Source organism: Cryptomeria japonica, chromosome 5 (genome assembly GCF_030272615.1).
Source record: "Cryptomeria japonica chromosome 5, Sugi_1.0, whole genome shotgun sequence".
Taxonomy (NCBI): domain Eukaryota; kingdom Viridiplantae; phylum Streptophyta; class Pinopsida; order Cupressales; family Cupressaceae; genus Cryptomeria; species Cryptomeria japonica.
Window position 1 is genome coordinate 496,212,016 of NC_081409.1, and position 1,153,433 is coordinate 497,365,448.

Sequence of the window (1,153,433 nt, forward strand, 5' to 3'; positions counted from 1 at the left end):
CAAAAAATTATGGAATTGAGACCAATTTAACGAGACCATGCTAGTGAGCAATAGTTTCCAGTTCTATATGATTTTGAGTCTGTTTGACTGTCCTACATGTGCATTTAAATTTAGGGGGACCACAACCAACAAAGAGATAAAAACCCTAATTTTGAGCTATAAATAGAATTTTGACCCCTTCATTTGCTCATTTGCTTTCATTTGAGTTCATTGAGTTATGTGCGATATTTGAGCTTTCTTGCGATCTTTTGAGCACTATGGCTGGCTACAGAGCACAATTGCACATATTGGAGAGAATTTTTTCATACCAGAGACCACCCAACACTAGAGGCATGGTACATGTTTGAAAATTTTGCCCATTTTTCTTGATTTTGTCCAACTTTTCAATTTTTTTCTCAGAGCCCAAAATTTTGTTGCGCATCGTTGTTCATATTTTTTTGCATTTGTCATTATCATTGCACAAACATTCTTATTATGCCGCAAGAGTATAAGTGTTTCACAATCATGCTAATTGTTTTATAAAAGACTGATTAATTTGCAATAGTGAATATGATGTCACATAGGCTTTAAACGTTTTGCATTCATTTTATTTGTGCCGCAATAGTCATTAATGCATTGGATTAGTGTTAAAATATCTCGCTTTCATTGAATATTTTAATTTTTTAATATGTATGATATGAAATTTTGTCAAGCGAGTATAATATCTAATATTTTCATGATTTTTTTTCTTTAGGAGACACTTGGCATGCTTGGGTGTAGACAGACTAGACCCAATGGTCTTGATCTTCGTGATGGGTGACCTCTTGAGGATATTTCTCTTATTAGACATCTTTGTTTGTATCATGCACTTCATCTACCTAAGGTTATGACCAATAGGGCCTTGATCACTGTGTTGGTCAAGCAGTGACACTCAGAGACATGTTCATTTCATCTTCCCACGTGTGAGGCCTCGATCACATTAGAGGATGTCTAGTGTATCTTACATATTTTGATTCATGGCGAGTGAGTAGTCTATGATCATTGGGCTAGTATTAGAGGACTCTGCAAGCTCTTTGAGTGTGAGGAGGGTGATATTACATTGAGTGGATGATATGAGATTGCATGGGGTCAGTTAGAGGACACCTATGATGACTTGACCATTGTACTATGCAGTCTTATAGGATGGATTTTGATTCCAAATAGGAGATGCCATGGATTCCTAGTCGAATGGGGAAGAGTTATCTGTGGGATGATCATTGAGAGATGGATCTATGCCTAAGGCCCTTTCTTTCTTTCCATTATATATTACCAGATGCATGGGATTGTCTACTTGACATACAGATCTATTAGTTGCGGTGTCACATTACTCCAGGTCTGGGCTTGGGAGCATATTGCTATATTCTGACCTATTGTACATGTAGATCTTCAAATAGAGGAGCTATATGCATACAAATATACTTCAGGGATCAAGCATAGGGGTTCTGATAACATTATATACTAGAGATACCAGATCGATGTTCTACAACATTTCATTTGGAGGCCCTATTTGGATTGCCCCAGTTGGGCGGATGATGGACACCACTTGTCATTTTGCAAGTAGTAGAGGTATGTTATAGGATGCACAATTGATACTCAGAGGATCATTGAGATACACCTCCCAAGGTTGAGCTATATGTCCTAGGATGGGTGCTTAGGCAGTTTGGAGAGGTACAGGGTGTTCCTAATGTGACAACTTGTTTCACTCAAGTTGCATGGGAGGTCTTTAATTGGAGGGCTTGTATAAAGCCTCATGTAGTGGCTATTGAGTTTGATTCACTGAGATGAGTCTAGTGGGGTTGGGCTATAGGAGTAGTAGATCCAGGGATGACACCATAGTATGATGCATGGTGGTTGAGGAATAGGCCTATCCCATTGACAGATCCAACTGTACTGATCACTCCTTAGTAGATATGACACCAGAGATGATAGAGGGAAAATGACAAAGGAGATAGAGGGGATGGGGGAGGAGGTAGAGATGGAGGGAGAGGATTAGTTATTGTTATTTCTATTGTAGGAGGAGAGGAGGGGGATGAGGAGGAGGTGGACATTGGTGGTGACACCAATTCTAGTAGCAGTGAGGGAGATATTGATTCTTCTTCAAGATCATAGAGCAGTGAGGGAGAATAGAGCTCTTAGGACATTGATATGCCTGAGCTCAAGGATGTACCTATTGCAGAGGTAGGTGGAGAGGGTGGTGATGGGGGACAAGGTCATGATGATGATGATCCATAGGTCCTTAGAGCCAAGATCTGGAGCTTAGAGGATGCTCTAGCTATAGAGAAACAAAGATGGATGGATGACTAGGCCTTAGTTCGATAGGAGCAGAAAGCGTAGAGGAGAGTGACTATCTCTAGAGGGAGCGGGGTGATGCCATAGAGAGGGATTAATTAGTATTGGATACCTATGATCAACAGTTTGGTCCAGGTATAGATATATGGAGACAGGATGACAAACTTTTTGATGCTGCCTAGGAGGCCTTATATTATAGAAAACTTTATGAGAGAGTTGTTCCTGAGGGTCAAATAGCACCTAGCTATCATGAATACATGTCTCAGGGTAGGTCAAGCAAAGATAAATCTCACATGAATAGCAGTGGAGGAGTTATGGGTCCACCTTAGGCACCATCGAGACATCTTAGAGAAAGATCAAGTAGGTAGGATCCTCCAGTGGATAGAGATAGTGTCAGTTGACACCTTGCTTATTATGAGACTCTTTGAGATATCATGATGATGTATTGACACATTCATTTTTGAGATATATATATGATATGCAGTTTTGGTGATGATTCTATATGCTTGTGTTCTATTTATGTGATGCATGATTCTATATGCTTTATTTATGATGCATTCCTATGTTTATGATGTATGATTTTACTTATGCATTCTACATGTTTTTCAATGTAATGATATGACCTAAGATGTGATGACTTGATTTATGCTTATAATGGATGCGAGTAATTGTATACATGCAACCTAATTAAATGAATGAACATTATGTTACTAATGAATTAACTAAATGACATGCAAATGATTAGGGAGTATTTTAATTATAAATGAATCTAAACAATAAATGAAACTAACTAAACTAAATATACCTTAATATGTAATGAATACAATCTAATGGATGAACTTATTGAATGAATGCATACTAATGCAATCTTAATTAATGAATGCATGAAGTTTTTTTGCAAATGTGTCAAATTTCTCCTTTTACCATGTAAGTCAAATAAGAAGAATTGTTAGTTGATTAGAGACAAAGAGAATTGATGAGAAAATGATGTTGAGAATGAATTAGAATGATGATGAGAATTAGAAATGATTGAAGATGATAAAACCACCAATATGTGTGTCTTTATTCATAGTGAAACATATTCATCATTGAGTCTTATTATGTTACAATGAATCTTTGCACACCAAGGTATGAGGAACCAAGGTGTAAAGATGTCTTATTGCAGAAAAAAAACATATTGCAGACAAGGAGTGAACCCTCCATTTTGGGTATAATGTCAGGAGTTGAGGTATGTGAGGTAGTCACAAGCATAGTTATCTTTCATGAGATACTTGCTAAATGAATGTACTGATCACAAACACCAATGACACCATTTCCCCAGAACTTCATTGGTCCACACCACAAACAACAAACAAAGAAAAGGATCATGCCCATCCCGGATCCTCTAGTCACTTGTGGACATCCTTGAGTAGCATAGAACCATGACCTGCCACCAAATGATAAAGATAAAGGCTGGCTAGGACAAAATTCAGTAGCCATACTGATTTGTGCCTTTTCTTTGATTGTTTGATGTGATGGTTGATAATGTTTGATTTCAAAAAATGCAGACCCCATTTAGACTAACATGTTTGATTTCGAGTGTATCCTCTTCTGTTTAAGACAAGATAATGATAACTTGATATGGATAGATGATAAGATTGATAAGACAATTTGATTAGTTTAAACGAATATTGTTTCTTAGATAGTTGTATCCTTTGTTAACTTCACGTGAAGCATTTGTTGGATATCTGCTAGGGTACTTGTTTCTTGAGAGACATTTTATTGCAAGTTTTTTGGATTGTTTTTCAATTTTTAGTTATCTTCCAGGAGCTTTTTCAATGTTTTTGTGCCTTTTTTTAGGATCATATTGAATGTTTTTAATTGATTTTTTCATGACTTTATCTAAATGTTTTTGTTTGACTTTTGTGTTTTTCAATGTTTTTATTTTTTTAGATTATATTTGGATGTTTTTGAATTTTCTTTAGGGTATTCGAATGTTTTTTGGTTGATTTTTTGTGTTTTTCAATGTTTTTGTACTTTTTTCATGATCGTATTTGAATGTTATTACAATTTTTTTAGGACTTTTTTTGCTTTTTAGTGAGTTTTTTAGGATCGTATTTGAATGCTTTTGGTTTATTTTTTACGATTTTTTTATGCTTTTTAGGGTTTTTTAGGAAATTATTTGATTTTTAGGGTTTTTTTAGGACATTATTTGATTTTTAGGGATTTTTCAAGACACTATCTATTTTTTAGGGTTTTTAGGACATTATCTGATTTTTAGGGTTTTTTAGGACATTTTTAGATTTTTTAGGGTTTTTTCAGGAGATTATCTGATTTTAAGAGTTTTTCAGGACATAATTTGATTTTTAGGGTTTTTTCAGGACATTATTTGATGTTTAGGTTTTTTAAGGACATTATCTGATTTTTTAGGGTTTTTTCAGGACATTATTTGATTTTTAGTTGATTTTTTCAGTCATGTCCCTAGTGTACTAGCTTGTTATGATTAAACCATACATGTGGAGACAATACAATTTTTGATATGAAATTAAGCTATGTGATATGAAAATGCATTTCCTATTTGGACAAGGATGATTGTCTTTGTTTATAACTTTATGCATTAATTATTTTGAAGGTATTAAACATTTCAGAGATAGACATTCGTTTGATTGTCAAGAACCCTTGGACCACTCACTTTAACACATTGAATGACTAAGATTTGTAAATGCAGATGCGGAAAAATTACCTATTGATTCCTAAAAATTTTGGTCTTATTTTGCCTATGTGTGTGCAATTGAATTTATTCCGGCTCTTGTGATAATTGGAGACCCTTAGCATCCTATGTGACTAGCTACGTAGTTTATTCTAACTTCAAAAGCATCCTGGATAGAGCCTCACTGCCAACAAGCATCTATAGCTCTAATGAGGTTATCATTGTAATCTCTCAAATATTGCTCCATTGCCAACAAGCATCCATAGCCTTGATGGAGTTACTTGCATGTTCCCAAAGCTAAGCTCTTATTGCACTTTTTGATGCATGATATTTCAGTTATATATCTTTTCTCTTTTGCCTTGATATTTTGATATGTAAGTAGGCACATCTCTTTTCTTTTTTATTCTTTGCATTGTCTTGTAAGTAACAAAACTAACATGGGTGTAACAATTACATTGACACTGACGTAGAATTTTGGATTTTTTACTAGTCATATGATCAACCAAGTTTCTACAAAGATTTAGAGAAAACAATTAATGTATGAAATATAGCAATTGATAGAGTTGGGAGACAAGGCACAATAGAGAAAATTTTAACCAACCATAGATAAAGCCTAACCATGAGGTGATGTTGAAGATGATTGACCTTAGGTTTTGAAAACTTCATGTCTGAGTATCTAAGAAATGAGATAACCTTTTCTTCTTTTATGTGTAGATAAGTGATTCAACTGAGACAATTGCCTTGTTTTATTGATACAACTATATGTGAGAAAGGATGACTATATGCTATGAAGATGCAAGTTATGATGCGATTTTGAAAGAAAAATGATATGCAAAGCAATGCTTAGAGCAATGATATGCAAATGTAGGAAACCTAAAGTAACCCAACCCTTCGATATAGTATCGTTTAAGGTACATGTGTTCATAGGATCAGGGAGTGGATCTCCCTCCATTGTGGACAAGTTATATTCTCCATTACCAATGACCCGTGTTACTATGAAAGGACCCAACTAGCTAGGTTCAAATTTTCCTGGATTTTCATGCTTTGCTAGGTTCTTTCGATTTTTCTTGAGAACCCAATCTCCCACCTCAAAGTGTCTTGGCCTTACTCTTTTCTTATAGATCCTTCTTAGTCTATTTTGATAGTCTTATAGGTGATTTAGTGCACTTTTCCACTTCTCATCAAGCATTTCTAGCTCTTGTAGCCTGGAAACTCTGTAGTCTTCTTCTGATATGATATCTTTTAGGGAAACTCTAAGAGATGTAAATTATACCTCAATAGGTAAAATAGCTTCAGTACCATAGACCAAGGAGTATGGGATGGTGCATGTGGTTGTGCGCACTCATGTTCTATAAGCCCAGAGTGCAGGACTTAACTGAAGGTGCTAGTCTCTTCCTGCTTCATTGGCAGCTTTCTTTAAAAAATTTAATATTATTTTATTAGTTGCCTCTACTTGACCATTACTTTGGGGATAATATGGGGTTGGAAACCAATGCTAAATCTAGAACTGGTCACTTAGATCTTGTACCTCCTAGATTTTGAATGGACATCCATTATTGGTTAATATGCACATTGGAACCCCATATCGACAGATAATATAATTAAGCAAGAATTTTGCTATTTGCTTTCTAGTGGTATAGGTTAGAGGGATTGCCTCCACCCATTTGGTTGTTAGAATAACCAATGGACAACTATGAGGGGGGGGGGGGTGAATCAGTTGTCAATAGATTATATTAATCAAACCAATTTATAACCTTTAACCAGAGCACAAAAATATTGAATACCTGAATAGCAGAAATAGATATTGATAAGAAATAAAACTTAAGAATGAAATAGAGAATTAACAGAATGCAACCATGCCACATAACACCATGATTTGTACGTGGAAAACTTGGTAAAGGGAAAAACTATAGTGGAAAGCCTACCCACACTCAGATAATACTTCTATAGAAAGTATGTGATACAATAAGGGGTCTACACATGAAGGAAGGCACACTACCCATAGCGTACTACTCATTACAAAGGAGTCTCACTGACTACAAAGAGGTTATAACCACCTCAATATAATTGGACAACAATCTAGAAGAATGAACTACCAGTGATAGCATCTACCATGCCTGATTATAGTCACAGTTAAGCTCAATACCAGAGGCCTTTGATCTCTTACATAAACCTAATTCGATCACCTATGATCGACCAAATCTCCTTCGCATATGATTTTTCATTCCATGACCATGACCATAGTCTACAATGAGATCTTACATCAATTTATACAAACCCTAAGGTCTAAACCAATTAGGTCTACCACCTAAGAGATATTACAATAAGATCATTACATACATCCATATTATAATGATATGCCATGTCACCTTTAGACCAAAACAACATTAACCAATCCATAAATTATCCTAGTAACATGTAGAGAACACATTACATGATACTGGTCCATAACCTAGATAGGTACCGAACCTAATTTGGGTCCACCATGCCAAAGCAATGTCTCCAATCAGTCGAGGCACGATCAAGGATCATCATCTACATTCTGAATTCCATCTAGAAGCCGCACCAACACCACTTATACATCATGTCAAAAATTCTCAGTAAAAGCTCTACCAGTAAAACCTTAAACCCTTACCGGTATAGGCTTACTAGAGTGTATGATAGCATTCAATCATCAAGTCAATACCAATTGACCAAAACATACTCTAGAAACATCAAAGAAATCATATTCCATTGATCCAAACATGTCGATAGTATCCAATTGATAGTCCCTTTTGTCGGTAACACTAGTTCTTCTAGCGGTAACCAAAATATGTCTATCGGTAACCAATCATAACAGCTAGTGTTGACATCAATGAGAAAACATCAATGCAACACATAATCAATTCCTTCATATTGCCAATAAACTCCCCCTTTGGAATTGATGGCAACACTAGATGTGAAAAAGAAAACATCTAAGTGGCAAGAAATGCCAAACATTTCTCATAGAACATATAACAATGAAAAATTGAAAAAACCCAGCAACTCCCCCTAAGGAGTGCAGTCAAATCAGATCTGAATCTCTCTCCCATATGACATATTATGATATTATTTTTCACATATAACTCTCCCCCTTTGACATCAATGCCAAAGATATGACATAGATATCAAAATCATGTGAATCTCAAAGTTGACTACTCCCCCTGAGTAGTAGCACCACTACATCAATCCAGAGCAAAGGATAAAGCTAATGATGCATACCAGACTAATGCTCTGCTCCATTGGTTAAGTTTTTGCCAAAGGGGTAGATACCCCTAACCTATCTCTCAAATATTTAAATAATTCCTTAGATAGTGGTTAAGTGAATATATATGCAATCTGCTCTTTAGTATTCACATAAACCAATTTGACTTCCTTTTCTTCCATCTTTTCCTTCAGAAAGTTATATTTTATTGAAATGTGCTTAGTCTTAGAGTGGAATACCAGATTCTTAGATATATCAATAGCTACAGAGTTATCACAATAGATAACTACTGGTTCACTCCAATTTACCTTGATATCCTTCAACATTTGCTTCATCCACAAGACTTGAGTGCAATTAGTTGCTACTGCAACATATTCTACTTTTGCAGTAGATAAAGAAATGCATGACTATTTTTTGCTGATCCATGAAACCAATTTCTTTCCAAGAAATAAAGCTCCACCAAAAGCGCTCTTCCTGTCATTAGTATCTCCTGCCCAATCTGAATCTATATATACACATAAAGTGAAGTTATCATCTCTAGAATACCAGAATATCCCCTTTATCGCACATTCATGATTTTATTTAGGATTACATTGATATCTTGAAACAATACTTACTGCATTCATAATATCTAGTCAAGTCTGAGTTAGATATAACAAGCCACCAATCACAAACTTATACCTTGTCAAATTTACCAATGTAGATGTGTCTTTGATAGATAATTTCTCACTTGTCACCATAGGAGTACTTACCAGTTTGGAATTATCCATACCAAAATTCAACAATACCCTTAGATACTTAGTTTGATAGATAAAAATGCCTTTGTTAGTTTGAGTAATCTACAAACCTAAGAAAAATCTCATCTCACCAATCATAGACATTTCAAATTCATTCTGCATATTATTAGAGAATTCCATACACAATTTATCTTCACCTCCAAAAATGATATCATCAACAAATACTTCAATAATCAAAATATCATCATCAATGATCTCGTAATATAAATTATTGTCAGCACTACCTTTAGTAAAACCAAGCTTCAAAAGATATTTACCTAACCTTGCAAACCAAGCTCTAGGAGCTTGTTTCAATCCATATAATGCTTTCCTTAACCTGCAAACCATATCTTTGTCATCTGTTAGTGAAAATCCATCAGACCACTCAATGTATACTTCTTCCTCAAGTTCACCATTAAAAAATGTACATTTAACATCCATTTGATAGACCTTATAGTTCTTGTATGTTGCATAGGCAAGAAATAGTCTAACAACTTCAATTCTAGCTACAGGTGTAAATGTCTCATCATAATCAATTCCTTCCATTTGAGAATATCCTTTACAAACCAGTATAGCCTTGTTTCTTAGAACTTGACCATCCCCATTTAGTTTATTTCTAAAAACCCATTTAGTTCCAATAATATTCTTATTTTTAGGTCGGGGAGCTAAAGTCCAAGTCTTATTCTTCTCTATCTGATCTAATTCATCTTCCATAGCCTTTAACCAATGTTAATCCTTACAAGCTTCAATAACAGATGCTGGTTCAATTTGAGAAATAAGACACCTCTTCATTTTCTAGTCTTCTTCTTGTCATAACTCCATTGTTCCTATCTCTAATGATTTAATCTTACATACCTTGGTGTCTTCTGAACTTCAGGCTCATTGTTTTGATCATCAGTCAAAGTTGAATTTTTTGATTGTACCGATGTAACTGTCTTAATGTCTTGTACTGGTTGAGGCATTATCAGTTCAATTATGATCATTTCCACTATCGGTTCTCTATCATATGATATAGATTGATCTCTGTATTTCTCATCCACTTTCACATTTGGGCTCTCCACAATTTTTTGCAATCTTTGTTATAACATCTTCATGCTTTGCTCTTAATTGAATATCCAAGAAATATCCCTTCATCACATCTAGGATCGAACTTCCCAATTGAATCATCCCTTTTTGATATAATATTTACTTCCAAAAATTCTAAAATATTTAATAGTAGGTGTATGTCCAAACCATAATTCATAAGGAGTCTTATCGGTTTACCTTTGATATGAACTATGTTGAATGTGTAGACTATTGTACTCACTACTTCTTTGTAGTAGATGTGAAGTAATTTGGCCTCCATCATCATGGTTCTTGCTGCATCTAAAATGGTTCTATTCTTTCTTTCCATTACTCCATTCTTTTAAGGAGTCCAGGGTGCAGATAATTGTCTCCTAATTCCATTTATCTCACAAAAACTATTAAATTCATGAGATGCGAACTCACCGCCTTGATCTGATCTCAGACATTTGATTTTCAATCTAGTTTCTGTTTCCCCTTTTTCTTTGAAGATCTTGAATTTCTCAAAAGCTTCAAACTTCTCCCTTAGAAAAGTCACCCACATCATTCTAGAATAATCATCAATTATTAGCATGAAGTACCTATCACCTTGAAAGCTTTTGGTCCTTGCTGGACCACACAAGTCAATATGAATCAAATAAAGCACATCATTAGATTTATCATGTATGCTGTTAAAAGAAGTTCTAACTTGCTTTCACAATTGAAATTCCTTACATATCGGATTATGAGGCTTTATAATATTAGGTATATCTCTAACTGCCTTTGTTGAACTAATCTTAACAATACAATTAAAATTAACATGACACAACCTCTTATGCCATAACCAACTCTCATCAATATGAGCAATCAAACATGTCTTATTACTAGTGTTCAAGTGAAAGATATTACATCCACTCTGAGTACCAGTTGCAATCTCCAAATCAGTTATGTTAATGATTTTGCATTTTCTATCTTTGAACTGAAGTTAGAATCCCTTATCCACCAATTGACCAACACTTAAAAGATTATGATTTAAACCTTCTACATAATAGACATTATCAGTATTATGCTTGCCATCCAAAGAAATAATACCTCTACCTTTGATCATACATGCTTTGTCATCCCCAAATCTGACTTGACCGCCATTGTATTCTTGTAGGGACAAAATTTAATTTTATCTATAGTCATATGATGTGAGCATCCACTATCAATTAACCATTCATCCTTGTCTTCAACTTTTTCTACCAGGGCCTTTTCTTCATTCTTGATATGTGATTTTGGTTCATCTTCCTTTAAAGCATAGAACACCCATTCCTTTCCATTGCGGGATCCACTAGAAGAGTCTCCTTTTGGTTCATCCTTAGAGTCATCACTTACTCCTTCCTTATTCACTATGTAGCATTTTTTTTCTTTTCTTGAATCTATATTTGTTCTGATTAGGCTTAAATGATTTCTTAACTCTTTCTTCAAATCTTCCATTCCTTTTAGGAGATTTAGATGCAAAGTGACCAATCTTATTACATGCAAAACATTTAAAAGGTGCTTTTCCTTCATACTTACTTCCTGATAGTCCTTTAGGTACTCTTCTAGCAAATAAGGCTTCAAGTTGCTCAAATTATTCATCCTCTTTCCTCATATCTTCCAGTTCTTTTGCATATGGAGATTTCCAATCACTTTTTCAAGTAGATGATGATGCATGAAAAGAAGGTTTAGACTTTGCAGCTCCAGATGGTCCAAATTCTTCAAGCTCAAAACCAGATAATTTCCCAATCAGAATGTCTCTGTTAACTGAAGTGTTTGCCATTGTTCTCAATTCATTAATTGCAGTAACCTTCATCTTGTAAGCCAGTGGTAGGGCTCTCAAAACTTTAGAAACTATTTCATCTTCACTCAGAGATCCTCCACAACATTGAATTCGCATGACAATCTCATTTACTCTTTCCATAAATGTAGCAATTCTTTCATTATCTTCCATCTTCAAGTTCTCATATCTTACCTAGTAACCATTAAGTTTAGCAATTTTGACAATAGGGTCACCTTCAATCAGAGTTTGAAATTTATCCCACATAACCTTTGTAGATGATTTATCAGTCAATCCCATTATTTGCTGATCAGTGAGTGCACATTGGAGGGCTTCTCTAGCTCTGCAATCATTTTCAATATTTTTGTCCAAGTCTACAGGAGCAGGGTTGCTAGATGCCAGATCATAAGGTGTCTATCCTTTCTCAATGATTTTCCAAATATCCTTGCCAAGACATATAACATGAGTCTCCACTCATATTTTCCATATCCCATAGTTTGCTCCATCAAGATTAGGGATTTCTCTTCTAAAAATAGTTACCGGTGGATTTGAAGTATTAGTTTCCATAGGATCTACCTCAAGCGGTTAAGCTTCTGCAAAAGAGGACCAAAGATCTCATACCAATTGTTAGAATAACTAGTGGACAACTAAGAGGGGGGGGTGAATCAGTTGTCAACAAATTATTTTAATCAAACCACTTTATAACCTTTAACCGAAGCACATAAACATTGAATACTGGAATAGCAGAAATAGGTACCGCTAAGCAATAAAACTTAAGAATGAAACAAAAAATTAACACAATGCAACCATACCATATAACACCATGATTTGTACATGGAAAACCTGGTAAAGGGAAAAACCATGGTGGGAAGCCTACCCACAATCGAATAATACTTCTACAGAAAGTATGTGATACAATAAGGGGCTTGTACATGCAGGAAGGCACACTGCCTAGAGCGTATTGCTCATTACAAAGGAGTCTCACTGACTACAAAGAGGTTATAACCACCTCAATATAATTGGACAATAATCTAGAAGAACGAACTGCCAGTGATAGCATCTACCATGCTTGATTACAGTCTTGGTTAAGCTCAGTACTAGAGGCCTTTGACCTCTTACATAAACCCAATTCGATCACCTATGATCGACCAAATCTCCTTCGCATATGATTTTTCATTCCATGACCATGACCATAATCTACAATGAGATCTTACATCAATTTATACAAACCCTAAGGCCTAAACCAATTAGGTCGGCCACCTAAAAGATATTACAATAATATCATTACATACATCCATATTACAATGATATGCCATGTCAGCTTTAGACCAAAACAACATTAAGCAATCCATAAATCATCCTGGTAACGTGTAGAGAACATGTTACATGATACCGATCCATAACCTAGATAGGTACCAGACCTAATTTGGGTCCACCACACCAAAGTGATGTCTCCAATCAGTCGAGGCACGATCAAGGATCACCTTCTACAATCTGAATTCTATCTAGAAGCCGCACCAACACCACTTATGCATCCTGTCAAAGATTCTCAGTAAAAGCTCTACCGGTAAAACCTTAAACCCTTATCGGTGTAGGCTTACTAGAGTGTATGATAGCATTTGATCATCAAGTCAATACCAACTGACCAAAACATACTCCAGAAACATCAAACCAAACATATTCCATTGATCCAAACATGTCGATAGTATCAAACTAATTGTCCCTTATGTTGGTAACACTAGTTCTTCTACTGGTAACCAAAATCTATCTATTAGTAACCAATCATAATAGCTAGTGTTGACATCAATGAGAAAACATCAATGCAACACATAATCAATTCCTTCATATTTCCAACATTGTTAAAATATTTGATAGCCATTAGGATGAATTTATGTCCATTGGATGTGTTGGGATCAATGAACACTAAGACGGGGGGTGAATCAATGTTTTATAATTTGCAAACTTATTAAGCTGATTCTTAATACACCGGATGCACAAGAAAGAAAATGAAATGCAGAAACATAAAGCAGTTATCCACAAAACACCAAGATTTTACGTGGAAACCTGAAAAAGGGAAAAAACATGGCAGGATTTGAACCAATAATATTATTATACTATGGCCAGAAGTATGATAATATTACATAAGGGAAATGCACATGCATTCAGGCACACTGCCTATAGCTCATTGCTCAATTACAAGCGAGATTGAACCTGGAGGAAGGCTCACTACCTTACAGGCTAATAAAAATGATTACAATGATGAATGAATTGAAGTATAGCATCTAACTATGCCAAAATGCAGTTCTAGTTAGGCTCAGATTGTCTCCTACACCTGATTTGTCACTCTGCTATGTTTTCCTACTTTGTCACTCGCCGAAGCACTAAAAATTTCAATCACATTCACCAAAATTGGAAATTCACTCATACAGACTCTCTTTACTCATACCACACATCAAAATGATCAACCAAATAAATCTTGCATATCCACACCAAAGAAAAGAATCATTAACCATGTCTACTTCCAGAAACCGCATAACATGCAACATGAAATGTGTATTACCAAGTCAACTCAATCTGTCCACAAATCCAAATGTGGACCAAAAAAAGATGATAATAAGCTTCCCATAAGTCTACCCAAACACCTCAAACACAAAACTGACCACCAAAATCAGCCCAACAAATCTGCAACACATGTTGCACCAAAGTAGCTCGACGCTAACCAAATTACCAGATATGGGACCTCTAAACTTGTACACAATTCAACACTGGCTATCAATATCATAAAATAATCTACCTTGAACAAACTACCTTAACCACCACAACTAAATTTACAACACTATTGTCAAGATGTGCACCATGATCTCATCCTCTACCAGTTACTGTGTTCCACCTTCCAGCCTTATGCCTTGTGAACAAAATGACTTCCGATAAACCAAATCTATGTACACCAGATATGATTACCAAAATGAGTTTCCATCAATGACAACCCCTAAGCATTACTTATGCATCATTCTTCACAAAACAGTGTCTCTTGCCAACAATCTCCCCCTTTGGTATTGATGGCAACACAGTGAAAAATGATTTGTACACTCAAAGTTGCAAAACTTCAGTTTCAAACTCACAAAAAATATACAAGATCCCCCTGAGAATTTATACCATTTTTCACTCTTCTCTCTTCCCCTTTGACAACAATGCCAAAGATAAAAATCCACCAAAATTGATAGACAAAGATATGTAAAAATACTCACAAAAATTGGAATGTCTCTAAAAATTATTCTAAGGGACAAAAAATGGTTATCCCATGCCTTCTTCAAGATTTACAAAATGCTGATCATTTCACTAAAAAGGTAAGCATGCATCTCTGCTCCTCTTCTATCTATTGGAATAGGCTTATTCAGTGCATCCTTATCATCCTACATGCTACTCATCAAAGAATCTATCCATAGAGTAATAAGACTTCTCACCTCTCCTACTCTACTCAAAATTCTTTCCCTCTATTGATTCAAACTCTTAATCTTATCTAATAGGCTCAAAACTTGGGGTTCAAAACTACTAGCCAGTGAAAGTTGAGGTGCATATGACTAAGATACATTAGCTAGATGAACTTCACATTCCCTCATTTTCTTGTCAATGTCTATAGTGAATTTTGACAAAACTAGACATGACTTGTATATATTACCACCTTCGTCAAGTGCATCTTGGATACCCTTCAATGCAGCTACCAAACTAACTCTATAATCTTCAATCATCTTCAAAAAAAAATTTAATCTCATAGCATTGAATTGATTCAAAACTTTGATGTATGTTGCCTTCTCCAAAGACTCAGAATGAGAACCTACAACATTCAACAAACCTTTAAGCTTACCGGAAGGATCAGATGTGTTCGGTTTGAAAGATGGCATAATTTTCTCCAACATGTTCACTGCCAATGGTATCAACTCTTTGTCAGTAGAATGAGACTTAAGCAAGTCCTCATAGGCTTTATCTTGAGTGAGAGTTGCCAATTTTAATGCTTGAATGGGAAATAAGGTGATCAGGTCAATGGGTCCTTAACCAAAGTCATCTAAGTCAGTAGAAACTTGTTTCCCTTTGTCATCAACAATGTCTCTTGCCACTGTTATCGAAGCTTGATCTACCTCCTTCTCTATATTTTCATTTTCAGCCACCTCAACACTCTTATCCTTTTCACCATCATCCTATCCATATCCACAACTTTAATTACCAAAGTTTCTTGTATAGTGTCACTGGAGATATCAACATTAGCATTATCATCATCAACTGTGGTATGCGCCTAAGGCTGCTCTTCCAAAGTGACTTTCTCAAATGATTGATCCTTTTGCTTGTCAAGAACAATGACATGTACATTCAAAACAAATGTGTCCTGAGATGGTTCTCCCGAATGCACATAAATTCTTTGATCTCTCAAAAATTGGTTCAAAATTTTCTTTGTCTTTTTGGTTACCTCATCTATCTTACCAAGCATAAGCTTATTTACCCTCTTCTCACTTCAAAATTTAACCTTTGTAGGATTTAACAATCTAGTAAATTCATCTTTAGAAATGAATGGGGATAGATTTACTAGTACATACTCCTTTATTCATTCATCTTCTAAACTGTATGCCTTCTAGAATCCAAAATGTCATACAAGTTTTTAGGGATCATGGATGAAAGTTCTATCAATTTCTTACTATAGACATCCATGTATTCAACAACTGCTTCCTCAATTGCCCTCTGATCTTTATCATCAATTTTTTCATAATATGTAGGCACATTCTTCAAATTTCCATCCTCAAGAATTTCATCAATTAACTCTTTTAAGATCAATGGGGGCACAACTTCAAATGTGCCTTCAATTTTACTGGATTTGAGAGATGCATCCAATTCCAACTTTTATTTCTTGATTTCTCTAGATTTTCCAAATGACTTAGGTTCTGCTCTTGGCTTCTTTGATTTTTGGTCTCCACCGGATTGTGGTTTATTCACCACTTTAAAATAGGCAATTTCTTCTTTACCTCTTTCATTGCTTCATCAGATTCAATCTCTATGTCCTCGACAGTGGCAACAACATACACTCTTTAGGGTTTCTCCTTCTTTATCTTCTCCGCTCCACTGGTTGATGTTGTCTGAGGCTTGGATGGAGGAATGGGCTTCTGCACACCAAAGGTAGGTGCAGACTAAGACTATCTAGGCTTTGATTTCTTTTGAGCAGTGGGAACATCTTTATATTTCTTGGGATTTTCCATGTCCTCCTCCTTTAGTATGTTTTTCTCTCTTGCCCTTTGCACAACCTCCTTAGATATACCCATCTTCTTTGCTAGCTCCTCAAATTCCTTTCTTACTTTCCTCTTCCTTGCCAGCTCAGTGAATTTCTTATGCAAATCTATGTCTTTTCTTTGTATGTATTGAACCTTTCTTCCTTATCATCCACTGGTTGACTCAACAGGTGTTGAGCATCTGCATCATGAGTGTTTGCATCCACTTCATACCCCATGGGCAAGATCCAAATAGTTCTCAGCTAAACAACATCCATGTGACATTGGTCCTTATCAACCATGAAGAAAATGGTTTTCTCATATTTCTCAACAATCTCTTTAGAGATCCTCTCTTTACTTTACATTGCTACTTGAAATTATTTGAAATAGCCCCATAAAGAATATTTTTGTACAACTATATCACCTAAACCCTGCAATACTTACTTTATCTGAACTACCACCGGTTTGTCATAAGCCCATCAAATCTTCCCAATATCGAGAATCTCATTCAGAAAGTACAATTCTAAGCAAACAATCAAGGAACCAAATTTGAACACATGCTCTTTATCTTGCTTTATCTTCTTCAAATTTCTCAGTAGCTCACTAAGAAGAACTACACAAAGATCATACCTTTTATCCTCCTTTAGCATTTGATAAGATGCAAATATAGCAGTGTGAGATACAAAAATTTTCCTACTGGATTGATACACCTTGTATCCTATCACAATCGACGAAAATCTCACATCATGATAAATTATATCATTTATTGTCATTGACCGACTATTATATTGGGATCCGGTAATAGTTGTTACTGTAGTATTTTTAACTTTTCTCAAACAAAGGATCTCACTGGTTGCATTCAAATAGGTAACTACTTGAATGGTTTGCTTGGTAAGCTTGTGAGGTCGGTCCAACCACATGAACTCATAATGAATTCATATCAGGATGTATCAGACCCATTCAGGCTCATCAAACACTAGGAAATGAATGAATTAAATGAAACCCTTATTGAGCAATGACTTGAATTCTGGCTTCAATTTTCCCATACCATCCATCATATGCTTGGTAAATAGTGATAGCATATCTCCATTTCCAAGCTCTTTGATGTTGCAGTGGATGTATGCCCTAATATATTTTTTTATGTAGTATGTCATACGAGATAGAGGAAAATGCACCTTCCAGATAATCTTTAGTAGATATAAATGGATGGCTCTTGAATATAGGCCTTGCTCTCTTAGTAATCTCAACAACAAGTGGAGTCACAATACTAGATGTTGACACTATTTCAAAATTACGGTATGAATAGATAGCTCAAGAATGGATAAATACCTTTTGATTCTTAACTAGATGCAACGAATCTCTGACGAATCACTACAAGCTCAGATTTTGCTACTATATCTCTTTTTGCTCTGCTTCTTTGCTCTTACTCTTCATTCACAATGTGAGAAATGAATAGAAGAATGTTCTTTTATGTGTCTGAAACCTAACTTTTAGTTGCAATAAATGCATAACCCTTAAAGATTTTGGGTACCTTGTTTTTCATGAATTCACTCATCAGATACTCAAATCTCTATGAAATCTTTTGGATATCATCTATATAGCTAATCTCCCTCATCTACAACCATCCTCGACTAGTTATAGATCTTCGAAAGGGGGTTTCCAAGGATCTGCATGAAAAAATTCCCCCTAAGGCATTTGGCCTTAGTTATTGGATGAGGTTCTTATGCCGAAATCAGGTGTAGAGCCATTCTACACATTTGAGTCTTCCTTTTTAACCCACATCTTCTTATGTTGATATCTAATCTCTTCCACTTTAGCTTTTCCTTTTTCATCTGATTTGTTCTTGTTCACCAGACCATTATTACTCATGTTCTTACTTCTACAGTATTTTGCAATGTGACTAGTTTTATTGCATTCATAGGAAACAACATTTCTCTGCACAAGCCTAAAGTTCATCTGATTTGGTCTCATCTTGCATTGGTTAGAAATATGTCCAAACATTCCACAAGTATAGCATCTCTTATTCTAAAAATTGTTTATCATTGTTATGCACATGTTTGACTTATGACCAAAATTGTTACATATGAAACATTGACTGGTAAAGGTAGAACCATTTTTCATCATGTTATTCATCATATCATTATTCATCTTACCTCTACATTGACTTGTCATATGACTAAATTTTCCACAAACAAAACATTTACTATTGAATTTTTAGGCATTAGGTTGTCTTACCGGAGGTTTCTTGTTCTTTTGATGATTGCTTTGACCAGAACCGGGGGATTCGCCTTTCTCAAATCCAAGTCCTCACATATCTTTCCCATGCCTTTGACTTTCTAGCATCTCATCCAATTGGGCTGAACTGGCTTTGAATTTTTCTTTGTACTCATTAGCAGTAGAAAACTCATCTCTTATATTTATGATTTTCCTTTCAAGTTCTTGTCCATCATTCTTACATTGCATTAATTCAAGCTTTAATTGATCATTCTTATATGTCAATCTGCAACATTCATTAGATCTATCCTTTAGTGACTAATTTATATTTTCTCCACTCTTCTTCTGGTCTTCAATCTTCTTTATTAGATTCATTACAATGGATTGCATCTCATTCTTCAGGGCTGCGTTCTCCCTAGCCAACTTCTCACATTCATCTGTCTTGTCTTACAGAGCTTGATTGTCAATGCTTTGCTCTTCTTTCTCCTTTAGCTTATCTATTAGTTCCTTTCTCTTCTCTCTAGAAGTGCTCATTTGATCTTTCAACATCTCAATGAATTCTTCAGCTACATTCAGATTTCTTTTCAGAGAACTTACTTCATTTCTTGTTGCATCAGGATCTCAAGTGCCACACTAAGTTGTCTCTGCAAAGTAGTCCATTGATTATATCTTCTGGATCTTCCTTAGGCTATTAGGATTCTTTTGAGGAACTAGGATCTGATACCAATTGTTGGAATTAATGAACACTGAGAGGGGGGTTAATCGGTTTTTTATAATTTACAAACTTATTAAGTTGATTCTTAATCCACCATATGTACAAGAAAGAAAATGAAATGTAAAAACATAAAGAAATTATCCACACAACCATAACACCAATATTTTTACGTGGAAACTTGGAAAGAGAAAAACCATGGTGGGATTTGAACCCACAATACTATTATACTAAGGCCAAAAGTATGATAATATTACATAAGGGGAATTTACTTATATTCAGGCACACTGCTTAGAGATCATTGCTCAATTACAAGAGGGATTCAACCCAGAGGAAGGATCACTGCTTTCTAGGATAATAAAAATGATTACAATGATTAATGAACTGAATTACAACATCTAACTATGCCAAAATGTAGTTCCAGTTAGGCTCAGATTGTCTCCTACACTTTATCTATCACTCTGTTCTATTTTCTTGCTTTGTCACTCACTGGACTACCAAAAATTTCAATCACATTCACCAAACTTGCAAATTAACTCATATAGACTCTCTTTGCTCATAACACACATCAAAATGAGCAACCAAATCAATCTTATATATCCACACCAAAGAAAAGAATCATTAACCATGTCAGCCTCCAAAAACTGCATAACACCTAACATGAAACGTGTATCACAAGGTTGGATCAATCCATCCACAAATCTAAATATGGACCAAAACAAGATGATAATAAGATTCCCATAAGTCGGCCCAATCACCTCAAACATGAAACTAACCAACGAAATCAACCCAACAAATCTGCAACACACGTTACACAAAAAAAGCTCTGCCCTAACTAAATTATTGACAACAGACCTCTAAACTTGCACACAATTCAACATCGGATATCAAGATCATGAAATAATCTTCCTTGAACCTCGAACCAACTTCCTTGACCATTGCAACCAAAATTACAACACCATTGTCAAGATGTGCACCATAATCTCATCCTCTATCGGTTACTGTGTTCCACCTTCTAGACTTATGCCTTATGAACAAAATTACTTCCAATAAACTAAATTTATGTATACCAGATGGATTACCGAACTAAGTTTCCATCAATGACAACCCCTAAGCATTCCTCATATAGAAATATTCACCGGAATAGTGTCTCTTGCCAATAGGATGATGTGGGATTTATCTTGCCCACAAGATCTAGTCCCCACTGCAAGAACGACCATGGTGATGTGATAGGTTGAAGGTCTTGAGTAGGTGCATGAATAAGATCTTCATGTATCTAGCACCATCTGCATTTTTGGACATATTAATAAGCATCCTTTTCCATGGTTGGCCAGTAATATCCAGTTCTTAGTAATTTCTTTGCTAATGTAGGACCAAGAGAATGTGCCCCACAGATTCCATCATATACTTCTTGTAAAGATAATTGTGCTTCTTATGTATTCAGACATCGAAGAAGGTTCCCATCAAATCCTTTTATGTATAGAGTATCAACAATGATAACATGTCTAGATTCTTGACGTATGAGATTTTTCGTTTGATTTATAGATAGGTCAGGAGACATGTATTGGTCATGCAAATATGCATATATTTCATTGTACCACGGTGATTCTGGGCCTATTATCATTCATAAATACTCATAAGAAGGGATCTCATATGCTAATATTATTAGCTATTCCAATATGAACTCAAATTGAGTTTCATTGTTTGTCATATCCAAAAGGGATCCTACAATTGCCATAGCATCTGATAATTTATTTTGTTTTCTAGGAATTTGCTCAAAGGTGATATGATTGAAGTGTTGTTTGAGTTCTTCACTCATTTGTTTATAGGGCATCAATTTTTCATCCTTGGTATTTTAATCATCATTGACTTGATTAACAATGAGTTGTGAGTCTCCATAGATATTTAAGTCAGTTATTTTCCACTAGATTGCAGTAGGGAGTCCTATGATGAAAGCTTTTTATTCAGATATGTTGTTGGTTCATGGAAAGCTTATCCTAGAAGAATTTATAATTGAATCACCTTGAGGGGTGACAAATAGGATACCAACACCTATGCCATGATTGGTATTTGAACTATCAAAATAGAGCTTCCAAGGTATTGAGGCCATTATAGTGAATATATATTCATCAAGGAAATCTACTAGGAGTGGATGATCATCCTATATAGGCGCTTCTGCCAACTGATCTGCAATGATTTGTCCTTTAATAGCCTTTCTATCTACATATTCAATGTCAATCTCTCTCAATATCATGACCCACTTGGTCAATCTTCCTGTTAATGTAGCTCTACTCAAAAGGTACTTAAGAGGATAAAAGTGTGCTATGTGTTTGATCTTGTGACTCAACATGTAGTGTCTAAGATTTTGGGATGCTAAGATCACTGCCAGACATGCTCTCTCTATGGGTGTATAATTAAGCTCATATCATATTAATGTTCGTCTTATGTAATAGATGGCTCTTTCTCTCCCTTTATCATCATGTTGCGCTAATAGAGCTCCTAAAGAACTAGTTGGTGATATATACAAAATTAAAGGTTTACCTGGTGTTGGTGGAACTAATATCCATGTTGAAAATAGGTATCCTTTTAATGCCTGAAATTATTCTTGACATTGATTTGTCCATTTGAAAGTTACACCTTTATTGAGAAGGTGTTGAAATGGTTGACACTTTTATGCCAATTGTGCTATGAAGTGTCTGATTGATTGCAATCTTCCTTGCAAGCTTCTAATTTATTTGAGTGTAGATGGTGGCGGAATTTCTAATATAGCTTTGACTTTCATAAGATCTGACTAAATCCCTCAGTTGGATACAATGAATCCCAAGAGTTTATCAGATGTCATGCCGAAAACACACTTTTTTGGGTTGAGTCGAATATTGTATTGTTCAAGCCTGTCAAAGATTTTTGTTAGAACATCAAGCTAATCATTTCTAGTTTTTTATTTTGCTAGCAAGTCATCTATATAATCTTTCATGATATCATATATGATGTCATGGAACATGGTGTTCATTACTCTTTGATAATTGGAACCAGCATTCTTGAGACCAAATGGCATCACATTCCAACACTATGTTCCCCAAGGCCAAGTGAAAGTTGTTTTACGTTGGTCTTCTGGTGCAATCTTGATTTGATTATAGCTATAAAAGCCATCCATGAGTGAAAGTATTTCATGCCCAGCAGTTAAATCCACAATGATATCTATGTTGGGTATTGGGAAGTCACCTTTGGGACAAGCCTTGTTCAAGTCCCTAAAGTAAGTGCAGTTTTGTATTCCTCCAATGGGTCTAGTTATTGGTACTAAGTTGGATATTCACTATGCATAGTTAATTGGTCTAATGAAACCCACATCCATTAGCTTTTGTAGTTCTACTTTCACTGGCAAGGCAATTTGAGGGTGCATCTTATGCAAATTTTACTTGTACAGCTTCCCACCTAGAAATAATGGTAAATAATGTGGTACTAGCTCTGGATTCATTCCTAGCATGTCACCATATGACCAAGCAAAATTTATTGGTCTTTGTTGAAGAACTGGACAAAATTCTCTTTTTCTTCTAGCCTTAGAGACTATGCCAAGTGTATTTTGTGTATGGTTTCAATTTCCCCAATATTGACTTCCTCTGTCTTTTCTACAAGCAATGCTGATCATTCTTAATCAATACAAAGGTCATCTAATTTATTAGTTTTTGGGTGTTCATCCCCTTCAACCACTATAGAAGAGGAGCTTGCCTATCTGAAATAGGTTGTCCTATCCAAGTCTATTGTAAATCTGGCTTTGTGATCATCATAAGGAAGCCCATCCCAAGGACCCAAGAATTTTATAATAACTTCATAATTTTCAAACCAATCAAGATGTGGTTCATCTTCTTGCCCCCAATCTATTAAGTGAGGATACATAAGAAAAAGATCTCTACTTTCCTCTAGAGGAGGTACTATTGATATCATGCAAACTCGACTATTATAAGCATACTTAATTGATTTTGGATCTACTTGTTTGTCTTCATAAATAATTCCATCATCCACATGTGATTGGTTGTCATAAGCACTGTATGGTGTATATGTACTATAGCTCTGAAGAGATAGGTATTCATACTCATGGGAATCAATTACACTTTCAATGTATGTCTCCCTATATGATCCTTCTTCATTAGGTTCATCAACTTCCTTAATGGGAGAAAGATAATTTTTTGTAGTGTTGATGAATAGTGATATGTTCCCATGACTCGTAGATCCTTCCTCTGTGACAGACATACCATTTAGTGTTTGGATGAGAGATTGAGGTTATATAATATTATTGTCACTAGCTGGGGCTATGCTTGTTTCCATTGATGCGCTGGTTGGTGTGGAATGGGTATTTGATTTATCTATTGGTGCAATTCTTGGCTCTATTACTACATTTACATGTGATTCTATTTCAAATACAATCATTGACAAATTATTTTGGCTTGGTGACTTGGGATCTCCATTTTCACTTGTTACAAGTGATGCTGTTAGAGTTGGTAGATTTTGGATAATTTGAATATCTGGTCTAGCTATTGGTCTTCTTCTTGTCATGCCATTATATCCCAAACCCTAATGCTTTGTATTTTCTTATGGTAGTATAGGCTCTATAATGCCTTGAGCATGTGCCCCCAACCTTGTGGTGACATCATACCCATGTCTTTGTAATATTTTGAAGTCATTGCCATATTGATGTATAGGGAGTCTAATATTTGAACTGTCATCTTCTTCTTTAAACCAACCATTTATTCACATCATCTTCCAAGGATTCTTCATTTAACTATCCCCATATTATAAAGGGACAAGAGTTTGAGAATTGGAGTATATCATTTCCCTTATCTTTCTTTGTTGGATTTGGATAATTTCTCATCTAGGAGACAATTGTCATACTGATAATGTCCTAGAACAAGAATATTCACCACATCCTTGCAGTGTTGTAGGTATGTGGGATGATGATGCTTATGCGTCTGCAATTTTTAGGGATTCTAGCTACATGGTGAGTGGAGTTTCTTGATTGATAGGGACTTGGTTGTCTGTGCTTGCTCTTAAGTAATTGCAATGTTGGAAGGGATTCAGATCACCTTGTATTGTGATCTCAATGCCATTATAAGGTAACTTAACACATTGGTGGAAATTTGATGGAATAGACTGAATCACATGTATCCATGGGCAACCTAGCAGCATTTTGTATCCTAATTCTTGATCCAAGACTTGGAATGTGACATCAGTGGTAACAGGTCCTACTTGTATGGAAAAGATAGCTACACCTTTTGATGGGTAGTCTTCATCATCATACACTTTTATGTTAACTCTTTTGGTAGGATCAATATGATGTTGTGAGTATTCCAATGCTTTTACTAGGTTAAGAGTGCATATGTTGAGCTTGGCTCCATTGTCTATTAATACTCTTCTAACTTTTTGCTTGTGAACAAACACTTCTAGATGGAGAGGGTCACTATTCATGGGTCGATCTGCTAGGATATCCTATTCTGTAAATGTCATGTAGGAAGAACTTAGATTTCTAACCATGGATTGGAAGGTGTTATCATCTATGTAATGGGAAACAATAGATTCTTAGAGAGATTTATCTAGGATTGCTTTGTAACTTGGGGAGATGCGAAGTAGCTCAAACGATGAAATTTGTGTAGGGGTCTTTTTTAGTTGGTCCACTATATTATAGCTAGTTATTGATGGAGGAGGATTAGATGACACTCCTTGCAATGTGACCTTTGACCAATGAGTACCAACTACACAATCTCAGTTTCTTGGATTGATAGTGATTGTGGTAACTATTTCATCTCCCACACTGATTGCATTGATTGCATAATCATATGCTACTTTGGTGTAATTTGCAGCATTGTCCTATCCCCGAATTGGAAGCCTCTCCTTTGTCATGTTTAACAAAAGGATCCTTAAAGATGGTATGATTTGTATTTGTAGATCCTTTATAAGCATCCACAGTAATGTCATCCTAATCTATGAGATCTTGTATCAATTTCTTGAGCTTATAACAACTTGACAATTTATGGCCTTTGTGCAATGGTATTCACAAAAGTCATTATCATTCCACCAGGTTGGTTTGAAAGGGCCTGGTTCATATGGTTTTAATTTTGGTAGGGTGATCATATTGGTTTGTATCAGCTTCTTGATGGCTAACTCAACTAGTTCTCCAAGTGGTGTGTAGTTTCTTCTAGGTGTATTAACCCTTGGAGGTCTAGGGTTACCAGATTGAACTACATTTGCATTCATTGATGTTGCACTATTATCTTAGGAATGATTCTTGTTTGGCACAAAGGACTCAACCAGTCCTTGGAATGATACCACTGGCTAAAATTTGTTAACCACACAAGAATCTACAACTCCATCATTTGTCATATTCTCATTTTTTGACCAGAATTTGTAATTACATTATTTGTATTGTTGGTCTATTCATTTTCCTTGTGATTTTTTAGGATCTCTTGATCTACAAGACCCTTCTCACACTTTGGACCATTTTCTATGATCTCCTTGAAGGTGCTAAGACATTGAATCTATAGTGGATACTTGATTTGAGGAATGAGATTCTCGACAAAGATGTCAAATTATTCAACTTTTGGTATATGACTAAGGCATCTGCAGTATAGGGATCTCCATCTTTGTAAAAATGCAGCAAATGTCTCACTTGTTTGGCATCACATAAATCCATTAGAGTAATTGGATTATCTATATTGTGTGAGAAGTTTGTTATAAAATTCTTAGCTAACTCTCCCCATGAGGCAATCTTTGGCAAGAGATGTGAAAACTTCTCAGCTAGCTCTCCCCATGAGGCAATCTTTGGTAGGAGATGTGAAAACTACTCTAGTATGAAAACTGCTCAACTAGATCTCCCCATTAGGCATCAAGTATGTGTCTTCATGAGCCACTTCAATACATGCAGTGAAGAACTCCTTGACATGATCTTAGGGATCACCTTTTCCTTAGTACTTGTCAAACTTGGGAGTTTCAAAATGTGGTGGGAAGGGTGGCATATACAAAGTCTTGTCAAAGGGATAAAGATGAAGATCATCCATTGTGTAGCTTTTCTTTTCATTCCCTATTTTCGTATTTGTCATCAATCTTTGGAGGTTTTAAACTTATTGAGCCAATATATCTATTTGGGTCAATGGTGCACTGGCCATATATGTGTTCCCTACAAAAGTATTGGGTTTTGAGTATACAAGAGTGATGAACTTGAAAAGCACTGAGAGGGGGGGTGAATCAGTGACACCAAAACACACACTACTTTAAACACTAACCGGTAGATGAACTTAACCAAGAAGTTAAACAAAATACATGCTATCCAAAATGAAATAACAACATCCACATAAAGTAGAACATCCACCATAACACAAGTGTTTATACGTGGAAAACCCAAATAGGTGAAAGCCATGGTGAGATGGAACTCACAAGTTAACTATCTACAGTAATAGAAAACTGATCAGTTAAGGTCTTACAAAGAGCTCTACTAGGAGTGAATCTTGTTAGAGATCCCAATCTTGATTAGAATCTTATACCCTATTAAGAGTAACCTTGCTAGAGGATTTTAGAATCCAAACTAATGGATCACCTTGTTAGAGGATTTGTACAATGAAGCTTGTTAGAGCTTACCCGGTTAGGGGATTTAGTTTTGTTGTAATGATTAGAAAACAACAAGAAAGATTTGATCTATTCTGAGTAGCACAAACTTGCTTGATCAGATCATTCTAAGTACATTCAACACTGCTCTCCATCTAAACACTTATCGCTCTTTAGCAAAAGTATTCGCATAGATCACATCTACTATATTTGTTCTCTCTTTTTCATCTTGCTTTGAATGATTCACTAAAATGTCTTTAAATAGGCATTCAGACCTTATGTCGGTCATAGGAACACAATTTCCTAGGTGTAGTGTATCTAGACATTTGAACATAACTCATCACAAAAATGACTACCAAACAAACGGTGTAGGTAATGCATCACAAAATCAGATACCGGTTAGAGTAGTCAATACTAGTTGGAATACAACTAGTGAATCTTTGTCCAGGAATCTTCTACTTGATCTTCACCTTCAACTTCATCTTCACTTTGATGCTGACTTAGTGTTACCATAGGTTATCTCTTTGATGTTGACTTGTACCGGTTAGAGATAGACCTTGAACATACCAGTTGGTAGTAAAAACCAATTGAAGTTATACTGGTAGTCAATGTAATCATATATGTGTGTGAGTGTTTCATCAATGACAACAAGTGATGAATACATTACAATCATCATCAAGCCAACAATCTCCCCCTTTTGCTTTGATGGCAACACTTAGAAATTTTTGAGTAATATAATACCGCTAAGTGTGCATACACAACATATTTACATATTTACTCATATTCCCCTTTTAATGCAATACTCCCCCTTAGTACATGCATAAATACAAAATTTTCAAAAAACACATACATATTATTACACCCCCTTTGACAACAATGCAAAAATGATAAAGTAAAATATATACATATATAGAAAATCTGTATCAAAGTGTTCATCATATATTACAATTTTAAACAAGTTCATGCATTGCATATTCTTGTGAAAATATTATTGAAATTCTGCTACATCTGGGATAGAGCATTCTTCCTTGATTCCAGTATGTTATCCATATACTCAGAGGTAGACAACAGTTGAGAATAGAATTCTCCCATTGAATCTAGCGTGTAGGTTTCAAGAGTAGCTAGAATAGATTCTGCACTAGAGTAGGCTCGTTGAAGAATGTCAATCTGTGAGATGAGCTGACTCTTGAGCTCTCTTAGAGATTGGAATCTCTTAGCTCTCTCATTATCATACCTATTCAATTTGTCATGCAGTTCATTTATAGACCGGTTAAAGGCATGAATAGAGTCCTAGATTGGGACATATGCCTTGCATAACCTTTCTATTTCCTACTCAGTCTCAACTTGATTCTTAGAAATATCAAAATAAAAGAAAGTAATATTGGAGGTAGAGGCAAGATACTTTCCTTTAGATTCAATAGCTTTCTTTAACAGACTGCCATTATGAGATAAAGTCATTTTTTTATTTTCAATATGCTTAGCCAATTTATCTCCATATTCCTTCTCGTGGCTCTTTTCAATAGATATTTGAGCAGCATTTTCAAGCGATTTGGTTTGATCAAATGCATCTACAACTAATTGACCAAGTTTGCTGATAGGAGTAGGAAGATGTGAAACAAAGGTTTTCAGTAGTAATCTAGACAAAATTTCTATAGCATTCTGGATTGTCTCTGCCTTGATTCTTTGCTCTTTCAACCTCTTCTTGTGTGCACAAGATTGCATAAAATTAGCAATCTTCATCATTTCAGATGCACTCAAGGTAGTCATGTCAACAGGTTCTAAAATGCTTAAAGAGTCTTCATCATCATCATCAAGTAGTTCTTGCTTTTCCAATTCAGGGGGTGTACTCTTAATGATGGCTCTTTCTGTGTTCTTCTCTATTGCATCTTCTGTTTGATGAGTAATAACTTCCTTAATGGACTCCTTTTGAGTAGTCTCAATGACTGGTGGAGATTGGGGTTTCTCCAATTGTTCAGTTGACGGTTCATTGACCTCTTTTAGTTGATTACCCAGTTGATCACCTGATGTAACTTGTACTTCTATGATTATAGGAGGAACTATATCTGGTGTAGTAATGTATCCAGATAGGTCTACTGTGTCCTGAATATCTTCATCAACAAGAATAATGGAATCATCCTTCTTCTTGGTTGGATAGACAACGTCAACTTGAACAATTTCCTTTTCATCCATTTCTAGTTGAGGAACATCTTTTGTGGTATCATCCTTACTACTTGAGTGGATGACATCTTCCCTCTATTTGATTATACACGCTAGCTGATGTGTCTCAGACTCAACAAATGACTTTTTTCCATTTAGATGCTTCAGTCTTCTTACTTTAAAATCAAAATTTTCTTTGTATTCCTCAGTTAAAGCACTAATTCCATTTGATGATAGATTGGGAAAATACTGTTCAAATACTTCATCAAAAATCTTCTTTTCTATTTGAGTGGCTTCTTCTCATTTATCTAACAAAGTATTATACAAAGAGAATGAAATATCTTTCTCCAATTCATGTGGAGTTCTACTGTAATGACCCAAGTTGGTTAGTACCTATTGAAGTACTTGCTTCTGCTCATCTTCAGTAAAAGAATTGTAATGTTCTTTGACATTGTCAAACCTATTTCTTCCCAATGACTTCATTGTTCTTTCAAATGTTGTGTCAGGTTTGTAGGTGGAAATGTCTATAGGTGTAGTTGACTTCGGCACTACCTTAGTTGACTTCGGCACTACCTTTACCTTCTTAGGTGTTCTTCTAGTTGCCTTTTCCTTTTTAGGTTCTTCTTCAGAATCTGTACCCTCAGACTTTGGTTGCAAAATCAGTTTCTTGTTCGTCTTCTTTGGTACACTCTCCTTCTTAGAAATTTTAGGTGTTGGTTCCTTCTTGGTGCGTGTGTTGGTAGTTTAATTAGTCCATGTTCCACATGGGATTAACAAAAGGGTCACAATTCAGATCCATCTTATTCTTAGCCCTTTGCGATCTTGTTAAGGGCATGAATGAATCCTAAGATGACAAGGGAATGAAAGACCTATGACAATTATAGTGTAACTAGGATGATAGTACTAGACTCTATGAATGCAAATTGCCTTGATACTTGACTAAGGGTTGGGATGAGGAGGTTGAAGATAGGGATGAGGAGGTTGAAGATAGGGATGAGGAGGTTGTTGTTGTTGTAATCTTTGTCTTTCAAGCCTTCGCTGAATAATTTCTATTTCAGTTGCTCTTTAGATTCAGATTGCCTTTCATATATCCTTGTCTATGACATATTCAAATCCTTCATACCGAAGGACACTTGTTCTCAACTTCCATGAAAGGTTATCAAGGTCATCAATGATTTCTCTCTAATTGTTATTTGGACCCGGATTGGGTTGCTCAAATGAGAAGAAAATTGTCACCACGCAAGACCATTACAACACATGCTATGGAGACTCCTTAAAGGAAATGAAAATACAACTAAAGGGAGTTTAATCTATTGACCAAGTAAATGATACTACTCAAAATATGTTAAGAGTGATGACCCAAATTGGAATTTTGGAAAAACAATTCTTTTATGCTAGACTAATGAGCAAAGGAACTTGTTGTTATATGGAGCCTAATCAGACTCAAAAGTTAAATTTTCCCTTTTATTGATGCAGTTTCCCCCCAAATTATTTAACGGGGGTTTGAGGGCAGCACCCCTTATGGGGTCTAGGGGCAATGCCCCTAGGGTGCTCCCTTCACGATACATGGCGGGTTTGAGGGGCAACGGCCCCCAGGCCCAAACAAATTTAATTTTTTTATAAAGGCTTCAGGTGTTATTTTTTATTGGTTGACATAATGTATCCCAAATTTTGTAATCAACATAAGTCTTGATAAAATGGCTAAGGGTTAGGGTTTTCTTTAGAGAATTTTGTAGCATTTTGCATTAGTATTGAGTTGCAAGTGATTGTTGGTTGTAATTGGTTTGATTTACTAGATAATAATATTGGACTCTCTATTTGGTGGACATAACCTGAGTTTGGGTGAACCATGTTAAAATTGTCTCCTCTGTGTTATTATTTCTATGTTTTTCATTCCTTTATTTAATCTTTATTTGCATATAATTGATATTTTCTACATGCAATTCCTAACAGAACCAAGATTGATATGATAATTGACTGAAAGTTGGGGTCTCTTGGACTCAAATATCTTTTTGGAGAATGTTTGGACCTAATGAAGATTAAGACTATGCAAGAGCTAAGCAAAAATGACTGACTTGGCATACACTATGAGGACTAAGCCTGAACTTAGGAAAGACCATATGAGGACTATAACCTAAATGTAAATTCAAGATTAAGGATAGATTATGCAAAACTTTAAGCTAAGATTAGACCAAGAAGCGACAATGCAAGACCTACTAGAAATGGACCTATTGATTATGCAAGGATGATATGAGGATCAAGGATGAGCTATTCAATATGAGGACTAAGGACTTAGAATCAACCTATGATTGCAAATGATGTAAATGAGAAACTTTGTTTTGGGAATTTATGACCTTGTTTGACCATTTGGTGTTGATTGAGGTGTTTTTTTGAGTGACCTTGTTTGGACCAAATTCTATGTTTTGAAGAATTTTGTACATACAACATACAAATGTGAAAGATAGTATGGCCAACTGAATCAGTTTCTAACAACTCTAAAAATTAGAGTTACGTGAGAAAAAGGGCTTAAATGAGCCCAAGAAGGACTGACTCTAACTGGTTTAAAATATCAAAGAAAGCATGAGAAGCATTTACAACCTAGGATGGAAGGAGGAAACAATTTGATGGGGGACCCGCAACAAAATACCTCATACAAGACAAATAGATAGAGATTCTAGCAGCATTGGCTCCACTCCACGACACTCACTTCTTGGGAATTCTAGAATCTCTTACCCCAAAGATCCAGAGATCTTATAACCAAGGAATTATTGTCTCATCAAGATGGGTACATGAGGGGTATCTACAGGGTACGATCCACACTCCCTGAACCATCAAATGTGGGATTTTTAGGTTAACTAAAACAATTGGTTTGTAGTAAATTTCTAAGGGATCACCAATCCAATAACAAATTCTTGAAGCAAGCCACTTAAGGCTTTAAATGAGCTTATCAGTGCAGAGGGGACCTTTACATACATCGAATTCACTCAGCACTCTAGCCGCTTGACCAATATATTTATATAAGAACTTGAAAAACCTACTCAAGATCTCTTGGGATAGTTGATATCCCCAATGCATTCCAATTTGAGATACCTCTGTGGGGTGATGAAATCCCCAATCAAAGATACCCCTCACTACTAAAATAAAAGCAGGTGTCATTGTCACTTTTCCCTATCTTCAAAGATCCCGAAGGCGGGTGGAAAGGTATTTCATGCAACTGTGGGTCCACCCAACAAAATGAGAAAGCTATCTAAACACAAAAGATAGAAGTTCATTAACCTTAACTAAATTCAATGTGATCTAATCTAAGCATAAAACAGATCCATGTCCATTATTAAACCTAAATTGAAATAATAATTGTATAAACATGGGTCTATTTTAGAGCACCAAAACCAAATGTGAGTAAAAATGGATACCCTACAAATCACAAGTTAGTAGTTTCAAATAGGAGTCTTGGACCAATCATTTCTTCCCTATTATTCCCATTGCACACTACAGACAGACTCTCAAAAGAACTAGAAAATCATAACATAAAAGATTTGACATAAATAAAATGCCATTTTTACTTTCAAATAGGTGTGAAATATTCACTAAACAAATGTGAGACAACCTAATAATGAATGTGAATTTATGACAAAACTCTTGCGAATTTCTCTATAGACAAAAAACACAAAAAAATTAAAAACTGTCAAAACAAAATGTCAGAAAATTCAATTTTTAACAAATTTCCTCTACAATCCCAATTTCGTTCCTTCGACCATGTCGTATTTTTCTATGTAGGAAAAGAATCATTTTTGGTATCTCACATAGGCAATTTGAAGTTTGGGTTCATTGAATTTTCTTTCTGCTTGTAACAATCTGGAAATATCGTTGTTGTCTTCTATGTTCATCACTCCTCCTTGACCCTAAAATTCTAAATTTCACCTTGTGTTGCATGGGTTAGGATCATTTTATAAAATTTACAACCACATAATGCAAACTTTCCAAATTTAACATAATTGATCAGGATTAGGGAGAAAAATCAAATTGCAAATAGATAGCATTCAATTGTCAGGTTGTGCCTCTATTCTGAACGTATACAAAATTCAGTAGCAACTAATGCAAAATAGGATGAGGATGTATGTGAAATAGGATGAGCGCGTATCCAAAATCCCTGAAGGACCAATGTGACACAAGCACAGAACATATGCAAATTTCTACATTTGCAAATGTGAAATAAATTTTATTCTTTCGTGATTCCGTACAGGCAACCTGAGAAAACACTAAATTAGGCCAAAATCCATACACAAATCCTGTAAAAACACAAAATGAATAAAAATATCAGTTTGTTGCTGATTCACCATTTGTTTTAAGAGAAAATTAACCATAAGTAGGCTAGATTTATCCAAGCTAACCACCAAAGATTGAATCTAACTAACTAAATCCTTAAGCACAATGGAAATTAATCAAATTAACAAAATAATGAAATGCAACATCAAAACCCCCTTTTTGTCAATCCAATTGGCTTCTATTGTTCTTCTTCATCATCATGTTGGCATGGCTCTTAGTATCTACACCAGAGTACCTACATAAGTTAGACACAATAATTTTGAAGATAGTGGTTAAAGAAAATTGAGGAGAAATGAGCTCAATTTATAGATTTTGGAGGATGAGAATGGATGGTTAAGATTCACTCTGGGATAGAATTGATCAATGGTTGAGACTGCTTGAGAGAAAACGGATTGGGAGTTCAACTCATTTGATTGATGAGTCAGCTAGATTGGTTGATGAGTCAACTGATTAGATTGATCAGATGATTGAGTTGATTGATTTGTTAACTAAATTAATTACTCTATTCCAAAAAGGTGATTGAGAGTTGAAAAAAGGTGATTGAGGAGTTAACTGAGTTAACTGGGGAGATGACTACATAGATTTCTCAATTGACTGAAAGTGAGTGGGAGTTAGATTTTCAACATGTGTTGTAGGATTGAATTGAGATTTTCGAAAAGTGAAATGCACATGGAATTAATTGAAATTTGGTGAAATTGGAATTTGGGGATTTGAATTTGAATTTGAATATTTGAAAAGAACTGGTTAGTTAATTAAATAATTTAATAAAATAATTTAATTTTTTTAAATGGAATTTAATAAAATAATAAAGATTATTCAATCAAAGGATTCAATCATAATTAATTAAATATTAAATATTTAATTAATATTAGAAAGGGGTTAAATGATTAATTGATGAAGATATAATAGAATAATTAGTAATATGGAAATGTGATGATTAAATTAGTTTAGAAGAATAATAATTAGCTTAATTCAATAATTAAAGAATTATTTAATCAATTAAGATGAATAATTAGCATGTAATCAATGAGACATTTTTAGGTGTCTACAATTACCATTATTATTTTTCATTTGCTCCTTTGTTCAATTGTTATTGTCTCTATTACTTGGTTTATCTAAGGTAAATATATGTGATATCTTTGAATATCTATCAAAGTGGTCAACCAACATACCAAATATATATCCTTCAATCTCTATCAATTATTTATACAAATTTTTCTCCATGCCTTTGACATCAATGACAATATTCTAACAATCTCAAACAACACATTCCTTCTTGACATCATTCTTGGATAGTAAGATTTTTTATATTTATTAGTGGCCTTTATCAATTTGACATCAATGATAACTTCCAACATTATATACATCTTGTCTCATTATGAGGTATACCTCTTCATCATGCCCTTTTGACTATTTTTTTCTTTTGGGTAAGTATTGCCAACAGGGGGTAGCTCCCATTATATTAAAACCAAAAGAAAAAAAATTACATAGATGCTAGAGGGACTAATGGTATGAGTACCCTATCCCCTCCCTAATTTCTTTCATCTTTTCTACTATTTCCTCTAGAAGCATATTTTAATTTTCTTCCATGAATGCCTCAAACTCTTCTAGATTATATTTTTGGCCCACAAAATTTTTGAAGAGCTTCCAGGCCTTTGCCATTTTGGTCTTTTTTCCTTCTGCATTTAGGTTAAAAAAACCCAGTATGATTCTTGATTGTGAAACTATCTCTAGTGTTTCCAGCATCGTTATTACCTCAACTGCATTCTCCTCTTTAGAAATCTACTGAACAATCCTATAGGCATTAGTCTCATACCCCATAATTTGTGCTATGGGAGTGAAAAGGTTTTCAAAAACTACATCATCGGGGACATGACCACCAACCCATAATTTTGTTCCCAAAATATTTATCATTGTTAATTTTTCCTAATTGTTCCCTTTTTGGAATAGACTGGTGACCTATTCCTCCAGGGACTCCCTTACCTCATCCATCGTAGCACAAATGCATTTTACACCAAAGTTTTCTACCATTTCTTGTTCATTGGTATGTAGCCTGCAAACTCTCCTTCTATAAAGCATTTTGGGCAATCCTATCTGCAAAATCTTATATTGAGAAATCTTTTCCCCTACAAATCTTAGATTCTGCAATCTTCCCTAAGGATTTATTTTCATTATTTCCTTCTTCCAAAACTATTCTTGTTCCTTTTCCTTGAGCTGAAAAATAAATTTTGGAGATAACATTCTTTTGAAAGCTTGTTTTCTATTATTAACCTTGTACATATTAGCATGCCAGCTAAACCCCTTCCTAAAAATCCTACTAGTCCTAGCCATTGTCAGTTATAATTTTGAGACTCATCCCATTTAACTTTCATCCTACAGATTTTTCATTCACTACCCATGACATATATTATTCTTTGACTTTTATGTTCTTAATTATCTATTCCTTCCTTCTACACATTGTCCCTTCTTTCACCTCACCCAATCCCTCTTCTAGATGGAGGGAGATTGACTTTCATATCTTTTTTCATAAAATCTTTGATTCTTGACCATCTTTCCTTATTCTTGATTATAGTCTCACCATTTGAAATATCCAACCCTCTATTGGCAAAGAAATGGACAACTTTGTTTGACTCCCTATAGATATGGAAATATGAATTTGAACAAATTCTTCAAATATCTTTTTGATCTAGGATACCAAATATTTTAGCTTCCAATTGTGAACAAAGCCTTTACATGTTCCATTGATGCTCAATTGGGAATCACCTTCTACTTTAATATCTTTTATTCAGAGCTCTAAGCAATGTTCTAACCCTTTTAGGAAGGTTATTAAATTAACCTTATTGTTTGTGGCCTGACCTATGTTTATAGCCATTTCTCTTATGCATTCCCCTTTTGAATCTCTGATGATACATCTAATCCCTACTCTTCCTAGGCTCCCTTTCACAACTCTGTCAAAACTAAGCTTGAACCATCCAAGTTTGAACTTCTTTTATCATGCTATCTTCCTAGATCTTTCCTTGATTGATATGTTATTATCCTGAGCCTTCAAGCCCTCCTTTTTTTTTGGATGCTATCCCATGTTGAAAAATATTATATCCTTTTATTTCTAGCCATTGAATTTGCAACATCACATATTCCTCCTTATTTTTAATTACTTCTCCCACCTTCAAAGCTTTGTCATTAAAAATTTTCTATTTATCTCTTTCCATGTTTACCAAACCACCATAGAGAGGCCAATTATCTAAATGCCTCCCCACATCAACTTCTTACTCAAGAGAAACCAAGTGATAAGGAATTTATATATTGATGTTTGAATGGTTGTTTTCCATTCCAAAGATGATAACAACCATTTTCAACATTGTTTAGCAAAGGAGCATTGAATTAGAAGGTGGTCAATGCTTTCACTGTCAAAATAATATAAGGGGCAGTAGCTTGGTCCCTCAATCTTGATTATCTTTAATCTATCCCCTATTAGAATTCTGCCATGCAGGATCATCCACAAAAAAATCCCCAACCTTGGGGAGAACACTTTTATGCCCACATAAGATTGCCGGCCAATCCTTCAACTCCTTCTAGATAGCTAAAATGTCATATCCAAGGTAAACGAAATAACCACAAAATTAGAGGTTCTCCATATGGTTTTGTCTTCTTATAAACTAAGGATTATTCTCCTTTGCCATAGTATCCCCATCAAAGTGGATTTCTCTTCTTCCAAGATTGGGAGATCAAATTTCATATCCCAATTCAAATCCATGCCACATGTTGGTTGCCCAAAAGGGGTTTACACTGCAATGAGGCAAAGACCAAGATGATTCTTCTAAATATATGTGGAGAAGCCAACACCAACTATTAAAATCCTCAAGAGCTTGGACTAACTGGAAAGGGTCTACAAACCCTTATGCACTTTGGGCTCTACAAAACCTAGGAGTGTAATCCCTTAATGCATTTGTGACCTTTACACCGTTCTAGAAAATGACATTAAATCAAAGTAGATAATATCATTTAAAAGGGCTTGACAAAGAGGGAGAATGCTACAGAATGACTAGTTCTTAGTGATCCTCAACCGTCTTTGGAGCATGAGATGTCCTCCATAAACAATAATATGCGTAAAAAATGAAAAGATATTATGATATTTATCAAATTAATAGCAAGTTTCTGGTGAGTTTTGAGCACAAAACTGACATTTAAGACAATTACAGGCCGTGACCAGTGCCTTATCCATTGGGAACCTAAATTTATAAGACATAAAATGAAAATATAACAAAATTTAATCTAATAGTATGAGATCTAAGAAATTATTACCTTACAATATTTTTCATATGCATATCCCAACCCAAACTACTTATCTGAATCCCTGCATAAGACCTACCACTCTACAATTTCACTCGAGCATTTAATTGACCCCTTAGACCAAAGCATGAACAAAAAATACATACACCACAATAGTGCAATGAATGAGAAAATTCTTGATTCTACTTATTCAAAAAAATGATAGAATTACACACTGGAGAAATGGGTTTGAAACATGTTTTTATTTACTTAATCTGCTACCTTCTGTTACAAAACATTTTATATATCTCCTTCAAGAACTTGCATAAAATATGACCCTAGACTCACTCTATTTTCTCTATAAATGACTTTTACAGCTTGCTCCCTTCACCTAGACTCACTATACATGACCAAGAAACTGGAACAAAATTTTGCACCAAAATTTTTGGGCCCCTGTCTCATGGCCTTGAATTCCCTTTTATTGAAACAAGGGAGCAAACAAGCTTCAAGCTAGAGGAGACACCTGTCAAAAGCCCATAACACTGCTTGTGATTATGTTTTATGATTTCTCAAAAATTGTCCACACTAGCATTCATAATGAGGTAGAACCAAAATTCCTAATTGCATTTTGGTAGAAATGAAACTTCTTGAGTCGTGCCACTATCACCCTTGATGCCTCCAGATGGACTGTGAGATGCATTGTTCTGTCCTATAGAGCATTTCTCTTCCCAGAAGGGAAATTAGATCCGAACAAGAAGTACAGTTACCCCTAAACTAAAGGAGGAGCTTCAACCTTCATGCCCATGATCAAAGAAAATGGAAAGAGGAGTTCAAAAAGGAACATAATAAGAAGGGAAGGCATTGTAGATTCCATGCCATTGCAAAGATGACTGGTTGTTGCCTCCACCCCAACCTTGTTCTGCTCATGTCCCTTTATGAGGTCCTTCCTAAAATCCCCTACCAACTAGTGGTAAAGGAGAAGTAGAGGATGTGTCATGCGGGGATTTTTTAGATGAAAAATGAATTTCAAGCCTCCACTAACTATCCTCCCCATTTTCAAGGCTCCATTGACTATAAGCATACTCACTCAAAAAGGATTTCTAGCAAGTATCATAGAGCCTATAACTCCTTGCATGATAATCCTCAAAAATCATCCTTGTCATTTTGAAACCTTCTTAGATGATAATGAGGTTTATGTTCTTTCTACCAACTTAAAACACCACCTAGCCATATTTATAATAAAAAATTACTTCATTTGGTGGTGCTCATGAATGTGAAAAATCATCACTTCAATGTGTTGAAGCTCAAATCAATAGATTGGATATGTTCTAAGGAAATACCGACTCCTATGATCAAACCCTCCAATTTGACTTGGCCAACTTATAGAGTGAATCTATTTGGTTACTAACTCCCTCACTTTAGGCTCTGCAAGACCTAGGTGGGTATACCTATTCACTAGTGGCTTCGATGACTAATGCTTTTTATAGAAAATTGAGTATCTTGATCTAAATTCTTCCTTACCTCAGAATGGCATAGGTTCCTAGGATAGGTGGCTTTTAGATGAGTTCAAGATTGTTGTCGTGAAAGCTATTCGATCTTTGTAATTGAAATTTATAAGTATGTATACTATTGCTAAATGGTTTTATGTGTCCTACTTAACTAGTCCTATTGCTTTAATGTAAAGGTAATTAAAAGATTGTGATTTGTGAATGACCAGTGTCTTTCCTATTATTTGGGCTACAGAGTTATATTTCTCTAGGACTTAATGTATGATTTGTGAGACAATTTTTAAATTCACCCCCTTTGGTAAATCTATTAGTTACTGTTTCTTATGAGATCTGCTAAATGTTTATATCATAAACCGCCTAAATGAATTTAACCCTAACCTTAAGGGACCATTCAAGGAAGAACTACAAGGAACAATTACAATCCACAAGTAGATATATTTAGTCCAAATTTATAATATAGGAACATAGACTTTATTGTAAGAATATGAATAACCTTATCTCCTTTAGATAATATCACAAACAACTGCCTATAGAAACTGAAATAACTCACAACACATATGTGAAGGAAAATAACTGATTGTATTAAAGGTTAAAAAATAGTACAGTATCATGCCAGAGTCTCTATTATATTTCTTCTAATCTCTCCTCCTCATATCTAATTTTTTTAACCACTTATATATGTGTTTTAATGGGAACCATACCCCTTTTGGGGTTAAAAGTCACGATTTTACATTAAAATTAACAAAACCCTTTGAAATTAATATGCAAACTAGTTAGTCAATAACCTTTCTTTAAGCTATCTTTTTGGTTTTTGTTTGGTCGGCAGCCTTAAACTTTAGATACGAATCAGAAATTTTTTGTGCTAGTAGGAAACATCCATTTCTAAAATGGGTCTTCATTATATTTCTTATTTGCAAATATTTTCATTCTGAGTCGACATCTTCTTTCATGCAAGTCAAAATAATAGGCTTTTCATCCTTCTTACGGTCGTCTGTATGGTCTACAACCAAAAACACATTGTACAGATCTAATAGTTTTACTGGAGTTGGAAACTTGATTTTTTGAAATGGGTATTTCTTATATTTTCATGTTTCATTCATTTTAATTCTCTATTCATATCATCTTTTCTACAAATCAAAAACACTAGTCTTTCATGGGGTCCATTGGAATTAATTTATTCATATCCTCTTTTACTCTAGTTGTTCAAATCATTAATCATCCATTATGTGTCATTTCCATGAAGTGACCACCATTTTTAATAGTAGGGTGCTTGAAATTATTTGGAAATTTGAAGCCCCAATAGTGGATCTATCTGGGGATGTATGCCCCTTGCAGGCATAGCAAGAATCTAGTTTTCTCTAGTAGAGTAGACCATTGCCAATCACCTCCCTTTTGTATATTATGTTAAAATTGCATCTGGTGGCACCTACATCCCAAAAACATGAACACTCATTTTTCCTGGATCAAACACCTGGTTCTCATTTTGCAACAACATTCCAATTTGGCACACATCATTGACCAATCAGATTTCATCATGAGGCACATCAATTGTTATCTTCCCATGTTTGTCATATATGTTATAGTGACTTCTATTATTATAATTTGTCCTATAACCTAGATAATGGTCTTTTGAGTAATTACTTGGTTAATTGCTTTCTCCTTTCCCCCTTACTTTTGGGGACTTTGGAATTTCATAAATTATTATATCCACACTTTGAAATTGTCCCTAGTTTACATATATCTTATTTCTCGTTCCTCTTTTTCGAGCATGCTGCACATTACCCACTTGACATTTGTTTTTTCCTTCTACTTCATGCTCAGGTTTAGGAGAGATATCAATATTAGGGTTCAAAATATTATTACTCTCTTCTTCGGGTATTTCCTCATGAAAAGTTAAAAACTTATATTTTTTCCTATTTTCCTTTTGAAGTATCTTCCTATCTACAAATGCCCTATTCTTCATCCCTATATTATAGGGGTTCTCCACTTTAATCAAAAAAATTTGTTGTTCAACTTTTATTTCATCCTTAGCGATGTCAACATTGGAACTCAAGAAGTAATTATTTTTTTCTTCAGATATTATTTCACATACCTCCACATAACTATACACCTCATATTTTCCCACTAAACCAACATCCATCACTATACCGCTCATTCCATCTAAACTTACTTTTTCCTCTTCAAACATTGGACTGGAAAATTCAAACATACCATATGTGTATATGCCCTGGCAAAATAATTGAGGTTCCTCTGAGACTTCGCCATATAATGGACTTGAAAAAATTTGGAGGCCATTTTCAAATGTATTTTCTTCCATGTGTTGATCACAATGCACATTTTTATTAGATACAACCTCCCCTATCTTCCATGAATTTCTATGATGCATATCTTCAGTATCAAATTTTATCTGTGTAGCAGATAGAGGTTTTGAATTTCTCTTATATTTATGATACTCTATATCCAACAGATCTAAAACTTGTTCACTACTGAGTGAATATTCTTCTTCTTCACCAATTGAATCATCGCAGTTCTCATGTATGGATGAATCAACCATTTGTTCATTGTCAAACAAGTATGCTTCTTCACATGGAGACCATTCCTCATCATCACTATCAACAATAATTTCTTCAGGTTCTGACTCATACTCACAAACATCATCAATTGCTTCTTCATCAAATGGGCCTTCCAAATGGATAACTGATTCTCTTATATATTTGTCTTCATTTGCATCTCTTATGTTGATGTTACTCTTCTCACGTATATCATGTAGTGTCCTGTTCATCTCCATAGCAACCGAACACGCTAATTCCAAATTATCAGGTCAGCATTCCCTCACAAGTAATTTTGTGAGCATAGATATATTAGGCCTTATATCATCAGGTATTTTCAAATACGTTGTCATCATTCTACCAAATCCTTTTATAGATTCTCCTTCCTTTCTCCTTCTGTTGAAGAATGCATTAATTCATGTGAAAGGATCAATATAATGATATGTTTGAATCTGATTATGGAATGTAAAACATTATGGAGAATAGACTAATGGAGTGATGATAGATACATTTTCTTTAATGATGTCATATAACTCCTCTAAAAACCACCATTCAAGTTCCTCCCATGGTGAGATGCTTTATGGGGACAACAACCTAAAAATTTGTTCTGCAACATCTTCCAGTGTCATCACGAATAGTTTCATGATCAATTCCTCCACACAAATCTGAAATTTTTCAATAAACCAATAATATTCTTTCAAATGCTTAATTGGTGATTCACCCTCCACTCCATGAAACCTTGACATACAAGTTTTAAGATCATAGGGGAATGGATATGGATAGATAGGGATGCTATTGAAATCCAATGGCTTGAATGCTTCATAAAGTTGCCACTTTGTATATGTATGTTGTATCCCTGAACACGGAGCTTCATAAGAATATGGATACTGATACATTTTGGATTGATATTGTATCAACCACTAATCTTTTCTTCATTAATTATACACAGAGTCACCACCTCCTTCATAGAGGACACAATTTCTTTTTGTTTCTTCTACATTTCTTTTTTGATCAAAGTTCAATTGTACTATTGGATGGCCTTGTGTTATTGACCTCCTCTCGTACATAAAACTTCTTCTCTTGACTTCAGAGTCACCACCTCTCTTTAGAGAGGAAATTTGTTTCTTTTTATATGAGTTCTTTCCCACATCAGAGTCCTTTTAAATGAATACTCTCCCTGGCAAAGTCGCCAATCTGTTGGATCTCAAATCAACAGATTGGATATGTTCTAAAGAAATACCAACTCCTATGATCAAACCCTCCAATTTGACTTGGCCAACTTATAGAGTGAATCTATTTGGTTACTAACTCCCTCACTTTAGGCTCTGCAAGACCTAGGTGGGTATACCTATTCACTAGTGGCTTTCGATGACTAATGCTTTTTATAGAAAATTGAGTATCTTGATCTAAATTCTTCCTTACCTTAGAATGGCATAGGTTCCTAGGATAGGTGGCTTTTAGATGAGTTCAAGATTGTTGTCGTGAAAGCTATTCGATCTTTGTAATTGAAATTTATAAGTATGTATACTATTGCTAAATGGTTTTATGTGTCCTACTTAACTAGTCCTATTGCTTTAATGTAAAGGTAATTAAAAGATTGTGATTTGTGAATGACCAGTGTCTTTCCTATTATTTGGGCTACAGAGTTATATTTCTCTAGGACTTAATGTATGATTTGTGAGACAATTTTTAAATTCACCCCCTTTGGTAAATCTATCAGTTACTGTTTCTTATGAGATCTGCTAAATGTTTATATCATAAACCGCCTAAATGAATTTAACCCTAACCTTAAGGGACCATTCAAGGAAGAACTACAAGGAACAATTACAATCCACGAGTAGATCTTTTTAAACCAAATTTATAATATAGGAACATAGAATTCACTGTAAGAATACGAATAACCTTATCTCCTTTAGATAATATCACAAACAATTGCCTATAGAAAATGAAATAACTCACAACACATATGCGGAGGAAAACAACTGATTGTATTAAAGGTTCAAAAATAGTACAGTATCATGCCAGAGTCTTTATTATATTTCTTCTAATCTCTCCTCCTCATATCTAATTTTTTTAACCATTTATATATGTGGTTGAATGGGCACCATACCCCTTTTGGGGTGAAAAGTCACCATTTTACATTAAAACTAACAAAACCCTTTGAAATTAATATGCAAACTAGTTAGTCAATAACCTTTCTTTAAGCTATCTTTCTGGTTTTTGTTTGGCCGACAATCTTAAACTTCAGATACAAATCTAAATTTTTTTGTGGTGGTAGGAAATATCCACTTCTAAAATGGGTCTTCATTAGATTTGATATTTTCATACATTTTCATTCCAAGTTGACATTTGTCATGCATGTTGAAATAACAGGCTTTTCATCTTTCTTACGGTCTTTTGTATGGTCTATAGCCAAAAACACATTGTAAAGATATAATATTTTTACTGGAGCTTGGAAACTTGATTTTATGAAATGGGTATTTCTTATATTTTCATTTTTCATTCATTTTAATTCTCTATTCATATCATCTTTTCTATAGATCAAAAACACTAGTCTTTCATGGGGTCCATTGGAATTAATTTATTCATATCCTCTTTTACTCTAGTTGTTCATATAATTAATCATCCATTATGTGTCATTTCCATGAAGTGACCACCATTTTTAATAGTAGGGTGTTTGAAATTATTTGGAAATTTGAAGACCCAACACAGTACTTTCTACTCATCATGCTAGCTACAGACTTAGGAAATCATTCCTATCAAACCTAGAATACCGTCATATTCAAGCTATCAATCTCCAACTTTCTAATGAAACTCATCTTACATGAAAGATTTTGTTCTGATTTTTTTTCTCCTCGACAACAAAACTTCAGCTTCAAAATCCTTATTAGGGCACTGATTCATTATCTTTTGAATTATTCTCGGAGATAGTTCCTTGATTTACCTTACTGAGAATCTCTGACAATATGCATCCTTTGATCTTGTTCACAGGCCCTTGATCATTCTATTGCCAACTCCGAAATCATCCTTATCCCTTTATGCCTCTAAAATCTTAACTTCTTGTTGTCATGGCAATAAGATTTTCTGAGATGACTCCCTAGGAACTGCTAGCTCTGCTTGCCAATTCACCTCGACCCATCAAACAACCTTTGGAACAGGTCTTCTAAAAATCAGTCGGCATCCATGTTTCTCGACTTGTCTTCCTTTATCCATGTTGACAAGCTTAGTTCTATCTGCCTTTATTTTCCCACACAAGTGATAAGAAATCAACCTTAATCACTCATTTGAAATACATTCTGAATTTACACCATAGATCTTATCTAGCCTAGTGCATCATACGATCACCATCGGTCAATCTGATATTGACCTTCCACTATGGAAAGTAGGTCCGTCAAAAGCCTGACTAAGCAACACCAAATCACCTTCCAACTCAACTCTATCAGCGGCCCCACTGTCGATCGTTATTAGTCTACCTAGGACACATGGCATCATCTCATGATGTTGTGAACCTTAACTTCCCTGCATCTTCCTTCACGGGCCTACGAGGGCCATCAAATTTGTTTTCTTTTTATGTTTAGGCCACAATGATCGCTTAACATTGGTCACTAATCTTTGAGTATCTTTTTGCTTGGGTTAAAACATCATCATTGACTTGATGCACATACAGATTTATGGAACTTTTAGTAGCCCGATAATTAATCATAGAGATATCAGCCAAAATATTAAGGCTGGACTTAGGAAATTTTATTAACGTCCACTAAAATATCAAAGGAGCCCAACCATAGGAAAAACAAAGAGAACTAAGGAAAAATTTAAGAGGCCGACACAAGAGATAATGCCTAGGAAAGGAAACGCAGTCCCTTCGATGATGAAAATGACCCTCACTTTTTAAGTGAAAAAGGTAATGAGGAAACATAACAAGCTTTGGGTTTTTAATAAAAGACTTGCCTGAATATACATTAATCTCAAACCCTAAACCCTGAGGGAAAGAATCAAAGAGCATCATTAATTAAGAGTGGCTATAACTTTGACAGGGAAACTAAATTTTTTGCATAGTCATTTTCAGGACTATCAGCACATTCATCCCTTCCTTGTTTCACATAGTCTTCTACAAACTGACCTTTTTCTCTTTCTAGTCCTTCAATCCAATCTGGTTCATTCATTACCATGGCTAAGGCTTCTTCTCCATTCCATGAGTCTTGCTAAGACTTAGCCTTCACTTCATTCCCAATCCTCCAAGATAGTTGATCCATAATGAGTTTGCTACTCTCACAAATGAGTCTCTATGTTGTAGAACCCCCTAAATTATTTGCTATAGCTAGTATCCTGCTCAGCTTCTTGCTATCAAGATTTTTCCTTTGCATAATCTAACACCATAATATTTTTGGCTCCTTGTACATCTTGCATACCAAATTGGCACCCAAAGAAATGTTTTTCCATGCAAGTATTCTTAACCCAAGACAAAAATCTTCTTTTGACATACATGTGTCCCATTTAATCAAAATTATTTTCTTTTGTGATAGTGTAAAATAGGGTTAGGGTTAAATTAAGATAATAAAACCATTAAATGATCTAATTTACCATTACATTAAGGAGGAGAGGAATCCAATAGATCTAGCTTTGATAGACCAATATTCTAATCAAATTCTAGGCTCCTTTGATACGACTCTGTCCTCCATAAATTGAATTAATTTGAATTGTTGAAGATTAGGGAAAGATAGTGAATTATTAAAGCAATCTATTAGAAATAGTAAGCTATAGATGTCATACGAAGCCACCAACATAGATCGTAGCAGAAGATGTTTCAAATTTGTTCCTAAATGTTCAATCTAATTTTTTGGGACTAGTTAGTATCCATTCACCATGGTCCTCCAAATTTCTTCTTGTTTAAAATTGAACTTGTTTTCTTTGTAAATCCTATCGATCCTCCCAAACACAACTTTGTACCTATTCTTGCAAATAGTGAAAAGGGGAAATATGTCAAGAGTAGGGGTTTGCCTTAGGTCAAACCTCCACTTTAGAATTAACCATGAAAATGAAATGAAAATGCAAATGGATGACTGTAGTAAAATGTTTTCCTTTTGAGGGAAAAGCTGAGAACGAATGAAACACTAATGATATACCTTTAATAAAGTTTTGTTTGTCTCCACCAAGTAACTAGGGTTTCATGTAGATTGTTTTCATAAAACATAGAACATGAATGTCATCTCTGATGCTTAAATATTAACTTCACTTTTTCTCTAATACTTGATAGAAGATTGATTGCTCACTCACTTGAATTTGATAGTGTGATTGAGATCTTGAATGAATTTCATTAGATTTGAATTGAGATAGGTAGACCTCATTTTATTATTGCTTGTAAGAAATTTGATTGATTTTCCACAACAAGCCGCCATGGAAGTAGATTTCTTTCTCATCAAAGTTGAGAGTTAGACAGGGCCAATTTGGGGCCTAATTGGGAGGCCAGGGTCATATACACCTTGGTCTTGATTTAGGACCAGGGCATGCTACATAATGGTCCTAGTTTGGGACCAAGGAATGGTACATCTTGGTCCTACAAATTAGGAATCCAAACTAGTGAATAAGCTAGAAATTCGGTGAAAATGTGAGGTAAATGAGTGGTGTGAGAAGAATTAGTATTGCAACTAGGCATTGGAGGACAAAATTCCTAAGTGTGGCCTAAATAAGGACAAAATTGTAGGTGAGTACAATCTAGGATGTTGCACTTAGCCACCACTTTAGTTGGATTATGATACTAAGCATACTCATGGTAAAGTAGGATGCTACATTTAGCCCTCACTTTAGTGGAAGTATGAGACTAAGCATACTCATGGTAAAGTACAAAGATCTGCATTGACAGTTCTTGCATGAAGACATCAAAGAAATAAGACACACTAATGCCTAGGGACTTTAGGATCTTACTAATTCAATATCAAGACAAAATGAACATCATAAGAAAGAGGAAAGGGAGAGAACATTACCAATAGCCTAGTAAGGTTTTCTTACTATGAGTCATGAAAAATAAAAATACCAAATTACAAAGCAACATGCTCATTTTGTAAAGTAACTTTAGTATCGAAACACGTCATGTTGTGTGCATAACATGTAACATTGAGTAGAGTGTATGCCCCCATGTTAAAGCAATTGCATATGCCTTATTGGGAGAAAATACTTTAAGGTAGAATGCATCCAAATGACAAGCATGTTCCCACAATGATATGCCTCAAGAAAGGACAAATGAAAGGATAATGGTCAAAAATATAAAAGCACATAAGGGATCCACTGACTCTGGGTTCAGTGTGCTCTTATGATAAAATAATATATATCATGAATATTTATATTGAATTTACTACAACCCCAAAAGGTAGTGGAACCACAAGAACAATGGAAGAAGGGAACATGTTTTTTTTGAGTCAACATGGAAAAGACAAAAAGAGATCTCAATAATTTGAATTGTCCCAAAGTAAAAAACACAAGGGACAACATATAGAATAATTGAGATAAAAGTAGAAGAATGTCATAGTAGATTTAGCCTCTTTATTACCTTTCACTTAGAGAGTGACAAGGATAATCTAAATAGAACCTAACATAACACAAAAACACATCACAAGGGAAACACATTATTTACAAACAAGAGAGGATCTACAACACGAATGAAGCTAATCAAGCAAATAATCCACCTCCCAATCTTGTTGAACATTGTTTTGGGAAGATGGACAAGATGTGAGAGGAGAAAATTTGAACATGGTATATGGAGCTACCACAAGTTCCAAACAAGGACCATACTCTAATGACGAGTCACATTGTTTGTCACTAGGAGCTAGCTGGGTTAATGCTTTTCAAAAATGTGAAAATAGATAATTAGTAAAATCAACAAGCTCATACATATCATGAAAATAATTAGAATCAACATTTTTATCATGAAAAACATCATCATTTATTTCATCATCTAGATTAATAAAAATAGGATCTCTAACTTGAAAAGAGCCATTTTTCTTAATCATTTTTAATCTTGGTGATTTAGGTTGAACTTCTTCCCTACGGTTAGGTAAAGGATAGACAAATGGGACTAAGTCAACATTTGGTGTCTTCAAGGAGGAAATGGTCTAGGAAGTGATTTCACAAGCCTTGGCATGACATCTTCATCGGTGCTCTCTGACACAATGATTTCTTTTAGTTTTCACCAGAGGTTGTGAATGTTGAGGATTGATGGACATAAGTTGTTTTTCTTCCTTTGGAGGAGGAACGAGAGAAGCCACATTAGGTTGGGACATAGAAGATGACAAGTGCTTTCCTTTGTAAGACATAAGAGGTGGGACTATGGCATATATGAGAGGAATATAAGGTTTCAGAAGGATACCAAGTCCATAATGAGGAGGAGGTATAGTTCTAGAGTCTTTAGGCTTACTCAAAGATAAGATCATCTTATTTTTCCACTTTTGATAAGATAGAAAAAGGGCATCACTTCAAGGCTTGAGAGGTTCAAGTTGTCTAGGCCAAAAGTAATCAAGGGTGAAATTGCCACTCTTTGTCATGGGTTGATACATGCTATGATTAATTGTTATGATAGTATCATTATGAGGGAATTTCAAACATTTATGAATAGTAGAATGGATATCTTTCATGGAAGAGAGGCAAAGATGTCCCAACTTCACACAAAATTGATCCGATGTAGGAATGATAGTAAAAGTCACATCTAAGAACTTAGTACCAACCTCAATGGGGAGAGTAATGAAGCCAATAGTAGGGAAATAAAAATCATCATACACCTTGACCATAATATCATATTTATCATATGTTACTTGATGTAATTGTAAAATTTAAAGATCTTATCCATCGTTGGAAATCATATGATCACCATCGATCAATCTGATATCGACCTTCCAATATGGCAAGTAGGTTTGTCAAAAGTCTGACTAAGCAATGCCAAATCACCTTCCAACTCAACTCTGTCAATGGCCCCATTGTCGGTTTTTATTGGTCTGTGTAGGACACGTGGCACCATCTCTTGATGCCACGATCCTTAACTTCCCCACATCTTCCTTTGCGAGCCTGTGAGGGCCATCAGATCTATTTTCTTTTTACATGTAGGCCACAATGACCACTTATTATTGGTTGCTAACCTTCAAGTATCTTTCTGCTTGGGTTAAAACATCATCATCCACTTGATTCATGTGCAGATTTATGGAACTTTTAGTAGCCCGATAATTAATCATAGAGATCTCGACCAAAATATTAAGGCTAGACTTAGGAAATTTAATCAACGTCCACTAAAATATCAAAGGAGCCCAACCATAGGAAAAACAACGCAGACTTAGGAAAAATTTAAGAGGCCAACACAAGAGATAACACCTAGGAAAGGAAACGCAGTCCCTTCGACAATGAAAATGACCCTCACTTTTTAAGTGAAAAAGGTAATGAGGAAACATAACAAGCTTTGGGTTTTTAATAAAAGACTTACATGGATATACACAAACCTCAAACCCTAAACCTTGAGGGCAAGAATCAAAGAGAATCATTAATTCAAAGTGTCTAAAACTTTGATAGGGAAACTAAAATTTTTGCATAGTCTTTTCAGGACTATCACCACGTCCATCCCTTCTTTGTTTCACAGTCTTCTACAAACTGACCTTTTTCTCCTTCTACCCCTTCAATCCAATATTGTTCCATGGCTAAGGCCTCTTCTCCATTCCATGAGTCTTGCCAAAACTTATCCTTCCTTTCATTCCCAATCCTCCAAGATAGGTGATCCATAATGAGTTTTCTAGTCTCACAAATGAGTCTCTATGTTGTAGAACCCCCTAAATTGTTTGCTATAGCAAATATCCTACTTGGCTCCTCGCTATCAAGATATTGTTTTTGCATTATCTGAAACCATAATTTGTTTGGCTCCTTTTACATCTTCCATACCAATTTGGCACCCAAAACAATGTTTCTCCATGTAAGTCTTCTTAACCCAAGACAAAAGTCTTCTTTTGACATACATGTGTCCCATTTAATCAAAATTATTTTCTTTTGTGATAGTGTAAAATAGGGTTAGGGTTAAATTAAGATAATAAAACCATTAAATGATCTAATTAACCATTACATTAAGGAGGAGAGGAATCCAATAGATCTAGCCTTGATAGACCAATATTCTAATCAGATTCGAGAGTCCTTTGATACAACTCTATCCTCCTTAAATTGAATTGATTTGAATTGTTGAAGATTAAGACAAGATAGTGAATTATTGAAGCAATCTGATAGAAATAGTAAGCTACATATGTCATATGGAGTCACCAACCTGGATTGTAGTAGATGTTTCAAATTTGTTCCTAAAATTTCAATCTACTTTTTTGGGACCAGTTAGTATCAATTCACCCTGGTCCTCCAAATTTCTTGTTGTTGAAAGTTGAACCTATTTTCTCTGCAAATCCTATCGATCCTCCCGAACACAACTTTGTACCTATTCTTGCACATAGTGAAAAAGGGAAATATGTTGATAATAGGGGTTTGCCTTAGGTCAAACCTCTACTTTGGAATTAACCATGAAAATAAATTGAAAATGTAAATGGATGACTACAATAAAATGTTTTTTCCTTTTGAGGGAAAGGCTGAGAATGAATGAAACACTAATGATATGCCTTTAATGAATTTTTGTTTGTCTCTACCAAGTAATTAAGGTTTCATGTAGGTTGTTTTCATAAAACATAGAACATGAATGTCATCACCAATGCTTGAATCTTGACTACACTTTTGCTCCAATACTTGATAGAAAATAGATTGCTTTCTCAGTTGATTTTGATAGTGTAATTGAGATCTTGAATGAAGTTTATTAGGTTTGAAATGAGGCAGGTAGATCTCCTTTTATTATTTCTTGTTGAAAATTTAATTGATTTTCCACAACAAGCCGCCATGGGACTAGATTTCTTTCTCATCAAAGTTGAGAGTTAGAGGGGACCGATTTGGGGCCTAATTGGGAAGCCAGGGGCATATACACCTTGGTCTTGATTTAGGACCAGGGAATGCTACATCATGGTCCTATTTTGGGACCAAGGAATGGTACATCTTGGTCTTGCAAATTAGGAATCCAAACTTAGCCCCCACTTTAGTGGGATTATGATACTAAGCATACTTATGGTAAAGTAGGATGCTACATTTAGCCCTCACTTTAGTGGGAGTATGAGACTAAGCATACTCATAGTAAAGTACAAAGATCTGCATTGACAGTTCTTGCATCAAGACATCAAATAAATAAGACACGCTAATCCCCAGGGACTTTAGGATATTACTAATTCAATATTAAGATAAAAGGAACATCATACGAAAGAGAAAAGGGAGAGAACATGATTACTAACCTAGTAAGGTTTTCTTACTATGATTCATGAAAAAGAATTAATACCAAATTACAAAGCAACATGCTCATTTTGCAAAGTAACTTGAGTATCAAAACATGTCATGGTGTGTGCATAACGTGTAACATTGAGTGGAGTGTATGCCGCCATATTAAAGCAATTGGATATGCCTCATTGGGAGAAAATGTTTTAAGGTAGTATGCATCCAAAATAAAATCATGTTACCACAATGATATGCCCCCAAGAAAGGACAAATTAAAGGATGATTGTCAAAAAACATAAAAGCACACAAGAGATCCACCAACTCTAGGTTTAGTATGTTCTTATGATAAATAATTTATATCATGAATATTTATATTGAATTGACTTCATCCCCAAAAGGTAGTGGAACCAAAAGCACAATGGAAGAAGGGAACATGTATTTTTTGTGTCAACATAGAAAAGACAAAAAGAGATATCAATGCTTTGAATTGTCCCCAAGTAAAAAACACAAGGGACAACAATAGAAGAATTAAGATACAAATAAAAGAATGTCATAGTATATTTTTCCTCTTTATTACCTTGCACTAAGAGAGTAAAAAGGATAATCTAAATAGAACCTAACATAACACAAAAACACACACGGGAGAAACACATTATGAACAAACAAGAGAGGATCTACGACACGAATAACTAATCAAGAAAATCATCCACCTCCTAATCTTGTTGAACATTGTTTTGGGAAGGTGGACAAGATGAAAGAGGAGAAACTTTGAACATGGTAGATGGAGCTACCACAAGTTCCAAACAATGAAAATATTGTAATGATGAGTCACATTGTTTGTCACTAGGAGCTAGGGTTAATTCTTTTGAAAAATGTGACTCTAGGTCATTATTAACATCAATAAGCTCATACATATCATTGAAATAATTAGAATCAACATTGTTAGCATGAAAAACATCATCATTTATTTCATCATTTAGATTAATAAAAATAGGATCTCTAACTTGAAAAGATCCATTTTTCTTAATCATTTTTAATCTTGGTGATTTAGGTTGAACTTCCTCCCTATGGTTAGGCAAAGGCTGGACAGATGGGACTAAGTCAACATTTGGTGTCTTGAAGGAGGTAATGGTCTAGGAAGTGATTTCACGAGCCTTGGCATGACATCTTTGTCAGTGTTCTCTCACACAGTGATTTATTTTAGTTTTAGCCAAAGGTTGTGAATGTTGAGGATTAATGGATATAAGTTGCTTTTCTTCCTTTGGAGGAGGAACGAGAGAAGCCACATTAGGTTGGGATATAGAAGATTCCAAGTTCTTTACTTTGTAAGACATAGGAGGTGGGAATGTTGCATATATGGGAGGAATAGAAGGTGTTAGAAGGATACCAGGTCCATAATGAGGAGGAGGTATAGGTCTAGAGTCTCTAGGCTTACTCAAAGATAAGATCATCTCATTTTTCTAGTTTTGATAAGATAAAAAAAGAGCATCACTTCGAGGCTTGAGATATTCAAGTTATCTAGGCCAAAATTAATCAAGGGTGAAATTGGAAAGCTTAGTTATGGGTTGATACATGCTATGATTAATTGTTATGATAGTGAAATTATGAGGGAATTTAAAAAATTTATGAATAGTAGAATGGATACCTTTCATGGAAGAGAGCCAAGGATGTCCCAACTTCACACAAAATTGATCCGATGTAGGAATGATAGTAAAAGTCACATCTAAGCACTTAGTACCAACCTCAACAGGGAGAGTAATGAAGCCAATAGTAGGGATAGAAAAACCATCATACACCTTGACCATAACATCATATTTATCAAGAAATGGAGGAAACAGAGAAATTGAAGATGCAGGAAATGGAGGGAATAGTGTTTACGTTGGGCAATTTGAAATCGAGAAATGGAGGGAATAACAATGCTAGATCCTCTGGTTCTAATTCCACTGTAGCCCAAGGACAAGCATCTGATGATGAGGATGGAAGGCAGGATGGGGACCCACGAACACGGGACCCTCCTCTCGATCCCGAAAATTTTAAAGATTCTCAAGATTCAAGCCCCAAGGTGGTGAAGATTTACTAAGAAAATATCAAGGAGGGGCGAATACCTAAACCATGGAATAGCCTCTTTGCAAGACAAGCATCTGGTAAACCGACTGGTAAATCGTCTTTCCCCTTTGTGAAGAATATATCAGATAATAGAACAGGTAAAATTGGGATTGAGATTCCTGATTTAGTTATTGAGCATAGCATCTCTTTAATGACTTTCTCTAGTGGGGAAATTTATTAGACCTCAACCTAATATTGAGGATGTTAGGTCTTTTGTTAAGAGAAAATGGAGAATGAAAGGATAGGTTGAAGTCTCTACCCTACCTAGAGGCTTTTTTGTTTTCTCTTTCTCATGTGGGGAAGATTTGGAAGTTGTGTTAAGTGGTGGCCCCTGGATGTTTGGTAAATCCTCTCTGTCTATTAGAAAATGGTCCCCTAACATGGAACTCAATGATTCTTTCTTTGAATCTGCTCTGGTGTGGGTTAGGTTTCTTGGGCTACCGTTGGAATAATGGGTGGAGGATGTTTTCTCAGGAATCACTAACTCCTTTGGGGAGCTTTTTGCGATAGAGCCAATGATAGCAGCTCGCAAGAGATTGGTGTATGCACGCATCTGCGTCAACATATCATAGAATATGGACCAAGTACTATTGACATAAACTCCAAACTTGGGTTATGGGAACAAGCCATTGAATTTGAATCTCTCCCATTTGTTTGCTTCTCTTGCAAAAAAGTAGGTCATTGGGCTAAGGCTTGCCCCAGCCACCCTAAAAAACCTGTGATGAAAGAAAAAAATATTCACAAACTGGTATGGAAAGAAAAAAATATTCACAAACTGGTATGGAAAGAAAAAAATAATAACAAAGACTGCAACAAGTTAGAAGAAAAAAGTGGAAACTTGGTGAATATACCAGAACACCTGAAAACAGATAGAATTGACCCTCCTAAAGACCCCCCCTGAAGGGGAATAAAAAGAATGAAACTGGGGAGTTTGAGATCAAAGTAGGCAATACCTTTGAGGCTCTGCAGTCACAAGCAAAGGAGAATGAAATTAGTGAAGAGACACTTAAAGATGGTGAGATTGAGAATATCACTGACTCTCATCCTGAGGATCTTCATGAATCTATATCAAAAAAAGATGAACCCTGTTTAGAGGAAGAGTTTCAAGAACATGAAATACAACTGGGAAGGAGTTACAAGTTTGGGTCACCGCAAGCAAACTTAAATGCCTTATTCTAGAATATAGAAGTTGATATGACCACTTCTTCCCAGAAAAGAAAAGACCTATGGAGCAATAGGCAAGATGAGTCTAGAGTAGAACAACAAGAAGAAAACACAATAGGAAATGGAAAGAAAATTAAAACCAAGAAGGGAGGAGGCCCTAATGGAGTAAAAACTAGAACCAGATCTAAGGCTGATTTTGGGGCTTCAAGATCCCCACCGGGATGCAAAACTATGAAATGGCATAGGGACCAGGAGAGTAAGCAAAATATAGCTGATGGAAGGAAGCAAACCATCAAGGAATCCTACCCTCAGGCTTCCAAATGAAAGTAATATCTTGGAACATCAGAGGCCTAAATGGTCTCAATAAATAGGATATATTTTGGAACCTCATTCGAGATCAAAATCTGGATATTATCTTGGTATAGGAAACCAAAATGAGTAAAGAGAAAGTGGAGAAATTAAAATTTTTCAAAAATGGAGGGGCTTGTGGCAGTAGCTCGAATGGAGCCTCACGAGGGGTTGCTATATTATGGAATAAAAGCACAATCTCTGGAGATATGACTGATGTTGATGGCAATATTTTATCCGTAAAAGCTAAAAGCATCTTTGATGGTAAGGAATTTGTCATCACTAATATTTATGCCCCTAACTCCAAATCCGCTAGAAGTAAATTCTGGGAAAAAATTCAGGTTAAAAGAAAAAAATTCCCTCTGTACAGCTGGGTTGTGAGGGGAGATTTCAATACTCCTCTACAAGACATTGAAAAATTTGGAGGTAGTCAAGCTCAACTAGATAGTAGATCTGACCTGATGGACTTTATTAATGACAATGCTATCATTGATATGGATCTCAACGAGGCTTCCTACACTTGGTCTAACCAAAGGGATGGTGAAGATCTCATCTAGGTAAGACTTGATAGATCCCTTCTCTCTAATGATTGGATTCTTTCTCATAGATGCTCCCTTACTATTATTAATAGAATTGGGTCAGATCATTATCCCATCTCTTTTGCTGCTAAGAATTTTAAGAATAATCAAAGATTCCCTTTTCGTTTCGAAAAGATGTGGAACCCTAATCTTGAAAAAACCATTGCTAATTGGTGGAATTTTGATGTTAATGGAACTTCCATGTGTAAAGTTGCCAGAAAACTTAAAAAAATCAAAACCAACATTAAGACCTGGAACAAGAAGGTCTTTGGTGATATCTTTGACTCAAAGAAAACATTAAAGGAGGAACTGGACTAGATACAAAATTCAATCCAGAAAGAAGGCTACAAAAAGTATTCCAAAGCCATGGAAGATGATGTTCTAGTCAATATCCACAACATTATTTCTAGGGAAGAAATCTATTGGAGGCAGAGATCTAGGGCTTTATGGTTGAAGGCAGGGGACAGAAACACTAAATTTTTCCACATGACTTCTCTAAAACATAAGGCAACAAATAGAATCACAAGACTGATTGTTGAAAACAACACTCTGCTTAATAAGGATGAAATCAGGGATGAAGCTGTCAGATTCTTCAAGTAGTTCCTTTCTAGTAACAAGGACATTGATCAGACCCATCAACTCAATTTGGTTAATATTATTCCTAAGGTGATTAACCCTATTTAGAATAAGGCCCTTACTGCCATCCCCTCTGTTGGAGAAATCAAAAAAGCTATATTTTCATTTCAAGGGGATAAAGCTCCGGGCCCTGACGGTTTCCCTATGTTCTTCTTCCAAGAATTTTGGCATATTTGGGGGAAGACACGGTTAATGTAGTCAAAGAATTCTTTGGATCTAGAAGAATCCTTAAGGAACTTAATTCCACTGTTATAGCCTTAATCCCCAAAGTTGCTGGGGCGGACTCCATGGGAAACTTCAGGTCAATTAGCCTATGCAACTCCTTCTACAAAATTATATCCAAAGTTTTGACCACTAGAATTTTGGCGGTGCTTCCTTTCATCATATCTAAGGAGCAGAAAGGTTTTGTTCCTAGTAGGCAAATCTTGGACTCAATTATTCTTGTTCATGAGAACATTCATTCCGTCAGTGCTGCTAAAAAAGAAGGTTTCCTGATAAAGCTGGATCTGGCAAAGGCTTATGATAGAGTTGAGTGGGATGTTCTCTTCAAAATCATGGGGGCTTTTGGTTTTGATGATAAGGTAATCAAATTAATCGGAGAATTGATCACTACTCCTATGTTTTCTATCCTAATTAATGAATCTCCTACAATTTTTTTTAAAACTTCAAGAGGGCTCAAACAAGGAGATCCCATATCTCCTATCCTTTTTACCATATTGGCTAAAAGTATGATCAGACTGATTCATAAGTTGAAACAAAGAAAAACTATCAAAGGCTTTCAACCTTCCTCCGCTAATGTCTTTTGCACTCATCAACAATTTGTTGATGACACTATCCTCATGGGATATTCTTCAGTCAAGGAGGTTGATGCCTTCAAAATAACCCTTAACTCCTATGCTTTGGCTACTGGTCAGCAACTCAATTGAGACAAATCAGCTATGTACTTCCTCAATACTCCGGTTACAAGACAATAGAAAATTGCTAACATTATTGGGTGCAAGTGGAAATGCTCCCGTCCACCTATCTGGGCCTTCCTTTGGGGTTAGCTCCCCCAAATTCCTTCTCGAATATGCTTATAGATAAATTTAATAAAAGACTTGCTGGATGGAAAGGCTCAATGTTATCTCAGGCTGGGAAAATGCAGCTCCTTCAAGCTACTCTTTAAAATCTCCCTATTTATGCACTTAGCCTGTTTGGTATCCCGGTTAAATTTGCTGAAGCTATGGAAAGAATCTAGAAGAGATTTTTATGGTCAGGAGTGGAAGAAAAAAAGAGAATACCCTTGGTTGCCTGGGACAAAGTGTGTAGAACAAAGAACAAAGGAGGGCTGGGGATTAAAGCTCTAAAAACCTTTAACAAAGCTCTTCTTGCTAAACAATTATGGAGAGCTTATGATACTAAGAAAGATTGGAATCAAATTTGGTTTGACAAATACATTCAAAATCAGACTATCCAAGGGATCCTTAACTCTGAAGATATCCCTGTTGGATCTTTCATCTGGGATAGTATTATCAAATCCATAAAAGTAGCAAAAGCTGGGGCTGGTTGGATCCTTGGAAAAGGTGACAGAATAAGGTTTTGGGAAGACGCTTGGATGAAGAATGAATCCCTTTATGATCAAAACAATATTCAAATTATTGAGGAGTGTAAAAGGAGGTTTGGGCTTATGGTATGTGACTATTGGAAGGAGGACAAGTGGGTTAGGCTGGAAGACGACCATTCTGGATTTTCCTCTCTCCAGAAGGAGTTGCTGTCCTTTTCCCCTAACAAAGGCTATGATGATGTTTTCCTCTGGAAAAGTGATCCTAAAGGTGAATTTACGGTTGCCTCTGCCTATAAAAACACCTTTTCTCAAACCAGCAATCCCATTTGGAGCAAAGTTTGGAACAACATTCTGATCCCTAAAGTCAACATTTTCTTTTGGCTTGCTTCTCATAATAGCACCCTTACTCTTGACAATTTAATCTGAAGGGGTTTCAAATTCCCTAATAGATGTGAGCTTTGCTAGAAGGAGGGGGAATCAGTTGATGATCTCTTCTTTCACTGCTCCTTTACTTGGGATATTTGGTGCCAAATGTGAGAAAAATGGAAAGTTAATTGGGTCATGAACAAGAGCATCAAGGATATTATCTGGCAATGGAATTTTCCAACCAAATGCCAAATCATCAAGAACCTTTGGTCTTTGACCCTCCCCATGATCTGTTGGGGCATTTGGAAAGAAAGGAATAATAGGATATTTAGGGAAGTTAAGTGCAATACTCAGGTGGCCTTTGAAAAAATATGCAGGGCAATAAAGGAGAACATCAACATTCCTCACAAGAATAATCAGTAGTGGTCTATTACTGATATGAATGATATGGAAAAAGACATCCTTACCGAATGCAACCTAATGCATAAGGTCTACAGATCAGAAAATAAGAATAAGAGAGATAACATTATATGGCAGTTTCCTGAATATGACTGGATAAAGGTTAATTTTGATGGGGTGGCTAAAGGGAACCCTGGAAAGGCTGGTGGAGGAAGAGTAATTAGAAATGCTCAAGGAATATGCATTGTTGCTTTTGCTTCTCCTTTTGGGGTCCAAAATAACCATGTGGCTAAAGCTCTAGCAATGCTAAAGAGCCTCCAGCTAGCTCAAGAATTCAAATTCAAAAAAAATTGGCTCAAAGGGGACTCTTCAAACATCATACAAGCCTTCAAAGGTACTAGTTTTGTTTCCTAGAATATTACCAATTTAATTAAAAATGCTAAAGATATTCTAAATAACTATGCTAGCATTAGTATAACTCATACCTTTAGAGAGGGCAATAAGGTTGTGGATATTCTAGCCAATGAAGGGGTTAATTTGGAGAAGGATGTCAAATACATTGGAGAAACTCACATCAAATGGGAGGTTAAAGAGCAATTATACTTTGATCGCATCAATGGATCAAGTTAATCTCATGATTAATTTCTGGGGAACGAGTTCCAAGGATAGATTTTGGGGGTGGATTAACTGTCAGATTATGAGTGTTTCTCGGCATCATATCCAAGGTCATGTGTGTGTGAAAGATCATAGTAATAATAGCTGAGTTTTTTGCAGACATAAGCAGTAACTTCAAAACTATGAAAGGGCCTTTACATGGGGAATCCACAAATAACAAGTTTTTAGATTTTTATCTGCGGATTGAGAACTGCAACAGTGGGTATCTGCGGATTGAGCTCAGAATGGGTGGTAACCTAAATAGGAACGAGCCTCCAGGATGTGAGAATTGAAAGAGTGAAAGAAAGGTTTGGAGAAGGTTCCACAGACATGGTTTCACTGATTATATGGAAAAGCTTCACGAAAGTAGAAACTCTGTGTCTTACGATTTTGCTAAAAGCTGGAGTAACAACAGAGTTACCCTATTTGGAGATATCTAGCAAATCGATGAAAACTTGATTGCAGAGGTCACAGGGCTCAAGATGGAGGGGACGAAATTCTACAGGGATCGAAAGTATGCAGCTAAGGCTTACAAAAATTTTCCAAAGATAGAGGATGAAAAGGGCATGCTTGCGAAGAAGGATAATATCTCCTACTACACTCCCCAGCAGGTAAAGCCTTTCTAGAAAAATGTTCTTAGGGCTTTAATGGAATATTTGACTATGGATGGTAGATTTACAAAAATTTATAACTATCATTTCACTATCCTGAACCATTTCCATCATGGGGCTAAAATATCCTTTCCCTTCTATTTAGCATCCTCTCTAAATGAGAGCCTTGCCGACTATGCTAAAAAGCTGAAGTCCTATCCTTTAGCTCACTAGGGACTCATTCTGCTAATATATGAACATATTAAGGCTAAGTCTAGGGCAACCAAGGATGATCCTTTGATCATTAATGCCCATATATCTGAGAGAGGCATAGACTTTGACTCGAATGGGGATCAACCCAGCACCCTTACCCATAAAAAAAGGAAAGCTGAAACAGAGCATGAAGAACAAGAGGTGCATTGTGATGGAGAAGAGGAAAAGGATAAGGACACTGATATTGAAATGGAGGCAAACAAGGAGGAGAACTATGGTGAAGGGGAGGAAGGGGGTAATTTAGAGAACCCTCACTCTAACCCTAAGGGTTCAGAAAGCAAGAATGAGGCTCTAAAGCCGAAGGAGTATGACAACCCTAATGCTGAGGAGACTGAACAAAGCAAGGACTCTGTGGATACCATCTTGGACACTGCCTGTAACTGGACTCTTGAATTCTTCAATTTCTAGAAATGGGTTGTTGAAAACATCACCAATATGCAGGGTAAGCAAAGGGAGCTGGAACATAAGATCAATAAGCTAATTAAGATGTCTGATTCTGGGAAACAGATTGAGGATACGAAAAATAGTGAAGCGGAGGAGGAGATGGAGATGGAGGACTGGCTGGAGAAAGATCTGATAAAAAGGGACTTGAAACATTTGGAGGATGTTATTAGAACTATGAAAGAACAGGTGGAGGAGGACAAAGAGAATGTCAATATCCAGATTGCCCGTAATGAGAAGGCATTGAAAAGCCTTATGAACCACAGCCTCCAAGTCCTTAAAGTTTCTTCCCAGAATATGAATGCACTAGTGGATCATTTGGAAAAGAAAAATCAGGAGAAGAACCTGGTAATTATAGAAGATGCTCCAACTTCCAGCCCTACCCACCAGAACCCTAGGCGTAGAACTAGGCAGACTACTACTGAGAAGGACACCAAAATGAAAGAGAGTCAGATTGGACAGGAAAACAACGACTTGAGGGAAGCAGCCAAGGCGATGATTCTCTTGGTATAGAATGTTGAGGAAACTATGAAAAGTTTTTAACTTTCTTGCAATGCTAGGCTTGGGGTCAATTTCTTGCTGGCCTCTTGCTGTCCTTTTCTCTGCTGTTGCTTTTTTTGCTAGTTTTTTGCAGCTGTCTTGTTTTGTTTCCTTATTGAATATCTTTTGGATGTAATCAGGTTTCAGGTCCCTTAAAACCTATTTTTACTAAATCAAAAACATCATATTTATCATATGTTACTTGATGCAATTGTAAAATGTAAAGATATCTTGTAGTGATCTAAAAAGTGATATACAATGGGCCATCAGATGCAACAATAGTCTCACTAGGATCAAAGGTAATGCATGGGTCCTTAGGAAGTTTAGGTTTGTCAACATGGTTCATAACATTATTGGATTCTACACCACGATCATTGGGAGAAAAGGTGAGAGACTCAAACTCAACAATATTAGTAGAGTGAGAAGGTAAAGGATTAGTGAGGATTTGGAGATTTTGATTGGGAAGAGCTACAAAATTGTTTCCTTTGTCATTCAAACCAGCTACAAATATGGTATTATTATCAATGAAATCTTGACTCTTACTCCTTAAAGTAAAACACTTCTCAGTATTATGACAAAGTTAACAGTCATATTGGCAAAAGGCTTTGGGATCATTGTAAGATGGAAAAGGTTTGGAAGTATCAATTGGCTTGATGGGAGGAAGTTTCAACACATTATTATTTATCAATCTCAACATTATACTATGCAAAGGATTGGAAAGAGGAGTAAATTATTTTCTAAAGTATATGGATAAAGGGGCCACAACTGTGTCCTGGTTGCCACTTGAGTATTGATGTTGTTGTTTTTCTTTATGTATCCTTTGTTCAGTTTAAAATTCACAAAAGATTGTTGAGCACTCTAATTCTTATCAACTAGATCCATTAAAGGAGACGATGATAATTATGAAGCACTACACACAATTGAGTAAAGGAATTAAACTCAAAAAATAGAAGCTTATCCCTAATATCTTTTTGTAAATTAGCATTAAAAATTCTTTGAACATCATGATCGAGCATAGTATGAGAAATTTAAAAATACAAATTTTTATATCTGTATACATTGAAAATTGACCTAGAGAGAATTAATTAAATACGTGTTATTTAATTACTGGATCCTTAACTATTTTACTTATAAATAAATTGGATAATTTATTTATATATTTTATTTTTCTAAAATTCTTTATCATAAATCATTTTCTCCACTTTCCTAATAAAATGAGCAAATTTAACTAATTTTTCTTATTTAATTATTTCCTCCCCTTAATTTGAATTTTTAAATTCAAATTTGGTCACATGTCTCCTAACCTAAACTACCATCCTAACCCTCCAACCTATCATCTAACCTTCGGTTGAACCAACCTTATCCCTTCAAATTACTCCTATCCTAACCTCTTAGGGAGTTGTCTCTCCCCTCACAAACACACATGACCTCCCCGTCCATGCCAACCTCTTCATATCTCATTGTCTATCTCTCCAGACTAAATCCAGACCATTGAGTCCTACCACACAGGATCATACCTTGTAAAATCTATAAATACCCCCACTTTTCATTCATAAAAGGATCCTTAATCTTGCATTTTCAAACTTTCACATATGTATTGATCAAAGAAGCATCCATAGTTTTTTCATTTAGCATAGTGTTGATTTGATTATAGCATAGAAACCATTTTAATCTAGAACCATGATCATTCATCTCATTTTCATTTAGATCATAAGATCATAGTATAGCATGCTCATTCTTCAGGTTGTCATCTTGGAGGTCCATGCTACTGAGAGCCAATCAATAGACCAACAAGGTCCTTGGAGATAGAGGACAATGGGATGCCATTGGGGAATTCTCTTTAACTTTGTTCATTGATTAATTCCTTAATATAATATCGCATTGGTGTGTTAGATGTTTTACTTGATTAATTCACATTCCTAGCATACATTTCTAGCACCCACCATGGGGCCCTACCCTATTTTTAATAGCTTTTATGAAATTTTATTGATAGGTTAGCTTGGAGAAGTAGTTCAATGTATCTATTATAAATATTAGTGTATCGGTCTTAAGTATTAGCGCATACGAGTTCTATTTTGGTGCATTCGCTGCCTAGATCAGCATACCTACCTAACATTTTTTTGCATCCATAGTATCTAATTGCATTTTCTATTTTCCATATTTTAGCACATTTAATTAACAGAGTAGTACATAGGAAGTTTATTTTAGTGCATTGACTACTTTTATTGGTGCATATAATGAAATTTTTAGCGCATATATTCTCTATTTTAGCACATATGCTTCTGTTTGCAATTTTTTAAACTTTTGAGACTGATATGTATCTTGCTATTTTGTAGGTACATCGTATGCTATCAAAGACCAAAATATAAAACTACTAATAGTATCTACAAGGGCAAGAGATATTTTATTTTGTTAAATGAGGCACCTAGTTTAATTAGAAGGTTAAAGAACACCATGTATTTTGTGCTTGTAAAGTCATAGGCATATGCTCTCCCCTTAATTGGGTGACCAAAAGGCCAGCCTCACTCTTTCAATTAATTGCATTAGGATAATACATTTAGAATACCTTCCCTCTCAATTCTCCCATAATGTCAGGTGAGAGGGGAATGACCTAAGTGGGAATGATTAAAGCCAAGAATTTCCAACCCACTATAATCAAATGTGGTTGTGATGAAAATCACCTCCAACGGTAGTGTTCATTGATAGCCCAGCCCCAGTATCATTGTGATGTAAAAAACCTTTATTCTAAAGGTTGGGAGGCCTCTTGAGGGAGTTTATCATTGACACACTGAATGAAAATCCTTACTATGAGCCATAAGTGTATAATTTACCCGAGTTAGTAACCAAACATTATAATATCACTGTGCAAGGGGGGAGAAAAATCCACCCCCAAGATACTCATCATAAGGCTCCCAAGAAAATGATCCAATTGAGGAGGAATTCTCTTTGGTTAAACTTCTAGAAAAAGGAAAAAAAAAATGGGCACACCCTAGGGTGTCACATGGTTGTTTGAGTTGAAGGAGATTCCAGGTTACATAGTAGCACATAGACCAAATAGTTTAGCACATATATCCAATAGAATAGTGCATAGTCTAAACAAATTAGTGCATCTAGAGTACATATTAGCGCATATAGGTCACAAAGAAGTGCATAGATCAAATTGTTTAGCACATACCCAGTCTGATTTAGTACATATACTTGTTGGTTCTAGCATATGTCAGACAGAAACAAAAATCCAACATTTGATAGAAAACAAAAGTTAGATTTGAATACACTTTTCAAAGTTGAGGTCATTTTCATCATAACCAAATTAGTTTCAAAATTAGGAAAGTCTGGTTTTGCAAGTGAAACTTTTTTAACACAACTTAGATCAAAATGTTTTAAGTGTATAGTTATCATTTCTGATCTCTGATTTTTTAATATAGTTTCATTATCAAGATCTATCATCCTTAATCATGAAACAAAGGCTTTAAATAAGATCAACTTATTCTAATCAATAGGATATTTCCTATTTGACTTGGTTAACTCACATAAAATTAGCACTTGAAATAAAGATCAAAGCTTAAAAACCTTAGTCAATTGTATGGCAATTTTGACTATAAATCAAAAGAGAAGACTAAAACAACAAAAACAAAAACAAAAAATCTACAATGAAAGAAGAATATCCTTTCTTTCATCAATATAGACCACATGATTAGAATGATGATGAGGACAAAATATCTAAGGAAACAATGAAAGAAGCACAACAAGATCCTAGGTTTAGTAAATTCATGGAAAAGTTGTTGGAAACTGACAAAGAGAAATATTTTATATTTTTGGCAAACCTAGGTGTAAAATTACCTCATGAATTTAATGTGACACAATTGAGACAAAATGAAGGGACAAGTGAAGCTCAAAAAAATACCAATCGAACTGATGACACTCAAACTCATGATGATAGGATCAAGGATAATAGAAACATCGAAACAAGGAATAATATGGATAATCCCCTCTTAGGACTCACACAACAAATACAAGCACTTCAACAACAAATCCAAGATATGCAAAGGGGAATTACAAAGACACACTCTTTGGAAGACATATGTCCATATTGTTTGGATAGGAGCTTACAAATGATTCTATATCCTTGTAATTTTGAAACCCCTAAATATGACAAATATAGGGGCAAAACAAATCCACAAGACCATCTTCGAGAGTTTTGTGCAGCAAGAATGGAAGTATCACACAATGACACTTACTTTATGAGGTTAGTTCCCAATGATATGAGGAGGAGAAGCCATGGAATGGTTCTAAAAAATTACTCATGGTATCAAGTCATTTCTAGAATTAGTAGATAAATTTGTCACTCACTACTCATACAACATTGAACATGAAGTGACCATGCTTCATCTATGCAATGTAAGATAGAAAAGTGGAGAACCTTTCCTCACCTTCTTAAAAAGATGGAGACAATTATATACTAAATATCCTTGACCCATACCTGAACAAGAGAAGATGGACGTTTTCATTCATAGTCTAAACAATGAGATGAGCTATGCAATTCAACTGCAATGTCCACCTAGCTTCAATAAACTCATTGAGAATGGAATAAAAATTGAATAAGCCTTGGTAAAGAAAGGAGAAATAAAGATCCTAAAAGAAGGGGCAAACTATTCTAATAATCCTAACAAAAATAACAACAATGGCAAATCAAAATTTTGGACAAGGAACAATAAAAATATTAATGATGGTGTGGTTGATGCACACAATGTAAAACCAAAACAACCCATCCTAAATCTATCAGGTACCACACCCACGAATAATAAAGAGAACAATAGGATAAAACCACCCTCTAATCCACCTTGAAGGAAGTTCATGCCTTTGGGACAAACACTTGAATCAAATTTTAAAGAGATCCTTGTAAATAATATTATAATGCTACCTAATGCATAAGATTTTGAACCAAGAGTCAAACCATCATGGTGGAATGGTGCACATTATTGTCATTTCCATAGAAGAAAGGGTCATAGAAGAAATGTTTGTCAAAGGTTAAAACATTTGGTACAAGATTTGATGGATAAGGGTGACATAACTTTTGAAGGACATAAGACAAATGATGCACATGGATCCTTTAAAGATCCTCTTCCAAATTATGAAAAGGAGAATCCTCTTCCTCACACAAAGGGAGTAAGGTAAACTATGTCTATGACAATGTGATTATCCAGCTTTCAACATCTAACACACAAATTAATGTGATCAAAATCAAAGAGAAACAAGAAAATGGACTGGTAAATGTGACTACAAGAATCTAAAACATGGACTGGTAAATGGACTGGAAAATGTACCACATCTAAAACATCTCCACCTCCAAATAAATACATCTTGGTGGATAAATTATAAAAGACTCCAGTGCAGATATCCATGTTAGAGCTTCTCAAAATTCACCCACAAACAAAGGAATTCTAGAGAAGGCTCTATTGGATACCATAGTACCTACCAATTTGGATACCACTAAAGTCCAAGCCATGGCAGGGCATTTAACCACACTTCACTATCTATCCTTTTCCAAAAATGATGACGTATCCTTGAGTCATCCATACAATGATCCACTTCACATTAAGGTCTTAATCTATAAGCATCAAGTCAAATGTGCTCTAATATGTGGAGGAGCCAAAATAAATGTATGTACCTTAACTCTTATCCGTGCATTGGGATTTTTAAAAAATGGAATAGATCCACAAAGAAAGATCACCATAAAGGCTTATAATGATGAAGAAATATCATCTAAAGGATTAGTGGTGTTACCAATCATAGTGGAACCAATTCAAAAGAATACAATTTGCCAAGTTTTAGACATAGAATTATCTTACAACATACTCTTGGTAAGACGTTGGATTCATGAAATACGAGTAGTACCATCAACATACCACCAATGTTTTAAATTTCCTTATAATGGACAGGAAATCACAATTTTAGTTGGCTCCAATCCCTTTCAATATTGTAGCAATCTCAAGCTAGCCCAAGATGCTATTGTACGACATAACCGGGAATCTCTTGCTTCTAATTCCTCAAATAATGAAAGTCTTCTCAATTCTTTATCAAAAGATTTTGAGAAAAAGATGTAGTTAAAAGATAAAGGAATTGGAGAGTACTCCTTTGAACAATCCTTATGTCTCTCAAAGTTACCAATTTCTCTAAGGTCATATGGACAACCATCAACATCCAAACAATAATCTTCACAGCCAATCAAGATTTATGATGGTGCATTTGTAGAAGCAGGTAATCTTGCTGATGAATCTGATGACAAAGACATCCTACAATGGCTTTACAAAGATGAAGGTAAATCTAAAGAAAAGGTCTTAAATATCAGGTTACTAATAAAGCAATATGGTAACAAATTCAAGATCATGCAAAAATGGGATATGATGGAAATGGTCATATAGGCAAATGAAAAGAAGGCATTGTGGAACCGATACAACCTACTTCCTCCAATAAAAGGGACAAGACAAGACTAGGATACATAGAAGATATAAAAGAAAAATCCACTCAAATTCTTTATGAGAAAATCCTCATATTACAAGCTAGTTCTAAAACAAACTCAAATGAATGGGAATGGGATTCACCTTTTGAAGAATCCAGTGAAGAAAAAGACATTTATGTGATAAAAACATATACACCTATAATCTATTAAGGACAAAGCTCAGGGTCTCAACCATTTGAATTTGGATCACAACATATTGACAATGACTCTAGTGAGGACGATCAAATACCAATTAAGATAGACTATGTTGAGGAGAGTAACATCATAGACCTCAAATTTGATATTGAAAACCTTGGTAATGTTTCCATTATGACCCTTACGGCCTTTGACCTTAACCAACCAAATTATTCCTTACCCTTGGTACATCCAGAATTCATCGATTGGGAACAAAAAGAACCTTTTGATATAGTTGCCTTTCCAGATGATGGTGCCATTATTCACTATCTCTATTTTGGAAATCCCAAAACAAGTTCCACCAACAAACTCAATAACAAAACTTATGACCAGGAGAGTACCAATTCTCTTAGTCACAAAAAGAATGAAACAAACAATAAATCTAATGGTGAAAATCATGCAATGGCAGTATTAGATCATGAAAAAGTAAAAAGAAAGGGCGTATCCAACGATAAAAACATCTCCGAGACATTGAAGGATGAGAGACTTGACACTCTTCCCAAACATTATTAGGAAATATCTTCAATATTGATTGAGCCTTCATAGTCAATGAACATTGGCACTAAAGAAACAATGAAGACCATACACCTCGGTGCATCGCTGACAGAGCAAGAAAGGCCAAATTTCACCAAGTTCTTCAAAGAAAGGTAAATCAATTTCATTTGGTCCTAAAATTATATGCCAAAACTAGACCCTAATTGGATAGTGCATTAATTATCCATAGCTCCTAGAGCCAAACTAGTAAAGCAAAAACTAAGAGAGATGCATCCACACATAGCTCTACTAGTAAAAATAGAATTGAAGAATCTGTTAGATGTGGGATTCATCTGACCAATTGACTATGTAGAGTGGATCTCAAGCATTGTACCTATGTACAAACCAAATAAGAGCATCAACATATGTACAAATTTCAGGGATCTCAACAAGGTTTGTCCAAAGGATGGCTTTCCTTTTCCCAGCATAGACATCATTGTAGATTTAACAGTAGGCCATTATATGATATCACTCATGGATGGTTTTTGAGGATACAATCAAATCAAAATATCACCAAAAGATCAAGAAATAGTTTTCACATTCCCTTGGGGTACATATTGTGGAATGGCATGCCATTTAGATTAAAGAATGCAAGAGCAACGCATCAACATGTAATGACTATAATTTTTCAAGACATGATGCACACATTCATGGAGGATTATGTAGAAGACCTGCTAGAAAAAAAATTCACCAAGGAAGGACATCTAGAGATATTGGATAAAATATTTCAATGCTTAGAAAAGTTCAATGTGTGACTCAATCCAAAAAAATTGTGTTTGGAGTCACATCTAGCAAACTCTTGGGATACATAGTTTCAGTTAAAGGCATAGAAGTAGATCCAACAAAAGTTCAAGCAATCATGAAAATGTCAGCTCCTAGGAACATCAGTCAATTAAGATCTCTACAAGGAAGACTATAATCTATCTAAAAATCAATCTCACAATTTGCCAACAGATGTCATCCTTTTACTCATTTGTTCCATAAGAATGTTCCCTTCAAGTGGGATGAAAAATGTGAAGAATCTTTTAATCAATTGAAACAATATTTGATGAATCCCCTATATTGATGTCACCAATAGTATGAAAGCCACTTTTACTCTAAATATCAGCTACTGAGGTATCTTTGGGAGCTCTACTAGAATAAGAAGATTCTACATGAAAAGAAAGAGCTATTTACTACATCAGCAAGACACTAAGTGGCTATGAACTTAATTACACATTCATTGAAAGAGAATGTTTAGCAGTGGTCTTTTCTTTTCATAAATTGTGACACTATATGTTGACACATATAGTCAAACTATTAGCCAAGATCAATCCACTAAAATATCTTCTTAACAAAGCCACATTAACAGGTAGACTAGCAAAGTGGATGATGATTTTGAGTGAATTTGACATTAAATATGTGGATAGAAGATAAATCAAGGGTCAAGTGATCATAGATCAGTTAGTTGAAGCACCATTACAAGATGACCATCCAATGTACATTGAATTCCCTGATGTAAATATTGTAATACCCTAAAAATGGTCACCTAAACCATGGGCCCCTAATCTCAACAACATCACCAAGGTCCAAAGCGAAGGCAATTAAATCAACCTTGAGCACCTAATTAATTAATTCTTCAATCATTAATGTTACATGGTAAATAAATCACTCTATATTAATTAAGTATTTATTTAATTAATTAAATCATTCCAAGTAAATCATTTTGATCAATTATTCTATTTATTTAATTAATTAAATCATTCCAAGTAAATCATTTTGATCAATTATTCCATTTATTTAATTAAATATCCTAGCATATTTAATTAATAAATAAATTTGCCATTTAATTTACAAAAAGGAATTAATTTACAAAAAAGTGATTAATTTACAAAAAGAGGAATTAATTTACAAAAAGAGATTAATCACAAAAGCAAGAATTAATTTACAAAAGACATCAATCACAAAAAAATGAATTAATCTGCAAAAGAAAGAGTTAAATTGAAAACAAAAGAAAATAATTAAATTGCGTTAATCATTTTCTCTAAAATTTTAAGAAATAATTAAATTGGATTAATCATTTTCTCTAAAATTAAAACTCAAAGATTTTCTTGAGGAAAGAGGTTCAGTTGCATTGAAAAGGTTTTTTCTAAATAAAAATCTTGAGCAAATTAAAGAAAAGTGCATGGAGTCACCTATTTTTATCTCAAGTGCATGGAATCAACTAATTTTATCTCCAATGCAAACTCTCAATCAAGCTATAATTGGAATTTATCTCAAGATTAACTTAATCTAATCTCTTAATTATTTCAATTAACCTAGATTGTGCTTTTTCCAGAGGAATCTCAACTGCTCATTGTTAATCGATCTTGATCGTTGGTCTCTATTTTGAGTCTCTATAAATTCAGCCTTCATCTCTCATTCAAGACACCCTAGAGATTTATTGTTATTGTGTAGTTTTTTCTCTAGAGTCATTGAAAATATTGTGCTTTGAGATTATTGCATCTTAGTTTAGCTTTTTGCATACTTAATTTAATCATGATTGCTTGAATTCATTTAGCTTAATATTCATCCATCTAGCTTAATTTTGCATACATTTAGCTTATTCTTGTGCTCCTATAGATTAAATCCTTTGTCTTGGTGTAGTCTAGTCACTGGTATCGCTTAGAAAAATCTGAGAGCAAGTCTATACTCGCATTTTTTAGAAGGCAATAGCTCAATTTATTATGCTTTTTATATTCATGATTATATCTATCTAACCATGCATGAAATGACTTAATTGAAGTGTTGTGTTTTATAGCTTGCAGACTTTACCCACTTTTCACACACATTTTTGGCACCCACCGTGGGGCAGAAGACTATAATTTTTGGCCTTGCAGATCAACTTATTTTTATTTTTCTATTTTTTTCCATATAGTTACTACTAAAACTTGTACGAGTTTTCATAGAGGCTCAAACGACAATCTGTAGGTCTCGTACAGTCCGTGGCGAATCATCGTATGGCTGGGTGAGAATTATCGTACGATTTTCTGGTTTTTTGGTATTAAAATAGATTACATTTTGAGGGTTTTTTTTTAATTGAATTTTTATGGTACTAATGCTAACCCTGGCTTTTTTTTTGTCTACTTAAGAGATTTTTAACAGCCTAACTAGTTTTTTTGTAGAACGTTTGTCGAAGAACACACTTGTTGCACAAAAACAATATGACTACCAATTCGTTGTTTTTGCAGGCTACCTCAAGAGATTCAAGTGAATATCATGTATTCTTTAAATTCATTTGTAGGCACTTAAATTGCTATCTGGTTAATGAACAAATATATCTTTTGTGTTTTAAGAAAAATCTAAGAGGTAGGAGAGTATTCTCTTGTCTGCACAGACAATTAGAAATCTAGACCCTCGAAGATTTTTCTAAGTTTTGATATTTGTGTACCTTTACGGGCCTGTCACAGTGGGAAAAAGCAATCACCTTGTGAGAACGACCCAAGTGAGTACAACTAGACCTAAGCATTCCAACTCACAATAATAAATAGGCCTCTAGTGATTAAATTCTCAGAGGACAAGATTATTTGAGTTTTCTCTTTGAGACCTCCCATATTGGGCATTTTGTAGGGCCTCATGGTCTCAATCACATTTACGTGACTACAACTTGTTTCAGTACCTTGTCAGGCTATAGGCCTTAATCATGCTTGTGTGACTTAAAGGGGTAATTTTGAACGGAATTCCTTACTAAGATCTATAAGATAGAGGCTACCCAATTTACCTCTGACAGGAGGATAATCTTTGTGCAAGAGAGGTAGTAACTCTCCCAAGATACTTGTCATTTCATACCCCCATTAGCATTTGGAGTCAGCTAATATTGCTGGTATTTTGGATATGTTGATATGGTTTAATCATTGATGTCAACACGTATTAACACTTATCAACTCTGGCACTTGGAGAATTGGCAATGTTCATCGGCAAGCAAGTGACTTATGCATAGTCACCGGTATTTGGTACACCGACAGGATATATTGTTCACCGACACTTGGAATGACTTGGAAAACACTTGGTTATGTCGAAGACATCATCTGGACACTTTGTCTTAGAGATTTATTCATTAGTATATTCATGTTTGCATATTTGTTGTTATCGGCAAATAGGTCCAGGATAAGCACCGCCAGGCTTATCTATTCCAGATCAGCATGACACGCTATGGAGATGATTTTTTTGTTATTGTAAATGCATTGAGCTGACATCATGCATCGGATATTGTTTTATTTGTAATTGATTTTATTGTAATATCTTTTAGAGCCGACCTACTAAAATTGGTCTTAGGTTATGGTATATATGTAAGATCTTATTTGTAAGATTAGTATGCAAATGTGAGAAGAATTGTAATTCGGTATATACGAGAATAAGCAAAGCTATACACGCAGACATCATTTGAGGGTTGAAGGAAGGTTTTTTGAAGGCAATCAGAACTAAACCAATACTAAATCCAGCATATGAAGATTCTATTTTGAGCAGTACATCATTATTGGATTTAACCATCCAATCGTAGTCAGTGTGACTCCTATTTGTGTTTGGGCAGTGAGCTCTAGGCGCTTGGCCTTTCTGCATGTGCAGACCCATTTGTATACACATACTATCTGCAGTAGTATCATCTGATTGTGGGTAAGGTTTCCCACCATGGTTTTTCCCCTTACAGGGTTTCCACATACAAATATTGGTGTTATGTGTTGTGATTGTTATTGTCTTTCTATTTCATGCATTAATCTTTACCGATAGTGCAATTAATTGATAAATTGTTTACCAGCATAAAGTTTGGTTTACTGGTATTAAGCATTAAGGTTGGTTAAGTAGTTTTTGGTTTGAATTTATTTGACAACTAATTCACCTCCCCCTCTCAGTTGTCTCCAGGACCTAACAATTGGTATCAAAGCTTAGTCCTCTTTTTGCATAAGTTTAACAGCTTGAGGAGATCCAATGTCTACTAACTATTTCAGGAAGGTCAGTCCTAAACTTGATGGAACCAACTATGGCATATGCAAGATCAAGATGGAGACATCTGAATTGCATTAGAAAGGACACCTGGGATGTTACAAAGAATGGTTGTACTACTCCTACTCCCGGTTAGCCTAATCCACCTACCTTAGGAAAAGATGAGGAAAATGATTGCAAAGCAAGGGAAGCACTTTTGAGTGCATTAACAGATCAGTAAATCATGGGATTATCAGATAGATCTATTGCTAAAGCTATTTGGGACCATTTGGAAACATTGAATGAAGGAGATTCCACAGTCAAAATTGTAAAACTTGAAAGCTTCCGGGTCAGGTATGAAAATCTGAAAATGGAAGAAGATGAAAGGATTTCTTCTTTTATGGAAAGAGTAAACGAAATTGTTTTGGGTATTAAATGTTGTGGAGGAACCTTAATTGAAGATGAAATTGTTTCAAATTTTTTAAGAGGATTTCCACTAGCATACAAAATGAAAGTTACTGCTATAAATGAGTTAATAACAATGCCTAATACATCAGTAACTAGGGACACTTTGATTGGAAAATTTTCAGCTTTTGAAATTGAGGAATTTGGTCTTGTTGCTACTATAAAGACAGATTTAGCTTTTAAGACATCAACATCATCTTCATAATCATTTGACAAATCTGATTGGAAAGCCTTTTATGCAAGAGAACTTGAAGAAAGTAGGAGAGAAAATGAAGAACTTGAAGAACTAGAAGCACTATTTGCAAGAAAAATGCCTAAAGGTCCAGTTGGAAGTAAGTATGAAGGTAAATCACCCTTTAAATTTTTTAACTATAATAAGATTGGTCATATGGCTTCAAGAAGCCCTGATAGACATGCAAGATTGAGAGAAGAAGCTAGAAGAACATACAAGCCTAACCCTGAATATCAGAGATACAAATTTAAGAAGAATAAAGATAAATCTTGTTATCTTGTTGATGAAGGAGTCACTGATGATTCTGATGAGGATCTAACAAACAATGGATGGGTCTTTGTTGCTATGACAGAAGATCAACCGACACCTACTGTTCAACCAGTAGAGCAGGCCCTGGTAGCTAAAGTTGAAGTTAAGGATGAATGGATCATTGATTCAGGATGTTCACATGATATATGACTGGTGATAAAGGTAAATTCTCGACTTTTCAAGAATATAATGGAGGTCTAGTAGGATTTGGAGATGATAAAGCTTGTTTGATCAAAGGAAAAGGTACTATATCTCTTGATGGTAAGCATAATACTGACAATGTTTACTATGTTGAAGGTTTAAAGCATAATCTTTTGAGTGTTGGTCAATTAGTTGAAAAAGGATTTCAGTTACAATTCAAGAATGGGAAATGCAAAATTATGAACAAAACTGGTTTGGAAATTGCAACCGGTAATCAAACTAGAGGTAATATCTTTCATTTGAATAACAATGAAAAGACATGCTTGATTGCAAATATTGATGAAAGTTGGCTATGGCATAAGAGACTCTGTTATGTAAACTTTGATTGCATTGTGAAAATCAGTACAACTAAAGCAATTAGAGATTTACCTAAGATTGTTAAACCTCACAATTCGGTATGTAACGAATGTCAATTTGGAAAACAAGTTAGAGCATCTTTTAAAAGTATTCTAGAAAAATCCAATAATGCTCTTTACTTAATTCATACCGATTTATGTGGTCTAGCTAGAACTAAAAGCTTACAAGGTGATAGATATTGCATGCTAATCATTGATGACTATTCTAGAATGTGTTGGGTTACTTTTCTTAGAGAAAAATTAGAAGCACTTGGAAAATTCAAACTATTCAAGGTGATGGTAGAAAATAAAATTGGTAAGAAAATCAAACGTCTAAGATCAGATCATGGACGTGAATTCACATCTAAGGAATTTAATACATTTTGTTAAGTAAATGTTATCAGAAGACAACTATCAGCACCCCAAACACCATAGTCGAATGGAATTGTAGAAAGGAAAAATAGAACTATGTTATCAGAAGAAAATATACCACATGTATATTGGAGAGAGGCAGTAAGCACAATAATCTACACATTCAACAAAGTTCACATCAAAGGTGAAACTGGTAGGACCCCTCATGAACTATGGTTTGGTATTACTCCTACTCTTAAATATTTTAGAATATTTGGAAGTAAATGCTATATTGGAAGATATGAGTATATTGGCAAATTTGATCCTAGAAGTGATGAAGGAATATTTCTTGGTTATTCATCTAAGAGAAAGGCATATAGATGTTTTAACAAGAGATTGCAAAAAATTGTTGAGAGTACAAATGTGAAAATTGATGAACAGTTTAGAGGAACTTCAAGGTATATAGACTCTGAACTGGTAACAAAGATACTGACAAATGAACCTACATTGAACCCACCAGTACAGAATGAAGATCGAGTTACACCGGTATCATCTAAAAATTCCACTATAACTGAGGAACAACAATAAACAAAGACACCCCGGTATGTAAGATTGAACCACTCTAAAAATCAGATAATTGGGAACAAATATCAATGAGTTATGACAAGAGGAAGACTGACAAATGAAGAGGTATGTCTTATTTCTCAAATTGAACCATTATCAATTAATGAGGCATGTGAAGATAAACACTGGATTAAAGCTATGGAAGAAGAATTAGAACAAATTGAAAAGAATAACACATGGACATTAGTTCCCCGACCTAAAGACAAGAATGTAATTGGAACAAAATGGGTATTTAAAAATAAACTTAATGAAGATGGTAAGGTAATCAGAAATAAAGCAAGACTAGTGTGTAAGGGATATTCTCAGAAAGAAGGAATTGATTATAATGAAACCTTTGCACCGGTAGCTAGAATTGAGGCAGTCAGATTATTCTTAGCTTTTGCAGCACACAAGAACTACAAAGTATATCAAATGGATATTAAATGTGCATTTCTGAATGGAGATCTTGAAGAAGAAGTTTGCATTGAGCAACCTGATGGATTTTCTTTGACAGATAACAAAGATATGGTTTGCAGGTTAAGGAAAGCTTTGTATGGGTTGAAGCAGGCTCCAAGAGCTTGGTATGCTAGATTGGATAAATATCTTTTGAAGATTGGTTTTTCTAAAGGTATTGTTGACAACAATTTATACTATAAAGTGACTAATGATGACATCTTGGTTATAGAAGTTTTTTTTGATGATATAATCTTTGGAGGAGAAGATGGATTATGTAAAGACTTTTCTATTGAAATGCAGCAAGAATTTGAAATGTCTATGATTGGAGAAATAAAATTCTTTTTAGGATTGCAGATTTCATAGACTGATAAAGGTATATTCTTGAGTCAATCTAAATACTTGAAGGAGTTACTAAATAAATTTGGGATGGAAAACTCTAAATCGGTAAGCACACCTATGACTACAAATGACAAATTATCACTAAGGGATGAATCCACACCTGTTAATCCGACTAGGTACAAATCTATTATAGGAGGTTTACTGTATTTGACACAAATAATACCTGATATTATGAATGCACTATGTATTATTTCAAGATTTCAGAGTAATCCTAGAGAAAATCATGAATTAACAATAAAAGGGATTTCCGATACTTACAAGGCACTACAAATCTTGGCTTATGGTATCCTAGAGATGAAAAAATTGAATTATGTGCATACACAGATGCAAATTGGGCAAGAGATGTAGATGACAAAAAAAGAACCATCGATGGAGTATTTTTTCTTGGAAGCAGATTAATTTCTTGGTTGAGTAAGAAACAAAGTTGCACATCTTTATCAATAGCAGAATCAGAATATGTTGCAGCAGCAACTAACAGTACACAAGTATTATGGCTTAAGCAAATGACATAAAGGTAAAATGTAAGGAACCTATAACTATCTATTGTGATAACATTGCAATAATTGATATATCTAAGAATCTGGTACTACATTCTAAAACTAAACATGTTTCTATCAAACTGAATTTTCTAAAGGAGAATGTTGAAGCAAAAGAAGTAAAACTGGTTTATGTGAATACTAAAGAGTAGATTGCAGATATTTTCACTAAGCCTTTGCCTAAGGAGACTTTTGAATATCTCAGAGATCAGCTTGGGGTCATACCCCCACCGGTAGAGACGTAGACAATTGATGTTTGTTATCAAATGACAGAACTAATAGAAATTTTTTTTATTCCGGCTTTGATGAGGAGAGCTACTTCTCAGGGGGAGTAGTTGGTATACTAAATAAGTTGGTATTTTGTATTTGAACTTAGTTTTGCATTGCTTTGGCATTTTATGTCAAAGGGGGAGAATTTGATTTCGAAAAACACATGTTACTCCTAGGGGGAGAGATTGTTATTTTGGGAGATATTGATTACTCTCTGTATCTAAATTTTGATTTCTGGTTTTGATCTCTTTTTGGGAGATTGTTGGTTTTTGGTATTTGGCATTTTTGTTTTGGCACTTTGATGGTTTTTCCATCTTGTGTTGCCATCAATGCCAAAGGGGGAGATTGTTGGTATTTTGGATATGTTGATATGGTTTTGTCATTGATGTCAACACCTATTAACACTGATCAACTCTGTCACTTGGAGAATTGTCAATGTTCACCAGCAAGCAAGTGACTTATGCACAGTCACCGGTATCTGGTTCATTGGCAGGATATATTGTTCACTGGAACTTGGAATGACATGGAAAACACTTGGTTATGTCGAAGACATCGTTTAGACACTTTGTCTTGGAGATTTATTCATTGGTATATTCATGTTTGCATATTTGGTGTTACCAGCAAATAGGTCTAGGATAAGCATCGATAGGCTTATCTATTCCAGATCAGCATGATATGCTATGGAGATGATTTTGTTGTTATTGTAAATGCATTGAGCTGACATCATACATCGGATATTGTTTTATTTGTAATTGATTTTTTTGTAATATCTTTTAGAGCCAACCTACTAAAATTGGTCTTAGGTTATGGTATATATGTAAGATCTCATTTGTAAGATCAGTATGCAAATGTGAGAAGGATTGTAATTCAGTAGATGCAAGAATAAGTAGAGCTATACACGTAGACATCATTTGAAGGTTGAAGGAAGGTTTTGTGAAGGCAATAAGAACTAAACCGATACTGAATCCAACATATGAAGATTCTATTTTGAGTAGTACATCATTATTGGATTTAACCATCCAATTGTAGTCAATGTGACTCCTATTTGTGTTTGAGCAGTGAGCTCTATGCACTTGGCCTTTCTACATGTGCAGACCCCATTTGTATACACATACTATCTGCAGTAGTATCATCTGATTGTGGGTAAGGTTTCCCACTGTGGTTTTTCCCCTTATAGGATTTCCACGTACAAATATTGGTGTTATGTGCTATGGATGTTATTATCTTTCTATTTCATGCATTAATCTTTACTGATACTGCAATCAACTGATACACTATTTACCGGCATAAAGTTTGGTTTACTGATATTAAGAATTAAGGTTGGTTAAGTAGTTTTTGGTTTGAATTTATTTGACAACTGATTCACCCCCCCTCTCAGTTGTCTTCGGGACCTAACAAATATGACGTTGAGAATCCATTGTGTGAGACTTAGCAGTTATATTCTGATTAGCTATTGGGTGTGTACCTGAGTCTGCAAGCAATGGTTTTCTTCTCTAAGACAACTTCCGTAGGTTTAGCATGCTGTGCTTGAAGTCATTAGACATCTTGCATGTTTACTGTGTTTTCATCCTTGAAACTAAAACTAAAATACTAAAACTAGAGAAAATAATCAACAATGTCACAAACTCAGTGATCAAAACCTTGTCCGTGTCAGAAACTAGTCTTTGTCTAGTCCTTTGTAGTATGGGTCTACTATTTTGTCATCTGGCTATACATCTCCTATCATACAAGTCTTGTTTCTTGTCGTCTGGTTATAGACCTGTTGTCGTACGAGTCTGAATTCAGCCTATCAATTTTTCATTCAGTCCTATCAGAATTTTCATCTAACCTTTGAAACACTATCCGATAAGTAATCATTATCTTCATCAGATTGTTGTCTAGAGAATGTTAAACTATCATGCGAGTATAGGAAGCAACTCGTATGAGAAACTGTCTATGTCATCTGGGTCTGAATACTCTGTTGTACAAATTTTTTATTTTGTCAGTCCAGAAACTTTTCTGTTTGCACACTTTTCCATAATTGTCATACTTGCCTAATTAGTAAATAGTGAGCATAAATATGGTCATGATAATTCTAAGCATAAACAATCTTGATAGTGTACCCCTATCGTTGTGTTGCATGATTTTGTCGATCATATTTCAGCTAGTTCAATCAACTACTTATCAAACTAAATAAAAATAAGTTACTTAGATCACGTCTTATACAAGATAGATCGTTCTTGAAACTAGGCTGAGTCTTAGTCACTTCTCTCAAATCACTATGTCAAACCAACAACTAGCTTCAATTTGATCTTGACATTTTCACCACTTCTAGCTCTCGGTCACATCAGTTATAAATGCCTATTCAAACCAGAAATTCTTGTAAGAAAGCTGCCAAAGGTAAAGGACAATCCTTTTCATTACAGACTAATCCATTCTTTGTAGAAGAACTTGTATCTGACAAACTGTCATCATCAAATATAATTATTTTTTATCAACCCTTATCTCCCATCATGTCTGGAGAAAGGCAAGAAAGAGAAGTTGCTAAACATGATACTTATGACAATATCAATACCCATGCTAATGATAGTGATTCCTCATCTAGTGAGTTTGAAGCTTCCGAACCTACAGAAGCTATTATAAATAGCTATCAAAATGATAAATATTTCTGAAAAATGATGAAAATCATCATGGATAGAGGAAAAGAAGAGCATTTTCTAGAGCTAGCAAAACAAGGTGCTAAACTTCCCAATGATTATAACATTGAAACCCTTATCACTAAAGAGGAAGAGACACCATTAGCATTAGTAAACAAATAATTGCAAGCGTTATAGATTGAAATCAAAGAAATGAAAAACAAGGATAAATCATCTACGCAATATTCTTTAGACATGATCTGCCCATTCCCATTTGACAAGAACCTTCAGATGCCTCCATTTCCTTTAAGAGTCGAAATTCCTAAGTTTGACAAATATTATGGTAATGCAAATCCTCAAGACCATGTCAAAGAGTTTTGTGCTTTATGTATGGATTTCATGCACAAACAGACATATCTCATGTGACTTTTCTCGAGGAGTTTAGGAGGACAAGCTATGTAATGGTTTTCAAGCCTACATATGGGAATTAAATATTTTGAGGAATTAGTTGAATTGTTTCTCCAACAATACTCCTATAAAATTCATCATCTAGTCACTATGATCAAACTTTGCAATACCAAATAGAAAATAGGAGAACCTTTTCTCACTTTCTTCAACATTGGAGAAAGATGTTTTCTAGATATTCACAGTCTATTCCAGATTCTGAGAAGATGGATATCTTTGTCAATAACCTGATCCCTGAATTAAAATATAATATCCAAATGTAAGTATACCTTTCATTCAACAAAATGGTAGATAGTGCCCTAAAAATGGAAGATGTGCTTATAATGAAAGGAGATATATCACTTTGGAAAGAAACACAACAAGGCCCTAGTTTCAAAGAAAAGAACAAATACTATAAATATGGCAAAGATAACAATAGAATTTTTTTTAATGATGGAGTGGTGGACACTGTTAAACCAAAATCAAAACCTGCAATATTTCATCTGGCTAGAGGCACACAAGCCCTAAAAATAGCTGAAATTGTGATGGAAAACCCTCTGAAGAAATAAAAAGAGTGGTTTAAAGAGAAGCCTTGGCTTTCAAATCCTAAATGTGATTTCACTCCTTTGGAATAATTATATGAATTAGCTCTTAAGAATTTATTGGCAAATGATCTGATAACATTGCCTAACAAATCTAGACCATATTATCCAAAAGTTAAACCCAAATGGTGGAGGGAAAATGAGTAGTGTGAATATCATCAAAATAAAGGTCATACAACAAACAGCTGCATGAAACTCAAACACGAGATTCAAGACCTAATCAATGTTGGCAAAATTATTGTTGGAAACCATACGACTAATGCTGATCACAAAGCTTTTAAAGATCCCTTGCCTACTTATGAACAAGGTGATTCCTCAAAATCCAAGGGAGGTGCCAAATTCAATTACACCTATGCCAACAATGATAGTATGATCAACATGATTGAATCTTCCCAATCTGAGTATTACAACGTGATCATAGTAAAAGATAAACAACATAAAACATAAACTACAAATGTTGTAACCTATGCTCAAAAGAAGGTTACTCTCAAAGGAGCTAGTTCCTCAATTCCTGATCAAACAACATCAAACCTACCGACTTCTTCAAATAGACAACCAGATATAATCACGGCCAAATCTAAGTAGTTGGCTTCATCATCCTCTCCTGGTTACAACATTGTCGAACAATTAAGAAACAACACTCAAATCTCCATTTTTGAACTTCTTAAGATCTCTTCTACTCATAGAGAGATTATGGACAAAGCTTTGCTCACTACTAATGTCCCCAAAGATTTAGATGTAGATTAGTTTCAATCTATGGTGGGTCACTTGGCTTTGCCTCATTACCTCACCTTCTCTGTTGAAGATGACAATTCACTAAATAATCTGCATAACTAGCCATTACACATCGAAGCTACGATCCATAAATATCGACTCAAACATTTTTTGATAGATGGAGGTGCTGGGTTGAATATTTGTACCTACAATTTACTAACACAGTTGGGATTTTCTAAACATGTCATTGATCCAGCAAAGAAAATAACAATCAAAGATTATGATGAAGAAGAGAGAACCTCTAAAGGTCTGGTACTATTACCGATGAGGGTAGTACTTGTGGAGAGATGTTATTTTTTAGGTGCTTGACCTTCCTCTTTCCTACAACATCTTGCTGGATAGGCCATGGATTCACAAAATGCAAGCAGTACCATCTACCTATCACTTGTCCTTGAAATTTCTTTATAATGGAGTTGAAGTGAGTATTCATACTGATACAAGGTACACCTGTAGTGCATTGAAATAGTGTACTAATGCCTTTGTTCCTCATAATAGAGCAACCTCTGCAGCTAAAATTTCACAATCTTTGATGAAAGACTTAGAAAAGAAATTGAAAATCATAGGTACTGGCATGGATGGACACAAGATAGAACCTGTACTTTCACTAATGTCTCTGTTACCTATTTTTGCTACTAGCTCAATCAGGTAGAGCTATGATATTTTACACATGAGCAAGAAGGTGCATTTTTTATGCTGCTTAATTGCATTCATGATTATTTGAAAAGAAAGACAAAAGATTGCAATATCATTTTCATGGTAGAAAGATGCAGTAGATATCAGATCAATATGCCTCAGAAGGAGAAACAAGTGCTAAGTATGAAAAGAATACATGCTTTTGTCTAACTTGTTTGCTTCATGTGCAGACATAGGGAAAATAACTTATTGTTCATTGAATTATAGCATGTGGGGTAAAATGTGGCTCCCATGAGGGTTGAGCCCAGCATGCTGATGGAGATGGGTGTTTCTTTGCAGTTTTTTGAATTTTTTCCTTATCGGCAAGACCTACCCTGATCAGCAAGATGACCTGATGAGTAGTGCGGAGCGTAAAATGTTGTCATTGGCTAAAGGGGAGTGGTTTCATGTTATCTTGATGACCCGATGGAAAGGCCTAGGTGTAGACCACTTATCCCACATTGGCCGCACGGAGGAAATTTATTGCATTTATATGCAAGGCCACATATATCCTTAGTGTCAAATCTTAAGGGCTTTTGGTAAGTTGCAGCTTAGCGTTGGTGGGGCCCCCACATGCATGCGTGTCTCAAAGCGGCCAAATTTTGCAGTAAAAGGGCAAATTAACAGTCGAGCAGGTTGCAAAGGATCTGACGGCCAACACTATACCACTATGTGAAAGTGCTCGACTGTTAATCTCTATGACTTAGCGACTGATGAGATGGCATCCAGTGGTAGAATCACAGACTGACACATGTCAGACAGGTGGCACCCAAATGGTGGCCAGTTGGCATGTGCAGTCAAACCAGAGAGTGACCTATCGAATAGATCTTGGCATTGATGGATCTCTAAACAGATTCACTGAAGGCATCAATTTCATCGAAATAAGAGGCATCGATGAAACTACAGGTTTGATGAGAACTACAGGTTCGATGAGAACTATAGGTTCGATGAGACTTGTAAACGGCTCGCTGAGAGAGTAGTTTGGCCGAAAGAATGATATCCAATAGAATCAAAGGCAATGTGGTGGTCTAGGTGGATCCACGAGTGGGCCGTAGGCTGATGCGTGGCAGGCCCGGTAGACAGGTGGTGCCCAGGCAGATCTCATGAGTGAACTAGTGGTTGAAGGGTGGTGACACCATGGCATAAGAGAGACCTGCTCAAAGAGATTAACCAGCAAGCAAGTCAGAAAGATCCAACGACCATTTCTATACTACTATATAAAGAAGATCTTTAGTTATCTCCGTGACTTGGCAACAAAGCACATGTAGAAAAGGTGAGCGACTCAAGTGAGATAAAGGTCATGCAAGTCCGAGAAGATCCAACAGCCATTGCTATACCCCGAGATGAAGATGCTCGATAGTTATCCCCTACGACATAGCAACTAGAGACGTGGTAGTTGAGGTGGTCATCCAAGTGGGCTTAGAATGAATCAGGATGTGCCACATGGTAGAGCATAGAAGAAGAACCAAGGTGTTCCTAGGTAGAGGTGGGTCTAGTCTAAAGTGTTGAGGTGTTTAGTTGGAGCCCAAGTGGTTGCCATGAACAAGTCAGATTGTAACACGTGGCAAGGGTCTGCAGATGAGTGACTCAAAAGTGGGCCCATTTTGAAGGTTAAAGAGGTGGTTAAAAACCAAACAGGTTCCTAAAGATTTGAGGGCTATTGCTATACCATAATGAAAAGGTACCTAAAGGTTAATCCTCATGACATAGCAACTGATGACATGGTGGCTAAGGTAGCACCCAGTTGGATACATAGGTGAATCAGGATGTGCCATGTGGCGGAGCATGGAAAGTTATCATCGATCATTGAAAGTCAGCATTTGGAGTGCACCATTGGCTATCGGTACAACATGTTTAGGAGCTACACTGAAGACCCAAGGGAACAAAACACTGTCGATAACCCGATAAGAAGGTAAACGAATTGTAAATTGTCTATAGATGAATGACTCAAAAGCGGTCCCAAGTTTAGTAGCATCTAGGTGGAATCAACATGAAATAAGTAGAAGTCATCAGTTTTGGAGGAGTTTTTCTTTTAGTTATAGTCCTGATTTGATGGAGAGATGACAACATGTGTTTTTGGGAGCCAAAATTTTTTTTTTTTTTAATTTTGAAAGCTAACTTGTATAAGGAAATTTTGGTCACTTAGTAAGGGAGGGGAGGGAGAGTTCAGGAGTTGGTACTTGTTTAGTAGTAGATATTCATGCTAACTCATTTCTTATGAGTTTTTAAGATTTGTAATGTGGATACCTCCTATTGATCAATAAAGAAGTCCATTTTCCTTCTCACATTTGTGTTGTTCAAGCATTGCATGTGAGTTCTTAGAGTGAACTTTTGTGATTTTTATAGAATCCTTCTTTTCATATTATTGCCTCAGTGTTATGATCATATGTAGCATGTTATAGTGCAGGTCATTGAATGTGTTGTTATATTTAATGTTTGAAGCTATGAAAATATCAGTGCTTTCCTCCTACAAACATATAAAAGTTTAAACCTTTCATATGAATCATTTTTGCAAGCATGCACATTTGAGTTGTGAAATTACAAAGCTTCATTATCTGAGTATTTTGTGAGGTTTGTAAGCATTTACAAGTCAGTTTTAGTCATTGGTGGATCACCTTTTTAGCAATAGCTTCATTTTATGCATATCTTTCTACCCCTTTTCCAAGTCAGTTTCAAGTTAAGTATTAGGTGATCAAATAGGAAGCCAACCTATAATTTGAAGGTTTTCTCTCATGATAGGATACCCACAGCTTGAGAGTAGTCCAATGTGCCACTGGATTGTAGGAATTTCAAGCTTGCATTGGGTGCCAATCCATGTGACAACAGTCTCTTCCTCCATCGCCAAGACAATCTGGAAAACCATCTGAGGATATGAAGCCACAAACTTCAACTCCAAATTTCATTTATGATGGTATTTTTGTACAGTCCTCTACTTCCCTTGTAGACAAAACATAAGAGGAGGCTATTCTCAAATGGATTTTTAGAGAAGAAAGTGAAAACAAAGAAGTGCAACACTGTTAGATTTCCCCTGAACAATATGGTCCAGGCTATAAGATGATTCAATGCATGGGATATTTAGGTATCCGCCCTCTAGGCAAGCATCAAGAAGGTATTGTTGAACCTATTCAACTACAAACTAAGTCTACAAATGATAAAGATGGAATTGGATGCCATTTAGAGGAGTCATCAAATCAAAAACATACTTCTCATCATCAGTCTAAATGGAGGAAAAATATACTACATTAAACATCATAGAAGGTAAATACTCAACAAACATAGGAAGAGTATGAGAAAGAACAAGAAGAACTAGTAATCAAGAGAGAAGAAGTAGCTAGTAATCAAGTTCCAACTGTATCAGTAGTAACACTACAAGGAGTAGAAATCCCAGAAGATATGAAAGAAGAGATAGAAGGAATTAAAGAATTGTTTGCACCACTGAACATTCTGGTCACGTATACAGGAAGAATGCAAGTAGATGATTTAGAAACAAACTTGAATGAGTATGAATGGGGTCCAAAACCTAGTGATATCATAGATGAAGCACAAGAGATAGTGCACTTAAAACTACAAAAGAAAATAGAGAAAATTGGACTAAAAAGATAAGAAGACTATGAACAACAACTGAAAGAAGGAAGAGAAAAAGAGAATTTCTCACCTACTATATCTCTCTCTAATGAGATAGAGCAAATTAGGCATGGGACTACAAATGAAGAATTGGAGGCTACAAAAGAAGGGTCAGTTATTAGTCCAGAGGAAGCTAAATGGAAAAGATGATAGAGACTAACAGAGTCATCAAGGTTATGTCAACTACAAGTGATCATTGAACCAAATCACAAAGGAACTTACAACATCAAAGATGTAGCTATTGATACTATACATGCTTTCACTAAGCCACTTGAAGAAGAGTCAGAGGTTTCATCTTCTAACTCTGATCACTTTCAAATAAGATCTATTTATGACATTACCTATTCGACACTGAACTATGACTACTTTGTCATGAATGTCAAAACTTTGTCTGTTGAACCTGTTGCTATCAAACCACGATATGTAGTCCAGTCCAAAGTAGAGGACGGTGCTAGTGGTAGGTCTATTGAGTTAGATTCCCTTAATACTAATGTAAACTTCAATAATCATGTTCTAACTCTTCCCAGTCTCGAGACGCTTATGCAAGGTAGTCTTCTAGAACTTGACTTGTCGATCCAAGGTTGTGATGAAATACTATGAATTCCCTTGAATGTGTTAAATCTTTATCCCTGGTACATCCTGAGCTTATTGATTGTACTCTCCAATACTAACCTTTGAATATACCTACCTTTGCCAATGACTATACATTAGTCTGTTATCTTAATGCAGTTGAAGAAATGGACTCTTCCACCAGTGAACAAAGTGAGAACATGACAGTAGCAGATGTCAAGTATCTTAGTCACAAAAATCAAAAAAAGAAAAATAAGAGTTTTGATGGCAAAAACCACACTGTGGCAATGTCAAAACAAAAATAGTAAAAAAAAAGCATGTACCTAACGATGAAAACCTCTCTGAGGCACCTGAAGGTGAGATACTTGACATTTTCCCTGATCACTTTCAAGAGAGATCAGCAGTGCTAATTGAACCTACACAGCCAGTAAACAATGGAACGGAAGAAGCTCAACACACCATACATGTATCTCAATCCTTGGCAGCCGAAGAACTAAAAGAAATTGTTGATTTCTTCACAAAAAAGAATGTCAATTTTGCATGGACATATGTTGATATGTCGGGTCTGGATCCCAACCTCATAATTCATCATCTTTATATTACTCCCAAAGTTAAACCTGTTAAGAAAAAACTCTAAAAAATGCATCCTCATGTTGCATTACTTGTTAAGGTTGAGCTACAAAAATTACTAAAAGTTGCATTCATCAGAGCAATTGCTTATGCCGAGTGGATATCTAATATTGTAATTGTTTCTAAACCTGACAAATCAATATGTGTTTGCACAAATTTCAGAGATTTAAACAAAGTTTGTCCAAAAGATGATTTTCCACTGCCCAATATAGACATGATAGTGGACATGACTACTAGTTATGAAATGTACTCTTTAATGTATGGTTTTTTCGGATACAATCAAATCAAAATTGCACCTGAGGATCAAGATAAAACATCATATACCTATGCATGGGGAACCTTCTAATAGAATGTAATTCCCTTCGGCTTAAAGAATGCAAGTGCTACTTATCAAAGAGCTGTAACAAAATTTTTTTATGATATGATGCACAAAAACATGGAGGACTATGTTGATGATACTCTAGTTAAATCTATGAAAAGATCAACACATCTATCAGGAACTAGGTCCAATATTAGATAGGATGGAAAAATTCAAAATTAGATTAAATCCCAAGAAATGTGCATTTGGGGTTACATCTGGTAAGCTCCTAGGATACATTGTTTTAGTGAAAGGAATTGAAGTGGATCCAGAAAAAGTTAAAGCTATCATGGAAATACCATCTCCAAAGAATGTCAGTCAAATGAGAAGTTTACAAGGGTGGATCCAATCAATAAGATGCTTCATCTCTCAGCTAGCAGATAAGTCTCAACCATTCACAAAGGCATTAGGGAAAGGAGCTACATACAACTGGGATGAAGATTGTGAACATCACATGAAGAAGATCAAGGAATATATTTCTAATCCACCTATATTGATGCCACCAATTCAAGGCAAGCCCTTGATTCTCTACATATCAGCTACTGATACATCACTGGGGACACTTCTAGCACAATAGGATGAGAACAAAAGAGAAAGAGCTATATACTATATCAAAAAGACCTTGGTGTCCTATGAGATGAACTATACTATCATAGAGAAATATTGTTTGGCATTGCTCTTTGTATCATAGAAATTAAGACACTACATGCTAGCACATTCTATCAAACTGGTGGCTAAGATTAATCCTCTCAAATACCTTCTAAGCAAAGCAACACTTATAGGGAGACTGGCTAAACAGGTCATAGTTCTTACAAAATTTGATATTGAATATATAGAACACAAAGCTATCAAAGGACAGGTCATTGTAGATCAACTTGCTAATGCTCTGCTTAAAGACAATCAACCTTTGCACATAGAGTTTCTGGATGAATCCATCATGCACCTTACTCATCAATCCTAGAAAATTTCCTTTCACGGATCTTTCACTCAACAAGGTTTGGGTGTCGGAATACTTTTTACCGCTCCTCAGAGATATTTAATCCCAAAGGCATACAAGATCGTCCGTCCTTGTACCAACAATATTGCAGAATATGAATCCTTGGTAAATGGAATGAAGCTGGCTATCAAATGGAAGGTTGTTGAGTTATACATCTATGGAGACTCTTAGCAAATAATCAATCAGATCAATGATATATATTAGACTCGGGATGAGAAACTAATGCCCTATAAAAGAATGGTTGATGACCTCAAGAAATACTTTACCTTTGTATCATTTTAGCAGATTTTTAGATTAGAAAACAATGCAATAGATGTTATGGCTACCTTGGCATCTATACCATAGCTACAAGAATCTGAGTTCTACTATGAATTCCTGGTGGAAGAGTTACATTATCCTTCTTATGATTCCCATGAGTCCCAGATGGTCTCTTCTATTATTGGACATGACTCATCTTGCTATACTCATATCTACTCTTACTTGTGTGACCAAATCATCCTTGCTAATCTTACTCATAATGAGAAAAGAAGCCTAATCCAAAATGCTTCACAGTATGTCATCATCGCTAATGATCTATATAGGGGAGGTTTGGATAGTACTTTGCTTAGGTGTCTAGAAATTGAAGAGTCCCAATGCATGTCATCTGAAGTCCATGAAGGTATTTGTAGATCTCATTAAAATGGTCTTACTCTAGCTCAAAAACTGCTAAGGGTTGGCTACTACTGGCCAGAAATGGAGAAAGATGCTATAAAATTTTCTAAACCTTATGAGAAGTGTCATCTACATGGAAATATCATACATGCTCTAGCAAGGGATCTTATACCTTTTATCACACATTGGCCTTTTCAACAATGGGCGTTAACCTCATTGGCCAAATCTATCTTGCATCATCTATTGGACACGAGTTTATCATAACTGCCACTGAGTACTTCACTAAGTGGGTTGAAGCAGTTTCACTAATTAAAGAAATTGGTAAACAAGTAGCTTTGTTCATCCTTAACTATATCATTTGTAGGTATGGAATACCTTCTTCAATTGTGACTAACAATGGAGGGTAGTTCAAAAACAAAGATCTAGATGAGCTCTATGAAAAGCTCAAAATCAAACAACACTCATCATCCATATACTACCCTCAAGGTAATGGACAAGTTGAAGCATCTAACAAAAATCTGCTGACTATCTTGCACATAACGGTAAACAAATCTGGAAAGGATTGGCATCTGCAACTCAATCCTACACTATGGCCTTATAGAACAAGTATCAGAACACCTACTAGAGCTACACCTTTTGATTTCGTGTATGGATCCAAAGCATTCTTGCCTATTGAGGTGGAAATACCTTCTTTGAGAGTTTCTTTGCAAGGTCTTGTTACTGATGAAGACTACAAAATATCTAGATTGCAAGAGCTCGAGTTGCTAGATGAATGTCGGCAAGTGGAATTTGATCATCTGAGAGTGTGCCAAAAGAGAATGTCTAAAGGTTATAATAAGAAATTTTGACAAAGAGAATTTCAGGTTGGTGACCTTGTTTTGAGAGAGAATCCTAAAAATCAATAGTTACGAGACAACAAAGAGAAGTTTGAACCCAACTAGCTGGGTCCCTACATTTTTATTGCAATCTTTGGCTCTGGTGTTTATCAACTCTTAACATCAGAAGGAGAACAGCTCTGTGAACTGATCAAAACCATCCACTTGAAGAAATTCTTCACTTAGTATTCTCTACTCCAACAACCTGTATAGCAAAAAAATAAAAAAAATAAAAGAAAAAAAAAAGAAAAAGAAAGGATCTTTGCCAAGCAGGTGAAAACCTAGTAAATAGGCTCCTCTTGTACTCAAGTGCTCCATCTATCAATGCAAATTTGGCACTTTTTGTTTTCATTCCCACTTTTCTGCATATTTTCTTTCACTTGTACATATCTTTTGGTCGCTTTTGTGACATCCTGGTTCTTTTGGAACCCTCATGGCTTGAAACCGATCAACATCCTAGTCTTAGGGTAATTGACTGATCAATTTACATGTCCTAAGTAGTTTAACCAATTCATCTTTCTATCGGTAGTACTAGGTCATCCAGTCTGAGTCAGTCACCTATCTCCTATCCACTACAAAGGTTTATCAATGAGTAAACAAGCAAAACAAGACTACTAAAAACAATCATTAAATTGTTTGAGATATGATTGAAATTTTATTTGTGTGTTGTCTTTTAAATTAGTTTTCGATTATTATTCCCTCTGAGTAACTCGAGGAAGTCTATCTTGAATAAGAGGAGCAAGGATTGGGGGCTGCTTGTAGGAATGATTCTGAAGATCTGGAAACATCTAATTAGCCGGGTGTCTATGATAAGTGCCTTCACATCAAGGTGAAATTGCCACACATACCTCGACTCCACTTATTTGTATGCTACATGAAGGTTGGAGTCATTTCTTTGTCTATTTTGAGGGAATTTATTTAATATGCAAACGGGATGCATGCGTAATCTGTCCAAGGATATGAAGGATAAAAGGGTCATTATGGACAAGATAATTAATATTGCATATGAAAAAGAAGGAACTCTATTTTGCCTGCTCTATTTAGAAAATGCTTAGTGATGAAAATTAAGCATACCAAATCTAGTGACTAAGTTTAAGTTGTATTCATTCAAAATTTTATGCATTTCAAGTGATTTCAGCATGATAATAATGATCTCTTTATCTTTTGAATGAGATTTTAAAGAAATCATCATTTCTCTGCTAAGTGGTAACCTTTTTCATCATCGTTTCTCCGATCGAGTACTTGTGTATTGAGATGTTCGCTGCATACATGAGCATCTTATATAGATCCATATATCTCATTATATACTTATTTGCATTCATATTATTGCATGAAAAATAAATATTTGCAATACTAGTTACTCATTTTCATCATTTATTTGCATATGAAAAAGAAAGAAATAAAAACAACATCCACATTCATCTCCATTACATACATCCATACTGAAATGATATGCATACATATAGAATAAATCATATAGAAAGACATCTCATAATCAGTCAACACAAGTACGATGAAATCAAATCAAGAGCTCGTATATCTTGTCATAATCTCAGTATTTAAGAGTACAAATGATATCAACTATCATACACAATGTCTCACTGGAGCAAGAATTGTATAAGCTACAAAATGGGGTATATAAAAAAATATAGGAGGTATATAAATCTAGCTCTCTGCCTCTCCCTCATCATCAGGTGGAGGAGGTGGTTCCTGCTCACTAATGTCTTGTCTGGGTGCCCTAGCTCCCTTAGATCAAGCCATATATTGAGAGTATGAAACAACCTACTACGCTACTGGGATCGCTACACTATAAGCTGCAACATAATAATTTGCACAACTCATTTGAAGTAAAACCTCTCATTAAAGGGAATCTCTCTCTGCTCTCATCTCTATGAGTTGTCGATCTCGCTCTACTAGCTACATCTGTGCCACTATCAACTATGACTACAAACCTATCACCCTCGCCCTCAAAGACCTTACTATGTTTGGCACTTCCTGCTCTCTTCCCATCTCTCCTCCTCACCTCCAACCTCTACTACCCTAGAACTGCCAGCCTCAACCCCAACAACTCCCAAGGATCCACCCTCCCCTCTTTGTCATTGTCAACCTCCTACTAGTGCACTATTGCTACTAGAACCAGAATCACCTCCTGTCCATCTAGGTACATCCACTCTCCATCCCTGTACCTACACTTGTCCCTGTACCTAACTTGGTACCTATAACTGTGATGGTGCATCCTCCTCAACCTCATCTATAAGAGGCACATGCTCTTTAGGATCTGTAAACCAATGAAAAGGGTGTCTCTGAAACCAATCTCTATATTGGGGCAATACCCCTGCATCTGCCACATCCTTCACGTACTCCTATCTCTGCAGCTGTAAACTTGACAACTCCTGCATGTTCAATGCATATGATAGTCTCAGTGCCCATCCTCATCTCTCCTCCTCCCCATATCTAGCATAGGTTGTGAACTCCTCGGATATACTCTAGAGTCTCCCATACTATCTCAAAACCCTAGTCACTACAAACCGCTCATTAATAGAATTCAATATGCCAATGAGAGGTCTAGTCATGAACATATCTCTCTACTCTTCCCTCCAATCATCCCACAACTCTAGACCCCTAAATGGTCTCCATACTACAACTATCAAGTCATCCAACTACCTCCTCCAAAAATCAGTCTTACTCAAGTGAGGTTGTGTGACATAACCTGAGTAAAAGAATATGATAGGCTAATGTGTCTCTCTAAAATCATCCACTATAGGTCTGCAAACCAGGATATGCTCCCATGCCCATATCTGCAAAACTAGGACACTTCCTGCCATGCTCTTCCCCTCATGAAAGACAATCTCATGCATCTCATGGTACATATGAGCAAGTAAGTATGAACCCCACCCTACTCTAACTAGATGAGTCAGAAATCTCTCTAACATTCTGCCCCATCCATATAAAAAAACCTCGTTGTCCTCTGTCAGGCATAACAAAACAACCAATCATGCGAGCCAAAACACAAGCTAGAGGGTACTCTACACCATACCTACTCATCAAATCGTCCCAAGTGATAGCATGATCAAGGATAGTCTCATCATGGAATATACATCTAAGAGCCAAAATACCCAGTTGTGGAGTGGAATTATAATCTACTTTTTCTCCAGCAAAAGGAATTCTCAATATCCTATAAATATCCTCTAGAGTAATTGTCATCTCTTCCACTCACAAATGAAATGTGTTATGCTCAAAATGGAAATTCTCAATTGATGCGGTCAACATATCATGATTCACATGGATATCAGGCATCTGTAACAAATATCCAAATCCACACAACCCTTTGTGACCTCTCTGTGTGTCTAATAAATCATGCACTAATCTTATCGTCAGCAGAAATGTACATCAAAACTGAATATCAGGCAACTAAATCTAGAAAATTGAACATACAAATCATCAATACGTGATCAAATTTACCCTAAATTTGTGATAAACATGCTAAAGAATCCAAATTTACAACATTCAAAATCAAAAATTGCTCTTTAGACCTTCAAACATACTCGTTGTTTTTCATATGAGTTACCACAGACAAGCAGCAACTCGTATGAGCAAACACGACTATTTGTACGAGTAAACAGACCCAAATGACAAATTATAACATATCGCATGATTAAATGGTCTCTTAAGAACATTTTTCATATAATACATCTGTAAACACCACACACGAAACCCTACATTACCATATGATAAAACAAAAATTGCCAGATACTCCTACAAGAAAGAGTATGACACCGAACAATAAAATGACACAACATGACTTCAAACGAATTTCAAAATAAAAAATTCAACAAAAATTTAAAAAATTAGAAATTCAAAAGGCTTAAGATTGATCACTTACTGTTGGGGCATAGTTCCACAGTCGATTATGTCGTCTTTGGCACTCGAACCGATGCGCTTGAATCAGAATTGTCATTTTTCTTCGTAGGAGGTTTTTCAAAAATTTTAACTTTGAGAAGTAAAAATGAATTGATGATGACACATTGAACCCCTTATATAGTTCAAACCCTAATTTTCAAACTTGCTCCGATGGACATAAATTTGTACCCTTGACTAAATCGACTGTCTTGAGTCCATTTTGGGAATGAAATCAAAATCTGATTTGAATTTTCTAGTCTAAATCTCACAACATTGACCTACTTAGCACTTTCATCCTCAAGTCAATTTTTGAATCATTTTATGCTCAATTCAACTCTAATATCAAATTAATTCTTACATAAATCTTCATGATCAATTTATCATCGTTAAATCTTTTTTATCTTTTCAAAATTGCGTAAAATTGTTGAACCCTCGCTATCTTTCAATTTCACTCCCGAGGGGGCAAACTCATTACATCTTTTCAGCGATTTTTATTATTTTAAACTTGAAATTTTTTTCAAATCTTCATCAAAAGTCGAGCAGAAATCTTTTCAGTCAAATAAAATCAAACCTTGTTACTAGGGGCATCTTAACTCAATCACGTCATATTAAGTTGAGATTCTTCAATGTAAAGTAAAGCAATCTCTACGGGCATAACAATTTTTTTTCCTTATTTGAATCAATCTTCAAATTGATGTTTAGTTTCATCACATCAAATCAAGGTGGACATTCTCACTTTGCTTAGTTGATTCTTGTTCAATAAAGTTTGGAATTAGTTTTATCACTTTTCTCAATTGATTCTTATTCAATCAAGTTCAGAATCAGTTCGCTTTTCTCAGTCAATTCTTGTTCAATCAAGTTTGGAATTGGTTTTATCATTCGCTCATTTGGTTCTTGTTCAATCAAGTTCGAAATCGGTTTTGTTTCTTCGCTCAATTTGGTTCAATCAAGTTCTAGATTGATGCTTGTTTCTTGATCAATCAAGTTCAAGAACATTATCTCACTCTGTATCGGTCCAAGTTCAATCAAGTTCAGGATCGGTATCGCTTTAATCAAATATATTCAATTTCATCCCTTCAAATCAAGATAAACATCTCTTTCTTCATTGGTTTGTGATCAATCAAGTTCAGAACTAATATCTATTTTAGATCAACTATTCTTTGAACCAACGCATTGCTCGCACATTAATTTAAAGAGGGGAAAATCTAATACCCTAAAAAAGGTCACCTAAACCATGAGCCCCTAATCTCGACAACATCACCAAGGTCCTAACCAAAGGCAATTAAATCAACCTTGAGCACCTAATTAATTAATTCTTCAATCATTAATGTTACATGGCAAATAAATCACTCTATATTAAATAAATATTTATTTAATTAATTAAATCATTCCAAGTAAATCATTTTGATAAATTATTCTATTTATTTAATTAAATATCCTAGCATATTTAATTAATAAATAAATTTGCCATTTAATTTACCAAAAGAGGAATTAATTTATAAAAAGAGATTAATTTACAAAAAGAGGAATTAATTTACAAAAAGAGATTAATCACAAAAAGAGGAATTAATTTACAAAAAGAGATTAATCACTAAAAAAGGAATTAATATGTAAAAGAAAGAGTTAAATTGAAAACAAAACAAAAGAATTAAATTGAATTAATCATTTTCTCTAAAATTTCAGAAAACAATTAAATTGGATTAATCATTTTCTCTAAAATTAAAACTCGAAGCTTTTCTTGAGGAAAGAGGTTCAGTTGCATTGAAAAGGCTTTTTCTAAATAAAAATCTTGAGCAAATTAAAGAAACGTTCATGTAATCACCTATTTTTATCTCAAGTGCAAGGAATCAACTAATTTTATCTTCAATGCAAACTCTCAATCAAGCTATAATTAGAATTTATCTCAAGATTAACTTAATCTAATCTCTCAATTATTTCAATTAACTTGGATTGTGCTTTTTCTAGAGGAATCTCAACCGCATCTTGACCGTTGGTCTCTCTTTTGAGTCTCTATAAATTTAGCCTTCATCTCTCATTCAAGATACCTTGGAGATTTATTGTTATTGTGAAGTTTTTGCTCTGGATTCATTGAAAATATTGTGCTTTGAGATTATTGCATCTTAGTTTAGCTTTTTGCATACTTAGTTTAATCATGATTGCTTGAATTCATTTAGCTTAATATTCATTCATCTAGCTTAATATTCATTCATCTAGTTTAATCTTTCATACATTTAGCTTATTCTTGTGCTCATATTTATTAAATCCTTCATCTTGGTGTAGTTTAGTCACTGGTATTGCTTAGACAAATCTGAGAGCAATTCTATACTTGCATCTTTTAGAAGGCAATAGGTTGATTTGTTATGGTTTTTATATTCATAATTATATTTGTCTAACCATGCATGTAATGACTTAATTGAAGTATTGTGTCTTACAGCTTGTAGAATTTACCCAATTTTCACACACACAAATACAACACACCCTTGGGAACTATACTTTGATGGATCTTACACTCAACATGGATTAGGTGTTAGAATCTTATTTGTCACTCCTTAAGGAAACACAATTCCAAAATCTTACAGGTTGATGTTCCCTTGTACAAATAATAGGGCCAAATATGAAGCATTATTCACTGATATCAAGGTAGTAGTGGAATGGAAAATAAAAAAATTACAAGTTTATGGAGACTCTCAACTAGTCATAAATCAGGTCAATGATGACTATCAAACAAGAGATGATAGGTTGATGTCATATAAGAGAATGGTAGATGATTTCGAGAAATACTTTGTTGAGATTAAGTTTGAACAAATTCCAAGATTAGACAACAAAGCTATAGATGCCATGGAAACTATTGCTTCGCTCCTACAAATTTTGGAAAAGAAAATTAGTTACGAATTCCTAGTGGAACAATTGTTTACTCCTGCATATAATAATCCTTATTCCCAAATTGTTTACGATCTAGCTGGTCTTGATTCCTCAACTTATGGGAAGATCTATGAAAGAGAATACCCTTTCACCCAATATATCTCAAAACCAAAAACAAAATTTTATCCGTCAAGTAGCCTAATACACCCTAATAGCTAATATGCTTTATCGACAAGGTCTTGATGGCACTTTCCTTAGGTGTCTTGAATGTGACAAATCTGAAACCACCTTACGAGAAGTTCATGAGGGTATTTTTGGTACTCATTCAAGTGGTCCTACTCTAGCCAAGAACCTTCTACGAATGGGATACTATTGGTCGAACATCAAGAAAGAATCCTTTCAATTTGCTAAGAAGTGTCAAATTCATGTCAATCTCATACATGTACCTACACAAGAGCTGCAACCGTTGACATCTACATGGCCTTTTTGTCAATGGGGTCTTGACCTCATGGGTAAGATTCATCCTTCTTCCTTATATGGCCACAATTTTATTATCACAACCACTGAGTATTTTACAAAGTGGATTGAAGATGTTCTATTAACCACTATTACCAAAAAACAAATTGCCTCTTTCATCCTGAATTACATTATGTGTCATTAAGACATTCCTATCTCCATTGTCACTGACAATGGTAGACCCTTTAAGAACCAAGATATGCAAGAACTTTGTGACAGATTTTGTATCTAACACTAGTTTTCCACACCTTACTATCCCCAAGAGAATGGCCAAGAAGAAGCCTCAAACAAGACCATTCTAAAAAATCCTAAAGAAAATTGTTAACGATACTAGCCGCGATTGGCACATCTAACTAAACCTTGACTTGTGGGCCTACAACAGCAGCATCCACACACCCACTAGAGCCACATCATATCCCTTGTTTACAGATCAGAATCCATCTTACCCATTGATTTCATACTACCTTCACTCTGAGTATCATTGAAAGGACTCATCCTAGATGAACAATATCGGATAGCCAGACTGCAAGAATTAGAGTTGCTGGATGAACACCATCAGCATGATTTTGATCACTTAAAATATTATCAACAAAGGATATCAAGAAGCTATAACCACAAAGTAAGACCAAGGATGTTTTAGGTTGGTGTTTTGGTACTAAAGGAAAATCCTCACAATCAACAGGATCGAGAAAAGAAGGGAAAATTTGAGCCTAATTGGATAGGTCCTTTTGTCATTATATCCGCATATGGATCTAGGGCATATCAGTTATCTACACCTGAAGGTGACTTGCTTGAAGAGCCTATCAATAGCATCCACCTCAATAAGTTCAACACCTAAGTCATCCAATGCATGGGTAAAAAAAAAGAAAACAAAAATCAAAAGATCAAAAAAAAAAAAAATCAAAAAATCATGAAAGATCAAAAAGGTGCAATAAAAGCAAGTGGTGAAAACCTAGAAATAGGCACTCTTTATGATAGATCAGATCTTCCATCTATTGGTACATATGTCATGCATATACATTATTAACATCATTATGCATATCCATAAATAAAGTCGTGTAAATATTCAGACATCGCAACAGGCTTTCACCATGGCTTGGTGATCATTGTACATATCCATAATAGAAAGATTTCTTTCTAGACTATGGGAAAAATCCTTAACCTAGTTAGGACAATCTACATTGAGCTCGAAACAACTTACAAATGAAAGTAAGACAACAATCATAAAACAACAATCAAGGAATCCAATATTGAACATTGATCAAAATTTAGGAAAATAACTATCAAACTCAACATCAAGATCAACAAACAAAAATCAATGGATGATTTCTTCTAAATCATGGTTTGATTACTTTAGCATGAATGTTAAACTATTGTATCTTGATTTTTTGTTATCTTGTCTCCTAAGTAGCTCGATGATGTATTGAACTAGAGGAGCAATGAGGGAGCATGATATTATTTTTGTCTGTTGTTTATGAGTTAATCATTAGTTCTGTACAAATTTTTCGTAGGATGTGATCAACAAAGTATCATCGAGGATATTTTGAATTTTCATAGGAAAAGGATTAACTCTTGTATGTTTTATGTAAGCAATACTCAACTCATCTTGGTTCAATTATACCTTGATGCCTGTATTAACTTGCAATATCAGAATCCATGTAAGCAGTACTTAGGTCATCATGGTCTAATTATACCATCAATGTTTGTACTAACTTACAATATTTTAAAGGCTCAATGATGATAAAAAGCATGGAAAAATGGTCGACCGGATGACAACATTGCATTAATTAGCTTTTGCATGTTTAAGATAGAGTACATTCATATTGTGTCTTGCATAAGCATGTCAATCATATCCTACATTACTTTTCCAGGGCTTGAGTTTTTAAAATGATTTTATCTCTCTTATTTGATGGAGTATATTGGACATTAACAAAAACAACTAGTTCATCTTCATTGCATTCTATTTCATATCATTTTATTTATAGTCCATTGCATTTCATCATTGTAATTCTTCATGATAGGTGTTTTGTTTCATTAATCATCATTTTTATTCATCATTTTATTAGGTTCTCTTTGCATGTAATTGCATTTAATTAAGAATTGCATTTAGTTACATTCTATCATCTCATCATTGCATTTTAATTCATTTCAGGTCACTAGATCAGTATATTCTCTCATTCATTCAGTTAATCCATATATTTTACATCATTCCAATATGTCATCAATTTTTTGTAAAACATTGCATTTCATTTATCATTTCACTATACACATCATTACATTATTTCACATTTCATTCATTAGGCATTATATTCCATTAATCATTACATTGTATTACATCATATTTTAATTCATTTCATATCATTCTCATTCTACATAATGAAATCATACATGCATAAAAATCAATCATCAAGTGTTAACGGGCATCTCATATCATACATCATATCATCGCATCATAAAATGCATCATATAGTAGGTCATCACCATTACATCATTTTCATACACATCAATCACAACATAGAACATTACATCATTATTATTGTAAAAATAATCATCATACATCTCATCATCAAGTAAACATCATATAAAGCATCATATATATCATAATCAAATAAACAAATGCATATATCCATCATATAGGTCAAATAAAACATGTAAAGTAAATGCATCCATCATGTAAATAACGTAAAATCGCATCATAAAGTATATAGATGACATCCATCGATAGTCTCCACTACATCTCTTATACTCAAAAAATAATCAATGTCCAGTGTACAATGATATCACATAATATGAGAGATACATCAAAAAAATGACAGGAATCATACAGTCTCCAGACGAATATGTGTTGTGTGTGGGAAAAGTGGTGCGATGAAATGTAAAATCCAGTTTCTAGACAAGTCCACACACCAATGGGACTCTTGGTGCAAGTTATGGAGCGATGTTGAATAGCTCAACTTCCCAAGGGATGTTCCATGTTCTCTATCTCACAAGATCCCTCAAGTCAATGCCTTTGCTCTCAGATCACTGAGCAAAGTGACTTAGGAATGACTACTCTGAGAACGAGGGATATTGATCACCTTAATTTGAATGCATTCCTAGTTATGCATGATATTAAATCTAGTATGATTTAAACTAGCATGGATATGGTGATAAGATAAAAGATTATTAAAATCTATCCTAACATGATATACTAGTCTATTATGAGAGTTCCATGATGAAAATGCTTCTTAAAATGCTTATTAAGATGATTTCTATTCAAAGAGAGGCTAAATGCTTGATTTAAAAATGATTATATTAGATGCATGAAACTTAGATACATAGCAAAATGTCTATAAGTTTGATACTAAAGAATTGGATATGAAAATGAAGAATGAGAGCTCTATTTATAGGAAAAATAGGGCAATGGATGGTCAGGATTGGATGATCTTATCAAGGGCCAGGATTGAAAGTTATTAATACATTTTTACAATTCTCACCAATGAAATGGTGACAATTTTCAACAAGACTGGTTGGGAGGAGATGTACGAAGCTTTAAATGCTTGAGAAGACATGATGGTTACCCTAGGAGGTAAGAGTTAAGGTTAGGTTAGGGTTATCCATTGGACAAAGCTTTTACCCAAGGGGTAAACTCTTATGCAAGGGTTAAAGGGATAACAAGGGTAAAGCCATGAATGCTTGATGAGACCCTTAGGTTAGATGAAGGTTGAGCTAGGAAAAAAGTCTCTAACCATGTAAGAAGGTTGAGTTAACCATTAATGGTTTGGAAGACTTTGGAGGTTAACTTGTTGAGGACATAAAGGCTTTAATGGTTTTCAAAGACTTTGAGGGTTTGAGAAGTGACTTCCCCTTGCTTAGGGATGTGACAATATTTAGAAGATGGATTAGGCTAAATTAGAAGTGATTAGAAGAATCTAGAAGGGGGTTTAGAGAGGCAAGTGGGAGATGTAGGATTTTGCAAGTGGGTGGGGAAAATATAATTTAATTAAAATAAATTACTTTATTTCAACAAAAATAGATGCAACTTGCATAAATACAAGTGGGGTATTAAAATAAATAAATTAGATTTATTTACTTGCAAGGATCAATTTAATTAAATGCAAATTTAATTAAAAAGGGAGAAAGGGGAATTAATTAAATAAAGTGATTTATTTAATTAAGGTTATGAAAGGCTTAGGTGAACTTAATTAAATAAATTGAGTAATTCATTTAATTAAATAGATGAATGTGAATAAAAAATAAAATAGAATTTAATTAAATCTAGAAATGAGGTTAAAATGAATATTAAATATTCACTTAGGAAAGTGGTCATTTTTATACGTCTACATTTTGCCCCTCTTTGAAGTGACGTGTGTGCACATGTTGATTCAAAGAAAATTATCAGAAATGTTGTCAAAATTGGATTGATGTGATTTTGTGTGTCGATATGTTGATGTCGTGCCCCATATTTGATAAATGATATTGATGATGCCCCATCGGAAGATTAATCAAGGATTTTGAAAATTTAATTGATTTGATGATCTTTTTTGAATTAATTGCATTTTGAAATTTTGACTGTGTTGAATGAAGTGTAATTGATTCATCTCTCAAAAAAATGATGTTTGATAAGGTTAAAAGTGAGAAAATGAGCAAAATACATTCCCCACCTACTAACCCTTTTTGACTTTTACCCTAATAAAAAGTAAAAAGTAATTTTATTTTCATCATTTGCACATTTGACCTCTTATGATAGTGACATGTGGAGCTTGACAAAAATGTCAGTTCCTTATGCTTCTCACCGATTCAAGTGCGTTTGTCAATACCAGAGGCCCACCGCGTATGGTCCACCTGTAAGTCATCTGAATTTTGCCATGTTTTTGTTTGATTTTGTCGATTTTGGTCATGTTTTCCTTTTTTTACTTCCAATTTTGTCATTTTAGTGCATAGGAGGTCTCGCATAGCGCATACGAGAAACATAGTAGTGCATAGGGTTTCATAGGTAGGGTAGTGTCCTGGGTGGTTTCAGCAATGCTTCGTAGGTCTAAGATAGTGCATAGGGTCTTTTAGCACATAAGTGTAACAGGTGAGCGGGTGGGGAATGTAGGATAGTGCATAGGATAGGTTAGTGCATGGGGTTGGTAGGTTAGCATGATGGCAATTTTCACTATGCATAGGGCAGGTTAGTACGTAGGGTAACGAGTATAGCATGTAGGCGAAGAAGGATAGAGCATGTCTAGAAGCTTAGCACGTGGAAGGGCTTCTTTGGCGCGTGGGGCAAAAAAATGGGTAGAAATGATTTTGGAGAATTCCTCGCTTGGGAAAATAAATGAGGTAGATGGCTTAGGAGTGGATAGATGCCTACTGAGTATTTCGGGATGGGTTTCGAGCCAATGTTTTGCCTACTGTGATGGTGTCTGAGTCTTGATATGATGATTGAGAGTCTGCTGAAATTGCTTTCGTTATGAAGTGCCAAGTTGATTGATTGTTTGAATGAGGATCTTGATTTTCTGTTGATGTGGATCTTCAATTTTTTGCCTTGCAATATGAAATTGATGTTCGATATGATTCCTGATATGATGCTTGCGATATGGATTTTGAATTGCATGCATTATGGGTCCTTGAGATGATTTCTTGATATGGTGCTTGTGATATGGGTCTTGATTTTTGATATGGATTTTTAATTTGGTTTCGATATGGGACTTGATTGACTTGATTGATTTTGATATGGGACTTGATTTTCAATATGGGACTTGATTTTTGATATGGGACTTGATTTGATGCTTCGTTGTTTCAAGTTGATTTTTTTTTATTGGATATATCAGATAGATGTGGGAACTGATGATGAACATTTGTTGTTTTATAGGCCCAGCTTGGCATATGAGCGATTTTAGAGACCATGGTTATTGATTCTGTGGTTATCACAAGTAGATAGAGATGTTATTAAGAGGTGTGGTTTATCCTCTTTATTGGACATGCCTTGGTATATCATTAACCGGGGTTTGCTGATAGCTTTAGCAGAGAGGTGGCATAGTGACATGAACACCTTTCATTTGGCGATAGGTGAGATGATAGTCACTCCAGAGGACTGTTATTGGATTATACAGATTCCAGCGATTGGGGCACTATTTCCATATGAGTAGATTGAGGAAGGTGGGACAAAGGCTCTTCGCTAGATATTCCATGATGATCATATTAGTGGATACGAGATCCCTTGGCAGGATTTTGTGGATCTTGATTATGCTCCTTTACCTTCTGTACTAGCAGGTTTCATAGGTGGATTATTGTGTCCCAACCGGAGGTCAAAGGGACTATTAGTTGGTTGGTCATTGGTGTTGGAGGACATGGTTACATAAGGACACAAGTTCACTTGGGGGTCTTGTATGCTAGCACACTTGTACAGGGAGCTGCATCAGGTGGTATATCTAGGATATGGTAGCTTGTCAGTGGGGTGACATTATTACAAGTGTGGGCTTGGGAGCACATTCCTGCAATGAGGCCACTTGCAGATAGGGATAGGCCAATTGGTCGAGCCTATGTGTATGGGTATACCAATATAGTTGTCTAGCGTAAGCTAGGAAAGCTAGAACATTGGAGGAGGGTTTTGGATGATATTGATATGGTCATCTAGAGACCCTATATGGACTGTAAGGTATGGGATGAGGACGGGCTAGAGATGCCCTATGTTTATATGTCTAGATACCTAATTGAGCAGATGCCCTTCATTAATTAGATCTTTTTGCATAGCCATGTGTAGCGGCAGTATGGTCAACAACAGGGGATACCACAGGAAGCTTTCTTATATGCTCGCTAGAGACAAGACATGCCAAAGTGGGGTCCTACAGTAGATAGTGCAGCAGTTGTGGAGGATTACATGCTTTTGGCAGGATAGATTTGAGATTACGGGGCTGGAGTGGTGGATGTTGGGATGACGAAGGATTTCTCAGCCTACTTTGTTGCACATGCAATGGCACAGGTATCAGATCCGATAGAGATGCTTCCTTCCTCTGACAATGATGAGCATGAGCAGCCAGAGAGGCGATGGGGAGCTAGATAGAGAGAGGAGGAGGGAGAGGAAGTGGAGGAGGGAGGTGGAGATGATGGAGGAGATGGTGGAGGAGATGGGAGAGGAGGTTATAGAGGGAGACGGGGAGATAGAGAAGGAGATGGAGGGAGGAGAGAGAGAGGAGGAGAGATTAGATTAGACAAACAATAGGGTGTGGATGGAGGGAGAGGAGGTTTGGCTCTTGGAGCTGGCTGAGTTGGTAGAGTGGGCATGGTGTTGGCGACTGTGGGTGAGGTAGAGGAGTTTAGGAGACTAACCCAGTGGAGGAGATTAGATGTGTTACCTTCACTGGCGCCTAGGACATGGACAGGTGGTGTCACCACTCAGGTACTACTATAGATCAGGGTACCATCACATCGATAGGATTCATAGATTTGAGCACTACATGTTATAGTGCAGGAGTTGCAGGTGCAGGTAATATCTCAACAGCATCAGATTGTGCAGATCATAGTAGAGCAAGACATGGTGATAGAGGGCCTAGGTCGAGCAGAGGCTCGTGCGGATAGTTTGGAGAGAGCAGCGGTCAGTGCCCCTATGAGAGACACACTAAGAGAAATGTAGTACACAACCAAGGAGGCTGAGTACTATAGGCATTTATATGAGGAGGTGGTCCCTAGAGATCACAGAGCTCCTAGCTATGTTGTGGTGGCATCCAATCGATCCATTCAGACTCATTCAAGGACAAAGAGCAGAGGGGTTACAAGGCCTCCCCATTGTGATCCTACTAGTGGTGATCTAGGTGTTGGAACATCTTCTGCAATACCATCAACCTCAGGAGATAGGCATACTTGAGAGACTTGTCTCTATTGTATTTTGATCATTGTGTTGTATTTTGACAGACATGACATCCCTTGTACATTTTGACCATTTTTGAGATATATATGACATCGATTTTCTGATCCACATGTGATGCATTTATGGATGATGATTTATGCATTGATATGATGTTTCTATGATGATGATGTGATGCTTAGATAAATTCTCTTGATTTGATATTGATTGATATGATTGATGATGAAGATGTGATGATATAATGATAGGTTGCATTGATAAATCTGATTTGTAAGATGTATCTTGAAAATGTAGGATGATGATAATGATAATGAAATGAGATGTATCTTGAAAATGAAATGTATGATAATGATAATGATGAGATGTATGCAAGATGAAAATGTGATATGCAACTAAATGCAATATTTAAAATGATATGCAAGTAAATACAAGATTTAAAATGATATACAACTAAATGTAAAATGATATGCAACTAAGTGATCACCCTCATTTTCTCATTGTCATTCCTATGTAGTCACATGTTTTTTCTCTGTTTGGGTTTTTCATCATTGAGCTTTCGCTATGTTGGAACTTTATACAAGCATAATGGTATAGTTGAAACATAATGACCTGAGTAAAACGTACATGGATTTTGATATTGCAAGATGACACAAGTGTCAAGGTATAATTAAACCAAGATGACCTGAGTGTTGCTTGCATAAAATAGACAAGAGTTAACCATTTGTATGCACAAAGTGGAACAATGTCTTCAATGATATGTTTTCAATCATGTCTCAAGATAAATTTTTCATTGTACAAATGATTGCCTCACAGATAGAAAACCCCAAAAAAATATCAGACTTATTGGGACTAATTAAAACTGAGTCAAGTTTATAGCCCCATTTCAAAAATTTGCTCGGCATTTCCGAATGATTAAAATAAGTCAGTTTGAATGGCCTAGTTAGCAAGGGGGTAAAATGGAGCTGGTTGATTTTCAGAGGGTAAGGCTCGGGATTCATGTCCCACACCTTTCATTTGGCCTATGCAGTGATGTGCAACTTTTAGAATTCAGTTTGGATAAGTTTACTAGGTACCCATTTCGAGGGGTGAGCTGAAAGTGCATTCTAGGCACAAGTGCAAATTTTATGGAGTAGCCTTCTTTGAGCGATTACATATTTTGCCCTGTTGATCTTCATGAAAAAATTCAAAGTGGATTAAATTCTACGCATAAATGTGAGTCAACATGCAAAATTTCAAGTCCTTATGAATCGGTTTGCTCAGTTTTCAAAGCTCAATCCGTTTGTAGTTTGTGATGTTTGCACAAGTGTAAAAATGTCCCAGTGAGCGTCATGTCAGAATGTTTGTTCGGGCTAATGTTGGTATAAGTGGTGAGCTACGTTTCAAATTTCAAGGCTCTACCAATCCGTTTGATCGGTTTTCAAAAGAGCTCATTTTGCCATCAAATTCAGTTATCCGCACTTCTAGTGTTATATCAGTTAATGTAGCCATTTTGGTGAGCGCGTCGTTTGCATCCTGTCAGTCGGGTGATCGAACTGAGAATTCAAAGATTTAATATGTACTGAAAGGTACCTATGTTCCGAATTTGAGAGCCTATGGAGGCTGTTTGATATTTTTGAGAAAGGCATCATGTGTTGCCAGAACATTGACTTCATCAGGTCCGCAGTGTCAACAAAGCCAGTTGGCCGTTTTCAGAAATTAATATCTCTTCGCTCGGGACTCGTCTTGAGAAACCATTTGGTAGATGTCATCCTTGTATATCAAAGTACACGTCTGTCAGATGGTGAGCTCCAGAAAGGTGTTTTGACAGGTTTGAAAATTACGTCTTCACGATTAAATGCGAAAATTGTGGCGTAATTGCCTGAAGGATGTAAAATGCAATTTTATGATCTGAAAATGGTGCCGATCGTTTCCAGAGGTGTGTTTAAGGTTCCTGAGGTGTTTTAGAGGTCAGTTGTGTGAAAACAAATTTTTTTTTTAGTCGGACCCACTTTGGGGCCCGACCTGGCTCATGCCCGCGGATTGATTTTATTGGCGACTTTGTTTAATAAAGGATTTTCAGAATATTTGAGTGTGGATTGTGATTATGTGACATGTCATAGGAGTTTGAAAAAACTATAGACCTTCAGGCAATTTTCAGATTGGCGATTTTAATGTTAAATCCCCCTTCAGCGACAAAGAAGAGATTTTAAAACGTAAATGTATTTGGAGTGTGGCGTAATGAGTGGAATGACACTCTTTATAGACTTTCAGCAAATGCCATTTGCTAGCATCTTCTTTGTGTTGAGGAAGGGCAAGTGAAAATTTCAATAAAATGTAAGTGGCAGATGTGTCCTTCCCTCTTCTATGCTGGGATTTTTTATTTCTTCATACTGTGGTTTCTGGAAAATAAAGCATTTCAAACAAATGCTATTGGTAAGTGCATGACATGTGTTGCTGTTCAAAAGGCTTTGGAAGGTTTCAGATAAATGAAATGGCATTCAAAACCAATAAAATGCAATGGTAGGTGTGAAGCTAAACTCCACAACCTATGCCAAATTTTTCCCTCTTTCACATGGCTGGAAGTAAAGAAAGTGCTTGTCCTGCGTGGGTGCTGGGCATTGGAAACCTCCAAAGTAGATTTAATTAAGCACCCTGCCAATCCTCCCTTCGTGTGGAGTGGAGTCTTGAAGATGCAGGACCATTGAAAACTCCATGGCAAATGGAATTGCCAAGTTCTTTGTGTGGATGGTGGAGGACAAGATTTTAAAAAATCTTTTAAACATGTTTTTTGCCGACAACAACATCTTCCATTGGCAACTCCCCTGGTGTGTAGTGTGGTTCTTGAGGAAGGCACAAAACTCTCCAAACTAATGCACATATCTAATTCCCTACGTGGAAGCTAGTGGAGAGAGGGGAGAGCCAAATGCAAAATGCAGCCCCTTGCATGGGCCATGAGAAGCTCCAGGGCATTAAAAACAAATCCCAGCTGCTTCCTATTTGCTGCAGTGTGAAACATGGTTTTCAAAGGGGGATAAAATATTTTAAAGCAAATGCAATTAAAAACAACAGCATTCTCCTCCCTACATGGAAATAAATGGCATGGTAAAGAGTTTAAAATCAATGGTGAATGTAATTTGTAGCCCCACGTGACTCTGCCAAGAAGTCTCCTGCATGAGAATGGTGTTTGGGCATCAAAACTTCCAAGCAAAATCTAGAAATCGCCATTAAAGCTCAGGCAAAAGCTTCAAAATTGCAGTCCCAGGCATAATGCATTATCCCACATGCACTGGGAAGTAGTTCTTTTTAATGTTTATATGCAAAAATGCACTATAGTAATATGTCTAAGCCATAAAGGCTTTTGACAGATGGTGCCTATGGGCGCCCAAGGCGGGCCCATGCATGAACACGCTTCCCAAGGCGATGGAGGAGTTGACTAGATGGCGACTAGGTGGACCCCACACGGGCATGCTTCTCAAGGCAGACAGGCAAAATTTTGTAGAGGAAGGCCAGGTTAACGAGTGAGCAGGTTCGAGATGGATCAACGGTGCGCGCTATTTCGCGAAGGGAAGATGCACGTAGTTTAAACCCCATGAAATAGCGAAAGTGAACGAGAGTCATCCATGTGTCGTGATAGGTGGCAGTCCAGTAGGTGGGTCCTGGTGAGGTGGCACATAGTTGGCGCACATGTGGCAGTCCAGTGGCGATGACGTGGCGGCCAAGTGGCAGTGACGAAGCAAATGACGTGGTGGTGATGAGGTGTCATCCCAGGTGGCATCCGGTCAACCCCATCGACCAATCAGAGGCCACCACATGGCAAGGCATTAGAGGGCATCAGAGGGAAAAATCAAAATTAAAATGAATAAATGATATAGTTTAAACTATATTAAATAATTCAAAAATTTAAATGATGTGCACATTGGGGAATTAATTCGCTCAGGACTCAATTTTTGGCCAAGGTATAAAGTGTTATATATTTTCGGAAAGCTGTCAAAGTGAGGAATCCGGTTATGAGGTTAATTTTGACAAATTTGAGATATTTTGGAAGCAGTTTCCACGGGAACAAAATTTAGTTAGAGGGGAGACACTTGGCAATTTTCAGTTGTAGATTTGATTCTCTTCCCTCTCCTTTTTATTCCCCATTCTTCTCAGTTGTAGGGGTTCCAATTTTTGAGAGATTTGCTCCAAGGGAGAAATCCGAAATTGTAGGTTCTAGTGATGGCATCCTTTTATCAATGCAAATGACAGTGTGTTCGTCTATGTTTTCAGTGTTGTCTTTACTGTAGGTTTAGTTTCAGTTTGCAGGTTCACACATATGCAAGGCATGTGTGAGTTTCCATGAAATTGTCTCCAAGATGTACTCAGATTCATATAATTTCATATTATCAAGGATAATTTGAGTTGTCTCTTTTAGATTCCTCTAAGAGTGTAATGTTGTCTTTTGGGTATTCTTCAAGGCAGGATTTAAATCCTAAAACCCAGCATTAATGATTTTGAATGCATATTGGATATCCACATATAAGTATGGTTTTGTGACAGAACAGAGGATTGTATTAATGTAAGGCATTGATACTTGAAAATTTAATGTTGAAAAGAACTTGCATCTGAGATTTCTCATCCAGTTTTATGCATGACTCTGTGGCCTGGATAAGGCACTGGTCTCTTGTAATATTGAAAGGTTGTCAAAACACCATTTAAAAATCCAAAATCAGAATATCTTTTTATATTTTATGTTATGTGGAAGTGTCCCTCCATCTCATGATTCAAAATGTTGAGTTGCAAGTGTGGATCTAGCCCATCTGCAGTTATCTCTTAGTTTTTGAACCTTTTGAGATCCATCTGCTTTTGATTGATGCAGTCTTGTGTGTAATAGGTCTGATTAAATGCGTCAAAGGTATACCTGCCTAGGTTTTGCAGAGCCTGAAGAGTAGAAGGATTCTTATCCTTGTCATGTTGTCCAAGCCCTGAGGTGTTTCATTGATTGAGATTGGCTATCTCATAGATAGATTTGCAGGTATACTTGGGTTATCACTTTTGGTGAACAACAAAAATGGCGACTCTGCTGGGGAAGCTGAATAGAAATTGCCTAATTTCATCCAGTTAGTCAGTCCATCGCATATGCACAGAGTTGAAAGTGGTTTTATGATGAAGATACTAGTCCTTGTTCTGGATCTGCATAATGATATGTGTATCATGTCATAGTTGTATGAAGGAGTAACAAATACAAGTTATATTGCTTAGTTGTGAGCAAGTCCTTGCAGTTGTATGCAAATTTTTCCCCAATTCCTTATTGGGTGGTGACTCTAGTCTCTGTACTGGTGCTTGAAGGAAGTTTGCATTCCAAGACTTTCACAAGATTAGTAGATAATCTTATGAATCATCTTAAGGTGCAGATGGTTTAATTAGCAGATTCACACATAAGTGCTTTCATCATAAAAGTTTGAGAAGAAAAGTGTAGTAATAGCCTGGAAGAGTGAATTTATTGCAGCGAGATTGAAGGAGAAATAAAGAATTTGAATGTGTGTTGAATGGTGTTTTGATGTTCAAAATATCCTCTGTGCAAGAGGTGGCAACTCTGTGATAAAAGACCATGCCAAAGGTGAAGTAAATCCTCCGATCTACAAGTTTTACAGCTGCAAATATCCAGGTATTTTTCAGAGGTTTCAAATGCAAGAGATCTCTTCTGAAAGTTTGAATGTGTAATGTTGTTTTCCCATTTAGTGAACAACACTAGTCTAGAGGGAAAGAGAGGATCTCAAAATTGATTTGCATATCTATGTTGCTAAAATATTCAGTGTATGTGATCTTCTGTAGTATGCAAATTTAGGAAAAGATTTGTGTCAATCAGTGTTATGAATAGATCAGTATAAGGATACTTGCTTGAGGTTTTTTATTCTAGATTGTATAATCATTTGTGGGAGTAGGAAAAATGAGCAGTAAATATTTTCAGTCTTGTGTATTTCCACATAGAGCCATGCCTGGTGAAGTGTTACAACCGTATAATAGGAGAAGTTTCATCATGAACCATTATGCTGCTCTAAATTTCAGAGATATTCCGGGTTACCCAAATCCCATACCCACATAAATTAGAAAGTATTTGCCCATATTCAGTGGGAAGAAATCAGAATCAGCATGTCAACATGTTAAAAGATTTTCAGATTTGATAGGAGAATTTGAAATTTGCCAAGAAGATGTATGCATGAAGTTGTTTATTCAGTCATTAAAAGAAGATGCAAGAGATTGGTTCTCTTTTCTGCCAGTGAATTCTATTACCTCATGGGAAGAATTGGTTTCAGATTTCATGGATCAATTTGATGAGAAGGTGAGTGATTCTGACTTGCTGAAAGAATTCACTTGTATACAAATCAGGGAAGATGAATTGGTACCAACGTTTAATATCAGATTTTCACAAGCTTTGTCCAAAATTTCCAGAAAGTATAAACTTGATGATAAAGTATGTCTGGGTGTTTATATGAGTGCATTTGATGAGAAGATGGGTTTCCTATTGAGAAATAAAGAACCCAAAACCTTGTATGAAGCCTTTAACACAGCTAGGGATATGGAAAATAACTTGAAGTTTGGAATCTCGAAGAGAGTCGTGTCTGCTGTTGTTTCATACCAAAGCACCTTCAATGGTGGAATACCATATGAAGTTGAGAAAATCATTTCTTGTCTAGGTGCATCAAGCTTTGCAGTTCCAAATGGCTTTTATGATGCATGTGTTTCAGATTTAAATGAGAGTCAAGAGCCTTTTCCGTTAATGTCGGTTGTCTCTCGCAGTAGTGATGGAATGATCAGTGGGAAGTGTTGTGAAAATGTTGATACGGAGATTGATATATACAAGGGATATGTACCATTTGATTTGTATGCCGGTTATGCTGATTATGTGATTGCCAATTACCAAGTGAATCATGCATCTCTTCAGGATAATATTAATGAAAATAATGATGGTGATGACCATCAATCTTTACATGTTGCTGATGTATTTGATGTTGAAATACCAAATACAAAGGGATTACTAAGTGTTGCTATTTGTGCAAGCGAAAATGTGCCATATGATGAAAATCAGAATTGTCTAGTGCAAACAATAGTTGATCCTCACTTAGATATTGATAATCTTAATTGTGTTGAGGATGAAGTAAATCTATTTTCAGATTTCACTTCTTGTAATCATGTTGATAATCTTTCTATTTTGAAAGTTATGCACAAAGTAAATTTAGAAAATTGTGTTGGTATGCGTGATTGCAATGAAGATATAACACACATGGATGGAGAAAATTTTGGGGAATATCACATGGAACAGCAAAGTGCAATGCAAGTTCAGAAGATTTTAGAACTTAGAAAAGCTCTTGAGGTTGTGGATAAGAAGGTTCAAATGTTGGAGAGCCTTCGAGCTATTGATGAAGACCTTCTAAAATATAGTGAAGAGGATTCTTCGGAAAAGGACTGTGAATTGAATGTTTGTATACTTGATGAACATGCTGATCTAACAGATGGTTTTATGACAGAAAGATTTAGTGAACATGCTAAAAACTCATCAGATGAAGTAAATTGCAGCGATGTTCATTTTCATTCTTTGGCTGATGAGGAATGTTCAATTGGTGAAGAAGATCAGTTGTGGCAAGATAAGTTTGATTATCTTGATTTTCGGAATGATGGTCATAGAATAAAATCTCATGAATGTGAAACATGGAACACTGAGGATTGTTCTAGCCAAGTTTCATTTTCTTCTTTGTCTGATGAATATGATTATGAGGATCAAATGGATGGTATCTTTAGCAATTTTACTAATGTTCTATTCATTGTTGATATAGATACGGACCAACCATTTCAGTGCCATAATGTTCATAAAGGGATTGTCCATTTGGTTTCTAACCCTTTGTATGAAGAGATAATTGATCAGCCAGATGTTGTTAATGGTAAACCAGTCCATAATACTGATGGAATTCCGAACAGCAATAGCATGAGTTGTAAGAATTTATTTTATGATGAAGGTAAGAGGCATGGATTATGTGATGATTACTTAACACCACAAATGGAAGTGTTTCAGGTAGATGTAAGCCTAAATGAGAAAGATTTAGCTGAGGATTTGCTTCAGCCAGAGGTATGCACTCTTTTCCATGAAGGAGATGTTGAGAATGCAAAGGTTTTCAATTTGATAAGCAAGGATAGTATGAGGTGTGATCAACATAGTGAAGTATCACATCTAGATGGTAATGTTCATGTTCCTTGTTTGCATCATTCAGATAGTAGTGTCCCTCATTCTATTGATTTAAATGATAACAAGGTGAATGCTGATAGGAATTGCAATGTTGAAAATGAGTGTTTTATTTTTCAAGTTCAGCATGATGATGTCCTTGCAAATGATAGAGTTGAGTGGGATAGTGAAAGGTATGTCAGCTTGTGGGAATGCCTCCATGGTGATTTGTCTCATGATTTTACTTGTGTTGAAATAGTGTGTGATCACAAAGTTCAAAATCAGACCAAAGGTATGCACACTAGCTATTTCAGTAATGAGACAAAAGAGGTTGATTATAATGATCATGCTCAGTTGTTACTAGAAGGTGCCTTTGTTTTGATCAATATGTCAGGTGATGAGAATCAGATTTTTGACAGAGGTAAATGTTTGTAAGTGGAGCAGTTGTGATCAGTTATGAGTTAGTTTTATATTTTGTACAATTGCTTTGCTTTCAGTTGTGTGGTTTTCAATAAGGTGCCCTGCTGTTTCGGTAGAATAAGGAAGCCCTGTTTTGAGAAGAGAAGAATTGAGAGAAGAATGATCCGTTTTCGGGTGGTCTGCTTAACCAAAGATATCTGGATTCTTGTGTTGATCTTGCAATCAACCATCCCCAGTCAGAGCCACTATTGGGACTAATTAAAATTGAGTCAAGTTTATAGCCCCATTTCAAAAATTTGCCCAGCATTTCCGAATGATTAAAATAAGTCAGTTTGAATGGCCTAGTTAGCAAGGGGGTAAAATGGAGCTGGTTGATTTTCAGAGGGTAAGGCTCAGGATTCATGTCCCACACCTTTCATTTGGCCTATGCAGTGATGTGCAACTTTCAGAATTCAGTTTGGATAAGTTTACTAGGTACCCATTTCGAGGGGTGAGCTGAAAGTGCATTCTAGGCACAAGTGCAAATTTTATGGAGTAGCCTTCTTTGAGCGATTACATATTTTGCCCTGTTGATCTTCATGAAAAAATTCAAATTGGATTAAATTCTATGCATAAATGTGAGTCAACATGCAAAATTTCAAGTCCTTATGAATCCGTTTGCTCAGTTTTCAAAGCTCAATCCATTTGTAGTTTGTGATGTTTGCACAAGTGTAAAAATGTCCCAGTGAGCGTCATGTCAGAATGTTTATTCCGGGATAATGTTGGTATAATTGGTGAGCTACGTTTCAAATTTCAAGGCTCTACCAATCCGTTTGATCGGTTTTCAAAAGAGCTCATTTTGCCATCAAATTCAGTTATCCGCACTTCCAGTGTTATATCAGTTAATGTAGCTATTTTGGTGAGCACGCCGTTTGCATCCTGTCAGTCAGGTGATTGAACTGAGAATTCAAAGATTTAATATGTACTTAAAGGTACCTATGTTCCGAATTTGAGAGCCTATGGAGGTCGTTTGATATTTTTGAGAAAGGCATCATGTGTTGCCAGAACATTGACTTCATCAGGTCTGCAGTGTCGACAAAGCCAGCTGGCCGTTTTCAGAAATTAATATCTCTTCGCTCGGGACTCATCTTGAGAAACCGTTTGGTAGATGTCATCCTTGTATATCAAAGTACACGCCTCTCAGATGGCGAGCTCCAGAAAGGTGTTTTGACAGGTTTGAAAATTACGTCTTCACGATTAAATGCAAAAATTGTGGCGTAATTCCCTGAAGGATGTAAAATGCAATTTTATGATCTGGAAATGGTGCCGATCGTTTCCAGAGGCGTGTTTAAGGTTCCTAAGGTGTTTTAGAGGTCAGTTGCGTGAAAACAAAATTTTTTTTTAGTCGGACCCACTTTGGGGCCCGACCTGGCTCATGCCCGCGGATTGATTTTATTGGCGACTTTGTTTAATAAAGGATTTTCAGAATATTTGAGTGTGGATTGTGATTATGTGACATGTCATAGGAGTTTGAAAAAACTGTAGACCTTCAGGCAATTTTCAAATTGGCGATTTTAATGTTAAATCCTCCTTCAGCGACAAAGAAGAGATTTTAAAACGTAAATGTATTTGGAGTGTGGCGTAATGAGTGGAATGACACTCTTTATAGACTTTCAGCAAATGCCATTTGCCAGCATCTTCTTTGTGTTGAGGAAGGGCAAGTGAAACTTTCAGTAAAATGTAAGTGGCAGATGTGTCCTTCCCTCTTCTATGCTGGGATTTTTTATTTCTTCATACTGTGGTTTCTGGAAAATAAAGCATTTCAAACAAATGCTATTGGTAAGTGCATGACATGTGTTGCTGTTCAAAAGGCTTTGGAAGGTTTCAGATAAATGAAATGGCATTCAAAACCAATAAAATGCAATGGTAGGTGTGAAGCTAAACTCCACAACCTATGCCAAATTTTTCCCTCTTTCACATGGCTGGAAGTAAAGAAAGTGCTTGTCCTGCGTGGGTGCTGGGCATTGGAAACCTCCAAAGTAGATTTAATTAAGCACCCTGCCAATCCTCCCTTCATGTGGAGTGGAGTCTTGAAGATGCAGGACCATTGAAAACTCCATGGCAAATGGAATTGCCAAGTTCTTTGTGTGGATGGTGGAGGACAAGATTTTAAAAGATCTTTTAAACATGTTTTTTGCTGGCAACAACATCTTCCATTGGCAACTCCCCTGGTGTGTAGTGTGGTTCTTGAGGAAGGCACAAAACTCTCCAAACTAATGCACATATCTAATTCCCTGCGTGGAAGCTAGTGGAGAGAGGGGAGGGCCAAATGCAAAATGCAGCCCCTTGCATGGGCCATGAGAAGCTCCAAGGCATTAAAAACAAATCCCAACTGCTTCCTATTTGCTGCAGTGTGAAACATGGTTTTGAAAGGGGGATAAAATATTTTAAAGCAAATGCAATTGAAAACAACAGCATTCTCCTCCCTACATGGAAATAAATGGCATGGTAAAGGGTTTAAAGTCAATGGTGAATGTAATTTGCAGCCCCACGTGACTCTGCCAAGAAGCCTCCTGCATGAGAATGGTGTTTGGGCATCAACACTTCCAAGCAAAATCTAGAAATCGCCATTAAAGCTCAGGCAAAAGCTTCAAAATTGCAGTCCCAGGCATAATGCATTATCCCACATGCACTGGGAAGTAGTTCTTTTTAATGTTTATATGCAAAAATGCACTATAGTAATATGTCTAAGCCATAAAGGCTTTTGACAGATGGTGCCTATGGGCGCCCAAGGTGGGCCCATGCGCGAACACGCTTCCCGAGGCAATGGAGGATTTGACTGGGTGGCGACTAGGTGGACCCCATTCGAGCACGCTTCTCGAGGTAGACAGGCAAAATTTTGTAGAGGAAGGTCGGGTTAACGAGTGAGCAGGTTCGAGATGGATCAATGGTGCGAGCTATTTCGCGAAGGGAAGATGCACGTAGTTTAAACCCCGCGAAATAGCGAAAGTGAACGAGAGTCATCCACGTGTCGTGATAGGTGGCAGTCCAATAGGTGGGTCCCGGTGAGGTGGCACAGAGTTGGCGCACATGTGGCAGTCCAGTGGTGATGATGTGGCGGCCAAGTGGCAGTGACGAAGCAAATGACGCGGTGGTGATGAGGTGTCATCCCAGGTGGCATCCGGTCAACCCCATCGACCAATCAGAGGCCGCCACGTGGCAAGGCATCAGAGCACATCAAAGGCAAAAATCAAAATTAAAATGAATAAATGATATAGTTTAAACTATATTAAATAATTCAAAAATTTAAATGATGTGCACATTGGGGAATTAATTCAATCAGGACTCAATTTTTGGCCAAGGTATAAAGTGTTATATATTTTCGGAAAGCTCTCGAAGTGAGGAATCCGATTATGAGGTTAATTTTGACAAATGTGGGGTATTTTGGAAGCAATTTCCTTGGGAACAAAATTCAGTTATAGGGGAGACACTTGGCAATTTTCAGTTGTAGATTTGATTCTCTTCCCTCTCCTTTTTATTCCCCATTCTTCTCAGTTGTAGGGGTTCCAGTTTTTGAGAGAGTTGCTCCAAGGGAGAAATCCAAAATTGCAGGTTCTAGTAATGGCATCCTTTTATCAATGCAAATGACAGTGTGTTCGTCTTTGTTTTCAGTGTTGTCTTTACTGTAGGTTTAGTTTCAGTTTGCAGGTTCACACATATGCAAGGCATGTGTGAGTTTCCATGAAATTGTCTCCAAGATGTACTCAGATTTATATAATTTCATATTATCAAGGATAATTTGAGTTGTCTCTTTTAGATTCCTCTAAGAGTGTAATGTTGTCTTTTGGGTATTCTTCAAGGAAGGATTTAAATCCTAAAACCCAGCATTAATGATTTTGAATGCATATTGGATATCTACATATAAGTATGGTTTTGTGACAGAACAGAGGATTGTATTAATGTAAAGCATTGATACTTGAAAATTTAATGTTGAAAAGAACTTGCATCTGAGATTTCTCATCCAGTTTTATGCATGACTTTGTGGCCTGGATAAGGCACTGGTCTCTTGTAATATTGAAAGGTTGTCAAAACACCATTTAAAAATCCAAAATCAGAATATATTTTTATATTTTATGTTATGTGGAAGTGTCCCTCCATCTCATGATTCAAAATGTTGAGTTGCAAGTGTGGATCTAGCCCATCTGCAGTTATCTCTTAGTTTTTGAACCTTTTGAGATCCATCTACTTTTGATTGATGCAGTCTTGTGTGTAATAGGTCTGATTAAATGCATCAAAGGTATACCCACCTAGGTTTTGCAGAGCCTGAAGAGTAGAAGGATTCATATCCTTGTCATGTTGTCCAAGCTCTGAGGTGTTTCATTGATTGAGATTGGCTATCTCATAGATAGATTTGCAGGTATACTTGGGTTATCACTTTTGGTGAACAACAAGACTCTCCCACCACTTTCTCTAGCTTGATGCATCATTGAGAAATTTAGGAGATCCAATGATTCAAAAATTTGAAGTGAAAAATAGTCAAAACTTAATGCGAGATCTAAACAAATTATAACTCAAAAAATCATCCTTCCCATGTGTGTTAATTGGATTTGTGTTTTTTTTTCTCGACTGAGGAGTTGTTGTTGATAGGGTGTCCTTAGTGTGTTGTGATTCTTGCTTGCTTGTTGTTGGAATGCTTGAAGTTAGAGGAATTCTGCCCCTAGCTATAGATATTGATAAATGTGGATATTCATAGTGATTACCAAGCCATGGTGGTATATGATGAACTGATCTTCATATAAGCAAGGACAGTGACTACGCTAAGTATGTTCGAGATAATGCTGCGTAAAAAGTGTTGGGTGATGGAAATTTAGCTCTGACTGTGGATGCAAAAGATATGAGTAATGATGTATAGAGGAGTTGTTCCCTCACAAATAGTGCCTATTGCTATGTTTTCACCATTTGGTTTTATTGCACCTTTTTGTTGTTTTTTTTATTTTTTAATGTTTTTGTATTTTTCACCTTTTTCTTGCATTTAGACCACTCAAGTATAGAATTTCTTCAGATGAATGTTGTTGGTTGGTTCGTTGAGCACATCTCCTTCTGAAGTTATTAGCTGATAGGCACTTGATCCATAGGCTGCTATGATAACATAGGGACCTAACCAGTTAGGTGCAAACTTCCCCTTCTTTTCTCGATCCTGTTGATTTATGGGATTTTCTTTCAGTACAAGATCACCGACTTTAAAAATCCTAGGGATGACTATGTGGTTGTAGCTTCTACACATGCACTATTGGTATGCTTTGAGGTGATCATAGACATGTTGTCATTTTTCATCCAGAAGCTCTAGTTCTTGCAATCTGTTGACTCGATATTCCTCATCTGGTATGAGGCCTTGTAAAGATACTCTAAGTGATGGAATTTATACCTCAAGAGGTAAAATTGCTTCTGATCCATACACCAATGAATATGGTTTATCCCTTGTAGGTGTCCTGATTTTAGTCCTGTATGCCCAGAGTGTTGAATTGAATTATACATGTCAATCCTTACCTGCATCATTTATTGTTTTCTTTAATATTTTCAAGATTGTTTTATTTGATGCCTCTGCTTGACCATTCCCCTATGGGTAGTAAGGTGTAGAGAAACGATGTTGGATTTTGAATCACTCACATAGTTCTTGCACATTCTAATTTTTGAAAGGATATCCATTGTCTGTGATGATGGAACTAGGAATGTCATATCTGCAAATTAGATAATTGAGAATGAATGAGGCAATATGTTTTCTAGTTACTGTGGTCAGTGGGACTGCTTCAATCTATTTTGTGAAATACTTTGTTGTGGTGATAATGAACTTGTGTCCATTTGAAGAGGAAGGATTGGTTTTCCCTACTAAATCAAGTCCCCACTAATAGAAAGGCCATGATGTTGTAAATGGTTGTAGCTCCTATGTTGGTGCATGGATAAGATTGCCATGAATTTGGCACTTAGGACATTTCTTTGCAAATTGATAAGTCTTTTTCCATTGTCAACTAGTAATATCCCATTCTCAGAAGTTTTTTAGTGAGAGTAGGACCACTTGAATGCATGCCATAGATATCCTTGTGAAGCTCATGTAAAGCAAAGTCAGATTTATTACGATCAAGGCAACGAAGAAGAGTACCATCTAGACCTTGATGGTAAAGGGTATCAACAGTTAAAGTATAATGGGTGGCCTGCCAGATAAAGTTGCATTTTTTATTACGAGATAGGTCAATGGGTAGGGTATTGGTTTTGAGATATTCATAGATTGTCTCATATAAAGGAGAGTCTGAACCGGTTAAGGCATAGATAACATGGGATGCATAATTGTCATAGGTTGGGGAAAATAGTTGCTCTACCAGGAACTCATAATGAATCTGTTGCTCTGGAATTTGTAGCAGTGAATCAATAGTAGCCATTGCATCGGCCGCTCTATTATCCAACCTTGGTATTTGCTCGAAGGTGATATGTACAAAGTATTGTTTGAAGTCATCCACCATTCTTTTGTATGGCAGTAACTTGTCATCTTTTGTCTGATATTCATTATTGATCTGATTTATAACCAGTTGGGAATCTCCATAGACTTTCAGTTCCATGATTCTCCATTCCATAGCCATTTTGATTCCTGTGACTAGGGCTTCATACTCAGCAATGTTATTGGTGCATGGAAACATGAGTCTATATGATCCTGGAGTGGTGTGTCCTTCATGGGTGACAAAAAAGATGTCGACACCTAAGCCATGTTGAGTGTAGGAAACATCAAAGTACAAGGTCCATTGCTTGAGTGTAATAATAAGGACATCCATGTCTGGAAATTCCACCTTCATTGGTTGCTTATCTGGTAGTGGTGCTTCAACTAATTGATCTGCAATTACTTGTCCCTTGATAGCCTGATGCTCTGTGTATTGGATATCAAACTCACTAAGAATCATGAACCATTTAGCCAGTCGGTCTGTAAGAGCTTCTTTGTTGAGTAAATACTTGAGAGGATCAAATTTTGCTACTAGCTTGATTGTGTGAGCTAGCATGCAATGGCAGAACTTTTGAGAAGTGAATACCACAGCTAAACAAGCCTTCTCAATGAATGCATAATTTAGCTCATATCCATTTATTGTTTTGCTAATGTAATATATAGCTCATTCCTTGCCTTCTTGATATTCTTGTGCTAACACTGCCCCCAATGATACTTCCATTGTCGATATGTAGAGAATGAGCAACTTTCCTACTATTGGTGGTACCAGAACCAGTGGATTCATTAGATATTGCTTGATTTGATAGAATAATTCCACACACTTTGCTTCCCATCTGAATGGTATGTTCTTATGTAATAGATGACTGAATGGTATACTTTTATCTGCTAGTTGGGCTATGAATTTCCTGATTGACTGTAGCCGTCCTTGTAGAGATCTGAGTTGACTAATGTTTCTAGGAGGTGGCATCTCCATGATGACCTGTACCTTCACTGGATCTACTTCAATGCCTTTTGCTGACATAATGTAGCCTAATAATTTGTCTGATGTCACCCAGAAGACACACTTCTTAGGGTTTAGCCTGACTTGGAATTTCTCTAATCTTTGGAAGATTTTATCTAATATGCCCAGATGTTCTGCCCAGGTGAATGACTTAGCTAGTAAGTCATCTACATAGTCTTCCATGAAGGTATGCATCATATCATGAAAGATTGTCGTCATTTCTCTTTGATAAGTTGCCCCAACATTCTTTAAGCCAAAAGGCATGATGTTCCAACAATACGTTCCCCAAGGATAGGTGAATGCACTTTTATCTTGATCCTTTGGAGCTATCTTGATATGATTGTAACCAGAGAAATCGTCCATTAATGATAGAATTGCATGGCCCACTATGAGGTCCATAATTATGTCGATGCTGGGCAAAGGAAAGTCATCCTTTGGATAGGCTTTGTTGACATCTCTAAAATCTGTGCATATTTTGATGCTTCTGTTTGGTTTTGGAATTGGTACAATGTTTCAAATCCATTCAACATATTCTATAGGTCAAATGAATCTGACGTCTAACAACTTCTTTAGAATAGCTCAATTTCCAAAGGGATGTTCCATTGTTCTCTATCTCATAGGATCCCTCGAGTTAATGCCTTTGCTCTCAGATCACTGAGCAAAGTGACTTAGGAATGACAACTATGAGAATGAGGGATATTGATCACCTTAATATGAATGCATGATATTAAATCTAGTATGATTTAAACTAGGATGGATATGATGATAAGATAAAAGATTAGTAAAATCTATCTACCATGATATACTAGTCTATTATGAGAGTGCTATGATGAAAATGCTTCTTAAAATGCTTATTAAGATGATTTCTATTTAAAGAGAGGCTAAATGCTTGATTTAAAAATGATTATATTAGATGCATGAAACTTAGATACTTAGCAAAATGTCTATAAGTTTGATACTAAAGACTTGGATATGAAAATGAAGAATGATAGCTCTATTTATAGGAAAAATAGGGCAATGGATGGTCAGGATTGGATGATCTTATCAAGGGCCAGGATTGAAACTTATTAATAAATGTTTACAATTCTTACCAATGAAATGGGGACATTTGTCAACAAGAGACTGCTTGAGAGGAGATGTAAGAAGAATTAAATTCTTGAGAATACATGATGGTTACCCTAGGAGGTAAGAGTTAAGGTTAGGTTAGGGTTATCCATTGGACAAAGCTTTTACCCAAGGGGTAAACTCTTGTACAAGGGTTAAAGGGATAACCAAGGGTAAAGCCATGAATGCTTGATGAGACCCTTGGGTTAGATGAAGGTTGAGCTAGGCAAAAAGTCTCTAACCATGTAAGAAGGTTGAGTTAACCATTAATGGTTTGGAAGACTTTGGAGGTTAACTTGTTGAGGACATAAAGCCTTTAATGGTTTTCAAAGACTTTGAGGGTTTGAGAAGTGACTTCCCCTTGCTTAGGGATGTGACAATATTTAGAAGATGGATTAGGCTAAATTAGAAGTGATTAGAAGAATCTAGAAGGGGGTTTAGAGAGGCAAGTGGGAGATGTAGGATTTTGCAAGTGGGTGGGGAAAATAGAATTTAATTAAAATAAATTACTTTATTTCAACAAAATTAAATGCAACTTGCATAAATACAAGTGGGGTATTAAAATAAATAAATTAGATTTATTTACGTGCAATGATCAATTTAATTAAATGTAAATTTAATTAAAAGGGGAGAAAGGGGAATTAATTAAATAAAGTTATTTATTTAATTAAAGGTTATGAAAGGCTTAGGTGAACTTAATTAAATAAATTGAGTAATTCATTTAATTAAATAGATGAATGTGAATAATTTAATTAAATAAAATTTATTTAAATAAACAAATGAGGTTAAAATGAATATTAAATATTCACTTAGGAAAGTGGTCATTTTTATACGTCTACATGTGTAAACATAAAAAATGGGTAAAAAATGTCAACATAAGAAGAAAATTCGGTAACTAAACATGACTGCTAGTTGAACCTTGTTGTCCTGTAGCTGATGGATCAACCCCAGGATAGTCACAACGAGGTCTTTTCACCCCTAGACTCTCTATCTGAGTTTGACAAGAGGAAAAATTGTGTTAAACCTATGCAAAATTGGGTGCCCACTGATCAGGAGGAGCGACTTTCTCATATAGTGATCTCCAATACAAGATCTCTACTCTTGTTAGTCTCATTATTATCATAGTATCTCTTGTGGGTCCTTGATCTATAATCCTCTGCATAGAATCCATATGACCCTAAATAGTCTTTAAATGTTGACATTCTATATCTCTCTCTGTAGTCAGAGAGGCAATATGAGCCTGTGCCTGAGAAAGATGACCCTGTGTTTGAGTAAGCTGAGCTAATCCCTATGTAAGCTATCCCTATAATTATTGTACTAAAGACTGCAATACACTGATATATGACTGCTACTAATACAGATGCACTCTGATTTGAATCTATTGCTGGGATGGCTACTGCTTCATTGGATTCTGACTAGGGGCATCTACCTTTCTTGTATCTTGTGTAGGAAGTCTCTAGGATCTCCTCCTCTAACACACCCTAGTCTCCCACCCACTTAGCTGCTCCTCTTTCTCTCTCTATTGACCAGAGCCACTAGCATCATCTCCTCCACCTCCACCATCTCCACCATCAACACCATCAACCCCACCATCTCCACCACCTCCACCATCATCTTTATCCCTCCTTTGTCTAGGTCCCCTTTGCTATGGTCTATTTGTTACCAAATTTTGCACATGCCAAATTTAGTGCCCTAATGAAGCCTTTCACTCATTCATTTTGAAAAGGTCAAATCATGAACGAGAAATCCAAAATGCACTATTTTTGTCTAACTTGTTTGCTTCATGTGCAGATACAGGAAAAGTAAGACAACATGTGGGTTACAATGTGGCTCCCACAAGGGTTGCGCTCGGCATGCTATAGATCATAGAGATATTTATGCTCCATTGCAGATGAAATGGCGTGGGTTATCAAAACATTCAAACAAAGTCATTATTGCCAGGTGTGAAATCGACATAACTCTTGTCAAATCCTCCCTGCTACATGATGAAATAGCGACAAAGGTGCAAGAATAGAACACAAGCAATAATAGGGGATGTGTAAAAGCATTTATCCCACATTGGCAGTGCAGAGGGAGTTTATCACATTTAAAAATAAGTACACATGTAACTATGGTGTCAAAGCTTACGAGTTTTGGGCAAGTGGTAGATTAAGGAAGTAGTGGACCCCCCACATGTGCACGCATCTCAAGGCATCCAAATTTTGTGACTGGCTGGTGGAAAGAGGCTAAAGGTCAAGTAAGTCAGCACAGATCAGATTCAGATCGCGGTGATCTAATGGTTGTCACTATGTCACGATGGTTAGATGCTCACTAGATATCATCCTGACTTGGCGACTGGTGAGGTGGCAGTCTAGCGACTAGCGATGTGGCATAGATGGACAAAGATATGGAAGGTCCAATGGTGATGACGTGGTAGAATAAGTGGCATGTCACCAAAGGTTTCACCGAAAGCATCATTTCCATTGATATCGAGCAAACCTTGGTTGCGATGAATCTCTAAAAGGTTTCACCAAAAGCTCATTTCCATTGATATCGAGCAAAACTTGGCCACGATGAATCTCTAAAAGGTTTCACCAAAGGCTCACTTCCATCATCATAGGGTATATCAAAGAAATCAGAACTGGTCCCATCGATAAGATAAAGGCATCGATGAAACTGTAGGTCTGATGAGACTTGTAAACAACGCACCGATGGAGTAGTTTGGCAGAAAGAATTGTAGCTTAGGAAATAGGAAATCATCACAAGCAAGATAAACATTAATCAATAGCTCAATCACAAAAACTCATTGCAATGATCTATCCTAAACAACACTCAATAGAGACATGAAATAAAAACATTCAAAAGCAAAGATTATGCAAACCAAAGATGTGATTTGAATGCTCCTTCATGCGGCTCCATTGTTCTTCTTTCCTCTTCAAATGTTTTGGTTGTGGATCTCACCTACAAGTGCATACACATAATTGAAAGCAAGTAGACAAGATTTTTGATCAAGAGTACTAGAAATGTGATTGACTAGAAATTCGATAGTCTGATAACCAATTAAGAATCAAGGGATTTGAGTGAAGAAAATCATCCAATTTATAAATAAATTGGAGAAATGATCAAATTAGCATGATAATGATTCGAATGGAAATTCAAATCAAGAATAGCAAAATTATGACATGTTATGACAAATTATGCACTTTCTATGCAAAATTTGTTGATTGATAATTTATGACAAAATTATGACAAATTGCTATGCAAGAATTGATTGATTGTCAATTATGACAAATTATGACAAATTGACATGTCATTCCCATGAATTTAGGAGAGAAATAGGAGGAAATGAAATTAGGAATTAAGAAATTAGAAAAATAGGAAAAAGAGGAATGAGGAAATTAAGAATTAGGAAAATGATGAAAATTAGGAAATTAGTGAATTAATCAATAATTTTTCATTTATTAATTAATTCATTCACAAAGAGGAATAATTAGCCAATTAAATGAACATTTAATTGTGATGAGAAGACTTAGGATAAATAAATAATTTATTAATCCTAAAGAGGGAAATGACAAACCAGGTTAAATGATTAAATCATGAAACCCTAGAAGATGAATTACGTCTTGATGAAAGATAATTGATTCAATCATGATTTGATTTTGGATTGATAAATGACCAATGTGATAAATGATTTGATTGAGATTGGTTGACAAAAATAATGACAAATTGACCAAATTGACATGATTGAAAAGGACAAGGATCGATGACGAATCGATCGCAATATGACAAGATTGACAAGGACAAAGATCGACCCAAAATCATGATTGAAGATTGTTGTCGACAAGACCAAATTCGAGAGCGAGATGAATGAAGAATGTAGAAGAATGACTCGATGTTCGCAAATGATAAAAACCAAGTATGAATCATAGGAGAAATGTTAATGCGATGCAAAAAACCTAAAATGAGGCAATGCGCAAATGTTAAAGTATGACTCCGCAAGCGTTGACCTTTTTTAGGTGTCTACATTTTGCCCCTCTTTGAGACAATGCGATTTTAAGCGTTGTTTCAAAGAACAATAATGAAAATGCCCCAGACAATGACAATGACATATGCATGCCCCCTTGAGGAATTGTCCGGAAATAGGCAGAGAAGAGGCCAATTGATTGATAAAAATGATAGAAAATGATAGGAGCAAATAGACTGACAAGACTGACTGAAGAAATGTTAGTAAGAAGAAATGAGATAGAGGACAGTTAGAGATGAAGAAAAACTTGCTTTCAGTAATGCACTTTGTAGGTGAGAACCTTTATTTTAATGTAGCAAAATGGATGCGTAGCATCATGGCATTGAAGGCCAGAGCTAAAATGCAACCCTTTTTGCAAAAGACAGACACATCATAGACAAACAACAATCACAATCAAAAGAAAAAGGAACCATGAACCATCCTGGTCACTCTAAATCACTCAGTGACATCATCAAGCAACATAGGAACATGATTGAAGATAAATCAATAAAAAAGATAAGATGCACAAATTCCAACAAATCAAACAAACATCTTGATCTTCATTGTCAAAAGTTGAAAGCGTTGATAGGACAATCATGCTGTCTGGTTTCAGGAAATGCGGTACCCCGTCTAAGACAGGACACAGTCTGGTTTCGAGTATACCACACCCTGTATAAGACCCATGATAGTGGAGACAAGGACAAATGATTTTGCGGTTGATTGATATGACAATGTTGATCAGTTTGAATGTTTGGTTTGAGTGAAAAGTTCATCTGTTAACGCATGATTTCATTAAAGCACAATGTTGGATTGCGAGTCATTGGATGTATGCTCAGTGATCTGTTTTATGCACAAAAGGGATCCTTTATTGACAAAATGCTTGTTTTTGGATTTTAATGTTTTTGAAATGTTTTTGTTCATTTTTTTAGGACTTTATATGACTTTTTTATGAGATTTTTTCAGGACAGTTTTTGAATTTTTTTGGATGTTTTCAAGACATTATTTGATTTATTTGGATTTTTTTCAGGACATTTTTGAATTTTTTTGGATTCTTTTCAGGACATTTTTCAATTTTTTTGAATTATTTCAGGACATTTTTCAATTTTTTTGAGATTTTGCCCCCAGTGTCTAGCAAGGCAAGGAATATGACAAGTGAATAAATAGGCTTGCTGAAATGTTGGTGGATAGAGGGAAGACAAAGGCCTTTTATTATGGAGACAATGCGGATGCAATTTGCAAGGGCTATTGCATGATGGGACAAGAGACAGGATATGACAATGTAAAGCAGGAACATGGCATGAGGGACATTTCAAGAGGTTTTTGAAACCATGTTTAAATTTTGTGTCCTTATATCAGATCAAGATCAAGGAATGAAAAAGAGTGTATGGATAGTGATAAGATATGGATAGGATAAGCAAGACCAAGAATGGATAAGGGACATGGACTGAAGGTCGGGATAGGATACGGGATAGTGGCAGAAAGTTGCAATAAGCCAGGGAATATGGATGAAAGGTTATAATAAGCAAATGGATAAATGACCAAAAGCTATGATAGACTAAAAGCTGCAAACAAGATGCATGATGCTCATGACGATCCTCAACCTTGTCAAAATCAAAGATGGAAAGAGGAAATGGAGAAGAGGGACAATAGGATATGAAGGGTAATGACAGGGGTTCGATAGGATAGTGGAACAATGAAGGACAAAAGGATATGATAGGATATAACATTATTGTTTTAACCTGCCCCCAAGTGTGGTGTGCAAGAGGTTCATAAATTATGCATGATGCCTGTTTGCCAGGTTTTCATCACGGTACTTGCCCAAGGCGCCTGTTTGCCAGGTTTTCACCAGTGGACGAATTATTTTTGCTTTACTTTTTTTCTTTCTTTTTTTTTTTCTTTTTTTTTTCTTTTTTTTGTATTTTGACTTTTTCAATAGAAGATGGACACATGATAGGGGATGGAAGAAGAACTCAAGCATCTTTTTGATTGGATAGTTGCCTTGAAAAAAAAATGGACCATGACCTTTAAAAGTATGCTCAAAGGCATTGGTAGGATAAGGACATGGAAAAAGAGATGAAACTAAGGCGAGGATTTATGCAAAGGATGGGATCAAAGGGATCGAAGGATGGAAAATATGCATTGGATAATGGATAGGGTATTGGAAGAATTGGGCTTCAGTGGACGGAGATGAAGGCAATATCAACATTGGCACACACCTTGAGGGGTGATGGACTGATGGAGGAAAGATGGATCTCAGATTGTGAGATTTGGATGGAGGAAAGGCTATGGATTTTGGGACATAAGGGCCCAAAACGGATGAAGAAGGTGATGGAGGAATAGACTTGGAAGGTTTGGATGGAGGAACAACAATTTTAGATGCCAAGTTGGATGTTTCTTTGGACTGTTGTGCTTCAAGGAGCCGCTTAGGGATTCACATGGTTTTTGATTTTTTATGCTTTTGTGGTTCCTTGGAGTGCATTGCTTGCACAAGGGATTTAGGAACCCATATATATTTTGACTTTGCTTTATTTTTCTCAGTGGGCCTTTGTGGCCTTTTGGATATTTCTTTTTCTTTATAGATCATATTGTTCTTTGTTTTGACATTTCGATTATATTGGACATGTTGATCCTTGAATACATGTGGATTGCTAGACTTATGACTTTTATACTTGGCATCCAAATTGCTTGGAGGGGGAAAGGAATGCATGGATGGATATGAATGAAATGGACTTCTTTTGGATTGATGAAATTTACTCAAGGATGTGTGCCTTTGCTGACCTTGCATAGAGGATGGAGGGATATAAGGACCTAAGATGGATGGAAGGGATGATGGGGAAGGGATATGTTTGGATTTTGATGGAGGGATACCAACGTCTTGAGAGTGAGTTGTGTAGACGTGACCCTTAAGATCTTCTTTGACATGAAGGGATTCTTGCTTATGGAGATCTACTCCTTTGCCTTTATGAATATCTTGACTTGTAGGATACTCTTTTCTTTGGGAAGAAGACGTGAGTCCATCATGAGGTGGATATGATATAAGAGAAATAATGAGATCTTGAAGTGGATCGGATTGCACCAAAGTGGAAGAACCCATTATGCATGTCGAGGGTTCATGAACATCTTGCACTGACACATTAGAATCATGAGGGGTATCAGGATCATGAGGGTGATTAGGATCATGTAGTGGACATGGTTCAATGACAGGCTCTTCAAGAGATGGAATGGGAGAAATAATGGGACCGTCAAAAGAAATGCGATCTTGGAGTGTATATGGAGCATTAGGACAAGGAGATGGAGGAACAAAAGGATCTTGTGGAGGATCTAAAGGAATGATAGGGTCTTGTGTTGGAAATGAATTTGGAAGGATACTTTGATCTTGACAAGGAGGAAGATCATTGGATTCCTATTTAAAATTGCTTTGCTCTTGACTTTTAATGGGATCATCGGAAAGGATGGAAGGGATATCTAGAATGTCAATGGGATTTGAAAGGACTTTTTTTTCATGAAATGGAAGGAGATCATTTGGGATTGGATGGACTAGGATATCTTGATCTTGCTCGGGGAATGGAGTGTCAATAGGACTTTGGATAGGATGGACAAGAATAGGGGAATCATCATGAGTTTCTGGGGAAATGGGATCTTGGTCAAAAATTGGATGGGATGATAAGGTTTCAGGATCTTGATCTTCATCTATTTCAAGACATGTTTCTTCATGCTCTAAATTATCCTCTTGACATGGGGTTAGACTTTGGATATGCATGGAGGATTCTGACAAGGAATCAATGGTTTGGCATGAAGGGGATGCACTTTGAACATTTGTGATGGATTCTGGCAAGGAATCAATGCTTGAACATGAGGAAGAGGGACTTCGAATGGGGTCCTCTAAAATAGGTAATGGAAATAAAGTGCATGGTGGCATTGGGTCTTGTATTTCTGAAACATGACAAGGATGTGCATCATGAATTGGATTATCGTGGCAATCAATTATGGATAGCTCTTGGATAATTGCATCCTTGGGTGTATTGTTTGGTGAGGACAATATGGAAGGTTCTTGTGAAACTTCTAGAGGTGTAGGGATAAATGCCACTGGAGAGTCAATTTGTTTATGGGGGGATGAGGCATTGCAAGACATAAGTGTATTATCTTGATCTTCCTCAAAGAACTCACTTGGTAACTTCCTTAAGAGAATTGCAATAAAGCCACCTTTCTTTCGAGGTTTTGACATGATTGGACCTAGAATTTGAACTTGTTTTTGATTTGATGTCATGTTTTGATATTGGACTTGGTTTAATTGTTCTGACATGTTTGAAACTTGGGTTGGTGTGTGCTGCAACCTTTGTTTCTGAATGTTTGGTTCTAATTGTTGACATTGATATGTTGATTGAACTTGTTGATATTCCACCATTGGTTGAACCATTTGTTGACATTGTATAGTTGGTTGGACATATTGTTGAAATTGGACCATTGGTTGTATTGGTTGTATATGTTCGAGCTGTTGAACAATTGGTTGTGATGGTTGAAAATCTGATTGATAGTAAACACCTTGTTCTTGTTGTGGAGGCAGATAATGTTGAAATCGATGTTGTCTCTTTTCTTGAAATTGTTTCATCGTCTCTATTTGGGAGAGGAGAGCTGGTACGTCTGATCGTTCAAGAAGAGATCTTACATCAATTGGCTCAATATTTGGATTTCGACCTGGAAATTTTTGAAACATTTTGGACATTTTTGATCTATTCTTCTCAATGTTTTTCACTCTTTGTTCCAAAATCTCTTGTTCTTAAGCTAGTTTCTCCTCTAGTTTTTGTATTTGGAGACTTGTTTCATCATAAAAAGTTTGATCAATATTGCCTTGTTGTTGGGTTGGATAGAATTGTGATTGCATTGTCGGTTGATATGTCAAACTTTGTTGCATCATTGGTGCTTGGAACCTTGTTTCAATAGACATGTCACTATGCAAATGCAATATTTTTGGAATTTTTCAAGGATAATGTATGATATGCAACTAAATGTGACCTAAATAAATCAAAATGCAATCTATGGCAAGGATGCAACCTATGTTTTTATTGTTTTTCGAGATTTTGACAAACTTTTTGGAATGCAATTCTAAAAATGAGACCCTTAGGAAATTGAAATGATTTCTAGACCTCAAAGGACAAAAGGACCAAGTGACAAAAGGACAAAATGACAAAGTCTCCCCTATATGCTTGGATACTAAGCTAGGTTTGATGAAATGACATAGATGGCAAAGGACAAAAGGTTTGATAAGGTCTAGATCTCCTAACAATGACTTAGGGTTTATCAAAGATTTGGATTACTCAAGCATGGCAAAACCTAGTTTTGGCACTATATGCAAAGGGACAATTACTATGCAAATGACCCTAATATGATATGATAATGACCTAAGCTTAATGAAGAGACCTAGGGTAAGCAATGTATGACAATGGTATGACTTTAATGCAAGAGGACACATGTAAATGGATGACTCTTATTGATATGCAAAGGAGTATGACTTAGGTGAAACTTAACCTTGATAGTTGACAATGACTTTTGCAAAATGCAACCTAGGATGAACCTAAATGTAAGTGACATGCTTCTTGAGACAAGATCTTGAACAATATTTGACAACCATGTTTGAAGATGAGTTTTAAACTTTGTTGAACCTTTGTTGGATGAATGTCTCTTGTGTTTAATCTTATGTTGGATCAATTTGTTTTGCTTTTGAAATGAGATGCAATTCAACTTTTGACAAGCAAAGAATACAAGATATTGCAACTTAGACTCAAGACAATCATGCTCATTTCCACATTTCTTATTGTAGGCAAAGACATTAGGTACTTGAGAGGTAGACTCATTATGGGATTCAAGGAAAATACATAGATGCTTGACCCCACGGGCTCCCCTCCATGAAACTCACTTCTCAGGGCAGCCAAGCATCAGTCCCCATGGAAATCTCCCCATGGCAAACTTAGTATCTCTTCCAAGTATCCGAATTTGTCCTTCTCAAGCAACTAGAAGGGTTTTTGGCCTCTAAAAACAAGGTGTTTAGTAAGTTTTTCTGTTAAGCATTACTCCTTGATGTCACGCAAGTGTGATTGAGACATTAAGCCCATCAAGATACCAAACAAATGTAGTCGCGCAAGCACGATTTAGACCAAGAGGCCCTACTTAGATGTTGATATGAGAAAGAGTCCAAGGGTCATCACTTCCCAAGTAACTGCAATTCCCACGTAACACTTCCTTCAAAGCTTTCGCTCATCAGGTATTTTTTTATAGTGAGTTAGAATGCCAAGGAATTCTAGCCGTACTCACTTTGGGTCATTCCCTTCTCACGATTATCACTTGCTTGCAAAAGCAAAGTGGTCGGGAAGGCAGGCCCTCTAAATGTGACAAACAATCAAAGACACGAGCATGGTATCGAAGATCTAGATTTCTGATCACCCTAAGAAGGATGAGAGCATACTCTCCTACTCCAATGTCATACTCAACAATCAAAGCAAACAAATGTTCATTCCAACCTATTTAGAAATCACTAGGTGCCTAAAAATTAAATACAAACACAAAGTTTGATTGTTTCTCCAAGGCAACCTGCAAAAACCCAAGTTAGAAGTTTGATACACTTATTCTTTGACTTTCAAATCTGCACAAAGTGTGTTAGTAGTTTGATTTATTGTCTTTGCCTTGCGTATGCCAAGATTCTGCATAGATAATTAGTACCAAAATCCAAAGCACAGAAAACAGAATGCAAAAACACAACAAATTTCAAGTAAACACTGCATTTTTTACCTCTATTCTGGACTTTACACAGGCACATAAGTCATGACACAGGCGCAGAAGCCATGACACAGGCGTAGGATTACATAGGTGCAAGTTGCTTGACACAGGCGCAGGTTGCTTTACACAAGCGCAGGTTTTTTTTTTTGGTTTTTTTTTATTTTTTATTTTTTATTTTTATTTTTTTTACAGAAGCGCAGAATGCATATACACAGGCACAAAACTCATAAAAAATGTAATTTTGTGCCTTACACAGGCGCAGAATGTCTCACACAGGCGCAGAAGTCTCCAGAAAACCCTGCACGACCCTGTTTTTGGGTTTTTGGCCTGCAAATCAACTTGTAAGCACTCAAAAACACCATAAAGGGGTTAGATGGTTAGTGTTCACGTCGGGTTCACCAATTAATGTATGTTAGGAAATAGGAAATCATCACAAGCAAGATAAACATTAATCAATAGCTCAATCACAAAAACTCATTGCAATGATCTATCCTAAACAACACTCAATAGAGACATGAAATAAAAACATTCAAAAGCAAAGATTATACAAACCAAAGATGTGATTTGAATGCTCCTTCATGCAGCTCCATTGTTCTTCTTTCCTCTTCAAATGGTTTGGTTGTGGATCTCACCTACAAGTGCATACACATAATTGAAAGCAAGTAGACAAGATTTTTGATCAAGAGTACTAGAAATGTGATTGACTAGAAATTCGATAGTCTGATTACCAATTAAGAATCAAGGGATTTGAGTGAAGAAAATCATCCAATTTATAGATAAATTGGAGAAATGATCAAATTAGCATGATAATGATTCGAATGGAAATTCAAATCAAGAATAGCAAAATTATGACATGTTATGACAAATTATGCACTTTCTATGCAAAGCTTGTTGATTGATAATTTATGACAAAATTATGACAAATTGCTATGCAAGAATTGATTGATTGTCAATTATGACAAATTATGACAAATTGACATGTCATTCCCATGAATGTAGGAGAGAAATAGGAGGAAATGAAATTAGGAATTAAGAAATTAGAAAAATAGGAAAAAGAGGAATGAGGAAATTAAGAATTAGGAAAATGATGAAAATTAGGAAATTAGTGAATTAATCAATAATTTTTCATTTATTAATTAATTCATTCACAAAGAGGAATAATTAGCCAATTAAATGAACATTTAATTGTGATGAGAAGACTTAGGATAAATAAATAATCTATTAATCCTAAAGAGGGAAATGACAAACCAGGTTAAATGATTAAATCATGAAACCCTAGAAGATGAATTAGGTCTTGATGAAAGATAATTGATTCGATCATGATTTGATTTTGGATTGATAAATGACCAATGTGATAAATGATTTGATTGAGATTGGTTGACAAAAATCAATGACAAATTGACCAAATTGACATGATTGAAAAGGACAAGGATCGATGACGAATCGATCGCAATATGACAAGATTGACAAGGACAAAGATCGACCCAAAATCATGACTGAAGATTGTTGTCGACAAGACCAAATTTGAGAGCGAGATGAATGAAGAATGTAGAAGAATGACTCGATGTTCGCAAATGGTAAAAACCAAGTACAAATCATAGGAGAAATGTTAATGCGATGCAAAAAACCTAAAATGAGGCAATGCGCAAATGTTAAAGTATGACTCCGCAAGCGTTGACCATTTTTAGGTGTCTACATTTTGCCCCTCTTTGAGACAATGCGATTTTAAGCGTTGTTTCAAAGAACAATAATGAAAATGCCCCAGACAATGACAATGACATATGCATGCCCCCTCGAGGAATTGGCCAGAAATAGGCAGAGAAGAGGCCAATTGATCGATAAAAATGATAGAAAACGATAGGAGCAAACAGACTGACAAGACTGACTGAAGAAATGTTAGTAAGAAGAAATGAGATAGAGGACAGTTAGAGATGAAGAAAAACTTGCTTTCAGTAATGCACTTTGTAGGTGAGAACCTTTATTTTAATGTAGCAAAATGGATGCATAGCATCATGGCATTGAAAGCCAGAGCTGAAATGCAACCCTTTTTGCAAAAGACAGACACATCACAGACAAACAACAATCACAATCAAAAGAAAAAGGAACCATGAACCATCTTGGTCACTCTAAATCACTCAGTGACATCATTGAGCAACATAGGAACATGATTGAAGATAAATCAATAAAAAAGATAAGATGCACAAATTCCAACAAATCAAACAAACATCTTGATCTTCATTGTCAAAAGTTGAAAGTGTTGATAGGACAATCATGCTGTTTGGTTTTAGGACATGCGGTACCCCATCTAAGACAGGACACAGTCTGGCTTTGAGTATACCACACCCTGTATAAGACCCATGATAGTGGAGATAAGGACAAATGATTTTGAGGTTGATTGATATGACAATGTTGATCAGTTTGAATGTTTGGTTTGAGTGAAAAGTTCATCTGTTAACGCATGATTTCATTAAAGCACAATGTTGGATTGCGAGTCGTTGGATGTATTTTCAGTGATCTGTCTTATGCACAAAAGGGATCCTTTATTGACAAAATGCTTGTTTTTGGATTTTAATGTTTTTGAAATGTTTTTGTTCATTTTTTCAGGACTTTATATGACTTTTTTATGAGATTTTTTCAGGACAATTTTTGAATTTTTTTGGATTTTTTCAAGACATTATTTGATTTTTTTGGATTTTTTTAAGGACATTTTTGAATTTTTTTGGATTTTTTTAAGGACATTTTTCAATTTTTTTGAATTATTTCAGGACATTTTTCAATTTTTTTGAGATTTTGCCCCCAGTGTCTAGCAAGGCAAGGAATATGACAAGTGAATAAATAGGCTTGCTGAAATGTTGGTGGATAGAGGGAAGACAAAGGCCTTTTATTATGGAGACAATGCGGATGCAATTTGCAAGGGCTATTGCATGATGGGACAAGAGACTAGATATGACAATGTAAAGCAGGAACATGGCATGAGGGACATGTCAAGAGGTTTTTGAAACCACGTTTAAATTTTGCGTCCTTATATCAGATCAAGATCAAGGAATGAAAAAGAGTGTATGGATAGTGATAAGATATGGATAGGATAAGCAAGACCAAGAATGGATAAGGGACATGGACTGAAGGTCGGGATAGGATACGGGATAGTGGCAGAAAGTTGCAATAAGCCAGGGAATATGGATGAAAGTTTATAATAAGCAAATGGATAAATGACCAAAAGCTATGATAGACTAAAAGCTGCAAACAAGATGCATGATGCTCATGACGATCCTTAGCCTTGTCAAAATCAAAGGTGGAAAGAGGAAATGGAGAAGAGGGACAATAGGATATGAAGGGTAATGACAGGGGTTCGATAGGATAGTGGAACAATGAAGGACAAAAGGATATGATAGGATATAACATTATTGTTTTAACCTGCCCCCAAGTGTGGTGTGCAAGAGGTTCATAAATTACGGATGATGCCTGTTTGCTAGGTTTTCATCATGGTACTTGCCCAAGGCACCTGTTTGCCAGGTTTTCACCAGTGGACGAATTATTTTTGCTTTACTTTTTTTCTTTCTTTTTTTTTTTCTTTTTTTTTTCTTTTTTTTTTGTATTTTGACTTTTTCAATAGAAGATGGACACATAATAGGGCATGGAAGAAGAACTCAAGCATCTTTTTGATTGGATACTTGCCTTGAAAAAAAAATGGACCATGACCTTTAAAAGTATGGTCAAAGACGTTGGTAGGATAAGGACATGGAAAAAGAGATGAAACTAAGGCGAGGATTTATGCAAAGGATGGGATCAAAGGGATCGAAGGATGGAAAATATGCATTGGATAATGGATAGGGTATTGGAAGAATTGGGCTTCAGTGGATGGAGATGAAGGCAAGATCAACATTGGCACACACCTTGAGGGGTGATGGACTGATGGAGGAATGATGGATCTCAGATTGTGAGATTTGGATGGAGGAAAGGCTATGGATTTTGGGACATAAGGGCCCAAAACGGATGAAGAAGGTGATGGAGGAATAGACTTGGAAGGTTTGGATGGAGGAACAACAATTTTAGATGCCAAGTTGGATGTTTCTTTGGACTGTTGTGCTTCAAGGAGCCGCTTAGGGATCCACATGGTTTTTGATTTTTTATGCTTTTGTGGTTCCTTGGAGTGCATTGCTTGCACAAGGGATTTAGGAACCCATATATATTTTGACTTTTCTTTATTTTGCTCAGTGGGCCTTTGTGGCCTTTTGGATATTTCTTTTTCTTTATAGATCATATTGTTCTTTGTTTTGACATGTCGATTATATTGGACATGTTGATCCTTGAATACATGTGGATTGCTAGACTTATGACCTTTAGTTGACTAAGAATTTGAAATGAATTACCTAGCTTGAGAGCAAGTTTGCATGAGTTCTTTTTGCATGTTTTGGAGCCTATTTTGGTGGCTTTTATTTCTATGTGAGGATCAGTTTTTAGAAAAGATATTTTTAGTGGGAGTTCATCTTCAGTCATTCTAGAGTTATCTTTCCTCTGCATTTTGGAAGGTTTAATTTTTATCTTTCTTCACTAGTTCTTGATCATTCTCTTGCTGGCTTAGCAGAGAATTCTTTCTTGTAGCTCATGTGCAATTTTATGACAGAATACTGAATGAAATTATCATCTTATGCCTTATATCTTTGCAATTTATTTTCTTATTCATGATTGAGAGCTAGTTTATTGTGTTGTTGTCTAGATAACCTTTAAATTTTTTGTCTCATTTGTAAGTCACAGGTTGTGCATTGTGATAAATTAATTCATTTGGTTGATTGTGAAAGTTTTCTTTCCTTTCAATTTCTTGAAGTTTAAATTTTTTGCATGAAATATTCATGTGTTATGAACCAGAAGTCTATTTGTGCATATTGGTGTTTTTAAGAGTGTATTTCTGTCACTTTGAGATATCTTATTGATGCTTCACCTTGGTTTAGCATTTGCAAGTCTTTCTATTTTCCTTTTTAGTTTTCCTATCCCTTTTCTCGATCAAGAATTTAGAGTTATTCACAGGGAACCAACCCTTCATCTGGAGGTTAATTCTCACTATAGGCAACCCACAGGCCTGAGAATTATCCCATGTGTCACCAAGTTGCTTGAGCTTTTAGCTTGTGCATTACGGGTGTGATTTGAGTGACAATAATTTTTGGCACGCCTGGTGGGACACATTTGAGCTATCTCAGTTCAACAAATATTCACTCTTGTTGCTTTTGGTGTGAGGAGCAGCAATTCTAGCCTTTAGAGGCAACAATTTTCATACCTAGTGACTCATTTTCTTGGTTTCTATGCAGATTCAGTGATATTAGTTTATGAAAAAGTATCAAACTAGGTAGAGCAAGGATCCAGTTGAGCATATTGAGCTACCACCATCACAAAGAAGGTCAAGGACAATGAAAAAGATAGAGAAAGAAACAAATTTAGCAGTTGAGTTTCTAGAAAGTTTGTCAGTTGAAGTTTTTCAGGAAACTCTAGATTCTAATCTCCTATCTAATTCTTCTCCTCTACCTAATTCTCAGCCTAATTTTGCCACCCGCATAAATCCTCTTTTTTCAACTACCCCAATTCAGCCATCTATTACCCTGAATCCACAAGTAAATCCACCTGTTATTCCAATGGCTCTGCCAAGAGCTTAGCCTTTTGTACCTTTCAATCAAGGCAACCCTTTGAATCTTACTCATTTTGATGATATTCCTGTAGCAAAATTGAAAAGCCTACCTTTTTTCATAGGAGAAGATCAGATCACTCCCATCGAATATATAAGGGATGTAGCTTTGTTGTGTGGTGTACATCATATCACACAAGAGAATGTTGCAATCAGACTCTTAGCTACCTCATTTAAAGGGAAAGTGCTTCAGTGGTTTAGAGGACTACTTGTAAACTCAATTGATACCTGAGATCAGCTGGGTGATAGATTAAATTCATAGTTTGAGGATAAATCTGACCATTTGTCACTATTAGAACAACTCAGTACCATAAAGAGACCCCCCAAGAGCAAATGACTGACTTCAATTTTTGTTTCCAAAAGACTTAGATCAGAATCCCTATCACGGTAAGGCCTACTCCTATACATGCATTTCTATCTTATCTTAGGGCTCTTAATAGTGATATTTCAGTCATGATTCAGTCTATGGGTGCAAATACTCTACCAAATGCATTTGATGTTGCTATTAGAGCAGAAAACTGCCAATTTAGGCTAGTAAAATAGCCCCTAGGCCCCCAATGCCCATATTTCTAGAAATACAGCCTATTGTACCTCTTTTAGAGCCTCCTCTAGTCGTTGTCCCACCTTTACCAACACTGAATTATCAAGTTGCAGCCCAAGCAAATACTAGCACACTCTCAAATCAAGAGTTTCAGGAGTTTAAAATTGAAATGAAAACCATGTTCCAAGGCTTTGGTAATAAAATGACCAATATTGAGAAGCAAGTTTCCTAGAACACCAAGCCTTATCAAGCCCCTTATCAGAACAATCAACAGAACAAGCCTCCTTATCAAACTGACTCTCAAAGTCAAAGAAGAAATTATAACCAAAGATCCAATATACCTTACAATCCCAACACTACCGACACATCCAGAGATATCACCCCAGCTCAAAACAACATGGCATCGGATTATAATTGGTGTTACCCTTGCAACCAACCTCATAATTGTACCACTTGTTCGAATGGTATGCTACATCAAGCACTCATGGTTCAAAGTAATGTTGTTGTCTTAGAAGATAGTACTCATGAAACTCATGATCAACAAGTTTCTCATTTTGAACAAGGCGCGGATGTCACCTTGGTCAATTGGCAAGGTAAAGAATTATGTGGAGTAAATCAGCCACAAGATCAGAATCAGTCCTACACTTCTATTGCAGCCAATACATAGTCAAAAAAGAGAGCCATTGAAATAGGACAACAAACTGATAAAGGCATCAATCAAGCTTCTACAAGCCAACAAGCACCATCTGGACCTCAACCCACTCTGACTACACAAATCCTACCAAAAGGGCAACCAGTGGTCAACAAGGATCAGCCAAGAGGTCAATTACAAATAGCACAAGTTGAAGAGGATGTTGTTGTTAAAAGAGGACACCAGAAGGTTAGTACAAGTTCTTTTAATATTTTGGATCAATTGAAAAAGATGCATGTTAGTGTCTCAATATGGGATTCCTTAGCTCTTCTAGGGCAAAAGGATTTGCTTAAAAATGCCTTGTCTAACATCTCTTTGTCACAAGAGCTTCCTAATGAGAAACCCAAAGTAGTCTTATCCAATGCCCCTTAAGAAAAGAAGGGCGAACAAAAAACTCAGAAGGTTAAAGCCCCTCCTTTTATCCGACTTTAATCATAGGTCAGCACCTAGTGCATAATTGTATGATTGATTTAGGTGCAAGTAGTTCTGTCATGCCAAAGAAGATAGTTGATAAGTGTGTAGGGGAAAAAGTGACACTAAGCAAACATGCCCTAATCTCACTTTCAATCACACACTTGTGGAATACGAAAGAGCCTAGAGGTATCACACAATTGGCTACTTCTTTTTTGTGGAAGAGAGAGCCACGGGCTACCTATTAGGATTTCTATTCCTTTGTTGCAAATGATAGATAGAATGATGCAAGTTCAACTATTAACCCTAAAGTGTAAGTATGAACTAGTAACTTTGAGCACAAGATTGAGATTAAGTGATGAAAAGCTGTAAACACAAGGATAAAAGGGGAATGCAGATGTGTACTTGGGGTTAAAATCTAAGTGGAAATGTTCAGGACGGGGGCGCGGGCGCCACTGTCCTGATTCTGCACCTGAAACTGTTGTTTTGCAACCTGAAAAGCTATTAGAAAAATGCTGAAACTGCTGTCTGACAGAAGGACCAGGGCGCCCAGCGCCCCTATCCCAGGGACCAGGGCACCCAATGCCCCTGTCCTGGTAGGAACAGGGCACCCCATGCCCCTGTCCTAGTCTTTTGCTTTGAAATTTGGTGCGGGGCTCGGTTTCTATCTACTTCCGTCAGATCTGCAACTTGCTACATCGTCCGAATCCCAAAATCTGTACTTATATCTGAAAAGGTGTGTTGGGCGGCTATGTAGGGTTTTGCCTTAGTCAAACCCCCGCTTTGGTGATTTCCACCTCCACAAATAGCCAAGTTGTATTGTAAAAGTAGTGTGTGTGCAGACCTTGTGTGTGTGCAAGATCCTAAAATGCAAGTAAGCAAACTAGAGCAACCTAGAAGGTAAACCCTAATTGCATGTAAATGATAATGTAAATGCTCCAAATCAAGATGCAAAGTGATCTAAAGCATGAATACAAATGATATAATGAGGCTTATGCAAAGACATGAAAACAACATGAAATCATACCCAACCCTAAGGGAGGGGTACAAGCCAATCTTCAGTCGGTGATCCCCTATTGCTCTTCAATGTCTTCAAAGCCCTAAATGGATGAATGAAATTGATGAATGCTTGATGGATGGATGTTCAATGTTGTTGAAGTCTTCAAAGATCTACTCTTTCGCTACATAGAAGGCCCTTGAAACCAAAAATCTGGATCCCTTCAAATGAAGAAAGAGAGCTCTTATATATGAAACCCTAGGTCTTAATTTCAACTTTTGGCCGACCTAGAGATTGAATCTCCCGCCAATCTCTTGGGGTTAAGCTTTATTTTATGATTGGATCGCGCTCCTAAAATTTCGGGAAAAATGTCCAGGACCTTGTGCACACCAGGCGCCATGGTCCTGACAACTTTTCACCAAATTTTCAAGGCCATCAGATATGATGATTTTAGAGCGAATCCTGAAGTTACAACTGATTTCGAGATGTTTTGACCCCCGAAATCAAGCCCCCAAGTTCAAAATAGGACCTAATTAGGGTTTTTGATTAAATGATGTATTGGAGGAATAAAATGAAAGGGGCACACTTTAATGAAAAGGGCCCAACTTTATGATATGGGAGATGATAAAATAGAACCTTAGACCTAATTAATTTGATTAATTAAGTGCTAAAGGGGAAATGCAATGCAAAATGCAAACCGCGCCAAGGCGGGTGCTAAACTAGGTGTGAAATTGTACTGCTTTAGCAAGTGCATACAATTTAGGACACTACATTTAGCCCCCACTTTAGCGGTCATATGAACACTACGTGCATATGCAAGCTAAAGTACAGAAAAATAAACATTATTTGAAAAAGGATATATCCATAAGTCTGTCAAATGAAGCCCCCAGCGGTATCTGCAGTACACAGTTAGGAACCACACCCTACAAAACACACGTTAGATCACAAAATCACCTAATGCTTACTAAGGAAGGTGATGAAAATTTGAGGGTAGCTATATGCCCCCCCCTGTTTCGGCTTGCTAATTTTAGTGAGTTGAAACAGGGTATCATGTTTACCACTTCGAATTGTTAAAGAATATTGATGACAAATGCTCACAAGAAGATTTGATATGAGGTCAAAAACTAATGGAGAATCATTTGGTAAGAAAGAGGACTAAATCTCAATTTCAACACAACAAAGAGTGTGAGGATTTGAGAGTTCTCTAACACAAGATGAAGGATGTGAATGGAAACAAAATGCAAAGAGAAGAAAAGAAAGGAAAAAAAGCATGAATACACACATTGGTGATCCATGAGAAGAATAGTGAGAGAGAAAACATGGACTTCTCACCCCTAGATCTTGTCTAAGTGATCCATGGGAAAAAGGACATGGAAAACTAGCCCCTAGAGTCTGTCTAGGTGATCCATGTAAGGGAGGAGAGTGAGAAAGTCTAGCCTTATGCTGCTAGTTCCACTCAACCTCGTGCATGTGTGTGTAAGGGAGGTTAGAAGCACCTCGTAGGAGTCTATGCCCGAGTATGCTACAACCTGTATATGTATAGTACAAAAGCGTGACATCTCGCTCTAAGAGTCTGTGCTTTGGTTCCGAGAATAATCACCTTGCATAAAAGAAAAATGGAAACATCTCACTCTAAGAGTCTGTGCTTTGGTTTCGAGAATGACCCATTGCTCAAAAAGTGTAATGTTTATGTCATAAGCAAAGTAGAACAAGGATACCTACCTTCATCACAAAAGAAGATACCCCAAAAATGCAACAATGTCATAGATCCAAGCAAGAGAGTTTTGCACTCTTTAAGCAAGGATAAGATAGTTGAAAAGGGATATCTTGTAGTATGTGTAAAAGAGATCCTTAGAGGAGAAGAGATATTTGTACAAAATACACTTATCCCCGAGAGGAATTGTCCTAGACAAATATAACATCTTCTAGGATAAGACAAAGAAGAGAATAAGAATGCAATACTTCCTTCTTTTGCGAGGTGAAAATGATTCTTAATGAAGGATGACGCTCTTTTTAACCCAATTGGGAGAGTGAATTCATTATGGATGTATTTTACCAAGTGCAAAAGAGGTTGTGGTCAAGGACTTACACCTCTTGTAAGAGAGAATCCTTGAACAAACAACAACAAATGCATACAAGGAATAACATCAAGTAATAAAGTTCACACCATCCACGAAATAGGAAAAAGTGGATCCTTAGATAAAAATAAGAAAAGATCATTGCCTGCCAAGGATAAGGATAATGAGAAGGACTTACACAATCTTCTAGGGAGAGATTTAGACATAAGAAAAATGTATTACATACTCACATGAGTTCATGCAAGCAAGACATTAGTGTATGTAAAATGCTCCTCACAAGAAGTGGGTAGGATAAGAAAGAGAATACACATCTTCTCCCATATCTAGGAAAAGAGGATTGTAAAGAAAAGATGATCAATATTTCCACACTATTACCCCATAGGAACAAGAGATATCATAGAAAAATTAGGCTATTATGTTGCTTCAAAAATATGATTGCACTTGAAATTGTACCATCATGAATGACAATGAGCCCCCAGTAAATGAGCTACCAATGTCACATAATGATGAGAAACATAATAGCCATTAATGTTATTTAAAGACATGATAGATTGAATGAGGTATTTGAATATGACATGCTAAATGCTCAACTATAAGTGAGATCAAAAACATGTATAAAATGATAAAAATTGAAGAAGAAAAGTCACAAGAAATCTTAGAGGAAGAATGAGTGTAATTTATTAGAGCCTTATCCCTGGAGGAAAGGACTTTATTATGAATAGGAGATAAAGATTCATAAGTGGATTTAGAAAGTTGAGGGGAGTCATAAAGAGATTTGTTCATCGCCAAGACTTCCTTATGAGGGGAATGAGAGTTGATAGAAGTAGAAGATGATTTAGTTGAAGTGAGATCATCATCACTACTAAATATAGCATTCACATTGAGAGATGGTCTTTTAGATGCTTTGGTGGACTTAGAAAGATTATATCCAAGTCCAAATGAATATTCATGCATGTTATGTTCTAAAGGAACTTTAATTCCTTGTTCATTTGCGCAACAACCATTTCCACTATAGCCACTCTTAGCCAAAATATGAAAACCACGACCATAACGATTAGCCATTTCAGAAAGAAAAGGTGGTTTTTCATAAGACAAAGAATCAAATTCTTCAGAATTAGAGGTGTGAGGAGAAGAAGTTTGAGAAGCAGCCACAAAATTATTGCTCATAGGTTCGGGTAAGACTGATTGATCTCTAGTTTCTTCCTTCTTTTTAACTTTAAGCTCTCTAGGAGGAACCCTATACTCACCTACAAAGGTGGGATTAAAATCAAGAGATCCCCAATCGTCTTCTGCGAGAACCTTCTCAGGATCAAAAGCCTTTTCATGTGTAGATTCAAGTTGAGAAGAATCTTCTTCAGGAACTTCAGACTCATCCAAAGAATTTTGATTATTAGAGGGTGATGATTCATCCATAGGTATCTTGTTTAACGAGTCATCACTAGAAGAGGAAGGCTTAGAAGAACTCCCTTTGGAAGTAGATGTTTGCAAACAAGTTTGAAAATTAGTATCACCTATCAAGGTATATGTCTTATTGTTATAAATAAATTTAACTTGTCTATGCAATGTGGAGGGGATAGCTTGCATACTGTGAATCCAAGGTCTCCCTAATAACAAGTTGTATGTTAGATTTCCCGACATAACATGGATAGGAGTAGGCAAAGTAACAGGTCCCACTGTGATGGGTAAGGTGATAATACCTAATGAAGACTTAGCCACATTATCAAAGCCTCGAATGGGAGGAGAGTTAGGCTCAATAAGGGATGTATCCACATTCATCTTATGCAATAGATTAATGCTACACACATTAAGGCCAGAACCATTATCTACCAGTGTTCGTCTTATAGCAGTGTCATTTATGATAACCACAATCATCAAGGGATCATATTGATGTTGAATTTCACTAGTAGGCAACTCATCTTGAGTAAACACAATTTGAGCTTTAGTATTCATCACAGAGTTAACCAAAGACACTATATTACTAGATGTATTAGGTGGAGGAACATTCAAATCTTTCAAGGCATCTTGTAACATTCCATGATGAGCGGAAGAAGTTTGAACTAAATCCCAAATAGAAATCTTAGCTGGAGTAGTTTTAAGTTGTTCAATAAGATCATAGTCCTTACTAAGCATTTGTGAAATACGAGGAGCTTGAGGAAGAATAGGTTGGGAAGGAGGAAGTGAAGTTGGGATAACTAGAGGAGGATTAGGTTGCCTATTGTTTCTTGTGTTATAGGTATGCGCAACCACATTATAACTCTCTCTTGTCAGTTGCTTAGCATACTCATAAGGGCTCTTAGTAGAATAACCTCCTTGTACAGTAATAATAGGTTTCTTAGGGGTGCAAAAAGAATCATTAGCATAACCACCTTGAACCACTAAGATAGGCTCATTTAAAGGTTGAGAATTTTGAGAAGGACAAGGACCTTGGACAGTGAAGAGAGGTTTGTTAGGTGTTTCATTCACATGTATCAAATTGATTGAGGATGGTTTAGAGGAATGAACAAAAGTGTTGGAAGAATTATTGATAGTCTTCTCTTGCACTAAAATCTCATCACGAATTAAATCAATTTTAGGAGAGAGACAAGGGGTAGGCATTGATGTTCTAGTAGGCAAAGAAATACTAGGAGAGGTCATATCATCCTCTATCATCAAAGGATATACATGGGGAATAAACTCTCTAGGAGAAGGATCAACATTAATCTCTAAAGTCTCACTCTTGAGAGGGAGATATTTGAAAGAGATGTTAACCATCTTGTTTTGAACTAGGGTTTCCTTATGAGTAGAACCAAGTTGAGGAGAGGGAGATGCTTTATTTTTAGAGGGAGAATAATTGAGATTCAAGGAAGGTGAGAAACTATCAAGGGAGTTTTCAATCTTGATTTCATCACCTTTGGCTAGGGTTCTCTCATGGGGTAGAGAATAATCTACACCTTCTTCTAATGGTTCATCCCAAATAGTGAAGTTGTTGAAAGGAATGTTTGAAGTATTGTCAATTTTGGGAGAGGAGATAACATTATTTATTAATTCCTCATCCTTAGGAGGGAGAGCATAAATAGATGTGTTAAACTCATCCTCTTTCCTCAAAATATGTTTAGTATGATCTTTAGGGGAGAGAGAATTAAGGAAATTGCTTATTATTTCATCTTCTTTCTCTAAGGGATGCTTATGGGTAAGACAAACTTTAGGAGAAGGGTAAGCATTTATCATTAATTCATCATCTCTAGTGGGAATTTTGTTGGAAAAGGAAATTCCATCACTAGGAAATGTAGGGATAATGTCATCTTCTTGCACAAAAGGATCCTCATGAAGGGAGTGTTTTTTAGGAGGAACATGAACATATTTCTTCAAAGATTCATGCTTAGGAAGGAGATCTTTGAAAGAAGTGTTCATAACCTCTTGTTGCACTAACATGCCCCCATTGGAAGGACCAAATTTAGGAGAAAATAAGTCAATGTCCATCAATACATTTTCACTTAGAGAGGAATCATGTAGGGAAGGTGAAGTAACATTAAGAAAGGTGTTTATGATAGCTAAATAGGAAGGGCACATTTTAGGAGAATTGTCAAGATCACTCTTAAAGTCTTCATCCTTAGAGCATGGAAGAGTCTCAAAGGGATTGGTAGCAACTCTTTTAGGCACTAAAATGTTGTTATAGATGGGGGGAGGTTCTTTAGGAGAAGGAAAAATTGAAACAAGGGAAGCTAACCCATTATCACATCTATGAAATGAATGCATCATGACAACAATTTTCCTCTTTCAAATGATAACACATGCAAAATAGAAGGAAATGTTTAATTTTAACCAATGCAAGCACTTAGAATGTAAATTTAGAAAAATGAAATTTATGATTCAAATGAGTTCCTAAATCAGATTTGAAATTATTGATCCCAATTAAGCTATCCACAAGTTCAACTTTGAATTGAAAAATTAGCAAAAATTTCCTCTAAATTTTTGAATCTTGCAAGAAATTAAAACTTGTAAATGCAAATTTGAATTTGAAATAGCATAAACACTCAAATTTCAAAACATAAATCAGAATTAGAGAAGATTGGAGTTCACGTCGGGTTCACCAAAATGTGTAGGGGAAAAAGTGACACTAAGCAAACATGCCCTAATCTCACTTTCAATCACACACTTGTGGAATACGAAAGAGCCTAGAGGTATCACACAATTGGCTACTTCTTTTTTGTGGAAGAGAGAGCCATGGGCTACCTATTAGGATTTCTATTCCTTTGTTGCAAATGATAGATAGAATGATGCAAGTTCAACTATTAACCCTAAAGTGTAAGTATGAACTAGTAACTTTGAGCACAAGATTGAGATTAAGTGATGAAAAGATGTAAACACAAGGATAAAAGGGGAATGCATATGTGTACCTGGGGTTAAAATCTAAGTGGAAATGTTTAGGACGGTGGCGCGGGCACCACTGTCCTGATTCTGCACCTGAAACTATTGTTTTGCAACCTGAAAAGCTGTTAGAAAAATGCTGAAACTGTTGTCTGACAGAAGGACCAGGGCGACCAGCACCCCTGTCCCAGGGACCAGGGCACCAAGCACCCCTGTCCTAGTAGGACCAGGGTGCCCCATGCCCCTGTCTTGGTCTTTTGCTCTGAAATTTGGTGCGGGGCTCGGTTTCCGTCTGCTTCCATCGGATCTGCAACTTGTGGCGTCGTCCGAATCCCAAAATTTGTACTTATATCTGAAAAGGTGTGTTGGGTGGCTATGTAGGGTTTTGCCTTAGTCAAACCCCCGCTTTGGTGATTTCCACCTCCACGAATAGCCAAGTTGTATTGTAAAAGTAGTGTGTGTGCAGACCTTGTGTGTGTGCAAGATCCTAAAATGCAAGTAAGCAAACTAGAGCAACCTAGAAGGTAAACCCTAATTGCTTGTAAATGATAATGTAAATGCTCCAAATAAAGATGCAAAGTGATCTAAAGCATGAATACAAATGATATAATGAGGCTTATGCAAAGACATGAAAACAACATGAAATCATACCCAACCCCAAGGGAGGGGTACAAGCCAATCTTTAGTTAGTGATCCCCTATTTCTCTTCAATGTCTTCAAAGCCCTAAATGGATGAATGAAATTGATGAATGCTTGATGGATGGATGTTCAATGTTGTTGAAGTCTTCAAAGATCTGCTCTTTCACTGCATAGAAGGCCCTTGAAACCAAAAATCTGGATCCCTTCAAATGAAGAAAGAGAGCTCTTATATATGAAACCCTAGGTCTTAATTTCAACTTTTGGCTAACCTAGAGATTGAATCTCCCACCAATCTCTTGGGGTTAAGCTTTATTTTATGATTGGATCGTGCTCGTAAAATTTCAGGAAAAATGTCCAGGACCATGTGCACGCCGGGTGCCATGGTCCCGACAACTTTTCACCAAATTTTCAAGGCCGTCAGATATGATGATTTTAGAGCGAATTCCGAAGTTACAGCTGATTTCAAGATGTTTTGACCCCCGAAATCAAGCCCCCAAGTTCAAAATAGGACCTAATTAGGGTTTTTGATTAAATGATGTATTGGAGGAATAAAATGAAAGGGGCACACTTTAATGAAAAGGGCCCAACTTTATGATATGGGAGATGATAAAATAGAACCTTAGACCTAATTAATTTGATTAATTAAGTGCTAAAGGGGAAATGCAATGCAAAATGCAAACTGCGCCAAGGCGGGTGCTAAACTAGGTGTGAAATTGTACTGCTTTAGCAAGTGCGTACAATTTAGGATGCTACAATAAGCTAGGTTTGACATATGAGCCTCTTTCAAAAGGGGTAGTCCAACTAGATGGGACAGCAGTAAACACAGTAGGTATGATTAAAAATTTGGATCTCATATTGCATAAATGCCCAAACTTCTCAATCCCACAAGATGTCTACATAATAGATCTTCCACCTTACTTTGCTTTATGCTTGTCCAGAGATTTCATAGCCAAGTTGGGTGGGTATTTGTCTTCTGATTGGTCACACGTGTTTTTCAGAACAATATATGGTACCAAAGTGACCATAAAATCAGAATTGTTAGCTAATGATCATATAGAACCATACATCCCAAGTGTTGTTAATGCAAATTTGTCTATATAAGAATCCAATGAACAACCCGATATCCCATATTTAAACACCCCAATAGAAGTGATACCTGATGTAGTATTAGGTGAATGGGCAGTAGAGAATGATGAAGAAGATCCATTCAAGCATATGGAATAATTAGAGCTAGGTGTCTACATGATCCATGAAGAAGGTGTCACTGTCCCTAATCTTGAAAAGGGTGACAATCAATTATCCAATCAATAGGGTGAACAACATAACAATGAATTGTGGCAACTCTATTTTGATGGCTCGAGGAGAAAAGTTGATTCTGGAGATGGTGTTATGTTAATCTCTCCTAAAGGTAAGAAATATTTTTCAGCCTTTAGATTTTCTTTTAGCTGTACTAATAATACAGCTGAATATGAGTCACTTGCACATGGATTGGAATGGGCTAGAAAAAGAAATGTAAAGTATTTGCAAGTATTTGGGGATAGTGAGCTAGTGGTAAATCAAGTAAGAGGTGTCAATGTGACTAAAAATGATGTCCTTAAAATGTATAAGCATAGCATATGGGACTTAATTGAAGAATTTGATGCTTTCAATCTAATGTCTGTGCCTAGAAATCATAATAAGGAAGCAGATAAGTTGGCTACCTTGGGTGATCAATTTGACATACCAGATGAGGTAAGAAATATTGAAAAACAACAATATGTCAAAGTGGTTGTTAGGCCTTCAATTCTAGATAACAGTGTCAATTGGAAAGTCTTTGATTCAGATGAATAAATTATTAATTTTCTTATTGAATAGGCTGAAATTGCAGCAAGTAATCAACATAAATTTGTAAAGCAATATGAAAATCAGATTCTTCAATTGAAAAGTAATAAGTTGCCAAAGGGATTGGTAACCCTTGAGTCAATCTTTAACACTGATGATCAGGTTAGAAAGGAAAAAAGTAGCATGTTGGTTAAAGAGGAGCACTACGAACCTATTGAGATCTTCAGAGATAAGTTATTAAAGCTTGGAAAGGTATAAACAACTAAAGAGAAACAGGCATTTATTTTTCTTTGTCAAGAGTTCAATGATGTTTTTGCATGGCAATATGAAGATTTGAGGGTACCCCGCATTAGCCCAACACACCATAGAGTTCAAAGTTGATGCCAAGCTTGTGAGACAAAAGCAAAGGCCCCTTAATCCAAAACTCGAGCATCTCATGAAGATAGAACTAAACAAGATGATCCAAGGTAATATCATCTTTCCTATAAAGCATACATCTTGGGTTTCAAATTTGGTTCCCGAAAGAAAGAATAATGGTGAGCTTATACTTTGTGTAGACTTTAGAGATCCTAACAGAGCTTCTCTAAAAGATCATTACCCGCTGCCCTCAATGGAGCAGATCTTACAATTAGTTTCAGGTTCAGATAGATTTTCTTTACTTGATGGTTATTCTGGTTATAATCAAATTCTAGTAAAAGAGGATGACCAATTTAAAACTACCTTTACTACAAAATGGGGAACAATGGCATATAGGAAAATGCCTTTTGGTTTGTCTAATGTAGGAGCAACCTTTTAGAGGGCAATAGATATGGCCTTCCAAGGTCTAATAAATAAATTTGCTTTGGTTTATGTTGATGATGTAAACATTTTTTCAAAGCATGCGAAAGAGAACTTTTCTCACTTAAGGCAGATTTTGGAAAGGTGTAGAGAATATGGATTGTCTTTAAATCCCCAAAAGTGCATTTTTGTTGTACACGAGGGTAAGTTGTTGGTCTATATTGTCTCCAAACATGGAATAACCATAGATCCAAAAAGGGTAAGTGCTATTTTAGCTTTGCCTTTACCTACACATAAGAAAGGTCTTCAAAGCTTTATAGGCAAAATCAATTTTGTAAGGGGATTCATCCCCAATATAGCATTTCTTATGAAGCCATTGACTAGAATGCTTAAGAAAAATGTTACTTTCAAATTGTCCAAAGAAGCTAATAATAATTTTAAATAAATTAAGACTGCCATAGCTTCAACTCCTACTTTGATTAATCCATACTTTACAAAGGATTTTATATTATATGCTTTTGGTACTTTTGATACTATTTCAGCTATGTTGATTCAACAGAATGATGAGGGATTGGAGAAGCCAATAACATTCTTCAGCCAAGGCCTAGAAGGGTATGAATAAAATTATTCTTTTATTGAGAAACATGCATTAGCAGTCATTAGAAGTCTAAAGAAATTTAGACACGTGCTTTTAAATAACAATATTCACCTGATGGTTTCTCATCCTAGTATAAAAGAATTTTTGTTGAATAGAGATCTTAATGACAAAAGAGCTGGTTGGATCACTAAAGTGATGGAGTGTGATGTCAATATCAAGGTAACAGAGCTGATTAGAGGTAAGGGACTATGTGAATAGCTTTTTGATCACATAGAAAACAATGAACAAGAGAATAAAGAAGTTGTCCTAGTTCATGAAGATAATGAGCCAATTGTTGTAGCAACACCTCCTACAAGTTGGGTGCAAGAAATGATGCATTTTCTTCAGATTGGTGAGTGTCCAAAAGGCCTAAAAAATTCTAAACAAAGATACTATAGACTTGAAGCTATCCCTTATATCATTTTGGATGGAATTTTGTTTAGAAAAGATTTTAATGGTGTATTCTTAAGATGCGTAGATTGAGATCAAATTGCTAGAATATTAGAGGAATTCCATAATGGACCGGCTGGTGGTCACTTTGCAGTGCAGACTACAACATTAAAGATCATGAGGGTGGGGTATTTTTGGCCTAATTTGCATAAAGATGCATATGCTTGGGTAAGGACATGTAAGAATTGTGTAGTATTTACAGGAAAACAGAAGATGACAGCTTTACCCCTGCAACCTGTTCAAATTGAACAACCATTCATGAAGTGGGGTCTTGATTTTATCAGAGTCATCAATCCATCTTCAAGTTCTAAGAATAAATGGATCTTGACAACCACTGATTACTTTACCAAGTGGACTAAAGTTGTACCCTTGAAGGAGGCAAATGAAAGTGCAGTCCTAAACTTTTATCAGGACTTAGTAGCAAGGTTTCGTATCCCTGATTCTATTATTTTAGACAATGCATTAGCTTTTGTGGGATTTAAGATTACTATTTGGGCTATCCAGAACAACATATTTTTGAGTACTTCGTCAAATTATTACCCTCAGGGTAATGGACAAGCTGAGTCTACTAATAAGAACTTGATTAGGATAATCAAGAGGACAATAGAAGATAATCAGAGAAATTGGCACACTTAGCTGAAACATGCATTGTGGGCTGATAGAATCACCCCTAAGAGAGCTACATGTATATCTCCCTATGTCCTCATTTATGGTAAAGAGGCAAGACTCCCAATTTTAGTTGAAATGCCTACACTAACTCTGATTAGAGAGCTAGAAATGTTGCAAGAAGAACCCATGGAGGTTAGATTGGCAAAACTAATGGAGTTGGAGGAGGTAAGAAAGAAAGCATTGTTGATTATTGAAAATCATCAAGCTCGGATGAAGAGGACTTTCGAGGTGGGATGAATTAAAGAGTAAGCCTAGAAAGCATACTAAATTTGATGCCATATGGGATGGCCCATACATCATTACTGAGAAAAAGCAACATAATGGTTTTCAGCTTTCAAAGTTGAATGGTGAAACCCTTCCAATCCCAGTTAATGGGATTCATCTCAAAGCTTGCCTTTGATATTTCATTTAGGTTAATAAGTGTCAATGCACATTTTTTTTTCTATTTTTCTATTTTGAGTTTCAATAAGTGCTCATGCATAGTTTTGTGGTTTCTGTTTTAGGTAGCATCACTTGTTTTTTCTTTGTTTTCCTGTTTTTGTTTTGCTGTCATGCTACAGAGTAGCTGAATTTCTAGAAGTTCCATTTGGAGAGAGGGCTGAGATGACCTATAAGCCCAATGGATAAGCCATGTTGGTCTATAGTGTTTAGCAGGCAAACACCCCCGAGAGGTTGCCAAAAATGTTACCAAATTTTGCACATGCCAAATTTATTGCCATACTGAAGCCTTTCATTCATTCATTTTGAAAAGGTCAAATTATGAATGAGAAATTAGAAATGTATTGTTTTTGTCTAACTTGTTTGCTTCATGTGCAGATACAGGAAAAGTAAGACAACTTGTGGGTTAAAATGTGGCTCCCACAAGGGTTGATCTCACCATGCTCTAGATCACAGAGATATTTATGCTCTATTGCAGATGAAATGGTGTGGCTTATCAAAACTTTCAAACAAATGCATTATTGCCAGGTGTGAAACCAACATAACTCTTGCCAAATCCTCCTTGCTGCATGATGAAATAGCGACAAAGCCAAGGCTCAGAAGGTTTCAAGACAAAGGCATAGGCATAGAACACAGGCAATAATAGGGGATGTGTAAAAGCATTTATCCCACATTGGCAATGCAGAGGGAGTTTATCCCATTTAAATATAAGAACACATGTAACTATGGTGTCAAAGCTTACGGACTTTTGGCAAGTGGTTGATTAAGGAAGTGGTGGGCCCCCCGCATGTGTGCGCATCTTAAGGCATCCTACTTTTGTGACCGGCTGGCGGGAAGAGGCTAAAGGTCAAGCAAGTCAGTGTAGATTGGATGTAGATCGCGGTGATCCAATGGTTGTTGCTATGTCGCGATGGTTAGATGCTCGCCAGATATCATCATGACTTGGCGATTGGTGAGGTGGCGGTCTAGTGACTAGCGACGTGGCATGGATGGATGAAGATATGAAAGGTCTAGCAGTGATGACGCAGCGAAACAGGTGGCATGTCACCAAAGGTTTCACCAAAAGCATCGTTTCCATCGATAATGAACAAACCATGGCCACGATGAATCACTAAAAGGTTTCACCGAAAGCTCATTTCCATTGATATCGAGTAAACCTTGGCCATGATGAATCTCTAAAAGGTTTCATCGAAGGCTAAGTTCCATCGACATAGGGTATATTGAAGAAATTAGAACTGGTCTCACCGATAAGATAAAGGCATTAATGAAATTGCAAGTTTGATGAGACTTGTAAATGACTCACCGGTGGAGTAGTTTGGCCAAAAGAATGATATCCAATAGAACCAAAGGCAATGTGGTAGTCTAGGTGGATTCTTGAGCAGGTCATAGGCTAACGTATGGTAGGCCCGGTAGACAGGCAGATCTCATGAGTGAACCAGGGGGTGCCACATGTTGACACATGACATAAGGGAGCAGATCAGTCAGGGTTAACGGGCGTGCAGATCAAGGAAGATCAAATGGTGATGTGAGAGATCTAACGGCTATCGCTATACTGTGATAAAAAGAAGCTTGCTAGTTATCCCCATGACTTGGCGACTAAGAATGTGTGATAAAGTTGAGTGGCACAGGTGCTAAGGATTGAGTTGTTTGAGGGAAGATCAACGGTAGTTGAGGTGGACATCTAGGTGGGCTCAGAATGAATCAGGATGTGCCATGTGGTAGAGAGTGGATGAAGAACCAAGGTAGACCAAGTCTAGTGGCAGGTCCAAGTGGCAAGATAGGTGGATCTCATGAGCAAACCAGTGGTTGACGTGTGGTGACACCATGACATAAGAGAGAGCTTCTCATAGAGGTTAAGGTCGATCAGATCAAGGAAGATCAACAGTGATCACCAAGATCCAACTACTATTGCTAAGGCGTAAGGAAAAGTTGCATGCCCACTTATCCTTGTGACTTAGCGATTGATGACATGGCGGTTTAGGTGGAGCCCATGTGGTGGCCCTGGACAAGTCAGATTGTAACACGTGGCAAGGGTCTGCAGATGAGTGACTCAAAAGTGGGCCCGTTTTGAAATAAAAAGCAGAGGTTTAAAGATCAAACAGGTTCCTGATGATCCAAGGGCTATCGCTATACCGCAACGAAAAGGTGCCTGAATGTTAATCCCTTCGACATAGAGACAAGCCGTCAGCAGTCCTGGTAGTTGAATGTTAATATGTCATGTGCTGGCAGTTAATGCAGGCGATTAAGTCAAATGGCCAGTAACCGGTAGCATCCAGGTGAACTCAACACAAAATGAGAAGAGAAGTCATCAAGTAGTTTGAGGTATAATTTGAGCTTGAGAGCAAGTCTGTAATAATTTTTCTCATGATCTTGAGGTGATAAGGTTTGATTTTGAGTGCCACATGGGTCAACCTTTAGTTGACTAAGAATTTGAAATGAATTACCCAGCTTGAGAGAAAGTTTGCATGAGTTCTTTTTGCATGTTTTGGAGCCTATTTTGGTCGCTTTTATTTCTACATGAGGATCGGTTTTCAGAAAAGATATTTTCAGTGGGAGTTCATCTTCAGTCATTCTAGAGTTATCTTTCCTCTACCTTTTGGAAGGTTTTTGTATAAAGTGAAAATTTTTTATCTTTCTTCACTAGTTCTTGATCATTCTCTTGCTGGTTTTAGCAGAGAATTCATTCTTGTAGCTCGTGTACAGTTTTATGATAGAATACTGAATAAAATTATCAACTTATGCCTTATATCTTTGCAGTTTATTTTCTTATTCATGATTGAGAGCTAGTTTATTGTGTTATTGTCTAGATAACCTTTAAATTTTTTGTCTCATTTGTAAGTCATAGGTTGTGCATTGTGATAAATTAATTCATTTGGTTGATTGTGAAAGTTTTCTTTCCTTTCAATTTCTTGAACTTTAAATCCTTTGCATGAAATATTTATGTGTTATGAACCAGAAGTCTATTTGTGCAGATTGGTATTTCTAGGAGTGTATTTCTGTCATTTTTAGATATCTTATGGATTCTTTACCTTGGTTTAGCATTTGCAAGTCTTTCTATTTTCTTTTTAGTTTTCCTATCCCTTTTCCCAGTCAATAATTTAGAGCTATTCATAGGGAACCAACCCTTCATCTGGAGATTAATTCTCACTATAGGCAACCCACATGCCTAAGAATTATCCCATGTGTCACCAAGTTGCTTGAGCTTTCAGCTTGTGCATTACAGGTGCAATCTGAGTGACAAAACTATCATCATCATCAAATGGAGGCATCGAGTCATCAAGACAAGACAACCTCAAAAATAAATGCGTTGTGAAATAATGGGAGTACTTTGGAGTGACCTCTCCATCTATAATGCCTGGTAAATAATCCCATACCCGAGCTTCAAGTGAAATATACTCAATACATGTAGTCTCATAAGAGATCATGGGACCCCATTTTGCTGCATCCTACTATCTTCATGCATATAAAGCAGCACCATGGAGGAATCCTTGGACCCAACCATACTATCAGAACACTCTAGTATGAATAAATCTCTCAATAGAAAATGGTGTCTTCCCAATCAGATAATGAGAAGTAAAAATATATGGCATCTCAACATCATCCTTGGGCCAAGTCTCACAATCCAAGAAAGGTCTCCATATGAAAGTGTCCAAATCATCTAAGACCCATCTCTAGTACTCCAGTTTTCCTAGCTTACGCTGGACAACAACACCTACATATGCAAAGACATAGGGTTTCCCAACTGGTCGATCCCTCTTAGCCATGGGGCGAGTAACAACTATGTGCTCCCACACCCATATCTAAAGTAGTGTTACTCTAGCTGATAGACTAGAATCACCAAGGTACACCACCTGATGTGAGTCATGGTATAAGTGTGCTAACATGCAAGATCCCCATGCATATCAAGTACCCTCTATGATCATGGTCTCCAACACTTGACCCCAACCAACTAATAGTGCCTTCGACCTATGGTCAAGACATAGAAAACCTCCAACAAATCCAGCTAACACAGAAGGAAATGGCTATGTTAGTTAATAAATTTGTCTTCCCAAAATAATTATAAGAAAAGATCAATATGCCTAGTGTGAAAGACAAACAAGACACTAATAGTTGGAGATATTGCTAATTAAATCAATACTCTTCCTCTGATTTTTAGAGGTACAACTCCCTCATGTGATCTAATTATAATTTTCTAGGGAATGCTTTTAACCAGAAAGAAAGAAAGGGAAAGGGACAATTCTTTCCCACATTGTCGAGAGAGTAGAACTTGGGATGAGTCTAACAACCGGGAATATGAACACACAATTTTCCCACAGTGCAATTAATTGCACAAAAAAAGAAGAAATACAATGTAAATAAACTAAATACTGAGCATGTGGAATTCAAAGTCTCTACACCACCCATTTTAACCATGTCAAAGAGATAAGAACCAAGTGAAACTACAGTAATTCAAAGCTCAATTCTAGCATAAAAGAATATATCAAACTCAAAGTTTTGATATATATATTAATTCATTCAAAAGATATTCGAAATATGATTCAAAGTCCATCCACACTAAAAAACATATCTAAGCATCCAAAATATTACAACACCTTTTCTTCTCTTCCTCTCCCCTTTTCTAATCTATCTTCTACTTATTTATAGCTAAAGGCCCTTTTCATTTTCAAGAAACAGTTCTTTAAAGTAACGATCTTGAAAATGACTATTTCGAACAAGTTTTTTGAGCCAAACAAAGAAAATTACCAGATAAACCTCATCACAAAATTTTAATCATAAAAGGCTACCAATTTTCTGCTTCCTCTTTATTGAGCACCGAGTTCTGACCTACAATTTGACTATCAATCCTTTCCGCTATTATCTTCTCATCAATCAGCACCTAGAGGACTGTTGTGACTTCATCATCCCACATGAGTGCTCAAGAGAGGTCACTCAAATTAAGGAGAATATCATCTTGTAGGTGTTCAACGTTTGGGTGGATCATAGAACCTTTACCTTTGATAACCATCCTTAATGTTGTTTGAAAAAATAATTACTAGGAATCTTCTCTACAACGAGTTCTTGTTGTAGAAGTCATTCATGGTTCTTAGCCTACTCTGCAATTTTTCCTAACAGATAGATAGTTTTTTTATAGTCGCCAAAATTAGTGTTTTGTTTCCATGTAAAAGACTGCAGTTCTCGGATGATATTTCTTTGTTCACTTTCTAGCCAATTTAAGTCTGGATTCTCAAATGGTAGTTCACCATCTTGGGGCAAGAGCATTCTGATAGAGGGAGCTCATGATACCATACATTTCTTTGACTAGGTTCAAAGGTGGTGTATTAAATTTGGTTTCCAAGAGAGATAATATCAAGTGTTACCACACATGTCACCACCTTTACATGTCATTAACTGCTTAGCCTATCATTAATGATGGCACTTTGTGTATCTCCTTATGATTATCTTTTGGAGGGTGTGTGTCGCATGGTGGTAAAATAGACTGGAGTTAGTAATGGTAGATGCGGCTGCCTTTATCAGGTAGATAAACAATCAATTTCTACCGATGATTAATTATGACTCACCCCCTATCAATACTCATGTCAACATCTCAATAGGCCTATTTGTTAGAATATTTAATCTTTACTTAGCTTAGGTTTATTTGTATTTAGTTTAGGATATTCCTTTGGAATTCCTACATGTAATTTGTCCTCTAGTACATGTGTGAGGACAAGTCATTTCTTTTATTTTCCTTTATTAAGGAATATTAGATTTCCTCCATAAGAGGATGTGGACACATGGCACACACATTTTATGAATGGTGGCATTCATAGATTTGGGAGTTACTTTGTAACTCCTCTCCTCATCTCTATTTAAGAGATGTCTCCTCTCTCATTTCTTCTTAATGACAATATTGTAAAAGAGCTTCTTGCTCTCTCTCTCTCTCTCTCTCTCTCTCTCTCTCTCTCTCTCTCTCTCTCTCTCTCTCTCTCTCTCTCTCTCTCTCTCTCTCTCTTCTCTCATTTTAGGCATTGACTCATTCATAATATCACAAGGGGTTTTTCTTTGCTTTTCCCCTTTCAAAAAGTTCTTGTGCCTCCTTCTTCACAATTTGGGTGATGCTCCAAGGTTTTTGCTTTTCTCTTGGTAACAATTACTTCATCATAAACTTTCTTGGATTTTATTTTTCTTTCCTTGCTCTTGTATTTCCTTACATGGTATCAGAGCAGGTTTCTAATCCTTGTTTTAAGTTGACATTGATGAAGGTTACCATTCTGTGGAGTTCACCTTGTTGGAGGCATTCTTGAGAGGAGAAGAAGTTCTTTTTCTAATATTTTCTATTGTGCAGGTTTTGGTTTCAGATTTTAACTTTTTTTTCAAACTTGTTAACAAGTTTGCCTGTAGGTTTAATCTTCTATTCTAGTTTTTTTTATTAAAAAAAAAAGGGCTTTGGAAGGCTTGCCGCCAAAGTTCCTTCTTTCTAGTTTAAATTTGTGTCTTTGGAAGGCTTGCCGCCAAAGTTTCTATTTTTTTAAGTGTGAATAGTTTGGAAGGTTTACCACCAAACTCAGCCTCCTTAATCTATTTGGTCGGCTTGCCGCCAAATCTGATTTATTATTACATTGCATTAGTTCGCATAATTTGTTTCTTTGAGAGGAAAGATTTAAGTTTTTAATAGTTGTTCCTATCAGAATACCCTTTATCTTTAGCTTTGATATCTGTGTATTCTTATATCTCTATTATTCTTTGCCTCTTCTGTTTATATTTCAAATCTAATCTGTAACTTTCTGTTTATATTTGTTCTTCTCATTGTAGTTATCTTTGATTGCTTTCTTGAAAATATCTTCACCCAATGGTAAGCAGTCTTTATGAATACGAAAGCGAACCTGAGCAGGAAATTTGAACCCTCTAAAAGCATCTGGCTCCAAGTTCATAGCTCCAGTAGATGAAGCCTTGTATTTACCATACATCATTCTCAGATCAAAATCAAACAAAAATAGTTTCATCCCTGGCTTAACCTTTTCCACAAGATCTAGACCAGTGTTTCCAGGGGGTACAACCACGTCAACTGGAGCAACCAAACCAACATGCGCTGGAGCTCCAACCTTATACTTTGCAACTTCCTCACGGACCTCTTTCAAGTCACCTTTTGTGAAAATAAGCCCAACATTTCCCACGAGCAACTGGATGATGTTCAGATAAGCCGTATTGCCAGACTTCTCGGCATACATCCTAATTCATCCTAATAGATTTTTTTTCAAACTTGGTATTCTTTCCCATTAGGACGACTGAATCGGGCCTCAATCCCTGCCGAATGGACTGCAACTGATTGGATCCCACATTGTCTGCAAGGCACACCAACACCTGTGTGTAATCTTCCAGTAAATCGCATATTTTCTTGTCGTAGATTACTTTCTTCTCAGCCTTAGTACCCTAACTTCTTTCCTGCTCGGGCTCAAAGCATTTAGAATTTGGAGAGCGTTTTTATTCTTTGCACCTCTGTCATAACAGTATTCTTTGCACCTCTGTCATAACGTCTCTGCACTGTAAGTTAGTTGGGGTAGGATTTCTCAGGGCACTGTAAATTCCCTGGAAGAAATCATTTGTTTAAACATCTTTGTTCTCTTTGTTCCATATTCTCTGCAAAGTAACGTCTCTGTTCTCTCTGCACACCTCTACCAATCTGTTTGTCTTCCTTTCACATCTCTGTACTCTGTGCCATATGTTTGGTAACTTCAGAATCTTCAAATAAAATAAGTATAAGTTTCAGTTAAGTTTAACACTTGTATTAAAATTTTTTCATATATAAACTTTTAATATATCTAACATTCACGTATCAATTTTTTTTAATATATTAAAGTTTATAAAGTTAAATAGTTTTTTTCAATGCTTTAAAAAAAGTAAAGTTTTTAAAAAAAGTATTTTTCACATAATTTTTTCTTACAATATAAAGTTTTTATTTTAGAATTTAAAATTTAAATTTGTTATTGAATCTTTGAAAATAACATTTCTTGATTAATTTTTAAAAAAATTAAAAATTGGTTCAATTTTTTAATCAAGGAGGTTATTTTTTTTTTCTTTTAATCCAAAGGGATAATTTTTTATTTTTTTTCTATCATGTCTACATTAATTCCGGAAATTAAATTAAATAGTTCCAATTATCATTCTTGGAAAACACATATCTCATTTATTTTTCGTTTCAAACACCTTTTGGATGTTGCGACTGATAAAACCTTTGAACCCGCTACAACTGCTCCTCAAGCCGACCTAGATAGATGGAAGGCTCAAAATGAGGAAGCACTTGGTTTAATTGGTATTTCAATGGTTCCTGATTTGTATGTTTTAATTGGAAATTGTACAAAAGCGCATGAAGCTTGGGAAATTTTAAAAACAACTTATGATAGCTCAAATGAATCCCGAAAAATTCAACTTCAAGATCAACTTGAAGATCTAAGGTATACGGATTTTAAAACTATGGATGAATTCTTATTAAAGTTTGATTCTGTTAATAGTCAATTAACTAGTTTAGGAGTTACTCTAGCTGATTTACGTTTAATTCATCTTATTCTTAAAAAATGTCTTCCTCGTCAATTTCAACAATTTATTACGAATATTCATGCTCAACTTGTTATTCCTAGCTTAGCTACTCAATTAACTTATGATATTTTTCGTATTTTATTGCGTCAAGAGGAAGCTAAATTAATTCAATTTGGTACTCTTAAAAGTAGTGAACATGCTTTTATGTCTAAAAATCAAAATCATAATAATCATTTTAGATCCAATAATAATAATCATAATCATAATCATAATAATAATCATAATAATAATCACAAATCTTCTAATTATCAATCTCATTCTAAATCTTATCATAACAATTCTCATAATAATAATCATAATAATACGTACAATAATCAAAGGAATAATTCTCAAACAAGACCCCATTGCACATATTGTGGGAAAGATGGACATATTACTAATAATTGTTTTAAGAAACAAAATGGTAAAAAGCCCATGAATCAAAATAATCAAAATAATCAACATAAACCTCATTATAAGAAAGGTAATAATAATGGTAATTCATCTCATCATGCATTTACATGTACTTATAATGTTTCTCAACCACTTGAGTGGATTATTGATTCTGGTGCATCTCAACATGTTACTTCTCATAAAGAATGTTTTGAATCTTTGCATCCCGATACTTCTAATATTCCTGTTCAATTAGCTAATAATCATAGTTGTAAAGTTGAAGCTATTGGTGATGTGAATGTTCCTAATGGGAAATTACATGATGTTCTTTATGTTCCTGAATTAAAATCAAATTTGATTTCAGTTCCTAAACTTTGTCAAGATTATAAGATTAACTTTTATAGGGGCATATGTTATATCATTGATCCAAACACTAATCATGTTATTGCTACTACTAAAATGGATAGTGATAACTTATTCAAGTTCTATGAATTTGCTCCTCCAAAGTATTCTTTGCTTACTACTGTTGATTTTACTATATGGCATGAAAGACTTGGCCATCTCAATTCTGATTATATTTCATCGATGCAAAAAGCAAATATGGTTGATGGATTGCCTAGTATTGTTCCTTCTCAAATTGTTTGCAATGGTTGCATGAGTGGTAAGATGCATAGGGAACCCTTTCCTCATGGTCAATCTTGGAGGGCATATACTAAATTGCATCTAGTTCATAGTGATCTCTTGGGTCCCGTGGAGAATCCCTCCATCCAAGGTTCAAGGTATGCACTTACCTTTGTTGATGATTTTTCAAGGAGAACATGGATATATTTCCTTCATAGTAAGGATCAAGTGCTTGATGTGTTTATTGAATTTCATATGTTTGTAGAAAGGCAATCTGGTTCTAAAATTAAGATTCTTCATACTGACAATGGAAGAGAATATGTCAATAATACATTTAATGCTTATTTGAAATCTTTTGGAATTAAACATGAGCTTACCGTTCCTTATACACCACAACAAAATGGTGTGGCAGAACAGAAGCATAGGACAATTGTTGAAATGGCTAGATGTTTATTGCATGCTAAAAATATGGATTACAAGTTTTGGGCTGAAGCTATGGCTTGTGCAACATATTTAATTAATAGAACACCTACCAAAGCCTTAAAGGATAAAACTCCTGAAGAAGCTTGGTCTGGTAGAAAGCCTAATTTGCAGAATTTAAGAATTTTTGGTTCCATAGCTTATGTTCACAAACCTAAGGAGAAAAGAAAAAAATTAGATGCTAAATCTTCTCCTTTTATTTTTGTTGGTTATGATGAAAATACTAAAGGTTATAGAGTTTACAATCCTATTACTAACAAGGTAAAAGTTGCAAGAGATGTTTGTATTGCAGAAAAAGGCATTCATGATTGTTCTAAAGTGGAGGATGATGAACTTGGTCAAACCAAAGTTGTGCTTGTGGAGGACCAACCTCCTTCTCTTAACCCTACTCCTAATGCATCTCTTTCTATTCCTTCTAGTGATAGTGATGATGATAATAATAACTCTACTCCTCATGACTCTTCTTCTAGTGATGAATCCATTACTTCTAAAAGAAGACCTAAATGGTTTAAATCTTTAATTCAAGATAGTGATGAATACTTAGCTAGAATGGATAAACTTCAAGCTAGAAGAGTTAATTATTGTAATTATGCTTTAATGACTACTATTATGAATTCTAATGATCCTAAAACATTTGATCAAGCTAAAAATCAACCGCATTGGCAAAAAGCAATGAAGGAAGAATATGATACTTTAACTTCTAACCAAACCTGGGATTTAGTTCCCTTGCCTCATGGTAAAAATCTTGTTTCTTGCAAGTGGCTTTATAAAACTAAATTGAATGCTAATAATCAAGTTAGTAAATTTAAAGCTAGATTAGTTGCTAGAGGTTTTTCTCAAATTGAAGGCTTAGATTATACTGAAACTTTTGCTCCTGTTGCTAAAATGCCTACAATTAAACTTGTGCTTGCTTTAGCTTCTAGAATGAATTGGCCTATTCACCAAATGGATGTTAAAAGTGCTTTTCTTAATGGTGATTTACATGAGGAAATTTATATGTCTCAACCTCTTGGTTTTATTAAAGAAGGTAATGCACACTTAGTTTGTAAATTAAAGAAATCAATTTATGGATTAAAGCAATCTCCTAGGGAGTGGTATTCAAAGATTAATGAATTCTTTCTTACTCAAGGCTTTATTAGAAGTAAAAATGATCCTAACCTGTATATTAAACATAGTGAAGATGATATTATAATTATTATCTTGTATGTAGATGATTTGATTCTTACTTCAAGTTCCAATACTTTAATTTCTGATATTAAGTTTCAACTTAATCAAAAATTTCAAATGACTGATCTAGGTCTTCTACATTATTTCTTAGGAATGCAAATTTGGCAAACCTCTAAAGGAATTTTCTTATCTCAAAGTAAATATGCTCAAGATCTCATAGATAAGTTTAAAATGAATGATGCTCATCATGTTTCAATTCCTATTGAATTAGGCACTAAGTTAATGCTTGATATGCAAACTCCTCTTGTTGATCCTACCTTGTATAGACAATTAGTTGGAAGTTTGAACTATTTAACTCTTACTAGGCCAGATATTGCTTATAGTGTTGGTTTGGTTTCAAGATTCATGTCTAAACCTCAACAAACACACTTTAAAGTTGCTAAAAGAATTTTAAGATATATTAAAGGAACTATTAATGTAGGTTTGTTTTATGATGCAAATTCTGACTTTACTTTAAAAGGTTTTACTGATTCTGATCTAGGTGGAGATCCCAATGATGGGAAATCTACTTGTGGTTATTGTTTTTTTGTTGGTTCAGGAGCAATTTCTTGGAATAGTAAAAAGCAACAATCTACCTCTCTTGGATCCACTGAAGCTGAGTACAAAGGATGCACTAATGCTTCCAAAGAAGTCTTGTGGCTTAGAAGACTACTTGAAGATTTGGGTCTACCTCAACACGAACCAACTCCATTGTATTGTGACAACCAAAGTGCCATTGCCTTGGCTAAAAATCCAGTTTTCCATGCAAGGACAAAACACATTTCTCTCCAACACCACTTTATTAGAGAACAAATTGAAGACAAGCAAGTTTCACTCCTCTATTGCAAGGGGGAAGACCAAGTTGCAGATATTTTGACCAAGCCACTTTGTAAAGAAAAATTCCAATTTCATTGTAAAAATCTTGGATTACAACCCATTGAAGGGTTTGATGTAAGCTCCCCAAGTAAAGCTTAAGGGGGGGTGTTAGAATATTTAATCTTTACTTAGCTTAGGTTTATTTGTATTTAGTTTAGGATATTCCTTTGGAATTCCTACATGTAATTTGTCCTCTAGTATATGTGTGAGGACAAGTCATTTCTTTTATTTTCCTTTATTAAGGAATATTAGATTTCCTCCATAAGAGGATGTGGACACATGGCACACACATTTTATGAATGGTGGCATTCATAGATTTGGGAGTTACTTTGTAACTCCTCTCCTCATCTCTATTTAAGAGATATCTCGTCTCTCATTTCTTCTTAATGACAATATTGTAAAAGAGCTTCTTGCTCTCTCTCTCTCTCTCATTTTAGGCATTGCCTCATTCATAATATCACAAGGGGTTTTTCTTTGCTTTTCCCCTTTCAAAAAGTTCTTGTGCCTCCTTCTTCACAATTTGGGTGATGCTCCAAGGTTTTTGCTTTTCTCTTGGTAACAATTACTTCATCATAAACTTTCTTGGATTTTATTTTTCTTTCCTTGCTCTTGTATTTCCTTACACTATTGTATCAATCTTTAGCTCATGTTCTTGAGAGACATGCCATCTTCTAAGTTAGGTATGTGGCTTCCCCTTAAAGGCTTCATGAATCACTGAATCTGATGACAAAACAAAGCATGTTGGGGAATTAGATGGATTCACAACTTTTGAACTAGTTTAGAAATAAACTAGAAACCCAACCTCCTAGGAGTCCTTGTAGAGAGTTATCAGCCTTTTGCAAGTTTCTTCAATTATGTTGGGTGGTTAGGAACTTACGAAACCTTAGAACCCTACGACAAGGTTAAAACAAAGCAAGGGACTGGCGAGTAGGTTTGAAAATGCGTAAAATTCACAACCCACAATTCAGTTTATTAAAGAGAATAAAGGGAGACCTTAAAGAAAAAAACCTCAAAATGTGAAAAGACTTGTGACATGGTGGCAAAATTTAAATTTCATGGATAACATGGGCTCTGAATGGGGAAAAGGACTAGCAGGATGCAAAGAACCCCAGAATTTTGAGTAAGACCAATACCTTATCCATTGGGCTATAGAGTCAGAAAGAATAGTAGAAGAGAAGGGTGATGCTATGCAGATGGGTGGAGGGGCGACTAGGCACAAACCAAGACTGAACACACCCAGAAGAAATAGGAAACTAAACTAAATGCAAACAAAAATATTCTAACCATGTACATGGTCATAAGGCCCTACCTCAAGACCGCTTAAGGTTTCTCAAGTAAATCCATCAACAAGATGAGAAAAGTAGGCACCTGTGTGGAACAATGGATCCAAGCTATATGATATGATGAAAAGTGACTTCTCCCCTATGTTATCTCTGCTACCTAATCTCAAGCTAATGGAAAGAAAAAATTTCTTGTATATACATTCATGCCCAAACAACCATTCCTTGTGATATACTTATCAGACATAACCAATCATACCTTCATAACCTGCCTGAGATGACTGAAAAATCATCTACTTGTAAGAACTCGACTGATATGCCTTGATTTAAATAAAATCCCTTTTGACCTAAATCAAAGATACCATCATCACAATCAACATAACCAATCACAAAGTCATTACTCACCTCATTTTTTCAACTAGTACCAACTCCATATTTGCCTTTTCACCAACTGAGGAGTCATCAGTAATTTTATTCATAAACCAACAATTATCATCAAGTGCTAGTCTAAGTTTGGAAAGTCAACATAATGAACATCACTAATTTCCATTTGTATGCAACAACATGAAAAGTTAGACTTATTATCTAAGGCATCAGAGTTGTTCTCAAGAATATTCTCTTCTGGTTCATTTTGTCCATGAAGAGAAAAATAATCATCAATTGGCTGGGAGTCACATAATTTAAAAAGAGGGTTATCCCTGACTTTTGAATCTTCACAAAACCCTATTGGCCAATATAGTGGATTGAAAGAGCCTCAATCAATTTTGATCCCTAGGTCTACTGATCGTCTGTCAGTGACATTCTCTTGAGGCACTACATATCTTGCCACTTCGATTAAACATACTAGAGAATCACCAGAAATGGAATGTTCTTCACTCAAAGCTACGACTAAATCCATGCCTATTATATATTGTGACCTCTAGACATTACTCTCTAGCAACATAGGATCAAACCTTAAAGAACTTCTTCTACACAAATAAAGTTATCATTGGGAATACAAGTAGACGGAGGAGATGATAAACCTATATCAACTAATGTAACCAAATCATTTTCACCTTCCTAAATTTCATTTTTTGATAGTTTTGTGAGGCCCTACCCTGACCCATCCTAGCATTTCAGTGATTTTCATGTTGGAACTATTATGGATGCTTTATTTTTATGCATTATGGATATAGAACTTTATATGATCCCAAGAATTTGATAACATTGATATATTAATTCTTCATTTCTACGCTTTGTGGATATAGAATTTTATATGATTCTAGAATAGGATAACATTGAGTATGTCATTATTTGATTTGCAGGACTTTATCAGGATGCTAGAAATATGATGCATATCTTATGAATGGATTAAAATTATGAGGATTATGATAATTTCTTATGTGGATTTTCTTTGATATATGGAAAATTGAATTGTATGATGTCAATTGTATGTAGAGTGATTGATGTGTATTCTTATTTATGTGTTTAATATTATATGAGGCTATTTGGGAATTACTAATGTGTAATTGAGATGCATAGGAAAATTATCCATGTGACCATGGAAACATTATGGAGAATCAAGCCTAGGCCTATGAACATTCGTAAAACTGAGGGCTGTCTATTTGGAGAGACAACACCCCATATGTATCCTATTTTATTCGTAAATGTAATTGTTTGCATGTGTGCAAATTGTATTTATTAAATTGTGCAAATCATTCAAGGGAAAATTGCCATGTGTGTAATTGTGATGTGGAATTATTTTTGTAGTGTCACTTGACACATATGTTGTATGTTGTATTGGCAATTGTCATGTCACCTTTTTGGAGAGATTTATTTTTGTTTAATTGTTATATTTCCAAATTATCCTTGAAGGTTCCAAGAAATCTAGGATAGTGAGCCATAAGGAGGGTCAACTCAGAGTTGACCTGTAGGTTAACTTTAGGTGGACTTTCAAAGACTTAAATCAACTCCTAGAGTAAGTTTTGGAGCATTTTTATTGGGCCTCATGGGGTACCTATGGATGAAGGCCAAATTTGGTCATGTGTCCTTCCCCTAGGACTTGTTTAACCACCCCAAAAAGTGGGTTTTCCTAGATGGTCGAATTTCATCTTTAGGATTGCCATCCTTGGTTAGATAACCTTCTTGGTAGGTGTTATTCCTCTTCCCCATTTCATTCCTCATCTTGAGGTGTCTTGGTTAGGGAGTGTGTAAGACCTAGGGAAGACCAACCAAGGGGAGTCTCTCACTCTAACCAAGAGGTTGGAAGGAGTGAGAGAAGCCTTCTTAGGCTAGAGATTGAGGTTTAGTGAGTTAATCACCCACTCTCCATCTTTGGAGATTTTGGACAATTTTGGGAGAAAAAACTAGTTTTAGAATAGGAATTTTGGCTAAGTGTTGCAAAAACGATTTGTGGAATTGGGCTGCTTTTCTCCAAGCTATCCATAGAAACCCCTTGGTAGATTCAAGGTTGGTGCCTTCTTACTTGTTTATTTGAAATCTGTTTGTAGGATTGCTTGAATGTAATGTTGTTTTCCTTACTCTTCATTTGTGAAAATATTATGTGGTCTTCCTCTTATTTCTGTTTATGGTTTTCTTGTGTTTTGGGAGTATCCAAGGCCTTCTTACCCTTGGGAGGGTAGGATGGTCTTGGGGGTGGAAGGAGTTTGATAGCCTTGGAGTGAGAGACTCTCACTTTGAGAGTGATCTCAAGGGTTTGTTTATGTGACCCTTGCTACATAAGTTTTATTTATGCATTCAGGGGTCATAAGGGGAGAAAATATGACATGTATGCCTTGGGGGTCATAAGGATGTGGGGTTAAGATGATTTCTATTATGTTCTTGGTTGCCATGAGTTGGATGTGATTTACTATCTTGCAGTTCTCGTCAAAGGTACTTGGTCCACTTCCACCCTTGTAAACATCACATAATGTGATGAAGTTTGGCCTTGGATGGGAATGTGTCTATTTGAGTTTTTCTCCTTGCTTGTTTGTGTTTGCTTGAGTGTAACCTACCTAGGACTTGGTTCTCCAAGCTTGGGGGTGGCTTCTAGTAAGCCTAGGCTAGGAGGTGAGCACCCCATGGTCACAGCCTTAAATTTTGAATGCAGGTTGCTTGGAAAAGAAAGCTAGGAGTTGTAGATTTTACTTTAGTTGAAAAAAGAAAAAAAAATAATGTAATATTGTAATTTGTTAAAAAGGAAAAAATAGGAAATGTAATATTATATTTGAGTTGCAAAAATGTAAGTGAGGATATTTATATTGTATTTATTTTTGTATGAAGAATTGCATTATTTTATTTAAGTCCTCATTATTAGGAATAAGAGACCAGTTGGGGTATTACCCTCATTGTAAAGGTTGCCTATTGTATTTAAAATGTTTTTATGAGAAAAGTGTTTGTGAATGAAAGGCTGTAATGTTAATGTTGTTTCTTTAACTAAAATCTATCCATTATAAGAAAACTATATTTTTTTTAAATATGTCATTCAACTACAATTTGTCATCTATTATCTCTGTAATTTGTAAAAAGAAAAAAAAAAGATCCAGAAAAAGAAATGAAAATATTTTAAGTGTTTTTCTTGTAAAATTTAAATGTTTCTGTAGTTATATTTATCACTATCATTTTCCTTTATTTCAAAAGGAAAGAAAATTAAAATAGACAAATCTAGATGTATCTCTTCCTACTGTTAACTATTAGAAGCTAGAATGAAAAGAAATGCAACAGGTAAATCCGTTTGTTTAAAAAGGTTTGTTGTATGTGAAAAAGAGAGAGAGAGAGAGATACTTATTCAGATTTAGGCATAGCAGAGAAATCTAGAGATACAGGTAGAAGCCATTAATTCTATTTTATTTCAGTATTAAAGTAAAAAAAAAATAAATAACAGAAAACAACATTTCCATTTACGAGTTGCAATTTTCCAATCTTATACTTTGAATTCATGCATTCTTAATGAAAATTATATATATATATTAATACTCTGCAAATTTTGCCTTTTAAAAGAAAAGAGTAAACTAAAACATAGGAAAATATGCATATAGGGCAAACTGGGAAAACTTTAAAAAATATTCTAACCCTAAGAGAGTGATATATATATATATATAGTTAAATATATTTTATATAAAAACAAGGGAAATAAAAAAAGGGGGGGTTTTCGGCCCCTACGGGGAGACCCAAAGGACAGCCTACCTGTGCAGTGGGCCGCAACCCACAGAGGAAGTGGCTCGATCATTCCTTGTGGGCGGCGTCCCATTGCAGTGGCCGCGCCCACACTGTGGTCCACAACCCACAGGCGTAATGACTTCGGTCGTTCCTTGTGGGTGGTGTCCCATAGTGGCAGCAACAACCGCACTATGGGTCGTGACCCGTAGGGCTCAGCTACGACCGATCCCTATGGGGACCCCTGTGTTACCCACCACCACTTCTAAAGAAACTCCCCCCCCTCCCCCACGGCTCTCCTTTGGGTAGCTCCGCCCCCAACGTCGCCCTGTCTCCAATTTGGTCGCCGCCTCCATGGCCATTGTACCCTACAACACACACACACACACTCAAAAAAAAAAGGATAAACCCTAACCCAATTTCAGGTTAGGGTAAAGGCAATACAACAAGATTAAAATTTTAGTTAGATAAAATATGCAACCCTAACCCAATTCCGGATTAGGGTTTGCATTCAAATAAAAGACAAGAAGTATTAGGGTTAGCATATGAAAATTATAAAATAACAGGGTTGATATTTTTAAAAATAAAAGAAAGATATTAACTCTACCCTAATTAGGGTTCGAAAGTTAAAATAATAATTATAATAAGAAGAGGGGGAAATTTGTTTTTAAAATTTAAAAAAATAAAATAAAATTCCCCCCCATTTAATTTTAGCTATATGTGTTATTAATTTAAAACTCCTTATTTGGTTAGGGAGAAAATTAATTTTAATATAGTTTTTTTATATATAGGATTTAAAATGGAGATTACTGTTATATAGTCACATTAATTGCATAATTGATTTAATTTATTTAACTAGGGAAACTATATAGTTATTTTTATATATTCAATTAAATATGGACGTTAAGTTAAATTTAATTCGGGGAAAATTTGTAAATGAAAATTATCAATTATTTTATATGAACTTTTAGCCTATAAGGTCAATTTTGGCCAAATTATTTAATAGTCAAAATTTGAAGGTTTAGGGGAAATTTAAATTGGCTATAGTATAATTTATATTCATTTGGCAAATAACATTATTGAATTTGTAACCTTATTGGTTAAATTTAAATAATGAATTTGCATGCGCCCAATTAATTAATTTTAAATTTAAGATAGCATTATCATTGTTTGGGCCTGGGATGTCTTATATGCAATTGAGATATTTAAATACCCCTTGACTTTAATTAGTGGCAATTTATTTAGGTTAATTAAATTAACTAATTAAATTGCGATAACCCTCATAGGAATAATTAATCTTCATTAATTAATGTCGCTTATTTGAGTTAGTTAATTAATCCAACTTTAGAAAATAGTTCTATTTACATCCTAGATAAGACAAAACTTATTTGATTCCACTTTAAATATAGATTATTTTGTGAGTTTATGTTGTTCAAAAAAATTTGTTGTTCCATTTTTGCCCAAAAGTTTGGGCATGACATTTTGGTATTAGAGTAAGGTTTCCAACACTAGGAACCTTTCTCCATTACATTCCGCTTTCATTTTAATTAATTAAGTTTTTTCCAAAAATTATTTATTTATTTTATTTTCTCATAAGGATGCCTCTGACTATGCGACAACCTCGCAAGCATGGAAGGGGTCCTAGGCATACGCGTATGACACACAAAGATGTTGATAGGGAGGAATCAGTTCCAGAAAGGAACCCAGAGGCCCCTCCCAAACCACAGGTTGACCCAAACCAAGACATCTTATTATCACTTCAATACCTGATTGGGATAGTGCAGGATAGGCTTCCAGCAGTTGACTGTCATGCATAAAACTAGAACTCAGGGAGCCTTAGATCAGCAGATAGGGAACGGAGTAGGAGTCCATCTCCTAATTCCTTAAAGGGCCAGGCTGAGCATGAGCCTGAGTCCATTCATCTATGTGGACCACCTCCAGTAGCCGCACCTATTTATATTGAGAGGACATGTCAAGAACCAGGAGATTTGATCAGAGAGGTTTTGCGCCTCCAGCCACCATCTTCTGGGGGATCTACTAACAGGGTAGAAGTCGAGGCTTGGTTGTTGAGCCTAGATCAGTGCTTCGCATTGCATTCTTATGAAAGTAATCTAAAGGCATGAGTTGCTAGCTGCAGACACCCTCACATGGGAGCTCTTCATAGAGAGGTTTAAGGAGAGATACCTATCAAAGCACTTCAGGCAGCATAAGATAGATGAGTTCCATGACCTCCAGCAGAAGGATCTCTCAGTGACCCAGTATGAGAGCAAGTTCATTGAGATCCTACCTTATGTGGATTACCTGAAGGATGAGAAGCTTCTCATTAACCATTTTATCAGGGGACTTAATGCCAGGATAGCAGGACCGGTGAGGATGGCCGCTCTAGGGAGCCTTCAGGTTGCCGTGGAGAAGGCCTTGATAGCTGAGGAGATTCAGGTCAGGCCACAGGACACAAGGGATCGATTTCAGAACTGAAACCCGACACCCCAGTCTTTTAGGTTTCAGAAACCCCACTGGAAAGGCAACCACATAAATGCATCGGGGTCCTATAAACCCCCTCCTCTGCAATAGTCACAGCAAAGTCAGAGGCAGAGGCCCCCTCAGGGACAACAGGGCTCCAAGCCCAAGCAGTGGCATTCACAGGGTCCTAGGTGCTACCAAAGAGCACAGGGTACATACACACCTCTGGCACGGACTTAGCAGTCATCTAGGGGTGGGTACAGTGGTTCGATTAGGATAGGTGGGTAGCCTTTCTCTAGGCCTCAGGGTGCATAGTTTCAGGCACATAGTGCTTGTTTCACATGTGGAGCTATGGGGCACATGGTGAGAGAGTGTCTGCAGGGTCCAATGGCAGGTAGTCAAAGGATGGCAGTATCAGAGCCTATAGTTGGTGATATGGGCAAATCCCATAGGGTCTTCATAGTAGTTGACAACCACTAGGAAGAGCACCAGGCCACAGTCATTGAGGCTGTAGGTATGATCAGAGGTATCGGTATTTCTATATTATTTGACTCAGGAGCGACTGACTCCTTTATATCTCCATTGGTTGTGGAGTGTTGCGGGCTAGTGGCAGTTAGGCAAGGTGTCAGTTGGGAAGTGGAGTTAGCATTAGGGGCTAGAGTGTCAGTGAATTCAGAGGTTAAGCGATGTCCACTCCAGATTGGTAATACCACCACCTTAGTAGACCTTAGAGTTACACCACTCAGATCTTATGGCATCGTACTTGGCATGGATTGGCTTTATGCCCATAGAGCCAAGATGGATTGTCACTTGAAAAAGATTGAGTGTGAGGATGATCCTGGTGCTCCCATAGTAATCACTAGGATTCAAAGGCCCGTGTCTCTTTGTATGATTTCCGCTATGTAGCTTAAGCGGAGCATGCGAAAGGGATGCCAATTGTTTTCTATCACCATCAGTGATAGAGAGGAAGAAAATGAGATGGAGCCTTCCCTAGATGATCATCCCATCCTTGAGGTGTTTGCAAATGTGTTTCCAGCCGAGCTACCTGGTATGCCACCTAGCAGAGAGATTAACTTCCACATAGATCTGGTACCAAGAGTCGAGCTAGTTTCAAGAGAACCTTATAGGATGACCCCACATGAGCTTAATGAGCTCAAGATGCAGCTAGAGGAACTCTTAAAGAATGGTCACATTCATCCTAGTGTCTCCCCTTGGGGCGCACCAGTCATCTTCGTGAAGAAGAAGGATGGGTCCCTTCGGTTATGCATGGATTACAGGCAACTAAACAAAGTAACCATCAAGAACCGTTATCCCTTGCCTTGGATCGATGACTTGTTCGATCAACTTTAGGGTACTAAAGTGTTTTCCAAAATAGATCTGAAGTCAGGGTATCATCAGTTGAGGATTGTGGAGAGTGATATCCACAAGACCACATTTCGTACCAGATATGGCCACTATGAGTTCATTGTGGTCCCATTTGGTCTTATGAATGCTCCAGCTATATTCATGAGTCTCATGAATGGGGTATTCTGCACTTTCCTTGACCAATTTTTGATTGTGTTCCTCGATGACATATTGATATATTCTCAGAATGAGAAGGAGCATGAGGAGAATTTGAGGTAGGTTTTGTAGTGTTTGAGGGACAACCAGTTGTTCGGCTGTTTGTCGAAGTGTGCTTTCTTTAGATTAGAGGTCAAGTACCTTGGGCATGTTATATTCGGTGATTAGATCTCAGTTGACCCATCAAATATCAGAGCTATTATGGATTGGCCAGCCCCAACCAGTATAACAGAGGTTAGGAGCTTCATGGGTTTACCAGGATACTATAGACATTTCATTGAGGGATTTTCCATAGTTGCATGCCCCATTACATCCCTCCAGTGAAAGGGAAAGAAATTCAAGTGGACAAAGAGGTGTGAGAGGGATTTTCAAGATCTAAAAAGGGCACTCACTAGTGCACCTATCCTCATTGTGCCAGACCCCACGGTTGATTTTATGGTATGCACAGATGCTTCCTTGGATGGATTAGGAGTAGTCCTTATGTAGGAGGGTCGAGTTATAGCTTATGAGTCTAGGAAGCTTAAGACTCACAAGCTTAGCTACCCTACACATGACCTAGAGCTTGTAGCAGTAGTACATGCACTTGTGAGGTGGAGACACTTCCTTTTGGGTCATCACTTTGAGCTTCTTTTAGACCATCAGAGTTTGTAGTACATCTTCACCTAGCCTAATCTTAATGCCTGTCAGAGGAGATGGATTGAGTTTCTATGCGAGTATGATTTTGATGTCCACTGCATCAAGGGGAAAGAGAATGTAGTTGCAGATGCCTTGAGTAGGAGATGACATGAGGTATACTCCATATCTATGAGCACATATTTGAGAGACCGTATATTGCAGTGGTTGCTAGAGGATGGATGGTATCTAGAGGTTTGTAAGAGGATCCGATCTCAGGAGACCTTGGAGGGGAAGTATGTGGATTACTCTTTAGATTCCAATGGACTAATACACCATAGAGGGTGCATCTATGTACCTTCTCTCGGGGGATTGCGAGATTTCATTGTCATGGAGGCTCATAGAGATCCTTATGCAACACATCCCGGAGTTAAGAAGATGCATGCAAACTTGAGGTAGTTATATCATTGGCTAGGTATGCAGTAGCTTATTGCTGAGTTAGTAGCCTGATGCCTTGAGTGTTAGAGATTCAAGGCGGAGCATGCCATCCAAGTGGGTTGCTCTAGTCTCATGCTATACCAGAGTGGAAGTGGGATACTATATCCATGGATTTCATCATTGGTCTACCCATGTTATCTCGTCACCATGATGCTATCTTGGTGATAGTTTACAAGTTCACCAAAGTGGCCCACTTCTCACCAGTCTGGACTACATTCATAGCACCAGCAGTGGCACAGGTGTTCTTGCAAGACATTGCCAGGCTTCATGGTGTTCCATGCAAGATTATTTCTGATAGGGATTCCCTCTTCACTTCTTCCTTTTGGAAGGCATTACAAGCAGCAATGGGCACCAAGCTCAACTTCAACATAGCCTATCATCCAAAAACAAATGGACAGACATAGTGGGTTAACCAAGTGTTAGAGGATATGCTCCACATGTACGTCATGGATCATCAGAATAGATGGGAGGAGTACCTTCATTTAGTAGAGTTTGCCTATAATAATGGGCATCACACTTCTGTGGGGACGTAACCTTTTCAGGCTTTGTATGGCAGACCTTGTAGGACACCTTTGAGTTGGGACTGTATTGAGGATAGAGTGGCCATAGGTCTTGAGATGGTTTGTGATATGGAGTAGCAGGTAATTTTTATTAGACATCACCTTAGAGAGGCACAAGATAGGCAGAAGAAGTATGCAGATGCAAAGAGGATAGACCGGAGTTACATGGTTGGGGACATAATTTTTCTGAGAGTGCGGCCACATAAGAGTCCAATCCATTATGGAAAGGGTTCTAAGCTCACACCTCACTTTGTCAGACCATTTGAGATCCTTGAGAGGATAGGATGAGTTTCTTATCACCTAGCTTTGCCACCTATCTTGTCAGGCCTCCATGATGTGTTTCATGTTTCAATTTTGAGGAAGTATATATATGACAAGTCATATTTTAGATTGGGATTCCTTACAGGTGGAGTCAGATGAGAAACTAGCTTTGGAGCCCATTCACATTTTGGCTCGCCAGACATTGGCCCTTCGAGATCGAGAGCTGGATCAAGTTAGGGTCCAGTGGGATTGCTATGATGAGGTTACAACTTCTTGGGAGGATGCAGCACGTATGAGATCACAGTACCCTCATCTTTTTGATGAACTCCAAGAGGAAGTTCATGCCTAGAGGGGGAGGGTGTGAGGCCCTACCCCGACCCATCCTAGCATTTCAGTGATTTTCATGTTGGAACTATTATGGATGCTTTATTTTTATGCATTATGGATATAGAACTTTATATGATCCCAGGAATTTGATAACATTGATATATTGATGCTTCATTTCTATGCTTTGTGGATATAAAATTTTATATGATTCTACAATAGGATAACATTGAGATGATGTATGTCATTATTTGATTTGCAAGACTTTATGTGGATGCTAGAAATATGATGCATATCTTATGAATGGATTAAAATTATGAGGATTATGATAATTGCTTATGTGGATTTGCTTTGATATATGGAAAATTGAATTGTATGATGTCAATTGTATGCAGAGTGATTGATGTGTATTCTTATTTATGTGTTTAATATTATATGAGGCTATTTGGGAATTACTAATCTATAATTGAGATGTGTAGGAAAATTATCCATGTGACCATGGGAACATTATGAAGAATCAAGCCTAGGCCTATGTACGTTCGTAAAACCAGGGGTTGTCTATTTGGAGAGACAACACCCCATATGTATCCTATTTTATTCGTAAATGTAATTGTTTGCATCTATGTAAATTGTATTTATTAAATTGTGTAAACCATTCAGGGGACAATTGCCATGTGTGTAATTGTGATGTGGAATTATTTTTGTAGTGTCACTTGACACATATGTTGTATGTTGTGTTGGCAATTGTCATGTCACCTTTTTGCAGAGATTTATTTATGTTTAATTGTTATATTTCCAAATTATCCTTGAAGGTTCCAAGAAATCTAGGATAGTGAGCCATAAGGAGGGTCAACTCAGAGTTGACCCGTAGGTTAACTTTAGGTGGACTTTCAAAGGGTTAAATCAACTCCTAGAGTAAGTTTTGGAGCATTTTTATTGGGCCTCATGGGGTACCTATAGGTGAAGGCCAAATTTGGCCATGTGTCCTTCCCCTAGGACTTGTTTAACCACCCAAAAAAGTGGGTTTTCCTAGATGGTCGAATTTCATCTTTAGGAGTGCCATCCTTGGTTAGATAACCTTCTTGGTAGGTGTTATTCCTCTTCCCCATTTCATTCCTCTTCTTGAGGTGCCTTGGTTAGGGAATGTGTAAGACCTAGGGAAGACCAACCAATGGGAGTCTCTCACTCTAACCAAGAGGTTGGAAGGAGTGAGAGAAGTCTTCTTAGGCTAGAGATTGAGGCTTAGTGAGTTCATCACCCACTCTCCATCTTTGGAGATTTTGGACAATTTTGGGAGAAAAAACCAGTTTTAGAATAGGAATTTTGGCTAAGTGTTGCAAAAAAGATTTGTGGAATTGGGCTGCTTTTCTCCAAGCTATCCATAGAAACCCCTTGGTAGATTCAAGGTTGGTGCCTTCTTACTTGTTTATTTGAAATCTGTTTGTAGGATTGCTTGAATGTAATGTTGTTTTCCTTACTCTTCATTTGTGAAAATATTATGTGGTCTTCCTCTTATTTCTGTTTATGGTTTTCTTGTGTTTTGGGAGTATCCAAGGCCTTCTTATCCTTGGGAGAGTAGGATGGTCTTGGGGGTGGAAGGAGTTTGATAGCCTTAGAGTGAGAGGATCTCATTTTGAGAGTGATCTCAAGGGTTTGTTTATGCATTCGAGGGTCAGAAGGGGAGAAAATATGGTATGTATGCCTCGGGGGTCATAAGGATGTGGGGTTAAGATGATTTCTGTTGTGTTCTTGGTTGCCATTAGTTGCTTGTGATTTACTATCTTACAGTTCTCCTCAAATGTACCTTGTCCACTTCCACCCTTGTAAACATCACATTATGTGATGAAGTTTAGCCTTGGATGGGAATGTGTATGTTTGAGTTTTTCCCCTTGCTTGTTTGTGTTTGATTGAGTGTAACCCATCTAGGACTTGGTTCTCCAAGCTCGGGGATGGCTTCTAGTAAGCCTAGGCTGGGACGTGAGCACCCCATGGTTACTGCCTTAAATTTTGAATGCAGGTTGCTTGGAAAAGAAAGCTAGGAGTTGTAGATTTTACTTTAGTTGTAGAAAGAAAAAAAAAGAACGTAATATTGTTATTTGTTAAAAAGGAAAGAAGAGGAAATGTAATATTATATTTGAGTTGCAAAAATTTAAGTGAGGAGATTTATATTGTATTTATTTTTGTATGAATAAATGCATTATTTTATTTAAGTCCTCATTATTAGGAATGAGAGACCAGTTGGGGTATTACCCTCATTGTAAAAGTTGACTATTGTATTTAAAATATTTTTATGAGAAAAGTGTTTGTGAATGAAAGGCTGTAATGTTAATGTTGTTTCTTTATCTAAAATCTATCCATTATAATAAAACTGTATTTTATTTAAATATATCATTTAACTACAATCTGTCATCTATTATCTTTGTAATTTGTAAAATGAAAAAAAAAAGATGCAGAAAAAGAAATGAAAATGTTTTAAGTGTTTTTCCTGTAAAATTTAAATGTTGTTGTAATTATATTTATTACTGTCATTTTCTTTTATTTCAAAAGGAAAGAAAGTTAAAATAGACAAATCTAGATGTATCTCTTCCTACTGTTAACTATTAGAAGTTAGAATGAAAAGAAATGCAGTAGGTGAATCTGTTAGTTTAAAACGGTTTGTTGTATGTGAAAAAAAAGAAGAGATACTTATTCAAATTTAGGCATAGCAGACAAATCTAGAGATATAGGTAGAAGCCATTAATTCTGTTTTATTACTATATTAAAGTATATATATATATAACAGAAAACAACATTTCCATTTACCAGTTGCTATTTTCTAGTCTTATACTTTGAATTCATGCATTCTTAATGAAAATTATATTATATATATATATATATATATATATATATATATATATATATATATATATATATATATATATATATATATATATATATATATATATATATATATATATATATATATATATATATTAATACTCTGCAAATTTTTCCTTTTAAAAGAAAAGAGTAAACTAAAACATAGGAAAATATGCATATAGGGCAAACTAGGAAAACTTTAAAAAAGATTCTAACCCTAAGAGACTTATATATACATATATATATTTAATTATATTTTATTTATAACAAAATGCGAAATAAAAAAAAGGGGGGGGGCTTCGGTGCCTATGGGGAAACCCAAAGGGCAGCCTACCCGCGCAGTGTGGCACAACCCACAAAGGAAGCGGCTCGGCCATTCCCTGTGGGTGGCATCCCACTGCGGCATCCAGGGCCACGCTGTGGGCCGCAACCCACAGGGGTAACGGCGTCGGTCGTTCCCTGTAGGTGGTGTCCCACAGTGGCGGCGGCAGCCGAACTGTGGGCCGTGACCCATAGGGATCGGCTGTAGCCGACCCCTATGGGGAGCCCCGTGTTACCTGCCACTACTTCCAAAGAAACTCCTCCACCTGCAGCTATCCTTTGGGTAGCTCCGCCCCCAACGTCGCCTTGTCTCCAATTCGGTTGCCACCTCCATGGCCACTGTACCCTGCAACACACACACACACTCAAAAAAAAAGGATAAACCCTAACCCAGTTTTGGGTTAGGGTAAAGGCAATACAACAAGATTAAAATTTTAGCTAGATAAAATATACAACCCTAACCCAATTCCGGATTAGGGTTTGCATTCAAATAAAAGACAAGAAGTATTAGGGTTAGCATATGAGAATTATAAAATAACAGGGTTGATATTTTAAAAAATAAAAGAAAGATATTAACTCTACCCTAATTAGGGTTCGAAAGTTAAAATAATAATTATAATAAGAAGAGGGGGAAATTTGTTTTTAAAATTAAAAAAAAATAAAAAATTCCCCCCCATTTAATTTTAGCTATATGTGTTATTAATTTAAAACTCCTTATTTGGTTAGGGAGAAAATTAATTTTAATATAGTTTTTTTTATATATAGGATTTAAAATGGAGATTAATGTTATATAGTCACATTAATCACATAATTGATTTAATTTATTTAACTAGGGAAACTATATAGTTATTTTTATATATTCAATTAAATGTGGACATTAAGTTAAATTTAATTTGGGGGAAGTTTGTGAATGAAAATTATCAATTATTTTATATGAACTTTTAGCCTATAAGGTCAATTTTGGCCAAATTATTTAATAGTCAAAATTTGAAGGTTTAGGGGAAATTTAAATTGGCTATAGTATAATTTAGATTCATTTGGCAAATAACATTATTAAATTTGTAACCTTATTGGTTAAATTTAAATAATGAATTTGCATGCTCCCAATTAATTAATTTTAAATTTAAGATAGCATTATCATTGTTTGGGCCTGGGATGTCTTATATGCAATTGAGATATTTAAATACCCCTCGACTTTAATTAGCAGCAATTTAAGTAGGTTAATTAAATTAACTAATTAAATTGCGATAACCCTCTTGGGAATAATTAATCCTCATTAATTAATGTCACTTATTTGAGTTAGGTAATTAATCCAATTTTAGAAAATAGTTCTATTTACATCCTAGATAAGACAAAACTTATTTGATTCCACTTTAAATGTAGATTGTTTTGTGAGTTTATGTTGTTCAAAAAAAATTTGTTGTTCCGTTTTTGCCCAAAAGTTTGGGCACCACAAGTTCTTTTCTTCAAGGTTTACATCAAAAGATTCAGATGACTGGAAATTCATACCATTTTTGAAATCATAGGGTCCATTAATAAATGCCTCTATTCCAACTTCTATGACATGACTTTTCTCTTCTACAATGTCGCACTGAAAATCATCGCTAGAGCCTTTCAAGAACCAGTTTGGGATGAAAACATTCCTGCATGCATCTGATGGTGTTCCTTCTTCGATAGAACTGAATGGTAGCTCCTTTGGCTTGATTTATATGCATGTGGAAAGATATTTAGGATTTTCACTTTTTGTTTGGTGCACATCAGTTCTTTCTTGCTGATTGAAACCCTAAGACCCTGCCGACACTCTCTTAGAATATTGTTCTCCAAGGGTGGAGAAGTTGTATGAGGTTGGTTCTTTTAATCTTTGGTCACAACCTGATAAGCTTCTTCCTCAAAATTTCTCAATTGACAATCTCTCTTATACATGTTCCTTAATAGCAGTGCAAATTTGTAATCCTCAGCTTCGCCAATGCTTCCTTTTAAAGCATTCCAAGGGTATGCAAGTATTTGGTTAGTTTTAGTATTCATTTCTTCAAATATAAATTAGTTGCTGAGTTAGACCTAGTCTACAAATATTCCTCTGAGGTCTTAGACAAACATAGTCTCCAGCCTTCTTTCTCAAGAAGGCACCGTAAAACAAAAGATCATAGGTTAAGTTCCCCAGAAAATTTGCCAAAAATCTATTAGTTAACAGATTTGTCTTCCCAAAATAATTATATGAAAAGCTCAATATACCCAGTATGAAATACAAACAAGAAACTAACAGTTGGAGAGACTACTAATTAAATCATAAATCTTCCTCTGAATTTTAGAGGTACAGCTCCCTCATGTGATCTAATTCTAATTTTTTGGGGTATGATTTTATCTAGAAAACAAGAAAGGGAAATGGAGAACACTCTCCCACATTTTTGAGAGAGTAGAACTTGGGATGAGTCTAACAATCGAGAATTTGAACAACACATAGTTTTCCCACAGTGCAATTAATTGCACGGAAAAAGAAGAAATGCAATGTAAATAAACTAAATACTAAGCATGTAGAATTCAAAGTCTCTACACCACCCATTTTAACCATGTCAAACAAAGGAGAACCAAGTGAAATTGTAGTAATTCAAAGCTTAGTTCCAGCATAAAAGAATATAGCAAACTCAAAGTTTTTATATATGTATTAATTCATTCAAAAGATATTCAAAATATGATTCAAAGTCCATCCACACTGCAAAACATAGCTAATCATCCAAAATATTACAGTACTTTTTCTTCTCTTCCTCCCCCCTTTTCTAATCTATCTTCTACTTATTTATAGCTAAAATCCCTTTTCATTTTTAATAAATAGTTTTTTGATGTCACGGTCTTGAAAATGACCATTTCGAACAAGCTTTTTGAGAAAAACAAACAAAATTACTAGATAAACCTCATCACAAAATCGTGATCATAATAGGCTACCAATTTCATGCTTCCTCTTTATTGGGCACTAGATTCTGACTATCAATTCTTTCCACTATTTTCTCCTTTTCAATCAACACCCAAAGGATCGCTACGAATTTGTCTTCATCCTGCATGAGTGCCCAAGAAAGGTCACTCAAATCAAAGAGAATATCATCTTGTAGGTGTTTAGCATTTGGCTGGATGATAGGACCTTTACCTTTGAGCACCATCCTTAATGTTATTTGAAAAACTAGTTACCATGAATCTTCACTGTGGCAAGTTCTTCTTGTACACGTCGTTCATGGTTCTCAGCCTAATCCATGATTTTTCCAAATAGAATGATAGTTTTTTATATTCATCAAAATCGGTGCATTGTTTCCATGCAAAAGACCACAATTCTTGGATGATATTTGCTTGTTCACTTTCAGTCCAATTTAAGTCTGGATTCTCAAATGGTATCTCACCACATGGGGCAAGACCATTCTAACAGAGGAAGCTCATGATAGCATACATTTCTTCGACCAGGTTCAAAGGTGGTGTATTAAATTTAGTCTGTGAGAGAGATAATAGCAAGTGTTACCACACATGTTGCCACCTTTACATGTCCATAATTGTTTAACCTATCATTAATGATGACACTTTGTGTATCTCCTTTTGATTTTTCTCTTGGAGGGTGTGCGTCACATGGTGACAAAATGGACAGGAGTTGGTAATGGTAGAGGCGACTACCTTTAATGGGTAGATAAACTTAATCAATTTTAGTCAATGATTAATTATGACTCACCCCCTATCAATACTCATGTCACCATATGAGCAGGCCTGTTGTATCAAGCTTTAGGTCATGTTCTTGAGATACGTGCCAACTTCTAAGTCAGGTAAGTGGCTTCCCCTTGAAGGCTTTAGGAATCACCAAATCCGATGATAAAACAAAGTGTGACGGTGAATCAGATGGATTCACAACTTTCAAACTAGTTCATAAATAACTAGAAACCCGACCTCCTCTGAGTCCTCATAGAGAGTTATCGGCCTTTCACGAGTTTCTCCAATTATGTTGGGTGGTAGAGAACTAATGAAACCTTAGAACCTCATGACAAGGTTAAAAAAAAGCAAGGGACTAGCGACTAAGTTTGAAAATGCATAAAAGTCGTGACCCAGGATTTAGATTATTAAAGAGAATAAATGGAACCCTAAATAAAAACCTCAAGACATGAAAAGACTTGTGACTTGGTGGCAAAATTTAAATTTCATGGATACCGGGCTTGTAACGATCAAGCATATCCTACCAAGGGATCTCATAACCACTAATCTCGACATCCTGGAAGATCCTTTGGAGGGCCTCAATACCTCCTTGCTCTACCCGATCATACATCACTAACTCTCTTATCACAGGAATCCGTAGAATCCTATAGACATCCTCTAGTGTAACTATCCTCTCGTTGGTAGGTAAGTGAAATGTGTTGTGGTCATTGTGCCACATCTTAGCTAGCACAATCAATAAACCCTTGTTTATCCTATACTAGGGCATCTCTAACAAGGAAAACAATCTACATGCACCGATAACATTAAGATCCACCTGCACCAAATGGTTATCATCTGCCAAGTCTTCAGTTATCACTCCTGAGGCTACAGTACTCCTAAATTTTCCTATGATCATGACATATCATAATGTCAACATTTGATCAAGCAACTTATCTATCAACATAATCAACTTGTGATATTTCAATCAATCTCATTGAGCACCTATCATTGACTCTCATTAATCATGAGGTCAATAATCATCTACCTTATCAAACACTAACATGAAGAAAGTCAAAAAATGATCAAAAAATCTCAAAAAGGAGAAAGAAAAATCAAATTTCTAACTTTCTGGTGTATATGCACTAAATTATGTAGTCTATGCACTAAAAAACTCACATGCACTAATCTATTTCATAGATGTGCTAAGAAAATGCATGTATTTACTAAACTAACTCCATGTGCTAATTTGTGCATTGAATGAGCTAAACTACGCGTAATATGCACTGAAACACCAATGCACTAAAAGATTTGCCCTATGTGCTAGAAAAAATACCCTATGCAATAAAACCAAACCCTAGATCCTATGCGCTAAAATAGGGTTTTGATGCCCTAAAACAACAATCGTATGTGCTAAAATAGAGAAAAATGTTAAAAACCAAAAAAGTGCAAAAATTTACAAAATTTAATGGCAAGAGAGATTATTGAAGTACATATCAATGGTCCAAATGCTAGAGGATGATCAAATCATCAGACCCACTCGAATCTATGTTAGTGGTAGGTGATCACCATTTTGCCTCTAAGCTCACTTCTAGAAACAAAAATCACAAATGAACTCCAAATGAATTACTCTTTCAACTTTTACCCTATTAATGGATGGAAAAAGGGGTAATTAAGAGGGATTTTATTTTCCACTTGCCAAATTCATATTTTATGTAGCATACATTTATTAGGAGATGAATTGTTCAAAATCCTAAAAAATTTAAAAATATTCAAAAAAATAAAAAAAAATAATAAAAATCATAAATTTTTTTAAAATTATCAAAAACCCTAAAATTTGAAAATTTCTCTAATTCATCTCCCAAGGGGACATGCACACATTATTAAATGATGATCAAGGTTTGGGACATCAAGCAATTTTTTCTATGAACCAATGTGTCATAAACACATTGCTTCAAAGAGGGGCAAAATGTATACATTGAAAATTGGCCTGGAGAGAATTAATTAAATATGAGTTATTTAATTAATGGATCCTTAATTCTTCTACTTATAAATAAATTGAATAATTTATTTATATAGTTCATTTTTCAAAAATTCTTCCCATCATAAATCATTTTCTCCACTTTCCTAATTAAATGAGCAAATTTAATTAATTTATGTTATTTAATTATTCCCTCCCACTTAATTTGAATTTTTAAATTCAAATTTGGTCACATGTATCCTAATCTAAACTACCCTCTTAACCCTAAAACCTACCATCTAACCTTGGGTTGAACCAACCTTATCCCTTCAAACTAATCGTATGCTAACCTCCTATTGAGTTGTCTCTCCCCTCACAAGGACACATGGCCTCCTTGCCACATGTTCTCCCCCTCCATGCCACTTTCCCTCTTATAGGACATGTGTGGCATTTGTTGGAGATTTGTATGCCACTTGTCCTTCCAAGAATGACAAGTGTCATATCTCCCCAAGCCTTTCCTAACCTCTCCATCTCTCATTGTCCATCTCTCCAGGTTGAATCGAGATTGTTGAATCCTACCACCCAGGCTCATACCTTGGAAAAGCTATAAATACCCTCACTTTTCATTCATAAAAGGATCCTTAATCTTGCATTGTGAAACTTTGCATACATATTCAACATAGTAGAATCCACAGTTTTTGCATTTAGCATAGTGTTTATTTGATTATAGCATAACAACCATGTTAATCTAAAATCATGATCATTCATCTCATTTTCATTTAGATCATAGGATCATAGTATAGAATACTCATTCTTCATGTTGTCATCTTGGAGGTCCATGTTGTTGAGATCCAATCAATAGACCAACAAGGTCCTTGGAGATAGAGGACAATGGGATGCCATTGGGGAATGCTCTTTTACTTTGTTTGTTGCTTAATTCCTTAATATAATGTCTCATTGGTGTATTAGGTGTTTTACTTGATTAATTCGCATTCCTAGCATACAATATCTACCAATAAAATCAATCACTTTCTCTTTATCTCCTTGCTTACAATAAATCAAATCAATCAAAGTAACTGTAGGACCAATATTAATGTGAAAATATTGAATGAAAGTATTATCTAACTGTTTAAATGATGTAATAGAATAAGGAGACAAAGAACAATACCATTGCAACACTTTATCCTTAAAGGTTCGAGTAAACAATTTAGCCATAAGTCTTTGGTCATGAGAAATATCACTACACAAAGTTTGAAATGTTTTCGCATGAGTCAAGGGATCACTTTTTCCATTGTACAACTCTAATTGAGGGACTTCTATATGTTTAAGAGGGACAACCCGAACAATGTCTTTGAATAATGGGCTTGCTACATCAAATGTGGGCACATTAAACTTGGATTGAATAATAGAAGCCAATTGTTGTTGTAGGGATGTAATGGTTTGAGCAAGGTTATTAATAGTTACTTTGGTGGATGGATTGAAGTTAGACAGATTGGATTGTGATGGAGGATTAATATTGTTATATGTAGGTGGAGGTTGAGAATAAGGAGGTAGAACACTATGATATGTGGGTATGGGAGATGATTGGGATACAAATGGAAGACTCATGGAATGATGGATATAAGAATATTGATTAACGAGATTTCCCCCATGACTAACATGTGTAGGATTAACATTTTGTGTGGAAGTTGTCATGATAGAAGATGTAAATGTAGGCACACTAGGCAAGGATGTAGGCATAGGAATGGAATGATTGACTTGACTAGTGGGTTGAGAGTAACCAAGTACTTCAACACAACTTTTTATTGGCATGATATTAGTGTCAACAATATGAGCAAGGCCAGACAACAAATAAACACCAATTTTATCACTTTGCACCATTATTTTTAATCCTTCAATCAATTGGATTGCCTCACTTTCTGGGTAATATTGACTCATTCATTGTTAAAGATTTTAAAATTCATTATCAATCTTCTCCAATTGGTTAATGGTAACCCTAGTTGATTCATCCTCATCATAAAAATTATGAAGAGACGGAGAATAAAGAACATCATTTTTTGGGTTGAATTGAGCACCAACATTCTCATGAAATAAGTTATCCAAATTAGGCTTCATATCCTTAGTAGTTAAACCTTGGGAAGCCTTAATTCTACAAATTTTTCTAATGGGAATATTGTAGGTGGGACTAATGGTAACAAATATCATGCACAAAGGAGAGCAATTTTAATGCACAAATTAAAAATTGTGATTAAACAATGTGTTTGTAAACTTGATTGATTAACCAATTAATTAAGCAATTTTAATTGTGAATTTGAAAGATAAATTCCCTTAAATCATAACATAACATGTCATAAAGATCAGATATGAAAATAGATTTGAAAAATTATGCAACCCACAAGTAAATTTTAGAATTATAAAATTAGGGTTTTTTGTGAATTTAACCTCTGAATTTATGCATTCAATTGAAAATGAAACTCATGAATACAAATTTTAATTTTAAATTGCATAAACAATCAGATCTAAGATCACAGATCAAAAATTAAGGTGCAAGAAGTCGAGTTCACCAAAATGTGATGGTGTAAATTAGAGTTAAGATTAAATTAAGATAATAAAACCACTAAATGACCTAATTAACCATTACATTAAGGAGGAGAGGAATCTAATAAATCTAGCCTTGATTGACCAAGATTTTGATTAGATTCTAGGCTCCTTTGATATGGCTATATCCTCCTTACATTGAATTGATTTGAACTGTTGAAGATAAGGGAAAGATAGTGAATTATTGAAGCAATCTGATAGAAATTGTGAGCTACATATGTCATATGGAGCCACCAGACTGGATCTGAGAAGAAGAATATGTTTAAGATCTATTCCTAAAAGTTCAGCCAGATTTTTTGGGACCAGGTAGTATCAATTTGCCATGATCCTCTAAATTTCTCATCGTCAAAAGTTGAACTATTTGTCTTTGTGAATCCTATTGATCCTCCCAAACACAGCTCTAGTAAGGACTCAAAATTTTCATAAATAACAATTAGTTAACTACTCATTGTTTACCCAAGAAACACATATATCAAGATAAGATATGAGGAAAATACAAAATATCTCTTCCAATTTCCAAGAAACTACATAAATCAAGTGATAATATACATTAAATTCATTAAATTTCATACTTTACACTCATTGAAAGAAAGTACAAATGCGACCATAAGGTAAATTTTACATATGCATTGTTCAATATACAACAACCAATGGTTGATTACCTAAGTCCAGGCTTCAGTCGGTCATTTTTTGTTTTTAGTCTATTCTGATCTTTTGCTTGTTGGTGTTTTGTACGCCAACTGTCTTTTCTTTAGCTATTGTCTTTTGTTTAGCTATGCATTAATGCTTATCTTTTGATCTTCCTTATGTACTGGGTTTCAGCGACCCATCAAAACCTATTTTCCCTTAATCGAAAACCAATGGTCGATTACAATAACTTAACAATAATAATCATAAGGTACATGAAAAGTTGTCTCCAGTGAACCTTGGACTACCCTTCACCCGCCCCTGTAAGATGAACATGTGGTCTAGGCGCTTTAATCCACCCAACCACAAAGAATTTATGCTTCCCTGGAGTTCAATGAATGTCTGACCCTTGCATGAGGCTCCTAGCAAATTGGAACCGACAAGTCGGATGGGATCTGGTGAAACATTAATACATCTAACTACATATCTCCTAAGACTAAGTAGTTCCTATATCATGATATGGTAGGAGGTGAAAGAAACAACAATAGTAAATGTTATTATTACTTTGGCCAAAGTTTTAGCTGACTACCAATAGGTAAACCAGGTTTCAAGGTTTACCCTCCCGTATGATTCCATATTTGACACCCGCCCACTTAACTCATAAGTTAATTGAGCTCGCATAAAAGAATAATCTTATATGTTTCTTATTTTTAATTTTTCCATTTAAATTCTACATTTAAGAATTAAAAAATAAAAAAATAATAGTAAATAAAATAAATAAAAATAATCTAATATTAAAACATTAAATGTGGGTTAAGATAAAGCTCACATGATTATTAAAATAAAGGAAAAAGAGAATCCCCAATTTTATAACATCTATACATATATAAAGGGAGAAAGAACACAATCTTTAAAACATATTATATTACTTAAAGTAAACAAATAAAAGAAGTAAAATTTTGAAGTATTACTCTATAAAAGTATAAAAAGAAGAGTGAATATTGTAAGTGTTTTAATGATCATGCCTATATTAAAATTTATTCAAATCTAACTTTAAATAAATTAATAAAGAATTTTCCTTCTTTCTCACATGGAGTAAGGGGTTTTGAACCATTAACCCGTGGATTTCAAATAAATAAATAAATAAAAATAGTTGAATATCTATATTCACTCAATTGCAAATAGTTAATAAATCAAACATTCCTTCTAAAATCTGAAACACCAATGTATAGTCCCTTTTATAAAATACTTATGAAACAACATAATACCAATTAATAGGTGATTAATCTCTCCCACAGTTATGAGTAATAACATTTAGTCCATAAAATTTTCATCTGTAAACAAGTAAATTGTTCCTAACATAGAATTTAATAAAATGTAGACAATGCACATTTGGTATGATCTATACAAATAAATAAAGCCATGTATCTTGGGTGGGCAGTAAGGATCATATCGGAGTTGTTTCTTTAAAGATCCTATCTCAACTGTCACTACCATTAAGTTAGGAGACCTCTACCTCAGCCACATGTTAGTCTTCGACAAAAATACCATATAGTTAGCAACATAATAATAATATACATGGTATTTCCATTTATCCATTGATAGAAAAAAATAAAATAAAATACCAGAATATATCAAGTTCTTCTAGATAAAACAAAGTCTGATTTTATAATTTATTATAAATATTATCCATATCCAATTATTTAATAATATTAATGTCTATGAAATATTGAGTTATGACATCCTTCCCCACTAGGAAGAGACATCGTCCCGATGTCTTATTCAACACACACACACAACTGAAAATAAAAGAGTCATGCATTTGTAACTATTCAGCCTTCTTTTTTATGTACAGGGACTTCTTTAATCCATGAAAGACACCTCTCAACATAAAAAAAAATATTTGACTTTAGTTTATCTTTGTTTATTTCTAATTGTTGCCATTTTTATTAACATGCGTACTCACTATCCTCCATCAATCACTAGACTTCATAATATAGGGGAAAGGACCCAGTAGTTGTGCATCCTAACTTTGCGCTTCTCAAAATCCTACTTGGAAATTTCAAATCATTCTGATTTTTTTACAATAGCTTACTTGGCAAGTCCCCTACTTATAACTAAGGTTTCAGGGCCACATCATCAAATATGATGTCACATCAGCATGCTTTTGCCAAGGTGTCTAAAACAGCCCCAAAAAGAAGTGAGACCAATAGGCACGCAAAAGAGACCCCAATAGTTGTGCAGCTGACATGGCATCACCTGATTGGTTACTTTTTACAATATTAGTACATTTCTTAACAACTATTGGTACATTTCCTAACAATTGTTGGTACATTTCCTAACAAAAATTGATATTTTTTGTTTCAAACAATAGGTTTTATTTGTTCAATTTTTGGAACAAAAGGTATCAACAACCCTCACAACAATTGGTACATGCTCAACTACTGGGTCCTTTCCCCTATTCACTACTATAACATATTTGTTGCTCATTAACAAACTAAATCACTATCATTAAAACCTTAATTGATTCACCTAAATTATCTTAATCATTTCTCCTCAATTATCTTTATTGGCCACTTCTAATAATAATCTTAATTCTTATCTTGCTGCTATGTATCACATTCTATCATTGTGGTTTTGAATTAATGTAGACTCCCACTATCATAATCATTTTTTGGACGATAACATTGGTTAAAGAAATGTCTTGGAATATAGTTGGTCAACTAGCATAGAATATATGATTCTTTATTTATATATCATCCTCATAAGTACTAAAGGAAATTCAACTAACATATTAAGGAATAAACTTAAATTTAAACTTGTCTTGGTTAGCTTATTTGATGATCTTTGACTTGGCCAACATAAACTTAAATTTGTCTTCCATAAATTTCTATACTTGGTTAATCTATCAGTAGATTAGTGGCCTTTGGCCTTTGTACTTGATTGACAATATGCTATCCATGCCTTTGACATCAATGATGATATTTATATCAATTTTAGACTTGTACATTAATGAGAACAATTCTGCCATGTTTTACATCGATGATAATATATCCAACAAAAGCCAAAATAGGACTTTAGTGAAACAAATGAGAGAGGAGAAAGGGAAGGTTGATATAAGGGAAATAGGAAAAAGTGAGAGATGAGGAAGTGGAGGCAAGAAAAGAAGAGGAAAACAAGAAAATAATACTATGCTAAGAAGAATCTAAATGAGGTAGTAATTACTAGAATACATCGAGTAAAAATGAAAAGTCCAAAAGCTCCACTAAATCCCAAAATGTATAAAAAAACTATGTAAAATTTATTACTTTTGGGAAGGACTCCAAGGATGTCATAGGACATCTATCAATCCTAGAATGAATATGGAATGAAGTAGGAATTTATAACAATAAAAACAAGCTTTATGATTTTGTCGGCCATCTACTAAAGGTGTAATGCCCCGCTAGGAAACCCCAAAGGGGTAAAGCTAAAACACACTCAAGGAGTGCAATATATATATTTTTTTAATAAGACACAACATTAAGATACATTGAGTTATCTAAAGCTTTGATGACATAGCAGAAGACTATACAACCTGAGGAGTTTCCCAGCGTGATTACGTAACTTAACACCTAACTCAACTCATGACATTTGATCCAATTAAGCAGGTTATCTTAATTACATGTTATTACTTAAAACATGGATATAATTTGTTTAGTAAATTAAAATTATAGATAATAGGATGCAACACGTTCATCCATTAAAGTTGAAGATGAGGTTAACATGAGGAGATTTACCTATTAAAGTGAAAACATAGATAACATGTGGAGGTTCACCCATTAGAGTTTCAATTAGATAGCATGGTGAGATCTTCCATTAAAATAAAAATATAGCTAATGTGACGAAGTTCATATATTAAGGTTAAAATGTGAATAACATAATGAAGTTCATCCATTAGGGTTAAAATATAGATAACTTGATGAGTACATCCATTATAGTTAAAATAAAGCTAATATGATGAAGTTCATTTATTAAGATTAAAATGTAAATAACTAAATGAGTTCATCCATTTTAGTTATAATATAGCTATTGTGATGGAGTTCATTTCTCAAGGTTAAAATGTAAATAACTAAATGAGTTCATCCATTTGATTTACGATTCAGGTAATATGATGAGTTCATCCAACAATGGTTATCCAATCATTTCATTCAAATTTTTCCTTAACCATATACCATGCATCTAATTTCATTACATGCTTTAATTCCATCATAACCTAGTGAGTTCTTTCCATGCATACTTAATTGTATTATCAATAACTTGAAATTGATTACATTCTATTATTCAAATCTACATCCTTTCTTGATTCCACATTCCTACATTTAATTAAGACAACTGCATACATGCATTTACGATTAATTTCATCAAATCCACTCCTACATTCTATCAAAATGCCATCCATACATGCTAACACTAAACTTGAAACATAAGAACAAAAGCATCACATAACACCAAATTGATATCGAAGTTCATCCCTAAAGGGATACATCTCTGGGTTTGCTCAACGCAAGACCCCTCTGATCATTTAAATAAGTTAAGGATACATAAATTCACATTATTTACAATCCTGCCATCAAGGTGAACATAACCAATATACAAACGACCACTTCGGTCAATAAAAACATAAATGATCCCTACATAGAAACAGATCCAACTAAACATATTAAAAGAAAATAAAAAGGTCCATTGCCTGGCGGTACTCTAACTAGGGACCTGACCAACTATGGCCAACCACAAATCATCACACTACTCCCGCACAAAAGACCAGACCAGTTATAACACCATCACAAGGCAACAGTCCAACTAGAGACCGAAGACATAACAGGTACCCCAAGTCAACTAGACAATAGGGTCCAAACAACATATCAAGGCCTTACCATTACTTTAAACAAAAATGAACACAAAAATTATACTTGCATAGGCAATAACCGGGAATAGATAGTCTTCTTTCCTATTGGTTTAAACAATAAAGTTGTTCAAGTTTTCTAAATGATCTAAGCTTTTCAAAAATTCATTAACAAAAAAATCACAATTACAAGGTGAATACAATGCCACAATTGCAATATTACCATTTGTCTAATTCTCATTACAGAGGAAAAGTATAACTAAACCATTTATTTCACTAAGTTACAATATCAATAACTTACCAATTCTCAAATTGACACATTATTAAATTTCCAATAATTCTAATAGCATATCATTTAAGTCTTCAAAATATCTAATGATAAGTATTTCATTTCTAAAATTCCTAGATCACCTATAACATTCAAATCCAATAATAATACATCCTTGAATAACATATTATATAGAAATTACCAAGAAATATTTTATTTCAAGAAATTTTCCAATTAAAATATTATTTGGTCTTTTTCCAAAAAGATACTTCCTCATTAAGACAAATACCCAATTTAAGTATTAACTATTATATATTTATTAACCCTAGGAAATAAAATATAACAATTAATAATTTAATAATAATACCCAGCTTCAAATTAAATATTAAAAAAAAAAATATATATATATATATATATATATATTATTCTCCATTAATTATATATATATATTAATAATAATTTAATAGCGCACCGTTGCCAAAGGAATTGTAAAAAGGAATATGCAAGAATATATTGTGATTAATCATTAATAATTGATCAATATATCCTGCCGGTGTACCAGATGGAATTGTAAGAAGGTATATGCGAGAATAAGCAGAGCTATACACGCAGACATCATTTGAAGGTGAAGCAAGGTTTTTGTGAAGACATATCAGAACTACATCGGTACTGAATCCAGCATATGAAGATGCTATTTTGAGTAGTACATCATTATTGGATTTAACCATCCAATTGTAGTTAGTGTGACTCCTATTTGTGATTGAGCAGTGAGCTCTAGGTGCTTGGCCTTTTTGCACGTGCAGACCCCATTTGTATACACATACTATCTACAATAGTATCATCTGATTGTGGGTAAGGTTTCCCACCATGTTTTTTCCCCTTACAGAGTTTCCACATACAAATATTGGTGTTATGTGTTGTGGATGTTATTGTCTTTCTATTTCATGCATTAATCTTTACCGGTACTGCAATTAACTGATAATCTGTCTACTGACATAAAGTTTGGTTTACTGGTATTAAGCATTAAGGTTGGTTAAGTTGTTTTTGGTTTGAATTTATTTGACAACTAATTCACCCCCCCCTCTCAGTTGTCTCTAGGACCTAACAATTGGTATCAGAGCATAGTCTTGTTTTTGCAGAAGTTTAACAGCTTGAGGAGATCCAATGTCTACTAACTATTTCAGGAAGGACAGTCCTAAACTTGATGGAACCAACTATGGAATATGGAAGATCAGAATGGAGACACATCTGAATTGCATTGGAAAGGACATCTGGGATGTTACAAAGAATGGCTATATTGCTCGTACTCAAAGTCAGCCTAATCCACCTACCTTAGGAAAAGATGAGGAAAATGATTGCAAAGCAAGGGAAGCACTTTTGAGTGCACTATCAGATCAGTAAATCATGAGATTATCAGATAGGTCTACTGCTAAAGCTATTTGGGATCATTTGGAAACATTGAATGAAGGAGATTTCACAGTCAAAATTGCAAAACTTGAAAGCTTCCAGGTCAGGTATGAAAATTTGAAAATGGAAGATGAAAGGATTTATGCTTTTATGGAAAGAGTTAATGAAATTATTTTGGGTATTAAATGTTGTGGAGGGACCTTAAGTGAAGATGAAATTGTTTCAAAAGTTTTAAGAGGATTTCCACTGACATATAAAATGAAATTTACTCCTATAAATGAGTTAAGAACTATGCCTAATACATCAGTAGCTAGGGATACATTGATTGGAAAACTTTCAGCTTTTGAAATTGAGGAATTTGGTCTTGTTGCTACTATATAGACAGATTTATCTTTTAAGGCATCAACATCACTTGCACCATCATTTGACAAATCTGATTGGAAAGCCTTTTATGCAAGAGAACTTGAGGAAAGTAGGAGAGAAAATGAAGAACTTGAAGAACTATTTGCAAGGAAAATGCTTAAAGGTCCAGTTGGAAGTAATTATGAAGGTAAAGAACCCTTTAAATGTTTTAACTATAATAAGATTGGTCATATGGCTTCAAGATGCCCTGATAGACATGCTAGATTAAGAGAAGAAGCTAGAAGAACATACAAGCCTAACCCTGAATATCAGAGACACAGATTTAACAAGAATAAAGATAAATCTTGTTATCTTGCTGATGAAGGAGTCACTGATGATTCTGATGAGGATCCGATAGACAATGGATGGGTCTTTGTTGCTATAATAGAAGATCAAATGGCACCTACTATTCAACCGATAGAGCAGGCCCTGGCAGCTAAAGTTGAAGTTAAGGATGAATGGATCATTGATTCAGGATGTTCACATCATATGACTGGTGACAAAAAGTAAATTCTTGACGTTTCAGGAGTATAATGGAGGTCTGGTAAGATTTGGAGATGATAAAGCTTGTTTGATCAAAGGAAAAGGTACTATATCTCTTCATGGTAAGCATAATACTGATAATGTTTACTATGTTGAAGGTTTAAAACATAATCTCTTGAGTGTTGGTCAATTAGTTGAGAAAGGATTTCAGTTACAATTCAAGAATGGAAAATGCAAAATTATGAACAGAACTAGTTTGGAAATTGCAACCGGTAATCAAACTAGAGGTAATATCTTTCATTTGAATAACAATGAAAAGACATGCTTGATTGCACATATTGATGAAAGTTGGCTATGGCATAAGAGACTCTGTCATGTAAATTTTGATTGCATGGTGAAAATCAGTACTACTAAGGCAATTAGAGACTTACCTAAAATTGTTAAACCTCACAATCTAGTATGTAAGGAATGTCAATTTGGAAAACAAGTTAGAGCATCTTTTAAAAGTATTTTAGAAAAATCCAATAATGTTGTTGAATTAATTCACATTGATTTATGTGGTCTAGCTAGAACTAAAAGCTTACAAGGTGATAGATATTTCATGTTAATCATTGATGACTATTCTAGAATGTGTTGGGTTACTTTTCTCAGAGAAAAATCAGAAGCACTTGGGAAGTTCAAACTATTCAAGGTGATGGTAGAAAATGAAACCGGTAAGAAAATCAAATGTCTGAGATCAGATCAAGGAGGTGAATTTACATCTAAGGAATTTAATGCATTCTATGAAGTGAATGGAATCAGAAGACAGTTATCAGCACCTCGGACACCACAACAAAATGGAGTTGTAGAAAGGAAAAACAAAACTATCCTGGATGCAGCTAGAAGTATGTTATTAGAAGCAAATCTACCACATGTATATTGGAGAGAAGCAATAAGCACAACGGTCTATACATTCAACAAAGTTCACATCAAAGGTGAAACCAGTAAGACCCCTCATGAACTATGATTTAGCATTACTCCTGCTCTTAAATATTTCAGAATATTAGAAGTAAATGCTATATTAGGAGAGATGAGTATATTGGCAAATTTGATCCTAGAAGTGATGAAGGAATATTTCTTGGTTATTCATCTAAAAGAAAAGCACATAGATGTTTTAACAAGAGATTGCAGAAAATTATTGAGAGTTCAAATGTGAAAATTGATGAACAATTTAGAGGAACCTCAAGGTATATAGACTCCGAACCAGCAATAGAAATACTGAAAAATGAACCTACATTGAATCCATCAGTACAGAATGAAGATCCAGTTACACTGATATCATCTAAAAATTCCACTATAACTGAGGAACAACAACAAATGAAGACACCCCGGTATGTAAGACTGAATCACTCAGAAAATCAGATAATTGGGAACAAGTATCAAGGAGTTATGACAAGAGGAAGACTACAAATGAAGAGGTATGTCTTATTTCTCAAGTTGAACCATCATCAATTAATGAGGCATGTGAAGATAAGCATTGGATTAAAGCTATGGAAGAGGAACTAGAACAAATTGAGAAGAACAACACATGGACATTAGTTCCCCGGCCTAAAGACAAAAATGTGATTGGAACAAAATGGGTATTCAGAAAAAAACTTAATGAAGATGGTAAGGTAATCAGAAATAAAGAAAGATTAGTGTGTAAGGGATATTCTCATAAAGAAGGAATTGATTATAATGAAACCTTTGCACTGGTAGTTAGAATTGAGGCAGTCAGATTATTCTTGGCTTTTGTAGCACACAAGAACTACAAAGTATATCAAATGGATATTAAATGTGCATTTCTGAATGGAGATCTTGAAGAAGAAGTTTACATTGAGCAACCTAATGGATTTTCTTTGATAGATCACAAAGATATGGTTTGCAGGTTAAGGAAAGCTTTGTATGGGTTGAAGAAAGCTCCAAGAGCTTGGTATGGTAGATTGGATAAATATATTTTGAAGATTGGATTTTCTAAAGGTAATGCTGACAATAACTTATACTATAAAGTGACTAATGATGACTTCTTGGTTATAGAATTTTTTGTTGATGATATAATCTTTGGAGGAGAAGATGGATTATGTAAAGACTTTTCTATTGAAATGCAACAAGAATTTGAAATGTCTATGATTGGAGAGATAAAATTATTTTTAGGATTACAAATTTCACAAACTGATAAAGGTATATTTTTGAGTCAATCCAAGTACTTGAAGGAGTTACTAAATAAATTTGGAATGGAAAACTCTAAACTGGTAAGCACACCTATGACTACAAATGACAAATTATCGCTAAGGGATGAATCTACACCTATTAATCCGACTAGGCACAAATCTATGATAGGAGTTCTACTGTATTTGTCACAAACAAGACCTGATAATATGAATGCAGTATGTATTGTTTCAAGATTTCAGAGTAATCCTAGAGAAAATCATGAATCAACAGTAAAAAAGATTTTCCAGTACTTACAAGGCACTACAAATCTTGGCTTATGGTATCCTAAAGATGAAAAACTTCGAATTATGTGCATACACAAATGCAAATTAGGCAGGAAATGTGGATGACAGAAAAAGCACCATCGGTAGAGCATTTTTTCTTGGAAGCAGATTAATTTCTTGGTTGAGTAAGAAACAATGTTGCACATCTTTATCAACAGTAGAATCAGAATATGTTGCAACAACAACTAATTGTACACAGGTATTATGGCTTAAGCAAATGTTGAAGGACATAAAGGTAAAATGCAAGTAACCTATAACTATCTATTGTGATAACACTACAACAATTCATATATCTAAGAATCCAGTACTATATTCTAAAACTAAACATGTTTTTATCAAACTAAATTTTCTGAAAGAGAATGCTGAAGCAAAAGAATTAAAATTGGTTTATGTGAATACTAAAGAACAGTTTGCAAATATTTTCACTAAGCCTTTGCCTAAAGAAACTTTTGAATATCTCAGAGATCAGCTTGGGGTCACACTCCCACCGGTAGAGACTTAGATAGTTGATGTTTGTCATCAATCGACAAAATTAATAGAGAAATATTTTACTCTGGCTTTGATGAGGAGAGCTACTTCTCAGGGGGAGTAGTTGGTATACTAAATTGGTTTGTGTTTTGTATTTGAACCTGGCTTTTGTATGAACTTTGGCATTTGATGTCTAAGGGGGAGAGATTGATATGGAAAAACACAAGGAAAACACATGTTACTCTCAGGGAGAGAGATTGTTACTTTGGGAGAGATTGATTTCTCTATGTATCTAAATTTTGATTTCCGGTTATGATCTCTTTTGGGAGATTGTTGGTTTTTGGTATTTGGCATTTCTGTTTTGACACTTTGATGATTTTTCCATCTCATGTTGCCATTAATGCCAAAGGGGGACATTGTTGGTATTTTGGTTATATTGATATGGTTTTGTCATTGATGTCAACACCTATTAACACTTATCAACTCTGGCACTTTGGAGAACTGGCAATGTTCACTGGCAAGCAAGTGACTTATGCACAGTCATCGGTATCTGGTACACCGATAGGATATATTGTTCACCGGCACTTGGAATGACATGGAAAACACTTGGTTAAGTCAAAGACATCATTTGGACACTTTGTCTTGGAGATTTGTTCATTGATATATTCATATTTGCATATTTTTTGTTACCGACAAATAGGTCCAGAATAAGCACTGGCAGGCTTATCTATTCTAGATCAGCGCAACACACTTTGGAGATGATTTTGTTGTTATTGTAAATGCATTAAGCTGACATGTTGAATCAAATATTGCATTGGTTATTGATTTACTTGTAATTGATTTTATTGTAATATCTTTTAGAGCCGACCTACTAAAATTGGTCTTAGGTTATGGTATATATGTAAGATCTTATTTGTAAGATCGACATGCGATTGGGAAAAGGAATTGTAAGAAGGTATATGCAAGAATAAGTAGAGATATACACACAAACATCATTTGAAGGTGAAGCAAGGTTTTTGTGAAGACATATCAGAACTACACCGGTACTAAATCCAGCATATGAAGATGCTATTTTGAGCAGTACATCATTATTGGATTTAACCATCCAATTGTAGTCAGTGTGACTCCTATTTGTGATTCAGTAGTGAGCTCTAGGTGCTTGGTCTTTCTGCATGTGCAGAACCCATTTGTATACACATACTATCTACAGTATTATCATCTAATTGTGGGTAAGGTTTCCCACTGTGTTTTTTCCCCTTACAGGGTTTCCATGTACAAATATTGGTGTTATGTGTTGTGGATGTTATTGTCTTTCTATTTCATGCATTAATCTTTACTAGTACTACAATTAACTGATAAACTATCTACCGACATAAAGTTTGGTTTACCGGTATTAAGCATTAAGGTTGGTTAAGTTGTTTTTGGTTTGAATTTATTTGACAACTGATTCATGCCCCCTCTCAGTTGTCTCCAAGACCTAACAATTATATCAGTAGGACCTTAGTGTCCTATGAGATGAACTATACTATCATAGAGAAATCTTGTTTGGCATTGCTCTTTGCATCACAAAAATTAAGACACTACATGCTAGCACATTCTATCAAATTGGTGGCTAAGATTGATCTACTCAAATACCTTCTTAGCAAAGAAATGCTTACATGGAGATTGGCTAAATGGGTAATGATTTTAATAGAATTTGATATTAAATATATAGAATGCAAAGCTATCAAAGGACAGGTCATTGCAAATCAACTTGTTGATGCTCCGCTTAAAGACAATCAACCTTTGCACATAGAATTTCTGGATGAATCCATCATGCACCTTACTCAGCGATCCTGAAAAATGTTCTTTTATGGGTCTTTCACTCAACAAGGTTATGGTGCTCGAATACTTTTTATCACTCCTCAAAGATATTCAATCCAAAAGGCATACAAGATTATCTTTCCCTATACCAATAATATTGTAGAATATGAAGCCTTGGTAAATGGAATCAAGCTAGCTATCGAATGGAAGGTTGTTGAGCTATACATCTATGGAGACTCTTAGTTGATTATCAATCAGGATCAATGATATATATCAAACTCAGGATGAAAAAATGATGCCCTATAAAAGAATAATTGATGACCTCAAGAAATAATTTACCTTTGTATCATTTCAGTAGATTTCTAGATCAACAAACAGAGCAGCAAATGCTATGACTACCTTGGCATCTATACCATAGCTACAAGAATCTGAGTTCCACTATGAATTCCTGGTGGGAGAGTTCCATTATCTTGCTTATGATTCCCCTGAGTCCTAGATGGTCTATTCTATTATTGAACATGACTCATCTCGCTATAGTCATATTTGCTCTTACTTGTGTGACCAAATTATCCCTGCTAATCTTACCCATAATGAGAAAAGAAACCTAATTTGAAATTCTTCATGGTATATCATCATCGCTAACGATCTATATAGGTGAGGTTTGGATAGTACTTTGCTTAGGTGTCTAGAAACTAAAGAGTCCCAACACACGTTATCTAAAGTCCATGGAGGTATTTGTGGATCTCATTAAAATGGTCTTACTTTGGCTTGAAAACTGGTAAGGGCTAGCTACTACTGGCTAGATATGGAAAAAGATGCTATAAAATTTGCTAAAACTTGTGAGAAGTGTCAGCTACATGGGAATCTCATACATGCTCCAACAAGGATCTAATACCTTTTATCACACAATGGCCTTTTCAAAAATGGGTGTTTGACCTCATTGGCCAAATCTATCCTGCATCATCTAATGGACACAAGTTTATCATAAATTCCACTGAGTAGTTCATTAAGTGGGTTGAAGTGGTTTCACTAATCAAAGCAACCAATAAACAAGTGGCAATGTTCATCCTTAACTATATCATCTGCAAGTATGAAATACCTTCTTCAATTGTGATTGACAATGGGGAGCACTTCAAAAACAAAGATCTAGATGAGCTCTATGAAAATTTCAAAAATCAAACAACACTGGTCATCCATATACTACCCTCAAGGTAATGGACAAGATGAAGCATTTAACAAAAATCTGCTGACTATCTTGCACATAACGGTAAACAAATCTGGAAAGGATTGACATCTGCAGCTCAATCCTGCACTATGGGCTTATAGAACAAGTATCAGAACACCTACTAGGGCTACACCTTTTACTTTGGTGTATGGATCCGAAGTAGTCTTTGTTAGTCCCAACCGATGCTGAGATGGGAGGGGTGAATCAACACTTTACCGGTTATATCAGATTTAACCTTAATCAATTTTTCTATTCAAATGTAATACTTATCACAATAATAAGCATTAATAAACTACATGCACACACATGACCATTCACACAAGAACACCAAGATTTATCTCATGGAAACCCAAATGGGAGAAAACCACAGTGTGAGTAGAAACTCACAAAATTTGTACTCTTGTGGAGTATGCCCGGTGAGGACCTATCCCTCTTAGGAGATTACAAAGACACTGTTAGGTGCCACCCAGCTAAGGGATTTTATTTAAGGCCTGTTAGTGCCTTTACCCTGTTAGAGGTAGCCTTGTTAAAGGACTTAGGATCATCAATTAAGAAGTCACCCAGTTAAGGGATTTATAAAGGGATCTATTAAAGTCCACCCGATTAAGGGATTTTGAGTTGCAATGGTTAGAAAGAAACATGAAATCGATATGTTGGAATAGCTACTGATAGCTTGATCAGATCACAATGAATCTCATACTCTGTCTGCACCGGTTGTGTCTACTCTACACTATACCGGTTCTCTTCTCATACCCTCAGCTCTACACTCTACCGGTCCTCTGCTCATACCCTCGGCTTTGCACTATGTTGGTCCTTTTCTCATACCCTTAGCTCTGCACTTTGGATTGCCTCTCATAGGATTTGCACTTTGCAAATTTTTTGATCAATCTTTTTGGTTTTCGCCAAAAATCTTTATACCATATTTTTCCAACACATACCCGCCGAATCCTCAATCAGTTTACACCTAACACTTGATAGATTTAAAATTCAAATCTTCACGCACTCTCTACATGCTCTCCATTATTCTCGCCAACAACTCATCCTTATTTGCCATCTCAACTCTCAATTTCTGCAACTTTAGAGTTGTGTTTTGTCCTTTTAATGCAAATCGGCAAATCACCACAAATCTCGCCTTAACTAACTATTAACTACTGTAAACTCCACCAACAAATTGATTGGTGATATCTCTCCCTGACTAACTCACCTTCTCTCATTGCATCCATCATATCGATCACCACTCTGAGATTCTTGGTGGAAAGTATCCCTAAACTTGTATCAACAGTTCTTCAACCTATGTCACTGGTTCACCTTTGTATCTCTTTATATTCTACCACTGGTCACTGATCACTAAGCAGATTGATCACTTATCTATCTAGAGAGCTCTGGTCATGCATAAGATCACTAAACTTTAATCTGATTCAACTCCCATGACCACATCATCATGTCAACTACTTCATATGGTGACTGCTTCTTTATCTAGTGGGAGTCCAGCTGTTTCTTATCCAAACATCCTACAACATACCGGTTTCTGGTTGACACGTCTATAGTAACTCACTTGTCATTTGGAAATAATGCACTGCCATCATATCACTTATCGGTCTCAGTCCTTGCACAAGTCAATCACTAACTTGTGTACCAGTGTTTCCAAGGTCTTTGTGTTGAAAGAAATTTCCTCACTTATCGGTGAATATCAAAGACATCTCATTAGGTATGCAACAATAATAGTACTGCACAAACATCTCTTACACCGATAACCATCATATACTAGTTGACGTCAATGAAAATCACAATGCCAACAATCTCTCCCTTTGGCATTGATGGCAACACTTTTGATTCCTCTTTAGCAATCACTCACTTTTGCTTCTATTGAACCAATTGATCTCTGAGTAATGATCTTACTCCCCCTTCCAGCTAGCTTCCATTCATATCACTTCTAACTTCATTGTCACATCTATCTTCATCTTCCCTTCCTTCATGTTACATCATCTATATTCAAACTTCTCCCCCTTTAATAGCAATGCCAAAGGTGTAGTCTAGACACCCTATTTCACAAACTGTATTGACTGCTCCCTCTAACAGGAGTAGTCCATAATCATCAATCCAAATACATAGATTTTTTAGGAAAATCATATCGGATTGATGTTGTTCCGATCTTTACTCACCTTAGAGTATGCAAGGGAATTACCCCTATCTTACCTCTGAGATACTCAAAAGTATCTGTAGGTAGCAGCTTGGTGAATTTGTCTGCAACCTATTCCTTGGTGGACACATATTCTAGTCTAACTTTTTTGTCCTTCACTTGTTCCCTAAGATAATGATATTTTATTGCAATATGCTTGGTTTTAAAGTGTATTATTGGATTTTTTGATATGTTGATGACACTTGTATTATCACATTGTATCACCACAAGTTCAGTCACCTTTTCTTGGATACCTTCCAATATCTTCTTGATCCATACTACCTGTGTATAGTTGATTGCAACAGCCACATACTTTGCCTCAGCTATGGATTGAGAGATGCAATTTTGTTTCTTTCTTGTCCATGACACAATCCTGTCTCCAAGAAATAATGCACCTCCACTAGTTATCTTTTTGTCATCAATGTTCCTTGCCCAATATGCATCGGTGAAGACACTTAAGTTGAAATCACCCTTATGTGGATACCAGAGATGATACTCATTAGTCTCCTTAAAGTATCTAAATATTCTCTTAACCACCACCATATGAGTCTCTTTTGTATTTGCAACAAATCTAGCAACCTAGCCAACTACTTGTGCTATATTCGGTCTACTGTGTACTGTATACTGCAACTTACCGATCATGGATCGGTAAAGTGTCTCATTTACTTCATTAGCCTCATCATTTTTGGAGAGCTTGCAACTTGTAACCTATTGGGACTCATAAATTTGAGTCAATTTTTTAGGCCCATTTCAAAAAATTTGGTTTGCATTGTCAAATGAGTTCTTAGTGAGTCATCCGGAGTGGCCTAGTTAGAAAGAGGGTAAAATGGATCTAGTTAATTATCAAAGGGTAAGGCTTGGGAAATGTGTCCTACACCTTTCATTTGGCCTATAAAGTGTTCTACAACTTTTAGATTTCAATTTGGATCAGTTTATCAAGTACCCATTTCAAGGGGTGGACTGAAAGTTGTTGTGTGTACATATTCAGCTTTTATTAAGTGGCCTTCTTTGAGCACCTATAACTTTTGCCCAGTTGGTCATCATGTTGAAATTCAAAGTGCACTAAATTTTATACATATAAGTGTGCTTCCATGCAAAATTTCAAGTACGTATGAATGCATTTGCTCATTTTGGTAAGCCCAATCCCTTTGCAATTTATATTGTTTGCATAGGACCCTGTTTCAATAGCTAGTCAGAGCCTCACTTTGCATGTGTAAAAGTTGCCCTGGTGAGTTTCATATTAGAATGCTTATTCCAGGGCACTGTTGGTGTAAAAGACAAGCTATGTTTCCAGTTTGAAGCCCCTGTCAATCCGTTTGATCAGTTTTCCAAGATGGTTTCTTGAGCCATTTTATTCAGTTTTCTGCACTTTCATTGCTACATCAGTTAAAGTTGTTATTTTCATGAGCACACTATTTTCACCCTATCATCTTGTTGGTCAAAATGAGCATTCCAAGGTCTTGTTTGTACTTCAAGGTACCTATACCCCAAATTTGGGGGTCTACGGGGATTGTTTGATATTTTTAAGAAAGGCATTTTGAGGTCCCTGCACATTGATTTTATCAGGTTCATAGTGTTGATAGAGCCAAATGGTCATCTTTGACTGTTAATATTTCTTCACCTGGGATTCATCTTGAGAAATGGTTTGGCAAAGTGAATGCTTGCATATCAAAGTACACGCCTATCAGTTTGTGAAGTCTAGAAAGGTGTTTTAACTAGTTTGAAAATTACATCTTTGGGTTTAAATGCAAAAAATGTGGCACAACTGCCAGTGAGTTGCAAAGATTAGTTCAGTGATCAGAAAATTGTGTCGATCAACTCCAGAGGCATGTTCAAGGTGCCTGAGGCATTTCAAAGGTTAGTTGAATGAAAACAATTTTTTTTTAGTTGGACCCACTTTGGGGCCCGACCTGGCTCATGCCCTTGCAGTATTAATTTTACTAGCGACTTAGCTCACTGAGAGAATTTCATAATATCTAAATTTGGATTGTGATCATGAGACATGTTATAAGAGTGATGATGATAAAGACCAACTCCATGAACTCAAAGTCTTTCAGAGAAAGGGGAGATAGAAGCCTTTTGTTCATATCAAAGAGATCTTCACAAAGAGGGAGAGCAGATTGCCAAGTGGGCAATTGAAGAAAACATGCCAGAAATTATGGGACAAATTCATGAGTAGTTAGCTGCCATGTACATGGTTGCAGTTATAAGTGCAAAGCTAAGCATCATTTTTGGCAAATGAATCTTGTTGGTTGGGAGCCTACAACAGAGATGTATGGCGTTGTTTTAGCTATATGCGCTATGGAGTGGCCATTAAAAACTTCTACAAATTCCATTGGAAGGTGTGAGCCAAATAGTCCCATCTAGTGTGGTATGTTGAAAGGGCTTTATAACTCTCCAAACAATTGCAAATGGCATGTGAAATGCTAGCCAAAACCCCACACATGTTAGCAGCCATTGAAAATTTCAAAGCAAATAAAGTGGCAGACAAAGCACCTAAACCCCCAATTTGGTGTTGAACAGGAAATGAAAGGTTCAAACAAATTGCAATCTGCCAGCATCCTCCCTCTGCGTGGTGTTTGGGAGGCATAGAAAAATTCAGCAAATACAATTACTAGGTGAAGCCAATCCTCTCCCTCACATGGCTATTGAACTTTTAGCAAATCCCATTGGCAGTTCAAAGGCATTAATAAACCATTCAACAAATGCATTACCGGGTTTAACAGCAAAACCCATGGCCTTTGCTAGTATCCTCTCCTGTTGTGCTGTTGAAAAGGAAAGGTTAAAATTAAAATCTTTCAAAGCAACTGTTATTGCTAGGCAAGCCAACTGTAAGGCCTTCCCCAAACCAAGCTTTGATTAACTTAGTTGACCATGTTTGACCCTATTAATAAATGCTTCATAATTCAATAGAATGGATGGTGTTAGACAAATAGATTGGTGAGAAAAGTAATTGAACCAAGTTATAGAGTTACTGCACCTTGTGGTGTACATTTTGATGTGTTATGAATTTGAAATCCTAAAAGATCCATTGATTGGATAATCTTGATTTAACATATGTCAACTATGTATGGATGTAGAACTTATATGATTCCATGATTGGATAACATTGATGAATGTTGATGCTTCATTTATATGCTTTATGATATAGAACTCTATATGATTCTAGAATAGGATACATTGGAGATGATGTATGTCATTATTATGCAGTTTAAGGTTGGTTTTACTTTCTTGAAATACTTTCTTATTGCATGTTGTATTAAAAGAATTGTTTGTGTTTAAGGCTAGTTTGCCTTGCATGTATTCCTTGGAAATTTATTTGGTGTTTTGTGATTATGCAATTTATGTGTTTTGGGAGTAATCAAGACCTCCTACTCTTGGGAGAGAGGATGTTCTTGTGGGTGGTAGAAGTGACAGCCCTCGAGTGAGAGGCTCTCGTTATGAGAGTGATCACAAGGGATTTTATGTGACTATTGCTGCATGGCTTGTTTATGCATTGGGGGTCATAAAGAGGGAAATAAGGCATGAATGCCTTGGGGGGCATAAGGAATGTGGGGTTGTTATGCTTGATGTATTTGGTTTTCCATGAGGTGGCTATATGTTCTGGTTTGCCATGAGGTGGCTATATGTTCTGGTTTGCCATGAGGTGGCTATATGTTTTACCATACTTGCAGTCTCCTTAGGGTACTTGGTCCACTAGCACCCTTGAAAAGACATCACAAATGTGTGGTGTAGTGTAGCCTGGGTTGGGATTGTGTTTGAGTTTGTGTTTTCCCTTGTCTTTTGTGTTTGCATGTGTGTAATCCTATCTAGGGCTTGGTTCTCTGAGCTCAGGGGTGGCTACCAGTTATCCTAGGTTGGGAGGTGAGCACTCCATGGTCAAAGCTTTTGATTTCATGCAGGTTGTTGGAAGAAAAGAATTAGGACATGTAGATATGGCTGGAGTTATTTGTTGCAGAAAAATGTTGTAAATGTAATTAATATTCTTTGAAGGTCCTCACTTATCTGAAAAGAGAGACCTAGTTGTAAAGTGACATTAAAGACTTGGGAATATGTTTTAAAAATATGTAATATTTATTTATGCAATACTGCAGAAAAGAAAGGAGAAACTTTGGTTTTTAGTTTTCTAAATTTTTGGAAAAAATAACATTGTTGTGTTTTTGGATATTTTGATAAGAAAGTGATATAATTATTCCTTTTATGCACTTAAAACAAAATATTAGAAAAGAAATGAATTAGATTTGCATGCATGCAGGAGGCTGAAAATAAAAGCATTTAGATAAATTCATGGAAATGTAAAAGTTATTTTATTTAATTCTGTGATTTTATTTCATTGCAGAAATTAAAGCCTAAAGTTAAAATAACTTGGACAAAGCTGATGTTAGAGTTCATTTAAATACTGTCATTTGTTTGCATTTAGAGAATAAAATCTAAAGTTAAACGGACTTATTGAAATTAAATAATATCTAGATCTAAATAGCATCATTTTAAATTTTACATACTTCTGTCAATTATAGAAGCCTGCCACTTATATTTAAAAGATGTATATTCATTCAAATAAAATCTGAAGCCTTTGATTTATCTATTAAAAAGATTTTCAATTATACAGATTAATGACATAGATTTTCAAGAATGCTCTAAAGCCATTACGCACTTAAAATATATATATATATATCTATATAAAATTTTATTCATTTATTTAAATTTAAATAAATTCATTTTCTTCCTTTCTAAAAATATACTTATATACTATATATATATATATATATTAATCAAAGCATTTTCTTTAGAAAAAAAAAGATATTTAAAAAAATATATATATATATTAAAAAAAAAGGGGTTGGGCTCAGGCCGAACCACTGTGCAATGCACAGTGGACGGCGAGGGCCAAACCCTGTGCATGACATAGTGGTGGCCTTGGCCGGTGCCACTGTGGGCATCCACAGTGGACAGTCCAAGGGCCGCCACTATGGACGACCACAATGGGTGCCGCCGCTACGACCGTCCACAGTGAACGGCCCGAGGGCTGCCACTGTGGGCGACCGCAGTGGTCGCTGCCACTGTGGTAACCCACAATGAGCGGCGCCGCTCCCCCAAAAACCCTCACCACCATAACCTCTGCTCCTGCGTGCTTCAGCCCCTGCGTGATACAATAAACAAAAAAAGAATAAAAAAAATAAAACCCTACCCCCGGGTAGGGTTAGGGTAAGGAGAAAGAAGTATGAGATTTTTTTTTAAGTGTAGAACAATTTAAATGATATATATAATATTCTGTTAGGGTTTTGCATGGATGATTTTTAAATATGAAAATTTATTTATTTTTGTATATAGAGTTTAAGAGTACTAATGGGTAGGGTAGAACTTAGATATAAGTTTCCATTTAGTGTTTTATGAAAGTTGGGACATTTAAATTTAGAAAATAAGTAATGTTTCTATACATATGTGTTTTTTGAATAAAAAAGAAAATATACAGATTAAAATATGAATGTATAAAATTGTCTATAAGGTAATTGTAAATTACATAGTTTAAAACAGGAGTGATATAAACGGTCTATAATGTTAGATTAAATATTTTATTAAGTGTTGTTATTTTTCATAAGTTTCAAAATAATCATATGGGTATATTTTAATTAAAAAAAAAATGTGGTTTCAAGTTATATTATTATTGAAGTTAATCATTTAGGAAATTTAATTCTATAGGTAGTTAATTGTCTATAGGGGATCATTCTCAGACCAACTAAATATAGGTTTTAAAGATTAAACCTTATAGAACGAATTTCGTTACGGATCTAATTGACCCTTTAGTCGATTTAGTATAAACTACTTTTAATTATGTTTAAATAAAATATAGACATTTCTAAATTAAGTGCTAGGAATATTTTAATTAGTTCCCAAAATCAATTAATGGTTTTCTGTTGAAGATTAATTATATCTTCGTCAATTATTTTAGAAAGTTTGGATTAAATAAATCTATTGACTCAAATTAGTGAGATAATAAAATTAATTCGTTTAGTATTCCGCATCTAAGTATATTATTAAGAAAGGGTGTACTATCAAGATGATGGGAACTTGATATTTATTAAATAATTGATATCGAACCAAGTAAATTTATTAATGACTATTTGGTAGAGATGGAACTAATTAAGTACTATTAGACGCAAACTGGAACGATAGGGACTTTGAGAGAATTTAATATGTCCCTTATAAAAAATATTTGTTTCGTAGGATAATAGGAGTTATCGTTCATAGTTATGTAAGTATTTAATATCAGTTTAAGAATTTATTTGGAACTACTTGTTAGGATGTCACAACTAATTAAGAAAAGGTTGCATGAAGTTAAGTGTATTAAAAAAAAAAAAAAATTCATCTGTGTTTTGCCCAAAATTTGGGCATGACATTTTGGTATCAGAGCCAGGTTCATACACTGGTGAACATAGGCTACATTCATAACTTAGTTGGAACCAAACTATGGCTTGAAGTATAACACCTAGGTGAAAACTTGCAAAATAACAAAGTAAAACATAAGTGAAAATTCTTGTAAATCAATAGATCAACATATATCAATTCACGGGGTTCCAAGGGTCACTAAAAGCCCTAAAATTGGAACTTATTAGTCATAATATTTATGGCTTAAATAAAACCCCAAAAGACTGCAAAATTTTCAAATTTTTATTTATATGAAGTATTCTTGGTATTTAATAAATGAAATTTAGATCATTAGTACTTATAAGGTTACCATTCAATTGGAACCCAAATGCAATAATTGCCCTAATCAAATCAAGTATGAGGAGTTAATTCTTCAATAAAATACATCTGATGGTAAATAAAAGAATACCATCCATCGAGATATGTTCATGACAATGGCAAGTCAAGCAAGATAGTTAGACCTAAGATAAAGGCAATAGACAAGATAAATAAAATTGAGACAGTTCAAGTTAAGTTTTTTAAGCTATATGAAATTATGATGGTTATAAAGATCAAGGCCGCCATTGGAGACATATAGGAAGAAGAGTTAAAAGAAACTCTTGCGAATCTCAGATAGAAGCATTAACCTATCCTAATGACTAGGTACCTTAAGATAGTGGTCATGCTAGAGTTCTTATTAAGAATAATTTGTTGGACAATGTTTGTAGCAATATAGTGGAGCTAGAGTCGGATAACCCTGAAGCTAAGAACTAAAATGATGAATGGAAATTCGCTTGATCAGCAAACCATGGTAATACTATAGGTAAGTTAAATAAGGAAAAAGGAGGCATGAACTTTTTGGGTAAAAACAAAAAAACAAAAAAAAACACATATTTACAATAAACCCTAAGTTCATCCATAGTTATATAATTGGGGAAACAAGCAAGTAAAACCTCAACTAGTTCCTTTATGGGAAGATAATCCTAGAAAAATTAAATAATGGAAGAGAGAGTAGAGTTAATTTAGGAATCATACAAAAATCCTCATTGAAGTACAAGGGGTGTAAAAGAATTAAGATCTTATAATCTAGGAATAAGTAACTAATATTCATTCAGAAAACTAAGAAGAAAAGTGCAACCTAATCATGGTTAACCGCTAGGTACAAGACAATATGTAACATAATTTAACTACTAGGCACAATTAAAGAAGCTTTGCAAATTTTGGCACTCAAGAATGGAAGTATGAGAAAACATTAAGTATGGATGAAGCAACATGTAGATGGAAAAGGCTTATGGAAAGATTGTATAACAATAATATAATACTAAGGTTTTAATGAGAATTAGCTGGCAGTATAAGATATTTTATGAGAACATTGACAAGGAGCTGAATTATGTGGTTAGCTAAGGGAGAACTTGGAAATTATGGGAGTCTTAAGACATTGGAAATTTTTGGACATCCTTACGTTATACCGTAATTAGGTAACTAGATATTAGGATGGTAAGATGGTTTATTTATATTGAGGAGATCAAAGGTTGTGATATGCCGGAATTGACTAGTAAGTAAATATAAATAAGTAATATGGAACGAGATAACTACTCTTTTACTAAATTTTAATTAAAAGGATGGGTGTTGGTCACTTTTCGAGTGCACACCCCCTTGATTTCATAGTTGCATAAGGGAAGTAGGAGAGAATAAGTCCATTCTCCGAGTTGCTTGAAATACATCTTGAAATGTGTGGGTAGAAATGGATATCAACCGTTATCAATCTTACTTGACAATAATCCCACCCCAAATGGCTCTTAACCATAAGTGTTAGTAATTTTAGCAACAAGCTCCTACCTAATGAAGGCAAGTGAATATTAGAGGTGAAAATATAAGGAGCTGGCATAAGGTGCTAAGAAAACAAATGATGTCCCTAGTAAAATTAAATGATTACATTATACAAATCCCAAGTGTTTCTAAGTAAACAAGTGTCAATTTTTGTACTGAACTGTCTACCATGTGTATAAGACATGAAAGTGTCGAGGCTTGAGTTACCACATAACATTGAACCAAGGTTTACCAAGAAGAATGGACAGAGAATGGTAGAGTTAGTGCAATCACCTGTTAGATATAAATTATGGGTGTTAATAACCCTAAATAGATAGTGGATTATATCGGAAAGTGTTGCTTGAAATAAGTAAGCACGTGAAGGTTAAAATGGAACATGATTTATAAAAATGAATGTGATCTCTTGTGTATAAGAATTTATTTCATAAATCAATAAAGGATTATAAAGAATCTAAAATCTCAAGAGTCTAATAATCACTTCCTAACACACTCAGGACGTGTGATATTGGGTGATGTGTTGTGGTTACTCCCTATAGCATGGCTAGAATGGTCATCTTGTTTCGAGTTTGATTCAACATTAATTTCGATTTTCTTTGAAAAGTATATTGTGACACTGGGGCTAGAACTTTCTTTTTATTTATTTATTTTTTATGAAGAGAGGACCACTAAATTTATGTTTCTTTTTATATGAACTATGACACTTGCCATGTTTCTAGTTTTAATATTTTTCAATTGCTGGCATTTTTCTTTTTTTATTGGACTTGGTAGAAGTAACTTGTATTTTGATCTTGTAAAGTGTCAAAGTGATCATTTTGATGGTTGATATAACTAGCCCTAGTGATGTGATTTGTATAAATGTCTATCATGTTCATTGAACCACTGATAGTGTGTCACAGGAGAATGCCGCAACGAGTGAAATTAGGCACAAGAATTAACAAAGAATGTGTTTTATCAAATTAAGATAAAGGAAGGAAGATCCTCCTAAATAAAATTAAGTGAGAGTAACCTGAAATTTTTTTTTATAACAATAGTGTTATCTAAACCTAATGAATTGCGAAAGTAATAATTGTTGATACGTAAATTTAGCATGTGAATGGAGATCATTGTGTGGATGATGTCTAATAAGTAATAATAAATTTCATCACTCCCTTAGAATGGGATTGTTATGTACCTTAATGTTTGGGAATTGCGAATAATGTACCCTATGAAACTTAAACCCTAGAGCCTAGAAATATAAAAAACATTTTAATCCCTAGTGGTAGGAAACTACCCTATATAGGGGCGGATTTGAGGAACCTAAATTTGATTATGCCTTGTTACCTGAGAAAGTTGGAAGAAATTATGCACCTAGGACGGTATTGCGAATATTATATTAACACCCTAATGAGGTGCCTTGATGTAGGATAAGTAGATTCATTTTGGTTAAGTATGATGTCAATTTTCTTAAGTAACATGCTTGGATGAGAATATAGTAGGACAAACATGTTTTAAAACAAATCCTAAAAAAAGTAGGACTCCTAGAAAATTCAATATGTGTAACTTTGATTGTGGGAGTTAATGTGTGTTATTGATATGATTTGGATGGTGCATTAATGTAAAGTGTTGAAAGATAGAACATTGTAAAACACCTACCTAAGAATCGAAGGGAAATGTAATAAAAATACTAAGAATTTAACCTTGTGAAGACAGTAAGTTAATTACAATAATAAGTTGATTTTGGTATTTCATCCTTCTAGTAGGCAAGTTAAGATTCTGAGTAACTCATTGAAATTGTGGGAAATGTTATGTCCCTACTTCATAATTCTACTCATGCAACTTCCAGGAACACTAGGGGAGGAGGATGTAAGGCCTTCCCCAAACCAAGCTTTGATTAACTTAGTTGACCATGTTTGACCCTATTAATAAATGCTTCATAATTCAATAGAATGGACGGTGTTAGACAAATAGATTGGTGAGAAAAGTAATTGAACCAAGTTATAGAGTTACTGCACCTTGTGGTGTACATTTTGATGTGTTATGAATTTGAAATCCTAAAAGATCCATTGATTGGATAATCTTGATTTAATGTATGTCAGCTATGTCTGGATGTAGAAATTATATGATTCCATGATTGGATAACATTGATAAATGTTTATGCTTCATTTATATTCTTTATGATATAGAACTCTATATGATTCTAGAATAGGATACATTGGAGATGATGTATGTCATTATTGGATTTGCAGGACTTTATTATGATGATAGAATTAAGATGTATGTTTTATGTGTGGACCAAAATTATGAGAATTATGATAATTGCTTATGTGGATTTATTTGGATATGAGATATATTGAATTGTTCAAATGTAAATTTTATGCGAAGTGTTTGATGTGTATTCTAATTCATGTGTTTAATATTATATGAGGTTATTGGAAATTACTAATGTGTATTTGAGTGGCGTAGGAAAAGATAACCATGTGACCATGGAAATATTATGGAGAACCAAACCTAGACCTATGTATGTTCGTAAAACCAGGGTTTATCTATTTGGAGAGACAACACCCTCTTTGTGTCATATTTTATTCATAATAGTAAATGATGCATGTGTGTTAAATGTTATTTAATTGATTTATTTAAATCCAACAAGAGACACGATTTCATGTATAATTTTGTAAAAGTATTTTCTTTGTGTCACTTGACACATGTGTGGATTTATGTTTGAGTTTTTAAATTTGTCTCTTAGAGGGAATTGATTAACTATAGCTTTTTCAATTAATGTAATGTGATCCCATAAATGCCTTGGGTAAAAAATCTTTGGGATGGTCAACATAGGTTTGACCCGAAAATAAACTTCAGAGGGGTTAGAAAAGGGTTAAATGGACACCTAAGGGTAGTTTGATAGGGTTTCCTAAAGCCCATAAGGTATACCTAAGGGTTAGGGGTAATTTTAGGCAAGTTTCTACTCTCATGTGACCTTTTAGACACCCTAAAAAGTGACTTTTCTAAGTTGTGCGAAAATGGAAATTAGAAGACTTGAACTAAGTTGTAAACCTTCCTTTTCAAATGAGAGTTCCCTTTCCCATTTTACCTTACCTTCCTTCTCAGTTTTTAAAAACTTGTGAGAACTCTCACAAAGGGCTTCTTAAGCAAGAATTAGAAAATTAGTGGGTAATCACCCACTCTCCATTTTTTGAGACAAATTTTTTTTGAAAAGAACAAGATAGATTTGGGATTTAGAATTTGGTGAAGGGTAGAAAGAGAGGACTTGTGGAATTGGGCTGCTCATCCTCAACAAAACTAGCATAACTTTGGGTAGTTTAAGGTTGGTTTTACTTTCTTGAAATGCTTTCTTATTGCATGTTGTATTAAAATAATTGTTTGTGTTTAAGACTAGTTTGTCTTGCATGTATTCCTTGGAAATTTATTTGGTGTTTTGTGATTATGCAATTTATGTGTTTTGGGAGTAATCAAGACCTCCTACTCTTGGGAGAGAGGATGTTCTTGTGGGTGGTAGAAGTGATAGCCCTTGAGTGAGAGGATCTCCTTATGAGAGTGATCACAGGGGATTTAATGTGACCCTTGCTGCAAGGCTTATTTATGCATTGGGGGTCATAAGGAGGGAAATAAGGCATGAATGCCTTGGGGGGCATAAGGAATGTGGGGTTGTTATGCTTGATGTATTTGGTTTGCCATGAGGTAGCTATATGTTCTGGTTTGACATGAGGTGGTTATATGTTTTACCATACTTGTAGTCTCCTCAGGGTACTTGGTCCACTACCACCCTTGAAAAGACATCACAAATGTGTGGTGTAGTGTAGCCTGGGTTGGGATTGTGTTTGAGTTTGTGTTTTCCCTTGTATTTTGTGTTTGCATGTGTGTAATCCTGTCTAGGGCTTGGTTCTCCGAGCTTAGGGGTGGCTACCAGTTAGCCTAGGCTGGGAGGTGAGCACTCCATGGTCAAAGCTTTTGATTTCATGCAGATTGCTAGAAGAAAAAAATTAGGACATGTAGATATGGCTGGAGTTATTTATTGCAAAAAAATGTTGTAAATGTAATTAATATTCTTTGAAGGTCCTCACTTATCTGAAAAGAGAGACCTAGTTGTAAAGTGACATTAAAGACTTGGGAATATGTTTTAAAGATATGTAATATTTATTTATGCAATACTGCAGAAAAGAAAGGAGAAACTTTGGTTTTTTAGTTTTCTAAATTTCTGAAAAAAATAACATTGTTGTGTTTTAGGATATTTTGATAAGAAAGTGATATAATTATTCCTTGTATGCACTTAAAACAAAATATTAGAAAAGAAATAAATTAGATTTGCATGCATGCAGCAGGCTGAAAATAAAAGCATTTAGATAAATTCATGGAAATGAAAAAGTTATTTTATTTAATTCTATGATTTTATTTTATTTGTGATTTTATTTCATTGCAGAAATTAAAGCCTAAAGTTAAAATAACTTGGATAAAGTTGTTGTTAGAGTTCATTTAAATACTGTCATTTGTTTGCATGAAGAGAATAAAATCTAAAGTTAAACGGACTTATTGAAATTAAATAATATCTAGATCTAAATAGCGTCATTTTAAATTTTACATACTTCTGTCAATTATAGAAGCCTGCCACTTATATTTAAAAGATGTATATTCATTCAAATAAAATTTGAAGCCTTTGATTTATCTATTAAAAAGATTTTCAATTATACAGATTAACGACATAGATTTTCAAGAATGCTCTAAAGCCATTACGCACTTAAAATATATATATCTATATAATTTTTTTTTCATTTATTTAAATTTAAATAAATTCATTTTCTTCCTTTCTAAAAATATACTTATATACCAGATATAAATAAATATATATATATATATATATAAATATATATATATATTTACATATTTATATAATATATATTATTATTAATCAAAGCATTTTCTTTAGAAAAAAAAAGATATTTAAAAAAAAAAAAATATTAAAAAAAAATGGGGTCGAGCTCGGGCCGAACCACTATGCAATGCATAGTGGATGGCAAGGGCCGAACCCTATGCACTGCACAGTGGTGGCCTTGGCCAGCACCACTGTGGGCATTCGGAGTGGATGGCCCAAGGGCTGCCACTGTGGGTGACCACAGTGGGCGTCGCCGCTGTGGCCGTCCACACTGAACGGCACAAGGGCCACCACTATGGTAACCCACAATGAGCGGTGCCGCTCCCCCAAAAACCCCTGCCACCATAACCTCTGCTCCTGTGTGCTTCAGCCCCTGCATGATACAATAAACAAAAAAGAATAAAAAAAATAAAACCCTACCCCCGGGTAGGGTTAGGTTAAGGAGAAAGAAGTATGAGATTTTTTTAAAGTGTAGAACAATTTAAATGATATATATAATATTTTGTTAGGCTTTTGCAAGGATGATTTTTAAATATGGAAATTTATTTATTTTTGTATATAGAGTTTAAGAGTACTAATGGGTAGGGTAGAACTTAGATATAAGTTTCCATTTAGTATATTCTGAAAGTTGGGACATTTAAATTTAGAAAATAAGTAATGTTTCTATACATATGTGTTTTTTGAATAAAAAAGGAAATATACAGATTAAAACATGAATTTATAAAATTGTCTATAAGGTAATTGTAAATTGCATAGTTTAAAACAAGAGTGATATAAACGGTCTATAATGTTAGATTAAATATTTTATTAAGTGTTGTTATTTTTCATAAGTTTCAAAATAATCATATGGGTATATTTTAATTAAAAAAAATGTGGTTTCAAGTTATATTATTATTGAAGTTAATCATTTAGGAAATTTAATTTTGTAGGTAGTTAATTGTCTACAGGGGATCATTCTCAGACCAACTAAATATAGGTTTTAAAGATTAAACCTTATAGATCAAATTTCGTTACAGATCTAATCGACCCTTTAGTCGATTTAGTATAAAGTACTTTTAATTATGTTTAAATAAAATATAGACATTTCCAAACTAAGTGCTAGGAATATTTTAATTAGTTCCCAAAATCAATTAATGGTTTTTTGTTGAAGATTAATTATATCTTCATCAATTATTTTAGAAAGTTTGGATTAAATCAATCTATTGACTCAAATTAGTGAGATAATAAAATTAATTCATTTAGTATTCTGCATCTAAGTATATTATTAAGAAAGGGGGTATTATTAGGATGATGGGAACTTGATATTTATTAAATAATTGATATCGAACCAAATAAATTTATTAATGACTATTTGGTAGAGATGGAACTAATTCAGTACTATTAGACGCAAACTGGAACGATAAGGACTTTGAGAGAATTTAATATGTCCCTTATAAAAAATATTTGTTTCGTAGGATAATAGGAGTTATCATTCATAGTTATGTAAGTATTTAATATCAGTTTAATAATTCATTTGGAACTACTTGTTAGGATGTCACAACCAATTAAGAAAAGGTTGCATGAAGTTAAGTGTTTTTAAAAAAAAATAAAAAATTCATCTGTGTTTTGCCCAAAGTTTGGGCATGACACCAACGTCCTCCCTGTTGTGAGGTGAGTGGAGGAAGTCATAAGATAAAAACTCCAGCCAAATGCAAATTGGCAATTTTTGCCTCCCTACTATGAGCTGGAGAAGGAGTTGGGGAGGTCTTAAAATGTTTAAAGCAGATGCAACAGCAGGTGTAAGACAAATTTGATGACTCAATGATGAACAATAAGTACCAAACCAGTACTGAGAGGGGGGGGTGAATTAGTATAGTCACAAAATTTTTCCCGAACTGGTTTGACTACAAACACTGCAAATGTTTGACAGACAGTAACACTGGTCTGAAACAAAGTGCAACTAGTAAAGCTAAGAATGACTGTGACAAGAATTAACTAGTTAATCACTTAGCTTTCCACTTAACTTAATACTACATTTCCATTTCACCCTTATGCATGAATAGGTAATCTATCATCAGAAATATAATAACAGCTAGCTCAACATGATTTACCTTCAGACACAAATCACTTAATCATCACATGAAAAATACTAAACATGACACACATATTTTTCACATGGAAACCCAAGGAAAAACCATGGTGGGGATGATACCCACAAGATGCTTTTGAACTCTTTAGAAGTCCGCTTTGTTAGGAGCCTAGTTTGGTTAAATACTATTACAACAGGTTCTGCTAGCAACCGATTCTGTTAGAGATCACCCGATTAAGGGATGGCTAAATACCCGGTTAAGGGTTAAACCCTATTAGAGGTTACCTTGTTAGAGGATTTCAAGAACTCAATGAGTTTGAGTCACCCTGTTAAAGGATTTACAACAATCTGGTTAAAGCTACCCGGTTAAGGGATTTTCCAACTATTGAAGTGGTTAAAGATCAACAGGTATTACAATGATCTGATAATAGCACTCAATGCCTAATGCAGATCTGCTTAAATTCCTTCCTTCTACACACACACTATGCAGGAATCAATCCTCTTATCTCATCTAGTCTAGCAAGAATCACGTATCTCTACACTTAGATACACACACACCAGTTGCCAACAACCTTATAGAACACAAATAGGTCAGTAGCATAAACCCTAAACCCTAAACACTTAGGTTGAGCAATTGATCGGTTCAATCCTGACCATTGAACACTTTGCATTTGAATGCAATGATCTTGAATAGATCTCAAGACATTCTCGATCGTTCGTTCTTCACCGATTCATGGAGGCGATAACCCATCACGCATTTTCCACTATTTGCAAAGACTTCGCACTTTCTTGAGGTAGATAGGATCAATCTCCTTCATGCAAGATCCTTCACGCGCACAAGGATGACATGGAAAAATGATCTTATCTTGATTACAATGCTAGCTCATCACACAATGTCATTGGTTGAATTACACAGGCTTGGAACACTTCAACCGGAAACCCTTAAGCTAAGACTACCAACCGGTAGTCATACCATATTAAGCTTTACTAGAAAACATTCAATAGGCCGGTTCACTTGGACAAACATATCGCTTCACCTATTGCTCATATACCAGTTTATACTGCTATACCGGTTCTCTTTGCTTGCTGCTTAGCTTCAATATACCTATACACTTCTTTGCACATATATCGGTTCACCACATTATACCGGTTCACTTTCAACATATTGCTGGTTCACTCTCTTGTATATTGACATCAATGACGACATAATATCATCATGTCAACATACTCTGCACAAATGCCAACAATCTCCCCCTTTGGCATTGATGGCAATATACAAAGATATTACCTAGCATCACATCTGCTATTGCAGATATCTTCTCCGCTTCACATCTTCTCCCCCTTTGAAAACAATGCCAAAGTGGAGGCACAAGTTTTCCTATTCCACTATGCTGCTCCCCCTGAGCACATACTTTTAGTTCACCTCTTGAAGGGGCAGCACCCCTAATTCACCTCTCAAATAGGTTAATATAGCCTTTGGTAGAGGCTTGGTGAATATGTCTAGTAACTGCTCCTTACTGGAAACATGTTCCAACACAACCTCCTTGTTATGAACCTTCTCCCTCAAGAAATGATACTTGAGCTCAAAGTGCTTGGTTCTAGCATGCAAAATCGGATTCTTGGAAATGTTAATTGCACTTGTATTGTCACAAAATATGCTTACTGGTTTAGATATAGAAACTTTGAAGCCATTTAATACATGCTTCATCCAAATGGTCTAGGTGCAGTTCATAAAAGCTACAACATACTCCGCTTCTACTGTAGACTGAGAGATACAACTTTGCTTTTTACTCATCCATGAGACTAGTTTACCACCAAGGAAGAATGCACCACCGATTGTGCTCTTCTGGTCATCTACATTACTAGCCCAATTAGCATCTGTGAACACTTTCAGGTTGAAATCATTATTGTATGGATACCATAACCCATAGTCAGCTATTCCCTTCAGATATCTAAGAATCCGCTTGACTGCTACCAAGTGGGATTCTCTTGGGCTTTGCTGAAACCGAGGGGTAATACCCACTGCATGTGCAATGTCTGGTCTGCTATGCACTGCATAATGCAACTTACCAATCATTGATTGGTAATCCTTCTTATTTACCAATGCTAAGTCATCCTCTTTTGATAATTTACAACTGGTCACCATTGGTGTACCAACCGGTTTACTAGTCTTCCATGCCAAAGGTCTTCAACACCTCTTTGACATACTTGGACTGAGTAATAAAGATTCCTTCTTTCATTTGTTGAATCTATAGTCCAATGAAGAACTTAATTTCCCCTATGAGTGACATCTCAAACTCCTTTTTCATCTCATTTGCAAAATCATGACTAATCTTGTCATCTCCTCCAAAGATGATGTCATCAACAAATACTTCACAGATTAGAATCTAATCTCCTTCTGATTTCAAATAGATATTGCTATCTTCACTTGTTCTTTCAAATCTAATCTTCACAAGATGGGAGTGCAAGCATTCATACCATGCTCTAGGTGCCTGCTTTAGTCCATATAAGGCTTTATGTAGCCTACACACCATGTCACTATCTTCCGATAGGGCAAACCCATCTAGTTGCTCTATGTACACCTCCTCTTCAAGTATTCCATTTAGGAATGCAGATTTGACATCCATTTGGTATACCTTGAATCCTTTAAAAGCTGCATATGCAAGAAGTATATGCACTCCTTCCAATCTTGCTACTGGAGAATAGGTTTCTCCATAGTCTTCTCCTTCTTCTTGGGCGTATCCTTTACACACTAGTCTGGCTTTGTTCCTTACCACTGTGCCATCCTCATTTAGCTTGTTTCTGAAAACCGATTTGGTTCCAATGACATTTTTATGCTCTAGTCTGGGTACCAAAGACCATGTACCATTCTTCTCTATCTGGTCAAATTCCTCCTCCATTGCCTTGATCCAGTCTTCATCTTTATGTGCCTCTTTGAATGATTTAGGCTCAAATTCAGAGATCATACATGAGCTTTCTTTGACTTTTCTTCTTGTAAGAATTCCTGCATCTTTGTCTCCCATGATCTGCTTTGGATCATGATTGAGTTTGACATATCTAGGTATGTTCTTACAAGATTCCTCTTGCTTTTCTTCTTCATCCTCATCTTCATTAGCATCAGCATCCACTAGTGTAGGAACACAATTACTGGTACTGGGCTGATTTGTAGCCGGTTCCTAGAAGGTTACTACCATTTCATCTCCTACTTGCTCACTATCAGTTTCGTTAGGTTTCCCAGAGTTTTCATCAACCCTAACATTGATGCTTTCAAAAATTCTCTGAGTCCTATTGTTGAAACATTTGAGAGCTTTACTCTTGGTGGAATATCCTAGAAATATTCCTTCATCACATTTTGCATCAAACTTGCTCTGATGTTCACTCCTCTTGATATAACATTTGCTACCAAACATTCTAAAGTAGCTTACCACTAGTGTCTTACCGGTCTGTAATGCCCCTACCCTAGTCAGACTTGTAAAACTCGTTTGAACTTGGTTGACTTCCTATGTGGCATTCTTGAATGGTAGGTTAACAGTGATGCAATGTGTAGTTTAGATATTATAAATAATCGTGCATACCTATTATTGTGCTTTTGCTTCAATTCTTGTGTAAATGTAATTATTTCCTAACTCTTGTGATAAATCTCGAGCTAATTCCTTCATTGAATATGTATATGTATATGTATGCTTGCGTGAATTCATGGGTGCAGGAGATTGCAGGTACAACACCGCCTAGGGTGAGGTTCATCTCCTTTGAGGTTCGCAGGTTTGAGTAAACCTCCTCCGTCCTCAGAATTCGGATTTGGGGGTCATAAAACTCCCATCTTGCCTTAGCCATGGTTAGGTGAGCATCGTGTGTGTGGTTCGTGGGGCTCTCTTTTCATTGGATTGCGTGTCATGTGATTTGGTAGACTTCCTCGATTTGCGTGCCTTGCGCGGGGTAAGTGGAGTTTGTTATCCTAAGTATTTAATTCAATTTAATGAGTAGATGTATGCATTTGTAATTTAAAAATTTAAATAGGTAGATTCTTTTGTATGATTAATCATTAATTTAAAGAGATCACTTTAATTATAATTGTAGCAAGCTTTAAGCATTTAAATTGAAATAATGTGTTCATTTACGTACTAGTAGTTGAGAAAATTAGAATAAATAGATTTCTTTCATGAGATTAGTCATTTATTAAAAAGGTCGCTTTATTATGCTATAGCGAGTTAATTTAATAGTTAATTTTAAAAATAACGAATTTAATGAGTTATGCATTTTAGAAAGGAAAGATTTAAAGTCATTTGGGAAATAGAAATAAATTAATCATTTTCGCATTTTGGAAGGGAAAGGGTAAATTTTATTATTTAAAAGAAATTATTTTCTTTTTACTTGTTAAGTTGATATAGTATACAGGATTGATCTTTGGAAACTTAAATTAATTTAAATACCTTACCCTTGTTAATAGTTCAAAATATAATTGTTGGCTAAAGTAATATGGAGAAATTAAAATTAGAATTAAAAAAGAAATAGAAGCATTTTAATTTTAAATAAGAAAAGTGAATAAGATGTATTGAATAATGGAAAGGAATGATTTCCATTTTTCATTTTCTTTTATTTTAAAAATAAATGCCTAAATTCGAAATTGAAAATTAGGTCAAAAATGGGGTTTCTCATTTAACCTAGTTTTTGAAATGTTTTTGGGGGGTTCTTTCCTTGGGTCATCTTTTTGGAGAAAAAAAAAAATGGTTTTGGAAGGAAGACGGGGGAATTTTTGAGAAAAATGGAGTTTTGTTTGGAGTTGCAGGTGGAGCTCTCCTTCAAGTCATGCCCGGAATGCGTTATGAGGTAGGATTCCAATCTACCCTTTTATTTATTGTTGAATCAAAAAAATTTGGTGATTGAATGTTCTCCATGAAATGCTGGAAAAAGAAATGATAATACCCATGTATGTTTAAAGATTTAGTTTCAGTCTCTTTTGAGAGCTTGGTTGTTCTTGGATTCAAGATTTGTCATGGCTTCTTGGACATTTTGAAAGGAGAAAGTCTTCCCCATTCTTTGCTTAAAACATTCAAAAAAAAAAAGAAAAAAAAGGCTGTTAAAAACCCCTTTTGTTTGACTATAAATACAAAAAAAATGTGTATCAAAACTGTGGTTTTCATGGCTACCTTGGCCATGTTTATTTTTTTCTTTTTTATTTTAAAAAAATAAAAATTATTATTATTAAATGGGGCATTAGGGTTTGGCAGGCAGAGGAGCCGTGGCTCAAACTCACGCCGCCATTTTTTCCCCCACCCCCTCTCTTCTCTCTCCCCGCGGGCTCATAGACCACCTGCGACCACATTGTGGTCCACAAGGACCTGCGTCCACAATGTGAGCTGCAAGGGACCTGCGTCCACACTGTGGGCCGCAGGGAGACCTGCGACAATAGTGCGGCTCGTAGGGCCTGCGTCCACACTGTGGGCCACAGGGAACCTGCGACCACAGTGTGGTTTCGTAGGTGTTGCGTCCACACTGTGGGCCGCAGGGACCTACGTCATAGGCTAAGGTTTCCAATAAAATAAAGTTTGTTTTATTTTTTTTTTATATATACTTTAAAAATATATATATATATATATATATATATATATAATATTGGCATTTATAAAATGAAAGAAAAATGCCATGGGGTATGTGTAAAAGAAGTTGTAATAAAGTTGTAGAAAATCTATTGTATATAAATTTAGAGTTTAGTTGTTATATATATATATATATATATAGAATAATGAAGATTGCATATTTCTTTTCAATTTGTAGATTAAATAGAAGTTATTAATCTTGAATTAGTAACTTATATTAATGAACATTTGAATTTGGAACCCAGTTCTAAAAGGAAAGTATTTTTTTTTGGAAATGAGGTTAAATAATGTTTTTATTTGATTATCTTTGAAATAAAACACTTTTGTTAACATTAGATAATATATTTTAATAAGAAGTTTTCTTTTCAGGAATAAGTATTGTTTTTCGATTTGAATGATTATGATCATCCGGGAATTTTAGAAATGAAAACTAAAGTATAGGAGTGTATTGATTATGAATATAAATTATCTCCATATATTTTGTTATTACTTCATCGATATGCTAGTAGAATGAATGGAAGTTTGATAATGTATCGATTTGGAAAATTTGTAAGTTTAAGTTCCGTATTTGCCTCGTTTAAGGTGATGGCAAACCTTGATGTATTTGTTTGGAACCTGTCGTTGTTGAAATTGGGGCACCTATTAAGTCTTAGGTCTCTAAATAGTGTATTGTTGGGCAATGAACCTTGTACTTCCTTTTAGCATGCTCAGTTGGTTCTGCCTCTACGTGGAAGTTAATTAGGTTCGTGGATCAAAGTAGTCATTTGTATACTAGTTGTGTTCGCCTACATGGCAAAGATGTAAAAGACATGTAAATATTGTATCCCTAACGATTTTAAATGCCAGAGGGGTCTTGCAGTTGAGCAGACCTGAAGATGTAGCCCTTTAGGGGTGAACTCCGAGATCATATCCATGTTATGCGATGTCTTGTTTCTTTATTTCATATTATAAGTTATCATGTATGGTTGCTTTTCATAAGTGTATGATGGGAATTTAATGAAGCTAAATCCAAGTGCATAAAATTATTCTTCTTGATAGATGTAGTAATCAGGTTCATAAAATATTGTAATTATGATTATGGAAAACTATTTTGTTTATATTAATTAGAAGTAGTAATAGTGGAAGGAATCTTGCTAGGTTACCGTTATTGGATTAACTTGTTATTGAGCATGTAAAATGAACGAATGTGATTGGGAAACCAAGTTAGAATTAGTGTTATAATTTCTAAGTTGAAATCTAAAGGATGAACCTCATATAGGTATTTACCTTCTTATCTTAGTAAATGAGTATCGCCATGTTAATTATTGAATTTGTTTAGTTATTTCACGTTTTAATCTTAACAGATAATCCATACCAAATTAACTTGATAATTGGGTGAACTCAACTATTTATCCATAATTATAACCCTAATAAAAGGATCTCTTATGATGGCTAAAATTGAACAAAAAAGGGAAATATTTGTATAGTTGTTTATATCTTAATCTTAGTAAATGTATATTTTCATATTAACTTCATTTAACAAAGAGGAGTGACATGCTATAAGTTAGTTATATTCAAATCCTAATGGGAGAACGTCACTATGAACTTATATTTTAATCCTGTAATGATGAATATCATCTTGCTAACTATATTTTAATTTAAAGGATGAACTCATGTGTTCCTAATACCTTTTCACCTTAATGAAATTAGTCCATTTATTTGCATTATTAAAACTTCAATGAATGAACTCTATGTTTACTTGCATTCTATCATCCATAAAGAACTACGACTCTTTAGTTTGGTTATGCTTAAACTTTAATGAGGGAACCTCACTCTAATAATGGTAGTTTAATCCTCAATGAATGAATCTCACCCTATTAGCCATACTTTTAATTATAAAGGATGATAACAATTGTGGGTGGTTGCCTTAAACCCAATGAATGAACTTAGTTATATTAAACGCTTTGATCCTTTTGGGAGGCCTCTTAATGTAATTATGATTTAAAGTGCAATGAGTAAATAACCTCGCGATGGTCTCCTATCCACCTGATATATATGAACGCTTCCTAAAATTCTAAGATGTCATATCATTGAACATATATATAATCATGTCTTATGCATTATCTTACAATTAAGATATCCGGCTTATTGGATCAATTGACACGAGTTGAGTTAGGTGTAAGGTTACGTAATCACGTTGGGAAACTCCTTAGGTTCGTTTAGCCTTCCGCTGTGTTATCTAGTTTTAGATAACTCCAAAATTATCTTAATGTTGTAACTAATCAGTAATACTCTTAAATATTATAAATAAATAAATAAATATTTACACTCTATTCGAGTGTTTTTAACTTAAACCCTTAGGGGTTTCCTGGCGGGGCATTACACTTGGTATCAGAGCCCATGTTGCAACACTGGGATCTCTAGTTTTTCTTGTGCCCTTAGTTGGTGTGTGTGTGTCTACCTTATGTTGTATGCTTGTCCACCTTGATGTGAGGGTGTGATTTAACAAACCCTACTTGTGTGTAACGTGTGTGTTCACACCTTGTTTTCACCTTATTGATGTGGGTGTTTTGGGAATAATTATAGGTGTTTTGTTTGCTTATTGAGGTCTTGGTCTATGATTTCTCTTACTTTGAAAGGGAGTCGTATGTACCTTCGATCTTGATTTGTTTTACTCTTTTGACTAATCCATCTGGGTTGTTTGGTAATATCTTGAATCTAAAAATATGGTATGTGCTTGTTATGGTATTGATTGATTTTAATGATTGTCCACTTGAAAGACTAGTATGGCAAATGTTAATGCTTATTATGTAGTAAATTGAGTGATTATGACTCTTCCTCTTCTCTCTCTAGTTAATTAAAAGGAATTGATATGTGTAAATTATCTCTTACTTATGTTTTCTTATTGCAAAAGAAAGGATGATATATCTTGAGCCCTTGTGGGAGCCTTATAACGTTTTTTTTTGTGTTTTAGATTGTGAAAGGGAATTGGTTTGGGAGTTAATTTTTGGTTAATGATAGGAAATTGTATGTTTGCTTTAAGGATTCTCCATGTGCTTGGTAGGAGTAATATAATTAAATTCCATCTTAAGTAAGGTTCAATAAAATGCGCGTAGTGATTTTGTGAAAATTGCTTGATGTGAAAGGAATACCAAAAGAGGACATGTTGTAGTAGCTTCGGGAGTGTATTAATGTGCTCCTCGAAAGATTGTTTTATGTGCTTATTCAACTAGTGTGATTTAGGACCTATTAAGAGATGCACCATTTAACTTGCTTTGGATATAGATAATTGTCTTATTGTGTTTAAGAAAGAGTAAATGAAAGACTAGTTGAATTGTATGCATTAAATGTGTAAAATCTAGTAGATAGCTCTTCATTTACCTCCTTGTCGTATTATGAATTTTCAATGTTAGATTTGATGTATTATTGTATTGTATTGTATCATGAATGGTGATTGTTCTCAAGAAGACTTGTATTACAAAAGAAAATTTGGGTGTCTTGAATTCTTGTTCGGAAAACTAGAACATTATAGTACAACAAATAATGATTAGAAATGTCATGTTAGGATGCTTTGGCATCTTCCTAAAAGATAGCGAAATGAAAACCGTGCAACTAAAATGATAGACTTATATCTGAGCATATGGTGTGATCTTGAAATTCTTGTGTATTCGTAGGAAATAGTTGATTTTCCAACTCTCTTCCTCCTCTTGTTTAAAATATAGGAATTGTTGTTTTTGAAATACTATTTAGAATGCAGTGATTTAAAGGAATTCTTATAATGCATATGAAATGGTATGTTGCCTTGGGCTTCTACTTGAAAGGGGAAAGTTTTTCGTCTTGGAAAGGGAAATTGCATAGTTAGTAATGTGAATGAAAATGCTTAGGGGAAATTGAGAAAGATGTCAGAATGATGTTAATTCTTTGTGTAAATTTGATTTGTCAAAAATTTTAGTACGTGGATCTAGAGTAAACTTTATTTAGTGATTCATGTGTAAAGAATAATTAAAACTTCCCTTAAGTATATGTTAGCATAATGTAAAGTACTCCTCGTAAATGTGACTAAACCAGTAATGGTGTTATTCTGTGTGTGTTGTAAGAAACCCGTACTTGCTAGGTGTGCCCATGGGATGGTGAAGTAATCAACCATGGGGAATATGTTTGCTTATGAGTATGGGAAACCATACCTATCTATGTGATGTTTCTTATTTGTTTCCTTACTGAGTGCCAACCCACAGGTTGTTGATAAGTCAGTATGTGAAGGGGTAGTAGTAGAAGTCACCATTCCTTGAATAGTATGAACAGCGTACGAGTAATGTCGACGCGAAGCGACTTTAGCTTCCCTATTTTGAGGAAAAGTATAGTTTTGTAATGAACTGTAACATAGGTGTACTCTATACTTCCCCTTGTGATGAACCGATTTACGAGGTTCATGTGTGCTAGCCTAATTCCTATCCTTTATTTTGAGCATATAGATGACAGTTCTTGAGCATATGGATGGATTTTATTTGAGCATCTTTTGCCTTGTCTTCATGAGAGGCATGTTATTTTTCTTACATGAGTTGCCAACGGACTAGTGTTGGTAGACTTGTGGGTAGACCTTAGCCATGTATACCTTTGGCTTACGGCGAGTATCCTGAGAGGAACATTGCTATGCGGAGTGTGACCGGTGCGTGCCTTATCCGCGGGGTACACTGCCATGCGGGATACATCCATTGCGTGCCCTGTCCTCTTGGAGTATTGCCATGCCGTGCTGAGACACGATGCGGGATGTAGTAGACATTTCCATGCGGCCTACTGATAGGTATAGGGTAGAGCCATGCCATGTGACGATGTGATGCGGGGTGATGTCGAGGTGCACACTGCCATGCCATGCGGATGTGTGACTTGGCAACACCACATGATGAGTTACTAAGATAGCTAGACGATTGTTCCTTCCTTCCTCATTGGTGGCTAGCTACTAGTCATGTAGTGATGTAATGTGCACTTATGATTTTCTTTTATTTATTTATTTATTTCCTTGTGGGCCAGCAAATTATTTTACTTTGACCTTAACAGTTTAGCCACGATCTTACAATCTTGATTTTACTTGATTTGATGTTGCAAATCCAGAAATTATTTTCTTGTCTTATTGTTGGAATTGAAAATTATTATCTTTATTCTTTTGTACTTTGGTGGCTAAACCGGTTTATCCTTGTTCTTTTCATATGCTAGTCTTGTGTTGCAATGTGAATTCCTCTCCAAGAACGTAGGAGACAGTCTTGGATGAGTGTATACGAGGAAGTAGATGTAGGGAACCTTGAGGATGGAGGTATGTGAGGCTGTGAGACAACTAGGATCCACTACCTACCTATGAGTGGTGACTATCTCTTGGAGGCTGAACACCTTACACAACAAGGGATATTCACGAGGGACTTGTATGGAAGGTAGCACCGCTATGGTGTACCCTAGCACCATCAAGCCCTTGAGTGAGATGTTGGATATATTGTTGATCATGTATTTGTTCTGAGAGCAGGCATAGAGATGTGGATCATATATGTTACCTTTGACCGAGCATTAGACATGCTCACATGTGGCCTTTTGTGTTGTGCAAACCAGTCTTGTGGATGGATATTATGTGTAATCATGGAATAAATGGTATTAACTTGTCACTATGTTATGGGGCATAGTGATTGGAAAGGATTCTTGTATGTCTGAAAAGTGTAAACAATTGAGTTCTTACGTTGCTCTTATTTGTTGAAAGTTAACTTGGTTGTAGAAATTAATATTTGAAGCTATTTCTATGCAATAAAGTTTTGCGAAAGAGATGAATTGGTGAAAGAAATTGACCTTGAGGGCATATTTTCTTGTCATGTTTGATAGATGAGTATGATAACTGTGTCTATATATTTAAATTGCTTTAATTTGGTGTAATAAAAAAAAAAGAAAATTCTCGTTTCTCTACTATGATTGTGTGTAAATTCTAGAATATTGTAAGATGTGTATGATTTTAGATGCATTATGTTAATGGATAATGACATTCGTAGAGGATTTATAAATAATGTTTTAAATTGTTGACAAAATATTTATTTGTGCAAATTGATAATTGTAATTGAGTTTCAGGACTAATACGTGTTGTATGATTTCCACTTAGCCTTGCGACTTCCAAGAGTAAGTCGGAGCCTGGTGGGAGAATGTAATGCCCCTACCCTAGTCAGACTTGTAAAACCCATTTGAACTTGGTTGACTTCCTATGTGGAATTCTTGAAAGGTAGGTTAACCATGATGCAATGTGTAGTTTAGATAATATAAATAATCATGCATACCTATTATTGTGCTTTTGCATCGATTCTTGTGTAAATGTAATTGTTTCCTAACTCTTGTGATAAATCTCAAGCTAACGCCTTCATTGAATATGTATATGTATATGTATGCTTGCATGAATTCATGGGTGCAGGAGATTGCAGGTACAACACCGCCTAGGGCGAGGTTCATCTCCTTTGAGGTTTGCATGTTTGAGTAAACCTCCTCTATCCTTAGAATTCGGATTTGGGGGTCATAAAACTCTCATCTTGCCTTAGCCATGGTTAGGTGAGCATCGTGTGTGTGGTTCGTGGGGCTCTCTTTTCATTGGATTGCATGTCGTGTGATTTGGTGGACTTCCTCGATTTGCATGCCTTGCACGGGGTAAGTGGAGTTTTTTATCCTAAGTATTTAATTCAATTTAATGAGTAGATGTACACATTTGTAATTTAGAAATTTAAATAGGTAGATTCTTTTATATGATTAATCGTTAATTTAAAGAGATCGCTTTAATTATAATTGTAGCAAGCTTTAAGCATTTAAATTGAAATAATGTGTTCATTTACGCATTAGTAGTTGAGAAAATTAGAATAAATAGATTTCTTTCATGAGATTAGTCATTTATTAAAAAGGTCGCTTTATTATGCTATAGCGAGTTAATTTAATAGTTAATTTTAAAAATAACAAATTTAATGAGTTATGCATTTTAGAAAGGAAAGATTTAAAGTCATTTGGGAAATAGAAATAAATTAATCATTTTCGCATTTTGGAAGGGAAAGGGTAAATTTTATTATTAAAAAGAAACTATTTTCTTTTTACTTGTTAAGTTGATATAGTATACAGGATTGATCTTTGGAAACTTAAATTAATTTAAATACCTTACCCTTGTTAATAGTTCAAAATATAATTGTTGGCTAAAGTAATATGGAGAAATTAAAATTAGAATTAAAAAAGAAATAGAAGCATTTTAATTTTAAATAAGAAAAGCGAATAAGATGTATTGAATAATGGAAAGGAATGATTTTCATTTTTCATTTTCTTTTATTTTAAAAATAAATGCCTAAATTCGAAATTGAAAATTAGGTCAAAAATGGGGTTTCTCATTTAACCTAGTTTTTGAAATGTTTTTGGGGGGTTCTTTCCTTGGATCATCTTTTTGGAGAAAAAAAAAAATGGTTTTGGAAGGGAGATGGGGGAATTTTGGAGAAAAATGTAGTTTTGTTTGGAGTTGCAGGTGGAGCTCTCCTTCAAGTCATGCCCGGAATGCGTTATGAGGTAGGATTCCAATCTACCCTTTTATTTATTGTTGAATCAAAAAAATTTGGTGATTGAATGTTCTCCATGAAATGCTGGAAAAAGAAATGATAATACCCATGTATGTTTAAAGATTTAGTTTCAGTCTCTTTTGAGAGCTTGGTTGTTCTTGGATTCAAGATTTGTCATGGCTTCTTGGAAATTTTGAAAGGAGAAAGTCTTCCCCATTCTTTTCTTAAAACATTTAAACAAAAAAATGAAAAAAAAGGCTGTTAAAAACCCCTTTTGTTTGACTGTAAATACAAAAAAAATGTCTATCAAAACTGTGGTTTTCATGGCTACCTTGGCCATGTTTATTTTTTTCTTTTTTATTTTTAAAAAAAAAAAATTATAATTATTAAATGGGGCATTAGGGTTTGGTAGGCAGAGGAGCCGAGGCTCAAACTCGTGCCGCCATTTTTTCCCCCACCCCCTGTCTTCTCTCTCCCCGCGGGTTCGCAGACCACCTGCGACCACATTGTGGTCCGCAGGGACCTGCGTCCACAATGTGGGCCACAGGGGACCCGCGTCCACACTGTGGGCCGCAGGGAGACCTGCGACCACAGTGCGGCTCGCAGGGCCTGCATCCACACTGTGGGCCGCAGGGAACCTACGACCACAGTGTGGTTTCACAGGTGTTGCGTCCACACTGTGGGCCGCAGGGACCTGCATCATAGGCTAGGGTTTCCAATAAAATAAAGTTTGTTTTATTTTATTTTTATATATACTTTAAAAATATATATATATATATAATATTGGCATTTATAAAATGAAAGAAAAATGCCATGGGGTATGTGTAAAAGAAGTTGTAATAAAGTTGTAGAAAATCTATTGTATATAAATTTAGATTTTAGTTGTTAAATATATATATATATATATAGAATAATGAAGATTGCATATTTCTTTTCAATTTTTAGATTAAATAGAAGTTATTAATCTTGGATTAGTAACTTATATTAATGAACATTTGAATTTGGAACCCAGTTCTAAAAGGAAAGTATTTTTTTTTGGAAATGAGGTTAAATAATGTTTTTATTTGATTATCTTTGAAATAAAACACTTTTGTTAACATTAGATAATATATTTTAATAAGAAGTTTTCTTTTCAGGAATAAGTATTGTTTTTCGATTTGAATGATTATGATCATCCGGGAATTTTAGAAATGAAAACTAAAGTATAGGAGTGTATTGATTATGAATATAAATTATCTCCATATATTTTGTTATTACTTCATCGATATGCTAGTAGAATGAATGGAAGTTTGATAATGTATCGATTTGGAAAATTTGTAAGTTTAAGTTCCGTATTTGCCTCGTTTAAGGTGATGGCAAACCTTGATGTATTTTTTTGGAACCTGTCGTTGTTGAAATTGGGGCACCTATTAAGTCTTAGGTCTCTAAATAGTGTATTGTTGGGCAATGAACCTTGTACTTCCTTTTAGCATGCTCAGTTGGTTCTGCCTCTACGTGGAAGTTAATTAGGTTCGTGGATCAAAGTAGTCATTTGTATACTAGTTGTGTTCGCCTACATGGCAAAGATGTAAAAGACATGTAAATATTGTATCCCTAATGATTTTAAATGCCAGAGGGGTCTTGCAGTTGAGCAGACCTGAAGATGTAGCCCTTTAGGGGTGAACTCCGAGATCATATCCATGTTATGCGATGTCTTGTTTCTTTATTTCATATTATAAGTTATCATGTATGGTTGCTTTTCATAAGTGTATGATGGGAATTTAATGAAGCTAAATCCAAGTGCATAAAATTATTCTTCTTGATAGATGTAGTAATCAGGTTCATAAAATATTGTAATTATGATTATGGAAAACTATTTTGTTTATATTAATTAGAAGTAGTAATAGTGGAAGGAATCTTGCTAGGTTACCATTATTGGATTAACTTGTTATTAAGCATGTAAAATGAACGAATGTGATTGGGAAACCAAGTTAGAATTAGTGTTATAATTTCTAAGTTGAAATCTAAAGGATGAACCTCATATAGGTATTTACCTTCTTATATTAGTAAATGAGTATCACCATGTTAATTATTGAATTTGTTTAGTTATTTCATGTTTTAATCTTAACAGATAATCCGTACCAAATTAACTTGATAATTGGGTGAACTCAACTATTTATCCATAATTATAACCCTAATAAAAGGATCTCTTATGATGGCTAAAATTGAATAGAAAAGGGAAATATTTGTATAGTTGTTTATATCTTAATCTTAGTAAATGTATATTTTCATATTAACTTCATTTAACAAAGAGGAGTGACATGCAATAAGTTAGTTATATTCAAATCCTAATGGGAGAACGTCACTATGAACTTATATTTTAATCCTGTAATGATGAATATCATCTTGCTAACTATATTTTAATTTAAAGGATGAACTCATGTGTTCCTAATACCTTTTCACCTTAATGAAATTAGTCCATTTATTTGCATTATTAAAACTTCAATGAATGAACTCTATGGTTACTTGCATTCTATCATCCATAGAGAACTACGACTCTTTAGTTTGGTTATGCTTAAACTTTAATGAGGGAACCTCACTCTAATAATGGTATTTTAATCCTCAATGAATGAATCTCACCCTATTAGCCATACTTTTAATTATAAAGGATGATAACAATTGTGGGTGGTTGCCTTAAACCCAATGAATGAACTTCGTTATATTAAACACTTTGATCCTTTTGGGAGGCCTCTTAATGTAATTATGATTTAAAGTGCAATGAGTAAATAACCTTGCGATGGTCTCCTATCCACCCGATATAAATGAACGCTTCCTAAAATTCTAAGATGTAATATCATTGAACATATATATAATCATGTCTTATGCATTATCTCGCAATTAAGATATCCGGCTTATTGGATCAATTGACGTGAGTTGAGTTAGGTGTAAGGTTACGTAATCACGTTGGGAAACTCCTTAGGTTCATTTAGCCTTCCGCTGTGTTATCTAGTTTTAGATAACTCCAAAATTATCTTAATGTTGTAACTAATCAGTAATACTCTTAAATATTATTTAAAAAAAATAAAATATTTACACTCTATTCGAGTGTTTTTAACTTAAACCCTTAGGGGTTTCCTTGCGGGGCATTACACGGTCCAGTACTCATAAGGAGTCTTATCCTTTCCCTTTTTGATGAGTACCCAGTTCATTGTGTACACTATAGTGCTCACTGCTTCTCTCCAAAAGGTGTGAGCAACTTTTCCTTGTATTAACATAGTTCTAGCTGCTTCAACCACAGTCCGGTTATTTCTATCTACTAAGCCATTCTGATGTGGAGTCTGGGGGGCAGACGGTTGCCTCTTGATGCCATTCTCTTCACAATATTTGTTGAATTCATCAGAAGTGAATTCCCATCTTTGATCAGTTCTAAGGCATTTGATTCTTCTACCACTTTCCTTTTCTACCAATTCTCTGAAAGCTTTGAACTTTCCAAAGGCTTCAGACTTGTCCTTCAAGAATGTGACCCACATCATTCTTGAGCAATCATCTGTAAGAATCATAAAAAACCTATCTCCCTACACACTCCTAGTTTTCATAGGACCACACAAACCAGTATGCACAAGATCAAGTAAGTTGTCAGCTGGGAAAGATTTACATTTGAAGGTTGAGGAATACATTTTCCCCAGTTGACATTCTTTGCACAAAGGATTTTTTCGGTTTTCTCAGCATCGACAGTCCTCTAACTACGTTGATCTTATTGGCCTTCACAATGTTATCAAAGTTTACATGGCAGAGTCTCGTATGCCATATCCAGCTATCATCAAACTTAGCCATAAGACATGTACTTATATTTGCATTTAGCTGAAATAAGTTACCTTTGGTCTGCGTACTGGTGGCCATCAAATCACCATTCTTTCCTTTGATTTTGCACACTCCATTTTTGAATTCCAGAGCGAGTCCATTGTCATTCAGTTGGGAAACACTCAATAGATTATGTCTGAGACCTTCCACCCAATACACATTATCAATACTGCTCTTTCCATTCAGAGAGATGGACCCTCTTCCTCTGACCATACATGGTGCATCATTACCAAAGCGAACCACACCACCATCATATTCTTCCAAAGATAGAAACTTACTCCAGTCACCAGTCATATGATGAGAACAACCACTGTCAATAATCCACTCAATGGAATTATCAAAGCGGGAGACAAGAGCCTTCTTGTCTGACACATCTTCCTTTACTGCAACAAACACAATATCTTCATTCTCTTCATCTTTCGGTTCCTCATCTGTGACACCTTCACCAACTGCAACAAAATAGTTTCTTCGGTTTCCTCCTTTGAATTTCTTGAACCTCTCCGGTTTGTCCTTTTTGTCACCAGTAGGACAGTTTATAGCAATATGTCCTATCCAGTTACAAGAAAAGCATTTCAAAGGGAGCTTACCTCTATATATACCAGTTCCTTTAGGAAGTTTCCTGGCAAGAAGAGCTTCAAATTCCATCAGGATCTCCTCATCATCCATTTCTCTATTCTGTCTTGGTTCACCACTGGTGCTTGCTTCTTTTCCTTTTCTGAATGATACAATAGAAGCTCTAAAAGCTGATTCAGTCTTTTGAACACTGCCATCAAAACTATTTAGCTCATAGGCTGTCAACTTTGCAATGATGGAGTCTAGGGATACCTTAGTCTTGTCTATTGATCTCAACTCCTGAATAGCAGCAACCCTTATTGCATAGACCGGTAATAAGGATCTCAAAACTTTGCTTACCATAGTGGAATCTTCCATTTTACCACTTGCACTCTTGATATCTCCAACAACAATTTTGATTCTTATTCCATACTATTGAATGGTATCACATTCAACCATCTACATGTCTTCAAACTTCCCTCTAAGGCTTTCTTCCTTATCTTGTTTTACATTCACATCACCACTATAGATATTCTCAAGAGTGTCCCATACTTCTTTGGGATTATCTTTATCTTGGACATCAATAAACTCAATGTCAAATAAGTTGCTGATTAGGGCTTCCATGACTTCACCATTCTCCTATATTTCTCTCTTTTGATCATCGGTGAGAGTACTGGTAGGAATAACAAAAACATTCTCAACATAGCTCCAGTGTTGAGCACCTATGCTTCTGATGTAAATTTTCATTCTGTTCTTCCATATTTTGAAGTTATCTCTGTTGAACTTTGGACCTTCCCTCTTCATCATTACAATAGGATCTTTCCCTCAAGTGGTTAAGCTTACACCACAGAGGACCTAGAGGACACTTTGATACCAATTGATGACTCAATGATGAACAATAAGTACCAAACCGGTACCGAGAGGGGAGGTGAATCAATACAGTCACAAAACTTTTCTCAAACCGGTTTGACTGCAAACACTGCAAATGTCTGACAGACAGTAACACCGGTTTGAAATAGAGTGCAACCGGTAAAGCTAAGAATGACTGTGACAAGCATTAACCGGTTAATCACTTAGCTTTCCACTTAACTTAATACTACACTTCCATTTCACCCTTATGCATGAATAGGTAATCTATCATCAGAAATATAATAACAGCTAGCTCAACATGATTTACCTTCAGACACAAATCACTTAAATCATCACATGAAAAATACTAAACATGACACACATTTTTTTCATGTGGAAACCCAACTAGGAAAAACTACGGTGGGGATGAATACCCACAAGCTGCAAATTGGTAGTTTTCGCCTCCCTACTGTGAGCTGGAGAAGGAGTTGGGGAGGTCTTAAAATGTTTAAAGCAAATGCAACAGCAAGTGTAAGACAAATTTGATGACTCAATGATGAACAATAAGTACCAAACCGGTACTGAGAGGGGGGGGTGAATTAGTACAGTCACAAAACTTTTCCTGAACTGGTTTGACTGCAAAAACTACAAATGTCTGATTGACAGTAACACTGGTCTGAAACAGAGTGCAACCAGTAAAGCTAAGAATGACTATGACAAGAATTAACTAGTTAATCACTTAGCTTTCCACTTAACTTAATACTACATTTCCATTTCACCCTTATACATGAATAGGTAATCTATCATCAGAAATATAATAACAGCTAGCTCAACATGATTTACCTTCAGACACAAATCACTTAAATCATCACATGAAAAATACTAAACATGACACACAAATTTTTCACATGGAAACCCAACTAGGAAAAACCACGGTGGGGATGAATACCCACAAGCTGCTTTTGAACTCTTTAGAAGTCCATTCTATCAGGAGCCTAGTCTAGTTAAAGACTATTACAACAGGTTCTGCTAGGAACTGATCCTATTAGAGATCACTCGGTTAAGGGTTAAACCCTATTAGAGGTTACCTTGTTAGAGGATTTCAAGAACTCAATGAGTTTGAGTCACCTTGTTAAAGGATTTATAGCAAGCTAGTTAAAGCTACCTGGTTAAGGGATTTTCCAACTGTTGAAGTGGTTAAAGATCAACAGGTATTACAATGATCTGATAATAACACTCAATGCCTAATGCAGACCCGCTTAAGTTCCTTCCTTCTGCACACACACTATGCAGGAATCAATCCTCTTACCACATCTGGTCTGGCAAGAATCACGTATCTCTACACTTAGAGACACACACACCATTTGAGAAACAACCTCAACATGAAACACAACATCAACCTTATAGAACATAGATAGGTCAGCAACATAAACCCTAAACCCTAAACACTTAGGTTGAGTAATTGATTAGTTCAATCCTAACCATTGAAAACTTTGCATTTGAATACAATGGTCTTGAATAGATCTCAAGACATTCTCCATCATTTGTTCTTCACCGCTTCATGGAGGTGATAACCCATCATGCATTTTCCACTATTTGCAAAGACTTCGCACATTCCTAAGGTAGATAGGATCAATCTCCTTCATGCAAGATCCTTCACGCACACAAGGCTGACGTGGCAACATGATCTTATCTTGATTACAATGCTATCTCATCGCACAATGTCATCGATTGAATTACACAGGCTTGGAGCACTTCAACTGGAAACCCTTAAGCTAAGACTACCAATTGGTAGTCATACCATATTAAGCCTTACTAGAAAACATTCCATAGGCCGGTTCACATTCCATCATACCGGTTCACTTGGACAAACATACTGCTTCACCTATTGCTCATATACCGGTTTATACCGCTATACCTGTTCTCTTTGCTAGCTACTTAGCTTCAATATACCTGTACACTCCTTTGCACATATACCGGTTCACCACATTATACCAGTTCATTTTTCAGCATATTGCCTGTTCACTCTCCTATATATTGTCATCAATGACAACATAATATCATCATGTCAACATACTCTGCACAAGCCAACAAAATTCCATGGTCCCTTCCAAGTCCTCCTCCGAAATTAGCTTAAACCCCCCTCTATCATGATAGTTGGAAAAGGCGTTAGAAACCTTCAAAACAAAATGCATTGCGGAAAAATGTAAAAGGCCATAAGAAATATTCAATGCAAATGCATTCTGGAAGGTTTAATTCTTTGCCTGTGAGTGGCATTGCAGACAAAGGGGCATAAAGAAATTTTTAACCAAATGCATTGGCAGCAGGAAAGCCATTAAAACTTCTAGGCGAGTGAACAAACCAAAAATTGTGCATATGTATTAATCCCACATTGCCTAGGTGTTCGAGAATTTTGGTTTTTAAAAGTAAAGGTACACACAATTATAGTGTCAAAGCCTTGAGGCTTTGGACGCAAGGTGCTAGCTTGACGCCAAGTGGACCCCACGCATGCATGCACAAATCCTGAGGTGGAAAAGAGATAGCTGGAAACAAGGTGGACCCCATGTGTGCATGATTATCAAGGTGAGTGAGTTTTGCAGTGGAAGGATGAGTTAACGAGCTTACAAGTTGAGAAAGATCCGATAGCTGTCGTTGATTCGCAATGCGAAGTTGCCCGAAAGTTACCCATCGCAAAACAGCAATGAAGCACATGCAAAAAAGGGCATGTTAAAGATCAAGGAGGTTGAGGATGATCAAAGATCATCGTTGAGTCACTATGCAAAGGTGCTCGACCATTACCCTTCGCGAACCAGCGACCGATGAGCTGGTAGGTCCGAGTTGCGGTCCAGCTGGCGAGTCTTGGTGAGATGGAGCTGAGGTGGCGATGAGGTGTTATCTTAGAGGAGCATGGGAGAATCACAGGCTGCCATGTGGCAGGACACAGGTTGTAAAATTGGCAAAAAATCAAAGTTAATAATATAGTTCAGACTATAGCTAAAAATCCCAAAATTTAAATGGTGGCCTGCATAAAAGATTAATTCACCTAGGGGTTATTGTTTGCCCAAATATAGAAGTATTATATACCATTGGAAAGCTCTTGAGATGAGAAATCAAATTATGTAGTTTGTTTCAACAAATATTGGATATTTTGAGAGAAGTTTCCATGGGAAGGAAAAAGGAAATATTTTTTCAGTTAGGGAAAGAGGACACTTGGCAATGTGTTATGCAGATTTTGATCTTTTCCCTCCTCTTTTTATTCTCATTTCTTCTCAATTGTAAGGGTTCCATAATTTTGGAGAAATGCTCCAGATTTTCATGGTTTCCAATTCTGAGTGTTCTTCAAGATTGTACGAGGCAATGTCCTTTTCTAGAGAATAGAGTATGATTCATGCTATAGGTGTTTCTAATTCCAGGTTTTTTATGTATGTAAGGCATGCATAAATTCACATAGAATTTGTCTCTGAAGTGTACTTTCATTATATTCAAATCAGATTCTTAACGAGGATCAAGTTTGTCATGAGCAGCTATGTCTGTGAGTGTAATGTTTTCTTGTAGGTAATCTTTCAAGGAAGATCTTAAAACTCTATGAGAAAATATTAATAAAATAGGGTTCATGTTCTGGATTTGACATTTTGTGTGAATGAGTTGAGTAATGCATTTATGTAAGCCATTAATGCAGGAATATTTAAGGATGAAGATGGATTTGCAGTAGAATTTTTCATCTATAGTTTGATGTATGACTTTGTTTCACTTGGATAAGGCACTGATCTTGCAATTAAGGGGATTCTCAAACAATTTAAAATCCAATCAGAATATCTTTTGTTTTATGTTCTGTGGTAGTGTTCCATCCATCTCATGATTCAAACATTGTTGAGTTGTCAATGTAGATTTAGCCTATCTACAGTACCCTCCTTGTTTTTGAACCTTTCATGAGATCTATCTACTTTTATTGATGTTGTCATAAGTGTGTAATGGGTTTAATTTTAAGCATCAAAGGTATACCCGCCTAGAATTTACAGAGCTTGTAGAGTAGAAGGATTCATATCCTTGTTATGTTGTCCAAGCCCTGAAGTTTTCATAGATTGAAATTGGCTATTTCATAGATCAATTGCAGGTGTACTTGGGTTAACCAATTTTGGTGAACAACATAACCATTAGAGTTCCAACAGGTCTAGAATCTTCCATTCCAAAAGTCTTCAATATTTCCCTTATGTACTTGGTCTGGCTAATGAATATACAATTCTTTAGCTGAGATACTTACAGATCGATGAAGAATTTTATTTCACCAATCATGGACATTTCAAATTCTTGCTTCAATTCATCTGCAAAACCTTTTCTCATCTCATTATCTCCCCTGGAGATTATGTCATCTACAAAAATCTCTGCAATCAGATGTTTTTCTTTTTCTCCTATTTTCAAATACAAGTTGCTATTGTCACTGGTTCTCATGAACCCTATACTCATCAGATATGAGTGCAACCTCTCATACCAAGCTTTTGGTGCTTGTTTTAGCCTATACAGAGCCTTCTTTAGCTTGCATACCATGTCTCTTCCATCTTCTGATACAAATTTTTCCAATTGCTCAATGTACACTTCTTCCTCTAAAATACCTTTCAAGAATGCTGATTTGACATCCATTTGGTAAACTTTGAACTTCTTGTAAGAAGCATAAGAAAGAAATATTCTGACCCCTTCCAGCCTGTCCACCGGTGCAAAGGTTTTTCCATAATCCAAACCTTCTTCTTGACCATACCCTTTGTAGACTAACCTTGCTTTTTTCCTTATGACTTGATCGGTTTCATCCATTTTGTTTCTAAACACCCATTTGGTGCCTATCACATTTTTGTTCTCCGGTCTAGGCACAAGAGTCCAAGTTTCATTTTTCTTAATCTGCTCAATTCTTCCTCCATGGCTTTGATCCAGTCTTCATCTTTTAGAGCCTCCTTTTCTATTTTGGGCTCAATTTTGGAGAGCAGACATGTATTCTCTCTTGTTCTTCTTCTATTCAATACTCCAACATCTTTGTCACCAATGATATTGTTAGCAGAGTGATTGTTTTTGATATACCTTGTTATTACCAGTTCGTTTCTTGGAGATTCTTCTACTAGTTGTGTAGGTTCTACTTCACATGATTCCTCATTTGCCTCTATAATATGATTCTCTTCAGCAGGTTCGATTGGTTTAATGAACTTGAATCCTTGATAATCCTCTAGTTCACTCTTGGTCCTCATAGGACCACACAAGTCTATATGAACTAAGTTTAGCACATTCTCGGATGAATAAGATTTGCTAGTGAAACTAAATTTGATCAACTTTCCTAGTTGGCATTCTTTACACATTGCATTTTTCAAGTTTCATAATATTAGGTGTTGGGTCTCAAATCAACAGATTGGATGGGTTCTAAGGCAATGCCAACTCCTATGATCAAACCCTCCAATTGACTTGGCCAACTTATAGAGTGAACCTATTAGTTACTAACTCTCTCTCTTTAGGCTCTGCAGGACCTAGGCGGGTATACCTATTCACTGAATGTCTCCAATAAACAGTGCTTTTTATAGCAGATATGTTATCCTATTCTGGTATCTCCTGATCTTGAAATGGCATGAATTCCTTGAATGGAGATATTGCAGACGAGTTCAAGGTTGTTATTTCGCTTTGTGTTTCTTAATTACTCCTGTAGCTATCAAAATAACTAATTGTGAAAATAAACGATGAGTATGACTTGAGATTTAAGCCAGTGCCTTCTTTATTGCATGGGTTACAGAGTCATTACAATTTTCTTCAGGGCTTATAGTGCGAATCTGTGAGACAGTTTTTTAACTCATCCCTTATGAACCTGTCAGTTACTATTTCTTTCAAAACCAAATGAATGCTTACATTATGTGCTGATTGAGTGAATTTAACCCTACCCTTAAGGGACCAGTCAATTAAGCTTTGCAGGGAACAATTACAATCCGCAAGCAAAACTTTTGTTACAACATTATAACATAAAGCATAGATTTGATCTTAAGAATATGAATAACCCTATCTTTATCAGATAATATCACAGATGATTGCCAAAAGAAAATGAAATAATCCACAACGCATATGCAGGGAAACAATTGATCAAGATTTGTATTCCATTGAAGTTCATACACGAAGACTTACAGGCTGTTGTTCTTTCGCTCATAATCCTATCTAATAATGTCTCTTCCTTACATTACAAAAACATTCTCATATATATATGAGGACGCAAGCCTTTCATGAAGAGACACGTCTTTTCAAAATATTAGTCATCAACTCGAGTGTTTCTAAACTTAAGCAAAAAGAGATTCAAAAGTCCCAAATGATGAATGTAATCATCATCTTTGAATGTTTTGATTCGAAGTGTTTGCTTTTTTAATTCATCCCCTAGCGTCAGGTACTTGAATATCATCTGGTTGACGGTAGGGGCCATATCCTTACTCCGATCAATTTCTGACAAGGCCCAATCCTTGACGCTGACAAGCTCCTTTCGCAAATCCTCCAAGGTTATTACCTCTCCTTCCTTGTAGACAGAGGGCATTCCAACGGGTCTTTCATCATCTAATTCTTTTAGATCTCTTCTCAGCATATCTTCGAATTTGACATGACTATCCATATACGCGTTACCCTCAGCCTTTTCTTCTGGCGTCATGGAATCGCCATTGCTTAGCACCCCCTGCAATCGTGCTCTTAACCGCTCATGCTCTGTTAGCGCCTTCATGGTTCCATTGTAAACTATCCAATATGGTTCGACCTGTAAGAGCATGGTGTTAAACCGATGTCCTATGATGTCATTGACCAATTTGTCCATTTTTTGCTGGATATTGTCTGCGCGTTTATTGGCCTTCTCCGCCTGATATTTCCAGTACAGGGCATCAGAGACGTCATCCAAGCTGCGTCCTGCAGGGTATGAGGTGTATTCGCTGATAGGAGTCCCCGTTTCTAATTGCAATACCTTTGCTTGCAGCTTCTGGTTTTCCTCCTTGGACTTTTCATATAATCCTTTGTATGTAATGTTTTCTCTGACCAGAAACTCTGTCTGGTCCAAGTTCAATCTTGCAACATCCAGATTGAGCTTCGCAGTGACCCTAGGGTTGGTCTTTCCAACCTGATGAACCATGAGGTGCCCAAAGGTTTCTTCTATATCCACAATGATTGGCCTCTTCCCTTTCGGATATAGTGCCCACTGTAGGAGAGCCTTCTTGTCTGGATCATATCCAGAGCCTAGGAACAGTTTATCTACCTCCTGGGGCAATACCTGCTGATTCAAATCTTGCTTCTTCAAAAAACCATCAAATAAGAGTGCTGAATTGATATCCCAACCAGAGAAGATGATCACACCGGCCTCTTTTAATAGTTTCCTCCCCTTTTCAGGAGTCATATCTTTCATGAGGACATCAATTTCATCCTGTAATCTCTTCATCTGTTCTTCCTCTGGTTTTCCAGCCATGCTTCGTTTGACATGAGCCCCTTTGTATTGATATAGAAATGAGAGAAATTCCCTAGAGGAGGCGAATCCATCATCAGCAATAAAGTCCTCATGCTCAGTCATCCTTATGTCAACAACATCTTTGATGTTGATTTCTCCTGTGTCCATGTTCATTTCTGTTTCGAAACCTGGAGGATAATCCTCTCGAGGAGAATCAGGTGGGATACTACTGGCGGTTGATTTTGGTGATATGTGAGCTAGGGGCTGACTGTCTCTTTCAGTATTAATGAAGCGAAGGAATTGTGAAGGAACTCTGTGCATAATTTCAGCCTCATGTTGAAGTAGCCTTTTAGCCACCTCCAGAGGATCTTGGATATTTCCAATTAGGTCTCCGTCTATCATTCCCCTTGCCCTTTTCCATTTGTAGGCCTCCCAGACTAATTCACTCTTTCCTTTCAAAACTTTGGCCTCCTCTCGCTCAAGGTTCTTAATTAAGTCGTCTGGCATTTTGGCCATATGTATCCCAGCTTTGAGTTTCTGTGAGGCTCTGGCAGTTTTTATATATCCTTCGGGATCAAAATTCTCCCTAGGCTCACCCAGAGTCATGCCATAGTAATTTAATTTATTCTGTAATAAATGATAACTCTTTGAACTTTTGATAATGAAATCAGAGAAAACTAATAGACCTGGAACAATAGATTGTTTACCAAAATCAGTTAAATGTTTAGCACTGGCAATAGACAATTGCCTTATAATCTCCAAGCTAGCCACTCTGTCTGGCACCGTAATTGGAAGCATGTGTGGTTGCCCTTCATATCCAAATACCCTTATCTCCGTGTGATTATCATGGCAATACCAATCACCCCAATTGTGTTCAATCTGTGATTCTGGAGAGAAATCCTTTGGCCTGAGGAACTTCTTAATTTCAGGGGACAAAGTATAATCCCTGCGTTGTCCAAAAGCTGCACTGAGAGGTTTCACAAAGTATTCTTGAAAATGCCAATATTGGTTGTTTATAAACCTCTGGTCCCATGCTGATACCCACAGCTGAACCGGCTTCTTTAGACCATTCTTATCATAAGACCTGATGCTGAACTCATCTGGCCAGAAGTTAATTTCTTGTCCACAATAAAGAAGAATATGCATTAACATGGAGTATAATGAAAAGTGAACATTCACAAGGTCTCCTTTCATCTTTTCCAGCCCATGATTCAAGGTATCCGCAACATAAGTAGCAAAATCAAATGACCTAGGGTCTTTTGATTGAATATCAGCACACAGAACCATAACCCCAACATCCATGAGTGGATGAGCCTCTATGCCTAGTACTTGGGCTGCAGTGTAATATGTATATTTGAAATATGGATGGAAGTGGTTGACATCAAATGGCACTTTGTCACTTTTGCCAAACTGAACAAATGACCCACCCACTTTTGGCCTATGAACAGGTAGCCTCCAAGTCCTGTAGATATTCTCCAAACTAAAGAATTCCTGTGAGAGTTTCTTCATATCAATGCTTTCCTCGACTTCCCAGTCTAGATCAAAGACCATATCAATAGTCTGCTTGTTGATTACTACTAATGTATTCCCTCTGTAATCACATATGGTTTTAGTTCTCGGGTTGTAGCAATTTACCAGAGCTTTCATTAATTCTACGTCTACAAATACATTCGGAACTGCTAACTTGCCTAAGTTCCTCTTCCACAGATTACTAATGGGTTCGGGTGCATCCCTTCTTTTGTAACCAAACAAAAATAACTCATGCCCTCGTATCTCAGTCCAGACGTCTCCTAGATTTTCAAATTTATCCTCTAATCCTTCTTCTTCACTTTTAATCTTTTTGGACCTTACACTAGACGATGGACACTGGTCTAATAAGTCCTGAGTCAAAGCTCTCCCTTCTTTCTTCTGTCTCTTGGGCTTCTCTTCAGGGTTTAACTCTTTTCCTTTCCTACTCTTTTTAGAAGAAGAAGACGAAGGTTCCATAGTTACAGCAAATAAGAGAGACAATACTTACTTGGTAAAATGCTCAACTCTTCTGGTTATCGTTTGCAAATCTCTGCAAGTTCTTCACAGCCTTCAATCTCTTGGCATCGATTTGATTCTTACGAAAATTCACTCAGCTTAACTGTAATTGAATGGGCAACTTGCGTATAGTTAATGTTCTGGATCTGTAACGGCTACTCAAGTGTTTTAAATTTAATTGCAGATGTGACACTTTTCAACTGGGCTTTTAATTCCTTCGCGGGAAGTACAGTCCGCTCAAAGTGCGCGCGTTTCGAATTATCGATGAAACCCTTGCCTTCGGCCGAGTGTTCGAATCTTCCATCGAAAGCTCACTTTCTTCGATAATACTGTTTCGGTGAAAAACTTACGTCGAGAAGCCGCTTTTAAGACTCATCGAAATTACTTTTTCATCGATGGTCTCCCTTGTCGACAAATTGCTCGTGAGTTTCATCGATGCCATACTTTCGATGAGTTTCTTTCTTCGATGAAGGCTTATGAGTGTTCATCGATATCCCCCTTTTCATCGATATCCCTTTTTATCGATGAAACAGCCTTTCTTTTGTTCGACACCACGTTCATCGATGAGACTTGCTTTTCGATGAATGCCTCTTGAGTTTCCTCGGTAACGATGTTTCTTCGAAATCACCTTTTGTCTTTTTGCTTTTATCCTTTTCGATGAAACATGGGGTATCGATGAGCGGTTTCTTGCGTTCATCGAAGGTAACTTCTTACCGAAACACCTTTGCTTAGCGCTTTATATGCCCTGTGTCGATGAAAACGCTCTTTCGATGAAACCTCTCCTGCAGTGCTCGACACAGCTTACTGGCCGAAATATCCATTAGTCTTCATGCTTATGGAAACATATAGTATTATTTTTTATTTTTATTATATTTTTTCCTTTTTTTAAAAAATAATGCTCAACATTAGGCATACCTCTAACAGACTTCATGTTATTGACTTTTGCTATGCTATCAAAATTAACATGACACAGTCTTTTGTACCATAGCCAACTATCTTCTACCTTTTCCATTAGACAACTACGTATAGTAGTTTTTAGGTAGAACAAATTTCCTCTAGTTTGTTTACTAGTAGCAATTAGACTTCCTGATTTATCTTTTATTTTGTATATTCCTTCATTGAATTCTAATCAGTAACCCTTATTGTTAGGTTTTGAAACATTTAATAGACTATACTTTAGCCATTCTACCCAATAAACATCATCGCAATTGGTTTTATCATTTAGGGTTATAGATCCCTTACTTTTTACTGCATAAAGAGCATTGTTACCAAATATTACCAATCCTCCATCATAGTCTTCCATGCTGAGGAATTTATTTCTGTCACCGGTCATGTGGTGAGTGCAACCACTGTCAATTACCCAGTCTCCACACTGGTCTGAACTAGAAATCAGTGCCATATCACTTTCCTTGGTGTTATCTTCTTTTACCACTACAAATGCAATTCCATCTCCATCAGATCCTTTTGATTCTTCAATGGTAACTCCTTCTTGCTCGTGTCTTTGTATCTTCTAAAGTTATCCTTCCTATCAATGTTAGGATATCTGGATGCAATATGACCTATTCTATTGAAAGAGAAACACTTCAAGGGAAGTTTACCTTTATACTTTCCTTTTCCTCTTGGCAACCTTCTTGCTAATAGAGCTTCAATCTCATCTTGTTCATGTTCTTCAGATAACAGGTTGTCACATTTATGAGAATGGCTAGTTCTTGTAATAGAACTATTTCCAGTTTCTTTTCTTCTCCTTGTTGGTGCAGGTATCATGGAAGCTTTGAAGGCAACATCAATCTTTGGCATACTGTTATCATAATTTCTTAGTTCAAAGGTAGCTAACTTATCGATCAATGAGTCAAGTGAAACACTAACTGTTCCCAAGGATCTGAGTTCCTGAATTGCAGAAACCCTTATGGCATATTGTGGTAGCAAGGTTCTCAAGATTTTGCTAACCACATCATCTTCTTCAAGGTTTCCTCCAACACTTCTGATGGAATTTACCACATCTTTTATTCTTTTTTTATAGTGTTCTATATTTTCTCCTTCGTGCATCCTCATCTCATCAAATTTGCCTCTTAAGTTGTCCACCTTATCCTTTTGTACATGAGGATCTCCTCCATAAATAGTCTTCAGCTTATTCCACATCTCATAGGCAATTTTTAGATCTTGAACCTCAGCATACTCATTATCAGATAGAGTGCTAGCAATCACATCCATAGTTGCAGTGTTGTCTTTCCTTTCTTTGATCTGATATGCAGTGAGAACCCCTGTAGGTTCATTGTACTCTATGCTTACATGATTCCAGTATTGATCTCCTAGGGTTTTTAGGTAGAGCTTCATTCTACCACACTATAAAGTGTAATTATCCTTAGAGAAATTAGGTCCCTCCTTTCACATCACCTTGGATCTTTCCTTAAGCTATTAATCTCTTCTGAATCTAAGGACCAATTCTCGAATACCAATTGTTAGTCCCAACTAGTGGTCAGAGGGGAGGGGTGAATCAACACTTTACCAGTTATATCATATTTAACCTTAAAAAAATTTCTATTCAAACTTAATACATCAGAATAAGCAACAATAATAAACTACATGCACACACATGACCATTCACACAAGAACACCAAGATTTATCTCGTGGAAACCTAAATGGGAGAAAACCACGATGTGAGTAGAATCTCACAAAATCTGCACTCTTCTAGAGTACGCCTGGTGAGGAGCTATCCCTGTTAGGAGATTACAAACACACTATTAGGTGCTACCCAGTTAAGGGATTTTCTTTAAGGCTTGCTAGTGCCTTTAACCTATTAGAGGTAGCCTTGTTAAAGGACTTATGATCATCAATTAAGATGTCACTCGATTAATGGATTTTACAAAGGGACCTATTAAAGTCCACCCAGTTAAGAGATTTTGAGTTACAATGGTTAGAAAGCAACAGGAAGTTGATCTACTGGAATAGCTACCGATAGCTTGATCAAATCACAATGAATCTCATACTTTGTCTGCACTGGTTGTGTCTACTTTGCACTATACCAGTTCTCTACTCATACCCTCAGCTCTACACTCTATCAATCCTATGCTCATACCCTTGGCTCTACACTCTGTCGGTCCTCTGCTCATACCCTTAGCTTTGCAATTTTATGGTCTACTTTGCACACTCTTCTTAGCTAAATCTCTTAGCACTTCCTCACTCTTCACTCTGCACTTTGGATCCCCTCTCATAGGATTTGCACTTTGCAAATTTTTCAATCAATCTTTTTGGTTTTTGCCAAAAATCTTTATACCATCTTGCCAACACATACCCGTTGATTCCTCAATCAGTTTACACCTAACACTTGGTAGATTTGAAATTCAAATCTTTCCAAATCTTCTTACACTCTCTGTGCACTCTCTATCATTCTCGCCAACAACTCATCCTTATCTGCCATCTCAACTCACAATCTCTGCAACTTTAGAGTCATTTTCTATCCTTTTAATGTGAATTGACAAATCACCACAAATCTCACCTTAACTAACTATTAACTATTGTAAACTTCACCAACAGATTGATTGGTGATATTTCTCTCTAATTGAATCACCTTTTCTCATCGCATCCATCATACCAGTCACCGCTTTGAGATTCTCGGTGGAAAGTATCCTTCAACCCATATCACCATTCTTCAACCTGTATCACCGATGTATCTCTTTATCTTCTACCACCGGTCACAAATCACTAAGCAAACTGATCACTTGTATGTCTAGAGAGCTTCGGTCATGCATAAGACTACTAAACTTCAATTTGAGTCAACTCCTATGACCGCATCGTCATGTCAACTACTTCATATGGTGACCGCTTCTTTATCTGGTGGGAGTCCTTCTGTTTCTTATCCAAATATCCTATAGCATACCGGTTGCCAGTTGAGACTTCTATACTAACTCACTTGTCAGTTGGAAACAATTCACTGCTAGTATATCACCTACCAATATACAATCCTTGCACAAGTTAATCACTAACTTGTGTACCAGTGACTCCAAAGGTCTTTGTGTTGAAAGACATTTCCTCTTATCGGTGAATATAAAAAAGACATCTCATTATGTATGCAACAATAATAGTACTGGACAAACATTTCTTACACCGGTAACCATCCTATACTAGTTGACATCAATGAAAATCACAATGCCAACAATATTTCCTATTGAGGTGGAAATACCTTCTTTGAGAGTCTTTGCAAGGTCATGTTACTGATGAAGACTTAAAATATCTAGATTGCAAGAGCTCAAGTTTCTAGATGAACATTGGCAAGTGGTGTTTGATCATCTAAGAGCGTACCAAAAGAGAATGTCTAGAGGTTATAACAAGAAAGTTTGACAAAGATAATTTCAAGTTGGTGACTTGTTTTGAGAGAGGATCCTAAAAATCAACAGTTTCAAGACAACAAAGGGAGGTTTGAACCCAACTGGTTGGGTCCCTACATTATTACTGCAGTCTTTGGCTCTAGTGCTTATCAAGTCTCAACATCAGAAGGAGAACAACTCCATGAACTGATCAACACCATCCACTTGAAGAAATTATTCACTTAGTATTCTCTGCTCTACCAACCAATACGGCTATAAAGTCCTGAAAAAAAAATAAAAAAAGATAAAAAAGAAAAAAATCAAAAAAATCAAAAAAAGAAAAAAAAAGTAAAATGCCTTGGTGAAAACCTGGTAAATAGGCACCTTGGTAGTAAAAAAAAAAACCAGATCTTTGCCAAGAAGGTGAAAACCTAGTAAATAGGTGCCTCTTGTACTTGCGTGCTCCATCTATCAATGCAAATTTGGCATTTTCCGTTTTCATTCCCACTTTCCTGCATCTTTGCTTTAGCTTGTACATATCTTTTAGTCGCTTTTATGACATCCTGGTTCTTTTGGAACCCTCATGGCTTGAAACCAAACAATGTCCTAGTCTTAGGGTAATTGACTGATTAATCTAAATGTTCTAAGTAGTTTAACCAAGTCATCTTTCTGTCAGTAGTACTAGGTCATCTAATCTGAGTCAGTCACCTATCTCCACACTACTGCTGAGTTTTATCACTAAGTAAAAAAGCAAAACAAGAAAACTGAAAACAATCATTAAACTGTTTGAGATATGATTTAAATTTTCTTTGTGTGATGTCTTTTAAATTGGTTTTTGATTATCATTCCCTTTGAGTAACTTGAGCAAGTCTATCTTGACTAAGAGGAGCAAGGATTGGGGGCATAGTACTTTTTTTTTTCTACTTGTAGGAATGATTCTGATGATCTAATCTCATAAGATGGGTGTCTGATAAGTGCCTTCACATCAAGGTGAAATCACCACACACACCTCGACTCTGTTTATTTGTATGCTACAGGGAGGTTGGAGTCATTTCTTTGTCTATTTTGAGGGAATTTCTTTAATGTGCAATCTGGATGCATGTGTAATCTGTCCAAGTATATGAATGATAAAAGGGTCATTGCGGACAAGATGATCAATAGTTGATGTGAAAAGGAAGGAACTCTATTTTGCCAATTGTGTTTGTAAAAGTCTCAATGATGATAATTAAGCATACCGAATCCAGTGACTAAGTTTAAGTTGCACTCATTCTAAATTTTATGCATTTCAAGTGATTTCAGCATGAAAACAATGATCTCTTTATCTTTTGAATGAGAGTTTGAAGCAATCATCATTTCTCGGTCAAGTGGTACCCTTTTTCATCATCGTTTCTCTGATTGAGTACTTGTGTATTGAGATGGTTAGCTGCATACATGAGCATCTTAGATAGATCCATATATTTCATCATATATTTATTTACATTCATATTATTGCATAAAAATAAAGATTTCCATTACTCATTACTCATTTTCATCATTTATTTGATATGAAAAATAAATAAAAAATAACATCCATATTCATCTCCATTACATACATCCATACTGAAAAGATATGCATACATATAAAATAAAGCATATAGAAAGACATCTCATAATCAATCAACACAAGTACAATGAAATTAAATAAAGAGCTCGTATATCTCATCATAATCTCATGATTGTCTACGAGTATAAATGATATCAACTGTCATACACAATGTCTCATCAGAGAAAGAATCTTATAAGCTATGAAAATGGGGTATTTAACAAAATCTAGGAGGTATATAGCAAATCTATCTCTCTGCCTCTCCCTCATCGCCAAGTGGAGGTGGTTCCTACTAACCATCATCCTATTTGGGTGCCCTAGCTCCCTCAAATCAAGCCATATATTGAGAATACGACACAACCTGTTGCGCTACTTGGACCACTATGCTATAAGCTGTAACATAATAAGTTGCATGACTCGTCTGATGCAAAACCTCTCGTTGAAGGGCATCTCTCTCTTCTCTCATTTCTATGACTTGTATGTCTCACTCTGTCAGCTGCATCTATGCCACTGTCAACTGTGACTGCAAACCTGTCACCCTCATCCTCAAAGAGAGAACCATGTCTCTCCCCACCTCCTCCTCTCCACCTCCCTGCTCATCTCTCTATTGCCTAACCTTCCTAGGATCCTCTTCCTCCTCCTCACCTCCAACCTATGTTTCCCTAGTCTTGTTAGTCTCAACCCCAACAACTCCTAAGGATCCACCCTCCCCTCTCTGTCACTATCAACCTCCTGTTGGTGCCCTGCTACTACTAGCACCTGGATCACCTCCTGTCCACCTAGGTAGATCACCTCTTTGTCCCTATACCTTCCCTGGTCTCTGTACCTATGTTGGTGCATCCTCAAACTCATCTATAAGAGGTGCATGCTCTCCTGTATCTATAAATTGAGGGATGAGGTGTCTCTGAAACCAATCTCTATACTAGGGCAATACCCCTGCATCTGCCACATCCTCTTGGTAATCACATCTTTGTGGTTATAAACCTGCTAAATCCTACATAGTCAAGGCATATGAGAGTCTAGGCACCCATCCTCATCTCTCCTCATCCCCATATATATCATACACTATAAACATCCTTGGATATACTCTGTGGTCTCCCATACTGCCTCAAAACCCTAGTCATTACAAACCACTCAATAATAGTGGTCACTCTACCGATGAGAGGTCTAGTCATAAACATATCTCTCTGTTGTTCTCTCCAATCATCCCACTACTCTAGAGCCCTATATGGTTTCCATACTAAAATGATCAAGTCATATAACTGCCTCCTCCAAAAATCAGTCTTGCCTAGGTGGGGTTGTGTGACATAACCCGAGTACCAACATATGATAGGCTGATGTGCCTCCCTCAAATCATCCACAATAGGTCTACAAACCGGGATATGCTCCCATGCCCATATCTGCAAAACTAGTACACCTGTTGCCATGCTCTTCCCCTCTTGATAGATGATCACATGCATCTCATGGTACATATGGGTGAGTAAGAATGAACCCAACCCTAATCTAACTAGATGCATCAGCAATCTCTCTAGCATTCTACCCCATCCACATAAAAAACCCTTGTTGTCCTTTGTCAGGCATAATGAAACAACCAATCATGCTAGCCAAAATGGAAGCAAGAGGGTATTCTGCACCATACTTACTCATCAAATCATCCCAAGTGATAGAACGATCAAGGATAATATCATCATGGAAAATATGTCTAAGTGCCTCAATGCCCGACCATGGAGTCACATCGTAATCTACCTTATCTCCAGTGAAAGGTATCCTAAATATCCTATAAATATCCTCAGGAGTGATCGTCATCTCTCCAACCGGCAAATGAAAAGTGTTATGCTCAGAATGGAAATGCTCAACCAATGTGGTTAACAAACCATGATTCACATGGATATCCAACATTTGCAACAAGTATCTGAATCCACACAATCCAATGTGACCTCTCTATGTGTCTGATAAGTCATACACTAATCTCATCGTCGATGGATATGTACTCCAAAACTGAATATCAGGCAACTGAATTTGCAAAATCGAACACAAAACTCATTAGTACGTGATCAAATTTTCTGTAAGAATGTGTTAAACATGCTAAAGAATACAAAATTACAACACCAAAAATCCAAAATTGCTCTTTGGACCTTCAAATCTACTTGTTGTTTTCCTTATGAGTTACCATAGTCAAGCAGCAAATCATATGAGAAAATGTTAAGACTTGCATGAGTAAACACTATAATATGACAAATAGTAACATATCACATGATTAAATGGTCTCTTAAGAACACTCTCATATGATACCAGGGTGAGCACCAGACGACAAACCCTATATGCCCATAGGATGAAATACAAAGCGACAGATACTCGTATGAGAAACAATAACGAACCGCATGTTAAAATGATACAACATGACTTCATACAAAATTCAAAATGCAAAATTCAACAAATATTCAAAAAATGAGAAATGCACAAGGCTTAAGATTGATCACTTACTACTGGGGGATAGTTCCATGGTCGATTATATCATCTCTGGTGCTTAAATTGATGCTCTTGAATAGGAATTGTCATTCTTCTTCGTAAGAGGTTTTTCAAATTTTTAAACTTTGAGAGGTAAAAATGAATTGACAAAGACACATTGAACTCCTTATATAGCCCAAACCCTAATTTTCAATGTTGCTCTGATGGATTTAAATTTTGTACCCTTGACTAAATCAAATGTCCTGAGTCCATTTTTCAGGATCGAAATCGAAATCTGACGTCAATTTTCTAGTCAAAATTTCACAATGTTGATCACTTGGTATTTTCATCTTCCAATCACTTTTTTGAATCATTTTGCACTTAATTCAACTCTGATCTCATATTAATTCTTACATCAATCTTCGTGCTCAAATTATCATCGCTAAATATATTTTATCTTTTCAAAATTGCCTAAAATAGTTGTACCCTCACTATCTTTCAATTTCGCTCCCGAGGGGGCATACTCATTACATCTTTTCAGTGATTATCATTATTTCAAAGTCGATAAATTTTTCAAATCTTCATCTAAAGTCGAGCAAAAATCTTTTTAGTCAAAGAAAATCAATTAAACCTTGTTACTAGGGGCATCTTAACTAAATCACATCATATTAAGTTGAGATTCTTTGATGTCAAATAAAGCAATCTCTAGGGGCATAAGAATTTTTGTCCTTATTTGAATCAATCTTCAAATCAATGTTTAGTTTCATCACACCAAATCAAGTTGGAAATTCTCTCTTTGTGCCAGTCGATTCTTATTCAATCAAGTTCAGAATCGGTTTTATTGCTTTTCTCAGTCAATTCTTATTCAATCAAGTTCAAAATCGGTTTTATCGCTTTGCTTAGTCGATTCTTGTGCAATCAAGTTTGGAATCGGTTTTATTGCTTTGCTCAATTGGTTCTTGTTCAATCAAGTTTGGAATCGGTTTTATCTCTCGCTCAGTTAGTTCTTGTTCAATCAAGTTCAGAATTGGTTTTATCTCTCGCTCAATCCATTCTTGTTCAATCAATTTCAAAATCAGTTTCGTCTCTTTGCTCAATCTAGTTCAATAAAGTTCTATATCAATGCTCATTTCTTGATCCATCAAGTATAAGAATGATATCTCACTCTACGTCGATCCAAGTTCAATCAAGCTCAAGATCGGTATCACTTTAATCAAATATGTTCAGTTTTATTGCTTCAAATCAAGCTAAACATCTCGCTCTTCATTGGTTTGTGATCCATCAAGTTCAAAACCGATATCTATTTGACATCAACTATTCTTTGAACCAATGCACCACTCACACATTAATTCAAAGAGGGGAAAATGTAATACCCTAAAAATGGTCACCTAAACCATGGGTCCCTAATCTCAACAACATCACCAAGGTCCTAACCAAAGGTAATTAAATCAACCTTGAGCACCTTATCAATTAATTCTTCAATCATTAATGTTACATGGCAAATTAATCACTCTATATTAATTATTTATTTATTTAATTAATTAAAGCATTCCAAGTAAATCATTTTGATCAATTATCCTATTTATTTAATTAAATAACTTGGCATATTTAATTAATAAATCAATTTTCCATTTAAATAAAAAAAAAAGGAATTAATTTAAAGAAAAAGAGGGATTAATTTTAAAAAGAGTTAAATTAATCTGCAAAAGAAAAGAATTAAATTGAGAGAATAAATCAAACTTAAGATATTTCTTTTTCTAAAATTGAGATAACTTGAGAAATTTCAGAAAAGCAATTAAAATGAATTAATCATTTTCTCTAAAATTAAAACTCAAAGCTTTTCTTAAGGAAAGAGGTTCAGTTACATTGAAAAGGCTTTTTCTAAATAAAAATATTGAGCTAATTTTATCTCATGTGGATGGAATCAACTAATTTTTATCTCAAGTGCATGGAATCAACTAACAATGCAAACTCAAACTTATGATCTGAATGCATTCAATCAAGCTATAATTGGAATCCATCTCAAGATTAACTTAACTTGATCTCTCAATTATTTCAATTAACATGGATTGTTCTTTTTCTTAAGGAATCTCAACTGCTCATTGTTAATCGATCTTGACCGTTGGTCTCTCTTTTGAGTCTCTATAAATTTAGCCCTTCATCTCTCATTCAAGACACCCTAGAGATTTATTGTTATTGTGCAGTTTTTGCTCTAGAGTCATTGAAGCTATTGTGCTTTGAGATTATTGCATCTTAGTTTAGCTTTTTGCATATTTAGTTTAATCATGATTGCTTGAATTCATCTAGCTTAATATTCATTCATCTAGCTTAATCTTGCATATATAGCTTAATCTTGCATACATTTAGCTTATTGTTGTTCTCATATAGATTAAATCCTTCGCCTTGGTGTAGTCTAGTCACTGTATTGCTTAGACAAATCTGAGAGAAAGTCTATACTCACATCTTTTAGATGTTAATAGGTCGATTTGTTATGGTTTTTTATATTCATGATTATATCTATCTAACAATGCATGCAATGACTTAATTGAAGTGTTGTGTCTTACAAATTGCATACTTTATCCATTTTTCACACACACAATGTCCTTGTATTTTCTCAACATTTCCTTCACCTCCTCAGGGACTGTCACCCTTTTCTTTTCTACCTTGCCATCTGCAATGGGCTCTTCTTCTGGCATGTGTACTGACATCACTGCAAAACAAGGTGTTCCCTCTTCCTTGATTGCCTTGAGGAACTCTTTTTGTTCCATGATCATGATCTTGGCCTCCTTCTCCTTGTGATCCTCACTATTATCAGGAAGGGGTATCAATTCAATCATCCTTTCATCTTTGGCGATGGAGTAGGTGTTCTCGTGTCCATCATGATGGGCCTTGAGTTCATATTGCCACGGACTCCCAAAAATAAGATGTCAGGCATCCATCTCAACAATATCAAATAGAGTTTTGTCATTGTATGCTCCTATATGAAATTCAACCCATGATTTCTCTTCTACCAAGGTTTGTTTTCCTTTAGTAAGCCAAGAAACTTTATATGAAAATGGATGTGGAATTCTTCACAATTTCAGTTTCTCCACCATTTCTAAGGATACTAAATTTTTTAGTTGATCTTGAATCTATTATAAGCTTACATACCTTGCCTTCTACTTTGCATGTGGTCCAAAAGAGTGTCTTCCTTTATGGAGGTTCAATATTGCTTGGTACCTTCAACAATGCTCTCCTCATCATCAAGGCTTTTCCTCTGTGAGGCCCTACCCCGACCCATCCTAGCATTTCAGTGATTTTCATGTTGGAACTATTATGGATGCTTTATTTTTATGCATTATGGATATAGAACTTTATATGATCCCAGGGATTTGATAACATTGATATATTCATGCTTCATTTCTATGCATTGTGGATATAGAATTTTATATGATTCTAGGATAGGATAACATTAAGGTTGGTGGTGCTGCCAAGAGGACTAGGGTGAGTGTTAAGAAAGTTGTGGCTGCTTCTGCTAAGGATCTCCCAAATCTGAGGGACAACATCAAAGAACTACATGGGATTAGCAACACCCTGGATAATACCTTGAAAAAAATCAATTAGTTTTTCTTCTTGGGTCTGACCAGTTTTGCTGGCTCTGTGGGGCTTTTGCTAGTTTTCTTTGGTTTTCTGCTTCATTGGCCTGTTCCTTGTTATTTAGATTGTTGCTTTTTCTGTTAAAGCTTGAATTTTAAAGGGTTTCAGGGCCCCTTCAAAACTTGTTTTTACCTTAATCAAAAACATTGAGATGGTGTAGGTCATTATTTGATTTGCAGGACTTTATTATGATGTTAGAAATATGATGCATATCTTATGAATGGATTAAGTTTATGAGGATGATGATAATTGCTTATGTGGATTTGCTTTGATACATGGTAAATTGATTGTATGATGTCAATTGTATGCAGAGTGATTGATTTGTATTCTTATTTATGTGTTTAATATTATATGAGACTATTGGAAAGTACTAATGTGTAATTAAGATGTGCAGGAAAATTATCTATGTGACCATGGAAACATTATGGAGAATCAAGCCTAGGCCTATGTACATTCGTAAAACTAGGGGTTGTCTATTTGGAGAGACAACACCTCGTATGTATTGTATTTTATTCGTAAACGTAAATGTTTGCATGTGTGTAAATTGTATTTATTAAATTGTTTAAATCATTCAAGGGACAATTGCCATGTGTGTATTTGTGATGTGGAATTATTTTATAGTGTCACTTGACACATATGTTGTATGTTGTGTTGGCAATTGTCATGTAACCTTTTTGAGAGATTTACTTTTTGTTTAATTGATATATTTCCAAATTATCCTTGAAGGTTCCAAGAAATCTAGGATAGTGAGTCATAAGGAAGGTCAACTTAGAGTTGACCCGTAGGTTAACTTTAGGTGGACTTTCAAAGGGTTAAATCAACTCCTAGAGTAAGTTTTGGAGCATTTTTATTGGGCCTCATGGGGTACCTATAGGTGAAGGCCAAATTTGGCCATGTGTCCTTCCCCTAGGACTTGTTTAACCACCCAAAAAAGTGGGTTTTCCTAGATGGCCGAATTTCATCTTTAGGAGTGCCATCCTTGGTTAGATAATCTTCTTGGTAGGTGTCATTCATTTTCCCCATTTCATTCCTCTTCTTGAGGTGCCTTGGTTAGGGAGTGTGTAAGACCTAGGCAAGACCAACCAATGGGAGCCTCTCACTCTATCCAAGAGGTTGGAAAGAGTGAGAGAAGCCTTCTTAGGCTAGAGATTGAGACTTAGTGAGTTAATCACCCACTCTCCATCTTTGGAGATCTTGCAAATTTGAAAGAAAAAAATCAGTTTTGGAATAGAATTTTTGGCTAAGTGTTGCAGAAAATATTTGTGGAATTAGGCTACTCTTTTCCAAGCTATCCCTAGAATACCCTTGGAAGATTCAAGGTTGGTGCTTTTTCTTACTTGTATGTTTGAAATCTGTTTGTAGGAATGCTTGAATGTAAATGTTGCTTTTCCTTGTCTTTCCTTTGTGAAAATATTATGTGACCTTCCTCTTATTTATGTTTATGCATTTCTTGTGTTTTGGGAGTATCTAAGGCCTTCTTACCCTTGGGAGGGTAGGATGGTCTTGGGGGTGGAAGGAGTTTGATAGCCTTAAAGTGAGAGGCTCTCATTATGAGAGTGATCTCAAGGGTTTGTTTATGTGACCCTTGGTGCATAGTTTTGTTTATGCATTCGGAGGTCATAAGGGGAGAAAATATGGCATGTATGCCTTGGGGGTCATAAGGATGTGAGGTTAAGATGATTTTTGTTGTGTTCTTGATTTCCATGAGTTGGCTGTGATCTACTATCTTGCAGTTCTCCTCAAAGGTATTTGGTCCACTTCCACCCTTGTAAACATCACATTATGTGATGAAGTTTAGCTTTGGATGGGAATGTGTTTGTTTGAGTATCTCCCTTGCTTGTTTGAGTTTGCTTGATTGTAACCCCATCTAGGCCTTGGTTCTCCAAGCTCAGGGGTGGCTTCTAGTAAACCTAGGTTGGGAGGTGAGCACCCCATGGTCACAACCTTAAGATTTGTATGCAGGTTGCTTGGAAAAGAAAAAAAAAAGAAAACTAGGAGTTGCTGATTTCAGTTTAGTTGCAGAAAAAGAATAGGAAATAAATATTATATTTTAGTTGCAGAAATGTAAATGAGGAGCTTTATGTTGTATTTATTTTTGTATAAAGAAATGTATTATTTTATTGAAGTCCTCATTATTAGACATGAGAGACCAGTTGGGGTATTTCACCCATTGTAAAAGTTGACTATTGTATTCAAAATATTCTTATGAGAAAAGTGTTTTTGAATGAAAGGTTGTAATGTTAATGTTGTTGTCTTTTATCTGAAATCTATCCATTATATGAAAACTGTATTTTATTTAAATCTTTCATTTAACTAAATTCTATCATCTATTATCTCTGTAATTTATATAAAGAAAAATAGAGATGTAGAAAGAGAAATGAGAATGTTTTAAGTGTTTTCCTATAATATTTAAATGTTGTTGTTATTGTATTTATTACTGTCTTTTTTTCTATTTCAAAAAAATAAATAGAAAGCTAAAGTAGATAAATTTAATCTCTTCCTAAAGATGACTATATGACATAGAAAGTAAAATAGAAATGCATTTATCCCAATATGCCTTAATGTTCTTAGGAAAAATATAAGAAAGAGGCTAGATAGCCCATATTGGTTTGTTTAAAAGAAAATCTAGTATATGTTTAATAGATATATGCATTTTTACATCTGTTGAAGAAAATAAACTATTTAAAGTTGTTAGCTTGCTACTATTATTTACTGTCATAATATATATTTCTATAAAAAAAAAAATATAGATTTAGTCCTAGACAATGAGAATAAAATATCTTCACTATGCTAAGTTTAATTTGAAAAGAGAATGGTTAGTTTAAATAGCTGATATTAGGGATAAAATGAGGATATAAGTTAATGTATTCATGTTAAAATAAATCATTCACAAAAAAAAGAGAGAAAACTATATCTATTTAAATGTTGTCTGTACATTTATAACACTCCTGCATGTTTCTATTAAAAAAAAGAGAGATTCTAACCCCCCAAAAAGGAGATATATATATATATATATATATATATATATATATATATATATATATATATATATATATATATATATATATATATATATATATATATATATATATATATATATATATATATATATATATATATATATATATATATATATATATATATATAATATTTAAAAAAAACAAATAACAAAAAAAAGGTTTAAAAAAAAAGGAGACTTGTTGGGAGGGCCAAAACCCTTACCCCTCCCCGGAAGGCATCGCAGGCTGTGCCCACCACTGTGGGCAACCACAGTGGGTGGCATCGGGGCTGCCACTATGGGCATCCATAGTGGTTTTCCTGTGGATGCCTCTGCCCCCTTCGAACCCCCCCTCTGTGGCTCTCTCTCTCTCAAACTCGCCGCCACCTCCATGGCCGCCGCTTCATGGCCACCGTACCCTACAATACACACATAATACACACACACTCAAAAAAAATAATAAACCCTAACCCAATTTTGGGTTAGGGTAAAGGCAAATGAAACAAGATTAGAATTTAGTTACATAACATATGCAACCCTAATCCAAATTTGGATTAGGGTATGCATTCAAATAGAGGGAATTGTTAGATGTGATTTTAAAATTAATTATTAAAATATTAGAGTTAGCTTTTTAATAATAAAAGAAGAATAATACTCAACCCTAATTAGGGTTTGAAAATTAAAAATATTAATTAAAATAATAAGAAGAGGGGGAAATCCCTTTGAAAATTTAAAAAAAAAAAGATTTCCCCCCCCCATTTAATCTTAGCATTATGAGTTATTAATTTTAACTCCTTATTTTATTAGGGAGAAAATTGATTTTAATATAGTTTTATATATATATATGATTTAAAATGGCGATTAATTTTTATAGTTACATTAATCACATAATTGATTTAATTTAATTAACTAAGGTTACTGTATAGCTATTTTTATATATTTAACTAAGTATGGGCGTTGAGTTAAATTTATTTGGGGAAAATTTATAAATGAAAATTATTAATCATTTTATGCGAATTTTAGCCTAAGGTCAACATTGGCCAGATTATTTAATAGTCAAAATTCGAAGGCTTTAAGGATTTAAAATTGACTTCATTATAAATATGTTTATTTGGCAAATAACAAAATTGAATTTGTTAACCTTAGTGGTTATATTTTAAAAGTGAATTTGCATGCGCTTGATTAATTAATTTTAATTTAAGATATCCTTATCGTTATTTAATTAGCCCGAACTAGTTTTAATGCAATCAAGACATTTAAATATCTCGACCTTAATTAGCGGTAAATTAATTAGGTTGATTAAATTAACTAATTAAATTGCGTTGGACCTCTTAGGGAATAATTAGTCCTCATTAACTATTGTCGCCCTATCGATTGAGTTAATTATTCCAACTTTGTAAACAATTCTATTTACATTTTAGTTAAGACAAGATTTAATTAATTTCTTTATAAATATAAATTATTTGATGAGTTTTATGTTGTTCAAAAAAAAAATTTGTTGTTCCGTTTTTTGCCCAAAAGTTTGGGCACGACATCCTCTCTCTGGAAGTCCATAGGGATCAGGTGAATTGACTCTCTAACAATCAATGTCTTGAACCAAATGTGTTCTGCTCTCTCCTTGGGAGCTTGATCCGGTATTCTCAAGGCATTTAGCTACTGTATGACCTACTTGATTGCATTTGTAGAATCTAAAAGGCTATGAGCTTCTTCCACCAAATCTACCTCTATGATTGGGTCTCCTTCCTCTAAAACCCCCTCTTGTGTTACCATCTCCATGCTGAATTTCTTGATTCACCTCTCCTTGTGGCCTAGGAATCTATCCTCTACCATTCTAGGGCCTTTGGCTCTAAAGTTTTTGCCCCCTCTACCTCTATTATTCTGATCATTCTTTCTCTTTAGCTTCTCCTCTTCTCTTATTGCTAGTTGAAAGCACCTGTTCGCTATCTTTGATGCTAGTATGTTGATCTCATCTTGGATACTATATTTCAATCCACTAAGATATATTGCCACTTTTTCTAGTTCCTCCTCATGGTGTTTGGTCTTTAGACTTAACGTATGGAACTCCTCGATATATGTACTCACATCAAGGTCTTTTTGCCTCAAACCTTTCAACTTCTTGTAGACTTGGACTTCATAGTCTACCAGGATGAATTGTGCCTTCACTTTTGCCAACATTCTATCCCATGAGGTTATCATACCTCTACCTTCCTTCACCCTCTCATCTTGGAGGTAATTCCACCAAGTGAGCATTTCTCCTTTCATCTTGGACTTAACAAAGATAAACTTCTTATTCTTAGGGGTCTCTTTGCATTCAAAATGGTTGTTCAATGCCTCAATCCAATCCATCACTTCTTCTGCATTCATTTTCCCACTAAACATAGGGATGTCATCTTTACCTGATGAGGATTCTTTGCCAATGGACTTTAGGACCTCAACAAATGCTCTTTGATCTATAGGTAACTCAACTTCCTACCTTGGGGTCTCTTCTTCTCCCCCTTGTTCTTCTTCTTCATAAGAGTCACATTCACTCTCCTTTCCTTTGCCTTTGGCCTTCTCTAACTCCCTCACTCAGTTGCTAGCCTCTCCCTCACTTCCTTCTATGGACGTACACTTTTTTCATTACTGGCATTAAGTTTTCATTGATGTCAACTAGTTTGGCATGGTCATAAGTGAGTAAGAAGTGGTGACTGGTATAAGAAAAGTAAGACATATGATTTCAATCCATATGTGAGTAAGCAGATAGAAGGAAGGTTACTAATACACATAAATTGTGTCATCTGCCAGTAAAGAAGGCTCACCAGTAAGGCAAGCAAGCAAGCAAAAGAGGAACTGAAGGATGTAAATTGGTATACTCAGAGAAGATTAATGCTACCAGTAAATGGACTAAATAGTAGGACCAACATGTTTGATGGAAGACCAAGTTGACCCACCAACAGAGAAGAGATTTGCAGGTATGAAGGCCCACTGGTGGAGTTAGGTTATACCGGTAAGGTGAGTTGAACCGGTAGTCAATATTGGTCAACAAAGAATGCCAAATCGACATAAAAAACCAAGCAAAGGTGGATGTTGACAATTATGACAGTTGGAAGCCATTTGGTGATAATGCACAGGTTGGTGAAGTGTTCATCGATGTAACAGTTAGCAAGAAGATCAATTTTTATGAAGAACCCACAATTCATGGAGGATGCCAGAATATTGCAGCTCAAGGAAGACAAGATGGCAAGCGATTGAACTTATCGTGTAAGAGATTTAATCTTTGTTTTCTAAAGGAAACATCCAAGCCATTAATGGTGTGTGATAGAGAAAAGAAGAAAAGCATGGTGCAGACCTCTAGATTTATAAAATGCACATTGGAATGCGAGGCATTGGTGGTGTTGATTGATGATATGAAGATCATCTCTATAGAAAATTAGATCAAATCAAATCCAATACGGATCGAGCTGGTGAAGGCATAACCTAACACTGCACTATATGAATGTTATTTTTGGCAGGAACCTTAGATGAAAAATATGTGAGCTCAAGACTGAAATGAGGTGATGCTTGATGCAAAGTGAAAAAGAGATGAGAGCTTGAGAAAGGAGAAAGATCATCTTCCTTAGAGTTTATTCTAAGAACATTGCAGAGTGAGTTAGCATGCAAACTGGTGAGAGGGTTTAACCAGCAGAGATAGAGTAACTGCTAAACTATTGCAAGTCTAATAGTTAAGTTAACCAGTGAGGTGTGATTGATCAAGAAGGCATCTAAGTGTGACATAGTGTGGTGTGAGGGTGAGAGAGAAATAAGAGAGGCTAAGAGTAAACGGTGAGTGATTAGAGAGAGTAATCTGATAACTAGCAGTGTGATAACTGGTGAAGAAGAGAAGGCTGCTAACTAGAAAAATTTTGTTGATCAAGTGTTGCAAAACTCATTTGCAACTAGGTGCTATAACTGTATCAAAATTGTATTTCATTATACATCACTGAGTTGGATCTTGGTGTAGGGGTTGGTGCTCCTTGGGTTGGTGCCCTAAAATCATTGTAATCCTTTGTTTCACTTGTGAGGCTAGATTGGAGCAGTAGGTTCCAACAACATTTCTCACCAAGGTTTTTCCCATATTGGGTTTTCCTCGTACATCTGGTGTTGTGGGTTGCATTTATGTGTTTTCCTCTTTTGATATCCACATTTGTCTTACCAGTTTGATTGTTTAGTGCTTAGGGTGATAACCTGTATTCTAAGGTTGTTTTAAAAAGGAAAAGAATTTAGGAACCACTGATTCACCCCCCTCTCAGTGGTACATTGTGTTTAACAATTGGTATCAGAGTGTAGGTTCTCAGTTGATTAAAGCTTGGGTAGATTCTAGTCCTAGAACACAATGGCAAGAAATGAGTCTGCCTCCTCAAAAGCCCCCATGTTTGATGGATCTAACTATGCCTTCTAGAGAAAAAGAATGGATACTTATATTTCCTCCCTTGGTTTTGATGTGTGGATGTCTGTCAAGAATGGGTATACTATCCCTAGTGTTCCTCCCACTGATTCAGATGCCAATAAGGAGTATGAGAATAATGCAAAGCCTAAACATGCTATCTTAAGAGAGTTGTCTGATAATAAGTTTGTTAAGGTCATGCACTGTGCATCCACCAAGGAGACTTGGGATAAAATGCAGAGGTTATTTGAAGGAGATGCAAAGGTCCAAGAGGCCAAGCTGGAAGCACTAAGGGGTCAAATTGAAGGAATCAAGATGAAGGATGAAGAAAAGATTGCAGACTACCTTCACAAAATAGATGAAACTACGAACACCATCAGAGGACTTGGAGAGGAAATTTCAGATGAGATTCTTGTCAAGAAGGTACTTAGATCTATCACACCTAAGTATGATACTAATATTTCTTCCATATAAGAAGCCAAGGATCTGAAGATCTTCACAATGGATGAGCTATTTGGTTCACTAACAGCCTATGAAATAAGAACAATCGGTGATGCATCCTCAAGGAAAGAGGCAACATTCAACTCCACCAAGAAGGGAAAAGAAGAGGTTGCTCATAAAGGATCTAGTTAAGACTCAGAAGCAAAGGTAGAATTTTTTTTCAGAAAGCTCAAAAGAGGATCTAACAAGTATAAAGGAAAGTTACCACTCAAATGTTTCAACTATGGTAAAGTTGGACACTTTGTTGCAAAATGTCCTTATAATGAAACTAGTGGAGATGAGTCAAGAAGTTTTAGCACATGTGCGCGTAAAGACAAAGAAAGAAATGCCTATCGGCAAGGAGTAAGAGGCTACTAGAAGCAGAACAACCTATACACTATTGAGAATGATCCACAAACAAAGAAAGTGCATCAGAAGATGACTACCATGAGAATGACAAAGAAGTTAATCTTTGTATGGCACTTGATGAACCGGTTGGTGAAGATGAGGAAGAAGAAGACATTGAGGCCAAAGTGGATCTAGAAGGTGAGCTCATAAGTGCTCTTGAGGAGCTAAGTAAAACAAGTAGAGAACTCAAGAAGTCCAAGCTTGCTGTAGTAGATGAACAAGGTCTCTTGAAGCAATCCCTAGATGAGTCCAATCAAGTTATAATTGACTTGAAACTCTAGCTGGAAGAAGCCAAGAGGATATGTGAAGCTACATCCTTTGATCTGATGAAGAAGGAAAAGGAGCATCAAGATCTAGAAGTTGAAATAGTGAAGCTCATAAAGGAGCTTGAAAAAAGTAAGGAATAAATGAAAGTGAGAAGCAAATATGAAGGCAACACTGAAGCCTTAGACAAGATGTTGAGCAAATAGAAGCCATCTAAAGATACTGATGGCTTAGGATTTGAAGAAGGAAAAAGTTCTGACAGTAGAGACACATCCAGTAAGTAGATACAGCTCACTTATTCAAATGAAGGTGAAGAGAAGAAGACATTCACAGTAAGAAAGGATACAAGTAGGAAGACATATGCAGATGCTTTTAGAAACCACCACACAAAAAGGTATACACAATCAATGAACCAAAGGCCACACTCAATGTATCAACATGTAGATGCAAGGAGAATGCAAGAGTTGATCATGAAGGATTCACTAGAGTCAACAACATAAAAGGAAGACCCCCATTGAGGCAGTTGTTTGTAGGACCAAGGCAAGCTAACTAGTATGTTCCAAACTTTCATGGTTATTGTTACCGGTGTAACAAATTTAGACATAGAATAGCTGACTATAGATTAACCAATAAGACCATTATGAGTTATGAAAGTAGAAATCCATTTAATGCACTCTGGGATATGAATGTTGTTTTTTATTAGTGCAATGGATTTGGTCATAGGAGTTTTGAATGTAGGAAGAATAAATCGGTGTCCTATAATAATTTCAAAGATTCATCTTTAAATAAAAATATGAAATGCTATAACTGTCAAGATTTGGACATATAGAAAAGTTTTGTACAAACATGAAAATCAAGCAGAAGATGATAGATCCTGATCAAGAACTGGTAGTTAAACAAGAGCACAAAATAACAGCTGACAAGAAGAAGGAAACTAAACCAGTATGGGTTGAGAAATAAAGGGACAAGGTAGAATCAAGCTTGATAGTGCATACTGCCTTACAAGCTGAAAGGAAAAATTTATGGGTTGTAGACAATGGTTGTTCCAACCACATGATCGGTAATAAAAATAAATTTATCAAGCTTGAAGATTGGAATGGTGGTTCAGTAAGATTCAGAGACAACTCATCCATCAAAATAAAGGGAAAAGGTACTCTAAATATTGATGGAAAATTAAAGGCACATGATGTGTATTAGTGGAAGGCATAAAACACAACCTAATGAGTGTGAGTTAGATGTGTGACAAAGGTTACAAATTCACCTTTGATTCTACTAGTTGTTAGATAAAGAAAGAAAGTACTAGTTAGACTATAGCAGAAGGAAAAAGGACTATATGATAATGTATACAATCTAAAAGAATTTTTTGAATCCCAATGTATGTTGGGATAAGTGGATGAAAGCTGGTTGAGGAACATAAGATTAGGCCACATAAATTTTGATAACTTAGTTGTAGTAACCAAAAAGGGGTGTGTAAGAAATATTCCACCCATCATCAAACTGGTAAGCACATTCTATGATGAATGTGTGAAAGGGAAGTAGACTAAGGTGAGCTTCAGAACAAAAGAACACAACACCTCAAGACCACTTGAAATTGTACATACATATCTGTGTGGTCCAACTAGGACAAGAGCTCTTGCTGATGAAAGATATTTTATGCTCTTCATTGATGACTATTCAAGAATGACATGGGTCACTTTCCTACAAGATAAATCACAAGCATTTGATAGATTCAAGATATTTAGGAATATGGTGGAGAAGGAAAGTGGGTGTAAGCTGAAATGTCTAAGATCAAACCAAGGTGGAGATTTCACATCAAATGAGTTTGAAGATTACTATGAAAGACATGGAATTAGAAGGCAATACTCAGCCCCTAGGACACCACAACAAAATGGTGTGGTAGAAAGGAAGAACAAGATAGTCAAGGAGATGGCCACAACCATGTTAAATGAGGCCAGCTTGTCAGACATATATTGGAAGGAAGTAGTTCACATTGCTACATATACCTTGAACCAGGTTCAACTAAGAACAAACAATAGAATGACACCTTATGAGTTGTGGTATGAACGAAAACCATTAGTCAAGAACTTTAAGGTATTTGGAATCAAGTGTTCTATCAAGGGAGATATGGATGGTTTAGGTAGTTTTGATTCCAAGAGTGACGAAGGAATTTTCTTTGGTTACTTGTCTAACAACAAGGCCTATAAATGCTACAATAAAAGACTAAGAAGAGTCATTGAAAGTATGCATGTAAGAGTTGATGAGGACATGCACAAAGGAAGACAATCACAGGTAAATTGGTATGATGACTCTGATGATGAAGGTGAGGAAGCTCAGTCTGATAATGAACTAGAAGAAGCATCCAGAAAGAGTCTAACTAGTATGTGCAGATGAACCACCCAAAAGAACAAATTTTAGGTAATAAGAGTGATGGTGTGCAGACTAGGAGAAGACTTTCTCGAAATGATGAACAAGTCAACTTCTGCCTCATGACTGAAGTAGAATCTAAAACATTTAATGAGGCCAACAAAAGATAGGAATGGATGGATGCCATGGAAGAAGAACTACAACAGATTGAGAAGAATAGGACTTGAGAATTAGTCCCTAGATGAGAAGACAAGAACATCATTGGCACCAAATGGGTCTACCAGAATAAGATCAATGAAGAAGGTAAAATTGATAGGCATAAAGCTAGACTTGTGTGCAAAGGTTAAGTTCTCAAATAGAGGGCATTGATTTTAAAGAAACATTTGCACCGGTAGCTAGATTAGAAACAATTAGAATGTTTCTACCCTTTTCTACCTACAAGGGTTATAAAGTATATCAAATAGATGTAAAATCCGCCTTCCTAAATGGAAATTTGGATGAAGTGTACATGGAGCAACTGGAAGGGTTTCTACTACATCATGATGAAACCTTTGTGTGCCAGTTGAAGAAAGCCCTATATGGTTTAAAGCAAGCTCCTAGAGCATGGTATTCAAGGCTAGTTCAGTACCTAAAGGAGAAAGGATTTAAAAAGGGGAGTGCTGACAACAATTTATACATAAATAAAGATGGAAACCACATGATAATTATGGTTGTGTATGTAGATGGCACTATTTTTGGAGGCAATAAGGACACCCTTTGCAAAGAATTTTCTAATCAAATGAAGTTAGAATTTGAGATTTCAATTCTTGGAGAATTGACATACTTCCTTGGTTTGCAAATATCACAACAAGATAAGGGAATCTTTATCTCACAAACCAAGCATGCAAAGAACATGTTGAAGAAATTTCAAATGGAGGACTGCAAATTGGTAAGTACCCCCATGGTGACCGGAAGAAAATTAAGCAAGAATGATGAATCACTGGTGGTAGATCAGACATTGTATAGATCCATGATAGGCAACCTATTGTATCTTACTTCTTCTAGGCCAGATATAGTGCAGGCAGTGTGCATGGTGGCTATATTTCAAGCTGCACCTAAGCAGTCACATATGAATGTCATAAGCAGAATTTTTAGGTATTTGCAAGGAACACTCAGTTATGGTTTGTGGTACCCTAAATAAAGGGTATTCATCTTGGAAGAATTCTTCCTAGGTGACCGGTTTGTCTCATGGCTTAGCAAGAAGCAGGATTCAGTCTCCCTATCAACTGTTGAAGAAGAATACATTATTGTTGCTACATGCTACTCTCAGGTACTTTGGATAAAGAAAACCCTCAAGGACATACATGTGGACATCACTAATCCTATTCTCATTCGGTGTAATAATTCAAGTGCCATCAACATATCAAAGAATCCGGTGATGCATTCCAAGACAAAGCATATAGCCATCAAGTATCATTTCCTCAGAGAGAAGGTTGAAGGATAGGAAGTAAAGATGGACTATGTCCCTACAGGATAACAAGTGGCATAAATTTTCACCAAACCATTTCCGGTCAACACTTTTGAGTACTTAAGACACAAGTTGGGAGTTGTGTCACCTGCCTTATCCACTTAGGTCAGTAAGGAGTTATATGGTTCAGGGGGAGTTCATAGCAGTATCTATAACTCTTGAACCACATTCTAATCAAAGGGAAAGTTCAAGGCTATATGTCTCAGTATCGACTGTAATCATTGGTATCAGACTAAGGGGGAGAAATGTATGAATCAAAGGGAGAGTATACAGTACCCTGACCCTTTTTCATTGTGTCAAAGGGGGAGAAATCTACCAGTGTGAAGTCTAGCATAAATTTGACATCAATGCCAAAGGGGGAGATTGTTGGCATTATTGGCATTAAGTTGTCATTCATGTCAACTAGTTTGGCATGGTCATCGGTGAGTAAGACATGGTGATCGGTATAAGAAAAGTAATACATATGATGTCAATCCATATGTGAGTAAGAAGACATAAGGAAGGTTACCGATACACATGAATTGTGTCATCTGCCGATAAAGTAGGCTCACCAGTAAGGAAAGCAAGAAAGCAAAAGAAGAACTGAAGGATGTAAACTGGTATACTCAGAGAAGATTAATGCTACTGCTAAATAGACTAAATAGTAGAATCAACATGTTTGATGGAAGGCCAAGTTGACCCATCGACAGAGAAGAGGTTTGCAGGTATGAAGGCCCACCAGTGGAGTTAGCTTATACTGGTAAGGTGAGTTGAAATGATAGTCAATCTTTGCCAACAAATAATGTCAAACTGACATAGAAAAGCAAGAAGAGGTGGATGTCGACAAAGATGACAGCTAGAAGTCAGGTGGTGATAATGCACAGGTTGATGAACTATGCATCGACATAACAGTCAGCAAGAAGGTTGAATTTTATGAAGAACCTATTAGGACTCATTAAATTTGAGTCAAGTTTTGAGCCCCATTTTGAAATTTTGATATTGCATTTTCAGAAAGGCACCTAATCTCATTCGGGTGGCCTAGTTAGAGAGAGGGTAAAATGGAGCCAGTTGATTTTCAAGGGGTAAGGCTTTGGAAACTTGTTGTACACCTTTCATTTGGCCTATGCAGTGTGTTGCAACTTTTAGTTTTTAGTTTGGATCAGTTTATCAGGTACCCATTTCAAGGGGTGAGCTAAAAGTGCATTTTAGGTGCAAATGCATATTTTACCAAGTAGCCTACTTTAAGTGTTTATATCTTTTGCCCTATTTATTTTCATGAAAAAATTCAAAATGGATTCAATTCTATGCATAAATGTGAGTCAGAATGCAAATTTTCAAGTCTTTATGAATCCATTTGCTTAGTTTTCAAAGCTCAATCTATTTGCAGTTTGTATGGTTTAATAAGTCCCTATTTCAGCTACTAGTCAGAGCTCTGTTTTGCATGTGTAAAAGTTGCCTCAGTGAGTGTCATGTTAGAATGTTTGTTCCATGATATTTTTGTTTTAAATGACAAGCTAGGTTTCCAGTTTCAAGCTCCTGCTAATCCGTTTGATCAGTTTTCAAAAGGGTTTCTTAGGCCATCTGTTTCAGTGATTCATATTTTCATTGCTATATCAGTTAATGTAGCTATTTTCATGAGCGCACCATTTGCACCCAGTCATCCTTTTGGTTGAACTGAGTATTCAAATATTTTATATGTACTTCAAGGTACCTATGTCTCATATTTGAGGGTCTATGGAGATCATTTGATATTTTTAAGAAAGGTATCATGAGTTGCCTGTGCATTGACTTATCAGCTCCACAGTGCCGACAAAGGCAGTTGGTCATTTTTGACAATTAATCTCTTCACTTGGGATTTTTCTTGAAAAACCGTTTGGTAGAGTTAATTCTTGTATATCAGAGTACACACCCGTTAGATGGTGAGGTCCAGAAAGGTGTTTTGACTAGTTTAAAAAATTACGTCTTCGCAATTAAATGCAAAAATGTGGTGCAGGCGCCTGAAAGTTGCAAAACTCAATTTGATGATCCAAAAATGGCATCGATCAATTCTAGAGGTATGTTTAAGGTTCCTGAAGCATTTCAAAGGTCGTTTGCATGAAAATGATTTTTTTTTTAGCCGGACCCACTTTGGGGCCCGACCTGGCTCATGCCCATGCATTAAATTTTATGGTGAAATGTTCTTATTTCATGATGAGGCATATCAATACTGGCTCGATTGCAATTTGCCAGTTGGACAATGAGAAAGCCAAAGAAACTTAAGCAAATTGCAAATTGGTAATGCATAAACTCCCCCATTTTGGTGTTGTGAAAGCATTAAAAGTCTAAAACCAAATGCATTGGTATGGAGAAAGCCATTAAGCTCCCAATGTTGAGTGTGGGTAAAGGTTTTAAGAGGTCTTCATGCAAATACATTTGATAGATGTAACATTTAATTCCAATACCTTTGCTAAACCCTCCCTGCTATGTGTGAAGTGCGTGGCATGGGTAAAGCTCATTAAATTTCAAAACAAGTGCATTTCCAGCAAGTGACCTCCTCTTGAGTAGCATTTTTTGAAAAGGCTTTGTGAACTTTCAAATGTGGTTACCATAGGAACCTTCAGCGACCCTCGCCAAACATCTTTCCTATGTGGAATGGCATTGAAGGCCATGAGAAGGCTCTAGGAAATGCAATCTGCAGATGTGAACAACAATCAAATCCTACACTTCACGTGACCCTGCCAGATCCTCCTCTCTGAGTTGAAGATTAAAGGCCAACATTTCTTTCAAACTAATGCAATTACCTGGTGTAAAGCTACAGCTCCTCCTTGCTACATAGAGTTTGGAGAGTCTCAAGGTTTTAAGGCAAATGCAATCAGCATTCAACATGGTTTAAGATCCATGTGTAGAGCTAAAGGCAAAGGGAATGTGGCAGATTTCATACCAAATGATTTTTAGGATGTAAACAGTTGTTGTGGAAGGAGGTTGAAAGAGGTGTGAAATGAATCAAACTTCAGCAATTGAAGCCTCAAACAAATGAAATAGTACTCCTCCTCTACATGGAATGGTGGGTGTTTGGAGGCCATTCAGAAGCAAGCAAACACCAATGGCAGCTCCATGTGACTTTGCCAGTAATCCTCCTGCATGGGAATGGTGTTTGGGCATTAAAACTTCCAAGAAAATGCAAAAAACACTATTAAAACTCGAAGAAAGCTTTCAGAATACATAGTCCGAGGCAAAAGGCAATATCCCACATTTGTTGGGGAATGAAAAGTTTTGATATTTATAAGCAAGACTCCACACAAGTATAATGTCAAAGGCTCAAGAGGCTTTTGACGAATGGTGTCGGTTGGGTGCCCAAGCGGACCCCACATGCATGAGCATGCTTCTCGAGGCAACCAACAAGGCTGAGTGGCAACCAGGTGAACTCCACAGAGGCACGGATCTTGAGGCAGATGAGTTTTGTAGAGAAAGGGAAGCTTAAAGACTGAGCAGGTTCCATGAGGATCAATGGTTGGTATTGATTCACAAGCCAAAGATGCATGTCAGTTAAACCCTGCAAAATAGCGAAAAGCTCAGGCAAAATGGTAAAGTGTTAAAGAACCTACAAGTTCAGCAAGATCCAATGGCCTGTGCCCTTTTGCGAAGCAAAGATGCTCATCAGATAGGCTTCGCAAAATGGCAAAGTGTTAAAGACCCTACAAGTTCAGCAAGATCTGACGACCTACGTGATTTCGTGAGCTGAAGATGCACGTTCGTTAGCTACTGTGAAATGGTGAAAGACACATGGCGCACAGGTGGCAAGTCCAGGTGGAGGTCTAGCTCGTGGGTCCCACTGACATGGCACTGAGGTGGCAACGATGTGGCTGACAAGCAAGCAAACACATGGCAGATTGATGAGGTGTCATCTGAGGTGGCATCGAGTGGACCCTATCAATGAATTAGAGGTTGCAACGTGGTAGGGCATCAGGAGCCAAAAATCAGAGAAAAATCAAAGTTAAAATCAAATTTAATATATAGTGCAGACTTTAGGAAAAATTGAAAAATTTAAATGATGTGCACATATTAAGGATTAATTCACCCAGAGGTCCATTTTTGCCCAAAATATCAAGTATCATATATCACCAAAAAGCTCTCGGGATAAGGAATGTAGTTATGGAGTTAGTTTCAACAAATGTGGGATATTTTGAGAGCAGTTTCCATGGGAAAGAAGGAGATATTTTTGTAGTTAGGGAAAAAGAAGACACATGGCTTGTTCTGATGAAATTTGATCTTTCCCTCCTCTTCTTATTCCCATTTCTTATCAATTGTAATGGTTCCATAAATTTGGAGAAGTGCTCCAATTTTCATGGCTTCCAGTTCTGAATTGCTTGACCCAAATGTGTACAATTCTATGGATCTTTTTAGGGTATAGAGGTTACAGTGCAGTGTTGTAGATGTGTTTTTTTAGTTGTGGGTCTTACTTGTGTCAGGCATGAGTAAATTTCCCATAATATTATCTCAGTGCATGTATTTCATTGTTATGAATTGAATCCTCAAGGAGGCTATAATTTTTCATCTCAAGGAGATTGTATGATTGTTTGTAGGCATTCTTCAGTGAAGAGTTTAAATTCTATAATTAGTCATAAACAATGGAATGTGTCCCAGATCTGATAATTTTGTGAATAAATTGAGTAATGCATTAGTATAAGGTATTAATGTAGGGATATCTTGTAAGGAAAACAAACTTGCAGCTATGGATGCACTTTTGCAGTTCTGTGTGTGACTCTGTTGCGCAATGAACAAGGCACTGGTCTTGCAAATTTGGGGATAGTTTTAGATTTAAAATTTTAAAGACAAATCTTTTTCCCTTTGTGTTTAGGGGTTGTGTTATTTCATTCCAAGATCTTTTTCATCTATGGTTTACATAGATTTAGCCAATCTGTAATGTGTTTCTAAATTGGTGAGTTTGTGGAATGATCTATCTGCTTATTGTTGATGCAGTCATGTGTCTGTAATCATTGTATTTAATACATCAAAAGGGTGTCCCCCCCTAGGTCTAGCAGAACTTGAAGTGCACGAGGATCAATTAGGGTCCTATGTTATGTTGTCCAAGCCCTGATGTGTTTCGTAGACTGAAATTGGCCATTTCATAGAAGGATTGTAGGTGTACTTGGGTTAATCATTTTTGATGAACAATAGAACCTGCAAGTTATGGAGGATGCCAGAAGATTGCACCTCGAGGAAGACAAGTTGGCAAGTGATTGAACTTATCCTGCAAGAAGATTCGATCTTTGTTTGTTGAAGGAAACAACTGAGCCATTAATGGCGAGTGATAGAGAAAAGGATAAAAGCATGGTGTAGACCTCTAGATTTAGAAAACTCACATTGGAATGCAAGGCATTGGTGGTGCTGATTGATGACATGAAGATCATCTCTCTGGAAAAGAAGATCGAATCAAATCCAATACGAATTGAGTTGGTGAAGGGAAAACCTGACACTGCACTATTTGAATGTTGTTTTTGGTGGGAACCTTAGATGATAAATATGTGATCTCGAGACAGAAATGAGGTGATGCTTGATGCAAAGTGAAAAAGAGATGAGAGCTTGAGAAAGGAGAAAGATCATCTTCCTTAGAGTTTATTCTAAGAAAGTTGCAGAGTGAGTTAGTAGACGAATCAGTGAGAGGGTTTAACTAGCAGAGACAGAGTAACCGGTAAACTATTGTAGGTCTAATAGTTAAGCTAATCAGTGAGGTGTGATTGATCAAGAAGGCATCTGAGTGTGACATAGTGTGGTGTGAGGTTAAGAGTAACCGGTGAGTGATCAAAGAGAGTAATCTGATAACCGGTAGTGTGATAACCAGTGAAGAAAATAAGGTTGTTAATTGGTAGAAATCTATTCATCAGGTGTTGTAAAACTCATTTGCAACTAGGTGCTATAATTGTATCAAAATTGTATTTTATTATACAACACCGAGTTGGAGCTTGGTGCTCCTTGGGTTGGTGCCCTAAAATCATTGTAATCCTTTGTTTCACTTGTGAGGCTGGATTGGAGTAGTAGACTCTAGCAACATTTCTCACCTAGGTTTTTCCCATATTGGGCTTTCCTTGTACATCTGGTGTTGTGGGTTACATTTGTGTGTTTTTCTCTTTTGATATCCACATTTGTCTTACCGGTTTGATTATTTAGTGCTTAGGATGCTAATCGGTATCACCCCCCTATCAATGGTACATTGTGTTCAACATACACCAAAAATCACTTTCCCCAAGTGATCCAACTCATTCTCTAATACCAATATGATACAGATCTAGGTAACAAACTAGGTGAAAACCTTCTCTCACCCACAACTAGTATGTCCAAAACAAGTTCTTGTATTTTTTCAAGGTGTAAACAACACACCTACCAAATACTCAACTCACACAATAATTTATGTGACCGGATCCATACCGGTTTAGTATCTTCTGGTACTAGCAGGACGAAAGCACTCTACCCTTGTGTGAATGGAAGACAATATTTTGGTCTCAGTGGGATGGAAACCTATTGGATTTTTTGTATTGGTGGTCCAACCAACACAAAACACCCATAAGATCCAACTATCAAATGTGTTAGGGGATACTTGTCTCACAACTGTCCTATTTGTCTAGTAGTCCTACCGGTAGCCTAGTAGCGATACTGGTTGAATTCTCCAAACATGACTTAAAATTTTTTTTAAAGGATAAGACAAAAAAAGGGAATATTTAGATACCCTTTATCAAGTTACAGAATTCCCCAAAGGCTTAGACTCTAACCACAAGTTGAAAGGTCTATACCCTTACTGTCCTTCCAGACCTAATTTACAAGCAATGTACCCCTTATATTAGTCACCTGACTCAACCAACAATTTTTCAAGGTGCGGTAAGGTGTCAAACAACCAAATCCAAGGTTTCAAGACTTGATCCCATCTTCTTGGTCTTCTATAAATGATTTCCACTTCTTTAGTTCAGGCGGTCACATAAAGATGCCTACCTAGGGTCAATTCAATTTCTTCGGGCTTGGAGCCTACCTACAAAAAAACACCAAAATATTATGGTACAATGGCCCCTATAAAATTTTCCCATAGTTTGTTTGGTCCTCTGGTGAAAATGTCAGATTAAGAGCATCTTTTCGATGAAACCCTAGGTGTCGGCAAGGTTTGTGACCAGTCTGGTTAGATTTTGATGGATCTCTACAACCCAATTGTTACGAAACCTCAAAATTTATTCAAATGAAAGGTAATATATTTCCTTAACTCATCCAATTATTTTCAGGCATCCACCAATCCATACCGGTCAGAAATGAATAAAAAAAATGCAAAATTTTAGAAAACTCCAAAGATATTGTATTGCTCCAAACTCCAAAACATCATCAATTTCATCAACTTCAATAACTATGCCAACAACAACCCTGGAATCGATCTAAGTGGGCATAATATAACCTCCCTAATAGTTTCCAACCACTTTTCAAACTTTGGAACCATTGGAGGATTAGTTATCCCTTTTTACAAGATTTTGCAATGACAACAAAAGTTGTCAACTTGCACTTTTCAAATTTGGCGTCTCCAAGGTGTATTCGACATATTCCAAGGATTGGTCTAATATTTCTAAGACCAATATTTATTTGCCTGACTCATGCCTAGACTCCTACTGACCCACATGGTCATGTGTCCATGGTGGCTTATAAAATGCAACCATGACAATGCCTTACATCAATTGGGTCCTATTGACTCACAAACCTATCAACCGATTACAAATGATCATTTTCACCTCATGGGTGATATTAGACTCTTTTAGGCTTCATTTGTGTCTTTATTTGTGTCTTTGGGTGCTCCTAGACCAATTACCCTCCCTCAAAACATGGGATATTTTAAAGGATTTGAAAATTTCTAAATCCTTTTTAATGATGTGGATAAATTTGTTAATTTTTCATGCATTCACCTCCCCTTTTGAAAGGGTATTGACCACAATCTGGGAGTCACCTTCTAGATGCTGAGGGGAAACTGACAAACGTAGAACCATCCTCACTCCCTAAAAATTCACCTACACCTCAGCCTTATTATTCATCCCATCAGCCAAACTCCTAGCTCTGATAGCCAAAATATTCCCATTCTAGTCTCAAGCAACAAATCTCGCCCCAGACGGTCCCAGATTTCCCTTCGACACACCATCAAATTTCACTTTTATCCAAACAACTTATGGCTTCTACCAAATTGTAGTAGACCTAGATTCTCCACTTCCCTTGATAGAAACCGGATCCACCTAGGAAGGCCCATTAATGGGCCAACATATGGTACATTATTATTATTCATATATATAACATGATCCAAAGCAGTAATAGGAAGACAAAACTCCTCGCTCTTGTTAATAATTTTGTCAAGATTCTAATGAGTGATTTCAAACACATTTTATTGATTCTTTTGAGTCACTTTTTCATAAATTGTAGGGTTATGTGATTTATTATATCTATTTTTAAGCTCCATATATTATTTCTAAAACTTTTTATCAACTTGACTTATATCAGGAAGCAAAAAGTGTGTATTTTTTTACTTTTTTTTATACAATAATAAATCCTTTATCCAAAATATTTAAAAAATTATCTATAGGGATCTCCAACACTCTTGTAACTTATAAAATGAGATTCAGATAGGCAAGTCACCAAAGACTTTGTAATGTGCCTCCTTGATGTCATTAATATTTCATCATTATTCCTCTTCCATCTATGCTATGAGATATGTATAGTTAAAACCAACTAAAATTTTTTAAGGGCACATCAAACCAAACAAACTAATAGATAAAATATCTTGCCAAGGAAAATCATTTTTACCACCCTAACCCAATATCACCCTAAAAAGAAGAACTAACCTCTCTAGTGTAAGGACAATGAAAAAAGATATTAATGTTGGTCTAAATAAAATTACATTTACTACAAAAATAAGGAGAGAGACTAGACTAAGAAACAACAACAATAATAACATTTTTTTTGAGAAGTGACAACCATTTAAAATAAGGGGTTTTTCATTCAAGATAGTCAAAACAACAAGTATTAAGGATAGAAGGCCACTATTTAAACTCAACATTCATACTCTATTTGATGGTAACACTAAAAAGAATACTTTGAATTTTTATTGACATGATATATAGTTTCTTCCCATTAATATTGGAGAAATTTGAACCATCTAGCCAATGAAACTCCAAAGGATTATTGTTAAATGTAAGACTAATAGATAAATTCACACAAAATAATTTCTTTATTCAATAGTAAATAAGTTCTCTTATGAGAACTAGGTAAACAATAAATAATTTCACACAAAATACCTTTGAACTCTAATACCATTATATACCTAATTTTTTGCAAAGTAACTCTATAAGAGAGCCAAATGTTTATTATTCCAGCACAAGTACCACCAAATAGATCTTAAAATATAAAAGGAACCATTAGTTCTAGAGAATGCCTCATAACCTTCAATAAGAGATTTAAACAATGAAATACATTAACTTCTAACTAGAGGGTTTAATAGTAAATTTTCTGAACAATTGTGGAGTTCTTTCCATTATTTATCTCTTTTTGAAACAACAAGATTGATATTATTTCTTACCAGAACATTCTACGGTTCATTAAAAATGAGTGCTTTGTTGTCAATTTCACAATATTTGAGACCTTTTAGGCATAATGCCCCTTTGATTTATCAATAGAGCACCATTTCCATCTAGCTACATGCCTCTTTCTAAAAACCTTTACATTTGACAAAATAAAAAACCCTCAATATTTTCTCAATCGCATCTACTTGATAGTTGGTAAAAAAATAAACAAATGAAAAATATATATTATATCAAGATAACACTTTTTGATATAATTGCACTGTACTAACCCATGAGAGAAAATGAGATTTTCATTTGATATTTTTTTTTTCAATCTTGCTAAATATCCATTACAATATATTTTTAAAAGAAGGGAACATAGGACAAGGATGCTAAAATACTTGATAATATTTGTGGGATAATCCCATCATCAATTAATTATATTGAACTAGTTTGGAGGAATATCTTTCCAACTTAATTTAATAGACTTTATTCTAGATATTTTAGCACTAGAAGACTTAAAATATATGCTAATATGTTGATGAATGACACTCATTTGATTGGTTTCAATATGTTGGCATTGATGGCAACATGTCCCGACTTCATATTTTGGTTTGGTTGATTACCGGTAGACACTTCACCAGCACTAGCACCGACACCGACAAGTATCTTCACTGGTTGGAAGGAAATCTTTGGTTACCAACAATACATGCCAACGTGACTTCCTCAGGTTATCGGTATTTGAGGCCGAAACCATTTTGGGAGATCCGGCAATTAGAAATTAATTCTGATATTTATGTATATATTTTATTGAGCCGACATGTATATTCATTTTGTAATTATCTTTGTAAGCCAACATAAGGCATGATGGATTGTAAGGATATATAGGTCAGTTGATTAGATCATTTTGTAGTGTGTAAGGTATGAAGAAATGTGTAAGGATAGGAGAATGTTATAATGCTTTGTAATGTGAAGTTTATGTAAGAGGTTATTCTGGTAAGGGTTTAGGGTTTCAGACTGGAACAAAAAGAGCTTAACCAAAATTGTATTCAGGCATAGAAGATGTTATCTTTGCAGTTCATTCATTTCTTCGGATTGTAGTCTGGATTTGTATGTAGTCAGTGAGGCTCCTTTTGTGATTGAGAAGTGTGCTCCAGGATATAAGCCTTCCTGCAAGTGCATGCCCCTATATTTTATAATATCTTTTCATATGGCCAATTGGTCACAAATCCCATCGTGGTTTTTCCTCTTTGAGATTTTCCATGTATAATTCTCTGTGTTATGGTATTCATTTATGTGATTGGCTTATTGGTTGCTTTACTTCTTTCAATCTTATATGTATCGGTATACCAGTTGGTGAATGCATATTTTAATAAGGTTAGAATTGATCATTCTGGTAGAATATTGATTCACCCCCCCCCTCTCAATGTTGTTGGATTCCAACAATTGGTATCAGAGCCTTGTGCCTCAGAGGAAGTTTAACAACTTGGGGAAGATCCTGAATCCAGAACCCATGGATATGAGTTTAGAGAAGCAACTTGAGGTAGAACTTGAATATTATGATGCTAAAAGGATGAAGAACTTGAAGTTACAAGATGAATTGAATTCTGCTCAGAAATTTATTATTGTCCTATAGGAGAGGCTATCATTTGTTCAAGCTATGAGGAAGGAACTTTTGCAGAATAAGGATAATGAAGAGAAGGATGCCCTTAATGAGAGATGTCAAAAGCTAAGTCAGGAGAACATGGTCATGAGGAATGAAATGAAAGCTTTAACTATGAGGATGTCAAAGGAGGTTGAGGATTGGAAGAAGAAGGAAGAAAATCTTGTTGTATCTCTGAAAGACAAATTTGAGGAATGTGGTAGGTTGGTTCATGTGAATGATATGCTGAGGATAGACTTAGTACAATCCCTGAGTAATGAACAAGAATTTGAGAGACACATGATAATTCTGAGAGTTGATCTAACTATTGCAAGTGAGTATAAAGAAAAATTCAAGGTTAGTTCAACACAGATTGATGAGTTATTGAAAAGTCAAAGACAAAATGGAGATTCTAGTGGACTTGGATTTGAACAAGGTTAGAGCTCTAGTACTGCTAATGAAGATCAAAACCAGAAGGCACTGGTAAGGCAGCTTAATGCTTATAAATTTAATGGTAGATTCTTTGTTAGTAATAAATTTGGTCACATGGCTAGGCAATGTAGAAATAGAGCAAATCAGAACTATAATTCTACTCCTTGTCAATGTTCTAAATGCAATAAGTATGGTCATAAGATAGAAGATTGCAAAATGAATGTTAAATATTATGCATGTGGAAAATTTGGACATATGGATAATCAATGTAGGTCAAGTAATTATACCAGTTTTAGCAAAGCAATTCAAAAGAACAATGTCACATGTTATGCATGCAATGAGGTTGGACACATGTCTTAGTTTTGTAGAAGTGGAAATCCACTGGTTAACAATGAAGGATCAAATGAGAAAGGAAAAGAGAAGGTTAACTAAATTTGACAAGATCATATCAAGAAATGGGTCAGGAAGTCAGAAGATCAATCAGCAGATGAAAATGCTCTGGTTACTCAACCCACAGAGGAGGTTTCTCCTACATTGGCAGGAAGTTCATCCGATAACTAAGGTAGATGCCTAAGGGTAGGAAAAATTCATGACAATACTGCTTATGCCCTGGGAAGAGGTTCTAGAAGATGTTCTAGACATTGGAGATGCTTATCCGGCATGGAGATGTTAGACTGAGATCCAATATCTTTCACTGTAAGTCATTCATATCAATGACAGATTAGGGTTTCTTGGAGGTTAAAAGTTTGAATTCACCTCATTTCTGATCACTTTGCATTCAGAGCGATTCAAAAAAAATTAGAGTGAGTCTAAGGCAATTCAGTGCGATTGATATCTTCTTGAGCGATTTTCACCAACGATCAGAAGAGTTCTTTAGGGTTTTCATTGGAAACTATTCACAAGGATTTATCTTTCATCATGGAAGCAAGATCATCATATGCACCAACTTTTATTTCAAATCCTATTATTGTTGAGGTCAAGGATCGTCCTAGGCCAATTTTCAAGTGATATCCGTATATAGCCACCTTGGATGATTCGATTGGTGCTTTTTCCTGTGTCCCAGAAGGAGTCATATATGTTGAAGATGTCAGAGTTTACATTCACTATCATATTGAGGATTTGGGAACCAGTGATATTAAGAGCATGTATATGAGCGAGTTAATGGGAGATTCTGGAAAGATTAAGCCCGAGTATCAGCATATTGAGGATCTAGGGTTTACCAGCATTTTGGATATTCCCAAATTTGAGGATGAGATTGTTAGAGATGTTTTAAGCAGAGTGCATGGAGAATTCATCTAGTTGGACAAACTATATAAGATCTCAAAGGAGGCCATCAGGGCAATCATCGATTTGCTGTAGATTGGGCAGCATCTAGAGAAGAAGTTTTCTAATGGTCAGGTCAACAAGATCACCGACGCAACATTGGAAAAGAGATAAATAAGGTTTAACACTATCACCGACATAGATATTAGATTTAGAAGAATGATTATTGGTTGAAAGGTAACTTAGTCAAACTGTCTGAATTTTGTTTTCAATTCCTACATTTATACAGCACATAAAATGATGAGGGAAAATGAGAAGTTAGATCTCTATGGATGGATGTTAGATGAATTATTAATTAAATGAGGGAAGACCAAAGGAGAGAAGAAGGGAACATTCTAGTATGGAAATCTTATTGTTTGTTTGATGTTATTTTCATTAATGAAACTCCTGATTTTGGTAAGAGACAATGGGCATTTGATATCCTGATAGGAAGGCAACTGAAACAATCTATTAATAGTTTGGGTAGTTAGCGAGATGATAAAGTGTTGGGTTACTTTAAGGAATTCCAGAAGGCTATGAATTATAGGGAGAGGGCTCCAAAGAAAATTGTTGAGAAATACTCAATTGAGATATGCTTCATGGTTAAGAAAGATGAAACTTTGATGGAAGTTGTCAAGCCTCGGAAGATATGGATTGAAGAAATGGGTTATGAAGTTTATGCACAGATTCTAGATGCTTATGCACAATTGCTAATTGATGCACCTATTGATAAAGTTGAGAAAAAACTTTGGTACTACTAAGTAGAAAAACAAAGAGGTTGAAACTGAGTTTAACTGGAAGAAGAGGGAGAAGCAACATGGCAAGGCAAGTAAATTTATTGAATAGGTTTCACAGGACTTCAAGGCATTAATTGATGTTGTTCTGGAAAAAGAAAGGAAGAGGAAAGAACTAGAAACTTTTATTCAGTCTATTCCATCAGAATCTAGATCTGATGAGTCTATTCCATTAGCATTCAAGAGGGTATTGAGGAAGAAAATTGAAGAGACTAAGGTGGAAGCAAAGAAGCAACTGGTTAGGAAAGCTACAATCAGGGTATCGACACAGAAGTGAGCTCCAAAGGAAACACCTTCTACCCCATCTAGTACTGGACGAAGAAAGAAGATGGATTGCACCAATCTTCCACTTGTATCTGGTAATGTAACTATTATTCCAAATTGATTGATGAAATAACTAAGGATGGTATGTTGAAAAATGTACAATTCTATTATGAGAATTTAGATGATGATGAACAAAGAGAAGTTGAGGAAGTAGTTTTGTTGTATCTAGATATATATAAGAAAGCCTTGTTAGAAATTGAAAATCAAATACCAGCATAGTTATATGAAAAATTAAATGCTAGAAGATTATCAGCAATGGAGGAGGACAAGCATATAAAGATTCAAGAGTTGTTAACTACTTGTGCAACTATTACTCCAGAGGAGTTGGATAGGACTCTTGAGATTGTAGACAAGAAAATCTTTCACAGGAAGAACGGGATAGTCAGTCTTATGTTAGGCAGGGTTAATGAGATAGTCAAGGAGACCCACAAGGCATGGGTTCAATTATTTGCATCAAACCCTAGTTTTTATTCTTCATCAAAAGCTAAAACTCACATTACAGACATCTAGTTGAAGGAAAAGGTAGAGGTATAGTGGGTACCTCATCTACAATTTTGAAAAATATTAAGATGTTGGATATAGAGCCCCTGGTAGAAACTAATATATAGGAAAATGTTGAGATACTGGCAAAAATCAGAGAGTGTATAGGTTACTAATGTTAAGGACAATAGTCCTCTAGATCCGAATGTATAGGTTGAGGTCACAATTCAAAAGGAGGAATCGATAGTAATTGTTACTATACCAAGTGGTGAAGCCACCATTGCAATAGAGGAATCTATAAAATTTAAACCATTAGAGGAGAAGAAAGGGGAATCCAGAAGGGAACTGGTAGTAAACCCACTATTGTTGTCAATTGACACCTTACAGGTTGAACATAAAAGCATTAACGAGATGAGTTCTACTGAACTCATGATGATGGCTACACAAAAGATGATGAAGGAAGGATCTATGGACAAAGGAGTTATTGATCAATCTATTACTATTTTGCATAGACTTGTCCCAAAGTGCAAATTTCACAAAGAAAAAATCCCATCCTCCAAGCTTAAAGTAATCATAGAACACATTTCAAAGGAATTTCAATCTTTACAATAGATATCAAACTGACAAGCACTGGAAAGGTTTACACAAGCTAAGAGAGCAACATTTGATCAGATGATTGAGTTGGAGAAGAAGGAGATTAATGATAAGCTAAAGTTGATTGATAATGCATTAAGGCGGTGTACTAATATCTACAGAGTATGTTGTAATGTAGGTTTACTTACAGCTAAGGTAGATATAAGGATTAAGGATACTCACAAGGAGATTGTAGGTATAGTCAATTCTTTTGATGGTTCATATTCTTTGACTACATCTATTCATGGTTTGATTTTGGTATTGGAAGCCCAATTTCTAGCTCTTGAGAGGGATAAAGATAAAATTATAAGGAGAGATAGAGGTCTTAGAGGATTGGTGAGTCTCTGGTTGGATTCATTAAGTGTACGTAAGGAATGTATTGATATGGTTGGTAAGCCCATACCGACAAAACTTAAGGATAAGGATTCACATGCCCATATACTTAATGGAATTGTATCTATTTTTGGCACACTCAAATAAGGTTGGGATACCTATCTAGAGCTTTTGGAGAAAGCGTATATGGAAATTTTCAAATATATTTAGCTCTGGTAAGGTATTTCTGGACATTCTTTGTACAACATTTTATTCTTCATCCCAGTTTTTGTTATTTTTGGCATTGATGTCAAAGGGGGAGTATAGATGAGAAACATATTCTTGGCATTGAGAGATATGGAGGTATGGAGTATGTTGTATTCATCATGATCATAGATGGATATTCAGCTCAAAAGGAGTAGTCTTAGGATGAAGCCGACAGATGGAAACCATTATCATATTTCACATGAGTGTTGCCATCAATACCAAAGGGGGAGATTGTTGGCAATTGACACTCAAAAGATTGGTTTCAATATGTTGTCATTGATGGCAACATGTCCCAGCTTCATATTTTGGTTTGGTTGATTACCAACAGACACTTCACCGGTTGGAAGGAAATGTTTGGTTACTGGCATTACAAGCCCACATGACTTCATCAAGTTATTGGTATTGGAGGTTGACATCATTTTGGGAGATCTGGCAATCAACAATTGATTCTGATATTTATGTATATATGTTATTGAGCCGACATGTATATTCATTTTGTAATTATCTTTGTAAGTCGACATAAGTCATGATGGATTGTAAGGGTATATAGGTCAATTGTATACATCATTTTGTAGTTTGTAAGGTATGAAGAAATGTGTAAGGATAGGAGAATGTGATAATTATTTGTAATGCAAAGTTTATGTAAGAGGTTATTCCGGTAAGGGTTTAGGGTTTTAGTTCGGAATAGACAGAGCTTAACCAGAGCTGTATTCAGGCACAAAAGATGTTATCTTTGTAGTTCACTCATTTCTCTAGATTGTAATCTAGATTTGTATGTATTCAATGAGGCTCCTTTTGTGACTGAGCAGTGTGCTCTAGGCTGTAAGCCTTCCTGCAAATGTAGGCCCCTATATTTTATAATATATTTTCATATGGCCAGTGGCTTGATATTGTGGGTCATAAACCACACTGTGGTTTTTTCTCTTTGATTTTTTCCACATATAATTATTTGTGTTATGGTATTCATTTGTGTTATTGGCTTATTGGTTGCTTTACTTCTTTCAATCCTATATGTACCAGTATACTGGCTGGTGAATGCATGTTTTAATAAGGTTAAAATTGATCATTCTGGTAGAACACTGATTCACCCCCCTCTCAGTGTTATTGGATTCCAACATAATAATGTTGAGCATATTATCAAATTAATCTCATCTAATTGAAGATATAATGCAACATCAAAAACTTATTGTTAGGAAGGTAAAATACCCTTCATAGGACTTTCAAAAAAGATAGATGTTAAAATATAATTTAAATTATATAAGGTAATAGAAAAAAGAGTAGGAACCCTTGGCTTATTGATCTCTACAAATAAAAATGTTTAGAAAGAGATCCATTCACATCAATTTGGATATGAGTCTCCTTAAAAATCATTTTATTAATCATACAAAATTCTTGTGGAAATTCAAAATTTTTGAAGACAATAAATAAAAGACCATTCAAACTTATCATATTCCTTTTGAAAATCTAATAACTTCATACAAACATCTTTTTCAAAAAAATTGTCCCATTCCAAAGCTTCTTAGTTGGTAACAAGGTTCTCTAGAATATATCATGCTTTAATGAATCTGTTAAGACATACTTTTACAAAATATTTTGTGCTATATATGGATGCCCTTTTTCCTATCATATGAGCATTTACTGTTGGTGTCTTATATGCAGGAGCATAACTGAAGAAAATGGACTTGTCCAAAAGATCAACTATTTCATGAATGGTGTTGCCAAGTCCTCCAAGCCTACATAAATGGAGTGATAGAAAAGGTATTAGAAGCTTTCAAGTATGTTGCACCAGAAAAAGGGAAAGCCTTTATCCCACATTATTTGTGGGATAGGCTCTTTTAACACTTAAATCCAAAGTGGCCCATATGATAACTGTCAAAACACAAATGGCTTTTGGCATGAGGAAGGTTGAACCCAGTGGACCCCATGCATGCAGACGTGCATCTCAAGGCAACCAAAGTTTTATGAAAGACTGGCAAGGATGGAGGCTAAAGATTGAGCAAGTCAGACAGATCTAACGATCACATGGATGATCTGATGGTCGTTGCTATACCACAAGATAGAGTTGCACGTCGGTTTATCCCTGTGACTTGGCGACAAAGCACATGTAGAAAAGGGGAGGTTAATGAGCATGCAAGTTCAAGTTGATCTAAGGGCAATTGCTATATCATGATAGGAAGTTGCATGACCTATATCCCTTGTGACATAGCAACTACCAAGGTGGTAGATGAGGTGTCGTCCCAGTGGATCTACAAGTGAATTAGAATGTACCACATGGTGAGCACAGGGGGAGGCAGATCAAAAAAAGGATGAGTAGATTAAGGAAGCTGGATGAAGAGATAAGGGGCGAGCAAGTTTAAAGAGATCCAACATCTATCACTATACCGTGATGGGAAACTACTCGTCAGTTACCCATCACGACTTGGTGACTAACCGCTAGTAGCAGGCAGTAGAATGAGGTGGTTAAGGCAAATGATTGAAGTGAAATAGTCTAGCAGTACTAAGCTTATCGAACAAACCTTGGCCGCAATAAAACTCAAAATAGATTCACCGAAAGCATCAGTTTCAACGAAAAAACAAAAGGTATCGATGAAACTACAGAATCGATAAAACACGCAAGTAGTTTTCCGAAGGAGGAAGTTTGGCCAAAAGAAAAAGGGTGATCCTTGAATGAACCAAAAGTAGACATGTGCCGGGGTGCAAAATAAAAAATCAGAATTAAATGTATAGCTCAAACTACAAGGGGAAATACGGCCGGAATACCGATTCCTGAAAATAATAAAAGGGAAGTATATTCTTTGCTTTACGTTATTATTTGAAAGTGCATTAAAGATGGATTTTATGTGTATTTATCCTGAATAAAGTGCCTTGAATATATATTTTAGGGTAAGGTATTATTTTATATGAATGGATTCTATGTTTGCAAAATATTGTTAAAGGGAAATACATTGGTTTTAATGAATTATTGTAAACAAGTATTTTCAAACTAAAATCTAAGATGGAATATGTTTAATTTTCAAATCAAGGAATTTGATTGGCTTATCTGGTGTGCAGAAAATAATGAGAAGATAATGAATACTTGTTGAGGAATTTTATTGAGGTGGAGAATAAAAGACACATTATTAAAGCATCATTTAGTATTTTTAGGGTTCTCATTTGTAATTATTTATTAAAGCAAAGGGTGTTTCCTTTGGAAGGAAACTATTTGTAACTCCCTTTTGTGTATGAAAGGGTATGTCCTTTCATATATGTCTTTTGATTCACATACTTATGGGGAGTCATAAGAACAAGATACTGTAGGGGAAGGACTACAAGTTATATGTATTAGGGAAGTCTATAGGAAGAAGAAGTATCTTTTTGTGCAAATAGACTGTAATGGAGTATCTTCAAATGCAACTTATGTAGGCAATCATTTCCTAAAGATTAATATACAAGGTTCATTGTTTCTTTTCTAAATATTGTGCATACTTTTGTGTTGATGAGTTATCTTTTTTCTCTTGATAAATCTATCATTTGATTTGCTATGATGTGCCATAACATGTTGTTACATTAAATGTGAGATTGGGTTTTCATTGTTTGTGTAACACATATTATAACCTTCATAGTTGATGATTAATATTGTCTTTGGAGTTGATAAGATCTATTGTCCACAAAGTGTCATAAATATCCCTGGAAAGAGGCACTGGTCTGTTATTTATCTTTTAAGGTCTTGGTTTGTTATGCATTTAAGGTCCTTGATAGAGAAACATTCTTTCCAAATCCTATATGAACTGATCTTTGCATATTTCTTTTAAGTCCTGAAAGCACTCTTATTCTCAAAGTGTGTATCATTAATGGTCATACATAAGATGTTATACAATTTGAGAGCCACTTTTATTGCTAAAAATTTATATCATACATTTAATAGGGTGATATGCATGTAATACAAATTCATATGGAAATTCAAATACCATAGGATGATTGATGTTGTGGGAGCATTTGAAAGTTGATCAAACATGACTTGTCCTTGATTTCTTTTCGATCAACACACTCTTAGCATCATTATCCACTTAGCTAATCTACTAGTGAGAGCCTCTTTGTTGAGCATGTATTTGATGGGTTCTATATTTTCTACAAGCTTGGTCTAGTGATTTAGTGTCACATCTTTTGGCAAGTAAAGACAACAACAAACATGCTTGCTTAATACGAGTATAATTGAGGTCATACCCCACTAGTGTATGATTTATATGGTATATTTCTCTCTCTTTCCCTTATTCATTATGTTGTACAAGGAGAGCCCCTGATGTCAATGTTGTAGCTAATATATATAATGAATCAATGGTTTCTCTTGTGTAGTGTCATACATTATAACACTTTACAATTTTGCACTACTTTTTCTACCCATGTCTTAGTTTGTTTCCTACTAGCCCTCCTCCAAGTGTATTTATAGCCTTTATTTAGCAAAACTAAATTCATATGTTTATATGGTGATCTAAACCCCTATCCTAGGACCAAATGCACCTCTTTTACACTTAACTCACTATGTTTTGTGTGGAAATCGATGTTTGGGAACCGTTAACCTAGACAAGGGTATTTGGGCATCCTCATCCCCTAATCTGGGCTAAATTTTGGATGTTTCAATGCCCAATTCCTTCCAATTGGTTCTCGATCCTAATACATCAATATGACCACTGGAGGTCAGTTTAATTTATGAAATACCTTGAAATTCTATATAAGAGAATACATCATCCATTCATGTCAAATCACATCACATCCATCAAGCATCAAGGTAACATTTCATCCCACCATATCCTTCAAGCGTTCTTCAGATCTAAGCATTATGGATCAAGAAGTTGCAACAACCTTTATGCCAACATGTGCTTGTGATTGATTCATTTATTTCTTGTCATTTCATGTCATGTTATTACATCAACACTTGTGATCACATTCTAAGAGAATTACATCATCAACCATCATTAATCACAACAATCTTGAGGTATAATATTCAATATTTTACTTCATAGACTTCCTTTCAATTTTATTTAGGGGTTCATTCCAACTCAAAGTTTGACCTTGACAAACCCCTATCAATAACATCATTTTTGTCCTTTGTCTGTGTAGGTGGCAAGATCTAGAGACAAGATATATAGATTCAAGAATAACAAACAAAGGTGCATAGAACCAACTTTTGTAGATACAAGAAGTCAAGAACAAGGTCACCCAGCCATTGTTCAACAATTTTCTAATGAAACTTTAGGGAAACACTCGAAACAACAACTTGATCCTGAAAATGTATATGTTGTCTGCATCATATCTTTTTTAAAAGGGTGCCCAAGCACCATTGTCTCTCACTTATGACTTGAGATTTCAAACACATGTTCCTTTATGCTTCCTATTTCTAGATCTATACATTGTGTTTGCATATCTAACCTAAAACTATTTGTGCATACTAGTTATTGTCAAATTTACATCTTTTATCCTAGATCTTGCATTTAATCATTTTGATAGCTCATTTTCAACTTAATAAAAGAGTAGTGGAATTAAATCAGCATTCACCTCCTTTCATAGAATTGAGGTTGAATCTATTGATTCCACTTCTCTTTAATGTAATGTTAATTAGAAGTGGGTTGATTCCTTCCTTGTTTGCATAGTTACACTAGTGGATCCTCATTTCCACCATTACATTATGATGAACTCAACATTTTTAACATTTTGTACATTTCTAATTGGGTGCATCAGATCTAATTTTTCATAATGAAATTTACAAAATTTAATAGGTTTTCTATTTCACATATGATTACATTACTCATTAGCTATATTTATCAAGACCATGTGTTGGATAATTACTTCTTTCACTTCATGTTGCTTTCATTCATGCTAGATATTAGAGTTGTTGGAATGTGTTGTTGTCACTGATGTCAACATATTCATGTGTTCTTGTGCTTTGGTATTGTAGAGAATTGGTTTGTTGCAAAAACTTGGTCTGGGTGTAGATGTGATGATGTAGATTAATGGGTTTTGAGATACTTATCTCTAGTTGATTCAATATAAGTTGAAATGTTCCGGAAGGTGATTCGATCAAGTAATGTGATCCAGTGTGATGATTTGTTTTTTTGTTGGTTCTGTATTGCAGATTTGTGATTTCTGGTTTGTATTTGCTCCAGAATTGATTCTTTATGTTATGCAGATTTTGGAGAGTGTTTGGGATATTTATGTGTATCCTCAATTCAGATGGTTCATGATTTGGAACTTCACAAGCGTATCTTTCAATTTGTTGCTGGTGTTCTTGAGCTCCGATGATGAAATAATGATGATTCTTGTTATCCGAGTTGTTGCGGTTGTTGCGGAGGAATTCAAATTGCTTGTTGATGTTATTTGATTGTGTTTTATAAATTTTGGTGGTCCGCATTGATCGTGATGGGTGTTATTAAATATTTTATTGGTTCGGTGGTATTCTTCATGTTATACGACTTTCTAGCCAACTTGATGGTTTTTGTGTGTTGCGGATGATCTTGGAGAAATATTTGGTGGTGTTGCATGTTTGAGGATTTGATTTTGGTCCATGTTATGTCTTTGCTAACATTGTATCGGTCTACATATTGATTTATGTATCGTGTGATGTAATTTTATAATTAGGTCTTATGTGTTGAGTCGACCTTGAGGTTGAGGTTGATGATTTCTATAAAAAAGTGTTGTAATCATGTAAGATGTATATCTTTGGTTGTGTATGTGATCTTTGAGAGTATTGTATGTGTGAACAAGATTATTGATCTTTCAGTAGTGTGGAGAAGAGCTTAGAAGTATTGTAGTGCAGGCAGTGTGCTTAACCGGAACTATGATCAAGCATTTGGAGATGTTATTCTTTTAGTTTATGTAATCCAGATTGTAGCCTTCCCAAGGTTGTAGCCCTTTGTTATCGAGCATTTGTAAGAAAGTGAGCCTTCCCAGGGTTGTAGCCCTTTATTATCTTTGAGAAATGAGCTCTAGATAGTTTTCCTAAATGCATGTGCATTCGCCATTGTAATATTTTCACATACTACTATAGAGTATCATCATATTGTGGGTAGGTTCCCACAATGGTTTTTCCCTTAACTGGGTTTTCCACGTCAAAAATTTGTCTGTTATGTGTGTTGTTGATGTGGTGTTTATCTTTTCTATTGCTATTCTTGATCAGATCTGAAGTTGAGGTTAATTTGTTTAAGTTTGGTGAAAACTAATTCACCCCCCCTCTCAGTTTTACTCCATTGTTGTTGCCAATAATTGGTATTAGAGCTAGATCCTATGGGAGGAGCTCGACCGCTTGAGGAGATCTAAGGTGGCAACTATTATTTTCAAGAAGGAGAGTCTGAGATTTGATGGATCTAATTACATTATATGGAAGGACCAGATGGAGTGTCACTTGAAGTTCCTTGGAGAAGATTATTGGAAGATCACAAATAATGCTTACAATGTTCTTCAGAATGGTCAAGTTACTACAGCTGAATTAAGGATGTTGAACATAATATGAGAGCTAAAGAAGCATTGTTGAGTGCCCTAACTGATGTAGAGATGACTAATGTGATGGGATTGTAGACTGCTCATGAGATTTGGGAGAAACTAGAAACCTTGTATGAAGGAGATAAATATTTGAAAGTTGGTAAATTGCAGAGCTTGAAAGGAAAGTATGAGTTGTTGAGAATGGGAGAAGATGAGAATATTTCATCCATTATAGCTAAAGTGAATGATCTTGTGCTGAATATCAGATGTGTCGGTGGAGTCCTTGAAGAAGATGAGATTGTAGCTAAAGTGTTTAAATCATTTCCTCCTACTTATAAACATAAAGTTGTTGCTATTACTGAGATCCAAATTATGACAACTGTGACAAGAGATATTCTAGTTGGTAAGCTTGTTGCTTTTGAATTGAGAGAACTTAGTGAATCAAATGGAAAAGTTGAGACTGCATTTAAAGCTACTGTATCTAGGAAGTAGAAGTATGATCTAGGAGAGAGTTCAACTAGGGTTTCTGGATATGAAAGGGAAATAAGAGAGATGGAAGAATAGGAAAGATAATTGGAAGATCTTGAAGCACTTATTTCGAAAAGATTGCCTAAGAGAGTCGATAAGTATGAAGGGAAGTTACCTTTGAAATGTTTTTTATGCAATAAGATTGGTCATTTTTCTTCTAGGTGTCCCGAAAGAGTAGAAAGAGTGTCAAAGTATGATAATCCTTGCAAGCCTAATCACAAGTATAGATATCAGAAGAAGTGTTATTATGCTACTGATGAAAGTGTGATAGATGACGAGTCTGAGAAAGAGAATTCAGAAGTTGAATTTGTATTCATTTCTATTAAGGAATATGATCCGATACCTACTGATTCTACAAGCTGCATTGTTGAAGAGGAAGCCTTGGCTACTAAGATTGAAGAGAAAAATGAATGGGTGATTGATAGTGGTTGTTCACATCACATGACAGGTGATAAAGGTAAATTTATGAATATGGAGAAGTATGATGGCGGTGTAGTAAGATTTGGAGACAATAAATCTTGTGCAATTTGTGGTAGAGGTTCTATTTCTCTTGATGGTAAGCATAATACTAATCATGTTTTATTTGTTGAGGGTTTGAAGCATAGTCTTTTGAGTGTTGGATAGATGGTTGATAAGGGATATGATTTATAATTCAAGAATGGGAAATATAAGATCTTGAATAGCTCTAGTATAGAAATTGCATCAGAAACTTAACTAAAGGTAATATCTTTCATCTAAATGCTAGTGAGAAAAGTTTCTTGATTTCTTAGATTGATGAGAGTTGGTTGTGGCATAGAAGGATGTGTCATGTTAACTTTGACTGTATGATTAAGATAAGTTCTACTCAATATGTTAAAGATCTACCTAAGATAGTGAAACCTACTAATCTGGTGTGTAAAGAATGTCAATTGGGAAATTAAACAAGAATTTCATTCAAGAGAAAACTACATACATCTAATGGATTATTAGATCTTGTGCATACTGATTTATGTGGTCCATCTAGAGTAAGAAGATTGCAGGGTGACATATACTTTATGTTTCTAATTGATGACTATTCCAGGATGATCTAGGTCACCTTTCTAAGGGAGAAATCTGAAGCACTAGAGAAATTCAAAATATTCAAAGCTAGAGTGGAGATAGAAATAGGATTGAAGTTGAAGTGTCTAAGGTCTGATAGAGGAGGAGAATTTAGTTCCGATGAGTTTAATTCCTTTTGTGAAGAGCATGGAATCAGGAGATAGTTATCTTCTCCACGAACCCCTCATCAGAATGGATTTGTTGAAAGGAAGAACAAAACTATTTTGGATGTTGTGAGAACCATGATGATTGAAGGAAATGTTTCGCATTCTATTGGAGAGAATCTGTTAGCACTATTGTGTACACATTCAACTGGGTGCATATCAAAGATCATTCTTGTAAGAACCTTTATGAGTTATGGTTTGGTCATGTTCCTACAATTAGATATTTCAGAATCTTTCGAAGCAAATGTTATATCAAAAGAGATGAGGATATAGAAAAATTTGATACAAGATGTGATGAAGAAATATTTTTGGGATATTCTACTAAGAGCAAAGCCTACCAATGTTACAACAAAAGGCTGAAAAAAATAGTGAAGAGTGAGAATGTGATGGTTGATGAGAATCATGAGAAGCAAATCGGAGCATATGGATGTGAATCTGATGATCAAGATGTTACTTCAAAGAAAGTATAGACTCCGAGAATGAAACAAAGTGATTTGGAAGAGTCAGTAAATCAAGATGTTGTTGGCAGTGAAGAAGTTCAAGAGACTGGAAATTAGAACAATCAAAAGACTCCCAGGTATGTAAGATTAAATCATTCAGAGAATCCGAATATTGGTGATAAAAATTAAGTTGTGATGGCTAGGAGAAGAATTGTTGTTGAATAAACATGTTTGATTTCTAAATTGAGCCTAAAGATGTTGTTGAAGCTTGTAAAGATGAAAATTGGGTAAAACCCATGGAAGAAGAGTTAAATTAGATTGAGAAGAACAATACATGGGAACTTGCTCTAAGACCTAGAGACAAGAATATGATTGGTACTAAATGGGTGCTCTGGAATAAGCTGAATGAAGATGGAGAAGTCATTAGAAACAAAGAAAGACTCGTATGTAAAGGATATTCACAAAGGTATTTATTTTAAGGAGACTTTTGCTCTGGTAACTAGAATTGAAGTTATTATATTATTTCTTGCATATGTTGCTCATAAGAAATTCAGGGTGTATCAAATGGGTGTGAAGTCAACCTTTTTGAATGGCGAATTGGAAGAGGAAGTCTACATTGAGCAACCAAATAGATTTGTATTGATAGATGAAGAATACATGGTATACATATTGAAGAAAACTTTGTATGGACTTAAACAAGCCCCTAGATCTTGGTACACCAGATTGGATAGGTATTTAATGAAGTTGGGATTTTGTAAAGGTACTATTGATAGTAACTTATACTTCAAGATTGATAATGATAATATTTTGATTGTTGAAGTCTTTGTTGATGACATTATTTTTGGAGGAGATGATGATTTGAGTAAGAAGTTTGTTGATGATATACAAAAGAATTTGAGATGTCTATGATAGGTGAAATGAAATTCTTTCTGGGATTGCAAATTCACAGACTGATAAAGGCATTTTCATATCTCAATCAAAGTATGTGAAATAATTGCTAAAGAAGTTTGGGTTAAATAATTCCAAACCTGTTGGAACTCCTATGGTGACTGGATGCAAGATGACAAAAGATGATGAATCTTTGAAGGCTAACTAGACCCCGTATAGATCTATGATTGGTGGACTATTATATTTGACTCAAACTAGACCTAGCATTATGAATGTTTTATGTCTTGTTGCAAGATTTGAGGTTGATTCTAAGGAAAGTCATGCTACTATTGTGAAGAGGATATTCAGATATTTTAAGAGAACAATTGATTATGGTTTGTGGTATCTGAAGAGTGATGATTTCATTTTGAGTTCTTATACAGATGTTGATTGGGTAGGTGATGTTGATGACTGAAAGAGCACTACTGGTGGAGTATTCTTTTTTGGAAAGAATTTGATTTCTTGGGCAAGTAAGAAGAAAGATGCAATTTATTTATCTAATGCAGAAGACTAATACATTGCTGCTCCTAGCAACGTTACTCAGGTAATTTGGATGAAGAAGATGTTGAAGGATATTAGAGTTGTTTATAATGAGCCTATTGTTATATATTATGACAATTCAAGTGCTATCAATATTTCTAAGAATCTAGTGTTGCATTCTAAGACAAAACATACATCAATCAAATTTAATTTCTTGAGAGAGAAGGTGAATGAGAAAGAAGTCAAATCGGAGTGTGTATCTACAAAGGAATAGATTGTAGATATCTTCACGAAGCCTTTTCCTGTAGATACATTTGTATATCTGAGAGAGAAGTTAGGGGTGATTTCCCCTCCTGGTGTGAACTAGATGCATTGAGTTGCATTGATCTGGTGGACTTTATAGTCTTATTCTGATATCTAGATTGATGATTGGGTGCTACTACTTAGGGGGAGTAGTCAATGTATGATTTAGATATTCAAAATTGTTTGAGTGTGTGTCTAAGGGGGAGATATTATGTGGCAAGAGGGAGAGAATAATGATTTGTATGTGTCTTCGGCATTGCTGTCAAAGGGGGACAAATGCATGTGAAAAATTGTCTTATCTATCTGAGGTAGAGAGCTATGTGTGTATGATCTCAGGGGGAGATTGTTGGAGTTGATTTTTTATTTGCATTGATTATTTTTCATGTTCATATGTTGCCATCAATACCAAAGGGGGATATTGTTGGATATTAGAGTTGTTGGAATGTGTTGTTGTCATTGATGTCAACATATTCATGTGTTCCTATACTTTGGTATTGCAGAGAATTGGTTAGTTGCAGGGATTTGGTTTGGGTGCATATGTGCTGATATGGATTAATGGGTTTTGAGATACTTATCTCTCATTGATTTAATATGAATTTCATTATTTCAGAAGGTGATTTGATCAAGTTATGTGATCTAATGTGATGATTGGTTTTTCTATTGTTTCTATATTGCAAAGTTGTGATTTCTGGTTTGCATTTTCTCTAAAATTGATTCTTTATGTTGTGAGGATTTTAGAGAGTGTTTGGGATGTTCTTGTGTATCCTCAGTTTAGATGGTTCATGTTTTGGAACTTCACAAGTGTATCTTTTAGTTTGTTGTTGGTGTTGTTGAGCTCTAGTGATGAAATAATGACGATTCTTGTTATCTGAGTTGTTGCGGAGGAATTCATGTTGCTTGTTGATGTTCTTCAATTATGTTCTATGTGTTTTGGTGGTCTTCATTGATAGTGATGCATGTTATTAAATATTTTATTGGTCCGGTGGTATTCTTCATGTTATATGACTTTCTGGTCGACTTGATGGCTGTTGTGTGTTGTATATGATCTTGGCCAAATATTTGGTGGTGTTGCATGTTCAAGGATTTTATTTGGGTCCATGTTATGTCCTTGCTGACATTGTATTAGTCTTCATATTTATTTATGTATCGTGTGATTTAATTTTGTAATTAGGTCTTATGTGTTGAATTGGCCTTGAGGTTAAGGTTGACGATTTATATAAATAAGTGTTGTAATCATGTAAGATGTATGTATGAGGTTGTGTCTGCGATCTTTGAGAGTATTGTCTATGAGAACAAGCGAATTGATCTTTTGGTAGTGTGGAGAAGAGCTGAGAAGTGTTGCATTGCAGATAGTGTGCTTAACCAGAACTGTGATCAGGCATTTGGAGATGTTATTCTTTCAATTCATGTAATCCTCATTGTTTTCTGATCTTTGTAAGGAAATGAGCCTTCCTAGGGTTGTAGCCCTTTTTTTTTAAGCAGTGAGCTCTAGGCAGTGTGCATGAATGCATGCATATTCCCCATTGTGATATTTTCACATACTACTACAGAGTATTATCATATTGTGGGTAGATTCCCACCGTGGTTTTTCCCTTAACCAAGTTTTCCACATCAAAAATTTGTGTGTTATGTGTGTTGTTGATGTGGTGTTTATCTTTTCTATTGTTGTTCTTGATCAGATCTAAAGTTGAGGTTAATTTATTTAAGTTTGCTGAAGATTTATTCACCCCCAGTGAAAACTTTAAGAAAACCCCTCTCAAAAATTTATATAAAATCTTGGCGAATATAAAAAATTTTATTAAATTTTTTTTTTTTTTATTGGCGAATCTTTCTTTTTAATGATAAATATTAATTTTATTGACGAATTTATTTATATCAATTTATTTTGATACAAAATATTGGCGATATTAGAAAATATTAAGAGTATGCATTAATTACTATTGCAATTCCTTTCATTTAAGAAAATAGTTTTTTATAGAAAGTAGAGGCTTGAAGGTGGAAATCATTAATGAGTTAAAGGGGTAGACTCTACTTTATTTAATTTCTACCATTAATTTAAAATAATCTAATAGCCCTCTTTGTATTTTGTGAGATAAAGTGTACCAACTATTTGTAATACTCATGGGGCCAAAAATTACTTTTAGATCATTGATTTTTATTAAGGTCAACAATTCAAAAGAAATTTCAACCCACATGACCATTACAACTTGTAGGTACAATTTATCTCATGGAATACAATTAAGGTCATTAGATTATATTTTAAATTAATGGTGGCAACTAAATATTGTTGATATAACCCTAAAGTAAATAATAACTATGTTATATTATTGGTGAATTAATTTAAATTTCTACAATAAATTATAACATATTGGTGAATCTAATCCAATCATCTATCAAAAATTGTGGCGAATATTTGACTTAAAAAAATTAATGAAATAAATTCTCTAGCGATTTAAATGACACTAAAATAAAAAATTATAAAAATGTAGCGATTTGGGTCACTTTAAAAGTTTAACTAATTAGCCAAATTTTGATTCCCAAATTTCAAAAAATAGCCAATTGGCGAATATTAGCCACTAAAAAAATCACTATTCACCCCCCTTCTCAGTTTTCCTACATTGTTGTTGCCAACAATTCATTCATACAACTTTAATATATTATATTATGAGGGTTGCAAAAAAATTCCTACATTTAATTCATTTCTCAAAGCCTTCATACATATTTCATGTCACTATATGATGATAATTTAAAATAAGTTAATAGAATATTTGGGTTTCATAAAAGCTTTGGTAGATGTTTCAAATGATACCTTGCTAATCCTAGAGATGATATTGAAATGAATCATATATGTACTTTTCTTAGGGTATCTTTTATTCATGCTCCTATCAATGATCTCTCTAATTGAGATGCAAAATTGAAGAGTAATTATGAATCCTCTTCTCACAAAGATACTTTGGTGCAAGAGGGACAAGGTAAACATGTTAATCTTAGTACATCTATCACTCTAGATACTCCTTATTTTGTAAGAGCTTATCTTAATAATCAACATATTTTTAGACAAGATGATGATATGCATTTTATTCATGATATATCCCCTAACATAGCATTGAGTAAAGATGAAGCTTTAGATGATGAGAATACTCCTTCTGAACCTAACAAAGTGGACATGAATAATGATGGTAGAAATAAGAATCTCTGTAGTAAGATCCTTCTCCCTTTATCTATTCATCTAGGTGAACCTTCAAGATGTACTTACACAACATATTTAAAAGAACTGCATAATAAAAATCCTCCACCTTCCTTATCAATTCTTTTACCACAATAAATAAATCCTATTCTTACTAATGGGCATTTGAAAATAGCACAAACAAACTTTTAGAGATTTAAAGATGACAATAATGTTAAGTTCCCTTCTAGAAACTTCAGAAAAAAGTCTCAAGCAAAGTGATATAAATATATATTGTCTATTTAATCACATTCATTCTCATTCTCTTATTTATTGTAGATATTTCAAAGAATTCATTCAAAATCTAAATGATAGATCTCCTATTCATATTACATGTTGGATCTCATGCTTTTTCTTAATCCAAATATGAAAGTAGAGAACTGGCAATCTTCAACCCTATTATGTTGCTCTTCACTATGTGACATTGGTAGCTAATATTTTGGGGGCTCTTTGTCATTCATGGTGGTACAAGTTTATGTGAAATCATACTTTTCTAGAAACATAATATCCTTATTATTCTTGTTTCCATGCTTGGTGGGTAAGGGTATTATTCATATCTTCTCTCTTCTAAGGATTTACTTTTCCTTTAGTAAGTGAGATCTTTTATGCAAATCTCCTTTCTTGCATAGAATTTTTTGTCCTTTATATGGATTTTACCCTTTCTTGCAAGTGTGTATCCTTGTTTTAGGACCTCTTCCTTGCTTGAAAGAATTTTTATAAATGATATCTCTTGAGTGTTGAAAATGCATCCTTGTTTTCTTTTCTTCTGCTTGGTCAAAGATGTTATTTTTGTTAAACGATCTCCTCTTGGAGGTAGATGTCTCTAGAACAAAGATATCTTCCTCCTTTCATTATGTATCCCTCAAAAGGATCCCTTTACATCTATTGCATGATATCTCTTTTACAACTATCTCTTTCTTGCTTCTTTGTTTAGAGTGTATGTACATTGTCACCTAAACAATGTCTCTTTGGTGATGAAGGTGTTTATCCTTGTTGTGTTTATTTCTACCTTAGACATCAACATAGGGATATGTTGACATCTTAAGGGGTGACATATATGCAACCTCTTTGTTGGTCATTTACAATTATATTTGTTGCAGATTTCCTTAAATAAAATTCTTTGTTTGGTTAACCTTGTTGAGGTGTCCTAGTAACACCATTTTTTTTGCAATTGTTTGTCTTCTAAAAGAAATTTTTTCTTGGAAAAGGCCTTCCTATTTCAGGATGATTTAAATATCATAGAACATTTTGTTAAACCTTTTGACTCTCCTTGTACTGTATCTCAAGATGAGTTGACTCGCATAACAGAACTTTCTAGACCTTTTAACTCTCCTTGCACCATATCTCAAGATGATTTGACTATCATAACACATCTTGCTAGACCTTTTGACTCTTCCTTCTCCTTTCACACAGATCACACAAAATAAAAAAACTTGTTTTCCCAAATAATTTTTCTTTCACAGATCACCTAACATAACACAACTTGCTATCCCATAGAATTTATATTTCCTTTCTCCTTCCCCCATGAACCCATAACACAACACACATTGCTAGTTATTGGATCATGGTTTCTTCTCTTACCACTTGATCTATGCTCTTTCTCTTTTTGTGTGGCTACTTGTGCTCTTACAATAGCATTCTAAGAATGATATTAGCAACTAAGGCATTTTAATTATCGAGGTCTCTTTAACTAGTTGACTTACAACCTTTTTTCTTAGTACTAACCCCTTTTGTCTATATTTTTTCTTTGTTTGTCTTTTTGGCTTTGTTTTCCTTTATTTTTTTGTGTCCTTGTATCTGCTCGTGAGTTAAGATCCTAATATTGGGGGCTTGTTCCCTCAAGTTTAGTGATGTCTTATCTCTTGGTAATCTCTCTCTCTCTCTCTCTCTCTCTCTCTCTCTCTCTCTCTCTCTCCTTTAACGTGAGTATGAATGTAGATTCATACTCCTACTAAACTGGGGGCTAAATGAGGTCTCAAAAATTGTGACCCTTTATAAATTTGTACTACTTTTTGTTCCCTCTAGCTTAGTGTGTTTCCTTTTATCTCTCCACGAAGTGTATTTCTAGTCCTTATATTGCAAAACTAAAGTCAAATATTTAAATGATGATCTAAACCCCTCTCCTAGGACCAAATGCACTTATTTCACATTTGATTCACTTTGTTTTGGGTGGAAAAGGGTGTTTGGGAACCCTTGTCCTCTACAAGTTTATTTGGGAATCATTTTCCCACTAAACTAGGCCCAATTTTGGATATGTTTATGCCCAGTTCCCGCTAGTTGGTTCCCAATCCCAATACATCAATATTATTATTAGAGGTCAGCCTAATTTATGAAATGCCTTGAGAACCCTATATAATAGCATCCTTTCAATTTATTTTTGTATCCATCCATTATCCATTCATGCCATATCAAATTATATCTATCAAGAATCAAGGCACCATTTTATCCCACCATATCCTTCAAGCACTCTTCAAATCTAAGCATTATGAAGTAGCAAATTACAACAATCATCATGCCAACATGTGTTTATGATTGATTTGTTTACATATTCTCATGTCATGTTATTGCATCAACACTATTAGAGTTGAGGAAAAATCAACTCTACAGCTCCCAAAGATCACCTACATGCAAACCTGTCACAAAAGGAGAGAAGCAAAAAAGCTATGGAGGCCATAATTCAGAGATCCAGAAAAGAGGAGTCATATTGATTGTGCAACAAGAATGTAATTCAATAATTAAAATTGTTATAAAAATATAAAGAGAGAATCCTTATAAGAGGATACTCAAAACCCTAAAGGAGAAAACCATAAAGAATTATAAGATTCCTAAGTTTAGCTTAAGCATAGAGTATAATAGACTAATAATTAAATAAATAATTATTAGCTAATAAAAGATTACTCTAACACCCCCCCTTAATATTAACTTAGGGAGTAGTGAATTAACAACCAAGGACTAAAAAAATGTAAAAAATGCAGGAAAACAACAATGGGTCCTGGCAACTAGGCTTGATGAGGTACCCAAGTACAATAAAATCTCTGTAAAGTGGAGAAAACCCTATGGGAACAAAACTCCTCTCCAAGAAGAGATGAAATATCAAGTGAAGGACTAAGAAGCCTCCAAACATGAGTGTTCCAGAAAATAGGAACAAAGGAAGATCATGAAGAACACCACTAAATCATGAAATAGCTACAAACACTGTCGAAGAGTAACTATTGATCTGAAGAACCTCCACCGAAATAGAACATGACCAGGTAGAGATGGTTGTAATCTGTATGAGTGCCCTCAAATGACACTACTCAAATCAGATGGCAAACAAAGGCAAACAATTGAACTCAAAGATACAGATGGCATTGTTACCAAATTTTTTGCACATGCTGAAATTGGTGACCTAATGAGGCCTTGCTTTAAGGAATTCTCTTAGCGGATTTTGTTTTTATGGTAAGGCAAGTACATTATTGTAACTCGTATTGAACTTGAACCTTGAACCTTTTTGGTTCAAGGTTCAAGGTTCAACTGGTTCTCTTGCGCGAGTCACGACTTTTGTAATGTTATTTAACAAGAAAGTGTGAATGTGTTAAGTCAGTTTTGAACCATTTACAAATCGGTTCAAGGTTCAAGATTCAAAATTTCCCTTTCTATTTGTTAAAGGTCTTTGCTCATTACCGGTGTTGTGCTGAGCTGCAAGTTGAGAATTCTTTGTCCTGTCTCCTTGAATTGAACTTGAACCATTGAACCTAATCAAAAGTGCCAAGCAAATCAGCAAATATTAGGTCTAATCATTAGCAATAAATAAAAAGAATACATATTTTTGTCTAACTTGTTTGCTTCATGTGCAGACATAGGGAAAATAACTTTTTGTTCATTGAATTACAACATGTGGGTTAAAATGTAACTCCCACAAGGGTTGAGCTCAGCATGCTATAGATTACAGAAATATTTATGCTCCATTGCAGATGAAATGGCATGTCTTATCAAACTTTCAAACGAATGCATTATTGCCAGGTGTGAAACCGAAATAACTCTTGCCGAATCCTCCCTGTTGTGTGATGAAATAGCAACAAAGAAAGGCTTAGAAGGTTTCAAGACAAAGGCTTAGGTGTAGAACATGGGCAATAGCTGGGGATGTATAAAGCATTTATCCCACATTGGTCGCGCGGAGGAAATTTATCGCATTAATATGAAAGGCTGCATATATCCTTAGTGTCAAAGCTTAAGGGCTTTTGGCAAGTTGCAGCTTAGCGTGTGTGGGCCCCTCGCATGCACGCGCGGCTCAAAGTGGTCAAATTTTATAGTAAAAGGGCAAATTAACAGGCGAGAAGGTTGTAAAGGATCTAACGGCCATCGCTATACTGCTATGAGAAAGTGCTTGACTGTTAATCTCTGTGACTTAGCGACTGATAAGATGGCATCTAGTGGCAGAGTCACAAACTGACACGTGGCAGACAGGTGGCAACTAGATGGTGACCAGCTGGATGTGCAGTCAAACCAGAGAGTGACCTATTGAACAGATCTTGCCATTGATGGATCTCCAAATGGATTCACCAAAGGCATCAATTTCATCAAAATAAGAGGTATCAATGAAACTACAGTTTCAATGAGACATGAAAATTGTTCACCAAGGGAGTAGTTTGGCCGAAAGAATGATATCCAACAGAACCACTAGCGACATGGCAGTCTAGGTGGATCCACAAGCAGGTCGTAGGCTGATGCGTGGCAGGCCCGACAGACAGGTGGTGCCCAGGCAAATCTCATGAGCGAACCAGGGGGTGCCACATGGTGACACACGACAGAGGGGAGCAGATCAGTCGGGGTTAACATGCATTCAAATAAAGAAATATCAATGGTGATGCGAGAGATCTAACAGTGGTCGCTATACCGCTATAGAAAGAAGCTCGCTAGTTATCTCCGCGACTTGGCGACAAAGCACGTGTGGAAAAGGTGAGCAGATCAGGCACTAAGGATCGAGCAGTTTGAGGGCAGATCAATGACCATCACTATACAAAAAGATGAAGATGCTTGATAGTTATCTCCTGCGACATAGCGACTAGCGATGTGGAAGGTTGAGATGGCAGTCAAGATGGCAGACAAGGTGGACCTGCGAGTGAATCAGTGGTTGATACATGGTACACCATAGCATAAGAGAGAGCCACTCATAGAGGCTTAGGGTCGAGCATATTAAGAGAGATCAATGGTGATCAAGAATGATCCAATGGCTATCACTAAGGTGCAAGGAAAATTTGCATGCCCAGTTATCACTGCCACATAGCGACTGGTGAGGTAGCAAGTTGAGGTGGTCATCCAGGTGGGCTTAGAACAAATCAGGATGTGCCATGTGGCAGAGCATGAAAATTTGTCATTGATCATCAGAAGTCAGCATTTGGAGTGCACCATTGGCTATCGGTACAACATGTTTAGGAGCTGCATGGAAAATTCGATGGAACAGTATACTATTGGGAGTGCGCCATCGGATATCGGTGGGAGTGTTTTGATGCTACACTGATAACCTAATAAGAAGGTGCACGAGTTGTAAACTATCTATAGATGAGTGACTCAGTCTAGGTGAAGTTAGCGAGAAATGATGAGAAGTTATCAGTTTTGAAGGAGTTTTTCTTTTCGTTAGAGTCGTGATTTGGTGAAGAGATGACAACACATGTTTTTGGGAGCCAAAATTCATTTTTTTTTAATTTTTGAAAGTTTACTTGTATAAGGGACTTCTTGTCACTTCGAGAGGTAGTTGGAGACTTGGTACTTGTTCAGTAGTAGAGATATTTGCTCTCGTAACTCAATTTTTTTATGAATATTTTCAGATTTTCATGAGCATTGTTCAGACTTTGTAATAAGAAATACTCCTTGTTTTCAATAAACAACTGAAAACCTTCTCTTATTTTCTGTTTTCTAAATGTTGTTGTGAATATTTTTGGATGAATTAGTTGGGATTATTATCAAATAATTCTTCATTTTATCTCTATTCCTTCAATGTTCAGTGCATGGTTAAGCATACTATAGTGCAGATCAGTGTTTGAGTTATACTTTTTGGTAAATGAAGTTGTGGGAACTATCTTTGTTCTCCTTCACAAAAATATCAGAAAGACTGAACCTTTCACATGAGGCATCTATGCAAAGTATGCAATCTGGAGTTGTGAGTATTTTAGTTTTCCTTATTGGATTCTTGTGAGTTCCTTATCATTGAAAGTCATTTCCAATCATTGGTGGATCACCTAGCAGTATTAATTTTAGGTTTTATGGATATCCTTCTACCTCTTTTCCAGTCAAGAAGTCATTAGTTTTTAGGTGATCAAATAGGAAGTCGGCCTATAATCTAGAGGTATGCTCTCATAATAGGATACCCATAGCCTCAATGAAGTCCAATGTGTCACTGGATTGCAGGAATTTCAAGCTTGCATTGGGTGCAAATCCATGTGACAATAGTTTTTGGCATGCCCGTTGGGACTGTTGGAATTTATAGTTCATAGAAGGCCACCGTATTTTGTCTTGGTGTGTGCAGCAACAAATTATTTTTCACACCTGGCAACTCAAATCTTTGGTATTTTAACAATCCAACCTTCCTAGCTTATGAAAAAATACCAGACTAGGCAAAGTGCAACCTCAGTCAATCATACCTAGCTATCACCCCCAAAAAGTAGAGCTAGGGTAGTTAACAAAGTTCCAGATCCAGCAGTTGGTGTGCTACCTGTTAATTCTAATTCTTACCCTGCTGTTACAGCTTATAACAATTCGCTGTTTGCAAGTTATTTCAATTAGAATACACCAAATACCACTAGTTCTAATAGTGTTGCTTATTCTAACAACAATATGGCTCTTAATCAGCCCCCTAGGTTTCATCCATTTGTGCCTTTAAATTTGGTTCAACATGATGACATACCAGCTACAACACTTAAGAGTTTGCCATTTTTCACTGGAGAAGATCAAACAATAACTATTGAACATATTAGAGATGTGGCTTCCTTGTGTGGAGTGCATCATATTATTGCAGAAAATGTTGCTTTGAGGCTTTTGGTAGCCTCTTTCAAAGGGGAATCCCTTCAGTGGTCCAGGGGCCTACCTATGAACTCAATAGCTACATGGGATGAGCTGGGCCAACTTTTAAATCGACATTTTGAAGACAATTCATATAATCTTTCATTGGTGGAGCAACTCACTACCATCAAAAGAGCTCCACATGAGCATATGATAGATTTCAACTATCAGTTTCAAAGGACTTGGAATCGGATTCTAGCATCGGGAAAACCTTCTAATGATTATGCTTTTTTGTTTTACCTAAAGGCTTTGAATAGTGATATTGCACTCATGATACAGTCTATGGGGGGAATACTTTACCAGCAACATTTGATGTTGTTGTTCAGGCTGAGAATAGTCTTATTCAAGCAAGGAAGATAGCACCTAGGCCTCCCATGCTAATTTGTTTGCTGATATACAAACCATTATCCCCATAGTTCCACCTGTTATAGCTTTTGTACCTTCATTTCCAGCATATAATGCTCAAGTTGTAGTTCAAGAGCATGTTGTCCTTAGTCATTTGCAGGAGATAATAAGTATTAAGGAGTAAAATGATAACCTACAGAAGACTGCGTAAAATTTTGGTAATGAGTTGGTTAATATCAAGAAAGCCCAAACTCAACCACCTTACCAAATTCTTTTCCAAGCTCCCTACCAGGCTTCGTACCAGCCAAACTCTCAAAGTCAAAGAAGAAATTTTAACCAAAGGCCTTTTCAACAGTATAATCCTAATACACCTAGTTCCTCAAGGGATATTGTTCCAGTCTAGAACAACTTGGTAGCCAACTATGAGTGGTGTTTTCCTTGCAACCAACCACATAACCAATCTACATGCTCCAATGGCATGTTAAATCAGGCATTGATGGTGTAAAATAGTGTTGTTTTTCCAAGAAATTAGTCTCAGAAAGTTAATGAACAACAATTTGCACCCATGGAACAAGTTAGTCTTGATGTTACTTTGATGAATTGGCAAGGTGAGGAGTTTTGTGGGGTTAATCAGCCTCAAAATCAGTCATATATCCTTGTAGAAGACAACACAAGATCCAAGAAATGGGTTGTTGACATGAGGTAGAAAACTAATAAGAATAATAATCAGCCTTTCTCAAGTACCCAAGCTCAGGCAGGGTCTTTCTCCTCTCAAAATACATAGATTCTTCATAGATCATAGCCTGTGGTGACCAAAGATTAGCCAAAAAGCCAACCTCAGCCAGCACAAGTGCAAAAGGACATTATTGTTACTAAGGGACAACAAAAGTTTAGTATGACTGATTTTAATATTTTGGATCAATTGAAGAAAACTCATTGTATACACCTAAAAATGGTCTGAAGATAATTAATTAAATAAGCTATTATTTAATTAATCCCCCTTCCTAATTTAATTGAATTCACTAAACAATTTGATTAAATCCCCCTTTCATCTACTTATTAATAAATCTAAGGATTTATTTAATAGGTTCATTTCAATAATCCCCTTTGATTAATTAATTCAAATTAATTAATTCTTCCCCATCAAATTCATTTCTTCTAAATCCCCTAATTAATTAAAACAAATCAACAATGAGTTGTGGAGATTAATTAGCCTTTTCCTATCATTTGAATTTTTAAATTAAAATTCTCCTAACTTCTAACCACCTAACCTAACCCCTTCTAAACCTAAGTCATTCCATCTAACCCCGGGTTTAACTAACTCCATCCTAGCTTGCACATCCTAACCACCATGTCCTGTTTCCTTAAACACTTTGCCCTCTCATGAGAAAAGCTTTGTGACACTTGTCACTATGTGTTCCCTTTCATCTAGCCTCTTCTAGAAGCTTCTTGACACTTGTCACCATGGAGATGACATTGTCCCCTTTCATGCAACCCCTTCTCCTACCAACCTCCAAATGTTCCTGTTAATCCAACCTCTTTGCCAACTTCCTCCAATTTAACCATTGATATCTTCAGAGTTAATCTTGACCGTTGATTCCTACCAACTCACCCCTAGCCTTATAAATCCTATAAATAGACCCCATTTTGGAGTTCAAAGGATCCCAAATCCATCTCATTTGCATTCAAGCATTGTTACTATAGGCATATAGCTCTTAGCAAATCATTCTTATCATTGTTATCATGTTCAATTTTAGCTTAATTGCATCTTCAATCTAGCTTATTTTATAGAATAATCATGAAATCATCTAGCTTAATCTCATCATTTCTAGCTTAAATGCATCATTTATCATTTAAATCCTCCATTTAAGTGTAGTCAAGTCATTGGAATTTGCATAACCAGATCTGAGAGCAAAATTCATACTCACATTTAATAGGAGGCAATAGATCGATTAGCTACGATTTTATCTTTATTTTCTTTAAATTCATTAACCATGCTTGTTATGATCTATTGAGTGTTTTGTGTTGTAGGAACAGGGATACACTTCACAGGAACAACACTCATGTTAGCGTGTCAATGAGGGATTCACTAGCTCTACCTGGGCAAAAATATTTGTTACATGATGCTTTATCTAACCTTTCCTTGATTGCCCAACCATCTAATCAGCAAGCTTCAAAGGTTGTTCTTACCAATAAGACTCAATAGAAGAGTGAACAACAGTCTTAGTAGTCCAAGGTAAACAAACCACCTCCTTTTTATGTCACTCTAATCATTGGCCAACACCTACTTCATAACTGCATGATAGATTCGGGTGCAAGTAGCTCAGTCATGCCCAAGAAGTTGGTTGACTAGTTAGGGTTGACTTATAAGCCATTGAATAAGGGTGCAGTGTAGTTAGATGGGACTATTGTAAATACTATAGGATTCATTAAAAATTTGAGTCTAACACTCCATGATTGCCCCAATTTTTCTATTATGCAAGATGTATATGTGATAGACCTGCTACCCTACTTTGCAATTTGCTTATCAAGAGACTTTGCAGCCAAATTAGGGTGTTATTTGTCATCTGACTGGTCACATATGTTTTTTAGGACTTGGTATGGAACTAAATTTACTATTAAATCAGAAGCTTTAGATAATGATCATATAGAACCCTATGTTCCTAGTGCTGTCAATGCCAATTTGACCATTCATGAGAAAGATGACCAACCCATTCCACATGATCAAAACACCCCTATTGATGACATTCCTGACATTATTTTGGATGAATGGGAAGATAAGAATCTTGAGGAAGATCCTTTTAAAAATATGGATGAGGTAAACCTTGGAGTCTATATGTTTCATGAACAAGGTTCTCCTGTCCCAAACTTGATGAAGGATGCTGGACAACAAGATAAGCAACATCAAAATGAGCTTTGGAATCTCTATTTTGATGGCTCAAGAAGTAAGAATGGTGTTGGTGGTGGTTGCATGTTGATTTCCCCTATTGATGATAAGTATTATGCAACTTTCAAGTTTTCTTTTAGCTGCACCAATAATATAGCTGAGTATGAGCCCTTAATTCATGGTCTACAATGGGCAAATAAGAGAGGAATCAACTGTTTGCAGGTTTATGGTGATAGTGAATTGGTTGTCAAACAAGTAAGAGGTATACATACCACTAATAATGATCTTTTAAAGTTTTATAAACATAGGGTATGGGATCTTATTGAAGATTTCCAAGCTTTCAATCTGCTGTCTATTCCTAGAAATCTTAATAAGCATGTTGATAGACTTGCTGCAATAGGAGCACAGTATGATATTCCAAGTGATATCAGCAATATTAATGAACATCAATATCTAAGAGTGACTTTTAGGTCTTCCATTCCTAACAATGTTGATCATTGGCAAGTTTTTGAGAGTGATCAACAAATTATTAACTTTTTGAGGGAAGAGGCAAAGTTTTCAAATACCAACCAAGAGAAGCTTAAGAAACCAGTATGATGATCAGGTCATACAACTAAAAACAAACAAGCTACCTAAGGGTTTGGTTGCATTGGAGTCAATTTTCAATGAGGATGATCAAGTGAGAAAATAAAAATCTAGCTTGCAGATCAAGGAGGAACATTAAGAAAATGTTGAGATTTTCAAGGATAAGTTGTTAAAGCTTGGCAAGGTGTGTACTTTAGAGGAAAGGCATGCATTTGTTTTACTATTCCAAGAGTTTAGTGACATTTTTTCTTGGCAATATTCTGATTTAAAAGGCTTTGACCCTAGTATTGCCCAACATACCATAGAGCTTGAGCCAAATGCTAAACTTGTGAGGCAAAAATAGAGGCTTCTTAATTCAAAGCTTGAGCCCCTTATGGTCAAAGAACTTAATAAACTCGTTGAGAGAAACATCATTTTTCCTATTGAACACACCTCTTGGGTGTCAAACCTTGTCCTAGTTAGGAAAAAGAATGGTGAAATCAAACTTTGTGTTGATTTCCAAGATCTCAATAGAGCCTCTTTGAAGGATAGATATCCACTACCCTCTATGGACTAGATTCTACAAGTTGTTTGGTTCTGAGAGATTCTCTTTGCTAGATGGTTTTTCAGATTATAACCAAGTTTTAGTGAAGGAAGAAGATCAATTAAAGACATCATTTACAACTAAATGGGGCACTATGGCATATAAAAAGAGGCCATTTGGTTTATCAAATGTTGGTGCCACTTTTCAACGTGCTATGGATATGGCATTTCATAGTTTGATGTATAAATTTGTACTTGTTTATTTGGATGATATCATTGTTTATTCCAAAAATTCAGTTGAACACCTAGCTTACCTAAAGAAAACTTTTGAGAGGTGCAGAGAGTATGGTATATCTCTTAACACACATTTATATCTCTTAACCCAAAGAAATGTGTGTTTTTTGTTCATGAGGGTAAGCTTTTGGGCTATGTCATGTCAAAAGAGGGTATTACTATTGATCTAGAGAGGGTAAGTGCTATTCTTTCCTTACCTCTACTAGCACACAAGAAGGGCTTGCAAAGCTTCTTGGGTAGGATTAATTTTGTTAGGAGGTTTATTCCAGATATTGCAAAATTATTAAAACCTCTAACTTTTATGTTGAAAAAGGATATTCCTTTCAGCTGGTCTAAGGATGGGAGGAGGAGTTTTGAGCTTATAAAAGAGGCACTTGTAGTTGCTCCTACTTTGCTAAACCTAGATTTATCAAAAGAATTTATTTGTATGCTTATGGGAGTATTGACAACATCTCAGCTATGTTGGTTCAAGAAAATGAGCATCGTTTGGAGTAGCCTTTGGCCTTTTTCAATCAAGGCCTTAAGGATTATGAGGAGAAATATTCTTTTGTTGAAAAACATGTTCTTGCTATTATTAGGAGTTTGAAAAAGTCTAAGTATATGCTATCTAACAATAGGATTAAGTTGATGGTTTCTCACCCCTCAGTTAAAGAGTTTTTGCTCAGCAAAGACTTAAATGATAAGAGGGCTGGTTGGGTGACTAGGGTGATGGAATTTGATGTTGATATCAAGGTCACCAAGCTAGTCAGAGGTAAGGGATTATGTGAGCAGCTTTTTGATCATACAAATAGCAGTGAAGAGGATGAGGAGAAGGTTGTTTTAGCCCTTCAAGATGAAGAAAAAGTAGTTGTTCCTATTCCTCCTATTGGCTGGGTACAAGAAATGACTCATTTCTTGCTGACCGGTGAGTGTCCTCATGGATTGAGTAAGTCAAGAAGAAGGTATTATAGACTTCAGTCCATTCCCTGTGTACTCTTGAATGGTTTTCTATTTAGAAAGGATTTTCATGGTGTATTATTGAGGTGCATATATGTTGATCAGGTTGATAAGGTATTGCATGAGTTTCATGAAGGATCAATAGGAGGACACTTTTTCAGCAAAAGCTACAGCTCTGAAAGTTATGAAAGGAGGCTATTATTGGCCTAATTTGTTCAAAGATGCACATTCCTAGGTTAAAAGGTGTAAATAATGTGCATGTTTGCAGGAAAAGATAGGTTGGCAGTGCTGCCATTGCAACCTATTTAGGTAGAACAACCCTTTATGAATTGGGATTTGGATTTCATTGGAGTCATAAATCCACCTTCAAGTGCTAGCCACAAGTGGGTGCTCACAGCCACTAATTATTTTACTAAGTGGACCGAGGCTTTAGCACTAAAGGAAGCAAACGAGACAGTTGTTTTGAACTTTTATGATGAGTTGATAACTAGATTTGGTGTCCCTGAATCTATAGTTTCAGATAATGCTCTTGCTTTTGTAGGGATTCGAATATCTGATTGGACAGTAAAGAATGGTGTTTATCTCAACACCTCATCTAACTATTACCCTCAGGGAAATGGACAAGTTGAGTCCATAAATAAGAATCTGCTCAAAATCATCAAAAGGACCATGGAAGGAAATCAGCGAGCTTGGCATACCAAGCTCAAATCAGCCTTATGGGCTGATAGAATCACACCAAAGAGGTCCACTGGAATGTCTCTATACATACTTGTGTATGGGAAAGAAGAAAGGCTGCCTATTTCACTTGAGTTTCCATCCCTTGATCTATCTAACCAACTAGATATGATTGAAGAAGAGCCTATGTTAGCAAGATTGGCTCAGTTGATTAAGCTAGAGGAAGTTAGAAATAAGGCAATTAGGCAAATAGAGCATCCCCAAGCTCAAATGAAAAGATATTTTGATAAGAGGGCTTCTCCTAGAGTGCTCAAGGAAGGTGACATTGTCCTGAAATGGGATGAATTCAAGAGTAGGCTAGGCAAGCATACAAAGTTTGATGCTTTTTGGAGTGGGCCTTATATGATTTCTGACTGCAAGCAGCACAATGCATTCCAGCTATATAAGTTGGATGTTAAAGTTGAACCAATCCCAGTTAATGGGATTCACCTCAAGCATTTCTTTTGAGGTATGCCTAAAATTTGTACATTTTTCAATTTTTCTAGTGGTAATAAGTGCTTTGCACAGTAGGTCAGTTTATAGTTTTGTTTTCCCTAAGTGCCTAATGCATAGTTTTGAAGGAGTAATAAGAGTCATACTGCTGCAATCCATTGAATCTATAGAAGAGAAGTATCCATTTTATGAAACAAAAGAATATGTTTATCCATTATATAGTGGCAATAAATTATTGCAGTGTTTTAGAAGTGTTTTGTTGTTTTGTTCTGTCCTAATCTGTCAATACACATGCTTAATTCATGATAGTAAGGTGTTAAGCTCACTGACATAAACCACATACCTATATACTCAATATATTAGGATAGGTGTTTTAGGGAAAAGAGAGTTTTTGTAGTCATGTGTGATGTGTTGTTTAAGTTTTCTATCAAGTTTCAATGACTCTATGCCCAATAGATAAAGTTAGGCAGCTGGTCTATAGTGTTTAGCAGGCAAACACTCTGCAGAGGTCACCAAAAAAAGTTACCAAATTTTGTGCACATGCAAAAATTGGTGACCTAATGAGGCCTTGCTTTAAGGAATTCTCTTCGCATCTTTTGTTTTTATTGTAAGGCAAGTGAATTATTGTAATTTGTATTGAACTTGAAGCCTTCAACCTTTCTGGTTCAAGGTTCAAGGTTCAACCGGTTCTCTTGCATGAGACGTGACTTTGTAATGTTATTTAACAGGGAAGTGGGAATGTGTTAAATCAGTTTTGAACCATTTACAAATCGGTTCAAGGTTCAAGATTCAAAATTTCCCTTTTTGTTTGTTAAAGGTCTTTGCTCATTCCTGGTGTTGTGTTGAGCTACAAGTTGAGAATTCTTTGTCCTGTCTCCTTGAATTGAACTTGAACCATTGAACCTAATGAAAAGTACCAAGCAAATCAGCAAATATCAGGTCAAATCATTAGCAAGAAATGAAAAGAATACATGTTTTTGTTTAACTTGTTTGCTTCATGTGTAGACACAGGGAAAATAACTTTTTGTTCATTGAATTACAACATGTGGGTTAAAATGTGGCTCCCATGAGGGTTAAACTCAACATGGTGTAGATTACAAAAATATTTATGCTCCATTACAGATGAAATGGCATGGCTTATCAAACTTTCAAATGAGTGCATTATTGCCAGGCGTGAAACCAAAATAACTCTTGCCAAATCCTCCCTATTGTGTGATGAAATAGCAACAAAGAAAGGCTCAGAAGATTTCAAGACAAAGGCTTAGGTGTAGAGCACAGGCAATAGCTGGGGATGTGTAAAGCATTTATCCCACATTGGCCGCATGGAGGAAATTTATTGCATTTATATGAAAAGCCACATATATCCTTAGTGTCAAAGCTTAAGGGCTTTTGGCAAGTTGCAGCTCAGTGTTGGTGGGTCCCCTGCATGCACGTGCCTCAAAGCGGTAAAATTTTGTAGTAAAAGGGAAAATTAACAGGCGAGAAGGTTGCAAAGGATCTGACGGCCATCGCTATACCGCTATGCGAAAGTGCTCGACTGTTAATCTTCGTGACTTAGAGACTGATGAGATGGCATCTAGTGGTGGAGTCACAAAATGACACATGGTAGATAGGTGGCGCCTAGATGGTGGCCTACAGGATGTGCAGTCAAACTAGAGAGTGACCTATTGAATAGATCTTGGCATCGATGGATCTCTAAATGGATTCACTGAAGGCATCGGTTTCATCAAAATAAGAGGTATTGATGAAATTGCAATTTTGATGAGACATGAAAATTCTTCACCAAGGGAGTAGTTTGGCCGAAAGAATGATATCCAACAGAACCACTAGCAACATGGCGATCCAGGGGGATCAGCGAGCAGGCTATAGGATGATGCGTGGCAGGCCCGGTAGATAGGTGGTGCCTAGGTGGATCTCATGAGAAAACCAGGGAATCCCACATGGTGACATGCGACAGAGGGGAGAAGATCAGTCAGGGTTAATGGGCATGGAGATGAAGAAAGATCAACGGTGATGCGAGAGATCTAACAACGGTTGCTATACTGCTATAGAAAGAAGCTCATCAATTATCTCCACAACTTGGCGACAAAGCATGTGTGGAAAAGGTGAGTGGCTCAAGTGCTAAGGATCAAGCAGTTTGAGGGCAGATCAATGACTGTCACTATACTGCAAGATGAAGATGCTTGATAGTTATCCCCTGCGACATAGCGACTAGCAACGTGGAAGGTTGAGATGGTAGACAAGGTGGACCCACGAGTGAACTAGTGGATGACACACGGTGACATCGTGGCATAAGAGAGAGCCACTCAGAGAGGCTTAGGGTCGAGAAGATTAAGAGAGATCAATGGTGATCAAGAATGATGTGATGATTGTTTCTAAGACACAAGGAAAAGTTCCACGCCCAGTTCTCACTGTGACATAGTGACTGGCGAGGTGGCAAGTTGAGGTGGTCATCTAGTTGGGCTCAGAATGAATCAGGATGTGCCACGTGGAAGAGCATGGAAATTTGTCATTGGTCATCAGAAGTCAACGTTTGGAGCACACCATCGGCTATCGGTACAACATGTTTAGGAGCTACACCGAAAATTTGATGGAACAGTATACTATTGGGAGCGTGCCATCGGATATCAGTGAGAATGTTTTGACACTACATCGATAACTCAATAAGAAGGTGCACGAGTTGTAAATTGTCTACAGATGAGTGACTTAGTAGAGGTGAACTTAGCGAGAAATGACGAGAACTCATCAGTTTTGGAGAAGTTTTTCTTTCAGTTAGAGTCCTGATTTGGTAAAGAGATTACAACACATGTTTTTGGGAGCCAAAATTCATTTTTGTGGTGGAGTCACAAAATGACACATGGTAGATAGGTGGCGCCTAGATGGTGGCCTACAGGATGTGCAGTCAAACTAGAGAGTGACCTATTGAATAGATCTTGGCATCGATGGATCTCTAAATGGATTCACTGAAGGCATCGGTTTCATCAAAATAAGAGGTATTGATGAAATTGCAATTTTGATGAGACATGAAAATTCTTCACCAAGGGAGTAGTTTGGCCGAAAGAATGATATCCAACAGAACCACTAGCAACATGGCGATCCAGGGGGATCAGCGAGCAGGCTATAGGATGATGCATGGCAGGCCCGGTAGATAGGTGGTGCCTAGGTGGATCTCATGAGAAAACCAGGGAATCCCACATGGTGACATGCGGCAGAGGGGAGAAGATCAGTCAGGGTTAATGGGCATGGAGATGAAGAAAGATCAACGGTGATGCGAGAGATCTAACAACGGTTGCTATACTGCTATAGAAAGAAGCTCATCAATTATCTCCACAACTTGGCGACAAAGCATGTGTGGAAAAGGTGAGTGGCTCAAGTGCTAAGGATCAAGCAGTTTGAGGGCAGATCAACGACTGTCACTATACTGCAAGATGAAGATGCTTGATAGTTATCCCCTGCGACATAGCGACTAGCAACGTGGAAGGTTGAGATGGTAGACAAGGTGGACCCACGAGTGAACTAGTGGATGACACACGGTGACATCGTGGCATAAGAGAGAGCCACTCAGAGAGGCTTAGGGTCGAGAAGATTAAGAGAGATCAATGGTGATCAAGAATGATGTGATGATTGTTTCTAAGGCACAAGGAAAAGTTCCACGCCCAGTTCTCACTGTGACATAGTGACTGGCGAGGTGGCAAGTTGAGGTGGTCATCTAGTTGGGCTCAGAATGAATCAGGATGTGCCACGTGGAAGAGCATGGAAATTTGTCATTGGTCATCAGAAGTCAACGTTTGGAGCACACCATCGGCTATCGGTACAACATGTTTAGGAGCTACACCGAAAATTTGATGGAACAGTATACTATTGGGAGCGTGCCATCGGATATCAGTGAGAATGTTTTGACACTACATCGATAACTCAATAAGAAGGTGCACGAGTTGTAAATTGTCTACAGATGAGTGACTTAGTAGAGGTGAACTTAGCGAGAAATGACGAGAACTCATCAGTTTTGGAGAAGTTTTTCTTTCAGTTAGAGTCCTGATTTGGTAAAGAGATTACAACACATGTTTTTGGGAGCCAAAATTCATTTTTTTTAATTTTTGAAAGTTTACTTGTATAAGGGACTTCTTGTCACTTAGAGAGGCAATTGGAGAGTTGGTACCTGTTCAGTAGCAGAGATCTTTGTGCTTGTAACTCAATTTTTCATGAATATTTTCAGATTTTCATGAGCATTATTCAGACTTTGTAATGAGAAATACTCCTTGTTTTCAATAAACAACTGAAATCCCTCTCTTATTTTCTATGTTCTAAATGTTGTTGTGAATATTTTTGGATGAATTAGTTGTGATTATTATCAAATAATTCTTCATTTTATCTCTATTCCTTCAATTTTCAGTTCATAGTTAAGCATATTATAGTGCACATCAGTGTTTGAGTTATACTTTTTGGTAAATGAAGTTGTGGGAACTATCTTTGTTCTCCTTCACAAAAATATCAGAAAGACTGAACCTTTCACATGAGGCATTTATGCAAAGTATGCAATCTGGACTTGTGAGTGTTTTAGTTTTCCTTATTGGATTCTTGTGAGTTCCTTATCATTGAAAGTCATTTTCAATCATTGGTGGATCACCTAGCAGTATTAATTTTTAGTTTTATGCATATCCTTCTACCTCTTTTCCAATCAAGAAGTCATTAGTTTTTAGGTGATCAAATAGGAATCTAACCTATAATCTGGAGGTCTGCTCTCATAATAGGATATCCATAGCCTCAGAGCAATCCAATGTGTCACTAGATTGCAGGAATTTCAAGCTTGCATTGGGTGTAAATCCATGTGACAATAGGCATAAAACACCAAAGCCTGAAGATTTGATCAATCAAACCAAGAAAGCATTAGAACAATAGGACAAACCTCCCCATAATGTTGAAAAGGGAGAGGGATAGGTACACTGAAAATAATAGCCAACAAGAACTGTATGATGAAGAACCAAGAACATCAAAGGTGTAGAGAAAGTACATAGTGTCATGGAAGGAACACTCACTTGACACACATCATGAGGCTAATGTCATGGAAGGAACACTCATGTGACAAAGGTAGATGGAAAACAAAGGAACACATCAACCCCCCATGGCAATTTATAAGTAGTCCATGTACAGTAAAGCACAAGATGTGCAAGATCCCAAGTATACAATGCATGGTGGCACTTTATCTTAGTGTGTTTGCATAAATAAAATGTGACAATGATCAGAAGAGAAGGAAGACTAAAAATAGAAAGAACATCCAAAGATGAGACATCCTACTCAAAGAAAGAGATCCCAGGACCTGAAACATCCAAGATATTCACCAGAGTGCTAAAAAGAAAAAAAAAACTAAATAAAATTTACCTCAAGAAGAATATGGAAACAAAACTCATATGAATGGAAAGAACACAGAACAAGCTTTCCAACAATATAAAGTTTTCAAAAAATGGATTTTGGATGCTCAGTTTATGTCTCCCAGAGTGCAAAAATGAACCTCTGACTTTGACAACAAAAAACACCATCAAAATGATAAATCAAAAGATAAAACCTCCAGATGTAGATAGATCTCAGGAAGGTCTTTCCGATGATATAAGTTTTTACAAAAAATGACTTTGTTTTCCCAATTTATGGAAAAAAAACCAATAGCCTACCCAAAAACCCTTCAAGAAAAAAACCCCCGTGCTGGTGAAAGGGAGGTGGCGGTCGGGTGGAGGCTAGGCAGTGATCAGGTGGAGTAGGTGGAGGGATGGCAGCCAATGGGTTAGCAGGGGTGGCAAGGCTAGGCGGAGCAAGTGGTGGTGGTCAGGCTGGGTTGGGTGGGGGCCGGGCAAAGCAGACGATGGGCGACAGAGTAGCAACTCCCGGGCGGCAGGAACTAGGTGGCAACGATGACAGCTCCCAATAGGCAGTGTAGAGACCACTGGGTGATATCACCAAGTGGTGATCACTGATGTTAACAACCAATGCAGCCCCGTGTTGACCCCATCGGTCTGGGCAAGCCATTAAGCTACACCCAAAATATTTTTTTCGAACTGCGTGCTTAAAAAAAGTTTTGCTTCCAAACACATGACACCAAAGTATGTCAAATTTTATATCAAAATTTGTGGAAACAGTCTCCTGAATCCAACCGTGAGGTCCTTTTGGTACCAAAATGTACCAAAAAATCAGCTACCCCCTAAAATGGAAAAAAGCAACTGCACAAACCCCTAAATACACAGATCCAAAGAATAAGGGCCAAAATCTCTCATGAAGAGAACAAGGGCATGTAGATCTAGAGCTCTGATACCATATTGAAGTTTAGAAAAAATCAACTCTACAGCTCCCAAAGATCACCTGCATGCAAACCTGTCACAGAAGGAGAGAAGAAAAAAAGCTATGGAGGCCATAAATTAGAGATCCAGAAAAGAGGAGTCATATTGATTATGCAACAAGAATGCAATTCAATAATTACAATTTTTATAAAAATAAAAAAAGAGAATCCTTATAAGAGGATACTCAAAACCCTAAAGGAGAAAACCATAAAGAATTATAAGATTCCTAAGTTTAGCTTAAGCGTAGAGTATAATAGACTAATAATTAAATAAAAATTATTAGCTAATAAAAGATTACTCTAACAAACAATTATGATCACATTCAAAGGGCATTGCATCACCACCAATCATTGATTAAAAGAAGCTTGAGGTATAATATTTAGTATTTTACTTTATAGCTTTCCGTTTAATTTCATTCAAGAGTTAATTCCAAGTTGAGGTTTAACCTAGGTAAACCCATATGAAACCACACCATCTTCCTTATTTATTTGTGGACGAAGATAGATTTGGAGGAAAGATATATATATATATATATATATATATATATATATATATTTGGGAAGAACAAATAGAGTCACATAGAACTAACTTTTAAAAGACGAAAAGGAAAGAACAAGCATGCCCAAACACCATTGTCTAACACTTTTTTGACCAAACATTAGATAAACACTCAAAACAACATCCTAGTCTTGAAACTGTATATATTGTATGCATATGAGCTCTTGGACAAGGGTGCCAAAGAACCATTGTCCCATATTTCTAACTCTATATTTTTCATATAGGGTCCTCCTTGCTTCCAATTTCTAGATTTGTACATTGTGTCTACATATTTGTTCTAGGATTATTCGTGCATGTTGATTATTGTCAATTTTACATCTTTTATCCTAGATCTTGTATTAATAATTTTCATATCATTTTCAACTCAACCAAAGTGGGGTAGAATTCAATCAACATTATCCCCCTTTTCTAAGGATTGAGGTTAAATCTTTTGATTTTATTCCCCTTAACTTAATGTTAATTGAAGGGGGTTGATTCGTTGTTTGCATAGTTAGATTAGTGGATTCTCATTTCCACCATAACGCCTTGTATAGATGACATTAGCACTAGTGATGAAAAGAGATAATCCTTAAGTTGCTAGATGGCCTATTGACATTATTTAGTCCATCTAAATGGTACACCCTTATGGAACAACTATTGGAAAGGGTGACATTTGTTTACTAATCATGGGATAAATCTACAAATAGATTGTAGTTTACCTTGAAGACTATGTAGTTGAGTTAGATTGTATGGTAGAGGAATATAAATGATTGTTTTCACTTTTTTAGGACCTACTTCTATTCCTTTATGAGAGACAAAGAATCCAAGGAGATTTATAGAGGTAACTCCAAAGACACACTTCTTAGGATTGAGTCTGACATTATGGTGCTCTAATTTGTCAAAGATCACTGCTAGAATCTTTAGATAACTATCTCTTGAGACTAATTTTGGAAGGAGTGTATGTGCATAGTCCTTGTTCAGGGTGGGATATCATGAAAAGTAGTAGTCATATCTCTCTGATAAGCCACCCCAACATTCTTGAGATCAAAGGGCATACAATTCCAGTAGTATGTACCCCATGGACACGTGAAAGTTCAATTATGTTAGTCCTCATGAGCTATTTTGATTTGATTGTGTCCAAAAAAGTCCATCCATTTGTGACAAAGTCTCATATCTAGATGTTAGATCAACAATCATATTTGTGTTTTGTAAAGGAAAATCATATCTTAGACATGCTTTGTTTGTCTTTGTAATTTACAAAGATCCTAATGAGGGTAGTGTTGGGAAAATGGTGTCTCAACCATGCATTTACATAAGGTTACTATTTATAGTAAGTTTTCATTTGAGCATGAAATGGTTAAAAATTATCCCCGAAGCTTTGAATTGGTTAGATAAGCATGTCAGTAAATTTTTCGTTGTGAGATCACAACTAATTTTGAAGATATTAAAGTTTATGTTTTTTAAGGTTGCGATGAAAGGTTTAAATTTAATTTTGAGGAATTTCAAACCTCTAAAATTCTTTGAAAAGTGGGCATAATTATCATATCAGGTTAAGAGGTAATAGATAACATCACAAGCTTTCTGGCACATCAAACGGTTCATCAATCAGACACCTAATTCACAAGTTATGGCCTTTGAAAGTTTGGATTCTTGAAATAGGAAATATAAAATGCATTAGACACACAAATGAGTTGTAAAGGGAAGGAACATATGTTGATATGTGTTTTACATGTCATTGGGCATATAGAATGGAGATAAAGTTGGCTCTACTTTACTGGGTGGTTTTAGCCCATTATTTTGTAATATTGTTTGATGATTTCTTGTATTGTATCTCCTATATATGAGGTGCATGAGATAGAGGTTGTGTGTAAGAGTCTTATGGCTATTGAGTTACCTCCGAATCTTTGATTAGTGGTACTCTTGTGAAGATCTTTCTCTGCAAGTATATTAAAATATATTATTGATCACTGAATAATATATTGAGTTGCTTTTGGAGTGTGGGGTTTTTCACCTGAAAGGGTTTATCCCAGTTAAATCACTGTGTTGTGGTATGAATGTTATTTATTATTATTTCAGTTAAATTTATAAAATTGTTGTGATGATCTGTAAAAATTTTGCATTATCATCCTCTCAAGATTAGTGTAGGAAATTGTTTTGCTACTTAACTTTCTTACAAGTGGTATCAAAGCCTAATCACCTTTAGTTTCAGTTGTGGATTGTTGGGTTTTTTTAACTAATCCAGATTTGAGTGGGAGCTTGTGTAGAAGATACTTTTGATCTTGTTGCGGGAATTTTTAGATGGTAAGTTCATTAGGGAGGATAGAGGTGGAGAAATTTAATGGATGTAATTTTGAGATGTGGAAGTTGAAGATGAAAGATCTGCTAATAGATCGAGATCTATGGGATGTTGTTGATGATACTATGGATTGTAAAGTCAAGTTTCTCATTAGATTGTGCCTGGTAGACTCTGTTCTAATTAATGTCCAAGAAGAAACTCTGCAAAGAATCTATGGACTCAGCTTGGTGAAATGTATCAAGAAAAATATTTATTGAATCAGATTTTCTTAAGGAAGAAATTATATTCCTTGAGAATGGAAGAGGGTGGATGACTTACAGACCACTTGGAAGCATTTAATATGTTGGTGGCTTAATTGGTATTTGTTGGTTTTAAGATGGACAAAAAGGTGAAATGTCAGATCTTGCTTTGTTATTTACTTGATTTGTGGGATTCTCTTGTTATGGCTATCAATAGTACTTCTTTTTTTTTGAAGTCTAAAAATGTGGTGGGTGCCCTACTTGGTGAAGAGATGTGGAGGAAGCTATCCACCAGTTTGAAATAATCCCTAGCTTCTCTTGGAAGACCTAAGGAAAAAGGTAAGAAGAATGAGAAGCGCAATAAGTTCAAATCCAAAGGGAGATCGAAATATCCTAGAAAATCCAAAGTCATATGCTAGAATTGTGGTAATTTAGGCCACATTCATAAGGTTTACAAAGAAGAAAAGAAAAAGAAAAAGAAGAAGTTTGATTCTTATTCTAAGTCCGAGAAGGAAGATGGTGATGCATTCATTGTAGCTTTGGCTACTCGTGTAGGTAATGATACATGGTTAATTTACTGAAGTGCATCTTTTCATATGACTTCCAATAGAGATTGGTTTTCTAAATATGAAGAATTTAATAGAGGTAAATTATACTTGGGTGATGATTCACATTTACATATTGTTGGTCATGGTAAAGTTAGAATTAGGTTTCATGATGGTATAATAAAAAGGATTAGTAGTCTATTGCATATCCCTGGATTAAAAAGAAGAATTATTATCTTTGAGAAAACTGATAGATGTGGGTGTGTAGGCAGTCTTTTCTAATGTAGGATGTAAGATGATTAAGGGTGCTATGGTGATTGCTAGAGGTGTTACATTCAGTAAATTGTATAATTTATAGGCATACATTAGTGAGTGTAATAGAAATTTTATAAAAAGTAAATTTGTGGATACTTCATTGGAAGATTTGAGAGTTTCACCTACAGTGGATGGACATGTCTTTTGGGTACCTAAGGGTGCTCTTTCTTTTGAAGAAAAGTTACTTGAAGAGAACACTATGTTATGGTACCAAAGATGACCACATTGGAGGAAAGAGTCTAAGGACATTGAAAAATAAAAACCTTGTTGAAGGTTTGAATGATTGTAATATTGACTTTGAATTCTGTGAACATTGCATTTATGGAAAACCAAACCATGTTTAGTTTTACTCAAGTTCTCATCAATCATGTGGTGTTTTGGATCTTAATAATTCTGATGTGTTTGGTCATGTAGATGTTCCTTCTATTGGAAAATCCACATACTATGTTTCATTTATTGATAATTTTAGTTGAAGGACATGGTTATACTTTCTAAAGAATAAATATGAAGTTTTCAGTCATTTTAAAGAATTTAAAGAAATGGTTGAGTTGCAGACTGAAAATAAAATTAAATATTTGAGGACTAATCATACCAGTGAATTTTTCTCTAATGATTTTGATAGATTCTGTAAATACTGTGGCATTAATAGGTAGAAGACAATTTTGTATTCTCCACAGAAAAATGGAGTTGCAGAAAGAATGAACAAGACACTGATGGAGAAGGCCATGAGTATGTTGAGTGGTGCTAGTATAGAAAATATGTTTTAGGTTGAAGTTGTTACTACTTCTTGCTACCTGATTAACAAGTCTCCTACATGAGCTCTTGTTGATAAAACACCTATGGAAGCATGATCAGGTCACAAGCCTTCATTGAGACATCTTAGTGTTTTTTGGTTGTGAGGCATATGTACCTATGCCAAAGGAGAAGTGAACTGTTGGGATCAAAGAACACTGAGAGGGGCGGGGTTTGAATCGGTGCTATGTTGGAATGATGAATTTTAACCTTATTAACATAACAACTCAACAACTAGTATACATAAAAGCATATAAAAATAAGTAACAATGCAACCACAAAGATGAACACCATAACACCACATATTTATACGTGGAAAATCTCAATGAGGAAAAACCACGGTGGGATTGGAGACCCATAATATCTATCCACTAATAAGATGAATGAATATTACAATAAGGGGCTTGCACATATAGGAAGGCCAACAACCTAGAGCGCACTTCTCATCACAAAAGGAGCCTCATTGACTATAGAAAACATTAAACTAGAATCTGGAATGAAGATTGAACTACAAGAATAGAATCTCCTATTCTTGAGTACAGTTCCAGTTAAGCTCAATACCAGAGGTCTTAAACCTCTTTCACAAACCCAACTCAATCACCTATTATCGATCAAAACCTCTACATATTGTTACAACTTTATTCGCACATAAATAATCCCATAACCCACATAGCACGATTGACAAAGAGATCTTACATCATATTTATACCAACCCGGGACCTAAACAATTAGGTCGGCCACCTAAAAGATAATACAATAAATCCGTTACATAATCTCGCAAACTAATGATAAACCAAGTTGGCCTAAGACCAAAACAACATAAACCAAACAATAAATCCAACCGGTAACACACCAGGAGCATCAACTAGCACATTACATAAATTGGTCCATAACCTAGTAGAATAACATAGAATATGATAGGTCGGGTGCTAAATGCAAACACCATTGATCAACTAGAACATGAACATGATAACCTTGAGAATCCTAATAAGCTTCTAGAAGCTGCACCAACACTACTTATCAGATTCGTCAAAATATCTTCAACAAAGCTCTGTCGATAAAACCCTTACCGGTAACCAAAAGGCTTACTAGAACAAATGATAGCTTCCAAATCACCAAATCCCAAACCAAATGAATGTGATATGAATCAGGAACTTAAGAATAACCAATCCAAACCAATTCCACAAGTCAAAACATACTGAAGAAGATCTCCAGATCAACATCATAATCCAACCACTCTACCAAAATCCGGTAGACAACAAAACAGCTAGTGTTGACATCAATGACAAACATCAATGCGACACATAATCAATTCCTCCAAATTGCTAACGTGAACAAAGTTGGAGAACAAGGCTATGAAATGTATCTTTATCGGTTACATTTATGGTATGAAAGGATACAATCTTTGGGACCTTGTTGAACAAAAGGTAATACATAGTAGAAGTGTTATTTTTAGAGAAATTGAGTCTCCTTCTATTACATTGTAGCTAGAACAAACTAAGCAGGAAGATGTGATTCAATTTCCTTTGATACTTGAAAGAGTTGAATCAAGACCACATGATAAGAAAGAAGTTGAGTGTTGGCAATTGACACTCATTGGATTAATTTTTTTGTCATTGATGGAAACAAGATCAGATAGAAGGCAATAAGACTTGATGGAAGTCACAAACCAGAACTAGGAGGCATATACCGCTAGATACCAGCATTGGAAGAATTCAAAGCTACATCGGCACCAACACCAGCATCAGTATTTCAGGAAGCCGACATCAAGGAAGATTTATTTTGTAAATCATTTTATAATTATTGTCGAGGCTGACATTGAATATCTTTTGTAAATGCATTGTAAGTTGACATAAGGCATATCATATGTAATAGGTATACAAGTCAGTCTGCTAGGTCAATTTAATATATAGAGAAGATGGTATTATGATGGTATAGAGATAGACATATAGCAGAACTATGAGATGCAAAATATATGTATGGAGACCATTTTTGTATGCGAACATTTTATCATGCAATGATCTATAGATAGCTAGGAAAGCACTCTTGGAGGAGAAGCAATACCGGTAATAGTGCAAGACTGTGAACCAATACAAAGAAGAACTAGAACTAGAACTCTATCTAGCATAGCAAATGCATTCTTAAGTTCATTTTCAGTAATTTACTTTGGCAGAAAGCTTGTAGTCAGTGAGGCTCTTTAGTGATGAGCAGTATGCTCTAGGCAGTATGCCTTCATGCAAGTGCAGGCCCCTATTTATGTAATGTCTTTTCATATGGCCATTGAACTGATATTGTGGGTCACAAATCCCACCGTGGTTTTTCCTTATTGAGGTTTTCCACATATAATTCTATGTTATGGTGTTCATTTATGTGGATGGTTTATTTGCTTCTTTTTATATGCTTATTTGTTTACCGATACATACATGCATGGTTTAGAAAGTTAAATATTGTTGATTCCGATAGAACACTGATTCATCGCCCCCGCCCCCCCTCTCAGTGTTCTCAGATCACAACAATTGGTATCAGAGCTTGGTATTTGAGAAGAAGTTTAACAGCTTGAGGAAGATCCTGAAACTAGAATCTTTGAATATGGCTATGGAAAGGCAACTTGAGATGGCTCTTAAGGATTATGATGCTGAAAGGATGAAGAACTTGAAATTGCAAGAAGAACTAAATTTTGCAAATGAATTCATTTCTATTCTGCAAGAAAGGTTGTCATCTGCTCAAGCCAAAAGAAAAGAACTTTTGCAACAACTAGATGATGAGGAGAAAAATGCTCTCAAGGAACAATGTAAGAAACTAAGTCAAGACAATATGCTCATGAAAAAAGGTTATGCAAGATCTAACCATGAGGTTATGAAGAATGAAATGCAAGATTTGACCATGAGGATAGAAAGAAAAAGGAAGATAGTCTTACTTTATATTTGAAGAACAATTTTGATGAATGTGGAAGATTGAATCATGAGAATAATCTATTGAGAACTGATTTGGCACACTCCTAGAACAATGAGCAAGAACTTGAAAGGCAAATAACTACTCTAAGAGATGATCTAACTACTGCAAGTGAATATAAAGAAAAGTTTAGGATCAGTGTTGCACAATTAGATGACTTACTCAAAAGACAAAGATAGATTGATGATTCTAGAGGACTTGGATTTGTACGAGGTGAAAGCTCCAATACTGCTAATGAAGATCAAACAACCGGTATGCAGAACTCATCAGAACAGAGGAAACCAGTAAGGAAATCCAATGCTTATAAATTCAATGGTAGATTCTTTGTTTTCAATAAATTTGGGCATATTGCTAGACAATGTAGAAATAAGGCAAATCAAAACTAGAATTCTATTCCCGATCAATGCACAAACTACAAGAAATATGGTCATAAATCAGAAGACTATAGAATGAATGTTTAATGTCATGCATGTGGAAATTTTGGATATTTTGCTAATCATTGTAGGTCAAGAAATAATAATAATAATGCTGGATATGTCAAGGCAATTCAGAAGAACAATGTTACATGTTATTCATGCAACAAAATAGGACACATTGCTAAGTATTGTAGAAGAAAGACCCAACCGACTAATAATGATAAAGACAATGAGAAAGGAAAGAAGAAGGTAGATGAATTATAACAAGATGACACCAAGTGATAGGTTAGAAAATCTGAAGAACAAAGTGGAGATGGATCTATACCGGCAAATCCACCGATAGAATAGAGTATTCCTCCACCAGCAGAAAATTCCACTGGTAACTAAGGCATAAGCCTTCGGGGTTGGCAAAGTCACTGCTAAATTTTACATATTACCCCAGAAGAGATCTAAGGAGATTTGGAAAGAGATATGAAGAACTATGTTTATCATCGATAAAGGTTACCCCGACACTTAACTGTGAAATCGACATCCCTAGGGTTGTTGGTGAAGCATTAATGACAAAAAAACTAGGGTTTTATTAACTGATAAAAGAAGCTAAGTGAAATTATTTTCACTCACCGAGAATTCAAGCAATCTGAGTGAAGTAAAGGCAAACTAAGAGTGAGCAAGCATTGAGAGAGGATTTTGAGCAATAATTTGAAGCACTCAAATCATTTATTGACATTCACTCAGGTATTTTTCGACATGGCATCTGGATCTTCCGCTCCTACTTTTATTGCAAATCCAACAATCATTGAAGTTAAGGATAGGTTAAGGCTAGTCTTTAAGGAGGTTCCCAAAATTATGAAGAAGGAAGACTCTGTGGGAGCATTTTCTAGGGTTCCTGAAGGAGTAATGTGTGTTGAAGATGTGAGGGTATACATCAACTACACTCTTGAGGATTTGGGCACTGAAGACATAAAAAGCATGTATCAATTGGTGATACTGGGAGACACCAGAAAGATCAAACCAGAATTTAAGGCAATTGAGGATCTAGGGTTATTCTGTATTTACCGAAATTCAAGGATGAAGTTATCAGATACATCCTGAGCAAGGTTCATAATGAATTCATATGGTTAGACAAAACCTACATGATCAGAAAGGAAGCTATACAAGTTGTCACCAGATTACCTAGGGTTGGACAAGAACCTGGTAAGAAAATTTTCAACACAGAGGTTCAAAAACTCACTGGTTCCACACCAGATAACAGATCAATCAGGATTAGCACAATAACCAACTCAGACATTAAATTTGCAAGCATGATCATAGGATATAAGGTAACTCAATCCAACCGATTGAATTTTGTTGCCAGTTCATGCATTCATGTTGCATATCAAATGTTGAGAAACAATGTGAAATATGACTTATGTGAATGGATGAGGAGTGATTTAATGTTAAACCTTAAAAATACCAAAGGAACCAAGAAAGGAACATTCAGATATGGAAACTTAATTGTTTGTTTGATACTTTATTTCCTGAATGAGATACCCAGTTTAGGAAAGAAGCAATGGGCTCATGACATGCCGATAGGTATGCAAATCAAAATGGCTATCACCAGTCTTGGTACCAGTAGGGATGAGAAGCTTTAGCGTTACTTCAAGACATTTCAAGATAACATGAGGCAAAGGGAATGAATCTCTAAGAACATTGTGGAGAAGTATTCCACTGACATATGTTTCATGGTGAAAACCGATGAAACACTCATGGAAGTAGTTGAACCTAGACAAATTTGGATAACTGAGCTAGGATATGAGGTAGATAATATTATTTTTGAGCTTTATGTAAAGATATTATTAGATGCCCCATTGGATGACAAAACATAGCACTTCGGTATGGCAGGAGAAAAGGCTCTTGAAGTGAAAACAAGTTTCAATAGAAAAAGGAGAGAGAAGAACATTGGTAAAATGTTTGCATGTGTGCAGAATGTAATTTACAATATAGACAATCAGCTAGGTTCCCAATCTAAATAGGCAGTCAAACCAGCAGAGGTTGCTACCAAAGAAGTGAAGAAGCCACAAGTTCACATTTCCCCAATCACTTTTGACTCTGACCTGGAGGATAATGAGCCTCTGGCTTTCAAAAGGGTGCAAAGGAAGGATGTGGTAAAAACACCAATAGAGAAACAAAAGGTAGAACCAAGGAGGAGACTTGTTAGAAAGGCAACTCAACCTACTGCACCTCCACTAGCAGTAAGGAAGCCTATGTAGAAGAAAAAACCAGTCACACCGGCAACAACAAGCAAAAAGAAGAAGGGTGATGATACCGGATCTAGTAAGACATCAATGACCTATGCTAAAATTACTGATGAAGTGACAAAAGATGGGATATTAAAGAATATTTCAAAATATTATGAAGTTTTTGAAGAGAGTGAGCAAAATGAGTTAGAGGAAGCTATTTTATTGTATATAGATATCTATAAGAAGGCATTAGTTGAAATTTTGAAAGAGATATCTTTATCTCTATACAATAAAATTGAAGCTAGGAGACTTGATGCTATCAAGAGGGATAAGGAAATCAAGGAGGTTGCACTTTTGGAACAGTGTGGCTCTATAACTAATGAAGAGATGAAAATATGTATAGATACTGCTAATAGGACAATTTTTAGTAGTAAAAACCAAAAGATAAGTCTTATGTTGGGTAGAATGAATGAGGTGGTAAATGAGACAAGTAGGGGGTGGAGAAAATTCTTTCAAAAAAACCCAGACTTTCTCACATCTCAAGAAGAATTTGCAAAGGCAACTTCCCCTTCAATTCCTCACAAATCAAAAGGAAAGGGTATTTTAGGCAGTTCTACTCCAATTTTGATACAATCACAACTGGTTGTAACTATAGGCTCACATCCACAACTGGAAGCCACAAAGAGTGTATAGTTTATACCAACATGAACCAATTTTGAGCAAGAGAGTGTACTTGACACTGGAAACACTATGGATAATACTTCATTGGTAGTAACCAACACTTCACCAAGTGGAAAAGCCACTGGTGCAAAAGAGGTTGAGATGGACAAGGTTAAATCAACTGAGTCCATAACGACAAGCAAAATAGATTCATCGGCAAGAGTCTTGGGAATTGACACTTCTCAGGTCGAGAAGAAATCAGTCTTTGAGTTAAGTCCAATAGAATTAATGGTGATGACCACTTAGAAATTATTAAAGGAAGGAACTGTAGAAAAAGGGTTAATTGATCAATTGGTCTATGTATTACACAAAATAATGCCTGACTGTCAAATAGAGGATGGAGAAAGCCCTTCCAGTAAGCGCAAAGCTTTACCAACACACATATCAAATAACTATCAATCCTTGAGATAGATTGCAGACCGTTAGGCTTTGGATAGTTTCTCTACTGTAAAAAGAGAATCTTTTGATCAACTTATAGTAACTAGGAAGAAGAAGATAGAGGACAAACTTATCTCTATTGAGGTTTGTTTGAAACAATGTACCAATATTACAGAGTATGTTGTAATATAGGAAGTTTAACAACTAATGTAAATGACAAATTGAAAGAATTACATGACAAAATGGCTACTATTGCTAATTCTTTTGATGGGCTAGCTACACTAACTACATCTGTTGATGGACAAATTTTGTCCTTGGAGAACCATTTTTTTGCATTTGAGAAAGAAAAAGATAAAATACTAAGGAGAGCAAGAAATTTAAGAGGACTGGTGGGTCCAAGATTTGACTCTTTGGGTGTTCACAAGAGAGAATGCATGGATATGATAGAAAATCCCACATCAGTAGATACCTAGGAGAAGGAATCATTTTCCCACTTACTCAATGGACTTGCATTGATATCAGACACTTTCAAATCAAGATGGGACACATATCTTCAATTGCTGCAAAAAGCATACCCATAAATTTTGAAGATGACTAAGCTCAAATGATTCTAATTGTATTCTTTCATTCTTTATTCATTCACCAGTCTTTGGAATTAATGTCAAAGGGGGAGTATGTACATTTGTGAAAAATATCACGAAATATGTTATCAGTTGAAGTGTGTTGCTTAGGGGGAGCACATCGACAGGGAATCCATTTTTTACATGAGTGTTGTGATCAATGCCAAAGGGGGAGATTGTTGGCCATTGACACTCATTGGATTCATTTTGTTGTCATTGATGGAAACAAGATCAAATAGAAGGCAACAAGACTTGATGGAAGTCACAAACCGACACTAGGAGGTATATACCGGCAGATACCAACATTGGAAGCATTTAGGGCTACACCGGTGTTGGTCGTCACAACTACAATAGTAACTAAGTGATAAAACACAATTCAGAGATTGAATATCCTTAATTAGCTAACTTTTCTTGTGGCAAAGGCTCATTTAGTTATCAACTAGGGACGTAAACTTGAAATGGGCCAGCACTGTATGTGCACCAAGTTCATATTACAACCATTGTATATAACTGCAAGAAAGGAATTCTTCTTAAAGTAAACACACAGAATCTCTAATAAACTAATACTTAATCCTACAACTATAAATTGCCTTAAACAATTACTGTTAAAAGATAGAGTTTTGGCGAGTAGCAGGAACTACTTTGTTGTCGTGGCTACAATAACAAACACAAGAATTGTTTCCTATGGCTGCAGGAACAGACAGCTACAGAAAACAACTATAACAAAAGTATGAAAACTAATTTAAAACATATCAAAGATTACTCACCAAGTGGGCCCCCTTGAGTGAGTATATCCAGAACTTAAGATTACACTTACCTAATCATCCAAAATTACTTGATCTCTTTATTTTATCTTTATTGGAAAATACATACATAACACCAAAAAACTATTTATTACAAAATACTATCTTTTTCTCTGTTATCCTGAGAGGAGAGAGATCCCTTTTATTTATAGGAAAGATTATAACAAACTACTAACTAACTGCCCACATCCCTATAGATTAGGTGAACAAAATTATTAACAAAAGAAGAAGAAGATATCAGAGCCCAAGTTTCAAAACTGGGTACTTTGGGTTTGTAGTGTGCCTTTCAGTTGACCATCTTACTTAGGTCATTAATGTTTGTATCTCTCTTGTCTTATCCTTGCTATAAATCTGAACCATTTTCTATTTTATGGTACCAGATCATGGCTAGGAAAGCTAGAGGAGGTGGTCGTATGGGTGGTCGCAAAGGAGGCAGAGGTGGAGGACGGGGCCATGGTTCTGACCATCACAGTCATCCACCAGCACCCACTCATGAGAATGTAGAGCCAAAACAGTCAGTTCATCAGGAGCAGGAACAGTCTGTACATCATAACTCTCTGCATGCAGGAGAACATGTTTCCAAAAGGGTAGAGCTGAGGCAGATGTTTTAGGAAGTTCTGGCTAGGTTAGGCCAAAGGCCTGAGTTTGAACAACCTATTCATGTTCGGGTTGAAGAGTCGCTTCAATAGGTTTCAGAAGAGAGAGAAAGAGAAAGATCACCTAGGAGGGAGGAGATTCTAGCTATCCGAGATCCACCTTCCTTGGGTCACATAAAGGACTTGATGAGGTCCAATCCTCCTTACTTTGATGGAATGGGTACTGGTCTTGAGGCAGAGACTTGGCTCATCAGTTTGGACCGGTTTTTCGCTATGTTTCCATACAGCAACAACACCAAGGCAAGATGTGCTATTATGCATCTCAATAAATTTGATTCAATCTAGTGGAGACTAGAGGAGGAGAAGATCGATGTATGCATTAACACTGTCACATGGGAACTATTTCTGGAGAGATTCAAGGCCCGATTTCTCTCACCCCAGTGGAGGCACACTTGAGAAAATGAGTTTTATGCCTTGCGTCAGTATGGGATGACAGTAGACCAGTATGAGCACAAGTTTTATGAGCTCAAACAATATGCTGGAATTGGTAATGATGAGGCTATGCTTGTCCAACATTTCCTAAGAGGTTTGAACAACCGTATCAGTGGAGCTGTGAGGGTATTCAAGCCAGCTTCAATGGAGATAGCCATGGCGAAGGCCAGATTAGTTGAGCTAAACCTTAGTAAAGCACTTGGTGGTCAGACAGGTGTGCAGATAGGAAGTGCACCTACCAGTGGAAATAAAGCTCAGGGAAATCAGTCCCAGTCAGCTGCACCATTTAGAACTCCTCAAGCACCCGCTAAGAGTGGGCAACAATAGCAACAAAAATCAAAACCAAAATAGTTCCAGGACCAACAAGGTGGCAATTCTCAGTATAAGAAGGGTAGGAACTAGCAGAGGGGAAAACAAGGCCCTACAGGGCAGGCCTCGCAGAGTGCATCTTACGCCCCTAGCCAGGGAAGTTTCCAACAATCTAGTGGACCGACAGGTAATAGAGGAGCTTGCTTCTCTTGTGGGCAGTTTGGTCACAGAGCTGCACAATGTCCTCAAAATGTCCACAACATAGGTAGTCAGAGGCTAGCAGCACCTAAACCTACAGTAGGAGATGCAGGGAGGTCCCATAGAGTATTTGCAGTGGTAGATGACTGCCAAGCTGATCATCAGGGTACAATCATTGAGGTAGTAGGTATGTTGCATGGAACCCCTATCTCTGTACTTTTCGATTCTGGAGCTTCTGATTCTTTTATTTCTTCATTCATTATGGAGCGGTGCAGACTTACGTCTGCTAAGCAAGCGGATAGGTGGCAAGTAGAGTTGGCTACAGGTGTCTGTGTTTCTTTAGATGCCTTTATTCCTAGTTGTGAGTTGAAATTAGGAACCATAGTTACTTCAGTTGATCTTCGAGTTATTCATTTGGGATCTTATGGAGTTGTATTGGGGATAGATTGGCTATCGTCTCATAGTGCTCGTGTAGATTGTCGCAAGAAGATAGTAGTGTGTTTAGATGACCTTGGCAGAGAAGTGGAGATTGTTGGAGTACAGAGGTCGATATCCCTACATATGATCTCCGCTATGCAACTTAAGTGGTGCATGCATAGAGGATGTCATCTTTTTGCAATCACTCTTGAGGAATTGGATGAGTTAGAGAGGTGAGAAATCACTCTTGATAGTCACCCTATTCTTAGAGAGTATGCAGATGTGTTTCCATTGGATATTCCTGCTATGCCTCCGAAGTGAGATATAGACTTTCGTGTTGATTTGGTTCCTAGTGCAGAACCTATTTCAAGAGCACCATATCAGATGACTAAAGTGAGTTGAAATTGTAGATAGAAGAATTATTGGCCAAGGGATTCATTCATCCTAGTGTTTCCCCTTGGGGTGCACCTGTTATCTTTGTTAAGAAGAAAGATGGTTCTCTTTGGTTATGCATTGATTACCAACAGCTGAATAAGGTAACCATCCAGAATAGATATCCATTGCCTCGTATAGATGACCTTTTTGATCAGGTTAAGGGAGCCAAGGTGTTCTCTAAGATTGACTTGAAGTCTGGATACCATCAGTTGCACATTCAGGATGCAGACATTCATAAGATAGCATTTCATACTCGTTATGGTCACTATGAGTTCAAGTGGTGCCATTCGGGTTGACAAACGCACCTTTAGTTTTCATGAGCTTAATGAATGGGGTTTTTTGCACCTACCTTGATCATTTCGTCATTATATTCTTGGATGACATTCTGATTTATTCTAGATCTATGGAGGAGCATGAGGGTCACTTACATCAGGTATTGCAGTGCTTAAGGGAAAATAAACTCTATGCCAATTTAGCAAAGTGTGACTTCTTCCAGACTGAGGTGAACTATCTTGGTCATGTGGTTTTGGGAGAAGGTATATTTGTGGATCCTTCAAAGATCCAAGCCATTGTTGATTGGCCAACGCCGACCAACATTTCAGAAGTTAGGAGTTTTATGGGTTTGGCCAAATATTACTGTCACTTTGTTGAAGGCTTTTCCCAGATAGGACACTCGATTACTTCTCTTCAGAGAAAAGGGAAGAAGTTTGTTTGGTCAGAACAGTGTGAAGCAGCTTTTAAGACCTCGAAGGAACTCCTTGTCAGTGCTCCAATTTTGACAGTTCTTGATCCATCTGGAGATTTTATGGTATGCATAGATGCCTCTTTGGAAGGTATAGGTGTAGTACTTATGCAGGATGGACGTGTGGTTGCTTATGAGTCTCGCAAACTCAAGAACCACAAGTTGAACTATCCAGTTCACAATTTAGAGTTGGTAGCTATAGTTCATGCTTTGGTTAGATAGTGGCATTTCCTATTAGGGCATCAGTTTGAGCTGCATAGTGATCACCACAGTTTGTAGTATATATTCACATAGCCAAACTTGAATGCTCGACAGTGAAGATGGATGGAATTATTCTGTGAATATGATTTTGAGGTTTGTTATATTCAAGGAAAAGAGAATGTAGTAGCAAATGCTTTGAGTCATAGGTGGCATAAAGTTTCAGCATTATCCCTTGGAGTAGACTTAAGAGAGAGAATTCTTGGAGTTCTTCCTTAGGATACTTGGTATCAGGATGTTAGAGCTGTGATAGAGTCTGGAAGGTCTTTAGAGGGTAGATTTTCTGGGTATAACCTTGAGGCAGATGGACTTCTTCATCACCATGGACAGATCTATTTACCTCCCTTGGAGAGTCTTCGTGTTTTGATCATGACCGAGGCCCATCATGCACCTTATTCGGCACATCTAGGTGTCAAGAAGATGCACACAGATCTTAGATAGATTATCATTGGGTGGGTATGAAACATGACATTCCTGATTTTGTGTCGAAGTGTTTAGAGTTTCAGCGAGTGAAGGCAGAGCATCAGCACCCAGCAGGGCTTTTGCAACCTAATCTAGTACCGGATTGGAAATGGGATATCATTTCCATGGATTTCATTGTTGGTTTGCCTATCTCTTCACATCGTCATGATGCCATCATGGTCATAGTTGATAGATTGATTAAGGTTTCTCATTTTGTTCCTATTCGAGCTTCCTACATAGCAACAATGGTGGCACAAGTCTTCTTAGAAGAAGTAGTGAGATTGCATGGGATTCTGAGGCAAATCATATTTGATAGAGATCTTGTCTTTACCTTAGCATTGTGGACCTCACTATAGCATGCTTTGGGGACTCAGTTGAATTTTAGTTCATCTTATCATCCAGAGATTAATGGTCAGACAGAGAGAGTGAATAAGGTATTAGAGGACATGCTTCACATGTATGTGATGGACCAATAGTCACGCTGGGAGGACTATATATATCTAGTGGAGTTTGCTTATAACAATGGTTATCATAGCTCCATAGGTATGTCCCCCTTCTAGGCATTATATGGTCGTCCTTGCCGCACTCCTTTGAGTTGGGATCGGTTAGAGGACAGGGTGCTTATAGGACCAGATATTCTTCGGGAGATAGAGCAGTAGGTAGATAGGATTTGTGAGAATTTAGTAGCAGCATAGGATAGATAGAAGAAGTATGCAAATGCTCATAGGGTAGATCATTAGTTTTCTATTGGCGATCGTGTGTTCTTGAGAGTGCATCTGTAGAAGAGTCTGATCTATTATGGAAAGGGATCTAAGTTGGCGCTTCGGTTTGTTGGACCTTTTGAGATCCTTGAGAGGATAGGACCTGTTGCCTACCATCTTGCCTTGCCACCGAGTCTATCCCGCATCCACTATGTCTTTCATGTTTCAGTTCTTTGGCCTTATCATCCAGATGTGACACATGTTCTTGATTGGAACTCTTTGCAGGTCGAGGATGGGCAGCTTTCCATGGAGCCCATGCGCATTCTTCAGCATCGGGATTTGATCTGCAGGGGTCGTACCATCGACCAGGTAAGGGTCCTATGGGACCCAAATGATGAGACCTCAGTGACTTGGGAGGATGCAGCAAAGATGAGAACTGTATTCTTATTTATTTTAGGCTTCTAGGAGTAAGCCTAGTTTTGGGGGGGAGAATGTACTACCCCTACTAATTTGAACTCATTAGACTCATATTTTATTATTGGTTGTTTTTTAGTGGATACATTATCATGATATGTTATTCAGATTTTTATGACATTATGCTTTATTTGGAGATGAGATGTATAATTTATTTGCAGTATTTCAGTACTTGTGATTTATGGCATTTTATGTATTATTGCTATGTACTGACATTTTACTTTATTTATGCAATGTGGAATTATATGTTGTGTGTTTGCGAGTGTATTGGATGCAAGGGGACGATTTTCCTTCACTCATTTCGGTGAGACAGGGAATGCCGTGATTCTCCTTCATCGGTGTGTATGCCGTGTTTTCTATATTATATATATATGCATGTGTGGTTCGGTGATGCAGGATATTGCAGGTACAAGTACCGGGTAGGTACGAGGTATCATCTCCACCTCGCTTCACAAGTCTGAGCGTGCCTTATATTTTCTGATGGAAGTGGAGGAGATAGTAGTTGATTCTATGTTACTCAGTTACACTCGTATGAGTGTCGTTAGTTGTTCGTCTTTTTAGTTAGTTCGGTCTTTGTATTTTGTCATTTTATCTTTTATGGGAAATTGCTTGAGATTTGTTTAATTTGAGTGTTTTAGTGGATTTAATTAATTAATTAATTAAGTTTATGAAATTCTCATTATTGTATTGTTTATGCATTGAGATTATAAATTTGGTTAATTAAAGAAATTATTAAATTAAGTTGCATGGTATTAGAAATATATTTTAAAAAAAAATAAAATAAATTAGATTAATTGTATTTAGTATTTTCTAAAATTATAATTAAATAAATGAATAAAAAGATTAATTAGAATTAAAATATTGTTTTAATTCTTTATTTAGAAAATTAATTAATGTGCATGAGAAAAGAAAAGAAAGAATAATGTTTTTTAATTATTGCATGTGATAAATTTAGAAAATAAAATAAAAATTACTATTATTCTAAATTTAGGTTTTTTGTGAAAAAGCTATTGAACCTAGAAATTTAGGTTAGGTCTTTATTTTAGGATAGACAGGGACACATAGGAACAGGTCAAGAATTTAGGTGAAGGAATTTATTGGATGTTATTGAAGGGATTAAGGGCTCTTCTGCAGATTTCTTCTAGGAAAGCTATACCAGGTTGGATGAATTCTTAGTTGTGGGTTTTTAGTAAATATTTCTATTCTTCTCCGATTGATGTGTGTGTAAAGTTATTTTTAAATACAAACCCTCTTCTGGTGAATTTGAGTTTTGTTTGAAAATTCATGCCTGATGTGTATTTCTTGTTTATGGGAAGAATGTAATTTTGGAAAAATTAGGAAAATTATTATAGAAAATTTGTCAAGTTTTTATGGTGCATGGAAATTGCACGATTTAGGAGAAAGGGTATTTACCTAAGAAAATTATCCTCTCTTGTTTGATTTGTTTTGATAGTTTTTCAAATAATGGTACCTATGTGGGAATTGTTGATCACTTAAGGAATACATTTAATTTTGAATTAAATTAATGAGTATCTAATTTTAAAAAAAAATGTTTGAATAAAATTCTGTAAAAGAATTTTATTGAATTTGAGTATTTATGTTAATGCTGTTGAAACAGTTTTGATAAACAGTAATTTTTTTTTGTGTGGTTTTAAAAAAATAAATAAATAAATTAAAAAAAAAATTTAATAAATTACTAATTTAGTGGGGAGGCATTGCCTCTACCCACGCGCATGCACACTACCCATGGTAGTGGCTGCTGCCATAGGGCAGTAGCACTACCCAAGGGTAGCGGTTGTTGCCTTAGGGCAGCAGCACTACCCATAGGTAGTGTGTGTTGCCATAGGGCAGCAGTGCTACCCAAGGGTAGTGTTGACTACCATATGGCAGCAACGTTGCCTTAGTGTAGTATTGTTAGTGTTTAATATTGTTTTTAGTTTTTAAATTGTATTTATTATTTTAATTGTTTTTTTTTTAAATAAAAATAAAAAATAAATTAATAAATAAATAATATTATAATAATGTTAATGTGTTAATATATATATATATATATTTAAATAGATATATATGTATATTTATATAGTTGTTTAATTTTTATTTGTCAATTTAAATATTTTTTTTTATGAATAAAGAATTTAGAATTTAGTAATTTTTATAATTTTAAATTCGATATACATATTGGAAATACATTAGGATATTAATACATATGTAAATTTGTTTTACTTTATTGGACAAATGTCAAGTTTATGTATTAAATAGTGGTAAATTCTTGTTATCTGGAAATTCATAAATTGCATGTTATTTATGCTTTTGGCTGTTTTTAAGGAAAGATTGCCTGTAATAGGATCTTGCGTATATTATGTTTTCAGTCAAGCTTAAATTCCATTGGTATTTTGGTTAAATTGTCATTTTGTCCTATGTTATTATTTCTCCTAGACCAGGTGTTGTTGTATAACCTATTTGATATGAGCCATTGTGTGTTTTTGTCCAAATGGTCAATCTTGGGTTGGTATTTGTGAATCCTTCACCTGTGCTTGTTAGGATTGTTTATGGTTGCCTGTTTCGCCATAGAGTTCTCATAGAGAGAAACATTTCCTGTTAGTGTCCTAGGAGAGAGAGTGGCTTTCGAGCGGGGGCCATGCCCGAAGTGGATGACAGGATAACCCGTCAAGAGTTAGTTAAAAAGTGATAACCTAATAATTGATTAGGGGGTGGGTAGATTAAATATTAATTAAGATAAATGTACCTCGTGCATAGGTGAGTGCTTGTACAGGGCTCATAATGTTACGAGAAGGCCTGGAATGGCAAACTTACCACCTTGTCTTCATGAAAGGATTGGTAAGGTCCGCATGAGACTTAGTTGGAACTGGAGGCTCGGGAGAGGTTACCATGAGAAACTCGAGTATGGGGCCCGGGACCTATGGAGGTTGTACCATGGTAACCATCAAGCTATGTGATGACACTCTCTTCTTAGAGTCACTAGTGTTTTATGAGTTGTGTTACATGGATGGTTGCAGAGTCTTGTAATCCTTTTGTACTTGTCTTACTTTGCTTGCTTAAGGGTTTTCTACTATCTCCTAGCATGGTGGGGTGGTTCCATTTCAGGATCACATGGTCAGGTGGTAGTGCCACTTCCCATCAGATGTTTAGGATTGTATCTTCAGGCAAGGAAAGGCTTTGCTAGTGTTTCTTGGATCGTGGTTTATGTACCAGCTCTTGTTCGAGATCATTGTTCAATTGAGACCTTATAGTCATTATATCAGACTTTTATGTAACCTTGATATTATATCTTTGTAACCAGTGGTATTATTGGAAGCCATGTATTTATGGATATTGTAATATTATTATGTCAGTGAAATGAATGATCTTATGTTTAAATGGTTTATGGAAATTGGATACATTGGAATACTTTTATTTCTTTATTGTGAAATTTGGATGTATGTGTAATTTTAAACTTAAGTATTCAATTTATCTAATTAAATGGATTAACTGTGGTGTTAATATAATCTATGAAATTAATCTTTGTTGGTTACCCTTAGGAAAACTTATGATAGACTTCCGTTGTGTTGATAAACATGCAATGGTTATAGTTAGTGCACTTAATCTTTAAAAAAAAAATTTATTTCACCCTTTAGTTGCCTAGTTGTGTTGTTATCCTTTAGGGTCCCTGGCGGGGCATTACAGAAGAAGTCAGCATAGGACAACAAAACAACATCTGTCTTATAGCTGAGAAAATATAGCATGACCACCTCTTAGATATAAGATCCACTAGGAATAGTTATAAATGTTTTCATAAATCGATTTGTTGAAGAACCGGTCTAGTGATCCTGATCATAACTGCATTTCTTTGACTAGGTCTGCATTGCGGTTACATACTTGATAATCTTTTGAACCGCCATCTATCTTTTCTTTACCTTTGTTGACCCTGCATCAAGATATTAACACACACAACAACATGTGTATATACGAATGCTAACATGATATATCATAAACCATATTAATAATTAACTTTAGATATTTGCATAGACAAATCATTTAAAACTACTATATGACATCCTTAGGCATAGGTTAAACCAATTTCAAAAACACTTGAAAGGTATCATCTTAGGAAAATATTATAATCCAAATTTCATCTAATCATAAGACCTAAGTAGGAGTATTATATCATAAATCTATAAAAAATAGAGCCATTATTTAGGCTCAGCATCTCCCCCTAGCCTAACTTCTTGTTGATCCTCCAGCAATAGGAAAATTTTGGATTCTAGCATTAATTCAGAAATTGCCTGGAGTAACCTACCCAAAACCACCATTCTTTAAGCTCCAGTAGAACCCTTTCATTTTCCCCAATCTCTTCCACCTAGTACGTTCTGCTGCTTCACTGTATGGTGGGTCACTATCCTTGTAGCCCATCAGTGACCATAGGAGGATTGGAGGCTAAAAACTAAGAGGAAGCCAATGTCATCCCTTTGTTCTTCCCAAGTGCATATACTTGGGTGCTCTATTTAATGCTACATGGTAATTTTGCACAGAGTGTGGCTTGGATTGCTTTAATTCATCTATGAGGGTATCCCAATGCTAGACTATATGTTATTTTGCTTCATGTCCTTCCCTTGGAGCTATTTGTTCATATTATTTATACACTTCTTCCCTAAGGGGTAGGATTTCCTTTGCATAGTTTGGTTCATAAACAAACTTTTGTCAATCAAAGTAAAATCGCCCGGGTTCTCTTGATTCAGCCCTTAAGGGTAATGAAAACTCAAATTCTTTCCTACGATGCACCTAAAACTATTCTCCCCTTGATATTTCATTCTACATCCATGACATAAGAGTCCTCAACTGAATATCTCCAATGTAAAGGAGAGGGTTCCAATTAACATCATCAAGGACAACATAGTTATGGACATACAATTCACAGAGTAAGTTTTTGATCACCGTAGGAGATGTCTTAAAAGCACTATAAAATTCTTCTGGTGTTTGCAATGAGGGACTTAAATCCCTAACAATCCTCATCATTTGGAAATTGATGTGTTGTTCTTTTAAATATAGAGAGTAGACACAAGGAGGAGGTTGTCATTGCATCAGTTGTGGAACCATGGTGGCTATTGTTTCCACCTTAGCTTTAAGATGGGCTATTTCCTTGTCCTTCTACTCAATAACCTTATTCTGCCAGTTGATTATCATCTGCATTTTTCCTTTCTCTAGTTCCCAATCTTCATAAAGAGCAAGTCCCACCGCATAACTAGTAAGAAAGGTAGGTGGTCTATGAGCAGGCACCCAGGGTTTCTTCATTTCTATTTTACTCCTTGATTCAATAACCTTCTCTACAATAGATGCTAAACTATTTAGTCTCTCAAAATCTACTTCTTCCTATGGCTGCTCTATATTTGGAAGCTCCTCTTCTTTCTGAAGCTGCAGTTCTTTCTCTTCCCCCATATTTTGCAGTTCTTCCTCCTCTTCATGTTCCCTTTGAGGTTCATTAGATGGAGAAAGAGGGATATCATGTTGAAGCGGATTGTATTGATCTCATTCTAGGGAGTCAATCAAGATGGTAATTTTTGGCTTGGTTGATTGTTCTTGGCTTTTATGTTTTTTACGAAGCCTACCACTACTTCTTTGAACTTTCCTTTTTGGCTACAGGATTACTTCTTGAAGCCACCTCTTCAACTACATTAACAGTTTCTACAGGAACTGGTTTTACAATTCTTCTTTGCTTGGCTACAGGAAGGGGTACATTCTCATTTTTACTTTCCGTGTCCTCTTGATCTATATCAACTTGTTTTTCTTTGCCCTTTTCCTTCCATGCAGCAGCCCTAGTTTTTCTTAAACCTTGAGGAGGAACCCCTATTTTAGCTTCTTTTTGTAAGGGTTCCTCTACTACAAGAAGATTTTGTTCTGAGGATTTTAATGAGGATGAGGGTTCAAGAGGGGAACCAGCTTCTACAAGGTTTTCTTGTTCCTATTGTGGAAGTGGTTCCTCTATACCTATGTGCTCTACCCTAAACATTCTGGTTTCAACAAATTCATTCCAGAGCATCAGAGAAACATCTGTCAAGGATTTTTCAACTAAAAGCTTAGTTAGACAATGGTGAGAAACAGAGTGAGGCCTACCTTTCTGAGTCTCTATCGCACTTATAGAAAGAATGTTGTACAATAAGCTTGGAACATTTATCCTTCTTCCGTGGCATAGATGACTTAGGAGATTGAAGTGATGAGAATGCAGACATGAAAACCTTCCTTCGCAGGTTAAATATTTTAAGACATGCAATGCCACTGCTCTCCATTTAGGCGGAAGGGATTCTCACCTAGCTCCTTGCCTATCTACTACTAATGGGGGGTCTTCTAGATGTGTAAATCCTACCCTTGCACTACGCGCATTCTTAGACTCTGAGTACTTCTCCCCATCTATTGGTAGCCCAATTACCTCTGCTATCCTTTCCTCTGTAGCCAGTACTCTTAAGCCTTTTACCTGAGCTTCTCCATTTGACAGTGTGCGGGTAAATTCCCTCACAATTTCTTCATTAAACTCTGTCAACTTTAAGAAATAATCTAGCCATCCACTGTTCCTAAATACTGGTTCACAATCCTAGTCCTGAAGGAGAACTTCATGGACTGTCAGCTCATGTTGAACAAGCGGACCACCCATCACAGTGATAACACTTTTAATTTAATAATGGTTTTATAATGGTGTAAATCTATTCAGACACTGCACTAAGTTCTGCACTATAATATACTTAATGTGCCTTTCCTTGGTCAGAATCTAGCTACAATCTTAAAAATAACTCCAAACAGACATATAGAACAAACAGACAAAATAGAACAGAAGATATTACCTCAAACTAGAAATTTTGAAAAATACAACATAATCCAAGAGGACATCATAATTATGTGGCAGAATAATTATCAGTGCACTTCCCCCCACAACCTAAGGCTTGACAAGTGTCCACACATGCAGAGGAGGATTAATATAAAAGATTGTATGCAAAATATCATAATGAAAAGTAATATGGTTTAATTATACACATGAATCAAAAATAATAACACATAAGCATACCCGATATCATGCAAGAATGACTGCAGCTTGAAGATATGATGTTGTCATGCATGGAAATTGATGTGATAATGGGTGAAGTGAAAGGAAATAAATGAGTGAATATAGAAGGAGATGTTTATTATACAGAAAAATGCTTCCTCGAGATGCGAAAGCATTTATTATGATCATACAAGATGGATATTAAGATGGAGTGGTGACGGCCAAGCCATCATCAGTGGCTGTAGGAATCTCGACATGCTGGGCAGTGGAAAACTACCACAGGAAGTCATCTTTTCTCAGAGGTTTACAATATAGGCGTAGCTGATGACCATTGACTAACAATTTAAACTTAATAGGATCTATGGTAGATAATCTAACATCACCATTGGGAAATGTCTCAACTATCTCATAAGGGCCTAAGTTATCTTTGTACCTGGAATCATAGAGAAGAGCACAATCACCTTGCTTGAATGATTTATCCTTGACATAGCGATCATGCCATTTTATGCGCTGATTTTGAACAGTTTCAGTATGCTGCAGGGTAAATTTCCATATTTCATCCAAAGCATTAAGTTGTAGGATCCTTTCTTCTTGTGCTGCAAAAAGTGTTATATCTAAGGAAATAGCCATTCTCAAAGTTTTATGTTCAAACTCAATAGGCATCATTTCTTTTTTTCCATACACCATTTGAAATGGTGTAAACCCTGTTGTAGTTTTCCAAGTGGTTCTATAAGCCCATACAACCTCAAAGAGTCTGCTACACCAATCTTTTCTATTAAGGGCTGCTATTTTTGTTAATATTGATTCAAGCTCCCTATTAGTAACCTCTGCTTGTCCATTAACCTATGGATGATAAGGAGTGGATTTCCTGTGCCTAGCATTATATTCATTAACTAGGGTTGTGATTAGAGTAGAAGTAAACTATGCCCCTTGATCTATTACTATTTCTCTAGGAACTCCATACCAAGTGAAAATTTCTTCATATAAGAACTCGACCACCTTATTATCTCCAACATGCTTGAAGGCTTTGACCTCTACCCATTTAGTAACATAATCATTACAAACAAGAATATAGGAGCAACCATTGGATGGTGGATCGATTGGTCCAACAAAGTCTAATCCCCATTTATCAAATGGCTTAACAACCACCTAAGCGTGTAGAGGCATTTCATCAGACAGAGTTGGTCTACCCATTCTTTGACACTTGTCATATTTCCTGGTGTATTGAGCTGCATCCTTGTGAAAGGTTGGCCAATAATACCCTATATTTAATATCTTAAAGTTGTTCTTTTGGCCGCAAAATGACCTCCACAAGGTTCATCATGACAAGCATGAAGTATGTCATATGTCTCGTCTTCCCTTACACAACGCCTCATAACCTAATCTAGACTTGTGTAAAATAAGCAATCTGAAATCCAAGAGAAGTTAAAATTTTTTTCTACCAGCAGTCTCTTTTCTTTGGGTGAGAAATGTGGGGGTGTCTTGTTAGCTGCAAGGTAGTTGGCTATGTCAGCATACCATGGGCTATTGGAAATAATAGAAAATAGATTCTCATCTGGAAATGCATCATTAATGACTTCACTATTGTCTGGTGTTCGAATCCTTGACATAAAATATGCCACGACATTTTCTTTTCCAGGCTTATCAATGATAGTAATATCAAATTCTTGCATTAGTAACAACCATCTTGCTAATCTACCTGAAATAGAGCTTTTATTCATGAGGTACCTGATGGTTGCATGATCAGTATGTACAAATATTTGATATCCTATTGATGCTCTACAAAAAGGATTAGAAAATCTGTTTGATGACAACACACACAAGAGCACAAGAAACGAACGTTAGTGTTAGCAACAAAAGATTATCCTAAACAGGCATATCAAGAGAGATATTAAGCATGAAATAGAAAGCATATAAACATAGAATAAAATAGCTAATCAAGATGCTCATAGTTGCTCCTCCCTTGTTCCTCTCCTCTCCAAGTCCCAAATGAGTGTAGCTCTCAGCTCTTAGCACTAGCCATGGATGCCATATGGAGATTCAAGATAGTTGAATATGATAAGCAAATGCTATGCAAGTGTAGATAGTGATGCTATGAGAAAGCTCTATGCTAATGCCAGTATAACAACAATACTCTAATGCTTATTTTCTTTTTTGCTTGAGGAGAAAGGTTCTATTTATAGAAGAAATGGGGAAATGAAGGGTTAAGATTGAATGGTTTAATCAAGGGCCAAGTTTGAAAGTTGGGGATCCATGTGCACAATTGGCACCAATAAAATGGTGACAAGTGTCAACATAGGATTGGGTTGAGAGAAGAGGTTGGAGGCATTAAAGGCCTGAGAAGACCTCATGGTTATCTAGAGGCTAAGGGTCAAGTCCAAATTAAGATTACCCACTGGATTAAGAGTTAATCCAAGGATAAACCTTTGTGCAAATGTTTAAGAGATAATCATGGTCAAAGCATTAATGGCCTAATGAGACCTTTGGGTTGGGTAGAGGTTGAGTCAAAACAAATGTTTTAACCATGTGGGAGGGTTTGAGGTAACCATTAATGGTTATTGGAGACTTTGGGGATTAAGTGGTTGAAGGTTGAAAGCCTTCAATGGTTATCAAAGACTTTGAGCCATTTAGTGGTTGAAGGTTGAAAGCCTTCAATGGTTATCAAAGACTTTGAGCCATTTAGTGGTTGAAGGTTGAAAGCCTTCAATGGTTATCAAAGACTTTGAGGGTTTGAGAAGTGACTGCCCTTTTGCTTAGGAATGTGATAAAGTTTAGAGAAGGGGTTAGGTTATTTAGAAGTGATTAGAAAATTCTAGAAGGGGTTTAGGCATGCAAGTGGATTTTGTAGGAAAATGCAAGTGGGAGAAATTTTGGTATTTTCAATTAAAATAAAATCATTTATTTCAATTAAATGGTGTAATTTGCATTTGGATAAATATTCAAATAAATATTAATTTATTTAAATGAGAAAAATGAAGATAAAGCATTAAAATGCTTGAAGACTTTGAGGGAAACCATTAAAGGCTTGAAGACTTTAAGGAAAACCATTAAAGTCTTAAGAAGACTATAGAAGGAAGCCATCAAGTTTGAAGATTTTAAAGCCATCAAGTTTGAATACTTTAAGGGAAACCATTAAAGGTTTCAAGTGGGTGAGGATAAATAGGATTTTAAATAAATAATTTATTTAAAATAGTTGTGCAACTTGCTTTTGTAGGAAAATACAAGTGGGTGGAGGATAAAGGTGATTTAAATAAATTATTTATTTAAAATAATTGTGCAACTTGCTTTTGTAGGAAAATACAAGTGGGTAGAGGATAAAGGTGATTTAAATAAATGTTAATTTATTTAAATGTGAGAGGTGGGATTTTGGGGGATTTAAATAAATATTAATTTATTTAAATGTGAGAGAAGATTTAATTAAATAAATATGATTTATTTATTTAATTAATGGTCTGAATTTGGTTAAGTGAATTAAATCAAATAAATTGAATAATTTATTTAATTAATAGGAGAAGAGGGTTAAGATGAATTAATTAAATATTAATTTAATTAATTATTAATTGATGGTTAAATAATCAAATAAATACTAAGTATTCATTTAATTAAGTGGACAGATTTATGTGACTACACCTATTATATAGTGCCTAAACTTATTAAGGGCATAGATGACAGCTAACATCTCTTTTTCAGTAACAGTATAATCTATTTCTGGTCCTTGCAACTTTTTACTAATGTGGTAAATTGCATTTTCCAAAATTCCTTGCTTCTACCCCAAAAATGTTCCTATTGCAAAATCAGATGCATCAGTATGAATGTGAAAAGGAATTGACCAATTAGGTCCTTTAAGTACAAGGGCTTGAGTTAAGGCTTCTTTTAGTTTAGAAAATGCATCTTCACATTGAATTGTCCATTCAAACTCAACATCCTCTGTCAATAAAGAATACACTGGCCCTGCTATTTGACTAAAGCTTTTGATAAATCTCCTATAGTACCCTGCATGGCCTAGAAAACTTCTCACATCCTTTTGTTTAACAAGGGCATGAAGATTAAGTATTGCCTCAATTTTAGCTGGATCTACTTGAATACTTGATTGAGAGATTCAATGCCCCAACATTATTACTTCCTGCATCATCATAAAACATTTTCACTATTGAGGGAGAGATTGTGATCTTCACATCACTGCAATACTTTTGTCAGATTTTGTAATTCCTCTTTAAATGTAGTTCCATATGTAGTAAAGTTATCCATGTAAAATTCCATACAATCATGGGATATGTCTAAAAATATACTAAGAACTTCCTTTTGAAAGGTTGCAGGAGCATTACATAAACCAAAAGGAAGGACTGAATAGGCATATGTGCCCCACGGGTAGGTAAAGGTGGTCTTCTCCTGATCTTCTGGACCTATTCTGATCTAGTTATAACCACTAAATCCATCCAAAAATGAAAAGTACTGCTTACCTGCTAGAGAGTCTAACACTTGATCTATAAATGGCAATGGGAAATGATCCTTTTTAGTAGCAATGTTGAGCTCCCTATAGTCACACAAACTCTTTATTTTCCTCCTTTCTTGGGAACTATAACCAGAGGAGAAACCCATTGACTATTTGAAATAGGGTAGATGAATCCTGCATGAAGCAATTTTTGTAGTTCCTCTTTAACTATTTCCCTAAAAGCATGATTAATCCTTCTCTAAGGCTGTCTAATTGGTTTACAATCATCTTTGATATAAATTCTATGGGTACACAATATAGGATTTAATCCTTTCATCTCTTGATAATCCCATGCAAAAGCATGTTGTTGGGTTTTGAGTAGTTCTATCAATGGCAATCTTTGATCTGCTAGCAATTGACCATTGACATTTAGATTTCTCCCTACAACAACTTCTATTGGAATTACTGATTCTGCATTAGATATTTCAGACAGACAAGAGGTTTGAATCTCCTATGGTAGCAATGCGTGAAACATATATGTGGCTGTAGGAGAATTCAATAAGCCTATAGATGGAAGAAGGGTATGCAGAGGACTTACTGGTATACCCACTGATTGTGGAGCTGTTCCATAATGATTTCTTATGATGTTAGAAAGTACTATATCATCCTCTTGAAGTGATATGAATGGATCCCTTGATAACATCATTAGTTGTTGAATAGATTTAATTTCCTCTACTTCTTCTCCTATGTCTGGCCACATTACTCGTTCTTGGTCAAGTTGAGGTTGTGCTGGAGAATCGAGTGCAAGTGTTTTAGTAGTAATACCATTTGAAATTGTCATATCTCCAGACCTACATACTATATATGCATCAATTATTGCCAGCCAATGTCTTCCCAAAATAAATGGATATCCTCCTAATGTTGCCTTGGGAGAGAGGATTATATAATCAACAGGATATTCCCAAGAATCTAATGTGACAATAATATCTTCAACCATTCCTTCAGGCTAAACAATTGAGCTATCAGCAAGTTGTAGGACTGTTGGAGTTGATCTGAGATTAGTAATGTTGAGTTGTTGCATGACATCCTTAGTCATCACATTTATTGCTACTCCCAGGTCTATCAAGGCATTTTTTATTTGAGTTCCATTGATAACTATCTTGACAATAGGGATACCTGGATCAGAATATTTAGGGACTGTTATTTTTCCCAACATAATGTCAGCTAACTGTCCTACTACATGCACTATTGTTGGATCCTTTTTCTTCCTCCCAGGTTTCTTCAAACATGATTCTTTAATAGCTTTTCCATATATGGTAATATCTTTAATATCTTGGAATAGTGGAATTTTAACACATATGTTTTAGCTGATCAATAAGATCAAAGGCTATAGCATCTTGCTTCCTAGATACTTCTAATTGTAACCTTTGAGGAAATAGGAGAGTTCTTATAGGTATATTTGGGGTTTCTGACTGTTGAACTTGCTCAAGATTTCCAGATTTATCAGGCATGCTTTCCTGAGTAGTCTCCTCTGCTGGTAACTCTAATATGACTGGAGGAGACAGAGTAGGCAATGTTGTCCTTGATCTCAAATGAATATCACTTAAAATGAGAGAATATGCAAGATAGTTATTAGGATCAGTTGAAATACTTATTGTTGTTGTTGTGGTTTATTATTTGGATTTGGAATAGGCTGAGTTGGCAATTGGGTTGGCTTGGGTGGAGCAGAATTAGGAGCTGGTGGCATTAAAGCCGGTTGTTGGGACTGTTGTTGTGGCTGGAGGAAACCTAGTGATTAGTTTACCCATTGCTATCCTCCCCTCCATTGTGGTGAATTTTGCCAGTTACCTTGAGGGGGACATCGATTCCCTTGTGGTTGTTGCTATTGAGGTGAGGAATTTTGATAATTAGGCCAAGTATTCTGAGAGTTATTCCAAGACTAAGGAGTATAATTTCCAAAATTTTGGGAATATGGTGGTTGCCACTGATTGTTTTGTGCATTGAAGTTCATATAAGGATTAGAAAATGACAATGGATCCTATGACATACCTTGTCTTGGAGGCCAAGGCATTCGTTGTGCAACATAAAAAAGTTGTTCATCATCTCCATAAACAAGCTTCAAATTCGGGGAACTCTACTAGCTATCAATTTTAGCTAACATTTTGCATCTATAGTCCTTCTTCTTTTGCGGACAGTGAGGAAAAAATTCAGCAAGCATAGCCTCTTCCTCCTCATGCTTCTTCTTTGCCTGTAGTGTATCCAATTGGGTAGCCATATTATTAATTATATATTCTTTAAAATCCTTCAACAGATGAGTTATTTCCATTCTTGAGACTATTGAAGATGATTTGGCAATTGAAGAACCATGCCTATAGTGTCTTCCCCTTTTTGTTGCAGCTCTTGAATATTTTTGACAGATTTGTCTGTTGTCATCCCATTGAACTGGAGTAATATCTCCTCCTCCCATTAGATCTAAGGAGTCAACACAGTCATCATTGATGCCCCTCAGAAATATCAACTTCATAGATTCTTCACTTAAGTTACTATGTTTAGATTTGTTGACACTAAATAAAAACCTTTCCAAATAGTCTTCTAGGCTTTCATCTTCTTTTTGTGTCATTCTAAAGATATCATCACCATGTCAGTCCATCCCTCCACAATAGTCTTTATATTTATCCAAGAAGTTTGTCTTCATTACATCCTAGGTAGTGATTACATTTCTTCCTAAACTCATAAACCATCTTAAAACTTCTTTCAAAGTAGCAAGGAATAACTTGAGTTTATGAGCATCAGAGGTATAATCATAACTTCTGCACAGGATATCAAATTCAAACAAAAAGGTGTCTGGATCCTCTGTTACCAACCCATGAAATTTTGGAAGTGAAGAGGCTGGTATGTTCTTCAAATTTGCATTATCATACAAGTTAGGAATGGGAAACTCAAATGTTGGATTTACAGGTGGAGGTGGAGGATTTGCTTCCATTGGTACCAGATAAATGACTAAAGGTAAAAAAATTTGTTCAAGGAGTTCGTTCAGGAAGTCTAGATCTCCTTTTGACAAATTAAAGACACTACCAATTAGCACATAGGTTTCTGCAAAAGGGTTTATTTCAGGTGCTTGATTTGATCTTATATCTTGAGTAGAAAACAAGGGAATAAATATTCCTAATGCATCCCTTCTCCTTCTATGCATGCAAATTAAAAAAAGAAATTCATAAAGTTAATTAAAAAACTTAAAGCTAATGGCTTACAACAGATTCTTAGCTTGGCACCATCCCCAACAACGGTGCCAAAAATGTTGGTCCTCACAACTAGAATGGTAGCTAAGTAATAAAACACAATTCATAGATTGAATATCCTTAGTTAGCTAACTTTTCATGTGGCAAAGGCTCATTTAGTTATCAACCAGGGATGTAAACTTGAAATGCGCCAACACTGTATGTGCACCAAGTTCATATTGCATCCATTTTATATAACTGCAGGAAAGGAATTCTTCTTAAAGTAAACACACGGAATCTCTAATAAACTAATACTTAATCCTACAACTGGAAATTGCCTTAAACAATTACTGTTAAAAGATAAAGTTCTGGCGAGCAGTAGGAACTACTCTACTGCCATGGCTACCAGAAAAGACACAGGAACTATTTCCTATGGCTGTAGGAACAGACAACTATAGAAAACAACTATAATAGAAGTATGAAAACTAATTTAAAACATACCAAGGATTACTCACCAATTGGGCCCCCTTGAGTGAGTATTTCCAGAACTTAATATTACACTTATCTAATCATCCAAAATTACTTGATATCTTTATTTCATCTTTACTAGAAAATACATACATAACACCAAAAAACTGTGTATTACAAAATAATATATTTTTCTTTGCTATCCCCGAGAGGAGAGAGATCCCTTTTATTTATAGGAAAGCTTAAAACAAACTTCTAACTAACTGCCCACATCCCTACGAAATAGGTGAATAGAATTTATTAACAAAAGAAGAAGAAGAAGTTAGCATAGGACAACAAAACAACATTTGTCCTATAGCTGAGAAAATATAGCATGACCACCTCCTAGATCTAAGATCCACTAGGAACAGTTATAAATGTTTTCATAAATCGATCTGCTAAAGAATCGGTCCAGTGATCTTGATCATAACTGCATTTCTTTGATCGAGTCTGCATTGCAGTTACATACTTGATAATCTTTTGAACTGCCATCTGTCTTTTCCTCACCTTTTCTGACCCTGCATCAAGATATTAACACACACAACAACATGTGTATATACTAATGCTAACGTGATATATCATAAACCATATTGATAATTAACTTTAGATATTTGCATAGACAGATCATTTAAAACCACTATATGACATCCTTAGGCATAGGTTAAACCAGTTTCAAAAACACTTGAAAGGTATCATCTTAGGAAAACATTATAATCCAAATGTCATATAATCATAAGACCTAAGTAGGAGTATTATATCATAAATCTATAAAAATAGAGCCATTGTTTAGGCTCATCATTTGGCACCGGCATCGGCATCAGTTGTTCAGGAAGCCCACATCAAGGAATATTTATTTTGTAAATCATTTTGAAATTATTGTCGAGGCCGACATTGAATATCTTTTGTAAATGCATTATAACCCAACATAAGGCATATCATATGTAATAGGTATATAAGTTAGTCTACTAGGTCAATTTAATATATAGAGAAGATGGTATTATGATGGTATAGAGATAGACATATAGCAAAACAATGAGATGCGAAATATATGTATGGAGTTCATTTTTGTATGCGAACATTTTATCATGCAATGATCTATAGATAGCTAGGAAAGCACTCTTGGAGGAGAAGCAATACCGGTAATAGTGCAAGACTATGAACCGATACAGAGAAGAACCAGAACTAGAACTCTATCTGGCATAGAAAATGCATTCTTAAGTTCATTTTCAGTAATTTACTTTGGCAGAAAGCTTGTAGTCAGTGAGGCTCTTTAGTGATGAGTAGTATGCTCTAGGCAGTATGCCTTCATGCAAGTGCAGGCCCCTATTTATGTAATATCTTTTCATATGGCTAGTGAACTAATATTGTGTGTCACAAATCCCATCGTGGTTTTTTCTCATTGAGGTTTTCCACATATAAATTTTGTGTGTTATGGTGTTCATTTATGTGGACGGTTTATTTGCTTCTTGTTATATGCTTATTTTTTTACTGATACATACATGCATGGTTCAGAAAGTTAAATATTGTCAATTCTAGCAAAACACTGATTCACCCCCCCTCTCAGTGCTCTTATATCCCAACATTGAGGAGAGCTCATCAAGCTCTGAATCTTCAAAAGAGGAGGAAGAACCTTCAACTCTATAATGTCTGCCAAAATACCCTTGAGAAATTAACCAACTAACATGCAAACAGAGATTCTTTTTTTAACATCTACTAATGCAGCATAATCAACTAACTACTCATATACATCTAACATCCATTAACATGATATACAATTACCCATCATGAACATAATCACCAAACATGATAGGCAAGCAAAAATAAAACACAACATAAAATTTATATTCCCTAGGGTATGTCAACGCCATTACTTACACTACTAATCACAAGTAATAACATCATAATTACAACCAATCCAATGCACACTACTTCTATTATGAATTAATATTTCCTTGCACATACGCAAGATCATTTCTAATATCATAGTCTATTACTAATACTGATTACCACATTATTAATCCATTCCTTTAACCATAATAGACAACATACAACACTAAATATATATCCATAGAGTGAATTCCATTTTTTTCCATTAATAAATCAATCACAAGATACACATGATACATCTTTATGCTCACATAATATCATCTACCATTTACATCAAAGAGCATAGCTCTCAAATACAAATACATATATATGCCATATGAATTATATATATCCATCTGCTATAAATAACCATCCAAGCTGAAGAGATAACAGATCCACATCCACGCAAAAGCATCCAATGATGAACATCCCAATGGAAGAAGGCATCATACCACCCAACCATGTGGAACCATAAGGAACCACCCCCCGTGCTAGGAGATGACACAAGATCCCACTCACACTCTAGATCTAGGCTAACACATAACAACCAAAGGAAAGACCAATACAAAACAAGTGTAAGAATGAAAATCATAAAATCTCCAATACGAAATGTCTAGAGGCAACTCATCAAATCAAGACTCAAGGCACTAGGACCTACATGTAGGTAAAACAGTGTCATCACATGTGACAGATGGGAACTTGGGCAATTGTCCCGACCATCCTAGAGGCACATGTGGAGCTATCTCAACCTTTATGGAGTAAGGGATTTTAGCTTACTTGGGTTACCAAGGCCTCTACCACTAGGCAAGGAAGAGGAGCAACCAACCAATTATTATCTTATTAAGATGAATTATTCTATCCAAGCTCCATGAATTATTAATTATATTTTCACTTGATTACAAAGCATAATATCCCAATGAGATATTCCGGTGATATAGACTCCGGGTAACCTAGTTGTCTACTCCACGCAATCCCAGTCACTCACTTGGAAGCCCACTCCCCCCTAGCATGCACCTAGACCTTTAGGGTGGAACACTTACAAAACATAACATAACAAGGACTCTCAATGCAACATAACTAGATGACCAAGGTAAATTAATCAAATTATAATCTTGGAGACATGAATAGCATATGTCAAAATCACAACCTTTCATAGGCAACCAATCATCATCAAACATCAAGATTCTCATTATCAAAAGCATCCAATAAGAGCCCCAAGAATAAAAACAAGGCATTTCTCATCTTGCTAAATCTAATAGTGCAATCAATCATATCAAATTGATAAATCAAGCATACAACATCATAGGGATAGACTCATTCATGACAATGCATAGGCACGGGAATCCAAATACCAAAATTCCCAATAACCAAAATCAAGAATAAAATCTCAGTGAATACATTAACCATATATTTTGTAGAACACAATATGTCACAGAGAGGGGGCATGAATCAGTGATATCAAACAATTTCCAACTATGTGTGTGCAACCGTTAAAGAAATTAAGACACTAGTAATCAAACACATAAAGAAGGCATCTCACAAAATCGAATATATGAGGAAAACCCAATGTGGGAAAAACCTCAGTGAGAAATGCTACTGGAGTTTGCTGCTCCAATCTAGCCTCATAATGAAACAACAGTTACAATGTTTATGGCACCAACCCAAGTAGCACCAACCCAAGGGAGAACCAACCCCTACACTGAGCTCCAACTCAGTGATGCATAATGAAATAAAAACTTATTACAATGAGAGTACCTTGTTACAAATGAGATTTGTAACACTTATTCAATATCTCTCTATTGGTTACAACTCTTCTTTGTTTCATCAATTCTTTCACTACTGGTTATCAATTCACTCTCTCTGATCCCTTACCGGTCAATCTTTGCCTTTGTTGACTTCCTTTGATACTCACCCTACACTCTATCACTCTCTGATGCCTTCCTATCGGTTCACCTTAGCTCTATTATCTATCGGTTAACCCTCTACAAAACCCCCTTATCAGTTACAACTCTTTCTACCAGTTCTCCTTTAGATACTAGCTGCAATGCTCTTCTTAGTCTGATTTGCACTCTATTCACTCAAGCACATTCACTTCTCACAACTAGCATCATGTTTTTTTTAATCTTTGATCTGCATATTTATTTACCTACTTTCATACCAAAACATAGATTCAAACTTTGGTGCACTTAGGGTTTTCTCCACCGACCCAATCCGTATCAGGTCATGTCGTATCTTATCTCCAAGATTGATAGCCTGCAATAATGACACACCACATGCCAAATCCTTCCTTTGAATGCACATTTTTTATATTTGGCAAACATGGCTCATCTTTATGTCAATCACCATTAATGTTCCAGTAGTTTTCTTCTCCAGGTCAACAAAGAGATCAGATATCATGCATCAATCAGCACATAGGATTCGTCCATCAATCTTCATCGAGCCACAAACTTCTGTAACTCACCTATGATTTTTGTAGTCTTCATTTAATACTGACTATCTCTTCAACTATCTTGTTAAAGAACACTTCACCAACTGATGTATGTTAGACACTTGGTTCCTATGTGGCATCCTTTATCGCATCCATCTCAGTTAAGTCCACTTTGTCAGTTCAAGCTTGGTCACTGACTAAAAGCATCCTACCGGTATCTGCCTTATGCTACCAGTCTTCTACTAGTTCATACATACTTACCAGTGGACCTGTTTACCAATTGGCACTGCACCTTCCTACATGTCAGCTGACATAACCAGTTTATCTCTTTTCTTTCTTATGTTTGCTTATTAGTGAACATCCATACTAGCAACTTATCCTACTTTCATCCTTCGTACACCTTGCCTACCGGTCACCATCCATACTAGTGACATGATCTACTTACCGGTTGACATCAATGACATCACAATGCCAATAATCTCCCCCTTTGGCATTGATGTCAACACAATCAGCCTTCTTCAACTAGTTCATTCTCCCCCTTTAATAACAATGACAAAGGGCAGAAACAGTATCCATTATCTACTAGCATACTATTTCCTTTTTTGTTATTCAATATCTACTCATTTTCTGCCATTCTCCAGTAGAGTAGATCACAAGACTCTGAATGTACTCAACTAGTATAATCTCCTCCTTTGTCAAGTCTCCCTTTGTGTCTAGCATATGGTTTAAAAAACAAAATATATGGCAGTGAGCTCCCCCTGAATCATAGATCTCCATACCAACTTAAGTGCATGAAGTTGGTGACACAACTCCTAACTTGTGTCTTAGACACTCAAATATGCTTACCGATAGAAGTTTTGTGAATATATCTACCACTTATTCACATGTAGGGACATACTCTACCTTAACTTCCTAGTCTTCAACCTTCTTTCTAAGAAAATGGTATTTGATGGCAATGTGCTTTGTCCATGAGTGCATATATAACTGGGTTCTTTAATATATTGATTGCACTTGAATTATCAAACCAAATAGAAATAGGATCAAATGTTTCTACCTAAATATCCTTGAGGGTCTACTTCATCCACAACACTTGAGAACAACATGTAGTGGCAATAATATATTCTTCTTCAGTAGTAGATAGAGAGATTGAATCCTGCTTCTTGTTGTGCCATGAGACCAACTTGTTACCTAGGAAGAATGTACCACCACTTGTGCTCTTCCAGTCATCAATGTAGCCTGCCCAATCAACATCAGTGTAGGATTGTAAGGTAAAATCCTCTTGCCTAGGATACCATAGTCCATAATCAATCGTTCCTTGTATGTACCTGAATATCCTCCTGAATGCATTCACATGTGATTGTTTGGGTGCAGCTTGAAATCTAGCCACCATGCATACTGCCTACACTATATCCAGTCTAGACCCAGTAAGATATAACAAACTATCAAACATGGATCTCTACAATGTCTGATCCACTACCAGTGATTCATCATCCTTTCTCAACTTGCATCTGGTCACCATGGGGGTACTTACCAGTTCGCTATCTTCCATTTGGAATTTATTTAACATGTCTCGGGCATACTTGGTTTGAGAGACAAATATTCCCTTATCTCGTTGTGAAATTTGCAAACCAAGAAAAAATGACATCTCTCCAAGCATTGACATCTCAAACTCTAACTGCATCTGATCATCAAACTCTTTGCACAAGGTATCCTTGTTCCCTCAAAAAGTGATGTCATCCACATATACAACCACAATAATCATGTGGTTTCCATCTACTTTAATGTACAAACTATTATCTGCACTTCCCTTTTTGAATCCCTGCTCCTTTAGGTACTTATCTAACCATGAGTACCATGCTCTTGGAGCCTACTTCAAACCATACAATGCTTTCTTCAACTAGCACATACAGATTTCATCATCATGCTGTTGAACACAATGTACCACTAAGAGGGGGCTGAATCAATGGTACCCAAAATTATTAAACCTTTCGATACTAAGAGAGAGTATCGGTTAGTAAAGAAAACATAAGTAAACCTACTGATGAGATAATGCAAGACTTCACAATGCAATCACACAATGGCACATCTCATGACACTGGTATATACAAGGAAAACCCAAGATAGGAAAAACCTTGGTGAGAAGTGTTGTTGGAGTCTACTACTCCAATCTAGCCTCACAATGAAAACCTTTGGTTACAACATTTAGGGAACCAACCCAAGGAGTACCACTCCTGCTTTAGGGCACTAACCCCTGCACCAAGCTCCAACTTAATGATCTACAATGAATATCATCAAATACAAAAGTAATAGTCTAGTTACAAATGTGTTCTGTAACCACTCATGAATAATCTCTCTATCAGCTACCCTTCTCCTCAGCTTTATCAGTAGTATCTTCAGTCTTTACTCAGTCTCCTCTCTGCTGGTTCACACTCTATCTCATTCACTGCTTCCACGTTCTATCTTTGCAATTGGTCACCGGTTCCCTATTCTCTATGTCTATTCTCCTTCTCCCCAGTATCTGCTTACTTATTGACTAAGGCTCTACCAGTTGTTCATCTAACATACTCTACACTTGACTGCCGATTACTCAGCTTGCCAATTGAGCCACGCTTTGTCCTATGCCTATCAGATCTTCTCTACAACACACTCACAACCCCTTCATTCTATGATTTTCTCTTCCTAGCTTGAAAACCACCAGTTCACTTCTACACTTTTCTTCTTTTGCAGCTTGCCGATTTCTCTTTACCTTATTGGTTAACTCTTAACTAAACCTTTTTGCTGGTTTTGTCCTTAAACTCAGTCACTTTGATCTTCTGTTATTTTCACTTGACCGGTCTACTTACATGCTCATCTATACTCTCATTCTTTAGTCTACACATATATAGCCAAGTGTCCCTACCAAAACTTGAGTTCAAACATTTGCATGTTAGGGTTTCTTGCACCACCTTCGAGGCATATCAAATCAGCTCAGATCTTGTCTCAGAGATGATAGTCTGCACATCACCGCCATTATCGTTTCTTCCAATGCACGTTTACTAAACTTAGCAAGCTACTACATGTTTGTCATCCTAAAGTTTTGGTCAACTCACCATAAATTATATCTCTGGTTTCTTCACCAAATCTGATATGCAGCAAGGCATCCTTCATTGATCCTTGCATCACTAATCTTGATCTCAATTTGTCATTCTACTTTGAGCCGCAAAGCACTATCATCAACCCATGATTTATGCAGTTGACATTTAATGTCAACCAATGCTAACAACCTCACCAACATGACACTTCACCACCCTCTGCACGCTTTCCACTTCAACTCCACATGACATCACTCTTGGTATTCGTCAGCTTAGACCTCTGTGTTAGTCCAGACAGAATCACCGACCAAACACTTAAACGATGCACACCTACTAGTCATCTAACCCTACCAGTATGTCTCACCTTATCAGTTGCCCTTCTTGCCATCACCATCTCTATCTTTTCAGTGTATCACATTTACCTAAATGTCAACCATGTCGGTCCTTAATAGCTATCTATGATGACTCACTATGTGCATCTTCATCAGATTGATAGCACTTCACTTTTGTCTCTCTATTCACTTAGTTGTATGTCAGTATCCACCTTGTTTACCGATTGACATATTTCTACCCTCATATTGGTAATATGCATGATATCTTCATGCCATCCATCTCCAACTTTTATGCATCTGTGGCAACACTACTTTCAATCCGCATACCGATAACTCCATGTATGCAACTACAAAGCCTTATCTTCATTTGACTTGTTCTCTTCTCAACCCATTTTCCAAGGAGGCAAACTCACCATCTTAACTCTTCCTTCTCTACCCTAGTATCACATCATGTCTTCACATGTTGATCTGATGTACATCTCTGATCTCAACCTCATGAGGCTTCCTCATCAACTACATTAGTCATCTAGTCTATGCATCCAATCACTTATCTTTGCTTACTCTGATTGTCTTATCCCAGAGAGTCAATATGTATGCCAAGTAAACTATGGGATAAGCAATGTATCACCACTTACCAAGGGGGAGAAATAGACAACTGCACTTCAACTGCTAAATACCGGTGGAGGAAGATCTATGTCACCTGCTGGTAATGATGTGACTTCACTAAAGAGAGGATACCATTTCAACTTGACATATGTGCTGGTAGATTTTCCATGTCATCTTTTCTCACTGAAGTAACACACACTCTGTCAACCTTCTCTTTCTCAGTGGGAGTCCTACTAGTTGACACCATACTAGCATACCAGTTGCATTGTTGACCCTTCATTAGTTCATACTGCAGCAAACTTTACCGGTCACTTATCTATCATGCTTGTTTAGCATTAGTATGCACTCACAAACCGGTTCCTTCTTCCCAATACTAACATGTAAACCTGCTACTCCAATATGCTTACCTGTTGGCTTCACTTTCCACACAACCGGTGGATAACACTACCAACATTTCAACTATTCTTCCCATACTAGATATCATGATATACTAGTAACATGCTATACCAGTTGACATCAATGACAATACAATGCTAACACTATCCCCCTTTGGCATTGATGTCAACACATGTAGTATCTAGTATACTACAAATTCTTTATCCACCTTTGACAACAATGGCAAAGGGTCTTGACAACCAGTATACTGCAAGCTCTCTTTTCCCTTTTGCATTGGTGGCTTGTTCCCTTTTTACCACTATGCTATGTAACCTCCAAACTAGCAGCACTTGAACTAGAGAACAAACACTAGTTAGTTTGACATATTCTCCCCTTGTACTGGTAACTCACACCTTTGTTCATATCTCCCTATATATCGGTCCACTGGTCAACAACAATGACACTTGATTTCCACCCATGTCAAGTGTATCAGGTACCAATCATAAGATATGACTGTGAACTCCCCCTGAATCACAACCATCTAGTCTTCATCTTCTATCAAATCCTAAATTGATACCCCAAACTGCACTTTGTACTGGTGGAAGTGAGCATCTATACATGTTGATGGTATTTCACTTCCATGACCTCCATCCCATCTTTGTGACATGATCTTACCTGACCACAATGCCAAGTCACAATGACTTCATGTCAACTCTCACACTAGTTGACATCATGATGTCTCATACACATGGTATTGGCTACTTGTCCATCATTTAGGACAACTTTTAATATCATCAGAGACATAAATTCATCTGTCCAGGCCACCGGTGCCACTGTAACACAACCAGAGCACATTGACTCACATATTCTTCAATACCAGTAACTATCCCTACCAACAACATACTGCACATGTTGGTTTATTATACCAATCCAATATCTCTACCAATATGCTTTGTCCACTAGCTCTCCTTCCAGTGTCACATCCCACTTTAACACTTGCAACAATGATCCATCTTGCCCATGTGAATGTGTAGCCAAGATATCAATTGCACAAATTCTTTCATCTCAACTTCTTCATCGTGTCGTGATTTCTCATCCTTTCCTTTGTCCTTCTCAATATTTGGAGGTGAATGATATGATCAACATATATCTCCCCCTAAGGATCTGCATCTGCTTTAAACTTTAGGAGATAACCTATGGATTTAGTGTACAATGTCAATCCATGGTCATGTTATCTTCCTTATTCCTCCATACCTACTTGGACTCCCTCCTCTTCTCATTTTTTTCCTTTAGATCAAGTCTCATCTTCTTCTGCTGATAGGTCTTTGCTTTACTAGGTTCTATAATATGACTGAATATATTGCCATAGAAGCATACTTTATTTATCCCAAATGGATGATTGGAAGATCTTCTATCAGACCAGTTTTATCTTCTTCTCAAGGTCATGCCATTATAGTCCACTACCAGTTTCAATTGATATCTTGATCTTGTATGAGCATTTCTCCTTTGGGCATAGTTGTTATGCTAGCTACATGTGTATGAATCATTCTTCCTACACTCATTACTTCTATGGCCAGATCCATTGGAGTTATAAAATATATAATTTATATTTCTTGACGCTGAAAAATAGACTCTGGTTAGCATAACCGGGAGTGAGATTATGCATGTTTCTACATTCTGATGTTCTATGCCCAAATGCATTACATCTTTTACAAACTGAATTGATGTTCCTAGGAAGAAAACCTTTTCTATTCCTAGACATCTTTTTGCATTCCTCTGCCCTATGGCCATATACTTTACAAGCAAAACAGTAACCGGAGAATAGAGACATATTACTTACAAATTTATTCTGCCAAACATGAGGTGATCTTATCGGTTTGGCTTCTCCACTTCTACTTCTCCGGGGTGTTGCATCTCTTTATCTTCCACTAGTGGGGGACCTCTTAGGCTTCCTTCATGCATTCTTATTTCTGGTGAACCTATCTTCTCTCAACTTTCCTTTCCCTTTAGGATCTGCATTATTTCTTCTTGTTGTACTAGTCTTCACTTTTAGCCTCAAGTCCTCACCGGTTGTAGCTAGGCCAACCTTCTTTCTTGGTGCACTTTGGACTGTGAAGGTTTGACCTTTGTTATCTCTATTAGATGAGACAAACTAAATGTCCTTATGAGAGACATCCTCACTTGTGGAGCATCCATCGACAACATATCCTAATCCTTAGTATCCTTGGAGTGTTTTTGTTTACTCAACATTTTGTCCAAGGCCTCAATGCTGCCATCATACTGGATACTTACCTTGAGCTCATTTTGAGACTTCTCAAGGTCTTTCTTGATGCTCTCCATTTCTCCTTTTAGGTCTTGACATTATTTGTCCTTTGTTTCCACTTCTAGCTGCAATTCCTCACATCTTCTCTCCTTAGCATCAATGACTGATTTCAATTCACCAATTATCCCTTTTGCCTCTTCTAGTTGAGATGTCAATATATAGATATTGTTATTTGATTCTTCAAGGCAAGTTCTCAACTGACTACATTCTTTATGAACTAATTTTTAATAATTATTCAATTCATTTCTAACATTTTGCAGCTCTTCTAGTGCACTTACCAGTTCACATTCAAGATCAACTTTGGCTTCATCATCATTATCACTCCCAAACACATCTTGTCAGGGAGATTCATTTGTATTGTCATCTTTTGATGTGTGCTCCTCACATTCTATCTCTTGAGCCATGATAAGGTGAGTTCCTTCTTTATCATTTCTATTGCAATAGTTGGCTGGTCTATCTTCATCATCTACATGTGTTTGTTTCATTGATCTTCTTTCTTCCATAAACCAGTTCTGCAGTGCAAGGCTCATTGCCATAAAGTTTCTTCAATCTGTCCCATAGGTTTTTTGTTGATCTGCATCTATCCACCTATGAGGAGACATTACCAGATAGCCCACTGAGTATGACCTCCATAGCTTCATCATTACATTTGTTTCTCATTTTTTCTTCAAGACTGGTGGGAGGACTGCCTTTACTAGGGCATCCATTTACTACTGACATCCATACATCAAACCCAAGGGAGGACAGGTAGACTTCCATCCTATGACTCTAAATAAAAAACTTTGAACCATCAAACACTAGAGTAGGGGGTGACACTAAACAAACCATTATGTTCAAATACCAGAATCTACCCAAGCTGGATAAAGCTTATTAACTAGGAACCTATTCTCTGGTACCAATTGTTGAACACAATGTACCACTGAGAGGGGGGTGAATCAGTGGTACCCAAAACTCTTAACCCTTTTGATACTAAGAGAGATTACTAGTTAATAAAACAAACACAAGTAAACCTACCGATGAGATAATGCAAGACTTCATAATGCAATCACACAAAGGCACATCTCATGACACCGGTATATACGAGGAAAACCCAAGATGGGAAAAACCTCGGTGAGAAGTGTTGTTGGAGTCTACTGCTCCAGTCCAACCTCATAATGAAAACCTTCACTTACAACATTTAGGGCACCAAACCAAGGCTTACCACTCCTTCTTTATGGCACCAACCCAAGCAACACCAACCCCTACACCGAGCTCCAAATCAGTGATCTACAATGAATATCATCAAATACAAAATTAATAGTCTAGTTAAAAATGTATTCTATAACCACTCATGAATAATCTCTCTACCGGCTCCCCTTCTCCTAAGCTTTACCGGTAGTATCTTCAGTCTTTACTCAGCCTCCTCTTTGCTGGTTCACACTCTATCTCATTCATTGTTGCCACATTTTGTCTCTGCAACTAGTCACCAATTCCTTGTTCTCTCTATCTCTTCTCCTTCTCCCTAGTATCTTCTCACTTACTAACTCAGGCTCTACTAGTTTTTCATCTGACATACTCTACACTTGACTATCAGTTACTTAGCTTGCTAGTTCAGCCATGCTCTATCCTACACCTATCGGATCTTCTCTACAACACACTCACAACCCCTTCACTCTATGCTTTTCTCTTGTTGTCTTGAACACCACCAATTCACTTTTGTAGTTTTCTTCTTTTGTAGCTTATCGGTTGCTTTTTACCTTACTGGTTAAGTCTCAACTAAACCCTTTTGTCGGTTGTGTCCTCCTTACACTCAGTCACTTTGATCTTCTGCTATTTTCCCTTAACCGGTCTACTTACACGCTCATGCCCTCCTCTATCTTTGGCATCATCTGTAATCTCATTCTTTAGTTTACACATATATAGCCAAGTTTCCCCACCAAAACTTGAGTTCAAACATTTGTGTGCTAGGGTTTCTTCCACCACCTTCAAGGCATATCAAATCAGCTTAGATCTTGTCTCAGAGATGATAGTTTGCACATCACCACCATTATTGTGCCTTCTAGTGTACATTTAGTAAACTTAGCAAGCTACTACCTATCTATCATCCTAACATTTTGGTCAACTCACCATAAATGATATCTCTGGTTTGTTCACCAAATCTGATCTGTAGCAAGGCGTCCTTCATTGATCCTTGCATCACCAATCTTGATCTCAATTTGTCATTCTACTTTGGGCCACAAACCACTATCATAAACCCATCATTTACGTAGTGGATATTTAATGTCAACCAATACCAACAACCTCACTGACATGACACTTCACCTCCCTCTGCATGCTTGCCACTTCAACTTCACATGGCATCACTATCAGTATTCATCAGCTTAGACCTTTGTATCAGTCTAGACAGGATCACCGACCAAACACTTAACCAGTGCACACCTACCTATCATCTAACCCTATCGGTATGCCTCACCTTACCAGTTTCCCTTCTTGCCATCACCATCTCTATCTTTTTAGTGTATCACATTTACCCAAACATCAACCATGTTGGTCCTCAACAACTATCTAGTATGAATCACCATGTGCATCTTCATCATATTGAGAGCACTTCACTTTTGTCTCTCTTTTCACTTGGTTGTATGCCGGTATCCACCGTGTTTACCAATTGACATGTTTCTACCCTCATACCAATAATATGCATGATATATTCATGCCATCCATCTCCAATTGTTATGCATATGTGGCAACACTACTTTCCATCTACATACCGGTAACTCCATGTGTGCAATTGCAGAGCCTTATCTTCATTTGACTGGTTCTCTTGTCACCTAGTTTTCCAATGAGGCAAACTCACCATCTTAACTCTTCCTTCTCTATCCTGGTAGCACATCATGTCTTCACATGTTGATCTGGTGCACTTCTTTGATCTCAACCTGAGGAGGATTCCTCGTCTTCTACATTAGTCATCTGGTCTATGCATCCAATCACCTATCTTTGCTTACTCTTACTATCTTATCCCAAAGAGTCAATATGTATGCCAAGTAAACTATGGGATAAGAAAGGTATTACCACTTACTTGGGGGGAGGAATAGACAACTGAACTTCAATTGCTAAACACCGATGGAGGAAGATCTATGTCACCTGCCGGTAATGATGTGACTTCCCTAAAGAGAGGATACCTCTTCAACTTGACATATGTCTTGGTAGCTTTTCCATATGTCATCTTTGCTCACTGAAGCAACACACACTCTATCAATCTTCTCTTGGTCAGTGGGAGTCTTGCTAGTGACACCATACTAGCATATAGGTTGCACTACTGACCCTTCATTAGTTCATACTGTAGAAAAGTTTATCTATCACAAGTTTGTTGGTTTATATCATTCATCTATCACTTCTCTATCATGCTTGTTTAGCATCAACATGCATACTCACAAGCTGGTTCCTTCTTCCCAATACTGACATGTAAACGTGCTACTCCAACATGCTTACATGTTGGCTTCACTGTCCACACAGCTGGTGGATAACACTACCAGCATGTCAACTATTCTTTCCATATAAGATGTCCTGATATACTAGTAACATGCTATACTGGTTGACATCAATGACAACACAATGACAACACATGCAGCAAAAAACCTTCTGGTTGTTCCATGTATACTTCCTCTTATAAATTTCCATTTAGGAAAGGGGATTTTATGTCCATTTCATAGACTTTGTATCCCCTGTAGACTGAAAGGGTTAGAAATATTCTAATGGCTTCAAACCTAGAAACCGATGCAAATATTTCTTCAAAGTCTATTCCTTCTACTTCAGAGCATCCTTTGCACACTAACCTTACTTTGTGCCTCACAATGTTTCCTTCTTCATTCATGTTGTTCTAGTAGACCCACTTTGTGCCAATAGAATTTTATTCTATCAGGGAACTAATTTTGAAGTCTTATTCTTCTCAATTTGTTGCAATTCCTCTTCCATTGCATCCATCCATTTTGGAATTTTGTTGGCCTCATTAAATGTTTTGGGTTCCATTTCAATCATGAGGCAAAAATTGACTTGTTCATCATTCTGGGCAAGTCTTCTTCTGGTATGCATACCATCATTCTTATTACCTAAGATATAATCTTCTGGATGATTTTTCTATACATACCGATTGGGGGACTTGTTTGATATTTCTTTCGGTTCATTGCCAATCTTAACTTCATCTTCATCACTGGTGTCATCATATCGGTTTACTTGTGCTTGTCTTTCTTTATGCATATTTTCATCAACTCTTACATGCACACTCTCAATGACTCTTCTTATTCTTTTGTTGTAGCATTTTTAGACTTTTCTATGACTTGAGTAGCCCAATAAGATGCCTTCATCACTCCTAGAATCAAAGCTACCCAGGCCATCCACATCTCTCTTGATGAAGCATTTACTTCCAAATACTTTGAAGTATTTAACTGATGGCTCTGGTCATACCATAGTTCATAAGGTGTCATTATGTTGTTTGTCCTTAGTTGAACCCAATTCAGGGTATATACAATAGTGTGAACTACTTCCTTCCTATATGTATCCGGTATGTTTGTCTCAATTAGCATGGTTCTTTCCATCTCCTTGATTGTCTTGTTTTTCATTTCTACAACACCATTGTGTTGTGGTGTTCTTGGAGTTGAATACTATCTTCTTATTCCATGTCTCTCACAGTAATCTTCAAACTCATTTGATGTAAACTCTCCACCCCAGTCTGATCTTAGACATTTCAGCTTGCATCCACTTTCCCTCTCAACCATCTTCCAAAAAATATTAAATATTTCAAAGGCTTGAGATTTGTCCTGTAAGAAAGTGACCCGTGTCATTCTTGAAAAATCATCAATGAGGAGCATGAAGTATCTTTCACCGGCATAGATCAGTATACACTAGTTCAAGTGACCTTGAAGTATTATGTTCTTTAGACTTGAAGCTCACCTTAGTCTTCTTTCCTCTTACACATTCATCACAAAATGTCCTTACCGATTTGATGATTGGTGGTATATTTCTCATAGAGCCCTTTTTGCTTACTACAACTAGATTATCAAAATTTGTGTGGCCTAATCTCCTGTGCCACAACCAACTCTCATCCACTTTTCCCATCATGCATTGGGACTCAAAGCATTCCTTCGGATTGTACACATTTCCATCTATTATTTTTCTTTTTTCTACAATCTGACCGATACTCTCTTTTCTTATCTGGCAACCAATAGAGTCAAAAGTAAATTTGTAACCTTTATCACACATTTAACTTACGCTTAGTAAATTGTGCTTCAAGCCTTCCACATAATATACATCATGAGCCTTTAATTTTCCATCTATATTCAGAGTACCTTTTCCTTTTATCTTGATGGAGGAGTTGTCTCCAAATCTTACTGAGCCTCCATTCCAATCTTCAAGCTTAATAAAAAAAAAATTTCACCGATCATGTGATTGGAACAACCACTTTCTATAACCCATAAGTTCCTTCTCTCTGCATGTAGGGCTATCTGCACAATCAGACTTGATTCTACCTTATTCCTGTCTTTTTCAACCCAAACCAGTTTGTCTTCCTTCTTTACTACTGCAATTTCATGTTCTAGTTTAACTACCGGTTCTTGATCTGGTACTGACTTCTTTGTCTTGGTTTTACTAAGTTTTCAATGTTTTACAATGTGCCCAACCTTTTAACAATTATAACACTTTATATTGACATTAAATGATGAATCTTTAAAACTATTGTATAACACTGGTTGACTTATCCTACATTCAAAACTCCTATGACCAAATCCATTACACTGATAACAAACAACATCCATACCCTAGAGTACAACAAAGGAATTTCTACTTTCAAAACTAACAGGGGGCTTATTCATCAGTTTACAATCAACAACTCTATGTCCAAACTTATTACATTGATAGCAATAACCATGGAAATTGGGTACATACCAGTCTTGTTGCTTTGGACCAGAAAACCTTTGTCTCGATAGATGTCTTCCTCTCATGTTGTTGATTCTAGTGAATCCTTCACTATGCACCTTAGGCTTGCTTATATGATTTTCATACTGGTACAATGTGTGAGCCATGCAGCTTTGAGCATACTGGTTCATAGGCTGATTTCTTGTAGCCTTAGCATAGGTCTTCTTTCCGGTATCTTTTCCGACTGTAAATATTTGCTTCTCTTTACTTTTACTTGAGGAAGTGAATTATATCTCCTTACTGGACATGTCTTGGCTATTTGAACATTGTCCTTATTCAAATCCTAAACCACCAGTGTCTTTTGAATGCTTCTATTTGCTCAACATCTTGTCTAAAGCTTTAGTGCTGCACTCATACTTGCTTCTCATCTTTAATTCATCCTTTCTCTTTTCTAGCTCCTTTCTGAGCCTTATAATTTCTTCTTCTAGATTCTATTGTTCCTTTTCCTTTTTTATCAAGTCAGAGGATGTAACTTCACATATCCTCTCATCTTCCTCCAACTGGAGTTGTAGATCATAAATTGTCTTCTTGGATTCCTCCAAAGATTCCTCTAGTTGTTCTTGTTCCTCTACAACAACATGCTTAAGCTTCTTGAGTTCTCTTATGGTTTTCTTTAACTCCTCAAGTGCACTTATGAGGTCACCTTCTAAATCCACTTTAGCTTCAATGTCTTCATCTTCCTCATCTTCAACAACTGGTTCATCTAGTGCCATAAAGAGATTAACTTCTCTTCCATCCTCATGGAAATCATCTTCTGATGCACTTTATTCATTGGTAGGATCATCTTCAAATGTATATAGTCTATTCTTCTTCTGAGAGCTTCTTCTTTCTTTCTGGTAGATCTTCTTCTCTTTAGCTTTACCAGAAGACCTGCTAGAGCTCCTTTTCTCATCTCCATCGGTTTCACCATAAGGACATTTTGCAACAAAGTGTCCTATTTTACCACAATTAAAGCATTTGGGAGGAAGTTTTCCTTTATACTTGCCAGATCCTCTTTTGAGCTTTCTTACAAAGTTTGCAACTTCAGTATTTGAGTCTCCCCTAGATTTTCTATGAGCACTTTCTTCCTTACCCTTTTTGGTGGAGTTGAAGGCAACTTCTTTCTTGGAAGTTCCTTCACCGATTGTCCTCATCTCATAAGAAGTTAGAGAGTCATATAAATCATCCATTGAAAATATTTTAAGATCCTTGGCTTCCTCTATAGTAGAGACCTTAGTGTCATACTTAGATGTAAATGATCTAAGCACCTTTTTGACAATAACTTCATCAACAATTTCCTCTCCAAGTCCTCTGATGGTATTTACAGTTTCATCAACTCTATGAAGGTAGTCAGCAATATTTTTTTCATCTTTCATCTCCAAGCCTTCAAGTTGACCTCTTAGAGTTTGCAGCTTGGACTCCTTGACCATGACATCTCCTTCAAATAATCTATGCATTTTATCCCAAGTCTCTTTGGCAGATGAGCAAAGCATTACATTGACAAACTCATTATCTGACAACCCACTAAGAATAGCATGTTTACCCTTTGCATTGTTCTCATATTCCTTCTTAGAATTCAGGTCTATGGGAGGAACACTAGGGACAATATACCCATTCTTTACAGACATCTGAATATCAAATCCTAGGGAGGATAGATAGGTTTCCATTATTATGCTCCAAAAGGCATAGTTGGTTCCATCAAACATGGGGGCTTTGGAGGAAGAGGACTCGTTTCTTGGCATTGTGTTCTTAGACTAGAATCTACCCAAGCTAGAGAAAGCTTTAACCAATCAAGAACCTAATTCTCTAATACCAATTGTAGAACACAATATGTCACTGAGAGGGGGGGCATGAATCAGTGATATCAAATAATTTCCAACTATGTGTGTGCAATTAGTAAAGCAATGAAGACACTAGTAATCAAACACACAAAGAATATATCTCACAACATCAGATATACAAGGAAAACCCAATGTGGGAAAAACCTCAGTGAGAAATGTTGTTGGAGTCTACTGCTCAATCCAGCCTCACAATGAAACAACAATTACAATGTTTAGGACACCAACTCAAGAAGTACCAACCCCTAATGATTTAGGGGCACCAACCCAAGGGAGTACCAACCCCTACACCAAGCTCCAACTCAGTGATGCACAATGAAATAATAACTTATTACAATGAAAGTACCTTGTTAAAAATAATTTTTGTAACACCTATTCAATTTCTCTCTACTGGTTACAACTCTTCTATGTTTCACCAGTTTTTTCACTACTGGTTATCAATTCACTCTCTCTGATCCCTTACTGGTCAATCTCTACCTTTGCTGACTTCCTCGGATAATCACCCTACACTCTATCACTCTCAGATACCTTCCTACTAGTCCAACTTAGCTCTATTATCACCCAGTTAAACCTCTGTGAAACCCCCTTACCGATTACAACTCTTGCTACCAATTCTCCTTCAGGTACTAGCTACAATGCTCTTCTCAGTCTGATCTACACTCTATTCACTTAGGCACACTCACTTCTCACAACTGGCATCATGTTTTTGATCTTTTATTTGCATATTTATTTACTTGCTTTCCTCCCAAAATATAGATTCAAACTTTGGCACACTTAGGGTTTTCTCCACCGATCCAATCCATATCAGGTCATGTCGAATCTCATCTCCAATATTGATAGCCTCCAACAATGATACACCGCATGCCAAATCCTTCCTTTGAATGCAAATTTTTTATATTTGGCAAACACGACTCATCTTTATGTCAATCACCATTAATGTTCCAACAGTTTTCTTCTCCAGGTCGATAAAGAGATTAGATATCATGCATCGATCAACACATAAGAGTCATCCATCGATCTTCATTGAGCCGCAAACTTCTGCAACTCACCTGTAATTTTTGCAGTCTTCATTTAATGCTGACTGACTCTTCAATTATCTTGTTAAATCACACTTCACCGACTACTATACGTTAGACACTTGGTTCCTACGTGGCATCCTTTGTCGGCATCCAGCTCAACTAAGTCCATTCTGTCGGTTCAAGCTTGGTCACCAACCAAAAACATCCTACCGGTATCTGCCTTATGCTATTGGTCTTCTACTAGTTCATACATACTCACCGATGGACCTGTTTACTGGTTGGCACTACACCTTCTTTCATACCAATTGACATAACTAGTTTATCTCTTTGCTTTCTTATGTTTTCTTACCGGTGAACATCTCTACCGATAACATCTCCTACGTGCATCCTTCATACACCTTGCATACCGGTAACCATCCATACTGGTGGCATGCTATACTTACTAGTTGACATCAATGACAACACAATGCCAACATATTTTTCACAGACACCAAGAGTTAAATCTTTTCAAATCAAGTTGCATAAGAAGGATTTTAAATCCCCAACCTAAAAATTAGAAGTTATGGAATACAAAATTGTTATAGAAGCGACAATCCAAATCTTCAATCCATCAACAAAATTGCAACCTCAAGCAAATCCAAGCCAAGCTCCAAAAGCCAAATTACATATTCTTAGAAAATTCTCCACCCAAGCCACACACACAACAAACTCAAATCTCCCAATAAATATATATTAATTAAAAACTATACAACTTCTCCAACCAATCAAAATAATTCAAAATATAATATTTCATACCAACCATGCCAAATATTGGGGTAGAAAAATATAAAATAATATTATTTAACATACCAAAATATCTCAACCAATAATAAAATAGGGTAGGTAGGGTAAATAATTAAATAATAGATAAATGATTAAACCAAAATAATGTATTTCTTACCAACTATCTCGAAAATTAAAACAACAATGATATAAAATAGTATTATTATAATCTCCAAACTCACAACCAATAATGATAGATGGTAGGTAAGATAAATAACAAATAAATAAATGGGTAGGAAAAATAAACAATAAACAATAATAAATAATAAATAAACCCATTAACCAATAAATAAAATAGAAAGGGCTAATAAATCAATCAAAAGCCCATTAAATGTAAAACCACAAAAGTAATACAAATAAATAATTAAATAATATTATCGCACAAACACAATTCCCAAAAGGGCCAATCATACCAATGGGTAAGTAAATAAATAATAACAAATAAATAACCAATAAATAAATAGATACATAAATAAACAATAAAGAAAATAAATAATAAATAACCCAACATTAAATAAATGGATAAATAAATAAATAAACAAATAATTAAATGTACAAATACATATAAATGCTCCAGCCAATAATAATTTAAACTCAAAGCCATTAATATCTCCCACATACACATAAAATATAATAATAAATAAATAATATTTCATGCATAATTATAAATGCCAAATATTATGATCCACAAAACAACATTGATAAATAATAACCTTCACTAATTAAATACGCAATTATATTTAAATTTTAATGCCATCTATTAATTTAAGTTAATATTAATACACTTTATAAACCAATTAATTAATAATCACAACTCCTTGAGGCAACCCAACATAGGGTAACATAAAATACCACACGACACTGCACATAGAGACTCTCAACGAAAACACCAATTGACACAGGGTACCAACTAAACCTAGAGTGTAGAATTGGATTTCATGTCACCTCTAATCAACTTGCCATGGGGATAAAGACACGCTCAGACCTATGAAGCTAGGTGGAGTCGATGTCTAGTACCTGCAAACCTATCACCACCAAGAAATTTACAACAACATATGCAATAACATATATCATGAAATAGGAACACAAGTCAAGGGGAATTGCAATGTCATACTGTGCTCATGAATGAGTGGTATGACATCGTCCCTATCATAACCACAGTAGAAAATAGTGACAACAACCAAGCACTATCATAATCATCACCATATCCAATATAATCATGAAATAGGGTTAGTAAATAATATGATACCATCAAATAATCATTAAGTAGACTAAGCTATATCAATATGATCTATCATTATACAAAAGAGAAAGATGAGTCAAGGAGGGGCACTACAAACTCAGCTTGTTTGAAGGTCTAAAAGACATAGACAACCACCTAAAAGGTATTTACCTGATAATTGGAGATGTATTTTTTCTTTGAATGCTAATGTGGATGAACCTAGATCTGTAGAAGATGCATTAGGTATGAATGATGCAAAGTCCTAGAAGATTGTTATGCAAGAAGAAATGACAACTTTGAAAAAGAATGACACATGGGATCTTGTACCATTGCTTGAAGGACAAAAACTTGTTGCTTGTAAATGGGTGTTCAAGAAAATTATTTCTTTAGATGGAGGCATTGAGAAGTATAAATAAAGTTTGGTTGCAAAAGACTACTCTCAAGTTGCGGGTGTTGATTATGGTGAGATATTTTTTCCTATTGCAAAAATAACATCCATTAGATTTTTGTGATCTATTGCTTTGCTTATGAGTAAGAGGTTGAGAAAATGGACGTGAAAACTATTTTCCTTCATGGTGATTTGGAGGAGGCTATTTATATAACACAACCAGAGCACTATGTGGTAAAAGATAAAATTAATTTGGTCTGTAAATTGAAGAAATCTTTGTATTGCCTCAAACAAAGTCCTTGGATGTCGTACCAGAAATTTGATACATATGTGTTGAGTTTGGGATTTGAATGTTCTTAACCAAATCATTATGTTTATTATAAATTTAATGGTTATCATTTGTTGTATATTGCATTATATGTTGGTGATATGTTATTCATTGGAAAAGGGAAAGGTATGATTTTAGAACTAAAGTCTTAGCTTGCTGCTAAATTTAAAATGAACGAATTTGGTGCAACAATACACATTCTTAGGGTGGAAATTAGAAGAGATAGAGTGAACAAAAAGCTATGGCTAGGCCAGAGTAAGTATGTGAATTCAATATTACGAAGGTTCAACATGTAGGATTATAGACCATTGTGTGTTTCCATTATAGTTGGAATGAGATTATCAATTTCATATTGTCCTACATCTCCATTAGAGATGGAAGACATTAGAAAAGTGCTTTACTAGAGTGCATTTAGAATTTTGATGTATGTTATAGTCTGTACTAGACCAGACATTACCCAAGCAGTGGGAGTTCTTTCCAGATATATATCTAATCCTGATAGAGTTCATTGGGATGGAGTCAAAAGAGTATTTAGATATTTGAAGGGTACCTTAGAGTATTATTTGTGTTATTATGGCAATTTGAATGGAGACATGATTTTCCTTGATATTCATGGTTATGTAGATTCAGACTAGGCAGGTGATATTGATAGTAGAAGATCCACTAGTGATTATGTGTACTTTATTTGATTATGCAATTAGTTGGATGAGTAAACGACAGGTTCTGGTTGTTTTGTACACTATGGAAGCAAAGTATACGATAGCTACTCATGCTTGTAAAGAATTCATTTGGCTGAAGACTTTGTTTAGATATTGGAATAAAAAAGGTGCAATAATAGTTTATTGTGATAGTTAGAGTCTAATCTCCCTAGCTAAGACCCTGACATTTCATGCCCAGACCAAACACATTGATGTTCAATATCATTTTGTCAGAGATATGGTCAAATATTGCAAGGTGAAGCTGGTTAAGGTAGAGATGGAGATGAATGTTGTAGATTCTTTAACTAAGGTTGTGAGCATATAGAAGTTTAGATGGTGTTTGGAGTCTATGGGCCTCATGGCCCCTAGCAATTAAAATGTGTTGATACTCCCTTTTCTCTTGCAAGGTGTTCGACAAGTGGGAGAATGTTGGAAAAATGGTTTCTCAACCTTGAATTTACATAAGGTTACTATTTATAGTAATTTTTCATTTGAGCACGAAATGGTGAGAAATTCTCCCCAAATCTTCGGATTGGTCGTTACAAAATCAATGCTAGTTTTGAACATATTAAAGTTTCTATTTTTGAAGGGTGCGATGAAAGGTTTAAATTTAATTTTTAAGAATTTATAACCTATAAATACCCTAAAAAGTGGTCATAACTAGTGTAGTGTTTCATGAAGTGATAGAACACTTCATGAACTTTCCAGCACATCAAACGGTTTGTCAATTGGACACCCGGTTCACAAGTTATGGCCTCTGAAAGTTTGGACTCCTGAAATAGGAAAATATAAAATGGATTAGACAAATAAATGAGTTGTAAAAGGGAGTAACATGTGTTGATATGTGTTTTACATATCATAGGGCATCTAGAATGGAGATAACATTTGTTCTAATTTATTGGGTGGTTTTATCCCATTGTATTGTAATACCGTCTGATGGTTTCTTCTATTGTATCTCCTATATATGAGGTGTGTGAGATAGAGGTTGTGTGTAAGAGTCTTATAAGTATTCTATTACCTCTTAATCTCAAATTACTGGTTCTCCTATGAAGATATTTCTCTACAATTATATTATAATCTATTATTTATTGTTGAATAATATATTGAGTTGCTTTTAGAGAGGGTTTTTCTCCCGAAAGGGTTTTCCCCACGTAAATCACCGTGTTGTAGTATGAATGTTATTTATGATTATTTCAGTTAAATTTATGTAATTGTTATGTTGATTTGTAAAATTTTTTCATTATCCTCCTCTCAAGGTTATTGTAGGAAGTTGTTCGGCTACTTAACTTCCATACAAGTGGTATCAAAGCCTAATCACCTTTTGTTTTAGTTGTGGGTTGTTGGGATTTTTGAACTAACCTAGATTTGAGTGGGAGCTTATGTAGAAGATACTTTTTGATCTTGTTCAAGGAATTTTCAGATGTTAAGTTTGTCAGGGAGGATAGAGATGGTGAAATTTATTGGAAGTACTTTTGAGATGTGGCAGTTGAAGATGGAAGATTTACTAATAGATCAAGATTTGTGGTATGTTGTCGATGTGAGTGTCTCAAGACCTGTAGATCCTACTATGACTACTTGGTATGATATTATGGATCATAAAGTTGATGGTCTAATTAGATTGTTCTTGGAAGACTCTGTTCTAATCAATATCTGCAAATAGAACTCTGCAAAGAAGCTATGGACTAAACATGGTGAACTGTATCAAGTGAAATCTTTATTGAATCAGATTTTCTTGACAAAGAAATTATATTCCTTGAGAATGGAAGAGGGTGAATGGGTTACAAACCACCTGGAAGCATTTAATATGTTCTTGGCTCAATTGATATTTGTTTGTGTTAATGAAGATGGGAAAAAAGAAGCAAGGTGGATTTGGATGGTTAACATACAAATCAAAACACTAAAAGATATAAAAACATGAAGCATAAATCAAATCACATAAAGAACATGAAGACAAATTCTTTTACCTTGCAAACCTTTACCTTCTCCCTCAGATGGAGGTTGGATGAAGTTGAAGTGCACCCAAATTCCTCCAACGTGATGTCGATTTTCTCCTAGATTGCTTGATGTGGTTGACTCTCCAACATTATGCACAAATGGATGTGATGGATAATATGGCTAAGTATGGATGAGGGATAACTTTGGCATGATAAGGGTGCAAAGATGGTTTCCTAGGCACAAACTAGAAGCATGAACTTGCTAAAATTGGAGATGAAATGTGAGGGGATGGAGTCCTTAATTTATAGGGAGAGAGGAGGAGAAATGAGGGGCTAGGATTGACCCAAGATGGAGGGTCAAGATTCCTTGTGAGCCCACACAAGGCCCAAGAGGAGGTGTGGAGACCAAGAGATATGCCTTAAAGGCATTTCTTGTCTCCACACTCCTCAAGGTACATTGGGAATACTTCCCAATGTGCCTTGAGAAGAGAAATGGATAGGATATTTCTTGAGGGATGGAAAGGAAGAATTAAAAATTCTTCAAAAGGGATGCTCATGGGGATTAGAGGAATAAGGAGGAATTAAAAATTCCTTGGAAGATGAGATGCCTAGAGGAATGTGAGATTTTGAAAATCTCACATTCACCTAGGAAAAGGGCATTTAAGAAGAGTGGTTGGATGGAAGGGACAAGGAGTTGACTTTGTGGCTAATCATGATGATTAGCCACTAACAACTCATTAGGAGAGGGATTAGAGGAAAGATTAGGTGGGATTAGGGTAGATAAGATTTGTAGGAGGATTTGAATAGGAGAGAGAATGAGTAGAGGGATTTAAAAATTAGAAGAATAATGCTAAGTGAGCTTAGGGAGTTTCTAGAAGAATTTATTAGGTTAATGATGGATTAGGAAAAGGTGATTTGTAGGAATCACTTAGGTTAACTAATTAATTGAAATTAGTTAATTAAGAGGAGGAATTTGAGAAGATTTAATATTGAGTATGTTTGGAAGAATAAAAGGGGATTGATTTATTAAATAAATAAATCGTAGGCAATAGTGACAATATTTATTATAATTAATTAATATTGAGGAGAATTAAAAATTGGCATAGTTAATAAATTAATTATGTAAGGAATTTAAAAATAATTAAAATAATTATTTTTAAGTGTCTATATTTTGCCCTCTTTTATGCAATGGCAAATTTGCCAATGGGTAAAAGATAGAAGAAGAAGAAATAGATACCCCAGTATAAAGCGTGGGAGGTGTATGCCCCCTCGAGAATTTTGTCGAAAGAAAATTGAGGAAAAATTCTCGAAATAAAGAAGAAAGAATTTGAGTGGAGGAAATAAGTGAAAGTGAGAAAGAGGAAGTAGATATAAAAATCTAGGAGAGAAAGTAGAAGATGCGAGACCGCAGAGGGAATGGGCCCTCAAGGGGGCCCATATAAGCCACAAAGGGCCCAATGAGGATTCATTGTTACACACAAGCCTTGGAGCCAATCAGAGCCCAGAAAGAGAGAAGGAGAGATGGATCCCATTCCTACACATTATCATCACACTAAGAGAATTCGATGGTATGACAAACCCATTAGCTATGGGCCACCGATATGTATGACCATTCCCCCTTTTGAATTTTTTAGGGTAGGTGTAGAATAGGACTTCGAATAGGGCCTAGAATTGTCAAGGCGCACAAGTTGATCATTTTTTTAGCATGCGCACCAATGTTTTAGCACGAGCGCTAGCGAATAGCACAGGTGCTTGCTGGAGGAGGTTCGTAGAATAGGTTTTTTAGGGGAGGGGAAAAGTTTAGAGTGGGCGCTCGTGCTTTGACATGGGCGCTCGTGCATCAACGTGAGCACTCAAGGTTTTACGCGGGCACTTGCATTGGTGCGCGGGCACTCACATTGATGGGGGCTATAGGTTGGGTTGGGGAGGGTTTTGTTTATCTATTAGCGTGAGCGCTTGCAAAATGCCGCGAGCACCATAGTTTTGGTGTGAGGGCTAGACAAATCAACATGTGCGCTCAAGAGGGGGGAGGTTAGGTGTAGGTTTAGAATTTTTGGGATAGGGTAAGGGTATGGCTGGTTCTGAAGGGTATAATAGGACTTGGGGACATGGAAATAATGAGTTGGTTTGTTGGATACAGGTGGAGATGGGGCCATTAGCTTTGAGGGAGCATTGGCCTGCTACTATGAGTTTATATCAAGAGTTGGGGTGTGATGAGTTAGAGGTGCTAGCTGCTCTAGGATTACACCATGTGGGCAGGTGGTCGAGGATACAGGCTCATACTGTGATGATGAAAGATTTAGTTGAGAGGTGGGACAATAGGTATAACACCTTCCATCTTTCTACTGGTGAGGCAATAGTGACCCTTCTGGATGTATGGAGGATCTTGAAGATCCCCATTTATGGTGTCATCCCAGAGTACCACTTAGATGTAGCGAATTTTTATCTTCGGGAGGTTTGTGAGTATGAGACCCCACCGATGCTAGATAGGAGTAGGATGCACTTGGGTAGGGCAATGGGTATTCAATGGATTCCTCGCTTGGTACTGGTGATTTTTGGGTTCTTGAGTTGATGGATTATACCTGATCTAGGTGGGCATGGATTTCCTGTTGGATGGAGCAGGTGTCTTTATTTTATGGTTCATGATGGCATGCATTATGCATGGGGAGCTACAATGTTAGCTCAGTTATATCATGATATGCATCTGGTGGTGTATAGGGAGTATGATAGTTTGTCCATAGGAGTGACACTTCTCCACGTCTAGGCTTGGGAGCATATTGTGGTTATGCGACCATTGGGTGTATAGGATAGGTGGGCTCGACAGCCATATGTGGACAGGTATAGGGGGCTGCTACACTATACTCAGATGGGGTATGTATGGTTTTGGCACCGGATTATGGATGCGCTTATGTAGTTTACATGGTGGTTATTTTTGGGGTGTAAGAGATGGAAGGAGGACTGGCAGCTACACTGGGTTGGGGTGGAGATGTGGATGTTTGGCAGATCAGTGTATATTATGAATTATTATGCACCATTCAGGGTGGCTAGATAGCTTGAACAGGTTCAGGATATATTGTGGGACATCCCAGTGTATCCTCAGATTACACGGGAGGTTATATTTTGGGGCCCGACAATGAGTCCATTAGAGGGCAGGACCAATTTTCAGATAGCATCTCATTTTGTCTCGGATGAGCAGATGGGGGCAGGTGAGGATCCAGGGATGATAGGAGGATACAGGAGCTAGTGGGATGGACACTTGCTAGTACGTCTTACCATTCCTGGGGTTTTGGAGGAGGATGAGTTGCAGCCAATGGTAGATTAGGTAGTTGGTGGGGAGTATGATGGCCCAGGGGAGAGAGTTGTGGTTGGTGCAGGGTGTGGTGTTGATGGACAACAGAGGAAAGTTAGGGTGTTATGGAGGAGGGATCCGAAGGAGGGAGAGGGAGAGGGAGAGGGAGAGGGAGAGGGAGCACTAGTAGGAGAGGTCACAAAGGCCGTGGGTGGTGGGGGAGAGGATGTTGTACCTATGGATGTTCCTAAGGCACAGGTGGAGGAGAGGGGAGGGGTATCACAGGATGATTTTGACAAAGTGAAGCAGGAGCGAGATACTACCCGAGTGAGGCTCCATTTTGTTGAGGATGAGCTACAGATAGAGAGAGATGGGAGGGAGAGTCTGGAGGCAGAGGTGGAGTGGCTAAGATGGGAGATAGAAGATTTGATAAAGAGCCTCCATACATCAAGGATAGAGGTGGATTCTCTGAGGCAAGAGAGGGAGGAGTCTGATCAGATGCTAGAGGAGGCACAGATAGGGACAACTATAGCAGCCCTTCAAGATGTTATCTATTGGAAGGATGTTGAGCTAGAGGGGCTATAGGCCAGAGTGTAGAGGGTAGAGGTAGATGTGACATGACTATGGGTGGAGAGTGATGCAACCCACCAGGTGTTGGTTCCTATAGGGCTTGGGCAGATATACACTAATATTATGTAGCAGTGGGATAGTGTGGAGAGGGCAGTTTGGGAGGTAGGATACTACAGGGGATTATATCACGAAGCAGTACCTACAACACAATGAGCAGCTTCGTACATTGAGAGTGTGTGATCTCACAGGACATAGAGTCAGAAGCCCACACAAAGCCAATAGATAGGTGGATCAGAGGGTTTTAGGCCACCAAGAGAAGGGGAGGTAGAAGGTTCAAGTGGAGGAGGTATAGTGGAGGGGGCGGGGAGATAGAAGGGGAGAGCTAGCTCCATTTTGGCTTGTGTATCATCTTTTTACCCTTCAGGGTGATCATTGTATTATGAAAGACATATTCATCCCTTTTGAGCATATATATATAATTTTGTGATGATGGATGGTGTGTGTACTTTATTATGATGGATTCTATTTATTTTCTTGTGATGTGATGTATGGATGTAATTATGGATATGTTGAGCTGATTTATTTGTGATGCAGTGTGTATGCTTATGTATGTATGCCTATGATATGTTGCTGACACATTTTTGGATGCAGGATGAGTGATCATGCTTTTTGATGTGTATATTTGTTGCATATGCAAATGTATGATGGATATGTAGATGTAAATGATTTATGATGCAATCTATATGAGGAATGAATGTAATGTTACATGGATGAATTAATGTCATTTATTTATAAATGATGTATGTGATGAAATTTAAGTGCAACCTATGTGATAAATGTTTGTGAAAAAATGACAATCTAAATGAGTAGTGTAATGAAATGAATAAGTAATGCAATCTATATGAATAATGTAACCTACATGGATAAAGTGAATGAATAATGCAAAGAGGGAATATGCCAATAATAACACAATGATCTTAGATAGAAAATAGAAGAATATGGAATAGACAGGGAATGGGGTAAATTGAGGACTCCATGGGGTTATTAGATTAGGACTTTATGGAATGATGGTGAAAGTTGTGCACAAAAATGTGGAGAGCCAACCTAGTTTGATATTGCCTTGGGTGACTTGCACCACTGATTATAGGAATAAGGATGCCATGAGAAACCCAGGCATGGACTGACTCACAGTCAAATAGGAATTCCTTATACACAACTATGTAAGTGTTGAGAAACACTAATACAAAGTTCTGGGTATGTGCAAGGAAACCCTCAAACACACAAATACCTCTTGTACACAAGAGGGTAAGTGTTGATAAACACTAGTACCAGGTCGTTGGTTTATACAAGAGAGATCCAAAATATTCCATGCTATGAAAATATGCCCCAGTATGCACTTATTTGTAAACATACGTGGATATGGAAAATTTGGACAGTCATAAATAGATGCAGTCGTAGGGAAAAAGATTCAAGTCTAAATGAAAAATCCAAGAAATCAAACAAGTCATTCACTCATGACCAACTGATACCTCTTGCCAAGAGTAGGATTAGGATGGAGGATTAAGCTACTAGGCGAGGGAAGGATTCATCCCTAGGGAAAAGGATAAAGCGGGTGGACTTTTTGGATTAGGCAAGTGATCATATGGCCTTGAAAATTAACTTGTGGACTTAGGACTATTCTGAAGACTTCATGAAGCTCACATAGAGGAACATAAGCTCAGTTGATGGGACATTCCTTATTCATTATTTAGGCAAAGACTCATCATCATATGCATGATTTATTCGGAGGTGGAAGGGAAGGAATGTTGCGATGGGTGGATTGGATTGGAGAGTGATTGGAGCACCGACCTAATAGACAATGGATCCAGTTTATTTAACTTGGCACCTGCATGGAGGTTTTCATCAAGGTACTTGTCCATAGCACAACAAAGTGGTTTTCATTGATGGACGACTTGAATTTTTTTTTTTTTTTGTGACAATTTGAGACTCTATGAGGACTAGGCATAGAATATTTTGAGGTGCATGCTATTTATTGGATCATCCAGAGGATCGCCTTTAGGAGTAGCCAGTTGATAGGCTCCTGATCCATATTTTGATGTGATTACATATAGTCCAAGACAATTAGGCTCGAACTTGCCTCTCTTTTCTCTTTCTTGAAGGTTTTTCTGATTCTCCACGACGACAAGCTCACCAATTTGGTATTCTCAGGTTCTGACCTCCTTGTGATAACTCATGTGTAGATAGTTCTGATATACCTGGAGATGGTTCAAGGCCTTGAGATGCCTTTCATCTAACAATTCTAGCTCTTGTAGGTGGCTAATTCTGTATTCTTCATCTGGTAGGATATTTTGTAGTGATACCCTTAGAGAGGGGATCTTGATCTCAAGGGGGAGGATAACTTTGGAGCCAAAGACAAGGGAATAGGAGGTGGCACCTATGGGTATGCGGATGGATATGCGGTAGGCCCACAAAGCAGGATGGAGTTGGAGGTGCCAATCACAGCTAGCTTCATTGACTATCTTTTTGAGGATTTTGATTAAGGTTTTGTTAGAAGCCTCAGCTTGACCATTACCTTGGGGGTAATAGGGGTGGATAAGTGATGTTGGATGTTGACTTTCTGGTAGAGTTCTTTGGCATCCTAGTTTTTAAATTGTCTGCCATTATTTGTAATGATAACTTTTGGAATGCCAAATCGATAGATCAAGTAGTTCAGGATGAATTTGGATATCTTCTTACCAGTGGTAAAAGTAAGAGGGATAGCCTCTACCCACTTGGTGAAATACTCGATGGCAGTCTATTGGTAAACAGATTTGTCTTTCACACTTTGGTTATTTTGGATACCCTTAAGACCAAGAAATGAAAGATAAATTTCATCAAACAATTGGAAAATCATTATATTGATTAACCTATGAATTTAGGTACAGCTCCCTCTAGCAAATATTCAATCAACTTAAAATTACACACAACCAATATTACACTTTTCACCAGAAAGCATAGAAAAGGTTATTACATTCACAAGTCAATACCAAATGAATGCAAGCATTGATTTATATATAACTCTTTGTATAAATCCAACAGATTTCACATGTATACTAAAACAAAATGAAAAGCTTATAAGGTGAATCCCGCTGGTAACTTTCTACGCACATAGAAAGCTATAACAGATCTTTACTTGAAACAAATTTTTATAGAAATCCAATTTCAGACATCAAACACATAGATTCAAAATCAAAGATAACTGTCATTTGATTTTCATTCATAGAAGATTATCAACCTTCTGCATACACAAAGTCTTTTAGCAAAATCCAAGAAATAGTTTTTCAAAAAATTAGTGAACCCCAATAAAGTCATTACAAAACATATAAATAGGTCTCCAAACCAATAGTTTGAACCCAAGATAAAATTAACTTGAAAGAGTTAATGAGAAACTACCCTAACTGCATAATTGAAACTAAAAACAAATGACTAGACTCGCTGGCAGACAAATGCCAACAGTGCTAGTCATGTCATTGATTCCGTCTCTATTGGATTGCCAGGGTTATTAGTTTGAATGGACACCATAACCACCTTTTCCGCACTCCACTCTCAATGCACCTTTGAGAACTCTTGAATTACTATAAAATACAATAGGCTGATGTGTATTACTCTCTGTATAAAAGTTCTTTCTTCCTCTTTACCATTTGTACTTTGTCCCTGTGTGAATCCAAGTGATCCAAACAAACTGTGAGCATCGATTCCACTTTGGAAATCCTCATAAAATCTTCCATAGCCAAGGATTTCTCCACTTTAATTTGTTTAATGTGGTTGCTGAACTAATTGATCATCTCTATAGTACCTTCCAAAGTCTGGTTATCCTCCTTAAGCAATTGAACATCCAGGAACGCAAATCCTTTTGCATAGTTGTTCTTAAGGCTCATAGTTCACCTCGTAGATTGGCGGATTTGCTATGACCTTGTTCAATGATTTGGTTGTGCCACTCTATGCTTTCCCTGCATATAAACATTATGTCCTCATTCAGCCTTGGGACTTGTCTTTTGGCAAGTAAGTTCATCAAGCCATAGCGCTGGATATCTCACATTTGCTTTGAAATCATCGCCCATTTTGTCTTTTCTTTTTGCCATGAGATTAAATTGGCATCTAGTTCCTTGGTAACCTCATTAGAATCCTTCAAAAGCTGAACTAAATCTGATATGTAATTGGTTCCTTGATGCACAATCGAGGTGAGCCATTCAAAAGAACTTATGATTCCTTGGGGATTTTGAACTAAAGGGGACCGAGCTTTTAGACAATGGAAATGGACTGTTCTATAGGGCATCAATGTATTGGGCCATTTGCATTAAATTTTGCTTCAACTCAGCCTTGTCCTTCTCATCCTTCCAGGTGTGGGAGATAATCCATTTAGTCGAAGTCTCCAAATGTTTTACATCAAATGCTCTGGTTTCGACCCCCAAATCAACCCGCTCAATGGTATAATCTACCTCTGAAGTAGTGGCGGCATCCTTATCAGGTGTAGGTTTGGCAATGTCTATAGTCTAGTGCTTTGTGTCTTCATCAAAACCAATCATTGTCTCCATTTTTAACTACTTTGGCTTCATGGATCTTCCAAAGCATTTACTTACAACATCTTCCATCAACACTGAAATAGGAACCACGTTTCTTTTCTTGGTAATTGAGTCATTTAACCATTTAGGAGCTGGTGTCAGTTCCTTAGATTGCATAGCTCCTGAAGGTGGCTGTGTAGTATTGTCTACATTGGACCGGATATCAAGCATCTATGAATCTTGAATAGTAGCATCTGAAACAGGGGCTGCCATATCGCATTGTACTTCCTCGGGGTCCAAATCGAGAATGAGATGAGCGGCAGGTGGCTGAAAGTTCTTCTTGTGCCTTGACCTGGTAACCCGACGATGAATAGAAAGTGCACCTTTAGTGTTGAGTTTCTCTTCTTTAATCCTAGTCTGCCTTTTTCCTGCAATAGAAACAAGGATGTTAGTTAAAACAAAATTTTTGCTTGCAGCCTTCCTCTTTCCATTTTTGTTTCTTGAATTGGTTTCTCTCATTGAATGAAATCAGCAACTCTTGAACCAAATTTCTATTCTGTGGATTACGCTGAAAGTGCATGTTTGAATGCTATCTTCCATCTTTTTACTCTAGTCAACTTCTGGGAGAGGCTCATTATGTACTCATTTCATAAACTCTAAATCCAGTACATCTTCATTATCAGTAGTGACACCTGAAGTATCCATTGGCAATTTCATGTCATGACTATGTTTCAAAGTTAACCTGGACCAACTCATCTTTCTCACTTCAAACTCATCTGGACAATCTTCCCAATAATCCTCGAACTGGGGTACATGTTGATTGGGCACTATCTTCTTCACATATTGGGTGATAAAACCTTTACTATCAAAGTTATCCCTTTTCACAAAGGTTTTCAAATGAAATCTCTTAAATTGTAGTTCAAGATTTAGTGCATTAGAGACAGACCTACAATTGTAATGGCCTAAATTGATGGGAAAAATTCCACTTGTGCTAGAATCTTCACCATAATCCTTCACGACATAGTCTAGTTGCCTGGAAACTTCAATTAGGATACAAGAGTCTGAAACAAACCTGGGTAGCCTAAAAGGTTCACCTTTAAAACCTCCAACTCTTATGTAAGTGAAGTGATTGAATTGTGTAAAGAAACTACCATAGATTTTAACTAGTTCAACCGCTTGTGAGACTTTCTCCTATGCAAGCTATCTTGTAATTCAAAGGTCAGCCTCCCAGCAAAGAAGTCATTCCAGCAAAGATAATCATCAACATGTCCTTTTAAATTCAAATGGGGATGATACTCATAGATTTTAATACCTTGAACCCATTTAGCATGGAATAAATCCATACCATTCCCTCACACAGGCTAGCATATATAATAGGTATGAAGACATATAGAAATTAGGCATTCCAAGATTATTGCTCAAACCCTCATGCAATATTTCTACAATAACAGTTCCCCAGTCAATGAATCGATTTTTATCTAGAGTTATCTGAATGAAGAAACACATCCAGTCTTCCCAATAGAAGGAGTGTGAGTTCCCTTTGCCTCTGCTCAACAATATTACCAAATCTCTAATTGCAGGAATCAAATGTTCATGGGTTAAGGGTCTTGGTAGCCTTAAACCCCCTTCTTGAAACTTCAAAAGCCAATTTCTTGCAATGACAGTTCTGTAATACTGCTTTTTCTCAGAATAAATTCCATAAGATTTTCCAATTGTCCAATCTTCATAGGTTTCCCGATGTGGGATACCCATGGCAGCCATTATTGTTTGTCTATCAATGGACAACAAAACCTCACCATTATTTTTCCTTATGCATATGTTGACTTTATCATAGTGGTTCATGCATTCTCAAATCAATTCAGGACAAGGAGTAGCTGTGGGAAATGTGGTTGCTTCTAATAAACCACTCTGTGCGATGTCTCTCATCATAGGATCAATGGTTGGGTTTCTTACTCTTTCTAGGAAATCATCTAAATCTAGTTGAACTAAAGCCATATCACAAAGGAACTTACAAGGGAAGAAGAATTCACTAATTTAGGTAGAGTGGGCCTCATGTTTAGCTCATGATTTTCTCCAATTAACCCAGACAAAGAAGAAAAGGGAAACAAAAACAAATAGCTAAGAAAATATCCATATCTTGTCTAAAGCAAACTGCAACAATTAGGAAAGTTGTTAAACATACCTTCCTCTGTCATCTGCAAACCCCTATCACAGTCTATTTCTCCTCGCTCCACAAACTCTTCTTAACACTTAACCAAAAAAATTGATAATCTCGACATGACAACTACTCAATTTAAAAGCCAAGAAAATCTTACCCATGATTACCATGAACAGTCCTCATTACTCTTTACTCGTGTGACCTTACTCTGAAATGATCACATTCCAGCATGAATTAAATGCTAAGTCACTTTGTATCTGACAATACGGATCCCCACACCACACTTGCTATAAATGATAGATTTCAAATCATTAAAGAAAGAATATTTCTCTTCTCTGTCGTCGTTTCTCATATCTTAAAATCCACACTGCCACCTCATGCCAAGTCACATGATCTCCAAGAAGCCTAAACTAATAACTCAATGATGAAAAGTGAGTACCAAACTAGTACTGAGAGGGGGGGGTGAATCAGTACAGGCACAACAAAAAAACTTCTCTTGAACTAGTTTGATTGCAGACTGTAAACTACTGGCAATCCCTAACACCATTCCAAACCAAACTACTACCAGTTAAACATAGTGCAACTATGAAAAACATGAACTGGTCAATCTTCTTAGCTTTCCACACAACCTACTTCCTCATTTCCACTTTGTCCTTATGCATAAACAGATAATCTATCATCAAAGACACAATAATTTACTAGCATAACATGATTCACCACTTGATAGAAAATAACAAAGCATCACATGAAAGAGGCATCACACATGACACACACATTTTTCATGTGGAAACCCAACTGGGAAAAACCATGGTGGGGATGAATACCGACAAGATGTTTTTGAACTCTTTAGAAGTCCGCTCTATTAGGAGCCTAGTCCGATTAAAGATTGTTACAATAGGTTCTATTAGGAACTGATCCTATTAGGGATCACCCAGTTAAGGGATGGCTAGAATACCCAGTTAAGGGTTAAACCCTGTTAGAGGTTACCTTGTTAGAGGATTTTATGAACTCAATGGCTTTGAGTCACCTTGTTAAAGGATTTATAGCAAGCTGGTTAAAGCTACCCGGTTAAGGGATTTTCAAACTATTGAATTAGTTAAAGATCATTAGATATTACAATGATCTAGTAATAGCACTCAATGCCAATGCAGATCCACTTTAGTTCCTTCCTTCTGCACACACACTAGGTAGGTATCAATCCTCTTATCTGGTCTGGCAAGAATCGCGTATCTCTACACTTAGATATACACATAACATTTGCCAACAACCTCAACATGAAACATAACAACGACCTTATAGAACACAGATAGGTCAGCAACATAAACCCTAAACCCTAAACACTTAGGTTAAGCAATTGATCGGTTTAATCCTAACCATTGAGCACTTTGCATTTGAATACAATGGTCTTGAACATATCTCAAGACATTCTCCATCATTCGTTCTTCACTGCTTCATGGAGGCGATAACCCATCACGCGTTCTCCACCATTTGCAAAGACTTCGCATATTCCCAAGGTAGATAGGATCAATCTCATTCATGCAAGATCCTTCACGTGCACAAGACTGACATGGCAACATGATTTGATCTCCATTACACTGCTAACTCATCACACAATGTCATCGATTGAATCACATAGGCTTGGAACACTTCAACCAGAAACCTTGAAGCTAAGACTACCAACCAATAGTCCTACCACATTCCATGTATCGGTTCTCATTCTGACATACCGGTTCACTTGGACAAGCATACCACTTCACTTATTGCACATATATAGGTTTACACCACCATACCGGTTCACTTTGCTAGTTTCTTAACTTCAATATACCGGTTCACTTCTCAACATATTGACATCAATGACAACATACAATATCATCATGTCATCATACTCTTGCACATATGCCAATAATCTCCCCCTTTGGCATTGATGGCAATATACAAAGATATCACTCAACATGACATCTTCTCCCTATTGCTGCAGATATCTTCCTCGCTTCACATCTTCTCCCCATTTGACAACAATGTCAAAGTGGAGGCACAAGCTTCCCTATTCCATTATGTTGCTCCCCCTGAGGAGTAGTATCCTTCAACACATCAATCCTAAAAAAGATTGGACACTGCAATACCTAACTGATGTGGAGCAAATACTTTTAGTTCACCTCTTGAAGGGGCAGCATCCCTAATTCACCTCTCAAATATGTAAATGAAGCCTTTGGTAGAGGCTTGGTGAATATGTCTGCTAACTTCTCCTTACTGGAAACATGTTCCAATACAACCTCTTTATTCTGAACCTTTTCCCTTAAGAAATGATACTTGAGTTCAAAGTGCTTGGTTCTAGCATGTAAAATTGGATTCTTGGATATATTAATTGCACTTGTATTGTCACAGAATATACTTACCGGTTCAGATATAGGAACTTTGAAGCCATTCAATACATGCTTCATCAAAATAGTCTGGGTACAGTTCATAAAAGCTGCAACATACTCCACTTCTGTTGTAGACTGAGAGATACAACTCTACTTTTTACTCATCCATGAGACCAGTCTACCACCGAGAAAGAATGTACCATTGGTTTTGCTCTTCCGCTCATCTACATTACCAGCCCAATCAGCATCTATGAACACCTTTAGGTTGAACTCATTATTGTATGGATACCATAACCCATAGTCAATAGTTCCCTTCAGATATCTAAGAATCCGCTTGATTGCTACCAAGTGGGATTCTCTTGGGCTTTGTTAAAACCAAGTGGTAATACCCACTACATGTGCAATGTCCGGTCTGCTATGCACTACATAATGCAACTTACCAATCATTGATCAGTATTCCTTCTCCTTTACCAGTGCTAAGTCATCTTCTTTTGATAGTTTGCAATCAGTCACCATTGGTGTACCAACCAGTTTACTATCTTCCATGCCAAAGGTCTTCAACACCTCTTTGACATACTTGGACTAAGTAATAAAGATTCCATCTTTCATTTGTTGAATCTATAGTCCAATGAAGAACTTAATCTCCCCTATGAGTGACATCTAAAATTCCTTCTTCATCTCATTGGCAAAATCATGACTCATCTTGTCATCTCCTCCAAAGATGATGTCATCAACAAATACTTCATAGATCAGAATCTAATCTCCTTCTGATTTCAAGTAGATATTGCTATCTTCACTTGTTCTTTCAAATCCACTCTTCACAAGATGGGAGTGCAAGCATTCATACCATGCTCTAGGTGCCTACTTTAGTCCATACAAGGCTTTATGTAGCCTACACACCATGTCACTATCTTCTGATAGAGCAAACCCATCTGGTTTCTCTATATGCACCTCCTCTTCAAGTATTTCATTTAGGAATGCAGATTTTACATCCATTTGGTATACCTTGAATCCTTTAAAAGCTGCATATGCAAGAAGCATACGAACTCCTTCCAATCTAGCTACTGGAGCAAAGGTTTCTCCATAGTCTTCTCCTTCTTCTTGAGCATACCCCTTACACACCATTCTGGCTTTGTTTCTTATCATTGTCCCATCTTCATTTAGCTTATTTCTAAAAACCCATTTGGTACCAATGACATTTTTATGCTCCGGTCTGGGTATGAAGGACCATGTATCATTCTTTTCTATCTGATCAATTTCCTCTTCCATTTCCTTGATCCAATCTTCATCTTTATATGCCTCTTTGAATGATTTAGGCTCAAATTCAGAGACCATACATGAGTTTTCTCTGACCTTTCTTCTTGTAAGAATTCCTACATCTTTGTCTCCTATGATCTCCTTTGGATCATGATTGAGTTTTACATACCTAGGTATATTTTTAACATCTTTCTCTTTATTTTCTTCATCATCCTCATCTTCATCAGCATCTACTGGTGTAGGAGCACAGTTGTTGGTACTAGGCAAATTTGTAACCAGTTCCTAGAAGGTTACTACCAGTTCATCTCCTACATGCTCTCTGTCGGTTTCCTCAGATTTCTCAGAGTTTCATCAACCCTAACATTGATGCTTTCAACAATTCTTTGAGTCCTATTATTGAAACATTGAGAGCTTTGCTCTTAGTGGAATACCCTAGGAATATTCCCTCATCACATTTGGCATCAAACTTTCTCTGATGTTCACTCCTCTTGATATAACATCTACTACGAAACACTCTAAAGTAGCTTACCACTAGTGTCTTACTGGTCCAGTACTCATAAGGATTCTTATCCTTTCCTTTCTTGATGAATACCTGGTTCATTGTGTAGACTATAGTACTCACTGCTTCTCTCCAAAAGGTGTGAGCGACCTTTCCTTGGATCAACATAGTTCTAGCCACTTCAACCATAGTTCGGTTGTTCCTCTCTGCTAAGACATTCTATTGTGGAGTTTGGGGGGTAGACAGTTGCCTCTTGATGCCATTCTCTTCACAATATTTGTTTAATTCACTAGAAGTGAATTCCCCTCCTTGATCAATTCTAAAGCATTTGATTCTTCTACCACTTTCCTTTTCTACTAGTGCTCTGAAGGCTTTGAACTTTCCAAAGGCTTCAGACTTGTCCTTAAAGAATGTGACCCACATCATTCTTGAGCAATCATCTATTAGAATCATAAAATACCTATCTCCCTGCACACTCCTAGTTTTCATAGGACCACACAAATTAGTATGCACAAGATCAAGTAAATTTTCAGTAGTGAAAGATTTACCTTTGAAGGTTGAGGAAGGCATTTTCCCTAGTTGACATTCTATGCACAAAGGATTTTCCGGTTTGCTTAGCACATGTAATCCTCTAATTGCCTTGGTCTTACTGGCCTTCACAATGTTATCAAAGTTTACATGGCAGAGTCTCCTATGCCATATCTAGCTATCATCAAACTTAGCCATAAGACATATACTTATATTTGCATTTAGCTGAAATAAGTTACCTTTGGTCTGCATACCGGTGGCCATTAGTTCACCATTCTTTCCTTTGATTTTGTAGACTCCATTTTTGAATTTCAAAGTGAGTCCACCATCATTCAGCTGGGCAACACTCAATAGATTGTGTCTGAGACCTTCCACCCAATACACATTGTCAGCACTACTCTTTCCATTTAGAGAGATGGACCCTCTGCCTTTGACCATACATGGTGCATCATTACCAAAATGAACCACACCACCATCATACTCTTCCAGGGATATAAACTTGCTCTAGTCACCAGTCATATGGTGAGAGCAACCACTATCAATAATCCACTCATTGAAATTATCAAAGCAGGAGACAAGAGCCTTCTTGTCTCACACATCCTCCTTGACTGCAACAAACATAATATCTTCATTTTCTTCATCTTCTAATTCCTCATCTGTGACACCTTCATCAACTGCTACAAAATAGTTTCTCCGATTTCCTCCTTTGAATTTCTTGAACCTTTCTGGTTTGTCCTTGCTATCACCATTAGGATAGTTTATAGCGATGTGTCCTATCCGATTACAAGAAAAGCATTTCAAAGGAAGCTTACCTTTGTATTTGCCAGTTCCCTTAGGAAGTCTCTTGGCAAGAAGAACTTCAAATTCCATCAGAATATCCTCATCATCCATTTCTCTGCTTTGTCTTGGTTCACCACTGGTGCTTGCTTCTTTTCCTTTCTTGGATGGTGCAGTAGATGCTCTAAAAGCTGATTCACTCTTCTGAACACTGCCATCAAAACTATTTAGCTCATAGGCTGTTAATTTTTCAATGATGGAGTCTAGGGATACCTTAGTCTTCTCTATTGATCTCAACTCCTAAATAACATCAACCCTTATTGCATAGACTGGTAACATAGATCTCAAAAATTTGCTAACAATAGTGGAATCTTCCATTTTACCACCTGCACTCTTGATATCTCCAACAATAGTTTTGATTCATATTCCATATTGTTGAATGGTCTCACCTTCAACCATCTGCACATCTTCAAACTTCCCTCTAAGGCTTTCTTCCTTAGCATGTTTTACATGCTCATCACTGCCATAGATAATCTCAAGAGTATCCCACACTTCTTTGGGATTGTCTTTATCTTGGACATCAATAAACTCAATGTTAGATAAGCTACTGATTAGGGCTTCCATGACTTTCCCATTCTCCTGAATCTCTCTCTTTTGGTCATCGGTAAGAGTACTGATAGGGATAACATAAATGTTCTCAACATAGATCCAATGTTGAGGACCCATGCTTCTAATGTATATCTTCATTTTGTCCTTCCATATTTTAAAGTTATCTCTATTGAAATTTGGACCTTCCCTCTTCATTTACAATAGGATCTTTCCCTTAAGCGGTTAAGCTTACAACACAGAGGACCTAGAAGATGCTCTGATACCAATTGATAACTCAATGATGAAAATTGAGTACCAAACCGGTACTGAGAGGGGGGCTGAATCAGTACAAGCACAACAAAAAAACTTCTCTTGAACCAGTTTGATTACAGACTGTAAACTACTGGCAATCCCTAACACTGGTCCAAACTAGACTACTACTAGTTAAACATAGTGCAACTATGAAAGACATGAACCGGTCAATCTTCTTAGCTTTCCACACAACCTACTTCCTTATTTCCACTTTGTCCTTATGCATAAATAGATAATCTATCATCAAAGACACAATAATTCACTAGCATAACATGGTTCACCGCTTGACAGAAAATAACAAAGCATCACATGAAAGAGGCATCACATATGACACACACATTTTTCACGTGGAAACCGTATTGGGAAAAATCACGATGGGAATGAATACCCACAAGTTGTTTTTGAACTCTTTAGAAGCCCGCTCTATTAGGAGCCTAGTCCGGTTAAAGACTATTACAACAGGTTATGTTAGGAACTGATCCTGTTAGGGATCACCTGGTTAAGGGATGGCTAGAATACCTAGTTAAGGGTTAAACCCTATTTGAGGTTACCTTGTCAAAGGATTTTATGAACTCAATGGATTTGAGTCACTCTGTTAAAGGATTTACAGCAAGCTGGTTAAAGCTACCCAGTTAAGGGATTTTCCAACTTTTGAAGTAGTTAAAGATCAACAGGTATGACAATGATCTAGTAATAGCACTCAATGCCAATGTAGATCTGCTTTAGCTCCTTCCTTCTGCACACACACTAGGCAGGTATCAATCCTCTTATCTGGTCTGGCAAGAATCACGTATCTCTGCACAAAGATACACACACAACATTTGCCAACAATCTTAACATGAAACATAACATCGACCTTATAGAACACAGATAGGTCGGTAGCATAAACCCTAAACACTTAGGTTAAGCAATTGATCAGTTCAATCCTAACCATTGAGCACTTTGCATTTGAATACAATGGTCTTGAACAAATCTCAAGATATTCTCCATCATTCATTCTTCACCGCTTCATGGAGGCGATAACCTATCACACATTCTCCATCATTTGCAAAGACTTCACATATTCTTGAGGTAGATAGGATCAATATCCATCATACAAGATCCTTCACATGCATGCGACTAATGTGGCAACAAGATCTAATCTCCATTACAATGCTAACTCATCACACAATATCATCGGTTGAATCACACAGGCTTGGAACACTTCAATTGGAAACCCTAAAGCTAAGACTACCAACTGGTAGTCCTACCACATTCCATGTATTGGTTCTCATTCCAACAGACCGGTTCCGGTTCACAACATCATACCGGTTCACTTGGACAAGCATACCGCTTCACTTATTGCACATATACCAGTTTACACCTCCATACCGGTTCACTTTGCCAGCTGCTTAACTTCAATATATCGATTCACTTCTTAGCATATTGATATCAATGACACCATACAATATCATCATGTCATCATACTCTTGCACATATTCCAACATAAACTTTGAACTCTGAATCTTGAGGAACAATCGCGACACAAAACATAAACATGACAAAACTTAAACTTTGAACCTTGAACCAAAAAGGTTCAAGTTCAAGTTTCAAACAATGCTCAATGCCGACAAAAACTAAAGAAGACTTAAAGCCGCATGGGAGGAAAATTTTTAACACGACGCCCATTGAACTTTGAACCTTGAACCAAAAAGGTTCAAGTTCAAGGTTCAAGTTCAACACAGTGCAACTTAAAGAAAACAACATAGACTGAACTACATGGGGAATTCTAAGCAAATGACTCAGCCAACGGACCAGATGGGGACATAACTCAAACAAGGAGACATGTAGAATGGAAATTTTATATGTGCCACCAACAAAGGCTCTGCATGGGGACTAGAACTATAAAGTACCAAGCAAAGAACCTCAGAATGTCTGGTTTCACAAAATGACTTAAAACAAAGGCCCGACTCACAACCAAACTGACACACCTATACTAACACAACAAAACTGTATGTACAAACTGACATGGGACTCCTATTTACAATTGATACAATAATAATTCATGCCCATTGTAGGATAGGGGTAATTCAAAGCCATCCTGATAAGCAAGTTTAAAAGAATATGGGCTCCTTACTTCATGAATTACATAAGGTCCTTTCCATAATGAATCGAATTTGCCATGGGCACCTTTTGGCTCTCTCCTTTTATCCCATAATAACACCGAATCACCTTTCATGAACTTCCTGGGCCTTGCCTTCTGATAAAAAATCTTTTTAACCCTCATCTGATGTTCCGTAATCCTATCAACTAGCTTTTCCCTCTCTTCCTCAATTTTGGTTAAGTACATAACTCTTTTTTCAAATGAACTTTGAAAAAATGCATCTTCTACTACAATCTGCAATCTGGAAGCCGCTAACTCTAAAGGAAGAGATATTTGAGTGTTAATGCCATATACTAACTCAAAAGGTGACATCCCTATGGATCATTTTGGTGAAGTTTGATCTACCCATAAGGCTTCATGAAACTTTTTGTGCCAGTCTCTGAAACTTTCATTAACCAACTTCCTCTTGATATTAATCAAGTTTTTGTTACTTGATTCTACTTGGCCATTACCCTGTGGGTAATAATCAGAAGCATGTGCCAAAGAAATTCCATGATCATAGAAAAATAAAATTAACTCGGATGAAGAGAAATTTGATGCATTATTTGTGACTATTTTCTAAGGAAACCCAAACCTGACAAGAATATTGTCCTTAAGGAATGTGCACACAATCTCTATAGTGGTCTTTTTCATAGGGACAACTTCCACCCACTTAGTGAAATAATCAGTTATTGTTAATATGTGAGTGTGTCCAGCACTAGAAATTGGGTTCATAGGACCAGTAAAATCTAACCCCCATTGTTTAAAGGGCTCTTCAATTACTATAGGTCTTAGGGGCAAGGCAGCCAGCTGGGGTTTTCCTGTGAACAATTTGCACTTCTCACACTTCGCCACCCATGCATACACATCTCTGAACATTCCTGGCCAATAGTAATATTTTCTCAATATTTTATATGCAGTAACTGTAGAAGAGAAATGACCACCGCATGCCTCATCATGAAAAGTTTTTAGTAAAGCCTCTTGATGCAGTTTATCTACACACCTGAGAAAAGTACCATCCAAGCCTTTCTTGTATAGTATGTCATAAAAAATAGTGTACTTTGCAACTTTCAACTTCAAATTCCATTTCTCCCTAGGAGAGAGATGACTTGGATAGTCTCCATAAGTGAGATAATAGGCAACATCGGTGAACTAGGAATCCTGATGACTCACAAATAGAGTTAAGGGCAGAGTTTCATCCTCTTCAAACTTATTCTCCATCATTAGTTTACAAAGGCCTTGTCCTCTGACCAGCTTAGTGGGCTTGATATCCAAATTGAACTCCTGAATCTTAGAGACCCAAGATGCTCTATTGTTGATACCAACATCTTGCTGAGTTAAAACACTTTTCACTACAAAGTTTGGAACAAATACAGTTGAATGTGAATGAAGTATATAGTACCTGAATTGTGTTCATGATTTTCACTACTGCATAAGCGTGTTTTTCTGTCTGCAATTATTTTAACTCGTGCTTCTTTAGAGGTGCGCTCATGAAGGAGATTGGGAATTCCTCATTACCTTCACCCTTTTGCACCAAAATTCTAGACATAGTATGCTCTGATGCATAGTAATAAATAATAAAATCTTTACTAAAATCCGGGTTAACCAGAGTAGGTGCATGCACAATTTCTCTCTTTATTTCCTCAAAAGCCCTTTTACCTTCCTCATTCCACTTAAAATCTACCTTCTCACTCATCATATTTATGATATATTTACTAGTCTCAGCAAAATCAGGAATAAAACATCTTAGAAAATTCACCTGTCCAAAGAAGGACCTCACTCCATTTCTATTGGAAGGAAGACTGAGCTATTGTATTGCTTTTAGCCTCTATGGATCTACCTTCACTCCCTCCTGTGAAACAATATGTCACATAAGTTTTCCTTCTGTGACACCAAAAACTGACTTTTTAGGATTTAACGATACTCCATGTTCTTTACATCTCACCAGTACCTTCCTCAAATCCCGCACATGATGTTTCCTCTTCTTGGAGAAGACCATAAAATCATCTACATACACCACAATGATATTATCCCTCAAAAGCCCAAAGGAAAGGTCCATTGCCCTTTGAATCATTGCCCCTACATTAATCAGTCCAAAAGGCATTCTATTATATGCAAAGGTGCCCCAGGGAGTTATAAAGGCTGTCTTGTGTTGATTTTGCTCTGAGACACTGATTTGGTTATATCCAAAGAAGGCATCCAACATGGACATTATCTCTGATCTTGAAATAGTTTGTAAAATATGGTCCATTGCTGGCCTATAATTATCCTTCACGCTTGCTTGGTTTATGTTTCTGAAATCAACACAGATTTGTATTTCACCATTTTTCTTCCTAACCAGGATGATTTTAGCAATCCAGGTGGAATGATGTAAAGGATAAATAATTTGGGCTTTCAACATCTTTTCAACCTCATGGAATATCACCTCTGCTACTTTTGGATTAAATTTCCTCAACTTCTGCCAGAAAGGATTGACACCTGGTTTCAAAGGAATGTGATGTTGAAAATTACCATCCTTGAAATTATTTAAGTCATCGTAGCACCATGCAAATACATCTTTGAACTCAACCAACAAGCTGATGAATCTTCTTTTCTCCTCTTTAGAACAACATTTTCCCAAATTAACAAATTTAGGATCCTCCTTAGTACCAATGTTAATTTGCTCATACTCACCAGAATTTTGAACTGCAGGAGCCTCTTTCTCCCTTTTCTTAACATACCCATCTTTCCTATCAAAAAGTTGTTCAAGAGAAACTAAACCCTTTAGGATTTTATTTCCTTTCAACTGTAATATTCCATCATGCAGTTCCTCCAGTGTATTAGGAGAAAACTCCTTACAGCTCACCTCTGATCCTTCATAAAACAAAGATGTAAAAACCTTAGCACAGTGTAAGAAGTTCTGAATCTGTCTATCATCTTCAAACACTTGCCAAGATTCAGAATTGTTAAGCATGCAAGGTCTATAAACTAACTCTACCCTATAGGTATCAGTTGTGAAATCTGGATGAGGCATTAATAAAGATGCAGATACTACCAGAGAATTTGCCTTCGAGTTAAACTCCCTTGGTACCGCTTCAATTGAGAAAGCATCAAATGCTTCGATCTCATCCCAAACATGATTCCTATAATGTTTCAATCTCTCATTTTTAATAGCAAATAAACCTCTCACTTGTTTAACAATAAGTTCAGCATCACCTCTCACCTTCAACATTTTGATCTACAATCTCCTCACTTCAGCAAGACCTAATAACAAAGCTTCATATTCAACCGTATTATTCATGTTTTGGAAATCCAATTTCAAAGCATATGGAATAAATTTTCCTTGAGGAGGTATTAATACAACCCGGCCCCTGAACCAAAAGATGAACAACTCCCATCAAATTCCATAGACCAAAGTTCATCTAACATACCTAAATCTATAGCCTTCTTCTCCCCTTGAGGATCAGCTAATATCATATAATTTCCAAAACTACAATCTTGATACAAAATATGAGCTTTCGGATCATCTAAGGGAAAGACTGTGTATTTAACTTTTGTTTCAGGGTGCAAAATAACTCTCTGTTTTCTAACTATGATCATTGCCTGAGACCAATCCATTATAATTTCCCCTCCCATATCTTTATAGAAGGTGAGACTTAATAGCATGCCATAACTAGCAGGGATGTCAGCCACTAGAATGTTCAACTTGATTCTCTTGTCAGGGTGTGCTACTAAAGCGACCTGTGCATCCTTAATCTTCCCTAATAAAGGAACTTGCTTGGAATCCATGGAGTAACATTTTCCAAAAGTCTTTCTTAAGGTTAAACCTAAAGCTTTTGCTACAACGGAGGGCATGACATTATCTGATGCTCTTGAATCTATTATACAATTGCTCAATTTATGCTCATTAATATACAAAGACACATAGAAAGGTTCTTGTTTATTTTCTAAATTAGGTTCAATCAATTTGGCTTGTTGAGGAATAGTTTTTTATGAGACTTCGGGAAGTACTAGAGCAGGACTGACATTTTCATGTGCTAAAGAATTACCATTCACTGACATTTGGATTTTGCTTGCTAAGGCATGAGCATTGTTTCCCTTGACAAATTTGACCAGTCTATCTAACCCCTTAGGGTTCAATTTCAGATACTCAACTGGAGTGATCTGGACACAAGATGACTTGCAAAATTCAATGATATCAAAAGGATTATTAAATGAATCAGAACTTGAAGAAGTAACTTCTTGAACAACTTTTGAAACATCTCCATGATGAGTCAGAATTTCCTTTTCTTTTACAGAGCTATGAACAGGTGGTAAAACATCTCAAGACTTCAAATTTTGCTAAGTTCTAGTAAGGATTGCGTATGAGGAATCTTCCAAAGAGACCAACATGTTTCCTCCCCTTTTTGAGTTGGAGACATATTCCATATAATGAATTTCAGAGTCACCAGGAATACTTTGGGAACCTCCTTCATCAACTTCTAAGATTGTTTCTCATTTACTGATCATTTGAGAAAAATGAACCATCTCTGGACATGAAAAACCATCATGTTCATTAGTTAAATGTAACACACATGAGTTTGTCTTAGGAGGTGGTGGTTCAATAGAAGTCTTTGTTGCGTAGGAGGCAATTGTAATTTTCTTCCTCCATTTCCTCCTTGTTGATTGGGATATCTTCTAGGAATGTCCTGGTAAGGTTGAGAATATGAAGCACTTTTTTTAGTATCCTATCTTTTTAGGGCAACTACATCATTCATTAATCATTGAATCATAGGATCTGAAGAAGTAGAAGCATTTGCAGCCTGAGAAGTAGGAGTTTGCACTTCTCTTTTCCACTTGCCTGCCATGATTAAATCATCTTCTAGACTTACAGCTGAAGCTTACATATTATCAAGAGTTTGTAAGCGCTCGTGCCTCATCAAGAAACTTATTTCTGTGGGCATGGAGTTCATGAAGAAACACTTCATGTTTTTCAGTAGAGGGTTTTTGTGCGGTTGGAATTTTATGGCAAAGTTTATTGAAACGGGCAACAAAATCCCTCATAGGCTCTATTATTTCCTTCTTTAATTGAGCCAGCTGAGCAATAAGTGAATGCTCATCTTCAATCAATTTGAATCTGGCTTCAAAACAATTTGTTAAAACTTGCCAATTTGTAATAGTTCCATCAGGCAGATGATAGAACCAATCAGCAGCTACGTCAGTAAAATTTTGAACAAATAACCTCACTACCACATCTTCATGTTGAACCACCAACACTCCACATGCAACTTTGAAATCATTTAATTGTTCAGTAGTGGTTACCTTGCCATCTCCACTAAACTTAGGAAAATGTTATTTTTCTCTCTTAGGAAGGTTATGGGTTGCCCCCAAAGCTAAAGGTCTGATCATGGAACCCCAAGGGTTGTTGGCCATTGCTCCAGTAGGATTCGAAGAGGTAAGGTTTATAACAAGTGGGGGTACAACACTGTGTAAAGTTAAGGCTTGATAGATAGGTGAAGTGGTTGCTCTTGGTGGAGATACAGGTCTACTTCTATCCCTTCTAGGTGTAACTTGAGAAACAAAACAAAGGTCTAAAAGTTCCTGGAAGGTGTGATTAACAAATCCCTCCCTCCATTGTGACCGGGTATAAGGCTTGGAGTCCAGTGTGAAAAGTAGTTAGAGTAACAAATGTCTAAGATTTTGTTCTTGATTATCAAGATTTTGAATAAAGAAAAGCCTAGGAATGATTACCCTCTCAAAAACCAACATAGGACGATCTGCTTGTCTTTCTATTTCATCAAGGAATGCACTTATTTTGTCGTACTCAACTCGACTTCTTCTATGTCTCCAAGCTAAAGTATCTAACTCAGAGATAATGTTACTTTGCTCTTCTTGCACCCAATTTAAATTTGGTTGTAAAATAGGTAAGAACCCTTTGTGAGGCAGCACCATTTATAAAGAACAAAGCATCACTATAACGATGACTTTTGTTAAAACCAATTTCCTCATTCTCCCCAGCAGAGTCACCAAAAATTTGTTGGTAAATAGATTTGTCTTTCACACTTTACTTAACTTGGATACCCTTAAGACCAAGAAATGAAAGACAAATTTCACCAAACAGTTGGAAAATCATTATATTGATTAACCTCTGAATTTAGGTACAACTCCCTTTAGCAAATATTCAATCAACTTCAAATTACACACAACCAATATTACACTTTTCACCAGGAAGCATAGAAAAGGTTATTGCATTCACAAGTCAACACCAAATGAATGCAAGCATTGATTTATATATAAATCTTTGTATAAAGCTGACAGACTTCACATGTACACTAAAACAAAATGAAAAGCTTATAAGGTGAATCCCGCTGGTAATTTTCTACACACATTGAAAGCTATAACAGATCTTTACTTGAAATAGATTTTCACAGAAATCCAATTTCAGACATCAAACACACAGATTCAAAATCAAAGACAATTGTCATTCAATTTTCATTCATAGATTATTATCAACCTTCCACATACACAAAGTCTTTCAACAAAATCCAAGAAATAGTTTTTCAAAAACTTAGTGAACCCAAATAAAGTCATTACAAAACATATAAATAGGTCCCTAGACCAATAGTTTGAACCCAAGATAAAATTAACTTGAAAGAGTTAATGAGAAACTACCCTCACTGCATAATTGAAATTAAAAACAAACAACTAGACTTGTTGGCAGACAACTGCCAGTAGTGCTAGTCATGTTGTTGATTCTGTCTCTGTTGGATTGCCTGGGTTATTAGTTTGAATGGACACCATAACCACCTTTGCCACACTCCACTCTCGATGCACCTTTGAGAACTCTTGAATTACTATAATGTGCGATATGCTGATGTGTATTACTCTTTGTTTCCAGAGTTCTTTCTTCCTCTTTACCATCTGTACTTTGTCCCTGTGTGAATCCAAGTGATCTAGACAAACTGTGAGCATCGATTCCACTTTGGAAATCCTCATTAAATATTTCACAACCAAGGATTTCTCCACTTTAATTTGTTTAATTTGGCTGCTGAACTGATTGATCATCTTTGCAGTACCTTCCAAAGTCTGGTTATCCTCCTTAAGTAGTTGAACATCCACGCAGTGCAAATCCTTTTGCATAGTTGTTCTTAAGGTTATTAGTTCACCTTGCAAATTGGCGGATTCTCTATGACCTTGTTAAATGATTTGGTTGTGCCACACTATGCTTTCCCTGCATATAAACATTATGTCCTCATTCAGCCCTGGCACTTGTCTTTCAACAAGAAATTTCATCAAGCCATAGCGCTGGATATCTCGCATTTTCTTTGAAATCACTGCCCATTTTGTCTTTTCTTTTTGCCATGAGATTAAATTGGCATCTAGTTCCTTGGTAACCTCATTAGCATCCTTCAAAATATGAACTAAATTTGATATGTAATTGGTTCCTTGATGCACGATCGAGGTGAGCCATTCAGAGAAAATCTTTGCGATCATTTTGTTTTGTTGAGCCTCATCAAAGAACTTCTGATTTCTTGGGTATTTTGAACTAAAGGGGACTGAGCTCTAAGACAACAACAATGGACTATTCTGTAGGGCATGAATATATTGGGCCATTTGCATTAAATTCTACTTCAACTCAGCCTTGTCCTTCTCATCCTTCCAGGTGTGGGAGATAATCTATTTATTCAAAGTCTCCAAATGTTTTACATCAACTGCTCTGGTTCTGACCCCCAAATTAACCCACTCAATGGTATAATCTCCCTCTCAAGCAGTGGCGGCATCCTTATCAAGTGTAGGTTTAGCAATGTCTGCAGTCTAGTGCTTTGTGTCTTTGTCAAAACCAATCATTGTCTCCATTTTTATCCATTTTGGTTTTGTGGATATTCCCAAGCATTTACTTACAACATCTTCCATCAACACCGAAATAGGAACCACATTTCTTTTCCTGGTAATTGAATCATTTAACCATTTAGGAGCTGGTGTCAGTTCCTTAGATTGCATAGCTCCTGAAGGTGGTTGTTTAGTATTTTCTGCATTGGACCGGATATCAAGCATCTATGAATCTTGAACAGTAGCATCTGAGTCAGTTAAGACCTTATCAGCATCCGAAACAGGAGCTGCCATATCGAGAATGAGATGAGTGATAGGTGGCTAAAATTTCTTCTTGTGCCTTGACCTGGTAATGCGACCACTAATAGAAAGTGTAGCTTCAGTGTTGAGTTTCTCTTCTTTAATCTTAGCCTGCCTTTTTCCTGCAACAAAAATAGGGATGTTAGTTAAAATAGAAGTCTTTCTTGCAGCCTTCCTCTTTCCATTTTTGTTTCTTGAACTGGTTTCTCTCGTCGAATGAAATCAGCAACTCCTAAGCCAATTTTTTGTTCTGTGGATTACGCTGAAAGTGCGTGTTTGAATGCTATCTTCCATCTTTTTACTCCAGTCAACTTCTGGGAGAGGTTCATTATGTACTCATTTCATAAACTCTGAATCCAGTAGATCTTCATTATTAGTAGTGACACCTGAAGTATCCATTGGCAATTTCATGTCATGAATCTATTTCAAAGTTAACTTGGACCAACTCCTCTTTCTCACTTCAAACTCATCTGGACAATCTTCCCAATAATCCTCAAACTAGGGTACATGTTGATTAGGAACTATCTTCTTCACATATTGGGTGATAAAACCTTTACTATCAAAGTTATCCCTTTTCACAAAGGTTTTCAAATGAAATCTCTTAAACTCTAGTTGAAGATTTAGTGCATCAGAGAGAGGCCCACAACTATAATGGCCTAAATTGATGGGAAAAATTCCACTCATGCCAGAATCTTCACCATAATCCTTCGCGACATAGGCTAGCTACCTGGAAACTTTAATCATGATACAAGGTTCACCTTTAAAACCTCCAACCCTTATGTAAGTGAAGTGATTGAACTGTGTAAATAAACTGCCATAGATTTTAACTAGTTCAACCGCTTCTACAGACATTCTCCTATGCAAGCTATCTTGTAATTCAAAGGTCAACCTCCCAGCAAAGATGTCATTCTAGCGAAGATAATCATCAACATTTCCTTTTAAAGTCAAATAGGGGTGATACTCATAAATTTTAATACCTTGAACCCATTTAGCATGGAATAATCTAGACCATTCCCTCACACGGGCTAGCATATATAATAGGTATGAAGACATAGAGAAATTAGCCATTCCAAGATAATTGATCAAATCCTCATGCAATCTTTCTGCAATAACAGTTCCCTAGTCAATGAACTAATTTTTATCTAGTTACCTGAATGAAGAAATACATCCAGTCTTCCCAATAGAAGGAGTCTGAGTTCCCTTTGACTATGCTCAACAATATTACCAAATCTCTAATCATAGGAATCAAATGTTCATGGGTTAAGGGTCTTGGCAGCCTTGAACCCCCTTTTTGAAACATCAAAATCCAATTTCATGCAATGATAGTTCTGTAATACCACTTTTTCTCAGAATAAATTCCATAAGATTTTCCAATTGTCTAATCTTCACAGGGTTCCTGATGTGGGATACCCATGGCAGCCATTATTGTTTGTCTATCAATGGATAACAAAACCGTACCATTATTTTTCCTTATGCATCTGTTGACTTTATCATAGTGGTTCATGCATTCTAAAACCAATTCAAGACAAGGACCAACTATGGGAAATGTGGTTGCTTCTAATAATCTGCTCTATGCAATGTCTCTCATCATAGGATCAATAGCTGGGTTTTGTACTCTTTCTAGGAAATCATCTAAATCTAGTTGAACTAAAGCCGTATCACCCAACTAAGGTAAGGAGCTTACAAGGGAAGAAGAATTAACTAATTTAGGTAGAGTGGGTCTCATGTTTATCTTGTGATTTTCTCCAATTAACCCAGACAAAGAAGAAAAGGGAAATGGAAACAAACAACTAAGAAAATATCTAGATCTTGTCTAAAACAAACTGCAACAATTAGGAAAGTTGTTAAACATACCTTCCTCTATCATCTGCAAACCCCTGTCACAGTCTATTTCTCCCACTCCACAAACTCTTCTTAACACTTAACCAAAAAGAATGATAATCTCAACATGACAGCTACTCAATTTAAAAGCCGAGAAAATCTTACCCATGATTACCATGAACTGTCCTCATTACTCTTTACTCGTGTGACCTTACTTTGAAATGATCACATTCAAGCATGCATTAAATGCTAAGTCACTTTGTATCTGACAATATGGATCCCCACACCACACTTTCTATAAATGACATATTTCAAATCATTAAAGAAAGAATATTCCTCTTCTCTGCCGATGTTTCTCATATCTTAAAATCCACACCACCACCTCATACCAAGTCACATGATCTCCAAGAATCCTAAACATTGAACTCTGAATCTTGAAGAACAATCACAACACAAAACATAAACATGACAAACTTGAAAATGGATGTGAAAACTACTTTCCTTCATGGTGATTTGGAGGAGGATATTCATATGACACAACCAAAGCACTATGTGGTAAAAGGTAAAAGTAATTTGGTTTGTAAATTGAAGAAATCTTTGTATGGCCTCAAACAGAGTCCTAGGATGTGGTGTCGAAAGTTTGATACATATGTGTTGAGTTTAGGATTTGAACATTCTAAATCAGAGCACTATGTTTATTATAAATCTAATGGTGATCATTTTCTATACATTGCATTATATGTTGATGATATGTTATTCATTGGTAAAGGGAAAGGTATGATTTTAGAACTAAAGTCACAACTTGCTGCTAAATTTGAAATGAAAGATCTTGGTGCTAGAAAACACATTCTTGGGATGTAAATTAGAAAAGATAGAGTGAACAAAAATCTATGGCTAGGCTAGAGTAAGTATGTGAATTCAGTACTACTGAGGTTCAACATGTAGGATTGTAGACCATTGTGAGTTCCCTTTATAGTTGGAATGAAATTATCTATTTCAAATTGTTCTACATCTCCATTAGAGATGGAAGACATGAGTAGAGTGCCTTACCAGAGTATAGTTGAAAGTTTGATGTATGTTATGGTCTATACTAGACCAGACATTCCCAAGTAGTGAGAGTTATTTATAGATATATGTCTAATCCTGGTAGAGTTCATTGGGATGTAGTCTAAAGAGTCTTCAGATATTTGAAGGGTACCTCAGAGTATTATTTTTGTTATCATGGTAATTTGGTTGAAGACATGATTTCCCTTGATATTCATGGTTATGTGGATTCAGACTAGATAGGTGATATTGATAACAGAAGATCCATTAGTGCTTATGTGTTTACTTTATTTGGTGGTGCACTTAGTTGGATGAGTAAGCGACATGTTGTGGTTTCTTTGTCCACTATGGAATTAGAGTATATGGAAGCTACTCATGCTTGTAAATAAGATATTTGGCTTAAGAAACTATGTTCATATATTGGAATAAAACAAGGTGCAGTGACAATTTATTGTGATAGTCAGAGTGCGATCTGCCTAGCTAAGAACCCAACATTTTATGCTCGGACCAAACACATTGATTTTCAATATCATTTTTTTAGAGATATGGTTGAATATGGCAGGGTGAAGTTAGTTAAGGTAAAGACTTTGATGAATGTTTTAGATTTTTTAACTAAGGTTGTGAGCACAGAGAAGTTAAGATGGTATTCAAAGTCTATGGGCCTCATGGCCCTTAGCAATTAATTTATTTTGTTGACACTCCCTTTTCTCTTGCAAGGTGTTTCAAAAGTGGGAGGATGTTGGGAAAATTGTGTCTCAACCTTGCATTTACATAAGGTTACTATTTAGAGTAAGTTTTCTTTTGAGCATGAAATGGTGCAAAATTCTCCCCAAAGCTTCAGATTGTCTAGATAAGCATGCTGATAAATTTTCTTTGTGTGATCATAGTTAGTTTTGAATATATTAAAGTTAATATGTTTGAATGGTATGATGAAAGGCTTAAATTTAATTTTGAGGACTTTAGATCCTCCAAAACACCTTAAAAAGTGGACTTAACTGTCATAGTGGGCTACGAAATCATAGAGCGCACTTCATGAGCTTTCTGGCACATTAAACAATTCATCAATCAAACACTAGCTCACAAGTAATGGCCTCTGGAAGTTTGGACTCCTAAAATAGGAAATATAAAATGCATCGGACACATAAATGTGTTGTAAAAGGGAGGAACACATGTTGATGTTTTTTTTACACACCATAGGGCATCTATAATGAAGATAAGGTCAGCTCTACTTTATTGGGTTGTTTTAGCCCATGGTTTTGTATTATCATTTGGCAGTTTCTTGTATTGTATCTCCTATATATGAGGTGTGTGAGATAGAGGTTGTGTGTAAGATTATTATGGCTATTGAGTTAGCTTTGAATCTCTAATTAGTGATACTCTTTTGAAGAGCTTGTTCTGCAAGTATATTGTAATCTATTATTGATTGTTGAATAATATATTGAGTTGTTTTTGGAGTGTGGGGTTTTTCTCCCGAAAGGGTTTTCCCCATGTAAATCACTGTGTTGTGGTCCAAATGTTATTTATGATTATTTTAGTTAAATTTCTATAACTGTTGTGATAATTTGTAAAAGTTTTGCATTATCCTCCTCTCAAGGTTAGTGTAGGAAATTGTTCTGCTACTTAACTTCCTTACAAGTAGCTAGCTTGGTGACTTGGACAAGATTAGATATCCACTCAATGTAATCAATAGTTTAAATGAAATTGACATCTAACAACTTTTTGAGTTCCACTTTTACTAATAGAGCAATCCACATATGCATTTTTTTGAACTTTTGCTTGACAAACTTCACACTTGGATATATAGAAAAATGAAGGACTAGTTTAGAGTCTAGGCCAGGAAAGTAAGCATAAGACCAAGTGAAGTTTATATGTCTCTTTGTAAATAATCTAGTGAAGTGTTTTTCCTTTTGTTTATGTAAGGGAAGTAGCAAAGTGGATGATCTTCTGAAGCTTCTTTGTACCAAGGTTAACTACCTCTGATTTCTCTATTAGAAGTGGGGAAATTTCTTGACTTATAGGGAGATTATCCAACATTCCATCCTTAGGTGCCTCAGAAAGGTTTTAACCCTTAGATACACCCTTTATATATACTTTGTCATGGTCAAAAGGTTCCTTTCAGTTATCACCTAAAGACCCATTTTTTATTTTTTATTTTATCACTTTTGCTATTGGAGGGGGTAGACTCTCCAATATGAATAGTGGCATTGATATCTATTGTAAATTAAAATTTTTGACCACCTAGGGGTATGCTCTCTCAAATTTCCATGAGCTCTATGATAAATTTATTGTTTTCAAAAATATCTAAGCTTGGTGGTCCTTGTTGATCCTAATTAATGAGTTGTGGGTGGACTAGAGGTAAGTTATTGTTGATGTTTGCAAAGTCTATCAATATGACAGTTAAGGTAAGAATTGAGTTATCATAAAGATCCCAAAGGTTTCAATTTAGGCATAGTCATTAGTGTATTTATCAACATACAATTCTATATCAGTGTCATTGTCAAAATTTTCAACTCCTTTAGTAGAATTAACACCTTTTTCTTAAAGCACTTTAGTACTAGGAGTGCCTAATATCAATAGTTGACACCCAAACCCTTTATTCTTTAGAAAGTGTTTGGGCTGGGTAGGATCCTTAATTCCTTGTTTCTATAGTCCTAGGCCATTAGCCATCCTATCCTTTTTGTTCCATTATAGTGAATCCTTTATCATATTGTTCCATGGGTAGCCTAACAAGTTCTCTCTTCTTCGTCCTTATAAAGCCAAGTAAAAATGTCCTCATCTATGGATTCCTTGTTGAGCTCACACCACTTAGTGAATATAGTATGAGGTTGATACTATATGATTATCTTATGATATTTTATGATTGGACATAAATTTACCATAGGAACTACGTAAGGCAGGTAACTTGCCAAAATAAAATGAGTCATCACTAGTGAATTCACCACAACCCCTATCATGAACCTAAAGCATTTTCTCAAGAAGAAAGGAAGAAGGAATGAAATACTTGGATAATAATAATGGGTCAATGTAGGTGAAGGTATTGGAAGATGATGCTTCTTTGTTAATAGGTACTTAGCACTCAAGAACCCCTTTTATTTATTTTTTAAAAATTGGTAATTGGTATTTTGTATTAATTTATAATAAAATATATATTCACAGTTCATCATCAATGCATAGAAGAAGTTAAAAAACTAGTCCATCATATGCTATCTATCGACAAAATTCTAGCCATATACTATTTACCCTTAATTGTACATTTTGATCTAACAAACAAAAATCAAAACATAGCATAGTAGCGCCATCCTTCCTAGCTTGCTTCCATGATCACCTTCCCCTTGCCTTCCACCTCCTCAACTTGTGCAACATTCTAGCTAACAATATCTATTTCGCACCTACTATTGGATGATTCACCTCATAGCAGAAGACAGACCCTCATTTTCCTCCTTGAGCCTACACGGGAACCTCACTTGCACTTAGGAGGAGCAACCTTTGCCTACAATGCACGAAGTTCTTTATGAGGTCCTCATTTAGCCTATTCCATCTGAATCTCCCATGCTTCCACCAATTTGATGTAATCTTTCACCCCCCTATATCCCAATTTGAGTCGATGCCCTTCTTACCTCCTTGTTACTATTGTCACAAAGGATTGCACCCATGATACTAAGTGTGAAACCAAGAAATCCTATGAAACATGGAAATACCTTCGACCCTATGGGTTGCTCAAAGTGAAGGTGAATCTCCAGGTTATGGTTTGGCTTCCCTTGAATCCCTCCTTAAAAAAACTAAATTACTGATGTGGAAAAGAATGAGAAGAAATCTGAAAATACTGAAATCTGCAACTAAACTAGAAGGTGATACACCAAAATTGTAATGGTAATAGCCTAAAAACTCACAAAAATATGATAGAACTTCACCCACACAAAATAATTGTACTCTTCAACCACATAAACATTTCCCAGGAAAGCTAAGAAAATCATAATCTTGGAAGGAAAACCAGTTTCACAACCAAATTGATAATTATCTCTTCTACACAACCTGAAACCTGTGATTATATGAAAAGAAAGGATACATGCAACATGAAAGAAACTAAAATTCAAAGGTTTCAGGATCAAAACACAATACATTCCTATCAAATTTGCAAAATAAACATGCACAATTACCAAGGCAAACTCATAATATTCTGTAATATCAAAGGAAACCTACTATATATAACTAAAAATAAACTAAAGTGCTGAGATACAATACTTTTTTGCAAAAATGTGTATGCAAAAAAAGAAAGAACCAGAGGGAAAAAAGGAGAGAGAATATATAGATATCATGAAAAATATCTCCTCCAAAAACCCTAAATAGAAAAAACTACATGAGAAAAAGCTTTGGGTGAATTTGCCCAAAATAGCCTAAAAACTCATGTGTAATTCAGCCAAAAATAACCTCCAATGCTAAAAATAGGTCTGTCACTAATGCTGCATGAAAATGAACTCTCACTGTTGAATATAGAACTGTCAGTCTCACCTAAAATAGACCTGAGAAGCAAACTCAACTGCTGGAAAAAGAACTGCCTATCCTGCTAATAATAGCTCTAAAAAAGTAGCCTATATTTGTTATAAATTTGCATGGATCCCAAAGCCAAAAAATAGCTACTTTTTGTTAGGTCTCGGAGACAACTAAGAGGGGGGGGGGGGTGAATCAGTTGTCAAATAAATTCAAACCAAAAACAACTTAACCAACCTTAATCCTTAATACCAGTAAACCAAACTTTATGCCGGTAGACAGTTTATCAGTTAATTGTAGTACTGGTAAAGATTAATGCATGAAACAGAAAGACAATAACATCCACAACACATAACACCACTATTTATATGTGGAAACCCTATAAGGGGAAAAACCACAATGGGAAACCTTACCCACAATTAGATGATACTACTGCAAATAGTATGTGTATACAAATGGGGTCTGCACATGCAGAAAGGCCAAGCGCCTAGAGCTCACTGCTCAAACACAAATAGGAGTCACACTGACTACAATTGGATGGTTAAATCCAATAATGATGTACTGCTCAAAATAGCATCTTCATATGCTGGATTCAGTACTGGTTCAATTTTGATATGCCTTCACAAAAATCTTGCTTCACCTTCAAATGATGTCTACGTGTATAGCTCTGCTTATTCTCGCATATACCTTCTTACAAATCCTTTCCCAATCACCTATCGATCTTACAAATAAGATCTTACATATATACCATAGCCTAAGACCAATTTTAGCAGGTCGGCTGTAAAAGATATTATAATAAAACAATTTACAAGTAAATCAATAACCAATGCAATATCTGATTCAACATGTTGGCTTAATGCATTTACAATAACAACAAAATCATCACCAAAGAGTGTCCTGCTGATCTAGAATAGATAAGTCTGTCGGTGCTTATTCTAGACCTATTTGTCGGTAATAATAAATATTGAAACATGAATATGCCAATGAACAAATCTCCAAGAAAAAGTGTCCAAATGATGTCTTCGACATAACCAAGTGTTTTCCATGTCATTCCAAGTGCCGGTGAACAATATATCCTGCCGGTGTACCAGATATCGGTGATTGTGCATAAGTCGCTTGCTGGTGAACATTGTCAATCCTCCAAAGTACCAGAGTTGATAAGAGTTAACAGGTGTTGACATCAATGACAAAACCATATCAACATATCCAAAATACGAACAATCTCCCCCTTTGGCATTGATGGCAACACAAGATGGAAAAACCATCAAAGTGCCAAAACAAAAAATGCCAAATACCAAAAACCAACAATCTCCCAAAAGAGATCATAATCAAAAATCAAAATTCAGATACAAAGAGTAATCAATCTCTCCCAAAGTAACAATCTCTCCCAACATGTGTTATCCTTGTGTTTTTCTATATCAATCTCTCCCCCTTTGACATCAAATGCCAAAGCCAATACAAAAACTAGGTTCAAATACAAAATACCAACTTATTTAGTATACCAACTACTCCCCCTAAGAAGTAGTTTTCCTCATCAAAGCCGAAGTAAAAGATTTCTCTGTTAATTTTGTCAGTTGATGACAAACATCAACTTTCTAAGTCTCTACCGGTGGGGGATGACCCCAAGCTGATCTCTAAGATATTCAAAAGTCTCCTTAGGCAAAGGCTTAGTGAAAATATCTACAATCTACTCATTAGTATTCACATAAACCAGTTTTACTTCTTTTGCTTCAACATTCTCTTTCAGAAAATTCAAATTTGATAGAAACATGTTTGGTTTTGGAATGTAGTGTCAGATTCTTAGATAGATCAGTTGTTGTTGTGTTATCACAATAGATAGTTATAGGTTCCTTTTATTTTACCTTTATGTCCTTCAACATTTACATAAGCCATAATACCTGTGTACAGTTAGTTGTTGCTGCAACATATTCTGATTCTATTGTTGATACAGATGTGCAACTTTGTTTCTTACTCAACTAAGAAATTACTCTGCTTCCAAGAAAAAATGCTCCGTTGGTGGTGCTTTTTCTGTCATCCACAACTCCTGCCCAATTTGCATCTATGTATACACATAATTCAAATTTTTTATCTCTAGGATACCATAAGCCAAGATTTGTAGTGCCTTGTAAATACTGGAAAATCCTTTTTACTGCTAATTCATGATTTTCTTTAGGTTTACTCTAAAATCTTGAAACAATACATACTGCATTCATAATATCAAGTCTTGTTTGTGTCAAATACAGTAGGCCTCTTATCATAGATTTGTACCTAGTCGGATTAACAGGTGTAGATTCATCCCTTAGTGATAATTTGTCATTTGTAGTCATAGGTGTGCTTACTGGTTTAGAGTTCTCCATCCCAAATTTCTTTAGTAACTCCTTCAAGTACTTGGATTGACTCAAGAATATACCTTTATCAGTCTGTGAAATCTGCAATCCTAAAAAGAATTTTATCTCTCCAATCATAGACATTTCAAATTGTTGTTGCATTTCAATAGAAAAGTCTTTACATAATCCATCTTCTCCTCCAAATATTATATCATCAACAAAAACTTCTATAACCAATATGTCATCATTAGTCACTTTATAGTATAAGTTGATGTCAGTATTACCTTTAGAAAAACCTGTTGTCTTCAAAATCTGACTCCCTTTAACATCCTTAAAATAATATGATTTAAGCTTGGTGCAGAAGAGACATCAAAGATAAGGAAATTCTCAAGACAACATATGACAAGGTTTGATTAAGCCTTCTACACTTCGGGCTTACTCAAAGCCCAGGTGGGTATACCTTTGTGAATTGAATTCACACTTTCAAACATAAACCCATAGTAAACCAGTCCAGAAAACCAGTGGATCTATTCACCTTGAAATCAACTGAAAACAAATAATGGAAGTTATACTTAAATTCAGTATTTCGATCAACAAAACATGCAATAAACAACTTCAATCAATACCAGTGCCTTATCCAAGGACACAGAGTCATCTAAACTCAAATAAGACTTCTCAAACAGAACATCTTTATGCTTCCCATTGGCTTGGTTTCTATTAATCCTTGTATATGCTTGACACCTACAAGAATTTATGCATCCCAAATTAAGCTATGATCATCAAAATTCAAAGTCTCTTCCAAAAGAGTTTACCGGTATGAGTGATCCCCACATCTTTAATTTCCCTCCTAAAGAGAAAAGCTAACGAACACTTCTACTAAAATTTCTTTGCAATTCCATTCAAACAGAACAACCTTGGATTATTCAGAATGAAAACAATAAACAAATTTACAAACACACTTGAAGACAACACAGAGCTTTACTCAAAACTGATGGTCTGTATATTGATATTTAGTTCAAGAAATATTACAAGAAATTTTGATTCTCCATTAGACTTAGAAAAGCTCAGATAAATTTCTGCAGCGTTTTCTTACAATTCTTTTGCGTTCTCCTTTTCCTCTAGTCCTGGTATCCATTTATAACAACATGGATGCACAAAGCCTCGGAATTTTTGAGGAGAGTTTGTTACAATCATTTCTTTCAAAATAAAGAGGTTACAAGCTTTTCGCAAAAATAGTTACAAGCTCTTTTTGGCCTCTGTAGTTTCTTCAACAAGCTGTTCAGTTGCAACCTCTTCTACCTTTTCAGGGGCGCTCTCCAACTGTTACAGATCATGGGTGGCATATTTGATTGTCCACTCACCATACACCTCTTTTGTCGGCCATGAGAAATTAATCACTTTATCTTTAGTCTTAGTCAACCTTTTCCAAGAATTTCTCATTTTGTTGACTTCTGAATTGAGAAAACCATAATGTGACTTAATTTTCTCTATCTCTTGTATTGTCACAACAAAGAAAGAAGCATCATCTAGATCAATAATTCCTTTAACTCTCACTGACAATTTAGCTTCTATCTCCTTAAGCCACATCTATTTGTCCGTTAACTGATCCGGGCTAGCAAAAACTCCTGGGAGCAACTCAAAAACTTGGTCAGTGTATTCCTTCTTGCACATATTAACCTTCCTATCCACATTATCCACCTCTGCAGCTAATTGTATTAAGATTTTAGCGACATCAGAAGTGGATTTAATGATGGGATTGGCCCTTGCTTCATCACAAGATACACACATAAACTCTAAATCTTGCTCCCTAGGCCTCCATCTGTCAAAAATAGGCGTCAAAATGGCTTTGTCTCTCCTGAGCTCATTCCATATTTCCATAATTTTACCTACATTGTTGTAGAGCAATGAGGCATTTATTGTATCTGCAAAACTGGAAATTGTAGCCCTTACTTTCTCCTCATATTTCTTTGCATATAAGGCCTGAGCCTGTTTCAAATTTTCTAATTCTTGGGGAGTGATTTTGAGAGCTGGAGGGTGCTGGAGATGGTGGAAATTCAATGATAGGGCTAGTAGGTGGAGGTCTTGCAGGAGAAGAGGAAATCATCAGTGTTGAAGACTCACCTTGATGGTATTGTCCAGTCAACTGGGTCTGCAACTTGGCAATGATGATATCCTTACCTCTTACCTCCTCCTTGGCATTGTTATAAGCCTTCAAAATTGTTTCCAGCTTAATTCGGAGGGCCTCTTTCTCTTTAGCTTCCTTCTCTGCTACTGCAACACTAAATTTTGCAGTCTCTAACACAGTGCTAGCAACCTCTACTACCCCTGTACTCTACACTCTCTTCACCATCATTCCACCAAGGTAACTTGACCTTGGGGTGTCTTTGCCTTTTTTACTCTCATTTCTCTTGAGAGACCACATGACAAGTGCAGCATTGTCCTTATTGAAAGTAATCCCCTACATGGGTTTAGTCTCTTTTCTCACTGCATCTAGTACCAGGGCATCTGCTATACCCCATTCAGGTAAGATAAGCACTCCAGCTTGTGCTACCATATCTCTCCCCTACTCAGGGGTGATGGTTTTGAATTCTTCCATCATCTCTTGCTTTATTTCTTCTTCCACCAAGGCTGGATCTTTATTGGGCTGCTCAGCCTTTCTCGTTTCACATCTAGCATTATATTTATCTATGTGTTGTTTCCATATAAACTGCATAAATGCTTCTGATGTGACAAAATTGTTATCAGCTAAAAAGGCACTACTTGCCTACTTTATCTCAGGATCCCACTCCTGGCCTTTAAGTTTAGTGGTGGTGATATCCATTTCAGCAGCAATGGGTTCTTCTGGCATCCCTTCCTCCATTTCATCATAAGTGTATGCAATTTCCCCTAGACTACCCAGCTGTAGGAGTTGCTCAGCTGCTGCTTGCTCATTTCCTATATGGATAGGGGATTGGGATGGGGAATACAAAGGTGTACCTAATTGTACTTCTTTCCCCACCCTTTGCTTCTTTGGGCTCTCTTGGATGTCAATGACATCTTGTATCTTCCTCTTTCCTTTGGAGGTAGAGGGCTCCCCTACTGTAGGCACCAGCACACTATAACTAGATTTCTTATGCAATGTGTAATCACCAGGAGGGATTGCTTTGCTGGAAGCTGACCTACTTAGGATAATTCTTTCCTTCTTAGGGTTGCTCTTGATTAAAGCTTCCCTCTTCTCCTTCAGTGTCTGCATCACATCTTCAAAACAGACAATCAAAAACTTTATTTTCTCTTCCAGTGGGAAAAAGCTAGACAATGGGTCATAGCTGGCATCAAACTGATGCACAAAATCCAAGGCTTTCTTATAAGCCACCCACTTCTCTTTCCTTAGCTCCTGCTCATCTAGATCAAACTCATTTCTGATGAGGTCTTCAGGAAATTGGAATTGATGAGGCCTACCTCTGCATGCTACCTTCTTCCTAAGTATACCATTGAAGAAGTCTTCTGGATTAGCACACCTGGACACTGCAATGGACAAATGATAAGGCTTGAGGAAATCCTCAAAGCAATTCCAGCCTCCTTTTGTTATTACAAATTGGTGAGCTATGGTAGCTACAAGGAAAATAGTCCCTTTACCCCTGCCTGTTAATTCTGCCTCTTGTAAGCCACCAATTTGTCTAAGGATCTCCACGATTCCCACTTTGAGAGGGACCTGGTAAGGTAGTAAAAAAGGGGTGCCCTTGAAACTAAAAACTCTGAAAACTATGGAGACTGGATACAAGTAAATGTCACCCCAGTTATGAACAATTTTTATGTTCTTTGTGAATTCTTTTGGTCTCATGAATTCCAAAAGAACTTTGGGGATTCTTGGGTTCTCAGAGCAGAGGAGAGTCCTTATCTTTGATGCAAAATATTTATCAAACTTCAAAAAACTGGCATCCTCTCTATCCCATGACAACATAGTACTCCATAATTGTACCGGCATTTTTTCTCCTTCCTTCTCCTTAACAAGGTCCAGTCCACTGGCAAAGTAATCACCACCTTTGAAGAGAAAAAGATCCATCAGGAGTGAGTACCATTTGAAAGGCCTATCCACCTTTCCATTCTTGATTCCTATCAACCCTCCATGAATAGCATTAGCAATGAAAGATGCATAATCAAATGTAATTGCAAGAGAAGGATTCAAAATCTGAGCAATCATTAACAAGTAATGATTCGGCATATTTGCTTTAGCATCTTCTCCCAAAACTTGGCAAAGTGCCCAATACATTCCTTTAGCCCTCAGGGTGAACATACTTAATGAAAAGGGTTCTTGAGTGTTGGGTCCTACAACTGTTAACCCTCATATTTTCACAAAAAACTCTTTGAGAGGCCCATTCCTGAGATGACTCCTCTATGCACCATAAACTTGGGCTAATGATGTGAAATTTATAGGTTCTAGAAAATTGGTGAACTCATTAAGCCCAAAAGTTGTCCTGAACTCTTCAGCATTAATCTAAACAAGGGTTTTCCCATTTACATCCCGAATGCTTCTTGTGACTGGATCATAGTTGAGCGCAATTTGGGTTAGCAAATCTGTGTCCATAAATACCCCTAGGACAATTAATTTCCCGACATCTAATTACAAGATACAGTTTTGCGGGGCAGGAGAATTTCTCATTCCGAATGCAACTTTAAACAACCCCAACCCAAACAATCCAACCTATGGGTCTCTCAACCAGTTACCCTTGTCATATAATCCTTCTCCTATCTTTAAACGAGGAGCTTTGGGTACTAATTCTTTTGCCTTTGAAGCTTGATTAGTTGACAATGTCAACTGTTCTAAAAAATCATCACAGACACTCCTCTCTGAATAGTTAACTTTACCAGAAAATTCTCTTTTAGGAGCCATTTTGAAAACATAAGAAATGAATACCACTCCTAAACAATTTTTTGATGAATCAATTATCTTACTTAAAACACTACATAGGAATTGCTACACAAGAATACGAGAGAACCTATTCTTTGCTTGAAATAATTTGCTCTGCAACTGAACCGACTTGCTTTGTACCTGAAGAAAATAACTCTGCATCTACTCTTCTGCAAAATCCTTTAAAAGATATCTTCACGCGGTTGATAGAAAATCAAAATTTGTACTCTGGGCCTTAACTACAACATTGATCCCGCATGCTTCGGTCATCCCTTCAAAATTGAATTCATACGAGAATTCATATTTTTCACTCCAACGGGTCACAACGTTCCTGCAAGTGTTTCAATTTTCTCTTTCGCAACTTCGTGAAGCATAACTATCGAGCAACTTAGTCCTGCGAAAAAGCACCGACCATCCGATCAAAAGAAACTTGATCGAGCGTTAGATTAACTAACAACTTTGGCTCCGCATCGGGTCCCGCTTCTCTATTGGCTATATAATACCACGTGGCACCCAACCATTGGCCTTGAAATTCCCTTCGTAGTTGACTTAACGCTGGCCGCATGTCTTTCCTTTATACCGCTGGTTCCACCTTGGCGGGCCCACACTTTCTTCTTAGACCACGTGTCATCATGACACATGGATAGCTCTTGTGCACTCTCGCTATTTCGTGGGGTATAAAGAATGGGCATCTCACCCTTGCGAAATAGTGCAGGCCGTCGGATCATCTCTCAAGCTGATCAGCTTTTAATCCTCTGAAAAGGCTCTCAGGAGGGGTGGGCCCGCTGACTCACTGTGAACACCTGGCGCCCAGTCACTTTTGGAGCTGACTTGTCACTTTTTTATATGTCGAAAGGAAACCATGGGGCTCCACTTTCATCTTAACAACTGTATCCTCCAGGGCTGCCATCATGACACGTGGACGGCTCTCATGCACTCTCGCTATTTCGTGAGGTATAAAGAACGGGCATCTTACCCTTGCGAAATAGCGCAGGCCGTTGGATCATCTCTCAAGCTAATTGGCTTTTAATCCTCTGAAAAGGCTCTTAGGAGGGGTGGGCCCACTGACTCACTGTGAACACCTGACACCCAGTCACTTTCAAAGCTGACTTGTCACTTTTTTATACGCCAAAAGGAAACCATGGGGCTCCACTTTCTTCTTAACAGCTATATCCTCCAAGGCCGCCATCATGACACGTGGACGGCTCTCATGCACTCTTGCTATTTTGCAGGGTATAAAGAACGGGCATCTTACCCTTGTGAAATAGCATGGGCCGTCAGATCATCTCTCAAGCTGATCGGCTTTTAATCCTCTGAAAAGGCTCTCAGGAGGGGTGGGCCCGCTGACTCACTGTGAACACCTAGTGCCCAGTCACTTTCGGAGCTGACTTGTCACTTTTTTATATGCCGAAAGGAAACCACAGGGCTCCAGTAAGTTAATGACAGCTATACCTGCCAGGTTATCTCCATCTGCGACCTGACTCACCTTTGGGGCCAGCCTTTTAGCCTTTAATCTTGACCCGCTGACTGTTGTGACTTGGGCCACGTGCCACCATTTTACTCACTATCAACAACCAGCTAGACCATCTATGTGGCATGCCATGCAGTTTTCGCAACTTCACTGGTTTTAAACTATGCGCAACTTCGCCTAGCGAAATAACGCGAGCCGTGGATCCATCCGCGAGATGCGCACTAGTTACTGGGCCCAACAACTTTAGGAAAAAACATATAAGGCATAATTTTTTTGATTAATTAACATGATCGCCTAGGCAAACAACAAAGGGGGGACACTTCCTACGACCCCATGACCCATTACTTAAGTGAATAAAGTAACGAAAGATTAGAAACCAGAGGGTTTAAAATGAACACAAGAGGATCTAAAATCAAAAACCCTTAAACCCTTAAGGTCTAGAACAAAGCTGAAGCATTTGGAACTACACCCTATTCAAAATTTCAACAACTCATAGCCAATCATGGGAAAAGAAAAGCCCATTTTTAATCAGTGATAACAAAACCAATCTTCAAAAGATATTTATCCAATTTAGCATACCAAGCTCTTGGAGCTTGCTTCAACCCATACAAAGCTTTTCTTAACCTGCAAACCATATCTTTGTTATCTGTCAAATAAAATCAATTAGGTTGCTCAATGTAAACTTCTTCTTCAAGATCTCCATACAAAAATGCACATTTAATATCCATTTGATATACTTTGTAGTTCTTGTGTGCTACAAAAGCTAAGAATAATCTAACTACCTCAATTCTAGCTACCGGTGCAAATGTTTCATTGTAATCAATACCTTCTTTCTGAGAATATCCCTTACACACTAGTCTTGCTTTATTTCTGACAACCTTACCATCTTCATTAAGTTTGTTTCTAAATACCCATTTGGTTCCAATTACATTTTTATATTTAGGTTGGGGAACTAATGTCCAAGTGTTGTTTTTCTCAATTTGTTCGAATTCTTCTTCCATAGCTTTAATCCAGTGCTTATCTTCACATGCCTCATTAATTGATGATGGTTCAATTTGAGAAATAAGACATACCTCTTCATTTTCTAGTCTTCCTCTTGTCATAACTCCTTGATACTTGTTCCCAATTATCTGATTTTCAGTATGGTTCAATCTTACATACCAAGGTGTCTTCGTTTGTTATTGTTCCTCAGTTACAATGGAATTTTTAGATGATACTGATGTAACTGGATCTTCATTTTATACTGGTGGGTTCAATGTAGGTTCATTTGTCAGTATTTCTATTGCCGGTTTAGAGTCAATATACCTTGAAGTTCCTCTAAACTGTTCATCAATTTTCACATTTGTACTCTCAACAATTTTCTGCAATCTCTTGTTAAAACATCTATATGCTTTTCTCTTAGATGAATAACCAAGAAATATTTCTTCATCACTTCTAGGATCAAATTTGCCAATATACTCATCTCTCCTAATATAGCATTTACTTCCAAATATTCTGAAATAATTAAGAGGAGTAATGCCAAACCATAGTTCATGAGGGGTCTTATCGGTTTCACCTTTAGTGTGAAATTTGTTGAATGCATAGACTGTTGTTCTTACTGCCTCTCTCCAGTATACATGTGGTAGATTTGCTTTTGATAACATACTTCTAGCTGCATCCAAGATAGTTATGTTTTTCCTTTCTACAACTCCATTCTGTTGTGGTGTCTGGGGTGTTGATAACTGTCTTCTGATTCCATTCACTTCACAAAATGTATTAAATTCCTTAGATGTAAATTCACCTCCTTGATATGATCTCAAACATTTGATTTTCATGTCGGTTTTATTTTCTACCATCACCTTGAATAGTTTGAACTTCCTAAGTGCTTCTAATTTTTCTCTGAAAAAAGTAACCCAACACATTCTAGAATAGTCATCAATTATTAGCATGAAATATCTATCACCTTGTAAGCTTTTAGTTCTAGTTGGACCACATAAATCAGTATGAATTAAGTCAAGAGAATTATTGGATTTTTCTAGAATACTTTTAAAAGATGCTCTAACTTGTTTTCCAAATTGACATTCCTTACATACTGGATTGTGAGGTTTAACAATCTTAGGTAAATCTCTAACTGCCTTAGTAGTACTGATTTTCACAATGCAATCTAAATTTACATGATAGAGTCTCTTATGCCATAGCCAACTTTTATCAATATGTGCAATCAAGCATGTCTTTTCATTTTTATTCAAATGAAATATATTACCTCTTGTTTGATTACCGGTTGCAATTTCCAAACCAGTTCTATTCATAATTTTGTATTTTCCATTCTTGAATTGTAACTGAAATCCTTTTTCAACTAATTGACCAACACTTAAAAGATTATGCTTTAAACCTTCAACATAGTAAACATTGTCAGTATTATGCTTACCATCAAGAGATATAGTACCTTTTCCTTTGATTAAACAAGCTTTATCATCTCCAAATCTTACTAGACCTCCATTATATTCTTGAAAATTCAAGAATTTACTTTTGTCACTAGTCATATGATGTGAGCATCTTGAATCAATGATCCATTCATCCTTAACTTCAATTTTAGCTGTCAGGGCCTTCTCTACCGGTTGAACAGTAGGTGTCAGTTGATCTTCTGTTATAGCAACAAAGACCCATCCAATGTCTATTGGATCCTCATCAGAATCATCATTGACTCTTTCATCAACAAGATAACAAGATTTATCTTTATTCTTCTTAAATCTGTATCTCTGATATTCAGGGTTAGGCTTGTATGTTCTTCTAGCTTCTTCTCTTAATCAAGCATGTCTATCAGGGCATGTTGAATCCATATGGCCAATCTTATTATAGTTAAAACATTTAAAGGGTGCTTTACCTTCATACTTACTTCCAACTTGACCTTTAGGTATTTTTCTTGCAAATAGTGCTTCAAGTTCTCTTGCATAAAAGGCTTTCCAATCAGATTTTTCAAATGATGGTGCAGATGATGTTGATGCCTTAAAAGCTAAATCTGTCTTTATAGTAGCAACAGGACCAAATTCCTCAATTTCAAAAGCTGAAAGTTTTACAATCAATGTGTCCCTAGTTACTGATGTATTAGGCATTGTTCTTAACTCATTTATAGCAGTAACTTTCATTTTGTATGCCGATGGCAATCCTATTAAAACTTTTGAAATAATTTCATCTTCACTTAAGGTTCCTCCACAACATTTAATACCTAAAACAATTTCATTAACTCTTTCCATAAAAGCATAAATCATTTCATCTTCTTCCATTTTTCAGATTTTCATACCTGACCCGAAAGCTTTCAAGTTTTGCAATTTTGACTGTGGAATCTCCTTCATCCAATGTTTCCAAATGGTCCCAAATAGCTTTAGTAGTAGATCTATCTGATAATCCTATGATTTGCTGATCTGATAATACGCTCAAAAGTGCTTCTCTTGCTTTGCAATCATTTTCCTCATCTTTTTCTAAGGTAGGTGGATAGGTTGATTTTGAGTAGGAACAATATAGCCATTCTTTGTAACATCCTAGATGTCCTTTCCAATGCAATTTAGATGTGTATCCATCTTGATATTCCATATGCCATAGTTGGTTCCATCAAGTTTAGGACTGTCCTTTCTAAAATAGTTAGTTGACATTAGATCTCCTCAAGCTATTAAACTTCTGGAAAAAGAGGACTAGGCTCTGATACCAATTGTTAGGTCCCAGAGACAACAGAGAGGGGGGGGTGAATCAGTTGTCAAATAAATTCAACCCAAAAAAAACTTAACCAACCTTAATTCTTAATACCGGTAAACCAAAATTTATGTCGGTACATGGTTTATCAGTTAATTGTAGTACCGGTAAAGATTAATGCATGAAATAGAAAGACAATAACATCCACAACACATAACACCAATATTTGTACGTGGAAACCCTGTAAGGGGAAAAACCACAGTGGGAAACCTTACCCACAATCAGATGATACTACTGTAGATAGTATGTGTATACAAATGGGGTCTGCACATGCAGAAAGGCCAAGCGCCTAGAGCTCACTGCTCAAACACAAATAGGAGTCACACTGAATACAATTGGATGGTCAAATCCAATAATGATGTACTGCTCAAAATAGAATCTTCATATGTTGGATTGAGTACCAGTTCAGTTCTGATATGCCTTCACAAAAACCTTGCTTCACCTTCAAATGATGTCTGTGTATATAGCTCTACTTATTCTCGCATATACCTTCTTACAATTCCTTTCCCAATTGCCTATCAATCTTACAAATAAGATCTTACATATATACCATAACCTAAGACCAATTTTAGTAGGTCGGATCTAAAAGATATTACAATAAAACAATTTACAAGTAAATCAATAACCAATGCAATATCTGATTCAACATGTCGGCTTAATGCATTTACAATAACAACAAAATCATCTCCAAAGAGTACCATGCTGATCTGGAATAGATAAGCCTGTCGGTGCTTATTTTGGACCTATTTGTCAGTAACAACAAATATGCAAACATGAATATGCCAATGAACAAATCTCCAAGATAAAGTGTCCAAATGATGTCTTCAACATAACCAAGTGTTTTCCATGTCATTCCAAGTGCCGGTGAACAATATATCCTGCTGATGTACCAGATACCGGTGACTGTGTATAAGTCATTGCTTGCCGGTGAATATTGCCAATCCTCCAAAGTGCCAAAGTTGATAAGAGTTAATTGGTGTTGACATCAATGACAAAACCATATCAACATATCCAAAATACCAACACTTTTAACTGTTGTTGAATTGACTCATTATTTGATGCATGTGTGTATAAGGGGAAAATAGATTAAATACTAAAGTTAGTCAATAATGACTTAACTTTTAATATTTATTAAATATTTGTAACTCATCCCTTATGATAAATATTATAGGTGATTCCATTATAATGTCACTTTAATATTTATTTTGTTTTTTAATTGTGCATGTATGACATCAGAGAGAACATAAGTGTTGATATTAATTATTTTATTATAATAAATAGACATTCCTAAATAAAGATTAAAATAGTCTTTATATTTTTTTTGTTTCATTTCTATTTATATGAATAAAATAATTAATTATTTATTATTATATTTACTATATTAATAAATGGCATGTGTAGCTATTTCTTTTTATTATTTTGCCATTATTCATAAAGAAAATATAATAATATAATACAATATTCAAATAAAAATATGAACTTAATAAACAAAAGGGTTTTAAGCCCCCTTGGCTAGCAAGAGTTACTAAGACTTGAAATCCTTGTCGGGGAGCATATAGTTCAACCTCCACATTACAATTAACTAGCAACTTTAAATAAAATAAGGCCATAAAAAATCCAAAGAGAAAAATAGGGCATGACATGTAAAAAGTATGAGAAAAACCCTAAAATGTATTCATTTGCACTTTGTATCTTTTAGTTTTCTTGGAGAATACTCCTCCTCTAGCTGCGGCTGTGGTAGGGTTTGAGCTGGAGTTTGAGCTTATGATGACTAGGACCTTGACTTGTTGATTTCCTCTGCATGAAAGGTTCTTTCTTATCTTTCTGTTACCCCTTTATGTTACTATCTTTGCTGAAGGATAAACAATATAGGAGTTTTTGATTTAAAACATGCTTAGGCTTTCGCATGAAGTCCATATAAAATTTCAATTGCTTAGAAATTTCATAATTGTATTTAGGTTTCTCTGTATTTATGACATGTGAAGAGCTTTCATAAAACCCTAAATACATTTTGCGATATTTTCCTGAGGGTTTCGTGAGCAAAAATAGAATACGACTCTTTTATAGCTTCTCTATAATACTTTTCTTTATTAGCCATTATGAGTACTTTTTCTTTACACTAACGGCAAATAATAAGACTGTGGGTTTGTAAGAGTATTATTTAAAGTAATGAACCTCTGATTTGCTAAGGTATGAATAACCCACTAACTAGGGCTTCCTTTGTTCTCTTGTATGCATGTCATATTGGGTAATGGTTGATAAGTAGTAGTTCTTGTCTCTATTAACCAACTCTTCTATTTATTGAGATATTGGTGATGCCAATACTACTTCTTAGAGATATATATGTACCTTTGAGGTTTGAAAGTGCTGCCAGTACTTTGTATTTTCTGACTAGTGCACTGATGACTGATCTTTAGGATGAATCTAATCAATTGATATTATTACCATCTTGGGGACTGTATTGTAGTTTCATATATGTGTAAAGATTTTGATGTTGTCAAAACTCTTGATTTGTGAGCATTCATTTATTTAAGACTGCTCTTAAGATGTATATGGTTCACTATTTGTTTAGATTTGAAATCTTTATAACAAAGACGTAAACTATGCCTGCTCTAAAAAACAAGAAGATCTTGACTGTTATGTAATTTGAGTTTGTATTCCAAGGCCTTTATATCCTTATTTTGACCCAGTGATTTATAATTCTTAGCATGCATTTTCTTTCAATCAGTGACTCCACCTCTTGTGAACATCTTAATATGGTCTTTCTTTTATCTGTTTATTGTTATTACTTAGTTTGTTCATATATAGTGTCTTCACATAACTGGTAGAGACTGCTCCTTCATACATTATTCCTTGCATCCTAGGTGATTGTATTCTTGCTTTGGACTGATATTTCTTATGTGCACTATATTGTTATGAATTGCTTCTCATGGTGTCATCCTTCATGTATGTGTTAGAAAGTTCAAATAACTGGAAGACAACTGAGAGGGGGGTGAATCAGTTGTCTCAGATTACAGGAACATTCAACAATTAAAACTTTCATACCAAAACCCAAAACAATAATAACAGAATAGTAGTTAATCAATTAAGAATAAATAATAATTACAGAATAAAAGCCATCCACACAACACCAAGATTTATACGTGGAAAACCTGGTACAGGGAAAAACCACAGTGGGAAGCCTACCCACAGTCAGATAATACTTCTATAGTAAGTATGTGAATTACAATGAAGGGGCCTGCACTTGCAGGAATGCCAATAGCCTAGAGCACACTGCTCATCACAAAAGGAGCCTCACTGACTACATAGAAATCAAGACAACAATCTGGAGAAGTGTTGAACTGCAAAAGATAGCATCTCTTATGCCTGAGTACAGTTCTGGTTAAGCTCAATATCAGAGGACTAAATCCTCTTACATAAAACCAATTTGATCTCCAATGATCGACCAACTCCTCTGCCTAAATGATATTACATTTACTCACACATTACATTCCTTGACCATGACCTCTTACATTAACCATGATGATCTATAATGAGATCTTACATCTATTTATACAAACCCTCGATCATAAACAATTAGGTCGGCCACCAGACAATAAACCAATTACATAATTGCAAACCATGTTGGCCTTAGACCAAACAAGTAATATCAACACATAAGATGGCCTAAAAATACATCAATGGGTCCTATCCACATGTTACATTAAAGTCAGTCCATAACCTATATCAACCGGGACCAAGTATAGGTCCACGCACTTTAGCATTGATCTCCATCTACCAAGTCTCAAATATGATCACCAACAACATCCTGAAACTCCATCAGAAGTTGCACCAACATCACTTATACAATTCATCAAAGATCTCCATCAAAAGCTCTGCCAGTGAAACCCTTGCTGGAACAAGAAACCTATCTTCTAAGGAAGCAGGATAGCATCCAATCACCAGACCAAACCAATTGACCAAATATGAGTATAAGTATCATGAACAATGCAATTCCATCACCAGACTATACCAGAGCCTATCAGATCATACCGAGTCCAAGTTAACTAGAAACCACTCAACCTACCAGGACCAGAAGGGTGTCGATAAAGAATCCAAATAGCTAGTGTTGACAACAATGCAACACATAATCAATTCCACCAAATGGCCAACAATATCCCCCTTTGGCATTGATGGGAACACTAGATATGAAAAACATCTAAGTACCAAGAAATGCCAAACAAGTCTCCCCCTATGGAAGACAACTAATAATCACCCACATATAGCTCTGAATGTCTCTCCCTTTTATTTTTCATATCTCTCCCCCTGTGACTTTTCTTTTTCTTTCTTTATCATTTTCACATCAATATCTCTCCCCCTTTGACTTCAATGCCAGAAATCTGACAGAAATATCAAAGCAAGAATATAAGCCTCTGAATTTCAAATTTGACTACTCCCCCTGAGCAGTAGCATCCCACATCAGTGCCAAAATGAATAGTATCTCAGATAATGCATGTCAGACTGATGCCAAACTACATCAATCAAGTCTCTACCAGAGGGGAAAAAACTCCCAATCTATCTCTCAGGTACTCAAATGATTCCTTGGATAAAGGTTTAGTGAAAATATCTGCAATCTTCTCTTTAGTGTTCACATAAACTAGTCTAACTTCATTTGCTTCCACCTTCTCCTTCAAAAATTTATACTTGATAGATATGTGCTTTGTCTTAGAATGAAATATTGGATTCTTTGATATATCAATAGCAGTAGAGTTATCACAGTGAATAACTACCAGTGCATCACAATCCACCTTTATATCCTTCAATATTTGCTTCATCCATAAAACTTGTGTACAGTTAGTAGTAGCAGCAAGATACTCAATTTCAATAGTAGATAAAGAAGTACATGACTATTTCTTGCTAATCCATGAAACCAACTTCTTTCCAAGAAAGAAAGCTCCACCAGAAGTACTTTTCTGGTCATCAACATCTCCATCCCAATCAGCATATGTATATGCACATAAAGTAAATTTATCATCCTTAGGGTATGACAAACCATATTTTGATGTACCTTGAAAGTATCTAAAAATCCTTTTCACCGCCATCTCATGATTTTCTCTAGGATCACTCTAAAATTTTGAAATAATACAAACAACATTCATAATTTTAGGCCTAGTTTGAGTCAAATAAAGCAGACCTCCAATCATAGATTTGTATCTTGTAGGATTTACTAGTGTAGAAACATCTTTTCTTGTCAATTTCTCACTTGTAACCATAGGATTACTTACCATTTTAGAATCTCCCATACCAAATTTCTTCAATAATTCTTTAGCATATTTAGTTTGATAGATGAAACTACCTTTGTCAGTCTGAGTAATTTGCAAAACTAAGAAAAATTTCATCTCACCAATCATAGACATCTCAAATTCTTTCTCCATATTCTTAGACAATTTTATGCATAATTTATCTTCACCTCCATAAATAATATCATCAACAAATACTTCAACAATCAATATATCATCATCAGTGATTTTATAATAAAAATTATTGTCAGCACTGCCTTTAGTAAAACCAAGCTTCAAAAGATATTTATCCAACCTTGCATACCAAGCTCTAGGTTCTTTTTTTAGTCCATATAAAGCTTTCCTTAACCTGCAAACCATATTTGTATCATCTGATAGTGAAAAACCATCAGGTTGTTCAATATTAACTTCCTCATCAAGATCCCCATTCAAAAATGCACATTTAACATCCATCTGATAAACTTTATAGTTTTTATAAGAGGCATAGGCAAGAAATAATCTCACAGCCTCAATCCTAGCTACAGGTGCAAAAGTCTCTCCATAATTAATTCCTTCCTTTCGAGAATATCCTTTACAAATCAATCTAGCCTTATTCCTTATAACTTGACCATCCTCATTCAATTTATTCCTAAGAACCCATTTAGTTCCAATAACATTTATATTTTTAGGTCGGGGAACCAAGGTCCATGTGTCATTTTTCTCAATCTGATCTTCTTCCATAGCTTTGAACCAATGTTCATCTTTACATGCCTCAATTACTGATACCGGTTCAACTTGTGAAATTAAACATACCTCATTAGTTTCCAATATTCTTCTTTTCATCACTCCATTGCTCTTATCCCCAATGATTTTATCTTCAAAATGATTCAATCTCACATACCTAGGAGTCTTCTGACATTTTGTTACTCTTTCGTGTTCTTTAGTTCTATAGAATTCTTTGATGTTGTTGGAGTAACTGGTTCAAATCTTTGTTTTGATAAAGGTGCTACCAGTTCAGATATAATCATTTCCACTACCGGTTCATAAACTCTTATTTGACTTCTATTTAGATCATCTACATTGACATTAGCACTCTCCACAATAATCTGCAATCTCTTGTTATAACATCTATATGCTTTTCTTTCATTAGAATAACCAAGAAATATGCCTTCATCACATCTAGGATCAAGTTTCCCAATAGTATCATCTCTCCTGATATAACATTTACTACCAAAAATTTTGAAATACTTAATTGTAGGTGTATTTCCAAACCATAATGCATAAGGTGTCTTATCGATTTCCCCTTTGATATGTACTTTGTTGAATGTATAAATGGTTGTACTCACTACTTCTCTCCAGTAGATATGAGGTAGATTAGCTTCCATCATCATTGTTCAAGCAGCATCCAAGATAGTTTTGTTCTTCCTTTCCACAACTCCATTCTGAGCAGAAAATTGTCTTCCTATACCTTGCCTATCACAAAAGTTATTAAACTCACTTGATGTGAATCCTCCACCATGATATGATCTCAAACATTTAATCTTCAATCCTATCTCAGTTTCCACTTTAGCCTTAAAGATTTAAAACTTTTCAAATGCTTCATATTTTTCTCTCAAAAAAGTAACCCACATCATTCTAGAATAATCATCAATGATTAGCATGAAATATCTATCACCATGAAAACTTTTAACTCTAGCAGGGACACACAAATCAATGTGAATAAGATCAAGAACATCATTTGATTTATCTTGTATACTCCTAAAAGAGGTTCTGACCTATTTATTCATTTGACATTCTTTACATGCCAGATTATAGGGCTTCATAATCTTAGGTATATCCCTAACTGCCTTACATGAACTGATCTTCACAATGCAATCAAAATTCACATGACACGGTCTTTTATGCCATAGACAACTCTCATCAATCTGTGTAATCAAACATGTCTTCTCACTAGAGTTGAAATGAAATATATCCCCTTTTGTCTGTGTACCGGTTGTAATTTCCAAGCTAGATCGGTTAATGATTTTGCATTTTCCATCCTTGAATTGTAATTGAAATCCCTTATCTACCAATTGTCCTACACTCAAAAGACTATGCTTCAAACCTTCAACATAATAAACATTGTCAGTATTGTTCTTACCATCCATTGATATAGTTCCTTTTCCTTTGATCATACATGCCTTGTCATCTCCAAATCTAACTAGTCCACCATCAAATTCTTGCAAAGATAGAAACTTCCCTTTATCTCCAATCATATGATGTGAACAACCACTGTCAATTACCCATTCATCCTTGTCTTCAATTTTAGCAGCAAGTGCCTTCTCTTCAGGTACATTCTCTTCCAGTGTCAAATCATCTTCCTTGATAGCCAGGAACACCCATTCCATCACATTGCTAGATCCACTAGCAGAGTCTTTTGTCAGTTCATCATCTGAATCAGTAATGCCTTCCTCATTCGCTATGTAACATGATTTGTCTCTATTTTTCTTGTACCAATATTATTACATGCAAAACATTTAAAAGGTGTTTTTCCTTCATACTTACTTCCTACCAGTCCTTTCGGTACTCTTCTAGAACATAGTGCTTCAAGTTTCTCAGACTCATCATCTTCTCTCTTCATATCTTCTAACTCCTTTGCATATAAATATTTCCAGTCTTTCTTACCAGTTGTAGATGTAGATGCATGAAAAGAAAGTTCAATCTTCACAGCTCCAGAAGGTCCAAATTCTTCAAGCTCAAAAGCAGATAGCTTCCCAACCAAGGTATCTTTGTTGATAGATGTATTAGACATTGTTCTCAACTTATTAATAACAGTATCCTTCATTTTGTAAGCCAATGGTAGGGCTCTCAGGACTTTAGAAACAATTTCTGTTAGGAAACTCACAGATATTAAGAGGGGGGGTGAAACAGTATCTAACCAGTAATTAGAATTTCTCAACTTAAAACATGCAGAACATATTGTAATAGTGTACCGGTATGCAAGAAATAATGCAATAAATAGAAATGAAAGAAACCACATGAAAATCACACCATAACACAATGATTTAATGAGGAAACCTGGTATGGGAAAAACCTCGGTGGGATTTGTGACCCACAATATTCACTTACTGGCCAATAAGAGAATATTACTTACAATAGGGGTCTACACATGTAGGAAGGCCAAGTGCCTAGAGCTCACTGCTCAAATAGGAAGTCTCACTGACTTACAATGTGGATTATACAAATCCAATAACTTGTACTGCTTTACAATAGTATCTTCAATGCCAGATTCAGTACTGGTTTTTGCTCTATTCTTTACATATACCCCTTAACCTATATTTCGCATAATTGGTCTGCCTAATCTTTTTCTCCTTCCTTACAAAAATGTCCTACAATGACTTCTTATATATATAAGTCATATTACAATGATATCAAGTCAGCTTACAAATTTTTTCAAATAATAAACAAAATATAATATATCAAAAATCCTGTCGGCCTCTGTGTCGATATGCTTCCTTTCTCTGTGCTGGTGTCGATGTTCTGATTGCCAGTGTAGAGTGTGTTCTGTTGATGCCGGTGTAATGCCTTGCCGATGCCATAGGATTATAAGGTTGTCATCAATGACAAAACCTTCAATCACGTACAATGTCTCATTGGAGTGTGCATATGCCAACAATTTCCCCCTTTGGCATTGATGGCAACACTCATGAGAAATTTCAAAAGTGTATCCAAAAATGTGAAGTCCAAAAATGTGTGCTCCCCCTGAGCATATGATTCCTATGATATTGAATTTTCTCATATCACTACTCCCCCTTTGGCATCAATGACAAAGGTTGTCAAGATGTCAGTAGAGTTTGTAATTTCAACCTTGTAACTGGGTAGTTACAATTTGAAATAGATCCACCAAAACCAAGTTTATACTCTCCATAAACTTTTTATTGTCTCTTATTGTTGTCTCTGTTCTTTTAGCTGTACCGGTGAAGTGCTGCAAATGCTCTGCTCGTGTTTTCTATCCCTGTATCAGTGCCTCAGATATTTCCTTCTACAATGATGCGAGATAGTCCAATCTTCGACTTAGTTTTAATCTCAGATGCTTTGCCTTATTCACTATTCTCTCCTTTTCTCTTTCTAATTTAAGTAATTCTTCCTCAAAATTTGTTATCTTTTGCTCAAAAACTGATAATGTATCAGGTGAGTTAACAAAATTATCAGAAAGTTTATTGATTTCGTCCTGTACCTTGCTTATTTTCTGATCTATGTTTACAGTCAAAAAGTTTGTCTTATAGGTGTCTTTGTACAGAGTTTTGTACTCTTTCAATAAGTCACACAGTTCTGGTAGAAGTGTGTCAAAATCCTTGGTACACTTCTTTATCTGCTCATCAAAGAATCTTTGTTTTTCAATTTCCAATTTATCCTTCAATGCCTCTTCCTTTACTTTCTCAATAGTCACTGTATTTTCATTTATATACTTGGACAAAATTTCAATCTGACTTAATGAATCCTTATTGTCTATGTTACAGTTAGGAGTTAGTCTCTTCAAAATTGGTATGGTGTCATCTATTGCCTTATAAGCTTGTGAGCTACAATTTGTTATCCTTTTAATTGAATCTAAGAGTACTTCAGTCACATTAGTTGATTTGTAGCCTGATGATGAGGAACCTACATTTTGAGTACCACTGGTGGAAGTAACCAAGCTCATATTGACCTCTAGTAGGTCTGTTTGTGTTTGCATTTCCTTAAGCAATGGTTTTTCTACTTCTCTAGTTGCCGGTTGCACTGTTTCCTCATGAACCTGTTCCTATACCTGTTGTTGTTCCTGTTCTGGAGCCTTTTGCTCTGTTTGTTTCTCTGTTTGTTGCATTGTCTCAGTCTAAGTCTGAGTTTCTACCTATTGCTCTTTGACATCTATCAGTTTCTCTTGTGTGTTTTCAGTTTGCTCATCTACCGGAGGCTCACTAGCCATGCCAGTCTTATCAGCTGTATCTTTGTCTACCACAATGTTGATCTTTTGAGTATCAAAAACCACTGTATATAAGACTTTAGGATTAGGATTGACATCCTCTACATCCATACTTTCAACTGTTGGTTGATCTTTTGTAGCTATTGTTGTTACCGGTGGAGTAATCAAAGGAGGTGGGGGTAAGTTGTCTTTAACCTTGATACAAGGTGGTCCACCAACTTTACCTTTACCCTTGTCTCTTTCTTTCTGATATACCTTTATAGGTTTGTGGCTCATGTATTCTTCTTGTTTTTCTTTTTCCACTAGGAAAATGTCCCATGCATTTTCTATCTCCTCAGTCACCTCATTAACTCTTCCAACCATTAAAGCAATGTGCCCGTGTGCAGTAGAAAATACTGATTGGTTGGCTTCAACAATTAAGTCATCAATTTCTTTGGGTGAATTCACCAGGTATACAACAAGTAGCTTTTCTATCTTTATTTTCTTGTCAAGTTCTACTACTACTTGTCTTCTTGCTTCCAATCTCTTAAACAGTTCTTTAGGTAAATCATCTACTACTTCCATTAGAAATTTCTTATACATATCCATATGTAATATAACACTATTTTCTACTTGTTCTTTTTCATCAATTGTCAGAGTGTCATATAATTTCTCTATATTCTTCAATTTCCCTTCCTCTGTAATTTCATTCCATAGTATGTCAAGAGGGGCCATGTCCTTATTTGTCCTCTTCTTCTTCTTGGGTGTCAGTTTCTTCTTTGGTGTAGCCTTTCTTACTAGAGATCTCACTACTTGTTGTTTTTGTCTTGTCCTCCTAGGTGAGGGTGTAGTTGCCAATGAAGGATCTCTTTTCCTTACAACTCTCTTAAAAGTTGCAGGCATGTCATTCTTTGAAGATGTGCCTACCGATGATAGGTGAGTTTCAGGTTGTGGAGCTGCTAACTCATCCTCTGTTATACCGGTTTGTTCCATTACTTTATCCTTGATTTCCTTTGCTTGCCTAGAACCTCTTCTTACAACTGCTTCAACCCTTTTTACTCTTTTATGGGATTTTATTTGGCTTTCAATAGTTTTTGCACTACCAAATACTTCTTCCTTAGGTTCTTTAGGGGCTTCCAGAAGTGCTTTATCATATGTTTCAATGTTAAGGTCATCTATTTCATAACCCATTTCTATTACCCAAACTATCCTAGGGATGACTGCTTCCATCCAGATCTCATCCTTCTTAATTACAAAGCATATGTTATCCTTATATTTGTCAACAATCTTTTGTGATAATCTGATTATTTTCTACATTTTGGCCTTAAGTGCTTGAAAATAGTCTTGGATATTATGATCCTTATCTTCTCCCATATTGTTGAATAGTTCTGTTAGCTGTTTACCTACCAGTATATCATATCCAAGTTCTTTGTAGCCTATACTATGAACCTATTTGGTTATATGTAGCATCAAACATACTAGCAGATTTCCAAACCTAAAAGTTCCTTTCTTGTCCTTCTTAATCTAGCCTAAGTTGTCAATTAATTTGTCCTTCAACCACTCACATACATCAATCTTTGCATTTTCTATGACCATGTCATAAGCACTCTTAATGCACAGACTTGACACTGAATTGAGTCTGTTTGCATGAGTTGCCTTATATCCTAATATCATGCTGATAAATCTTACATTAGTATCTTTTACATTATTGACTCTTAAGGACCTTCTGTCGGATGTTGCACCAGTTAGGTTCATAACTAGGTCATTGGAGACCTTCTTAGTTTTGTCTGGCCTTTTACCGGTGGTCGGTAACCCTGTGACAACTTTCACAGCTTCCTTGGTGATTTTGTGAATTGCATCTAACCAGAAAAATTTACCATGTACCCTACTTAAGACTATCCTAATCACATCCTTGGGGAATTTAGGAATGCTAAGGATCTCTATAAATCCTAGGGTTTCAATGATCTTATGTTCACCTTTTACATTACCAGATTCATCACATATGACAGATTTAAACATGGTTTTAATCTCTTCATCTCCTAGTTCCTCAATGTTGCAGTGAATGTAAATTCTGGGGTCTTTAGCATAAACAACTTTCTTAGGAATTTGAGAAAAAGCACCTAAAGTATCATCTTTCTTTGCTACCTCAAGAACTAATTGAAATATGGGCCTAGGTCTTTTTACAACTTCGACAACAGTAGGGTTTGCTATATATTCAAGTGCAGAGGTGGATGCCATGATAAAATACCTTTAACTACCTTTAAGATGGATGATTGCTTGAAGTGTTCTTGCCTCTTGCTCGAAATCTTCGCGCTATTCATAGGTTTGAAATCTTGGTGAAATGAAATGGAGCCAAAACCACAAATTTATAAGGTCTTTTTGCCATCTACCACATTTAATGTATGCCGGTTAAGTCGTAACCTAACATGTCTGCCGATAGTGAAGTAATTTCAAACTTCTCATCTCTAACCAAGGGAATAATAGCACATGTGTCATTAGATTGCCCAACCCTCAAGGAAACTTTCTTCAATTTGATGAAGAACTTCCTATCGGTGGAGCATCACTCTGTCCTACCGATGAAGCATTGACTGGTTCTACCAATAGAGGAGTATTCCCAATATTTAGATCAGCTTTTCTAATCCATTGTTTTGAGAATTCTTGCTTAACCTCTTCAACTTTTTCTTTACCTTTCAAGCTAGAACTTTTGTTGTCTGCCAGTGATCCTTTACTTCTACAAAAATTTTCTATATGCCCAATCTTGTTACATGCATAACAAGTTACATTATTCTTCTGAATATCTTTCCCATAACCTATGCCGGTTTGTATTATGCATTGATTAGATAAATGTCCAAATCTTCCACAAACATAACATCTCACATTCATTCTGCAATTCTCGGAATTGTGACCAACTTTGTTGCATTTAGAACATTGACCAGTGGATGTGTTGATATTCTAATAATTTCTAGATCTACATTCATTTTCTCTATGACCATACTTATTACAGTTAAAGCATTTTCCATTGAATCTATAAGCATTAGGTTGTCTTACTGATTTGTTGTGATCCTGTGTGTTTGCAGTACCGGAGCTTTCACCAACTTCAAAGCCAATTCCAGAAGTGTCACGTTTAGGTTTTTGATTCTTTAGCAAGGTGCCAAGTTCCTCTAAGCTTTTCTTGAATTTTTCTTTATGTTGATTTGCAGTTTCTAGTTCTCTTTCTAAGACTTCTTTCTGTCTCATCAGTTCATTGGAGTCATTCTGAGTGTTCATTAGATCTGTCTTTAATAGATCATTTTCATAGCTAAGTCCTGTGTTCTCATTTGCTGCATCACTTAGTCTTCTGGTCAATTCTTCTTCATTCTTCTTCCTATCTTCAATCTCTCTACAAAATCTCATAGTCATATCCTGCATCTCATTCTTTGTAGTTATGTTCTCCAGTTTCAGCTTACTTAACATATCATTAAGTGATTCCTTTTCATCATTCTCATTTTGCATCTTTTCACAAAGTTCTCTTCTCTTATTTTTTGCAATAGTAAGATTCTCTTGAAGTGCCTAAATGATATCTTGAGCTACTTTTAGATCATCTTCGAGTTTGATATTTTTCAATTTTTCTGCATCATAGTCTGAGAGAGCTACTTCAAGTTGCTTCACCAAATTTTCCATTTTTACCGGTGTCAAGATCTTCCTCAAGCTGTTAGGCTTCTGAAAATAGAGGACCAAGCTCTAATACCAATTGTTAGGAAACTCACAGATATTGAGAGGGGGGGGGGGGGGGTGAATCAGTATCCAATCGGTAATTAGAATTTCTCAACTTAAAACATGCACAACATATTGTAACAGTGTACCGATATGCAAGAAATAATGCAATAAACAAAAATGAAAGAAACCACATGAAAACCACACCATAACACAATGATTTAATGAGGAAACCCGGTGTGAGAAAAACCTCGGTGGGATTTGTGACTCACAATATTCACTTACTGGCCAATAAGAGAATATTACTTACAATAGGGGCCTGCACATGCAGGAAGGCCAAGTGCCTAGAGCTCACTGCTCAAATGGGAAGTCTCACTAAATTACAATGTGGATTATACAAATCCAATAACTTGTACTGCTTTACAATAGCATCTTCAATGCTAGATTCAGTACCGGTTTCTGCTATGTTCTTTACATATACCCCTTAACCTATATTTCACATAATAGGTCTACCTAATCTTTTTCTCCTTACAAAAATGTCCTACAATGACTTCTTATATATATAAGTCATTTTACAATGATATCAAGTCGGCTTACAAATTTTTTCAAATAATAAACAAAATATAATATATCAAAAATCTTGTCGGCCTTTGTGTTGGTATGCTTCCTTTCTCTGTGCTGGTGCCAGTGTCCTAAGTGTCAGTGTAGAGTGTGTTTTGCTGATGCTAGTGTAATGCCTTGCCGGTGCCATAGGATTGTAAGGTTGCCATCAATGACAAAACCTTCAATCACATACAATGTCTCATTGGAGTGTGCATATGCCAACAATTTCATCTTCGCTCAAAGTTCCACCACAACATTGAATTCCCATAACAATCTCATTTACCCTTTCCATGAATGTAGTAATCCTTTCATCTTCTTCCATCTTCAAGTTTGCATATCTCACCTAGTAACCATCAAGTTTAGAAATATTCACTGTAGGGTCACCTTCATTAAGAGTCTCCAACTTATCCTATATATCCTTTCCAGATGATTTGTCGGTTAATCCCATTGTTTGCTAATCAAAAAGTGCACGTAAGAGGGCTTCTCTTGCTCTACAATCATTCTCAAGCACCTTGTCCAGGTTTGCTAGAGGAGGGTTGCTAGATCCCAAATTATAGGGTGTGACACCATTCTGTGTGATCTCCCAAATCTCCTTGCCAAGACATCTCAGATGAGTCTCCATCTGAATCTTTCATACTGTGTAGTTTGTTCCATCAAGTCTCGGAATATCCCTTTGAAAGATAGCTCTAGAAGAACTGGATGAACTTGAACTGATAGTCACCATAGGATCTTCCTCAAGTGGTTAAGCTTTCTGCAAATAGGACCAAAGCTCTAATACCAATTGTTAGACAGTTCAGATAACCAGAAGACAACTAAGAGGGGGGGTTGAATCAGTTGTCTCAGATTACAGTAACATTCATCAATTAAAACTTTAATACCAGAATAGTAGTTAATCAATTAATCATAAATAATAATCATAAAATAAAAGCCATCCACACAACACCAAGATTTGTATGTGGAAAACCCGATAAAGGGAAAAACCACCATGGGAAGCCTACCCACAATCAGATAATACTTTTGCAGTAAGTATGTGACTTACAATGAAGAGGCCTACACTTGCAGGAAGGCCAACAACCTAGAGCACACTGCTCATCACAAAAGGAGCCTCACAGACTACATAGAAATCAAGACAACAATCTAGAGAAGTGTTAAACTGCAAAAGATAGCATCTCCTATGCCTGAGTATAGTTTCGGTTAAGCTCAATAATGGAGAACTAAATCCTCTTACATAAACCCAATTTGATCTCCAATGATCAACCAACTCCTCTTCCTAAATGATATTACATTTATTCACACATTACATTCCTTTACCATGACCTCTTACATTAACCATGATAATCTACAATGAGATCTTACATCTATTTATACAAACCCTCGACCATGAACAATTAGGTTGGCCACCAGACAATAAACCAATTACATAATTACAAACCATGTCAGCCTTAGACCAAACAAGTAATATCAACACATAATATATCTTGAAAATACATCAATGGGTCATATCCACACATTACATTAAAGTTGATCCATAACTTAGATCAACCAAGATTAAGTATAGGTCCACACGCTTCAGCAATGATCTCCATCCACCAAGTCTCGAACATGATCACCAACAACATCTTGAAACTCCATCAGAAGCTACACCAACATCACTTATGCAATTCATCAAAGATCTCCATCAAAAGCTCTACTGGTGAAACCCTCGCCAGAACCAGAAACCAATCTTATAAGAAAGCAAGATAGCATCCAATCACCAGACCAAAACCAACTGACCAAATATGAGTATACGTATCATGAACAAGCCAATTCCATCACTAGACTATAGCGGAGCCTACTAGATCATACCGGATCCAAGTTAACCAGAAACCACTCAACCTACCAGGACTAGAAGGGTGCCAGTAAAGAATCCAAATATCTAGTGTTGACATCAATGACAAAACATCAATTCAACACATAAACAATTCCACCAAATGGCCAACAATATGCATGCTGATTGTAAATGACATTCATAAAATATGAATGCACTATGTCATAACTCACAAGATGATGCTTCGAGATGCCTTTTGGTGATTGTGATTTATATTTGTAGCTCCTTTGAGAGGACTAAAGGCTGAAAAATGGAATTCTTGTTGTGTAAAATCACCCCTTCAATCCTTATGTTGCTTTCTGGGTATGCCTTCATAAAGGCTACCATCATATTATAAGGTTTTGGCACTATGTATTGGTACTATTGAATATTCTTGACAAGAAAGGTGTTTGTATTATATGTCATTGTGTTATGAATGCTGCTATTTGGATATTTTGTCATTGCATTGATGGATGCCCATTCATGCCTTGTTGTGATGTCAAAAACATTATGCTAGTGTGATTACTTGTCTCTATGCCATGGCTTCTTGATTTGATAAACTGTTCTCACTATTATTGTTCATTTCACAACAAATATAGATTATTTTTTTTCCTAAAAAAATTATTTGTACAAGGAACTGTCATCCTTCCATACTTTCTGATATGCAATCTTTCTATCTTCATATTAAATCTGAAAGTATGTTCTTGAATGTTCATGTACAAAATCACTATGCTCTGTGTTAATTTAAGAAGATGCATGGATTCTGCTAAACCTTTCAAAACATTGTATCTCTGCAACTTTAGCTACTTCCATGGATTTGTTGACTTCAAATGTTTGCATCAAACTCCTATTGTTGCCCTGTGAGGATAAGTTCTTTAGACTACCCTAAGGATAATATTTTTGCTTCATGAGTGATTTTTGTAGGTTTACGACAATAATAGACCTTTGTAACATGCCTTTGATCATCATACAAACTCATTTTCTATTTCTACCGTATGGGAAGAGGTTTGAGGTTGCTCTATAATTTCCCTACGACTGTCTTCAAAGACTTCCCTGCATGTGATATTACCTGTATTGGTTGATGTCTGCTCTTATGTATAGAGGACTGCATTTATCTAGGGTTTCTTATGACTATGAATGAACACTGTCATGTGGACTGCTACAGGTTGTCACAAGATTTGGCTTTGTATTTATATTGCATATCATTGATCACAGTGCATATCTCTTGACTGAGAATGATCTTTTGACTACCATGTTTTTAACATATGACAGTCATATCATGCTTATGATTACAATATTTTGAGACATTATAAAATGCTTTGTTGGTATCCTGGTCAATTTTTATTTTTATGATAATTATATCGCTATGGCATGCTTTTGCCAAGACTCTTCTATCTTCTCTTGCATTGAAATTTATGTCTTTAAACTTGAGGCTACACTATAATAACTATTTTATGATGAAGGTTGATGAAAAATGATGAACAAAAAATACCCTAATCAATACTGAGAGGGGGGGGGTGAATCAGTACATACAAAAGATTCTCAACAACTTATCAAGTTAAAACAATGCTAATTGATTGTCTTCATCACTGAACTTAACCATGGCAATACTAGTTAAACACAGTAACACTTGATAACTACTTCACTAATATACTCATGCATGTGTTGTATCAGTAATACCATAACCATTAGCTTTGCATGTATATTTATCTAAACAAAGACTTCTCAATCATCACATGAAAAATGCACAACTCATGACGTAGATTTTTCATGTGGAAACCCAAATGGGAAAAACCACGGTGGGGATGAATACCCACAAGCTTGTTTCTGAACTCTTTTGAAGCTCACTCTGTTAGGAGCCTAGTCTGGTTATATACTTTACAATAGGGTTCTGTTAGGAACCGATCCTATTAAAGATCACCTGGTTAAGGGATGGCTATATACCCTGTTAAAGGTTGGAACCCTATTAAAGGTTACCTCGCTAGAGGATTTGAAGAGCTTGATGATCTTGAGTCACCTGGTTAGATGATTTACAATACTCTTGTTAAAGATACCCGGTAAAGGGATTTTCCTACTATTGAAATAGTTAGAAGACAATAGGTAAAGCTCTAATCTGATTAAAACACTACATGCTAAGGCAGATCCTTTTCAATTCCTCTACTCTACAATCACACTCTGTAGTTTTCCACTCACTAGTCTGGCAAGTATCTCATCACTGTGATACAAACACAATATTTGGCAACACAAACAATAACAAACATCATCGACCTTATAGACAACAATTAGGTCAGTAGCATAAACCCTAAACCCTAAACATTTTAGGTTTACAATTACAAGTGGTCCAATCCTAACCATTCAAACATTTTGCATAGAATAAAACAATCTCAAATAGATCAAAAGTCATTTTGCATCATCCATTCTTCAATGCATATGGAAATCAGTAACCCATCACACTCTCTTCACATACCGCTAAGAAGAATGTTCATTCCTGAGGTAGACATTTAATGCAATCGATCTTCACATGCAAGATCCTCAAGGAAATCCATCATGTGCACAAAATTGATGTGGCATCTCAATCTCATCCTTATCTCTTAGCTAACTCATCACAGAATGTCACCGGTTGCATCGCACAATCTAGATTTCCAAACCAAAAACCCTAGAGTTGAGACTACCAACCAGTAGTCACACTTAGTGAAACCTTGACACCATTCCACTTCATCCCTTCATACCAGTTCTCCTACTTGAACATCAATAACAACTTCTTCCAATCTTTATACCAGTTCACCTGCACTTATTGACGTCAATGACAACATACATTATCATCATACTGGTTCATCATATGACAACCGTCTCCCTCTTTGGCATTGATGGAAATACTTAGTGTAGCACTAAAACTATAAACAACATAGACCAGTGCAACTATAACATATATCTTCTCCCATATCATATATCTTCATCACTTTAGATTTCTTCTCCCCCTTTGACAGCAATGCCAAAGTGGAGGCACAAGCTTCCATTCTCCACTATGTTGCTCCCCCTATGAAGTAGCAACCTTCAACACATCAATCTTGAAAGATTTGACACTATAGTACCTAACTGATGTAGAGCACACATTTTTAATTTACTTCATGAAGGGGCAGAACCCCTAATTCACCTCTCAAATAGGTAAATGTATTTTTCAGTAAGGGCTTAGTGAATATGTCTGGTAGCTACTCCTTGCTAGAAACATGTTCTAATACAACCTCTTAGTTTTGAACCTTCTCTCTCAAGAAATGATACTTAAGCTCAATGTTCTTAGTTCTAGCATGTAATACCGGATTCTTGGAAATATTTATTGCACTTGTGTTGTCACAAAATATACTCACCGGTTCAGATATAGGTACTTTGAAACCATCCAATGCATGTTTCATCTAGATTGATTGAGTGCAGTTCATAAATGCTACCACATACTCTACTTCAGTTGTAGACTGGGAAATATAGCTCTTCTTCTTACTCGTCCATGAGACTAGTCTTACACCAAGAAAGAATGCTCCACTAGTTGTTCTCTTCAGATCGTCCACATTACCTTCCCAATTTGCATTGGTAAATACTTTGATATTAAAATAACCATTGTATGGATACCACAATCCATAATCAACTATCCCTTTCAGGTATCTAAGAATCCTCTTAACTGCTACCAAGTGGGATTCTCTTGGACTTTTCTAAAAATGGGCTACAATTCCCACTACATGAGCAATATTTAGTTTGTTGTGTACCACATACTGCATCTTACCAATCATTGACAGGTACTTCTTCTCATTCACCAACACTGAATCATCTTCCTTAGTCAATTTGCAGCTGGTCACCATCAATGTACCAACTAGTTTGCTCTCCTCCATGCCAAAGGTCTTCAATACCTCTTTGACATACTTAGAATTGGTAATAAAGATACCCTCTTTCATCTGTTGAATCTGTAGACCAATGAAAAACTTTATATCTCCAATCAAAGACATCTCAAACTCTTTCTTTATTTCATCTACAAATCCATGGCTCATTTCATCATCTCCTCCAAAGATTATGTCATCTACAAACACTTCACAGATCAGAATCTGATCACCTTCAGATTTCAAGTAGATTTTGCAGTCCTCGGTTGTTCTCTAAAATTGTATCTTCACAAGATGAGAGTGTAACCATTCATAACATGCCCTTGGTTCATGTTTCAATCCATACAAGGCCTTGTGTAATCTACACACCATGTTACTATCTTCTGATAAGGCAAACCCATCCAGTTGCTCAATATACACTTCCTCTTCTAGGATTCCATTCAAGAATGCAGACTTCACATCCATCTCATATACCTTGAATCCCTTGAATTCTGCAAATGCAAGTAGTATTCAGACACCTTCTAGTCTAGCCACTAGGGCAAAGGTTTCTCCATAGTCATCTCCTTCTTCCTGAGCATATCCCTTTCATACAATTCTTGCCTTATTCCTTACCATTGTGCCTTCTTCATTCAGCTTATTCCCGAACACCCATTTGGTACCTATTACATTCTTGTGTTCCAGTTTGGGTATCAAGGACCATGTTGCATTCTTTTCTATCCGGTCTAGCTCCTTTTCCATTGCCTTTATCCAGCCTTCATCGGTAAGTGCCTCTCTAGTGGTCTTAGGCTCAAAATCAGAAATCATGCAAGATTTTTCTTTCACCTTTCCTCTTGTGAGTATCCCTACATCTTTATCTCCTATGATCTACTTTGGATCATGATGTAGTTTCACATACCTAGGAATGACCCTGGCTGGTTCTGCTTGCTTTTCCTCTTCTTCTTCCACTTCATCTTCTTCTTCACCTACTGCAGCTTCTACTGGTACAAGAATATTGAGGTCTTTGCTTGTTTCTTTCTTAACTGGTTCCCAAAAGATTACACCTGGTTCATCTTCTACTTGCTCGCTGCTAGTTTCCTCTGGTTTCTCAGGGGATTCATCAACCCGGACATTGATACTCTCAACAATGTTTTGAGTTCTATTGTTGTAGCACTTGAGAGATTTTCTTTTAGTGGAATATCCCATAAATATTCCTTCATCGCATTTAGCATCAAGCTTGCTCAGATGCTCACCTCTCTTGATATAAAACTTGCTGCCAAATACTTTAAAATAACTCACAGTGGGAGTCTTCCCTATCCAGTACTTATAAGGGGTTTTATATTTACCTTTCTTGATGAGTACTTGGTTCATAGTATAGACTATAGTGCTCACTGCTTCTCTCCAAAAAGTGTGAGCAACCTTTCCTTGGATCAGCATTGTTTTGGTCACTTCAACTGTAGTCATGTTATTCCTTTCTGCTATGCCATTCTGTTGTGGTGTCCTTGGGGAAGAGAACTTCCTCTTGATATCGATCTCTTCACAGTACTTGTTGAATTCATCAAAAGTGAGTTCACCTCCTTGATCAGTTTGTAGGCATTTTATCCTTTGACCACTTTCCTTCTCTACCAATGCTCTAAAGGCTTTGAACTTTCCAAATGCCTTAGACTTGTCTTTCAAGAATGTGACCCACATCATTCTTGAGAAGTCATCAATAAGAATCATGAAATACCTATCTCCCTGAATACTTCTAGTTTTGATTGGACCACATAGATCGGTGTGCACAAGATCAAGTAAGTTCTCTACTGAAAAAGACTTACCTTTGAAATTTGAGGAAGACATCTTGCGAAGTTGGCATTCTCTACACAAAGAATTCTCCAGTTTGTTTAGCAAAGGCAATCCTCTTACTGCCTTGATCTTACTGGCTTTTACAATATTGTCAAAGTTTATATGATAAAGTCTCCAATTCCATATTCAACTATCATCAAACTTCACCATCAGACACTAACTAATCTTGGCATTCAACTGAAACAGGTTACCTCTGGTCTGCTTACCAATGGTAATAAGCTCACCACTCTTTCCAATTATACTGCAGACTCCACCTTTGAACTCAAGAATGAGCCCTTTGTCATTTAGCTGAGCAACACTCAAAATTTTATGCTTAAGACCTTCTACCCAGTATACATCATCCACACTTCTCTTTCCATTCATTGAGATGGATCCTTTACCTTTCACCAAGCATGGTGCATCATTGCCAAACTGGACAACACCTCCATCATATTCTTCTAGAGACAAAAACTTTCTTTGGTCACCAGTCATGTGGTGAGAACACCCACTATCAATAATCCACTCATTAGAGTTGTCAATATGAGAGACAAGGGCTTTCTTGTTAGATACTTCTTCCTTTACAGCTACAAACACTGTGTCTTCACTCTCTTCATCCTGAGATTCTTCATCAGTAACACCTTCATCCACTGCAACAAAACAATTTCTCCTACCTCCTCCTTTATACTTTCTAAACCTCTCCGGTTTATCCTTATTGTCATTTTTAGGACAGTTAACAGCTATATGTCCTATCTTATTGTAGGAAAAACATTTTAAATGAAGCTTACCTCTGTATTTTACGGTGCCTTTTGGAAGTCTCTTGGCAAGAAGAGCTTCAAACTCCATTAGAATCTCTTCATCATCCATATCTTTGCATTGCCTGGATTCATAACTGGTACTTACTTCTTTTCCTTTTCTGGTCGGTGTAGCAGATGCTCTAAAGGCTGACTTAGTCTTCTGAACACTACCATCATAGCTAGTCAACTCATATGCAGTCAACTTTTCAATGATAGAGTCTAAGGATACCTTGGTTTTCTTGATTGACCTTAGCTCCTGAATAGCAGAAACTTTGATTGCATAGACCAGTAACAATGATCTCAAAACTTTATTGACAATGGTGGCATCATTAATTGTTACACTAGTGCTCTTGATATCTCCAACCATAGTCTTGATCCTTATGCCATGTTGTTGATTGGTCTCTCCTTCAACCATCCTCATGTCTTCAAATTTTCCTCTAAGGCTCTCTTCCTTAGCTTTCTTGACATGATCATCACCACCATAAATGGTTTCCAGAGTGTCCCATACATCCTTAGGATTGTCCTTATCCTATACATCAATGAACTTAATATCAGATAGGCTGCTAATAAGGGCTTCCATGACTTGCCCATTTTATTGAATCTATCTTTCCTGATCATCTGTTAGAGTGCCAGTGGGGATAACATAGGCATTCTTAACATAGCTCCAATGTTGAGAACCCAAACTCTTGATATAAATATTCATTCTATCCTTCCATATTTTGAAGTTATCTCTATTGAACTTACGACCTTCCCTCTTCATCATTAAAGTGGGATCTTTTACCTCAAGCAGTTAAGCTTATATCACCAAGGATCTAGAGTTGCTCTGATACCAATTGATGAATAATGATGAACAACAAATACCCTAATTGGTACTGAGAGGGGGGGTGAATCAGTACATACAAAAACTTCTCAACAACTTATCAAGTTAAAATAATGCTAACCGGTTGGTTGTCTTCATCACTGAACTTAACCATGGCAATATCAGTTAAACACAGTAAGACTTCAGACAGCTAAACTAGTAAAACTGAATACTTCAATTAACATTCAACACTTGATAACTACTTCAACAATATACTCATGCATGTGTTGTATTAGTAATACCATAACCATTAGCTTTGCATGCATATTCACCTAAACAAAGACTTCTCAATCATCACATGAAAAATGCACAACTCATGACACATAGATTTTTCATGTGGAAACCCAAATGCGAAAAACCATAGTGGGGATGAATACCCACAAGCTTGTTTTTGAAATATTTTGAAGCTCACTCTGTTAGGAGCCTAGTCCGGTTAAAGACTTTACAATAAGGTTCTATTAGGAATCGATCCTGTTAAAGATCACCCGGTTAAGGGATGGCTATATACCTTGTTAAAGGTTACCTTGCTAGAGGATTTGAAGAACTCAATGATCTTGAGTCACCTGGTTAGAGGATTTGCAATAAGCCTATTAAAGCTACCTGGTAAAGGGATTTTCCTACTATTGAAATGGTTAGAAGACAACAAGTAAAGTTCTGATTTGATAACCACACTACATGCTAAGGGAGATCTTTTTCAGCTCCTCTACTCTGCAATCACACTCTACAGTTTTCCACTCACTGGTCTAGAAAGTATCTCATCACTCGGATATAAACACAATATTTGCCAACACAAACAATAACAAACATCATCAACCTTATAGACAACAATTAGGTTGATAGCATAAACCCTAAACCCCAAAAATTTTAGGTTTACAATTACAAGCGGTTTAAATAGATCACGTCATTATACATTGTCCATTCTTCACCACATATGGAAATCAGTAACCCATCACGCTCAGTTCACATATCGCTAAGAAGAATGTTCATTCTCAAGGTAGACATTTAATGCAATCGATCTTCACATGCAAGATCCTCAAGGAAATCTTTCATGTGGACAAAACTGACATGGAATCTTGATCTCATCCTTATCTCCTAGCTAACTCATCATAGAATGTCACTGGTTGCATCGCACAAGCTAGATTGCCAAACCAGAAACCCTAGAGTTGATACTACCAACCGATAGTCACACTTAGTGAAACCCTGATACCGGTCCACTTCATCCCTACATACCGGTTCTCCTACTTGAACATCAATAACAACTTCTTCCAATCTTCACACCGGTTCACCTGCACTTATTGACATCAATGACAACATACATTATCATCATACTGGTTCATCATATGCCAACAAAGGTTTCTTTGCTCTGATTTAAATCTACACTCTTGTAGGTGAATATTTCCACTATAGGAGGTTTTACTATTACTGGGCATTGGTTGGGACTATGCCATTCTGTATTGTTCTTGGTGCCCTTGGTATTTGTTATTTGGACTATCATGACCTTTTCTAATGCAAAAAAAAACCCTTACTTTTGACACCTCCATTATTTTTATATCATAACAGTGAGTCTTGAATGCATCTTATGACTGTTCTATGATGAATTGTGCCTCTATGACTGTTATTATATTCTTTCACTTCTACATTGTTATGGACTATATTCTCATTGTGACACTTTGACCTTGTTATCATACAACCCTTTCATTTCTCTATTACCTTTTATACTCTTGACCCCTGGTGATCATTGTCTTCTCTTGTATTTGATGTTGATTCTATGAGAGTTTCCTTTTAGACTGTATCTAACTTTTGTCCTTTAAATTTCTTTGATATTGCTTTAACTATCCCTTTACTATGTCTTCTTGCTATGTGTGACATATATATTACTCTCTATATATACGGTTTAATCTGACAAGACAACAATGTATTTCTCTTATGATTTAGACAGTGACTTTGTTATGAGCCATGGTTGTCACAGTTTTTTGTGATATCCCTGGTACTCTCTTTGACTAGTGCATATGATGGGGGCTTTTGACCTATAAACATATTCAACACTTCAAATTCTTCTCCCCTAACTCTAGCTTTTAATACTCTAATCATTATAGACTATCCTAGTTCAAGGACTGCCACTAATCATAATTATACTTTGCACATTTAGAGGGAACCTTGGTCATAGAACCTCATCCTTATGTATTGTAATTCTGATTTCTCCCTCTATTACAAACTTGCCCATAAACTCTTGGATAACCATATTACCATGTTCCTATGATTGTAATTGTTTCTCTTGTATGAAGTTTGATCTAGACTTGACTTCCTTGATAGTGAACAGTGACTTTTAGCCATTAATAATGATTGCCTTTCTATAGTCACTATTGTTGGTTCCCAAAACCACAGATTGGGAATCAAAAGGGCTTTCCAAATCCCTAACTGATCCAATGAGCCTTGGCCAATGAATAGGAATGGTCAAAGACCAAATTCCTTTGCACTTTAGGCTCCACTAAACCTAGGTGGGCATACCCTAATCTCCAAAGCATAAATAAATTTCTTTATACTGAATTTAAATTATTGAACATAGCTATTTATAAGACTGGCAAACAATTTCCTACAACTATGCTTTATTAATATGCTTCTAACTTGTTTTAATTTGAAAATTTGAGTATAATTGAATATGAATAAAAGCTATAATAGAATGTTGTTGGAACTTAGAGTAATTATGAAAGAACAAGGCAAGTAAAAACTAGTAATGTATTTCTCTGGTGAGGACTTTATGCACACTTAATTTACTCATAGGAAACCAATAACAGACCAGTGCCTTATTTGACAATTTACATGTCACTAAATGGACAAATATTTGTAGTCTTTGGAGACAGTTTGAAGAAACAAGACTATCACTGCAATGACTTCAATGTATGCTATAAAAACAACAAAAATGATTTTGTTACCTTTATAACAACAAATGATAAAACATTGCAACAAATCTTATTCAGATTTATCCACAAGATTTTGAATCATCAACATCATATAACATGAAATGACATGAAGATGAAAATAACAAATCTTATATATTAATTTCTTGGAACAATGGGTGTACAAAACTATAGACTCACAGATACTTCATGATACACTTTCTTGCACAAAATGGATTTTCATTTTTATAAACTTGCCTTACATAACACCACTGGTTCCAACAAACAATCTTGAAAGTAATTGATAATCTACTTTTAGGATTCAAGATGACTCTCTATATATATGTAACTCAAAAGATATGGGTGAAAGGACACACCCTTTCATTAGGACAAACTTAGACTAACAAAATCCTAACTACCACTCTTAACTACTATAACTAAAAAAAACATTACAATGACAAAGCTAATTCCTTCCATCCAGTCGCTAACCACATTTCTGGATATGCCAAAGATATCCTTCATATTTATATGTGTAGGTGTTGAAAATGATGTCTCTGACCGCTACCTCTGCTATAACAAAACTTTCAATTTGTTCCCCTATTTCATTCATGTCCAATGCATCTGCATGGGAAATGCTAAGGGTTGAACTGAGTAGAGATCTGCATTCGGTGATCCACTGATTCTTATCCTTCATAACCCTTGTATCATCCACCACACTTGGAAATCCATGATTAACAACCCCTTTACATTCATCATATTCAGTATTCAATTCTGGTGTGAATCCTTGATGAGTATCAATTAGTTTTCTGACCTTATTGACCCTTTTCTCACTCAATGTCTGATCCTATAGCAATAAGTTTAACCTGTCAAGGATCCTCTAGTGCAACAGTGTGTTATCCATGTTTCTCTGATAGATAGTCCATAATTCCTCCAGTGTCTTTTGCATATTTTCAAATCATTTAGTCCATAAGACACATGTTGTGTATGTCCTTATGCTCTGCATTCTTTCCTTCAATTTTTTATTTTCCTTGTGCAACTTCACATTTCTTTCTTAACTTGGATTCATCTGCTATCTAGGGTATAGGTTGGCCCCTACTTCTCAAAAGTTCCTCATACAAGGCTTTGTATTTCTCTATTTCTTTCATCAAAATCTTTATTTGTGCTTTATTTAGTCTTGAAATACCCACTCCCATATTTGTCGTGACCATGGGATCAACCTCACCAACCTTCAACTTCATCATATGTCCAAAAACCTTTTCTACATCTATGATCTTTGGTCTCTTATTTGAGGGGATAAAGGGCCCACAAAATCATTGCTTCATCATTTGGATCAAATCTTGATCCAATATAAATGTCATTCATGCCTTGGATGTCTAACTTGAAATCCTTCTTCTCTGAATGCAATAGGCTGTCAAAAATAAAGGATGCACTAACATCCCAGCCTAGAAAGAGGATAATTTTTGCCTCTACAAGGAGCTACCTTCCCCTTTGAGGATTCATGCCTTTTACTTCTAGATCAATATCATCCTTCAGTTTCTTAAGTATCTTTGCCTCATCATCTGGTATTATATCAGGCATTGCTTCTCTTAGTCCTTTTCCTTTGAAATGAGACAGGAAGGACTTAAATTCCTTTGATTTGATGAACTCATCATCAGACACAAAAGAGGTATTCTCCTCTAACCTAACACCTACATATGCATTCATTCTTGCAATAGTTATGTCCTGTGCTTTAGGCTCCTCCTCCCTCTTAGGCCTCCTAAATTTGGAAACAACCTCATTCTCACCTGACTCGCTCTCAGCTTCTTCTTCTTCTTCTCCCATCTCCTACAGTATTTGACATTTTTCTTCCAGATTTTGGTTCAAATCCCGAACAATCTACATAGCCTCATCAAATTCCTTGTTCTTGAAAATATCCCAGGCTTCAATGTGCTCATGAAAATAATCACCCAGATTTTCCTTATTTTTGCTTTGGTGGATATAACCCTCCGGGTCATAATTCTTTCGGCCTATATGCTCATAGAGGTTATAATATTCTATTAACCTCTTACCAATGATTTCATATGCCTTTTTAGACACAATAGTGAAATCACCAAAATGTAAAGTCCCAGGTAAGAAAACCTGCTTGTGTGCACCCCCAAAATGCATAGCATTTGAGACACTCATTTTCCTTACAATCTCTAGGTAGGAAATTCTATCAGGTGCGGGCTTCGAGAACACATAAGGATCTCCTTCAAATCCAAAAAATCTAACATATGTGAAATCCTGGCATACATACCAGTCACCCCAATTGTGATTCACCCTGGTATCCCCATGCTCATGGGGTCTAAGGAATCTTTTGATTTCCTTTGACAATGAACCATCAAAAGAGACTCCAAAATCTATGTATAAAGGTTGTACAAAGAACTCTTCAAATTTGATATAGTGGGATCTCATGAACCGAGAATCCCACAGTGACACCCGTAATTGTACAGGTTTCTCTTGTCCATCCTTACCATGAACATTTATCTTTAATTCCTCAGGCCATAATCCCCTGATTCATCCATAAAATAAGACAATATGCATTAAAAAAGAATAAAACTTAAAAGATTTATTCGGGTTATTATGAAGGCTTAAGAAACCCTCATGCATCTTCTCAACAATATAAGTAGCATAGTCAAATTGTCTCAGCTCATGTATTTGTGTGTCAGCAACTAGTACCAAAGGTCCTACCCGAGCCACATCCAGAACTTCAACTCCTCCCACTTGTCCGCATGCCATATATGTATACTGCAGCTAGTTCCTAAAAATGTTGATATCAAATGGGGGCCCATCTTCATTTGTCAATTTTCCTTTCTTAGCCTTATGTATGGCCAAATTCCACCCATTGTACACAGTGTCCATCTTTGTATCTTCTTCTTCTAGTTTTTCAAAAGACAGAGGCACATCAGATTCGGGACCAAGACCAAAAACCTCCTAAATGGTGGCCACTAAAACGCAGATGAATTCTTCACCATTTGATAATTGAATACATCTCTTTGTGGCATTGCAAGCACTAGCTAATGTTTTCATCAACTGGACATTCACAAAGGCATTTGGAACCACAAGTTTACCCAATCTAGTTGTCCATGGGTTTGAGATTGGGGTCAGCTTATTCCTCCTTGAATAATGATACAAGAACAACTCATGACCTCTAATTATGGTCCAAATATCACCAATTTCCTTGAGTCATCCTCTAGTTGGTCATAGATGGGCAAATTTGTCTTAGATCTCCTGGATTTGGCTCCTGGTGAGCTCATTTGGTCAATCATATCCTGGTTCAACTTTCATTTATGCGTACCTTCTCCACCTTTAGACTTCTTCAAATCTCTTTTAGAGACCTCTATGACCTTCCTCTTACCCTTGGAACTAGAACACTCCATATTTGAATTCTTCAAGCTTTCTACAGTTCGATTCTCTGTAGTTTAACTTTGCTTCAATCTCTCTGTTAACTTCAAACTATTATGCAAAATCCCTTGTACCGACTCTTCATATATGGATTTGATGGATTAGAGGCATTTACTCAATTGAAATCCTGCTATGATTTGCCTTGTGCAAACACCAATCTACCCATTTTCTATATTTAATAATGGCGGGTTGATCCATTTCCAATTAGATTTTGTAATGGCTAATCTACATAACTTTTTCAATAATTCAATCAATTGGCACCACCCATCCTTTCGGTTAGCATAAGTCTCACCGATCACTTTGCCTCCTAGATATGTTCTACTTTCACCTTTATGTCACATCAGCGTATGTCATTCTGATATACCCTCCTTTTATTCTTTCGTGGCATTCTGCCTGTCGGGTTTCAACATAGCTCCAAATATGTTCATCCGATGGTGAAAATTTATTTCAATGAATCCTCCTTAGTAATTTGTATCTTATTTGTTACATCGGGTCACTTTATCGGGTATCAGAACAACTCATTTTATGTTTCTCCGATGACCCGATGACATTTACCTCATGCTTGTGCTTCTTTTTACCTCTTCAGTCTATCAACATATGATTCCTTGATGAAACCTCCCTCTTGTTCATCATGTTGCAAAACTTATCGGGTGTCGGGACAACCCTTCCTATGTTTCTTCGATGACTCGATGATATCGGGATCTAGCCTGCTTATTTTTCAGGTCCATCGGTTTATTCTTCCCCCATGAGGTCTCCTTCCTGATAACCATTTCAGATTTCTCATCGTGTATCGGTGTAGCAAAAAATGTCTTCCTCTGAAGAGTCGATGTCATCCTGATGAATTCACCTTGTTTCTCTTTTAGTCACTTCTTTTGGTGTAGGCTATCCCGATGAGACCTCATTTCCACCCGCCATGATATTTACCCTATCGGGTATCGGGGTAGATTTTTCTTAGGTTGTCTGATGTCCTGATGACTTCAAAACATCCACTCTGCATTTTCCTTCCTTGGTGTAGGTTATACCAATAACCTCCTCCTGTATGCCCGACTTTGACTTCCTCATCAGGTATCGGCATAGCCCAAAACTCCTCTCACCTATGATTTGAGTTATCCTGATGACTTAGTATTTCTACCTTTTATTATTGCCTCATCAGAGTAAGTCATGCTGATGATACTGCCTTTTCCATCTAGCTCATCGGGTATCAAGGTAACACAAAATGACATTTTACAACAACCCGATGATATTTCCACCGTCTACTTTACATTATCCTCCATGGGTATAGCTTATGCCAATTTCTTCATCGGCTATCGGCACAATACTTTTCTCATGCCTCTGATAGTGAATGTTATGGTGATGAAACCCTTCTTCTAAACTTCCTTTTGGATCTCCTTCGGATTGATCGGTTTAGGTCATGCCAATAGGTTCCTTCATTATTTATGCTAGTCGGTCTTGTCAGGGTAACTTACGTCGATAACTCAAACTTGACAATTATGCTAATCAAGCTCCTCTTCATATATCATTTGCACTTGCAACCTTTAATGGAAACTTAATATGTGCTAATAAATGACAAAGACTATCACATAGGCCCAGAGAATGCCTTATTAGAACCCAATACTATCATGATTAAATTTCCTCATGTAGTCCCTATTTAGTGCCAACCCTTAGCATGCCCTAGCAGTACTTGTCCAATTCTGAAAAATAGGTCACCGTAGGATTTTTCTGGTAGTGCAACATACCTCCTGCACATACAATCCAACAATAAATGCCCTTGTGATGAAAATGTATATATAAAACATCAAAGAAATAGCACAAAATATTTTCTAAAAATATGTGCTAATAGTGGCTCTTTCTGGAGATGTATGTTCTTTTTAGGGACATAGCAATATCTCAGCTATCTCTGCAAAGTAGACCAAACAATAAACATAATTAAACAACAAAGGAAAAGTACACTACTAGTACAAGAAATACTCCTTGCTCCTTAAGAGAAAAAATGCTTGAGATACTGAGCATGTACTGGAAATTCTTGAATTTCACCCTCAGTGTTCTGCAAGAAATATGAATTTTATCCTCCTTTATCCATGATGATGTATGGTCCTAGCCAAAGTGCTTCAAATTTTCCATGCTTTCCCCTGTCCTAGTCTTTTGCATTCCATTTGAGCACCCACTCTCATTCTTCAAAAGTTCTATCAGAAGCCTTCCTATCATGTAATGCTTTTACCATCTTTTGCTTCTGTATATTTGCTCCTGAGCCTCTCTTCTATACTCATCCAATTCATCCAACTATACCAGCCTATCTTCCATTAAGTCACTATCTCTAAATACTCCTCTAAGACAAATTTATACACTAGGAGCAGGTTGTTCAAGGGCAATCTTGCTTCTTTACCATAAACAAGCTGATAAGGAGCAAATCTTGTGGATTTCTTGATTGTTACTCCATCTGCCCATATTGCCAAATTCAACTTTGAATCCCATGCACTTTTATTGTCACCTAACATGTTTTTGATGATCTTTAATAAGTTTTTGTTACTAGATTCCGCTTGTCCATTCCCCTGGGGATGATAAGGTGATGAATATGACAAAGTGATTCCATAACTTTCACAAAAATCAGAAAATTCCTTGGATCTAAAACACATCCCATTGTCTACAACAATCTTGTGGGGAACCCCAAATCTTATCAATATATTTTCCAAAAGAAACTTTGTTACCACCTTACTTGTAGCCTGCCTTGTAGGAATTGCCTCTACCCACTTGGTAAAGTAATCAGTGGCTACCGAAATCCATTTGTGTCCTCCACTAGATTTGTTTTCAATTTCTCATATGAATTCAACACCCCACATCCAAAAAGGTTCTTCAGTTTACATGGGTCTAAGTGGAAGAGCTCCATCATATTTGAGTTTTCCTGAAAAATTTCTGGCAAGCCTCACATTTTAATATAAGTATGACAATCCTTAAAGACTTGTGGCCAATAATAACTGACATTGAGTATTTTATGGGCAGTAGTTTTTGCTGAAAAATGCCCCCCACATACACCCTCATGCAATTCTTTTAAAACAGATTGAGCTTGATAAACATCCAAACAAAATAAGAGGATACCATCCTTGTTTTTCTAATACAAATCACCTTTAAGAAATGCATACCTAGATGCCTGAAGCTTAAGTGTTCATTTTTTACTATCATTCAAATCCTCTGGACATTTCATATGTTTTAAATAATAGACAATATTCTTATACCAAGGACACATCTCAATGCTTATTTGAGCCTCCTCTAACTCTATTTGATTTATCTATGTTTCTTCCAAATTTGATTCTATCATTAGTTTAGCCAATCCTTGACCTCTTACCAATTTAGTAATTTGGATATCAATGTTGAACTCTTGAATTTGATTGATCCATCTGCATTTTTTTCTAGTAGTTTCAGTTTGTCTGAAAATATCTTTGACTGCTGCATTAGGGACATACACAATAACATTAGCTCCCACTAAATATGGTCTAAAAGATTTCATAGCTTTTACTAGGGCATATGCTTGTTTCTCACTTATATCATAATTTAACTCAGAAGCCTGTAGTGTCTTGCTAAAAAATGCCACTGGTTGCTCATGGCCTTCATCATTCTTTTGTAACATAACTGCAACAATAGTATGAAATGAAGCGAAAGACAATACTTGAAAAGGTTTAGAAAAATCAAGAGACTTAAGTACAAGTGCTTCCTTGATGGCCCTTTTAATGTTTACAAAAGACTCAATTGCTTTATTAGTCCATTTTATCTTTGCACCCCTTTTTAACATCTTTGCAATAGGTTTGACAATTTTAGAAAAGTTTGATACAAATCTTCTAACAAAATTAATTTGTCCAAAAAATGATTGAATAGCTTTGACTGTTTTAGGGATCTAAATTTTGTCAATAGCTGCAATTCTCTTAGGGTCAATCCTTACTTCATCCTTAGATATAATATGACCTAACAATTTACCTTCAGTGACTCCAAAGTGACACTTTTTTGGATTTAGAGAAATACCATATTCTAGTGCTTTAATGAAAATTTTCTCTAGGTCATTACAATGGTTTTCTACTTTCTTGGAGTATGCAGTCAAACCATCCTGGTATACCACCAAAATTTAATCAATGAGGCCTTCAAAAGCTACATCCATGGCCCTTTGAAAAGTAGCTCCAACATTGGTAAGTCCAAATGGCATCTTGGCGTACACATATGTCCCCCATGGTGTAGTGAAAGTTATTTTGTATTTTTCCGATTCCTTAACCTTTACCTGGTTGTAACTAGAGAACCCATCCATCATAGAAAGTAATTCATTCCCTATTACTTTCTGTAGTAGAGCTTCCATATTTGGTAGGCCATAATTATCTTTCAAGGATGATATATTTAAATTTCTAAAATCCACACACAATCTGATATCACCATTTTTCTTTCTAACAGGCACCAAGTTTGACACCCATGTGGAATGCCTTATAGGCTCTATAATTCCTGCATTCCTCATCTTCATCAATTCTTCCTTCATTTTGGGAGCCAATGTGGGATTTATAGGTCTTTTCTTTTGCCTAAATAGTTTTGCATCTAGTTTCAGTGGGATTTCATGTTGGAACAAATCCTCTCTGTATGCCTTGAGATCATCATATGACCAAGCAAAAACATGTCTGTATTTTCTTAGCAGAATTACCAATGTAGTCCTAATTTTCGATGTAAGCTTCTTCCCAATGTAAGCCTCTCTAGGATTTTTTTCACTTCCCAAGTTTATATTTCTACTTCTTCGCAACTTCCAGTGTTGGGTTTGAAATTTGTCATATCCTTATTGTCAAACATCCTCTCTAGTTCCACCAACCCTTTGGGAAACTTGTTTGTTTTAAGCTGTAGGATTATTTTCCAAATAGAGATTCCTTACCACTCTCATCTTCCACATATGCATTCCAATCCATATGTTGGCCTTCATACTGATCTTCACAAAATAAAAACTTCTGAATATCCCTATCATCATCAAATATCTACCAATTTTTTACATTATCTGGTACCGCAAGTCTAGTTTTTATTTCAACTTGGGTGATGTCATCAAAAGGAATATCATTATGTTTAATTGCTAAGTTAGCCATAAAATCAGCCAAAATATTGTTAGACCTTTCAATCCATGTTATAGAAAATGCATCAAAAAATTCAATTGAATCCCACACCTCATTTCTGTAATTTCGAAGTCTTACATTTTTAGTGGCAAATCTTTCCCTCACTTGAGATAGGACTAACTCTGAATCACCATAAATTGTTAGTAATTTAATGCCATATTTACTTGCCATTCTAATACCTAACAAGAATGCTTCATATTCAACAACATTGTTTGCAGATTCAAAGGCTAACAAAAAAGAATATTTGAATGATTTTCCATTAGGAGTTATAAAAACCACACCAGCTCCATTTCCTTCCTTACTACAAGCACCATCAAAGTACATTTTCCAAATCTTATCCTCATGTGATTCAATAGTATTTTCAAACTTATTAGTTTTGCATTGAATAGGTTTAGAAATACTTACCTGAAAGTTATCTATATCTGTTTGGAGAAAACATGTTGTCTTGTTTGGATCAACTTTCTCTATCAAGTAGAATGATCTTGGCTCTCTATCAATCCTTACATTCGCACCTTTTACTAGGATGATCACATATAAAAGGTCTAGCTAGACATGCCCCCCCACAAAATTTGACCATTGCCTTGATAGTAACATCCCACAATTTGGTGGAACTTGCACAATGGTGATGTCTATTTTATATGACAAATCAGGGCATGCTAGAAATCAAAACTCCACATCCTTCATAATTCCAACAACTGGGACTGATCTGTTATCCATATCATATCATTTCCCATAGGGAGTGTCCACATGCATGCCAAGTTATTTCATGACATCCCCTGGCATTATGTTCATGACTACACCTGAATCTATCATACAATTCTTAACCATTTTATTGTTAATCATCAAAGTCAGATAAAAAGGATCAACCTGGGTAAGATTCTTAGTGATAGAAGTTCCCAAATAGAAAACAGGTGGATCTTCAAATTTTTTCTTATGATCCTCTTTATTTACTTCACCAACGTTAGACAAAATCTTTATTGTTTCATGTTTGTAATTAGGAAATTTCATTACTTCAAGCAAGGGCACATATATTTTCACCTGTGATAAAGCTTGAGACATAAATGATCCACAATTTGAGAGTGGCTTACTATCTATTTTTTTTCAATTGGCTTTGTTAATTTAAGAGGTTCTATTTGTTTGACCTTTTCTACTACACCTTCCTTTTCCTTGTTAGCGATGGTGTCTTTGTTTCCACTAGTTTTAGGAACCTTTGCAAATATCCCGGATGGCTTACCTTGCTTTGGGTTCACTATTTTGTTTCTTAACTGATAGTTCCTTTTCACCTAGGCTACTATTTCCACAATATAGGCTTTCTTTTCTTCATCTGTTAAGTTCCTCAAGGAATGCACTAGCTCTCCATTATGAAACAATCTCCTCAAGGATGGGATGCCTGCCTCATCATCAATAAAAACTTGTTGTACACTATGTTGTTGGTTCTCTCTTCTCCACTATACATCTGGTGATTTCTCATCCTCAGATGAATCCTCATCTCTACCCCAAAATGGATCTGATGAAATTACATTTACTATGGGCTCATATTCATTATCACGGTCCTTCTCTTCTGCAAAACCCTGAGCAATCATACATTGTTTTGCAACATGGGGTAAATTGCAAACTTCACACGATGGATATTCTCCCACAATATTGTTTACCTTCTTCAATGAATTGGGAGTTTCTTTGCTTAGATTTGCATTCACCGGTTTACCATCTTTCTAGTTTGTATTATATGGCATGTCATGCAATCTTGGTCTATTGTAACTTATAGGCTTATTACTTCTATACGGGGGTGACTTCTCATTGTGATTTTGCTTACCCTTCATGTCTTTCAGCATGTCCATGATTTGGCCAAACTCATCCTTTTTTGTTGCTCTAGGATTATATAATTTTGGATCATCTCTCTTGCAAATTTTCCCAATAGCCTTTCTATTATTTTCAATGGTAGTAGTTGTTTTAAAAGCTTGCTGCAAGGTAGTAGGTTTATGAGATTTGATCTCATAATGAGTCTTGATGTCAAAAGCACTTAAATAAAAATCAATCAAAAATGAATGAACAGGTCTAATATCTCTTGGTATCCTATTAAGTACTTTATTATACCTCTTATTAAATTCATAGACTGATTCATTTTGATTCTTCTTTATGCTAGTCTACTCATGAGATGCAAATGAATTATCATTATGTTCTCCAAATTCCTCCAAGAATATTGTCACAAATTCCTGCCAACTACCAATGCATCTGTCAGGAAGATTCCTATACCATTCTCCTACATCCTCTGTTAGAGATAGAACAAATGGTTTCATGAAAAACTCTTCATAAGGGATTTCAAACTCTTTAATGGTATTGTTTTACATTTAATACATGTTGTTATGCAGAATCAATTCCATTTCCTATGAATTTAGGAATAGTTGACCTTAAATCATTTGCAATCTGATTTGGATATCCCACTATCCCACTGAAATCCAACTGTTTATACCTTTCAATGGTCATAGGTGGTCTGCAACCATAGTTGTTAATCTGATAATTTCTATTTCCTCCATTATTACCATTGTTTCCATTGTTACCTCCACCATTGTTATTTCCAATTCGGTTTTTCCCATTACCATTGTTGCTATAGTTTCCATTATTACCATGATTTCCTCCATTATTGCTTACGTTGTTGGTCATATCTCTATTATTCCAGTTACTAGTAATTTCCCCATTGTTAGTTCTTCTTTCACCATTATGATTATTGCATTGTCTATAATTATACTGGTTTTTATTTTCATGGTAGGGTGTATTTTTTTCATTTATCCCTTTTTTCATAATTATTATCTAAAACATCAGACAACAGATTGTTATAGACCTTAAATGGTTGTTCCAAGTTTCTCATGTGAGGGGGACTATACCTAGGGATTGTTAGTCTACTTGCTTCACCTTTTCCCTTCTCTTCTTCAACCCTGTTTGACTTAGGGCTTTGAATGACATCTCTTTCTAATCCAAGTTTCTACAATACCCAATCTGGTTGTCTATTAAGATCCTTTTCTATTTTAGATTCATCTCCATTTAAGTCAGCCATTCTAAGAATAATTTCATCCAACTGCCTATCCTCATGTTCCTCAACAGTCAGGGTTTCATCACGACCACCTTCATTGTATTTTGTATTTAAGTTATAAAAAGGATTTACCTCTAGATTTTCAAATTTATTAGCAGATGGAGAACCATCCTCTCTACGAGTAAACTTCTTATAATCCCCAAATGCCATATTTTATACTAATTTCTTCTCTTTGTTTCTTTTCTTTGGACTCAACTGAACAAGATTATCTTGTCCCTTGTGCAAAGACCTTCTCCCCAGCAAAAATCTTATTGACAAATTCCTAGGGGTATTTCTTACTTTCTCAACATACCAATTATTATGCATATATTAAATGTAGTCGCCACCTCCTAAGAGGAATAATACTTTTATTAATCTTCTGGGCTCCTTCCTCCAGTAGAGTCCAAAGAAAAACCACCAGAAATTTTGAATACTTCTTATTACAACTCCCCAGCAGAGTCGCCAATCCATTGGCTCCCAAAACCACGGATTAGGAATCAAAAGGGCTTGCCAAATCCCTAACTAATCCAATCATCCTTGGCCAATGAATAGGAATGGTCAAAGACCAAATTCCTTTGCACTTTAGGCTCCACTAAACCTAGGTGGGTATACCCTAATCTCCAAAGCATAAAGAGATTTCTTTATAGTGAATTTAAATTATTGAACATAGATGGTTAAAGGACTGACAAACAATTTCCTGCAACTATTCTTTATTGATATGCTTTTAACTTGTTTTAATTTGAAAATTTGAGTATAATTGAATATGAATAAAAGTTATCACAAAATGTTGTTGGAACTTAGAGTAATTATGAAAGAACTAGGCAAGTAAAAACTAGTAATGTATTTCTCTGGTAAGGACTTTGTGCATACTTAATTTACTCACAGGAAACCAATAATAAACCAATGCCTTATCTAACAATTTACATGTCAGTAAATGGATAAATATTTGTAATCTTTGGAGATAGTTTGAAGAAACAAGACTATCACTGCAATGACTTCAATGTATGCAATAAAAACAACAAAAACAATTTTGTTACTGATGCTCTACAAAAAGGATTAGAAAATTGGTGGTAAGACACACAAGAAATATAAGAAACAAGGGTTAGTGTTAACAACTAAAGATCATTCTAAACAGGCATATCAAGAGAGACACTATAAGCAAAATAGAGCATTTAACAATGAAAACAAATGCAACAAGGCATCTCCAAATGCCCTCCACCATGCTTGTAGCTCCTCCTCCCTTGTTCCTCTCCTCTCCAAGTTTCCAAATGAGTGTAGCTCTTAGCAGCTTTTTGCACTATGGATGTCTTATGGAGATTTAAGATTGAAATGCTTTAAACTATGCTATGCAAGTGTAAAACAAGCTAAAAATGAGACATTATGAAATGAACTAAGATTAATTTTAGTCCAAAATGAAAATATAAGTGATTATGCTAAAATGCTCTCTAAAATTGACTATAGGTTAAACGCATACAAGTTTTCAAGATCTAGATTGTGAAGAAATGAGCTCTACTTATAGGTAAAATGGAGCAATGAATGGTTGAGATTGAGTAATTTGAACAAGGGTTAGGATTGAAGGGCTAATGATCCATGTGAAGACTTTCAACCCAATCCCAGAATGAAAAATGTCAACAAGAGATGGGTTGAGAGGAGAGGGAATAAGTATTAAATGCTTGACATGACTTGAAGGTTAACTTTGGAGGTAGGGTTAATGTTGAGTTGAATGAATAAATTCATTATTCAAGGAATAATGATTTTATCCAATGGATAAACTCTTGTGCAAGAGTTAGTGAGGATAACCATGGTCAAAGCAATAAATGCTTGAGAAGACACATGGGTTAAATGAGGGTTTAGTTTAGAGGTAATATCTCTAACCATGTCGGTGAGTTGAGTTAACCATTAATGGTCATGTAAGAGGCATAAGTGGTTTGGAAGACTTTAGAGGTTAGCTTGTTGGACACATAAAGCATTAAATGCTTTTCAAATACTTTGAAGGCTTTGAGAAGTGACTCCAAGTTGCTTAGGAATGTGACAATATTTAGGGGATGGATTAGGATAATTAGGAATGGTTAGAAAATGGTTAGAAGGGTCTAGAAGAGGATTTAGGATTGCAAGTGGATTTGGTGGGTGAAGGAGAATAGGATTTAAATTAAAATAAAATTTATTTATTTCAACTTGTGGTTGCAACTTGCATTTGTAGGAGAATGCAAGTGGGGGGTAATGAATTTAATAAATGTTTTAATTTATTTATTTAAAAGAAGAAAGGGGATTAAATTAAATAAATAGGGTTTATTCATTTAATTGATTGTGAATTTGGTTAAATGAATGAATTAAAATAAATTGAATAATTTATGTAATTAATAGGAGAATGTTTTGAAGATGAAATTAATTAAATGTTAATTTAATTAACTGTTGGCTAGTGGATTTTTAATTAGATAAATAGTAAATATTCATTTAATTAAAATGGATAGATTTATGTGACTACATTTGCCCCTCTGTGAGACGATGTGGTTTATCGTGTCGTTTTGAAGAAAGAAAAATAAGTGTGAAGAAATATGCACCATAAATGTTAATTTAATGGGTGGTATGCCCCCTCGAGAGATGGGCCAAAAAATTTCAAAAAATCGGGTGATCTCTCGAAAAATAACGAGAATTGGTGAGAAGGTAGAAGAGAAGAATTTAGTAATAACGGTGAAAGAATGAAAGAAATCGGAAATAAAATGGAGAAATGGGAGGCGTTGGAAATTCACGGGGTCCATGGCGGTGAGACGGGTAAAATTAGGGTTAGGTCAAAGGGTATATATGGGGGTGAAGGGTTAAAAATAGGGTCATTTGCATCCATCTCCACAGTGATTCAGAGCTCTAATATTAACTTTGGTGAAAGAGCGAGCAACAGTTAGGATGCCAGTACCTATAGTAGATCATTGGCTAGAGCGAGTTTGTCAATTCCAACGGCTAGATGACTACGGACCAGTGGTACGCAAATTTGAAGTTTTTCTTTTCACGCATTTTTGATGTCTATTTTCAAGCATCCAAGTTGAGTCAAGACAATAGCGCTAAAACTATGTTTTAGCAATGTTGTTAGTTTAATTGGTGCTATCGCATAGTGGTTTTAGCACTATTGTAAGGTTTAGCGCAGTCGAGTAGTTGTTTTAGCACTAATGCAGTTTTAGTGCAATCGAGTCCTTCTTGTAGCACTATTGCCTTGGAATAGCGTTGTTGTATAGTTGTTCTAGCACTATTGTGTTTTTAGCGCTAGTGTGTAGTTGTTGTAGTGCAATTGTTAGCAGAGTAGCGCTATTGACTGAAAATAAGATGCCCCAGTGTTAGAATAATATTCTTCTAATGTCGAGGGTGGATGGATCGATAGGTTAGTTGTTTTGAACCATAACAACACCGATGAGACTAGGTCATTAGGAGAAATGCCTGTTGTAGTCTAGGTTTGTCATGATTGCTTACCTGTTGAGTTCCGAAGATATTTGATCAAAGTATCTGTTGATAGTCTAGGTTTAAACTTAAGAAAGTTTGAAACAAAACAACCGATGATGATGGTTGATTGGCATGTGTAGGAGGATCTTCCCATCTTACAGATGCGGGAGAGGCATCTAGCTACATAGCAGTTGAGAGATCGGCTGACAGAGGCCAAGATTGATTGCATTGCAATGACAGGCATGTATGATGTGATGTATATGCCAATGATTCAGATGAATCGCGGCTTGATGACAGCATTGGTAGAGTGGTGGTAGAGCGAGACTTGTACATTTCACCTAGCTATGGGAGAGATGACTGTGACACTGGAGGATGTGTGGTGGATCCTACACATCCCTATCTGAGTGGATCTTGTGACATATGATCGAGCATGGGGGACTATAGTTGTGCAATGAATTTTTGATGAGGATGTGTTTATTCACGATGGCTCAGTAGCCTGGGAGGATATAGATGCATTATATGAGCCACTTCTAGCTATACTATCAGGGATTGTTGGGGGCCTGCTATGCCTGGATTGACGATCACATGGACTGGCCACGGGTTGGGGCCAGGTTATAGAGCAGATGATGACTGAGGGGACCTACTTTGAATGGGGACCATGCATTCTATCACACTTATATCAGGAGCTGCATGAGGTGGTGTACCGAGAGACGATATCGTTGAGAGTTGGGATCACTCTACTGCATATCTAGGCATGGGAGCACCTACCTATGATATGACCAGTTAGTCTAAGATTTAGGGCAGTGGATCAGCCCTATGTGTATATGTATGGTAGTATGATGAGTTAGCCCCACCTGGGGAAGTTAGAGTGGTGGCGGTGGGCATTAGATGATTTGGATCTAGTGATCTGGAGGTCCTATATTGAGTGTGAGCCCCAGGATGATGATTGAAAGGCCTTGCCATATGTATTTATGACACGGTACTTGATTGGTAGGACAACCTACAATGTTGAGAGATAGGTACCTGGTAGAGTGATGAGGCAGTTTGGGCGAAGGCAGGGATTGTTGAGTGGGTTAGGAGAGTATGCACAGGTGGTATGGGAGAGGTTCCAGTGGGGGCCAGTGTTACCATATGATCAGGCCTTAGCAGAGTTTTAGACTTTACAAGTGAGACCATGGCATATGAGGTCGTGGATTGTAGATGCATGGGTGTCAGATGAGTATACACAATACATTACTGCACATCCCATTCCATGCATATCGGATCTGGCAGAGCCAATTCCAACTTTTGAGGATGATAGGAGACAAAGACAGAGGAGGAGAGGAGGGTGAGGACTTGCAGTAGGTGGATGAGGGAGGGGAGATGATGGAGGAGGAGGTGGTAGAGGAGGAGTTGATGGAGTAGGGGGTGATGGAGGAGGGGGAGGTGGGGGTGGTGGATTTGGAAGTGGTGGTGGGTTTGGAGGTGGAGGTGGATAGTTACAGTGGAGAGGGAGATGCAGGCAGCCATTGTGACTATCACAGGGGCCTTTGATGCAGGGAGGAGTTAGATTAGGTGGCAGGGATATTGGGGAGGGAGAGGCACCTAGGGATATGGGAGAGGGAGCCACTAGAGGAGTAGAGGGAGCTATAGGTGGAGGAGAGGATCTGATAGGGATGGGAGGAGTCGATCTTCAGGATCAGATGATATTATTTTTGTAGACTTGGCTGGAGGATATGGAGGCAGAGGTTACAGCTAGAGATGTTTAGTTGTTTGCACTGGAGTCAGAGTTGACTATAGTGCTGCAGGAGAGAGATTAGGCAGTTGATAGGGTGATCCAGTTGCAAGAGAGAGTTCAGGCCTTAGAGGGAGTACAAGGACATGGTTTGTCAACCGATTCATTGGTGAGGGAGTTATGATGGGCAGGTGGAGAGGTTGATTATTGGCTGGGTCTATATGAGCAAGCAGTGCCATCCAGTCAGTGGGCACTGAGCTATTCACAGATGCATCGGGAGAGATCAGAGCGGTCTCAGAGGATGCAGAGTAGTGGTGGTGTGATGGGTCCTCCACGGCTAGGTAGTGCAGGTGTTGTAGGGTGTAGTGGGGGAGTAGGTGGTGATGGTGGTGCAGCATATGGCCAGAGTGCCATTTGAGAGAGTTGTATGTATTTTAGTACATTGTCATTTTGGACTATGACTTGGATGGCTCTTGGTAGACGATATTTTTGACATCACTGTACTCTGATACATGTATGTTTTTGCAAGATGATATATGATGTGATATATGAGGAGATCCCATATTTTGTGAGGATATGCATGTTGATGATATGTATGGATTTATGCAGGATGATGAGTTTATGATTTATGCTTAGCTATATGTGTTTACTTGCTAGATGTATATGCTGATGAGATGATTTCTATATGCATGTGATGATGATTATTTTATGATGTTTATGAATGTGGTGCTAACATGTGGATATAGGTTAATATATGTATGATGCGTTGGGTGTAATGCTTTTATGTATGTAATGCCATGATGATGATGTATGCATAATGATGAATGAATGATGTCGACTATGAGATAGATAGTACTTGTGCTTATGTTGATGAAATGATGATATGCAGTTGTGTTTGATATGATGAAATGCAATGAATCAAATGGTTTATGTAAAGGTATATAGATGGTTAAAAATAAATGTAAGATGGATAAACAAATGTAAAGTACAAATGTTTATGTTATGATTTCTAAATGAATGTAAATATAAAATGTATAAATAGATGTCGAGACAAGTGTTATTTGTTATGATTCTAAATGACTTAAAACATGACTAAGTAAAATGATAATGCAACTAAGGGGGGACTAAATAACTGCACCTTAATGCAATTAAAAGGATAATGAATGTATTTTAATGAATCCTAAATGAACTATTTTTAAGATAAAATGAATGAGTATAAGAATATACTAGATGGATAGATAAATAAATGCATGTAACTAAAGGAATCTATATGAATGTATTTGTAAACAAACTTAAATGATGATAAATGATGTTGAATGATTTTAATGATGTAAATCTAAGTACATGAGAATGAATGCAACTAAATGATATTAAATGTACTTTAATGAATGTAATGAACCTACATGTAAGTGAATGATAATGAACTAGATGCATTTAAATGCATCTAAATGTAATGAAATGATGATGCCATGTGTTCATGATAGATGAATGGAAGGTTGGTGAAAATTTGCATGATGCACTGATGATGTATCAGAGAACTCCATCGCGATTGTCTCCAAGACCAAATCATTTTAAAATAATTTCTCATATTTAAACTTGTTCACACTTGCATAAAAAATCATACATATGAATAATCAATGATCAAGTGGATGGGTGATATGCAATGAAATACAATATAAACAAATGAGATGAAATGATGATCCATAGTGCTTTATTTTTCATCATTGAGCAAGGGTAGTATCAATCTTGGACGAGGCAGTAGGAACCAAGTTTGGAGCATTGTACCTACAAGAAAGCAAGTAGAATAAATAAATAAATAAAGAATATGGACCCTCCATAATGGTTCGTTCTTATATGGTCGAGGTACACACTGTAGTCAGCAAGTCGTAGTGATCCATGACTGTATTTTTGGATAAGATCACATAGCTTAGTGAACTTCCCACATAGATACCATTAGTACATGCCCTAGAACTTCATTGGAATAATTTATAGAAGATACACAAACAATGCTTAGGAACCATCCCAACCACTTTAATCACTTGTGGATATCCTGGAGTAGCATAGGAACCTGATATAAATGAATAAAGAACTTATCAAACCGACCAAGTACTTGATAGCTTAAACACAATTTTCTTGTCAAAGAAAATGTTATCATATCTTTGTCTTGGGTAAGGAAGGATGCATCCTTGTTAAGACAGTTGTGTTGATGTTGATTGTTTGGTTGATTTGATAAGTGGTCATCATTTGATTGTTTGCTTTGAGTTTGTTTGCGGTTGTGCATGTTCAAGGTGTTTCTATGTTTTTGATTGATTTTTGATGTTTTATGATGTTTTTGGATTTTGTGAGATAGTTTTGAATTTTTTGGATGTTGTGAGACATTTTTGAATGTTTTTGGATATTGGTGAGATAGTTTTGAATAAAGAACTCAATGAATCACAAGTAATGCAAAAATCCACTTCCATCAAATAGGTTAAAGGCATTATCCCCAGTTTAAAAATGACTTATGAAAAAGCGGGATGCAAGATGTATGAAGTACTATCCTTGATTGCAGATCAATAACAAGCCATGGTTTGACTGATGGATGAGTGGATGCAAGGAATGTGATTGCAACAAGTCTGAAAGATAATGGAGCCATAGCCTTTACGAGTGGCATTTGTTTGCCAAGTTTTCACCATCGCACTTACCGAAGGTGCCACCGGAGTGGTTGTTCACTGTTTGAATGCATGATCTTTCTTTACTATTTTATTTTTTTTGTATTTTCTTTAGGACATTTATTTGAATGTTTTTGGTGTTTTTCTGATATGAATTGGAGCCTGATGCTCTGTATAGCTTAAGTATGAAACCATTTGAGGTGCATACTATTGATCGGATCTCCTAGTGGTTCTCCTTTTGAAGTAGCCAACTAATATACCTTGGACCCAAAGACCACAGTGATAACATATGGACCTAGCTAGTTAGATTCAAACATTCCCTGATGTTCTTTGTTTGGTTGGTTATGAGGATTCTCTCTGAGAACAAGATCACCTACCTCAAATGTATGAGGTCTAACTCGATGATTATAGCTTCTGCTCATGCACTGATGATAGGCTTTGAGGTGGTTGTATGCAGCTTGTCGCCTTTCATCAAGTAGCTCTAAATCTTGAAGATGTGAAACTTGGTATGCTTCATCATCTATCAGATTATGCAAGGAAACCCGTAGAGATGGTATCTCGACCTCAATAGGAAGGATGACTTCCATGCCATAGACAAGTGAGTAGGGAGTTGTGCCTATAGGGGTTCAAATGCTAGTTTGATATGCCCATAGTGCTGGATTCAATTGAACGTGCCAATCACGACCAACATCATTAACTGTCTTCTTGAGAATTCTTAATATGTTCTTGGTTTGATGCTTCGACCTGACCATTTCCTTGTGGGTAATAGGGAGTGGAAAAGTGGTGTTGGATGTGAAATTTCTCACAGAGCTCATGGACATCCTAATTTTTAAAAGGAATTTTGTTATCTATGATGATGGACATGGGTACACCATACCGGCAGATGATGTAATTAAGGATGAATGAGGCAATTTGCTTGCAGGTGACTTGGGTAAGTGGAACAACTTCGATCCACTTTGTGAATTATTCGGTGGTGGTAATAATGAATTTGTGGTTGTTGGATAAAGATGGATTAATTTTACCCACAAGGTCAAGTCCCCATTGACAAAAGGGCCATGGTGTTGTGATTGGTTGTAATTCCTGTGCGGGTGCATGTATTAGGTCTCCATGAACTTGGTATTTTTTAGATTTTATAGATAAACTAGTAGGAGTCCTTTTCCATGGATGGCCAATAGTATCCAGCGTGCATGATATTCTTTGCTAAGGAAGGACCATTTGAGTGAGTCCCATAGATTCCTTCATGTACCTCTTCCAAGGCCTTTGTTATCTCATCCTGTTCCAAACATCGAAGGAGAGTACCATCAAGACTACGTCGGTAGAGTGTATCAAGTGGTTTGGCATGTGAAGGTTTTGTGTTGGTTATTTGATTGGTTAGGAGGAAGTGTGTGATCACGGAGATAGGTGTAGAAATCTCTGTATAATGGGGATTTAGAACCGACAAGGTGACATATCATCTTGGATTTAGGGATATCATAAGTGGGAATCCAAAGTTGTTCTACCAAGAACTTGTAGTGTGTTGAATTTTGTGGAAGATCTAGGAGAGATGCAATGGTAGCCATAGCATCAGCAACTCAATTTTGATCTCTAGGTATCTGCTCAAAGGTGATAGTCATAAATGATGCCTTTAAACTGTCCACCATTTTTTTGTACGTCATGAGTTTATCATCCTTGGTCTGATATTTGTTTGTGACTTGTCAGATGACCAGTTGGGAGTCACCATATATCTATAGCTCTTTCAATTTCCATTGTATGGCGAGTCTGAGTCTTGTGATCAAGGCCTCGTATTCTACTATGTTGTTTGTACATGGAAAAGTTAGCCTATAAGACTTTGGGATGTTGTTACCTTGTGGTGTGATAAACATAATGCCTGTCCTCGAGCCATGCTTAGTATATGAACCATCAAAGTATAGTTTCCATGGGTGTGTTGCTGTGATCATGAATATCTCTTCATCTAGAAAATTGGAAATAAGAGGATGATCACCTGTGAGGGGTGCATCAGCCAACTGATCTACAATAACTTAGCCCTTGATAGCCTTACGATCGACATACTCAATGTCAAATTCACTTAGAATCATCACCCATTTGGCCAAGTAGCCTGTCAATGTTGCTTTCCTGAGTAAGTACTTTAGTGGATCATTCTTAGCAATGAGTTGTACTTTATGTGTTAACAAGTAGTGCCTCAGTTTAGTGGCTACCAAGATTACTGCTAGGCAAGCTTGCTCAATAGGTGTATAATTGAGTTCATACCCGACCAGTGTGCGAGAGATGTAGTAAACAACACACTCTTTCCCTTTAGCACGATTTTGTGCCAGTAGTACACCCAATGTCGTATTTGTTGATGAAATATAGAGCGATAGAGGTCTACTTGGATCTGGTGGGATCAATAATGGTGTATTCATGAGATAATCTTTAAGCATCTAGAATGATTGTTGGCATCTGGCATCCAATTGAAAGTGGATATTTTTGTGTAACAAGTGTGTAAAGGGGTGACACTTCTCTGCCAATTGTGCAATGAATCTTTGGATGGATTGCAGTCACCCTTGTAATGTCCTTAGCTGACTGATGTTCCTTGGAGGTGGCATGTCTAGGATTTCTTTAACCTTTGTTGGGTCGACCTCAATGCCTTTGCTTGAGAAAATGTATCCTAGAAGCTTTCTTGAGGTTACTCCAAAGACACATTTCTTTGGGTTGAGTTGAACATGATATTGTTCCAGTTTATCAAAGATTTTCTCTAATATTTCTAGATGACCATCTCTTGATAATGATTTTGCCAATAAGTCATCAACATAATCCTCCATTATGGTATGCATCATATCATGAAAGATGGTGGTCATTTCTCTTTGATAGGTCACCCCTATATTCCTTAGACAAAAAGGCATTACATTCCAATAGTATGTTCCCCATGGACATGTGAAGGTCATCTTATGTTGATCCTCTGGTGCGATCTTTATCTGGTTGTACCCTGAAAAGCCATCCATGAGATAGCATGGCATGTCCTTTTGTTAGGTCCACGATCATGTCAATGTTTGGTAAAGGGAAGTCATCTTTAGGACATTCCTTGTTTAGATCTCTGAAGTCAGTATAGATACGAATGCCCCCATTTGGTTTACCGATAGGTACAATGTTGGATATCCAATCTACATAATAAATTGGTCTAATAAAACCAACATCTAGGAGTTTCTTAAGTTCTACTTTGACTAGTACTACAATTTGTGGGTGCATCTTGTGAAGCTTCTATTTTATTGGTTTAGCTCCTTCTGGTACGGTGAGTTGATGCATGACTAAATCAGGATCAAGACCACACATGTCTTCATATGACCATGCAAAGTTGATTTGATGCTTTTGGAAGAATTCGACAAACTTAAGTTGTTCCTCTAGAGTTAAAAGAGATGCTAGATGTATGTGGTGATGAGTTTCAAGAGTCCCCACATTGAATTCTTTTGTTTCCTCGATAAGGATCGTTGATCGTTCCTGATTTATACTACAGGGGAGGATGTCAAACCTTTCATCCTTAGGCACCTTAGAGAGGTTTTCACCCTTGGATATGCTCTTTCTTTTTACTATTTTGGGATCAAACAGTGCCATAGTGTGGTTTTCACTGGAAGATCCATGTTTTATTGTTATATTTTTGTAGCTGAAAGGTTTGGCATCCACCCCAAAGTATGTTGCTCTATTAAGTTCAATGGCGAATCCAACTTTGTGATCTTCGCTTGGTATGTTATCTCATAATTCCAAAAGTCAATGATCACCTCATCATTTTGGAATTGGTCAAGGCATGGGGGATTAGGTTGGTTCCATTCAATGAGTTCAGGATGGATAATGGGCATTACCTCATCGATCAGGTTAAGTTCATAAGATGTGTTAGTGAGGGTTAAGACATTGTAGTGAAGGTCATTGATGGTACTCTCCCTATTAGAATTAGGTGTAGGATGTGACATAGGGTCTGTGGAAGGTGTTTCTACTTCAGGAACCCAAGAGGTTTTAATCTATGCTTCTCCATAAACATGGATTTATTTGTGAGGTGGAGCTAGTGATGCATCTTCCTCATCTAAAGTATTGAGCTAGATGAAATCAAATTCCCATTCATGTGAGTTGGTCTCTGAGTCACTTTCCAATATCTGATTACTGTACCAAACTAGGATATCCTTTTATTTAAACACTGCAGGTGTGATTGGTTGATGTACTTTCAGAAATGGAATAGTTGGTGTTGTAGGAATAATTATTGGTATTAGTGAATCTGATACTAGGAGTATCGACATTGTTGGATCTGCTGCTTCTAATGGAATTGTCAATGTTGTCGATACTGCTGGGGGTTCTGATACTGCTAATGGTGTTGTTGATGCGGTTGTTGTTGTTGATGGAGTTGTTGGTTTAATTGGTGGGATGATTGGTGTTGTGAATGGTATTGTTGGGATTCATAGCCTCATTGGAGCATTTGGTGTGGTGCTTGATGCTGCTGAGATAATCAAAGGTGACCTCTTTAGAGTTTTAGGCTGATATAGAGGTTTGTTGGATTTCCCTTTAAATATGAGCTTAGGAAGAGTCTCTTTTTGAAAGCCTAATCCAGTGTTGTCTTTAGGCTTTAATTTAGGCTATAATGGCTCATGTCATCCTTTCTTGCAAGGTCCTAAAGCACTCTGACCATCATAACCCATTCTTTTCATAATGAGAAGGCCTTTTCCCTATTGATCCGTGGGAAGCTTAGCTTGTGGGATTTCCATGTTGATAGGATCTTTATAGATCCATTCTGCTAAGTCCTCATCTCTTGTCTCCTCTTCTTGACTCTTTCCAAGGATAAAAGACATCAAAGTGCATGCTAGTTTGACCAATGGTTCTTGAAGTAACCTTTGAGGCTTACCATGAGTTCTAGGGGAAGTGGGTAGTTGCCTAGCACAAAAGAGTTGGCTTAGATTGTACTCCCCAAAACCTTCCTCTGCCATTTTCATCTTTAGCTTCTCTTGTTTGGATATAGTGGTGTTTGAACTGGAAAGAGAGGCTGGACTAATATATGATGTGGATGGGATATCTTCTCTATTGTTGGGAATGGTAATCTCTGGCTGATGGTTGATATTGTTACAATATGCAAATGGATTTGCATCACCCAGGATTGTAATTTCTACATCGTTATGCGGGAACTTGGTACACTGGTGATAGGTGGATGGAATGGCTTGCATGGCATGTATCCAAGGTCTTCCTAACAACAACTTATATGGTAGAGGAAGGTCCAGAACTTGACATATGATGTGCTCACCACTGGGCCCACTTGGATTGATAACACAACTGCTCCTTTGGAAGAATGTTCTACATCATTATAGGCTTTTAGAGTTATCTTTTTGTAGGGATCCACTGATTCAACTACATATCTCAATGTTGTGACCAATTGTAGTGTACAAATATTTAGGTGTGCTCCATTGTTGATCAAGACTCGCTTGATTCGGTGCTGGTTGATAAATCCTTCAATATGGAGTGAATCATTATGAGGCTGTTCGAAGGATGTATTGTCACTTTCAGAGAAAGTGAGACATGGTGATAACCTCAGACTACCAACCATAGCTTGAAATTAATCTATATTTAGATTGGCAGGGACTGATGCTTCTTGGAGAGCTTGATCCAAGATTGTTTTATGAGATGGGGATAGGTACAATAGCTCTAAGATGGTTATAAGTGCAGGCATTTTATCTAATTGTTCCACAAGGTTATACTGCTTTAGGATGGAGGTGGTGCCTTGTGGAGCTGCTTTAATGTTGATCTTGCTATGATGTGTAACCAAATTGCAGGTAGGGCTTGGATCTTTGATGGTAATGGTTGTAATTTGTTCATCAACATCATATAGGTGATTCGTAGTGTAATTATAGGCAGCTCACGTATAATCGTTGGTATCTGTGTTTCATCCTGAAGTGGAAGGACCCCTTTGATCGTGTGATGGAAGAGGATTCTTGAACATGAGATGATAATTATTTGAGGTCTTTGGGTCATGTCCTTTAATTTTAATCTCTCCTCAATCAATAAGATCTTGATCAAGATCTTTCAATCTATGACAGTTACTTTTTTTATGCCCTTTCCCTTGATGGAATTCTCAATTTTCATTATCCCTCCACTATGGAGGTTTGACCTGAGGTTCGTAATTAGATGTTTTTGGTAAGGTCACAAGATTTGAAGAGACCAATTGATGTAACACTATTTCAATAGGTTCCCCTAAGGGAGTGTATGTATGTTTTGGTTTATAATTTTTCTATCTTTTCCTTGGTTCCTCTTGCGGTGCATTGCATCCTTGATTTGGTGGAGGGGTACCTATGTTCTTAGGAGGGGGGTTTTGCCCCACAAATTAGACCACATGTTGTGTACTCTTGATAGTCCTTGCATCTACAACCCCATCATAGATGATGTTTTTGTTTTTATTCCATAAGTTAGGTTTATCATTATTGAAGCGCAGGTGAGGGGCATCTTTTGGTTCATTGTATATCTTGATAAGCCCTTTTTTGATGAGAGCCCACTCACATTTTAATCCCTAAGTGATCATGTTATTAAAAGACTCTATGCCTTTCATGTCTAAATGGAATTCTATTTCTTCATTCAAGTTGCAAATAAATATTTCCACTAGCTCTCGTTCAGGTAACTGAAGAGAACGTCTACTAGACATTTGTCACCATCATTGCAAGAAAGCTGAAAATAGCTCCCCTAGTTTTTGCTCAGTGTTACACAGATCTACAAAGGTGACATCGCATTTTATGTTATGGGAATAATGTGTAATGAATTTCTAGACCAATTCTTCAAACATCCTAATGCCGCCTATTAGTCAGGAAAACCATTGCGTGGTTGTCCCTACCAAACTCTAAGGAAAGAGATGCATTAGGTATGTGTCTTCATATGCCACTTCTAGGCAAGCAAAGTGAAATTCCCTGACATGATCACAATGGTCTCCTTTTCCCCAATACTTTTTAAACTTAGGTGTTTCAAACCTGTTGTTCTCAATTTCTGATCTCCTTATTTCCTCTATAAGAATTTTAAGCCTCTGTCGCATATGGAGAGAACAAGAAAATAGAAGTCCAAGACAACCTTTAACAAGGTTTATACAAAAACCTTCTACACTTCAAGCTTGTACTAAGCTTAGGTGGGTATACCATTTGTAAACACTTTTCACAATTATGACAGAAGATTCACAAAAGACCAGTATCAACTTCTACAAACTCTTATCACCTTAAACATAACTGAACATAAAGGAAAGATTCATATTATTTTTTTTAGTTTTGATCTCCAAGAAAGATAGAAAACTCAACAAATGATATCAGTACCTTATCAGGGCTACGAAGTCACCTAAGACTAGATAAAAATTTTGAATAGGATATTCATATACATTTCATCACTTCAGCTTCATCAACTTCATATACTCCTGACATATATAAGTTTTTCCTTTTATGCTAAACCTAGTTATCAAATTCAAGCAGAACTATTGATTTACTAATAGAAAGATTTTAAGTATATTTAATCCCCCTCCTTGAGAGAAAAACCTAAAACATCTCTGTAAAATTGCCTTGCAACTCATTCAATCACGTAACCCTAGATTATCTAACTAAACTAGTAAATAAATCTTGCATACAAGAAGACAACATGAATTTTGGAACAAAATACTTTGATCTATATATTAATATTCTTCTTCAAAATCATACATAACTCAGGATGATTTCTGAAAAACCAGAAGACTCTAAATATATTTTACTAGAGTTTCTTTATAAATTCTTGTGATGAACTTTTTCCTAGTCCTGATATCCATTTATAATGATATGGATGCGACAAGCTTCAAAATTTCCTAGAAATAGTTTGTTATAACCATAATTCCCTCCCAAAAGAGGTTACAATCATTTTCACTCTTAACTCTCTGAGGGTTGTTACAATGTTGCAATATCAATTGATTATTCTTGAGCCTCCACTTCTTGCACCATATATTTGCCTTCCCATTCTTTAAACACATCATCATTAGGCCAAGAGTAACTAATAATTTTCTTCTTCAACTTATTTAATCTTTTCCAAGTGTTCCTCAATTGCTGAGCTTTAGTTTATAGAAAACCATAGTGTGACTTTATCTTTTCAATTTCCTCAATTTTTCTAATGAATAAATATGTATCATCTGAATTGATGACATCATTTATCTGTTGAGATAGGTTATGGCCTAACTCACCAAGCCATACTTCCTCATCCTTTAGCTTGTTGGTACTAACAAAACCTCCAGGAAATAATTCAAACTTCTGGTCAGCATACTCTTTTCTATATAGGTTTGCCTTTCTCTCTAAACTGGATCTTTCCTCTACCAACCTGGGCATGCCCTTTACCAACTCACAAGTGGACTTAATAGTGGCATCAACATTTGCCTCTTCATGAGATGAGCACATAAGTTCCAAATCTACCTCCCTAAACATCCATTTAATCAAAATTGGCTCCAGGGTAGCCTTGTCCTCCTTTAAAGCCATCAACATGCTCAAAACTCTTTTCATATATATATGTACACAATAGAATCCCACACTATGTCAACAAACTTCAAAATTGTGCCCCTAATCTTTTCCTCATATTTACTTGCAAACACGGCTTGAGCCTACTTCAATTTTCCATTTCATCTTGGATAGAATCAGTAGATTGGAAATCGGAAGTTATAGGGGGCAAGGGAAACTAAATGATTGGACTAGCAGATGGAGGTTTAGCTAGAGAAGAGGCAATCATCAAGGTAGAAGATTAACCTCTTTGATGTTGCCATACTATTTGATTCTTCAATTTTACAATTGTACTATCCTTCTGAGTTATTTCAACTTTAGCTTCATTATAAGCTTTTAGGATTAACTCCAACTTAACCTAGAGATCAGCCTTTTCCTTGGCCTCTTTCTCAGCTACATCCATATTGAATTTTGTTGACTCCAAAGTTGTGCTAGCAGCCTCCACTACCCCTGTGTCCTTCACTCTCTTTACAATCATGCCTCTGATATAGCTAGACTCTGAGGTGGCCTTCCTCTTTTTTCTCTCCTCCCTCCTTAGTGACCACATGACTAGGGCAGCATGATCATTACTATAAGTCACTCCTTCCAGGGGATTTGTTTATTTCCTTACTGCCTCAAGCACTAATGCATCTGCTAAATCCCATTCAGGGAGAATCAAAACTCCCACTTCTTCAATCATCTTCCTTCCTTGCTTTGGGGTAATAGTCCCAAATTTTGTCAAAATTTGTTGCTTTACATCTGCCTCAACTGCAGATGTATCTGTGTGAGGACATTAATTTTTTCTTTTCTCACATCTTGCGTTGATCTGGTCTATATTTTTTCTCCAAACAAACTACAAAAAAGACCCCGTTTTGATAAAACTATCATCTGCCAAAAAATCCTCACTGGCCTGCTTAATGACAGGGTCCAGTTCTTTACCTATACATTCCTCTGTAGTTAAGTCCATTTGGGCACTTGCTGGTTCTTCAGGCATTCCTTCTTGCAACTCCTCATAAGTGAGAGCAATTTCCCCAAGACTTCCTAATTGCAACAATTTCTTTGCTACTACATGTTCATCCTCTATATGTGTTGGGGATTGCAAAGGAGAATACAAGGGTTCATCTGTCTCCACTTCTTCCCCTATTTTTTGCCTTTTAGGGGAATTTGGAATCTCAACCACATCTTTTAATGCCCTTTTTCCTTTTGAAGTAGAAGGCTCCTCTCTTATTGGCATTAGTAAACTATACTTTGATCTTTTTTGCACTGTATATTTTCCTGGAAAGATCATCTTGGCATAGGAAGGGTTGGCTACAACCAGTTTGGCCTTTTTAGGATTGGCTTTCATCATAGCCTCCTTCTTCTCCTTCAGAGTTTGCACTAAATCCTCAAAATAATCTACCAAAAACTTAATCTTTTCCTGAAAAGGATGAAAACTAACCAGAGGATCATAATTGTTGTCAAAATAGTGAATGAGATCCAAAGTTTTCTTAAAGGCTATCCATTTTTCCTTTGTAACTTCTTGCTCAGCTAAATTGAACTTGTTCCTTATTAAATCCTCAGGGAAGTGAAACTGGTGTGCTTTACCTTTACATACGTCCCTCTTCTTGAACATACCATAAAGAAATCCTTCGGATCAGCAAACCTTTCCACTATAGTAGACAACCTGTATAGCTGAAACAAATCATCAAAATGTGTCCAACCACCCTTGGTGATAACAAACTGATGTGCTATGGTAATAGTTGGGAAAATTGTTCCTCTCCCCCTATTTGTCAATTCTATTTCTTGCAAACCTCCAATTTGCCTCAAGATCTCAATAATTCCTATCTTCAATGGGACTTGATAGGGGAGCAAATATGGAGTTCCTCTAAAACCATAAACTCTGAATACAGTACAGACAGGGTACAAATATATATCACCCCAATTGTGCACATTTTTTATGCCATCAGCAAATTATTTAGACCTAAGGAATTCAAGGAGAGTTTTAGGAATCCTAGGGTTCTATGGGCACAAGAGGATTCTAAGCCTAGATGCAAAATATCTATCAAACTTCAAGTAACTTGCATCTTCCCTATCCAAAGATAGAATTGTGCTCCATAATTGGACAGGCATCTCCTCTCCATCCTTTTCCTTGAGCAGGTCCATTTCATCAACAAAATATTTAGCACCTTTAAATAAAAGCATGTGCATAATGAGAGAATACCATTCAAAAGGTCTGTCCACCTTAGCATTCTTTATCCCTATGAATCCCTCATGAATGGCATCACTGAGATAAGGTACAAAATCAAGAGTCATTGCCAGAGATGGGTTCAAAATATGTGCTATCATGAGCAAATAGTGGGTTGGCATAGTAGTTTTTGCATCTTCCCTAAGAATCTGACATAAAGACCAATACATCCCTTTAGCCCTCAAAGTGAATAGGTTTAAAGAGAAGGGTTCCATGGTGCTAGGGCCTACAACTGTCAGTCCCCCTATTTTGGCGAAGAATTCTTTCAAGGGCCATTTCTCAGGTGATCCCTCTGTGCCTCATAGACCTTTGCCATTGTTTCAAAATTGATGGGCTCTAAATAATTTGACACCTCACTAAGTCTGAAAACTCTCCTGAACTCATCATCATTTATTTCAATTAGAGACCCACTAGTTACATTTTTCACAATCCTGGTATCGGGATCATAATTATTTTGCAATTTGGGTTAACAGGTCCACGTCCATGAAAACCCTAGGGACTATGAGCTTCCCAACATCTAATTCCCATATACTATTCATTGGAGCAGGGGAATTTCTCTGGTTGAACCCCACTTTGAAGAGTCCCAAGCTTGACATTCCTATCTAGGGATCCCTCAACCAATTCCCTTTATCATACAAACCATCACCAATTCTCTCCTTTACTTTAGCTGAAGCATTAGTGGACTTAGTTAATTGCTCTAAAAAGTCATCACAAATGGCCCTCTCCTAGTAACTAAGCTTCCCCCTGAATTCTCTTTGTGGTGCCATCTCAGAATTATAATTATTTCAATTAAATCTCAAAGAGATTCTTTGAGAAATCAAACACCCAGTGATACCAATCAAACTGTAATTGTTAAACAATTTGCAGAAACTTACTTGTTGCTTGAGAAAATTCTCTTTGTGCACTGGTTCCTCTGCAAGATTCCTTAAACTCACGCCAAAGATTCAAATCATCTAAATATTATTACAGAAACTAAGAATTGATTAGAATCAATTAAGCCACATGCTTTGGCAATTAATTCGTAACCGAATTCACAAAATGGCGCCAATGGACAACAAAATTTCTCTAAGTGTTTTGCCTTTTCGCTGTTTTGCAAAGAGTAAATTTCATGCATCTTTGCATTGCAAAACAACATGCACATTCTTTACCTTACTTGAGTCACCCTCCTTTAGAAATAAGCCCCACCTTCCTTTCACTATTTCACGAAGAGTATACTTTGTGCACCTTCACATTGTGAAACAACATGTGGCGTCCGATCAACAAATAACCACTCAACCTTTATCCTTCACCATGACTTTTTGTCTTTATAACGGTCTGTAACCGCCACTAATAGTGGTTTTTTTCTATTTCATGGAGGGTAACCATCAGGAACCTTCGCATTGCGAAACAGCACGCGGTGTATGATCAAGAACTAGATGCTCAGTCTTTAGCTACTTTAGCCTTGAAAGTGGACCCTTTGTGCAAATTTACTCAATTGTAAACTTTTGAATAATATCTCCACATGTCCGTCACTTATTAGCTCAAGAACTCTATTGGGCTCCACCATCTAACCGCCATGTGTCTTACCAAACCATGGATTTTATCAACACTGCCACTTTATCAAATAGACCAACTGAAAATCCATTCGGAGCCACGCGTCATGTTGATAGATCACCCTCTGCTTCATCCACATATCCAGTTGTCTTGCCAGCTAATCTGCCATGTAATAGCAGGCTCCTTTTCGTTGTTTCGTGAAGGGTAACCATCATGCTTCTTCACTTTGTGAAACAACACCTGTTGTCCAATCACCTTGGAGATTCTCGGTCTTTAGCTTGCCTTTTCCATATGTACCCTTTTTGCTTCTTTGCGAAGGGTAACCATCCTGTACCTTCGCATTGCAAAACAATGTGCATTGTTGGATCAACTGCAAGATGCTTATCCTTTACCTCGGGAGCCGCTTACTTACTCGGGCCCACCACCTTTTTGCTTCTTTGCGAAAGATAACTCTCATGCTTCTTTGCATTGTGAAGCAACGCACATCATTAGATCAACTAGAACTTGCACGATTGTTACAAAACCTGACAGACAAATAAAAGAAAAATAAAGCTTAGGAAAAGGGGGATAAGACAAATAAAATGTTATAACTCGCCTAAGCAAAGAACTTAAAAAGGGACCCCCTTTCTAATGATGGACTGACCCTTCCACTTAAGTGGAAAAAGGTAACGAGGAAACATAAATGCAAGGCTTACAAGATAAAATTTGAAATTGCAAAACCCTAAACCCTTAGAAGAATAACCCTCAGAGGCAAATGAAACACTGAAACCTTGCTGACTGACACAGATTGAAAGGAGAAAATCCCAACACTCAAAATACTGACAACAACGGCTCTAATTGGGGATGGTTGGATGCAAGACCAACACAAGAACATATAAAAACTCTGGAGAACAAACCAAGAACAAGCCCTAAAGAAATAACATAAGCTAATATGTACAACCTACAACCTACTATGCATGGACAAGAGCAAAAAACTAAGAGAAGTAACACTTCAGGAATTGTCCATGCACCGGAAATTCCTATACTTTACCATTCATCCTTTTCAAAAAGTATGAATCCTTTCCATTAATATCATAGACAATTAATGGGCCTATCCAAAGTGATTCAAACTTCTTATGCTTACCTTTATCTTGTCCTCTTGCATTCCATTGAAAAACCATGTCATCAATTTGAAATTTCCTTAGTGTGGCTCTCTTGTCAAAAAGATACTTGGACTGTAATTGGAGCTTCAAGTTTCTTTTGTGACCTAAAGTTCTGATTTCTTCCATTTCCACCATCTAAACCATTTTGTCTTCCATGGGTTCTGACAATTCCAATTCCTCAGCTTGTAGGAATTTATATACAGGGAGAAGATTATTAACTAGTACCCTGGTTTGTGTTCCATAAACTAGTTCAAATGGTGACACGCCAATTGCTTTCTTCACGGTAGTCCTGTCAGCCCATAAGGCCAACTTGAGTTTCTGATCCCAAGACCTTTTATTCTGCTCAAGAATTTTCTTGATAATATTCAAAAGGCTTTTATTGCTGGATTCTTCTTGGCCATTACATTGTGGATGGTATGGTGAAGAATATGACATGATAATTCCATGGCTAGCACAAAATTCAGTGAATTCCTCTGATCTAAAACTCATAGCATTGTTCATTATTAGTTTTATAGGCACACCAAACCGTGTTATCACATTATCCATCAGAAAGTCAATGACAACTTTACTAGTTTCCCTTTTAGTGGGTATAGCCTCAATCCATTTAGTGAAATAATCAATAGCCACCATGATCCACCTATGACCTCTACCTGATTTCTCTGCTATCTCCCCAATAAAATCAATGCCCTATTGGACAAAAGGGGCTTCCACTATAACAGGGTTAAGGAGCAAAGTTCCTTTGTACTTTAACTTGGCAAATTTTTTTTGGCATGGATCACACTTCAAAACATGCTCATGAGCATCTTTAAACAAAGTAGGCCAATAGTAACCAGCCCTAACTATTTTACCAGCTGTGGTTTTGGCCGAGTAGTGTCCTTCACATACTCCATTGTGCATTTCAGTCAGCATCCTTCGAGCTTGGGAATCGTCTAAACACATCAGCAATGCCCCAACTCTGTTTCTCCAATATAAATCCCCTTGAATAAGGACATATTTTTGAGACTTCAATTTCAATGTCCTTCTCTGACTCTGATTCATCCCTTCTGAATAAGTTGCATTTTTTAGAAAATACACTACTTCTTAATACCAAGGTTGTCTCTCAATACTAGTAACTAGGACTTCCTCAATTTCAACATTATTGACATCAACATCAACTAGATTTGATTCAGCCATCAACTTAGCAAGGCCTGGTCCCCTTACCAGTTTAGTGATCTTGATTTCTAAATCAAACTCCTATATTCGAGTTATCCACCAACACCGTTTGCCAGTAACCTTAAACTAAGATAAAATGTCCTTAACAGGTGCATGTGGGACATAAGCAACTTTTTTTGCGTTTACCAGATATGGTCTAAATGCTTTTACAACCTTGACTAGAGCATATACTTGCTTCTCTATGATTTCATATTTCAACTCAGCATCTTGTAGGGATTTTCTATAAAAAGCAACTGGGTGTTCATATCCCTCATCATCTTTCTAAAGCAGAACTATTGCTACTATATGATAATAAGCAAAGGAAAATAATGAGAAAGGTTTACTATAATTAGGGGATTTCAACACATGTGCCTCATAAATAGCCTTCTTAACCTTATCAAAAGCTTATGAAACCTCCTCATTCCAAGCAAACTTTGCATCCTTCTTTAGTAATTTGACAATAGGTTTCACAATTTCAGCAAAGTTAGCAATAAATCTTCTAACAAAATTTACCTTGCCCAGAAAGGACTGAATTCCTTTGACATTCTTTGGCTTAGGTACATTATTTATAGCCTCAATCCTTTCAAGGTCTATCCTAACTCCTTTGGAGAAAATATGCCTAAGTAACTTCCCTTCAATGACTGCAAAATGACATTTCTTTGGGTTCAATGACACACCAAACTCCAGGGCCTTATAAAAAACCTTTTCCAAATTGATAAGTTGAGACTTTGTCATGTTTTTATCATCAAAACTCATAGGTTTTTGAAATCTTTTGGTTTGCATAGTAGTAGTGATGTATTGTAAATTAACTATATGTATTCCATGTGTTAAACCTTAACTTATGAAATCATGTTTGAACTTTGTCGGTCTATTCCTGCAGCCATGCCATTTATTTCTATAGCCATGTGATTTGTTCTTGTTGCTATGCGGATTATTTAGGGTAATATCATATGTGAATTAATAGATGTGCTAATTAAATAAAATGTGTAGGTATGTCCTTGTATGTTGTTTTTGTTGTAGTGCAAGTAATAAATAATGCCACAGTGGATATTCTCCTTTTGCGCCTGAAGAAGGAAAGATCACGCAAGAGATAATTGAAGATCAAACTAAAGAGAAGTTGAGTGAGTGCAAGGTATGTCATAGGTGGAGCAGCTAAGCAACACTACTGAAGTTTAACTTTAATAGGAATTGAATTTGCAAAACACCGCCATGACATGCAAAGACTGTGGTTCGGTTTACGTCTGCGTTTCCTGTAGCCAAGCTCTACTTATCTTCTTTATCAGTCAATCATCCCCCTCTTCTTCTAGGCATGATTTATGTTGTCTGTTGTAGTTTATCTTTTCTTTATTTTAATAATCTCTTCCTTTTTTCTCAAAGGTTAGACAGAAGAGAAAGGAATAGAGAAGAGGATTTTTAATAAGCATTTTTAAGTTTCTTTTCAAAAGCATGTAATCACTTTCCAGAAGCAATGAATAAAAATCATGTTGTTCTGATCCGTTAAAGGTAGTTTTCTGAAAGCTTGATATCACTCATCCAAGGGGGCCCACTTGGTGAGTGATCTTGTGTGTGCTCATTGAAATTAGTTTTTCTTTATTTGTAGTAGAAGTTCTTGCTTTGATTGTTCCCACAACCACTGGAAATAGATCCACTGACTGTTCCTGCAACCAAGTCAGAACAGAGTAATTTTTGTTATCTATATTAAATCTTTCCAACATTGTTTTTATAAGTTTTTCCTATAGCCTTTCATAATTTCCATTATTGCCTTTCCTTTTCGCATAATGTTAGTTGCTGCAGTAATGGAGAATAGCCATTGAAGGGACTTAGTGCATATATAGTGCAGACCCATTTAAAGTACTACGTCCTTGGGTTGATAACTAAATGAGCACTAGCAATGAAAATAGTAACTTTACTAGATGAATTTCCAAACTTCGGGTTGAGACTTCAATTAGAGTTATTATTATTATTGTTGGAGTAGACATTTTTGGCGCTATTGTCGAGGATGGTGTCAAACTAAGAACCTCTTATGGTTATTATTCTTTTCAATTTTCAGTTAATTGTTTTTGGTATACTTGATCATTTGACAAATTTCATGAATCTAAATGCATAGAAGAAGAGACCCCAGAGGTAGATTCCTACTTAATTATTCTAATCATGCAGAAGATAATTTCCTAGATATAAATCCATTTGCTAAACTTTACCAAGCCCCACAAAATTTGAACCATCCTGAATCTGAATTTCTAGTAGGTAGTCTTCAGTTCCTTTTTGGTCTTCAAGAAGAATAATTTCCTATAGTAATAACCCCCATAAGTCCAATGCAAGGGAACCCACCTTCTGGTGGGAATAATCCACCACCACCACTAGGTCCAACGTTTGAGTTTCCTATATTTGATCAACATGATAATGCTAATCTCAAGAACATTCCAGAATCTTCACTCCCTAAATTCTATGGATTGGTGACAGAGGATCCAAACACATTCCTGTTTGAGTTTGATGTTCTCTGTAGGAGTTTTGACTACACTACAAATGCCCATAGACTCAAAAATTTTCCTGCCACTTTGAAGGAGTCATCCTTGAGATGGTTTATGAGCTTGGGTAGTAGCACAATCAATACATGGGATGAGATGAAATAGTTGTTTCTTGAAAAATACAAAGATTATTGTAGAGGTACTGATCATCATGGTGATGATATCTTTAGAATGACAGAGACTGAAGAGGAGAGTCTTGAAGATTATCTGGAAAGGTTCCTGTTTAGTGTCAAAAAGTCCAAGCATAGTACTCTCAATAAAGATTCTCTCAAGTTGATATTTTTGAGGGGAATCAATGATGAATGCACTGACTCCTTAGATCTTATGGGAGGAGGTGACATTACACAGTCCACTTGGATTGAAATAGGACAAATTTGCAAGAAGTATTCCAGGTCTTCTTCTAAAAAGAATAGACATTTTAAACCAGGAGCACCATCATCAGCATCTGGAACTAGAGTTTCTAGATTGGAGCTTAGTCATTTGTTAAAGGACATCAAGGAGGACATTATAAACAATATGGCTACCCAGTTGAATACACTGGCAGCTAAGAAAAGCATGAGGAAGCTGATGTATTTCTTGCAGAATTATGCCCTCATTGTAAACACCGAAAGAAGGATTGCAGATGTAAAATGGTTGCAAATGTCGAGGTACCTGACTTCAATCCATTTCAAGGTGAGGATGAGCATGTCTTCTATGTTTCTCAAAGATGACCAAATTTCTAATGATAAGGTATACCTTCAGATCCACTTTCTTTCTCTGGTTATAGTGGAAATTCTTATGCACTGAATAACCAATGGCAATCACCATATTCTCATAATTTTGGTAATTATCAAAATTGGTATGGTTCTCAAGGCCAAGGGGAGGATTTTGGTAATCAAATGCCACAGTGGCAGCAACCACAAGGAAAGTGGTACCCACCTCAGGGCCAAGGAAACTAATTTCAAGGGAATTAGCAACCTATTTCTCAATGCAGGGGGAGCGAGCCATGGAATGCCCAATCTTCTAGTTATCAACCACCTATCCAGCAGCCACAATCTCCTACGCTAATGCCTCCTCCTGCAGCCACTATTGTACCTCCTAAACCAATGTAGTTGCCTACTCAACCGTTGCCAAATTCTAATATTAAGTCTCAGCAACAACCACAAGCTTATTCAGTTGATTTGAATCAATACCCAGCCTATTCTTTATCTCTAAATGATATGCACCTCCACTTTGGGACAACTCTTCCTAATCCCTCTCATCTAGTTATCACTAAGGTACAATAGGAGCAATAAATCTCTCATCCAATAGATACAATACCTCAGAACAAAATATTACCACCATACCCCCACATATTGCAAGAAAAGGAAGTTCCCACATAACATCAATAAAACTTTGATATTATTGATCAACTGAAGCATATTTGTGTTAAAATTCCATTATTACAAGCAATAAAAGATGTTCCCATATATGGTAAGGCATTGAGAGAAGCATGTCTAAAAAAACCTGGCAAGAAGAAAAAAGATCCACAAATAGTGCATGCTATGGGTCAATTGGCAAATATTATGTTAGGCAAAATTTCCATTCCAAAGTATTTTGATCCAGGTAGTCCTGTTGTGAGTATAGTCATTAATGGCAGTCAAAAAAAGAATGTTTTGATTGATTTAAGGGCAGCCATTAATGTAATGACAAGGGAAGTAATGAAACAGCTTGAGATCAATAGTTTAAGGCCTACACCTACAATTCTACAGCTTGCTGATAGCTCTATAGTGAGACCTGATGGTATCATTGAAGATGTAGTAGTTATTTTGGATTCCTGTGAATATCCTGCAGACTTTATGATTTTATCTCCAAAAGCAACATTGGGAGGATATCCAGTGATTTTAGGTAGACCTTGGCTTGCCATAGCTGATGCATATATTGGATGTAGATTAGGGGATATGACTATTTCAGATGGGAGTTCTACAAAAACATTAGCCTTGTATTCTCCAGCACAACCCCAGCTTGAACAACAACAAGTTGTTTGGCCTATAATTTGAGGAGGTTGACTCTATTAATCATCTTATGATGATTAATCTAGGCTCATTCATGCAATTACATAATGAGGAATCAATTCTTTATAAAATTTTGATAAATGAATTAATAGAAGACCAAGAATTGCAGGAATTGGTTCCGCATGTTGCAGGTTTGGACTTTCCTGCAACCACTAATATACTGCATACTTTGTTGCCACAAGAATTATCTTCTTCTTATTTTTTTGAGATGAACCAGATTGATCTTACTATAAAGATAGAAGTGGAGTTGAATAAATGTTTGAATATCAATAAAGATCTATGAGATACTCAAAAAGAGGGCCTTGTGGACTTGCTGAAACTTCATAAAAATGCTTTTGCATGGGATTACAAGGATATTCATGGGATAGATCCAGTAGTTTGCACCCACCATATTTATATAAAGGAAGAGTGTTGCCCACTCAGACAAACTCAAAGAAGAATCAATCCTGCCTTGAAAGAGATAGTTAAAGAAGAATTGCAGAAATTATTAAAGGCTGGGTGTATCTATCCTATCTCTGACAGCCATGGGTATCACCTCTGGTCATAGTCCCTAAAAAGGGAGGAAAATGGAGGGTATGTGTTGATTATAGAGCTCTAAACTTAGCAACAAGAAAAGATCATTTTCCATTACCATTTATGGATCAGGCATTGGATTCTCTAGCTGGTAAAAGATATTTTTCATTCCTTGATGGATTTAGTGGCTACAATCAGATCCAGATAGCCCCTAAGGATCAAGAGAAGACAACATTTACTTGTCCATGGGGCATGTATGCATATTTTGTTCTTCCTTTTGGGTTGTGTAATGCTCCAACCATTTTTCAAAGAAAAGTGATGAGTATCTTTTCTGATATTTCTCAAGACATTATGGAAATTTATATGGATGACTTTACAACTTATGGTTCTGAATTTGAGCAAGCATTGGGTAATCTCAAAAAAGTTTTGCAGCGATGTGAAGACTACAATTTTTCATTAAATAGTGAGAAATGTTTCATCATGATGGAAGAAGGAATAGTCCTTGGTCATCATATCTCTGTAGAAGGCATCCAGGTCAATCGAGCAAAAATTGAAGTCATTCAGCATATCAATGACCTTGTGAAGCAAAAAGATGTAAGAAGTTTTCTTGGTCATGCTGGATACTACAGATAGTTTATCAAAGACTTCAGTAAAATTGCAAGCCTCTTATATTCACTTCTTACTAAAGATATGGAGTTTAAATGGACCCCAACATGCAAAGAAGCTTTCTTAGAGCTTAAGCATGCCTTGACTCAAGCACTAGTTCTTAAAGGCCCAAATTGGTCTCTACCATTCCAAATCCACACAGATGCATATGATTATGCAATAGGAGTAGTGTTAGGACAAATATTGACAAATTGGAAAATGAAATATATTATATTAGCAAGAACTTGTAGGGACCTGAGTTGAATTACACAGTCACTGAAAAAGAAATGCTAGCTATCATATATGCACTTAACAAATCTAGACATTATATCACAGGATATCCCATATTTGTCCATACAGATCATACTGCAATTAGATATCTCATAAATAAACCATCAATTACTAGTAGATTAGCTCACTGGTTATTGTTGATGCAGGAATTTGATATCACAGTTCTTGATAAATCAGGGAAGTCTAATGTGGTTGCAGATTATCTTTCAAGACTTCAATTACAAGAAGATTCTAGAGTGACAGATGATGTTTTTCTAGATGAACATTTATTTCTCATTCAAGCTCACACTCCTTGGTATGCTGATATTGCCAACTATTTAGCTACTACTAAGATGTCAATTTATTTCTCTCCTAAGGAAAGAAGGTTACTAGCTAAAAAAAGTTTTAACTTCTCATGGATTGTTGATTGTCTCTTTTATACTGGACCTGAGCAAGTCATGAGAAGATGTGTCAGAGAAGATGAAACATATGACATCTTGCATGCATGTCATGAGGAGCCATGTGGAGGCCATTTTGCTGCCAAAAGAACAGCACTGAAAATACTCAATATAGGATACTATTGGCCCACATTACATAAGGATGTAGCATAGTACACACGGAAATGTGACAGATGTTAGTGAATGGGAAGACCTACAAAATCTGATGAGATGCCACTATATCCACAAATATCAGTTGCACCATTTGATAAGTGGGGATTAGATTTTGTTGGCCCAATTGATCCACTTTCTAATGGCAGATCTTATATTTTGGTATGTACAAACTATGTAACAAAATGGGTAGAAGCTCATGCCATGACACATGCAAGAGATAATAAGGTGGCTGAGTTTCTTTATGAAGAGATATTTACAAGATATGGAGTACCAAGGGAAATTTTCTCAGACCAGGGACCTCAATTTACTTCAACATTGATAACAGCTTTGGTCAATGAATACAATATAAGGCATAGAAAATCCACTCCATATCATCCACAAGTGAATGGACAAGTAGAAGTTACAAATAGAGAGCTTGAGGCTATTCTTACGAAAATAGTATTTGTTCATAAAAAAGACTGGTCTTAGAGGCTTCTAGAAGCAATTTGGGCATACAGGACAACTTGGAAGACACCAGTTGGTTTTACACCTTTTGAGATGATTTATGGCAAACCAACAATGATGCCTATTGAATTTGAGCATAAAACTCTGAGGAAAGCTTTGTAGTTAAATATGACATTATCTAAAGCACATAAAGATGCATTCAACAATTAAATGCTCTAGATGAATGGAGGAAAATAGTTGTTCAACATACATAATTGATTCAACATCAAAGAGCAAAGTGGCATGATAAATATATCAAGGACAAGAAATTCATAGCTGGTGACTAGGCACTACTATATGATTCTAGATATAAAGATGCTATGGGAAAACTTCAAAGCAGGTGGTTAGGTCCATATGAGATAGAAGAAGTTTTCCAGAATGGAGCTGTTCATTTGTCCACAGTTGATCCTGTTTGATTCAAAATCTTAGTAAATGGTCACCGACTGTGTTTATATCATAAGTTGGCCACTAAACAGGAGTTCTTGTAGCAATTTTCTCGACAAGATGAAACATATACGGTTCCTATAGCAATTGATAATGATCCTGCAACAACTCATCAGCTTCCTGCTGTAGTTAAGAAAAGTAATAAAGGTAAAGTTCCTATAGCCTTTGCAGTGAACATATTTGCCACTTCATAATAATAAAAATTTCCATATCCTATGGGAATATTCTTCTTCATAAATAAAATTCCATCCACATCATTCCATCCCATGTTCTTACCTATCATTTTGCCATAATTTTTTTCGTACAACTTCAGGTATGTGTATATTGTATTTTGTTTTAATTATGCATTTCTTAGTTCATTATGATTATATCCTTTTTAAATCCGCTTCACTCCCCAAAATCTCGTCAGCTTGTGTGGACATGTGCTAGGTTAAGTTGGGGGGGTGCTTTATGGTTTGGTTTCCAAAGTAATTAATTATCCTTCCTTTTTGGTACTGCGAATTGATTTCTTTCCATCATTGCTTATCATGCTATTATTTCACGTAAGGGAATAATAAATTCTGCTGTCAGAATTGAGATATGTATGGGAATTTCAATTTAGCAAGTCTGTTAGATATTTTGGTCTTCTGTTTCTCAGCTGCAGAGTAAAAAAACAATAGAGTAAGAGATGGGTGGTGATCCAATTCACCTTGAGCCAACGGTTCATGAAGTGTTGTTGTAGGATGTTCTTTGTGAGCATTATTTTAGACACCATGGCTGGTTGGATTACTTCTTGAAAATCAGAGATTATAACAAATAAATTGCTTTTGAATTTATGCATTCATTTAATGAAGGAGAAGCTACAGTTAAAGGATTGAGGGTTACTGCTACAGAGCATCAAATAGTAGAAGTAACGGGGTTACCGTAGGAAGGAGAACTATTTCTAGAAGAAGTAACGAGGTTGCCGCAAGAAGGAGAACTATTTCTAGAATCAAAAGATGCAAGGAGCGCCAGAGCAGAGTTCACAATTCCCACAAATAGACCCCTAGTGTTGGACAAAACAAGGAACTAGAAGGGTTTCTCTACCAGTAGAGTGGCCTCAGGTAGCTTTGTATGTTATGAAATACATAACATGTGAAGGGCGATATTGAAATCTACATTCACCTCATTTTAAATTACTTAGTCATCTACGACATGGCCAACAAGTGAATGTTCCTAATTTCTTATACCACCTCATTTTTACAAGCACTAAGGAGACACGAAAAAATAGAAATCACTCTGTTAGCCATCATGGATTGGTTAAGCTACTTGTACAATGGTCCCTAAGAGACGTTTCACAAATGGAATGGGGCGTATTTGAGGATATACTGCAGTTTATGGTTGAAGATGCCCCTGCTGCAGAGAATCCGTTGATTGAAGAAGAAAATGTTGTGGAACTCTCTCCCCCTATAGTTGCTAAAGATGAGTATTTGCTTGTTGCTGAAGGAGCCGTGGTTATTATGGAGGAAGAGACGGCCGAAGCAAATATGGAACAACCCTCTGCTTCTCTTCAAATAGATTCATCAGTTCCTCAAAGAAAAGGGAAGGAGTTGGAAAGGGATGAAATAGATGAAGAACCCATGGCCCAGCCACAGGTAACTCGGATTCCTCCTACAACCAAGAGGCATAGGACAAAAAGAAAAACTCTTGTAGCAACTGAAACAATTCATTTAGCCACTCAAATGGTTTATGTGAGAAGAACATGTAGTAAGACACGAAAGGCTCATTCTGAGGGTAATCCGACAGAGGTTATTACAGTGGAAACTTTAGAAGAAGGAAGCCCTGTAGATATTGAAATTCAAGAAGAACGAAGCCCTACAGATATTGAAATTCAAGAAGAAGGAAGCCCTGTGGATGATGAAATCCAAGTAAAAGTTGATGAGGATAGACTAGCAAATCTTGCTTTTGTGGCACAACAACTTGAAGAAACTGTTGGAGATATTTCTTAGCATCCTAAAGAAATTGTTGGAGATATTCCTGAGTAGTTTGAAGAAACTATTAGAGACATTCCACAGTAGCCTGAGGAAAATATTGGAGAGATACTAGCATAGATTGAGGAGTTTATTGAGGAAATCCCACGGTCTAAGGTAGTACCTATTAGATCTCCTTCATCCCTAAGTAATTTATCTATTGATTTAACATTTTATATACAATGGGAAATAGAGAGGGCTAGCTTGCAAGGGATTATTGATAAATAACAAAAATAAATTGAAAAGAGAGATAACAAAATTGAGGAATTAGAGGCTAAGGTAGAAATAATTGCTGGTATGGTTCCTGAGTTGATGAAGTGTAGGTCACCTCCAAGGGTTTATGCAGTGCACTTGAAGGAGCGTTATTTGAACTTTAGACTAAACGACATTATTAGGGACCTTAGCCCTTCCTTAGAAACACCTGAAGACTTCTTTTATGCTTACCAAACTTCTCCACTGGCTATGAATAATTTTCTATGTGAATTGTACTTACATAACTATGTTGTACCCTCAAACAATGAGTGGAACCCTTTATTGTATATTGGGGATATCCATATTAAAGCTTTAATATCATGGATCCAAAATGAAAACATCATGGGGGCAGAAGCCAAGGAATATGACAAATTAAAGTTTGACTATCCATTACCATTAAGGAGAGAATCAAAAGTGCCAAGACTTCTTTATTATGAGTGGTAGAAATTACTAGTAAGAGATGATGTTAGAAAATTAGTGCTTCCAATGAGAGAATAAATTTATCAAGCATATGAGCATTTGGTTCAGACTGACAAGACAGCTGCAATAGAAGGGTTAACTTAGCACTGGAATAATCTATCAGAATAGTTAAAACAAGGAGAACCTTATTCACTACAAAATTTTCAAGAAGCAATGCAAAGAGCCCCAGATATATACAGTTAGGCAGGGAGAAAGCCAACAATTGGCTACCATTGATCTTTCAGCCCCCAATCCTTATGTGGTTGCTTTTGGCATGTCAACCTATAGAACAGAACTATGATGTAGTCATAGAAGAATCAGCTAGATGGTCCAAGCTAGAAAAAATGAAAGGATTTTATTGGAACTTGGCTTTAGGGGGGACAGGTCAGGGCACCATTGGTGATTTGAGAGTTACTGCAAGAGTCAGAAATTTTTCTTTTGTTTTAGGATCAGCAAGCTCTTAAAGTTGGGGGCATGATAAGTTGAGACTTTGTCATGTTTTTATCATCAAAACTCTTAGGTTTTTGACATCTTTTGGTTTGCATAGTAGTAGTGATGTATTGTAAATTGACTATATGTATTCCATGTGTTAAACCTTAACTTATGAAATCATGTTTGAACTTTGTCGATCTATTCCTGCAGCCATGCTATTTATTCCTGTAGCCATGTGATTTGTTCATGTTGCTATGCGGATGATTTAGGATAATATCATATGTGAATTAATAGATGTGCTAATTAAATAAAATGCATATGTATGTCCTTGTATGTTGTTTTTGTTGTAGTGCAGGTAATAAATGATGCCGCAGTGGATATTCTCCTTTTGCACTTGAAGAAGGAAAGATCATGCAAGAGATAATTGAAGATCAAACTGAAGAGGAGTTGAGCGAGCGAAAGGTACGACATAGGTGGTGCAACCAAGCAACACTACTGAAGTTTAAATTTAATAGGCATTGAATTTGCAAAACACCACCATGACATGCAAAGACTGTGGTTTGGTTTAGATCCATGTTTCTTGCAGCTAAGCTCTAGTTATCTTGTTTATTAGTCAATCATCCACCTCTTCTTTTGGGCGTGATTTATGTTGTCTATAGTATTTGATCTTCTCTTTTTTTTAATAAGCTCTTCCTTTTTTCTCAGAGGTTAGATAGAAGAGAAATGAATAGAGCAGAGGATTTTTAATAAGCATTTTTAAGTTTATTTTCAAAAGCATGTAATCACTTTCCAAAAGCAATGAATAAAAATCATGTTGTTCTGATCTGTTAAAGGTAGTTTTTTGGAAGCTTGATATCACTCATCCAAGGGGGCCCACTTGGTGAGTGATCTTGTGTGTGCTCATTATATTAGTTTTTCTTTAGTTACACTAGAAGTTCTTGCTTTGACTATTTCTGTAGCCATTGGAAACAGATCCACTGACTGTTCCTGTAGCCAAGCTAGAATGGAGTAATTTCTGTTATCTATATTAAATCTTTTCAGTATTGTTTTTTATAATTTTTTCCTGTAGCCTTTTCTAATTTCCATTCTTGCCTTTCCTTTTCGCATAATGTTAGTTGCTGCAATAATGCAGAATAGCCATTGAAGGAACTTAGTGCATATATAGTGCAGACCCATTTCAAGTACTACGTCCCTGGGTTGATAACTAAATGAGCACTAGCCATGAAAATAGTAACTTTACTAGATGAATTTCCAAACTTCGGGTTGAGACTTCAATTAGAGTTATTATTATTATTGTCAAGGAGTAGACACAAATGACCATAATGATCATCTACTTTCTTAGAGAAGCATGTTAAATCATCTTGGTAAAATACCATTATGATGTTAATAAATTCTTTAAAAGCCACATCCATTGCTCTCTGAAAGGTAGCTCCAGCATTCTTTAGGCCAAATGGCATTCTCACATAATCATATGTCCCCCAAGGGGTAGTAAAGGTAGTCTTAAATTGTTCAGACTCTTTCACTAATACTTGATTGTATCCTGAGAACCCATCCATCATGGATAGTAAGTCACACCTAGTTACTCTTTGCAACATAGCCTCCATATTTGGAGAAGAATAGTAATCTTTCAATGAGGCAATATTCAAATTTCTGAAATCAACACAAAGTCATATGTCCCCATTCTTCTTCCTCACTGGGACTAAGTTGGACACCCATGAGGAATGTCTTATAGGCTTAATAATCCCCCCTTCTCTCATTTTGGTTAACTCTTGTTGCATCTTGGTCTCCAAAAGGGGGTTGATAGGTCTTTGCTTCTATTGAAAAGGCTTAGCATCTGGATGCAGAGGAATTTCATGTTAAAATAGATCTTCTCTGTACGCTTTCAGGTCCTCATAAGACCAAGCAAAAACATGTTTATACTTCCTTAATAATTTAATGAGGTTGGCTTTAATGTGAGGGGCCAAGTTCTTCCCAATATATACCAACTTAGGGGATGATTTTGTCCCTAAGTTCACTTCTTCCAACTCCTCTAATCTAGTGTTGACCTTTGATGCAAATGATTGTCTTTATAACTAAAAATACCTTCCAACTCAACTAGTCCTTTAGGTATTTCATTGGTTTCTAGCTAAACTATGTCATTCCCAAATACGGTCTCTCGGTCATCTACCACCTCTTCCAATGCATTACAGTCGATCTTTTGTCCATCATACTCATCAATGCATTGTACAAATCTCATTTTGTCATCATCATCTTTAAATACCCACGAGTTATACACATTATCTGGAATAGAAGGTCTGGCTTTAGTGTCAACTGTAGATACACCAGTCGATGTTACATCATCATTCCTCAATGCAGCATTAGCCAAGAAGTCTGCCATGTTATTTTTAGATCTTTTGACCTAGTCAATAGAAAATGAATTAAAATACTCAATTACATCCCACACAGCATGTTTGTATCTTTTCAAACGGTCATTTTTTGATGCATATCTTGACCTTATTTGGCAAACCACCAGTTTTGAATCTCCAATTACTTTTAAAAACTGAATGCCATGTTTCTTAGCAATTTCCAGCCCCAATAATAAGGCCTCATATTCAGTTGTGTTGTTTGTACATTTGAAAGCCAATAGAAAAGAATACTTGAAAGTGATACCTGATGGAGACACAAAAAGTACTCCTGCTCCAGACCCTTCTTTCGAGCAAGCTCCATCAAAGTACATATGCCATAAGCCTTCTTGTTGAGATTCCAATTCATTGATAATGGGATCAGTATTTTTCAATTGAGGTTGAATTGGGTGTACTCTGAAATTATCAAGGTCCACATCAATCCTACAATTCAACATATCAGGGTCTATCTTCTCAATTACCATAGGAGCACGTGGTTCTCTATATAACTTAACCTAGCTTCCATTTACTGGGATTGTTGCATATGAAAGATCTAATTGCACGTTTCCTCCAACTACTGCAGCCCATTGTCTGGATAATAGCATACAATAATGGGGTTTTGTGTCAGTTACTATGACATCCATCTTATAAGTTGCTTCAGGAAATGTTTCTATCTTTACCTCTACATCCCTCATTGTACCTACCACAGGTACTTCACTATTGTCCATGGAATAGCATTTCCCATACACAACCCTCACTAATAATCCCAATTCTTTCATGACACCATATGGTATCACATTCGTAGAAACACTAGAGTCTATCATACAAGTTTTAATTAGCCTATTATTGACTAATAAGGTTACATAAAACAGATCAACCTGGGAAGGTTCTTGAGTAATTGTTGTTCTGACATATATCTCTGGAGTCTGCTGCTCCTGATGCTTTTCGTCCTTCTCGGTATCTATAGGTGAAGATGCATTATTATCTAATATATTATAAAATAAAGAAAGATCAGCTTCTTTGTGCTCTTTTATTTTCAACAGTTCTACCAATGGCACTGTAACTTTCATTTGGGTTAAAGCCTGAGTCATATCAAATGTGGAGTTAACGATTGACTTAGTATGTGTTTTAACCTTTTCTATTTTTGGTTGGCTTGCCTTTTAGCTACAATAGTCCCTTGCAAAGTTCTATTAGTATTTTTATCTGCATTCTTTGCCACATCTTTGGATCTATCTTCTTTTGCAGGGTCATCTTTGGATGAAGCATTATTTCCTGCCATCTTTTTCTAAGACACTTCTTTCATGAACATATAAGCAGGCTCCCCATAATCTCCATCCCTTTTGTTGCTTCTCAAATTGTAGTTATGTTTGTCTTTGGCTATAGCAGCCTTAGTGAGATTTTTGACCTCTTCTTCACTAGGCCTTCTAAGATGAACTTCTTCATCCTCGATTGTCACCACATTCAAAGAAGGGTGCCAATCAATTGTTAGCTAACCTTGATAACCTTCATTGTCACTCAATACATCATACCTGCTAGCTTCACTTTTTGAGGACTCATCATCACTTTCAACGAAAATTTCAAACATATTGACAACAGACCTATCCTCATTCTGATATCCCAACTCACCATCACCCTTCATAGATTCAATTAACGCCTGGGCCACAACACACTGATAAGGAGAATGTGGCCCATCACAAGCTATACACCAGGGAGTATTTTCTATATTATGCACATTCCCACCTTTCAAGGGGTTAGGTGTATCTTGGTTATGTGTGTTCTTGGGCTTATCTTGGACAAGTTTACTATCCTTCCAAGTGGTATTATATAGCATGTCATGTAGTCTAGGAGGCCTGTCTTGCCAATTGTAGTGAGGTTTGTCATTTTTACTCACTTTGGCAGTAAGATCTTTCATTGCAATCATAAGCTTTTCAATTTTATCCTCTTTCTTAGGAGCATTATTTTTTTGAGTCTTTGGCTCTTGCCATAGTCTACCATCATTCCTCCTTCCCACTTTCCCAAATGCTTTCCTATTACTTTCTACATTTATAGAAATTCTAAAAGCATCTCTTAAACTATGTGGATTTTTATCCCTGAGGATGTAAGCCATTTTAGGATCAGAAGCATTATAGTAAGTAAACACACATTTTCATCTAATCTCATTACTAGAAACAACCTATGCATTACCTTCTAAAACCTTGCAATGAAGTCTGTGATAGCTTCATTATCAGACTTCCTAATGTTGTTTAATTCATTTAGCATAAAACTCACATTGGTTTTATCACCATATTGCTCTTGGAAATAGTTTTTAAACTCTTCCCAAGAACTGATGCTATTTATAGGTAAGCCTCTATACCAATCCCTTGCATCATCCACTAGAGACTATACAAACAATTTCATGATAACATTTTTGTTAGCAATTTCATAATCATTTATCATATCATCGAAAGACTTTAAATTCTCCTCTGCACTTACAACATTGTTGCCAGCAAATTTCTGAAGCCTATCCCTCAATTCAATAGGAACATGGGTTGGGTATCACGAGATTCCCTCAAAGAAAAGTTGTCTATACAACTCCAGATTAATGGGTCTTCTCTAGAACTGGTTACTAGTAGGATTATTACCCATGTTCATTCTCATATTAGTACCATGAGTTAAAGGGACTTGGTTATTTTGATTTGTAATAGGAACTTGATCTACTGGAACAATACCCACATATAAAGTTGACTAAATTTTCATTGCATGATGTGAGACATGCTGAGGTGGTGGCTTATTTGGGTCTGTTGAAGGAAAGATGATGGGAGGAACCTTTAAGTAATCAATTTTTCTTTTGACTTCTTTATTGGTTTCTTCTAATTTAGCTCTCTCCAATTCCCTTTGCAGATCTTCCTTTTCTTTCCTCATTTTTTCTATCTCTATCTCATGTGCAGACAACTGATGAGAGATTTCTTTTGTAGTCTTAGACCTAGACCCAGTTTCCATGCACTTTTTTTTTCCTTTGTCAATGCTAATTCTAGTAGGTTGTGGGTCACTATGGACTTCTCGACCAGTTTGCACAACAATTTTATGTGCAGGGCTAGTCTTTGCTATCAGGTTTTCCTTGATGACCAGACCTTCCTCCTCACTCTTGGTTTTCTCTTGGGTGAACAATTCAAGATCAGTGATTTGACTTAATAGCCTATCTCTCTCAATCAATTTAGCCTTAATTTCATTTTCTTTATTTATTTCCTTTTGTGCTCTTAGAGAGATCAATTGGTGAACTCTTCTATTAAGAGCCTCAATTTCTTGGGATACTTCATCTGGATCTGGGAAGATTTCTTCTGAATCTGACATATTGACTTGATCAATATCAATCAAACTAATATTCCCATCTATAGTCCTTGGTACAGAATCCATCTTAACATTAGAACTATTTCTATCCTTCCCAGATTTACAAGCATGAGATATTCTCTGATTCAAAATGTGGACATCTTCATTATTACCAAACAAACCAACATGAAAACCTAAGATGTCTTGCTCAGATTCACGGGAAGAAGCATTTGAATTTTCATATATGGGTCTTATAGAAGACTTACCCGTGTGACTACTTTTCTGTATCTAGACAACATTAGATGGTTCATGTGCAATTGATCTTTTTTGGTCTTTTCGGGCATGCTTAGGCAATCCCCCTTGCAACGTCTCTTGAGGATTTCTCCTCATGTATGACCTGGTGCTTTTCCCTCTTTGCATTGTATGTGTTTCCTTAGAATGACTTATGCTTATTAAAGAGCACTAGTTATTTTATGTTAGAGTCACCACCCAAAAATGGGAAAATAAGAAATTATTAAACTCAACAAATCATTCATAGGAGACAATAGAACAGGAGGAATATTCAGAGAAAATAACAGAACACAAGGATAAAATGACTTGCTACAAGGACCAAACACACACAGTCTGAACAAACTTTTGGTCAATACAAGCATTGGTCTACAATATAGATTTACACTACTGACTCTCCCCAGTAGAGTCGCCAATTTTGTTTTTCTCGATTTCTGATTTCCTTATTTCCTCTATAAGAATTTTAAGCCTCTATCGCATATGGAGAGAACAAGAAAATGGAAGTCCAAGACAACATTTAACAAGGTTTATACAAAAACCTTCTACACTTCAAGCTTGTACTAAGCTTAGGTGGGTATACCATTTGTAAACACTTTTCACAATTATGACAGAAGATTCACAAAAGACCGGTGTCAACTTCTGCAAGCTCTTATCACCTTAAACATAACTAAACATAAAGGAAAGATTCATATTCATTTTTTTAGTTTTGATCTCCAAGAAAGATAGAAAACTCAACAAATGATATCAGTACCTTATCCGGGCTATAGAGTCACCTAAGACTAGATAAAATTTCTGAATAGGATATTCATATACATTTCATCACTTCGGCTTCATCAACTTCATATACGCTTGACATATACAAGTTTTTCCTTTTATGCTAAACCTAGTTATCAAATTTGAGCAGAACTATTGATTTACTAACAGAAAGATTTTAAGTATATTTAATCCCCCTCCTAGAAAGAAAAACCTAAAACATCTCTGTAAAATTGCCTTGCAACTTATTCAATCACATAACCCTAGATTATCTAACTGAACTAGTAAATAAATCTTGCATATAAGAAGACAACAAGAATTTTGGCTTGAAATGCCAATAGTGGCATGTTGTGATGGTTAAGTTGTTGTGTTGTTGTTCTTGCCATCAAAGTTCAAGCCTCGCCGATTTATAGCTCCGGATTAAAAGCATTTACCCCTTCTTAAAAAAAATAAAAAATTTTGGCTTGAAATAATTTGATCTGTATATTAATATTCTTCTTCAAAATCATACATAACTTAGGATGATTTCTAAAAAACCAGAAAACTCTAAATATGTTTTGCCAGAGTTTCTTTATAAATTCTTGTAATGATTTTTTTCCTAGTCCTGGTATCCATTTATAATGATATGGATGCGACAAGCTTCAAACTTTCCTAGAAATAGTTTGTTATAACCATAATTCCTTCCCAAAAGAGGTTACAATCATTTTCACTCCTAACTCCTTGAGGGTTGTTACAATGTTACAGCATCAATTGATTATTCTTGAGCCTCCACTTCTTACACCATATATTTGTCTTCCCATTCTTTAAACACATCATCATTAGGCCAAGAGTAACTAATAATTTTCTTCTTCAACTTATTTAATCTTTTCCAAGTGTTCCTCAACTACTGAACTTCAGTTTCCAGAAAACCATAGTGTGACTTTATCTTTTCAATTTCCTCAATTGTTCTAATGAATAAAGATGTATCATTTGAATTGATGACATCAATTATCTATTGAGATAAGTTATGGCCTAACTCGCCAAGCCATACTTCTTCATCCTTTAGCTTGGTGGCACTAACAAAACCTCTAGGAAATAATTCAAACTTCTGGCCAGCATACTCTTTTCTGTACATGTTTGCCTTTCTTTCTAAACTGGATCTTTCCTCTACCAACCTGGACATGCACTTTACCAACTCACAAGTGGACTTAATAGTGGCATCAGCATTTGCCTCTTCATGAGATGAGCACATAAGTTCCCAATCCACCTCCCTAACCATCCATTTATTCAAAATTGGCTCCAGGGTAGCCTTGTCCTCCTTTAAAGCCATCAACATGCTCAAAACTCTTTTCATATATATATATACACAATAGAAGCCCCCACTATTTCAGAAAACTTCAAAATTGTGCCCCTAATCTTTTCCTCATATTTACTTGCAAACACGACTTGAGCCTACTTCAATTTTTCCATTTCATCTTGGATAGACTCAGTAGATTGGAAATTGGAAGTTATAGAGTACAAGGGAAACTCAATTATTGGACTAGTAGATGGAGGTTTAGCTAGATAAGATGCAATCATCAAGGTAGAAGATTCACCTCTCTGATGTTGCCCTACTATTTGATTCTTCAATTTTTTAATTGTACTATCCTTTTGAGCTATTTCAACTTTAGATTGATTATAAGATTTTAGGATTAACTCCAACGTAACCTGGAGATCAGCCTTTTCCTTGGACTCTTTCTTAGCTATAGCCATATTGAATTTTGTTGATTCCAAAATTGTGCTAGCAGCCTCCACTACCCCTGTATCCTTCACTCTCTTCACAATCATGCATTCGAGATAGCTGGGCTCTAAGGTGTCCTTCCTCTTTTTGCTCTCCCCCTCCTTAGTAACTCTAAGGTTTCCTTCCTTACATCCTCAAGAACTAATGCATTTTCTATATCCCATTTAGGGAGAATCAAAACTCTCGCTTATGCAATCATCTTCCTTCCTTGCTCTGGGGTAATAGTCTTAAATTTTGTCAACATTTGTTGCTTTACATTTGCCTCAACTGCAGATGTATCTTTGTGAGAACATTCATTTTTTCTTTTCTCACATCTTGCCTTGAACTGGTCTATATTTTTTCTCCAAACAAACTGCAAAAAAGACCCTATTTTGATAAAACTATCATCTGCCAAAAACTCCTCACTAGCCTGCTTAATGACAGGGTCTAGTTCTTTACCTATAAATTCCTCTGTAATTAAGTCAATTTGGGCACTTGCTGGTTCTTCAAGCATTCCTTCTTGCAACTCCTCATTAGTGAGATCAATTTCCCCATGACTTCCTAATTGCAACAGTTGCTCTACTAGTACATGTTCATCCCCTATATGTGTTGGGGATTGGGAGGGAAAATACAAGGGCTCATTTGACTCCACTTCTGCCCCTATTTTCTGCCTTTTAGGGGAATCTGGAATCTCAACCACATCTTCTAATGCCCTCTTTACTTTTGAAGTAGAAGGCTCCTCCCTTATTAGCATTAGTACACTGTACTTTGATCTTTTCTGCACTATATATTTTCCTAGAGAGATCATCTTGGAATAGGAAGGGTTGGCTACAACCAATTTGGCCTTTTCAGGATTGGCTTTCATCACAACCTCCTTCTTCTCCTTCAAAGTTTGCATTAAATCCTTAACATAATCTACTGAAAACTTAATCTTTTCCTGAAAAGGATGAAAACTAACCAGAGGATCATAATTGTTGTCAAAATAGTGAATGAAATCCAAAGTTTTCTTAAAGGCTATCCATTTTTCCTTCTTAACTTCTTGCTCAGCTAAATTGAACTCATTCCTTATTAAATCCTTAGGGAACTGAAACTGGTATGCTTTACCCTTACATATGACCCTCTTCTTGAACATACCATTAAAGAAATCCTCTGGATCAGCAAACCTTGCCACTCTAGTAGACAACCTATATGGCTGAAAGAAATCATCGAAATGTTTTCAACCACCCTTGGTGATTACAAACTAATGTTTTATGGTAACAGTTGGGAAAATTGTTCCTTCCCCCTATTTGTTAATTTTGCTTCTTGCAAACCTCCAATTTTCCTCAAGATCTCAGCAATTCCTATCTTCAATGGTACTTGATAGGGGAGCAAATATGGAGTTCCTCTAAAACCATAAACTCTGAATACATTAGAGACATGGTACAAATATATATCACCCTAGTTGTGCATAATTTTGATGCCTTCAACAAATTCTTTAGGCCTAAGGAATTCAAGGAGAGTTTTAGGAATCCTAGGGTTCTGTGGGTATAAGAGGATTCTAAGCCCTGATGCAAAACATCTATCAAACTTCAAGTAACTTGCATCTTTCCTATCCCAAGATAGAATTATGCTCCATAATTGAACTAGCATCTCCTCTCCATCCTTTTCCTTGAGTAGGTCCATTTCATTAGCAAAATATTCAACACCTTTAAATAAAAGCATGTGCATAAGGAGAGAATACCATCCAAAAGGTCTTTCCACCTTAGCATTCTTTATCCCTATCAATCCCTCATGAATTGCATCAGTGAGATAAGGTGCAAAATCAAAAGTCACTATAAGAGATGCGTTCAAAATCTATGCTATCATGAGCATATAGTGGGTTGGCATAGTATTTTTGCATCTTCCCCAAGAATCTAACATAAGGACCAATACATCCCTTTAGCCCTCAAAGTAAATAGGTTTAAAGAGAAGGGTTCCATGGTGCTAGGGCCTATAACTGTCAGTCCTCCTAGTTTGGTGAAGAATTCTTTCAAGGGGCCATTTCTGAGGTGATCTCTCTGTGCCTCGTAGACCTTTGCCAGTGTTTCAAATTTGATGGGCTCTACTTAATTTGATACCTCACTAAGTCTGAAAACTCTCCTAAAATAATCATCATTTATTGCAATTAGGGACCCACCAGTTACATTCTTCATAGTCCTGGTATCGGGATCATAATTATTTGCAATTTGGGTTAGCAGGTCCATGTCCATGAAAACCCCAAGGACTATGAGCTTCCCAACATCTAATTCCCATATTCTATTCATTAGAGCAGAGGAATTTCTCTAGCTAAACCCCACTTTGAAGATTCCCAAGCCTGATATTTCTATCTAGGGACCCCTCAACCAATTCCCTTTATCATATAAACCATTACCAATTCTCAGGCGGGAAGCTTTAGGCACCAATTCCTTTACTTTAGCTGAAGCATTAGTGGACGTAGTTAATTGCTCTAAAAATTTGTCACAAATGGCTCTCTCTTGGTAATTAACCTTCCCCCTGAATTCTCTTCTTGTTGCCATCTCAGAATTATAATTATTTCAATTAAATCTCAGACAGATTATTTAAGAAATCAAACACCCAGTGATACCAATCAAATTGTAATTGTTAAACAATTTGTAGAACCTTACTTGTTGCTTGAGAAAATTCACTTTGTGCACTGGTTCCTCTGCAAGATTCCTTGAACTCATGCCAAAGCTTCAACTCAAGTAAATATTATTATGGCAACCAAGCATTGATTAGAATCAATTAAGCCACATGCTTCGGCAATTAATTCGTAATCAAAATCGAAAAATGGCTCCAACGGACAATAAAATTTCTCTAAGGGTTTTGCCTTTTCATTGCTTTGCAAAGAGTAAACTTCATGCATCTTTGCATTGCAAAATAGCATGCATCGTTAGATCATGCAAAACATGCACATTATTTACCTTACCTGAGTCATCCTCTTTTAGAAACAAACCCCACCATCATTTCGTTGTTTCGTGAAGAGTAAACTTCATGCACCTTCGCATTGTGAAACAGCACACAACATCCAATCAACAACTAACAACTCGACCTTTATCCTTCACCATGAGTTTTTGTCTTTATAACTGTGTGTAACTGCCACTGCTAGTGGTTTTTCTCTATTTTGTGGAGGGTAACCACTGGGCACCTTCACATTGTGAAACAATGTGCGACATATGATCAAGAACTAGATGCTTGGTCTTTAGCTACTTTAGCCTTCAAAGTGGGCCCTTTGTGCAAATTCACTCATATGCAAACTTTCGACAAATATCTCCACGTGTCCATCACTTATTAGCTCAAGAACTCTATCAGGATCCACCTTCTAACCACCACGTGTCTTACCAAACCATGGATTTCATCAACACTGCCACTTTATCAAATGGACCAACTGAAAATCCATTCAGAGCCACGCATCTTGTTGATAGATCACCCTCTACTTCATCCACATATCTAGCTGTCTTGCCACCTAATATACCACGTAACAGCTAGATCCTTTTCATTGTTTCACGAAGGGTAACTATCGTGCTTCTTCACTTTGCAAAACAATGCCCGTCATCCAATCACCTTGGAGATGCTCAGTCTTTAGCTTGCCTTTCCCATATGTAACCTTTTTTCTGCTTCACAAAGGGTAACCATCTTGTACCTTCTCATTGCAAAATAGCGCGCATTGTTGGATCAACCACAAGATGCTCAGCATTTACCTCAGGAACCGCTTACTTTCTCGGGCCCACCACCTTTTCGCTGCTTTGTGAAAGATAACTCTTGTGCTTCTTTGCATTGCAAAGTAGTGCGCATCATTGGATCAACTAGAACTTGCATGATCATTATGAAACCCGGTAGACAAATAAAAGCGAAAGAAAGCTTAGGAAAATGGGGATAAGACAAATAAAATGTTATAACCCGCCTAAGAAAAGACCTTAAAAAGGGACCCCCTTTCTAACGACGGACCGAACCATCCACTTAAGTGGTAAAAGGTAATGAGGAAACATAAATGCAAGGCTTACAAGATAAAAAATTGAAATTGCAAAACCCTAAACCCTTAGAAGAATAACCCTTAGAGGCAGATGAAACACTAAAACCTTGCTGACTAAAATGGATTGAAAGGAGAAAATCTCAACACTCAAAATACTGACAACAAAACCCTCATGTAAAAGGTGGCATGTGTAGATTCCTATCAAAGAGATAGGGACAAATATCATTAAGTGAAATCTGGGTAGCTCTCACACCACTATGAAGTTGTTGGGCTAGATTCTCGACTTATTGCCTCAACATGTCAATATCATTAGGAGGAGGAGGAGGTGGAGGATGTCCTTGATGAAGGTCATATCTAAAGTTATCTCGACCTCTTACACCCTCATTATGACTTTGATGTTCTAATGCTTATCGTATTTGTGCAGTATCAAAATCAGAGGGTAGTTTGGCTCCCTCTTGGGCAAGTCTTAAAAAGTGAGAATCAGCATTGTTTTTGAGGATTTCATCGAAAAGTCGATTGAAGAGGGGGTTGTGTTGTGCCCTTTCGATTGCTTCAAGAGTGGGAGTACAAGGATTTTCATCATTTGCATTTCCTCCAAGGGCTTCTTGGAATTCATTGATATTTTCCTCTTCTTCCTCTTCAATTTCTTGTTGTCTAGTCCTTGATCTGGTTTGAGCCATTTTGTTTGAAAGTTGTAGTTGAAGTTTGATGAAAATGATGATGAGTTGATGATGAAATGAGAGATAAATGTTTGGTGAAGTGTTTAGCATATGGATCTCTAGCACTAAAGGTTTGATGTTACCAAAGTCCTTCTATGAATTGTGTGTTGTGTTTGTTGACAATGTTTGAGATGATAAGGTATAACGAGATCTAAGATGTGTTACAGACCAAGCTATCTAGTAATGAGAGGATGCACTCATAGACTAGTTTTAACCTGCATAGAAATGCCTCTTAGGAGGAGTTTATCATAGATGTAGAGACACTCTAATAAGTGATGTGTTGTTTTTGATTCAAGCAATTACTAAAAAGAACTTAGGACAAGACCTTTTTATATTTTGAGATTTTAAAATGGATTGATGATGTATGAATGTAAAAATGGATGGAATGTTTAAACTTCAATAAAAAATTTGTGTTACAAATGGGACGAATTCTCCCTCTTCTCTTTTGGGGGTTAGTGGTTCTTCCTGAGCTATATTATATGTGATGCAAATGTCTGGAAAGAAGGCAGGGTTGATTTTGCCTCCCTTGTTTTTATGATAGCTCAAAGCTCTATATTGAGTACAAGCTCTGTGGTTTAAAGACTATTGATCAAACTCGTTAGATTTTCCTTGAAGATATAGATGCATGTGCCATAAGAAGGCTATATGTGAGACAAATATTTGTCTATTGAGATAGAAAAATCTTCTTCTTTTGATGAAAGCCTTTGAGCTTAATTGTCTTTGCTTCAAATTGATATGTTGATGAAGTTTCCTCTTTCTCAAAATATGGAGGATGGTCATATAGTTTTGATACCTTGTTTGTCACTTTGTTTTGATTGTTTGCCAAAAGTTTTGTGTTGAAAATTTTGTGTTGGATGAATACTTGTTTTTGAATTGGTTTTGATTTTCTTTGACAAGAAAACAGAGCAAGCACACAAACACAATAATGTTGCCTGAAAAGGCACAAATAAGTGTGGGTCTAAATCAACCCAATATTTAAACTTTTTGACCCTTTTACACAATGCTTTTGAGTATGTTTTTCTAAAAAGCCTAAAGTTAGCTCAGTTTATCATTGGTCTTGACACAAAATGAAGACACTTCAAACACACTTTATCCCTAAGGTCAAATGGCCAGTTGTGATAATTTCAGCCCACATCTTGATATTTCTTCAACTTTGGTACTACATACCTTATGAATCCCATTGTGGCAAGTAATGATGTGATATACTAAGCCTTGCATGAGCATAACAAATAGATGATCCCTATGATGGGGGAGTCACCACTTTTATCAAGCTACAAGTAGCCTTTCAAAAAGATATGTTTCTACTCAAGGAAATATGCATGGTGAGTATCTTGGGAGCAAAACCATTTATGCTATTACACTGAATTTATCACAAATATCCTCAATCAATAGAACGGGTGGGTTGCTACATAAAAAGGTGTTTAGTAATTTTCAATGTTTTTGGACATAAGTTCATTCTATAGTGGCTCACTTAAGAGCCTTGTAACTTGTGTTGGGACCCATTTGTCCTTTCGGTAAGTTACACTATAGGAATAGCTATACCCAAGGCTACAACTTTCGCTCACACCTGATTTCTATAGCGACTCGAAGGATTTACCGCACGAGGTCATTCCCAAGAGTAATGTGTCTCTTGGCAAGCCTCTCTTAAAATGATAAACTTTGAGTGTTACCAACACTTTTCTCTTGCACCTAGGACCATGAAAGCCAAGGGAGAGGATAGTGTGTGTTAGAAGTAGGACCACTTGACAAACTTTGCACAAGTGTGCCAATCACCAAAAACATTTGTTCTTTTTAACTGATTTTTATTGCAATATGATCTAACTATTTGGAGATGTTGCTCCAACAATCATGGTGTTATTTTTAACTTCAAAGGAAAAATGTTTTTTAAACTAGGAACTTGAAATCCTGGTCAACTGAATAAAAAAAAAATGTCGTGCTTGAAGTAAAATCATTTTGGAGCTTGAAGGAAAAATGGCTTGTTCTTTTTAGTTTTCCCAAAATGAAATGTGGATTGTGAATTTCCTCAAGTTGATGCAAAAAATGAAAGTTGTGTTGTTGATTTTAAGTACCAAAATAAAATGAATCCTAACTTGCAAAAAAAATCAAAGTTGTTGGGTTTGAGTTTGTGGTTGTTTTTACCCTAGACCAATGAAATTCTTTTTAAGAACCCAAACAAATGTGTGATTCTTTTTAAAAGCCCAAATTTGAAATGTGAAATTAATTTTAAACCAAAATAAAAAGTCAACTCATTTTTAAAACCAAATTTGAAAACAAGTTAGTAAAACAAATAAATCTACCTTTTAATCTAATTTAAACCTGCACAAAAGAGAAAAATAGTTAGTAAAATCTGCCTATTCGGTGGGCTTCTACAAGCCTTTTTTTTTTGGTTTTTTGGTTACAAGGTATTTTTGTACAACTCTCTGTTACAATAGTGCTACTCTGTGTGAAAAAAACGGCACTATTTAACACAAAAGCACTAAATAACCAACAAACGCACCAAAAGAAACACTAAAGTGCTACAAGAAGAGACAAAAGCGCTAACAGAATTCTGTCAAACAAAATTAATTTTGTCAAACAAAGAGCCAAAAGTGCTAAAAGAAGCTACGATAGCGCTATCTAAGGGTCAATAGTGCTAAAAGAAGTTCAATAGTGCCAAATGAGAGACAATAGCACTATTATTATAAACAATAGCGCTAAAGTGCCTAGTTTCGAAGGCGCTAAAGCGTGAACGAAAGCGCTAAAGTACAACTTGTGTGTCAATTCAAATCATAAAAATTATTAGTAGTTTAAAAATTGGTTGCTTTGGATTCATGTCGAGTTCACCAAATGATTCTCTTCAAAAAGAATTAGAAAATCTATGGTAAGACACACAAGAAACACAAGAAACAAGGGTTAGTGTTAACAACCAAAGATCATTCTAAACAGGCATATCAAGAGAGACACTATAAGAAAAATAGAGCATTTAACAATGATAACAAATGCAATAAGGCATCTCCAAATACCCTCCACCATGCTTGAAGCTCCTCCTCCCTTGTTCCTCTCCTCTCCAAGTTTCCAAATGAGTGTAGCTCTCAACAACTTTTTGCATTATGGATGTCTTATGGAGATTTAAGATTGAAATGCTTTAAACTATGCTATGCAAGTGTAAAACAAGCTAAATATGAGATATTATGAAATGAACTAAGATTAATTTTATTCCAAAATGACAATATAAGTGATTATTCTAAAATGCTCTCTAAAACTAACTATAGGTTAAATGCATACAAGTTTTCAAGATCTAGATTGTGAAGAAATGAGCTCTATTTATAGGTAAAATTGAGCAATGGATGGTTGAGATTGAGTAATCTCAACAAGGGTTAGGATTGAAGGGCTAATGATCTATGTGAAGACTTTAAACCCAATCCCAGGATGACAAATGTCAACAAGAGATGGGTTGAGAGGAGAGGGAATAAGTATTAAATGCTTGATATGACATGAAGGTTAACTTTGGAGGTAGGGTTAATGTTGAGTTGAATGAATAAATTCATTATTCAAGGAATAATGTTTTTATACAATGGATAAACTCTTGTGCAAGAGTTAGTGAGGATAATGACGGTCAAAGCAATAAATGCTTGAGAAGACACATCTCTTTGAGGGTTGAGTTTAGAGGAAAAGTCTCTAACCATGTGGGTGAGTTGAGTTAACCATTAATGGTCATGTAAGAGCCATAAGTGGTTTGGAAGACTTTAGAGGTTAGCTTGTTGGACACATAAAGCATTAAATTCTTTTCAAAGACTTTAAAGGCTTTGAGAAGTGACTCCAAGTTGCTTAGGAAGGTGACAATATTTAGGGGATGGATTAGGCTAATTAGGAATGGTTAGAAAATGGTTAGAAGGGTCTAGAAGGGGATTTAGGATTGCAAGTGGATTTGGTGGGTGAGGGAAAATAGGATTTAAATTAAAATAAAATAAATTTATTTCAACTTGTGGTTGCAACTTGCATTTGTAGGAGAATGCAAGTGGGGGGGGGTAATGATTTAAATAAATATTTTAATTCATTTATTTAAAAGAAGAAAGAGGATTAAAGTAAATAAATAGGGTTTATTTATTTAATTGATTGTGAATTTGGTTAAATTAATTAATTAAAATAAATTGAATAATTTATTTAATTAATAAGAGAATGTTTTGAAGATGAAATTAATTAAATGTTAATTTAATTAACTGTTGGCTAGTGGATTTTTAATCAAATAAATAATAAATATCCATTTAATTAAAATGGACAGATTTATGCGACTACAGTTACCTTTATAACAATAGATGATAAAACATTGCAACAAACCTTATTTAGATTTATCCAAAAGATTTTGAATCATCAACATCATATAACATGAAATGATCTAAAGATGAAAACAACAACTCTTATATATTAATTTATTGGAACAATGGTTGTACAAAACTGCAAACTCACAGATACTTCATGATACACTTTCTCACACAAAATGGATTTTCATTTCTACAGACCTGCCTTACATAACACCACTAGTTCCAACACACAATCTTGAAAGTAATTGATAATCTTCTTTTAGGATACAAGATGACTCTATATATATATGTAACTCAAAAGATATCGGTGAAAGGACACACCCTTTCATTAGGACAAACTTAGACTAACAAAATCCTAACTACCACTCTTAACTACTATAACTAAAAAAAACATTACAATGATAAAGACTAATTCCTTCCATCCAACCACTGACCACATTTTTGGATATGCCGAACATATCCTTCATCTTTATACATGTAGGCATTGAAAATGATGTCTTTGACCGCTACCTCTGTTGTAACAAAACTTTCAATCTATTCCCCTATTTCATTCATGTCTAATGTATCCACGTGGGCAACGCTAAGGGCTAAACTGAGTAGAGATTTGCATTCGGTGATCCACTGATACTTATCCTTCATAACCCCTGTATCATCCACCACACTTGGAAATCCATGATTAACAATCCCTTTACATTCCTCATATTCAGTATTCAATTTTGTTGTGAATCCTTGATGAGAATCAATTGGTTTTCTGACCTTATTGACCCTCTTGTCACTCAATGTTTGATCATGTAGCAGTAAGTTTAACCTATAAAGGATCCTCTAGTGTGACACCATGTTATCCATCTTTCTCTGATAGACAGTCCAGAATTCCTCAAGTATCTTTTGTGGATTTTCAAATCATTTAGTCAATAAGACACATGTTGTGTCTGTCCTTAGGCTCTACATTCTTTCCTTCAATTTTTCATTTTCCTTGTCCAATTCTTCATATTTCTTTCTCAACTTGGATTCATCTTCTATCTGGGGTACAGGTTAGCCCCTACTTCTCAAAATTTCCTCATACAAGGCTTTGTATTTTTTTGTTTCTTTCATCAACATCTTCATCTGTGCTTTATTCAGTCTTGAAATATCCACTCCCATATCTGCCATGACCATGGGATCAACCTCACTGACCTTCAACTTCATCATATGTTCAAAAGCCTTGTCCACATCTATGATCTTTGGTCTCTTATTTGGGGGATAAAGGGCCCACAAATGCAATGCTTCATCATTTGGATCATATCTTGATCCAAAAAAAATCTCATTCATGTCTTGGATGTCTAACTTGAAATCTTTCTTCTCTGAATGCAATAGGCTATCAAAAATAAAGGATACACTAAGACCCCAGCCTGGAAAGAGGATAATTCCTACCTCTAACAGGAGTTGCCTTCCCCTATGAGGAGTCATGCCTTCTACTTCTGCATCAATATCAGCCTTCAGTTTCCTAAGCATCTTTGCCTCATCATCTGGTGTATATTAGGCATTGCTTCTCTTAGTCTTTTTCCTTTGAAATTATACAGGAAGGACTTAAATTCCTTTGATTTGATGAACTCATCATCAGAAACCAAAGAGATATGCTCCTCTAACCTAACATCTACATCTACATTCATTCTTGCAATAGTTATGTCCTATTCTTCAGGCTCCTCCCTCTCAAGCCTCCTAAATTTGGAAACAACCTCATCCTCACCTGACTCGCTCTCAACTTCTTCTTCTTCTCCCATCTCTTGTAGTCTTTGCCTTTTTTCTTCCAGTTTCTAGTTCAGATCCTAAATGATCTGCGTAGCCTCACTAGATTCCTTGTTCCTGAAAAATGTCTCAGGCTTTAATGTGCTCATGAAAATAATCACCCATATTTTTGTTTTTTCTGCTTTGGTGGATATAACCCTCTAGGTCATGATTCTTTTGACCTGTATGCTCATAGAGGTTATAATCTTCTATTAACCTCTTATCAATGATTTCATATGCCTTTTTAGACACAATAGTGAAATCACCAAAATGTAAAGTCCCGGGTAAGAAAATATGCTTGTGTGCACCCCCAAAATGCATGTCATTTGAGACACTCATTTGCCTTACAATCTCTAGGTAGGCAATTCTATCAGGTGCAGGCTTCGGCATCACATAAGGAGCTCCCTCGAATCCAAAAACTCTAACATACATGAAATCCTAGCATACATACTAGTCACCCCAATTGTGATTTACCCTAGTATCCCCATGCTCATGGGGTCTAAGGAATCTTTTGATTTCCTCTTAAAATGACCCATGAAAAGAGAGTCGAAGAGCTCTGTATAAAGTTTGCACAAAGAACTCTTTGAATTTGATATAGTGGGATCTCATGAACCAATAATCCCATAGTGACACCAATAATTGTACAAGTTGCTCTTGTCCATCCTTACTGTGAACATTTATCTTTAATTCCTCAAGCCACAATCCCCCGAGTCATCCATAAAAGAAGACAATATGCATTAACAAAGAATAAAACTTAAGAGATTTATTAGGGTTATTATGAATGCTTAAGAAACCCTCATGCATCTTCTCAACAATGTAAGTAGCATAGTCAAATTGTCTCGGCTCATGCATCTATGTGTCAGAAACTAGTACCAAAGGTCCTACCCGAGCCACATCCAAAACTTCAACTCCTCCCACTTGTCCGCATGCCATATATGTATACTGCAAATAGTTCCTAAAAATGTTGATATCAAAGGGGGGCCCATCTTCATAGGTCAATTTTCCTTTCTCGGCCTTATGTATGGCCAAATTCCACCCATTATACATAGTGTCCATCTTTGTATATTCTTCTTCTATTTTTTCAAAAGACAAAGGCACGTCAGATTCGGGACCAAGACCAAAAACCTCCTGAATGGTGGCCACTGAAAGGCAGATGAATGCTTCACCATTTGACAATTGAATACATCTTTTTGTGGCATTGTAAGCCCTAGCTAATATTTTCATCAACTGGACATTCACAAAGACGTTTGGAACCACAAGTTTACCCAATCGAGTTGTCCACGGGTTAAAGATTGGGGTTATCTTATTCCTCCTTGAATAATGATACAAGAACAACTCATGACCTCTAATTCTGGTCCAAATATCACCAATTTCCCTGAAGTCATCCTCTAGCTCATCACAGATGGGCAAATTTGTCTTAGATCTTCTGGATTTGGCTCCTGGTGAGCTCATTTGGTCAATCATATCCTAGTTCAACTTTCGTTTCTACGCACCTTCTCCACCTTTAGACTTCTTTGAAGCACTTTTAGAGACCTTTGTTACCTTCCTCTTACCCTTGGAGCTAGAACCCTCCATATTTGAATCCTTCAAGCTTTCTACAATTTGATTCTCTATAGTTTTACTTTGCTTCAATCTCTCTATTAATGTCAAACTGTTATCCAAAAATCCTTGTACCGACTCGTCATATATGGATTTGATGGATAAGAAGCATTTACTCAATTAAAATCCTGCTATGATTTGCCTCATGCAAACACCAATCTACCGACTCTTTGCATTTAATAATGGCAGGTCGATCCATTTACAATCAGATTTTGCAACGACTAATTGACATAACTTTTTTGATAATTCAATCAATCAACACCACCTGTCCTTTCGGTCGGCATAAGTCTCACAGATCACTTCACCTCCTGGCTATGTTCTGCTTTCACCTTTATGTCACATCGACGTATGTCATTCTAATATACCCTCCTTTTATTCCTCCATTTCATTCTGCCCATCAAGTTTCGGCATAGCTCCAAATATGTTAATCCGATAGTGAAAAGTTATTTCGATGAATCCTCCTTAGTAATTTGTATCTCATTTGTTAAATCAGGTCACTTTATCAGGTATCAGAACAACTCATTTTATGTTTCTCTGATGACCCAATGACATTTACCTCATGCTTACACTTCTTTTTACCTCTCTGGTCTATCAGCATATGATTCCCTGATGAAACCTCCCTCTTGTTCATCATGTTGCAAAACTTATCGGGTGTCGAGACAACCCTTCATGTGTTTCTCCAATGACCCAATGATATCGGGCTCTAGCCTACTTATTTTCAGGTCCATCGGCTTATGCTTCCCCGATGAGGTCTCCTTCCTGATAACCATTTCAGATTCCTCATCGGGTATCAATGTAATGGAAAATGTCTTCCTCTGAAGAGCTGATGTCATCCCGATGACTTCACCTTATTTCTCTTTTAGTCACTTCTTTCGGTGTAGGCTATCCCGATGAGACCTCATTTCCACCCGCCATAATATTTACCCTATTGGGTATCCGGGTAGCTTTTTCTTACATTGTCCAATGTGTCGATGACTTCAAAATATCCACTCTGCATTTTCCTTCCTTGGTTTAGGTTATACCAATAACCTCCTCCTTTATACCTGGCTTTGTCTTCTTCATTGGGTATCAGTGTAACCCAAAACTCCTCTCATCGATGATTTGAGTCATCCTGATGACTTAGTATTTCTACCTTTTAGTATTGCCTCATTGGAGTAAGTCATGTTGATGATACTGCCTTTTCCATCTAGCCCATCGAGTATCGGGGTAGCATGAAATGACATTTTCTGACAACCCGATGATATTTCCATTGTATACTTTACATTATCCTTCATCGATGTAGGTTATGCCAATTTTCTCATTGGCTATCAGCACAATAATTTTCTCATGCCTCTGATAGTGAATGTTATGCCGATGAAACCCTTCTTCTAAACTTCCCTTTGGTTCTCCTTCAAAGTGATCGGTCTAGGTCATGCTGATAGGTTCCTTCATTATTTATGCTAGTTGGTCTTGTCGGGGTAACTTACGCTGATAACTCAAACCTGACAATTATGCTAATCAAGCTCCTCTTCATATATCATTTGCACTTGCAACTTTTTATGGAAACTTAATATGTGCTAATAAATGACAAAGACTATCACATAGGCCCAAAGAATGCCTTATTAGAACCTAATAGTGTCATGATGAAATTTCCTCATGTAGTCCCTATTTAGTGCCAACCCTTAGCATACCCTAGCGGTACTTGTCCAATTCTAAAAAATAGGTCACAGTAGGATTTTTCTTGTACTGCATCACACCTTCTGCACATACAATCCAACAATAAATGCCCCTGTGATGAAAATGTATATATAAAACATCAAAGAAATAGAACAAAATATTTTGCAAAAATATGTGCTAACAACTATACTTCTAAAGTTTTAATGTTCAAAATCATTGGACTATCATCATCTCCTGACTGCTGCCTCCTATGTTGTCTTAACTTAGTGAGCTAGAAGGTATTTGTGCATGTCAAAAGAGGTGGGGGTTTTTTAGTTTTTGCATGATTGGCTATCACAACTAGAGTATTTGGATTCAAAGCTAACTTTCCTTGGTGTTCTACTTTATGAAACTGATAGCTTTTGTTGTTTTGTGATAGTTGTGCTAAAGACCAAAAATTATCCCTCCTCATTGATTCACACAGTCGCCTTTTCCTTTTTTATTCATATGATGGCTCTAGTTAACTATTTTTATTGAAGGCAATCATGTTCATTGTTGTATATGCCGCCACTGAATGGCAGTTTTGTACTATCATTGGGTGACAGTATATGAGACTGTGAATGTGATTGTACCTGATATCTGACAGTTGATTAGTGTCACTTTATGAATGATGACTTGTATGCTGAGCTCAACCACTTCGGGAGCCCATTTTAACCCACATACATGATATTTCTGAAATGAAAACCTGTATTTGTATATGAAACAAACAAGTTAGATAAAAACATGGTTCTCATTGATATCTCATGGCATCTTTTTTGCATTGATCTTCTATGTTTGTATTCTGATATAGCAGTGTATGCATAGTAGGAGTAGCTTTATGTATGTAGGAGTGCAAGGAATAACCCAGAGCTCTAACAAAACCATTTATCTTTCTATTTTAGGTCATCTCGTGGAGTGGACAGTGAGGTACTCGACTCAACGAAGCTAATCGAATGACTTTTCTGCAGAACTCATCAACCTATTCAAGCAATGATGGGTTCTTTCTTTCCTTTCTCCATACATTCTTTTGCTTCTTTTGTGTTTATATTTCTATGATCAGTGTGATCCACTCTCAACTATTCTCACGGCTTGTGTGGGATCTTATAAATAGTTTATTATTTATAAATAAAGATGTATTGCATGCAGATGTTTTATTCATATATATCTTTCTTGATTCAAAACATATCATATTTGGAAATAAGATACTTGCATGGAATACATGTTTATTTAATAAAGATAGCAAGCTATTGGAAAAGAAATTGTGTACCTTTTTGTCTGCAATACATAATACCTATAATTGGTCACCAAAATTCTAGGTGTGATAAAATTTTGGTAAAAATTATAATTAGTGCTCTAGAGTAAGAATGGTCTGAAGGGTGAGAAAATTCACTTAAATTAATCGACACACCACCCAGGAAAACAAACCCTTCCTTGTCATAGGCCATTCACAAAAAACTATTTTCCCCATGCAATCATTCTTTCTTCACACATCTACTCATGATCCATAACACACTGCTCGGTTCTGGCTCAAGACAACACACCAGGAACAAGGAAATTATAATTGCATTTGTGCGGTATCAAAATTCTATGTTTAGATAGTTGTCCCCCAACACATTTTTTTCCCAAGTGATGAAAGATCGATCCTCAAAAATGATGATGTTTGATAACCTTTTATCTGTAATCCAAACCCAAAATGCCACCTATTGTTTAGCAGTCTGCAATGAAAAGTTGGCCTCCATATCCTTCAATCTACTAGCATATGCATGCTAATCTTCATCTAGATTCCAAACATCAATTTGTCTTTAAGAGATGAAGAATGTATAATGCCACCCCTTATTTATCGTGTGCCATAAATGCCACTTACAACTTCTCATCATTCATCTAATAAATTTGATGACATCTTTAGCTAGATTCAGGCCTAGACCATCAAAAGAATTATTTTTTTTGGGCATCAAAAATGAATTGATGGCCTGCATTAAGGACATGTTATGTACATTCTTTTCTATCATTATTTCTTGAGAAGAGTGACCACTGATTTCTGTCACCAATTATGTCATTGGTATGATTAGCATTCAGAATGCTCCAATCATACAAACATCTCTTGTATGACACTAACTCCACACAAGCCTCATCACAACTCACCACTCTCTCAAAAAATGGAACAGATCATTTTAATTTTTATTTCTAACATTAAAAGGCTTTACATGAATCTATGAGACAAAATTAATTGTCTCCTCCATCCTAACTTTGCTCTGCATCAATCACTCTCAAAAAAATCCATTTAATTTCTCTCTGTGGAAGATTAATAGCTTCTTTTGCTTCTATATCCACTTCCTGGTTTCCTTCTCTTCGAGTATGATTTACCCTAAATTTTGGGAAATCACTCAACTGCCTAATGATAATCTGTATCATTTTGTCGATTTTCCAGTCTAATGCACTCCCCTTCAAGATCACTTGGATTATAAATTTTTAGTCTCCCTCTAGCTGCAAGTTCCTCACCCCAATCATTGTTGCCAACTGAATTGCAAGAAGTGCATCATTTGCTTCTGCAATATTGTTGGTCGTGACCCCTAAGCTGTTGAGAAACATGTGTCTCAACCTTGCAGTCTTTTTCTGAAAAATTCCAAAATTTGTTTGAGGTAGTTTTCCACATGTTTATGCATTGGAAAATGGTTAGTGAGTTGTTAAAAAATGAGTCTTTTCCATAGTAGAATATAGGTGGGCCATTTTTAGAGCCTTAATGACTCATTTTGTGACTTTTAAGAGGGTCTAAGCTAGGGGACAAAATTATGGACGGGATTACTATTTTAACTTGGTTGTTTTTCCATTTTGGAAATGTAAATGTCAAAAATGGGCACCATGTGGCATGGTGGTTAAGCCCATGGTTTTGTAAAACCACAAGTGGTTTCCAGGTTGTAAAATCACTATAAAAGGAGGGCTTGGGGAGGAGTTTGATCATTGAGTTTTTTGCAAGACTAGATGCTAGAAGGAGTCTCTCTGAGTTCGAGTTGTGGTGATGCGCTCCTGTAAGAACTTGCATTGCAAGTGTATTGTAATCAGCTTGATTTGATAATACATTGTGCGATTTTTGGAGGGTGGGGTTTTTCTCCCAGAAGGGTTTCCCCACGGTAATCACTGTGTTATGTGTTCATTGCTATTTTGTTTATTCTTTATTGTGCATTTCTTGATATCTTAGTAATATTTAAATTGAAAGTTGCATAACCGTCCTCTCAAGATTAGTGTAGGAAGTATTTCCGCACACCTTTGCTTCCTTACAAGTGGTATCAGAGCCTGGCCAGTTTTGGTTCTATTTGTTGGGTACAGGGGTTTTTGAGCTAATCAAGGTTTGAGTGGAAGCTTGTGCAGATTATTTCATTTCTGTGTTGCAGGATTGAAAAGATGACAAGCATTTCAGGGAGGATTGATGTAGAGAAGTTTTCTGGCACAAACTTTGAGATGTGGAAGCTGAAGATGGAAAATCTGTTGATTGATCGAGATCTATGGGATGTGATTGATGAGAATAAGCATAGGCCCGCAGATCCAACTTTAGCCGCACAATATGATGTGACTGATAGAAAAGCTAAAGGTCCCATCAGATTGTGTCTTGCAGACTCTATTCTGATAAATGTCCATGAAGAATCTACTGCAAAGAAGCTTTGGAAGAAGCTAAGTGAGATCTACCAAGCGAAATCACTTGTGAACAAGATCTTCTTAAGGAAGAAATTGTATTCTTTGAGAATGGAAGAAGGTGGATGAATTTCTGAGCATTTGGAAAGCTTTAATATGTTGGTAACTCAGTTGACCTCTGTTGGGGTGCCAATGGATGAAGAAGAAAGATGCCAAATCTTGCTATGTTCGTTGCCAGACTCATGGGACAACCTTGTTATGGCCATAGGGAGCACTGCAGTCGTCTTGAAGATGGAGGATGTTGTTGGTTCTCTACTTTCTGAGGAGATGAGAAGGAAGGTCTCTCTGAATGCCAAAGAGGCTTTGAGTGTTCGAGGAAAACCAATAGAAAGAGGCAAGAATGAAAAGCAGCATGACCGTTCTAAGTCCAAGAATAAGGGGAGATCAAAATCTCCTACGAAGTCCAAGGCAATCTGCTGGAACTGTGGCAAACCCAGACACTTCCAAAAGGATTGCAAAGAGGAGAAGAAAAAGAAGAAGAAGAAGCAAGATTCCGATTCTGAGTTCGAGAAGGAAGATGGAGATGCTTTCATCGCAACCTTGGCCACTCGTGCAGGTGACAATGCATGGTTAATAGACTCAGGTGCATCTTTCCACATGACTCCTAATAGAAACTAGTTTAGTAAGTATGAAAATTTTGATGGTGGTAAGGTGTATTTGGGTGATAACTCAGTACTTGATATTGTTGGTCGTGGAAGTATTCATGTGAAATTTTCTGATGGTAGAATTAGAAGATTTGATGGTGTCTTGCATATCCTGGGACTAGCAAGGAATTTGTTATCTTTTAGCAAACTAATAGATGTGGGTGTGCATGTACAGTTTTTTGAAGTAGGTGTGAAAATGGTGAGAGGTGCTATGGTAATAGAAAGAGGAAGTAGAATGGGTACATTGTACCAGCTTGATGCATGCATAGTTGAGTGCAATAGCACTTCTGATAAGACTATGATAAAGACTATGTTGGAAAAGGAGAGGGTGTCTCTTTCAACAGATGGTCGTGGTTTTTGGGTACCCAAGGGTGCTGTGTCTACCGAATCAAAGTTGCCTGCAGAGAAGACCATGTTATGGCACTAGAGACTTGGCCACATAGGTGAGAAGGGTCTACGAACCTTGAAAAATAAGAACCTTGTTGATGGGTTGAATGATTGTAATCTTGAATTTGATTTTTGTGAGCATTGTATCTATGGTAAACAAAACTGCATTCAGTTTTACTTGAGTTCTCATAAGTCTTCATGTATTTTGGATCTAATCCATTCGGATGTATTTGGTCCAGTTGATGTTCCTTTTATTGGTAGATCAGTTTATTATGCTTCTTTCATTGATGATTTCAGTAGAAGAACATGGGTTTATTTTCTTAGGAGTAAAACTGAAGTTTTCAGTCGTTTCAAAGAATTTAAAGCAATGGTTGAGTTGCAGACTGGAAAGAAAATAAAATGTTTGAGTACTGATAATGGTGGTGAATTTTGCTCCAATGATTTTGACACATTTTGTAAAGATTGTGGTATTAAAAGAGAGAAGACAACTCCATATTCTCCACAATAGAATGGAGTTGCAAAAAGAATGAACAGGACCTTGATGGAGAAGGCTAGGAGTATGCTGAGTGGAGCTGGACTAGAACAAAAGTTTTGGGCTGAAGCTGTAGCCACTGCCTGCTACCTGATAAACAGGTCTCCTACATCAGCTCTTGTTGATAAGATGCCAATGGAAGTGTGGTCGGGCCACAAGCCTTCACTTAGACATTTGAGAGTGTTCGGTTGCGAAGCATATGCTCATGTGCCAAAGGAGAAGCGGACAAAATTGGACAACAAAGTTGTTAAATATATTTTCATCAGATACAGTTATGGTGTAAAAGGATACAAGCTTTGGAATCCTATTGAACAAAAGGTATTTTATTCAAGAAGTGTTATTTTTAGAGAAACTAAGCCTTCTTCTATTACAATGTAGCCAGAACAAGCAGAACAAAAGAAAGATGTGATTCAACTACCTACTACATCGGAGAAAGTTGAATCGAGGCCCTTAGAAAGACAAGAAGTCAAGGAGAGCTCTATGAGTTCTAAATCATCAGAGGAAGAAGAGGTACCTGAAGCTGAACTTGAACCAGATCTTGCTCGAAGGTCTACTAGACAAAGGAAACCACCTGAAAGGTATGGGTATTCTCCTGATGATTGGAGATGCATATTTGCATTGAATGCTAACATTGATGAACCGAGATCTGTAGAAGAGGCTCTTGGTATGAATGATTCAGAGTCTTGGAAAATAGCCATGGATGAAGAAATGGCAGCTCTTAAGAGGAATGAAACTTGGGACCTTGTACCATTGCTTGAAGGATGAAAGCCTATTGGTTGTAAATGGGTGTTCAAGAAGAAGATGGGTTCAGATGGAAGCATTGAGAAGTATAAAGCATGTTTGGTTGCAAAAGGTTACTCTCAGGTTGAGGGAGTAGATTATGGTGAGATTTTTTCTCCAGTAGCCAAAATGACATCATTAGATTTTTACTTTCTATTGCAGCAGCCTATGATCTAGAGATCGAGCAAATGGATGTGAAAACAACTTTCCTTCATGGAGATTTGGAGGAAGAAATTTACATGACACATCCAGAGCACTATGTGATGAAAGGTAAAAGTCATTTGTTCTGTAAGTTGAAGAAATCCTTGTATGGTTTAAAATAGAGTCTTGGGATGTGGTACCAAAAGTTTGATACATATGTGTTGAGTTTTGGATTTGTGCGATCTAAATCTGATCACTGTATATATTTTAAATCTGATGGTGATCATTTCTTGGTCATTGCCCTGTATGTCGATGACATGTTGTTTATTGGCAAAGGAAAAAGTTTGATTGCAGAGTTAAAATCTCAGCTCTCGATAAAGTTTGAAATGAAAGATCTTGGTGCAGCTAGGCACATTCTGGGAATGGAGATTGTAAGAGATAGACAAAACAGAAAGCTTTGGCTAGGCCAGAGCAAGTATGTTGGTACTATTTTGAAAAGATTCAATATGCAGGATTCAAGACCATTGAGTGTTCCTATTACAATGGGAACAAAGATTTCTAGTTCACAGTGTCCTACATCCCCATTGGAGATGGAAGAGATGAGTTGAGTACCATATCAGAGTGTTGTTGGAAGTTTGATGTATGCTATGGTCTGTACAAGACCAGACATTGCCCAAGCAGTGGGAGTTCTTTCTCGTTATATGTCTAATCCAGGAAGAGCACATTGGGATGTAGTAAAAAGAGTTTTCAGATACTTGAGGGGTACTTCAGAGTACTTGATATGTTTTCATGGAACAAGAAATGAGCATTCCTTAGATATTCAAGGCTATGTGGATTCAGACTAGGCCGATGATGTTGATAGAAGAAGATCCACCAGTGCATATGTGTTTACATTATTCGGTGGTGCAATCAGTTGGATGAGCAAGCGACAGGTTGTGGTCGCTTTGTCCACTACTAAGGTAGAATATATGGTAGCTACTCATGCCTGTAAGGAAGCCATCTGGCTAAAGAGATTGTGTTCAGATATAGAGTTCAAACAGGGTGCAGTGACAATTTACAGTGACAGTCAGAGTGCAATCTGCCTAGCGAAGAACCCTACTTTTCATGTCAGGACCAAGCACATTGATGTACAATATCATTTTGTGAGAGATATGATTGAGGATGGCAAGGTGAAACTAGAAAAGGTAGAAACTTTGGTGAATGTTGTCGATGCATTAACTAAGCCCGTGGGCACAGAGCAATTCAGATGGTGTTCAGAGTCTATGGGCCTCTCGGCCCCTAGCAACTAAGTCCATGATATTTTGGATCCCCTGACTCTTGCAAGGTGATCGACAAGTGGGAGAATGTTGAGAAACATGTGTCTCAACCTTGCAGTCTTTTTCTGGAAAATTCCAGAATTTGTTTGAGGTAGTTTTCCACATGTTCATGCATTGGAAAATGGTTAGTGAGTTGTTAAAAAATGAGTCTTGTCCATAGTAGAATATAGGTGGGCCATTTTTAGAGCCTTAATGACTCATTTTGTGACTTTTAAGAGGGTCTAAGCTAGGGGACAAAATTATGGACGGGATTACTATTTTAACCTGGTTGTTTTTCCATTTTGGAAATGTAAATGTCAAAAATGGGCACCATGTGGCATGGTGGTTAAGCCCATGGTTTTGTAAAACCACAAGTGGTTTCCAAGTTGTAAAATCACTATAAAAGGAGGGCTTGGGGAGGAGTTTGATCATTGAGTTTTTTGCAAGACTGGATGCTAGAAGGAGTCTCTCTGAGTTCAAGTTGTGGTGATGCACTCCTGTAAGAACTTGCATTGCAAGTGTATTGTAATCAGCTTGATTTGATAATACATTGTGCGAGTTTTGGAGGGTGGGGTTTTTCTCCCAGAAGGGTTTCCCCATGGTAATCACTGTGTTATGTGTTCATTGCTATTTTGTTTATTCTTTATTGTGCATTTCTTGATATCTTAGTAATATTTAAGTTGAAAGTTGCATAACCATCCTCTCAAGATTAGCGTAGGAAGCATTTCTGCACACCTTTGCTTCCTTACATAAGCCTTAGTTACATTTAGCCAATACAACTCTTTCATGGTATCCTGTCACACACCCAACTCCAGATTGTCTCAAATTTTTATGAGATGCCCCATCAAAATTCACCTTAATTCAATCCTTATCTAGAGGAATACATTGTATATTAGGCTTTTCTTCTTTAATAAGATCAACCCTTGAGGAACCATTAATGGGCCTAGAACCCCTTCTAAGTTATTGCAATACAAGAATGGATGAGAGTCACCCAATATAGTGTTTCTAGCTCCATTATAGGGGAATTTGGTGCATTGATGGTATGTGGAGAGGATCGCCTTCATGGTGTGAACCCATACTCCACTAAGAAGAGGATAATACAAAAGGTCAAGATCTAGGATAGTGTATATTGAACAATGGGTCCAACTCTAATAGGTAAAATGATTACACCCTTGGAAGGGAACTTTGCATCATCATATGCTCTGATTAAAATTCTATTTGATGTATCAATACAACCATCTGAGAAACCCAATGTGTAAAGCAATTTTAGAGTGTAAATATTTAGGCCACTCCACCTAAAAACCTATCTAATTTTGTGCTTGTGAACAAAGACTTCGAGATGGAGAGGATCATTGTGGTTGGGTTTATGTGTGACCACATCATGCTCAACAAATGTTACATGGTGTGTGATAGGAAGATGCCCTACCATTGCCTTAAATTCATCAACATTTATGTCAGTAGGAACTAAAGACTCTTGTAGTGCTTTGTCTAAGACTGCATTGTGAGTTGGAGGTATGTGTAATAGCTCAAGGATGGATATTTCAAAAGGCATCTTTCCTCAATGATCTAGAAGATCGTATTGGTTTGTGGGCTTTGATTTTGAAGTGGTCCCTCAAGGTCAATTTCGATCAGCATGTTGCAATGACACAATTAGGATTTTTATTCTTTATGGTGATGGTAGAGATATTATTGTTATCCTATTGGATATGATTGATTGTATACTCATAAGTGATGTTAGTATAATTGGTGTTATTTTTTTTGTTGGTACTTGAACTAGAGGCTTTACCTTTTATGTGATTTGCAAGGGATCTTTCAATATAATATGATCTTTGTTTGAGGACATGAATGGATCATCAATGATTACTTCTCCTTGATCAATGAGGTCTTGGATGATGTTCGTGAGTTTGTAGCAACAATAGGTTTTATGTACCTTAGCCCTATGATATTTGTGAAGGTCATTATTGTTTCACTAGAATGGTTTAAAATGTCACAATTCATAGTGTTTGAATTCTACAAGTGTTATAACTTTAGATTGGACAAGCTTCTTCAAGGATCATTTAACGAGTTCCCTAAACACATGTTTTTTTTTCTTGGGATATTATTGTTGGTCCTTAGAGGACCATGTTATGAATTATTTTGAGTTGTGTTTGTTGAGTGATCTTTATTATAAAACTAATTGTTGGTTGTATGCATGTTTGAAGGTCCTTGAAGACTAATAATAGGTTATGTCTTTTTCACCACTTTGGTGTTTATGATACAAATGTTTATTATATTTTTTCTTCTTGACCAAATTTTTTTTTTTTTTTTGAGGATCTAGTGTTACTATTGTTGGTCTCCTTGAAAATATTTACAAGTCCTCAATGGAGATACCCTTCCCAATGAATTCATCAAATTTGTTGGTACATTGGACTTGGAGATGAAACATCATGTCTTGGTTTATATTCTAAGTGAAAATGTGAACAAATTGTTTCTCCAGTATGTGGCATAGGCATTTACTAGAAAGGTCCATCCATCTCTAAAGGAATGGACTGAAATTTTTTCCATTAGCTTGTTTAGTATTAAAGAGGTTTGTCATTGTTACCTCATGTTCAATATTGTAGGATAAATAGGAAACATGAATCTATCTACTAGTTCATTCCAAGTGCATATTCCATGAGGTAGTTGAGAAAATCATTTCATAGCTTGCCCACCAAGACTACGTAGGAAGAGGCGCATGGGATATGTGTCATTTAAGGAGACCTTGAGATAAACAATGTAAAAAATATTAGATGTGATTCCTAGGATCTCACTTTCCATTGTATTTTTTAAATTTAGGGATTTCAAAGTTGTGTAGGAAAAGGCGCATGGGTAATGTTCAATTGAAAAGATAAGGATGCATGTCCTCCATTGTGTATGTCTCTTTAGGTCTGATAGTCTACATATTCATTATCTATTGTTGTGAAATCTATACTTATTCTACTAGGATCTCCATTGGTGACAAAAGAATGTGAATGTTGTTTTAGGGATGGTAGCTCTGATTTTGGTTTGTGTCTATGAAGGGGTTTGTGTTGTGGTAGATTGGGGGTTAATTAAGTGTGTGTTTGTTTTGGTTGAAGTGTTGCAATTTTTGTTTAAATTTATTGTGATGAGTCATGGGTTGAGTAGTATGGTTAAAGTTGGATGAAAGTGTTGAGTTAGGCAGAGGGTATGTGGTTGATATGTTGTGTTGATAAAAATATGTTTGATGCAGGTTCTCAGAGTTTTGGTTGTGTGTCTTTGTGGGAATCATTTATTTTTGTGATTGTGGGGGTACATGTGGGTTAAGAGTTTGGTTAGATGGTGTGACATCAAGTAGACATTAAGGTAGATTTCAATCATCCTATTTATATATTTTGTGATAATATGAATGCCATTAACATACCTAAAAATATTGTTTTGCACTCTATAACTAAGCACATTCCTATCAAGTATCATTTATTTAGGGAACAAGTTAGTAATCAGCAAGTTAAACTTGAATATGTCTCTACTAAAGATCATATTGCAAATGTTTTTAATAAACCCTTGTCAAGGGATACATTTGAAAAGTTGAGACAAATGTTAGGATTGGTTTCACTCCATGATTGAAGAGTTGTATTGCTTAGGGGGAGTATCTATTGCATTATCTTATAACCCTTTTCAGTCTTTGAAAGTTTTATTATAGTTTTGTATCAGTTTTTGGTTAATTGCAGATTTGTATCATTCATTGATGCGAAAGGGGGAGCAAGATCTCAAGGGGAGAAGTTTTTTTTTCTTGGTTTCAAGAGGTTGTAGAAAGAGATGGAGTTGTCGTCAATGATAAACGGGAAGTTTGTTGGAGTTTTTGTCATTGATGTCAAGGTTTAATTGAGTTACTTGGCTTCTTGCTTGAGGTGCTTGGTTACCTTCTTGAGCTACCTGTGTGCCTAGCTGAGTTGATTGGTTGTGTGCCTCAATTGATTACTTTCTTGGGGTGCTTAGCTGGTTGCTTCAGCTGGTTGGGTGTGTGCTTGATCTATGTGTGTGTCTACATTAACAGTGTGGGTGCCTACTTGTCACTATGTCAACTATTACATTGAAATTGTTGGCAAGTTATTGTTGACTTGTCAAAAGCCTTTAAAGAAGGATGTCATTATAATAAGTGAGTCCAAAAATGGCTTTAACTTCAATATTTTTTTTTGGTCATCGTGTGTTAAAGAGATTTAATCTATGAGAGTGGAGCTACATGGTATATGAATTTAATAAAATTATTTTCAATAAATACTTTTAGCCTTTCTATAATCTAGAAAATTAATGTATTTGTTGTCATGGTGATATCGTATTTTTTGAAGAATATCGAGAGTCAATTTTTTTAACGCATGAAGCCTTTTATAACAAAATGTTTTGGATGTAGTGGGTGTTGTGCATGATGTCTTTCTTTAAGATATTTTCTTTTGTGGAGATATACTAGTTTTATTTCAAATGTTATTCTAGGCATATTTTAAAGTCAAATTGAGGATATTCTTGAATGTGGAGTTCATGAAGAATTTAAGATTTAATCCTAGTTAGAGAAGTTTTGTATGGGTGCAGTATGAAGAAGATATATTTTTGATCATGTGAATTCTAGTTAAGTCAAAAATTGTTAAGAGTGGCAGCCATTTTTGAAAACGTATATTACCTTTCTGAGGTTGTGCGAATTTGATGTTGGTGTTTTTAGTGGTGCGATTTCTTTATTAGTGTAGAGAGCTCTTGTCATATACACTATTGTTTTCATTATAATGTTTTGGAAGGGTGGGATTTTAAAAATTATTATCATTCGGATGTTTATGCAGAGTAAGGTGATTGATGGATTCAGAAATTAATAAAATATTTTTTTTAAAAGGTGGGATTGAAGTGTCTCTTTGTAATTAAAAATGCCTTTGCCTAAAAAAAAATTTCTAGAAGGTCAACGATAATTGATATGAGGGTGTAACACATAGTAGCAAATTTTGAAGAGTAAAAAACAATGAAGAGTCTTCATTGACAATGGTTTTGGTACCATCATAAAAAAAATGAAGGGGAAGAAGCGATATGGGTTTTGGTTTTTTTAAAATATATGAAGCAATGGATGTTGTTTGTGGTTGTGCAGATGTTTAGGTTTGTTTTGTTAAAAAGTATTAGTTTTTGTTTTGAGTGATGAAAAATAAATGTTTTATCATTTTAGCTATCTGTTGGAGCTTTCTAAAAAATGGTACGTAAAAAGGATATACATGTTAGGGTTTTTGCTAGAAAGAGTGTGTTACTTGTTATTGAAATTATTTGAGCAATATTTGGTTATTGAGTTTTGCGAAAAGAATGGTTTGTTGTATGACTAGGTGTAAGTGAGTTTAAAGGAGAAATTTATTAGTGGCTTGTGTTTTTTTTAAGGAGGTCATCCACAAAATATTCTAGAATTGAAAGAAAGTGTTTTAGTAGTAAGAGGTTGGTGCCTCTTTTAATTTAGTGTTAATGCTCTTACAGAGGTTGATGCCTCTGCAATGAAGAGTTGGTGCTCTTGGAAAGTGAATGTTCTAATTGAGTTGTAGCTCATTTATGTAATCTAGGTTGTAGCCCATTATCATGAGCTGAATATAATTCTTTGATGTCACGGTTTTTTTACCTAAAAGGGTTTTCTATAAGAAACATTTATGTTATCTTCTTGCTGGTTATTCTTAGAATCTATTTTGACTACATATTTATTTTAAAGTTTTAATTTCCTTGAAATAGTGGGTCATCCCCCCTCTTAGTATTTGTTGTGTTCTTATCAATTGGTATCAGAGTGGGTGTCTTTTGTTAAAGATTAAAATTTTGATGGTTGATCCTATTAGCACATTAAGATTGAATGGACTCGAAGGTCTTGCAATGAATAGAGCTCCTATGTTTGATGGCTCTAACTAAGCTTTTTTGGTGTCAGAATGTGAGCATATTTGATGTCTCTTGGTTTTGATGTCTAGAATTGCATGGCGATAGCCTATACAGTTCTCGAAAAATCCTCCATCTACTACTGATGAAAAGAGAGCTTTTGAAAGCAACACTAAGGCTATGAATGCAATACTATGTGGATTGTCAGAATTTGAATTTGTTAAAGCCATGCACTGTGATAATGCTCAATCTATGTGGGATAAACTTTAGAATGAATATAAAGGAGATGAAAAGGTGAAGAAATCCAAGATTTAGACTCACATGATGCAATTAGAAAGTCTAAAAATGAAAGGAGAAGAAAATATTGCAACTTATTTTCTAAGAGTAGATGAAGTAGTGAATTGTCTTTATTGGCATATGTGCAGATTATGCTGACATGATGATATTGTATGTTGTCATTGATGTCAATATGATGAAGAGTGAACCGGTATATTTAAGTAAGCACTTGCAAGAGAACCGGTATATGTGAAAAAGTGAAGCGGTATGTCTGTCCAAGTGAATCGGTATGTTGAAATGTGAACCGGTATATGTGAAAAAGTGAAGCGGTATGTTTGTCCAAGTGAACTGGTATGTTGGAATGTGAACCGGTATATGCAATGTTTTGTATCAAGGTTTCATATGGTATGACTACCAGTTGGTAGTCTTAGCTTCAGGGTTTCTGGTTGAAGTGTTCAATTCCTGTGTGATTCAACCGATGACATCATGTGGTGAGTTAGCATTGTAATGAAGAACAAATTGTGTTGCCATGTTAGCCTTATGCACATGAAGAATATTGCATGAAGGAGATTGATCCTATCTACCTCGGGAATGTGTGAAGTCTTTGTAAACGGTGGAGAATGCGTGATGGGTTATTAGCCTCCAAGAAGTGGTGAAGAATGAATGTTGGAGAACATCTTGCGATCTGTTCAAGACTGTTGTAATCAATGTAATATGATCAACGATTAGGATTGAATCGACTGAATTGCTTAACCTAAATGTTTAGGGTTTAGGGTTTATGCTACTGACCTATCTGTTTCCTATAAGGTTGATGTTGTTTTTCATGTTGAGTTTGTTGGCAAATGTTGTGTGTGTATCCAAGTGCAGAGATACGTGATTCTTGCCAGACTAGATAAGAGAATAGATACCTGCAGAGTGTGATTGCAGAAGGAAGAAACCAAAGCGGATCTACATTGGCATTGAGTGTTGTTATCAGATCATTGTAATACCTATTGACCTCTAACCACTTCAATAGTTGGAAAATCCCTTAACAGGGTAGCTTTAACCGACTTGCTGTAAATCCTTTAACAGGGTGACTCAAAATCATTGAGCTCTAAAAATCCTCTAACAAGGTAACCTTTAACAAGGTTTAACCCTTAACCCAGTATTTTAGCCATCCCTTAACTGGGTGATCCCTAGAAGGATTGGTTCCTAATAGAACCTATTGTAAAGTCTTTAACTGGACTAGGCTCCTAACAGATTGGACTTCAAAGGGGTTCAAAGAACAGCTTGTGGGTATTCATCCCCATCGTGGTTTTTCCCAGTTGGGTTTCTAGGTGAAAAATATGTGTGTTATGTGTGATGCTTTTCATGTGGTGCTTTGTTATTCTCTGTTAAGCGATAAAGCATGTTGAACTAGTAAGTCCTTACATTTTTGTTGAAGTACTACTAGTGTATGCGTATGGGTGAAGTGGAAATAAGATGTTAGATTATGTGGAAAGCTGAGTCACCGGTTTATGTCTTTCACTATGTTTAACTGGTAGTAATCAGGTTTAGAGCGGTGTTATTGCTTGCCAGTCTAGTGCAATGTTCTCAGTCAAATCGGTTCAAGGAAAAGTGTTTTTCTCAGTATTGGTTTACCCCCCCCTCTCAGTACCGGTTTGGTACTAATTGTTCATCATTGATTCATCAATTGGTATCAGAGAATCCTCCAGGTCCTCTATGTTGTAAGCTTAACCACTTGAGGTAAAGATCCTACTCTAATGATGAAGAGGGAAGGTCCAAAGTTCAACAGAGACAACTTTAAAATATGGAAGGACAAAATGAAGATATACATTAGAAGCATGAGTGCTCAACACTGGAGCTATGTTGAGAATGCTTATTTTATCTGTACCGGTACTCTCACCGATGATCAAAAGAGAGAGATTCAGGAGAATGGACAAGTCATGGAAGCCTTAATCAGCAGTTTATCTGACATTGAGTTTATTGATGTTTAGGACAAAGAGAATCCCAAAGAAGTATGGGATGCCCTTGAGAATATCTATGGCAGTGATGAGCATGTGAAACAAGCTAAGCAAGAAAGCCTTAGGGGAAAGTTTGAAGACATGCGGATGGTTGAAGGAGAGACCATTCAACAATATGGAATAATAATCAAAATTGTTGTTGGAGATATCAAGAGTGTAGATTGTAAAATGGAAGATTCCACTATTGTTAGCAAAGTTTTGAGATCCTTATTACCGGTCTATGCAATAAGGGTTGTTGCTATTCAGGAGTTGAGGTCTGTAGACAAGACAAAGGTATCCCTGGACTCCATCATTGCAAAGTTAATAGCTTATGAGCTAAATAATTGTGATGGTAGTATTCAGAAGACTGAATCGGCCTTTAGAGCATCTATTGCACCATCTAGAAAAGGCAAAGAAGCGAGTACCAATGGTGAACCAAGACAAAGTAGAGAAATGGATGATGAGGAGATCCTGATGGAATTTGAAGCTCTTCTTTCCAAGAGACTTCCCAAGGGAACTGGTAAATACAGAGGTAAGCTTCCTTTGAAATGCTTTTCTTGTAACCGGATAGGACACATTGCTATAAAATGCCCTAATGGTGACAACAAGGATAAACTGGAGAGGTTCAAGAAGTTCAAAGGAGGAAACCAGAGAAACTATTTTGTAGCAGTTGATGAAGGTGTCATTGATGAGGAATCAGAAGATGAAGAAAATGAAGATATTGTGTTTGTAGTGGTCAAGGAAGATGTGTCAGATGTAATGCCCCACTAGGAAACCTCGAAGGGTTTAGGTCAAAACACTCAATTAGAGTGTAAATATTTTTTTTTTCTTATAATAATAATAAGAAGTTTTAATAATAAGACACATTAAAAAACATTGGAGTTGTCTAAAGCTTAGATAACACAGCGAAAGACTAAATGAACCTAAGGAGTTTCCCAACATGATTACATAACCTTACACCTAACTCAACTTGCAACATTTGATCCAATTAAGCTAGATATCTTAATTACAAGATAATGCTTTAGACATGGATAAAATATGTTTGAAGAATTGATATTTTATAAATTAGGAAGCGTTCATCTATTATGATTGGAGATGAGGCTAACATGAGGATATTTACTCAATGTATTTTAAACGTAGGCATCTTAAGAATTCTCCCATTAAGGTTTAAATATGGTTAACTTGGTGAGACCATCCATTTTAGATACAATATAACTAATTTATCGAAGTTTATTTTTATAGATGGTTAAAATGTAAATAGCCAAAAGAGTTCATCCATTGAAGTTAAAATAATGCTAAGAGATAAAGTTCATTCATTAAGGTGAAAATGTAATATAGCCACATGAGTTCATCCCTTTAATTAAAATATAGTTAGTAAAATGATATTCATTCGTTAAGGATTAAAAATGTAAGTAACATAGTGATGATCATCCATTAGGGTTAAAATATAACTAACTTAATGAGTTCACTCATTTAAGTGATTAAATTAATTATATTTAAAATAACTTTAAATATTTCTTTTTTAAAATGCATAAACTAATTAAATTCATTATTTAAAATTAACCATTAAATTAAATTTGCTACAACATAAATAAAGCGATCTTTTTAATTAATGATTAATCACCTAACAAAACCCTATTTATTTCAATTTCTCAATTACTAATGCATAAATCAACACATTAAATTGAATTAAATACTTAGGTTAAAATACTCCATTTACCACACGCAAGGCATGCAAACCAAGAAAGTCCACCAATCACACGACACACAACCCAACTGAAAAAGGAAGCCGACGGACCACACACAACGCTCACCTAATCATGGCTAAGGCAAGACGAGAGTTTTATGACCCCCTAATCCAAATTCTAAGGATGAAGGAGGTATACTCAACCCTGCAAATCCTGATGGAGATGAACCTCGCACCTAGGTGGTATAGTACCTGCAATCTCCTGCAACCATGAGTCACGCAAGCATACATATATATACATATTCAATGAAGGCATTAGCTCGAGATTTATAACAAGAATTAGGGAACAATTACATTTACACTAGAATTGATGCAAAAGCACAATAATAGGTATGCACAATTATTTATATTAACTAATCTACAACATTACATCACGGTTAATCAACCATTCAAGAATGCCACATAGGAAGTCAACCAAGGTCAAACGGGTTTTACAAGGCTGACTAGGGTAGGGACACTACATTAGACAAGAAGGCTCCTATCTCCCGCTTTGATAATTCCAATTAGTGGATTATTGACAGTGGCTGTTCTCACCATATGATTGGTAACCGGAGTAAGTTTCTATCTCTGGAAGAGTATGATGGTGGTGTGGTTCATTTTGGTAATGATGAACCATGTATGGTAAAAGGAAAAGGGTCCATCTCTCTAAATAGAAGAAGAAGTGCTGACAATGTGTACTGGGTAGAAGGTCTCAGAAACAACCTTTTGAGTGTTGCTCAACTGAATGATAATGGACTCACTGTGGAATTCAGAAATGGAGTGTGCAAAATAAAAGGAAAGAATGGTGAACTAATGGCTATCAGTATGTAGACCAAAGGTAACCTATTTCAAGTAAATGCTAATGTCAGTACATGTCTAATAACTAAGTTTGAGGATAGCTAGATATTGCATAGGAGACTCTTCCATGTAAACTTTGATAATATTGTGAAGGCCAGTAAGATCAAGGCAGATAGAGGATTGCCTATGCTGAGCAAACCAAAGAATCCTTTGTGCAGAGAGTGTCAACTGGGGAAAATGTCTTCCTCAACCTTCAAAGGTAAACCTTTCACTGTAGATAATTTATTTGATCTTGTGCATACTGATTTGTGTGGTCCTATGAAAACTAGGAGTGTGCAGGGAGATAGGTATTTTATGATTCTTACTGATGATTGCTCAAGAATGATGTGGGTCACATTCTTGAAGGACAAATCTGAAGCTTTTCGATAGTTCAAAGCCTTTAGAGCACTTGTAGAAAAAGAAAGTGGTATGAGGATTAAGTTCTTAAGAACTGATCAAGGAGGAGAATTCACTTCCGGTGAATTCAACAAATACTGTGAAGAGAATGGCATCAAGAGGCAACTGTCTGCCCCCTGGACTCCACAACAGAATGGCCTAGCAGAGAGAAACAACCAGACTATGGTTGAAGCAGCTAGAACTATGTTGATCCAAGGAAAGGTTGCTCACACCTTTTGGAGAGAAGCAGTGAGCACTGCAGTCTACACAATAAACCGGGTACTCATCAAAAAGGGTAAGGATAAAACACCTTATGAGTATTGGATAGGTAAGACACCAGTGGTAAGCTACTTCAAAGTGTTTGGTAATAGATGTTATATCAAGAGGAGTGAACATCAGAGCAAGTTTGATGCTAAATGTGATGAGGGAATATTCCTAAGGTATTCCATAAAGAGAAAAGCTCTCAAATGTTTCAACAATAGGACTCAGAGAATTGTTGAAAGAATCATTGTTAGAGTTGATGAAACCTCTGAGAAATCTGAGGAAACCAATAGTGAGAAAGTAGGAGATGAACTGGGGGTAACCTTCTGGGAACCGGTTGCAAAATAGCCAAGCACCAATAACAGTGCTCCTACATCGGTAGATGCTGATGTTGATGAAGATAAGGATGAAGAAGAAAAGAAAGAGGAAACAACCAAGATCATTCCTAGGTATGTAAAGTTGAATCATGATCCAAAGCAGATCATAGGAGACAAGGATGCAGGAATTCTTACAAGAAGAAAGATTAGAGAAAACTCTTACATGATCTCTAAATTTGAGCCTAAAACATTTAGAGAGGCACATAAAGATGAAGACTGGATCAAGGCAATAGAAGAGGAACTTGACCAGATAGAAAATAATGGTACATGGTCTTTGGTACCCAGACCAGAGCATAAAAATGTCATTGGCACCAAATGGGTTTTCATAAATAAGCTGAATGAAGATGGTTCAATGGTTAGAAACAAAGCTAGATTGGTGTGTAAAGGATATGCCCAAGAAGAAGGAGAAGACTATGGAGAAACCTTTTCTCCAGTAGCTAGATTGGAAGGAGTTCATATGCTTCTTGCATATGCAGCATTCAAGGGATTCAAAGTATATCAAATAGATGTAAAGTCTGCATTCCTAAATGGAATACTAGAAGAGGAGGTGTATATAGAGAAACCAGATGGGTTTTCCCTATCAGAAGATAGTGACATGGTGTGTTGGCTACATAAGGCCTTGTATGGACTAAAGCAGGTACCTAGAGAATGGTATGAACACTTGCACTCCCATCTTGTGAAGATTGGATTTGGGAGAACAAGTGAGGATACTAATATCTACCTGAAGTCATAAGCAGATTAGATTTTGATCTGTGAGGTATTTGTTGATGACATAATCTTTGGAGGAGATGACAAGATGAGTCATGATTTTGCAGATGAGATGAAAAAGGAGTTTGAGATGTCATTTATAGGGGAGCTTAAGTTCTTCATTGGACTACAGATTCAACAAATGAAAGATGGAATATTTATCACTCAGTCCAAATACGTCAAAGAGGTGTTGAATATCTTTGGCATGGAAGACAACAAACTAGTTGGTACACCGATGGTGACTGGTTGTAAATTATCCAAAGAGGATGACTCAGGGTTGGTAAATGAGAAGGAATATCGATCAATGATTGGTAAATTGCACTATGTAGTATATAGCAGACTGGACATTGCACATGCAGTGGGCATTGCTGCACGGTTCCAGAAAAGCCCAAGAGAATCCCACTTGGTAGTAGTCAAGCGGATTCTAAGATATCTAAAGGGAACTATTGACTATGGATTATGGTATCCATACAGTAATGATTTCAACCTGAAAGTGTTTACAGATGCTGACTGGGCTGGTAATGTGGATGACTGGAAGAGCACAACCGGTGGTGCATTCTTTCTTGGTTGAAAACTAGTCTCATGGATGAGTAAGAAATAGAGTTGTATCTCTCTATCTACAGTAGAAGCGGGGTATGTTGCAGGATTTATGAACTACACCCAGACAATTTGGATGAAGCATGTATTAAATGGCTTCAAAGTTCTTGTATCTGAACCGATAAGTATATTTTGTGACAACACAAGTGCAATTAACATCTCCAAGAATCTGGTTTTACATTCTATAACTAAGCACTTTGAGCTTAAGTATCATTTCTTAAGGGAAAAGGTTCAGAACAAAGAAGTTGTATTGGAACATGTTTCTAGTAAGGAGCAGTTAGTAGACATATTCACCAAGCCTTTACCAAAGGCTACTTTTACCTATTTGAGAGGTGAATTAGGGGTGCTGCCCCTTCAAGAGGTGAACTAAAGGTGTGTGCTCCACATCAGTCAGGGCTTACATTGATATATTTTTCTCAGGATTGGTTTGTTGAAGGATGCTACTCCTTAGGGGAAGCAACATAGTAGAGAATAGATGTATATGCCTTCACTTTGGCATTGTTGTCAAAGGGGGAGAAGATGTGAAGCAGAGAAGATATATGCAATATTGGGGGAGAAGATGTGAAGCTCAAAGATATCTTTGTATATTTCCATTATTGCTAAAGGGGGAGATTGTTGGCATATGTGCAGAGCATGTTGACATGATGATATTGTATGTTGTAATTGATGTCAATATGATGAAGAGTGAACTGGTATATTTAAGTAAGCACTTGCAAGAGAACCGGTATATGTGAAAAAGTGAAGCGGTATGTCTGTCCAAGTGAACTGGTATATGTGAAAAAGTGAAGCAGTATGTTTGTCCAAGTGAACTGGTATGTTGGAATGTGAAACGGTATATGGATTTTTTGTATCAAGAATTCATATGGTATGACTACCGGTTGGTAGTCTTAGCTTCAAGGTTTCTAGTTGAAGTGTTATATGCCCATGTGATTCAACCGATGACATCGTGTGATGAGTTAGCATTGTAATGAAGAACAGATTGTGTTGCTATGTTAGCCTTGTGCACATGAAGAATCTTGCATGAAGGAGATTGATCCTATCTACCTCAGGAATGTGCAAAGTCTCTATAAATGGTGGAGAACACATGATGGGTTATCAACCTCCAAGAAGGGGTGAAGAACTAACATTAGAGAATGTCTTGAGATCTATTCAAGACTATTGTAATATATGCAATATGATCAATAGTTAGGATTGAACCAACTGAATTGCTTAACCTAAATGTATAGGGTTTAGGGTTTATGCTACCAACCTATCTGTTTCCTATAAGGTAGATGTTGTTTTTCATGTTGAGTTGGTTGGCAAATGTTGTGTGTGTATCCAAGTGTAGAGATACATGATTCTTGCCAGACCAGATAAGAGAATAGATACATGGAGAGTGTGATTGTAGAAGGAAGAAACCAAAGTGGATATGCATTAGCATTGAGTGCTATTACCAGACCATTGTAATACCTGTTGACCTCTAACCACTTTAATAGTTGGAAAATCCCTTAATAGGGTAGCTTTAACTGGCTTGCTATAAATCCTTTAATAGGGTGACTCAAAATCATTGAGCTCTAAAAATCCTCTAACAAGGTAACCTTTAACAGGGTTTAACCCTTAACTAGGTATTTTAGCCATCCCTTAACCCGATGATCCCTAGCAGGATCAGTTCCTAACATAACCTATTGTAAAGTCTTTAATCGGACTAGGCTCCTAATAGAGTGGAATTCAAAGGGGTTCAAAGAACAACTTGTGGGTATTCATCCCCACCATGGTTTTTCCCAGTTAGATTTCCACATGAAAAATATGTGTGTTATGTGTGATGCTTTTTATGTGGTGCTTTGTTATTCTCTATTAAGCGGTAAAGCATGTTGAACCAGTAAGTCTTTACATTTCTATTGAGGTATTACTAGTGTATGCATATGGGTGAAGTGGAAATAAGATGTTAGATTGTGTGGAAAGCTGGGTCACTGATTTATGTCTTTCACTATGTTTAACTGATAGTAATATAGTTTAGACCGGTTTTATTGCTTGCCAGTCTAGTGCAGTGTTCTCAGTCAAACCAGTTCAATGAAAAGTGTTTCTTTCAGTACTGATTCAGCCCCCCCCCTCTGAGTACCGGTTTGGTACTAACTGCTCATCATTGATTCATCAGTCTTAAGGGTCTTGGTGAGAAGGTTGATGATAGTTTTATTATTTAAAAAATATTAAGATCTTTACCCTTAAGTTTTGATACAATGATATGAACCATATGTTAGGTCTCAAAGACAACTGAGAGGGGGGGGGGGGGGGGGGGGTGAATCAGTTGTCTAATAAATTCAAACCAAAAACCAATTAACCAACTTAATGCTTAATACCAATAAACCAGTTAAGTGTGCCGGTAGACAGTGTTATCAGTAAATTTCTATACCGGTAAAGATTAATGCATGAAACATAAACATAAATTCATCCACAACACATAACACCAATATTTGTACGTGGAAACCCTGTAAGGGGAAAAACCATGATGGGAAACCTTACCCATAATCAGATGATACTACTACAGATAGTAAGTGTACATAAATGGGGTCTGCACATGTAGAAAGGCCAACAGCCTAGAGCTCACTGCTCAATCACAAAATGGGAGTCACACTGACTACAGTTGGATGGTTAAATCCAATAAGAATGTACTGCACAAAATAGCATCTTCATATGCTTGATTTAGTACCGGTGTAATGCTGATATGCTTCTACAAAAACCTAACTTCACCTTCAAATTATGTCTTCATGTATACCTCTTCTTGATCTCGCATATACCTTCACTTAATTCTTTTTTTGCATTCCACACTTGATCTTACAAATAAGATCTTACATTTATACCATACCCTAAGACCAATTTTAGTAGGTCGACTCTACAAGATATTACAATAAAATCATTTTACATATAATATAATATCCAATGAAATAAATGATTAAACATGTTGGCTAAATGCATTTACATCAATAATAAATCATCTCCGTAGCATGCCATGCTAATCTAGAAAAGATGAACCTGCCGGTGTAACCCTAGATAACCTAGGTCTATTTGTCGGTAAAAGAAAATATGCAAATATGAATATACCAATGATTAATTCTTCAAAACAAAGTGTCCACATGATGTCTTCAACATTACCAAGTGTCTTCCATATCATTCCAGGTGTCGGTGAACATTATATCCTATCGGTGAAGCATATACCAGTATTTGTTGCAATAGTTACTTGCTTGCTAGTGAATGTTGCTGGATCTCCAAAGTGCTTGTTTTCAGTAGGTGTTGACATCAATTACAAAACCATACCAAAATATCAACAATATCCCCCTTTGGTATTGATGGCAACACAAGATGGAAAAACCATCGAAGTGCCAAAACAGAAATGCCAAATACCAAAAACCAACAATCTTTATTTCTTCCCCTAGGAGCAACATGTGTTTATTCAAAGATTTATTTTCAATACCAAACTCTCCTCAAAAGATAATGTGTTTTTCCATAGATATCTCTCCCCCTTTGACATCAAATGCCAAAGCTACAAAATTCAAGTCCATACAAAATACCAACTACTCCCCCTGAGAAGTAGCTTCCTCATCAAATATCGGGATAAAGATTTGTCTTTTTAATTCTATCGGTTGATGACAATCATCAACTGTCTAAGTCACTACCAGTGGTGGTATGACTCCAAGCTAATCTCTTAGATATTCAAAAGTCTCCTTAGGCAAAGGTTTTGTGAAAATATCTGCAAGTTGTTCTTTAGTATTCAAATAAACCAGTTTTATCTCCTCTTCTTCAACTTTTTCGCTTAGAAAATTCAGTTTGATAGAAACATGTTTAGTTTTAGAATGTAATACCGGATTCTTAGATATACCAATTGCTGCAGTGTTATCACAATATATAGTAGTGGATTTGTTGCATTTTACCTTAATGTCTTTCAACATTTGCTTAAGCCATAGTACCTATGTATAGCTAGTTGCTGGTGCAACATATTTTGATTCTGCAATTGATAAAGATGTACAACTCTATTTCTTACTCAACCAAGAAACTAATCTCTTTCCAAGAAAGAATGCTCCTCTAGTGGTGCTCTTTCTATCATCTACATCTCCTGCCCAATTTGCATCTATGTATGCACATAGGTCAAAATTTTCATCTTTAGGATACCATAATCCAAGATTTGTTGTGCCTTGTAAGTATCGGAAAATCCTTTTTACTGCTGATTCATGATTTTCCCTAGGATTACTCTAAAATCTAGAAACAATACATACTGCATTCATAATATCAGGCCTAGTTTGTGTCAAATACAGTAAACCTCCTATCATAGATTTGTATCTAGTTGGATTAACAGGTGTAGATTCATCCCTTTGAGATAATTTCTCATTTGTAGTCATCGGTGTGCTTACCAGTTTAGAGTTTTCCATCCCAAATTTCTTTAGTAATTATTTCAAGTACTTGGATTGACTCAAAAATATACCTTTATCAGTCTGAGAAATATGCAAACCTAAAAAGAATTTAATTTCTCCAATCATAGACATTTCAAATTCTTGCTGCATTTTAATAGAAAATTCCTTACATAATCCATATTCTCCTTCAAAGATTATATCATCAACAAATACTTCAATAATCAAGATTTCATCATTAGTTACTTTGTAATATAAATTTTTATCTCCATTTCCTTTAGTAAAACCAATCTTTAAAAGATACTTATCCAACCTTGCATAACAAGCGCTTGGGGCTTGTTTCGATCCATACAGAGCTTTTCTTAACCTGCAAACCATATCATTGTCGTCTTTCAAAGAAAATCCATCAGGTTGTTCAATATATACTTATTCTTCATGATCTCCATTCAAAAATGCACATTTAATATCCATTTGATAAACTTTGTAGTCCTTGTGAGCTGCAAAAGCCAAGAATAATCTAGCTACCTCAATTCTGGCTACCGGTGCAAAGGTTTCATTATAATCAACTCCTTCTTTATGATAATATCCCTTACACACTAGTCTTGTTTTATTTCTGACAACCTTACCATCTTCATCAAGTTTGTTTCTAAATACCCATTTGGTTCCAATTACATTTTAATCTTTAGGCCGGGGAACTAATTTCCAAGTATTTTTTTTCTCAATTTGTCCTAATTCTTCTTCCATAGCTTTAATCAAAAATTTATCTTCACATGCCTCATTAATAGATGATGGTTCAATTTGAGAAATAAGACATACCTCTTCATTTTCCAATCTTCCTCTTGTCATAACTCCTTTAAATTTGTTTCCAATTATTTCATCTTTAGAATGATTCAATCTTACATATCGAGGTGTCTTAGTTTGCTGTTGTTCTTCAATTACTATGGAATCCTCTAAGGATACCAGAGTAACTAGATCTTCATTTTGTACTGGTGGATTTAGTGTAGGTTTATTTGTCACAATTTCTGTTGTCGGTTCAGAGTCTATATACCTTGAAGTTCCTCTGAGTTGTTCATCAATCTTTACATTTGTACTCTCAACAATTTTCTGCAATCTCTTATTAAAACATCTATATGCCTTGCTGTTAGATGAATAACCAAGAAATATTCCTTCATCACTTCTAGGATCAAATTTGCCAATATACTCATCTCTTCTAATATAACATTTACTTCCAAAAATTCTGAAATACTTAAGAGTAGGAGTATTACCAAACCATAGTTCATGAGGGGTCTTACCGGTTTCACCTTTGATGTGAACTTTGTTGAATGTATAGACAGTAGTGCTAACTACATCTCTCTAATACACATGTGGTATTTTCTTCTGATAACATACTTCTTGCTGCATCCAAGATAGTTCCATTTTTCCTTTCAACAACTCCATTCTACTGTGGTGTCCGAGGTGCTGATAACTGTCTTCTGATTCCATTCACTTCAGATAATGTATTAAAGTCCTTAGATGTGAATTCTCCTCCTTGATCCTATCTTAAACATTTGATTTTCTTACCGGTTTCATTTTTAACCATTGCTTTGAGTAGTTTGAACTTTCCAAGTGCTTCTGATTTTTCTCTGAGAAAAGTAACCCAACACATTCTAGAATAATCATTAATAATTAGCATGAAATATCTATAACCTTGTAAGCTTCTAGTTCTAGCTGGACAACATAAATTAGTGTGAATTAAATCAAGAGCATTATTGGATTTTTCTGGAATACTTTTGAAACTAGCTCTAACTTGTTTTCCAAATTGACATTCCTTACATATTGTATTCTGAGGTTTCAGAATTTTAGGTAGATCTCTAACTGCCTTAGAAGTACTGATTTTTACCATGCAATAAAAGTTTACATGACATAGTCTCTTATGCCATAACCAACTTTCATCTATATGTGCAATTAAGCATGCCTTTTCACTGTTATTCAAATGAAAGATATTTCCTCTAGTTTGATTATCGGTTGCAATTTCCAAACCAGTTCTATTCATGATTTTGCATTTTTTATTTTTAAATTGTAAATGAAATCCCTTCTCAACTAATTGACCAACACTTAAAAGATTATTCTTTAATCCTTCAACATAGTAGACATTGTTAGTGTTATGATTACCATCAAGAGATATTGAACCCTTACCTTTGATTGAATAGGCTTTGTCATCTCCAAATCTTACTAAACCTCCATTGTATTCTTGAAAGTTCAAGAATTTACCTTTGTCTCCAATCATATGGTGTGGGCATCCTGAGTCAATGATCCATTCATCCTTTGCTTCAGCTTTAGCTTCTAGGGCTTGTTCTACCGGTTGAGCAGTAGGTACGGGTTGATCTTCTATTATAGCAACAAAAACCCATCCATTATCTGTTGGATCCTCATCAGAATCATCAGTTACACCTTCATCAGCAATGTAACAAGATTTGTCTTTGTTTTTCTTGAATCTCTATCTCTGATATTCAGGATTAGGCTTCTATGTTCTTCTAGCTTCTTCTCTTAGTCTAGCATGTCTATCAGGGCATCTTGAAGCCATATGACCAATCTTATTGTAGTTAAATCATTTAAAGGGTACTTTACCTTCATACTTACTTCCAATTGGACCTTTTGGCATTTTCCTTGCAAATAGTGCTTCAAGTTCTTCAAGTTCTTCATTCTCCTTTCTGGATTCTTCAAGTTCTCTTGCATAAAAGGCTCTCCAATCTGATTTGTCAAATGATGGAGCAGATGATGTTGATGCTTTAAAGGCCAAATCATTTTTTATAGTAGCAACAGGATCAAATTCCTCAATTTCAAAGGCTGAAAGTTTTCCAATCAATGCATCCCTAGTTACTTGTGTATTAGGCATTGTTCTCAACTCATTTATAGCAGTAACCTTCATTTTATATGCCAGTAGAAAACCTCTTAAGATTTTTGAAACAATTTCATCCTCACTCAAAGTTCCTCCACAACATTTAATACCCAAAACAATTTCATTTAATCTTTCCATAAAAGCAGAAATCCTTTCATCTTCTTCCATTTTCAAAGGTTCATACCTGACTCGGAAGCTTTCAAGTTTTGCAATCTTGATCAAGTGGAATCTCCTTCATTTAGTGTTTCCAAATGATCCCAAATAGCTTTATCAGTAGACCTATCTGATCATCCCATGATTTGTTGATCTGATAATGCACTCAAAAGTGCTTCTCTTGCTTTACAATCATTCTATTCATCTTTAGCTAAGGTAGTTGGAGCAGTCTGACCAGCTACAACAGCAGTATAACCATTCTTTGTAACTTCCCAGATGTCTTTACCAATGCAATTCAGATGTGTTTCCATCCTGATCTTCCATATCCCATAGTTGGTTCCATCAAGTTTAGGACTGTCCTTCCTAAAATAATTAGTAGGCATTGGATCTCCTCAAGTTGTTAAACTTCTGCAAAAGAGGACTAGGCTCTGATACCAATTGTTAGGTCCCGGAGACAACTAAGAGAGGGGGGGGTGAATCAATTGTCTAATAAATTCAAACCAAAAACCAATTAACCAACTTAATGCTTAATACCAGTAAACAAGTTGAGTGTGCCAGTAGACAGTGTTATCAGTAAATTGCTATACCGGTAAAGATTAATGCATGAAACATAAACATAAAGTCATCCACAACACATAACACCAATATTTGTATGTGGAAACCCTGTAAGGGGAAAAACCACGGTGGGAAACCTTACCCACAATCAGATGATACTACTGCAGATAGTAAGTGTACATAAATGGGGTCTACACATGTAGAAAGGCCAACAGCCTAGAGCTCACTACTCAATCACAAAATGGGAGTCACGCTGACTACAATTGGATGGTTAAATCCAATAAGAATGTACTGCACAAAATAGCATCTTCATATGCTTGATTCAGTACCAGTGTAATGCTGATATGCTTCTACAAAAACCTAACTTCACCTTCAAATGATGTCTTCATGTATACCTCTACTTGATCTCACATATACCTTCACTTAATTCTTTTTTCGCATTCCACACTTGATCTTACAAATAAGATCTTACATTTATACCATACCCTAAGACCAATTTTAGTAGGTCGGCTCTACAAGATATTACAATAAAATCATTTTACATATAATATAATATTTGATGCAATACTCGATTAAACATGTCAGCTAAATGTATTTACATCAATAATAAATCATCTCCATAGCGTGCCATGCTGATCTGGAAAAGATAAACCTGCTGGTGTAACCCTAGATAACCTAGGTCTATTTGCCGATAAAAGCAAATATGCAAATATGAATATACAAATGATTAATTCTTCAAAAAAAAGTGTCCACATGATGTCTTTGACATTACCAAGTGTCTTCCATATCATTCCATGTGCCGGTGAACATTATATCCTACTGGTGAATCATATACCAGTAACTATTGCAATAGTTACTTGCTTACCGATGAATGTTACTGGATCTCCAAAGTGCTTGTTTTCAGTAGGTGTTGACATCAATGACAAAACCATACCAAAATACCAACACTATAGAGGAAATGTTGACCTTTATCAATTGTCATGTTGTCATAGGGATTTGCACCCGATGCAAAGATTAAAACTCTGCAATCTTGTACAACATGGGACTACTCTCATGTTTTGGTTATCCTATAATGAGAGTAGACCTCTAGTTTATGAGTTGTCTCCCTTTAGATATCATAAAAACTAATGAATTTGATAGGGAAAAGGGTAAGAAAGATGCTTGTTGAAACTAAAAATATTGAGTAACAAGGTGATACACCAATGACTAAAAATGACTTGATATGCTAACAAACTCACAAAATACTCAACTAATCAAGATATTTCTGCTCACAACTCAATTGCACATGTTTTGCATCAATATTTTCATGTGAAAGGTTTTTATTTTTGTTGTTTGTTTGAAAGAAAACAATGTTGTTTCTATAACTCGCATTCAACAAATATAATAGATATTCAATGACCTACACTATAACATGATATTATTGAACCAAACATTGAAGGAATACAACAAGAATAAAGGATCTCAATGAAAAACCATAATTTTCCTATCAAATTATTCACACAAAATACTAAATCGAGAATAGATGAGAAAGAACTGATATTTATTGAATCATAGGAGTCTTGTACACTACAAATATGAAAACATACTTATAGATTAGATGAAAATTTCATAAAAAATGAGTTACAACAATACATGTCTTACTGCTACAACAAAAAGACCAGATTTTGAACTAGCGAAGAAAGAAGGAATAAGAGGAACTTATAGTAAAAAAGGCTCCAACATTTGAAAATTTAAAAACCTTGGCTTCCTTTTACTGAGTTGTTGACTACTCCTCAAAATTAGGTTCCAACTAATTATGAATGATCTCCTTCAGTTACTAGGTGAGAAGATTTGAAAAGCCTACAAAATGGGGCTGGAACTAAAGTATATAAGCTACCAATTGTCTCAAAAATCCCCTTGGGTAATGACTAACCCTTGGGGCCCCTCAAATCAAGGGTAAGACTATTTATTTGGTTTCAAAATATTCCTCATACTTGAATTTGAATTTCAAATTGTGTAGGGGAAAAAGTGAGACTAAGTATGGAAACCCTAATCTCACTCTCATACACACTCATGGACTACAAAAGAGCCTAGGGAGGTAACACACCTTGGCTACCTCTTATGAGGAAGAGAGATTCATGGATTATCTCTTAGGTTTTCTATTCCTTTGTTGTAAATGAGAGAGAGGAATGATGCAAAAATGCAATCTAACCTAGAATGCAAGTAAGCAATAAAACCCTAATTTGAGAATGCAGATCAAAGGACAACTGATATACTACTGAGAAGTATAGATCAGAAGGAAAAATAAGAAGTGCACCTATGTCTAAAATCTAAGCACAAATGTTTGGGACCAAGGTGCCATGCCACTGTCTTGATTCTACACTTCTGGAGCTGCAACTGACAAGATGGATTTTGGAGCTTGCAAAGTACTATTCTGTCATATCCTGCTGATAGAGGGTAGGACCATGTCTTCACACCATTGTCCTGTGCAGGTCTAGGTTTCCATGCCCCTGTCCTTGGGTTTTTTTCTAAGATTTGCAACCCAGAACTGTCTCTGTGTGTTCTTCCAGTCCTGAATCTTCCAGCAATGCTCGGATCCAAACCTATACATAAAGCTAAAAAATAGAGTTTAGGGTGGCTATATAGGGTTTTGCCTTAGTCAAACCCCTGTGTTGGTTATTTCCACCTCCAAAAATAGCCGATAATGTACTGAAAATGTGTGTGCAAGAACCTTGTGTGTGTTTAAGATCCTAAGATGAAAGCAAGCAATCTAGAGAAACCCTAAAGAGTAAACCCTAATTGCTTATAATTGACAAAGTAAATGCTCTAAATCCACAATGAAAAGTGATCTAAAGAATGAATATCAATTAAAATGAAGCTTGTGCAAAGACATGAAAATAACATGAAACCATACCCAACCCCAAGGAAGAGGTACAAACCAATCATCAAACGGTGATCTCCCATTGTTCATCTACATCTTTAAAAGCCCCCAATTGATAAAATGATGCTTGATAAATGTTTGATAGATGAATGTTGAATATTGTTGAATACTTAAAAGATCTACTCTTTCACTACAAAGAAGGCTCTAATGCTCCAGAAACCTGCCCTTAGATTCTTAGAAGAAGACCCCTTCAAATGAAGAATGAGAGCTCTTAAGTATGAAACCCTAGATCTTAATTTCATGTTTAGCTCGACCTAGGATTTGAATTTTTTGCTGATATTTTGGAGCTAAGCATTATTATATCATAGGATTGTGCTCCTGAAATTTCAAGAAAAATTCCAAGGACCATGTGCATTCCCACCACAATCTGATCAACTTTTCACGAAATTTTTGGGGCCATTAGATATGATGATATTAGAGTGCATCCCAAAGTTACAGCTGATTTCAAGATTTTTTGAGATGCAAAATTGGGCCTAAATGGTCAGAATAAGACATAATTAGAGTTTATGATTAAATGATTCATTGGAGGAATAAGATGAAAGGGGGCACACTTAGGGTAAAGGGACCAACTTTATAATATGTAAAGTGATGAAACATGACCTTAGATTTAATTTAATTAATTAATTAAATTCTTAAAGAGGAATTAGAAATGCAAGATGCAAGACACACTAAGGCGGATGCTAACCTAAGTGTGAAATTAAACAACCCTAGCAAGGGTGTACAATTTACAACACTACATTTAGCCCCCACTTTAGCGGTCATATGACACTACGTGCATATGCAAGCTAAAGTACAAAAAAGTAAACATGTTTTGAAAAAGGATAAGCCATAAGTTGTGGGATGAAGCCCCCAGCAGTATCTATAGTACATAGTTAGTAACCACACACTACAAAACCACTTGTTAGATCATAAAATCACCTAATTCCTACTAAGGAAGGTGATGAAATTTGCAGGTAGCTACATGCCCCCCTATTTCGACTTTCTTATTAGTGAGGTGAAACAGGGTATCGTGTTTACCACAACAAATTGTGATAAATATTTTGATGAAGCAAGTTCACAACACGGTTTGATTTCTCATCCAAGCATGTTATGGAACTAATGAAAAGTGAGAGGGTGAACTCATAATTCCAATACCATCAACAGTGGAAGAATTGGAGCTTCCTAGCTCAAGATATGATAGATAGAAGAAAAAGTGCAAAAATTAGGGTTTTAACTTAAAAACATAGTGAAAAAGGTCATAACACATAAATATGACAGTGACACCTTCATTTGTCACTTTCTCACTTTTTGGCACTATTCACTATAGAGGAGCCCACATATTAGCCATCATGCCTCGATGCCAACTTGAGAGACCTACACAAATGGAGATCCTGTGCTAGTCCATACTCATCGACCGACCACTCGACGAGGTGAGTTGGCCTTCCATTGACTCCATTTGACTTTTTCATGCTTTCATAGTTTTAGGAATGATGATGTCATCACCAATACTGGGTCCAGGCCCTCTCTTCAAACACCTAGGGGTCCTAGGGAACCCTTGTCCCAAGGGGGTGCTCTGGTCCTCCTAGGGTGCCCTAGTCCCATCTAGGCACCCTAGTCCCACCTGGGGCACCCTGGTCCCTATTCGGGGTGACCAGTGGCAACACGGGATTAGACGATGAATGTTAGAATTGATAGAATGATCACATTGATTAGATGATAATGATGATTGATTACTGATGATAGAATGTTTTTCTTTTTGTAGACACTTCCATACATCCATGAGCATACCATTGGTCTCACCTTCTAGAGCCTTTGGGAGAAGATCCCAAGGCTGACAGTGAGGGAGAGGGAGTTGCTACATGCAATGGGCTTGTGGAATGCAATGACTATATTGGTCATCATATTCCATTCTGTGATGTTGATGGTGTTGATGGAGAGGTGGGATACAGACACCTTGACATTCTCATTACTTGTGGAGGAGATGACGGTCACCCTTAATGATGTATACTGCATTCTATGCCTTCCCATTAGGGGGAGACCATGAGATATCGATCCAACTAGATAGAGGAGGATTATAGGAGAGCGCTGGTACATGTTGTGGGGAGAGTTATACTTAGTGAGATGAGGGGCCACATCATGGTTAGCTGGCTCCTACACCCTACCAGCAAGGTTCCATTAGTGAGGTGACTCATTATTGTGACCCTTGCATTAGTCGTGTGCCCTAATGGGCGCGGCACACATATGCATAGAGGACTCATCTACAATATCTGAGAGATGGAGAAACATAGGAGGGTATACTCTTGGGGTCAGAGCATATTTGTGCATCTCTATCATGACCTTGGGGAGTATGTGTTTGGATAGGGATCCAGCCTGATGACATGCATGCTACTATAGGTGTGGCTGTTTGAGCATATTACCTACACTAGGCCTATTGGAGCCCCTACAGACTTGGTTCCAGAGTAATCTAGGGTATTTTCTTATCCTCTTATCTGCGAGTGGCAATTCGATGATCTCCTGCATTGGAGGTTGAGATTAGATAGATTGATAGTGGGCGGAGTCATATGGAGACCCTACCTTAGGATGTACATGTGGGCAGGGATACACAAGAAGATGTTCAACATATAGAGGAACCATCTACTAGAGGGGTGGTATAGATACATAGTCGTTCCCTTCTACTTCGACCGATTCTAGTGGCAATTCGGGTTTGAGCTATGTGTTCGTATTGATGAGCCTGTTTACATCCAACACTCACACATGGTGCTAAGGTTAAGAGCCATTCCTAGGCCTACTAGTGATGAGATCGACATCACAGATTTGGATGGGTTAGATCAGGACATTGTGATAGACTATAGAGATGATTCGGGTGCACACTGATGGTACATCACATAGTGGGGGAGGACATACCTTGGAGCCATCTTCCCAATAGATTTCCCTGGAGGGAACCCCAGACCATGGAGATAGTCAAGCGATGGAGTGGGATTTGATACATCCAAGGAGGACTCAGAGGATTAGGTTGATGACACAAGAGAGCTGGAGGCAGGCAGAAATGGAGATGATCCTGACATTGGAGAGGGAGATCAGGATGGAGATGATGAGGAGGACGAAGAGGAGGAGGAGGATGACAAGGAGGAGGAAAAGGATGACAAGGAGGATGAGGACAAGGAGGAGATTGAGGAGGAGGTTGAGTCAGGTGTAGTTCCTCGTCACTTTGAGGAGGATACCATAGCCCTAGATCCACCGAGTCTCCCATTACAAGTGGAGAAGGACCCTATAAGGGGTCCTAATCCTAGTCCCCATTGCCCCACACATACTATAGAGAGACTTTATGAGGATGGAGAGCCTAGTAGGTCCTAGTCTCAGGTGGTTGCTTTCCACGATGCCTACTGGTGAGAGGGAGATCCAAGTAAGGTGTCCTATTATTGATTAACTTATGTAGCTTACTTATTTATATTTGATGATATAGAATGTTACTGATAAAAAATTTCTCTCTTTCTTGCAGCTACCATCTAGGAGTGACATTTTCTTATTCAGAATGTAGTGATAGACCTCATCATGACTATGCACATTCCTAGATCCTCACAAATATCACACAGATCCCAGAGGAATGGAGGATGACATGGGGACCTTTTCTCCCCTATTCGGACGGAGATGGAGGTCCTACAAGAGAGATTACGATAGACAGAGCATGACTTAGTAGTGTCACAGATAGAGGCAGCCACATACCGCAGAATTATGACGGAGAGGGATCGCAAGAGCTCCTCATGGAGTCACTCATAGTCCATATTGTGATACACCCCCATGGGGCCAACCCCATGGCCAGATCAGGACGGGGCATCTAGCCACCATCCTCCAGCTACTAGTCCTAGGGATAGGATATGATCTTGATGTATTGATGTATATATTATGATACTCAAGGATATGTTATTTTAATGCTTAAACAATATATGCATTGCTTAGATTAGAAGTAACATATTGAGTGATGAACATGTATGTCTAATTTTAATTTTCATGTGATTGATTTCTCAATGCTTCATGATTAAATTGATACATGTGTGATTTAATTAAATAACTAAGTATTTAATTAAATGCTACTTTGATGATGTAAATGAATAATGTATTAAGCCTGAGAACTATATGACTAATGTGATTTAATTAACTCTAATTAAACACAACATGATATAATTCTACTTATCACAAAAGAAATTGTATAACATGCTAGCACATATGAAATGTAAATCAATTATAATTTACATAAAAGAATCCAAGATAAACAATAAATTATTGAAACATGCTTGTCAAGAATGAAGTAATGTAGACCAAACAATATAACAATATTTAATCCTACACACTTTAATGAAGACATGCTAACATATTAACCAATTTTGAGGAAAAAGATATAGAGAGAGAGCAGAAAGTAGACTAGAAAGAGCGAGAGCGAGAGAGAGAGAGAGAACTAGGCATAGTATTTATGAAGGTTCATAGCATTTATGGGCTCCTTGAGAAGTGTACCTTCCACATCTGCTATCCTATACGCACTTGATCCATAGACCTTGACAACAATGTATGGTCCAAGCCAATTAGGGCTGAATTTTCCTTTCTCTTCAAGTAAGGCATTCACGTTTCATTGATTCTCATAAAGGACTAAAACACCTACTGAGAAGGAACGTTGAATAACCTTATCATTGTAGCTTTGTTGCAAAGTTTTATGACATGCTTGAATATTTTTGAGGGAATTTATATGTCATTAATCAAGCATCTTGAGTTATTGAAGTCTTTTCTCTCTATAGGAATCATCATCCACTATACCCCTAAGAGAAACTCTCAAAGAAGGAATTTATAACTCCAAAGGCATGATGGCATCAATACCATAAACAAGATTATAAGGAGTACAACCCATAGCAACACATACACTTGTGTGATAAGACCACAGAGAATAGGTTAATTGAGTATGCCAATCCTTACCATGATTGTTTACAGTCTTTCAAAGAATTTGTTCAATTATCTTATTAGAAGACTCAACTTGACCATTTGATTAAGGATAAAAGGTGTAGAAAATTTATGTTGAATATGATATTTCTTGAGAAAATTCTTCACGTTCTTATTTTTAAATGATGTTCCATTATCCGAAACTAAGGCAGAAGGTATCCCGAATTGGGAAATTATGTTTTCTAAAATGAATTGACAAATTACTTCAGCAATAGTAGATCGAAGAGGAATGACTTCCACCCACTTTGTAAAGTAATCAGTGGTAGTTATGATGAAGGTATGTCCTTGAGATGAGGGAGGAAATATTTTACAAATGAGATCCAAACCCCATGTAGAAAAAGGCCAAGATGCCACTTGAGATCAAAGTTCTTGGGCTGGGGCATAGATCAAATTGCTATGTTGTTGGCACTAATGACATCTTTTAACAAATGCAAAGGAATCCTTTTCCATGGTTTGCCAATAATATCCCATTCAGAGCAATCTCTGAACTAAAGATCTACTCCCAAAATGGCCCCCACAAGCACCTGAATGTGCTTCCTCAAGAGCAATAGGGATTTTGGTCTTGTTTAAGCATCAAATAAGAATACAATTATAACCCCTCCTATAAAGAACATTAGAAAGGATAATGTATCTAACAACCAATTTGCAAAATCTAGCCCTAGTATTCTTATCTGTAGAGTCAGGAAAGGTACCATCACTCAAATATCTCACGATATGCGAGTACCATTCATCAAAATCTATAATGTAACAATATGCTACATCACTAGGATTATCAGCAATAGCCGGGGTAGTGAGGTTGTGAATAGTGAATTTAAGATCTACCAAGGGGTCCTCTAGAGACACAAGAGAGGCAACACATGCCATCGCATCAGCATGTCGATTATCTTTTTGAGGAATGGGCTCCATGGTATAAGAATTGAATTTTTGCAAAAAGGATAAAGCTAGATCTCTATATTGTAATAATTTGTCTTTCTTAGCTTGATAAACTCTTGTCACTTATCTTATGATTAGTTGAAAATCTCCATAAATATGTAGATGTTTCACATTCAACTCCAAGGCTTCTTTAATTCTAGCTATAAGAGCCTCATATTCAACAATGTTATTGGTACATAATAAATTGAGATGATATGATAAAGGAATAGGATTCTTTTTAGGAGAGATTAAGACCACCCCTACCCCCGATCTTGTACGATACTTAGAACCATCAAAGTACAATTCCCAAGTCTCATCAACTTCGGTAAAAAAAATGTATTCATTCAAAAAGGACTTTGGATTAGGTAGGGAGAAGGGTGAAGGAGCATCAACTAAATGGTCAGTCAATGCTTGACCCTTTATTGCCTTTTGTGAGACAAACTTGAGGTCAAAATTGGTCAACATCATAACCCACTTAGCTAAGCATTCAGAAAGGTTGGTTTTGGAGAAAAGATGTTTAAGAGAATCTAATTTAATGATAACATTGATCTCAGCATTCAAGAGATAATGCCTCAAATTTTGAGTTGCAAAGACTAAAGAAAGGCACTGTCTTTCTATTGCAGAATATCAAAATTCGTAATCAAGTAGAGTGTGTCTTATGTAATAAACCAGACATTCTCTACCATCCTTATCACATTATGCCAATAGGGCTGCAAGAGCTTGAGGGGAAGCAACAGTGTATAAAAGAAAAGGCTTAGTAGGATCAACAGGTTGAAGAATAGAAGGATTGGCAAAATAGGTTTTTAAGTCTTCAAATGCTTGACGACAATCCTCATTCCATTGGAAAGTGATGTTTTTTTTAAGAAATTGTGTGAAGGGAAAGGTACAATCTACAAGTTGAGAGAGGAACCTACGAATATCTTGGATCTTTCCTTGCAAACTTTTTAGTTGGGAGACATTCTTAGGAGGTGGCATGTTAACAATAACATCTATCTTCCTTGTATCCACCTCAACGCCATGATGTGAAACTTTGAATCCTAATATTTTTCCACTATCCACATCAAAAACACATTTTTGGGGATTAAAATGCATGTTGTACTTATGAATACTCTCAAAGATTTGATGAAGGATCTTAACATGATCTATATGAAGAACAGATTTGGCTAAGATGTCATCAATGTAATCTTTGAAGGTTTTTTACATATAGTCATGGAAGATGAGAATCATAGCATGTTGATAGGTTGTGCTTGCATTTTTCAATCCAAAAGGTATCACAATCCAACAAAATGCACCCCAAGAGGTGGTAAAAGCAATTTAATATTGATCTTGAGGATTAATAAATATTTGATTATATCCTGAGAAACCATTCATAAAGGATAATAAAGCATGCCATGCTACTGAATCCACTATCATATCAATATTCGGGAGAGGAAAGTCATCCTTTAAAGAGGCTTTGTTTAAATCATGAAAATCTGTACACATCCTAATCTTATTTTCAGCCTTAACCACAACCACAATGTTTGAAATCCATGGGGAATAATCGACAGGACAAATGAATCCAACATCCAACAGTTTTTTAATTTCAGCTTTAACAAGTAATGCCACTTTAGGGTGAATCTTTTGAATATTTTTCTTCACAGGTTTAGCATCAGCGATTAGGAAAATGTTATGAGTGAAAATCTTAGGATCTATGCCAGGCATGTCAAAATATACCCAACAAAAGATCTCAGGGAATTCATGTAACAACTCGACATACTATTTTTGTTCTTCTTCATCAAGACATTTCCCTATCTTGATGATTTTATCTTCAACACAAGAATCTATCTTGATATCAATGCTGTCATTTATTAGGAGATTTCTTTGTTGAGGAGAATATTTTAATTGAGAAAATTCTTTAACTATCTCATTGTTACTTCTTTCTTTCCCAAAGTAAGCTTCCACATTTAGACAATAGGGAAAACTGTGGTTATGGTGATAACGAGGAAGCTTGTCATAACCTCCCAAGAATTCATCTAAGGAATCATCGGTAGAAAATGTTGGGAAAAATGGTGTCTCAACCTTGCATTTATGTGAGGTTACTATTTATAGTAAGTTTTTATTTGAGCAGGAAATGGTGCGAAACTCTCCCTGAAGCTTCTGGTTGGCTAGATAAGCATTCCGGTAAAGTTTCGTTGCAAGGTCACAGCTAGTTTTGAAGATATTAAAGTTTTCGTCTTGGAGGGGTGCAATGAAATGTTTAAACTTAATTTTGGGGACTTTAGAGGCTCTGAAACACCCTAAAAAGTGGCCATTACAAGGTGATAGAGCACTTCGTGAGCTTTCCGGCGCTTCAAACGGTTCGTCAATCGGACACCCGGTTCTCAAGTTATGGCCTCCGGAAGTTTGTACTCCTGAAATAGGAAAAATAATTTGTATCGGATACATAAATGAGCTGTAAAAGGGAGTAACATGTGTTGATGTGTGCTTTAACATGTCATAGGGCATCTAGAAGGGAGATAAGGTCAGCTACACCTTATTGGGTGGTTTTAGCCCATGGTTTTGTAATACCGTTTGACGGTTTCTTGTATTGTATCTCCTATTTATGAGGTGTGTGAGATAGAGGTTGTGTGTAAGAGTCTCATGGCTATTGAGTTGCCTCTGAATCTCTGATTAGTGGTACTCCTGCGAAGAGCTTGCTCTGCAAGTATGTTGTAATCTATTTTTGATTGCTGAATAAAATATTGAGCTGCTTTTGGAGGGTGGGGTTTTTCTCCCGAAAGGGTTTTCCCCACGTAAACCATTGTGTTGTGGTATGAATGTTATTATATCTATTTCTATTTTCTGTAACTGTTGTAATGATCTGAAAAGTTTTGCATTACCCTCCTCTCAAGGTTAGTGTAGGAAGTTGTTTCCGCTACTTAACTTCCTTACAAGTGGTATCAGAGCCTGATCACCTTTGGTTTCAATTGTGGGCAGTTGGATTTTTTGAACTAATCCAGATTTGAGTGGGAGCTTGTGCAGAAGACACTTTGTGATCTTGTTGCAGGAATATTCAGATGGCGAGTTCGTCAGGGAGAATAGAGGTGGAGAAATTTAATGGAAGTAATTTTGAGATGTGGAAGCTGAAGATGGAAGATCTGCTAATAGATCGAGATCTTTGGGATGCTATTGATGTGAATGTCCAAAGGCCCTCAGATCCTACTGCGGCAGCTCAGTATAATGTTATGGACTGAAAAGCCAAGGGTCTAATCAGACTATGCCTGGCAGACTCTGTTCTAATCAATGTCCATGAAGAAAACTCTGCAAAGAAGCTATGGACTAAGCTTGGTGAGATGTATCAAGTGAAATCTTTATTAAATCAAATTTTCTTAAGAAAGAAATTGTATTCCTTGAAGATGGAAGAGGGTGGACGAATTACAGACCACCTAGAAGCATTCAATATGATTGTGGCTCAATTAGTATCCGTCGGTGTTAAGATGGACGAGGAGGAAAAATGTCAGATCTTGCTTTGCTCTTTGCCTGATTCGTGGGATTCTCTTGTTATGGCTATCGGTACTACTTCTATTGTTTTGAAATCCGAAGATGTGGTGGGTGCCCTACTCGGTGAAGAGATGTGAAGGAAGGTATCCATCAGTTCAAAGGAAGCCCTAACTGTTCGTGGAAGACCTAAGGAGAAAGGCAAGAAGAATGAGAAGCGTGGCAAGTCCAAATCCAAAGGGAGATCGAAATCTCCTGGAAAGTTCAAAGTCATTTGTTGGAATTGTAGTAAACCGGGTCACATCCGTAAGGACTGCAAAGAAGAAAAGAAGAAGAAAAAGAAAAAGTTCGATTCTGATTCTGAGTCCAACAAGGAAGATGGCGATGCCTTTATTGCGGCTTTGGCGACTCATGTAGGTAATGATGCCTGGCTAATTGACTCAGGTGCATCTTTTCATATGACTTCCAATAGAGATTGGTTTTCTGAATATGAAGGATTTAATGGAGGTAAGGTGTACTTGGGTGATGATTCACATCTAGACATTGTTGGTCGAGGTAAAGTTAGAATCAGGTTTTCTGATGGTAGAATAAAAAGGATTAATGGTGTGTTGCATATCCCTGGATTAAAACGAAACTTGTTATCTGTGAGCAAACTGATAGATGCGGGTGTGCAGGTAGTCTTTTCTGAAGCAGGATGTAAGATGATTAAGGGTGCTATGGTAGTTGCTAGAGGTGTCAGGTTTGGCACTTTGTATAAGCTTGAAGCATACACTGTTGAGTGTAATAGCACTTCTGTAAAAAGTAAATCTGCGGATACTTCACTGGAAGATTTGAAGGTTTCACCTTCAGCAGATGGAAATGGTTTTTGGGTACCTAAGGGTGCTCTTTCATCTGAAGCAAAGTTACCTGCAGAGAAGACTATGTTATGGCACCAGAGACTTGGCCACATTGGAGAAAAGGGTCTAAGGACCTTGAAAAATAAAAACCTTGTTGAAGGTTTGAATGACTGTAACCTTGACTTTGATTTCTATGAGCATTGCATTTATGGAAAACAAAACCGCGTTCAGTTTTACTCGAGTTCTCATAAAACTTGTGGTGTTTTGGATCTTATCCATTCTGATGTGTTTGGTCCAGTAGATGTCTCTTCGATTGGAAAATCCACATATTATGTTTCATTTATTGATGATTTTAGTAGAAGGACATGGGTTTATTTTCTAAAGAGTAAATCTGAAGTTTTTAGTCATTTTAAAGAATTTAAAGCAATGGTTGAGTTGCAGACTGGAAAGAAAATAAAATGTTTGAGAACTGATAATGGCGGTGAGTTTTGCTCTAATGATTTTGATAGATTCTGTAAAGACTGTGGAATTAACAGGCAGAAGACAACTCCATATTCTCCACAGCAGAATGGAGTTGCAGAAAGAATGAACAGGACATTGATGGAGAAGGCTAGGAGTATGTTGAGTGGTGCTGGTCTTGAACAAAAGTTTTGGGCTGAAGCTGTTGCCACTGCTTGCTACCTGATTAATAGGTCTCCTACATCAGCTCTTGTTGATAAAATGCCTATGGAAGCATGGTCAGGTCACAAGCCTTCATTGAGACATCTTAGAGTTTTTGGTTGCGAGGCATATGCACATGTGCCAAAGGAGAAGCGAACAAAGTTGGAGAACAAGGCTGTGAAATGTATCTTCATCGGGTATAGTTATGGTGTGAAAGGATACAAGCTTTGGGACCCTGTTGCACAAAAGGTAATTCACAGTAGAAGTGTTATTTTTAGAGAAATTAAGTCTCCTTCTGTTACATTGCAGCCAAAACAGACTAAAAAAGAAGATGTGATTCAACTTCCTTCTACACCTAAAAGAGTTGAATCGAGACCCCTAGATAGGCAAGAATTTGAGGAGAGCTCGTCTAGCTCTGAATCTTCAGAAGAGGAGGAAGAACCTCCAACTCAGCTTGTTCGAAGGTCTACAAGACATAGATAACCACCTAAAAGGTATTCACCTGATGATTGGAGATGTATTTTTGCTCTGAATACTAGTGTGGATGAACCGAAATCTGTAGAAGAGGCATTAGGTATGAATGATGCAGAATCCTAGAAGATTGCTATGGAGGAAGAAATGGCAGCTTTGAAAAAGAATGATACATGGGATCTTGTACCATTGCCTGAAGGACGAAAACCTGTTGGTTGTAAATGGGTGTTCAAGAAAAAGATTGGTTCAGATGGAAGCATTGAGAAGTATAAAGCAAGGTTGGTTGCAAAAGGCTACTCTCAGGTTGAGGGTGTTGATTACGGTGAGATATTTTCTCCTGTTGCAAAAATGACGTCCATTAGATTTTTGCTTTCTATTGCTACTGCTTATGATTTAGAGGTTAAGCAAATGGATGTGAAAACTGCTTTCCTTCATGGTGATTTGGAGGAAGATATTTATATGACACAGCCAGAGCACTATGTGGTGAAAGGCAAAAGTAATTTGGTCTGTAAATTAAAGAAATCTTTGTATGGCCTCAAACAAAGTCCTAGAATGTGGTACCAGAAATTTGATACATATGTGTTGAGTTTGGGATTTGAACGTTCTAAATCAGATCACTGTGTTTATTATAAATCTTATGGTGATCATTTCTTATTCATTGCATTGTATGTTGATGATATGTTACTCATTGTTAAAGGGAAAGGTATGATTTCAGAACTGAAGTCTCAGCTCGCTGCTAAATTTGAAATGAAAGATCTTGGTGCAGCAAAGCACATTCTTGGGATGGAAATTAGAAGAGATAGGGTAAACAGAAAGCTATGGCTAGGCCAGAGTAAGTATGTGAATTCAGTGTTACAGAGGTTCAACATGCAGAATTGTAGACCATTGAGTGTTCCTTTTATAGTTGGAATGAAACTATCTATTTCAGATTGTCCTACATCCCCATTGGAGATGGAAGACATGAGCAGAGTGCCTTACCAGAGTGCGGTTGGAAGCTTGATGTATGCTATGGTCTATACTAGACCAGACATTGCCCAAGCAGTGGGAGTACTTTCTAGATATATGTCTAATCCTGGTAGAGTTCATTGGGATGTAGTCAAAAGAGTCTTCAGATATTTGAAGGGTACTTCAGAGTATTCTTTGTGTTATCATGGTAATTCAGTTGGAGACATGACTTCCCTTGATATCCATGGTTATGTGGATTCAGATTGGGCAGGTGATATTGATAGCAGAAGATCCACCAGTGCTTATGTGTTTACTTTGTTTGGTGGTGCAATTAGTTGGATGAGTAAGCGACAGGATGTGGTTGCTTTATCCACTACTGAAGCAGAGTATATGGCAGCTACTCATGCTTGTAAAGAGGCCATTTGGCTTAAGAGACTGTGTTCGGATATTGGAATAAGACAAGGTTCAGTGATAATTTACTGTGACAGTCAGAGTGCAATTAGCCTAGCTAAGAACCCGACATTTCATGCCCGGACCAAACATATTGATGTTCAGTATCATTTTGTTAGAGATATGGTCGAAGATGGTAGGGTGAAGCTGGTTAAGGTGGAAACTTTGATGAATGTTGCAGATGCTTTAACTAAGGCTGTGAGCACAGAGAAGTTCAGATGGTGTTCAGAGTCTATGGGCCTTATGGCCCCTAGCAATTGATTCATTGTGTTGACATTCCCTTTCGCTCTTGCAAGGTGTTCGACAAGTGGGAGATTTGTTGGGAAAAATGGTGTCTCAACCTTGCATTTATGTGAGGTTACTATTTATAGTAAGTTTTTATTTGAGCAGGAAATGGTGCGAAACTCTCCCTGAAGCTTCTGGTTGGCTAGATAAGCATTCCGGTAAAGTTTCGTTGCAAGGTCACAGCTAGTTTTGAAGATATTAAAGTTTTCGTCTTGGAGGGGTGCAATAAAATGTTTAAACTTAATTTTGGGGACTTTAGAGGCTCCGAAATGCCCTGAAAAGTGGCCATTACGAGGTGATAGAGCACTTCGCGAGCTTTTCGGCGCTTTAAACGGTTCGTCAATCGGACACCCGGTTCTCAAGTTATGGCCTCCGGAAGTTTGTACTCCTGAAATAGGAAAAATAATTTGTATCGGATACATAAATGAGCTGTAAAAGGGAGCAACACATGTTGATGTGTGCTTTAACATGTCATAGGGCATCTAGAAGGGAGATAAGGTCGGCTACACCTTATTGGGTGGTTTTAGCCCATGGTTTTGTAATACCGTTTGACGGTTTCTTGTATTGTATCTCCTATTTATGAGGTGTGTGAGATAGAGGTTGTGTGTAAGAGTCTCATGGCTATTGAGTTGCCTCTGAATCTCTGATTAGTGGTACTCCTGCGAAGAGCTTTCTCTGCAAGTATGTTGTAATCTATTTTTGATTGCTGAATAAAATATTGAGCTGCTTTTGGAGGGTGGGGTTTTTCTCCCGAAAGGGTTTTCCCCACGTAAATCATTGTGTTGTGGTATGAATGTTATTATATCTATTTCTATTTTCTGTAACTGTTGTAATGATCTGAAAAGTTTTGCATTACCCTCCTCTCAAGGTTAGTGTAGGAAGTTGTTTCCACTACTTAACTTCCTTACAAGACATCCAAAGAAAACACAAAAGAAGGGTCACAATCAATATATTATGGATATTTTAGCGAGAGAGAAGCATAAGTGGAATTAACACTAATAGATGGTCTCTTAGAGGCTTTAGTAAGCTTGAAAGGATCATAACCAAGCCCAAATGTCATATCACAAAAGTTGTTTTCTAAGGGAACCTTAATCCCTTGTACTTGAGGACCACATCCATTTTCATTATATCCACACCTAGCTAGGATGTGAAAACCAAGACCATAAGGTTAGTCATTTCTAAAGAAGGAGGGTTTTCAAAAAGTGAAGAATCAAAATCCTCTAGACTAGAAACTAAGGGAGATAAAGTCTGAGAAGCCACCACAAATCTATTACTCAATGGCCTAGAAAAACTAGATTTCTTTTTAGGTTCTTCTTCTTCTTTCTTCTTTTTGACCTTAGGTTCTTTAGGAGGAATTTTGTATTCCCCTATGAAAGTAGGATTGAAATCAAGGGATCCATAATCATCTTCTGCAAGAATCTTTTCAGGAGAGAAAGTGTTCTCAATCGTAGAGTCGGGCTAAGAAGACTCTTCCTCAATAACCCTAAGTCCCTTTGAGGAAGTATTGGGAATTGATTCAGACATAAGAGACAGGTTTGATGAAGTGGTCACACTAATCAGAGTAGAAGCTTTAGAAGAATTATCTAAAATAGTTGGGGAGGAATTGGTTGAAGAGGATTTAGAACTTGATGTTTGCAAACAAGCCTGGAATCTTGTGTCACCTAACAAGATATATGTTCTATTTTTGTAAATAAACTTGATTTGCCAATGCAATGTAGAGGGAATAGCTTGCATGCTATGAATCCAAGGTCTCCCTAGCAATAAGTTGTATGTCAACTCTCTAGACATGACATGGATAGGTGTGGGTATAGTAACAGGACCTACCTTAACAAGCAAGGTGATGATACCCAGTGAAGATTTAGCAACATTATCGAAGCCATGGATAGTGAGAGAAATGACCTTAATAAGAGATGTATCAACATTGATCCTATGCAACAAATTAATGCTACAAACATTAAGGCCAAAACCATTGTCCACTAGTGTTTGTCTTATCGCACTATCATTTATAATAACCATAATCATTAAGGGATCATATTGTTGTTGAATTTTACTAGAGGGCAGCTCATCTTGTGTGAACATAATCTGAGCCTTAGGTGTTGTAATAGAGTTAATCAAGGAAGCCATATTATTGGATGTCACTGCAGATGGGACATTTAGTGTTTTCAAGGCATCTTGTAGCATTTCCTAATGAGTCAAGGAAGTTTGAATCAAAACCCAAAAGGGATATATTGGCTAGAGTTGTAATACCCTAAAATTGGTCACCTAACCCATGGGCCCCTAATTTTGACAACATCACCAAGGTCCTAACCAAAGGCAATTAAATCAATTTTGAGCACACAATTAATTAATTCTTCAATCATCAAATTAAATAATTTATCATTTAATCATAAAAAAGGAATTAATTTATCACCAAAGAGGAATCAATATGCAAAGCAAGAGTTAAATTGGAAATAAAATAAAATAATTAAATTGAGAGAGAAACCAAACTTGAGATATTATTTCTTCTTTGAAATTGAGAACTTGAAATCAAAAAAGCGTAAAAGGAATTTAATCATTCTCTAAAATTGGAACTCAAAGCTTTTGAGAAAAGAAGTTCAGTTGCATTGAAAAGACTCTTTTCTTGAATAAATCAAAGAACTGCATAGAATTACCTATTTTTATCTCAAGTGCATGGAATTAATTGAATTATTTCTCTAATGAAAACTCAAACTTCTTTTCTGAATGCATTTCAATTAAACTATAATTGGAATCTATCTCAAGGTTAACTGAATCTGATTTCTCAATTATTTCAATTATCCTAAATTGTTCTTTTTCTTGGTCTCTCTTGTGATTCTCTATAAATTCAACCTTCATCTCTCATTCAAAACACCCTGGAGATTTATTATTATATACTTTTCGCTCTCGAGTCATTGAATATATTGTGCTTACTTTTTGAGATTATTTGCATCTTAGTTTAGATTATTTGCATATTTAGTTTACTCATATTGCTTGAACCCATAGTGCTTGAATCCATTATTGCTTGAACTCATATTGCTTGAATCTTTCATCCATCTTACATCCATTTAGCTTAATATCATGCTCATATACATTAAATCCTTCATCTTGGTGTAGTCTAGTCACTGGTATTGCTTATACAAATATGAGAGCTATCGTATACTCGCATCTTTTAGAAGTAAATTAGTCGATTTGTTATGGTTTTATTATTCATGCTTATATTTGTCTAACCATACATGTAATGACTTAATTGAAGCATTGTGTCTTGTAGCTTACAAATACTTATTTCACTTTTTCACCCACACATTTTTGGCACCCATCGTGGGGCAGAAGACTATATTTTCCGGCCTTGGAGACTAACTTTTTTTTATTTTTCAGATTTTCGTCCGTACAGTTTCTGTGAATTGTCGTATGAGTTTTCCCATAGTGTCGGATGACAAACTATAATTATCATATGATCCTATACAAATTATCGTACGAGTCAATGAGAATTGTCGTACGGATTTGTATTTCTAGGTTAAAAAGAAAATTTCTTTTGTCAAGTTTTCTCATTCAATTTTTATCATACTGACATTTACCCTGGCTTGTTCTTCGTCTGTCTGAGAAATTTTTACAGCCTAATCAGTTTTTTGCAGAATTCTTGTCGAAGACTATGCTTGTAGCACAAAGACAATATGACTACTGATTTGTTGTCTTTGCAGGTTGCCTAAGGAGATTCGAGTAAACATTGTGTATTCATTAAATTCATTTTTTTAGGCACCAAACTTGCTATCTAGTTAAAGAAAAAATCTATATTTCGTGTTTTAAGAAAATTTTGAGAGGTAGGAGAGTATGCTCTTGTCTTTATAGACAATCAAAATTTCAGACCCTTGAGCTATTTTCTTTAAGTTTGAGATTTGTATATCTTTAGCAAGCCTACCCTCCCGAGGAGCTAATAACTGTTAGCTCCCGGAGACAACTAAGACGAGGGGGGTGATTCAGTTGTCTAATAAATTCAAACCAAAAACCACTTAACCAACTTAATGCTTAATATCGGTAAACTAGTTAAGTATGCCGGTAGACAGTGTTAATAGTAAATTTCTATACCAATAAATATTAATGCATGAAACATAAATACAAAGTCATCCACAAGACATAACACCAATATTTGTACGTGGAAACCTTGTAAGGGGAAAAAACACAGTGGGAAACCTTACCCACAATCAGATGATACTACTGCAGATAGTAAGTGTACATAAATGGGGTCTGTACATGCAGAAAGGCCAATAGCCTAGAGCTCACTACTCAATCACAAAATGGGAGTCACACTGACTATAGTTGGATGGTTAAATCCAATAAGAATGTACTACACAAAATAGCATCTTCATATGCTAGAATCAGTACTGGTGTAATGCTGATCTGCTTTCACAAAATCCTAGCTTCACCTTCAAATGATGTCTTCGTGTATACCTCTGCTTAATCTCGCATATACCTTCACACAATTCTTTTTCGCATTCCACATTTGATCTTACAAATAAGATCTTACATTTATACCATAACCTAGGACCAATTTTAGTAGGTCGGCTCTACAAGATATTACAATAAAAACATTTTACAATCAATATAATATCCGATGCAATAACCGATTAAACATGTTGGCTTAATGCATTTACAACAATAATAAATCATCTTCATAGCGTGCCATGCTGATCTGGAAAAGATAAACTTGCCGGTGAAACCCTAGATAACCCTGGACCTATTTGCCGGTAAAAGAAAATATGCAAGTATGAATATACCAATGATTAATTCTTCAAAAAAAAGTGTCCACATGATGTCTTCGATATTACCAGGTGTCTTCCATATCATTCCAAGTGTTGGTGATCATTATATCCTGTCGGTGAACCATATACCAGTAACTGTGCAATAGTTACTTGCTTGTCAGTGAATGTTGCTGGATCTCCAGAGTACTAGTGTTTTAGTAGGTGTTGACATCAATGACAAAACCATACCAAAATACCAACAATCTCTCCCTTTGGCATTGATGGCAACACAAGATGGAAAAACCATCAAAGTGCCAAAATAGAAATGCCAAAAACCAAAAATCAACAATCTCCTTTAAATAACAATCTCTCCCCCTGGGAACAACATGTGTTTATCTAAAGATTTTCATACCAATTTCTCCAAAAGATAATGTGTTTTTCCATAGATATCTCTCCCCCTTTAACATCAAATGCCAAAGTTATAATAAGACCAAGTTCATATACAAAATACCAATCAATTCAATATACCAACTACTCCCCCTGAGAAGTAGCTTCCTCATCAAAGACCGGAGTAAAAGATTTGTCTTTCAATTCTACCAGTTGATGACAATCATCCACTATCTAAGCTTCTACCGGTGGTGGTATTACTCCAAGCTGATCTCTGAGATATTCAAAAGTCTCCTTAGGCAAAGGTTTTGTGAAAATATCTACAAGTTGTTCTTTAGTATTCACATAAACCAGTTTTATCACCTTTTCTTCAACTTTTTCCCTTAGAAAATTCAGTTTGATAGAAACATGTTTTGTTTTAGAATGTAATACCGGATTCTTAGATATATCAATTGTTGTAGTGTTATCACAATATATAGTGATAGGTTCCTTGCATTTTACCTTTATGTCTTTCAACATTTGTTTAAGCCATAGTACCTGTGTACAATTAGTTGCTGCTGCAACATATTTTGATTCTGCTGTTGATAAAGATGTACAACTTTGTTTCTTACTCAACCAAGAAACTAATCTCTTTCCAAGAAAGAATGCTCTGCCGGTGGTGCTTTTTCTATCATCCACATCTCCTGCCCAATTTGCATCTATGTATGCATATAGATCAAAATTTTCATCTCTAGGATACCATAATCCAAGATTTGCAGTGCCTTGTAAGTACCAAAAAATCTTTTTCACTACTGATTCATGATTTTCCCTAGCATTACTTTGAAATCTAGAAACAATACATATTGCATTCATAATATCAGGTCTGGTTTGTGTCAAATACAGTAAACCTCCTATCATAGATTTGTATCTAGTTGGATTAATAGGTGTAGATTCATCCCTTTGAGATAATTTGTCATTTGTAGTCATAGGTGTGCTTACCGGTTTAGAGTTCTCCATTCCAAATTTCTTTAGTAACTCTTTCAGGTACTTGGATTGACTAAAAAATATACCTTTAGCAGTTTGTGAAATCTGCAATCCTAAAAAGAATTTTATTTCTCCAATCATAGACATTTCAAATTCTTGCTGTATTCTAATAGAAAATTCCTTACATAATCCATCTTCTCCTGCAAAAATTATATCATCAATGAATACTTCTATAATCAGGATGTCATCATTAGTTATCTTGTAATATAAATTGATGTTTGCATTTCCTTTAGTAAAACCAATCTTTAAAAGATACTTATCCAACCTTGCATACCAAGCTCTTGGTGCTTGTTTCAATCCATACAGAGCTTTTCTTAACCTGCAAACCATATCATTGTCATCTGTCAAAGAAAATCCATCAAGTGTTCAATATAGACTTCCTCTTCAAGATCTCCATTCAAGAATGCACATTTAATATCCATTTGATAAACTTTGTAGTTCTTGTGAGCTGCAAAAGCCAAGAATAATCTGACTGCCTCAATTTTAGCTACCAGTGCAAAGGTTTCATTGTAATCAACTCCTTCTTTCTGAGAATATCCCTTACACACTAGTCTTGCTTTATTTTTGACAACCTTACCATCTTCATGAAGTTTGTTTCTAAATACCCAATTAGTTCCAATTACATTTTTATCTTTAGGCCGGGGAACTAATGTCCAAGTATTATTTTTCTCAATTTATCCTAATTCTTCTTCCATAGCTTTAATCAAAAATTTATCTTCACATGCCTCATTAACAGATGATGGTTCAATTTGAGAAATAAGACATAGCTCTTCATTTGCCAATCTTCCTCTTGTCATAACTCCTTTAAATTTGTTTCCAATTATTTCATCTTCAGAATGATTCAATCTTACATATCGGGGTGTCTTAGTTTGCTGTTGTTCTTCAATTACTATGGAATCCTTTGATGATACCAGAGTAACTAGATCTTCGCTCTGTACTGGTGGATTTAGTGTAGGTTTATTTGTCACAATTTTTGTTGTCGTTTCAGAGTCTATATACCTTGAAGTTCCTCTGAGTTGTTCATCAATCTTTACATTTGTACTCTCAACAATTTTCTACAATCTCATATTAAAACATCTATATGCCTTGCTCTTAGATGAATAACCAAGAAATATTCCTTCATCACTTCTAGGATCAAATTTGCCAATATACTCATCTCTTCTAATATAACATTTACTTCCAAAAGTTCTGAAATACTTAAGAGTAGGAGTATTACCAAACCATAGTTCATGAGGTGTCTTACCGGTTTCACCTTTGATGTGAACTTTGTTGAATGTATAGACAGCAGTGCTAACTGCATCTCTCCAATACACATGTGGTAGATTTTCTTCTGATAACATACTTCTTGCTGCATCCAAGATAGTTCCATTTTTCCTTTCAACAACTCCATTCTGCTGTGGTGTCCGAGGTGCTGATAACTATTTTCTGGACCACATAAATCAACGTGAATCAAATCAAGAGCATTATTGGATTTTTCTAGAATATTTTTAAAACTAGTTCTAACTTGTTTTCCAAATTGACATTCCTTACAAATTGTATTCTGAGGTTTCATATTTTTAGGTAGATCTCTAACTGCCTTAGAAGTACTGATCTTCACAATGCAATCAAAGTTTACATGACAAAGTCTCTTATGCCATAACCAACTTTTATCTATATGTGCAATCAAGCATGCCTTTTCACTGTTATTCAAATGAAAGATATTACCTATAGTCTGATTACTGGTTGCAATTTCCAAACTGGTTCTATTCATGATTTTGCATTTTCCATTCTTAAATTGTAACTAAAATCCTTTCTCAACCAATTGACCAACACTTAAAAGATTATGTTTTAATCCTTCAACATAGTAGATATTGTCAGTGTTATGCTTACCATCAAGAGATATTGTACCCTTACCTTTGATTGAGCAAGCTTTGTCATCTCCAAATCTTACTAAACGTCCATTGTATTCTTGAAAGTTCAAGAATTTACCTTTGTCTCCTGTCATATGATGTGAGCATCCTCAGTCAATGATCCATTCATCCTTTACTTCAACTTTAGCTACTAGGGCTTGTTCTACAGGTTGAGTAGTAGGTGTCGTTAGATCTTTTGTTATAGCAACAAAAACCCATCCATTGTCTATTGGATCCTCATCAGAATCATCAGTCACACCTTCATCAGCAATGTAAAAAGATTTGTCTTTGTTCTTCTTAAATTTGTATCTCTGATATTCAGGATTAGGCTTGTATGTTCTTCTATCTTTTTCTCTTAGTCTAGCATGTCTATCAGGGCATCTCAAAGCCATATGACCAATCTTATTGCAGTTAAAACATTTAAAGTGTACTTTACCTTCATACTTACTTCCAACTGGACCTTCTAGCATTTTCCTTGCAAATAGTGCTTCAAGTTCTTCAAGCTCTTCATTCTCCTTCATAGTTTCTTCAAGTTCTCTTGCATAAAAGGCTTTCCAATCTGATTTTTCAAATGATGGAGCAGATGATGTTGATGCTTTGAAGGCCAAATCTATCTTTATAGTAGCAACAGGGCCAAATTCCTCAATTTCAAAAGCTGAAAGTTTTCCAATCAATGTATCCCTAGTTACTGATGTATTAGCCATTGTTCTCAACTCATTTATAGCAGTAACCTTCATTTTATATGCCGGTGGAAATCCTCTTAAGATTTTTGAAACAATTTCATCCTCACTCAAGGTTCCTCCACAACATTTAATACCCAAAACAGTTTCATTTAATCTTTCCATAAAGGCAGAAATCCTTTCATCTTCTTCCATTTTCAGATGTTCATACCTGACTCGGAAGCTTTCAAGTTTTGCAATCTTGACTGTAGAATCTCCTTCATTCAGTGTTTCCAAATGATCCCAAATAGCTTTAGCAATAGATCTATTTGATAATCCCATGATTTGTTGATCTGATAATGCGCTTAAAAGTGCTTCTCTTGCTTTGCAATCATTCTCCTCATCTTTAGCTAAGGTAGTTGGAGCAGTCTAACCAGCTACAACAACAGTATAACCATTCTTTGTAACTTCCCAGATGTCTTTACCAATGCAATTCAGATGTGTCTCCATTCTAATCTTCCATATTTCATAGTTGGTTCCATCAAGTTTAGGACTGTCCTTCCTGAAATAATTAGTAGATATTGGATCTCCTTAAGTTGTTAAACTTTTGCAAAAAGAGGACTAAGCTTTGATACCAATTGTTAGGTCCCAGAGACAACTGAGAGGGGGGGGTGAATCAGTTGTCTAATAAATTCAAACCGAAAACCACTTAACCAACTTAATGCTTAATACTAGTAAACCAGTTAAGTATGCCGATAGACAGTGTTAACAGTAAATTGCTATACCGATAAAGATTAATGCATGAAACATAAATACAAAGTCATCCACAACACATAACACCAGTATTTGTATGTGAAAACCCTGTAAGAGGAAAAACCACGGTGAGAAACCTTACCCACAAGCAGATGATACTACTGTAGATAGTAAGTGTACATAAATGGGGTCTGCACATGTAGAAAGGCCAACAACCTAGAGCTCACTGCTCAATCACAAAATGGGAGTCACACTGACTATAGTTGGATGGTTAAATCCAATAAGAATGTACTACACAAAATAACATCTTCATATGCTGGATTCAGTACCGGTGTAATGCTGATCTGCTTTCACAAAAACCTAGCTTCACCTTCAAATGATGTCTTCATGTATACCTCTGCTTAATCTCGCATATACCTTCACACAATTCTTTTTCGCATTCCACATTTGAGCTTACAAATAAGATCTTACATTTATACCATAACCTAGGACCAATTTTAGTAGGTCAGCTCTACAAGATATTACAATAAAAATATTTTACAATTAATATAATATCTGATGCAATAACCGATTAAACATGTCGGTTTAATGCATTTACAACAATAATAAATCATCTTCATAGTGTGCCATGCTGATCTGGAAAAGATAAACCTATCGGTGAAACCCTAGATAACCCTAGACCTATTTGTCGGTAAAAGAAAATATGCAAGTATGAATATACCAATGATTAATTCTTCAAAACAAAGTCTCCACATGATGTCTTTGACATTACCAGGTGTCTTCCATATTATTCCAAGTGCCAGTGATCATTATATCCTTCCAGTGAACCATATAGTAGTAACTGTGCAATAGTTACTTGCTTGCCGGTGAATGTTGTTGGATCTCCAGAGTACTAGTGTTTTAGTAGGTGTTGACATCAATGACAAAACCATACCAAAATACCAACTTTATAGCCATTATGGTTGGTGAGAGGGGAACAACCCAAGTGGGAACGGCTAAATGCCAAGTACTCCAACCCACTATAAAACAAACGTGATTTGATGAAAATCAAGTCAACGACAGTCCTCAGGAATAGCTCTCCTCTATAACTTTGGGTATATTAAACCTTGGTTTTCAAGGCTGCGAGACCTCTTAATTGAGTTTATACCTCGACGCATCAAATGAATCCCTTACTAGTTCCAATTAAAATTAGAAGCTACTTGGTTCACCTCCAAAAGGGGGGATAATCTTTGTGCAAGAGAGATAGTAACTCTCCCAAGATACTGGTCATTTCATGCCCCCATTAGCATTTGGAGTTAGCTAATACAACATTGAGAATTCATTGCATGAGACTCAACGACCATATTTTGATTAGCTATTGGGTGTGTACCTGAGTCTGCAAGAAAAGGTTTTCTTCTCTCACCAATTTTCGTAGGGTTTGCATGCTGTGATTGGAGTTATTATTCATATTACATTTTTTCTGTGTTTTCATCCCTCAAACTAAAACTGAAATACCAAAACTAGAGAAAACAAGAAACAAACTCAGTGATCAAAACTCTATCCTTGTCAAAACTAGTCTATCCTAGTCAAAACTTTGTCCGTGTCAAAACTAGTCTATCCTAGTCAAAACTTTGTCCATGTCAAAACTAGTCTATCCTATTCGAAACTTTGTCCATGTCAAAACTAGTCTATCCTAGTTGAAACTTTGTCTGTGTCAAAACTAGTCTATCCTAGTCGGAACTTTGTCCATGTCAAAACTAGTCTATCCTAGTCAAAACTCAGTTTACCTCTAAACTGGTCATTGTCAATCAGTGAAAACTCAGTCCGCCTCAAAACTGGTCATACTCAGTCATTGAAAACTTAGAATTTTGCCTTTGTCCAGTAAATAGTTGTATGAGTCTTCTGATTTATCATCCTGCTACATACATATTTTCGTATGAGATTCCATCAGTCCTAACAGTCTGTTGTTTGAGCCTACATTCTGTATCGTACGAGACCTAATTATCTGTCATCCTGTTTAGGGAATTATCGCTTGAGCCTGCATCTTGTATCATACACCATACAATAAAACATTGCATTAATCAGTTTGTCATTTCAAACATACCCATCTATCGTACGGTCTTAGGCAGCAACTCGTATGAAACACTATTGTCATTGTCTTGAAGATATTAAACTATTGTTTGGTCCTGTAAAACCTATCGTACGAATCTTTGATTTTGTCAGTCCTGTTGGGAATGATTAAAATTGAGTCAAGTTTAGAGGCCCATTTCAAAATTTTTGCTCTGCAGATAGAGAGAAGGCACCTAATCTCATTCAAGTGGCCTAGATAGAGAGAGGGCAAAATGAAGCTAGTTGATTTTCAGAGGGTAAGGCTCAGGATTCATGTCCCACACCTTTCATTTGGCCTATTCAATGATGTGCAACTTTCAAAATTCAGTTTGGAGAAGTTTACCAAGTACCCATTTCGAGGGGTGAGCTGAAAGTGCATTTTAGGCACAAATGCAGATTTTATGGAGTAGCCTACTTTGAGCGATTACATCTTTTGCCCTATTTATCGTCATGGATAATTTCAAAATAGATTCAATTCTATGCATAAATGTGAGTGAGCTCACAAATTTTCAAGTCTTAACGAATCCATTTGCTCAGTTCTTGAAGCCAAATCCGTTTGTAGTTTGTGTGATTTGGCAAGTCCCTATTTCGATAGCTAGTCAGAGCCCTGTTTCACATAAGTGTAAAATTTGCCTCACTAAGCATCATGTTAGAATGTTTGTTCTGGGATAATTTCAGTATAAATGATGAGCTACGTTTCAAATTTCAAGCCTCTATCAATCCGTTTGATCGGTTTTCCAAAAGAATTCATTTAGCTATCATTTTCAGTTATCCGCACTTCAGTGATATATCGATTAATGTAGCCATTTTTGTGAGTATGCCGTTTCCATCCTATCAGTCTGGTGATCAAAATGAGATTTCCAAGTTTTAATATGTACTTAAAGGTACTTGTGTTTCAAATTTGAGGGCCTACAGAGGTCGTTTGGTATTTTTGAGAAAGGCATCATGTGTTGCCAGGACATTGACTTCATCAGGTCCGCAGTGTCGACAAAGCCAGTTGGGCATTTTCAGAAATTAATATCTCTTCGCTTGAGACTCATCTTGAGAAACTATTTGGTAGAAGTCATCCTTTTATATCAGAGTACACGCCTGTCAGATGGCGAGATCCAAAAAGGTGTTTTGACAGGTTTGAAAATTACGTCTTCGCAATTAAATGCAAAAATTGTGGCGTAATCGCCTGAAGGTTGTAAAATGTGGATTAATGATCTGAAAATGATGCCGATCATTTCCAGAGGTGTGTTTAAAGTTCTTGAATCATTCCAGAGGTTAGTTGCGTGAAATCAAAAAAAAAATTTAGTCGGACCCACTTTGGGGCCCGACCTGGCTCATGCCCGTGCATTATTTTTAATGGCGAAATAGTCTGAAATTCATGTTAATGTGTAAGCTATTTGTAGTTGGAGGCAAGAATGTTTGGTTTTATTAAGCCAAGTATATCTTATAATTCAATTGGTATGTGAGTGCAAAGTAAATGGAATGTGCTGTGAGAAGGCCTTTTGAAACATTCAGCCAAATATGTTTGGCGACTGGTGCAGCATTTAAAAGAGGAAATGAATTCTCCAGCAGACTCTTCATGTGAAACATTACAAGGCGTAAAAACTCCAGCAATGGGCATTTGAAATGCCCAATTTAATAGAGCATGTGAGGAGGCCATTAATTCTTCAGGCTAATGTAAATTTGCAGATTTGAAACCACATTTCCCCAACGTAGCAGCTGAACAGCAATAGAAACTTTCAAACAAATGCTTTGGCTATGCAAGGTCATGTGGGAGGGGTTTAGATTGTAGCAGTTGCAAATTAGAAGATGGTGTAGAAGCTGGAGCAAGACCAATGAGCCTCTCTTTTGCGTGGAATGGTGGTAGGGTCTGCTTCCCTCCTTCAGCAGCACCTTCACGCCTTATGCCTCCTCCCTGTTGTGTGTGGAGTGTGGAGGTAATTAAACTTTTCAGCAAAACGCATATTGGCTAGTTGAGTGCCCATCTCCAATGGCACGTGGTAGCTTTGAATGGGCATGGAGTGGTTTAAAACAAATGCTAACAGCAAACCATTAAAATCTAAAAACAAAATGCCATTGGCAAGTGTAAAACCCAAACTTCACAATCTTTACCCGTCCTCCTTGCAGATGTATAGCGTGGGACAAGTAAAGGGAGGTCTGATAGTTTTAGCAAATGAAAACAGCATAAAACCTTGAGCAAAATACACAAAATACAGTTTGCAGGCATGGTGGTGAAGGCAATCAAAAATCTCCAATGCAATTAGTATGGTAAAGGTATGAATTAAACTTCAAGCAAATGCAAGTTCATTGCCATGGTGTAACAATATCCTCCCTTCATGCAGGCTGTGGCATGTAAAAGGTTTAAAAAAAAAAATTCAGCAAAATGAAATTGATTTGCTAGCATCCTCTCTACATTGAAGGTTAAACCATTAAAAGTTTTCAATACAAATGCAACTGGCAGGTGTTAAATTTAGTATCCAAAACTTCTGTCAGCATCCTCCCTGTTGTGTGTATGGTGTGGCAATTGCCTAGGAAATCATGGAAACTTAAACAAATGCAATTAGCAAGTGTAAGGTGAGCTTCCCCCGTGAGGTAAATACTCATAAACTTTCAGGCGAATGCAGCACCATTGAAATTTTAAAGCAAATGAAAAAGACTTCCATGAAAGTCTCAGGCAAAGCTTCAAACGCAGTCCCAGGTTTAAAGCCTTTATCCCACATTCATTATGGAAGGGACTTTTTTGATGTTTAAATATAAAGCTCCACAGTAGTAATATGTCTAAGCCATAAAGGCTTTTGACGGACAATTCCTATGGGCAACCAAGGTGGGCCCACGTGTGGGTGCGGATCCTGAGGCGACAGAGGAGGTGATTGAGCTGCGACCAGGCCGACTTAACCAATGAGCAGGTTCGAGATGATCCGATGACGATCCGACGAAGCGCGTGATTTCGCAGGCCGAAGTTGCTCGCCAGTTAAACCCTGGGAAATGGCGAAAGGGATTTCCAAAATTGTAGTGGATTAAAGAACGTGCATGTTCGAGATGGATCAACGGTGCGCACGGTTTCGTGAGGCAAAGATGCATGCCAGTTAGAGGCCGCGAAATGGTGAAAGGAAAAGTACGAAAAGGTGAGTCCCAGGTGGCGATGATGTGGCAGGCATAGTCAGGCATCCAGCAAGTAGGTCCCATCCCAATGGCGGTGATGTGGCGCATAGTTGGCGACAGGTGGATAGACAAGTGGTAGTGACAAAGTGGATGATGTGGCGGTGATGAGGTGTCATCCCAAGTGGCGTCCGGTCAACCCCATCGACCAATCAGAGGCCGCCATGTGGCAAAGCATCAGAGCACATTCAGGGCAAAAATTAAAATTAAAATTGTAAATGATATAGTTTAAACTATATTAAATAAATGAAAATTTTAAATGATGTGCACAAATGGGAAATTAATTCGCCCAGGGCTCAATTTTTGGCCAAAGTATGAAGTGTTATATATTTTCAGAAAGCTCTCGAAATGAAGAATCTGATTATGAAGTTAATTTTGGCGAAGATCAGATATTTTGGAAGTAGTTTGGTCGATATTGAAATTCAGTTAGAGAGGAGACACTTGGCAATTCAATTGCAAATTTTATTTGGTTCCCTCTCCTTCTTATTCCCAATTCTTCTCAGTTGTAAGGGTTCCAGAAATTTGGAAAATGCTCCAGATTTGATGGCTTCCACTTTCTGAATGTCATGACCCAAATTTGTAAATGCTTTTGGTTTGTTTGAGGGTACAGAGGATTGCAGTGCATTGTTGTAAATGTGATTTTAGTTGCAGATCTTGCTTGTGTCAGGCATGAGTAAATTCCTCACAGTATTGTCTCTAGGTATGTATTTCATTATCATGAATTGAATCCTCAAGGAGGATAAGATTTGTCAATTTCAAGGAAATTGTGTGATTATTTATAGGTATTCTTCAAGGAAGGTTTTAAACTCTGTAGTCAGTCATAAATGATGAAATATATTTCTAGATCTGATAAAATTGTGAATGAATCAAATAGTGCATTAATATAAGGTATTGATGCATGAATATCTTGTTTAAGGAAAATAAGCTTGCATCTATGATTCATATTTGTAATTCTATCTGTGACTCTGTTGCCCAATGAACAAGGCACTGGTCTTGCAAGTTTGGGGATGTTTTCAGATATACATTTTAAAAGATAAATCTAATTTCCCTTCATGTTTAGGGGTGTTTGTGTTCCATTCTTTCAAAGCTCTATTTCATCCTATTGTTTGTACAAATCTAGCCAATCTGTAATGTTTCCTAACATGTTGAGCTTGTGAAATGATCTATCTGCTTAGTGTTGATGCAGTTATGTGTCTATAATTGTTGTATTTAGTGCATCAAAAGGGTGTCCCCCCTAGGTCTAGCAGAATCTGAAGTGCAGGAGGATCAATTAGGGTCCTATGTTATGTTGTCCAAGCCTTGATGTGTTTTGTAGACTGAAATTGGCCATTTCATAGAAAGATTTGCAGGTGTTCTTGGGTTATCACTTTTGGTGAACAACAAGTCCAAAATAGTCAAACTTGCCTAAAACAGTCTACAATGAGCATAAAACTAGTTATCATCATCCTAAGAATAAATAGATCAAAATAGTGTACCTCTACCATTTGTGTTGCACAATTTTGTCGATCATCTTTCAGCTAGTTCAATCAACTACTTGTCAAACTTAAGTCACTTAGATAATGTCTTATACAGGATAGATCATTCCTGAAACCAAAATGAGTCTTAGTCACTTCTCTCAAATCAACTTAGATAAACATCTTACATAGAATAGATCTTTCCTCAAACTAGACTAAATCTTAGTTGCTTCTCTCAATCAATACGTTAACCGAACAACTAGCTCTGAATTTGATCTTGAGTTCCGCATCACAAACAACTTTAGGTCATATCAGTCAATAAAATGCCTATTCAAACCAGAAGTTCTCATAAGAAAGATGCCAAAGGAAAAGGGCAATCCTTTTCATATCAAGATAACCCGTTTTATGTAAAGGACCTGCTCACTGATAAACCTTCATCATCAGATGTGCCATTTTTTTATCAACCTTTATCTCCCACTATACCTAGAATAGAACAAAATACTGAAGACAACCTCAGTATTCTTGATACCGACAATGATTCCTCATCAAGTAAATCTGAAGACTTTGAACCTCTAGAAACTAATATTCATAGATGTCAAAAGGATAAATATTTCCAAAAAATGATGAAGGTTATCATGGCTAGAGAAAAAGAAGACTATTTTCTAGAACTAGCAAAACAAGGCACTAAACTTCCTATTGGTTATGATGTTCAGACTCTCATCACTAAAACGGAAGAATCACCTATAATAATGGTACACAGGCAATTACAAGCCTTACAGACTGAGATCACAAAACCGAAAAATAAGGATAAATCCCCAAAACAATATTCTCTGGAGATAATATGCCCATTTCCATTTGACAAAAACCTATACATGCCTCCATTTCCTTCACAAGTTGAGATCCCAAAATTTGACAAATATGATGGTAACTCAGATCCCCAAGACCATATCAGATAATTTTGTGCTTTATGTATGGAGTTCATGCACGACCAAACGTATCTCATGCACCTTTTCTCGAGAAGTTTAGGGGGGCAAGCTATAGAATGGTTCTCAAGTCTACCTAGGGGAATAGATTTTTTTGAAGAATTAATCCAACCATTTCTAGAACAATACTCCTATAACATTCAACACCCCGTTACTATGATCAAGCTTTGCAATATTAAACAAAAAATAGGGGAGCCTTTTTCTCACTTTCCTCCAACGTTGGAGAAAGATGTTCTCTAGATATTCATGGCCTATTCCAGATTCTGAGAAAATGGATATATTCATCAACAATCTTATCCTTGAATTGAAATATAGTATGCAAATGAAAGTACACCCATCATTTAACAAAATGGTAGATAATACTATCCGAATGGAAGATGTGCTTATAAAGAAAGGAGATATCTCACCTTGGAAAGAAACACAACTAGGATCTAGCTTTAAATAAAAGAACAAGTATTGGAAAGATGGCAAAGACAACAACAAAAACATTGTTAATGATGGAGTGGTAGAAACTATTAAAACCAACTCGAAGCCCATGATGTTTAACTTGGCTAGTAGCATGCAAGCACTCAAAGTAGTTGAAACTACAGCAGAAAATCCTCTGAATAAAGTAAAAGAGTGTTTCAAAGAGAAACCTTGGCTTTCGAAACCTAGATGCGAATTAACTCCTCTAGAAGAATGATACATATCCGCTTTCAAAACTTTATTGGTAAATGATCTGATAGCATTACAAGATAATTCTAGGCCATATGATCCGAAAGTCAAACCAAAATGGTGGAGAGAAAATGAATATTGCAACTACCATCAAAATAAAGGTCATAACACAAACAACTACATGAAGCTGAAGCATGAGATTCAAGATCTCATAGATGCTGGTAAAATTGTCGTCGGGAATCACCTGAAAAATGCTGATCACAAAGCATTTAAAGATCCTTTACTTGTTTACGAACAAGGTGATTCCTCAAAAACAAAAGGAGGTGCCAAAGTAAATTACACTTATACCAACAATGACAACATCATCAACATGATTGAGTCTTCCCAACCTAAATATTGCAATGTGATTATAATCAAAGACAAACAACATGAATCACAACATGCAAATGCTATGACCCGTTCTCAAAATAAATTCACTCTCCAAGGAGCTATTTCTTCACCTCCTTCTCAAACAACATCAAACCTACCAACCTCATCAAAAAAACAAAAAGAATCAACATTTGATAAATTTAAATAGCTAACTTCATCATCATCCTCTAGATATAGCATTGTTGACCAATTGAAAAGGACAAATGCTCAAATCTCCATCTTTGAATTGCTCAAAATCTCTTCTGCTCACAAAGAAATCCTAGACAAAGGGTTTCTCACAACTAATGTTCCAAAAGGTTTAGATATTGATCGATTTCAATCTATGGTGGGTCATCTGACTTCACCTCACCATCTGACCTTCTCTGAAAAAAATGACAACTCGCTAAATCATCCACATAACTAGCCATTGCATATTGAAGCCATGATCCATAACCATAGAGTTAAATGTGTTTTGATAGATGGAGGTGTGGGGTTGAATATCTGTACTTACAGTCTGCTTACACAACTAGGATTTTCTAAAAAATGTCATTGATCTGGCCAAGAAAATAACAATTAAATCCTATGATGAAGAAGAAAGGACCTCTAAAGGTCTGGTATTATTACCAATTAGGGTGGGACCTATAGAAAGAGATGTCATTTTCTAGGTACTTGATCTTCCTCTGTCATACAATATCTTACTAGGCAGGTTGTGGAATCATGAAATGAAGTTAGTTCCATCTGCATACCATCAATGCTTAAAATTTCCTTATAACAAAGTTGAAGTCAGTATCCCTACTGATACAAATCTCCCCTGTAATGCATTGACAAAAGGTGTTGATACCTTTGTGCCTCATAATAAAGTAACCTCTACAGATGAAATTCTAGAAGCTCTGATGAAGGACTTAGAAAAGAAATTGAAGATTACAAATACTAGCATGGATGACTACAAGATAGAACCAGTACTTTCATTATTCTTTCTCCCTCCATCACCGAAACAGATAGGCAAACCATTAGAGGCTATGAGAACGTAGAATTTAACTCCGAATATCATATATGATGGTCTTTTTGTACAATCTTCTACTTCCTTGGTAGATGAAATAGAAGAGGATGTTGTTTTTAAGTGGCTTTTCAAGGAAGATTGTCAAAATGAGGAAGTATGACATTGTGAAATTTCCCCAACCCAATATGGTCTCAGCTACAAAATAATCCAACACATGGGATATTCAAGTACTGGTCCCCTGGGAAAACATCAAAAGGGTATTATTGAACCAATTCGGCTACAAACAAAATCTACAAATGATAAGGCTGGATAGGGATACAATCCAAAAAAGACATCAGACCAAAAACATGCTTCTAAGTCTATGTGGAAGAAAATGATATCGCCTTCAACATCACAGGAAGTCCATGCTCAACAAACTCAAGAAGAGTATGGAAAAGAACAAGAGGAGCTACCAATCAAGAGATAAGGACTAGTTAGTACTCAAGTTCTGATGGTGTCAGCTACAACAATACAAGGAGTTGAATTTCTAGAAGATATGAGAGACGAAGTAGAAAGAATCAGAGAATTATTTGCACCCCTGAAAGTTTCAGTCACATACACTAGTAGGCAACAAGTAGAAGATTCAAAGAGTGACTCAAACAAGTATGAATGGGGTCCAGACCACCTCTCTGATACATCCATTATAGAAACTCTAGAAGAGTCTAGTGATATCACAGATGAAACTCAAGAGCTGATGCGCTTAAAGCTAGAAAAGGAGATAAAGGAAATCAGACTAAAAAGACAAGAAGACTATGAACAAGGGTTGAAAGAAGGAAGAATACAAGAAAAAATTTCATCTATTATATACTCCTCTAATAAGATAGAACAAATCAGGTATGGGACTACACAAGAATAATTGGAAGCTACAGAAGCGGAACCAGTCATTAGTCTAGAGGAAGCTGAATGGAGTAGACGACAAGGACTCATATAACCATCCAAGTTATGTCAACAGGTATGTCAAATACAAATGATAAATGAGCCAAATCTTGAAGGAACTTGTAACATTAAAGATGTAGGTGTTGATACCATACATACATTCACTCAATCACTTGAAGAAGACTTAGAAACTTCATCCAATGACTCTAACAACAGTCCTATTTATGACAATATCTACTCAACATCAAACTCTAAATCATCTAATGTAAATGATGAGAATCTGTTTACTGATCTTGTTACTGTTGAACCATGATATGAAGTCCAATCTAGCATAGAGAACGATGCTACAAGTAGGTCTATTGGATGAGGTCAACTAAATATTAATGTGCACTTTAATAATCATGTTTTGACTCTTCTTGGTCTTGAGAAATTTATGCAAGGTATCCTTCTAGAACTCAAATTTTTGGTCTACAGTTGTGATGACAATACCGTGAACTCCCTCGAGCCTATCCAAACTCTATCCTTGGTACATCCTGAATTAATTGATTGTAGTCTACAAGACCAACCTATGAATGTACCTACTTTTTCCAATGACTACGTGCTAGCCTATTACCTCAATTGAACCCATGTACTCTTCCACCAGTGAATAGAGTGAGAACATGAGTGAAACAAATATCAAGTATCTTAGTCGCAAAAATCAGAAAAATAAAAATAAAAGATCTCATGGCGAAAACCACATTGTGGCGGTGTCAGAATCTAAAAACGAGAAAATAAAGGACGTACCTAAGGGTGAAAACCTCTCTGAGGCACCTGAAGGTGAGATATTGATCGATCCAACTCAGCTAGTGAACATTGGGAGTCAAGAGACACCACACATCATTCACTTAGCTCAATCACTCTTACCAGAAGAATTGAAAGATTTCACTCATCAATTTTCAGAAAAGAAGATCAATTTTGCATGGAAATACTCTGATATGCCAAGCCTAGATCCTGATCTTATCATCCACCATCTTTCTATCACACCAGGAGTTAAACTAGTCAAGAAAAAACTCCATAAGATGCACCCTCACATGGCACTGCTAGTCAAGGCTGAGCTAGAAAAATTGCTAAAAGATGGATTTATTAGAGCTATAGACTATGTGGAATGGATTTTAAACATAGTACATGTGTCAATGGTAAACAAATCTATTAGGGTTTACATAGACTTCAAAGATCTCAACAAAGCTTGTCCAAAGGATGACTTTCCATTTCCAAACATTGATATGATAGTCAATATGACTGCTAGGTATGAGATGTACTCACTAATGGATGGATTCTCTGGTTATAATCAGATCAAAATAGCTCTTGGGGATCAAGAAAAGACATCTTTCACCTGTGCATGGGGAACCTTTTGCTAGAATGTCATGCCATTTGGGCTAAAGAACACAAGAGAAACTTATCAAAGAGCGGTAACTACTATCTTTCATGATATGATGCATAAGGATATGGAAGACTATTTTGATGACACTTTAGTGAAGACTATGAAGAGATCCACACATATTCAAGAGCTAGGCATTATACTAGACAAAATGGAAAAATTCAAACTCCGACTAAATCCAAAAAAGTGCGTTCGGGGTAACATCAGGGAAATTACTTGGCTACATCATTTCAAAGAAGGGAATCAAGTTTGATCCTGAGAAGGTCCTAGCTATAATGGAAATGCCACCTCTGAATAATATCAGTCAAATGAGAAGTTTACAGGGACGTCTCCAATCAATTAGACGCTTTATTTCTTAGCCGGCAGACAAAGCTCAACCTTTCATAAAAGTATTGAGGAAAGGAGTAATATACAACTGGGATCAAGAATGTGAACAACACCTACAACAAATCAAAGAATACCTACCCAATCCACCAATATTGATGCCACTAATTCATAGTAAACCATTGATCTTATACATATCAGCTACTGATTCATCATTGGGGGTACTTCTGGCACAACAGGATGAAAATAAAAAAGAGAGCTATATATTACATCAACAGAACATTGGTGTCTTATGAAATGAACTGCACTATAATAAAAAAAGTATTCTTGGCATTGGTCTTTGCATCACAAAAATTGAGACACTACATGTTAGCACATTCCATTAAGCTAGTAGCTAAGATTGATCTGTTCAAATATCTTCTCAACAAAGCAACACTTATAGGAAGATTGGCTAAATGGGTCATGGTTCTTATAGAGTTTTATATTGAATATGTAAACCACAAATCCATCAAAGGACAGGTGATTATAGATCAACTTGCTAATGCTACACTTGAAGACACTCAACCTCTGCATATAGAATTTTCAGATGAATCAATAATGCACCTTCTTCAACAATCATGGAAGATGTTCTTTGATGGGTCTTTCACTCAAAATGGTTCCGGTGCTAGAATACTTTTTATTACTCCTCAAAAGTATTCAATCCCAAAGTCTTATAAGATTCTTTTCCCTTGTACAAACAACATTGCAAAGTATGAACCTTTGGTAAATGGGATCAAGCAGGCTATCAAATGGAAGGTTCTGGAATTACACATCTATGGATATTCTCAACTAATCATCAATCAAATCAATGATACATATCAAACTCGAGATGAGAAATTGATGTCATATAAGAGAATGGTGGATGATCTCAAGAAATATTTACTTTTGCATCATTCCAGCAGATTCCCAGATCTGCAAATAGAGCAACAGATGCTATGGCTACAATGGCATCCATACCAAAGTTACAAGAGTCTAATTTTCACTTTGAATTCCTAGTGGAAGAGTTACATTACCTTGCCTATGATTCTCCTGAGTCCCATATAGTCTATTCTATTATCGGATACGACTCATCCCACTACAACCATATTTACTCTTATCTACATGACCAGGTTATCCCTGAAAAATCTTACCCGTAATGAGAAAAGGAACCTAATGTGAAAAGTTTCACGGTACGTCATCATTGCTAATGATTTATTTAGGCGAGGGTTGGATAGTACTTTGCTTAGGTGTCTAGAAACTGAGCAGCCTAAACATGCATTATCAGAAGTTCATGAAGGTATTTGTGGATCTCATTCGAATAGTCTTACTTTAGCTCGGAAACTACTAAGGATTGGCTACTACTAGCTAGATGTAATGCCCATACCCTAGTCAGACTTGTAAAACCCGTTTGACCTTGTTGACTTCCTATGTGGGATTCTTGAAAGGTAGGTTAGCCATGATGCAATGTGTAGTTTAGATAATATAAATAATCGTGCATACCTATTATTGTACTTTTGCATCGATCCTTGTGTATATGTAATTGTTTCCTAACTCTTGTGATAAATCTCGAGCTAACACCTTCATTGAATATGTATATGTATATGTATGCTTGCATGAATTCATTGCAGGTACAACACCGCCTAGGGCGAGGTTCATCTTCTTTGGGATTTGCAGGGTTGAGTATACCTCCTTCATCCTTAGAATTCGGATTTGGTGGTTATAAAACTCTTGTCTTGCCTTAGCCATGGTCAGGTGAGCATCGCGTGTGTGGTTCGTGGGGCTTTCTTTTCATTGGGTTGCATGTCGTGTGATTTGGTGGACTTCCTCGATTTGCGTGCCTTGCACGGGGTAATTGGAGTTTGTTATTCTAAATATTCAATTCAATTTAATGTGTGGATGTACGCATTAGTAATGTAGGAAATTTAAAATAGGCAGTTTTCTTTTATATGATTAATCGTTAATTTAAAGAGATCGCTTTAATCATTATTGTAGCAAGCTTAAGGTATTTAACTTGGATTAGTGTGCTCATTTACGCATTTGTAGTTGAGAAATTAGAATAAATAAGACTCTTGCATTAGATTAGTCATTTATTTAAAAAGGTCGCTTTATTATGTTATAGCGAGTCAATTTAATAGCTAATTTTAAAATAAATGAATTTAATGAGTTATGCGTTTTAGAAAGGAAAGATTCAAAGTCATTTGGGAAAATAGGAATAAATTCATCATTTTCGCATTTTGGAATAGAAAGGATAAATTTTATTATTAAAAAGAAATTATTTCCTTTTTACTTGTATAGTTGATATAGTATAAAAGATTGATTTTTAGAAAATTAAATTAATCAAAACGCCTTACCCGGTCAATAGTTTCGAAATTTGAAGTAGGTTTAAAATTTATATTGAGAAATTAAAATTTAAAACTCAATAAGAAATAGAAGCATTTTAATTTTCATAAGGAAAGTGAATAAGATGTAATAAATAATGGAAATGAATGACTTCCAATTTCATTTTCATTTATTTTATTTTAAAACTAAATGCCTAAATTCGAAATTGAAAATTAGGGCAAAAATAGGGTTTCTCATTTAACCTAGTTTGGAAATGTTTTTGGGGGTTCTTTTTTTGGGGAGCTGGTTTTTGGAAAAAAAAAAAAAAGAATGTTGGAGAAAATGGTGTTCTCTTGCTTGTAGTTGCAGGTGGAGCTCTTCAACAAACTCTTCCCGGAATGCGTTGGAGGTAGGATTTCAACCTACCCTTTTATTTATTGTTGAATCAAAAAAATCTGGTGATTGAATGCTCTCCATGAAATGCTGGAAAAAGATAGGATAACCATGAATGTCTAAAGATTTAGTTCAATTTCTTTTTTGAAAGTTTGGTTGCCTTGGATTCAAGGGTTATTATGTTTTCTTGAAACATATTGAAGAGAGAAAATGGTTCTGAAGACTCCTTTTATTTTACTGAAAAAAAAATGGTGTTCAACTGTATTTTTTTTATCAGTTATGTTTAGGCCATGTGTTTCTTTTAAAAAATAAAAAATAAAAAATAAAAAAAAATAATAAACAAAAAAAAGGGGAGAAAATAAATTTTATATGTTTCGAGCTAGGGTTTGGCAGGCGGAGGAGCCAAGGCTCAACTCGTGCCGCCATCCCCGCTCCCCCCCCCTCTTCTCCTTCCTCCCGGGTTCGTAGCCCTGCGACCACACTGTGGGCCGCAGGGCCTGCGTCCACAATGTGGGCCGCAGACCTGCGTCCATAGAGTGGGCCGCAGGGCCTGCGTTCACAATGTGGGCCGCAGACCTGCATCCACAGTGTGGGCCGCAGACCTACGTCCACAATGTGGGCCGCAGGCACAGACCTACATCCACAATGTGGGCCGCAGGGCCTGCGTCCACAATGTGGCTCGCAGAACCTGCGTCCACATTGTGGGTCACAGGGTCCTGCCTCAAAGTTTAGGGTTTTTTCTCAAAAAAAAAAGAGAGATGAATATAAAGTTTGTTTTATTGTTTTTTTTATTATTATATATTTTATTTGTTGTTAAAAAAAATAATAATATATAATATTGACATTTACAAAATGGAAGAAAAATGTCATGGGAAAGTTTAAAAGAAGTTGTAATATAGATGTAGGAAGACCTATTTTTTTTGGAAATTAGATTTTAATGTCAAAATATATATATATATATATATACACGTTAAATACAAAGTTTGCATATGTTTAAATCTGTGGATAAAAGGAGAGGGGGATTCGTTGATCATGGATTATTAGATTTATATATTAGTTAACATTTAATCTTGGGAACCAATTATAATCGGGGAGTAATCTTTGGAAAAGAGATTAAATATGGTCTTATTTGGAGATCTTTGAAATAATTATACTCTGGTTAACGCTTGGTAATACATGTTAATGAGAAGTTTTCTTGGAATATGAATCTAAATTTATCTTCGTATATTTTGCTATTACTTCAACAAAATGCTAGTAGGATGCATGTAAATTTTGATAACGTAACGTTTTTAAAAAAAAAAATGTTGTAAGTTTAAGATTCGTATTTGCCTTGTTTAGGGTGGCGGCATACCTTGATGTATTTGTTTTCAGACCCTGTTATCTATTTATTTGAGTTGGTCATAGCCGGATTACGTCCCTAGTCAGAGTATCGTCAGTCATTAGTACTTGTAATTGCTTGAAGTGTTCAGTTGGATCCGCTTCAAAGGAATCATTATGTAAATTCCGACCGAGGTGTCTGTTGTATATTGATTTTATTCGCCTAAGTGGCAAGGATGTAAAAGACTTATAGATCATGTATTCCTAACGATATAATACCAAAGGGGTCTTGTAGTTGAGCAGACCCATAGATGTAGCCCTTAGGGGTGAACTCCAAGATCATATCTGTGTTATGCGATGTTTTAGTTTCCTTTATTTCATGCTTTAAGTTATCATGTATGGTTGTTATCTTGTAAAGTGTACGATGGGAAATTAACGAATTTAAATCTAAGTGCATAAAATTATTCATCTTGACAAATGTAGTAATCAGGTTCATAAAATATTGTAATTAAGATTATTATAAAGTATTTTGATAATGCTAATTAAAAGTAGTAATAGTGGAGAGAATCTTGCTGGGTTACATCATTGGATTAACTTGTTATTAAGCATGTAAAATGAACGAATGTGAATGGTAGACAAAGTTAGAATTAATGTTATAAATCCTAAATTGAAATTTAAAGGATGAACCTCATATAGGTATTTACTTTCTATCTTAGTTAATGAGCATCGTCATGATAGTTATATGTCACTATATTGGATGGATCTATTTAGTTATTTATGATATAACCTTAACAAATAATCTTTATCAGATTAATTTTATAAATGGGTGAACTTAACTAGTTATCCATAATTATAACCCTTATAAAAGAATTCTCTTTATGTTGCTAAAATTGAACTGAAAAGGGAAGTATTCGTATAGTTGTTTATGTCTTAATCTTGGTAAATGTATCCTTTCATATTAACTTCATTTACTAAAAAGAGTGACATGTAATAAGATAATTGTATTTTAATCCTAAGGGAAGAATGTCACTATGAACTTATATTTTAATCCTGTAATGATGAATTTCATCTTGCTAACTATATTTTAATTTAAAGGATGAACTCATGTGTCCTAATACATTTCCACCTTAATAAGTTGAGCTCCTTCTATTTGCATTTATTAAAACTTCAATGAATGAACTCTATGGCTACTTGCATTCTATCCTCCATAAAGAAACTATGAATCTTTAGTTTGGTTATGCTCAAACCTTAATGAGGGAACCACACTCTATTAATGGGAGTTTAATCCTTAATGAACGAATTCTTCTTATTAACCATACTTTTAATATTCAAGAAAGATATCAATGTGGGTGATTATCTTGAAACCGAATGAATGAACTTCGTTATTTAAATCGCATTAAACCTTAAGGGAGGCCTCTTAAATTAATTAGGTGTTAATGTGCATTGAGTAAATAACCTCACGATGGCCTCCTAACCACCCAAAGTAAATGAACGCTTCCTAAAATTCTAAGATGCCATAACATTGAACATATATATATAATCATGTCATATGCATTATCTCACAATTAAGATATCCAGATTTAATGGATCATTTGATACAAGTTGAGCTAGGTGTAAGGTTATGTAATCGCGTTGGGAAACTCCTTAGGATCGTTTAGCCTTCCGCTATGTTATCTGGTTAGAGATAACTTTGAGATAACTTCAAACTATCTTACTATTGTAACAATCAGTAATACTCTTATTATTAATGTTCGTAATTATTATTATTATAAAAAAAAATAAAAAAATATTTACACTCTATTTGAGTGTTTTTAACTTAAACCCTTAGGGGTTTCCTGGCGGGGCATTACACTTGGTATCAGAGCCCATGTTGCAAGACTAGGATCTCTGGTTTTGCTTGTGCCCTTAGTTGGTGTTTGTATGTCTACCCTATGTTGTATTCTTGTCCACCTTGATGTGAGGGTGTGATTTAACAAACCCTACTTGTGTGTAACGCATGTGTCCGCACTTTGTTTTCACCTCATTGATGTGAGTGTTTCGGGAATAATTATAGGTGTTTTGTCTGCTTATTGAGGTCTTGGTCTACAATTTCTCTTACTCTGAAAGGGAGTCGTATGCACCTTCATTCTTGATTTGTTTTACTCTTTTGACTAAGCCATCTGGGTTGATTGGTAATATCTTGAAACTAAAAGTACGGTATGTGCTTGTTTATGGTTTTAATCTATCTTAATGATTGTCCACTTGAAAGACTAGTATGGCAAATGTTAGTTCTTATTATGAAGTACATTGAGTGATTATGACTCTTCTTCTTCTCTCTCTCTAGTAAATTAAAAGGATTTGATATGGGTAATTATCTCTTATTTAAGTTTTCTTATTGCAAAAGAAAGGATGATATATCTTGAGCCCTTGTGTGAGCCTCATAACGTTTTGTGTTTTAAATTGTGAAAGGGATTGGTTTAGGAGTTAATTTTTGGTTAATGATAGAAAATGGTATGTTTGCATTAAAGGGTTCTCCATGTGCTTGGTAGGAGTAATATAATTAAATCCCATCTTAAGTAAGGTGCATTAAAATGTGCATAGAGAATTTGTGAAAATTGCTTGATGTGAAAGAAATACCAAAAGAGGACATGTTGTAGTAGCTTCAGGAGTGTATTAATGTGCTCCTCAAAAGATTGTTTTATGTGCTTATTCAACTAGTGTGATTTAGGACCTATTAAGTGACGCACCATTTAACTTGCTTTGGATTTAGATAATTGCCTTATTGTGTTTGAGAAAGAGTAAATGAAAGACTTGTTGAATTGTATGCATTAAGTGTGTAATATCTAGTAGGTAGCTCTTCATTTACCTCCTTGTCGTATTATAAATTTTCAATGTTAGATTTATGTGTTATTGTATTGTATTGTATTATGAAGAGTGATTGTTCTCTAGAAGACTTGTATTACAAAAGAAAATTCGGTCGTCTTGAATTCTTGTTCGGAAAACTAGAACATTATAGTGCAACAATAATGATCAGAAATGTCATGTTAGGATGTTTTGGCACCTTCCTAAAAGATAGCAAAATGAACACCATGCAACTCAAATGATAAACTTATAGCCGAGCATATGGTGTGATCTTGAAATTCTTGTGTATTCGTAGGAAATAGTTGATTTTCCAACTCTCTTCCTCCTCTTGTCTAAAATATAGGAATTGTTGTTTTTGAAATACTATTTGGAATGTAGTGATTTAAGGAGAAATTTTGTTATAACGCATATGAAATTGTATGTTGCTTTGGGCTTCTAATTGAAAGGGGAAAGTTTTTCATCTTGGAAAGGGAAATTGCATAGTTAGTAATGTGAATGAAAATGCTTAGGGAAGATTGAGAAAGGTATCAGAATGATGTAATTTCTTTGTGTAAATGTAATTGTTTCCTTACTGAGTGCCAACCCACGGGTTGTTGATAAGTCAGTATGTGAAAGGGTAGTAGTAGAAGTCACCATTCCTTGAATAGTATGAACAGCGTACGAGTAATGTCGACGCGAAGCGACTTTAGCTTCCCTATTTTGAGGAAAAGTATGGTTTTGTAAGGAACTGTAACATAGGTGTACTCTATACTTCCCCTTGTGATGAACCAATTTACGAGGTTCATGTGTGCTAGCCTAATTCCTATCCTTTATTTTGAGCATATAGATGACAGCTCTTGAGCATATTGATGGATTCTATTGGAGCATCTGTTGCCTTGTCTTCATGAGAGGCGTGTTATTGTTGTTACATAAGTTGCCAACTGACTAGTGTTGGTAGACTTGTGGGTAGACCTTAGCCATGTATACCTCTAGCTTACGGCGAGTATCCTAAGAGGAACATCACTATGCGGAGTGTGACCGGTGCGTGCCTTATCCGCAGGGTACACTGCCATGTGGGATACGTCCATTGCGTGCTTTGTCCACTTGGAGTATTTCCATGCCGTGCTGAGACACAATGCGGGATGTAGTAGACATTTCCATGCGGCCTACCACTAGGTGTAGGGTAGAGCCATGCCACGTGACGACGTGATGCGGGGTGATGCCGAGGTGCACACTGCCATGCCATGCGGATGTGTAACTTGGCCACACCACATGATGAGCTACTAGGATAGCTAGACGATTGTTCCTTCCTTCCTTGTTGGTGGCTAGTTACTAGTCACGTAGTGATGTAATGTGCACTTATGATTTTCTTTTATTCATTTATTTCTTTCTTTGTGGGCCAGCAATTTATTTTACTTTGACCTTGACAGTTTAGCCATGATCTTGCAATCTTGATCTTACTTGATTTGATGTTGCAAATCCGGAAATTATTTTCTTGTCTTATTGTTGGAATTGACAATTATTATCTTTATCCTTTTGTACTTTGGTGGCTAAACCAGTTTATCCTTGTTGTTTTCGTATGCTGGTCTTGTGTTGCAATGTGAATTCCTCTCCAAGCACGTAGGAGACGGTCTTGGATGAGTGTATACGAGGAAGTAGACGCAGGGAACCTTGAGGATGGAGGTATGTGAGGCTGTGAAACAGCTAGGATCCACTACCTACCTATGAGTGGTGACTATCTCTTGGAGGCTAAACACCTTACACAACAAGGGATATTCATGAGGGACTTGTATGGAAGGTAGCACCGCTATGGGGTACCCTAGCACCATCAAGCCCTCGAGTGAGATGTTGGACATTTGTTGATCATGTATTTATTCTAAGAGTAGGCATAGAGATGTGGATCATATATGTTACCTTTGACTGAGCATTAGACATGCTCACATGTGGCCTATTGTGTTGTGCAAACCAGTCTTGTGGATGGATATTATGTGTAATCATGGATTAAATGGAATTAAATTGTCGCTATGTTATGGGGCATAGTCATTGGAAAGGTTCTTGTATGTCTGAAAAAGTGTAAACATTTGAGTTCTTACATTTCTCTTATTTGACGAAAGTTAACTTGGTGGTAGAAATTGATATTTGAAGCTAGTTCTATGCAATAAAGTTTTGTGAAAGAGATGATTTGGTGAAAGAAATGGACCTTGAGAGAATATTTTCTTGTCATGTTTGATAAATGAGTAGGATAACTGTGCTTATATATTTTAATTGCTTTAAATTTGGTGTAATAAAAAGGGAAAAATCCTCGTTTCTCTACTATGATTGTGTGTAAAATCTAGAATATTTTAAGATGTGAATGATGTTAGATGCCTTCTATTAATGGATAATGACATTCGTAGAGGATTTATAAATAATGTTCTAAAATAATGACAAAATAGTTGGTTGTGCAAATTGATAATTGTTAATTGAGTTTAAGGGCTAATGCGTGTTGGATGACTTCCATTTAGCTTTGCGACTTCCAGGAGTAAGTCAGAGCCTAGGGGGGGAGAATGTAATGCCCATACCCTAGTCGGACTTGTAAAACCCATTTGACCTTGGTTGACTTCCTATGTGGCATTCTTGAAAGGTAGGTTAGCCATGATGCAATGTGTAGTTTAGATAATATAAATAATTGTGCATACCTATTATTGTACTTTTGCATCGATCCTTGTGTATATGTAATTGTTTCCTAACTCTTGTGATAAATCTCGAGCTAACGCCTTCATTGAATATGTATATGTATATGTATGCTTGCATGAATTCATGGGTGTAGGAGATTGCAGGTACAACACCGCCTAGGGCGAGGTTCATCTTCTTTGGGATTTGTAGGGTTGAGTATACCTCCTTCATCCTTAGAATTCAGATTTGGTGGTTATAAAACTCTTGTCTTGCCTTAGCCATGGTCAGGTGAGCATCGCGTGTGTGGTTCGTGGGGCTTTCTTTTCGTTGGGTTGCGTGTCGTGTGATTTGGTGGACTTCCTCAATTTGCGTGCCTTGCGCGGGGTAAGTGGAGTTTGTTATTCTAAATATTCAATTCAATTTAATGTGTGGATGTACGCATTAGTAATGTAGGAAATTTAAAATAGGTAGTTTTCTTTTATATGATTAATCGTTAATTTAAAGAGATCGCTTTAATCATTATTGTAGCAAGCTTAAGGTATTTAACTTGGATTAGTGTGCTCATTTACGCATTTGTAGTTGAGAAATTAGAATAAATAAGACTCTTGCATTAGATTAGTCATTTATTTAAAAAGGTTGCTTTATTATGTTATAGCGAGTCAATTTAATAGCTAATTTTAAAATAAATGAATTTAATGAGTTATGCGTTTTAGAAAGGAAAGATTCAAAGTCATTTGGGAAAATAGGAATAAATTCATCATTTTCGCATTTTGGAATAGAAAGGATAAATTTTATTATTAAAAAGAAATTATTTCCTTTTTACTTGTATAGTTGATATAGTATAAAAGATTGATTTTTAGAAAATTAAATTAATCAAAACGCCTTACCCGGTCAATAGTTTCGAAATTTGAAGTAGGCTTAAAATTTATATTGAGAAATTAAAATTTAAAACTCAATAAGAAATAGAAGCATTTTAATTTTCATAAGGAAAGTGAATAAGATGTAATAAATAATGGAAATGAATGACTTCCAATTTCATTTTCATTTATTTTATTTTAAAAATAAATGCCTAAATTCGAAATTGAAAATTAGGGCAAAAATAGGGTTTCTCATTTAACCTAGTTTGGAAATGTTTTTGGGGGTTCTTTTTTTTGGGAGCTGGTTTTTGGAAAAAAAAAAAAAGAATGTTGGAGAAAATGGAGTTCTCTTGCTTGGAGTTGCAGGTGGAGCTCTTCAACAAACTCTTCCTGGAATGCGTTGGAGGTAGGATTTCAACCTACCCTTTTATTTATTGTTGAATCAAAAAAATCTGGTGATTGAATGCTCTCCATGAAATGCTGGAAAAAGATAGGATAACCATGAATGTCTAAAGATTTAGTTTAGTTTCTTTTTTGAAAGTTTGGTTGCCTTGGATTCAAGGGTTATTATGTTTTCTTGAAACATATTGAAGAGAGAAAATGGTTCTGAAGACTCCTTTTATTTTACTGAAAAAAAAATGGTTTTCAACTGTATTTTTTTTATCAGTTATGTTTAGGCCATGTGTTTCTTTTAAAAAAAATAAATAAAAAAATAAAAAAAAATAATAAACAAAAAAAAAGGGGAGAAAATAAATTTTATATGTTTCGGGCTAGGGTTTGGTTGGCGGAGGAGCTGAGGCTCAACTCGCACCGCCATCCCCACTCCCCCCCCCCCTCTTCTCCTTCCTCGCGGGTTCGCAGCCCTGCGACCACACTGTGGGCTGCAGGGTCTGCGTCCACAATGTGGGCCGCAGACCTGCGTCCACAGAGTGGGCCGCAGGGCCTGCGTCCACAATGTGGGCCGCAGACCTGTGTCCATAGTGTGGGCCGCAGACCTGCGTCCACAATGTGGGCCGCAGGCGCAGACCTACATCCACAATGTGGGCCGCAGGGCCTGTGTCCACAATGTGGCTCGCAGAACCTGCATCCACATTGTGGGTCGCAGGGTCCTGCCTCAAAGTTTAGGGTTTTTTCTCAAAAAAAAAAGAAAGATGAATATAAAGTTTGTTTTATTGTTTTTTTTTTTAATTATATATTTTATTTGTTGTTAAAAAAAATATATATATATATAATATTGACATTTACAAAATGGAAGAAAAATGTCATGGGAAAGTTTAAAAGAAGTTGTAATATAAATGTAGGAAGACCTATTTTTTTTGGAAATTAGATTTTAATGTCAATATATATATATATATATATATATATATATATATATACGTTAAATACAAAGTTTGCGTATGTTTAAATCTGTGGATAAAAGGAGAGGGGGATTCGTTGATCATGGATTATTAGATTTATATTAGTTAACATTTAATCTTGGGAACCGATTATAATCGGGGAGTAATCTTTGGAAAAGAGATTAAATATGGTCTTATTTGGAGATCTTTGAAATAATTATACTCTGGTTAACGCTTGGTAATACATGTTAATGAGAAGTTTTCTTGGAATATGAATCTAAATTTATCTTTGTATATTTTGCTATTACTTCAACAAAATGCTAGTAGGATGCATGTAAATTTTGATAACATAACGTTTTTAAAAAAAAAAATGTTGTAAGTTTAAGATCCGTATTTGCCTTATTTAGGGTGGCCGCATACCTTGATGTATTTGTTTTCAGACCCTGTTATCTAGTTATTTGTGTTGGTCATAGCCGGATTACATCCCTAGTTAGAGTATCGTCAGTCATTAGTACTTGTAATTGCTTGAATTGTTCAGTTGGATCCGCTTCAAAGGAATCATTATGTAAATTCCGACCGAGGTGTCTGTTGTATATTGATTTTATTCCCCTAAGTGGCAAGGATGTAAAAGACTTATAGATCATGTATTCCTAATGATATAATACCAAAGGGGTCTTGCAGTTGAGCAGACCCAGAGATGTAGCCCTTTGGGGTGAACTCCGAGATCATATCTGTGTTATGCGATGTTTTAGTTTCCTTTATTTCATGCTTTAAGTTATCATGTATGGTTGTTATCTTGTAAAGTGTATGATGGGAAATTAACGAATTTAAATCTAAGTGCATAAAATTATTCATCTTGACAAATGTAGTAATCAGGTTCATAAAATATTGTAATTAAGATTATTATAAAGTATTTTGATAATGCTAATTAAAAGTAGTAATAGTGGAGAGAATCTTGCTAGGTTACATCATTGGATTAACTTGCTATTAAGCATGTAAAATGAACGAATGTGAATGGTAACAAAGTTAGAATTAATGTTATAAATCCTAAATTGAAATTTCAAGGATGAACCTCATATAGGTATTTACTTTCTATCTTAGTTAATGAGCATCATCATGATAGTTATATGTCACTATATTGGATGGATCTATTTAGTTATTTATGTTATAACCTTAACAAATAATCTTTATCAGATTAATTTTATAAATGGGTGAACTTAACTAGTTATCCATAATTATAACCCTTATAAAAGAATTCTCTTTATGTTGCTAAAATTGAACTGAAAAGGGAAGTATTCGTATAGTTGTTTATGTCTTAATCTTGGTAAATGTATCCTTTCATATTAACTTCATTTACTAAAAAGAGTGACATGCAATAAGATAATTGTATTTTAATCCTAAGGGAAGAACGTCACTATGAACTTATATTTTAATCCTGTAATGATGAATTTCATCTTGCTAACTATATTTTAATTTAAAGGATGAACTCATGTGTCCTAATACATTTCCACCTTAATAAGTTGAGCTCCTTCTATTTGCATTTATTAAAACTTCAATGAATGAACTCTATGGCTACTTGCATTCTATCCTCCATAAAGAAACTATGAATCTTTAGTTTGGTTATGCTCAAACCTTAATGAGGGAACCACACTCTATTAATGGGAGTTTAATCCTTAATGAACGAATTCTTCTTATTAACCATACTTTTAATATTCAAGAAAGATATCAATGTGGGTGATTATCTTGAAACCGAATGAATGAACTTCGTTATTTAAATCGCATTAAACCTTAAGGGAGGCCTCTTAAATTAATTAGGTGTTAATGTGCATTGAGTAAATAACCTCACGATGGCCTCCTAACCACCCAAAGTAAATGAACGCTTCCTAAAATTCTAGGATGTCATAACATTGAACATATATATATAATCATGTCTTATGCATTATCTCACAATTAAGATATCCAGATTTAATGGATCATTTGACACAAGTTGAGCTAGGTGTAAGGTTATGTAATCGCGTTGGGAAACTCCTTAGGATCATTTAGCCTTCCGCTGTGTTATCTAGTTAGAGATAACTTCCAGATAACTTCAAACTATCTTAATATTGTAACAATCAGTAATACTCTTATTATTAACGTTTGTAATTATTATTATTATAAAATATATATATATATATATATATATATATATATATATATATATATTTACACTCTATTTGAGTGTTTTTAACTTAAACCCTTAGGGGTTTCCTAGTGGGGCATTACACCAGACATGGAGAAGGATGCTATAAAGTTTTCTAAAACTTGTGAGAAGTTTCAGGTACATGGAAATCTCATACATGCTCCAGCAAGGAATCTCATACCCTTCATTACACATTGGCCTTTTTAGCAATGGGCCTTTGACCTCATTGGTCAAATATATCCTGCATCATCCAACAGATACAAGTTTATCATAACTGCCACTAAGTATTTCACTATGTGGGTAGAAGCGGTTCTGCTCATCAAAGCAACTGGTAAACAAGTAGCTATGTTCATCCCTAATTATATCATCTATAGGTATGGGATACCTTCATCCATCGTGACTGACAATGGAGGACAATTCAAGAATAAAGATCTAGATGAGCTTTGTGAGAAATTCAAAATTAAACAGCACTAGCCATCCACATATTACCCTGAAGTTAATGGACAAGCTGAGGCATCTAACAAAAACTTGCTGACTATCTTACACAGAACAGTGAGTAAATCTGGGAAGGATTGGCATCTGCAGCTTAATCCTACATTATGGGCTTATAGAACAAGTATTAGAACACCTACTGAGGCTACACCTTTTTCTTTGGTGTATGGGTCCGAAGTAGTATTACCTATTGAAGTGGAAATACCATCTTTAAGAGTTTCTTTGCAAGGTCTTGTTACTGATGAAGACTAGAGAATTTCTAGATTGCAAGAACTCGAGTTGTTGGATGAACGTCGACAAGTGGCATTTGATCATCTGAGAGTGTATCAAAAGCAAATGTCTAGAGGATATAACAAGAAGGTTTGACAATGAGAATTTCAGGTTGGTGACCTAGTTTTGAGAAAAAATCCTAAAAATCAACAGTTTCGAGACAACAAAGGGAAGTTTGAACCCAACTAGCTCGGTCCCTACATCGTTACTACAATTTTTGGCTCTGGTGCCTATCATCTCTCAAAATTAGAAGGAGAACAGCTCCATGAACCAATTAACACCATCCATTTGAAGAAATTCTTTACTTAGCATTCTCTGCTCTAGCAATTTGTACAACTGAAAAAATGTCCTGAAAAAAATCATTAAAAATCATAAAAAGTGATTTAAAAAAAAAAAAGAGAGAGAGAGAGAAAATGCCTTGGTGAAAACCTGGTAAACAAACACCTTTGTAAAAAAAAAGAAGAGATCTTTGCCAAGTAGGTGAAAACCTGGCAAACAGGCAGCTCTTGTACTCAAGTGCTCCATCTATCAACACAACGTTGGCATTCCTGCTTTCATGCATCTATGCTTTCACTTGTACGTATATTTCAGTCATTTTTGTGACACTTTGGTTCGCTGGAACCCTCATGGCTTGAAACTGATTAATGTCTTAGTCTTAGGTTAATCAACAGAACACATTACATGTCCTAAGTAGTATCAACCAAGTAAACTTTATGTCAGTGAAACCTGGTTGTCCACTCTGAGTCAGTCGCCTGTCTCCTGACTACTGAAGAGTTTTATCACTAAGTACACAAGCAAAACAACATTATTGAAAACAATCACTAAACAATTTGAGCTATGCATGAAAAAAAAAATTGTGTGTTGTTTTTTATATTGGTTTTCGATTATTATCCCTCTGAGTAACTTGAGGAAGTCTATCTTGACTAAGAGGAGCAAGGATTGGGGGCATAATATTTTCTTTGTTTTCTACTTGTAGGAATGATTTTGATGATTTGGAAACATCTAATTAGCAGGGTGTCTATGATAAGTGCCTTCACATTAAGGTAAAATCGCCACACATACCTCAACTCCACTTATTTGTATGCTACAGGGAGGTTCACATCATTTCTTTGTCTGTTTTGAGGGAATTTCTTTATCATGCAATCTGGGTCCCTGCAAAATCTATCCAAGGATATGAATGAAAAAAAAGGTCATTGGGGACAAGATAATTAATATTACACATGAAAAGATAGGAACTCTAATCTGCCTGCTATTTTTGTTAATGCTCAGTGATGAAACTTAAGCATTTCAAATCCAGTGACTAAGTTTAGGTTGCATCTCATTTTGCATTTCATTCTGCATTTTGTGAATTTAGAGTGATTTTAGTTTGGTCACAATGATCTCTTTATCTTCTTAATGAGAGTTGGAAGCATCAACATTTCTTAGCTAAGTGGTCTCTTTTTCATCGTTTCTCTGATCGAGTACTTGTGTATTGAGATGTTAGTTGCATACATAAGAATTTTAAATAGATCCATACATTTAATATGCTCATTTGTATTCATATTATTGCATAGAAAAATAAAAATTTGCACTACTCATTACTCATTTGCATCATTTATTTGCATATGAAAAGAAACAAAAATAAACATCCCTATTCATTTGCATGACATCCATTCTAAAAAGATATACATACATATATAATAAAGCATATAGAAAACATCTCATAAATCGATCGACACAAGTACAATAAAGTCAAATCAAGATCTTATATATATAAAAATAAAGTATTAGGGTACAAAATGATGTCAACTGACATATACAAACTCCCATCAGAGCAAGAATCGTAAGGGCTACAAAAAAAGGGTGTGTCTAGAAAAAAATATAAGAGCTACACAAAAAGATTTAGCTCTCTGCCTCTCCCTCATCGCCAACTGGTGGAGGAGGTGGACCTTACTGACCAGGGTCTTGACGAGGTACTCGAGCTCCTTCAGATCGAGCCATATACTGCAAGTAGGGTACAACCTATTGTGCTAATGGAACTGCTACGCTATACACTGCAACATAGTAGGCTGCCCAACTCATTTTATGGAGTACCTCCTGCTGAAAAGCATCTCGCTCTACCCTCATCTCTATGGCTTGATGATCGCACTTAGCTCTGACCCCAACCAACTGACGATCTCTCTCTACTCTAAGGCCCACTAGCTATCAGTCTCACTCCGCTAGCTATGTTTGTGCAACTATCAACTGTGACTGCAGACCTACCAGACGTGCTCTCATTGATTGCATTGCATCTGCCCCCTACTCCCTCACAGGCTCTCCACCTCCATCGTCACCTCCATCTCCACCTTCGGCTCCCCCTACTCATCTCTCCTCTGTCTCACCTTCCTAGGAGCTACTCGCTCCTCCTCACCTCTACCCTCTGGTACCCTAGCTCCACTCAATTTGAGACCAATAGCCCCTAAGGATCCACCCTCTCCTCTCTCCTACTGCCTACCACTAGCTAGTACCCTGCTTCTACTAGCACTAAGTTCACCACCTGCTTGCCTCGGAGCCTCGGCTCTTTATCCCTGCCTCTATCCTTGTCCATGTGTCTGCGCATGGGCATCATCCTCAACCTCCTCTATCAAAGGTACCTGCTCTGCTAGATCTATGAATCTAGGGAATGGATGCTACTAGAACCAATCCCTATACTGGGGCAATACCCCTGCATCTGCAATATCCTCTAAATAGTCCCACCTGAGCCGCTGCAACCTAGTCAACTCCTGCATGCTCAAGGCATATAATAACCTAGGTCCCCATCCCCATCTCTCCTCCTCTGCATAACATGCGTATGCAGTAAACTCCTACAAGATCCCCTAAGGTCTACCATGCTTCCTCATCACTTGAGTAGCCACAAACTACTCAACCATTATCATTGATCTGCCAATGAGAGGTCGAGTCATAAATAGGTCTCTGCACATAGCTCTCCAATCACCCCATGGCTCAAGACCCCTGTAAGGTCTCCATACAACAACTATCAAGTCATCCAGCTATCATCTCCAATACTCTGTCTTGCCCAGATGGGGATGAGTAATGTATCCACAATATTTATAAATAATTGACTATTGTGGATCTCTGGCGTCATCCACAATCGGTCTGCAAACTGGGAGGTGCTCCCAGGCCCATACCTTACATTAATTGAAAAATAAAATTTTCAAGTTTGCACACTCAAAAATGCTCACTGTTTTCCAAATGACATAACATAGTAGAGGAAGAAACTCATACGAGTTAGGAATGGGCATAGTATGACAAAAGACTCTGATACGACATGAAACAAGCCCTATAACGACAAAATGGTCTTTTTATAACAAGCTCGTACGATACAAGGGTATATGTGGAATGACAAAACTAATGACTTAAAATAACGAAAGAAATTCAAGCAGTTTGTTGTACGAAACATGATTTCATCTCGCATGACAAATTGACAAAACCCGACTTTTACATGGCTAAAAATTCAAAAAAATCAACAAAAAAATTCAAAAATGAAATGATTAAGAGGCTTAAGATCGATCACTTACCGTTGGCTCATAGTTCCAAGGTCAATTATGTCATCTCTGGTGCTCGAATCGATGCTCCTATGTGGGAACCACCATTTTTCTTCACAGATGACTTTTTGAATTTTCAAACTTGGAGAGGTTTAAATGAATTGAAAATGACACTTCCACCCCTTATATAGCCAAAACCCTAATTTTTCAACTTGCTCCAATGGACATGAAAATTGTACCCTTAGCTAATTTGCCCGTCCTGATTCCATTTTTGGGATCGAAATCGAAATCTAAGATCATTCTCCTAGTCAATTTCAATACAATTTGGACCACTTAGCGCTTTCCTTAAATTTTCATTCTTTTCTTCAATTTGCGCTCAATTTCTCATCAATCATCACTAAATCTTCAAATATTCCTCTAACAAAATCTTTGTGCTCAAATAATTATCATTGCCACCAATTGCCTATAATAAACATGTACCCTTGCTATCTTTTGATTTGGCACCTAAGGGGGCATACTCATGACCTTATGACCTCACATCTTCAAAGTCAAGAAAATTTTCAAATATTCATCAAAAGTCGAGAAAAAATCTTTTCAACTAAAGAAAACCAAACAAGACCTTATCGCTAAAGGCATCTCAGCTTCATCGCTTCATATCAAGTTGAGATCTCTCAATCATATGAATTGAATCAATCGCTAGGGGCATATCAGTTTCATCACTTCAAATTAAGTTGATATTTGTCTTCATCTGAATTAGTCTCTTAACATTAATCAGTTTCATCACTTTTCATCAAGCTGATTATTTGTTTAAACTCAATCAAAATTTTAAAGAGTATTTTTTATCACACGCTCAATCTAAGCAGGTGTTCAGTTTCATCGCTTCAAATCAAGCTAGATAGTTTATCTTCACTCATCGTGTCTTGATCCATCAAGTTCAAGATCAATTTTATCTTCGCTCACTATGTCTAGTTCAATCAAGTTCTAGATCAATAAGATCTGCTTCTTGATCAATCAAGTTCAAGTTCGGTATCTTTGCTCTCTATCATTCCTAGTTTAATCAAGTTCGGGATCAGTTTTTCTTTAATCAACTCTGTTCATCTTCATTTCTTCAAATCAAGCTAAACACCTCGCTCTTCATCTGGTTCGTGATCAATCAAGTTCAGAATTGGTGTCTCCTACACATCAACTATTCTTTAAACCAATGCATTGCTCGCACATTAATTCAAAGAGGGGAAAATGTAATACCCTAAAATTGGTCACCTAAACCATGGGCCCCTAATTTTGACATCACCAAGGTCCTAACCAAAGGCAATTAAATCAATTTTGAGCACACAATTAATTAATTCTTCAATCATCAAATATTACATGGCAAGTGAATAACTCAATATTAATTAAATATTTATTTAATTAATTGAATCATTCCAAGAAAATCATTTTGATCAATTATCCTATTTAATTTATTAAATATCTTAGCATATTTAATTAATTAATAAACTTCCCATTTAATCATAAAAAAGGAATTAATTTATCACAAAAGAGGAATCAATATGCAAAGCAAGAGTTAAATTGGAAATAAAATAAAAGAATTAAATTGAGAGAGAAATCATACTTGAGATATTATTTCTTCTTCTAAATTGAGAACTTGAAATAAGAAAAGCAATGAAAAGGAATTTAATCATTCTCTAAAATTGGAACTCAAAGCTTTTGAGAAAAGAAGTTTAGTTGCATTGAAAAGACTCTTTTCTTGAATAAATCAAAGAATTGCATAGAATTACCTATTTTTATCTCAAGTGCATGAAATTAATTGAATTATATCTCTAATGCAAACTCAACTTCTTATCTGAATGCATCTCAATTAAACTATAATTGGAATCTATCTCAAGGCTAACTAAATCTGATTTCTCAATTATTTCAATTATCCTAAATTGTGTTTTTTCTTGGTCTCTCTTGTGATTCTCTATAAACTCAACCTTCATCTCTCATTCAAAACACCTTGGAGATTTATTATTATACACTTTTTTCTCTGGAGTCATTGAATATTTTGTGCTTGCTTTTTGAGATTATTTGCATCTTAGTTTAGATTATTTGCATATTTAGTTTACTCATATTGCTTGAACCCATATTGCTTGAATCCATTATTGCTTGAACTCATATTGCTTGAATTTTTCATCCATCTTACATCCATTTAGCTTAATATCATGCTCATATAGATTAATTCCTTTATCTTGGTGTAGTCTAGCCACTGGTATTGCTTATAGAAATCTGAGAGCAATCATATACTCGTATCTTTTAGAAGGCAATTAGTCGATTTTTTATGGTTTTATTATTCATGCTTATATCTGTCTAACCATACATGTAATGACTTAATTGAAGTGTTGTATTTTGCAGCTTATAGATACTTATTTCACTTTTTCACACACACAGGAGTAGCTTTAAGTTGTTCGACAAGATCATATTCCTTACCAAGAGTTTTTGAAATACGAGGTGCCTGAGGAAGAATGGGTTGAGGATCAGGTAGAGGAGTCAGAACAACTGCAAGAGGGTTAGGTTGCCCATTGTTTCTCATGTTATAGGTATGGGAAACTGCATTATAACTCTCCTTAGTTAGTTGTCTAGCATAGATATAAGGACTCTTATTGGGATTCCTTCCTTGAACCATAATGATAGGTTTGTTTGGAGTGCTAAAGGAATCATGACTATATCCACCTTGAACCATGAAAAGAGGTTGATTAGGAATAGGTGAAGTTGGAGAAGGGAAAGTACCTTGGACAACAAAAAGTGGTTTGCTATGTTCATTCACATTTATCATATTGATTAACCTCTTAGATGCATTATTCTTGTTTGAAAGTTTAGGAAAAGACATAAAGTCATCAAGGGCATCATCCAATAAAGCATGATCATAGTGATTGAAAGGCTTATCTTTGGACTCAAAAGGAGACATAACATCATAGAGGGAATCATGGGAGTCAACCATGTTGCTAGATCTAGTGGAGGAGTTGATAGGAATGTACCCATGAGAGGAATTATTCAACTTATCTTTCTCATCACCATGAAATGGCATAGTAACAAGGTTGATTAATTTTTGGCAAAATGAGGGTTTAGAAGGCTTAGGGTCTAGAAACTCATCTATAGATTCATCTAATTCATCCTTACTAAACTCATAATCAACAAAATTTCAAACATCATCAAAAGCATGAACATATTGCAACTAAAAATCTAACATTTTGGAATGAAAATTGCATGAAACTTAAACACACAATGCAAGGAAAATGAAAGAAACCTATCTATTTTTTTCTTTTTTTTTGAAAGAAAATGAAATAAAATAGATCTAGATCTAACAATGTAATGCAATGAAAATTAAATTGGATTCACATCGGGTTCACCAAAGATGTGTAGGGGAAAAAGTGAGACTAAGTATGGAAACCCTAATCCCACTCTCATACACACTCATGGAATACAAAAGAGCCTAGGGAGATAACACACTTTGGCTACTTCTTATGAGGAAGAGAGAGTTGTGGATTACCTCTTAGGTTTTCTATTCCTTTGTTGTAAATGAGAGAGATGAATGATGCCAAAATGTAATCTAACCTAGAATGCAAGGAAGCAAGCAAACCCTAATTTGAGAATGCAGACCAAAGGATGACTGATATACTACTGAGAAGTACAGATCAGAAGGAAAAATTAGAGGTTCATCTATGTCTAAAATCTAAGAAGAAATGTCCAGGACCATGGTGCCATGCCACTGTTCTGATTTTGCACTTTTGCAGCTGCAACCAACAAGATGGATTTTGGAGCTTGCAAAGTATTGTTCTGCCAGATCTTGCTGAGAGAGGGTAGGACCATGGCTCCATGCCACTATCCTAGGTAGGACCAAGATGCCATGCCCCTTTCCTTGGGGCTTTTTCTAATATTTGCAAGCTAGAACTATCCCTGTGTGTTCTTCCGGTCCTGAAATGTCCAGCTACACTCGGATCCAAACCTGTACCTGAAGCTGAAAAATAGGGTTTGGGGTGGCTATATAGGGTTTTGCCTTAGTCAAACCACTGTGTTTGTTATTTACACCTCCACAAATATCCAAAATTTACTGAAAATTTGTGTGCAAGAACCTTGTGTGCGTTCAAGATCCTAAGATGAAAGTAAGAAATCTAGAGCAACCCTAATGAGTAAACTCTAATTGCTTATAATTGACAAAGTAAATTCTCTAAATCCACAATGCAAAGTGATCTAAAGAATGAATATGAATCAAAATTAAGCTTATGCAAAGACATGAAAAAAACATGAAACCATACCCAACCCCAATGGAGAGGTACAAGACAATCATCAGTCGGTGATCTCCTATTGTTCTTCTACATCTTTAAAACCTCCCAATTGATAAAATGATTCTTGATGAATGTTTGATGGATGAATGTTGAATTTTGTTGAAGACTTCAAAGATCTATTCTTTCACTGCAAAGAAGGCTCTAATGCTCCAAAAAAATTCCCTTAGATTCTTAGAAGAAGACCCCTTCAAATGAAGAAAGAGAGCTCTTAAGTATGAAACCCTAGATGTTAATTTCATGTTTAGGCCTACCTAGGATTTGAAATTCCTGCTGATATTTTGGGGTTAAGCATTATTATAGCATAGGATTGTACTCCCAAAATTTCAGGGAAAAAGTTGAGGACCATGTGCATTCCCACCACGGTCTGACCAACTTTTCACCAAATTTTTAGGGCAATTAGATATGATGGTATTAGAGCGCATCCCAAAGTTACAATTGATTTTGAGATGTTTTGATATGTGAAATTGGGCCTAAATGGTCAAAATAAGACATAATTAGGGTTTATGATTAAATGATTCATTGGAGGAATAAGATGAAAAGGGGCATGCTTAGGGTAAAGGGCCCAACTTTATAATATGTAAAGTGATGAAACATGACCTAATATTGAATTAAATTAATTAATTAAATGATTAAAGGGGAATTAGAAATGCAAGATGTAAGACACACTAAGGCAGGTGCTAACTTAAGTGTGAAATTGTACCACCCTAGGAAGGGTGTACAATTTATGACACTACACAAATTATCTTTATACTACACAAATACCCTCTTGTGATTGGGGATTTTCTTTCATAATCATGATGATGGCAATGAGACTGTCATCATCTCTTTATTGCTATCTCAACCCTTGTTACTACTCATCCTGAAGTTTTGACATTTTGTGTAGTCACTACTCTTTTTACTGATCATTTGATAGTAAATGTCAAGCTCTATGCTAATCTACTACTATACAACTATCATTATCATGGTGTCCATACTGAGATTAATAGTTCCTTCCTTCTATTATAATAGAGTATTACAAAAATTTCTTTGACTTCCATTATCATCCACTATCCTTTATTATTCTAGGGAATCACTATTTTTATCCAAAGGCCTCTGGTTTTGTAGTGCTAATATTATACTCTTATGTACCAAGGCAGACATACCTCTTCTTTTCTAGGTCTTCAACTACCACAAATGACTATGTCTTCATGCTATATCTTCAATCATTGGCATCTCCACTCTAGTTATATTACTGCCCCTTTGAAGATAGTCATGAATCTATCACTATTTTAAGGCTCTATGTGTTATGGAGCCTTTGTTTTGAAGGGATGCTCCTTGAGTTGGCATATAATAACTTCAAATCACTCAAGTCTCTTAAAGTTGATTGATCTTTAATCACCATACCCACCATGGCTTTTACATGGTCACATGATGAAATGCCCAAATTTTGTTTCATTGATATGAATGTCACTATTTCTTTTACTTAAGGTTTTTTCCTCCTTGAAGATCATTCATGATTGAGATGAGATTTTTTTGAATCATTGAAGAAATATCATGGATATCTCTATTTACTTGTAAATTCCTTTGTCTATTTTTGGTGAACAGCCTAGATGTGGAAGCTATCTCAGTTTTGATTTCACTGTACATGAGCTCTTTTTTATGCTTCTTCTATAATTCATTTTTTTCACCTTTCATCTCACTATTCATTTCCCTTTTTATATGCTTATTTGATGTCTCCTCTGTCTTAGGACTAGGAAACTTGACAATCTTTATGTTTGGCATCTTTTGGACTACCCAAAACATCAAATGGTCCTCTCAATAATAGTATAACCTTTATGACAGCGATTCATCCTTTTATCATTGAGGCTTTGTCACTATGATCTTAAGGTTACAATCCTTCTAGAACTCTTATCTATTTGTAGGAGTATTGTTCATTTCTTTTGGTGCAAAGATAGGTATTTTAATGACTAAGACAATAACTATCTTCTTTCATATTATGACTCCATGTGTTGCTCTAAAAAACTTGAGACCTTTGGACTGCTATTTTAATTGTCATTAGGATTGTGTCTTAGCTATATACCAACACTGTCATGTTACTCTAGGAACCTTATAAATTTTTTTGCCAAAACAAGACTACTCTTATGTCATCTATATCTTGAACTCTTTGGACTAATCTTCATGATCCATCCATATATTGATTTGAATATTCTGTGCATTAGAATACCTACTACTCTATACTTGATTCATGACCGAAAATCCTATGACTTCTACTTGATCATGGCTAGTTGATATCATTGAGATTATTTGAATCTCTTTGTCTGTCTTTCTCTGTTTTGACTATTTGCATCAATCCATCTCAGTGGCAAGGGCATCAGTTTCTCAAGATTATTTTTGTCACAAATATTGCACCCATGATTCCCAGCTGAAAATAAAAGCAATCTTGTGAAACATGGGAAGATTTTCAAGCCTATGGGTCGCTTATGGTGCAAATCGACCTCCAGAGCGAGCTGGTTCTCTTTGATGAAACCTCGTGCAAACTTGAATTAATTTACAAAAGGTGGTGAACAATAATGAAGGATACCCATCATAGAGAAGATAGAATCGCTTAGAATAGTCCAAGACGGTGTAAAAGATAAAGATCAGAATGATATGTTAAGAATAGTGGCAATCCCAATAAAAGTACAATCATCATTGTATAAAGATGTGGAATGATTGTTACAAAGTTAGAAGAATGAGATTGAAAGATCTAAACATCAAATACAATCATGCGGTGCCGCAAATAATTATAGGAGTCCCAGCTCATTACAAATAGCAACAACATCTTTGAATATTAGAGCAGCAAGGTTGTCAAGTACAATGGGTATAGTAACAAGACTCACAATATCTTCAAGCCTTGTGATATAGAAGGGGTAAAAAGCTATGCAAGGGACTGTTAAGGACCAAGTACAAGTTTGAGATAGGAAAAGAATTGTTAGGAGGCAGTCATATTCAAGCCACCATGGCAATCTCAAGGGTTTCAAACATTGAAAATCATATAGAACAAAAATATAGCAGCTGCTAGGGAATTAAAATATTTTGATGCAACAATCATAATAGTCATACACTATTTTTACAATCACTATCAAAGGTTTCATAGCCCATTATTGGACCAATTTTAGAGACACCAAACCATCATTGGGTAGTAAAGATCATTTTGATAAAGGCTACCAAATAGCTAGAAGAGAATCTTAGATTATGACAATGAATGTTCTAGATACCAAATCACATGGATAGTATATGTGAAAAATCTTATAAGTTTGGTCCCTTTGTGATCCCAGGTGGCTAAAAAACAATAGTGACCATGCAAATGAATAGAATACTATTCACAATCCAAGGGCACACAACCAAAGAATTAGAATTAGAGATCACAACCAAAGAAAGTATACTCATCTTGTGTGATGGCATATAAGATAGTGCTTATGGAATGATTAGATATGAGACATAGTGAATAGCACTTAAAAAGATCCCTTTATGATCCTAGGTGGCTAAAAACCAACAGTGACCATGTAAAGGAATAGAGTACTATTCACAGTCCAAGGGCACACAACCAAAGAATTGGAATTAGAGATCACAACCCAAGAAAGGATACTCATCTTGTGTGATGGCATATAAGACAGTGCTTATGGAATGAATAGATATGAGACATAGTGAATAACACTTAAAAAGAAATGATTTTGGACACTAACTCTCACAGTGAACCACAATGAAGGATAGTCAAAGCAATATTAATGTACATTCATAGCAACTATTACTAAGAAGATCATAAAGAGTAGAACCCTTGACAAAGAAATTGCAAGTAAATGAGTCCAATGCTTTGGAGTAGTCTTCAATCAATGGAAAAGTTTGTGTTAGACAAATTTTAAATAGAAATAGATGTTGCAAGATGAGAATGAAAACATAGTCATAGCCCAAGAGCCATTTATAGAAGTCTTCATCCTCACACAAAAAAGCAACCATTACCAAAGTGCAGATGAATACATAGAAAATCAAAAGTAGACGGTCATTATAATTGAAGTATACAATCCCTTGAAAATAAAAAGAATGAATAAGATAGTCATAGTGGCAAATGACTATTTTGAAGAGCAGTGATAGTGAGTAAGGAGGAAAAGTTGTCAAATTCAATGCTACAAATGACATCACACAAAAGTGCAGTCAAAGGAAAAGTCATACAAAATATGATCATAGCCTCAAGAAATCAAGAGAAAATTTTTCATTAGGATGTATAGAAGACTTAGGGGCAGTGATAATAGTAATCACAACAAGATTCAAAAGAGAAGGGATAGAGCAGACTACATTCAAATGACATAGTAGCTACATCATTCCATATAAATGGATGGACAAAAAGATCAGGACCCAAGGAATAGAACAATCTATCAAGGTCACTATCTTTATGGAGAGGAAAATTATAGTCATCCACAAAGTTAGAGAAGCCCCAAGATATAGTGAGGTTATTAGATCAACAAGAAAGAGAGATGACTAGCAATAAGATGGTAACACAGGTCAAAGTGCAGTCCTTAATGATTCACAAAGTAGCTTCATCAAAGACAAGAGGCCATACATAGTCACAAGTGTATTGAAAAGACTTTATTTTCTCTGTTCAAATCATGAATAGCATAAGGTGATAATGGCATCAAGATCCTATACATTGATAACCATAGTAATGACCAAGGTCAAGGGGACTGTCAAAAGTTATTTGACAGTGATATGAAGAGTTAGAAGACATTGTATTACTTTGCAGTGACATTGTCTCAGTCAAAATCATGAACATAGCAGCATGATAGGATAATTACAATGTCAAATAGATGCACACAGTCTAGAATAATCTTTAATGGCAATGGTTTAAGGTTCAACATAAAGTGCAACCTTATGAGTAGCAAAGAAGAAGCCAAAGACAATAATAAAGTGTAGACCTGAAGAACATCAGTAGAGGCAGTGACAGTAATATAAAAGAATGGTTTTAGAATACTAAAATACATCAATTGTAACACAAAAGGGCATAATCTTTCTCATGGAAAGATAATGAAGACAAAATACCTTCATAAAGAAAGAGAAATCCTTATAGCATCAGGGTATTCTAGCTATGAGATAGGTGAAGATACAATCCAAGAGACCTCAAATAAGCTACAGTCACAACACTCTCTATATAGTATTAAAGGAATCTTTTGACCTCATGTTATAGTCAGTAAGGATGGTGCCTATACAGAGAGTAACCAAAGAGATCATAGTTTTATCATAGAGACTTATCAAAGTATGTCTACAAGACATACATATCAGTCATAAGATAGTAATTTGTAATCCTTGAGCATGTACTCACTCAATAGTACAAATAGGGTTGTTACAGTTAATATACAGATGTTTGCAAGGAACACAATAGGGTGTGAGGACAATCATATAAAGTCTACAAGTAATGACACACAAGACAAGTAGCTATTCATAGTCTAATGCATAGTCTTAAGGTTTACATCATTCACATAATAACGACCACAGAGATTGAAGACAGTGAATGAACAATTAGAATTGTCAAAATGTCAAATAGAACACCTACAGAGAGCAACAAAGAGATTGGTTTTGTTGATCTTTGATGACAAAAGGGTATCCCGGCTATGGTGTAGTCCCATGAAAGAAAACTATAGCACATATAAAAAGCCATGATTATAGAAGAAGGCTCATCATACCCAAGTTATTGAAGTTGAATAAAATAAAGGCAGCCAAAGAATAGAGTTTAGATTCTAAATTCACTAGGCTTGCAACATCACCATGGATAGTTAGGATAGTAAGATCAGTCCAAATGACAATCACAAGTAAAGTGATTCATCATGAACAAGATAGAGTAGGGTACAATTGAGATAAGGTTTCTTTCTTATAACTCAAACCAATATATCAAAATAGAACTAATACAAATGATTTGAGAAGTCTTGCAATCATAACAATTAAAAGAGAGAAAATATCAAAATAAAAGCACAAAGGATAGTGAGGATAGTGTTTTTAACAGTCATGATGCATCATTGTTACAAAATAGAGACCCATAGCATCTAGTAAAGATAGTCACATGAATGTTAAGAGAAGCCTTAAAGATAAATACAAATGTATGGAAAGATAGCAGTGACAAATCTCCATTAAGGTACTAGTTACATACCGATGAATTAGTCTTGCTAAGAAGCTCAAATGATTTTTTAGTTTGAAGAAATAATATGAGAAAATAATGGCATTTTGTTCTACTATTAAACGTTATTTAACCAATCACAAAATTATAAAGAGCATACAACATATGGTGAGTGCAAATCATCATGCAAGCATGCTAAGGTTTGTTGGTATTTTGGTATGGTTTTGTCATTGATGGCAGCACCTACTAAACACTTATCAACTCTGGCACTTTGGAGAATTAGCAACATTCACTGGTAAGCAAGTGACTCATGCACAGTCATCGGTATCTAGTACACCGATAGGATATAATGATCACCGGCACTTGGAATGATATGGAAAACCCTTGGTAATGTCGAAGACATCGTCTGGACATCTTGTCTTGGAGTTTTGTTTGTTGGTACACTAGCATTTGCATATTTGTTGTTATCAACAAATAGGTCCAGGTTACACTCGCAGGTTTATCTTTTCCAAATCAACACGACATGCTATGGAGATGATTAATTATTATTGTAAATGCATTAAGCCAACATGTTCAATTGGTTATTGCATCGGATACAATATTGTTTGTAAAATGTTTTTATTGTAATATCTTTTAGAGCTGACCTACTAAAATTGGTCTCAGGTTATGGTATAAATGTAAGATCTTATTTGTAAGATCAAATGTGAAATGCAAAAAAGGATTGTGTGAAGGTATATGTGAGAATAAGCAGAGCTATATATGCAGACATCATTTGAAGATTGAAGGAGGGTTTTTGTGAAGACAATCAGAACTACACCGGTATTGAATCCAGCATATGAAGATGCTATTTTGTGCAGTACATTCTTATTGGATTTGACCATCCAACTATAGTCAGTGTGACTCCCATTTTGTGATTGAGCAATGAGCTCTAGGCGCTTGGCCTTTCTGCATGTGCAGACCCCATTTATGTACACTTACTATCTGTAGTAGTATAATCTAATTGTGGGTAAGGTTTCCCACCATGGTTTTTCCCCTTACATGGTATCCACATACAAATATTGGTGTTATGTGTTGTGGATGACTTTTTCTTTATGTTTCATGCACTAATCCTTACCGGTATAGCAATTAACTGTTAAAACTGTCTACCAACATATTAAACTAGTTTATTGGTATTAAGCATTAAGTTGGTTAAGTTGTTTTTGGTTTGAATTTATTTGACAACTGAATCACCCCCCCCTCTCAGTTGTCTCTGGGACCTAACAATTGGTATTAGAGCCTAGTCCTCTTTTGCAGAAGTTTAACAACTTGAGGAGATCCAATGTCTACTAACTATTTCAGGAAGGACAGTACTAAACTTGATGGAACCAACTATGGCATATGGAAGATAAGAATGGAGACAAATATAAATTGCATTGGAAAGGACATCTGGGATGTTCCAAAGAATGGTTATACTGCTCCTACTCAGAGTCAGCTCACTCCACCCAACTTGACTAAAGATGAAGAAAATGATTGCAAAGCAAGAGAAGCACTTTTGAGCGCATTATCAGTGTAGACATCTAAAAATGGTCAACGCTTGCGGAGTCATATTTTAACATTTGCGCATTGCCTTATTTTAGGGTTTTTGCGTCGCATTAACATTTCTTCTATGTTGCGCACTTGGTATTTATCATTTGCGAGCATCAAGTCCTTCTTCTGCATTCTTCATTTGTCTTGCTTTCAAATTTGGTCTTGTTGATAATAATCTTCAGTCATGATTTTGGTCGATCTTATCTTGTTGCATCAATGTGCGTGCTCATTTGGCATATTTTGACATCGTCAATTTGATTTCATTTTCGACATCATCAATCCTAATCGATGATGGAATTAGGGTTTTTGTGCTCTTGTCAATATTGTCATCTTACGATCAATTTGTTATCGATCCTTGACCTCTTGTCAATCTCGTCAATCATTGTCATTTTCAATCTTGTCATTTTGTGATTGATTCATCATCGATCCTTGTCCTCTTGTCAATCTCATCAATTTTGCGATCGATTTGTCATCGATCGTTGTCCTTTTCAATCATGTCAATTTGGATCAATTAGTCATTGTTCCTCATCAATTGGCACCTATCAATTTGATCTCTTTATCAATCTTGGTCAATTTGTCAACCAATCTCAATCATTTATCAACATTGGTCCTCTGTCAATCAAAATCATGATCAAATAGACCCTACATCAATTATCTTTTGTCAAGACCTAATTGTCGTCCTTGCATTTCTAATTAATCTTGTTTGTCATTTTCCCTCTAGGTTAAATAATTTATTTATTTATCCTAAGTCTTCTTGTCACAATTAAATTTTTATTTAATTGGCTAATTAATTCCCCCTCTTTTTGTGAATTAATTAATGAATGAAAAATTATTAATTAATTTACCTAATTTTCATCAATTTCTCATTTCTTGATTTCCAATTCATCTAATTTTCTATTTTATCCTATTTTTCTAATATTTCCCCTAATTTCATGGGAATGACATAGCAATTTGTCATAATTTGTCATAATTTTTCAATCAATCAATCTTGCATAGAAAGTGTCAATCCTGTCATAATTTGTCATATTTGTCATTCTTGATTTGAAATTTCCTTTCAAATCTCTTCATGCTAATCTTGTGATCTCTCCAATTTGTCTATAAATTGGATGAATTTCTTCAATCAAGGATCCCAATGAATGACATTTTTGAATCGATCTGATCAATCAATCACGCTTCTAGTATCCTTATGCTGTCATCTCATCTTGTCAATCTTGCTTTCATGCTATACCTTTGCATTTGTAGGTGAGATCCACAAACAAAGCAATTTGAAGGAGAAAGAAGGATAATGGAGAATTCTAGAGAATACATTCATGTTTGGAATGGTTTGCATTTGGTTTCAATGTCTTCTTTTCAGTACCTCTATTGAATGTTTTTAGGATTTGTCATTGCAATCTGGTTTTTGTGATTGAGCTAGTCTAATTTGCTATTTGCTTTGATGAATTCCAAATTCCTATCTACATTAATTGGTGAACCTGATGTGAACTAACCATTTAACCATGTTTTGAGTGCCTTTTGAGCTGATTTGTAGGTGAAAACCCAAGAAATAGGGCAACTCAGGGCTTTCTGGGCACTTCAGCGCCTGTGTAGGAGTGATCTACGCCTGTGTCAAGAGATATGCACCTGTGTCAAGGAATTCTACGCCTGTGTCAAAGGGATCTGTGCCTATGTCAAGGCATTCTACGCCTATGTCAAGGCATTATGCACCTATGTTGAGACATTCTGCGCCTGTGTAAGGCCAGAAGTAGAGGTGAAACCAGTGGTTTTACTTGCAAATACTTTGTTTTGCATTCTGTTCTTATATGATGGTTTTCTTTGGTATTGATTCTCTATGCAGCACCTTGGCATTATGTGTGATGAAGACTAAGAATGAAACTACTAACAAATCTTATGTAGGACGTGGTCAAAGACTTCTATTAAAACACCTTGCATGTGATTTTAAAGTAGTTGCACATTTAGTTTCCTAAAGGTTAATGGACACCATGCATGCTTTGTTTGTTTTTAATTTGATTGCATGTTTTAACCCTTAGAATTGGGCCTGCCTCCCGATCTACCTGGCACTTTGCATAGGCATTGGTGAGAGGGAATGACCCTAAGTGGTGATGGGATAAAACCAAGCTCTTTCAAACCACTCTAAATAACTATGGATGCAACGAAAGTTGTAGACAACAGGTGCTAGAATGGTATTGCGATGATTTATTCACCAGATCAATACCCACCCGAATAGATGCCCTTACTAGAAGCTCTTGTTTAGATGCCAAAAACCTTCTATCTATTGGCTCAGGCATTGTGATACGTGCATTCTGAAGACACCTCTCATGTACTCCTTAGTTAGAGATAGCAAGTTCTTGGGAAGTGATGCCCCTTGAACTCGAAGCTTGGTATGCCCAAGAAGTGAGTGCACTGTAAGGGGGAGCCAATGCTACCAAGCGTCTAGCTATCTTGCTAAGTGTTGTATTTTATGGATAGAGGATTCAATAGATATTGTCCTTGCTAGCCATAGGAGTTTTTGTAAATATGCTTGATTGTCTAGAGTCAAAGTTAAACAAACATTTTGTTTTTCATGATTGTCAAAGGTTCAATTAAAAACAAACTTTCAAAAGTGCTCATAATCAACTTGGATTTTTGAAATCAACAACATTCAACTCAAAACACAATCCAAACAAAGGTCCAAATTTGTCCAAGTTTTCATCCAACATTTGAACATGGTCGTCAACACATTAAATGTCTTTGTTTCAAAATTCATGTCACTTTAGGTTAGGTTTTGCATAGTTCCACTTAGGTCCTAAGGCATATTGTTATCTCCTTTCATTTTAGTCCTTTCCATTGCAAGCATCCTCATTTTGCACTTAGGTCCAAGATCATTTTTCCTAAGTTTGCATTCATTGTCATATCCAAGATAGATTTCCATTTAGGTTGCATAGGTTGCATTTCGCATATTCCAAATCATTGGTCTTCGCAAATCCTTATCATTACATTGTCATATCATACCCTTAGATCATTTTCATATCATATCCTAAGTCATTGTCATAATCATTGCTTTCTTGCGTGTAGTCTCAAAAACTAGGTTTTGTCATAATTGAGTAATCCAAATCTTTGAATAAACCCAAAGCCATTGTTAGGAAGTCTAGACCTTATCAAACTTTTGTCTTTTTGTCATCAATGTCATTTCGTCAAACCTAGCTTAGTATCCAAGCATATAGGGGAGACATTGTCATTTTGTCCTTTTGTCACTTGGTCCTTTTGTCCTTTGAGGTCTAGACATCATTTCAATTTCCTAAGGGTCTCTTTTTTTAGATTTGCATTCCAAAAATTTTGTCAAAATCTTGAAAAACAACAAAAACATAGGTTGCATTCTTGCCATGGATTGCATTTTCATCTATTTAGTTTGCATTTAGTTGCATATCATACATTATCCTTGAAAAATTCCAAAAAAGAAAAAAAAAGTATTGCATTTGCATAGTGACATGCCTATTGAAACAAGGTCAAAATCTAAGAAGATGGGCGAACCAACATATCAACCCATTGACAACATATCAAACTCATAGTTTCAACCTACTCAAACATTACAAGTTGAAGGTTTGTCGAACACATCATTACCACCATATGGAATGGTTCAACTTGGACCACCTCCATTATATGAACTAGTGTTTGTACCAATGAAACCAGGATATGGGAGTGTTCCACCAACACCAAGAGAAAATGCACCTTTTGATTGGAATCAACCGAACCTGCAACATGAAATTCAAACATTACATGAGGAACAAACTCTTTCACAAGGATTTGGTTCAGACCAAGGTGTTCAACAAGAAATAAATCCAAATATTTTACCAGATTCTTCGTCAGATTTTGATGCTTCCGATGATGTTGATATGTTCCTTAAAGATCCTAAGTTGACAAAAAAGATGGATAAATTCTTGAACAAGGTCTTTAAGATGTTCCCACAAAAATATCTTGACATGATGAGTAATGTGACCTCCTCAAGTGAGCAAATCAATGTGCAAAAACAACAAGGCGGTGAGCTGTTAAGTTTCTCTCCACATCCAAATGAAGAAAATGTGCAACAAGAAACTCAACACACCTTGATGAGTAAACGTGCTTCAAAAACGTTGATAGTGACTATTCCACAAAAGTCACCATTTGAAACAATAAATAATCCATTATTTAATACAACACCTTTACACAAGATCAAATGAAGGCCACACAAATATTGACAGCTGTCCCTCAACAAGAAATGATTCCTCGAATAATTACAAGTAGATCAAAATCTAAGATGAAAGAAAGCTTTACTACTGGAATGCCTGATCTTACCAATGTCCAAAACAATTCCATAATGCAACAAAGTTCCTATGTCCCATTAAGTTCAATATATTTGCCAAATACTCAAGTACCTGTTATGCAAAATATTGTGACAGATCCTTCAATAATGGCAACACAAAGAGCTACAAATAGTGGTTTGCACCAACAACAAATGTTACAACAATTGAGTAATACACAAAAGGCACAATCGAATGCGCAAACAAGCAATGCACAACAACAACAATATTGCATTCAACAACATGTTGCGGTGTCTTCTGCACCATTACAAGTTAATTCAAACTTGCAACCACCACAGTGGATTGGACAAACAACATAGCAAGCAAATGTGAGTGCCATACCACATCTCAAGGAGAAACAACAAAAACCTCCCAAACAAATTTTTTTGCAAATGATGGGATTTACATCAAGACAACAACAATTGGCACAAAGTTAGCAACTTCTAATTCGTCAGCATCAACAACAACATGTGACTCCATATGTGCCCAGACAAACAAGTTATCATACTTCACAACCACAAATGATGTCTGTGCAATATCAACAAAATCCTTAATTGCAATATCAACCTAGGCTACAAACAATGATTCCACCACAAGAAGCACAACAACAAGGTCAATAACAAGGCATGGCACAACCACCGCAACAAGAGCTGTACCAAGAACATTATATACCAGAGACACCAAAGATAGCAATATCTGAGCGTCAACAGCCAAAGGGAAACACAATGTATCGACAAAGAGTACCCACCAGGATCAATGATGAACCTCCAAAATCTGACACAATTGCGCAACAGCTTGAGAAGTTGCAATGACAAGTCGACGCATTGGAAACCAAAGGAACAAAGAAATTGTACACATATCAAGATTTATGTCCTAATCCATTTGACAAGAGCTTGTACATGCCTCCCTTCCCTAAGCATTTTGAGGCACCTAATTTTGAGAAATATAAAGGGAATGGCAATCCAAAAGACCACATTCAAGCATTTTTCATAGCATGTACTGAAGTGAGTTATGAGGAAACATATTTAATGCACTTGTTCACATGAAGTCTCATAGGACAAGCCATGGATTGGTGTAGCTAGGAATTCGGAAATCATCACAAGCAAATAAAATATTAATCATAGCTCAATCACAAAAGCTCATTGCAATGATCAATCCTAATTACACTCAATAGAGACATGAAAGCAAAACATTCAAAGCTAAAGACTAAGCAAACCAAATGCAGATCTGAATGTCTCCTTCATGTGGCTCCATTGTTCTTCTTTCTTCTCCAAATAGTTTTGTTGTGGATCTCACCTACTAGTGCATGATCATGATATGAAAGCAAGTAAATAAGATATTGGTGCAAGAGTACTCGAAGTGTGATTTGACAAAGTGATTAGAAATTCGATAATCTGATTAGGGATTAGATTGAAGAAATTCATCCAATTTATAGACAAATTGGAGAGATGGATCAAATTAGCATGATTCAATTCAAATAGAAATTGCAAATCAAAAATGTCAATTATGACAATTTATGACAAATTATGCACTTTCTATGCAAAATTTGATTGATTGATAATTCATGACAATTTATGACAAATTTCTATGTCAAGAATTGATTGATTGTCAATTATGACAAATTATGACAAATTTCTATGTCATTCCCATGCAATTAGGAGAAAAATAGGAGAGAATTGAAATTAGGAATTTAGAAAATAGAAAATTAAAAAAAGAGGAAATAGGAAATTAGGAATGATGAAATTAGGAATTAAGATAAATTAGGTGAATTAATTAATAATTTGTCATTTATTAATTAATTCACAAAAAGAGGAATAATTAGCCAAGTAAATGATCATTTAATTGTGATGAGAAGACTTAGGATAAATAATTAATTTATTAATCCTAGAGAAAGAAATGACAAACAAGGCTAAATGATTAAATCATGAAACCCTAAAAGATGAATTAACAATGCAAGAACGACAATTAGGTCTTGATGAAAGATTGATGTTGATTCGATTATGATCATGATTCTGACTGACAAAGGACCAATGCTAATAAATGATTTGATTGATAAAGGCGACAATTGACGAGGAACAATGACTAATTGATCCAAATTGACATAATTGAGACAGACAATGATCGATGGCAAATTAATCGCAAAATGACAAGATTGTCAAGAGGAAAAGGATCGATGACAAAAATAGTTGCAAGATGACAAGATTGAAAATGACCATGATCGATGATGAATCGATCACAAAATGACAAGATTGAACATAACAACGATCGATGACAAATCGATCGCCAGATGATAAGTTTGATAAGAGGACAAAACCCTAATTAGGATTGACGATGTCCAAAATGATGACAAATGAGCATGCACATTGATGCGATAGGATAAGATCGATCAAAATCATGACTAGATAGTGTTGTCGACAAGACCAAATTTGAGAATGAGACTAATGAAGAATGTAGAAGGACTCAATGCTCGCAAATGATAAAAACCAAGTGCGTGACATAGGAGAAATGTTAATGCGACGCAAAAACCTGAAATGAGGCAATGCGCAAATGTTAAAGTATGATCCCGCAAGCGTTGACCATTTTTAGGTGTCTACATTTTGCCCCTCTTTGAGACAATGCGATTTTAAGTGTTGTTTCAAAGAACAGTAATGAAAATGCCCCAGACGATAATAATGACATATGCATGCCCCCTCAAGGAATTGGCCGAAAACATGCGGAAAATAGGCCAATTGATCGATAAAAATGATAGGATCGAACAGACTGACAATCAGATACTGGATGCATGAAGGACAAGCAATTAACGACACAAAAGACCATGACCAACATAAGATGGAGAGGGTGCACGTCCATCTATGCACTGACAAAGATCTATAAATGAGACCAAGAGAGTGAAAATTGCTCATTTGCACTAGCCCAAGAGGAAAATTTGTTGCCCTGGAAAAGGACACTTGCAGAGAGCTGGTGAACATTCCAATGGTAGATCACCTTGGAGAACATGTACACACATTTAGATGACCAGACGACACAGGAGCAGTGGTGTGTATCTCAAAAACACATGTTTTCAATTTCATGAATTTGACTTGCTTGCGGGACATTGCGGGGCCCACAGGAAATGTAGAAAATGACTTCTGCACTTGTGTAGGGCGAATCCCATGCTTGTGTGAGGTCTTCTATGCTTGTGTAGGGAGACACAGGCACAGGTTACATGACACAGGTGCAGGACTCATAACACAAGCGCAATTGTGCAATGGAAACCCTAATTTTAGTCAAAACAGCAGGCAAATGATCTGGAAAGGGGAAATAAGGGTAGGATAGGTTAGAGTAGCTTAGAAACACCCTAATTTGGACATGAAAATGAGGAAATGCAACCCATAGGAGAAAACCCTAAAACTAACAAAATGTGCCCCAATTGTGATGCAGAGGCGACAGTATCCATTGATCACACAGGAGAACCGACCTGACTGCTTCATGCTATGACATAGACTCAGGAGCACGGATAGAGATACATTAGCAGGACTGGGGATATACTATATCACGTTCATGCCCGAGATTAGGGCAAACACAAGATTGCTTACCGCATTGGTAGAGCGATGGCATTCAGAGACCTCGTCCTTCCATCTGGTGAGTGGAGAGGTGATTGTGACACTAGAGGATGTATGGCATATCCTCCGCATCCCGATTCATGGAGAGATGATAGAGTATGACCCAGTGATAGGGAGAGACGCATTGTGCAGATTATTTGAGTGCGATGCAGATGATCTGGATATCATAGAGAGGGAGATTGGCTGGGAGACCATGGCATTAGAGTATGATCGACGGTATGTGGTGATAGCAGTGGTGATAGCATGTCTACTAGCAAGGGACAGACGAGGACATGGATTCCCTATTGGATGTGAAAGAGTGCTAGAGTGGATGGTGATAGAGGGGATAGTGTACGCATGGGGACCATGTGTACTAGCTATGCTGTATTTTCAGTTGCATTAGATAGCATATTAGGGAGTTCAAACTTTGAGCTGTGGAGTCACATTGCTACAGGTATGGGCATTTGAGCACATAGCCATATGTCGACCGATTACAGATAGACAGGTAGTACCACACCGACCATATGTGTATTGCTATGGGGGAGCACTGAGATAGGGTCCATTTGGATACATACTATATTGGCGACATGAGATAGACAGACTGAGAGAGTTCATATGGAGGCCATATCGTGATTGTCCGGGATGGTCAGATGACAGTGAGGAGTTACCGTATTGCAGATAGGAGAGGTACCTGATTGGGTGACCAGTGAACCACCAAAGAGTAATTGAGATGTACCTGCCAGAGAGAGTCAGATGATAGTTTGGAGAGAGGCAAGATGTACCTAGGAGGACTGCACATTTTTCCCAATCTAATAGAGAGACAAGTCAGTGGGGGAGTATGATTCAGCCATACATAGCATATGCTAACTTCTCACAGCTACAGTAGAGACAGTGGGATGGGAGATCAGATGTAGTAGACGCCAGGATGATAGAGGAGTATGAGAGATGGTTTGCATGACTACGGCCAGTGCCATTGACAGATCCAGATATTCCAGTACCGAGGCGACGGGAGGACTTCCCACTCACAGGAGAGGAGGAGGGAGATGATGAGGATGAGGAGGATGAGGGCAGGGATGAGGATGATGGGGATGATGAGGACGGAGATGAGGATGATGGGGACAATGAGGAGAGAGATGACGAGGATGAGGAGGATGAGCTAGATTCAGGCGAGCAGGAGGCATTGCAGGATATACCCATAGAGCCAGAGACAGCTAGGACAGAGGAGATGGAGATGTGCAGGGCGATCATAGTGAGTCAGCAGGATCACATTGCGACATTAGAGAGACAACAGAATTAGTTCAGAGCGGAGATAGCTAGACTCACAGCGGCTCAAGATGCAGCAATTGCTCAGGCATAGCGAGAGGAACAGAGAGTCACTGAGTATATTGGGTCGATTCGGGATGCCAGTGCACAAGAGATGGCACAGATGCTGGTAGAGACTGGAGAGGAGATATGCCATTGGAGGACACTATATGAGGGTGTCATTCCACCAGAGTAGAGAGCAGCTTCATATCAGGCACAATCAAGGATAGAGAGCAGGGCACACTCTCGGAGGTCATTGAGTAGCATGGGAGTGAGTGGACCTATGAGACCACCACAGCCAGGACTAGGAGGGACATCATCTGCAAGACATTGCAAGGATGAGGAGGATAGAGGGAGAACCCAGTGACAGAGGCAGATGCTCCTTAGGACAGACAGTGGACATTATGTAGTTTGACATTTTGTAGTCAGCCTGCGGGCCATACTTAGGACAAATAGTCCAATTTTGTACTCCGATATTATTGTGACATATGATATGATATGCATCAATATGATGGGATGCAATGTGTTATGACCTATGTTATTTTCCATGTATGGATGACTTATGCACTGTTGATGTACCATTGTGAAACATGTATGGATGTATTTTTATATGTGTTTTGATGCATTGATAATATGAAATGGATAAAATGCTGGATGTGATGCTTGATGTAATGCAAATGTACTAACCAACGAATGCAGGATGTAGCATGTATGTTGAGAAATCGGAGCACTAGACCGTACTGACTATCCGAACTGACGGAAGAAATGTTAGTAAGAAAAAAATGAGATGGAGGATAGGTAGAGACGAAGAAAAACTTGCTTTTAGTAATGCACTTTGTAGGTGAGAACCTTTATTTTAATGTAGCAAAATGGATACGTAGCACCATGGCATTGAAGGCCAGAGCTGAAATGCAAACCTTTTTGCAAAAGACAGACACATCACAGACAAACAACAATCTCAAAAAAGAAAGGGACCATGAACCATCCCAGTCACTCTAAATCACTCAGTGACATCATCGAGCAACATAGGAACATGATCAAAAATAAATCAATAAATGATAAGACTCGCTAATTCCAACAAGTCAAACAAACATCTTGATCTTCATTGTCAAAAGTTGAAAGTGTTGATAGGACGATCATGCTGTCTGGTTTCAGGGAATGCGATACCTCATCTAAGACAGGACATAGTCTGGTTTCAAGTATACCACACCCTGTATAAGACCCATGATAGTAGTGACAAGGACAAATGATTTTGAGGTTGATTGATATGACAATTCGGATCAGTTTGAATGTCTGGTTTGATTGAAAAGTTCATCTGTTTAAGGGTGATTTCATTAAAGCACAATGTATGATTGCGTGTCATTGGAGGGATGCTCAGTGATCTGTCTTAGGCACAAAAGGGATATGTATTTTTTTGTTTTTGTTTTTCAAGATTTTACAATTTTTTTTTTGTGTTCATTTTTTTCAGGACTTTATTTGACTTTTTAGGGAGTTTTTTTCAGGACATTTTTCAATTTTTAAGATTTTGCCCCTAGTGTCTAGCAAGGAAAGGAATATGATAGGTGAATAAATAGGCTTTCTAAAATGTTGGTGGATAGAGGGAAGACAAAGGCCTTTTATTATGGAGACAATACGGATACAATTTGTAAGGGCTATGGCATGATGGGACAAGAGACTAGATATGACAATGTAAAGCAATGACATGGCATGAGAGACATGTCAAGAGGTTTTTTGAAACCATGTTTAAATTTTGTGTCCTTATGTTAGATCAAGATCAAGGAATGAAAAAGAGTGTATGGATAGTGATAAGATATGGATAGGATAAGCAAGACCAAGAATGGATAAGGGACATGGACTGAAGGTCGGGATTGGCTAAGGGATAGTGGCAGAAAGTTGCAATAAGCTAGGGAATATGGATGAAAGGTTATAATAAGCAAATGGATAAATGACCAAAAGCTATGATGGACTAAAAGCTGCAAACAAGATACATGATGCTCATGAAGATCCTCAGCCTTGTCAAGATCAAAGGTGGAAAAGGGGATATGTACATGAGGGACAATAGGATATGAAGGGTAATGACAGGAGTTTGATAGGATAATGGAAGGGCAATAGGATATGAAGGAGGAAACCTGCCCCCAAGTGTGGTGTGCAAGAAGTTCATAGATTACGCATGACGCCTGTTTACTAGGTTTTCATCACGGTACTTGCCCAAGGCACCTGTTTGCCAGGTTTTCACCAGTGGATGAATTATTTTTACTTTACTTTTTTTTCTTTTGTCTTTGTTTTTTTTTACTTTTTTTTTTTTGTTTGTTTGTATTTTGACTTTTTCAATAGAAGATGGACACATGATAGGGGATGGAAGAAGGACTTAAGCATATTTTTGTTTGGATAGTAACCTTGAAATAAATAGACCATGACCTTTGAAAGTATGCTCAAAGACGTTGGTAGGATGAGGACATGGAAAATGAGATGAAACTAAGGCAAGGATTTATGCAAAGGATGGGATCAAAGGGATCGAAGGATGGAAAATATGCATTGGATAATGGATAGGGTATTGGAAGAACTATGCTTGAGTGGATAGAAATGTTGGCAAGATTGACATTGGCACACACCTTGAGGGGTGATGGTCTGATGGAGGAAAGATGTATCTCAGATTGTGAGATTTGGATGGAGGAATAGCTTGGGACTTTGGGACATAAGAGCCCAAAATGGATGATGAAGGTGATGGAGGAACAAATTTGAGAGGTTTGGATGGAGGAATAGCAATTTTAGATGCCAATTTTGATGTTTCTTTAGGCCTTTGTGCTTCAAGGAGCCGCTTAGGGATCCACATGGTTTTTGATTTTTCATGCTTTTGTGGTTCCTTGGAGTGCATTGCCAACACAAGGGATTTAGGAACCCATATAGATTTTAACTTTTTTTTTGAGCAATGGGCCTTTGTGGCCTTTTGGATATTTCTTTTTCTTTTTGGATCATATTTTTCTTTGCTTTGACATATCGATTGTATTGGACATGTTGATCCTTGAATACATGTGGATTTTTAGACTTATGATGCTTATACTTGGCATCCAAATTGCTTGGAAGAGGTAATGAATGTCGGTGTGGATGGGAATGATATGGAGTTCTTTTGGATGGATGAAATTTACTCAAGGATGTGTGCCTTTGCTGACCTTGCATAGAGGACAAAGGGATATAAGGACCTAAGATGGACGGAAGTGATGATGGGGAAGGTGTATGTTTTGATTTTGATGGAGGGATACCAACATCTTGAGGAATTTCACTGAGGCCAGGACCCTTAATATTTTGTTTAACATGAAGGGATTCTTGCTTATGAAGATCTACTCCTTTGCCTTTATGAATATCTTGACTTGTAGGATACTCTTTTCTTTGGGAAGAAGACACGAGTCCATTATGAGGTGGATATGATATGAGAGAAATAATGAGATCTTGAAGTGGATCGGATTGCACCAAAGTGGAAGAACCCATTATGCATGTTGAGGGTTCATGAACATCTTGCATTGACACGTTTGAATCATTAAGGGGATTAGGATCATGAGGGGGACTAGAATTGTGTAGTGGACATAGTTCAATGACAGGCTCTTCAAGAGATGGAATGGGAAAAATAATGGGATCATCACAAGAAATATGATCTTGGAATGTATATGGAGCATTAGGACAAGGAGATGGAGGAACAAGTGGATCTTGTGGAGGATCTGAAGGAATGATAGGGTCTTGTGTTGGAAATGAATTTGGAAGGATACTTTGATCTTGACAAGGAGGAAGATCATTGGATTCCTCTTTAAAGGTGCTTTGCTCTTCACTTTTAATGGGATCATCGGAAAGGATGGAAGGGATATCTTGATCTTTCTTAGGAAGTGGAATGTCAATGGGATTTGAAAGGACATTTTTTTCATGAAATGGAAGGGGATCATTTGGGATTGGATGGACTGGGATATCTTGATCTTGCCCAGGGAATGGAGTGTCAATAGGACTTTGGATAGGATGGACAAGAATAGGGGAATCATCATGAGTGTTTGGGGAAATGGGATCTTGGTCAACAATTGGATGAGATGATAAGGTTTCAAGATATTGATCTTCATCTATTTCAAGACACGTTTCTTCATGCTCTAAATTATCCTCTTGCCATGGGGTTGGACTTTGGATATGCATGGAGGATTCTGACAAGGAATCAATATTTTGGCATGAAGGAAATGCACTTTGAACATTTGTGATGGATTCTGGCAAGGAATCAATGCTTGGACATGAGGAAGAGGGACTTCGAATGGGGTCCTCTAAAACAAGTAATGGCAATAAAGTGCATGGTGGCATTGGGTCTTGTATTTCTAAAACATGACAAGGATGTGCATCATGAATTGGATTATCGTGGCAATCAATTATGGATAGCCCTTAGATAATTGCATCCTTGGGTGTATTGTTTGATGAGGACAATATGGAAGGTTCGTGTGAAACTTCTAGAGGTGTAGGGATAGATGCCACTGGAGAGTCAATTTGTTTGCAGGGGGATGAGGCATTGCTAGACATAAGTGTATTATCTTGATCTTCCTCAATAAACTCACTTGGTAATTTCCTGAAGAGCATTGCAATAAAGCCACCTTTCTTTCGAGGTTTTGACATAGTTGTATCTGGAATTTGAACTTGTTTGGAAAGGATTTGGTCTTGGTTTGATGTCATGTTTTGATATTGGACTTGGTTCAATTGTTCCAACATGTTTGAAACTTGGGTTGGTGTGTGCTGCAACCTTTGTTTTTGAATGTTTGATTGTGGTTGTTGACATTGATATTCCACCATTGGTTGAACCATTTGTTGACATTGTATAGCTGGTTGGACATATTGTTGAAATTAGACCATTGGTTGTATTGGTTGTATATGTTGAACAATTGGTTGAACCATTGGTTGAAAATCTAATTGATAGTTAACACCTTCTTGTTCTTGTTGTGGAGGCACATAATGTTGAAATTGATGTTGTCTCTTTTCTTGAAATTGTTTCATCATCTCTATTTGGGAGAGGAGAGCTAGTATGTCTGATCGTTCAAGAAGAGATCTTACATCAATTGGCTCAATATTTGGATTTCGACCTGGAAATTTTTGAAACATTTTGGACATTTGTGATCTATTCTTCTCAATGTTTTTCACTCTTTGTTCCAATATCTCCTCTTCTTGAGCTAGTTTCATCATAAAGAGTTTGATCGATATTGCCTTGTTGTTGGGTTGGATATAATTGTGATTGCCTTGGATTAAAATTCGATTGCATTGTCGGTTGATACGTCAAACTTTGTTGCATCATTGGTGCTTGAAACCTTGTTTCCAATGCAATATTTTTTATTTTTTTTTGGAATTTTTCAAGGATGATGTATGATATGCAGCTAAATGCAACCTAAATAGATGAAAATGCAATCTATGGCAAGAATGCAACCTATGTTTTTGTTGTTTTTTCAAGATTTTGACAAACTCATGAATGCAATTCTAAAAATGAGACCCTTAGGAAATTGAAATGATGTCTAGACCTCAAAGGACAAAAGGACCAAGTGACAAAAGGACAAAATGACAGTCTCCCCTAATATGCTTGGATACTAAGCTAGGTTTGACCAAATGACATTGATGACAAAAAGACAAAAGGTTTGATAAGGTCTAGACTTCCTAACAATAACTTAGGATTTTATCAAAGATTTGGATTACTCACGTATGACAAAACCTAGCTTTGACACTATATGCCAAGGGACAATTACTATGTAAGTGATCCTAATATGATATGATAATGACCTAAGCTTAATGAAGAGACCTAGGGTGTGCAAACATGAATGTATGACAATGTTATTACTCTAATGCAAGAGGACACATGCAAATGGATGACCCTTATTGATATGCAAAGGAGTATGACTTAGATGAAACTTAACCTTGGCAATGATCTTGCAAAATGCAAACCTAGGATGAACCTAAATCTAAGTGACATGAATATTGAGACAAGATTTTGACAAATGTTTGACAACCATGTTTGAATGTGTTTTAAACTTTGTTGGATGAAATACTCTTGGGTTTAACCTTGTTTTGAATCAATTTGTCTTGTTTTGTTCTTTTTTGAAATGAGACACAACTCAACTTTTGACAAGCAAAGAAGACAAGATATTTTAACTTAGACTCAAGACAATCATGATCATTCACACATTTCTTATGGTAGGTAAAGACATTAGGTACTTGAGAGGTAGACTCATTATGGGATTCAAGGAGAATACATAGATGCTTGACCCCACGGGTTCCCCTCCATGGCACTCACTTCTCAAGGCAGCCAAGCATTAGTCCCCATGGAAATCTCCCCATGGCAAACTTAGTATCTCTTCCAAGTATCCAAACTTGTCCTTCTCAAGCAACTAGAAGGGTTTTTGGCCTCTAAAAACAAGGTGTTTAGTAAGGATTTCTGTTAAACGTTACTCCTTGATGTCACGCAAGCGTGATTGAGACATTAAGCCCATCAAGATACCAAACAAATGTAGTCACACAAGCATGATTTAGACCATGAGGTCCTACTTAGATGTTGATATGAGAAAGAGTTCAAGGGTCATCACTTCCCAAGTAACTGCAATTCCCACGTAACCCTTCCTTCAAAGCTTTCGCTCAACAGGTATTTTTTTATAGTGAGTTAGAATGCCAAGGTATTCTAGCCGATCTCACTTTGGGTCGTTCCCTTCTCATGATTATCACTTGCTTGCAAAAGCAAATGGTCGGGAAGGCAGGACCTCTAAAGGTGACAAATAATCAAAGACATGAGCATGGTATTGAAGATCTGGATTTCTGATCACCCTAAGAAGGATGAGAGTATACTCTCCTACTCCAATGTCAAACTCAACAATCAAATCAAGCATAGATTCATTCCATCCTATTTAGAAATCACTAGGTGCCTAAAAAAAATAATTGCAAACACAAGGTTTAGTTGTAGTCCAAGGCAACCTGCAAAACCCAAGTCAGAAGTTTGAAATGTTTAGTCTTTGACTATCGAACCTGCATAAAAACGTGTTAGTAGTTTCATTTATTGCCTTTGTCATGCGTATGCCAAGGTTCTGCATAGAGAATTAGTACCAAAAACCAAAAACCAGAAAATAGAATGCAAAACAAACAATTTTCAAGTAAAACACTGCATTTTTACCTTTGTTTCTGGACTTTACACAGGCACAGAAGTCATGACATAGGCACAAAAGCCATGACACAGGCACAGAAGTCCCCAGAAAACCCTTTACTGCCCTGTTTTTGGTTTTTTTTGACCTGCAAATCAACTCAAAAGCACTGAAAAACATAGTTAAGGGGTTAGATGGTTAGTGTTCATGTCAGGTTCACCAATTAATGTAGCTAGGAAATCGGAAATCATCAAAGCAAGTATAAATAATAGCTCAATCACAAAAGCTCATTGCCATGATCTATCCTAACACACTCAATAGAGACATGAAAATGAAACATTCAAAACTAAAGATTATGCAAACCAAATGTAGATCTAAATGCTTCCTTCATGCGGCTCCATTGTTCTTCTTTCTTCTCCAAATAGTTTTGTTGTGGATCTCACCTACTAGTGCATGATCATGATATGAAAGCAAGTAAATAAGATATTGGTGCAAGAGTACTCGAAGTGTGATTTGACAAAGTGATTAGAAATTCGATAATCTGATTAGGGATTAGATTGAAGAAATTCATCCAATTTATAGACAAATTGGAGAGATGGATCAAATTAGCATGATTCAATTCAAATAGAAATTGCAAATCAAAAATGTCAATTATGACAATTTATGACAAATTATGCACTTTCTATGCAAAATTTGATTGATTGATAATTCATGACAATTTATGACAAATTTCTATGTCAAGAATTGATTGATTGTCAATTATGACAAATTATGACAAATTTCTATGTCATTCCTATGAAATTAGGAGAAAAATAGGAGAGAATTGAAATTAGGAATTTAGAAAATAGAAAATTAGAAAAAGAGGAAATAGGAAATTAGGAATGATGAAATTAGGAATTAATATAAATTAGGTGAATTAATTAATAATTTGTCATTTATTAATTAATTCACAAAAAGAGGAATAATTAGCCAAGTAAATGATCATTTAATTGTGATGAGAAGACTTAGGATAAATAATTAATTTATTAATCCTAGAGAAAGAAATGACAAACAAGGTTAAATGATTAAATCATGAAACCCTAAAAGATGAATTAACAATGCAAGAACGACAATTAGGTCTTGATGAAAGATTGACGTTGATTCGATTATGATCATGATTTTGACTGACATAGGACCAATGCTAATAAATGATTTGATTGATAAAGGTGCCAATTGATGAGGAACAATGACTAATTGATCCAAATTGACATAATTGAGACAGACAATGATCGATGGCAAATTAATCGCAAAATGACAAGATTGTCAAGAGGACAAGGATCGATGACAAAAATAGATTGCAAGATGACAAGATTGAAAATGACCACGATCGATGATGAATCGATCGCAAAATGACAAGATTGAACATAACAATGATCGATGAAAAATCGATCACCAGATGATAAGTTTGATAAAAGGACAAAACCCTAATTAGGATTGACGATGTCCAAAATGATGACAGATGAGCACGCACATTGATGCGATAGGATAAGATTGATCAAAATCATGACTGGATAGTGTTGTTAACAAGACCAAATTTGAGAATGAGATGAATGAAGAATGTAGAAGAAGGACTCGATGCTCACAAATGATAAAAACCAAGTGTGTGACATAGGAGAAATGTTAATGCGACGCAAAAACCTGAAATGAGGCAATGCACAAATGTTAAAGTATGATCCCGCAAGCGTTGATCCCTTCCCTAAGCATTTTGAGGCACCTAATTTTGAGAAATATAAAGGGAATGGCAATCCAAAAGACCACATTCAAGCATTTTTCATAGCATGTACTGAAGTGTGTTATGAGGAAACATATTTAATGCACTTGTTCACATGAAGTCTCATAGGACAAGCCATGGATTGGTATTTGCATTTGCCAGGGAATATAAAGGCTTTGTTGGAATTCGCTCAAAATTTTATATCTCACTTCACATTTAACATTGACAGTGAAGTGGCCATGTCAGATTTATGCAACACCAAGCAAAAGCAAGGTGAACCATTAGTGACTTTCTTGCAACGATGGCGAAGCTTGTAAGTCGTTCTTCCCTAGATATACCTAAAGAACAACAAGTGAACTTATTTATTCAAAATTTGGTCCCAGAAATGATGTATGAACTCAAATTGAAAAGTCCCAGTACCATTGAGAAACTCGTTAAGAAAGGGATGAACATTGAAACTGCTCTTGTAGCTAAGGGAATCATTAAGCTCAACAAAGACAGTGACAACACAAACAATTTAGGGGACAGAAATAGATTTTGGTACAAAAACAAGAATGTCACTAATGATGGAGTTGTTGACGCAAGAGCGGTGAATGCAAATCAACCCCCGTTCACAATAAAGAAATTGAGTGCTCCTAATATGTCAACTATGGAACAAAATCAAACACCAGCAAGTAATGTTACTCAACAACCACAATACCAACAATATACTCAACAATATAATCAACAACAAGGTCAGCAACAAAACCAGCAACGAAAATCTTTCTAATCAAGGGATGGACCTCCTCGACAGTTTACGCCATTGGGGGAGCCTATTGAGTCAGTAATGAAACAATTAATACAAGCAAAGTTTGTCAAGTTACCAGATATCAAGGCAGAACCATTGGTAAAGCCGCATTGGTGGAATGATAATGCATATTGTGAATACCATCGGTCAAAAGGACATAAAACTGCATCGTGTTTTCAATTGAAACATATGGTTCAAGACTTGTTAGATCAAGGAGTAATTGAGGTAGACTCGCCCAACACAACCTCTAACACTAATCATACAATTTTCAAAACTCCTTTGCTTGATCATGACAAGGGTAAAGCATCTTCTTCAAACTCTACCCAAACAACAAATTATGCAAATACTGGTTATAACAATGTCATCAATTATTTTTGAGCATCAAATGAGTATGTTTCCACCATAAGAATAAAGGGACAAGATCCTTCTTGCGTAGTCACCACTCGTCGATCCAAAATAGTCCTGAAAGGAGCTCCTACAGTTCCTCCCAAATAAACTCCTACAAGTCAATATAATCTCCTAGATCATCTGGGGAAGACACTTGCACAAATATCAATTCTTGAATTGTTGAAAATGTCCCCTATGCATCACACAGTCCTAGATAAAGCTTTAATTGAATCCACTGTCTTGACAGACATTTAGCCATCTCCCAACATGTCGCCTTTTTTGATAATGATATTTCACCTGATAAGCTCCCTCATAATGATCCATTACATCTCGAAATCTTTGTCCATAATTGCAAAATTTGATGAGTCTTGATAGATGGCGGAGCAGGTCTTAACATCTGTACCCTAAGAGTGGTCATTGGTCTTGGTTATGCAGAAAATGACATTGATTCTTATAGAAGAATAACAATCAAAGCATATGATGATGCTGAGCATCCATCTAAAGGGGTAATTTCATTGCCTATTAGAGTCAGTCCAGTGACAGAAAACACTTTCCTACAGGTCCTAGACCTCGATCTCCCTTACAATATGATTCTTGGTCATCCGTGGATCCACGCAATGAAAGTAGTTCCATCTACTTATCATCAGTACTTAAAATATCCTTACAATGGGACTAAGATAACAATTCCAGGAGATCGTAATCCATTTCAATTTTGTGCCAATCTAAAGGATTCCCCGAAGCAACAAGTCCCAGTCAATAGGGAGGCCCACTCACATAGTTATGTGGATCCTAATGAATTGTTAGATGCTGTCAAAGGAAAATTGAAGATATCCGACCAAGGATATGGAGAGTATTCAATGGCTCAAACATTCCTCATTGGGAATTTACCAATATCTCCAAAATCACATGGCAAACCACATTTGTTGCAAAAGGAACCTAAGATAGTCATTCAATATCAGCCCCCCACTACATTTACCAGATGGGGTGAACTTGATAAAGAAACTCTGGATGATGATGTCATAGATTGGCTTAATAAGGATCCAATTGAGACACCACCTATCAGGTTGCTGGTGGAGTGGTACGGCAAAGGGTTTACTATGCCGCAGAAAAAGGGATGTGACGGCTGCAGTGGCTTGGGCCCTGACAAGAAAGGAAGGCTAGAACCTATTATACCCAGGATGTGACCTCCAACTTTAGGGTTAGGTTTTGTACCATTGCGAATTGGACCCTCATCTACCAAAGTGACTACATGTAGAAAGGGGCATGACTCTGATGATGAAACAACACCTGAGGATACCCGACCGGAAACTGATTCCAATGAATGGGAGTGGAGTTCCTTTTCTTCTAGCTCCTATGCCCTTGACAATGTTTTTCTTGACCCTGATGATTTTCCCATGGAAGACAAACATGAAATAACTCCCCCTCCTAAAACATGTCCTAACACTTGGATAGAGTCATTCTGGGACCCAAGCTCCAAATCAGATACGAGCAGTTCAGACAGTGATACCATGAACATTTACATCTTTACCATCTCAGCCCTCTCTCTCCTTAAAACCGACGATGACATGCCCCTTGTCTATCCTTAGCTTATCCAACATGACCAAGAAGAACCACTCACATTAGATTGTTTTCAAAATGATGAAGCAATTGCTGAATTTCTGAGACTCTGAGAAGGCATACCACAAGGTGATCATAAGGCAGGATTTACAATTGATCTAGATTCCACAACATATTTTGGGGAGTCAACTCCATCTTCTAGTCATAAAAATGAAAAAGAAAAGGTAAAAAATCAAAAGAATAGGTCTTTGAGTGAAAACCGTAAGGCACTCTCTGATCATGAAAAAGTAAAAATAAAAGACGTACCCACAGGTGAAAACCTCTCTGAGGCACCCAAAGGTTGAAGATTGGACATACCCCTATCAAGTCAAGATAAATCAACATTGCTTGTGGAAATGACTGAAGAGATAAATTTGGGTACACCTGATAACCCTAAGGTCATTCATTTCGCCGCTTCTCTATCAAAACAGGAAAAGATAGATTTTGTCAATTTCTTTCTTGAGAAAAAGATCAGTTTTGCATGGTCCTATGCAGATATGCCTAGCCTTGATCTAGAATTAGTCCTTCATCACTTGCCATTAAAATCAGATGCCAAGCCTGTCAAACAGAAACTCAGAAAGATGCATCCCTAGGTGGCTCTCTCGGTCAAGGTAGAACTAAAAAGATTATTAGATGTGGGCTTTATCAGACCCATTGATTATGCAGACTGGATTTCAAATTTGGTACCAGTTAGCAAAGTAACTGGGGACATCAGAATCTATACAGACTTTAGGGATCTCAATAAAGCATGCCCTAAAGATGACTTTCCACTGCCAAATATAGACATCATAGTTGACATGATTGCTAGATATGAGATGCTATCATTGATGGATGGTTTCTCTGGATATAACCAAATTCGCATTGCTCCCGAAGATCAACATAAGACTACATTCACATGTGCTTGGGGTACCTACTGCTGGAATGTGATGCCCTTTGGTCTTAAAAATGCTGGAGAAACATATCAAAGAGCTATGATGACAATTTTCCATGATTTTAAGCATACTTTGATGGAAGACTATGTTGATGACTTATTATGCAAATCCATCACAAGAGATAGTCATCTAGCCATCCTCGGCCCAATCTTTGACCGAATGGAAACCTACAAGCTCAGACTCAACCCAAAGAAGTGTGTCTTTGGTGTCATAACCGGCAAATTATTAGGGTACATTGTTTCTCACAGAGGCATCGAAGTCGACCCTGCCAAGGTTAAAGCAATAATGGATATGCCTCCTCCTTCCAATCTCCATCAACTCAGAAGTCTGCAAGGAAAGCTTCAGTCAATCCATCGATTTATAGCTCAATTAGTAGACAAATGTCATCCCTTCCAGCATTTATTGCATAAAGGTGTCACTTTTAAATGGACTGAGAAATGTCAATCAACATTTCAAACTCTCAAGGATTATCTGCTGTCGCCACCTATTCTAATGCCTCCTATAGAAGGGAAGCCATTTATATTGTATATTTCTGCAACTAAAACAACACTGGGAGTTCTCTTAGCCCAACAGGATGAGATAGGCAAAGAATGGGCTATTTATTATATCAGTCGGACACTAGTGGGCTATGAGCTGAATTATTCAACTATTGAACGGGCATGTTTAGCAGTGGTCTTTGCAACACAGAAGCTTCGACACTATATGTTAAATCATCAGACATTGCTAGTTACAAAAATTGATCCCTTGAAATACTTGCTTAGCAGGGCAGCTTTGACAGGTCGCCTAGCAAAGTGGGTTATGATCCTCAGTGAGTTTGATATTGAGTACATTGAGTGAATGGAAATAAAAGGACAAATCATAGCGGATCAACTTGCCGAGGCTCCTATTTATGATGATCATCCCATGTTGACGGATTTTCCAGATGAATCAGTCTTTGCTCTCACATCTTCTAATGAATGGAAATTATATTTTGATGGATCCCATACCAAATTCAGGTCTGGAGCAGATATATTATTTGTCACCCCTCAAGGTGATGCTACTCCCAAATCATACAGAATAACTTTCCATTGTACCAATAATATTGCAGAATATGAAGCTCTGGTCACAGGACTCTGAGTAGCGATCCACTAGAACATCACACATTTGCAAGTATATGGAGATTCCCAGTTAGTCATCCATCAAGTGAATGATGAGTACGAAACAAAAGATGAAAAGCTTATTCCCTACAATCATCTGGTGGATTTCTTCAAGACAAAATTTACGGCTATCCATTTCAGTCAAGTTCCAAGAATTCAAAACAAGTCGGCAGATGCGATGGCCACTATTGCTTCCATGTTAAATATGCCCCACAATATGGACAGATGTGAATTTTTGGTCAAACAGTTGCTTGTCCCTTCTTTTGAAATTTTGATAGTAGATGTGATGTGTGTTCTTGTTGGTCCTAATTCCCCATGGTACAATGACATCTATCAATATTTGAAATCCCAAACCCTACCACCTAACCTTTCCTCTAACCAACATCGAGCCTTCATCCGCCAGACAGCCAAATATGTCATCATCGCCGACACCCTTTACCATCGTTCCTTTGACCACACCATCCTCAGGTGTTTGGATTATGACGAAGTACAAATGGCTTTACATGAGGTTCATGATGGTATATGTGGGGGCGATTTCAATGGTCTGAGTCTAGCTAAAAAGTTGGTTCATGTTGGGTATTATTGGCCCACTATGGAAAAGGATGTTCATGATTTTGTCAAGAAGTGCTCCAAATGCCAAATCCATGGAAATTACACTCATACACCAGCCCAAGAGCTTCATTATGTCATATCTTCATGGCCCTTTTCTCAATGGGGATTGGATCTTATTGGCAAGATTCACCCAACATCTGCAAATGGACACAAGTTTATCATTACAGCCACAGAGTACTTTACAAAATGGATCGAGGCTATTCTTATGACCTACATCACCGGTGTGCAAATTTCAAAATTCCTACTGAATTATATCATATGTAGATATGGGGTTCCCCTTGCAATAGTCACAGATAATGGCCAACCATTCAAGAATAAAGATGTCAAGGAACTCTATGAAAAGTTTAACATCCAACACTGTTTCTCCAGCTCTTACTATCCACAAGGTAATGGTCAAGCCGAAGCATCAAATAAAACCATTATCAAGATCCTGAAAAAGGTTGTCAATGACGCTGGTTGAGATTGGCATGTACAGTTGAATCCAACACTATGGGCTTATCGCACTTCCATCAGCACACCTACTGGTGCAACACCTTTTTCTTTGGTGTATGGTGCGGAAGCCATTTTACCTTTGGAAGTGGAAATTCCCTCTTTGCGTGTTTCCCTGCAACATTTGATTGATGATGAGATTCATAGAGTCTCTCGGTTGCATCAACTTGAGATGTTAGATGAGAAACTTCAGACAACCCTGACACATTTGCAAGCATATCAAAACCATCTTCGTCGCTCTTATAATAAGAAGGTCAAAGGGCGACACTTTGAAGTGGGAGATCTGGTTTTAAAGGCAAACCCCAGGAATGCACAATCTACCGACATCATCAAAGGAAAGTTTCAACCTAATTGGGTTTGGCCTTTCATAGTTACTGTAGCCTATGGCTCAGGAGCATATCAGCTTGCAACCCCAGAAGGTGAACCTTTGTCCGATCCTGTAAATAGCATGCACCTTCGCAAGTACTGGGCATAGTTTTTTTGTCAGCAGTTCTTCAAATATGATCATGAAAAAATATAAAAAAATCAAAAAAGCCCAACAAAATACAAAAAAACGTGAAAAATTGAAAAATCAAATAAAAAGTGAAAAATTGAAAAGAAAAAAAAAAGTAAAGAAAAATAATTCACCCTCTAGTGAAAACCTGGCAAAAAGGCACTTTGGGTAAGTACCATGGTGAAAAATTGGCAAACAGGCACCATGTGTAAAAGATTATTGCTTCGTCATCTATCATGACCCTACAGCTTTATCACGCTTATCCTTGTCTTGACCCAATGTTCTATTCCAGGCCTGTGCGTGGTTAACATCAATGTCTTGCATACTTAGGTTTCCAGTCCTTGTGCATATGTTTCGGTCCTGGTCACAGTATATATTTTTCAAATGTTCATTGGGTGCGTGCCCCTTGTCATGATCAATTACTGGAGCTTTCAACTTGCAAAATGTCATGAAAAAAATCCAAAAAAATTGAAAAATCTCCTAAAAAAAATCCAAAAAAATCAAATACTGTCCTGAAATAATTCAAAAAACATTCATAAAATATCCTGCAAAAAATCCCTAAAAATCATATAATGTCCTGAAAAAATCTCTAAAAATCAAATAATGTCCTGAAAAAATCCCTAAAATGTCATATAAAGTCCTAAAAAATGAACAAAAAAATGGTAAAAACTTGAAAAAACAAAACAAAAATATCCCCTTTGTGCATAGACCGATCGCTGAGCATACATCCAACGACAATCAATCACACATTGCGCTTTAATAAAAATCACGCATTAATAGATGAACTTTTCGATCAAACCAGACATTCAAACTTATTAAACTTGTCATATCATCAATCAACATCAATATCATTTGTCCTTGTCACTACTATCATGGGTCTTATACAAGGTGTGGTATACTCGAAACAAGACTGTGTCTTGTCTTAGACGAGGTACTGCATTCCCTGAAACCAGACAACATGATCATTCTTGTTTTCCACCTTTGACAATGGCAATCAGAATGTTTGTTTGACTTGGTCGAATTTGTGAGTCTTATCTTTTTACTAATTTATCTTTGGCTTTGATCATGTTCCTATGTTGCTCGAGGATGTCACTGAGTGATCTAGAGTGACCGAGATGGTTCATAGTCCCTTTTTTTTTGTTGTTGTGTTTGCTATTTGTGGAATGTTTGTCACAAACTGGGGCAACTATATCATTGGGTGTCTGTGATAAGTACATTCGCTCTGTGAATGCCGCACATACCTCGACCCTTGATGTATGCACCCTAGGATGATTCACTCATTCCTTGTGTGTGATGTGTCTATCTTACGCAAAGGGATTGCATTATCGCTCTGGCCTTCATTGTCATGTTGCGCCGCATCCATTTTGCCACATTAAATAATGGTTCTCACCTACTTTTGTGCATTGGTGAAAGCAAGTTTTTCTTCATCTCTAACTGTCCTCTATCTAATTTCTTCTTACTAACATTTCTTCTGTCAGTTTGGGCAGTCAGTTCAATCTAGTTCTTCAATCTCCACAAAAAAAAACATAAGCTGCATCCTGCATTCATTGATTAGTACATTTGCATTATATCAAGCATTTTATCCATTTCATATTATAAATGCATCAAAAAAACACATAAAAATATATTCATACATGTTCCACAATGGTACATAAATAGTGCATAAGCCATCCATACATGGAAAGTAAACATAAGCCATAACACATTGCATCCCATCATATAGCTGCATATCATATCATATATCCAAACAATATCAGAGTACAAAATTGGACTGTCTATCCTAAGTATGGCCTACAGGTTGAGAACATAATGTCAAACTATGTATGTCCCATCATAAGGAGCACATGCCTCTATCACTGGGTGCTCCCTCTATCCTCCTCATCCCTGCCATGTCTCACAGATGATGTCCCTCCTATCCCTGGTCCTAGCTGTGGTGGTCTCCTAGGTCCACTCACCCCCATGCTGCTCGCTGACCTCCAAGAGCATGGCAAACTCTGTCCTTGATCGTGCCCAATATGACGCTGCTCTCTGCTCTGGTGGAACTGCATTCTCATATAGTATCCTCCAATGGTGTATCTCCTCTCTGGTCTCTACCAACATCTGTACCATCTCACGTGCACTGGCATCCCTAATCGACCCAATATACTCAGTCACTCTCTGATCTACTTGTTGTGCCTGGGCTATTGTTGTATCTCGAGCCGCTCTCAGTCTGGCTATCTCTGCTCTAAACTGATCATGCTCTATCCTCAAGATAGCATTCTATCTCTCTAATGTTGCAATGTGATCCTCCTGACTCACTATGGTGGCCCTAAATATCTCCATCTCCTCTATGCTAGCTATCTCCGGCTCTATGGGTATATCCTGCAATGACTCCTGATCGGCTTGATCTGGCCCATCATCCCCTCCGTCCTCATCCCCTCTGTCCTCCTCATCCCCCCCATCCTCATCATCTCCCTCATCCTCATCTCTATCCTCATCATCCCCCTCATCCTCATCACCTCCCTCATCCTCCTCATCCTCATCATCTCCCTCCTCCTCTCCAGCGAGTGGAAAGTCCTCCTATCTCCTAGGTACCGGAATATCAGGATCTGTCAATGGCACTAGCCATCATCATGCAAACCATCACTCATACTCCTCTGTCATCCTGGTGTCCACCACATTTGATCTCCAATCCCACTATCTCTTCTATAGCTATGTGAAGTCGGCATATGCTATGTGTGGCTGAATCATCCTCCCCCACTGACTCGTCTCTCTATGAGATTGGGCAAAGTGTGCAATCCCTCTTGGTACATCCTGCCTCTCTCCAAACTGTCATCTGACTCTCTCTGGTAGGTACATCTCAATCACTCTCTAGCAATTCACTGGTCGCCCAATCAAGTATCTCTCCTGTCTGCAATATGGTAGCTCCTCACTATCATCTGACCATCTAGGGCAATCAAGATATGGCCTCCATGTGAACTCTCTCAATCTGTCTAGCTCATGTCGCCAATACAATATGTATCTGAATGGACCCTGTCTCAGTGCTCCCCCATAGCAGTACACATATGGTCGATGTGGTACTACCTATCTCTCTGCAATTGGTCGACATGTGGCTATGTGCTCAAATGCCCATACCTATAATAGTGTGACCCCGCAACTCAAAGTCTGCACCCTCTGATATGCTATCTGATGTAACTGAAAATATAGCATGGCAAGCACACATGGTCCCCATGCATATATAGTCCCCTCTATCACCATCTACTCTAGCACTCTTCCCTATCCAATAGGGAATCCATGTCCTCATCTGTCCCCTACTAATAGGCATGCTATACCCACTGCTATCACCACATAACACTGATCATACTCTGATGCCATGGTCTCCCAACCAATCTCCCTCTCTATGATATCCAGATCATCTACGTCACACTCAAATAATCTGCACAAAGTGTCTCTCCCTATCGCTGGGTCATATTCTATCATCTCCCCCTGAATCAAAATGCGGAGGATACGCCATACATCCTCTAGGGTCACCATCGCCTCTCTTGTCGGTAGATGGAATGAGGAGGTCTCTGAATGCCATCACTCTACCAATGCGGTAAGAAATCCTGTGTTTGCCCTAATCTTGGGCATGAATGTGATATAGTATAATCCAAGTCCTGCTAATGTATCTCTATCTGTGCTCCTGAGTCTATGTTGCAACATGAAGCAGTCGGGTCTGTTCTCCTACATAATCAATGGATACTGTTGACTCTGCATCACAATTGGGGCACAATTTATCAGTTTAAGAGTTTTCTCCTAAGGGCTGCCTTTCATTGTTTCATGCACAAATTAGGGTGTTTCTTATCTATTTTGACCTATCCTACCCTTATCCCCCTTTTCGGGATCATTCGCGTGTTGTTTTTGGTCAAATTAGGGTCCCAAGTGCACAACTGCGCCTGTGTACCCTATCCTACACCTATGCAGCATCAAGCTGTGCCTGTGTACCCTACACAGGCATAGAACACCCTACACAAGCATAGAATGCACCCACACAGGCGCAAAAGTCCTTTTCTTCATTCCCTGTGGGCCCCGCAATGTCCCGCAAGCAAGTAAAATTCATGAAATTGACAATATGGGTTTTTGAGATACATACCACTGCTCCCACATTGTCTGGTCATCTATAGGTGCGTACATGTTCCCCGAGGTGATCTACCATTAGAATGTTCACCATCTCTATGCAAGGGTCCTTTTCCAGAGCAACAAATCCTCCACTTTGGCTAGTGCAAATGAGCTATTTTCCTTCTCCTTGTCTCATTTATAGATCTTTGTTAGTGCATAGATGGACATGCACCCTCTCCATCTTATGCTGGTCATGGTCTTTTACACCTTCCATTGCTTGTCATTCATGCATCCAACCTTCAATTCTTGATCCGTTTGATCCTATCATTTTCTATCATTCTTATCGATCACTTGGCCTCTTTTCTGGATGTTTTCGGCGAATTCCTCAAGGGGGCATGCATATGTCATCCTAATTGTCTGGGGCATTTTCATTATTGTTCTTTGAAACAACACTTAGAATTGCATTGTCTCAAAGAGGGGCAAAATGTAGACATCTAAAAATGGTCAATGCTTGCAAAGTCATATTTTAACATTTGCGCATTGCCTTATTTTAGGGTTTTTGCGTCACATTAACATTTCTTCTATGTTGCGCACTTGGTCTTTATCATTTTCTAGCATCGAGTCCTTCTTCTGCATTCTTCATTTGTCTCGCTTTCGAATTTGGTCTTGTTGATAATAATCTTCAGTCATGATTTTGGTCAATATTATCTTGTCGCATCAATGTGCATGCTCATATGGCATATTTTGACATCGTCAATTCGATTTCATTTTGGACATCGTCAATCCTAATCGATGATAGAATTAGGGTTTTTGTCCTCTTGTCAATCTTGTCATCTTGTGATCAATTTGTCATCGATCCTTGACCTCTTGTCAATCTCATCAATCATTGTCCTTTTCAATCTTGTCATTTTACGATTGATTTGTCATCGATCCTTGTCCTCTTGTCAATCTCATCAATTTTGTGATCAATTTGTCATCGATCATTATCCTTTTCAATCATGTCAATTTGGATCAATTAGTCATTGTTCCTCATCAATTGGCACCTATCAATTTGATCTCTTTATCAATCTTGGTCAATTTGTCAATCAATCTCGATCGTTTATCAACATTGGTCCTCTGTCAATCAAAATCATGATCGAATCGACCCTACATCAATTATCTTTTGTCAAGACCTAATTGTCGTCCTTGCATTTCTAATTAATCTTGTTTGTCATTTTCCCTCTAGGTTAAATAATTTATTTATTTATCCTAAGTCTTCTTGTCACAATTAAATTTTTATTTAATTGGCTAATTAATTCCCCCTCTTTTTGTGAATTAATTAATGAATGAAAAATTATTAATTAATTTACCTAATTTTGATCAATTTCTCATTTCCTAATTTCCAATTCATCTAATTTTCTATTTTCTCCTATTTTTCTAATATTTCCCCTAATTTCATGGGAATGACATAGCAATTTGTCATAATTTGTCATAATTTTTCAATCAATCAATCTTGCATAGAAAGTGTCAATCTTTTCATAATTTGTCATATTTGTCATTCTTGATTTGAAATTTCCTTTCAAATCTCTTCATGCTAATCTTGTCATCTCTCCAATTTGTCTATAAATTGGATGAATTTCTTCAATCAAGGATCCCAATGAATGACATTTTTGAATCAATCTGATCAATCAATTGCTCTTCTAGTATCCTTACGCTATCATCTCATCTTGTCAATCTTGCTTTCATGCTATACCTTTGCATTTGTAGGTGAGATCCACAAACAAAGCAATTTGAAGGAGAAATAAGGACAATGGAGAATTATGGAGAAGACATTCACATTTGGAATGGTTTGCATTTGGTTTAAATGTCTTATTTTCAGTATCTCTATTGAATGTTTTTAAGATTTGCCATTGCAATCTGGTTTTTGTGATTGAGCTAGTCTAATTTTCTATTTTCTTTGATGAATTCCAAATTCCTATCTACAATTAGATCAAAAAATCATGGGACTATCAGATAGGTCTACTGCTAAAGCTATTTGAGATCATTTGGAAACACTGAATGAAGGAGATTCCATAGTATGTAAACTTTGATTGCATTGTGAAAATAAATATCATCTGCTCCATCATTTGACAAATCTGATTGGAAAGCCTTTTATGTAAGAGAACTTGAAGAAAGCAGGAAAGAAAATGAAGAACTTGAAGCACTATTTGCAAGGAAGATGCCTAAAGGTCCAGTTGGAAGTAAGTATGAAGGTAAAGCACCCTTTAAATGTTTTAACTGCAATAAGTTTGGTCATATGGCTTCAAGATGCCCTGATAAACATGCTAGCCTAAGAGAAGAAGCTAGAAGAACATACAAGCCTAACCCTTAATATCAAAGATACAGATTTAAGAAGAATAAAGACAAATCTTGTTACATTGCTGATGAAGGTGTGACATATGATTCTGATGAGGATCCAGTAAACAATGGATGGGTTTTTGTTGCTATAACAAAAGATCAACCAACACCTACTGCTCAACTGGTAGAACAGGCCTTGGCAGCTAAAGTTGAAGTAAAGGATGAATGGATCATTGATTCAGGATGCTCACATCATATGATAGGAGACAAAGGTAAATTCTTGAACTTTCAAGAATACAATGGAGGCTTAGTGAGATTTGGAGATGACAAATCTCATTTAATCAAAGGTAAGGGTACAATATCTCTTGATGGTAAGCATAACACTAACAATGTTTACTATGTTGTAGGATTAAAGCATAATCTTTTGAGTGCTGGTCAATTAGATGAGAAAGGATTTCAGTTACAATTTAAAAATGGAAAATGCAAAATCATGAACAGAACTGGTTTGGAAATTGCAATCGGTAATCAGACTAGAGGTAATATCTTTCATTTGAATAATAATGAAAAGACATGCTTGATTGCACATATAGATGAAAGTTGGCTATGACATAAAAGACTCTATCATGTAAACTTTGATTGCATTGTGAAAATCAATACTACTAAGGCAGTTAGAGATTTACCTAAAATTGTCAAACCTCAGAATACAGTATGTAAGGAATGTCAATTTGGAAAACAAGTTAGAGCTAGTTTCAAAAGTATTCCAAAAAAATCCCATAATGCTCTTGATTTAATTCACACTGATTTATGTGGTCCAACTAGAACTAAAAGCTTACAGGTGATAGATATTTCATGCTAATCATTGATGACTACTCTAGAATGTGTTGGGTTAGTTTTCTTAGAGGAAAATCAGAAGCACTTGGAAAGTTTAAATTGTTCAAAGCAATGGTAGAAAATGAAACCATTAAGAAAATCGAAATGTCTAAGATCAGATCAAGGACTAGAATTTACATCTAAGGAGTTTCATACATTCTGTGAAGTGAATGGAATCAGAAAACAGCTATCAGCACCTCAGACACCACAACAGAATGGAGTTGTTGAAAGGAAAAATAGAACTATCTTGGATGCAGCAAGAAGTATGTTATCAGAAGCAAACCTACCACATGTATATTGGAGAGAGACAGTGAGTACAATGGTCTATACATTCAACAAAGTTCACATCAAAGGTGAAACCGATAAGACCCCTCATGAACTATGGTTTGGTAATACTCCTACTCTTAAATATTTCAGAATATTTGGAAGCAAATGTTACATTAGAAGAGATGATTATATTGGGAAATTGGATCCTAGAAGTGATAAAGGAATATTTCTTGGTTATTCATCTAAGAGAGAGGCATATAGATGTTTTAATAAAAGATTGCAGAAAATTGTTGAAAGTACAAATGTAAAGATTGATGAACAATTCAGAGGAACTTCAAGGTATATAGACTCTAAATCGGCAACAAAAATTTTGACAAATGAACCTACTCTGAATCCACTAGTACAGAATGAAGATCCACTTACCTCGGTATCATCTGAGGATTCCACATTAACAGAGGAACAACAACAAACAAAGTCACCCCGGTATGTAAGACTGAATCATTCTGAAGATCAGATAATTGGAAACAAGTTTAAAGGAGCTATGAAAAGAGGAAGATTGGCAAATGAAGAGGTATGTCTTATTTCTCAAATTGAACCATCATCAGTTAATGAGGCATGTGAAGATAAATTTTGGATTAAAGCTATGGAAGAATAATTAGAACAAATTGAGAAAAATAACACTTGGACATTAGTTCCCCAGCCTAAAGATAAAAATGTAATTGGAACCAAATGGGTATTCAGAAACAAACTTAATGAAAATGGTAAGGTTATCAAAAATAAAGCAAGACTAGTGTGTAAGGGATATTCTCAGAAGGAAGGAGTTGATTACAATGAAACCTTTGCACCGGTAGCTAGAATTGAGGCAGTTAGATTATTTTTGGCTTTTGCAACACATAAGAACTACAAAGTATATCAAATGGATATTAGATGTGCATTTTTGAATGGAGATCTTGAAGAGGAAGTCTACATTGAGCAACCTGATGGATTTTCTTTGACAGATGACAATGATATGGTTTGCAGGTTAAGAAAAGCTTTGTAAGGATTGAAGCAAGCTCTAAGAGCCTGGTATGCAAGATTGGATAAGTATCTTTTGAAGATTGGTTTTACTAAGGAAATGTAGACAACAATTTATATTATAATGTGACTAATGATGATATCTTGATTATAGAAGTATTCATTGATGATATAATCTTTGGAGGAGAAGATGGATTATGTAAAGAATTTTCTATTAAGATGCAACAAGAATTTGAAATGTCTATGATTGGAGAAATAAAATTCTTTTTAGGATTGTAGATTTCACAGACTGATAAAGGTATATTCTTGAGTCAATCCAAGTACTTAAAAGAGTTACTAAAGAAATTTGGGATGGAGAACTCTAAACCAATAAGCACACCCATGACAACAAATGACAAATTATCACTAAAGGGATGAATCTACACCTGTTAATCCAACTAGATACAAATCTATGATAGAAGGTTTATTGTATTTAACACAAACCAAACCTGATATTATGAATGCAGTATGTATTGTTTCAAGATTTCAAAGTAATCCTAGAGAAAATCATGAATCAGCAGTCAAAAGGATTTTCTAGTACTTACAAGGCACTATAAATCTTGGATTATGGTATCCTAGAAATGAAAACTTTGAATTATATGCATACATAGATGCAAATTGGGCAAGAGATGTGGATGATAGAAAAAGCACCACCGGTGGAGCATTCTTTCTTAGAAACAGACTAGTTTCTTGGTTGAGTAAGAAACAAAGTTGTACATCTTTATCAACAATAGAATAGAATATGTTGCAGCAACAACTAACTGTACACAGGTACTATGGCTTAAGCAAATGTTGAAAGACATAAAGGTAAAATGCAAGGAACCTATTACTATCTATTGTGATAACACTATAGCAATTGATATATCTAAGAATCTAGTATTATATTCTAAAACCAAACATGTTTCTATCAAACTGGATTTTCTAAGGGAAAATGTTGAAGCAAAGGAAATAAAATTGGTTTATGTGAATACTAAAGAGCAGATTACAGATATCTTTGCTAAACCTTTACCTAAGGAGACTTTTGAATATCTCAGAGATAAACTTGGGGTCATACCCCCACCGGTAGAGACTTGGGAAGCTGATGATTGTCATCAACCGGTAGAATTAACAGAGAAATATTTTTTCTGGCTTTGATGGGAAGCTACTTCTCAAGGGGAGTAGTTGGTATACTAAATTGATTGGTATTTTGTATATGAAATTGGTTTTGTTGTAACTTTGGCATTTGATGTCAAAGGGGGAGAGATTGGTATGGAAAAACAAAAGGAAAACACATGTTGCTCCCAGGGGAAGAGATTGTTGTTTGGGAGAGATTATTACTCTCTGTATCTGTATTTTGATTTCTAGTTATGATCGCTTTTTGGAGATTGTTGGTTTTTGGTATTTGGTATTTATGTTTTGGCAGTTTGATGGTTTTTCCATCTTGTGTTGCCATTAATTGCAAAGGGGGAGATTGTTGGTATTTTGGTATGGTTTTGTCATTGATGTCAACACCTACTAAACACTTATCAACTCTGGCACTTTGGAGAATTAGCAACATTCACCGGCAAGCAAGTGACTCATGCACAGTCACCGGTATCTGGTACACCAGTAGGATATAATGATCACCGACACTTGGAATGATATGGAAAACACTTGGTAATTTCAAAGACATCATTTGGACATCTTGTCTTGGAGTTTTGTTATTTGGTACATTAGCATTTGCATATTTGTTGTTACCGGCAAATAGGTCTAGGTTACACTAGCAGGTTTATCTTTTCCAGATCAGCACAACACGCTATGGAGATGATTAATTATTGTTGTACATGCATTAAGCCGACATGTTCAATCAGTTATTGCATCGGATATAGTATTGTTTGTAAAATGTTTTTATTGTAATATCTTGTAGAGCCAACCTACTAAAATTGGTCTTAGGTTATGGTATAAATGTAAGATCTTATTTGTAAGATCAAATGCAAAATGCGAAAAAGGATTGTGTGAAGGTATATGCTAGAATAAGCAGAGATATACATGTAGACATCATTTGAAGATTGAAGGAGGGTTTTTGTGAAGACAATCAGAACTACACCGGTACTAAATCCAACATATGAAGATGTTATTTTGTGTAGTACATTCTTATTGGATTTAACCATCCAACTGTAGTCAGCGTGACTCCCATTTTATGACTGAGCAATGAGCTCTAGGCACTTGGCCTTTTTGCATGTGTAGACCCCATTTATGTACACTTACTATCTGCAGTAGTATCATCTGATTGTGGGTAAGGTTTCCCATTGTGGTTTTTCCCCTTACAGGGTTTCCACATACAAATATTGGTGTTATGTGTTGTGGATGACTTTGTCTTTATGTTTCATGCACTAATCCTTACCAGTATAGCAATTAACTGTTAAAACTGTCTACCGACATATTAAACTGGTTTACCAGTATTAAGCATTAAGTTGGTTAAATTGTTTTTGGTTTGAATTTATTTGACAACTAATTCACCCCCCCCTCTGAGTTGTCTCCGGGACCTAACAAGGTTGTCATTCCAAGCTAGTGATAAATGATAGAAGAGACACTTCAAATTTTAGAGGAGTTATGTGAAATACCTTGCTTCAGTTAGGCCTTCAAAAGAGGGGTTTTGGAGCAGATTAGAATAGTTCAACATCAGTTAAAGCTTCCACTTGGGTGCCAGATCACTTGAGGTTACTTTTCCAGCAGTCAAACTTGAGTTTGAAGCAATGTTAACCCCCTATATGCATGCCTTTCCCTCAAATTCAACCTCAAGGTTTCATTCATGCAAGATAGAGATAGAAACAAGATGGAAACTTTTAGTTTCAGCTAAATTCTTGGAGGTGAAGGCAACAGTTCATCAATCAGTCCACTTTCACTTAGTTTCAAGACTCTCTCTTCTATTTAGTCTTATTTTCTTCTTCTATCTAAGTTAGTTGATTTTTCTCTGCCCTTTTCTTTTTAGTTGGGCATGAATATTATAGCTCATGGAAGCATTATCAGCTGAAAAAATTCCTTTATATATCAATAATAGCAAGCAATTTTCCTTCTTAATACTTTGTGTATTGTGTTGAGAAATGGATTTGATGATATTTTTGTGATTCTTTCTTGGAATCCTTTGATGTTGTCTATTTTTAATAGCATTAATGCGAGAATATGAATAGTAATATAGGTTATAGATCATGTTCAGATAGTATTGGTAGTTTGAAGTTGTGAGAATACTTTATTTTCCTTCAAGAAAGCTCTAATATTCAAAATTTTCTATGAAATATTGATGTGTTGCATGCTTATTTGAGTTGTGATGAATAAGATTTCTTTTGTTGAGATGGATTGTGAGTCAACATGACTGATTAGGCTTCTCAAAGTTTTTGTGCATCACCTCTTAGGATAGGTATCAATTCAATTTTTTATTCCTATCCTATTTCCCATCAATTCAAGTTTGCCGGAGGTTTCATCAAAGAGAACTAGCTCACTCTAGAGGTTGTTTTCCACCTTAGGCAACCCACAAGCCTGGAAATCTTCCCATGTTTCACAAGATTGCTTTTCTTTTCAACTGAGCATCATGGGTGCAATCTTGGTGACAATAGTGTTAACCTTTATTCAACTTTGGCATTGTTGACTATAGCAACCTAGGCTTTGGACTACCATGATACATTCCTTGGAAAGTGTATCCTATGTTACTATGAACCATACCCTCCATAATGAAGAGCTCATGACTACCTTTATGATCCTTCAAACTTCTAAATTATGAAAAAGTTTACATTTTGTCAAAGTATCTATCGACTACTAAATGTTGATTGACTACTATAATCCTTTGAAGGATGCCTTTATGATCCTTCAAGAATCTCTCTCCCGAGTATCATTGCATTTTGTTGTTTTCTATTGGACTGTTAAAGCTTTGTTTTAGGGCTTAGGGCTGCTCATGAAACTATTGTCTTCTTTCCATCCACAACTGAGATAAGGGTCTTGAGGATTCAAGTAGCTATGATTGATCTTTGAGTGATAATGATTGCTTTGAAAGGCTGCATTTGGATGAACTTTTACTGTCCCTAGAGCCTACAACTTTAGTTTACACATTTGATCATTTACAGACTACACTATATTCCTCAATCTATGGGTGTTTCTCTTTTTCTTAAGACAGTCAGTGTGCTTATCTTCATTGGCTACCATAGCGAGTATGCCCTATCTCAAACCTTTAGGCTACAATATTTGAGGTCACTATGTGTGATGTTATTGTTTTAATTAACCGAGCCTTATGACTACAAATTTTGGGTGATATACACCTACATATAGTGGACAGACCTCCATTTTTATCTTATACTTTTCTCTCATGTTGATCCTGCTAGGATTACTCAATGAAGCTGCACTGTTAACTCAAAACCCTCTTAAGTTGTCCTTATTCACTATGACTGCAAAATCTACTATTTTACTGTGCTATCCCATTGACTATCATAAATAGTAAAGAACTAACCTTTGGGTAGTGGTCTTATCATTTTTTTTTGAAGTTGATGTTGTATCTCTCTGTGACTCCCTTAGTTTCATTGCCAATTGTGTACTCTTTTATTATTATCTTGGACTGCAACAAATCTCTTATTACTACCTTGGTGCTCTTTAAATGGTTTCTTAACAAATCTCTTTGATTATTGATTTACAAATAGCCCATTGTAATTAACATTTATTTCAGACTTCTATTGGCATTACATCTTAGGCTTTACTCATAATCTCTTGCATGATAGTGCCTTTGATATACCACCCATGCATCATTCTTTTCATAACCCTTTTGAAGGTTGATGCTACTACTGTCATATCTTTAGCAGTCCTCTGAGTTTCCTATCACTATTCTCTATCATTTTATTATCATCTACAAGATGCACTATTATCTCTAATGTTGGCTCTTTGAATAAAATAAGGCTAAGCCTATAAGAAAGAAACCTCTATTTGGAAAGCTTTAGAAATGATTTTACTCAAAAATTCACTTATCTGAGATTTTGAAAAAGATTTGAAGGAGAATGCCATAATTTAAAATAAAGAGACTCGCACAAAATGAGTGGATAAGCTCAAATAACTTTTCAAATATAGAAAGGTAAGCCACCAACCTTATTTTGCTACAATTTGAAACTGAAGAATTCTTGTTTGATGTTCAACACATGGGCTTAAATCCCTTAAAAACTCCTCCTTTATAGAACATACCCAATCTTTAAATCTTAAAACCCTTGAGATGATATCTTAACTTAGTGAAAATAGAATAATGTACCAATAGAATGCCTTCTTTCATTAGATAACAGCAAATGAAGCTCAACTTGGAAGTAATATTTCTAGATTTGCAAGGATATTGCCAAATTAAACCCCTATTACTCTTCGTGATCATGTAGAGTATTCATAATTCTAAGGTTTGTTTTAACAAAAATAAGTATCTACCTTATGCTCTTTAACCTTTGATTAAACCACAAGTTCAACCTTGGGTTTAAACATTATGGTCAAAATATGTGTTGCAAACACCCATTTGGAGTTCCCTCCAAAATGAAAACTCACGTACTTTTGAGTTAATTAGAGATTTTAAATGAAAGGTAAAGGAGACTCTTCCTTATTTTATATTTATGTTTTCATTTGGAAATTTAACCCAAAGATTCTTACAATTACCTTTCCCTTCTTAAATCCTTTCAATCCCTTCTAACACATTTTTAGACCAACCTCTATGTCTCATGTAGGCTATTTTTTGCTCGGAAGCAAAAAAATGGATAACATGTCCATTGACAAGCTCCATGGCATATTGAATGCATATGAGATGAGTACAAACACATAATATTGAAAAAGGGAGATTTTTTACAAAGCTTCAAATAAAGGCAAACAAAATGAGAAATCTTCAGGTGACAGTTTGAATGATGATTTAGACTCAGAAGAAGCTTTGTTAATGAAAAGGTTGAAGAAGGATTTTGAAAAACAACAAAAAAGAATAAGATGTCTCTCAAATGTTTTAACTATGGAAATGTTGTACATTTTGTAGCCAAATGTCTGATGGTATGATGAAAGAATAAGTATCCGGTCAACTAGTGAGAAGGGGGGTGAATTAGTACACAGAAAAACTGATAATAAACTTCACCAATCAATATCTCAAAGTAAACTTAGAATGATAACTCCTTCAAGATAAAAACTCATAAGATAAACCGGTTGTCTGTTACAACAAATTAACAGTAAACAACTTCTTCATATCTCAATGCTCCTAGTTATCATGACTTATCAAAAATAGTTAAGTAGTTAAGTAAATCAACCATAAAAACATTATTGGTATTTTGGTATGGTTTTGTCATTGATGTTAACACCTACTAAACACTTATCAACTCTGGCACTTTGGAGGATCAGCAACATTCACCGGCAAGCAAGTGACTTATGCACAGTCACTGGTATCTGGTACATCAGAAGGATATAATGATCATCGACACTTGGAATGGCATGGAAAACACTTTGTTACATCGAAGACATCATTTGGACACTTTGTGTTCAAGATTTGTTTATTGGCATATTCGTATTAGCATATTTGTTGTTACTAGCAAATAGGTCCAAGTTATACACCGGCAGGTTTATCTTCTCTATATCAACATGGCATGCTATGGAGATGATTTATTATTGTTGTAAAAGCATTAAGACAACATGTTGAATTGGTTATTGCATCGGATATTAATTTATTTGTAAATTGATTTTATTGTAATATCCTTTAGAGCTGACCTACTAAAATTGGTCCTAGGTTATGATATAAATGTAAGATTTTATTTGTAAGATCGAATGTGGAATGCAAAAAAGGATTGTGTGAAGGTATATGCGAGAATAAGCAGAGCTATACACGCAAAAATCATTTGAAGGTGAAGAAATGTTTTTGTGAAAGCATATCAGAACTACACCGGTACTGAATCGAGCATATGAAGATGCTATTTTGAGCAGTACATCCTTATTGGATTTAACCATCCAATTGTAGTCAGTGTGACTCCTATTTTGTGTTTGAGCAGTGAGCTCTAGGCGCTTGGCCTTTCTGCATGTGCAGACCCCATTTGTATACACTTACTATCTGCAGTAGAATCATCTGATTGTGGGTAAGGTTTCCCACTGTGGTTTTTCCCCTTATAGGGTTTCCACGTACAAATATTGGTGTTATGTGTTGTGGATGACTTTGTCTTTTTGTTTCATGCATTAATCCTTACCGGTATTGCAATTAACTGATAAACTGTCTACCCATATAAAAGACTGGTTTACCAGCATTGAACATTAAGTTGTTTTTGTTTTGAATTTATTAGACAACTGATTCACCCCCCCCTCTTAGTTGCCTCTGGGACCTAACAATTGGTATCAAAGCCTAGTCCTCTTTTGCAGAAGTTTAACAGAATGAGGATATCCAATGCCTTCTAACTATTTCAAGAAGGACAGTCCTAATCTTGATGGAACCAACTATGGCATATGGAAGATAAGAATGGAGACACATCTGAATTGCATTGGAAAAGACATCTGGGAAGTTACAAAGAATGGCTATACTGCTCCTACTCCTAGTCAGCCTAATCCACCTACCTTGGGAAAAGATGAAGAAAATGACTACAAAGCAAGAGAAGCACTTTTGAGCGCATTAACAGATCAACAAATCATGGAATTATCAGATAGGTCTACTACTAAAGCTATTTGGGATCATTTGGAAACACTGAATGAAGGAGATTCCATAGTCAAAATTGCAAAACTTGAAAGCTTCTAGGTTATGTATGAAAATCTGAAAATGGAAGAAGATGAAAGGATTTTTGCTTTTATGGAAAGAGTTAATGGAATTGTTTTGGGTATTAAATATTGTGGAGGAACCTTAAGTGAAGATGAAATTGTTTCAAAAGTTTTAAGAGGATTTCCACTGGCTTATAAAATTAAATTTACTACTATAAATGAGTTAAGAACAATGCCTAATACATCAATAACTAGGGATACATTGACTGCAAAACTCTCAGCTTTTGAAATTAAGGAATTTGGTCCTGTTGCTACTATAAAGATAGATTTATCTTTTAAGTCATCAACATCATCTGCACCATCATTTGAAAAATCTGATTAGAAAGTCTTTTATGTAAGAGAACTTGAGGAAAGCAGGAAAGAAAATGAAGAACTTGAAGAACTTGAAGCACTATTTGCAAGAAAAATGCCTAAAGGCCCAGTAGGAAGTAAGTATGAAGGTAAAGCACCCTTTAAATGCTTTGACTATAATAAGATTGGTCATATGGCTTTTATATGCCCTGATAGACATGCTAGAATAAGAGAAGAAGCTAGAAGAACATACAAGCCTAACCCTGAATATCAGAGATACGGATTTAAGAAGAATAAAGACAAATCTTGTTATCTTGCTGATGAAGGAGTGACTGATGATTCTGATGAGGATCTGGAAGACAATGGATGGGTTTTTGTTGCTATAATAGAATACCAACCGACACCTACCATTCAACCAGTAGAACAAGCCCTGACAGCTAAAATTGAAGTTAAAGATGAATGGATCATTGATTTAGGATACTCACATCATATGACTGGAGATAAAAGTAAACTCTTGAACTTTCAATAATATAATGGAGGCTTAGTGAGATTTGGAGATGATAAAGCTTGTTTGATCAAAGGTAAAGGTACAATATCTCCTGATGGTAAGCATAATACTGACAATGTTTACTATGTTTAAGGTTTAAAGCATAATCTCTTGAGTGTTGGTCAATTAGTTGAGAAAGGACTTCAGCTACAATTCAAGAATGGAAAATGCAAAATCATGAATACAACTGGTTTGGAAATTGCAACCGGTAATCAAACTAGAGGTAATATCTTTCATTTGAATAATAGTGAAAAGACATGCTTGATTGCAAATATTAATGAAAGTTGGCTATGGCATAAGAGACTCTATCATGTAAATTTTGATTGCATGGTAAAAATCAGTACTACTAAGGCAGATAGGGATTTACCTAAAATTGTCAAGCCTCACAATACAGTATGGAAGGAATGTCAATTTGGAAAAGAAGTTAGAGCTACTTTTAAAAGTATTCCAAAAAAATCAAATTATGCTCTTGACTTAATCCATACTAATTTATGTGGTCCAGCTAGAACTAAAAGTTTGCAAAGTGATGGATATTTCATGCTAATCATTGATGACTACTCTAGAATGTGTTGGGTTACTTTTCTCAGAGAAAAATCAGAAGCACTTGGAAAGTTCAAACTATTCAAAGAAATGGTAGAGAATGAAACCAGTAAGAAAATAAAATGTCTGAGATCAGATCAAGGAGGAGAATTTATATCTAAGGAATTTAATACATTCTATGAAGTGAATGGAATCAGAAGACAGCTATCAGCACCCCGGACACCACAACAGAATGGAGTTGTTGAAAGGAAAAATAGAACTATCTTGGATGCAACAAGAAGTATGTTATCAAAAGAAAATCTACCACATGTGTATTGGAGAGAGGCAGTAAGTACAATGGTCTATACATTCAACAAAGTTCACAACAAAGGTGAAACCGGTAAGACCCCTCATGAACTATGGTTTGGTATTACTCCTACTCTTAAATATTTTAGAATATTTGGAAGTAAATGCTATATTAGAAGGGATGAATATATTGGAAAATTTGATCCTAGAAGTGATGAAGGAATATTTCTTGGTTATTCATCTAAGAGCAAGGCATATAGATGTTTTAACAAAACATTGCAAAAAATTGTTGAGAGTACAAATGTGAAGATTGATGAACAATTTAGAGAAACTCTAAGGTACATAGACTCTGAACCGGCAATAGAGATTCTAACAAATGAACCTAAATTGAACCCACCAGTATAGAATGAAGATCCAGTTACACCGGTATCATCTGAAAATTCCACAGTAACTAAGGAACAACAACAAACGAAGATACCGCGGTATGTAAGACTGAATCACTTTGAAGATCAGATAATTGGAAACATGTATAAAGGAGTTATGACAATAGGAAGATTGGCAAATGAAGAGGTATGTCTTATTTCTCAAATTAAACCATCATCAATTAATGAGGCATGTGAGGATACACTAGTACATTCGAAGATGATTTCCGATGGCAGTTTGTTGGATTTGTGACGAATTTTTGTCAGAGTGTCGAAAAAATACACTATTGAAAACTCAGCGTTGGATTGGTCGATGATGCCATGCCTGTCAAAAATTTGACAACCAATGGACTCTGCCAATGGTCAAAGAAGTCGTCGGTCAAAAGCTTGGTATTCATCATAATTCTGACGATGATAATTTTTATCAAAAAATAATAATTATTATCACCGAAGATAATTATTATCATCGATATAAAAGAGTCATCGAAGGAAGGAAATGCCAATGAATTCTAAAAAGGACTCACCAAAGATAATAACTTCATCGACAAAAGATATGAAAGAAATTAGAGAGGGTCTTCATCGATGGGAAAAGTTCTTGAGGAAATAATACTATCGGTGCCACATAAAAATGACCCACCGAAAGGAGCATTTTCATCGAAAGAATAATATTGATTAGACAAAAGGAAGCTACATAGATAAAAGATATCGATGAGGATATAGGTTTTGAGGAGGTTAAACTTCATTGAGAAAAGATATCGAAGAAAGCAGAGAGGGTCTTCATCGACGGGAAAAGCTCTTGAGGAAATAATACTATTGGTGCAACATAAAAAGGACCCACCGAAAGGAGTGTTTTCATCAAAAAAATAATATCAATCAGACAAAAGGAAGCTACATCAATAAAAGCTATCGATGAGGATATAGGTTTCAAGGAGGTTAAACTTCATCGACGAAAGATATCAAAGAAAGTAGAGAGGGTCTTCATCGATGGGAAAAGTTCTCAAGGAAATAATACTATCGATGCAACATAAAAAGGACCCACCGAAAGGAGCATTTTCATCGAAAGAATAATATCGATCAGACAAAAGGAAGCTACATCAATAAAAGATATCGATGAGGATATAGGTTTTGAGGAGGTTAGACTTCACCGACAAAAGATATCAAAGAAAGTAGAGAGGGTCTTCATTGACGGGAAAAGTTCTCGACGAAATAATACTATCGATGCAACATAAAAAGGACCCACCGAAAGGAGCATTTTCATTGAAAGAATAATATCGATCAGACAAAAGGAAGCTACATTGATAAAAGATATTGATGAGGATATAGGTTTCAAGGAGGTTAAAAGGCATGTTCTTGATATGCGTGGTTTTGCCAATGTAACTTTATCAGTGAAGAACGATAAGGGAAAATAAAGAAAATCTTTGGTGAAATAATAGACTCATTCATCGATGGGGCATAGTGATATTGATGAAAGATGTATTTTGATGGAAAAATAAAGGAGGACACCAAATCCCAAGGTTTCTTCATCATAAGACCCGATGGATATCAGATATGTTTCGATGAGGAGACAACCATACTGACCTAATATAGTATTTTGATGAAGGGAAAAAATACATGATCAAAGTAATATTCAAAACAAAAGTATTGTCGATAGAAACAAAGAGATCGATGGACTAAAGAAACAAATGATCGAAAGACATATCCTCATTGAAATGATTATTGATTGCCACAAAAATCATAAACAAATCCCACGGAAGGTCACATTGCCATTAAATTTGAATGTGTGCCCGAGTGACCATTGTCCAAACCGCCATTACTAACTGATTAAATATGCCATAAGTAGTGGATCAACATCAAAGGACACAACATTAAGGAATTCACAGGTGACAAACTGAAAGCAAGAATTGGGTGAATTCATAGATAAAGCTCAATAAGTCCAAGTAAGTTGTTTACACACAGACCTCTTTTTTAAAATTCAAATGGAATCATCATCTAAAACTAATAAGACCAGAAAGGGAAAAGAAGCTATCGTTGCAAAAGAAAAATGTAAAAGACAAAAAAGGGAAGGGCGTTCTTTGGCCCAGGACCTAATTGACCAGTGGCCATCATCCAGTTTGAGGTCCAAGAAGAATAGAGCTGATGAGGAAGGCCTGGAGGACCAGTTTGAGGATCTTGGAGACATATGGACAGAATTGAGAGGGTATGAATTATTCATATATGGGTACAACAGAAGAGTTGCCTCTCAACCTATCAACAATTTATGGTGATTGAACTTAGGAAGGTTAGCTATGGCTAATGTATTCATGAATGTGGAGCTCATGAAGGCATTGACAAACAATTATGAGCCTAAAACTAGGACCATATATAACTACATGGGTGAGCCAATTCTTACAATCGGAAAGGAGGTTATTGACATCGTGTTCGAGTTGGATTAGGGATTTGAAGAATTGATTAACCTCAAGAAGTTAAAAAGTGAATATTTTAACCTAGAGCACATTTACAAAATGTGGAGACTCCCTATACATAGACCTAGGAATGCAGGGTCCTTAGTGCCACTAGGTTAGGATGACAAAGCTCCCTATGATGTCAACTCTTTCCATCCATATTTCAAGTATACCTATTACTGTGTTTTCCAAGTTCTAGGGATAAAATCCCATCTTTTGATGGATATTGCAGCCATGGTCATTTGTGCCGATTTGCAGTTTAATTAAGGACCCTCGCTTCTTTGATTTTTCTGCTTATTTGGTTGAGGTTTTGAATCATGGGTTAGAAAAGTTAAAGGGGGATGTCATCAATGTTCATTTCAAGAATTATTCCTTACTTATGCATATGCTATTGTATGTGGGCCAAGATTAAGGGTTATGGCTAGAAGAGTTATGTGTCAGGACATATGACAATGCTGGGATGAGAAAACCAGTGCAACTATGGGTTTCTTCATGGGACCAGAGGTATGTGAATAATCAATATTGGCATTTTGAGGAGTTCTTTGTCAAGCCATTATATAGACTGTTGGGATGCCCGTGCGATCATGCCCTTGCACCAGAGGTTCAAATATTCCTAAGGCCAAAAGATTTCACTGAAGATCCCTCAATTAAACACAATTGGGGAGATTCGTATTGTTTTTCAAACTGCACACTGTTGGTATTTTGGTATGGTTTTGTCATTGATGTCAACACCTGCTAAATACACCTACTTTGGAGATCCAACAACATTCACCGGCAATCAGTAAATTGTTCAAACAATCACCGGTATATGGTTAACCGGAAGGATATAATGTTCACCGGTACCTGCAATGACATGGAAGACACTTGGTAATGTCGAAGACATCATGTGGACACTTTTCCTTGAAGTAATATCATTGGTATATTCATATTTGCATATTTGCTTTTACCGGCAAATAGGTCCAGGTTATATAGGGTTACACTAGTAGGTTTATCTTTTCCAAATCAGCATGGCACGCTATGGAGATGATTTATTATTGTTATAAAAGCATTAAGCTGACATGTTCAATTGGTTATTGCATCGGATATTGTATTATTTGTAAAATGTTTTATTGTAATATCTTGTAGAGCTGACCTACTAAAATTGGTGTTAGGGTATGGTATAAATGTAAGATCTTATTTGTAAGATCAAATGTGGAATGCGAAAAAGATTTAAGGAAGGATATATGTGAGATCAAGCAGAGATATACACAAAGACATCATTTGAAGGTGAAGTTAGGTTTTTGTAGAAGCATATCAACATTACACCAGTACTGAATCCAGCATATGAAGATGCTATTTTGTGCAGTACATTCTCATTGGATTTAACCATCCAACTATAGTCAATGTGACTCCCATTTGTGTTTGAGTAGTGAGCTCTAGGCTGTTGGCCTTTTTGCATGTGCAGACCCCTCTTTGTACACTTACTATCTGCAATAGTATCATCTGATTGTGGGTAAGGTTTCCCACCATGGTTTTTCCCCTTACATGGTTTCCACATACAAATATTTGTGTCATGTGTTGTGGTTGACTTTGTGCTTATGTTTCATGCATTAATTCTTACCGGTACAGCATTTCCTGTTAACACTATTTACTAGCATAATTAACTGTCTTAACGGTATTAAGAAATAAGTTGGTTAATAAGATTTTGGTTTGAATTTATTAGACAACTGAGTCAGCCCCCCCCCCTCTCAGTTGTCCCTAGGACCTAGAATTGGTATCAGGGCCTAGTCCTCTTTTTTTTGCAGAAGTTTAACAACTTGAGGAGATCCAATGTCTACTAATTATTTCAGAAAGGATAGTCCTAAACTTGATGGAACCAACTATGGAATATGGAAAATCAGAATGGAGACACATCTGAATTGCATTGGTAAAGACATTTGGGAAGTTACTAAGAATGGTTATACTACTACTGTAGCTGGTCAACCTACTCCTATTACTTTAGCGAAAGATGAAGAAAATGATTGCAAAGAAAGAGAAGCATTTTTTAGCGCATTATCAGATCAACAAATCATGGGATTATCAGATAGATCTACTGCAAAAGCTATTTGGGATCATTTGGAAACACTAAATGAAGGGGATTCCATAGTCAAAATTGCAAAACTTGAAAGCTTTCGAGTTAGGTATGAACATCTGAAAATGGAAGAAGATGAAAGAATTTCTGCTTTTATGGAAAGAGTAAATGAAATTGTTTTAGGTATCAAATGTTGTGGAGGAACCTTGAGTGAAGATAAGATTGTTTCAAAAATCTTAAGAGGTTTTCCACCGGCATATAAAATGAAGGTTACTGCTATTAATGAGTTGAGAACAATGCCTAATACATCGGTAACTAGGGATATATTGATTGGAAAACTTTCAACTTTTGAAATTGAGGAATTTGGTCTTGTTGCTACTATAAAAATTGATTTGGCCTTCAAAGCATCAACATCATCTGCTCCATCTTTTAACAAATCAGACTGGAGAGCCTTTTATGCAAGAGAACTTGAAGAAACTAGGAAGGAGAATGAAGAGCTTGAAGAACTTGAAGCACTATTTGCAAGAAAAATGCCAAAAGGTCCAATTGGAAGTAAGTATGAAGGTAAAGCACCCTTTAAATGTTTCAACTACAATAAGATTGGTCATATGGCTTCAAGATGCCTTGATAGACATGCTAGACTAAGAGAAGAAGCTAGAAGGACATAAAATGAAGGTTACTGCTATTAATGAGTTGAGAACAATGCCTAATACATCGGTAACTAGGGATATATTGATTGGAAAACTTTCAACTTTTGAAATTGAGGAATTTGGTCTTGTTGCTACTATAAAAATTGATTTGGCCTTCAAAGCATCAACATCATCTGCTCCATCTTTTAACAAATCAGACTGGAGAGCCTTTTATGCAAGAGAACTTGAAGAAACTAGGAAGGAGAATGAAGAGCTTGAAGAACTTGAAGCACTATTTGCAAGAAAAATGCCAAAAGGTCCAATTGGAAGTAAGTATGAAGGTAAAGCACCCTTTAAATGTTTCAACTACAATAAGATTGGTCATATGGCTTCAAGATGCCCTAATAGACATGCTAGACTAAGAGAAGAAGCTAGAAGGACATAAAATGAAGGTTACTGCTATTAATGAGCTGAGAACAATGCCTAATACATCGGTAACTAGGGATATATTGATTGTAAAACTTTCAACTTTTGAAATTGAGGAATTTGGTCTTGTTGCTACTATAAAAATTGATTTGGCCTTCAAAGCATCAACATCATCTGCTCCATCTTTTAACAAATCAGACTGGAGAGCCTTTTATGCAAGAGAACTTGAAGAAACTAGGAAGGAGAATGAAGAGCTTGAAGAACTTGAAGCACTATTTGCAAGAAAAATGCCAAAAGGTCCAATTGGAAGTAAGTATGAAGGTAAAGCACCCTTTAAATGTTTCAACTACAATAAGATTGGTCATATGGCTTCAAGATGCCCTGATAGACATGCTAGACTAAGAGAAGAAGCTAGAAGGACATACAAACCTAATCTTGAATATCAGAGATACAGATTTAAGAAAAACAAAGATAAATCTTGTTACATTGCTGATGAAGGTGTGACTGATGATTCTGATGAGGATCCAACAAACAATGGATGGGTCTTTGTTGCTATAATAGAAGATCAACTGGTACCTATTGCTCCACCGGTAGAACAAGACCTAGCAGCTAAAGTTGAATCAAAGGATGAATGGATTATTGGCTCAGGATGCTCACATCACATGGCTGGAGACAAAGGCAAATTCTTGAACTTTCAAGAATACAATGGAGGTTTAGTAAGATTCAGAGATGACAAAGCCTGTTCAATCAAAGGTAAGGGTTCAATATCTCTTGATGGTAAACATAACACTGACAATGTTTACTATGTTGAAGGATTAAAACATAATCTCTTAAGTGTTGGTCAATTCGTTGAGAAAGGTTTTCAGTTACAATTTAAAAATGGAAAATGCAAAATCATGAATAGAACTGGTTTGGAAATTGCAACCGGTAATCAGACTAGAGGTAATATCTTTCATTTGAATAACAATGAAAAGGCATGCTTAATTGCACATATAGATGAAAGTTGGCTATGGCATAAAAGACTATGTCATGTAAATTTTGATTGCATGGTAAAAATCAGTACTTCTAAGGCAGTTAGAGATCTACCTAAAATTATGAAACCTCAGAATACAATCTACAAGGAATGTCAATTTGGAAAACAAGTTAGAACTAGTTTCAAAAGTATTCCAGAAAAATCCAATAATGCTCTTGATTTAATTCACACTGATTTATGTGGTCCGGCTAGAACTAAAAGCTTACAAGGTGATAGATATTTCATGCTAATTATTGATGATTATTCTAGAATGTGTTGGGTTACTTTTCTCAGGGAAAAATCAGAAGCACTTGGGAAGTTCAAACTATTCAAAGCAATGGTTGAAAATGAAACCAGTAAGAAAATTAAATGTTTAAGATCAGATCAAGGAGGAGAATTCACATCTAGAGATTTTAATACATTCTATGAAGTAAATGGAATCAAAAGACAGTTATCAGCACCTCAGACACCACAACAGAATGGAGTTGTTGAAAGGAAAAATAGAACTATTTTGGATGCAGCAAGAAGTATGTTATCAAAAGCAAATCTACCACATGTGTACTGGAGAGAGGCAGTAAGCACTATTGTCTATACATTCAACAAAGTTCACATCAAAGGTGAAACCAGTAAGACCCCTCATGAACTATGGTTTGGTAATACTCATACTCTTAAGTATTTCAGAATTTTTGGAAGTAAATGTTATATTAGAAGAGATGAGTATATTGGAAAGTTTGATCCTAGAAGTGATGAAGGAATATTTCTTGGTTATTCATCTAAGAGTAAAGCTTATAGATGCTTTAATAAAAGATTATAGAAAATTGTTGAGAGTACAAATGTAAAGATTGATGAACAATTCAGAGGAACTTCAAGGTATATAGACTCTGAACCGATAACAGAAATTATGACAAATGAACCAACAATAAATCCACCGGTACAGAATGATGATCCAGTTACTCTGGTATCATCAGAGGATACCATAGTAATTGAAGAACAACAATAGACTAAGACACCCTGGTATGTAAGACTGAATCATTCTGAAGATCAGATAATTGGAAGCAAATTTAAAGGAGTCATGACAAGAGGAAGATTGGCAAATGAAGAAGTATGTCTTATTTCTCAAATTGAACCATTATCTATCAATGAGGCATGTGAAGATAAATTTTGGATTAAATCTATGGAAGAAGAATTAGGACAAATTGAGAAAAATAATACTTGGACATTAGTTCCCCAGCCTGAAAATAAAAATGTAATTGGAACCAAATGGGTATTTAGAAACAAACTCATTGAAGATGGTAAGGTTGTCACAAATAAAGCAAGACTAATGTGTAAGGGATATTCTCAGAAAGAAGGAGTTGATTACAATGAAACCTTTGCACCGGTAGCCAGAATTGAGGCAGTTAGATTATTCTTGGCCTTTGCAGCTCACAAGGATTACAAAGTTTATCAAATGGATATTAAATGTGCATTTTTGAATGGAGATCTTGAAGAGGAAGTCTATATTGAACAACCTGATGGATTTTCTTTGATAGATAACAATGATATGGTTTGCAAATTAAGAAAAGCTCTGTATGGACTAAAACAAGCTCCAAGAGCCTGGTATGCAAGATTGGATAAGTATCTTTTAAAAATTGGTTTTACTAAAGGAAATGCAGATAGCAATTTATATTACAAAGTAACTAATGATGACATTTTGATTATGGAAGTATTTGTTGATGATATAATCTTTGGAGGAGAAGATGGATTATGCAAAGAATTTTCTCTTAAAATGCAGCATGAATTTGAAATGTCTATGATTGGAGAAATAAAATTCTTTTTAGGATTGTAGATTTTACAGACTGATAAAGGCATATTTTTGAGTCAATCTAAGTACTTGAAAGAACTACTCAAGAAATTTGGGATGGAGAACTCTAAACTGGTAAGCACACCTATGACTACAAATGACAAATTATCTCAAAGGGATGAATCTACACCTGTTAATCCAACTAGATACAAATCTATGATAGGATGTTTACTATATTTGACACAAATTAGACCTGATATTATGAATGCAGTATGTATAGTTTCTAGATTTCAGAGTAATCCCAAGGAAAATCATAAATCAACAGTAAAAAGGATTTTCTGGTACTTACAAGGCACAACAAATCTTGGATTATGGTATCCTAAAGATGAAAATTTTGATCTATATGCATACACAGATGCAAATTGGGCAGGAGATGTGGATGATACAAAGACCACCACTGGAGGAGCATTCTTTCTTGGAAAGAGATTAGTTTCTTGGTTAAGTAAGAAATAGAGTTGTACATCTTTATCAACAACAGAATCAGAATATGTTGCAGCAGCAAGAAACTGTACATAGCTACTTTGGCTTAAGCAAATGTTCAAAGACATAAAGGTAAAATGCAAGGAACCTATTACTATATATTGTGATAACAATGCAGCAATTGATATATCTAAGAATCCATTATTACATTCTAAAACAAAACATGTTTCTATCAAACTGAATTTTCCAAGGGAAAAAGTTGAAGAAAAGGAAATAAAACTGGTTTATGTGAGTACTAAAGAACAACTTGCAGATATTTTTACAAAACCTTTGCCTAAGGAAACTTTTGAGTATCTTAGAGATCAGCTTGGAGTCTTACCTCCATCGGTAGAGACTTAGACAGTTGATGATTGTCATCAACCGGCAGAATTAAATGGACAAATCTTTTATTCCGGTATTTGATGAGGAAGCTACTTCTCAGGGGGAGTAGTTGGTATATTGAATTGGTTGGTATTTTGTATGAACTTGACCTTTTTGTGACTTTGGCATTTGATGTCAAAGGGGGAGAGATATATGGAAAAACATTAAGGAAAAATATATGGAAAAATGCATTATCTTTTTGAGGAGAGATTGGTATTGTAAATAAATCTTTGTATAAACACATATTACTCCTAAGGGGAGAATTTGTTTTTGTACTTGGCATTTCTATTTTGGCACTTTGATGGTTTTTCCATCTTGTGTTGCCATCAATGCCAAAGGGGGAGATTGTTGGTATTTTGGTATGGTTTTGTCATTGATGTCAACACCTACTAAATACACCTACTTTGGAGATCCAACAATGTTCACCGGCAATCAGTAAACTGTTCAAACAATCACCGGTATATGGTTAACCAATAGGATATAATGTTCACCGGTACCTGCAATGACATGGAAGACACTTGTTAATGTCGAAGACATCATGTGGACACTTTTCCTTGAAGTAATATCATTGGTATATTCTTATTTGCATATTTTCTTTTACTGGCAAATAGGTCCAGGTTATCTAGGGTTACACCGACAAGTTTATCTTTTCCAGATCAGCATGGCATGCTATGGAGATGATTTATTATTGTTAAAAAAAGCATTAAGCTGACATGTTCAATTAGTTATTGCATCGGATATTGTATTATTTGTAAAATGTTTTATTGTAATATCTTGTAGAGCCGACCTACTAAAATTGGTCTTAGGGTATGGTATAAATGTAAGATCTTATTTGTAAGATCAAATGTGGAATGCGAAAAAGATTTAAGGAAGGATATATGTGAGATCAAGCAGAGATATACATGAAGACATCATTTGAAGGTGAAGTTAGGTTTTTGTAGAAGCATATCAGCATTACACCAATACTGAATCCAGCATATGAAGATGCTATTTTGTGTAGTACATTCTCATTGGATTTAACCATCCAACTGTAGTCAGTGTGACTCCCATTTGTGTTTGAGCAGTGAGCTCTAGGCTGTTGGCCTTTCTGCATGTGCAGACCCCTCTTTGTACACTTACTATCTGTAGTAGTATCATCTGATTGTGGGTAAGGTTTCCCACTGTGGTTTTTCCCCTTACAGGGTTTCCACGTACAAATATTTGTGTCATGTGTTGTGGTTGACTTTGTGCTTATGTTTCATGCATTAATTATTACCGGTACAACATTTCCTATTAACACTGTTTATCGGCACAATTAACTGTCTTACCAGTATTAAGAAATAAGTTGGTTAATAAGATTTTGGTTTGAATTTATTAGACAACTGATTCACCCCCCCTTCTTAGTTGTCCCCGGGACCTGCACACACAAGTCAGGGTATACGGGTTCAAAGGGAGACCATACTTACTACCACTTATAGTCCCTAATAGAGTCGCTTGTCTAGAAATTGTGAGGCAACTATCAATAGTGAGTACAGAACATCTGACAAGCCATGGGAAACAATCAATTGTACCTGGGTTGTTAGTATTTTTAGATTTTATTGTGAAAAGTTCAAAGAGTTATGGCCTGTTGCAGACAAAATTGGATTATTATGGCATGGGTATGGGGGATCCAAGGACCAATTTTGATCTTGAAGGATACATAAGGATAGCCTGGTCATCACAAAAGCTGAAGGCAAGAGAGCATAAATCTTACCTACCGGATGACCTCATTAAGAACATTGGCAGAGAAGAGGCCAGAGTGAAGCAAATAAAGTTTGAGAAAGCAATGCAAGCTTATAAATGGAAGCTTTTTAGAAGGAGAATGGATGAGAATGTGCTACAAAATATTGAAAACCCCTTGGAGTTGGCCAACAAACTTATGGAGCATGAATTGGAAATACTTGAGGGAGTCCCACCTCATGTTTTAGGGATTACATTGATACTATTAGGAATATAGAGCCTTTGGCTCATATGTCTCCTGCTTCCACATCTGGCATCATTCCATTCACTCCTCGAGAGGATTACCCCCTTGATTATGTAGAGGATACACCGATAGACTTGGCAACAGGACAACTGAATGTCTGAGAAGTGGCTAACATCAGATTCCTGGAGCATGAGGATTTCATTGCTGATAGTGACTTCATTGCTTCCAAGGAGTTCACCGCATTCCTCTATCAACATAAAGGATCTCAAATTAGGAATAACATGAGAAATAGTGAAGAAGAGCAGCAACTTCAAAAGTTACAAGAGGAGATGGATCTTGTGATGAGAGAAATGACACATGAGAAGGGAAGATAGTTGCTTAAGGAAGTTGGTGTGCTATTATACTCTGGATGGGACATGAACTCTGCCTTGTTGTTTGATGGATTCCTCAAGAAAAAGGACCCAATTAAGAAAATGATGCCAAAAGAGATTGATAAACTCTTTAGAGGATCGGGATATGATCTAGATCAGAAGGCTCTTCTACAGTGGGCTATCTATCCCAAAGATAAAAGACCTATATTGGTTGATACAAAAGAAGCTTTTGGATATTTGATGGTGCAGAAAGTTAGAAAGACTGACCCTAGAACAACTGCCAAATTAAATTTGGATGTCACTAAACTGAACCAAGATTAGATAGAGTTTCTGGTATGAGAAAATTATAAATACAAAAGCCTATATGAGAAAACCGATGAAGAAAAACAGAGGCTGCAAGCAAGATTGCTTCAGATTGATATAGGTACCAGTCAAACAGGGATGACATACGATGTTGACAGAGATGCCATGGATGCCTTGATAGATGCTATGTATTGGAGGAACAGGGCCGAAAAGACATCTCAGCAAGTAAAAAAGGAACGGGAAAAGATGGATAAGTTAGTTCTCGAGGTCGTTGAGCATAGATTCAAAAGTATGGTGCAGGTTGCAGAAATCTATTGGAAGACATACACTAGAACAGTCAAAGCTTTGAAAGAGCATGAAAGGCTCAGGTCTCGATTGGAAGGCATGATGAATGACAACAGTCTGATGAATCCAGGTGAGAAAATTGAAGTCGAGGCTTACTTGAAGTCCCATGATGAATTGGCAAATCAATTAAGGAAAGAGCTTCAGAGGCTGGAAGATGGGAATACCCCTAGGGTGCCCTCTTTTTATAGTAATGGTGAGTTCATATCGTTGGAACAATGGAAACAAGAGTTTAGTGGTGAGAAGAATCAAGCAGTAGTAGAGTTGGATTGGGACAAAGAATTGTCACTTTGTGTTAACCATATTCTATCCAATCATTTCTAGACAGAAAGCGACATGAGGACACTAAACAATGACATTGTAATGTATAAAGATGATAAGTAAATTCAACACATAGGAATGTTGCACTTGTTTATCTTCTAATTTGTTAACAAAAGTGCTAATTAATAGTTATGTGCTGAAAAGCCACGATGCTTGGTGACAATGTATACCCTCATATAAATGAGGGAACTTTTGTAACAATAAGGATCATTAGAGAAGAAGTAGAATATAGCCTCAAGCTTACTATTGTACCATTTTGCGAACATACATAATATAATCAGTTGTCTTTCCTTTTTGTATATGTTGTGGATTACTGCATCTTTCTATAGGCAGTTGCTTGTGATATTATCTAAAGGAGATAAGGTTACTTGTGTTCTTCCAGTAAAACTCTATGTTTCATATTGTGGATTTGAATAAAAGATTTACTTGCGAATATAGTTTTGTATATAGTGTGCCTGCATATTATCTCAACCATGGTGAACCTGCATATGTATATAGTTTTGTTTATAGGTGGAAAGTCTGAGGTTCAATGTCAAACTTGGTTGCTCTGATACCATATGTAATATTCCATTAATTCTTTACTTAAAGAAAATAAATTATGATCTATATTAAGATAAAAAATTGAGCATTTCAAAATAAAACATAACTACTTAAGTTGAAGGAGAAAACTAACTAAATTTTCTTCAACATAATAAGAATCTAACTAATTTATCTAAAAGGAAGGTAATCTTTTAATGATAAAAAACATTGAACAACTATTATTAAGCTAATCAATATGAGAAAGGAATTCAAATGGCCAATTTCATCACTTAGATAAAGCATCACCATCTTGGCCAAGGTTTTAACATTGCAAGCACCAATGCATTGTTAGTGTTCACCTCCCTTGCTCGACTTGTACATCCAATTCTTGAGCTTAAAAAACTCACTAGTTACCAACCATCTAAACAAGCCATCTGCTTAATGTGTACTAACAATAATGGTTATTAATGACCATCATATGATAAATAGCATACACTTGAGCCAACTAACTTACTGGTTTACTAACCAACTATCTAGCGAACTGCTTAATGTCTACTAAGAATAACAGTCCTAAATGACCATCATAAGATAATTAACATACACTTGAGTCAGTTGATTCATTGGTTACAAAACTTCTAGGTTTAGCTGATCCAATTTGTTACATAACAGTCTCATGTCTACTGACATTAACGGTTTACAAGGACCTTCATGGGATTGTGACATAACCTAACAAGCCAACTGCTACAAATCCCCTATCTCTAACAAGCTTCAACTGTCATCATGGAATTAAATCTAATACAACATTGGTTCTCTTATTTAGCTAAATTAACACATCATATTATGACTCAACAAAAATAACGGTTCTAATATATTTTTTTGTCTTTCTATATTCCCAAAAGTATGCATCTAATTGATGATAAGAATCCTTCTTCAGGTCTTGCAACCATGGAGACTAGTTATAATCTAATTATAACCATCCTATAAGATAGAAACTATCCTAGGAGCCTCCAATATATCAAAAGTTGAGAAAGTAGCAAGCCTATTGTACAAAGACAGTGATCACTATAAAGTTGCAGTCAAGTTCAAAGCATTGATTTGTGGAAACAAGGGGTTTCATATGGGGATAGAGTAGTCTCATGAAATATCATGACAGTCATAATCATAATATAAAGAGTAGTCAAATCTTCAAGATAGATTGGTGATAGTGTAGTCATTCATTAATTGTTTTGGACATTTCAAGCTATGTTTTCCTAATAGATGGTCAAGTATAGAACAACAACACTCAGAAAATACAGTCTAGAGAGATTGTAGTCTACAGTAAAGCCAATAGGCAGTCATACCTAGTACCAAATAAAATGACAGTAATCAAGTCTACTGATTGAAAAAGAGAAGGGTATAAGTTTCTAAAAGATCTTTTCAAACCTTAACAACAAATAACATGTTATTGTTGCAACATTGTCAAAACTTGACAAGAACACCTTATAACCTCAAGAGGCATAGCAGTCATAGGGCAACTCATGTCAAATGTGCAACTCAATACAATAAATAATCTTGGTTTGTAGCCCTATAGCATCATAATTCATTCCTTGACCAAGTATGCATACAAGAAACATCTAGTTCTATTAAGGCACAAGCATCAAAGTCAGAGGTTATGACAACTAGTCAAAAACATCAAGTACAAAAAGGTTAGTCTCAGTCACTAGAACACAATTTGCAACATGCATTAGGAGTTGTCCTCCTTACAAATAGTTCAACATTAAAAAGGTATTATCAAAGCTACAACCACAATTCAAAGAGGAAGCTTACAAAGATAGGACAAAGCTAGGTACAGTCATAAGTCAAGGCAAATACATAGTTGAAACTCAGTCCAAAATAGTGAAGAAGTGCAACAAATGACATGAGAAGTCTATAGAAGTATTATAGTAATCATGAGTCAAGGATGAATGAAGAGATTTTTTACATCCATGATACAATCCATAAAAGCATCCATGATACAATCTCAAACACACTTTTTACCATTCTCTTGGTGATTGTGCCCAATTGTGTATGTCTTGCTTATGTATAAAAATGGCATTTTGCAACTTTCCACCAACAATGTATTTGAGATGTCTTTGATTTAGATATGTTATGAGCTTAGTCATAGAGTGAGATTAGGGAGTTGGACCATCTCAACCATGGTGCGCCTGCATATGTATATAGTTTTGTGTATTCATTAAAGATTTTCATTTAATTTTAATCAACTAAAGAGAAATATTCATGACTTACAAGTAATAAAAAAACTTACAAGGATGATGCATATTCATAACTTTTGTAGTCCTACCTTGGATATCAACACTAGAAGCAACTTATATTGTTCATGTACAGACAAGACAATATGGGAGTTCATTATACCTAGCAACTTGTGGTGTTGTTGTTCATGTTGGCTTTGTTGGACCTTGCAATTAAGATTCAATATACATTATTCAATAAGATTAACTGTGCAACATAATGAAATATTGAAAAGTGTGTTACCTTGTTGAGCTTCGCTTGGTTTTGAGAATAGTTTAATATTCTCTACTTAACAGGGCCAACCACATGAAGGTGGAAGCTCATTTGGCCCCTCCCCCCCCCCCCCCTAACATCACTCTAAATTCCCCATTAACATCTTATAACATTCATTCATTCATTATTTCTACCATTAATAAAATATAGCATTCATTCATTAATATCACATAACGTTCATTAACACATAACATTGATTAACATTAATTAACACGCAACATTCATCAATATTAATTAACACATGTCATCCATAACCATTAATTAGCACATAATTACATTCACTAACACATAAAAATCAGTCATTATCAAATAAGTTAGATTACAATCATTTCTTTCTTTGTTTTTTCTTTGAAGCTATGAAAAGACTAAGTGGAACATCAGTTTCTTCATCATTTCCCCCCTCTGCAGATGTTCCACCAACTGCTCATGATCTCAATGTATTTTTAGTCTTATACTGAGGACAATGACACTGAAGCGAAGGGGGGTCCTCTGCAATAACAAGGAAATGGGTTAAATTCAAAAAAAAAAATATTATTGTTACAAGTATTTCATTAATTTAGATAACATAATTGTTGTGCTCTTTACCTGATGGGGCCACATCATTTTATGTAGCCTCAACCTCAACATGTTGAACACCTCTAGATCATCTGGAGCTGACATACTAAAGGTTACATTAATGTTGAACACCAATTGCAATTATATTTGTTTAAAGCAATAACAGTGGTCCTCTTTACCTAAGTGGGGAACATCATGTTCTTGAGGTTGTGTACCCAGATCATGCTCCACTTGCTCACCACTAACTACATGCTCTAAAATATTAACAAAAAAGGTTACATTAATTACTACTCTATTTACAAATTAAGATGTTTAATTGTATTAATAGCTAAATAAATAAATTTGAATAGAAAATGAATACCTCCACTACTGGGATGCACATCCAGACCTTCATGTGCAGGTGGTGTTTCATAATTAGTAGGCTACATTCCAATGACATGCACATTGTTATCATTGCTTGCTTATTTAAAACAAATATAGTCACTTTATGTTGGAACTCAACATCAATTAGATTATTGGTAAAGTATTCAATTTGAAACAACTTCCATTTAGCATATTTACCTATGTGATGGATGCACTCGAATGTTGTGTATGCCCACTCAATTCTCGTAGCTAATCAGCCATGGCTGAATAGCCTTGTTGGTAGGCAATTCTCTTGTCATCTTCTATGGGTGCTCTATTGAATTCAAAGCCCTGCATTTTTGCTTGGTACCATGAATTTTGCTTGCATTGTTTGATAAAAGAAAATGTTTGCAATTTATTAATATTTTGATGCAATATTTCATTTACATGAGATACTTACAATTCATGCAACAAGTTTCATGTAACCACCAGAGCTGAGTTTGTGTTGCCCGTGCTTTTCTTGCCTTGCCTTGGTTGCCTTTGACATGTCACTCAGTCTATAAAAAGTTTGAAATATGTTAGATTATATAAATATAAGGAGTAATTAATTAGTACATAATTACATTCTTAATAGTATCTCGTACCTTCTACTGGTGTCTAGTGGTGTATTTCCTTTTTTCCTTTCAATTCTCTCCTTGGCATCCAAAATCAGGTCCTTCCACTACCTCTTTGGAATGATGGGGGATGCTCGTACTTTAGGTTCCTCTCCAAATGGGTCCTGTATTGGTCCCTCACATACTTTAGATATGTACCAGCTTTTTCAAGGAGCTTGGTTTTGTCAAAGGTGTCATTTCCAAACCACTCAACCATTTGGTTTGTCAATTCATCTTTTTACCTTTTTTCTTGGTCATTCCACCTTTTAAAGTACAAACAAACTTGTTAGATTCAGAAATGAACTAAAGCTACATTTATTATACTTCAAGAAATGGATTAAAGGAAAACTAATCTAGAAATGATATGAAATCAAAAGTGGATTAGGGTTAGTTCACATATGATGTACCACCTTTTACGTATGGTGGGCCCAAATATCTGCAATGCAATGTCACTAAGATGTTTATCAAAAATATCATTGCTTGCAAAAAATTCATGGGATCATTAGTCCAAAATGAGTGATCATAAAGTAAATTACAATTAGAGTATATATAATAATAATTTTAAAGTACCTAGAACCTTTTGTATCTTTAAGGGAAGCATTTCTTCATCACTCACCACCAATGTGGCCTGCAACATTCCCATACTAGCAATACGAGAAGATCCAGGAAATGATGGTATGTTATCAATAGTAGTCACCTCTGGCACATCCTCATGTGCATCTCCTCCTACAAAAAATGAATCCACTATGAAATGGCATTAGAATTCAAGAAAGAATGCTTGAAGGGAAATAAACACATGACAAAAGATAGAGCAAAAGAGGGATCTACCAATAGTGGGTGGGCCAATATGATGTGCACTAGAGGATGTTTGCATGCTACATGTTGCTGACATTGCAGTCGACAATATAGGTGAGGGTGACCTCTAATGAGGCAACGATGACATTTGCACAATCATATTGACAACACCTAAAGAATAATACATTAAATATATGAAGTGCAAGAATTGTAAACAAGGGTGAACCTTTATTTTAAAAATTGACAGTATCAAGTATGATGTGTTTTGGGTACTTAGAGTGATAAGCCAAGCAAGTGATAATACAAAAAAATCATCATCATCTAAAGATCCTGCAACACCCTGATCGTGGGAATGATTTTCATGAGGGCAGATAAATTGCTGTAAAAATAATATGTACATATTTTAGTTAATGGCATAAAAGAGAATAAAATATAAACCATTATTGAACTTTTGTTATAATTAAAGCTTTCATTACTGCTTACTTGCAAGTTTTTTGATGTCTTAAACAATAATTCCACCCTCTATCATATCTCATCAGTGGTAGGATGCACGGCTGCCAAAGAAACAATCTCTTTTCTAATTTTTATAAGAGGCATTTTAAAAAGTGTCACAAGGTCTGTGGGATCTTTAGGGTCATCACTGCTTAACCCTAATGATTCCACATCCCTAGAAAGGTGCTCAGGTACTGCAACTCCCTTTCCCTTTCCCCGAACATCCGTCTGTGTCAACAATATCATTAACAATTACAAAATTAGTATAAATCACTAAAAAAAGAACATATTAATGTAACAGTTTGCTTCTATCTAATTTGTACAATTACAATGAGGTTTACCTACTCAATAGAAGTGTCATAAGCTACATCTTTGTCTATGATATGTGATGGATCCATGTTGGCCTGTGACAAAGAAAAAATATAAAAAACATTAGCGAAATTACATAGTACACAACATGAACAACATGAACTTTGTAGACAAAAAGAGTATTAAATAATAAAAAGATGTTCTCATCAAAATCATTGTAATTTTTTTAATTCCTTACCTTTACTTTATGTAGACTATGCAAGATCCTCAACTAAATGGTTGATGATGTCTATAGTCAATGACCTATTCCCACCAAGGGTGACAGCATCAAACAGGGACTATACCTGAAAGCAGCACCATCAATTGAGCATCATAAGCATTACTACATTTGTAAGTTGATAAACAATAAATACATACATATCATAAGCATCAAAAGCATCACATGATGTGTCATCATATATGTAATTGAGCATCACATATCATGTGTCATCATAAACATGTAATCCATCACATATGTATCATAAATCAACATCCATCACATAGGTAATAAATAATCCACATTCTATAAATAAACACATAGGTAATAAAAATGTCACATGCATCATCATAAACATGTGATCCATCACATATGTATTTTAAATCAACATCCATCACATAGCTAATAAAAAATCCAATTTCCATAAATAAACATAGTTTAAAAATTATCACATAAATAGTCACTCTCCCTATCTCCATCTCCATATTAAAAGGTGCCTCATGAATTAATTATGTAATGGCATTAGAATTCAAAACATAATGAATTAATTATGTAAAAAAAATTCTATCAAGAAGTCAATATTAAATAAATAATATACTAATCGCATACCTCATACATTTAATTCTTCACCATCATGAACATCAAGGTCATCATCACCATCATCATCATCATCATCATCATCATCATCATCATCATCATCATCAATGTCTTTTCCATCATCATCACCATCATCACCATCACCATCACCATCACCATCACCATCACCATCACCATCACCATCACCATCACCATCACCATCACCATTATCATCACCATCACCGTCATCATCATCATCATCATCATCATCTTCTTCTTCTTGTTCTTCTTCATTGTCATTGAGAAACTGTCGATCATGATCATCATCCACTTCATCTTCTACTTCTTTGGTATCTTCTTCATCCATCACATTATACTTTATCGGCCTTCCTCTTGGATCATTTCTAACAACAAATGACCAACCCGATTTGTGTGGAAACTCTGAGTAAAATACTTTCTCACATTGGCTTGGAAGAACATAGGGCTCATCCCCAACTAGTTCAAATGACCTTATATTTAGCATTATAAAACCATTATCATGTTCAATAAGAGTTCTATCAGGATCATTTTTATTCAATCGTAGCCTATACCATTTGACGACGAACAAAACTAATTTGAAGGAATTAAAGTCACACTCAAGTATATCATCCAGAATGTCATAGTATCAATTTTGAGACTGTTGAGGATGAATGTCATTTCTCGATGAAATATTTGTCACCTCAAAGACTGCAGTGATGCCAGAATCACAAGTTTTCTTCGTGTCATCCAACTTTTTTATGCGAAATTTATGACCATTGCAACACATAGCGTTGTGGTGTTTGACCTGCAATATGTCAAACATGTAAAATTTATTGCATTGTGAGTTGATAAACATATGGGTGATTAATAAATTTATACGTACCTGTTTATCTCTTGAAATATGCTAAATCAATTTCCCTTTGCGTAACATTGGAATCTCCATTACGATGTGCTTCTTTAACCAATGAAGCCACACCTTCCCATGTTAACGTGCATCCAGAATGTTGACAACGTTCAATCCATACCGTCATCCAATCAAGATTATTTGCAATATACAAATGTAGTGCATCCCACTCTCGACCAACTGTACAAAAAATAAATAGATGTCTTACAATTGATTTATTTTGAAGATTAAGAATTAATTAACTACAATAGCATCTTATAATTACCTCTCACTTTCCTCAATCTACCTTTCCCTGTCAAGTACTCCCCTTCGAATTTGTTAATGGTGTTGGGATCCCAAATGCGATCCACATGGATCTTTGCTGCAAACTTAGGAAGATATTCAGAAATGTACACCATAGTCTGGTATACCATATATCCCTCCACCATAGAACCCTCAGGATGTGCTCTTTGTCGAACCAAAGCCTTCAAAAATTTAAAGTGCCTCTCAACCATCCACATTGACCTAGTGTGTATAGGTCCACACAATTCAATCTCCTCAACTTGGTGTATGAGGTAGTGTTCTTATGCATTGAAAAAAGATGGAGGTAGACACTTTTGCATTTTAGACATTAAATGAGGAATTTTTCTCTTCCAATATTTTATATCATCTTTATGGATTTATTTACATGAAAACCACCTATAAGGTATTCAAGACACAAAAAAATATATTACATAAGAAGTAAAACAAATCGCAAATATAATATCTATACAATGAACTAAACAAATATCACTACTTACCTCATGTATTTTCCAAGATCATATATGACTTGCTTGACATTATTATCGAAGTCATTTGGGAGAGATAGAGGTAGAATGTACTGCAACAATTATAAAATTATCTTTTCATTTTTTTGAAACATAATGAAAAGTACACGTACGCGTAGTACTTAAATACATGCTAAAAACACGAGAACATGAATTACCTTAATGAAGGTATGTCAATCATGCGTTTTCATCCTTGGCCCAAATTCGCTTTTCTTTGATATGAGAATGTTTATGTTCGCAGCAAATCCTATGGGAAATTGAATTTTTTCGTATGACTTCTTTTATAGCATTGCTTTGCTGGTCCGTTAATAACCAAGGAATCTCACTTATATTAATCTGGTCTCCATGGCTATTTGATTGAATGACATTTATCATTGCATGATTGGAATCCTGAATGTCACTACATATTTTGACAGTTTTTTCTTTGTCACGCCTTCCATCCAATATTTTCCATACTGTCTATGTTATATTCTTTCCAATATGCATACTATCAAACAAATGAACAATTTGTAATTGCTCGTAGTAGGGAAACCTACTAAATTGTCGGGGATAACTTTTTATTTCCCTAGGAAGGTGATCATTTATGCCTTCACGACCTTCATGATCATCAATCACATCATCAATAAACAAAACAAAATAGAAAAGATGTTTTATGACAAACCAATAGATGGAATGGCATTACCTTGATGATTAATTCTATTATATTCCAAATTCCACAGGTTAGGTGTCATTCTTCATGGCTTTGATGTATTCTCTTCTTTCCCATTGAAAAGATGTTTTTCAGTATTTCGATACTTATGATTTTTGTGGAGAAAGTGCCTATACTCATCAAACACCTGCTTTCCTAAAAATTTTGAATGACGAGATTTCATCTTTGGACCACAAATAAGACATGCAAATTTTCCCTTTGTTTGAAGACCTACAAGATAATGTATAATTGGATTAAATATGATAATTTTTTGAATAATAATGTTCATGCACAACTTAAACACTATAACATACCACAAAAATGTGTTAGCCCCGGGGCACTGTGTATTGTCAATAGAAGCATCGCATGGAATTGAAATTGTTTTTGTCCTATTGGTCTAGAGACATCATACATAGTGACACCATTCCATAACTCCAGCAACTCGTCAATAAGAGGCTCGATATATACATTCATATCTTTAACTTGGTACTTACCTAATTGAATGAACAAAAACATTACATAATTATTATGACCATTTTACTACAATATTTATAATTAAATTTAGATGACTATATTTAAATGATAAAATACTTGGAACAATCATTGCCAACATTATGTTCTCCCTCTTTATTGACATCCATGGAGGAATGTTATTGTTGATAAAAAAAATAGGCCACACTAAGTAAACATATCTCATCTCTCCAAATGGATTGACACCATCTGCTACCAATGAAAGCCTGAGATTACGAGGTTCTTCTTTAAAGTGTGGTCACTTTTCCTCTATGTCCATAAATGTTGAACCATCCACAGACATTCAAATAATGTCATCTTGACTTCTATTGCGTGCATGGTAATCCATAAATTGTGCCAAGCTAGTGCACTTGAATAATCATTGCATACATGGAATAATGGGAATATAGCGAAGAACCTTGCGAGAAACCCTTTTTGTTATTTGATCTGTTTGATATCTACTGATATGACATTCAAGGCATTCAGTTCAAAATTCATGTTGTTTGTGATATATAATATGATCATTGGGACAAGCATCTATTGCTTGATACTCCATTCTAATATCTTTCATAATGGCAGATAATTCTTGGTATGAGTGAGGTAGAATATTTGATGGTGATAACAAAAACTCACCTATCAATCTACAACAAAAAAATATAATTTGTTATAATAAAGAATATTAATGGTACAACATGATTCATAGTTTATTATGACATATATGACATACCTTAACATACATGACATTGTTATGTTGGATAAACCATTCGTAACCTTCAAGTTCACCAACAACAATACATCAGAGAGAAGAGTTGCCTGCGAGCCTTCGTAAAGGGTCTCAGATGCCTTCTCAAGTAGAGGGACATCATGAAAAACATCAAGGTCATCTTCATCATCATGATCAGCTGCATGAGTACTAAATGAGTCATGGATCAATGCATTTGTACCATCATCTTCAATTGTGTGTTCTAGCTCATGATCGTCATCTTCCATGGGATCATTATCTTCAGCTTCGATATTCACACCTCCATGTTCGTCCACTTTGAAAACCATATTCTCAGGGTTGTGTTGATCCATACCATGTTCTTCGAGGTGCTCGAGCTATATAAAATTGATAAACATAAATAAACCATGATCATGATCTCATCATCACATGATTTATTATGTATATAAATTGTCAAAATGATATAATGAAAAACTTACCAATGGATGATAATCATGTCCACCTTCAATGTGACCATGTGGCCTACAATGTTTCTTCATTGTTTTGATTAGAAGTCTTCTAGTATTTAACCCCTTACAAATTTTGCACGGACAATAACATTTTCCATCACCTTTTCTTTTCAAGTTAGACCATAATCTAGCAATTGTCTCCTTATTTTGTTGTTCATTGATATTGTCTAACATGGTCTTTCTTCACAGGCAAGAAAATAGAAATTATCATCATTGAACAAAGCATCTTATTGAATTTAGATTTCTAGTTTGCTTATGGTACATCACATAACATGGAAAACAAGAAATACTCAATAAATAATAGGATTCATTGATCTAGTATTATCACAATCTGCACTTGGCCTTCAATATTTTCTCCTCCTAACACTGTTTATCCATTACCTGTCAAGTACAGAACTCTAAAACCCATGGCTATTAAAATACATAAGACAACATTGTATCATCTTATAATTATCTTTTATAAAACCAAAGCACTTGGGAGTAATTCTTTTGTTTGTCACAGTCCAGGAAAACGGTGTCTATTGGAGCCTTGAATAACTGACTAGAAAGATTTTTAATTCCTTTTCTTTTTCCTTCTGATTTTTTCACTATCACTTCTATCCTCTGAGTCAGATGCCCTTGCCCTTTTCTTTCTTATTGTTTTTTCATACTCATTGTCATGCTTTGAATTATTTTTCTTTCTTGGTGACTCCTTATTGCTCTCACTGTCAGTTTCACTCTCAGAATCTGAGTCAGATGTATCAGAATCTGATGAACATGATGAACTAGAAGAATAATCATTAGAGGTAGATTCATCTAACTCGGGAATAAACTTTTGTTGCTGCATTACAAGCCTTGGTATATTCTTCAAATACTCATGTAAACTCTCAATGATACCACCAAGACCAATAGAAGTAAAGAAATTGATAGAAAATCATGAATTTTTGGGATTGTCCGTTGGAGAAATTGAATCAAAAGACTCTTGCATTGTTGGATCGTTCAACCTTTCATTAAGCAATGATATACCAAGTTTCTCTGCCAACTCCTGCAAGAGAATATTTATAAAAATATGAGAAGAGGAAGTAGTATCTTCCTATGTCTCACGTATATAAGCAAGACAATACCATGGAATAGCATTTGTGCCAAGTAAGTGGGCAAAAAACTTTGCAACATTACGTAGTTTATTTGTTTCCAGTCTGTGTATCATAGAATACTGTTGTACAAAACATTTATCAAAAAATTCCTCATAAATTTTATTGATCATATAGAATCTTTGTCCAAGAAGACCATAATAACGAAGGTATGTTCTCTCTTGACCAGGTTCAAGCTTGATCTTTAGTAGCTTATGACCAGCTTCCTCAAAATCAACACTTGACATGATTGTCAAATAAATTGTATGTCTTAAATTGACCAAGTTTGTCAATGTCTCATCTTGTATTCTCAATGCTTCCTCACCTTCATCATCATCATCATCATCATCATCATCATCATCATCATCATCATCATCATCATCATCATCATCATCATCATCATCATCATCATCATCATCATCATCATCATCATCATCATCATCTGAATCATCACCTGAATCATTCTCCCCTTTTGCATCATCATCATCATCATCATCATCATCATCATCATCTGAATCATCACCTGAATCATTCTCCCCTTTTGCTTCATCTAAAGAAGCATCTCCAAGGATATATTTCTTCAGTTTTTCATAGGTTGCCTCATGCTCTAAGAAATCAGGATCTAGCTTGAAAACATCCAAACCAACTTCTTGATCAAGTTCATCTTCTAGGAAAACTTCATGTGTTAACTGATTTGGATGCACAGCTCGATGACCCTCAAACTTAGCTTTGTGAAGTGCAAAAAGGCCTTCAATTAAAAACTGTACTCATTTGTCAATTTCCCCCTCATGGAGAACACCTCTAAATTTTTCAAAAATCCCATAGAGACCTTTGGGTGAAAGGTCTTTCAACAAAGAACCACATTCTTTCACGAATCCAACAACAACCTCTACACTGTCATCTGTGGGGTTCTCTAGTAAAAGGGTGAGAAGTTCCAAGGCAATGATCTCATGTGCAACTTGTTGATTCACTAAATGAGCTATGAATTTGGCTGTTGCTATCAACATGTGCTTGTCATTGCATTTATATGCCCTCTTAAGCTGCAAAATAATTCTTCGCAAAAGCAGATTGCCAACTTCAAGAATTTTTTTATTTACCACAGCAACCAACGCAACAAAAACATATGTAAATCTAGGGGATGACATTTGGGATTTCATACAAGACCTACAAAATAGACCCCTCCCATGGATGAGATTCTCTACAAACAACTCTAGAATGATGTTCTTGATGTTATATGCATTTACCTTGTTTACTAACCCATTGATACTCTTCCGAAGGGCATCCCATGTCATGCACTGATATTCCACATTGCTCTTGTCTTCCACATATTTCATCATTTGAGCCAGCTTAAATGGGGGAATGTGAACACCCCCGCTTCTTCCAACACCCTTCTCAGTTCCTCTTACAGCACCTTTGCCATTCCCATTCTGAGATGGAGCAGACACAACACCAAAATTTTTCACTTCCATTGCCTCTCTATCCCTCTTATTTCTAGAAGCCCCTTTACCACTTAATTCGTGCTTATTTCTGTACATAAAACCATCAGGAAGCACGATTTTTTGCATATAAGCTCGCCAAAATATTTTACAGTTATTTTTCATCAAGATTCCTTTAGGAGTTGGCAGATCCTACTTCCATACTTTAATTTTGTTTTCTCAAAAGACAATCCTAAAAATCCATGCATTGCAAACAACTTTTTACACCTTTGTTGGTTGTGGTGGCCTCACAGAGAGTTTACATCGATAAATGAAGAACATGCCAATGCCTTTAATGCAGTAGTAGAAGTCTGTCTCTTATTCAATATCTCTAGTGAAACCTCCATGATCTTTTGTTGGAGTAGAATTTGTTATATTCTAAAAAGGGTCTTGTCCTTTGTTGATAGGATATTCATCTACCTCAAGAAATAACTGTTCTTTTCTCCAACAAGAAGTGGAACTAAATGAAGATCTAGCACCATGAAATGAATCCTCAAAAGGATTACTATAGTTAGTTTTGGTAGATAATGATCTGGGTAAAATACTAATGTGGCTCTAGGAAACATTATGTACTAGCTTAGCATACTCTAACAACTTTGGTGTGACATGCTACATCCAATTAAGTCTCCATGGGTATCTCTATTGTGTTTATGGATTGGGATTCAATGTACTCTTTTTATACACAGATTTTACTTTCAACTAAGAAGGTTTGTATGTACTTACTTGTCTTTTGATTGTATCCCTATTTCAAGAATTTCTTCTATTAACAAATCATTTGTTGTAAGTTGTACAAGTGGAAGCTTGAATATTCCTTCCATGCTAGCCTTGTTGATACGTTCAACACCATCTTGTGCAACAAATCTTTAGAAATCCACTATTTCATTGAAGAGTGAGTAGTAGGGACAATCTAGGACACTTGCAGAGGTTTTGCAATAGAGATAAATAGACCTAAATATTATGGCTTAATAATGATCAATAGGTAAACAGATAAGAAACTCTCAATATCAAAATGACTTTCACAATTGTCTTTACTAGAAATAGATAGATCTGCTAATAATGGCTTTATGACTGTATGTCAACTTTAGACTCAATCCAAGAAGAGTTAGAACTAATATGCGATATCTAGATTTATGATCTCTATAATACAACAATCCCATAATTATGTTTCCACGCATCTATACCACAACATAAACATCATGCTAGTGTTCAGCCATAGCAATTGATATCCTAATTATAGAATGTGAAATATGCACATAACTATGAATAAAGATTAAGAAAAACAAAGAAAGATGCTTATTGCAAACATAAATGACTAATGGACAAGAATTGAATTCATTGTAGATATTTTTGAATATCAAATTCACTTATTTGTGTGCATTTAGTAACTCATGTACTTGTGGCCAACCATTTATCTCTTTCATAAATTAAACACTTATTAATAACATTAAATGGTTGAGTAATTATGTTTTAGTTGAAATTGAAAATAAAATATTTTATTTCAGGACAGCTCACACTATTCCCTATCATATTTTAGACTCTCAGTTTTGTTAGTAGTGGTTTGATGTCTTTGGAGCTGATCATTGCATTTCTTTAGTTATGTTTGCCAGTGTACTCCTAGCCTGTGCCAAAATGGGAGCTTTGGAATAGGGTATGGACATCCATCAAAGCATAAAAGATAGAGGAATTTTGTCAGATGTAGTTGCAACTGCTTTGTTAGCATGTATGAAAAATGTGGAAGCATAGACAAGGCACTGGAACTGTTTGATGGATTGCCTCAAAGAAATGTGGTTTCTTGGATTGCAATGATTGTCGGATATGCACAAAATGTATTTGGTGAGAAGGATTTAGAAACTTTCAAGCAAATGCAATCGACAGGTGTAAAGCAAAATTCCACGACCATTGCTACTATCCTCCTTGCCTATGCCAAAATGGGAGATTTGGAACAGGGTATGGACATTCATCGAAGCATAAAGGATAGAGGAATTTTGTCAAATGTTGTAGTTGCAACTGCCCTGGTAGACGTGTATGCAAAATGTGGAAGCATAGACAAGGCACGTGAACTGTTTGATAGAATTCCTAAAAGAAATGTTGTCTCGTGGACTGCAACGATTGTTGGATATGCACAAAATGGATTTGTCGAAAAGGCTTTAGACACTATCAAGCAAATGAAATTAGAAGGCATAAAGCCAAATTCCACAACCTTTGGCAACATCCTCCCTGCCTATGCAAAAATGAGAGCTTTGGAATAGGGTATGGACATCCATCAAAGCATAACGGATAGAGGAATTTTGTTAGGTGTTGTACTTGCAAATGCCCTGCTTGACATGAATGCAAAATGTGGAAACATGGACAAGGCTGGTGAATTATTTGATACACTGCCGCAAAGAGATGTATATTTTTTACAACATGAAATTAAAAACTAGGGAGATTTGAATCTACCTCCTGCGCGGGATTGCAAGCAATGCCACAAATGTCTTTGACGCGGGTTTGATGTTCTTAGGGGTTGAAGTCACCATGGACACCTAGGTGGGATTGCAATGTTCACAAATGAATTTACCTCTTCTTCTTTTTTTAAGTAATGGCCCTTGTCATCGGTATTACGATGAACTCAAGCACTTTTTTGAAAAAAGGAAAATTCTCATTGCTAATGCCTTCTTTGTCGAAACCAAATGGGAAATTTTCGTCGGAATTACGACGAACACGGGCATTTTTTCAAAAAAATCAAATTTGGCCACAATATACCTTCTCCTTCAGAAACCTCAGTGGAAAATCTAGTCCGAATGTATTAGTGATAAACATTGGATTAAAGCTTTGGAAGAAGAATTAGAGCAAATTGAGAAGAATAACACTTGGACATTAGTTCCCTGGCCTAAAGACAAAAATGTGATTGGAAAAAAGTGAGTATTCAAAAACAAACTAAATGAATATGGTAAGGTTATCAAAAATAAAGCAAGAATAGTATGTAAGGGATATTCTCAGAAAGAAGGAATTGTTTATAATGAGACCTTTGCATCGGTAGCTAGAATTGAGGCAGTCAGATTATTCTTAGCTTTTGCAGCACACAAGAACTACAAAGTATACCAAATGGATATTAAATGTTCATTTCTGAATGGAGATCTTGAAGAAGAAGTTTACATTGAACAACCTAATGGATTTTCTTTGACAGATAACAAAGATATGGTTTGCAGGTTAAGGAAAGCTTTGTATGGGTTGAAGAAAGCTCCAAGAGCTTGGTATGCAAGATTGGATAAATATCTTTTGAAGATTGGTTTTTCTAATGGTAATGTTGACAACAACTTATATTATAAAGTGACAAATGATGACATCTTGGTTATAGAATTTTTCGTTGATGATATAATCTTTGGAGGAGAAGATGGACTATGTAAAGACTTTTCTAATCAGATGCAACAAGAATTTGAAATGTCTATGATTGGAGAAATAAAATTCTTTTTAGGATTGCAGATTTCACAGACTAATAAAGGCATATTCTTGAGTCAATCCAAGTACTTGAAGGAGTTATTAAAGAAATTTGGGATGGAGAACTCTAAACCGGTAAGCACACCTATGACTACAAATGACAAATTATCACTAAGGGATGAATCTACACTTGTTAATCCAACTAGATACAAATCTATGATAGGAGGGTTACTGTATTTGACACAAACAAGACCCGATATCATGAATGCAGTATGTATTATTTCAAGATTTCAGAGTAATCCTAGAAAAAATCATGAATCAACAGTAAAAAGGATTTTTTGGTACTTGCAAGGCACTACAAATCTTGGATTATGGTATCCCAGAGATGAAAAATTTGAATTATGTGCATACACAGATGCAAATTGGGCAGGAGATGTGGATGATAGAAAAAGACCCACCAGAGAAGCATCTTTTCTTGGAAGCAGATTAATTTCTTGGTTGAGTAAGAAACAAAGTTGTACATCTTTATCAATAGTCAAATCAGAATATGTTGAAGCAGCAACTAATTGTACACAAGTATTATGGCTTAAGCAAATGTTGAAGGATATAAAGGTAAAATGCAAGGAACCTATTACTATCTATTGTGATAACACTGCAGCAATTGATATATCTAAGAATCTAGTATTACATTCTAAAACTAAACATGTTTCTATCAAACTAAATTTTCTAAGGGAGAATGTTGAAGCAAAAGAAATAAAACTGGTTTATGTGAATACTAAAGAACAAATTGTAGATATTTTCACTAAACCTCTGCCTAAAGAGGCCTTTGAATATCTTAGAGATTAGCTTGGGGTCATACCTCCACCGGTAGAGACTTAGGAAGTTGATGTTTGTCATCAACTGATAGAATTAACAGAGAAATCTTTTACTTTGGCTTTGATGAGGAAGCTACTTCTCAGGGGGAGTAGTTGGTATATTGAATTGGTTGGTATTTTGTATCTGAATTTTTTTTTTACTTTGGCATTTGATGTCAAAGGGGGAGAGATTGGTATGGAAAAACACATGGAAAACACATGTCACTCTCAAGGGGAGATATTGTTACTTTGGGGAGAGATTATTTATATCTGAATTTTGATTTCTGGTTATGATCTTTGGGAAACTGTTAGCTTTTAGTATTTGGCATTTATGTTTTGGCACTTTGATGGTTTTTCCATCTTGTGTTTCCATCAATGCCAAAGGGGGAGATTGTTGGTATTTTGGTATGGTTTTGTCATTGATGTCAACACCTACTAAACACTTATCAACTCTGGCACTTTGGAGGATCAGCAACATTCATCGACAAACATGTGACTTATGCATAGTCACCGGTATCTGGTACATCAAAAGGATATAATGATCACCGACACTTGGAATGGCATGGAGAACACTTGGTTATATTCAAGACATCATTTGGACACTTTTTCTTCAAGATTTCTTTATTGGCATATTCGTATTAGCATATTTGTTGTTACCGGCAAATAGGTCCAGGTTATACACTGGCATGTTTATCTTTTCCAAATCAACGTGGCATGCTATGTAGATAATTTATTATTGTTGTAAATGCATTAAGTTGATATGTTGAATCAGTTATTGCATCGAGCATTAAATTATTTGTAAATTGATTTTATTGTAATATCCTTTAGAGCTGACCTACTAAAATTGGTCCTAGGTTATGATATAAATGTAAGATCTTATTTGTAAGATTGAATGTGGAATGTGAAAAAGGATTGTGTGAAGGTATATGTGAGATTAAGAAGAGCTATACACATAGACATCATTTGAAGGTGAAGTAAGGTTTTTGTGAAAGCATATCAAAACTACACTGGTACTAAATCTAGCATATGAAGATGCTATTTTGAGCAGTACATCCTTATTGGATTTAACCATCCAATTGTAGTCAGTGTGACTCCTATTTTGTGTTTGAGCAGTGAGCTCTAGGCACTTGGCCTTTCTGCATGTGCAGACCCCATTTGTATATACTTACTATCTGCAGTAGTATCATCTCATTGTGGGTAAGGTTTCCCACCATAGCTTTTCCCCTTACAGGGTTTCTACGTACAAATATTGGTGTTATGTGTTGTGGATAACTTTGTCTTTTTGTTTCATGCATTAATCCTTACTGGTATTGCAATTAACTGATAAACTATCTACCGTTATAAAAGACTGGTTTACCAGCATTGAACATTAAGTTGTTTTTGTTTTGAATTTATTAGACAACTGATACACCCCCCCCCCTCTCAGTTGCCTCTGGGACCTAACAAACATAACCAAAAAAATATTCAGCATTTGACACAAATATTTTTGACGTGGAAACCAAAATAGGTAAAAAACCACGGTGAGATGAGACTCACAAGATAACTATCTGAACCCTTCTGAAGTTCACCCTATTAGGAGCCTAGCCTATTAAATCTTTATAAAAAGTCTTGTTAAGAACTGATCCTATTAGGAATCACTCGGTTAAGGGATTGACTACAAATGCCTTGTTAGAAGCAATACCCTGTAAGCAGTAACCTCAGTAGAGGATTTGAAAATTCAATCTAATGGACCACCTTGTTAGAGGATTTGAATAGCACCAAGCTTGTTAGAGCTTACCCGGTTAGGGGATTTCAATTTTGTTGTAATTTTTAGAAAACAATAGGAGTTTGCTGATCTGTCTGAATAGAACTACACTTGCTTGATCAGATCCCTTTCATGCTCCTATCTGCCTTTACTCAAATTGCAGATACATCATCCAGTTTGACAACGACACACTCAACTGAACTATGTCTATCTCTCTGCCAACTATCTAAAACTCAACAACTTCATCGACCTTAAATACAAATCAATCAAGTCGGTAACACAACAAAAACCTAACTCTCATCGAGAATACAAATAAATTCGGTTCAAGTATGACTGTTGGATTACATAGCAATCTCTACACATCAATCAAGAGAACCTTGATCACTCCTTGATCACTGCTTCATTGAACTTAGTAGCTCATCACGAGCTTTGTATTAGATGCAATACATTTTCTCATTTCCTAGACAAAAACCATTACAACAACTTACCAAAATGTCTTGGAATTGTCTTCATACAATAATCATGTGTGTCATCATTAGATCATAAACCAATATAACCAATTCACCAAACTTAATCGGTTAAGATTTATCAAAAATAATAGGTAGGGTTTACCGGTTACAACAATAGATAAGGTTTACACTAGTTACCGGTTCACTCCACAAATTTTTCCTACCAGTTATAGTAATAATATTACAACAATATCATTACCATTTTAATTGACATCAATGACAACATAACATATCATTAATGTAATCTTCATGCAAATGCCAACAATCTCCCCCTTTGGCATTGATGGCAATAGAAATATCAATACCATTGATTTATGTATGATTGTGAATAGGAATCCTCGTTTACACTACCAATTATTCAGCATGCTCACTATGTCTTCAACTTGTCACTGGTTTTCCTTTCCATAATCACATAATTCTTCTCCTCCTTTAATAGAAATTCCAAATTGAAATTAAAACATGTAATGTCAAATTTCACTGTGCATCATCAACAATTTGCAACTTGATGCTCCCCTTATGGAATACATCCACTTCTACACCAATCCTCCTGTAAAATTCTGCAAGTAGCTCCAGGACTGATGTAATCTACATCATACTTAACTAAATTCATGAAGAGAGACAACCCCTAACTGACTTCTAAGATACTCAAAAATAGTCTTACGCAGAGGTTTAGTAAAAATATTTGCAAGCTGCTCCTTGGTAGAAATATGCTCCAAGATAACATCTTTACACTAAACTTTTCCCTCAAGAAATGATACTTCAATTCAATATGCTTGGTTCGTGCGTGCAAAATAGGGTTCTTGGAAATATTTATGGCACTTGTGTTATCACATAAAATCTTAATAGGTTCAAAATCTTTATCTTAAAACCTTCCATAATGTGCCTCATCCATCTAGCCTATGTGCAATTCATGTAAGTTGTAACATACTCAGCTTCAACAATAGATTGTGAAGTACAACTCTGCCTCTTACTACTCCATGAAACAAGCCTTCCTCCAAGAAAAAATGCTCCACTGGTTGTGCTTTTCCAGTCATCAACATTTCCTGCCCAATTTGCATATGTGTACACCTTCAAGTCAAAATTTCCTCCATATGGATACCATAACCCATAATCAACAGTACCTTTCAAGTATCTAAAAATTTCTTTTGGTTGCTATCAGATGTGTTTCCTTAGGATTCTTTTGGAATCTACCAACTATGCCAACTGCATGAGCTATGTCCGGTCTATTGTGAACAACTTAGTGTAATTTTCCAATCAATGAAAATACCATTTTTCATTTGTTGTATTTGTAAGCCTATGAAATTTTTTATTTCCCCCACTAAAGACATTACAAACTCATTTTTCAATTCATCTGCAAAATTGTTGCTCATGTCATCCTTACCTCAAAATATGATATCATCAACAAATACTTCACTGACTAGTATTTTATCTCCTTTAGATTTGAGATATATGTTACTATCATACCAGGCTCTAGTTGCCTTCTTTAATCCATATAAATATTTATGCAATCTTCATACCATGTCTTTCTTATCAGTCAAAGCATAACCATCTGTCTACTCAATGTATACTTCCTCTTCAAGTATCCCATTCAAAAATGCTGACTTAACATCCATCTGGTATACCTTGAATCTCTTGTGTGCTACAAATTCAAGTAAAGTTCTGACACCTTCCAGTCTTTCCACTGGTGCAAAAGTCTCACCATAGTCTTCTCCTTCCTCTTGTGCATAACCTTTGCAAACCAACCTAGCTTTATTACGAACTACAACACCATCTTCATTCAACTTGTTCCTGAAAACCCACTTAGTTCCTATCACATTTTTATTTACCGGTTGGGGTACTAGGGTCCATGTGTTGTTCTTCTCAATTCGATCTAATTACTCCTCCATAGCTTTAACCCAATGATCATCACCAAATGCTTCCTTAGAAATTCTTGGTTCAATAGTGGAGATAATGCAAGAATTTTCTTTGATTCTTCTTCTGGTTAGTACTCCAACATCCTTATCCCAAATAATTTGTTCAGGATTGTTTTCAGTCTCACATATCTTGGAATAACATGATCATTATCTTCAGGTTCAGCTTCTTCATTATCATCATCTTCTTTTGAATTTATCTGTTCTAGTTGGACTAGTACATCAATATTTGCTTTGGCAGTTTCAAATTTCATAGTTTCTGGTTCCAAAAATAAAATGCAAGGATCTTCATCCTTTTTCTTTGAACTATTTTTCTTTGATACTTTAGGAAATTCATCCACTTGAACATCAATACTCTCAACAAAAATCTGTGTCCGGTTGTTAAAACACTTGTAGGCCTTACTCTTGGTGGAATAGCCAAGAAATATACCTTCATCACTTTTAGCTTCAAATTTGCTAATATAATCACCTCTCTTAATAAAACATTTTCTTCCAAATATTCTAAAATAACTAACATCGGGTGATCTACCATACTAATATTCATAAGGAGTCTTGTCCTTACCTCACTTTACCAGAATCCAGTTCATAGTGTAGACAGTTGTGCTGACAGATTCTCTCCAAAAAGTTTTCGCTACACCTCCTTGTATCAACATCTTCCTAGAAGCTTCAACAAATGATCGGTTGTTTCTCTTTGTGATACCATTCTATTGTGGTGTCCTTGGTGCAAAAAGATGCCGCTTGATACCATTTCCTTCACAATACCTAGTGAATTCCTCAGAAGTAAATTCACCGCCCTGATCTATCCTCAGGCACTTTATCTTCTTACCGCTCTCTTTCTTAGCTAAGGCCCTGAATGCCTTGAACTTACCAAAAGCTTTAGTCTTATCCTTCAAGAATGTGACCCAAATCATCCTTGAGCAATAATCAATGAAGATCATGAAATATCTTTCACCTTGAATACTTTTTGTTCTTATTGGTCCACAAAGATTTGTATGAACCAAATCTAACAAATATTCTACTAAAAAAGATTTTCTCTTGAAAGTTGAGGATTTCATCTTTCCCAACTGACATTCTTTGCACAAAGCATTAACCGGTTTGTCTAATTAAGGCAAACCTCTCACTGTCTTGGACTTACTCACTTTAACAATGTTATCAATTTTTATATAAAAAAATCTCCTATGCCAAATCAAACTATCATCTATCCTTGCAATTAAACAGTTTTTGACTTTAGGATTAAGATGAAACAAGTTACCTTTAGTTTTCTTCCTGGTTACAATCAATTCACCTTTATTGTCATAGATCTTACACATACCATTTTTAAATTCCAATGGGTATCCACTATCATTGAGTTGTGCCATACTCAAAAGATTGTGCTTTAGACCTTCAACCTAGTAGACATCATCTACACTACTCTTTCCATTAAGAGAAATAGTTCCCTTACCTTTAACCATGCAGGGTGAGTCATTACCAAATCTTACAACTCTGCCATCAAATTCCTTCAAAGAAAGAAATTTCCTCCAATCACCGGTCATGTAATGTGAACAACCACTATCAATGATCCAATCATCAGAGTTATTCATCCTGGATACTAATGCCTTCTGGTATGACATCTATTTTTTAATGGCTACAAACACAATGTATTCATTAGCATCACCATTAGATTCCTCATCAGTGATACCACCATCAATAGTAATAAGACAAACACTTTTTCCTTTACCCTTCTACTTCTTGAATTTATCTCATTTCTACTCATTATCACCATCAAGACAATTAGTAGCAATGCATCCAATCTTGTTGCATGCAAAACATTTCAAAGGTAATTTACCTCTATATTTACCTATACCTCTAGGCAACTGCTTGGCCAACAAAGCTTCAAGCTCAACTAAACTTTCTTCATCATCAGCTTCTCTGTTGGACCTGGATTCATAACTCTGACTAGCATCTCTACTTTTCCTCATAGATGGGTTAGAAACATAAGCTCTAAATGTAGACTCAGATTTATGTACACTACCATCATAACCATTTAATTCAAAAGCAGTAAGCTTGCCAATAATGGAGTCAAGAGTTACCTTAGTTTTGTCAATGGACTTTACCTCTTGAATAGCTACAACTTGGATAGCGTAGACTGGTAGCGGGGTTCTCAGTACCTTACTGATCACTATGGAATCTTCCACTTTACCTCTTGCACTCTTAATTTCACCGACTATCTCTTTTATTATTTGATCATACTGCTAGATATTCTCACCTTCAGCCATCAACATGTCATCAAACTTTCCTCTTAGACTCTCCTATTTAGCAATCTTAACATGTTCATCACCGCTATAAATTTATTCAAGTTTTTTCCATACCTCATATGCAGTTTCAAGACCATGAACATCTACATACTCTGCATCAGAAAAAGAACTGATAATAGCCTCCAATGCTTGTTGATTTTATTGTTTCTCTTTCTTCTGATCATCAGTCAACATCCCAGTAGGTGCAACATACTTAGTATCAACATGTTCCCAATACTGACTTCCTAGACTCTTGATATAAATTTTCATTATGTCACTCCATATTCTCTAGTTCTCTCTATTAAACTTTAGACCTTCCTTCTTCATCATGATCAACAGATCTTTACCTCAAGCTATTAGGCTTAGACCTTAGAGGACCTGAATTTCTTTGATACCAATTGATGGTATGATGAAAGAATAAGTATCTGGTCAACTAGTGAGAAGGGGGGGTGAATCAGTAAATAGAAAAATTGATAATAAACTTCACCAATCAATCTCTCAAAGTAAACTTAGAATAATGACTATGTCAAGATAAAAACTCATAAGATAAAATGGTTGTCTATTACAACAAATTAATAGTAAACAACTTCTTCATATCTCAATGCTTCTGGTTATCATGACTTATCAAAAATAGTTAAGTAAATCAACCATGAAAACATAACCACAAAAACATTCACCACTTGACACAAATATTTTTGACGTTGAAACCCAAATATGTAAAAATCATGGTGAGATGAGACTCACAAGATAACTATCTGAACTCTTCTGAAGTTCACCCTGTTAGGAGCCTAGCCTGTTAAAGCTTTACAAAAATTCCTATTGAGCATTGATCTTGTTAAGAATCACCCGATTAAGGGATTGACTACAAATGCCTTGTTAGAAGCAATACCCTGTAAGGAGTAACCTCAGTAGAGGATTTGAAAATCCAATCTAATGGACCACCTTGTTAGAGGATTTGAATAGCACCAAGCTTGTTAGAGCTTACCTGGTTAGGGGATTTCAATTCTATTGTAATTGTTAGAAAATAATAGGAGTTTGCTGATCTGTCTGAATAGCACTACACTTGCTTGATCAGATCCATTTCATGCTCCTATCTGCCTTTACTCAAATTGCAGATACATCATCCGGTTTAGCAACCAAACACTCAATTGAACTATTTCTATCTCTTTGCCAACTCTCTAAAACTCAACAACTTCATCGACCTTAAATACAAATCAATCAAGTCAATAACACAACAAAAACCTAACTCTCATCGAGATTACAAACAAATTTGGTTCAAGTATGTTCATTAGATTACATAGAAATCTTTGCATATCAATCAAGAAAACCTTGATCACTCCTTGATCACCACTTCATTGAACTTAGTAACTCATCACATGCTTTGCATTAGATGCAATACATTTTCTCATTCCCTAGACAAAAACCATTACAACAACTCGCCAAAATCTCTTGGAATTGTCTTCATACAATAATCATGTGTGTCATCATCATAACAACTCATCATTAGATCATAAACCAATATAACCAATTCACCAAACTTAATCAGTTAGGGTTTATCAAAAACAACAAGTAGGGTTTACTAGTTACAACAATAGATAAGGTTTACACCGATTATCGGTTCACTCCGCAAATTCTTCCTATTGGTTCATGTAACAATATTACAACAAGATCAACAATATCATTACCAATTTAATTGACATCAATGACAACATAACATATCATTAATGCAATCTTCATGCAAATGCCAACAATGTCCATATCTTACTTATGAATATATTATTTATGAAAAAAATCCTAAGTTTAAATAAAAGAAGCACAGAGGAAAAGATAAGAAGACGTGGGAATCAGAAGGGGCCCATATGAAAAAGAGGAAAGTAATTCATCTAAAGGAAGTGATGAAGAATCTCAGAGTGATGAGATTTTGTTTATGGCTCTAAAAGAAACTCATTTTGAGAATAAAGAAGATAGAGAAGGGGATCTTGAACAAGAATTGTTAAGTGCTCTCGATGAGGTTAAAAGTCTTAAGAAGAAAAATCTAAATTTGAAGTTGCTACTTAAAGAAGAAAGTGAAGAAAAAATCAGGAAATCACAAGCTCTTGATGATGCTAAGAAGCTTATAGATAACCTAAAAATTCAAATTGAAGAAGCTAAGAAGGTTCAAGAAAATCTCAAAAATTAGATTAAGCTGAAGGAATAAAACTATGATAGATTGGAGGCTGAAATTGTCTCTCTCATGAAGTTAGGGAAATCATCAACACTATTGAACCATGAAAAGATAAATCATAAAATTTCACTATCTTTGGATGATCTACTAGCTTCTCAAAAATAATCTTAAAATAAAGGTGGACTTGGCCTTTAAGTGAAGGAAGTTAAGTAGTGGAACAACTCCTACACTAACCTTGAGAGGAGGATAATGCAAAAACTTTTACAGATCATCACAACAATTACACAAACTTAATAGAAATACTCATAAATAGCATTCATACCACAACATAGTGATTTACGTGGGGAAAACCCTTTCGAGAGAAAAACCCCACACTCCAAAAGTCACCCAATATATTATTTAGTAGTTAAAAATAAATTACAATATACTTATAGAGCAAGTTCTTCGCAGGAGTACCACTAATCAGAGATTCAAAGGCAACTCAATATCCATAAGACTCTTACACACAACCTCTATCTCACTCACCTCATACATAGGAGATATAATACAAGAAATGGTCAAACGGTATTACAAAACCATGGGCTAAAACCACCCAATAAAGTATAGTCAACCTTATCTCAAATCTAGATGCCCTATGATGTCTTAAGTCACACATCAACATGTTTCCCTCTCTTTACCAGCTCATTTATGTGTCCAATACAAATTATACTTTCTATTTCAAGAGTACAAACTTCTAGAGGCCATAGCTTGTGAGTCGTGTGTCCGATTAACAAATCGTTTGAAGCACCGAAAAGCTTGCAAAGTCCTCTATCACCTCATAAATGGATATGCCAATAAAACCTACTTTTTAAGGAGTTTTGGAGGGTCCAATATACCCAAAATTAAGTTTAAACATTTAATTGCACCCTTCCGAAATGGAAACTTTAATATATTCAAAACTAGTTGTGATCTTGCAATGAAACTTTATTGGTATGCTTATCTAACCAACCAGAAGATTCTAGGAGAATTTCACACCATTTCATACTCAAATGAAAACTTACTATAGATAGTAACCTCATGTGAATGAAAGGTTGACACACCATCTTCCCATCATTCTCCCACTTGTCAAACACCTTGCAAGAGAAAAGCGAGTATCAACATAATAGATCAATTGCTAGGGGCCATGAGGCCCATAGACTCAGAACACCATTTGAACTTCTTTGTGCTCACACCCTTAGTTAAAGAATATGCAACATTCATCAAAGTTTCTACCATAACCAGCTTCACCCTACCATTTTCAACCATATCTCTAACAAACTGATACTGAACATCAATGTGTTTTGTCCGAGCATGAAATGTCGAGTTCTTAGCCAGGAAGATCATACTCTGATTGTCACAATAAATTGTCACTACTCCTTGTTTTATTCCAATATCGAAACATAGTCTCTTAATCCAAATGGCTTCTTTACAAGTATGAGTAGCTACCATATATTCTGCTTGAGTAGTGGACAAAGCAACCACAACTTGTCGCTTACTCATCCAACTAATTGCACCACCAAATAAGGTAAACACATAAGAAATGGTGGATCTTCTGCTATCAATATCACCTGCCCAGTCTAAATCCACATAGGCATGAATATCAAGGGAAATTGCATCTCCAATCAAATTACCATGATAACACAAAGAATACTTTGAGGTACCTTTCAAATATCTAGATTCTTTTAACTGCATCCCAATGAACTCTACCAGGATTAGACATATGTTTGGACAAAACTCCCACTGATTGGGTAATGCCTGGTCTAGTATAGACCACAGAATACATTAAACTTCCAATTGCACTCTAGTAAAGTACTCTTATCATGTCTTCCATCTTTGATGGGGATATAGGACAATCTGCAATAGATAATTTTGTTCCAATTGTAAAAGAAACAAACAATGGTCTACAATCCTACATGTTAAACCTTTGTAACACTGAATTCACATACTTACTCTGATCTAGTCATAGCTTTCTGTTCACTCTATCTCTTCTAATTTCCATCCCAATAATGTGCTTTGCTGCACCAAGATCTTTCATTTCAATTTAGCAGCGAGCTGAGACTTCAATTCTAAAATCATCCCTTTCCCTTTACCAATGAATAACATATCATCAACATGCAATGCAATATATAGGAAATTATCACCATTAGATTTATAATAAACACAATGATCTGATTTAGAATGATCAAATCACAAACTCAACAAATATGTATCAAATTTCTAGTACCACATCCTAGAACTCTATTTGAGGCCATACATAGATTTCTTTAATTTACAGACCAAATTACTTTTACCTTTCACCAAATAGTGCTCTGGTTGTGTCATATAAATATCCTCCTCCAAATCACCATGAAGGAAAACAATTTTCACATCCATTTTCTCAACCTCTAAATGATAAGAATCAACAATAGAAAGAAAAAATCTAATGCATGTCATTTATGCAATAGGAGTAAATATCTCACCATAATCAACACCCTCAACCTGAGAGTAGCCTTTTGCAACCAACCTCACTTTATACTTCTCAATGCTTCCATCTAAACCAATCTTTTTCTTGAACACCCATTTACAACCAACAAGTTTTGTCCTTCAGGCAATGCTGCAAGATCCCATGTATCATTCTTTTTCAAAGCTATTATTTCTTCTTCCATAGCAATCTTATAGGATTCTGCATCATTCATACCTAATGTCTCTTCTATAGATCTAGGTTCATCAACATTAGTATTCAAAGAAAAAATACATCTCCAATCATCAGGTGAATGCCTTTCGGGTGGTTGTCTATGTCTTGTAGACCATTGAATAAGATGAGTTGGAGGTTCTTCCTCCTCTTTTGAAGATTCAAAGCTAGATCAGCTCTCCTCAACTTCTTTCCTATCAAGTAGTCCTAATTCAAATCTTTCTAGCATAGAAGGTAATTTATTCACATCTTTCTATTTAGTCTATTCTGATTGGAATGTAAAAGGAGACTTAATTTCTCTAAAAGTAACACTTCTACTATGAATTACCTTTTGTGAAATAGGGTCCCAAAGCTTGTATCCTTTCACACTATAACTATAACTGATGAAGATACATTTCGCAGCCTTGTTCTCGAACTTTGTTTGCTTCTCCTTTGGCACATGTGCATATGCCTAGCAACCAAAAACTCTAATATGTCTCAATGAAGGCTTGTGACCTGACCATGCTTCCATAGGAGTTTTATCAACAAGGGTTGATGTAGTAGACCTGTTAATCAGGTAGCAGGTAGTGGCAACATCTTCAGCGCAAAATTTTTGTTCTAGACCAGCACCACTTAGCATAATCCTAGCCTTATCCATCAGTGTCCTACTCATTCTTTTTGCAACTCCATTTTGTTGTGGAGAATACAGAGTTGTCTTTTGTTTATTAATGCCACAGTATTTACAGAATCTGTCAAAATAATTAGAGCAAAATTCACTGCTATTATCAGTCCTCAAACGTTTAATTTTCTTTCCAGTTTGTAACTCAACCATTGCTTTAAATTCTCTAAATCGACTGAAAACATCAAATGTACTCTTTAGAAAATATACCCATGTCCTTCTAAAATCATTAATAAATGAAACATAATATGTGGATTTTCCAATTGAAGGAACACCTACAGACCAAACACATCAAAATATATAAGATCCAAAACACCACAAGATTTATGAGAACTCGAGTAAAACTGAACGTGGTTTTGTTTTCCATAAATGCAATGCTCATAGAAATCAAAGTCAAGATTACAATCATTCAAACCTTCAACAATTTTTTTATTTTTCAAGGTCCTTAGACCCTTTTCTCCAATGTGGCCAAGCCTTCAGTGCCATAACATTGTGTTCTTCGTAGGTAACTTTACTTCAAAAGAAAGAGCACCCTTAGGTACCCAAAAGTCATGTCCCTCCTGTTAGGCCCAATATGAAAAGCTAATGTACTGAGAGGGGAGGGGTGAATCAGTACTTCAAAACATTTCTTCTTCAATATCTTTACTGTTATGCATAAACCAAATAGTGCAATAACATAGTATAAAAATAAAACAAATAGATAACAATCATACATGATTCACTCCATAACACATATATTTTGGTTACGTAGAAACTCTTGGTTAGAGAAAAAAACTGCGGTGGGGATGGCACCCACAACTTAACTACTGCAATAATAAAGGGTGCTCGATTAGAGCTACATGTTTAGCTATTTCTGATAGCTTACCCTATTAGGAGTAACAAGATTTGTTAGATCTACCTTGCTAAAGGATTTTACAACACTTCATCTAAATGCTGCACTTGGTTAGAGGCTTTACAATTTATAGACTTCATTAGAGTCTTTTACCCTGTTAAAGGTTTCTCTTTCAACTTCACAATATTACAATAAAATCATTACAAATATCTGCAACTTTACATCTGAAATGTTATAGCAGATTCTATGTGCTCAGAATAGATTACCTTGCTTATAGCATACCTTAGTAACCCATATAGTAACTCAGTAAACCCTTCTGTTTACTCTGTTCTTTGACTGTTCTCTAAAAACCTTCTCGGTGACCTCTGTGTCTCTGTAACAGTCTTCTTACACTCATGCACACACCTTTAACTCTTAACTCATGCTGTATAAATAGATCTCTTATGATGGTGATCCAATTCATTGCTTTGATCTTACAAACACAATTTATTGAATGAATAATCATGTAAAATATTTCATTGGTTAGATAACCTCAAAATCATACACAATCTTTAAGTGCAATTTCCAATGTGATGACGGTTAGATGTACCTCGATCTTGTAACACATTTTCATATGCATGTCCAGGTTCAATGAATCTGGTAACACGTTTCACTCAGTGTAAATCAACTTGGTGTGTCATCTTTGCTGCTCGGTAGACATGAAATGATACTCAGTAGACAACTCAGTGTATATTGCGTTCTGTGATTTCTTTCTTCTATAACCGACTAGACTATACATACCGACTGAATATTTCGGTAATAGATAACCAACTAGAGTATATAGTATAACTTTGGCATAAAACTAATGGCAATCTGATAACTAGTAACACCTCTGCTAAATGTGAAATTCTCAAATCTTTTGACGAAGTATCCACAGATTTAGTTTTTACAGAAGTGCTATTACACTCAACAGTGTATGCCTCTAGCTTATACAAAGTGTCAAACCTAACACCTCTAGTAATTACCATAGCACCTTTAATCATCTTACATCCTACTTCAAAAAAAACTACTTGCACACCCACATCTATCAATTTGCTCACAGATAACAGATTTCATTTTAATCTAGGGATATGCAACACACCATTAATTATTTTTATTCTTCCATGAGAAAACCTGACTCTAATTTTACCTCGACCAACAATGTCTAAATGTGAATCATCACCCAAGTACACCTTACTTCTATTAAATTATTCATATTCAGAAAACCAATCTCTATTGGAATTCATATCAAAAGATGTACCTGAGTCAATTAACCAAGCATCATTACCTACATGAGTCACCAAAGCTCCAATGAATGCATCACCATCTTCCTTCTCAGACTCAAAATTATAATCAAACTTCTTCTTTTTCTTCTTTGCAGTCCTTATGGATGTGACTAGTTTACTGTAGTTCTAGCAAATGGCTTTGGACTTTCCAAGAGATTTCGATCTCCCTCTAGATTTGGACTTATTGCGCTTCTCATTCTTCTTTCCTTTCTCCTTAGGTCTTCCACAGACAGTTGGGGCTTCCTTCAAACTGATGGATACCTTCCTCTACATATCTTCACCAAGTAGAGCACCCACAACATCTTCAAACTTCAAAACAACATAAGTACTATCAATAGTCATATCAAGAGAATCCTATGAATCAGGCAAAGAACAAAGCAAGATCTGTGATTTCTCCTCTTCATCCATCTTAACACCGATAGATACCAATTGAGCCACCAACATATTGAATAATTCCAAGTGGTCTGCAATTAGTCCACCCTCTTCCATCTTCAAGGGATACAATATATTCCTCAAGAAAATTTGATTTAACAAAGAATTCGCTTGATACATTTCACCAAGCTTAGTCCATAGCTTCTTTGTAGAGTTTTCTTCATGGACATTGATTAGAATAGAGTCTTCCAGGCATAGACTAATTAGACTCTTGGTGTTTCAGTCCATAGCATCATATTGAGTTGTCATAGTATCATCTAAGGGTCTTTGGACATTCACATCAACAACATCCCACAAATCTTGATCTATTAGCAGATCTTCCATTTTTAGCTTCCACATCTCAAAATTACTTCCAATAAATTTCTCCACCTCTATTCTCCCTGACGAACTTGCCATCTAAAAATTCTTGCAAGAAGATCAAAAATTGTCTTCTACACAAGATCTCACTCAAATCTAGATTAGTTTAAAAAACCCAACAACTCACAACTGAAACCAAAGGTGATCTAGCTCTGATACCTGTTATGCCTCGCATACCTAACCCCATCAATTTCCTTGTCTTCAAAATATGGGTCCCCTCCCTTTTTCTTTTTGTAGTTTTGTTTTCCTTAGTTTTTTCCTTAACACCCCAGAACCCTAGAGTCTTCAGGTGTTATTTGTTTTGTTTTGAGTCTTACCCAGGAACCCCAGAGTTTCGAGGTAGGCTCTTTTTTTTTTATCTTTGGTCTAGGCTTTGGAACCCCGAAACTTTAGGATCTCGAGGTCTTGCCTTGTTATTTTTTGTTGAAGCCTCAGAATACCGGAACTCCAAGTTCTTCGTGTTTTGTGTTTCCACCTCGAAACCCCGGAGTCCCGAGGTGCCCTGCTTGTTTTGTGTTTTCACCCAAGAACTCTGGAACCCCAGAGTCTTGAGGTGTGTTCATTTTTTTCTTGTCTGTCAACTCAAAAGTTCAAAGCCCTAGACTCCCAAGTTCATGATTAAGGTGATCGAATTTAATTATTTTTAAAGGATTTTCCCACCTCGAAACCCCAAAATCCCAGAGTCTCGAAGTGGGTGATAAAATTATTATTTTGACTATGTAATAGGCTAATTTTTGGTTCTTTCTTACATATTAGAGCAGTTAAATGGACCCAACCTCCAAAAAGAAAGTTAACGAATTGGAAAAGCTACCTGGAACCATGAAGTACAACTATGAAGGTCAAACTTATGCTTCTAAATTAGATGACCAGAACAAGTGGGTAACGGATACCAAAGTAGGACATATTGAACTAGAGGATATCATAACTCAATTAGACAATCCAAGGTTGGATGCTCCTTATAGGAGAATTAAGAGGTCAGGGCTAGTGGAGGTAACCATCTTTCCACAATTTGTCCAAGCCCCAAAATTCATTATGACCATTGCACAATTTTATAACGCAGACACTACGAAGTGCACAAATGATAAAAGCCAAATAGTAATAGATTTGTTAGTAGATATGCTAGGGTTTTTATTTGGTATTCCTTAAAGGGATGAAGTGTTGCTAACAACTAAGGAGGAAGCTACAGAGGTACGGGATAAGGATACTGCTTTGTGCAAAAGACACATGAATGAAAACTGGCTTGAAGAGGAGAGAAAGACAGGTCTAAAGGCCAATGACATTCTGAGGGCCAATTTCAAAGAACCACAACGAGACCTGATAATCATGTTGAGCAAGGTCTTTGGTAAGCCAGATTGCTGACATTTTCACCCCTGGATGTTTTAGTATATGACTACTATTTTGATTGGGAAACAATATTTTGATTGGGCCCAAATATTATCAGATAACATACATAGTCAAGTAATTGATGTGCATAAAATAAAGAATTTCTTCTTTACTTCTTATATTATTTTGGTAGCTACTCGAGCAGGCAAGTTTCTAGGGCTGCAAACAAAGGGCCAACTCAGTGATGAAGAGGGGAAGAAGAAGGTATGAGAGTATTATACTCAACTCCCTCTAAGAAATGCAAAGATACATTTTAAAAGGATAAATGATGACTTCCTCTTCCCTGTTAATGTTAAGCTCACAGGTGATGAGGGTTACAGAATAAGCCCATAGGCAATGGAAATAATAAGGGAATGTGGATGTTGGTTCATCTAGAATCAACGTTCTACATACATCAGGGTTAGTGGCTTCACAGGGAATCCCATGTTAGTGCAAAGATATTGCAATGACTGAGTGATACTCTTGGAATATGTAAGGCAGATGGTTGGGTTGCAATCACTGCTATCTTCAAAGCAAAAAACCAGTGTGGATTTCTCTGTTTCAATTGCTTATTTATTGTGTTAAAAAATTCAAGTGGCTAAGGTGACCGAGAAAGAATTATAGGACTTGCATTTAAAAGAATTTAATTATGCTCGGGAACACTATGATCCATATGGAAAACTGAAACAAATGATGTCAAAAACTTATGATGGGCATAATACGAGGTTAGAAGACTTTTGGGCCAACCTCCAAGATAGTTTTGAAGCTAGAGAGAAAAATTATTTTCAGCTCTTAGTCCCGCAAATAAGGAATTTTGAAATAGAGACAAATCTCCCCAAAGAATTGAGGGATGATGATGAGTTATTACACTAAACATATAGGGATCAAGGAATTGATAAGAAGCCCCTCTCCCCAATAAGATGGTCAGGATAGGAAGATGTACATATAGATTCAGTAACCCAAAATATCATAAAGTGAACTAAATAGTGACTAAATTTGAGGATTAGGCCAAGTGCTTCAAAAGGAAAGCAAAAAGAATTAGCCTTTGATAATCCTCAAGCAAGGGTACACAGTGAATATGCTCAGAGAAAAAGGTCTAGTTCTAGAAATAACAAACTCACAAAACCAGATGAAGATGTTGGACCTGAGCCAACCACAAAGGAGCTTATCAAATAGGTCAAGGAAAAAATATGAAAGGTTGAGTTATTAAAAAAGGCAACAAATTTTGGAGTAAGGGAGGGACTAGGAGCTATGTCACTAGCAAAAGTACATCCTGTTAGGGTTGCTATTGGGTGAGAACTAGGAGAAGGCACTAAGAAGAAAGATGAGAAAGGAAAGGGTGATGAAGAAACATCTACATCTTCTCAACACCCTCCTGATACAACAACAACATTTACTTAGCCTCCAACTACCGCAACAACACAAGCTCCAATTTTGACATCGTCAACTACTGCAATCCCTGTAATAGCACCTATGTCTACACCAATTCACATTTTTTCTACAACATCACTAACATCACCTCCATTAATAAAAGTATTAACTCCTGCTATGGAAAAGGTTACCATTCATAACATTGAATCTAACTCTGATCAGGAGCATGAGCAACCTATTGTACAATTGGTACAAAGAAAAACTGAGAAAAAGTTTAGAAAGAAATTTGTTCTGCTCAGGAAACATGCTCCAGTGGATCCTATCGACATATATGAGTAGAATCTACTAGACAAGCAACTAGTTGAAGGAGAAAGAGAACAAGATGACCCCAGGGATGAACATGATGAAATAATTCTTTTAACTCCTAAAGATTAGGAAAATTTGTTAAAGGAGATAGAATTTGAAGGAGAATTGAAAGAAACAGATAAAACTGATAAAGGATCTAAAGAAAAAGTAAGTGATAGGTTAGGAGAGTTGCACAAACAACAACAGTTGAATATTGATATCTCTCTCCAAACCAGGCAAGTCCAACTGTGTACCTCAACCTAAGGTATGCAAATTCCTAAACAAGAGGAGGAAGAGAAAGATGAAGCAGAAGAGAAATTACAAAAGGCACACAAGGTAACTATAGAAATCATACCACATGAAGGTGATAAGGACGAGGACATGCCATAGTGGTTAAGCTTCACCTTTGAGAAGAAAAACAAATTGGTACTACCAAAGGTCACCCTACAACAAGATATCACTGAAGTACCAAGGAAAAAAAAGAGGGAAAACACCATACATCATTTGTCTAGAACCAATTATGGTGAGGTGATTGCTAATATTATTGATCATGTACAAGTTGAAGGTCAGAGCTCACCTAAATACCAAGTTTCACAAGTAAATTTGGGTAAACAGACCAAGTGGGGAGAGTTGGATGCTCTGTAACTTTCTACCAATGTGGTGAGGAGCAGGATAGAGAAAGAACACATTTCTCACTTAGAGGTGAAATCACAGTTGGAACAATATAAGAAATTACTCATAGAGATGGGCAAGCCACTAGACGTGTGTGTAGATGATAGTTTACCTTCAACTTCATCACTTCTGGAAGGTGACATGAAGATGCTCATTTAAGTAAGAAAGGTGTCTACAACTACAAAAACATGGAATCAAAATAATGCTTCTAAGATTATATTGTTTTTGCAGAATACCATGGAGGTATATAGGAGAGCCACACAGGTAGGTAGATCTCTAGCTTCATGTTCTTAGTAGTGGGACCGAAAGCTCCACTTTTTTTATATACAATATCAGATTTTGAACTAGATGGTGAATCACGGGGAAGATATCATATTGAGGGAAGGTCTCTTAGGTGGAGATAGTTTTCAAAATTTGCAATCCTATATATACATTTTGGAGTTAAAGATTGAGATTCTTTAGCAGTATGGAAAGGACATGACAGATACTCGTTCCTCTCTCCTTAGTTCAATAAAGAAGTATGAAAAGTTTGTAGGGTAGTTGTTAGGTATTTTTGGGCTTGGTATTCTTAGTGCTAGATGCTTGGAGGAAGATAATGTACTCTGGTAGTGGGATGCATATGTGTCATGATATTTTACAACTTCTACTAATTTTAATGTTGAGTTAATGGATAGATATATGTACTTAATAACTCAATGTCAACAAGCTTTATAGATAATAGAGAAGTAAGAATGTGGAGGAGATTTTGAAGAAATACAATTTTAGAATCAAGCATGTTGCTAATCCTCCTACTGAGGTAGTTGAATGCTTCATTAGAAACTACAAGAGTTATAAAAAGAATTAGAAGTTGAACATACAGTTGCTAATGACAGCATGGTATTTTTGAAGAATTTTGCATTTTACTGTGACTGGGACTTCAAATTCTTCTCCAACATGTACCTTGAATTATTGAGCAAGTTTTGCATGATTACAAAGTGTTGGCTCATGCAGCACCATTTTTCATAATGCTCACCCAGTCACAGTTTCGTAGTAGTTAATTGGAGTTCTAGGCTGAGACTTGCATGTCAATTGTGACTCCTTTCTTTTTAGTGATAGGTTTATTTCCTAAAAAGTAGGACAAGAAACTCTATAAATTGGATATTTTGATTCATTGTTAAGGGTCCACAAATTGATGATTTGACACCCAGTTAGATATTCTTTTAGATATTTTTATGCATACTTTATGAGTTTGAGTAGATGTTATGATACATTCCTTGGAGTTAATATAAGAAGTAGCATATAGATTTTCTGATCCATATGTATTTGTTATGAATTCATTCTTTGCAATTTGATAATGTCTATTGTTTGAAATCAGCAACTTACTTTGATCTTATGTTTTATTGCATTATGAATCATATTGCGCATGTAAGTGGTGTATAAGAATCAATGTGATAGAACAATATTGTGGTGGTATTCGTTCCATGAATTTGTGAGGTTGTATGACTCTGCATGTTTATTGGAGGTTTGTTATTGAATGTTGGTTTGAATGATATTGATGATATTTAGATTGCAAGGTGCTAATTGCATAGTTTGTTAAGTTGTTATTATATTCATTTCATTGTTATTTTCTTGTTTCCCTGATCCATCTTTTGTAGTTTATTTTGAAAGAGAATCTAAGTTGTAAAAATACAAAAAAATAAATAAGTTAAACTATTAGAAGTTGTTTCAACTAGCAGGCCCCTTTAATAGGTACAACCACATCAACCATTGAGTTTCCCATCATCGTCGAGAATCGAATATAGAGACCTTGGAGTGGTTAGTTCATAAAATCTTCACTTTTTAGGAGAGGTGGGGAGTGTTCACATAAACTACTTGATTGTTGGTGAGTGTGTCAAAACACCCATCAATAGAAATTGGCACTGGAAGGAGGGCCTAAAGCACAAATCCCCTCATTTTTAAATTGTACGGTCAAACTATGACCTAGCATGGTACTTCCTGGAGATGAAATTTTACCATTCACACAACCCAACCTTAATTATGAACAAGATGACATCATTTCCTAGCTATACACTCTTTCTTGGGATAATAAAAGGAATCATAGTGATTGGTTTCAAGTTAGACAAGTCCTTGACTAGGAAAGGAAAAAGGTATATACATAGAAGCGGAGGTGCAAAGGCAACTTCTTGCACAAAGAAATCCCCAACCACCTCCTCCATAGCCAAGAAATTGAAGTACTAAGTTGGATCATATATCATCTTTCTCTCTGAAGAGGTTTTACAAAGTTCTTAGGAGTAACTCTTCTCCATCAAACTTAGTAGAGTTAGGAACTGCAACTAGGAAGAAGAAAAATAAAGCTAAGGGACAACCTTCAACATCCTCACCAATGTAGTCATCCAAACCCAACATAGAAGATTGGTTAATCAATAGCCCTCAACCCATCACTACACCTTTCATGACTCAACATCCACCATCACCACCTACAATGGCCCACTTCAACTAAGACCACACGCCATTAGGAAATATACCTAGAGGGATACACAACCTACCTAGGAACCCTGACAAATTTTGTAGTAATTTCTACTTTGGGGGACCTATGACTGCAGATGAGCATATTGAAGCATTCAAGGATGCATTGGTTCATAACAACATCGAGCATCAAGACATGGTATGTAGACTCTTCCCATATTCACTTGGGGAGAACGAGTATAATTGGTATTTGACTCTACCAGCAAATTCCATTTATGGTTGGGATGTTTTAGAGAAAGCCTTTATTAATTAGTTCCGAGTGTATGTTGATCCCAGAAGTTTGTACAATCAATTTTCCTCCCTTAAGAAGTCACCAAACAAACCTTTGAAAAATTTTAATACCGACTTTCAAAGGGCATACAAGAGGTTACAACCTCATTATCAAGTGGTAGGAAATGTAGTGATTGATTCATATTTGAGAGCCATTGACCCATGGAGTGCTATTTTTATGAAAAAGAGTGTGGCTGAAGATCAAAGGAATACCTTGGTGAAGGTTTATGCATTGGCAATCAACATGAATCAATAATTGAATCAAATACTTGGGGAGATTGGATACAACTTTCCCATAGGAGTGAACCAAAGAAATTATAACCAAATCCCTGAGGTACCATCACCTTTACCAATAGGTGCCCCAACAATGAACCTGGTACAAATTTATGCATCTCAACCTCAAGCTAGTCAACAATTTTCTGCTCAAGTGTTAACTTGGTAGAACAATACCAATTCTTCCCCTATCTAAACATAGTATGCCAATTGAATACAAGGGATAGGTCAATAGTTTGGTAATCCCCATACAACAAACCAAGCCCCAAATACGATGCCTGAGAGTAAAGGGTCACACATATCCACTAAAGTAGAAGCATTAAAGAAGATGATTTCATAAGTTACTTTAGATCTTAGTCAATTGAAGATAAACCCTCCGAGAGGGTACAACCAATCCCAAGTGTGTAATAATCAGCGTGGCTATAATAATCAAAATCAAAATCAAAGGTATAACTCTAAGACATAGAATAGACAATGGAACACAGGGCCAAACAATGGTGGGGTAAACCATGACCATCCTAACGTAAGAGATAACCATAATAATACACAAAGTGTTAACCTAGCAGATATGAATTTACTAACTAATTGGTGTAGGTTGCACAATACAACATCGCATTCAGAAGTCAATTGTGTTAGGTTCAAGAAAATTATTAGGATTGATCAAGCTAATTCTCAACCAATAGGATGCTCTAATGAGGAACCAAAAAAGGTTAATACAACAATGTTGGTTGACACATTCCTCTACAAAGAGTTTCAAGTAGAAGCTGAAAATGAATCATGTGTTTATGATGCACAAGCCTTTCAAACTAGGAATAATTATAACCTCGGAAGTCAAGGCAAGGAACCATTGATAGAACCACCTCCCCCAAAGGGTAGATTTGTACCTCTTGATGCAATGCAAGTAATAATCCACCCCCTCCTCAAAATTTTCAAGGAACACATCCTAGACAAGGCCAAGGCCAAGAATATGTTGTAAAAGGGTCTTTTGACATTACTAAGGAGATGGAGAGGACTACAACAACTATTTCTTTGATGGAGGTATTGAGATATTTCCCCAAACAGAAGAAGGCTCTTCTTAAGAAATTGGAATAGTTAGAATCTCAAAGCAATAAGGTTAAAATGTCTGACTTGAATGAAATTAATGCTAATATCAGTAACAATGCCATCAAAAACCCACCATTTCTACTAAGATTGAAGATATGTGGAAAGAATTTACATAACTATTTGGTAGATTTGGGTGCCTCTGGGAACATAATGCCTTATTCTATATGTCAGAAGCTCAGTCTCAACCCAATGCGTGCAAACAACAAAGTGGTACAACTGGACAAGACTGAGGTGAATGTGATTGGGGAATTGAAAGATGTGTATATCCAGTTGGGTGCTAATTGATGCATATCTCATTACATTGACATCCAAGTAGTGGACATTCCAGAGGTATATGGGATGCTTCTTAGTAGAGATTGGTCGAAGACTTTGGGAGGTTACTTTTCCACTTGTTTTACATATGTATGGCTTCGATGGAAGGGTGTAAGTAACCATATTCGAATTGATAGTGAACCCAAGTTGAAGAAATAGGTCACAGATTATGGAGCTCCCAATGAGGTGGCATATGCTAAAGTGAGTCTAAGAGTTTATAGAGTAAATAAACTTCTCACTTTCTCTGCACCTATAGTTCCCTAGTCCCACCAGGTTGATGTGGCAGAGCATATGGAGAGGATTAAAGACTTTATTGTAGGAATGAAACAAGGGATGTACCTATTAGGAGATGACATCAAAATGCAATATTTGTTACTCCTGCAATGGTGTAGGATACATCATCAAGAACATTCAAAGATATCTTGTATCGCTTGCCAAAATGAAGTTATGAAGTTGATGAGCCCCATCCCTTGTGAAGATACTGATTATGATATCAAAGTGGAATAAATTGAAGTTCCAAACCATTAGAGAGTAATTCTCCAAAGAGAGAATGTTATAATAGAAGCTTCCCAACCAGAGAAATGAAATAAGGAGATCCTTATAGTTGAGATTGGCAAGAAGGGGAATGAGGAGACTCCACCCACGTAGGACAATGAAGAGACTCAATCTCTCGTGCAGCTTCAAGTAGAGAAGTCCACTCCCAATATGATCGCGGTAATCCTGGAGCTTGTAAATGAACAACCTCAGATATTGGAAGATATCAAACTCGAGGAACAACAACCACTTTTATAAACTAATCTTCCTCCATTGATCACTGAACCAAAGCCGAAGAATGTGAATAAATTAAAGCATGAAATTTGGTTTCTAAAGTTTGATGGGTCTAGATCCAAACAAGGTAGTGGAGAAGGAGTTGAATTAACTAGTCCTAAAGGGAAGACCTTTATAGCCTCCTATCGGCTCCAATTCCCTTGCACTAACAATATGACTGAATATGAGGCCTTAGTTAGAGGACTCCTCTTCACCCAAAAAAAGGGAGCTAAATGCTTAAGAGTACAAGGGGATTTTGAATTTGTGGTTAAGCAAGTATAAAGTCAGTATGCACATCATGACAAAAGGTTAGTAGCATATAGGAACCAGGTATGGGGATTGATTGAAGACTTCGATGCTTTTAATATCCAGTTAGTACCTAGGAAAGGAAATGGAATATTAGATGCATTGGTTGTAGCAATAAGTACACTGGAACCAATAAGTCAGTCTCCTTTGAAAAGATTTTTCATAGAGCTAGTCTCCACACCCGTTGTGCCCGATAACATCAAGCATTTCCAAGTCTTTGAGGATGATAGACATTGTAGACACTAAAAAATGGTCAACACATGTGTCTCCTATTTTAAGATATCATGCACATAGTGCCTCTTAGGTTTAATTAATTAATTAAACCCCCTTTTACTAACGATTCTTCTAAGTCCTAATTTATTTATTTATCCCTTTTGTCCATTAATTAAATAAATTCATTTTATTTAATTAACTAATTCATAAATATGAGCAATAAATTAATAAATCATTTTATTAATTTATCATATTTATCTTCCTCCAAAATAAAGATAATTAATAAATTTCATTTATTAATTCATCTTTATTTCCTGCTTTTCTTAATTTTTTATTCTTCCATTTTATCCTCTTATGTGGAGATATTTAATAATTTTTAATTATTAAATCTTCTCATATATCCTCCTAATTTTCAAATTTGGAAACTAATATTTCCTCGATTTTCAAAAATCAATCTTTTTGGCAATATCTCATTAATCTTAATTTTTAAATTAAAAAATGAGGTATGCATCTTCAAAAATCTACTTTTTGTGATAGGATATTTTATTTATTTTTAATTCTTCTATTTATCTTTTCAAATGAAGATATTTAATAATTTTTAATTATTAAAACCTTCTTGATATTTTCAAATTGCTAATTTGGTATTTATGAGAAGATAATTAAAGATTTTATTATTTATTCTCATAATATCTTCCAATTTGCTTTCTTCTATTTTCGTCCTTTCCTGAATGGTAACTCTGTTGTGCACTCAATCTTGTCTATTGATTATTTTCACTGTCGAATTAATCTTGTCCATACAGTCAATCCCCAATTTTTCTATAAATTGGACTCTTTTATTAATCATTTGGAAGGGGGCTTCTAGTATCCCCGCGCTATCAAAATCAATCTTGCTTCATGCTTTTGCACTTGTAGGTGAGATCCACACAAATCCGCTATTTGGAGGAGAAAGGAGAACAATGGAGGTCAAGAAAGGAGTTTTCTTCATATGGTTTGCATGTTTATGTTGAAATCTTGCTTTTCCTTCTTCTATTGCATGTATTGGGATTTCTTTCATAGCCTGTTAGTTTTTGTGGTTAGCTAATATAGGTTATGAATCTTATGCTCAAATTCCCTATTACATTTTTTGGTGAACCCGACGTGAACACGTAAATCTGACAATTTTGTGAGTCTGATATTTGCATGTAGGTTTTATGTGTGGATTTATTTTTGCATTCAGGTTTTTGGTGTTAATCCATTGTTGCATGCAAACTTTTTGGACTAATCCATTGTTGCATGTAGATTTTTTGTCCTAATACATTGTTGCATGCAGGTTTTTTAAACTAATTTGTTGTTGCATGTAGGTTTTATGCGAGGATCTGTTGTTGCATGTGTATTTTTTGAAATAATCCATTGTTGCATGCAAGTTTTTTTGCACTAATATGTTGTTGCATGCAGGTTTAATGTGAGTATCTATTGTTGCATGTGTATTTTTTGGACTAATCCATTGTTGCATGCAGGTTTTTTGCACTAATATGTTGTTGCATGCAGGTTTTATGACATGATCTATTATTGCATGTGGGTTTTATGGAGTCTAAACAATGATTTATGCAAGATTTCTTAACATGCAATGAACAACAAATCTTCACATAGTTTAATTATAGGGATTTAATGAACAAAAAATCTTCACATAGCCTAATTAAGAGGTTTTAATGAACAACAACTCTTCACATAGCCTAATTAGGAGGTTTGAATGAATCCTACAATTCTCACATAGTTTTAATTAAGATTTGGATCAAAGAACAACAACAAATTCCATATTTCATGCATGCAAAGGGTTTAAAATAAACAACAAATTGCATTTAATCATGGCTTAAATTGATCGAATCTTTTTCAAATTAATGTGGAATTAATCTCATCTAGTCTTAATTAGGATGCAAATGAATCAATAAACTCATTTGATTTTCTAAAGGTCAAAAAAATCAATGCTTATCATGTCTTTTTTTTATTTTGTTTGTGTGTTTTTAGCCTTTAGATAGTGGGCATGCCTCCCAATTTGTGAGAGGGAACGACCCTAAGTGGTGACAGGGTTGAAGACGAACCCCTTCCAAATGACTCTAAATAATTGTGGATGCAACAAAAGTTGTAGATAATGGGTGCTAGAATGGTATTGTGATGATTTATTCATCGGATCAATACCCACCCGAACGGATGCCTTAACTAGAACCTTTTGTTTGTAGAGACCCAAAACCTTCTATCTGTTGGCTCAGGCATTGTGATATGCGCATGCCGAAGATACCTCTCATGTACTCCTCAATTAGAGATAGCAAGTTCTTAGGAAGTGATGCCCCTTGAAATCCAAGCTTGGTATGCCCGAGAAGAGAGTGCACTATCAGGGGGAGCTAGTGCTACCAAGCATCTAGCTATCCGACTGAGTGTTGTATTGTATGGTTAGAGGATTCAATAGATATTGCCCCGTCTAGCCATAGGATATGTTGTGAATGAGCATGATTGTCTTGGGTCTAAGTCCAAACATCTTGTATTTTGTGATTGTCACAAAACATCATTTGTCAAACAAGTCCAAACATTGTCCAAACAAGGTTTTAAAAAAAATAGCATTCATCCAACAAAGTTCAAAACATTTTCAAAACATGGCTTTCAAACACATTTAAAAACTTTGTCTCAACATTCATGTCACTTAGATTTAGGTCCTTCATAGTACATACTTAGGTTTTAGGACATAGTCATTGCACTCCATTCAGTCCATTTCATTGTTAGGTGTCCTCATTTTGAACGTAGGTTCAACACCATTTTCCTAAGTTTTGCATGTCATTATTAGGTCCTCTCTTAGGTGTCCTTTTTCATGTCATTATTAGGTTTTATCCTAGGTTCCCTTTTGCATGCCATTATTAGGTCCTATCTTAGGTGTCCTTTTGCATATCATTATTATATCTTCTCCTAGGTGTCATTCTGCATACCAAACTTAGGTCCTCTCTTAGGTGTCATTTTACATACCAACATTAGGTCCTTTCTAGGTTTTTATTTTTCATAATCATTTTCAAATACCAAAGTTAGGTTTCACCTAGGTCATATTCTTTGCATATCAAAAAGCCATTCCTTTGCATATGTCCTTTTGCACGTAGGGTAATATCATATCATAGTCTAACCCTAAGTTTGGTCTTAGGTTAACATTATCATACATTTGCACCTACATCTTTAGTGTCATATCATTGTTTCATAATCAACTTTTGTCCATATCATCATATAAGGTCATGTAGGACATGGACTAGCTCTGATACCATGTGAGATTTTGCCAAGATCAAGAGGCAATGGAAAGCACAAATAAGAGAGAACAAAATAGAATGACAAGAACAAAACTGTATTCTCATCAATATGGAAATGATCAACTGGATTCACCAATACAATGAATATAGGCCTGCTTATATAGGCAAGGCCATATGGATGTATGAGCACACAAATATGACATGTGGCTCAATGAGAAACAAGGGTAGGTAAGAAATACTAGGGGTAGGTAGGAGAAATAATATAATATTCCACAAGAGGTGGATGACCCACCGAATGTGGAGTGTAACAGCAAAATAAGACCACAAAAGGTGGAATTTCTCCTACAAGCACTATCCCTATGTGCACATTTCCCTAAGTGTCTCAAATCCAAACTATGAAGAGATGCATTATCCTAAGTTAACTTAAGTAAAGTGTAATAATATCGAAAATGAATATTTATTTACACCAACAGGTCACATTTGCATACCCTAGGTCTCTCTTCATAACTTAGGTCATTATCATATCATATTGTAGGCTTGCACCTTAGATCATTGTCCTTTTGCATATAGTGTCAAAATTAGGTTTTTGTCATACTTGCGGATTCAATTCTTTAGATTAAACCCTAAGTTGTTGTTAGGAAGTCTTGAGCTCATCCAATGTTTTTATTCTGTCAACATGATTTTGTCAAACCTATCTTAGTAGCCAAGCATATAGGTGAGACATTGTCATTTTTCCTATTGTCATTTTGTCCTTTGTCCTTTTAAGGTCTAGACTTCATTTCAATATCCCAAGGGTCATGTCTTTAGGGTTGCATTTCAAAGGTTTGTCCAAACCTTAAAAAAAAAAAAAATAGGTTGCATTACCATTGCTTAAGATTGCATATCATTTCCAAAAATTCTTGAAATAATAACAAAAAAATAGGTTGCACTTAGTTGCATAACATTATCAAACCATAGAAACTCAAAGGTCCAAAGCAAGGTCACATTTTCATTGCATTTAGTTGCATCTAGTTGTCATTCCAAAAATTCAAAAAGTCCAAAAACATTTAGTTGCATCATCATCCTTTTAGGTTGCATTTTACAATCCCATTAGTTGCATTGCATAGTGACATGTTTGTTGAAATGAGGTCTCAACCTTCTTATAGAGCCATGTCATGACAATCAAGCAATCAATCATGTAAATCCAATCTCTACATGTATCATAACTTGGATAAAACTTATCATGATGATTTAAATGTCCAAGTACAAAAACTAGAGGAGAAACTAGCTCAAGAAAAGGAGATATTGGAACGAAAAGTGAAAAACAGTGAGAAGATTAGATCCAAAATGTCCAAAACATTTCAAAAATTTCAAGGTCCAAACCCAAACTTTGAGCCAATTGATGTAAGATCTCTTATCGAACAATCAAACATACCATCTCTCCTCTCACAAATAGAGACGATGAAACAATTTCAAGAAAAGAGACAACAACATTATGTGCCTCCACAATAAGAACAAGAAGGTTTTTACTAGGAATCACATTTTCAACCATCACAACCAATTGTTCAATAGTTCGAACATTTCCAACAAACACAACCAATGGTCCAGCATATACAACCAATGGCCCAATTTCAACAATATGTCCAACTAACTATACAATGTCAACAAATGGTTCAACGAATGGCGGAATATCAATGTCAACAACTACAACCAAACATTCAAAAACAAAGGTTATAGCACACACCAACCCAAGTTTCAAACATGTCAGAACAATTGAACCAAGGCCAATATGACATCAAATCAAGACCAAATTCTTGCCAAGAAAGTTAAAAATATAAATCCAATCATGTCAAAACCTTGCAAGGATTCAAATGCGTCTCCAAAGAAAGGTGGCCTTATTAGACAAATCTTAAAGAGAGTCCTAAGTGATTTTCCTGAGGATGATCAAAATAATACACCAATGTCTAGAAATGGCTCATCCATCCATCAAGAATTTGACCCTCAATTTGCCTCCACTTCCCCTCCCATTCCATCATATTTTGAAGTTTCACAAGAGCAATTTACACCATTGCCTCCAAATGATGCATCAAATAATGCATCCTCCCAAGGATTGTTTGCCACAAAAATATATGCTAATCAATTCATTTATACAAATCCCTTGTACTATTTGGAAATCAATATTTAATGCCATCAAATGCTTCTCTTTTAGAGAGTCCCATTCAAATTTCATCCCCTTCATGCCAAAGCATTGATCCCTTGCCAAAATCCCCCTTGCATATCCAAATTCCAACCCCATGTCAAGAGGATAATTTAGAGCATGAAGAAATGTTTCTTGAAATAGATGAAGATCAAGATCTTGAAACCTTATTATCCCATCCAATTGTTGACCATGATCTACTCTTCCTAGAAACTCATTGTGATTCCCCTATTCTTGTCCATCCTATCCAAAGTCCTATTGACACTCCATTCCCTGAGGAAGATCAAGATATCCCAGTCCATCCAATCCCAAACGATCCCCTTCCATTTTATGAAAAAAATGTCCTTTCAAATCCCATTGACATTCCTCCTTGTCAAGGTCAAATTATTCCTTTAAATCCTCCACAAGATCCTTTTGTTCCTCCATCTCCTTGTCTTAATCCTCCATATACACTCCAAGATCTCATTTCTTTTGATGATCCCATTATTTATCCCATTCCATCTCTTGAAGAGCCTATCATTGATCCATGTCCACCACACAATCCTAACTCCCCTCATGATCATCATCCCCCTAGTGATCCTGATCCTCCTCATGATTCTAACGTGTCGGTGCAATATGTTCATGAACCTCCTATATGCACAATGGGTTCTTCCACTTTGGTCCATTTTGATCCACTTTATGATCTCATTATTTCTCTCATGTCATGTCCACCTAATAATGTACTTCCATCTTCCTCTAAAAGCACAAAGTATCCTACATGTCAAAATATTCATAAAGGAAAAGGGGTAGACCTTCATGAGAAATAACCCCTCCATATCAAAGAAGATCTTAAGGGTCATGTCTACACAACTCACTCTCAAGATGTTGGTATCCCTCCATCAAAATCAAAACATACTCTTCCTCCATCAGTCCATCACCCCTCAAGGTGTGTGCCAATGTTGATCTTGCCTTCATTTCCATCCGCTCAAACCCAATTCTTCCAATACCCTATCCATTATCCAATGCACATTTTCCATCCTTTGATCCCTTTGGTCCAATCCTTTGCATAAATGCTTTCCTTAGTTCCATCTCATATTCCATATCCTTATCCTACCAACGTCTTTGAGCATGCTTTTAAAGGTCATGGTCCATTTATTTCAAGGTTACTATCCAAACAATAATATGCTTGAGTCCTTCTTCCATCCCCTATCATGTGTCCAACTTCTATTGAAAAAGTCAAAATAAAAAAAAAGAGTAAGAAAAAAAGAAAAAACAAAAAAAGTAAAGCAAAAATAATTCATCCACTGGTGAAAACCTGGCAAACAGACGCCTTGGGCAAGTACCATGATGAAAACCTGGCAAATAGGCATCATGTGTAATCCATGAGCTTCTTGCATGTCATATTTGGGGGTAGGTTTTATCCTGTCATATCCTATTACCCTTCATTATCCTGTCATATCCTATTACACTTCATTATCCTATCATGTCCTATTACCCTTCATATCCTATTGTCCCTCATGCACATATCCCCTTTTCCACATTTGATCTTGACAAGGCTGAGGATATTCATGAGCATCATGTATCTTGTTTGCAACATTTAGTCTATCATAGCTTTTGTTCTTTATCTATTTGCTTATTACAACCTTTCATCCATATTCCCTGGCTTATTGCAATTTTCTGCCACTATCCCTTAGCCTACCCCAACCTTCAGTCCATGTCCCTTATCCATTCTTGGTCTTGCTTATCCTATCCATATCAAATCACTATACATACACTCTTTTTTTCATTCCTTGAGCTTGATCTAACATAAGGATGCAAAATTTAAACATGGATTCAAAAACCTCTTGACATGTCCCTCATGCCATTTCACTGCTTTACATTGCCATATCCAATCTCTTGTCCCATTGTCTCCATAATAAAAGGCCTTTGTCTTCCCTCTATCCACCATTATTTCAGCAAGCCTATTTATTCACCTATCATATTCCTTGCCTTGCTAGACATTGGGGGCAAAATCATAAAAAATCCAAAAAAAATCAAATAAAGTCCTTAAAAAAAAAGTCCTAAAAAAAATTGAAAAATGTCCTGAAATAATCCAAAAACATTCAAAAAATGTCCTGAAATAATTCAAAAACATTCATAAAATGTCCTAAAAAAAAAAAGTCCTAAAAATCAAAATGTTCAAAAACCCTAAAAATTTCAAAACATTAAAAACTAAAAAATAGTCGCTTTTGTTTCATTTCACCAATAAACTGTCCCTTTTGTACATAGACAAACATTTGTGTAGACAACAAATAGATAACATGTTACAACACTATGTTTAACAAATCATGCATTAATAGATGAACTTTTCAATCAAACCAGACATTCAAACTGATCAAAATTGTCATGTCAATCAATCAACATCAATATCATTTTTCCTTCTCACTATTATCATGGGTCTTATACAGGGTGTGGTATACTCAAAACTAGACTGTGTCCCATCTTAGATGGGGTATTGCATTCCCTAAAACTTGACAACATGATCCTCCTTTTATCACGACACTGTCACTTTGTCAACGAAGATTAGAATGTTTGTTTGACTTGTTTGAATTTGCGAGTCTTATCTTTTTATTGATTTATTTTTGGCTTCAACCATGTTCCTATGTTGCTTGATGATGTCACTAAGTGATTTAGAGTGGTCAGGATGGCTCATGGTCCTTTATTATTTTTGTCTTCTATTTGTGGAGTGTTTCATAACATTCTAGGGCAAGTTTGTCTTAGGATTTTTGAACCATTCCTTGTCTGTGAACATGTATGTCTTATGCAAAGGGATTGCATTATCGCCCTGGCCTTTATTACCATGGTGCGCCGCATCTGTTTTGCCATATCAAATAAAGGATCTCACCTACTAGTCGAATTTGTGAAAGCAAGATTTCATCACATTAATCATTCTTCACTTCTCGCTTGCATTTCTTATGGCTAACATTTCCTCTATCCCATGAATCCTTCTATCTTTTCATCAAGTCGATCATTATCATGCTATTTATTCTCTTTGATCAATCAAGAATTTCTTCATTTGGTATCAATCATCCTATTTTTCTATAATCCCTTAACATTCTTCCCTTCTTATTAACATTTTTCTCCTTCATCGTATTTTCTCTTTCTAACATTTTTTGTCTTCTTTCGAGAGATCATTCATTTCTTTCATCCATCAACAATCTCTCAAGGGGGCATCCTACCTCCATTCCTTAGTTTGTTGGGGCACAATCATTTTATCAATTTTCTTTGAAACAATGCTCAAAATCGCATTGTCTCAAAGAGGGGCAAAATGTAGACACTAAAAAATGGTCAACACATGTGTCTCCTATTTTTAACATATCATGCACATAGTGCCTCTTAGGTTTAATTAATTAATTAAACCCCCTTTTACTAACGATTCTTCTAAGTCCTAAATAAATAAATTTAATAATTTATTTATTTATCCCTTTTGTCCATTAATTAAATAAATTCATTTTATTTAATTAACTAATTCATAAATATGAGCAATAAATTAATAAATCATTTTATTAATTTATCATATTTATCTTCCTCCAAAATAAAGATAATTAATAAATTTCATTTATTAATTCATCTTTATTTCCTGCTTTTCTTAATTTTTTATTCTTCCATTTTATCCTCTTATGTGGAGATATTTAATAATTTTTAATTATTAAATCTTCTCATATATCCTCCTAATTTTCAAATTTGGAAACTAATATCTTTCCTTGATTTTCAAAAATCAATCTTTTTGGCAATATCTCATTAATCTTAATTTTTAAATTAAAAAATGAGGTATGCATCTTCAAAAATCTACTTTTTGTGATAGGATATTTCATTTATTTTTAATTCTTCTATTTATCTTTTCGAATGAAGATATTTAATAATTTTTAATTATTAAAACCTTCTTGATATTCTCAACTTACTAATTTGGTATTTATGAGAAGATAATTAAAGATTTTATTATTTATTCTCATAATATCTTCCAATTTGCTTTCTTCTATTTTCGTCCTTTCCTGAATGGCAGCTCTGTTGTGCACTCAATCTTGTCTATTGATTATTTTCAGTCTTGAATTAATCTTGTCCATACAGTCAATCCCCAATTTTTCTATAAATTGGACTCTTTTATTAATCATTGGGAAGGGGGCTTCTAGTATCCTCGCGCTATCAAAATCAATCTTGCTTCATGCTTTTGCACTTGTAGGTGAGATCCACACAAATCCGCTATTTGGAGGAGAAAGGAGAACAATGGAAGTCAAGGAAGGAGTTTTCTTCATATGGTTTGCCTGTTTATGTTGAAATCTTGTTTTTCCCTCTTCTATTGCATGTATTGGGATTTCTTTCATAGCCTATTAGTTTTTGTGGTTAGCTAATATAGGTTATGAATCTTATGCTCAAATTCCCTATTACAGACACATTCTAGCTTTCCTTTCTAGTTCTGGTGCTTTCGAGGAGCAGATTATTGATGAAGAGGATATATCGGATGCTGGTGATGAAGATTGTGATGAAGAAATTGTCAATTTGCCTACAAATGTCATTCCCAAAGGTATGGTCATTCTAGAATGGCTTTTTGACTCTGATCCTAGGATAAAAGAAATATTGACCATGGATTCAGATGCTGGAAAATATGAACCACATAATATTGGTCCATAAGGTCAAGAGAGGTCTATATTGGGAAGATTTGCACTCCCACTGAAAGGGAGAAAATTATACAAATCTTAAAGGTTACATTGATGTTATAGCATGGGGATATGAGGATCTAAAAAAATTTGATACATCTATCATCACTCATGTTATACCTTTGAAACCCAATACAAAGCCATTTAGGTAGAAGCAACGGCAAGTCAATTCATTGATAGTGCCTTTGATCTTTAAAGAAGTTCAAAAGTTGCTTGCTACTAGGGTTATTCTCCCAGTATGCCATCCACTTGGGTTGCCAACCTAGTGCCAGTAAGGAAAACAAATGGGGATATTCAAATTTGTGTTGATTTATGTAACCTCAATAAGGCATCAGAAAAAGACAATTATTCGCTCCCTTCCCTGGATGAGGTATTGCTGGTTGTTAATGGTTCACAGATGATGTCATTCCTAAATGGTTATTCTAGATATAACTAAGTTTTGGTGAACCATGAAGACTACATGAAAACAAAATTTACTACAAAGTGGGGGACTTATGTGTTAGGTCCCAGAGATAACTGAGAGGGGAGGTGAATCAGTTGTCTAATAAATTCAACCAAAATTAACTTAACCAAAAATTAATGCTTAATGCCGGTAAAACAAACTTTATGCCAGTAGACAGTTTTATCATTTAATTGCAGTACCGGTAAAGATTAATGCATGAAACAGAAAGACAATAACATCCACAAGACATAACACAAATATTTGTACGTGGAAACCCTGTAAAGGGAAAAACCATGGTGGGAAGCCTTACCCACAATCAAATGATACTACTACAGATAGTATGTGTGGACAATATGGATTCTGCACATGCAGAAAGGCCAGCTGCCTAGAGCTCACTGCTCAATCACAAAATGAGAGTCACACTGACTACAATTGGATGGTTAAATACAATGATAATGTACTACACAAAATAGCATCTTCATATGCTAGATTCAGTACCAGTTTAGTTCTGATTGCCTTCACAAAAACCTTCCTTCAACCTTCAAATGATGTCTGCATGTATAGCTCTGCTTATTTTCGCATATACCTTATTACAATTCTTTTTCCAATCACATATCAATCTCACAAATGAGATCTTATATTTATACCATAACCTAAGACCAATTGAATAGGTCGGCTCACTAAAAGATATTACAATAAAATCAATTACAAATAAATCAATATCCGATGCATGATGTCGGCTCAATGCATTTACAATAATAATAAATCATCTCCATAATGTGTCGTATTGATCTAGAATAGATATACCTGTCGGTGCATATCCTGGACCTATTTGTCGGCAACAACAAATATGCAAACCCAAATAAACAAATAACCAAATCACCAAAACCAAGTGATCGAATAATGTCTTCGACATAACCAAGTATTCTCCAAGTCATTCCAAGTGTCAGTGAACAATATAATCTACTAGTGAACCAAATATCGGTGACTGTGCATAAGTCTCTAACTTGTCGATGAACATAACCAAAGATCTCCAAGTGTTGATAAGTGTTGACAAGTGATGACAAGTGTTGGCATTAATGACAAAATCATATCAACATATCCAAAATACCAACAATCTCCCCCTTTGGCATTGATGGCAACACAAGATGGAAAAACCATCAAAGTGCCAAAACAAAAATGCCAAAAACCAAAAACCAACAATCTCCCAAAGAGATCATTAACCAGAAATCAAAAAACATAATTTCTCTCTCCTAGGAATAATTTCTCCCAAACGATATCTCTCCCCAAAGTGTTTTTCAAATTATTTTCTATAATATCTCTCCCCCTTTGACATCAAATGCCAAAGCATTACAAAAACCAGTTTCAAATACAAAATACCGACTTATTATACCAACTACTCCCCCTAAGAAGTAGCTCTCCTCAACAAAGTTGGAATAAAAGATTTTTCTCTTAATTCTGTTGGTTGATGACAAACATCAACTGTCTAAGTCTCTATCGATGGGGGTAGGACTCCAAGTTGTTCTCTGAGATATTCAAAAGTTTCCTTAGGCAAATGCTTTGTAAAAATATCTGCAATCTGCTCTTTAGTATTCACATAAACCAATTTCACTTCTTTTGCTTCAACATTCTCTTTTAGAAAATTGAATTTGATAGAAACATGTTTAGTCTTAGAGTGAAATACTGGGTTCTTTGATATATCAATTGCTGCCATATTATCATAGTAAATAGTTATAGGTTCCTTGCATTTTACCTTAATGTCCTTCAACATTTGTTTGATCCATAATACCTATGTACAGTTAGTTGTTGCTGCAACATATTCTGATTCTGTTGTTGATAGACTTGTACAACTCTGTTTCTAGCTCAACCATGAAATTAGTCTGCTACCAAGAAAAAATGCTCCGCTAGTGGTGCTTTTTCTGTCATCCACATCTCCTACCCAATTAGCATCTGTGTATGCACATAAGTCAAAATTTTCATCTCTAGGATACCATAAACCAAGATTTGTAGTGCCTTGTAGGTACCGGAAAATCCTTTTCACTGTTTATTCATGATTTTCTTTAGGATTACACTAAAATCTTGAAATAATACATATTGCATTCATAATATTAGGGCTTGTTTGTGTCAAATACAGCTAACCTCCTATCATAGACTTGTATCTAGTCAAATTAACAAGTGTTGATTCATCCTTCAAAGATAATTTATCAGTTGTAGTCATAGGTGTGCTTACCGTTTACAGTTTTCCATGCCAAATTTCTTTAGTAATTCCTTCAAGTACTTAGGTTGACATAGGAATATACCTTTATCAGTCTGTGAAATTTGCAATCCTAAAAAGAATTTTATCTCTCCAATCATAGACATTTCAAATTCTTGGTGCATTTTGTTAGAAAAGTCTTTACACAATCCATCTTCTCCTCCAACGATTATATCATCAGCAAAAACTTCAATAACCAAGATGTCATCATTAGTCACTTCATAGTATAGATTGTTGTCAACATTACCTTTAGTGTATCCAAGCTTCAAAAGATATTTGTCCAATCTAGCATACCAAGCTCTAGGAGCTTTTTTTAGACCATATAAAGCTTTCCTTAACCTGCAAACCATGTCTTTGTCATCTGTCAAAGAAAATTCATCAGGTTGTTCAATATAAACTTCTTCTTCAAGATCTCCATTTAGAAATGCACATTTAACATCCATTTGATATACTTTATAGTTCTTGTGTGCTGCAAAAGCTAATAAAAGTCTTACTGCCTCAATTCTAGCTACCGGTGCAAAGGTTTCATTGTAATCAATTCCTTCTTTCTGTGAATATCCCTTACACACTAATCTTGCATTGTTTCTGATTACCTTACCATATTCATTAAGTTTATTTCTGAAAATCCATTTATTTCCAATTACATTTTTGTCTTTAGGCCTAGGAACTAATGACCAAGTGTTATTCCTTTCAATTTGTTCCAATTCACCTTCTATAGCTTTAATCCAATATTTATCTTCACATGCCTCATTAATTGATGTAGGTTCAATTTGAGAAATAAGACATACCTCTTCATTTGCTAATCTTCCTCTAGTCATAACTCCTTGAAATTTGTTTCCAATTATCTGATCTTCAGAATGATTCAATCTTACATACCGAGGTGTTTTTACTTGCTATTGTTCTTCAGTGACTGTTGAATCTCCAGATGATGCCGGTGTAACTGGATCACCATTTTGTACTGGTGTATTCATAGTAGGTTCATTTGTGATTATCTCTATTGCATGTTCAGAGTTTGTGTACCTTGAATTTCCTTTAAATTGTTCATCAATCTTCACATTTGCACTCTCAACAATTTTCTGCAGTCTCTTGTTAAAACATCTATATGCCTTGCTCTTAGATGAATAACCAAGAAATATTCCTTCATCACTTCTAGGATCAAATTTTCCAATATAAATCATCTCTTCTAATATAGCATTTACTTCCAAATATTCTAAAATATTTAAGCGTAGGAGTATTACCAAACCATAGTTCATGAGGGGTCTTACTGGTTTCACCTCTGATGTGAAATATGTTGAATGTATAAACAGTTGTATTGACCACTTCTCTCTAGTATATATGAGGTAGATTTGCTTCTGATATCATACTTTTGGCTACATCTAAGATAGTTCTATTTTTCCTTTTCACAACTCTATTCTGCTGATAACTGTCTTCTGATCCCATTCACTTCACAAAATGTATTAAATTCCTTAGATGTGAATTCACCTCCTTGATCTGATCTCAAACATTTAATTTTCTTGTTGGTTTCATTTTCTACCATCACCTTGAATAATTTGAATTTCCCAAATGCTTCAAAATTTTCCCTGAGAAAAGTAACCCAACACATTCTAGAATAGTCATCAATGATTAGCATAAAATACCTATCTCCTTGTATACTTCTAGTTCTAGTTGGACCACATAAATCGGTATGAATTAAATCAAGAACATTGTTAGACTTCTCTGGAATACTCTTGAAAGTTTCTCTAACTTGCTTTCCAAATTGACATTCCTTACATACTGGATTGTGAGGTTTAACAATCTTAGGTAAATCTCTTACTGCCTTACTAGTACTGATTTTCACAATGCAATCAAAATTTACATGACAAAGTCTCTTATGCCATAACCAACTTTCATCAATATGTGCAATCAAATATGCTTTCTCATTGTTGTTCAATTGAAAGGTATTACCTCCAGTCTGATTGCCGGTTGCAATTTCCAAACCAGTTTTGTTTAAGATTTCGCATTTACCATTCTTGAATTGTAACTGAAATCCTTTGTCAACTAATTGACCAACACTCAAAATATTATGCTTCAAACCTTCAACATAGTAAACATTATCAGTATTGTGTTTACCATCAAAAGATATAGTGCCTTTTCCTTTGATCAAACAAGCTTTATCATCTCCAAATCTTAGTAGACCTCCATTGTAATCCTGAAAGGTTAAGAATTTACTCTTATCACCAGTCATGTGATGTGAACATCCTGAATCAATAATCCATTCATCCTTATCTTCAACTTTAGCTGTCAGGGCCTTCTCTATCAGTTGAATAGTAGGTGCTGGTTGATCTTCTGTTATAGCAACAAAATCCCATCCATTGTCTGCCAGATCTTCATCAGAATCATCAGTAACTCCTTCATCAACATAATAACAAGATTTGTCTCTATTCTTCTTAAATTTGTATTTATGATAATCAGGGTTAGGCTTATATGTTCTCTTAGCTTCTTCTCTTAATCTTGCATGTCTATCAGGACACCTAGAAGCCATATGACCAATCTTATTACAATTAAAACATTTAAAGGGTGCTTTACCTTCATACTTACTTCCAATTGGACCTTTAGACATTTCCTTTGCAAATAGTGCTTCAAGTTCTTCAAAATCTTCATTTTCTCTCTTGATTTCTTCAAGTTCTCTTGCATAAAAGGCTTTCCAATCAGATTTATCAGATGATGATGATGATGCTACAGATGATGATGATGCCTTGAAAGATAGATTTGTCTTAATAGTAGTAATAGGACCAAATTCCTCAAGTTCAAAAGCTGAAAGTTTTCCAACCAAAGTGTCTCTAGATACTGATGCATTAGGCATTGTTCTCAATTCATTTATAGCAGTAACTTTCATTTTATATGCTGGTGGCAAAGATCTTAAAACTTTAGAAACAATCTCATCTTCACTTAAGGTTCCTCCACAACATTGTATAACCAAAACAATTTCATTTACTCTTTCCATAAAAGCATAAATTCTTTCATCTTCTTCCATTTTCAGACTTTCATACCTGACCTGGAAGCATTCAAGTTTTGCAATTTTGACTGTGGAATCTCCTTCATTCAATGTTTCCAATTTGTCCGAAATAGCTTTAGCAGTAGATCTGTCTGATAATCCCATGACTTTCTTATCTGACAATGCACTCAAAAGTGCTTCTCTTTCTTTGCAATAGTTTTCTTCATCTTTAGCCAAGCTTGGTGGATTAGGTTGAGCTTGATTAGCAACAGTATAACCATTCTTTATAACATCCCATATGTCCTTTCCAATGCAATTCAAATGTGTCTCCATCCTGATCTTCCATATTCCATAGTTAGTTCTATCAAGTTTCAGACTGTCCTTCCTGAAATAGTCAGAAGACATTGGATCTCCTCAAGTTGTTAAAATTCTACAAAAAGAGGACTAAGCCCTGATACCAATTGTTAGGTCTCAGAGACAACTAAGAGGGGGGGTTGAATCAGTTGTCTAATAAATTCAACCAAAATTAACCTAACCAAAACTTAATGTTTAATGCCGGTAAACCAAACTTTATGCCGATAGACAGTTTTATCAGTTAATTGTAGTACCAGTAAGGGGAAAAACCATGATGGGAAGCCTTACTCACAATCAAATGATACTACTACAGATAATATGTGTGTACAATATGGATTCTGCACATGTAGAAAGGCCAACTACCTAGAGCTCTCTGCTCAATCATAGAATGAGAGTCACACTAACTACAATTGGATGGTTAAATCAAATGATAATGTACTGCACAAAATAGCATCTTCATATGCTGGATTCAGTACCGATTTAGTTCTGATTGCCTTCACAAAAACCTTCCTTCTATTGAACAATATATTTGAACTTAAAAATCTTCCCAAAGGCATGAAAGCTAAAAGATCATTGGCCAAAAATATCATGTCGAGCATCTAAAAATGAGTTTCACCGAAAGAATAGTTTCATCAAAATAAAACATAAAGTGTAAAACACTAAGTTAAGATGTCTTCGGCAAAATATCTCTTTCGGTAAATGAAGGAAGCCACTAATCGATATTCTAGTTTCATCGAAAAGTGAAAGGCCAACAAAAGGTGAAGTCGAGGAAATAAAATTGCCGAGGAAACTTAAAAAACATTCACCAAAAAAAAAATCTTATCGATAACAATATGTAAATAAAAATAGAGGGATTTCATCGATAAAAGAAGGACATCGAAGAAAAAAGGATTTCGGAGGGCTCGCGTGAACTTTCACCCAAGTATAAAACTCACTGAAATATGATTTCAATGAGATTCATGAATAACTCATCGAAAAAGATTTCATTGAGGAGAGGATGATTTCGAGGAGACTAGAAGATGGTTTTTCGACAAGGGCCATTCACTGATGAGGTGATATCGAGGAAAATGAACTTTCGATGAAAGATTAAAGCATTCAAACGAAGACAAGGGTTTCATCGAAAACTCGATTTACAATCATTTCAGCTGAATAGTACCTCCCGCGAAGGAATTAAAAGCTCAAGTTGAGGATGTCACATCTGCAATTAAGTTTAAACATTTGAGTAGCCATTATAAACACAGAGACATTAACTATTGCACAAGTTGCCCACACAGTTACAATTGAATTGATCGAATTTTCATAAGAACCAGATTGTTGCCAAAAGATGGAAAGTTACAAGGAGTTAGCTGAAGTTCGTAAACAACAGTCAGAAGAGCTCGACAATTCTCCAAGTAAGTGTGATATCTCACATTCATTGAAATTATGGAACCATCTTCTTCTTCTAAAAAGAGTAGGAAAGGAAAGGAATTGAACCCTGAAGAGAAACCCAAATGACAGAAAAAGGAGGGTAGAACTTTAGCTCAGGATCTGCTAGACCAGTGCCCGACATCCAGTGTGAGGTCCAAAAAAATCAAAAGTGAAGAGGAAGGGTTGGAAGATAGATTTCAACATCTAGGAGACATATGGACTGAAATCGGAGGACATGAGTTGTTCTTATTTGGTTACAAGAGAAGGGATGCTCCTGAACCCGTGAGTAACCTGTGGAAGAAGAATTTAGGGAAATTGGCAGTTCCGAATGTATTTGTGGATGTCGAATTAATGAAAGCCCTAGTAGATTGTTATGATCCAAAAACCAAAACCATATGTGACTACCGAGGGAATCCTATGGTGGTAATTAACAAATAGACCATTGATATGGTGTTTGATCTAGGCTGGGATGTAGAAGAGAAAATTGACATACAGAAAGTGTCGCAAGAGTTCTTCAATTTAGAGGACATCTATAGGACATGGAGACTACCCATTCACCAGCCAAAAGTGGGAAAGTCCTTAGTTCCTCTCAGTAAAGATGACAAGGTGCCTTTTGATGTCAACCAATTCCATCCATATTTCAAGTATACATACTATGCTGCAGCCCAAGTATTAGGCTTAGAGGCTCATCCTCTCATGGATATTGGGGTTATGGTTCTATGTGCTGATCTACAATCAAAAGACCCTAGGCCATTTGAATATGCCACTTATGTTGCAGAAGCCCTAAATAATGGGTTGGAGAAGTTAAAAGGAGACCTTGTAAATGTTCATTTCTCATTGTATTCGTTATTAATGAACATTATTCTTTATTGTGGACAAGAATTCAATTTCTGGTCAGACAATTTTAGCATCAGAGCTTATGATAAAAATGGTTTGAAGAAACCAGTCCAGTTGTGGGTTTCTGCATGGGATCAAAGATTTATAAACAACCAATATTGAAACTTTCAGGAATATTTTGTAAAACCACTTAGTGCAGCCTTCGGACAACATAGAAATTATACTTTGTCTCCTGAAATTAAAAGATTCCTCAGGCCAAAAGATTTCTCTCCAGAGCCGCAGATTGATCACAATTGGGGTGATTGGTATTGCCACCCTAATCATATAGAAATTAGGGTATTTGGGTATGAACGAAAGCCATACATGCTTCCAATTACAGTGCCAAATAGGGTGGCTAGTCTAGAGATTGTAAGACAACTGTCTGCTGTCAGTGCCAAACATCTCATAGATTTTGGTAAACAATCTATTGTGCCAGGGTTACTGGTGTTTTCTGATTTCATTGTTAAAAGTTCTAAAAGTTATCATTTACTTCAAAATAAGTTGGATTATTATGGCATGACTCTGGGTGATCCTAGAGAGAGCTTTGATCTTGAGGGATATATAAGAGCTGCAAGGGCATCCCAGAAGCTAAAAGCTGGAATACATGTGGCTCAGATGCCAGACGATTTAATCAAGAACCTTGAAAGGGAAGAGGCCAAGTTTTTGAGAGAAAGAAGCGAGATGACTTGGGAAGCTTTCAAGTGGAAAAGAGCAAGGGGGATGGTGGATGGAGACCTACTTGGAAACCTCCAAGATCCTTTGGAGATAGCCAAAAAACTACTTTAGCATGAGGTAGAGATTATGCATAGAGTACCCCCACAGTTCCTCCATTTTGTCAACACCGGAAAAGATAGTGAGCCATTGGCTCACATGTCACCAAAATCAACTGCTAGTAGCATCCCTGCTGACTCCCCTAGAGAAGATTATCCCCCTAGTTTTGAAGCAGAGTTAGATGTGGAAACTGGTGAATTCAATACTAGGGATGTAGTTGATATAGGGATGACAGAACAAGAAGACTTTGTTGCGGATGATGGATTCACTTCCTCAGGTGAATTCCTTTCATTCTTATACCAGTACAAGGGGGCTCATGTGAGACGAAGTATGGCTGAGAGATCAAAAGAAGAGAAAATGAGAAGGGTGCAAGATGAGATAGATTCTCTCATGAAAGATATGACCCCTGAGAAGGGGAGGAAAATATTAAAGGAGGCTGGAGTTATCATATTTTAAGGTTGGGATATAAATTCAGCACTTCTGTTTGATGGATTCTTGAAGAAGCAAGACACAAATCAATAGGTATTGCCTCAAGAGATAGATAAATTGTTCATGGGCTCGGGGTATGATCTTGATCAAAAAGCTCTCCTACAATGGGCACTATATCCGAGAGGAAAAAGATCAATTATTGTGGATGTTGAAGAAACCTTTGGACACCTTATGGTCCATCAGGTAGGAAAGACTGACCCTAGGGTCACTGCAAGATTAAACTTGGATGTAGCCAAACTAAATTTGGATCAGACAGAGTTTTTGGTCAGGGAAAACATTACCTATAAGGGTTTATATGAAAGGGCTAAAGAGGAGAATCAAAGGCTGCAAGCAAGGATATTGCAACTTGAGATAGGAACTCCTTTAAGTGAATATGCTGCATATCCCATAGGACAAAGCTTGGATGATGTCTCTAATGTTCTATATTGGAAATATCAAGCAGAAAAGGCTACCAAACACGTGAGTAATATTCAACAAAAGATGGATAAATTGGTTAATGATATCATTGAACACAGGTTCAACATCATGCTCATGCATGTTGAACATTACTGGAGGGTATACACTGGAACCATAAAGGCATTAAGAGAGCATGAAAGGTTAAAAGCATGATTGCATGAAGTGATAAGCAATGTTGATGTGATGATGCTAGAGGAGAAAATAGAAGGGACTTTGTATATGGAGAATCATGTTAAATATGAAGATGCGCTAAAAGGAGATCTTAAAGAATTGGATGATGGGAACCCTATTGGAATTCCCTCGATTTATAAACAGGGAGAATTAATATCTATGGATGAATGGCGGAATGAACTTCTAAGAATCAAGGATTGGGCTCTGTTAAGATTGGATCGAAGCAAAGACATGGCCCCTACCATCAACCAGATGATATTCGAATACCTTTCACAGGGAGAAGAATTAAAGAAACAGAGCATCAAGATCAAGACTTTTAAATAAGATGATTACATTCATCAGTTAGGGATGCTTAATCTCTTTTTACTTAAGTTTGTTAGGAATGTTCCAATTGACAGTTAGTATTTTGAAAAGACATGTCTTTTCATAGATAGCATTTGCTCTCATATATATATGAGAAAGGTTTCTTGTAATATTTTTTCAGGACAGATGGTAGGAAAAAGACAGTAACATATGACAGCTTGAAAGCTTCCTGTTATACAAATTTTTGAAGGATACATAATATAATCAGTCATCTTTTCTTTGCATATGTGTTGTGGATTATTTCATTTGTTGATTGGCAGTTGCTTGTGATATTATTTAAAGGAGATAAGGTTATTCATATTCTTTGAGTGAAATTTATGTTGTATGTTATAAGGTTGAAATAAAAGTTCTGCTTGTGAATTATAATTGTTCTTTGCAGTGCTTACTTGGGTGGTCCCTTAAAGGTAGGGTTAAATTCATTCAAGCAACTTATGATATAGGCATTCAATTGATCTCATAAGAAATAGTAACTGACAGACCCATAAAAGGGGTGGGTTTAAAAACTGTCTCACAAGTTCACACAATAAGTCCTAAGGAAATATAAAGACTTTGTAGCCTAGACAGCAAAGAAGGCACTGGCCATTTATAAATTACAACTTATCACCATATTCATCATATTTTATTTTACAATAGGAGTAATTGAGTAGGAAGCATAGAGTAAGTTGGCAATAGTGTATACATATAAAATTCTAAGCACAAAGAACAAATAGCTTCTACAACAACAATCTTGAACTCATCTGCTATATCTCCATCCTAGGAACTTATGCCATTCTGTGATAGGAGGAAGCCAGATCAAGATACTTAATCTGCTATAAAAGGCACTAGTCATTGAAAGCAACTAGTGAATAGGTATACCCGCCTAGGTCCTGCAGAGCCTAAAGTGAGAGAGTTAGTAACCAAATAGGTTCACTCTATAAGTTGGCCAAGTCAATTGGAGGGTTTGATCATAGGAGTTGGAATTTCCTTAGAACCTATCCAATCTGTTGATTTGAGACCCAACAGATTGGCGACTTTGCTGGGGAAGAATTATAAAAACTCTGCTGGGGAAGAATTATAAAAACTCTGCTAGGGAAGAATTATTAAGACTCTGTTGTGGGAGAGAACTCAGAAGAAAGAAAAAACTTTCCTCTTAAGAAGAGAGGTGGTGACTCTGAATTAAAAAAAAGAAGGAGAGGAATATCTATGGATGGAAGGAGATCAGTCACAAAAGGATAGCCTTTATCCCAGTTAGATTTCTCTCAACTAAAGAACAAAAACAAAGAAGAATCCATGAATGAATTCATGAGAGAAAGGTACAATCAGTATAAGTATGAAAACAACCAACATTCACCTTTAAGAGAACAGGATAAAGCGACTACTTCAAGCCCAGTGAACGAGGATTTGGTTGCAGCATATAGAGCCCAAAAGGGCCAATATCAAATTCCCCCTGGTTTTGAATATCACGAAGGACAATCCAGACAGAAAACATCACCTTCATTGGGATCAAGTATGGCAGATCCTGCAGATAGATTTGCAGATTTAACTAAAAAGATGATGGAGGCAGCTGCTGAAATGAGAGATTCTAGAAGGACTCAGGAATGTTTGGAGTTATGTACTAAATTAGGCATAAATGTTGGTGAGGATGACTTTAATCAAGATGTAAACAATTACAGAAAAAAATATGCTCAGACAGATCAGGGAGTGAGTAAAACAAAGAGTGATGATTTTAAGGCTTATGAGAACCCCTTGTTCAGTAACAAAAGGAATGATCATGTGCAATCGAGTGCACCACCAGTCCAGCAAAATTTACATAATAATTTTGCTACTCATAACCAGTTTCCACCTCAAGGTCAATTTTATAACCGATGTCCACCCCCTGATCAATTTCAATATCAATACCAGAATCAATACCCTTTTCCTTATCAAAATAAAATGCCCTTATATGATAACATGAACCAAAACTTTAGGAATCCCCATGGGGGACATGGGCTAATGAATATGGAACGAATGAGGTAGTTTGATTTCTCAGGAATGATGGTATACCCATATCATATCCTGAATGAAATTAGGACTACAATACCAAGATTCACTGGAAGTAATGCAATTACAGGGGAGGCTCATTGTAAGGCTTTTGATGCAGTAATAGAGGATTTTGGTTTACCACATGAAGATGTTAAGATTAGGTTATTTATGCAGTCATTAACAGAAGATGCAAGAGATTGGTTTAGAGCATTGCCTGATGCATCCATTAGAAGTCTTGCAGAATTCAAAAGCTTATTCCTTGAACAGTATGGAGACCATAACAGCCCTGAATTTGCTTTGCATGAGATCATTAGCATCAAGAAGGAGAAAAATGAATCAGTGGTAGATTTTAACAAAAGATTTAACAGGGTTCTAAACAAAATTCCCAACAGGATGAAGCCAGTACCTGAGGTAAGCATTCTATATTACATCAATGCTTATGATAGTAAAACAAACTATGAGTTGAGAACTAGAAATCCTAGAGACCTCCGGGATGTTATGAAAGCTACCATTATTATAGAAAATAACAGGAAGGCCGCTGGTAAAGTGGGAAAGAGAGAAGATGCAAGGTTGTACAATCCTAAAGCACCCAAAGCTAATAAGGATGAGGATAAGCTTGACAAAGTTTTGAATGCTCTAAAAGATCTATCTGTGAGGGTAAACAAAATAGAGAAGCAGAAATATTATCGTCCTGAAAGGCCCAGATTGCATGACATGCCCTATAACACTACATGGAAAGATGGAAGACCAGTAGACAAGAACCACAAAGATAACCAACAAGTCCCAGATCCCTTGAAAAGAACAGTAAACTACGCTCAAGATGATTACATGTGGTGTTATGCCTACAATATGCTGCATGCTCCTTCTTTGTGTGTTGTAGCAAGAGGATTGCAGGAGGAAGAGAATGGCTATGAGGAGCATATGGGTGACTTGACTATTAACATGAAATCCTTTGTAGAAGAAGGAGGATCAGATTCCATGAACATTGATCAGTGCTCTGTGTTACCCGTAATCACCAACATAGGTGAAGGTATTAAGCTCAAAATCCCCACTGAAGAAGAAAAAAGAAGAATTATAGCTTCTGTCATTGCACAAGCAAAAAGGACTTACAATTTGAGGAATAGAATGGTGAATCCAAAGCAAGGTAAACCTGCTAGTCTTTTTATAAAATAAACTGATGAGACACCCAAGCAAACAAATAAAGCAGCTAAGACTAAGGAAGTTGTACCAAAGAATAATAAAAGGGGTCTTGATGATCAAAAGGAAGAAATAGCAAAATTTCCTTTAGCACAACACTCTACTTCATTTGATATTTCAAATGCATTAACACAATTAAAAGTTTCTATTTCGTTGATGGAAATAATGAAGTTTCCTGAATACAGAGAGAAGACTCTGGAGATGATTTCAGATATCCAAAAAGAAAAAGTAAATGAACAGAAACAAGAGGTTCCAAAAGGTGACAATAATGAACAAATGGCCCCAGTTATCTTTTTAGGGTCCACCATAACCAAAAACCCAACATAGGTAGACCCATTTTATCTCACTTTGGTGGTAGACAATAAGAAAGTGAAGAATTGTATGATCGACTCAGGAGCAGCCATAAATGTTATGCCTGTTGGAGTGATGAAAGAGCTTGAATTGGAAGTTGATACTACCTTTGGGAAGTGTTATGCCATGGACAACAGGTCGGTCCCAATAGTTGGTATCATGAAGGATGTAGAATTCAAATTGGCAGCTTGTCTAGAAGCATCGTACAAAACAGATATTACAGTGGTGGATGTCCCTCCAAACTATGGGATGTTGCTATCTAGGCAATGGTCGAACATGATTGGTGGGTATGTGTAGTTAGATTTGTCATATGCTACGATTACAATCAATGGACAGGAGGTAAAAATTGATAGGGAACCCCGGTCCACATATATCATAGAAGACATGGAAGAATCAGCAAATCAAATATGCTTTTTGCAAACTGATATGGACAATTTCCAAGTGTAGTTGACAAAACCTAAGGTTGATGAATGGATCCCCATTGAATCATGTCTAGCTAGAAAGGATGATCAAGTGTGGAAAATGTTCTTTGATGGGTCTTGTAGCAAGGAAGGGAGTGGGGCTGGAATCTTATTTATTTCACCCACAGGGGAAACCTACAAATATTCTTTCAAATTGTTATTTGAGTGCACAAATAACACTATGGAGTATGAAGCCTTACTCACTGGTCTTAATATAGCAGTTAAACATGGAATTAAATTACTCAGCGTATTTGGTGACTCAGAGTTAATAGTCTCACAAGTGAAGGAGAAGTATACTTCAAAGCACTTAAGATTGAAACAGTATAGAAATGTTGTCTGGGATACTATAGAACTTTTTGATGCTTTTCAAATAAACTAGATAGACAGATCAAAGAACATTATGGAAGACTTTTGGCCAATATTGCATTGAAGGATAATGATATAACACTAATTGGGATATCTGAAGTAGAGATGAAAGTAAGACCATCTGTTCCTGACAACTTATATAATTGGCAAGTGTTTCAAGATGATGCAGACCTGCTGAAATTCTTACAGTGTGTTGATCACTATCAGATTCAGGCTATAAATTTCAATGACTTTGTGGAAGAGACTGAAGGTAAAGAAACTTTATTCGAACATGAAATCATACAACTGAAGTCAAACAAATTACCAAGAGGCCTAGTAGCATTAGAAAGGGCTTTCAATACATAGGATGTGATTGAGACTAAAGGATCAACTGTTAAAGAAAGTGATGTGGAACAAGTCAATTTATGAAATGAAGAAACTCCCAGAAATGTTTTTATTGGGAAAAGGTTAACTCCTGCCATGAGGCAACAACTGACAACATTGTTAAAGAGGTATAAATATGTGTTTGAATGGTCTTATGAAGATCTCAAAGCTTATAGGGAAGATCTTTTTCAGCATGAGATACCACTTAAGCCAGAAGCTAAACCATTCAGACAGAAGCAGAGACCTATTAATCCAACACTGCTACCAAAAATGAGGGAAGAGATCATAAAAATGAAAGATGCAGGAATTATTGAACCCTGCAGATATTCCACATGGGTCTCTAACTTGGTGCCAGTCAGAAAGAAGAATGGGGATATTAGATTGTGTGTGGACTTTAGAAACTTAAACATATCATCTCTAAAGGACAATTATCCATTGCCAAATATGGATAACATGTTGCAGAAGGTGACAGGGTGTGAGTTATTGTCTATGATGGATGGGTTTTCAGGTTATAATCAGGTGAAAGCTAAAGAAGCTGAAAAATATAAGACAACCTTTACAACTCCATGGGGCACTTATGTCTATGCACGAACGCCATTCGGATTGACTAATGTTGGTGCTACATTTCAAAGGGCAATGGATGTGGCTTTTGCAGAATTGATTGATATAATCATGGTAGTATACCAAGATGACCTAACTGCATACTCAAAGAAAGCTGAGGATCATTATGAGCACCTTGAAAAGATATTCAAGAAAGCCTTGCGTAAGAATTGACCCTGAAAGGGTGGCAGCTATCAATGAGATTCCCATTCCCCGAACCATCAAGGCCATCCAATCATTCTTGGGACAAATAAATTTTGTAAGAAGGTTTATTTTAAATTTTGCAGACATAATAAAACCTATAGTAAGGATGTTAAAGAAAGGAGCCCAAATAGATTGGACTGAGGAAGCAATCGACTCCTTTATAGCAATCAAAAGAGTAATTTCAGAAGCACCAGTACTAATCTCTCTGGATTTTAGCAAGCCTTTTATAATATTCTCATTCGCCTCCTGTCACACAATAGCGGCAGTGTTGCTGCAGAAGAATCAAGAAGGGTATGAGCAGCCCATTGCATATTTTAGCAAGTCTTTGAGCCCCTCAGAAATAAAATATGAGTTGAATTAAAGGCAAGCTTATGCCTTGGTCAAATCAGTAAAATAGTTTAGACCATACTTAGTAGGGGCTGAAGTTATAGCATATGTTCCCAATGCAGCAGTGAAAGATATCTTCAGACAAACTGAGGTCACGGGCAGAAGATGTAAATGGATCAACCAAATACAAGAGTTCAACATTCAACTCAAAATTTCACAAGTTATCAAAGATCAAGGATTGGCCAAACTCATGACAGGAATTGAGATTGAGGAGTCTCGTGTAAATCAAGTAGGGTTGGAAGAAGCCAATTTCAACATTGAGAATACAACATGGTACACTGATATCATGTATTACCTTAAGCACTTAAAATGTCCAGATGGTGTGACTGATAATCAGAGAAGAACTTTAAAGCTGAAATCTGCAAAATATGTGATTGTCAATGGGGACTTGTATTGGAAAAACAGAGATGGGATATTATTATTATGTCTAGATGACTACCAAGCAAAGAAAGTTCTTCAAGAAATGCATGATGGGGTTTGTGGTGGTCATTTTTTGGCTAGGACTACTGCACATAAGATATTGAGAGTTGGATACTTTTGGCCATGTGTTTTCAATGACTCTTACAGATATGTCAGAAAGTGTGAAGCTTGTCAAAAAATTTCAAGCAAAATGAAATATCAAGGGTCACTCCCATTAAGACCAATGCTAGCTGAAGAACCATTTCAGCAATGGGGAAAAGATTTCATAGGAGAGATATCAGAAAAATCCAGCAGAGGAAACAGATGGATATTGGTCACTACAGACTGTTTTACCAAGTGGGTAGAGGCAATACCCACTAGACAGGCTACTAGTAAAGTGGTAATAAAATTCATAATGGAGAACATTATCACTAGATTCAGTGTTCCTGCAAGGATCATCTTAGACAATGGTATGCCCTTTAGGTCTGAGGAATTCAACACTTTTTGTGAAGAATATGGCATCAAAATATCTCATTCTTCTCCTTACCACCCTCAAGGAAATGGGCAAGCCGAATCAAGCAACAAAAACATCCTAAAGATCATTAAAAAGATGCTAGGACACAACAAGAAGGCATGGGATTCAAAGTTGAGTTTTGCATTATGGGTAGATAGGATAACAGTGAAGAAATCTACGGGAAAGTCTCCATTTGAGTTGGTTTATGGCAAAAGAGCCAAATTGCCTTTGGATAATCTCTTGCCTATACATAGATTCATGACTCAAGAAGGGATAGATGTTGAAGACCCCTCACAAAAGAGGATGATGTAGTTAGTAGAGCTTGATGAAGTTAGAGTAGAGGCTCAGAAGTAGAATATAAAAATTCAAAATCAGATGAAAAGGTTGTATGACAAGAGGACAGCAGATAGGAAATTTTATGTGGGTGATTGGGTTTTAATGTGGAATGCAAGGAGTCAAGACAAAGGCAAGCATGGCAAATTTGAGGCCTTATGGATCGGACCATATGTGATTATGGATAAAAAAGGAGATGATTCTTACCTTCTCCAAAGTGCAACAAGGGAAGTCCAAGAATTGCCAGTACATGGACAATTCTTGAAAAACTTATTTTCTTGATATATTCTGTTATATGTACAGTAGATTTGGATCCACTTCCATTGTAAATACCATAACTTGTCAAAATGTATCCTCGCTAACTAGAGATTCTGAATTCTTGAAGACATACACAATATGCCTCCATCCTCAGTCAGAGCCACTGTTGAACAATATATTTGAACTTAAAAATCTTCCCAAAGGCGTGAAAGCTAAAAGCTCATCGGCAAAAAACATCATGTCAAGCATCTCAAAATGAGTTTCACCGAAAGAATACTTTCATCAAAATAAAACATAAAGTGTAAAACACTAAGTTAAGATGTCTTCGGCAGGATATCTCTTTTGGTAAATGAAGGAAGCCGCTCATTGATATTCTAGTTTCATCGAAAAGTGAAAGGCCAACAAAGGGTGAAGTCGAGGAAATAAAATTGCCGAGGAAACTCAAAAAACATTCATCGAAAAGCAAATCTTATCGATAACAATATGTTGATAAAAACAGAGGGATTTCATCGATAAAAGAAGGACATCGAAGAAAAAAGGATTTCAGAGGGCTTGCGTGAACTTTCACCGAAGTATAAAACTCATCAAAATATGATTTCTATGAGATTCACGAATAACTCATCGAAAAGGATTTCATCGAGGAGAGGATCATTTCAGCTGAACAGTACTTCCCGCGAAGGAATTAAAAGCTCAAGTTGAGGATGTCACATCTGCAATTAAGTTTAAACATTTGAGTAGCCATTGTAAACATAGAGACATTAACTATTGCACAAGTTGCCCACACAGTTACAGCTGAATTGATCAAATTTTCATAAGAACCAGATTGTTGCCAAAAGATGGAAAGTTACAAGGAGTTAGCTGAAGTTCCTAAACAACAGTCAGAAGAGCTTGACAATTCTCCAAGTAAGTGTGATATCTCACATTGATTGAAATTATGGAACCATATTCTTCTTCTAAAAAGAGTAGGAAAGGAAAGGAATTGAACCCTGAAGAGAAACCCAAACGATAGAAAAAGGAGGGTAGAACTTTAGCTCAGGATCTGCTAGACCAGTGCCCGACATCCAGTGTGAGGTCCAAAAAATCAAAACTGAAGAGGAAGGGTTGGAAGATAGATTTGAACATCTAGGAGACATATGGACTGAAATCAAAGGACATGAGTTGTTCTTATTTGGTTATAAGAGAAGGGATGCTCCTGAACCCGTGAGTAACCTGTGGAAAATGAATTTAGGGAAATTGGCAGTTCCGAATGTATTTGTGGATGTCGAATTAATGAAAGCCCTAGTAGATTGTTATGATCCAAAAACCAAAACCATATGTGACTACCGAGGGAATCCTATGGTGGTAATTAACAAATAGACCATTGATATGGTGTTTGATCTAGACTGGGATGTAGAAGAGAAAATTGACATATAGAAACTGTCGCAAGAGTTCTTCAATTTAGAGGACATCTATAGGACATGGAGACTACCCATTCACCGGCCAAAACTGGAAAAGTCCTTAGTTCCTCTCAGTAAAGATGACAAGGTGCCTTTTGATGTGAACCAATTCCATCCATATTTCAAGTATACATACTACGCTGCAGCCCAAGTATTAGGCTTAGAGGCTCATCCTCTCATGGATATTGGGGTTATGGTTCTATGTACTGGTCTACAATCAAAAGACACTAGGCCATTTGACTATGCCACTTATGTTAAAGAAGCCCTAAATCATGGGTTGGAGAAGCTAAAAGGAGACCTTATAAATGTTCATTTCTCATTGTATTCCTTATTAATGCACATTATTCTTTATTGTGGACAAGAATTCAATTTCTGGTCAGACGATTTTAGCATCAGAGCTTATGATTAAAATGGTTTGAAGAAACCAGTCCAGTTGTGGGTTTCTGCATGGGATCAAAGATTTATAAACAACCAATATTGGCTCTTTCAGGAATATTTTGTAAAACCACTTAGTGCAGCCTTCGGACAACATAGAAATTATACTTTGTCTCCTGAAATTAAAAGATTCCTCAGGCCAAAAGATTTCTCTTCAGAGTCTCAGATTGATCACAATTGGGGTGATATGTATTGCCACCCTAATCATATAGACATCAGGGTATTCAGGTATGAAGGAAAGCCATACATGCTTCCAATTATAGTGCCAAATAGGGTGGCTAGTCTAGAGATTGTAAGACAACTGTCTACTATCAGTGCCAAACATCTCATAGATTTTGGTAAACAATCTATTGTGCCAGGGTTACTGGTGTTTTTTGATTTCATTGTTGAAAGTTCTAAAAGTTATCATTTACTTCAAAATAAGTTGGATTATTATGGCATGACTTTGGGCGATCCTAGAGAGAGTTTTGATCCTGAGGGATATATAAGAGCTACAAGGGCATCACAGAAGCTAAAAGTTGGAATACATGTGGCTCAGATGCCAGACGATTTAATCAGGAACCTTGAAAGGGAAGAGGCCAAGGTTTTGAGAGAAAGAAGCGAGATGACTTGGGAAGCTTTCAAGTGGAAAAGAGAAAGGGGGATGGTGGATGGAGACCTACTTGGAAACCTCCAAGATCCTTTGGAGATAGCCAAAAAACTACTTCAGCATGAGGTAGAGATTATGCATAGAGTACCCTCACAGTTCCTCCATTTTGTCAACACCGAAAAAGATAGTAAGCCATTGGCTCACATGTCACCAAAATCAACTGCTAGTAGCATCTCTACTGACTCCCCTAGAGAAGATTATCCCCCTGGTTTTGAAGTAGAGGTAGATGTGGAAACTGGTGAATTCAATATTAGGGATGTAGTTGATATAAGGATGACAGAACATGAAGACTTTGTTGCGGATGACGGATTCGCTTCCTCAAATGATTTCCTTTCATTCTTATACCAGTACAAGGGGGCTCATGTGAGACGAAGTATGGTTGGGAGATCAAAAGAAGAGCAGATGAGAAGGGTGCAAGATGAGATAGATGCTCTCATGAAAGATATGACCCCTGAGAAGGTGAGGAAAATATTAAAGGAGGCTGGAGTTATCATATTTTTAGGTTGGGATATAAATTCAGCACTTCTGTTTGATGGATTCTTGAAGAAGCAAGACACAAATCAACAGGTATTGCCTCAAGAGATAGATAAATTGTTCATGGGCTCGAGGTATGATCCTGATCAAAAAGCTCTCCTACAATGGGCACTATATCCGAGAGGAAAAAGATCAATTATTGTGGATGTTGAAGAAACCTTTGGACACCTTATGGTCCATCAGGTAGGAAAGACTGACCCTAGGGTCACTGCAAGATTAAACTTGGATGTAGCCAAACTAAATTTGGATCAGACAGAGTTTTTGGTCAGGGAAAACATTACCTATAAGGTTTTATATGAAAGGGCTAAAGAGGAGAATCAAAGGCTGCAAGCAAGGATATTGCAGTTTGAGACAGGAACTCCTTTAAGTGAATATGCTGCATATCCCATAGGACAAAGCTTGGATGATGTCTCTAATGTTCTATATTGGAAATATCAAGCAGAAAAGGCTACCAAACAGGTGAGTAATATTCAACAAAAGATGGATAAATTGGTTAATGATATCATTGAACACAAGTTCAACACCATGCTCATGCATGTTGAACATTACTGGAGTGTTTACACTGGAACCATAAAGGCATTAAGAGAGCATGAAAGGTTAAAAGCATGATTGCATGAAGTGATAAGCAATGTTGATGTGATGATGCTAGAGGAGAAAATAGAAGGGACTTTGTATATGGAGAATCATGTTAAATACAAAGATGCGCTAAAAGGAGATCTTAAAGAATTGGATGATGGGAACCCTATTGGAATTCCCTCGATTTATAAAGAGGGAGAATTAATATCTATGGATGAATGCAGAATGAACTTCTAAGAATCAAGGATTGGGCTCTGTTAAGATTGGATCGAAGCAAAGACATGGCCCCTACTGTCAACCAGATGATATTTGAATACCTTTCACAGGGAGAAGAATTAAAGAAATAGAGCATCAAGATCAAGACTTTTAAAGTAGATGATTACATTCATCATTTAGGGATGCTTAATCTCTTTTTACTTAAGTTTGTTAGGAATGTTCAAATTGACAGTTAGTATTTCGAAAAGACATGTCTTTTCATAGATAGCATTTGCTCTCATATATATATGAGAAAGGTTTCTTGTAATATTTTTTCAGGACAGATGGTAGGAAAAAGACAGTAACATATGATAGCTTGAAAGCTTCCTGTTATACAAATTTTTGAAGGATACATAATATAATCAGTCATCTTTTCTTTGCATATGTGTTGTGGATTATTTCATTTGTTGATTGGCAGTTGCTTGTGATATTATTTAAAGGAGATAAGGTTATTCATATTCTTTGAGTGAAATTTATGTTGTATGTTATAAGGTTGAAATAAAAGTTCTGCTTGTGAATTATAATTGTTCTTTGCAGTGCTTACTTGGGTCATCCCTTAAAGGTATGGTGAAATTCATTCAAGCAACTTACGATATAGGCATTCAATTGATCTCATAAGAAATAGTAACTGACAGACCCATAAAAGGGGTGGGTTTAAAAACTGTCTCACAAGTTCACACAATAAGTCCTAAGGAAATATAAAGACTCTGTAGCCCAGACAGCAAAGAAGGCACTGGCCAGTTATAAATTACAACTTATCACCATATTCATCATATTTTATTTGGCAATAGGAGTAATTGAGTAGGAAGCATAGAGTAAGTTGGCAATAGTGTATACATATAAAATTCTAAGCACAAAGATCAAATAGCTTCTACAACAACAATCTTGAACTCATCTTCTATATCTCCATCCTAGGAACTTATGCCATTCTATGATAGGAGGAAGCCAGATCAAGATACTTAATCTGCTATAAAAGGCACTAGTCATTGAAAGCAACTAGTGAATAGGTATACCCGCCTAGGTCCTGCAGAGCCTAAAGTGAGAGAGTTAGTAACCAAATAGGTTCACTCTATAAGTTGGCCAAGTCAATTGGAGGGTTTGATCATAGGAGATGGCATTTCCTTAGAACCTATCCAATCTATTGATTTGAGACCCAACACCTTCAACCTTCAAATGATGTTTGCATGTATAGCTCTGCTTATTTTTGCATATACCTTATTACAATTCTTTTTCCAAATGCGTATCAATCTCACAAATGAGATCTTACATTTATACCATAACCTAAGACCAATTAAATAGGTCGGATCACTAAAAGATATTACAATAAAATCAATTACAAATAAATCAATATCCGATGCATGATGTTGGCTCAATTCATTTACAATAATAATAAATCATCTCCATAACATGTTGTACTGATCTGGAATAGATATGTCTGCTGGTGCATATCCCAGACCTATTTGTTGGTAACAACAAATATGCAAACCCAAATAAAAAAATAACCAAATTGCCAAAACCAAGTGATTGAATAATGTCTTTGACATAACCAAGTAGTCTCCAAGTCATTCCAAGTGCTAGTGAACAATATAATTTGTCGGTGAACCAAATACCTATGACTATGAATAAGTCTCTGACTTGCCAGTGAACATAACCAAAGATATCCAAGTGCTGATAAGTGTTGACAAGTGATGACAGGTGTTGACATCAATGACAAAATCATATCAACATATCCAAAATACCAACATTATGCATACTACAAGATGTTGTTTGGGGTGATTAATGCTGGAGAAACATTCCAGAGAGTAATGGACACCACCTTCAAAGACTTGATTGGCAAATCCATTATCATATATATGGATGAGCTTACTATATTCTTCAAGCTCAAGGGAGATGACCTAGACCATCTCTGTAAGGCTCTAGAAAGATGTCGAAGGTATGGGATCTCTAAATCCCAAAAAGTTTGTGTTCGGGGTTGCTGAAGGAAAGCTCCTTGGTCATGTAATTTATGAAAGATGAATATTCATCGACCCAGATCAAGTGGAAGAACTGTTGAAATTCTATATGCTTGGGAGTAAAGTAGAAATGAGATCTTTCTTCGGGAAGATCAATTTTGTCAGGAAATTCATCACTAGACTTGCAGAGATAGTCAAGCCATGGAAAGAAATGATGAAAAAGGATGCTAAGATTGAATGGACTACTGAAGAAAGAGAGGCCTTTGCCCAGATCAATAAGTCCATTGTTGAAGCTCCCATCTTGACTAGTCTCGAATATACTCTACCTTTTTACATATATTCTTTTGCCTCATTGCATTTGGGAACCATTGTTCTGACACAGAGGCAAGTAGGGGATGAAAAAACAATCACATTCATGAGCTCCCCTTTTAAGAATGCCAAGGTGCGATATCCTTCTCTTGAGAAATAGGATTTTTCTTTGGTGAGAGCAGTTAAAAAATTTAGACATTATATTTTGAGGAGCAATATATATGCGATTGTACCTGATCAAGCAGTTAATTCACTGCTTATGCAATTAGAGTTGGGAGAACACAAAGGGAAATGGATGGCCATTCTACAAGAATTTGACACATAAATGAATCCAATGAGGTTAGTTAGAGGTCAGGGTGTGTCTCAAGCTATGGCAACTGATATCCCTCAAATCCAATGCCAACAATATACATTACAGTCATTCACCCAGGACCCATGGTACACTGATTTAATTTTTTTATCTTACTGAACAACAAGTGTCCTAAGGGGTTGACGACTACACAAAGGAGATATTTAAGGCTCAAGAGTGCCAATTACAAGTTCAAGGATTCAACACTTTATAAAGAACTAAGAAGGTATTTACCTTCAATGTCTTGATCACAAGGAAGCCCATAAGATGATAGAGGAATTCCAAGGGAAATATGGTACAAGCCATGGGTCAGTGGATGCAACAACACACCAAATTTTGAAGTCTAGATACTACTCGCTGAACATTTTTAAAGATACCCATGAACATGTTCATCAGTGTCACACATGCCAAACTACTACTTCCAGGGAGAGGAACCCTACCATGCCCCTCCAACCAATATTCAAGGTAAGACCATTTACCCAATGGGCATTAGATTTTTTTGGTGTTATTGATCCTAACTCATCTCTAGGACACAAGTTCATTCTCACTGCAATGGATTATTACACTCAATGGATGGAAGCCTTAGCATGCAAGAATGCCACTGTGGAAATTGTTCTCAAATTCCTTGATGAGTATATCATCACCAGGTTTGGTATGTCGTTAGCTCTAGTATGTGACAATGGCCGTGCTTTTACTTTGGTACAATTGATGCAATGGTCATATGGGTACAAGGTAGTTCTAAAATTTTCATCTAATTACTATCCACAAGGTAATGGAGTAGCTGAATATAGGAATAAGAATATTTTAGATGTTATTAAAAAGCTACTAGAAAAGAACCCCAGGGATTGGCACAATCAATTGAGGTATGCCCTATGGGCTGATCACACCAGAGTTAAATTTTCCCTAGGGAATTCTCCATACTACCTTGTTTATGGCCAAAACCCTATTTAACTGGTCAATTTACAAATACCTGTCCTCCGGCTAATGAAAGAACTTCAAATTGAGGACCACGTAGAAGTTCGCCTCCTAAATCTATTGAAACTTGATGAGAAAAGGATAAATACCCTGCAACACTTCGCTAAGCATCAAGCAGTTGTTAAGCGATGGTTTAATAAAAGAGCCAAGGTCAAAGCCTTTCGGATCTCTAACTTAGTATTTTTATGGGACAAGGCCAAGGAAAAGAAGGGTGATCACCATAAGTTTGAGAGGTTGTGGTTAGGTCCTTACAAAATTGCTGAAATTTTAGGAGAGAACACATTTAGGTTGAGCTCTTTGACTGGAGAACTTGTACCATTGCCCGTCAATGGTCACTTCCTCAAGCATTATTTTGATTAAACCTCGAAGGAGCTACATCTTTTGTATTATAGTAGTTTAGTCATTTTCTTTTTCTTTGTTGTTTGTTTCGGTTTGTGAGTTGGTTGTGTGGTTTTGCTTTTGTTGCATGTTTGTTTTCTTTGGTTTGTTTGTCTTGTTCTATTCATTTCATTTTGGTGTGTCAGGATACATCTTTATTCTAAAATATTCTAAAGGATAGGTGTTTTTTGCTTAATAGGTAGGAATATTTTGAGAGACTTTGACTCTTCGCTCTTTATAGCTTCATTATTGTCTAGTTAATTTTGAAATCTTTGTGTATACTTGTCCAAGGTGATGTATAATGGTTTAAATATGATTTGAGTTCTTGACTCTCAATTGGAAAAGGCTAACCTGATTACTCAGCACTACCATCACACTAAGTTACATTAGAAAATTTTGTAAGATATCAGATAAACTTGTTTCCAAGTGAAAAATTAGAAGTCAGGATGTTTCACATTGTCCACCATGGCTCTCAAGCCAGTAATAAGGCTTCAATGTTTGAAAGTTACTTAAAGGTTATGAAGAAATAATCATTCTATATTCTATGATGTGAAAAATAATCTAAAAAAAAACTAAAAGAGAAAAGAAATTATTCACATGCAGCAACTAAACTTGGGTGTTTCAAGTAATCTCCACCAGGGCTATAGATGCACTGCTGGCAGTGGAGCACTACTTAATGAGAGCCAGAGGTATCTCTGTTGAGGCTATAGAGACCCAGCTCGTAGTAGAGCTATGCCTAGGATGACCTTGCACAAAACACGTTGATTGACTTCACCTATGTAGCTTGGGCCCAATTTATTTTGTTTATCTTCATTATTGAGAATGATGGAATAATGCATCATGTGCACACACTAAAGAGTTAATTTTGTTCAGTTCAAGACTTAGTTGTTTGTTCAATAGTTTGCTCATCTATTCGCTCTTATACATTGTTTTGAATGATAGTAGCCTTAGGCGTCAAGTTACATGAGAGATTCTGAAGTTCTTAAATGCCTGGAGTCATTTTTCTCAGATAGTCACCATTTGTTATGCCCTGCATACCTAACCCCATCAATTCCTTGTCTTGAAAATATGGGTCCCCTCTCTTTTTCTTTTTGTAGTTTTTTTTTCCTTAGTTATTTCCTTAACACCTTGGAACCCTGGAGACCCAAGGTGTTCTTTGCCTTGTTTTAAGTCTTACCCCGGAACCCCAGACTTCTGAGGCAGGCTCTTTGTTTTGTGTCTTTGTTCTAGGCTTTGAAACCCCAGGATCCCGAGGTTTTTCCTTGTTCTTTTTTGTTGAAGCCTCGAAATCTTGGAACTCTGAGTTCTTCATGTTTTGTGTTTCCACCTCGGAACCCCGGAGTCCCGAGGTGCCCTACTTGTTTTGTGTTATCACCTCAGAACTCCAGAAGCCTAGGGTCCTGAGGTGTGTTTGTGTTTTTCTTGTCCATCACCTCAGAAGTTTGGAGCCTCGAACTCCTGAGGTCATGATTAAGGAGATCGTACAAACAACATATCAGGGGGGTATAAATAGGGAAAATGAACTTTTCTAAGCTCATTTATGCATTCAAGATTTCTAGTTTTCCATCTTTGACCTCCCAACTTCGTGCCTCCATATTGCTGAGCTTTCCCGCATTTTTCTTCTGCCAGGTTGGTGGATTTTCTTCCTCCTTGTGTTTTCTTGTTTTAATTTTCTAGTTTTCTAGTGTAGATTTTCTTTGGTTTTTTTCTTTTTTTCTTCTTTTTTATTTCTCATTTTGTGTATTGGTGTTGCATGCCCTAGGTTCAGGATTCTGGGTCCCCGAAATCATGAAGTTTTGTGTTTTTCTATAACAACCTCAGAACCCCAGAGCCCCAAAGTTTTGAAGTTGTTCCCCTTTGGCCATTTCCTTACCCCATAACCTTAGAGTTCTAGGCTCTATTGTTTAATTTCACCCAGGAACTCCGAAGTTCTAGGCTCTACTGTTTTATTTCTCCTAGGAACCCCAGAATCCCAGAGTTCTGGACCATCCTTTTGGTCTTTCAAATAACCTACCCAGAAACCTAGAGTTCTGCGCCATATGGTTTTATCTCACCCTAGAGTTCCAAGCTTGGTCATTTTGGCTTATCCTTACCTCAGAACCCAAGGACCCCGAAGTTCTAAAGTTAATTGTTTTTAAAGGAATTTACCACCCCGGAGTCCCGGAGTGGGTGATAAAATTGTTATTTTGACTATGTGATAGGCTAATTTTTGGTTCTTCCTTTCATATTAGAGCAATTAAATGGACCCAACCTCTAGCAAGAAAGTTAAGGAATTGGGAAAGCTACCCGCAACCATGAAGTACCACTACCAAGGTCAAACTTATGATTCTAAAATAGATGACCAAATCAAGTGGGTAACAGATACCAAAGTGGGACATATTTAACTGCAGGACATCATAACTCAATTAGACAAGCCAAGGTTGGATGCTCCTTATAGGAGAATTAAGAGGTCGGGGCTATTCAAGGCAACCATCTTTCCACAATTTGTCCAAGCCCCATAATTAATTATGACCATTGCATAATTTTATAACGCAAACACTAGGAAGTGCAAAGATGATAAAAGTTGAACTGTAATAGATTTGTCAGCGGATATGCTAGGGTTTGTATTTGGTATTCCTTCAAGGGATGAAATGCTGCTAAGAACTGAGGAGGAATTTGCAGAGGTATGGGATAAAGATACCACTTCCTACAAAAGACACATGAATAAAAACTAGCTCGAAGAGGAGAGAAAGACAAGTCTAAAGGCCAGTGACTTTCTAAGGGCTGATTTCAAAGAGCCGCAGTGGCACCTGATAATCATGTTGAGAAAGGTCTTCAGTAAGCCAGATTGCCGACATTTTCACCCTTGAATTTTTCACTATATGACTACTATTTTGATTGGGCTCAAATATTATCGGATAACATACATAGTCAACTAGTTGATTTGCATAAAATGAAGAAGTTCTTCTTTACTTCTTATGTTATTTGGGTAGTTGCTCGGGCAGGCAAGCTTCCAGGGCTGCAAACAGAGGGCCAACTCAGTGGTGAAGAGGGGCAGAAGAAGGTATGGGAGTCTTATACTCAACTTCCTCTGAGAAATCCAAAGATATATTTTAAAAGGATAAACAATGCCTTCCTATTCGTTGTTATTTTAAAGCTCACAAGTGATGAGGGTTACAGAATAAGCCCAGAGGCAATGGCAATAATAAGGAAATGGGGATGTTGGTTCATCTAGAATCAAAGTTCTACATACATCAGGGTTAGTGGCTCCACAGGGAATCCCATGTTGCTGCCTAGATATTGTAATGATTGGGTGATACTCTTGGAGTATGTAAGGTAGATGGTTGGGTTGTAGTCACTATTGTCTTCAAAGCAAAAAGCTGGTGTGTATTTCTATGTTTCAATTAGTTAATATTTTGTGTTCGAAAATTCAACTAGCTAAGGCGACCAAGAAAGAATTACAGGACTTGTATTTAAAAGAATTTAATTATGCTTAGGAACACTATGATGTTGGCATTTGGCATTATAACAGACAATGGGAGATTGTTGGCATTTCAATAAGGATATTGAGAAGGTTGTTGATGATTATGGATATAACTAACTAAGGATGTTTACTATCTTAATATTATTATTTTGTCATTGATGTCAAGAAATTGATTTTCTAATTCAGTATGATGTTGCCATATCTTGAGAAGTATTATTTGATGAGTATAAAGATGTCGGTAAAAGACACGAAAAGAATATGATGGATAAGGGGAGAAATAAGTTATTCAATGGGCAACTATTACCGAGTTAGACAATGATGAGATCACGATGTTTAGATTGTTTTGATATCATACATATGCTATTGATTGTAAGGTTAATACTATACTATGTTACCGAGCAAAGAACCTAGTCGATAAACCCTAAGGAACCTAGTCGATAAACCCTAAGGTTATTGCTATCGGTTAATGAAGGCCGAATGTCTACCGAGTGAAGTTTAGTATTCACCGAGTTGTAACTAAGCTGTAACAGAATGCATTAAATGATTACAAGCATTATTTAATGAAGGAAGTTGATGAGCTAGCCATGATTAAATGATTAGTATGCCGTGAATGAAGTTTGTTAAAGAATCTATGGCAAAGGAAAATCGCCAGGAAGATCTACAGCTTAGATTGAACTGCAATACCCTAGCACAAGATCCAAGGTAGGGTAAAACATTTTCAGATCGAAGGTTACATTAAACCTGGTCAAAGTTTGAAGATCTGATGGATCATGGGAAATGTGATCAAGGAGATTAAGCAGTTGGAAAATTGTTTATAAATAGGGAACTATTGATAAACAATGTATGTGGGCAAGTGTATGCACAGGGATGCTACATAGTGATTACCGAGCATAGAAGCTTGAAGACCTGTTTTGAATAAATAGAGTATAGAGCCCAGCAGATGGACAAGATTAGTTCTATGTCTATATTGTATTGAGCAAATAATAATCTACTTTAGCATTTTAGATGTGAAGTTGCAGATAGATTTTTATTACTATTATTTTGTGAAAGTGATAGAAAATCTCTTAACCGAGTGGACTTAATAGTCTTATTTGTAAAACCCTCTAGTAAGGTGACATTATGATTGAGTGTTTGAAATCCTTTGACAAGGTCACTTCTAACAAGGTGAAGATCCTAACAGATCTGAGGGAAATCCCTTAACCAGGTCACATCTAGCAATTTGTTTGTAATCTTTAATAGGATTTGCTTTTGACCGAGCATACTCTAGAAGAGTATATTTCTTAGTGGGTCCGAAATCCCACAGTGGTTTTTCCCTATTTGGGTTTCCACATTAAATATTGTGTTATGAGTGTTATGATGTTTATATGCTTTTGAGTTTGCATGTTTAGCAGTTTTTGTTTATATTACTGAAGTATATGTTACCGAGGTTGAATCTGATGTTTTTATGAAAGATTAAGTTTGTATGATTCACCCCCCCTCTCATCTTATTAGCTTGGCATCTGTACTTATCTTTAAGTATTAGAACTATCAATTGGTATCAGAGCTTTGGACTCCAGAAGAAAAAGTTTAAAGGTAATTGAGGCAAAGATCCAAGGATGTATAAGAGGGATGCACCGAAGCTGAACAAGTCAAGTTTCTCTACATGGCAGAAAAGAATGAAGCTGCACCTATCAGGAATTGGAGAATATGTTGTATATTATCTGGAGAATGATTTCATCACACCGAGCACCTATTCATTGATAATGGAAGAGATAAAAGCAAAGCAAGAACATATCCAAGCAATGATTGAAATAACATTTGCATTGACCAATTCAGAGTTTAATGATCTTGAAGGTTGCAATGATGCAAAGGCTATGTGGGATAAGCTCATATCTGTGTATGGTGGAGATGAACATGTTCAAAGAGAAAAAGTGGATAGTCTAAGAGGACAACTTGAATCTATGAGGATGAATGAAGGTGAGAACATAACCCAGTATAGTACAAGACTAAAGGAGTTTGTCAATCAAATCAAAGGAGCAGGTGGAACTATTGAAGAAAAGGATATAACAATTAAGTTTTTAAGAACCCTTCTATCAACTTATGCAATCCGAGTCTCTGCAATCAATGAATTGAGGTTTGTACCTAATATGCAAGTTTCCTTAGATGCTACTATTGGTAAGCTACATGCATTTGAGTTAAGTAACTTTGATAACAGTGGGTCATCGGTAAATAAAGTTGAATCTGCATTTAGTTCTTTTCATCTTGATGAATCTAATGGTTAGAATGAAAGAAAGTATAAGTACTCTGAAGGAGATCACAATGGAGCAAGTGAAAGATTTCGCAAGAGCATGGAGGAAGTACACAAACTGTATGAGGAAATCAGAAAGCAAGAAGAGTTTGAAGCACTATTAGCCAGAAGGTTACCGAGAGGCAAAGGTAAGTATAAAGGAAAACTACCTTTGAAATGTTTCAATTGTGATAAGATAGGACATATGGCTTCTAACTATCCAGACAAAGATTCTACTGAAAAGAGAGATTACCGAGATGATAGACAAAAAGATAATCATTAGAGAGGACACCGAGACTTCAAAAGAAGAGATAGAAAGTCATGCTTAATAGCCGATGAGGAATCCAATAATGATAAATCAGATAAAACTGATTTAGAGGAAGTAGTTTATGTGGCTATCAAAGATGGATCAGATGAAGAAAGGTATGAAGAAAAAGCCTTAATATCTCACATAAATACTAATGATTCTTGGATCATAGATAGTGGATGCTCACATCACATGACAGGTGATAAAACACAAGTTTGTTATGTTAGAAGACTATGATGGAGGCTATGTAAGATTTGGTAATGATGCACCATGTCTGATAAGAGGTAAAGGATCCATAACACTTCTTGACAATGCAAGATGCAATGATGTTTATTGGGTTGAAGGTTTGAAATACAATTTGTTGAGTGTAGCACAGCTAAACAATATAGGATACCAAATTAAATTTCAGAAAGGAATTGTCAAAGTTCATGACAAGCATGGAAAGTTAGCTACTACCAGGATACAAACAAAAGGTAACACATTTCACCTTGACTCAACTCAAAAAAAATGTTTGTATGCAAAGATAGATGATACCTGGTTATGGCATAAAAGGTTTTGTCATGTAAATTTTGATAATCTGATCAAAATAAGCAAGATGCACCGAGTAAGAGGCCTACCAAGTCTTGAAAAACCTGAGAATGCTATGTGCCGAGGATGCCAAATGGGTAAAATGACAAGATCAAGCTTTACAAGTAAGTCTTACACCTCTAAGGGAATTTTAGATCTTGTGCACACTGATCTTTGTGGTCCTATGAAAGTTCAAAGTTATTATGGTGACAAATATTTCATATTATTTGTGGGTGATTACTCAAGGATGATGTCAGTAATGTTTTTAAAAGAAAAATCAGAAGCTTTTCAAATGTTTAAATGGTACAAGGCAAGAGTTGAAAATGAAACAGGAAGACAACTGAAATGTCTTAGATCAGATAGAGAAGGAGAGTTCACATCTGATGAGTTCAACTTATTTTGCAATGACCATGGTATTAAAAGACAAGTCTCTGCATCGAGAACTCCACAACAAAATGGAATTGCTGAGAGAAGAAATAGATCTATTGTGGATTGTGCCAGAACCCTGATGATTGAAAAGAAAGTGCCACAAACATTTTGGAGAGAAGCAATAAGCATAGCAGTTTACACCCTGGACCGAGTACAACTAAAGAAAGGTACTTTGAAGACACCATATGAAATCTGGTATGACAAGAAACCTAATGTAAGTTATTTTAAAATCTTTGGAAGTAGATGCTATGTACACAAGGATGATAGAAATGGCAAGTTTGATCATAAAAGTGAAGAAGGAACATTTCTTGGTTATTCTTCTAGAAGTAAAGCATTTAAATGTCTGATCAAATCATCTAACAAAATAGTAGAAAGTGCAAACACAAAAATTGATGAATTTGCAGAAAGAAATGATGAAGGAAATTCAAAGGAACCAGAAGAATATGATGAATTTGTCTATGTTCAACCAACAAGTCCTACCGAGAAAACTACAGAAGGAAATGAAGAGAATATCCAGTTACTAAGTGATGAAGAAGATCATACAGAGCCTACCGAGCTTGTATTAGCCAAGTATGTCAGAAGACATCATGCACCAAGTTAGATTATAGGAGATAAGGATGAGCCAGTGATGACAAGGAACAAACTGAGATAGAACACGTCTGATATCTGAATTTGAACCGAGAATAGTGAAAGAGGCATTTAATAGTGAAGATTGGATAAATGCTATGACAGAAAAGATTGATCAAATCAAGAAGAATGACACATGGACATTGGTCCCAAGATCAAAGGACAAAAATGTAATCAGTACAAAATGGATTTTCAGAAACAAGCTGAATGAAAAAGGAGAGGTCATTCGAAATAAAGCAAAACTAGTTTGCAAAGGTTATGCCCAAGAAGAAGGAATTGATTATGGTGAGACTTTTGCACCTGTGGCTAGACTTGGAGGAGTAAGAACATTGTTGGCATATGTTGCTTACAAGAATTTCAAAATATATCAAATGGATGTCAAATCTGCATTTCTGAATGGTATATTAGAAGAAGAAGTTTTTATTGAACAACTTGAAGGATTTGTTGAAGACAATAATAAAGATCAGGTATGTAAATTGAACAAAGCTTTATATGGTCTGAAACAAGCACCTAGAGCATGGTATGAAAGATTGCGCTCTTATTTGATTAAGATTGGTTTTATAAGGACAAGTAAGAACAACAATATTTACATGAAGAATAATGAAAATGGAATACTGATCTCAGCCATATTTGTTGATGATATTTTATTTTGTGGAAATGACTCTCTATGTAAGAACTTTGGAAATGAAATGAGCAAAGAATTTGAGATGTCATTAACTGGTGAGATAAAGTATTTTATAGGTTTACAGATACTGCAAATGAAAGATGAAATTTTCATTACTCAATCCAAGCACATAAAGGAAATCTTGAAGAAATTTGGAATGGAGGATTCAAAACCAGTAAGTACTCCTATGACTACCAACTGTAAACTATCAAAGAATGATGAATTTGCATCTGTTGATCAGACACTTTACCGATCCATGATTGGAAAGTTGCAATATGTTGTTCACAGCAGGCCAGACATAGCACATGCAGTAGGTATAGCTGCAAGATTCTCTACAGATCCTAAGGAAACACACATGACAGCAATCAAGAGAATTTTTAGATACTTGAAAGGCACTGAAGACTATGGCTTAGTATATCAGAAAAAAAATGATTTTGATTTAAAAGTTTATACTGATACTGATTGGGCAGGCAACATTGATTACATAAAAAGCACAAGTGGAGGAGCTTTTTTTATAGGAGAAAGACTAGTGAGTTGGCTTAGCAAGAAACAAGGATGTGTTTCACACTCAACAACAGAAGCTAAATACGTTGTTGCAGCATTGAATTGTACCAACATAGCATGGATCAAACAACTATTGGAAGGTATACATGAGAAAGTTACCGAGCCAGTAACTATATTCTGTGACAATACTAGTGTCATTAACATTTCAAAGAATCCTGTTATGCACTCTAAGACAAAGCACATCTCTATCAAATATCATTATCTTAGAGAAGAAGCTCAAGAGAAGAAAGTGGTGTTGGAGTATGTTAGCACAAAGGAACAAATAGCAAATATCTTCACCAAGCCACTGCCAAGGGACACTTTTGAGTATCTCAGAAGTAAGCTAGGGGTCCTACCCCTATCTTCTACTCACTGACCGAGTTCGGTGAAAGCATCAATTCGATGTCTCTATCAAATATCTTTTAAGAGTTGATGCTGCTTTACACACTTTAGGATGTTTTCTAAAGGTGTGTAGGAAACAATACAAGAAATAATACAGGGAATAGGAATTGAAAACAAAATGCTCTGACCAAGACTAAAGTTGACACATAATAGCAGGAAATCACTTCATACAGGAAGAAATTATGTCTTAGTTCTTTACTTTTTGGCATTGTTGTCAAAGGGGGAGAAGACTGGAGAAGAAGACTAGACTGGAGAAGACTGGAGAAAAGAAGAAAAGAAAGACTGAGAAAAGAGGAGAAGACTAATGTATGGGGGAGAATTCTGATGACAGAAGGAGAGCATTTCGGCACAACAATCCGAATCAATTAGGTCAAATCAATTGGTTTTGCCATCAATGCCAAAGGGGGAGATGGTTGGCATTTGGCATTATAATAGACAATGGGAGATTGTTGGCATTTCAATAAGGATATTGAGAAGGTTGTTGATGATTATGGATATAACTAACTAAGGATGTTTACTGTCTTAATATTATTATTTTGTCATTGATGTCAAGAAATTGATTTTCTAATTCAGTATGATGTTGTCGTATCTTGAGAAGTATGATTTGATGAGTATAAAGATGTCGGTAAAAGACATAGAAAAAATATGATGAATAAGGGGAGAAATAAGTTATTCAATGGGCAACTATTATTAAGTTAGACAATGATGAGATCATGATGTTTAGATTGTTTTGATATCATACATATGCTATTGATTGTAAGGTTAATACTATACTATGTTATTGAGCAAAGAACCTAGTCGGTAAACCCTAAGGTTATCGCTATCAGTTAATGAAGGCAGAATGTCTACCGAGTGAAGTTTAGTATTCACCGAGTTGTAACCGAGCTGTAACAGAATGCATTAAATGATTACAAGCATTATTTAATGAAGGAAGCTGATGAGCTGGCCATGATTAAACGATCGGTATGCCGTGAATGAAGTTTGTCAAAGAATCTATGGCAAAGGAAAATCGCTAGGAAGATCTATAGCTTAGATTGAACTGCAATACCCTAGCACAAGTTCCAAGAAATATATGCAAGTTCCAAGGCAGGGTAAAACATTTTCAGATCGAATGATACATTGAACCTGGTCAAAGTTTGAAGATTTGATGGCTATGATTGATCATGGGAAATGTGATCAAAGAGATTAAGCGGTTGGAAAATTGTTTATAAATAGGGAACTATTGATAAACAATGTATGTGGGCAAGTGTATGCACAGGGATGCTACATAGTGATTACTGAGCACAGAAGCTTGAAGACCTATTTTGAATAAACAGAGTATAGAGCCCAGCAGATGGACAAGATTAGTTCTATGTCTATATTGTATTGAGCAAATAACAATCTGCTTTAGCATTTGAGATGTGAAGTTGCAAATAGATTTTTATTACTATTATTTTGTGAAAGTGATAGAAAATCTCTTAACCGAGTGGACTTAACGGTCTTATTTGTAAAACCCTCTAGCAAGGTGACATTCTGATTGAGTGTTTGAAATCCTTTGACAAGGTCACTTCTAACAAGGTGAAGATCCTAATAGATCTGAGGGAAATCCCTTAACCAGGTCACATCTAGCAATGTGTTTGTAATCTTTAATAGGATTTTCTTTTAACCGAGCATACTGTAGAAGAGTATATTTCTTAGTGGGTCCAAAATCCCACAGTGGTTTTTCCCTATTTGGGTTTCCACGTTAAATCTGGTGTTATGAGTGTTGTGATGTTTATATGCTTTTGAGTTTGCATGTTTAGCAGTTTTGGTTATATTACTAAAGTATATGTTACCGAGGTTGAATCTGATGTTTTTATGAAAGATTAAGTTTGTATGATTCACCCCCCCCTCATCTTATTAGCTTGGCATTTGTACTTATCTTTAAGTATCAGAACTATCATATGATCCATATGGAAAACTGAAACAGATAATGTCAAAATCTTATGATGGGCATAAACCGAGGTTAGAAGACTTTTTGGCCAGCCTCCAAGACAGTTTTGAAGTTAGAGAGAAAAATTATTCTTGTCTTTCAATCCCGCAAATATGGAATTTTGAAATAGAGACAAATCTCCCCAAAGAATTGAGGGATGATTGTGAGTTATTAGACCAAACATACAAGGAGCAAGTACTTGATAAGAATCCCCTCTCCCAAATAAGATGGTCAGGAAATGAAAAATGTGAATATATATTCAGTAACCCAAAATGTCATAAAGAGAACTAGACAATGGTTGAACTTGAGGATTAGGCCAAGTGATTCAAAAGGGAAGAAAAAAGAATCAGCCTCTGATAATCCTCAAGCAAGTGTACATAGGGAATATGCCCAGAGAACAAGGTCTAGTTCTTGAAAGAACATGTCCATAGAACCAGATGAAGTTATTGGAACTGACCCAACCACAGAGGAGCTTATGGAACAAGTCAAGGAACAAATGCCAAATGTTGAGTTATTGAAAAAGGCAGCAGATTTTGAAGGGAGGGACTAGGAGTTGTGCCACTGGTAGAAGTACATCCTATTAGGGTTGCTATTGGGCAAGCACCAGGAGAAGTCACTAAGGAGAAAGATGAGAAAGGAAAGGGTGATGAAGAAACATCTACATCTTTTCAACCCCCTCCTAATACAACACCAATATTTACTCAGCCTCCACCTATCGCAACAACACAAGCTCCAATTTTGACATCGTCAACTACTGCAATCCCTATAACAACACCTATGTCTACACCAATTGACATTTTTTCTACAACATCAATAAGATCACCTCCATTAATAGAAGTATCAACTCCTTCTATGGAAAAGGTTACCATTCATAACATTGAATCTAATTCTGATCAAGACGATGAGCAACCTATTGTACAATTGGTACAAAGAAAAATTAAGAAAAAAAAAGAAAGAAATTTGTTCAGCTCAAAAATATGTTCTAGTGAATCCTATGGATGTAGATGAGAAGAATCTACCAGACAAGCAGTCGATTGAAGAAGAAAGGGAACAAGATGAACCCAAGGATGAACATGATGAAAGATTGCTTTTAACTCCTAAAGATCAGGAAAATTTGTTAAAGGAAATAGCAGCTGAAGGAGAATTGAAAGAAATAGATAAAACTGATAAAGAATTTCAATAAGAAGTAAGTGATAGGTTAGGAGAGTTGCACAAATAATAGCATTTGAATATTGATATTGCTCTCCAAACCAGCCAAGTTCAACCAGGTACCTCAACCCAAGGTATGCAGATTCCTGAACAAGACGAGGAAGAGAAAGATAAAGCAGAAGATCAATTACAAAAGGCACACAAGGTAACTGAAGAAATTATACCACATGAAGGTGATAAGGATGAGGACATGCCACAGTGGGTAAGATTCACCTTTGAGAAGAAAAAGAAAGTGATACTGTCAAAAGTCACCCTACAACAAGCAATCAATGAAGAACCAAGGAAAACAAAGAGGGCAAACACCATACATCATTTCTCTAGAACCGAAACTGGTGAGGTGATTGTTGATATTGCTGCTCCTATACAAGTTGAAGGTCAAACCTCCCCTAAATACCAAGTTACACAAGTAAAATTGGGTAAACAGACCAAGTGGGGAGAGTTGGATTCTCTGGAACTTGCTACCAGTGTGGTGAGGAGCAGGATAGAGAAAGAAAACATTTCTCACTCAAAGGTGAAAGAATAGTTGGAACAATACAAGCAATTACTCATAGAGATGGGCAAGCCACTAAATGTCTATGTAGATGATAGTTTACCTTAAAATTCATCACTTCCAGTGTTAGACGCAATGCACCACTGAGAGGGGCGAATCAGTGGTTCTTAATCTTTTACCCTTAACTAACTTATGTGTGTATAATGGTTATGGGATCTAACACAATGGAGACATATTGGTTAGAGAGGAGACCAACTCAAAATAATCACACACAAAGAGGCATATCATAACACTAGGATGTACGAGGAAAACCCAAGATGGGAAAAACCTTGGTGAGCAATGTTGTTGGAGTCTACTACTCCAATCCAGCCTCACAATGAAAACATTGTTACAAAGTTTAGGGAACCAACCCAAGGAGCACCGACCCCTGACTTTAGGGCACCAACCCAAGGAGCACCAACCCCTACTTGATTTATTGGCTACAACCCAAAGGAGCACCAACCCCTATTTTTAGGGCACCAACCCAAGGAGCTACAACCCTTGCACTGAGCTAAAACTTAGTGTTCACAATGTAAACTTCAATTACAAAAGTAGTTATCTAGCTACAAGTGGATCTTGTAACAACTCTATATAATCTCCCCTGTCGGTAAGGTATCTCCTTACCCTTACCAGTTCTCTGCTCACTCTGACTGAATCTTCACCAACTCAGTCACTATCCTACTAGATCTTCTCTTTTTACTCACTACTCTCTCTTCTTATTGCTACTACTTACCAGTTCACCTTTCTCTCTTCTGATTCTCACTTCCTTTAGCTCTCTGCTACTTTCCACCAGTACTATACTTAGTCAGTTCTATGTCTGCCTACTCTGCAACTTCCTTCACCTTTTCTCTACCGGTATGGACACTACCGGTTCTTCTTTTCTACCGGTTGAACACTTCAACCTGATTCTCCCTCACTCTTACTCTCTTCTTAGATACTCATTGAGAACTTGGTTGTTTTTTATCTTACTTGCAAAAGTGTCACACTTCGTAATAGCACAATATTCTTCACTACAGCAACAACAAACAATCTCGTTGACCTTCATACTTATAGCCAAGTTTTCTCACCAATGCCCAATTCAAAATCCAAGACGTTAGGGTTTCCTTACCATCCTCAAGGAAAACCAAATCCAATCAGATCTTGCTTGATCTGATCTTCACTACATCCATCTACACAAGTCCACCATTAACGTGCCTTCTAGAACATGCCTTCCTTCTTCAGCAACCTACAAACAATCTATCGGCATACAACTTGGTCAATTACCATTAATGGCAAGATGGGTTGCTTCAACTACTCTGGTATGCTCGACCATTCCATCCCCCATCCTCTCTTGTCCGTTCAGTCTCGAGCCGTGCACTTTTGCCACTTCACCTTGAGCTTTGCATAGTCCTTTAAAGTCACCCAAATCTATACCTACCCCATCGATGTACATTCCATCTTCATCTGATGCAGGTTCGCCATGTTGACTCCATGTGGCGTCCAAGTCGACCAACTCTACCACCTTGACTATTCATGTCGGCCCACATAGGATCACCGACCAAACATTCTACCGGTTCCTCATCATGTCTGCACTTTGCTGAACTACTAGTGGAACACCTTGACTGGTCACAAGACATAACACACCTAAGCATGCACATTCCCATTTAGTGGGAAGTCTTTTACATCTACCCCTTGTCCATATTATCGATGGACTTACATACTGGTAAACCACTCTTGATGACACCATGTCATCAACACTCGATGAACTCCATCTTTATTAGGTGAGAAACTTATCTTCCTTGTCTCTTCTCTGATGTTTAATGAGTTGACATAACATGTCAACTATCATCAAGCCTGTGATACCTTCTTCATCTAGTGGGAATCCTACTAGTTATCCTGACACTAGCAATCTAGTGGCCTGCTCATACTTCTACTTCTCCTCCAGTGTACCAAACAGTATTCTGCCACTTCAGCATGACCAATGCTCATCATGTAATCTCTTCAGCTTGGTTGTATGCAACATCATATTAACAACCCTTTTTCAGAGTGGTCACATTACTGCCCATCAATCATACCGATACATTATGATTCTTCCTTCTGCATAAAGATGGTCACCTAGTTGTCACTAATGACAACACATTAACTCTTCTCCCAAACCGATCCATCTTCTATACCGGGTGACATCAAACTCTAATGCCAACAACCTCTTGTTCACTACATGACATTAATGTCAGTGATACCAGTAAGATCCTATACTGGTTGACATCAATGACAACACAATGCCAACAATCTCCCCCTTTGGCATTGATGTCATCTCATGTAGTATCTAGTATACTACAATAACTTTCTCCCCCTTTGACAGCAATGGCAAAGGGCACTATCAGGATAACAATCCTTCTTGTTTCTATGAAGCACTGACAAGAATCTTTCTCCCCTTATTATCGGGTACATCTCCCTCTTTGAAGATTAAGCATAACATCATCTCAAACATCAAGACTTGAGATGGAAAGCTCAGGTACAAAACAACCCTTTACAGCAAACACTGGTCTCTCTCCTTCTTTGAGCATCTACTTGTCTACTTCTATGTTCAGTCTATTTGATATCAATATGAGGATATAGCTCTGAACTCCCCCTGAACCATAGATTTTTGGTCTTCATTTCTCATCTGCCAGATTTCAAAATGGTACTTAGCTTAGTGCCTGTAACTTCTACCATCATGACCAGCAGGTCACCTATCCAACCGATTGACTCATAATGATGCATCCTCATGAGATCAGCTACTAGACCAATACATGTCATTCAGGTCATTAGAGTTACTGAAATGATCTTGTTGGGACTCATAAAATTTGAGTTAATTTGAGAGGCCCATTTCAAAATTTTGTTATTGCACTTTCAAATGACCACCCAATGAGTCAACCTAATAGGCCTATTTAGAAGAAGGGTAAAATGGAGCCAGTTGATTATCAATGGGCAAGGATTTGGAAACTTGTTCTACACCTTTCATTTGGCCTATGAAGTGTTTTGCAACTTTCAGATTTCAGTTTGGATCAGTTTATCAAGTACCCATTTCAAGGGTTCAGTTGAAAGTCTATCATAGGTGCAAATGCAGATTTTATTAAATGCCCTACTTTGAGCACCTATAAATTTTGCCTAGTTGAGTGTCATGTTGAAATTAAAAGTGAATTGAATTCTATACATATAGGTGAGTCCACATGCCAAGTTTCAAGTCATAGCCAATCCGTTTGATAAGTTTTCCAAGATGATTTCTTGAGTCATTTTATTGAGTTTTCTGCACTTTCATTGCTACATTTGTTTAAGTGGCTATTTTCATGAGCTCACCATTCCCACCCTATCAGCTTCTCGGTTGAACTGAGCATTCCAAGGTCTTCTCTATACTTCAAAGTATCTATACCCCAGATTTAGCGATCCACGAAGATCATTTGATATTTTTAGTAAGGGCGTGTTGAGGTCCCTGCACATTGATTTTATCAAGTTCATAGTGCTGACAGAGCCATTTGGTCAACTTTGTGCATTAATATCTCATCGCCCAAGATTTTTCATGAGGAGTGGTTTTGCAGGATGAAAGTTAGCATATCAGACAACACGCCTATCAGTTTGCAAAGTTCAGAAAGGTGTTCTGACCAGTTTTAAAATGCATCTTTGAGTTTAAATGCGAAAATGTGGCACAGTTTCCAGTGAGTTGCAAAACTCAGTTCAGTGATCAGAAATTGCGCCGATCAACTCCAGAGGCATGTTCAAGGGTCAGTTGAATGAAAACAAATTTTTTTTTTAGCCGGACCCACTTTTGGGGCCCAACCTGACCTATGATTGTGTTTTACCACTTTGGAGGAGATGTTGAAGTTTTAATTAAGTCATTCATGGTGAATAAACAAAAAATATGTTAAAGTGGGGAAGATATCAAAGACATCTAAGGGTTTTATGGATTGTACTGATTTGACCCTATCTACTGTTAAAACATGACTTCGAGGAGACACAAGAATGGTTTGCAGACAAAGATGTTTGAAGGTAAACATAAGAGTTCAAGATGCTAATAAAACTTTAGGCAAATTCAAATTGGCAACTTTAATGCCAAATCATCCTTCAGTGACTGAGAAGAGATATTAAACTAGGAAAATGTCGTGGCATGTGAAAATACCAAAATCCTCCCTATCGTGGCTTGGTATGGGTAGGAGGTTTTATAATTATCAAGCAAATTCAATTGCCAGGTTAAAAGCCAACATTCGCCCTGCTGGAAAAGTGAAGGTTTTGTAAACTTTGGCAAATGCAACTGGCAGGTGTTGATCTTTAATCTCCACAACCTTTGCCATTCCTCCCTGCCATGAGAGGGAGTAATAGATGGCGTGGAGATTAAAGGAATTAGAAATTTTTAAACAAATGCAATTACTGGGCATAAAACTAACTCCAACGACCCTTGCCAACATCCTCCCACAACATGGCTGTTGAAAATGCTAAAGAAAGTTTTAATCAACTGCCATTAGCAGGTGTATTGCCAAATCTCCCTGCGTGGGCCTGCAAATGATGGAGGGCGATAGAAATTTTCATGCAAAAGCAATTGGCAGGTTTGAAGCCAACATCGCCTATGATGATGTTGAAAGGCATTGGAAATTTTCAAACAATGTCAAATGGAGTAGCTTTAAAGAAACACCTTCCCCCTGCATGATGGCATGGCAGATGGAGGGCGATGGAAGAAACTATCAAACAAATCAATTGTCAAGTTAAATGCCAAACTCCATCAATCATACCAAATCCTCCTCTACATGGTGTATGGAGAGGCGACTGGTAAGTTGAAAGGCATTAAAACTCCAAGAAAATGCACGTGGCAGACTAGGCTAAAGAAACTTCCAAGCAAATGGAATGGGTCTTGCACAGGTTTATTGGTGTCATCCTCCCCTGCCATGAGCCATGAAAAGTGAAGAGGCATTAAAAACCTTTAGGCAAAGTCATGTTGGTAGGCATTAAATCAAGTTTTCACCTGTATTACCAGCTCCTCCCTCTTTCGCGTGGCTGCAGACTGGGTTACCAAGGAAGTTTTCAAACAAAGGCTCTAGGAAAATGCCTTTATCCCACATTGGTAGTGGGGAGGATGTTTTGAGTATTTAAATGTAAGAATACACACAATCATAGTGTTAAAGCCTTGAGGATTTTGGCACAAGAGATAGCTGGCGACCAGGTGGACCCCACACGTGCATGATTCCCAAAGTAAGCGAGTTTTGCAATAAGTGGACGAGTTAACAAACTTGCAGGTTTGAAGATGATCAACGGTTGTCACTGATCCACAAAGAGAAGATGCATGCCAGTTAACCATCATGGATCAGTGACAAGGCACATGCAGAAAAGGGCAGATTAAAGGTCGAGCAAGTTTGAGACGATCAGACGGTGGTCGTTGTGTCGCTATGCGAAGGTGCATGAAAGTTGCCCTTCACGAACAAACGACTGATGAGCTGGCAGGTCCGGGTGGTAGGTTAGCTTGCGGGTCTCGATGAGGTGGTAGTCACATGGCAAGGCATAGAGGGTAAAATGGATAGAAAAATCAAAATCAAATGTAAAGTCCTCACTATAGAGAGAAAATTTGAAAAAAAAAATGATAGATCCATCTGAGAGATTAATTCGCCTGGGGGTTATTTTTTGTCCAAATATGCAAGTATTGTATACCGTTGGAAAGCTCTTCGAATGAGAAATTCAGTTATGTAGTTAGTTTCAACATATATTAGATATTCTGAGAGCAGTTTTCACAAGAAGGATGCAAGGAAAATCTTCAGTTGGAAAAAGGGGACACTTGGCATTTTGTCATGAAATCTGATCTTTTCCCTCCTCCTTTTATTCTCATTTCTTCTCATTTGTAAGGGTTCCAAAATTTTTAGGAGGAGGCTCCAGAATTCTGTGTTTCCAACTCTGAATTTCCTTTCCAAATTTGTAAAACTCTATCCGTCTTTTCAGGGTATAGAGTTGCATTTCAGTATTTGCAGATTGTTTCATAGTTGCAGGTTCTACTTGTGTAAGGCATGAGTAGATTTCACACAAAATTGTCTCTAAGTATGTATTGCTTTGTTACAAATTAAATCCTCAAGGAGGCTGAAATTTGTCATCTCAAGGAGATTGTTGTGATTGTTTGTAGGCACTCTTCAGTGAAGAGTTTAAATTCTGTAATCAATCATAAGTAGTGGAATATGTATCCAAGATCTGATGATTTTGTGAACAAGTTGAGTAATGCATTGGTATAAGGTATTGATGCAGGAATATTTTATAAAGAAAATAGATTTGCAGCTGAGATTTGCATTTGCAGTTCTATGTGTGACTCCATACCCAATGAACAAGGCACTGGTCTTTGAATAATTTGGGGATATTTTCATAATATTATAAATTTAAAGAAAATCTATTTCCCTTCATGTTTGCGGGTTTTATTCTATTCATTTCAAGCTCTTATTCATCTATTACTTATATAGATCTATCCAATCTGTAGTGTTTTTCTAACTTGTTGAGCTTGTGGAATGATCTATCTGCTTATTGTTTAATGTTGTCATATTTGTGTTACTAGTTGTAATTAATGTATCAAAGGGTGTCCCCCCCTAGGTCTAGCAGAACCTGAAGTGTAGGAGGATCATTAGGATCCTATGTTATGTTGTCCAAGCCCTGAAGTATTTCACAGATTGAAATTGGCTATTTCATAGAATCAATTGCAGGTGAACTTGGGTTAACCATTTTTGGTGAACAACAAATCCCTCAACATCATTGACTTACATAACCTAAAATATTGAGTAACATCTATGTTGATAGCATACTACACATACTAGTCTCTTGTTTCTTCCGGGACACTTTCCTCTTTACTTTTATCTCCCGGTTCCAAATGCCTTTGCTACCATTCCTTTCAATTGTAGTAGTAAAATATCTTCCATGTGTAGTCAAGGTGATACCTATACACACATTGCCATCTTATTTTCTTACTCTTATCGGTAGCAGTTTGTTCATCTCCTCGACCACTTTCAACTAAGGGGTGAATGATCTGATCAATATGTGACTCCCCCTAAGTCTTGCATCTCCTTTAAACTATAGGAGATATCACTTGTGCATTAAATGCACAAAGTTGGTCTATGGTCCTCTTTTCTTGCTTCTTCCTCCATGCCTATTTGGTCTCTCTTCTTCCCCTTTTTAGCTTGGGGAGCAAGTTTCATCTTCTCCCACTGATCAACACTTACACTTCTGGATTTAGCACCAAGACAGGAGGTAGTGTTGTAGAAGCACACCACATCCATGCTAACCTCATGACATGGGAACCTTCTATTGTACCTATTTTCTCTTCTTCTTCTTGTCATGTCATTGTGGCCATCTGTTGATTTCCTTGGATACCTTGCTTAATCATAAACACCACTCATCTTGTTCCATGCAGGTCTTTGCTGCTTGTATCATCTGTAACTACTTCCACGTCGAGCATTACTATTCAGTCGGTTGTTGTAGGACTACAAGTTTTTCCTCCTGCAATAATAACTTCTATGTCCAATTCTATTGCATTTATGACATACAACATTAGCAATATTGAAAGAGGGGGTATGTATTATTCTTCCCCTAGATGCATTATGCTCATATGCATACAATCTATAGCCATCTGATCTATTATGCCTAGGAAGAACACTCTATCTATTCTTAGGCCTCATTTTACATTCTTTTACCCTATGGTCATAACCTTTGCATCCAAAACAATAACTGGAGAGAGGAGGCTTATTATTTACAAATTTATTTTGCCAAACATGAGTTCTTCTTACCGGTTTGGCATCTGCATTTTTCTTTCTCCGAGAATGGATCCGGGGTTGTCCATTCTCTTCAAATCTTTCATCTGTTCTCTTCTTCTGCCATGCTTGTCTTGACTTGGTGGCAGCATTATTTCTTTGTCTTCTACTGATAGGCGGTCTTCCCTTATTCATGCTACTGGTAACACTATCTTCCCTCATCTTTCCTTTTCCTTTCAGATCTGCATTGTTTCTCCATGTAGCATCATTCTTCATTCTCATCTTGAGTTCCTCTTGACATTTCTCAAGTTCTTTTCTTATATTATCCATCTCTTCCTTCATCTTTTGACATTCCTTGTCCTTTGTTTTAACTTCTAGCTGGAGCTTCTCACATCTCCTCTCCTTATCATCAAAGATTGACAGTTCACATTCAAGATCTACTTCGGCTTCATCTTCATCATCACTCCCAAACACATCTTGCCAGTGGGATCTATTAGCCTTGTCACACTCTGATGTGTGTGCACCACTTTCAATCTCTTGTGCCATGAAGAGATGAGTTTCCTCTTCATCAAAGCTGCAACAACTGATGGATTTGTTGTCAACACTTCCACATGTGTCAACATTGTTGTTCTTCATGTTTCCACAATTCGATTCAGTAGTGCATGGCTCATTTCCATAAAGCATGTTCAGTCTATCCCATAGACTCTTTGTTGTTTTGCATCTATCCACCTATGACGAGACAACACCGGTGAGCCCACTGAATATAGCTTTTATAGCTTCTTCATTACATAGTCACCTTCTTTCTTCTTCAGTGTCGGTGGGGGGACATACATTCCTAGGGAGACCACTTACAACTGCCATCCAAAACTCATAACCTAGAGAGGACAGGAAGACTTCCATTTTGTAACTCTAAATAGCATAGTTTGAACCATCAAACATTGGAGCAGGGATTGACACTAAACAAACCATTGTGTCCTTAGGCTGAAATCTACCCAAGCTGGAGAAAGATTGTATAGTTGGGAACCTATGCTCTGATACCAATTGTTAGACACAATGCACCACTGAGAGGGGGATGAATCAATGGTTCTTAATCTTTTAACCTTAACTAACCTATGTGTGTATACTGGTTATGGGATCTAACACAATGGATACATATCGGTTAGAGAGGAGACCAACTCAAAACAATCACACACAAAGAGGCATCTCATAACACCAGGATGTACAAGGAAAACCCAAGATGGAAAAAACCTCGGTGAGAAATGCTACTGGAGTCTATCACTCCAATCCAGCCTCATAATGAAAACACTATTACAAATTTTAGGGCACCAACCCACAGAGCACAAACCCCTGACTTTAGGGCCCCAACCCAAGGAGCACCAACCCCTACCTAATTTATGGGCTACAACCCAAAGGAGCACCAACACCTGTCTTTAGGGCACCAACCCAAGGAGCTACAACCCCTGCACCGAGCTAAAACTCAGTGTTCACAATGTAAACTTCAATTACAAAAGTAGTTATCTAGCTACAAGTGGATCATGTAACAACTCAATACAATCTCCCCTATCGATAAGGTATCTCCTCAGCCTTACGAGTTCTCTGATCACTCTGACTGAATCTTCACTAGCTCCATCACTATACTACTAGATCTTCTCTTCCTACTCACTGCTCTCTCTTCTCACTGTTGCTACTTATCGATTCACCTTTCTCTCTGCTGATTCTCACTTCCTTAAGCTCTCTGCTACTTTCCACCGATACTATACTTAGCCGGTTCTATGTCTTCCTACTTTGCAACTTCCTTAACCTTTTCTCTACTAGTATGGACACTATCAGTTCTGCTTTTCTACTAGTTGAACACTTCAACCTGATTCTCCCTCACTCTTACTCTCTTCTTAGATACTCGTTGAGCACTTGGTTGTTTTTTATCTTACTTGCAGAAGTGTCACACTTCGTAGTAGCACAATATTCTTCTCTACAACAGCAACAAATAATTTTGTTGGCCTTCATACTTATAGCCAAGTTTTCCTGCCAATGCCCAATTCAAAATCCAAGCGGTTAGGGTTTCCTCACCATCCTCGAGGAAAACCAAATCCAATCAGATCTTCTTGACATCCATCTACACAAGTCCACCATCAACGTGCCTTCCAGAACATGCCTTCGTTCTTCAGCAACCTGCAAACAATTTGTCGGCATACATATTGGGAAATCACCATTAATGGAAAGATGGGTTGCTTTAACTACTCTGGTTTTCTCGACTAGTCCATCCTCGATCCTCTCTTGTTTGTTCAATCTCTAGCCACACACTTCTGCCACTTCACCTCAAGCTTCGCAGTCACCTTTAAAGTTGACCAACTCTATACCTACCTCGTCAGTTTACATTCCATCTTCATTTGATGCAAGTTCACCACATTGATTCCATGTGGCATCAAAGTCGACCAGCTCTGCCACCTTGGCTATTCATGTCGGTCCACATAGGATCACTAACCAAACTTTCTACTAGTTCCTCATCATGTTTGCACTTTGCTGAACTGCCAGTGGAACATGTTTACTGGTCACTAGACATGACACACCTAAGCATGCACATTCCCATTTAGTGGGAAGTCTTCTACATCTGCCCCTTGTCCATATTATTGGTGGACTTACATACCAGTAAACCACTCTTGATGACACCATGTTATCAACACTCGATGAACTCCATCTTTATCAGGTGAGAACCTTATCTTCCATGTCTCTTATTTGATGTTTAACCGGTTGACATAACATGTCAACTATCACCAAGCCTGTGATAGCTTCTTCATCTGGTTGGAGTCCTGCTAGTTATCCTTACACTAGAAATCTAGTGGCCTGCTCATACATCTACTTCTCGTTCGGTGTACCAAACAGTATTCTGCCACTTTAGAATGACCAATGCTCATCATGTAAGCTCTTCACCTCGGTTGTATGCAACATCATATTAACAACCCTTTTTCAGAGTGGTCACATTACTGGTCATCAATCATACCGGTACATTCTGATTCTTCCTTCTACATGAAGATGGTCACCTAGTTGTCACCAATGACAACACATCAACTCTTCTCCCAAACTGATCCATCTTCTATACTGGGTGACATCAAACTCTAATGCCAATAACCTCTTGTTCACTAGCTGAAATCAATGTCAGTGATACCGGTAACATCCTATACCAGTTCACATCAATGATAACACAATGCCAACATCCAGAAGGCGACATGAAGACACTCATTCAAGTAAGAAACGTGGTTACAACTGCAAAAACATGGAGAGGATATAATGCTTCTAAGATTAGATTTTTTGTAGAATACCATGGAGGTATATAAGAGAGCCACATAGGTAGGAAGAGCTCTAGCTTCATGTTCTCAATAGTGGGAGCAAAAGCTCCACATTTTTGATAAACAATATCAGATTTTGAACTAGATGATAAATCTCGAGGAAGATCACTTAGGCGGAGATAGTTTTGAAAATTTGCAGTCCTATATATACATTTTGGAGTTGAAGATTGAGATGCTTCAGCAACATGGAAAGGACATGACAGATACCGATTCCCCTCTCCTTAGTTCAATAATAAGTAAGAAAAGTTTGTAAGGCAGTTGTTAGGTATTTTTGGGCTTGGTATTCTTAGTGTTGGACTCTTGGAGGAAGACAATTTACTCCATCAATGGGATGCATATGTGGCACAATATTTTACAACTTCTGCTGAGTTTAATTTTGAGTTAATGGATAGATATACATACTTAATAACTCAATGTCAACAAGATTCAAATATAATAATGAAGTTAGAAGATAGAAGTAAGAATGCAAAGGAGATTTTGAAAAAGTACAAGTTTAGAATCAAGCATGTTGTTGATCCTCTTGCTGAGGTAGTTGTATGCTTCATTAGCAACTGCACGAGTTATAAAAAGAAGTAGAAGTTGACCATATAGTTGCTAATGATAGCATGGTATTTTTGAAGAATTTTGCATGTCACTATGACTAGGAATTCAACTGCTACTCCAGCATGTACCTTGAATTATTGAGCAAGTTTTGCATGATTATGAAGTGCTAGCTCATGCAGCACTATTTTTGTAATGCTCATCTAGTCACAGTTTCATACTAGTTAACTGGAGTTCCAGGTAGAGACTTGTATGTCAACTGCAACTCCTTTCTTTTTTAGTGATAGGTTTATTTCCTAGAAAATATGACAAGAAACTCTATAAATTAAAGATTTTGATTCATTGTTAAGGGTCCACAAATATGATTTGTGGCCCAGTTAGATATTCTTTTAGAGATTTTTTATACATACTTTATGAGTTTGAGTAGATGCTATGATACATTCCTTGGAGTTAATACAAGAAGCATCTTATAGATTGCTTAATCTATGTGTATGTGCTATGAATTCATTTTTTGCAATCTGGTAATGTCTATTGTTTGAAATCAGCAACTTATTTTGATCTTATGTTTTATTGCTTTATGAATCATATTGCGCACGTAAGTGGTGTATGAGAATTAATGTGATAGAACAATATTGTGGTGGTATTCATTTCCATGAATTTGTGAGGTTGCATGACTTTGCATGTTTATTGGAGGTTCATTATTGAATGCTAGTTTGAATGATATTGATGATATTTAGATTGCAAGCTTCTAATTGCATAGTTTGTTAAGTTGTTATTGTATTTGTTTCATTGTTATTTTCTTGTTTCCCTGATCCATCTTTGCAGTTTATTTTGAAAGAGAATCTAAATCGTAAAAATATAAAAAAATAAATAAGTTAAGATATTAGAAGTTGTTTCAACCAGCAAGCCCCTTTAATAGGTATGACCGCATCAACCATTGAGTTTCCCATCATTGTCAAGAACCGACTATAGAGACCTTGGAGTGGTTAGTTCATAAAAGCTTGATTCTTTTCAGGAGAGGTGGGGAGTGTTCACATAAACTACCTAAATGTTGGCGAGTGTGTCAAAACACTCGTCAACAATACCACTTGAAGGAACTTAAGTAGCAGAACAACTTCTTGCACTAACCTTTAGAGGAGGATAATGAAAAAACTTTTATAGATCATCACAATAGTTACATAAACTTATCATAAATACTCATAAGTAACATTCATACCCAAAAAACCATAAATAAGAGAATGGGCTCTACATATGGTGGCTAGCCATGGGTGGAAAAAGAATTTCAAAATCCCTTCCATGGCAGGAACACAGTGCTAGGCATAGATGTTAGATACTTGAATAGTCCCAAAGACACTGAGAGGGGGGTGAATCAGTTTCTAACTAGTTATTGAAATATTTAAACTTCTTTGCAACTTTACAACCCAAATTAATATACCGGTAAACAAGCAATAAAGCAATAAAGAGAAATAAGAGAGACAACATCAATGCACACCATGACACAAGATATTTTGGTGAGGAAACCTGATAGGGGAAAAACCTCAGTGGGATTTGTGACCCACAATATTTACTCACTGGCCAATATGAATAAATATTACTGATACAATAGGGGCCTGCACATGTAGGAAGGCCAATAGCCTAGAGCTCACTGCTCAATCACAAAAATGAGTCACACTGACTACAAAATTGGATAATTAAATCCAATGACAATGTACTACTCAAAATAGCATCTGCAATGCTAGATTCAGTACCGGTTTAAGCTCTATCAAATACCTCTGCCATAAACCTTTCTTTGCTCTTCTCTGCACTTATTCACTCATCAAAATTATTACATCAAAATGCATATACTGATATTTGCTCTCATTTACCTATTACATTAATTACCTATACATATTTTGTATACCTTTCACACTTTTTCTCACTCACAAAATGACCTATAAGATCTCATACATATATGAGTCTTTACAATCCATCATGTCGGCTATACAATATAATTACAATACAAAACAATATAATTTCCATGTCGGCTGGGTTGTTAGTAAGATCTTTTATCAGTGTAGACTGGGTGCCGATGAGAATAATCTTGTTGTGCCTGCCGGTGCTGATAGATGATGTTTGTTGCCAGCGTAAGTTGTGAACAATGTTACCAGTTGGTTGCCATTAATGACAACATCAACTATTCTCATCTAAGTGTATAATTCCAACAATCTCCCCCTTTGGCATTAATGGCAACACTCATGAGAAAAATCCAAAAACTGATATCCAAAAATGAAGTTCAAAAATAAGAGTGCTCCCCCTGAGCAAATGATCTCTTCTGTACATTTTTCTTGATACTACTATTCCCCCTTTGACATCAATGACAAAGGATGTCAAAAAGAATCAAAGAATTCAAAATTCTACCTCATAGATTGTATCCAATTATGTACAATCAGAAAGATATCCACCAAAATCAAATTAAGACTCTGCATGAATTTGGTGCTGTCAGAAATAATGGTTTCAGTCTGTTGGATCATATCGGTCAGATAATGCATCTGTTTCTCCAGTGTCCTTGAATTTTTGCCTTAGATAGCTCAATCCATTGAGTTATAAGGTTTTCCAATCTAGGACCAAGTTTGTTTTTCAGCTCACATGCCTTCATTCTTATCCTTGCTTTTTCTTTTTCTAGTTTTTCAATCTTTTCATCAAAAAATGTCATTTCTTGATCAAAAACTGAGGTAAGTTCTAAAGAACCTATCATGTTGTCTGCTATATCATCAATCTCTTTTTGTATTTTCTTTATCTTTTCCTCAATGTCTTCTGGCAGGTTGTGAGGCTTGCATGCTTCCTTATACAATTATTTATATTCCAAAATAATGGAATTAAGTACTGGTAATAAAGAGTCAATATGCTCAGTACAATCCTTGATAGTTTTATCAAAGAATTCACTTTTCTCCTTGTTCAACCTTTCCTTAACAGTCTCTTCATTTATTTTATCTACTGTTAGAATATTTGAAGCAATGAATTTGGACAATGTGTCCAATTTACCTAAAGATCCATCAATATGATCTATCTTACATTCTAGTGCAATCATTTTCAAAATAGGTAGAGTATCATCAATGGCCTTAAATGCTAAGGCATTGCAATATGTGATCCTCTTTATGGAATCCAAAAGTACACCAGTCACATGTTTAGGCCTGTAATCCATGGTAGAAGTGTTAGGTGGAGTGTGAAGTTTTGTAGTTGGTTTCTTCTTATCTCCGGATGTCTGCACATTAACCACTTCAGCTATCTTACTTCCATCATTGACCTTTTCTTTGTTCGTTGTTTCTTCATTTTGCTCACTCTGTGTTTCAACTTTGTTTTCAACCTCACTATCATCCTTACTCTCTGTCTTGTTAACTGTCGGTTCAGCTATACTCTGTTCATGTCCTTTTCCGGTTTCGGTTTGTGCTTCTATTTCTTCTTCTACCAGTTTCTCAGTGTTAAGCTAAGTAGCATCTGGGATGGTATCTATTTCCTTAACTTCAGCTGGTATCTCAATGTTCTGAGAGTCATTAGTGTTGATCGGTGACTCAGAGATTTCAATATTTGTGGCTTCAATTTGCTTTACCTTTGTGGTTTCCTTGTCCATGACAATGTTGAAGTCCTGAGTGTCCACATTCATGGTAAAAAGAATGTTTGACTCCGGATTAGTATCATCTTGTGTCATCTCTTCTGCCTTCTCTTCCGGTTGACTATCATTTTATACTGATGCCTTTGTAGTTATTGGTGGGGTGTTTTGTCCCAGTGGAGGAAGGTTATCCTTGACACTTATATCAGGTACACTACTAGTTTTACTTTTACCTTTATTCTTCTGATATACCTTTATTCTTCTGATATACCTTTGGAAAAGACATCCATTTATGTCTATCCTTTTCTTCTTTCTTCTCTTTTTCCACAAAATATATCCCATTCGTCTATCATTTCATCTACAATTTCCTTTACCCTGCTAGCCATAAGGCTAACCTATTGGTGACCACTCACAAAAACTGTTTTGTTTGCCTCTGAAATTAAGTCATCAATTTCCTATTTGGAGTTAACAAGATGTACAGCAAGTAGAGCCTCTACTTTCAATTTCTTATCTAATTCCATTACCAACATCCTTTTTAGCTTCTAACTTCAAGTACAAATTATTAGGTAGATCATCTACAACCTCAATAAGAACTTTCTTGTATATATCAAGGTGCAAAATAATACTTTTCTCTATAGTGTTTTTATCTAAATCTTTTAAAGAATGATAAATTTTATTCACATTGCTAAGGTTACCTTCTTGTTTGATTTCATTTATCAACTCTTCCGATGTAAGAGTATCTGGCGCTTTAGGTTCTTGTTTCTTCTTTGGAATTACCTTCTTATTTGGACCACTAGGCTCTCTTATAGCCTATTTCTTCTTTCTTTATGTCATTGACTTCTTGGGAGATGGAGCAGGTGTCGATGAAGGTTTTCTTTTCTTTCTTTCAACTCTTTTAAATTCAGCTTCTTTATCACTTTCCGTCTCAAAAGAAGTAACAACCAGGGAAACATGAGCTACCGGTGTCTGCTTTGATTGACTTTCTTTCATACTAGCAACAATACCACCAAGACTCATTAAACCTTCTGTAACTTCTTTTACCATTTTAGAAGCATTTTTCATGAATTTTTCTTTTTTCTTTCTCTGCTTCATCATGGCTACATCACTTTCAATTGTTTCAACACTACCAAATATTTTCTCTGATGGTTCCGATAGAGCATCTAGGAGTATTTTTGCATATGATTCCAAGATGGTAAAGTCAACCTCATATCCCATTTCAGTAATTCATACAGTTCTGGGTCTAACTGCTTCCATCCATATTTCATCCCTCTTTACTACAAAGCATATCTATTTATCATATTTATCTACAATGCTTTGGGAAATCCTTTCTCTCTGTTTCATTTTAGTTTGAATTTTTTTAAATTAATCTTTAGCCAACTCATCACTGTTAGCTCCCATACTGACGATTGCCTTCTTTATCCATTTTCCAACAGAAATATCATAGGCAAAATCCTTATGACCCATGTCGAGGATCTCCTTTGAAAAGTAAAGCATTAAACATACTAACAAATTTCCAAACTTGAATGTTCCTTTCTTATCACCTTTTATTTTGTCCAAATTTTCTAGCAATTCATCCTTCAACCATTCATGGATGTCAATCTTTTCATTGTTTACAATCATCTCATGTGCACTATGAATGCATGAACTAGACACAAAATTCAACCTATTTGTGTGATCAACTTTATATCCAATTATTATGCTAGCAAATTTAACATTTTTATCCTTTATGTCATTGACCCTAAGTGACTGGTTGTCATATGTAGCTTCGGTTAAGCTCATAACTTCCTTGTTAGGGATTTTTTTCTTCTTGTCAGGTCTAGAATTGGTGGAGGGTAAACCAGTAACAACTTTAATAGATTCCTTGGTAATCTTGAATACTGAGTCCAACCACATAAATTCTCTGTGAACCTTGCTAAGGACATATCATTTGAGAATTTTTGCATATGGAGGATGTCTATGAAACCTAAATCGTCAACTACCTTATGTTTTGGTTTCACTATCCTATCCTTGTCAGTAATTACATTCATGTACATGTTCATCAAATCTTTAGATCCTAAAATTTTTATGTTGCAATATATGTATGCCCTAGGATCTTCAGTGAACATGACTCCCTTCAGAATTTTAGAAAATGCACCAATAGAATCATCTTGTTTTTCTATCTTAGGAATGATCTTAAAAATGGGTCTAGGTCATTCGATGTTTTCCACAATAGTAGGGTTTGCTATGAATTTGGGAACAGAAGATGAAGATGTCATTGCGAAAGATAAATACCTTTTAACTGTGAAATTCTTGAATGCTCTAAAAAGACCTTTGTTGCTTCACCTTTAGAATTCCTTCACTCAATTTCTCTCACTTCAAATGCTTGGATACTTGGTTAATTGAAATGAGAGGCTACAATGTCTTTATAGCCAAAAATTTGACTTACAACTGCAATAAATGCTTCGTCAATGAAGTGAAAACTCCACATATATGCCAGTAAAGAAGAAATATAACTTCTTACCATCAACTAAGTGTAAATGCATGGTTTTCAATTTGTTGCCTTACCCCTAAGGATTATTCCTTAGTTGGATGAAGAATCTCCTGCTGGTGCATGATTACCCCATTCTGTCGGTGTAGTGATAGATTCATCACTTCTCTGATCTCTCTTTCTAATCCATTGTTTTGAAAATTCTTGCTTGATTTCAGTGACCTTCTCTTTGCCTTTGTTATTAGATCCTTTATTGTGCACCGGTATAGTCTTTCTTCTACAAAAAATTTCAATATGCCAAATCTTGTTACATGCATAACAAGCTACATTGTTTCTCTGAATAGCCTTTCCATAACCTTGACTGGTTTGAATTCTACATTGATTAGATAAGTGTCCAAATCTACCACAAACATAGCATTTATATGTATATTGATCAAACGGATGGGTTTGCCTTATCAGAAGATAATAGCATGGTGTGTAGATTGCATAAAGCCCTGTATGGATTGAAACAAGCACCTAGGGCATGGTATGAATGGTTACACTCTCATCTTGTGAAAATAGAATTTTAGAGAACAAGTGAGGATAGCAACATCTACCTAAAATCTGAAGGTGATCAAATTTTGATCTGTGAAGTATTTGTAGATGACATATTCTTTGGAGGAGATGATGAAATGAGCCATGCATTTGTAGATGAAATGAAGAAAGAGTTTGAGATGTCTCTGATTGGAGAGATAAAGTTATTCATTGGTTTACAGATTCAGCAAATGAAAGAGGGTATCTTTATTACCCAGTCCAAGTATGTCAAAGAGGTATTGAAGACCTTTGGAATGGAGGAGAGCAAACTGGTTGGTACACTAATGGTTACCATCTGTAAACTGACTAAGGAAGATAATTCAGCATTAGTGAATGAGAAGGAGTATCAGTCAATGATCGGTAAGCTACATTATGTGGTGCACAACAGACCAGATATTGCTCATGCAGTGGGCATAGTAGCTCATTTTTAGAAAAGTCCAAGAGAATCCCACTTGGTAGCAGTCAAGAGGACTCTTAGATACCTGAAAGGGACTATTGACTATGGATTGTGGTATCCATACAATGGTGATTTTAATCTCAAGGTATTTACCGATGCATATTGAGGAGGTAATGTGGATGACCAAAAAAGCACAACTGGTGGAGCGTTCTTTCTTGGTGGAAGACTAGTCTCATGGATGAGTAAGAAGCAGAGCTATATGTCTCAGTCTACAGCTAAAGCAAAGTATGTGGCAGCATTTATGAACTGCACTCAGGTAATCTGGATGAAACATGTATTAGATGGTTTCAAAGTACCTATATCTAAACCAGTGCGTATATTTTGTGACAATACTAGTGCAATCAATATTTCCAAGAATCCGGTATTGCATGCTAGAACTAAGCACATTGAGCTCAAGTATCATTTATTGAGAGAGAAGGTTCAAAACAAAGAAGTCATATTACAACATGGTTCCAGTAAGGAGTAGCTAGCAGACATATTCACTAAGCCCTTACCAAAGACTACATTTACCTATTCGAGAGGTGAATTAGGGGGTTTTCCCCTTCATGAAATAAACTAAAGATGTGTGCTCCATATTAGTCCGGTATTATAGTGACAAATCCTTTAGGATTGATGTTTTGAAGGATGCTACTCCTTAAGGGAGCAGCATAATGGAGTATGGGAGCTTGTGCCTCCACTTTGGCATTGTTGTCAAAGGGGGAGAAGATATATGATAGGGGAGAAGATATTTGATGAAGATATTTTAGATGCACTGGTGTATGATGTTTTTAGTTGCAACGCTACACTGAGTATTGCCATCAATACCAAAGGGGGAGATTGTTGGCATATGATGAACTGGTATGATAATATGATAATAATATATGTTGTCATTGATGTCAATAAGTATATGTCAACCGATATGAAGATTGGAAGAAGTTGTTATTGATGATCAAGTTGGAGAACCGGTATGAAGAGATGTAGTTAACTGGTGTCAGGGTTTCACTAAGTGTGACTACTAGTTGGTAGTCACAGCTCTAGGGTTTTTGGTTTGGCAATCTAGCTTGTGTGATGCAACCGATGATATTATGTGATGAGTTAGCTAAGAAATAAGGATGAGATCGAGTTGCCACTTCAGTTTTGTGCACGTGAAAGGATTTCCTTGAGGATCTTGCATATGAAGATAGACTGCATTAAATGTCTACCTCAGGAATGAACATTCTTCTTAGCAGTATGAGAAGAAAGTGTGATGGGTTACTGATTTCTATGTGTGGTGAAGAATGGATGATGCAAAATGACTTGTGATCTATTTAAGATTATTTCATTCCATGCAATGTGTTTGGATGATCAGGATTGGACCATTGTAATAGTAAACCTAAGATGCTTAGGGTTTAGGGTTTGTGTTACCGACCTAATTAGTTGTCTATAAGGTTGATGGCATTTGTTATTATAAGTGTTGGAAAAAGAATGTGTGTATCCGAGTGATGAGATACTTGCCAGACCAGTGAGAGAAAACTACAAAGTGTGATTGCAGAGTAGAGGAACTAAAAAGGATCTACCTTAGCATACAGTGTTGTTATCAGATCAAAGTTTTACCTGTTGTCTTCTAACCATTTCAACAGAAGGAAAATCCCTTTGCCAAGTAGCTTTAACAGGCTTATTGTAAAACCTCTAACTAGGTGACTCAAGTTCATTGAGTTCTTTAAATCCTCTAGCAAGGTAACCTTTAACAGGGTTTCAACCTTTAATAGGGTATATAGCCATCCCTTAACCAGTTGATCTTTAACAAGATCAGTTTCTAGCAGAACCTTATTGTAAAATATTTAACATGAATAGGCTCCTAACAGAGTGAGCTTCAAAAGAGTTCAAAACAAGATTGTGGGTATTCATCCCCATCGTGGTTTTTCCCATTTGGGTTTCCACATGAAAAATCTGTGTGTCATGAGTTGTGCATTTTTCATTTGGTGATTATGCATGCAGAGCTAATGGTTATGCTATTACTGATACACCACATGCATATGTTTGTGGGTGAAGTAGTTATCAAGTATTGAATGTATTTGAAGTGTTCAGTTTTACTAGTTTATGTGATCTGAAGTCTTGCTATGTTTAACTGGTATTGCCATGGTTAAGTTCAGTAATGAAGACAATCAGTTAGCATTGTTTTAACTTGATAAGTTGCCAAGAAATTTTTGTATGTACTGATTCACCCCCCCACCCCTCTTAGTACCAGTTAGGGTATTTGTTATTCATAATTATACATCAAATGCATCTCTCAAAGTTTGAGGATCCTTATCTCTAAGAATATATGCCATTTTTGCATCAAAATGCATTCATATATGTGGTCAGACAAACATTATCTTCCAACCTTAACACTTGAAACAACTTACGCATAGCTTCCTAAAATCTGATATTAAAATCAGACACATCCTCATTCAATGACTTCTCAATGTTATTAAACTCATTTAACATGAATCTGGGATTTGTTTTGTCACCATACTGCTCCTTAAAAAATCTCTCAAATTCTTCCTAGGAACTAATACTTGCAGTTGGCAATCCTCTATACCAATCCCTCACATCCTCTATCAGAGATTGCACAAATAATTTCATAACAACATCCTCATGCTCCACCTCATAGTCATTCATATCATCAGTGAATTCCCTTAGGTGTTCTTCGTCAGTTATAGCATTATTGCTTGTGAATTTACTAAATTTATCCCTGAAGTCATTTGGGATAACATTGGGATGTCCTAGGATCCCATCAAAATGTAATTGCCTATATCTCTCTAGGTGAATAGATCTTCTTTTAAATTTCCATGTTGCAGCTCATCCTCTAACATTTATTGTGGTATTTTCTACAATAGCGTTTGTTTTGGTGCTAACCCCTATAGTTGTATTAAAGTCTATAGGAAATTGGGGTTGAATACTATTCTGAGTAGTCGCTTGGCTTTTCTATCCAATAACTAGAATTCTAGTGTTTTGAGTGTCTTGGAAATTTTGAGCTAGAACACTCGTAATTAAATTTGGTGTTGTACCAGAAATAGCCTGAGTTTTGGATGGGCCAGCAATGAATGAAGCACTATTTAATGTTGACAACTTAAGGAAATCAATTTTCCTTTTCATCTCTACATTTGAGGCTTCCATTTGAACTCTCTTGAACTCTTTTGCAAGAGTCTCATTTTCTATTCTAGTTGTTTCTAACTCAATATCAATTTGGGATAACTTTAGACTTAGATCTGGGATAGTCGAAGATTTTCTATCATCTATCTAACACCAGATATCTTCTATTTTTCTTTATCTAGGTCTAATTTAGGAACCTGAATACTTGGTTGACTAAGATCTTCTAACCTTTGGTTATCCATATTACTCTTAGCCTTTTCCTTTATGACATTTTCATATTTCTTATCTAAACTCTCTCTTAAAATAGGGCCCTCAATACTAGGCTTATCATTTTCTTGAGCCAAGGCTTTGAGTGTTGCTAATTGTCTTATCAGACCATCTCTCTCTATCACAGCTCTAATAACTTCAAATTCCTTTTCCTTTTCTCTTTTACTTATCAAATCTATCTATTCCTGTAGTTCTCTTCTCAATGTATCTATATCTCCAAAAAATTCTTCTAGATTTGGTAAAGTTATCTTAGATCTGGAAGTATCATCCAAATCAATCAAGTTTACATTATCTTATTCTCGTACTGACTCATAACCACGAGAAAAAAATGTTGTGAAACCTGGAGGAGGTGGTACACCAATAGCATTTTCACTTTGATGACTTCTACTTCTACTTCGACCTCTTGTCTTTTTTGAATATTGAACTTGAGTATATTCTTTTCTTTCTGGTTGCATTTCTTCTTGAACAAGTGTATCAAATAAATAATTGAAAAATCCTAAACTATCTCATTCTGAACTTTTAGAAGATGATGCATGAACATTAGGAATAGAATTTAACTGTGACTTACTTGCATTCTTGTGATAAGGCTTCCATGATGAGGGAGCGATGCTTGTATCGGTATTTCTCCTTGTTCCCTATCTCTGCGGAACTCCATGAAGCTCTTCCAACTTTTCTTCAGGATTCATCCTCATTTAACCTCTGGTGTTCTTTTCTTTACTCATAGTAGCAAAGTCCTTCAAATATTTGTTATAATTATTCAAAAATATATGCACTAGCATAAAAACCTCAGAGTCACCACCCAAATTGCTTTGGGATATCAAATAATATATTGCTTGATAATCTTTGAAAGAAATCTCTGAACCTTGGTCACAAACCGAAATATCTTTCTCACAAAAATGTAGAACGCCTTTTTCACAAGAAAACATGAACCAAAAACACAAAACCACAAGCTCAACCGTCAAATCACAGAGATACTTTGAAAACCTCTACTGCACTTTAAAAAAAACCTCTTTAACCAGAGACTCTTTACCATTCATATCCCCAACAGAGTCACCATTTTTTGTTGGTTCCCAGAATAAACGGGTTTAAACTGACACAAGGTATAGACCAAATTGTTTTCTTCTTAAATATCTATGGAAAGCCACTTCCAACTATTAAAATTCTCCAAACTTGCACCTGTTGACATTTGCATGAAGATTGCATTAATGATATGTTATGTTGTCATTGATGTCAATTGAACTGGTAATGGTATTTATGATATTGTTGTTATTATTGATAGGAAGAGATTTATGGAAGATGTTGTAAACAAGTATATAAGTATGTGAGTTGAACCGGTAACCGGTGTATAAGGTTAAACCCTTTCTATGAAATGTAATTGGTAAACCGTACCAGTTGTTTTTGTTAAACCCTAACTGATTAAGTTTGCTGAAATGGTTATGTTGGTTTATTATCTGATGTTGAGCAGTAATGATGGTGACACGTGTGGTCATTATATGAAGATAAGTTCAGATTATTTTGGCATGTTTGTTTGATTGTCTAGGGAATGAGTAAAGTGGATTGCATCTAATGCAAAGTGCGTGATGAGTTACAAGTCCGATGAAGCAGTGATCATGGAGCAGTTGAAATTTTATTGAAGAATGTGTATAGATTGCTATGTGAATCCAATGGCCACACTTGAACCGATTTGTTTGTAATCTCTATGAGAGAATTAGATATTTTTTTTTACCAACCTAATTGATTTGTATTTAAGGTCGATGAAGTTGTTTTGTAAAAGGTGTTGGCAGAAATTAGTTGAGTGTGTGGTTGCCTAAATGGAGAATGGATCTACAATTTGTGTAAAGGAAGGTTGAAGCTTAAAAGGATAAAATCAAGAAAATATAGTGCTATTCAGATAGATCAAGAAAAACCTGTTGTCTTCTAACAATTACAGCAGAATTGAAATCCCTTAACCGAGTAAGCTCTAACAAGCTTGGATACTTCTCAAATCCTCTAACAAAGTAGTCCATTAGCTTGGATTCTCAAATCCTCTACCGAGGTTACTCCTAACAGGGTATTTGCTTTTTATCAAGGCATTTGTAAATCCCTTAACCGATTGATTCCTAACAAGATCGGTTCTTAACAAGACTTATTGTAAAAGCTTTAACAGGCTTGGCTCCTAATAGGGAAAACTTAAGAAGAGTTCAGATAGCTATCTTGTGAGTCTCATCTCACCATGATTTTTACCTATTTGGGTTTCCATGTATAAACATTTGTGTCATGTGGTGAATGTTTTTGTGGTTATGAACTTATTTATTGATTTGATTAACTACTTAACTATTTAGATAAGGCATTATAACTGGAAGCATTGAGAGATGGAGTGTGTTGATATATGATTAAGCATTTGGATGTTTACAAGATTAAAGTTGTTTACTGTTAAGTTGCTATAACACTTAACCGATATTCTTATGAGTATTGATCTTGATAGTGATATTTTATTGATAAATTTACTTTGTGAGTTTGAGTTTGAGTTTGGGAGGTTTGTATCAGTTTTTCAGTATATTGATTCACCCCCGCCCCCTCTCAGTAATCTACCAGATACTTATTCTTTCATCATGCCATCAATTGCTATAAGAGAATCTCAACTCCTCTATAATCTAAAGCCTAATAGCTTGAGGAAAAGATCTTGTAGATCACGATGAAGAAGGAAGGTCCGAAGTTCAACAAAGAAAACTATAGGATATGGAGCGATAGAATGAAGATTTACATCAAGAGTCTGGGAAGTCAGTATTGGGATCATGTAGAAACTAAGTATATTACACCTACTGGAACTCTAACTTATGATCAGAAGAAAGAACAACAAGAAGATCATCAAGCATTGGAGGCTATTATTAGTTCCCTATCTAATGTTGAATATGTAGATGTTCATGGTCTTGAAACTACATATGAAGTATGAAAAAAACTGGAAGAGATTTACAGCGGTGATGAAGATGTTAAGATTGCTTAAGAGGAGAGCCTAAGAGGAAAGTTTGATGACATGAGAATGTCTAAAGGTGAGAATATCCAATAGTATGGTCAAAGGATAAAATAGATAGCTGGTGAAATAAAGAGTGCAAGAGGGAAAGTGGAAGATGCCATAGTGATTAGTAAGGTACTGAAAACCCTGCTACCAGTCTATGCTATCTGAGTTGCAGCTATTCAAGAGCTGAAGTCCATTAACAAAACCAAGGTAACTCTTGACTCTATCATTGTCAAACTTATTGCTTTTAAATTAAACGGTTATGATGGCAGTGTATAGAAACCCGAGTCTCCATTTAGAGCTTCTGTCTCTAATCCATCTATGAGAAAAAGTAGAGATACTTGTCATGTCTATGAATTTAGATCCAGCAGAGATGTTGATGATGAAGACAACCTAGTGGAACTTGAAGCATTGTTGGCAAAACAACTGCCTAGAGGCACTGGGAAATACAAAGGTAAACTACCTTTAAAATGTTTTGCATGCAGCAAGATTGGTCATATAGCAGCTATTTGCCCTAATGGTGAAAATGAACAAAAGAGAGACAAATTCAAGAAGTATAAGGGTAAAGGCAAGAGAGATTGTCTTATAGCGGTTGACAGTGGTATCACTGATGAAGAATCTAATGATGATGCTAGTGAAGATATTGTGTTTGTAGCTATTAAAGAAGAGATATCAGATCAAAAGGCACTAGTGTCTAGGATGGATAACTCTGATGATTGGATCATTGATAGTGGTTGTTCACATCATATGACTAGTGATCGGAGCAAATTTCTTTCCTTAAAGGAATTCGATGGTGGTGTTGTCAGATTTGGCAATGACTCACCCTGTATGGTTAAAGGTAAGGGATTTATTTCTCTTAATGGGAAGAGCAGTGTTGATAATGTCTATTGGGTTGAAGGTCTAAAGCACAATCTTCTGAGTGTGGCAAAACTTAATGACAGAGGATACCCACTGGAATTTAGAAATGGTATGTGCAAAATATTTGACAACAAAGGTGAATTAATTGCAACCAGGAAACAAACCAGAGGTAATCTGTTTCATCTTAATCCTAAAGTTAGCAACTATTTGATTGCAAAGATAAGTGATAGATGGCTTTGGAATAGGAGATTTTGTCATATAAAATTTGATAACATTGTTAAAGTGAGAAAGTCCAAGATAGTAAGAAGTTTTCCTCAGCTAGACAAACTGGTTAATGCTCTTTGCAAAGAATGTCAGTTAGGAAAGATGACTTCTTTAACTTTCAAGAGAAAGTCCTTCTCAGCAGAGCACTTGTTAGATTTGGTTCATACAAATCTATGTGGACCAATAAGAAAAAGAAGCATTCAAGGTGACAGATATTTCATGATCTTCACCGATGATTGTTCAAGGATGATGTGGGTCACATTCTTGAAGGATAAGAATGAATCTTTTTATAAGTTCAAAGCATTCAGGGCCTTAGTTGAGAAAGAGAGTGGCAAAAAGATAAAATGTCTGAGAACAAAACAAGGTGGTGAAATTACTTCTGAGGGATTCACTAAGTACTGTAATAAGAATGGTATCAAATGGCAACTTTCTGCACTAAGGACACCATAGCAGAATGGTATCACAGAGAGGAACAACTGGTCAGTGGTTGAAGCTGCTAGGACAATGTTGATATAAGGAGGTGTAGCGAAAACATTTTGGAAAGAAGCTGTAAGTATAGTTGTCTACACAATGAACTGAGTTCTGGTGAAAAGTGGTAAGGACAAGACCCCTTATGAATATTGGTATGGAAGATCACCCGATGTTAGCTATTTTAAGATATTTGGTAGAAAATGTTTTATTAAAAGAGGTGATTACATTAGAAAGTTTGAAGCTAAGAGTGATGAAGACATATTTCTTGGTTATTCCACCAAGAGTAAGGCCTACAAATGCTTCAACAACCGGACATAGAGAATTATTGAGAGTGCTGATGTTTGAGTAGAGGAATGTCCTGAAGTCTCAAAAGGAACCAGTTCAGAGAAAAAGGATGAAGATCCTTTCATTTTTCTTTTGGAACTTTAAACTATTAAATTAGAAACTGGTAAAACAAATTCTGATGCACTTGTTCAACCGGAACAAATAAATTCAAAAGAAGATGATAATGAAGAAGGTGAACCTAAAGAGAATGATCATGTTATTCCTAGGTATGTGAGACTGAACCACAGTCCTGAATAGAATATTGGGAATAAGGATGCTAGAGTACTAACTAGAAGGAGAATAAAAGAGAACTCTTGCATGATCTCCACCATTGAACCTAGAAGTGCTAAGGAGGCATTTGGTGATGATAATTGGGTTAAAGCTATGGAGGAGGAATTGAATCAAATTGAGAAGAATAACACTTGGACCCTGGTACCCCAACCGATAAATAAGAATGTTATAGGTACTAAATGGGTATTCAAAAACAAGTTAAATGAAGATGGTGTTGTAGTTCACAACAAGGAAAGATTAGTCTACAAGGGTTATGTGCAAGAAGAAGGAGAAGATTATGGCAAAACTTTTGCACCAATAGCAAGACTGGAAGGTGTTAGAACTTTACTTGCATTTGCAGCCTATAAGAAGTTCAAGGTATACTAGATGGATGTTAAGTCTACATTTTTTAATGGGATATTGGAAGAAGAGGTATACATAGAGCAACCAGATGGTTATGCTTTGATAGATGAGAAAGACATCGTATGCAGATTGCATAAAGCTTTGTATGGATTAAAGCAGGCACCCAGAGCATGGTATGAAAGGCTTCATACACATCTGATGAAGATAGGCTTTGCAAGAACCAATGATGATAGTAATATTTATCTCAAGTCTGAAGGAGATGAAATATTGGTTAGTGAAGTCTTTGTTGATGATATTATTTTCGGAGGTAATGATGTCATGAGCAATAGTTTTGTAGATGAAATGAAAAATGAGTTTGAAATGTCTTTAGTAGGGGAAATAAAAAATTTCATAGGCTTGTAGATACAACAAATGAAGAATGGTATTTTCATTACACAATCTAACTATGTGAAAGAGGTTTTGAAGACTTTTTGCATGAGTGACTGTAAACCAGTTGGAACACCAATGGTTACAAGTTGTAAGTTGTCCAAGGAAGATGAATCTAAGTCTATTGATGAAAAGGAATACAGGTCAATGATTGGCAAATTACACTATGTTGTTTATAGCAGACCAGACATTGCCCATGCAGTTGGTATAGTTTCTAGATTCTAGAAGCATCCAAAGGAAGCACATCTGATAGCAACCAACAAAATCTTTAGATATTTGAAAGGTATTGTTGACTATGGATTATGGTATCCATATGGAGGAAACTTTGACTTGAAGGTGTACATAGATGCTAATTGGGCAGGAAATGTTGGTGACCGAAAAAGAACTACCGGTGGAGCATTTTTACTAGAAGGAAGGCTTGTTTCATGGAGTAGTAAGAAGCAGAGTTGCACTTCACAATCTACTATTGAAGGTGAGTATGTTGCAGCTTATATGAATTGCACATAGGCTATTTGGATGAGGCACATTTTGGAAGGTTTTAAGATGAAAATCTCAAAACCTATAAAGATTTTATGTGATAATACAAGTGTCATAAATATTTCTAAGAATCTTGTTTTGCACGCATGAACCAAGCACATTGAATTGAAGTATCACTTTTTGAAGGAAAAAGTTCAAAGTAAAGATGTTATCTTAGAGAATGTTTCTACCAAGGATCAACTTGCAGATATCTTTACCAAACCTTTGCCTGAGACTACATTTGAGTGTCTTAGAAGTCAACTAGGGGTTGTACCCCTTCATGGAGTTAGTTGAGCATGATGTTAATTGCATCAGTCCTTGAATCACTTGCAAAATCTTAGAAGGATTGATGAAGAAGTGGATGTATTCCATAGGGGGAGCATCAAGTTGTAGTATGTTGTTGATGCACAGTGAATTTTGATATTACATGTTTTACTTTCAATTTGGCATTGTTGTCAAAGGGGGAGAAGAATTATGTGATTGAGGAGAAGAATTATGTGATTATGGCAAAGGGAGACTAGCGACAAGCTGAAGATAAATACAACATAGTGAATACTTGGTAACGTAAACTAGGATTCCTATTAACCATTCATAAAAACAATCAAAGGCATTGATATTTGTATTGCCATCAATGTAAAAGGGGGATATTGTTGGCATTTGCATGAAGATTGCATTAATGATATGTTATGTTTTCATTGATGTCAATTGAACTGACAATGGTATTTATGATATTATTGTTCTTATTGATAGAAAGAGCTTTATGGAAGATGTTGTAAACCAGTATATAAGTATGTGAGATGAACTAGTAACCGGTGTATAAGGTTAAACCCTTTCTATGCAATGTAACCGGTAAACCCTACCAGTTGTTTTTGTTAAACCCTAACCGATTAAGTTTGCTGAAATGGTTATGTTAGTTTATTATTTGATGTTGAGAGGTAATGATGGTGACACATGTGGTCATTGCATGAAGATAAGTTCAGATTATTTTGGTGCATTTGTTTGATTGTCTAGGGAATGAGAAAAGTGGATTGCATCTAATGCAAAGTGCATGATGAGTTACAAGTCCGATGAAGCGGTGATCATGGAGCGGTTGGAATTTTATGAAGAATGTGTATAGATTTCTATGTAAATCCAATGGTCACACTTGAACTGATTTGTTTGTAATCTCTATGAGAGAATTAGGTTTTTGTTGTGTTACTGACCTAATTGATTTGTATTTAAGGTTGATGAAGTTGTTTTGTAAAAGGTGTTGGCAGAAATCAGTTGAGTGTGTGGTTGCCTAACCGAGGAATGGATCTGCAATTTGTGTTAAGGCAAATTGAAGCTTAAAAGGGTCTGATCAAGCAAATATAGTGCTATTTAGACAAATCAAGAAAAACCTATTGTCTTCTAATAATTATAGAAGAATTGAAATCCCTTAACCGGGTAAGTTCTGACAAGCTTCGTTACTTCTCAAATCCTCTAACAAGGTGGTCCATTAGCTTGGATTCTCAAATCCTCTACCGAGGTTACTCCTAACAGGGTATTTTCTTTTTATCAAGGCATTTGTAAATCCCTTAACTGGGTGATTCCTAACAGGATCAGTTCTTAAGAGGACTTATTATAAAAGCTTTAATAGGGTGAACTTCAGAAGAGTTCAGATAGCTATCTTGTGAGTCTCATCTCACTGTGGTTTTTACCTATTTGGGTTTTCCATGTATAAACATTTGTGTCATGTGGTGAATGTTTTTGTGGTTATGATCTTATTTCTTGATTTGATTAACTAATTAACTATTCTGATAAGGAATGATAACTAGAAGCATTGAGAGATGGAGTGTGTTGATATATGATTAAGCATTTGGATGTTTACAAGATTGAAATTGTTTACTGTTAAGTTCTAATTAATATGAAAAATAGGTTTTAAGGACCCAAAACCTTTAACAAAGGAGCATAAGATAGTTCAGCATAAAGCAACTAGACCAGCATTGAAACAACATACAAAATACTGGCAAGAAGGCCAGTAAACCGAACAGACATCAAAATAAATGAACAACAAAGAAAAATAAATAGATAAAAGACCTAAACAACAAACAACAACTACAAAGACTTAAGAAGATCAGCCGCCTTAGTGACCAGCAGGTCATAGTTTTCCGAAGCCACTTTGAGTTCTTCAATATCCTTGTTCGGCTTCTTCTCCTTCTTCTTGCCTCTGGTCCTTATTCTAGGTCCTTGCACCTCTCCCATATTTTCAAAGTCAAGTTCCAACTCCAAGGAATCCTTCTCATTCTCCAGCTTGCTGATAAGAATTTTGGTGTTGTCAGCCGAGGCCTTCAAAATGTTATGGCTTTGTTTAGCAATGCTTTTGAGGCATTTTTCAATTTTGTTGATTTTGTTGTCAGTTTCCACCATTCTCTGGTACATAGCATTGTCATTGGTTTTTATCTCTTCTAGGGCCTTCTCCACATGCTCAAACCTTGGGTTGAAGGCATCTCTAATTTCTTCAGCTTTGGCAACAATTTTACTCAAGTCATCAACATATTTAGCTATAGATTTACCTTCACCAATACTGATTGTCTCTAGAATTTGAACCCTATGGCTCAGCTTCTTATTATCCTCCACATATTTGTTGTGACTATTAATTAACCAATCAAGGGTGTCCACAAACCCTTTCAAACCCTCGATAGGAGGATTTGAAGGGGAGATTTTCTAACCAGCACTATCCTATTCATTATTGGGAACATCTCCACTATTGATCTGTTTGGCATTTCCACCAACCCTCTAATTAAAACCTTCCCCTATGATCTCCTCCACTTTTTGGTCAATGTCAGGATCCTTTCTCTACACTTTATCCCCCAATTCCATTTCATAATTGTCCTGCCTTTTCTGTTTATTCCATTTCTGAATGGGATTTTTAGTTTTCTTTTTTTGAGGGGACTAGGATTCATCCTTCTCTGAGTCCTCAGAGACCTCCGAGGAGGAGGAGGAGTGAATCTGGAAGACCTTTTCTTTACTTTTTTTCTTTCCCTTAGAAGAGGATGGCTTAATACTCACCTGTTTTCTTTTCTTACCAAGTTCAGCTTCAAAGTCTTCCAGACTCTCTTCTGTCTCACTTTTCGAATCACTTTTAGACTCATCACCCATAGAAAAATCAGAATCTGACCCTTCCTCCTTAGAATCAGAGATAGAAGGTTGCAGGTGGGCAATTTGGTTAGCTTTTAAATGGTCATAGATTAAAACCTTAAGACCTTGGTGCATGGTAGTATCTCCCTTAAGGTTCTCTCTATGGGTTTTAATGGTAGCATTCATTGAACAAATCAGGAAATAGGGTATGTTAACTTTTTCATCATACCTGAAATGGTTGAGCAGTACAAAATGATAGCCATACACTTTGGTGAATCTTCCATCCAAGGTAATATATCGCATAATAGCAAATAGAACCTCCCTCTAGGGCTTAACAAAAGCCCTAGAAGGGTAGTAGGTCTTGCTTAGTTTAACCATGCGCTTCTTCTCCTTTGTCATTTTAGGGTATCGCTCAATGGCTTCCTTGCTAATTTTTTTGTCCCTATAGAAATTTCTTCCTTCCCTATGAAGACCCATTACCTAAGCAATGAGGTCTTCATCAATGGAGATAATTTGATCTCCCATCTTCAAGGTGCCCTTCCTCCGATTTTTTGAGAAAAAATTAGTGATTTTGGCATCCCTCCCATGGAGTCTCTCCATATACTTTGTAAACCCGCCCTTCTGCAAGATGCTCCAAATTTCCTCCTTTTGTTTCCACTCCTTACAGTTGTTGGGCTCATAGCAACGCCTGTTACTGTGTGTGTGAAAAAGTGGTTTGTAAGATGCAAGCACAACACTTCAATTAAGTCATTATATGCATGGTTAGTAATCAATAATCAATAAGTAATAAACCATAACAAAGCAACTAATTTCCTTCTAAAAGATGTGAGTATAAGATTGCTCTTAGATTATTATAAGCAATACCAGTGACTAGACTACACCAAGACAAAGGATTTAATCTATATGATATTAACTATATGGATGCAAGATGAATGAATAATTCATGCAAATAATCAATTCAAGCAATAATGGATGCAAAATAATCTAAAAATCACAATAATCTTCAATGACTCTAAAGCGAAATTAGCATGATAATAATCTCCAAGCGTGTTCTCAAAAATCTCTGGGGTAAATTGGAATGAGAGCTGAAGACTGAATTTATAGAGAATCACAAGAGAAAAAACTCAATTTAGGATTAATTGAAAATAATTGAGAAATCATGTTTAGTTAACCTTGAGATAGATTCCAATTATAGTTTAATTGAAATGCATTCAAATTAGAAGTCCAAGTTGCATTGGAAATAATAATAAATTAATTCCATGCATTTGTGATAAAAATAGATAATTCTTTTATTTATTCAAGAAAAGAGTCTTTTCAATGCAACTGAACTTTTTCTGAAAAGCTTTGAGTTCCAATTTTAGTGAATAATTCAATAATTCAATTTAAATTGCTTTTCTGATTTCAAGTTCTAAATTTAGAAAAAGAAATAATATCTCAAGTTTCATTTCTCTCTCAATTCAATTCTTTTTGTTTAATTTCAATTCAACTCTTGTTTTGTAATTAATTCCTCTTTTGTAATAAATTAATTCCTTTTGCATGATTAAATGGCAATTCTATTAATTAATTAAATATACAATGATATTTAATAAATTAAAATGGGATAATTGATCAAAATGATATTCTTGGAAATGATTCAATTAATTAAATGAATATTTAATTAATATTGAGTAATTGATTTTCCATGTGATATTTGATGATTAAAGAATTAATAATGTGCTCAAGATTGATTTAATTGCCTTTAATTAGGACCTTGGTGATGTTGTCGAGATTAGGGGCCCATGGTTTAGATGACCATTTTTAGGGTATTACATTTGCCCCTCTTTGAATTAATGTGCGAGCAACGTGTTGGTTCAAAGAATGTGTGATGTCTAGGAGATACTAGTTCTGAACTTGAATGATCATGAACTAGATGAAGAGCAAGGTGTTTAGCTTGATTCGAAGTGACAAAGCTGAATTAAGTCTGATTAAAGCGATACCGTTCCCGAACTTGATTGAACCGAGGAACGATAGAAACAAAAGATACCAAACTTGAACTTGATTGATCAAGAAGTAGATCTTACTGATCTAAAACTTGATTGAACTGAGATGCAGTGAGTGATGAAAAAAAAATTGATCTTGAACTTGAATGATCAAGATACGATGAAGATAAATTGTTCAGCTTGATCAAGAAAAGAATATTGAACACCTGCTTAGATTGAGTGTGATCAAAGATACTCTTTTAAAATTTTGATTAAGTAGAAACAAATAATCAGTTTGATTTGAAGCAATGAAATTGATTAATGTTAAGAGATTGATTCAGATGAAGGACAGATATTAGCTTGATTTGAAGCGATGAAACTGATATACCCCTAGCGATTGATTCGATTCAGATAATCAAGAGATCTCAACTTGATGTGAAGCGATGAAGCTGAGATGCCCCTTAGCAATAAGAATTGATTTTCTTTAGTTAAAAAAGATTTTGCTCGACTTTTGATGAAGATTTGAAAAATTTCTCAACTTGTGAGATGTGAGGTCATAAGGTCATGAGTATGCCCCCTCGGGAATGAAATCGAAAGATAACGAGGGATTGATGATTATAGGCAATTGTTGATGATGATAAGTTATTTGAGTACAAATCAATTTTGAGGAATATTTGAAAAATTTGATGTTGATTGATAAGAAATTGAGCTTAGAGTTGATGTGTAGAATTGAAATTGATATTCAACGTTGAAATTGAGCGCATTTGGAAGAAAAATGAACATTTGATGAAAAGAGCTCTAAGTGGTCGAAATTGTGAAATTGACTAGCAAAATGATCTCGAATTTCAATTTCAATCCCAAAAATGGAATCAGAATGGTCAAATTAGCTAAGGGTACAATTTTCATGTCCATCGGAGCAAGTTGAAAAATTAGGTTTTTAGCTATATATGGGATGAAAGTGTCATTTTCAAATCATTTTAACCCTCCAAGTTTGAAAATTCAAAAAGCCTTCTACAAAGAAAATGGTGGTCATCAGCATCGATTCGAGTGCCAAAGACATCATAGTTGACCCCAAAACTATGAGCCAGCAGTAAGTGATCGATCTTAAGCCTCTTTATGTTTTCAATTATGAATTTTTTTTACTCATTTTTCAAGTTTTTCGCATGTTTGGGGTCGGGTTTCACGTTTTATCGTGCGAGACAAGATTTTGTCTCATACGAGTAACTAGTAAATTTTTTTTTTTTTTTTAGGGTTATTAGAATTTTCGTTTGGGATGCACTCTTGTATCGTACAACAGGTTTGTAAAAAGACCATTTTGTCATCCAGAGTCCAATAATTTGTCGTTTGGGGTTATTTTATCGTACGATAGCTATTCTTGACTCGTATGAGATTTTGCTTCTCTATGTTTTGTCATTCGAGAGATAGTGAGCATTTTTTAAGGTCTAAACGTGAAATTTTGATTTTGCATTTGCTTAGTTGGATTTGCGTGATGTTTTACTTCTCTTGTAGACTCATTTGGAATGTTTTTTGTTGCTTCGTTGTTGGGTTTTTGTAGGTTCGATTACCTCCTGTGCTATTTAGATGTGTTTATCCTCCTATTATGGCGTTAGTTCAACATTTATATGAGGTTGAGTAGGCTCAGGTTGATGTATGTGGTTTGACTCATCTATTGAGATTACCTGATATCTGTGTGAATCACGGAATGCTCAAGGCATTGGTAGAACATTTCCATTTAGAGCATAACACGTTTCATCTATTGGTGGGGGAGTTGACTATCACTCTCGAAGATGTATATAGGATCCTCTGTATCCCTTTTGTTGGGGATAAGGTGGATTATGATTTAGGGCACCTTCTAGGATTACAGGGAGTGAGGCATGTCTTCAGTGATCCTGACATTTTGACTCATTCCATTAGTTGGGACATATTGATGAGCAGGTACAGCGAGGAGTTTCCTTTGGCATGTGTTTTAGCAGGGTTCATAGGTGGTTTTCTGATGCTAGACAAAGGGCAGCAAGATTTCCAGTGTGGATGGGGTCATATGCTAGAGAGATTGATAAAGACCCCTTAGAGACTTCGTTGGGGTTCATGTTTATTGGCCCACATGTATCAAGAGATGCATGAGATCGTGTATAGAGATGGGTGGAGCATGGCCGGTGGTGTATATATTTTGCAAGTGTGGGCTTGGGAGCACCTTCCCGTTTGTCAGCCCATAGTAGATGATAGTAGAGAGCCTGGGAAGCTAATTATATATAGGTATAATGGATACATTACGCAGACCCATCTGGGTAAGACAGATTTTTGGAGATGGCAGCTAGATGACCTGATAGCCATTGTATGGAGACCCTACAAAGGTTTGGAGCCTTGGGATGACTGGCGGCTAGTCCGTAGGGACCTTTTTGTCATGCGTCCTCTTATTGGGAGATCGTAGACCATTATGGAGCGGTTTGTTGTATCACGGGTGATGAGGCAGTATGGCCGGCCTCAGGGGATCTCATAGGAGTTTACAATGTATGCGCGTTATGCAGATGAGGAGAGACAGGGATGGTCTCCATGGTTTTCCTATGCCTTGGTGATGTAAGAGCTAACTAGTTTACATCGCCTGAGGTGGGATTATATGGATGATGTGGTGGATGCGGGGGTATTGCCCCAGTATAGAGATTGGTTTCAAGAGCATCCATTCCCTCGATTCACAGATCCAGTAGAGCAGGCTCCTCATATTGAGGATGTTGAGGATGATGCCCCCGCACCAGCACAGGGACAAGGATAGGGCCATAGGTAGGGACAGGCACAGAGAGCTAAGGCTCCACGGAGGAGTGGTGGTGATCCTAGTGCGAGTAGCAATAGGGTGTCAGCTAATGTTGGACAACAAAGGGGTGAGGGCGGATCCCTAGGGCATGTAGGAATGAGATTGGGTGGGACTGAGAAGGAGCGAATAGCTCTAAGATAGGTTCGGTAGTAGTGATATGAGCATGGTGGAGCTACAGGTGGAGATAAGGGTGGGGAGCCTATGAGAGAGCAGGGGACTGACGCAAGGTGGTCGATGAGAGCAAGTCTTGCAGAGTTGTAGTCATAGTTGATAGTGGCTCAGACTCAGCTGGCGAAGAGAGACTGGCAGCTTGCTGAGGTGAGGGTTGAGCATGATCACTAGATCACATCATTGAGGGCAGAGTCTAGAGCAGAGATAGAGGCTTTACGACAGGAGGTCCTTCTCTAGAGTAGTAGGGCAGCCTACTATGTGGCAGCATATAGTGTCACAGTTCCTATTGCACATCAATTGATACCCTACTTGTAGTATATGGCACGATCAGAGGGAGCTCGAGCACCTCATCAAGATCTCGGGCATCAGGCTCCTCCTCCTCCACCAGGCGATGAGGGAGAGGGTGCTAGCTAGATTATTTCTTTTTGTAGCTTGGATATTTTTTGCAGACACACCCATTTTTTGTAGCATATACGATTCTTGCTCTGATGGGAGTTTGTATATGTCATTCGACATCATTTTGTACCTTTAGACTTGACATGATATATATATATATATGAGATCCGATTTGACTTCATCATACTTGTGTTGATTGGTTTATGAGATGTCTTTTATATACTTTATTCTATATGTATGCATTTCTTTTCAATATGAATGTATGTAATGCAAATAATTATGGATGTCTATTTTTGTTTCTTTTCATATGCAAATGAATGAATGTGTAATGAGTAATATGAGTAATGCAATGTTTTCATTTTTCTATGCAATAAGATGAATGCAGATGAGTAAATAATGAAATATATGAATCTACATTAAATGTTATGTATGCAGCTAATATCTCAAAACACAAGTACTCAATCGAAGAAATGATGATAAATAGACCACTTAGCGTAAGAAACGATGATGCTTTCAGCTCTCATTCAGAAGATAAAGAGATTATTATCATGCTGAAATTACTCTAAATTCATAAAAATGCAGAATGATATGCAAAATGATATGCGAAATGATATGTGAAATGATATGCAAAATGATATGCAAAATGCATCCTAAACCTAGTCACTAGATTTAAAATACTTAAGATTCATCACTAAGCATAACGAACATAATAGGCAGGTTAGAGTTCCTTTCTTTTTCAATGTGCAATATTAATTATCTTGTCCACAATGACCCTTTTTTTGTTCATATCCTTGGACAGATTTCACAGGGACCCGAATTGCATCATAAAGAAATTCCCTCAAAATAGACAAAGAAATGATATGGACCTTCCTATAGCATACAAATAAGCGGAGTCGAGGTATGTGAGGCAATTTCACCTTGTTTTGAAGGCTCTTATCATAGACACCCAGCTAATTTATATGTTTCCAGATCATTGGGATCATTCCTACAAACAAAAAACAAAGAAAATATTATTTCCCCCAATACTTGCTCCTCTTAGTCACAATAGACTTCCTCGAGTTACTCAAAGGGATAATAATCGAAAACCAATATAAAAGACAGCACACAAAGAAAATTTGCATTCATAGCTCAAATTGTTTAGTGATTGTTTTCTGTTATGTTGTTTTGCTTGTTTACTTAGTGATAAAAACTCTTTGGTAGTTAGGAGACAGGTGATTGACTCAGAGTGGAAGACCAAATTTCACTGACAGAAAGATGACTTGGTTGACACTACTTGGGATATGTAATATGCTCTGTCGAGTAACCTAAGACTAGGAAGCTGATCAGTTTCAAGTCATGAGGGTTCCAATGAACCAGGATGTCACGAAAGTGACTGAAAAATATGTACAAGTGAAAGCAAAAGATGCATGAAAGCGGGAAATGCCAACATTGCGTTGATAGATGGAGCGCTTGAGTACAAGAGGCGCCTGTTTGCCAGGTTTTCACCTGCTTGGAAGAGATTCATTTTTTGTTTAACCAAGGTGCCTGTTTACCAGGTTTTCACTAGGGCATTTTCTTTCTTTTTATTTTTTTTTCTTTTGATGATTTTTCTTTGTTTTTTTGTATTTTTTTATTTTTCTGATTTTTTTTAGGAATTTTTCCAGCTGTACAAGTTGGTGGCATAGAGAATGCTAAGCAAAGAATTTATTCAAGTGGATGGTATTAATCAGTTCATAGAGTTGTTCTCCTTTTGAGTTTGAGAGTTGATAGGTACCAGAGCTGAATACTGCAATAACAATGTAGGGACCCAGCCAGTTGGGTTCAAACTTCCCTTTATTATCGCGAAACTGTTGATTTTTTGGATTTTCTCTCAGAACTAGGTCACCAACCTAAAATATTCTTTGTCGAACTTGCTTGTTATATCCTCTGGACATTCTCTTCTGATACACTCTGAGATGATCAAACGCCACTTGCCGATGCTCATCCAACAATTTGAGTTCTTGCAATCTAGATATTCTATGATCTTCATCAGTAACAAGACCTTGCAAAGAAACTCTTAGAGATGGTATTTCTACTTCAATAGGTAATACTACTTTGGACCCATACACCAAAGAGAAAGGTGTAGCCCCAATAGGTGTTCTGATACTTGTTTTGCAAGCCCATAATGCAAGATTCAGCTGTAGATGCCAATCCTTCCCGGATTTATTCACTGTTCTGTGCAAGATAGTCAATAGGTTTTTGTTAGACACCTTAGCTTGTCCATTACCTTGAGGGTAATATACTGATCACCAGTGTTGCTTTATTTTGAATTTCTCACAAAGCTCGTCTAGATCTTTATTCTTAAACTGTCCTCCATTATTAGTCATGATGGATGAAGGTATCCCATACCTGTAGATGATATAGTTCAGGATGAACAAGGCGACCTGTTTATCAGTTGTTTTAATGAGTGGAACTTCTTCTACCCACTTGGTGAAATACTCAGTGGCAGTTATGATGAATTTATGTTTGTTGGATGAAGCAGGATATATCTGACCAATGAGATCAAAGGCCCATTGCTGAAAAGGCCAGTGTGTTATAAATGGTATGAGGTCCCTTGCTGGGGCATGTATGAGATTTCCATGAAGCTGACATTTCTCACAAGTCTTAGCAAATTTTATGGCATCTTTTTCCATGTCTGGCCAGTAGTAGACAGCCCGTAATAGTTTCCAAGCTAAAGTAAGACCATTCGAATGAGATCCACAAATACCTTCATGAACTTCTAATAATGCACGCTTAGATTCTTCAGTTTCTAGACATCTAAGCAATGTACCATCCAAACCTCATCTAAATAAATCATTAGCTATGATAGCATACCATGAAGCATTTTGAGTTAGGTTTCTTTTCTCATTTCGAGTAAGATTTCCTGGGATAATTTAGTCAAATTGATAGGAATAGATGTGGCTGTATCAGGATGAGTCATGTCCAATAATAGAATAGACTATTTGGGTCTCAGGAGAATCATAAGTGGGGTAATATAACTCTTCCACCAGTAAATCAAAGCAAAAATTGGACTCCTGTAACTCAGGTATAGATGCCAAGGTAGCCATAGCATTTGCTGCTCTGTTTGTGGATCTAGGAATCTGTTGGAATGATACAAAAGCAAAATGCTTCTTAAGATCATCAACCATTCTCTTGTAAGGCATCAATTTCTCATCTTGATTTTGATATGTATCGTTGATTTGATTAACCACTAGCTGAGAATCTCCATAGATATACAATTCTGCAACCTTCCATTTAATAGCTAGTTTTATCCCATTCACCAAAGCTTCATATTCTGCAATGTTGTTTGTGCAAGGGAATAGAATCTTATAAGACTTTGGGATTGAATACTTCTAAGTAATGAATAATATGCCAGCACCTAAACCATTTTGAGTAAAGGACCTATCAAAGAACATTTTCCAAGGTTGTTGAGTAAGGTGCATTATAGATTCATCTAGAAACTCTATGTGTAGCAGTTGAGTGTCCTCAAGCGGAGCTTCAGCAAGTTGATCAGCAATTACCTATCCTTTTATGGCTTTGTGTTCCACAGATTCAATGTCAAACTCAATAAGGATCATGACCCATTTCTCTAATCTTCTTATAAGTGTTGCCTTATTGAGAAGATACTTGAGTGGATCAATTTTGGCCACTAGCTTGATTGAATGTGCTAGCATGTAGTGTCTCAGTTTTTGTGATGCAAAGACTAATGCCAAGCATGCTTTTTCTATTATAGTGTAGTTAATTTCATAAGACACCAATGTCCTACTAATGTAATAAATAGCTCATTCCTTTTTGTTGTCTTCCTATTGCACCAGAAGTACCCCTAGTGATGAATCAATTGCTGATATATATAAGATTAGTGTTTTACCCTGAATCGGTGGCATCAATATCGGTGGATTTGATAGGTACTCTTTTATCTATTGAAGATGTTGTTCACACTGCTAATCCCAATTGTATATTATTCCTTTCCTCAATACCTTTGTGAAAGGTTGAGCTTTGTCTGCTAGCTGAGAAAGGAATCATTTGATGGATTGGAGATGTCCCTGTAGACTTCTCATTTGACTGATGTTCTTCGGAGGTGGCATTTCTCTTATAGCTTGAACCTTCTTCGAATCAACCTCAATTCCCTTCTTTGAAATGATATAGCCAAGTAGTTTACTAGATGTCACTCTGAATGGACACTTCTTTGGATTTAACCAGAGTTTGAATTTTTCCATTCTGTCGAGTATAGGACCTCACTCTTGAATATGCGTTGATCTTTTCATAGTCTTCACTAAGGTGTCATCAACATAATCTTCCATATTATTATGCATCATGTCATGAAAAATAGTTGTAACTTCTCTTTGATAGGTTGCTCTTGCATTCTTTAGCCCAAATGGCATGACGTTCCAACAAAAGTTTCCCCATGCACAGGTGAAAGTTGTCTTTTCTTGATCTCCAGGAGCTATTTTGATTTGATTGTATCTAGAGAATCCATCCATTAGTGAGTAAATTTCATACCCAACAGTCATGTCAACTATCATATCAATATTTGGTAATAGAAAGTCATCCTTCGGACATGCTTTGTTAAGATCTCTGAAGTTAGTGCAAACTCTGATAGACTTATCTACCTTTGACACATGTACTATGTTTGAAATCCATTCTGCATAATCTATAGCTCTGATGAATCTGTCTTTGAGCAGTTTTTCTAGTTCAGCCTTGATTAATAGTGCTACACGTAGGTGCATCTTACAGAGTTTTTGCTTAATTGGCTTTACTCTTGGCGTAATTGAAAGATGGTGCATAATGAGATCAAGATCCAAACCTGGCACATCAGAGTACGTCCATGCAAAGTTTATTTTATTTTCTAAGAATAGCTAAGTGAACTCCTTCAATTCTTCTGCTGATAGTGATTGAGCTACATGAATGATGTGCAGTGTCTCTTGACTCCCAATGTTCACTGGCTGAGTTGGCTCAATCAATATGGAGGACCTTTCCTAGAAATGACTTCGTAGTATATCAAGTATCTCACCTTTAGGCACCTCAGAGAGGTTTTCACCTTTAGGTACGTCCTTTATTTTCTCTTTTTTAGATTTTGACACCACCACAATGTGGTTTTCCACATTAGATCTTTTATTTTTATTTTTCTTGTTTTTGTGACTAAGATACTTGATATCCGCTTCAGTCATGTTTTCACTCTGTTCACTGGTGGAAGAGTCTATAGGTTCGACTGCATTGAGATAATAGCCTAATGTATAGTCATTGGCAAAAGTAGGTATATTCATGGGCTGGTTTTGTAAAGTATAGTCAATCAATTCAGGATGTACTAAGGATAAATCTTGGATAGGTTCAAGAGCATTCACGGTATTGTTATCACGGCAGCGGATTCGAAAAGTCGAGTTCCAGAAGAATACCTTGCGTAAGTGCCTCGAGACCAAGAAGAGTCAGATCATGATTATTAAAGTTCACGTTAATATTTAGTTGATCTAATTCGATAGACATACTTGTAACATCGTTCACTACACCAAACTAGATGTCATATCATGGTTTAACAGTGATAAGAGATCAGTAGACAAATTTTCATTGTTTGTATCAGCTGATTCAGAATTTGAGGCTGAGTAAATATCGTCTTGAATAAGACTATCATCAGAGTCGTACAACAGTATGAAAACTCGTATGGTATAGGATCCCAACTCGTACGAGATAGGATTCTAGTTTGTATGACACCTGCAGTTTGTCGTTTCAGCCTGTGGTAATTGTCGTACGAGATGTATGGACAAAAAATAAAAAAATTCGAAATCAAGAAAATAACAAAAAAAACAAGCAGTCAGTCTTTGAGGCCAAAAAATGTAGTCTTCTACCCCACGATGGGCATTAGAGATGTGTGTAATCAATAATCAATAAGTAATAAACCATAACAAAGCGACTAATTGCCTTCTAAAAGATGCAAGTATAAGATTGCTCTCAGATTGTTATAAGCAATACTAGTGACTAGACTACACCAAGATGAAGGATTTAATCTATATGATATTAACTATATGGATGCAAGATGGAAGAATAATTCAAGCAATAATGGATGCAAAATAATCTAAAAAGCACAATAATCTTCAATGACTCCAGAGCGAAATTAGCATGATAATAATCTCCAAGCATGTTCTCAAAAATTTTTGGGGTAAATTGGAATGAGAGCTTAAGACTGAATTTATAGAGAATCACAAGAGAAAAAGCTCAATTTAGGATTAAATGAAAATAATTGAGAAATCATGTTTAGTTAACCTTGAGATAGATTCCAATTATAGTTTAATTGAAATGCATTCAAATTAGAAGTCCAAGTTGCATTGGAAATAATAATAAATTAGTTCCATGCATTTGTGATAAAAATAGACAATTCTTTTATTTATTCAAGAAAAGAGTCTTTTCAATGCAACTGAACTTCTTTTTCTAAGAAGCTTTGAGTTCCAATTTTAGAGAATAATTCAATAATTCAATTAAAATTGCTTTTCTGATTTCAAGTTCTAAATTTAGAAAAAGAAATAATATCTCAAGTTTGATATATCTCTCAATTCAATTCTTTTTGTTTAATTTCAATTCAATTCTTTTTGTTTAATTTCAATTCAACCCTTGTTTTGTAATTAATTCCTCTTTTGTAATAAATTAATTCCTTTTGCATGATTAAATGGCAATTTTATTAATTAATTAAATATGCAAGGATATTTAATAAATTAAAATAGGATAATTGATCAAAATGATATTCTTGGAAATAATTCAATTAAATAAATGAATATTTAATTAATATTGAGTAATTGATTTGCCATGTGATATTTGATTATTAAAGAATTAATAATGTGCTCAAGATTGATTTAATTGCCTTTGGTTAGGACCTTGGTGATGTTGTCGAGATTAGGGGCCCATGGTTTAGATGACCATTTTTAGGGTATTACAGTTACCTCCCATGGTTTCACAATTCAAAATAGAAAACAGAGAGTTGCAGAAAGCTACAAGAAATAAATTTATCGAAGCGACCCCAAATACCCAGAAACCATGGGAGAAGGTGGAATTCATCTTGTCATTAATGGTACTGACACAATGATAATTAGTAATAGCCCTCCAAGTAATACTTTTAATCATTGTTTTATCCATTTATGATCTTTGGAGTACAATTATATCGATCCATGAAAATGATTGATCTGACATCATTGAGGAGATCCTCCTCACCCTTCTAGGTAACCATATTGTTGTGAGTGACCGCCACGTTGGTTGCCCAGTCAGCAAGGCCATTTGCCTCATGATAAATGTAGGAAATAAAACATTTATCAAAGGTGTTGATGATATCTCTAGAAGCCTTTTATATTATTGTTGATAGTCCATGAGGGCTTAGAAATACCTTTAAGACATTTAATAATATTCATAGAGTCCCCCTCAATCCATAGATAAGGACAGTTCCATCTTTTAGACAAGAGAATGCCTTGGAGAGCAGTCATAGCTTCTGCCATGTGGTTAGTTTGGCAACCTATAGGAACAACAATCATTTCCTTACAATTGCCATTTTCATCTCTGAGAATTGCACCACATCCCACTAGGCCATGATTGCCTTTGGCAGCTCTGTCAAAGTTGATTTTGAGCCATCCATGAGGGCGAAAGTGCCATCTAGATTCAAGTCTCTTGCTTTATTTAGAATCACTACTAACAACACTCTTCAGATTCCAAGAGTTGAGAATGTAAGTTTCCATGGGGTTGATAGGATTGCATGGTTCTCCTATGATCCTAATGTTCTCCACAATAGCCCTTTGAATTTTCTAAAAAACAATAGCCTGGGTGACAAAAGTATCCCTAAAGATGCATTTCTTTCTTTCTTTCTAGATCCCCCATAGGATGTGAGGGAGTGAGAGCTGCCACAAAGATCTCAAAGAGGGATTAGACCAATGATAACTCCAAGAATGGAACAAATATTGGATAGAGCTAGGAAACACCCATTCCATACAAAAATTCTTAAGAAAAATTTCACAAATTGAAGCAGTGAAGGAACAGTGGATAGCCAAATGGTCCACATACTCTTCCTCCTCAAGAAGTAAAGCACACCTATTTGGGAAGATAAAACCTCTAACCTTCAGATTGTCTAAATTCAAAATTTTGTTTTGGAGGATAGTCTAGTAGAAAATATTGATCTTTGGGATAAGACTTTTTATCCGGGCTTTAGACTAGAAGGGGTTCTCTGAGGGGGTTGGAGATAGCACTCCATACATTGAAGAAACAGTAATATTTCCTTTGGGTTCAAATTTCTAAATAAGATTATCTTCCTCATTGTTCAACCAAGCAGAAGATAGGTGTTTCTTCAGATTGATGAGGTCACAGTGAATACCTTCAAAGTTCTATCATTTATCACCTATCCAATACCCCTCAACCAAGGAACTGAAGACTCTTTTACAGGGGGCAGCAAAAGGGGCCCTATCAGGGATTCCCATCAAAGGCTTATCAAGTAACCAGGGATCCTCCCAAAATCTAACTTTCCTACCATTACCAACTCTCCATTTCACCCCTTTAGAAATTTTGTCTTTACACTTAGAGGCATGATTCTAAGTGTGAGACCTGTTAATACTGAAATCAGAATTAATGAAAGAGAAAAGAGAAGAAGACAGAAGAGGATACTTACTTCTCCAAATTTTACACCACTCACTGTCAGAGTGGAACAATCTCCAAACTTGTTTAGACAAAAGAGCTTCATTGAGGGTCTGAATTCTCCTCAAGCCCAAACCACCTTTGCTTTTCCATCTACAAACCTTGTCCCAAGCCACTAAAGCCATTCTTTTCTCTTTTTCTACCCTAGACCAAAGAATTTTTTTTTGAATTTTTTCAATATCGTCAACAAACTTAACTAGAATTCTATAGAGGCTGAGGGCATAAAAAGGAATGCTTTGAAGGGATTCTTTAAGAAGTTGTAGCTTTCTAGCCTGACTTAAGAGAGCACCTTTCCAACCAAAAAGCTTTCTTTGAAATTTATCCACCAAAGAAATCCAAAAGGAATCAGGTGGAGAAATGCCCAAAGGGAGGTCTTGGTAGGTAGCAGGGAGATCAGCATTCTGACATTCTAGAATTTTGTTGATTCTATGTTATCTTCTCTTAGGAGTGTTGAGGAAAAACACTTCACTTTTAACCCAATTTATAAGCTAGCTAGAAGTAGATGCAAACTTGCAAAGGGCATCCTTTAGGATTCTGGCTTCTGAAATGCTTGAGTCCCCCATAATGATGGTGTCATCAACAAATTACTAGTGGGAGAAAGTATGATTTGCAGAGGAGGGTTGGAGACCTTTAAAAATACCTCTAGTCGCCATTCTTTCCATAGAATTACCAAAACATTCAGCCATAATTATAAAGAGGATAGGGGAGATGGGGTCCCCTTGCCTCAATCCTTTGGAACTGATATTCTTATGAGTATTGATCTTCACAGTGATATTTTATTGATAAATTTACTTTGTGAGTTTGAGTTTGAATTTGGGAAGTTTGTATCAATTTTTCAGTATACTGATTCACCCCCCCTCTCAGTAATCTATCAGCTACTTATTCTTTCATCATACTATCAGCACCAACAATAACAAGGATGTGAGATCCTTTTGCACTTTAGGCTTTGCAAAACTAGGGAGGGTGATCCCCATGCCACTTTGTGATTTCTACGCCACACTCACAAATTATACATGAAACAAAGTAGATAATCTCATATAAGGACTCAACAAAAAGGGAGAATGCTCAGGAATGACAAATTCCTTAGTGATCCTCAACTAGTTTGGAGCATGAGATGATTAAAATAGATGACAACATTTGTGTAAATTAAAATATTCTAATATTCAATAGGTTATAGCAAACCAGTGGTGATCCCAAATAGTAAGTCAATACCAAGGCATTCACTTAGCTATGATCAATGCCTTATTCCATTGGGTACAAGAATTCATACTGCATTTCCGTAATACCCTAAAATTGGTCATCTAAACCATGGGCCCCCTAATCTCGACAACATCACCAAGGTCCTAACCAAAGGCAATTAAATCAACTTTGAGCATATTATTAATTTTTCAATCATCAAATGTCACATGGCAAATCAATTACTCAATATTAATTAAATATTCATTTAATTAATTAAATCATTCCAAGAATATCATTTTGATCAATTATCTTATTTAATTTATTAAATATCCTAACATATTTAATTAATTAATAAATTTGCCATTTAATCATGCAAAAAGAATTAATTTGTCACAAAAGAGGAATTAATCATAAAGAAAGAGTTAAATTGAAAATAAAATAAAAGAATTGAATTGAAAGAAATCAAACTTGATATATTATTTATTTTTCTAAATTGAGATTAACTTGAAATCAGAAAAGCAAATAAAAGGAATTTAATTATTCTCTAAAATTGGAACTCAAAGCTTTTCAGAAAAAGAAGTCCAATTGCATTAAAAAGACTCTTTTCTTGAATAAATCAAAGAATTATCTATTTTTATCACAAGTGCATGGAATTAATTAATTCTTATTTCTAATGCAACTTGAACTTATAATTTGAATGCATTTCAATTAAACTATAATTGGAATCTATCTCAAGGTTAACTGAACCTGATTTCTCAATTATTTTCAATTAATCCTAAATTGAGCTTTTTCATCATCTCTCTTGTAATTCTCTATAAATTCAGCCTTCAGCTCTCATCCAATTCACCCCAGAGATTTTTGAGAACACGCTTGGAGAATATTATTACACTGATTTTTTCTCTGGAGTCATTGAATACATTGTGCTTTTTTAGATTATTTGCATCCATATTTAGTTTACTCATATTGCTTGAATTTCATATTGCTTGAATTCGTTATTGCTTGAATCTTTCATCCATCTTGCACCCATTTTAGCTTAATATCATTCTCATATAAATTAAATCCTTCATCTTGGTGTAGTCTAGTCACTTGTATTGCTTATAAAAAATCTGAGAGCAATCTTATACTCGCATCTTTTAGAAGGCAATTAGTCACTTTGTTATGGTTTATTATTTATTGATTATTGATTTACTAACCATACATGTAATGACTTAATTGAAGTGTTGTGCTTGTAGCTATCCTTATTCCACTTTTCACACACGCATCTCTGGCACCCACCGTGGGGCAGAAGACTACATTTTTCGGCCTCCAAGATTGACTTTTTTTATTTTTGTTATTTTTTAGATTTTCAACTTTTCGGATTTTCATCCGCACAGTCTTTGTGTCATCTCATATAAAATTTCCCATAGGCTGAAATGATAAACTGTAGGTGTCATACGAGCTGGTATTGTATGATTTGGAATTTTGTATTGTATGAACTTAAGCTCTGTCGTACGATTCTGTGTTTTTTTTTAAAAAGACCAAAAAAAAGAAAATTTCATGATTTTGGTTTTCTATTCAAATTGATTATTCTGACGACTAACCCTAGTTGTTTATCTGTCTATCTTAGAATTTTTTTCACACCCTAATCAGTTTTTTGCAAAATGCTTGTCACACAAAGACAATATGACTACTAATTCGTTGTCTTTGCAGGTTACCTGAGGAGAATCGACCAAACATCATGTATTCTTTCAATTCATTTTTAGGCACCTAAATTGCTATCTAGTTAAAGAAAAAATCTATCTTTCATGTTTTTAGAAGATTCTAAGAGGTAGGAGAGTATGGTCTTGTCTTTTTCTAGACAATCATAAATCCAGACCCTTGAGGCTTTTTCTTTTTTTAAGATTTGTACATCTTTAGCAGGCCTGCCCTCCCGAGGAGCTTAGAAACTCTTAAAGCCTTTACGGCTGGTGTCAGGGCCTCAACCTAAGTGGGAATGACTAAATGCCAAGTACTCCAACCCACTATAAAATAAATGTGATTTGATGAAAATCAAGTCAGCAACAGTGCTTGGGAATAGCTCTCCTTCGTACCTTTGGGTATATTGAACCTTGGTTTTCAAGGCTGGGAGACCTCTTAATTGAGTTTATACCTTGATGTGCCAAACAGACCCCTTACTAGATCCAATTAAAATTAGAAGCTACTTGGTTCACCTCCAAAAGGGGGATAATCTTTGTGCAAGAGAGATAGTAACTCTCCCAAGATACTTGTCATTTCATGCCCCCATTAGTGTTTAGAGTCAGATAATACGACATTGATAATCCATTGTGTGAGACTCAGTGTCCGTATTCTGGTTAGCTATCAGGTGTGTGTTAGTTGTGTTTAGAGTCGCCATATTATTTCAAGGTTCCCCCTTAATAAAAACCCCACCTATCTTATTCGAGGTCTCCCCTTTATCATCTAAGTATCTATCATCTTTTGAATAAGTTGGTTAAGGTCACAAGTTTCCATGGTCATTGCTCCCCTCCCTTTGAATCGCTTTGAATCATTTCGAACCTCGGTTTGAAGTAGTTCAAAGTGATTTAACCAAATTTTTCACATTAACACTCTTTCTTTGGCAGGAAGTATCCTTATCGCGGCGGTCCTCTCGAAGTAATTTGAACCATTTTGAAGCTTGGTTCAAACCTATTCAAAGTAGTTTTTGTCAAGTACCGACGTTAGAAGTTTATTTTTGGAGTACGTTGCACTGCCTTTCTCTCAAAACAATCAATGGTCCCGTCGGCATGTCAAATCAAAAGATTTTATTTCTTTTTCAAGGAAAAGGGCATCATTGTTATGAGTGTGAGTAGACCTTCATTTCATGCATGACTGGATATCGCATGAAATAAATTATTATTAACTCATGCGAAAGGGTAAAATCATTAATCGAGGCATTTATGCATCAACGCCTCGAGCATGTCAATCCCGATGTGAGGTGATAAACTAGCATTATCCGGTCTTCCCATGTATAAAATTCCCCTGTGATAAATTTTCATTCAGATTGCCTGGTAAGTTATCCGAAAACAAAGAAAAAGGATAAAGGAGAGGAGGTCTGATTTCGGAGAGAAGGAGCAGTTAGGGAAGCTAGAGGACATTATTTACTTTTCAATGGAAAACAGGTGAGAGTTTGGTAACCCTTGTTCTGTTCTGCAAAACTGTTATTTTCAAAGGTTTGTCTGAAAGAGGTCTTGCTTGTTTAAGTTAAGAATGAAGTCGGTTATGCATTTTCTCGGTAATGTTTCTAGCCTTGAACGTAAAAGACCAGTGATTTGTGATATCAATTTAGAAGGGGTAAATGTGGAAAATCCTCAAGCAAGTTTTCTTGCGAATACGGAAGAGGTTAAGGGATGTATGGAAATATTAACGAGCGGGTTAATTGAAGCTGCTGCATTTCCCCCTGCCTTCGTACACCCTGAACTCTTACAACTCTGCATTGACCATTATGATGTAAGAAGCAAGAGCATAGTGAGCAAAAATGGTAATGTCATACTTTCTGTCTCCAGAGAAACCATTTCTTCTATTTTGAAATTAACAACAAGTACCTTTGCCGCTTTCTCACCCATTCAAGCTGAAGCTGAGTATCGGGAAAACCCTAGTGTGTACCGAAACACTCTTGCCAGGAAATGGACCAAGGTTAACTATGGAGGTGGGTCTAGACTTCCCAAGGTCATTACTAGAAGCCACATGAAACCCCACATTCACGACCTGGTGGTATTATTACACAGGGTGAAAGGTTCGGCTGATGTATGTTTGTTCGAAGAATGGATGTATAGGTACATTGAAATTATCTTAAAGGGTGAACAATGGATGGATTGGGCGGAGATTATTGCCACTTCCCTGAGAAACCAGCTCAAACGCGCCAAAGAATCTAGAGAAGATTTCCGTATGGCCTCATATTTGACTTATTGTATTGCCTGCACCTGTGATCTCGCTGCTCTTCCACATGAGGTATGGAATGAGGAAATGACCATTTTCCAATACTGCCCGTTGTTGCAAAAAGATAGAGTCCTGGAGGGTTTCCGTAAGGTGCATGATATATTGTTTGAAAACATTTATTCGGCTCTAGAAGGTGTTCAGATGCCACGACTCTCTTCTGAATTGCTGAGGCTGGTTCAACATTATGGAAGTTCTTTTATTCAGTTCCCCAGGTTCACATATTTGAGAGTCGGAGGGTTTGAGGAAGAACCTATGAGGTTGCCTCGATATGCCCTTGATTGTTTCATTTTAGCTGAATTGTGCAGGCAACTTTCTGCTGTTCTTAAGGATAATCTCCCTTAGGATAAATGGGAAACGGTCTTTCCTATTAAGCTGCACTCTTTGGTGTGTAATAACATGAATGACGCTTCCATCATCGGAAGCAATTTGCTGGGGTTCAATCTTGGTTTCTACCGCAGCAAAAGAAACTTCGATAATAAAGGATATGCAGCTCTAACCCTCGGCCTTGAAATCAACTCAACAGTTCCTCCACAGCTAGAAGATTTATGGGAAGATTGTGAAAATGAAGAAGAAGTCTTGAAAAAAGACCATTCTAAACTCACCCTGCAGCAAATTAATTCTTTCAAATTGAAGTTCAAAACACAAGGGATCGTTGAGGATGGTTCATGTCTAGTTGAACCCGAATGGGAAGAATCAAATGAAACAAAATTCTTGACAGTTGATTGGAGCAAGGAGGAAGATGATGATATTAATTGGAGAGCCAGATCCATATTAACTTATATGGATGATTGGTTGCAGAGGAAAAGAACTGGAAACATCAATGAGTCTTTTACTAAGGTGATTTCTCTCTTGGAACCGCTTCAATCTGACATTCCACTTTCTCATGTTGCAGGTGATACATTGGCCTCAGATAAGAAAATAAAGTTCCCTTCCCAAGTCACGGCTCCTAGAACGAGATCCCATTCCAGGAACAAAACTTTGAAGCAGCCTAGTTCCCAGAAGCAGAAAATGACATCACCAGAGCGGGATTCAAGTGACAAGTCCCCTTTTCGAGATGAAGCAGACGATGAAGTCCAATTCATTGAAACACCAAAGGCAGATCAACCCAAGTTCTTGACTCTGACTAGAGATACTCAGATGGTATCAACCACTCCCACTGTTCCTTTATGGTTGTCAAATTCAATCAATAAGAAACGGAGTTTACAACCAGTGGCCTCGCCAGTAAAGGACATTGTCACTAGGTATGCAGCTAGAAGGTCTAAAGCAAAGAAAATGAAAACGGATGCTTGTCTCACTAAGGATCCAGCGACCGGGAAAATCATAGCGGAAGTGGCTACTGATAAGCAGAAAAGGGAGTCAGGGGAAATTGATGAGGAAGGATTCAAAGTCACTTCTATTGAACTAGGTAACCTTAACAGGAATACTGGCAATAATTTCTTTAAGTTTTCTGCTGACCACATGCTCACTCAATCAGAAAAAGATTCTAAGGAGAAGAAAGAATTGAAAGCAATGGTGGTGATGATGGCCACATACATCAATTGGCTGACTAATTTAGGGCCTAACTCAATAATCCAGCTGCCTCAGCCATTCGACCCAAATTCTACCGAAAGTCAGCTATTGATGAAACAGACGCAGAGGGGAAAATTGTTGTCTGATGCTGTGGTTAGTTGGGTAAATAACATATTAGAGCAAGGGAATAAGTTTATTTCAGAAGTTACTAGTATCTATTCCGAGGGTGAAGCATTACTTGAAGAGATTCAAACTTTGATACCAGTATGGGAGACGGAATTGTCACGGTGTCAAACCATAGTTTCCCGGGTAATTGAAGTTGAAAAGCATGGAGTTCTCAAATTCTTAGGTGAAAAATCCATGAAGGCCGTGGACCCGTGCACCTTATTTATCCTGAAAAGTAATATGAGCTGGAAGGAGTCCATCTACCAAGAAGCTATCAAAGAGGTCCAGAGCGTCAAAAATCAAATCACAGACATGCATAAAGAACTGGTTAAGGACATGAAGATTGTCAACCCCACAAGCATCCTACAATTGGATGAAGGCAGCATGGACATTGAAGTGTTAACTAAAAGTTTCACCGAAGCAATCGAGCGGATTAGGGATAAAGAAACGCCCAAGTTCGATGATTTCACTTCATTGGCAGGTATAGAATCCATGCTGCGCCTCAATGAGAAGCTGATGCCATGTCAGAGCCTAAAGATGAAGGAATACAGGTGGCAAAAGGATGCATGTAGAGCCGGGCTGATGAGTTTAAAGAATCCGCACTCACAGGCCATGCAAGAATTCATGTCTTCTTTCCAGAGCTGGAAGCTGGTGCGTCAGACCGTTGGAAATGAAGAAGAAACCGGTGAATATAGCAGAAGCTAAATCATCACCTGCTAGCGTTCTATCTTTTTGATAACTGCTTTTTAGTTTTATAACGGTTTCTTGTATTAACCCGATAGGGTTGAGTTTTAAGGGAGGCCCTTCGGGATTTCAAAAATAACTATAAATGCTGGGGCATTAAACTGATGAAGGGGATTAGCAATAGATTAGAAAAGAATAGCAAGTTAAAGATAGTTTTAATATAGATTTTTTTGAAGGACAGTGATGAAGGATAGTATATGCATGTTTTAGCTTCCAAAGACTTTGTGCATTGAAGTTGGATACACATATATGAAAGATTTCGAGTTATACTTTGAAACTTTGTGTTCTGAGTGTTGAATTATTATCACTTTGTGGAGATAATTCAGCGATTCAAAATTTCCTTATTGTTGTTGGTTAGTTGTAAGTTCATCTATTTCCTGTTTTGATATACGTGGAAAATCTAGCAGAAAATCCATTCTTTGAAATAGATTTTGTTGATTAGATGTATGTGAATTTTTCTATTTGCGATCTGTATTTTGTAATCACCTCACTACCTAGGAGTAGTTGAGAGAACCTTATGCACTTTCGGGAAAAAGTGTCACTATAAAAGTTGAATTCATTATAAATTAGATAAGGGAGTTGTACCTTTAGGAAAATTCACAGAGGAAGTTAAAGTAAAACTAATACTTTCTCAACTGTAGTGAACGATTCTGTTCTTCATAACATTGGGCATAGAGTAAATTAAGAGAAATTAGGTAAGAGGACAATCTGTTCACCAACAGATTTTTGGCGACTCTGCTAGGGAAAATCGAGTCCTTTGAAGGAAACTTAATCTTTAATGTAATGTATAACCATGGTCCTTCAACATAACGAGATCTTTCCTGTATTACAACCCAATCTTCAATTTGAAGATACTCAAGAAGACATAATTTCAGACCTAGCGGCAATTGCTTGGCGAGAACGTTGAAGTGGTCAACACTATCAGCAAATATTAGTGGTCCTGGAAATAGAGGAAGAAAGAGCCGAGTTTTTGAGAGGAGTGCCAGAAGTTTAGGAGGCGGTTGTTGTGAATAGACTAGCCCAGGCACCTGTAAGACCTTGAACACATCAGTAGTTTAGAAACTGGCTACTTGTAAATACACAAGAGGGGAAAGAAAAAAGGGGATACTTGATGAAAACTTTGAGTTGTTAAACAACCTAAAACTTTTGCCAGATTTCAGCAACCCTAAAAAGAAGCACATCAAATCCCAAAGCAGGCCAAACTCACCACCAAAGCCTTCTCCCTTCTCACCTCTGATTCAATCCTTGCTTCCATTGAGTGCCCTTGTTCCAGCCTGTATATCAATTCCACCCTTGCAAGTTGTACCACCCAACATGGCTGCTAATCAACCTTGGGGACAGAACATAGGTCCACTGAATTTAGGCGTGAATCCTGCACCACTTCCTAAAGGAGCTACTGAAGTTTTACCCAAGTTTAGTGGAGATGGCAAAGTCTCGACAGATGACCACTTAAGTGCTTTTCATTCTGCCTGTGCTGTTATAAGCGTCCCTACACAGAAAGTTGCTATGAGATTGTTTGTGCGAACCTTGACTGATGCTGCTGCTGATTGGTTCAATCATTTGCCCCATCTTTCTATTACTAGTTGGGATGATATGAAAAATGCCTTTGAAAATAGATTTAAAACCCCTGAAAATGAATGTTCTCTATTCTCCCAACTCAGTCAAATGAAGAAAGATATGCATGAACCTATGAGAGAGTTTGTGGCCAAGTTCAATAGATTGGTTCAAAGAATTCCCACAACGTCAAGACCTAGTGAAGAAAATCAGAAATCATTTTTTATTAATGTTGTTCCAGCAGATATAAGTTTTCATCTTATTAAAGATGCTTGTGCTGATTTAGGCGCTACTCAGAGGTTAGCCATTCAACTGGAGGATGCATTCATTAATGCCGATAAATGGAAAAGAGAGGTACATACTCCCGGGACCGTTTCATCTGCTACACCCACAGACCCAGTTTTACAAAAACTGATGAATGACATAGCAATGATGAAGAGGCAGCAGAATAAAACACATAATCAGTATCCTCCCCCTTATCAAGACATTCAAAGATGATAGCAGTCTCTAAATTTTGGGAGAACTCCTCTATTAACTGCTCCTCAGCCAAGACTACAAGTCGAAGAAGCCCCTAAAGAAACAATGTGTTCTTTTCACATGACTTCAGACCATGATGAACGAGAGTGTCCTGACTGGCTAAATTGTGTTCAGCTAGCAAAGAATGCTCTTATGGCAGAAGCGATAATTGAAAAAAAAGATATAGAAAAAGATGAGTCCAGTAGTTACTTCCTAGAATATGAATCTGATTCAGAGAGAGGAGGTGATGTTTTTACAACACTTCAAGAACCTGCCTGCACAGTCATGACTAGAGGCCAAAGGAATCAAAAATTCTATCCTGGAAACACCCCAAACGTATCAAATTCTAAAGGTAAGGAGCATGTTCAGGCTGATACCACGGAACCTAAGATTTTATTCAGGGCTGAAATGAAAGCTAGTGCCTCAGCTTTTGATATTGTAGAATTCTGTAAAACTTCTTCCATATCCATTTCACCAGCTGAATATTTAAAGCTTAATCCTAAAGAGTTAGATAAGTTGGTTCAATACGTGAAGGGAAGTTTAGTCACTAGTGCACATGTCACAGATAATGTTTCTGAGGATGTAGGAGCTGCTGATGAACCCACTTTTGTATCCGAGAGATGCTCAAAGAACATTGAAGCCACTGCTAATTCGGTTCAAAAAGAAACGGAGGAGAAAAAGCCCAATCCATTTTATATATCTTTGTTGTTAAACGGTCAAAGGCTTAGTAATTGTATTATTGATTCTGGAGCATCAGATAATATTATGCCTCAGCCAGTTGCAAAAGCCCTTGGTTTGGAGCTCACAAAAACTTTTGGGTGTTGTTATGCTATGGATGGGAAACAGGTACCCCTAGTTGGCCAAGTGAAAGATGTACAAGCTGTCCTTTATGCTTGCCCTGAAAAAAGAGTCAAGCTTACCATTCTAGTAGCTGATATTCCAGCTAGCTATGGGATGCTACTTAGCAGAACTTTTTGCAAGGATATAGGTGGAGAAATTAAAATGGACTGGTTCGAAGCATATATTCCTGTGGGAAAGAAGAAAATAAAGTTAGAACCTGAGCCGAAAAACAAATATACTGTGGTACCTTCTGACAATCCCAAAGCATAGATATTATATGAGGAGTGTCAATTCGGGAATTATATCATCTTACCTGAGAAGTCATGTGAAGAGAACACGGTAAGTGCTGAAGAAACCTTGTGGACTTTAGAATTTGATGGAAGCTGCTCGAACTCAGGCTCAGGTGCTGGTGTAGTACTCATATCACCTTCTGGAGAAATTTTCCTTTTCTCTTTCAAACTGGATTTCCATAATACAAATAATACAGTAGAATACGAGGCGTTACTTCTAGGTTTACAAGAAGCAAAGGAAAAAGGGATAAGGCAGCTAAAAGCAAAGGGGGATGCTGAACTCATTGTTAAGCAGGTAAGAAAATAATTCTCTGTAAAAAATGATCGACTGAGGCATTATAGAAATCTGGTTTGGGATGAAATTGAGTCATTCGAAGCCTTTTCCATTGAATTCATCCCTCGTGCTCAAAATACCAAAGCTGATTCTTTAGCTGTTTCTGCATCTTTATTATTGCCCCATCCCGAATTCAAAAACAATGCTTACAGGATTGAGGTGTTATACAGACCAAGAGTCCCAGATAATATTAATCATTGGCAGGTCTTTAATGATGATGAACAATTAAAAGAATTCATGACTTGCGCGGGAGATTTCGCTGAAATCCTTTTTGAAGGATCTGAACATGTGGGAAAATCAGTCGGTGAAGAATCAACGGAAATAGGGGAAGTGATCCAACTTCAAGGAAACAGGATTCCCAAAGGCCTGGTTTCTTTGGAACATCTTTTTGGTAGAAAAGATGACAGTACTTTAAGAAAAGATGTTGGTTCTGATGAAAATAAAGAGGAACATGAGAAGATCAACATTGGAAGCGAAGAGGATCCTAAGCTGATCTCTATAGGCAAAACTTGTTCTGCAAGGGAAAAGAAAAACTTATCCGAGCTTTTAATCCAATATCGAGATGTTTTTGCATGGGGTTATGGCGACTTAAAAAACTTCAGAAATGGTGAATTCGTGCATCACATACCATTGAAACCAGGGGCCACCATCTTCAGACAAAAACTTAGAAATTATAACCCTAAAGTCTCAGAAGCCATTTTTAGAGAGGTGGAAAAGATGTTGAAGGCTCGTATAATTTACCCAATACATCATTCAACATGGGTGGCAAATATCATTCCGGTGAGGAAAAAGAACGGCGAAATAAGGATTTGTGTAGACTTTAGGAATCTGAATCAAGCAAGCCTTAAAGATAACTACGCACTTCCTACTATGGATCATGTCTTGCAGTCAGTAGCTGGATCTGAAGTAATGTCGATGCTGGATGGTTACTCAGGATATAATCAGATTAGTGTCGCCCCAGAAGATCAGCATAAAACAGCCTTCATCACTCCCTGGGGTACTTTTGCTTGCAATCGGATGCCTTTCGGTCTAATTAATGCTAGAGCTACTTTTCAGCGAGCGATGAATTCCTCTTTCAAAGACCTACGAGATAAGATAATTGTTATATATCTTGATGATTTAACTGTCTATTCTAAAAGAAGGAAACATCATTTGAAGGACTTAGAGAGAGTGCTGGAAAGATGTAGACAGCATGGTATATCTTTGAATCCAAAGAAGTCTATTTTCTTCGTTGAAGAAGGCAAATTGCTCGGGCATATTGTTTCTAAAGAAGGTGTAAAAATCGATCCAGAGAGGGTAAAAGCAATACAAAAGCTGGTTCTACCTACAAATAGAAGTGATTTAAAATCTTTCTTTGGTCAGATCAATTTCCTGAGAAGTTTTGTACCCGAATTTTCTGAAAAAGTGAGATACATGTTAGACATGATGAGCAAGAAACGTCCTTTCAGATGGCAAGAAGAGGGTAAGAAAGCTTTTGAAGACATCAAAATAGCTATTGCAAGTGCTCCAATGCTGGTAAGCCCTCATTTTGAGAGGGACTTCATTATTTATTGTTACGCTTCTGAGCATTCTCTATCTAGTATTTTAACCCAACCCAATGATGAAGGAAAAGAAGCTCCAATCGCCTTCATGAGTGTTCCATTGAAGAAGCATGAATTAAATTATAGTCCAACAGAAAAACATGCATTTGCTATAGTAAGGGCATTGAAACAATTCAGGTATTACATACTGCACTCTCATTCTGTTGTATATGTGCCTGAGACCGCAGTCAAAAGTATCTTGACTCAGCAAGAAGTAGGAATGAATAAACGAGCAACTTGGGTAGCTAAAGTGCAAGAATATGATTTAACAATCAAACCTACTTCTCTGGTAAGGGGGCGTGGTTTGTGCAAAATGATAGCTGAGAATAGAGATGTATCTCCTGGTAAATCCGAGGAAGCTCATACGGTTTTACTGGTCAGTCTAATAGATCCTTGGTTCTCTGACATTGCATATTTTCTTTCATACGGTGAATGCCCATCAAATATGGATTATAAAGAAAGACGGAATCTTAGACTGAAAGCCGCCAAATATGTAATTTCAGATGGTGTTCTATATAAGAGGGGAATTGATGGAACATTCTTAAGGTGCGTGGACACAGAGCAACAAGGAAAATTGTTAAAGGCGTACCATTCTGAGGCTTGCGGAGGGCACTTTTCATCCACTGTTACTGCCTTTAAAATTCTCAGGAATTGTTTTTACTGGCCAGGTATGTTCAAAGATGCTTATAAGTTTGTGAAAAACTGTGAGAAATGTCAACATTTTACTGGACGCCCTCAATTGGCAGCATTACCTCTCAGACTTATAGTAATTGATGAACCTTTTCAACAATGGGGCATTGACTTTATTGGGCCTATAAATCCTCCATCAAGCGCTAGACATATCTACATTCTAACAGCGACAGATTATTTCACTAAATGGGTGGAGACGATTCCAACGAAGAAATCCAACTCTCAAGTGGTGTGTGAATTTCTGATGGAGCAAATTTTTGTTAGATTTGGTGTACCTCAGAAAGTGGTTTTAGATAATGCCACTTATTTCTCATCAGAGGAAATATCACTTTTCTATTATGAGCATGGGGTATCATTAGCACATTCATCTGATTATTTCCCACAGGGAAATGGACAGGCAGAGTCTAGCAATAAGAATCTAGTGGCCATCATAAAAAAATTGGTATCTGACAATTCCTGAGATTGGCACAAAAGGCTCTACGAAGCATTGTGGGCAGACCGGATCACACCAAAAAGAGCTATTGGGATGGCTCCATTTGAATTAGTATATGGGATTGGAGCTCAGGTATCTTTACCCCTGGAGTTATCGGCGGCTAAATTGCAATCGGTCATTGAAGATCAATTCTTTAAAAATTCATTGGAGAAGAGAGTCATGTACCTGCACAAGCTGGAAAATGAGAGGGACAGATTAGTTGATCACATCACGGAACACCAGATGAATGTAACACGCATTTTTGACAGGAAAGCTCGACCAAGAAACTTCCTTAAGAATGATGAAGTGCTCCTGTGGGATAAGAGGAAAGAACCGAAAGGAACACACGGAAAATTTGAATCTCTTTGGAAAGGTCCGTTCTTTATTTCAGAAGTGGTTGGTCCTAATACTTTCCGTTTGAAATACCCAGATGGAACAATTCTGCCTTTTACATATAACGGGCAGGATTTGAAGCTGGTCAAATTCTAAGTTTTGATGTCCCCTGCTGTGTACATAGTATTTTGTTGTGTCTAGTTTTCCCGTTCTCGTTGTTTTCTTTCCTGTCTGCTGTTTTGAGTTCTATCTCCTCTTTCTGAGTTCTCTGTGTATTCCACATACACAGCCCCCAATCAGAGCCCCTGTTAGTTGTGTTTAGAGTCGCCATATTATTTCAAGGTTCCCCCTTTATAAAAACCCCACCTATCTTATTCGAGGTCTCCCCTTTATCATCTAAGTATCTATCATCTTTTGAATAAGTTGGTTAAGGTCGCAAGTTTCCACGGTCATTGCTCCCCTCCCTTTGAATCGCTTCGAATCATTTCGAACCTCGGTTCGAAGTAGTTCAAAGTGATTCAACCAAATTTTTCACATTATCACTCTTTCTTTGGTAGGAAGTATCCTTATCGCGGCGGTCCTCTCGAAGTACTTTGAACCATTTTGAAGCTTGGTTCAAACCTATTCAAAGTAGTTTTTGGCAAGTACCGATGTCAGAAGTTTATTTTTGGAGTACGTTGCGCCGCCTTTCTCTCAAAACAATCAATGGTCCCGTCGGCATGTCAAATCAAAAGATTTTATTTCTTTTTCAAGGAAAAGGGCATCATTGTTATGAGTGTGAGTAGACCTTCGTTTCATGCATGACTAGATATCGCACGAAATAAATTATTATTAACTCATGCGAAAGGGTAAAATCATTAATCGAGGCATTTATGCATCAACGCCTCGAGCATGTCAATCCCGATGTGAGGTGATAAACTAGCATTATCCGGTCTTCCCATGTATAGAATTCCCCTGTGATAAATTTTCATTCAGATTGCCTGGTAAGTTATCCGAAAACAAAGAAAAAGGATAAAGGAGAGGAGGTCTGATTTCGGAGAGAAGGAGCAGTTAGGGAAGCTAGAGGAGATTATTTACTTTTCAATGGAAAACAGGTGAGAGTTTGGTAACCCTTGTTCTGTTCTGCAAAACTGTTATTTTCAAAGGTTTGTCTGAAAGAGGTCTTGCTTGTTTAAGTTAAGAATGAAGTCAGTTATGCATTTTCTCGGTAATGTTTCTAGCCTTGAACGTAAAAGACCAGTGATTTGTGATATCAATTTAGAAGGGGTAAATGTGGAAAATCTTCAAGCAAGTTTTCTTGCGAATACGGAAGAGGTTAAGGGATGTATGGAAATATTAACGAGCGGGTTAATTGAAGCTGCTGCATTTCCCCCTGCCTTCGTACACCCTGAACTCTTACAACTCTGCATTGACCATTATGATGTAAGAAGCAAGAGCATAGTGAGCAAAAATGGTAATGTCATACTTTCTGTCTCCAGAAAAACCATTTCTTTTGTTTTGAAATTAACAACAAGTACCTTTGCCGCTTTCTCACCCATTCAAGCTGAAGCTGAGTATCAGGAAAACCCTAGTGTGTATCGAAACACTCTTGCCAGGAAATGGACCAAGGTTAACTATGGAGGTGGGTCTAGACTTCCCAAGGTCATTACTAGAAGCCACATGAAACCCCACATTCACGACCTGGTGGTATTATTACACAGGGTGAAAGGTTTAGCTGATGTATGTTTGTTTGAAGAATGGATGTATAGGTACATTGAAATTATCTTAAAGGGTGAACAATGGATGGATTGGGCGGAGATTATTGCCACTTCCCTGAGAAACCAGCTCAAACGCGCCAAAGAATCTAGAGAAGATTTCCGTATGGCCTCATATTTGACTTATTGTATTGCCTCCACCTGTGATCTCGCTGCTCTTCCACATGAGGTATGGAATGAGGAAATGACCATTTTCCAATACTGCCCATTGTTGCAAAAAGACAGAGTCCTGGAGGGTTTCCGTAAGGTGCATGATATATTGTTTGAAAACATTTATTCGGCTCTAGAAGGTGTTCAGATGCCACGACTCTCTTCTGAATCGCTGAGGCTGGTTCAACATTATGGAAGTTCTTTTATTCAGTTCCCCAGGTTCACATATTTGAGAGTCGGAGGGTTTGAGGAAGAACCTGTGAGGTTGCCTCGATATGCCCTTGATTGTTTCATTTTAGCTGAATTGTGCAGGCAACTTTCTGCTGTTCTTAAGGATAATCTCCCTTAGGATAAATGGGAAACGGTCTTTCCTATTAAGCTGCACTCTTTGGTGTGTAATAACATGAATGACGCTTCCATCATCGGAAGCAATTTGCTGGGGTTCAATCTTGGTTTCTACCGCAGCAAAAGAAACTTTGATAATAAAGGATATGCAGCTCTAACCCTCGGCCTTGAAATCAACTCAACAGTTCCTCCGCAGCTAGAAGATTTATGGGAAGATTGTGAAAATGAAGAAGAAGTCTTGAAAAAAGACCATTCTAAACTCACCCTGCAGCAAATTAATTCTTTCAAATTGAAGTTCAAAACACAAGGGATCGTTGAGGATGGTTCATGTCTAGTTGAACCCGAATGGGAAGAATCAAATGAAACAAAATTCTTGACAGTTGATTGGAGCAAGGAGGAAGATGATGATATTAATTGGAGAGCCAGATCCATATTAACTTATACGGATGATTGGTTGCAGAGGAAAAGAACTGGAAACATCAATGAGTCTTCTACTAAGGTGATTTCTCTCTCGGAACCGCTTCAATCTGACATTCCACTTTCTCATGTTGCAGGTGATACATTGGCCTCAGATAAGAAAATAAAGTTCCCTTCCCAAGTCACGGCTCCTAGAACGAGATCCCATTCCAGGAACAAAACTTTGAAGCAGCCTAGTTCCCAGAAGCAGAAAATGACATCACCAGAGCGGGATTCAAGTGACAAGTCCCCTTTTCGAGATGAAGCAGACGATGAAGTCCAATTCATTGAAACACCAAAGGCAGATCAACCCAAGTTCTTGACTCTGACTAGAGATACTCAGATGGTATCAACCACTCCCACTGTTCCTTTATGGTTGTCAAATTCAATCAATAAGAAACGGAGTTTACAACCAGTGGCCTCGCCAGTAAAGGACATTGTCACTAGGTATGCAGCTAGAAGGTCTAAAGCAAAGAAAATGAAAATAGATGCTTGTCTCACTAAGGATCCAGCGACCGGGAAAATCATAGCGGAAGTGGCTACTTATAAGCAGAAAAGGGAGTCAGGGGAAATTGATGAGGAAGGATTCAAAGTCACTTCTATTGAACTAGGTACCCTTAACAGGAATACTGGCAATAATTTCTTTAAGTTTTCTGCTGACCACATGCTCACTCAATCAGAAAAAGATTCTAAGGAGAAGAAAGAATTGAAAGCAATGGTGATGACGATGGCCACATACATCAATTCGCTAACTAATTTAGGGCCTAACTCAATAATCCAGCTGCCTCAGCCATTCGACCCAAATTCTGCCGAAAGCCAGCTATTGATGAAACAGACGCAGAGGGGAAAATTGATGTCTGATGCTGTGGTTAGTTGGGTAAATAAAATATTAGAGCAAGGGAATAAGTTTATTTCAGAAGTTACTAGTATCTATTCCGAGGGTGAAGCATTACTTGAAGAGATTCAAACTTTGATACCAGTATGGGAGACGGAATTGTCACGGTGTCAAACCATAGTTTCCCGGGTAATTGAAGTTGAAAAGCATGGAGTTCTCAAATTCTTAGGTGAAAACTCCATGAAGGCCGTGGACCCGTGCACCTTATTTATCCTGAAAAGTAATATGAGCTGGAAGGAGTCCATCTACCAAGAAGCTATCAAAGAGGTCCAGGGCATCAAAAATCAAATCACAGACATGCATAAAAAACTAGTTAAGGACATGAAGATTGTCAACCCCACAGGCATCCTACAATTGGATGAAGGCAGCATGGACATTAAAGTGTTAACTAAAAGTTTCACCGAAGTAGTCGAGCGGATTAGGGACAAAGAAACGCCCAAGGTCGATGATTTCACTTCATTGGCAGGTATAGAATCCATGCTGCGCCTCAATGAGAAGCTGATGCCATGTCAGAGCCTAAAGATGAAGGAATACAGGTGGCAGAAGGATGCATGTAGAGCCTCGCTGATGAGTTTAAAGAATCCGCACTCACAGGCCACGCAAGAATTCATGTCTTCTTTCCAGAGCTGGAAGCTGGTGCGTCAGACCGTTGGAAATGAAGAAGAAACCGGCGAATATAGCGGAAGCTGAATCGTCACCTGCTGGCATTCTATCTTTTTGATAACTGCTTTTTAGTTTTATAACGGTTTCTTGTATTAACCCGATAGGGCTGAGTTTTAAGGGAGGCCCTTCGGGATTTCAAAAATAACTATAAATGCTGGGGCATTAAACTGATGAAGGGGATTAGCAATAGATTAGAAAAGAATAGCAAGTTAAAGATAGTTTTAATATAGATTTTTCTGAAGGACAGTGATGAAGGATAGTATATGCATGTTTTAGCTTCCAAAGACTTTGTGCATTGAAGTTGGATACACATATATGAAAGATTTCGAGTTATGCTTTGAAACTTTGTGTTCTGAGTGTTGAATTATTATGAGTGTTGAATTATTATCACTTTGTGGAGATAATTCAACGGTTCGAAATTTCCTTATTGCTGTTGGTTAGTTGTAAGTTCATCTATTTCCTGTTTTGATATACGTGGAAAATCTAGCAGAAAATCCATTCTTTGAAATAGATTTTGTTGATTAGATGTATGTGAATTTTTCTATTTGCGATCTGTATTTTGTAATCACCTCACTACCTAGGAGTAGTTGAGAGAACCTTATGCACTTTTGGGAAAAAGTGTCACTATAAAAGTTGAATTCATTATAAATCAGATAAGGGAGCTGTACCTTTAGGAAAATTCAGAGAGGAAGTTAAAGTAAAACTAATACTTTTTCAACTGTAGTGAACGATTCTATTCTTCATAACATTGGGCATAGAGTAAATTAAGAGAAATTAGGTAAGAGGACAATCTGTTCACCAACAGTGTGTGCCTGAGTCTACAAGAAAAGGTTTTCTTCTCTCACCAAATTTTGTAGGGCTTGCATGTTGTGATTGGAGTTATTATTTATACTACGTGTTTTCTGTGTTTTCATCCATGAAACATAAACTAAAATATCAAAAACTGGAGAAAACAAGAAACAACTTAGTGATCAAAAACTTTGTCTGTGTCAGAACTAGTCCATCCTAAGTTGAAATTATGTCCAAAACTAGTCTATCCTGGTCAAAAATCACTCCATCTCAGAATTGGTCATACTCAATTCTCATAATCAGCTATCAAAAAAATTAGAATTTTAGTCTCTGCCCTTTTAACAGTCGTATGAATCTGATCATTTATTGTCTTGCACCATATCCTGTGTCATATGAGCCTGATAATTTGTCATCTGAGCTCAATCCTCTGTCATACTAAACCCAATAGTATGTTGTCTGAAGCTAAATCTTGTGTCATATGAAAGAAAACTGCACTGAATCTTTTGTCATTCTGGACATACCAATTTGTCGTACGATACTAGGCAACAACTCGTATGAAACATAATTGTTCTCATCTTGGAACTATTAAATTGTCGTCTGACTTAGTAAATCCTGTCGTATGAATCTCTGATTTTGTCAGTACAGAGCAGTCAAACTTGCCTCAAAAAGTCTACAGTAAACATAATACTGGTTATCATCATCCTAAGCATAAACAAATCAAGACAGTGTACCTCTGCCATTTGTGTTGCACAATTTGGTCGATCATCTTTTCAGCTAGTTCAATCAACTACCTATCAAACCTAAATCACTTAGATAACGTCTTAAACAAGATAGATCATTCCTGAAACCAAACCAAATCTTAGTCACTACTCTCGAATCAACTTAGATAAACCTCTTATACAGGATAGATCTTTCCTGAAACCAGACTAAAATCTTTGTTGCTTCTCTCAAACAAATACGTTAACTAAACAACTAGCTTTGAAATTGATCTTGACCTTTGCATCACAAACAGTTTTAGGTCACACTAATCCATAAAAATGCCTACTCAAACTAGGAGTTCTCATAAGAAAGAGGCCAAAGGAAAAGGACAACCCTTCACATATCAAGATAACACATACTATGTGAAGGACCCGCTCACTGATAAACCTTCATCATCAGGGATATTAATTTTTGATGAACCTGAATCTCCCACCATACATGAGACATAATACAATGACAAAAACAACCTTAATATTCATGAAATTGATAATGATTCCTCATCAAGTGAAGCTGAAGAAGACACTAAACCTCCAGAAAAAGAAATTTGTGACTGTCAAAAGGATAAAGACTTCCAAAAAATGATGAAATCTATCCTAGCTCAAGAAAAGGAAGACTATTTCTAAAAACTAGCAAAACAAGGTGCCAAGCTTCCTACTAGATATGATGTTCAGACACTCGTTACTAAAAAGGAAGAATCACCTATACTCATGGTACACAAACAATTACTAGCCTTATGGACCGAGATCACTAAACTAAAGAATAAGGATAAGTCCCCAAAATAATACTCTCTGGAGACAATATGCCCTTTTCCATTTGACAAGAATCTATACATGCCTCCATTCCCTTCACAAGTTGAGATCCCAAAATTTGACAAATATGATGGTACCTCAGATCCTCAAGATCATGTCAGAGAGTTTTGTGCTGCTTGTATGGAGTTCCTGCATGATCAAACGTATCTCATGTGCCTTTTTCCCGAGGAGTTTGGGAGGACAATCCATGGAATGGTTATCAAGTCTACCTAAAGGAATAAAAACATTTGAAGAACTAATCCAACTATTCTTACAACAATACTCATACAACATTCAACATCCTGTGACTATGATTGAGCTTTGCAATACTAAATAGAAAATGGGGGAGCCTTTCCTTACTTTCCTCCAACGTTGGAGAAAGATGTTCTCTAGGTATTCAAGACCTATCCCAGATTCTAAAAAAAATAGATATATTCATCAACAACTTGGTTCCAGAATTGAAATATAGTATAAAAATGCAAGTACACCCATCATTTAATAAAATGGTAGATAATGCCATTCAAATGGAAAATGTGCTCATTAAGAAGGGGGATATCTCACCTTGGAAAGAAACACAACCAGGATCTAGCTCTAAAGAGAAAAACAAGTATTGGAAGTATGGCAAAGACAACAATAAGAATGTTGTTAATGACGGAGTAGTAAACATTGTTAAAACTAACTCAAAGCCTATGATATTCAACTTGGCTAGTGGCACACAAGCGCTCAAAGTTATTGAAGCTGCAGTAAAAAATCCTTCGAAGAAAACAAAAGAATGGTTCAAAGAGAAACCTTGGCTTTCCAAACCTAAGCATGATTTTACTCCTCTCGAAGAATTATATGAATCCACTTTCAAAAGTCTATTGGCAAACAACTTGATAATGCTACCAGATAACTCCAGACCATATGATCTGGAAATCAAACCAAAATGGTGGAGAGAAAATGAATAATGTGACTTCCATCGGAATAAAGGTCATAACACAAACAATTACATGAAGCTTAAACATGAGATTCAAGATCTCATAGATGCTGGTAAAATTGTTGTCAGGAATCACCCAACTAATGTTGATCACAAAGCATTTAAGGACCCTTTACCTGTTTATGAACAAGGTGATTCATCAAAGACCAAAGGAAGTGCCAAAGTAAATTATACTTATACCAGCAATGACAACGTCATCAACATGATTGAGCCTTCCCAATCAAAATATTGCAATGTGATTATAGTCCAAGACAAACCAAGTGAATCATGATATGCAAGAGCTCTAACCCATTCTCAGAAGAAAGTCACTCTCCAAGGAGCTAGTTCTTCTAACCCAACTCAAGCAACATCAAACCCACCAACCTTGTCAAACAAACAAAAAGAATCGACCTTGGATAAATTTAAAAGGCTAACTTCAACATCATCCTCTGGATATAACGTTGTGGAACAATTAAAAAGGACAAATGCTCATATCTCAATCTTTGAATTGCTAAAACTCTCATCTACTCACAAAGAGATCCTAGACAAAGCATTGCTCACCACTAATGTTCCCAAAGATTTAGATATTAATCAGTTCCAGTCTATGGTGGGTCATCTAACTTCACCTCACTATCTGACCTTCTCTGAAGAAGATGACAACTCACTAAATCATCCACATAATCAGCCATTTCATATGAATCCATGATCCATAAACACAGAGTCAAATGTGTTTTGATAGATGGAGGCACAGGGTTGAATATTTGTACTTACAGTCTACTTACACAACTAGGATTCTCTGAAAATGTCAGTGATCCCACCAAGAAAATAAAAATTAAAGCCTATGATGAAGAAGAAAGGACCTCTAAAGGTCTGGTATCATTACCAATCAAGGTGGGACCTATAGAAAGAGATGTCCTTTTTCAGGTACTTGATCTTCCTTTGTCATACAATATCTTACTGGGCAGGTTGTAGATTCATGAGATGAAGGTAGTTCCATCAACATACCATCAATGCTTAAAATTTCCTTATAATGGAACAGAAGTCGGTATTCCTGCTGATACAAATGTCACCTGTAATGCATTAATAAAAGGTGCTGATACTTTTGTGCCTCATAATAGGGCAGCCTCTACAAATGAAAATCTGGAAGCTTTGATGAAAGAATTAGAAAATAAATTAAAGATTATAAATATCGGCATGGATGGCTACAAGATAGAACCAGTACTCTCATTAGTTTCTCTCCCTCCATCACCAAAAAAGTTGGGCAAACCATCAGAGGCTATGAGAACACAAACTTTAGCTCTGAATATCATATATGATGGTATTTTTGTACAGTCTTCTACATCCTTGGTAGATGAAATAGAAGAGGATGTTGTTCTTAACTTGCTTTTCAAGGAAGATAGTCAAAATGAGGAGGTACGACATTGTGAGATTCCCTCAACCCAATATGGTCCTGGCTACACGATGATTCAACGCATGGGATATTCAGGTACTAGTACCCTGGGTAAACATCAAGAGGGTATTATTGAACCGATTTAGCTGCAAAAGAAATCAACAAATGATAAGGTTGGACTAGAGTACAATCTAAAAAAAACATTAGACCAAAAACATGCTTCTAAATCTAAGTGGCAGAAAAGGATATCACCTTCAACATTACAGGAAACAAACACTCAACAAACTCAAGCAAAGTGTGTAAAAGAGAAAGAGGAATCAACGGTCAAGAAAGAAGAAATAGTCAACACTCAAGCTCTGATGGTGTCAGCTACAATAATGCAAGGAGTTGAGGTCCAAGAGAATATAAGAGATGAAGTAGTAAGAATTAGAGAATTGTTTGTACCACTAAAAGTTCCAGTCACATACACTAGTAGGTAGCAAGTAGATGATTCAGAGACTAACTCAAACGAGTATGAATGGGGCCCTGACCACCTCTCAGATACATCTAGTATAGAAACTCCAGAAGAGTCTAGCAGTATCATAGATGATACTCAAGAACTGATGCGCATAAAACTAGAGAAGGAAATACAGGAAATCAGACTAAGAAGACAAGCAAACTATGAACAAGGACTAAAGGAAGGAAGAATACCAGAAAGCTTTTCATCTATGTACCCCTATACTAAGACAAAACAAATTAGGTATAGCACTACACAAGAAGAGTTGGAAGCTACAAAACAAGAACCAGTTATTAGTCCAAAAGAAGTTGAATGGAGTAGACGACAACAAATCACAGAAATAGTAAGATCATGTCAACAGGTATGTCAATTACAAATGATAAATGAGAAAAATTGGTGCAGGAGCACCTAACACAAAGGCACAAAAGGAGTCTATAAGAGGATAAAAATCAATTCATAAGTATATTCAATTACATTTTCAATTGTAATGTCATTTTGAGTCAATATGAATCAATATGTAAGGCTAAAAAGAGCCCATTGTAATGAGTTGTCCAAATTGTCCCAATAAGGTCTTGAATTAGTCATTTGGTAATATTTGTATAAAATAACCTTTGAGGGGTAAAATGGTGACAAAAATACATTATTATTCCATCCTAATATGTTTTGAAGGTTCTTGTGAAGGTTTAAAGTCATTTGAGTCAAAAGTTGTAAAAAGACCAAAATGGGAAGTTGTATGGTCATAAGAGGAAGTTGGGTAGTTGTAACTTCCATGTGAAGATGAAAAGGATATAAAACCTCTATAATGGTCGTTCACAAGGGTATGTAAAAGTTGGAGAAGGAATTGGAAAGCATTGGAAATATTTTGGTATCATATTTTCATTGTTTCAATCTCTTGTTTTGTGGTCTTGAAATTTTTTCCTCTTGTTTCCAGGCCATGTACGGCCATGTAAAGCCTGGAAACAAGTGTATTTTTATCATGATAGTGTATTATATTGAATAATATTTCCATTTCTTTTGGTTTGAGTTGATTTAATGCATTTTTGAGAAAGTTATGAGAGTTTTGGTAAAAACTATTTGGAACTACCCAAAACCCTGATTCACATTTAATGCATTATATTTAATGCATAATATATGGATCTACAATAATTATGGATCAATATCTATGGAGAAGATTTGATAATGGTTATTTTATTGATGATTTTGTTGGGAAATATATGAGAATGCCTCTATCATGTTGGAAGATTTGTGTTGATGATTGAACTTCACGAATGATTTGAAGTTCTTGGTTGGATTATCATGATGCTCTACATCACAAATCTTGAAGGAACTTGCAGCATTAAAGATGTTGGTGTTGATACTGTACATATACTCACTAAATCACTTGAAGAAGCCTCAAAAAATTCATCCGATTATTCTGATGACTCTTACAACAGTCCTATTCAGGACAATATCTACTCAGCATCAAATTTTGAATCATCTGATGTAAATGATGAAAATTTGTCTACTGATCTTATTGTTGCCGAACCACGATATGATGTCCAGCCTGGCATGGGGAATGATGCTACAAGTATGTCTATTGGATTAGATCAACTAAATATTAATGTTAACTTTAGTAATCATGTTCTGATTCTTCCTAGTCTGAAGACACTTACGCAAGGTATCCTTCTAGAACTTGACTTTTCGATCTGTAGTTGTGATGACAATACTGTGAACACTCTCAAACCTGTCCAACATTTATCCTTACTACATCCAGAACTAATTGACTATACTTTACAAAACCAGCCCATGAATATACCTACTTTTGCCAATCACTATACGTTAGCCTATTTCCTCAATGTAGTTGAACCTATGGACTCTTCCACCAGTGAACAGAGTGAAAACATGACTGAATCAGATATCAAGTATCTTAGTCACAAAAATAAGAAAAATAAAAATAAAAGATCTGATGGTGAAAACCACATTGTGGTGGTGTCAGAATCTAAAAAAGAGAAAATAAAGGGCATACCTAAGGGTGAAAACCTTTTTGAGGTGCCTGAAGGTGAGATACTTGATATGCTGCCAAGTCAATTCTAGGGGAGATCTTCCATATTGATTGATCCAACTCAACCAGTGAACATTGGGAGTCAAGAGACACCACACATCATTCATGTAGCTCAATCACTATCAGCAGAAGAATTGAAGGATTTCACTCATCTATTCTCAGAAAAGAAAATAAACTTTGCATGGACGTACTCTGATATGCCAGGCCTGGATCCTGATCTCATCATGCACCATCTTTCTATCACACCAGGAGTTAAACCAATCAAGAAAAAACTTCATAAGATGCACCCTCGTGTGGCACTGCTAGTCAAGGTTGAGCTAGAAAAATTGCTAAAAGCTAGATTCATTAGAGCTATAGATTATGCCGAATGGATTTCAAACATAGTACCTGTGTCAAAGGCAGAAAAATCTATCATAGTTTGCACTGACTTTAGAGATCTCAACAAATATTGTCCGAAGGATGACTTTCCATTACCAAACATTGATATGATAGTCGACATGACTATTGGGTATGAGATGTACTCACTAATGGAAGGATTCTTCAGATATAATCAAATCAAAATAGCTCCTAGAGATCAAGAAAAGACATCTTTCACCTGTGCATGGGGAACCTTTTTCTAGAATGTCATGTCATTTGGGCTAAAGAACGCATGAGCAACCTATCAAAGAGTAGTCACTACTATTTTTCATGACATGATGCACAAGAATATGGAAGATTATGTTGATGACACTTTAGTGAAGACTATGAAGAGATCAACACATATTCAAGAGCTAGGTCCTATACTAGACAGAATGGAAAAGTTCAAACTCCGGTTAAATCCAAAAAAGTGTGCATTTGGAGTGACATCTGGTAAACTACTTGGCTACATCATTTCAAAGAAGGGAATCGAGGTTGATCCTGAGAAGGTCCAAGCCATAATGGAAATGTCATCTCTGAAGAACATTAGTCAAATGAGAAGTCTACAGGGACGTCTCTAATCAATCAGACGCTTCATTTCTCAGCTAGCAGACAAAGCTCAACCTTTCACAAAAGTATTGAGGAAAGGAGTAATATACAATTGGGATCAAGAATGTGAACAACATCTTCAGAAACTCAAAGATTACCTTTTGAATCCACCAATATTGATGCCACCTATTCAGGGTAGACCATTGATCTTATACATATCAGCAAATGATTCATCACTGGGGGTGTTTCTGGCACAACGTGATGACAATAAAAAGGAATGAGTTATCTATTACATCAATAGAACATTGGTGTCTTATGAAATGAACTACACTATAATAGAAAAAGCATGCTTGGCATTAGTCTTTGCATCACAAAAACTGAGACACTACATGCTAGCACATATCAGACTCGAGATGAGAAACTGATGCCTTATAAGAGAATGGTTGATGATCTTAAGAAGTATCTTGCTTTTGTATCATTCCAGCAGATTCCTAGATCCGCAAACAGAGCAGCAGATGCTATGGCCACCTTGGCATCTATACCTGAGTTACAAGAACCCAATTTTTGCTTTGAATTCCTGGTGGAAGAGTTACATTACCCAACCTATGATTCTCCCAAGACCCAAATAGTTTGTTCTATTATTAGACATGATTCATCCCGATACAACCACATCTACTCTTATCTACACCAAATTATACCTGAAAATCTTACCCGTAATGATAAAAGAAACCTAACCTAAAATGCTTCATGGTATTTTATCATTGCTAATGGTCTATTTAGATGAGGTTTGGATGGTACATTTCTTAGGTGTCTAGAAACTGAAGAGTCTAAACATGCGTTATTGGAAGTTCATGAAGGTATTTGTGGATCTCATTCGAATGGTATTACTTTAGCTTGGAAACTACTATGGGTTGGCTATTACTGGCCAGACATGGAGAAAGATGCCATTAAATTTGCTAAGACCTGTGAAAAATGTTAGCCACATGGGAATCTCATACATGCTCCAGCAAGGGATCTCATACCCTTCACTACATATTGGCCTTTTTAGCAATGGGATTTTGATCTCATTGGTCAGATATATCTTGCTTCATCCAATGGACAATAAATTCATCATAACTACCACTGAGTATTTCACCAAGTGGGTAGAAGCGGTTTCCCTTATCAAAGCAACCAGTAAACAAGTAGCTCTCTTCATCTTAAATTATATCATATGCAGGTATGGGATACCTTCGTCCATCGTGACTGATAATGGAGGACAATTCAAGAATAAAGACCTAGACGAGCTCTATGAGAAATTAAAAATAAAACAACATTGGTCATCAGTATATTATCCTCAAGGTAATGGAGAAGCTGGGGCATCTAATAAAACCTATTGACTATCTTGCACAGAATAGTGAACAAGTCTAGGAAGGATTGACATCTACAGCTCAATCCTGCACTATGGTCTTATAGAACAAGTATCAAAACACCTACTAGGGCTCCACCTTTTTCTTTGGTGTATGGGTCCAAAGCAATATTACCTATTGAAGTGGAAATACCATCTCTAAGAGTTTCTTTGCAAGGTCTTGTTACTGATGAAGATCATAGAATGTGTAGATTGTAAGAACTCAAATTGTTGGATGAGCGTCGGTAAGTGGCATTTGATCATCTCAGAGTATATCAGAAGAGAATGTCCAGAGGATATAACAAGAAATTTAGACAAAGAGAATTTCAGGTTGGTGACCTAGTTCTGAGAGAAAATCCTAAAAATCAACAGTTTCGAGACAACAAAGGGAAGTTTGAACCCAACTGGTTGGGTCCCTACATCGTTACTGTAGTTTTTGGCTCTAGTACCTATCAACTCTCAAACTTGGAAGGAGAAGAGATCCATGAACCGATTAACACCATCCACTTGAAGAAATTCTTCACTTAGCATTCTCTGCTCCAACAACATGTACAACTGAAAAAGTCTTGAAAAAAATTTAAAAAAAAAAGAAAAAGAAAAAAAAAAAAAATTTAAGAGAGAAATTGCCCTAGTGAAAACATGGTAAATAGGCACCTTGGTAAAAAAAAAGAATCTCTACCAACTAGGTGAAAACCTAGTAAACAGACACCTCTTGTACTCAAGCGCTCCATCTATCAATGCAATGTTGGCATTTCTGCTTTCCTGCATCTTTGCTTTCACTTGTACATATATTTCAGTCACTTTCATGACATCCTAGTTCATTGGAACCCTCGTGGCTTGAAACTTATCAATTTCCTAGTCTTAGGGTAATCGACTAAGAAATTTACATGTCCTAAGCAATATCAACCAAGTCATCTTTCCATCAGTGAAACCTGGTTGTCCACTCTGAGTCAGTCACCTATCTCCTGACTACTGAAGAGTTTTATCACTGAGTTCACAAGCAAAACAACATAATGGAAAACAATCACTAAACAGTTTGAGCTATGCATGAAAATTTTCTTTGTGTGTTGTCTTTATATTGGTTTTCGATTATTATCCCTCTGAGTAACTCGAGGAAGTCTATCATGACTAAGAGGAGCAAGGATTGGGGGCATAATATTTTCTTTGTTTTCTTCTTGTAGGAATGATCCCAATGAGCTGGAAACATAAAATTAGTTGGGTGTCTATGATAATAGCCTTCACATCAAGGTGAAATCGCCTCACATACCTTGACTTTGCTTATTTGTATGCTACAGGGAGGTCTACATCATTTCTTTGTCTATTTTGAGGGAATTTATTTATGATGCAATTTGGGTCCCTGCGAAATCTATCCAAGAATATGAACAAAAAAAGGGTCATTGCGGAAAAGATAATAAATATTGCACATTGAAAAAGAAAGGAACTCTAATATGCTTGTTATGTTCGTTATGCTCGGTGATGAATCTTAAGCATTTTAAATCCAGTGACTAGGTTTAGGTTGCATTTTGCATATCATTTTGCATTTCATTTGTATTTTGTGAATCTAGAGTGATTTTGGTGTGATAATAATGATCTCTTAATTTTATGAGAGCTGGAAGCATCATCATTTCTTCACTAAGTGGTCTATTTTTCATCATTTCTCTGATCGAGTACTTGTGTTTTTGAGATGTTAGCTGCATACATAAACATTTTATATAGATTCATACATTCATTATTACTCATTTGTATTCATCTTATTGCATAGAAAAGTCAAAATTTGCATTACTTATTATTCATTTGCATTCATCATTTATTTGCGTATGAAAAGAAACAAAAATAGACATCCATAATCATTTGCATTACATACATCCATACTGAAAGAAATGCATACATATAGAATAAAGCATATAGAAAGCATCTCATAAACGAATCAACACAAATACGATGAAGTCAAATTGATCTTGTATATATATATATCGTATAAAGTCTCAGAGTACAAAATGATGTCAAAAGACATATACAAAATCCCATCGGAGCAAGAATCGTATAGGCTAAAAAATATGGGTATGTCTACAAAAATATATCAGAGCTACAAAAAGAATATCTAGCTCTCAACCTCTCCCTCATCGCCTAGTGGAGGAGATGGAGCTTGCTGACCGAGATCTTGATGAGGTGCCCGACCTCACTCCGACCGTGCCATGTACTACAAGTAGGGGACAACCTACTGCACAACTGGAACTGCTACATTGTACGCTGCAACATACTATGCCGCCCTACTCATCTGGTGAAGGACCTCTTGTTGCAAAGTGTCTATATTTGCTCTCATCTCTATGATCTAACGATCGCGCTTAGCCCTAAGCTCTACTAGCTATCAGTCTCGCTCCACCAGCTGAGTCTAAGCCACTATTAGCTGTGACTATAGCTCTGCAAGACATGCTCTCATTGATCATCACGCGCCAGTCCCCTGCTCTCTCGTAGGCTCTCCACCCTGCTCCTCCCTCCACTGCCAAACCTATCTCAATGTTTCTCTCTCCTCCTCAGCTCTGCCCAGCCTCACACCTATCCTCCCAAGGGATCCGCTCTCACCCCTCTATTATCCAACCCCAACTGGAACCTTGTTGCTACTAGCACTAGGATCACCACCTACCCACCTCAAAGCCTCGACTCTTTGTCCCTGTCCCTATATCTGACCCTATCCCTATGTCGGGGAATCATCCTCAATCTCCTCAATGCGAGGAGCCTTCTCAACTAGATTTATCAACCTAGGGAATGGATGTTGTTGGAACCAATCCCTATACTAGGGCAATACCCCCGCATCCACAACATAATCCATGTAATCCCATCTCAAGCACTATAAACTAGTTAGCCCCTACATACTCAAGGCATAGGATAACCTCGGTGACCATCCCTGCCTCTCCTCATTAGCATAACGCGCATACGCTATGAACTCCTGCAAGATCCCCTGAGGCCTGCCATATTGCCTCATCACTCGAGAAACTACAAATTGCTCTACTATAGTCTGTGATTTGCCGATAAGTGGGCGCGTAACAAAAATATCCCTGCGTACCAGTCGCCAATCATCCCATGGCTCTAGGCCCCTATAAGGTCTCCATATCACGGCTATAAGGTCATCTAGCTGTCGTTGCCAAAAATTGGTCTTCCCTAGATGGGGCTGCGTAACATAACCTACATACCTATATACAATTGGCTGCCCAGGCTCTCTGCTATCATCAACAATTGGCCAACAAATTGGAAGGTGCTCCCAAGCCCAAACCTATAAAATTAAAACTCTAGCGGCCATGCTCTTTCCCTCCCTATACACAACCTCATGCATCTCACGATACATGTGGGCTAATATGTAGGAACCCCAACCAAGCCTCTAAGGGGTCTCCATCAATCTCTCTAGCATCCTACCCCAACCACACTGGAATCCCTACTGTCCTCTATCTGACATCTAAAAATAGCCGATAAAACCTGCTAGAACATACGCTAAAGGAAGCTCCTCACTATACCTGCTCATCATGATGTCCCAACTAATGGAATGTGTCAAAATATCAGGATCACTAAAGACATGCCTAACTGCCTGTAATCTAGGTAACAACAATGCATCGTAATCTACCTTATCCAAAGCAAAAGGGATATGGAGGATCCTATATACATCCTTGAGAGTGATAGTCATCTCCCTAGCTGGAAAATGGAAGGTATTATGTTCTAAATGGAATCGCTCAACCAATGTTGTGAGCATTCCGTGATTCACATGAATGTCTGGTAAACTAAGAAGGTGTGTCAAGCCATACAAATCAATATGAGCCTGCTCAACCTTTGATAACTATCGCACTAATGTCATGGTAGGAGGATAAACACATCTGAAGAGCACATGAGGCAATCGAACCTGAAAAAATAAAACAATGAAGCATCAGAAAATATTCCAAATAAGCCTAGAAGAGAAGTAAAACATCATGCAAATCCAACTACGTCCATTGCAAAATCAAAATTTCTAGTTTAGACCTTAAAAAATGCTCATTGTTTCCCAAAAGACAAAACATAGAAGGGCAACAACTCGTACAAGTCAGGATTGGGCCTTTTACAACAAAAGAACCCCATACGATAAAAGATTAGACCCCTAATGTCAAAATGGTCTTTTATGCATGTTGTCGTATGATAGAAGTGTGGGGTTAGAATGACAAATCTAATGGCCTAAAATGACAAAACAAACTTCAGCAGTTTATCCTACGAGATAGGATCCTATCTCGCATGACAAAACGAGAAGGGTCGACTTCAAACATGCCAAAACTTGAAAAATGAACAAAAAAATTGAAAATTGAGAACATAAAGAGGCTTAAGATTGACCACTTACCGTTGGCTCATAGTGTCAAGGTCGATTATGTCATCTTTGGTGCTTGAATCGATTCTCATGAGTAGGGGCCACCATTTTCTTCACAGAAGGCTTTTTGAATTTTCAAACTTGGAGGGTTAAAATGAATTGAAAATGACACTTTTACCCCTTATATAGCCAAAACCCTAATTTTTTAACTTGCTTCGATGGACATGGAAATTGTACCCTTAGCTAATTCACCCATTCTGATTCCATTTTCAGGATCGAAATCAAAATCCGAGATCATTTTCCTAGTCAATTTCACATTTTGGACCACTTAGCGCCCTTTATCAAAAGCTCATTCTTTCTTCAAATTGCACTCAACTTCTCAATTAACGCCAAATTTTTAATTGTGTACTTAGCGCCCTTTATCAAAAGCTCATTCTTTCTTCAAATTGTGCCATACACTTTGGTGAATCTGCCATCCAAGGTAATGTATCACATAATAGAAAATAGAACCTCCCTCTAGGGCTTAACAAATGCCCTAGGAGGGTAGTGGGTCTTGCTTAGCTTAGCTAGACACTTCTTCTCCTTTGTCATTTCAAGGTATCACTCAATAGCCTCCTTGCTAAGCTTTCTATCCTTGTAGAAAATTCTTCCTTCACTATGAAGACCTATTACCTTAGCAATGAGGTCTTCATCAATGGAGATAGTTTGATCTCCCACCTTCAAGGTGCCCTTCCTCCAAATTTTTTAGAAAAAATTAGTGATTTTGGCATCCCTCCCATGGAGTCTCTCCATATACTTCATAAACCCACCCTTCTGCAAGATGCTCCAAATTTCCTCCTTTTCTTTCCACTCCTTATAGTTGTTGGGCTCGTAGCGACACCTATTACCTCCCACAGTTTCGCACTTCAAAACAAAAAACTGAGAGTTGCAGAAAGCTACAAGAAATAAATTTCTTGAAGCAACCCCAAATACCTAGAAACCATGGGAAAAGGTGGCATTCATCTTGTCATTAATGGTACTGACACAATGGTAATTAGTAATAGCCCTCCAAGTAATACTTTTAATCATTATTTTATCCATTTATGATCTTTGGAGTGCAGTTATATCGATCCATGAAAATGATCGATCTAACGTCATTGAGGAAATCCTCCTCACCCTTCTAGGTAACAATATTGTTGTGAGTGACTGCCACGTTGGATGCCCAGTCAGAAGGGCCATTTTCTTCATGATAAATGTGGGAAATAAAACATTTATTGAAGGTGTTGATGAGATCTCTAGAAGCCTTTTATATTATTATTGATATTCCACGAGAGCTTAGAAATACCTTTAAGGAATTTAATAATATTGTTCGAGTCCCCCTCAATCCATAGATAGGGACAATTCCATCTTTTAGACAAGAGAATTCCTTGGAGAGAAACCATAGCTTCCACCATGTGGTTAGTTTGGCAACCTATAGGAACAAAAATCATTTCCTTACAACTGCCATTTTCATCTCTGAGAATTGCACCACATCCTGCTGGGCCAGGATTGCCTTTGGCAGCTCCGTCAAAGTTGATTTTGAGCCATCCATGATGGGGAGCGTGCCATCTAGCTTCAAGTCTCTTGCTTTGTTTAGAATCAGTACTAACAACACTCTTCAGATTCCAAGAGTTAAGAATGTAAGTTTCCATGGGGTTGACAGGATTGCATGGTTCTCCTATGATCCTAATGTTCTCCACAATAGCCCTTTGAATTTTTTGAAAAACAATAGCCTCAGTGAGAGAAGTATCCCTAAAGATGTGGTTGTTTCTTTCTTTCCAGATCCCCCATAGGATGTGAGGGAGAGAGAGCTTCCACAAAGATCTCAAAGTGGGATTAGACCAATGATAACTCCAAGAATGGAACAAATATTCGATAGAGTTAGGAAATGCCCATTCCATACAAAAATTCTTAAGAATACATTCCCAAATTGAAGCAGTGAAGGAATAGTGGATAGCCAAATGATCCACAGACTCTTCCTCCTCAAGACATAAAGCACACCTATTTGGAAAGATTAAACCTCTAACCTTTAGATTGTCTAAATTCAAAATTTTGTTTTGGAGGATGGTCTTGTAGAAAATATTGATCTTTGGGATAAGACCCTTTATCCAGGCTTTAGACCAGAAGGGGTTCTGTAAGGGGGCTGGAGATAGCACTCAATACATTGAAGAAACAATAATGTTTCCTTTGGGTTCAAATTTCTAAATAAGAGTATCTTCCTCATTGTTCAACCAAGCAGAAGACAGGTGTTTCTTGAGATTGATGAGGTCAAGGTGAATACCTTCAATGTTCTGTCATTTATCACCTATCCAATACCCCTCAACCAAGGAACCGAAGACTCTTTTACAAGGGGCAGCAAAAGGGGCCCAATCAGGGATTTCCATCAAAGGCTTATCAAGTAACCAGGGATCCTCCCAAAATCTAACTTTCCTACCATTACCAACTCTCCATTTCACCCCTTTAGCAATGTTGTCTTTGCACTTAGAGGCATGATTCCAAGTATGAGACCCGTTAATACTGAAATCAAAATTAATGAAAGAGAAAAGAGAAGAAGACAGAAGAGGATACTTACTTCTCCAAATTTTATGCCACTCACTATCAGAGTGGAACAATCTCCAAACCTATTTGGAAAAAAGAGCTTCATTGAGGGTCCAGATTCTCCTCAGGCACAAACCACCTTTTCTTTTCAATCTACAAACCTTGTCCCAAGCCACTAAAGCCATTCTTTTCAATAAAGGTTGAGGGCATAAATAGGAATGCTTTGAAGGGATTCTTTAAGAAGTTGTAGCTTTCCAGCCTAACTTAAGAGAGCACCTTTCCAACCAGAAAGCTTTCTTTGAAATTTATCCACCAAAGAACTCCAAAAGGAATTAGGTGGAGCAATGCCTAGGGGGAGGCCTAGGTAGGTAGCAGGGAGATCAACATTCCAACATTCCAGAATTCTGTTGATTCTATGTTATCTTTGCTTAGGAGTGTTGATGAAAAACACTTCACTTTTAACCCAGTTGATAAGCTAGCCAGAAGTAGATGCAAACTGACAAAGGGCGTCCTTTAGGATTCTAGCTTATGAAATGCTTGAGTCCCCCATAATGATGGTGTCATCCACAAATTGCTGGTAGGAGCAAGTATGATTTGCAGAGGAGGGTTGGATACCTTTAAAAATACCTCTAGTCACCATGCTTTCCATGGACCTACCAAAACATTCAACCATAATTATAAAGAGGATAGGGGAGATAGGGTCCCCTTGCCTCAATCCTCTGGAACCGGTATTCTTATGAGTATTGATCTTGACAGTGATATTTTATTGATAAATTTACTTTGTGAGTTTGAGTTTGAGTTTGGGAAGCTTTTATTAGTTTTTCAATATACTGATTCACCCCCCTCTCTTAGTAATCTATTAGATACTTATTCTTTCATCATACCATCAGCACCAACAATAACAAGGATGTGAGATCCTTCTGCACTTTAGGCTCTGCAAAACCAGGGAGGGTGATCCCCATGCCAATTTGTGATTTCTACGCCACACTCACAAATTATACATGAAACAAAGTAGATAATCTCATATAAAGACTCAACAAAAAGGGAGAATGCTCAGGAATGACAAATTCCTCAATGATCCTCAACCAGTTTGGAGCATGAGATGATTAAAATAGATGACAACATTCGTGTAAATGAAAATATTCTAATATTCAACAGGTTATAGCAAACCAATGGTGATCCCAAATAGTAAGTCAATACCAAGGCATTCACTTAGCTATGATCAGTGCCTTATTCCATTGGGTACAAGAATTCATACTGCATTTCTATAATACCATAAAATTGGTCATCTAAACCATGGGTACCTAATCTCAACAACATCACCAAGGTCCTAACCAAAAGCAATTAAATCAACTTTGAGCACATTATTAATTTTTCAATCATCAAATGTCACATGGCAAGTCAATTACTCAATATTAATTAAATATTCATTTAATTAATTGAATGATTCCAAGAATATCATTTTGATCAATTATCCTATTTAATTTATTAAGTATCCTAGCATATTTAATTAATTAATAAATTTGCCATTTAATCATGCAAAAAGAATTAATTTATCACAAAAGAGGAATTAATCATAAAGAAAGAGTTAAATTGAAAATAAAATAAAAGAATTGAATTGAGAGAAATCAAACTTGAGATATTATTTCTTTTTCTAAATTGAGATTAACTTGAAATCAGAAAAGAAAATAAAAGGAATTTAATTATTCTCTAAAATTGGAACTCAAAGATTTTCAGAAAAAAGAAGTTTTGTTGTATTAAAAAGACTCTGTTCTTGAATAAATCAAAGAATTATCTACAAGTGCATGGAATTAATTAATTCTTATTTCTAATGCAAATTGAACTTATAATTTGAATGCATTTCAATTAAACTATAATTGGAATCTATCTCAAGGTTAACTAAACCTAATTTCTCAAGTATTTTCAATTAATCCTAAATTGAGCTTTTTCATCATCTCTCTTGTAATTCTCTATAAATTCAGCCTTCAGCTCTCATCCAATTCACCCCAGAGATTTTTGAGAACACGCTTGGAGATTATTATTACACTGATTTTTGCTCTGGAGTCACTGAATACATTGTGCTTTTTTAGATAATTTGCATCCATATTTAGTTTACTCATATTGCTTGAATCTCGTTATTGCTTGAATCTTTCATCCATCTTGCATCCATTTTAGCTTAATATCATTCTCATATAAATTAAATCCTTCGTCTTGGTGTATTCTAGTCACTGGTATTGCTTATAAAAAATCTGAGAGCAATCTTATACTCGCATCTTTTAGAAGGAAATTAGTCTCTTTGTTATGGTTTATTATTTATTGATTATTGATTTACTAACCATACATGTAATGACTTAATTGAAGTGTTGTGCATGTAGCTATCCTTATTCCACTTTTCACACACACAATTTCTGATAGAATTTATCTAATAGCACATAACCTAATATAATATTTCCTTTCAATACATCATATTTGCAATCCTGACCCAGAACTACTTATCAAAATCTCTGCAAATATCCCTATCACTCTACAATTTTATTCTAGCATTTAATTAGCCCTTTAGAACAAAGCATGAAAAAAAATGCATACACCACAACAGTGCAATGAATGATAAAATCCTTGATAATATGTATTCAAAACATGATAGAACAATAAATTGGAGAGAACTTGTTTTGATTTATATATCTATTGAATAATTCTGTTGTCTCTGTAAGAATATAGTTCATACATAACTCTTTCAAGAACCTACAAAATTACAAACATAAGACTCTTTCTATTTTTCTTTGTAAAATAACCTTTTATAACTTTTTGTTTCACCTAGACTTTGCTATTTGGAAACAAAAATTCGAAACACTTCAGGGACCAAAAATCCTAACCCCATCTCATAGCCCTGAATTCCCTTTTATTAAAAACAAGGGAGCAAACAAGCTTCAAGCTAGAGGAGACACCTGTCATCTCAGAATGATTACACACAATTTCATTATATTATACAAACATTCATCCTCTAACTCGCTTATGCAGGATCAAAGTATGCAGTTGCCTTCTTTAAAACTCATGATGAAAAGTACCATCATTTCTGTTATACAGGTTCAAAAATATCTGCCACTAGAAGAGAAAAATAGTTATAGAAATTGTTTACAACCTTTATTCATCATTTAGATACATGCTAGTCCATGCACTATAGTCTTCATTGGATGGCCAATTAAAATTTATGACTTCATCAGCTTTTTCCTTGTATGGAATATATTTAATGGCTACTTGGTTTGCCTCTCTTTCAAAAGTTTCAAAAAATAATCCTGTAGCAATTATTGTATCCATGCTATCCTCTAGCATATCCATATTTATCCCTTCACATATCATTTCTTCCTGGGTACTGATGACTCTTTCTACCTCTTCCTTCCAAAATTGTAAAGGTTTGACTGCTCCTTTATCTTCAATATCTAGCAAAAGAGTTTGTTCCAATTCACTGAAACTCTTCATCAATTCCCTTACCTTTCTTTCTATATTCTCTGGCAAAATTTGAGCTTCCTACATTGATTTCACCAAGAAATATGTTGGCTAGAGTGCATGTGGTCTCTTAGCATAAAATTTAGATGTCATAGACATCATTCTGAGCTCATTTCCTCTTTCCAACCATTTTGTAAATAGAGGAATTGCCACTTCTTTATCATCATTAAATTTTTGAATAGCATTGAAAAGAAAAGAATATAAGGCATGGACACTATTTAACCTACTATCAACTTTCTAATTCAAATGAGTTATCACTGAGCTAACTATATCCTTTTGTTCCCCAACTGATTGATTTTCTGATTCTTTCGGCTTATTTTCGAATTCAACAGTCTTTTCTAAAAGCTGAGACTGATTTAGTTCAGTTGATCTTGTAGTATCAGGCTCATCATCATCATCATCATCATCATCATAGGGGACCAATGACATACTAGGGATATCAACACTTGTATCAAGTTGAACTGCTTCTTCTCCCTGGACCATAGGTAGTGACCTAGATGTTGATGGCTCGGATGGCCCTGTAAGTGCAGGATAGGAAACCTTTATTTGTCCTTGCTCAAGGAGTTGTACTCTCATTTGTAACTCCACACACATTTTCTGAGATGCATTATAATCATTAAAAATATTTTGAAACTTTCTTATCAGCTTCGCCTTCTCTAAATGTTCTCTTTTTGCACTCTCATTTGCCAGTTTAGCAACTTCAACGTTTAACTTTGTATCCTCTACACTTGATGTGTCAAATGCTCTTTTTATAATCAATCTTCCCCTCAAATTGGGGTTTAAATCACTAATGTTAGGCTTCCTAGGTCCTTCCTCTAGTGCCCAGATTGCCAAGGTTGCATAATCATCCACAAAGTTTGATCCTTTTAATGCTAACCTTGCTTCTTCTTTCGAATTGAAAGGTTGGCCCTTTGATTTCCTGATTGTATCAAATGCCACTACATATTCTATGTCCCATTATGGCAAGATCAAGACTCCAGCATGACTTATAATTTTCCTAACCTCATCAATAGTGATTTCCTTAAATTCTTCCCTAATCTCATTCTCTACTTCTTCTTGGTTATCTTGATCTAATCTATTTGGCCTTTGGGCCTTCTTCTCAGTAATTCTTCTTTTATACTCCTCAACCTTCATCTTCCATACTAGCTAAAGAAAGGTTGGGCTCTACACAAAAGCATCATCTTCAAGGAACTTATCACATGCATCCTTTTTTGCATCTTTGAAGGCTTTACCCTGGATATCCAAAGGAGTGAGATCCAACTCCAAATTAGGAGGCAAGACAAGAACATCGAATTGCATTTCTGCACTTATTGCAATGAACATGTCTTCCTCCATTTGTTCTTCACCCTGCCTTACTGGTCAAAAAGATACAGTTGATGGCGAAGGACTTATGTCTGAATCTTCAAGATCAATGATCTTGATTCCTTGAAGAGGCTTATTTTGTATCTTAGGGAAAGGATCTACAATCATCATCTTCTTACCCTTTCTCCTTATTAACCTTCCACTATCATTGCTACTATCATCTTCATCACTCATTTCTTCTCTTTCTCTTTTGTGAGAAGATTCTTGAATAGGCCTCCTTGCTACCATGCCACCTACTCTCTGAGATAAAGGAGGTAGTGAGCTTGATTGTTGTCGGCCATGAACTTCTTCAAGTTTGGCTATCTTCTCCTTTAAAATATTCTTCAACTCAACAAAATTGTTCATAACAAAATTGATCTTGGCACAGAATGGGAAAAAATCCTTTAATGGGTCATATTTTGGATAGCAACCCATAATTTTTTGAATATTATCCACTTCTCTTCTCTCCATTCCTGAGTCATGGAATCAAATTCATTCCTGATTAAGTCCTCATGAAATTTATGCTCATGGGGCAACAAACTTCCTTTTATTCTTTTTTTAAAAGTATTGTAGAACCCCTCATGATCACCGTGTCTAGCTATACTCACCCTCAAATGATATGGAGCAAAGAATTTATGAAAATGCTCATATCCTCCCTTCAAAATTACAAAATAAGGGATGATAGTGTAATCTAAGAAAATTGTTCCTTTTCCCTTTCCTTTTAAATCCTTATCTTGGATGCATCCTATTTGCCACATCACCTCAGCGAAACCCATTTTGAGAGGAACGTTGAAGGGCAGTACATTTGGTTGTCTGGAGAAACTGTAGATCCTGATAACAGTAGTTACAGAGTAAGGGATAAAATCCCCCCAATTATGTTCAATCCTAACAAGTGGTAACCTCTCTTTAGGTCTCACAAAATCATGTAATTCCTTGGGAATTTGGCAGATTTACTGTCAACTTTTGCCTCAACCTAGAAGAAAAATTGTTATCAAATCTTAAAAAGTTGGCCTCCTCTCTATCCCAAGGCATATCTGTGCTCCAGAGCTATACTAGAATCTCCTAGTTATGAATTGTCTTTTTGAGGTTCATGGTACCCTCAAAGTAATCTGCATTCCTAAAAAGGAACATATACATGAGTAAATAATACCAGGAGAATTTAGCACTAGCTACTTGATTCTTAATGTCTAGTAACCCCTCATGAATCTTTTCCTCAAGGTAAGGGGAAAAGTTGAAGACCACTGTATAATTTGGATGTTGTATTTGCATAGCCATGTAGATAAAATCAGGTGGCATCACTATAATTTGATTAAAACCTAATATTTGACATAGAGAGAAGAAAGTGGCCTAAAAATAAGAAGAACAAGCACCAATTGGGAATGGCTCCTCTGAGCTAGTGTAAATATGGTATGTTGTATTCCCTACTCTGGCCAAATGCATTGGAAGGAAATTATTTCTAATGAATTCCCTCATCTTGTAATATTCTTCCTTTTACTCATTCAAATCTATCTACACTAGGCTCAGAGATGGTTCATACTGAGCAAAAATCTCTTGGAACTCTTCCCTTCTGATTGTCAATAGAATTTATCCATTATTTCCCCTAATAGCCCTTGAAATAGGGTCATATCTATTTGCAACAACTTTGAGTAGGTCGACATCCATGAAAACACCCGGCACTACCAACTTACCCAAATCATACTACCAAGGAGTGGAGAATGGGGAATGCAAGTTCCTTTGTCCATACCATAATTTGAACATTTCTAACCCAGTCATTGGTATATTAGCATCCACCAAGATGAATGCTTTATTGGTTAACCCTTCCCTAGGGTTTTTCCACTCACAAATATCTGCCCTTGATGTCTATCATTTGTTGAGGGCTTCAATTGATCCAAGAAATCATCATATAGATTTATTTTCATATAATCTATTTGTCCTTAATGTTTCCATGAGGGAGCCATCTTTTGCAACTAGGGTTTAATACTATAACTCCAAATTTAGGAAGAAAAGACTAGGGCTAGTATGAGATTTTAAATTACAAGACTAATTCAAACAAATTGAATTCTTTTCTTACAACTTCACTCACAATTTATAACATCAATTTGTTTCAAGAACGTATGAAGGGGCTTAGATAAAATTAATGTTTTTCTTTTCACTAGAGATGGCAATTCTGTGTTGCAGAGAGTCATTTTAACCTTCTTCAGCAGCAAGAAAATCTTTTGGCTTGCTATGGAATCTTTTACGAATGAAGAACAACTTTTTCAAGAGTCTTTTATTACTGCTTGGAAAAGAACACAAATGTCTCATCCGCCATTACTACTCGTGCGAGAGAAACAATGGCTCCTAACTTGCATTTGAAAATTTTTAAAACCTAGCCATCGATCATCCTCCAAGTTGGCAAATCCTACGGACCAAACCATTAAATCTGATAGTTACTATCCAAAGTGGCAAGTGGGTCCACCCCTAGCATGACATGGCACATCCAACTCATTGCCATGCTTCGCCACCTTTAGTGACCACACCATCACCTTTTCTTGGCTCGCCTTGGACATGTGGCATCATCTTGTGATGTCGTGGTCCATAATTTCCTCATATCTTTGATCATGGGACCATAGAAACCATTAGATCTGTTCTTTGTTTACCTCTTAACTAAACCAGTTATTTGGCGAAGGCGGCTAACTCTCGATCACTTCTCAGATCGCAATTACAACATTACTGCTTGATATAAGCATGTGCAAAAATATTCATTTTTAGTTGCTCAGGTTTTAAGTGCTAGGAACCGGTAACATCAAGCATTTTGAAAAGTCAAACCGTCAGTTCAGCCTTTTCGCCAAACATACGTGGCATCATCTCATGATGTTGTAGTCTTTATCATCCTTGCACTTTTAACCATGGGGAAGTGTGAACCATCAGATCTATCTTGTCTTTAAAAACCTGTCGAAATACTTAGGAATTTTGGACTTAAGAAAATATAAACGCAAGCACAAAGATTTAATAGGAGACTGGCTATAGGAAAATTTTCTATGATTTAGGAAAATCATTTCATAGACTAGTCTAACACGACTTAATGCTTAGGGAAAAAAATGTCCCTACCAATGGAAAATAACCCTCAACCTTAAGTGAGAAAAAGGTAATGACAGAATATAAAAAGGCTCGAAGATTTTCCTTTATACCAAGACCTAAACAAGAAAGGTCACAACCCCTAAAGCCCTAAACCCTAAAAAATTGACAGAGGGAAAAATAAAACCAGAACGACCAAATTTTTGCAAGACATAATTTTAGGTCCTATTAGTATACATCCAGGATCATGTCATAGGCTATGGTGGATATAATGGAGCTGAAAGATCATCATATGGTCACATGTGCATAGCTCAACTTGTATAAGGAGTTGATTGGAGCCCCGGTATTGGACCTGACAGGAAATAAGGACCTGTGATGTATGGCTCGGGGGGTTTTCAAGTGCTTATGAAACAAAGTCGACATGCTTGAGCTTGTCAGTGTACTAACTGCCTAAACTATAGATGATGTGAATTTTTGTAGGAATACCCAGGAGAATTTCATGCTTAAGGGTATCTACTTTCCCAATTGGTTGTATTCATATTACAATCACACTTGATTCTAAAGAAATTTAGGATCAGACTGGAGAAGATGCAATTTTACCAGTAGGTAAGTAGTATTAACTGACACATCCTTCTGCAAATTGAGTGCTTTAACAATTAGTATCAGATTTGCATGCTCAATTGGTGTCACTTGATGGTTGAGTCCTCCATCTCAAGAGTTGTGACTTGAGAAGATGTAAAAAAGGATGAAGGTTAATTGAGGAGATGCATGCGGTAAAGAAAAAGGGGAGAAAGATTTATGTCAGTACCTGGTAGATAGAAGAAGGAGTGAAACCCTGACAGTGCCCTTTACCATTGTTGTCAAAGAGGGAGAAATATTTTGTAGTATACCGCATACTACATGTGTGAGAGTTGGATTATACATAAGGGGAGAGAGATTATATAGCATGTTGGATACTACATGTGTTGACATCAATGCCAAAGGGGGAGATTGTTGGCATTGTGTTGTTATTGATGTCAATCAGTATAGAAGGACAACCAGCATGGGAATATATTTCATGTGCAGTCATTGATGTCAACTAGTCTTGTAGGTCACTGGTAAGGGAGAGAATGTCATTCAGTATAATGACCAGTGGAGTCACCGGTACACAAGTTAGTGCTTGACTTGTGTTGAAAATATGGATAGGTTATCGATATAGTTTGTCACCAGTAAGGAGAGTATGTCAACTGGTAAGTGATGTGTTGACTATGTATGGTTACTAACCGATGAGCATGTGTTGACATGGAGAAGATAAATCAACCAAGTGAGTGGTTGTCAACCGACAAGCTTATGTCCAGTGTACAAGTAGGGTGAGAAAGGTGCTTGGATGTTGTTTGTGATTAAGAGGTGGAATGTTATCTAAATCACATCAACACTGGAGGAGAAGGATGAACAGGTCATCACTATGCTATGTGGATGGAGAATAGTAAGACTCCCACCAAATAAAGATGTAGTCACCATGTGAAGAGAAGACTGACAATGAGTGTGCCCCACACCGGATCACATGTGCCTATTTGAAGATATGCTATAGAAATAGGGAAGCCACATCAATGTTTTGCAGGATGTAGATGACAAGGATCCCCTACCACTGATAAGTGGAGCTTATCTCCTATTATGAAAAGTGTGCATCATAGTTATATGAGATAAGACAAAAGAGTTAAAGGTGGGTATTTGAAGGCTCACACCAGATCTACTAGTGAATCATAAAGATGCCTCAAGTGCATGAAATCAGGGTTATGCACTAGACCAACAGAGAAGGCATAATGAGTTATTGAGACAGATGAAGAGTGATGGGTGTTGGCATTCTACACTCTTATGAGAATGATGGTGTTGTCATTGATGGAAACCTACTGGCAACCATCTGGCAACCTTCTAGCACTCATCTGGTAAATCCATCGGCAGGAACCGACACTGGCATAGACATCTACATACACTAGTAGACACTTCATTGACAGTGGCAACAATACATACTAACACCCCATCTGACAGGGAATAAACTTTTGTCTATTGTATTTAATTGTAATTATCTTTTGTAAAGCCAACAAGGCATATTGTAAAAGACTCATATATATGTATGAGATCTTATAGGTCATTTTGTGTGAGAGAAGAAAATTATGTATAAGGTGATATAAGTGACAATGAAGGTTTTGCTTATAGAATGAGCTTAAACCGATACCGAACCTGGCATAATTGATGCTGATTTGAAGTAGTACATTGTATTGGATTTCATAATCCACTTTTATATTCAGTGTGACTCTTATTGAGCAGTGAGCTCTAGGCAGTTGGCCTTCCTACATGTGCAAGCCCCTCATTGTAAGTAATATTTATTCATTGGCCAGTGAGTGAATATTGTGGGTCACAAGTCCCACCGAGGTTTTTCCTACACTGAGTTTCCTTGTTAAACATCTTGTGTTATGGTGTGTTTTCTATGTTGTCTTTACTATTCATGTTACTGCATTAATTTTTATTTACCGGTACATTATTTTGGAATGCAAAGTTCTTAATAAGGTTAAATATTTTACTAACCAGTTAGATACTAATTCACCCCCCCCCCACCCCTCTCAGTATCTTCGGGGCTATCATTAATCCTAACAATTGGTATCAGAGCTTGGTCCTCTATTTTCAAAAGCCTAACAACTTGAGGAAGATTCTAACACCGGTACAGATGGAGAACTTAAGAAAACAATTGGAAGGAGCTCTTGTAGACTATGATGCAGAAAAGTTGAAGAATATCAAACTTGAAGATGATCTAAGGACTGTACAGGAATTCATTCAAGGACTTCATGAGAATCCTACTATAGCTAGAAATAAAAGAAAAGAACTTCATGAGAAGATGCAGAATGATAATGATGAAAAGAAAACTCTTAATGAACTTGTGAACAAGTTGAGACAAGAAAATAGTACTATGAGGAATGAAATGCAAGATATGACTATGAGATTTTGTAAAGACATTGAAGATAGAAAGAAGAATGAAGATGACTTGACTAGAAGACTCAATGATGCTAGAAATGAAAATCTAGGACTCAGTCATGAAAATGATATGTTGAAGATAGATCTAATTCACATGCAACATGATAAAACTGAACTTATGAGAAAAATGGGAATTCTGGAAAATGAGTTGGCTACTGCAAATCAACACAAAGAGAAATTACAGAAAAGCTCAGAGGAATTTGATAACATGCTAAAAAATCAGAAACCTAATGGAGATACTAATGGACTTGGATTTGAAATTGAAGAAAGTTTCGGTACTGCAAACAATCATGATCACAATAAACCGGTAAGACAACCTAATGCTTATAAATTTAATGGGAAATGATTTAACTGTAACAAGTATGGTCATAGAGAAAATCAATGTAGATCTAGAAAGAATCAGAACATTAATGCACCCACCGATCAATGTTCCAAATGCAACAAAATTGGTCATAATTTAGAAAACTACAAAATGAATGTGAAATGTTATGTTTGTGGAAGATTTGGGCACTTATCTAATCAATGCAGAACACAAACTGGAATAGGATATGGAAAGGCTATTCAGAAGAATAATGTGACTTGTTATGCTTGTAACAAAATTGGACATATTGCAAAATTTTGTAGAAGCAAGACTTCACCGATGAATAATAAAGGACCTAGTTTGAAAGGCAAAGAAAAGGTAGATGAGGTAAAGCAAGAATTTTCAAAACAATGGATTAGGAAGACAGATCAAAATGTTGATGAGACTATTTCTTCACCGATAGAATAGAGTATTACTCCACCAGTAGGAGATTCTTCATCCCACTAAGAAGTAACCTTTGGGGGTATTGCAGCAAGTTGAATATCATGCAGATTACCCTCAGTTGATGGTGAAAAGATAGATTTCTTCTCTACCGGCAAATGTGTTAAGTTTTCACTTAACCGATGAGCATTTAATGTGGTTGTTGAAGGAAAAATCATTATAAATCATCAGTTTTCCTCATTTTTGATTCACCGAGCATTCAAATTACTAGAGAGTGCAAAATCTGAGCAAAGGCATTCAAGGCAAAGGTGTGAAGTGATTTCTTTCAAGCATTCAAACATTATCAGGCAGCTAAAGGTATTTTTCAGATAGCTTCTTCTTTTGCTCCCAAATTTATTGCAAACCCTACTATCATGGAAAATATAAAACACCCTAGGCCCGTATTCAAAATTATTCCCGAAAATAGCTAAGCAAGATGATTCCATAGGCGCATTTTCAAAAATTACTAAAGGTGTAGCTTATGCTGAAGACCCTAGGATTTATATTCAATGCAATATTGAAGAATTAGGTTTTGAGGTGTTGTTAAAAATTTTTAGAACCGTAATTTATGATGAAAATGGCATTGTCAAACCTGAGCACAAGATTATTGAGACTTTAGGTTTTGTGGAAATCTTGAACATCCCTGAATTTCTAGAATAAGTAGTAAGAATTGTCCTAATTAGGGCACATGAAGAATTTCTTTGGTTAGATTTAGTCTGCAAATTCACCCGACAAGCAACTAGGGCAGTAACAGGTTTACCCTCAACTGACAGCAAACTAGACAAAACAAAGAAGGTTCCTAATAACAAAGTTATGACCTTAACCGGAGAAACATCTGATAGTAGATCTCTAAGAGTAAATGACATCAAGGACATCAATGTGAGATTCATAAGTATGATTTTAGGTTACAAGACTACACATGCAAATAGACTTAATTCAGTTTCTAGTATTTGCATTAATAGTGCTTATGAAATGGTCAACAATAATGCAAAACTTGATGTGTGTGAATGGTTGAAGGATGAACTAATAGATAACTTGAAGAAGATAAAAGGAGACAAGAAAGTAACATTTCATTTTGGTAATCTCTTAGTATGCTTAATGTTGTATTTCACAAAGGAAATCCCTACTATTGGATAGAAAGACTTTGGATATGACATACCGATAGGCAAACAATTGCAAGAAGCTTTCAGTGGCATGAGTACTGCTAAGGAAAACAATATAACTGAATATTTCAAAGCTTTCCAAACCAAGATGAAAACTAGAGAAAGACTACCACAGAGTGTAGTAGATAAATATGATAAAGAAATCTATTTTGTAATCAAGAAGGATGAAACATGGATGGAAGTTGTATTACCTAGAACTGTATGGGTAACAGAAATGGGTTATGAGGTAGATCTGAACATTATTGAGACTTATGCAAAAGCTTTGTTAGATGCACCTAGAGAACCAACAATAGAAGTTTTTGGTAGTGAAGAAACAATTGAAAGTGGTGTACAAACAATGAAACAAAGGAAGAAAAGAGAAAAGTATATAAGAGATGCATCAAAATAAAGAATTAAAAGAAAATGTTATGAACATTACTGGTATAAAGGCTAGTGTGTTGGAAGGACTGCAATTGGAGGCACACATTCCACCAGTTGGCACATCATCTTACAGTGAGATACCTGAGAAATTCAAAAGATTTTATAGGAAGAGAAAACCCTCACCGGTACCCTCTCTTTCACCCAAGAAAACAAGAACCTTGAGAAAGAAACAAAAAGCAATAAGGCAACCAACAAAGAAACTAACACCCAAGAAGAAATAGAAATAGGTTATTCCTCCATTGGATAATTTGCTGAATGAAATAATTGATGATGGTAATTTGGCTAATGTGAGCAAATTGTATAACACATTCACTGACTCAGAAAAGGAAAGTATTGAAAACAATATAATTCTACATCTGGACATATACAAGAAAGTGTTAATTGAAGTTGTGGATGACTTGCCAAATGAATTATATAGAAGGTTAGATGCAAAAAGGATTGCAGTAATGGAATTGGACAAGAAACTAAGGTTGAAAAACTTCTAGCTGTACATCTAGTTAATTCAAAAGAAGAGATTGATGACCTGATTTGTGAAGCTAACAGATCCGTTTTTGCTAGTGGTCACCGACAAGTGAGTTTAATGGTAGGTAGAGTGAATGAGATTACAAAGGAAATGACTGGTAAATGGGATATCTATTTTTGTGGAAAAATAAAAACAAGAAGAATTGAACAGGCCGAAGAAAAAATTTAAAGTTTATCAAAAGGATAAGGACAAAGGGAAAGGTAAAGTTGGTGGAATACCGAATATCAAGATAACTGACAACTTACCACCACCTGTGGACACTACACTGGTACATAATGTTGATACACTAGCTACTAACAGTGAAGGTATAACACATGATGATACTAACCCTGAATCAGAAATTCTATTCACCATGAATGTGGATACTTAGGAGGTTGAGATTCAAACAGAGCAAATAAAGCATACACTACAAACAGAACAACCATTGGATACTAGAATGAATACCGGTAGTATATATGCTAGCACTGAGAAACCTACTAAGATAGAGATACCCCCAACTGAGCACACAGAGAAACTGATAGAGAAACCGATAGAGGCTGAGGTACATATTGAGATAGTGAAATCGATAATCACTGAGAAACCCAAACCATTGCTAGTTGAAATGCAAACTTAGACTGATACACTAGAGGATGATACAAGAAAATTGGTTACTAATGTTGGAAGCACTGAGGTAATTAAGACAGTTGGTCAGACATCCGGTACTTCATTAAGTGAATTCATGCTTACCAATGTGACAGAGGTACTCTTGGACTCTATCAAGAAGATAACTAACTATAATGCATTGGCCTACAAGGCAATTGATGATACAATACCAATTATTAAGATGATTGCACCAAAATGTAATATAGATCATGTAAAGGATTCTTTAGGTCAGTTGGACACATTGTCCAAATTCATTACCGACAATGTAATAACAATTGATAAGGTGAATGAGGACACCTTCAAAGAGAAAATTGAAAAGGAAAAGGAAAAATTCTTTGAGGATACAATAAAGAAATGCACAGAACACATAAATACACTTTTACCAGCACAATACTACAATTTTGGAATATAAGGAGTTGTACAGAGAAACATGCAAGCGACATCTATTGACAAAGGACATTGAAAAGGAAATAAGCAGAGTACAAAAGGAGATAGATGATATAGTTGATAACATAACTGGTTCATCTGAGCCTATATCATTTATTGAGCAAGAAATAACAAGTTTTGAGGAAAAGTTGGAGAAATTTGAGAAAGAGAAGTCAAGGATTAAGGCTAATGCCAGAGAGCTTAAGTATAAATTTGCTCCTAAATTGGACAACTTTATCTCTCTAGGGAATGAGATCTCTAAGGCATTACTTCAAGGAGAAAGATCACTGGAAGAATATATGCATCATCTCACCGACATGATCTAACAGACTCAGGCAACCTTGAATGATAGCAATAGATTCATGCAGAGTTCAAATTTGGTTTTGGCAGACATATTTCAAATTGTAACCAACCGATTACAAACTTTGAGGTGATATTTTTGCACTTGTTTGACAATTTTGACAACCTTTGTCATTGATGTCAAAGGGGGAGTAGTGGACAGAGAAAAATGATTAATCAGAGGAGATCATCTGCTCAGGGGGAGCACATATTTTTGGTAACTTTTTGGACTTCACTTTTTGGAAATAGTTTTTGGATTTTTCTCATGAGTGTTGCCATCAATGCCAAAGGGCGAGATTGTTGGTATTCTACACTCTTATGAGAATGATGGTGTTGTCATTAATGGCAACCTAATGGCAACCATCTGGAAACCTTTTGGCACTCATCTGGTAGATCCACTAGCAGGCACCAGCACTGGTATAGACATCTACATACATGGGAAGACACTTCACCGGTAGTGGCAACAATGCATACCGACACCCCAACCGACAGGAAATAAACTTTTGTTTATTTTATTTAATTATAATTATCTTTTGTAAAGCCGACAAGGCATATTGTAAAAGACTCATATATATGTATGAGATCTTATAGGTCATTTTGTGTAAGAGAAGAAAATTATGTATAAGGTGATATAAGTGACAACGAAGGTTTTGGTTATAGAATGAGCTTAAACTGGTACTGAACCTAGCATAGTTGATGCTGATTTGAAGCAGCACATTGTATTGGATTTCATAATCCACTTTTGTAGTTAGTGTGACTCTTATTGAGCAGTGAGCTCTAGGCAGTTGGCCTTCCTGCATGTGCAGGCCCCTCATTGTAAGTAATATTTATTCATTGACCAGTGAGTGAATATTGTGGGTCACAAATCCCACTAAGTTTTTTCCCACATCGGGTTTCTTCGTTAAACATCTTGTGTTATGGTGTGTTTTCTATGTTGTCTTTATTGTTCCTATTTACTACATTAATTCTTATTTAATGGTACACTAGTTTGGAATGCAAAGTTCTTAATAAGGTTAAATATTCTGCTAACCGGTTAGATAGTGATTCACCCCCCCTCTCAGTATCTTTGGGACTATCATTAATCCTAACAATGGGTTTGTCACTTTGAAAAACTGTTTGAGATTATGTTCGATTTGATGATAAAGAAGGCAAGGTTGAGCAACTACAAATAGAGAGTCCAACCGGTATGTAGATGTCTCAAATGGAAATAGCTAATGGTTGATGACATGGTGTCATCAAAGGTGTTTATCCGTAAGTATGTCCACCAGTAATGTTAAAAAAGTGCAAATGTAGAAGACTCCATCTGTTGAAGATGTGCATAAAGTAGTTTAGCAAGAGTGCTGACTGGTTGAGTGTTCCACCAGAAGAGAAGTAGAGTGCAAGGTTGATGACAAACCGATTAAAGGGTTAACTAGCAAAGTTAGTAAGTCAATAGATGAACCCGGTAATGGAGTTGGTCGTTGATCCCATCCATACCAACACAGATGACCTAGCTAAGGTGAATGTTGACACAGGGGCTACGTGGAAGTGAAGCGGCATGCATGCAAAGGGAAGCATGTTGAGTTGGTGAAGTGTCAAGCGGTGAGGTAGATGGTGATAGGTCGACATTTATGTCGACTACATGATTCACGAGATGCACAGCAGAGGTTTGTGACTCAAGGTCAAACAGAAAGAAGAGATCCATCACTGACTATTTGAGTAGATCAAGGTAGGTGAAAGGAACCATGAAGCCATTCCTGGTGATCAACCAAGAAATCCATTGACAAGTTAAATGCATAGTGCTAAAAATAGAAGGCATGATCAGGAAGGCGCGACAATGGCGGGATTGATTGATGAGTTACAGTCATCAATCTAGGCAATCAGATCGGATGTGATCTTATTAGATTTGGTTTGCCTTGAGGTCGATGAGGAAAGCCTAACCGCTCAAAATTTGAATTGGCTTCTGGTGAGAAAACTAGTTTATAAATATGTAAGCCAAAATCAATGAAGGTTACCGCTGGATGAGAGAGTATTGTTGCTGAAGGAAAGAAATCATTCAAGTTCTCATCAAGAAGAAGAAGAAGAAAAGACTAAGTGTGAGGAAGAATAGGGTTGAAGTGTTCAACCGACATCAGTGAGGTAGCCAGAAGTAAGCCATTGGTTATGATAAAGGGGAGAACCGGCAGTGACCATGCTGATAAAGAAGAGTTACAAAAGATTGCAGAGAAGGCAAGCAGAGGACCAACAAAAGATAATATTGGTGGAGAGGAGCAGTGTTGCAGAGAGAACCAACAAAGAGCAGAACTGGCAGAAAGCAGAACCGTTAGTGGACTAGATAGAAGATCCAGCAGAGAGATTTGGAGAAGAGTTACAAAGTTCATCTGTAACATGGCTATTACTTTTATAATTGATTATGTTTATTGAAGATCACTGAGTTGGAGCTTGGTGCAGGGGTTGGTTCTCCTTGGGTTGGTGCCCTAAATCAAGGGTTGTAGCTCCTTAGGTTGGTGCCCTAAATTAGGGGTTGGTGCTCCTTTGGTTCGTGCCCTAAATCAAGGGTTGGTGCTCCTTGGGTTGGTGCCCTAAACATTATAATCAAAGATTCATTGTGAGGCTGGATTGGAGTAGTAGACTCCAACAACATTTCTCACCGATGTTTTTCCCATCTTGGGTTTTCCTTGTATATGTTGGTGTTATGTGATGTCCCCTTATGTGTGATTGAATTGAGTAATATCTCCTTAGTATTTTGGTAGGTTATCTTGGCTTTAGTATGATAACCAGAACATATACTTAGGAGTTTAAGATAAAAGAAATCAAGAACCACTGACTCACCCCCCTCTCAATGGTACAATGTGTCTAACAATGTATAGTCGACCTTATCTCCAATCTAGATGCCTTATGATGTGTTAAAACATCCATCAAAACATGTTCCTCCTTTTTAGAGCTTCTTTATGTGTCTGATGCAAATTATATTTCATATTTCAGGAGTACAAACTTCTGAAGGCCATAACTTGTGAACCATGTGTCTGATTGACGAACTGTTTCAAGCACCATAAATCTCGTGAAGTGCTCTATCACCTCATAAGTGGCTACACTTCTTACACCCACTTCTCAAGGCATTTTGGAGGGTTTAAATTCCCCAAAATTAAGTTTAAACCTTTAATTGTACCCCTCCAAAATGGAAACTTTAATATCTTCAAAACTAGTTGTGATCTTGCAATGAAACTTTACCAACATCCTTATCTATTCAACCAGAAGCTTCTGGGAGAATTTTGCACCATTTCATGCTCAAATGAAAACTTACTATAAATAATAACCTCATGTAAATGTAAGGTTGAGACATCATTTTCCCAACATGAAGAAGGTCAAAGTTCTATGTCTTCAAAAGAGGAAGAACAAGCTCTTAATGGTGATATCTCAAATAATTCTTCTACAAAAAATTGAAGTAATGGTTTCAAGCATCCTACTAGTACTAGACAAGCACTCTTAACTAGGTTTAAGCATTCTTTCTTTCATGGTTACTATTATGATTGTAATTACTTTGGGCACAAGGCAGTAAATTGTAGAATATCTTTTAGAAATGATTCTAGATTTTTGAATTAGAAATCCTTTGCCCCTTTGAGGAGTTATAGTTTTTTTTGCTACAAATATAATAACATTGGGCATAGTGAAAAGTTTTGTAAGAATGGTAGAGCAGATTTCTCAAAGAAAGATGTTAAGAATAATGCTAAGGAAACCAAAGTGTGGAGGAAGAAAGAGAAAGAGGTCGAAACAAGTCTCTAATTGTGCAAACAACTCTTCTTGCACAAAATGAGAGATATATTTGGTCACAAGGGCTTCACTTAGTGAACCTGGGCTATATCAGTGTGTTCATGGTATACTAAATAATCCCCCTATTTAAAAAAAAAATTGCCCTTAACTCCTATCTTGTCAACTCCTCCCAATACATAGCACAAATTAGAAACCCCCCTAATTTTAACCAGATATTGTATGTATCATTTTTTTCTTTAACATTTTACATACCCCTCTATATTTCTATCGTATGTTATGATAAAGAGTTGGTTGGGTTTTAAGGATTTTCCTATATTTGGTAGAAGGTACTAATATTTAATGATGGGTTACATAAAATGTTTTGGGTTAAAATTTTCAAATAACCTTAAGCAGACTTTTGTTTTAATTTTCAATTGACTGACTCAATCGGTAAAATCTCCACTTAAGTTGTCTCTAAGGGTTTTATCTCATTGTGTTAACCGACCCCATGCCTAGGCTTTTGTTATTTTATCAATTGGTATAATTTCCCTTAGTCTTCACACACTGCTTTTATTTCCCTAAGTCATGTGTTAGTTCTTGTAAGCCCCCTCATATGTCCTAGTAACTTCGTATTTAAAATGTGTTCTTTAGTTCACTCTTAAGTGATGGTCCCACTTGGGAGTCATTGGGTTATCGTTGAATTCTATATCACATTCAACCAATCCACTGTGTTGATATGGAAGTCCATGATATACTCTATCCAACACCCAAATTGTACCATTGACTCTGCTTAATAATTAATTGAAAAACAAAAACTTGTTATATTTGAACTTTAATTAATTAAAAATCATGTTCAATGGTATAGTCTGGGTGTTGCATAGGAAATTTATAACATAAGCATCTTTTTGGTGATACCCTTCTTGAAACTTCAATGACCTGACAGTGTCCATGTGTCCATCCACATGTCCGCATGTCCACATGTCGGTAAAATTATATCCTAGAAATGTTAAAAATTCATCTTGCCTACTCACCAATGCACATGTGGATGGACACATCAAAATGAATGGGAATCTTTTTTCAATCAACCAATCAATCATTGTAGATAATTTTTCCATTACTTTATCATTCCTATGGTTTCCAATTTTTTAAACATTTAAATAATTTGAATAAAATTATTCCTTCATCTTCCTATTGGTTAATGTCATCAACAATAATTGCAAGGCTGAATTGTCGAAGGAAACAAAAAAAGTATTCACAATCTGTAATTTTTCACTTATTTTTCATCAAAAAGATATATATTACTAATGATTTAAAAGTATTACAAAATTTGTAAGGATTCTAGAAAGACCTCAGGAATCCAAACTATCATGTCAGAAATAGCGATTTAGTAGAATCACAGTAAAATCCACATACATTCTTCAGATTATAAAACAAAAGGAAAACCAGAAAAGTCTCTTACAAAATCTAGCCCGCATACTTATACATTGTTTAGATTTTAAAACAAAAAATCAAAAATTGAAATTGTTGGAGCAACTACATGCAAGAAGAAGAAATGAAAGGGCAAAGAAATCCTTAGACCTAGAATGGATTGGTCCTAGAATGTCTGTCCCTACCACACCTGAAGTCTCGGCTATGGTTCATCATCAGCAAGCCAAACTTCATCTCCAATAACTAGTCCATGATGCTCTGGTTCATAATTTGTGACAAACCCTTCCTCATTGATGTATTCCTTGAACCAATCCTTCCTTTATTGAACTTTAGACCTTATTCTCTCTATACAAATCTCATATTCTTGAGAATTTCTTTTGTTCTTGGTACAAGCACATCCACCAATGGCCCAGAAAGAATAGGCACCCTACAAACTTGTTGATTCCCACAATGAGTTGGAAAATAGTCATGTGGGAGTGGAATGGTGAGAAGGTTGTCAATATTAGCAACAACTATTTCAAAATCTCCCAAAAAAGAATCATTGAAGAGCTTTTGACACAAGTGCATGGTCATCATGTTTGCTTCTCCTGCCCTAATAATCAAAGCTAGGAATACAACAAGGATGTCTATATTCTCTATATCTATGAGAAGCCATGATGAAATCCTCCCCGAGGATTTTTTTGATTACATGAATGATGATGGGGCTGGAATAATTAAAAACTCCTAATAGGCACCTATCTCAAATTTTCCCAAGAAAATCCATTTGTCGTCTAATAGAAATCAATCGGATAGGAGAATACATAGATGCAAAGCTTAAAAAAATTGCAACAAGGCAAATGGTGGGCAAATCACGGGCAATGAAGGAATTGAAACATGAATTGAAATGGAATACAAAAAGACACCAAAAAGAGATGTTGACAATACCTAAATATATAAAAAACTAAATAATCAAGAGAGAGATCATAAATCTAGAATAAATGTGATATGAGTAGAGGTCCTGGAAATCCAAAAACATATCTATCACAAAATCTTCTCAGTCACACCGTACATCATTTGTCCATTGGCATGTGTGAGGGGAATGTAAGAATGTAAGGAGTTCAACCAAATATTAAATCACTATGAAATGAGAAAAAATAAATTTTGAGGAGAATTATTAAAAGGACCAGAGTCATCAACTTTTTGGTTTAAGCCCAAAGACCTCCCTAAACCCTAAAGTTACCAATGCAATCCTTGTCTCTTTTTGTTATAATCTCACAGTGACTTCTTATAGCCAGTTTTTGGTCCCTTAAGTCATAACTTAAGCCTTTTGCATCATTTTTGTGACTGACCCCTTCTTTATAGCCACCCACTTGAATGTTCTTTAAGTCACTCCTAAGTCATGGTCTCACTGGGAGATCACTAATCCTAGTGACTTGATGATACCAACATGGTTAGATCAGCGAGATCATGAGCTTAGGAGACGCTCTGATTCTATCTTTTCGACTTGCCTATGAACATGTGGATGGACACTCAAAAAGAGGTACCCATGCAATCCTTGTCTCTTTTTGTTATAATCTCACGGTGACTTCCTATAGCTAGTTTTTCAATCTCTTAAGTCATGACTTAATCCTTTCGCATTATTTTTGTTACCAACCCCTTCTTGCTAGCCACCTGGTTGCACATTCTTTAAGTCACTCCCAAGTCATAGTGCCACCAAGAGGTCGTCAATCCCAACGACTTGACAATACCAACATGGACAAATCGGTGAGATCATGTGCTTAGGAGAGGATTTGATTCTATCTTGCCAACTCACCTATGCACATGTGGATGGAAACTTAAAAACAAAAATATTGTTGGTGAGATTCTACATCTTAGTGACATTTAAACATCATCTTGCCTACACACCAATGCATACATGGATGTACACATTAGAAGAAATGACCATAAAAAAAATCTTCTTACACATCCCAATGACTCAGCGATGGAGGAGGTTTCTAAACCATGACAGATATGTGGCATCCCCATCATCAAATAGTGCAATCAATAGAATGATTCTAAGAGGGAGATGATGACACATATGGGAAAGTCCAGTGTGAAACCAAGAGAAAAAGTTAGAGTGGCATTTCGTAATTGGTTTTTGGTAGAATCAAAACTCATCAGTGATGGTTTTAAAATGCTTCAACTACCCAATGATGCCAAGTGTTGCAAAACTGACCATTAGTTAAATAATTTATGAAAAAATTCAAATTTTTTTTATGACCGTCGATCAAATCAAATCAATGATGAAGTTTTAAAGTTGCTCAATTGCTCGTTCCAAGAAATTTTCTCAATATTGAGCAAAAAATCGATTAAAGGCGAAACAAAATGCAAGCTTGAGCTTTAGAGATTGTGTTGCATAGAAGCTAAATAAGAAATATAGACAATGGAATTCAAACTGTGAATTGCTTTCTTTCGCATTTCCTTGTATTAGTTTGTAATTTTTGAAAGTTTAGAGGCTGAAAAAATTAGAAACCATAGCCTAGCAAGTAGAAAACCAGAAAACAATCCTTAGGGTTCCTCTGTAAAAATAAGAAACCATAAAACATGTCAACCTCATCCAAACCCTCTATAGAAGAGGGCCCTAAACCCAAAAGACAAAATAAGAAGATGAACCTCTGCGATGAGCTAATTGCTCAGTTTCTAGGGTCTTCTCAAAGACCAAGAACTACAGGGCATGCAAATAGATTTCATAACTCATAGAGGAATTGTAAAGAAGCTTATATGTCATTTAGAGGCCATAACCTTTTTAGATATTTTTACATCAAATCAAATAGAGAAGTGCCTAAGCGTAATCCCTAGAGGCTAGGGTTGTCTCAATTGGTAGTCCCAAATGTCTTTTTAAATGTGTATTTAATTAGAGTAGTTGTAAAGATATACAATCCCAATACAAGGTGAATTCAATCAATTTATGGGAACCTGATTGAAATCAATAAAGCCACTATTTGTAAAGTGTTTGGCATGGAGAATGTAGTAGGTAATGTCATGGTTATCAACCTAGGTAGCTTGAAATTATAATACCAAAGTGTCAAGGTGATTTATATGTGAGGTCTCACCTCGACTCAATCGTACATTTCAGTGATTTTTATATATTGACTATCATGGATACTTTATTTTGATGCATATTGAAACTTAGTACTGATATGGTTTTAGGATTTGGATAACATTGCTATATTTTGATGATTTACTTATATGCTTTATGAGATAGAACACTACATGATTATTAGATAAGATGATATTGCGATGATAGATGTCGTTATTGAATTTGCAGGACTTTACTATGATAATAGAACTATGATGTATGGTTAAGTTTATGTCAATTAGGATGAAATTGCTTATGTGATATTGCTTGATAAGAGATGTATTTAATCTGTGCAGATGTAAATTGTATGCAAGTAATGATGTGTATTGTTATTCTTTTGAAATTATATTATATGTGGATATTTGAAAGTACTAATGTGTAAATTGAGATGCGCAGGAAGTTGACCATGTGACCATGGAAAATTACGGAGAACCAAACCTAGACTTATGTATGTTCGTAAGCCAGGGGTTGTCTATTTGGAGAGACAACACCCCATTTGTGTTGTATTTTATTTGTAACAGTATATGCTGCATGTGTGTTAAGTGTTATTTAAAGTTATTGTGTAAAATCCACAAGAGACGATTTCATGTTTTAAATTGTAAAAGTGTTTTATTTGTGTCACTTGACACATGTGTGGATTTAAGTTTAAATGTTTTATTTTTGTCTCTTGGTGGGAGAGTGTTCAACTATAGCTTTTTCAAATAATGTAACGTGATGTCATAAATACCTTGGGAAAAGAATCTTTGGAGAGGTCAACATATGTTTGACCCGAAAATAAACTTCAGAGGGGTTTAAAATGGGTTAAATGAATACCTAGGGGCAGTTTAATAGGGTTTCCTAAAGACCATAAGGTATACCTAGGGGTTAGGGGTAATTTTAGGCAAGTTTCTACTCCTAAGTGACCTTTTAGACACTTTAAAATTTGGCTTTTCTGAGTTGTGCGAAAATTAAAATTAGAAGTTTGAACCTAGTTGTAAACTTTCCTATTCAAATGAGAGTTCTCTTTCCCATTCTGTCTTACTTTCCTCTTTAGTTTTTAGAAACTTGTGAGAACTGAGAGAATGAGCTTCTTAAGAAAGAATTTGAAAATTTGAGGGTAATCACCCACTCTCCATTTTTGGAGACGAGAATTTTTGAAAAGAATAGAATAGATTTGAATAGAAAATTTGGCTAAGGGTAGAAGAAGAAGATCTGTGGATTGGGCAGCTCTTCCTCAAATATTATCCTACCTTTGGGAAAATTAAGGTTGGTTTCAATATTCTTTAAAATGACTTATTTTTCTTTGCATGTGTTTGAAAGTATGTTGGTGTAAGAAATCTATTTTCTTGTATGTCTTTTTTTTAGAAATTTCATTTGGTATTTTTGCATTATGTTTTGTCTGTGTTTTTGGGAGTTTTCTCAAGACCTCTTACTCTTGGGAGAGAGGAGGATCTTGTGGGTGGTAGCAGTGACAACCCTCGAGTGAGAGACTCTCATTTTGAGAGCGATCACAAAGGATTTTTGTGTGACCCTTGCTGCATGGCCTGTTTGTGCAATGGGGGTCATAAGGAGGGATATAAGGCTAGAATGCCTTGGGGGGCATAAGGAATAAGGGGTTGAAATTCTTGATGTATTTGTTGTGCCATGAGGTGGCTACTTGTTTTCCATACTTGCAGTTCTCCTTAGGGTATTGGTCCACTACCACCCTTGAAAAGGTCATCACCAAAGTGTGGTGCAGCGTAGCCAAGTTGGGGTGTGTTTGAAATCTGTGTGTTTCCTATCTTCTATGTGTTTGCATGTTTGTTACCCGTTTAGGGCTTGGTTCTCTAAGCTCGGGGGTGGCTACCAGTTAGCCTAGGCTGGGAGGTGAGCACTGCATAGTCATATTTGTGATTTATTATGCAGGAATGTCGGGAGAAAAGAATAGGACAAGTGAAAAGTTGCAGAAGATTATTGTTGAAGAAATCTAATTTCATTTGCAGTTATTAGTTTTGATAGGAGAAATACACCCTCATTCGTTGAAATGAGAGGCAAGTTGTAAATTTAAAATATAGACATGAGATTTGTTATTGTAGTTAAATAAAGAAACATCCTGTAAATTTTGCATAATATCTTTAGTGTTGTAAAAAGCTAGATATATTTCTATTTTCTGTTTTGAAAAAGAGTTACTTTTGAATTGCATGCAATAGTCTTTGTAATATGAAAATCAATTTTATTTAATTCTGTGTTTTTCTTTTTATCTAAGAATTTATCTTCATTTTAATTGCAGAAAAATATGAGTTGTATTTGCTGTTAGCTTTTAAATTAAAATAAAAAAATAAAAAAATGGTTATTTAGTTGTTGTAATAATTGTAGAATCAGTAAATGTATTTATTGCAGAAAAGAATAATGTATTCCTAAATTAGTATTTCTTAAGTTTCAAAAAAAATTATATCTGATGTGTTATGATAAATAGTTTAGCAGGAAATTTATTCCATTTTTAGGCACTTAAAATATAACAAAAATAAATAGGAGAGGCATTAACTAGATTTGCATGCATATTGTAGATTTAAAAATAATTTTATAATTCTATTTTCTGTAAAAGAAAAAATAAATAAAAAAAGGAATATAGTATAATATGTTTCTGGAAAAAAATATCCTTACATTAAATAGATTTAATACTATACTTCCTTTCCTACAATTGAAAAAATCAGAGTCTTCCATGATTTCGGGTTATTTTAAGAAATGAAACAATAATATAAATTATTTATAATTATATATAATTATATACATGTAGATTTCATGTATATATATTTATATATACTTATATATAAAATATATCATAAAAATTACCTACAAAACAAATGATGATGTAAACCCAATAATATATATACCATTATATATATATATATGAATATATACATATGAAACTGTATATACACATTTATATATATATATATATATATAAAAATAGCTATATAGATTTATTTAACTTATTGAATTACCTTTGTATTTAAAAAAAAAAAAATTGCATGTAAAATATATTTGAATATATATATATATATATATTAAAAAAAAAAAAAGAAAGCGGTTTTCTTTGAGAAGGGTCGCGCAAGGCACGTGGACCCTGTGTGGGCTGCGAACAACATAGAGGCCGCAGCCTCTATGCGGGCCGCGGAACGCACAGGGCCTACGTTCCCTGTGTGGGCCATGGGACGCACCAGTGGCCGCAGCCACTGTGCGGGCCACGACACACACAGCGGCCAAGGCCGTTGTGTGGGCCGCGACCCACACAGTGGGTCATCCCACTAGCGGCGCCGCTTCTTACCCCCCCCCCCCCCCCCCCCCGCCTCCACCTTTTCGGCCGCTCATCCCCAATTTGCCGAACTTCCTCCATGGCCGCCGCTCGATGGGTTTCGGCCCTGCACAGTCTGAACCAAGATTAAAATGTAAGGTTCAGTAAAAAATATATATATATTAAATGGAATGCACTAATCCAAAGCTTGGGGTTAGGGCAAACCAAATATGGTTAGGGTAAAATAAGTAAATTACCCTAAGGGAAGTTTTAAATTAACAAAAAATGAAAAAAATAAAATTAAAAAAAAAAGAAAAAGAAAAAGGGGTTGAGGATAGGTATTGGATTTGATAGAGTTTTGAATGGGTAAAACCCTAGGTAGTTATATATACATTATATATATATATATATATATATATATATATATATATATATATATATATATATATATTTGTATATAATTAAGGTTGTCATTTTACAATTATGATCTATATAAAGTAAATAGGTAGAAATGGATCAAGTTAAAATTGTATGGGGTTATTCTTTGACTTCTCAAATAATACGAAATGATTTGAATTGAGTAATGAGAAGTAAATAATTATTTTAACTTTATTAGCTTGAGGAGTTTTCAAATAAGATTAAATTATCTAAATTAAGTGACACTTTAAACAATTATTTTAATTATGGATTTAAAAATGGATTTTAGATAATATAGTCTTAATGGAGACTAAATTTATCTTCATCTTCTAGTTTTTAATGTGTTTGTTTTAATTAAACTATTGACTATGTTGATGAGAAAATAAATTAAATCATTTAGTTTTCCGCAAATAAATTTTTAATTAATTTCGTTACTTAGTTAGTATCAGAGTTAGCTCGAATATGGATATGGCAAACATGTTAATGCATGTCGAGTTAGAGAACTTGTTAAATGATTAGTATTTTTAAAAAAAAAAAATCATTCCGTTTTTGCCCTAAATTTTGGGCATGACATTATAGCAAAAAGTGGCTACCACTTCACAGGCCCAAGTTGGGTAAAAAATTTCAGAACTTTGACAAAACAAATCTACCACCCTGTAGTGTTGATTTATTTCACAAGTATATTTAGATGACTTATTATGTTGTATGTCAACTGCTTATTTTTTAGGGACAATTACTCATGCCTGAGTTACTTATAGTGTTAATTTGTGATGTCCAAAGCAGTGTTGAAAATAGACCTTTTGACTATCCTCTCTTTGTAGCAGAAGGGATTCATAATTCCCTAATCCATATCCAAAGGGATAGTTCAACTATGACATTCAAATGGTATTCCTTATTGATGCATATACTGGTATTTTTTGGATAGAGAAATAGATTTTGGAGTAATGATTTGTTCATTAAAGAATTTGATGATGATGGAGAAAGGATCTTGTGCAGTTGTGGACATCTATTTGGGACTGTGGTTTTATGCATGCCCAATATTTATGTTTTGAGGATCATTTTGTTCAAAAACTATATGGTTTATTTGGTCATAACCCTGCAAGGCTGTCAAATAAGATCATGAAGTTCTTGAGGCCTAAAGGAAGGGAACATGAGATAAAGGTTAAAATAAACCATAATTGGGGTGATTGGTACATCATACAGAAGCATACTTATATAATAATCTATGGATTTGAGGGACAACCACATTTTTTGCCTTTGATAGTTCTTGACAAATTGGTATATCTAGAAATAATCAGACAAATGTGTGGGGCAGATGCACCTTTTGATGTCACATAAGGCCTCTTTTCTCCCTTCTTATCTTCATATTGAAGATTTTCCAGGTTTCTTCATCAAGTGGCTTTGCAAAAGCCATCAATCTCTTGGATATCTATAAGTTACCCCTACATTCAGAGGGTCAGAAATTTGATCCAGAAGGATACATCACATTTGCAAAAAGTTGTGTAAGTTTGCGGGCTTATGGTCACACATTTACACTCAAAGAGTAATTAACAAGGAATTTCCCCACTTATGAAGCCACTGTGGAAAGGGTTAAAGCATGGATAAGAATCTGACAAGCTAAGAAAGCAAGAAATTCGATTGACCCTACATACAAGGGTGTATTTGCAGACATCAATGATAAAGTAAAAAGAATGGAGTTGTTACTCCAACATGAATCTAGATTGACATCAAATGTGCCAATCATTTCCCCATCTTCATCCACTATCTCATCCATCATGGTGCAAGGACATACGGATGTTTCTTCTTTATGTCAAATGTCTCCCACTCCATCAACAGGATTGGAAGTATCACAAGATGTGGGATAAAGTGCATCACCCATGTGGAAGAGGAAGATTTTATGCAACAAATTCAAGTACATGTGCCACCTTACCATCCCCCAAATGATCAAGATGATATTGCTGAAATTGTCAATTTCTTAACAGATGAAGTCAGAGCTCTAGCTTCCAAGAAGTTTGTATCTGATGATGATTTCATCAATACAAGTGAGTTCAAAGTATTTATTAAAAAATTCATGGTAATTAAATTGAATTAAAGAGCTCGTGATACCCCATTAGAGAAAATAGATGAGGTTGTCAAACAATTTTTGGCAAAGGTCCATGAAGAAACCAAGGAAATGACCCCAAAGAAGGGAAGACAATAGCTAAAAGAAATGGGATGTATGCTCCTTCTAGGGACAGATATGTCCTCTTCCATTGTCTTTGACAATCTCAGGAGATATCAAGATTTGGATCTAAGTTAAGTGATAAAGGAATAAATAAGTTGTGTTATAGTTCAGATTTTAGGCCTAGTGGCTAAGCGTTAGCTATATGGCATTTGTATCCACCTAACAAGAGGCCTATCACCATTGCAGATCCACAACATATTTGGGAGTAATTTATGGTTTACAAGGTGGAAGATGTCATTGCAAAATAGGCTATAGATTTGAATGTAAATAATGCATTATTTACCAGGGCTACAGTAGAGAAGCTCATAGCTAAGAACGAGGAGCTCGATCCGAAGAATCATGAGCTAAATGAGAGATTAAGAACCTCTACACAAAAAGGTCTTTTATTATCTATAGAGCATCATGCTACTCAATTAAAGATTGAGCTAGCCATTGAGAAGAAAAATAGGTTAGAAGCAAAAAGGCGATTGGCCAAGGCTCAAGAGGAAACTCAAAGGCTTACTAACGACCTCAAAATTTATAAGTTCAAAATGGCTCAAAAGTTGATCAAAGCTAAATTTGCATAGATGCTACCTTATTTCCAAAGAATGTGGAATAGGTATGAATATATTGCTGGACTTGTCGAAAGATGGAGGAAGGTAGAGTTTGGATTGAAATTGACTGAGAGGTACATAAAGAGAAAGCAAGAATTGTAACAAATATTTGAGAAAAATGGAAGTCATTTTGATAATGATGTTCAATTGCAATTAGTAACTATAATGGATGAGACAAACGCTATATTGTCATAGATTGATCGATTGTTGAATGAACATCATAATATCATGGGCATCTAGGGAAAGCTTTGAAAAATTTCAATAAACTGCAAGGAACACAACCACCAGCATTTTTCAAGGACATGAGAGAAGATAAAAATGAAGCTAAGTGGAAAGAAAATTTTGGGAAAGTATTTCTCCATGGCACAATGAATGAAGTGTTTGATGATGCTGACAAAGTAGAAGAAAACCTTCATAAGCAGCTAGATAGAATGTCATTAATGGAGTTCAGTGTGAGGTTCTTGAATAGACAAAATTCTTCGATGGCTACTAAAGCTTATGAAAAGCATATAAAGACCTGCACTGAATTCTTGCAAAAGGAAAAATGATTTCTCATGAAGACCATATTTTGGTTGAGGCTAATGAGATTTTGAAACATGTGCAAATGGCTTGAAGCTTGTTTGGCTCCTTTTCTATTATAAAAAGGAATTCAAGGTCATCTACAAGTTGTTTTGAAAATTATCTTGGGTGGGTAGAATGTATTATGTTTGAGCTTTTCGATAATAGAAGATAGTTGCAGACTCTTTACTGCTTTACAAAATTGTATACACAATTGAGTTGAATGAAATGACTACAAGAAAATTCAGATTGTCTCCTATTTTATGTGTCCACTTATATGAATGGATGTGTCTAAGGTGCATTAATTTGTCTTCACAATCAATTGTGAATGTGTAGTATGAATTGCAAGTTTATTTCAAGGAAAAAAATTTAATTATATAATTAAATTGCAGCAAGGTAGATGTTCTCAAATTTTGAAATCCCAAATCCTCTCTGCAAGAAAATCCAAAGCCTCTATTGCATATGGAGAGAAGAACAAGAAAATAGAACTCCAGAATAATATATAACAAGGTTTCTACAAAACCTTCTACACTTTAAGTTGATCCTAAGCTTAGGTGGGTATACCTCTTGTGAATACTTTCACAATTTCAATATAAGATCCACAGTAAACCAGTGTTAGAAACTTGTGAACCTCATCACCTCAATACTAAAAACTAAATAGAAAACATGTATTCATTTTCAGTCTTGACCCCAAGGAAGATAGAAGAACTCCATAAATGATATCAGTGCCTATTTTGGGCTACAGAGTCACCCAAACTAAACAAGAATTCCAAATCTAAGCATTCACATACATTTCATTTCTTCGGCTTTATCAACCTAATATATGCCTGATATTATATATAGGTCTTTTCTCTATTCTTAACTCAGTCAAATTCAAGTGGAAAACAATTGATTTACTAACAGAAAGGTCTCACATATATTTAATTCCCCTTCTTGAGAGAAAAACCTAAAACATGTCTGTAAGATTGCCTTGCAAACCCTATTCAATCAAATAGCCCTAGATTATTTAAAAGGAACCAATAAATCAATGAATGCACACAAGAAGACAATGAAGATTTAGGCCCAGAAATATTTGATCTGTATATTAATATTCATTTTGAAAATCTTACATAACTCAAGGTGATTTCTGAAAGAACTTGAAAACCTTAGATATATTTCAACAGAGTTTCTTTACAATTTCTTGTGATGTCCTTTCCTAAAGTCCTGGTATCCATTTATAATGATATGGATGCAAAACAAGCTTCGGACTTTCCTAGGAAAAGTTTGTTACAACCATTTTCATTCCTAATGGCTTTGAAGTTTGTTATACCACTGCAACATCAACTAATTGTCTTCTTGCACCGTATACTTGTTTTTCCACTCTTGGAACACGTCATCACCAGGCCAGGAGAAGCTAACAATTTTCTTCTTTAACTTATTAAATATTTTTCATGTGTTTCTTAATTGCTTAACCTTTGTCTCTAGAAAACCATAATGTGACTTCATCTTCTCAATTTCTTCAATTGTCTGAATAAATAAAGATGTGTCATATGTATTGATGACTTCATTTATCCGTTGAGACAAGTTATATCCTAGCTCATCTAGCCATACTTTTTCATCTTTCAACTGACTTGAACTAACAAAGCCTCCAGGAAATAGTTCAAACTTTTGGTTAGCATATTCTTTTCTGCACAAGTTGGCCTTTCTCTCTAAACTAGCTCTTCCTTCTGCTAACCTAGACATACCTTTAACCAACTCACATGTGGATTTCAAATTGACATCAGCCTCTGCCTCTTCATAAGATGAACACATAAGTTCCAAATCTTCTTCTCTTGCCATTCACTTATTCAAAATTGGCTCTAGAGTAGCCTTATCTTCCTTCAGATCATTCAACATGCTTAAAACTCTTTTCATATATATAATAGGAGCTCCCACTATGTCAACAAATTTCAAAATGGTACCTCTGACCTTCTCTTCATACTTGCTCGCAAAAATGGCTTGAGCCTCCTTCATTTTTTCTATTTCATCCTGAAGAGTCTCAAATTATTGAAAACTAGATGTTAAAGGGGAAGGGGGAAATTCAATGATTGGGACAGTGGGTGGAGATGTTGTTGGATTAGAAGCAATCATCAAAGTAGACGACTCACCTTTCTGTTGTTGTCCTTCAATCTGGCCTTTTAACCTTGCAATTATTTTATCCTTGTGGGCTAATTCCACTTGAGCCTCATTGTATGCTTTCAAAATTAATTCCATTTTCACATGGATGTCAGCCTTCTCTTTTGCTTCTTTCTCAGCTATTGCCATGTTGAACTTAGCTGATTCCAATGTTTTACTGGCTGCTTCCACAATCCTTATGTCTTTCACTCTTTTTACAAGCATTCCCCCTGAGTAGCTGGACTCTAAGGGGCCTTTTCTTTTCCTATATTCTTCCCTTTTCAATGACCACATGACCAATGCAACATGGTCCTTGCTGAAGGTCACCCCTTCTAAGGGCTTTGTTTCCTTTCTGATAGCATCTAGGATTAATGCGTCTCAGGGAGAATTAGCACTCCTGCCTTTGATATCATTTCTCTCCCCTACTCAGGGGTAATGGCTTCAAATTCAGTCATCATTTCTTTCTTAACCTCTTCTTTAACTATGGATGTATCCTTCTTTGGATACTCCATTTTTCTCTTCTCACATCTATTCCTGAAGTTTTCCATGTTTGTTCTCCAGACAAACTGCATAAAAGATCTTGTTTTGACAAAATTATTATCAGTCAAAAACTCCTCACTAGCCTACATGATAATAGGGTCTAGTTCTTTGCCTATAAACTCCCCTACAGTCAAATCCATTTGGGCACTGGCCGACTCTTCAAGCATTCCTTCTTGCAATTCCTCATAAGTGAGGGCAATTTCTCCCAAACTTCGTAATTGCAACAGCTGCTCTACTACTACATGTTCCTCTCCCACATGAATTGGGGATTGGGATGGAGAGTATAGAGCTTCACCTATTTGTATCTCCTTTCCCACTCTTTGCCTCTTAGGCAAATTTTGGATTTCTACCACATCCACTGTAGGTCTTTTCCCTTTTGATGAGGAAGGCTCACTTCTTGCCAGCATCAACACATTGTATGTTGATCTCTTTTGTATTACATAGTCTCCCGGGGGCACTGCCTTTGCAAATGCAATCCTAGCTAAGACAAGTTTAACCTTCTTAGGGTCATTTTTCAAAATTATTTCCATCTTCTCTTTTAAGACCTGCATTAGATCCTCAAAATGGAGTATCAAAAACTTGACTTTCTCCTCAAAAGGGGTAAAAATGGCCAAAGGATCATAGATGTTGTCAAAATGGTGGATGAAATCAATGGCCTTCTTGTATGCAATCCACTTTTCTTTTCTTAATTCCTGTTCATCTAAATTAAATTCATTCCTAATCAAATCTTTAGGAAAGTTGAATTGGTGGGCCCTCCCTCCACATTTGACTCTTTTCCTGAACATATCATTGAAAAACCCTTTTGGATCAACAAATCTTACTACCACAGTAGACAACCTGAATGGTTGAAGGAACCTGTCAAATTGCACCCATACTCCCTTGATAATCACAAATTGGTCAGCTAGGGTTACAATTGGGAAAATAGATCCCCTGCCTTTGTTTGTCAACTTTGCTTCCTATAGAATTCCTAATTGTCTCAACACCTTTGCAATTCCATTCTTCAAGGGCACTTGGTAAGGGAGAAGATATGGAGCTCCTCTGAACCCATAAACTCTAAAAATAGTGGAAATAGGGTATAGGTAAACATCACCCTAGTTATGCACAATTTTGATGTACTCGGCAAATTCTTTCGGCCTTACGAACTTGAGAAGGGCTTTGGGAATCCTAGGGTTTTTTAGAATATATCAAGAGTCTAACCCTGGATGCAAAACATCTATCAAATTTTAGGTAACTAGCATCCTCTTTGTCCCAAGATAGGATAATGCTCCATAATTGAACTAGCATCTCTTCTCCATCCTTCTCTTTTAATAAATTCATCCCTTTGGAAAAATAGTTTGCACCCTTCAATAAGAACATGTGCATAAGGAAGGAATACCAACCAAAAGGCCTGACTACTTTAGAATTTTTTATTCCTATCAAACCCTCATGAATAGCATCAGTAAGGTAAGGAGAAAAGTTGAATGTTATGGCCAAGGATGGGTTAAGGATTTGTGCCATCATAAACATGTAATATGTGGGCATGGTTGCCTCTGCATCTTGTCCAAAAATCTGGCAAAGAGACCAGTACATTCCCTTAGCCCTCAAATTGAAAATGTTCAGGGAGAAAGGCTCCATGGTGCTTGGGCCTACCACTATTAAACCTCCTATCTTTACAAAGAACTCCTTCAATGAACCACTTTGGAGATGATTCTTCTGAGTCTCATAAACATTAGCCAATGTCTCAAAATTTATAGGCTCTAAATAATTTGAGACTTCACTGAGTCTGAAAAATTTCCTAAACTCATCATCATTTATTTCAATCAGAAACCCTCCATTCACATTACTAATCACTTTGGCCACAGGATCATAATTAGCTATGATCTAGGTCAAGAGGTCTACATCCATAAAAACCCCAGGCACTATCAGCTTTCCCACATCTAGCTTCCACAGATTGTTTTTCAGTGTGGGAGAATGCCTCTAACCAAAAGCAACCTTAAAGAGCCCTAATCCTGTCAACCCTATCTGTGCATCCATTAACCAGTTCCCTTTGTCATATAGACCATCACTACCCCTTAAGTGGGGAGATTTGGGCATCAGCTCTTTGATTCTAGTTGCACTATTGGAGGACTGAGCTAATTGCTCCAGAAAGTCATCGCAGATGGCTCTTTCCTGGTAATTGACCTTCCCTCTAGATTCTCTCTTTGGAGCCATTTCAATGAATATTACTTTCTTTAATCAATCAACCCTCTAGCCACTTTGGAAACTCAAAAAACCTATTACGCCAAACAATTGACAATATTAGAGCAGAATTTTAGAACACTTACCCATTATTTTGAGAAAATTCGCCTTGCGCTCTGGTTCTCGTTCGAGAATTTTGAATGCAAATAAGAAAAACTTGGCCTTGCGAGAGATTTATTGCAATAACTGAGGACTTGACTAAGGCTAATTAAGAGGAACACTTCTACAATCAATTTCATAAATTCAAATTTTGGCACCAACAGGTAACCAGTCCCTTTTAAGATTGCTCTTCCTCTGTCACTAACCCATGGACCTTAAACTTCACACAAATTAACCTTGCGACTCAATGACCACCGTAGATCCTTTTGAGAATTGTCTGACCTTTAACTTCCTAGGCAATTTTGTTTTAACCATCGGGCACTAACCATTGTCTGCTAGCTATTTTCCGGGCTGACCACTGGTAGTTTGTCACTGGGTCACGGTCTTTAAACATCACTCATCTTCACCTAGCAGGTCAGCGTCAATCATTGGATCTTCTCTTAACTGGTCGAACTTTATCATTTATTGTAACTGCCCGCTATTTAACTTTTATCTCACTGTGACTGCTACCATCCATTGATTGGCTCTCAAGTAAACCGATATCCACCTGATGGACAGCTACCTGGACTTGCCACATCATCAGTCACTGGGTTGCAATGCTTAACCATTTCTCAATTTCACCCAGCGGGTCAGTGACAATCGTGAGATCCCACCAAACTTGTGGTCACTTTAATACCCTTAGAAACATCTTCAAAAGGTAGGCCCCATTGTTTGTCGTTGGTTCGTGGTCTTTAAACATCACTCATCTTCACCCAGTGGGTCAACGATGTCCACATGATCAACAAGAACTTAAACATTGATTAAGGGACCCAACATAATCATAACCCGCCTAGGATAAAACCTAAAAAGGGGGCCCCCTTTGCACGACGGACAAACCCTTCCATATAAGTGGAAAAAGCAACAAGGAAATATAAGGAGAAACCTCATGACATAGAATTTTGAAACAAAAAAACCCTAAACCCCTAAACAAACAACCCCAGGAGCAGAAAGGAACCATGGAAACCGAACAATTGAAAGGATTTTAAAAGACAAAATCTCCAAAATTTTAAATAGCAATAATAGTAGACACAACTTATAGTGATTCTTAAGTAAAGACAACAAATCCATGAGGAAGCTTCTCTAGTTTATCAATTTCTTTATTATTATGCAAAGTTGAAATAGGATACAAATTAATGGTGAAATAGAGGGCTAGACAAACTCACGTCGACCTTCAATAGTTAACACCAACAATAAACTTGTAATGGGACAACCTAATTGGTCTCATTCAATTTCATAGAGGGCATTGCCCTGATTTTAAATAATACAAATATAATATCTATAGATTTGTATAGAGCATGCACTGTGCCAAGTTGTTTGATTAATGACCTTCTAGCACCTTTAAATTTAATTTGATAACCCCATTGACATCATGAATGACATATGAATTTTTGTCAACCCATTTACCTACACATTTGGATCACCATGTGAGACCCAAATTTGTATTGAAATTTCAATTTGAACATATTTTATCATTTCTCCAATTTCATTTCACTACATGAATGGCTGGTGAAAGAAACTTACAAGGTCAAGAAGTAGGTAGCAATAAATTGGTTGATTTATCCCAAACATTCACCATCAAGAATATTCATTGCACCTGAAACCAAAAAGTATAAAACCAATATTAGATTATTAAAAAAAAAAATTAAACAATCTAATATGATTACATAGTGAAGAAGAAAGTAGAATATTTTAAAAATACACCTTGTTCCTATTTTTAACAAAATCTAAAAAAAAATTGTGATCTCTTTCTTCTAATTTGTATGTATCATTCCTAGCATTGTAAGATAAGTTGGTTGTTGCTATGACAGAATCAAGTTCCACAAAATTATGATCTATCAAACCATACATGTACATGTGTTGCCCCTTTATTCTATTGTACCAACATAATTGAAGCTCGAAACCTTCTGACCTATCGAAAAGTTCAATGTCATTATGGTAATCAAACACCCTATTACCACCCTTCCTCTATATTCTTTGAACCCTTCCAATGTACCAGGTTCCACAAGAAATACCTTGTCTTGTACTTCAAGAAACACCTTTTCTTGTAGCATGTTCATTGGGACGTATTGAATTTCTCTCAAACAACACCATGCAATCTAATCCAATTCCAAAGCTAATTGAAACACCCTTTTGTGAGGCCCTCTCATCCCACATAAAGTAGACCCCATTCATTACTTTAGTCAACCTATCTTTGGATAACATCATATTTCCATTCAAATCACTAACCAAGAAAGCTTTGAACATGTCCTTACCATCGATCTCTACCACTAGTTTAATAGTTTTCTTTACATTTTCATCAATGGAATCTAAAATTTCATCTAACTCATGCCTCCACTCACTTCCATTATTTGCAATTCACCATGATTGTGTGCCATTGAAGACATAGATTGGAATATAGAGTTGGAATGAGTTGGTGTAGAGTCATTAACTACTTCATCCACAACTTGGAATGTTGGATAATTTTGGTCCTTCATCCATGGTTTAACCCACCAAGAAGATTATGTGGGATTCTTTGGTCACATGCCAAGAGAAGATAAAATGTCTTGTGTATCCTTCAATCCTATATTGAGGACTTCTCTAATTTTATCATCTTTAGATATTGAATCATACTCTAATAATATGTTAATTTTTAGTATCTTTTCTTGGTGCAATCTATTCTAGATACTTTCTTGCTTCTTATGAGATTTATTAAAATGATGTCCTTGGGGATTTGATTCTTCTTCTACAACTCTATTTAGCATTCCAATGGTGTGAAGCAAGTCAATGAAATCATAGGCGCTTTCTGCTCCAACCATCCCACCAACATTTCTAAAGAAGTTTTCATATACATCTAACCCAGTCAAGTGCAAAACACATGGCAAGTGAGAGTATTGATCTTGAAACAATCTCAACAACAAAACTACAAAGTGGAAAGAAATTTTCACATCTTGATATGCCTCTTTGATAATGAAATTTATGATATTATTGTTAGATTTTTTTTGTAGCCAACATAACCATAATGTGAAAAAATGATGAACTTGTGAAACGTTTCACACTCTTTCCCAAAGAGTCAAACTCTGAGACATAAAAAAGTCAATGTAGTTAGCAAGAATCAATAGATGTGTCTTTGTACCTAGTGTCCTCTCTACCCTTTTAGTGGATGTGCTTCTCATCTCTTTCTAACAACTCTGAATATGCCTCGAAGAAATTTGTTGTGCCAAACCCCGATTTTGTCGATCTATCCTCCCTATATCTTCACTTTTAAGCTTGTGATAATCCACTTTAAAAGTGTTATAAACCATCCTAACATGATTAAAACTTATCTCTTCTCCTAAAATCAAATATTGTTGACCGCTAAATAAAGGATTCACTAGCTTTTTGTTGTTGTGGATGTAGCCCTAGTCATGCAATCCTATTACATTGCAACCTTTCAACAACCCACTTAGTCCCCACCCTTCCCAAGGAATTTGATATAAAATACCTTATGTTGAACAATAGTCCATCAACATAAGTTGTCTTCTTCTACTATCCCCATCTAACAAATGACCAACAATAGGTCCCAAATTATTTTCCATGTGTCTCTTCCACAAAAATTCTATGATTTCTCATTGTTAACGAAAAAAATTTGCATTGAACCTATTGTATGTTGGATGAGAAACCACGACCAAATGAGGAAGCTTTTCATGTAAAAGGTTTGCAATAATAACATGTGCATAGTGGCCAATAACATTGTTATTAAAAGAATCTATTATGATATCAAAGCCCGCAACTCCCTCGCCAACTATCACCTAGAAATGTGATTGGCATTGATGTTCTTATTTATTACCACAAAAACCTACCAATGTATCACATTTTGCTACCCACCTAACATACTTTGTCACAACATTTTCATCTTCAACAAGGTAGACAGCAATTGGACCATCTATACTATGTTTAGTTTAATAAGAAGCATACACTTTTCCTACTGCCTCAAAAATGTAGTCATGCTCCCTCGAGATGTATGCCAATGACTTTCTAACTTGCCTCAAAGTTGTAGAAATTGAAGAACCATCCAGATTCAAGCTAATAAAGCAATGTAGTCTAGGAACTCCCCATAACTTGATCATCTCATAAAGGGATTTATTTGATGTAATATACTTTCTCCATGTCTTTGGATGCATCACATTGTGAAAGATATCCTTGATAAAATCCCAAAATCCATATTTACCTTGTAATTTTCCTTGTTTATGTGCCTCACACACATCCTTGTAAAACCTAAAGACATCCTTTCTTTTAGTCAATTCAAACAGCTTCTCCTTTAGTGATCTCATTCTAACAAAGAGTATAGCAACCTTTGACTTTTCCCACTAAAGAGCTCGCATTATTGATCTTTGGCTAGCATTTGAAACCCTAGTAGTTATTTTGAGTTCATTTTGAGTCAAATAGTCTAGTCTTCTCCCTCTCCCTATATCCCTCCCATGTTTTTTATTGCCACATTTTGATTCATGATATAAACACATCCTAAAATCATCACATTCTGGAATCATCTTACAAAAATTGCACATTAATGATTCAAATGGGATCCTTTTCTCAGAATCCCTCTTGCAATGAATATGCCTATATGTAACATCAATACAATATTCATTACCCTCATAACATAGCATCATCTTAGTATGCTTCTCTATGGCCCATAATTTTCCACCCCTCCGATCATCCATTAGGATGTTTGTGTCTAATTCTCTCCATTTTTACTAATATAGGAATACCAATACCCCCAAAATTGTAGCATTAAATGATAGTGGTTATAAAAGTATGCAATCACAAAGATCTAGTAATAAGCATATTGAATAGCCCTTATCACAGTATTGAGAATGCACTATATCACATAATAGTGGGGTTTTGATAGTCACAGAGGCATAGTAAAACCCAGATTAGTGTAGCAGTCCTAAGGATTCGTATGGAGCAGTAAGACCTCCTGGAGAGGTTACTGTGAATCAATAAAGGTAGAAAATTCAGAACACCATGACAATCATATTCATCAAAATGATTAAGCCAAGTCCAAGTGAGGTCTGAGATAAAGCAAGAGATAGTGATCTTAACTACATCTTCATAGAGAAGCAAAAATGACTAAAAGACTGTTGAAGACATGATAGTGTAGTCATAATAATCTAAGACAAGGTAGTGATAAGCCTCAGGTATAAGTGCAGATCCATTCCCAAAAATATCACAGAGTTTCAACAAAGGTATAAGTTTAAAGTTCATTATGAATCATGGATAGAGAATATATATTTTCAAATTAGTACAATGGAAAATAAGGCATAAAAGATAGATGACTATTATTAATATTCATGCAGTACTGTCAAATCAAGGACAATGATAGTATCATCAGTCAAAGCCACAATGATTAGAGAAAACCCTAGTAGTAGTTGTTGGTCCTCACAATTGGAATAGTAACTGGGTTCTAAAACCTTATCTTAGGGATTGGATATCCTTACTGAGTGGATAGCTTTCCTATGGAAAAGATTCATTTACTTTATCGACCAGGGTCATGAACTTGAAATGGTTTGATATTGTATGTGCACTAAGCTCGAGCTGAAGCCATTCTATCTTACTATAGGAAAAGGAAAGTTTATGAAATAAATATGTAGAATCATAATGACTTAACAATTTATCAAAACTCACAATTGAAATAAAATTAAGCAATTGCTACTAATGACAATGCTCTGATTAGCAAACATGAACTACTTTATCTTCTTTGGCTGTAGGAACAAACATAGGAGATGTTTCCAGTGGCTGCAGGAACAGACAAACACCAAAATAGTAACTATAAAGAAATGTAAATTAACTAACAAATAACCAGGAACTACTCACCAAGTGGGCCACCCTGAGTGAGTATATCCAAAACTCAGATAACAATTGATAAAATCAGAATACCGTCATCTTCATCTTATTCATTTCAAGTTGATTTCAATACACATAAGTTTAAAAACCAGAATACTACTAACTCTATGGTCGCACTATTTACCCCCGCAAGGAAGTAGAGACCTTTATTTATAATAAAAACTTTTAAAAACTTTCAACTGATCATCCCACATCCCAAAGGAATAGGTGAGAAACATTTATTACATTAAAAGAAGAAGTCGAATTATAAATGTAGAACAAACAGTTGTCCTACTATTGAGAAAATATAGTGCAACTAAAGTGGTCAATTGGTTATGGACTCCTTAAATACTGCTCCACTTTGATTGGTTCTGCATCCATTAGCATGATGATGTGTCTCCTTAACCGCCAGCTTAGTCATCTTCTCATCTTGGTTGTTCCTGCATCATGGTGTTAATGTGCACAAAAACATGTGTATCCATTGATACTAACATAACATAAATTAAACCATATTTTAAGATTAATTCGGATAATTTGCATAATTTGATTGTATAAAGATCAACAGTTAACAACCTTAGGTCTAGGATAAATCAGATCTAATAATACCAAAAAGACATCAACCAAGGAATTTCTATGACCTAAACATTGTCCAAACATATGACCAAAGAATGAACTTTTATGACAAAATCTAACAAAATGGAGCCATTATTTTGGCTCATCATCACCCTCGACATAACTTTTTGATGGTCCTCCAACAACAAGAAAGTTCCTAATTCTAGAATTAACTCTGAAATCCCTGGGGTTAACCTATCCATTGCTTCCTATAGCCAAGATCCAAAAGAATCCTTTCATCTTTTCCAACCGTGTCCATCTGGAGTGCTCTATTGCTTCATCATAAGGTACATCATTGTCCCTGCATCGCATCAATGGCCATAGAAAAATGGGTGGCTAAAAGCTAAGGGGCAACCAATGTATTCCTTTTGTTTTGCCCAAATGTATATATCTGGGTGCCTGCCTTATTATTGCATGATAGTTTGGTAAGGAATGTGGCTCAGACTGTTTCAATTCATCAGGTAGACTATTTTAGTGTTGCACTAAATATTCAATTGCCACCTTACCCTCAATTGTAGCCATCTGCTCATAATCTCTGAATGCTTCTTCTCTCAAGGGTGGAATGTTAGCTCCATAATCTGATTTATACAAAAAAATTTGCCAGTCATAATAAAGCCTCCTTGGATTCTTGGATTCAGCTCTCAATGCAAGTGGGAGGTAAAGTTCCTCCTTCCCGTATACCCTAGACTATCCTACCCTAGCAATTTCATTTTGAATCCATGAGATGAAATCCCTTATTTGAGTATCTCCAATGTAGAGCAGGGGACTCCAATCAGTATCATTAGAGACAGCATAATTATGTAAATAAAACTCACAAAGAAAATTTTTGATGGCTGCAAGAGATGTTTGATAAGATTAGTAGAACTCCTTAGGTGTTTCTAAAAAAGAACTTAAGTCCCTAACAATTTGCATCAGTTGGAAACAAATATGTTTCTCTTTCAAATATAGGGACTATACTTGAGGTGGTGCCCTGCACTACATTAGTTGTGGTATCATAGTGGCTACTATTTCCACTTTGTTATTTAGCTGAGAAATTTCCTCATCTTTTTCTTCAATCACCTGCTATTGTTGATCAATAATTTTTTGCATCTGTGGTTTCTCTAACTCCTATTCCTTGCAGAAGGCAAGAGCAGCAACATGACCAATAAGAAAAGAGGGTGGACTATGAACTCTTGCTCTAGTTTTCAACTTCTCAGCTCCACCTTATTTGTTAACAATTTGTTCTACAACAGAGGCCAAGTAGTCAAGCCTACCCAAGTTCACACCTTCCTGTGGCCTCATAGGTGAGGTAGGTGGAATAACATCCCAGCTAGGACTACTTGGTTCTCACTCTAAGGAGTCAATAGGAATACTGGCACTTATCTTCTCTAATTGTTTTTTTAATTTTTAGGCTTCCCTCGAAGCCTATGGATTCTTCTCAAAGGCATTTCTTCAATGGCTCCAGGAGGGTCTTCTGTTTCCATCTCTTTAGGTGTTTATGCAGTTCCTGCGGTGGCTAAAGGAGAACTTTCTTCAATAATTTTTCTTTTCTTTGTGATAGGACATGCTAGATCAATACTTTTTCCCTGCTCCTTCTCTATGTCACTTTTCATTTCCTTACCTTTCTCCCTCTGTGCAGTGGCCCTAGTTCTCATCAAGGTTTGTGATGGGATCCCTGTTGAGGCTTCTACTTACTTTGCCAAGGTTTCTTTCAGTGGGGATTCCTCTGCTGCAGTAGATTCTTGAACTAGTGACATTCTAGAGGATGAGGGCTTAGTGGCAGGGTCAGGTCTTCCCAAATTTTCCCCTTCTTGAGATGGGGGCTAATCTGCTAGGCCCACATTATTAAACCTTCTAACCCTTACAAATTCATCATAGGTCATTTGGGAAACAGATCTCAAGGACCTCTCTACTAATAATTTAATCAAACAATAGTGAGTAACGGAGTGAGGCCTACCTTTTTGTGTCTTTGTTGCACTGATGGAAAGAATATTATACGACACATTTGGAACATTCATTCTCCTTCCATGATGTAGATGACTCATGAGTTTAAAATGGTTGGAATGCAGGTATGGGTGCCTCCCTTCACAAGTCAAATACTTCATGATATACAATGCTACTTCTTTCCATTTAGGAGGAAGGGATTCTCTTATGTTCCCCTATTTATCTATTACCAAAGCTAGGTCACTTGGTTTCATGAATTCTACCCTCACACTTTGTGCATCTTTTGTTTCAAGGTATTTCTCTCTATCGATTGGCAACACTATTACTTTTGCAATCCACTCCTCTATTGCAATAAGTCTTAACCCTTTCACTTGAGCTTCCCCATCAGAAAATGTGTGCATGAATTCTCTTCCAATATCCTCATTAAACTCAATTAACTTAAGAAAATAATCTATCTAACCACTGTTGTAGAATTCAGGTTCATAAACCTAATCTTGTAGAAGGACGTCATGCAATATAGATTCATGGTGAACCTACGGACCACCCATTACCTTGTTGGAATTCACAACACACCACTATAGAAATATGCTCAATTTTGCTTAAAACTCTACAAATCCTCAAAAGAAAATATTGATGGTATGATGAAAGAACAAGGATCTGGTCAACTACTGAGAGGGGGGGTGAATCAGTAGATAGAAAAACTAATAAACTTCACCAATCTCTAAATCAATCTCTCAAAGTAAACTTAGAACTATCATTGCAATACCACTGTCAAGATAAAATTGTCAAGCTAAACCGGTTGACTGTTATAACAGATTAACAGTAAATAACTTGAAACTCACAAACATCCAAATACTTTTACTGACATAAGTAAAACTTCATTTCATGTTGCTTCTGGTTATCATGAATTATCAAAGTGGATTAAGTAGTTAAGAAAATCAACCATAGAAAACATAACCACAAAAACATTCACCACTTGACACAATATTTTTGACGTGGAAACACAAATGGGAAAACCACAATGAGATGAGATTCACAAGATAACTATCTGAACTCTTTTGAAGTTCGCCCTGTAGGAGCCAAGCCTATTAAAGCTTTTACAAAAAGTCTTGTTAAGAACAGATCCTATTAGGGACCACCCGGTTAAGGGATTGACTATAATGCCTTGTTAGAAGCAATACCCTATGAGGAGTAACCTTTGTAAAGGATCTAGAATCCAAGCTATTGGATCACCTTGCTAGAGGATTTGAATAGAACCAAGCTTGTTAGAGCTTACCCGGTTAGGGGATTTAACTGTTGTAATTGTTAGAAAACAATAGGAGTTTATTGATCTGTTTCAATAGAATTACACTTGCTTGTTCAGATCCTTTTCATGATCCTATCTTCCTTTACTCAAACTGTAGATACATCATCCAATTTGGAAACCACACACTCAACTAAAACTTTGCCAACTCTGAAACTAAACAACTCATCAACCTTATAAACAAATCAACTAGGTTAGTAACAAAACAAAAACTTAATTCACATAGACATTACAAACAAGTTGGTTCAAGTATGACCATTGGATTACATAACAATCTCTACAAATCATTCAAGAAAGCCTCAACCGCTCCTTGATCACTGCTTCATCAAACTTGGTAACTCATCATGCGCTTTGCATTACATGCAGTATACTTTCTCATTCCCAAGACAAAAACTGTTACCTCAACGCACCAAAGACACTTTGAAACTCTCTTAATACAATATGCATACATGTCATAATCATTACCGCTCATTATCAGATCATAAACCAATATAACCAATTCACCAGACTTACTCAGTTAGGGTTTATCAAATCAACAGGTAGGGTTTACTGGTTCAACTTTCCAATACTTAGCAACACCGGTTCACTCCACAAACTTACCTACCAGTTACAGTTTCCTTTCACTAGCTCTTCCTACAGGTTACAAAACAACATTACAACAATATCATTACTGGTTAATTGACATCAATGACAACATAACATTTCATTAATGCAATCTTCATGCAAATGCCAATAGTCTCCCCCTTTGGCATTGATGGCAATACAAATATCAATACCATTGATTATTGTGATTGAGAATAGGAATCCTGGTTTACATTTTACCATGTACTCTCCTTGTCTTCAGCTTGTCACTAGTTCTTTTTCCATAATTACATAGTTTTTCTCCCCCTTTGACAACAATGCCAAAATGAAAGTAAAACATGCAATGTAAAACTTCACTGTTCAGCATCAACAACTTGCAACTTGATGCTCCCCATGTCGAATAACTCCACTTCTACATCAATCCTACTGTAAAATTCTGCAAGTAGCTCCAGGACTGATGTAATCTACATCATGCTCAATTGACATCATGAAGGGGTACGACCCCTAGCTGAATTCTAAGATACTCAAAAGTAGTCTTAGGTAGAGGTTTAGTAAAGATATCTGCAAGCTTCTCCTTGGTAGAAACATGCTCCAAGATCACATCTTTACTCTGCACTTTTTCCCTCGAGAAATGATACTTCAATTCAATATGCTTGGTTCATGCGTGCAAGACAGGGTTCTTTGAAATATTATGGTACTGGTATTGTCACATAAGATCTTTACAGGTTTTGTAAACTTCATCTTGAAACCTTCTAAAATGTGCCTCATCTAGATAGCCTGGGTACAATTCATATAAGTTGCAACATACTTAGCTTTAGCAGTAGACTGTGAAATACAACTTTGCATCTTCCTACTCCATGAAACAAGTCTTCCTCCCAAAAAGAATGCTCCACCGGTTGTGCTTTTCCTATCATCAACATTACCTACCCAATCTACATCTATGTACACCTTCAAGTCAAAGTTTCCTTCTTATGGATACCATAATCCATATTCAACAGTACCTTTCAAATATCTAAATATCATCTTGGTTGCTATCAAATGTGTTTCCTTCGGATTCTTCTAAAATCTAGTGACTAGACCAACTACATGAGCTATATTTCATCTGTTGTGAACAACATAATGCATTTTCCAATCATTGACCTATACTACATAAATTCTCTCTAATTCTTCTTCTGGTTAATACTCCATCATCCTTATCTCCAATAATCTTCTCAGGATTGTGATTGAGTCTCACATACCTTGGAATAACATGATCATTATCTTCAGGTTCTTCTTCATTATTATCATCATCATCTTCTGAGTCTACCTATTCTGGTTGAACTGGTACAAGAGCATTCGCTTTACCGATTTTAGGTTTCACAAGTTCTGGTTCCAAAAACAAAATGTAAGGATCTTCATCCATTTTCTCCACACTAGTTTCCTTTGAGACTTTAGGATACATATCCACTCGAACATCAGTACTCTCAATGACTCTCTGTGTCCAGTTGTTATAACATTTGTAGGCCTTACTCTTGGTGGAATAACCAAGAAATATACTGTCATCACTTTCAGCCTCAAAATTTCTAACATAGTCACCTCTCTTAATAAAACATTTGCTACCAAATATCTTGAAATAACTAACATTAGGTGATCTACCATACCAGTATTCATAAGGAGTCTTGTCCTTACCTCTTTTTACCAGAATCTTGTTCATAGTGTAGACAGTTGTGCTGACAAATTCTCTCAAGAAAGTCTTCGCTACACCTCCTTGTATCAACATCATCCTAGCAGCTTCAACAACTGACCGATTGTTTCTCTCTACAATACCATTCTGTAGTGGTGTCCTCGGTGCAGAAAGTTGTCGTTTGATACCATTTTCTTCACAATATCTAGTGAATTCCTCATAAGTAAATTCACCACCTTGATCAGTCCTCGGACACTTTATTTTCTTTCCACTCTCCTTTTCAGCTAAGGCCCCGAATGCCTTGAACTTACCAAATGCCTGTGTTTTATCTTTCAAGAATGTGACCCATATCATTCTTGAGCAATCATTAATGAAGATCATGACATATCTATCACCTTTAATACTCTATCCTTATTGGTCCACAAAGGTCTATATGAACCAAATCTAACAGATAATCCACTGAAAAAGATTTGCTCTTGAAAGTTGAGGATGTCATCTTTTCCAACTGGCATTCCTTACATAGAGCATTAATCGGTTTGTCCAAATAAGGCAAACCTCTCACTATCTTTGACTTACTCACTTTAACAATCTTATCAAAATTTATATGACAAAATGTCCTATGCCAAAGCCAACTATCATTTACTTTAGCAATTAAACAGTTGCTGACTTTAGGATTCAGGTAAAATAGGTTACCTTTAGTTTGCTTGCCGGTTGCATTCAGTTCACCTTTGCTCCCATAGATTTTGCACATACCGTTCTTGAACTCCAATGGATATCCTTTTTCATTAAGTTGAGCAACACTCAAAAGATTGTTCTTTAGACCTTCAACCCTATAGGCATCATCTGCATTTCTCTTTCCATTAAGAGAAATGGTTCCCTTACCTTTAACCATGCAGGGTGAGTCATTACCAAATCTTACAACTCCGCCATCAAATTCCTTCAAGGAAAGAAATTTTCTCCGGTCACTGGTCATGTGATGTGAACAACCACTATCAATGATCCAATCATCAAAATTATCCATTCATGAAAATAAGCCTTCTGATCAGATGTTTCCTCTTTAATGGCTACAAACACAATGTCTTCATTAGCATCACCATCAGATTCCTCATCAATGATACCACCATCAAATGCAATAAGACAATCTCTTTTTCCTTTTCCCTTGTACTTCTTGAATTTCTCTCGTTGTGTTCATTATCACCATTAGGACAGTTAGCAACTATGTGTTCAATCTTGTTGCATGCAAAATATTTCAAAGGTAGTTTACCTCTATATTTACCGGTACCTTTGGGCAACCGTTTGGCCAACAATGCTTCGAGCTCAACCAAACCGTCTTCATCATCAACTTCTCTGTTGGATATAGATTCATAACTATGACTGATATCTCTACTTTTCCTCATAGATGGGTTATAAATAAAAGCTCTAAATGCTGATTAAGATTTCTGAACACTACCATCATAACCATTTAATTCAAAAGCAGTAAGCTTACCAATGATGGAGTCAAGGGTTACCTTAGTTTTGTCAATAGATTTCAACTCCTGAATGGCTGCAACTCGGATAGCGTAGACCGGTAGTAGGGTTCTCAATACCTTACTAACCATTGTGGTATCTTTCACTTTACCACCTGCACTCTTGATCTCACCAACTATCTCTTTTATCCTCTGACCATACTGTTGGATATTCTCACCTTTACCCATCTGCATGTCTTCAAACTTTCCTCTTAGACTCTCTTCCTTGGCAATCTTCACATGTTTATCACTGTTATAAATCTCTTCAAGTTTCTTCTATACCTCATATATAGTCTTCAAACCATGGACATCTACATACTCTACATCAAACAAAGAACTGATAATAGCCTCCAATGCTTGATTGTTTTCTTGTTTCTCTTTCTTTTGATCATCAGTCATAATCCCACTAGGTGCAACATATTGAGTACCAACATGTTCCCAGTATTGATTTCCAAGACTCTTGATATAAATTTTCATTCTATTACTCCATATCCTATAGTTCTTTTTATTAAACTTTAGACATTCCTTCTTCATCATGTTCTACAAGATCTTTACCTCAAGTTGTTAGGCTTAGACCTTAGAGGACTTGAGATGCTCTGATACCAATTGATGGTATGATGAAAGAACAAGGATCTGGTCAGCTACTAAGAAGGGGGGGTGAATCAGTAGATAGAAAAACTGATAAACTTCACCAATCTCTAAATCAATCTCTCAAAGTAAACTTAGAACTATCAATGCAATATCACTGTCAAGATAAAACTGTCAAGCTAAACCGGTTGACTGTTACAATAGATTAACAGTAAATAACTTTAAACTCACAAACATCCAAATAATTTTACTAATATAATTAAAACTTCATTTTATGTTTCTTCTGGTAATCATGACTTATCAAAGTGGATTAAGTAGTTAAGTAAAACAACAATAGAAAACATAACCACAAAAACATTCACCACTTGACACAATATTTTTGACGTGGAAACCCAAATGGGAAACACCACGATGAGATGAGACTCACAAGATAACTATCTGAACTCTTCTGAAGTTCACCCTATTAGGAGCCAAGCCTGTTAAATCTTTTACAAAAAGTCTTGTTAAGAACAGATCCTGTTAGGGACCACTCGGTTAAGGGATTGACTATAATGGCTTGTTAGAAGCAATACCTTATGAGGAGTAACCTCTATAAAGGATTTAGAATCCAAGCTAATGGATCACCTTGCTAGAGGATTTGAATAGCACCAAGCTTGTTAGAGCTTACCCGGTTAGGGGATTTAACTGCTATAATTTTTAGAAAACAACATGAGTTTGCTGATCTATTTGAATAGCTCTACACTTGCGTGTTCAGATCCTTTTCATGATCCTATCTGTCTTTACTCAAACTACAAATACATCATCCGGTTTGGTAACCACACACTCAACTAAAACTTTGCCAACTCTGAAACTAAACAACTCATCGACCTTATAAACAAATCAACTAGGTCGGTAACACAACAAAAACTTAGTTCACATAGATATTACAAACAAGTCAGTTCAAGTATGACCATTGGATTACATAACAATCTATACACATCATTCAAGAAATCCTCGACTACTCCTTGATCACCACTTCATCGAACTCAATAACTCATCACGTGCTTTGCATTACATGCAGTATATTTTCTCATTCCCAAGACAAAAATTGTTACCTCAACGCACCAAAAACACTTTGAAACTCTCTTCATACAATATGCATATGTGTCATAATCATTACCACTCATCATAAGATCATAAACCAATATAACCAATTCACCATACTTAATCGGTTAGGGTTTATCAAATCAACAGGTAGGGTTTACCGGTTCAACTTTCCAATAGTTAGCAATACCGGTTCACTCCACAAACTTACCTATCAGTTATAGTTTCCTTTCACTAGCTCTTCCTACCAGTTACAAAACAACATTACAACAATATCATTATCGGTTAATTGACATCAATGACAATATAACATTTCATTAATGCAATCTCCATGCAAATGCCAACAAATATACCTTGTTTGCAAACAACCCTGCTACAATTCCAAAAAAATTTAAATAACTCAAGGCACACAAAAAAAGGCGGTGGCAAGAGGTATAATAGAGTACAAAATGTCACATCAAGTCATAATGATTTTAAATTTAAACTTTTTTGTGAGATGACATCTTCATTTAGGATCACATAAGAATAATTCCATAGGTATAATTTGTTGGCAATTGACACTCAATTGGTTGGTTTCACAATGTTGTCATTGATGGCAACATGGAAACTTCTTTCGGCTTCATATTTTGGTTTATTTGTGTAAGGGTAGGCACTTCACAGACACTTCATCAGCAAGTTGGAAGGAATTCTTTGGTTACTAGCAATGCAGGTCGACATGGTTTAGAATCAGGTTATCGGTATTGGAGGCCAACATCTTTTGGATCTAGCATCGACAATTGTTTTTGGTATTCATGTATTTATGTTATTGAGCCAACATGTATATTCATATTGTAATTATCTTTGTAAGTTGACATAAGGCATCATGAATTTTAAAGGGTATATAGGTCAGTTGGTTAAATCATTTTGATATATGATATTGATGAGAATATATATTGGGAAGGAAATAATGAAGGAGATTCAAAATATATGAGAGAGATTATGTATGAGAGGATATTTTTGTAAAGGGTTATTCCAGTATAGGGTTAAGGGTTTCAGATTGGAACAGACAGAGCTTAACTAGAACTGTATTCAAGCATAGAAGATGTTATCTTTGGAGTTCACTCATTTCTCTGGATTGTAGTCTGGATTTGTATGTAGTTAGTGAGGCTCCTTTTGTGATTGAGCAGTGTGCTCTAGGTTGTAAGCCTTCTTGCAAGTGCAGGGCCCTATATTTTGCAATATCTCTTTATATGGCCAGTGGATTGATATTGTGGGTCACAAATCCTGCCGTGGTTTTTCCTCTTTGAGGTTTTCCACGTATAATTTTGTGTGTTATGGTGTTCATTTATATGATTGGCTTATTGGTTGCTTTAATTCTTTCAATTCTATATGTACCAGTATACCGGTTGGTGTATGCATGGTTTAATAAGGTTAAAATTGAGCATTTAGGTAGAAAACTGATTTACACCCCCCCCCCTCTCAGTGTTCTTGGATTCCAATAATTGGTATCAAAGCCTTGTGCCTCGGAGGAAGTTTAACAGCTTAAGGAAGATCCTAAATCTGGAATCCATGGATATGAGTTTGGAGAAGCAAGTTGAGGTGGCACTTGAAGATTATGATGTTGAAAGGATGAAGAACTTGAAGCTGAAAGATGAATTGAATTTTTCTTAGGAATTCATTCTTGTCTTACAGGAGAGGCTATCATTTGTTTAGGCTAGGAGGAAGGAACTTTTTCACAATAAGGATAATGATGAGAAAGATGCACTTAATGAGAGATGTCTGAAATTGAGTCAGGAAAACATGGTTATGAGGAATGAAATGCAAGCTATAATTATGAGGATGTCTAAGGAGATTGAGGAGTGGGAGAAAAAGGAAGAAACTCTCGTTGTGTCTCTGAAGAAAAAATTTGAACAATGTGGAAGGTTGGTTCATGAGAATGACATGTTGAGAATTTATTTAGTACAATCCTAGAGTAATGAACAAGAGCTTGAGACAAATGATAATTCTGAGAGATGATTTGACTATTGCAAGTGAGTATAAAGAATCAGTAAGTTATTGAAGAGAAAAAGGTAGAATGGAGATTCCAGTGGACTTGGATTTGAACAAGGACAGAGTTCTAGTACTGCAAATGAAAATCAAAACCATAAGGCACTGGTAAAGTAGTTTAATGCTTATAAATTTAATGGTAGATGCTTTGTTTGTAATAAATTTGGTCAAATGGCTAGGCAATGTAGAAACAGAGGAAATCAAAACCCTAATTTTGCTCCCAGTCAATGTTCTAAATGTAATAAGTATGGTCATAAGACAGAAGATTGCAAAATGAATGTTAAATGTTATGCATGTGGAAAATTTAGACATATGGCTAATCAATGCAGGTCAAACAATTACATGAGTTTTAGCAAAGAAATTCAAAAGAACAAGGTTACATGTTATGCATGTAATGAGGTTGGACATATTGCTAAGTTTTGTAGAAGCAAAAATCCATCGGTTGATAATGGAGGATCAAATGATAAAGGAAAAGAGAAGGTTAATGAAATCTGGCAAGATCATGCCTAGAGATGGGTTAGGAAGTCAGAAGAACAATCAGCAAATGGAAATGCATTTGTTACTCAACCGGTAGAGGAGGTTGCTCCTGCACTGGTAGGAAGCTCATCTGGTAACTAAGGCAGATGACTTAGGCATAGTAAAATTCATGAATATGTTGCATATGCCCTTGGAAGAGGTTCTGGAAGATGTTTCAGATATTGGAGATGCTTATCCGACATGGAGATGTTTGATCAAGATCCGGTATCTTTCACCGAAAGTCATTAATGTCAATGAAAGATTAGGGTTTCTTGGATGATAAAAAGTTGAATTCACTTCATTTCTAATCACTTTGCATTCAAAGTGATTCAGAGTGATTCAAAAGAAGTCTAAGGCAAATCAGAGCAATTGATATCATCTTGAGTGATTTCACCCGCGATTGGTAGAGGTCTTTAGGATTTTTCACCGACAGCTATTCACATGTACTTATATTCAATCATGGAATCGGAATAATCATCTTTACCTATCTTTGTTAAAAATCTGACTATAGTTGAGGTCAAGGACCATCCCAGGCCAATTTTCTAGCGATATCTGCATTTTGCTACCCTGGACAATTCGGTTGGAGCTTTTTCCCATGTCCCAGAAGGAGACGTGTATGTCAAAGATGTAAGATCTTACATTCACTATCATATCAAATATTTAGGAACAAATGATATTAAGAGCATGTACATGAATGAGCTAATGGGAGATTCTAGAAAGATTAAGCCTGAATACTAGTATATTGTGGATTTAGTGTTTACTGGCATTCTGGATATTCCAGAATTTGAAGATGAAATTGTTAGGTATGTATTGAGGAGAGTGCATGGAGATTTTATCTGGTTAGATAGACCATATAAGATTACAAAGGAGGCCATTAGGGAAATCACCGATTTACCATAGGTTGGACAACGTCCAGAGAAGAAAGTTTCAAATGATCAGGTCAACAAGATTATCGGTGCAATATCAGACAAGAAGTCAATGAGGATCAGTACTATCACCGACACAAACATTAGATTCAGAAGCATGGTCATCAGTTACAAGGTAACACAATCAAACCAACTGAATTCTATTTCTGGCTCCTTCATTTATGCAACTCATAAAATGATGAGGGAGAATGAGAAGTTGGATCTATGTGGTTGGATGTTGGATGAATTGTTGATAAACCTAGGAAAGATTAAAGGAGAAAAGAAAGGAACATTCTGGTATGGTAACCTGATTGTCTTTTTAATGTTATTTTTCATCAATGAGACTCCCAATTTTGGGAAAAGAAAATGGGAATTTGATATCCCAGTAGGGAAGCAACTAAAATAGTCAATTGCTACATTGGGTAGTCAAAGGGATGACAAAGTGTGGGTTTATTTAAAGCATTTAAAAAGGATATGAATTCTAGGATGAGGGTTCCCAAGCACATTGTTGAGAAGTGTTCAACTGGCATATGCTTCATGGTCAAGAAAGATGAAACCTTGATGGAAGTTGTAAGGCCTCGAAAGATTTGGATTGAGGAAATGGGTTATGAAGTAGATGCTCATATTTTTTATGCTTATGTACAAATGCTAATTGATGCACCAGTAGATGAAATTGTAAAAACCTTTGACACTGCTAAGCAGAAGATGCAAGAGGTTGAAACTAAGTTCAACTGGAAGAAGAGAGAGAAGTAGGAGGGCAAGGCAAGTAAGTTTCTTGAAAAGGTTTCACATGACATCAAGGCATTGATTGATGTTGTCACTGAGAAAGGCAGGAAGAGGAAAGAACCAGAAATATTCATTGAGCCTATTGCAGTAGAATCTGGATCTGAGGATGACACACCCCTAGCATTTAAAAGGGTATTGAGGAAGAAAAATGAAGAGACAAAGGTGGAGGCTAAGAAGCAACTAGTTAGTAAAGTTACTATTAGGGTACCGACATAGAGAAGAGAACCTAAAGAAACACCTTCAATCCCATCTGGTACTGGAAGGAGAAAGAAGAAGGATGACATTGAATTTGGTAATGTAACTATCATTCCACCAAAGACTTGTGTTGAGCTAGTTGATGAGATTACTAAAGATGGTATGTTAAAGAATGTAAAATTTTATTATGAACATTTTGATAATGATGAACAAAGAGAGGTAGAGGAATCGGTTTTGTTGTATTTGGATATCTATAAGAAAGCCTTGATAGCAATTGAAAACCAAATATCGACACAGTTGTATGATATTTTAGATGCTAGAAGACCATCAGCAATCTAAGAGGATGGGAATATAAAGATACAAGAGTTGTTATATGTTTGTGTTTCTATTGCTCCAGAGGAGATGGCCAGGACACTGGAGGTTGCAGATAGGAAAATATTAAACAACAAGCATAGAATAATCAGTCTTATGTTAGGTAGAGCAAATGAGATAATCAAGGAGACACACAAGGCATGGGTTAAGTTATTTGAAGAGAACCGTGGTTTTTATACTTCACCAGAACCTATGATAGATACTACAAACATCACGATTGAAGGGAGAGGTAAGGGTATTATGGGTACCTCACCCTCAATTTTGAAAAACATTAAGATAGTAGATATTGAGCCCCCGATAGATACAAATGTACAGAAAAATGTTGAAATACTGGTAGATACAGAGAGTGTAAAGGTTGATAATGTATAGGTACCTAATGTTGAGGATAATGGTCCTCTGAATCAATTTTTACATGATGAATTTATTGTTCGTAGGGAGGAACCGGTAGTTACTAAGATTGCACCAAGTGGCGAAGCCACCAGTGCAAGTGAGGAAGCTATAAAGGTTAAACCTTCAGGGGAGAACAAAGGGGAATCTGGTAGGGAACTGGTAGTCAGTCCATCATTGTTGTCAATTGATACCTCACAGGTTGAAAAGAAAAGAATAATCGAGATGAGTTCTACTGAACTCATGATGATGGTTGCATAGAAAATGTTCAAGGAGGGATCTATGGATAAAGGTGTTATTGACCAATCTATCATTATTTTTCATAGACTTCTCCTAGAGTTCAAGTTTGACAAAGAAGCGAGCCCATCCAGCAAACTTAAGACAATTACAAAGCACATTTCAAAGTATTTTCAATCCTTGCAGCAGATATCAAACCAACAAGCACTAGAGAGGTTCACACAGGCAAAAAGAGCTACATTTGATCAAGTGATTGAGTCTGAGAGGAAGAAGATTAATGATAAGTTGAAATTGACAGATAATGCATTAAAGGAGTGTACTAATATCTTCAGAGTATGTTGTAATACATGTTTTCTCACAGCTAAGACAGATAAAAAGATTAAGGATATTCAGGAGGAGATTGTAGGTATAGAAAATTCTTTTGATGGATTGAATTCATTAACTACATCTATAGATGGTCAAATTTTGGTTTTGGAAGCCCAAGTTTTTGCTCTTGAGAAAGAAAAAGATAAAATCATAAGGAGAGCCAGAAGTCTTAGAGGTTTGGTGAGTCCCCGGTTGGATTCATTAAGTGTACATAAGGAGTGTATAGATCTCATTGGTAAGAACACACTGGAAGAGCTTAATGGGAGAGAATCATTTGTCCATATGCTTAATGGACTTGTATCTATTTCTGGCACTTTCAAATCAGGTTGAGATACCTATCTTGAGCTATTGGAGAAGGCCTATCTGGATATTTTCAAATAGATTCAGCTCTAGTAAGGTATTTTGGGAAATATTCATTGTACAGTCTTTCATTCTTCATCCCAGTTTTTGGTATGTTTTTGGTATTTTTGATGTCATTAGTGTAAAAGGGGGACTGGTATAGATGTGAAAAACAAGAAAAAGGGATTTGTATACATTAGGGGGAGCATAAGTGAAAAATTATAGAGGTATGGAGTATTTTTTATTATGATCATAGATGAATATACAACTCAGGGGGAGCAGGTTCAAGATGAAACCGGTAGATGGAAACCATGATCCTTTTTCACATGAGTGTTGCTATCAATGCCAAAGGGGTAGATTGTTGGTAATTGACACTCAATTGGTTGGTTTCACTATGTTGTCATTGGTGGCAACATGGCAACTTGTTCTGGCTTCATATTTTGGTTTAGTTCTATACGGGTAGGCACTTCACAGATACTTCAGTGGCACTAGCACCGACAGGTTGGAAGGAATTATTTGGTTACCGACAATGTAGGCCGACATGGTTTAGAATCAGGTTATCGGTATTGGAGGCTAACATCTTTTGGATCTGGAATTGGCAATTGTTTTTGGTATTTATGTTATTGAGTCGACATGTATATTCATATTGTAATTATCTTTGTAAGCCAACACAGGGCATGATGAATCGTAAAGGATATATAGGTCAGTTGGTTACATCATTTTGATATATGATATTGATGAGAATATGTATTCGGAAGGAAATAAATAAGGAGATGTGAAATATATGAGAGAGATTATGTACGTGAGGATATTTTTGTAAAGGGTTATTCCAGTATAGGGTTAAGGGTTTTAGACTGAAATAGACAGAGCTTATCTGGAACTGTATTCAGGCATAGAAGATGCTATCTTTGCAATTCAATCATTTCTCTGGACTATAGTCTAGATTTGTATGTAGTCAGTGAGGCTCCTTTTATGATTGAGCAATGTGCTCTAGGTTGTAAGCCTTCCTACAAGTGCAAAGCCCTATATTTTGTAATATCTCTTCATATGGCCAGTGGATTAATATTGTGGGTCACAAATCCCATCATGGTTTTTCCTCTTTTAGGTTTTCCATGTATAGTTATATGTGTTATGGTATTTATTAATGTGATTGGCTTATTGGTTGCTTTACTTCTTTCAATTCTATATGTACCGGTATACCGGTTGATGTATGCATGGTTTAATAAGGTTAAAATTGATCATTGTGGTAGAACACTGACTCACCCCCCCTCTCAGTGTTCTTGGATTCCAACATAATTCACTACTGTACTTCCCCCACCCCCAACCTAAGGCATGACATGTGTCCACACATGCAGAGGGTGATTTACTATGCAAATATCATTATGATACAAAATATGGTTTAATAAATGCATGCAACAAAAACAAATACACATGAGTGTACTTGTTATTGTTCCATAATGATAGTAGTTGGATAAATCTATCATTTATAAAGTCTATCTATTATGCACAGCAAGTGAGGCAGAGAAATGAATGGGGAAAGTGGAATGGTATGGAAGAGTGATAAGTGAGTATGGAAATGGAAATTTTATTAGCAAAGAAGGGTACTTCCATGGGATATGGAAGTATTTATTATTAGTGAATGAGATGAGAAATTAGGAAGAAGATGGTACTACAAGTTCCCCCACATTTGTTGCAGGAATCTCAACAACGGCTTGAGTAATGAATTATTGAAGGAACTCCTCTTTGAAAATAGGCTTATGATAGAGGTGCAACCAATGTCCATTTACCAACAACTTGAATTTGGCAGGATCAATAGTAGTCAATTGTATTGCACTATTTGGAAATGTTTCAATCACTTTACAAGGCCCTAACCACTACGTCTACAGTTCCCCCAAATTATCCTTATACCTAGAGTCATACAAAAGGGCCTAGCCTCCTAGTTTGAATGATTTGTCTTTAATATATTTATCTTGCCATTTCATTTGTTGATTCTGAATTGTTTCAATGTGTTGCAGGGTGGACTTCCTGATTTCATCTAAGGCATTAAGCTGTAGGAGTCTATCCTATTGAGCTGCAGAGAGAGTCATATCTAATTCTATGATTGTTTGAAGTGTCTTATGCTCAAAATCCATAGGCATCATATCCATTTTCCCATTTACCATATCAAAGGGTGTAAAGCTTGTAGTTGTCTTCCATGTAGTCCTATATGCCCAAACTACTTCTTACAACCTACTAGACCAATCCTTCCAATGGATGGCTACAATTTTGGTCAGTATAGACTCAATCTCTTTGTTAGTGATTTCATCTTGTCCATTTTCTTGAGGATGGTAGGGGCTTGACTTCCTATCCCTTATATTATACTCGTTAACTAAAGTCGTAATCAAAGTGGAAGTAAATTGTGCCCCTTCATCAGTCACAATCTCCCATGGAACTCAATATCTTGTAAAGATTTCCTCATACAAAAAAAATTGTACCTTGTTATCTCTAGCGTGTTTGAATTCTTTTACCTAAACCCATTTTGTGATATAGTCGGTACACACAAGGATGTATGATCTACCATTTGAGGGTGGATAAATAGGTCCTACAAAATATAACCCCCATTTGTCAAAAGGTGTAACAACCACCTGTGGATGCAAAGGCATCTCATCCAATCTAGTGGGTATGCCTATCCTCTGACATCTATCACATTTTTTTGTTGTACCTGACTGCATCTTTATGTAAATTTGGCCAATAATAACATGTATTTTTGGATCTTTATATATTTCCTCTTGGCAGAAAAGTGTCCTCCACAAGGCTCATCATGGCAGGCATGAAGAATGTCATAAGTTTCATTTTCCTAAATGCACCTTCTCATAACTTGATTTGGTCATGTCTAGAATAAGCAATCTGATATCCATGAAAAATTGAAGCTCTTCTCTACAAGTAACCTTCTTTCCTTGGGTGATATAGTCGGTACACACAAGGATGTATGAGGAGGAATTTTGTTAGCTTCTAGGTAGGTAGATATGTCAGCATACCATGGAGTGTGTACATTGATTGAAAACAAATGCTCATCTAGAAAGCAATCATCAATTGTTGTAGGATCATCCTTTGTATGTATCCTGGACAAAAAATCTGCACTACATTTGCTTTACCTAGCTTGTCTATGATTGTAATATCAAACTCCTGCATAAGCAACAACCATCATGCCAATCTGCCAAAAATCAAACTTTTATTCATAAGGTACTTGATGGTTGCATGATCAATGTACACAAATATCTGACAGCCAGTGATGTAGTGTCAGAACTTATTGAGATCATAGATAACACCTAACATTTCCTTCTCTGTAACAGTATAGTTTAGCTTAGGTCCGTGAAAATTTTTGCTGATATAAAAAATTACATTCTTTAGAGTTTGTTGTTTATGTCCCAAGACTGCTCCAATTGCAAAATCTAATGCATCGGTGTGAATGTGGAAAGGGAGAGACCAATCAGGTCCTTTGAGCACCAGAGCTTGGGTTAAAGCTTCTTTCAATTTGGAAAATTCCTCTTCACATGCTGGTGTCCATTCAAACTCAGCATCCATTGTCAAAACAGAATACAAATGGCTTGCCGTCTTACTAGAGTCATTTATAAATCTTCTATAGTACCCTGCATGGCCTAAGAAACTCCTGACATCCTTTTTTTTTGTAGGGACAAAGAGGTTGATTATTACCTCAATCTTGGCAGGGTCGACTTGAATTCCTGCTTGAGAAATATGATGCCCCAATACTATCCCTTCTTGCATCATCATGAAGCATTTTTCACTATTTAGGGACAAATTATGATCCTCACACCGCTACAAGACTTTGCCAAGATTGTACAATGCTTCCTCAAAAGTAATTTCATAAGCAGTGAAGTCGTCCATATAGATTTTCATGCTACCATGGGTAGTATCTAAAAAACATACTGAGGACCACCCTTTGAAAGGTTATAGGAGCATTACACAAACCAAATGGAAGAACTAAATAGGCATATGCTCCCCAAGGACATGTGAAGGTTGTCTTTTCCTGATCTTCTGGAACAATTATAATGTGATTATTGTCGTATGCTAAAATTCATAATGTAATCAATCAGAAATCAGAGGGAAATCACGAATCCCTATCCTAATAGAATTCAAACAAAAACTCAATGAAATATAGATGCATATAGAATAATTATAAACAATATAGAACTCTCTATTGTGCATCATGGCTTCCATTGCTCTTCTCTTCTTTATGGTATGGTGGCTCTCAGATATCGCGTTGGCAACTTGTAAATGACACAAAGATTCAAAGTTTGTGATTGTTGAAAATGGAGATTGAATGCTCAATTTATAGATAATTGGATGAGATTGAATGAGAGGTGGAACAAATTGATCGAGAGGTGGAACTTAGGTGAGCTCACATGTTGATTGATAGTTGAACTGCTAATTTGGAGGTGGAACATAATTGATTGAATAGATAAATGAGTTAACTGATTGAGAAAAAAGTTGATTGAAGGATAAAAAAGAATGATTGCATGATAGAAAGAGGAGGAGATCGAAAGTTGATTGAGAGCTTTATTTAGAAAAATCTAACTAAAAGATAGAAATAGAGATTGAAGAGATAATTGAATTAATTAATTTAGCATGTGCTTGAACTTTGACTTGGATTTTCAATTTAATCTTTGCATGAAAATTTAATTCAAATATTGAATTTATTTTAAATTCAATTTGTTATTTGAATATATTTAGAACTTGACTTTGATTTTCAATTTGATTTTTGAAATCATGCACATGTATTTGAAATTTGGAAGAAATATGAAATTGAATTTGGAATTTGAATTAAGGGAATATTAAATGAAATTAGAATTTGGGAATTTGGAATTTGAATTAGGGGAATAATTAGTTAATTAAATAATTTAAAGAAACTATTTAATTATTTTGAAATTAAATTTAATTAAATAATAAAGATTATTTAAATTAAAGATTAAAATCATAATTAATTAAATAATAATATTTAATTAATATTTAGAAAAAGGTTAATGATTAATTGATTAATTGAAAAGAGATAGAAATTGAAAACGGAATTTATTTAAATAATAAAGATTATTTAAATTGAGGGATTAATAATTACAATTAATTAAATAATAAATATTTAATTAATCATTAGATAAGGGGTTAAATGATTAAACGATGATAGAAATGAAAACAGAATAATTAGTAAGTTGATGAAGAAATGTTAAATTAGAAGAATAAGATTAATAAACTTAATTAAATAGTTAAAGAATTATTTAATCAATTAGACGAATAATTAGTACATGATCATTGAGACATTTTTAGGTGTCTACATTTGCCCCTGTTTGAGACAAAGTTAGAATGACATTGTTTCAAAGAAAACGTAAACTTTCTTGCCCTGGTATTCCTTGGTAACACTGTATAGTATAAATATGCCCCCTCGAAAAAGGTGGTTGAAAATTCGGAAATTCAGACCATATTTCTGATATCAGTATAATGAGCAATAGTGTGAAGTTTCATGCAATTTTGAGATCGTTTGAGTAGCCTACAAGTTGTTTGAAGTTCACGGGGACCACAGGCGTCAAAGTGTAAAAAACCCTAATTTTGAGCTATAAATAGAGAGTTTGGCCTTTCATTTGCTCATTTGCATTGTGTTGAGTTCTTGGAGATCCTTGCAAGTCTTTTTCTTTCTTGCGAGTATTTGATCATCGTGGTTGGCTATAGGGCATGAGTGCACTTGTTTGACCAAGTAGGTTCTTATCAGAGACCTCCGGGGACTGGTGGCATGGTATGTTTCCAAATTTTTTGCTTAATTTTTTGCCTATTTTTGTAATTTTTTCAAAAATTTCTAGAGAAGTAATTTTTAGTCATCACGCATACGCCTGTCGATTTTCATGCATTAGTGTTAAGTGTCACGCAAATGTCTTAAGTGTACCGCAAGAGCTTAAGTGTACCACATAGGTTGTAGTTGTCACACATACATTTATCTGTTTACGCATTAGCTCATATGTTCACACATACATGTTAAATATCATGCATAAGCATTAAATGTAACGCATTAGTTAAAATGCAATGCATAAGTGTTAAACATTACGCATTCATTGTAAATTAAAGTTTTTTGTCATGCGTATGATCATTTTTTGTAATCACGTTATCCGATATCTGACATTTTCAATATCTTCTCTATGCAAGAGAATATTGAAGTGTTATACTGCTGACAGAGTAGACACAGTGGACTTGATCTTCAAGCCGAGTTACTTGATGAGGTCCAACATCTGGGATTATATCATGTTTTACATTTGCTAGAGGTTATGGCCAATGGGGCCTTGATTACAGCGTTAGTAGAGTAGTGGCATTCTGAGACATGTACATTCTATCTTCCTACTAGTGAGGCGTCCATTACCTTAGAGGATGTTTAGTATATACTGCATATTCCCATCCATGGTGGGAGAGTTGTATATGATCATGATGATGGCGTCGTTGGACTGTGTACCCTCTTTGAGTGTGAGGAGCAGAATTTACAGATCAATGGTCATTATGATATCCCTTGGGCTCGCTTGGACTATGATGATCTTACTATAGTATTGTGCAGTATCGTAGGTGGTTTGTTGATTCCTCATAGACAAGGTCATGGCTTTCCAATTGGATGGGAAAAGTGCTCCATGATATGATTCTTCATCGTCAAGTATATGCTTGGGGTCCTTGTCTATTAGCCATGGTTTATTATCAAATGCATATCATTGTATACTTGGGATATCGATCGATCAGTTGTGGTGTGACATTTCTCCAAACTTGGGCTTGGGAGCACATTTCTATCTCGAGGCCAGTTATTCATGTTGACTTGCAGCCTAAGGAGCCACATGCATACAAATATACACCTAGTATTAGACACAGGGGTTCGGATAGCACCTTGTATTGGTGAAATCAGCTTGATATCTTGCAACATTTTATTTGGAGACCATATTTAGATTGCCTCAGTTGGGTAGATGATGCACAACACTTTCCTTTCTATAGACAGCAAAGATATCTAATTGGGAGGACCATTGAGACGGAGAGGATTATTGAGATGTCTCTTCCAAGACATGGTACTCGAACAGTTTGGGGAGGTATAGGTGACACCTATTGTTACAACGTACTTTTCTCGTGTTTCTCATGAGGTTTCTGATTGGGGTGTGTGCATACAACCACATGTGGTGGCTACCAATTTTGATGCTCTTTAGGCCTTACCGTGGGGTTGGAGTGCAGGTGTAGAAAATCCAAGGACTACTCCTAAGTATGATGCATGGTGGGCCAGACATAGGCCTATTCCACTAACTGATCTGATTGTTCTGATCACAACACAATAGATATGACATCCTAGAAAGTGACTAAGGATTGACATGGAGGAGAGTAGGGGAGATGACAAAGCAAAGGAGGGTAGAGGGGGAGAGGAGGGTGGAGGGGGAGATGAGGGGGGAGAGGAGGACATAGACATTGGTGGACACACCGAGTCTATGAGCAACGGAGATGATGATGATTCTTTAGAGTCATCGAGTAGTGAGGATAGGGATGATGATGATATGTCGAAGCTAGAGGACATTCTTGTTGCAGAGGGGGGAGGAGGAGATAGAGGACAAGGTGGTTATTTTGATGATGATGATCTGCAGATTCTCAGAGCATAGATTCAAAGTCTAGAGGATGAGGTTTCCAGACAGGTAGTGATGAGATGCTAAGAAGGAGGCATTTCATAGAGACTATGGTGAATTAGAAACCAAGAGAGATCATCTCTAGAGGGAGAGAGATGATGCAGTTAGGAGAGCTCAGATCACCATGGATGCATATGATCAGTTATTTGGGCCGGTGACATAGGCACATAGCCAGGCAGATAGATATTTTTCTCCTACACAGGAGGCTATTTATTATCGGTAGGCTTATGAGAGAGCTATTCCTGAGGATCAGGGAGCCTAGTTTTAGTGCTTTTATGGGGAGAAGATCAAGTTGGTCTACCTCTCGATAGACTAGTAGTGGAGGAGTGATGGGTCCACCTAGGGTGTCGTTGAGACAGACTGGAGTTAGGTGAGATGCACCTACTGATAGAGGTAGTGTGGGTTGATACATTGAGATCATGTTATCTGAGCCTTCTGGCCTATTTTATGATTATTGTATTCAGACACATCACCATTTTTGAGTTATATATATATGATATGCAATTTTTTGGTGATGATCTATTATGCTTTATTGTCCATGTATGTTATATGATACTATGAGTTATGTGATGCATGTCTATATTATTTATAAATAATTGTTTATGAATGCAATGGTTTCTACATGATTTATGATGTAATGATGAATTATTGATTTCTATATGATTTATAAATGATGTTTATGAATGACGGCCATTAAATGCAATACAAATGCAATGTAAACTATATGAATGCGACTTAAAACTATATGGATGCAACTTTAAACTATATGGATGCAACTTTAAAATATATGGGTGCACTTAAAACTATATGTATGCACTTAAAACTATATGGATGCAACTTTTGTTTTTGTATGATAATACCAGAATATTCTTTTAACTCATATGTACCTTGAAGAAATGTTAGTAAGATGAAAGAAAGAAGAGATTGATGAAAAAAAAATGTTAGCTGACAGAAAATGATTTAGAAAAATATGAGAAATCACCAAACTATCAATAAACAGATGAGATGAGAATGATAATGATTGATTCATGAACCTGTGTCATTATTTATTGTGAAATATATATTCATCACTGACCCTTATTATTGAACAATGGAGCTTAGCACATCAGGGTATAAGGAACCAAGATGTAAAGATATCTCATTCACAAGCTGAATGCTCCTATCACAGACACCCACTAGAGCAATTTCTCTAGAACTTCATTGGTTCAGACCACAAATAGAAAACAAAGAAAAAAATAATGCCCATCATGCTCCTCTAGTCACTTGTGGACATTCTTGAGTAGCATAGGAACACAATCTGTCACCAAATGATAAAAGATAAAGACTAACCTAGACAAAATTCAGCAGCTATACCAATCTTGTGCCTTTGTTCTCAGTTGCTTGATGTGATAGTTGATAATGTTTGATCTCAGAAAGTTGTGGACCCCGTTTAAAACTGGCCTTTCTGATTTTGAGTGTATCCTCTTCTGTTTAAGACAAGATAATGATCACTTGATATGGATATGATAGGATTGATAAGACAGTTTGATCAGTTGATTGTAGATGTTTGACTGGATAGTTGTATCCTTTGTTAACTTCGTGTGAAGCGTTTGCTAGATATCTGCTAGGGTATTTGATTCTTGCAAGATATTTTATTGAAATTTTTTTGATTGGTTTTTTATTGTTTTTGGATTTTGTAGATTGATATTTGAATGCTTTTGGTAGATTTTTTTCATGATCATATACGGATGTTTTTGGTATTTTTTCAGGACATTTTTTGAATATTTTTGGTATTTTTCCATGACATTTTCTGAATGTTTTTGGATTTTTACGGTTTTCACTGTTTTGGATTTTTTATGTTTTTCAATATTTTTGGATTTTTGTGTTTTTCAATGTTTTGGATTTGATGCGTTTTTCAATGTTTTGGGAATTTTTTATGACTTTATATGATTTTTTAGGATTTTTTCAGGACTTTTTACAATTTTAGGATTTTTTTCAGTTATGCCCCCAGTGTGTAGATGTGTATAACATAATGATTTGTAGATTGCATGTGGAGACAATGACTTTTGACATGACCTATGTTAATGCAATATGCATGATGAATATGCCTTTCCTATTTGAACAAGGATGATTGTGTTTGTTTAGCATTTCATAATACACCAATTGAATTGGAGGTCCAAAACATTTCATAGATAAGTGGTCAATCGATCCTTAAGGTCTCATGGAACATCCAAATTAACACACTTAGTGACTAGAATTTACAAATGGAGACGCAGAAAACTTCCACTTAGGTTCTTGAAACTTTGATGTTCTTTTTCCCATGTGTGTGCAAATGAGTTAATTCTTGCTCTTGTGTTAATTAAAGATCCTTAACATCGTATACAACTAGCTACGTAAATTATCCTAACTTCAAAAGCATCCTGAATAGAGCCTCACTGTCAGCAAGCTTTTAGAGCTCCGACGAGGTTATAGACTATAATTGCTTAAATATTACTCTATTGCTAGTTGGTGTTCATATCCCTAATGGAGTTACTCACATGTTCCCATAGTCAAGCTTTTTGTCGCACTTTATATATTTCAGTTATATATAATTTATCTTTTGCCTTGAGATGAATATTTTGCATAGCACTTTTTCTTTTATATTTTCTTGACTTGACTTGTAAGTAATGAAACCTACTTGGGTGTGACAATTACAGTGGTGCTAAAGTATAATTTTAGATTTTTCACTAGTCATATGATCAATTAGGTGTCTCGAATGAATTAGAGATTTTGTTAATGTGTTTGAGATATAGCAATTGATAGATTTTGGGTTAACAAGTCTCAAATAGTGAAGTCACTACCCAACCATAAGTAAAGTGTCGTTATAGGATAATGTTGAAAATGAATGACCTTAGGACCTCAAAGACTTCATGTCCATATATTTAAGAAAGGAGATGACCTTGTTCCTCTTGAATGCAAATGGATGATAAAGTTGGGAAGTTGCCTTGTTTTATTGATGATGCTATATTCCAATGCGAGAATTTTGTGAATGCAATGCATTTGAAAAAGAAACTATATGTGATGCAGTGCTTTGAATAAAATGATATGCAATGCAAAAAGAAAAACCTAAACTAACCCAGCTCTTAGATATAATATTGTTTAAGGTGCATTTTGTTCATAGGGTCAGGGAGTGGATCTCTCTCCACAGTAGCCAAATTGTATGCTCCATTTCCTATAACTCTTGTTATGATAAAAGGACCTAGCCAATTAGGTTCAAACTTCCCTGACTTTTCTCATTCTTCTAGGTTCCTTTGGTTCTCCTTGAGAACTAGATCTCCCACTTCAAAATTCCTTGGGTGTACTTGTTTATTGTAACTCCTTCTCAATATGTTATGGTAACCTTGCAAATGATTTAAAGCAGTTTGTCTCTTTTCATCGAGTGTTTCAATCTCTTGTAATCTTGCAACCTGATAGTCTTCCTCTGATATGATGTTTTTTAAGGAGACTCTTAAAGATGATAGTTCTATTTTAATAGGTAGTATTGCTTCTGTACCATAGACCAATGAATATGGTGTTTCTCCTATAGGGTTACGTACTCCTGTTCTATAAGCCTAAAGAGCGGGATTTAACTAGAGATGCCAGTCTCATTTTGTATAAGTGACAACTTCTTTAGGATTTTTAATATTGTCTTGTTTGTTGCCTCTTCTTGTCCATTGCTTTGTGGATAATATGGTGTTGCAAATCTCTATTGTATTTGAAATTTTTCACACAATTCTCTCATTTCTTGATTTTTGAATGGATGTCCATTATCTATCACTATGCACATTGGAATCTCGTACTGGAAGATAATGTAATTAAGCATGAATTTTTCTATTTGCTTACCAGTGGTGTATGTAAGGGGGATTGCCTCCACCCATTTAGTAGAATATTCAGTAGCCGTTAAGATGAATTTGTGCCCATTGGAAGAAGTAGGATTAACTTTACCAACTAGATCTAACCCCCATTGTGAAAATTGCCATGGTGATGTAATAGGTTGAAGATCCTATGTTGGTACATGAATGAGGTCTCCATGCATTTGACATTGTTTACATTTTTATACATATTTATTAGCATCCTTTTCCATAGTTGGCCAATAGTATCTAGTTCTTAACAATTTCTTTGATAGTGGTGGGCCACTTTGATGCGCCCCAAAAATTCCATCGTGTACCTCCTTTAGGGCAAGTTGTGTATCTTCTTCATCAAGACATCAGAGAAGGGTTCCATCAAAGCCCTTTCTATACAATGTGTCAATAGTAGTGTGTTTGGACGCTTGATGAATAAGAGTTTTCTTTTGATTTCTAGACAAATTAGGAGATATATATTGAGTATGTAAGTATGCGTATATCTCATTATACCATGGGGATTCAGGACCCGTAATTACACATACATATTTTGATGAGGGAATCTTATATGCCGATATCATAAATTTTTCTACAATAAACTCAAATTGAGTTTCATTATTAGGCATATTTAGTAGAGACCCTACTGTAGCCATGACATCAGCTGCCTTGTTCTATATCCTCGGAATCTATTCAAAAGTGATGTTACTGAAATGTTATTTGTAATCTTCTACCATTTGTTTATAAGGTAGTAGTTTATCATTTTTTGTGTTATAGTAATCATTGAATTGATTTATAATCAGTTGTGAGTCACCGTAGACTTGTAATTCTTTAATTTTCCACTGTACAGCGGTACGAAGTCCTATGATGAGAGCTTCATATTCAGCAATATTGTTCGTATAGGAAAAATTTATTCTGAATGACAGGGATAGAATCACCTTGAGGGGTGATGAAAATAATCCCAGCTCTAGCTCCATGATTTGTATAGGATCCATCAAAGTACAATTTCCACATGGTAGATGTTGTCAATGCAAACACAGATTCATCAGGAAAGTCTATTAGTAGCGGGTAACTGTCTTGCAAGGGAGCCTCTGCTAACATATATGCTTTAATCTTCCCTTTGATTGTCTTTATGTCCACATACTCTATATAAAACTCACTTAAAATCATGACCCACTTAGCCAATCTTCTAGTCAATGTTGCTTTGCTTATCAAATATTTGAGTGGATCAAAACATGTGATGAGTTGGACTTTGTGACTTGGCATATAATGTCTAAGTTTCTGAGATGTGAAGAAAACTGTTATACATGCTCATTCTATAGGAGTGTAGTTAAGCTCATATCCAATTAGGGTTCTACTTATATAGTAGATTGCTCTTTCCTTTCCTTGATCATCATGTTGTGCCAACAAGGCTCCTAAAGATGAGTTTGTTGTTGATATATATAGTAATAGGGGCTTTCCTTAAGTAGGTGGAACTAATAATGGAGTATTTAGAAGATAATCTTTTAAAAATTGAAAAGCTTCTTGGCTCTGTTCTGTCCATTTGAAGGTAACTCCCTTTCTGAGTAAATATTGAAATGGATGACATTTATCTACTAGTTGTGCTATGAACCTTCTTATAGATTGCAGTGTTCCTTGTAACCCTCTTAACTGCTTAAGTGTTGATGGAGGTTGCATATCCATGATTACTTTGACCTTTGTAGGATCTACTTCAATTCCTCTGTTAGACACAATAAATCCTAAAAATTTTCCTGTTGTTACACCAAACACACACTTTTGGGGGTTTAACCTAACATTTCCTGTTGTTACACCAAACACACACTTTTGGGGGTTTAACCTAACATTGTATTGCTCTAATCAATCAAATATCTTTGCAAGGACTTCAAAGTGACCTTCTCTTGTCTTTGATTTAGCCAATAGATCATCCACATAGTATTCCATGATATTGTGGATCATGTCATGAAATAATGTCGTCATATCACTTTGATATGTTGCTCCTGCATTCTTAAGAACAAATGGCATGATCTTCTAAAAGTATATTCCCCATGGATAGGTAAATGTCATCTTGTGTTTATCTTTTGGTGCAAGCCTGATTTGGTCATATCTTGAGAAACCATCCATTAATAAAAGCATTTCATTCCCAGCAGTCAAGTCAACTATCATATCTATATTGGGTAATGGGAAATCATCCTTAGGATATGCTTTATTTGGATCTTGAATGTCGGTATAGATTCTTTGTTACTATTTACTAAGTTGTCATTAGTTTTATATCCAAATTCATCCTATATACTCTAGTCGGTTAATATTGTCGGTACATTCAGTCGGTAAGCACTAAAGCAGTCGGTTATAGAAGATAGAAGTCACAGAGTCTAGTATACATCGAGTTGTCTACCGAGTAACACTCTATGTCAAATGAGAAGCAAAAATGATATACCGAGTGAACACACACTGAGTGAAAATGTGTTACTAGATTCATTGAACCTGGACACATGTGTGGAAACGTGTTACAAGATTGAGGAACAAAGAATCATTATCACATAGGAAATTGCACCTTAAAGATTTTGTATGATCTTGAGGTCATCTATCCAATGAAATATTTTGTATATTTATTCATTCGATGAATCTTGTTTGTAAGATCGATGCATGAACAAGATCACCATCCTAAAGAGATTTATTTATATGCAGAATGATTTAAGGATCAGACATAGAGGTGTATGAAGCAAGACATGTGTAATAGATAAGGAAGCACTGAGTATTGTGACTGTTAGAGACACAGAGGTCACCGAGAAGGATTTCAAAGAACAGTCAAGGAACAGAGTAAACAGAAAGGTTTACCAAGTTAATCTATGGATTATCGAGGTATGCTATAAGCAAGGTAATCTCATTTTGAGCACATACAATCTGCTATAACATTTCAGATGTAAAGTTGCAGATATTTGTAAAGATTTTATTGTAATATTTTGAGTTGTAAGAGAAACCTTTAACAGGGTAAAAGACTCTAACAAAGTATATAAATTGTAAAGCCTTTAACCAGGTGCAACATTTAGTTTAAGTGTTGTAAAATCCTTTAGCAAGGTAGATCTAAAGATCTTGATACTCCTAAGAGGGTAAGCTATCAAAAATAGCTAAACATGTAGCTCTAACTAAGCAACCTTTATTATTGCAGTAGTGAAGTTGTGGGTGCCATCCCCACCATAGTTTTTCTCTCTAACCAAGAGTTTCTGTGTAACCAAAATATATGTGTTATGGAGTGAATCATGTATGATTGTTATTTATTTGTTTTAGCATTATATTATGTTACAACAGTTTTTGGTTTATGCTTAACAGTAAAGTTGTTGTTGAAGAAAAGATTTGAAGTACTGATTCACCCCTCCCCTCTGAGTACATTAGCTTTCCATATTGGGCCTAACAATTGGTATCAGAGCTTGAATCTTGGAAAAGGATTTAATAGCCTAAATAAAAAGATCTTATCAATGGAAGGCTATAAACAATGTCGGAGAATTGTGTATCTACAAGAAGAGTTGGATCATGTTAATCAAGTGATTGCAGACATGCAAAGACAAATGCAAAAATCATTGAAAGTCAGAAGAAGGTTGTCTAATGATCTATAGGACTCACAAGAGCTGGTGGAACAAATTGAGACATCATCTGAGAACAATATATCTAAAGAGACTAAAGAGATGATTGGAGAATTGAAAGAAAAGAACAAATCACTGATTGAACAGCTAAAAGCAATGAAAACAGAACATGAGCATTTCAACACACAGATGACTGAAAATCTTGATGCATTGAGGATAGGCGAGGATAGATTAAGAGATCTAGAAAGAGAAAAACAACAGCTTGAAGCATTAGTGTCTGAAAAGAATGATGAAATCACTAGGATGACTGGAATACAAAGTAATCTGTCTGATCAATTGGGTTATGCACATCATGAAGCAAATCTAAAGGAAAATGAGAATCAAGCATTGAAACTTGAACTATCAAGATTGACCGATGAACTTGAAGTAGAGAAGAAAGCCAAAAAATCACTGATGAAAAGTTATGAAGCATCAAAGATGTTGGATGAGCAACTGAATATAAGAAGACCCAACAAAGATGCAGGACTCAGTTACAAAGGAAAAGACTCTACCGATAAGGGAATCCACACTACTGAGAGAGGAGAATCATCAAAGCAAGCTGGAAACAAGAAGAACATCAAAGGAAACAAGCCTATTTGCAACTACTATGGAAAACAAGGACATACTACCAACTTGTGCCAAATCAGAAAAAGTAAGCAATCGAATGTTATTAGGTCTAATGGTTGTTGTAACAATTGCAATAAGTATGGTCACACATCTAATCAATGTAGGAAAAAGTCTATTAGCAATTATCAGAAGGCAAAATTCAAAGGGTTTTGTAAAAACTGCAATAGATATGGACAAAGTACCGAGAAGTGTTGGTTTAAGCAGAAGAACTATATGTGGTTTGAACATCGAGCAAATACAAGAGGCTACTGAACTCACACAAATCTTAAAAACAATATGTTGCAGTACCATGGGATTACAATACAAGGATATGGTGTGAATGTTGTGGAAGATATGGACATATAAGTGCCAACTGCTTTATAAGGTTTGGAATGAACAACTGAAGATCATGGAGAAATCCTGGTATGGCATGTTTTCATTGTCACAAAGTTGGACTCTTGGCTGGAGATTGCAGAGATCAACCCAGAGGAGATACTGAGGTAATAAGAAGCAAATAATAGATGATTTGGAAAAACAAGGAAAATGGATCAACTAATGAAGAAAGTACCTTACCTACCGAGTTAGGTGCATCTATTCCAAATTAATCAATAAAGGTATGAAGGGACTACATTCTCTCAAAGTTAGATCTTAACAGTTCCTATTTTATCATGTACTTAATTCAAAATCTGCATAGCTAAGATGCATTAGCAAGTTTGAAATTCTATCAAGTCTTGTGGAGCACTAGTCAAGTTAGTGAATGTAGGAGACCTATCTAGTCGGTAAATGCAGGAAATTTGTCTAGTCGGTAAAAGCACAAAAAGAAAGGTAAATTGGTTTAGTGGAACCAAGTGCATTTAATGTTTTTTAACCTAACCACACGGAGCCCGACAAGGTAAAATATGTACTTAAAGCACTTTGTGCGGTCATTTCACACTTACCAAGTTTTCAAAGAGTAGAGCTAAGTGATTCAAAGGTGATCAAACACCTCCTGAGTGAATTTCAAGGTATTTACACATCGATCTCAAGCATTTCTAAGAACTAGATAACCGGGAAATATCAGTGTGATTATCTATTTTATATTTACTAAGTGAAAGCATTTGTTGGTTAAGTTTCAAACCCTAAGCATTTTTCCTTAGTAGATATCCTGAGTTTGTAATGGCTCCAAACATTCAAAAACCCATTGTTGTTGAAACCATTGAGAATCCCTCATTAAAATATTCCCTACCTCCCAAAGTAGCATCTGAACCAGATGATAAAATGACATTTTCACTCATTCTGGATAGGGTTTTACTAGTTGAGGATATTAGATTTTTCACCGAATGTCATGTTGAGGAACAAGGTCATGTTGAGATCAAGGACACATATAATGAATTGTGTACCAATGGAAAACTAGATAACAAGTTTGAACACATTAAAGTCAAGGGATTGATCGAAGCCCTAGCCAATCCTCATGTCTTCAAACCCCAATGGGTCAAGTTTGTTCTTAGCAGAGTTCATGATGATTTCATGTGGTTAGAGGAGCAACCATTCAAGATCACCAAGGAAATCATTCACTTGATAACTGGATACCCTATTTATGACCATGCCCGAGCTTAGAAAATGATTTCATAGAAGGAATTGATCACTTTAACCGGAGTTGAATCCGATTTCAGAGGTCTAAAATTGAATAATGTCACAGATGCGGAGCTGAAGTTTGCCATTAGAGTAATAGGTTATTGTTTCTTTCAATCAGCAAGGGAAAACAGTGTACCATGTGCAGTTGTTGATTTAGCATATAAAATTGTGAAGAAGGGAATGAAGATTGATCTTTGTGAAGTGTTGTTGAAGAATTTGTTTGAAAATATAAACACCATAAGGAAGCTGAAGAAGAACAACTTGGCTAACACACTGAAGTTTGGATCACTCTTGGTATGCATGTTTTTCTATTTTCAGAAATTCTTTCCATCTGTCGGTAATGTAGTTTGGGAGCTACACTGACCAATCACCCATCAAATGAATGACTTCATCGAACAGCTAGGTGATAACTTTAATGAGATTATGGATGATTACTTTACCAAGTTTTAGGAAAGGATGCATAATAGCTACTGGATCCCACCTTAGTTAGTGAAAAAATATAAGGATGATATATGCTTTGAAGTAGACACCGACTACTGCTATGTCAATGCGGTGGAACCAAGAACTCAATCTTTGTCACCTATGGGTTATGAGATTGATTTTGACATTTCACAATAGTAGATAGATTCCTTTCTTGCACTTCCAAGGCATGCTACAGAAATCAGGTACAAAACCTATGAAGAGGTTAAAGAAAAAGTTAAGATGAGCATTGTAGTACCTAAGGCTACAAGGAAAGCAACTAAAATGATTAAACTGTTAACTGAGAAATTTGGAGAAGGTTCTTCCTCCACTCCTGCCAAGAGTGAACTACTTGCAATTGAGGAAGAATCTGAAGCTCATGAAGCTATTGTTACTTTGAGCATCGAGTTGCCAAAAGGCAAAATTTTGAAAAGGAAGAAATAGGACTCATCACAAGTATCACCGACTCCTCCAGCAAAGCGACCTAATACTAGACCATCTGCAGTATCACCGAGTAAGAAGCAGAAAAATGTCGCAATGCCTAAGGTCACAAGGACTTATAAGAAAATGCCTCGGAGACTCATTTTGAGAAAAGAGTCCAGTGACACCGAATTTGAAGACAAAAATAAATTTCAGATTGTTCAGAGTAAAAAGGAAGTACATAGTGTCGATAATTTTTGTGCTAACTTGAAACAATATGGTGGATTTGGAGCTTTTAGATATGTGAAATATGATTCCAGAAATGAAGATGAAAAGAGGCAAATAGATGAAGTAGTAGTATGTACACTACTTAAATTTCAAATAGTCCCATTGGAAGTGACTAATTTCCTTCCTAAAACATTGTATTCACATATTGACACCAGGTGGCAATATGCTATGGACTCAGAGAAACAGGTTAGAGAAAGAGTTTTGGTACATCTCTTTCCAGACATGTCGGTAGATGACATTAAAGAACATTTAAAGACCTCACAAACAAACTTTCAAGTAAAGTAGAGAGCATTGAAAATGATGAATGGTCTTTATCTTGAAGTTGAGAATGAAACTAAGGAAAAATGGCAAGAAATATTCTGACTCAAGAATGATGAACCTCATGCTGAACCTCTAAGTGAAGTTGAAATAGTTGACATCACTAAACAAGATCCTGCTAAAACTATTCAATTAGATGAGGATGTCATGGCTTCTGAGGATCAGGGACAAGAAATGATAGAAGGCAATGCCTATGCCAAACTGGTATCCAGTGAATCATTTTTGGAACAAGTCAAGTCATATCCTCCGGTCACTCAACAAGTCCCAACCGAGCATCCTAAGGATACTAATCAAGGGAAAGGGGGTCAACAGTCTACCAAAGGAGAATCTACTTCTCAGACCACTGGGGAACAAACTTCTCAAGCACCTGCAAGCATAGAAACTGTTGCCACCAAGACCCCAAGCATAGAAGCACCGAAGGAGAAAACAGAGGCTACAGGAACTGACAAAAGTGTTTCCTCTACCGAGCAACCTACCAAGGGTAAACAAGCCTCCCAAGCCATTGTATTAGTTCAACCGGTGAAAGCCTCCTCCTCTAAAGAAAAGAAAATGAAAAAGCATAGTTCCAAGATAGATTTATCAAAACCAATTGTGTTGCCTAATGTAGATATATCCAAATTAAAAGGGAAAGCACTTATTGAATTCGGTGAGCTATGCAAAGCCAAAGATGAATAGGAAAGATAGATGGCTATTTAGAAAAAGAACCATGTACTTCAGAAGGTTAAGGCATTATTGTCAGACATGCTACCTGAAGCTACCGTGAATAAAGATGTTGCCATCCATATGCAACTGGATGAACTCCTCACTCAAATAGAAGCATCAGGAGTAGACACATCTAAATACCTTAGCAAGCTAAAGGATAAAGAGCTAACTGCAAAAATGATTGAAGAGGTACAGAAAGCAATTGCTATTGGTAAAGTTGTCCCCTCAACTTAAGCATATTCTTTATTTTTTTCAAATGCTCTATACATTCTCTTTATTAATTAAGGATATCAAAAATAAAACCGAATTCATTGAGCAAGAGATCACCAATCTCTCCAATACATTGACTACTGAGCCAAATTCTATTTAGAATTTCTACACCAAATTGCCAACTCTTATGGCTCAACAGTTGGAACTTTGAAATGAAGAGCACAATATCAGGATGGATATAATGACTCTTCAAACATTATTCATTCCTCATCTTTCATCTGTTCAAGAGCAGATCAACCGAGCCACTCATTTATCCACTCAACCAGAGGGAAGCACACTAGATGGTCTAATCTCACTCCTAGCTGACATTACAGCTCAAAATTCACTCATGGATAGTGTCAAGGATGCCCTTTCTACCGCTCTCACCGATGCAAGGACAAAGTATAAATCCATTTTTGACGAGTTGCCTCCACTGAATGGTAACTAGTTTTGATGTTTGTCGAAAGGGGGGAGTATAGTATCAAAGTATCCAAATGCACAGTTGAATTTGACAGGGGAGTAGTAATCACCGAGCAGTGATCAAAGAGAAAAGAACAAGTGCAGTAAACACAGAACATTGATCACCGAGCATGCAAAATCAAAATTATGTACAGTATATTGATAAGGGGAGTATATCTGAGTATACTATTTATTGACTATTGTATATACTATCAGTTTAGTCAAATTTTGTAAGTATATAGATTTTGAGTTATGACTTTGAAAGGGGTTTTGTCAAATATTTCAAAACTAATGTCAAAAGGGAAGATTGTTACTATTTACTAAGTTGTCATTAATTTTATATCCAAAGTCATCCTATATACTCTAGCTGGTTAATACTATCGGTACATTCAGTTGGTAAGCACTAAAGCAGTCGGTTATAGAAGATAGAAGTCACAGAGTCTAGTATACACCGAGTTGTCTACCGAGTAACACTCTATGTCTACCGAGCAGCAAAAATGATATACCGAGTGAACACACACTGAGTGAAAATGTGTTACCAGATTCATTGAACCTAGACACGTGTGAAAATGTGTTACACGATCGAGGAACAAAGAACCGTTATCACATAGGAAATTGCACCTTAAAGATTTTGTATGATTTTGAGGTCATCTATCCAATGAAATATTTTGTATAGTTATTCATTCGATGAATCTTGTTTGTAAGATCGATGCATGAACAAGATCAGCGTCCTAAAGAGATCTATTTATATGTAGAATGATTTAAGGATCAGACATAGAGGTGTATGAAGCAAGACATGTGTAATAGATAAGGAAGCACTGAGTATTGTGACTGTTAGAGACACAGAGGTCACCGAGAAGGATTTTAGAGAATAGTCAAGGAATAGAGTAAACAAAAAGGATTACTGAGTTAATCTATGGATTACCGAGGTATGCTATAAGCAAGGTAATCTCATTTTGAGCATATAGAATCTGCTATAACATTTCAGATGTAAAGTTGCAGATATTTGTAAAGATTTTATTGTAATATTTTGAGTTGTAAGAGAAACCTTTAATAGGGTAAAAGACTCTAACAAAGTCTATAAATTGTAAAGCCTTTAACCAGGTGCAACATTTAGTTTAAGTGTTGTAAAATCCTTTAGCGAGGTAGATCTAAAGATCTTAATACTCCTAACAGGGGAAGCTATCAAAAATAGCTAAGCATGTAGCTCTAACCGAGCAACCTTTATTATTGTAGTAGTGAAGTTGTGGGTGCCATCCCCACCGTAGTTTTTCTCTCTAACTAAGAGTTTCTGCGTAACCAAAATATATGTGTTATGGAGTGAATCATGTATGATTGTTATTTATTTGTTTTAGCATTATATTATGTTACAGCAGTTTTTGGTTTATGCTTAACAATAAAGTTATTGTTGAACAAAAGATTTGAAGTACTGATTCACCCCTCCCCTCTCAGTACATTATCTTTCCATATTGGCCCTAACAATTCTTATGTCATTAGTGGGTGTTGGCATTATGATGCATTTTGTATGACCAGTGAAATGGTTGTCATTGTTGGCAACATCAGTTTCTAAGTCTCTACAATCCATCGGTAAAGATGTAAAGAGTAACTGGTGAAGAACAGTAGTCCTTATTTCTATCAGCAATGAGTAGACCGGTATACAGGGGTTAATCGGCTAAGCAGTGAGTAGACTGGTATACAGGGGTTAATCAGTATACAGGGGTTAATAGGCTAAGTAGTAAGTAGACCGGTATATAAGAGGTAACCGGTTAGGCAGAATTGGACCGATACATAAGCAACAACTGACAATACAGGAGTCTCAAATGATAGACTTATAAATATCCAGATAACATCCAGTTGAACCAGCAGTCTTCTCTTTTCAACTGGCGAGCTTTTCTGCATGCACTGTTGTCTTGACCGATATTCCTAGCATGATTTTTGGAGAGCAATTTGAGGCACGATAATAGACCTTTGAATTTGATTTTTGGAGGGAAATTTGGCACCAGAACTAAAGGCTAATATATTCACATCATTCATTTTAATTGTTGGTATTATGAATGAGAAAAAGATTTGTGTGAATGTTAACAGGGGGAGCAAAATAGAGTGCAACAGATAGAGGTATGAATTGGTGAAGTCAACACCGATCAGAAGAATAGAGCATGCAAAGTGGTTCTATGAGACAGAGGTAGTGTCATTAGAAAGATCAATCATCTTTGTTGCCTTCTAACAATTGCAGCATTGTAAATCCTTTAATAGGGTGAACCCTAACCAGTTCTTCATGTAAAATCTCTTAACAGAATCACTTCTAATGTGAAGTTGTAAAATCCTCTAGCAAGGTGAACTTTAATAAGTTCTAAGTGTGTCGACTTGAATTTCATTATCAGAATACTACCTGCAACATGTTAGTTTCATAAAATACAAAGGAAATGCTATAGGAAATCCAAACTCAACCAATGAAACTACATTACATATAAAATAAAAATACTATTATTACCTTCATGATTTATGTCTCATTGTGTCCTAACTCCACTATTCCTCATTGCAAATGGTGTGCTCTCAGACAAGCACTGATAGCTTCCAAGATGGCATATGAAGAATGGACTAATAACTGATAGTTAACTAATGCTATGATATGCAATGCTAAATGACTATGCTAAATGATTATGCTATTTGCTTCAAGATTAAAACTCACAGATGCATAAGTTTTCACACATTATTAGCTTTGAAAACTCACTTGAAGACTAACTTGAATATTAACTCTCTCTCAACTCAAACTCCTGATTTTATAGACCTTGAGAGGATAAGATGATGTGGCCTAGATCAATGGTCATGATCAGATTTGCAAATTTGGATGGCTGTGAGAAAAGGTGAAGGTTGAGAGAAAGCAGGGAGGAGAAGACAAGTGTCACTCATCTCACCTTGACTGGGTTGCTGACTGAGGGAATATAGGGATGGTTGGAGAAGATTTAGGCATGAGAGGACAAGTAGACTCAAGTCCTTCCTAAGATGTAGGGATGTTGGAGAGAATATAGAAGAAGGTTATGAAATATGTGTACATACACAATATTTCATTAAATTTGGAGGTTGAAGATAAGTGGTACTAATAAATGATTTATTTATTTTAATTTTGTTGAATTAATTTGGCCACGTGATGGATGAGTTGGCAAAGGAAAGATGAAGTGGAGATGGAAGGTGAGTTGGATAAGGGATTAAATAATTTAAAAATTATTTAATATTTGAGACTATAGGATAGAAGAATAATCATTAAATATTAGATATTTAAATGATTGAAGGAAATAATTAAATATTAGATATTCAATTAATTGATTAGAAGAATAATTAAATATTAGATATTTAATTAATTAGAGGAATAGGATAGATGAATTAATTAATAAAATATTTCAATTAAATCAATTAATAGAAAGACAAAAAATGAATTAAATAAATTAACCTTTTCAAATTAACTATTTAATAGAAGAATAAATATTAAATAAATATTAAATATTTATTTAATCACTCATAGCTATTTTTATGTGTATACATTTTGCCCCTCTTTGAAATGATGTCGAGACAACATTGTTTCAAAGATTAAATCAAGTCTCGATTATGTGCCTGATGGAGATAAAAATCGTAATTGTGTGCCCCCTCGAGAGATTGATCATGAATTTGTTGAATAATTTTGACAAGTGATTGATCTCACTATAATTGAAAAGGTCCATCAATTAAATTTATTCATTAAAAAAAAAAATTGCCCCATTGAAAAAGATTAATCACCCTTCCAAATAGGAAATATAAAATTAACCAAAGTTAATTTAATATTCATTTGCATCCTTGTCAGCTTTGTGAAGAAATTGTCTTGGTGAGGTGGCAAAATGGTGATCATGTTGGAGAACCATCGATTTGAGTACATTCGACGATATCAGCGACCTCCTGAGTATGGGTATCTAGTATGTATCTTATCCCAAATGTCTCATAAATTGTCGTTTGATTTTTCATATTTTTTTAGCGCGTTTTTGGCTATTTTGAATTTTTTCGATTTTTGGCAAGTATGTTTATTGTTTTTGTTTTCTTTTTTAGCACTTTTGCATTTAAAGTTAATGCATTTGATGTGTTTAGCACATGTGCTCATTTTGTTAGCGCATGTGTGATTTATGTTAGTGCATTTGATGCTTAAAACAATGCTTTTGATCAGTTCATGCATATGCTCAAAAGTTTAGCGCTTTTGTTAAAAAGGTTCACGCATATGTATGATTTAGCGTCTGCATTCAGTAGAATAGCACTTTTGTTAAAAGGATTAGCACTTTTGCTTCTGATGAATATGTTTGATTTATTGCATTGTAAAAAAATCACTTTGATGATTAGATTTAGGCATTTTGATGTGCAATCGTGATGAATAGGTACTTGATTGTTTGATTTGATAATGTTGATTGATAGGATAAACAATTGATCAATTTGACTTGATTGGATAGATTAGCTTTAAGAAACCAATTTAGTTTCTGATTAAGAGCATAACAGAGTTTGATTGAACTCAGTGATTGATAGAAAACCATGATTGATAGGTTTAAATTGATTTGATAGCCTGATTTGCTTCATGTGAAGAGATTTGCCAATTGTTTATGTCAGAGATTAGCAATCTCTTTGATTTGATAGATAGATGATTGATGATCAAATTCTCTTGGTAAATAGGAGAAACTTGATGTGCTCCAGTGTCAGGAGAAATTTCCAGCGATGCGGCAGTTAGTGCCAGAGCTTACACAGGAAGAGGTGAGACATATAAATGTCTGCGGATTACGCCACTTGCTATACATGCCTGATATTACCCATAATAGGGGATTGTTGATAGTGTTAGCCAAGAGATGGCATAGTGAGCATAACACTTTCCACTTGCCCATGGGTGAGATTAGTGTGACACTTGAGGGTGTCTATAGGATTCTCCACATCCTAGTGACCGGTGAGTTAGTTCAGTATGATTTTTCAGGATCGTGGAGGGACAGAGGCATGTAGAGCCATATTTGGTGATGAGAGTATTTTGAGAGGAGAGATCCGATGGGAGGATATGATTACGTATTATGAAACTCTCCATGTGATTCTTGCAGGTTTTATTACGGGATTCATCTATCTAGACAAGAGATCTCAAGGTTTTGTTGTTGGTAGGGTGAGATTCTTCAGAGCATGATGTAGCATCAGACTTGATATGCGTGGGGTGTTTGTATGCTTTCTCATTTGTATCATGATCTTCATCAGTTTGTTTTTGATGATGGTGCTATTTTATCGACAAGATGCACACTTTTACAGATCTAGTGCTGGGAGCACATTGCTATTACTCAGCCTATTCATCATAGAGTTCATGGTGAGAGGTAGCCATATGTTTATCTATATGCAGGTATCCTTACTCAACATAAGCTGGGTAAGATGAAGTATTAGCATTGGGTTCTTGATTCACTAGATAGTGTTATTTGGAGACCTTATATCGATTGTGAGCCATAAATAGATGATGCACAGACATTACCATTTATTTTGCAGAGTACATATCTCATTGGTCGAACTCCATTCATTGTTGAGAGATAGTTGATTAGTCGCATTTTGAGACAGTTTGGTATCATTCAGCTTATGCATACTGGTGTCATGATATATGCATGACGGTACAGAGATAGGCGAGATTGGAGACCTTCTTTGTCATTTGAGTTAGCATGTGCAGAGTTTCTAGCTACTCCTAGGGTAGCTTATGATATGAGATTGAACATTCTAGATCCTGAGGTTACTACAAATTATGTTGAGTACATATTGGCACACCCATTTCCCCGTATTACCGATCCAGCAAATCCTCCTCCTAGCTTAATAGATGAGCATGATGATTCATATGATCCAATTATCAGGAGACGAAGACGTAGACGAGAGCTTAAAGTTTCTTAGGAGGCCAGAGGGTATGGAGATGAGGGAAGAGATGGAGGTGGTTGCGGTAGGAGACCCAGACAGAGAGGAGGTTGATTGAGAGTCCATGGAGGACCATTTGGACCAGTTGGCAGGATTGGGAGACTGCTTCTTATGGGTGGGAGAGAGGTTGGACAGATTGGGAGGGATACTAGTAGGATAGGGATGAGATCACCGAGAGGGTTGCCATCGACAGGAGGAGGCAGGATGATTGGACTAGATGGGGGTTGCAGGAGAGGCATTGAGTTTGGTCAGATTTAGCTAGACCCTAGGGTTATTGCAATGCATGGTGGAGAGGATGAGGATCCAAAGGATCATGTTCCCCTCATTAGATGATGGGTTCTGAGAGCTACTCGGACTAAGATTCTAGCAAGTGGACAGGGAGGTGGAGATGAGGGTGTTGGAATTCATGTGCCATAGCAGGATGTGCCAGAGCAGGAGACCATGGATAGTCTCAGAGCACAGATAGATCATCTTAGAGAACAGGTATAGATACTCATGACAGAGAGAGACACAACTGTTAGGAGTCAAAGGGATACTCAGGGCCTCTATGATCACATTCACCAGGTTGGATCAGGCACTCTCTTAGCTGATACTATTAGAGCACTAGTTTGAGCTGAGAAGTATACTTCGCGTTGGCGACAACTATATAAGGATTTAGTCGTAGAGCGCCAGAGAGCAGGTAGTTATCATACCACTGTGAGGATGGATACTAGTAGCGGTGGAGTCATGGGACCTCCTCAGAGGAGTGGTGATCGTGGGGGACTATTGGTATTATGGATGTGTTACATTGGTTTTTTCATTGATGTCAACACTGTCAATACTTGGAACACTTATCATCTAGAGATCTTTGGTTATGTTCACCGGCATCTTTAGTGACATGCATAGTCACTGGTATCGGGTTCATCAGCAGGTTATATTGTTCACCGGCACTGAGGATGATCTGTTATCATCTGGAGATTACTTGGTTATGTCAAAGACATTGTTTGGACACTTGGTTTTGGTGATTTGGTTATTGGTCTAATAGAGTTTGCATATTTGTTGTTACCAGCAAATAGGTCTAGGTTATGGACCAATAAGTGTTATCTATTCCAGATCAGTACAGCACATTATGAAGATATTTTATCAATTGGTTATTATTGTAAATGCATTGAGCCGACATGATGCATCGCATATTGATTCATTTGTAATTGATTTAATTGTAATATTCTTAGTAAGCTAACCTACACATTTGGTCTTAGGTTTTGGTATATATGTAAGATCTCATTTGTGAGATTATGTAAGAAGGTGTGGTAGAGGATTGTAATAAGGTATATGCAAATATAAGCAGAGCTATACACACAGACATCATTTGAAGATTCAAGGAAGGTATGAAGAATACAATCAGAGCTTAACTGGTACTTAATCCAGCATATGAAGATGTTATTTTGAGCAGTACATTATCATTGGATTTAACCATCCAATTGTAGTTAGTGTGACTCCCATTTTGTGATTGAGCAGTGAGCTCTAGGCAGTTGGCCTTTCTGCATGTGCAGAGCCCATTTGTACACACATACTATCTGCAGTAGTATCATCTAATTGTGGGTAAGGTTTCCCACCATGGTTTTTCCCCTTACAGGGTTTCCATGTACAAATATATGTGTTATGTGTTGTGGATGTTATTTGTCTTTATGTTTCATGCATTAAACTTTACCGGTACTGTTATTAACTGTTAAACTATCTACCAGAATTAAGTTTGGTTAAGTTATATTTGGGTTGAAATTAATAGACAACTGATTCACCCCCCCCCTGATAGTTGCCTCTGGGTCCTAACAGAGATAGGCATTTGGAGGATCTTCTTGCCCACAGCCACAGAGACGGATAGAGTCAGGTGGTAGTGGTACAGGACAACCTTGACTTGACTTTTTATTGATGAGGCATTTGTATTTTTGATCTGATATCATTGTATACTTGGACTTTTATTGTTTTATGATGATCTATGTAGACATGGACTCTATATGATGATGATCTTTATTATGCATGTTTCTTGATTTGATGATGATCTATATGCATTGATTATATGGATGATGTTATGATCTTTTATCTTCATTATGATAATGCAGTGATAAATGTTTTTGATATTTTATTTTGATGACCTTGGATGCAAATGAAAATGATTACTAACTTAAATGATATGTTGTACTTATTTGATGTAAATGCAATGATCTATATGAAAATGCAAATGAATGATTGATTGCTTTAATGTTTATGCATATAATGATGGATGGGAAAATGCAAATGATCTACAAGATATGCTTTTGATTTTTATATGTAATGCTTATAATGATTATGAATCTAAGTGCAAAGATGCAATTAAATGATCTTAATGAATTTTAATGATAATGCAGATAATAATAATGATACACTACATGATTAATGAAATGCACTTAATTGAATGCAAACTAATGCAATGATTAAAATACAACTAAATGAAATGGATGATGAAAAAAAAAGAATGCACCTATAATGATCATATGCAAATTGTTTTTGTTTGTCCAAGTATACTCAATCTTTATTCATGACCATTAATCTGTGAATGAAATGAAATGCTTATAATGTAACTGACATTGAATTCTTATAATACAGATGAATAATGAGCTAATCTAAAATGATCTAACTAAAAATGATACTGCCATTCTTCATATGTTATCTTGTAACAGTGCTTGATTTCATCATTGAGCTTTTAAAATGTTGTAATAAAATACAAGCAATAATGATTCAAGATGACCTGAGTATTTCTTACATGGATTTTGATATAGCAAGTTAATACAAGCTACTTGATATGATGAATCAAGTTGACCTGAGTATTTCTTGCAGAATAGACAAGGATTATCTCCTTTCATGCATAACATGGAATGTCCTCCTTGATCTTTTGCCAATCATATCCTTAGACAAGTACATACCTTAATAAGAGATAAACCACAGACACCAATCAAAGAAAATAATCATGCCCCATCATAGCTTCTCTAGTCATGGACATCCTTGAGTCACATAGAGTACATGATTAGCAATAAAATCAAGATAGAAACACTGAATCTTGTATGCCAGTCACATGTTCTTATGGTCATTAACTGATGTAATCATCTTGATGAATGATCTGAGATAATCCTTTATTACTTGCTGGTTGATTTTTCATTTTCTGAGTTTCATGATTCAGTTGTCATAAGATGCCTTGATCTTCGTTGCTCGTTATCTGTTTCAAAACCCTAGGTGTTTTTTGGTTTTCCTAAGTTTTCTGAATGTTTTGGATTTTCAAAGATTTAAAAGATCACCTTAGCAAAAGAAATTAGGATTTTGCCCCCAACGGAAACAAAACTTTATAATGGATGTATGAATTGATCAAGATCCAAACCATGGTGGGATACAAATGCAAATTGATTGATTCTGATAAAATCTAAGATAGTGACTATGACAAGTATGTCAAAGATTGATAACTATTAGTAAGCTGCATATTTTCTACTAATGGTTCGGAAGCAATGGATGCGAAAGATGGAATGGATGAGATAGGATATATGGAAGTGATAGATGTGATATGATGAAGTGGATAGGTGCGCAAAGTGATCTCATAGATGGAGGAACTCATTTTTTAGATAGCGCCTGTTTACCAAGTTTTCACCATCTAAATTTATTGCATTTTCCCTTTTTTTCTTTTTCTTTTTTACTTTATATGCTTTTTTAGGGATTTTCTGATTTTTTCCAAGACTTTATATCTCAAGCATAGAATTTCTTAAAATGGATGGAATTGATAGGTTCATCAAACTAGTCACCTTTAGGGGTAGATAACTTGTATGCTCCCAAGCCATATGCTTCTACTATGACAAAAGGTCCTAGCTAATTTGGTTCAAATTTACCCTTCTTTTCTTGGTCTTGCTGATTTCTTCGATTCTCCCTTAGAACTATATCTCCAATTTGAAAAATGTGTGGCTTGACTCTATGATTATAACTTCTTTCCATTCTCTATTGATACAGTTTCAAATGATCTAGTTTATTTTGGTGATGTTCCTGGACTAGCTCAAGTTCTTGGAGTCTAGAGACTCATTGTTCTTCCTTTGGTATAAGACCTTTCAAGGAAACTCGTAGAGAAGGTATCTCTACTTCTACTGGTAATATGGCTTCTGTTCCATAGACTAAGCAATATGGAGTTTCCCTCATTGGTGTGGGGATGCTGGTTCGGTATGCCCAAAGAGAAGGATTTAACTGAATGTGCCAGTCTTTTCCAGCTTCATTGATTGTTTTCTTCAAGATTTTCAAGATAGTTTTGTTTTATGCCTCAGCTTGACCATTTCCTTGTGGATAATACGAAGTAGAAAACCTATGTTGGATATGAAATTTCTCACATAGTTCCTTCACATCTTGATTCTTAAATGGTCGTCCATTGTCAGTGATAATGGTCATAGGAACTCCATAGTGACAGATTATATAGTTCAAAATGAGTGATGATATTTGTTTTACTATCACTTTTGTCAGAGGTACTGCTTCAATCCATTTAGTGAAATATTCAGTAGTAGTCATAATGAATATATGTCCATTAGAAGATGAAGGATTTATCTTTCCTACCAAATCAAGGCCCCATTGAGAAAATGGCCATGATCCGGCCATAGGATACAATTCTTGTGCTGGTGCATGAATAAGATTCCCATGGATCTGACATTATTTGCATTTTTTGGCATATGTGAATGAATCTTTCTCCATAGTAGGCCAATAGTATCCCATATGAAGATGTTTCTTAGCCAATGTTAATCCACTTGAGTGTGTGCCACAAATACCTACGTGTACTTCGTTAAGAACTTTCTCAGATTCTTCTTGTTCAAGACATCTCAATAAAGTACCATCTAGACCTCGCCTATATAAGGTATCAACAATAATAGTATAGCGGGATGACTGATGGATAAAATTTCTTCTTTAATTACGGGATAGGTCAGGAGGAAGGATATTCTCTTTTAAGTACTGATAGGTTTGGTCATATAAGGATTGACTGATCCCTGATATTTAAAGAATCATGTAGGTATGCTGGGATTGAATGGTAGGCATTAAGATATCTTCCACGAGGAATTTAAACATCTCTTTTCATGATCAGGTACATCTCTTGGATACCTATTAAACATCTATTTCCATCGTAGCAAGAAGATCATAAAAGATTCACCATTCTTTTGTTTAACATTGCATAAATCCAGCATTGTTATCTCATTCCTTACATTGTAGGAGTATTGTGAAATAAATCTATTCACGAGTTCTTCAAAAGATTTGATTCCAGATGGTAATATTGAAAACCATTCCATTGATTGCCCATTTAAACTCCTAGGGAAAAGACGCATCAAGTAAGTTTCGTCGTGCGCAAATTCCATACTCATAGTACAAAACTCCCTAATGTGATCCTGAGGATCAGAATTTCCATCATATTTGTCATATTTAGGGATCTCACAATGTAGTGGAAATTGTACCATATTCAATTTTTTATCGAAAGGATATGGGCAGATATCTTCTAATGAATACTTCTTGGAGCTTGTTCCATTTTGCATATCTTGTATCTGTTGTTGTAGAGTTTTCATTTGTTGATTGAGGTTTAACAACAGATTATCCATATAGTTTCTCCTTATTTGTTCGTCAATTCTTTTATCACTACGCTCTTTTCTTGTGTCATCCCATTCTTTTCTTGTCTCTTCATGACTTTCTTTTTTTACATCTTCGTTATTTGGATCATCTGCGTTTTGGGTGTTACTTGCCTCCACATCCTGTTTCAAACTTTCTATGTTAAAGTCTTGTGGCAATTTAGCTCCTGATTTTGCCAACATCAAAAGATATTTCTCTTTTTGTTTTGCCAATAATTTTTCCATTAGTCTATCAGATTTGAAATCTTGCTCAAGGTCTCTAATGGTGCTATTGACTGCTTCTTTGTCAATAGCGGTATAGCCAAAAGTTTGGAATATCGGATTATCTTCTTCTTCCATTTGTTTTTGTTTTTTTCTAAGTTGTTCGTATTGAGCTCTAGTCCGAACTGGCATGTGATTGTTTCAAAAAATTTGAAGTTTCCAAAGGACAACTCAATAAGTGATTATTGATTTAGGAATATATGCTTTGTTGATTTTACCACTATTGTTTGTTCGTTGTGATAAAGCATCTCTTTGTTGAAAAGCACATCCTTGCAAAATTTCTCCGTCAAACTCTGTCCCGTAGCCACATAAATAGTGATGAAAATAGTGTAGGAACGTCCTATGTTTTAATAAGATCTTGTGATTGATATACAAGAATCTTATTCTTTTCTAGGTAGCTTTATAACTAGGTTTTCTTTTCTTAAGGTGATACTTAAAAGTCATATAAGCATCTGATAGTTTACAAGTTTGTTTGATTCCAATGTTGGTGCAATTATGATTTTGATATGACCTAGGTTCAAAATAGGAAAGATATATCCAAGATAATGAACATGAGATGAATTGATCAAGCTTCATGATAGAGGATTTGATATATCCTGATGAGAGAGTTGACAATGATGTTGATTTTTTTGCACTTAAAATGTTTGAATCAATAGCTTGTTGAATGTTTATGATTATGGAAACCTTTCAGAAATAGCCTGTTGGATTAGTGACCCAGTTGTTGAACTAGTTTGAAAATGTGTGATAGTTTAGAGACAAATCTACTCAAGAAGTGTTTTGATACTGATGTTGAAATTTTGGTTTGATATGCTTTTTAGATGTGAAAAAGCTTTTGTGCTAACTCTTGTGGCAAAGAGTGTTAACTTATGGGATAAAAGCACTGTTTTGTTGTTTGAAAGTGCTATTATGTTTATGTTTCAAGGATTCTTCTCAAATGCTTCAGCAAGTTGTTGGATTTTCGCTCATTTTTTAGATGATGATTTTCTCAAATTTTTTACCATTTTGAACATGTCATGGGCATAGAAGACACAATTTTTTTGAAAAACAAAATGCATAAGCAAGTACAAATCCTATGGCAGACTGAGACAATAATTGTTGAATCTCACATGGGGTTTCCCCTGAGGCTATGCTATTCAAAGCAGATATTTAGATGCTTGATCCCACTAGCTCCACCCTCGACACTCACTTCTCCGGGGAAGCCAAGCACTAGTTTCCATGAAAACTCCCCATGGCAAACTTTATATCTCTACTAAGAACCTTATGTGTGTGAGCCACTTCAGAGGTTTGACCTCCTGCGCCAACAACTAGAAGGATTTTTGCAACTAGTACAAGTAGTTTTTAGTAAAGGCTTTTGGTCATGTGGCCATACATGCGGTACTTTCAACTCTGTAAATACAAAAGGTTCCCAGCCTATAGAGGCTATGCTCCATAGGGTTTATGGGGAAACATAGTGTCTGTATGAACTTATCAACACATGTTGCTTGTGACTATCATCACAAACACGATTTATTTAGAGTGGATTGGAAGGACTCGGTATTAGCCTGTTTCCATTTTGGGTTGTTCCCCTCTCACTAGCCCCCTCAAGGCAACTCGAGAAGGTAGGCCCTCTAAAGGTTATACATAAAAGAAAGTAGGTTTGGTTTTCTGATCACCGTATGCTAGTGAGAACATACTTACCTACTACTTCATCAAGCACGGAAAACACAAGTCCATTTTAGCTTTTGTAAAATCTATGTGCAACTATTTTAAAGAAGTCACTCAAAAATGCAAGTTGCATGTTGTTAATTTATCTCCCTTAGTTAAGCTAAATGAGCATGACATGATGTGTCACTTTCCAAAATAGAACTCTTAATTAACTAGGTGAGGAAATGCATGAAATTTGTTTTAAAAATAACCCTACACATGCATGTCAATAGTTTGAAAAATTTAAGTTCTTGGACATTCAGACCTGCAAGAAAATTTTGTCAGTTGCAAATAAAAGCACTATCCCAACAAATGCACTATCTTTCACCTCAAAGCGCTAACCTAAAGGACAAAAGCACTAACCTAAAACACAAAAATGCTACTCTATGGACTAAGAAGCGAGAATTCTCTAACAAAAGCTTTAACCAAACTAACAAATGCGCAAACCTAAAGGACAAAAGCATTGTTCTGAAGATTAAATGCACTAATTTACAGACAAAAGCGCTAACCTAAATGACAAATGCACTAACCTGAAGGATAAAAGCACTAACCTATCAAATAAAAGCACTGTCAGAACTCACATAGGTGTGAATCTGTATTACAAATGCGTTAAATTTTCTTTTTGCGAGAATTAGATAGGATATTAGAAAGAATATGCGAGGCTCTGAACCCCACGGTGGGTGCCAAAACGTGTCGACTTGAATTTCATCATCAGAATACTACCTTCAACATGTTAGTTTAACAAAATACAAAGGAAATGCTACAGGAAATCTAAACTCAACCAATGAAACTACATGAAATACATATAAAATAAAAATACTATTATTACCTTCATGATTTATGTCTCATTGTGTCCTAACTCCACTATTCCTAGTTGCAGATGGTGTGCTCTCAGACAAGCATTGATAGCTTCCAAGATGGCATATGAAGAATGGATTGATAATTGATAGTTAACTAATGCTATGATATGTAATGCTAAATGATTATGATATTTTCTTCAAGATTAAAACTCACAGATGCATAAGTTTTCACAAATGATTAGCTTTGAAAACTCACTTGAAGACTAAATGTCTCTCAACTCAAACTCTTGATTTAATAGACCTTGAGAGGATAAGATGATGTGGCCTAGATCAACGGTCATGATCAAATCTGTAGTTTTGGATGGCTGTGAGCAAAGGTGAAGGTTGAGAGAAAGGGGGGAGGAGAAGACAAGTGTCACTCATCTCACCTTGACTGGGTTGCTGACTAAGGGAATATAGGGATGGTTGGAGAGGATTTAGGCATGAGAGGACAAGTGGACTCAAGTCCTTCCTAATATGTAGGGATGTTGGAGAGAATATAGAAGAAGGTTATGAAATATGTGTGCGTACACAATATTTCATTAAATTTGGAGGTTGAAGATAAGTTGTACTAATAAATGATTTATTTAAATTAATTTTGTTGAATTAATTTGGCCACGTGATGGATGAGTTGGCAAAGGAAAGATAAAGTGGAGATGGAAGGTGAGTTGGATAAGGGATTAAATAATTTTAAAATTATTTAATATTTGAGACTATAGGATAGAAGAATAATCATTAAATATTAGCTATTTAAATGATTGAAGGAAATAATTAAATAGTAGATATTCAATTAATTGATTAGAAGAATACTTAAATATTAGATATTTAATTAATTAGAGGAATAGGATAGATGAATTAATTAATAAAATATTTCAATTAAATTAATTAATAGAAAGACACAAAATGAATTAAATAAATTAACCTTTTTCAAATTAACTATTTAATAGAAGAATAAATATTAAATAAATATAAAATATTTATTTAATCGCTCATAGCCATTTTTATGTGTATACACTCTAGTATTCTTAACCAGATACCAGTCACTCCTAACAGGGTGATGTTCTCAGAAAGAATTGATTGTAAGCTCTTAACAAGGCACTCTTTTTCATTGTAGTAAAAGAGATTGTGGGTTATCCCCACCGTGGTTTTATCCCTCTAATCGAGGGTTTCCATGTATAATATCTAGTGTTATGTGATGATTACTTGTGCATGCAAATTTCTTTTCTTTGATGTTCTCTACTTTTATGATTAATGCAATGTTTAAGTTAATTTGGAAGGATAGTTGCAGACCAGTTAGTTTTAAAGTTTGAATTGTGTATAAATAGTTTTGACTGAATCACCCCCCATCTCAATCACCCAATTGGTATCAGACCCTAGGTCCTATGAAGAAAATATTGACAACTTGAGGAAAAAGATCATGGAGGAATACCGATATGAGAAGCAGATTGATGAAGCTAATGAAATGATTGCTCAGCTAAAGGAGAGACTAAGAAAATCACTTGCCAAAAGGAAGGAACTAGCTCTATAACTAAATCAGAGTCAAGATATCATAGATCAATTCTCTGAACAGAGTGGATCTGAAGAAGCAGAAGAGGCAATCTCAAAACTAATAGAAAAGAACAAGAAGCTAAATGAAGAAATCACATATCTAAAAAGAGAGCATGAAAGTCAGGCCTTGAGAATGACTGAAATACTAGAAGCCAGCAAGATAGCAGATGAAAGAAAAAGAAATGCAGAAGAAGTTTTGTCAAAAGATGAAAAGGCCAAAAGGCTTGCTCAAGAATCCCTAAGATAAAATGATACAATCATCATTGAAAATGATGAAGAAATCTGAATTCTCACTCAAGAGAATGAAGCCATGCATGAGCATCTCCATGACACAGCAAAGGAAAAGGAGAAGATGGTGAAAGAGATTGAACAACTCAAAAATGAGTTGAAAGTTGCAAATGAGAGAAATTAAAAGCTGAGAAAATTTAATGAAATCTCTGAGAAGATAGATGAACAATTAAAGGCTTGGAGGAGAACAAAGGAGACAACTGGTCTTGGTTACTCCGGGATAGGTCCTATGGAAACTGGAGAATCATCTAAATCCAAAAGGATGAAGGATGATAAAAGGAATAATTCAGGAATGAAAGGTATGAAGTTTTCTAAATCTTCTTGCAATCGTTATGGTAAACTAGCTGATAAGTCTGATGTCTATACAAATCAATCGGTCAGTCAAAAGAAGTCTTTAACCTCTAATGGTTATTGCTATAATTGACACAAGTATTGTCACACTACTTATAAGTGTAGATCATGATCTAGCAGCATGTCTAATAAAAGAAGCTTTAATGGATATTGCTTTACATGAAATAAATATGGACACAAAGTTGAAGAATGCATGTTCAATTCAAATGCATCAAGATCACCATTCAAACCAGTTAGACCTAATAAAAGGAGTAATCAGTTCAATTCCACATGTTCTACTTATGGTAATTTTGGTCATGGTACAGCAAATTGCGGAATGAGAATGGGTCAGAGAAATAATGCAGGACCATGGAGGACAACTGGTATGGCATGTTTCAATTGCCATAAGATCAGTCACTTAGCCAGAGAATGCAAGAACCGATCCTATAACCAGTTAGAAGATGAACCAGTTTGGCAAGAAGAAAGGGCAAAATGACTTGAAAGGAAAGAAGACAATTGAAGAGGTGAGGAATGAAATGAAAAAGACATGGATTAAGAAGGAAGAAAGCAAAGAAGGAGAGAACCATTCTAAAACTAATTCATCATCCACTGGTGATGACAGTTCCTCTTCAAAATAGGCATACTGATGCTCATGGGGAGAACATATGGTAAGATCATTATTGAATCCCCTCGACCGATATGAGTTCATGTCTATCTGCATAGTTTAGATGTATAAAAGTTTGTTTAAAGCTCTTATTTGGTAAATGTTTTGAGGGTTAGTGTAAATATTGTTTGCATACCAGTATCGATAACAAGCAACCAGTAAGAAGTAAATCAGTGTACCTTAAGTTGTAAATGGTCAAAATTGTTCAAACTAGCCATTGTATTGAAGCACCGATAAACCTTAACAAATAAATAAAGAAATGTTAATACATTTCATTTACCCTGCTTTCTTATGAACATTCTTGAGCTCTTGTGTGACCTAAGGAAATTGAAATCTTGCTAACACTATTTGTGCGAAGTGATCAAGAAGTGTGATAGTGGTGATTGGCAACCCTAGAGGAGAAGGTATTCAAACCCTATTTTAAAAAAAAATTGTTTGAAGTTCATCATTGAAGCTTCTGTGTCGACTCTTATGTTAGTTGAAGAAATTAAAGAACCATAACTCGAGTTCAAGTTGCATCCTATGAAGGCTGGAGAGATTGACATGACTGGTGCCCTATCATTTGTGCCCTCCGGTGTGTTATTAGTTGAAGATATTCACTCCTTCATCCATTACAAGCTTGAAGAACTTGGAGATAAATTCATTCAAAATGAATTCAAAGGTTTATGTGATCATGATCTGTTGAAGGCAGAATATTTGCATCTGAAGAACAAGGGTTTGTCAAATTATGTTGATTATCTCGATCAATTTCATGTTGATTGGGTCAGGTATGTGTTAAGTAGAGTGCATGATCAATTTCTATGGCTAGAAGTTGAAGAACTGATCAAGATCACAAAGGATGTGATTCAAAGACTAACAGGGTTTAGCATAATCGGTGAAGCACTAACCCTAAGAACAATATCATCCACTAAAGTCACTTAGTTGACTCAATCCTGATGTGATAGGAGAGCAATGACAATCGCTCACATTGAGGATTCAGAAGTGAGGTTTGCTTTTGCAGTGTTGGGTTATAAGATCCATCAATCAATCTACATGAACACTGTGTCAAGCGGTGCTATCCATGCAACCTATCAAATCATCAGGAGGATGCAACATACGATGTTTGTGAGATGATCATAATTCAATTTCTAGTGAACATGGAGTGAATTAAGAAGGGCAAGAAGAAATCATTCAAGTATGGTTCATTACTAGTATGTATATTCTTCTATGTTCAAAATTTCTTTCCCAGTAAGGGCAATGTAGTGTTGTCTGAAGATAAACCTATCATGGTTCAGATAGCTGAAATGATTAGAGATTTAGGTGATAAGTTTGGAGAAACAATGTGGGGTTATTTTAAACAATTCCAAATCAAAATGCACAAAAGAGAGAGAATCCCAACTAGTATAATTCAGAAGTACAAGGACAACATTTATTTTCTTGTTGACACCGATTGTTGCATTATTCAAGGAGTTCAACCTAGAAAGTTTTGGGTACCTGCTATGGGTTATGAGGTTGGGGCAGACATTATTAAAGTATATGCAAACATGTTACTATCTAAACCGATAGACAAAAAAGCACAGAGATTTGGAACCTGTGAGGAGGCAAGCTCCAAAATAAAAAATGAACTTAAGGAGCCTATCATACAAAAGAGAGTAAGGAAAATGATTGATACCCTAGACAAAAAGTATGGAGGAGAAGCATTTGGTGCCACTAATTCCACCAGTACAAGTAAACAAATAGGAGAAAAGAATAAAATGTTGAAGGAAAAACCCAAGGGTACTACATCCAGCAAGCCAACAGCATACACAATAGAAAAGGACTTAGATACTCCTAAATCTTCCCCAGGTAAAGATAGACCGGTAGGAGTGACATATGCAGGAAAGAAAAAGTGTGAAGGGACAGTTGACACAAAGGCTAATAAGAAACCCAAGAAGGATGAAAAGGAGGGTGATAACACTAAAACCCAATCTTATGTGGAAATAAAAAAAAGTTAGAAGAAGTGGTAGAAATGTAGTTCCAATTGTTGATGATTTGGTCCATGGGATCAAAGTGTATGGAGGTCTATCTGGTGTCAGGAGAAACTATCCCCTCTACAATGAGAAGGACAAAAGAAAAATTGAAGAAGTACTTATCTGGAACTTGCATAAGTTATGCAGAACTCCTAGTGAAGTATATGGAATAATTCCATCAGACTTGCAAAATCAAATTGAAGGGAGATGGAAAACTACTTTAGCTATTAAGAAAGAGAACAGGATAAAATCACTCATGGAAGTGCAACATGAGCTTGACTATAATCAAGCATCTATATTGGTAGAAGCATGTATTCAACTCTTTAAGATAAGGAAAAAGACAGGGAGAGTGGTCATAGGAGATATCCAAGGTATGCATGAGGAGGGTTTTGCCTTATGGAAAACAATCTTGAGCCAGCAAAAGGAAGCTGAAGAAGAAATAGCAAAGGGAACTAAATAGGACCAAGGTGCAGCTGCTCTTGACAAAGGGAAGGGTAAAGACAAAGACTCTAATAAATGTTTTGATGTTTTCTCAGTTGATGATATCATAGGTAATATTGTTTCAGATATTCCCAATCTGACAAAGGATGTAGAGCAACCGATTGAACATAAATCAACCTTTGAAACTATTGATATTGGTGTTTCACCGATAAAGGGAGCCGATAAAACTAAGCATCCCAGTGAAGATGAAGTATTAATTGAAGATATACCTTATGAAGATAAACCTCATAGAACTTTGGTAACAATAAATCCTCCTAACAATGAACCTCTTTTGTCAGAAAAAGGTGCAGAGGAAGGAAATCCAAAGGTGATAAATTCATCAATACCACCTGTTGAAGAATCAAAGAAGAAGGAAACCAAGGAAAAGGAATAAAAATTGAAGGAAGCAATAAAGAAGGAAGAAGAGATTAAGGAAATAGAGGAGACCAAGGAATAAGAACAACACAAGAGGAAAGAGGATTCTTCATCCAATCAACCTGAAGATGGTAAGAAAACAATGGTGGACACTCCTTTGGTAAAGAGGAAGTTAGATTTAGAAAAGGGGAGTGAAAAGAAGAAAGCTAAACTCACCACCGCAGCTAGTTCTGAGGTTGAGGCTGAAGAAAAGGGAGAAGAAATGGAGGAGGAGGAAGAGGAAGACTTTGTAATTGTCATAAAGAAGATGACCCCCAAATAATTAATGAAAGTTTCTAAAAAAATGAAACTTCAAGTTGAAAAGGAAAAACTTAGAGAAAAGAAAAAGAAGACCAAAATTCTTAATACTACAAAGACAATTTTATGTAATCTCATTCCTGACATTGTTGTTGATGACAATGCACCCATCATTGATCAATTGGGCACTCTTGTCAAAGCAAATGGTTTAGAGGCAACCGATCTGGAGAAGGTTGCAATTAGATAGTATGAAACACGGAGAGGTGAAAATTTAATGAAACACATATTAGTTGGCAAAGTTGCTCTCTCCACCAGCACTGAAGAGGTCAAATCTATACTATAGTAAGTTGGCCAATTATTGGTCAAGTCATCAAGCTTCACTAATTTAATCAAAGATCTTGAAGATAAAAGAGCTCAGACTCAAATGGAAATCCAAGATCTGATAGGTTCTTTTGATCCTCTTACAAGCTCTGCAATGACCTTTAGTGGAAAGGTCAAATAGTGAACTCATGAAATCAAAAAGTTAAAAGAGGAAGAGGATAAATGAGCTCTTAATATGTTAGAGCTACAGTGCTACCTTCCACCAATCATTGATTTCATGCAAATGAATGTCAAAGAAGCAGAAAACCTCATAAGTGCACCTAATTGTAAGACAGCAGATGATATGGAGGATTTTGTTACAGTTTTGCATGAACACATCAACACCATGAAATAGGTGAAGTCTTCATGGGAGTCCTCTTTGTAAGCTGCTAAGGAAAATTTCAAGGACATTTTTTCTTTATTCTCATAAATTCTTGTGTATATTCTTTACCATTGATGTCAAAAGGGGGAGTTTGTATATAGAGTGAGGTAGATGGAACAGGGGTCAGAACTGGTACATACATGACTATTTTGCAGAAAGGTCATTGAACCTTTTCTGTAGTGTTTACCATCAATGCCAAAGGGGGAGTTTGTTGGCATTATGATGCATTTTGTATGACCGGTGAAATGGTTATCATTGTTGACAACATCAGCTTCTAAGTCTCTATAATCCATTGGTAAAGGAGTAAAGAGTACCCAGTGAAGAAAAGTAGTCCTTATTCCTATCGGCAGTTAGTAGATCGGTATAGAGGGGTTAACCAGCTAAGTAGTGAGTAGACTGGTATACAGGGGTTAATCGGCTAAGCAGTAAGTAGACCGGTATACAGAGCTTAATAGGCTAAGCAGTAAGTCAATCGGTTAGGCAGAATTGGACTCGTACAAAGGTGACAATCGGAAATATAGGAGTCTCAACTGACAGACTCAGAAACATCCAAATAACATTCAGTGGAACCGGCAGTCTTCTCTTTTCAACCAGTGAGCTTTTCGGCATGAACAGTTGTCTTGACCGATATTCCCGGAATGATTTTTGGAGACCAATTTGAGGTGCAATTATAGATCTTTGAATTTAATTTTTGGAGGGAAAGTTGGTGCCAGAACTAAAGGCTAATATATTCACATCATTCATTCTTATTGTTGGTGTTGTGAATAAGAAAAAGATCTGTGTGAATGTTAACAGGGGGAGCAAAATAGAGTGCAGCAGATAAAGGTATGAATCAGTGAAGCTGACACCGATCAGAAGAACAAAGCATGCAAAGTGGATCTATGAGATAGAGGTAGTGTCATCAAAAAGATCAATCATCTTTGTTTCCTTCTAACAATTACAACATTGTAAATCCTTTAACAGGGTGAACCTTAACCAATTCTTCATGTAAAATCTCTTAGCAGAGTCACTTCTAATATGAAGTTCTAAAATCCTCTAGCAAGGTGAACTTTAACAGGTTCTAAAGTATTCTTAACCAGATACCAGTCACTCCTAATAGGCTGATGTTCTCAGAAAGAACTAGTTGTAAGCTCTTAACAGAGCACTCTTTTTCATTGCAGTAAAAGAGATTGTGGGTTATCCCCACCGTGGTTTTATCCCTCTAACTGAGGGTTTCCACGTATAATTGCTAGTGTTATGTTATGCTTACTTGTGCATGCAAATTTATTTTATTTGATGTTCTTTGCTTTCATGATTAATGAAATGTTTACGTTAATTTGGAAGGATAGCTACAGACTGGTTAGTTTGAAAGTTTGAATTATGTATAAAAAGTTTTGACTGATTCACCCCCCCTTTCAGTCATCGATTAATACTAACAGTGGGCTTAGTCATAGGTACTAGATTGGATATCCATTCTACATATTCAATAGGTTGAATGAAGCCCACATCCAGAAGCTTTTGGAGTTCTATTTTGACCAGTAATGCAATCTGTCGATGCATCTTTCTTAGCTTTTGTTTGTATGGTTTAATTCCTGGTAGCAATGGTAAATGATGTAACACCAATTTTTGATCTAGGCCTGGCATATCTACATAGGACCAAGTGAAATTTATAGGAGGTTGTTTGAAAAATTGTATGAGTTTGTCCTTTTCTTCATGGTTTAATGATTTTTCTAAGTGAATATTATGTACAACTTCTCCTTCTGCTATATTGACTTCTTCAGTTTCTTCGATGAGTAATGTTGAATTATCTTTTTTAATGGGGATATTGTCTAACTCACTCTTTCCATTGTAATCACTTTGATCCATATCTTCTATCCTAGAGGCACTTGCCTCTCCAAAGTATGTTATTCTATCTAGGTCTACAGCAAATCCTGCCTTGTGATCACCTTGTGGAAACCCTTCTCTGACACCAAGGAATTTTGCAATAGCTTCATCATTCTCAAACCAATCTAGAGTTGGTTTTCCTTCTTGTCCCCAATCAATCAAATGTGAGTGTACAAGGGGTAATTCATTTCTCCCTTCTATTGTAACAAATTCTGATAACATGCATACTTGGTCATTTGAGTGACCTGATATATTTTTATCATCTATAGGGCATTTGTGATCCTTTATCATGTCAATTGTTCGTGGGCGGGAATCATGATCAGATAGAAATTCATAATTGTGAGAATTTGTCTCATTGTCTATGTATGTTTCATCTTTTGAGGTCGTATTACTTATCTCCTCTTGTACTTGCATCTGATTTGTTGTAGATTTGCAGGCCTCCTTTTTATGGGGATCACCCTTCTTAAACCTGGTATAAGTCATCGTAGTCTTTCTTCATTTGATTCATTGGGTGGAGCTTGAGTTATTTCCCTTGGAAAAATTATTGAGAACAACCAAGGATTAGGCTCATTTATTGGTGTTAAGCCTGTGTTTGTTACCATATTTGGTTGTGTGGATGTTTCAGATACTATATTGTTGGGTGACTCAGTGTTAGGTTCTTGTAGAAGTTATCTCATATCTTCACCATCTGATTCTGTACTAGGAGATGTTGGTACTTTATTGCTTGTCTGAGATGGAGAAGGAAATGCTCGTGTTGACAATTGACTTTGGGATATGTACTCTGACGGTAGCCTTGGTATGTTCAGTATATCTAGTGTATGTTGTCTTGCTTTTGTTATATTCGATACATGTTTATATCCTAACCCTTGATTCTTTGGATTTGGTTTGGTACAACGGGTTCTAATCTTCCTTTCTTTTGTAATCCCAAGCCTGTGGTACCATCATACCCATGTTTTTGTAGCATCTTGAAACCATTGCCATACTGATCTATAGGTAACCCAGGTATTGTCATGTCATCTTCTTCTCTGTATATCTAGTGATTGGCATCTTCATTTAGAGATTCTTCTTGTAAATCTCCCCACCTAATGAAAGAGCATGAATCTGAGTATCTAACTATTTCTTTGTCTTTGTCTTGTTTCATTACTGTGTTTTGAGGCTTCCCAAAAGACCTAGGAGAGAGATAATTGTTTTTCATTTGAGGTACTTGAAATAGAGTATTCCCCACAACCAACATCCTTAATCTGCAAAGAAGATGTTGTAGGTGCATTTTTTGTATTTATGTGATCGTTAATGACTCCATTTGTGTAGTGAGGGGTTTTTCTTGATTAATGGGTACCTGGTTATCTACACTTGCCTTTAAGTGATTACAGTGTTGGAATGGATTTGGATCACCCTTTATGGTGATTTCAATGCCATTAAATGGGAATTTAACACATTGATGAAATGTTGATGGTACAGCTTGCATGGTATGAATCCATGGGCGGCCCAATGACATGTTGTACCCTAGTTTTTTGTCCAACACTTGGAAAGTAACCTTTGTTGTTATAGGTCCTACTTGCACTAGTAGCGTAGCTATACCTTTTGAAGGACGATCTTTATCATCATATGCTTTGATGTTTATTCTTTTTGAAGGATCAATGTGAAGCTCAGAATATCCCAATGCCTTAACCAGCTTGAATGTACAAATGTTGAGACTAGCTCCTCCATCTATAAATAATCTTTTGATTCTTCTCTTATGTATGTAAGCTTCTAGATGTAGCGAGTCATTATGGAGAAGTCTATCACTGGGAATATCCTATTCTGTGAATGCAATATGGGTACCATTTGCCAAATTCCCCACCATGGATTGGAAGGTGTTGTCATCTATATCTCTGTCAACTACTAAATCTTGAAGTGTTTTGTCCAGGATAGCTTTATGAGTTGGTGATATATGCAATAGTTCAAAGAGTGATATCTGTGTCGGGGTTTTCTTGAGTTGCTCAAAAATATTATAGGTCCCTACTACTAGTGGTGGGTTTGATGGTACTCCTTGTAAAGTTATTTTAGATCTGCGAGTAGCTACTACATAGTCTTTCTCTTTGGGAGTTATTGTGATTGTAGCCATTGTATCATCTCTTGTGAGGGAACTATTTGTAACATATGTTGTGTTGTCAAGGTTCATTTCATATCCCTTCCTATAGTCATTATGTGCAAGTCTGACATCCATGATATGTGTTATAAGTTCATCTTCAAACCATCCTGAATGAAACGGTTCTTCGTGCCCCAAGTCCATAAGATAGATATTCTTGTCTTCATCATATTTTGGTGCTTCTGACATCATGAAAATTTGGTTATCATAGTTGTAAGTCTCTTGACATTGCTCATTATTATCAAGTGTTTCTTGTGAATCATCATTTACTACATCCCCTGAGCTAATGGCATGAATAGTATAGTCATATGACACTTTTGTGTAGTTAGTTGTATTGTCTTGTGTTCTCAATGTAGATTCATTGCCTTTATCATGTTTGACAAATGGATCCTTAGATGGTATGATTCATGTTTGCTGAAGTTTTGTTGGTGTCTGTAGCGTAGAAATTAGGATTCATCAAAAGATAAGTATATCAATCACAACACAAGATATGATAGCTTAATCAAAGGAATACTCATGGAAATGAACCTAATTCTAAAGCACATTCAATGAAGGTATGAAAATGAAGCATTCAAAAGAAAACATTAAGCAAACCAGATCCAAGATTGAATACTCCTTCCATGCGGCTCCATTGTTGTTCTTTCCTCTTCAATAGTTTTGTGGATCTCACCTACAAGTGCCCTCACAATTGAAAGCAAAAAGGCTCAAGAGTACTAGAAACGAAGGTTCGGTAAAAATTCGAGATTCATCTAGGAATTGATTGAAGAAAACATCCAATTTATAGAGAAATTGGATAAAATGAGCAAATTAGCATGAAAGAGATTTGAATAGAAATTCAAATCAAAAATAGCAAAGTTATGACATATTGCTATGCAAAGAGGATTATGATAATTTTATGACAAATTTTATGACAAATTTCCATGTCAAGACAAGTTCTATGACAAATTTCTATGTCAAGACAAGAGTCTATGACAAGTTGCTATGTCAAGACAAGACTCTATGACAAATTTCTATGTCAAGAGTATGACACATGAAGCACACAAATAGGGAGAACTAGAGACAAGTTAATTAGGTGGAATTTGAATTAGAAAATTAGAAAATAGGTGGAAATTAGGAATTAATGAAAATAGGAAATTAGAAATTAGTGAATTAATCAATAATTTTTCATTTATTAATTAATTCACTCACAAAGAGGAATAATTAGCCAATTAAATGAATATTTAATTGTAATGAGAAAACTTAGGATTAATAAATAATTTAGTAATCCTAAAGGAAGAAATGGCAAATTAGGTTAAATGAATAAATCATAAAACCCTAGAAGACGAATTAGAAATGCGAGGATGATAATTAGGTCTTGATTGAAAATAATTAATGTCATGATTTGATTTTGATAAATGACCAATGCGACAAAATGATTTGATTGAGAAAATGCGCCAATTGACGAGGAACAATAACAAATTGATCCAAATTGGCATAATTGAGACAAAGAATGATCGATGACAAATTGGTCACAAAGTGACAAGATTGACAAAAGGACAAGAATTGACAACAAAATGAATTGCAAGATGACAAGATCGAATAGTGACAACGATCAATGACAAATCGATCATAAAACGACAAGATTAAAGGATTGATGATAAATCGACAAGATTGATAAGAGGACAAAACCCTAATTAGGATTGACGATGCCCAAAATGATGAGATTGATGATAAAATTGATAAGATTGCTAGGAGGACAAAACCCTAATTAGGATTGACGATGTCCAAAATGATGACAAATTAGGATGCACATTGATGTGACAGGGTAAAATCGATCAAAATCGTGACTGAATATTGTTGTCGACAAGACCAAATTTGAGGACGAGATGATTGAAGAATGTAGAAGAATGACTCGATGTTCACAAATGATAAAAAAACCAAGTGCGTGACATAGGAGAAATGTTAATGCGACGCAAAAACCTAAAATGAGGCAATGCGCAAATGTTAAAGTATGACCTCGCAAGCGTTGACCATTTTTGGGTGTCTACATTTTGCCCCTCTTTGAGACAATGCGATTCTGAGCGTTGTTTCAAAGAACAATAACGAAAATGCCCCAGACAATAATAATGACATATGCATGCCCCCTCGAGGAATTGGCCGGAAACATGCGGAAAAGAGGCCAATTGATCAATAAAAAAAATGATAGGGTCGAACGGACTGACAATCGGATATCGGATGCAGGACAGACAAGCAATTTAATGTGCACAAGACCGTGACCAACATAAGATGGAGAGGATGCACGTCCATCTATGCAATGACAAAGAGCTATAAATGAGACCAAGAGGGTGAAAATGACTCATTTGCAGTAGCGAAAGAGGAGGATTTGTTGCTCTAGACAAAGACACTTGCAGACAGATGGCGAGCATTCCAACGGCGGATCACCTTGGAGAACGTGTACGCACATTCAGACGATCGGAGGACGCAGGAGCAGTGGTATGTATCTCAAAAAACCATGTGTTGAATTTCATGAATTTGACGCGTTTGCAGGACATTGTGGGGATGAGGAGGACAGAGGGAGCACCCAGTGACAGAGGCACGTACTCCTTATGATAGACAGTGGACATTATGTAGGTTGACATGTTGTAATCAGCCTGCGGGCCATACTTAGGACAGATAGTCCGATTTTGTACTCCAATATTATTATGATATGTGATACGATATGCATCGATATGATGGATGCAATGTGTTATGACTGATGTTTTATTTGCATGTATGGATGACTTATGTACTTGTTTATGAACATGTATGGATGTATTTTTATTGATTTTTGATGTATTTATGAAATGAAATGGATAAAATGCTTGATGTAATATGTGTGATGGAATTGTACTAACCAAATGGATGCAGGATGCAATATGGTTTTGGATATCAGAGCACTAGACCGAACTAACTATCCGACCGGACGGAAGAAATGTTAGTAAGAAATGAGATAGAAGACAGTTAGAGATGATGAAAATTTGCTTTCAGTAATGCACTTTGTAGGTGAGAACCTTTATTTTTATTTAGCAAAATGGATGCGTAGCATCATGGCATTGAAGGCCAGAGCTGAAATGCAACCCGATTTGCATACAACAGACACATCACAGACAAACAAAAATCACAATCAAAAAAAGAGACCATGAGCCATCCCAGTCACTCTAAATCACTCAGTGACATCATCGAGCAACATAGGAACATGATCAAAGCCAAAGATAAATCAATAAGAAGATAAGACTCACAAATTCAAGAAAATCAAACAAACATCTTGATCTTTATTGTCAAAAGTTGAACGTGCTGATAGGACGATCATGCTGTCTGGTTTCAGGAAATGCGGTACCCCGTCTAAGACAGGACACGGTCTGGTTTCGAGTATACCACACCCTGTATAAGACCCATGATAATGTGACAAGGACAAATGATTTTTAATGCGGATATTCAATTGATAAGACAATTTGGATCAGTTTGAATGTTTGAGTTGATTGAAAAAGTTCATCTGTTAATGCGTGATTTCAGTTAAAGCACAATGTTTGATTGCAAATTGTTGGACGTATATGCAGTGAGCTGTCGATGCACAAAGGGAATAATTTATTACTTTTTTTGTTTTGCTTTTTTGATTTTTACAATTTTTTTGTTCATTTTTTTCAGGACTTTATTTGATTTTTATGATTTTTTTTTTTTTGTTGATGACATTTTTCAATTTTTTTAAGATTTTTTCAAGACATTATTCAATTTTTATGAATTTTTTTTCAGGACATGTTAAGATTTTTTTTGGAATTTTTTCAGGACTTTTTAAGATTTTTTTTTGGAATTTTTTCAGGACTTTTTAAGATTTTTTTTGGAATTTTTTCAGGACTTTTTAAGATTTTTTTTTTGGAATTTTTTCAGGACATTATTGCCATTTTTATGTTCTAGTGATTGATCATGACGAGGGAAAAACACCCAATGCGCACTTGAAAAACACATAAACCAGGACCAAAACATATGTACAAGACACTGGAATAAGCAAGACAGTGATGTTGACCAATAACAGGTTTGGAATAAAACATTGGGTTGAGTGAACAATAAGCATGATAACTGGTCGAGAGAAAGCATGGCGAGAAGTCATGATAGATGACGGAGCAATAATCTCATTACTCATGGCGCCTGATTGCCAGGTTTTCACCATGGTACTTGCCCAAAGCGCCTGTTTGCCAGGTTTTCACTAGAGGGCGAATCATTTATTTTTTTGCTTTTTTGCTTTTTTCATTTTTTTGTATTTTTTTGCTTTTTTCATTTTTTTGTATTTTTTTGCTTTTTTCATTTTTTTGTATTTTTTTCTAGGATCATATCTGAAGAAATATCTGACAAAAAACTATGCCCAGTACTTGCGAAGATGCATGCTATTGATAGGATCAGACAAAGGTTCACCTTCGGGAGTCGCAAGCTGATATGCCCCCGAGCCATAGGCTGCAGTTACTATGAAAGGCCCAACCCAATTGGGTTCAAACTTGCCCTTGATGATGTCAGTAGACTGTGCATTCTTGGGATTTGCCTTTAAAACCAGGTCTCCCACTTCGAAGTGTCGCCCTTTGACCTTCTTATTATAAGAGCGACGGAGACGGTTTTGGTATGCTTGCAAATGTGTCAGAGCTGTCTGACGTTTTTCATCTAACATCTCCAGCTGATGCAGCCGAGAGACTCTGTGTGTCTCATCATCAATCAGGTGTTGCAAGGAAACTCTCAAGGATGGAATCTCGACTTCCAAAGGTAAGATGGCTTCCACACCATACACCAAGGAATAAGGTGTTGCGCCAGTAGGTGTGCGGATAGAAGTGCGATAGGCCCACAGTGCTGGATTTAACTGTACGTGCCAATCTCGGCCAGCGTCATTGACAACTTTCTTCAGGATCTTGATAATGGTTTTATTTGATGCTTCAGCTTGACCGTTACCCTGTGGATAGTATGGGGTAGAAAAATGGTGTTGAATATGAAATTTTTCACAAAGCTCTTTAACATCTTTATTCTTGAAGGGTCGACCATTATCTGTGACTATGGCAAGGGGAACCCCATATCTGCATATGATATAATTTAGCAAGAATTTAGAAATTTGGACACCAGTGATATAGGTCATGGGAATGGCTTCAATCCATTTTGTAAAATATTCTGTAGCTGTAATAATGAACTTGTGTCCATTTGTAGATGTTGGCTGAATCTTGCCAATAAGATCCAAACCCCACTGAGAAAAGGGCCATGGAGATATAACAGAATGAAGCTCTTGAGCTGGTGCAATGAATATAATCTCCATGAATCTGGCACTTGTAGCACTTTTTAACAAATTCATGAACATCTTTTTCCAAAGTGGGCCAGTAATACCCAGCACGAATCAACTTTTTGGCTAGGCTAAGACCATTGAAATGGCCCCCACATATACCATCATGAACCTCGTGTAAAGCCGTTTGTGCTTCGTCAGAATCCAAACACCTGAGGAGGGTATGGTCAAAAGAACGACGGTAAAGGGTGTCGGCGATGATGACATATTTGGATGTTTGTCGAATAAAGGCTCGACGTTGGTTAGCGGAAAGGTTAGGTGGTAAAGTCTGGGATTTCAAATACTGATATATATCATTGTACCAAGGGGAATTGGGACCAACAAGAACGCACATCACCTCAGCAGTCGGAATGTCAAAAGAGGGGACTAGCAATTGTTCGACCAGGAATTCACACTTGTCCATATTCTGCGGCATATTTATCATAGAAGCAATTGTAGCCATCACATCTGCCGACTTATTTTGTATTCTTGGCACTTGACTGAAATGGATAGCTGTGAATTTGGTCTTGAAGAAGTCTACCATGTGCTTATAAGGAATAAGCTTTTCATCCTTTGTCTCGTAGTCATCATTGACTTGTCGGATGACTAATTGAGAATCTCCATAGACTTGCAAATGCTTGATGTTCCAGTGAACTGCCACTCGGAGTCCGGTAACCAATGCTTCGTACTCTGCAATGTTATTGGTACATGGGAAAGTTATTCTGTACGACTTTGGAATAGCATCACCTTGAGGGGTGACAAACAAAATGCCTGCGCCGGATCCGAACTTGGTGTGAGACCCATCAAAGTATAACTTCCATTCATTGGATGGTGTGAGAGCAAAGACTGATTCATCTGGGAAATCAGTCAACATGGGATGATCGGCTGAAATAGGAGCATCTGCTAGTTGATCTGCTATGACTTGTCCTTTTATTGCCTTTCGCTCCATATACTCAATGTCAAATTCACTGAGAATCATGACCCATTTTGCTAGGCGTCCTGTCAAAGCTGCTCGGCTGAGCAAATATTTTAAAGGATCAATTTTGGCAATCAACAATGTTTGATGGCTTAGCATATAATGTCGGAGCTTTTGTGTTGCAAATACCACTGCTAAGCATGCCCTCTCAATAGTTGAATAATTTAGCTCATAGCCTACCAGTGTCCGGCTGATATAGTAAATAGCTCTTTCTTTGCCATTCTCATCTTGTTGAGCCAAAAGAACTCCTAATGCTGTTTCAGTTGCAGAGATGTACAATAAGAATGGCTTGCCTTCGATAGGAGGCATTAGGATAGGCGGCGACAACAAATAGTCTTTAAGAGCTTGAAAGGCTGATTGGCATTGCTCAGTCCATTTAAAAGCGACACCTTTGTGCAATAGATGTTGAAATGGATGACATTTGTCAGCCAACTGAGCTATGAAGCGACGAATTGACTGGAGCTTTCCTTGCAGACTTCTTAATTGCCGGAGGTTGGAAGGTGGAGGCATATCCATGATTGCTTTGACTTTTGTAGGGTCGACCTCAATGCCTCGGTGGGAAACAATGTATCCAAGCAACTTGCCAGCTGTAACACCAAAGACACACTTTTTTGGATTGAGCCTGAGTTTGTAGGTTTCCATTCTGTCAAAAATTGGGCCCAGGATGGCTAGATGACTATCTCTGGTAACAGATTTGCACAACAAGTCATCAACATAATCCTCCATCAAAGTGTGCATGAAATCATGAAAGATTGTCATCATTGCTCTTTGATATGTTGCACCGGCATTTTTGAGGCCAAAGGGCATCACATTCCAACAATAGGTGCCCCAAGCACAGGTGAATGCGGTCTTATGCTGATCTTCGGGTGCAATGCGGATTTGATTGTAGCCAGAGAAACCATCCATTAATGAAAGCATCTCATAACCAGCTGTCATGTCCACTATGATGTCTATATTTGGCAATGGAAAATCGTCCTTAGGACATGCTTTATTCAGGTCCCTAAAATCTGTGCAGATGCGGATGCCCCCAGTTACTTTGCTAACTGGCACTAGATTTGAAATCCAGTCTGCGTAATCAATGGGTCTAATGAAGCCCACATCTAGCAATTTTTTCAATTCCACTTTGACCAAAAGAGCCACTTGAGGATGCATTTTTCTAAGTTTTTGTTTGACAGGTTTAGCACCTGGTTTCAGTGGCAAATGATGAAGGACTAATTCTGGATCGAGGCCAGGCATATCTGCATAAGACCACGCAAAGCTGATCTTCTTCTCCAGAAAGAAATTAATGAAATCAATCTTCTCTTGTTTTGACAAGGAGGCAGCGAAGTGAATGACCTTAGGGTTATCAGGTGTACCCAAATTGATTTCCTCGGTCACCTCTACCAACAATGTGGATTTGTCCTGAGTTGATAGGGGTACGTCCACTCTTCCACCTTTGGGTGCCTCAGAAAGGTTTTCACCCACAGGTACGTCTTTTATTTTTACTTTTGTACGATCAGAGAGCGCCTTACGGTTTTCACTCAAAGATCTATTCTTTTGATTTTTTTCTTTTACTTTTTCTTTTTCTTTTTCATGACTGGAAGAGGGAGTTGACTCCCCAAAATATGCCATTGAATCCAGGTCAATAGTAAAGCCTGCCTTATGGTCGCCTTGTGGTATACCTTCCCGTAGTCCCAGGAACTCTGCAATTGCTTCGTCATTCTGAAAACAGTCCAACGTGAGCGGTTCTTGTTGGTCATATTGGATAAGTTGGGGATATATGATGGGCATGTCATCATCGATTGTAAGGATAGAATGGGCTGATATGGTAAAAATGTGAATGTCCGTGGTGTCACTATCCGAACTGCTTGTGTCGGATTCGGAACTGGGATCCCAAAATGACTCGATCCAAGCATGAGGACAGGTTTTAGGAAGAGGAGTTATTTCATGTTTATCCTCCATAGGCAAGTTGTCAGGGTCAATGAAGATATTGTCGAGGGCATAGGAGCTGGAAGAAAAGGAACTCCACTCCCAGTCATTAGAATCAATCTCTGGTTGGGTAACCTCAGGTGTTATTTCATCATCAGAATCACGCCCTTTTCGACACGTGGACCTTTTGGTAGATGTGGATCCAATTCGTAACGGTACAAAACCTAACCCTAAAGTCGGGGGTCACCTCTCAGGTATGATGGGTTCTATCCTTCCATTGTTTTTCAAGCCTAAGCCACTGCAGCCATCATATCCTTTCTTCTGCAGCATAGTAAATCCTTTGCCATATAATTCCACTGGCAACTTGACAGGTGGAGTTTCAGTTGGATCCTTATAGAGCCAATCTATGGCGTCATCATCTATAGTTTCTTTGTCAAGTTCTCCCCATCTTGCAAATGTAGTGGGAGGATGATATTGAATAACGACCTTGGGTTCCTTTTGCAATAAATGCGGTTTTCCATATGACTTTGGAGACATCGGCAAATTCCCAATGAGGAATGTTTGGTCCATTGAATATTCTCCACACCCTTGGTCTTGTATCTTCAGTTTTCCTTTAACAGCATCCAACAATGCATTGGGATCCACATAACTGTCTGGTTTGGCTTCTGTATTGACTGGTACTTGCCGCTGAGGAGTATCCCTTAGGGTAGCACAAAACTGGAATGGGTTAGGATCTCCTGGAATGGTTATCTCAGTTCCGTTGTAAGGGTATTTCAGACATTGATGATAAGTGGACGGAACTGCTTTCATGGCATGAATCCACGGACGGCCAAGGATCATATTATAAGGGAGGTCAAGGTCTAGGACTTGTAGGAAAGTATTTTTCGTCACTGGACCAACTCTGATGGGCAATACAATTATCCCTTTGGATGGGCGCTCAGCATCATCATAAGCTTTTATTGTTATCCTTTTGGAAGCATCAATGTCATTTTCTGAATATCCGAGGCCAATGACCACTCTTAAGGTGCAGATATTGAGACCTGCTCCGCCATCTATCAGGACTCGCCGGATTTTGCAATTGTGGACAAAGACTTCTAGGTGCAAAGGGTCATTATGGGGAAGCTTGTCAGGTGAGATATCACTATCGGAAAATGCGACACTTTGGGAAATGGCTAAATGTCCAATCCGCGCTTGAAATTGGTCAACATCAATATTTGTCAGGACAGTGGATTCAGTCAAGGCTTTATCTAGGACTGCACGATGCATGGGAGACATTTTCAATAACTCTAGAATGGATATTTGTGCAGGTGTTTTCCCTAGATGATCCAAAAGATTATACCGACTTGCAAGAGTTGGTTTGGGAGGAGCGGTAGGAGCTCCTTTCAAGACGATTTTAGACCGACGAGTGGTGACGGCACAAGAAGGATCTTGTTCTTTTATTCACAAGGTGGACACATACTCATTTGACGCATGAAAACAATTAATGACATTGTGATAACCGGTATTTGCATAACTAGCCGTTTGAGCAGAATTGGAAGAAGACGCTTTACCCTTGTCATGATCAAGCAAAGGAGTTTAAAAAATAGTATGATCAGTATTTGAGGTCAGATGGGTTGGATCTATCTCAATTACTCCTTGTTCCAATAAATCTTGAATCATATGTTTTAATTGAAAACATGAAGCAGTTTTATGTCCTTTAGACCGATGGTATTCACAGTACGCATTATCATTCCACCAATGCGGCTTTACTGCTGGTTCTGCCTTAATATCTGGTAGCTTGATAAATTTTGCTTGTATTAATTGCTTCATGACTGATTTGATAGGCTCTCCCAATGGTGTAAATTGTCGAGGAGGCCCATCCCGTGAGCGGAAGGGTCTGCGTTGTTGATTTTGTTGTTGGCCTTGCTGTTGATTATATTGTTGAGCATGCTGTTGTGGAGCCTGTTGTTGATTATATTTTGGTTGTTGAGCATGCGGTTGATATTGCGACTATTGAGCATGCTGTTGATACTACGGCTGTTGAGCATGTTGTTGATACTGCGGCTGTTGAGCAACATTGTTCCTGGGTGCTTGATTTTGTTCCATAGTCGACATATTAGGAACACTCAACTTCTTGATTGTGAATGGGGGTTGATTAGCATTTACTGCTCTCGCATCAACAACACCATCATTAGTGACATTCTTGTTCTTATACCAAAATCTGTTTCTGTCCCCTGAAGAATTTGTATTGTCATTGTCCTTACTGAGCTTGATAATTCCTTTAGCTACAAGAGCTGTTTCAATACTCATTCCTTTCTTAATGAGTTTTTCTATAGTACTAGGACTTTTTAATTTTAGCTCATACATCATTTCTGGGACTAGATTCTGGATAAACAGATTCACTTGCTGTTCTTCAGGTATATCGAGAGAAGAACGACTATACAAGCTTCGCCAGCGTTGCAAGAAAGTCACTAATGGTTCACCTTGTTTCTGCTTAGTATTACATAAATCCGACATAGTCACGTCACTATCGATATTGAACGCGAAATGAGATATAAACTTTTGTGCCAGTTCTGACCAAGTCTTTATATTTCCTGGCAAATGTGAATACCAATCCATGGCCTGTCCAGCAAGACTTCGTGCAAATAATCGCATTAAATATGTCTCCTCATAGCTTACTTCCATGCACACCGCGTAAAATGCTCGAATATGATCCTTTGGATTGCCATTCCCTCTATATTTTTCAAAGTTGGGTGCCTCAAAATGCTTAGGGAATGGAGGCATGTATATACTCTTGTCAAATGGATTAGGACATAAATCTTGATCTGTATACAATTTCTTTGTTCCTTTAATTTCTAATGCATCAACCTTTCGTTGCAACATCTCAAGTTGTTGTGCAATTGTATCAGATTTTAGAGGTCCATCATTAATCCCAGTTGGTATTCTTTGTTGATATATCGCATTTCCGATCGGTTGTTGATATTCTGCAATAGTCGTTTTTGGTGTCTCCTGCACATAAAGTTCTTGGTACTTCTCTTGTTGTTGCGGTTGTGCTATGCCTTGACCGTGTTGTTGTGCCCCTTGGAGCCTAGGTTGATATTGCAATTGAGTAGGTTGCTGATATTGCATAGGCACCAATTGCGGTTGTAAAGTAGGATAACTTGTTTGCCTTGGCACATATTGTGGCACATGTTGTTGGTGCTGACGACTCGGAAGTTGTTGACTTTGTGCCAATTGTTGTCGCGGTGTATATCCCATCATTTGTAAAAAACTTTGTTTAGATGGTTTTTGTTGCTTCTCCTTATGATGGGGTATAGCACTTGCATTAACTTGTTGTATTGCTTGTCCAATCCCCTGTGATGGTTGCAAGTTTGTGTTGACTTGTAATGGTGCCGAAGGCACTACGATTTGTTGTCGACTGCCATATGGTTGTTGTCGCATATCATTTATTTGTACATTTGATTGAACCTTTTGTATATTGCTCAATTGTTGCAACAATTGCTGGTGGTGCAAACCACTATCCATAGTTCTTTGTGTCACCATTATTGAAGGATCTGTCGCAATAGTGTTTGACAAAGATACATAAGAACTTTGTTGCATCATGGAATTGCTTTGGACATTATTGACATTAGGCATTCCAGTTGTGAAATGTTCTTGTATCTTAGATGTTGATCCAATTTTATGCATATGAGGAACCACTTCTTGTTGAGGAACCATTGTCGATATTTGCTGGGTTTTCATTTGATCTTGCATTACAGGCGTTGTATTAAATAATGGATTATTTATCGTTTCAAATGGTGACTTTTGAGGAATAGTCACTGTCAATTCCTTTAAAGCACGTTTACTCATCAAGGTAGGTTGAGTTGCTTGTTGTACATTTTCTTCATTTGGATGTGAGGAAAAACTTAGTGGCCCGCTACCTTGTTGTGTTTGCACATTAATTTGATCATTTGAGGAAGCCACATTACTTACCATGTTAAGGTACTTCTGCGGAAACATCTTAAAGACCTTATTCAAGAATTTATCCATTTTTTTTGTTACTTTTGGATCTTGAAGGAACATGTCAATATCATTTGAATCATCGGAATCGGATGAAAAGTCTGGTTGGATATTCAGATTCACTTCTTGTTGGATGCCTTGATCTGACCCAAATCCTTGCGAAAGAGTTTGTTCTTCATATAAGGTTTGAGTTTGAATATCATGTTGCAAGTTTGGTTGATTCCAATTAAAGGGGGCACTTCCTCTTGGAGTTGGTGGGACACTCCCCTGTCCTGGTTTCATAGGTACAAACACTGGTTCATATAATGGTGGTGGTCCAAGTTGTACCGTTCCATATGGTGGTAGAGATGTGTTTGATGATGCTTCAACTTGCACTGGTTGGCTAGTTTGAAATTGCGAATTTGCTATGTTATCCATGGGTTGATACATTGGTTCTCCCATCTTCTTAGATCTTGATCTTGTCTCAACTGGCATGTCACTTATGCAAATGCAATATTTTATTTTTTTTCAAGGGTAATATATGATATGCAACTAAATGCAAACTAAATATATGAAAATGCAATCTATGTTTTTGGTTGTTTTTGAAGATTTTGACAAACTTTTGAATGCAAATCTAAAGAGATGGACCCTTAGGAAATTGAAATGATACCTAGACCTCAAAGGACAAAAGGACCAAGTGACAAAAGGACAAATTGACAATGTCTCACCTATATGCTTGGATACTAAGCTAGGTTTGACGAAATGATATTGATGACAAAAAGGACAAAAGACTTGATGAGGTCTAGACTTCTTAACAATGACTTGGGGTTTATCAAAGATTTGGATTGCTTAAGTATGACAAGACCTAGGTTTTGAGACTATATGCAAAGGGACAATTAATATGCAAGTGATCTTAATATGATATGACAATGACTTAGGCTTAATGAAGAGACTTGGGCTATGCAAATGCAAATGTATAACAATGTCAACCTAAGATGAAACCTAAGGTTTAATTATGAAATGATATTACTCTTATGCAAGAGGACTCATGTAAATGGATGACTTTTATTGGTATGCAAAAGAAGTATGACTTAGATGAAACCTAACCTTGATACTTGATAATGACTTTGAAAAATGCAACCTAGGATGAACCTAAATGTAAGTGACATAAGAGTTGAGACAAGTTTTTGAACATTGTTGGATAACCATGCTTTAGGAATATGATCTTTGAATCTTGTTGAATGTTTGTTGGATGAATGTCTTTGGTGTTTGATCTTATGTTATATCAATGTGCTTGTTCTTGAAATGGTATTCAACTTTTGACAATCAAAGAATACAAGATGTTATAACTTAGACTCAAGACAATCATGCTCATTTCCACATTTCTTATGGTAGGCAAAGATATTAGGTACTTGAGAGGTAGACTCATTATGGGATTCAAGGAGAATACATAGATGCTTGACCCCACGGGCTCCCCTCCACGGCACTCACTTCTCAGGGCAGCCAAGCATCAGTCCCCATGGAATCTCCCCATGGTGAACTTAGTATCTCTTCCAAGTATCCGAATTTGTCCTTCTCCAGCAACTAGAAGGGTTTTTGGCCTCTAAAAACAAGGTATGTAGTAAGGATTTCTGTTAAGCATTACTCCTTGATGTCATGCAAGCATGATTGAGACATTAAGCCCATCAAGATACCAACAAATGTAGTCACGCAAGCGTGATTTAGACCAAGAGGCCCTACTTAGATGTTGATATGAGAAAGAGTTTCAAGGGGCATCACTTCCCAAGTAACTACAATTCCCACGTAACACTTCCTTCAAAGCTTTCGCTCATCAGGTATTTGTTTATAGTGAGTTAGAATGCCCAGGAATTCTAGCCGTACTCACTTTGGGTCGTTCCCTTCTCACGATTATCACTTGCTTGCTAAAGCAAAGTGGTCGGGAAGGCAGGCCCTCTAATGGAGACAAACAATCAACAAGACAAGCATGGTATTGAAGATCTGGATTTCTGATCACCCTATGAAGGATGAGAGCATACTCTCCTACTCCAATGTCATACTTAGAAAACAAAGCAAACAAGGGTTCATTTCCAACCTATTTAAAAAAATCACTAAGTGCCTAATTAGAAAACTCAAACACACAATTTGGTTGTTTCTCCAAGGCAACCTGCAAAACACATGTCAGAAGTTTGATTTGTAGTCTTTGACCATCGAATCTGCATAACACACGTTATTAATTTGATTTTTAGTCTTTGTCATGCGTAAGCCAAGATCTTGCATAAATAATCAGTACCAAAATCCAAAACATAGAAAACAGAATGCAAAAACATCAAAAATTTCAAGTAAACTGCATTTTTTTACCCTCTGATCTGGACTTTACACAGGCGCAGAAGACAGGACACAAGCACAGGTTGTCAAACACAAGCGCAAGATGTCTTGACACAGGTGCAAGACTATTCAACACAGGCGCAAGATGCTTTACACAGGCGCAGGATGTGTCCAGAATGCACTGCACGGCCCTGTTTTTGAGTTTTGACCTGCAAATCAGCTTAGAAGCACTCCAAAACACAGTAAGATGGTTAGAAGGTTAGTGTTTCACGTCGGGTTCACCATTTAATGTAGCGTAGAAATTAGGATTCATCAAAAGATAAGTATATCAATCACAACACAAGATATGATAGCTTAATCAAAGGAATACTCATGGAAATGAACCTAATTCTAAAGCACATTCAATGAAGGTATGAAAATGAAGCATTCAAAAGAAAACATTAAGCAAACCAGATCCAAGATTGAATACTCCTTCCATGCGGCTCCATTGTTGTTCTTTCCTCTTCAATAGTTTTGTGGATCTCACCTACAAGTGCCCTCACAATTGAAAGCAAAAAGGCTCAAGAGTACTAGAAACGAAGGTTCGGTAAAAATTTGAGATTCATCTAGGAATTGATTGAAGAAAACATCCAATTTATAGAGAAATTGGATAAAATGAGCAAATTAGCATGAAAGAGATTTGAATAGAAATTCAAATCAAAAATAGCAAAGTTATGACATATTGCTATGCAAAGAGGATTATGATAATTTTATGACAAATTTTATGACAAATTTCCATGTCAAGACAAGTTCTATGACAAATTTCTATGTCAAGACAAGAGTCTATGACAAGTTGCTATGTCAAGACAAGACTCTATGACAAATTTCTATGTCAAGAGTATGACACATGAAGCACACAAATAGGGAGAACTAGAGACAAGTTAATTAGGTGGAATTTGAATTAGAAAATTAGAAAATAGGTGGAAATTAGGAATTAATGAAAATAGGAAATTAGAAATTAGTGAATTAATCAATAATTTTTCATTTATTAATTAATTCACTCACAAAGAGGAATAATTAGCCAATTAAATGAATATTTAATTGTAATGAGAAAACTTAGGATTAATAAATAATTTAGTAATCCTAAAGGAAGAAATGGCAAATTAGGTTAAATGAATAAATCATAAAACCCTAGAAGACGAATTAGAAATGCGAGGATGATAATTAGGTCTTGATTGAAAATAATTAATGTCATGATTTGATTTTGATAAATGACCAATGCGACAAAATGATTTGATTGAGAAAATGCGCCAATTGACGAGGAACAATAACAAATTGATCCAAATTGGCATAATTGAGACAAAGAATGATCGATGACAAATTGGTCACAAAGTGACAAGATTGACAAAAGGAAAAGAATCGACAACAAAATGAATTGCAAGATGACAAGATCGAATAGTGACAACGATCAATGACAAATCGATCATAAAACGACAAGATTAAAGGATTGATGATAAATCGACAAGATTGATAAGAGGACAAAACCCTAATTAGGATTGACGATGCCCAAAATGATGAGATTGATGATAAAATTGATAAGATTGCTAGGAGGACAAAACCCTAATTAGGATTGACGATGTCCAAAATGATGACAAATTAGGATGCACATTGATGTGACAGGGTAAAATTGATCAAAATCGTGACTGAATATTGTTGTCGACAAGACCAAATTTGAGGACGAGATGATTGAAGAATGTAGAAGAATGACTCGATGTTCACAAATGATAAAAAAACCAAGTGCGTGACATAGGAGAAATGTTAATGCGACGCAAAAACCTAAAATGAGGCAATGCGCAAATGTTAAAGTATGACCTCGCAAGCGTTGACCATTTTTGGGTGTCTACAGTGTCAATTGTGATGTCACCTTGATCGATCATGTTTTGGATTAAGTTTTTCAATTTATAGCAACTTGTAGTTTTGTGACCTTTAGTATGATGATATTCATAGAAATCACTATCATTCCACCATGTAGGTTTGAAAGGACCTGGTTCATATACTCTTACTTCTGGAAAAGTGATCATGTTTGTCTATATTAACTTTTTTAATGATGATTCAATAGGTTCCCTTAGAGGTGTGCAATTCCTTTTCAAAGTATTTACCCTTGGGAATTTTTTGTTCATAGTTTGCACGACATTTACATTGGTTGATACAGTGTTATTCTCTATATGTGGACTAAATGATTGACTTGGGCCTTGTAAAGACAAAATCGGTTGAGTTATGTTCACTATACGGGCATCTACAACACCATCGTTGGTCACATTTTTGTTTTTTGACCAAAATTTGGATTTATCATTGTTGTTGTTATTGCCATATTTAATGAGACCTTGTTCTACTAGTCCTTTCTCACACTTTAGGGCTTTTTTAGTGATTTGTTTAAATGTGGTCAAACATTGCATTTGTATCAGGTACTTGATTTTAGGGATTAAGTTTTCTGTGAACATGTCAGCTTGCTTCGTTTCGGGAATAATAGTCTTGCATCTCCTATAAGGAGCTCTCCATCTTTGTATGAAGGATGCGAATGTTTCATTCTCATATTGTTTCACGGCACATAATTCCATCAAAGTGACTGGGGTTTCAATGTTATGCAAGAAGTTAGCAATAAAGTGTTCAGCTAATTCACCCCATGATGTGATAGTTGGTGGTAGATGTGAAAACCACTCCAAGGCTGAGCCTCCCAAAATTTTAGGAAACAATATCATTAGATAAGTGTCTTCAGTTGCAACCTCTATACATGTCATCAAAAACTCTCTGATGTGATCTCTAGGATCACCTTTCCCTCGGTATCTGTCAAATTTTGGTGTTTCAAAATGTGGTGGGAAAGGCAGCATGTCTAATTTGTGATCAAAAGGATAAGGACATAAGTCCTACATTGTGTAGCTCTTTTTATCATTACCGATTTGCATAGTCGCCATCTTTTGTTGCAGATTTTGTACCTATTGGGACAAAATATCTGTTTGAGTCAGGGGTACACTTTGTGCCTGTATATTTCCCACAAAAGGACTTGTGCTAGTATAACTAGGAGGTTGTTGAAAGGTACTACAATTATAATTCTATGTGTTATGGGTTCCACTAGGTACTATGAAATAAGCGACATGTGACCCCATGCTTGACTAGGTTGTATTTTGATGACTGTAGGTAGTGTTGGCATTATGTGAACCGGTATGAGGACATAATGACATTGTATGTTGTCATTGATGTCAGTATGTTGAAGAGGTGAGAACCGGCATTTGTGCCAAAGTGAAGCGGCGTGCTTGTTCAAGATGAGCTGGCATATGGTTATGGGAACCGGCACATAGAAGCATTGTATGACTACCAGTTGCTAGTCTCAACTTCAGGGTTTTCGGTTGAAGTGATTCAAGCCTGTGTGGCTCAACCGGTGATATTGTGTGATGAGTTAGCATTGTAATAAAGAACAGATCATGTTGCCACGTCAGCCTTGTGCACGTGAAGGATCTAGCATGAAGGATATTATTCCTATCTACCTCAGGAATGTGTGAATTCTATAAAACGGTGATAACGTGTGATGGGTTATCATCCACCATGAAATCGATGAAAATGGATGATGGAGAATGTCTTGAGATTGGATCAAGACTGTTGCAATTAATGGATTATTCTCAATGGTCAGGATTGAACCATTTGAATTCCTTAACCTAACAGGTTTAGGGTTTAGGGTTTATGCTACCGACCTATCTGTTTTCCTATAAGGTCGATGTTGTGTCTCTTTTTGAGGTTGTTGGCAAAAGTTGTGTGTGTGTATCCAAGAGAAGGGATACGTAATTCTTGTCAGACCAAAAGGAGAGAAGTGATACCTACAGAGTGTAAGTGCAGAAGGTGAAAAGGAGCTTAAGTGGATCTGCATTGGCATTGAGTGTTGTTACTAGATCATTTTAATACCTATTGATCTCTAACCACCTCAATAGTTGGAAAATCCCTTAACACGGTAGCCTTAACCAGCTTGCTGTAAATTCTTTAACAGGGTAATTCAAAGCTATTGAGTTAGAAATCCTTTAGTTATTGAGTTCTTGAAATCCTCTAACAAGGTAACCTTTAACAGGGTTTAACCCTTAACGAGGTATTGTAGCCATCCTTTAACTGGGTGATCTTTAACAGGATTGGTTCCTAGGAGAACCTATTGTTAACCAGATAAGGCTCCTAACAGAGCGGACTTCTAAAGAGTTCAAAAATAGCTTGTGGGTATTCATCCCCACCATGGTTTTTCCCAGTTGGGTTTCCACATGAAAAATGTGTGTGTCATGTGTGATGCTTTTATCTTGTGATGCTTTCCAATTGTCTGTCAAGCATATGATGGTTCTGTGTTTTATGCCTGTCAATAAAACATGTTGAACTAGCTATTATTATGATCTGATGATAGATTACCTATTTATGCATAAGGGTGAAATGGTAGTGTAGTCTTGACTTGAGTGAAAAGCTAAGTGAGTAACCGGTTAATGCTTGTCACAGTCATTCTTAGCTTTACCGGTTGCACTTTGTTTCAAACCGATGTCACTGCTTGCCAATCATTTGAAGTGTCTGTTGTCAAACCAGTTTAGGACTGTATTTTTGTCTGTACTGATTCACCCCCCTCTCTGTATTGGGTTAGTACTATCCATTCATCATTGGGTTATCAATTGGTATCAGAGCGTCCTCCAGGTCCTCTATGCTATAAGCTTAACCGCTTGAGGTAAAGATCCCAGTCTAATGATGAAGAGGGAAGGTCCAAAGTTTAACAGAGAAAATTTTAGTAAATGGAAAGATAGAATGAAGATATTCATCAGAAGCATGGGTGCTCAACACTGGAGCTATGTTGAGACTATCTATGTTGCTCCTACCAATGACCAAAAGAGAGAGATGCAGGAGAATGGGCAAGTTATGGAAGCCCTAATTAGTAGTTTATCTGGCATTGAATTTATTGATGTTTAGGATAAGGTAAATCCCAAAGAGGTATGGGATACTCTTGAAAATATCTATGGCGGTGATGAACATGTAAAACAGGCTAAGGAAGAAAGCCTTAGAGGGAAGTTTGAAGATATGCGGATGGTTGAAGGTGAGACCATTCAACGGTATGGAATAAAAATCAAAACTGTTGTTGGAGATATCAAGAGTGCAGGTGGTAAAATAGAAGATGCCACTATGGTAAGCAAAGTCCTGAGATCCCTATTGTCGGTCTATGCAATAAGGGTTGCTACTATTCAAGAGCTAAGATCAATAGAAAAGACTAAGGTATCCCTAGACTCCATCATTGCAAAGTTGACGGCCTATGAGCTAAATAGATTCGATGGCAGTGTTCAAAAGACTAAATTAGCTTTTAAAGCTTTTGTAGTACCATCTAGAAAAGGAAAAGAAGCTAGCACTAGTGGTGAACCAAGACAGGGCAGAGAAATGGATGATGAGGAGATTCTGATGGCATTTGAAGCTCTCCTTTCTAGGAAACTTCCAAAAGGAACCAGCAAATACAGAGGTAAGCTACCTTTGAAATGCTTCTCTTGTAACTAGATAGGACATATTGTTGTAAACTGTCCTAATGGCGACAACAAGGACAAATAGGAAAGGTTCAAGAAATTCAAAGGAGGAAACCAGAGAAATTGTTTTGTGGCAGTTGATGAAGGTGTCACATATGAAGAATCAGAGGATGAAGAAAATGAAGATATTGTGTTTGTTGCTATCAAGGAAGATGTGTCAGACAAGAAGGCTCTTGTCTCCCAGTTTGATAATTCCAATGAGTGGATCATTGATAGTGGCTATTCTCACCATATGACTGGTGACCGAAGCAAGTTTTTATCATTGGAGGAGTATGATGGTGGTGTGGTTCGCTTTGGAAATGATGCACCATGCATGGTCAAAGGCAGAGGGTCCATCTCTCTGAATGGAAAGAGTAGTGCTGACAATGTGTATTGGGTTGATGGTCCTAGACACAACCTTCTGAGTGTTGCCCAACTGAATGACAATGGCCTCACTCTGGAATTCAAGAATGGAGTTTGCAGAATCAAAGGAAAGAATGGTGAATTGGTGGCCATCGGCATGCAGACCAAAGGTAACCTATTTCAGCTGAATGCAAATATAAGTACATGTCTTATGGCTAAATTTGATGATAGCTGGATATGGCATAGGAGACTCTGCCATGTAAACTTTGATAACATTGTGAAGGCTAGTAGGATCAAGGTAGTTAGAGGGTTGCCAGTGCTAAGAAAACTAGAAAATACCTTGTGCAGAGAGTGTCAACTGGGGAAAATGTCTTCCTCAACCTTTAAAGGTAAACCTTTCACTGCTGACAATTTTCTTGATCTTGTGCATACTGATTTGTGTGGTCCTATGAAAACTAGGAGTGTGCAAGGTAATAGGTACTTCATGATTCTCACTGATGACTGCTCAAGAATGATGTGGGTCACATTCTTGAAAGATAAGTCTGAAGCTTTTGTAAAGTTCAAAGCTTCCAGAGCATTAGTGGAGAAGGAAAGCGGTAAAAGGATCAAGTGCTTGAGAATTGATCAAGGAGGGGAATTCACTTCCAGTGAATTCAACAAGTATTGTGAAGAACATGGCATCAAGAGGCAACTGTCTGCCCCCTGGACTCCACAACAGAATGGCCTAGTAGAGAGGAATAACCGGACTGTGGTTGAAGCAACTAGAACTATGTTGATTTAAGGAAAGGTAGCTCACACCTTTTGGAGAGAAGCGGTGAGCACTGCACTCTACACAATGAACTAGGTACTCATTAAGAAAGGTAAGGATATAACTCCTTATGAGTATTGGATCGATAAGACACCTATGGTTAGCTACTTTAGAGTGTTTGGTAGGAAATGTTACATCAAGAGGAGCGAACACCAGAGCAAATTTGATGTGAAATGTGATGAGGGAATATTCTTAGGGTATTCCACCAAGAGCAAAGCTCTCAAGTGTTTTAATAATCGCACTCAGAGAATGAACCAGTTGTAACCTTCTGGGAACTGGTTGTCAGTCAACCAAGTACTAGTAACAGTGTTCCTACACTGGTAGATGTAGACGTTGATACTGATGGAGATGAGGATGAAGAAGAAAAGCAAGATGAATCTATCAAGACCATTCCTCAGTATGTCAAGCTGAATCATGATCCTAAGTAGATCATAGGAGATAAGGATGCAGGAATTCTTACAAGAAGAAAGGTCAGAGAAAACTCATGCATGATCTCTGAATTTGAGCCTAAATCATTCAAAGAGGCACATAAAGATGAAGACTGGATCAAGGCAATGGAAGAGGAACTTGACCAGATAGAGAAAAATGGTACATGGTCTTTGGTACCCAGACCAGAGCATAAAATTGTCATTGGCACCAAATGGGTTTTCAGAAATAAGTTGAATGAGGATGGCACAGTGATTAGAAACAAAGCCAGACTGGTGTGCAAAGGATATGCCCAAGAAGAGGGAGAAGAATATGGAGAAACCTTTGCTCCTGTAGCCAGATTGGAAGGAGTTTGTATGGTTCTTGCATATGCAACTTTTAAAGGATTCAAAGTATATCAAATGGATGTAAAATCTGCATTCCTAAATGGTGTACCTAAAGAGGAGGTGTATATAGAGAATCCTGATGGGTTTTCCCTATCTAAAGACAATGACATGGTATGCAGGCTACATAAAGCCTTATATAGTCTAAAGTAGGCACCTAGAGCATGGTATGAATGCCTACACTCCCATCTTGTGAAGATTGGATTTGAGAGAACAAGCGAAGATAGAAATATCTACTTGAAGTCTGAAGGAGATCTGATCCTGATCTGTGAGGTATTTGTTGATTACATTATCTTTGGTGTAGATGAAAAGATGAGTCATGAGTTTGCAGATGAGATGAAGAAAGATTTTGAGATGTCACTCATAGGGGAGATTAAGTTCTTCATTGGACTACAGATTCAAGGGAAGCTTGTGCCTCCACTTTGGCATTGTTGTCAAAGGGGGAGAAGAAGAGAAGGGGAGAAGATATCTGCAGAAATTGGGGGAGAAGATGTGAAGCAGAGAGATATCTTTGTATATTGCCATCAATGCCAAAGGGGGAGATTGTTGGCATTATGTGAACCGGTATGAGGACATGATGACACTGTATGTTGTCATTGATGTTAGTGTGTTGAAGAGGAGAGAACTGGTATATGTAAGAACCGGTATGTTACCAAGAACGGTATATGTGAGAACTGGTATAACACTGTGAACCGGCATTTATGCCAAAGTGAAGTGGTGTGTTTGTTTAAGGTGAACCGGCATGTGGTTATGGGAACCGACACATGGAATCTTTGTATGATTACCAATTGGTAGTCTGAACTTCAGGGTTTTCGATTGAAGTGCCTCAAGCCTGTGTGACTCAATCGGTGACTTTGTGTGATGAGTTAGCATTGTAACGAAGAACAGATCATATTGCCATGGCAGCTTTGTGTGCGTGAAGGATCCTGCATGAAGTAGATTGTTCCTATCTACCTTAGGAATGTGTGAAGTCTGTAAATGGTGATAATGTGTGATGGGTTATCAGCCACCATGAAATCGATGGAAAATGAACGACGGAGAACATCTTGATATTGGTTCAAGACTGTTGCATTTAATGCAAAGTGCTCAACGGTCAGAATTGAACCATTTGAATTACTTAACCTAACAGGTTTAGGGTTTAGGGTTTATGCTACCGACCTATCTATTTCCTATAAGGTCGATGTTGTGTTTCTTTCTGAGGTTGTTGGCAACAGTTGTGTGTGTGTAGCCAAGAGAAGAGATGCGTGATTCTTGCCAGACCAAAACAAAGAAGTGATACCTACAGAGTGTAAGTACAGAAGGAGAAGAGGAGCTAAAGCGGATCTACATTGGCATTAAGTGTTGTTACTAGATCATTGTAATACCTGTTGATCTCTAACCACTTCAACAATTGGGAAATCCCTTAATAGGGTAGCTTTAACTGGCTTACTATAAATCCTTTAACAGGGTGACTCAAAACCATTGAGTTCTTGAAATCCTCTAACAAGGTAACCTTTAACAGGGTTTAACCCTTAACCAGGTATTCTAGCCATCCCTTAACCGGGTGATCCCTAACAGGATCGGTTCCTAATAGAACCTGTTGTATCAATCTTTAACCGGACAAGGCTCCTAACAGAGCGGACTTCTAAAGAGTTCAAAAACACCTTGTGGGTATTCATCCCCACCGTGGTTTTTCCCAATTGGGCTGCCACGTGAAAAAATTTGTGTGTCATGTGTGGTGTTATTCATGTGATGGTTTGAGTAATCTGTGTCTGAAGGTAAATCATGTTGATCTAGATGTTTATATATCTTTTGATGATAGATTACTTGTTCATGCACTAGGGTGAAATGGAAATGAAGTATTAGATTTTATGAGAAGATAAGTGTCAACCGGTTTATGCTTGTCTTAGTTATTCTGGGCTTTGCCAGTTGTACTCTATTTAAGACCAGAGTTATTGTCTGTCTACCTATGCACAGTGTCTGCTGACAAACCGGTTTAGGATTGTGTTTTTGTCTGTATTGATTCACCCCCCCCTCTCAGTACCGGTTTGGTACTATTCGTTCATCATTGAGTTATCAATAACCATACTTCCCATTTCTTTTATAAGATTCAAAAATCCATTTAAATTTAAAAATCAAAAATAGAAACATATTGCTCTCATCTTATTCAAATTGAAATATTATTTAAATATTAATTAATTAGTCTCATAAAAAGGTAAATCAAAATCAAAATCGACATTTAAATAAATAAAGTAATTTTAAAGAGAAATAAATAGATAAATGCAATAATTTAAATCAACTGAAAATATTAAATATTAAATAAGATCTCAATAAAATATTAGTTTAAATGCAATAGAGAAAATAATTAAATAAACAAAAAATTGCTAAATTATAATAAATTAAAATAATACTGCCACTAGTAAAAGTCATAATTTATTATTAAATAATCACTGAATTATGATAAATCATTTATCGTCGATATTTAAATAAATAAATAAATCCATCTATCACTAAATAAAAATCACAATTAAATAGATTAAATAATTAATCTATTACTATAGTCAATAAATCACAAATTTAAATAAATTAAATAAACTAAATAATCAAACTCACCATGCCACATACTCACAACTTACAGCAACCGACTCAACGTGGCAAAATTTGCCAAGACTGGTGATAAGGACTTATGACAACCTAGATCTAGAGTGTGGGTAGGGAACCAACAACATCTCTGAACCACATATTTACCATCAGGAAAGACACGCTCGCACGTGTAAAGCCAGGGGAGCTCACACCCAGTTGATCGGGAGGAATGAATGTCTAGGTACCTGCAATCCTACAACCACAATGAAGATACATGTGCACATATATATATATACAAGACAGGCAAGTGGAGGGATATCGCAATGATACATCCCGCTCGCAATGAGTGATGTGGCATTGATCCCCCACGAAGATAGTCAAACAGTATCCATACAGTGAGGATACAAATCATGAAATATTGCATCATAAGTAAATCAAAATAGGTTTAGTATATCCATTTCAAAATGAAGCATGATCTATGAATTCTATCAAAGCACATGATAACCAAGATACTATTACCAACCATCTAGAAATCATAACTAGTCATGAGCACAGTCAATAATATCAATAGTATAAGGTCATGTAATATCTATCATCAAAATCATCAACTGAAAACATAAGTAATCATAATCAATGTCCATGCATCATATAAGTCAAATCATATCCATCACACAAAATAAAGTTTTGATCAAGTCAATCCAAAATGAAACAAGAGTCTTCTCAAGAGTGGGCATTACACAATGATCCAAAGCCATGGTGAGAAATCACCTACAAAGCCTGCGCATGTACAAATGATTTATTATGGATATGAACTTTGTTAATGAAGATGAATGCAAGTGGTATGATGCATGAACTAATAGATGGAAGAGCTAGCTAATATATAGTGCCTATTGCCAGGTTTTTACCATCTATTTTTATTGCACTTTTTCTCATATTTGAATTTTTATTTTATTTTCACTATTTTTGTTGTTTTTGTATTTTCTATTTTTTCACTTTTTTTTTGGATTTTCTACTTTAAGACATAAAACTTTTTCAGATGCATTATATTGATGGGTTCCTCAAGTTGATCCTCATCTCGCATTGATAGCTGATAGGCTCCTAACCCAAATGATGTTGTGACCAAAAATGAACCCAACCAATTTGGTTCAAACTTCCCTTTCTTTTCTCGATCTGACTGGTTTCATGGATTTTCCTTGAGCACTAGTTCTCCAACTTGAAAGGCTCTTGGTTTGACGTTGTGATTATAAATTTGGCACATTCTTTGCTGATACACCTTTGAATTATCAAAGGCATTTTGTCATCGTTCATGGATCAATTCTAGCTCTTGCAGTCTAGATACACGTTGTTCTTCATTTGGGATGTCTTTTTAATGATACTCATAGAGAAGGTATATCTACTTCTATTGGCAATATTGCTTCTAATCCATAGACAAGAGAGAAAGGTGTGGCTCCTATTGGTGTGCGGATACTAATACGATAGGCTCATAGAGAAGGGTTCAATTGAAATATGCCAATCTCTGTCAGCATTATTCACTGTCTTTTTGAGGATTTTTAAAAAAAAATTGTTTGATGCTTTTTCTTGTTTATTCTCTTGTGGATCGTAGGGTGTGGAGAATCTATGTTGGATCTGAAATTTCTCATAAATTTCATGTACATCCTAGTTCTTGAATGGTCACCCATTATCAGTGATAATGGTCATGGGTATACCATAGCGACATATGATGTAGTTCAAGATAAAAGAAGCAATTTTTTTTCTTGTGATATTTGTGAGTGGTACCACCTCAATCCATTTTGTAAAATATTTTGTATCTACAAGGATAAATCTATGACCATTGGATGAAGGAGGATTTATCTTTCCTACTACATCAAGACTTCATTGAAGAAAAGGCCAAGAGGTTTCCAAAGCATGAAGCTCTTGTTTTGGTGCATGAATTTACCATGGATCTAACATTGTTTGCATGTTTTAGCTATTTGAAAAAAATCGCGTTCCATAGTTGGCCAATAATAGCCCAAGTGTATGAGTTTTTTTTAAAGAGTAAGACCACTTGAATGAGTGCCACAAATGTTGTTATGGACTTCATTTAAGGCCTTCTCAGATTATTCTTGCTCGAGACATCTTCAGAGAGTACCGTCCAGACCTTGTTTAAAAAGGGTATCCACAACAAGAGTATAATGATAGGATTGTTGAATGAAATTTTGCTTTTGGTTCTTTGACAAGTCAAGAGGGAGGGTGTTATCTTTCAGGTATGTATAAATTTGGCCATAGCGGGAGGAATCATGCCGAACAAGGTGATAGATAATTTGGGAATCGGGACAATTATGTGCAAGGTAAAACAATTCTTCCACCAGGAATTCATAACGCTCTTGATTTTCCTATGTCTGAAGTAGAGAAGCAAGTATTGCCATGGCATCTGCTGCTTTGTTGTCATTTCTCAAAATCTGCTCAAAAGTGATTTTTATAAAATACTTCTTGAAATCATCTACCATCTTTTTATAAGGCATTAGTTTCTCATCCTTTGTTTGATAATCGTCATTAATTTGATTGATGATGAGTTGAGAGTCTCCAAAAACATATAGTTGTGTGATGTTCCATTCTATGGCCATCTTGATTCCTGTGGCCAAAGCTTCATATTTTGTTGTATTTTTGGTGCATGGAAAACTCAATTTATATGCCTTTGGAATTGTGTGACCTTGCGGTGTGATGAATAAAATGCCTGCTCCTGATCCATGCTAGGTATATGAACCATCAAAGTACAACTACCATGTATGTTTGGTGACTGCGAGGATATTAGAATCTGGAAATTCAATGTTTAATGGATGCTCATCTTGAAGTGGCGCTTCGGCCAGCTGGTCTACAATAACTTGTCCCTTGATAGCTTTTCTATCAACATATTCAATATCAAATTTGCTCAAGATCATGACCCATTTTGCTAATCTTCCTGTTAAAGTTGTCTTACCAAGAAAATACTTTGATGGATCTATTTTAGCAATCAGTTTGACGAAGTGAGAGAGTAGATAGTGTCGCAACTTTTGAGAAGCAAACATTACTGCTAAGCATGCTTTTTTTGTTGGTGAATAATTGAGCTCGTATCCCACTAATGTTTTGTTGATGTAGTAAATAGCTCATTCTTTTCCTTCATTATCTTGTTGTGCGAGAAGAACTCCTAATGATACTTTTGTGGCCGATACATATAGTAACAACGGCTTTCCTTGAATAGGTGACATTAGAACTGGTGGTTGCAGGAGATATTCCTTGATCTTGTTGAATGCTTCTTCACATTGATTGTCCCATTTGAAATGAACATTCTTGTGTAACAGATGAGTAAATGGTTGACATTTATCTCCCAACTAAGCAACAAATCTTCTAATTGATTGCAATATTTCTTGAAGTGATCTGAGTTGATTGATATTCTTGGGAGATGTCATTTCCATGATTTCTTTAACATTAACTGGATCTACTTATATACCTCTAGCTAAAACAATGTATCCCAATAGCTTACCTGACATGACACCAAAGGCACATTTCTTAGGATTGAGTCTTAGCTTGTATTGTTCTAACCAATCAAATATCCTTTCCAGTATTTCTATATGTTCTTCTCTATTGTATGATTTTGCCAATATGTGATCTACATAGTCTTCCATGAATGTATGCATCATGTCATGGAATACTATTATCACGTCTCTCTGATAAGTAGCACCTGCATTCTTTAGTCTAAATGGCATGATGTTCTAGCAAAAAGTACCCCATGGACATGTGAAAGTTGTCTTTTCTTGATCTTTCAAAGCTATTTTAATCTAATTATATCCTGAGAAACCGTCCATTAGAGAAAACATGGAATGTCTAGCAGTTAAATCGATAATGAAGTCAATATTAGGCAAAGGAAAGTCATCCTTTCAACATGCATTATTGAGATCTCTGAAGTTTGTGCATACTTTGATACTTTTATCCAGTTTATAAATAGGAACTATGTTTAATACCCATTGGGGATATGCCACAGGTCTGATGAATCCCATGTCCAGTAATTTCTTCAGTTCTACTTTGACAAGGAGAGCAATATGAGGATGCATCTTTCTCAATTTTTGTTTTACTGGTTTAGCTCCTAGAGTGACATTTAGGTGATGCATTATAAGATTTGGATCCAACCCCAGCATGTCTGCATATGACTAGGTGAAATTGATTTGTCATCTTTTGAAAAATTCCAGATATTTCTACTTTTATTGTTATGATAGAGAGGTTGCCAGATGTAGATCCTTTGGTTTATTTGTTGTGCAAATGTTGATTGCCTCTATTGGTTCAATCAGTATAGATGATCTCTCTTGATAATATTTAGGTAAGGTGTCAAATCTCCCATCTTCTAGCACCTCAAGGAGGTTTTCACTATTAGATGCATCCTTTCTTTTTACTTTTCTTTGGTCCAATGTTGCTAATAAATGGTTTTCAGCATTAGACCTGATATTTTTTTCTTTATTTTTACTTTTGCGATTGGGAAATTTGGCACCCACTTGACTAGAAGATGCATTGGTGAAATCCCTGGTGGAAGTTGTTGTAGGCTCAATTGCATTGAGGTATAAAGCTATAGTGTGGTCATTAGGAAAGGTATCAATTTTAGCATGTCTTTCATTATCCCAGTCAATAAATTCGGGATGTATTAAAGGTAAGGGATCTTCAGGTTGAGATGTTTCAAAGGCATTAAGGGTCATGATAGAAACATTAAAGTATTCAATACGTATTTCAATGTCTAGGATGATACTCTTGTCAGAATGGCCTCTCGCAAGTAGTTCATGATCATCCTCAATTAAATCCAAGTTAGCTGAATGTGATTCTAATTCAAGTGATCTAGTTCCTAAGAGTTTTCCTGCATAGGCATGAACTACATCAACACCCACATATTCTTCATAGAAAGTTTATTTAGTTGATTATTTAGAATGATAGGAATACCATTCCCATTCATCAGAATTTGTCTCACTGGTAGTCTACAATCTAAAGATTTGTTCATATAGCTTTTGGTTTGTTTCTTCTATTTTCCTCGCTATCTCTTTTCTTCTCTCATATTCAGCTTCCTCTAGGCTGATATTTATTTTTGTTAGTCTTTCTATTAGTTATCATTTCTTTATATCAGCTTCTTGTATGTTTTGATTGGGAGTTGGCTCTTCTTGGGAACTGTCTTTATCTTGTCTTTCTTGCTGATTAGAAGCTCTCTCTTTTTGTGATCTTATGTTTGCTTGTTCTTGTTGTTTGGAAGAGGCTTCTTTTCTTTCAAATGCAAGTTGCTATTTTCTTTTTTCATGTTCATCTTTTTTCTACCTAGAAGATGTTTCATCTTGTGGAGTAACTAATCCATACACTAAGCCTAATTTGTTTGTAGCCTGCTGAGTATGAGGTTTTATGGGTTTTGAGATACCTTATTTTATTTTTCCTACAGGACCTATTCCAGTCTATCCCATTTTCTGAAGAATGTTAAATCATATTTTTTTGTGGGTATTCTGATATTATTGATTTTTTGTTGAACTTCTTCATCCTTGTATGGCCATTGTAGCATATCTTTGTCCTCTATTTCCTCAGATAATGTCCCAGCACTAACAAACGCTCCATCAAATATTGAAAGAGGTTTCACAACTAGTTGTTGTTTTGAGTTCGATGGTTTACAATAAGATTTAGGAGAAAGTGGTAACTGTGATAGTGAATATTCTTTGTTCCCTTGATCTCTCAGTTGTATCTACTTTTCAAAACTTAACAGGATTAAGGAAAATGAATTTGCCTTGGATTGTGTGCCTAAAGACAATGCCTCTCTATTATGTGGAACAATGACCTCTTGTGCTGGTTTGAAATTACTACAATATTGGAATGGATTTGAGTCTGCTGAAATTGTGATTTCTCACCCATTGTACGGAAACTTCAGGCACTTGTGATAAGTTGAAGGAATAGCTTGTATGTCATAAATCCACGGTCTTCCCAAAATTATGTTGTATGATAAATTCAGGTCTAGAACTTGGCATGTTGTATCTTTCTGCAAGGGTCCTACTCTGATGTGTAATACCACAATTCCTTTGGAGGAACGTTCTTCTTCATCATATTCTTTGATTGTGGTCTTTGTACGGGGATCAACTGCATCTTCATAATAACCTAAAGCATGATCAAGACTTAATAATCAAATATTCAAGATAGCTCCTCCATCTATTAGGACACATTTAACACATGTTTTATGAATAAGGACTTCAATATGCAATGGAGCGTTATGGGGATGTTGCAAAGACATGTCATCTTCTTCTGTGAATGATAAACAATGAGGAATTGTGAGGTGTCCCACCATGGTTTGGAATTGATCTACATCAAGATCTTTGGATACCATCGTATCTACTAGTGCTCTTTCTAAAATTTCTTTATGTGTGGGTGAAAGTTCTAAAATTGATATTTGTGCGGGAGTTTTCTGTAATTGATCCACTAGACTATATTGTTTTGAAGTGGATGACATGTCAGTTGTAGGACCTAACAAAATAACCTTGCCTTTGCTTCTTGTGATAACATGAGCAGGTTCTTGTTGTTGTTTCTCTTTGACCACAATCACATTAACCACATTATCATAAATATGAGCATAGTTCACTTTCGCTTTACCCTTGCCATTTTGCACTATTGATGATTCACCCTTCTCATTATTAGGAAGTGGAGTTTTGAAAGCTGTGTGTGATTCATTTGTCTTATGCCCATCCATAGTTATGACACCATTTCCAATCAAATCTTGGATGACATGTTTTAACCGCTAATAATCATTTGTTTGGTGTCCTTTGTTTTGATGAAAATCACAATAATGATTGTCGTTCCACCAAGAAGGTTCTACCTTGGGTTCAAAGTTTCTTTCTTCTAGAAATGTAATCAACTTGTATGCAAGAAGTGTCTTTAATGCTGACCCAAGTGGTTCACCAATGTTGGTAAATTTCCTATGAAATAAATTATTGAAAGATGATTTTTGTTTATTGTCATCTTGTTGAATCGTTGTTGTGTGATTTGATAAATTGAAAATTGGTTGGTTTGGTTTCATATTATTATTATTCACTATCCCATCATTGACAATGTTTTGATTTCTGTTCCAAAACTTGGGCTTATCACTGTTGTTATTATTAGTATTGTTGTTGGGAGGAGGATTAACTCCTTTATATATCTTCAACTCTCCTTTCTTTACCATAGCTTCCTCAATCCTAATTCCATTATCAATCATCATTTCAAAACTTGGATGACTTTGCATTTTTAGTCTATAACTCATTTCTTTGTTTAGATTGTCAATGAATATGTCTATCTTTTTATATTCTGGCACCGTACGAGGATATCGGGCAGCTAATTGTCTCCACCTTTGTAGAAACATCATGAAAGGTTCTCCACTCTTTTTCTTGGTGTGACACAAGTCTAGCATTGTGATCTCATATTTTATGTTGTACACATATTGTGAAACAAACTTGTCCACCAAATCTGCAAATGCTCTCATTCTAGGTGGAAGTTTTGAGAACCATTCCATAACTTGTCCACTTAAGCTCTTTAGAAATAACCTCATTAAGTATGTGTCCTCATGTGTGAATTCCATGCTCATTGTGCAAAATTCTCTTATATGATCTTGGGGATCAGTTCATCCATTATATTTGTCATATCTAGGAGTTTCACAATTTGGAGGAAAAGGTATCATGTTGAGACTTCTGTCAAATTGATAAGGACATATTTCTTGAATTAAATACTTCTTAGTAGTTCCCCTTTGTATATCTTGAATTTTCATTTGAAGAGTTTGTATCTACTATGTGAGAGCTAGGAGAGGATCATCAACATGATTTCTCCTTGTATCATCATGATCCCTTCTTGTGTCATCATTAGGTCTTCATGTGTACTCATTGGTTCTTCGTGCGCCCTCATGAGTTCGTGTATCATCAGGAATTCTTGTGTCATCCTTAGTTCTTCGTGTGTCCTCATGAGTTCTTGTATCATCAAGAATTCTTGTGTCATCCTTTTTGCGACTGAAAATTTCTTCATTTTGTTCATTGTCATTGTAAGTGTCACTTGATCTTCCCCTTTATCTTAAATTGTTTATGTCAAAATCTTGGGGAAGTTTAGCACTAGATTTTGCTAACATTAGGAAGTATTTTTCTTTTTCACCCTCCAAAATTTTATCCATGAATTTATCAAATTTAGGATCTTGTTTGATTTCTCTAATGTGTTGAGCAGTTACCTCTACTTCTTGTATTTCAGTTTCTTGTGCTATTTCCTCATGATCTTCGGCCATTCCAAGTGTTTCTATTTATGTTTCTTTGATCTTTCGTCTCTAAGCCCTAGTTAAAATGGGCATACACATGTTTTGAATATTTTGCGAGGTTTAAATATTTTGTAATGTGTCTTAATAAGTGATTAATTGTTGAGGTAAATATGATAGATTTGTAAGACATGAAATGGTCATTCAAGTATTTGCGAGTTTGCAAGTTTTTCAATCTTAGTTTGGAGTGCAAATTTTGTGATTTTTATATGACTAAGTTCAATAGGAACAATATATCCTATGGTAGAGAACAAGGTTAATCTGATCAAGCATTTTAGTTTCGTGATGAAGGATGACATTCTGATGAGAAACTATGTTTGAATGATTAGTTTATCAAAGAAAATGTGATGATGCACTTTGAGATGTTAGATCTTGAACTTGTTGCAAATGAATACTTGAAACCCTTAGTGTGTCTACTCTTGAATTTCTTTTGATAAAAGATAACTTGACCTAGTGACCCAAGAAGGCAACCTATGCAAAGGATGGAAAATACAAGGTATATGCTCACTCTGGATTGATTAGGAAAGTAGGACAAATCCAAAAAGGCATACGAAAACACAGGTTTCTAGACTGATAAGAACAGAGTCTCGTACGACAAAAGATTGTGATCTAGATGACAATTTAGTGACTACCAGATGATAAAAGGGAAATATCATATGAGCTACTACCTATACTCGTATGATAGTTTAGGGTGAACCAAACGATAATTCTCAAAGACCATAATGATAAAATGGAAGACTCATATGATATTTTAGTGTGAACTAGACAATAATTCTCAGAGACCAAAATGAAAAACTAGAAGACTCATAGGACATCTTACAGTGAACCAGATGATAATTCTCAGAGACCAAAATGACAAAATGTAAGACTCGTACAACACAGGACTGGACAGGGACAAGTTTCTGGCAAGAACAAAGTTTTGACCAATGAGTTTTGATGTTTTGATTATTTTCTCCAGTTTCAGTATTTCAGTTTTAGTTTTAGGGAGAAAAACATAGCAAACATGCCAGATGCAAAGTAACCTCAAGTGCATCATGCTAATCCTAAGGAAGTTGGTTGAGAGAGAAAACCTTTTTCTTGCAAGCTTAGGTACACACCCAATAGCTAATCAGAATACGGTCGCTGAGTCTCACAAAATGGATTCTCAATGCCTTATTAGCTGACTCCAAATGCTAATGGGGGCATGATATGGCAAGTATCTTGGGAGAGTTACTATCTCTCTTGCACAAAGATTATCCCCCTTTCGGAGCTGAACTGGGTAGCTTCTATCTTAAAGTTCTTAATAAGGACTTCTCTTTGAAATTGCCGCTTGAAGTCGCACAAGCATGATTGAGGCCTATAGCCCGACAAGGTACCGAAACAAGATGTAGTCATGCAAGCGTGATTGAGACCGCAAGGCCCTACAAAATGCCCAATATGAGAGATCTCAAAGAGAAAAATCAAATAACTCCATCCTCCAATACTTTTATCCTGAGAGGCCTATTTATTATAGTGAGTTGAAATTATTAGGTCTAGCTGTACTCACTTGGGTCATTCTCACAGGGTGATTACTTTTTCCCACTGTGACAGGCCCGCTAAAGGAACACAAATCTCAAACTCAAAAAGCTTCAAGGGTATGGATTTCTAATTGTCTATATAGACAAGAGCATACTCTCCTACCTTTTAGACTCTTCTTAAACATGAAAAATAGATTTGTTCATTTACCATGTCATAATTTAAGTGCCTAGAAAACTTAAGAATACACAAAATTTAGTTGAATCTCCTTAGGTAACCTGCAAAAACAACGAATCAGTAGTCATATTGTTTTTGAGCAACATGTGTGTTCTTGGACAAACATCTTGCAAAAACTAGTTAGGTTATGAAAAATCTCAAAACAGATCAGGGTTAGCATTAGCATCATCAAAATTCAATCAAGAAAAACCCTAAAATGCAATCTATTTTTTATATGAGAAAGCAGAAACTCGTACAAGCTTTCTCACCTAGTCGTACGAGAATTCTCACCTAACCGTATGACAAAGTAAAGAATATTGTACTGTGAAAAAAAAAATTTGTATGAGATTCTATAGAATGTACAGACAGAATCTCAAAGGATGAGAATTTGATGATCTGCAAGGCCAAAAATTGAGTTTCGGGCCCCACGATGGGTGCCAATTAATATTCACGTGAAATCTAGAATCTACAACTGCAACACAAACAATCGATAGATCATTACATGCATGGTTAGTTGATCAAAATCAATAAATGTAAAACCATAACAAATCAACCTATTGCCTCCTAAAAGATACGACTATAGATTTGCTCTCACATTTGTCTAAGCAATACCAGTGACTTGACTACACCAAGATAGAGGATTTAATCTATATGAATACAAACTAGATGAATTCAATATTAACAAATTAAGCTAGATTAATCTAAAATGATATGAGATACATGATTGTATGCATGATTAATCTAAGATGCTAATTATGCTAGATGATTGAGATAAAAAAAATAAGTATTGTAATGATGTTGAAATCTAGGATGCAAGGGATCTTTATTACTCCAAAATGAGAGGTATTTATAGGAATTCCAAGGCCAAAGATGAGGTGGCGGGAATCGACGTTCTAGATTCGATCTGAAGATATCAAGGGCTAAGATTGGGGAAGTTGGACAAGAGGTTGGAGGAAGGGACACTTGTCATCTCTGTGGTGACAAGTGTCAAGGAACCTTGCTCATGAGAGGGAAAGTGTCCAAGGGAGGAGACATGTGGAAAAAGTGCCATGTTTCTCAAGGAGAGAATATCCAACCCATAAGAGGTTAGGATAAAAGAGGTTAGGATGTGCAAGAGAATAGGGTTAGTTAAACCCAGGACTAGATAGAATGGGTTAGGTTAGAGGGTGGTTAAGTTAGGTGGTTAGGTTAGGAGCCATGTGCTCATATTTGAATTTAGAAATTCAAATATTAGGAAAAATATAATTAATTTCAACAAATCATGATTTGATTTGTTTTAACTAATTATGAGATTAGAAGAGTGAATTAAAATGGGGGGGAGGATTAATTAATTTAGATTAATTAATCAAAAGGGTAATTATTGAAATGAACTTAATGAATAAATCCTTAGATGTATTTATGAGTAGACTGGATGGGGAAATTAATCAAATTATTTGCGAATTCAATTAATTGGGAAGGGTTATTAATAAAATAACTACATATTTAATTAATTATCTTTGGACCATTTTTAGGTGTATACAGAAGCAGCTCTTCATCTTTTGAATATTTGCAGTTGTCTCCACCTAGGAGAAAAGGGAGACAAACTCAAAATGCTGAGAAAAATATTGTTTATTCTAGGAGAGCCAAGTCTACTCCTCCTTCTGCAAGATTTCATATTGCTACCTCATCTTTTGTTTCACCAATAATTCAAACCACTATGATTCCTAGAGCTAGACAACAAGTTTTTCCTCCATTCAATAGTGGAAGCCCACTGAACTTTACTCAACATGACGATATTCCTATTGCTATTCTTAAAAGTCTTCTATACTACTTAGGAGAGGATCACACAAGACCCATTAAGGATATCAAGGATGTTCCCAATTTTTGTGCAGTTCATCATGTTGCTAAGGAAAATGTGGCATTAAGGTTATTGGTAGCTTCACTCAAAGGAAAAGCTTTACAATGGTTCAGAGGCTTGGCAGTAAACTCAGTGAATTCATGGGATGTTCTTGGAGATTTTTCTTGCAAGAAATTCGAGGATAAATTAGACAAATTGTCCCTGGTAGAGCAGTTTATCACTATCAAGAGTGTTAGACTTGTATGAATAATGTTGTCATTGATGTCAAACCAATCATCTGGTTTTGTACCGAACAGCGAATATAGGCCCAGATATCAGTCTAGACATTATGGACGTTATGGATGTTATGCAAAGTGTTGCGGTTATGTATGTTGGGTTAAATTGTTGTGGTTTTTGGTTAGAAGTTATTATGCAGTATGGATAGTTTTTTATGATGACCATTTGAGGTCCCATTGGGTTCTCAATGACCTTGCTATCCCAACAATAGTTATGTGACCTAGTGTCAGTGGTTTGCAGCTTTAATATCTATCAGAAGTATCTCTTCAAGTTTTGTGATTGCAGTTTCATTGGTACGTGTGCAATCTATATTTTGGAGATTTTGAGTGTGATCTTGTGGCAATAGGTCCATTCTCTTGGGTCCGAATGACCCTTGGTCTTTTTCGGTAATCATGGTATATGCCTTGGTAATCAAAAGTATGTAAAGGAATTATGTAGAAGTATTGTGGAGGTCAACATGAGCTTATTGATAACATGTTGGGCTTGGTTGACACACTATTTTATATTTCTGCTCTCTAGTATGTGTGTGTGTGTGTGTTCATGAGTAATATATGAGATAGAGAAGCAAATGAATCAAGAGGGTGTGAGTGTGATGTGTGGAAGATAGTTGGCAGCAAAAGAGGTAGTGTATGTGAGAGATGCAAACAACGAAGGAAATCAGTAGTACAATAGTCCATTATCGGACTTTCTGTTGAATAGTAGTGTAGAGAACTCTAACCAAATCTTCTATAAAGTGATATTTTTAATATGAGCTTAACTTGGAACGGATCTCATGCATTTGGAGATGCGAAATTTCTCAATTCAACCCTTTCAATTGTAGTGAGCATTTTGATAGTTAGCCGTTTCTTTTGTATCTATAGTAAGCACTCTGGTAGTGAGCCATTTTTGTAATCTGGTAGTGAGCCACCCAACAATGACCCACCTATTTGTAAACAAAACTATAACTAGTTTTTTTTTCCTACGAGTTAACACTCTCCATGGTTTTTCCCTTTTTGGGTTTTCCACGTACAAATTTTTGTGTTCATCTTGTGGTTGTGTTCTTATTTATTCAACATTGTCTATTTTAATTTTGAGGATAGCTTCAATTGGTAAAAATGTTTATTGTTTCAAATAAGTGGGAATACTGATTCACCCCCCCTCTCATTATTTCGGTGCATTCAACCTAATCAACAAAGAGGATCCCTCAAGAGAAAATGACAAATTTCAATTTCCATTTTCAGTAGACATGGAATCAAATTCCTACCACGATAAGACATTGTACAGAACATGCTTTCTTGTATTATTTAAGGGCACTTAATAGTAATATTTTTGTCATGATACAATCAATGGGAGGGACTGCATTACTAGTAGCATTTGACACTATTGTATGGGCATAAAATAACCTCATTCAAGCTAGAAAGATAGCACCTAGGCCACCTATGCCCATCTTTCTTGAAATTCATCCTAGTATGCCTTTACAAATACCACCATTGGTTGTTGTACCTCCTATTCCTTCCCTACCAGTAGTAAATGTGCCATATTTTAACCAAGAAAAAAGTGTTCCTAATTAATCTTTTGAGTTTCAAGGGACTAAAATTTTATTACAGAAGTTTAGAAATGAGATTGTGAATCTGAAAAGGCAACAAAACCAAAATTACAAGCCAAATGTAGCCCCTTATCAAACCCCTTTTCAGCCAAAGAGATCTCACTACCAGCCAAATCCTCAAGGTCAAAGGTTATATATGAATCAAAGGCCATATCAGCCCTATAATCCTAACATTGCAAGTGCCTCAAGGGAATTAATACCCACACAAAACAACTTAGTACATGAACCTGAGTGGTTCTTTCCATTCAATTTACCTCACAATCAGGCCACTTGTACTAATGGTCTTATCAACAAAGAACTTATGGTACAAAGTGGATCTGATGTTCAATAAAACCCAGTGGTTGATACAATGGAACAAAATGCATCCCCACACTTGGATATGCAAGGAGAAGTGTCTCTCATTAGGTTTTAGGGGAAGAATTTTTTGAAATGAATAACCCATAGTCATCAAGTCAATTCTACAGTGCTCTAGCAGCAAATACAAGGTCAAAAAAGAGATTGTAGATGATGGAGACCAGGCTAATATTGGTTTTTCTAAAGAAAAAAAAGTTTCAAAAAGACTCAAAATAAGGTGAGTGTACCCGCTTTTAATATTTTAGATCACATGAAGAAAGCTAATGTCACCATGTCCATGTGGGATTCATTAGCTATCCCTAGTCAAAAGAACCTTCTACAATCAACCTTGTCAAATATCAGTTTCTCATCTAAGCCTACCAATGAACAATCTAGAGTGATGCTTACCAATGATCACAAGACAAGTACTGAATAGCTCGCAAAAGAAGTCAAGCACCTCATTTCTATGTGTCTTTGATAATTGGTAAACAACTAGTCCACAATTGCATGATAGACTCAGGAGATAACAACTTCGTAATGCCCAAACAAATACTTGACAAGCAAGGAATTGAGTATGAGCCTCTTGAGCAAGGTGTAGTCCAGTTGGATGGTACTGTTATTAACATAGTTGGTGTCATAAAAAATATGAGTTTGACATTACATGCATGCCCAAATTTTTCTATCTCTCAAGATATCTATGTCATTGACTTGCTTCCCCACTTTGCTATATGTTTGTCTCAGGATTTCACTGCCAAGATTGGTCGGTATTTATCTTTGGATTGGTCCCACATATTTTTTAAGACTAGGTGTGGCACCAAGGTTACTATTAAATCTAAAGCTATTTCAAATGATCATATTGAGCATTATGTACCTCTTGCCATAAATGTTAACTTGTCTATTCTTGATCAAGAGGATTATCTTGTGGCAAAAGAATTTAATACACATGTTGATGGAATTCCTGACTTGATATTGGATGAGTGGGTAGCCGAGAACATCAAGATATTGCAAACAAGTAGTTGCATGAGTTTGGTTTTGGTGTTTACATGATGCACAAACCCGATTCCTTGTTGCCCAACTTAGTTAGAGGTGAAGTTCAACAATCAAATTAGCAAGATAATGAGGTTTGGAAGTTATTTTTTCATGGTTCTAGGAGCTCAAATGGTTCAAGAGGAGGTTGCATGCTTGTACCTCCTCAAGGAAAGAAATATTATTGCTCTTTCAAATTTTCATTTAGTTGTACCAACAATACAGCAAAATATGAATCACTTGTCCATGGTTTATTGTGGGCAAGAAAGAGGAAAAACAGCTGTCTCCAAGATTTTGGAGATAGTGAACTTATTATGAATCAGGTAGGAGGCCTTCATACCACAAAAAATGATACATTGAAATATTATAAACACATAATATGGGAGTTGATAGAAGAATTTAGTGCATTTAATTTGTTGTCCATTCCTAGAAGTAGGAATAAAAATGTTGATAGACTTGTTGCCATAGGAGCACAATATGATATTCCAAGTAACTTGAGTAGTGATAGCAAACAACAGTATGTGAAGGTTGTCATTAGACCTTCTATTCCAGATAATAATGTTTTCTAACAAGTTTTTTGAAAATGACCAGCATATTGTAAACTTTATAAGAGAGGAAGCTAAGTTTTCAACTAGAATTCAAGACAAATTTCAACAAAAATATGAAGACTAAGTGATATAGCTGAAAAGTAACAAATAACCCAAGGGATTGGTCACCTTAGAATCCACCTTTAATTCTGATGATCAGGTTAGGAAGGAAAAATCTAGCATCTAGATTGACCAAGAACACTATGAAGAGGTTGAAATCTCCAATGGTAAGCTTCTTAAACTTGTCAAATTATGTACTAAAGAAAGAGAAGAAGCTTTTTCTTCCCTTTTTCAAGAATTTAATGATGTATTTGCATGGCAATATTCTGATTTGAAGGGTTTTGACCCCAATCTTGCTTAGCACACAATATAACTTGAGCCCAATTCTAAACCAGTAAGGCATAAATAGCGACTGTTAAATCCCAAGTTAGAACCCCTCATGAAAAAGGAACTAGATAAACTGATTGAGAGTGCTATAATATTTCCTATCAAGCACACCTCATGGGTTTAAAATTTAGTGCATGTAAGAAAGAAAAATAGTGAAATTGGGCTCTATGTAGATTCTAGAGACCTTAATCGAACCTCACCAAAAAATCGCTATCCTTTACCTTCCATGGAAAAAATTTTGCAAGTAGTTTTAGGATCTGAAACGTTTTCTTTACTTGATGGTTTTTGTAGTTATAACCAGATTTTAGTTAGAGAGGAGGACCAATAAGATAGCATTTACTACTAAATGGAGCGCCATGGCTTATAGGAAGATTCCTTTTGCTTTATAATGCGAGGGAAACCTTTGAATGAGCCCTGAATATGGCTTTTTAGAGCTTGATATATAAAATAGTGTTGGTTTAGTTAGATGATATCATAATTTTTTCTAAGGAAAAAAAAGATCATCTGTCATTTAAGGCTAATTTTAAAAAGTGCAGGGAATTTGGTGTGTCTCTAAATCCTAAGAAGTGTGTGTTTTTTGTTCTTGAAGGAAAATTTTTGGGTTATATTATTTAAAAGTATGGTATTGCTATTGATCTTGAGAGGGTAAGCTCTACCTTGGCTCTCCCTTTACCAACACACAAGAAAGGGTTGCAAAGTTACTTAGGTTGGATCAATTTTGTTAGATAGTTTATTCCTAATTGTGTTGAATTATTGAAACACCTAACATCTATATTGAGGAAAGGCATGTCTTTTAGTTGCACAAAAGAAGGAAAATGGAGTCTTGAGGCTATAAAAGAGGCTTTAGCATTAGCCCATACTCTTTTGAATCTTGATTTTTCTAAGGATTTTGTGTTATATGCATATGGAAACATTGACAATATTTCAGCCATGTTAGTGTCAAAAAACAATGATGGTATGGAATAGCCCATTACATATTTCAGTCAAGGACTGAAAGATTATGAGCTAAAATATACCTTTGTAGAGAAAAATGTGTTTTCTATTATCAGGAGTTTAAAAAAAATTAGACATATGTTATCAAATAACAAAGTTACTTTGTTGGTTGCACATCCTATTGTTAAATAATTTTTGTTCAGCAAGGATTTGGGTGCAAAGAGAGCGGGTTGGATTACCAAAATTATGGAGTTTGACATTGAAATAAATGTGACTAAGCTTGTAAGGGGTAAAGGCCTTTGTAAGCATCTTCTTGGTCATTCAGGTGAGGGAGAAGACACTAGAATACAAGCAGATGTACCTATTGCAACAAACAGTTGGATGCAAGAGATAATTCATTTTTTGCAAAATGGTGAGTATCCTTATAGAATGGATAAGGCAAAGAGGAGGCATTTTATATTACATTCTATTCCTTGTGTTTTACGTGATGGCATTCTATTCAGGAAAGATCATAACAGAATTTTATTAAGATGCATAGCATGTCAGGGAGGTAAAAGATAAACTAATTATCCAAAACAAGCAATTAAACTCAACACTTCAAGATCAAAATGGTAAAATCAAAGCAAAATCACTAAGAAATGTTATGCAAACCCCAAATCCTTGCTTTGACTTGATTATTTGGATGCTTGATTGTGCTTCATGATTTGATGAAGATGATAATGCAAATGAAAATGAATGTGTGAGTCCGAGTAGTGATTTTGAAATAGTAACAATGCGTTGAATGAATACTGGATAATGTGCAAAGGAAATGGAGGGTTTATATAGAAGATGAGAGGAAGGAGAGGGGATGTAAAGAGGAGGAAATTGTCCTCAAAGGGGACAAGTGGCTCAACTAGAGGAGAAGGGGTGACATGTGTCCTTAGGGACACATGTCCATTTTGGGCAAAGCCACCCAAAATAGGATATTTTCCCCCATATTAGGGAAATTGGTTAGGATGTGCACATATGGAGGTTAGGAGGGATAGGATAGGGTTGGTTGGGAGGTTTGGAGGATTACTAGGTTGGGGGGGGGGGGGGTTAGGATAGATAGGGTTGGTTGGAACTCCAAGGTTAGGACAAGGGTTAGGACAAGGGTTAAGTTAGAAGCCATGTGCTTAGATGGGATAGAGAATTAATTTAATTAATTCATGGGATTGGGAAAGAAAAGGGGCATTTAATTAAAGAAAAGGTAATTAATCAAATGGGATGGAAAGGGACATTAATTAATTAGATTAATTAACTAGAGGAATAGGATTGGGGGATTAATTAATTGGAGGAAAGGGGATTAATTAATTAATTAGGAATTAATTAATTGGAGGAAAAGGGGATTAATTAATTAGGAATTAATGAATTGGAAAAAAAGGGGATTGATTAATTAGGAATTAATTAATTAGAAGGAAAAGGGGTTAAAATTTGATTAAATTAATTAGTCAAATTTAGGTGTCTACATTTTGCCACTCTTCATGGTGCCACTAAAATAGCATTGGTGCGAAGAAAAATAAACACCCGAGAGCGAGGAAGCAAAAAAGATGCCCTGAGCTTGACTAATAACATAGGACAAGGGGAGGGGTGCCCCCTTGAGAGGGTGCACAAGAAAAAAGGGCCCGGGCAGGTCTTAGACAATTCAAATAACTGGAAGATAACTAAGAGGGGGGGGTGAATCAGTTGTCACCAGATTACTAGAACCTTAAGCAATTAAAACTTTAATATTGAAACCCAAAAGATCAATACTGGAATGCATAACCAAATACTGAAATAGCAAATAAACCAATTAAGCATAAGCAATAATCAAAGAATAAATACCATCCACATGACACCAAGATTTATACGTGGAAAACCCGATAAAAGGAAAAACCACAGTGGGAAGCATACCCACAGTCAGATAATAATTCTACAGTAAGTATGTGAATTAAAATTGATTGGCCTGCACTTGCAGGAAGGCCAACAGCCTAGAGTGCACTTCTCATCACAAAAGGATTCTCACTGACTACATAGAAATCCATACTACAATCTGGAGAAATGAATGAACTGCAAAGATAGCATCTCCTATGCCTGAATACAGTTCCAGTTAAGCTCAATACTAGAGGACTAAATCCTCTTACCTAAACCAAATTTGATCACTAATGATCGACCAAATCCTCTGCCTGAATGATTATTACATTATTCGCTCCTTACATCCCTGATATGATCTACAATGAGATCTTACATCATATATATAAAAACCCTTGACCATAAACAATAAGGTCGGCTAGCAGACAATACAACAATTACATAATTACAATAAATGTCGGCCTAAGACCAAACAAATAATATCTAACCCATAAGACATCCTGGAAACACATCAAGAGGTCCAATCCACACGTTACATTAAGTCGGTCCATAACCTAGATACACCGGGACCCAATATAGGTCCACACGCTAAATCAATAATCCCAATCAACCAAGTCTCGAACATGATCACCATCAGCATCCTAAATCCCCACCAGAAGTCACACCAACACTACTTATACAATTCATCAAAGATCTTCAACAAAGCTTTGCCAGTGAAACCCTCACCAGAACCACAAACCAAGCTTTCTAGCAAACAAGATAGCATATGATCACGAGAACAAAACCAACTGAATAAACATGAATTTGAATAAGCCAATCCCATAACCCAAACATATTGGAGCATACTAGATCAAATCCAACCAGAAACCAAACAACCTACCAGGACCAAAAGGGTGTCGGTAAAGCATCCAAAATAGCTAGTGTTGACATCAACGACAAAACATCAATGCAACACATAATAAATTCCTCCAAATGGCCAATAATCTCCCCCTTTGGCATTGATGGCAACACTAGATGTGAAAAAAATCCAAGTGTCAAGAAATTGCAAACAAGTCTCCCCCAATGGAAGACAACCAACAATCTCCCATACCAAGATATAGCAATGAAGTTCTAAAACAAAGACCAAACTCCCCCTATGAATGATATCTCTGTAAAGCTCTTTTTTTCACATATATCTCTCCCCCTTTGACATCAATGTCAGAAATCTGACATAAATATCAAAGCAAAAATAAAAACCAATGAAACACAAGGCTAACTACTCCCTCTGAGTAGTAGCATCCCCACATCAATGCCAAAATGAATGATATCTTTGATAATGCATATCGGTCTGATGCCAAATAGTCATCAATCAGTTCTCTATCAAAGGGACAAAACCCCCTAATTTGTCTCTAAGGTACTCAAATGCTACTTTAGGCAAAGGTTTAGTGAAAATACCTGCAATCTACTCTTTAGTGTTCACATAAACTAGTCTAACTTCATTTTCTTCCACCTTCTCCTTCAAAAAGTTATACTTGATAGATATGTGCTTAGCCTTAGAGTGAAATATCGTATTCTTTGATATGTCAATAGCAATAGAGTTATCATAATGAATAACTATTGGTCCAGTGCAATGCACTTTAATATCCTTCAACATTTGCTTCATCCATGGAACTTGTGTATAGTTAGTAGCAGCGGCAACATACTCAGCTTCAGTAGTAGATAAAGAAGTACATGATTGTTTCTTGCTAATCCATGAAACCAACTTCTTTCCAAGAAAGAAAGCTCCATTGGAAGTACTTTTCCAGTCATCAACATCACCAGCCCAATCTGCATCTCTATATGTACATAAAGTAAATTCATCATCCTCAGGGTACCACAAACCATATTCTAATGTACCTTGCAAGTATCTAAAAATTCTTTTCACCGCACTCTCATGATTTTCTCTAGGACCACTCTGAAATCTAGATGCAATAAAAAGAGCATCCATTATGTCAGGTCTATTCTGAGTCAAATATAGCAGACCTCCAATCATAAATTTTTATCTTGTAGGATTTACTGGTGTAGAAACATCTTTCCTTGACAATTTATCACTTGTAACCATAGGAGTACTTACCGGTTTAGAATCTACCATACCAAATTTCTTCAAAAATTCCCTAGCATACTTAGTTTGACAAATGAAAATACCTTTATCAACCTGAGTAATCTACAAACCTAAGAAAAATTTCATTTCCCCAATCATAGACATTTCAAATTATTTCTCTATATTCTTAGAAAATTCCATGCACAACTTGTCTTCACCTCCAAAAGTGATTTCATCAGCAAAAACTTCAATAATCTATATATCATCATCAGTGACTTTATAATATAGATTACTGGCAGCATTACCTTTAGTGAAACCAAGCTTCAAAAGATATTTGTCTAACCTTGCATACCAAGCTCTAGGTGCATGTTTCAATCCATATAAAGCTTTTCAATCTTGCTTGCCGGTTGATGACATAGATGCATGAAAAGCAGATTTAGACTTCATAGCTCTAGAGGGTCTAAATTCTTCAAGCTCAAAAGCAGATAATTTCCCAACCAAGGTATCTTTGTTGGCAGAAGTATTAGCCATTGTTCTCAATTCATTAATTGCAGTAGCCTTCATCTTGTAAGTCGGTGGTAAAGCTCTCAGAACTTTAGAAACTCCTTACATCCCTAGTATGATCTACAATGAGATCTTATATCATATATATACAAACCCTCGATCATAAACAATAAGGTCAGCCACCAGACAATAAAACAATTACATAATTACAATACATGTCGGCCTAAGACCAAATAAATAATATCCAACCCATAAGACATCTTGGAAACACATCAAGAGGTCTAATCCACACGTTACAATAAGTTGGTTCATAACCTAGATACACCGGGACCCAATATAGGTCCACACGCTAAAGAAATAATCCCAATCAACCAAGTCTCAAACATGATAACCATTAGCATCTTGAATCTCCACAAAAATCTGCACCAACACCACTTATGCAATTCATCAAAGATCTTCAGCAAAGCTCTGCTGGTGAAACCCTCATCAGAACCACAAACCAAGCTTTCTAGCAAACAGGATAGCATCTGATCACCAGAATTAAACCAATTGGCTTAACATGAATCTAAATAAGCCAATTCCATAACCCAAACATACCAGAGCATACCAGATCAAATCCAACCAGAAACCAAACAACCTACCAGGACCAGAAGGGTGCCGATAAAGCATCCAAAATAGCTAGTGTTGACATCAATGACAAAACATCAATGCAACACATAATCAATTCCTCCAAATGGCCAACAATAGGGTCTCAAAAAAGACACAACTCCAACAAACAAAAAGAAATGGGACAAAAAACTGAACTAGTAGGTGAAAATGGCACCTCAAAAGGAGCTTCAGTGAAAGAGATATGCTCAAAACAGTTTTGCGGGGGCGCAAGGCAAAGAAAAGAGCCAAAAGTGCACTATATAAGGCCAAAAAAAAAAATGAAAATTCATTTATGCATGCTCATTTTTCAGAAAAGAGCTCTAGAGAAGAAAACCTGGTGAAGGCGAGATGGCAGAATGGGTGAGACCAAGACATCAAACAAAAGTGGTGCAAAACATGAGGCGGTGCAGGAGACTAGATCGAGAGGTACATCTCGAAAAATGAGCCCTTTGTATAATTTTCATTAATTTTTAAAAAAAAATCATTTTGAGCAAATCAGGGTTTGGGAGGGAGAAAACCGGGGGGAGGGGGGTACAAAAATCAGGAGGGGGATGAAAATCATGGGGAAAAGAGTCAAAAATGGTGAGAAATCCACAAAACATGAGAGAAATCACAAGGGGCACCCCGCAGCGCAGGAGTACCACCCACTCACGCGGGGGTGCATCCTCATGGGTGTTGGGGAGTGACCCCCCTCAAGGGGGTACATCCCCATAGGTGCGGGGGAGTGACCCCTTTCACGGGGATGTATTTCCATAGGTGAGACCCCACAAAAGTGGGGATGTAAACCCACCTACGAGGGAGCAACCCTACCAACACAAGGACACAGCCCCGCCCGTGACGCAGCGGAAAGAAAAAGGGGGGAAAGAAGAAGAAGAAAAAAAAAAAAAAAGAGGGAGCAGGAGTGGGAGCGGGGAAAATAAAATTTTCTCCAAGGGCGAACGCGGTCCCGCAAAACAAAGTGCCAGATTGCGAAAAACACCTATTCGTCAAAGAAGGGACAAAGTCACCAAAAAGGTGAATGGGGGGTGAGGGAAAAGAAAGGCAAAGGACTTACAAGCTATTGTTTGTTTGATGTACAGTGGAGCATGGACATTTTCACAAGTCATGAGAGACATCTCAGAGTACTGACGCTCAGAGAGGAGCTAAGTGATGCAGAGTGGGAAGGCATCGATACTATCAGGCTAGGCTATGTGGCATGGATGCCACACATTCAATCGCATATGGAAATGCTAACGGTGCTAATTGAGAGATGGAGGAGCAAGACCTCTACCTTCTACCTACCTATAGGGGAGATGACCATTACTCCTAAGAACATATATTGGATCCTGAGACTATTGATATGAGAAGCTTGGTGCATTACGTGGAGGATCGAGCAGACGGAGGTCATCGAACTTTTAGCTAGAAGAGAGATTCCTTTGCATCAGGGGATGTTGTCCTTGGAGCATGTGACGGTACAAGCACCATGAGATAGATTGATATACATCTACATCTGTGGACTTGTCGGTGATTATATCATTCTTGATCATGCCAGGAGGTCTGTTATACTGGGGATGATCCTAGTGGTGGTAGAGCAACTGATAGCGGAATACCTATGGCTTAGGAGACCTTGGTACTGATAGAGTTGTACTGGGAGCTCCATGAGATAGTATATCATCCCAGCAAGGGATTTGGGTTTATCACACTCTTACATATATGGGTGTGGGAGAACTTTGTTGTCACGCAACCAATGCCCAAACTGGATAGGAATGCAGTTGAGCTCATGGTGATCAGCTAGAGGGGATTGCTGAGATATGAGGATATCGATGATATCGATCATTGAAGGGAGGTCCTTGATAGATTGACAATGGATGTTATCACTTGGAGACCATATATGGGGATCCCTCCATGGCCAAAATATTAGTGACACATGCCTTACATGATGATAGGGGAATACATCATTGGGAGATGGGAGTGGCTGATCAAGATGTATCATCTGGACTGGGTGTAGCGATAGTTTGGGTAGGTATAGGATATACCTAGAGAACCAGACAAATTTTTATGTACCACCCAATAGAGGATGGTAGAGTTTGGGCCCTCAGTACAAGACAGAGTATGCATTATTGATAGGTGGACTCAGAAGGCTCCAATGACATGGGATCCATGAGGGGGACCCATAGATGCAGGGGTTACACTAGCTTACAGAGAGTGGTGGGAAGAGGCGAGACCGAGCCTAGTCAAGAGATCAAGATTGGCACCACTCACAGAGAGGAGGGAACATGCACAAGCCAGGATGAGTAGGATAGGATAGTATCAACCATCCAAATGGCTAGTCAAGGTAGTGACAGAGCACATGATTTAGTCAAGGTCCAAATCAATGGTAGGGGATTAGAGGATAGCGGAGGAGAGGAGAGAGGAGAGGACAAAGGGGGAGAGGAGACATCACCCATGGATCTGAACTCATCACCACAGGTAGATACATGAGGATCAGAGAAGGAGGGTCGGGCCAGAGGAAGGAGCTTTGAGGAGGGGTAGGCCAGAGGTAGGAGCTCAGAGGAGGAGGGGTAGGCCAGAGGCAGGAGCTCAATGAGACCGATACTGGCCAAGATGGAGAGGAGGAATGAGATGGGAAAAGGATCTAGAGCATTACCAAATTAGGCAACATGGATTCACACCCTTGAGGAGGCATTTTGGAGGTCTAAGCAGAGACTAGAAGATGTCACTATAGAGAGAGATGGCCTGCATGGGGAGAGAGATACTACTGATGGGGCCAGGAGGTAGTTGCAGATAGAGAGAGATAGACTTCTCTAAGAGAGGGATGCAGCAGAGAGTTCTAGGGAATAGCTATAGGCAGAGAGGAATAGCTTCCTTCGAGAGAGGGATGCAGTGATAGGTGCGAGAGATGCGATGGAGCACTCTCGATGGAGGACAATGGAGATAGTGGCCCACTATAAGAGGAAGAGGGACAAGGCCAAGAGACAGGTTGCACCCGTCGGAGGTAAAGGGGAGTTGATGCAGGTTGTGCGATAGCAGATGGTTGAGATGGGAACCTTATCTCATCAGGTCAGATGGTATAGGGGCTAGTACGAGTAGGCAGTACTAGCAAGGTAGAGGGAGGAGTATGTGCCACCTCCTCAAGCTAGGATAGCTAGTTCCTCACACAATGGAGGTTCTAGTGGGGGAACAAGGAGATCTAGCTGCAGCACAGGTGGATCGACCAGATGGAGGGCTTAGATAAAGGACACTACAATGTTGAGATCAGGATCTAGATAGGGATCACCAAGACAGGGACAGGGACCTTGCCCAGTTACCAGAGAGTAGATGACTGTACAAATGATGTAGATGATGCAGTTTTTCATATTTTTGATACACCATATACTAGACACAGAGATATATATATGCCTTGTATTCACTTTTTGGCACCTCATGAATGTATTATGAGCATGATAGGTGATCACCAGTCATTATGATATTGTATGTACTTGATTTATCTTTCAATCAGATACACCAGCTGATGTACGCATTGATATATATGTGCATTTTGTATTTCCATACATGTTGAGACCATGATGATATTTATAATATACATTATGTTTTGGTTCCACTATATGATGCCTTTTTCTATGAGATTTATGATGCATGTATGGATGTATGGATGCATATGATTCCATGATATATGATGTGTATGATTTATGCTTTATGATGACCTATGCTTACATTATTATGAGATACATGGATGTATGATAGAGGTTATATGTGATGAACTAACTCATTGGTGATGCAAGATGTGATGATATTATGTATGTATAACATGAGCTATGGATGCATATGATGTGATTGGATATATAGATTATGTGCTAATCCATATGTGATGCAGGATGTTATGGATAATGCAATGCATGTGATATGATATGAGAGATATGGATTATGTGCTAGCTCATATGTGATGCAAGATGTGATGGATACTGCTCCAAGAGAACCAGACTAGATAGGCGAGGGAGGAAATAAACAAGGGAACATGTGCACATCCTAAAGAGGAAGGAAGGAATCAAATATAAATGGAGATGAAATGAAGATGAGGAAAAACATGGAGCACGAGCATCTACGTAAAATGGTATGCCATGTAGTGAGCACTTATTTTGATTTACCATTGTCTGTGAGTCGACCAAGGTATAGAGAACCAGGGTGGAATTTCATAGTCAATGCATGGACTGACCCATATGCATAGACTTGTCGAAAAATCCAGCATCACATAGAGTTACAAAGACCCTGCAGGAAATGATGCTAGAATGACCACAAGCAAAAGATATGCCCTAGTGTGATATGAGATAATAGAGAACTCATGAGGGGACAACAAAGGGACATACCAAAAAGACACGATGGGAAAAAACCAAAGAATGACATGATCCCCCCAAAGCCCTATTATTCCTAGTGCACCATGATATGAAGGATCATGGTGACCAAGAGGAAACAGGATGAGCTTTGAAAGATAAACAAAGATCGAAAAGAATCCAAAGTTAAAACAAGGTGTCACGGATGTCTTTTATTGATGGATGATGGACAGATGAGGATTGAAGATGTTGTCTGACTAAAGGAAAGATACATCCTCCGCAAACTGATGACAGGTGTTGGTGAGAAGGATACATCTTAGAACAACACCAAGGCAGTTGAAGGAAAAACCAAGGATTAACAAAAGGACCTGAGAGACACATGAAGATCTAGATACTAAACAATCCTGCTAAAGAACTAGAAAAGAGGAAAATATCTTGTCGATCAAGACAAGGAACTAGCAAACTATGTACAACAAAACCCTATGTATGAGGGAACCTATGAACAACAAAAAATCAGCTATGCACAAAGGACCAAGAACGAATAGGATAATTATAAGGATTATGTACAAGGATGGAGATGAATGGAGATGCCGGTATCATGGGATATTGTTCCTAAAGGAGATGGATGCGATGTAGATGAATGGGATGCAATGGAATGGGATGCATGTAATGTGAGATATTGTGCGAGGAAAAAGAGACGATGGTGGCGGGTAGCGATAAATACCAAGCCAAGAAGGGATAAAAGAAGGGCCAAAAGATAATGGAACTGCCCTTTGATATATATGATGCTTGTTTCCAAGTTTTCACCATATATACATGCCCAAGGCACCACAAGAAGTGGTTTTCACCAGAGGACATTATTTTATTTTATTTTATATTTTATGATTTTTTTAATTTTTTTTTAACGTACACTATCGCAGAATAGGCATAGAATTTATTCAGGTGCAGAATATTAAGGGGATCATTGAGAGGTTCCCCTTCTGGAGTGGATAGTTGGTATGCCCCTGAACCATATTTTGTTGTAACCACATATGGACTGAGCCAATTTGCTTCAAACTTTCCTTTCTTTTGGTGGTCTTGTTCATTCTGTGGGTTTTCTCTTAGGACTAGATCACCCACTTCAAACTCACGATGGTGGAATTTCTTCTGATATTGCCTCTTGAGGCAGATCTGATATATTTGCATATGATCATAGGCTCTTTGATGTTGTTCATCAAGAATATCTAGTTGTGCTAGCCTTGACACTCTATAGTCTTCATCATAAACAAAATCATTCAAGGAAATGCCTAGTGATGGTAATTTGACCTCAATTGGTAAGATCACTTTTGCACCATATACAAGGGAATAGGGGGTGGCTCCTGTAGGAGTCTAAATACTAGTTCGGTAAGCCCATAAGGCAACATTGATATTTAGGTACCAATCATGACTAGTTTCATTGACAACTTTCTTTAGCATACAGAGCAATGTTTTGTTAGTTGCCTCGGCTTGGTTGTTCCCTTGGGGGTAGTATGGTGTAGACCAACGATACTAGATATGCAATGTTGAGAAAAATTCACGCATGTGTTAGATTTTTAATGGGGTTCCATTATCAATGATAATAGTGGAGGGAATCCCATAGCGGCAAATGATGTGGCATAGGATGAACTTGGACACTTGAACATCAGTAGTGGGGGTAAGGAGAATGGCTTCCACCCACTTGGTGAACTATATTGTTGCAATAATGAAACTTGTGTCCATCTGAGGAAGGAGGATGGATCTTACCAACGAGGTTGAGGCCTCATGGAAAAATCCCATGGTGTTGCAATAGATCACAAATCCTATGCTAGAACATTAATCAAATCCTCTTGTTGCTAAAAGGGTACACATTTCTTCACATATTCACAACAGTCATGTTCTATGGTGGGCCAGTAATATCCCACTCTTAAGAGTTGTTTGGCGAGAACATATCTTCTCATGTGAGTGCCACAAGTACCGGCATGCACTTATTGCATCACAAGTTTAGCTTTGGTCAAATCAAGACACCAAGAAAGTATGTCATGATAGTCGCGGTGATATAGATTGTCTCCTATAAGGGTGAATCGGGAACAACAATGGATAACATTTCGGCAACCATTACGAGATATGTTTTTAGGGAGGGTACCATCTGTGAGGTAATAATGGATGTCATGGTACCAGGGTGATTGGGGTAACAATGTTGCACACCATGTCTATGTGTGATGTCTCAAATGCTAGTTGTAGAAGTTGTTCGACCAAGAATTCATATCACGGACTATTTGATCTCATATCCAAGAAGGATCCAATGGTGGCCATTGTGTTAGCTACCCTATTCGGAGCTCATGGAACCTGATCAAAGATGATATTCTAAAAAATTACTCTTGAGGTCATCAACCATCCTTTTGTAAGGTAGGAGCTTATCATCTTTAGTATGGTATACATCATTAGTTTGCCAGATGACAAGTTGTGAATCTCCATAGACCAAAAGATCTGAAATATTCCATTAGATAGTTGTCGTTAATCCAATGATTAGGGCTTCATACTCAGTAGTATTATTAGTGCACGAGAACACCAGGATGAAAGATTTTGGAATTAGATCTCCCTGGGGTGTTACAAATAAGAACACTACCCTAGCTCCCTTTTAAGTACACGAACCATCAAAGAATAGTTTCCAAGGAGGTTGTGCACTGACTGTGCATATATATTTATTAGGGAATTCTGTTATGAGTGGGTATGCATCAACTAATGGTGTTTCCACTAACTGATCAACAATGACTTGCCCTTTCATAGCCTTTCGATCCACATACTGAATATCAAATTTGTTGAGCAACAGGACCCACTTGGTTGTATGTCCTATTAGAATAGTCTTGGAAAGAAGATATTTAAGAGGATCAATTTTACAAATGAGCTTCACTGTATGACTTAGCATGTAGTGTCACAATTTCTAAGAACAAAATATCACAGCTAGCCATTCGTTTTCCATTGGATAATAATTAAGCTCATATCCCACTAATATGCAACTGATGTAACAAATTTCTCTTTCCTTGCCTTCATCATTAAGTTGTGCAAGTAATACCCCCACTGGTGTTGTAGTTGTAGAAATGTATAAATCAAAGGTTGACCTAGAATAGGAGACATTAGAACTAGTGGATGAGCTATATATTCTTTGATCTTATCAGAAGCTTGTTGACATTGGATATCCCACTTAAATTCAGCACCTTTCCTGAGTAGATGAGTGAAAGGGTGACATTTATCTGCTAGTTGGGCAATGAATCACTTGACAAATTATAATTTTCCTTATAGACTGTATAGATTTCTTAATATCTTGGGAGGAGGCATTTCCATTATTGCTTTAACTTTCTTGGGATCAACCTCATTGTTGCATCGAGAAACGATGAATCCTAGAAGTTTCCCTTATGTAACCCCAAACACACACTTTTTAAGGTTGAGACGCAATTTGGGGCCAAACACTCAAATATCTGCTCAAGGATTTTTGGATGTTCTTCTCTTGTTCTATATTTGCACAGTATATCATGCACATAATCTTCCATTATTTTGTGAATAAGATCATGAAATATTATTATCATAGTGCGTTGATACGTGGTGCCTGCATTCTTCAATCTAAAGGGCATGATCTGATAGAAAAATGTACCCCATGGTGTGGTAAAAGTTCTTTTATGTTGATCGTCTTCTGCTATTTTGATCTGATTGTATCCTGAGAAGTCATCCATCAAGGATAGCATTTCATGTCCCGTTGTAAGATCAACAAGGATGTCAATGTTAGGAAGTAGAAAATCATCTTAAGGACATGCTTTATTTAGGTCTCTGAAGTTAGTACATACTCTGATATCACCATTAGGCCTTGAAACCGAGACCATATTTGAGATCTATTCTGAGTAATCAATTGGTCGGATGAACTTGACTTCTAACAGTTTTTCTAATTTTGCTTTGACCAACAATGTAATTCTTGGATGCATCTTTCTTAGTTTATGTTTGACCGGTTTAGCATTGGGATCAACTACAAGATGATGAACAACCAAGGCAAGCATGTCCACATAGGACCATGCAAAGTTGATGGGCCATGTGTGAAGAATATCATAGAACACTTGAGCCTCATCGTCAGATAGAGATGTTGCCACATGCATAATATGTGGATTTTCTGAAGTACCCAAAATTATCTCTTTTGTCAGATCTAGTAGAACAGGTGAGAACTTAGGAACATAATCATTACCGAGGGGAAGAAAATAATCCTCATCCTCTAGCGCCTCAAAGAGGTTTTCACCAGAAGATACAGGTAAAAGCACAAAACTGTGTCACATTTCAAGCCAACTTATCGACACGGGTGAATTTAAGTAATTCTAACTACAAAATAATTTTAGTCAAACATATGTCTATAGAGATTCATTATAGCTATCTTATATATGGACCACAACTTTTCCAAATGGAACCGTCTACTAAATGTATATTTTATACCACTTTGGGTCTAATTAGTAATTTTATTTTATTTTTTTGAAAAACTCAATGTTTCAACAACTCCTTTTATAAATAATATTTTTTTTGAAATGTAAATATACCCTTTTATAGATCTATAAGTGAATTTTCCAAAATATATATCTTTTAATATTTTAATTATATTTTATATTGTATATTTTATTTTTATTGAAAGTAGGTCATCAACACTAAAATATAAGCTTGATTATCTTGTAAAGGAAAAATACTAAAATTTATTTAAAATTTTTCAAAAAAATAAATGCAATAGAGAAAAGAGTATATTTCAAGATGATATAATTATTTTTTAATTTGGATAAATAATTAAGAAAAAATGCAACGCCAAATGGAAAGAGTTATATTTCAGTACACACAACTTTTCAAATTTATTGAAAAATATGTATACATAAAAAATAGTTAAAAATATATTTTTGCACTAAAGTTTCAAGTTATCAATATACACAAAAAAATTGAAGAAAAAAAAGGTAAAATTACTATAGAAAGTGTGATGCCTCGTGTAACTTCAATTTCAGCATTTTATCAGCAACTAAACTATAGTGTACTTTATAAGAAAGTATATTCAAATAATTTTTTTAATTATTTAAAAAATTACAAACATAAAATACATAAAAAAATTACATATTTTATTAGTTTATATCATTTCAAAATTCAAAACATATATTTCACCCATACACCATTTATTTTTACTATTTTGGAGTCAAGAAGCGCCTCTAAGAGGTTTTCGCTAGAAGACCCTTGATCTTTTATATCTTTTTTACTTTTGCGGTTAAGGATTCCCTCCTCCCCAAAGTAACCTTTAGGATCAATCTTGTAAATTATATTCTGATCAAGATGGTAATACGATGCACACTCAGTTGCCCCCAGAAATTGCAGGAGTGTTGTGTCATTTTGGAATGTATTTAGGTGTGCAATAGTTTGGCCCCAATCGATGAGTTCAGGGTGGCGAAGGGGAAGATCAATAAGGAGGATGGAGTTTTCAAATATCTCAAATGTACCAAAGGAGGAGTTATCTATATCATCATATGAATGTTTGACAACCTCGGGGATGTTTTGGGGATCGACCAAAACATCAACATTGTTTCCAGAAGTGCTAGCCAAACTTCAGGCTTCACGGGAGGGACATCCAAAACCAAGCCCTTTGTGATTCTTATTATCAGTGAGATCCATAAGATTTCTTATGCCTTGTTATACCAGACCTAGTCTACCCCCTTGATAGTTTCATTTCTAAGTAGCCCACTTGTGTTGTTTTGGATATTTGTGCTTGAATCCTTGGAGACGAGTCTCATTATCTATAGGGACATCTTTGTATAGCCACTGATTTATGTCTCCTTCTATGACCTCATGATTAAGCTCTCCTTGATCTTGGAATGTGGTAGAGAAATATTGTTTGATCATTGGTCCTTCCTTCTTCTGTTCCTTAGTGGGTTTCTCATGGGAATGTGGATCTAAGGGCGGAGCACCCACTGTGAAAGTACCTTGCAAGGAGTATTCACCACAACCAGCATTATTGATCTTGACTTGGGAAAAGGCTGAAGAGACAAATGTCTTTTCTTTAGCAGTGGCTAAGATGGTATTAGGATCAACATATGAGGATGATGTGGCATTAGGTGCATCATCGCTATTGATGCCAAGGCAATGAAGGGAATATGGGGATGAGGCCTGGAGTGCATGACAACACTCAAAGGGTTGAGTGTCACCACGAATGGTGATTTTTCATTCTTTAATTGGAAATTTGAGGCATTCGTGATAGGTGGAAGGAGAACCATGCATGGCATGAATCCATGGGCGATCGAGAAGTATGTTGAATGGGAGATCAAGATCAATGATGTGGCATAGTATTTTTTGTGTTACTCGGACCACTTGGATAGGGAGATTAATCATCCCTACTAAACTTCTCTCAGCATTGTCATAGGCCTTGATAGTAATGCATCGAGTGGGCATATCTCAGACAGTGTACCCCACCTAAGTAACGAACCTCAACGTACAAAAATTAAGGGCAGAACCATTATCAACTAGGACTCGTTTCACTTTATGTAACTTGACTATGGCTTCAATGTTCAATGGGTGAATGTGATTAGGATCTTAGGCTATAGCATTGAATTGTGTGAAACTAAGATGGTATGTGGAAGATAAATGGGCTACCATAGCTTGAAACTAATTGGTGTTAATGTTACTGGGAATGCAAGCCTCTTGCAAGGTTCGTGTAAGGATCTTCTGGTGAGTAGGTGAGGCTTTTAGGAGATCAAGAATGGAAATTTGTGCATGAGTTTTTCCTAAGTGCTTGAGGATATTATATTGTGTAGACACCGACAACATAGGAGGAACAGACGTAGGGGCCCCTACAACTGACATGCACGCTCTTCTAGTGGTGACCTCATAGTGGGTATCACCCCCTTTAATATAAATAATTCTAACATGATCATCATCCTAGGAAATGCACCCTATAGTAGGTCCATAGTCAAATGGAACATTAATGTAATTAATGTTATTGGTAGTATGACCTTGATTACCAGTGGATGTTCTTGCTTCCCCTTGATGCTTGGGAAGAGCATTTTTATTCATTCCCAAATTGGAATTGGATGATTTTCTTGTGATAGGGTCGACAGCAATTTTGCCTTGGTCAATAAGGTCCTAATCCAGGTGTTTTAACTTCATGCACTTGTTCGTTTCATGACCCTTAACGTGATGGTAGGTGCAATATTCATTTTGTTTATACCAATCAGGTTTATGCTTATATTCATCAAAAGGTTGTGTTTGAGGATATATAACCATGTTGTGTTGTTCCATACGCTTGAAGATAACATCTACCGGTTCAGCCATAGGCGTGAACTGGCGTTGATGACCGTAATTACTTTCTTGATGTGGGGGAGCTTGAGATATCATGATTGTGTTCATCCTATTACCCTGGGTATTTGTTGTTTGCACTTGTGGAGGAGGGATATGCATTGGTGGTGGAGTCACAATGTACATTTGTGCGGGTGGTGGCTTTGCATCCACTGTTGGTCCTCCCAACTGGAATGGTAACTAAGTGATAAAACACAATTTAGAAATTGAATATCATTAATTAGCTAACTTTTCCTATGGCAAAGGCTCATTTAGTTATCAACCAGGAACGTAAACTTGAAATGGGCCAGCACTGTATGTGCACCAAGTTCATATTGCAACCATTTTATATAACTACAGGAAAGGAATTCTTCTTAAAGTAAACACAAGGAAACTCTAATAAACTAACACTTAATCCTACACCTGGAAATTTCCTTAAACAATTACTGTTAAAAGATAAAGTTATGACGAGAAGCAAGAACTACTCTAATGTCATGGCTGCAAGAACAGACGCGGGAACTCTTTCCTATGGCTACAAGAACAGACAACTGCAGAAAACAACTATAACATAAGTATGAAAACTAGTTTAAAACATACCAAGCATTACTCACCAAGTGGGCTCCCTTGAGTGAGTATTTCCAGAACTTTAGATTACACTTATCTAATCATCCAAAATTACTTGATCTCTTTATTTCATCTTTTCACGAAAATACATACATAATACCAGAAAACTATGTATTACAAAATACTATATTTTTTTCTGCTATCTCCAAGAGGAGAGAGATCCCTTTTATTTATAGGAAAGCTTATAAAAAAATTCTAACTAACTGCCCACATTCCTACAGAATAGGTGAGCAGAATTTATTTAACAAAAGAAGAAGAAGAAGAAGTCAACACAAGATAGTGGAACAACATCTGTCCCGCAACTGAGAAAATATAGCATGGCCACCTCCTAGATCTAAGATCCACTAAGAACAGTTATAGATGTTTTCATTAATTAAATCTATTGAAGAATCGGTCCAGTAATCCTAATCATAACTACATTTCCTTGATTGTGTCTGCATTGCGGTTACACACTTGATGATCTTTTGAACCGCCATATGTCTTTTCCTCACCTTTGTTGACCCTGCATCAAGATGTTAACACGCACAACAACATGTGTATATACTAATGTTAACATGATATATCATAAACCATATTTATAATTAACTTTAGATATTTGCATAGACATATCATTTAAAACCACTATATGACACCCTTAAGTATAGGTTAAACTAGTTTAAAAACCACTTTAAAGGTATCATCTTAGGAAAACATTATAATCCAAATGTCATCAAATTATAAGACCTAAGTAGGAGTACTCTATCAAAAATTTATAAAGATAGAGTCATTGTTTAGACTCATCATCTCCCCCTAACCTAACTTCTTGTTGATCCTCCAACAACAGGAAAATTTTGGATTCTGGCATTAATTCATAAATTGCTTGGGGTAACCTGCCCAGAACTGCCATTCTTTAAGCTCCAATAGAATCCTTTCATTTTCTCCAATCTCTTCCACTTGGTATGTTCTGCTTCTTCACTATATGGTGGGTCACTATCTCTGCATCCCATTAGTAGCCATAGGAGGATTAGAGGTTGAAAATGAGAGGAAGCCAATGTTGTCCCTTTGTTCTTCCCAAAGTGCATGTACTTGGGTGAATTGTTTAATGTTGCATAGTAATTTTGCATAGAGTGTGGCTCAGATTGCTTTAATTCATCTGTTAGGCTATCCCAGCATTGGACTATATGTTCTTTTTCTTCATGTCCTTCCCTTGGAGCCATCTATTCATATTCTTTATACACTACTTCCCTAAGGGGTAGGATTTCCTTTGCATAGTCTGGTTCATAAACAATATTTTGCCAATCAAAATAAAATCGCTTGGGTTCTCTTGGTTCAACCCTTAAGGGTAATGAAAGCTCAAGTTCTTCCCTATGATGCACCTGAAACTGCTCTCCCCTTGATATTTCATTTTGCATCCATGACATAAGAGCCCTCAACTGAATATCTCCAATGTAAAGGAGAGGGTTCCAATTAACATCATTAGGGACAGCATAGTTATGGACATACAATTCACATAGTAAGTTTTTGATTGTCATAAGAGATATCTGAAAAGCACTATAAAATTCTTCTGGTGTTTGCAATGAAGAACTTAAATCCCTAACAATCCTCATCATTTGGAAATTGATGTGTTGCTCTTTTAAATATAGAGAGTAGACATGAGGAGGAGCTTAGCATTGCATCAGTAGTGGAACCATGGTGGCTATTGTTTCCACCTTAGCTTTAAGCTGGGATATTTCCTCATCCTTCTACTCAATAACCTTCTTCTGCCAGTTGATTATCATCTTCATTTTTACTTTCTCCAGTTCCCAATCCTCATAAAGAGAAAGTCCCACCACACGACTAGTATGAGAGGTAGGTGGTCTATGAGCAAGTGCCCTGGGTTTCTTCATTTCTATTTTACTCCTTGATTCAATAACCTGCTCTACAACAGATGCTAAACTGTTTAGTCTCTCAAAATCTACTCCTTCCTATGGCTGCTCTATATTTGGAAGCTCCTCTTCTTTCTGAAGCTACAATTTCTACTCTTGCCCCATATTTTGCAGTTCTTCTTCCTCTTCATGTTCCATTTGAGGTTCATTAGATGGAGAAGGAGGAATATCATGTTAAAGCAGACTGTATTGATCTCATTTTGGGGAGGCAATCAAAATGGTAATTTTTGGCTTGGTTGATTGATCTTGCTTTTTATACTTTTTACGTAGCCTACCACTACTTCTTTGAACTTTCCCTTTTCTAGTTGTAGGACTACTTCCTATAGCCTCCTCCTCAACTATATTAACAGTTTCTGCAGGAACTGGTTTTTACAATTATTCTCTTCTTGGCTGCAGGAAGGGGTACATTCTCATTTTTACTATCGGTGTCCTCTTGCTCTATATCAACTTGTTTTTCTTTGCCCTTTTCCTTTTGTGCAGCAGGCCTAGTTTTTCTTAAACCTTGAGGAGGAACCCCTGTTTCAACTTCTTTTTGTAAGGGTTCCTCCACTGCAGGAAGATTTTGTTCTGAGGATTTTAAAGAGGATGAGGGTTCAAGAGGGGAACCAGGTTCTACAAGGTTTTTCTATTCCTATGATGGAAGTGGTTCCTCTATAACTATGTGCTCTACCCTAAACATTCTGGTTTCAACAAATTCATTCCAGAGCATCGAAGAAACATCTCTCAAGGATTTTTCAGCTAAAAGCTTAATTAGACAATGATGAGAAACAGAGTGAGGTCTTTGTTGCACTTATAGAAAGAAGGTTGTACAATAAGCTTGGAACTCTCATCCTTCTTTCGTGGTGCAGATGACTTAGGAGCTTCAAGTGATGAGAATGCAAACATGAAAACCTTCCTTCGCAGGTTAAATATTTTAAGACACACAATGTCGCTGCTCTCCATTCAGGTCGAAGGTATTCTCGCCTAGCTCCTTGCCTATCTGTATACACCTAAAAATGGTTTGAAGATAATTAATTAAATAAGAAATTATTTAATTAATCCTCCTTCCCAATTTAATTAAATTCACTAAGCAATTTGATTAAATTTCCCCTTTCATCTACTTGTTAATAAATCTAAGGATTTATTAAATAGGTTCATTTCACCCCTTTGATTAATTAATTCAAATTAATTAATTCCCTCCATCCAAAATCATTTCTTCTAATCCTTTAATTAATTAAAACAAATCAAATTCATGAGTTGTTGATATTAATTATCCTTTTCACATTATTTGAATTTTTAAATTCAAATTCTCCTAACTTCTACCACTCCTAAAGATAACCCATTCTACCTACCACCATGTCCCCTTTCATCCAACATCTTCTAGAACCTTGTGATACTTGTGACTAAGTGTTCCCTTTCATCTAATTCCTTCTAGAAGCCTCTTGACACTTGTCACCATAGAGATGACAGATGTTCCCTTCAATCCAACCCCCTTTTCCATCCTCCAATTTAACCATTGATATCTTCAGATCAATCTTGACCATTGACTCTTGCCACATCACCCCTAGCCTTGGAAAATCCTATAAATAGACCTCATTTTGAGAAATATGGATCCCATCTCATTCTCATCTTATGCATTGTTATTATAGGCATCTAGCTTATAGTTTATCAGTTTTAGCAATGTTTTCATGCTCAATTTTAGCTTAAATCTTAGCTTAATCATGCTAGATCAATCATTCATGTAGCTTAATCATGCTATTCTTGCTAATATCATGCATTTTAATCTTTCAAATCCTCCATCTAGGTGTAGTCAACTCACTGGAATATGCATAATCAGATCCGAGAGCATTTTTTATACTCGCATTTACTAGGAGGCAATAAGTCGATTAGCTACGGTTTTGTCTTTCTTTGATTTAAATCTTCTAACCATGCTTGTAATGATTTATTGAGTCCATTGTGTTTGCAGGAAGAGGTACACTTCACAAACCATGACATTTTGGCACCCACTGTGGGGTAGAAATCATCATTTTCGGCCTCTTAATCTTCAGCAAACTTCATCTCTGTCCGGCTCTGGTTCAGATATTCGTACGAGTTGCCTTTCTAGCTCGTACGAACTCCCTTTAATCCCAGGACAACACTTCATCCTAACTCATACAGACCCATTTTCCTTGTCGTATGAGGTATAATTCATGTTGTACGAGTTCATTTGCTAGTAAATCATGTGTCGTACAAGTTGATTTTCACTGTCGTACTAGAGCTAATTCTATTTCATACAAATTTCTGGCTTCAAAATCTTATGTCATACGAGTATGCTTTTATTACTGTGCGAAATATAAATTTGTGTTGTACTAACTTTTAAATCATGTCGTACGAGTTTCTGCATCTCTGATTTTTTGATAAACTGCAAGTTAGAATTTTCAAGTTTGTCTATACGTTGGTAATTTGCATTTTTGAAGGCCTTTTGGTCATTTTTAGCCCTTGAAAGTTAGGCTTTCTCTTTCAAAATCTCATCTACAACTCTTCGAGACCTTTCCAACGAGTTAAACGGTTTGTCATTTTGAGTCCCGAGCATAAAGTTAGGCCTATTTGAAGTTAGGCTAAAATTTCATATAGTTTTTTTTGAAAATTTCATAGTTCGGATCACTAATGCTAATCTTGTTATGTTTATGAGATTTTTGCAGCCTAACTCTTTTCTATAGGACGCTTGTCAAAGATACACTTGTCAAAGACAAATTCAAAACACAATCATGACTACTAATGGATCTATTTTGCAGGTTGGCTAAGGATTCACCAAAGACTTTGTGTATTCTTTAAGATTTTTAGGCACATTTCAATTTGGGCTTAAAGAAATGAACTATCATGTCTTGTGTATCTTTGATGATAGGCGAGTATTCTCTCACCTTTCTTAGGTGATTAGAAAGCTAGACTCATCTTTTTCTTTCATTAGTGAATCTCTTTATCAAGCCTGCCCTCCCGAGGAGTTATTAACTCTTAGCCCTTAAGGTCGGTGAGAGGGGAACGACCTAAGTGGGAACGGCTAATGCCAAGTAATCCAACCCACTATAAAATAAATGTGTTTTTGATGAAAATCAAAGAAATGGTAGTGCTCGGGAATAGCTCTCCTTCATACCTTCGGGTATATCAAACCTTGGTTTTCAAGGCTGGGAGACCTCTTAATTGAGTTTATACCCTGACGTGCCGAACGAATCCCTTACTAGTGTCGGTAAAAATAGAAGCCACCTAATTCACCTCCAAAAGGGTGATAATCTTTGTGTAAGAGAGATAGTAACTCTCCCAAGATACTTGCCATATCGTGCCCCCATTAGCATTTGGAGTCAGATAATACAGCGTTGAGAATCCATTGTGTGAGACTCAGCGGCCGTATTCTGATTAGCTATTGGGTGTGTACCTAAGTTAGCAAGCAAAGGTTTTCATTCTCAGCCAACTTCCTTAGGGTTTAGCTTGATTGAGAGTCATGTATTGCATCATGTGTTTGCTATGTATTCATCCCTAAATTGAAAAATCAGACACTTAAAACTGGAAAGCCAAAGTAAAACATCAAAATTCAGTGATCAAAACTCAAACAAACAAACACTTTTTACACCTGTTAAAATACCTGTTGTACAAGTCAAGATATTATGTTGTACAAGTCAAAATATTCTGTCGTACGATTCAAGGTTTTATGTCATATGAAACACTGCTTTACACATGAAGTCACTAGTCTGTCATTCTATTTTGTATCTCTTGTCATTCTATGTTGCATAATCTATCATACGAAACTCTGCATCTGTCAGTCCATAACTGTGTCTTACATGCATGTTTCAGATTTATCATTTCTGCCTGATCAATTTGTAGTAAGCATAAACACCTATTATTTGTCAATCCATGCTTAGATTGTCTTCTTGGTTTTCTTGGTCAAGTTATCATCCGTCAAAATCAGACTCTAGAAGATAAACACCCCAAGATTTTCAAAGTGCTCACCCCCAACAAGTTCAAGATCTAAACATCTCAAAGTGCATTATCACCCTCTTTGGTAAACTGATCAATCAAACATAGTTTCTCATCAGGATCAATCATCCTTTATCACGAAACTGAAATGTTTAGTCAGGATAACCTTGTCCCACATCGTAGGATAGATTGTTCCTACTGGACTTGGTTCTTATCAAATCATCACCATTGCACTCTTAAACCAAAGATCAAAAAACTTGCAAACTTAAAACACTTGAATTCTCTTTTAGTGTCATGTCACTCTATTGCCTTGAAATTGACCATTGATCACTTACCCAAAACAACCTTTTAGACAATCTAATCCTAAGCAAAATAACACACGTGTATGCCCGTTCTAACTAGAGCTCAGAGACGAAGGATCGCAAAGACTGAAATCAAAACATTGAAAACATTCGAAGAGCATATAACCATAGAACATGAAGATGAAATACAAGTTGAAGGAGAAATATCAGAACAAAACATCAGAGACATCAAGAAAGATCCCCAATTCGACAAATTTATGCAGAGATTATTGGAGGAAGAAAAAGAAAAATGCGCTCTAATGTTAGCCAAATCTGGTGCTACACTTCCCCAAGATTTTGATGTGAATAAATTGACACAAAAAAAAAGTGACCCTCCTCCAAATAACAAACAATATGAGGACATCTTTGGTCTCCACATGAATGACACATCAATTCCCAATACCACTAGGACCAATGAAGAAACCGACATACCTAGAAGAGATGAAGTAGAAATCCTGAATAATATTCAATTCAATGAGGATACAAGAAGAGATAGAGATGAAACAAGAAGAGATCCCAATCCTCCTAGAATGCAAAATCATGGTCATGCAAGAACAAATCATGTTCATAATCCTATCATGACTCTCACACAGCAACTGCAAGCAATGCAAACACAAATCCAAGAGATGCAAAGAGGAAATGTTAGACGATACTCACTTCAAGAAATTTGTCCTTATCCTTTCGACAAAAATCTAAACATGATACCATTTCCTATAGGTTTTGAAACCCTGACATACGAAAAATATGATGGAAGCACTGACCCTCAAGATCATATACAAGAATTTGCACAATGAGTATGGAGTTCACACATGAGGATACCTACTTAATGAGACTATTTCCAAAAAGCTTAACTGGATTAGCTATGGAATGGTTCTCCAAACTTACACCTCGAATCAAATCATTTTCAGAGTTGGTGGATAAGTTTGTTTCACAATACTCCTATAACATACAACATGAAGTAACCATGCTAGACCTATGTAACACTAAACAAAAGATTGGAGAACCCTTCATGATGTTCTTACAATGATGGAGACACCTAGCATTGTGGTATCCTCGTACATTGCCAAAGTATGAAAAAATGGACATATTCATTAACAACTTAAATGATCAAATGAGTTATTACTTAAAAATGCAAGGAAATCAAAACTTTGGAAAAATGGTTGATAATGGAATCAAAATGGAGGAAGCTATGATAAAGAAAGGTGAGTTGAAAATATACAAAGAAGGAGTCCATCCACCTAACAACAATAATAACAACAATCACAATGATAAACCAAAGTTTTGGAATAGAAATCAAAATGTCGTCAACAATGGAATAGTAGATAAAAACAATATGAAACCAAAACAACCTATTTTCAATTTATCTACTCACTCAGCAGCAGCACAACAAAACAACAATCAACAAAGACCAACTATCAAAACTTTCTTTTGAAGATAATTCACAAACATTGGTGAACCTCTTGGATCAGCACTAAAGACACTTCTCGCAAACAAATTGATCACTTTACCAAAAGAAATGAACTATGAACCTCAAATCAAACCACCTTGGTGGAATGATAATCAGTATTGCAATTTCCATCAAAACAAAGGACATCTCACAGATAATTGTCAAAAGTTGAAACATGTCATACAAGACTTAATTGATAATGGTGTAATAACTGTGGATGGACATACAACAAATGAATCTCATACCGCCTTTAAAACTTTGCTTCCAAACTATGAGAAAGGTGAGTCATCAACAACAAATAATGGTAAGGGTAAAGCAAAGGTAAACTACACGCATACATATGACAATGTGGTGAATGTGATTGTAGTTAAAGAAAAACAAAATCAAGAACATGCTCAGGCTATCACAAGAAGCAAAGCCAAAGTTGTTTTTCTGGGTCCTACAACAAACACATCATCCACTATAGCAAAACAATACAATCTAGTGGAACAATTGCAGAAAACACCTGCCCAAATATCAATCTTGGAACTTTTAAAACTTTCACCTGTACACAAGGAGATTCTTGAACGAGCATTAGTAGATACAACCATATCCAAAGATCTTGATATTGATCAATTCCAAACCATGATGGGACACCTCACAACCCCTCATTGCTTATCATTCACTAATGAAGATGACATGTCCTTGCAACACTCTCACAATGCTCCCTTACATATTGAAGTCCTTATTCACAAAACGTGAGTCAAGCGTGTTCTAATAGATGGTGGAGCTGGCCTAAATATTTACTCATTAAGTCTTGTTTGTGCCTTAGGATATTCAGAAGATGTAGTTGATGTATGGAAAAGGATCACTATAAAAGCCTATGATGAAGAAGAATGTTCCTCCAAGGGAATTATGATACTACCAATCAGAGTGGGACCTCTACAAAAAGACACAGCATGCCAAGTTCTAGACTTGGACCTATCATATAATGTGCTCCTAGGGAGACCATGGATACATGACTTGCAAGTTGTCCCATCAACCTATCATCAATGTGTAAAATTTCCCTACGAAGGACAAGAAATCACAATATCTGCAGATGCAAATCCATTCCAATATTGTAGCAATCTAAAAATGGGTCAAGAAGTAATTGTTCCACATAACAGGGAGGTAACATCTTCGAGCACACAATCCAAGGAAAAATCATTCACCTCTATTCTATCAAGTATGGAAAAACAAATGCAGCTAAGAGATCGAGGGAATGGAGAATACTCAATCTCACAATTACCACTTTCTCCTAAATCCTTGGGAAAACCATCAAACTCTAAACAACAACCAATTGTGAGACATCTTTCGATATTTGATGGAGCATCTATTAGTGTTGGAACCTTATCAGAGGAAATAGAAGACAAAGATGTATTGCAATGGCTATACAAAGATGAATAAGTTCAACAAAGGTCAACAATGTCAGAATACCTATGGAAAAATATGGAAAAGGATTCAACATTCTTCGAAGGATGGGATACACTGGGACAAGCCCTATAGGAAAAAGAAAGGAAGGTATCTCAGAACCTATTCAGCCTCATACTCAGCAAACTACAGACAAAGTAGGTTTAGGGTATGGACAAGTCACTATACCGGAAGACACATCTTTTAATCAATAACAAAAGGAATATGAAAACAGACAAGAACAATTGGCAATTGAAAGGGAAGAAAAATCAGTTAAGCAACAAGCACAAACAAACACAAAATGGCAAAAGAAGCAAGATTCAAATCAACAAGAGAAACAAACTAAAAACATCTCTCAAGCAGCATTAAATATCAATCAAAACAAGAAAGAAGCTAATATAAGTTCAGGAGAACTCATAGAAAAGTTAACAAAACTCAATCTCAGTCCTGAAGAAGTTGAATATGAAAGAAGGAAAAGTATAGCTAGAAAAGTAGAGGAAATGCTATATGACCAAATCTGTAGACTACAAGATGCAAGTGATACAGATTCTAATGAATGGGAATGGGATTCCTATCACTCTGAAGAATCATCTAAAGAAAAATGCTTTGAAGGAGATATAGAAGTCGATATAGTTCACACGTATGCAGGACAAACGTCAGGAACTAGTTCACTTGAATTAGAATCACATTTGGCTAACTTGGACTTAACCGGGGACAATCAGGAACTTCTTACGCGAGATCATTCTAATGAGAGTACTATTCTAGACATCGACACACATATTGAAAACTTTGATACCTCCATCATGACCCTTGAACCCCTAGAAACATACCAACCTAAAGATCCCTTACCTCTAATCCACCCCAAGCTTATTGATTGAGAAAATGAAGGACATACCGCCATTGATACCTTTCCAAATGACCATGCCATATCCGTATATCTTAATGCAATCAAACCCGTAACAACTCTCACCAGGAATTTCAGCAATGCATCTTCCAGTCAAGTGGGTACCAAAACTCCTAGTCACAAAAGTGAAAATAAAGAAAATAATATCAAGTCTAATATTGAAAACCATTTATTGGCAACATTAGACCAGAAAAAAATGTAAAAACAAAGGACGCATTTAATGGTGAAAACCTCCTCGAGGCACCAGAAGATGGGAGATTTGACACTTTACCTGAGCACTATTAAGAAAGATCATCCATTTTAATCGAACCAACAGAGGCAGTTAACATTGGCACAATAGAGCAACCAAAGATTCTTCATCTGGCAACATCTCTATCGAAGGTAAAAATGCAACAATATGTGGAATTCTTCAAACGATGGCAAATCAATTTTGCCTAGTCCTATGCAGACATGCCAGGGTTAGATCCAGAGCTTATTATGCATCACTTGAATGTTAATCCAAGAGATAAAACATGTCAAACAGAAATTAAGAAAAATGCATCCTCATATTGCTCTTCTAGTCAAAGCAGAACTAAAGAAATTACTGGATGTCGGATTCATTAGACCTGTAGCATATCCTCAATGGGTATCTAACACTATTCCTATTTCAAAACCAGATAAAAGCATCAGAATATGCATAGAATTCAGAGATCTTAATAACACATGTCCAAAGGATGACTTTTCTTTGCCTAACATCGACATCATTATAGATTTAACTGCAGGACACTCCATGTTTTCTCTAATGGATGGTTTCTCTGGATACAATCAGATAAAAATAGCACCCAAAGATCAAGAAAAGGCAGCTTTTACATGCCCATGGGGTACTTTCTGCTGGAACGTCATGCCTTTTGGATTGAAGAACGCAGGTGCTACATATCAAAGAGCTATGACAACTATATTTCATGACATGATGCATACATTTATGGACGACTATGTGGATGACATATTAGCTAAATCCTACAACAGACAAGAACATATAGAGATACTAGAAAAGATCTTTGATAGGTTAGAACAATACAAGCTAAGGCTAAATCCTAAAAAATGTGCCTTTGGTGTTACTTCAGGAAAGCTATTGGGATACATTGTTTCAGCAAGAGGAATCAAAGTAGATCCAGCTAAGGTAAAAGCAATCATGGAAATGGAATCTCCCAAGAATATCAGTCAACTAAGATCCTTACAAGGAAGACTCCAATCAATCAGAAGATTTGTGGCTCAATTACCAAATAAATGTCAACCATTTACTCACCTACTGCACAAACATGTTAATTTCAAATGGGACCATCAATGTGAAGAAGCATTCAACAAGATCAAGGCATATCTCATGCAACCACCTGTTCTAATGTCATCAATTCCAAGAAAACCATTATTACTCTATGTATCAACTACCGAAGCATCATTGGGAGTTTTTCTCACACAAGAGGATAAGGAAGGAAAAGAACGAGCCATCTACTATATCAGCAGAACACTAGTGGGATATGAGGTTAACTATTCATCAATAGAAAAGGCATGCTTGGCAATAGTTTTTGCTTCTCAAAAACTATGACACTATCTACTATCTCACTCCATCAAGTTGATAGCTAAAATCGATCCTCTAAAGTATTTGCTCAGCAAAGCCACATTGATAGGATGACTAGCAAAATGGATCATGATTCTAAGCAAGTTTGATATCAAATATGTTGATAGAAAATCTATCAAGGGACAAGTCATCACAGATCAACTAGCAAAGACACCACTTCAAGATAATCATCCTCTACAGATTGAATTTTTTGATGCTGATATCTTAACAGTTACAACAAAAGCATGGCAACTATACTTTGATGGTTCATATACACAACATGGCTCAAGAGCAGGAATTCTTTTCATCACACCACAAGGCCATATAGTCCCGAAAGATACAAATTAAGCTTTCCATGTACAAACAATATAGCAGAGTATGAAGCATTGGTAAAAGGTATCAAAATGGTTGTAGAATGGAACATTAAACAACTTCAGGTCTTTGGAGATTCTCAGCTTGTCATTAATCAAATCAATGATGACTATCAAACAAAAGATGACAAACTCATGCCTTACAAAAAGATAGTTGATGATTTCAAGAAGTACTTTGTATAAATAACTTTTGAACGGATTCCAAGAAATGATAATAAAATAGTAGACACCATGGCTACACTTGCTTCTCTATTGCAGACACAAGAAAATCAACAGCGTTATGAATTCCTAGTTGAAGAGTTGTTTCATCTCACCTTTAATTGTCCTGATTCCCAAACCATCTGTCAACTTATTGGACACAATTCCTCCCGCTATGGTCAAACTTACACATACTTGAAAGACAATATCCTACCTCCTGATTTATCAAAGAACCAAAAGAGAAACTTTATTTGCCAATCCTCACATTTTACTCTCATCCCAGATACCCTATTTAAACAAGGTCTAAATGGTACTCTCTTAAGATGTCTCAAACAAGAAGAATCTGAGAAAGCCTTACATAAAGTCCATAACAGCATTTGTGGCACTCATTCAAGTGGTCTTACCCTTTCAAAAAAACTCATACACTTGGGCTATTATTGGCCGACTATGGAACGAGAGTCTTTTAAGATAGCAAGAACATGTAAACAATGTCAAATCCATGGGAACTTGATCCATGCACCAGCACAAGAACTACATGCTTTAGCAACATCTTGGCCTTTTTGTCAATGGGGATTTGATCTAGTAGGAAAGATAAATCCTTCCTCATCTAATGGACACAAATTCATTCTTGTAGCTACTGAATATTTCACAAAATGGATTGAAGTGGTACCTCTCATCAATATCATAGGAAAACAAATTGCTGCATTTATCTTGAATTATATCATTTGTCGCTACGGAATACCAATGACCATTATCATTGATAATGAGAGACCATTCAAAAATCAAGATGTACAAGAGCTATGTGAGAAGTTCAAAATCCAGCATAGATTCTCCACACCATATTATCCATAGGGAAATGGGCAGGCAGAAGCATCTAACAAAACTATTCTAAAATCCTCAAAAAGATAGTGAATGATGCTGGGAAAGATTGGCATATTCAATTGAACCTTGTCTATGGGCTTACCGCACTAGTATCCACACACTGACAGGTGCCACACCCTTCTCTCTTGTATATGGATCAGAAGCCATATTGCCAATCAAAGTAGAGATACCCTCTCTACATGTATCACTAAAAGGTCTCATCCCAGATGAAGAACAATGAGTATCTAGACTGCAAGAGTTAGAACTGATCCAGGAATGATGACAAAATGTCTTTGATCATCTAAAGGTATATCAGCAAAGAATGTGCAGGAGCTATAATCATAAGGTTAAACTAAGAATCTTTCAAGTGGGAGAACTAGTGCTAAAGGAAAATCCACGCAACCAGGCAGATCAAGAAAAGAAAGGAAAATTTGAACCAAACTGGTTAGGTTCATTTGTGGTGACAGTAGTATTTGGGTTAGGAGCATATCAGCTATCAACACTAGATGGGGATCAGCTCGAGGAACCTATCAATAGCATGCACTTGAAAAAGTTCTATGTCTAAAAAAATCAGAAAAATCAAAAACAGTGAAAAATCAGAAAAATCAAAAAAAAGTGAAAAAGCAAAAAATCCACAAAAAATCAAATATCAGAAAAAGTGCAATAAAACCAGATGGTGAAAACTTGGCAAATAGGTGCTATTTGTCAGCTAGCTCTTCCATCTATTAGTTCATGCATTCATTCTTCCATCAGCACTATACATGACCATCATAAGCATTTGTACATACGCAAACATCCCAGGTGGCTTCTTGCCATGGTTTGGATCATTGGATATATCATTATGACTTTGTTTCTAGGCTTGGGAAAAAATCCTACACTTAGCTGGGGGCAAACTGTTGATCAATTTTGAGCTTAATCAAACAGGTAGAACAAACAATTAGACCATTCTTATCAAGCAAAAACTGAGACACATCCAACATTGAACATAAGATCAAACTATCAACTATCAAGCTATCATGACATCAAATCTAAGCACATTACACAGTTTTTAGTGGATAATATCTTTTAGGCTAATGATTTTAACATGATTGTTCAACTTTTCTATATTTATTTTCGCTATCATTATTTCTGAGTGACTCCAGGATGTCATTGACTAGAGGAACAAGGAAGGACCATGATATTTTTCTTGTCTACTGTTTGAAAATTAATCATTAATATGTGCAAATTTGTCTCGAGACATGATCATCAGAATATCATTGAATACATTTCCGATTTGCATATTGAAATGATTAATACTGCTTGTTTTACGCAAACAACACTCAGGTCATCTCGGTTCAACTATACCTAGATGCTTGTGTTAACTTGCTATATCAAAATCCAGGAAAGTAATGCTCAGGTCATCATGGTTTAATTATACCATTGATGTTTGCACTGCCTTCCCACATTTCAAAAGCTCAATGATGACAAAAACATAAAATAATCCAGTGACTGGTCCGGTCATAGTTTGCATTTCATTCGCATTTTAGCTTGCATTTCATTCTTGCATGGGATCTTACAAGCTCCTTTTATCCAAGGTTAAATCTATCGCAGGACTCATCAAAGTATCATCACAAGTGTATACACAATCAGAATGATGACTCATTTCTCTCAGATATTATCAACCCAGCGAAAATCTTATGCTATCTTCCTCAAAAGAATCAACAATCAACATATCCAAATATTCAGCATCTTGCTATCAACAAATTGTCAGTTCTTTATCTATCAACCTTATCAAATCAAATCAATCAATCAAACCTAATCAAGTCTATCGTGTCTTATATAGGATGAATCCTCCCTGAAACCAAACGATCTGATTCTGATTCATGTCTGAAGATAATTAATTAACTAAGCAATTATTTAATTAATTCTCCTTCCCAATTTAATTAAATTCACTAAGCAATTTGATTAAATTTCCCCTTTCATCTACTTGTTAATAAATCTAAGGATTTATTAAATAGGTTCATTTCACCCCTTTGATTAATTAATTCAAATTAATTAATTCCCTCCATCCAAAATCATTTCTTCTAGTCCTTTAATTAATTAAAACAAATCAAATTCATGAGCTGTTGAGATTAATTATCCTTTTCATATTATTTGAATTTTTAAATTCAAATTCTCTTAACTTCTACCACTCCTAAACCTAACCCATTCTACCTACCACCATGTCCCCTTTCATCCAACATCTTCTAGAACCTTGTGACACTTATCACTAAGTGTTCCCTTTCATCTAATTCCTTCTAGAAACCTCTTGACACTTGTCACCATAGAGATTATAGATGTTCCCTTCAATCCAACCCCCTTTGCCATCCTCCTCCAATTTAACCATTGATATATTCAGATCAATCTTGATCGTTGATTCTTGCCACATCACCCCTAGCCTTTGAAAATCATATAAATAGACCTCATTTTGAGCAATATGGATCCCAACTCATTCTCATCTTATGCATTATTATTATAGGCATCTAGCTTATAGTTTATCAGTTTAAGCAATGTTATCATGCTCAATTTTATCTTAAATCTTAGCTTAATCATGCTAGATCAATCATTCATGTAGCTTAATCATGTTATTCTTGCTAAGATCATGCATTTTAATCTTTCAAATCCTTCATCTAGGTGTAGTCAAGTCACTGGAATATGCATAATCAAATTTGAGAGTATTTTTCATACTTGCATTTATTAGGAGGCAATAAGTCGATTAGCTATGGTTTTGTCTTTCTTTGATTTAAATCTTCTAACCATGCTTGTAATAATTTATTGAGTGCATTGTGTTTGCGGGTAGAGGTACACTTCACAGAGCACGACACTATCTATTACTAATGGGGGGTCTTCTAGATGTGTATACTCTGCCCTTGCACTACGTGCATCCTTGGATTTTGAGTACTTATCCCCATCTGTTGGTAGCCCAGTTACCTCTATTATCCTTTCCTCTATAGCCACTTCTCTTAAACCTTTTACCTGAGCTTCTCCATTTGACAGTGTGCAGGTAAATTCCCTCGCAATTTCTTCATTAAACTTTGTCAACTTTAAGAAATAATCCAGCCATCCACTGTTCTTGAATACTGGTTCACAATCATGGTACTAAAGGAGAACTTCATGGACTGTCGTCTCATGTTGAACAGGTAGAGCACCCATCACAGTGATAACACTTTCAATTTTATAATGGTTTATAATGACGTAAATCTGTTCAGACACTACACTAAGTTTCCCACTGTAACATACTCAATGTGCCTTTCCTTGGTCGGAATCTAGCTACATTCTAAAAAATAACTCCAAACAGACAGACAAAATAGAAGAGAAGATATTACCTCAAACTAGAAATTTTTTAAAAATACAATGTGATTCGAGAGGACATCACAATTATCTGGCAGAATAATTATCAGTGTACTCCCCCCCCCAACCTAAGGCTTGACAGGTGTCCACACATGCAGAGGAGGATTAACTTAAATGACCATATGAAAAATATCATAATGAAAAGTAATATGGTTTAATTATACATATGAAGCAAAAATAATCACACAAGCGTAATTGATATCACATGAGAATGACTGCAGCTTAAAGATATGATGTCGCCATGCATGGAAATTGATGTGATAATGGGTGAAGTGAAAGGAAAGAAATGAATGAATATGGAAAGAGATATTTATTATGCAGAAAAGGGCTTCCTCGGGATGCGGTAGCATTTTGTGTGTGTGAAAAGTGGACCTATATTTGTATCTAGAATACACAACACTTCAATTAAGTCATTAGATGCATGGTTAGTAAATCAATAATCAATGAATAATAAACCATTACAAAGCGACCCATTGCCTTCTAGTAGATGTGAGTTTAGATTGCTTTCAGATTGCTAAGCTATCCAGTGACTAGACAACACCTAAATGAAGGATTCAATCTATATGAGCATGATTATGAGCTAAATGGATGCAAGATTTAAGGTAGATATGCAAGATTAATCTAACATGATTTAAGCAATATATGAATATTTAAGCTAAATAATTTAAGCAATATGAAATAACTAATATGCAATATCTCAATGCAAATTCTCAATGAACCTAGAACAAAAACAGCATAATAACAATATATTCTCTAGGATTTTTTAATGAGAGATGAGGGCTTGAATTTATAGAAAATTCGGAAAGAAACCAACGGCTGAGATCAAATGATGATGAGCGGTCAAGATTTTCCAAGAGGAAGCACAATCTAGGTGAATTGATGTGATTGGATGCTTTTCTCGGATTTAAAGGAAATTGAACTAAAATTAAGATAAAATCAAGAAAAATTATTGTATTCTCTATTTCATTCAATTTTAATATTTAATTGTTTTAATTGCTTTCTTTGAGAGTTTCTATCAATTTTTAATTTGTTTTTTCAAGATTGTCTCCAATTGATTTCTTTTCTCAATTTTTAATTCTTTTTTTGTCAATTAATTCCTTTTCTTGATTTATTTCCTATTTTGAAGATTTGTGCTCATAATTTCCAATTCCTCTTTCTTGATTTGTTTCCTTTTTTGAAGATTTATGGCAATTTTTATTTATTTTTCAAATTAATTCCTCTTTTTGATGATTTAATGGCAAATTGATTTATTTAACTAAATATGCTAGGATATTTAATAAAATAAATAAGATAATTGTTTAAAATGATTTACTTGGAATGATCAATTAATTAAATAAATATTTAATTAATATTGAGTGATTAATTTTGCCATGTGACATTGATGATTTTAGAAATTAATTGTGTGCTCAAGATTTATTTAATTGCCTTTGGCTAGGACCTTGGTGACGTTGTCAAGATTAGGGGCCCATGGTTTAGATGACCATTTTTAGGGTATTACACATTTATTATGATCATGCAAGATGGATATTAAAATGGAGTGGTGATGGTCAAGTCGTCATCAATGGCTACAGGAATCTCGGCATGCGAAGCAGTGGAAACCTAACGCAGGAAATCATCTTTGCTCAGAGGTTTATGGTATAGGCATAGCCGATGACCATTAAATAACAATTTAAACCGAACAGGATCTATGGTAGATAATCTAACAGCACCATTGGAAAATGTCTCAACTATCTCATAAGGGCCTAACCATCTGGTCTGCAATTTGCCTAAGTTATCTTTGTACTTAGAATCGTAGAGAAGAGCCCAATCACCTTCCTTGAATGATTTATCCCTAACATAGCGATCATGCCATTTCATGCGCTGATTTTGAACAGATTCAATATGTTGCAGGGCAGATTTTTTGTATTTCATCCAGAGCATTAAGCTACAGGATCCTTTCTTCTTGTGCTGCAGAAAGTGTCATATCTAAGGAAATAGCCATTCTCAAAGTTTTATGTTCAAACTCAATAGCCATCATTTCTTTTGTTCCATACACCATTTGAAATGGTGTAAACCCTGTGATAGTTTTCCAGGTGGTTCTATAAGCCCATACAGCCTCAAAGAGTCTGCTACACCAATCTTTTATGTTAAGGGCTACTATTTTTGTTAATATTGATTCAAGCTCCCTATTAGTAATCTATTCCTGTCCATTGGTCTGTGGATGATAAGGAGTAGATTTCATGTGCCTAACATTGTATTCATTAACTAGGGTTGTGATGTCGTGCCCAAACTTTTGGGCAAAAACGGAACAACAAAATTTTTTTTTTGACAACATAAAATCATAAAATAATCTACATTTAAAATGAAATCAATTAAGTTTTGTCTTAACTAAGTTGTAAATATGATTGTTTACTAAAGTTGGAATAATTAACTTAATCAATAACGTGACAATAATTAATGAAGGCTAATCATTCCCTAAGAGGGTCATCGCAATTTAATCAGTTAATTTAATCAACCTAATTAGTTTGCCGCTAATTAAAGTCAAGAGATATTTAAATATCTCGATTGTATCAAAATTATTCCAGGCTAATTTAAATAATGATATGTTGTCATGCCCAAACTTTTGGGCAAAAAGAGAATAAAAAAAATTTTAAATAACAACCTAATAAAACTAAATTTGCTAAAGTAACGCAATAACAAGTCTTGTCTTAACTATGTTTGAATTCTTTTCAGCTAAGAATAAGCTAAACCACTAAATAAAGTTTGCGAAAATAAATTAAATCAAATGCAAAACATAACTCTCCAAAAGAATTATTATTATTTCATCAATCTTAATAAATTTAATTAAACAATAATTTACAACTTAAGGAACAAGGGATAATAATACCCTATAATAATCCTTGAAATTCTCCAAAAATAAACGAGAATAAATCAAGCGTTAGGACCATTGAAATTTATTGACCAATCTATTAATAATTATAATATGCCTAGAAATTCGTCTAAAGGGAGGCACGTAAATTCATTATGTAAATTGCCCTATAAAACTTATTTAATTTTGGCCAAAATAATTAAACCCCTAAGGGCTAAATGATAACAAAAGTATTTATTATTACTTTCCAATAAAATTAAACCCAAAAGGATTTTAAAAATAAGCTTTTAAATAAAACCCTTAGAAACTCTTCTCAAATAAAGTTATAACTTACTAATGAAAAATAAACCAAACAAGATTTTAATTTATGAATCCTATATATATGTAAATACATATATACCTATATACTAATACACCATATAATATATATATATATATGTACAACTACATATATAATATATAATGAGTTCTATTAAATAATATATATTCTTATGGTCTTGCTCAAAAGTCTATGGAGATACCCTATTCAAAATTCGAATAGGGTTTCCCCCCCTTTCATTCCCAAAAAAAAAATGAAATAACAAGTGATAACCTAATTTCAAGTTATAAACTTATCCCACACATTTTTTTATTTTTTTTAACTTCATACCTACCCTAACCCAAACCGAGTTAGAGTTTTATGTTTTATGCAAGGGTGAACAAACACATTGGCGAAGGCGGTTGAGAGGGGCCACAAGGGGGTTTGTGCAGGTAGCGGCAGTTTACGACGAGGACTACGCATAGAGGGGCGGAGCAGTGAGGGCGGGGCCACCCACAATGGCGCCGAGGTGCCACTGCAGGTCGCGGCCTACAGTGATGTCGAGGCATCCCTGCGGGGGACGACCCATAGTGGCGTTGCGGCGTCCCTGTGGGGCATGGCCCACAGTGGCGTCGTGGTGTCCCTACGGGGCACGACTCACAGTGGTGCCGCTAGCACCTCTGTGGGGCTCGGCCCACCGAGGGTCTCCCGCATGGAGCTTCGGCTCCACGAGAACCTCGGTAGGGTTTAGCATACTTTTTTTTTTTTTTTTTAAGAAACTTTTTAAATAAGTGAAATACGAAATATATATATATATATACATACATATTGAAATGTATATATATATATATATATATATATATTTAGATCTGTGTTTTATTTATTTTGAAGTTAGATACACAGCACTAAGAGATATTATGACAGTCCCTTTTTTAGAAATAAAACAATATGATAAATGTTTTCTCATAGTCCATTTATTTACTTAAAACCAACATAAATCTATTGAGCATGTATTTGGGTTAATCTTATTTAGCGTCTCCTTTCTTTTATATGCAGATTAATTAATATAATATTGACTGCCATGGAAATGAAACAGCAACCTAAAACAGTTAATATTTCTTTTTTTAAATAATAGGCATTAAGACAAACAGGTGCTTATATTGATTTTTCTTACTTACAAGCATTTTAAGACTAACTATTCTTTTTTTTTATACAAGCCATGTAAACTTATTAGTCTTCTCTTATATGAATAAAGCTCTAGTTACTAACACATAGGGCAGGTTCTAGTATAGAATAAGATTAATTTGTCTACCCTTATTTTCTGCATTATTATTTTTCTAAATAAATGACAGAAACAATTAAATTACAGCAGCATTAACATAGCTAGAATTTCATTTAAAAATATATTACCAAGTTAAATGCAACATTAATGTCCATGCTAAAATCTATTTTACTATATTTGCATTTGGAAAAGAATAAATATGCAACATTAATGTCCATGCTAAAATCTATTTTACTATATTTGCATTTGGAAAAGAATAAATAGGACTAAAAGATCATTTCAAGCTTACTAACTTTAATGCTAATCTACTCCATTTATTTTCATGATTTTCAATATGCATAAAGAGATAGAATGGACTTTTATATTTCAAAACAACATAATGCAACCAATATTATTCAATATCTATAGAAGACTTAATCCATAAATAAATATTTCTTTTTGCTAAATAGCTCAATAGAAGAATGCATTTTTTTTTTATAAAACATGAAATAGAAACTACTTTCATTTCCAAAATAGCGGCTTTTACAAAGGGGAAGATGAACCCCACTTAGTCTCTCATTTCTATTAAATGAGGACTCAAATAAATAAATACATTTTCATTTACAACTAAGACAAATTATGATGGTGGCATTTCCTAGTTTTTCCTTTCCTTCTCTTCCAAGCAAACCTGCAACAAATCTTAAGGCTATGACCATGGAGAGCTCACCTCCCAGCCTAGGCTTACTAGAAGCCACCCCTGAGCTTAGAGAACCAAACCCTAGATAGATTACACTCAAGCAAATACAAACAAGCAAGGGAAACAACTCAACAAACACTTTCCCAACCAAGGCTAAACTCCACCACAAAATGTGATTTTTTTACAAGGGTGGAAGTGGACCAAATACCTTGAGGAGACTGCAAGAATGGTAGATCACAAGCCATCACATGGCAACCAAAAATACAATATAAGTTCATTTACCCCACATCCTTATACCCCCCAAGGCATACATGCCATACTTTCTCCCCTTATGACCCCCGAATGCATAAACAAGGCTATGCAGCAAGGGTCTCATAAACAACCCTTGAGATCACTCTCATAATGAGAGCCTCTCACTCTAAGGCTGTCAAACTCCTTCCACCCCCAAGACCATTCTACTCTCCCAAGAGTAGAAGGCCTTGGATACTCCCAACACAAGAAAAATGCATAAAAGAAATAAAAGGAAGATCACATAATCTTTCACAAAGGAAATACAAGAAAACAAAATTTACATACAAGCAATCCTTTAAACATAGATATACAACATGAAAGGGAGAATATGAACCAACCTTCAATCTGCCCAAAGGTTTGCTAGAACTAGTTTGAGGAAGAGTAGCCCAATTCCAGAATTCTTTCCTCCAACAATTAGCCAAAATTCTATCCTAAAACTATTCTTTTCAAAATTCCAAGATCTCCAAAGATGGAGAGTGGGTGATTAACTCTCTAAGTCCCTAATCCTTGCCTAAGAAGGCCTCTCTCACTCTTCCCAACCTCTTGGATAGAGTGAGAGTTCCCATTGGTTGGTCTTCCCAACCTCCTACAGGGTACTAAAACTGGAAAGAGAAAAGGTAAGAGAAGGTGGCAAAGAGAAACTGACATCAGAAAGGAAGGTTATCTAACCTAGGAGGAACCTTCTAAGTTGAATTTTCGCTCATCTTGGGAAAACCACTTTTTGAGGTGACTAAACAGTCACATGGGAGTAGTCACATGCTTTAAAATACCCCTAACCCATAGGTATACCCTATGGACCTTAGGAAAAACCCTTAAACTACCCCTAGGAGTCCATTTGACCCCTTAAAAACCCATCTGAAGTTAACCTTCGGGTCAAACATGAGTTGAAAACTCCAAAGACTCTCTACCCGGAAAATTTGTGACCACACCCAAATATATGAAAAGGGCTTTGGTTGAAACAATCTCCCTCCAAGAGACAAGTCAAAATCAAAATACTATTCAGCACATGTGTCAAGTGACACAATAAAATACATTACATAATCACACATGGAAATTGTCTCTTGTTGGATTTAAACAAATCAATAAATAAAATTTAACACACATGCAACATTTACTATTACGAATAAAATACGATACATACGGGGTGTTGTCTCTCCAAATAGACAACCCCTAGTTTTACGAACGTACATAGGTCTAGGTTTGGTTCTCCATAATGTTTCCATGGTCACATGGATAATTTTCCTGTGCATCTCAATAACACATTGGTATATTAAACACATGAATAAGAATACACATCAAACACTCTGCATACAATTGACATTAATAAATCAATATATCATATATCCCAATAAATCCACATAAGCAATTATCATAACCCTCATAATTTTGATCCATGCATAAGATATGTATCCTATTTCTATCATCATAATAAAGTCCTGCAAATCCAATAATGACATACATCATCTCAAAGTTATCCTATTCTAGAATCATATAAAGTTCTATATCCATAATGCATAGAAATGAAGCATCAATATACATCAATGTTATCCAAATCATGGAATCATATAAGTTCTAAATCCATAATGCATAAAAATAAAGCATCCATAATAGTCTCAACCATGAAAATCACTAAAATGCTAGGATCAGTCGGGGTAGGGCCTCACATATGTTATCTTAATTTAATGTTATCATAGAAATTTCAAATTCTTGCTGCATTTTAATAGAAAATTCTTTACATAATCCATCTTCTCCTCCAAAAAATATATCATCAACAAAAACTTCTATAACCAAGATGTCATCATTAGTCACTTTATAATATAAATTCTTGTCTGCATTACCTTTAGAAAAAACAATCTTCAAAAGATACCTATCTAATCTTGCATACCAAGCTCTTGGAGCTTGCTTCAATCCATACAAAGCTTTTCTTAACCCGCAAACCATATCTTTGTTATCTGTCAAATAAAATCCATCAGGTTGTTCAATGTAAACTTCTTCTTCAAGATCTCCATTCAAAAATGCACATTTAATATCCATTTGATATACTTTTTAGTTCTTATGTGCTGCAAAAGCCAAAAATAATCTGACTGCCTCAATTCTAGCTACCGGTGCAAAGGTTTCATTGTAATCAATTCCTTCTTTCTGAGAATATCCCTTACACACTATTCTTGCTTTATTTCTGATAACCTTACCATCTTCATTAAGTTTGTTTCTGAATACCCATTTGGTTCCAATTACATTTTTCTCTTTAGGTCGGGGAACTAATGTCCAAGTGTTATTCTTCTCAATTTGTTCTAATTTTTCTTCCATAGCTTTAATCCAATATTTATCTTCACATGCCTCATTAATTGATGATGGTTCAATTTGAGAAATAAGACATACCTCTTCATTTTCCAATCTTCCTCTTGTCATAACTCCTTTATACTTGTTTCCAATTATCTAATCTTCAGAATGATTCAGTCTTACATATTGGGGTGTCTTTGTTTGTTGTTGTTCCTCAGTTATTGTGAAATTTTTAGATGATACCAGGGTAACTGGATCTTCATTTTGTACCAGTGGATTCAATGTAGGTTCATTTTCAATATTTCTATTGCCGGTTCAGAGTCTATATACCTTGAAGTCCCTCTGAATTGTTCATCAATCTTTACATTTGTACTTTCAATAATTTTTTACAATCTTTTGTTAAAACATCTATATGCCTTGCTCTTAGATGAATAACCAAGAAATATTCCTTCATCACTTCTAGGATCAAATTTTCCAATATACTCATCTCTTCTGATATAGCATTTACTTCCAAAAATTCTAAAATATTTAAGAGTAGGAGTAATACCAAACCATAGTTCATGAGGGGTCTTACTGGTTTCACCTTTGATGTCAACTTTGTTGAATGTATAAACCATTGTACTGACTGCCTCTCTCCAATATACATGTGGTAGGTTTTCTTCTGATAGCATACTTCTTGCTACATCTAAGATAGTTTTGTTTTTCCTTTCAACAACTTCATTCTGTTTTGGTGTCCGAGGTGCTAATAGTTGTCTTCTGATTCCATTTACTTCATAGAATGTATTAAATTCCTTAGATGTAAATTCTCCTCCTTGATCTGATCTTAGACATTTTATTTTCTTATCGGTTTCATTTTCTACCATTACTTTGAACAGTTTGAACTTTCCAAGTGCTTCCAATTTTTCTCTGAGAAAAGTAACCCAACACATTCTAGAATAGTCATCAATGATTAGCATGAAATATCTATCACCTTGTAAGCTTTTAGTTCTAGCTAGACCACCTAAATCTGTATGAATTAAATCAAGAGCATTATTGGATTTTTTTGGAATACTTTTGAAACTAGCTCTAACTTGTTTTCCAAATTGGCATTCCTTACATACTATATTGTGAGGTTTGACAATTTTAGGTAAATCACTAACTGCCTTAATAGTACTGATTTTCACCATGCAATCAAAGTTTACATGACAGAGTCTCTTATGCCATTGCCAACTTTCATCCATATGTGCAATTAAGCATGTCTTTTCACTGTTATTCAAATGAAAGATATTACCTCTAGTCCGATTTCCGGTTGCAATTCCCAAACCAGTTCTATTCATGATTGGGCATTTTTTATTTTTGAATTGTAACTGAAATCTTTTCTCAACTAATTGACCAACACTCAAAAGATTATGCTTTAATCCTTCAACATAGTAAACATTGTTAGTGTTATGCTTACCATCAAGAGATATTGTACCCTTACCTTTGATCAAACAAGCTTTGTCATCTCCAAATATCACTAAGCCTCCATTGTATTCTTGAAAGTTCAAGAATTTACCTTTATCTCTTGTCATATGATGTGAGCATCCCAAATCAATGATCCACTCATTTTTTACTTCAACTTTAGCTGCCAAGGCCTGTTCTACCGGTTGACCAGTAGGTGTCAGTTGATCTTCTATTATAGAAACAATAACCCATCCATTGTCTGTCGGATCCTCATCAGAATCATCAGTCACTCCTTCATCAGCAATGTAACAAGATTTGTCTTTATTCTTCTTAAATCTGTATCTTTGATATTCAGGGTAGGCTTGTATGTTCTTCTAGCTTCTTCTCCTTAGTCTAGCATGTCCATCAAGGCATCTTGAAGCCATATGACCAATCTTATTGCAGTTAAAACATTTAAAGGGTGTTTTACCTTCATACTTACTTCCAACTGGACCTTTAGGCATTTTCCTTGCAAATAGTGCTTCAAGTTCTTCAAGTTCTTCATTTTCTTTCCTGCTTTCTTCAAGTTCTCTTACATAAAAGGCTTTCCAATCAGATTTTTCAAATGATGGTGCAGATGATGTAGATGCTTTAAAGGCTAAATCTATCTTTATAGTAGCAACAGGACCAAATTCTTCAATTTCAAAAGCTCAAAGTTTTCCAATCAATGTATCCCTAGTTACTGATGTATTAGGCATTGTTCTTAACTCATTTATAGCAGTGACTTTCATTTTATATGCCAGTAGCAATCCTCTTAAAACTTTTTAAACAATTTCATCCTCACTTAAGTTTCCTCCATAACATTTAATACCCAAAATAATCTCATTTACTCTTTCCATAAAAGCAAAAATCCTTTCATCTTCTTCCATTTTTAGATGTTCATACCTGACTCGGAAGCTTTCAAGTTTTGCAATTTTGACTGTGGAATCTCCTTCATTCAGTGTTTCTAAATGATCCCAAATAGCTTTAGCAGTAGACCTATCTGATAGTCCCATGATTTGCTAATCAGATAATGCGCTCAAAAGTGCTTCTCTTGCTTTGCAATCATTTTCTTCATCTTTAGTCAAGTTGGGTGGATTGGGCTGACTCTAAGTAGGAGTAGTATAACCATCTTTGTAACATCCCAGATGTCCTTTCCAATGAAATTTAAATGTGTCTCCATTCTGATCTTCCATATGCCATAGTTGGTTCCATCAAGTTTAGGACTGTCCTTCCTGAAATAGTTAGTAGACATTGGATCTCCTCAAGTTGTTAAACTTCTGCAAAAGAGGACTAGGCTCTGATACCAATTGTTAGGTCCCGAAGACAACTAAGAGGGGGGTGAATCAGTTGTCAAATAAATTCAAACCAAAAACAACTTAACCAACTTAATGCTTAATACCGGTAAACCAATCTAATATGTCGGTAGACAGTTATAACAGTTAATTGCAATACCGGTAAGGATTAATGCATGAAACAAAAGGACAAAGTCATCCACAACATATAACACCAATATTTGTACGTGGAAACCCTGTAAGGGGAAAAACCATGGTGGAAAACTTTACCCACAATCAGATGATACTACTATAGATAGTAAGTGTATACAAATGGGGTCTGCACATGCAGAAAGGCCAAGCGCCTAGAGCTCACTACTCAATCACAAAATAGGAGTCACACTGACTACAATTGGATGGTTATATCCAATAAGAATGTACTGCACAAAATAGCATCTTCATATGCTAGATTCAGTACCGGTGTAGTTTTGATCGTCTTCTCAAAAACCCACCTTCAATCTTCAAATGATGTTTGCATGTATAGCTCTGCTTATTCTCGCATATACCTTCACACAATCCTTTTTCGCATACCACATTCGATCTTACAAATAAGATCTTACATTTATACCATACCCTAAGACCAATTTTAGTAGGTCAGCTCTACAAGATATTACAATAAAATTAATTTACAAATCGATTAATACCCGATGCAATAACCGATTCACCATGTCGGCTTAATGCATTTACAACAATAATAAATCATCTTTATAGCATGCCACGTTGATCTGGAAAAGATAAACCTGCCGGTGTAACCTGGACCTATTTGTCGATAACAGCAAATATGCAAATGTGAATATACCAATAAACAAAACTCCAAGATAAGGTTTCCACGTGATGTCTTCGACATAACCAAGTGTTTTCCATATCATTCCAAGTGTTGGTGATCATTATATCCTGCCGGTGTACCAAATACCGATGACTGTGCATAAGTCACTTGCTTGTCGGTGAATGTTGTTAATTCTCCAAAGTGCCAGAGTTGATAAGTGTTTAGTAGGTGTTGTCATCAATGACAAAACCATACCAAAATACCAACATAATACAGTTTAGAGAACACTTAGAGATATTTAAAAATATAGAAACTATTATTCTTCTAATATCCATTTATCCATCATTTGCAATTTCAACTTAAAAAGTTGCATTTCTTATAAGAATGACTTGAATACAATTTGTCAACTTTTACAAGAAATACCCAAATGGTCTCTCATTCCTAATAAATGAGGACTCAAATAAAATAAATACATTTCTTTATACAAAATAAATACAACCTAAAACTCCTCTTTTACATTTCTTCATCTGAAATACAATATTACATCTCCTATTCTTTTTCTGCAACTAAAATAGATTCAGCAAGACCATTTCCAAGCTTTTCCTTTAATCCCTTCCTAAGGCAACCTGCAATACAAAATCTTAAGGATATGACCATGGAGAGCTCACCTCCCAGCCTAGGCTTACTAGAAGCCACCCCTGAGCTTGGAGAACCAAAACCTAGATGGGTTACACTCAAGCAAACATAAACAAGCAAGGGAAAAACTCAAACAAACACATTCCCATCCCAAGGCTGAACTTCATCACATAATGTGATGTTTACATGGATGGAAGTGGACCAAGTACCTTGAGGAGAACTGCAAGATAGTAGAACACAAGCCAACTCATGGCAACCAAGAACACAACATAAGTCCATCTTAACCCAACATCCTTATGAACCCCAAGGCATACATGTCATACTTTCTCCCCTTATGACCCCCAAATGCATAAACAAAACTATGCATCAAGAGTCACATAAACAAACCCTTGAGATCACTCTCATAATGAGAGCCTCTCACTCTAAGGTTGTCAAACACCTTCCACCCCCAAGACCATTTTGCCCTCCCAAGGGTAAGATGGCCTTGGATACTCCCAAAACACAAGAAAATGCATACAAAAAAAAATAAGAGAAACATTCACATAAATATTTTCACAAAGGGTATACAAGGGAAGCAAACAACTAGATTCAAGAAATCTTTCAAAATAGATTTTCAACATACAAAGTAAGAAAATGAACCAACCTTGATTTCTGCCAAGGGTTTACTAGGGATAGCTTGGAGAAGAGCAGCCCAATTCCATAATTCTTTTCCTCCACACTTAGCCAAAAAATTCTATTCTAAACTTGTTTCAAAAACTGCAAGATCTCATCTCCAAAGATGGAGAGTGGGTGATTAACTCTCTAAGTCTCAAACTCTTGCCTAAGAAGGCTTCTCCCACTCTTTCCAACCTCTTGGATAGAGTGAGAGGCTCCTATTGGTTGGTCTTCCCTAGGTCTTACACACTCCCTAACCAAGGCACCTCAAGAAGAGGAACGAAATGGGGAAGAGGAATAACACATACCAAGAAGGTTATCTAACCAAGGATGGCACTCCTAAAGATGAAATTCGTCCATCTTAGGAAATCCACTTTTTGGGGATGTTAAACAAGTCCTAGGGGGTGGACACATGGCCAAATTTGGCCTTCATCCATAGGTACTCTATGAGGCCCATTAAAAATGTTCCAAAACTGACTCTAGGAGTTGGTTTAACCCTTTGAAAGTCCACCTAAAGTTTACCTATGCGTCAAATTTGAGTTGACCCTCCTAATGGCTCACTATCCTAGATTTCTTGGAACCTTCAAAGATAATTTGGAAATAAATCATTTAAACAAAAAATACATCTCTCAAAAGGTGACATGACAATGCCAACACAACATACAACATATTTGTCAAGTGACACTACAAAAGAATTCCACATCACTAATACACACATGGAAATTGTCTCTTGTAGGATTTACACAAATAAATAATTACAATTTAACACACATGCAAACATTTATGTTTACGAATAAAATATGATACATACGGGGTGTTGTCTCTCCAAATAGACAACCCCTGGTTTTACGAACGTACATAGGTCTAGGCTTGATTCTCCATAATGTTTCCATGGTCAGATGGATAATTTTCCTGCGCATCTCAATTACACATTAGTACTTCCCAATAGCCTCATATAATATTGAACACATAAATAAGAATATAAATCAGTCACTCTGCATACATTTGACATCATACAAATCAATTTACCATATAACAAAGCAAATCCACATAAGCAATTATCATAATCCTCATAAATTTAATCCATTAATAAGATATGCATCATATTTTTAGCATCATAATAAAGTCCTGCAAATCAAATAATAACATAAACCATCTCAATGTTATCCTATTCTAGAATCATATAAAATTCTATATCCACAATACATAGAAATGAAGCATCAATATATCAATGTTATCCAATTCCTAGGATCATATAAAGTTCTATAGCCATAATGCATAAAAATAAAGCATCCATAATAGTTCCAACATGAAAATCACTGAAATGCTAGGATGGGTTGGGGTAGGGCCTCACATGTGATTAGAGTAGAAGTAAATTGTGCCCTTTGATCTGTTACTATTTCTCTAGGAACTCCATACCGAGTGAAAATTTCTTCATATAAGAACTCGACCACTTTATTATCTTGGGCATGCTTGAAGACTTTGACCTCTACCCATTTAGTAACATAATCTGTACAAACAAGGATATAGGAGCGACCATTGGATGGTGGATTGATTGGTCAAACAAAGTCTAATACACATTTGTCAATGTTAGGTCCCGGGGACAACTGAGAGGAGGGGGGTGAATAAGTTGTCAAACAAATTCAAACCAAAAATAACTTAACCAACTTTAATGCTTACTACTGGTAAGCCAGTCTTTTATGCTGGTAGAAAGTTTTATCAGTTAATTATAGTACTGGTAAAGATTAGTGCATGAAATAGAAACACAATAACATCCACAACACATAACACCAATATTTGTATGTGGAAACCTTGTAAGGGGAAAAACCACGGTGGGAAACCTTACCCATAATCAAATGATACTACTACAGATAGTATTTGTATACAAATGGGGTCTGCACATGTAGAAAGGCCAAGTGCCTAGAGCTCACTGCTCAAACACAAATAGGAGTCACACTGACTACAATTGGATGGTTAAATCCAATAAGGATCTATTGCTCAAATTAGCATCTTTCTATGTTGGATTCAGTACCGGTGTAGTTCTGATTGTCTTCACAAAAACCTTCCTTCAACCTTCAAATGATGTCTATGTGTATAGCTCTGCTTATTCTTGCATATACCTTCACACAATTCCTTTTTGCAATCCACATTCGATCTTACAAATAAGATCTTACATTTATATCATAACCTAAGACCAATTTTAGTAGGTCGACTCTAAAAGATATTACAATAAAATCAATTTACAAATAAAACAATGTCTGATGCAATAACTGATTCAACATGTCGGCTTGATGCATTTACAACAATAATAAAAAATCTCCATAGCATGTCGTGCTAATCTAGAAAAGATAAACCTGCCAGTGTATATCCTGGACGTATTTGCCAGTAACAACAAATATGCAAATACGAATGTGCCAATGAACAAATCTCCAAGACAAGGTGTCCAAATGATGTCTTCGACATAACCAGGTGGTTTCCATATCATTCCAAGTGCCAGTGAAAATTATATCCTGTCGGTGAACCAGATACCGGTGACTGTGCATAAGTCACTTGCTTGTCGGTGAACATTGTCAATTCTCCAAAGTGCCAGAGTTGATAAGTGTTAGTAGGTGTTGACATCAATGACAAAACCATACCAAAATACCAACAATCTCCCCCTTTGGCATTGATGGCAACACAAGATGGAAAAACCATCAAAGTGCCAAAACAGAAATGCCAAATACCAAAAACCAACAATCTCCCAAAAAAAGATCATAACCAGAAATCAAATTCAGATATAAACAATCTCTCCCCCTGAGAGTGACATGTGTCTTTCTTGTGTTTTTCCATATACCAATCTCTCCCCCTTTGACATCAAATGCAAAAGCAATAAAAAAACCATTTTTCAGATACAAAATACCAACCAATTCACTATACCAACTACTCCTCCTAAGAAGTAGCTTTCTCATCAAAGCCAAAGTAAAAGATTTCTCTGTTAATTCTATCAATTGATGACAAGCATCAACTGTCTCAGTCTCTACCGGTGGGGGTATGACCCCAAACTGGTCTCTGAGATATTCAAAGGTCTCCTTAGGCAGAGGTTTAGTGAAAATATCTGCAATCTGCTCTTTAGTATTCACATAAACCAATTTTATTTCTTTTGCTTCGACATTCTCCCTTAGAAAATTCAGTTTGATAGAAACATGTTTGGTTTTAGAATGTAATACCGTATTCTTAGATATATCAATTGTTGCAGTGTTATCATAATAGATAGTAATAGGTTCCTTGCATTTTACCTTTATATTTTTTAACATTTGCTTAAGCCATAATACCTATGTACAGTTAGTTGCTACTGCAACATATTCTGATTCAGCTGTTGATAAAGGTGTACAACTTTGTTTCTTACTCAACCAAGAAATTAATTTGCTTCCAAAAAAAAATGCTCCGTCGGTGGTTCTTTTTCTATCATCCACATCTCCTGCCCAATTTTCATCTATGTATACACATAATTCAAAGTTTTCATCTCTAGGATACCATAATCCAAGATTTGTAGTGCCTTGTAAGTATCAAAAAATCCTTTTTACTACTAATTCATGGTTTTCTCTAGGATTACTCTGAAATCTTGAAACAATACATACTGCATTAATAATATCAGGTCTTGTTTGTGTTGAATACAGTAGACCTCTTATCATAGATTTGTACCTAGTCAGATTAACAGGTGTAGATCCATCCCTTAGTGATAATTTGTCATTTGTAGTCATAGGTGTGCTTACCGGTTTAGAGTTCTCCATCCCAAATTTCTTTAGTAACTCTTTCAAGTACTTGGATTGACTCAAAAATATACCTTTATCAGTCTGTGAAATCTGAAATCCTAAAAATAATTTTATCTCTCCAATCATAGACATTTCAAATTCTTGTTGCATTTCAATATAAAAGTCTTTACATAATCCATCTTCTCCTTCAAATATTATATCATCAACAAAAACTTCTATAACCAAGATGTCATCATTAGTCACTTTGTAGTATAAGTTCTTGTCAGCATTACCTTTAGAAAAAACAATCTTCAAAAGATACTTATCCAATCTTGCATACCAAGCTCTTGGAGCTTGTTTCAACCCATACAAAGCTTTCCTTAACCTGCAAACCATATCTTTGTTATCTATCAAAGAAAATCCATCAGGCTGTTCAATGTAAACTTCTTCTTCAAGATCTCTATTCAGAAATGCACATTTAATATCCATTTGATATACTTTATAGTTCTTGTGTGCTGCAAAAGCCAAGAATAATCTGACTGCCTCAATTCTAGCTACCGGTGCAAAGGTTTCATTATAATCAATTCCTTCTTTCTGAGAATATCCCTTACACACTAGTCTTGCTTTATTTCTAATTACCTTACCATCTTTATTAATTTTGTTTCTGAATACCCATTTTGTTCCAATCACATTTTTGTCTTTAGGTCGGGGAACTAATGTCCATGTGTTATTTTTCTCAATTTGTTCTAGTTCCTCTTCCATATCTTTAATCCAGTGTTTATCTTCACATTCCTCATTAACTGATGATGGCTCAATTTGAGAAATAAGACATACCTCTTCATTTTCCAATCTTCCTCTTGTCATAACTCCTTTATACTGTTTCCAATTACCTGATCTTCAGAGTGATTCAGTCTTACATACCGAGGTGTCTTTGTTTGTTTTTGTTCCTCAGTTACTGTGGAATTTTCAGATGATACCAATGTAACTGGATCTTCATTCTGTACCGATGGGTTCAATTTAGATTCATTTGTCAAAATCTCTATTGTCGGTTCAAAGTCTATATACCTTGAAGTTCCTCTGAATTGTTCATCAATCTTTACATTTGTACTCTCAACAATTTTCTGCAATCTTTTGTTAAAACATCTATATGCCTTGCTCTTAGATGAATAACCAAGAAATATTTCTTCATCACTTCTAGGATCAAATTTTCCAATATACTCATCTCTTCTAATATAGCATTTACTTCCAAATATTCTGAAATATTTAAGAGTAGGAGTAATACCAAACCATAGTTCATGAGGGGTCTTATCGGTTTCTCCTTTGATGTGAACTTTGTTGAATGTGTAGACCGTTGTGCTTACTACCTCTCTCCAATATACATGGGGTAGATTTTCTTCAAATAACATACTTCTAGCTGCATCCAAGATAGTTGTGTTTTTCCTTTCAACAACTTCATTCTGTTGTGGTGTCCGGGGTGCTGATAACTGTCTTCTGATTCCATTCACTTCATAGAATGCATTAAATTCCTTTGATGTAAATTCTCCTCCTTGATCTGATCTCATACATTTGATTTTCTTACCAATTTCATTCTCTACCATTGCTTTGAATAGTTTGAACTTCCCCAAGTGCTTCTGATTTTTCTCTGAGAAAAGTAACCCAACACATTCTAGAGTAGTCATCAATGATTAGCATGAAATATTTATCACCTTGTAAACTTTTAGTTCTAGTTGGACCACATAAATTAATATGAATTAAGTCAAGAGCAGTATTTGATTTTTCTGGAATACTTTTAAAAGTAGCTCTAACTTGTTTTCCAAATTGACATTCCTTACATATCGGATTGTGAGGCTTAACAATCTTAGGTAAATCTCTAACAGCCTTAGTAGTACTGATTTTTATCATGCAATCAAAATTTACATGATAGAGTCTCTTATGCCATAGCCAACTTTCATCAATATGTGCAATCAAGAATGTCTTTTCACTGTTATTCAAATGAAAGATATTACCTCTAGTTTGATTACCAGTTGCAATTTCCAAACCAGTTATGTTCATAATTTTTCATTTTCCATTCTTGAATTGTAACTGAAATCCTTTCTCAACTAATTGACCAACACTCAAAAGATTATGCTTTAAACCTTCCACATAGTAAACATTGTCAGTATCATGCTTACCATCAAGAGATATTGTACCTTTACCTTTGATCAAGCAAGCTTTATCATCTCCAAATCTTACTAGACCTCCATTATATTCTTGAAAGTTCAAGAATTTTCTTTTATCACCAGTCATATGATGTGAGCATCCTGAATCAATGATCCATTCATCCTTAACTTCAATTTTAGCTGTCAAGGATCGTTCTACCAGTTGAATAGTAGGTGTCGGTTGATCCTCTGTTATAGCAACAAAAACCCATACATTGTCTATCGGATCTTCATCAGAATCATCAGTCACTCCTTCATCAGCAAGATAGCAAGATTTGTTTTTATTCTTTTTAAATCTATATCTTTGATATTCAGGGTTAGGCTTGTATGTTCTCCTAGCTTCTTCTCCTAGTCTAGCATGTCTATCAGGGCATCTAGAAGCCATATGACCAATATTATTACAGTTAAAGCATTTAAAGGGTGCTTTACCTTCATACTTACTTCCAACTGGACCTTTAGGCATTTTCCTTGCAAATAGTGCTTCAAGTTCTTCATTTTCTCTCCAGCTTTCTTCAAGTTCTCTTGCATAAAAGGCTTTCCAATCAAACTTGTCAAATGATGGTGCAGATGATGTTGATGCTTTAAAAGCTAAATCTATCTTTATAGTAGCAACAGGACCAAATTCCTCAATTTCAAAAGCTGAAAGTTTTCCAATCAATGTATCCCTAGTTACTGATGTATTAGGCATTGTTCTTAACTCATTTATTGCAGTAACCTTCATTTTATATTTCGGTGGCAATCCTCTTAAAACTTTTGAAACAATTTCATCTTCACTTAAGGTTCCTCCACAACATTTAATACCCAAAACAATTTCATTAACTCTTTCCATAAAAGCAGAAATCCTTTCATCTTCTTCCATTTTCAGATTTTCATACCTGACCCAGAAGCTTTCAAGTTTTGCAATTCTTATTGTGGAATCTCCTTCATTCAGTGTTTCCAAATGATCCCAAATAGCTTTAGTAGTTGATCTATCTGATAATCCTATGATTTGTTGATCTGATAATGCGCTCAAAAGTGCTTCTCTAGCTTTGCAATCATTTTCTTCATGTTTAGCCAAGTTAGGTGGTTTAGGTTGATTCAGAGTAGGAGTAGTATAGCCATACTTTGTAACATCCCACATGTCCTTTCCAATGCAATTCAAATGTGTCTCCATTCTGATCTTCCACATGCCATAGTTGGTTCCATCAAGTTTAGGACTATCGTTCCTGAAATAGTTTGTAGACATTGGATCTCCTCAAGTTGTTAAACTTTTGCAAAAGAGGACTAGGCTCTTATACCAATTGTTAGGTCCCAGGGACAACTAAGAGGGGGGGTGAATCAGTTGCCAAACAAATTCAAACCAAAAACAACTTAACCAACTTTAATGCTTAATACCGGTAAACCAGTCTTTTATGTCGGTAGACAGTTTTATCAGTTAATTGTAGTACCAGTAAAGATTAGTGTATGAAATAGTAACACAATAACATCCACAACACATAACACATAACACCAATATTTGTACGCGGAAACCCTGTAAGGGGAAAAACCACGATGGGAAACCTTACCCACAATCAGATGATACTTCTACAAATAGTATGTGTATACAAATGGGGTCTGCACATGCAAAAAGGCGAAGACCCTAGAGCTCATTGCTCAAACACAAATAGGATTCACACTGACTACAATTGGATGGTTAAATCCAATAAGGATGTACTGCTCAAATTAGCATCTTTCTATGCTAGATTCTATATCGGTGTAGTTTTGATTGTCTTCACAAAAACCCTCCTTCAACCTTCAAATGATATCTGTGTGTATAGCTCTACTTATTCTTGCATATACCTTCACACAATTCCTTTTTGCATTCCACATTCAATCTTACAAATAAGATCTTACATTTATATCATAACCTAAGACCAATTTTAGTAGGTCGGCTCGAAAAGATATTACAATAAAATCAAACTACAAATAAAATAATGTCTGGTGCAATAACTGATTCAACATGTCAGCTTGATGCATTTACAATAATAATAAAACATCTCCATAGCATGTCGTGCTGATCTGGAAAAGATAAACCTGTCGATGTATATCATGGACCTATTTTCCGGTAATAGCAAATATACAAATACGAATGTACCAATGAACAAATCTCCAAGACAAGGTGTCCAAACAATGTCTTCGACATAACCAGGTGTTTTCCATATCATTCCAAGTGTCGGTGAACATTATATCCTGTCGATGAACCAGATATCAGTGACTGTGCATAAGTCACTTGCTTGCTGGTGAACATTGTCGATTCTCCAGAGTGCTAGAGCTGATAAGTGTCAGTAGGTATTGACATCAATGATAAAACCATACCAAAATACAAACAACCAAATGTCTTAACAACCACCTGAGGGTATAGAGGCATTTCATCAGACCGAGTTGGTCTGCCCATTCTTTGGCACCTGTCACATTTCCTAGTGTATTTAGCTGCATCCTTGTGCAAGGTTGGCCAATAGTACCCTGTAGTTGATATCTTAAAAGTTGGTCTCTTGGCGGAAAAATGACCTCCACAAGGTTTATCATGATAAGCATGAAGTATGTCATATGTCTCATCTTCCCTTACATAGTGCCTCTTAACCTGATCTGGACCTGTGTAAAATAAGCAATCCAAAATCCAAGAGAAGTTAAAACTTTTTTATACAAGCAGTCTCTTTTCTTTAGGTGAGAAATGTGGGGGTGTCTTGTTGGCTACAAGATAGTTGGCTATGTCAGCATACCATAGGCTATTGGAAATAATGGAAAATAGATGCTCATCTAGAAACACATCATTAATGGCATCACTATTGTCTATTGTTGGAATCCTTGATAGAAAATCTGCCACCGCATTTGCTTTTCCAAGTTTATTAATAAGTAATATCAAATTCTTGCATTAGTAACAACCATCTTGCTAATCTATGTGTAATGGAGATTTTGTTCATGAGGTACCTAATGGTTGCATGATCAGTATGCACAAATATTTGATATCCTGTTATATAGTCCCTGAATTAATTAAGGGCATAGATGATACCTAACATCTCTTTTTCTATAATAGTATAATTCAGTTCTGGTCCTTGCAAATTTTTACTAATGTAATAAATTGCATTTTCCAAAATTCCTTGCTTCTGCCCCAAAACTACTCCTATTGCAAAATCAGATGCATCAGTATGAATGTGAAAAGGAACTGACCAATCAGGTCCTTTAAGTATAGGTGCTTGAGTTAAGGCTTCTTTTAGTTTAGAAAATGCATCTTCACATTCAACTGTCCATTCAAACTTAGCATCCTTTGTTAATAAAGAATACAATGGCCCTGCTATTTGACTAAAGCTTTTGATAAATCTCCTATAGTACCCTGCATGGCCTAGAAAACTTCTCACATCCTTTTGTTTAATAGGGGAAGGAAGATTAAGTATTACCTCAATTTTAGCTGGATCTAATTGAATACCTGTTTGAGAGATTCGATGCCCCAACACTATTCCTTCCTGCATCATCATAAAACATTTTTCACTATTGAGGGATAGATTGTGATCTTTACATCACTGCAATAATTTTGTCAGATTTTGTAATGCCTCCTTAAATGTAGTTCCATATGTAGTAAAGTCATCCATGTAAATTTCCATGCAATCATGGGATATGTTTGAAAATATACTAAGAACTGCCCTTTGAAAGGTTGCAGGAGCATTACATAAACCAAAAGGAAGGACTGAATAGGCATATGTTCCCCAAGGGCGGGTAAAGGTGGTCTTCTCTTGGTCTTCTGGAGCTATTCTGATCTGGTTAAAACCACTAAATCCATCCAAAAATGAAAAGTATTGCTTACCTGCTAAAGAGTCTAACACTTGATCTATAAATGGCAGTGGGAAATGACCCTTTTTAGTAGCAGTATTAAGTTCCCTATAGTCCACACAAACTCTCCATTTTCCTCCTTTCTTGGGAACTATAACCAAAGGAGAAACCCATTGACTATCTGAAATAGGGTAGATGAATCCTACATGAAGCAATTTTTGTAGTTCCTCTTTAACTATTTCCCTTGAAGGAGGATTAATCCTTCTCTGAGGCTGTCTAATTGGTTTGCAATCCTCTTTGATATAAATTCTATGGGTACACAATGTAGGGTTTAATCCTTTCATGTCTTGATAATCCCATACAAAATCTTGTTGTTGGGCTTTGAGTAGTTATATCAATGACAATCTTTGATCTGCGGGCAATTGACCATTGATATTCAGATTTCTCCCTGCAACAACTTCTATTGGAATTACTGATTCTGCATTAGATATTTCAGACAGACAAGAGGTTTGAATCTCCTATGGTAACAATGTGTGAAACATATCGGTGCCTGTAGGAGAATTTAATAAGCCCTCATATGGAAGAAGGGTATGCAGAGGACTTACTAATATACCCACTGACTGCGGAGTTGTTCCATAATGATTCCTTATTATGTTAGAAATTAATGTATCATCCTCTTGAAGGGCTATGAATGGATCCCTTGATAACATCATTAGTTATTGAATAGAGCTAATTTACTCTGCTTCGTCTCCTATATCTGGCCACACTACTCGGTCTTGGTCAAGTTGAGGTTATGCTAGAGAATAGAGTGCAAGTGTTTTAGTATTAATACCATCTGAAATTGTCATATCTCCAGACCTACAACCTATATATGCATCAGTTGTTGCCAGCCAAGGTCTTCCCAAAATAATTGGATATCCTCCTAATTTTGCCTTGGGAGAAAGGATTATAAAATCAGCAGGATATTCCCAAGAATCTAATGTGACAACAATATCTTCAACCATTCCTTCAGGTCGAACAGTTGAGCTATCAGCAAGCTATAGGACTATTGGAGTTGATCTGAGATTAGTAATGTTGAGTCATTGCATGACATCCTTAGTCATCACATTTATTGTTGCTCCCAGGTCTATCAAGGCATTTTTTATTTGAGTTTCATTAATAACTATCTTGACAATAGGGCTACCTAGATCAGAATATTTAGGGACTGTTATTTTTCCCAACATAATATCAGCCAACTGTCCTACTGTATGCACTATTATTGGATCCTTTTTCTTCCTCCTAGGTTTCTTCAAACAGGCTTCTTTAATAGCTTCACCATATATGGGAATATATTTAATAGCTTGGAATAGTGGAATTTTAACACATATATGTTTTAGCTGATCAATAAGATCAAAGGCTATATCATCCTACTGCTTAGATACTTCTAATTGTAACCTTTGAGGAAATGCGGGAGTTCTTATAGGGATATTTGGGGTTGTTGACTATTGAACTTGCTCAAGATTTCCCGCTTTATCATGCATGCTTTCCTGAGCAGTTTCCTCTGCTGGTAACTCTGTTATGACTGGAGGAGATGAAGTAGGCAATGTTGTCCCTGATCTTAAATGAATATCACTTATATTGAGAGAATATGCAGGATAGTTATTAGGATCAATTGAAAAAACTTGTTGTTGTTGTTGTGGTTTATTATTTGGATTTGGAACAGGCTAAGTTGGCAATTGGGTTAGCTTGGGTGAAGCAGAATTAGGAGTTGGTGGCATTAAAGCTGGATGTTGGGACTGTTGTTGTGGCTGCAGGAAACCTGGTGACTGGTTTACCCATTGCTGTCATCCCCTCCATTGTGGTGACTGCTACCAGTTACCTTGAGGGGGAGACCAATTCCCTTCTGGCTGCTGCCATTGAGATGAGGAATTATGATAATTGGGCCAAGGATTCTGAGATTTATTCCAAGACTGAGGAGTATAATTTCCAAAATTTTGGGAATATGGTGGTTGCCACTAATTATTTTGTGCATTGAAGTTCATATAAGGATTAGAAAATGACAATGGGTCGTGTGGCATACCTTGTCTTGGAGGCCAAGGCCTTCGTTGTGAAACATAAAAAAGTTGTTCATCATCTCCATAAACAGGCTTGAAATCTGGGGAACTCTGCTGGTTGTCAATTTTAGCTAACATTTTGCATCTACAGTCCTTCTTCTTTTGTTGATAGTGAGGACAAAATTTAGCAAGCATAGACTCTACCTCCTCATGCTTCTTATTTGCCTGCAGTGTATCTAATTGGGTAGCCATATTATTAATTATATCTTCTTTAAAATCCTTCAACAGATGAGTTATTTCCATTCTTGAGACTATTGAAGATGATTTAGCAATTGAAGAACCAGGCCTATAGTGTCTTCCCCTTTTTGCTATAGCTCATGAGTATTTTTGACAGATTTGTCTAATGTCATCCCATTGAACTTGAGTAATGTCTCCTCCAATTAGATCTAAGGAGTCAACACAGTCATCATTGATGCCCCTCAGAAATATCAACTTCATAGAGTCTTCACTTAAGTTACTATGTTTAGATTTGCTGACACTAAATAAAAACCTTTCCAAATAGTCTTCTAGACTTTCATCTTATTTTTGTGTCATTTAGAAGATATCATCACCATGTCAGTCCATTCCTCTGCAACAGTCTTTATATTTATCCAAAAAGTTTCCCTTCATTACATCCCAGATAGTGATTACATTTCTTCCTAAACTCATAAACCATCTTAAAGTAGCTTCTTTCAAAGTAGCAGGGATTAACTTGAGTTTAGGAGCATCGGAGGTATAATCATAGCTTCTGTACAGAATATCAAATTCAAACAAAAAGGTGTCTGGATCCTCTGTTACCAACCCATGAAATTTTGGAAGTGAAGAGCTTGGTATATTCTTTAAATTTGCATTATCATGCAACTCAGAAATGGGAAACTCAAATGTTGGATTTATAGGTGGAGGTGGAGGATTTGCTGCCATTGGTCCTTGATAAATGACTAAAGGTAAAATGTTTTGTTTAGGGGGTTCGTTCAGGAAGTCTAGATCTCCTTCTGACAAATTAAAGTCACTACCAGGTAGCACATAAGTTTCTGCAAAAGGGTTTATTTTAGGTGCTTGATCTGATCTTATATCTTCAGTAGAATGCAAGGGAAGAAATCTTCCTAATGCATCCCTTCTCCTTCTATGCATGTAGATTAATGAAAGAAATTCATAAAGCTAATTAAAAAAACTTAAAGCTAATGGTTTACAACAAATTCTTAGCTTGGCACCATCCCCAGCAATGGGGCCAAAAATGTTGGTCCTCCCAACTAGAATGGTAACTAAGTGATAAAACACAATTCAGAAATTGAATATCCTTTATTAGCTACCTTTTCCTATGGCAAACGCTCATTTAGTTATCAACCAGGGACGTAAACTTGAAATGGACCAGCACTGTATGTGCACCAAGTTCATATTGCAACCATTTTATATAACTGCAGGAAAGGAATTCTTCTTAAAGTAAACACACGGAATCTCTAATAAACTAATACTTAATCCTACAACTAGAAATTTCCTTAAATAATTACTGTTAAAAGATAAAGTTCTAGCGAGCAGCAAGAACTACTCTGATGTTGTGGCTGCAGGAATAGACACAGGAACTATTTCCTATGGTTGCAGGAATAGACAACTGCAGAAAACAACTTTAACAGAAGTATGAAAACTAGTTTAAAACATACCAAGGATTACTCACCAAGTGGGCCCCCTTGAGTGAGTATTTCCAAAACTTCATATTACACTTATCTAATCATCCAAAATTACTTGATCTCTTTATTTCATCTTTTCTGGAAAATACATACATAACACCAGAAAACTGTGTATTATAAAATACTATCTTTTTTCTACTATCCTCGAGAGGAGAGAGAAACCTTTTATTTATAAGAAATCTTATAAAAAACTTCTAACTAACTGCCCACATTCCTACATAATAGGTTAACAAAATTTATTTAACAAAAGAAGAAGAAGAAGTCAGCACAGGACAGCGGAACAACATTTGTCCTGCAGCTGAGAAAATATAGCATGGCCACCTCCTAGATCTAAGATCCACTAAGAGAAGTTATAAATTTTTTCATTAATCAATCTATTGAAGAATCGGTCTAGTAATCCTAATCATAACTATATTTCCTTGACTAGGTCTGAATTGCAGTTACACACTTGATGATCTTTTGAACCACCATCTATCTTTTCCTCACCTTTGTTGACCCTGCATCAAGATGTTAACATGCACAACAACATGTGTATATACTAATGCTCACATGATATATCATAAACCATATTTATAATTAACTTTAGATATTTGCATAGACAGATCATTTAAAACCACTATATGACACCCATAGGTATAGGTTAAACCAATTTCAAAAACACTTTATAGGTATCATCTTAGGAAAACATTATAATCCAAATGTCATCTAATTATAAGGCCTAAGTAGGAGTATTATATCAAAAAATTATAAAAGTAGAGCCATTGTTTAGACTCATCAGCCACAATCATTTGCATAGTCTTGGAATCAGTGACTCCATCACCAACAACATTCTTGTTTCTATTACAATAACGGGACCTATCATTGTTAGGCTTATCTGAATACTCTTTATAAAGTTTTATGACTCCTTCGTCGATGAGTGCCTATTCTACCGATGGTCCTTTAGAATTGATATCGTTGAATGTGCTAGCACAATTAAATTGAATGTGATATCCCAGTTTTGGATGGAGATTACTGATGAAAACAGGAATCAATTGGGTGTCCGGCAATGAGCATGGGAGGTGACCAGCTAGGGCTCTCCATCGTTGGGTATAATCAAGAAGACTTTCACCACCCTTTTGCTTATCTTTACATAGATCGATCATGGAGGTGTCATTTTCTATTTTATAGTGGTATTATGCCATGAAACGTTTGGATAAGTCTGCAAAGGTAGTGATGACACAAATGGTAATTTAGAGAACCACTCTAATGAAGTACCACTAAGTCTCTTACGGAACAACCGTAAAAGATAGTTGTCACGCCATGATACTTATTGACATGCCATGAAAAAAATTTTGATATGATATCTTGTATCCCCTTTTCCTTTGTATTTATCAAATCTGAGTGTTTCAAAGTGTTTAGGAAAATTCATAGCTGTGATAGATTTTTTGAATGGATATGGACAAAGTTCTTTGAATTTCAAGAACCCTATTCTCCTATAATGTTTTAACAGAAGATTTCATTTCTTCCCCATTCAATATTGACTAGGAAAGCATCAAGAGATGGAGTAGCCGATTGGTATCGAGGCATCTGATGTGACATTTGTTGAGACTGATGATATCCTTGTTAGTGTGGTGGGTTATGATAACTAACGATGTTTTGATAACCCAAAATTTTTTGTTGACCAAAAGGTTGTTGTTGGTATTGAGGTATTTGTGAATAGGTCGGTGCATTGTGTTGTGGGGTGCCAAGTGGTTGTTGATATTGCAGATTTTGGAACTATTGAATATCTGGTGCATAGCCTTGTTGATAACTGCCCCCTGTATAATTGGGATATATGTTATATTGAGTATTACCTGCTGGGGGATTTTGATTTGCACCGCTTTGCACATGATGAACGTTCGTGACTACATAGGAGGTAGATGGTGCTTGCAAGTAACTAAATCACCATTGAGAAACAAGTGGTTGGACAGTTACTTGGGGTTGATATTGGCTCATGCCAACCATCTATGGCATTGATTGAATAGGTGGGGGTATGTATGATGATGATATTGTAGAAGGCATGCCCCCAGTCGAGATTTGTGTAGCGTATGTGAGAGGGTACCATGTCACCCCTATAGTGTTACTCATGACTTGCAGCATTGATTGGATAGATGGGGATATAGATGAAGATGATGGCATCATGTAATTCATGCCCCCAGTCCAGACTTGTGTGGTAACAATAGGGGGATAACCTGGCATTTTGGTGGTCTAGCATGGCATTTGTGCAGAAGGCACATTCATGGGTCGAGAGATAGGATTGGTAAAAGGAATGACTTGCATCACACTTGATGGCATGGGTATATGTGTCGCTAATGGTAGAGAGGTGGTGAGTTGTGTGAATAACACATTAACCAGTGCATTATAAACACTGCTTCCTATAGAGGCAGGCCCTTGCCACTTAGCATAAAACAGTTGGTAGTGTCGTGCAAGGGAATCCATAGGCACTTGCATATGTGGTATGGATATGTCTCTCTATGAGAACGCTAGTGAACATAATGCAACTTGCTGAGGTGATTCTTGCTAACTAGCGGTTATAGGGACATCAAGTGATGCAATAGTCATGCCACTTGTGACCATGTTAGCAAAGATGAGATCTTTGTGAGCTTTAATGATCTCATTGACCATTTGGGCATTATCAGTGTTAGCTAGCAATTGATTGATGATATTGATTTGAGTATCTATGTCATCAAGTTAATTTACCATGGTGTCATCTGAAATTATGACTAGATTGAACATTTCATATGTGAGAGTAATATTTCCCGCCATAGTGGGATTGACAACAAACTCAGGGTTTTGTTGTGGGTCTGAAAACCCTAATCCCATCTGGGACGATTGTTCCATACTTTCCTAGATTTAGACCGAGTAGTTACGGGCATGAACTACATAAAAAGGACTAAGAGATGTTGTAAACTAAGGCAACAAGAGACTATGCTAGCTAGGATGATCTGATCGGGCGGATGAGAGAATGAAGACCTAGATGAGGATAGAGTACTATCTGATAAGGAACATTATGACATTGGGATAGCTCTAGAGGATACACCAAACATAAAAGCTAGTAAGGTAACACATTGGAGATCGAACCTCTAGCTCAAGGTGATAAGATCTCAATGTGATACATGATGAAAAATCCTGGAACACGATATAGTCTAAGGAGAGGTGATAATTATCACCAAAAAAGATACAGACTGACCTGATTGAAATCTAGACCGATAAAGACTTAAACCGATGGATACAGGATGAAAAATACTAAAGATCAATATGATGAGAGATCAAATCAAATATGATGAACCAACAGCCTAATGACACATGTGTGCAAGATGATGAAAGATCGATCACAGTAAAAAGAAACTACTCTGATAACTAGACCAATCAAAATCGCAAAGAGTTGACCAAAGAGCTATGAAACTAGTGATGACGAGGACAACAACCTAGATGCTGAGAGATATGAGACAAAAGGTGATATAATGAAAAAATCAGCAGCATCTCGACGCAAATCAGGATACTACAACCCAAACTAGAATGCAAAAGCGAAGAATCGATGATGTCGATAGAGAGTGAATCAACGAACTATGCACATCACTCTGCTAGCGCAAAAATGTCTAAGACTCAGAATACGCAAGGATAGATACCGACTACTAAAAAATCAAGTGATTTCTAATGTAGTGCAAACAACACTTCAGGAACATGACAACTTCTAAGACCAAGATCACTGATAAAGATCTCTCACAACTGAAGAGTCGAGGAAACTCCATTGCTAAACGGACAAAATTCTAGCAGTGTGATGATGTTTAAGACCAATATCAAAGAGATAACTGATAGCTGAAGAGTCAAGGAAACTCTAACACTAAACAGACAAAATTCTGGCAGCGTGACAACGTCTAAAACTAAGATCACAAAGATAACTAACAGTTGAAGAGTCAAGGAAACTCTAACGCTAAATGGACAGAAGTTTGGTAGCATGACAATGTCTAAAACCAAGATCACAAAGATAACTAATAGATGAAGAGTCAAGGAAACTCTAACACTTAACGAATAGAATTTTGGCAGCGTGACAACGTCTAAAACCAAGATCATAAAGATAACTAACAGCTGAAGAGTCAAGGATACTCTAACGCTAAACTGACAGCCTAACAATAGTGAAATGACGTCCAAGATCAAGATCATAAAATATTGGTGTAAACTGTCGATAGATCAAGAAATTCACAAAATAATGTGGACAGCATAACGAAAGAACAATGACGTCTAAGGACAAGATCATAAAAGATAAAATCTAACTATTGCGGAAACATAAGATCATAAAACAACGAAGCAAAAAAATGACAACATAACAAGACTAACTGACAAATCGTGACAAGATAAAAGCCAACTCGCTATAATAGGCCACAAACCCACCAAAACAAGACACAAAGCTGCTAGAACAAGATGCAAATTCTCTACAACAAGATAGGAAAGACTGAAAAATGCTTGGATAGCATAACGACACCAAAAATGCAAACTCATTGTTTCAGGGTGCAAACCCACTATTTCAAGGTGCAAACCCGCTAGAACAGCAAAATAGATAGTATAAAGAGTGAACCCACTAGAGCAAGACTTAAAAACAGCTAGAGCAAACCCGCTAGAACAAAGAGAAAACCCACTAGTTTGAGATGTGTTGGTAAACAAATTTGTCCCTTTATTGAAACCTTAACAATTCTCTTCTTTAAGCAAAATATGACTCTGTTTTACCCTTTAGAAAGAAACAAATATACCAACAGTTGGAAAAATTAATGAAAATTCAACCTCTGCATTAGAGGGCAGCTCCTCGTATGATTTGCAATGAATTTATTATATATGCTGACACTTTTTACCAGAAAGCGTTAAAAGGCCTTAACATTCATCCATCAACACAAATGAATGCCTTCAAACTAAAAATAGAGAGAACCTTCTGAACATTTAGTGAGAGTTCACAGACTTTAATTCACAAACATGCTCACTGTATAAATCCAAAGCATAGCAAAAACACAGCAGTATTGATGCCTAATCAGTTCTCTCTCATGCCTCACAGGACAAGGGGGATTAGCACAAATTAATCCACAATGGGTCTGCTAGCAAGTAATGACAACATGAATTGAAGAAAACACAGAAATTACTGATCATAAAATACTATCGTGCTCATAGAAAACTTCCCAGGAAATATTACTAATCTTCAAACACATAGATTTAAATATAACACCATAACTTTTCATTGATTTCCAGTCATTCCAGTTTACAGCAATTCATAAACAAAACAAAATGAATATTAACTACTGGCGAAAAATCACAGTTTTTCCTAGCCCCTTTCTTTTCTTTTTCCCCCATATATATAGTCTATCTCTCTCTTTTTTAAAGAGACTTTCAGTTATCAATAACTAATTCTTGAAAGATAATTAATTAATCTTTTCTTTTATCTTTTATTCTCTTCCTAATAACTTTTCTTTGTTTTAAATCTTCAAATATTTTATCTCAGAAGTTTTATAGACCTATACTCAAAGATACATAACTTTTGACTGAGGTAATATTTTCCCGATCGCTTAGGTGAGAATTTTGAAAACTAGGTTCTCTAAAACATATTAAAATTTCAGCGCGATCCAATGGTAAAATTAAAAGTTATGCCCCCTGCACCAAGATTTATTTTTTGTCTTAGAAAATCCATGATTCTAGATTACATTGAAAATTACAAACATTAGCCATGTCAATTGTTGGCATTATAACAAACAAGGAGAGATTGTTGGCATTTCAATAAGGATATTGAGAAGGTTGTTTATGATTATGGATATAACTGATTAAGGATGTTTCCTGTCTTAATATTATTATTTTGTCATTGATGTCAAGAAATTGATTTTCTAATTCAGTATGATGTTGCCATATCTTGAGAAGTATGATTTGATGAGTATAAAGATGTTGGTAAAAGACACAAAAAGAATGTAATGAATAAGGGGAGAAATAAGTTATTCAATGGGCAACTATTACCGAGTTAGACAATGATGAGATCATGATGTTCAGATTGTTTTGACATCATACATATGTTATTGATTGTAAGGTTAATACTATACTATCTTACCGAGCAAAGAACCTAGTCAGTAAACCCTAAGGAACCTAGTCGGTAAACCCTAAGGTTATCGCTATCATTTAATGAAGATGGTATGTCTACCGAGTGAAGTTTAGTATTTACTGAGTTGCAACCAAGTAGTAACAAAATGCATTGAATGAATAAAAGCATTATTTAATAAAGGAAGCTGATGAGCTAGCTATGATTAAATGATTGGTATGTCGTGCATGAAGTTTGTTAAAGAATCTATGGCAAAGGGAAATCGGTAGGAATATCTACAGCTCAGATTGAACTGCAATACCCTAGCACAAGTTCCAAGAAATGTATTCAAGTTCCAAGGAGGGGTAAAACATTTTTAGATCGAAAGATACATTGAACCTGGTCAAAGTTTGAAGATCTGATGGCTATGATTGATCATGGGAAATGTGATCAAGGAGATTAAGCGGTTAAGCAATTGTTTATAAATAAGGAACTGTTGATAAACAATGTATGCGGGCAAGTGTATGCACAGGGATGCTACATAGTGATTACTGAGCACAAAAGCTTGAAGACCTGTTTGAATAATAGAGTATAGAGCCCAGCAGATGGACAAGATTAGTTCTATGTCTATATTGTATTGAGAAAATAAGAATCTGCTTTAGCATTTTGGATGTAAAGTTGCAAATAGATTTTTATTACTGTTATTTTGTAAAGTGACAAAAAATCTCTTAACCAAGTGGACTTAATAGTCTTATTTGTAAAACCCTCTAGCAAGGTGACATTCTGATTGAGTGTTTGAAATCCTTTAACAATGTCACTTCTAACAAGGTGAAGATCCTAACAGATCTGAGGGAAATCTCTTAACCGGGTCACATCTAGCAATGTGTTTGTAATCTTTAACAGGATTTTCTTTTAACCGAGCATACTCTAGAAGAGTATATTTCTTAGTGGGTCCGAAATCCCACAGTGGTTTTTCCCTATTTGGGTTTCCATGTTAAATCTGGTGTTATGAGTGTTATGATGTTTATATGCTTTTGAGTTTGCATGTTTAGCAGTTTTGGTTATATTACTGAAGTATATGTTACCGAGGTTGAATCTATTGTTTTTATGGAAGATTAAGTTTGTATGATTCACCCCCCCCCCCTCTCATCTTATTAGCTTGGCATATGTACTTAACATTAAGTATCAGAACTATCACCAATGTTATTGGATTTTGAACTTTTTTTTTAAATCTGAAACTCACACACTTCGAACCTGCATCTGATGAATCTTTGAATTCTGAATTTGAACTTCTGAAATCGAACCTTGAACCTACGCGCTTGAACCAAAGAAGGTTCAAAGTTCAAGTTCAAAGACCAAAAATTATAATGAACCCAAAATTTGAACTTTGAACCTTTTGAACTTTTTGAACCGCTTGAACCTTTTGAACTTTTTGAACCGCTTGAACCTTTTGAACTTGTGGGGTCCAATCAGAAGATTCAAAAACACAAATTGCACCCATATTATATTTGATTTATCACTTTGTTTTCATATTTGGCTACGTGTTGAACCTTTTGAACCTTTAACCTTTTGAACCTTAGTAGGTTCAAGGTTCAAGTTTAATGATAATTGTTCCTTTGGGCTACCATACAAAAACATGCATAACTTTTTACTGAAAGCTTTGTTTCTTATGAAATTTTAACTATAGAATAAATAAGCTGAGAAGAGCATAACCCAGAAATCATCTTTGCATAAGACACATAAAACTTGGGATTTAATTGTTTGGGTTATTGGGTAACCCAAAAATAAAACAATTAAAATTTCCCAGCCGACATGGAGTTTGGCTATAAAAGCTTCAGCATTAAAACATTAACAATAACTGATTTTTAGTTGATTATGAGGCTTTAGGCATGAGAAAAAATATAGGGGTAATAAGATGCAAACCTACTAGTTGATAAAATGATAGTGATTGCACTAAGTATGTCAAATTTGGCTCAAAGTTGATAGCATTCTCGTGAATACAAGACTGCAAATCCGTTGTAATTGACCACAGACCCGCTAGAATCAACTTCAAACTTGCTAGACTAATATTTCGACAAAAGAATTTACACCAAACACATCAAGCATGAAGATATGACCATAAAATAGATAAAATCAGTTAAGTACAATCCTATGGATAGTCAAATGACATTATGTGTTAAATCTCCTTGCCCATAATACCACATCCAACCAAATAGATAGAATCCTAATAGAACTAGCTCCACCCTCAACACACACTTCTCAAGCATGCCAAGCTTTGAATTCCTGGGTAATCACTTTCTAGTGAATTTTCTATCTCGAATTGCGGGGTACATGAGGAGATTTTTTTGTATGCACATATCACAAAACCTGAGTTAACACATAGAATGATTTTTAGATGTTAAATAACAATTGGCTCATAGTGGGGAAACTTTCGAGGTGAATCAGGTAGTCATACATATGGTGGTTGGCTCATTTGAGAGATATCCCATCCCGTAGAACATGAATTTTACGCATCTACCACACAAGCACCAATAGATTTTGACTTGCGCCAAGACCACAAAGGTATTTGCATAATGATACTGAGGGAAACCATCGGTATAACACAGTGTTACCAGTTGATTTATAGCTTTCACTAAAATCACAAATATTTATATAGCGGACCGAAAGAAAGTACCACTTGGGTCATTCTCCCCTCACTCGACCTTATAGGCTACTCGAGGGGACAGGCCCTCCTACTTAGAAAGTAAAATCGAGTGTTGCTAACACTTTTCTCTTGCACCTACGACCATAAGAGCCAAAGGGAGAGGATAGTGTGTGTTAGCAGTAGGACCACTGTACAAATGCACAAGCATGCAAGAGATGAAAAACATGGGGTTCATTCTTTTACTTGAATTGAAGTGTGCCTAGTTACTCAAAAGACACAGCATGTCCATTCCCTTAATTTAATTGAAGTGTGCCTAATTATGCAATAAGACACAACATAAAGAAGGAAATGAAACAAATGAAATGAGCAAATATGTTCCAACGAAACCCCACTTTCTTTAGTAGTCCTACATGCAAAAAATGTTAGTGTTTAAATGCTTAGGGGTTTTCTTATAGCTCGAAATGTTGCACAAACGTTAGTAAAACCGTCCAACAACACATAAATTAGTTGATTTGTACTAAAATAGCATTTTAAAAAATCATGTAAATGATAATTAGCGATCTCGCTACTGTGTGGCGCAAACCTGTTGTTTTAGGGAAAAAACCCGTTGTTTCAGGGCGCAAACCCACTGGTTTAGGTGAACCCTCTTGTCTAAAATGTGTTCTGGCTATCTGTCTAAAATGATAACACACAAGTTTGATGATTAGTATCAAAATAACATTCCATAAAATTATATAAATGATAATTAGCGATCTCGCTACTGTGTGGCGCAAACCCACTGGTTTAAGCGAACTCGCTGGTGCCAGATAATGAACCCGCTAGTTTAAGCAAACCCGTTGGTTCAAGATAGCAAACCCGTTGGTTTAAGCGAACCTGCAAGGGAAAGATAGCAAACTCGAAGGAGCAAGATAGTGAACCCATTGTTGCGAGATAGAGAACCCGTTGTTACGAGAATGTGAACCCGTTGTTTCATAGATAGAAGCCAATTATCATGTATAAAAACCTGAAACTTAAAGAAAATTTTACCTTCTATACAAAATGGATGATGGTGATCCCGCGGTTGTATGAACATGCTATTAGTGAACCCATGATTTTAGGGCACAAACCCACGATTTCAGGGCACGAACCCGTTGTTTCGTGAAATCACAGGATTGAGAAAATAGACTTCTTCCTAAGTGGAAATCAACTTGTAGATCTGCTTTGTGTCTGCAAGTGCTCAAAATCTGCAATAAAACGCACTAAAACAACAAAAAATGTTAGATGACCCATGAAGTGGGTCCCACCGAGTGTGCCAGAAACGTCTGAGGGAAAATGTGCATGCAAATACAATGGGATAAAAGATAAACTAATTAACCAAAACAAGCCACTAAACTCAACACTTAAAGATCAAAATGATAAAATCAAAGCAAAAACACAAAGAAAAGTTATGCAAACCCCAAATCCTTGCTTCGATTTGATTATTTCATGATTGGATGTGTTCTCATGACGTCAATTTGGCTGCTCAATTGTGCTCCATGATTTGATGAAGAAGATAATGCAAATGAAAATGGATGTGTGAGTGTGAGTAGTGATTTCGATAGAGTAACGATGTGTTGAATGTATAGTGGATAATTTGCAAAGGAAATGGAGGGTTTATATAGAAGATGAGAGGAAGGAGAAGGGGTGTGAAGAGGAGACACTTGTCCTCAAAGCTCAACTAGAGGAGAAGGGGTGGCATGTCCATTTTGGGCAAAGCCACCCAAAATAGAATATTTTCCCCCAAATTAGGGAAGCTGGTTAAGATGTGCACATATGGAGGTTAGGAGGGAGGTTTGGAAGATGACTACATCTGGGGAGATTAGGATAGATAGGGTTGGTTGGAACCTCAGTGTTAGGACAAGGGTTAGGTTAGGAGCCATGTGCTCAAATGGGATAGAGAATTAATTGATTTAATTAATTCATGGGATTGGGAAAGAAAGGGCCATTTTGTTAGGTCCCAAGAAGGACAACTGAGAGGGGGGCTGAATCAGTTGTGAACTAGTTGTCAATAAATTGTAATCCAAATGCAAGTTATTCCAATTTAACCTTAATGTTGGTAAACCAAACTTAAGTGTCGGTAAAATGAATTAACAGATATAGCAGTACCAGTTTATGAAACAGAAACAAAAACAATATCCACAACACATAACATAGAGATTTTGACGTGGAAACCCAGTAAGGGAAAAACCACAGTGGGAAACCTTGGCCACAATCAGATGATACTACTGCAGATAGTATGTGTATACAAATGGGGTCTGCACATGCAAAAAGGCCAACTACCTAGAGCTCACTGCTCAATCACAAATAGGAGTCACACTGACTACATAATTGGATGGTTAAATCCAATGATATATACTACTCAAAATAGCATCTCCAATGCTGGATTCAGTATCAATTAAGCTCTATACATGAGTGTCAAAACACCTTCATAACCTTCCTTCAACCTTCGAATAATATCTGCATGATTCATACAAGGATCTGCTTATTTTTGCTCTTCAATGTTCGAATACACTCATCATCATGATCTTCAATAAGATCTTACAATCATTTATACAAAACCTAAGTCTAAATGAATAGGTCATCTCACTAAAGATATTACATTTAAATTAATTACAAATAAGTCTTGATGCGATACAACATGTCGGCTCAATACATTTACCACAATAACCAATCAATAAACAATCTCCATGACGTGTCGTGTTGATCTAGAATAGATAACATGTACCGGTCCATAACCTAGACTTATCTGTCGGTAAAGGCAAATTTATCAACCCGATAAGACCAATAAGAAAAACACCAAAACCAAACTTCCAATCCATGTCCTTGACATAACCAAATGATCTTCAGATTATCATTGTTGTCGATGAACAATATAACCTGTCGGTGAACACATACCGGTGATTGTGCATAAGCCATTAACCATACCAGTGAACATAATGTAAACCTCCAAGAAGACAAGTATTGACATCAATGACAAAACCAATGCAACACATGACAAAGTCATCCATAATACCAACAATCTCCCCCTTTGGCATTGATGGCAATACTAGATGGAAAAATATCTAAGTGCCAAAACCAGTAAACCAATCAATCTCCCAAAGATAGATCAATACAAAGTTTTGTAATAGAAACAGAAACTAAAACCAAAATACATATATCCAAAGAGTATATCTCTCCTTCAATGAATAATCTCTCCCCAAAGCAATAATGTTTTTCCATAGATATCTCTCCCCCTTTGACATCAAATTCCAAAGAAGTTAAGAATTCAAAACATAACATTCTGCCAACTACTCCCCCTGAGAAGTAGCTCTCCTCCATCAAAGCCAGAAAAATATTTTTTTGTTTAGTCCCTACTGGTTTGATGCCAATCTTCAAAATCTAAGTCTCTATGAGTGGGTAAATTACCCCAAGTTTCTCTCTAAGATATTCAAATGTTTCCTTAGGCAAAGGCTTTGTGAAGATATCTGCAATTTTCTCTTTAGTATTCACATAAACCAATTTCACTTCATTTGCTTGAACATTCTCTTTTAGAAAATTATACTTAATAGAAACATGCTTTGTCTTAGAGTGAAATACTGGATTCTTTGATATATCAATTGCTACTGAATTATCATAATAAATGATTATTGGTTCTTTGCATTTTACCTTTATATCCTTCAACATTTGCTTAATCCATAATACCTGAGTACAATTAGTTGCGACTGCAACATATTCTGATTTTGTTGTTGATAATGATGTACAAGTTTGTTTCTTGTTCATCCATGAAATCAATCTACTACCAAGAAAGAATGCACTGCCAGTGGTACTCTTTTTGTCATCTATATCACCTGCCCAATTTGCATCAGTGTATGCACATAAATCAAAATTTTCTTTAGGATACCATAAACCAAGATTTTTTGTGCCTTGTAGGTACCAGAAAATCCTTTTAACTGATGATTCATGATTTTCTTTAGGATTGCTTTGAAATCTTGAAACAGTACATACTACATTCATTATATCAGGTCCTATTTGTGTCAAATATAGTAAACCCTCAATCATAGATTTGTACCTTGTCAGATTAATAGGAGTTGAATCCTCCTTCAATGTCAATTTATCAGTTGTAGTCATAGGAGTACTTACCAGTTTGGAATTTTCCATACCAAATTTCTTCAAAATTTCCTTCATGTACTTTGTTTGACATATGAATATACCTTTATCTATTTGTGAAAATTGCAAACCTAAAAAAAAAATTATCTCTCCAATCATAGACATCGCAAATTCCTTTTGTATCTGATTAACAAAGTCCTTACATAATCCATCTTCACCTCCAAAAATGATATCATCTACAAAGACTTCAATAACCAAAATATCATCACTGGTAACTTTGTAATATAAATTGTTGTTAGCATTACCTTTTGTGTAACCAAGCTTCAAAAGATATTTATCCAATCTAGCATACCAAGCTCTAGGAGCTTGCTTCAATCCATATAAAGCTTTCCTTAACCTAAAAACCATATCCTTATTATCTGTCAAATAAAATCCATCAGGATGTTCAATGTAAACTTCCTCCTCAAGATCTCCATTCAAAAATGCACATTCTACATTCATTTGATAAACTTTATAGTTCTTGTGAGCTACAAATGCAAGAAATAGTCAAACTGCCTCAATTCTGGCTACCGGTGCAAAGGTATCATTATAATCAATTCCTTCTTTCTTTGAATAACCTTTACAAACTAATCTTTCTTTGTTTCTGATAACTTCTCCATCTTCATTAAGTTTATTCCTATATACCCATTTAGTTCCAATTACATTTTTGTCTTTAGGTCGGGGAACCAATGTCCAAGTATTATTCTTTTGAATGTGTTCTAATTCATCTTCCATTGCGTTTATCCAATGTTCATCCTTGCATGCTTCAATAACAGATGCTCATTCAACTTGAGAAATTAAACATACCCCTTCATTTGCCAGTCTTCCTCTAGTCATAACACCTTGATTCTTGTTTCCAATTATATGATTCTCTAAATGATTCAATCTTACATACCTAGGTCTGTTCTGATTAACATTCACAAGTTGTTGTTCTTTAGTCACTGTTGAGTTTTCTGATGATGCTGGTGTGACTCGGTCTTCATTTTGTACCGGTGTAGTCGGTGTTGGTTCATTCATAATCATTTCAACTATCAGTTCAATAGATCTTGAATCTCCTCTAAAGTGTTCATCTATCTTCACATTACTACTCTCCGTGATTTTCTGTAACCTTTTATTATAACATCTATATGCCTTGTTTTTAGATGAATAACCAAGAAATATTCCTTCATCACTTCTAGGATCAAATTTTCCAATATACTCATCTCTTCTAATATAAAATTTTCTTCCAAATATTCTGAAATACTTAAGAGTAGGAATATGACAAAACCATAGTTCATAAGGGGTCTTACCGGTTTCACTTTTGATGTGAACTCTGTTGAAACTATAAATCGATGTATTCACCGCTTCTCTCCAGTACACATGAGGTAGATTTGCTTCCATTAACATTGTTCTTGTTGCATCCAAAATAGTTATGTTCTTCCTTTCTACAACTCCATTCTACTGGGGTGTCTGGGGTGTTGATAGTTGTCTTTTGATTCCATTCACTTCACAGAATGCATCAAATTCCCTAGATGTAAATTCTCCTACTTGATCTAATCTTAAACATTTGATTTTCTTGTCGGTTTCATTCTCTACCATTGCCTTGAATATCTTGAATCTTCCAAAAGCTTCTGATTTCTCCTTGAGAAAAGTAACCCAACACATTCTAGAATAATCATCAATTATTAGCATAAAGTACCTATCTCCTTGTAGACTTCTTGTTCTTGCAGGACCACACAAATCAGTATAAATTAAATTAAGATTATTTGATTTCTCAGTAATGCTCTTAAATGTTGTTCTAACTTGCTTTCTCATTTCACATTCCTTACATATGGGATTATGAGGTTTCTCAATCTTAGGTAAATCCCTTACTACCTTAGTTGAACTGATCTTTATAATGCAATCAAAATTCACATGATAGAGTCTTTTATGCCATAACCAACTTTCATCAATGTGTGCAATCAAACATGTTTTATCACTAGTATTCAAGTGAAAGATATTACCTTTATTTTGATTACCGGTTGCAATCTCTAATCCAGTTATGTTAATGATTTTGCATTTTCCATTCTTGAACTGTAACTGAAATCCTTTTTCAACTAACTGACCAACACTCAAAAGATTATGCTTTAAACCTTCTACATAATAAACATTGTTAGTATTATGCTTACCATCCAAAGATACAGTACCTTTTCCTTTGATTAAACAAAATTTATCATCTCCAAACCTTACTAGACCTCCATGAATTTCCTGAAAAGATAAGAATTTTCTTTTATCACTAGTCATATGATGTGAGCATCCGTAATCTATAATCCATTCATCTTTTTCTTCAATTTTTGTTGCTAGTGCCTACTCTACCAGTTTGACAATAGGTGTCAGTTGATCTTCCTTTATTGCAACAAAAGCCCATCTGTTATCTACTGGATCTTCATCTAAGTCATTTGTAACACCTTCATCTGCATAGTAACATGACTTATCTCTATTTTTCTTGAATCTATATCTCTGATATTCAGGGTTAGGCTTATATGATCTTTTTGCTTCCTCCCTTAATCTTGCATGTCTATCAGGACATCTAGATGCCATATGACCAACTTTATTGCAATTAAAACATTTGAAAGGTGCTTTACCTTTATACTTACTTCTTGTTGAACCTTTAGGTATTTTCCTTGCAAATAGTGCTTCAAGTTCTTCAAGTTCTTCATTTTCTCTCCTCATGTCTTCAAGTTCTTTTGCATAAAGTGATTTCCAATCAGTTTTGTCAGATGATGATGATGTTGATGATGATGATTCTTCCTTGAAAACTAAATCAGTCTTTATAGTAGCAACAGGACCAAATTCCTCAAGTTCAAATGTTGAAATTTTTCCAACCAAAGTATCTATAGAAACTGAAGTATTAGGCATTGTTCTCATTTCATTAATAGAAGTCACTTTTCTTTTGTAAGCCTGTGGAAATGCTCTTAAAACTTTAGACACAATTTCATCTTCACTTAAGGATCCTTCATAGCATTGTATTCCTAAAACAATTTCATTAACTCTTTCCATAAATGCATAAATTCTTTCATCTTCTTCCATTTTCAAATTTTCATACCTGACCCGATAACATTCCAGTTTTGCAATCTTGGTAGTGGTATCTCCTTCATTCGGTGTCTCCAGTTTATCCCAAATAGCTTTAGCAGTAGATCGATCTGATAATCCCATGATTTGTTGATCTGATAATGCACTCAAAAGTGCTTATCTTGCTTTGCAATCATTGTCCATGTCCTTAGCCAATGTTGGTGGATGAGGTTGATTTGGAATAGGAGCAACATAGCCATTCTTTGTAACATCCCATATATCTCTTTCAATGTAGTTCAAATGTGTTTCCATTCTGATCTTCCATATGCAATAGTTAGTTCCATAAAGCTTTGTATTGTCCTTCTTGAAAATATTTGTTGCCATAGGATCTCCTCAAGTTGTTAGGCTTCTACAAAAAGAGGACTTGGCTCTGATACTAATCGTTAGGTCCTGGGAAGGACAACTAAGAGGGGGGGTGAATCAATTGTGAACCAGTTGTCAATAAATTGTAATCCAAATGCAAGTTATTCCAATTTAACCTTAATGTCGATAAACCAAACTTAAATGTCGGTAAAATAGATTAACAGATATAGCAATACCAGTTTACGAAATAAAAAAAGAAACAATATCCACAACACATAACACAAATATTTTGACGTGAAAACCTGGTAAGGGAAAAACCATGGTGGGAAACCTTACCCACAATCAGATGATACTACTACAAATAGTATGTGTATACAAATGGGGTTTGCACATACAGAAAGGCCAACTGCCCAGAGCTCACTGCTCAATCACAAATAGGAGTCACACTGACTACACAATTGGATGGTTAAATCCAATGATAATGTACTACTCAAAATAGCATCTCCAATACTGGATTCAGTACCGGTTAAGCTCTAAACATAAGTGTCAAAATATCTTCATAACCTTCCTTCAACCTTCTAATAATGTATGTGTGATTCGCACAAGGATCTACTTATTTTCTCTCTTCAATATTTGAATCATCATGATCTTCAATAAGATCTTACAATCATTTATACAAAACCTAAGACCAAATGAATAGGTCGGCTCACTAAAGATATTACATTTAAATCAATTACAAATAAGTCTTGATGTGATACAACATGTCGGCTCAATACATTTACCACAATAACCAATCAATAAAAAATCCCCATGACATGTCGTGTTGATCTGGAATAGATAACATGTACCGGTCCATAACCTAGACTTATATGCCGATAAAGGCAAATTTGTCAACCCGATTAGACCAATAAGAAAAACACCAAAACTAAACTTCCAATCCATGTCCTCGACATAACCAAATGATCTTCAGATTATCATTTTTGTTGGTGAACAATATAACTTGCTAGTGAACACATATCGGTGACTATGCATAAGCCATTAACCATGCCGGTGAACATAATGTAAACCTCCAAGAAGACAAGTGTTGACATCAATGACAAAACCAATGCAACACATGACAAAGTCATCCATAATACCAACACATTTAATTAAAGAAAAGGTAATTAATCAAATGGGATGGAAAAGGATATTAATTAATTAGATTAATTAACTAAAGGAATAGGATTGGGGGATTAATTAATTGGAGGAAGGGGGATTAATTAATTAATTAATTGGAGGAAAAGAGGATTAATTAATTAGGAATTAATTAATTAGAAGGAAAAGGGGTTAAAATTTGATGAAATTAATTAGTCAAATTTAGGTGTCTACACATAGATACTGATCAAACTAATAAGGTGCTTCATGAGTTTCATGATGGAACAGCTTGTGGGCATTTTTCCCCAAGAACTATTGCTTGGAAAATCATGAGACATGGTTATTATTAGCCAAACTTTTTCAGAGATGCTTATGCATGGTCCAAGAAATGCATTAAGTGTGCATTGGTTATAGGCAAAGAGAGGTTGCTAGCTCTTCCTTTGCAGCCCATACAAGTGGAACAACCTTATATGAGATGGGGTAATAATTTTATAGGTGATATAAATCCACCTTCTAGTGTAGGGAACAACTAGGTTCTAATTGCCACAGACTATTTCACTCAATGGACTGAAGCAGTGGCATTAAAAGAAGCAAATGAAGGTGTTATTCTGAACTTTTCTGATGATTTAATAACTAGGTTTGGTGTACCTAATTTCATTATTTTTGACAATGCTTTGGCCTTCATTGGATTAAAATTGAGTGACTGGGATATCAAGAATGGTATACATCTGAGTACTTCAAATTATTACCCTCGGGGTAATGGTTTGGCAAAGTCAACCAACAAAAATTTGATAAAGATTATCAAAAGGAGTATGGAAGATAACCAAACAACTTGGCGCACCAAGTTAAAATCTACACTATGGGCAGATAAAATAACACCAAAGAGGTCAATTGGAAATTCCCCTTATATGTTGGTGTATGGAAAAGAAGCCAGAATACCATTATCAACTGAACTTCTAGCACTGGACATTGTAAATCAGCTGGAAATGTTTAAAGCGGATGATCCAATGGCAGTTAGATATGCACAACTTATAAAGCTGGAAGAAACTAGAAATGAGGCCATGAAAAACATGGAGTCTCACCAACTCTAAGAGAATAGAGTCTTTGATAAGAAATATACACCAAGAATGTTCAAGGAAGGTTATTTAGTTCTCAAATGGGATGAGATAAAGATCGGTCCTGGGAAACATACCAAATTTCATAGTATGTGGAGTGGACCTTTTATCATTATGGAGTGAAAACAACATAATGCATTTTAGTTGTAAAACTTGGATGGTGAGATACTTCCTATCCTAGTCAATGGGATACACCTCAAACTCTATTTTGAAGTATGAGCATTTAAGTACTGTGTAGATTAGGAGTTTTTGCTTTTAATAAGTGTTGTTGCACATAGTTTAGAAGTATTTTAATTTTCTTCTAAGTGTTGTTACGCATAGTTAGTTAGGTTGTAGAGTAGAATTGGATATGTCGTACATTATATAGATGAGTTACAATGCAAATTGAAAGACTGTTTTAGTTTTGTCAATTCAACTCTATGCCCAATGGATGATCCTAGGCAACTAGTATGATGTTTAGCAAGAAAACATATAGCAGATGTCGCCAGAAATGTTACCTAATTTCGCTAATAGCTCAATCAGATGCAAGTGAAATTATATCATTGGGTTTCATTCTATATTATTATTACATCATGTGGAGTAAAATGAGGCTCCCACAAGGGTTGAGCCCAGTATGCTTTTATGTCAATGTGGCTTCATCGAGTGGGAACTCATAATGCACAATAGTGAGCCATGAGGTCATTATTATAGATAATGAGTCTGTGTCCAATGGAACCATACTCACATAACAAAATCTATTCAATGAATAATCTCATAGGCCATTTTAAATACCAGTCATAGCATCAATAGCAATATTTAAAAGTAGACAACACATGACCTAGTTGGTAAGGACGGAGTATGAAGACATCAAAGTGAGAGTAACAATAGAGCAATAATAGAGTTAGATGTTAAATGCACAATGAACAAAGAGGTCACATTTAAGGTGAGTAGTCAAATATAAAGCCTATATAATATTATGAATATTGATTCATCTACAGTCCTTAATAAGAATAGGGGTAATGGTTATAAAAGTATTCAATCGCAGAGATACAGTAATAACCATACAGAACAACCCTTATCACAATATTAAGAATTTATTATAGGACATAATAGTGGGGTTTTGACAAAGTCACAGAGGCATAGTAAAACCCAGATCGGTGTAAAAGTCATAAGGATTAGTATGGAGCAGTAAGACCTCCTGGAGAAGTTACTATAAATCAACAAAGGTAGATAATTCAGAACACCATGACAATCATATTTATCGAAATCAATAAGCCAAGTACAAGTGAGGTCTGAGATAAAGCAAGAGATAATGGTCTCAACAACATCTTCATGGAGCAACACAAATTACTAAAAGATTGATAAAGATATGATAGTGTATTCATAGTACTCTAAGACAAGGCAGTGACAAGCCACGGGTATAAGTGCAGATCCATTCACAAAGATATCACAGAGCTTCAACAAAGGTATAAGTTTCAAGTTAATTATGTATCATGGACAAAGATAATATAGATTTTCAAATCAGTACCATGGAAAATAAGGCATAAAAGATAGATGACTAACATTAGTATTCTTGCAGCATTGTCAAATCAAGGACAATTATAGTATCATCAATCAAAGCCACAATGATTAGAGAAAACCCTAGCAGTAGTTATATATATCATGTAGTACCCCTGCCCTAATCTATTTCTAATCTGGGTTTAATTTTGGTTAGTTTATCTTAATATAATGTTATAGTCAGATGTTTAATTTAACGCATAGCTATTGATGTGGTTCTCACACTAGTTGTATGCAAGTTGTTGAGTGTACCTATTTCGTGGTATTAATATTGAGCTAACGCTTTCATTAAGTTTCTATATGTATGCATGTATGACTCTTGGTTGCAGGAAATTTTAGGTACAACGCCGCATGAGTGTGAGGTTCGTCTTCACCTGGATTTGCAGGTTTGAGTGTACCTCTTTTATCCTTAGAGTTGGATTAGGTGGTCGTAAGACCCTGGTCGACCTTAGTCGTGCTCAAGTGAGCATCGTCAGTCGTTGTCGGTATCCCTTTTTGTTTGGGTTTGCGAGTCATCTGTTTGGTTGACTTTCTCGGTTTGCGTGCTTGGTGTGTTTGGTTAAATTGATTAATTAGTCCTTAGTAATTATTTTGATTAAGGTTGTATTTGTGCATTAGAGATTAATGGACTAGATTATCGAAATTTCGTTATGCGATTTTCATTGATATTGGATTGCTCGTTTTAAATTGGGAGTGAGTTAGATTAAATGACTGATTTTGAATATTAAATGCATTTCGTATATGCTGTTGAAAAGAAAGTTTTGTATTTTATCGCAATAGATTGATTGTATTCTGTTGGCTTTTGAAATTAGAAAGGCTAAATTGGATTAAATGAGGAAATCGATTTTGGATTTGAAAAGCAAGTTAATGTGTTGCTATAGTTAGAAAAGTATTAATTTGGAGAGTTATTTTTTTAAATAAAAATTTTAATTCCAAAAATGGAATTTTGGTCAACTCTTCCATATAACCCAAAATTTGGGGAAATTTTGGAGGATGGACATTTTTTGGAAAATTTTGGTTGGAAAGAAATTTTGGAGATGAAATTTGGGGATTTTGGATGGAGAAGGAGGGTTTTGGTAGCTGGAGATTGGGACTCTTCAGCAGATCTGGCCAGGAACGCGAGATCAGGTAGGATCTAAATTGTAAAGATTGAATTTTAGTCTTGATTTTGGACATATGGGTTTTGATCCATGCTTATTGCTTATGATCTTCAAGAAAACAATTTGATTGTCCATTATGAGTTTGGCTGGAAATTTTAATTGAGGTGTGTTATTCCTCATTGCTGTTTGGGTGTTTGTAAACCCCTTTTTGTGTTTGGAATGGATGAATACCATCAACAAACTTCATACCAAAATATATTCATTGAAATCGGCTCTTATTCAAACCGAAATTTTTTTTAATCCATATTTGAGTTGGGTTTATTGTTTGTGTTAATACCGAACTGTGTTTTAAAGAAAGAAAAAAATATATATAAATTTTTATCGAACTGTGCGTTTTTGTTCGAATCGGGTCTGGGCGTATGTTTTTTTTTAAAAACCCTTGGTTTGGGGTTGGAGGGCGGGGAGCGGAGCTCCATCCGCTCCTCCTCCCCTCCCCCGCTCGTCCCCCCTTTCCTCGGGCTTCCCCGTGCGTTTTTCCTTGCTCCTGCTCGCCATACACTGCGGCTGTGGCCCACGATGGTGGCCGCAGGGACCGCGGTGGCCGCAGGGCACCGCGGGACCTGCGGGCACCACCGTGGCGCCGCCCGTGCAAACCCGCGCCTGCGGTTAGGGCTTGGGCGCCCAGCCATCCCAGTTGGGAGGTGGGCCCCGCCCTCGCCTCTTTGTTGAAATGCGTTTTTTTTGTTTTAAATCATAGTTTTTAAAAATGGTTTTTTTTTTAATGCATTTTTTTTTATTATTCAAAAAAAAAATGCTTATAATATTTTAAATATCATTTTATTGTTAAGTGGAATTTAGTTTCTTAAATATGATTAAGGTGGCGTTAATTTTGATAATGTTAAATGGGATATTGATTAATTTTATAATGGAGTTATAGGTGAATTAAATATTCAATTTCATTTCCTGACTTATGCCCCCTTCTAATTAAGTTCTACAACTGTAATTTTGCAATTGAATATTATTGATTATATTCTGATTGATCTTGGATTAATAAATCTAGATCTTACCTTCTAGCTGATTAGAGCATTTGGCTAATTAAGGTAGTATTGTTTAAAAACAAAATAGAGAATAATATGTTATTGGAAAATCGTTGAAATATGATGTAATTACTAATTGATGATGTTAAATATTATCGTAGAACATATCATTTGAGTAATTGAGAAGTAAGTGAAATATTTATCGTTGGGTATTTGAATTTTAACGATATGCTTTGGAAATGATTATCTCCATTTAGATTCTCTTTCTACTTTTTTATTTCCGTAATCCGTATAATGCATCTGGGCTTGAGAAATAATACGAAACTATAGAGTTCAGTTTTAGACCAGTATGTTAATGATGTTTTGTTGGAGATTAAATATCTTATTTATTTGATTAATGGTTGTCTGAGTTTAATTAATATGAATTGGTTTAAAGAACTCATTATGGCTTTATATGTCTATTCGATGCTTTGAACCTTAGAGAGTTAGAAAACCAAGAACAACTTATCCCTTGATGAGGTAGATAACTGTAATCGGATTTAGATCTTGTAGAAAACCTTATCGACTTTTAATGTTTAGATCAATTCGGAAAGAGTGTATCTATTGAATATTCCTATGCGAGTTTAATTTTTGTATTCGCTTTTGATTATGAAATGGCATGTTTTGCTTTGTTTGGTAGGACCCTGTCGTATGGATTGATTTGGGGTACCTGGTTTAGTCCTCGATTCCGAGTTGATTGTGGTATTGTGGTAGTGTCGTATTTGGTCATTTCCTCTTTGCACGAGTCGAATGATGATTGTGGTTGACCGTTGTTGGTCGGGTCTCTAGTTAGAGTACCGTCAGTAAGTGATTACCCTTGAGTCATGTTTGACCAGATGATTGTTTCTCTCTTCTTGAACTCCGTTCGTCTGACCATGTGTATTCCTTGGTTTTGAGTTCGTCCGAGTATAGTCTAGTGTCGTATGGGAAAGTGGCTTTCGATTGGGGGCCGCACCCAAAGTGGCTGCTGGGTAACCCATCGAAAGTGAGTCTAATAAGTGATAACCTTTAAGTAGATTAGAAAGTAATCTCTAAGTAAGATAATTGTGCCTCACACATGGGACGAGTGCTATCATAGGTTCGACATGCTGTGAGAAGGCCTGAAATGGCAAACCACTATCCTTGTCTTCACGAGAGGATGTGTGGGTCCACATGAGGCTTGGATGGGCCAGAAGTTCAGATTAGGTTGCCAGGGTGACCCAGTGTATGGGGCCAGGACCTATGAAGACTTGCCATGGTATCCATACCAGGTTGTGTGATGACACTTGTCCCTGCGTTCGCTAGTGTGTTGTCATTTTGTCCTGTTAGGAGTACCTTTGTGGGTCATCCTTTTGTCTCTGCCCTTGTGAGTATCGGTTTCATGTTAGTCCTTGGGTGGTGATGACTCAGTTTTTTGGATGCTCTTCTGGACCTTTGTATTAGCTTGATTTTGTTCAGCTGGATCCTGTTCTTTTCAGGGATCGTTTATGTATTAATTGACCGATGTGGTCATTTGTATATTGTTTATATTTCGCCTTGATGGCTGGATTGTAATGATGTAACCTCTTGTATTCTTGACTTTATTAATTATCAGAGGGGTCTTGCAGTTGAGCAGACCCAGAGATGTAGCCCTTTAAGGGTGAACTTCGAGATCATTATGGTGTTATGTGATGTATTCTCTTATGTTTCCTTTATTCAGCTTTATCATGTATGATTAGCTCATGTTAGAATGATTAAGTGGATAAATGGAATTAACTTTAAATGTTTATATGCAGTTCTTTCTTGAATGGCATGTTGATTGAATGCGTAAGTGGTTTAGATGAAATCTATCGTAGATGCTAGTATGCAATCGTCTCTTAAAATGCAATAAATTGGAGTATGAAAGAATGTAACTTAGAGTGATGGAATATATTTAGTTGTTGTTAAGGAAATTAAGTATGCTTGAAAAGATCGCTTATGATTATGATGGAATTCTAGTCTGTTAGGATATTAGATGTATGACTTGTAATTTTAAATGAAAAGCTTGATTGAAGATTATGAATAGATCTTAATGGATGAATCTTTGCTTGTGATTTATATTTCCATCTTCTGAAAGAAATTATCCTGAATATGAATTATCTTGTTGTTAAGATAATCAGCTTACTGGATTAATTGTGTGAGTTAAGTGAATTGTGAAATTTAAGTAATCTCGTTGGGAAACTCTTTAGGTGTTAGTTGATGTCTTCCGCTATGTAATCTGAATCTTTGATATCTTGTTGTATCTTATGTGGTGTAACTTAAAAAAAAAAAAATTATTGCACTCTATTCTTGTGTTTTGGCTTAATCCCTTCGGGGTTTCCTGGCGGGGCATTACATATCATAGTCACTAAGAATGTGTAAATTTTAATCATGCAATAAGATATTCATGATGAAAATATAATAGATCTCAAGATAAGGTACACAAAGGGCAGCTCTAACCATTTGTCACTATAACAGACTATAGAGACAACCTTGACAATCATGAAGGCAATCAAAAGATATATTGAAGAATCTCTCAAAACACTAGAGCAGCATATTAGACAAGAAAAATCATTCATAATTATTACCAAAGTCACAAAATAAGGGTTTGTGGCATAAAAGTAGACCTTGAAGACAGAATACAAAGAAGATAATAGTAGAGATGATTATCTTGGTTTATAGCAGTTGTTTACAACTTTCTTAGTGCTACCATCCAGTCAACACTTTCAAGCTAAGGGAATATGTTAGCAAGATTAGTGCATCATGAATAATGGAGGCCAAAGTCAAGTAATACTTATTAAAAGGCAAGGAAATATATAGTCATAATTCTTTATGACATATACCAATAAGATGAAAAGATCACAAGGTGTTGTAGTCAAAAGACCACAAATCAACAAAACATAATCTTTAAAGTAGTTGGCTTTGATAGAAGAGGCAACAAGACTATGTCTCATTTAACCACAACTATCTAGTAATGATAGAAACCACTAATGAAAGTTCAAATCCTCATCATAATGTGACAATAAAGATCATATATAAGAGTATAGTAACAGTTCATTCAAAGCTACAAAGAGTAGTCATTTCAAAATACAGGCCCAGTATCCTTTCTTGTGATTATCAGACTTGAAGACTGTTGTTAGTTGTTACATTAGAGAAGCAAAGAATATTGGAAACACATTTGTCAAGGAACAATGGTCAAAGAACAGTAACTACTCTAGATCATGCTTTTATAGTATACAAAATAGTGATACAGATATGATAGCCAAAGATTGAAATACAATTTCAGGTGCAATCATAGTAAGACATCCATTAATCCATAACATGTATTTTCTAATAATTCATGGTATTGAAGTAATCTAGTGCAAACTCAAAAATAGAAAATCTATAGGAGTCTCAATCAAGAGCCATTACATTGAGAAAATACATGAAGGTCTGCTACACTACAAGTGAGAGTCGTATGAGCACAGAATGATTAAAGCATAATGAGCATACTCAGGAGGACAGTATCATCCTTTAGAGTCAAGAAATAATAGTTGTTAGGTCTAAAACAAAGATAGAATAGAGTCCAAGTAAACAGGAGCAACTATAACAGAATAGTGATTTTTGGTACTAACCTTCATCAAAATATGAAACAAGTTCATACTCTAACCACATTTGATAGTCCTGGAAATGATTTGGCAGTCACACAAACATCATAACAGAGACTTACCATGATGAGGACTATGTACATTTGTCCTGCAAAAATCTTATAGAAAACTCCATGGTAGAAACCCTCGTGGTGACGTAGTCTTAGAGCGGGCAGGGAAAAAATATCAAATGCCAAAAAAAATGGAATCTGTGCCTTAGGGTTTGTAACCCTAATATGCCTGAAAAGCACTTGAGATTTTTTGTTTCCTTCCATTTAAATATTTTCCCTTTCTCACTAATACCCCTCGTAGCTATTAGGGTAAAGAATGTTTTACTTTGCATCTTTCTATCAATGAGAAATATTAATTAAGTGATTTTTAATTCACCACTTAATGAATATTGTCAATGTAATGGATATTTATTAAGTGATAAATTATAAGTCACTTAATAAATCTCTCTTATGGAGAAAATAACAACATATGTTTAAATGGCATGTCAAAGTAATGTAAATGTAGAACTTTTTACAATTGACAAGTCATAAGGAGGGATAAGAATGATTTTTATGAGGAGTGCCAAAGATATAGGGGAGTTGCTAGACATTTGGAGGGAAAATAGAGGTTGTTTAAGTCAATTTAGGGAAGATCAATGCATTTTTAGTGCCTCTATGATTAAAGGTGAGGTGGATTGACTTTTTCTTCATTTTGAAGCCTTTTTTAATTCTTTTAGGAGGCTTAAAAATAGGCTTTTTGGTTGAATTCAATCAAGGAGGTTGGGATTCCTATTATCTTGTAACTGCTAGGGAAAGACATAAATATTGTTAAAACTTCATTTCCAAAGTTAGTTCTTTTCATTCAATTGCATTATTGTAACTCATTTTTAGAGTTCTTTACTGCAAAGAGAGATATGTAAATTAATTTTCTAGAATTTGTATATCAAACTACCTTTTGATATCAATATATAAGTGTTTCCCTTCTTTCATTTTTTGTCATATTGTATGCACTTAAGTGATTCAGCATTGCTACTTGTGAAGTTCTTAATTCCTTGTAATTTTGTTTTATTATTAAGCATCTTTTGCAAAAGGAATATACCTTTGTTATAGGCTTTTATGAGTTGTGCTAAGTTGTAGTTGCTCAAGTTGTGAAGTTTATTTCTTCCTTCTTGAATTAGGTGCAGTGAAAACCTTCTTGTGAAGTGTCTATGCAAGGTATATAGTTTGGGCGTGTGCAAGTTCATTTATCTTTTGATTGAAATTGTGTCATTTAAAAAATGAGTTTACAGATGTGGATAGAATATTTTGGTGCATCACCCATTAAATTATAGGTTTAATTCATGCAATCCTTCTTTCTCTTTTCCCAAAAAGGTTATTAGAATAGTTAAATTTAGGTGATGCCCCATAAGAATCAACTTTCTCTGGAGGCTCACTCCAAGTTTAATTCAACCCACAAGCCTAGGAGTGTTCCCATGTTTCTCCTTAAAGCTAAATTCTGCAAATTTCCAGGGGTGCATTTTTTAGAGATAACAGAACTTATCATTGGTAGGCTTCTTGGGTCTCCTCCCATCATGTGAATCCTCATTTGTAGTAGTGGTGTTATTTCATTTTATTTGTTCATTTAGAGAACTGGCAATATTACCACTTGTTGGAACCAAACAAAACCATTTATTGCATCGTGTACATTCCACTCTTACTTTTTCCTTATCCTCATAGCCTACAAGTGTTGCTTCCACCACCTTGAATAAATTAGGATCTTGTGTCTTCTTGAAATCATCTAGAAGTTTGATTGCTTGATCAATCTGCTTTTCTATGCTACTTGAATAATTTTCAACATTCCCCTCCATTAAAATGTGATGTTGATGGGACATTGTTTTCATATGAATGTTTCTGAAGTTACAAATTGTTTGTTCTACCATGGATACTTCACCTATTCCTTAATCAATGCCACAACTTTCACAATGGATCTTTAATTTAGGTTCTCTCTTTTCTAAATATACTTTGAGAGTAAGTTTCTCATTGATAAATTCTTCCATTAAACTATTCACTTTCTAATTCCAAGATGCCAATACATTAGGATCAACAACTATGGTTTGTTCCATTGACTCAAACCCATCTCCAACTCTTGGTTGTTTATGCATACCTACCTCCACACTCTCTATTGTGTTTATGGTTTGGTGTACTTTCCACTATATTTGACTCAACAGTACCAACATACATTGCATCATGTTTCCTCTTAATGCCTATAAGTGTTGTTGTAGCTTTCCTTTTTTGTTCTTTCTTTATATTTAAAGGATTCCCAATCGCACTGATAAAATCGAAAGGATATTCAATGAGTTCATCATCCACAATTTCATGACAGATGTCACGAAGTGTACAACCTTTTGGACAAATGAATGTGCCAATAATATAATTTTATTCATTGGTAACAAAATTACATATTCTATATCTACAATTGGATCCATCCATCTACATTATTTTCCACATCTACCTATCAATTGGTTAAGTAATAGATAAAATTATAATAAAAAATTCAAAAGTCTAGTAATAATATTGCTATGAAATGGTTGTATTTTCATCCTAGTGCATCCATAACTAATGAAAAAATGAAGTCAAATTTACACATGAAGGGGTTAATTTGGAAATGGAAAAATTAAGAGTCAATGAAGGTGTTTGTTTTCCTTGGCAGTTGCCTCAAAGAACTGTTTATTTTCCTTGCTATTCCAATTGGTCTTATTGAGGCATGATTTATGAGATCTTTTAGTTTCATATAAGTGTAAATCAACATTTGGTACTTGGCCTAAATGACATGGCTTCGCATGGAACTGAAATTGCATTCTGTAAGATTGAAAATCTCCATTTTGGCGGCAAAGTCTACCATCTATGAGGCCATAGAAAGGATAAAACATAGATTACATTGGAACTCGATGAGTTGATTTTCTACCAGAACTAAAAAGTAATTGATCAAATTATCTAATCGTATCTATTTTTGCATTCAAAGGTACAATATGTAGGTTTGAACATAACAGTTGGCAGATGGATGAAAGGGTCTTATCCTTTTCAACAAAACGATAGTGATCTGCAACAAACTAAAAATTTGGGCAATAATTTCATAAACAAATCCCAAAAAGCTTTGTTTTGAGATTTATTTATATCATTAGGATATGAAAGCTATGAAGGTTATAAAGCGGTGATTCCTCCATCAAGACTGTGTACAAAAAATGGTGAATTCCTTTGGTGTTAAGTGTTTGCGTGAGATCACGAACAATATTAAAGAATCCCCAGAGGAGCAGATAACCCACCTATTCAACAAAGGGAATGATGATGAGAAGATGTCTATGATAAACATCTTAGGGGACTAATTTTTGGACTAACGGGCATGTATATGATGGAATTGTTTATGAGAACTTGTTCTCCCCCATCATCCAAATTTTTGGATATGCCCATGACACTTATGGTATTGTGCATCACACAGTGAAGGAGGAGAATTCTCAAAGTGTGAAAACTACTTTGGGGAATCTTAAGATTGTGTCACAATCAAATATCATGCTTTTTTTTTTTTATCTTAATGCCGAAAGCAGAAAGACCAAAATAACTAAAGCATGGAAGTTATTCAAAGTTGGGGTAGGCCAGAAATACAGCTTGGATGAGTTTTAGGCCTTTTGGTGCCCAAAAAACAAATGGTTTTACACTGCTACAAGGTAGAAACCAAGTTGATTCCTCCAAATACCTATGGAAACCCACTTCCAACTATCAATATTCTTTAGACTTGGACAAACTTCGACAAGGATACAAGATCCTTCTACACTTTGGGATCTGCAAAACCTGGGAGGGTGATCCATATGCCAATTTGTGATCTCTATGCCACACTCACAAATTATGCATGAAACAAAGCTAATAATCTCATGTAAAAGGCTTGAAAGAAAGGGAGAATGCTCAGGAATGGAAAATTCCTCAGTGTTCCTCAACCAATTTGGAGCATGAGATGATTAAGTGCACTTAGCAAAATACATGAAAATGAAAATATTCTGATATTCAATAGATTTTAGCAAATAGCAGGTGATTTCAAATAGAAAATTGACACTAAGACAGTTGCAAGCTACAATTAGTGCCTTATTCCATTGGGTACATTAATTCATACTACATAAAATGAATTTTGACAAAATTTATCTAACAACGTATAAATCTAAGATAATATTGCCTTGCAATATTATCACATTTGCAACCCCAACCCAAAACTACTTATCAAAATCCCTGCAAATATCCCTACCACTCTACAATTCTACTCAAGCATTTAATTGGCCCCTTAGACCAAAGCATGAACAGAAAATATATATACCACAACAGTGCAACGAATGATAAAATCCTTGATGTTATTCATTCAAAATATGGTAGAATAATACATTGGAGAGAAGTGGATTTGAATTATATTTCTATTGAATAATTCAGTTGTCTCTATCAAAATACAATTTATATATAACTCCTTCAAGAACCTGCAAAAAAACAGACACAAGACTCTTTCTATTTTCTCTACAAATGACTTTTACAATTTACTCATTTCACCTAGACTTTTCTATTGGAACTAGAAATTCAGAATGCTCAAGGGACCAAAATTGGAACCCTGTGCCATATCCCTGAATTCCCTTTTATAAAAAACAAGGGAGCTAATATGCTTCAGGCCAGAGGAGACACCTATCATCTCAAAATAATCGCATACAACTGCATTTTATTACAAAAATATTTCATCCTTGATTTCATTCATAAAGGATCAAAATCTGTGGTCAGTTCTCTAAAATGCATGATGAATTTACCATCATCACTATTATACCGGTTCAAAAAATATCCGCCACTAGAAGACAAAAATAGTTATATCAAATTGTTTGCAACCTTTATTCATCATTTAGATACATCCTACTCCAACCATTGTACTCTTCATCAGATGGCCATTCAAAACTCATGAATTCATCAGCTTTAGCCCTGTATGGAGTGTATTTAAAGGCTACTTGATTTGCCTCTCTTTCAAAAGTTTCAAAAAATGACCCCGTGGTAATTATTTTGTCCATGCTATCCTCCAGCGTATCCATGTTCAACCCTTCACATATTAGCTCTACCTAGGTATTGATGACTCTTTCTGCCTCCTCCTTCCAAAATTATAGAGGCTTCACTGCCCCATCTTCATCCTCAATATCTGGCAAAAGAGTTTGATTCAACTCACTGAAATTTTTTATCAATTCCCTTACTTTTCTTTCTATATTTTCTGGCAAAATTTGGGCTTCATGCATTGATTTTACCAACAATATGTTGGTTGGAGTGCACGTGGTCTCTCAGCATGATACTTAGAAGCCATAGACATTATTTTGAGCTCATTTCCCCTTTGCAACCATTTTGTAAACAAAGGGATTGCCACTTCTTTATCATCATCAAATTTTTGAATAGCATTAAATAACAAAGAATATGAGGCATGAATTCTATTGAGTCTACTATCAACTTTTTCATTTAAATGAGTTAGTACTGAGCTAACTATTTCCTTTTGTTGCCTGGCTGATTGATCTTCTGATTCTTTCAGCCTATTTTCTAATTCAACAATCTTCTCCAAAAGCTGAGATTGAGTTGGTTCAGTTGATCTAGTGGCTTCGGGCTCATCATCATCATATGGGACTAATGATATACTGGTGATACCAACATTTATATCAAGTTGAACTGCTTCTTCTTCCTAGATAACAGGTGATGACCTAGATGTTGATGGTGCAGATGTCCCTATTGTTAGGGTTTCAAGCAGATCCGAAGCAAATATGAACTAACAATTATATGCAGATTTAAATACAAAAGATAAAGAAATAAAATAGGACACAGATAACACAGAGATTTAACGTGGTTCACCCAGAATGGGTTACGTCCACCATACACAGCCGTCCAATCTTTCTTATTATCCAGCAAAAATAGTACATCAACCTTACAATGCCTTAAGCATCCCAGCCACTTATAACATGCGTTTTTAGGGCAACAAACAAAGTCGGCCTTTTTAGGGTTTTATTACAATGTCGGTTTTCATCAACAAAAAATGGCAAAAAAAAATTTCTCGGGGGCTGCCGCCCCCGAACCCCTGCCCGGGGCCCGGCCCGGCCCCGGACCCCGGCAAGGATACGTGCTGAGTGTACAGTACTTTGCTGATCAGTCACCACATTTCAACACCTATAAGTGCAGAAGAGGAAACCTTTATCTATCCCTGCTCAAGGAGTTGCACTCTCATTTGCAACTCCACATACCTTTGTTGAGTTGCATTATAATCATTGAAAAGATTATCAAACATTTTCATTTACTCCACCTTTTCCAAGTTTTCTCTTTTTGAAGTCTCATGTGCCAATTTAGCAACAACAACATTCAACTTTGTAGCCTCTACACTTGATGTGTCAGATGCTCTTTTTACAATAAGGCCTCCCCTCAAATTGGCATTTAAGTCATTAATGTTAGGCTTTCTAGGTCCTTCCTCTAGTGCCCATATTGCCAAGTTTGCATAATCATCTACAAAATCTGATCCTTTTAATGTCAACCTTGCTTCCTCCTCTGGACTGAATTGTTTGCCTTTTGATTTCCTAATTGCATCAAAAGCCATTGCATCTGCTATCTCCCATTCTAGTAAAATCAAAACTCCAGTCTGGCTTATAATCATCCTTCCCTCATCTGCAGTGATTCCCTTAAACTCTTCCATCATTTCATTCTTGACCTCTTCCTTATTTTATTGATTAGACCTATCTGGCCTTTGGGCCTTTTTCTCAGTACTTATCCTTTTGTATTCTTCAATCTTCATCTTCCATACTAATTGCAAAAAGGTTAGGCTCCTCATAAAAGTATCATCTTCAAGAAACTTATCACATGCTTCTTTTGTTGCATCCCTGAAATCTTTACCTTGAATATCTAAAGGAGTGAGGTCCAACTCCAAATTAGGGGGCAAAAGAGGAATACCAATTTGCATTTCTGCACTTGTTGCTACAAACATATCTTCCTCCATTTGTTCTTAATCCTTCCTTACAGGTGAAAAGGGCATGGGTGATGGCAAAGGACTTCTATCTAAGTCTTCAAGATCAATGATCTTGACTCATTTAAAAGGCTTGATTTGCATCTTCAGGGAAGGCTTTGTCTTCATTATCTTTTTACCTTTTCTCCTTATTAACCTTCCACTGTCATTGTTTCTCTCCTCGTCATCACTTGTTTCTTCTCTTTCTCTTTTTTGAGAAGATTCATGAACAGGTCTCTTTTCTACCATGCTATATGCTCTTTGAGGCAAAGGAGGTCATGAGCTTGACTATTGCATCCTCTTTTGATGAATCAAAACTAATCCCTCCACAGTGATGGGTGTTGGATGATGTACATCCCCTCTTTCAACTTGTCAGCCATGAAATTCTTCAACTTTGGCCTTCTTCTCCTTCAATACTAGCTTCAATTCAGCGAAATTATTCATAACAAAATCAACTTTAGCACAAAATGGAGTAAAATCCTTTATTGGATCATAGCTTGGATCCATTTTCTGAATTATAGTCAATAACTTCCTGAAAATTATCCATTTCTCTTTCCTCCACTCCTAATTCATGAAATCAAATTCATTTCTAATTATATCCTCAGGAAAGTTATGCTCATGAGGCAATAGACCTCCTTTTATTCTTGTCTTGAAGATATTGTAAAACCCTTATGGGTCAGTGTGTCTAGCTATGCTCACCCCTAAATGATATGGTGCAAAGAATTTATCAAAATGCTTGTATCCTCCTTTCAAAATCACAAAATATGGGATGATGGTATAATCAGGGAAAATTGTTCCTTTACCTTTTCCCTTTAATTCCTTGTCATGAGTGCACCCTATCTGCCATATTACCTCAACAAAACCCATTCTCAAAGGAACATTAAAAGGAAATACATGTGTTTGACCAGAGAAACCTTAGATTCTAATAGCAGTGCTTACAAGATAAGGGATGAAATCCCTCCAATTGTTCTCAATCCTGACAAGTGGCAACCTCTCTTTAGGCCTTACAAAATCATGCAGTTCCTTGGGGATCCTTGGTGGGTTTACTATCAACCTTTTCCTCAACTTAGAAGCAAATTTGTTGTCAAATCTTACAAAACTAGCCTCCTATTTGTCCCAAGACATATGTTAGAGTAATCGGGTCTTTACTTGATTAATTAAACAATATTTGTTTAATTCTTTAAGTTCCCTATTATCTCTTTTTACACTTAAGCTAACATTAGGTGCATAATAATTCATTTTTTTATTAATTATTATGTGCAAGCCTAGGTTTTCCCTTTTAGGGTTTCTTGACCTATTAGAGGTTAATTTTCTTTTCCTTGTATTATTATTACATTACACATTTTGTGAATATTGAGATCTCATCTTTTTGAGCATATTTTCTATGTTTTTCTTTTAGTTATTTTGCTTCTTTGCTTCTCCTTGTAACAGATTATTCAGCTTGCAAAACATCTTTAGGCTCTAGTGGTGTTGTGTTTCTCAACTCTCACATGGTATCAGAGCTTCAGATCTGTAGCTATCTGTTCTTGTTTTGAGAAATTTTGCATTGGAAGTAGATCTAGGGTTTCAGGAAGTTTTTTTTGTACATAGGGATAGGCCTTTTTTCTGAGCACTTTGGGCCTAAATAGACCTCACCATCATGCTCAGAAGGCCCAAAAACCCCTATAGTCATATAAAACTTGCCTAGTTTTGACTCTTGAGCATCTGGGGGTAATTTTTCTTTAATACCAAGTCGTACGACCCTTGCATGCAGTTCAAGAAAAATTTTCAAAAAAAAAACAATTTGCCTTTTTACGGCATGCAGGCCGATTTTTTTATTTAAAAAAAAAAAATCAAAAAGGCGAAAGAGAAAAAAAGTTTTAAAAAAAATTCTTTTTTTGGCGTTGGAGTTTTCGCAGGGGTACTCCATACCTCTGACAGTCTGACTGCCAGTTGTCAGTCTGGCCGACTGGACCTATCAGTGCAGGCCCCTTTCAGCCCCGTCAACCCCGCCCTGTCAGCCCCTGCCTGTCGGAGCCCGCCTCTCTCTGCACTCTGCCTGTCGGAGCCCGCCTTTGGCGCTAACCACCTTAACATGTCACCACCATCGTTGTCTCCCTACCACCACTGCCTCCTTGCTCTACCACTCCACACCTAAGTGCCACCGAAGCACCACCTGAGCACCACCACCACCTGGCCCCTCCACCGGACCATCACCCTCTTGCCTTTTTTAGTGGGGTTCATTTTTTGGCCATATCTTGAGCATCTGGAGTCATTTTTTGGAAAACGAATAGGCGTCAGAAAGATGGTTCCGAGACGGACCTTGTGGTGTTAATTTTTTTGCTGGATTTTTTTGTTTGACTACATTTTTTTTCCAGTCAAAGTCGGGACTCTTTTCTGCACTTTCGAGGCCATAGAATGGGCAAACAGACTTTGTTTTTCGAAAACAAATGGGCATTGGAAATCTATCAGCATGCTCTATTCAGATATGTGATCTTGTTTCTCATAATTTTCATCAGGTACATGAGATTTCAGTTTGAATTTTTTTTGCTTATGTACTACTTCCTTCTCATCAGTATGTACTAGGGTTTGGGTTTATCTATTGTGGGGGGTATTTTTTTCTCGCTTTCTGTCATTTAAGTCAGAAATCAAGAACACCAAAACTCTCAAAACAAACAAACCCTTCTGCATCTTTTGTCCATTCTGAAAGATCACATAATAGTAAAAACCAACAAGCAGGTGCAGGTGCAGAGTTTTTTTCATGGCAGATCCTTCAATTGAGTTGTTGACTTCACACAACTATCACACCTAGAAGCCCCGCATCATGAGGCTTCTCTAGGCATGAGGGTTGTGGTCTTGTTTGGATGAGGTTCAGCCTCTATTGCAACATCCTTATGAGCTTCTTCAGTATAGAAACAAGATGGATGAGGCAATGGGTTTTCTCTCTTTGCATGTCTCTGACAATCTACTATTTCACCTTGATGAGTTGTTCACTCCTTGGGCTATGTGGTTGAAGTTTGAGTCTCTCTTTGGGAGGGTTAATGAGATTCAGGCATTACAGATTGAGGCAGAGTTGGTTTTCTTGTCACTTGATTCCTTTCCCACCATTGAGGATTTTTTGAACAATTTCAAGACTACTAGATCTGTTCTTCAGGGATGTGGCAAGATCAAGATAGACACAGAGTGCATTCACTTGATTCTTTCAAAGCTTCGGGGTCATTTTCAATTTTTTGCCTCTGCTTTCTACTCCACCATGGATGGCTTGGGTGCTTGTTTCACCATGCCTACCTTTGATGTCTTTTGTGAGCATTTGTCTTGTGAGCAGTCTCATATTTCTCAGTTGGATATGCTTTCTGGGTCCAAGAACAAAGCATTGGTTGCTCAGTCCTCTATGGAGAAACAAAAGAAGAAACCGAAGCCAAAGAAGACTTCTATCGGCAGTGAGCATTCCTCCAAGCCTGCTCCTAAGTCTAATTCTAAACCACCATTTCCTCCTAAACTTGGGAAATCTTCATAGTCTGGTGAGTCTTCCTCCAAGACTAAGAAGAATCAGGAGACACTTGCAGTTTTTGTGGCAAGGAAGGACATCCAGTTTCTAGGTGTTGGAAATGCTTAGAGGCTTTAGAGGAAGCCATGTAGCAGCATCACATCTTCTCACCTCAGGTGTCTTCTCCTTCCACAGGGAAAGGTCATGCTCTCACTGCTCGAGCTTCGACCTATGGGTCCACATGGATACTTGATTCTGGTGCTTCTCACCATATGACTCACACTCAGTAGTTGGCTACTTCTCTTGCCTCTTGTGGTACTTTATAGATTGTAGTGGGTGACTCAGTTCAACTTTTAGTCTTGGGTTCAGGTTTTGTCTCTTTGGATGGGGGTACTCTGTAGGATGTTCTGGTTGTCCCTGACATCTCGATGAACCTTATGTCCATCTATCAGATTTGTCATTCTAGCTCTGGTAAGACAGTTGATTTCTCACCACATGATGTGGTTATTTGGGACCTCCATGACTCTAATTTGGTTGTGGCTACTGCGAGTGTTGATATTACATCTCATCTGTATAGATTTGATGGATTTGAGCCCTTTGTGGGTGCAAGTTCATCTCTTATAAAACATGCAGATTCAGTGAGTAAGCTTTGGCATGAGTGTCTGGGCCATGTCAATTACAGATATCTTCAGCAGATGAGTACATAGGCACTTGTTCTTGGGCTCCCACAGATTTCCTGCACTAATGGTGTTTGTCATGGTTGTATGCTTGGCAAGCATCACAAAGATCCCTTTCTGAAGGGAAGAGCCCCTTGTGCTTTGGCACCCTTGGAGTTGATTCACACTAATCTCATGTCATTTACCACTCCTTCTTTTTCTGGGGCCAAGTATGTACTCACTTTTATTGATGACTTCTCCAAACGCACATGGGTGTACTTTCTTAAGTACAAGTCTGATGTCTTTGATTCATTTTGAATCTTCAAGACATTTATAGAGAAGTAGTCTAGCTATTCTATTCAACGAATACGTACAGATAATGGGGGGAGTATGTGAATCAGGCTTTCAGATATTTTTGCACTGAGCATGGTTTGCAGCATCAGTTTACTGTTTCCTACACCCCTCAATAGAATGGTGTCACTGAGCGCAAGAATAGAACTTTACGGGAGATGGCTAATTGTATGTTCAGTCCAGGTCCATGGATTCATCTTTCTGGGCTAAGGCAGTCAATTGTGCCAACTATATTCAGAATCGGATTCCTCACAAGGTGATTCGACATATGACTCCTAAGGAGGCTTGGTCTCATGACAAGCCTGATGTTTCTTTTTTTCTGAGTGTTTGGTAGTGAGGCATGACCTTTTATTCTTGATGCTTAGAGGAAATCCATGGAGCCGAAGAGCTGACCCCTCATTTTTGTTGGCTACTATGAGCATGTTAAGGCGTATAGGTTATTTGATCCTAATTCTAGAGAGGTTATGTTTCGACAGGATGTTCAGTTGTTTGATGAGTGCCTTCCCACAATGGATACTCTGACTCCAATGTCTACTCCTCTGCCTACTCCTTCCACTGCATCTCTTTAGGATTATTTTGAGGATGATTATGATGATGGTGTTGATGATCCACCATCCCCACTTCCACCTACTCCACCTCAGATGCCCAAGTGGGCTCGCTTTGTTGTTGAGGCTGCCGGTTCTATGGTCGGTGATCCTTTAGATACTCGTCACACCCGCTCTCATACTGTGGGTTCTATTCTTTTGAGTCATGCCATTTCAAATGATCCTCAGAAGTTTTCAAAAGCTACAGGACACCCTAAGTGGGATTGTGCTATGGAGGAGGAGTATTCTTCTTTGATGAGGAATCATACTTGGGATCTTTGTCCTCTTCCTAAGGGTAGAAAGATGGTTAGGTGTTGCTAGTTGTATCGCACTAAGTATGTTGTTGATGGTTCCAATGATAAGTACAAAGAATGTCTTGTTGCGAAGGGTTTCTCGCAGGTTGAGGGTATTGATTACTCTGAGACTTTTGCCCCTGTCGCCAAGATGAACTCTATTCACTTTGTACTATCTCTTGCAGCTTCTCGGGGATGGCCTATTTTTCAGATGGATGTGAAGAGTGCCTTTTTGCATGGGGACCTGTAGGAGGAAATCTACATGGAGAAGCCTCAAGGATTTGTGCAGGACAGTTCTTTGGTTTGCAGACTTTGGCATTCAGTGTATGGTCTCAAACAGGCCCCTCAAGCTTGGTATCAAAAGATGGATTCTTTCTTGCTCTCCACTAGTTTCACCCATAGTCATTCTAATCACACAGTGTATATTCAGCTTCTTGAGGGTGAGATCCTGATTCTTGTGCCCTATGTTGATGATCTCATCATCATAGGTAGCTCATCCTCTATGATTTAGCATATTCGGCGAGCCTTGATGGACCAGTTTGAGATGACAGACCTTGGTCTTTTACACTATTTCCTTGGTCTTCATGTGATTCAGTCTTCTGATGGGATCTACATTTACCAGTAGAAGTATGCTCTTGACATGCTTCGGTGCTTCGGCATGCTTGATTGCAAGCCTTCTCCCACTCCTTTTTAGTCAAGGGTTGTTTTGATTCCTACTTGTCACACTTCTTCAGTAGATTCTACACTTTACAGGCAGTTGGTTGGCAGTTTGTTGTACCTGACTCACACCTGTCCTGATATTTCCTTTGTGGTTTTCCTTGTCTCTCGATTCTCCCATGATCCTCATGAGAGTCATTGGCAAGCTTCCAAACATATTTTGTGGTACATTTAGGGCTCTAATTCTTATGGCATTCACTACACATCAGGGGAACCTCACATTGTTGGCTACACTGACTCAGATTGGGTTGGTGATGTCACTAATCGAAAGTCTACTTCTAGCTTTGTTTTTTGTCTTAGCTCTGGTCCTATCACATGGTCTTGCAAGAAGCAGACTACTCATGCATTATCATCTACCGAGGCTGAGTACTGAGCTGTTGTGCTTGCCAGTCAGGAGATCTTATGGCTTCGACAGTTGATGACTGAGTTTGGTTTTCCTCCTGATAGTCCCACTATTCTTTGGTGTGACAATCAAAGTGCTATTCATATTTCTCGCAACTCGGTAGAGAATCAAAGGATGAAGCACATTGAGCTTCACATGCATTTTATCTGCTAGTTGATTCAGGATGGCTCTCTCATTTTGGAATACATTATCACTGCCAAGCAAGTTGCAGACATCTTCACAAAACCTTTTACATCATCGTGCTATCTTTAGTTGCACTCTATACTTGGGGTGAAGGAATTTGTCCTTTGGGGGTCTTTATGAGGCCTTCCTTCCTTCTTCTTCTTCTTTCAGCATGTTCTTTTATCTCTTTTTGGAGAGGATTTTTTTCCCAGTGGGTTTTCTCCTTTTTCTCCATTTCATAGAGATTTCATTGTATTTGGGTACCTAATCAGGCCTTGTTGTCAAAACCCATCTTTCCTGCTTTTAGTAGTTGTTCTAGGTTTTAGCTTCCCCCTAAGTCTAGCTTAAGGGGGGGTGTTAGAGTAATCGGGTCTTTACTTGATTAATTAAACAATATTTATTTAATTCTTTAAGTTCCCTATTATCTCTTTTTACACTTAAGCTAACATTAGGTGCATAATAATTCATTCTTTTATTAATTATTATGTGCAAGCATAGGTTTTCCCTTTTAGGGTTTCTTGACCTATTAGAGGTTAATTTTCTTTTCCTTGTATTATTATCACATTACACATTTTGTGAATATTGAGCTCTCATCTTTTTGAGCATATTTTATGTGTTTTGCTTTTAGTTATTTTGCTTCCTCGCTTCTCCTTATAACAAATTATTCAGCTTGCAGAAGATCTTTAGGCTCTTGTGGTGTTGTGTTTCTCAACTCTCACAACATATCCATGCTCCAAAGCTGCACTGGAATCTCCTTATTATCAATTGTCCTTTTTTGAGGTTCATGGTACCCTTGAAGGAATTTGCGTTCCTATATAGGAACATGTGCATGAGCAAGGAATACCAGTAGAATTTAGCACTAGCCACTTCATTTTTAATATCCTGTAACCCCTCATGAATCTTATCTTCAAGGTATGGGGCGAAGTCAAAAACCACTATATAATCCGGATGTTGAATTTGCATGGCCATATACATGAAATCAGGTGGCATAACTATAATTGGATTGAAACCCGATATCTAACACAGAGAGAAAAAGGTAGCCTAAAAATAGAGAGCAAAAGCACCAATAGGGAATGGCACCTATGAACTAGGGCCAATGTGATATGTTGTATTTCCTGCTCTAGCCAAATGCATTGGAAGAAAATTACTTTTAATGAAATCCTTCATTTTATAATACTCTACTTTTAACTCATTCAGGTCTACTTGCACTAGGTTAGCAGATGGTTCATATAGGTCAAAAATCTCCTAGAATTCTTCTCTAATGGTTGTTAGCAGAGTTTCTCCTTCATTTCCCCTTATAACCCTCAAGACAAGGTCATAGCTATTTGCAACAGCCTTGTGAAGGTCAACATCCATGATTACACCTAGCACCACTAATTTACCAAAATCATACTGCCAGGGACTTGAGAGTGGGGAATGTAAGTTCCTTTGTCCATACCATAATTTTAACATCTCTAATTCGATCATTGGTATCCTAGCATCCGCCAAGTGGTATGCTTTATCAATTAACCCTTCTCCTAGGGTTTTTCCACTAACAAACATTTGTCCTTGGTATCTATCATTTGTCGAGGGCTTCCATTGGTCCAAGAAATCATCATAAAGATTCCTCTTCAGGTATTCAGTCTGCCCTGAATGCTTTCATGAGGGAGACATATTTTTAACTAGGGTTTTCTACTACAAACTCAAATTCAGATGGAAAAGACTAGGGCTAACACAAGATTTAAATTGTAACAGTAATTCAAGCAAATTTCACTTTTCTTTGTTTAGCTTCTAACCCTAGAACAGTTTAAACTCTTTTCCTACAATTTTGTGCACAATTTATAACATTAATTGCTTCAAAATAGATGAAAAATCTCAGACAAACTTACTGCTTTGATTACACCAGAGGGATAGCAATTTTGTGTTGCAAGAAACTGTCTCAATCCTCTTCAGTCGCGGGGCTGTCTTTTGAATCACTATGAATTTCTTTATGAATCAAGAATATCTTTAAGAGTGCCTTTATTACTACCTGGAATGAAATGCCAATGTCTCATCTGCCATTATTACTCGTGCGAGTGAAATAATGGCTCTAACTTGCATTTGAAAAGTTTAAAACCCGACCATCGATCATGTTTCATACTGGCAAATCTCACGAACCAAACTAGTCAATCTGACATTGACCCTCCAATGTGGCAAGTGGATCCACCCTTAGCATGATGTGGCATATCCAACTCATTGTCTATTTCACCACTTTCAGTGGCCCCACCATCAGCTTTCCTTGGCCCGCCTTGGACACGTGGCATCATCTTGTGATGTCGCAGTCCATAATCTCCTCGCATCTTTCAATCGCAGGGTTACGAAAACCATTGGATCTACTCTCTATTTACTTTCCAACTACATCGGTCACTTAACAATGGTTTCTAACTCTCGAGTACTTCTTGGATAGGAATTAAAACATCATCATTTAATAGAAGCATGTGCAAAAACATACATCCTTAGTAACTTGGGTTTTATCCACTGGGAACCGATAATATTAAAAATTTGAAGTCAAACCGTCAGCTCACCCTTCTCCACCGAGGACACATGGCATCATCTCATGATGTCACAGTCTTTATCTTCCTTGTACCTTCGACCACAGGGAAGCGCAGACCATCAGATCTATCATGCCTTTATCAACTGGTCGGAGAATTAAAAATATTAAACTTAAGAAAATTTGATGGGCGAGGCCACAAATATTAAAATGGGACCAACCACAGGGAAAAATTTTGTGCAACTTAGGAAAAATCATTAGATGGACTGGTCGAACACAATTTAACGCTTAGGAAATAATAATGGCCCCGCCAATGGTAACCAACCCTTGGCTTAAGTGGAAAAGGTAACGATGGAACATAACAGCCTCAAGGTTTTTCTTTAACAAGATTTAATCAAAAAACACAAACCCTAAACCTTGAAACTTCAACAGAGGGCAAGATAAATCCAAAAAAGCCAAAATTTACCCAGTGACCAAAATTTGCAAAACATAATTTTAGGTCTTGTCAAGGCCTTCATGAATAATAATGGCAATTTGTTCGCTGCAGAGATCGTAGAAAGCCTAAAAGTGATTGGAAAGGGGCTTTGTTATATGTATCACTGATCACTCATGTGTCCCCTCTCTTATCAATGATACCCGTGTGTCCCCATGGTGTCCCCCCTCTTAATATTCATGTTCTTGTTTTCACTTTTTCAACATATGGGAGCTACCCCATTATGGAAGTACATATGTATAAAAAACTTTATAGTTTTCTAATATATTATGTTGTGACAATTTCTTTTTCTCTATTTGAGATCTTCATACTCCCTCATGGGCATTTTTTCTAGTGCTTTTCTATTGGTATTGTTAGATATTGTAAACTATAATTAGTATTCACTAGCTTTGACTTAAAGATCAATTGATGGTTCTTCATGTGTTCTTCACCCTAGTTTACTAATTTTTTTCAAAGATGTAATAGTGCTTTCCAAGATCAACATTACTAAGTTAAAATAGATGAATGAGAATAATAATTAAATGGAGGGGACAAGATTTTTTCTAAATACCTGATTGAGTATTGTTCCTTAGTCCTCTTTGACTATAAATCTTCATAAGGGCTTGAAGTTGCAAGTTTCTGTGAGGTTTACTTCCAGCCTTCTAAATGAACATTGTTTGACTCAAAATGAATATAATTTAAATTCAAAAACACATTTATTGCATCCAACTTGTCCTTTGTGGCACCAATTTGTGCCTATGTTCAAATTGTTCTCACTTTTTGGTGGTGTCTAACAAGCCAACAAAAATTTACTGCAGCTAGTATATTTAACACTAGGAGCAGTATATTTATGTCGACTAGTTAGCCATTTCATCTAAATGAAATATACTCAGCAAACGAAACTCACCGATGAAATTCTAAGTTCTAGAAAAGTTCAAATCTCATCTTGTCGACTTGATGATGTACATGTGGAGGCATACATTAGAAGGGATGATCATCGACAAAATCTTGTTATAGCTAATGCTTTTGAAATTTTCACTCCCGTGATCCACCAATGATGATGCATGTGGAAGTCCTATGGCCAATCCCTACTTCTGATATTTGACAAATAAAAAATACCTTCAAATATTTGTATTCGGGATAGCAATTTATAAAACCCCTATGTCCTTAATACATAACAATATATTGGTTTGGATTTTGGGGATATTAAAACCCCCCAATATGAATGCATGTGATATCATATTGCCTAGTGGGTGAAGCCCTTGTGTATTTGGTATGTGGATAGTGGTTGCAAGTGAGAGTAAGTTCTTGACTCTCAAGAAATCCATTGGTGCTAAGGTAAGGTTTAATGGAAATTCATCTGTAAGGGTAGCTGGAAAAGATACTATTATGTTGAGTGATGGAAAGTCTAAAGTTGAGAATGTGTTGTTTGTAGAAGGCTTAAAACACAATTTTCTCAATGTTACTCAGTTGTGTGATCGGGGACATAGCTTAACTTTTAGTTCTCATTGTCACAAAATTAGTAAAGATGGTGTTCATATTGTTGATGCAAATAGGGAAGCGAACAATTTATATATTCTTGATGATGTTAAGAATGAAACTTGTTGTTTGAGACTAATTAATTTTGGTTGTGGCATAGAAGATTTGGGCATATAAATTTTGATAATTTAATTCAAATCAGCAAGAAAGGAATTGTTATAGACTTTCCTAAAATAAATAAACCATCTAACACTATGTGCAAGGACTGTCAATTGGGAAAAAAAACTCATAGGAGTTTCAAATCAAAGGAGTACTCAAGCACGATGCCTTTAGAGCTGATACACACTTATTTGTGTTGTCCTACAAGAACAACAAGTATGCAAGGTGAGAGATACTTTATACTTTTAATTGATAACTAATCACATATGACTTAGGTGGCATTTTTGAAGGAAAAATCAGAAGCATTAGAGAAGTTCAAAGCTTTTAAAGCTTTAGTTGAAAATGAGAAGGGTTTGAAAATTAAGTGCCTATGATTAGACAATGGAGGTGAATTTACCTCGAATGATTTTGTGAGCTTTTGTGAGAAGTTTGACATCAAAAGACAATACTCAGCTACTAGGACACCTCAACAAAATGGGGTAGTTAAGAGGAAGAACAGATCAGTTCAAGAGATGGAAAGAAGTATGATGAATGAATCTAAGGTAAGTGATTGTTTTTGGAAAGAAGCAACCCATATAATTGTCTACATTCAGAATAGAGGTCTGCTTAGAGCTAAGCACAACAACTCATCGTATGAGCTATGGAATGGTAAGGCAACATCTATTAAGCATATTAAAATCTTTGGCAGCCCTTGTTATATTAAGAGAGATGAGGATAACTTAGGCAAATTTGATCCTAGAGCTAATGAGGGTGTTTTTCTAGGATATTCTTAAAAAAAAAAGCCTACAAATATTTTAACAAGAGATTGCATAAGATAGTTGAGAGCACTAATGTGAAAATTTATGAGATTGATAATTCTTCTAAGAAATTGCAAAGTTGTGATAATGTTTTATAGAATGGTGATGCTAAAAGTATTGATCAATCAACTTATACTAATGTACAAATTGGAACAACAAGTAACCATGTTGGAAATACCTCTTAAAATAATCAAAATGAAGGAGTGTACACATTTAGAGGGTGGAACTATAGACAAATAGTTTAATACAATAGATACATCATTTGGTCTTACATGTTCACATGATGAAAATAGATCTATAACCAAAACTTCTCTTAAGACTTCATCAAGATTTGTTGAAAAGAACCATCTTATCAATCAAATCAGGCAAGAGGATAGACCTAGAGAAACAAGGAGAAAAGTAAACTATTTATGAAGATGATGATATTTCATTGTCGTCCATGATTGAACCTAAAAATTTTGAAGAGCCAGTAGAAGACAAATCTTAGGTAGCAACTATGAAAGAAGAGTTAGATCAAATTTAAAAGAGTGAAACTTGGGAACTTGTCCCAAGGCCTAAGGACAAGAATGTGATTGACACAAAATGGGTCTTCAGGAATAAATTTAATGAGAATGGACAAGTTGTGAGAAACAAGGCAAGGTTAGTGTGTAAGGGATATGCTTAGGTTGAAGGTATTGCTTTCAATGAAACTTTCACACATTTTGCTCGTTTAGAGGCAATTAGAATATTCTTAGATTTTCCCTCCTTTAAAAAAAAAAAAAATTTCAAATGGATGTTAAATTTGCCTTCTTGAATGAAAATTTGAATGAATAAGTCTATGTAGAACAACCTAATGGATTTGTGTTACCAACAAATCAAGATTATGTATGCAAGCTAAAGAAGGCTCTTTATGGCTTCAAACATTCACCGCATGCTTGGTATGACAGGCTAGATTGTTATTTGCAACAAAAATGATTCAAAAGAGGCATAGCAGACAACAACTTGTATGTTAAAGAGGAAGGTAAACATATGTTGATCATAGTTGTTAATGTTGATGATCTAATTTTTGGTAGTGACTATGAACAGATGTGTAAAGTCTTTGCTACCCACATGAAAATGGAGTTTGAAATGTCAATGTTGGGAGAATTATCTTTCTTCTTAGGGCTGCAAATTCATCAATCTAAGCAAGGTATTTTTGTTTCCCAAACTAAATACATTAGAGAGATCTTGAAGAGATTTAAAATGGAAGATTATACTCCTGTAAGCACTCCTATGGTGACTGGTTGCAAACTTAGTGAGGATGGTGAGTCTTCATATGCTAATCAAACTCTTTACAGGTCAATGATAGGAAGTTTCTTGTATGTTACAACCACTAGACCTGATATTATGCAAGTTGTCGGATATGTTTCTAGATTTCAGGCTACTCCTAAGGAAACACATGTTCATATAGTTAAAAGAACTTTCAAATACCTTAATAGTACTATGGAGTATGAGATTTGACATCCTAGTGGAAATGATTTCTCACTTATAACTTATACAGATGCATATTGGGGTGGCTCAGTTGATGATAGGAAGAGCATAAGTGGAGGTGATTTCTTCTTTGGGAGGTGTTTAGTATCATGGCATAGTAAAAAGAAACCATTTGTTTCTCTCCCAACAGTTGAAGCAGAATACATTGCAGCAGTGTCCTATTGCACACAGGTTCTTTGGATGAGGCTGACTTTGAAAGACATTAAGGTAGATTTCAGTCATCCTATTTCTATCTTTTGTGATAATATGAGTGCCATTAACATATCTTAAAATCTTGTTTTGTACTCTAGAACTAAGCACATTCCTATTAAGTATCATTTATCGAGGAAACAAGTTAGTAATTAGCAAGTTGAACTTGAATATGTTTCTACTAAAGATCATATTGCACGTGTTTACTAAGCCCTTGCCAAGAGATACATTTGAAAAATTGACAGAGATGTTAGGAGTGGTTTCACTCCATCATTAAAGAGTTGTATTTCTCAAGGGAGTATCTATTGCATTATTTTATGCCCCTTATCAGTGTTTACAAGTTTTATTACAGTTTTGTATCAATTTTTGGTTAATTGCATCTTTTTATCAATCATTGGTGTGAAAGGGGGAGCAGGATCTTAGGGGGAGAAGTTTTGTTTTCTTGGTTTCAGGAGGTTCTAGAAGGAGATGGAGTTGTCATCAATGAAAAAGGGGGAGTTTGTTAGATTTTTTATCATTGATGTCAAGGTTTAATTGAGTTTCTTGGCTTCTTGCTTGAGGTGCTTGGTTACCTACTTGAGTTGCTCGTGTTCCTAGTTGAGATAGCTGGTTGTGTGCTCTAGCTACTTACTTTCTTGAGGTGCCTAGTCGATTGCTTTAGTTGTTTGGGTGTGTGCTTGAGCTATGTGTGTGTTTGCATCAGTAGTGTAGGTTCCTACATGTCATTGTGTCAATTGTTACATCAAAATTGTTACCATGTCATTGTTGACTTGTGAAAAGCTTTTAAAGAAGGATACCATTATAATTAGTGAGTCCAAAAATGGATTTGACTTCAATATTTTTTTTAGTCATGGTGAATTAAAGAGATTAAAGCTACGGGAGTGGAGCTACATGATATATGAATTCGATAAAATCATTTTCAATAAATACTTTCAGCCTTTCTATAATTCGGAAAATTAATGTATTTCTTGCCATGATGATATTGTATTTTTCGAAGAACATCAGGAGTCATTTTTTTTTAATGCATGAACCCTTTAATAAAAAAACATTTTGGGTGTAGTGGGTGTTATGCATGTTGAACCTGGTCTTTTGTTACGTCTTTCATTAAGACATTGTCTTTCATGGAGATATATTGGCCATATTTCAAATGTTATTATGGGCATATTTTAAAGTTGCACTAAGGATATTCTTGAGTGTGGAGTTCATGGAGAATTTAAGAATTAATCTCAGTTAGAGAATTTTGTATGGATGCAGTATGAAGAAGATATGTTTTTTATCTTGTGACTTCTAGTTAAGTAAAAAATTGTTAAGAGTGGCAATCATTTTTGAAAATGTATATTACCTTTCTGAGGTTGTGTGATTTTGAAGTTGGTGTTTTTAGTGGTGTGATTTCTTTATCAGTGTAGAGAGCTCTTGTGATATACGTTGTTGTTTTCATTCTAATGTTTTGGAAGGGAATGCTCTTAAAAATTATTATCATTCAGATGTTTACGCAAGGTAAGGTGAATGATGGAGTCAAAATTTAATAAAAAGTTTTTAAAAAATATGGGGATGAAGTGTCTCTTTGTCATTAAAAATGTCTTTGCCTGGAATCATTTTTTGTTTTTCTTGTAAGGTCAACGATAAGTGATATGAGGGTGTAATACATAGCAGTGAATGTTGAAGAGTAAAAAAAATGAAGAGTCTTCATTGACAATGATTTTGGTGTCATCGTAAAAAAATAAAGGGGTGAAGCGATACAGGTTTTGGTTTTTGAAAAATATATTAAGCAACAGATGGTGTGTGTTTGATTTGTTAAAAAGTATCGGCTTTTGTTTTGAGTGATAAAAAATAAATGTTTTATTGTTTTAGCTATATGTTGAAGCTTTCTAAAAATGATACATAAAAAGGATATATGTGTTGGGGTGTTTGTTGGAAAGGGAATGTTACTTGTTATTGAAATTATTTGAGCAGTATTTGGTTATTGATTTTTGTGACAAACATGGTTTCTTGTATGACTAGGTGGAAGTGATTTTGAAGAAGAATTTTTTGAGTGTTGGAAAGAGGAAATATTCAAAGGTTTATGTTGTTGCTATGTTTGAGAAGTTGTTTTGTGAAATCTGTGTGAACCATATTAGTGGCTTGTTTTTTTTGAAGGAGGTTGTTCACATCATACTCTGGAATTGAAAGCAAGTGTTTCAATAGTAAGAGGTTGGTGCCTCTTTCAATTCAAAGTTGGTGCTCTTACAAAGGTTGGTGCCTCTACAGTGAACATTTCTTGCTCTTGGAAAGTGAATTTTCTCAATGAGTTGTCGCTCACTTATGTAATATGGGTTGTAGCCCATTATCTTGAAGTGAATAGAATTCTTTGATGTGGTGGTTTTTTACCTGAAAGGGTTTTCTATGAGAAACACTTGTGTTATCTTCTTGCTAGTTGTTCTTAGAATATGTTTTGACTACATATTGATTTTAGAGTTTTAATTTCCTTCAAATACTAATTCAATCCCCCCCTCTTAGTATTTGTTGTGTGCTTCTCAAACTAAAGTCTGATCAAGATTTGAATGATTTATATATATGTTATTATTTATCGATTGTGACCTTAGACAATGCTTGGATGCAAATTTGTTCTAATAATGCATGTCTAATCTAAATATATACATAAATATTAAAGTGGTAAGCTAAGATGAACTATCAAATCTCTAATGCCTATAAAATAGGTTTGGTGATCTAAAAGATATAATCCCAATGTAAACCCTGAACTCTCAATTCTAGAACAAGTGTGGTAGGGAATCTCTTAGTTGCAATGCAGGCAGTCTCAAATGCATGACAAAAAGTCACACTTGTGATTGTAGCCATCTAAAAATGGTTAATGCTTGTGGTGTCATACTTTCACATGTTTGTGTTACCTTCTTTTAGGGTTTTCACATCTTATTAACACTTTTCTATGTCGTGCACTTGATCTTTATCATTTGTCGACATCTTGGAATTCTTCTACATTTTCTTTCCCCTTCAATTATGTTTATGGTATTTTCAATTAGGTCTAGTCAATATCATTTTCAAATTGCAATCTTCGGTCATGATCATCTTATCATGCCAATTAGACATCGTCAATCCTAATTGATGTCAAATTAGGGTTTTGTCCTCGATCTTTATCATTTTCAATCATCTTTGATCAATTACCATCATTTTCGATCCTTTTGGATCCCTTGTCAATTGTCAATTGTAAATCCCTTATCAATTTGTGACCAATTTTTCATTGGTCTTTTGTCATTTGACCTTCATCAAGTTGACCTTTTATCAATCTTCGATTGATTTGTCATCGGTCTCAATCAATCATCATTTCTCATAGATTTTGGATCGATTAGTCATTGATCCTTATCAACTGTCCTTTATCAATTTGATTCCCTTTGTCAATTATTGATCAATTTGTCATTGATCTTTGTCAATCAATATCAACTCTTTATCAATCATCAAGTCTTCATCATTTAATCATGATAGACCCTATATCAATTACTGTAGTCTTGTCATGACCTAATTGGTATCCTTTCATTTCTAATCTATCTCCTAGGGTTTTGTGATTTAATCATTTAATCCTAATTAACGTTCCCCTCTAGATTAAATAATTCAATTTATTTATCCTAGGTCTCTCTTGTAACAATTAAATATTTCATTTAATTGGCTAATTATGTCCCCTTTGTGAATTAATTAATAAATGAGAATTTATTAATTAATGTCACCTAATTTCCTAATTTCCTCATTTATAATTTCCTAATTCACTAATTTCTCTTTTCCACCTATTTACTAATTAGTTTTAAATTAATTTCCACCTAATTATCCCTCTCTAGTTTCTCCTATTTGTGTGCTTCCTTTGTCATAAGATGGAAGCATGATTCTCTCATTCATCATAAGTGTTGACATAGCAAAATATCATATCTCTTGACATACAACGTGTCCTCACACCTTGCATAGGAAATTCATCATAGTCATGACATGGAAGGTGTCATAACCCTTCCCTTTTCAAATCATTGTGCCAATTTTGAATGAAATTGCTTTTCTCATCCTCTTTCATGCTAATTTCATCCTTTCATCAATTTGTCTATAAACTGGTCTCTATCATCATTGATTTTGAACCACATTTTTGAGTTTCCTTATGTTGTTGTTTTCGCTTTGCAATCTTTCTTCCATCACACTTGCAACCTTGTCAGTGATATCCACACAAGTCCCATTTAAAGGAGAAAGAAATCCAATGGAGAATTATGGAGTAGATATTTGTGTTTGTAATGGTTTGCATTTGGTTTGATTATCTTGTCTTCATAGCTCTATTGAGTGTATTAGGACATTTTTCATTGCAATTTAGCTTTGTGGTTAGCTAATGCTTATTGCTTTGATGTTTTCCCAAATTCCTAGTTATAGTGATATTCTACATAGATTAATTTTGATAGATATCTGGAAAGATGAATGTGCTACATATTATAGCAATTGTGACATGAAATGTCTTAGTTGTGTGGCTGGATATGGCAACTATGGTACAAGATCTCTTAGTTGTTTTATAAAATTCATAGTTGTGGTATAAAATATTTTAGTAATGTAACAAGATTGAGCAACTTTAGTGCATAAAATCTCAATTGTGTTGCAAGATATAACAACTACATAACTCTGGTATGTTTTTGCACTTTTGATACCTAGGGAAATTTTTCATTTTGTGTGAATGCTCAATGTTTCAGATTTGGCAAGAATAGACATTAGAGAGTAAAATCATAATGGTTATTTTGATTCTGAACTTGAAGTTAATAAGGCTAAGGCCCAAAAAAGCCAATGGATTCATTGGAATAGCACAATCAAAGACACTTGTAAGTATGTACAACCTACTTAATAAAATGTGTGTGTAGAATTAGTGTAGGCCCATAGTGCAAGTGCTAATACCCCAAAATTGATGTAAAACACCTCTCTTTCAAGAGTAGATAGCAAGAGGTCTAGTGGCACAAGGGTTCACCTTTCCTCTCTCCCAAGGAGGCTAGATGAACCAAACCCAATAATTTATACCTCAACTCAAGAGAAGGCATTGTAAGTAACTTTGGGGTACAATTTGCATCCCCTACACCACACTAACCAACAATCGAATTCTCCTAGGTGTAAGAATTTGTCAAATATATCTAAGATCTAGAGCATAATTAATAACACAAAAGAGACAATATATTTGATAAGAATAAACTATACTCTAATCAAGATGCAAAATACCATCAACTAGATCATTATTTACAATGTAAGATGAGCATTCTTATAAAGGCAAGGCCATATAGATATATGAGTACACAATCATGACATATGGTTCAATGAGAAACAATAAAGTATTCCACAAGAGGTGGATCACCCACCGAAGGTGGAATGTAACAACAAGATAAGACCACAAAAGGTGGAATTTCTCCTACAAGCAACTTCCCTAAGTGTCTCATATACAAACTACTATGGGATGCATTATCCTAAGTCAACTTAAGTAAAGTGTAATTATGAGACATAACTTACACCAACACCCCCCTTAAGTGAAACTTAGGGGAATGTAGACTCAACCCAACAATGCAAGATGGGTCCCAGCTATGAGGCCATGTTAAGTACCCATGTACAAATGCAAATACACTCAATCCAATGCAATCTCTTACAAATTGAGGAAGGGAGAAAATCACATGGGAAAACATCCCCCCCAAAAAGAGATTAAAAAAAATATACAAAAGAACTCTCATAGAAGATGTATGAGAAGGATAAAACCCCATGTGAGGAAAAGGTCCCTCCCATAAGAGGGAAGAAGAGAGACCAATTAGCCCCCCCTCAATGTAGAATCTACACCAATGGTAGAAGCTCGAAAATGAATGAAGAAACTACTCCATGAACATCGAACAATGTTACTCCCCTTAGGAAGAAACAAAACCAAAGGTGAATCCATGAAGTCTCCCAAATCATGAAGGGAAGATGTAGGAAAAAAACTAAAGATTTATGGAGTATCAAAAAACTGCTCAAGTGTCCCCATGTCGATACTGAAAGTTGCCCCCTCCAAATCAGGTGTATTGATCCACACTATAGAAAAAGGTAATCCAAGATCTAGTGGAGATGAATGTAGAACATGATACAAAGACTCACATGTCTCCTCTCAGGATAAAGGGACCTCCTCCAAATGTTGTGTATAGAGTGTTCCCTTGCAACAACTGAAGAAGGATCAACTTCAACAAAGAGAATATGAATATCATCAATGATGTCTCCCAAATCTACAATGTAGGACTGCACAAACAAACCTGCAATGTCTGTCAAGTAATCATCCCAAGAAACTGAATCTAGAAGATAAGGTATACCCTATTGCACTAAATTCCAAGAAGCCCAAAATGTAGTAATATTTGCATCATCAAGTGCAATAGTAGATGTGATATCAATAAGAGGAGATGTAATGCAAGACTCAAGAACAAGGTCACATGTGATAACACCCAAGTTCAAGTAACCAAAGTTTTCCTCAATATCTGAATCATCAAAAGAAGTGTGATCAACGTATGATGAATCAACCTCATCAACAGGACCAAAATCTGCTAAGGAATGCAACTGAGATGCATGATCCACCACCCCTATAGCAATAATAGCTCTAGTCTCCAAGTCTCTAATGATAACTGAATCAGGTGTGAACTACAAAGTTTTCCTTTTTTTCCCATGAGTGATTTAATAGATGGAAATAAGATTGTTTGTCAAAGGAGGTACACGTAACATGTCATTGAAGGAGTTATACCCAATGGCAATAGGTCCTTTCCCAATCACATTCATATATGTATGATTTCCCACAAAAATCAGTGGCATGGTGCAAGGCTCAAATGAAGATAACATAGATTGCGAAGATGACATATGATGAGAAGCTCCTAAATCTAGAAGCCATCTCCCTGAATCATGACATGTAGTAGCACAAAGAGCTTGTCCCTTTCCTTTAGACTACAAGGAAGGGGAAGGAGATGAATCCTTCTTCTTGTAAGTGAATGACAAATCAATGTTTTTCTTCTTGATGATGTTGTTCAACTCATCAATCTGCTTGGTGTGGCAATGATGCTCATCATGACCATTTTTCTTGCAATTTGAACAAGAAATCTTCTCCTTATATAATTTTCCCTTAGGTGAGGATGTAGAATCCTTATGTGGAGAGGAACGTTATGCTCTATCTTGTTGAGTCTTAGGATTGAATTCCTTTTGCTTCTTGTTGAAATCCTTTCCTTGTTTCTCTTGATTAGCCACCAAAGCCATGGACTTTGAAGACTTGAGAATCCTCTTGCTCATCGACTTGGCTTGCTCTAACATCAACATCTCTGTGAATGTATCAAATGAGGGCATAGTGAAAGAACTACCCATTGTTAGGTGATAAGTTTGGAAGGGTAATGTGAAAAATGATGAGGGGAGATCAAGTGGAAAGCTTTACTCCCCTCAAAAGAGGGATGAAAGTTTCACAAAGGATTCTCTTCAATTTTTCACACATTACATTCAAAAGAGGGGTATAATTCACTAGATCCAATCCCCAATGGTAAGAGATTGAATACTAAGTGAATTGCAGTAAGTTTGGAAAGTATTAGGAAAGTAAATTAACCCTCTTTTGTAATAGATTAGTTTAATTAAGCAAATTGGGACTAAGTACGGAAATGACAAAGAAACAATTATATCTTGAGATATCTACATGCAGGATGAAGTTGTGCACCTAGAATAAGTAGTAGAATGTCGAGACAAAGCTTCACTACAAATCTAGGAAAAAGTTGAAGGGGTCGTGTGTAAGTTGCACATGTTCCTTCAAAAAATTCGTGTGTTGAAAAGGGTTTTTTTATCTCTGAAAATGAAGCCTAAACCTACAATTACAATCGTGCACCTGCAACCTATACACAAGAAAGAGAGGGAAATGTTGTTGGGATTGGGGGTTTGTCCTTGGGTCAAACCCCATTTTGGAATTAACCAAGTGGTTGAAAAATGTTGCAAATAAATGAAAGGAAATGTCTAAAGTAAATCTACCTCAAGGAGGGGATGTAATTGAAAGGTTGATACCTTTGTAGATGAATTTGCTTGAATGGATATGTGAAATAGGATGTCTTCAATGTTGATAGAGATCTCCTCTTCAATGGTTGAATCCATGTCTTGAATGCAAAACCTAACCTTGAAAGGAGACTTGAAATACTCAATGCTTGAATGCTTGATGCTTGATGATAATGTCGCCTTGTTATTTCGCCTTATGATCAACATCGTACTTGATTTTTCTTATCTTCACTTATACAAATAGGACGGGAAGTGCTCCTTATATACCTACCAATTAGGGGTGTTTAGATAACTTCTCGTCTTAGGCTGACATAGGAAAACCTTTCCTGCTCAATAATTGACAAGCTCAATGCAAGGGGGGACCAAAGGGGGGCCAAAATAGGGCTAGGACAAGGGTGCCACACCCTTGTCCTACCTTGATTTAGGATAGGCATCAGCAAAAGGTAGTGCGGTATGATGAAAAAATGCAAGTTATTGATGGCATGAGCATGTTTCGAGTCTTCAATCAGGCTTAGGGATTCGTCCGCTAATGCAAAGACCCAAATGTGGACAAAAATTACAAGGGTCATAATTTTATGATGCTACAGGAAGCTAGAAACAAAATATGCATACTTAGATGGAAGCTTTCCCATTAGGTTGTAGACCAACTACGCATCCTTCTTATCAATGCCACAATCCTTCAATTGTGCTCTTAGCTCATTTGCCTTAGTGACATAGTCTTGGATTGTATCAATGTTCTTCGGATCCAACATGTTGAGATTATTATCAAGTTGATAGCCCCTAATCTCATCAATTTGGTCATACTATTGTACACTTTGTAACGTGAAAGATGAGATCCTTTGATGTATACTTCCTCAATGTCCCTATTGCCATAACATTTATAGTGAGTCGTTCCATGTGAGCACTGTTGTTCTCAAATTTTGATTCCCTCCTATCCTCTTTGTAGTTGAATCGTTGTGGGGTTGCTCACTCCTTTTCTTCTCACATCTTGCCTTAAATTGCTCAATGTTTTGTTTCCAAACAAATTGCATAAAGGACCCTGTTGTAACAAAATTATTATCAACCAGGAAGTCCTCACTGGCTTGTTTGATAGCAAGGTCTAACTCCTTTCCTTTGAACTCATTTGCAGTCAAGTTCATCTTGACACTACGTGGCTCTTCAGGCATTCCCTCTTGTGTTTCCTCATATGTGTAGGCAATCTCCCCGAGACTCCCTAACTACAACAATTGCTTGGCCACTGCCTGTTCATCTCCCACATGGATAGGGGATTGGCATGGAGAGTATAAAAGTTCACCTGTTTGCACCTCTTTTCCCACCCTTTGCCTCTTAGGGGAGCCTTGGATGTCAATGACATCTTCTATTGCTCTCTTCCCTTTTGAAGTAGAGGGCTCACCAGTTACCGATACTAGCACACTATACCTTGGCTTCTTATGCATCACATAATCACCCGAAGGGATGACCTTAGTAAAGGCAGGCTTGGTTAGAACTAGCTTAGCCTTTTCAGGATCATTTCTCATTATAGCTTCCCTCTTCTCCTTCAATGTTTGCATTAGGTTTTCAAAATAAAGAATTAAGAATTTAATTTTCTCCTCAAAGGGAGTAAAACTAGACAGAGGATCATAACCACTATCAAATTGGTGGATAAAATCAAGAGCCTTTTTGTATGCTACCCTTTTTTTTTTCTCAATTCATGCTCATCTAGATTGAATTCATTTATAATTAGATCCTTTGGAAAATGGAACTGGTGAGCTCTGCCTTTACATACTACTCTCTTTCTGAACATGCCATTGAAGAAACCTTCATGGTCAGCTAATCTTGATACTGCAGTAGACAACCTATATGGTTGAAAGAAATTATCAAAGTGTTTCCAACCACCCTTGGTGATTACAAATTGATGATCCATGGTGACAGTTAGGAAAATGGTCCCTTTTCCCCTATTTGTTAATTCTGCCTCTTGCACACCACCAATTTGCCTTCGAATCTCTACAATTCCTATGTTAAATGGTACTTGATAGGGAAGTAAGTATAGGGTGCCTCTAAAACCATAAACTCTAAACACAGTAGAGACAAGGTATAAATATATATCACCCCAATTGTGAACAATCTTGATACCTTCAGAAAATTCTTTAGGCCTAAGGAATTCTAAAAGAGCCTTAGGGATCCTAGGGTTTTGTGGGCACAAGAGGATCCTAAGCCTAGGTGCAAAACATCTATCAAACTTCAAGTAACTGGCATTCTCTCTGTCCCAAGACAAAATTATGCTCCACAATTGCACAGGCATCTCTTCACCATCCTTTTCCTTAACTAGGTCCATTTCCTTTGCAAAATAATCAGCACCTTTAAATAAAAGCATGTGCATAAGAAGAGAGTACCACCCAAAAGTTCTGTCTACCTTACCATTTTTAATCCCTATCAGCCCTGCATGAATTGCATCAGTGAGATAAGGTGCAAAATCAAAAGTTACTGCCAGAGAGGGGTTCAGAATCTGTGCTATCATTAGCATGTAGTGAGTTGGCATAGTGATTTCAGCATCTTCCCCAAAAATCTGACATAGTGACCAATACATCCCTTTAGCCCTCAGAGTAAAAAGATTCAAAGAGAAGGATTCCATGGTACTAGGGCCTACAACAGTTAGTCCTCCTATTTTGACAAAAAATTGTTTCAAAGGGCCACTCTTGAGGTGATCTCTCTGCACATTGTATACCTGTGCAAGTGTATCAAAATTGATTGACTCTAAATAATTTGATACCTCACTGAGTTTAAACACCTTCCTAAACTCATCATCATTTATCTCAATCAATGACCCCCCATTCACATTTCTAACACACCTGGCAACAGGGTCATAATTATTTGCAATATGGGTTAACAAATCCACATCCATGAAAACCCCAGGGACTATGAGTTTTCCCACATCTAACTCCCATATACTATTCATTGGAGCAGAGGAATGTCTTTGGCCAAATCCCACTTTGAAGAGCCCATACCTGATATCCCTATCTGCGAATCCCTTAACCAATTCCCTTTATCATATAAACCGTCTCCAATTCTTAGACGGGGGGCCTTGGGCACTAATTCTTTTATTTTAGCAGCGACATTTGTAGACATGATTAATTATTGTAGGAAATCATCACATATAGCTCTATCCTGATAATTTACCTTCCTTATGAAATATCTTTGAGGTGCCATCTTTGAATTACAACTATTTCAATTTAATCTCAAACAGACCTCTGATAATTTAAGCACCCAACGATATCAATTTGAACTGTAACTATTAAACAATGTGTAGAACTTACTTGTTGCCTAAAGAAATTCACTCTACACAATGGTTCCTGTGCAAAACTCTTTGAAATGACACTAAAATTTAGTTGATGTGAGGCTTAATATGGCAACAGGGCATTGAATTGAGACATTAATCCACATGCTTCGGTAATCAATTCGCAATTGAATTTGAAAAATGGCTCCAACGGACCACAAATAAATTCTTAGTGTCCTGGCTTTTCGCTGTTTTGCGAAGTTTAAAAACCTTGCATCTTTGGGCTGTGAAACAGTGCTCATCATTGGATCACTTTCGAGATGTGCAGCCTTTAACATCCCTTATCCTTTGAAGTGGGCCCTCTGCACGGAATCCACCTGCCTTATTGATTCCCGACAAATAACTCTTACGTGTTAGCCATTCATTCATTCAAGAACTCTATCAGACTCCACATCTAAACTACCATGTGTTTTACCTAGCCATGAATTCCATCACCATCGCTGCTCAATTGGAGTGGGCCCTTTATGATCCTTTGGAGCCATGTGTCTGTCTAACAAATTCCCTTTCACCTCAACCAAGTGTCCAATTGTTTTGCCACATCATCTACCATGTAACTGCCAGCTCATTTCGCCACTTCGCAAAAGGTAAATTTTGTGTTGCTTATGGCTGGGAATCAACGCGGGCCATCTGATCAACTCCAAGTTGATCAGTCTTTAAAAACTAGGAACAGTCTATCTATTGGGCCCACCATCCTTTCACTACTTTGCGAAGGATAAACCTAATGCTATTTCGCCCAGTGAAATAACGTGGACCATTGGATCTATCTTAAGATGCACCCTTTTTACCTTACAAGCAACCCTTTCACTGGGCCCACTACCTTTCGCCACTTTGTGAAAGGTAAACTTCAGACATCTTCGCCAAGTGAAAAAGTGTTGACCACCAGATCTTCTTGAAGATGATTAGTTTTTAACCAGAGGATTCACTTACCTTTTGGGGCCCGTCAAGCTTTCGCTACTTCACAAAAGATAAACCTCTAGCAACTTTACTTCGTGAATCAACGCGAACCACCAGAACTTGAGAAACATGCTCGAGTTTTAACTTCATTCTTTAGCCCACCTGCCCAGGTCCACCATCCCTTCACTACTTCACGAAGGATAAATCTCACGCATCTTTGGGCTGCAAAATAATGCAATCCGTTAGATCTTCTGGGAGATGATCGTCCATTAGCCTTCCTTGCGACCACTTTACCCGGGCCCACCACCTTTTCGCTACTTCATGAAAGGTAAGTTCCGCACATATTCCTTTCACAAGATCGTGCGCACCGTCAGATCAACTAGAACTTGCACAATCTTCAGGAAGCCCGACAAGGAAATAAGACTTAGGGGAAGGCATAGAAATAAAACATATTTAAGGTCCTGCATAGGATAAATGTAAAAGGGGGGACCTCTTTTCACGGTGGAGCGACCCTTCCACTTAAGTGGAAAAATTAACACAGAAATATAATGCATGGACTTCAAATAAAAAAGGGTAAATTGCAGAACCTTAAACCCTTAGACCAAAACCCTCAGAGGTAAAAAATAAAGTACAAAGTATAATTTTTTGCATATTGTAATGGATTAGAGAACAAAATCACCCAATAGTCAAAATAGTGACAACAGTGGCTCTGATTGGGGATGGTTGATTTCAAGATCAACATAAGAACATAGAAAACTCTGGAGAACAGACTAAAAACAAGCCCAAAAGCAACAAACAGAAACAAACAAAATTATATACAGACTAAAACCTAATGTGTATGGACTTAAGAGAAGTAATGCTTCAGGAATTGTCCATGCACTGGGAATTCATGTACCTCACCATCCATTGTCTTCAAGAAATATGAATCTTTTCCATTATGATCACAAACAATAGAAGGGCCTATCCATAGTGACTCAAATTTTTTGTGTTTTCCTTTTTCTTGCCCTCTTGCATTCCATTGAAGAACCATGTCACCAATTTGAAACTTCCTTAGTGTGGTTCTTTTTTCAAATAGATATTTGGATTGCAACTGAATCTTCAGATTTCTCTTATGGGCTAAAGTCCTGATTTCTTCCACTTCTACCATTTGAATCATTTTGTCTTCCATGGGTTCTGACAACTCCATATCGTCAGCTTGTAGGAACCTGTATATGAGAATAAGGTTATTAACTGGCACCCTAGATTGTGTGCCATAAACCAATTCAAATGGTGATATACCAATTGCTTTCTTAACAATAATCTTATCTACCCATAAGGCCAATTTTAATTTCTGATCCCAAGACCTTTTGTTTGCCTCAAGAATTTTCTTGATAATATTCAAAAGGCTTTTGTTGTTGGATTCTGCTTGTCCATTATCTTGTGGATGCTATGGTGAAGAATAAGACATGATTATTCCATGACTGGTGCAAAATTCAATGAACTCCTCTGATCTAAAACTCATAGCATTATCCATTATCAGTTTCACAGGAACACACAATCTTGTTATAATATTATCCATCAAAAATTCAATGACAACTTTACTAGTGGTTCTTTTAGTAGGTATAGCTTCAATCCACTTAGTGAAGTAATCAGTGGCTACTATGATCCATATGTGACCTCTTCCTGACTTCTCAATTATTTCCCCAATAAAATCAATCCCCCACTAGACAAAAGGGGCTTCCACAGTAACTAGGTTAAGAGGCAAAGCTCCTTCGTACTTTAATTTGGAAGAAAGTTTCTGGCATGGGTCACACTGCCGGACATGCTCATGGGCATCTTTGAACAAAGTAGGCCAATAGTATCTAGCCCAGACTATCTTGCCAGTTGTGGTCTTAGCAAAGTAGTGGCCTTCACATACTCCATCATGTATTTCAGTTAGCATCCTTTTAGCTTGGGATTTGTCTAAGCACATCAACAATGCCCCATCTTTATTTCGCCAATATAGATCACCATGAGCAAGGACATACTTTTGAGACTTTAGTCTCAATGTCCTTCTCTGATTGGGAGTCATTCCCTTCGAGTATGTTGCATCCCTTAAAAAATATACTATCTCTGAATACCAGGGCTATGTCTCAATACTTGTGACCAGGATATTCTCAGTTTCAACATTATTAACCTCTACATCAAGGAGATTTGATTCAGAAATTAACTTAGCAAGACCTAAACCTCTTACTAATTTAGTAATCTTAATCTCTAGATCAAACTCTTGAATTATGGTTATCCATCTACACCTTTTACCAGTGACCTCGGACTAAGATAAAATGTCCTTGATAGCTACATGTGGGACATAAACAACTACTTGTGCATTCACAAGGTATGGCCTAAATGCTTTTACAGCTTTGACCAAAGCATATGTTTGTTTCTCCATGATTTCATATTTAAGCTCTATAGCTTGTAGAGACTTACTATAAAAAGCAATAAGGTGTTCATATCCTTCAACATCATTTTGAAGAAGGACTGCAGCCACTGTATGATAAGAAGCAAAAGAAAACAATGAAAAGGGCTTACTATAATCAAGGGATTTTAACACAGGTGCCTCCTGGATAGCCTTTTTAATTTGACCAAAAGCCTTTGAAGCTTCTTCATCCCAATAAAACTTTGTATCTTTCTTAAGGAATTTAACAATAGGCTTGACTATTTCAGCAAATTTGGCAATGAACCTTCTAACAAAATTCACCTTGCCTAAGAAAGACTGGATACCTTTGACACTCTTTGGCTCAGGTATATTGTTTATGGCTTCAATCCTCTCAGGGTCTATCCTAACCCCTTCCTTAGAGACAATGTACCCAAGCAACTTCCCTTCAGTAACAGCAAAATGACACTTTCTTGGATTTAAAGAGACACCAAACTCCAGAGCTTTGTTGAAAACCTTTTCTAAATGCCCGGAGTGATCATCTGCCCTTTTGGAGAAACATGTTAAATCATCCTGGTACACAACCATGATAATGTTGATAAATTCCTTGAACGCCACATCCATTGCTCTCTGAAAGGTAGCTCCAGCATTTTTTAACTTGAATGGCATCCTTACATACACATAGGTCCCCCAAGGGGTAGTAAAACAAGTCTTGAACTGTTCGATCTCCTTCACTAATATCTAATTGTATCCTGAAAAGCCATCCATCATAGATAATAGGTCACAACCAGTTACTCTCTGCAACATTGCCTCCATATTGGGAGAAGAATAGTTTTCTTTTAGGGAAGCAACATTCAAATTCCTAAAATCAACACAGAGCCTTATATCCCTATTCTTTTTTCTAACTGGGACTAAGTTAGACACCCATGGTGAATGTCTTATAGGCTTGATGATCCCCCCTTCCCTCAACTTAGCTAACTCTTGTTGCATTTTAGTTTCCAAAAGGGGGTTGATAGGCCTTTGCTTCTACCTAAAAGGCTTAGCATCTGGATGCAAAGGGACTTCATGTTGAAAAAGATCTTGCCTATACGCCTTCAAGTCCTCATAAGACCAAACAAAAACATGTTTATATTTTTTCAATAAATTAATAAGGTTAGCTTTAATGTGAGGAGACAATTTCTTTCCAATGTAGACCAACTTAGGGGATGATTTTGTCCCTAAATTCACTTCCTCCAATTCTTCTAATTTGGTGGTTGACTATTGATGTAGATGGCTATCAGTATGACTGAACATACCTTCCAATTCTACCAATCCTCTAGGGATTTCATTAGTTTCCAACTGGACCATGTCATTACCAAACACTATTTCTCTATTTTCCACCACTTCTACTAATGCATTGCAATCAATTTTTTGTCCATCATAGTCATCAACACACTGTATGAATTTAAGAATATCTTCATCATCTGCAAACACTTGCCAATTATATATGTTAACAGGAATAGCAGGCCTAGATTTTTTCTCAATTGTAGATACACCGGTTAGTGTTACATCATCATTTTTTAATGCATTATTAGCTAAGAAATCAGCCATGATGTTCTTTGATCTTTCTATCCAGTTAATAGAAAATGCACAAAAATGCTCGATCACATCCCAAACTCCATGTTTATATCTTTTCAAGCGATCATTTTTAGATGCATACTTAGATCTAACCTGAAAAACAACCAACTCTGAATCCCCTAATACTCTTAACAACTGAATCCCATGCTTCTTTGCAACTTCAAGCCCCAATTACAAGGCTTCATATTTAGTAGTGTTATTTGTACACTGAAAAGCTAACAGAAAAGAGTATTTGAAAGTTATACTTGATGGGGACACAAAAAGAACTCTTGTTCTAGATCCTTCCTTAGAGCAAGCTCCATAAAAATACATGTGCCACAAACCTTGTTGCTAAGAATCCAATTCACCAATAATAGGATCAGTATTTTTCAATTGAGGTAAAATTGGTTGTATTCTGAAGTTATCAAGATCCACATCAATCATGCAATTCATCATATTAGGGTCTATCTTCTCAAGTACCCTAGGAGCACGTGGTTCTCTATACAGCTCGACATGGCTTTCATTTATTGAAATTGTAGCATATGAAAGATCTAACTAAACATTTCCCCCCACTGCTCCAGCCCATTGTCTAGATAATAGCATGCCATAATGAGGTTTTGTATCAGTTACTATGACATCCATCTTATATGTTGCTTCAGGAAATGCAGCTATCTTTACCTCTATATCCTTCATTGTACCTATTACTGGTACTTCTCTATTTTCCATAGCATAACACTTCCCATACATTGTACTTACTGACAGTCCCAATTCTTTCATGACACAATATGGCTTCACATTTGCAGCAGCACCAGAATCTATCATACAGTTCTTAATTAACTGGTTATTCACTAACAAAGTTACGTAGAAAGGATCAACCTGTGCAGGTTCTTGTGTAATAGTTGTTCTAAAATATACCTCTGGGGTTTGCAACTCAATATCCTTTTCATCCTTCATTGTACCTAAAGGCAAAGTTGTACTACTATCAGATATTTTAGAAAATAAAGATAGAGCAGCTTCTCTATGTTCTTTTATTTTCAGTAATTCTACCAATGGGACTATAACCTTCATTTGGGTCAGAGCCTGAGTCATATCAAAAGTAGAATTGTTAATTAATTCAGTATTCATTTTGACCTTTTCTGCTTTAGGGTGATTTGCCTTCTTAGTTATCGCAGTCCCTTGTGAATCACCAGTAGTGTTATTATCTACACTCTTGGCTACATCTTTGGGTTTGTCACTTTTTGCCTGACCATTTTGAGGCAAGGTGTCATTACTTGTTGTACTTTTCTGAGATACTTCTTTCATGAACAAGGAACCAGGTTCACCCTGATCTCCATCCCTTCTACTAGTTCCCAGATTGTAATTATGCTTGGCTTTGGCTATGGTAGCCTTGGTAAGATTTTTTACCTCTTCATCACTAGGTCTTCAGAGATGAACTTCTTCATCTTCAATGGTTACCACATTCAAAGTGGGATGCCAATCAAGTGTCAGCTACCCTTGGTAATATTTATTACAATTTATCACATCACACTCACTAGATTCACTCTGTGAAGACTCATTATCACTTTCAAAAATAGTTTCAAGCATGTTAATATCAGGCTCACCCTCTTTTCTCATGGACTCTTCAAGAGCTTGAGCTACAACACACTGATGAGGAGAATGTGGTCCATCACAGTCCATGCACCAAGGAGTATTTTCATATTGTGTACATTTGCTCCTTTCAAAGGATCTGGGGTGTCTTGGCTTTGAGTGTTTTTTAACTTATCATCCTAAGGTTTTCCATCCTTCCAAGTAGTGTTGTAAGGCATATCATGTAATCTAGGAGGCCTATCTTGCCAATTGTAATGAGGATTATCATTTTTACTTACCTTAGCAGTAAGATCTTTCATGGTAGTCATCAACTTTTCTATTTTGTCATCCTCCTTGGCAACTTTATTTGGTTGTTGTTTTGATTCTTTCCACAACCTTCCATCTGTCCTCCTTCCCACCTTTCCAGATGCTTTCCTATTACTTTCCACATTAATGGAAATTCCAAAAGCATCTCTCAGACTATGTGGGTTTTTATCCCTCAGAATGTAGGCCATTTTAGAATCAAAAGCATTATAATAAGTGTTCAGACACATATTATCATTTAATCTCATTACTTGATAGAGCCTATGCATTGCTTTCTGAAATCTAGCATTGAAATCTATGACAATTTCATTATCAGACTTCCTAATGTTATTGAACTCATTGAGCATGAAGCTCACATTTGTTTTGTCACCATATTATTCTTGAAATAAATTCTTAAAATCCTCCCAAGAGCCAATGCTATTCACAGGCAAACCTCTATACCAATCCCTTACATCATCCACCAAGGACTGTACAAATAGTTTCATGATGACATCATCATCTACTATCTCATAGTCATTTATCAGATCACCAAAATATTTTAGATGCTCTTCTGCACTTATAGCATTATTGCTGGCAAACTTGTGAAGCTTGTCCCTCGATTCGGTAGGAACATGGTTAGGGTACCCTAGGATTCCTTCAAAGAAAAGTTGTCTATATAATTCCAAGTTAAAGGGGTCTTCTCTAGAACTGGTTACTAGCAGGGTTATTTCCCATGTTCATTCTCACATTAGGACCATGAGTCAAAAGGATTTGGTTACCTTGATTTGTAATAGGGACTTGATTAGCTGGAATGGTGCTCATAGGCAAGGTTGACTGAATTTTGACTGGAGGGAGTGAGGCATGCTGAGATAAAGGTTTATTTAGGTCTGTTGAAGGAAAAATTATGGGAGGAGCTTTTAGATAATTAATTTTTCTTTTGACCTCTTGATTGGCTGCTTCTAATTCAGCCTTTTCTAATTCTCTTTGTAGGTCTTCCTTCTCTTTCCTCATCCTATCTATATCTCTCTCATGTGCAGACAACATATGAGAAATTTTTGTTGTAGTCTTAGACCCAGACCCATCTTCCATGCACTTTTGTTTTCCTTTGTCAACATTATTTCTAATAGGTTGTGGGTCACTAAAGACCTCCCTACTAGGTGGTACAACAAATTTGTGTGCAGGGTTGATCTTGGTAGTAAAATTTTCTCTTATTACTAGACCTTCATCCTCAATCTTAGTTTTTTTCTTGGGTGAACAATTCAAGATCAGCAATCTGTCTCAGAAGCCTATCTCTCTCAATCAATTTGGCTTTAACTTCCTTCTCTTTATTTTCTTCCTTTTGTGCTCTTAGGGAGATCAAGTGATGAACTCTTCTATTGAGAGCCTCAATTTCTTGGGATACCTTATCTTCATCAAGGAACATCTCTTCAAAATCCGATATATTAACTTGATCTATATCAATCAGACTAATATTTCCATCTATTGTTCTAGGTACAGAATCTATCTTAACATTTGAACTGTTCCTATCCTTCCCAGATAAACTAGCATGAGAGACCCTTTGATTTAAAACTTGGACATCCTCATTATTACCAAACAAACCAGAATGGAAACACAAAATGTCTTGCTCAGATTCACAGGAAGAAGAATTTTAATTTGCATATATGGGTTTATCAAATGACTTACCCGTATGAATGCCCTTTTGTACCCATGCAGCACTAGATGGCTCATGTGCAACTGATCTTTTCTGGCCTCTTCGTGCCTGCTCAGGTAATCCTTCCTGCAACATTTGTTGAGGATTTTTCCTCATGAATGACTTGGTGTTTCGTCCTCTTTGCATTATATTTGTTTTTCTTTAAAATGAATTATGCTTATTAAAGAGAACTAGTTATTTTATGTCAGAGTCACCACCCAAAGCTATGGGAAAGTAAGAAAACAAGCTTGACAAATCACTCGTAGAAGACTATAGAACAAGAAGATTTTTAAAGAAAGAAAAGTAACACAGATCAAGGATGAAACGGCCTGCTACAAGGATCACACACACAAAATTTGAACAACCTTCCAGACAATTTCAAATAATAGATCTGCAACACAGATTCCACTATGACTCTCCCTAGCAGAGTCGCCACTTTTGTTGTTCTCAAATTCTGATTCCCTCCTATCCTCCCTGTACTTGCATCTTTGTGGGCTTGCTTGCTCCTTTTCTTCTCACATCTTGCCTTAAATTGCTCAATGTTTTGTTTCCAAACAAATTGCATAAAGGACCCTGTTGTAACAAAATTATTATCAGCCAGGAACTCCTCACTGGCTTGTTTGATAGCAAGGTCTAACTCCTTTCTTTTGAACTCATTTGCAGTCAAGTTCATCTTGGCACTATGTGGCTCTTCAGGCATTCCCTCTTCTATTTCCTCATATGTGTAGGCAATCTCCTCGAGACTCCCTAACTGCAACAATTGCTCGGCCACTACCTATTCATCTCCCACATGGATAGAGGATTGGGATGGAGAGTATAAAAGTTCACCTATTTGCACCTCTTTGCCCACCCTTTTCCTTTTAGGGGAGTCTTGGATGTCAATGACATTTTATATTGCTCTCTTCCCTTTTGAAGTAGAGGGCTCACCAGTTACCGGTACTAGCACACTATACCTTGGCTTCTTATGCATCACATAATCACTCGGAGGGATGAGCTTAGCAAAGGCAGGCTTGGCTAGAACCAGCTTAGCCTTTTCAGGATCATTTCTCATTATAGCTTCCCTCTTCTCCTTCAATGTTTGCATTAGGTCTTCAAAATAAAGAATTAAGAATTTAATTTTCTCCTCAAAGGGAGTAAAACTAGACAGAGGATCATAACCACTATCAAATTGGTGGATAAAATCAAGAGCCTTTTTGTATGCTACCCATTTTTCTTTTCTCAATTCATGCTCATCTAGATTGAATTCATTTCTAATCAGATCCTCTAGAAAATGGAACTGGTGAGCTCTGCCTTTACATACTGCTCTCTTTCTGAACATGCCATTGAAGAAACCTTCAGGGTCAGCGAATCTTGATACTGCAGTAAACAACCTATATGGTTGAAATAAATCATCAAAGTGTTTCCAACCACCCTTGGTGATTACAAATTGATGATCCATGGTGACAGTTGGGAAAATGGTCCCTTTTCCCCTATTTGTTTATTCTGCCTCTTGCACACCACCAATTTGCCTCGGGATCTCTGCAATTCCTATCTTCAATGGGACTTGATAGGGAAGTAAGTATGGGGTGCCTCTGAAACCATAAACTCTGAACATAATAGAGACAGTGTATAAATATATATCACCCCAATTGTGAACAATCTTGATACCTTCAACAAATTCTTTAGGCCTAAGGAATTCTAAAAGAGCCTTAGGGATCCTAGGGTTTTGTGGGCACAAGAGGATCCTAAGCCTAGGTGCAAAACATCTATCAAAATTCAACTAACTGGCATCCTCTCTATCCCAAGACAAAATAATGCTCCACAATTGCACAGGCATCTCTTCACCATCCTTTTCCTTAACTAGGTCCATTTCCTTTGCAAAATAATTGGCACCTTTAAATAAAAGCATGTGTATAAGAAGAGAGTACCACCCAAAATTTTTGTCTACCTTACCATTTTTAATCCCTATCAGCCCTACATGAATTGCATTAGTGAGATAAGGTGCAAAATCAAAAGTTACTGCCAGAGAGGGGTTCAGGATCTGTGCTATCATTAGCATGTAGTGAGTTGGCATAGTGATTTCAGCATCTTCCCCAAAAATCTAACATAGTGACCAATACATACCTTTAGCCCTCAGAGTAAAAAGATTTAGAGAGAAGGGGTCCATGGTACTAGGGCCTACAATAGTTAATCCTCCTATTTTGAAAAAAAAATTGTTTCAAAGGGCCACTCCTAAGGTGATCTCTCTGCACATTATATACCTGTGCAAGTGTATCAAAATTGATTGGCTCTAAATAATTTGATACCCCGCTGAGTTTAAACACCTTCTAAACTCATCATCATTTATCCTAATCAATGACACCCCATTCACATTTCTAGCACATTTGGCAACAGGGTCATAATTATTTGCAATCTGGGTTAACAAATCCACACCCATGAAAACCCCAGGGACTATGAGTTTACCCAAATCTAACTCCCATATACTGTTCATTGGAGCAGAGGAATGTCTTTGGCCAAATCCCACTTTGAAGAGCCCCAGACCTGATATCCCTATCTGCGAATCCCTTAACCAATTCCCTTTATTATATAAACCGTCTCCAATTCTTGGACGAGGGGCCTTGGGCACTAATTCTTTTATTTTAGCAGCGACATTTGTAGACATGGTTAATTGTTCTAAGAAATCATCACATATAGCTCTATCCTAATAATTTACCTTCCCTATGAAATCTCTTCGAGGTGCCATCTTTGAATTACAACTTTTTCAATTTAAACTCAAACAGACCGCTGATAATTTAAGCACCCAATGATATCAATTCAAACTATAACTGTTAAACAATGTGCAAAACTCGCTTGTTGCCTAAAGAAATTCGCTCTACGCAATGGTTCCTCTGCAAAACTCTTTGAAATGACACTAAAATTCAGTTGATGTGAGGCTTAATACGGCAACAGAGCATTGAATTGAGACATTAATCCACATGCTTCGGCAACAATTCGCAATTGAATTTGAAAAAAGACTCCAACGAACCACAAAGAAATTCTCAGTGTCCTAGCTTTTCGCTGTTTTGCGAAGTTTAAAAACCTTGCATCTTCGGGTTGCGAAACAGCACTCATCATTGGATCACTTTCAAGATGTGGAACCTTTAACATCCCTTATCCTTTGAAGTGGTCCCTCTGCACGGAATCCACCTACCTTATTGATTCCCAGCAAAATAACCCCTACGTGTCAGCCATTCATTCGTTCAAGAACTCCATCAAACTCCACATCTGAACTGCCACGTGTTTTACCTAGCCATGAATTTCATCACCGTCGCCACTCAATCAGAGTGGGCCCTTTATGATCCTTTGGAGCCATGTGTCTGTCTGACACATTCCCTTTCACCTCATCCAGGTGTTCAACTGTTCTACCACATCATCCGCCATGTAACCGCCAGCTCATTTCTCCACTTCGTGAAAGGTAAATTTTGTGTTGCTTATAGCTGCGAATCAACGCGGGCCATTCGATCAACTCTAAGTTGATCAATCTTTAAAAACCAAGAATAGTCTATCTGTCGAGCCCACCATCCTTTTGCTACTTTGTGAAGGATAAACCTCATGCTATTTCTCCCAGTGAAATAATGCGGACCATTGGATCTATCTTAAGATGCACCCTTTTTACCTTACAAGCAACCCTTTCGCTAGGCCCACTACCTTTTCGCTACTTTGTGAAAGGTAAACTTCGGACATCTTTGCCAAGCGAAAAAAGCGCTGACCACCATATCTTCTTGGAGATGATCAGTTTTTAATCGGAGGAGTCACTTACCTTTTGGGGCCCGCCAGGCTTTCCCTACTTCGCGAAAGATAAATCTCTAGCAACTTTACTTCACAAATCAACGCAGACCGCTAGATCTTGAGAAACATGCTTGATTTTCAACTTCATTCTTTAGCCCACCTGCAAAACAATGCGATCTGTTAGATCTTCTGGGAGATGATCGTCCATTAGCCTTCCTTGTGACCACTTTACCCCGACCCACCACCTTTTCGCTACTTTGTGAAGGGTAAGTTCCACACATATTCCTTTCGCTAGATCTCTTGCACCGTCAGATCAACTAGAACTTGCACGATCTTTAGGAAGCTCGACAAGGAAATAAGACTTAGGGGAAGGCATAGAAATAAAACATATTTAAGGTCCTGCCTAGGATAAATGTAAAAGGGGGGACCTCTTTTCACGGTGGAGCAACCCTTCCACTTAAGTGGAAAGAGTAACACGAAAATACAACGCATGGACTTCAGATAAAAAAGGGTAAATTGTAGAACCTTAAACCCTTAGACCAAAACCCTCAGAGGTAAAAAATGAAGTACAAAGTATGATTTTTTGCAGATTATAATGGATTAGAGAACAAAATCACCCGATAGTCAAAATAGTGACAACAAGCACTAGAATCAACTTTAGGATCAGCTAGTGCAGTTATTGTTCCATCAACATAGTGAGTTAATCCCTTTTCCATAAGCTTACTCCATACATCAATTTTCCATGAAAGATAGTTAGGTGGACTTAAAAGTGGAAATTTAGGAGAACCCATAGCAACAAAATGAAAGAGCACAAAGAAAAGATAGGTACAATCACACAAGGAACCCCCAAAAAAAATTCACTCAATCAAAGAACCCCCTACCCCTCCCCAAAATTATGATTTGGCACTTTATCTTTAGTGTGTGTGCAATGGGCCACTTGCAAAAAATGGAAAAGTGGACATCTAATTTTCAACTTTACAACTGCCTCAAATAGGATATAAGAGACTCAAACAATATTGCAAGAGATCTAAACCAAGATCCAAGAAAATTACAAGTACTAAATAGGCCAAAAATGACCAAATATTGAAAGTATAATTTCTACTTAAAATGGTGAAAATATGATAGCAACACATTAAAATAGACAAAAAATTATGTACTTTCAAAAAAATGACACCTGAAAACGAAGTTGTATGAACTCGAACGAAGCCTCTGAAGTTGCAAATTAAAGATTGGACAGGTACAGTTGTGAAAAGCTAAAAAATTTGAAAAATCTATCCACCAAAATTAAAAAACAACCACACCACCACAAAGAGCACAAAAAACTATCCCAAATAAAAAAAGATTGCACTAAAATGACCAAGTTATGGGCCTTAAAATTTCACCTCCAAAATAAAAAAAATCATTGGAGAGGGGGTAAAAAAATATCAAAAAAACTACTGACATCATCATTTCCTGGGGTTAAAATTGATGGTTGTTTACTTATTGTGAAAACTTCACATCCCTGTGTGGCATATGGATGTTGATGTGGCACCATACAGACTTGACACGTGGCTAAATCTGATTGGATCCATATGATGACGTGTTTGTACAATTAGACTATATGGCAGGCTGATGTGGTTGTCTATACGATGATGTGGTGGCCAACTATGCATACAAATTATGACTGTGCAAGTCCGTGTGGTAGTACGAAATTTTGTATGGTAGATGACTGTGTGTACAGACTGGATATGTGGTTGATTGTGTGGTTGCTAAGGTGGTGGTTTGATTGTACACTGCCAGCTAATAGCACTATGGATGTGTATGTTGCATGTTATAAATGGTTGAATTAAGTCCAGCCACGTGGGTGGGGCAGGGGTTCGCCAGTGGGAGCCATTGGTGGTGGTTGTCGGTTGGAGCCAAGGAAACACGACAGGAGTTTTTCAAGGAAGAACAAGGCCCACGGAGTAGAGGAGTCTAAGATGGAGTGGAGCAGCGATGCTCAAGCAGGGGCCCCCAAAGAGAGGGAGATTTGGCTGGTGGTAGGGCCAATCAAAGAGGTACAGTTAGATGGTGATAGTACACCTGCAAAATGCAGGTCTGCCAAGTACGGAGGCAGGGGTAAAATAACCCCCCCCCAAAAAATAATATAATATTTTGTTAAAAAAAAAAATTACAAACTAAAATCTTTTACATATAAAACAATTTCTGCAAATAAAATAAGAAATTGAAAATATTTTTTGTTTTTTCGCAAAAATAATTTTTATTTTTTTTGAAAAAATATGTATTGTACAACTCAAATTGGGTAATTTTTTCCTTCAAGGCCCAAACACTAATTTTCACCAAATATACACAAATTTATACTCAAAATTCATGGAAACGGCCCCCCAAACGCAATGGTGAGGTCAAAATTACCATAAGATGCCCCAAAATGTGTAGCTCCCTAGATCCAAAAAATGAATACTCCTAAAAGACTACTCAATGAAGCCCCAATGGCTCTGATACCATGTAAGAATTTGTCAAATATAGCTAAGATCAAGAGCATAATGAATAGCACAAAAAAGAGAATAGATTTGATAAGAATAAATTATATTCTAATCAAGATGCAAAATACCATCAATTGGATCATTATAATGTAAGATGAGCCAAGGCAAGGCCATATAGATATGTGAGCACACAATCATGACATATGGCTCAATGAGAAACAAGGGTAGGTGAGGGTAGATAGGAGAAACAATAAAGTATTCCACAAGAGGTGCATCACCCACCAAAGGTGGAATGTAACAACAAGATAAGACCACAAACTATGGAATTTCTCCTACAAGCAACTTCCCTATGCGCACATTTCCCTAAGTGTCTCATATGAAAGCTACTATGAGATGCATTATTCTAAGTCAACTTAAGTAAAGTATAATTATGAGACATAATTTACACCAACATTAGGCTTCTAATAAACAAAGGTTTGTAGTTGGGGTAAACCACAACCATGAACAAAGAACTTGTCTTAAATAGCTTGAGATGGAAGGGATCTCCTACTCCTCACTAAATAAGTCTTGATAGAGTGAAGGTCTTGCAACTCAACTTTGAATGACACAAACCACTCCTTGGAATATAGCTTTCTCTCTCCCTCCTTTATATATCCTTTTGGGAAATGTGGCTGAGTTCGAACTTTGGGGTGATAAAATCCCCAAGATGGCCTCCTATTGAAAATAAAAGTGGGAAGATGTGTGTGTTTATCTTGCACATATACTCGCACAAGCATGGAAGGGGAGAGGATACAAACAAACACCTTCAAAATAACACAAAAGTCTAAGCACACGAAACACAAAAAATGGATGTTATTTCCCTTAAGAAAATGAAACGTGAGCTATGTTAGAAAATGGTAAACATACAACTTGTATAAGATATGTTAACAATTTAGATTGGTGTCTTCTCCCAAAATTTTCCAAGGTTCTATACAAATTATATTAGTAACATGAAAACCTCTTAGCCTATGTGAATGGAAACACTTGAAATAATAGAATCCCCTAAATAATTATACCTTTGTTGTTTTCTAGTTAGTTTCGTTATTATATATGATAGATGCGATACTTAAGGTTGCAAAAAAGGTAGTTGCAAAGCCAAAGATTACAACTACGTCATGTAAATGAGTGGTTTTAATGTCCAAAGCAGTAACTGCATCATATGATCTCACAATTACAATAGAAGATTCTTGTAACCAGAAATAAGAAAATTGAAAACATTACAATACCTAGAAACTCAAATTCCACTATAGAAGTAAGAAAGAATCAAATCCAAGTTGCGTGCATATGAAATATGCAATTGTTATACTAAAAAATCAAGCCAATTGAAAATCAAAATAATTGCAGTTCTAAATATTATAGATGTGATAGAGAATTCTTAACACATTTGAAGGAAATTGAGTAGTTGTATTGCTAATTTGGCAGTTGTGTAATAAAAACCTACAATTGCATCACAAAATCCTTCACTTGCATCACAAAACCTCACAATTACTATGTGAAATTCCTATACTTACAAAACCCAAAAATTTCTCAAAATTTTGTTAGTTACAGGGACATGGGTCCCATTGGGCATGCCAAAATGTATGAGATTAGAAATAAAATATCATGAATATACACGAGAAAACACAAGCCCTAGGAGCACACTATTATTTTAAATCTCAAACAATTGGAGCAATATATAGATGCAATGGAAGAAATGAAATGAAAATAAGCAATAAAACCTTTAGGAATGCATTAATGTTAGTATGGGTAGTATATTTCTCTCAAAATTGTATCTTAGCATTATTTTGGTAGTTTGATTGCATGAAAGCTCAAAGACTGTGGTTGTTTATTATTGACAAAGAAGGTTGCTCTTATAGATTTTTTTCATATCGATTGATGACGGTAACCTGATGGGAAAGATTGAAGATCAATGGATGAGATTCAATGAGAAGAACCAATTGAGATAATTATGAAGTTAACTACTTGCATGGTGGAGATAGATATAATTGATTGATTGGTTAAACTCAACATAAGTGGTATATAAGAGGTGGGAGTCAAGACTTAATTAACATTATACAATTAAAATTTAATATTTAATCATGTGCATGAGAGGAGAAAAAAAAAAAAAAATTCTTTATTTTTAGAGGAAGTTAAATAAATTAAAAAAATTATTTAATTATAGAAGACATAGTTGGTTACTTAAATAATTAAAATAATTATTGAATTATATGGAAAGTGGAAGAAAAATACAAATTTTATGTTTATGATGGAAGAATAATTAAAATAATTAGATAATAAATTTCATTTAATTATTTGTGCAAAAGGAGATTAATTAAATAATTAAAATCATTTAGTTAATGTTGGAAGAAATTAAGACGGTTAAATTATTAAAAATTATTTAATTTATGATGAAAGAGGGAAAATTTATTTTTGAAGTTCAAAGTAGAAGAATAGAGTTAGTTTAATTAAATAATTAAAATTATTTAATTAATTAGGAAGAAAAATAGTAAAATGTTGTTCGTAAGTGTTGGACAATTATTAGTGTTTACACTATCATAATTAGAATTATACAACTGCTACAAATCTTCCACCAATTGGGATTCATAGCTAACATACAATTTAAGCGAAGGTAGCTTTATGATATATATGAATGGTTGAAATAAATCATCCTACATAGTTTAAGGAATGTCATCCTATATATACATACACATGCACACGCACATACACATACACATACACATACACATACACATGCACGCACGCATACACACACACACTCAATAAACCAAACAATTGATTTGTTAGTTAAATACCCCAAGGAATGTGTTCTTATGGTTTGTGAAGATGACAGGGTAAGCACAAGGATTTGTTGAAAAGGCTTAAGAAACTAAATAATAATATATGAAGGCTTACTTTGAAATATATGATATTACCAGTTGACTCCCTACCCAATGGCATTTGGAATATGATAGCACAAGCATGAAATATTCAAGTTGACCAAATAAATACAATAAGGTGTGGCGTATGTTGAAATAAGTACTAGCTAAAGTGGAAACAATTAAGTTTTGAAAGAAAACATTTCTTGTTTGTGTGGTATGAATATTATCACATTGTAAATGTTGTTGGAGATTCGAGTTAATGTTTCCAGTGATGGTTTTCATTGAGATTACTCACATAGGTCAAAACAAGCTATAGAATATCAAGATCTTTTAATAAATTATAGAGATAAGAAAACATAAATAAGAGATTCAGTTCCATCTACTTGATAAGATGTAACAATAAGTTGAGGTCTTAAAGGAATGCAATGATAGAAGGGTCTATGAAATGGTTATGGACAATTTCACATTGCATGCAAGCTTCTTGTCAACCTAAGTCATAAAGGAAACTTGGAAAGAATCATGGTCATAACAATACAATATTTATAGAAGAATAATCTTGAAGAATAAAATCTCTATACTAGTGAAAAGGTTCATCATATCCAAGTTGTGATGGTACATACCTAGTATTGTGCCCTCTACCACATGCCCTGACCTCTATCCATGATTTCCTCATCCATTTGTAGTTGTAATGACCTTTTCATTCACTCCAATCAACTTTACTTGTTGAATCCATTCCTCTTAGAAAAATTTCTCTCCCCCCAAGTCGATTTCATTTTTGCCTCCATCCTTTATCTTATTTCTATCATCTTTCTCTATGAATCTTGGCCAATTTCCCCTTAGGCCTAAGTGTTATTTATGTTGAAGAAAAGTGGCCCCTTTTCACTAAAACAAAGTATATATATAAAGAAAATTTATCCCCAATCTTCATTGTCAAAGAAAACTAAAAATAGTAGAGACTTTATTACCAAACAGTTCTAGAAATATAAAGAAGTTATCATGCACCAAAAACATGTTATTCAAACCAAAAATAACTAAGACAATGAATCGATCATGAAATTTAAAGAATGTATATATCATTCATATACCAAAACTTTAAAACAAAATCACACTAAAACATATTTTCCAAGCCTACCTAAATTTAGTCTCTAGCATTCAAGTATGCTACCCTCATCTTTTCTTCCACTATTAAGAGTTCAATATCATGAATAAAACATAGATAATATTAGATTTAAATTAATGCATGGTAATAATTAAATTTCCTAAATAAAATAATCATACCATCTCATAGGGTGCCTGCTAGAAGTTGTGTCCACTTTTTGGCCAAAAAGTGGAAGTTTTTTCTCTGTTTTTTCAATTTCGTCCTGTTTGACCTAAACAATTGAAGCACTTAAATAATAAATCTTGAAAAAAATTAGTAATATAAAATGTATTTCTCGAAGACTACTTTCCAAATATGTAATTTATTTTAATACCCAAATCTTAAAAATTAAGTTTGAATAGGCATTACTAAAACCTATAGTTTAAAAGTCACTTTTCAAGACCATACCATGCTCATGTACGACAAGCATAATTTGACCTAAATGAAAGTATTTTTATTTATCCTTTTGGAGAAATATCTGTAACTCACTCACCTTTGATGAGGATATTTTTTTGTAATTTTTTTTCTGTACCTTTTTTTTGTTATTTTTTTATTGGGCATAATCATTGTTTTGAAAAATCTGTGTGTACGGCAAGCATAATATGATCTAAACTTTACCATTTTTTTTAATTTTTTTTAAACTGTATAGAATTGACTCTAGTTTGATGCCATATAAAAAAAAATTCAAAAAAATTAAAGACAAAAAAGTTATTAAAAAACTTAAAAACCCTATTATTTCATGTTTATGGACCTCTTTCATTAAAAAATATTTTAAAATTAAAAATATTCATCCATTCTTTTAAAAAATTATATATTTGGAATCTAGACAATGTGTGTTGTAATGGGTTTTTGTTGTTTAAAAAAATTCTGAAAATTAGGTGTTTAAATATATTTTTGAAGTCATTTTTTTTTATGAAGCTTGATTTGGCCTTCAAGTTGGAGGTCAAACTAGGTCCAAGCCTTAGGTTCGGCTCTCCAAACCATTTTCCAAGCCAAATTCTGAAGCTACAAGTGGGCCCCAAAATATTTTTTTTAGAAACGGGATCCCATATCCAAAATGGGATGTCGTTCATGTTTTTTAATTAATTAAAAATGCACAAAGAAAACGAGATCCCATTTTGTTTTGCATTAAAAAAAAATTTCAAATTTGTATAAATATGAGTTATTAAAAATGATAAAAAAATGCCTTCTTATGTGCGAGTTTTTACATAATATTTTATGATCTAGTTGTCCTTTGGATGCTCTTTTGTTGCAATTTTAGATCCATTTTTTGAAGGTGGCATTTATTGCATAATATTTTAGTCATGGGGTCTGAACAACGTCAGACGAAGAAACAGTGGAGGGAAATGACCATCGAGGAAATTCAAGCAGAAAGAGAGGAGGAGGCAAAACATCAAAGAGATAGAAGAATGATGATTCGACAAATGAATAATCCTGATGCTTCTGGATCCACAACAATGGAAGAGACAAACATTCAAGATGATGCCTTGGGGGATAAGATGGATGTAGATGATGCAATTATGGATGATGTTGATGTGAATGAAACAATTATGAAGAATATTCCAAGTACTACATCCTCAAATCCAAGTGCATCTTCAAATTATCCAGGTACATCTTCAAATCCTTCTCTGGAAGACATGGATAATGTGATTATAGTTGATATTCATGTTGATCATTTAGTAGAAGCTGGATATACCAATGTTGAGATTGATAGTATTGTCCATGAAAATGAAAACCCTCATGTTGGTAAAGATGAAATTCCTTTGAATGTTAAAAGTGAAAATCCTTTTGAACATGGTGAAAATGAAAATCCTCCAATTGTTGAAGATCAGGGAAACTTTTTTATAAAAATTAAAAAAAATATTTTAGATAATCTTCCTGGTAAGATTTGTTGGAGACAGATAAGAACATATGCCAATAGAATATACAAAGAATTTTTTTATCAAAAAAAATTTGCAATTCAATGTCAACTTATGATGCAATTGATGAGAATGTGGAAAATGAGAAAAGTGATGAAAAAAATAGGCATCTTTGTGAAACCATCAAAAAAAGATGAATCAGTTAAGCATGCTATGTATATTGTTGCAAGTGCCATTGAATCTATTGGTACAATGAGTCGATCCAAAGATAAGAATGTAGCACGACGAACTATAACAACTGCCATAGTGAATAAAGCAACCTTGAATAAAAGGATGGTAAGCAACATTAGTGGAATTTTAAAGATGCATCCTAAAACATTGGTTAGAGTAGCTAAAAGAAGAGAAAATATTGAAAACGATCCAATCAACCAAAGTTGGAGTTTTAGTGGTAGACTTTGAAGGTCAGATATGAAATTGAATATTGAAGTGAAATCTTTGGTTGAAAAGTTTTGACATGATATTACAAGGGTATCATCTAATGCTAGAGATGTTCTAAAGTTGAGAGTGGGGTCAAAAATTCGTGACCCTCATCCAAAAAACCTATTAGATACAACTCAAACTGAATTTTATAGAAATTTTTTGCATGGAGTTGTGTTACCTAGAAATATTACCATAAGTCAAAGATCATTTGAAAAATGCAACATCTGGTATGTGAAAATTAATAAGCAAAGAATTTGTTATTGTTGTAAAATGCACGTGCAATTTCATTACTATTATGATGTTTTTTGATACATACATTGTGTTTTGCATAGTAACATGCTTATCTAGGATTGTGGTATTGATATACCACCTGAATCAATCAAGGAATTTGTAGCAAGTTTATTTTGTGAAAGAATTGATGGGTAATTATTTTATTTACGTTCATGTATCTCTGGAGAATATTCTAGTTGTGGCAATTTTTCATCACTAGTAGAATGTATGCATGAGAGTAGTGAAACTAATTTTGGACAACAACTAGTGGATGTTAGAAGATTTAAGAATGTGGAGTATCCCTTAAAGAATGGGAAAACAAGAAAGCATGTTGATTTAATCACATAGAAGGTTAGTGTACATGCATTCATGTCAGAATTTAAAAGTAAGACTGTACCAAAATATGTGACACGCTCTCAACATGCCAAATGGCTTGATGCTCAATTTCGCACATGTAGAATTACATTTCTAGTTGGAAGTATACTATTAGTGGTGAACTTTGCAGAAAAATATACTCTTAAGCCACAAGAATAAATTCAATCTCAGTATTACAATTCCACTCAAGTTGCTATTTTTGTTCATATTGTTTATAGACATGCAGATGATAGCACAGATGATGATAGAAAAATCTTAAGGGAGTATCATTTCTATGTGAGTGATAATCGGATGCACTTGTTAGAGTTTGTTCAATATTGTTTCAACATATTTTATAGAAATCTAAGAGAAAGAGGAATCCAGATGACATAACATCTTATATGGTCAGATAATTGTACAGGACAATCCAAGAATGCTCGAATGTTTTATTGGTTAAGTAGGGCTCACAAGGAATACAATATCCAACACATATGGAGTTTTTTTTAAACTTGACATGGTAAAGGAGGACATGATGGAGTTGGTGCATGTGTTAAAAGAATTCTTGTTAGAGAGCAATAAAAATTTGAAGATAATGTAAAATTTAAAGATGCACGTGCAATTATAGATTGGTGCACAATACAATGTTATCTACTGGATCAGGTGTGAACTCTACAATTCCATGATTTTTTTTGTTAGTTGAAGAGGAGAACATCATGCCCAGACTTGATTGTGAGAAAATTAGTGGATCGGCAAAATGGCATTCATTTAAGAGTTCAAATGCAAGCACATGGACTATATGGATAAGGGAACTTGCATGTTTTTGTCAGTTTTGTATTTCGGGTGATTCTGATGTATGTGGGAATACTGAATGGGTTGAAGATTGGAATCAAAGATCATTAACTCCTACTCAAGCACAAGATTAGATTGACACAATTGAAGATAATGATCAACTGTTTACATCAGATGATTATGATCGTGTTTCAGACCTTGTACAAAAAGGAATCATTTAATTATTTTGTTTCATTTAAAAAAATTTGTTTCAAACTTTTTTATATTTCATGTAAATTAAAAATGTTTTTATTCTAAATTTTGATAATTTATTAATTTTTTGTTTGTAGGACATGTGTATGTTGTTGTTGCACCTGAGGACAATGAAGAGGAAACAGAATATTGGTTGGCTCGATGTGTTGAGACTAAACACAAATTAGTTAATCCTTGAGAAGATGATGATGGTTTTCATTATCCAACTGGTTCAATGGTAGTTGTTGGAACTTGGCTAAGGAAATATTTGAAAAGGAAGAATGGTTTGAATGCTTTTGAAGATTATGAAACACACAAGAAGATAATACGGTACTCACATTTGATTGTTGCAAAACATATACAACTAGTGAGATATCGCAGGAGACCTAGTAATAAAAAGTTGTGGACAATTTCTATGGAAGATCACGAGACAATTATAGATGCTTTGGAAAAAAGAGAGGATGCAAATGGTACAATGGAATAAGTATATATATATATATATATATATATAATTTCTTTGTATTCTACCATTCGATCTATGGTTTAAATATTATTGTTTGATATATAGGTCCATCCCCTTATTGAGCTTACACAATTATGGTACATGTAATGGAATAAGTATTTAATATATAGAGGTGTGCGTATACTTGTTTTTAAAATTACATGTCTTTCAATGATAAATTGATAAGTTTCTTTTAATACAGGTTTTCGTAATTCATTTTAAATTTTCAACCATTTTGTACTTCCATCTAGATTCTAATTTTATTTGTCCCCTTAAGCCATGTCCTTATCATTTTGATCCCCTTAAGCCACATGTCCCAATTGTACACCCATCCCCTTAAGCCTCGTGTCCTAATCAGTTAATTTACCCTTAAGCCATGTCCTAATTTGCTCAAATGATCCCCTTTTAAGCCACATATCCTATTTCTAGTTTGATCCCCTTAAGCCACATGTCCTGATTACGCCCATCACCTTAAGCTTGCCTCATGTGTCCTAATTATTTATTTTCCCCTTAAGCCATGTCCTAGTTAAGTTAAAATCACCCCCCTATTTCCTATATATAATATATATCTAACTATTTTTTGTTGTTGTAGGTTTATCTAAGTAGTTTTTTGTTGTTGGTGGCATGTGAAACAAGTTCATGAATCTTTAGATTTAAATCAAGATTTCCAATGAATTGGTAAGCATCATTTTTTTGTTAAATGTTTAGTTTTAATTTCTATATTTGATGTTTTTCAATGATAAATTGTTAAATTGCTTTTAATAAATTTTGAAACGATATTGTATGTTTCCATATAAATTCTAATTTTATGTCCCCTTTAGCCATGTCTAGGATTTAGTTCGATCCCCTTCTTTGGCACATGTCCCAATTAGGTAGATATATCCCCTTATAGTTTGTCTTGTCCTAATTAGTTCAAATGATCCCCTTATAAGCCACATGTCCTATTTAGTTTGATCCCCTTAAGCCACATGTCCTAATTTTACACCCATCCCCTTAAGCCTCATGTCCTAATTAGTTAATTTCCCCTTAATCCATGTCCTAGTTAACTTAAATTCACCCCCCTATTTCCTATTTATAATATATATCTAACTTATTTTTGTCAAGTTTTAGGTTTATCTTAGATTTTTGTTGTAGGTGGCATGTGAAACGAGTTCATGAATCTCTAGAACTAAATCAAGATTTCCAATGAATTGGTAAGCATCATTTTTTTGTTAAATGTTTAGTTTTAATTTTTATATTTGATGTTTTTCAATGATAAATTGTTAAATTGCTTTTAATAAATTTCAACTATTTTGTACAGTTCCATGATCTAGATTCTAATTTTATATCCCCTTAAGCCATGTCCTATTTAGTTCAATCCCCTTCCTTGCCACATGTCCCAATTAGGTAGATAGATCCCCTTACAATTTTCCTTGTCCTAGAATAAGTTCAAACGATCCCCTTTTAAGCCACATTTCCTATTTAGTTTGATCCCCTTAAGCCTCATGTCCTAATTAGTTAATTTCCCCTTAATCCATGTCCTATTTAGTTTGATCCCCTTCCTTGCCACATTTCCCCTTAAGCCATGTCCTATTTGCAAATTCATTTCCCTTTTAAAGCCACATGTCCTATTTACTTTGATCCCCTTTCTTGCTACATGTCCCAATTAGGCATGCATCCCCTTAAGCCATGTCCTAATTATTTCAAATCCAATCCCCTTTTAAGCCACATGTCCTATTTAGTTTTATCCCCTTAAGCCACATGTCCCAATTACACCCATCTCCTTAAGCCTCATGTCTTAATCAGTTAATTTCCCCTTAAAAGATATGTGTGTCCTACTTAACTTTTCACCCCCTAGTTCCTATAAATATATATATCTAACTATTTTTTGTTGTTGGAGGTTTATCTTCTATTTTTGTTACATAGGTGGTATGTGAAACGAGTTCATGAATCTAATTATATCAATATTTCCAATGAATTGGTACATGCATCATTTTTTTGGTTAAATTTGACTTAGTTAATTTGTATTTTTAATTTCTATATCTAACTATTTTAAATTGTTGTTCTAGGTTTATATCTTAGGTAACTAAATGTTGTTGTTCCAGCATCTAACTATATCAAGATTTATAATGAATTGGTAGGCATCATTTATTTGTTATTTATGAACTTGACCTCAAAATTGAGTTACTTTTAATATGTACATTTAATAATTTAATTCTAATTAAGTTCTAATTAAAAAAAATTGCATGTAGGTATCTTGTGTACAGGACAATTTAATTTGTCTCTAGGTGGAGATCTAATTTATCTAGATCGCTTTTGAAACAGCTTTTAATGTCTTAGATTGGATCAAACCTATATAATACTCTAGATTTCAGAATATTGAGTTCGTTAATATATATAGATTGATCAATGAAAAATAAAAATTTAAATTAAATTTATATTTAATGTTCAATTTGAACTAGATAAATTTAAATATAAATATAAATTTTAAAGGTGGACTAGGTGTAGAGATCATATTTAATTAGGTGCTTTTTAAATTTATTTAATTCAATTTTTAGGACCTACATGAAAGATTTTATTTATATATATATTTTTTCGTACACATACCTGACTCAAATCATCTCCTCTACGCATATCTTGGGCGACATTAGCAAAAGCTCCACTATCAACAAGAACCTGCAAGGTATTAAAAAAAGAGTTGTGTGTCAATTATATGCACGTGTACATATATATTTAATATATACATTAATTTAATTTTTAAATAAAAACACAACTTGTATTAAATTTAAATTTAAATCAAATTGTTCACCTTAAATGCAGACATTGTTGGCATATGCACACTCCAATGAGACATTGTAGGTGATTGAAGGTTTTGTCATTGATGGCAACCTTACAATCCTATGACACCGGCAAGGCATTCCACCGGCACTAGCAAGATCAGACTCTACATCGATACTCAGACCACCGACACCGACAGTGAAAGGAAGCATACCGGCACAGAAGCCGACAGGAATTTTGTTGTTAATATATTTTGTTTATTATTGTAAAATCATTGTAAGCCAACTTGGCAAGTTGTAAAATGACTCTTATATAAGAGAGATCATTGTAGAACATTTTGTAATGAGAGATAGAGGAATGTAATTAGGCGAAATAAGGCAGATCTATTATGCGAATTATAGATTAAAGGTTTATGTAAGAAGCAGAGCAGAAACCGGTACTGGATCTGGCATTATAGATGCTATTTTGAAGCAGTACAAGACACTAGATTTATATAATCCATTTTGTAAGTCAGTGAGACTTCCTATTTTGTATTTGAGCAGTGAGCTCTAGGCACTTGGCCTTCCTACATGTGCAGGCCTCTCTTGTAGTAGTAATATTCTCTTATTGGCCAGTAAGCGAATATTGTGGGTCACAAATCCCACCGAGGTTTTTCCCACACCGGGTTTCCTCGTTAAAATATTGTGTTATGGTGTGTTTTTCATGTGGTTGATTTTGTCTCTATTCATTGCATTACTTTCTGCTTATCAGTACACAGTATTAATATGCTCTACATGTTTTAAGTTAAGAAAATCTTATAACCAGTTAGATATTGATTCACCCCCCCTCTCAGTATCTGTGGGAATCCTAACACTATGCACGTGTACATATATATTTAATATATACATTAATTTAATTTTTAAATAAAAACACAACTTGTATTAAATTTAAATCAAATTGTTCACCTTAAATGCAGATGATGTCTGCAGAAAACTAACAAGCAGGTCAGGATGATCATATGGGTTTGAATGTAAACCCATCTTGATGGTTGTGTCCACCTGTACAACAAAATTATTTATCTCTAAATTAATTATGTTTAAATTTATTTAATATCATGTACTTGATGAACAAAATTAATTAAATCTCTAGATATATTAAGATAGAGTGTCAACGTACATAATCTCTAGGCTCATCCGCAACAACCGATGTTGGAGGAGTTGCACTCACCATAGTGGCAAGTGGATAATCTGACGTGGAAACCAGTATCGTAATGGCCCCAAACATGGGCTGGAGACATACATTTAAATAGTGAAGACATATATATATACATATATATACATACATATATATATGTGTGTGTATATGCATGTATATATACATGTTTATATACATGTATATACACATGTATATACATGTATGTATACACACATGTATATACATGTGTGTATACATACATGTATATACATTTATGTATATATATATGTATATACACATGTATATACATGTGTGTATACATACATGTATATACATGTGTATATACATGTATATACATGTGTATATGCATGTACATATATACATACATGTATATATACATATACATATATACATGTACACATATATATACATATGTTCAGGCATGACGGACGGTTCCTGCCTCCAATTCCAGCATAAAATAGTAGGGGCCTTATTCTAGCCCCCTACCATTCTAAAGGGCTAGTGTATATATGTATATATATGTATATGTGTGTGTATATATATATATACATGTATGTATATATGTGTGTGTGTATATATATATGTGTGTGTGTGTGTGTGTGTGTGTGTGTGTGTGTGTGTGTGTGTGTGTGTGTGTGTGTGTGTGTGTGTGTGTGTGTGTGTGTGTGTAAATGTATATATATGTGTACATGTATATGTGTGTGTGAAAAAGTGAAAAGAGTCTGATAGCTGCAGGCACAACACTTCAATTAAGTCATTACATGTATGCTTAGTAAATCAATAATCAATAAATAATAAACCATAACAAAGCAACTAATTGTTTTCTAAAATATGCAAGTATAAGATTGCTCTCAAATTTTTATAAGCAATGCCAATGACTAGACTACACCAAGACGAAGGATTTAATCTATATGATATGATATGGATGCAAGATGGATGAATAATTCAAGCAATAATGGAATAAACTAAATATGGATGCAAATAATCAAAAAAAAGCACAATGTATTCAATGACTCCAAAGAAAAATCAGCACAATAATAATCTCCAAGCATATTCTCAAAAATCTCTAGGGTGATTTGAATGAGAGCTAAAGGTTGAATTTATAGAGAATTCTCAAGAGAGATAATGAAAAAGCTCAGTTTAGGATTAATTGAAAATAATTGAGAAATCGGGTTCAGTTAACCTTGAGATAGATTCCAATTATAGTTTAATTAAAATGCATTTAAATAGGAAGTTCAAGTTGCATTAGAAATAAGAATTAATTCATTCTATGCATTTGTGATAAAAATAGATAATTCTTTGATTTATTCAATAAAAGAGTCTTTTTAATGTACTGAACTTCTTTTACTGAAAAGCTTTGAGTTCCAATTTTAGAGAATAATCAATAATTCAATTAATTGCTTTTCTAATTTCAAGTTCTAAATTTAGAAAAAGAAATAATATCTCAAGTTTGATTTCTCTCTCAATTCTTTTATTCTATTTTCAGATTAATTCCTCTTTTACATGATTAGATGGTAAATTTATTAATTAATTAAATATGCTAGGATATTTAATAAATTAAACAGGATAATTGATCAAAAAATGATATTCTTGGAATGATTCAATTAATTAAATAAATATTTAATTAATATTGAGTAATTGACTTGCCATGCAATATTTGATGATTAAAGAATTAATAATGTGCTCAAGATTGATTTAATTGCCTTTGGTTAGGACCTTGGTGATGTTGTCGAGATTAGGGGCCCATGGTTTAGATGACCAATTTTAGGGTATTACATTTGCCCCTCTTTGAATTAATGTGCAAGCAGCGCGTTGGTTCAAAGAATAGTTGATGTCTAGGAGATACCAGTTCTGAACTTGATTGATCACGAACCAGATGAAGAGCAAGGTGTTTAGCTTGATTTGAAGCAAAGAAGTTGAACATAGTCTGATTAAAGCGATATCGATCCCAAACTTGATTGAACTAGGAACGATAGAGAGAAAAGATATCGAACTTGAACTTGATTGATCAAGAAGCAGATCTTACTGATCTAGAACTTGATTGATCTAGACATAGCAAGCGAAGATAAAATCGATCTTGAACTTGATGGACCAAGACATGATGAGCAAAGATAAACTATTCAGCTTGATTTGATGCGATGAAACTAAACACCTGCTTAGATTGAGCATGTGATCGAAGATACTCTTTAAACCCTTGATTGAGTTTAAATGAATAATCAGCTTGATGAAAAGTGATGAAACTGATTAATGTTAAGAGACTAATTTAGATGAAGACAAATATCAGCTTGATTTGAAGTGATGAAACTAATATGCCCCTAGCAATTGATTCGATTCAGATGATCGAGAGATCTCAACTTGATATGAAGCGATGAAGCTGAGATGCCCCTTAGCAATAAGAATTTGATTTTATTTAGTTGAAAAAGATTTTTTTGCTTGACTTTTGGTAAAGATTTGAAAATTTTCTCGTCTTTGAAGATATGAGATCATGAGGTCATGAGTATGCCCCCTCGGGAGCGAAATCGAAAGATAGCGAGGGTACAAGATTTTAGGCAATTTTTGGCGATGATAATTATTTGAGCACAATTTGATTCTGAGGAATTTTTGAAAATTTGGTGTTGATTGATAAGAAATTGAGTGCCAAGTGATTATGAGGAATTTCTAAAAATTCGGCATTGATTGATAAGAAATTGAGCGCAAAGTTGAAGCGAGAATGAGCACCTGATGAAAAAGCACTTAGTGGTTCAAATTGTGAAATTAACTAGGAAAATGATCTCATATTTCGATTTTGATCCCAAATACAATCAGAATGGGCAAATTAGCTAAGGGTACAATTTTCATGCCCATCGGAGCAAGTTGAAAAATTAGGGTTTTGGCTATATATGGGGCAAAAGTGTCATTTTCAATTCATTTTAACCCTTCAAGTTTGAAAATTCGAAAAGCCTTGTATGAAGAAAAATGGTGGTTCCCAATCGTGAGCATCAATTCGAGCGATAGAGATGACATAATCTATCGCAAAACTACGAGCCAGCGGTAAGTGATCGATCTTAAGCCAGTTATTCATTCCAATTTTGAATTTTTTTAATAATTTTTTCAATTTTTAGCATGTTTAAAGTCGGCCATTTTCGTTTTGTCATGCGAGACAGGATCCTATCTTGTACAACAAACTGATGAAGTTTGTTTTGTCTTTTAAGCCTACTAGTTTTATCATTCGATGCCTACCCTTGTATTGTACAACAACATTCAAAAGAGCCCCTTTTGTCATCCTAAGTGTAGTCCTTTATCGTATGGGAGTCTTTTGTCATACGAGGCTCATTCCTAACTCGTATGAGTTTCTGCCCTTCTATGTTTTATCATTTGGAAAATAGTGAGCATTTTTTAAGGTGCAAACTTGAAATTTTGATTTTGCAATTGGCGTAGTTGGATTTGTGTGATGTTTTACTTCTCTTATAGGCTTATTTGAAATGTTTCCTAATGCTTCGTTGTTTGATTTTGCAGGTTGGATTGCCTCATGTTCTTTTCAGATGCATCTATCCACCGACGATGACATTAGTGCATCAGTTGTCAGAGGTTGACTGGGCACATGTTGATTTATGTGGATTGACCCACCATCTTGATTTACCTGATATCTATGTGAATCACAATATGCTCACAGCGTTAGTTGAGAGATTTCACTCTGAGCATAACACATTCCATTTTCTAGTTAGGGAGATGACCATCACTCCCGATGATGTTTACAGGATTCTTCATATCCTTTTTGTTGGGGGTAAGGTGGATTATGATGCAGCGCAGCTCCCTGGATTACAGGTTGTCAGACATGTTTTTCAGGGATCTAGATATTTTGACACATTCTATCTATTGGGACATGATGATGAGCAGGTACAGTGAGGATTTTCCACTTGCTTGCATCTTGGCAGGGTTTATCAGTTGTTTTCTTATGTCGGATAGGGGACAGCAGGGATTTTTGTGTGGATGGGGCAGGATGCTGAAGAGGCTTGTTGAGACCCCTCAGAGATTAGGCTGGGGTTCTTATATATTAACCCATATGTATCGCGAGATGCATGAGATTGTTTATAGGGAGGGGAAGAGCATGGCTGCAGGAGTTTTGATCTTACAGGTATGGGCCTGGGAGTACCTCCCAGTATGCAGGCCAATTGTAGATGATGGCAGAGATCCTGGTCAGCCTATTGTATATAGATATTTAGGTTATATTACTCAACCCCATCTGGGCAAGATAGATTTTTGGAGACGACAGCTAGATGACTTGATAGTTGTTATATGGAGACCTTACAGGGGTTTAGAGCCATGGGTTGATTGGAGGATTGTTCAAAGAGATCTGTTTGTTACTCGCTCACTCATTGGCAGATCTTAGACTATGGTTGAGCGATTTGTGGTTTCTCAATTGATGAGGCAGTATGGTAGACCTCAGGGGATCTCGTAGGAGTTCACTACATACGTGTGATATGCTGATGAAAAGAGGCAGGGATGGGCACTCAGGTTATATTATCCCTTGGGTATGCAGGAGTTGACTGGATTACAGTGACTCTAGTGGGATTACATGGATGACATTGCAAATGTGGGGGTATTGCCCCAGTATAGGGATTGGTTCCAGCAGCACCCTTTCCCTAGATTCACTGATCCAGTAGAGCAGGCACGTCGTATTGAGGAGATTGAGGATGATGCCCCCGCACAGGGACAGGGACAGAGACAAGGATAGAGAGTCGAGGCTCTAAGGCAGACAGGTGGTGATCCTAGTGCTAGCAGCAACAGGTTTCCATCTAGAGGTAGGCAGCAGAGAGGAGATGGTGGATCCCTTGGGGCAGTGGGTGTGAGACTAAGCGAAGTGAGGGTGCCTGAGGGTGGAGGTGAGGAGATGGGGGTGGAGAGTCTGTGAGAGAGTAGGGGGCCAATGTAGTGCGATCAATGAGAGCATGCCTAGTGGGTTTGTAGTCACAGCTGACAGTGGCACAGACTCAGCTGGCGGAGCGAGATTGATAGCTAACAGATCTTACAGCTGAGCGAGATTGTCAGCTTGTGGAGCTCAGAGCAGAGTGCGATCGTCGGGTCGTGGCGATGAGGATAGAGCGGGATGCTCTTCATCAGGAGGTTTTGCACCAGACCAATAGGCGACTTATTACATTGCAGCTTACAGCATAGCTGTTCCTGTAGAGCAGCAAGTTGTACCCTACTTGTAGTACATGGCATGGTTAGAGGGAGCTCGGGCACCTCGTCAGGGTCCCAGTCAACAGGCTCCACCTCCTCCACCAGGCAATAAGGGAGAGGCCGAGAGCTAGATATTCTTTTTGTAGCTCTGATATTTTTTGTAGACACACCCATTTTTTGTAGCCTATACGATTCTTGCTCCAATGGGAGTTTGTAAATGTCAGATGACATCATTTTGTAATCTGAGACTTGTTGATTATATATATATATATATATATATATATATATATATATATATATATATATATATATATATATATATATATATATATATATATATATATATATATATATATGAGATTTGATTGGACTTCATAGTACTTGTGTTGATCAATTATGAGATGTCTTATATATGCTTTATTCTATATGTATGCATATCTATTTAGCATGGATGTATGTAATGCAGATGAATATGAATGTTTGTTTTTGTTTCTTTTCATATGCAAATAAATGATGAAAATGAGTAATGAGTAATGCAAATTTTATTTTTCTCTATGCAATAAGATGAATGTGAATGAGTGATAATGAAATTTATGAATCTACATAAGATGCTTATGTATGCAGCTAACATCTCACTACACAAGTACTCGATTGGAGAAATGATGAAAAAGAGACCACTTAGCTAAGAAATGATGATGCATCCAACTCTCATTCAGAATATAAAGAGATTATTACCATACCGAAATCACTCTGAATTCACAAAATACATAATGAAATGCAAAATTAAATGAAACCTAAACCTAGTCACTAGATTTTAAATGCTTAAGTTTCATCACTGAGCATAACAAACATAACTGGCAGATTAGAGTTCCTTTCTTTTCACGTGCAATATTAATTATCTTGTTCGCAATGACCCTTTTTCATTCATATCCTTGGACAGATTTTGCGGGGACCTAGATTGCATGATAAATAAATTCCCTCAAAATAGACAAAGAAATGATGGGAACCTCCCTGTAGCATACAAATAAGAAGAGTCGAGGTATGTGTGGAAATTTCACCTTGATGTGAAGGCTCTTATCACAGACACCCAACTTATTAGATGTTTCCAGATCATCAGAATCATTCCTACAAGCAGAAAACAAAGAAAATATTATGCCCCCAATCCTTGCTCCTCTTAGTCAAGATAGACTTCCTCGAGTTACTCAAAGGGATAATAATCAAAAATCAATATAAAAGATAGCATACAAAGTAAATTTTCATTCATAGCTCAAACTATTAGATTGTTTTCAATTTTATTGTTTTTCTTGTCTACTCAGTGATAAAAACTCTTCAGTAGTTAGGAGACATGTAACTGACTCATAGTGGACAACCAGGTTTCACTGACGAAAAGATGAATTGGTTGATACTACTTAGGACATGTAAATTGCTCTGTCGATTAACCTAAGACTAGGATATTAATCAGTTTCAATCCATGGGGGTTCCAATGAACTAGAATGTCACAAAAGTGACTAAAATATATGTACAAGCGATAATAAAGATACATGAAAGCGCGAAATACCAACGTTGCATTGATAAATGGAGCGTAGAGTACAAGAGGTGCCTGTTTGCTAGGTTTTCACCTACTTGGCAGAGATTCTTCTTTTTTTTTACCAAGGTGCCTATTTACCAGGTTTTCACCAGGGCAATTTTCTTTTTTCTTTTTTTCTTTTTTTCGGGACTTTTTATGGTTTTTATGATTTTTTTTCAGGACATTTTTCAGCTGTACAGGTTGCTGGAACAAAGAATGCTAAGTGAAGAATTTCTTCAAATGGATGGTGTTAATCTATTCATGAAGTTGTTCTCCTTCCGATGTTGAGAGCTGATAAGCACCAGAGCCAAATACTACAATGATGATGTAAGGACCCAGCCAGTTGGGTTCAAACTTCCCTTTGTTGTCTCAAAACTGTTGATTTTTAGGATTTTCTCTCAGAATTAGGTCACCAACCTAAAATTTTCTTTGTTGAACCTTCTTGTTATATCCTTTGGACATTCTCTTTTGATACACTCTAAGATGATCAAATGCCACTTGTTGACGTTCATCCAACAATTCGAGTTCTTGCAATCTAGATATTCTATAGTCTTCATCAGTAACAAGACCTTACAAAGAAACTCTTAGAGATGGTATTTCTACTTCAATAGGTAATAGTGCTTTGGAACCATACACCAAAGAGAAAGGTGTAGCCCCAGTAGGTGTTCTGATACTTGTTTTGTAAGCCCTTAATGCAAGATTGAGCTAGAGATGCCAATCCTTCCCAGATTTGTTCACTATTTTGTGCAAGATAGTCAGTAGGTTTTTGTTGGATGCCTCGGCTTGTCCATTACCTTGGGGGTAATATACATATGACCAGTATTGTCTAATTTTGAATTTCTCATAGAGCTTATCCAGAGCTTTATTCTTGAATTGTCCTCCATTGTCAGTCATGATGGACGAAAGTATCCCATACCTACAAATGATATGGTTTAGGATGAACAGAGCTACTTGATTGCCAGTTGCTTTGATGAGAGGAACCGCTTCTACCCACTTAGTGAAATACTTAGTGGTAGTTATGATAAATTTATGTCTATTAGATGATGCAGGATAGATCTGACCAATGAGATCAAAGGCCCATTGCTGGAAAGGCCAATGTGTGATGAAGGGTATGAGATCCCTTGCTGGAGTGTGTATGAGATTTCCATGTAGTTCTAATTTCTCACAAGTCTTAGAAAAATTTATAGCGTCCTTCTCCATGTCTGGCCAGTAGTAGCCAACCCTTAGTAGTGTCCGAGCTAAAGTAAGACCATTCGAATGAGATCCACAAATACCTTCATGGACTTTCGATAATGCACGTTTAGTCTCTTCAGTTTCTAGACAACTAAGCAATGTACCGTCCAAGCCTCACCTAAACAAATTGTTAGCAATGATGACGTACCGTGAAGTGTTTTGGGTTAGGTTCCTTTTCTCATTACTGGTAAGATTTTCAGGGACAATTTGGTCTCGTAGATAAGAGTAAATGTGGTTGTATCGGGATGAGTCATGTCCAATAATAGAACAAACTATTTGGGTCTCAGGAGAATCATAGGCAGGGTAATGTAACTCTTCCACCAAGTATTCAAAGCGAAAATTGGATTCTTGTAACTCAAGTATAGACGCCAAGGTGGCCATAGCATCTGTTGCTTTGTTTGCAGATCTGGGGATCTGTTGGAATGATACAAAAGAAAAATATTTCTTGAGCTCATCCACCATCCTCTTATAAGACATTAGTTTCTCATCTCGAGTCTGATATGTATCATTGATTTGATTGATGATCAGCTGAGAATCTCCATAGATGTGTAATTCTGCAACCTTCCATTCTATAGCTAGCTTTATCCCATTTACCAAAGCTTCATATTATGCAATGTTGTTTGTGCAAGGGAACCAAATCTTATAAGACTTTGGGATTGAATACTTCTGAGGAGTAATAAATAGTATTCCAGCACCAGAACCATTTTGAGTGAAAGACCCATCAAAGAACATCTTCCAGGGTTGTTGAGTAAGGTGCATTATTGATTCATCTGGAAACTCTATATGCAATGATTGAGTGTCTTCAAGTGGAGCTTCAGCGAGTTGATCTGCAATTACATGTCCTTTGATGGCTTTGCATTCCACATATTCAATATCAAATTCTATAAGCACCATGACCCATTTTGCCAATCTTCCGGTGAGTGTTTCTTTGTTGAGAAGATAGTTGAGTGGATCAATCTTAGCCACCAACTTGACTGAAAGTGCTAACATGTAGTGTCTCAATTTTTGTGATGCAAAGACTAATGCCAAGCATGATTTTTCTATTATGGTGTAGTTCATTTCATAAGACACCAATGTTCTACTGATGTAATATATAGCTCTCTCTTTTTTATTTTCATCATGTTGTGCCAGAAGTGCTACCAGTGATGAATCAGTGGTTGATATGTATAAGATCAATGGCTTTCCCTGAATTAGTGGCATCAGTATTAGTGGATTAGACAAGTACTCTTTAATCTACTGAAGATGTTGTTCACATTCCTGATCCTAGTTGTATATTACTCCTTTCATCAATACTTTTGTGAAAGGTTGAGATTTTTCTGCCAGCTGAGAAATGAAGCGTCTGATTGATTGAAGGCATCCCTGTAAAATTCTCATTTGACTGATGTTCTTTGGAGGTGGCATTTCCATTATAGCTTGGACCTTCTTAGGATCAACCTTGATTCCCTTCTTTGAAATGATGTAGCCAAGTAGTTTACCAGATGTCACTCTGAATGCACACTTTTTTGGATTTAGCCAAAGTTTGAATTTTTCCATTCTATCTAGTATAGGGCCTAGCTCTTAAATATGCGTGGATCTCTTCATAGTCTTTACTAAAGTGTCATCAACATAGTCTTCCATATTCTTATGCATCATATCATGAAATATAGTTGTTACTACTCTTTGATAAGTTGCTCCTACGTTCTTCAGCCCAAATGGCATGACATTCCAGCAAAAGGTTCCCCATGCACAGGTGAAAGCTTTCTTTTCTTGATCTCCAAGAACTATTTTGATCTGATTATAACTGGAGAATCCGTCCATTAGTGAGTACATCTCATACCCAGCAGTCATATCAACTATCATATCAATGTTTGTTAATGGAAAGTCATCTTTTGGACAAGCTTTGTTGAGTTCTCTGAAGTCTATGCAAACCCTAATAGATTTTTCTGCCTGTGACACAGGTACTATGTTTGAAATCCATTCCGTATAGTTTTTAGCTCTGATAAATCTAGCCTTTAGCAGTTTTTCTAGCTCAGCTTTAACTGGTAGTGCCACGTGAGGGTGCATCTTATGAAGTTTTTGCTTGACTGGTTTGACTTCTGGTATGATAGAAAGATGATGCATGATAAGATCAGGATCCAGGCCTAGCATATCAGAGTATTTCCATGCAAAATTGATCTTCTTTTCTGAAAAGAGATGAGTGAAATCTTTCGATTCTTCCACTGATAATGATTGAGCTACATGAATGATGTGTGGTGTCTCTTGACTCCCAATGTTCACTAGCTGAGTTGGCTCAATCAATATAGAAGACCTTTCCTGGAAGTGACTTGGCAGTATATCAAGTATCTCACCTTCAGGCACCTCAGAGAGGTTTTCACCTTTAGGTCTGTCCTTTATTTTCTCTTTTTTAGATTCTGACACCGCCACAATGTGGTTTTCGCCATCAGATCTTTTATTTTTATTTTTCTTATTTTTGTGACTAAGATACTTGATATCTGTTTCAGTCATGTTTTCACTCTGTTCACTGGTGGAAGAGTCCATAGGTTCAACTGCATTGAGATAATAGGTTAACGTATAGTCATTGGAAAAAGTAGGTATATTCATGGGCTAGTCTTGTAAAGTACAGTCAATTAGTTCTAAATGTACTAAGGATGGAGCGTGGACAGGTTCGAGGGAGTTCACGGTATTGTCATCACAACTGCAGATCGAAAATTCAAGTTCTAGAAAGATACCATGTGTAATTGTCTCGAGACCAGGAAGAGTCAGAATATGATTATTAAAGTGCATTTTGATATTTAGTTGACCTAATCTAATAGACATACTTGTAGCGTTGTTCTCTACGCCAAACTAGACTTCGTATCGTGGTTCGACAACAATAAGATCAGTAGATAGATTTTCATCATTTACAGTACATGATTCAGAGTTGGATGCTGAGTAGATACTGTCAAGAATAGGACTATTATCAGAGTCATTAGAGTCATCGGATAAAGTTTCCGAGTCTTCTTCACCTAATTTAGTGAGTATATGTATGGTATCAACATCAACATCTTTAATGCTGCAAGTTCCTTCAAGATCTGGCTCATTTATCATTTGTATCTGACACACCTGTTGATATAATCTTGATGTTTCTGTGATTCCCTGTCATCTACTCCATTCAACTTCCTCTGGACTGATGATTGGTTATGCTTCTGTAGCTTCCAATTCTTCCTATGTAGTGCTATACCTGATTTGTTCTGTTTTATTAGAGGGGTATATAATAGATGAAAAACTTTCTAGTATTCTTCCTTCCTTCAACCCTTGTTCATAGTTTGCTTGTCTTTTTAGTTTGATTTCCTATATTTCCTTTTCTAACTTTAAGCGCATCAGCTCTTGAGTATCATCTATAATACTAGTAGACTCTTCTGGAGTTTCTGTAGTGGATGTATCTAAGAGGTGATCTGGACCCCATTCATACTCATTTGAATCAGTCTTTGAATCTTCTACTTGTTGCCTACCAGTGTATGTGACTAGAACCTTCAGTGGTTAAAACAATTCTCTAATTCTTTCTACTTCATCTCTTATATCCTCTGGGACTTCAACTCCTTGTATTATTGTAGCTGACACCATCAGAGCTTGAGTGCTGACTGTTTCTTATTTCTTGATTGTTGGTTCCTCTTTTTCTTTTACACACTCTACTTGAGTTTGTTGAGTGTTTTTTTCGTGTAATGTTGAAGGCGATATCCTTTTCTATCACTTAGACTTAGAAGCATGTTTTTGGTCTGATGTCTTTTTTGGATTGTACCCCAGTCCAGCCTTATCATTTGTTGATTTTGTTTGTAGTTGAATTGGTTCAATAAAACCCTCTTGATGTTTACCCAGGGGACCAGTACCCAAATATCCCATGCGTTGAATCATCTTGTAACCAGGACCATATTGGGTTGAGAAAATCTCACGATGTCGTACCTCCTCGTTTTGACTATCTTCCTTGAAAAGCCATTTAAGAACTGCATCCTCTTCTATTTCATTTGCCAGGGAAGTAGAAGAGTGTACAAAAAGACCATCATATATGATATTCAGAGCTAAATTTTGTGTTCTCATAGCCTCTGATGGTTTGCCCAACTGTTTTGGTGATGGAGGGAGAGAGACTAATGAAAGTATCAGTTCTATCTTGTAGCCATCCATGCCGGTATTTGTAATCTTCAATTTCTTTTCTAAGTCTTTTATCAGAGCTTCCGGATTTTCATTTGTAGAAGCTGCCCTATTATGAGGTACAAAAGTATGAGCACCTTTTGTCAATGCATTATAAGGGACATTTGTATCAGCAAGAATACTGACTTCAACTCCATTATAAGGAAATTTTAAGCATTCATGGTATGTAGATAGAACTGCCTTCAATTCATGAATCCATGGCCTGCCCAGTAAGATATGTATGACAGAGGAAGATCAAGTACCTGGAAAATGACATCTCTTTCTACAGGTCCCACCCTGATTGGTAATGATAACAGACCTTTAGAGGTCCTTTCCTCTTCATCATAGGCTTTAATTGTTATTTTCTTGCCCGAGTCAATGACATTTTCAAAAAATCCTAGTTGTGTAAGCAAACTGTAAGTACAGATATTCAACCCTGCGCCTCCATCTATCAAAACACGTTTGACTCTGTGTTTATGGATCATGGCTTCAATGTGAAATATCTGGTTATGTGGACGATTTAGCGAGTTGTCATCTTCTTCAGAGAAGGTCAGATAGTGAGGTGAAGTTAGATGACCCACCATGGATTGAAACTGATCAATGTCTAAATCTTCTAGAACATTAGTGGTGAGCAAGGCATTGTCCAAGATCTCTTTGTGAGCAGAAGAGATTTTTAGTAATTCAAAGATGGAAATTTGAGAATTTGTCTTTTTCAACTATTCGACAATGCTATATCTAGAGGATGATGATGAAGTTAGCCTTTTAAATTTATCAAATGTTGATTCTTTTTGTTTGTTTGATGAGGCTAGTAGGTTTGATGTTGCTTGAGCTGGAGTTGAAGAACTAGCTCCTTAGAGAGTGACTTTCTTTTGAGAACGAGTCATAGCTCTTGCATATCGTGATTCATTTTGTTTATCTTGGATTATAATCACATTGCAATATTCAGATTGGGAAGGCTCAATCATGTTGATGATGTTATCATTGCTGGTATAAGTATAATTTACTTTGGCACCTCCTTTGGTCTTTGAGGATTCACCTTGTTCGTAAATAGGTAAAGGTCCTTAAAAGCTTTATGATCAGCATTTGTTAGGTGATTCCCGACAACAATTTTACCAGTGTCTATGAGATCTTGAATCTCATGTTTGAGCTTCATGAAGTTATTTGTGTTATGACCTTTATTCCGATGGACATTGCAGTATTCATTTTCTCTCCACCATTTTGGTTTGATTTCTGGATCATATGGCCTTGAATTATCTGGTAATGTTATCAGGTTGTTTTCCAATAGAGTTTTGAAAGTGGATTCATATGATTCTTCAAGAGGAGTGAAATCACGCTTAGGTTTGGAAAGCCAAGGTTTCTCTTTGAACCACTCTTTTGTTTTCTTTGGAGGATTTTCTGTTGCGGTTTCAACTGCTTTGAGTGCTGGTGTGCCACTAGTCAAGTTGAATATCGTGGGCTTTGAGTTGAAATTAACAGTATCTACTACTTCATCATTAACAACGTTCTTATTGTTGTCTTTGCCATACTTCTAATACTTGTTCTTCTCTTTAGAGCTAGATCCTGGTTGTGTTTCTTTCCAAGGTGAGATATCTCCTTTCTTTATAAGCACATCTTCCATTCGGATAGAATTATCTGCCATTTTGTTAAATGATGGGTGTACTGGCATTTGGATACTATATTTCAATTCTGGGACCAAGTTGTTGACAAATATATCCATTTTCTCAGAATCTGGGATAGGTCGTGAATACCTAGAGAACATCTTTCTCCAACGTTGGAGGAAAGTAAGAAAAGGCTCCCCTATTTTTTGTTTAGTATTGCAAAGCTCGATCATAGTCACAAGATGTCAAATTTTGTATGAGTATTGTTGTAAAAATAGTTGGATTAGTTCTTCAAACATTTTTATTCCTTTAGGTAGACTTGAGAACCATTCCATAACTTGTCCTCCCAAACTCCTTGGAAAAAGGCACATGAGATACATTTGATCGTGCATGAACTCCATATAGGTAGCACAAAATTCCCTGACATGATCTTGAGGATCTGAGGTACCATCATATTTGTCAAATTTTTGGATCTCAACTCGTGAAGGGAATGGAGGCATGTATAGGTTTTTGTCAAATGGAAATGGGCATATTGTCTCCAGAGAATATTGTTTTGGGGATTTATCCTTGTTTTTTAGTTATGTGATCTCAGTCTGTAAGGCTAGTAATTATCTGTGGACCAGCATTATAGGTGATTCTTCCTTTTTAGTGACGAGAGTCTGAACATCATATCCAGTGGGAAGTTTGGCACCTTGTTTTTCTAGCTCTAGAAAACAGTCTTCTTTTTCTCTAGCCATGATAGCCTTCATCATTTTTCAGAATTCCTTATCCTTTTGACATTTATGAATATCTTTTTTGGGAGGCTCAGAATCTTCAGCTTCACTTGATGAGGAATCGTTATCAATTCCGTGAATACTAAAATTGTCTTCGTCATTGTGTTCTATCTCATGTATAATGGGAGATTCAGGTTCATCAAAAATTGGTACCCCTGATGATGAAGGTTTATCAGTGAGCGGGTCCTTCATGTAAGATGGGTTATCTTGATATGTGAAGGTTTGTCCTTTGCTTTTGGCCTCTTTCTTACGATAACTCCTAGTTTTAGTAGGCATTTTTATGGATTAGTGTGACCTAAAGTTGTTTATGATGCAGAGGTCAAGGTCAAATTCAGAGCTAGTTGTTTAGTTAACGTATCTGTTTGAGAGAAGCAACTAAGATTTAGTCTGGTTTCAGGAAAGATCTATCCTATATAAGATGTTTATCTAAGTTGATTCGAGAATAGTGACTAAGATTCAGTCTGGTTTCAGGAACAATCTATCTTGTATAAGACGTTATCTAAGTGACTTAAGTTTGATAAGTAGTTGTTTGAACTAGTTGAAAGATGATCGACCAAATCGTGCAACACAAATGGTAGAGGTATATTGTCTTGATCTGTTTATGCTTAGGATGATGATAACCAGTATTATGCTCATTGTAGATTTGTTTTAGGCAAGTTTGACTATTTTGTTCTAACAAAATCAGAGATGCGTACGACATGTTTTAATGAGCCAAAAAACAATTCAATAGCTTCAAAATGACAACAACAGTGTTTCGTACGAGTTGCTGCCTAGTACCGTACGACATATGGGTATGTCTAGGACGACAAAATATTCAGTGCAATTTTTTATCGTACGACACAGGATTCAACATCAGACGATAGACTTTTAGGATTCATATGACACAATATTAGGGCTCAGACGTTAAATAATCAGACTCGTACGACACAGGATATGAAGCAGGATGATAAATGATCAAATTCATACGACTATTCATAGGATAGAGACTAAATTCTAAGTTTTCAATAGCTAAGTATGACAACTAAGTATGACCAATTTTGAGATGGACTGATTTTTTACTAGGATAGACTAGTTTTGGACAGAATTTTGACTTAGGATAGACTAGTTGTGACACGGAAAGAGTTTTTGATAACTGAGTTGTTTCTTGTTTTCTCCAGTTTTGGTATTTCAGTTTTAGTTTGAGGGATGAAAACACAGAAAACACGTAATATGAATAGTAACTTCAATCACAGCATGCAAACTCTACGGAATTTGGTGAGAGAAGAAAACCTTTGCTTGTAGACTCAAGTACACACCCAATAGCTAATCATAATACGACTGTTGAGTCTCATGCAATGGATTCTCAACGTCATATTATTGGACTCCAAACACTAATGGGGGCACAAAATGACAAGTATCTTGGGAGAGATACCATCTCTCTTGCACAAAGATTATCCCCCTTTCGGAGGTGAACTGGGTAGCTTCTAATTTTTAATTGGATCTAGTAAGGGGTTTGTTCAGCACGTCAAGGTATAAACTCAATTAAGAGGTCTCCCAGCCTTGAAAAACCAAGGTTTAATATACCCAAAGGTACTGAGGAGAGCTATTCCCGAGCACTGTCGTTGACTTGATTTTCATCAAATCATGTTTATTTTAAAGTGGGTTGGAGTACTTGGCGTTTAGCCATTCCCACTTAGGTCATTTCCCTCACACCGGTCGTAATGGCTTTAAGAGTTTTTAAGCTCCTCGGGAGGGCAGGCCTGCTAAAGATGTACAAATCTCAAACAAAGAAAATTCCTCAAGGGTCTGGATTTTTGATTGTCTAAAAAGACAAGAGCATACTCTCCTACCTCTCAAAATTTACTTAAAACACAAAATACATATTTTTTCTTTAACCAAATAGCAATTTAGGTGCCTAAAAATGAATTTAAAGAATACATGATGTTTGGTCGATTCTTCTCAGGCAACCTACAAAGACAACAAATCAGTAGTCATATTGTCTTTCTGCGACAAGAATATTCTTCGACCAGCGTTCTGCAAAACCTGATTAGGCTGTGAAAAATTCTAAGATAGACAGATAAACAACCAAGATCAATCGTCAATATAATCAATTTGAACAGAAAACTAGAATCATAAAATTTGCTTTTTTTCTCTCTTTAACCAAAAAAAATACAGAATCATACGACAGTATTTACCAGATTGTACGATATAGGATTCTAGTTCGTACGACACCTGCAATTTGTCATTTTAGCCTGTGAGAAATGTCGTACGATATTACGCAAAGACTGTACAGACAAAAATCTGAAAAGTCCAAAATCTGAAAAATAACAAAAATAAAAAGTCAGTCTTGGAGGCCAAAAAATGTAGTCTTCTGCCCCACGGTGGGCGTCAGAAATGTGTGTGTGAAAAAGTGAAAAGAATCTGATAGTTGCAGGCACAACACTTCAATTAAGTCATTACATGTATGGTTAGTAAATCAATAATCAATAAATAATAAAGCATAACAAAGCGACTAATTACCTTCTAAAAAATGTGAGTATAAGATTGCTCTCAGATTTTTATAAGCAATACTAGTGACTAGACTACACCAAGACGAAGGATTTAATCTATATGATATGATATGGATGCAAGATGGATGAATAATTCAAGCAATAATGATTCAAGCAATATGGATTCAAGCAATAAAGGAATAAACTAAATATGGATGCAAATAATAAAAAAAAAACACGATGTATTCAATGACTCTAGAGCAAAATCAGCATAATAATAATCTCCAAGCGTGTTCTCAAAAATCTATGGGTGATTTGAATTAGAGCTGAAGGTTGAATTTATAGATAATTCTCAAGAGAGATAATGAAAAAGCTCAATTTAGGATTAATTGAAAATAATTGAGAAATCGGGTTCAGTTTACCTTGAGATAGATTCCAATTATAGTTTAATTGAAATGCATTTAAATAGGAAGTTCAAGTTGCATTAGAAATAAAAATTAATTAATTCCATGCATTTGTGATAAAAATAGATAATTATTTGATTTATTCAAGAAAAGAGTCTTTTTAATGCAACTGAACTTCTTTTTCTGAAAAACTTTGAGTTCCAATTTTAGAGAATAATCAATAATTCAATTAATTGATTTTCTAATTTCAAGTTCTAAATTTAGAAAAAGAAATAATATCTCAAGTTTGATTTCTCTCTCAATTCTTTTATTCTATTTTCAGATTAATTTCTCTTTTGCATGATTAAATGGCAAATTTATTAATTAATTAAATATGCTAGGATATTTAATAAACTAAACAAGATAATTGATCAAAAAATGATATTCTTGGAATGATTCAATTAATTAAATAAATATTTAATTAATATTGAGTAATTGAATTGCCATGCAATATTTGATGATTAAAGAATTAATAATGTGCTCAAGATTGATTTAATTGCCTTTGGTTAGGACCTTGGTGATGTTGTCGAGATTAGGGACCCATGGTTTAGATGACCAATTTATATATATATATATATATATATATATATATATATATATATATATATATATATATATATATATATATATATATATATATATATATATATATATATATATATATATATATATATATATATATATGTATGTACATGTATATATATATGTACATGTATATATATGTATGTATGTATGTATATATATATATGTGTGTGTGTGTGTGTGTATATGTATATGTACATGTATATATATGCATACATGTATATATGTATGTATGTATATGTATATATATATATGTATATATGTATATGTACATGTATATATATACATGTATGTATATATATACATGTATGTATATATATACATGTATGTATATATATACATGTATGTATATATGTACATGTATATATATATACATGTATGTATATGTACATGTATATATATATATATGCACATACATATACATATATATATATAGAGAGAGAGAGAGAGAGATCTATATATATTTAAATATATATAACAAATTGTATGTGTACAAGACCCCATACTTGTTTACCACGTGAATCATGATTTGTTGGATGATCGTTGGCACAAACAAAATTGACATATGAACCAATATTATCATGATCAATGGATGCTCCTCGTGCGGCTAAAGAGGATGGACCATGATGTGAACTCGAAGCAAGGTGTGGACCATCACAGGGCCCATAGCATAGTCGATGGCAACTCTTACAAAAATGAGGTGTTGATGTACGTGGAATGGTTGTACTCATGTCAACATCATCCTCACCTCCTAGATCATCTCCGCCAGTGTCAATGTGGCCACCTACCAAATCAAATGTTTGCTCACTAAGGCTACCAGTGAGTGTGGTTAATGAG